General features: G+C 42.9%; 1 protein-coding gene and 1 pseudogene across 7 annotated transcripts; both read right to left on the bottom strand.

The window, feature by feature from the left end:
* Positions 1-62,698: 62,698 nt before the first annotated feature.
* On the bottom strand, positions 62,699-1,021,521 carry NTM (neurotrimin). Of its 7 annotated transcripts, none has more exons than XM_054439510.2 (10): positions 1,021,213-1,021,521; positions 495,461-495,545; positions 253,520-253,752; positions 187,856-187,981; positions 89,636-89,770; positions 87,234-87,354; positions 82,801-82,952; positions 79,873-79,908; positions 68,225-68,257; positions 62,699-63,333 (listed from the first exon to the last, which is right to left on the bottom strand). In XM_054439510.2, exons 1-10 carry the CDS (start codon positions 1,021,292-1,021,294, stop codon positions 63,233-63,235), a joined length of 1,104 nt encoding a protein of 367 aa, XP_054295485.1. In that variant the 5' UTR covers positions 1,021,295-1,021,521; the 3' UTR covers positions 62,699-63,232. The 7 variants fall into 7 exon arrangements, with proteins under 7 accessions (XP_054295485.1, XP_054295486.1, XP_063527703.1 ...); XM_054439511.2 differs by lacking the exon at positions 1,021,213-1,021,521 and adding an exon at positions 739,211-739,323; XM_063671633.1 differs by lacking the exon at positions 1,021,213-1,021,521 and adding an exon at positions 497,106-497,195.
* LOC129009169 (U6atac minor spliceosomal RNA) lies at positions 1,006,735-1,006,849 on the bottom strand (annotated as a pseudogene).
* Positions 1,021,522-1,032,522: the final 11,001 nt, after the last annotated feature.

Raw genomic sequence — 1,032,522 nt, 5'->3', positions numbered from 1 at the left:
ACAGGTGGCTTAAATAAATAAACCTATAAATGAATGTCTGCATTATTGGTAAAGAACAATTAAGTCATTTCATTTAGTCATTATTCATTCAACAAATACTTATTGATGCCAACCACGAGCCAGGTACTCTTTTAAGTGTGCTGGAGGAATGAGATGATAAAGAAAACATTATCCTAATCCTCATGGACCTCATTGTCTAGTGGAGGAGACAGAAAGTATGCAAGTGAACATGTAATATGTTGTCAGTTGGTGATAGTGCTATAAAATAGCGTAGAGTAGGAGAAAGGCTGCAGAGAGATACGAATGTTGTTAAAGAAGCAAGCCCTAAAGACCTTAAAAAAACAGAATTCCCAAGAGCCAAAATAGCAAGTGCAAAGTTCCTGAGGTAGGCACACACTTGGGAGTTGGAGAAATTGCAAGGAGGTCATGCTCGAGCTATGACATTTTGGTGGCTTCTCTTAGGTGCTATCAGTGGAGACCATGAGAAACATTTGGATCTAGGATTTGTTTTTTAAAATGCTGATGGGGTTTACTGATATGGCAGTAGCAGAGTGTGACAAAGGAAGAGTAATCAAAATGTCTCCTAAGTTTCATTTGAGAGCTACTGGAAGAAGGGTAGTGCACTGTACTGAAGGTGAGCAGAGGAGTGTGTGCCTCTGTGTGTGTGGGTGTTTGGGTATGTGTGTGTGTACATGTGCATGTATGTTTCACTTAAAGTTACTCTTGAATATTCAGAAGGATGTCGAGTAGATGATTACTATGTAAGTACAGAGCTTAGGGTATAGATTGGGACTGGAAACAAAAATTTGTCATTCATCAGAATACAGATGGATTTAAAGCTAAAGTTGGAAAAAAATTACCTAAGAAATTATAGATAGAGAAGAGAAAGGGTCTGAAATCCAACATTTAAATTTGAGAAACAAGGGATTAACTGAGCAAGAAGCAATGAGAATGAGTTTCCATTAAGGTAAGAAGGAAAAAGAGAGGTGGCATCCTAGAACCCAAATGAAGAATGTGTTTCAAAAGAAGCCATGATCGACTGCATCAAATGCTGCCAAAATGCGCAGAGATTTTAGCACTGAGACTTGACTGATACCTTTGGGAGGGAAATGATTTTTTGAGGGAGAGGACATTGATGTGCAATTTTTTTTTTTTTTCCGAGATGGAGTTTTGCTCGTATTGCCCAGGCTGGAATACAATGGCGTGATCTCAGCTCACTGCAACCTCCACCCCCCAGGTTCAGGCGATTCTCCTGTCTCAGCCTCCCAAGTAGCTGGGATTACAGGTGTACACCACCACACCTGGCTAATTTTTGCATTTTTAGTAGAGACGGGGTTTCACCATGTTGGTCAGGCTGGTCTCAAACTCCTGACCTCAGGTGATCCACCAGCCCTGGCCTCCCAAAGTGCTGAGATTATAGGCGTGAGCCATCATGCCCAGCAGACATGTGCAATTTTAATAAGTGAAGTTGTGAGGACAAATCTTGGCATGTGAGAGGGAAATAATAGATGAAGAGAAAGTGGAGACTTACTTAAATGTTGCTATAAAGGATCCCTGAGAAGTGAGTAGTAGCTGGAGGAGGTGAGGACAAGAGATAGATTTCTAAAGATGGGAAATATTGCGGCACCTTTGTGCTCTGATGGGAATAGTCCAGTAGAAAGGGAAAATTACAATACAGGAGAAGGTGGAAACAATTGCACGGCAAAGACTTGCGCCAAAGTGGGAAAAAGTGGGGATGGATTTTAACAGGCAAGGGAGGTTTCCTTCAAGTAGAAATCTACTTATTGAGAGCGGCAGGAAGTTAGAATGAAAGCACGTGTTCCGATGAAGGCTCACCTCTTAGCCAGGATTTCTTAGAAAACATAACCCGCCGATGCTTCATTTGGGTGGTGCAGGCCCACAGTAGCAAGAATGAAGAAAAAGTAAAGTGCAACAATAAGATTTTAAAAACAAAACAACATGATGCTTTACCATATTTGCTACTGCTTCCTGGTGAGTCCAGGAAGAAACAGACAAAGCAGGTCTCTCAGCATCTGCTGCTGCTCAGCGCATGGATTTTCTTAGATGGCATGCACCCAAAAGCTGTGCCTTGGAATAGTCCGTGGGAAAGAGGAGTGGGGGGAATTTATTTTCTCAACTTCATACTGTCTCCTGTTTTTATTGGTTAAAGTTTGCCAAATAACATGAAGTCTCCTGGACTCCTGAGTTGCATCTTCTGACTCCTTTAATGGCCATGGGATATGAGATCCTAATGCGGTGTACGATTTCATCAAAGTTTGGATGAATGGGAAGGATCTATAAGCTCAAAGATAAAAGCCATGTGGCTGAGATCAAGGAACAGAGCTTGACAGCAGGGCAGAAAGAGAGGTAGGCATTGGTCTACCCATTACATTCAACTTCCTTCCTGGAATATAGGACTTTCATTGTGCATACATGTGTGTGTATGTGTTGTAAGAAAATGACACTTTTGCATCTTCCCCAAGGGGTAGGGAGTAGGGGCACAATTCCAAGCACTTAGAGTCTTCTTTAAAGTTTTAGCCAATTGTGAACTTCTGAAGCACTTAAGCAGCAAACAGCGTGAATGATATAAAGTGGACTAACCACTGCTGCACCTGGTCCGAAGCCCACAGTTGTTGTCCATCATCTCTCTTCTCTTCCAGCAATCTTAGATTTTCCTCACTCTTGGACAGCTGTCAGGCTGGCCAGAGGTGAATGTATGGTAGAGCATTCCAGACTCTGATCCCCCAGGGATCTAAGCCATTAGTTGCCCCACATTTTTTGCGTGTGTTTGTTGTTTGCTCATTTGCAGTTGTTACCAAGCATGGTCATTCTAAGAGGTACTTTTCCAACAAAGTAGCCATACTCATTTATCCTTATTATGTAGTGCCAATTCTAGCTCCTCATGTAAACAAGATCAGTTAACCCTACCCGTTATGTAACCTCCTGTTTTTCCTGTTTATCCACTCACATGAGAAGCCCAAATTAACAACGTGACAGTTGCACCAAATTAACAAGGTGACAGTTGCAGGGGAACATTTAATGTATACCCTGGCAAAACTCTTCAATTCGCCACATGCTGTGAGCAGGACCTCTACCCCAGCATGGCTCAAACTTGAAGAGACAGAAAGCAGAAATTCTACAACTCAGCAACAGGTATGATAGTGAGAGGAGGCATTCCTGTTTCCAACTCTTACTTCCTGTGTCCATGAATTATGGCAATTGGAGATACAGAACCATATATTGGTGATTGATTTAACATATAGCAAATCCTGGAGAACAGCAACCATACTGCTGGTACCTTAGTTGAATCTTCAGTAGGCTAACTATTGCAGTGTTATATCAGACTGGCAGCTTCTGGGTGATAGATAGATAAGACTAGGGAAACTCATGATAATGAAACTATTCTCAGATGTGCTTTTCTGTGTCGTTTGATATGTAGCATTGTTGTATAATACCATGTCTCTGGACAAGGTATTCTGTAAGCCTTGGCCAGTGGTGATGATAGAGACATACATAGATATTTATATGTATTCTAATAAAGGTGAATTTATGCTCCTTTAAGATGGAGACAGTACAATGGATTCATTCCCTGCTACATGGTAAGTCCCCCCAAAGAAGTGGTGTCACATATCCATTTCTTCTGTTGTCAGAGGTATTAGATAGATAGGCCTTAATAAAGGCAAACTTATATTGTTAGATCCATTCCCAGGCTCCTTTGCTGCCACTATGGTCCACTGGGTATGCATCACAATGGATGAAGAGAGGCTGGCTGACGTCCACTGCAGAAACTCTCCTCCCCTTCTGGTTGCTCAGTAGCTACTCTACAATGGATGCTTGCTACTGGGCATTGATTGGAAACAAAAAGATCGGTACACTTCACATCCACTCCCAGAGGTCCATTCACTTATTTATTTTGCAGATCTCCTTGTTTATTCTCTTCTAGTATTGTATCTTTCAAGTCTCTGACTAATCAGCCAAGCTGTTTGTCCAGGAGTCAGTCTATATCTTTTCTTCTGGCCACCCCTTCCTCTAGGCAAGATGGATGACTAATTCTACCCCAAGAGAATTTCACTTTACTACTGATCATCATGACTTTGAGACCTCAGGACAGGGGTCCATTTCCTCTTAGTGCCAACATTTCACATTGGCACATCTTGGAATCAAGTCAAAATTATTTTTTCTTCTGTGAATTGGTCATAGCAGTCTTCTCACACCACAAAGAGGTTACAAGTGTGGTTTGAGGGAACAGAGATAGGATATAAATGCAAACAACGTCTGCTTATGTAACACACTTGTGCTTCCTGGATCTGTTTGGGCTTGGTCCCAAATATACCAGCTCTCTTCCATGATGAATTTCTGCTCAGACTACCTAACTTTATAATTTGGTACTTGTGTTAGATTATATTATTCTTCAAAAATATTCACTCTTGCATTGTGAGTGCAATTACCTCTGTGGGAGTGGCATACATTCCAAGTCTGTTGATGTTTAACTTGATTATGTGACTTCCTTGGCCTCAGGGAGAGCAGAATGTATTTTCCTGCTCCTTGACTTCAGGTTAGGTGTTTAACTTCGTTTGCCTGATGGGATGTTAGCAAACATAACTTGAGAAGTGTATGAAATGTGTCTGTGTGTTTATCCTCGCACTCTCGTTCCTCTGCCATTGCAAGCCATGGTCATTTGTTTTTTTCTGTAATCAGGTGTTCAATCTTCACTTTGCCCTAATATCTCACCATAAGCTGTCTTTCAAGTGGAAAGTAGTTATCTATTTAAAAAGTCATGTTTTTTCTCCAGAGAGTGTGTGCTCTGTCACTTCTATTGGAGTCTGCCAAAAATTTCATACATTCTTAACCACCACCGGTTTTCTAGTACTTGGATTGTATGACCCAAGGGGCAGAACAACATACACTGCACTTTGAACCTACTAGGAAAAAAACAAAACAAAACAAACAAAAACACAAAACAAGGTAAAACCTCTCTGGCAGCTTATGGATGAGTCAATAAATATTCTGAAGCAATATTCCCAAATGAAGTATATTTTAACTCCAAAATCCAGGAGGATAACTCAGTGTTATTCTTCTTGTTTAGTAGAAGGAGGTACAAAACGCAATAAGTTGTCATTTACAATGCCACAGTGTCTTAGAGCATTCAGGCTGCTATCACAAATACCAAACCCTGGGTAGCTTATAGACAACAGAAATTTTTCACAGTTCTGAAGGCTAGGAAGTCCATAGTCAATGCACTAGCAGAATTGGTGTCTGGTGAGGGCTTTCTTCAAGATTCATAGATGGGAGTCCTCTTGCTGTGTCCTCATGTGGTGGAAGGGAAGAGGATCTCTCTGGAGTGTCTTTCATAAGGGCACTGATTCCATTTATGAAGGCCTCACTGTCATTATCTAATCCTCTCCCAAAGATCATACTTCCCGATCCATCACTTCTGGGTTATCATTTCAACACATGAATTTTGGGAAGACATGAACATCAGGCCATAGCACACAGCATACCCCAGACCATATATATGTCATACTCAGGCATTTAGATCAGTACTACTCAAAATGGGATCCTTAAACTCGTGCTGGTCTATGAACTGTTTGTTACTCTGAGTGAGGCATCAAACATGGTGTTGAAAATTTGGAAAGAAGAAGTGTGAAATAGTCTTCCATAAGAATGACAGAATAAATTAATTAGAGAGAGAGGGTGACATCAGCAAGATGGCAGACTAGGAAGCTCCAGGCCCTCATTCCTATGGAAACATTAAAAACACACTTAGAAACTGCCTAAAATTATTTTATAGAAGCTCTGGAAAACCACCAAATATCTACAGAAACCAAGTAAATATCCAGTTTGAAAAAATTACGCATTTAAAATGGAAGGAAATTTCATAGCATTTTTACTTCTCCTTTTCCCACACCCTCTCTGGCACCTTGAAGTAGGAAGTGGCCCAGCTCTTGATCCCTCCCTCAGGTGGAGGAAATAGAGTGGACTTTATTTACAATGTTTTAACCTGTCTGTGGACTGCCTAAGGACTTGATGTCTGTATTGCTTGAAAAAGAGCACAGACAGGGAAAAGTATCATAGCGCAGATTTCAGGTTGGAAAAAGCTACCGAAGGCAGTGGCACACCAGTAAAAGCCTCAAGGAGAGTACAAACCTGTGGATGCATTCGGCAAGGAATTACAGGGAGACAAATTCAATAGAACATATAAAACCTTGAGAAAAACCTGTGATGAGACTATGTTGGAAAAAAAGACACCTATGCACAGACAGGTAAACAGAGAAAAAAATTTTAAGCCCAGAGCCCCCACCACAAACATTCAGGGAAAATTTGTGCCCAGAAAAAGGCCTAAGAAGAATTTAAGCTTTAACGTTGGGGTGACCTCAATGTTTAAAATACGTCATGGTAATTACTAAAGGTCTTCCACTGCATGGAGCTGGTATATGAAGACTTTCAGAGGTGGCTGTTTTTTTTTTTTTTTCCCAAATGCCAAATTTCTAACAAATAATCACAAGGCATACAAAGAAACAGGAAAATATGGCACACTTAAAGGACCAAATAAAGATCTGGAAACCACCCTTGAAGAAATATGCATCTAACTCGATAAGGACTTTAAAACAACCACGGTAAATATGCTCTAAGAACTAAAGAAAAACACAGACAAAAAAATGTAGGAAAATAATATATAAACAAAATAAGAATATCAATGAAGAAATAGAAATTGTAAAAGAAATCAAACAAAAACTCTGGAGCTGAAAAATGCAATAACTGAATTTAAAATTTACTCGAAGAGTTAAACAGCAGACTCAACAAACAGAAGAAAAGAATTACCAAACTTGAAGACAGACCATTTGAGTCTGAGAAGAAGAAAAAAGAAAAAATGCACAAGAAAGAGTGAACAGAGTGTAAGAGACTTTTGGACACCATGAAGACGGCTGACATACACATTCTGGGAGCTTTCAGAAGGAGAAAACAAAGAAAAAAAGAGAGGGGGGCAGAAAACTTATTGGAAGAAATGATGGCTGAAAATTTCCCAAATTTGTGGAAAATTGTATATGTGGAAATCCAAAAATCTCTATGAATGCCAAGGATAATAATTTCAAAGAGACCTGCACTGAGACACATTATATTAAAACATCAAAAGTCAAAGACATGGCCAGGCACAGTGGCTCAAACCTGTAATCCCAGCAGTTTGGGAGGCTGAGGCAGGTGGATCACTTGAGGCCAGGAGTTCGAGACCACCCTGGTCAACATGGTGAAAACCCATTTCTACTAAAAATACAAAAAAACAAAAAAAATCACTGAGTGTGTTGGTGCATCCTGTAATCCCAGCTACTCTGGAGGCTGAGGCAGGAGAATAACTTGGACCCAGTGGGTGGAGGTTGCAATGAGCCGAGATTGCACCACTGTACTCCAACCTGGGCAACAGAGTGAGACTCCATCTGCAAAAAAATAAAACTTAAAAAAATTACTTTATTGTAGATGTATGGATTTGTTTCTGGGTTCTCTATTCTGTTTCATTGGTCTATGTGTCTAGTTTTGTGCCAGTACCATGCTGTTTTGGTTATTATAATGTTGTAGTATAATTTAAAGTCAGGTAATGTAATTCCTCCAATTTTGTTCTTTTGCTCAGGATATTTTGGGCTCTTCTTGGTCTTACGTGGTACTATATAAATTTTAGGATTTTTTTTCTCTATTTCTGTGAAAAATATCATTAACATTTTGATAGGGATTGCACTAAATCTGTAAATTGCCTTAGGTAGTATGGACATTTTAACAATATTTATTCTTCCAATTCATAAACAGGTAATATCTTTCCTTTTTTGTATCCTCTTCAATTTCTTTCATCAATATTTTGTAGTTATTATTGTAGAGACCTTTCACATCTTTGGTTATGTTAATTCCTAGTTGTTTTATTTATTTGTAGCTATTGTAAATGAGATTTACAATACAATCAAGTACTTGATTTCTTTCAATCAATTATAATGTATTTCTTGATTTCTTTTTGTGTGTTGTTGGCATATAAAGATACTACTGATTTTTGTATGTTGATTTTGTATTTTGCAACTTTACTGAATTTGTTTATCAGTTCTAGTAGTTGTTTGGTTTTTAGGTTTTCCCAGTATAAGATCATATCATTTACAAATGAAGATAATTTGACTTTTTCCTTTCCTACTTGGATGCCTTTCATTTCTTTCTCTTGTCTGATTGCTCTAGATAGGACTTCCAGTACTATGTTGAATAACATTGGTAAAAGTGGAAATCCTTGTTGTGGTCCAGATCTTAAAGGAAAGGCTTTAAAAGTTTTTCTTCATTCAGTACGATACTGTGGGTTGATCTGTCATATATGGCTTTTATTGTATTGGGCTATGTTCCTTTATACTCAGTTTTTTATTTTTTATTTTTTATCATGAACAGATGTTGAATTTTATCAGATGCTTTTTCAGCCTCAATTAAAATGGTCACATGTTTTTTGTCCTTTATCCTGTTGATATGATATGTCACACTGATGGATTTGCATATATTGAACCGTCCTTGAAATTCTGGGATGTATTGCACCTGGTCATGATGAGTGAACTTTATATTGTGTTGTTGAATTCAATTTGCAAATATTTTGTTGAAAAAATTTGCATCTCTGTTCGTCAAGGATATTGGTCTGTGGTTTTCTTCTTTTTGATGTGTCTTTGTCTGGTTTTGTTATCAGGGTAATACTGTGCTCATACAATGAGTTTGGAAACATTCCCTCCCCCTCTATTTTTCAGAGTAGTTTGAGTAGGATTGGTATTAGTCCTTCTTTAAATAGTTGGTAAAACTCAGCAGTGAAGTCATTGGGACATAGCATTTTTTTTTATTATACTTTAAGTTTTAGGGTACATGTGCACAACATGCAGGTTTGTTACATATGTATACATGTGCCATGTTGGTGTGCTGCACCCATTAACTCATCATTTAGCATAGGTATATCTCCTAATGCTATCTCTCTCCCCTCCCTCCACCCCACAACAGACCACAGTGTGTGATGTTCCCCTTCCTGTGTCCATGTGTCCTCATTGTTCAATTCCCACCTATGAGTGAGAACATGCCATATTTGGTTTTTTGTCCTTGCGATATTTTGCTGAAAATGATGGTTTCCACCTTCATCCATGTCCCTACAAAGGACACGAACTCATCCTTTTTAATGGCTGCATAGTATTCCATGGTGTATATGTGCCACATTTTCTTAATGCAGTCTATCATTGTTGGATATTTGGCTTGGTTCCAAGTCTTTGCTATTGTGAATAGTGCCACAATAAACACATGGGTGCATGTGTCTTTATAGCAGCATGATTTATAATCCTTTGGGTATATACCCAGTAATGGGATGGCTGGGTCAAATGGTATTTCTAGTTCTAGTTCCCTGAGGAATCGCCACACTGACTTCCACAATGGTTGAACTAGTTTGCAGTCCCACCAACAGTGTAAAACTGTTCATATTTCTCCACATCCTCTCCAGCACCTGTTTCCTGACTTTTTAATGATCGCCATTCTAACTGGTGTGAGATGGTATCTTATTGTGGTTTTGATTTGCATTTCTCTGATGGCCAGTGATGATGAGCATTTTTTCATGTGTCTTTTGGCTGCATAAATGTCTTCTTTTGAGAAGTGTCTGTTCATGTCCTTTGCCCACTTTTTGATGTGTTTGTTTTTTTCTTGTAAATTTGTTGGAGTTCCTTATAGATTCTGGATATTAGCCCTTTGTCAGATGAGTAGGTTGCAAAAATGTTCTCCCATTCTGTAGGTTGCCTGTTCACTCTGATGGTAGTTTCTTTTGCTGTGCAGAAGCTCTTTAGTTTAATGAGATCCCATTTGTCAATTTTGGCTTTTGTTGCCATTGCTTTTGGTGTTTTAGACATGAAGTCCTTGCCCATGCCTATGTCCTGAATGGTATTGCCTAGGTTTTCTTCTAGGGTTTCTGTGGTTTTAGGTCTAACATGTAAGTCTGTAATCCATCTTGAATTAATTTTTGTATAAGGTGTAAGGAAGGGATCCAGTTTCAGCTTTCTACATATGGCTAGCCAGTTTTCCCAGTACCATTTATTAAATAGGGAATCCTTTCCCCATTGCTTGTTTTTGTCAGGTTTGTCAAATATCAGATAGTTGCAGATATGCGGCATTATTTCTGAGGGCTCTGTTCTGTTCCATTGGTCTATATCTTTGTTTTGGTACCAGTACCACGCTGTTTTGGTTACTGTAGCCTTGTAGTATAGTTTGAAGTCAGGTCACGTGATGCCTCCAGCTTTGTTCTTTTGGCTTAGGATTGACTTGGTGATGTGGGCTCTTTTTTGGTTCCATATGAAATTTAAAGTAGTTTTCTTCCAATTCTATGAAGAAAGTCATTGGTAGCTTGATGGGGATGGCATTGAATCTATAAATTACCTTGGGCAGTATGGCCATTTTCATGATATTGATTCTTGCTACCCATGAGCATGGAATGTTCTTCCATTTGTTTGTATCCTCTTTTATTTCCTTGAGCAGTGGTTTGTAGTTCTCCTTGAAGAGGTCCTTCACATCCCTTGTAAGTTGGATTCCTAGGTATTTTATTCTCTTTGAAGCAATTGTGAATGGGAGTTCACTCATGATTTGGCTCTCTGTTTGTCTGTTATTGGTGTATAAGAATGCTTGTGATTTTTGTACATTGATTTTGTATCCTGAGACTTTGCTGAAGTTACTTATTAGCTTGAGGAGATTTTGGGCTGAGATGATGGGTTTTCTAGATATACAATCATGCCATCTGCAAACAGGGACAATTTGACTTCCTCTTTTCCTAATTGAATACCCTTTATTTCCTTCTCCTGTCTGATTGCCCTGGCCAGAACTTCCAACACTATGTTGAATAGGAGTAGTGAGAGAAGGCATCCCTGTCTTGTGCCAGTTTTCAAAGGGAATGCTTCCAGTTTTTGCCCATTCAGTATGATATTGGCTGTGGGTTTGTCATAGATAGCTCTTATTATTTCAAGATACATCCCATCAATACCTAATTTATTGAGAGTTTTTAGCATGAAGGGTTGTTGAATTTTGTCAAGGCCTTTTCTGCATCTATTGAGATAATCACGTGGTTTTTGTCTTTGGTTCTGTTTATATGCTAGATTATGTTTATTGATTTGTGTATGTTGAACCAGCCTTGCATCCCAGGGATAAAGCCCATCTGATCATGGTGGATAAGTTGTTGATGTGCTGCTGGATTCGGTTTGCCAGTATTTTATTGAGGATTTTTGCATTGATGTTCATCAGGGATATTGGTCTAAAATTCTCTTTTTTTGTTGTATCTCTGCCAGGCTTTGGTATCAGGATGATGCTGGCCTCATAAAATGAGTTAGGGAGGATTCCCTCTTTTTCTATTGATTGGAATAGTTTCAGAAGGAATGGTACCAGCTCCTCCTTGTACCTCTAGTAGAATTCGGCTGTGAATCCATCTGGTCCTGGACTTCTTTTTGTTGGTAAGCTATTAATTATTGCCTCAATTTCAGAGCCTGTTATTGGTCTATTCAGAGATTCAACTTCTTCCTGGTTTAGACTTGGGAGGGTGTCTATGTCGAGGAATTTATCTATTTCTTCTAGATTTTCTAGTTTATTTGCAAAGAGTTGTTTATAGTATTCTCTGATGGTAGTTTGTATTTCTGTGGGATCGGTGGTGATATCCCCTTTATCATTTTTTATTGCGTCTATTTGATTCTTCTCTCTTTTCTTCTTTATTAGTCTTGCTAGCGGTCTGTCAATTTTGTTGATCTTTTCAAAAAAACCAGCTCCTGGATTCATTGATTTTTTGAAGGGTTTTTTGTGTCTCTATCTCCTTCAGTTCTGCTCTGATCTTAGTTATTTCTTGCCTTCTGCTAGCTTTTGAATGTGTTTGCTCTGGCTTCTCTAGTTCTTTTAATTGTCATGTTAGGGTATCAGTTTTAGATCTTTCCTGCTTTCTCTTGTGGGCATTTAGTGCTATAAATATCCTTCTACACACTGCTTTGAATGTGTCCCAGAGATTCTGGTACATTGTGTCTTTCTTCTCGTTGGTTTCAAAGAACATCTTTATTTCTGCCTTCATTTCATTATTTACCCAGTAGTGATTCAGGAGCAGGTTGTTCTGTTTCCATGTAGTTGAGCAGTTTTGAGTGAGTTTCTTAATCCTGAGTTCTAGTTTGATTGCACTGTGGTCTGAGAGACACTTTGTTATAATTTCTGTTCTTTTACATTTGCTGAGGAGTGCTTTACTTCCAACTATGTGGTCAATTTTGGAGTAGGTGTGGTGTGGTGCTGAAAAGAATGTATATTCTGTTGATTTGGGGTGGAGAGTTCTGTAGATGTCTATTAGGTCTGCTTGGTGCAGAGCTGAGTTCAATTCCTGGGTATCCTTGTTAACTTTCTGTCTCGTCGATCTGTCTAATGTTGACAGTGCAGTGTTAAAGTCTCCCATTATTATTGTGTGGGAGTCTAAGTCTCTTTGTAGGTCACTAAGGACTTGCTTTATGAATCTGGGTGCTCCTGTATTGGGTGCATATATATTTAAGATAGTTAGCTCTTCTTGTTGAATTGATCCCTTTACCATTATGTAATGTCCTTCTTTGTCTCTTTTGATCTTTGTTGGTTTAAAGTCTGTTTTATCAGAGACTAGGATTGCAACCCCTGCCTTTTTTTGTTTTCCATTTGCTTGGTAGATCCTCCTCCATCCCTTTATTTTGAGCCTATGTGTGTCTCTGCATGTGAGATGGGTTTCCTGAATACAGCACACTGGTGGGTCTTGACTCTTTATCCAATTTGCCAGTCTGTGTCTTTTAATTGGAGCATTTAGCCCATTTACATTTAAAGTTAATATTGTTATGTGTGAATTTGATCCTGTCATTATGATGTTAGCTGGTTATTTTGCTCGTTAGTTGATGCAGTTTCTTCCTAGCCTCAATGGTCTTTACAATTTGGCATGTTTTTGCAGTGGCTGGTACCGGTTGTTCCTTTCCATGTTTAGTGCTTCCTTCAGGAGCTCTTTTAGGGCAGGCCTGCTGGTGACAAAATCTCTCAGCATTTGCTTGTCTGTAAAGTATTTCATTTCTCCTTCATTTATGAAGCTTAGTTTGGCTGGATGTGAAATTCTGGGTTGAAAATTCTTTTCTTTAAGAATGTTGAATATTGGCCCCCACTCTCTTCTGGCTTGTAGGGTATCTGCTGAAGAGATCAGCTGTTAGTCTGATGGGCTTCCCTTTGTGGGTAACCCGACCTTTCTCTCTGGCTGCCCTTAACATTTTTTCCTTCATTTCAACTTTGGTGAATCTGACAATTATGTGTCTTGGAGTTGCTCTTCTCGAGGAGTATCTTTGTGGCGTTCTCTGTATTTCCTGAATTTGAATTTTGGCCTGCCTTGCTAGATTGGGGAAGTTCTCCTGGATAATATCCTGCAGAGTGTTTTCCAACTTGGTTCCATTCTCCCTGTCACTTTCAGGTACACCAATCAGATGTAGATTTGGTCTTTTCATATAGTCCCATATTTCTTGGAGGCTTTGTTCATTTCTTTTTATTCTTTTTCCTCTAAACTTCTCTTCTTGCTTCATTTCATTCATTTGATCTTCCATCATTGATATGCTTTCTTCCAGTTGATCGAATCAGCTACTGAGGCTTCTGCATTCGTCACATAGTTCTTGTGCTGTGGTTTTTAGCTCCATCAGGTCCTTTAAGGACTTCTCTGCATTGGTTACTGTAGTTAGCCATTTGTCTAATTTTTTTCAAGGTTTTTAACTTCTTTGCCATAGGTTCTAACTTCCTCCTTTAGCTTGGAGTAGTTTGATCGTCTGAAGCCTTCTTCTCTCAACTTGTCAAAGTCATTCTCTGTCCATCTTTGTTCTGTTGCTGGTGAGGAGCTGTGTTCCTTTGGAGCAGGAGAGGCACTCTAATTTTTAGAGTTTCCAGTTTTTCTGCTCTTTTTTTTCCCCGTCTTTGTGGTTTTATCCACCTTTGGTCTTTGACGATGGTGACGTACTGACGGGGTTTTGGTGTGGATGTCCTATCTGTTTGTTAGTTTTTCTCCTAACAGTCAGGACCCTCAGCTACAGGTCTGTTGGAGTTTGCTGGAGGTCCACTCCAGACCCTGTTTGCCTGGATATCAGCAGCAGAGGCTGCAGAACAGCAGATATTGGTGAACAGCAAATGTTGCTGCCTGATTGTTCCTCTGGACATTTTGTCTCAGAGGAGCACCCAGCCGTGTGAAGTGTCAGTCTGCCTCTACTGGGGGGTGCCTCCCAGTTAAGCTACTTGAGGGTCAGGGACCCACTTGAGGAGGCAGTATGTCCATTCTCAGATCTCAAGCTGTGTGCTAGGAGAACCACTAGTCTCTTCAAAGTTGTCAGACAGGGACATTTAAGTCTGCAGAGGTGTCTGATGCCTTTTGTTTGGCTATGCCCTGCCCCCAGAGGTGGCATCTACAGAGGCAGGCAGGCCTCCTTGAGCTGCGGTGGGCTCCACCCAGTTCGAGCTTCCTGGCCACTTTGTTTACCTACTCAAGCCTCTGCAATGGTGGGCGCCCCTCCCCGAGTCTCGCTCTCACCTTGCAGTTTGATCTCAGACTGCTGTGCTAGCAATGAGCGAGGCTCTGTGGGCATAGGACCCTCCAAGCCAGGCACAGGTTATACTCTCCTAGTGTGCCATTTGCTAAGACAGTTGGAAAAGCGCAGTATGAGGTTGAGAGTGACCCGATTTTCCAGGTGCCATCTGTCACCCCTTTCTTTGAATAGGAAAGGGAATTCCCTGACCCCTTGCGCTTCCCAGGTGAGGCTATGCCTCGCCCTGCTTTGGCTCATGCTCAGTGCGCTGCACCCACTGTCCTGCACCCACTGTCCAACATTGCCCAGTGAGATGAACCCGGTACCTCAGTTGGAAATGCAGAAATCACCCATCTTCTGCATTGCTCACACTGGGAGCTATAGACTGGAGCTCTTCCTATTTGGCCATCTTGGCTCCACCTCCCCTTTTTTTTTTTTTTTTTTTTTTGCTAAGAGATCTTTATTATGGATTCAAGCTCTTTACTTTTCATTGGTCTGTTCAGGTTTTGGGCTTCTTCATGGTTCAGTCTTGATAGAGTTGTTTGTGTCTAGGAGTTCATCTATTTCTTCAAGATTTTCCAACTTATTGAAACATAGTTACTCACAGTAGCTTCTAATGATCCTTTGAATTTCTGTGGTATTGGTTGTGATGTCTCCTTATTCATCTCTGATTTATTTATTTGAGTGATCTCTCTTTATTTCTTAGTTATTCTAGCTAAATTTTTAAAATTTTATTTATGTTTTCAAAAAACAATGTTTTTGTTTCATTAATCTTTTGTATTGTTTTCTTCATTTCAATTGTATTTATTTCTGTCCCGATCTTCATTATTTATTTTCTTACACTAATTTGGGGTTTGTTTTGTGCTTGCTTTTCTATTTCTTTAAGATGTGTTATGAGGTTGTTTATTTAAACTTTTTCTACTTTTTTGATGTAGTCGCTTATAGATATAAACTTTCCTCTTAGTACTGCTTTCATTGTATCCCATAGGTTTTGGTATGTTATATTTCCATTATTATTGCTTTCAGAATTTGTTTATATTTCCTTCTAAATTTCTTCATTGACCCACTGATCATTCAGGAGCATAATGTTTAATTTTCCTGTGTTTGAACGTTTCCAAAATTCTTGTTATTGATTTTTTTTTTGATAGAGTCTCCCTCTGTTTTCCAGGCTGCAGTGCAGTGGCATGATCTCAGCTCACTGCCACCTCTGCTTCTCAGGTTCAAGTGATTCTCCTGCCTCAGTCTCCTAAGTAGGTGAGACTACCGGCACCTGGCACCACTCCCAGCTAATTTTTGTATTTTTAGTAGAGACAGGGTTTTGCCATGTTGGCCAGGCTGGTCTTGAACTCCTGACCTAAGGTGATCCTTGCACCTCGTCCTTCCACAGTGTTGGGGTTACAGGTGTGAACCACCATGCCCAGCCTTGTTATTGATTTCCAATTTGTATTCCATTATAGTCAGAGAAGATATTTGATATAATTTCAATTTTTGAATGTTTTAACACTCATTTTGTGGCCTAAAATATGGTCTACCCTTAAGAATGATCCATGTACTACAGAAAAAAAAAATGTGTATTCTACAGCCATTGGATGAAATGTTCCGCAAGTATTTATTAGATCCATTTGGTCTGTAGTGAATCTTAAGTCTAATGTTTCTTCATTGATTTTCTGTCTGGATGATCTGTCCAATGTTGCAAGTTGGGTACTGAAGACTACATCTAGTATTTTATTGGGGTCTCTCTCTCTCTTTAGCTCTAATAACATTTACTCTATATATCTGGGTGCAATAGTGTTGGGTACATGTATATTTAAATTGTTACATCCCCTTCCTTAGTTTACCCCTTTACAATTATTTGTTGTTTTCTCTTATTAGTTTTTGTCTTGAAATCTAATTTGTCTGATATAAGCATAGCTACTCCTCCCCTTTTTTGGTTTCCATTTGCATGGAATATCTTCTTCCATCCCTTTATTATCAGTCTATCTACGTCTTTATAGCCAAAGTGTGTTTCTTGTAGGCAGCATATCATTGGGTCTTGTTTTCTAAATCCATTCAGCCACTCTGTCATTTGATTAAATAGTTCAGTCCATTTACATTCAAGTTTATTATTGGTAAGTAAGGAATTACTCTTCCCATGTTGTTATTTGTTTTCTGATTGTGTTGTAGTCTTTTCTTTCTTCTTTCCTTCCTTCCTGTCTTCCTTTTAGTGAAGAAGATTTTCTCTGGTCATATGTTTTAATTTCTTGCTTTTTTATTTTTTGTGTATTTGTCTTGTGTTTTTTGATCTGCAGTTACCACTAGGCTTGCAAATAACACTTGTACTAGTTAGGGTTCTCTAGAGGGACAGAACTAAAGGAATAGATGTATATATGAAGGGGAGTTTATTAAGTATTAGCTTACATGATCACAAGGTCCCACAATAGGCCATCTGCAGGCCGAGGAACAAGGAGAGTCAGTCCAAGTCTCAAAATTGAAGAACTTGGAACCCAATGTTTGAAGGCAGGAAGCATCCAGCATGAGAGAAAGATGTAGGCTGGGAGGCTAAGCCAGTCTCTCTATTCACATTTTTCTGCATGCTTATGTTCTAGCCACACTGGCAGCTGATTAAATGGTGCCCACCCAGATTAAGGGTGGATCTGCTTTTCCCAGCCCACTGACTCAAATGTTAATCTCCTTTGGCAACACCCTCACAGACACACCCAGGAGCAATACTTTATATTATTCTATCCAATCAAATTGACACTCAGTATTAACCATCACAAGTCTATCCCTTGTCAACTTGAACACACATCTCCTGAGATCATACCTAATCTTCAAATAAAGACAATAATAAGGTCTGAACATAATAAAACTATCTTTTGTACAACCGGAAACACACCAATCCCCAATGCAAATACTATTACATAAAGTTAACAATACTTAAATGCTGACGTGAAGTCAATAAGTATTATGTCACATGATAAAGGAGAAAGGAAATTAAATGAAGATATTTTATTAGTACAAGTGTATACATGTACAACCACGTTTTTAACAAAAGAAGGAGGAAATACTCATGACAATTACAATCCTCATTTCTGTAGCTGGTCACATGGTCATAGCTGGTATTCATGACTACCTTCTTCTTCTTCCCATTCTGTATTCCCTTTGTCTTCAGCAAGCACCTCAGCAGGTCATGGTTTATTTCCTGGTGGAGTGACCCAAACCTTCATTCCTGAAGAGTCTGGGTCATTTGTAGTCCTGAGTGGATTGGGCTGTTGTAGTTTCCCATTGATCTTAATCACAGGGCATGGTAATACTAAGAGACGCCCTAATGGATCTCCTGTATTCCATGCATACTCTTCCTTACCTCCGTTGGGGAGCAATAGACTGATTTCATCCTGAAAGTCCAGGTCAGTCACCCCAGCCAACACTGTAACTCCCTTCTTAGCCTGTTGGCCCAATGGTAGGAGAAGCCCAAAGTGTCCAGGTGGCAATCTTAACTTCCAGTTTAATGGAATCGTTGTTGTGCCTCCTGGTGGCAGCATTCCTCCCTCTTGAACTGGCCAGCAGAACATAATGTCATGGGAACAGGAAGCAAAAATTTTGCTGGTGGATCACTAAGGGTAATGGTGAGTTGTGCCACTTCCATTTCCATCCCTTGATTCCTGGACCCATGAATCCTGGCTATGGGAGAAACAGTACCATATATTGGACACTGATTCAGAACATACATGGCCTTCTGGAGAACATTGCCACAGTACTGCGAAGTATTGTCATCTAGTTGGAGTTCAAAAGGCCATTCCACCATTCCATCAATCCAGCTGCTTCAGGATGATAGGGAGCCTGGTAAGAACAGTGAATTCCATGAGCATGAGCCCACTGCCACACTTTAGACATAAAGTGAGTGCCTTCATCAGAGACAGTGCTGTGTGGAATACCGTGATGGTGGATAAGGCATTCTGTGAGTCCACAAATAGTAGTCTTAGCAGAAGCATTGCATGCAGGATAGGCAAACCCATTTCCAGAGTGTCTATTCCGGTGAGAACAAACCTCTGCCCTTTCCATGATGGAAGAGGTCCGATATAAACAACCTGCCACCAGGTAGCTGGCTGATCACCCTGAGGAATGGTGCCATATCGAGGGCTTAGTGTTGGTTTCTCCTGCTGGCAAATTGGGCACTCAGCAGTGACCACAGCCAGGTCAGCCTTGGTGAGTGGAGGTCCATGTTGCTGAGCCCATGAGTAACCTCCATCTCTGCTACTATGGCCATTTTGTTCATGGGCCCACTGGGAGATGACAGGGTGCCTAGGAAAAGAGGCTGAGTGGGGTCCACAAAATGGGTCATCCTATCCTCTTGATTATTAAAAGCCTCCTCTACTGAGGCCACCCACTGATGAGCACTCACATGGGATACAAATATCTTCAGTTTTTGACCACTCAGAGAGGTCCTTCCACATACCTTTTCCCCAAATTTCTTTGTCATCAATTTTTCAATCATGCTTCCAAGTCCGCGACCATCCAGCCAAACCATTAGTTACAGCCCATGAATTAGTAAATAATCGCACATCTGGCCATTTCTCCTTCCATGCAAAGTGCACAACAAGGGGCACTGCTCAAAGTTCTGCCCACTGGGAAGATTTCCCTTCACCGCTGTCCTTCAGAGATGTCCTAGAAAGGAGCTGTAGTGCTACAGCTGTCTACTTTTGGGTGGTGCCTGGATATTGTGCAGAGCCATCTGTGAACCAGGCCCTAGTCTTTCCTTCTTCAGCTTTAATAGCTTCCCTTCCTCTGTCAATTGGTTATAGGGAACTCCTCATGAGGCCATCAGTGCAGGCTAGGGGAGAGAAGGCAGGGTGGCAGGAGTGGAGCCTATGGGCATTTGAGCCACTTCCTCCTGTAACTTACTTGTGCCTTCAGGACCCGATCGAGCCCAGTCACATATATACCACTTCCATTTGATGATGGAATGCTGCTGTGCACAACCCACTTTATGGCTAGGTGGGTCAGAAAGCACCTAGTTCATGATAGGTCGTTCAGGTCTCATGGTAACTTGATGACCTATAGTCAAACATTCAGATTCCACCAAAGCTCAGTAACAGGCCAAGAGCTGCCTCTCAAAAGGAGAGTAGTTATCTGCAGAAGGTGGAAGGACGTTGCTCCAAAACCCAAGAGGCCTTCACTGTGATTCACCTATGGGGGTGTGCCAAAGGTTCCAAACAGCATCCCTATCTGCCACTGACACCTTAAGCTCCATTGGATCTGCTGGGTCATATGGCCCAATTGGCAGAGCAGCTTGTGCAGCAGCCTGGACCTGTTGCAGAGCCTTCTCCTGTTCTGGACCCCATTAAAAACTAGCAGTTTTTCAGGTCACTTGATAAATGGGCCAGAGTAACACAACCAAATTAAGAATGTGTTGCCTCAAAAATCCAAATAGGCCCACTAGGCATTGTGCCTCTCTCTAGGTTGTAGGAGGGGCCAAATGCAGCAACTTATCCTCCACCTTTAGAAGGAATATCTCAACAGGCCCTACCCCACTGGAGCCATAGAAATTTTACTGAGGTAGAAGATCCCTGAATTTGATTAGGATTTATTTCTCATCCTCTGGCATGCAAACATCTCACCAATAAGTCCAGTGTAATTGTTACTTCTTGCTCACTGGATCCAATCAGCATAAAGTCGTCAATGTAGTGGACCAGAGTGATATCTTGCAAAGGCAAAAAGCGATCAGGTTCTCTTTGAATAAGATTATGACACAAAGCTGGAGAGTTGTTATATCCCTCAGGTAAGACAGTAAAGGTATATTGCTGGCCTTGCCTGCTGAAGGCAAATTGCTTCTAGTGGGCCTTATGAACAGGAATGGAGAAAAATAGCATTTGCCAAATCAATGGCTGCATACCAGCTACCAGGTGATGCGTTACTTAGCTCAAGCAATGAAACCGCATCTGGTACAACAGCTGCAATTGGAATCACCACTTGGTTAAGCTATGATAATCCACTGTCATTCTCCAAGATCCATGTGTCTTCTGCACAGGCCAAATGGGAGAGTTGAAAGGGGATGTGATGGGTAGATCCCCACTCCTGCGTCTTTCAAGTCCTTAATGGTGGCACTAATGTCTGCAGTCCCTCCAGGGATGCAATATTGTTTTTGATTTACTATTTTCTATGTAAAGGCCGCTTTAATATCTTCCATTTGGCCTTTCCCACCATAATATCCCTTACCCTACCAGTCAGGGAGCCAGTGTGGGGGTTCTGTCTGCTGCTAAGTATGTCTGTGCCAATTATGCATTCTGGCACTGGCACTGGGGAAATGACCACAGGATGAGTCTGGTGACCCACTGGATCCATTGAAAGTTGGATTTGAGCTAAACCTCTATTAATTACCTGACCTCCATAAGCTCCTACTTTAACTGGAGAACCATAGTAATATTTTGGGTCCCCTGGAATCAGTGTCAGCTCAGAGCCAGTGTCCAGTAGTCCCCAAAATGTCTGATCATTTCCCTTTCCCCAATGCACAGTTACCTGGTAAAAGGCTGGAGGTCTCCTTGGAAAAGGATGGGAGAAAGATTCACTGCATAAATTGTCAGTAATGTAGTGGGGTCCTTCCTCAAGGAGACACGGCCTCCCCTTCATTCAAGGGTTCTGGGTCTGTAAACTTGTTCAAGTCTGGAAATTGATTGAGTGGCCATAATTTTGTTTTTATAATTCAAGTTAGTCTTTTGTCCATTTGACCTAGAAGTTTTCTGCTTGTATGAATTAAGTAGGAATGCCATAGGCTTCTTATCAATTTCACTTCTAGGAACACCATGATTAATTAGCCAGTGCCAGAGCTCTATATGAGTCAGACTATTCTGATTGCCACTTGCCTCTGTTGTCCACTGCAGTAGCTACGCCCTCCTTGTCTTTGACTGTTTAGTGTGGCACTTGGCCCCAGCCACCTCGGAATCCAATTACTCCCATTGTATTTAAATTTTGTAGTTGAGAGACTGTGGTTCCTACTGTTAGATCTGATGTACAGAGAAGAGCAATTACAGGGCTCTTCAAAGATGCAGGTGCTACCCTCACAAATCTATTTTGCAAGGCATTGGTCAAGGATATATCTTCTGGACCCTTCTAGCTGGGATGAGTAGGTCTAAAGTGACTAATGCACTCCACCATCCCAGTCTCCCTAAGCCTTTGGATCCCTTCCTCTACATTAAACCAAGGGGGATCAGGCATTTCCAGCTCACTCACAGTGGGCCATCTTTTAATCCATATTTCAGCTAACCAAGCAAATAAACTATTAGAACCTTTTTTAACTCCCTGATCTGCAACATCAAATACAGAGTTTCTACTTAGTGGGCTCAAATCAATAAATTCAGTTTGATCCAAATATTAAGTTCCTCCCACCATTTTCCCATACCCTTAATATCCATTCCCATGGCTGTTCTCCAGATTTCTGCTTATATAAATTAGAGGACTCAAGCAGTTCCATTTGAGTGTAGCACACTTTCTCATGGGTCACACTGCCAACCTTACCCCTAGGGGCCTGCAGGACTTTAGTCTGATGATAGGTCTAGAAGCAAACAGGGGTGTTGCGGGTGGCTTCTGAGGAGAATCAACATTATCTTGTCTGGCAACTGCCTCAGGAGGGGCCATTACTGTTGTCTCAGGCAGCGTAGGGTTTATGTCCTCAGACAAAGGTGGAAAGGCTGATGGCAGTATGGGTCAGGGAGGGATTTTACCACTACTGGGGATGGGAAAGCTGTTGCTTCTGGCAAAAAGCTTCATCAGAATTTATAAACTCAGTGCCCCCAGCTTCATCAGGACCCTCCCACACATCCCCATTCCAAGTGGCAGGGTCCCATTCTTTTCCAATCAATGCCTTCACCTTAACAGTAGGCACCTGGCTAGGCTGTGCATGCACCTTTTGTTGCAGGTCAGCCACTTGCACGATAAAAGCTTGTGTCTGTTTTTCCACAAATTCAGCTCTTTCTCTACAGGAGATAAGACTCTTGCTCAAGGCAATCTTAGCAGATTTGAGGCTCAGTATCTGCTTCTGAAGCCGGGAGATAGAATCCCTGAGTTTATCATTTTTTTTTATCACTTTGTCCACTCAAATTAGGAGCAACCAACCAGCTTCATTATGTTCTGTGGTTCTCCACATATGGTCAAATGTATTATGTATAGAGTCACTAAACTCCTTGCCTCTCATGAGCGATGAATCTGGAGTATCAAATGCATTTATTTTGCATAACTCTGTAAACAATTCATGCCAAGGACTATCATTGTTCTCCATACTATTAGAAGTAGAGTTCTTAGATTTGGGGGTCTAGTCATATTAAGCAGCCAACTCCAGAAACCCCAAAATTAATGAAAGAACTCCATCCTTAATATTCTGTTCCTCTAGAACCACTCCTGGTACCAAAATCTGCATTAGTCAAGGTTCTTTAGAGGGATAGAACTAACGGAATACATATAGAAAAGAGAGTTTATTAAGTATTAACTGACATGATCCAAAGGTCCCACAACAGGCCATCAGCAGGCTTAGGAGCAAGAAGGGCCAGTGCGAGTTCCAAAACTGAAGAAATTGGAGTCTGATGTTCAAGGACAGGAAGCATCCAGCATGGGAGAAAGATGTAGGCTGGGAAGCTAGGCCAGTATCTTCTTTCACATTTTCCTGCCTGCTTATATTGCAGCCACACTGGCAACTAATTAGATGGTGCCCACCCAGATTAAGGTGTGGGCTGCCTTTCCCAGCCCACTGACTCAAATGTAAACCTGCTTTGGCAACACCCTCACAGACACGCCCAGGATCAATACTTTGTGTCCTTCAACCTAATCAAGTTGACACTCAGTATTAACCATCACAACACTTTATAACACATTATTTTAAACGGATAACAATGCTAATTGTACCAACTAACAAACTAACAAGGAAAGAGAAAACTAATAAAAACTCCATGCTCTAACTTCATTTCCCTGCTTTTCCACTTCCTATTGTTTCTATTTATAACTTATTGTACAGTCTGTTTTGAAAAGTTATTGTAGTTTTCATTTTTGATTGGTTCATCTTTTAGTCTTTCTACTCAAGACGGAGTAGTTTCCATACCACAATTGTCATGTTATAATATTCTGTGCTTTTCTATGTACTTGCTATTATCAGTGAGTTTTGCACCTTTGAATGATTTCTCATAGCTCATTAATGACCTTTGCTTTCAGATTGAAGAACTCCCTTTAGCATTTCTTGTAGGGAAGGTCTAGTGTTGATGAAATCCCTCAGCTTTTGTTTGGGAAAATATTTCTCTTTCATGTTGAAGGATATTTTCACTGGATATACTATCCTAGGATAAAAGTTTTTTTCCTTCAGCACTTTAAATATGTCACACCAGTCTCTCCTGGCCTGCGGAGTTTCCAATGAAAAGTCTGTTGCAGAACAGCCTACTTTGGTGTTTTTAGTGCTTTACCCTATGTGACTAAGCTAGTACCTAAGCTACAAGACAAAGTCCCCTTTACTCTTCCTTCTGCTTTTTACAAGCAGAAGAAACCCTCTTAACAGCCACCACAGTTGGGAATGTCCTGGGTCACACCTGAAGTCAGCATGTCTCTGAGTCTCACCCAAGGCCCACAATGAGTATTGCCTGGGTATTGCAGGTAATTATTCAGGTGCCAAAGGCTCTTTAGTCAGCAGGCAATTAATTCTGTCAGATCTAGATCCTTCTCTTCAAGGTACTGGGTTGTCTTCTGGCCCAGGATGTGTTTAGAAATGTCATCTGGGAGTTAGAGCCTGGAATGGGGGCCTCAGAACTCTTCCTGGTGCCCTAACTTACCCTGGCTGAACTGGTATCCAAGTTGCAAGATAAAGTTTATTTTTACTCTTCCATCTCCTCAAGTGGAGGGAAAGCATCTCTACCAGAGCTGTTAGCTGCACTGCCTGGGGTTAGGGTGTAGTGATGCAAGCACTTTCTTGATCTCCCCAGATGGTGTCTTGCTTGATCACATGTCCCCCAGGTCCACTGGTTCTGAGCCCAGCACAGCACCACAACTTGCCCATAAAGTGTAATCCTTGTGTCCTAGACTGCCTTTCAAGTTTATTTAGAACCCCAGAATACTTTAGCCTGTGGTGGCGAGGCTTGCCAGAACTCAGGCTGCAACTGCTAGGATGGCTAGTTCCCCCCTGGCCAGGGCTGGTCTCAATTCTCCTTCTATGGATGCCAGCTGAGTTCTTTCTGGTGTTGCTTGCTGCGGTGAAACACTGAATTCAATGTCCAGTACCACAGTCACTGTGCTTTCTCTCTTCCAAGAGCACAGATTATTTCTCCACACCACATGGCCACTGCCAGGAGACAGGGGAGGGGTGGAGTTGGCAATTCAAAACTGTTTTTATTCTACTCTCTTCAGTGTCTCTTTCTATGATATGAAGTTAAAATTAGGTACTCTGATCACTCACCTGATATTTGGTTCTTACGAAGTGCTTTCTTGTGTGGATATTTGTTTCATTTGGTGTCCCTGCAGAAACGGCAGTCAGTGAATGCTTCTATTCAGCCATCTTGCTACACCTCCCCTAAAGGTTCTTTAATAAGAGTAAAGATAAAATTAAATGTAAAAACAAGTATTATTGTAATTTGGTTTGTAACTTCTCTTATTCTACAAGCAGAATAAAGCAAAACCATAAGTACACAATATATAAATATTTAATTTGAAAGATAAATAACATAAAGTAGGGTAGGTTGGGCTCTAGGGAGCTGAGTTTTTGTATGGAATTTGAGTTATGTTGTTATCAGTTTGAAATAGATTATTAAAACTTTAATATTATATTTAATTTCCATGGTAATTACAAAGGAAATATCTATAGAATATACACTAAAAGAAGTTAGAAGAGAATCAAAATATGTTATGACAAGAAAATCAAATAAACACAAAAAAGGGAAGTAATAAGTTAAATGAGGGGAAAGAAGTTATAAAATACACAAAACAAATATAAAATTGCAATAATACATATTTTATCAGAAAATTACTTTGAATTAAATGGATTAAACTACCCATAGAGAGACATAGATTGTCAGAATGAAAAAATAATTTTAAAAACATCAAAAACAGGTTCCAAAGAAATACTGTTTATTAGAAACTTTAGATCTAAGTATCTGCATAGGTTAAAAGTGAAAAGATGAAAAAGATAATCCATGGAAATAGCATCTAAAAGACAGAAGGGATGACTATACTAATGTCAGACAAAATAGACTTTAGTCATATAACTTTTACAAGAGACAGAGAAGAAAATTTAAAGATGATGAAAGGGTCAGTTCACAAAGAACATGTAACAATTATAAACATGTATGCGCTAAACATTAGAGGTTCAATATGTATGAAGCAAACATTGAAGAAATTGAAGGAAGAGGTAGATAGCTGTAAAATACTAGCAGAAGCCTCAAATATTCCACTTTTAATAATGTGTAAAACAAGAGTTCAGTAAGGAAATAGAGTACTTGAACAGTATTATAGATCAATTGCACCTAAAAGACCTATACAAACAGTCCCATAACAACACATTTTTCTCAAGTACACATGTTACATTCCCTAGGATAGACCATATGTGAGACCACAAAACAAGTCTTAACAAATTAAAAAATACTGAAGTCATACAAATAATGTTTTCTTGTCACAATGGAATGAAACCAGAAAATCAACAGTAAAAGGAAAACACAAATTCACAAAATATGTAGAAATAAAACAACACACTTTTGAACAACCAAAGGTCCAAGTAAGAAATCACAAAGGATATTAAGAAATATTTTTAGACAAATGAAAATGAAAGCACAATATTCCAAAACTTAACAAATGCAGAAAAAGTAGTGCTAATATAAGAGGGAGATTTGTAATCATAATTGCTTACATGCAAAAGAAGATCTCAAATCAACAACTTCACTTTATATTATAAGGAATTAAAAAGAGCAAAACAACACAAAACTACCAGATGGGAGGAAATAATAAAGATTACAGCATTAACAAATAAAATAGAAAACAGAAAAACAATTAAGAAAATTAATGAAACCAATAATTTTTTTTGAAAAGATCAATAAAATTGACTAATCTTTAAGTAAAATGACTAAGAAAAAAGATGACTCAAGTAACTAAATTTAGAAATAAAAGTGGGGCATTAACGATTTAAGAGAAATAAAATTATAAGATCATATTATGAACAAGTGTACACCAACACATTGGATAATTCAAATTAAATGAAAAAAATCCAAAAACATAAACTACCAAAAATGAATCATGAAACAATAGAAAATCAGAAAAATACTTGTGACAAGTAAGAAGATAGAATCAATAATTAACAATTTTCTAGCAAAGAAAGACCCATACCTAATAGCTTCATTAAATTTTACCAGATATTTAAAGAATAATTAACACCAGTATTTATCAAACTCTTCCAAAAAATTAAAGAAGAGGAAACAATTCCGAATTCGCTGAGGCCAGCATTTTCCTGGTATCAAAGAGACAAAGACACTACTACAAAGAAACTACAGAGTAGTAGCTATTATGAATATTGATGTAAAATTTCTTAAGAAAACACCAGCAACCCAAATTCAATAGCATATATAAAGGATTATATAACATGACCAAGTGGAATTTTTCCAGAATTCCAGAATATATAAAAGAAATACATATTCTTATATTTTTGTATAAGAAATATGTTTATCACATAAAGAGAACATAGTTCTCATAGAAAATTTATATTACATACGAGAATGTATTTCTTGATTTAATATACAGAAGTCAGTCAAGTACATCACATTAAGAGAAAAAAGGAAAAAATTATATTATTTCAATTGATGCATAAAAAGCATTTCAATTTTTTTCTTTTCACTTTTTAAAAAGTTTTTATTATACTTTAAGTTCTGGGATACATATGCAGAACGTGCAGGTTTGTTACATAGGTATACATGTTCCATGGTGGTTTGCTGCACCCATCAACCCATCATCTACATTAGAAATTTCTCCTAATGCTGTCCCTTCCCTAGCCCTCCACCCCATGACAGGCCCTGGTGTGTGATGTTTTCCTGCCAGTGTCCATGTGTTCTCATTGTTCAACTCCCACTTATAAGTGAGAACATGTGGTGTTTGGTTTTCTGTTCCTGTGTTAGTTTGCTGAGAATGATGGTTTCCAGATTCATTTACATCCCTGCAAAAGACATGAACTCATCCTCTATGGCTGCATAGTATACCATGGTGCATATATGCCATATTTTCTTTATCCAGTCTGTCATTGATGGGCATTTGGGTTGGTTCCAAGTCTTTGCTATTGTGAATAGTGCTGAAATATACACACGTGTGCATGCGTCTTTATAGTAGAATGATTTATAATCCTTTGGGTATACACCTAGAAATGGGATTGTTGGGTCAAATGGTATTTCTGGTTCTAGATCTTTGAGGAATCACCACACTGTCTTCCACAATGGTTGAACTAATTTATACTCCCACCAACAGTGTAAAAGTGATCCTATTTCTCCACATCCTCTCTAGCATCTGTCATTTCCTGACTTTTTAATGATCGCCATTCTGACTGGTGTGAGATGGTATCTCATTGCGGTTTTGATTTGCATTTCTCTAACGAGCAGTGATGATGAGCTTTTTCTCATATGTTTGTTGGCCGCATAAATATCTCCTTTTGACAAGTGTTTGTTCATATCCTTTGCCCACTTTTTAATGGGGTTTTTTATTTTTTTCTTGGATATTAGCCTTTTGTCAGATTGATAGATTGTGAAAATTTTCTTCCATTCCGTAGGTTGCCTGTTCACTCTGATGATAGTTTCTTTTGCTGTGCAGAAGCTGTTTAGTTTAATTAGATCCCATTTGCCAATTTTGGCTTTTGTTTCCATTGCTTTTGGTGTTTTAGTCATGAAGTCCTTGCTCATGCCTATGTCCTGAATGGTATTGCCTAGGTTTTCTTCTAGGGTTTTTATGGTTTTAGGTCTTACGTTTATGTCTTTAATCTATCTTGAGTTAATTTTTGTATAAGGTGTAAGGAAGGGGTCCAGTTTCAGTTTTCTGCGTATGGCTAGTCAGTTTTCCCAATACCACTGATTAAATAGGGAATCTTTTCCCCATTCTTGTTTTTGTCAGGTTTGCCACAGATCAGATAGTTGTAGATGTGTGGTGTTATTTCTGAGGTCTCTGTTCTGTTCCATCGGTCTATATATCTGTTTTGGTACCAGTACCATGCTGTTTTGGTTGCTGTAGCCTTGTAGTATAGTTTGAAGTCAAGTAGTGTGATGCCTCCAGCTTTGTTCTTTTTGCTTAGGATTGCCTTGGCTATATTGGTTTTTTGGTTCCATATGAAATTTAAAGTTGTTTTTTCTAATTCTGTGAAGAAAGTCAATGGTAGCTTGGTGGAGATAGCAATGAATCTATAAATTACTTTGGTGGTATGGCCATTTTCATGATATTGACTCTTCCTATCCATGAGCATGGAATGGTTTTCCATTTGTTTGTGTCCTTTCTTATTTCCTTGAGCAGTGGTTTGTAGTTCTCCTTAAAGAGGTCCTTCACATCCCTTGTAAGTTGGATTCCTAGGTATTTTATTCTCTTTGAAGCAATTGTGAATGGGAGTTCACTCATGATTTGTCTTTCTATTTTTCTATTATTGGTGTATAGGAATTCTTGTGATTTTTGCACATTGATTTTGTATCCTGAGACTTTGCTGAAGTTGCTTATCAGCTTCAGGAGATTTTTGGGCTGAAACGATGGGGTTTTCTAGATATACAATCATGTCATCTGCAAATAGGGACAATTTGACTTCCTCTCTTCCTGTTTGAATACCCTTTATTTCTTTCTCTTGCCTGATTGCCCTGGCCAGAACTTCCAGTACTATGTTGAATAGGAGTGGTGAGAGAGGGCATCCTTGTCTTGAGCCCATTTTCAAATGGAATGCTACCAGCTTTTGCCCATTCAGTATGAGATTGGCTGTGGGTTTGTCATCAATAGCTTTTATTATTTTGAGATATGTTCCAGCAATACCTAGTTTATTGAGAGTTTTTAGCATGAAGCAGTGTTGAATTTTATCAAAGGCCTTTTCTGTATCTATTGAGATAATCATGTGATTTTTGCCATTGGTGATGGATTACATTTATTGATTTGTGTATGTTGAGCCAGCCTTGCATCCCAGGGATGAAGCCAACTCGATCATAGTGAATAAGCTTTTTGATGTGCTTCTGGATTAGGTTTGCCAGTATTTTATTGAGGATTTTCGTGTCGATGTTCGTCAGGGATATTGGCCTGAAATTTTCTTTTTTTATTGTGTCTTTGCCAGGTTTTGCTATCAGGATGATGCTGGCCTCATAAAATGAGTTAAGGAGGAGACCCTCTTTTTCTATTGTTCGGAATAGTTTCAGAAGGAATGGTACCAGCTCCTTTTTGTACTTCTGGTAGCATTCGGCTGTGAATCCATTCTGGCCCTGGGCTTTTTTTGGTTGGTAGGCTGTTAATTACTGCCACAATTTCAGAACTTGTTATTAGTCTATTCAGGGATTTGACTTCTTCCTGGTTTAGTCTTAGGAGGGTGTATGTGTCCAGGAATGTATCCATTTCTTCTAGATTTTCTGGTTTATTTGTGTAAAGTTGTTTATAGTATTCTCTGATGGTAGTTAGTATTTCTGTGGGATCTGTATCAGCTATCCCATTTATCATTTTTTACTGTGTTTATTTGATCTTTCTCTCTTTTCTTCTTTATTAGTCTGTCTAGTGGTCTATTTTGTTAATCTTTTCAAAATCCAGCTCCTTGATTTATTAAATTTTGAAGGGTTTTTTGTGTCTCTATCTCCTTCAGTTCTGCTCTGATCTTAGTTATTTCTTGTCTTCTGCTAGCTTTTGAATTTGTTTGCTCTTACTTCTGTAGTTCTTTTAATTGTGAATGTTAGGGTGTTGATTTTAGATTTTTCCTGCTTTCTGTTGTGGGCATTTAGTGCTGTAAGTTTCTCTCTAAATGCTGCTTTACCTGTGCCCCAGAGATCTGAAATAAGCCAGTCACAAAAGGACCAATGTTGGGGACCTCATATGGGGTACTTAGAATTGTCAAATTCATACAGACAGAAAGTAGAATGGTGATTGACAGGGGCTAGTAGGAAGGAAAATGGAGAGTTATTATTTAATGAGTACAGAACTTCTGTATGAAATAGTGAAAATATTTCAGAGATGAGTGATGATGATGGTTGCACTATGATGTCAATTTAATTAATGCTACCGAACTTTACACTTAAATGGTTTAAAACAGTACATTTCATGTTATGTATATTTTAGCACAATTTAAGAACAATTTGAGAAAGAGAAAGAGTTCTAGGTAGTGCTGAAGGTTCCCTGAGGTTTACAATCATCAATATAAAACAAGACCAGTCGGCAAATTGTGTCCATTTCTCTGGTAGCTTTCAACTGTTCAGGAGAAGGTACAGAAAATGCAGTTTTGGATTATACCAGGGTTGGGATTTTTTCAAGTATGTATGAAGGAGAAAAGGAAAGGAAAGCAATTGAGGAATGGGTATCAGAATGATTACATGAGGACATGGGTGAGTTCACGGAAAGTGAAAGAGGTTTGGATATATGTAGCGAGTGCCTATTGTTGGTGGGAGACACCAGAAGAAAGGAGCTGTAAACATGGGGCTTGTTTGGAGCCCCAGATCTCTGCTACACAATCCAAATCCAGCAATCTCAGTCCCAGTTTCATATTGGGGTCACCTAATAGCAGCTGTCAGTTCTGACTAAAATATCCATGGGGACGACTCTGGATCCTGTGCCTAATAGGGATGTCCAGGACAGAAACAGTAATTCCAAGGTGCTCCATGTGTGTTATCTCCCATTCTATGGGCCTGATCTGGAATGATTTGTCCAGGAAAATTCTGGGATCTGCAATCACCCTCCACACCCCTGTGTTCCCTGTGTTCCCTCAGTGAGCTTCACGTTGTCCTTCTGTTACCCCACACAACCCGAATACAAGACCCTTAGTAGAAAAAGACCTAGGCAGAGGACACACATGAATAGGTCATGTTTTAGAGACAGACTCATGTTACAGGAACCATTACCATGAAGGTTTATATGTATATTTTTACATTTATCACAAATTGTAAGGAAAAAAATATCAGGCAGACTGAGTTTCTTGACCACAATGCAATATTATCAATAAAAATACAATTCCAACACTCCTGATGTATTTGGGACCTTTAAAACATACTTCTAAGTCACTCATGAATTAAAGAAGTAATCATAATAGGTTTATAAAATATCTTGACAAGAATAACAAAGAAACTCAATATAACCAAATTGCAGGTTGCAGCTAAAGTAGTAGTTGGAGGAAATTTTATAGCTTTAAATGCAACTTTGTAGCTTTAAAAGCACACATTTAAAGGAAACTGTGCATTTTTTAAAATTAAATGCACATTTAAAAACAAAAAACTGAAACTTGAGTTACTCATTAATGAGATGTGCATTTAATCACAAATCTATCAAAACAATGAAAACACAAATGAATGAAGACAATAATAAAAATAAAAGCAAAAAAGTTATACAAAAGAAAATCTAAATTGATCTATAGGAATATTCAGGAAAACCAAAAGCTGATTCTGTAAATTATAACAACAGAATTGAAAACGTATGGCAAAACATCAAGAAAAAAAAAGGAGAGAAGGAAACACAAGCACAGTAGTCCCCCCTTATCCACAGAGAACATGTTCCATGACTCCCAGTGGGATGCCTGAAATCTCAGATAGTAGTCTGAAACTCTACATACACTACATTTTTTCCTCTGCATACATGCCTATGGTAAAGTTTAATTTATAAACTAGGAACAGTAAGAGATTAACAACAGTAGCTAATAATAAATTTAACATTATAATAATGCTAGCATCGCTACTCCTGTGCCTTGGGACCATTGTTAAGTAAAATAAGGGTTACTTAAACTGCAATACTGTGACAGTTGATCTGATAACTAAGATGGCTACTATGTGACTAATGAGCATGTTGAGTCTGCAGCATGGAGACCCCAGACTAAGGTATGAATCACATCCCAGGTGTGACAGAGCCAGGCAGCATGAGATTCCACCACACTACTCAGTGCATTTTATTAAAGTACCTGTGCACAATTTATAACTTATAACTCATAAATTATTTGTTTCATCAGAAAGCAAAACAGCAGATAAAAGGGAACTACTATTGACAATTATAAGCCCCAAATACTTTGAGTCAGTCTTGGTTCAAATTAGAACAAATTGAAGGCTACTAGTTTCAGTGTTCAGTAATATGAAATTTCAAGAAGTTTTGAAGATATCAGTGCTTTTTAGCCAGGTGGTATAAACTTTTTAAAAAAATTTATCTGTTTTTTAACTTCTATTTTGTCATAAAATTGCTTTCCTGGCAAGTTTATTAAGAAGAAATTATCCTAAGGGATTCTAAACCAAATGATGTATATTATGCTGTAAAATCAAACTCAGTTTCAAGGCTGTGATTACTGTAATATTTGTTTTTGTTGTTTGTTATGAGAAATTGTATTTACTCATTTGATATTTGTTAAAGAAGCTTATATTTACTGATAAACCTTGTAATATATGTCCACTGATTAAGTATTCAAATATATTATTAGATTTATACTCAAGCATATAGGTTATCCTGGAATTAGAATAGTCATCTGTGAGCTATTTCTTCTTGCCTTTGTCTATGTAAGTAAAACATAAATGTGGATAAAATTAATACATAAAACATTATATGCAAATATACATTTTCTAAGACAATGATGATGGAAATGGATGACATAATCTCAGGTGGAGTTAAGACAAGACTATCAACAACTTTCCTATCACAGTTTTAAAAATAATGTGATATTTATTATTTTTCATAAAACAATATATATTAAAAATAATATGGTATATTATTGTATCATATGCATATTGTGTTTGTGTATATATATATTTATATATATATGTAAAATAATACTGACTCCAAAAGAAGTTCAAAATCTAAACTTACTAATAATCATGAAGAGATTAAATCATTAGTCTAGAGACTTCTACCTAGGAAGGTATCAATCCTGAATGGTTTTACAGGTTTCACCAAATCCTCAATAAAGGGATAATTTCTGTTTTATACAAACCGTTTTAAAGTACAGATTTTTGTTGAAGGCAAAACTATTCAAATAATTTTAAGTAGTAATACAATATTCAACCAAAAACTAGACAATAATCATAAAAATATAAGCTGATCTAATTTATAAACATAGAAGCAATTCTCTTAAAATATTAAAAATAATAGTACATTAAAAATCCATCAAGACTAAGTAGTATTTATCCCATGTATGCAAAGATGTTCAACATGAGATAAACTAGTAATTTACCACATTAATAAAAAAGAAAAATATTGCGATAATCTAAATAGGTGTCAGAGAATAATACGATGTAATATAATGCTCAGTTATGATTAAAATAAACTCTTAGCAGAGTAGAATAGAAGGAAATTTCCATGACTTGATTAGAAATTCCTTATTAGCCATATCTAAACCCATCTCTCCAGCTGTGTGCTACATCTCATTCTCTCTCACTTACTTGAAGCCATTCCCTCTGCAATTCTCCTTTTTGTCTCCTGTATCACTATGTTTTTCTTTGTCTATTGGATATTTTTTCATCAGCATACAAACATGTATTTCTCCTCTCCCACTCTCTCTCTCCTCATTATAGCTACAGCCTTGAATATAAAGTGTTATTTATATTCACTGTGTAGATTTCTCTTTCAATTTTCTCTTCAAATCTTTCAAAGAGGGTTTTGGCCCCCTCATTTTATTTAAGGTGATCCCCTCAAGGTCACAGATGACATCAACATCGTTGCAGTCAATGGTTAATTCTTAGATAAATTGTCCTTGGCCTGTCCATAGCATTCGATACCATTAATCACCCTTTCCTCCTCTTTATATATTGTTCATTTGGTTTTTAGAATGTCATAATCTCTCCTTTCCTCTTAACTGGCTGTTCATTCTCACCTTTGCTTGTTCCTCATCTTCTCTACAATATCTCAGCCTTGGAGTGTCCCAGGGCTCAGTACTCAGTACTATTGAGTTCACCTAGTCTTATGACTATTACAGTCTATTTGCCAGTGACTCTCAAATTCATATCTCTAGGCAGACTTCTCTTATAAATGTTAAATTGAATATCAAAATGCCGTATCAACATCTTTATGTAGATGTCTAATTGACATCCCAAGCCTTCCTTCCATGTCCAGAGCTGGACTCTAGAACTTCTCCCCCTTAACCTGTTTATCTTTGGTCTTTTTCTGCCCAGTTGAGAGAAGATTTATCTGTCTAGTTGTTTAGGCCAAAAGTTTTAGAATTCTTTTTAATAGTTTGCTTTTGCTCAAAAAACACACCCAATCCAACAGAAAACTCAAAATCTGATCACTTCTTTCTCACTTTCTCCACTGCCTTGAATCTTGTCTGAGAATTTCCCTCTTCCTGGAATGTTCTTCCCCAGATATTCGCAAGGCAAACTCTGTCTTCCAAGTCTTTCCTCAAACCTCACCTGCCTATCCTGATAATTCCATTTAAAATCACAGCCCATGCTCTCTGTAGCCTAAGCCCACTAGTTCTTCTTCATACTTCTCTCATAGTATTTATGATTATGTAACATAATGATGGGGTTCAGGATGTGCTATCCAAAATCAGACGCTTTGGTATACTGAGTATTTTAAAGCTGAAGGGAATTGAGGAAACTGCAGAAGGAGGTCATAGAAATTAGGATCACCCTTGCCCCTTCTCCCCAGAAGCAGGCCTTAAACTGAGCTGACCTTCTGCTGACGTAGGCTGTTCCAGAAATGTCACCCAAGGACATAGAGATCAATTTGAACAAACATGCCTTGCTCAGTTCCCCCAGGTTTATTATCATCAGATCCTACCCTTTTGTCCTCCAATCATAATTCGGCGTGACTATCCACAAAAGTAGTTCTCCCTGTTCTCATGGGTCTTCATTTCTGAAGGCTCCTGTGTCACATAAAACTTAAATAAACTTGTATGCTTCTCTCTTGTTAATCAGTCTTTTGTCATAAGGGTCTCAGCCATGAACCCTATGATGGGTGAGAAAAGGAATCATTTGTTTCCCCTACAATGCCATATGTTATTTATTTATTTATTTTTGTTTACTTTGTCTCTTTTGGTAGAATGTGAGGTACATAAGAGAAGTAAAGCTTATCCATTTTTTATACTATGTATTTCAAGCATCTAAATGAAGAGGAGAGCCCTCTTTATCAAAAAGATATTAAATTTATAGTGATTTTAAAAGTATGGTATTGGTGCAAGAACAGACAAAACTAATCAACCGAATAGAAGACCTAGACACAGATCCAAACATTTTAAGCCTTATTATTTAAAAGAGACAGTTTTTTAAAGTCAGTGTGGAAAACATAAGTGGTTAAAAATGGCATAAAAATAATTTCCTTTCCAGGCCAGGCACAGTGGCTCAAGTCTGTAATTCCAGCACTTTGGGAGGCTGAGCCAGGAGGATTGCTTGAGCTCAGAAATTTGAGACCAACTTGGGAAACACAGTGAGACCTTGTTTCTACTAAAAGTCAAAAAATTAGCTAGGCATGGTGGTGCACACCTCTAGTCCCAGCTACTTGGAGGGCTGAGACAGAAGGATGGCTTGAGCCCAGGAAATCAAGGCTGCAGTGACCAGAGATCGTGCCACTGAACTCCAGTCTGGGCCACAGAGTGAAATCCTGTCTCAAAAAAAAAAAAAAAATTATCATATGTATTATATGTTCCCCACCTTATCCAAAACTCAACTCTATATGGATTTAATGAAAAACCATAAAGTTATTAAAAGAACAAGTAGGTATATATCTTACAAAGTTGGTATAGAAAATAATTTCTTAAATGATGGGTGAAGCCAAAAAGTTTACATATTAAATACTTTAGAAAATTGGCAATTTCTAGTAAAATTGAGAAAATGTATACTAAATGAGTTAATAACTATTTCTAGGTAATTCCCTCATATGTGCATAAGGAGTCATATACAAGAATCTTTATAGATACATAGATTTTAATATTGGAAGCAACTCCAAAAATCTACTGATGGGAAATGAAAAAATAAATTCAGGTTTACATACGTAAAGAAAATTTATGTGTAATTTAATATGTATTAGTTTTACTAAATAAATAAAAAATTTTCTATCTAATCATACATGCACAAAGATTTTTATCGTAATAAGAGTACATAACTTGGATGAGGGAAACACATACCAAATTTATGGTAGGAAAAGCTAAGGCAAAGTAAAATGGAAAGAGATTAAAAACAAATTCTGACATTTCTGAGTTTGTAGGCTGTATAAGTTATCTATACAGCTGTATAACAAAACATCCAAAAGCCGAGTAGCTTAAAACAACCATGTATTTTGTTCATAATTCTGGGTATCAGGAGGTGGTTGATCCAGGCTAACTTGGTTTCGGTTCACCTTGGTTGGACTCTCGTTAACAGGTCAGCGGGTGAGTTGGCTATGGTGTGGATGATATAGGCTGCACTCAGGTCCATGTCGGGCAGTTGGTGAGCTAGTTGAGTAAAGGGTGCCTTGAGTGGAATGGCTCTTCCTGCTTATCTCTGCATGAGGCCTGTCATTCTTCCCCAGGCTAGCCTGAGCTGCTTCCCATGATGCTCACAGGATTTAAAGATGAAACAAGCTCCAGGGCATAAACACTTCTAAAGCCTCTGCTTTGTCACATTTGCTGACATCCGATAAGTTAGAGCCAGTCCCAGCTGAGCACAGATTCAGAATGAGAGGGCTCTCAGAGTTACACAGCTGAAGGGAGCATGGATGCAAGAAAGGGGGATATTTATGATTTTGAAATAACCCAAACAACAGTGTATAATTACGTAAGATGAAACTCATGAAAGAAATACAAAAACACACACACAGACACATATGTTTTAAATAACAAGGAAGACAAAAATTTAAGATCATTTAAACCTGGGGAAGAGGGAAGAATAAAGCAATTGGTAAAGAACATAAAAAATAACTAATACCTTTTAGAAAAGTGTCGTGTAGTGTTTCTAACATGGTTAAGGGTTTGGTGAGTAACCAAGAAAGGAAACAGACAGATGGCTTAATTTCTTGTTTTCTGTTTTCATCTTGGTATCACCAGAAGGTGGTACCTTCCAGACAGCAGATTTTCTCCAAGAATGGAAACCTAGAAGGCATTTTACATTTTAAAAAAATAATGAGAGTTAAACAAATTAACTTGTAGTAAGCAAACAAACAATGCAGGTGGGAAGGGTAGACGAATGAAAAGAATGAGGACAGGGTAAGTCTCAAGGTTCCCAATGGCACAGCTCACCCTGGATGAGATGGAAGCAAAACAATTTTATACATCCTTCAGCATCCAGGCTTTTAACTTACTCTGAACAGAATTTCTCCTGTTCTTAAAATCTGTAATGATAGAGATTTCATATCCTGCTTTGAAAGCACATTCCCTGCATCTCAGAGTGCTCACAATCAGGAAGTTTTTTCTGCGGTCTAGCCTATATTTGCGTTGCTGCAACATGCTAATTTCCTGTGAGGCTATGACCTCGGTGGAGATGGTGAACATAATCCTCCCTATAATATTCTTTCATAGATCAGATATAATAAGCTGAGTCCCTTTCACACTTCTGTAGATTTCTCTTAAAAGACTAAGATTCAGACTAGACATAAAGGCCTGACCAATAGCACGAAGCAGTAAAAAAGTAAAAGTATAGCCAGTTTTTGTAAGCAATTCACACACTTATTAGCACAAGTGGCCTTTACCTTGGGCTTTCTTTATAGCCCTGGCATATAACAACCTCACTTGTTACCTACAGTCTCTTCAATGTCAAATGTTCTCACTGTAATCTAGAGGCAGTGTGCAGGAAGGTAGGGATCACTGTGCTCAGAACATGGATCCCAGTTTAAGTTCAGGTTCTACCACTTATTTTTTTGTATGACCTTGGCCAAGTGGCTTAAGTCTCTGTCTGACACTCTTCATTGTAAGGATAATAAGATCCATCTCTCTCCTCTCTCAAACTTGATGGAGAAGATTTAATAAAATAATGGACCAGAAAAGGACCTTGCAAACTGTAAACCAATAAAGCCATGTAAAGCATTAGCCCTGTTCACAAACTCCTAGGCAAAGGGCAGCTGCATCATGGTTCTTTACAGGAAATTTTTTAAAATGTTCAAAATCACACAATCTTTATCCCAGGGTTGTGAGTTGAGTGGGTTAAGTTTAAAAATAAACTACTATTTATAATGAAATTTTTTAATAGTTTTCTTTATAAATAATTCTATCAACAGTATGATTTTAAGGCATCTCACAAAAGTCTATTTCATTTAAGTGCCTACTGCATGCACACTGTGTTAGATATAGGAGATAATAAAGGTGCATAAGTCAGTCTCCACCCTCATGGATCCACAGATAAAGGGGAGAGCTTGAGAAGTAACTTATCGTATAATGTGCAAAGTACCATTATCAAGACATACACATGTGCTAAGCTATTCAACTGCCCTTTATTGCAAAAACAAGAAAAAGATGAATCTCATTAAATATGGCATAGAAAGCCTTCCGAAATTTGAATCTCTACTGTTTGCTCTCAACCCCTTGTACTTTTACTTCTGCTATGTCTTGGCCAATCAAAGTGACTTACAGTGTTTCAAATGGATGTGGCTGTGTCTAGTCCCTTTGAGTTTGTCCATCGTGTTCTTCTTCCCTGGCATGTCCTTTCCTGCTTTACCTATAGAATAACCATTCATCATTTAAGTCCAAGCTGAGTCCTCATTTTTTTTAAACTTTAATTCCCTTCTCTTCTGTACCCTGCACCCCCTCCCATCCCCACTAGCCTAAATTATAACCTGAGACTGCAGGATGTTGAATGAATTGTCCTCATGGCTATGGAACATGAAATAGAGAGAACGACAGTGAAGCAAGTACTGGAACCTTTAAAGAACAAGAGGAAATGATCAGTAGGTCAATGGGTGAGGAGAAGAGAGAGGGACAGGGGTGAACATGGTCTAATGGCCTGATTCCAGAGGCTTGGAGATTTTAAATAAAAATGAAGTGGTTTGCAAGCAGCAACGGAGAACCAAGAGTATAGTTTCAGACCCACAGGTGTTTGTAGGGGAAGTGAGAGAGAAAAACAACATCCATGTGAGAGAGGAACTGGAGAAGTAATATCTTCAAGGGCAGTTAGGAGAACAGCATAAAAACAGCACTTAGGGCAGAAGTTCAGGATGCAATGAAGATTGGACCAGAATCCAGAGGGGTGGAAGACTGGACCAGAGTCATGTCTGTGTGACTGGAATGTGGTATGGGATATGTTCACTCCACAGTGGCGTCTGGCTATCTGGTCTAGGTGACACAGGCTTATCTGGGAGGCATGGATTTCTGTTGCAGTGAGATGAGTAAGAATGTGACACAATTTGGTTGGCCACAGTTGGTTGGTCATTGTTTCGGTGGTGACTGCACAATCCAAGACACACCTCCTGAACATTAGAAATGTTCAAACTGAAACTTGGAACAGAGATTCAGGATGTTCTAGTGTCAAAATGTGTGAGGTATGAGGCTCATGAACTGTTTCCAGCTGTGTCCCCTGCCATGTGGAGGAGCCTGTCCTGCAGCAGCAAAGAATCCCACAGGCAGAGAAAAGTAGATTTGAAAGGGGAGTGGGCATGCCCTGCGGATGTCAGGGTCCTGGTTCTAGGTTCCCACCAAGCTGCCTCCCTGCTCTTGTAGTTACATAGCACTTGCAATACGTTCCTGTTCCTACCAAAACAATTTCAATTTGGCTAACTCTCAGTTACCACCAAAGAAGTCTTAATGCATGAATCTAATTTAAAAAGAAATAAATCATCAGCAAAATTTGCTACTGTATTATTACCAAGAAATTGCTTGTGACTCATCTCGAAACTGAATGTGACACTGCTAATTAGGACAGACAGTTGAAAGCAACTTGCCTCACAAAAGTGGGGACTCCAGCCACGACCCCAGAGAACCAAAAGGTTATGCCTTTTCTTTTTATCTTCTTCAAGCCATGCTGGGTTCCCAACAATCCTGTTGTCTGAGTCCCTTTTGCTTGGGCCTTCTACTTACCTATTTGTGATCAGTTCACTGTTTCAGTTTGGGCCTGGGTCTGATTCAGTCCTCTGATGACATGCCTTGGCCTGGACTCTCCTGCAGAGACTCTTAACTTCTGTGTTCATTTCATAGCCCCAAACACTCCCCTGAAACACTTCCAATCCCCTGTTTTGTGGCAAAACACACTTCTTGAGACTTTGCCTTAGTGGGATATTAAAAGTTGTCACCATGGTTTTGATATTGTTGAGTTCAGTGCACAGTGATCCAAGCTAACGACACACAAACTTCTTTGTAAGATTAATTAATGTGAACTTAGGAGCAAGAGTAGCAGGACACATATATCTCTGAGCCCCTGTAGTTATTGCAGGGAGAAGGGTGACATGCGTCTGCTGTAGTCAGCCTGCTGCCTGGACACACTCACAGGCAAGAGGAGGGCATCATGGAATCATGCCCCTGAAACCAGAACTGCCCTTCTTCAGTATTCTCTTTTCTGGAGAAGTCTATTCTTCCCACCTCCCCACTCTGCATACTCATAACCCATATTCTTTGAACCTCTTCTATTGAAAGAAAATTAAATAACTTCTCTTCCACACTTATGAAATGAAGAGTAGTGTTAATATTAATTTGGTATTATGCATTAGTGATGATGTCCATCTGAATATCTAAATGTCATCTTTAGGACTCATCCCATCAGTTTTGGTTGCAAATGCATTCATGTCTCTTTTATATTTTTAATTCGTTATCCAAAGATCCTCATGCCCACATTAATAGAAAGTAGTGTCTCACTTTCTTAAGGGCAATCCCTCCTCAATTATCCAAGCCCCAAGGAAATCACTCAGTCCACAAAAGGAAGGAGGGGAGGGAGCTGTCTTTCTCACAAATGCCAGACAGAGAACGAATGGAGTACCCTACTGGTCTTCTGCCACTCCTGGTGGCTGTATGTTGTCACTGCTGCTAAGAACGACAGTGCTTGCCTGTGCTGCTGAGAGGCTTTGCCTGTCAAAATTCCTGCTAGCTCTGCAATAGGACCACATGCTTGGTTGCCAAATTTATGGCTTCCTAGTTCACATGGATAATCAGTCACTTTCTTTCAAAGCATACTGCAAGCCAGGTAGCTGGTTCCAAGAAGCTTGGCGTCACTGCCACAACCACTTTTTCCAAGGATCCCTGGTTTAGAGCAAGTGTTTCATGTCTAGATTTGATTTTTCTTCAGGCTAATACCCTTCTTTGCCATGGAACCATGCCAGGTCCATATGTGCTCCTAACTTCAGATCTCACAGAGCCCACTCATGTGTCTCTAAGACACGTTGACTTCCATTTAAATAGCACCAAATGGTGTATTGCTTGGGGTACAAGGTATTTATTAGGGACTGAAATCTGTGAAGGCAAGGGAGAGGAAGGAGAAGGAGAGGTCGAAACATGATTCATGCCCAAGAAAGCCTTGGCTGACCTGGCGGGGAGCTCTGGAGAAAGTCTTCTGTTCAACCTGTATTTCTGTCCAAACTTGCTATGTGCTTAGACCCTGAGTCATTGAGTCACCACATGGGGGCTGTTCCAGAAAAGTAGTGGCCTTGAGCACAGTGGCTTTTTGCGGTGTGGCGGGCCTGGAAGGAGCTGCCAGCTGTAGGCTGCCTGCTGAGCACACTTGCTTGCCAGCCACCCTGGTTTCAAAGGGCTCCCGGGCAATGTGTCTCCTCATCTAGCACTGGCAGAATCACTGTAAATTGAGCTGAGTATAAAGCATAGATCTGACCTTCTCAAAGGGAACTACCTGAATAGACAAAGTTCTTCATCCCCCACACTGGCTTTTCTGGTGTGAATGCCACAATCATTGCCCCCTGTCCTTATCTGGGAGAAGTCCTTTCTAAGGCCTCTGTGGCTTGAGGCTGGCAGCTGTTTTGGAATCACAGAGAATGATCCTGGAAATGAGTTTTGACTGGACGGATGAGTACAGTTTCTAGACCCAGTCTCAAGCTCTTGTTCTCTTTATAAGAGCTCTGCATTTTATGCTACCACCTCTGTCTCTCATTGCCCCATAACCCACTCTTAGAATTTAGGAGTATTAATAAGAACAGCAGTGCAGTTTTCCACCAACTCTGTCCTAACACAATGTTGAGTTACCCCTGAATGCTGATGCCTGGCAGACAGCAACAGCACTTCTTCCTGCCCAGTGTGCCCAGATTGTTCATGACCTCACTAGGGTTGCTTTCGTTCAGGAAAATATACGTTTCAATAAACTGTTTTCTAAATTCCCTCACTTTACGGTGACAAACCGGCTTTGGACTTGGGGGCTTCGGGTTTACTGTCATCCTTCCAGGAGGACATTTGCTTCAAAATCGTGAAGTGTACATTCTCAGCCTCATGCTGTGCAGCCACATGCAGCCTCCTGTGGAGGCTGGAAAATGCTCCCATACACCCACAAAGATCTCCACATCCTAATCCCCAGAAATTGTGAATATGTTACCTTACTTGAAAAAAGAGACATTGCCGGTGTGATCAAAGTTCAAACTCTTGAGATAGGGAGGTCACCTCGGAGTATTTTGGTGGATACAATGCAGTCATAAAGGGTTCTTATGAGAGGCAGAGGCAAGAGGGTTAAAGTGAGAGAAGGAGATGTGACAGAGGAAGCAGAGTCAGAGTGAGAGAGGGGAGAAGATGCTGTGTTTTGAAGATGGGGAAGGCTCTACAAGCCAAGGCGGATAGGTGGCTTCCAGAACCGGAAAACATCAAGGAAATAGATTTCACCCTCAGAGCCTCCAGATGGAGCCAGCCCTGCCTACAGCTGGATTGAACCCAGTGAGACTGATTTTGGACTTCTGACCTCCGTAACGGTAGGATAATAAATGTGGATGGTTTTAAGCCACTGTGTGCTTTGGTGATTTCTCACGGCTGCAACAGAAAACGAGTACGTCTACTTTACTCAAAACAGACAGTGATCGCACTCATTGCCTTAAGGCTTTCTAGACATTTCCCTCTTTGAGAACTGAGTGCAGCCTCTTCTTGAACTGGTTGCCATGGAAGTAGCCATAAGGACATCCCCTACGAGGCTGAACCCTTGGCCCCTGGAATCACTGTGTCTCTTCTTCAGACTTGCCTCTGCAGAGACCATCATTGAGAAACAGTGAGCACTGGAGGATGGTTTTCTCAGTGGAGTTGCTTATGCTTGGATTCTAATGAGAAGAATAGTGGGTGTAAAAGAATTCTGATTCAATCTGGAGGACAAGATTGACTACTGCCTCCCTCAAGAAAGCCCTCAGCACCGTGGACTGATCTCAAGGTGCTGTGAAACCCACGTCAACTCCTGCCCCTGAGGCCGGAGCTGGGACTTCAGGTGGGCTTCAGAGCCCGGCTTCTGCTGACCTCTTGTTACTCAGGAACCTGTATTATTGGGCCTCTCTCTGCACTTTCCAGAATTAACCTTACTCACTACCAGTGGAACACTCAGGTCCAAATGTGGACTCTCAGCATGCCATTTCAGGCTAAGGAGTCTTTCAAGTCTGCAGGTCATGTGGAATCCTTTGCCTGCTTCCATCCCGTGCTCCCTCCTGCACAACCTCCTAGAGCTGCTCCTCTAAAGTCAACACCTGTGCAGAGCCTCCTTGGCCCCATGTTTCATGGTAGAAAAAATTGACATGCAAGTTCTTACAGCCTCCACATGACCAGCTACTGTTTAAGTGTTGTTAAGCCCTTGGTGACAGGGACTGAGGCGTTAGCAGTTTTGAGGTCACAGATGACCTTTTGTGCAGGGTCTTGTAGACTTTTTAAATTATCATCCTTTTTTCTTGCCTCAGGGACCCGCCAGCCTAGTAATGTCTAAATGGCTTGGTAGAGTCACAGTTTAAAATCTTTTCTGTCACTGCACTTAATAAAATCGCCTGCAGTGTAGATATTTTGGGGCATTTCTCTGGACTTCACAGCCTGCCACTCGCCCACACAGGTGTGTTCAGACAGTATAGACACAGCCTGACATCCTCTAGGTACATCTGGCACAGACCTCCCTTCTAGTTCAAGCAGTCTTCTATAGTTTTAGAAACTGGGTGTACGCAGATACTGACATACATATTATCTTACAGGGCCCTTTCTCCTCTGATGCTTTAGAGAGATTTTAAAATATTTTACCACTTTAGACAGTTCGTAAAAAAATTGCATGGGTCTTACTCCCTGTTTGATATAGCCAGTTTCTAATAGGATATCCCTCGGGGACACTAACTACATCAATGTAGTTCCAACAACCCGTCTTTCTTCTGTGATGTGCCAAGGCCCCGCAGATGCAGGCAAGTCTGTGCTCCCCCAGGCGGTAAGGCCGCCGTGCGGAAACGTGCTTCTGACTCTATTCTAAAACCAGCAGGACACACATGGGCGCTGTATCCGGATCTCCCAAATCTTGCATCAGATCACCCAAAATATAACCAAATGCCCCCAGATGTGTGCCAATGCCTGCCCCATGAATGTGAGCAAGAGTGCAGCTGGCCTCTGCTCCTATCTGAGTGACGGCAGAACCCACACCCTTCCCTGACCAATGTGGGAAGACTGCACTTTCCTATACATAGCTCCTATTCCAGTTGTGTGAGGCTGCTGGATCAATCCACTCCTGGTTGCTCTACCAGCACTAAATGTGGAAGTCTTTTATTTGTATACTCTTCTAAAACTAGTTTCCTTAACTAGAACATTGTCCTCAAAGCCTTTGAATCAGGATTTGCCATTAAGATGAAACTCATGTGCACATTTCTTTTCCTTTGTTGAAGTAGTGCCAGTTGCTTCATGGTATTGGCTCAGTCAGAAAAAATATCCTGAGAATCACTGAGTGGCCTCTCTTAGACACCCAAGAAGTGTGTGGGTGATCTCCTTTAGAGAGAAGGTCACTCTGGAAGTTCCGAGTGCAGCCTCCTTTAGAAAGGTAAAGATACGGTCGATAGTCCTGCCTGTCCTAGAGAAAGGATGGACAAGACCTTTTGTGTTTTGCGAGGACAAACACAGTGCTCCTGCTTGGGGCATGTGGCTGTCTGGGAGGAGCAGGGCAGGTGCCTGCCTGAGCCTGTGGGGGCTGGAGGCTGTGCTGCTGCCATGCTGCAGTGCTGGTTCCCTCTGGTGTCACCTGGACAGTAGAGCCCTAGCACATGAACACACTGGGCACAGGCCTGGGGGTGCAGGGCCCTGAGTGATGATGGCGGGGAGGGACCGCCTTTTCCTTGAAGACCCTTGTGAGTTACCTCTCATCTGGGAACCGAGGTAGCCAGGCAAGTGACAGCCACCACTGCTTAACTCCAGTCCTGGCTTTAAGAAGGCTTTGCTGTTGTGGGAAAGCTGCTGCATCCACCAAAACTGTGTCTGCTGCCCATTTTTGAGCCACTTCAAGGCTTTCCCCAGAATGGCCCCATTCATATCAGGCTGTGAGCTGCTTCTTGTTCCTCAGGCACAGTCCCAGTGCCAGGCACAGTGGTACTCCACAGCTCAGCCCACGTAACTCACATCTCTAAGGCCAAAGCCTGGCATCTTCACTCCAGTGCTTTCAGTGCCCCGCTTGACAGGAAGCTTAGCTTACCAGGCGAGTTTTTATAGGAATGGCCCTGGACAATTCCACGGGGGCATGTCCCAGTGAGGACAGCATTGCGGGTGAACTGACTGGCATGCAAAGATGCCACTTTACAGAGAGTGGCCCTGCCTTTGTCCCCATGACTGCGACTGGGGCCATACCTAGATTCTGTGCTCCAGACGAGACTTGACGCAGGCGGGTTCTACTCAGTGTCCAAGGCCCACACACCTGATAAGCACATCAAGAGAGTCCTAAGTCAACCTGGACTCCCCTTCCAAACAGCGGCCCTAAGCACTACAGGAGGCCACATGCCTAGCAGGAGGGTCTGGGATATTCCAGGGAAGTAGCTGGAACTTGTGCTGTCAGGACTGGACTCTAGTCCATCCTCTGTCCAGCCTGTGGGGCTCTGCACAACCCCCTCCCTGAGGACATCCAGTTTCCTCCGTCACCATGCCTTCCAGCCAACCCTTTGTACTTCAAGCTGTTTGCTGCCATGGTGTCTGCACGATGTGGATTCCTCTGCCTGCAAGTCTTTCCCAGCCTTCCCCAACCTTTGCATGATTAACCCCAATTCTGCATAAATGTCATTCCCTCCACGAGGTCCTTTCTGACCCCCAAGAACAGTTTGGGTCCCCAGTTTTTCCTCTGCATTCACAGCGTACCTTTCCTTCTACACTTATTTATCACTTATTCTAGGTCAGATGCTGTTCAAAGTGCTTTATATATAGTAACTCACTTACTCCTAACAAAACCCCTAGGCCATAGGTACTACAGTATTTGCATAATTATTAGGAAATGTTAGTGGTTAACACCAGCCCATTACTGGCGTGCAAACACCATGAAGAGAGTAGCAGAAGCTACCTTGTTTATATCCTGAGCTATTGCAGTGTAGTAGGTGCTCCCTGAATATGGGAAGAAATAATCCACAGGCAGTAGTAATGTTTTGCAATATTTATCCTTTTTCTTTGAGATGGAGTCTTGCTCTGTCACCCAGGCTGGAGTGCAGTGGCGTGATCTCCGATCTCAGCTCACTGCAACCTCTGCCTCCGGGGTTCAAGTGACTCTCCTGCCTCAGCCTCCTGAGTAGCTGGGAGTACAGGTGCCTGCCACCAGGCCTCGCTAATTTTTGTATTTTTAGTAGAGATGGGATTTCACCATGTTGGCCAGGATGGTCTAGATCTCCTGACTTCCTGATCCACTCATCTCGGCCTACCAAAGTGCTGGGATTACAGGTGTGAGCCACAGCACCTGGCCAATATTTATCCTTTTTTAAGTAGAACACTCCTGGTGGACAGGGCTGATACCATATTCATTTCTATGTCCTTAGTCCCTAATAGTGCCTGCAACATAGCCAACGCTTAACATCTGTCTCCTGAGTGAATAAATGACTATCCTGGAATCTATTAAATCAGACCCTCTTTTTGTTTTCAACAATGGAGGGTGAGCCTGCAGGCTTTGTGTTCTTGGCCATAATGCTCCACTTGATTTGCTTTCATTTTTAATCTGTTTTCTCCTGGCTTGCCTGTATTTGGTTTCTTTTGCCCCCTGTGTGCACAATGTGGCACTAGGCAGAGAATCCAGCAGGAGAGATTTGGATCAAGCAAGAGAAAGTGTCTTCGCACCGTCAGGGCTGCAGAGCCCAGGACCATCCAGGGGACCAGAGCACAGGTGTCCACGGGAGATGCTGCTGTGATCCTCACAGTTCAAACTCAGCGCTGGCTAGAGACAGGGATGAGTGACAGGCCTCTGATAGCCCTCTTGGTGCTGATCTGTGATTTCATATAGAAAGAAGAGGATCCCTTATTCTGTCTGTATGTGAAACAGCAAGTGATCACATTGAGCACAGAGCTTCCATGAATAAGTGGCTATTAATAGACATTCGCTAAATGCCAGAAAACATGTTGGACATTGTACCAAAACAAAGAATTAGATAAGGTCTTTGCTAGGATAACAGCTCTTCCTAGGGAGCACAGAAAATAAATTCATTGAGTAAGTGACCAAAAAAAAAAAAATCACAGGTAAAGAATATAAATGCAGTCAGGGTTCTGACCCTTTTGAAAAAATTTCTCACATATTTCTTTTATATGTCATGGTTTATATATAGAATGTGGCATTCACTTTCCTAAAAGGATTCATAAGCTGTTACCCAAAAACCTTTGCAGACAGGAAAATCATGATGGGCCATTTCATTTGACCTTCCTGAGTCTTGGTTTCTTTATTTGTAAAAATGAGTCAAGTGCGGTTAGCAATCAGGCCAAGAGTGATGGGACAGCACCCCTCTGTGTGATTCCAGCAGCTACTGACAGATTGAAATGCTTCCCTACTAGCTGTCCCACTGAAAGCCCCCACTGTCTGTGGACACTCTGGACATACCCCCCAGGACCCCCTGCACCTCTCCATAATCCAGCTGTGTAGGTATCATTCTGGAGTTTTGAAGGATGCAGGTGGCCTACTCAAAAGTGTGGTTGAACAGAGATTAATGGGAGCTCAGGTACAATGATGTGCTTGAGGTTAAAGAAAACAAGCAAGGGATGGTGAGATGCCCCAGGTCTAGCAACATTGGGAAGCTGTTAATACCCCTCTGGAGTTGTGGAGGGAATGACATTTAAGCAGAGTTGGGGTTAATCAGGCAAATGTTGGGGAGTGCTGGGAGAGACTTTGAGGCAGAGGAATCCACATCATGCAGACACCATGGCAGCAAAGGTCAACGTGATGGAGTGTTTATGAGAATCTGGTTAGATTTGTGGCCATGGAGAGAAACCACTGATGGGAACCGAGGATTTTATAGAGAAATATGGACTCTGCTGACTCCTGCCCAGTAGGAAGGGGCCCAAGGGAGGAGTAGCCCAACTTCTCTTTTCTCTCCCTTCCACTCTTCTGCAGGGGTCCCCCATTAGCGAGATCCAGCCTGGAGCTAGACAGTCAAGGGGTCTGTTTGAGGCTGGCAGTTAAGTTCAGCCTCCTGGGTGCAGAGTAGGATGGAGGAGGATGAAGAATTGATTTGGAGGGGCAAAAGAAGGTGCTCAGTTCTATTCAGTTAATGCTTAGCACAGCTGGTTCTGCAGGCCTGCTTCTGGGAGCTGGAGTCTGCCCTGATCCCTTGGCATACCAGCTGCAGAGGATTTGTTTACTGTTAAAAAGCTTGGTCTTAGAATGTAATGCCCTCTTTTCCTCTTTGCATTAGAGAGTCAAGTTTAGCCTGAAGAGAACAGGAAACAACCGCTTCTGCTCTTAAGGCAGTAAGTCTTTTCTTTTTTTTTTTTGGAGACAGGGTCTCACCCTGTTGTCTAGGCTGGAGTGCAGTGCCACGGTCACAACTCACTGCAGCCTCGAATTCCTGGGCTCAAGTGATTCTCCCACCTCAGCCTCCCAAATAACTAGGACTACAGGCATGTGCCACCTCGCCTAGCTAATTTTTGTATTTGTTTCATAGGCACAGGGTTTTTGCCACATTGCCCACGCTGGTTTCAAACTTCTGGACTCAAATGATCTACTCACCTCAGCCTCCCAGAGTAGTAAGTCCTTAAGTGAGAGATGGAAAAGGACTGTGGCTCACAGGAGATCCAGCCCAGCTCCTGGGCTAGAGGTTCTACCTGGGTGTTTGCAGTCAAAGCTTTACAGGAACAAGCTGAGTGTATTTACCTATGATATTTCCTTTATCTTCTCTTTGCTAATATGTGTTAGAGGCAGGCAAAAATTGAGCAATGCACGGGGTCTCAGCCATCTCTTGCTGCCACCTGTCAGTAAAGAAAAGTCTAATTGCTCTGCTCATTCCCACTGCAGAGCTTCCCTCATGTGGCTTTGCTTGCTGAGAGGCCTGACCGTTTTTCATCCACGTCTTACTGTCTCCTGGCCCCTTCCTCAAGTCCTGGCTTTCCCTGGCCCTCCCAGCTGTCCCCATGCCGCTCTGTTTTGACCTCCCTCCATCCAGAGGACATGTGCACACCATTTGCCATGTTCTCTGGCTCTGCTGTCTTTTTAAGAAACCTCTGTTTAATGTATCAGTATGTATCAGTGCTGTAGTGCAGAGGATGCCTTGCAGAGGAGACCCTGAGCAGGTCTCCTGCATCTCCCAACACACCGGGCACAGTACTGAGTCCACAGTGGAGCTCCTGAAGGAAGACAAGGCCACTGATGGACTGTTGTGAGCTCCTCTGTTTCGAAACCACCTAAACACCAGATGCCAGGAGCTCTGCACTCATATTAGCCAGAGTCTGAAGGCTCCCAAAGGAAGAAGTCGCTTCTCTTCACAATTCCCTTTCTCTAGATGAGGACAGTGGAGGACATGCAGGTGTGGGAGCTGCTTCCTCCACACGGCTCACCCCTCCCTGACAGGACACGTGGTGCATTGAGGGTGCTGGGCATTGAGGATAATCTGAGGACCTCATCCTTCAAGAGAGCTTTGCTCACCCTGCAGTTTGCCATATTCCTCACTATTCCCTACTGGATGCTTGTTGAAGGAACTGCAGTTGTCTATGCTTATTGCCTTTCCGATATTAGGCGAATGGAATGCTAACCCTGGCAAAGGCAGCCTAAAGCCGAGAGAAGCTGTCAAGTCAATTTCAGTTTAACCAGGTGTTGCTTTTGCTCTGTCAGTTGCCTCCCTGAGACTGCCTTTGCTTAGCAACAACCTCAGCTTTTCATAACAACTTCTCCCTGAGTCTCAGCAGTAACTCTGGAGCTGCCAGCGGAGGGGGGGAAGCCTCTCGGATTTAAATGGGATAGAAGGTAAAAATTCCCAGAGGCTGTGGGTTCCTGGAGGGTCTTAAAGCCTCTGGCATTACAGCTGTGTGTAATGGCTGGGCTGCTAATCTCTTTTAACATAAAGGGCTGGTACCCACATTTTATTGATGTGGTTCAGCTACCTGCTCTTACTCAATAGTGCTGGGTTAACCAGAGAGGATGTGTTCTGGGCACGCATCTAGTCCTAGTGCTATTTGGCTCACCAGGAAATCTCACTTAGGAAGTTCATCTTAGCAGAGCAGGGGGAGTTTGTGAAAGTGTTTTCAAGGCACTGGGAGATAAAGAAAAGGCAGAGTGTGGCATAGGCAGTATATTCTTACTCTGAGTTTTGTTTTCCCAGATATCATTATGTTATTCCTAGAAATTTCCCAAAGCCCTAAAGCTTTTCAAAAGCCCCCTGGATTAGCATGGAATCTCTGGGAAAAAGGCAACATCCAGGCTGGGATGGTGAGTGAGTCTTAACATCTATGTTGCAGTGAGATTCAGGGCCCCAGCACAAAGCCATGTGTGTTGTACACACCGCAGCTCCTGTGTCACGTTCCTCAAGTAAATCAGTGGCCATGGCACCGCCTAAATATGTGCAGTGACACATGTCAGGATTGACAGGGCCCAGACAGAAGGTTCAATCTATTCTGAAGTGAGCAGCATTGCTCAACCTTTCACACTTCTTAACACACATGGAGCATGCATATGTGCATAGCACAGTGGGGCGAATGGACAAAGCTGTTCACAGTTAGATGTCCCAGGCTAAGGGGTTCCAGCTGCCCAGGTTCTGCTCCCTAGGTTTCCTCTAACCCAATTTTTTCATGTTAGGTGCCACAAAAGACATTAGTGAACTCTGGTTTGCAGTTGCAGACTCATTACCACTCAGAAAAGCACTTCCAGAATTTGTTAAGACTCTTGACCCTGTGTCTCCTTGGCTAATTCATGACTTTGGGCCTATCTGAAGTAGTCATTTCAGAGACCTGAGAGTATTTAGAGAGAAATACAATTAAGAAAATGCGGAGTGTGAAAGGCCATGTCTATCCTTACACAGTTATGGAGTGTTTTAAATAAGACTAAGTAAGATGGAGTGTGTGAAAGCATTTTATAAACCACAATGTAAATTTTTATGTTTAATGCTACTACTAGTGCATGACTGATTAGACAGATATTCCTCACTTACTGATTGTAATGTTGCAAATCCCCAAATGTCCAATCCAAACCATCCACATAAAGTAAAATACATGCAAATAGAAGGGCAAGCATTCTATTTTTTCTCCTCTAACACAAGAAAACATTGAGCAGTTTTTAGAAGTGTATGATTCACAAAGAAGAATAATAATGGTCCCTAAAATTAGGAACATCTAGTTCAAACCACCTACAGTAATGAAAATAGGGTGAGTTTAATGCCTTAAAACATCTCACAATAGCAGTTTGGAAGAAATAACTCAGTGACTAAATTTTTAATAGTTACCAGGAAATGTTAAACAAAGGTGGGTTACTCTAATGTAACTTTATCTTTAGTTCTTTTTTTACATAAGTTAAAATAAGATTAATTGGAACCATAAATAATGATGGTAATAAGAATGGTTATAGAGGTCACTACCATCTTTTTCTGAAGTGTTCAATGTATCCTGTATGTGGTGCAACCTTGGAGACAAAGCCTAAAGCAGAGATGTTCAGGGTAGCTCCCCTGACCTACTCCCATTCATTCATTCACTCATTCCTTCACCAAATACTGTATTTCACCAACTCTAAGAGTTGTCAGTTGTAAGATATGCAATTATTGTATATACCACAAGGAAAAGTTGATGTCAATTAAAGTATGACATGCCATTGATTGCAACACACAGCTCCAACTTCAAAGACTTTTAAGTAAAAACACATGCATCTTAGAACCAAATAAAATAATAAAAATAATACTTTTAAAATGTAGTATACCTTAGGGAGTAGGCTTGCAGGTTCAGACAACTGGGTTAAAATCCTGGTTTGACCTCTAGTGACCTTGAGTGCTCCCTAAGTCTGACTTTCCTCACCTGTAAATTAGGGCCAGAGAAGTAGCTTCCTCAAGAGAGAGTTAATTAAATTAAAATAAGTCAAAATCTACAACGGGTCATTGCTTTTTTAAAAAGTCTCACTCCAGAATTACTGTGTGATGAAAGTTCAACAACAGGAAGACTAGCTATGGGGCTGTTCTGGACTAGATAGGGAACTAGTATAGAGCAGTTGGAGCAACAGTGGGGGCTTGAATGAGCAAACAGGACATAGACAAGACACAGATTGGAAATGACAGTTTTCTGATCGGCATGGGGATGGGGAGAGAGAAAGAGAAGTCAAGTGTAAGTTCTAGGTTTTTGGTTTGAGCCCAGTTTGATGGTGCCATTTATGGAGATAAAGCAACTGGGAAGAATTACATGTTCTGTTTTGGATTTACTCCTTTTGAAAGGTCACCAGGGAAGCTTGTTTAGAATACTCATTCCATGGCCCTTCCCATGGAGATCCTAATTCTATAGGGGTCTCCTCCAGTGAGTCAGATGTGCTGCATGAAGTTTTGAAAAGAGTCTAAGTCTTGGAAAACATGGATCCTTCATATTTTAAAAGTTCATTGGTGCATTGTTTTGTGTGAATGTGTGTGTAAAAAAACGCTTTTGTACTGGTTTGAATTCAGCTACATATGTAGTAAAGGCGCCCATACCTGAAAAAAGTAGTAATCCATAGAAATAATATATACGAGAATACATTTGAGGATGATGGATTTCTGTTATGTTATTCTTCCTCCTTTTTTAGGGCCTTTGTATCTGTGGTTACTAAGTTCTTCCTCCCTCTCTCTCTCCCAGTCTGCAGTTAACTCCTCCCCATCTTTGTAGCTTAATGCAAATCTCACCTCATCCAGACACCTTCCTGGTCTCTCAGACAGGCTCCTTGTGCTGAATGTGTTTATAACACCCCATGTATAGCACATTGTGTGTGTGGGATATAATTTTAATATTAACTTTATTCCCTGCTAGATTGAAAACATCTTGGGAGCAGGAAGCATTTTGATTTTGGTCAGCATTTTATCCACAGCACGGAAAAGAGTGCCTGGGTATATGAGGTGCTCAATAAATAGTGGGGAATAAATAAATACATGTGGGTGTTTTTTTAATCCAGTTCCATATGTAATTAATTTTCTCCTCAATGGTGGCAGTTTTTGCTTCACTAATTTTTAGGAGGGTCTTTGGGGACCCTAGGAACAAATGGACCAGAAAGAAGATAAAATGATTCAGAAATACAAGGAAATAGAATTGGACTGAAAAAAGTCCTTACATAGACTTAAATGTCAGCAACAACATAAATCTACTGAATTCCCCTCTTGACTCTCTGTAGATTCCTGATGTTCCAATAGAGTTTTACAGTCCTGATATGAGAGTAGTGCTAGAGGGAGAACTGTCTCCCGCCCGTGTTGGATATGTGCCAGAAACCTCCAGCCATGGGGAAGCTGGAGCTTAATATGACCCACTCCCGTTCCTCAAGGAACTATTGAAGTAATCATCCCTGGGGCTTCCATGGCAAATGTCCTTTTCTTGTGGCTAATCTGGGTTATTCATCAAATGGCTGAAGGTGAATTCATGGGCCTAAGTCCAACCGAGTTTCCAGACTAATTTTCCAAATGGTTCAAATCTACTGATGCAATTCCTAGCACAGAATTGCCTCAGATGTCCATTAAGCCCTTGCCAATGATATAGCTTGTCTATTTCAGGGCACTGTACGTTTAACCCAAGGTGCAGGTAATGCATATTCCCAAGTATAGCCCAACAATATCACATTTCTTTCCTCCAAGTCATAACGTCACTCTCTGAATGACTAATGTAAACTGAGGGGTATAGAATGGCCTTGTGCAACTGAATATTTTTTTCCCAGTTAGTTCTTAGATATCTTGCTTCTTAGGTTATTACTGCAAAGGTAGGCTGTACTGGGGGAAAATAAATGACAGAGAAGAGAAGAGATAATGGGAAATGTATAGAAAATGCTACTAAGGAAATGTAGTGAGCTAGGTTGGTGAGTTATTTAGTCAGAAAGACTTTCTCATTGATAGTTCAGGGGCATGCCTTAACACTGCTGTTTGTTAGGAAATAGGCTATACTGCTACTCACACATTCCAATTTGATCCTCAGTGTTCCGGGAGCTCAGCTTATCCTATGCTGCGGACTCCATTTGACTGATTATTCTTTCATGTTTTTGAAAACAAGGAATGATGAGACATTAATATAAAGCTCCTAGTGTGCCAATATTTAGAGTGATTCTATATGTGGCTGGGCAAAAAGACATGCATGAATGCATAAATGATCCATGGCCAGGGTATCTGAAGTTTTTGTGAAACAACAGTGTTGAGGTGCATGTGAGAAGTGGCAGCAACCTCCTCGCAATGAATTTACTGCCCTTGTGCTGCCATGAGGGAGGGCGATCACTTCTGAGTAGTGAATTACACTGTGGAATCCTGACTTCCTTGCTCAGGACTAGGCTGGGCAAATGGTTTGCCTGACCCTCTTGTGTGCATGCTGTGGTAATGTCGGCTCCATCAAATGCTTAGTAGATGAAAGAAAAAAATGTTTCAGACTTGAGGTGGGGAGCAGCAACTTGTACTCAGGACACAAAGAAGAAAGTGCTGGAGAGAAGGATAGAGCACCTTAACATTCTGGAGCCCTGACACAAGGGAGTGTTCCCTGAATTAGGTGTTATTAGATCAAATGTCCTGACTACCTTGAGCCTAATGGGCATGGGAAAACAGTGCTGATTTGATTTTCTTCACTCTTTGTAACTACGAGCTCTCTGGTGGACAGCAAGAGTTGGTATCACTAGTTACTATAAATAAAATACAAACTTGTTTGGTTTTATCTAAGCTGGTGTAATTGTCAGAGGTAGAAACATATGCCAAGAGGAGTCTGTCAGCAGAAAGAGTTTGGGGCAAAGATCTTGTGCAGTTAGATCATTACAGGTTTGATTCCCAAAGGATTAGATTCAGTCCGTATGGAACTCCCTGGGGGATTCAGAAGGATGCCCTAGTTGTTGTTTATTTAGTTAAAAATTAAAGCCTGTAGGACACAATTCTTACCAATTATATTTGAGAAATGTAAGCAGCCTATGAGACAAATCTAAGGTGAAATTTCACAGCAGGGGTTCTTAACACTGGGGCTCAATAGTGAGTTTTAAAAGGTCACAAACCAGCGGAACCTATGTAGAACATTTTGTGTATTTATACTTCAGTGTCTGTGTTTTTTATTCAGATTCTGAAGGAACAGCCTTACATCCAAGGTGTCAGGACCATAGCCTTTCAATCTGTATGTCATGTCAGAAACAAAGGGCTTTTCCAACCAAGTCCAGTGTGAATAGAGATATCGCCTATATAGCTCCACAAAGCCAACACCACATAAAGGTTTGGCCTTGGTTTGAATTGTATAATTTTATTAGTTACGGAAATAGATACAAACTATGGAAGCATGCAGGTGGAGACCCAGAAGATTTCAGATCTCGGGAGGCCTTCTGAGATCATCTTGTCCAACATTCATTTCATTGATGGGGAAACTGAGGCTGGGAGGTGCAGCAGCCTGCTGCAGGTCCCCTAGCAACCCAAGGCTGGGTTTGGATGGAAAAGCATCTCTTGGCTGCCTGCTTTATATTATCTGTACTCTATCTATCTCTGATCATCAGGAAAATAGGAAGACATCGGTATGCAATGAGAGCACATGCTACCTCTAGTATTCCAATCTGACTGTGTTTTGCTGAGAGCCTGTCTAGGAATGGTGCTCCCTGTGACCAGTGAGCCGGGAGCCAAGACCTCAGTTCTTCTCTCTGAGATCCTACTTGTAGCATCACAGAAGACATTTGATGCACGTCTATGCAGATGTCTCGCACTTAGATACTCACTGACAAGTTTTAACTGTCTGGGTGACTTTTATATTTTCTCATTTTATTTTCATTTTTCCTGCCTGTTAAATTGTAATATGAACACTTAGAGAAAAAGGAATTTTGTATTTGACAGACAGCGTCTGTTGCCACAGATCTTAGCTCCTTTTCGAGTAGCCAAACACAAATGAGAATTATGGACACTGGCGAAAGTGACATGGTGTGGGGTAGAATCATTTATTTTATTTTCATTTCTCTTTCTCCGGCATCCTTCCACAAGAAGATGAGGACCCCTCATCCACATGTACACTCTGCAGTCTGGGCTCCTCTTCCTGGCATCTGTCTCACTCTTACAGTTAGTCTAGTGCAGGAGGTACAGCTTGATGGCTCTGTCTGACCTTCCATCAACTCTGAAAGTGAACCTTCAGAAGAAATCAAAGCTGAAGAGGGTGGTTGGGCACAGGCACTTGGGGGAAGGGACCAGGGCTCACCGGTCTTCCAACCCCACACTCTTTCTGCTCCAACCGCACACTTTGCCCTCTTCCTCTTACATCCTCAAGCTCTTCACAGAGGGGTTGGAAATGAAGCCCAGAGTCTAGGGGCAAGAGAGGAGAGTGAGGAGGACTCAATGAACTTGGAATTCAGCCAAAAATACACAAATATGTCCAATGAATGCATGTACACTTCTGGATCCTTGATTGTAATGGTCAGGATGATGAGAAATCATTGTGAACTATATCTAGAGACCCCTCTTTTCATCACTACTTCTTGTTATTTTAAAGATGAATCTTAGGAATAACAAGTGTCATCTGTTTTGAAGAATTAAATAATTACAGTAAATACTACACACACACGTACATGCACACACACAAACACATACACACACACTCTTACTGAAAATTCTGAGAATTTTGCCTACTCCCAACATCTTTTACTTTCCTAGACTTTAGGATGTGTGACAGTTTATTCTCTCTTGTTTTACTTGTGTCATATAGAGGGCAGCTTGGGGCTAACATCATTTCCTGTTCCAGAAAAAGCTACTGTCTTTTATTAAGCAATGCTTCTTTCCAAGTGCTGCAGCATCCATCCCTCAAGTTTTCCTTAAGGAGCCACTTCAAATATCTGCAGAAATGGCAGTTAGGATCATGCATTTTATCTTCTTATGAACCATTCTGGAAACAGAGACAATGCATTGGCTGCGGATCTTGCCCACATTCACACTTTCAATTTTCATTTATCAAAAAATACTGCTTCCCCAATTTTTCCTTGCAGAAATCTTATAAAACCTAAAATCACTTAATTATTGAATTCTAAAGCTAGATGGAACATTAGCAATCTTCCATCATAACATCTTATATAAAAGATAAGGAAAGGGAAATTCAACTAACTAGTGATAAAATCTGGACTACAGCCTAATTCTACTGATTAGCAATTCAATTCTGTATCCAAAATATCAGAGTGCTATTCAGAAATGCCACAGTTCAAGATTCACTGGAAACAAGGTAAGTGCTATGGAAACTCCAGGAAGTTCTAATCAAACAAATGTACTGAGAGAGGAATGATTCATTTTCAAATAATGTTAACAATGCCTAAAATATTGAAATAAACTCATATACTCTCACATCATGCCAAGAGAAGGGATCCAAGTTATTCGGAGGCTTGCATGGGAGAAAAAAATCAACACTCAAAAAATGAAAGTCAGCCCAGGTCACCTCCATAAAGGATAACACACCAAAATGCCTCAGACATGAATTGTAAGAATGGATCTTAACTCGAGCTCAGGAATTAGGGAGCCTTTTCTATAAACAGTGTCTGTTTCTAACAACATAATAGGTACATGATGGCGAAGGTATGGTGTTATCGAAAACAGAAAAATCTGAATGAGAAGGCAGAGACTCAGAGAGCTCAGCTATTCACAAGTCATGGGGATATTAATTTGCATTTATAGCCTTGAAGGTGGATAAAGTTGGACACTCATGGAAATAGTGCCTGAATTGAGAAAAGAGAGAGGAAAGAATTGATACTTTAGAATGGCTTGTTTGAGCAGTTATGGGATGACAAAGGAGACATACTCTGCACTCAAGTCCCAATGAGCAAGTTCTGAAACAAATTATCTCTGGGATTTGGTTTAAAATTTTTTTAAAATGCTGGAAAGAGGTAATACTTCATTGCTGCATCAGATACCACTAATCTCAATTATTTTTGACTGCTTCTCTGATGAAGGGTAAGCGACTGGTGTGTGCATGTGCATTTGCCAAATAGTAGCACAAAGGCATGCAGTTTTCCACATCCATCCTTTAGCATATATTCTTCTCTTTAGTGAGAAGTACCTCAAATTTTTACCATTGTGGAAATAGAAAGTCCTTACAAATGTGAAGTGAACCCATATTGCATATTTTAATTAAACAACTCCATTCATTAGATTCCTATAATTGATTAGTGCTGCTGTCTTTGGTTCCAAACTCACAGTTCAGGAGGTGTAAGATAAAGATGGAGTCAGTGCAGTGAAATGTGCTGAACCTCAATTAAATTTTAGTGTTAATTCATTTGCTAACTTATTTCCAGCTTGAACAACAATAGCTGTCATTCGTCATCACTGTCATCATCACCATCCACAGCAACAAAAACAAACATTTGTGGATTGTCAGCCATGAATATGCTTGGTACATCCCACTGGTCAGACAGCAGTCCTTGGATGAGTATTCTCAATGCTTCAGGTTAGACATCTGGACCCACTGTGTACAAGCCTTGATGAGGGAATATTTAGCAACAGAAGCAGAAGAGCCACTGCACATTTGCATGGCTGGGAAGGAGTAGATATTCCACTGAAGGAAGAGAGATGTGATTCTACAGAAGTATTTGGCTAGAGTGGCTAGGGACTGTCCATCCCTCAAAATCCACCTTGCATTCATGAGATGCTCATGCCAGGGGACATCCTAATATTAGGGGTAGTGGAGGAATCCTAAAGTATGGCAGTGACTTATCTCTGAATCACAAGGGGTCCAGTATACTTGGAATCCAGGCCAACCTGTAGCAATTGTCCTCCATCATCAGTGCCTGTACCAAGACAAAAAAAAATCACTACAGGCTCTATTCAGGGTGGTTTTCTGTGCTCATTCTGATGAACATTCTCTTACCAAGCTCCCATTTCCAGAAAAGGTAGGTTTGTGACTTGTCCCTATAAGCTCCTTTCAAAGCCATGTCCTCCTAGATGGAATTCTATATCTGGTTGAAGACCTGGGAGGCAGAATACCCTTTCCTGTGGTGCCCACGTTTCCTCTGAAGACTGAAACTCAGCAGACTGAGGCTCACACAGCAAACTTAGCAGAAGGTGAGAGTAAGCTCCTCTTGAAGCAGGATAGGGAGGGCTCCTATCTGGTGAACTCATCAATCACAGTAAAACTGGTTCAACAAAGAATGTGCTCTTGCATAACCAGGGCTCTAAAGATCCACAAGGCAAGAAAACTATTGAGTTGGCAAGTAGGTAAAATTAAGTCCTCATCAGTGCCCCTTACAAAGTTGGTTCTGACTCAGCACTCTCTCCTGGGAGGGTAATGACAGTGATTTGAAGCACGATTAGCAGTAGCAGATATTACTAATGTCTACTGGTGGCCATCTAGTAGATATTGGTAGATATCTACTAGTACATAGTAGATGTGAAAGATAAGATAAAGCTCCCATTCAGACAAAGGTTGTGTGCACTGTGTTCTGTCTCAGCCAAACCTCAGAACTGCCTCTTTGCAGGTGCCTTGGCACATGGAATTCAGAGGTGTTTCTGGGCTCCAGTTTAGGAATATGGAGCTCACCTATCTTTTCCCCACTCTATTCCAGTAAGCCATGCTTTGCATCCAAACCCTCAGGCCAGTGTCTGCTGAGGTGCTGGGCATGGGAGGGTTAGTCAATCCCACCCACCCACTTTCATTCTAAGGAGACTCAAAGCCCCTCCTCTTTCACGGTTCCTGGACATAGGGAGGGATAAACACCAGTGCAGCCAAGATTCCTGAGGCTTGGCCAGGTAGTTCCAGACCTTGCTGCCAGGAAAAACTTGGGGCATCTGGGACGTGGGTGGGGCTAGGGGTGAAAGGGTAGAAGGACACAAAGAAAGGTGAAGTCAATAACTTTCTTCAGTCTTGCCGGAAGCAACTGGAAATGACACAGCTCCGTCCCAGTCCTTCCTGGTTCCTCTCAGGTGAAGGTGACCTGGAAACGCAAGTGCCGTCATTCCTGAGTGTTTTGGCTCGGACCCATTTCTGTCTCTCAGTTCCTCTTATGTGGCTAGAGGTGAGGTTTGGAGGTTGGGTTTGGAGGACTGGTTGATGGGAGAGTATTTAAAACTAAACACAATGTTTCAAGCTGGCTTTCTGTTTTGTTTTTTTGCAGGGAGATTTCTTTTGGCTCTCAGGGGTTTTCTTGTTTGTTTTCCATGACAGTGACTTTCTGCTGCCTGCCAGAAATAATTGGGCCTAAAGTCTTCTCCCTGACTAGACTTGACCTTTGCCCACTTGTGTGGTAAGATGTTTGAGCACAAGCAGGATGCTGGCAGCCCTGGCCAGGACCTCCTGAAGGCACTGAAAATGCAGTCCCTATCAATCAGTCAATCAGACCACACCCTCACTTACTTTGCCCCTGTGCGGGGATGGAGGAGGTCCCACGTCCTTCCTGTTTGTCATCTCAGCACTTGCCACCACTCCATCCCAGGAGTGTTTAAGAGCCCATCCTCCCCCATTCTTCAAACCTGAGCCAGGCAGGCTGTGCCCCCGCCCAGCTGTAGAATGACGTGACACACCAGGTGAAGAGGGACATGGAACACTTTTTAATGTCAAGTCAGAGACAACCCCACCCTCCCGGATCCCCCAATCCCCCTTTCCCTCATCACATCCAGGACCCCTCCCCAAGGACTCTCTGGTTCCCAGACTTTCAAGGGAGGGGAAAAAAAAGATTACCTAAAAATTGCATTTTCTTCTCTTTCATACACACTCACACAAAGGTGGGAAATTAAATAAAATAAACCAAGAGGATTAAACTCTCCAGTGGTCACAAAGGCATCAGAGATTCCCATAATGGGCTAAAGCAAGTGGGTACTGACGGTTCTGCTTGTTCAGCTGCTTGCTGTCTGTTAATGCCACAGGGCAGGATGGAGAAAGCGGGGCCACCTGGGGTGGCCTACGCGCAGAGCCACACCTGGAAAGATGCTGCGCCTGGTATTAGTCAGTTTTTTGTTTTTTTTTTTTTATCTTTTCACTTTTTATAAATGTCTCTGACATGTAAATAACCCAAGAAAATAAAAAGGCAGGAGCTGATTACACAATTACCAGTAAACTCTATCATCTTTTAGAAGATCAACACACAGCTAACGCCATATACAGCATGCAGTAATGTCTGAGAAAGGACCCTGCGGAGAAATAAAATGGCTAGAACTCTAACAAAAAAAATATATGTATATATATACTGTATAATATATGTCATCAAAAGAAGCATAGCCAACAAACCCAAGATACAGTGCAGATCACCTTTCCATTTCTAAACAGTGTGTAGAGAGCATAGTATTGTCTGCATGAGATGCCAGAATCGGGAGGAGTCTGTAGCGCTGGTGGAGATGTTGGTTAAATCGGATGTATTTTTTGGTGGATATGCCAAATCCTCACCAGGTGATTAGTGCCTGGTGTGTGGTCCACCAGTTGTAAACCTAGTTAAGAAGTATACTATTCATTTTTACTGTTTAACAAACATACTTCTCTTCACCCTTCTCAGTTGTATTTTTTTAGTTTTGTCTTGTTTTTGCAGTAAGTTCTAGACTCATATCAGAAAATATAATTAATGAAATTAATAATGAATCAGAATCCCTTGTTATCCATGATGTTCATGTAGTCAAATGATTAAAAAAAAAAAAAGTTTAACGGTATCTTTTGTGACTGTTGTTTGTGGGACTGTTGTTGCTGTCAGACAGTCTTATTTTGTTTCCTTTTTCTTTCTTGCTCTGTCTTTTTATTTCACGTTTCACAACACACACCGCGGTGGCACAGTCTACCAAAGTGCCCGCAGCGCCACGCTTGGGCCGGAAGGTCTCACTCTGTTCGTCTCTATGGACTGATTGAATTTGGGATGGCCAGCTCCAGAATGTTTTCCACGTGGCGGCACTCTGTGGGCAGAGCGGCTGAGCCCTTGCCCACACTGGCACCAGAGAGGTTGCACGATGCAGCTTGCAGTGGGTCCAAGCCGGGTGTGCTGTGTTCTTCCCGTTTGGGAAAAGAAAGAAAACTCCATTTTACCTAAATATCTGCAAGGCAATTTTCAATTTCTTTTTTGAAACTTTTTTCCCCCCAAAGTATTCTTTGTTCCCCTCCCTCAAATTTCTGTCCCATGAGGCTGTGTTTCTTCTAATTTCATTTGTATATATCTGATTGGTTGCTGTCGGTGTTGCCATTGCTGTTGTGTTGGTGGTGGTGGTGGCGGCAGCCTTTCCCGGGTGGGGAAGTGGCACTCACATCAAAATTTGAGGAGCAGGTGCAAGACCAGAAGAGGCAGCAGCCAGACGCAGCCTGCCCTCCTCAACGTGCCGTTGCTCACCTCGCTGACGGCGCCTGGACCTGTGGAGAGAACACACTCGCCGTGAGTGGTCTGGGAGAAAATGGAAGGAAAGCCCGGTGGTTGCCTGGTCTGCTATCATTCGGCCTTGCCCCTGGTGAGTCATCCCTCTAAGTGAAACACGTGGTGTTCCAGCCCCAGCATTAGAAGTGAACATTCTATGGTCCACATCCCCAGGTCACACACACTATATAACAGGAAGCCTTCCCCTGCAAGGAGAGAACATGAGGCTCAGGTTAAAGTATCCTGGGCCTTCTTCCTTACTGTTTCATAACATGCAAAGGCCATGGCTCAGGCTCAAATTCAAGAAGAAAGTGGCAGATTCATTAATATCCTACCCAGAGCTTTAATAAAGTCAGACTACTGTGCTGAGTGCCTCATCACCCATCCACTTCTGAGCACTGCCTGCCTGAAATACTCACCCGCCCTCCAGCTGCTTGGCCTGTGGCTCAGAAAAGAACCTGTTGGACAAAACAATCTGTCTGCCTGCTGCTTCTGCTGCCTTAGGCACAGAGGCCATCCTGCCAATCACTCTATCTCAGGGCAGGGCACCTGGGTTCCACCTGGAACACTTGACTTCTTCCCCATCTGGATGGGGTAAGAGCAGATGCAGCTCAAGGATCACATGCCTGCAAGGCCAAAGCCAGCCCACATGGATGGAGGTGAGTCAAACAAAGGAAGAGGAAGCCTTCCTGTTCATGTGGATAGAGCTGGAGATCAATGAGGACACTGGGATGCAGAACCTGCCCCAGTGTATGTCCTTTGGTGGGGCAGTGGGGGGGCACCTTTTCCTAGGAGGCACACACTGACATGGCCTGCAAACAGATACTCTTTGAGATGGAGACAAACACAGGAGGCAGGAGAACTGCAAGGCAGTACGGCTCCCCAGCAGCTTCCCTATTGTTCTGAAACATACGTTTTCTGGCTACCTCGGCCCTTGTGGCCAAGAAACCCCATGACCAGTGGAGCTTTGATTTCTGTAGAGTATATAAGTTTGGATGCCCAGATGAATTAGGTACTCAAGGAACCAGGCCACCTCCTCAGACTGGACCCGCTCTGGCATACTCTGTTGCATTGAATTTAATAGAGGTATTTAAAGCTGGTGGCCTCACTAAGTCCATGTCCTCCTGGATGAGGGAATAAGGAACAAAGCCAGAACCTGCCTGCCTGACTTGGATGCTCATCATTGGAGACCTTTCTAGCTAAAACAAATCAAAATCAAAACAGGCTTCTCAATTCCATGTGGGATTATTCCATCAAGTCTAGAACTCCTGGCTTGGAGGCAACGCCCATATGATTTTATGTCTTGGCCTTTTGGGATAAATCCCTAATTTGGGGGCAGTGGCTAAATAGGTAGCCACGAGATTGAAATGCAACAGGTCATCAACCTCATGTTTCCCTAGTGTCTGATTCGCAGTATCCCTAAGGCCGGAACTTCTCAGAGGTGCAGATCCCCATGCTGAGAAGCCCAGGGGATACTTACTTATTCTCTCTACCCTGCGTTAAGGAGAAAACACAAAAACAAAGGCATCCATGCTAGGATACAGGTGACCAAGGAGCACTCCTGTAAAGCTCCCACGGATTTACATTTCAACCCAGAAATGCTTGTCATTTAGGATCGGTCACTAACTGGTTGTGTCTTCTAGAATCTAACTACTATGTGTCCACAAAAACCATCACCAGACGTTCCCCCTTTGTAGATGCTCACTCTGTTATCTACACACCACATTCTTTGGAATCAAAGGAGAGAAGCCTCCGCCGGATGCCTTCAAGGGTGAGAGATTATGTTTCTCTGCTCTGCGTAAGTCCTTCCCCTCTGGGCAACTCCAAGATTCTTCCCACCAAGGCCCTTGTCTGTGCCTGAGGCTGAGGACTCTGAGACGACAAGGGTGGTTCTGAGTCCATGTGGTCCAGCAGGCCTTTATGGAAGCCAGGTCGAATGTTTTGCCTCAACAGAGTCAGGGGTCACATTCTATCTTCATATGCGTGGATCACACAGTACAATTCCATACGTGTCCTGCACACTGGAGTCCTGAACTCCCGGCAGGGGACACAGCTGTCAGCACACTGCTGTGCCTCTTTCATCCCTTGTGCTCTCCTGAACATCTACACACATCTTTGAAACCCACTTCCCGTTCAATTCCCGCACACTCCCACCTCCCGTCTTCCGCTCCCTCCCTGTGACTAAGAAGATGCCTTGGGTAAGAGCTGGAAAACAAGTGCCGCTTCCCTGCACTGAGGTGTTCTCTCCTCTCTTCTGCACTCCCTCCTTGCAGCCTGACCAGCCAATGGAAGCCTCCAGGGAGGAGAATGCCACAGCCAGGTGTTCAGCCCAGCAGGGGCCTGGTGCGGTTACCATGTAAGGGAATGTTGAAACCTTGTTTCCAGGCTGGGGACTCTGCAGCTCGGGAGACGACCGAGAGCGGGCCAACACCCCCTGTGGCAGATCTCAATGGCCCTGTGGCTATGCCAGGTGCTCTCCCTGGGTGCCTGTGTTTGGTCTCCTTGCTACGCCCCTCAGAGTTCTTTTGTGGATCTGCTCCATGCTGGGAAGCACCACAGAGAGCTTGTAAAGACGAGTCCTCACCTGTTGTGTTAGAAAATTCTTCCTATGGAAGACAGAAAAAGGCCACCAAGTGCCTGCCAGCCATTCTCTTGCTTGTAGTATATCTGGGAAAAGCCTGAGCGGCCCCTCTGAAGCTCTCTGTCTCCATCTCAGGCTGGTGAGTGGCTGGCACTATGTGACCATATCCAGTCTGCACAGCCCACCCCACAGGTACATGCACTCGCCACCCCCAGAACCTGTCTCTTCAGCACATCCAGGACACCAGACCTGGACCAAGCTGGACAGAAGGAGAAGGAAACAGGGGTAGCCCCGAGGCAGGGGCATTCTCTCAAAGGAGACAGCCTCTCAAAGGAGACAGTCTGCACCATCTCATCTTTCAATTCCCAAAAATGTTCACCAATTGGGCCTTGCCACCTGTGGCCTTGACCCCTGGAATTTATTCTTTATGCTAACTCCAGGTGATGTTTCTACCCCAAATCGATCATGATCCTCATTTATTTGAGGCCAACAGGTTAGCACCAAGCCCAGCTTCTCAGTAGACCGAGCACTACATTTCGTGATGCGCCTGCAGTCTGCATCCTTGGTGTCTCTTCTTGCCACACCTAGTTTGGTACCCTTGCCCCTTGCCACATAACCACATGTGTGCACACAGGGGCGGGTCTTTTTTCCCCACCCTCACACACTCTCCCCTCTGTCCGAAATATGCCTCACCCATATCACTCTTATTCTTCATTCCAGCTCCTCTTCCAGAATTCAGGCACCTCTTGCAGGCAGCCTTCTCTGCCTTGCTCAGTGCCATACACATCCCACTAGTAAAATACTTACCACCCTGTGTCATAATTCTCTTTGCCTAACTTATTTGTATTTCCTCCTCTGTCCTCTGTGCAGTAAGTTCCTTAAGAGCAGAGTCTGTATCTCATTGGCCCGTGGCAGGTATTCAACCAATGTTTGTTGAAAGAAGGAGGGGGCATTGCCACTCATGCTGACATATCCACATTTATTTGTCTTTGTATTTTACTTTTGCTTAAAATTATTCGTGAAGAAAAAACAAAAACTTTTTTTGTACCTTGCACTCTGCTTTACCTCAATTTCTTCTTCCAAATACCTTTCCTCCCCTTTTCTTACTATATCCAATACAAGTTACTGAGAATTCCTGTGGCTGAGTATCTACATAGAAGCAAAGCCATGTCAGTTAGGATTTCAGATAGAGCGCTTGCATTTGGAAAGCTATCACCACACCTTAATGACACTCATGTAGGAGATGAGAATTATTATCTCCCTTTCTAACATGTGGAAACTGAACTTCAGGAAGCTTAAGTGTCTTTCCCAAGTCTCTTGACTTCTGTCTTCAAATGCAACTATCTTCCCACTATCTCAGAGATGCATCTTCAGAGAATAAAGAGAAGAGAGTGTGGCTGCATGGCCTACTCCACCTCGGCACAGGTTAAGGTGAGAACCGCAGGCGTGCCGCTGGCCTGCTTCCCACAGGCCATTCCACACTGAATGAATGCTATGTGGAAGGATTCCACGAGATGAAGACCTTAGGTCCAGGCGGGCGTGGACCACAGCACCCTGGGATCAAGGCCCTCTCAAAGCCAGTGCTGGCCAGAGTGACAGCTCAGCCCATCTGCCTAGTGACATGGGCCATGCAGATGAGGCCTCCATTCTTCATTCAGCCACGCCTCCACTCCACAGTGAATGTCTTTATTGCCTCTATCTCATTAGAGAGCTGCGGAGGCCTAAAGAGACTAATTACCAGGACAGTTAGGGTCCCAGAGAACCGTGATGAGTGTCAATTATCCATCGGAAACATCTGGCAGGAATGAAAGCTTCAAATAAGATGCATTTTATTCGTAGCCAAGTGACTCACCCAAGAACCTCCCCCTTCCTCCCATCTTCCCCTCCCCTTGCCACTTCCCTTCCAGCTCCAAGTTAGAGAGATAGAAAGAATGGTGCAAGCAAGGGCAGCATGCAGGGCCAAGGTCTGAGAAGATCGCTGCATTAGAGCATCTGTGTGTGAGGAAAGAGGCAGGCCTGGTGCAGAGGAGCCCAGAGATGGAGCTATTCTGGGCACTGACAGGTGTTCATTAGTGCCACCAGCAAAGAGAAGTTAGGCTACTGCAAGTGGGATCTACCCAGGAAGGATTGGATGTCCTTGAGGATGGGGTTAATCTAAATTGACACGGAGATGGTTCAAGGTTGGGGGAGGGTTCCCTCTGCGCTGCTTCCTGGAGTTAGCTCAGGAAAGAAGGCATCTGGGAGGAAGGTGAAGAGTTTTACATACCCCACACCCACCAAGGCAGCAGCTGTCTGAAAAATATACAAACCTTTCCAAGGGGTCAGGGCTGTAGTTTTCACTTCTAAAAGAAATTAAAAACAAGCCACTGTTAAGGTCGAAAGCAGATGGAGATGCTCACTTTGCCCTCAGATGATTTCAGGAAGAAGCTGGCGCTCCTGGCGCAGCAGTGTCCCTGGGCCTCTTGCCTGTGTCTCTTGCTGTCCTGACCACTGCCCAGCCCTCCTATGTGACCCCCCTCTGGTTTTCCGGTTTACTTGGGCAGCCAGTTGCCTCAAGAGGTGAGCAGGTGGCTGGGGAAGGATGTGAACGACAGTCAGATTGGACCACAGACGGAAGCAGAGCCAAGATGTCCGCCTGATTTTAGCAGGTGACACAGCTGTGCTTTTGGAGCCTGAGACACCAAACTAAATCTCCTTTGTAGAACAACTTACTTTCTTTGGTCATCAGGCTATCCTCTAATTAGCTGAAGCCTGTAGGCCTTACATATAAAGTTGATTGCTACATATGGATTTATACTACAGCATTTGAATGTAGGTACTCATGCTGTATTTGAAATGCAAAAGTTTGACTGGCATTTAGCTATGCATTTAGAAACACTGGTGAGTTTGCTTCCACGTTCCAGAGGAGCCCAAACCATTGACATTTGACTTTTCTTGATGAGTTGGACAATACCAAGCTGGTCCCACAGGACTTCATCTCTCTGGGGCAGCCTGCGGCTATGACCCACTCCCGTGCTACTACAGTTGCACTTGCTGGGACCTCCCTGTAGAAATGCTGGGAGGCTGGCCCCTCTCTGCTGCCTAGACTGTGAAAGATCTCCATTTCACTAGCTTCAACTCTCAGAACAACCTACAGAGTCTCTCCACCTTTTCTGTGCATAGTAGATGCTTTGTTTGGCCTGAATTTGGAATGATCTCTAATCTTTTACTTCCCTCTTTGTTGTTCACCCTGGATACAGACAGGATGGGAAATGGCACTAAAGCTTTTTGCATCAAAGTGATACCTTTGGAGTCTGTGTTCTCTGTGCAAAGGTCCTCGCATACAGAAAGACAACCTAGATATAACTCATCCCAAATGCAACTAAAACATTTGCTCAAAGTCAGATGAATACACACCTGTGCATTCACGCCCTGAATCTACTCTTTAAAATCACCTGACACATGATATCCCTCTTGATTTAAGTGGGCATTAGCGACCCTGAGAAGCCACCCTGAAGGTACAAAGAGGGAAAGCGTTTATCTAAAATCAATCAAAAGTTTTGTGATTGAGAAAATATCTGATGTACAGCAGGATGGTAGGGAAAAGCCAGGGGTGATGATGCCATGTTGCCTGTGCATTTAACAAGGATGGTCCCTTGAAGGGCTTGCTGGAACCCAGAAACAAGTTCAGGAGCTAAGGAGGGGGAGGGGCTATTTTCATTAATTGTCTTATTTAGGTACGAGTGATTTTTGAGCCTCTCTGTGCCAAGAAAAAAAGATAACTGGAAGGAGGAAGGATGGACTGAAGACAGACTTGGGGAGATAAAGTAATCATAAAACTTTTACCCCCAAACCACAAGCAGTTTTGGGGGGCTCATCCAGAGAGTGATGGGCGTACTGGTTCAGACTGTGCTGGAGGAAGGACACAGGAAGAGCCTTCACCTGGCAGTTGAGACTATCAGAAAGAAGAATGCATTGAAAGCACAAGTTCCTGCTGAAAATACCAGAGGTTTTCTATAAACAAAGACCCCCCCAAAAAAAGTTCAGCTTAATTATTCCATCCAGATGGGGTTTTTTTCTCTTCCTCTACATCTCCAACACACACTACTTGAAAGATGGCCAACTCTTTTTAGTGTCCACATAGGTAAAGAAAATTTGATACTCATCCTTGACTGTAGCTAGAACTCATCCTTGGGCTTTTCAAGGTAGCAGTTGTTCAACCCTTCCAGTCAACTAGAGGGTCCTTTTGATCCCACTTCTAGCCCACCACAGTGAGGTGGAAATGCCAGGATATTTTCGTATATACTCTAAACCCATCATGCTCATTCCAGTCCACCCCTCTTGCTTTGGTACTAAGGAGAAGGTGCACATGCTGGCACTGTCCTCTGTGCCATGCTTGACATGCTTCTGTCCAGTGTGTGTTGTGTCCCACTTCCAGAAGCAGGAGCCTTGCTTGAGCCACCAAAGCTAGTCCTGGCCATAAGCTCAAGTCTTTGAGTAACATTTTGACTATCAGGAACATAAACTATCCCTGAAAATTCAAGCTTGTCAAGCATGCGTTTTCCACACCAAGACTTCAACTGAAATTTAATTGATCTCTTTGTTAACGGTATATTAACAACAGGTCAGGGAGGGTGGGAAAATATGTTGAAAAGAAAGAAAGAAAAAGGATGGAAGGAAGTAAGAAAGAAAGGGAGGGAGGAAGGAAGAGAAGGAGGGAGACAGGAAGGAAGAAAGGGAGAGAGGAAAGGGGAGGGGGGAAAGAAAAGACAAAAAGAAGAAAACAACAGTAAAAAGAACCCTCCCACCCCATCTCTAAGTCAATATTCAATGTCTGCTCAATCCAGAAAGTTATATTTTTGCCAGCAAAGCCAATTTGGCTGAATCTGAGTGTCCAGGTAAGCAAAGGGCTGTTGTCTGGCTCTAGTGGGCAGAGGAGGGCTGGTTTCATGTGAAGACAGATATACAAATCTTCTAGCAAGAGGGTGAGGGAATTTTCTTTCTTTTGTGCTTTCTGTTATCTAGACACACATATACCATAGAAATGCTTAACCACTGGATGGCTTGACCTAATTAACTGTCTTTAATCCTCTGCAGGGAAGAACTAATAATCTCTTCTGCTGCAATTGTTTCCTTCTCATACACAGAGTTTACTTTAGTCCCCCATTCTTTAATAAATTGCTTTGATGGTCACTGTGAGGTTTACAGACATTAATCAGCCAACCTTTCCCAGCCCACTGATACCATCAAATCTGACTTAATGCCTAGGAGATAAAAGACAAAGGGCCAGTGGGTGGAAAATGAACAGCTACGGAGCCGCTGAGTTTGCACTGTGGCCCGAGTGCACTTTACTGTGCAGAAGTTCAGTGAGGGATGGTGGAACATCCTTGAGTCCTTATTTATCACTGTGAGAGTCCTGCACCACCAAATATTAATAGGAGAGGTGACATGCAATCTGTTTTGTTTGCAGAAGGGAAGCAGAAAAATATTTCGATGGCAGCAGAAAATGCTGAGGAAGAACGAAATTCTCTTATCAAAATACTTCTAGTCCATCCAGATATTAGTTAGCAAAATAGCTTTGAACTTCTCTTAAAGCCAAGTGTACTCTGTCAGTGGAAATCCATGCATTCATATAAATCTTTCCTGGTATTTCTGAGGTAAGGTGAGTATAACTTGGAGCGTATTTCCTGAGAAAATACATAGCTCTCTATTGTATCGAAGACTAGCAAAGGAGGCAGGGGAATGAACACATGAGTGCAGTAAATGAGCCCAGGTGCAAGGGCTGTTTTCTCTAAATAATTTCTCATTGTACAAGAGTCCAGCAGCTCTACTGAAGACTGTACTAATCCAACTGTCATAACGTTTTAGATATCCACAGTCGTCTTCGCTGACCCATTCTCCTACACCCAAGAAGGTTGCTGAGATGAGGGGTTGAGCACATCCAAAGAATCAGAGTAGCAAGTTGGCACAGAAAGCCTTCCAACCAGAGTCATCAGTTCACAGGAGAGAAGTGAGCAGCCCAGCTTTGTCTCAGCAGATGGGGGCTCCTTGCCACCCTGCTCAGCGATCAGGTAAAGTAACCTGTTTGCTTTCGTTTGTGTTTTTCGTTGGTTTTCCTGCAGTTGACTTTGCTATGGGATGGTGTTCTCTCTGTGAGTTGAGTACACCTTCTGTTAAATACTCTCTAGTTAAAAACTGCTACCTGAGTTTCAAAAGCTCCAATTTCCTCTGAGAATGAAGATCTCAGTGGTCAGAACTAGCTCAGTCCTTCTGAAAGGATAGCCATAGCAATGCATGTCCATGCTCCAGGCTCTCTCACGTCCCTGGTACTGTATGTTAGCCACTTGTTTTTTTATTTTTTATTATTATTTTACTTTAAGTTTTAGGGTACATGTGCACAACGTGCAGGTTTGTTACATATGTATACATGTGCCATGTTGTGTGCTGCACCCATTAACTGTCATTTAGCATTAGGTATATCTCCTAATGCTATCCCTCCCCCCTCCTCCAACCCCACAACAGTCCCCAGTGTGTGATGTTCCCCCTCCTGTGTCCATGTGTTCTCATTGTTCAATTCCCATCTATGAGTGAGAACACGCGGTGTTTGGTTTTTTGTCCTTGCCATAGTTTGCTGAGAATGATGGTTTCCAGTTTCATCCATGTCCCTACAAAGGACATGAACTCATCATTTTTTATGGCTGCATAGTATTCCATGGTGTATATGTGCCACATTTTCTTAATCCAGTCTATCGTTGTTGGACATTTAGGTTGGTTCCAAGTCTTTGCTATTGTGAATAGTGCCACAATAAACATACATGTGCATGTGTCTTTGTAGCAGCACGATTTATAATCCTTTGGGTATATACCCAGTAATGGGATGGCTGAGTCAAATGCTATTTCTAGTTCTAGATCCCTGAGGAATCACCACACTGACTTCCACAATGGTTGAACTAGTTTACAGTCCCACCAACAGTGTAAAAGTGTTCCTATTTCTCCACTTCCTCTCCAGCACCTGTTGATTCCTGACTTTTTAATGATCGCCATTTTAACTGGTGTGAGATGGTATCTCATTGTGGTTTTGATTTGCATTTCTCTGATGGCCAGTGATGATGAGCATTTTTTCATGTGTCTTTTGGCTGCATAAATGTCTTCTTTTGAGAAGTGTCTGTTCATATCCTTTGCCCACTTTTTGATGTGGTTGTTTTTTTCTTGTAAATTTGTTGGAGTTCATTGTAGATTCTGGATATTAGCCCTTTGTCAGATGAGTAGGTTGCAAAAATTTTCTCCCATTCTGTAGGTTGCCTGTTCACTCTGATGGTAGTTTCTTTTGCTGTGCAGAAGCTCTTTAGTTTAATGAGATCCCATTTGTCAATTTTGGCTTTTGTTGCCATTGCTTTTGGTGTTTTAGACATGAGGTCCTTGCCCATGCCTATGTCCTGAATGGTATTGCCTAGGTTTTCTTCTAGGGTTTTTATGGTTTTAGGTCTAACATGTAAGTCTTTAATCCATCTTGAATTAATTTTTGTATAAGGTGTAAGGAAGGGATCCAGTTTCAGCTTTCTACATATGGCTAGCCAGTTTTCCCAGCACCATTTATTAAATAGGGAATCCTTTCCCCATTGCTTGTTTTTGTCAGGTTTGTCAAAGATCAGATAGTTGTAGATATGCGGCATTATTTCTGAGGGCTCTGTTCTGTTCCATTGGTCTATATCTCTGTTTTGGTACTTGTACCATGCTGTTTTGGTTACTGTAGCCTTGTAGTATAGTTTGAAGCCAGGTAGCGTGATGCCTCCAGCTTTGTTCTTTTGGCTTAGGATTGACTTGGTGATGTGGGCTCTTTTTTGGTTCCATATGAAATTTAAAGTAGTTTTTTCCAATTCTGTGAAGAAAGTCATTGGTAGCTTGATGGGGAATGGCATTGAATCTATAAATTACTTTGGGCAGTATGGCCATTTTCACGATATTGATTCTTCTTACCCATGAGCATGGAATGTTCTTCCATTTGTTTGTATCCTCTTTTATTTCATTGAGCAGTGGTTTGTATTTCTCCTTGAAGAGGTCCTTCACTTCCCTTGTAAGTTGGATTCCTAGGTATTTTATTCTCTTTGAAGCAATTGTGAATGGGAGTTCACTCATGATTTGGCTCTCTGTTTGTCTGTTATTGGTGTATAAGAATGCTTGTGATTTTTGTACATTGATTTTGTATCCTGAGACTTTGCTGAAGTTGCTTATCAGCTTGAGGAGATTTTGGGCTGAGACAATGGGGTTTTCTAGATATACAATCATGTCATCTTCAAATAGGGACAATTTGATTTCCTCTTTTCCTAATTGAATACCCTTTATTTCCTTTTCCTGCCTGATTGCCCTGGCTAGAACTTCCAACACTATGTTGAATAGGAGTGGTGAGAGAGGGCATCCCTGTCTTGTGCCAGTTTTCAAAGGGAATGTTTCCAGTTTTTGCTCATTTAGTATGATATTGGCTGTGGGTTTGTCATAGATAGCTCTTACTATTTTGAGATATGTCCCATCAATACCTAATTTATTGAGAGTTTTTAGCATGAAGGGTTGTTGAATTTTGTCAAAGGCCTTTTCTGCATCTATTGAGATAATCATGTGGTTTTTGTCTTTGGTTCTGTTTATATGTTGGATTACATTTATTGATTTGTGTATGTTGAACCAGCCTTGCATCCCAGGGATGAAGCCCACTTGATCATGGTGGATAAACTTTTTGATGTGCTGCTGGATTCGGTTTGCCAGTATTTTATCGAGGATTTTTGCATTGATGTTCATCAAGGATATTGGTCTAAAATTATCTTTTTTGGTTGTGTCTCTGCCAGGCTTTGGTATCAGGATGATGCTGGCCTCATAAAATGAGTTAGGGAGGATTCCCTCTTTTTCTGTTGATTGGAATAGTTTCAGAAGGAACGGTACCAGATCCTCTTTGTAGTTCTGGTAGCATTCAGCTGTGAATCCATTCTGGCCCTGGGCTTTTTTTGGTTGGTAGGCTATTGATTACTGCCACAATTTCAGAAATTGTTATTAGTCTATCAAGGGATTCAACTTCTTCCTGGTTTAGTCTTGGGAGGGTGTATGTGTCCAGGAATGTATCCATTTCTTCTAGATTTTCTGCTTTATTTGTGTAGAGTTGTTTAGAGTATTCTCTGATGGTAGTTTGTATTTCTGTGGGATCAGTGGTGATATCCCCTTTATCACTTTTTATTGCATCTATTTGAGTCTTCTCTCTTTCCTTCTTTATTAGTCTTACTAGCCGTCTATCAACTTTGTTGATCTTTTCAAAAAACCAGCTCCTGGATTCATTAATTTCTTGAAGGGTTCTTTGTGTCTCTATTTCCTTCAGTTCTGCTCTGATCTTAGTTAGTTCTTGCCTTCTGCTAGCTTTTGAATGTGTTTGCTCTTGCTTCTCTAGTTCTTTTAATTGTGACGTTAGGGTGTCAATTTTAGATCTTTCCTGCTTTCTCTTGTGGGCATTTAGTGCTATAAATTTCCCTCTACACACTGCTTTGAATGTGTCCCAGAGATTCTGGTATGTTGTGTCTTTGTTCTCATTGGTTTCAAAGACCATCTTTATTTCTGCCTTCATTTCATTATTTACCCAGTAGTGATTCAGGAGCAGGTTGTTCAGTTTCCATGCAGTTGAGCGGTTTTGATTGAGTTTCTCAATCCTGAGTTCTAGTTTGATTGCACTGTGGTCTGAGGAACAGTTTGTTATAATTTCTGTTCTTTTACATTTGCTGAGGAGTGCTTTACTTCCAACTATGTGGTCAATTTTGGAATAGGTGTGGTGTGGTGCTTTAAAGAATGTATATTCTGCTGATTTGGGGTGGAGAGTTCTGTAGATGTCTATTAGGTCTGCTTGGTGCAGAGCTGAGTTCAATTCCTGGGTATCCTTGTTAACTTTCTGTCTCATTGATCTGTCTAATGTTGACAGTGGGGTGTTAAAGTCTCCCATTATTATTGTGTGGGAGTCTAAGTCTCTTTGTAGGTCACTAAGGACTTGCTTTATGAATCTGGGTGCTCCTGTATTGGGTGCATATATATTTAAGATAGTTAGCTCTTCTTGTTGAATTGATCCCTTTACCATTATGTAATGGCCTTCTTTGTCTCTTTTGATCTTTGTTGGTTTAAAGTCTGTTTTATCAGAGACTAGGATTGCAACCCCTGCCTTTTTTTGTTTTCCATTTGCTTGGTAGATCCTCCTCCGTCCCTTTATTTTGAGCCTATGTGTGTCTCTGCATGTGAGATGGGTTTCCTGAATACAGCACACTGGTGGGTCTTGAGTCTTTATCCAATTTGCCAGTCTGTGTCTTTTAATTGGAGCATTTAGCCCATTTACATTTAAAGTTAATATTGTTATGTGTGAATTTGATCCTGTCATTATGATGTTAGCTGGTTATTTTGCTCGTTAGTTGATGCAGTTTCTTCCTAGCCTCAATGGTCTTTACAATCTGGCATGTTTTTGCAGTGGCTGGTACCGGTTGTTCCTTTCCATGTTTAGTGCTTCCTTCAGGAGCTCTTTTAGGGCAGGCCTGCTGGTGACAAAATCTCTCAGCATTTGCTTGTCTGTAAAGTATTTCATTTCTCCTTCACTTATGAAGCTTAGTTTGGCTGGATGTGAAATTCTGGGTTGAAAATTCTTTTCTTTAAGAATGTTGAATATTGGCCCCCACTCTCTTCTGGCTTGTAGGGTTTCTGCTGAAGAGATCAGCTGTTAGTCTGATGGGCTTCCCTTTGTGGGTAACCCGACCTTTCTCTCTGGATGCCCTTAACATTTTTTCCTTCATTTCAACTTTGGTGAATCTGACAATTATGTGTCTTGGAGTTGCTCTTCTCGAGGAGTATCTTTGTGGTGTTCTCTGTATTTCCTGAATTTGAATTTTGGCCTGCCTTGCTAGATTGGGGAAGTTCTCCTGGATAATATTCTGCAGAGTGTTTTCCAACTTGGTTCCATTCTCCCTGTCACTTTCAGGTACACCAATCAGACGTAGATTTGGTCTTTTCACATAGTCCCATATTTCTTGGAGGCTTTGTTCATTTCTTTTTATTCTTTTTTCTCTAAACCTCTCTTCTTGCTTCATTTCATTCATTTCGTCTTCCATCACTGATACCCTTTCTTCCAGTTGATCGCATCGGCTACTGAGGCTTCTGCATTTGTCACGTAGCTCTCATGCCTTGGTTTTCAGCTCCATCAGGTCCTTTAAGGACTTCTCTGCATTGGTTATTCTAGTTATCCATTCGTCTAATTTTTTTTTCAAAGCTTTTAACTTCTTTGCCATTGGTTCGAATTTCCTCCTGTAGCTCGGAGTAGTTTGATTGTCTGAAGCCTTCTTCTCTCAACTCGTCAAAGTCATTCTCCATCCAGCTTTGTTCCATTGCTGGTGAGGAGCTGCATTCCTTTGGAGGAGGAGAGGCGCTCTGATTTGTAGAGTTTCCAGTTTTTCTGCTCTGTTATTTCCCCATCTTTGTGGTTTTATCTACCTTTGGTCTTTGATGATGCTGACATACTGATGGGTTTTTGATGTTGATGTCCTTTCTGTTTGTTAGTTTTCCTTCTAACAGACAGGACCCTCAGCTGCAGGTCTGTTGGAGTTTGCTAGAGGTCCACTCCAGACCCTCTTTGCCCGGCTATCAGCAGCGGAGGTTGCAGAACAGCGATATTGGTGAACCGCTGATGCTGCTGACTGATTGTTCCTCTGGAAGTTTTGTCTCAGAGGAGTACCCGGCTGATGTGAGGTGTCAGTCCGCCCCTACTGGGGGGATGTCTCCCAGTTAGGCTACTCAGGGGTCAGGGACCCACTTCAGGAGGCAGTCTGCCTGTTCTCAGATCTCAAGCTGCGTGCTGGGAGAACCACTACTCCCTTCAAAGCTATCAAAGAGGCACATTTAAGTCTGCAGAGGTTACTGCTATCTTTTTGTTTGTCTATGCCCTGCCCCCAGAGGTGGAGCCTGCAGAGGCAGGCAGGCAGGCCTCCTTGAGCTGTGGTGGGCTCCACCCAGTTTGAGCTTCCCAGCTACTTTGTTTACCTAATCAAACAACTAACTAACTTGGCAATGGTGGGCGCCCCTCCCCCAGCCCCGCTGCCACCTTGCAGTTTGATTTCGGACTGCTGTGCTAGCAATGAGTGAGACTCCGTGGGCATAGGACCCTCCGAGCCAGGTGCAGGATATAATCTCCTGGTATGCCGTTTTTTAAGCCCGTTGGAAAAGCGCAGTATTAGGGTGGGAGTGACCCGATTTTCCAGGTGCCGTCTGTCACCGCTTTCTTTGGCTAGGAAAGGGAATTCCCTGACCCCTTGTGCTTCCCAGGTGAGGCGATGCCTCACCCTGCTTCGGCTCGCACACGGTGTGCTGCACTCACTGTCCTGCACCTACTGTCTGGCACTCCCCAGTGAGATGAACCTGGTGCCTCAGTTGGAAATGCAGAAATCACCCGTCTTCTGCGTCACTCACACTGGGAGCTGTAGATTGGAGCTGTTCCTATTTGGCCATCTTGGCTCCTCAGCTGTTAGCCACTTTTCTACTGCTCTCTATTTTATGTCTGTGAATACGCTCACATGGAGGTTCAATAAACACAAGTTGAATCATAGGTTGAATCTGAATAAGTCTGTTGACTTCACTTTTTCTTTCTATTTCTTTGTTTCATTTTCTTGCTCGTGGCTCATTGCTGTGGTGCTGTACATCACTAAGGTGAGTAATGCAGCCCTCACTCTTTCCATGATAAAGGTCCTTTTTTTCATCTGTCATGCACCTTCCCATGTAATGCATTTCTTTTCATCTCCCCCTCCACCTCCAAAGTCTACAGCCATCCTCTGATGACAGTTTGCAAGGCCAGAATGTGAGGGGATGAACAGGGTGGTGTGGGGTGAGGTGGGGAGAGGAGGTCAGGGGATTGGGATGGAAGGTGGGAGAAGCATTCCCCTCCCTGGTGTCACAGCTGCCTTCCTGAAAGGCTACTGCTGTGGTCAGCACTGTCCTTAGGGTGACAACAGTGCACGCGACACACATTTTATTCCACTGCTTGCTTGGATGCTTAGTCATAGTCTTAATGAGTCACTCACTCTAGGCTAGTGAGAAAATTGGAAGGGATGTGCAAAGACAGGCAAGAGATGCAGGAGATATTTGCAGGGGAGGACTGGAAGTGGAAGAGGATGTAAAGGGACTGTGGAGAAGGGGCTGAGAAATGAGTGAAGGACCCCCCCCAATGATGTTCCACTGAGGGGCATCCTTGTCTTTCAGTTTATGCCTGGAGATTCAACATGCACCTCACAGTTTTCAAAGCCTTTGTAATATGCATTCCCCATTGACTGTTGGAACAACTCTGTAAGGTGGATAAGGTAGATCAACTGTATTGTAAAGAAGAGGAAATTGAGTCTAAATGAGGCTTAGTGAGTTACCCAAAACCAAAGAACTACTAGATGTCAGGCCCTAAACTAGACCCCAGTGGCACCCCTAAAAATCATTATGTATTGGCAACCACTCATGCAGTGCCATGCCTATCTACCTTCCTCCTTTGGAGAACCTTATGAGCCAGTTGATGCATTTGACAGAATATCTGAATTATCGTGTGCTTGGTGTCTGATTCTGCTGCTGAGGGGTCATCAATAAGACCCTTGTTATGAAAACTGCTCAGTCAGTTGAAGTAGTCTTCCTATGGGTCCCAGACTCACTCTCTACCCTTTGCCTTTGTGCTGATCTCTTGGCATTGAGAATTTAACGATACTTTTATTTCTTTCCCCTTCCCAGCCCTTTTGGGGGAGTGAGAGCAAGGGATGAGCAAAGCAAAGGGAGCTTGAAGTCCCCCTGGCTCCCAGTCACCTCCTTCAGTAGCCTTCCACATCCTCTAAGACACTTTACAGACAAGAGCTTCAGGTAATGCACAGCAGGGGAAAGGGAGTGGGGAAGGGGGGGCTCTGGGATAGAGGGAAGGGGAGACAAAACATAAAGCAAGGAAGATACTGACCTTGCAACAAAGTTGAGCTCGTAGGCTCATTTAGTTCTAAATCGGTTGAGGGACACACAGGAGAGAAAAATGAGAACAAACACATATATTATATACAGTGCTATATATTTGTCATATATAGTTTGTATACTGCCTTTCACAGACATTTCTGGGGGAATATATAAAAAAAAAAGGAAGACAGAAACCAAAGGCGGTAGGACAAGGTGCAGCAAGAGAAACGCTGACATGCTTTATCTTTCCATATTGAATGCCGTGGCTGGGAAGGCAGGGAGCTGGTTACACCATCCATTTTCTGGTGCAGTTGGATTCACTCTTAGCTCATGCTGAGCCAGGCTACCAACTGGATAACAAAGGACTAAAGAGACTTGTTTCCCACTTCCATCGTTTCATCTTAGGACACCAAGTCCAGAAATTTTTGCCCCTGGCACCATGGTAGAACAAGCTCCCCAGAGCACTGTAATTCAGGAGTGTGGGAGCAGAACTCTCAGAGGCCCCTGCAAACCCTGTCGCCTTAGAGATCAGGTGCTTGTGATGGGAAGGACTAACCTGCTCCCGTTTGGCTTAAGTATTCCCAGACTGCCGGACTATGGGCTCTTGCACCAGAATTCCTCACTTCTCAATGTCTAGGCCACTTGGAGAGAGTGTGCAGCTTATGCACAAGTTGGTGGCAAAATGATGATAATTTTGCTGCCTTTCTATAATGCCACAGGAGAATAAACTTCATCAAGAAGTTTGTATATTCACAAAAAGTACATGCTGCTTTCTAATGGCTTTTAATGGAAACTGACATGGAAAATCCCCTAACAAATTCATATTTGTCAAAAGACCTCATTGATGGTGAGCCTCAATAATGAACCTAGGAGCCACAATAACATCCGGACTATTGGCTGCAAATACTCATCTCACACAGGAATGGGGTTCGCGAGCTCCACAGAACTATGTTACCCAGGCAGCACTGCTAGCGATGGACTCCTCAGGAATGATCTCTCAACTGAAGCTAACAAATTAAATTGGTTTCTGATTGATTGAAACATCCTGCAAACTTTTTCTCCCCTAGAGATTTAGCATGTTAAGACTCTGGAACTTCTGGCGTTAAAGAACATCCCCACATGTACCCCACTCATCTTGGTGTGACCCACTCTTTCTAAACATATTTGAATACATACTATTACTTTTTCATGTCCTTTTTTAGAAAACCCTGGACTCCAGAGAGCCGGCAGTGGTAGAAACGTCCCAAAGGAAGCACAGGGCAGATGCTGATAGACCCATAGGGTGAGGGGTATGGGAAGTAGACATTGTAATTGCTACATGTGTGCTTGCTGAAAAGAGCATATTTACGACCTGCGCTTCACTGCTTTCCTTGTCATAAATGTCATCTATTCAACTCTTACGAGAACTGTTTGCTGCTTCTCCCTATTCTCATCCTGAGATGGCTTAAGGGGAAGAAGCCGGGGAAGTAGACAATCGTGATAAAGCCAATGGCTGAACCATTTCACGCAACCAAGTCAGGAGAGAGTAGGTCAAAGTCGGGGGAAGACTACCCCTGTGAGGATGAGGACTGCTGTGGGTGGACAGCAGGACTTGGGAGGGGTTAATGGGAAACTGAGGGGGAGCCTTAGATTTGCAAAGCAAGGGAAGGAGGGGTCTGTTCATTCCTAATCCTGGTCTCCCTTCATGCAGACAGACACCTGCCAAAAAGGCAAAAAGGCCTGACAAATGCGAGGGGCTCTTATGATCATCCCTGTGTGAGAGATGCCAGACACATCAATCACTCAAATCACAGCTCTGCCCATTCCGAGCCACTGGCTCGGGGATCAAGGGCGGCTTTCTCCTTCCCAGCCCTCTCGGATAAAGCTGGGCTTATGCAGGAGGATGTAATGGGCAAGCAGAGATCGTGTGGTGAAGCAGTGCAGGCTCGCGATTCGGAGCAAGCCACATATGCTATCACCAAGGGCACGTGGCTGGGCTATGGGATTATCCCAAAGTTCTCAGAATATAAGGAATTTGTGTTCTTGCAAATTGTCTGTCAAATGCCTCCCCTTACTTCCCCATCACATTCAAGAGTGCTTGTTAACATGAGGGATTGGGGAAACAGATTTGAAAAATCTCAAGCTCAAAGAACTTGATGGGGTATGAAGGGATTTGCCCAAAAGCCAACCGGAATTTAATCCTATGGCCTTTAGGGAGAATCTGCGTTCATCAAGGGATGGAGGGATGGAGCCATCATGAGAGGCCCAGAGCCCTGCCTGGTGGCACCATCAAGAAGGCAGGCTCATGTCTGCACAGCTCTCTGCCAGCAGGTCAGGCATCAGGGTTTACAAGGGAGCTCGCTCACTTTCTTCTGATATCAATACGGTAGCCAGATATGTGACGAAGGCGGGGTTCTTCACGTCCCAGCGACTGGAGACAGTTTCAGAAAAGGGAAAATTTTGCACTAAGCCTGTGAGCAAAGACTGAAATAGCAAACGTTCCCCTCTGAGTTCTTGACTATTTTACCCAATTATGATTCCCACAGTCAGTTTAGGAGCCGTCACTGAGAAAAAAAAAAATCAAATGTCATTTTTGGCATTCCAAAGTATTTTTTTCCTGTCTCTGGATCTTTTCCATTATAGAATGAAACATGAACATTCTTTTTCGTTTTCCTTTTCCCACTTCTGAGATCTACTTTTATACATGTACTATACATATACTACTTTGTATACATGTACACTGTCTCTCTGTCCCTGTCTCTCTTGTTCTTTCTCTTTGCCTCCTCCCTCTCTCTGTCTCCCTCTCTCCGTTTCTTTGTCTCTCTCCCTTTTTTTCTCCCTCTCCATGTCCACTGATACCCTGCTAACCTCTGACCCTGGCCTTGAGGGGCCCTCCCACCCAGCTCTCCCATTCTGCACCCTCTCCCCTCTTCTTGCCCAGCTCAGAGCACAGTCTCACCAAATAGCATGATGCTGGCATTGGTGTGGCCCAGTTTGTTGGAGGCCACGCAAGTGTAGTTCCCATAGTCATGTTCAGAGACATTGAAGAAGATGAGTTTTGAGAGGAAAGGTCTGTTTTCCACTTTCACCCCTTTCTTTCCTTCAATCAGTCTGAGAGAAACAAGAGACAAAAAAAAAGAAAACAAGATGATTATGTGTCCTCATAGGAAGATAGGAAGAAGATAGGCCCAGGGATTCATGATCTTGTCCTTGCCCCCCTTCTGACATCACTATTTGATCCACTCAACCGCACCAACCATAATGTAGTAGTAGTTCACACACAGTGAGTGACACGTGTTTCTTCATTTTCACATATGTGCCCAGGGGCACTCCTACCAGAACATCTGATCTCCCTACCCTCTCATCCTTGCTTTGTCGTCTGACAGCAACACCACAACAAATACCCCCTGCCAGCTGTGTGGCATTCAGAGCAATATGATTCACAAGTAGGTGCTCAAATTTGTGGACCTAATGTTGATGATGGTGATGATGACAACTACGCAAATGAAAAACTCCAACTTCTGAGAGGAAAGAAAAATGTTTTACGAGCACCTGGTAATCTAATTTCTCCTGAAGTACCAGAAGCACTGTATAGATAATACTTAATTTTTTGGCTATGAAGAGGAGAAAAATCATCATTTTCTCATCAGGGGACTCTGAAGGGCTTGGGAGGAGTGATCTGCCCAGACTATTACAGAGGATTAGTCTGGAGGGATTAGAGGTTCCTAAGAATATGTCCCTTTAGAGCCAGGACAGTCTCCCTGAGCTCCACAATGGCAACCTAGTAAGCCACGAGGACTTGCATTGGTCTAGGCGCCACTAAAGAAATGCCACAGGGAGTTAGTTGGGGGAAGTGAGGTATGCTTATTAGAACCATGGATTCTATTACCGGGCAGATAAAAGGGTAAGGAGAAAGCTACTATTGGAGTCAGCAGGCACGTGTCCTCCTTCTCAGGAAGTTGTAACAGCAATTCCTATGGCAATCATGGACACCACCTGCCTTCCTTTGCAAGACTCTGAAATGTCCATTTCTTAGAATGAGCTTTAAGCAAACCTTTTACTTTCCCTGAAACAATTGGTAATCCTTGCCCTGAAGCTGATTCTATGCTATGGGAAAGATGAATACTCTTGAGGCAAAAATCCCCTCTTGATGAAGGATCTCAGGGAATACGGACACAAAGCTAAGTTTCCTGTTTAGGGCCTGGCTGGAGCACAACTTGTAGCAAGCAGATAATAACATGGTGGGAGCATACTGGAACAGATTCAGGGGATATGCTTTGGGGCAAATGGATGCTATTGAGACAAACAGTACTCAAGGCAGAAAGAGAAGCCCATTAGACAATGATGAGGAAATGCTTTGTGGACTGCACAACAGTATCAGTATAACATATTTCTATGGAGTTAGACATAGATGACTCTTGCCCATCCCTGGGTCACAGTGTTTTTGGCATAGAGGGCAGCTGCTTTGTCATTATCTGAAGACCTGTCTCTGTGAGACTACAGAATAATTTTCTCCAGTCCTGCAACTTACAGTAACCTTGATCAGAAAAGAGAGGCAGGTTCTGGCTGGAGTTCTCACCCAACATCTGCCTCCAGGGAAGTCAGAAGATAGGTTGGACAGACTTGCCTTGCTTTTCATTATGTAGATGTTCCTCTGGGAGCCTTCCTCTCCAAAAGCTAGGGGCAATGAACTGGCCTGAGTCCACGACTTCATTAAAATGCTAGCACTGTCCAAATGGAATGAGGCATCCGGCTGTGCAGCCAGAGGCCACTTTTACATTTCCAGCTTGTTATGTACATATTGATCCTCTAGGGGGTGCTGTCCATACCACTCACTAGGAGGATTCTGTGAGCAAGTCAGGCTGATTGATCCCACTGGCCATTTTGACACCATTCCTCCACCATGGGGCGGAAGCTTTCCCATCATAACCAGACTGTGAATGAGATTTCAGCTCTGCAGTGGGGAGAGACTTAACTGAAAGCAGGCTCCTGCTTGACAGCTCTGAAATGTCTTTAGCTAAAAACAGCACAGGGGGCCAGCAGCACTTTGCAGGCTTTGCAGCTCTTGGGAGGACACGCTTTCCCCTTCCCTGTGCGGGCACACATCTCCTCCATCCCGCACGGCTTCCAGGCCTCAGTTTCTTACCAAAGCTGTGGGCTTTTCATTGGTCAATGCCCCTGTTGGATGGGTGGCCTTCTGTAGGTATAGCATTCCATTCCTCTTCCTTTGTTGGATAACACACACAATAGCATGCAGTTGAGTCATTCTAGCATGTGGCCAAAAGACTTCTCACCTAACTCTTGAGAAAACTGCCTGTCCTCACCACACAGTTTCCTTTAATCTGCCTTGGAAGTCTGCTCATCTCACCGAAAATGGGAGATGGGCTAGAGCTGGACTTCCCCCAGAGCAGACACAATATGCCTTGGGAGACCTACCTGGCAGACCCAACTTGCTGTGACCAGGACCTCAGAGGCAGGGATGCTGCAGCTGAGCTGGGTGCCAGGAGGAAAGACAGCCCTGTCTCATGCCAGCACACTGGAAATAAATAAATACATGTGCAGCGAAGGGAAAACTGACTAAACTAAATGGAAAGGGGAGAAAAGGAGACGCCATCAGAAGAACTGAAAGACAGAAACAAAGCTGCCTGAGCCAGGGGCCTCTGAAGACCGTCCCTGGCCCTGCCAGCCTGCTCTCTCCTCCTGGGTGAATGGTGGCAGGGACAGCTGTCCCTATTGTGACCAGAGATGCTGCACAAAGGACAGCTCTTTCATCCTTTTACTTGCCATTGGCCACTTTTGCTTTATTTTCCTCCAAGATTTTGCTTTCCCCTATATATTTTTTTTCTCTTTTTCTCCAATAAAGAATTGGAATAATAGGACACAGCTGATGACTTTTCATTAAGAAAGACCTAGACAATTGAAGATTTGGGAACTGACCCCACAGCTCAATAAGTTTTTGGTTTGGTTTGGTTCAATAATTAATTTTTATGCCTCAGTTTACTTCTTAGTACAATAAGAAGGTCGAAGAGGGAATGCATAAGTGAAAGAGAATTTCTAAGTAAGGAAACCATATTTATCAGAAAAACACACTCCATTCTGCTTGATTCTTCTTTCTTGGAAGAAGGGGAAAGCCAGCTCTATTTCTTCTTTTTCTTCATGAGTTTGTTTTTCCTCTTTGTGTCTTAGTTCTTTCATCTGTAAAATGGGCTAGATGAATATAATATACCTCACTAGAAGCTGCCAGAATGTGTCCTTAAACATTTTTTTTTAAAAAAGCAAAACACTGCATTTCGCTTGGGAGGATCATGATAAAACCCAGTGAATCTTAAAACTGATTGACATGGTTCTAAACAAAATTCAATTTTCGATCTAGAGACTAGAAAGAGTTTTGGTGTCTGACCGACCTCATAAGGAAAGAAAGCCAAGGCTGGCTGAAGATGTGCACACAGCGTGGGCGGCCATTCACTTGCTCCTGGCCTGTGGTTTCTCATGCTGCTCTCCTTCTCAGAATGCCCTCTTCATTGTTTTTCCTTCTCAGCCTCCTGGCCTCCCTCACTCCTTGCTCTTACTCCACCCCACATACACCTAAGGACTCTCTTGCATCCCCTACACCACCACTTCTTTTTAAATGAAAATGTTCTGAACATAGGCAGCTCTTGCCCATTTTCCATTGTTCATCCCCCTTAAAATGGCTCTTTGATAACAGCAATTGCCATGGTGCCTGGCTGTACTGAGCTACTGATCCCTGCACTGATATGCCATTTGATAACGCCTGGAAATGATCATCTTCAGTGACTCACAACAAATATCCCGAGGACGCTGTGACAATGGGAAGGAAGGGAATAGTCCCTTCTATTTTCTCCTACAGTAAAAGAACAACTTGGGCACAAAGGGAGGGCTAAATTGGGTCATGGACTCTTACACACCGCTACTGATAGTGTCTGGAACAGGAGGGGAGACCTGCTAGCTGCAGCTAACTTATTAGCCACTCCCAGGGCCCCAAGAGCCTTCCTAACTCCTTCACGCAAGCCTGAGAATGTGGTAAAAATAGCTTCAGGCAGAACACATTATGTTCTTGGCCTATAAAAAATTCACAGGCCTTACAATGCTCCTGGTGGCCTTTCCTTTCCGATTTTGCTTTCCTAAAAAAAGTTAGTTAGTTACCTTTCAGGTCTGTTGGTTGGCCAGTGATAATTCTACATGGTGACATTAAAAACGTAGCTGAAATCCATTAATGTTAAGAAAAGACTTCTTTGCACATCTGCCCCCTATAGAGATAAGTTCAGAAGAGGATTTTATAGAATTCATCTGCAACCATGTGGAATCAGGACCCTGGAAAAGTTTCTTGTGGAGATGGGGGTGGGGGTGGGATAGGAAAGAAGGAAGCTTTACCTTTTGTCATCCTTGTACCACTGGAATTCTGCTGAGGGGACTGCTGAGGCTTCACACTGCAGTGTCCCCTTTTGTCCCACGGGGACACCTGTACCCTTGGCTTCTGAAATGTATGGTGGATCTGCAAAAAGAAGATGTCTCATAGCCCTTTTTTTTTTTTTTTTTTGAGATGGAGTCTCGCTCTTGTGGCCCAGGCTGGAATGCAGTGGCATGATCTCGGCTCACTGCAGCTTCTGCCTTCCGGGTTCAAGCAATTCTCCTGCATCAGCTTCCCAAGTAATTGGGATTACAGGTGCACGGCACCATGCCTGGCTAATTTTTGTATTTTTAGCAGAGACGGGGTTTCACCATGTTGGCCAGGCTGGTCTCCAACTCCTGACCTCAGGTGATCTGCTCGCCTCAGCCTCCAAAAGTGCTGGCATTACAGGGCACTGCCCCTGACCTATAGCGTTTTAAAATGAAGAAGGCTGCTTCATTTGTCGATTTTGTTTCTCATTCTCTGCCCTGGCTCTGCTTACTTAGGAGGTAAAACTGCTACATAAATTGTACCAGAGAATAAAAACCTTTTTGATGCCGCTCTAAGAAAAAGCTGGGTCTTCCTTTCATGTACTGCTTTTGTTCTCCTCTGTACAGAGTTGAAATGACCATGTACTCACGCATTTTTTCTGTTTAAACTTTTTAACTTTCATAGGATGATGCCAGCCCATCAACCCTACACTCCACGGGTTGACGGTCAGCACCTTTAATCAGCCTTCTAGAATTTCTGCACACCAGGTTCTTGCCAAAAGTATATAACCTCGAACTATTCAATTCCCATCAAAAGCTCAGTTGCAAGAAATAATATTCAAGGAGAATCGCCTGAAGGATATACAGAGCAGTCATTCTTGGTATTCTAAAACAGATCCCTGAATCAAGCCAGAGCAGGTGACCAAGCTAGGCCTACGCACTTGGTTTGCATTCATTTGAAGCCTTTACCAAACTACCCTTCACATTCTACCAGTTTATACTACAGGGCATTATGAAAAACAGCCACAATAAACTGGCTATTCTATTTAATGCAGAAATATTGTACATGATGTTGCTGACTCTCTCTCAAAGTGCTCTATTTGTGGAGACCCTGAAGAGAATTTTCTCTAGGGTCTCAGTACCACGAAAAGTAGTGTTTCTCCCAAGCAACTAATTTGCTTTTATCTTATGGACAACATAAATCTTAAAGCAGGCGAAGTTTCCCTCTTTGCTTTAGCAAGGCTAAGCCAAATTCTGCACCTGCACCTAGCAGTCGTCTTGTGGTAATAGTTCATGTGCTGAGGTTTTCCTAGCTTTCACTCATTTTCCTAAGTGTATTTTTTCTTTGCTTCTGTTTCATTATGTTTTAAGTTCATCTTTATAAACTGTAAATCCTCTTAAGTCCCTTCGTAAAAACTTGTGATATGATTTTTAAAATGACAGCATTTTTATACCTATTGCCTTGCTTCTTAAACTGCTTTATATTGACTGGGTTCACACTGTAACACAAACCTAAATCTTAAAGATTGGATATTCTCCTAGATACAGTATCCTTCTCCTAACTCCACCCCACCCAAGTTTTGAAGGGAAGTCATCTCATTTGCCGATTTAGTTATTGAGTTCTATTGCTTCGTAAGTCTTCCTGGAATGTGCACAGCAGAGAAAACCTCCAGAATGTTGTAGGGAGCTAAGTCAAGGTACATAATGAGGAACCCAGAGGGAAAAGAATGAAAGGAGGTAGCAAATTCAAGTAGGATTGATGTCAGAGAGAATCTGGAAGGCTGAGAAAGGAGAATGAGGGGTCCACACAGCGCCTTCCAAACTTTTTGGATTCTGTATCTCTATCAGTAACAAGCAAATTTATTGTTACATCCTCTAAGATCTATATCATAGCTATTTGTATGTATACCATGCACATCTATAATTGTAAAATAATGAGATATAATAGACATACCATAAATAGAAGTTCTAAACTTCCTTCATACACTCTAGCACATGGTTTCTTGTCCCATTATGGAGATGTCTGGTCTAGACAGTGAGAGGCTCCAGCACAACTGTATTGTGTGAGTAAATTATGGGAAAATTTTGGATTTGAAGACATGTTTAAAAAATTATGAGTTGAATGCCATTTAATGATCTGCCAGCCATGCAAGTCAAGTTTGGCATTATACTCAGTTACTTTCGCTACTTTTTCTTTCAACGTGACACTGTGACACCTTGAAGTGTCAAAAACTAGAGTTTGAAATGTTTGCTCCCGAAAGCAGAGTGTGGAAGGTGGTGCTGCATTCTTCCCACCCTGAGTCAGTAGCTGGCTGTGCCAATGGGCTCTGGGTGGTGGCTGTGACAACAGGCCAGCCTCATGCACATGCAGGGCGGGTGGTGGTGAGAACACTTACAGTTCACGGTGACCTTTACTCTCCGTACCACGGGCGCGGCCACGTCATTGGAGGCACTGCACTCGTAGTCCCCTGACTGCTCCCGGGTGATGCCCTGAATTTCCAAGTATTCGTCTTCACTCACAAAGCCAACCGCTGTGGGAAAACCAGTAACATGTGGTGAAATACAAGGAAAAAAAGACCAAACATGTTCACTTAGAAAACAAAGTATAAAATGGTTATGTCTGCAGATAATTTGCCACTTGTAAGTTCAGATTCTGAGGAACTGTATGGATTATCCCTCCTCCGTCTCTTCTACACCTCTGCACCACCAACTTTTCCTTGGCTCCCCAGTGGAACAAGTGAAATGTTTGTGTTCCTAACTGAACAAAGCACAGTGCCTAGAGAATTACTGGTCCCAATAAGTGATTAATAATTAATTTCGACATTTACACTGCCTGTATCTTACCAAGCAGTCGTGCTCTGGGATCTGAGTTAGGCACCTTAACTCTTTCTGATCTCAAGGTATCACTTAGACTGAGCCTTGAATATAAAATTTATGACTGCATCCTTGAGCATAAATGAATTAAAAATGCCACACCAGCAGCTACACACACACACACACACACACACACACACGTGCACCACAAAGGTAGCAGAAACACTAACATAATAAATTTAACTTTCTGTTTTTTGACTCAGACAATTAATTGGACAGGCAGAAATCAACGTGCTAGACTTTGATCTGCTAGAGCTCCTAGGTAGAAGATCCTAAAGACAGACCAGCAATGGGACTCCGCACTTGATGCCTAACTGTAAGCATGTCAGAAATTCATCAGGTGACATGGCTACAAATCCACTCAGTCCCCTAATCATTACGGGACTCATTGTCTTTAGTGAAAAATTATGAGTAATAATAACAACGTTTCACATACCAGACTCTGTGCCTGACGTCTGGCCATGAGCACTCAGTTACTGAAAGACCAAGATATTTAAGGCTAGAGGAGATTTCACAGTTCTCTCCCAGAGGCACCTGAGCCTTAGCTTCCTTGCCAAAATACAATGAAAAACAAAAGTTAGGTCTTACATCCCAAGTTATCCTCCCTTATCTCTTAAATGAGGGTAATTAGAAAGACAGCATCCTAAACCTGGATACCTTTAAAAGGAAATGAGGTGCTAGTAATTAATGATTATTAGCAGTCAACAGGCATAAGTTAAGATTATCCCTAGCAATTGAGAAGCATTTTCCCAAACATAATATACATACAATCCTAATACCTCACAGGGTCACAGGGCTATTTAGACTAACACACGAACATGCCTACATATATATGTACACACACACACACACACACACAAAAGCACTCCGAAACTCTCGTGTGCTGCCCACCTGTTGATTTAGTTATTAATCCTATAATCTGGCTGGAGGCACAGCTTCAGGGGGTGCAGAACTGTATTAACATGAGTGGCTCAAGAAAGGGAACAAAGGAACATTTCTCTCCAGGTCATAAAACCCTTCCATAATGCCACATGTTTCTGCTGGCCCAGAGCACGAAAACAGTAGCTGTAAAAAACCGATACAACAAGGGATGATGTGTGCGGTACATAAGGGATGACTGTATATGTTCCATAACAGTGTTGAAGTCACTGTTTTGTCAAGATAACCACAATAACAATAACAACAGCAACAACAACAAGATCATGGTCTTGTAAACAAGGGCCACTGCCTTGTTCCATTCGATCAGCACTCTTTGGCCATGATAAGTCTGTGCCACTGCCCAGCAGTAGGCCCAACTGGGGCCTCACCTCATACATCTTCATGCCATATGCAAGCTACACTATGTATGTACAGACGGTTTCTTGTCTCTGTTGCATACAGAAGAGGAAAAGAACAGCCTATGTCCATCACAACAAACAAGAAAGAGATATTAAATTCACAAGACAAAGAAGGAACCTGCTCATAAGTAGAAAACATGGCCAAAAAGACCAGGATATGAAGAGGACAAACAACATTAACCCAAATAGACTCACAGTTCCTACCAGTAAGACACTTCTAATGGTCTCAGTAGCCTTTATTAATATTGTTTGATAAGCATCTTTAGGGGAAAGGTACTAACCTTGATTTGAGGATGGGTGGAAGAATTGAGAAGAGCTTTAAATGAAGAATCTGTAATTCCTCTTGTGTTGTCCTTGTTTATTTGCTACCAACCACGGGCTTACATTTGTCAGATCTTCCTCTGCCAGAATGCTATAATTACCGTGCCAAGCATCTCGGAGACCAGTGTCACACTTAATATTCCCATTAATTTTAAATGGTAGTCCTTGGTACATATGTGTGGCAATTGGTGTCATATTTTAATTAGGCTTGCCCTACACCATCTGAAATTAATAATAGCTCGAATTACCAGTGTAATTTATAAATTAACAGTGCCGCAGCATTAGGAAATAAATTAGCTCTGGACAGCTGTTTCTGGATTGAGTTCCAGGGTCGGAGCAGGGACTGATAGGACCTCAGGTCTCCTGGGAAGCTGTGTATTACATCACCAAAGCAGGGAAACAAACAAAAACACAGAGGTTCTCTGGATCTCTTGTGCTCTCCAGCTAAAGTTCATGCATCTGTTTCAATTCCATAATTCAAATATGCTCTTTTGTGGCCACAGCGAGATTTGCAGGGGCCAAGTTGTCATGGACATCCAAATGGAAAGGCCTGTTGGGGGCATGACAGTCCTGGACCGAAAAGCAGTTACACAAACATTAAGGCAGTCAAAATCGAGAACTCATCAGTTTTCTGTGGGGACATGGGTGCCACATTAATTTATGTGTAGTTTTGTATATTTATGTCAGGTGATCTTCTGTAGGAAAGGATGTTGGATGGCTCAAGTTTTGGGGAAGGCATATGGTCTCTACTGATCCAAATTTCTAATTCCAGAGAAAGGAGATTTTTCCTCAAGTCATCCTGCAGGAACAGTGAGGTTTAATCCTACCTTCCTATGTTCCCTGGACCAAATGTGTAATCACAGAGAAACCACAATGACTTCATTGCTCACCAGTTATTACATGTACACTTTTTGATTAAGTTGGGTAAGGCATGTAAAAAGTGACTTGTACATAGTAATATGCTTAATAAATTTAAGCTTTCATTGTCATTATGCTCACTTTTCTCCTCACCCACCTTTTTCTCTACTAGAGGCATATATGGCAGAACCAGAGAGAAAGTTGGTCAGTTTATACATAACAAAATAAACTTTGAACCACCCAAAATCAGGTTCCTAAAGGAGATGCCTCAAACAAGCCAGCCCCGAAAAACACTAAACTGAAATCTGAGTTTCTAGAGTTAATAAATCAAGGAAAAGTTTCGTTTAAAAGCATTTGTGCTGTGGCTATGAAGTGATCAGTGCTTTATCACTGGTGTGAGGAACTTACAAAGCACATTGGGTAAAAAAAAATCAAGCAAGCATAGTTTTTAAAGTGCTGAAGGATATTCTTGGTTAAGAGACATCAGTGGGGAAGAGGCAAACCACTTGATAAAACCCTATGAAAAGAAACTCTTCATGGTCAACAGCTTCTCATTATAAGTCTGCTTTTTCTTTCTGTAAAGAAAATGCATCCTTGGGTGGAAATAACACACTCATCTTCCTGAAATATCCCCTTCATCATGGTCCACTTCTTCAGACACTAGAAATGGCTCCTTATTTTTCTGTCACATCAAACACAAACTCTACTCCCTTATTATCAAAGCCCTCCATAAAGTAGCCCTGATCTATTCACCCAAGTTTATTTTGCACGAGTGCTATGAAGAAGGCAACAGATCATCATCCTAAGAGGCAAAAGTTTGGGATCAGAAAAAGCCAATTCTCTACCCTCTAGTTTCATGATGGGGTAGGTTACCTAACTCCCCTGTACCAGCATATCTTCATCTGCACAATCAGAATAACGTTACCTACTTCCAGGGTTGCCGTGAAAGACAACACATGGAGTGCAGTGGGGACACTGAGGGGCCCAGGAGAAACCTTCTGTAGAACTTAGTCTAAACAACTGGTATAGCACGCCACCACTGCCACTGCCGCAGCTTTCCTGCCAGGCCATGCTAGTTCTCATCCTGGACCAACATCAACATGATTTGTCCTTCACAGTTTTTTTTTTTTTTTTTTTTTTTTGTCACCTAGAAAGCTATGCCCTCTTGGTCTATCTAAGCAAATACCACCTTTCTTTCAAATTTTAACTCTTCCTTGCAAACACCCTATTATGGGTTCAATTGTGTCCTCCCAAAAAAGGTATGTTGAGATCCTAACCATCAGTACCTCAGAGTGTGACTATATTTGGAAATAGGTCTTTACAAAGGTAATTAAGTTAAAACGAGGTATTATGGTAGACCCTATCTAATATGACTGGTGTCCTTATAAAAAGGGATTCAGGCAGACACGCACAGAGAAAGGGTAGTGTGAAGACACACAGGGTGAAGATGACCGTGTGATAAGAGTGATGCTTCTATGAGCCAAGGAACGCCAGGAATTGCCAGTGCATACCAGAAGCCAGGAGAGGCAAGGGAGGGTTCTCCCCTGTCACTGTCAGAGAGAGCATAGACCAACCAATCACTCGATTTTGACTTCTAGCCTCCAGCACTGTACAGTTTTCTTGTTCTAAAGCACCTAGTTTTTTTGTGCCTTGTCACAGTAGCCCTGGGACACTAATACATTCCCTTTTGTCTCCTAACTCTTGGTGCCTCTGGCTGTTCTGCTCTATTGTTGCACATTCAGTTCATCTAGTATTTAAAATCATAAGAGAATTAAAGAGCTTAAAGGGACATGAATGGTTATATAATTCCATAGTTGCTCTGCTATAATCTGCAGTAGAATTCACTAGAGTAGCTGCTTGAAATATAGAATTCTAGGTCCCACTCATACCCACTAAACCAGAATCTCCTGGGATGAGGTGCTTGCATAATCTTCCTAGGAAATTCTGATGAATAGGCAAGTTTGGGAACTAGCGATTTCGCTCAAGCCTCGTATTTTTCTTGTGGGAAACTGAAGCTTAGAAGAGTCTGTGGGCACACATCTGGTCAGTGATGGAGCACACCAGGTCTTCTGACGTCCAATCCACTGCTCCTGCAACTGTAATCGAGTTTTTGAGTAGCTGTCTTGTGCTGCACACAGGGGGCTTCTTTTTCTAATGCGATTGAAGGCCTTTGACAGCAGGAACCAGGTCTTGGACATCTCTGGCTCTCAAGGCAGCTAGGAAACTGGTTTACATAATTTTAAAATTTGTCAACTTCTTATTGACTAACTTCTGGCTGACAGACCCAGAACAACACGTTGAATTCAATGAAAGAAAGTCAGAGACCCCTTGTTGCTCACCAAACCCTCCCGTGGCTCCATTCCCAAAACAACACCATTTACAGTCATAGTTCTTAGCATGATAATTGTATTTCCTGACTTTAGGAAATATCATCACTATTAGTGTTCTAACAGAAAAGATTTTCTTTAAATATGTGATTTTAAAAGGTTTATTGAGTGTTTAGTATAATTTATATTTAGTTTTGGGGCCACTTATTTCCTTAGGAGAAGGCAGCCTTAATTTAAAAGTGTAGATCAATGAAGAAGTATGATTTATCTAACAGAAATTTGTTTTACAGCCAACTTGCTGGAAATACAGCTATTTCATTAAGTGGAATATGACAACCAAAGCAGGGAAATGAAGCAAGCTGGAAATGTGATCACACCTGCCCCCAAATCCCCACAGGGGTTTGGTGTTGTCCAAAGTGCTGAGCTCAGCATTTACAACTAATCGAATGACAGAGACTGTCTTGTGTGCATAACATCCCTTTGGAAAAGAAAATCCCAAATTTCTGACTTCATAGATTGGGCATTAAAAATCTTTATAACTGAAAATAATAATACCCACAGTGATCATTTTTATCATACCCAAGAATAAGCTTGTCAGGAGTACAGCTGTAGCTACTGGAGAGGAGAGGACACAGCTGCCTCCTTGCTTAATATTTTTATGGCATATATACCAGCTGAGATAAAATCTTTGGATGTCAGAAATTGAAAAGGATACAGAACATAGAATCCCAGAATTGGAGAGTTGGAAGGAATCATTTTTAAAATTTAGCCCATATCCCATGACTAGCAGTGACATTCCAGTCCTGTACCAGCTCTGCAGCCACTGCTCTCTCCACCATCTCAGGTTGCATCAGGTGTTCCTGTTAAACCCAGGCTGGCCTCAAGGACAGTTGTATTCCCCCAGGGCCATTATGATGGCTGATGAACATTCAAGGTTTTCTGTTTTGACTGGATGAAGGCATGGTTTTGTTCAGATGCTGGGAGATAAGACAGACAGAGGCAAGACTCCTCTTCCTCAATACCAACACGTGCAAGCCCCAGGAACTGATTTTGAGGTCTGATGAAGAAAGTGGGCTTGGCCAGAAAGGAAAGAAGCTGTTTTCACGAAAGACTTTAGAGGTTTGGCTGTGTCCCTACCCAAATCTCATCTTGCATTGTAGTTCCCATAATCCCCACATGTCATGGGAGGGACCAGGTGGAGATAATTGAATCTTGGGTGTGGTTTCCCCCATCCCATTCTCATGATAGTGAGTTAGTTCTCACAAGATCTGATGGTTTTATAAGGAGCTTCCCACTTTGCTGGGCACTCTTTCTTCTTCCTGCTGCCATGTGAAGAAGGATGTGTTTGTTTCCCCTTCTGCCCTGATTGTAAGTTTCCTGAGGCCTCCCCAGCCCCGAGGAACTGTGAGTCAATTAAACCTCTTTTGTTTATAAATTATCCAGTCTTGGGTATGTCCTTATAGCAGTGTGAGAACAGGCTAATACAGAGGTGAATGGTGCCACTGTGAGTTCTGGTGTCAAGGCCTGCTGATGAACTGGGGAATGCCTTCTTCACACCAGGTCCCCTGAGGACTCAGTGCAGTCCTGGTTGCTGGAAAGCACAGACCAATAAGGCTCAAAAACAGCCCCACTCCAACTGGCAGAACAGGCCATGTGAGAGACTGTCAAAGGGGGTGGCACAAGAAGACGTGTATTTAAGCACGTAACAGGGACTCCAAGAAATACCAGAGCCAGTTCTCAGGTAAAGAGAGGGTCCCAGGCAGACAGATGGGTGCTGAGAGGCACAGTAATATGGAATTAACGCAATCCTGTGCTGCTAAGCTAGACAAGGCTGGGGACATGTGAGCTACCCACATAACCCACACAGCAATATCCGCTGCAACAGGGTGAAACCATCAGTGTTAAAAAGTGTTTCCACAATGTGACAATCATGTCGAATGATCTACATAGGATAGCTTCTGTGGGCCTGATACTAGGCTGGAGCAATGGTTGAAGAGCTGGTAGCAGCTGTAAGCACCACTTCCCCCGGATGCACTGTGGGGCAGTGATGAGCTCTAGTATTTCTGCACTCGAGCCCTATAGACAGTATTATCTGACAGTTCAGTTCTGTGCACTTCAGATTCCTCTTCTATAAAATGGAGAACATAAGATTACCTTATAGTATTATTGTGAGCATTAAATGACTAAATATGGGTAAAGTACTTAGCATATAGGAAGCTCTCAGGAAATCGTAGCTATCATGATCTTTATTTTTACTGCAACCCTAATTAGGCTTTAGCACATTTTAATACACATGATCCTTGATACAAGAACATCTCAACTCAGAAATGAAAAAATAATCAGACCTCTGCTTTGCCAGTAGGAACTTAATAATAATAAATCTTACAAAGGATTCACCACAGATCCTTTAACTAGAAAACTCTACTCTCTTGACTTAAAACAGGATGTGATTGATAAGAAATATAATTTCTCATGATCATTTCTTTTAAAAAAGCAGGTATAGCTGCATAGCCCAGGCAAGAACTGCTGAGAGGTTAAAAAATGTCTCTGGTTTCAGAACTAAAAATAAAAGGATATAAATATATTTTATATCTACATATATATGTAATATACATACATATATATTACACATAGTTCCTTGACATTTCCTTTGGATACAGGTAGCATGGCTGGCAGAAAAGAGAATCTGATGATCTTGCCAAAAATGGGCAAATTTAAAAGATGTTTCATAGGAAAAGTTCTGAAGGGCTCAAACCTATGTTTGCCTGTTGTAACACTGCAGTACGGGCCTCACACAGTTGATAACAAACATAGAGCCCAACTCTGGGAAATGGGACAGCTGAATTGTTCTAAATAGGTGGTTCCCATCATACAAGAGAAAGCATTCTTAAATAGGCCCACACTGGCCACTTGTGAGCTGTGCATAAGTCATAGAGTATGCATATGGCAACATCCCCATGACATTGCCTCTTTGTCAGCTCAGATCCCTAGTTACTTCACCTGAACTTCTTTTATACCTGGGAAACTTATCTCCTCCTTTCTCTCAGGATACCCTTTCTGTTGGATACACAGAAACTGCTTCTTCCTGAGCTCCTCCACCTTGCCATACCTTCTTTTGCACCATGTTCCATTCCTCAAACAACTTCCATGTTCACTATACCCTTTGCATAAGCTAGAAATGCAAATGAATATTATTTTTTGTTTTGTTTTGTTTTTTTGAGACAGAGTCTCGCTCTGTCACCCAGGCTGGAGTGCAGTGGCGCGATTTCAGCTCACTGCAAGCTCCGCCTCCTGGATTCACGATATTCTCCTGCCTCAGCCTCCTGAGTAGCTGGGACTACAGGCGCCTGCCACCACGCCTGGCTAATTTTTTTGTACTTTCAGTAGAGACGGGGTTTCATTGTGTTAGCCAGGATGGTCTCGATCTCCTGACTTCGTGATCCACCCTTCTTGGCCTCCCAAAGTTCTGGGATTACAGGCGTGAGCCACTGTGCCTGGCCATGAATAGTTTTTAAAATAATTCATTAACCAGATTCTTTCATAAAACAATAAACATAGATTCAATAAAAATATTATGCAAACTGGTGCCAACTATAAATTTCATGTGTGTGTGTACACACATATATGTGTCTATCGATATCAACAAAACATTTATCATAGATCCTGACACATATTAAGAACTCATTTGATAGTTGGAACTGAATATGTATATATGGTTGAATATGCATGGCTACGCATATATCAACTGTAACATTTTATAGATATGTAGAAAAAAATTCCCTTAATTTTTTTTGATAGGGAAATCTTCTGGGAATAATAACTAGCTTCATATTAAAGAGAAGCTTCAACTTAAAAGTGTAATTATAAGAAAGTGAACCCTTTGTACTCCACAGAGCCAGGCCCTGTGCAGTTCTGAGGCCGATCCCTTCCCATAACAACATGACGTGAGTTTTCTTTGCAGATGTGGCTTCAGAAGCTGGGCTGGCCCTGGAGTTGGGTGCTCTTCTGCTGTGAGCCTTCTCAGGAGGCCTGTCAGCTCAAATTTGCATGCAGACCCTCTATTACGCGTGATGATATCAAAGTCAGAAAGCACACAGCTGGGTGTTTAGAGTTTGCAGCTTGATGTCTGGGAACTGTGTATTTGCAGTAGTGCAGCTGATGGCTGCTAAAAAAATAAAAATAAAAAAATAAATCAGCTTTTGATTTGTAAACTCAGCCAATTTGATCTGAAAGACATTGATAGGGGATAAATATAGCACTCCGCAGTGTCATATTGCCTCAGTATCTTGGCTGTTTGCTTTCCCTTTTTCTAAATCACTGGAGATATAAGCCAGTACTGAGTGCTGATAACTTTGAAGGAGTTAATTGCTTTCAATTCCTCACCCAGATTAATTTAAGGGAATTCTATTGACTTAAGAGGCTCCTAAAGGGTTAAGGTTCTCCTGACACCATTGTGCTCAGGATCAGATAAGAAGTCACCTTCACTACCTGGATCCCAACAGCCTTGGGAAGTAGGGCAGCCTATGATTTAGCCATCAATATATTTTTTAGGGCAGGGGTTCTTAATCTGAGAATTGTGGAACTGTAACCCCAGGGGTTTTGAACACCAGGAAATAATATTATGCATACGTGCATTGGTGTGTGTTTTCCTTAAGAAGAGATTCTACTCTCTGAAAAGGATGTAAAAGGAGCCCAGGACACACACGGCTTGGTATCCCCCTTGCTATGATCCTCTGGATCATCCCCTAGTGATGGTGCAGAACTAAATCCATGTCAACTCACATGTCTGCCAAGAAAAAGCCCACAAAAATGTAGCTGATGGTAGGGAAAAGAACATCACTCCACGGGGAAGCAGAGCCTTACATATGTTTCATTAAATATTTTGTGGAGGATGGGAAGTGAAATAACTTACAAATAATCCTTTTGTAGAATAGATATATCGATCTGGGGAGTTTTTTTTTTTTCACTAAATGGGGGAAAGTCTTTTCCCACCAAGCGTAAGTTGAAATGCACAGAGGATGCAGGGCTCTGCCCATTCCTGCAGAGGCCCATGCCCACTGGCTGATGAACTAGAGGCTTCTTGCACATGGAAGGAGGAGGGAGGCCAGGCTTTCCCTTTGCAAGCAGCATCCTCAGATGCAGAGCAAAACGCAGGCTTTCCTGAAGAATCCCATTTATTAGTGATGGTATCAAGCAAAACCTCAATGACAAGGGGACCACTTAGGGGACAGAGGGAGTAGAAAACCTGTGGTGGGGTCAAATCTATAGTTAAGACAATCTAATGAATAAATTCAGATCAGATTCTGGGAGAAAACTACAAGGTGCCGGGAATACTAGAGATGGAAGTGCCATCTGTGTATTTTCAATTGGCATGGAGAGGGCAGACACCAGCCCGTGTGCAGAAGCGAATAACTTGGGAAACCACACAATTCTACAGAAGAGCAGGAAGCCTATTGGAGTAGGACTGTTTGGGCCTCAGGAGAAAGGTAGACATGACTGAAAGCCCTTGTATTTGTTACATTTAATTAAAGCCTTTGACTGGAAAAAAATGAATCTTTATAAACAGTTCTCAAAATCTACTGTGCACCATAGCTACTTCCTACCAAATCATCCTGCTGGAAACACGTGTGTGGGCTCTGCCCACTTACTTGTGAATGCCTCGCCCCTCTGTTCTTAGCATTCCACTGCCAGGTGGAATTTTCACCTACATGAAATCTATAAAAAGACAGTGTATGGAAAGGAAAAGAACAGCTGATTTACTCTTTCACTGGGCACGCTACTTCTGTGCCTTTCTACTTCACTTCACATAAAATCTAAACATAGGCACGCACACCTGGGTCTTGGATAGAATGCAATGCATTAAAACAAGCAGACAAACACAGAACTCCTGAATCCTCAGTATGGCAACGTCTCTTAGGAACTGGTAGCCTTGAGGAAATAACTGGGCCTCAGTTCCTTCCTTAGTAAAATGTGGTTGTTTATTTATTACTCAAATACTCATATATTTATTGGGTCTGAAAATTATATGAGAGAAGTTGTGCAAATATATGGAAGACTGATTAACACATGGGAAATAATTTTAAAAATGTTAGAAGGAACAAACTATAGGAAAAGTTTGGGACACTCAATCCTTAAATAACAGCATCACATAAGGCCCACTCCTCTACTACTTGTACCCTCACCAGGTAAATCTATTCTTTTAAATGCCATCTCAGCACTGTAGATGGCCAGCTGTGCTCATGATCTCCAAATCTGCATGGCCATCCTGGAGGACCTGCTGAGCTCCAGGCCCGTAACTGCTGTGGAATGCCTCCTCTGTATGCTTCCCAGACACCGCAGGCTGAATTCACCACCTTGCCCTTACATCTGCTCTCACTCCTGTGTCTGATCTCTCTTGGCAGCACTGTCAAATCCCCATTCTCACAAGATAAAAGTGAGTTACATTGCTTGCTCTCTTTCCCTTATTCCTCACCTTCAATCAACAAACCCTGCTGTTTCCACTCACTTTACAGCTTCCAAATCCATTCTCTTCTTTTCCTCATCATTGTTACTGTCTTAATTCAGGCCCTCATTATCTACTCTGGATTATTACAATATCCTCTTTATGAGTCTCTATGCCTCCCATTTATTCTTTTCTTTATTGCCAAAATAATTGCCAAAAATAAGAGTCAGTCCCACCTCTGCTTAAATCCTACCACTGCTTCACATTGCTCCGTGGCATGGAATGTGAAGGTTCCCATGAGCTGGCTCTTGCCTACTTCTCTGGGTTCTTTATTACCATCTCACTTCCCCCTACACCCACTGGACACACCAGTGAAGTTCCTGAAACACGAGGCATTGTATTGATCTGTGACTGTTTGTCTTCTCTTTTGTCCACCTTCAAATGTCTATGCAGTCTTCAAAACTATCCCAGCAATCACTGCTCTGGGAACCCTTTCATCACATTCAAACTTCCGGGCCTCCTCCCCACCCAGTTTATTATTTTTATTTGTTTCTCTAGCATTGCTAATCACACTGTATTGTTATTTATTTATATATGTTTACCCCACTGGACTCTAATTTCCAAGAGAGCAGTGACTCTTTTATGCACCTCTATATCTCCAATGTCTATAGCAGGTTTAGCACGTAGAAGGGGCCACATGATCATGTGGGCAAAGGTTGAATGAATAAACTAGCTGACTAGAGTTTTGATGGCTGTTCTAGCCTATCATAATTCATTATGATATCATTATATCATATCAATTGTTAATCATATCAACGATTCAGAACACTCTTTGATGACCTTTAAGAAAACAGTGGATGTCTTTTTTTAAGGTTTTTCTTTCTCGTGTGTGTCTGTGTGTGTGTGTGTTTGTGTGTGTGAGAGAGACAGAGTGAGAGAGAGAGAGGGCTGGATTCATGAAGAGATGTCTTAAAATCTCCTAAGGCTAAATAATTTTATTCCATATTTCCTAAGGGGGACTAAAAGAGCCTTCATCAAGCTAGGCCTGGAATTAATAAGAAAAGAGCCAGGTTTGGCCACCTTCACAAATATTCTTAGCTCTTATAGCCAATGTCCCTGCTTCCTTGGCATGCAGTGTGCCCTAATAAAAATTGTCTCAGAGAGCTTTCTTATGTCATCATCAATTAGGTTGAATTTTTTCCTAGCGGAATCAGCCTGGCCATTCAGCTCTGTCTATCTGTAATTAGTAGTGGAATGATTGCAAGGAGTGAGATTAAACTCTCTACCTTCCTGGGACAGGCAAGGAAAAAACTGCCGCCATCACTACAAAATGAGCCTCAACATGCTCCTGTGACTTTCCTGCACCTGCTTGGTCTCAGGACTAAGGGCTTTGCCTACCATTGACAGTGCTGTCCTTCCTGCCTCCTCCTGTCCTCAACTGCTCAATGTAAGTTGCATTAATTCCCATTCCTCTAGACTTCTTCAACCCCAGTAACTCTTCCTTCCCCATAATTCCAAGAGAAAATAAAGGATCATTTTACTGGATCTTGGCGTGAAAAAACTAGCAACCTTAACTGATGAGTTTTAAGTCATTTTTTATTTCGGTTCTAAATCTCAACTTCAGAAGACGAATTTCCACATCTAAGACTTGAATGGCACCTTCCATGTACAGTACAAGAGCAGACAGGAGCTCATGCATCAACCAATGGAGTTAGCAGCTGATAAAAAACTGGGTCGAAGGAATGAGGGGAGGGGAAGGAGAGGAGAGTGTGAGAGAGCCAGAAAGCACAAACAGATGATAAAATTGCACGTGAAACAGAGAAAGCAACCAGAACACACATGATTGCTGAAGGCAATTATTCAGTTGCTTAGGTAAATCAGAAGCTTGCTCCTATGACTACTGTGTTCTCATTAAAGCTCAAAGTCAAAGTCAAACCTTCAGGAGGTGTTAGCCTTAACCATGCTTTCCTATGATGCCTGTGGGGACAGCTAGCCTGCACACCACTGTAGCATCCTATGGTGCTTTGAAGACCCTCGTATCAGCTCCAGTTACCACTCTTCTCCAGGAGACTTCCATAACCAATTCTGTAAAATAGGGTCAGCAAACGTTTTCTGTAAAAGACCAACTAGTATAATACACGTTTTAGGCTTTGCAGGCTGAGCGGCCTCTAGAGCAACTATTAAACTTGCCACTGTAGCACAAAAGCAGTCATAGACAATACATAAATCTGTGAGTGTGGCTTCACTCCAAAAAAACTTTACTTGTGGACAATGAAATTGTGGTTTCATACAATCCTAATGTGTTACAAAATAGTATTCTCCTTTTGATTGATACTCAATTATTTAAAAATGTAAAAAGAAAAAAACCTTACATTTCAGGCCATACAGAAAAGAGGCTGCAGGCTGAATCTGGCCCATGGGCTGTAGTTTGCTGACCTCTCCTGTAGAAGCGTAAATCTCCAGTCATCTATGATTTCCTGTAGTCTCACACTCGCTGTTTCATATAACCCTTCATTGGACTGCACTCCACATCCTCCCCACCCTTTTGCAGTTCTTCCATTCTGCACTCAAGAACCTCTTCTGCATCATCAGCGCTCCCTGACAGCATCCAATTCTTGGAGAGATGCCTCCACCTCACTCTCATACTCAGGCAGGGACATGGGCTGTCCTGGAGACGTGTCCTGTCAAGTGGGGGCTACCCAATTTTTAAATACCACACATTTTTTTTGTTGGTTGGTGTCTTTGTTTTCCAATTAAACTTCTGAGTTTGCTCCATCTTTTTCAAACCTTACATCTTTAAGGCTCATATTATCTAAATAATTACACCCCTGCCTCTTCCTCTTCCATCACATTTCTGTTCTCTATTGACTTCCTGGTTATTATATTTTTCTATTCAATAAAAACCTTTGCTTCTTAGAGTCTCCATCTGCATCCTCACCCCTACCATTATTCTCTGTGACCTCCTTGTCCAGAAATACAATCCATCAAAAACCGGCCCCTCATATTCTTGATCTTATCTCCGTGACTTTTTGCTCTGCTGTCTTCAGTGACCTACTCCACATTCACACCTGAAACTTGTCAGAAACTGAACCACCTCTGAAGGCATTAATTTAAGCATCTCACTCTGTCCATAACTTCCTACCTTTTTAAAATCTTTGTTCAGTGGCTTGAGGGAACAATTATATTTCTTCACCAAGGCTTTAAATCCCCCAATCCAACATTTTTCAGGTTTTTTTTCACTTTTGCATCCCTTTCGATAAAATTTATATTTTATAAACCATCATTGTTATCTTTCCCTGGAAAATACTCTCAACTCCTTCGCCTCCCTCCCTTGTTCCACTAGCCTAGGAAAATCCCATCCTAGATGAATCCAAATGTCTGTCTCCTCTGTGTCTGCTGTAGGAATATCACAAAAACAAGCAAACTGGCTTCTCCGTACATTCACATGTGCCTGTATCAAGCAGGCACTCATGACTGCCATGGACACTTGAGCACTCTCAAGGTTCATTTTTCTCCTTCTTCATGGTCTTCCAACTTCTCAGTGCCTCATCACCCTCTCCCTCCATCCACGCTGTCCTCTGCTGAGGATCCTGTCTCCTGCTTCACTGAGGTGGAGGGGCCAGAGGAGGGAGAATAGAGAAGCTGTCAGACAGACTCGGTTTCTTATGATCGAATGTACAGACCTACATTTGTGCTTGCCATCTCATTATCTCCAACATTTTAGAAAACTTAGATTTCATGACCCATCACTGCAACTCTCATGGGGAAATATCCTCAACCCCTTCACTTCTATTCATATTTTACACTAACTGTCTAACAAACGTCTTTCCTTCTCGCTATCAAAAAACCAATTCCTCCTTTTGTTCTATGCATTTGTTTCTTTCTCACTTTTTCAAGGACTTCCCTCCATCAGCTACCTGGACTTTCCCCTCAATCTTCACCTGCTTTTGCTGTACTGGATTATTTTCATGGTTGTTTTCACACCTTCTAATGTCTGCCTCAACGCCACTGTTTTCCACTGACCCCATGCTCCACAGCCTCTTTTCACAGTCAAGCTTCTCAGAACAGTTGTCCAAATGTGCTGTCTAAGATTCTTCCCCTCATATTCACATTTCAACCAGTGCAATCCAGCTTCTGTTCACACCTCTCCACCGAACCTACCCATTCCAAAGTCACTGAATGACTGCCATGTGTCCAAATTCATGGCACACATCTTAGCATTTTCTTAAGAGACTTCTCAGCAGCAATATACATAGTTGACAACTCACTCCTTTAAATGAGCTTTTCTTGGCTTCTGTAATGTCATAATCTCCTAACTGCCCATCCACCTCTCTGGATAGTCCTTCAAAATCTCCTTTCCTGGCTTCTCCTCAGGGCTAGGTTCTAGGTATTCTTTTCTCACTGTACAATGATTTCCCAGGCAATATCATTTATTCTGTGGCTTTGAACGTTCAGGTTTACGGCAATAACTCACACATTTATATCTTCACCCTATTTCTCTTCCATGAGCCCTACACTTACATGGGCAATTCCACAGTCACATGGAAGTCTCATAGGCATCCCACATTTGACATGTCTGACACGAAATTCTTCAAGCTTTATCTTCCTTCAAATTTTCTTCTCCTTCAGTTTTTCTCTTATTCATAAATGGCACCTTTACCAGTCACATTTCTCAAAAAAAAAATGTAGAAGTCATACTCAATACTTAACGCTTCCTGAATCCAATATCAAATCCATCACCAAGTCTTATTAATTCTACCTCTAAAGTATGTCTTGAATCCATCCTCTTCTGTTCACTGATACTTCTATCACCTGATACTTTAGGGACAACTGGATGGGTCTGCTGGACTTTCACATTTATAAAACTTATTTACAAATATTATCTATTTTAATTTTTATTCAATAATAATATTAGGTAGGTGTCAACATCTGATCCATACTCACATACCAGGCCATACGATATCATCATCCCAAACACAGCATAAATTCCTATACGGCCCATCGTGATCTAATGCCTCTTTATTTCCTTATCATTTCTTCCTCACATTTTCCCATACATGGTTCAGATCTAATGGAAACAACTCACAATTCTAGAAGAATGTCATCTTATCTTTTGTCCCTGGTTTTAGTCATACTATCACCTGGAAACACTATTTTTCAGGTTGTCTCTTATTTTTCTTTCAGGTTACATCTTAAGTTCAGCTCGTATAAGAATCCTTCTGTAACCTCTGCACATCCCCTGGGACAGCACCCCCATCCCCAATTCACTGTACATCTTAGCTACTTGGTGCTTTTTAAAAATGGTAACACTTATTACATTATATTAAAATCGATGGGTTATTTATCTCTCTCTCCCTTCAGAGTAAAGGTCCATTAAAGAGAGATAATATTTCTGTATCTGTAGCATATAGTTATACACAATATATAGTTGTTGAATGAATAAATGTACAAAAGTAAAGCTGATATGTTCCTCACTCTCAATAAATTTATAATTTACTAGGTCAACATTAATTCTTCATCTATGCTTTTATGCACAGGGTCTATTAAAACAATACACTCAGTATCCAATGCATATTTAGAACTCCAGAATGAAGGACACCATCCTTATTAAGTTCTTTAATAACCCATGACAAATATAGCTGACTCTTTAGCTCTATTTCCTATTACTCCCAGCTCCCAATTTCCCCATACCAGTGATTTACCAAGGGCAGGGCAGTGGGAGATGTCTGCTCACTGACAGTGTTTAAAATTACATGTGTACGGTGATAATAAAAAAAAAAATCAGACTATCTTTTAGTCAGTCTTACTGTTATTATTTTTAATTCTCTATAAGACTTGCAGTCCAAGTTATTATGGGGTAACTACATCTTATCCTTTCTCTCCCATTCATTATAACTGACAAAAATACATAAATGAAATATATGAGAGCTCTGAAGGTTAAACAATAGCAGACAGCTTGTGGAGGGAAATGAAAACTTGAAGAAAGAACAATATAGCGGCAAGTGTCCTGTTGTTTGTTTTCCTCCTTCCTTTCCTGGCTTAAACTCAGAGCAGCCAGAATCCTAAAACTGTATAGCAAATACCCACAGAAACAACAACAACAAAAACAACAAAACAAAACAAAAAACTCTGGGATAAACTCTTTTTGGTCTGAGGATGTGGAAAGATAAGGCTTGTAAGATGGAGAGTCCGGGGAAATCCGTTTTCTTTCCTTCCCTTGGCCCTCCCCTGAGGTAAACCTCAGTCCTGAAGCTGCAGTCTTGCAGCAGTGGTGATAGTAGCAGCAGTGGCCACAAAGACATCTAAAACTTTTAAAAAATACTACATGACCAGCGGAACTGAGTACAGGAGCCTGTGTGGTCTGAAAAGTGTAGAGGAATACTTATGACATTTTTTTTCTCTTTCTTCTCACCACTTTTCCCTGGAGTTGGACTCAGTGACAAGAAATCAGTAACATTAAGGTTATGGTAGGGGGTGAGGGGATGGAGGATGGTGCTAATCCTCTTGCTTTCTGGGCAGATGGCAAAGAAAGGGGGCTCATGGGAGCTGGAGAGCAGGGGGAAATCACGGAGAGAAGGAGTTCAAGAAAGAAATCAGGTATAGCAACGTATAAAGTCCCAGGTTCACTCTCAACTTGTGTGGAACTGACCCAGGACAGTACAACAAAGGCTTTGAGAACTGAACGCTTGTGTAAACCACCACCCAGAGTCTTAGTTGGCGAACTCTGCCTGTATATTCTCAAAGGATGTTAACAGAACCTAGAGTCTAGTAAGATAAAAATGTGCACTATATAATCAAAAATTACTCATCCTACAAAGAACAAGGGGAAGCTAAATAATTCCCAAGGGAAAAGACAATTAACAAACACCATCCCTGAGAATTGTTGCAAATTGCCAGATCTTACAGCAGCTGGTAAAACTATGCCCTGCAAAGTAAAGGTGAACACTTTTAAAACAAATATGATGGTGGACATTCTCAAGAGCGAACTAGAAGCCATCCACAAGAAGCAAGTAAGAAAAACTAGGACTGAGTTTTAGGTACTAATTGGATCAGTTTAATAGCAAAATAGAGATTATAGAGTAAAAAGTCAGTAAACTCAAGGATAAATGGAAATTATTGGGCCAGGCATGGCGGCTCACTCCTATAATCCCAGCACTTTGGGAGGCTGAGGCGGGTGGATCACCTGAGGTCAGGAGTTCAAGACCAGCCTGGCCAACATGGTGAAACCCCGTCTCTACTAAAAATACAAAAAATCAGCTGGGCGTGGTGGTGGGCACCTGTAATCCCAGCTACTCAGGAGGCTGAGGTAGGAGACTCGCCTGAACCCGGGTGCTGGAGGTTGCAGTGGGCCAAGATCGTGCCATTGCACTCCAGCCTGGGCAACAAAAGTGAAACTCTGTCTCAAAAAGAAAAAAAAAAGAAAAAGAAAGAAAAAAATTATCCAATCTAAACAACAGAGGTTAAAAGATGGGAAGGCAACAAAAGAAGCATTTTGGGGTGAAACTATTGTGTATTCTGTTCAGTTCAAGTGGTATTCTATGCACGAATCAATGTATGCATTAAAACATACAGGCACAGAAATATGCATTAAAAAAGTAGCTAAGTTTAGTAGCTAAGAGTGTATGGTATACCATAGGTGCCAAAGAAATTGTATTTCATATGTCAGAATCTTGGATGTCCTCAAGTTTTACAGCTTCTTAAGGTCTACTTGCCCTTTAAGTTTAAGTAAATCTTCTGAATCTTCTGTGCACTGAGAAACTCCATATTCTCTCCAATGGCTTGGGGCATCTTGGTAAGCCTGCACGTGTCTTGGCTTCCATGGTGCTTGGCTTTCTATTCCACTAAGAATCATATTCTGCACGATGTGGCTTGCATCCTGCCCAGGCTATTCCCCCATCCATGCTGGTTGGCAGAACTGTCTGCGTCAATCCCCAGAGAAACACTGACACTAGGCTCTGTGCGCTGCACACAATACTAAAGAGTTTTGTAAAAAGAGATTATTTTTCACAAAGCATATAAAGAAACTGAAATTTTACTTTTAATAATTTTTGTCTCTAGGGACAATGTATATCATACCCTTGAACCACATAAATGTTTATTAAATGAGTAGCCTCAATTATTCTTCCATATTCTTCAAAATAGACACATATACACCAAACAAATCCTCAGCACACTATGTTTCTCCTGCTTTTCATGTGTACCCATATCCTGCATTTGGACATGCATACCGACCCAAAATTGTAAGTTCATGTAATGTAAGCTTCTTAGAGACACATTCACATGCGTGCTCACACATGTATGTTAGCACATTTTTTCTTTCTCTATTAATCAGAATACTTAGATCTGGTCACTTATGTCTAGTTTAAATCCATTTTTCAGATGTTCTATATTGGGAAACATGCAAAGAGTCAAAAGTCCCTGATTCATTTGTACTTGACTCCCTGAAATTGTATTTTTTAGGGGCTGTCCAGTCTCTCTGATCCTTTTCTTCGGGCTTTTAAGCATTTTTTAAATATAAACCAGATTTTTTCCCCCAAGAATTTACATAACTTAAACCTCAGATGGCATGACACATATGCAGCTCTAGGGTCCTCTGCTTAGTCACATGCACACCCAGCCTGACATGCATGCCATGAGCTGGATAAAAGAATGCTTCTCTCAAATTATTAGAAGGAAATGTACCCAGACAGAACATCTAGGTCCTGAGTTCAATGTGTCTTCCATTATTCATTCTATACATAATGAAAAATACGCGTTTGGAAAACACAGCATACTCCACTTACCAAAATCCTAATTCTGACTATGATCATCATTATTTCACCATGATGTGTGCCTGAGAAAATTACTCAGCTTTACACCCACCAGGACTGAAACTGGCCTTGCCTAAAGGGCTTAAGGACTGGTTAGACAGATCTGACAAGGGAGGATGATGGATGAGCATCAGACAGCACATTCTCTGCCATCGACAGCCTGAGGGGTCTCAAATGGTCTAGAAAATATCTTGAAGAATAAATACACACTAAGGAGGAATTTAAAGGAGGAAGTCCTTGTTCATGTACCAGGGAAAGGATTTTCTATAGTTGAGTCATTTCAAGAGTGAGAAGGACATAGGCACCAAAGAAGAAAAGCATCTTCAAAGAAGGATCAATAGGCAGAAGTGCAGGAAAGGTAGAAAAGCCAGGGTTCTCGGGGATCCTGCGAGCAGATGGCAGAGCTTCCTAAGTCTGATGCATCTCCCTAGTTTGTTTTCTCATTGAATACACCACTGTCATGGTGGTCAGGTGGATTCAACTCTGTGCCCTGCTCTAGCCACAGTGATGTTCAGCATTCCTGGCCCCTCCCCACAGGGGGCCAGAAGAGCCATGCGGTCATTCTGGTGGGCTCGCGCATATTCAAATATCCCCCAGAGATGGTGCCCAGTTGAAAACCACTGAGTATCAGAAGTATCAAAAGTTCTAGTAGCAACAACAGAGTGGTGAGGCAAAAATAAGTGGGCCAAATTTGCGCACTGAGGCTGTGTGTGTTTGGGGGTGGCGGACAGGCAAAGTATGTGTGATTTCGTGTTCTTCTCTAGATTTACCTAAATGGCGCTTCTGTGTTACTCCTAAATCTCCTTCCTTTGAATCTTTCAATCCTTCATTCAGGTCCTCTTCAAAGAAAGGGCCAGAAACACAATCCCATTTGAAAAGAACTACTATTTTTAAACTGTTCTCCTGAGATGAAGTGCAGAGTGGCAGCCTGCTGTAACAGACAGAAATAGCCTGCACTGCCATAGGCCAGACTCATTTACGTTTTAGCTTGTCACTGTGTTATCTTGGATGAGTCTCATATTTTATGTTCCTGATAAAATGAGGAGGATATAATATCGACTGTGAAGTTTATAGATCAGTTTAAATATTTTAAATATATGGATGCATTCTGTAAATTGTACTGTGTGGATATTAGAAGTTATTATTTCACAGAAACCAGAGACTCAAACTAAAGGTACTGATGATCAAATGTCAGGCAGCAGCCAAGCCAAGTGCTTGGGGTGATAGGTCTTCCTTGCAGATGGAAGCTTTTAGTTTGCAGGTGCCCACTGACTCTGCAAACCGAGGAAGCCAGTCCTGAGCTGAACTCCATTTTTCTCATGATGCAGCCAGGATAAGCTAGAGTGACTACGTTAACAAGATTACCATCTACAAGAGGCTGGACTGTGCCTTGAATTGTAAAGACCCTGGTGGAGTGAGACTCATCTGTCAAGGCTAGGAGAGGCAGACAGTCTGAGGGACAGGGACTGGCAGTAAATATGGCCAGAAGAGAGTCGGGGAAGATTCACGTCCTACCTGAGAAAAGGGGAGTGATGTAAAGAATAAATGATCTCCTATGTGTCCTTTGGTCCCAAGAGCTAAACTCATTTTGCCAGTTTGATGCCTGGGGAACCGCTGTGAATATAACTCATGGAGAAAAAGTGATAAGTGTAATGGGTGGTGCCCGAGACATAGCAAGTCCAGGTGCTCCTGAACAGCAGGGAATGTGCCTCAGGCTGTCGAGGGGTGGCTGTGACAGTGAGAGGAGCAGCGCCATCTCAGTCAGGTCCGCGAAGGAGGAGGACACTTAGAAAAACAGAGTTGGTCAGAGCCGGGAGCATTTCATTCCTCCTTCTTCAAGATGTGCGTGACAATTAACAACAACAAAAAGGTGAGAAGAGAGAGGTACAAAGAGAGCTCAGAGCAGAGGCTGCCCATAGTCCTGTGACCACAGGGTGGAGAGGAAGGCTGCTGGGCATGAGAACCAGGTAGGATGGCTCCCGGTCAATGTCAATGTGAAGCCACAGAGGGCAAGGCAGGGGTCCAGGCCTCTGAGGGGCAGATGGGCTGAGAGAGCACTACTGAGGATGCCCCTTGAGAGAGGGGGAGTCCAGGTGGGAAGATGTGGGTAGCAGGGAAGCCTACGCTGGGAGGGTCTGAGTGGAAAGCACCTGCAGGCAGCATCGCTTTGCTTCTCACACTGCTCTTTCTGCTGCATCTCAGGGTCCTGTGAGCACAGTCCCAGAGTGAACCTTCCTGCTCCTGCTCATGCTTCCCCAGGTGGATGAGCTCCCACCTCTCTTGGAGCTGTGCTTTCCTCATCCTGTTGCTGTGGCAAACACACCAGCACACATTCCTAAGTCACGCATGCATCTGCAGCGGCTCAGCCTCATGGCTGTGCAGCAGTTGCAGTGCTGGGCATCTGAGGCGGGTCTCCGTGAGGCAGGGGTAGAAACCCTGGCTGGCCCCGCCTTCTCCCCAAGGCCACTGTCGGGGAAGAGTCAGGTGGGGTTTACAATGTGAGAGCTGGAGGAGGCAGAGGAGAAGGACTGACCAGCTGTTATGGGCTGATTTATGCTCCCACCCCAAATCCATAAGTTGAAGTCCCAACCGCCAGTATCACAGTGTGAAGGCATTTGGAAACAGGGTCCTTAAGTAGGTCATGCAGTTAAACTGAGGTCACTGGGGTAGACCCAATCTAATAGGACTGGTGTCCTTATAAGAAGAGATCAGGACACAGAGATGCAGAGGGAAGACATGTGAAAACACAGGCAGAAGGCGGCCATCTACATGCCAAGGAGAGAGGCCCTCCCAGAAATCAACCAGGCCAACAGTTTTAGCTCAGACTTCTGGCCTCCAGATTTGTAAGACAATGCATTGCTGTTGTTGAAGCCCTCCAGGCTGTGGTACTTTGTTACCACAGTGCTAGCAACCAGTAGAGTGGGTGTCCAGGGGAAAGCCCAGAATAGGGAGGGGGCTCACCTTGGAGGGTTTGCTGTGTGCCAGCTCTTTCCCGTACCTCATTTCATTTTAATCCCCACAAAACCATCCTCTAGGGATCCTGGGGCTGAGACCCCAGGAGCTGGGACAGTCCTTTGGAAGTGGTGGCGCTTTCTACAAGCACTGGGCAGCTGCCTCGGAGGGAGGAAGGAAGGGAGAGGGAGAAGCCCAACAGGAGGAGGGCAGGCCAGGAAAAGGGCGGGATGGAGGGAATCACTGAGATACAGACCCTGGGGTGATGAAAGCACAGGCGCTCCCACGGGGCCTGGTCAAGAACCGAGTATCTCCTCTGCAGCCACGGTTACTGGTAGGACATTTCCACTTTCCCTCTAAAGCCCCCCATTGAACAGGAGGGCACATTTCAGACTTGCCCATCTTAGCCTCCCCTCCTATCCCTCTTCGCTAAAAGCATTCTCAGTCCCTGAGCCTAACTTAGAACAGGGTGCTATGAAGTACCACCTAGAGGTGGAAGCAACTGCAGAGAGAATTGGATGCTTCTTTTCTTTTATTCATCATTTGGGAATATAACCATGATGCAAATGTTTTTTTTAAGATGCCAATTTTTTCATCCAAATTGTTATTCAAGCATAAATAGGCATCATATTTTGCACATCATCCCGAGCTCCTTGATCTCTTATCGCTGTCCTAATTGTCTTACTTGACAAAGATGATGAGGCACCAAACCCTGCACTAGAACAATGAATCTGTGCTTCTCCAAGAGGTGGTGCTAATTATCTTGAGCCACTCACTTAGAACTATGGGGCTGGCTAAAGTAGGTTATGATTTTACCAACTTGGAAAAAATTAAGAATTTGCCAGATGTTTAGCTTTTACACTATATGACAGAAATTGCCCCTGTTGACCGGGAGCAGTGGCTCATGCCTGTAATCCCAGTATTTTAGGAGGCTTAGGCAGGTGGATCACAATATTAAGAGATTGAGACCATCCTGGCCAACATGGTGAAACCCCATCTCTACTAAAAATACAAAAATTAGCTGGGCACGGTGGCGCTTGCCTGTAGTCCCAGCTACTCAGGAGGCTGAGGCAGGAGAATCGCTTGAACCCAGGAGGTGAAGGTTGCAGTGAGCCAAAATCGTGCCACTGCACTTCAGCATGGAGACAGAGCGAGACTCTATCTCAAAAAACAAAAAAAAAAAAAAAAAAAAGGAATAAAGGAATTTCCCGTTTCATTTCTTCCAAGTACATTAAATTATATGAACACATGTTGATAAAGTTGTTTAACCTGTATCTATTACAAAGCTCAATTAAAATGGCACATATTATATAAACACTCACACATATCACTTGGAGTTAAGAAGTTAAGTTAATGCCTATTAATAGGCATTCATAGGTTGTAAGAAGATTTTGTGTAGATTATGTTTCTCTCTTAAACAGGCTAAATATTCAATTTATCACTTTACCTGTCCTAATTTTTTCTAAACCATCTTCTTCTTTCTACTCTTGACACAAAGGAAAAAGTTATTCCAACTGAGTTGAAACATCCCACATTTTTAATTAATTAATCTAGTTGGAATTAATGATGTTTCACTGTTTGGGCAATGAGATTTTTTTTTGGAAAACATGAGATTTTCAAGACACAAGCTGCTCAGGGAGCGTATTTCTGTTCAGGGTTGTTGTAGACAAAAATCTGCTATTTGAGGAGGGGGCTGGGACTGTCATCTGAAAGCTCCTAATGATCAGCATTATACATCACAATAAAAAATGTGTCTTTGTGTAAACTTGGAAACCAGAACAATTTATAGCTATTTCAAGTTACCCACTGGCTTCCAGACACAAGCTATTCCCTAAAGAGCTCTAGCTCAGCTGCTCTGATGACAAGAGAATTTCTGAAGAATATTTCATGAAGATTTTTAAAAATGTTTACAACAATGCAAATATTGATGTCTCAGCCCAGTCAATATGGCAATTTATTGTCCTTCAATATAAACATTGAGCCAGGCTCCCTATTGGTCAATATCTGCACTCAGGTAAATAAATCTTTATACTGACTTCAGCAGATGTCAATAGCTACTTATTCCAGATAAGTAAAAGTAAAAACAGGAAGCATTATTTATTTTTTGAGGTAAAATAGCAACTAGTTACATAAAGGCCTGGCAGCATTTCTGAAATATCAATACGTAGTTGCTTTTGGCAATGAAACATAACAATATGATAAGATGTGGGCTTAAAGCTCACAGGTTGAAAGTTTGGAAGCAGAAATTAATAAAAATAAATTTTATCTATGTTATTAATATCACAATACTTTTTTTGAGATGGAAAGAATTCCAAGATTTCTTATTCTTTTTATCGTGTGTGAAGTCAATTTTTGATAGTACTCATAAGTGTGAGAATTCACAAGGCTATATTCCTGAACACTTCCTAGATGATGCAATTAACCCTTATTCCAAATCTAAAAGAAAAATATGTCTGTGCTTGACCCATGTATGATGTGAAAGCTTACTGTCTGGTCATGCTTTGGGCTCCACATATTGTGCTTTGGAATCAAGCTTCAAGGACAATTTCTGGGCATCAGGCTTCTGTATTTTTAGATATCTATTCTTACAGACTGAGGTTCTGTAAATGAAAGAAGGTGCTCCCACAGTCATTGGGCAGTGGGTGGACAAGGAACCCAATCATCTATTAAAATGATTTGAAGATGAACAAATGTTCCTGTGTATTTGCATCTGAATTGTGAAAAACATATATGTATATGTATATACTTGTATATATTGAACTCTTTTGGAGGTACACTGAGCTTTTGTGTACACAGAATTTATTACCTAGACACTGTCGGATATTTACTTAAAAATAATAATACATTAAGAAAAGTATCAATGTTACTTCCCTGTAAGAAAACTCCTGAAACCTTCAGGCTTGTGATTATGCTCCACTAATTGGTGTGTGGACTTACTGGGCTAACAGAAAATTTAGCTAATCAAAACGCAGCCATGCTCTGAGGAACCACTGGTCACACTCAAGGTCATTCCTTTAAAGCTGTTAGCAGAATTCAGTTACTGAAGGAGTGATGCTCCACGTTGATGTGGCACTTTCAAAGCAGCATATGCCAAATAAAATTAAATGAACATTTATGCTCATTATAAAAATGTCTACAATGCAATGGGGGCTGGAAAAAGAAAATGAGGTTTTAAAAAAGATAAAAGCTGCTAATAGTGAGAGAATGTTATTTGCCTCAAGTGTGATTTTCCTCCAGAGGTTTCTTAGCCAATGACTGCCCTGTGGGCAATGACTGTTGAATCTGAGGAACAGCTATAGGTGGCTTTGAAATCTGGGGTGGGGTCTACAGAACCACAAACAAATGAAAGCTATCCCGACAATCCACAATAAGAAGACTATCAGAGGCTGGGGGTGGTGACTCAGGCCTGTAATCCCAGCGCTTTGGGAGGCTGAGGCAGGCAGATTACCTGAGGTCAGCAATTCCAGACCAGCCTGGCCAACACGGTGAAACCCTGTCTCTACTAAAAGTACAAAAATCAGCTGGGTGAGGTGGCATGCACCTGTAATCCCAGTTACTTGGGAGGCTGAGACAGGAGAATTGCTTGAACCTGGGAGGCGGAGGTTGCAGTGAGCCGGGAACATGTCACTGCACTCCAGCCTGGGTGACAGGGCGGAACTCCATCTCAAAAAAAAAAAAAAAAAGAAGAAGAGTATCAGCACAGTGTGAGGCCAGGAGATGTCTCCGGAAGACTCGGAGGGTGCTCAGACTAGGGTCACCAGAAAAACTAAAGAGCTGGTGCACCCTAGAGGCGAGCAAACAGCATGTTTCTGCTGGATTGTCCTGTACTTTCACCACGTTACATTACTATTTTGGGTGAGGGATACTGATGTCAACACAGCCTTCAAGATAAATCCAAGGAACTTTGCTAGCAAACCTCAAATTTACTTCCTGGCATTATGCAAACTAGTAAATCACAATCCCTGCCCTATATGTACAGAAGGATTTCTCTAATGACCTCAGTTGAGATCCATCAAGGGGAATTTTCTCTCATCAACTGTTTAACAACACTTACTGAGCACCAATGATAGTCCAGATGTGATTTAAAAATTCAACGCTGATGTTCTGAACATGTACCATGAGCTGGAGACAGACTATCAATGAAGTCCTGTTTACCATGGCAGTCTGTTTCAACAACCGTGACCAGCATACAGTAGGAGTTATTGGTCATTATTTGTTGAATGAATTAATAAATGGATGATTACTGAGGCAGTCCTCACCATTAAGAGATGGACAGCCCACAGAGAGTTCTGTGATACAATTATTATAACACAATGTGAAACTTTATATGGAAGGTATGGAAAGGAAATGCAGAGTGTTAAGTCCACAAATCTACAGAGTTCTTGTGTTTGTTAATTTTGGTGGGTATGTGCATGCGTGTGGGTGGAGAAGGTGAATTATTAGGGAAATATTAATAGAAGAGGTAGCACTTCAGCTGAGATTTTTAAAGGCTAAATATAAACAAAGGCCTGGAAGATCAATGGTGGAAAGGATTCCAGGCAGGTGGAATAGCCTGTGCAAAAAATCAGAGGCATGAAGACATATGGTTTTAAGAAGTATTTATACATAATTTTTTGAGCCTGGGGTTTAAAGTGCAGTAGTGGAAATTCTGGTGAGCATTAAGTGTGAACATGTGGGCTGGCATCTAAACATGACAAATAAAAGGACTATAGCATACCCCTGAGAATCTTGGGTGATCATCTGCAAGACTGGAGCCAGAGTCACATAAACAGATCTCTGTGATAAACAGTGCCCTCTAGCAGCAGAATGGAGGAGGAAGCAGAGGCCAAGTCTGAAGACAAATGGATTCATGAGAGAAATAGCACAATGATTCCAGTAAGAGATAATATGTGCCTCAGGTAGGCGGTGGCTGTGGAAATGGACAGAATGTAATATATTAAAAGGAAATTTAGAAGAATTAATTGATGGGACTTGGATATTGATTGAAAAGATAGCTGGAATAAAAAGAAGACATCTAAAATAGCTTACAAGTCTCTGTTTGGGGCCAGCAGATAGCTGTGCTATTCTCTGTGATAAGCAGAACAGGAAGACTATCAGGGGCAGACAGAAGAAACACCATGTTGCATTCCATTTGGATGATCTAAGTTTAACGTGACTGTAAGACATTCAAAAGGGGACGTCTTGTGGATATTTGGATTTGACTCTCAGGAGTGAAGACCGAGCTGTGCAGATCTGCTTGTTACAAGTTTATTGCAGCTATATATTGGTGTAAGTTATAGCTGTGGGGTTGAATGAAATACAAGGAGAGGAGCGTAGAGTGAACAAAGAAAGGATCTGTATCAGAGCCACCCTGGAGATTATTGACATTTAAGCAGTAAGGAGAGAGAGAGAGAGAAGCCCAAATGAAGGTTAAGAAAGACATTCCAAAGGAGAACTGTAAAGCAGCATTATGAAGCTAAGACAGAATATGTTTTCCAAAGATCTCTGGACAGTATCTCCATACCACACTGACTTTGTCAGTCCTCCCACTGAGAGGTGGAGAATATGACCTTGCACCCTTGCATTCCCCTTGTGTCTGGGTGGGACTGCAATGTAGTTTCTGCCTGTGTTCTAGAAACCCAGCCACCTTGCTAGGAGGAAGCCCAAGCAAAGCTATGCACAAAGACTACTTGGAGAGGCCACGTGTAGGTGTTCTGGCTGACGGATTAGCAGAGATGGGTGAAGATGCCTCTAGATGACTCCAGCCCCCCTGCTGCCAACTCATCCCTAGCCTTCAGGTCTTTCCAACTGAGGCCCACAGACATCATGGAACAGAGATAGGTTGATCCCTCTGTGTCCAACACAAATGCCTGACCCAAAGTATCTGAGAGCATAATACAATGGTTGGTTTACACAGCAAAGCTTGGGGGTGGTTTCTTACACAGCACTAGCTAAGTACAACAGAGGCCAAACAAAGGAACAGAAATCCTCAATAAGTAATGGGTAGGCTGTAAAGGATGCAGAGTGTTGAACTAAGGTAAGGAAGAAGTGTCTATTGGATTTGGCAACCAGAAGGCCGATGTTGATGTAAATACCATAGTGATTAAGCAGTGACTGTGGCCCAAAGCAGTCTTTCAATGACTGTTTGATGATTCGTTAATACCAATAATTTTTCGAGTTCTCAATAAACTGTTATATAAAAGTAATTGGCAAATATGCTTTCAATTTCTTGGAACTCAGAAAGTAAGAGTCCTCAAACCAGAATTTACCCATTTCTCATTAAACAGTAGCACAGAGGATGGATTTTTAAATATATATATATATATATATATATTTTTTTTTAGCATGATATAAATAGCACCAAGCTTTTACAATTACCAATATTATAACAATCTCATTTTGGTTATTATTGTTATTTGTTGGAATATTTGAAAATAAATCCCAAATAATATACTATTTTCCCTGGAAATATTTCAGAAATACCTCTAAAAGTAATGCTTTTGATATTACGTTATCAAATATAATTATGGCATCCAACAAAATTAAAAATAATCCCTTATACTGATTGGTTTCAATTCAAGTACACCCAAATTCTTGTTTTTTGAGAACCAACTCTGTGAGACATTGGGCTAGGAACTGAGAGATATATAAGGGAAAAGAAGAAAAGCAAATTAGAGGAAAATCTGCAAAGGTATCAAGTAGGTTTTTAGACATTGCAATGCCACCTTTCATCTCTTTTTATCCTCATCAATAGAACCTTCTCCTACAATCCTTGGTCACCTGGTACTAGCACAATATATGACTTGCTGTTATCTCCTGTTTTGAAGCAACCTTTTCTTAGAAAAACATCCAGTCAAGGCAAAGTCATTAACTTGTAAGTAAGTCGATAAAATCAATTATAAATTAATAATGAGAAGATGAATGTTTTCCACCTTATATAAGAAACAAGGCAAAAATGTACACTCTTGCCACTTTCATCCAACAGAAGTCTTACTAGGGCAATAATAAGACAGGAAACAGTAATAAAAGGGATTACAGAGTAGAAGGGAAGGAGTAAAATTATCTTTATTCACCAATCACATGATTGCCCATGTAGAAACATAAGGAATTTACAAAGCACTCCTAGAACTAGAAGTGAATGTTGTGAAGTCACAAAATGCAAAATCAACATTAAAAAAATCAGTTGTATTTTTATATACTAGCAACAACATAGTGGAATAGAATAAGCCAACTATCTGTCAGGAGTCCCTAAGACCACCCCTACACCTCGGACAGTCCTTAGAAGTCCTTATAGACTTCTATAAGTCCTTATAGACTTCGAAGGACTCATAGGACTCAGCATAAAGTTGTACTCTTGGCCAAGACTTTTAACAATGGTAAAGTAAGACCTACTGCTGAATCATAAGGGATAAAGGCACAGGTGGAGGCTGCAGGAACCCACATACAGGCTTCTCTATGCTTTTTCCCTCCCAAGAAGGGTCACACAGAGCACACTCTTCCCCCACAACAAAAATACAGCCCCATGTGGGTGATGTTGCTGTCTAAGGAATCCCATTTGTGACTTAGCAGACAATGTTTTAATTGGGAGTGGTCACATAGATACCTCCTCCCTAAGGTGCACCAAAATTCCAGATTTCTAGAAGGAAAGCAGGTGTCAGCACGAACCACAATTTTTGTGTGATCATTCTATGCACAGTAAGCCACTCTGATCAGTTAAGCAGTATTTTTTATAAGTTTAGGAAACTGTTTACCAGTTGAGTCCGAGACACCCCCCAAAAGCCAAGCTTGCAAGCAATCCTCTATAATGACAGTAGTCTCAGGTCTGCTATACTAACTTTTATGATCCAACAATCCCATTATTGACTATATCTAAAGGAAATGAAATCAGCATGTCAAAGAGATATCTGCACTCTCATATTTATTACAGCATTATTCACAATAGACAAGATATGAAACCAACCTAAGTGACTAACAATGGATGAATAAAGAAAATGTGGTATCTAAACACAATGGAATACTATTCAGCCGCACAAAAATAAAATCTGTCACTTCATTGCATTACATGAATGAACCTGGAGGGCAGCAGGTTAAGTGAAATAAGCCAGACATAGAATGACAAATACTGCATGATCTCACATATATGCAGAATCTAAAAAAAATTAAAAGTCGGTATCACAGAAAGAGTAGAGCAGTGGTTATCAGAGACTAGCAAGGAGAGGCAGGAGGCGAGGATGGGGAGAAGTTGATCAATAGGTATAAAGTCACAATTAGACAAGAAAAATACATTCTGGCGTTTTAGTGCATTGCTGGGTGACGATGGTTAACAGCAAAATATTAAATATTACAAAATAGCTAGAAGAGAGGCTTTTGAATGTTCTCACCACAAAGAAATGATAAATACATGAGGTCATGGCTATACTAACTACCCTGATGGGATCATTATATAACATACATATATATACATATATAAAACATCAAGTTGTACTTCATAAATATGCACAATTATAATGTATCAGTTAAATCAATAAAAAATTAAAAAAACAAACACCAATAAAAAACACAGTACTTTAAAAAGAATTGACTAACTTGCTCTGCAATATATGTGGAAAAGCGAAGTATGCAGAATGAGCAAAAAGTAAAAAAAATTCATTTCAAAAAATGAAAAAAAAGTGAGAAATCAAATTGGAGAATTCACACCATCTCATTAAATCCTTACTAGAAAGTTACAATAATCAACACATTGTGGCATTGGCATAAGGACTGATATATACATTGATGGAAGAGAATAGTTAGTTCCCAAATACCCATACATATAAAGTCGATTGATTTTTGAAAAGTCACCAATATAATTCAGTGTTAAAAAGATAGTCCCTTCAATACACGTTCTAGGATAACTGGATATCTGAATCATAAAAATGAAAAAATATCTCAATGCCTTCCTTACATCATATAAAAAATAACTGAAATGGATTGTACATCTAAACATAAAGGCTAAAACTATAAAACATCTTGAAGAGAACGTAGAACATCTTCATGACCTTAGGGTAGCCAAAGATCTTTAGACTTGCCATAAAAGCTATATATAAGTTTATCAAAAGATAACTTAAGAAAATGAAAATGTAACCCAAAAAATGAAATGAAATGTTTGCAATCCAAATATATCTGGCAAGGTGCTTGTATCCCAAATATATGATACTCCTATAACTCAAAAATAACATAATGCATTTTATTTGAAAATGGGCAAAGAACTATCCAAGTGGCCCATGTAAAAATGAAAAGATATTCAACATCATTACTAAGCAGAAAAACATGAATTAACCCTACAATGAAACAGCGCTGAACACTCACTGGACTGGCTAAAATGTAAAGAGACTGGCATATAGTATACTCCATTGAATAGCACAATAAACATCCTTCTCAAGTGCACTTGCAACACATTAAATGCTATGGTTTATCCTCCAAGATAAACCATATACTGGGCTATAAAGCAAGTTCCAATAAATTTTAAAAGATTGAAATCATAGAAAGTATGTTCTCTGACCACAGTGGATTGAAATTAGAAATCTGTAACAGAAAAATAATCGAGAAATTCAGAAATATATGAACATAAACAATACACCTCTAAATAACCAATGAGCCAAAGGAAACTTGGGATTTATTACATATAAGAGCAGGTCGTCTGGAATTTATTTCAAATTATACTTTGAGATAAATGAAAATGAAGACATAATATATCGAAACTTTAAAAAATAACAATAAAACAAAACTTTTGGGATGCAGCAAAGCAATACTTGGAGGAACATTTATATCTATAAATGTCTATAATATTAAAAAAAAAGAGAGTGACCTTAAATCAATAACCTAAACTTTCACTTTAATACACTGGACAAAAAGGCGTAAACTAAGCCTAAACCAGGCAGAAAGAAGAAAATTATTTTAAAAGAAGACATTAATGAAATAAAAAATAAATTTAAAAAATCAAGAAAATCAATTGTTGGTTATTTGACAAGGCTTTACTAAGGCTGAACAAAGAAAAAAACAAAAGAAATAGAAGTAAAATTACTAAAATAAAAAATTAAGGAGGAAACATTACTGCCAAACTTACAGAACAAAAAGGATCATAAAGCAATGTTATGAATAATTGTATACTAATAAGCTAGATCACTTACATGAAATGGACAAATTCATATAGATACAAACTACTGAAATAGGCTCAAGGAGTTGTGTTTTTTTTTTTTGCTTTTTTCTTTTTTGAGATGGAGTTTCACTCTTATTGTCCAGGCTGGAGTGCAATGGCATGATCTCAGCTTACTGCAACCTCTGTCTCCCAGGTTCAAGCAATTCTCCTACCTCAGCCTCCACAGTAGCTGGGATTACAGGCATGCACCACCACGCTGGCTAATTTTTTGTATTTTTAGTAGAGACGGGGTGTCACCATGTTGGCCAGGCTGGTTTTGAACTCCTGACCTCATGTGATCTGCCCACCTCGGCCTCCCAAAGTGCTAGAATTACAGGCATGAGCCACCACGCCTGGCCAAGGAGATATTTTAAAAATCAAAGCAGGACTTTAACAAACATATTAAATTAGTAATCAAAAGTTAACTCACAAAGAAAGCTTAGGCGTAGATGGATCACTGGTAAAGTCACAAAATATTTGAAGAACTGATACCTATTATCTAGAAATTATTTTTAAAAATAGTAGAGGATACTTCTCAACTCATTGTATGCAGCTAGTATTACCCTAATTCCAAACAGGCAGATATCACAAGGAAGTAAATTCCAAGACCAGGCAGATATCACAAGGAAGTAAAACTACAGACCAATATCTTTTATGAATACATATGTGGGATTCCTCAAAAAAAAAAAACACTAGTCAACAAAACCTGGCAACATATAAAAATGATTATGCACTATGAATCAATGGAATTTCTACCAGGAGTGCAAAATTGGTTCAACATCCAGAAATTGATTAATATAATACACCATTTCAACAGAATAAGGTACAAAACCACACAATAATCTCAAGAGATGCAGTAAAAGCATTTGATAAAATCCAACACTCCTTCATGATAAAAAAAAAAAAACACACAACAAACTAGGAATAGCAGGAAACTTCCTCAATCTGAACCAGAACATTTTTGTAGAAGTGGATCTACAAAAAACAAAAACAAAAACTAAACAAAAATCATAAAGCTAACATTATACTTAGTGGTAAAAATCAAAATGCTTTCCCTTAAGATCAGAAACAAGAGAAGGCTATCTCCTCTCAACCAGTTCTAGTCAACATTGTACTGTATGTTGTATCCAGGACTACTAGGCAAGAAAATGTAATAAAAAGCAAACTGGAGGAAGGAAGTAAATCTATTCACAAATGACAGGATCTTATATACAGTGAAAACTAAGAAATCCACTAAAAAAATTCAAACTAATAAATGAGCTCAGAAATATTGCAGGATACAAGAGCAATATGCAAAAATCAATTGTATTTCTATATATCTTCAATAAACAATCTAAAAATGAATTTACAAAAGCAACTCTTTTTACCATAGTATCAAAAAGAATAAAATGCTTAGCAATAAATTTAATAAAATAGTGACAAACTTTACTTTGCAAACTACAAAATATTATTGAATGCCATTAAAGAAGATCTAAATAATTGGGAAAACTTCCCATGTTCATGAATTGGAAGGCTTAATGTTAAAATGGCAATATTCCCTAAATTGTTTTACAGATTTAACATAATTGCTATCAAAATAACAGCTGGCTTCTTTGCTGAGATTGACAAGCTGATGATAAAATTTGTATGGCAATTCAAGGGTCCTAGAAGAACTAAAACAATATTGAAAACAAAGAATAAATTTAGAGAACCCACAATTCCAGATTCCAAATATCACTATAAAGCTACAGTAATCCAGACTGTGATACTGGCATAAGGATAAATGTATGGACCAATGGGATAAAATTGACAGTTTAGGAGCAACACTCCCACCCCAAAGTTATGATCAAATAATTTTTGGCAAGGGTATCAAAACAGTTCGTAGGGAAAGGAGTCGTCTTTTCAACAAATGATGCTGGGGAAAACTAGATATCCACATGCAAAAGAATAAAATTGTATCTTACTACATACTAAATACAAAAATTAACTCAAGATACATAATATAAGTTCTATAACTCTTAGAAGAAAACATAGGGATAAATCTTGATGACCTTGGAATGGTTTCCTATCGAAATGATTTGTTTCTTATATGACAATCAAAAGCACAAGCAACAAAAAATGTATAAGTTGAACATCAAAAGAACTTAAAAGTTTAGTGCTTCAAAGAATACCAAGAAAGTGAAATGACAAAGAATGAGAGACAATATCTGCCAATCATATATCTGATTAGGAATTCATATATAGAAAATATAAAGAACTCTTACAGCTCACTAAAAAAAAAAAAAAAAAAGACAACCCAATTAAAAATGGGCTAAATTTCTAAACAGACATGTCTGCAAAGATGTATGAATGGCCAATAAGAACATCAAAAACAGTTCCTATCATTAGCCCTCAGGAAAATGCAAATCATAACCACAATGAGATCACACTTCCACCCCACTAGGATGGCTATCATAAAAAAGATGGATAATAACAAGTGTTGGTGTAGATGCTGAAATACTGGAAGAGTCATATGCTGAAGTGAGAATGTACAATGGTACAGCAGCTTTGGAAAATAGTCTGGCAGTTCCTCAAAGGGTGAAATGTAGTTAACCTACCACCCAGCTATTCCACTCCTAGGTATAAAACCAAGAGAAAAGAAAACATATGTCCACACAAAAACTTGCACATGAATATACATGAATGTTCATAACAGTATTACTCACAATAGTCCCAAGGTGGAAACAACCCAAACGTCCACCCACTGATGAATCGATAAACAAAATGTGGATCCTACAGTGGAATATTTAGTCATAAAAAGAAATGAACTACTGATAGACTGTACAACACGGATGGACCTTAAGAACATTATGCTAAGTCAAAAAAGCAGTGGCAAAAGACAAAAGATATAAACCGGACAGGCAATTTTATAGGAAAAGAAAGTACACTAGTGGTTGCCTGGCCTTAGGGAAGGTAATGTGGTGGGGGGTGAGATGAAGGTCACTTACAAAAGGTATGGGTTTCTGTTGCGGATGATAACATTTTTCTAAATTGATTGTATTGTACAACAATAAACGGGTAGTTGTATAACTTTTAAATATACCAAAACCCACAAAAGTATACATTTGTAAATGAATAAGGTGTAAGCTATGTTAATCGTATCTCAACAATGCTAACAACTGCATTTATTCATTTTCATGTATTACCTTTTAATTAGTTAATTGTAATACACACACACACAAAGCACAATTCCAAAGAGCAAGGATGTGGAGCAAGTGGAAGGTTTACATGTTTTTGGTGTAAAGTGGCTCAACCATTTTTCAAAATTGTTTTTTTATATCTTAACATACACTTGTGACACAGCCATTCTAATCCTTGCTATTACCCCCCAAAAAAGTAAAAAAATAAATGAATAAAAATAAATTTATAAAGACATATACACAAATGTTCATAACAGTTTCAGTCATAATAACCTTAAACTAAAAATAACCTAAATTTCTTTTGACAAATAAATTGATTTTTAAAAATATGGTTCTCTGGCCAGGCACAGTGACTCATGCTTGTAATCTTAGCAATTTGGGAGGCCAAGATGGGCTGATCACTTGAGGTCAGGAGGTCAAGACCAGCCTGGCTAACATGGTGAAACCCCGTCTGTACTAAAAATACAAAAATTAGCTGGGCATTGGTGGCACCTGTAATCCCAGCTACTCCGGAAGCTGAGGTGTGAGAATCGCTTGAACCCAGGAGGCAAAGGTTGCAGTGAGCCGATATCGCGCTATTGCACTCCAGCCTGGGCAACCGAGAAAGATTCTGTCTTAAAAAAGAAAATAATAATAAAAAATAAAATATATGGTCTCTTAATAAAATGTAAACTATATGCAAAAATAAAGACAAATCTCACAGAGACTATGTCAAGTGAAGAAGCCTTACTCTAAAGAATATATACTGTATGGTCTCATATGAATAAAACACTATCTGTAGTTACAGACGCCACACGAGTGGTTGCCTGGAGTAGGATGCTGAGGAGAGAGGATGACTAAAGAAATGTAAAGAGACATGAAGGAATGTTCTCGCTCGATGCAGAGGTTTTATATTTTGATTAAGTTGGTTACCTGACTGTATACAATTTGTCAAAAGTCATCAACCTTAAAATGTTTGAAAGTCTTTGTATGTAAATTATAGCTCAGTAAAGTTGAGTTTTAAAACCACACACAAATCACTTGATGAGGTAAATGACGCATCTCTCAGGTCTATGTTCAGAGTTGACTCCTGAGTGATGGGATTTCTGGAACATTTTTAAACTGTTGGCTTGTCAGGAGCCCCCAGTCAACAATGACTGTGCTTTCTCACCCTCTAGCCCAGCCACAGTGCAGTGGTCACTCTCAGTCAGTATCATGTCATGAAGAGAACACTGAATTGAAGTCAGAAATCTTGATTCCAATCCTGGCTATAGCATTTATGGGTGATGCAATTTGTATATAAATCCTGGCCTGTAAAGTATCTATTCTTCAGGCTTGTTTACATAAATTGAACTATATTATAAGACCTATATAATAATCTGCCATATTAAATGGGATTGTTATTGATGAGTATTTTATTAACAGAAGGCAACATAGAGAAGTACCAAATCGTAGTGAAATATTTGCCCATTTTAGTGGGATAGAAGGTGCAGTCTAGCCCAGGAAGCATGACATCCTGCTGGTTGGAGCTTGAGTCATTCTGTTTCCACTGAAGCACGAAAGGAAGACTTAATTACCTTTGGTAACTTATTTAAAAACAAAATCATTAGTATTGCCCTCTCTGTCCTTCTCTCCAGATCTCTACACCTGCAATAGAATGGAAGACACGCTCCAGCATACGAAGCAGACAGTAGTTGAACAACTTCCATACTTTATTTTCTTGTTCAATTGTATGTCCTCGGCTTGCCTGCTTCAAAACAATATCATGCCCTTTCTCCTGAGTTTTTTCCTTTTGCCTCACACAGCAGCCATTCTTACATTTAATTAAAGTGGTCACATGGAGTCTGCCTTCAGATTCAATTTTGCTTTTCTCCCCTCTTGCTTTGGAACGCAGGGGATAAAGGCATTAGGAGAAGCAGAGATCCAGATGATCCTTCAATTATGCCCAAGTCTGAAGAATCATGACTGACCACGTCTGGGTCATCCCTGAGGCCACTCAGGAACAAGCTGGCATTCTCTGACCTTCCCCAGGCTGCCCACCGAGACTCACCATCCTTTCCTTTCTGCTAGAGAGAGCGTAGCCAATGTTACTATTCTCATAGCAAACTGGATTTTTTCCTTCTGTGGAACTAAAATATTAGCATTAGCTCAGACCTACCTTTAAAAATAATGCAAAATTATCCTAAATTTAACGCTCTATCTAAAACACCACACACACACACACACACACACACACACAGAGAGAGAGAGAGAGAGGACCCCACACCACAAACACACACATATACACACACACACACACACACACAGAGGAGACCACACTCCACACACACACACACACACAGAGAGAGAGAGAGAGAGGACCCCACACCACAAACACACACATATACACACACACACACACACACACACAGAGGAGACCACACTCCACACACCCACACCACACACAGACACACACACAGAGAGAGAGAGAGAGAGAGAGAGAGAGGACCCCACACCACAAACACACACATACACACACACACACACACACACAGAGGAGACCACACTCCACACACACACACCACACACAGACACACACACAGAGAGAGAGAGAGAGAGAGAGAGAGAGGACCCCACACCACAAACACACACATATACACACACACACACACACACACACACAGAGGAGACCACACTCCACACACCCACACCACACACAGACACACACACGTGAATTAGTAATCACAACCATCAGCCAAACCTAAACATATGGGCAGCCTCTTCCCTCACCAAACACGACTGTATGCCAAACTTCTAGAACAAAAATAAAACAAGATGCAGAAGGTGTTTGATGATTTTATGTGTGTTGTGAAATTTTGACTGAACTATTCATGGAGTCTGAATTCCTCATTTGAAAAAGGAGGGTGATGTCTACTTTGCATGGTTGTGATAGAGATTGAAATAAAATAATAGTGTATATGGAGCTAGCAGAGTGCAACACAGATGTGAGGCTGAGGCATCATGACTTAAAATTTGTAGTTATTAAGAAAAATATGGGATTCTAGAAGTCTACCTTATAATATAAGTCTTATTGGAACTAAGCTCTAACTACTATGTTGTAAGCAGAAAGTTTTATGTAACTCTTGCTCCATAGTGGCAAAATCTTTACACATTGAAGCATTCAGTAAAAATTTGTTAAAGTCATTACTTGGTAATATTATAGGTATGAACCCAGGGGCTTGGATTCTACAATCTAGTTCTTGACTTCTAAGAGCCTGTCCGTAACAGGAACATGAAAGGCAGTGTTCTTGTGGATGTGTTTGACTATCATTTCTTTCTATTAGTTTATTTCCTGAATGCAAAAGAAACACCCATATGCACTCCATTAAGAAAGTTTCATGGATATGGTATGATTTTTCAATGAGGTTTCTGGTTTTTTTTTTTTTTTTTTTGAGATGGAGTCTTGCTGTCACCCAGACTGGAGTGCAATGGCGCGATCTCAGCTCGCTGCAACCTCTGCCTCCCCAGTTCAAGTGATTCTCCTGCATCAACCTCTGCCTCCCCAGTTCAAGCGATTCTCCCACCTCAGCTGGGATTAGAGGCACGTGCCACCATGCCCAGATAATTTTTCTATTTTTAGTAGAGACAGGGTTTCGCCATTTCAGCCAGGCTGGTCTCAAACTCCTGACCTCAGGTGATCCGCCCACCTTGGCCTCCCAAAGTGTTGGGATTACAGGTGTGAGCCATCGCACCCGGCTCCCATGAGTTTTAAGAAAAAAAAAAAAAAAGGTATCTGACTGAAAATTTAAAAAAAAATTCATCCAAGAACCCAAGATAAGGGCTTGTGTGTGGATTCGAAACCCATCAACTATGGGTAAGGAAAGCGTGAGGGAGGGAGATATGTAAATTTCAGTAGATTTAAAGAGAGTCATGTAACTAAAGAGTGAGAAATGTATATATTTAAATGATAACATGTCTTCTGATGATCTTTACAATGTTTTAGTAGCAGCATCTCTAAGTAACCAGCTATAATATATTACACTGTGTTTTTTAAGTTAATTGATTTTATGCTCCTGGACTGCACTTCTAGTCTTTCATCTACTGAATCTTTGCTATGAGACTAAATGAGCTTTTCAGAGGAAAAATCCTTTGATCTAGCTACTCCAGGGAAAGGGAGTACAGCAGACATGTATAAGATACTGCTTGTCCTTATTACAAGGTGCTAGCACACGAAAATGTTGATAAATGGTGGGTGGCCCCTCCCGTCTTTCCTCTGCTATTTGAACTTCAGTGTTGGTTATTTCCGTCACGATTTGATACACCAACTTTCCCTGATGAGGACTAACAACCTCTAATGCTTGTAGTCTCTATATAAAGATCATTTGGTTTCAAATAAAACATTTACATTCAAAATCTATTAATGGCCTTCTCTGGTTCAAATGTCAACTAAATTATTCAACAATATGTGCTTGTTCTAAAACAATTAGCCAAATTCCATCTACACACACATTCACAGCTTTTTCTCTCTGAAACTCCTTCCACCAGACCCCAAACTGTTATGAGCATGTTAGATCTATGCTATCAACAAAAATCAAAACTTCAGAAAGATCTAGGGCACTTGGATTCTCTTTCTCACCACCATGTCTAAATAGCGATAAAACCTCATTCAAATCACATAATCCTTCTAGCTCTTGAGTTCTCTGTCTTTAAAACTTAGATCATGCTACTGTCTCAGAGGAAGAGATTAAAAGCCTCTCTTCATTACATGTGGCTTCTATTTGGCTCTACCTAGAGTTACATTCACATAAAATCATATTTAGATGGAGGTTGGGTCTCAGTTTCTGCTTCATCCCTCCCTGCAGCAATCTTAGCAGGGCTCACCCTGCTCTGAAGTTGGAATGAGGCGGCCTCAGATGCCACTACTAGGACAGACCCAGGGTTCCCCACTCCACACTGGCAACAAGAGAGATGGCTATGCCTGTGCCTTAGCTGGACTCACCTCAGGGAGGCTCTAGCTGCCTGGGAGACTGGGCGACACAGCTGGACTTGCGGAGAGTTAATGCCCCTTGCTGTGGGCTTCAACCAGGAGTGATCAATCCCTGTCCCTCCTCCCCATGAAAGACTGTCCTGAAGTGCAGTTGTTTCTTGTGACTGTCCTGAGCCATCCCATAGACCAGGCAGGCAGGTGTATTACTGTGAACCTGTAACCAGCTCCAGAAAGGTCGCCCCTGTACTTGCTCTGCCTCCTGCTCTGTCCTGCTTCATGCTTTTCCTCATTCTTCCTCCTAGAACAGCACCCTGTGTTAAGGAATTAGCAGACATGATTTTGGCTTAAGTGTCTGTCTTCTAGGAACCCCGAGCCAGGACAGGTGGGAAATCCCAACAGTGTATCCCATCTCTGCCACCTGCGGATGTGTTTCCCTGGGCTTTCTCCTTGACTCCTCTCTGCCTATGCCTCAGTTTTCTCATCTATAAAATGTGGAGAATAATAGCACATACTTCATTCAGATTGTTATTAGAAATGAATGAGTTAATACATAAAAAAAAATGCTTGAAATAGTGCCTGATGCACAACGACTGTATGCCACGGGCTGGTGTCATCATCATCACCACCACAATGATCATGCCAGTGCTCCCTACTTCCCATCCACCTTCACTGTCCTGTTTCCTGCATTTGACCCAGCTTTTCATAAATTCCACAAGCCCCTAGATTCCCGGCAATGTATTCCCCTTAGATTACATTAACCTCAGTGCTGGTTTTATGCAAGGGAAGAATCCAAACTGGTACAACATTGCTACCAGTTTGGGGTTCAGAAGGCAAGGGAGAGTTTGGGTTGTTTCTGGTGAACGAATTCAGAAAAGATTTGATATCTCCTCTGGACCAGAAAAGAACTTTAGCCTATTAGAAAATTTAAGTAATTTGCCCAAAATCTCATGGCCGGAAAATGGCAGAACAAGAAGTAAAGCCTATGTTTGCCTACAAAACCATCTCCTTTCAACCATGCCAGAAGTTGTTCCAGTTTTTATTTTTTAATAAAAATATATCTGGCTTTTTCAGCATTTATGTTTAAAATGCTTGAGATGAGTAATCCCATTTCATTCACAGAACCACCATACCAATTAAGAGTAGATTCTAATGCCACAGTATTTAAAAGACAATACTACGAGAAAAGTGAAAATTATTTGCCCCAAGTCTCCATAGCTGGTACACATGCAGCTCATCCTCTCGCCTGAGCTACTACTATGGTTTGAATGTGTTCTTCACATTCCATGTGGTGGAACCTTCATCCCCAAATTCATACGTTGATTGGAGGTGGAGTTTTTGGGAAGCAATTAGGATTAGATAAGGTCATTATGGTGGGGCCTGCTGGTGGGACAGGCACAGCTTTATAAGAAGAGAAGGGAGACTTGAGCTGTCATCCATGCTCTTGCCCTCTTTCCATGCGAGGGCAACAGAGGTAAATACATGAGCAGCTGCTTGAGGTTGCCTTTGGCAGTTATGTCTGTTGGAAACTTTGCAAGGCCTGAGTAATGAGACAATAAAGTTGAAAATACTTGGGAAGTAAAAGAGGTATGTAAATATAAGATACCACTGTCTTCACATGTGATATGCCTGGGAGGAACTCCTTATTTTAATTCATTCATCTCTTTATATCTTGCCTTTATTTTTAAGAGATTTAAGATGGCTTACGCAAATATACAATACAGTGTACGTATAAATGCAAGCCTGCCTAAGCAAAACACGAGATGATAAAGCCATAAAGGAATAGATTGACAGATTTTATTACATGCAAATCTAAAACTGTTGTATGACAAATGATACTATAAAATAAAGTAAAAGACAAGAAAATAACTGAGAGGGATATCTGCACCCTTTATAACCTCCATAAAAAAGGGTTAACATCCATAATGTATACAGTGCTTTCACAAATCAATTTTCAAAATGATAAACAACCCAATAGAAAAATGGATGAAGAATATGGACAAGCAATTCACAGAAGAAATACAAATATCCAATAAATATATGAAATATGAAAAAATATGCACAATAGTTTCCCTAGTAACTGGAATATGCAAATTGAAATAGGTGCAATTTCCTGCCTATCACACTGGCAGAAATGTAAACTATTGAAAGTATCTGTTATGGGCCAAAGGGTGGGAAAATAGACATTTCTATTTGTTGGTGAGATTGCTAATTGACATAGCCTTTATGGAGGGCAAGCTGGGTGGCAATATAAACATTTAAAATAAACATGCCCTATGACCAAGCCATTCCATTGTAGGAATCCTGTCTACTACTAAAGGCAATTCTGGTGAAGGTTCCAACAGAAAACAGGAAAACTGGAGAGAAAGCTTCCATCTTCTTAGAGAATGCCAAGATAATCCTGTATATAATATTGGTAGAAATATGAATGGGAAAAGCCATTCTGATGAGATTTCAGACAGAAATAAAGGACATGTTATTAGAAACTGGAGGAAAGGTAATCCTTGTTGTAAAATTGCAAAGAACTTTGCTGAATATTGTTCATGTTCTAGTGTTTTGTGTGGAAGGTAGAGCTTGTGAGGGATGAAATTGGATATTTAGCTTAGGAAATTTCTAAGCAATGTGTTGAGGGAGCAGTTTGATTCCTCTTGACTGCTAATAATAACATGTGAGAAAGGGAAATGAATTGAAGATGGAATTGTTCACACACAAAAAAAGGAACCAGAACATAAAGATCTGGAAAATTCTCAGCTGGTCCAAATTATACAAAATGTAAAAGCATGTTTGGAAAAGAAAGAACACTAAGGTTGTGGCAGACTCATTGCTTGATAAGGAAATCAGCCTGGATGTGAACCACAAGCTAATCAGCTGACCTAGCAGGAGAACTGCTGGTTTAAACTGAAGGAAACAGAAGGAAGGAAGGTTGTCTGATTTCTTGGATTTTACCTAGAACTACTCAGCTATGAATGTGTGCAATTCTTCAAGACAAGGGAAGAACGACCCAAAAAAGTGATTGAGAGATCATCAGGGCTGCCTCCTAAGTTTCACATGAGGTCAGGGGCACATCACCTCAGTTTCAACAGGCCAGATGGCCCCCTTGAAAAGCCTTGGGGTTGGAGCTGCCCAAGGCCATGGAGCTGCAATCCCTGCCCTGCAGAACTGTGGGCGCAGGACTGCCACCCCACTGGGTCTGGAAAGCAGAGCATCAAACAAAAGAAAATATATTCCTGTAGCAAAAGAGGACTATTCTTGAGCCTTAAGATCTCATGGAGTTTGCCTTGTAGTCTAGTCTTGCCTGGGAATCGTTGTCCCTTCTTTCTTTTCAATTTCTCCCCCTTGGAATGGGAATGCCTACCCCATTCCTGTCCCACTATTGTATTTTGGAAGTACATAACTTGTTTTCACATGTTCACAGCTGCAAATAAATTTTGTCTCACACCTGATTAAGATGATATTTAAATGAGACTTTGGACTTTAAGAGTTCATTCTGGAGCGAGTTAAGACTTTTGAGGCTGTTGGGATGGAATAAGTGTGTTGCACATGTAAGAAGGACATACGTTTGGGAGGAATAACAGGGTCAGAATGCTATGGAGTAGATGTTTGTGTTCCTCCAAAATTCCTATGTTGAAGACCTAATCTTCATTGTGATGGTATTAGGAGATGAGGCATTTGGGAGGTGATTAGCTTACGAGGGTGGAGTTCTCATGAATGGAATTAATGTCTTTGTAAGAAAAGATGAAAAAGAGATGATCCTTCTCTCTCTCCTCTTGCCATGTGAGGAAGCAGCAAGAAGGCAACAACTTACAAGTCAGGAAGACAGCCCCACCAGACACTGAATCTGCCAGTGCCTTGACTGGAACTTCCAACCTGCAAAACTGTGAGAAGCAAATGTCTGTTGTTTAAACCACTCCGTCTATGGTATTTTGCTGTAGCAGCCTTAGCCAACCATGGCAAGTGTCAAACAAAATGGCCAAAAGTCCTATCCTTGGGTGAAAGACACAGAAATCCTGGGAACCTGAGGCAGTGGGGAGAAGGAGCCAAAAGGCCTTGGTAGGTGGTTGGTTTGCTAATTTGGGGACAAATCAGGCAGCTGCTAACAAAGAATGCTCTGGGACTATGGTGGAAAGGGCTACTGCCCTGGAGAGACTCCTGGGGGAATTGCTTCAGAGTCCCCCTGGCTAATAAGGCACCAGCTACAGGCACAATGCCAGCAGGGTTCCATGGATTCTGTATAGGGTGGGGGTGGAGGATGCCAGTAAAACAGATAGCTGAATGCTCATTGCACTTGGCTGGGATGGGCTTAGAGTTGAGGAAAGACCACAGACTTGGAGTGCTCTTTATCCAGCTGGAGCCTCCTTAATGGATGCCCATGGGGCAAGCCCTGGATCTGCAGCTGTTGATGGATTCAACCCAGTCACCCACCTTGGCTTTATGGGTTTTCAATTTAAACTTCGTGCAAAGTTTCCCCACTGTGACTAGTCAAACATGATCTGTCTGCTTTCTCCCTTCCTCCACTCACAATATTTATACTCATTTCTTTTATTGAAATCTATCTGCTCCCATTCTATTAAAAATGTTTGACTGGCAGCTCCTATTCTACTGAAACCTGCAACCTATCTATTCTCCAGACAATGAGATACTAGCATTCTATGTTCCATTGTGCTGGCACGGCCTTCTGTGCTTCTGCCTTCAATCTTAAAAGGCATGTCAGAAATGCCTCCATCTAACTAGGTCTGGAACATGGGCAGTCTGAACTACCAGTTCTGCATTTAACCAATTCTGACTAAACAAAGAAGAGACCAGGATCTTTCCTCTTCCCAGTGCATGCCCTACTGGTATGCCCCGTTCTTCAAAGTATTATAACCACGGCAAAAGGGAGGAGGAAGCTGGTTTCCACACAGCTGCAGTGCTGTGAGCCGTGCATCTGTGCCCCCCAGGTGCACTCATACCTGGCATTCCAATACATGCCCCAGCGATTCCCATGCAGTCCTTTCCATCCACCGTGGGATGGGCTTCAAGACAACCTGATTTTAAGCATGAGGAAACGGAGGCTCAGAGAAATGAGGTGACATGTTAAGGCCCTTGAGAGCTTGTTTGGAAGTTCTGGCAGGGAGGTTGAGCCACCTCTACTCTCTTGGCCAAAGAACAGTTCTTATCTCCATGAAAAGCCCACCTTTTCTACAGATAAGGAAGAGGACACTGGGTTAGTGCTCCCGGCCACCCCTAAATGAAATAAGTGACCTGTGTCACCTTCACATCAGGCTAACAGACATGTGCATGACCATCCAGCTAAAATGAGAACCAGTGACAGTGCCTAAATCCTTCGACTCCTAAGCATACTCTCTTTCCATGACCCCATTTCACATCTGAGCTGCCAATGGCTCTGTCTCCCTTTCCTAAAGAAAGTAGGTCTACAAGTGGTGCTCAGGAGAAAACGAGGCAAGACGCCTAGAAGCCACTCTCTAAACCAGGCTGAGGCTCATGACTTAATGGGTTCAGGGCACATTTGAACAGAAGGTTCCGTGGTGTTCTACTGCCAACACCGGAAAATTCAGCTGTGTTTTAGGCCATGCCCCGGAGACGAAGGCTTTCCCATCTGGTGACCCTCTTTTGATGTAGCTCTTCAGCCAGAACAAGCCAGTTTGGCCAGATTGTGAATAAAATCATTTTTTGAAATATTTTACAGTCTAGTTGTGCAAACCACAGACAAGTCAAACCCGAGGACACAAGTTTGTACCAGAGTTTCAGCTTAACACTGAGTGCCATATTAATCATTTTTTTGTGGACTTTTTAATTCATTTTTTGGTTTCTCTTGCTTCTAATTACATCATCCACATTTTGAAGCACCTCTGTCCAAAGCAAAGCTTTAGGACTTTCTTAAAAACAAATAGAACAAGCAAAAGCAAAAATAAACATTCCCATGGTAATTCAGAGACAGCATGATGCTGTGGAAAGACTGTTACAAAAATAGTTACACTGTCTGGAAGCCTTACTTTTGCTACTAATTAGCTGTGTGACTTTGAGAAATTCACTTAATTTCTCTGAACTTATGTTCTCTTATCTTTAAAAAAAAAAAAAAAAAGACTGGGTGATTTTTTAGATTTAACATTGATTCATCCATGGGCTCCCGTGGTAACTAAAGAAAGACTGCCTGTTTCAGCCAGGTTTTAGCTTTGAGTTTGGTGCCAGGCTGAGTTCTTTGCTAATTAGAAAGTCACAAAATAACTTAAATGCTAGTCCTCCTCCTCCCTCATTTCCCATTCACAAAAGTTTCCATGTTTTCCTAAGGTACATCTCTCCTGCTCCTGCCACCCAGGCAAATGCCTTCATCAACTAATTCTACTCAAAACTGTCCTAGTTGCAGGTGGATCACCTGAGGTCAGGAGTTCGAGACCAGCCTGAACAACATGGTGAAACCCCGTCTCTACTAAAAATACAAAAATTAGCTGGGCATGGTGGTACACTCCTGTAATCCCAGCTACTTGGGAGGCTGAGGCAGGAGAATTGCTTGATCTGGGAGGCGGAGTTTGCAGTGAGCCAAGCTCACACCATTGCACTACAGCCTGGGTGACAGAGAGAGACTCTGTCTCAACAAACAAACTTCTCTAGAGGTTCCTCACCCTGCCTCAAGGTCTTTTTTTTTTTTCTTTTAAACTTATGCATTGGAATTTAAGGCTCTTTCCAATATTAATCATATCAAAACTTTCATTCATATTTAAAATGGCAACTATTTTGAAAGCATGATTTTACTAGAAAATCATATATTTGTGGGGAGACAGATTCTAGATACATCATTCTTACCTATCATCAGCCTGCTCACACAGCCGTATCTAGCAGTGACTCACAGAGAAACCGAGGCGGGGGTGGTGGTCAATGCTTCCTTTAAAATCACAAAGAGGTGAGTAATATTTCTAGCAGTTAAATCAGGGGCAGGACACAAATAGGAAACTTATGGAGTTAAGCACAGAAGATGCTTCCAAACAGAACTATTGGGTGTTTACTGAATTGGACTATTTTGACTGAATTGAACTGAACATTCAGTTTGACTGTCACACGCATGAAGCATGTCTGTCACTATCTTACAGATGAATACTCAATCACTACAATAATGTGCTTATGAATTTTTGACAAAGTCATAAGCATCATTTTCTTTTCCACATGGTGTCCCTGCTTACTTGTGTTGAACGGAAATAGTAGGCCACACAAAATGCTCATTTTAGATCAGTGGTCCCTTGACACTGTGGCCCTAGCTCTAGAGTTGTCCGCTTTCTCCTTTGTGGCCAACAATCTTCAAAAGATGGCTAAAGTTACATGGGTCCAAACTCTCAAGAAGTACACAGAGAGAACCCTAGGTGAGAAAATCACAATGGCAAAGCACAACACTATGGTAATTGACCTGGACTTCCCTAGTTTTGAGAGAGCGCATAAAGCAAAGACACTACTTAGGGTGGCACATCCTATTTAAAATATGTCAGCAGTCCAAGAACTGCCCAAGTATTTGGCAACATTGAGCAACCTCCTAGAAGACTATAGGAAAAATCATCCATTTAAGCCATCGTCCAATATATTTAACGCATGTTCACTCGAACTTGAGGTAAATGCACAATAACAGAGTCTAATAACCAATTGATGGATAGACAGAAGCAGAAGATGATTAACAACTGAGATGAGGACAGAGTTTAGAAAATGTGTCCCTCGGTCCTATGTCCTTTCTGCCAGACCAACTCATTTCCAGCTGAGCGTTTCCAACTCCCAGCTCATTAAGCTGAATGTTCCAGCCTGGGTTCTAATTAGAGATGCTGCATGGCTTGTCCCCTCCTGGAGGATGGAGTCATGCTATCCCCAGCCAAGATCTCTGCCTGAGAAGGGCTGTGTTAGAAATGCCCCAGCAGCTGTCCATGTGTTCTTGCTGTCACGAAGTACAAATGTGTCTGGTGGGGAAGGCTCTGCAGCTAAACCCACAGTAAATGCCAGCACCATTAGGATGGCAGGTGAGCAATCTATTAGGAAATTGAACGCCCCTCCCTCATTATAGGAAAACAAATGAGCTGTGTCTCATGGGGAGCAGGGACACAGAGGAGAAATTCTTTTATAAAGAGAGGCAATGGGCTTCGAAATGAGATGGATGTAGTTTTGAATCCTGGCCCTGCCACACATAAATTGGATGATCGCAAGCAATCGCTTTAAACTTTTTGAGGATTCTCATCTGTAAGATGGGCAAAAATAATTCCTATCTCATGAGAATCTGGGGATTGAAAGAGATCAAGTGTGAAGAAGAGTTATCCCGGCAAGTGGTGTGTAGTGAGGGTTTGGTGACATTGGTTTTGCTCCCTTGTCATGCTGGCTTCTTCAGGAGTTCCCAGGCCACACTGCAGGGCAGAGTGAGGATGAGGCCTGCATTTCCCTCTGTCCCTCCCCGCTCCAGCTTCCCGGGATGGACGGATGCTGCTAGCTCTCACCTGCACCTGCTCAAGTTCTCACCCTCTGGTGGCACCATGTAACTCAGGCTATTTCCAAGCCTCTCAAAGTCCTTTTGTCTCCAACTCGTCACTTCCTTTCTACACCCAGAAGTGCTTTAGGATAGTGTCAAAGCTTGGAGATACTTAGACCCACCACAAGTTCTCCTTTTATTATTTCCTTCTTGCAAGGTGAGAAAGGACAACATCTCAGAATGAAAGATTCTCCTCCATGCCCTCTCTCAGCAGAGGCCCTAATTCATTTTTCATGGCCCCTTGCAGTGACAAAAGCCGCTGCTTTCTCTCTTGTAAGCGTGCTTCATGCAATAAGTCAAAACTGATGTGCATTTTCCCCCTGGGTGCCAGAGCGCGCTTTGATTTAATTTGCCCTGTTGTTTGGCACAGAGCCTTTGCCAGCGAGTTTCTTTGCAGACCTGGGGAGGCAGGGCCCTGACAGCAATGGGGCACGGTGGCAGATGGGGTTCAGTGGGTAGTGTTTAAATAATTTGCTGCAATGATAAAGGAAATATTGGAGAGTGACAGATGCTCCTGCAGAAATGCAGCCAGACAAACACATACATCCTGTCTGTGGGAGCTAGGGGTCCCGACGATAACACGGGTCCGTGGGCAGCAGGCCCACTCTCCTGCAGCTGGAATCGCTGGGGCCATATGTGAGAGTGGGGCTGATTGGCCCACGTCTGCCTCTCCTGAAGTCACTGGGAACCATCAGTAGGGGCTTTCTACAGATGCACTCATGTGCTGTTTATGCCACTTTCACACCTTCCATCTGAGAACAGGCCCTGCCAGTCCACACAAGCCCAGGGGGGAAAAAAAATCAACCAACACAGCGAGAGCCAGCTTGCATCCAGCAAGCACCTCTCTTTAGGAATGTCATGGTGAAAAAAGGACCTGGAGAGCCAGGAATGAGAAGAAGAGCACAGAGAATGAGAAAAAGCCGGCAAAGTTATGGAACTCAAAGGTGGAAGGTGGCTGATTGGCTCAGTGAGAGAGGAAAGTGTATCTGTTGCAGAGGCCGAACAGTGCAAGTGATTAGGTTGGCCCTGGGCCTGGGCCATAATGGCATTCTAAATCCTGTTCAACATTCCTGGCATGCTGCCCCAGTGATGGATACTGGAGGGGTGAGGGAAGCACTGGGTGATGGGCGTTGCTCATTCCAGATGCTGTGGTCATGATTATGGTCTGGTCAGTAGTGCTGTCTTCCTCAATGAAGGGCTGCACATGGGAGGACCACACTGGGATTTGGAAAATAACATGAAAAGGATGTTGGAAAGCAAGACAACCATAGTGTTAGAACCATTGTGTGTGGTATGTGCAAGAGAGAAGTGAACGAGGAGATGCTTCCTGGGAGCCCACCCTCTGCATAGCCCAGACAGAATCTTCCACATTTGCCTTCTAGGAAGGAGTATGCACAGATGTGGTGCAGGGAGAGAGAAGAGAAGGTGGGAGGTGCTCAATGGAGGAGGACGTTCAGTGGGTATGTCTATTTTTTTAATTATTATTATTCTTTGGTTCTGATGTTTTGCAGCAGATTTGGGAGTGAGATGCATTTGTGAGAGGAACGAGGTGAAGATGTGCAACTGAGACCAGCTTCCTGGGTGTAGAGGTGAGCTTGGAAGGAAAGCAACAAGACGGCAGTGGAGCAGGGAAGGGGGAGGCCACCTGGAATGGAAGTGGGCACCCAAGTGGAAGGCAGAGCTGCATGGAAAGCAGAGCAAATAGGACTGAACCACATTCCAGCCAAGAGTCAGCAGCAGAAAGGTGATGGTGACTCAGGTGGTTCAGCAGATGAGGGCAGCCGCATTAGGACTGAGTCTATTTGCTGGCTTACCTGTTGCAAATTTAACAGCTGTGGATCTCACCACCCACTCCGCACCCCGTTCTCTGACTGGGCAGTTAGCTTCATTCTGAAAGGTAAATTGAGATTTGCCTCTTGGCATTTTCTGGATTTTGTTTTACAGCTAATCAAACAGGCATTAACCACCTGGGAGCCCAGAAGCAGAGTTCCCTCGAGCAGCCGAGTGACACCTTGACCTTTCTGAGGGTACAGATGGAACACCGTCAGAGCCACTTCCTCAGGAATCACTTAAAGGGCTTAATCAGAGCCGTTTTTAGCAGTCTGCGACTCAAGAGCCTCATGTTGTCAGGAGAGAAAGAAGTTTGAATTACAGTGAAAGAAGGCTAAAAGAAGAGCTAAAAGAGAGCTAAAAGAAGAGCCAAAAGAGAGCTAAAGAGCTAAAAGAAAGGAGTAGAAAGAGATCAGACACAAACCAAAGAGATAAAAAAAAATTTTCAGGTTCAAATTTATCTTGGCAAACACGCTTCTTGTGTGTCTCCACTGACAGCTTCCACCACTTCCACATCTTTTTCTGCTTATCCAACAGGCATCAGAAACCTCAACTCAGCATGTGGTTCTAGAAGCAAGGTTGCAGGCTGTGGGCTAGGGCTGTGCTTCTCAAATGGGGAAGATGTTGCCTCCCAGGGGAAATCTGGAAATGTCTGGGGACATTTTTGTTGATCACAATTGGGATGTGCTTGTTACTGGTATCTAGTGGGTAGAGACAAGGGGTGTTGCCCGATATCCCATCATACACAGAACAGCCCCCACAAGAAGAAATTAGCCAGCCTAAATATCAATGGCGCCAAGAATGAGAACCCCAGGCTGGAGAATCCCAGCAGGGGCAACAGGATTCCGACCTCACCGGAAACCATCCAAAGCCATCCAGAAGAGGAGACACTGATTTCCTTTAACCCAGCAGCCATCACCAACACCACGGAATGGTGGTGCTGTCTTCCAGTAACACAGAAACCGAGTCTCTTATAGAAATGGGAGAGAGAGAGGGGAGCACATCGGAGAAGAAAAAATATACAAAGAGGTCAAAGAAAATTAAAGGAAAGAGGGAAGAGGGGCCAAAGGAAGGACATCGGTAGAAGTGACTTGAGATCAATGCCACGGTGGAGCACAGAGAGACACTGTTAGGAGGATTGAGCAGCTGAGGAGAGGGTGAAAACAAAGTGCATTTGCAGTGGATGTGTCACAGAGATGTGGGGAAAAGGAAACTGGCCTTCTATGAAACATGGGAAAAGGTGAGGGGGAAACAAAGCAACAGTTCTAGATAAAGACAAAAGGAAGAGAGGAATCACAGAAATAATAGGAGAAGCAACCAGGAGACAAGTGGGTGAGAAGGAGATTGAAGAATGCTGGGGATGAAAACGGGTTGCCGGGAGACACTCCCCAGCGAGGGGCAGGCAGGAGATAAGGTCTGTCTCTAGCCGGGTGCTCAGTAGAACACACAGGCCCTGTCAGTGCATCTAAGGGCTAAGTGCCTGGCTGCCGGCTTTACTTGGCAGCTCAAATCTAGAAGAGTTGGTGGACAGGAGTCTGGATAGCAAACAACACCAGGTGAGAGGAGGCTTTGGCAGAGTCCAGAGAGCTGCCTTCCAGCCCCTGCTTGGCTTGAGTTCCCAGCTAAACCTGCAGAGACTGCATCATGTCTCCAGATTCCATATCCAGGGAGAACTCAGGACAGTGCAGCACGATGGCAAGCTGAGCGCCTATCTCCTCTGCATGAGGTCCTCAGTATATGCAGATGGAAAGGACAGCCTTTGTTCCTGATGCCTCCTCATAGAGGGGCCGAGCTGAGGGCAGGCCTGAGGAGGTCTTTATCATCTTCATACTGCAAATTGAGCATTTTGGCAAGTCTTAGCCTGAAAAACAGTCTCTGAGAGGAGGGGGAAAAAGTCGCTATGGGTATAAATAACTCCGGACTGGAAGTCAGGGTAATTGGTAGTGATCATGTTGACTCTGAAACCAGCTGGCCACGTGAGCCTGAGCGAGTCATTTCACTTTCTACAGATCTCAGTTTCTTTATTTACAAGGGGAAAAATAAATAATAGGACTAGATAATTTTTAGATTTTTTTTTTCCTAGAGCTAGCATTCTATCGATAAGTGGTCCTTGTATGTAACTAGACAGGCTGCTAAATTTATTTGCTTTTTAAATCATTCTGCTCTGTTTTTTGAAATCTGCCCCATTTTCATAATGGGTATAGTGTGATGGAAACAAACATTATGTTAGAGTTGGCCAGACCTTGGATGAAATCCTGGCTTAGCTGCTTACCTTGGGCACATTAGTTAATAAGGCCGACTCTCAATTTTCTCATAGATGAAATGGGGTAATGCTACCTCTCCTGTGGGATCATAGTGAGGATTAGAAGTCATGCATAGAAAAAGCACCTAGGAGATTAACAGGCCCTCAATAAATGGGGGGTCATTATCATCATCAGATAGTAAGATAGAAGATTACCAGATCCTAAGCTCCAGGACATGGGATGTGTTCCAGAAAGGACATTTTGCTCACAGTTACCATTCTAGAAACATTGTTGTGGGACAGAGAATCCCTTAATAGCAGCAGAGGTAAAACAGAGCCTACTATGGCTTTAGACTCAACATTTTCTTCTAAGTATCCTGCAAGAGGGTACTGTAATTAGTATTCTGCAAAGAGGACATCTTTGTCACACAAGTCTGGGGAAACTGGGTTTGTTAGATTAAGTGCAGGATTTTTAGAATCTTTAAGTTCTTATATCCTATGGATCTCCAAATGGGAAATGGAGCACACACAGTTGCTTAAACTTATTTAACCAAGGTACATTTTTCCTCCCTATGTTAATACCCATTAACCTTTCAGAGACAATCAATGTCACTTTGAACAATGGTTTCAGAAATCATGGTGCACATGGACGGCTGCTCTGATTACCCAGCCATATATCAGGACAAAAAGATCCAGGTATTCATGTATCTGAGCCTGTGTTTCCCATCTATAATTACCAAGAAGTATCTCAAAGCTGCAAGTTGTCTTCCTCTCTCTTTTATTAACCAACTTCTTATTCATCTACCCATTTACATCTCTGGCCTCAGGTGCCTCTGTCCAACACTGTCTTCCAGGCATCCCCGTGGAAAACTGTTGTTCCAGGCTTTCTTTCCCTGCTGCCAGATGCCCCACAGAATCACTCCTCTCCCATTTCCACCCTTTTTTGGGGACTCTCTGCTCTCAAGAAAATGGGTGGCTGAAGAGTATGGGATATTCCTGCAGCCAGCTCTGGCTTCAGCTCACTGTTTAGCCAGTGGGCTATATCAAGCTCATCACATTAAGAATTTGTTACATGACGCCTGTCAGAAACAAATGAGAAGTGAGGATGGTGGAGCTGATGAGGGAGGTGAGCTGAAAGGTTGATTGTAGGTAGATAAGCATTTTTTCATAAGATGGGAAACAAATGTTAAGACAAAGATGAGGAAAAGAAGGCCTTAACAAATGTTAAGACAAAGATGAGGAAAAGAAAATGTTAAGACAAAGATGAGGAAAAGAAGGAAAAGAAGGAAAGTGTCAGTAGAACTGACACTGAGTGGCCAGCCCTGGCTAAGAGGGGAGGGAAAAGGAGAGGTAGGAAGGAAAAGGAGAGGCTGAGGGGCTTGTGGCAGGGAGTGCTCCAAGGACAAACCTGCTTTCAAGACATTCCAAACAGAAGGCCACAGCATTGCCTCCCAGTCATCACTCTCTGCCTGGGCGGAAAGGCAGGGTGAGGCAAGCCTCAGGTTTGGAGCACCTGTGCTTTACTGCTGCTGTGCTTTGTCACTTTTAGCCTGAAGATTTTCTTCTCATGGGTGGAAGCCTGCACCTCTTCCTGGCCCTACATTTGCCCTTTGGCCCTCCCCTCTTTGACAAGCAAGAAAATTCCAAGCCCCACACATAAGTAGTAGGCTTGAAATTCCAAACGGCACATTCATACATACCACTGAGTCCAGCAAAATACACATCGAGGATCATTTTGAGCTTCGGAATAACCCTGTGGGGTAGGCATAGGCACTTCAGGCTATTGGTCCCGCCATTTCGCATCCAAGGATATTGAGACACAGAAAGATATAAACTTTGATTTTTGTACAAAGTGAAACAGCTGGTGAGCAGTGGAGTGGCTTCCACATGCCTTGCCCTTTCCTCATAGGTATGCTCATCATCACATAAGGAAGTTTCAGGCTGCGGATGGAGAGCAGATGTGTGATGTGGTTTAAACAGGTACTGCAGATTAGGTTATTCAGGCTACCCTCCTTTTGAAAACTACTAAAGGAACTGGATGAGACAGTTTACATCTTTCTTAAAAGCATCAAAAGCTTCCTTCCTGGTACAGAATTACAAGACCCTAAATTAAAGATAAAACATGAACCAAGAGACAGCTGGTTCCTGACCTGAGGGCATTTGCTGAGTCAGGCAAATTGAAGCCTTTGTTTGACAATCTGAAAGGACAGGGGAACAGGAATCAAAGCCCAACACCCTTTTGAAGTGATGGAGTCTAACAGGAAAACCTCTGTACAATAAGTGGAGACTGCAAAAAGCTGCATCCCCAAGGTGGGAGTGAACCAAAAGACAAACATTCTCTCCAAGAAATTGTGTTACGGTTTGAATTACCTGGGCTAGCTCGGAAATTAGACACACTTAATTGAGTTTATGTAGACCTCGGTCATCTTGCAGAAGTAAATACAAATCATTCTTTAGGGAAGGTGCTTTCGTTTTAGGGCTCAAAATTTTTCAGCTTTTTGTAAAAAAATACAATGAGCCTCACAGAGCCAAAAATAACCAGGCACACAAGAAAACATGATACTAAGAGTGAGAACAGCATAAAATAGAAAACAGAAACAGACACAAACATATCAGATAATGGAATCACGAAACATTGACTGTAAAACAAATATCTTTATATAAAGAAACGCATGACAAACTTGACTAATAATATTGGAAAATGAACCTATTAAAGGTAACTAGCATATTCGAGGAAAAATAGGACTTCTAGAAAAGAAAAATTAAAAATACTGGTGTAAAGGTCTAAAAGAATGAGAGACACAGCTAAAGAGAGAATCAATTAACTGTAAGTTAAGTAAGGAAAAAAAAGTGAATAGTGTGAAGAGACAAAGAGATGAAGAATGCCAAAGAACGCATAAGGGCATTGACAGAGGGAGGGGTCTTGTCTACATTTAGTGAGGAGTCCCAAAAGGAGAGAAGAAAGGGAAAAGGGGACAAGAGGCAATATTTGAAGAAACAATGGCTGAGAATTTTCCAGAAGTAATAAAAAAATTAATCCATAGATTCCAGAATACTAACAAATCTGAAGAAAAGTTAAAGAAAGAAATCTATAGCTAACACAGCATTGTGAACTTGCAAAAAGCCAAATCCAAAGAAAAAAATCTTAAAAGCAACAGGGGTTTTTGGAGGTTGGGGAGAAAGGCAGATAACATTCATGGAAATAAAAATAAGATTGACAGCTGACTTCTCAACAGCAGAACTGAGAGCCAAATGTTCCTCAGGAAACTGAAAGAAAATGACTTCCAACTTAACATTCTGTATCAGAATAAGTACCATTCAGGAATCAGGACAAAATAAGACATTTTCACTAAACAAAAACTGAGAAAATATGCCACTAGCAGCAGAGTTATTCCAGAGGAAATTCTAAAGAGGATTAAGGCAGATGGAAAATAATCCCAGATGTAAGGTCTAAGATGCAGGACGAAATAAAGAGAAAGAAGGTGATAAATTGGTGATAAGTGAAAATCATTTAAAACAATATCTTAAAATAGATTGTTAATTAAGCTATATACCAGCAATGGCAATGAAGTTGGGCCAAGATAGAGAAAATTAAAATTCTTTGGACATCCTTGGATTATCAGGGGGGAAGGTAAAAACATTGATTAAAATGGTCCTTTAATGAGCTGAAGAGAAAACCAAGAGAAAGTGCCTGGCTGGAGGCCATGACCTTCACCACATCAGGGTGAGAGACCACATTCAGGAGAAAATCCTGGATCCTGATTTCTCAGCCTTTCTCACCTTAATAGTTGTACATGGTTTTAAGAATCATTTCCAATGTTTAAAGGAAAGGAGGACTCCAAGGAGAAGTAGGGACTGAAGCAATGACACCTAGGATTTGAAATCCAACAACCTGACACAAGAGACCAGTTCTCCAGGAATTTCCTCCTGCCGCCAGTCCTTCTGGGCATCACACAAGGAAACAACCCACGTAGCCAGGATTAAAATGTTGTCCGTTTCCTGCAGGTGGCTGGCCTCCTCAGCAGATCAGCCGGGGATAGGCGGTCCCTGCCTTCTCCAGGGATTTCCTTCTCCAGCTGGCAGGAGGGCTACTTAATCCAAGAAGGAAGTGATCACCACATTCATGAGGGCTGGAACACACCTTGCCCTCACACACACATACACACACACCCTCTCATCACACACACGATTTATTTTCTAGCCTTCAGCCTTATCCTGTCCCTGGTGTTTTACTGCAATGGCATATTCTTCATGAAGCTCATTTAGAATATGATTGCTTTGCTGATGCCAGTTCAGAGGGGGCTCTGGAGAGAGCTTGGAGAGAAAAGACAAGGCCAAAATCACTTTCAGAGGTCCAGGTGCATTCATGGAAGTGAACCGTCACAGGGACAGGAAGTGTGTGGAGCATGTTCCAGCCAGTGCCCCAAAGCAGTAGCTGAACAAGCATCCATGGCAGCGAATGCTGCAGAGTTGGTATGGGAAACACCGTGTCCGACGCCTTCCTTTCTGATCCCCAAAATAGATGACATTTCCCCTGGGAAAGAAGTCCCTGACCACCACCCTTTCCTATGCAATGCCCATCCAGCTGAGGAGAGATGCATCTGAATGGTGATTGGCAGCGCAGCTGAGCAAACGCCTGCATAGCAACAGCTGAGTCTCCGTGCTGAGTGGCTGATACACGTTCCCCTCCTGGCATCAATGGGCACACTGAATTTACTGCCTTCAGCTGAAATTGCTTTATTTGGACCTGATGCGTGGTGGACCACTGACAGCCACTAGCTTGATATGATGTCCATTTCTGAGGTAGGGGCACTTCCAGACCTTGGCTTCCGATGTCTTCTTTCAGAAAGAACAAACAACACTTCTGATTTGCATGGCAGTACTGAAGAGAACTAGGTGCTAGGCGAGACCAGGGACCACACTGGCCCTACCCTCCCTCTCTAAAAGCAGGAGGCAGCTTGCTCAGGCAGCCTCCTGGTGCTCAGATGAAAGGCCATTTTAAATAACAGTCATGTATTAAAGCAAGGGGGGAAGAAAGAGAAAAAAAAAAACCTCAAGGGCTATAGCACTGCCACAGTTTTAAAATTATAGTGTAGGAGGATAAAAATAAAAGAGAGAGAGGAAGACAGAGCAAGGGAAAAAAATTGCCATTGTTTTATGAAGCAGATGGGAAAGTTCAGGGGATCAGAAAAAGACTATTATTATCTCAACTCTACAGTGACAAGCCAAGAGAAGGATGAGCAGTTTTTTCCCCTGTCTCTCCCTCCCTGAGAATGGGACACTGGCGGAATGCATTCTGAATGCAGTTTAAGGGCAGGAGTTCCGAGCCACAACGGGTAGGATTAAAGATTCATCAGACAAGAACATTTTGGGAGCACTTTCTCCTAATTTCTCCATTTTCTCCCATGTTTGGATGCTGTGGGCTGTGACCATTTAATGGCATTTCAGGTGCTCTCTCTAGGGCCTGTGGAGAGAAGGTGAGGCTCTTGGAAAACCAAGGATTTAAGAGCTGGGAATGACCTTTCTCAGGGGTTAACTAGTTCAGATTCAAGGTTAGAGATACACAGGGGGTAAAACGAGGTAGCAAGTGTCTACTAAATGTTCAGGTCCAATAAACAAAAGAAATCAGAGAGTAGAAAAGAGACAGGGGTAGAGAAAGAGAGAGAAAAAAGAAGTGAAATCCAGAAGGAAAGGAAAGGAGGAAGGTATGAGAATGTGCAGAGGGTGGTCTCCTAGATCCAACTTTAAAGGGTTCTTATCCCCGAATCCAGGATCCCTCCAAGGCCCACCTCCTGCTTGAAGACCCTGGCCATACTTCCTTTTGATGATATTTTCCTTCTGAATCCCCAGTATAATTTGAGTCTGAATCAAACAATTTTGCACTTCATTATATGTTTTCTTCTTATTCATTTATTCACCCAGTAAACATTTATTGGAGAGAAAAGACATCTATTAAAGAGAAGGGAAGCAAAAGTATCTGAGTTTTCTATAGCATATATATATTTCCTCACTGACTGATTGCTTACAACCTGCCCCTGAGGAAGTTATGATCCCCATTTTTGCGATGTAAAAACAGAGGCCTAAGCCAGTTATGCGATTCATCAGGAGCCACATAGCAACTAAGTGGCAACACTGGGCTTAAAACCCAAATTCGTATAATTCCAATGCCCAGGCCCTGAGTATGTGTTCAAGGATGGATGTTCTAGGGCCTGTGACAACCTCCCCGTCTCTTCTGTGAGCTGGACACACACGCAGATGGCAAACCACAGGGCGATCAATGATGAGCCTGAGAACTTGCATGTCAAGTTCATGGGGAGCCCAGGAGGAGAGGCCGCACTTGAGGGTGAAAACTGGTGCCCAGGAAGGTTTCCCAAAGAGGCAGCCTGTCTGCTGCCTCTGGAAGGCTGTGAGGATGGGCGCCAGGTTTGGGGAGGGGAGGAGGATGGAGTGGTTTTCTCAGCAGAGGGAACAGTATTTGCAAAGCTTAAATGTCTGGAGTCCACCCTGGGAAGATGCAGGACAGTGGGGAGCAAGGGCAGGGAATGAGCCTGGGGCTAGAGAGGGTGGCCGGGCTCTTGCCTGCTGTAGGCATCATGCTGGTTGCTGAGCTTTGTTCTCAAGGCATCTGCTCTCAATGAAGGTGAGTCAGTATGTGACTGGCGTGTGAAAGGATGGCCGACATAGGAAACAGACGATGCCTTCCCGGGCTATAACTACATGTGTTTAGGATGTCATTTGGTAAGTTATTCTTCTTCTACCACTTTAATATCTCAGCCCAGCTCATTTTTCAGCTTCTTCCTCTCAACTCACTCCTCACCGCAGGTGTGCGTTTCAGAAACACAAAATTATTTGAATATTATCCAAAGCAAAACAATTGGAAACCAGAGAGGGAGTCAGCTATCAATAATTGGAGGAGGGAGAGAGTGCACATGGCTCCAGATCGGAATAAAGAGGTTTTGTTCTGCCTCCACTGGGAGTTCAGCTCTGTGACCTCGGCAGAATCGCTTAATCTGTGGCCGTGCGGTGCTCCTTACCTATAAAGGAGGAAAATCACCATTGCTGTTTCACTGGGCTGTTGGGAGCTTTAACTGTAAAAAGCCAAGAGATGTAGAACGAACTGTTTGGCTTTCACTGTGCGATTGTGTCGACCGAGACACACACGTACGCGTACAGGCATTCACACCCTCCCTGGGCCACCGGGCAGGCTCCGAGGAGTCCCCGCCTGTGTGGGAGGTGCGGCAAAGGCCCCTTTGCCTGAATCAGCACTTTAGTTCTGGGAAAACAAAGTGGGTGTCTTCCTGGGATTCTCCTGCAGGGCACAGCCAGTTCCACTCACTGCTGCTAAGAAGGCTGGGGGCCCAAGGCAAGGAGACTCCACCTTCTCTGCTCAGTCTTCCTATTTGCCTCTCAGTCTCCTCTAGCCCAGGGCAGCTCTCTCATCAAACCCCTACGGGACAGGGACACGTGGCTGCCTGGGGAGAAAAGATCCTGACGCAGCAGCTGGGATGAGTAGAGAAGATCAGAATCCTGCAAGCTTTCTACACCTACTGGCGTTGGCTCCCCAAGTCTCTCTGCACACTGTGGGAACAACTGAGGAGTTTCAACCCTGAAACTGGCACAATGCTGCAACTCCTAAGAAAGAGGAGAGGAAGGGTTTGGAGGGAAGAGCCAGCTGGCATGGCTGAGCACAGTAGTGGCATGAGGGGAAGGGATACTAAGTCAGTGCTGGGAGGCAAATAACATCCACTGCAGGCCAGCTGGCAGTGGGAAACATTTGTTCTTAGGACAGCGTCCCCATGACGCTCTGCCCCGCACCAGGACTGCAGGCCATCGGACAGAAAGGCTCTCCTAATTGCTGTCACTCCCAGCCTTTCCCTGCACCTCCTCCATCGTGCTCTCTCCTCAGTGCTTAATTGATGTGTCTAAAAAGGCACCGTGCATAAAATGCTCCGCTTGCTCTTTCTAATATTATGCCTGACAACCAGCCTCCCCAGTGCACGCTCCCCTCAGGCCTGCTCTCTCCTCTGCAATACCCTCCCTCCTTACCTCTGTCCTGGCATTACCTGGCCCTCCACTTCTCTACTCTGCACTTGAACTTCCTGTGCCTTTTCACCTCCTGTCTGAATGCTTTTTATTGGCCCTGAGGTGCACAGTCTCCATTATTTCTGACCTCTTCCCTGCCTGAACAGTAGGTTCCTTCTCTTCCACCAAAGCTCCAGGAGGCGGCCACAAGAAAACAGACTTCACGCTGTGCAGCTTCCCTGTTAAAGTTCCACCCACACCCCAGCAAACCTCTGTCCTCTGCCAGGACTGGGAGGGGCCAGGGAACCTCCCTGCCTAATCCAGCAGCCATTGCTTCAGTGCACTTAATATTCATGACAGATAGAACATTTCACAGCGAATTGGATGCACATTCAACTGGAAATGAAAATTTTATGACTGTTCTCACTCAGAGCCGCAGATTACACCAGCTGAGAAAACACGGGCGCAAACGTACAACCTGTGAACTGTAAAGTATATTAATAATGAAACCACAGCCTGGGAAATGAAGGCTTTATTCTGTTTATATTCTGCTCCATTAATAGAAGGCACTTCAGCTAGCTCCGCCCCATTAGCCAGCAATCTGTGCAGTGAGCCGGTGGGCTGGGGGAACAGGGGGCTCCCTCTCGGCCCACCACACTGGCTGCAGAACACCCAGAGGTCACAGGCTTTCTCTCAGTGACAGGCATAGGGGCCTGTGCACCTGCGTTGTGAATAGCTCCTATGTACAGAGAAGCTACTGTGGTTTTGATCAGAAGACATTTGTGTCCCTATTAGAATAGCAAGGTTGAAAAGAGAAGGTTCTCACCCAATCCAGAAACAAGAGGGTCAATGATAGCCTAGAGCCAGAGAGAGATAAGGTGTAAGTTAGTGTACAGTAGTTCTTAAAGTGGGGTACTGAATCGCCACCCAAGAATCACCTGGGGTACACATTTAAAATGAAGATTGGTAGACCCAATCCCAGAACTGATGAATCAGTCTGTTGGATCATTAAACTAAGTTTGAGAGGTGCTGTCTCCACTTTATCAAACTCCAGATGAAATAAGCTCACCTTTCCTCGCAGCTGTCTTTAATATTCAAACAGCAGTAAAAACCTATAGGCAGAGACAGTAGCTACATTCTTCCAGGGGTTGCATTACCTGAGACCTAGTTCCAGGATGAGCACGCATATGTGGCCACAGCCAGGGCTAGAGCCTGCGGATGGGTGACTGAGGGACTGGCCACCCCTCCCTTCTACATTGAGCACTGATCAGCGGCTGCCTTAGGGCCACTGGCTGCAGGTGTGGCAGGAAGCCCCGAGCTCAGCATGGCAGAGGGCCCGTCTCTCCCTGTCAGCCCCAGCCTGGAATGATTTACGGATCTGCAGTGTAATTAGTGACAACTGGAAAGAATTCAAGAACCTGATGAGCCCATCATGAGAGCCCAGGAGACGGGATGGCAGATGGCGGAGACAAAAATGAACCTGGGGACCCTTGAGTGAAGGAGGGTCTAAACCCTGGCAGCGTCCACTCCTGCCTCTGCTCTGGGCCTGTGAGGGCTCAGAGCCATGCTGCAGGGCTGGGGGTTCTGTGGGCCAATATGCCAGCTGCATAGCCCTCTTGTGGACTACTGGGCAAGAGACTCCCCTTCCATGACCCTCCGGGCTTCCTGCTCCACCAGCGGCCCAGGATTGGTCCAGAAGTTGGGCAGATGGTCAGTCATGGGAAGTGGTAAAAACACACTGTCCTAAGGCGCTTGGGTACATCGGAAGGTCACCTCATTCCATTTTCAGCAAAGGAAACAAATACCACCTCTCATTTCCTGGCCCCCTGCTCCAGTCATGGGCTAAGGATGAGGGAAACCCTCTACTTCTCGGTTCCCCTTCAATGTCCACTGTGTCCTGGGGCTCTGAGCATGCAGAAGGGCACATCTGCTGCAGAGGGATTCTGCACTCCCAGGCCAGCCCCACAGAGAATTATTCAGAGCAAGAGTAGGAACGGCTCTACTGGCATACATGGCACTGTCAATGCCTCTACATACCTCTAATAATGCCAAATAGCCTATATATGTTTGATAAATATTTTTTGAATGACAAATTCAAAAATTTATTGAGTCACATGGAGTTTGCACCCTTGCTATTTATGAACCTAAATTCTCTGAGACAAATCAAAGTTTACTGACTTCTTACCAAGCTCTTCCAGAAAGCCTCCTCTCCCAGACTTTGCTTCAAAACATGACCAAAGATTTGAGCAGTAATTTGTTAGTAAGAGCTCTTCATTTGCATATGAAGAGCCAAAAACGTTGAGAAGGGAAGTGATATGTCCTCCCTAAATTAGAAGCTGTTAGACCTGGATGTTGAGTACTCACCTTTATATCTTAAGCTAAGAACTCTGCAGCATCTTCTTAAAATTGAGGGGCAAAAATGGGTTTTTCTTGAAACTCAGTCCCTGTGTCTGAAGTCATATGGCTGGGAAACATCCCTATGTGTTTTCAAATACAGCTGTGCTGCTCTCCTCCCTGCCACACCAGTGCAAAATGCCACAGTTTATGCAAAGCACATCATGGAAGCTAAAATGAGCTGGAGCTCGATTTCTGTAGCTGAAACAACCTGATGTTGACAGAATGGGGACGCATTTCCAAGCTCAAAATTTTATAATAATACCTCGAGGGAGTCATTGGCAAAGTTTGGCCAAAGTCTAATTAGTTTGCACAGCTCTTAGAGGCTGATAAAAGGTTTTAATTTGTGGAGTGATCTCATGAATCTCAGACACTTTGTGGCTGCTCTTGCTTTACTTTCAAACCGGGTGGCTACCTGGGCCATGTGAAAGCCATGCAAACCCAGCTCAGGCTGCGCAGGCCTGAGGGCACCTGAGGGAGGGGAAAGGGAAGTAGAATTTCTTTGCTCTTTTCATAACCAGGATAGAAGAAAAACTAGCAAGACGCCCAAATGACACCTCTTCTTTCTTTGCTATTCTTTCTTTCTCCCACTTGCACCTTGTCCCCAACCACTGCTTTTTTTAACTAAGCAGGACCCCCCCTTTTTTCCCCTAAATGTAACATCTTTTCTTCACAAATTGAGAAGCTTGGAGAATTTACTCAGGTTGATCCTCCATTTCCAAGGAAGCCAAAAGGAAATCCTCAGTCATTTTCTTGTGTGTACTTTAATTGTTAAGATGGGGACTCTCTGGAGAGCAGAGAAAGAAGATGATAATGCAAATCAAGACAGCTTGACTTCCAGAGGGTTACCCAGGATGGGGAAGGCTCCCCTAGTTGATCTGAGGCTAAGGACTGAGGCCTACTGAAGGCTCTTGAATTCTTCTGATTAGCTGAGAGACAAACAAACATGAGAAAAATAACTGAATGAGATGGTATCAAACAACCACAATCTATTGTGCCATTGCAAAGTACAATTGAGCAAAGGCTGGGATTGCATCTGATAGCATAATATGGGTTTTACTCACAGTAATTTGCCTCAGAGGGAGAGAAAACATAGCACACACATACTGCGACCATCACAACAAAGGCTAGTTTACATTTTCCCTCCCAAATGCTGCTTCTTAACAGAGAATTCTACTGTGTATGGGCAATTGGGCTTGATGAATGTACTAGAAATCAGGGAGCGGGACTGGAGGGTGCATCCAAGTGCACTTGTGGATACGAGGCTTGTATACAAACATGCAAAATAATTGTGCACTTTCATGATAGCTTTTAAGTAAGACCCCAGAAGTTTTACATCTATATCACAGATATTTTTAGTATTAGGAGTACAGAACAATTCATTATCAGCTTCATTTTACAGAGATACATGCAAGAGGTCATGGCAAGAGGTGAGCATGCCTGGACAGAGCCAGTTACCAAAAGGGTGCTGTTTGTGTTCACGACTTTGAATTACTCTGATTGTATGTCCCTGCTCAACAGTGAAAATATCCCATTAGTTGATTTGGCTCATGTAACTAGACGTCACTGAATTGTATTGCTAGGGGGGACGAGGACTAAATAGTACTACATTTAATTGCATAGCATTGTGTCTGACACATGGTAACTATTCAGTAAAAATGGTTAAATTGGCCTCAGAGCACCAATCACATGATTATCAACCAAATAAAATAGGCTTTATGTGCCAAAAGGAAAAAACATTATATATAAATTTCTTATATATGAAATACATATATTAAAGTTTACATAAGGCAAATTTCTTTTTTTTTAAATCTATTTTATTATTATTATACTTTAAGTTTTAGGGTACATGTGCACAATATGCAGGTTTGTTACATATGTATACATGTGCCATGTTGGTGTGCTACACCCATTAACTCCTCATTTAGCATTAGGAATATCTCCTAATGCTATCCCTCCCCCCTCCCCCCACCCAACAACAGTCCCCGGAGTGTGATGTTCCCCTTCCTGTGTCCATGTGTTCTCATTGTTGAGAACACTCATGTTCCCACCTATGAGTGAGAACATGCGGTGTTTAGTTTTTTGTCCTTGCGATAGTTTGCTGAGAATGATGGTTTCCAGTTTCATCCATGTCCCTACAATGGACATGAATTCTTCATTTTTTATGGCTGCATAGTATTCCATGGTGTATATGTGCCACATTTTCTTAATCCCCTCTATCGTTGTTGGACATTTGGGTTGGTTCCAAGTCTTTGCTCTAAGGCTAAGGCCTCTCAGTCCTTAGCCTCAGATCAACTAGGGGAGCCTTCCCCATCCTGGGTAACCCTCTGGAAGTCAAGCTGTCTTGATTTGCATTATCATCTTTCTTTCTCTGCTCTCCAGAGAGTCCCCATCTTAACAATTAAAGTACACACAAGAAAATGACTGAGGATTTCCTTTTGGCTTCCTTGGAAATGGAGGATTTCCAAGGGGTTGGTTCCAAGTCTTTGTTATTGTGAATAGTGCCACAATAAACATACGTGTGCATGTGTCTTTATAGCAGTATGATTTATAATCCTTTGGATATATACCCAGTAATGGGATGGCTGGGTCAAATGGTATTTCTAGTTCTAGATCCCTGAGGAATCGCCACACTGACTTCCACAATGGTTGAACTAGTTTACAGTCCCACCAACAGTGTAAAAGTGTTCCTATTTCTCCACATCCTCTCCAGCACCTGTTGTTTCCTGACTTTTTAATGATCGCCATTCTAACTGGTGTGAGATGGTATCTCATTGTGGTTTTGATTTGCATTTCTCTGATGGCCAGTGATGATGAGCATTTTTTCATGCGTTTTTTGGCTGCATAAATGTCTTCTTTTGAGAAGTATCTGTTCATATCCTTCACCCACTTTTTGATGGGGTTGTTTTCTTGTAAATTTGTTTGAGTTCACTGTAGATTCTGGATATTGGCCCTTTGTCAGATGAGTAGGTTGCGAAAATTTTCTTCCATTTTGTAGGTTGCCTGTTCACTCTGATGGTAGTTTCTTTCACTGTGCAGAAGCTCTTTAGTTTAATTAGATCCCATTTGTCAATTTTGGCTTTTGTTGCCATTGCTTTTGGTGTTTTAGACATGAGGTCCTTGCCCATGCCTGTGTCCTGAATGGTATTGCCTAGGTTTTCTTCTAGGGTTTTTATGGTTTTAGGTCTAACACATAAGTCTTTAATCCATCTTGAATTAATTTTTGTATAAGGTGTAAGGAAGGGATCCAGTCAAAAAATACTCAATAAAATACTGGCAAACCAAATCCAGCAGCACATCAAAAAGCTTATCCACCATGATCAAGTAGGCTTCATCCCTGGGATGCAAGGCTGGTTCAACAAACGCAAATCAATAAATGTAATCCAACGTATAAACAGAACCAAAGACAAAAACCACATGATTATCTCAATAGATGCAGAAAAGGCCTTTGACAAAATTCAACAACCCTTCATGCTAAAAGCTCCCAATAAATTAGGTATTGATGGGACGTATCTTGAAATAATAAGAGCTATCTATGACAAACCCACAGCCAATATAATACTGAATGGGCAAAAACTGGAAGCATTCCCTTTGAAAACTGGCACAAGACAGGGATGCCCTCTCTCACCACTCCTATTCAACATAGTGTTGGAAGTTCTGGCCAGGGCAATCAGGCAGGAGAAGGAAATAAAGGGTATTCAATTAGGAAAAGAGGAAGTCAAATTGTCCCTGTTTGCAGATGATATGATTGTATATCTAGAAAACCCCATTGTCTCAGCCCAAAATCTCCTTAAGCTGATAAGCAACTTCAGCAAAGTCTCAGGATACAAAATCAATGTACAAAAATCACAAGCATTCTTATACACCAATAACAGACAAATAGCCAAATCATGAGTGAACTCCCATTCACAATTGCTTCAAAGAGAATAAAATATCTAGGAATCCAACTTACAAGGGATGTGAAGGACCTCTTCAAGGAGAACTACAAACCACTGCTCAATGAAATAAAAGAGGATACAAACAAATGGAAGAACATTCCATGCTCACGGGTAGGAAGAATCAATATTGTGAAAATGGCCATACTGCCCAAGGTAATTTATATATTCAATGCCATCCCCATCAAGCTACCAATCAATGACTTTCTTCACAGAATTGGAAAAAACTACTTTAAAGTTCATATGGAACCAAAAAAGAGCCCGCATCACCAAGTGACTCCTAAGCCAAAAGAACAAAGCCGGAGGCATCACCTTACCTGACTTCAAACTATATTACAAGGCTACAGTAACCAAAACAGCATGGTACTGGTACCAAAACAGAGATATAGATCAATGGAACAGAACAGAGCCCTCAGAAATAATGCCGCATATCTACAACCATCTGATCTTTGACAAACCTGAGAAAAACAAGCAATGGGGAAAGGATTCCCTATTTAATAAATGGTGCTGGGAAAACTGGCTAGCCATATGTAGAAAGTTGAAACTGGATCCCTTCCTTACACCTTATACATAAGGCAAATTTCTTAATTTATCTAATACAGGTTGAGTATCCCTTATGTGAAATGCTTTGGACCAGAAGTGTTTCAGATTTTGGATTTTTTGAAATATTGGAATATCTGTGTATACATAATGGGATATCTTGGGGACGGGTCCCAAGTCTAAACATAAAATTCACTTACGTTTCATATATACTTTATACACATAGCCTAAAGGTAATTTTAGACAGTATTTTAAATAATTTTTTGTGTGAAACAAAGTTTTGGCTGTGTTTTGACTGTGACCTGTTACATGAAGTCAGGTGTGGAATTTTCCATTTGTGATATCATGTCAGTGCTTAAAAAGTTTTGGATTTTGGAACATTTCTGATTTTGGATTTTCTAATCAGGGATGTTCAACTGTAGAAACACTTGGGATTTCCCCAGCCACAATATTTCTGTAACTGTTTCAATTCACAACTTTGTTATGCCAAAGCGCATTTTACTGATGACATATCTCACCGTGTTTAGAATTTTTTTCTCTATCTAATTTCACCCCTTACTCTCTCAAGTTCTTTTGAACAAATTTCCTTCAGTGCAGTCTTCCATTTTGGGGTGCTTGAAAAAGCCAGTGGCAAAGTGTCTTCAACAGGATGGCATTCTTCTGGCAAATGTATAGTCTCCAGCAAACAGCTGCTCTCTAGAGCTAAGCTGAGGGTTCCACCCATGTTTGGAACAGGACACTCTCTCATTGGAATATGTAAAAACATTCTTGAGATGGAAGAGTCAAGTTAGTAATGCCCAGTTTTAAAATTGGAGAACCTACGAGAAAGAACTGGAGTTGTAGTTGTACTGGAGACTCACCCAAGAAGACTGTTAGAATCACCATTTCAAAATTAGACCCAGTTTACACTCTTAGCTTTCTGCTAGATTCCACTCCTTCTTTTATCTATGGTTCAATAAAAAGAATTAGAGATTATCTCTACAAAGAAAACTGCTTATAGAGTTGAGGAAAGAAGAGAAGGACTAAAATGCACCACCAAATGATATCACAAAAAGTTATTTATATTTGTCTCTCCTGATAAATTATGAAATCCCCAAAGACAGAAACCATGTCTCATTTGTATTTACGTTTCTAATTTTTACTTGTTTTTCCAGCTTTACCAGAACCTAGTAGATGCTAAGCAAATGTTTGTGGATAGATGGATGGATGGATGGATGGATGAATGGACGGATGGATGGATGGATGAATGGATGGATGGATGATGGATGGATGGATGGATGGGTGGTTGGATGGATGAATGGATGGATGGATGATGGATGGATGGATGGATGGGTGGTTGGATGGATGAATGGATGGATGGATGATGGATGGAGGAATGGATGGATAAATGAACTAGGAGAGGCATAATGCTCCCAAACCAGATAAATGCAATCCAAACACTAGTGGAACAGTTTGGTAGACAATATGAAAATAAATTAGTGATGTCCTTTTTCTTTAATTATGATAAAATTTGAAAAGAAGAATTATTATCGTTATGCTACTCTTATAGAGGATGAAACACACCACACATACAGGCACGCTCACACACCCCTTACACTTCATATGTATGGCCAGAGATCAAAACTATTCATTATAAGTTTTCAAGATGGGTACAATAAAAAGTTTTGGGAGGGAAGATGTGCAGTAAAAGACATTCCCAATTTATACCGTCGGCCACGTTCTGCTATTCTTGAGATTACATATTAAATCACAAAGACTTTTTTTCTGTCTCTCTCAGTAAAATGCAATGATGGTGGTGCTTGGGCAGATGAACATGGTAAACTGAGAGAGGCTTTGAGAAACATAACAGCCCCACCGTAGTTTTTAAAGGAGAAACTCTGGAATTTTCTAATAAACAATTTTTAAAATTTCAACCACTATTACCTGGGCTAGGTTTATGGGATGATTGCTTAAGTTTTAAATTCATTTAGGCTGTGTAGAGAAAAGGTTTTCAACATCAGGAAAATAGACAATTTTGGGAAACTCACCAGTGGCATAGCAGAAAATATATTTATTTCTCTTTATAGAAAAACATTAGATTGGATTCCAAGAGTCCGAAGTTCAAGCCCTTTCGATTCTTTCTCAATTGGTAATATAAAAGTAATTTCTTAGGACATTTTAGGACTACAATGTTCTCTGCCCTAAAAATCTGAAGGCACCGACTTACAGCAGTGTCTCTGGTGTCTATTGTATCTGGGATGTTCTTTCAGAGAAGTTTTTGTGCTTCATTCACCCCAGGACCTGTATAGAAGTTGTCAGCATTTGATGGAGCAAAAGGAATTCATTTCTGTTTGCCCACCTCAAAAATGGTAACTATGCTGCTGTTTTATTAGACTGCATGGAGCATGATCTTGAACAAGGCAGTGCAGACATTTCTTAGAGAAACAAGGCTCCTTTTGCTGTGGACCTGCAACATCAGCATCCCCTGGGAGCCACTTAGAGATGAAGACTTTTCAGCCCTACCCCAGACCTGCTGAATTAGAATCTGCACTTTAACAAAGTCCTCAGGTGACTTTATGCACTTACAGCAAGAATGTAAGTGACAAGGGAGGCTTTATGCAGAAACTTCTTTCACCTGCTCCTCTGTTTCTCGGTGTGTCTCCAGCTGGGTTTCACCTAAGGCAATGAGCTCCGCGAGTCCACACGGCAGGCTCCTGTGAGCTCAGCAAATGGCCAGAGCTCTGGGAGGCTGCCCTGCCTCTCATACCGAAAGACAACCTCATGCCAAAAGACAATCTCATTGTCTAGTTCTGTCTTCTGTCTATTGTGGGTTGCTGTGGTCATTGTGAAGATGCCAAATAGAAGAGAAAAGCCAAATGTGGTCAGAAAATGGATTCTGTGGATTCATAACTCCTGAGCTTAGAGAGGGGAGGCATGTGGATTATTTTCAGCCATCATATCACCTTTGCATCTTCCCAGGTGTTTGGGACCAGCAGAACAGAGGATGCGTGCCCTCTGCCTGCTTCCTTCTGTTGCCTCCCTTGGCCCCGCACTCCACAATCCTCCCCCCTCTTATGCACACATCTCTAGGCAGGGCTCGCTCACCTTTAGCCTTTCCTCTCCTCTCCCCTCAGCTCCAGCCTCTTCTCAAAGGATGTCTCCCATCCTCGCCGATTAAGGGCACATCAAAAAGAGTGGCAGATTTCCAGGTTAAGTGTGATTTAGTGGAGTGCACTGCAGCCAAATTAATGCTGGCTGTAATGTAGTTTACCTCATTAAACAATGCACACCAAGATCCTGTCTGCTGTAAAACAATTGGTCTCTGAAGCCCAGTATTCATCTTCCAGGGTTGCTGGGAGATAATAAATGGGTAATATTCCGGTGATAATGGTAATGGAGTCACGGCTCAGAGCTAATATTATGGCAAAGTAGTAATTATTTCAACAGTAAACAAGGGGATGGTTGGGCTGCCGACAGAATTCAAGCCTGTTGAAAGGGTTCAGCGAATTTCCTCAGAGCCGAGGCCTGGGACTGGCTGAGAGGGGAGGATGAAACTCCAAATCTTTCTGCGCGCCCAGATTTCCTCTGGCTATGGAGAGACGAAGACGTCCAAGCTTTTACTTGCCCTGCTTCTGATTTATAGGGAAGGAGAGTTGGCTTGAGGCCTCTGCCTGTGGGTTCCAGAGAGAGGGCCTAGCATTGGGAGCCACCCCACCTCCGTCTCCACGGTGTAGCCCTCAGCCTGAGATGCTGAGACTGAGTGCGGCTTTGTCAGGCAGTGAGAATGTCCACAAACGGGCGGAAAAAGTAGACCTCTTCACAGGGCGGGCTTCTTTCACTTTCCGCCATTTTGATGGTGTCAGTGGCCCAAAGGCAGAGAGAGTAAAGAGCTAATTATCAAGACAAAATTTCAGGACTCTGTGATTCTGGAGCTACCTGAATCTGACAGAAACTCTGGGATCACTGTGACGTACCGAGATCCGAAAGAAAAACCTTGAGGTCAGATCGCAAACTGAGGGCACTGGAAAGGCCCTCGTGTAGCCGAGACCGTAAGTCCACCTTGTCTTGACCAAAGGAAGCAAGTGCAGAGGGACAGAGAAGCTGACGTGAGGAGCAAAGGACAACAGGACGTCTAAGTTAGCATCTGGCATTTCTTCAGGATGATGGACCCCTGCTCCGGACGTTTACTGCTGAGGAGCAAATGGCTCCAAAACAGGGGCTTACACCAGCAACGGCCATCTTAGTTTTCTGCTCATGAATCTGGGGTGGGATGAGCTCAACCAGCAGATCCCATCAGGGTCTTCCATGAGGTTTCTGGCCAGATCGTGGGGGACTGGGGTCCTCTCTAGGGCTGCTGCACTTCCAGACTCTGACAGCTGGGCCTGGGGATCTGGGCCCCTGGTCTCCCCTCTCTTGAAGGTCTCGCCATGTGATGTCCCCAGGAAAAACCAGCAGAAGCTGTGTGGCCTTCTGTAACCTGGCCTTGGACATCACACAGCCTTGCTTCCACCTCACTGCATTCTTTCGGAGGGAGTCAGTAAGGCCAGCCATTCTCCAGGCCAGGGGATTAGACTGCCACGGAAGAGAGTGGCGCAAAGAATTCTCGGACACTTCTGAGCACTAGCACAGCCCACTGCTTCAGTCTGGCTTACTCTGCCTTTCTATAGCAGTGCTACGGTTTCCCTGCCTCTGATTTTGATTCAAAACCTTTTCATTGCTCTGTCCATCCCTGTTGATTCAAGTATAGGTAGGTCTCTCCCCATCTTCTCATCCTAATAACACTAGTAATCATGGCTGCTGTTGATTAGTGCTCCATTATGCCTACCGTGGATGTGGAATAGTTATGCGGTCCCACTTTTAGAGGTATATATTCCTTCCAATTTACAACTGGAGAAGTGGCTGACAAATGTGAAGCAGATGGAAACACAGGTCTGTTTGATTCCGAGTCTATTATCTTTCCCCAGTGCTGTTTTCCTTCTAAGTAAAATTAGTTTCTATAGATACGATACGAGCTAATAAAAAATTGCCACAAAAATTATTACTATATAACTTTGGAAAAATCACCGAATCTCTCTGAGCTTCAATGTTCTTATCTGTAAAATGAAGATTACAATGGTACTTACCTCATTATGAAGATTAAATGTGATCACAGATGTAGAGCACTTCACTGAGGCTTGGTAAAGAATAAATGCTCCAGAAAAGTTGACTAATGATACTTTTTCATGCCTTCAATGACAACGAAATCATTTTCAAGCATAGGCTTTATTTTGCAAACAGCCATTTGGCTCAAACTATCATGAATTAAGCGAGTTATACAATTTTGTTGTGTGTGTGTGTGTATGTGTGTGCCTGTCAAAAAATTGAGGGCTAACTTTTTAAACCAAATCGAAGACATTTTGATGACACGTATTCCAAAAAGGGTCACAGCAATGGCAGATCACTGACTATTTCCCCGGGGTATACTAAGTAGTTCTGATAATTGTCAAAAACACCACATTGTTCAAATAGACTGCATATGCAGAGGTGAATATTAATCAGTTGAAAATTTTCCCAGGGGGTTCACTTTTAAAAACACTAATAATGGGATAATAAACAGGCCCATATAGAATTGTGTGGAATTATCTTGGAAAATCCACCCTGTCAGATGTCTATGTTTATGGTAGGGTGGTCTCTGAGCCCCATGTGGCTAAGCCTGGATTACCTCAGCTAATTGATTAAAAAGCCCAAGAGACTTTTGCAGGGCAAATGAGTTAGTGCTACATAGGGAGAGGAAGAAAAAGAAAAGTAGGAAAGAAATAGAACTTCCTTTTTATAGTTTTGTTTCTCCTATTTCAGTGCTACCAAAAGTACTAAATTCTAGGCATCTGCTAATTCTGAAATGTGACCACCTTTCAATCCAGTTTACAACACAGGAGGAAGAATGTTCTGGAGGCTGGAGATGTGTGATGACTGGACACACACATGCATACACACTCACACACATGCACACACACCCACACCCCCACACAGTGAACACTTAAAGCCTGACGGGGGTTTGATAACCCATCTTGCTTCCTATTGATGCATCATTGGAGGCTCCAACATTTCTCATCTCCTTGAGGGTTTGGAAGATGATTCTAATGGTATTTAATGAAGATGGAAGCAGAGATGACTCCCCCTACATTAGAAAACCCATGTGGGTTGACTTTAGAATCTGGGCTTCATTCCAGAATTCATCCCATTGACAACTAGGGAATGTCATGAGTCAGACCGCTGCTACAACAGAGTCTTCAGATCATATGGAGCGCTCTGCATCACAGCAAAGGCGAGAACCACATTAATACAGGCAGGCATGTTGCCTGCTGGTTCACCAAAGGCCCATCCTGATTTAATTCAATATCTGTTTCAGCTAAACATATCTTACTGGAATCTAACGTTGAAAATCTATTTCTAAAGGCTCAGTTTATGACTATAAGATTGTCACAAACACATATTACACATTTTTAAAAGTAACAAAGTTATGCAGAAGAATATAAATGACACATACTTCAAACAGTTAACAATAACTAGTCATTAATTTTTTGATGTAAAAATTCAGATTCACTTTTGAAAGTGACAAGATTTCAAAGTCCATCTCAATAGAAAAGAAATCTCTATGACAAAGTGGTCTCTTTCTCTTCTTGTTGAAATCATTATTATTATAAGGTGTAAAGTATTTTTGAAATTACGAAATTGTAATTACGGGATTCTGAGAGGTCCTGAGGAGATACCTAAGGAATTCAAAAGAAATGTAGTAAATTGGGTAGGGCTCATGTGACCATGATCTTCTGGTCAACCTAAGGCATGCCACCTCTGCTTCACAAATAAACTTTTGCTACAGAGAGATTCCAGACAGAAAACAGGGAGAGAGGGTGAAGAGGCAGGGAGAAGAGTTGGTGATGGTAAAATATGGGTTTGAAACCAGCAGAGGCAAGGAGTATGCAATGATATGTTTTGATTGAAGGTGCTGATTGATGCAAATGTGCTCCTCCTGGGAAGATGATGGCCCCCTCTAAGGCAGTACTAGCGAAGACCGACTGGATGCTGCCACAGAATGCTGTGTGCTACAGAAACAAACCAACCAGTGCCACTATCCAAAAACAAACTTCCCCATAAATAGAACCAGAACCAACTGCAGACCAGTGAGCATAACCAAAGATCCAGGGCAAGAATCAGATCTTTGTTAACCCAAGTTAAGAGTGACTCCAAAAAAGCCAAAGTGGGCAGAATATGGAATTGTTTGCATAATGAAGATGGAGGCAGAGATGACTAGTCAGGGACGAGGCAAGAAAGTGTCTTGTTGTAGCTGAGGTTGAAAATAAGGTGAGCCATAGCTGTCGAGTGGAGCACAACATCTATAAGCCAGGGAGGACCCCTGGAGGGTGGCAGGGGCCACTCTTGGAAGACAGAGAAGTGGGCATCATTTGGAATGGATATGAGAACTATCCTCATTGCCACTTCACAGAGTGCTGAGAAAAGGCACCAAAAAAGGGAGTATGGAGAAAAATAAGAATTTTAATAACAGTGTTCAGAACCTTCAGGAGTCCATCTTCATGCAGTGCAGGGATTGGCAGACTTCTCTAAAGGACCAGATGATAAATATTTCAGGCTTTGCCAACCTATACCTACAATCTAGTTGCAACTACTCAACTCTGACATCGTAAGACAAAAGCAGGCATAAACAAATGGGCATGGCTGTGTTCTGATAAAACTTTATTTAGAGACAATGACATTTTAATTTCAAATAATTTGCACAAGCCACGAAATATGATTCTTCTTTAATTTTTTCAACCACTTAAAAATATGAAATTCATTGTGAGCTCACAAGCTATTCGTAAACCTACCTGCCTTAATCGGCAGATCCCTAGTGACATGAAATGAGACAATAAGAGTCAACACTGGCTTTGAGATATTTTTCATCCTGGCTGTAGTGCAGTGGCGTGGTCTCAGCTCACCACAACCTCTGCCTCCCAAGTTCAAGTGATTCTCCTCCCTCAGCCTCCCAAGTAGCTGGAATTACAGGTGTGTACCACCACACCTGGCTAATTTTATTTTGCATTTTTAGTGGAGACAGGGTTTCACCATGTTGGCCAGGCTGGTCTTGAACTCCTGACCTCAAGTGATCTGCCCGCCTTGGCCTCCCAAAGTGCTGGGATTACAGGCGTGACCCCCCTGTGCCTGTCTGGCCGCATTCTAAAACTGGCATCAATCCCGTTGTTCCTTTTGCCTGGTAATTTACCTTTTGATTCCTGCACTGCCCAGCTGTGTCCTAACATTCAACTCTCTTCATTTCCTTAGACTCCATTCCACCGTAGCATTTGTGAAATGGTTAGGTGAACTTTCAGATTAATTGTGCTGTGTAAATAAATGCAGGACTTAGCAAGTGATAATGAGAACAAATGATAATTGCTGTTGTTATAACAACGGTCATAAACACCGCTTACGTATTTTGCTTTTTGAGTTTGTGTTGCAAAAAAGTAAAAACACCTCTATCTTAGAAGATTGCTCTGTGGTGGGTTCACACCTCTCCTCTCTGCCTTTTTTATTTTCTTGGCACTGCCCAAAAGAATATGCATAATTAATACAAAACTTTTAATAAAGGATAATGTGCATAATGTGTTCATGTTTACAAAGCACCTCCAATGTACTGTTGCTAATCTTCATATTCTGATCCTATTTTACAGATGAGGTAACAAAGGTTCAGAGAGGTTAATTGGTTTGTTAAGAGTCACCCACTTAGTAATTGGCAGAGCAAAGAGGCAAACCAAGTGTTCTGACCGAAGTGCTCTTCACTTTCCCGTGTTCCCTGCCCTCTCCTTTAGTTATGTGTGAGCTGGGACATCAGGTTAAAAGCTTTCCTCTCCCAAGTGTAGACCATAGACAAGCCAGCTGCAGCAGCGACAGGTGGGCGACTCGTCCTGTCCCACCAATGTGCTCGGGTCCCAGTTCCTTTCATGAATGCCAGATGATCAGTTGTCAGCTTCCCCACAAACTCTTTGCTTTCTTTCCTCCCTCTCTTTTCCCCTAATGTTTGCCAACGGGGTATATATCATCAGATGGTGAAATAATTTACACTCGCCCCTCTGAGCGCTTGGCAAGCACCTCCCTTCCTTTCCTCGCACAGTGGGAAGTTTATAGTCAATATGAATTGTAATTGCTCTGAAGGGCTGACTTCTCAGCACTCTCCAGCTGCAGAGCTCTCCCAGGCGAGACGCAGGAAGAGTGACAACAACACAACGTGAAGTTTTTAATTCCCTTTTGTGTCTCCCTTGGATCTGGAAAGAGACACTGCTGTGAACCTCCTGGCTCTCTTGCTTTGCCTTCCACCCTCTTGGCAGCTACATCGCCTAGGGAGGACGGCAGACGGGTCTCCTCCCGCTGCACTACCCTATCCATTAGCTAGGCAGAGGGGAGAGCTTTCATTTGAAAAGTGCACGAAAACAGCGTCAGAGCTGATGTTTAAATATCAAATGAGGACAGCAGCATCTTGATATTATCAAGGCCTGTGGACAGCACTGACTGTATTCCCGTTACTTTCTTATGGAAGTAGGAATGAAGGAGGCTCTTCACTGGGCAGATTGGTATCCAGCTCATAGCTCATAGCTAAATTCACTTTGTGTAATGTGGCCAGGAAGTTGCTTACACAGCAATGACAAAAAACATATCTCAATTCAAGACTGGACCATCACATTTTGAATAAAGTGCCCTTTTAGAATAGAAATAAGAATGTATCCATTTGTTTTGGTTTATTAAAACCTAGATCATAGTATTACTTTCAGTTAAATTTCAATCACTTTTTGCTCCCTTAATTAAACTTCTGTGTCTATGCAAATTGGAGGCTGCTAATTGTAAATTTATCCTTTTACCTGTAAAAGAGAGGATGTTAAGTAGCAACAAGCAGTCATTCGCTATCGTTATTAAATGGACGTTAATTATGAGGCTTTGAAATCCACTGGAAACTTACAAGACATTATGGATTTCACTTGAGGGGACACGGAGACTTGGAAACACTGCCAAAAGAAAATGGTAGCCCTCGTACCAACAGGTGATCTGAGAATAGTATAGGCCAAACTCTGCATTAGAGAAGATGGAGTATTGTGGAAAGGTCTTGAAGATGGACATTTGCATCTCAGCTTGCCACATCCAGCACTTTACTCTGTGCTATAAACAGTATGTTCATCTTTAAGATTAAGATGACACATTGCTGAGGACAGGAATAACTACCAACTCTAATGCTCACTCTGTGTACCACCTGTGATGTCACCACCATGATGATACTTATTGAGCATTATTATTACTATTATTATTAGAGACAAGGTGTAACTCTATCACACAGGCTGGAGTGCAACGGTGTGTTCATAGCTCACTGCAGCCTCGACCTCCTGGCCTCAAGTGATCCTTCCGCCTCAGCTGCAATTGCAGGTGCACATCACCACACCCAGCTGATTAAATTTTTTTTAGAGATTAAAATTTTGTAGAGATGTCTCACTATGTTGCCTAGGCTGGTCTCGAACTCCTGGGCTCGTGAGCCTCCTCCCTCAGTCTCCCATTGCGCTGGGATTACAGGTGTGCGCCAGCACACCAATGCTGAGCATTTGTTTTATATCAGGCCCCGGCAGGCATTTACATGAGTTACCTCATGTAATCCTTACAACAAGCTAGGAATATACATCCTATCACGGTCTTAACTTGACAGAGGAGATGGCGAAGGCTCAGAGAGGGTGGGCAAAGTGCGCAAGGAGCTGCTGCTTGGAGAGTGATGAGCAGAAAGGGAGCCTTGAGGTTCATCTTTACGCCCCTGATTAAGCTCCAGGCCCAGGTCCTGGAACCCAGTTCAAATGCAGAAAAGACAGCTGCCAATGCCTCCAGACACATCCAGGAGGCCGGGTGCAGGTCCCAGTTCCACCTCTGACTTGACCTCCAGCAAGTTAACTAACATTTCTGCACCTCACTTTCCCTATTTTTTGAATATAGATAATAATATACCATTATTACCTACTTCACAGTGCTGCTCTAAAGATAAACATGCTGATATAGGTAAAGTGCTGGCAGATAATTTAAAAAATGAGAAGCCTTTGCTGCTACTGTTTATAATCGTCTTTATTAGCTTTGCTGTTCCCCACTCAGCATGTCACCCTCCAATCAATCCCTTTGTACTCAAATGAGAAGATACATCGACTCTCAGGGCTCAGCTTCCTCTCTCTTAAAAGCTGTACTTTCTCACAGGCCAGCTACTAAGTAACTTATTTGTGTTTAATTGTCATTTATATTAGACACAGAGCCAATTAACCTTCTGTTGGGATTCTCCTGTACAGGTTAAATGACTTGCTCAAGGCAGCCCAGATTCTATGACGGCAGCTGCCATGGAAGGAAGGTTGCTGCTCTCTTGCCTGTATGGCAATAGATAAAGTAGCTACTGTACAGTGGAATTTTTAGGCATAGAATAATGAGGGCAAAAGAGGGTGAATGGTTCCTTGAGTGAACATGCCAAGACTTGCCATGTGGTCCTTCTATCCAAAGAGGTGACTGCTGCTACTCAATTATCTTAGATGGTTGAACCACTTTCCTCCCCAGAGCCAGGCTCTGGGCCATATAACATGACATGATATGTAGTAGAACAAGACAAAACACTAGCTTCTGAATCTACAGATTGTCATGAATTCAGACCTAGTCCAACACAGTTTAGAAGTCAACTTTCCTTGGGGAATTATGAGCTCTCAAAACTTTGATCTTCTTTTCTGTAAAACACAGTTAATAGTCACACTAACTGCAGATAGTTGTTGGAATCAAATGAACATATGAAAATATTTTAAAACTTAAAAGTAGTAAAATATATAAACTATATGGATTCTAGCCAAAAAGAAGGTGATATAATTTAGCAACGCCTTCAGTAACTAGACTGATTCATCTTGAATTTTCTTGTTAGTATTGAAACAGAATAGGTAATGAGTTCAGAGTGAAACCTCTGGAACCAGGTTGCCTGGTTAAGTCTCGGCCATATTGCATGTTAGGGTGCACCTGTGAGCAAGCGGTCTAAGTGAGTGCTCTGCATCTCAGTTCCCTCATCTGCAAAAGAACAGCAAGAACACCTACATCATAAGGCTGTCAAGAAAATTGAGGAGTTCACAAATGGAAACCACTTAGAAGAGTGCCTGGAACATAGCCAAGCTACCGTAAAAATATCAGACACTATGCAGAGGATGAGGAGGAGGTGGGAAGGAGGTGATCACGGTGATGAGGATGATGATCCCTCTTTCAGTTATTCGTTTCTCAAATGGTTAGAATCTCACCATTTTAGGCAGCTGCTATTTCCCTAATCATAACCACCTTCATTTTCAGGCACAGATGACTCATGCCTAGCCTAAGAATCCAGGCTTACCGGAAGGGCCTAGGGTTCCTTCCTGCTCTCCACATGACAACAGTGAAGTGGGGCTCCCATCAAGAGGTCCTGATAACCATGACAACATGAGCAGTGCTACTCTACTGAGGATGTCATTGCCATGACAACACCTGAGTGACCCAAACCAAGAGGTCTAGGAAGCTGTGGTGATGCAGAGAGAAGACATGTCAGCACACGGAGGAACGTGACCGCTCAGAAGCAGCACAGGGGCTGGTCAGTGTGGGCAGCTGGAAGCAAAACTAAAGACAGCAGAATGATGCGGAGGAAAACACTGTGGTCACTCTCACTAATTTGCTCCAAATTCTCAAGAGCCATGAGTTCTGGGGAGAAGGTGGGTGCAGAGAGGGATGGAAGCTATTCTCTCCTATTCCCCATCTTATACAATGTTCTATCAATCAACTGGCTTTCCCTCTCCAAGAAAGGAGTGCCTCTAGGGCAATGGTGGCAATGAGAATGGGTTTGTTAGGACTCTGAAGAGAAGCATTTTGTATGAATACCCAGGAAGTCACCTGCAAGCCAGGATTAGGTGGGCAGGGTATGGCGGCAGGTACGTTTTCCAGGTTGGTGAGCTCTCCCTCATCCCTAACGTTATTCAAGCCTAAACACTGAGGCTGCCTGCTTCCTCTGCCCCCTTGATGTAGAATTCACAGCACTGAGGCAGCAGAGATGTTCACAGAATTCCCAGGGCATGGACCTACGTAGAGCGGAGGTATTTTCCCCAGAGCCCTACTCCCCTGAGAATACGACTTGGGCAGTGTTTGTCCACATTTCTGTGGTGTTGGGTTGCCCCTGCACTTCCACTCCCTTCAGAGCTTCTCCTGGACAAGGAGGGGACTTCTCGTGTGTGGGCCAGAGGGGTGGCTTCAAAAGGCTAACTTGATTCCTGCCGTGGCATCTTTTTTGAAAAAAGATACATTCATACACCCCTGCTTCAGGTGAGCATCTGGTCATGCAGGGTTAAATATTGAGGACTTTGAGAACTTCTGCCCTGGTCCTTGGGGAGGGACTGGGGATGAGCAGAAATCATTCTGTGTCCCCTGCCCCTTCGTATAAGCTGGTTCCCACTCCAAGCAATGTTTCCCGTAAGTGCCACAACTATCAATCCTCAGTGGAATCCTCATTAGGGCTGGCAGCAGATAGTCTCACTTCCAGACAAAGCACCTAGTGTCAGCCACAGTCAATTGCTTTAGCAACATAGTGACTTTTGTTCCAAATTCCCAGAGCACCCAAAAGCCACACATAAAAATTTTGAGGTCATTTGGCTGAAGATCAAAATGTATAGATTGCTCAAAAAGCAGAGGCCAATCTTGGCTAACTCTTTCCCCTATTTTATCTGAGGAGGAGGAACAACTGAGAACACTGAGACAAGTAATTACACCGCAATAATAGCCAGTAAAGGACCAAGGGATATTAGGCTGCAGACTGGACTTTAGAGAAAAAAATCCTGAACTCATACTCTCCTCTAACCACTGACCCTCCATATTCTGCTTCCCTTTGTAGTGAAACTTCTCAGCAAAATTAATTACTATCTCAACATCTTTAACCCATTCTCCCTCTTTCTAATTAATCTTTTATCTACTGTCTTCATCAGAACCCTTCTTTCCAATGTCTCATGTGTATAAGTGCATTTTGCCAAATCTTAATCCTCATCTCCCTGGACTTCTAAGCAAACCTTGTGCTGTAATCACACCCACTCTTTATGAAACATTCTCCTTGAACTGGTTTTGAGATTTCCTTCTCATCTCCCAATTGTCTTTGCTGGATCATCCATTTCCTGACACTAGACTATTGGAGTGCCACTGTTCCTGGCCTACAGAGCTGTTGTCTGCCTTCATGCTGCATGTGGGATAGCCAGCCTCTGGCTCTAAACACCATCTGTATGGTTAGGATTCCCATATGCATTTTTCTAGCTCCCTGGAGTAGTCAACTATCTACTCAACATTTCCATTTGTATATCTAAAGGACCAAAGTCTTTCCTACCACAAGCCTGCTTTTCTTGGAGTTTTTGATGTCCAAGAATAGTATATTACCAGCATGGTATATACTAGCAGCCCAGGCCACAAATCTTATAGTCAGTCTTAATACTGAGCTCTTTCTCACAAACTTCATCTAATCAATCAATGAACTTTCTAGCTTAGTTTCAGAATATATTCCAGATTAACATACTCTTACATTGTAAATCTTACCACTGCAGTCCATGACGTCATCAATTCTTGATGGATGAAATCAACAGTATTCTAACTGGTATACCTTTACGCCTTTACTAGCTATCTTTACGCCCCCTCCTCTCCATCTTTCTCTTCATGGTTAAAGTAATTCTTTAAGGACTAATATCCAGAATCTACAAAGAACTTAAACAAATTTACAAGAAAAAAACAACCCCATCAAAAAGTGGGCGAAGGATATGAACAGACACTTCTCAAAAGAAGACATTTATACAGCCAACAAACATATGAAAAAAACCTCATCATCACTGGTCATTACAGCAATGCAAATCAAAACCACAATGAGATACCATCTCACACCAGTCAGAATGGCGATCATTAAAAAGTCAGGAAACAACAGATGCTAGAGAGGATGTGGAGAAATAGGAACAATTTTACATTGTTGGTGGGAGTGTAAATTAGTTCAACCATTGTGCAAGACAGTGTGGCGATTCCTCAAGGATCTAGAACCAGAAATACCATTTGTCCCAGCAATCCCATTACTGGGTATATACTCAAAGGATTATAAATCATTCTACTATAAAGACACATGCACATGCACTGATCACAATAGCAAAGACTTGGAACCAACCCAAATGTCCATCAATGATAGACTGGATAAAAAAAATGTGGCACATATACACCATGGAATATTATGCAGCCATAAAAAGGATGAGTTCATGTCCTTTGCAGGGTCATGGATGAAGCTGGAAACCATCATTCTCAGCAAACAAACACAAGAACAGAAAACCAAATGCCACATGTTCTCACTCATAAGTGGGAGCTGAACAATGAGAACACATGGATATATGGAGGGGAACATCACACACCAGGGCCTGTCAGGGGGTTGGGGGGCTAGGGGAGGGATACCATTAGGAGAAATACCTAATGTACACGACGGGTTGATAGGTGCAGCAAACCACCATGGCACATTTATACCTATGTAACAAACCTGCACGTTCTGCACATGTATCTCAGAACTTAAAGTACAATAAAAAATAAATTTAAATAAAAAAGATAAAAAAGAAAACATTTATTAAATTATTTCGCTCTCCTGCTTAAAATGTGCTGGTGTATTTTTATTAGAACAAGTCCCACAGTTTTGCACATGGTTTTCAGGTTCATGCATGAACTGACTATAGGGGCTCTCGTCACAGCATCCTACATCACTTCCCTGAGCATCAGAATTCTTGCTGTTCTTCATACACACCAAATGCATTCCCCACTCATGGCCTCAGATTTGCAGTTACCTCTGCCTGGAACACCCTCTCTTCATACGAAGCCTTGCTGTCTCATCTCGCTTGGGTCTCTAGGCTCTGTGCTGAGCTGGCTTTCTTGCAGCACTAAAGTCACTCTCTAACGAAAGCAGCTCCTCCTGGCTTTCTTCACCCATGTCGTTTTTTTTTTTTTTTTTTTTTTTTTTTAATTTTTCTCCATGGCACTACCTCTGCCTGGCATTGGGCTGCATGTTTATTTGTTGAATATTGCCTACTCTCCCATACTGCAGTCCAATGAGGCAAAGGCTGAATTCACCATGCAATCTGCAGCACCTAAGTACATACTGTTGTGCTTTAGCTACTCAATAAATATCTACTGAATAAAAGATTATTCATTCTGCCTATTTATCATATATCCGCTGTATTCTATCCTTTCTGTTCAATCTTATAAATCCCTCCTCTTAAAAAATGAGTCTGGAGTTGTTATGATCATTTTTGTAGAAAAGAGAGCTAACCCACATGGATCAGCAGGCAGAAATAAATCAGACATCAGCTAGTCCATAATACCCTACCTATTGCCACACAGGAGAAAAGCTGGACAGAGAACCCCTAGTTCTCTTGAATAGGCAATAAGGAGGCCAAACCAGAAACCTGGTAGTCTTTCCCAGCCTGTCCTCCACCCTCACTCCCATCCCACATTGGACCAAGCATCAGGTTCTGACAGTTTGGCCCCCAACATATGTCTAAGCCCTACCCTCTCTTCTCCACTCCCAGTGTCTCATGACCTCTGCCCTTGACCTTTTACTGCCTTCCTGAAGATTGGTCTTCTTACTCTGGACCACAGGAAGACTTGGCCTACGGAGAGCTACCCACTTACTGCCACTGCTGTACCTTCAGGGGCAGGAAGAAAAGGGGTTTCTGCCCCGCCACAGATACAGGTTGCAACTGAAATCTGTGAGGTGAGGTTTCACCACCTTCCACTGGGAACATGTGGGATTAACACCAACACACCTCATCTCTTATTGCCAGGGTGCGTACAGGCATGTGCATCCCTTCCTGCTCCCCTAACATCATCAGGCTCTCCAGCCCATTCATTCCCCTAGAGAAAAGAATTTCCCCCTTCTGGCCAATCTTTCACTCTCCCCCACCTTCCACACCCATCCTCTGGGCTCTCTGGAACACCCACAGCATAAGCAAGATGTTCCCTGAGACCATCAGCCTTCAGGCAGAGTGCTCCCTGGACTGCCTTCATTTATTGAAACCCAGCTGTTTCCTGAGGGGAGTGCGTCCTCGGGTAGCTTTCTAAAGAAAATGCTGAGTTGCCTGTTTTGGCATGCGGAGGTTGGAGCTATGATCCTCCTCGTAGTGGAGGATCCTCCTCAAATGGAGACCTTTTCTCCTTCACACTTTTATTGAATAGCCCTGCTCCTGCTGGTCTGAAGCTCCTGCCACCTGGCAATGTTGCTCCGCCGTCTCTTCTTTTCTGCCAATGACTGATATCCTGAGTCCCTCAAGATTCATCGAGGGCTTTGACACTTGGCTCACAGCCCGACTTGTCACTAGCCTCAGCCATTACCTGGGGTGACTGCAACGCTCCTTGTGATGAGTCCTCAGACACCTGTGCTGTCACCTACCTGGCCTCATCTTCTCATGGGCCTTCCCCTCTGTCTTAGCCATAAGCTACCCCCACCATTGGCCTGAACTTGTCACTCTTTGAAATCGTTAATTAAGGGACCGCCATTTCTGACTTGAAACTCATGTCTTTCCAGCATGCTTGCTCAAGTACTCAAACTATAAACTCATGTTTATTTTATTCACTTATTTTTTAAACAAATATGTATTGAATATGTATGATTTGAGAGGCAAATTGGTGCTAAACATTGGTGTACACAGCAATGAGCAAGGATAGGCATGCTTCCTGCCCTCATGAAGCTTAGAGTCTAGTGCAGACAGGGAAGGTTTTAAATAGGTCCCGTCACCATGTGGCTATGTTGATGTTCCGTGAGCATGCTGGCTGGGTCCTGATGTCATGCCTTTGTAGTCACTGTGAACCCTGCCAGGAGTACTCCTGCCAAGCTATGCAAATGTGGGTCCCCCTTTTATGAGGTATCTCCTTAATGAATGCATTCTACCACCCTATTTAGCTCTACAATCTCTCAGACACACACCTGATCATCTCTTTGCCTGTTACCCTAAAGCAATCACCATATAACATATTACAAGCCTTCCTCATTCACGTGCTCATTTTCTCTCCCTCCCACTAGCATACAAGCTCTGGGAGGCCAGGGCTTTGGTCTGCTTTGTTCACTCATAGGTCTCTAGTACCTCAGAGAGTTGCCCAGCACACAGTAGGTGCTCAATAAACAATTACTGAACAAATAAGTTAATCAAAATTGCTTTACCAAAAGGTTTTCCTGGGGACAAAATCCATACCATTTTCTCTGCTTAAATCCTTTTCTGGACTGGTATGTGTCAAAATAAATAAATCAATGAGGGAGAAAGCCATTTGTCTTTTTCTATCATGCAGATAACTGGCCAGGTATCTTCAACCACAGTCACCTCAGCAAAGCACTCCATAAAGGGCGAGGCAGTGATGCAAGGAATTAGGGGAGGAACAGCCTCCCGGGCTGCAGACCAGTTAAAGAGGGGGAGTCCTGAATCTTTTACAGAAGAACTGTGAAGTCCAAAGTCATTCTGTTTAGCTCTGGATTAGAAGGAGGAAAAGAGGTTTGTTTTTCAGGGTGGGGTGTGTGGGGGTGAGGGCAGTAAGCAGAGAAGAACCCACCACTGTTGGGTAGAATAAGGGGCAAGATGAGCCTCCCAGGGAAGGGGCCACATCTTCAGGACTCTGGGTTCTAGCGCAAAAGGCAGGCTGCTGCTGTGCCATGGTATTTGGAGAGCCAGGTGGCAGACTGGGGCCTTGAGGAACTGAAATGATGCTCTGCTCAATCGCTTTCAACTGTCCTGGTTCTGGAGAGAAAAGCATTTTACACAGCTAGGAAGATGAAGAATGCCAACTCTCACAAAGACAGGTGGGGAAACTGAACAGACTCAGATAAGAAAGGACACACATACCCTGGAATCTGGCAATTTCATGTCTAAAGCTGTTAAGGTATAAAAGAATCTTCTAATAACAATCAATGCACAAGACACAGCATTATTTGAGTGAGTGATAGCATTTAACATGAGGAAACATAAGTCAGGTCAGAGGGAGGCTGTGTCCGTCCTGTGCGCCACGGCCATCCAGGTGGAAGAGAGGAAAGAGAAAGGTTGACTCAGTTGGAAGAGCTCAGCTGCCAGTGAGGAAGAGGTTCAACCTCCACGCAAGGGCTCTGTCTTTTGCCACTGGGGTGCTCATCTCCAGACCTACTGGAAGAAGCCTGAGGTTGCTGGGGAGGGTGGAATGCAGAGACCTGGCACATAGCAGAGCCTGGAGTCCAGCGCGAGGACATAGGTGTGGGTAAATTTGTAAGAATGCTGTGAGAATGTGCACAACGCAAGGACCGGGTGCTCCAAGCTGGTAGGTGGGATGAAACCAGAGAATAGACATGTCCCAGAGAGCAAGATGAAGCAGTGGGCTAGAAATCAAGCAGGAAATCAATATGCATTAACAATGTGGATTTTGGAGTCAAAAAGACTTGGATTTGAATTTCACCTTTGTCGTTTAGTATTTGTGGGCAAATTCCTTCTCCTGTCCCCTGATTTTCATGTCTTCATCTCTAAAATAAAAATAATGCCTACTTATTAGGGCCTCCATGAGAATTAAGTAACATAACGCTGATGAAGAAGATTGCTGGGCACAGAGCACATTTACACAGCAGTAGTTCTCAAACTTGAGCGTGCATCACAATCACCTGGAGGAATTGTCAAAATCAGGCTTCTGGACCCCACCCTTACAGCTGTCATTCAGTAAGGCTGGGGCATGAACTAGGTGATGCTGGTTGATGCAATGGTCCAGAGACTGCCCTTTGAGAACTACACTACCCAGCACAGCAATGAAGCCCCTGCACTCTGGGGACAGACCGACTGCCTGGCTTGGAACCCACGTCTGCAATGTGGCACTGTGTAACCTGGGCCCATTAGCCTGATCTCCCTAAGCCTCATTCAAATGGAAAAACATATTAAGTTTTCTCATTGATAAGGTGGGCTAATAAGAAGACCTGTCTCGCCTAGTTGTGAAGAATAGATATTACTATGCATAAACGTTTTTAGAAGAGAGCCCCCGACATTCTTGCGCATCCACCAACTGTTAGCTATTGTTATGGTTGAATGATACTGCCTCTGGTGTTATTTAGACTCCAGGAGAAAGGCAGTCATCATGGGTCAAAACAAAACTCAGGATCCAACAGTAGGCACAAAGTCAGAACAATACACCTGAGGACCTAGTGATATGGACGTTTTCATCCGAAAGTTTCTCCTAGTTTGGTTGGCAGTGCTTGGAGGGTCCTACACAAGAAACTCCCCAAGCCTTTAGCTGGTCTACAGCGGTGTGACTCGAGGAGGTACCCTGGTTGTGATGGGCAGTGAGACGTCCCACTAAGGACCTTCCCATAATCCCAGGCGGTGCTGACTCTTATGGGCACTGGTTGAGAGATGGGGTCTCCTGCCCTGTAGGGGCTACCATTTTACTGAGACTTTGCATCTTACTGAGCTATGGCTGGTTGGCTTCTGTGGGGAGGATGATACAATCTTCTTGCTATCATGTTTCCTTTATTTGTTCCATCAAAACAGTTCTGCATGGTAACGGTCACCAAGTACAGGCATAAATAGCTTAAGACTCTGGAGAGTGTGGGGGAGGATGCTGTTAGTAATGTCTGAATTCAGCAGACATCTGATTCTACAATATTTTTCAAGGGTTTTAAAATAATTGGGTAAAACCGCAAACAGTGTCTGTGGTATGCACTCCTGCCCTTGGTTTCTAGAATGAGGCTTGATTTCATATGTTCTCAATTCAGCACATTGAACTCATTAATTTCCCCACTAGTCTTTTTATTATTTCTCTCTTCTTTGAAGTAGGAAGTTACACAGCTATAATAATGCTTTAAACCAGATCATAAATATTAAATTTACAAAAACCTTTATTGACACTGGCAAATTTTATCCTAACTGCATCTATCTAGCAGTAATTTTACAGTTAAAGAGAATGACAGAGTTAAAGAGTGATCTATAAATGTCTTCCTCTGTTTTTTTCTCTCCCACCTTGGTCTGCCTGTCTGTGTTTAAACCACTTGCGTAAGGAGTTTCTGGACACTTTTCCCCAACTTGAGGTTGTACCACTGGTTTATCTTTGTCATAATTAATCCCTTTTTTTTTCTGTATAGATTGAACCTAATGCTGTATGTTTCACAGCTACTCTGGACAGGAAGCTGGCCACTTTCCATTATGATGCAATTATTTTTTGTTCTTCCACCATCAATGACTACTGTAATATCTTTTGCAATGGCAATTACTTGGCCCTCCTGGGATAGCTCCTTGGGGTACTGGGAATTTTAATCAAGCACCTATGTTAATTAGGAAATGGTGGAGATGAGAGTGGTGCTGATTAAGCACCTTTGAATATCTATCCATTCTGGCAATGGACTGAGTTGAGCTTTTATAAAGATTCAATCTTTTCAGAAAAAAAAATAACGAGTTTCCTTCCCTTCTGTTCTTTTCTCATGGGTGGGAGTGAAGAGGAGGGGGCTGGCTGAAGGTCTGCAAGCTAACATTATTGGACACATACTATGTGTTGTGATGGGGCCAGGCGCTTTCCATTGGTGCACATGTTTAATCCTTGTCATATCCATGTGGGAAGGTATTATCATCTCTGTTTCACAGAGTCTAAAGCTCAGACTTGAGTACACATGAGGAAGACAGTGCGGGGGAGGGCCTTTTCTTATGAATTCCTTTGATTGGTTTGGGAAATATGAGATGATCCACAGTCAAAACTGATGCAAAGAGAAACATTATATTATACTATATTACATTTAATAATATAATATTGTACATATTAAATTAAGACAGACTTAATTTTAGAAAAAGACTGAAAACTACATCTGCAGTATCTGATACTTCCTCATTCAGCAATCATTTACAAGACCCCAAAACATCTGGTGCTTTATCAGACACTAAAGGCAAAACAGCGTTAGGGCGGTCCCTGGCTGCCATGATCCCTGGCATGACAGGAGTAGTCAGAGGCCCTTGAGTACCTGTAAGAGGTGCCATAATTGGAAATGCACGCAAAGTGCTGTGGGATCTCAAAGAAAAGGGTGAATCACTCTGCCTGAAGAAAGTCACCAGAGGCTTTCAAACTGGTAGCATTTGAGTATGGTCTTGCAACAAGGGTAGAACTCAAACCAAAAGTAGGGGGGATGGAAGGAGAACAAATGGGGTGTGCAAAGGCAAAGACATCTAGTGTGTGGAGAATGTCAAGTTGTTAGTGTGACTGTGGTGTGTGGAGCAAATGGGGTCTAGAACCAAATCATGAAAATGCTAGGTAGGGTTCATGCCAAGAAGCAAGAATGAAATTAATAAAGAAGCACATCTTCAGAGAGGTTTATCACTACTCCAGCACAACCCAGCCAGTGAGTAGTGCAAAGTAATACAAATCCCCTTGGACCTGCCTTCAAAGCCTATCTCTTTCAGACACATTGCTGCCTTTGCTCATGAAAATGCAGTCATTGTTAGTAGCAGAAGCCTCAGAGAAGAGCCAGGCATTGCTTAATGCTCAGACCTGAAGGCCCAGTTCTGGTTCTGAAGCAGAAGAATGAACAAGATGGATAATTCATACTTGGCCTCAGGAAGCAGATACAGAGTGGACACACTGACTAGTCCCCCTACCTCCCTCTGGGAAGGAATAACAGAGGGAAAACTCCTTCTATTAATTGCCTATCCTGGATTCTGATACTCTAGCAGAAGATAGGCAGGCAGGTGGCAGTGCAGGAGATACCCTAGGTAGAGAGCCTGCCCTGACAAATAGCAAAAAGACTAAGATCTCAAGTATTGCTTTACGCCCTAGGTCCCTCTTTCCTAGAGACTTGGGTGACTTCCAGGTTTCATAGCACAGCCAAGACTAAAGAGTTAATTTAATCACTGAGGCCCCTTCTTGGATTATTGCAAGGATTTACAGCCCATATTGATTACTGACAGGGCAATCCAACCAAAAGGAGACTCCAAGAGTTGTCTAGAATTGGCATAGATGGATTTAGAAAACCTGTTGCTTTCTCTCTTTCTCCCTTTTTCTTCTCAGTCCTTTGGTGTTGGGTGGCTGCCCTCTGTGGGTAAGGTGATATCTTTAGTTCCATTTTGTCCTCTCCTCCCCTCCCCAGCTCCTCTTTGCTGAGGAAGTCTTTCTCCTCTGCCATTCTAATGATCTCAGTGCCACATGGGGCCCCGGATGCTGGTGCTGACAGGCTGCTCATTAGTGCCAGGGTGCTGCAGTCAGCCGATGGCATGCCAGAGCTCTGCTCCTGACACTTTTTCACAGAGCTGTCACTGGAGTCATGGAACCTGCCAGCTCTGGTTGAACTCAAGCTGTGATACCTCTAGTGCCAATTAGTGCTTTAGTGTCCTGCTTGGCTAGGGAGAAGGCCTTGTCAATGCTTACAAATAGGAAAATAGGTGCATGTATGGTGGGGTGAGGATATTGGGGAAAGGGAGGGGGAGCATGGGGCTCAGGACATTGGCCAGGAGAAGAACTCTTATCCAGGTGTCACTTTGCCCCCATCAATTTGGTGCCTTTTAAAACTCCAGAAAAAAGAAACAGGGCAGCCAAATGTCCACTAGACCTCTTCAAGTAGAACGGGAGAACTGAGGTGGGAAGAAAGAGATCTGGCAGCTGAGGAAGGTTACTGAGCCCTGCCAGTATGGAGAGTAGGCCACACAGATGTACCCACTTCACGTTGGGTAAAGAGAAAGGCTTGCAGAACAAGGGCTTGGCTTGGAATACAACAGACATAAGGCTCTGCTCTAAATCTGCTCCCAGGGTCTTTATGTGACCCTAGGGAAGATCTCTTCTGATCTCTAACCCACCTCAATTCATATACCAGGAGGTAGAGAGAAAGAAGGAAAAAGAGAGAAAGAGAACCTGAGAAACACACACATACATATGCACATGCGCGCACACACACACACACACACACACACAGAGAGAGAGAGAGAGAAAGAGGCACAAGAGTGGAACTGAATTTAAAGTACTTTTCTTTTTTCTACCGATTGATTCCTTTCTTTTCATTTTTTTTTGATTAACCTATAAGGAATGGCAAATTTTCATATACAGTTGAAATAATCCCCCAGGTGATATCGGGATTGCCTTAGGAAATCGTGGTTGGGAGCCAACCGGGGTTTAGACATAGGAGTACTTGGAACAGCAAGGCACTACAAGGGCCAGATGCCCACTAGAATGGCCAGATGAAGAGCAATTGCAATGAGGCAGCCATGACAGCAGAAGGCAGCTCATGGATGACCCACCATCCAAGTCACCTGTGAGCCTCCTCTCTTCTTGCAAAAGGAAACTTGAAAAGGAGTTTCTTCTTCAAGGACAAGTTGAGTCCTGCCACAGCAGGGTCCCCTCAAGGGGACTTCAGGAAAGGCTTGGAGATCCTGTGAAGACCAGAGAAAATGTCCTGGAGACTCACCAGCAGGAAACACTCCAGGTCTCCATGCCAACATCAAAGTGAAGGAGAACTTCTCAAGGATCGAGATAGTCTTTGAACTGGGAGAACAGGCATGCCTCTGGGGCATTGGCAAATATCAGTGCTTGTTCACTGAACTGACCAATATTTATTAAATACTTCCTAGGTGCTAGGCATTGTGCTAGAAGGAGAGAATCAAAGAGACGTGAGATGCAAACTCTGATCTCAAAGAACTCATGGGGCAGGGACATTGAAAATAAACTGGAAATGAGGACATTTCTCTGAACAGCTCACAGGGCTTTGCTGAATCCCCCTACCAATATCTCAGTACAACGTGTTATCTAGGTAACCTAGATGAGGTTTTTATTGTCAGTGTCTTGTTTGATGAGAGAAAGGTGAAGGTAAGTGCACCCAAGATGGGAGCTCCGTTAGGATACTCAGTGATCCCTGGCTGCAAATGGATAGTGACACCCACAGATAAGTGATGAGACTCACTCCTTCACCTGAGTTTCATTTTGGGCTCTCAGGAATGTGGCAATGTAGGAATCCTAGCCTTGTCTTTAAAGCTCTTACAATCCAACTGAAACTGGTAACATAACAATAAGGCTTTCAGAATGCTTTTCTATGAAGAGTGAGGTCCAACACAGCATCTTTTGGAGTATATTGAAAGAGATCATGTTTCCATTTACATAGTGAAGACTCAGGAGAACCAGATAGCATGAACGTTGTTCTATTGGAGACAGAAAGCTGAGAGTTTAAGGGCTGTGCTAAAAAACACATTCTTGAAGGTCTAGATGTGGACAAAGGGCAAAGCCCAGAGTCATGACACCAGGCACAGTGGGCAGTTGGCTGCCTTGTTCCTTTTTTCTACCTACAGAAGGTTGGGGTTCCACCGACGGTGCCTGTGCACCTAGTACCCTATGCTAGCACTTAGAAGGACTCCGGCTTGGGGTCAATAAGCCTTCATGCAGATGGAGATGGCTCCTGCTAGTGAGAGGAGTGAGATGGGGGCTCTTCCTCCTGAAAAGACCAAGGTCTGTGCAGATGCAAACAACATCTGCCCATCTCAAACCAGTTGTGCAGAGTCAGGGCAGGAATCTTTAAAAAGCTAGTTCACTTTCTCTTTGAATTCTGATAAATTCCTGAAGGGAACTACAAAGGCATAATGTCCATAATAATACATGGAAATTATTTCAAACAATCAATGGAAGTGCCAAGAGGTGGCCTTGGAGGCCCTACCTCCCTCTCTGTACTGGACATGGACAACTGACATTTTCTCTATCTGACATAAAGTGCTACACAGGGCCCTCCATCTCCTTTTCCACCTGATGGACACTCCTAAGGTGACCTATACCAAAGTGTATGAGCCACATCTGAAATAGTCCTTAACATTTCTGTATTCCTTTCCACACAAGGTAGTCAAGACTAGCAATGCACAATCTAAAAAGAAGTTTATATAAGTTTATCGCAAGCAGTACCACATAAGTGATAATGAAGGAAACAAGGACTTTTAAGAAATGTACAGAACAAACAGATCAGTCTGGAGAGAAAAAATGCAATGAAGTCATCAGGGTTGCCAAAAGAGCTTAGCCCTGATCAGCTATTCATCCAGGGATTTGGCGGGTTCGCATGTAAGAAAGATCTTGATGGAACTGTGATCTACCCTCGAAGAATGACACAAAAGATGACAACAGCACTCTTTCTTTGGAGCCTCTGCTAAGGTGCACATCTTCTTCTCCAAGGAACCCCAAGCCCGTCCTGGTTTATTTAGAATAAGCCTCCGCTAGGAAATACTACTGGGGAAAGATGAAGGCCTGACTGCTGAGGGTCTCCAGCTTCAGTGCATATTGGGCAGCAGCCCAGTGACATCTCTGATCTCCAAATAATCAGTCACTGGGAAATGGCACCCTGGTGAGTTCTGAGGTGATTAGTTATTGCTTGGCATGTCTCATCAGTTTGAATCCAGGATAACTAAACTGGACCTGAGATCTAGAAATCACTGTTCATGTAAATTAATCCACAGGTACATTCTGATTGTCCTGCTCCTCTTTCCTTGCTCCATCTTCTGTTTCCATAGCAGCTAAAACCTCAGTAAAATGGGACACCTGGCCCAGGCTCAGGCAAAAGTTCCCTTGGGAAATGAATCTGTTCGATGGCCACAAAAGGGGAAACAAAAGACTCTAACACACAGCCTTGTGAACATCAGCCAGGCAAACCCAAGAGGCTCAAACGTCAGAGGGGAAGACAACAAACAATTGCAAGGAGGGGGAGAGAGAATGTGGAAAACAATGAAATTAAAGCAGAAACATTTCAGAGGCTGCAAGAGAAAGCCAAAGCATAGAACAACAACAAAAATAACTTATAGGGAAGTTATAGGCATAAAATGGCAGGACAAAAAGGAGATGCATGCAGAAGAAGCAGGGGAAGAAACATCCAGAAAAGGACAAAGAACTGGCCAGATGAGGGAATAAGAAGCGACATCAAACAGAAGACAGAGACTCTTGACATCAGGGACAGGAAGCCTATCCTGATGATAAATGTTCTGCAGACTCCAAAGGCACAGACTGGGCTGGCATCCACCAGCACTGGGGACTCACATCAGGCTGTGATGAATGGTGCACACCGTGGACTTAGCATGCACCTGTCTGAATGGTCCCTCCTTCAGAAGGGCCCAGGTCCATTTTCCATCACTAATGATCTCATGCACAGCTGAAGCTTCCTCCCCGATTTTGGGCCAGTCCACATGTGAGGTCATTTCAAATGGAGAGACTGGCAGACACATGAATAGCTTTCAAAGACCCCTTGTTCACAGTTACAGTGTCAAGAATGGTGGCCCAGGACAGCTCCCAGGAATTCAGGCCACACACAACTGAAAATGTCACGCCTTCTCTGAGAACATCCATCAGGGCCAACTCTCACTGTCTAGAATTTGGTATCTGGGGCCCTTTCATAGTCTTACTCTGATCTATTAAAATGTTGAAGTATAGTGGACACTGTCATGCACAGCCACCTTCAGGAGCAGAGGACTTATGCCTCACAGAAGGACCGGCTGCTGGTGGACAGCCTTTGGTGGTCAGCCCCCTGTGTCTCATGTGAAGAGAGATACCTGGCCCACAGTCACACCTGTTTGGGGATCAGCCTACATTTGGACTGCTGTGCCTTCAGGAGCAGAGGACTTATGCCTCACGGAAGGACCGGCTGCTGGTGGACAGCCTTCGGTGGTCAGCCCCCTGTGTCTCATGTGAAGAGAGATGCCTGGCCCACAGTCACACCTGTTTGGGGATCAGCCTACATTTGGACTGCTGTGCCGATGTAGAGGACCAGCTCCATCACCTTAATAAGGGAACCTTCTGAAGGGCAATCCTATCTTCAGAGCTTCCCGTAGGCTCAGCCAAGATGTCCCACCGCACAAGCCGGCTTCTAACCTGCCCGATTCTGTTTCCCATTTTTCCCCTCCATGGGAGTTGAGACCAAAAGCACCCCCTAATATGCGTCTTTCATGCCAATCACACACCCTCATCCATCTGTGCACACCTGCACATATATACATACATAATCACATACACACATTTCACATTAATCAGCAATAAGCAACACAATCAAGGACCACTATTCATGTCTCTGCACAAATATCTTCTTTTCAGAGCCCTTCTCTGAAGAAAGCTCTTGTCATTCTGTCAACACATCCTGTTCTATTTTCTCACCCTTAATACCACCTGTTATATTGCATACTCTTATTTTTTTGTCATCTGTCTCATGAGAATGTGAGTTCATGAGTGTGAAAACTTCACCGCTTTGGCTTATTGCTGTAACCCCAAGTGCCTAGAAGAGAGGCTGGACTATTACAAGCACTCAATAAATATTTAAGACTGAAATATTTTTATCTTTCTTGTTCCCAAATAAAAGCTAGCTTAATAATAAATGACATCTTGTCTCAAATTCTAAAGGTTTTAATGTACAATCCATGAAAGCACAAAACAACACTTTGGTCTACATAACATCTGAGTATTCAGATAAAGTAAATTTTTGCAATTTAGTCACATATTAAGTTATATTTGTTCTCTAGGATCAATCGGAGTAAAACAACAACAAAACCACAAAAACAGCTCGTGACCAGATTTTTGGCAAGGCTGCAGAGGCACAGACTTGGAGAGTCTCCTTTTAGGAATATGGCCATTTAAAGCTCTCACCCATCATTATGTGTTTTCTCTATTTTAAAACAACCAGCTGAACAATTGCCACTAAAGCTTTGTTCCATCATCAAACAACATGTAAAGTTCACCTAGAACACCTTACCACCATTTCACCCAGAGACAACAGGGATTAATTTCCAAGGGACTGGAGAGATACTGAGGTATGAATTCTGAAATCTTAGAGGGCATGCCTGTTTTGCAGAGAACATCAACGTTCTCTGCAGAGCCATGAGTATATTACCATCAAGCCATCAAAAACGTAGACTCCTTTGGAGTAGGTATCAGCACCCATAATCTCCTACAAAGGGCCCAAAATTCCCCCATTTATCCTTGTGATGCAATGCAACAAACTGTTCTCTTACCTTTGGGGGAGATGTGTCTCCAAGTAACCGTAGGCTCTGGTCTACCAGTTGCTATGCAGGTGAGGCTGATATTGTTCCCTTCATTAATGGAGATATCTGAAGAAATCTCTACAATTTTGGGAGATACTGTGGAAACAAGACAGAATGAAAATAAAAATCCTCCTGAAACATTTCTTAGCTGTCTTAACATGGTAGTTGGCAGAACAGTCCAGAGAGTAAAATATATGGACTACAGTAAGTTAACGATGAGAAATTAGAGGAATTACCTTAAACATAAAAAAGTCTTACCTTGAATTTAGCTTTGATTTCCTCCTATTTAAACACAAAGTCAGGGAGTCCGAATGGGAATAAATTCTACTGCAACACTGGAATAGCTATTCTCTTAGCCTCCACCCTCTTCCTGTATCCACTCACCCCCACCCACCACCAACACATATCCATGAGCCATCCTCCACACTGCATTCAGCAATGTCTTGAAAGAATGCAATTCTGATCATATCACATCTCTGTCTAAACAGCTCCAATGGCTCCCCATGGCCACCTGGTCGTAGCCTGACTCCTTCTAGGCATGAGGCCATGCGGAATCAAGCATCAGCCTACCTTTCCATGGCCATCCCCACTGATCCCACCTCTGCTGATTCCCTTGTTCTCCCCAGAACATCATTCCCACCTCTGCTGATTCCCTTGTTCTCCCCAGAACATCATTCCCACCTCTGCTGATTCCCTTGCTCTCCCCAGAACATCATTCCCTGTCTGGGCATCAAGTATTTGGGTTCACATTGTTCCTTTTATCCTTCCTGGGCAACTCCCAGCCATCCTCGTTTTCATTTTTATTTTGAGACAGGGTTTCACTCTATCACCCAGGCTGGAGTGCAGTGGTGCAAATATGGCTCACTGAGGCCTTGACCTCCCGTGCTCAAACAATCCCACCTCAATCCAAGTAGCTGGGACTGCAGGCATGTGCCGCCACTCCTGGTTAATTTTTATTTTTATTCTTGCGGAGACGAGGTTTTGCCATGTGCCCAGACTGGTCTCAAACTCCCGAGCTCAAGCAATTCACCAGCCTTGGCCTATCAAAGTGCACTCGCAGCCATCCTTAAGGCCCAAAGCAAATGCCACTTTCTTTGTTGAAACTTACCCTACCCTCTACACTTCTCTGCCCTTTTGGACATCTCAAATTGACTGCTGCTTCTTCATCTATGTGTCCAGAGCACATTCTACACACCTGGTGGGGAATCGAATTAAACCTCAGTTAGCCATAACATCTCTCTCTCTCTCTCCCACCTTCTTTCTCCACTAAAGGACTCACCCTAGGGAGAGAAGGGGTTCATTCTAACAGGTAAAGTTGGAGATAGGATGTCTACTTCCTTCGGTCTTCTATTTTGGAACCTTCTGAAGCTTATATTATGTTGTGCTCCTCCATGGGCTTATTTTCAGAAGCAGCACCCACGAGGACTGGATAGGGCCTGCGGAACATCCAGCCATTGCATGTGTGTGTGTTTCTTTCCAGGGTCCAGTCGTAGAACCTCATTGTTGCTGCACATCTGAGTGTAATTCTCCAGTCTCGGCTTTACCACTAGTAAACATGCGATATTTGGTTCCATGTGTCTACTTATCTGTCTTATGTGTTTTAACATTCAAATGGATGGAGTAAAGATGTCATTTATTGAGCTCCCAAACTCCAATTCTAGACACTTATTTCACTATGCTATGGTTATGTGCTTAGCATCACCCACTAGGCCATGAGCTTTCTGGTGACCTGAATGATGTGTTACTTATATTTGTATCCACGCTAAGAGCTCAACAAATATTTACAGAATTGAGTGATAATGGTTATTCAAGGGAACCACCTTCCCAACCTGTGTGCAACATGTCCATAACAACCTCAGAGTTGGGTCATTGGCAGATATTCTTTCAATCCTACTGATGCTGGTTTTGACTTCTTAGTTGTTGGCAGTTAAGTGTCCCCTCCATCCAGCACTCTTCTGTTTCTTCACGTTATATTCTTTCCTTGAATAAGTATTCCTCAGAGCCACCATGCTGTGCAATTCTAAAGCACACCATCCACCTGGCTTACAATGTGATCGGGCCTGCCGGAGAGCCCAGGGAAGCTGCACGATGACTTTATTGCTTGTTGCGAGGTGAGAGTGGGGCCCTCACACTAAAATCAGATGGGTTTGCAAATTTTAATGCTGGTCTTTCCTCTACTTGAACCATTACTCACTCATTCCTGGTTGTGTTGGATCTTTTCCTTCATGAAAAGGGGGTTTATAAAGATATCTTAGCCTTCTTCCCCTTCTCTCCTTCTCCAGTGTTACCTTCCATGTATGTCCTGCATCCACCCAAATGAAATGCTCATCATTAATAAGCATGTGCTGTACTTATCTGTGCTGCACTGAGCTGTCTTCTTATCCCCATGCCCTTGTTGCTGACTTCAGTGCTTACACTCTTCTCTGTGCCTATCCACATCTATTAAAATTGTTCAAGGCCTGAGAGAATTACCACCCCTTTGATAAGGCTGCCCAGGTGATCCTCAAGAGGATGTGACCTCTCCTTCCTGGAGATTCCACAGCACTGTAGTATCTCCTATATGGCATTTAAAGTAAACTTTTATGTAACATGTGTCCCACCTTTCCTTTTATACTATAAATTACATTAATATAAGATATTTAAAAAGATCCTCACTTAACGTTTTAGTTTTTTGATGTCCTAAATAGGGTATGTTACACAGAGTAATCACCAGTTAATCATTTTTAGATTTCCATCCTCATTGAGCTTCAGATAGAGAGGCAGTGTGTGTGTCTCCGCACATGCATGCACACACACACACACACTTAATTGCACTCCCATAAGCATTTGGTGGGACAGAAATAATGGAGAGTGGACATGGACAACGGTTGGAGGAGAGAGAATGCTAGCTCTACAATCTGGGACTTTTAAGATATAACATTGCAATTTATGATTGTATCATTTTAAAAGCTACATTGAGCCTTCCAGGACAGAAAGGTAATTGATGAGTTAATGACTGGGCATTTGATTTGCTGACTGCCTGAAGGGTACAAACTTCTAAATTCTCTTAGTTCTGGAATCATTTAAATTGATCATTGCAAACATAGACACTTTGATGTGTTTTCTTCACAGAGTTTTAACTAGAGCATTCCCATCTCATGCACCAGCCACCTCCTTCCCCCACCCCCCAACACCAACCCATACATCTGCTGGTCCCTGCCCCTGCTCACTCTTGGCACCCACGCAGCCTTGCTTGCTTCCTGGAGGACAGGCTGCCTGCAGAATGTCTGTGCTGGCCTTGCAGACATTGCTTCAACTGTGCAGGTAAGTAATTTATCGATCTGTAAAGCACTCCTAGATGCTCTGCAAGGGATTATGTCACACCAACACCATGCAATAAAATAAAAAAATGATGGACTTTGTGAACACAGGGTGATTTACGGTTTGTAGTTGGAAGTGTGCTTAAAGTACATTTTAAGTGGAAATCAGGCTGGGTAATGAATTACTCTTGCTTTGGAAGGGCTTACTGTGAGTTCATTTTCCTGGCTTCCTACATGATAGCTAATCTGCTAATCATACACTAGAGAACAATAGACAGTCCCCAAGTAGGACAGAAGGTGGTTTGGGCCAGAGCTGTCAGTGCAGTAAGTATATTAAATGAGACAATCGCACCTCATGCATGGAAGAATCATTTAGAATTGTCTCCCCCCACTAATAATTGGAAAATATCCAACTCATGAGGTAGAAGTTGGAGAAGTGCTTGCTGTCCTTTAAATTCTCCCTAAGAATACAGTTTGAAGGAGGCAAACTGCCCTTGGGTGAGTGAGAAAGACAGATCATTCATGGCATAGAGATGAGGTGGTTTGACCAGGGGAGCAATCCCAATTATCAGAAACAAGTTGGCATATGCCTAAGACGCTAAGGGAGTCAAAATATGATTTTCTAGGTGGCAACTTCTAGTACATTGTCAGTATTCAAGACTACTTGAATTGATTAGGGTGCACTGTAGTTTTAGCTAAGCCATCCTCATAAGGAAGCTTCTGACCAAGTGTGAGATAGGGCTACTTATATTTTTATATTGTTTCCATGGATACATTCTATATCTGACTTCTCATCACTCAGACTGTTAGAAACATACTAGGATTGTTTTGCTTATTTTCATTCATTTACTCCTTCTTCAATATTCATTGATCACTTTCCATACACCAGCATTGTGCCAAGCATTACAGACATAAACTAAATAAGATACCATCCTTTTCCTCAAGGAGTTCACAGCCTCAAGATATAAAAACAGATGCAGAAGCCTAATATTCTAATGTATGGTGACACAGAATGGTGAATCAGGTGTTATGGAGACACAGAGGATAGACATCTAAGCCAACCTTGACATGGCTGTCACAAGAGGCTTCTTAGATATGTGATACCTAAGTTAAGCCCTAGGAGTAAGTAAAAATTAATCATATCTGGAGAGAAAAGGAGGAAAGATATCCTAGGCAAAGGAGACAACATAAGGCAAGCACTATTAGTAAGACATTTTGTGGCCAGGCACAACTGTTAATGGAAGAAGTCTACTTTAGAGGAGTAGTCCCCAACCTTGGTGGCACCAGCGACAGGTTTCATGGAAGATAATTTTTTCCATGAACTGGGGATGCGGGAAGGAATGGTTTCAGGATGATTCGAGCACATTACATTTATTATGCATTGTATTTATATTATTATTACATTGTAATGTTGTAACATATAATGAAATAATTATACAACTAACCATAATGTAGGATCAGTGGAAACCCTGAACTTGTTTTCCTGCAACTAGAGGGTCCCATCTGGGGGTGATGGGAGATAGTGACAGATCATCAGGCATTAGATTTTCACAAGGAGTGCACAACCTAGATCCCTTACATGGGCAGTTCACAGTAAGGGTTCGTGCTCCTACCTAATGCTGCCACTGATCTGACAGGAGGCAGAGCTCTGGCGGTCTTGCCAGCAATGGGGAGTGGCTGTAAATACAAAAGAAGCTTCACTCACTCACCCACCAGCTGCTCACCTCCTGCTGTGTGGCCTGGTTCCTAACAGGCCACAGAGCAGTATCAGTATGTGGCCTGAGGTTTGGAGACCCTTGCTTTAGAGGCTGGGCCAAAAGTCATTCAATGAACATTTTGTGAACACCTACTGTTACACAATGGTGTGCTAGGTATACGAAGGACACGCAGACATATACCAATTTGCCTGGCCCTCTATGAATTTACAATCTATTTGGGGAAACAGGGCATATAAACATTCCAGAGAGTTGAATAACAAGGCAAAATATGTTGGAAAATTGTGTGTGATTGAATGTGAATGAACAGTACAAACTTTAAGTGCTATGAGTTACTAGGAGGGAGGATAACAGCTAGCGAGAGTGCCAGAGATGGCTTCACCTCAAATTGGAGTTTACTTTAGGTATCAACAAATGAGAAACAGGTATCTAGGCAGAAAAAGCAAAGCTGTTTCAAATGGGACAGAATTGCATGGGCACAGATGGGAAGGCAGAAATCCACAAACTGAAGAAATACAATGTCTATTGACTACAAGAGGCAATGCAGAGCAGGGGCTGAGATCCAGCTCTACTATGTTCTAACTGGGAAACCTTGGCCAAGTTACTTCACCTGCCTGTGTCTTGCTCTCCACATTTATAAAATGGAGCTAATAATTGTCTGAACCTCATAAAGACTGTTTCAAAGACATAGGAGTAAGTTATGAAATGCATTGAGAACAGTTTCTGGCAATGTGAAGTGCTCAATGAGTGAGTTTTAATATTGTATGTGCTTGGCAAACACACATATGCAGCGTCAACACAGAATGGACAGTCCATAAATTTTGACAGAATCAATGAAAAATGGGATACAAGATCATGAAGTGAACGAGAGCCAGATGATGGTAGGGCCTGAATGCCTAGTGCCTAGATTTTAGCTCTATCCTACAGGCAGTGGCAAGCATTTGAATTTTTTTAAAAGAAATGTCGTAATTTAAAAAAAATTTATTTTAAGAAAAAGAATCTGTTAACATTTTGTCAGATGGAGTAAAATAGACAGAAACTGGAGTCACAGAAATCAATCGACAGTGATGTTCAAAGCCTGGATTAAACTGTTGGCTCTGAAAAGATGAAAAGCAAGGGATGGATTGGAGAGCAATGCCCAGGAAAAATGCACACATGGTTGCTAGGAGGACGACCAGGGAGATGGGGTCAAGCAGGAATGCCGTTCTGTTCAGTAGCATCTGGACGGCTGCACAGGGAGACCCCTAGACCTTCTAGGGGGAACTACTTTTGGGGAGAACATTAGTGTGATTAATTCTATCTTAGACTTGCTAATGGTGAGATGATAAGTGGCATCCAGGAAGAATATTACTATTATGTTAGCAGTTGGAATCAGAGGATCGGGGGTCTGGGCAAGATCCCAGTTTGAGAATCCACATGAAAGGTAAAGAGCAGAGGGGTAAGAACTGATGTGCCAATAGTAAATTAGACCTGCTATGAGTGGATGAGACCTTTGAAAAGGTCATTGGCTTTTCCCCACAGGCATGTATGTGGTGCCTCCTGGCTTCTGAGAGCTGAATCTAGAAAATATACCAATTATAGAAACAGAAAGACCAAGGAGTGGTTAGGATATGTTTAGGAAGAAAGACAGAAGCCAAGGGAGCCATGCTGTTTGGATACAGTTCCATGTTTAATACATTATGTTAATGTTTAATCCGGCTCTTATTGAATTTTAATTCAAATGTGTAAATAATTAAATAAGATAATTATTAAAACAGTATTCTGAGGAACTTCTCTACTCTTGGTTTAGCTTCCAGTGCCCAGGTGTTGAGTTTTAATAATTATGTCATTAATAAATAGCAATTTGCTGTTTTTAGCATACAGTGGATATCCTATTAAATCCAAATTAGGATGCTTTATTAAGCACTGTGCAGTCCTGTGGGGCTGAGAATGCACATAAGCCACTTGGACCAGGTAACTGCACAGCGCATGCAGATCTACAGATCCCAGATGGCTTCCTTGGCTGGCAGTGGGGCTTCCCCTCCTGCCTCTCCTCTGTCCTGAAGATTGGAGATGCCCACATCTCTTCAGGGCAATTCTCACAGCAAGGGCTGCTTCACTGCTAAGGCCTCTTTAGGGACCTTTGTCTTTACAGAATGAATGGGACAAATCTGGAGTGCTCTTAACCTCTCTGGCTTCCAGACCATGTGCAGAGACACTAAGGCCTATGAGAACAGCCTGGTGCATGAATGTCCAACCCAGAACGGAAAGCTTGGAAAGATGCAACCAAGCGGGTGTTGGTTTTGAGAAAAATCCATCTTTTCCCAAGGGCCACTGTGTACCCAAGCAAAGCCTAGGCACAGCTGAGTGGTTGAGGTGGGATTCAGGCTGTGGCAAATGTGCTTGGTTAGGACTTCCCTTCTCTCATCCAGACTGAACGGAGAGATGAATCTGTCACGGAGCATGAAGGCAAACTCCTTCTTTGGTCTCAAAGGCCCTGCACACTCTGGACGCCACCTCCCTCTCCATGCTCTTCCCACAGCATTCTCCCTTCCTCACCCTGCTGGCCACCTGTCCTCTTCAAATGCCTCAAGCCCACCTCTGACTCCATCCTTCACACTTGCCTTTCTCCTGCTACTCACACTGGTTCTGTCTAATTATTTCAATCTCAGCTCCTCAAAGAAGCCTTCCTCAAACCCCCTTTCTACAAGAGAACCCCCAGCCTGCCTGGCTTGCTACACAACTGTCTGCCTCTACTGAGTACAATGTAAGCTCCACTGGTGTCCCGTTCATTGAAATGGTCATCATATATCATGATGCCTGGCATCGTTTGTGTTCAACAATTTTTCTGAGTGAATGCATTACTGTGTTCTCTCAAGGCTGTATGCAAATGCAAATAAATTGAAATGACTGAATTTCCTCAAGATCTTTAAATTGCCCCCAAGGACTATAAGTGAACATAATGATGTTGATAATTACCATTTATTAAATACCTGCTGTATAACAGGTGTTTGGCTATATTACCTTTATTTTATTTTTCACTGTATGAACCCCACAAATAGATATTCTCTCTAAGGCAACCAACTGCCCAGGTCTACCTGGAATTGGAGGGTTTCTTGAGACATAAAACTTTCACTGCTGAAACCCAAAGCATTTCAGGCAAATGGGGATTCACTGGTCATCCTAATTATTTCTCACACTTTATAGATGAGGATACTGATACTCAGAGGAGTCAAGGAACTTGTTCAAGGACATACAGCTGAAAATTGCAGTGTTTTATTTTGTTGTTGTTGTTTGTTTGTTTTTTGAGATGCAGTCTCATTCTATTGCTCAGGCTGGAGTGCAGTGGTGCGATCTAGGCTCACTGCAAGCTCCACCTCCCAGGTTCATGCCATTCTCCTGCCTCAGCCTCTCGAGTAGCTGGGACTACAGGTGCCTGCCACCATGCCCAGCTAATTTTTTTGTGTGTGTTATTTTTAGTAGAGACGGGGTTTCACTGTGTTAGCCAGGATGGTCTCAATCTCCTGACCTCGTGATCCACCCACTTCAGCCTCCCATAGTGCTGGGATTACAGGCATGTGCCACCGTGCAGTGTTTTTTCAAATAGAAACAATATGGGTTAGAAAAATAACAAATGCACATGGAATCATGGGAATATACATGAAGATCCCTAAGGTCTCTTTTGATAAAAAAAGAACCCTAAGCTTCATATCAGAAGCCGAGGTTTTAAGCCCACACCCCACAGTTACTAGCGGTGTAAGTGCATGGCAATCATTAGAGTCTCTGATTGTATTCATTATATATCAATACCTATCTTTTCTCCTCAAAATAGATGTTCTGTGGATCAGATTAAAATGTTAAGAAATCACTTTTTATACATAAAGCATTAATCAAATGTCCTTTCTTAGTGTTACTAAAAATGTGTACCTCTAGAGACCAATATGAAGAGAAATAGAGATTTTTAGTGCAGTAGGGGACTGTTTTGGTTTGGACATTGGGATGGACCACACCCCCTGCTGATGTGCTCAAGGTTTGAGGATAAACAGCATCTTTAAATGAGGACTCAGGCCCCAGGCCAGGATGTGTTGTGCAACAGGACCCCATTCTTTTGTCAGCAATGCGCTTGCTGCCATCGTTTTCAAGAAGGGAAGGGTCAGATTACAGACATTCAGAATTCCAAATGAGAGCTTGAAAATGTAGAAAGCTCCTTAATGGCATAACCTCGGTGGATTACTATTCTCTTCACCAGAACCCTTTTGTCATTTGTTACATCTCATTCCTTCTCTCGCCCTCCATAGTAAAACCATTCATGTTTGCTAGAAAATCCTGAAGCTCTGGGAAAAAGAACCTAGCGATTTTTTCAGGATTAGTCATAAACCAGTGGTTCTGAAGATTGGAACTTGTTCCTTTCAGGATCAACTGAAATGTGGAAGGAAGTCTTTATGAGCTCTGCCTCTTGGCCCAGTTTTAGTCACTCCTGATGGAGACATAAGAGAGTGAAGTCCACCATTCTTTCCTTATTCCATGCCTCTTGGCTTCGGGGCATAATGGTAAAAATTGAATTTCACAGCAACTACCTGTAATCATAAGTGCCCTATTATGTGGGTCACATCTAAGAAATTACTAAGAAGTGTTTCTTCATCAATTTTTTAACATGGAAACATAAGGGATGTATCAGTGATCATGATGTGGACCTGCCATCCAGATAGGGCCGCCTGTTTCCCAGCTGTGCGTGTTTTCCATGTATGGCAGTGCATGCTTTGGGTTGGGCGTATATGACTGGCTTTATTGCCCTTCACCACCAGGCCTCTCTCTTTAGGGACCAGTTCACGAAGGGAGGATAGACGGGGTGGGAAGAAAAGAAACACTGAACACCTTCTATTCTGAGCACTTTGCCAGGTGTTCCACATTTGCTGCTCCCTTGTAAATCCTCACCGTAACTCCTAAGGCATGATTCCCCATTGTGCAGTCGAGAAACTGAAGCTTGGAGAGGTTACACAACTAACCCAAAACCATCATGGAGAATGTCAGACACACTGCAGATTCTCTAATAAGGTGTCCCTGAAAACTGACAGCCAAAATGTACACAAGCCAAAGATCCTCAAAACTTGAAATAACGTCACAACGAGAAATGAATCAATTAATCTAATTCATTACATAATTTCATGAGGAAGAGAACAGAAGTAAAAATAGAGGAAATATGACTTTTTAATATTATTCCTCATGGGAGAAAACCAATATTTGTTGAAGACCTAATAAGGGCTTCCCATATACTCTCCCTTTTCATCTAGGAAACTGAGGTTTTACCCCGCTAATGATGTGCTCAAAGCCACTGAGCTAGAAAGTGGCTGTTCTCAGACCCAAGCTCTTCCTACAGGGATTTGGGATCAAATAAAATATGTAGGTATAATTGAAAGCACTTAGTGAATTACTAATCACTCTGCAAATGAATGCTATTGTGATTGAGCTAATTCAGAGTTCAATCAATTAGTGGTAAACAGCATAATTGTTTGCTGTAAAAACCAACCCTGATGTGCTGACCAGGATTTATTTATAGCGCTTAGCAACATCTCCTGACATGCATGGTTTCTTCACATCCATCCTCTCCTCAGAGCCAGGGGCTGGCAAGAGATTTCTGACATCACTGTTTCTAATTTCTTCTCACCAGGAATTGTCTATTCCTGTAGTTCCCAACCGCCATAGCCTTGCCATATCCTTTGAGGCTCAACTGCAAGGCCTTGTTAAGCTGTGTCTTTTGCTCTTTTGGCATCTGGCACCTTACTGTGACTTTCCTTCCCCAAAGCAAGAATGCAGCTGATGTTCATGAAACTCAAGTGACCAGATACTGTAAGCTGTGCAATGGTGACTGCCACTTCTATCATATACCAGACTCCATTAGTTGCTTCTCTCCCCTAGACGGACTTTTTGCACTATCTCCAAAAGATCTTCATAAAAATGGAACAAGACCCCATTCCATTAGGCTTAGAAAACTCATGGGTAGGGGGTGCCGCTGGCAGCTCCAGCCTCAATTAGAGGGACACTCTAGGTACACACACTTCTGTTCTAGTTCTAAGGACTTCAATCTCTGTAATCCCACTGCATTTTCAATAGGGGTCATTTGTCTGCAAAATCAGGAAGATGTTAGCTAACTCTGCCCCTTGGATGCTCTTGCTTCTGTTCAGAAACCCACTTCATAGAGAGAAAAAACATTTTGCTATAATAGTCTGTGCCGTTACTCTACCCCGGGATTAAGTTGGTATTTCTACATCTTGATATCATACAGGTAAACAAATACGTAAATATGTATGTATAGGTCATGGTAACCTCTTAGACTCTGAGCCATGATTCTGCTAATGTTCTCCTCTTGCCCTTAAGAGATACTCTGGTAATAATCATTCCTCTCTCCTAGGCTGCCTCACTCAGGTCAAATGGAGGTCAACCAGATAGAGACTAAGCCCCTGTGCCCAGGTGGTTGCCGCTTTCGGCTCTCAGCTCTGCAGAAACCTGCATTTCTGAGCTGTCAATCTGCTGGCTGCCAACAGCGCCAAGCTCACTTACATTCTCAGCTGCCTTCATGGCATCATCGGCACTTTAATTCTTAATTGCCTAAAAGCACTGGTAGTTATGCACTCAAACACAAGCTATAAAACTGTATGCAGCAGGGAATTATGCTGACTGCAGTAAGAAGGCTGTGGTGAAGTCCCCACCACACCTCACCCCCGACTGCAGTAAAGTGCAAATAATTCCGGAGATTTTTCTCTTGTTCTCCAAATAACTGCACAGTTGAGTTCAGCAAAGGAGGGTCATTAGCCCTGAGAAGAGTTTCTGCCTCTCTCTAGTGCTAGAGTCCCAATATTGCTCATGCCAGAATTAAAACTTGAGTTGTTCCTACACTCCTTGTGACCACCGTCTTAGGGAATAACTAGGCAGCTGTGAGGAAGACACATCTCATTATCTGACCTTGAATCTTGAATCCTGGGAGGTAGTCCCACTGCTGTCAAAGGAAACTTATCCGTTGATTTTGTGTTCCAAGACCTTATTGCCACTAAATCCCTCATAAAGGTTATGGCTGGTGAACAGATCAAGGCGAAGCTCCTTCCCCTTTAGCATGAGGGGTAGAGACACAGGTCTGTCTGTTTTAAACTACAAGTTCTCAGCGAGAGCGGCAGCTCTGTTAATCCCCCTGTGAAATGTCACAGTGCTGGAGCGAGTGAGGCAGTGCAGTTGGGGAAAGAGAAAAGTTTCAACATGACTTCTTGTTAATACAAAGCTTGTCAAACACATCACCTAGAAATACCGAATGTCTTTATTAGATTCGTTTATCTCCCCCCGAGATTGGAGGGACGCAACCAGTTGCTTCTCAGTAGAGATGTCATCATCCAGAAACTAATTAAAGGCTACAGAGGAAGCCAGGTCTCTCACACTTGGGAGAACAAAATGCATTAGCAACACAAGTAAAAAAAAAAAAATTACAAGTGAACTTTATATCAAAAAGGGCAAGTTGGGAATTTGACAGTAACTCTTCTTTCTCCCTCACCAGTTCCCAGCAGGAGAAAGCAGCCCCATCAGGATGTCAATGAATCTTGACACAAGGCCATCTGCTCCCCAGTATCACTCAGGAAGGAATTTCTCCCCTATCTATGGATACAGAGGGGAAGAGGGCACCTGACCACTTACTATGAGAAATGCAATTGTGTGGGTTTTATGCCAGCATCTTCTCTTGCTATTGAGAACTGTAAAAGATGTATGCCACTGAACAGCATTCATTTACCTCTGCACATCAAAGAGCCTGGCCACGCAATCCAAAATATGTCCAATTACAGAAAAGCATATAGAAGCAAATGTTGTGCTCAAAACTAACAAAAATTCAGAACCTAAGACCCTTTGTATCTTTAACCATGTAATTAACCTCCTCCATATGAATTAGGTAAACAATTACACTCTATGTACCATGCTTTGCAGTCACCAAACATCCCTACCCGTGGTGTCACGCCTTTCTTAGATTTCTCCTGCTGATGTTTCATGATCTTTTATGTTTCATTAATCATAGCTGTTCACATAATATAATTTAAAAACCCATGCTTTGTCATTCAAGGCCCTCTCCCATTTAGCACTCTAGCCACCCTAGACTGTGACTGTTCTATCAAAGAATTCACTGCCACTTTCGGTACTTCCTGCCTTGGTTGATGACGTTTATCTTGTCTTACAATATGCTTGCTTTTCAGGTCTACGTGTCTGAAACGTTGCTTATCATTTAGTCCTAGCTAAACACACCTTGCCTTCTACTAGGGCCTTATTAGATATTGGCTGGATGGCTGATACTAAATGAGTGAATGAATTCAAAAGTTCAAAAGTTTGCCAACTCTGTCCACCCGCAGAATAAATTTTAAAGTACATGTCTTGAGACATGTACTCCTCCTTCCCCACTTACCTTCTAGTCTTCTCTCTATTTATGCTTGATAAATATCACACATTGGTCTCTATCTGAATGGCTTAATATTCAGTAAGGGCTCTATGCAAATCTGCAGAATATGACCATAGCCAAGAACTCAGACTCGGGAGCCAAGTAGACTTAGGCTCCAATCCTGAATCTACTATCTACTAGCCATAGCTTTTCAAAGTTTTTACTGTGGTAAAATGTATCTATCATTTATCATTTCGGCCAATTTTAAGTATACAGTTCAATCGTATTCAATACGTTTATAAGTGCAGGTGCAGTGTCTCACACCTGTAATCTCAGCACACTGGGAGGCTGAGGTGGGAGGATGGCTTGAGCTTAGGAATTTGAGATCACCCTGGGTAACATAGCAACACCACCATCTTTCCAAAAAGATTTTTAAAACTTAGCTGTTTATGCTGGCATGATCCTGTAGATCCAGCTACTCAGGAGGCTGGATCACTTTAGCCCACGAAGTTGAGGCTGCAGTGAGCCAAGACTGCACCATTGCACCCCAGCAAATGCATCGTGGCAAGACCTTGTCTCTCAAATAAATAAGTAATAAATGTATAAACAGAGATATATTTCAGAAAGTTATTTAACTTCTCAGTGTCCTTTTTTCAAAATGCAAATAATAGCAATACTTTTACACTGTTGGTGGGACTGTAAACTAGTTCAACCATTGTGGAAGACAGGGTGGCGATTCCTCAGGGATCTAAAACTAGAAATGCCATTTGACCCGGCAATCCCATTACTGGGTATATACCCAAAGGAATAGAAATCTTGCTGCTATAAAGACACATGCACACGTATGTTTATTGCGGCACTACTCACAATAGCAAAGACTTGGAAACAACCCAAATGTCCAACAATGATAGACTGGATTAAGAAAATGTGGCACATATACACCATGGAATACTATGCAGCCATAAAAAATGATGAGTTCATGTCCTTTGTAGGGACATGGATGAAGCTGGAAATCACCATTCTCAGCAAACTATCACAAGGACAAAAAACCAAACACCGCATGTTCTCACTCATAGGTGGGAATTGAACAATGAGAACACTTGGACACAGCAAGAGGAACATCACACACCAGGGCCTGTTGTGGGGTGGGGGGAGGGGGGAGGGATAGCATTAGGAGATATACCTAATGTAAATGACGAGTTAATGGGTGCAGCACACCAACATGGCACATGTATACATATGTAACAAACCTGCACGTTGTGCACATGTACCCTAGAACTTAAAGTATAATAAAAAAATTAAAAATAAATAAATAAAAATCTCTCTTTCAAAATTAAAAAAAAAATACCTAATAGGGTGGTTATGATAAATGGTAATTTAGATGATTTACATAGTACTCAGGACATGTTAAAAGATCAAAAATAGAATTACACACACAAATATGCATTCACCAATCCGACTATTAATAGAATCATTTTCCCCAATCTCTGTGTAACCAAATCCCAGGAGGTACATCTTACCAAATCTAATGCCCAATTCCCTGTCCTCAATATAATTTAATCTTTCAGCAGTATTTGAGCCAGATCTACCCTTCCGTCTTTGGCTTGATGCTATCACACTGTCCTTATTCTCTACTTACCTTACTGGCTACTCCTCCTTAATGTCAAACTCTAAATGTTGACATGATCTATTTCATGACCATCAGCCCTGTTCTTTAACTAAAGCTCCCTTCCATCCCATCTGTGGCTTAACTGCTATCAGATACCCATGGTTTCCAAATTCATGCCATCAGCCTTGACCTCCCTTTAAGCTTCACTCTCATAGGCCAAAAACTGGATTCAGTGCTTTTTATTTTCTTTTTTCTCTTGGTTTTTATGTCAGCTTCAGGGAGTACATGTGCAGGTTTGTTACTTGGGTAAATTGTGAGTTTACATGGGTAAATTTGGTGTATTAATGATCCAGTCACCCAGGTAGTGACCATAGCAACCAATCGGTAGTTTTTCACCCCATATCTTTCTCCCATCCTCCTGCACTCCAGTAGTCACTACAGTCTATTGTTTCCTTCTTTGTGTCTATGTGTATTCAATGTAGCTCCCACTTATAAGTGGGAACATGCCGTATTTGGTGTTCACTTAGGATAATGGCCTGCAGCTCCACCCAGGCTACTGGAAAGAACATGATTTGATTTGTTTTATGGATGTGTTGTATTCCATGGTGTATATGTACCACATTTTCTCTATCCAGTCCACCACTGATGGGCGTATAGGCTGATTCCATGTCTTTGCTATTGTGAATAGTGCCGCAATAAACATATGAGTGTATTTTTTTTTTTGGTGGGACAATTTCTTTTCCTTGTGGTATATACCCAGTAATAAGAGTGCTGCATTAAAAGGTAGTTCTAAGTCCTTTGAAAAATCTCCACACTGCTTTCCACAGTGGCTGAACTAATTTATATTCCAACAAACAGAGTAAACTTGTTCCCTTTTCTCTACAATTTTGCCAACATCTGTTGTTTTTCGACTTTTTTATAATAGCTTTCTGACTGGTGTGAGATAGTATCTCATTGTGGTTTGATTTGCATTTCTCTAACAATTAGCAATCATGGCTTTTTTTTTCCACATATTTCTTAGCCACATGTATGTCTTGTTTTGAGAAATATCTGTTCATGTCCTTCACCTATTTTTTAATGGGGTTATTTGTTTTTTGCTTGTTGCATTAAGTTCGTTATAGATTCTGGGCATTAGACCTTTGATGGATGCATAGTTGATGAATATTTTCTTCCATTCCATAGGTTGTCGGTTTACTCTGTTGACAGTTTATTTTGCTGTGCAGAAGTTTAATTAGGTCTCACTTGTCAATTTGGGGCTCTGTTGCTATTGCTTTTGGGGACTCAGTCCTAAATTATTCGCCAAGGCCGATGTCCAGGAGGACATTTTTTAGGTTTGTTTTCAAGGGTTTTTATAGTTTTAGGTCTTACATTTAAGCATATAATCCATCTTGAGTTAAATTTTGTATATGGTAAAAGAAAGGGGCCCAGTTTCAATCTTCTGCATAAGGCTAGCCAGTTATCTTGAACCATCTATTGAATAGGGAGTCCTTTTCCCATTGCTTGTTATTGTCAACTTTGTTAAAAGTTAGATGATTGCAGGTATGAAACTTTATTTCTGAGGCCTCTATCCTGTTCCATTTGTCTACGTGTCTGTTTTTGTAACAGCACCATGCTGTTTTGGTTACTGTAGCCTTGTAGTATAGTTTGAAGTCAAGTAATATAATGCCTCTGGCTTTGTTCTTTTTACTTAGGGTTGCTTTGGCTATATGGGGTCTTTTTTTTTTTTTGGTTCTATATAGATTTTAGTACAGGTTTTTTTTTCTAATTTTGTGAAAAATGATGTTAGTAGTTTGATAGGAATTACATTGAATCTGTAAATTGCTTTGGGAAGTATGGCCATTTTAACAATATTGATTCTTCTTATCCATGAGCATGAAATGTTTTTCCATTTGTTTTTGACTTTTCTGATTTCTTTCAGCAGTGTTTTGTAATTCTCATTGTATAGATTTTTTACCTTCTTGGTTAGACGTATTCCTAGGTATCTTACCCTTTTTGTGGCTATCGTAATTGAGATTGTGTTCTTGATTTGGCTCTCAGCTTGGAAGTTATTGGTGTAGAGAAATGCTATTGATTTCAGCCAGGTGCAGTGGCTCACACTTGTAATCCCAGTATTTTAGGAGGCCAAGGTGGACAGATCACTTGAGGTTAGGAGTTCGAGACCAACCTGGCCAACGTGGTAAAACCCCATCTCTACTAAAAGTACAAAAATTAGCCAGGCGTGTTGGCACAGGCCTGTAATCCCAGCTACTCAAGAGGCTGAGGTACAAGAATCACTTGAACCTGGGAGGTGGAGGCTGCAGTGAGCTGAGATTACACCACTGCACTGCAGTCTGGGTGACAGAGTGAGACCCTGTCTCAGAAAAAAAAAAAAAAAAAGGAAGAAATGCTACTGATTTATGTACATTGATTTTGTATCCTGAAACTCTACTGTGGTCGTTTATCAGTTCTAGGAGGCTTTTGGCAGAGTCTACGGGGTTTTCTAGGTATAGAATAACATCACCTGTGAAGAGAGATAGTTTGACTTCCTATCTTCCTATTTGGATGCCTTTTCTTTCTTTCTCTTGCCCGACTCCTCTGGCAAGGACTTTCAGTATTATGTTACATAGGTCTGGTGAGAGTGGTAATAACTGTCTTGTTGAATTTCTCAAGGGGAATGGTTCCAGCTTTTGTCTGTTCAGTATTATGTTGACTGTGGGTTTGTCACATATGTCTCTTATCATTTTGAGGCATGTTCCTTTGATGCCTAATTTGTTGAGGGGTTTTTAACATGAACGGATGTTGAATTTTATTGAGAGCCTTTTCAGCATTTATTGAGATGATCATGTTATTTTGGTTTTTAAATTCTATTTATTTAGTGAAACACATTTGTTGATTTGTACATGTTGAACCACCCTTGCATCCCAGGAATAAAGCCTACTTCATCATGGTAAATTAACTTTTTGATGTGTTGCTGGATTAGGTTTGCTAGTATTTTGCTGAGGATTTTTGTACCTATGTTCGTCATGGATAATAACCTGAAGATTTGTTGTTGTTTGTTTGTTTCATTGTGTCTTTGCCAGGGTTTGGTATCAGAATGAAGCCAGCACGTAGAATGAGTTAGAGAGGAGTCCCTCCTCCTTTATTTTTTGGAATAATTTCAGTATGACTGGTATTAGCTCTTTGTATATCTGGTAAAATTTGACTGTGAATCCATCTGGTCCTGGTCTTTGTTTGGTCAGTAGGCTTTTTATTATGGATTCAATTTTGGAACTCATTATTGGTCTGTTCAGGATTTTAATTTCTTCCTGGTTCAATCTTGGGAGGCTGTAGGTTTCCAGAAATGTATCCATTTCTTCTAGGTTTTTCAGTTTGTGTGCATAGAAGTGTTTCTAGTAGTCTCTGAGTAGTTTTTGTATTTCTATGGGGTTGGTTGTAATGTCACTTTTGTCATTTCTAATGGTGTTTGTATCTTCTCTCTTTTCTTATTTAATAATCTTAACTTTTAGTTTTGTTGATCTTTTGTATGGATTTTCGCATCTCAATTTTGTTCAGTTAAGTTTTGATTTTGGTTATTTCTTTTCTTCTGTTATCTTTGGGGGCTGGTTTGCTCTTGTTTTACTAGTTCTTCTAGGTATGACATTTGGTTGTTAATTTGAGATCTTTCTAATCTCTTGATGTAAGTTTTTAGCACTATAAACTTTCCTTTTAACACTGCTTTAACTGTGTCCCAAATATTCTGATCTTTTTTTTTTCCATTTTTGTTAGTTTCAAAAATTTTTTTTTATTTTTTTATTTTTACTGTAATGTCATTCTTTACCCCAAAGTCATCCAGGAGCAGGTTGTTTAACTTCCATGCAATTTTATGGTTTTCAGAGATCTTCTTGTTAATAATTTCTTTTTTTATTGCACTGTGGTCTGAGAGTGTGGTTGGTGGACTTTGACTTTTTTGAATTTATTGCGACTTGCTTTATGGTTGAGCATGTGGTCGATCTTAGAATATGTGCCATATGCAGATAAGAAGAAAGTATATTCTGTTGTCGTTCTGTTGTAGTGGAGTGTTCTGTAGATGTCAATTAAATTCAACTGGTCAAGTGTCATGTTTAAGTCAGTGTATCTTTGTTAGATATCTGCCTCAATTATCTGTCTAATGCTGTCAGTGGGGTGTTGCAGTCTCCCACTATTATTGCATGTTTATCTAAATATCTTTGTAGATCTCTAAGAAGTTGTTTTATGAATCTGGATGTTCTGATTTTGGGTTTGTACATATTTAAGATAGTTAAGTTTTCTTGTTGAATTGAGCCCTTTATAATTATGCAATGATTCTCTTTGTCCTTTTTGACCAATCTTGGTTTAAAATATGTTTTATCTGATATAAGAATAGCAACCCCTACTCTTTTTCATTTTCTGTTTGACTGATACATCTTTCTCTATCCCTTTATTTTGAGCCTATGGGTGTTGTTACTCATGAGATGTATCTCTTAAAGGCAGCAGACTGTTGGGTCTTGCTTCTTAATCCAACTTGCACACTATGCCTTTTAAGTGGGGCGATTATCTCATTTATATTCAATGTCAATATTGATATGTGAGGATTTTATCCTGTCATTATGTTGTTAGCTGATTGTTACATGTACTCGATTGCATAGTTGCTTTATAGTGTCAGTGGGCTACATACTTAAGCATGGCAGGTATTATTCTTTCTTTTCCATGTTTGCCACTCCCTTTAGGAACTCTTGTGAAGTAGGTCTGGTGGTAACAAATTCCGTTAGTGTTTGCTTGTCTGAAAAAGATTATATTTCTCCTTTGCTTATGAAGCTTAGTTTCACAAGATACGAAATTCTTGGTTGGAATTTTTTTCTTTTAGGATGCTTAGAATAGGCTCTCAATTTCTTTTGGCTTGTTTGTTTTCTGCTGAAAGTTTCACGGTTTGCCTGATGGGGTTCTATTTGTAAGTGATCTGCCCCTTCTCTCTAGCTTCCTTTAATATTTTTTCTTTCACTTTGACCTTGGAGAGTCTGATGACTATGTGTCTTGCAGATGGTCATCTTGTATAGTATCTCACAGGGGTTCTCTCGATTTCTTGAATTTGCATGTTGACCTCTCCAGCCAGATTGGGAAAATTTTTTGGACTATATCCTCAAATACATTTTCCAAGTTGCTTGTTTTCTCTCCTCTTTCAGGAATGCCAATGAGTTGTAGGTTTGGTTTCTTTACATAATCCCACATTATTGAAGGTTTTGTTCATTTTCAAAAATTCTTTTTTAAATTTTTTTTTGCCTGCATTGATTCAAAGGAGTGATCTTCAAGCTCTGATATTCTTTCCTCAGCTTGATCTATTCTGTTGTTAATGCTTCCAATTGTATTATAAAATTCTTATAGTAAATTTTTAATTTCCAGAAGTTCAATTTGGTTCTTTCTAAAATGGCCATGTCATCTTTCAACTCTTGGATCATTTTACTGTTTTCCTCGGATCGGGTTTCAACATTCTCTTGTATCTTGTTGATCTTCCAGGCCACTCAGATCCTAAATTTTATTTCTGACTTTCAGCAATTTCCATCTGCTTAAGAACCATTGCTGGGTAGCTAGTGTGATCATTTGGAGGTAAGAAGACACTTTGGGTTTCAGAGTTGCCAGAATTCTTGTGCTTATTCTTTCCCATGTGAAGGCTGATGTTCCTCTATCCTTTGAAGTTACTGTCTTTGGATAGGGCTTTTTGTTTTTGTGTTCTTTACAGCCCTTGAGGGCTTGACTGTGGTGCAAGGTGGGTATAGTCAAATGGCTACATTTCCAGAGGTGTTCAGAGGGCCAAGGCTCAGCTGATCACTCCTGGGCAGTGTGCTCTAACCCTGTTGGGCTGGAACTTGGTCTGTGGCTTTGTCCTCTGTCCCCTTGAGGTTGAGCACTGGCTGCACTGGAAGGTGGGAGCAAGGTGCTCCCAGATCACTGGCACCAGCACTTTGTAGAGGGAGCTGAGGTTTGAAAGCACTCTAGCATGGTGGTAGGGTTGGGTGGCTAAGCTGCTCCCAGACTACCAGCAACAGCACTTCGTTGGGTGGTAGCTGCAAGCATAAGCACTCCAGAAGGGCAGTGTGCAGGGGTGGGGGGCTGCAACAATATTTTTTAGTTTTGTGGACACTGACCTGTTTTTTCCCCTCTGGTAGATACTACCCAAGTCTATTCTACTCTTACTACATCTGTGGTCTTCCTGTTTTTACTGTTTGCATGGACATTCCATTCTGTACATCACGTCTAGAGTAATTAAAACAAAGCAAAATGACAAAAAAAAATCAAATAATATCATCCCCTGCTTATAAACCTCCAATGGCATTTGACTGAACTTTGAATTAAATTCACAATCCATACCTGTGTCTCTAAGATGCTACATAGCTAACCCCTGAAGGAAGTCTCTGACTTTACCTTGGACTATTTTGCCCAGAATTCACTCAGTTCCCTGATCTGCTTTCTATCTGTCTCTCTCTTTTTTTTTTTTTTTTAAGATGGATTCTCACTCTGTTGCCCAGGCTGGAGTACAGTGGCACGATCTTGGCTCACTGAAACCTGGGCCATCCGGGTTCAAGCGATTCTTCTACCTCAGCCTCCTGAGTAGCTGGGATTATAAGAGCCTGCCACTGCGGCTGGCTAATTTTTGTAGGTTTTAGTAGAGACGGGGTTTCATCATCTTGGCCAGGCTGGTCTTGAACTCCTGACCTCACAATCCATCTGCCTCGGCCTCACAAAGTGCTGGGATTACAGGCGTGAGCCATCACACCCGGCCCTTTCTATCTCTTAAAGATGCGAAGGTTAAGGGCCTTCAGGCCTTTATAGTTTCTTTCCTCTCCTGAAATGCTCTTTATCCAGAGTGTCACATATTTAGTTGTTTATTATTTAGTTCTCATTTCAAATTTCCCCTTCTCAGTGCCCTTCCTTGCTATGCTACCTCATATAGCTTCCTGGCCTATCTCATTACCATGCTTTGGTTATTAGTATGCCTCATGACACTCTCTGAAATTCTCATTCATTTGTTTAGTGTCTGATGTCTCTCTCTTCTTATTGGAATGTAACAGCTATGAGAACCAAACCTCATATTGTCCACACTCTGTCCCTTCCACCAACAATTCCCAGCACACAACAAGGGCTCAAATCATTTTGTTGAATAGATGAACTCCCCTGGCCAGAATTAATTTATGCCTTCTTTGCCCTTTGTTCAAACCACTCTGATCGAGTATATCACAGTTTGTCTTAGCAACTATTCGTATATGTACCTATCATTTCCACAAGAATATGAGATTCTAGAAGGCAGGACCTATAATGTTTTAATCTCTTTTGTGTGCTTCACCTTTATGGCCCCCAGAATGGAATAGTGTTTCTTGGGAATAGTAGGAGCACCACAAATGATTGTTCATTTGTATGCACAAACTGAATCACACACATTTTCTTTTTTGTGGCTCTACAGTACTAAAAGACATATTTCTGGCAAAGGTTTCCGTGACATAACTATTGACACAGGAGTGATTAAACTGTTCCTGTCACACACACTCCAAAAGGCACTCAAGTATTGTGTGTGTGTGTGTGTGTGTGTGTGTGTGTGTGTGTGTGTATATCTGCTGTGAATCAGTGGGCAAGGCAACTGTATTTCCTGGTGCACAATTTGCTGCTTGCCATGAAGCTAGAGAAAGTGTCAACATGCTTTTGAGAAGTCCAAGTTTGGTTCCTTCTTCTAAGGCTCTGGAACATGAAATAAAACACTGTCCTGCAGGCAGCTCTTCTTTACTGAGAAGGTTATGTTGAGTAACACAGAAAAGCTAAACAAAAAACCTGTCACTGGGCAATAAATTAAAAATAGGTCTGTGCTCCTGAAGATAAATCAGCAACTTTAATACTCCTCCCCTGAGCTGAGCATCTTCAAGGAACATAGGACAGGTGTCTCCAAGCTGAAGTATTGGTTAAAAAGCTGTCCTTTAAATTACATTTGGGCTATTTCTTTCCCAGCTGGCTGTGTTTTTCATGATCTATCTAGAGGCTTAAAAAGACACACAGAGAAATAAATCTCAGTTCCATTAAGCACACACTATGGACTTGCATATTTGTTCTTATCTTTGGCCTCTCTTCCTTTCTATCATCCCCCACCTGCCCCCCTTCGCAACACTATCAAAGATCAGCACCAGAAAATGTTTACAATTACTCCAGATGCTGATACTAATCTAATTCCCTGTAATTGCTATTCATCATCATGTAGGCCTCCTTTCTTAAGCTCTTATGCTCACATCCCACATATCCTATAACTCCAGATATAAACTCATGTGTGTGCATTTCTAGAGTCAAAATGGTTGGCAGAGGAAATGGCTCCCATGCACACTGTCAATCAGAGAACGAGGGTCAGTGGAGACGGCCCAGGGTGCAGTGCTACAGGTCTAGATTAGATTAGCATCAGTTAATGCACTTGCCTTTATTTTAAATCAGACACAGGCCCCTGCTGAGATGAATCAATATTTAATAATTGTGAGATACAGTTATGTGTATATGCAGGGGTCTCCATACCATCCTCATGGGGAACTGTTTGCAACAACATTGCACGTACAGCATATCATGATGCCTGGTGCTGGTTCCTCTGGGAATTCCTATTTTTATCTGTAGTAACATCCACCTCTAAAATGCATAATAAAGATAATAAGCTAACCCCCAGAAGAGATATTCCTAGACTAAAGTGTTTAGAGACCGGCGTGAGTTCATTAAGGCAGGCAGTGGAATTTTCCTTTCTGAAGATGTGAGTTGGGAAGGGTGCCCTGGAGTCTGGGAGGAGAAGGAACCTCTTCATTTCTGAAAGTACTTTTCAGGACAGCATTCAAAAGCAATGCTGGCATGGCCTGGAGGGAGATAAGACACAGATTTCTGGCCCCTCAGCCAGGCATTTTTCTCAAGTCTTCAGCTTTGTCTCCTATAAAAGGAGGCATTTGGGTTAGTCGGGGTTCCTCAACCTCAGCACTACTGACATTTGGGGCTGGATGATTCTTTGTTGTGTGGGGCTGTCCTGTGCATTGCAGGATGTTTTGCAGAATCTCTGGTCTATACCCACTAGATGCCAGCAGCATCTTCATGCTAATTTCTTCCCTGACACACACACACACACACACACTCGCACGCACAGAGGTGTGACAAACTAGGATGTCTTGAGTCATTGCCAAATGTTCCCTGGAGGGTAAAGTCATACTCTGTTGAGCTGCTGGGCTAGCTCATCTTTAGGAGGCTTTCTTGCTTTCTGTTATGCTATGTCTCATTTTCCATTTTGGAAATCTCCACGTAGACATGTTAGTCAGAGGGACAGATTGCAATTCTTTGGAAGTTTCTCCTACGTATCACTCTCTTTTTAGTTACCCAATCCATGTTCACTTTCAAAGCAGAGATTTACATTGTCTTGCTCTGAACCTCACTTCTTAGGCTCAGAAGGTACAGAGGTGCCACATACCCTATCACGCTCCTGTCATAGCTCCAGAGGCAGATATGGTCTCAGAAGCACCTTCTTGCTCTTACAACTGCTCCCCAAAGCCCAGAGATGCCTCAAATCTCTCCCCTCTTTTGTACTCCACCTGTGTCTCCTCAGCTCCATCTCACTGCCCCTTCTGGAGGTCACCAGCAGCACAGGGTAGCTAGCTGCTGAATGGCTCATTACCCAGGGCAAATTTGTCAGAGGAGCCTCAGCCTGAGCACTGTAATGAATCCTTCAGTTGGCTAGGAATGAATGCATTAATCTGGGGCTATTAGAGCCTTTTATCAGGCTGCCTAAAATATACTGCCTTTCCCAAGCACACTGAGCAGGCGTTTCACCCTAAAGGGATACGTGGGTGGGGAGCACTATATTGGTGCTAACTAAAACAGAACAGCTAAGAAAAATATGAAGGGGAGTACAGAGAAGCCAGATATGGTGTTGCTGAACATACTTCGAGAGTCTCATCTTGTTTTTCCAGGGCATTCAATCCTTAAAACACACACACGCACACACACACACACACATACACACACACACACACACCATCTGAGCAACTTCCTTTCCAGTGAAAATGAAGAAAAGAGAAGCAAGGCTCTGAAGACATCCTCAAAGTAGCATATTTCCCCAAGGAATTGAACAGTGAGATTAGAAAGGGCACGGGTAGCCAGTCCGGCCCTGCTTCTCTGATGTATTCAGTGGAGTCTATTCAATTGAACAGATGTGGATCCTGGCACTCAGATGTAGACAATGTTCTCCTAGACACGGAGTCAAGGGAATGGACATATTCATAGACCTATGGCTGCCACAAACCCCCCTCTGAAAGTGTGAGCATGGGGGCACTCCACAGGGTGCCATCTAGCGTTTGAGGAAATCATAGGGATCCCCACAGTGGGCTCTGAAGCAGTAATGGGATGAGAACTGGACGAAGGGCAAATTTGCAAGAGTCCTGTCCCTGGTGCATTTTAGGGCCAGTGGTTTGATGTCTTAGGGTTTATTTGCTCCATTTATAAAACTGAAATTATTATAACTGCCTTGTCTTATAGTATCCTTCTGAGAACCAAATAAGACAACCTCCATGAAAGTATTTACATATCGTTAAAGAAAAAAAAATATGAGGAATGGCTGCAATGCCATGACCTGAAAGCCTGAACACTTCAAAACAAAACAAAACATTAAAAAATAAAATTTAAAAAAGCAGGCTGTCTAAAGCAGTGGCCACGTGGGTGATAAGATGGAGTCTCTATCTGCTGCTGTCATCATGAATTTCAAGTGGCCTGCAGGTTCCTCGGGAAGCTGGGATACTAGTCAAACTAAAAAGAGAAGGCTGCATTAGAGATCCAAGACTGGCTGGGATTTCCTCCAAGGAGATTTGGGCTGCTGGAAAGAGACAAGCTAGTGTATTCATAGGGGCTGGCCATCCACTGCCTGCTTCCCTTGGTGGCTGTGTCTCCCAACCATTTTGTTGTCCTCTCTTTGTGACTTACACTCCTCATGGGGAGTGTATCATAATGAGGTGGAATCAAGTAAAACTTAGGCTCCTGCTGGGAAGTCCCAGTGATGAGAGAGCCACTGCAGTGGCTCAGTGGTGGAGTTCTGGTCACCAGAGGCTCCTGTTGGAGTTCTTTCTTTCCGTCTTTAGTAAATCTGGAATCAAGTGGGCTTCCCGAAAGCCTGGGATTTATTGATTTCAACCATCCTCTTAACTATCTAAGGCAGAACTCTTTAGATTTGACTTCATTCTTCCCCTAATCCCCCATTTCTAGGGTGGGAAAGCAATGAATAGGCAAGGGTGGCAGTTATTTTTGATTAGGATGAATCAAGTCCAGAGCAGCTGTCTGCTTTGAAGTGCCTTGACCCATTATTTGCCTGAGCACAAAGCAGGGTCAACATTAGAGAATTGGAGCCCAAAAATAAAGTGAAAGTAATGGATGCCACCCAGCCCTGTAGCCCCCTTCCTACTCCATCCTGGGCTCTCTCCCAGTTTTCATGAAAGCTATGCTCTTGAGAACTAACTTCCAACCCTCCTCCATGCCAAAGATCTGCAGGCTATTTTTGTGACTCTGACCAACATATTTTTAAAAAATAATTATATTAAAATTATTATTAAATGACCAGACACTCTTTTTCTTTATTAATGGAGAGATTTGAGTTATATGTAGCAATGTTAGCAATACTGAGCCATTTGTTTTGGAGTGGATTACCACGACCCATTTATGTAGCTGTTGGGGAAGGAAGAAAATAACTATTTGTGGTATAACAAAATCATGTGCAATAGGATAATTGGAAGGCATCAAGCTCTAATTTTGGGCATCGCTTCTCATTAGACAAGTACTGGAAAAAGTCTTTGTGTGCATTATAAATGCAGGGCTTATCTCAGAGTGATATTCTGATGGAAGAAAATTTCCTCCCTTAAGAAAGAAAAGTGAGAGAAGAGGCACACATTATGGGGAACAAAAAAGCCTTGATATCTCAAGAAAATGTGTGCATAAATGTCTGGATATTCGCCTGTGTGTACACACACAGACATACGCATTCACACGTATGTACATGTGCACACGTATGGGGGGAGTGAGAGTGACAGTGATAGAAAGCAAGACACAGAAAGAGATGTTTCAGTGTGAAATGTCTTCCAGCAGTGAGTTTTTTTGTTTTGCTTTTCACTTTTAAAGTTCTATTTCTACAGCACTGAGCCTAGATATGACAATTAAGAGAAAGTGGGATAATAACAAATCAAATACCCTCATAAGGATGCCACTCCATATAAACAATCTCAGCAAAATAATCCAGTGTGCTGTGGCAGAGTACAGTATTAATCTAAGTCAAGATAAATTAGAACAACAAAAAAAGGTAAGCTGAAAGCAGAAGGCCCAGCCACACAGTTTCTGAACTGGCACCTCTGACGCCATGAAGCCGTAGCATAGGTTCACAATGACATGGTACATTCATGACGCTGTATGAATCTGACTGAAGGTCAACTGCCTAGAAATGAATATTATTTTTCCCAAAAAATTTGTGTAGCTCATTCTTCATCAAATTCATCTTGTGTAATTACAAATAATCTAAATTTACATTTAAAAGAAACAATGCAGCTTTGAAGCTTTATGGCCCAAATCCTAATCTTTCTCTGGTCTTTCCTTCCAGGTCTGAACCATTGAGGGAAGAGCCAGGCTTCAGGCGAATGAGAGGGTTTCACCACCTTTAACTACCAGGACCAGACGACTGGAGTGGGGGTCTGCAGGAAAGGATTTCCTGTGTCCTGCCTCAAGAAAAAAGCAGCAGCTCTCCACCTTAAGCCAATCTGATCCATTTATACAGTAGTCAGTAGAAAAGTCTTAAACGGCAGCACCCACGTGGGTGTGAGATGTAGGAACTGGGGCAGTGCACTGCCCCTCACAGCTGTGCCAAGGAAGCACAAAGAGGATGAGCTGAGAGAGGAATCTGCTTGGGAGGCAGCCAGTGACTGTCTGGATCAACTGGATCCCCAGCCTCAGCCCGGGAGAACAGAGCAAAGGAGCAGAGGAAAAAGAGGACCTCTTTTCTCTGCCATGGTGAGGAGGCAGAAGTGTCAGGGAAAGTTCCCTCTTCTGTGGGTAAACACAGCATATGGAACTGGAAGATCTACGGACACCCCCGTAAACTCACTCCTTTCAAAAGAGGCTCTCAAAAATGGTAGTAAAATGTTTGAAATACAAAATCTTCAGCTCCACTTTCATCATTTCCAGTTTGTGCTTGGCACCAGGTACCATAGAGAAGCTTTAACACAATACTGGGAAGACACGGTCGGTCCTTTTTTCTGAAGGATTTTTTCATGCCACCAGAAACTCTAGATTAGCAGGCATCATAGTTATGAGACTCTGGAGCCAAATTTGCAATCACCATTAAGGCAAAGAGCCAAAGGACTGTGTATGTCCCAGCAAGGTATTCTAAAACAGAAATCGCTACTGCCTTTAACAACGCAGGTGTCATTTGAAAAATCTAGCGATGGCCTAAATTTTTATTGAATATTAAGTTCCAGAAACAGGAATGGAAGCACTTTACACCAAGTTCCACACTTCATTTTTTGGAGGTGGTGAGTCTAAAGTTTCTATGACCATGTAGATCTAGAGAAGATACACTTGTCTGGTGCTTTCAAAGAACATGGAGATTTTTCAGACGACACTTGTGTTGTTAAAGGCAGTAGCGATTTCTGTTTTAGAATACCTTGCTGGGACATGCACAATCCTTTGGCTCTTTGTCTTAATGGTGATTGCAAATTTGGCTCCAGAGTCTCATAACTATGATGCCTGCTAATTTAGAGTTTCTGGTGGCATGAAAATTCCTTCAGAAAAAAATGACCGACTGTGTCTTCCCGGTATCATGCTAAAGTTTCTCCATGGTGCCTGGTGCCAAGCACAAAGTGGAAATGATGAAAGCAGAGATCAAGAGTCCAGGCCCTCAAATGCTGAGCCTGTTAGGTCACTGCCAAATGTGGCCAGTGGGGCATGGTTAACTAATCTGGGACAAGTTGGTTGGCATGCCTCTCCAGGTTTCTGGGTCCTTGAAGAGTCATTACAAATGTGTTGATTATTGCAGTCATAGAATAGAATAACCATTCCCTGAGCAACTACTATGTGCTAGTCTTATGTAACAGAGATGGTAGTGGGTAAAATAGGAGCATTAAGTTCAAGGGTGTGCCAGCAGGTGTAGAAGTTGACAATATATGCAACGAGGACTGTACAGCACCTTGTGAGATGCAAATATAGAGTGTGACAGGAACACAGGGAGGGTATCAGGGAGGAAAATGCAAAGAAAGGCACCATGTGTTTGGGCCTTACAGAAAATGTGAGTTCCAAGGCAGCAAAGGAGGGTGTTCTAGGAAGCAGAAAGCGTATGTGAAACCTGTAAGTAAAATCTTTAGAATGTTGGAAAATGAGGTGGTCTGTGTTCCTGTACTATAAGGTCGGTGGTAGAATTTGATGGTAAAAGGATAATTTGGGGCCCCATTTTAGAGAAGTTTATATGCTTTGTTAAAGACTTTGGATTTTATTCCATAGGAAATGAGGACCCATCCAAGGATTCTAAGCAGATTTGCTTGGAAAGATGATGCTGGCAGCAATGCAGACTGCATACTCAAGAGAGTACTTATTAGAGATAGCTACCAGATTACTACTGCCATCATTACTGTTTTCACCACCTCTCCCCCCACTATTACTTTCCACTTTTAGTGTCACCTTACCATCATTGTGTGCGCATTGCTTGTGGGCATACACAATGCTTTACACCTACAGCCTCAATTTGTTCTTGCAGAGACCCTGTGTGACAGGTATTATTATTATTCCCCTGATTTTATACATGACACATAGAGAGATAAAATAACATGCCCAGGGTTGCACAATGAGTGAGCATGATCTGCAGTTTGATATAAATGCAGGTGATCAGACACTGGAGCATGCATCCTTAGCTAGTACATCACTGTTTAAAAATATAAAAGTCCTCTCCAGTCATGACCTAGGGCTTCTGTAAGAGTGGAAAGAGCAGAACAGAAAACAAGGGAAAGGAATATTTGGTAGATAGAATTGCAAGATTAGGAACTTAAATAAATACCACTAACCAAACAGGTGTGTTAAAAAGAAGTGAAAGAAAAACTAGCAAATGATGGAGGTTTCTAGCTTGACTGACATATGTTGGTGGCATTAGTTAACATGGGAAATAATGGTTGAAGATAAGGTTTCCTCATGAAATATGGAGTGGGTATTTGCCATTCCTTTAAGCTACTACTCAGAATCTGAACACCCTTCCTAGATTTAAAAAAAAAAAAAAAAAAAAAAAAAAAAAACTAGATAGTGTGACTCCATTTTGAAATCTGATAAGATTTCAGACTTGCCTTATAGTACTCTAATAGGTGCAGCATAGGAATGTCACCTGGTCTCTGTCTACTGGATGCTCTTGTCAAGGAATTTGCATACATAGTTAAAGATACAGAGACAGTTAGAATTCACTCCTGTTGGGATGTCCAGCATTCAGAGGTATCAGAAGGAACAGAAGAGGCATCAAATGCCAGTGTTTCAATAGTGCCAACATCAGTGCCACTATTAAGCTGTAGTGAATGCAATGCCCTGGCAGGACTTCCTGCATTGTAATTTTTCTATGTATTAACCCCCTTCCCATTTTTGAATCAAACCTCTGTCAATTCCATGAGTTATACAATATATTTTCAGTCAACTCCTTGTTTCTGTTAAGTCAACCTGAATCAATCCCCATTGATTGAAACCAAAAACCTAGTTAGGTACCAAGGAAAATAAAAACAGTTTGGAATACACTGAGCTCAAGTTGTCTGCAGGACATAAAAGCTAAGAATCTCAATAGACAGCTTGTAATCCTTTGGGAATTTAGAAAAGAAATGAGGCAGAACACAGCAGGATGACTGCCTAAATCATAATCTTCATGCTGATGCCATGATGGAGTAGCATCACCTAGGAAAAACATAAAAGGAAGATTCAAACGTGGAACCCAGGGGAAAGCCAACATGTGTGACTCATGAGAAGGATTAAGGTGGATAAAGAAAAGAAACTGAGATGGAGTGGTGAGAGTTGGGTGAAAGTCAAGAGGGAGTAGTTTCATGAAAAGTTGGTAAAGAAAGAGTATCATCAGTAAGGAGAGTGGTAGCAACTGCATCAATTATGACAGAAAGAGTACTGAAAAAGTGCCATGAGATTTGGCAATAGGCAATTGCTTGTGTCCTGAGCACAATCACTTGTCTTACTTGTATAACTTATTCTGAGATCCTTAAGTTAAATACATAGCCTAAATTTATTGACTTTACGTACATGATGATGAACTAAATTGATCACTTCTTTCCTCTTTTATCTTCTCCCCATTTTTTTTTTTCCTGAAGCTTCTTCCAGGAAGGGGCCCATGTTGTCCTGGGGCTGATAGTAGCGAATACAATGGAAAGAAAACCTGATGGCAGAGCCTCACCCGGGTTTTAGTTTTTCATTCTCTAATGCTGGGTGGAGTGGAGGTGGTGAGCTGAACTACCAACTCTGGTGGTAATCATATTAGACTTATATTTGGAAACTCCGGTCCTTAGATTGATGGAATTTAAACCCAGCTGCCCAGGACACAAGTTATAGAAAAGTCTGAGAGCTTGAGAGGGTTTGTGGGTTTTTTGTTTTTTTGTTTGGTTGGTTGGTTTTGTTTTTTGTTTTCACTTTTCTAGACTTGAAAACCTGTGAGTCTGCAGTTCTAGACTTGAGAGAAGACCAGAGCTACTTGCTTATGGGAAGCCATTCAGTTGTATAAAAATTTCTATCATTTGTCCTTTTCTTTTAAGGATTGAAGTGCCTTTTTCTCCCATTTTTCTTGTTCCTTTGAAGTTGCCTGCTTTACTTCTTGGCTAATCTCTGCCTTTAATAATAATCCATCACTGTTTAGTAGCTTCTTTGAAAGTCATGTTAGACTTAACATGACTGTCAGTTTCTCTCTGCCTTCTGAATGTCTTCACTAATCATCTCCAACATCTCTCTATTGGATTATTTCATCCTCCCTGAGGATGTTCTTTTTCTCTTTCATCTTTTTCACAAATTATGTAATAATTTATTAGACTGTGAATACACAATACAAAGTGAATGTGAAGTCCCATATTGAATGAATCACTTTCTCTCCATAGACAATCAATCCCTTTTGTATATTTCAAAAGCTTTCAAACGGGGTTCCCATAGGCCTTTAAAGAGATTTAAGAAAGGGTGATGATTTTCCAATAATTTTCTGAAAATGTATAAAAAATAACATTACTATTGTTAGTGCTACACTATTTTCTAATAAAGAAATGGAGGCACCAAGATGTTAAGAAGCATGCCAGGATCAAACAGCGAGGTTTTAGAAGGGGCAGTCTGCTCCCAGTGTCCACATGCTAAACTGCTATGCTATGCTACCCCTCAGTCAAGGAAATTCCTCATTCTTCTTCAAGTTTTCTTCTTCCCATACCAGTCTCCAAGCCCCACGGGTCCCTGCTGGTAAAGATGCATTCCACTCGGTATCTCCTGCATAACCAACGTTAATTATCTACATTTAGGCCATCCACACTGTTCCCCTGAATTACTATAATAGAGTAGGTCAGCTTCATCCCTCTTCAAAACATCTTCCAAAATGACGTGGAAGGATCTTTGTGGAAATGCAAATCTCATCTGCTTACAACATTTTGAAGTATTCTCCTTCATTTCACAGGATGTAAACTCCTTAACTGGAGGTGTAAAGCAAGGCCCTTCCGGACTGCCCCATTTTATAGCTCTCCCATCTTATCTTTTACCACAATGCATGCAAACTTTCTCTCTGTCTCTGTCTCTCTCTCTCTCTCCACACACACGTACACCAGAGCCTTTGCCTACCCACTTCCATCTTTCAACCATTATTCACTGTAAACTAATTAGGATCTGTGTCCTGCCCCTCTCTCCCTAGGATTTTCTCTAGTGCATCCATTCTTGTACTTCGGATTGGCAGACTCTCAATCTTTACATAACAAATTTTTCTTAGCCCTTTAAATCTAGACTCATTCCTAGGAGCCTTCCTCAAAGCTCCATTCCACCTTGATCCGGTTTGGTTTTGATCCTCTTTTTTGTTTCCCCAGCATCTTGCAGCAGTTCATTGTGTTACATTTTAGCAGAGGGTGGAGTTTCCTGAAAACCCTTTGAGGAGAGCAATTCTCTTTTATCTCTGAATACCCAGACAGTATAGAGTACCTGAAACCATAGCAGGTACTCAGTAAATGAATGGAAAAATAAATAAGACCAGGCATAAAAAAGTAAATCCCGCTTACTTAATTAATGTAATTGTTTGAACTGGATAACTGAAACGCCCAAGTTTTTCTTTGCTTTGAATTCATTAATCCAATTGACAAGTTAAATGCTAAATTCTATTAACCTACATTTTCATTTAGTATTTTACAAATATTTTTGTTCTGAATAAAAATACTTCCTCTCTTACATAACCTATATCTACACTAATAAAATTCTTATTCTTTTTCAGTTCACTTTTAATTACCTTCATCATGCATTCTTGGGATACAAATGATGAATATTCTTCCCCCCATCCCCAATTTTTAAGATGAGCAAATGATTCACAGCCAAGTTGATCCACAAAAAATACACAAGGCGCCAATTGTCCAGGTCATATTTTATTTATGATTACATTACATTTGAAAAGGCTGTCTATCAAACTATTCATAATTATTTATATTTCACCATTTCCCCAATAAATTTGAGGAATCTTATAATGAAAATACAAAACAAAAGGGTAAACACATAAAATAAAATCCAAGGAAAAAGAGAATACCTCTTATGGAAACCATAAATGTCAACATAAATTTTTAGGTTAGGCTGGAAATTTCTTTTTAAGCCTCCTGACAGAAAGGCAAAGTGGGAATTATGTTTACTTATATGGCATTTTGTTGAGTAAAAAGGAAGCCTTGTAGCTTTTCTGAATAAAAATGGAGACAAAATAACTTACATATTATTAAAGTTCATCTTTCCTTCTCTTCTTTGTTGTTTAATCAAGCAATAAGCCCCTCCCAACCATGTGTTTATCTCTGTGACCTAAGGCAAGAGATGAGATTTTTCAGAGCCAGCCTCCCTATCTGTAAGGAGACAGGTTGGACTTCATGTTATCTAAGACGTCTATCAGCTTGTGTTCTATAAATATTTTTAATTTGGGCATCAATGTGGCTATATATTTTATAATCCAATTTCATGTGAGCGCTTCAGCAAAACTCCTGAATTACTCCATCAAAATTTTCCATTTCTTTTGTCATGTGAGTGAGGAGAAATAAAATTGCGTTGGAACATTTATAATCAACAGTGAATAAGGAAGCAAACAGTACTCTGGATTAAGACTGTGTCTCTGTATTTTAAAAGTTTTGATCCATTGCCTGAAGCAATTGGGAATTAACTAGAGGTTTACCCAGTCAGGATGAGTGCATTAGTCATAGTCATACAACAGATGAAGATCCTGATCCTTCAGTATTTTACCCCGTGCCCCATTGGGGCTTCATTGCCTTCAACAACAAGATTTTTTATTAGCTTTAGGCATTTCATTAGTCTCTTTGGTTCAGTGATCAGGTGTGGAATCACTGAACTCAATTATGGCTTCTTATTTAGTGTTTTGAAGTCTAACATTACCAAGAAGTTGCTTGTTAGGAAAAAATCAGTCATCTTCTAAAATGTTATGTATTTCATCTGATTTGTTATGGATCAGTATCTTCATTTTTAGCAAAGTGAAAGTAATAATAATGCATTATAAAGTCGCCCACTTGTGTCCCCTATTCCACTTTGTGGCAAAATAAGTGGAAAACAATGTATTAACATTCCAGTACCCATCAGTTGGAATGTTAAAGCTATTAAATTGGATCATACTGTGGCCAGTGGATTGGAGTGCCACTGCTGAGCTATAATATTTACTTGTGTAAGGCCAACTGAATCTGAATGAAAAAGTGTTTCTGTCCGTGGTGCTGAAAGCAAATAGTCTCCCACAGGATTTGGTACTGAACAAGTTCAAAGGAACTTCTTATGTTGAATCATGCATGTATTGTAATGTCTTTAATAAATCAATTACTTTTTGGCAGCAAAATGTCACAGCATTTAAAATTCTGATAATCACTTTCACTTTGCTGAGCTTTAGACTGTTATAATCCATGCAATCTAGCATTCTCCTGTAATGTGTCAAGGAGAAGTTTGAGTAACAAAGTAACAATAAAAACTTTAGGCATGTCAGGCAGCATGGCTCACACCTGTAACCCCAGCACTTTGGCACTTTGGGAGGCCAACGCGGGTGGATCACCTGAGGTCAGGAGTTCGAGACCAGCCTGGCCAACATGGTGAAACCCCATCTCTATTAAAAATACAAAAATTAGCCAGATGTGGTGGTGGGCCCCTGTAATCCCAGCTACTTGGGAGGCTGAGGCAAGATAATCACTTGAACTGAGGAGGCAGAGGTTGCAGTGAGCCGAGATCATGCCACTGCACTCCAGACTGGGCGACAAGAGTGAGACTCTGTCTAAAAAAAAAAAAAAAACTTTAGGCATGTATACTCAACTAGAGGCTAAAATCCTTCCTCACCCCCAGAATACTAAGAAATATATGAACATAATAACACATGTCAAGCATAATCTGAGAGGATATCTATACTTGGTGTCCTATTGAGAAATGTACAGAAAATAATCCCTCAAATATTTATTTTTTGTTAAACACCAGCATATATTTTTGTTACATGCATAACTTAATTTAGAATTTTCAAATGACAAGATGTGACAATATCTTCTACTTGCTATGTTGCAAAAAGAAAAGAAACTGCCTTCAACTTATAAGTACTTCATCTGCTATTGAGATGAAAAATCTTTCTAAAACAGGTTTTTTTTTTCTTTTTTTTCCTGGAAAGTTGCTTCTATATCCATAATTGACCAAACTTGACCAAACCCATCTTTTAGAAATGCCTCCTTTTTACCACCTGGTTTTGTGTAAGTAGCCCCACCCGACGAACTGTATCTGACCACCTGTCCCTCTGGAATGAGGAGCTGTGTGTATTTCCAAAGGACAAATGAATCAGCGTGTCCCTCACACACAACACTGCTTCTCTTCCACATAGAGTTACACTTAACTAACAGGAAAATCGAAATGTGACTTGATCCAACAGAATTCTTTCATGGATTAATTCAATGAACCTTTCTTTAGTGTCAAGCATATGTTGGAACCACACTAGATGGTGGTGATTCAGAAATAAAACAAACAAAAAATCTAGCTCCTGTCTTCAAGAGATACAGTGAGAGTAAAGAGAACAGACATAAGATGGAGAATTACAAAAAAATGTAAAGAATGTTGCAGCCATGATACAAATAAAGAGCTCTGGAAGTTGAATGGGGAACCCGAGAATTTCCCTGAGATAAAATGAGGTGGGGGTGGGGAACTTCTAAGGGTGGCTGCTCAAGAAGTTGGATAATTTCGGTCTTAAAGAATGAGGTGACATTTAATAGCCGGGCATGGTGGCGGGCACCTGTAGTCCCAGCTACTTGGGAGTCTGAGGCAGGAGAATGACGTGAACCCAGGAGGCAGAGCTTGCAGTGAGCTGAGACTGCACCACTGCACTCCAGCCTGGGCGACAGAGCGAGACTCTGTCTAAAAAAAAAGGCGGGGGGTAGGACTTTTTAGTCTGAGAATAAAAACGCACAGAATGGCAGAATCTGAATTAAAAGTTCTCAGTTATAGCCTCCCCAACAACTCTGAATCTCCATTTCTGGAAACCTAGAGGAGTTATTCTTCATTTGTCATATAGACTAGGTTCTAGTATATTCCAAATTTACACAAACTTGTTTGGGTTTACCAAATTTGGGGTGCTAATGCTTATAGAGCTGGTGCAGTGTGGAGAGCAGGAGCCAGGGTGTGGACATACATGAGTGATAATGGTGTGGGTGGACCATGAGGTGACAGAGAGACAAGGGCTGGGAAGGATGGGACGACCACTGCAGAACTGAGAGAAGATCATAGCTCAAGTGGAGAGAGCATGCTTCCTCCACCCACACCATCGCTGAGAACCAAGTGCACCCCAAATCTTTAATTAAAAATCCTACATGTACACATTCTGCACTAAATCATTCTCTAGTACCAGCGCTGGGCACTTTTATTACCCACTTTATTTGCAAAGCAGCAGCCTCCCACATTCCAAGACCGAATGCTGCTAAACTCCCTCCAGCAGGCTGCAGGGGGAAAGTGAAGGTCCTGGGTCCCCTGGTTCAGAACAGCCATGCCAGATAAATATGAAGTCTTGTTACCCAGAAATATTCATTCAAGAAGAGAAGAGAATGTGATTATCGTGAATTCTGCTCCACACTCCTCTTCCTGCCTGACAATAACCTCCTTCTCCAGAGCAACAATAATCTGAACACAAACAGACGTGAAGCATTTCAAAAAGTAATGAACTCTGAGGCGTTGAAGCCAAGGCGATCGTGGTTTAAATGCACGACTCCAGCAACCCCGAGAGGCCATCAATTATACAGCCCAGCCGTCGAGGAAGCAAAAATAATATTTCAAAGAGCCATTGCCAGAAAGAGAAAGGAAAGGAAGAAAATGCTACAAAAATGACACCATTCAGAGAAAGCAGTTCCAAGAGAATGGCTGCACGAAGAGCAGCAGCTCCACCCTGCTGAAAGCAGCCCCCTCCAGAAGAGGAATAAGGAGGCAACACAGCAATGCCCGTCACAGTCCACTCCTCATCCAGCATAGCTGAGTCCATGGAGTCACTGCACTAGCATCGATTCTGCTACCCTGGGGGCATGTAGCAAGGTACATTCTTAACTTGCTGATACATTTACAATTTTTTTTAGAGCCTAAAATAATGCATCGCGTAAGTACAGGGGTTCATTAGTTTATAGAAGCAGTTCACTTCCATGATTTAATTTTATTCTTACAATAACTCTTTGCAGTAGGGAAAAAGGCATTCATAAGTCTATTTTGCAGATGACAGCATTGAGGCCTGGAAAAGTTAAGTGTCCTGTATAAGTCTGCCCAGCTACTCAGTGCCCAGTGAGGGCCTAGAATGCAGGATGCCATCACTAAACATTTTTTGCTAATAAACAGTGTTGAGACTAAATCATTAAGTATCATTAAGAAATAAATTTTGTCTTCTAGCAGTCAGTTAATCTCTTTTTCCACTGCTTCCCTCTGTTGAAGGCAGCCTATCAGGGACCAGACAGGACCAAACAGGTGTATAAGACATGGTCCAAGCCTAAAGAGAGTAGGACACACTCTTTGGCTAAAGTGTTCTGAACTGGTTTTTGTTTGTTTTTCACATTTTTAAGACAGTGGGAGGCTGGAGACAGTCCAACGTTTAAGAAGAAAGTTAATTCCATTTAGGCTGTGATATCTTCAAAAACAACTGCTATTTGTTACAGAAGAACAAGACAGTGGAAAGAACAGTAGCTCTGCAGCTGGGAGGCCTGACTTCTTGTCCTAGCTCCACTCTCCGTTCTTCGGCACAAGTCACAATGTGTGAGCCTCACTCTCTTCACTTAGAACACGGAATGAATGATACTTGTCCTACTTCCTCCACAAGCTGGTTTTCATAATAGACAGGGAAACTGCTTGATCAAGTTGGATGCATACAAATATTACAGATGTAATCACATGAATAACTGCCCCCCTAGAACCCTAGCGTCCCTTTGTGGAGAAGAGGAAATACTTAGTTTACTACACATCTGGCAGTATTAGTAAACTAACAAGAATAGTGGCAGCAATGATAATGCTTATTCCTAATGGTATATTGTGGTTTAAAAACACAAAGACAATAGAGAGAGTTAAAAGCATGACATTCAGAGCCAGTCAGAACAGAATTCTGGAGACCCCACTTCGCTGCACACTCATGGACAATCACAGATTATTTAACCCTTCTGGGTTTGATTTATTAGTCATAAAATAGAAATGATAAAGAGATTTAACTTCTCTTGAAGTTAAAATTAGAAATGTGTATGGAAGACATAGCCAGCCCCTGGAAAATATATGGAGTGACTATAATAATTATTTGTATTATTATGTGTTGTCTCACGTTTTGCAGATTCTCTGCATAAAGACAGTTGGATTGACATGGTGTTATTTCCCGCTCTTCTAGATGTCTAGCATCAAACATTACCTGACCTCACTGCATATTGTGAGGTTTAACTAATGAATTGTGGCCAAGAATCCGTGTGATGTTTAGACATTGAGAGCTATAGGATGACATGTGAGTTGCATGACTTTTTATACATGTCCTTTGGTATTACAATTGATCCTGCCTGGTTTCCTCCTACATTGATCTGTTCAGAATGCTCCTGACACAAATGCAATTTTCTGTGGCCAGCAATCAAATTCACCAATCACACATGGCAAAAGCGATCGAAACAAAGGGCAGAAGTTGTGCTTTTTCCAGCACAAATGATCATGTCCAGAGTTTCTGACAACATCAAAAGGGAAAATCAAAATAACTTGAGACACAAATAGCCTGAAGACCCTGGGTCCTCCACCCATTTTCAATATTCCCATGTGACCTGGAACCCTGTACTATACACAAATGGGAAATTATATATCTTGTGAGGCTACATGCTGGGGAGAATTGGGAGTTGGCATGAATCATGGCGAGCCTTTCCAATAACTTTTTTGGCTTTTAATTATTGACATTTCAGTAGATTGTAATAGTCTCCTTCTTTCATAGGCCAAAGCATTTCAAGTGAGGGTGATTTCCAGCCACTGAATGCATTTCCCCCATGTCTTGTCCTTTAAAGAGAAGGCTTGTAGGCCCTGAATACATTTTCAGACCATTTCTTGGGCAGGGACATCTCCTTGGCAATGGATATGTCTAGAAAATGAGTGAGGTAGATGAGAAGAACTAGACAGGAGGCAGAGAAGGTTCAAGCAGACCTTCATTGGTTTTGACTACGTGGACATTATCAAACATCTCTGTATGAGATCTGTCAATTGGTAATAATGTATTTTTACCAAATTTCTGAATTAGCAGAACCCTGAATAGACATAAATTGCATCACGTATCATATGATCTCTATGTTCACCTCGACAATAGCTGTCCGGACCAAGAGTGGTCCAAACTTAACTCACGTAACTCATTTTGGTCACTTAACTCAAATGAAGACAGTCTGACTTGCTGTTCTGCTATGTGGAATGTAAGGCACCAATGTGGAGTCAGTTGACTGTGATCTATCCATGTGGCCAGGGCCACATGGGAAAGGAAGTCAGTGAGGATTAGAGAAACCCCAGGTAAGAGATTGAAGAGACCACCATAGGAGATTTGCAGAAAGAAGCATGAATAAGGAGACTACACAGTCCCAACAACAGAGGGGCAGAGAGTAGCAGTTAGAGGTATCCCTTGCAGACAGGGCTCATCTGTTTTTCCTGCATTTGTTTCCATAAATTCTGATCTATCTATCCAACAAATCTTCTTGAACTATTCCAACGAATTCCTGCAATTCAGATGAGTTTTTAATCTAACAAAAATTGAATATGCAGAAATAGTGAAGAATCAAAGAGAAAATAGAGGCATTCCAAGTGTGTGAAAGGACAAAGCAATGGAATGAATGTTAATGTCTCTCCAAAAGTCATATATCAACATCCTAACCTCTAAGATGATGGTTTTTGAGGGTGGAGCCTTGCGAGGTGATTAAGTTATAAGGGCAAAGCTTTGATGAATCGGATTAGTGTCATTATAAAAAAGGCTAGAAAGAGACCCCTCACCACTCTCACCATGTGAGAACACAACAAAAAGGTGTCGTCATCAATGAGCCAGGAAGTGAGCCCACGCCAGACACCAAATCTGCCAGAACCTTGATCTTGGACTTGTTAGCTTCCCGAATTGTAAGAAATAAATTTCTGTTCTTAATAAGCAACCCAGTCTATGGTACTTTGTCATAGCAGCTTGGGCAGATTAAGACAGGAGATAAAGGATCAGCGGCAGGACGTGCAGAGGTGACTGAATGGAAGTCAGCATGCTCATGCTTGTTTTACCTCTGTGAGCTTTTGCTGCCCTGGGGAAAAGTCAGCTAACATCTGAAGAGATAAGTGAAGACACCAGAATCTTTCAGACAAGGAAAGATGAAGAACTACAAACATGTCCAACAACCAGAATTTATGGAGAAAAACATGTGACATTTAGTGAACGATTCTTGCACCCCAAAATGTATATCTTTTGGGTGAAGAGATAACTACAATTTAATGCACTGAGTACAAAGACAAATGTAGGTGATACTTGCTCTATTTAGTTAGCAGAAGAAGGGAAGACTTAAGGACTAAAATAGGCATCCTCAAAAACCGCAATCCCCATCTTGAGGTCAAGGACCATTTATCACTCATTTTCCTATTCCCAACACTTGCCACAGTGCCTGACACAGAATAAGAGTTTAGTAAATAGTTGTTAAATTTATATATATTTTTTAAAATTGAATGCTTTCCAATGCTAGGTATTCCGTCTAAATTCAATTCCCCCTCACAATAAACTGATGAGTGGTTATATTCAAGTTCTTTATAAATGAGAAAGCTGGAGCTCTGAGAAATTAAATATTAGATTGAAACATATGCAACTGCCAATATTCAGCCATTTTGACCTATAACTTGTAGACATTTACATAGACAGTAAGATTCAAAATTCATAGCTCTTAATTAAATGCCAAGGACTTTTTATCATTACAAAAGATTCAGCTTATCCTATGTGGTTATAAAGAAGTAACCAAGAGGTAGATATTAGAGCGAGAGAGGTGTATATGTGCATCTAATAGAGCTTTTCTAAAGGAAGTAAGACCTAGATGAATAGGTAGTTAGTTGCTCATCACTGACAGTGTTCAAATAAATGGTAGATACTCCCTAGCTATATACCTATTGTGGAGGGAATTCAGGCTTTGGAAATGGAATTGGAGGAAGATCTATGATCTGGAATCCCCATGACCTTAAAGAGAACATGTCTTATTCTTTAGAGGCCTATGGTTACTGGTGACATGAAGAGTATTGGTGAAAATGAAGGACACAGTTTCTTCCACCTTGATCTTAACACTGTTTCTATCAAATATTCCCCAAGAATCATTTTCAGCAGTGCCTGATGTGGCTATCCAGGCTCAGTCAGCACTTGGCCCACAGCATCTGAAGGTTTGTAGTTGCTGGTTTCTGTGGCCCCATGAGCTACCTGTGTTCCCTCCCCCATCCCAGAGTGAAGAGCAAATCAAATTCACTCTTTTCCTAAACAGAGGCTCTGCTAGGTCCTGGAATAACTTCCTAACACTAGATTTCTGGAGATGCAGGACCTAACAGACAAAGATGGAATAACTGAGAAGAAAGATGGGATGAACTGAATAGAAAGATGGGATGAACAGAAGTCAGACAGGGAGATAGGCACAGCTCTCTGCAAACATCCATGTAGACAGCAACATACCCCAGTCCTGCCAGAGAAACTCCATACATTTTGACTTGCATTTCTTTTCTCATGCTTGTCTGTCAGTATTCTGCTTCTTATCTTTAAAATCACCAACCCTAGCCTCTGTCAACGATAGTGCCAGTCTAAGAAGTATTCAAAAAGTAAAAAATTGGCCTGTGCTGGGCCTGTAATCCCAGCACTTTGGGAGGCCAAGGAGGGCAGATCATGAGCTCAGGGATCAAGACCATCCTGGCTAACACAGTGAAACGCCATCTCTACTAAAAACACAAAAACTTGGCCAGGCGTGGAGGTGGGCACCTGTAGTCCCAGCTACACAGGAGGCTGAGGCAGGAGAATTGATTGAACCCAGGAGGCAGAAGTTGCAGTGAGCTGAGAACCCCTCACTGCACTCCGGCCTGGGTGACAGAGTGAGACTCCATCTCAAAAAAAAAAAAAAAAAAAAAAAAGTAAAAAATTAAACCTAGATATCACTCTGGCTAATATGACTGGTTGAGAATGCCTGGCTCTCTCACAAAGACTTTCATAAAGTGTGTGATGACTCCACCCTACAATGGATGGCTACAGCTGATTACTCAACCATTGGCCCTTAGAGAGAAGAGAGAGTAAGAGAAAACAAGAATGAACCAGAGGCCCAAAGTAAGTGGAAATCCAAATGCCTGTATGATTATAACCTTTGACTCAAATCCTAGGAATATTAGAAACCAAAAGAAGGAGGGGGTGGATGGATAATGAGTTTGATATTATCTGGAGAGCTCTGTGATGTCTGACTCTAAAATCAGTTCTGCATACCATTTGCCTACTCAATAGTTTTGGTGGTGGGAATCTAAAAGTCCTTCCTTGCACTATAACCTGAATCCCAGGGAGCATAAGCCTCTGTCTCTAAGACACGTGTAAAGTGAAGATCTGCTTGACAGAGGCACAGCCTTATTTATAGTGCACTGGCAAGGCAAGCTCCTTCTCAACTCCAGGCTCCTCCCTTTCCTACAGGCAGGTTTGTCTCTGGCCCTAAGTTGACTTAAAGATTCCCCAGGAGAGCTGGCCTGAAAATCAGTTCTAAAAGCCAAAAAAATGAGAAGAGCCAGATTAAAGTATCAGCCCAGAATTTATGCTCTGGACTTAAGGTTTAATAATGCAACAGAAAATCAATATTTAATAAAGCAAATGATGGAGAAAAACACTGCCCGGGAGATGAGGCTGCTGCACTGTTTTCAAACGTCTCAGTCCCAGAGGAGGATGAGTTGGCAGGATGGATTGGAGGCCAGGCTGACAGGAGAATCTGGCATGCAGACAATTGCAGGTCTCATTGATTCCTATTCTGTTATCTTGTGGGCTTGCTGGCCATTTTTATTAAAGGGCTACCACAGAATTACAATGAAAGTGATATGAGACACCTAATAGAGTAGAGGCAAATGGACCAAGTCAACCTTTAACCAGCAACCCAGGATTGTCCTGATCCAGGCAAGAAGGCCACCTAGGCTCACAAGCTATTTGGAGAAACGAGAGGAAAAGAATGGGCCTAGGATTTGCCCTCTTTAGATGTATTTCTGAGAGGTAGCATCTGATGAGTTGTTTGGGCCTCACCCATCATCAAATGAAGTGTAGTGCAATAGACATATTTAGCACAAGCAGTATCTTGAACAGTGGCTTGCACTTAGTAGGAATGCCAATTGCCACCAACTGATTAATGTATCTTGTGAATACTGGGTCCAGGAATGCAAAATTACTTGGGTCCTCTGATTACTATGTGGATCACAAAGCATTTTTGAGCTGCAGGAAAACGGAATTTCATTAGATGGTTCTCTACACTGCACTCTCTACAGCAATTTGAAGTATTTCCAGTTAGTCATTTTTCATTGGAAGTTATTCTTCCCGTTGTGGGTAAAACAGGCTTCATCCTATCTGTTTCTTTCTGCTCTGGATATCTGGGTCATAGTTTGTTTCAGATTCGTATTTGGCTAGGGGAAAGAATAGTTGTTAGACATCTAACAACCTCTACCTGGCCCGGAGAGAGGGTTACACATATCCAACTTGAACAAGCTCATTGTGTTTCCTGTCATTGGAACTATGCATGACTACTATGTATAATACAATAAATTATTTTGAGTTATTGTGCCTTCCCTTCATCTAAGGATCTCAGTACAGCTAGGAAAAAGTACAGTCAACTGAAGCCAATGTGTTGCTCATAACATAAGAAGCCTCAGGCAAGATACATGACAGCCATTGCTTGAATGAGAATGAACTCATTTATAATGGACAGATTGGCTACTCCCATTTCTTTGCTAAAAAACACAAAATGGAGACAGCACAGTGTCTTGTTTCTGGTTAATGAGGAAACTTCTTTAGAAATCCTTAATACAACTACAGATTACAAAGAGTAGAATTTTGAGAGGGAGGCAAGTCAAGATGAGAGGAAGAGAAGACTTGGCATGGTGGCTCACACCTGTAATCCCAGCACCTCAGGAAGCTGAGACAGGAGAATCACTTGAGGAGTTGAAGACCAGCCTGGGCAACCTAACAAGATCCCATCTCTACAAAACAAATAAAAAATGTTTAAAAACAAAAGGAAGAGAAGAACTCAAACTCCAAAAAATAAAGAACAATGTCAATTTTGCTCATCATTGTACACGCCAGTCATATAACTGGCATACAGCAAATGCTAAGCTCATTTTTATTGAATGAATGAATAAGATAGAATAGAGTAAAATAGGACAGAATAAAGTGTATTTTTTTTTAAGTAGAGTAAAAAAATACGCCATGATGGAAGTCAGAGAAGGAAAGTCAGGTCTAACTGCATGAGTGGGAGATGTCCAGGGAGAAATCTTAGCTTGGCCATTGGTTTATCCTCTGAATTATTCAACATGCCTCTAAAACACTAAATAGATGACAACAGTACTCTCACATCTCTTGCTAGTGAAGTGCTATGAGATTGTGAGGCAGGCAGGATCCAGAAAGTAGCTGTAATGCTAGGAACGATGGTCAGTGCCACATTTAGGTGTATTCCTGAGAGGTGGAATCTTATGACATGTACCAGACTCACTCATCATGAAAGGAGGAACTGTGGAGGAATGGGCCAATTTAGCATAAGCAGCATATTGAACAGTGGCTTGCACTTAGTAGGAATGCAAATTGCCACTGACTGATTAATGTATCTTGAGAATACTGGGTCCAGGAATGCAAAATTACTTCAGTTCTCTCTAATTACTATGTGGATTGCATAGCATTCCGAGCTGCAGGAAAACTGAATTTCATTAGAGAGTTCTCTATACTGCACTCTCTAATCCACTCACCCTACTCCATGTGTTGAGGCTTCACTTCCTTTCAAGATTTTGACAAACATTTTGTCTGCATAAGCCTTGTAGTTTAGAATCCTGGGTGCCAAATAGTGTTGTGATTAATTCATACCCGTCTCTAGATTATCGTGGGTGAGGTTTCTGCAACAGACTAACAGATAATGAGGTCTCACTAACAGAGACCGTGAGGTGGGCAACGGGGGTTGACTCATTGCAAAACTGACATTATAGGTCTAGTAAATGACACCTGGAACTAAGTGATTCAAAAAGGTTAAGAAAACTAGCTCATGTTCTCCAGAATACATTATATGGCACTTTTGCTGAGCTGCTGTCTGTTCACTTCTGATGGGGATAGTAAAGAAAAGTGCTACAAGATTGTGTCAAAACTACAACAAGCAGGATACAGCATTAAAAGCCAAGGAAAACTTGGGCCATAAAGGGCTTTAGGTGAAAATTTTCAACACTGAGAGTAATTGATATATCTACTAAATAGCTCAGGGGCTGCCATCAGAGCAAGCTGTAATAATTATTTTATTTATAAAACTCTCACTTCCTCTGAGGTGCTCAAGGCACTGTACAGTAGCATCAAATAAATTAAATTAAAGCATGAAATATTAGGAAAATGCAATGAAATCAACATTTCCAAGGAAACAGGAGAGCCCAAAAAGAAATAAAAGAAGAAGACCTCTGCAAGAAGCAGCAATTAGCAGAGGGATGCTTTTGAGAAAGCAGAGAGAGCTCAGCCTCTTAGGGATGGAACAGCCCCACGGTCAGGCTTCTTTCAATAGTAGATAAGAGTTCAAGCCCCATCTTTTATTTGGATGATCTTCAGCAAGACTAAACCCCCCCGAGCCTCAGTTTCCTCATCTAAAAGTGTTCATATCACAATCATATCTACTACCTATGATTGTTGGGAGATTGAAATGAGATTCTGTAAGTTAAGCCTAGTACCTGTCACATGGAAAGGACCCAATAAATGTTTGCTCTTATTTTACTGTGACCATGTGTCACAGGATGCACAGTGGAGGACACAGACTGTAGGAAGGCAATGAGTCAGGTAAATGGGATAAATGGCTGAAGCAAGGCCATGACAGCAAAGATGGGGAATCGTGAGTGACGGGCATCTATAGGAACAGATGACTGAATGAGGAGTGCTACGGAAAGGAACAAATCAAGGACGATCTCTAGTCCTCTATCTATCTTGAGAATTGGGTTTTACCACTCCAAGATTGCTGATACAGAAGCAAGAGGAATTTGGGGTGGTAAGGGAGGTGGGGCAAGATGGTCTGTTTAATTCTGAATACATTGTACCACTTTTGAGAGGAGATTCCATTAGGTTCCTACAAACGTAGCTTTGCTGGTGTTGGATATAAAGATATCACTATCATGGGTGAAAGCACTGTAGGTAAAGCCCCAGGCCTGGGTGGGTCACTGGACAGCATGTAGCCTAAGTGAGAAGAACAGAAGACTATGTGTAGGCCAGCAGGGGAGGGGGAGCTGAGAATAAAACAGCCGTCTAGACAGAGTCCAAGGAGGCGAGGGGAGACTTAGGAAGAGTAGCGTTTGCATGAGCTGAGAGACAATGTACTTAGGGAGTAAGCTCCAATCTCTATGGCATCTTTGTTGGATGGTATTGAAACCAGTGATGGAGACAATCGTGTCTCCTGATGTAAATCATCCCATGGAAAACAGGCCTCGGGAGTTCACAGGGTCAGAGATGTGCCCGTGATCAGCATTATGAATGTCTTCAAAATGTCTTAGTGATGAGATTGAGTCTTAGTGATAAGATCTGTCTTAGTGATGAGATTGAGAAGAACTTGCAGAAGAATATCAAGTGTCCCCATTTGTGACAACAAGTTAGAAGGACAATATGGCAACAGTAGATTTAGATGCTGGTTCTACCTCAGCCAAACCAATGGCCAGACATTCCATCAGCAATCGTCACCAAGGCTCCACAGGTGACGTCAACTTGTGTAGAGTGCATTTACATAGCACACATCATCCTTAATGAGTTCATAGTCAAATAAAGAAATGTATTCTTTAATTGTGTGCTACTTTTGAAAACCCAAAGTTGATATTACTGACTATTGCCATCTGAGCTCATGAGAATGCCCAGTGAGGCTGATGTTTAATGGATGGTCCTTTCCACACAGCAAAAACAATTACCATATGCTGGGCTACATTATGGCACTTTTTAATGGTAGCATCTCATGTTATCACCTTACAAGAATCCCGCCAGACAGGTTTTATTATATCCTCATTTTACAGATGGAAAACAACAACAACAACATAAAAGAACAAAGCCAGAGAACACGTAAAACCCAAGATGACACAGCGATTTTTCCAACCCAGTTGGTGTCTCAGTCCAAATTCTTACCCACCATATTGTATTTTGTTCCCTCACGCACATAAGGAAAGATTTGTCTTTCATCAAGGGGCAAGAGAAAGAGCCCTGGAGGAGAGATGGGAGATCTGGGTTAGTCCTTGCTACTGCACTTAACCAGCGGCATGACCTTGGATAAGCCAGTTAACCTCTTCAGTTTCATGTTTTCCCATCTGTAAAATTAGGACAGTGGTTCTCAACATGGGTAAACAACAGAAACATCCAGGAGTAAAAATTAAAAAAAAAAAAAAGACACCATGGCCTTACCCCCAGTAAACTGAGTCAGAATTTCTGAGGAGGACCTCAACGTTGGTATTGCCTAACAATACCCCAAGTATCTCAATGCGCAGCAGAGCTGAGAATCACCGGCTAGGTGGCCTCCAAGGAGGCTTCTGTCTCTAAAACAACTTGAGCCCATGCCCGTGCTGGCAATTGGGATACAGTCCTTTGAGTCAGGTTAACCTGATCCTTTGCTCATAAGGGGAAGTTTAGTGTTTGAGGTGGGCTGTGAAGAGTCAGACTTTCTGAATTCAAACTCTGGCTCTGCCACTTACCAATGTGCAACCTTCCTTGGGTTAGTTGGTCTCCTCATTTCTAAAGGAAGGGAAATGACAGCATCTATTGCACAGGGCTGTTTGAACATTAAATGACATAGTGTGCATAATGAGCTTCATGTAGTTCTTGGCTGCCACATAATCAGGTTTCAATAAGCTATACATATAAATAGCATTATCATTGCATGATGAAATCTGCCTGCTACTGTTTTCCTACAGTTGCCTCTAAAAGTTCGACGACATGAGAAGCTGCATTTACAATCTTCCATGACTAGACTAGCTAGGGGCACCCGAGTCATTGTGCCCTAGGAAAGGACCCCAGCTGGAGCACAAGAGGCCTCTGGGCCTAGAGGAGCCAGAGCAGATCCTCGGGACTCAACCCACAATTCAGTCCTGTGGCTGCTGCACTGTTCCAGGAAATCCCTTTTTCCTGAGGTGCTTGCCCCTGGCTGGGCCAGAACAAATGACAGGCAGGGCCTCTCCGCAGATGCTCCTTCCACTGGGCTCCAGGTGGCTGGTGGAGTGGCCATCACACTTCTGGTAATTGGTACTTTCACAACTGATCCTTCTCTTGGGGTGGACCAGGGGCAAGTTAGGTAAATCATCAGCCCCGTCGAGTAGCTGCTCTTCCCTTTTCCTTCTGTGGTCTTCGCATTCATTCGGGCTAAGTGGTACACGCCCATCACACCTATCACTCATAGACAGATAGAAACCTCCTCCCCCCCACACACTCACACATGCTCCACAAGCACACACACACAAGATCACATACACATTCCCTACACAAACACACACACGCTCACACAAGCCCCACAAACACACACATGCCCCACACACATACACACACTCACACATGTCCCCCACACATGCCCCACAAACACACACACACACGATCACATCCACACTCCTCACAAACACACAGAAGCACTCACATACATACTCTCCACACAAACACACACACTCACACATCCACACTCCCCCCACCCACACTTCCCACACAAACATACACAAGCACTCACACACACGCTCTGCACAAAAACATACATTAACACACGTCACACAAATACACACATACCCCACACAAACACATACACACACTCACACAGTCCCCCCCACATGCCCCACAAACACACAGATAATCACATCAACACTCCACACAAACACATACACACTCTTCACACATACACAAGCACTTACATACTCCCTACACAAACATAAACACACTCACATACACACTCTCCATAAACACACAAACACATACACATCTTCCCCCACATACACACTCACATAAACACTCCCCCCCAAAACACAAATACACTCCTATACCCTATACCTGTATATCCTATACTGTATATCCTGTATATCCTATACCGGTAATGTGTAATACCACATTACAGAAGGGACAAAGTATGCACGCTTACACACTCCCCTCACAAACACACAGTCCCAGACCCATGCGCTTTACAATAGAACGTAACATGTTTAGATCTCAAGAAAGACACCTGAAACCTAGCATCTTCCTTCCCTGCACTGTGCACGGAGAGAATTTCAACCGGGGTTGGATGTGGGTTCCCTAAGGGAAATGATCTATTACGAGTGAAACAGCAGCTCAATTTCAAGATGTGCTTATTAAGTGAAATGAAAAATAAATAAATAAAAAGGTGCATGTGATTATCTTATCCTCTCTACAACAGCCATGTGGGCTCTGAGTGTTGGAGGCGAAATCCACGGGGACCTTCCGTGGAGAAGCAGCCCAGCAAGAAGGGTCCGGGGATGGCGCAGCTGCGGGAGGAGGGAATCGCAGTCTGGGTGCACGGGGCTGCGCACGGGGAAGAAAGAGGACACTGGGTAAAACAGAGGGATGGCAACCGGCAAGGGGGCGCCAGGGGAAGAGGAAAGGAAGCAAAGGAAGTTGGGGGGAAGAAGACTGTGGGAAATGTGAAACTGGAGGGTGCATGAGCACGGGTGCACAGTGCCCAGAACCGAAGGTCCACATGATAAACGGGGCTGGTGATGCGTGAGAGAAGGGGAGGATCAGATAGGAGCGCGCCTAAGAGAGTGAAATAGGACACCATGAAAGAACAGAAAAAAAAAGGATGAAAAACGGTGACAGGCAGAAGATGACAAAAAGAACATTTTGTGGAGAAAAAAAAAAAAAGCTGCTGGAAAGACCAAATGAGAAACAGCCTCCAAGAGCTAGGTGAAAATAGCAAAGAAGAGAACTGTCTATGGAAAGGAAGAAGGGTGTCCATCTGCTGATTCTGCTGATCGTCTAAACAGGGTGCTGCACTCACTCCAGTGGGGGAGAATCCGTCGACAACTGAAGTCTCACTGGAGGAGCACGAATAGTATGAAACCAGGAGCTCAGCTCCTCCTCACCTCCACTGGGGAGCCCTGGGCAGGCAGGAAGGAAGGGAGGATCCCACAAAGCTGTGAACCATGGAGGTCCTTTGGTCTCTGCATTGCTCCAAGATACCCTCTTGTCAAAACTGAAACCAAATGAGGAATTCTCCTGAATTGGGTCTGCTCTCCCCTAACTTGGCTCCTTCTGCCTTTAAGAAATATCCTGAAGTCACCGGCCAGGCTTTCCAGGCCCTGGGCCATCTGCCATGGCTCCCATCTCGGATCTCTCCTCTCACCCTTCTCCTTCTCTCACTGCCTGCGGGGGATGCTTTTTCCTTCTCTACTGGGACCCTGCCCTCAGTGGTGCCCCATCCCGCACTTGTCATTTTTTGTCCGGAAGGTTTCACCTTCCCGATGCCACCCAGCTAATCCTTCTCAGCTCTCAGCTGGGCAAAACTTCATGTCCAAAGTCCCTGGGCTTCTTTAGGGGCCTCCCCTGGGTGCTGGCAGAGCCCCTGGTACTCAGCCCAGCTCTCTCCCTACGTTATAAGGAGCTACTGACTTCTCCAGTCACCCGCCCACATATTATTTCTTTGGGGGTAAGTAAGGCATTCGTGTTCTACCTTGAGTGTAGCATGATGCCTGGCTCATAGTAGATGTTCACGGAATATTTGATGGGTGAAGGAAGGAAGAAAAGATGATTGCTATATATGCGTCTTTCTTTAACCAGGTCCTGGGCTGAAAGGTGAGGCAGGTGTTTCATGTGTTGGTGGGAGAGGGGTGAAGGGCCTGCTTCAGCTCCCCTTCCCCACCAGACCGTGAGCTTCATGCACTGCTGTGGCCAAGGCTGGCCCTTGAGGACACTTCCTGGTGCATTAGCTGTCAGCTGTGCGACCAGACTGACTCAATCACAGGAAGCTTTTTTGCACGAAAAATTCATTTGCCATATGAATGCCAAAAAAAGGTAAAAAGAATTTCTTGACTATTCTACTGCCAGTCCCAAATGGGCCATATGCTGCCCTGTCCAAAGAGGGCAAAGGAATGGCTGCCACGTTTCAGTGAGTATCAGTGAGGGAAGAAAGCCAGGTAACTCTTTAGAAAAACACGGAGGGAGAAGGTGGAATAAGCCTGAGCTGACCCACTTAGGGGAGCAGCTCTTCTTCACGTCTGTTTCCCATGTTTCATTTGAACAACAGTGCAGCAACATGCTCAGGGAGATGAAAGCCACACTGTAATTAGAAACCCGGAACACGCCCGCTCACCTATTTGACACAGTTCCTACTAATCAGCATGAACCTCATTTAGGATTTGATGTAAGAAATGTTCCCAATTTGACCTTCAGCTGCCTCTGGCCTTAGCTCTCTGGGCTCCAGGCTGTGATTCCCAGTTCTGCCCCCACACCCATGCCTGCACCTGGGCTCTTCAGGTTCAGTGGGTCTGTGGAGTGGTCTCCATTCTTCTTCTTTTTCTAGAAAGTTCCACCAGAGATTCCAAGGCAGGTAGCAAGAATGAGTGGTCAGACAAACATTCTGTGATATCTCCAGTTTTGGTATCCTCTGAACCTGTTCTCCTTTCTGCTTTCAAATAGCTTCTCCTATTTAAAAGGCTCTCCTGGTTCTTTATCCTGTCTTATCCTATCTTATTTCAAGCTTTACCCTTTGTTCACACAAACCGAATCTCCTGTTGGTGACATGATTTCATGTCCATAATCCAAAGGCCATATTCCCAGAATTCCAAACAGAAACAAAGTCTGGCACATTTTTTCCCTTATTTGTAAATATATAAACTTGAAACTTTTACAAAGGTGTAAACTTTAAATTCCATTGACTTACTCCCTTAGCAACCACACATGGAGAATAAACACGTCTCTTAGGAATAGGATCATCCAGGAAAACTGGAACCATGTGGCCACGGGACCCCTTCCACTCTTCCTATATATGTGCCCTCTGGCCACGGATTGGCTGCTATAAAGCCCTGTTTGTCCAGCCCCGCAAGGAGAGAGGGGGGTCTCCTGGTCAGGAACACAGGATAATACAATCTCAGCCTTGTTTGCATTCTCTCTCAGTCTGCCTGCCGCAAAACTCCCCTCCAATCCATCCTTCATTCTGATGTGAGAGATCTTTCTGAAATACAACTCATTTAATTTCCCTGTTCAACCCTTCCTATAATTCCCCATCCCCTCCACAGTGAAACCCACACCCTGGGGGTGGCAGAGATCTGGCCCTCTCCTGCTATCCAGGCTGTGGTGCGCCCCTATCATTCCTGTTTTCTGTCCAGGCAGTGGCCTGGAGTGACCCATCTTTGGTCTCTCAGAGTCCTTCTTGCTGTGTGAGTTGTTCCTTCAATCTGGTTCAATTCTTTACCTTGCTAAGAAAATGCATCCTGCAAAACTTGGCTGAACGTCACCTGGTCTGAGAGTAGAGGGACCAAAACATTTTGATAGAAGTAACAGAGAAGTTCATGCTCTCACACCTGAGGAAAGAGAGAGCAAACGCTGAGAAAAAATGCTCAAGTCCACTTAACGGCAGGCCTTTGTTTTCATTCGTTCATTTATTTATTTGACAAATGCTTACAGAGTGCCTACGATGCACCAGACCCTGTTCTAGGCACTTGGAACACAGCAACGAACATGCCAGGTCAAGCCCCACCGTCATGGCACACATGTTCTAGAGGGGGTGAAACAGGCTACCACTCTCCAACACGGAAATATCCATTATGCCAATAGGTGAGTCACTTTATAAAGAACAAACAAAGCAAGAAAGGTGCTAGGGTGTGATGATGTGGAGTTGGAAGCTCTATTTTATGCAGGTGGTGAAGAAGGCCTCTGCCTTAAGGTGACCTTGAACAGAGATCTAAGAAGAAGAGAGCCCAAGGACACCTGGCATGGGCACCAGCAGAGGGAGCTTTAAGTCCCGGAAGCCAAGAGGCCGCCTTGGTGTATTACAGGCATATCAGGAAATAGTGGAGACAGGGTAAGAAAAAGGGAGTGTGTGCGGAGGGGAAGCCAGGGAGACACTGGACCAGGGAAGACTTTTTAGGCCACAGTAGGGATGTTAAAGACCTTAGGTGAGCCAGGAAGCGACTAAATCAGGAACAACGAAGCCTGCACAGAAATGCTTTCACTGAGCATGGAGAACAGACAATAGGGAATAAGAATGAAAAAAGCAGGCCAGTTAGGTAGAAAGCTGTGGAACACTCCAGACAAAGGTAACAGCAGCTTGGGAGAGGGCAGAAGAGGTAGGACTGGATAAACCTCCGAATTCAGAAAATCTAGCAGGACATGCTCAGGATTGAGGAAGAGGACGGGAAAAGCAAAACAGTGAAGACGGACTGCAGCTTTCACACGAGCCACTAGAAGAATGCAATTGCCATTTACCAGATGGCAGGACTCCAGGAGGAGCAGGTTTAGGGTTGGAGTCAGAGGACGGTCAGGAAAGAAGAGATCTATGTTTTACGCTTTCAGTTTGAGATGCCTATGAGACACACAGTGGAGATAAAACACAAATACGAGGCCGCTCTCCCAGTTAACATGAGAATGTTTAGCGATTTTAATCTTCAACTCTGGTCCCACATTCACAAACCAAATCTCACAGCTTAATGCTAGGCAACATCAATGGTTTCCTCTCATTAAAGCCATATTTGGCAGAGGTGTCTTTCCCTCCCTGCTTCCATACCCTAGGGCCCCGGGACAGAAATTTTCAACATCAAAAAGTATCATCTTAGTTTTGAAATGTGGATGATTCCATCTGCTCCTGTAGATACCCCAAGGACAAAAAGCTGATGCCTCATTGCATTTACACGACAAGGGTGCATCTCCAAAGAGATTCTTTTTTAAAAAGAAATAATTAAAAAGATGAGTGTTACTTCATCTCTCACAGTGACAAAGACTAAATTTGGGGCAGATTTCAAATATCAATTTTTGTTTTTCCTATTTCCAGCCATTAAGGATTCAAAACATTGAAGGTCAGTGTATTTGTTTCCTTTTGCTATAACACATTTCCATAGATTTAGTGGCTTAACAAACAAGAGAAATTGATTCTTTGATAATTCTGGAGGCGAGACGTCCAAAAATGACTCTCATCAGGCTGAAATCAGGGTATCAGGAAGGCTGTGATTCCTCCAGAGGCTCTTGAAAGATATCTGCTCTTTGGTGCTCCCGGCTTCCGCCGGCTGCGGGCATTCTCTGGCTTGTGGCCACATCACTGTTAACCCTGAGCTTCAGCATCTTCACATCCCTCTGCTCCCGTCTTTACACTGCCTTCTCCTCTGTGTGTGTTCCTATCAAATCTTCCTCTGCCTCCCTTTCGTAAAGATTTATGTGACTGCATTTAGGGCCCAGGACAATTTCCCTGTCTCAAATCTTTAAACTAATCTCATCCGTAAAGACTCTACCATGCAAAGTATATTTTTGGGTTCCAGGGATTAGAATCTGATCTTTGTTTTGCCATTATTCAGACTACTACAACTAGTAATGAAAAAAAATGAATCATTTTGTTTAATAATTATAATATAATAGAAAAGAATCTTTACAGATAAATTATCCAACAAATAGTCCCTGAGCTCTATTAAATTCCAGGCACTGGGGATAGAATGCACAAGCATACAGGCCCGCTGACCTCAGAAAAAATGACATAATCAACCAGTCACACAGACAAATGCCACATTTTAAATGTGGCAAAAAGCAGGAAGAAGGGCAAGGCTCTAGCTCCTGGTGGAGGTGGGAGTGGCAGTGGTTAGCAGGTCTGGGAAAGTTCTCTATGGAAATGGCATTTGAGTCAAAGTCTGAAGGATAAATAGGACCGACTGGGTGAAAAGCAAACGAGAATTCCAGGAAGAGGGAAGGGAATGTTCAAAGGGCCTGTGACCAGAAATAACAAGAAAATATACACTAGAACAAAAATAGTGAGTCAGGACATGGCATGAACCAGGAGCAGAGGTCCCCTGGAGCCTGGCGTCCAGGACTATCAATTCCTTCATAAGGAATTGGCTCTCTTGGGCTAAAGAGAAGTCCTTGAGGAACCACCAGATTTGGTTTGAAAAGATCACTCAGGCTACAAGCGCAGAAATGAGGGGTGAGGGGCAGGCGCACAGTGGGTGTGGCAGAATCGCTATTTTCATTCTAACAGTCGGGAGCTGAAATGCCACATTACTCAATTTCAAAAGACTTTATTATTTTCCTGGCCTTCTGGGACAGCAAAGCCTGGCTCCCAAGCTTGCAGCCATCACTCTCAGCCCAGTGACTCTCCAGTGGCTGTAAGAGCTGCTGCCCTTACACACCCTACCTGCACCCCACCCCTTTGCACATCCCCATTGTAGGGACCCATCTCATCCATCCTTGTATCCATTCCAACCTCAATTTCAGGACTTGACACATGATGGTTTATGTGTGAAAGGGGAAATAATCAAAATTTCTCATCTTTCTTTCTCAGAGTAGGAAGAAATGGCTTGGCCAGTCTAGCCCTCAGAATGAGGAACAGTGTTAGCACACAGGTCCCCTCTGTGAAATCCAGGTTTTAGGACGATAAGAACACCATAAAACATGCCCAAACAAAATTGTGAGAACACAGGAGATGGTGGCAAGAGAGCTGAGGAAGAGCACCATGTCAGAAGGCCAGAAAGCCAGGAGCAATAGAGCTCCACGGAGGCGGCTGACGCTGGAGAAACGGGATGCGATCCAGACAGGTTTCTGGGAACAGGGACCCACATCAGCGGCAGGAAATGTGTGCATTCCCCGTCTAGAGGATTGCATCCATAGAAAGAAGACAGAAAAAGACAAATGGATGTAAGCACCTGGAAGTCTTTAGGGCTGGTAGATGATCACAACAATGAGGGGTGCTCTTCCGCTTCCTTGCACCTACTTGGCACCTTTCTCCAAATCGAATTATGGGACACAAAAACACTTCTATAAAAGGTATCTAATTGGGAATATCTAATCTGGAATAACTAAAATAAGGAGATCATTTTTCCAGGTAATTATCAAAATTCAGACTGTAACCCAAAACTCTTAAATCCTGAAATTTACTTCTTTCTACTAAGCTATCAAATCCCCAATGGAGCCAACACCGGGTTCATTGTGCAGACTCCCAATTAATCACAGTAGAAAGCACTACTTGCCAAGTGAAAATCCTCTATTTTGAATTCTTAATCCCCCCACCAGCTGAGTTTACCACAAAGACATGAATATATAATTGAGACATAAAGAAAACATGCCACCAAATTAAACTGCCCTGATTTTGCATCAATAAATTCTTTCTCAAATAACATGAAATGAAGATCTCTCAAAAGCAAAGTGTGGTGCTCCAAAAACTCCAGGAGTGAATTCCTCTGCTGAGCCAAGCTCTAGTGGAAGCCAATTAGATTTCATACCAATGTTAGACAATTATTTACCGCAGGCGACATTCAACAGGAATATGTCTTAACATATACTCCAAGTGGTGACACCTCAAAGCCTAAATTAGCCTGGAGATATCAGAAACAGGAAGTCTTCTCATTTGTATGAGGACTCTCAGGTAGGAGGCTGCTGAGGACCTGAGGGCTGGGGACTGCTTCTTGCAGCTGTCATTCATCCTCGGCAACATCCTCACCCTCTCTGCCATGATCATCACCATGACAGCACAAAACCCAGTACCACACCCTCTATTTGCTAGCACACAAAGAGATGCACCTTACTATACTATGGAAGAAGAATCATTATTACAAATTCAAATGTAAGACATACATTGGAGAGATTTTGAAAAGTGACGTGTTGGTAGAAAAGTCTTTGGCAATCTTTCCCCTTTGTGTCTTAACCATGCAAGAGGCATAGAACCAGTTGGGATTGGATATATTCTTTCTTTCCAATATATCTCCTTTCTACCCAAGATTTATTGACTTAGGTGTTTGTCATGCTCTTTTCCACTGATAATCTTTTGAGTATTTGTCCATTGTCAAAACAATCTAATGTGCACTTCCTTGTGAAAGAAAGTAGCATTCTAGCAGGACAACCAGAAAAAAACAAGCCTATTGGAAGCCTATCTGGTTCCACCTGAAACTGAGATGCAGCCTACCTTTCTAGCCATATATTGAGTGATTTCACCCCAGGAACTCTGCCCTGTGACCACATTAGCGTCCTCACTCTTCCTCCAACACACCATACACGTTCAGCCTTCCAAGCTTTGCACACACGATTGCTCCTGTTTGGGATGCCATTTCCTCTCAGATCCCCTAAAAAAACTCTACTGCCCATTGAAGACCCTCATGAAATATAACTTTGTAGTTTTGTCTAATCTTGAAGGTAAATTCAATTACTCTATTTCAATGTATTCATAGCATTTATACCCTCAAACATCCTAATCCCTGTTACCTTATAAGACAGATATTTGTTAGTATAGTGGTCTCCTCTGCTGGACAGGGCAGGAGCTCTGTCTGAACCTTTGTGTCCCCAGGACCTGGCTTCAAAATACTGTTAAATGGAATTCAACAGAGTCAGTAGAGTGTCTTCGATCTGACAACAGATGGATGGAAACCTTTCTCATCAACTACACCCTATGCCCTAAGAAGCTACGCATTTTAATTTTATTAAGAAGAGAGGAACAACCAGAATCTTTGGGTCTTTTGAGTGTCTAAGAATCTTCTCCTAAACAGTGATGGCATCCAAATCAGCTGCTCTTGATATTGCTGTAGACACACTCTGTATGGGTGACCTTCTGAAACCATTAGGAATACGGTAATGAGGAAAATTTTGGATATATTATAGGATTAGACAGATCTGCAGTGTTGGGTCATGAGACCATAAAGAGACCTCATCCAACCCTTAATTAAGAAGATTTTCTTCAAGTGCAGCTTGAATAAATCAGCACTCTCATATGGGAATGGGAGTCTAAAGGCATACATCTTGAAAAAGCTGATTATTCAGGATCTGGTGTTTGTCCTTTCCCCAAAATAAATGACATTTCTCACTTGGAAGCTGCAGAAAGAATGAAGATCCAGAAGGAATCAGAGCCATGTTTCTCAATCCTATGGTGTTAGAATCTGAGGCCGCTCAGAGGCAGCCAAGACTCCCTGTGGAAAAGCACCTAAGGGGTAAGAACTCAGTGGCTGCTTCCAGACTTTCCCATGGGAGCCCTAACTGCTTACCTGGAGAGATGTTGCCTGACGTCTGTTAAGTGCTTGCTGTAAAGCAATAAGGGTCATCTAAACTTTCTGCTCCATTCTCTATGAGTGGGTGTGAAAGGCTAGAACAGGGGACCCTATTTTTATCCACTCTTCTGCAAAAGACGCCAAGTTTTCCAAACTCTGTAGAGAACATTAGTACCCCTTCCCAGCCATACCAAAAGGAAAAGAAAATGCCATTATTCAACGAATATGACTTTTACTCTGGCATTTTGCTAAGATTACTTTAGTCTTTACATTTTGCCCTACTTGGCTTAGCAGACAGATGATGCTTCAGGTGAGTTTATTGAAATGTGCTCTAGCCTTTCTGTCAATTTTTGTCCCTCTGTTGTCAGTAACTGCTTCAAGAAATTTTAAAACTCACCAGGTAGAACAGAGTTGCCTCATTTGCATGCTGTCTAGATAGTGTACATCAATTTCAGGTAAAATGCCCTACTTCCTTGTCATTCTCCGGGGTGCTTTGAGGAGAGCTCCAATTTTATAGTGGAATTTAATTTCCTGACTTTTTCAAAGTTCTATCAAATTTAGATGCACAGTCTTATGACCAGACCAAATATACATTTTCATCTATTTCTTGAATGGGACAGGAAAAAGAAAGGTCATATGAAAGCAGTTTGGGATGATAAGTATGCCCCCACTATCTGTCACACAGGGCTACTGACATCTGGAGAACACAGATGTTCTCAGAAGGTGACTTCAGTCTATTTAGAATTGGATCACGATGTTTTCCTCTACCATAGACTCGCTTGAATGGGAAGTGTTGGTGCAAAGATCTGCAGAGCTCTCCGGGAGCCTTGTCCTGCCAGAAGGGCATGGTGCTTTCTGGGTGACATGTCTGGAGACGCAGAAAGCTTTGCTTTCAAAGTAAGGATTAGGTCACATTATTTCCTTTGATATTTTGTGTTTCAAATTTCCTTCAGTTCAGATTCAGAGTTGGGAGGGGTCTCTGGAGTGTAGCTACCTAGAAATTAAAAGTTATTCTTCCTGTTCTCTGAATCATAATAATGAGCTTTTGCTTGACAAGGTCAACTAATTATTCAGGTTTGGAAAGAAACACAGTTGTATATATCAAGTGGGTAAGAGAGAGAGTCAGAAACAGGGAGACAATCAAAGGTAAATGAGGGGCTGATGTGGCCATACTTCCATTATTTACAAGTCACTGCCTGGGCTGGGTGTCTCCCTAGTCTAGTCCCTTTCTCTCTGGAATTACTTTAACACACGAAGTGAACAGAATGTCCTGGCTTCTTTCCCTCATTCCTGCCCTATTCCATAGACATTTGTGTTTCCCTTCTTTACCTGAGCTTCGGAGCTGTTTGACTCCAAAGGCAGGTAATTAACTATCAAACAATAGCAGGGATTTTCAGATTAATTCTGCCCAGCAAGAAATAGGAAAACTCATTTTACCAAACAAAAGGGAGGGGCTGATTAGATACTCCAGTGACAAAAGAGAAACCTAGATAGGACCTGGAAAACTGATAAAGAGGCTAAAAGCTTTAACATTTTTTATGACACTAATATCCCTGTTTTTATAAGCACTGTATTCTACTGTTCTGTCATGCAAATGTGTCTCTAAGTGAGAGTGAAGTCCTGCAGGTACACCAGTCAAAACGGAGAAGTCAGTTTTCCATACTTGGATAAGGAGGACCTTTCTTAACACTCTGCACACAACCATGGCAGACTTTTGCTCTACCACCATTCATGGGTTCTTAGAAACACAGACGGGGCCTTTTAGACGTCTTCTCAAGCTGTCCTTAATTTGGCAAACAATTCATTCCCACTGAGTGTTTTATCCACTCTGTTTTCCAAGATGTAACCTTGTCCAAAGGAAAAATGGAGACAGTAGTATGGCTTTTTCAGATGTACAATATGCTTAGTTTGGTAGCAGGATTAAGAGGGTGAAAGGAATAAAATATTCGGCTAGACTCCAGAGAGAACCACTTATTAATTACGTTTATTAAGCAAAAAACCCTAAGGTCAAAGAGATGGAAATCATTAGACCTAAATGTTAATAAATTTTAGATGAATCTCCCCCAGTCTGGACAAAAAGATTATGTTCAGGACATGCAAATCCACGGGTGGTATTTCTTACATTTCACATTTGAAGGGAGTATTCAAGGTATCTCAAAGTCAAGAAGTCCAGGTATCTGAACTCATTCCCCTCTGTTGATGAATCAGTTTTGCCATGTGATCTTTAGACATGTTAGTATTCATCTCCCCTGAGCTCACAGGTAGAAATCTCAGTGTCCTGGTGGAGTCATCACCCCCAAGCTCACACTTAACCAACCCTTGAACTCCGCCTATTCTCCTACAGGTACATCCTTGGACTCCAGACTCTTCTCTGTCTAAGCTAACCTAGGAATTCCATTACTCCATCTTTTTAAACAATTGAAGCTAACCTAGGAAATCCATTACTCCATCTTTTTCAACAATTCTCTCTTGTTTTTAAAACAGCACCATCTTTTTAAAATTTCTATCCTCTATCCAAAATTTCACTCTCCTTTCCACAATATACCTAGCCCTTCGAGCTATGGAAAGCCATTCTAGCTTTAACATCTGCTGATCCATAATGGTAACCCCTTATAGCACTACCCAATAAAGCTTTTTACAATGGAAGTTCACACAAATGTTCTCTCTCTGCACTGTTCAACACAGGAGTGCGGTAGTTTAGGTATTTGTTCCCGTAGATCTTATGTGGAAAGTTGATTCCAAAATTGGAGGTGGGGGCCTAATGGGAGATGTCTGGCCATGGGGATGGAGCATAAATAGATAAATGCAGGGGGTGGGGCAAGTGAGTTCTTGCTCTATTAGCTTCCTCGAAAGCTGGTGGTGAAGAAAGAGCCTGGCACCGTCCCTGCTCTCTCTGGCTTTTTCTCTCACCATGCAATTCTGCATATACTGGGTCCCCTTCATGCCATGCCACGAATAGAAGCATTCTGAGGCCCTCTGCAGATGCAAATGCTGGTGCCATGCTTCTTGTACAGGCTGCAGAACCATGAGCCAAATAAACCTCTTTTTTGTGTGTGTGAATTACCAGCCTCAGGCATTCCTTTATAGTAATGCAAAATGAACTAACACAAGGGAACAATAGTCTTGCATGGCTATGGAAGCACTTCAGTGTGGCTAGTGTGACTGAAGAAGTAAATTTTAAATGTTATTTGGTTGTAGCTAATTTAAATTTAATTTAAAATAGCCACCCTGGCAAGTAGCTACTTGGCTCAGTTCTCTTGTCTCCTCCTTTCTGCTGCCTTCCCCTCCATCTCCCTCCCATGCTGGCTCCGGGGTCACCCTCCTCCCCAGGGATGCCCTTTGCTCCTAGCTTGCCCCAGACTTGCCCCATGTGGTCGCCTTGGCCTCATGGCTGCCTGCAACAACCAACCATATTGGATCAGAACCACAGGGGAAGAAAATCCAGTACAGAGAACTAAAGGGTAGATGGGATATTTGACAATAAGGGGAAAGACATACCCCTGACCTGAAGCAGCTTGTGCAATGCTGTGAGATGCCATTACCTTCCTTCTGTGTGGATTTATTTAGATATGAAGCTGACTACATATACATAAATACACATACTCACGGGCAGAATATCAATTTAGTTCCTTTTTGTTGTTGCTGTTTTTATTTCTTTTTTTAAATGGTCATAATACCATTTTGAAAACCTAATATTCCCAACTTTTATTCCAGAAGCTCAGGGCTGAATAGCAACTTCAAATCCAGAGAGTCAGCTTCTGCTAGGGGAATTAGGGTTTATGTTCGGTATAATAAACGATCCCAAGATAAATATATTTCTTTCCTTTTTTTTTTTTTTTTTTGGTAATCCAGGATAGTGGTGCATCCTCTTTCCAATACAGAAACACAAGAGTCTGGCTCTATTTAGTTTGTCTGATTGCTTTGAAGAGGGGGTCAGTTTGGCTCTGAAAAAACTATGGTCCTCTATTCATTAAAGTGTCGATAATACTCAGTCCAGGCATATCGACAGCGGATTAGCTTGGGCTGAGTCTGTGTACAAGACCAATGCCTTTTTTAACCCAGCTTGTTTCCAGATCAATACACCCATCAGCATTCGAAAATTAGCCCAAGATGAGATTCCAATACTTGAGGTAGTGTGTCATGAGAAGAGGGCACCTAGCCAAGTCACAGATGTAAACACCTAGCCGGGGATTAGACATTTTCCATTAGCTTGGACGTGAGTGAAGATTGATGTAGACTCCATCCTCTCACCCCCTCCCATCATCTCACCCCCACAAACACCCAGCCCTCTCTCTTGGAGCCCATATAAGATTGCCTGGCTCTAATTCTAGCCATTTGCTTCAATAAGCATTTATTAAATGTTCACTTTGTATCAGGCATTCTGCCAGGTGTTCAGGGCAGGGGTGTGGGGGTGTGTGTGAGTGGGGGTGGCTGAACAAAGAAAATGACAAAAATATGATCCAGTTTTCAAGAAGACATTAGCACTTTTCACAATTCCTTCCATTTTCCAGTTCCATAAGGCCCTGCTTTCTAAAGCAAATGTCTCTAATAGTTCCTAGTTCCCAGTGTCTCATTGTCAATGCTAGGCATTCTTTTCTCAACACTAAGTGTGCAGGGATTGGGGCAGGACAGGAGGGGGGCTGAGCAATAACTTCCAAAACACCACCTGGTAGAGTATGCAGATGGTGGCACTGGGGCATTCACCAGCCCTCCCCACAGAGTGGAGATTCTCAAGCATTTTTGGCCTCTCTATCCACAATAAAAAACGTATTTTACATTAAAAAATGTACACAAACTGAAATAAAGATCTCACATGGCAATACCTACTCCACTCTTTGTAATACACTCTGATACCTTCTATGCAATTCTATTTTCTTTAAAATTGCTGTTTGCATGCATCAATCCAAAAAGTACTCATTTATAGAATCATTTTTAAAAGAGCCATTGTAATTTCCTTTGGGGAAGAAAGAGTAAGCAAAATATAATAAAAACTTGGCATGACCAAACTTGGGCCACAACATGAGGGATTCCCATGTCCCCTGGCATACACTCTGCCCAGAGCCAGGTCCAGCATCACCTTGTTCTCATGTGTCCTCCTCTCAGTCCTGCTCACCCTGCCTCACTCAACAGTGCTGATCACAACCCAAGTTCCACCTTCCCCTACTGTCAAACAGCGGACCTCCCTTTCCTTCTTCCAGCTTACTTCAGTTCTTCTTTTTCAAGCTGCCTTCCTTCCTATTCTGTCTCTAACCAATCATCCCATAGTTCTTTACCCTTTTCTTGAACACACCAACAAGGGGACTGGTGGAAGGAGCCCCTAGGAGAGGAGTTTGTCACCCTGGAGCTACATGTCCTTGGTTGAAAGGGCCTCGGGATCAGCCTGGGAAAGGGCTCCAGCACTGGATATGGCATGCTGCTGCTCAGGGACTATACTGCTGACATCACAAAATAAGATATTTGGCCCACTGTAAAAGATGCTCAAAAAATTTAAAAATTACAAAAGTCCTAAAAAAGAAGAAAAGAAAAGAAAGCTCCATAGCTAATACTGAAATAGCACTTGTATGTGCCAGGCCCTCTTCTACGTGTTTTCCATGTCAGTACGTGTACAATTCAATCCTCACGTCGACCCCCTTTACAGAAAGAGAACCCTGAGACACGGTAATAACTTGATTAAGGTCTCACAGCCAGAAAGTGGCCAAGTGTGATGCCAGCTCTTGCTCACTAACTAGGAATCCTTCAACCGGGTTAAGTGTTGTCTGAATGCCCCAGGACTGGTTCTGCCTTGTGGGAAGAGGTGAGCTCCATTCCCACGGTCTGAGAGAGCAGAACCAACACACGTATTCTCTCTCTCTCACACACACACATACACACACACACACACAAACACACACACACACAAACACACATGGCCTCATGAGGTAGGAGCCAGGGGAGGAGAAGAAGGCCAGGAGAGTTGGGATGGAATCAAAACAGGGAGAATCAGACACTAGTATTACATGGGAGAAATGGCATCCAAAACCCCTGGCTGGGAGAGGAGAGGAGGTGCAAGTGAGCTGGAAACAAGCAGGTGCTTGTGAAGGATGCAGCTGAGGGCAGTGCCCAGTGCATGCTGGTTGGCTCTGCTTTCGTTCAAGGCTGGAGGGGGGCATGGCATACATGTACTTCCAAAAGTGCATTAAAAGTCTGGTTTTAAACATAACACAGTCTTCGAATTGGATGAAATCTAAAAACAAAACAAAACAAAACAAAACAAACAAAAAAAACCTAACTAAAACTTAAGGGAGAAAAAAGCCAAGAAGAGCAATAATTAAAAGATAATTTCCTGAGAAAATATATTATTGGAACAAAAATGAAAAAAAACAATTCCTAGTTCCACTCAATGAAAATGACTGGAAAATTTAGCTTCTAACTGCAAAATGACAACCAGAAATGTGCCCTGGACCCCAGATGCACAGAACAAGGATAACTCATCTCTGTTGATGAGAGAAAAAACCTCTACCCGAAGGCTTCCCAGGCTGGCCAGCCAGATCTCCCCACCAAGCCCCGCCCACCTACCTTGCACAATGAGGTGGACCCTAGAGGTCTTTGGGTGGTTGTCTGTCTGCACCGAGCAGGTGTAAGGGCCCTCGTCATACACATCCACGTTCTGGATCTCGATGCTGTACTGCGTTTGGGTGTTGCTCAGGAGGACCACGCGAGGATCCAGGCACCACTTGTCATTCCCAGCATAGAGGATGGTGCTGCGGTTTAGCCAGGCCACCCGGGTGACCCGGTTGTCAATAGTGCACCTGAAGGGAAGACCAGACAGGTACGTCAAGGGACTGAGAGATGACAGCAGCCATCAGAGGGAGGGAGGTCCTCATGGCAAGGCTAGAAGATCTTGTCTTTCTCCCTTCCCCCAACATTTCCTTTGATTTGTCAGGGGTGGACTTTTCTGGAACACAGCAAAGGCCTTATGGGATTACAGCCTCAGAATGTTGCTCAGAGCTTCTCAAACCACTTGAGCACAGAACCACTTCAAATACGATCTCAGTTATAACCTAGAGGTGCCTTGCATGCCCAGGATGGCTGGATACTTCGAATACTACCAGTCCTCCCTTTGCTCAAGGATTTGGGTAATGATAATCCTTCACATTTATGTCTAGGTGTTTAGGGTGCACTAAGTCATTCAATACTTATAATAACCCTATGAAGAATCTTTTATTGGAAAAAGCCTAGAAGAGCAGAGAAACCAAACTAAACTAGTTCTTCAAGTCACACAATAATTATGTGTTAGATCAGAGACCCAGCTTTTAACTATGAAACATCATTCCTCTCATCTCAGAATAGCAAATTCCCACAGAAGGCTTCTGCAGTCAAAACTAAATACAGACCACCACTATTGCTATTCATCTTCATTATACCCAGGGGCAGAAATGTTCGGTTACTGCTAGACTAAAGCCACTTTCCAAAATCTCAAAACTGTCTGCACATATAAAAATAGATTTTCTTTCTTTTATTTTTGCATCTGGAGTCCTTGAATTGTGGAAGCTCCCTTCTCTTTTCTACACTTTTAAATTTCCCAGCAACTCTCGCCAAGTCCTCATCATGTCTGTCTGTCTGTATTCATTTCCCTCTCTTACTACAGCAAGTCTGTTCCATGGCCTTAGGCTAAATTTACACAGTGTCCTGATCCTGACTATAATGCTGGAAATAACAATGTAGCATAGGATGTATAATGATGCCTCAAATGTATACATTATTTTGCAGTGTACAAAGCACTTTTACAGCTCAATGTCTCCTTTGATTTTTTGCAACAAATTTATGAGGTTGACACTCTTACCCATTCTCTGCTTTAAAGATCACCACACTAGGGTTCTGAATAGCCTGATGACTTGTCCAAGGAATGAGAGCTAAAAGTATAGAAGTCAGACGTCTCAGTCAAGTCTTCTCATTCCTGGTCCTATGTGAGACTCATAATGTGCAAAGGTGAATTTTTCATTGAGGATGGGTGATGGCTTCTATTGGATTCTCAAAATGGTTTGTGACCATAAAAATTCTAACAAGTGCTATTGCACACACCTGCTTCTTCAGGAGACCCCCTGTCCCCATGAGACATCCTGTACTGTGCATCCTTTCTGCTTTGCTTATGTAAATGTCTCAACATTATTGAAGGATCACTTAGGTGCAGATGGATAGTTTACTGAGAGCTCTTGTGGGAAATACTGCCCAAAAAGAAACACCTTGGCACAGGTGTCCCACAAGTTTTTTGCAGCTTATTGCATTTTCTGGCAATGCAGATGAGATGCGAGCTCTCTCTGGCACCATTCTGATACAGTATGGAAATGGTGAAGGCCTAGCTTGGAGAAGGTCTGGGGACTATCTTTCAAAGTGCGCATGGTCTACTTATATTAGAATCACAGGAGAGGTTTATTACAGATTCTTAGTCCCACCCCCATTCTACTGATTCAGAATATTTGGGAATTTATAACAACATCTCAATTGGGTCATACACACACTAATGTTTCAAAACCACTAATATGGAGCAGTGTGTCTAGGACAACTTATATCATTTGTGGGGCCAGTGCAAAATAAGAACACTGAGTATTTTGCTCAGGCATGAATAAGGATTTCAAGGTGGTGAAAACACAGCCTTAAACCAAGCACAGATTTCTATGGAAATAAACAAAGTTGTGAAGTCAGCTCCACATGTCTCTCAAGCTTTACTGTGCACATGAGCCCCCTGGGGATTTTGCTGAAGTGCAGATGCTGATTCAGCAGGTCTGAGGTAGGGCCTGGGATTCTGCAATTTTAGCAAGCTCCCAGGTGGTGCCAATGCTGATGGCCCCTGGTCATTCCTTGAGTCATATCTAGAAGTTCATATCTAGACATGAGTTTTGTGCACATTAGGGTTTAAGAAGCACTGAGCTAGCACCACACTACACAAAAGTGTGGCTGGCAAACCACCAACATCAGCATCACTTGGGTAGGAGCTCGTCAGAAATGCAATGCAGAAACTCAGGCCTCGTCTCAGAGATAACAAATTTGAATCTGCATTTTAATAAGATGTCCAGGTAACTTGAATGCACATGAAGTTTGAACTGGTCAAAAGTATGCTCCAAGCCTTTCTTGTGGCTTTGATGACAATATCCAGAATGGACTCTGAGGGTGAGCAAGAAGGAGAAAACTGCAGTCGATAGAGGGTGCACCTGACATTGTGCCTTCCCTTATGCTCCTTGCAGACCCCATGACTGCCATCTGGTACTGCCTTGTCTGAAACACGAATTTGGAACAACATAGGTTTGAAATCTCTCAAGAACAAAAACACACTTTGCAGCTTGCTTTGCTAGTAATGTATCTAGGATAGCTTATATTAATAACCTGAAGGGTGGCCACTGCTCTGACCTTCACTTGGGTCCAAGCAGGGAACTGGATGAATTCACATTCATGGTCAATGTTAATTGACTACATAATTGACTACATGCACTATTTTATAATCTCACAAACTTGGTTGGGTTCACTTATTGCCAATTTACAGACAAAATTAGCTGAGGCTAAAAAACATTAGCCATATTGACTGAAACCATGCTGATATTAAACTGTAGAAGCAGGATTCATGCCAGTTTTTGTTTTGTTTTGTTTTCCAAATTTAGTGTTCTTATAGGGCCTCCCCAAAAGAACATCTAAATCAGTTCTTCTCAAATTCACTGTGCATCAGAATCTCCTGAAAGACCTGATAAAAAAGAGATTCCTGGGACCTTACTCCATGGGTTTCTGATTCAGTAGGCCCAGGCAGGGCTTGGGAGGCTGCATTTCTGACAAAATTCCAAGTGCTGCTGATGCTGGTCTGGAGAGCTCACTGAGAACCTCTAACCTAGATGTGTGTTTCCTGGCAAAAATGAGAGTTGCAGAGTGAATAGGCACTAGGAAAGGACCCTGATATGAAAGAGTTTTCTGATACGTTACAGGAGAGAACTTTCCTGTAACCCATATGTTCTGGGAAACCAGAAGCAGAGTCCTTTATTTTCTTCCCCAGCAGCTGAAATCTGACAAGTACCAGGTGAGTGGCCACGGTGCAGGAAACGCTGACTGACAAACACTAAACTGCTTGAATAATTATTTTTGATGCCCACAACGAGGGCATCTCACAACCTCCCGATGAATACGAGAGGACTGTCCTGGGCTTCCCTGTGAGCATCTAATTATTGAAAATTGACAGAATTGGAAGCCATCCCCCAACACTGCAACACACTACAGGGCCAGAGAGGTTCGTCTGCAGATGCACTACCACTCAGAACGCAGCCAGTTTCCAGCATGGTTCTGCGGTTCCTGTGATATACTACTCTGAGAAGCTGGCACAGTTCCAGCTGTGGTTCTGAACACTTCCAAGGTCATGTTTAGATGTCCAAACTGTCACTGCTGGGTATCAGTCTTGCTGAATCCCCACGGAACGAACGCCGGCTTCTGCAGAGATGGATCACAAAGGTACCTTGGCGGCCAACTCTGTCACCCCCTCACACCTGCCCCCATCTATCTGTCTCATTTATCCAGTCTCCTCAACAATGCAGAGGACACATTGCTCCTAGGTTAAAAAAAGAAAAGTGAAAATGAGCATAATTGCTCTCCCAGCCACAGAGAAGGCTCTGGGGGTGGGACATTCAGACAACAAGTTCTCTCTTTTCAGAGACAGCCCTCGACATAGTCCTTCTACAAAACTGCTCCTGAAACACGGTACAGTATCTCACCTCTCTCAGGATGGTGGTTAACTTTGGTGATTAAGTCAGAGTGAGTAAGGTTTCAAACTCCACTGTCCCTGACTCATCCAGGTGTGGTGATTAAGTCAGAGTGAGTAAGGTTTCAAACTCCACTGTCCCTGACTCATCCAGGTGAGCTGAACTGGAGATGGCCGCTCATCAGATATTGAGGAATAGTTACAAGTCAATGCAACATAGGCCAAAAAGAGGTGGGAGATGGATGATCAAAAGGGCGGGATGTTCCCAGACCAGACCTGCAAAGCCTCTCCCCTTTTGTCCACAACCTCTAGATATACCGCCCTCCCACCGGTGGCATCCTCTCTGACCATCCTGCCACATATATGAAGAATAGAGGAACAAGCTTTGTACCCTTGAGGATTCTGGACTGGGCCCTGCAACTCCAGCTCCCTTCTGTCCTCCAGCTTCAATGTTGCCCTCCAGTTGCCCCGCACTGCAGCCCTCTGGCAGTGGCCATTAGCCTTCTGTGTCTCCGTGAATGGTTTTCCCATCAGCATCCCTCCCGCGGCCCTCCCCTCCTGTGTGTGGCCCCCGTGGACAGCCCATGGCCTAGCATACTCAGCGTCCTGGAAGAATCCAGACAAAAAGAAATAAAGCCTGGAAAAGGCATTTGCTTTCCATTTCAGTACTGAGCCACAGTCCCCTTCTTAGTCTGTGTGTGTCTGTCTGTACCATGTTCCTTTTTTGGATAAGTGTCTTCTTTTAGAGAATAGGCCTGTACTATTTGAGCAGGGATTATTGAGGGTGCCCCACCTGTGTCAATATTCACGGTGTATTTGGCCAAAAGAGGATCCAGCCACATGTGCACATGCTCACTCATGCATGGGAGCTCAGAGTATGGTGGAGAAAGAACACTGCCATACCTGTAATTTTCTGCAGCTGCACCTATTGTTCCAATGCTCTAAAAATGCAACCCTCTGTGTCCTGAATATCTTTCTGATGAATAGTTGTTTTATTACATATGCTGCATTTATACATAGAGGAAAAGCAAAAACAAATGATTAAGCAAGCCCAAGATGTGCACTGCAGAAATAGAACCATAAAAGTATGGACTCAGGTCCTGAAGCTACTTTTGGACTTAGGATGAAACAAGAGAAAAAGAGAGAGAGGGGATGGGGGGAGAGAGAGAGAGAGAAAGAGAGAGAGAACCTGGGAATTGGAAGAAAAAAAGAAGCAAAAGTGTCTGCTTGGAACCTTCTAAAGATGGGCAAAGAGAGTGTTGAAATAAGGAGACAGATTATTGAAAAAAGAGAAAAATCCAGGCTTGGCCTTTCTTAAATACACCTGCCTGAAATCTGAGGGCAATAATGGATCCAGACAGTGTGCAGTCCAACTGTTCCTTCTATCAAATGGCCCTTTAACTGCATCTGAAAGGCAGCACATCTCAAGCAATGCTTGAAGCCACAGCAAAATAAGTGCTTCCGCCCTTCGCAGCACCTGGTCACAATTGCCTCTTACCACACAGAAATGTTCCAGCTGCCCCTAAGTTTGGTTCCTCTGAGCATTCGGTTTGTGCCCCGCCCCTCCCCTCAAGCATAATAGGGGAACATCACGATGCAAATGGCTCAGAAATACCACACACGCTGCCATGGGGTTGGCGTGTACATCTTCCACATCTGGTCTCATGAGAAAGTGTTCTCTGGGGGAAGCTAATAAATTAACAAAACAGGATACTTCACCACAAAGACACTGGACATTCAGATACCAGCTAGCACCTTACTCCTTTATCGTAAGAGAAAGCGTCACTACTGAGGCTGCTAATTTTGACCCCACTGGATTTCTTTTAGACTCTAAACTTGTGTGGAAGTTTACAAAATTGATTTGGGTCATAGAAAGACAAAAATACTAGACTTAGACTCACATTGCACACTGTTCTTAACATCTCCCAACTATTACCATTTTTGCATTACATAAGAAAACGGAGGTATGCCATGGAATCTTTCCTAGCTATGAAAGTAAGAGGGCTAATCACGCCTAGGTAGAAGCAGACAGCACACTTATGATACAGGTGAAAGGATTAGGGGGAGGAAAAAGGAAACAAACAAAACCAAAAGCAGCAGCACACACACTGTACTGTGAGTCCCATACTGCTAGGAGGTAGTTGTAGTCAGAGAGAGGCTCTGGGAGAGCGAAGAGAATAGGGTCCGAAGTCTTACTGCTACAAGGAATGTCTCAGCTCTGTTCCTGATGCCCCTCAGGCCTCAGAGAGGTTATCTCACTCCACTGGGTTTCACTTAAATCACCTGCAGTAGAAATAACCTCTCTTCTTGCATGGGGTTAATGAGAAGATTAAATGGAAACATGCATGTAAATACATTCTTTTGTTTATTGTAAAAATTCAACAAATAAACCTATTGTACAGTCTGTTACATGTACTGCCTTCTCATCTTAGGGATGTAACATTGCTGACTTGATTGATTTTAAGTTCTTGAAAAGCAAGGATCATGTCTTGTTTTCACTTGTGTCTCTGCAGAACATTGTGTAGGGTACAAAGTAAGCACACAATAAATATCTGTCCACTGATTAATTATTTGATTAAAATCTCCCATCTTTCACAAACTCCCGAGAGATAAAAGACCATGAGGCCTGCATCCAATAAAGGCCCAGTTTGTGAGTATAATTATTCTGCATATCCCCACCAACCTGCACTCACAAATACAAATGCACACATCTCCCCCAACTCCTGGTCACTATGTGTGAGAATCCTGCAAGGAGGCAGTCCCCCTCCACTTCTGTAATGTCTTAGGGATAAATCAAGAAGCCTTTGCTCTGTGGACCTCCAGAAAATTCTCCATAAGCACACCTACCATCTGTCCTTCCTGTCCCTGTCAAATACAGTAGCATCCTCTCAAAACAAATTCTGTTGAGTTTGGTGGGCCATGACTTTTCTGAAATGAATGGCACAACACTTTGATTTGTACCCACAACAAAAGCCCAACACTAATTTAAATGCTGAAGCAAGAATGGGCTTGCTCAATAGGTAATATCTTATTCGTAAGTCACAGCTCCCACAAGCCATTTTTTTGATTCAATAACTCTGTTACACACATGTAGCCAAGAACTCTAAATTCCAAACTCTAGCAAAAGGTAACCTGGGCAATGTGGGGCATCTTCATCATCTCATAGAGCCACAAATAGTGGAGCCTTTTTCTCCTAGGTTACCAAAGCTAGGTAACCTGGATGTTTTTCTTTCCTTTTCTTTCCCTAGCATGTTCAAAATAGTCCAAACACAGAAGAGTGGTCTCTGGAATCCTGTCATGGGGACCAACCTTTCATAAAGGAAAGAGCCCAGAAGTGCCGAAAGTTCAGTGGGAATTCACGCTGGACTCCATCTGCCATTGGAGCTTGGACTTCAGTGAGTGATCCCTACAAAGTTCCACCTCACTTTCTGTGATGATTAATTCTCTGTGTCAATTTGACTGAACTATGGGATGCCAGACAGCTGGTAGCACATTATTTCTGGGTGTATCTGTGAGGTGTTTCTAGAAGAGATGATCAGCAGACTTCGTAAATAAGACGAATTTTACGTCTCCTCCCCAATGTGGGAGGGCACCATCTAATACACTGAGGGTCTGGATAGAATGAAAGAGTGGAGGAAGGGCACTTCACTCTTCCAGCTTGAGCTGGGACATTCCTCTCCTGTCCTTGGGCATCAGCTCCCTTGTCTCAGGCCTTTGGACTGAGACTGAAACTTACACTACAGACATGAGCCAATTCTTATAAGTCTCTCGATAGATTAGAATAGATGATAGATAGATAGATAGATAGATAGATAGATAGATAGATAGATAGATAGATAGATAGATTCTGTTGAAAAGGAAAACCCAGACTAATACACGCTCCCACCCCACGCTGCCTCGAACATGACATTCATTAGGTGCACTGGACCACTTTTCACTGTTTCCTGTACATTCTGTTCACATTGGGAATTCGGTGACTTCCTGCTTTATTTGGAATGCGCTTCCTTATTGTTTGTTAGACAAATTCCTATGCCACACCAAGGTCAAGCTTAAATATTAATTCAGTACCAGCAAGCTTTTCTCTGCAAAATTTTGCTGTTCCCCCATGAGTGTTTTCCAGACATACTTTACCTTGGTGTGTACTGGAAGCAGGATGTCCATGCTTTATCTTTTTGTCATATGTGGAACTCTGGGAAGGCAGAAAGTAGATACAATTTTTTTCTCTACCCCAAGAACCCTCACACATGACTTGTGGTTGCTTTCGGGGCAATTTGGATCTTGGTAAGTGTTGAGGTGGCTGCCAAGGTTGGAAAGAGCTTGGTAAACAGCAAGGAGGAGTAAGGTACAGCATGTCCAGCAGTAGGAGGAGCATGAGCAAAGCACAAAGGAGCTGGGGAAAATACTGGCGAGTTTGTGGAAGGATGGAAATGGGGAGCTTATGGAATAGAAGGCACGGGTAGAAGAGAAAATTTAGCAGGGACAAAGCCAGCAAGCTAGCACGTTGCTCTCTCTGTGTCCGCATATCCACCACCCAGTGCAGGCTGACCAGCACGGATCACGTGGACAGGCTCCCTGCCCTCTGGACTCCTGTTGTTCTGCCACTGGGAAGCAGTGGCAGGAGTCGGGGTTGGGGAGGAAGCAGGGTCCATCCACCAGCTGTCTATATCCCTCCATCAAAGTCACCGCCCCTGGCTAGTGACCCTCTCCACACAGCCCTCTCTGGTGGCAGCCATGACCTCTTCCCCTTATCCCTTCAGGCCTAAAAGCGTTAACAGTGCCTTCCTGTTCATGGCCCCAGGGTCCTGACTGTCCCTTACAGTTTTCCTACACCTTGGCTGCACCTTCATAAATATCCACTTTATTAAACTCTGCTCAAATTACCCAGTTTGAGAATGCCATCTTTTCCCTGTAGGATCCCTGACTATTACAGGTAGGTTGTGCAATACGCCCTCGTGGAAGAGTCTGCATTTTATCCTGAAGACAAAGAGCAGGCAGGGAACCAAAATGAAGAACTCTGCAAAGGCCAGCTCAAAGAATCACTGATGGTTATAAATGGTAGCACACTTGAGCTTGTCTCTTTCTTCTCCAGGGGACAGCCCTCCTTGGCAGGGAAGGAGCTGGGAAGAAGAAACAGGAGTTCCTGAAACAAATCCATCTGCAGGCCCTCCTCCATCTTTGTTTTGTCTCCAGTCCTGCCCTCACTGTCCAGTGTGTGTCACCCCATACTATGGGACACACTGGATGAAGAAATGGGGCTTCATTCAGTCCCTGAACAAGTTAAGCCATCTGGCAGTTGTCCAAATCAGACACTTTTTTTTGCAATTACACTGATTAAACTGATTGTTACACTGATTGTTGTCCAAATCAGACACTTTTTGCAATTACACTGATTAAACCAAGATGTATTCGGGCAAACTGGGAAGAACAGTATAGATCAGCCACATGGAGTCACACTAGAAAAGGGGCTGGAATTACCTTGCTCTTCCCATGCCCAAGGCCTGGTGCGACTATGAAGGATGCACTGGCCTCTGGGGAAGCCAGCATGCGCGTCACTCCTGGCTTCACATCTGGGGCTAGTTCCACCTCCAATTCTTTGTCAAGACACACTTTAACCATCAAACCCCAGAATCTGACCTAGATCCTGCCTCTAGCACACTCCTATCACCCTAAAACACCATCCATACTTAGAACTTGAACATGACTTGAAGGGGGAAAAAAAAATATCACAGCTTAGGAGACCAAAATCATACCCCAGACCACATGCAGCTGCCATTTCCTTTCCAGTTAGTGTGTGTGAAGCCTGGCACCCATGTGTGCAAACTGGGCAGCAGGCAGACTGCCTGTCCACCTGATCTTTGCCCCAGGGACCATGTACACATGTGATGTACATGTGTGGCCATGTGTGGTGGGAGGGAGTGGCTGGAAAGAAGGCATCTGGTTCACAACCAAAGAGACAGTCTCTGCTGTATCCAAACCCCACAGTTCACAGGAAGAAAGGTCAAATACAGCTAGAACTCCAGAGGGACAAAGGGGACACCTGGGTTCGAGGTGGGCCTTGTCTGTTCTCTCACTAAGTGACCTTGGCAACACATCTTCTCACCTTTGGTGGTAACACAGTGCCCACACGACTGCCTGGGACCTAGGTGAGAGCGAGGCACAGTAGGTGAGTGGATTGGCATCCTCCAAGGAGAGAGGCTGCTGGCTTCTGAGCTCCGTTTCTACCATCTACAGAGGTGAGACACAGTTGGGACAGGAGAGCAGGACCAGAAAAGGTAACTGGATCTCTCCAGATAGTTAACCTAGGTGACATGGCACCTTGGGGAACAGGATGCATCCCCCAGAAAGAGGAAAGCTCCCAGTGGGAGGACACTACCTTTGCTGGGGCCTGTTGTCATTCCAGAGCCCTCCCTCACCTCGATGGGGACCTCATCATTTGCATAGCCACTGTCTCTCTCCCTGTGCAGGACAAAGCAGGAAGTCAGCCTTCAGCCCAGGCCCCTCGGCCCCTTCCATCACTTCTGTGTGCTCCCTGGGTTCTGGGTGCTTCTGCTTCTGACAGCCCAGCCTGAGACTCTGTTTGTACCCCCACCTCCACAGACAGCCACAGGTGCCTGGGGTTTGCGTCCCCCAGGGTGGCCCCTAGCAGTAGCCTGTGTGGCCTGTGTGGGAGTTACAAGAGGGCCTGGTCACCCTGGTGGGTCTCTGCCTAAAATCGAGCCTCCACTTTGCTTCTTGCCCTGTCCTGCCTGGCTTCCCCCACACCTTCTGCCTTTTCTCCTAGGCCCACTTCCCTAATAAGTCATGACCACACAAATCCGTATCCCAGAATCTGCCTCTAGAGAACTGGAACAAAGGCAATCTTATGTGTAAATCTCACAAATGCTTTGTGATCAGAAGGAACTCTTCTGGAGAGGGAGTGTGAGATATTTGGGAGGCTGCAAGGAAAGGAAGGTGCTAGAAAGATGGAGGGTGGTCTGTAGTCAGGCACTGGGAGCAGGCAACTACAGGTGAGCTCTGCCCCTGGGAGAGAGGACACGGGGCAAGGTAGAGCCTGCAGCCAGAAGCCAGGAGTGGGGGCCCTTCTGGCCCTGGCCTAAGAGACCTTGGAGGGCCAAGAACATTTCTGTCTCCTGGGACACTGACACAGGGGTGAGGGGACACAATCCAGCCAGGCTTAGGTACTAACGAGGGACATTTTGGGTGAGGGGAGGATTTGGGGAGTTCAGTGGGTGGTGGGAGCATGTGGACAGGAAACTAATAAAGGATATAATAAAATAATAAAAATACAACCACTATGGAAAACAGTGTAGAGATTCCTTAAATAACTAAAAGTAGATGTACCCACTGCTAGGTATCTACCCGGAGGAAAAGAAGTCATTATATAATACGAAAAAGATACTTGCACACACGTTTATAGCAGCACAATTTGTAATTGCAAAAATACGGAACCAGCCCAAATGTGTGTCAATAAATGAATAGATAAAGAAAATGTGATATATGTATATATATACACCATGGAATACTACTCGGCCATAAAAAGGAACAAAATAATGGCATTTGCAGCAACCTGGATGGAACTGGAGACTATTATTCTAAGTGAAGTAACTCGGGAATGAAAAAACAAACGTCCTATGTTCTCAAACTCATATATGGGAGCTAAGCTATGAGAACTCAAAGGCATAAGAATGATACATTGGATTTGGGGGCCTCAGGGAAAAAGGTCAGGGGTGGCAAGGGATAAAAGACAACACCTTGGGTACACTGTACACTGCTCGAGTGAAGGGTGCACCAAAATCTCAGAAATTACCACTGAAGAACTTATTCACGTAACCAAATGCTACCTGTTCCCCACTAACCTACTGAAATTAAAAAAAAAAATTAAAAGCCAACCAACCAAACAAAAGATCAGCTGAATAAATAGAAAAGAGGTGAGAAGGTCTTCTCCCTAGGAAGAAAAAGGTATCTAAAGATATGGGTATGGGGCAGGCACAGTGGCTCACACCTGTAATCTCAGCATTTTGAGAGGCTAGGGTGGGAGGATGGCTTGAACCTAGGAGTTCAAGACCAGCCAAGGCAACTTGTCGAGACCCTGTTTACAAAAAAAGAAAAAAAAATAGCTGGGCATGGTGGCATGTGCCTATAGTCCCATCTACAGAGTGAGACTGTTTAAAATTAATTAATTAATTAAACAAACAAAGAATAAAGATTTGGGTGTGGCTCTGGGACAGATGTTTAAAGGTTTGGTCTGACGAGAGCAGAGAGAGAACACCGAGGAAGAAAGACTAGAGTCGGCTGTAGCTGCCCTCAAATGCCAGGCTGGGAAGTATGCTCCCATCAGCAGCAAAGCGGATGAGCAGAGCTGAATGGCAGGAAAAAATCATATTTGGAAGCAATAAAGAAGCAAGCCAGGGTGAAGAGATAATGGGGGCAGGGAAGTCCATCACTGCCAGAAACAGAAGCATGGAAATGTCCTCTTCCTGGGAGTTGCCTTTCCCAAATACGTTAGGCCTCGTTCTCACCATCAGACATCTAAACAGACATGCTCTTAAGGTGCTGGAATCCACCTAAACAGGGCTGGCAGGGAGGGCTGTGTTTCAGGGGTCTTTGTGGCCCATTCTTTATGCCCCCTGGGTAACCTTTCAACTCACAGCCATCCCCCGATCTGTGCTTCTAACTTACCACTTAAACTGCACTTCAGGTAGTTATCTCCAAAGATGTAGATGAACTGAAGTGCATTAGGATAGGATTATATGCCCATTTATTTGCCAAATGTTCATTGAGCACCTACTATGTGCCATGCATTGTGTTAAGCTCTTAAGGAATTCAATGCAGAGGCAAACAAGACAGACTCATGCAGAGAGGCACAGAAAGACAGGATTATAATGCAGAAGTGTGCTGTTTCTTACGATAGGAAATTATGGGTGTTGTGCAGAAAGTAGACGTGTGTGGAGGAACCCAGCCTAGTCTAATGGGTCAGGGAAGGGCTTGTAGAAGTGATGTTTCTGCTGAGAACTTTACAAATGAGTATAAATATGGTGCTGGGAGAGACATGGGAGATAATTTATCAATAAGGAGCCTACAGAGGTTAAGTCTGTGCAGCTCTTTCTTTCATAAGCCTAAGGCTACTTAGCTACGTACTTCAAGAAAGATTTTGGATGACAGCGGGCATCTCCTGATTCTTTGACCCAAAATTAGTAATAATCTTTTCTGGGGTGAGTGGATTGTAAGATTTTGCAATGAACATTTTGAAAGCTTGACAATGCACTGGGTGTTACTCAGATTTTAACAAGATTTCTGTCATCTGGAAGCTGCCATGCATTCGTATATTTTATCTGCGATCACCTCAGCTTGCTTGTTCATATTTGAGAGAGGCAGCAACCATGCCTAGTAGCCTGATTTCCATGGAGTCCAGTGGGGTGCTTCTCTCTTTATCCATTGTGTTGCGACAAGCCTGAGTCCCTAGTCTTTCTGTGACTCAGTTTTCATATATGTCAATGGGGAAAAATGGTCTCTACCCCACCCTGTTCTCATTGTAATGAGAGTCAATGTAAGTATTGAGGGGACGAGTATCAAGGACTCTGCAGGAGCATGGAGGTGTTAATGTTTACAAACCTTCTGAGTGCGGATGCCACTGTCCCCTCCCTTCCCTATTATTTTCCAAGTAACCAAATACATGGCTACATCACTATGTTCAACATTACACATTTATTTACTGAGCTTATATGCCTGTGAAGATGCAGTGTTCACTCTTCAGAACAAAACATATTCCTTACTCTATATTTTAGGAGCTTATGATACAAAGAAGATAACAGCTACTTAAATGAAATAAAGCAGGGAACCTGCACAGGCAATTGAATGACAAACACCGGGTGGATACAGAAAGAAATAGAACCCATTTTAACTCTCGAAGTACAATGACCAAGTCTGAACCAAACAAAGGAAGCCTTTAGGAGAGGGTTGTTTTCCTTCACTCTGCTGGAGTTCCCACCCTGGTGGAAGGAGCAGGCAGGATCCTGAGGGGGGTTGGGGGCGCAAATGGGGGCGGGGCAGTGGTCACACAGGTATGAAACGTCAGGCAGAGGAATGTATCCTCAGGCACTTGAGCTGCATTAGCTGTTCACTCCAAAGTAATTTCCTTCAACCAACACTGGGCAAATAATTATCTAAGTCCTTTACAGAAACTCTTGGTGCCTTTGATGATGTTCTCTATTAACTGGTCTCTGTAGGAAGGGACTCTAGCCAGGCTGTAGAAGAGATAGTTATTTCCCTGCATGCATTCTCTCTAATTTTGAACCTCCAACCACAAGCTCAAATCACTTCCTAAACTTAAATGGACCATCTTCTGAACACCAGGCAGTGGGGGCGGGGCGCCTCTTCCACCTGGTCTTTTGGTTCCACACGCAACCCTCTTCACTCCAGTCACTCTTTTTGCCTCAGGGACCTTTCTAACAAATCTGTTTGAGAATCAATTGTTCAAGAGCCTTCAGTGGTTCCCACTGCCTTCAGGATGAAGCTCAAAGAGTTCAGAAGAACATGCCAGGACCTTGAGGTCTGGGATCCTATAGCTTCCTTAGTGTGGCATGCTCTCTCATGTCCCAAACCATTTCCCACACTGCCCCTCTGTCTACAGCACCCTTCCCTACTTGCTCGCCCACACACCCCTTCCTTCACAAGGCTCCCTCTGACCCAACAAGGCTGCACTTTCATAGTGTTCCATCATAACCTTTGCCAGCCCATATGGCAATTCTGAAGGCAGGGCCTGTGTATTTTCTTTATCTTTCTTTCCTTAATCCTCTTGCAACCTATTGTGCCTTCCATGGTACCTAGTTCATTATCACAGGCAGTCAGTAAATATCAGTTGCTTGACGTGAAGGCACACTGTAGCAGGCATCTGTCCTAAACCAGGTGTCTCTGAGACAATAGCTGGCCTCACACTCAGCCCCAACACTGGCACCTCTCCAACTGTTCTCCATGGTTACTCACACCGGGCTGCCAGAAGCCTAACATGCCTGCATCTATAGCACATGTGAGCTATGCCATTAGAAGTCACAAAGCAACATTTTGTGCTCCACAAAAGCTTGCAAAATGAGAACAGAGAATGCAGCAGACATTTCATGACAATGTTTTTGTTAATTAACCAGAAAAATAATAGCTCAAACTTTCCTCGCACATGACAGCATGCAAAGCCCTTTCTCATATAACTCATATCTCACAGCATCATCATAACAAAGTTGGAGGCAGAGACACATCTCAAATCCCAGATCTGAGGCTATGAAATATGTGATCATGGGCAAGTCACCTCATCACCCTGGGCTTCAGTTTCCTTTTCTGTACAGGACAATGGTAATGTCTATACGGCCTCAGCCATGTAGTTCTCACCATGAGAAAGCTCCCATCTTGCTCTGTGGGGATCCATGAAGAGCCTGCTGGCGGCTTAGGTCTGCTGCCGGCAACTCCATCAAACTTCCCTATTTTCTGAGGGGCAGGGCTGTTTGAAACCCTTAGCTGTTCCACACTTGCCAAGGTGAATGGAGAGAGGAAAGGTCCAGGAGATTAGACTAGAAAGTGGTATAGCACTGTGAAGGCAGCGATGCCAATTACTAAAATATGATACATGCAAACATGCCTTCACTTCCTATGCAAATTCTTGAGAGAAAGGAAGGTGTAAGTGCAAAGGAGCATGCTGTATTTCACCTCAGCAGAACGCAGAAGAACCAGATAGTATTAATTAGAACTTAAACGCATGAAGTAAAATTAGCAACATGATTGCTCCTCTCATTGTAATTATCACGGGAATTAAAAAAACAAGGAAGAGAATGGAAAATGTGGTCCCTTCCTTTCTTTTCCACTTGAGAGTCACATTCCATACCTCTTGATCTTGTGACTTTCTCTGACTGGTGTGGTATCTCCTTGCATCTCCCTAACAAAGCTGAACCAACTCCCACTTCCGAGGCTTCACTTTCTTTCCCTCATCCCGCTACTCAACTGATTTCTAGATGTGAGTGGTTTCATCTGTCAAGATGATTTCCTATCACTGGTCACCTCTGGGAATATCAGACTAGGTTCCCTTCTCCTTCTGAGAATATTTACTGTGAAAACAAATCTCCTACTCCCAAAGTCCTAACAGACTCTGGAATTGAATTCTTCTAATTAAGAATCGGATACATTTACATTTCAGCTTCATCCAAACCTGTTAAGAATGTTCAATGATCAGCAGAACATCCAGAGAGAAAGAGGAAGGCTGTATAGTCATTGGCAGGAGTTGAGGTTGTTCTCAATAAAAAGCCTGACCAAAACTGCACAAGAAAACTCAAGAAAACGGAGGTAGGTGAAGATGAAAAAGGGGAACAGAACTGAGGAAATAGTGGGAGAAGACAGACAGACATTTCTGGCAAAGCTTAGAATGTTGAGGCTGTACCTATTTGGCACTTCCTGTACTGTATGCTCTTCTTGGTCTTTCTAATACAGTCCTAGGAGCCGCATTTTGAAATGACTGGTGTTGGAGGACAGATATTCTGTGTGTGCACTGAAGAAAAATAATGACAAAAATCAGTTTTTATTTCCTAAGAAGTCTTCCCTTCCATGACTTTGAGGTAGAGCCCACAGGAAGCTGTAGATTAACCGAAGCTGACCTTACTTCTAGGTAGGCATGAAAAACCCACCTGAGGTCTGTCTTTAGGAATTCTGTCTTAAAATACACTTCTCCCGTCTTCAAAGCCAGAACGGGAACGCAGGGCCTAAGCTACTGGGTCAAGTTACCCAGAGTTCTGATACATCAGCTGATTAGGAACAGCAACACCTCAACTCAGGGCTCCTGGGATCTGTTTGCTTCCCTTTGTTACCTTACCGAGGATAGTGCCAGAGATTCTGAATCAATATATGTGTGAGACACAGGAAAACTATCCCCTAAGTTGGTTCTAAACCATCACTTAGAGAGTCAATAGTAACAATACGTATACAGCTGTATGCACTATACAACATTGCTCTTCCAGAAATGCAAACAGTTTTGGATACCAAGTCCCTATACAGCCACCTCCAAATTCCTCTTCTAGAATATATGACCAATAGACCCCACCCCATCCACCCTACCAACACACACACACACAAACACACATCTTTTGCAAACCACCCTTTTCCAGGGGCACTTTCTAAAGAGAATTATTCACTCAATAACCTGCTGGGACTAGTGACACCAAACCATCCCAAAGAAAAATTTCCACACTGTCGATAGTGATTTCTGACCTTATCAGGCTCTTTTTTTTTTTTTTTTTTTTTTTTTGAGATGGTGTCTCACTGTATCGCCCAGGCTGGAGTGCAGTGGCGCAATCTTGGCTCACTGCAAACTCTGCCTCCCGGGTTCATGCCATTCTCCTGCCTCAGCCTCCTGAGTAGCTGGGACTACAGGTGCCCGCCACCACGCTCGGCTAATTTTTTTTTTTTTTTTTTTTTTTTTTTTTTTTTTTTTTTTTTTTTTTTAGTAGAGACGGGGTTTCACCGTGTTAGCCAGGATGGTCTTGATCTCCTGACCTCGTGATCCGCCTGCCTCAGCCCCACAAAGTGCTGGGATTACAGGCGTGAGCCACCACGCCCGGCCCCTTATCAGCCTTTTGTACCTGTGTGATCACCTGGCAAGTTAAGTTGGTTGGGTGAACTCCTACACCCACAACTATAACCCACTGGAAGATTCTTTGAGGCTCCTGTTTCTGCATGAAGGAGATATACATCTGGACAGCCTGGGGCCAGTCCACAAAGATCTGAGGATGGTCCCTGGAGAGGCAACATCTGATGTCATGCTCTCTACAGTCCCCAGGGAGCTTCTAAATTCTACAGCTGAGAGAGTAAACAGGACTAGCAACAGTTGAGATGTAACATTTTGTATGCATATTCAAAAGACATTCATTATCTGTAGGACATTGTTTAGAAATTGCTCTACAATTTAATTTGTGATAAATGATTAGCAAACATGTTTATCAATGTAAAAAAGCACACTCACAGAACAACTTTAATTGGATTCATATACTTTACTGTCTGGGAAAGCTGAGAAGCAAACCATCCTATACCACAGCCATGTGCTTCTCCTCTCCAGTGTCCTGTCCCCAGCCATCTGCCCTCAGACTTCATCTACAACCCCAGATAGTCTTCTGCCAAATGTAAACTGATGGTCACAGGGAAAAGGAGAAGACATATGGATGAGAGTGCCCAAATATGAGAATAACCTTTGTTGACAAAAGCCAGAAAAGTGTAAATCTTTCAGAGAGCCAATGCCCAGGCCAGCATCCCACCTGGTTCAGTCCCTTGGATGGGAAAGGGTGGATCTAAGTCAAGAGCTTGGCTCTGGGACTTGCAGGCTATAAAGTTAGACACCACTAAGTCTGCCGGCATGACATTCTTTCTCCTATTAATAGCAACTTCTTCCATTTGCTCGCCCCAGAAAACAAAATGAATGAGGCTTGGCTGTGAATGTAGGAGAGAATAAAGCCCAGGATGGCAATAAATCGGAGTGCAGAGTGGCAGACACTGTAATCCGCCGGAATGCCGCACTGGCTCAAGGAAAAGAACCTCTTTGGGGGAAGCAGTGGAGGGAATCAATGCCCATAAAAGCATCCAAGGCAGCAAGCCACAGCAGAAAATATAGATACTGTTGACCAGCACATGCAGCAGATTGCTGGTTGTAAAACAAAATAGAAAGTCATTAAAAAGGTGGGCAAAGGGCATGATTGTGTGATGTGGATGTCACACGGGACCTGTGTTATAGAGGGCTCAGGACTCCCCATCCGTCAGAAGGTCAGCATCGCCAAGACTGCCTGGAATCCCACACTACAGATCCCTCTCTATGCGCTCACTGCAGCAAGGTAAGAGATGGGTTAGTATTTATTGCCACTTATGTAATAGGTCTATTTGGAAACACATTCTGACTCGCTTATCAGGATATTAATACATCACAGCATATTGAGCTGTATTCATTTTGGGTTCGGGTTGCTTTAACCAAAGACTTTCCTGGGAAGCCTGCCAGGGTATGTTTTTCTGGAACGAGCTCCCTTTTCTGCCTCATTCACCACCTTTTGATCCACCAGAGGGCAGAGTCAACCCATAAGACTCAGGCTCAGGGACTTTGGGGGGCAGTTTGAAATAGGAGGAGTTTTGGGAGAAAGCACCAGAAAAGCAAAGGCCTGAATAAGTTATTCATCCTGAAAGCTGAAGATGGAAATAGTTTCTGGAACTCTCAGGAAAAAAGACTGACAATAAGGCCCGAAAGAAGCATGTTAAGGAGTTCTTAATGTGCTGTGCCTCAGTTTCCCAACATTTGAAAGGAGCAGATGCTTGAATCATTTCCAACTCACCCTGTAAATTAAACCACGCTTTGCAGGTCACAGAAAACACTTCTCACAGCAAAGGAGGGGCAGCTGGCAGAGAAACAGGCTGCAAGGTCGCAGCCAGCACAAATCGGAAAAAGGCGTGTTCTGGAGGCTTCTTCCCTCCTCGATTCCCTCTCCCTTTGCCTCCTGGTAGGGCTCTTTCTCCTTCCGCATTTCCATTCTTGCCCTCTTTCTCCTTTTCTTTCTTGTGCTAGTTTGGCTGCCCTCTCCAGCTCCTCTCCTCTTGGGAGAAATAAAAGTAAAACCAAAAACAACTCCTAGGGGAGAAATGACAGCAGCTGCTTCCTCCCCCTCCTCCTGCCCCCGCCATGGGAGGTGGCTGCGAAGTCCCGGCACACTGCCAGCCATGGTGAGAGCTTTGATTTCCAATCTGATCGCCTCATTTTGTCAGCCTCTGCATAACACAAACAGCTCAGCCCCCATTTATCACAGAAAAGAAGGGGGTGATGGAAGGAAACAAAGTAGAAGGAACACCTTCCTCTCCCATAATAAATAACTGGCACAGGCATCTCCTGTCACCCTCAGCATTGTCCGTGGTGTGTGTCTCCCTACCTTGCCATTAAGAAGTAACTCACCACAGCTGGGCTGGAAACAGTATCTCCCTGCTATTGTTCACAGCGTTCTTGTGCTGACAATTTCAATCCATCAGACTTTTCTTCTGTAAAGAATTGATGGACTCAGGATCCTCTGGCTCGGAGCTGTTTGTATTTCTGCACTCGTTCACACACCCAGGTGGCGAGACCCTTGCACCCACTCAGTCTCTCCCACTCCCACATCTTGCAGGGGCGCCTGGGGACCCAAGCTGCTTATGGAAAACGAGGCTCCACCTTTGCCGGGCTGCGCTTCTTCCTCTGCCAACAGCCCACTCATTCCCCTTGCCTGGGACCCCTGTTGATCTCTCTCACACACACACAATACACACACACACACACACACACAAACACATGCACGCACACACACACCATATACCACAGCACACACCACATATCACAGCACACACCCAGCCACACACACACCACACACCACACATACCACACAGCACACACAGATACACAACACACACGCAACACACACGCACCATATACCACAACACACAAAATACATGCACCACATACACACCACACATGCACACACACCATACACACATCACATACCATAGCACGCTCAACATATGCATGACATACCACAACACAGACCACATACCACACGCTACGCATGCACACACCACACACACCACATACTATACCACACACCATACACCCCACCACACACACACACCACTCATACCATACACAACACGCACACCACATACCACACCACAGAGACACACCCCCCACATACCATAACACACATCACATACCCCACCACACATCACGCACTACACACCACACACAGAGACACACACCACGCATACCATAACGCACACCACATACCCCACCACACACCACATAAACCCACATCACAGATAATATACCACACACAAAACACACACACCATACACACCACACACCACACATCGTACCACACATACCAAACAATACACACCACATACCACACACTCCACCACACAAGCACCACATACCACAACACACAACACACACCCCACCACACACATCACACACACAACACACTCACCACATACCACACAACACACACTCCACCACACACACCACACACAACACACATACTACAGACACCACACACACCACACACACAACACACACAACACACACCACATGCCCCACCACATATACCACACCACACACACTATACAACATACATCACACATCCCACCACACACACACCATACTACATGTACACCACATACCACACCACACAATACACATACACCACACCACACAACAAACACACCACATACCACACCACACAACACACACACATACACCTCATACCACACCACAGACACACATAACACACACACACCACACACATATCACTAGATACCACATACCCCACAACACAACACATAACACACACTACACAGCACACACACAGCACATACCGCACCATACAACACATACATCACATACCCCACCACACACCACAAACGCATCACACATCACACACCACACACTACACATCACACTCACACCACACACCACACACATCACACACCACACTCACACCACATACCACACCACACAACACATACACCACATACCCCACCATCACCACACGCACAGCCACACACCACACACTACACACCACACTCACACCACATACCCCACTACACACTACATACGACACACACACCACATACCACACGACACACATACCACATACCCCACTAAACACCATGCACATCACACACCACACACTACACACCACATACACATTCATACCCCACCACACACCACGTACATCACATAGCATACACTACACACCACACACACCACATACACCACCACACACCACACGCACACATCACACAGCACACACTACACACCACACACACACTCATACCCCACCACACACCACATACATCACATAACACACACTACACACCACACACACCACATACACCACCACACACCACACACACATCACACACCACACACTACACACTACACACACATCACATACCACACCACACACCACATATACCACATACCCCACCACATACACACACACACACAAACACATACCAGTATATTATTTTATTTATCTTCGACTTTACACTCTAAGGGAGGGTTTGACTTAGTCTAATTCACTCAATATAATGAAAACATCCTTTCCTGATTCACTCAGTCAGTCGCCCCATCTTTGTTTGCATCCCCACTGTGAGCCCATCCGTTTGCTAGGGACTGAGTGTAGACAGATACGCGGGCAGTGTGAGGAAGGCAGGGTGTGTCTGGGAAGGTGGTGCTCTAGGACTCAGGATGCAAATCAGGCCCACTTGTAGAACTTGCTTTACTTATTCATTTGGAGATGGATGTCATGCTGCCACCCAGGCTGAAGTGCAGCAGCACAATCATCGCCCCTGCAGCCTCCAACCAGCCTCCAGAGTAGCTTAGACAACAGGTGCTAGCTACAGTACCTAGGAGTACAGAAGCTAGGACCACCAGGACCAGCTATGTTTCTTTTTGTTGTTGTTTTTTTGTTTTTGTAGAGACAGGGTCTTGCTATGTTGCTGAGGCTGACAATTTCAATCTCCTGGCCTCAAGCAATCCTCCTCAGTTGGCCTCCCCAAATGCTGGAATTACATGCATGAGACACCACACTCAGCCACCGTGGAGCTTTATATAAATGCCTGTACTTTATAAATTACCCACGCACCCCCCCCCCCGCCCCGCCCCGCCCCGCGCATGCGCGCGTGCGCACACACACAAAATATTCAGAACAATTTCCACAACTTTTTCTGATGTGCAAAGCTGAGAATCATTATTGTGAGCAGCTGCTGAGTAGGATTTGGGTAGAAATGGGGAGCCAGATGGGCAACAAACCTGGACAGGTGAAGAGAAGTACTTTCATGAAGGGCATTTTAAGTTATGTAAAGGAATCTAAGGCGCAGGCACCAAGAGCTTCCAACAGGGCGGCACTGTGCTGGGACCTGTGTTTTGGAGCCTGTCTCTCCCTGCAGACTGAGAGCACTCACAAAACCACCAAAGGCCAGCCCAGCCAGGGCTGCTGAGATCTCAGGGAGGGCAGGGCCCCAGGGGCTGGGGAGGAAGGGATGGAGACAGGAGATACCGGGAAGTAGAACCCATGGCCCGATCGAAGTTCCGGGGATGGGAGGGGCAATAGCGGAAAGGAAGGGGCATAGCACAGTTATGACCCTGACTAACGTTTATTGATCGCTAGTGTGTGCCAGGCACTATGCAAAGCACTTTACTCAGATCATGTTATGTGAGCCACACAGCCACTCTGTGTGGTAGTAAACAAAAATATCTCCACTTTACCTGCAAGGGAACTGAAGCTTAATAAATTGCCTCGGGTCACGAAGCTACTAGATTACAGAGCAGGCACTAGATTCTAGTGACGGTCTCCAGGAGACGGACACTCTAAGGCAAGGTACAACTCTGCCTCCTGGTTTCTGTCCTGAGAAAATGGGATGGGATGGGTGCAGAGTCCTAAGGAATGGAATCTGAGGGAAGGCTGTGCACACGTAGGAACCTAACTCTTGGTCAGTAACCGGCACACACGTGGTTCTCTAATGGACTCTCCTGGGCTGGTCTTGTTTGCCCACCCAGGCTGTTGATGCCTTTAGCACACGGTCCATTCTGCTGTGCCTCAGAGGAACTATTGCCAGCTGGTCTCAAGGCAGGTACTCAGGCACCTGTTGACTGGCTCATCAAATGTGCATATAGCATTGTGTATGGGAAGGACCAGTGGCAGGAGATTTCCCTAGCTCTCGCTGAAAACAGAATGGCCATAGGCCCATCCACATCACTACCCTTGGCTTCCTGGTACTCAAAGCTTGGATCAGCTTCCTCTGTCGTTCTATGCAATGGACCACACAGACATCCCATAACTGACACTGTTATTAATTGTTGGTCTCCTAGTGAGGCTTCCAGAGACATGGTTGTGTTTAGAAAAGATGGCAGATTTGTCTCCATGAATACCTTTCTGTAGAAAGCACGTAGGTTTACCTCCCCCTTCACCTACGAGAGAGCCTCTCTTCTAACTACCCCTTCTCCTCACACTGCCCCCTGTGCCTTTCCAGTCCCTTCTCTGTCCTTGCCATGGACAGTGCATTTTACATGAAGCTGTAAAATTTGATGACAGCTTTCCTTGTCAATGTGGCCCTCATGCTGATCCCTCAGTGATATACAGTTCTGACCCTCCGGCAGCTGAGCAGCCTCATTGCAGATGAGAGAAAAGAGAGAGAAGCAAAGTGGGAGTGAGATGCAGAGAAGCAAGGCTGACAGGGTGATGCACAGAAGAGAAGACAGGAAAAGTGTGCCAGGAGGAGGCCAGCCAGGGGGAGCATGAGGAAATGCATTCAATGTGGCAAGGAAGGAGAACACTAGAGTCCATGTTTTCCATCTCCCTTGTTCTTTTTGTTTCCAATTAGATGAATGAGTGAGTCTGTGTGTGTGTGTGTGTGAGTGTGTGAGTGTGTGTGTGTGTGTGTGTGTGTGAGACAAGGCAACAGGAATCTAATTCTGGGCACCACTGTGACAAGCTACAAACCCAGAAAAATTCTGAACAGGGCAAAATTAAGTATCTTTAAAGAAACGCCAACTAAGGAGCTCATGAGATTTGGGAGAAAGGGGTGAGTCCCTGGCTGAGAGGTTTCCCAGATGCAGCTGGTGTGGAAAGTGCTCCCTTTGCTCAGGACACCCCTGGGGCTCTGAGGTACCCTTTCCCTTTATGAGGTGGCACTGCTGCTTATTTGTCCTCAGATGATCAGACCAAAGGCACCACTTTTATCAGACAAGTGTCAGCTCATTTACAGAGGGGACTTCTTTTCCTCCCCGCCAGGTAGTTGAGGCACATCTTCAGGCATCCTTAAAAAACTCACAAAGTCTGACAGTAGGCACAGCCCCAGTTTAGGTTACAAGTATTCATTCCCATGAAAACCTCCTGGATTTGACTTTAACAGCCCCAGGGGAGGCTGATTTGCTGACTACAGAGTTGTTGAAATAAAACTAATTGGAAAAGAATCTTACAGAACACCATAGTGGGGAAAATCCACATCTACCCCTCCAAGTGTCCTATCCAGGGGGCACACCCCTCTTTGGCCTCCCTTGTTGTTTATTTATCTCATTTCTCTTCCAGTCTCAGGCAGAGATCACTTTGGCAGGGTCCCAGCGCCCCAGCCCTACATCTTCCCAAAGAGAAGGCCTGTCTATTCTGAGCAAAGGCCCACACCGAGTGCATGGCTCCAGCACAATGGCTTGCTACAGCTTTCCTAAACATGCAATTCAGTGCCTATAGCACTTTGCCTACATTTCAAATTAATAGGCAGTTTAGGTGCTCCCCTTTCAGTTTCATGCATAGAGGTGGAGGCTGCAATGAATGCCAGCCCATGGTGTCTAGGTGATTAGATCTGTCTGCAGAATACAGGTAATTTGTGTTTCTGCTTTGTGCAATTGGCACTAATGCACATGCATAAAATGGAGCCATCTTCCAAAACACTCGTCAAAGAAATATATTTACCAGGCACAAAGGCTAGGAGCAGAAGAATTGAACTCTAATGATAACATGTTTGTAGAAAAGTGATGCACTTAAGTTATTATGCATGAAAACTATTGGCAAAATTGTCAGTCTAGGCTCGTTCGAGAGAGGGGGATGAACAGAGGGGTGGGTCTGCCCATTGGAATTGAGGGACGCAGAGCTGTGTGAGGACACAAATTACTCATGGGAAAGGAAAATAAAATGAGAATTAAAGGTTCTGAGGTAGAATTTAAGACAGAAACAGGAGAGGATTTCTTAGGTCAAAGGGAGATTGGCAAGAATAGAGCTGGGAACAGGATCCTATAATGAACCAGCTTCTCACTCATATTTTCTGTACTCCATAGTCTTTTTACTTAAATAAATGGAGCTGGGGCATTTTCCATTTGTCCCTCATCTCCTGCATTTCATCATGCCTCTGTTGACCCCAGGAGTCTTATACGAGATTCATATTTTTTTTTAGTATTTTCTGTTATACTGTGGTATCTACGGTCGGTACAACTTTATGCATTTTGTTTTATATTTTACTTTTTATACTTAGACCTTGATGTTAGCTTGCATTTTAAGAGTATGACATTAACACCCTGACCCTGATTTCATATTCAAAGCAAATGAGGTCCAGGGAAGAAGGGCTTATAGAGGTCATTGCCTGAGACAACTTTAGTGATTAAGATGAATTGCATATCCTCAGGCTCCTGCGGTGAAACCCTCCCTATCTCTAAAATGGGAATAAAATCGCTGGCCCCTTCTACTTTTCTCCTGTGAACACTGCAAACTTTGAGGAGAGTTAAACCAGATGAGCACATCAAGGTGACCACTGGACATATTTTGATAGCAGAAAAAGGCATTACAATGATTAATTCAAGGCATTAGATCATTGAAAAATTATGAGTGTACATGCTGTCTCTCTCAAACATACACACACATGCACACCCCACAAAATACATTCCATCCCACCTCTTCCAGCAGAGCTCAGCTTGTAGCAGCCTATGCATACTATACCAAGAGGCGCCTTGGGGTTTAGACTACAAATAAACTGTACCGTAGATTCCACATCCATGGAGAATCTAGAAAAGGATGCTAAGCTCTCTTTTCTTGCTATTGGCATGTCTCTCTCTGGGGACTCCTGTGGATATTAATGCCTACTAATCCTTGCAGAACCCTAAGCAGGGAGGCAAATACTATTCTATGCCTACTACCAGATGAAGAAAGAAAGGAGCCAGCAACACAGATGATTTATCCAATGTGGTTTACAGATTTGGTCTTCAAAAGTAGCCAGAGGTCCTATTCTTTATATTGAGTGATTCAAAATTTAATCATTGGTCGTAGTCTGGTCCCTCTTTTGCCCACAGCAAAGACACTATCTCTTGCGACCTTAGAGGAGGAAATAAAACCATTAGCTGGGTCTTCAGTGTCTCAGGCCACTGTTTTTAGGGAGACCTAAACTCAGTCGGGTAAACTGAGTTTTGTCACCCCTCACTCTCATTCTTTTCCCTTTCCTCTTCTTCAAATTTCTAAGTCTACCAACTCCTGGGAAGAGCAGAAACATTCTGGCATTCTCTCAAAAATCTTGGTCCCATATATTGAGAGACTCTAGAAATACAACATCTACATTTGAAGGAGCCATTAGCTCTGATCAGTTTTAAAGCCAGAGCTGCTCAACATGTGCAGAAAGAAAATAGCAACATAAACAGGAGGAAACAAAGACAAGAATTAAAAAAAAAAATCATCAGCCGAGCTGTAGAACCAAGCTGTGACTGGGAGGGAAGGCAAGCGGGGGGCTCAGACTGGGGGCCTGATTCGCGTGCAATAGAGAATGCCCAGAATCGCATTCTTCTCAGATTTGTTAATTTCCCTGCTCTCTAGCTCTGATGGGGGCTTTTTATACCAGAACATATATTCTTTATACAGCGTATTATAAATCTACATCTCCCCAGGAGCTGATGCACAGGCAGCATGCCATTCTCATGCTAGCCCTTGATGGGGACTCGGTCTAGACCAGTGGCACTGCTCTGCTGTATGAACCCTAACCCAGCACTGCCTGTGCATTGCCAGGTGATTGCATTTCATTTAACAGCTCTGCCCTTCTGTAGCCTTGGTGCAGAAGGTCCCCCAAGCCCATCAGATATGGCTCTTTGGCAGAGAGGCGTGATGCCACGGGACCAGAAGACTGCCAGCTTATTTCCATTGTGACTGAAAATCCCATTTCAGCCTAGGATGGCAAAGGCAAACAATTTAATGCATTAACCTGCACTGACTCCTCACCCAGCTGCTTCCCGTCCTGATTGAAGGGTAAGAAGGTTAATTATTCCCAGGCTCATCTTCAGACTTCACAGACCATATCATCACTGCTGGCAGGGGCGCCTGGTCTGGCTGAACCCAGGCTGTGGAGGCCGGTGGTGGTAATGGAATTGGCTGTTCCTGCTGCTGCTACCCCAGCTCCACTCTTTGATATCAGAAGGGTCAGTCATGATGTCAAGAGCACATGTCCCCATTTTCAGATACCAGGAGTACAAGGAGTGATGGTTTTTCTTACTGCACAGTGTGCTTTGGAAAATTTCCCCAACAGTAGCAGTGCACCCTTCAGCCATTGATGATCTCAGTAGACACCACTTGCAGGATGAGCACCTTCTCCTTACAAATCCAGTGTGCAGGAAGACCACAGAGCTACAGCCCTGGGGAGCTACAGCCTCTGGGAATAAGCACCAGACACAGTAAGAAGTAGAGGAGACCGGCTGATGCCAATGTAGGGCACTGTCTGCCCAGGTCCCAGGGCCCAGAGCATGGGGGACACCTACGGATGAGAGAACATCTTTTCATCCGCTGGAAACTGGAGAATGAGACACAGAAAGAATGTGGCAGGCTGGGGGCAGAGACGCTTCTACTATACACTATCTATCTCTACTCCTCCCCCTCCCAGCCCCTTCACCCCCTTGAGGACATCATCCTTAAAATATATTTCATTTCACAGCTGCATTATGGTACCACAAAATCCTGGGAATCCAATTTAAGAACAGATTACCTCCTCACTTACTTCATTTGAAGCAATTACATGTTAATTTTCATTGAAACCAGCCTAATGCATACCAATCTGATGCTGCAATCTCATTTGAATACTTAAGGGAACATCCACAGAGTTTGGGGGCTCCAGAGATTTATATTTAAAGGGCCACTTCATCATTCCTTTTGTTGGTGGGCTCTCATCTATTTCTGGTACCCTTTCCACGGCTATTGAGGACAGAAGTTCTCTCATGGTGAAATAAGAGCAGATCAGCTTTCTCCAAAACAGCAGTAGCTGTCCTTGGAGAGGAAGCCCATGTTCCGAGGTTTCTTTCTTTTCTCTGCCATTTATGTGCTGTGCGATTGCGATGAAAACACCTCCACCTTGCTTTATCTTCCTTGCAAAGTCAAGATTTATTCTCTGCCGTCTGCACAGGAGAGATGCAATGCCAAGACCCAGCTTTTTCTCAGCCTCAATCCATGCTCAGCCCTCTCAAATTGTTGATTACCATATATTGTATTCCCAACCATTCACCTAAGGAGGAAATAGCTTTCTAGACAAGCCTTGTGCACTGATTGCAGTCACTGGTAATTAATAATACTCAGGGACTTTGGAATCAGCTGGTCTTTCAGTTTTAGAATAGAGAAGTTAAAAAAAAAGCTTATCTGCTCAACTTATGCTTTTAAAATACTAAAGAAATTCATGTTTGAAGCTACTGCTTAATTAGATTGTAAGACTGTAAAGGACCCTGAAACTATTGTAAGATGCGATATAAATGTGTTTTATATTATGTTGCAGTTAATCTACGATGACATGGAGGCAGGCAGATGGGAGTGACAAGATTGATTTAATTCAAGTTAGCGCGGAGTCATTGGTCCCAAGGCAGCCCAAGTTCTTCTTCAGTTTTGAATTAGGTACTTGAGGGTACGAGCACAGACAAGGAACTGGACAGATACCTATAACTAACAGCTCAGTGTTGCCCTGAAGTAGGACAGGTGTCTGGGGTACTTTTTATTCTGTACAATGCTCATTTATTCAGCGCCCACTGTGTGCTTGTTCTTAGATTCAGAAACAGGGCAGTAAAGTATTTTTTAAGTGCTAAGCCCCTGTTCTCATGGAACTTACACAAACAAAACCCCAAATAAACAAATACATCAGACAGTAAATCCAATGCAGACCAATAAATTCCTGTGTGGACAACAGGAAGTATGGAGAGGGGTACTATTTTATTTTTGGTATATCACATCGGCCCAGCAGATTTTAGCCTGGGAAGAATCAAAGGGCCTGGTTGGTCTGCTTCTTTAGCATTGATTACATTAATGAAATTAATGCTTTATATATCAGAGTATTTCAAAGCCCTTTGTCAAATCACAGCCCTTCACTTCCGAGAGCAAAGACTTGTCACTCCTTCCATCAGTAGAAGCTTAGCTTGGTATTGTCCATCACATGGCCAGGAAGCTAAGCAAGGTGGGATACAGACTAGGGAGAGGGGCCCATGCTGAGAGTTTCCAGTCTGAAGACTGACACAATTTTCTAACCTTTTCAAACTCAATCAACTAGAGAAGGAACAAAAAGCAATGCTCCCTTCCCTTATGGAGACATTGGCAAATATTCTCTTTGTCTTCATGTAGCAAGACTGAATAACATTTGCATTGCTAGAGGGTTAACTACACTGGTAGAATGCAGTTGCAATACAAAAAGACAATCATTTTAAATGAACACTCACGATTTCTAATAGAAATTTTCCAATGCAGAATTAGAAATGAATGTGAGTCATTCTGGAAGTTTGGACTTCGATGACTTTGGGGGCTCATGAGAGTCTGCCTTGATCAAATGATGCCAGGAAATAGTCTCACCTCTTGAGAAAATATTAGCATAAGAAGCTCTGTGTTGTCCTCGATGGATACTTTCCCTCTTACTCTTCTTCGACCTGGGCTCCTTGCAGAATTGTTCTTTCTTCCCTACACCTATATTTCATTCATTCATATTATTTTAATTAATTACACTAGTTTTCAAGTCTGCAAATGAGGATAGCATCATGGAAAGGGGCTGAGCCATCTGTTAGATGTGGTGAAGAAAGGTCTATAACTGTCACCCTCAGCAGAGCTCACGCTTTTGGCTGGATCTTAATAATCATGACTTGCATTTCAATGGCATATCACAATTTCCCAAACCTATGCATGCCTTCCTTCCATATCTCCCAGTGCTGGGCACTATGCTAGGTCCTTGAGGTAGAAGGAACACTCCTGCTCTGAATGACAGCACTCATGTATCTGTCCCCTTTTTCATTTCCCAACATTCTCTGCCTTGCGCTGTATCCAGAAACTGCATTCCCTGTAATTCCCAGGCTTCCTCTCCCTCTGGCTTCAGCACTGTCCTGGTCAATGGAAGAGTAGGAGAAAGTATCACCCCCCACTTCTGTTTGGTGCTATCTATGGGCAGTGTCTCCCAGTGGCTCCAGCCCCTACCTCCATGTTCCTAGCACTTACTGGATTGGCCTGGCCCCTACTTCAAAGCAGTGTCTCACCCTGTGTCCCTCCAGCCCTATGGATGTGTGTGGAAGTGGGAATAGGGTAGTCAAATCAACCATTGTTTACTCCCTTGGTTGCCTCGCCCTCTCCTGGTAGGCTTCTCAGCCCTTGCATCACATGTGCAACCAAGTCCAACTACTGTTGTACCTAGAGTGGTTTCTGACTAATATGGTGCCTAATCCAGGGAACTGGGAGAAAGGAGAAATGCTCAGAGAGGCACAGAGAAGACCACACCTGAGCTGAGTTTAGAAGAAGATATAGCAGTCAACCAATGGATGAATGGGGCAGAGAGCATTACAAGGAGGAGGATGAGCATGTGTAAAGACATTTTTAGGTTGTTTTGCTTATTTGCCCCAATAGAGAAAGGATCTTCCCAGGTTGAGAGCTGATGAAAGAGCAGGGCTTACCAGCCCTTGCCACATAGTGTGTGAATGATTTGCATGTAAAGGCTCCTACAAGGTTTGAGTGATAATCAATGAAGGGAGAGGAACGCAACATCATCATTTTGTAAATTAAGCAAACATTAGAAAGACAAGGGCAAGTGGTCACCGAAACACTGAGTCATGGCTTATTCAATAGCTCCTGGGTCCCTGGCTGAATACCGTGGCTACTGTGCGTAGAACAGAGCATCATCATCCAGACGATGGCTGAGCCTCCTCCTACAGTCATCCCCTCTTTCCCAAATTCCTCTGGAAGTTTGTGTGTTCCTGACAGGAAAATTTTACCTATGTCTACCTTTCCTTTGTTTTGGCCCTAATGTTATTATATTTCTTTTCTTCAGCTTTCTTGAGGAATAATTGACAAATAAAACTTGTATATCTTTAAGTTGTGCAATCTCATGTTTTCCTATTCATATACATTGTGAAATGATCACTGCAACCAGGCTAATTAACATGTCTATCACCTCGCCTCCTCCCCATTTTCTTTTTCTTTTCTTTCCTTTGTGGTGAGGATACTTAAGATCCACTCTCAGCATACTTCAAGTATACCATCCAGTACTGTTAACTACAGTCACCAAGCTGTTCATTAGATCTCCAGAATTACCCTACGTAACTGAAACTTTGTGCCCCTTCACCAGCATCTCCCCATTCTCTCCCACTCCACCCACCCTAGACAACCACTAGTCTACTCTGCTTTTATGAGCTGAATTTTTTTAGATCAACATATAAGTGAGATCACGTAGTGTTTGTCTTTCTATGTCTGACTTATTTCACTTAGCCTAAAGCCCTCCACATTCATCCATGTTGCCGAAAATGTTACCATAGGATCTAGCAATCCCACTTGTGGGTATATATCCAAAGAAAATAAAATCACTATCCCAAAGGATTGTCCTCACTCCCATGTTCACTGCAGCATTAGTCACAGTAGCTAAGATACGGAAGCAACCTAGCTGTCCAACAACAGATGACTAGATAAAGAAAATGTAGCCATTTGTAGAATGTCTATGCCCCTGGAGGCTACCCGTGATACTGTGTGACCTTGAACAAGTCAGGCCACCTTTCCCAATTTAGGTTTCCTCATCTTAAAGAGGCTAAACTTGATGATCTCCAAGATCCTTCCCCCTAGAAACAACCTATTATTCTAGTTCAGAGTTTAAAATGCAAACACTAATTTCACATACTCTTCTCTGCTCTATAGGATCATGAGTGAGTTATCTGCAAATGCAAAGCCAATGGCCAGGGGTATGGGAAAGGAAGGAAGGCAGGCCGCAAACAAAAAGGGGCAGCAGCAAGTTGGGAAGAGCAGGCTTTTTATGAGACTGATATAATTACTGCCATATTCTGAGTAGCTTCCCTCATTGAAAGTAACTTACCAACTGCAATCCAACCAAGTGCCCTGCATTGCCCTCTCATGGCTGATCAGAAAGGGACATTTACAGAGGAGGACACTGGGTTGCAGGGGCCTAACCTGTGAGAGGCTTTCACAGGGGCAGAGAAGTGTTCAAAATACTACCCAGCTCTCACTGCAGGAAGCCAACTACCTTGACACATGCCTTGAACAACACTTGCTCTTTATTTTAAACACATTCTTAGATTTCATGTCAAAAGCAAGATAAGATCTTTTCAATAACATTCCATATTTACACCTCTTTTATTTTTTTAAACAAAAGCTTGCATCTGAATAGAAATACATCTTCAAAAGACACCTTTTAAAGAATCCATGGGAAGGAGAAAAATTTGTTGATGATGAAATAAGTTCAACTGTACAATATGAAAAAAAATCCTTCCACAAGATGATGAAGAATGACATGAAAAGAAACAAAAAGCCTGGAGTCAGGTGGAAAGAGCCGCAGCATGGGTAAACCGAGGAATCAGCATGGAGCAGCCATCAGTGGGGCTGAAAGCTAGGGCCTGATGTTGACTTCTGTGCCCTTTCCTGTCTCTGAGCCCAGCCAGCCCTTTGTCTCTCTAGTCCTCCCTGGGCTTGGACAGTGAGCCTTAGGATTGCATGGAGTCCTTTGAAGCACAACCGTACTCTGGAAAGAGACTGCTAAGGTGACTTTGGGGTCTATATTTACTGCCTCTCAATCATTTCCAGATCCAATTGGCTTCATTGAAAACCCAAGAAATGATTGTGTTAACTGCCTGGCACTGAGCGCACCATCTGGGAGTGCCTCTCGCATCCCAGCCAGTGGTGGAGGCATTTCAATCAGAGCTCATGGGGATCCAGGTTGATGAAGTGGGTGCGGCGAGAGAATCCAGTGCATGCCAGAGCTGCCAGGGTCTTCCATCCTAATGCAAGCAAATGCTTGTTTTGATCAGAAGGGTACACAGATCTGAACGAGACCTAGAGGGACAATGTGTATGTGGTGCACACAGACTGGCTTTCAGATACACAGAATTCGAGTCAGGATGTTAAGATAGCTTTCCTCTTTGTGATCTCTGGATGAAAATACTATCTAAATGCAAATCACAGAGACGTTTATTACAACCGTGGATATGATTCCAATATTATTTAAGAAGCAAGTCTCTAGTTGAATATCTTACCAACCACCCAGGTGAAGTGCCTCGCTGAGACTGGGCACAGGCTGCGTGGAAGCACCACAAGACTTGCAAGTAGAGCCTGCTCCTGTCCTTAACCTGATCAAGGCAATCAGGTAGTGTGCATAATGTATGCATGTGTGGAAAAATAAACACTTTGAGGGATGGGCCCAGCTATAAACAATACCTAGGAGAGGATGACTGGGAGGAGTTGCTTTCAGAATCTCACTGGGGTAGATTCCTTCTGTCTAAAAACATAAAAGATGGTCCAATAGGCCCAGCAGGAATTCATATATCTTCCAGGGCTTTTCTGGAGGTAACAAGACCCCCTCTGGCTGTTTCCCCAACTGTGACCAAGGGAGATTATCTCTGTGATCTTTAAAATAAGAAAACAGAGTTGGTGTTGTTTTCATTCAAAGCTATTCTGAATAGAAGCCCAGGGGTACATTTGATCAGCAGCCCCTCCTGCTAATCCAGAAGACTTTTGCCATGTAACGTGTGTGTGTGTGTGTGTGTAAGTGAGCAGTCCCAGAAAATGCGTGTTAGACCAAAACAGCATTCAGTCCAAGTTTTGCCCTCTGAGAGCCCGGGGACGTCATGATTAGAGAGCAGGACGCCTTCTCTAGTGGAAGGCCGCCTCTTGGCTGCATTCAGTGTTGCCTACATAGTACTTGGCAGTACACACCCTCCCACTGGGAGTCTCATTTTCTTGCTGTTGACTCCACCAGTCATTCCCATACCAAAGCTGAAACATCATTCTCTATCAAATCAGAGAAACACAAGGGATTCTCTAAGACGTCTCATTATTTACTAAGTGAATGGTTTCTGAAAATGTCTTTCTTCATTTTTTTTTTCTTCCTTAGTAATTTTTCCCCTAAGAGTTGAGCTGTACCCTTCTATGAAACATGTGTGCAAGAAGTGAACTAGGCTGAATAAAAGACACTAGTTTCTTTCATTTACCATTCAATGCCTTATAGTGGACAGGACAAATGGTGGTGAGACTGATTCAATTGTGGTCTGTTTAAGATGCTCCAATCTGCATAACACTGTCTTAGCCTGGGTCACACACCAACCAGAACTAGAATGCACCACATAAAGAAGGCCATGCATTTTGAGATGAGAAAAGAGAGAAGGGGAAATATAGCTTGGCCTTCACGCAGGACAAATGGGAAAGGAAAAATGAGAGGGAGGGATGACCTTTTGTTGTATGGCAGAGTAGCTATTTGTAGTCTGAGTCATTTCTAGCCTCTGTTGAGAAAAGCAAAGTTTCTCTCTTCCTTTGCCAAATGCCTATGCGAGAATCAAACTGGTTTCCTTCTGCCTCAAGCACGAATCGCTGACAACCTTGCCAGAAAATTCAAACTAGTGGTGAAGCATCTTTATTACTAACCAGGATTATGAAGACAGACCCAGCTTCCAGGTGGTGTTGATCAGTTAGAGGAAACGTATTCTATTTTACCTATCGTAGAATTTAGATAGGAAGTCATTTGGTGGAATGAATCTGAAGCCTAGTGCTTATTTTTCTTTAGCTGACTTTGATGTCTGAGGAACCTACAACTCTTTTCAGGAGGTCAGATCTTAAACTTTCACTGATCTTCCTAAAACAATCCCTATTTTACACAGGGCATACTGTGACACTGAGCAGCCATACTGGCTTGCTTAGGACTGCAGAGGACTGCAGCATTACGAAGTGGAATTTGAGCTCCTCGATGCCTGATGCTTACCCTTGTGTCCAAACCTCTGTGTTGCATTAAAGCTGTATGAAGGCTTATGAAAAACAGTTCAGGATGATAGATCCCTTCTGTTCACTTATCTTATGCTGAAAATTTTTTGACTGGAAGGCTTGTTTTGTTTCTGTTTTCTAAAACTTTTAAACATAGAGAGAAAGGAGATTAAAAAGTCAAGGAATCAAGAAAAAATATATATGTATATATCAAAAATACACATATTTATATATGTGCACATATACAAATATACACACAACACAAACGTACATACACACAGGCATGCAGACAAATTTCTGGGGACTTCCTGCCACATGCATTGCTACCAAGGAGACTAGCTCATTTTGTTTTAAACAGGGATTAAACTTTGGACCACAGTTTTCTTTCTCTCTGTCTCTTTTTTCTTTTTTTTTTTTTTGAGACAGGGCCTTGCTGTGTCACCCAGGCTTGTGTGCAGTGGTACAATCATGGCTCATTGTAGCTTTAACCTCCTGGTTTCAATCCTCTTGCCTCAGACTCTAAAGTAGCTGGGACTACAGGTGCACACATCACCATGCCTTTTATTTTTATTATAAAAATATTTAAAAAATTTTTTTTTAAGTAGCTTTTTTTTTGTCTTTCTTTTTTTTTTCTTTTATTATTATTATTATTATTATACTTTAGGTTTTATGGTACATGTGCGCAACGTGCAGGTAACTTACATATGTATACATGTGCCATGCTGGTGCGCTGCACCCACCAACTCGTCATTTAGCATTAGGTATATCTCCCAATGCTATCCCTCCCCCCTCCCCCCACCCCACAACAGTCCCCGAAGTGTGATGTTCCCCTTCCTGTGTCCATGTGTTCTCATTGTTCAATTCCCACCTATGAGTGAGAATATGCGGTGTTTGGTTTTTTGTTCTTGCGATAGTTTACTGAGAATGATGATTTCCAATTTCATCCATGTCCCTACAAAGGACTTGAACTCATCCTTCTTTATGGCTGCATAGTATTCCATGGTGTATATGTGCCACATTTTCTGAATCCACTCTATCATTGTTGGACATTTGGGTTGGTTCCAAGTCTTTGCTATTGTGAATAATGCAGCACTAAACATACGTGTGCATGTGTCTTTATAGCAGCATGATTTATAGTCCTCTGGGTATATACCCAGTAATGGGATGGCTGGGTCGAATGGAATTTCTAGTTCTAGATCCCTGAGGAATCGCCACACTGACTTCCACAAGGGTTGAACTAGTTTACAGTCCCACCAACAGTGTAAAAGTGTTCCTATTTCTCCACATCCTCTCCAGCACCTGTTGTTTCCTGACTTTTTAATGACTGCCATTCTAACTGGTGTGAGATGGTATCTCATTGTGGTTTTGATTTGCATTTCTCTGATGGCCAGTGATGGTGAGCATTTTTTCATGTGTTTTTTGGCTGCATAAATGTCTTCTTTTGAGAAGTGTCTGTTCATGTCCTTCGCCCACTTTTTGATGGGGTTGTTTGTTTTTTTCTTGTAAATTTGTTGGAGTTCATTGTAGATTCTGGATATTAGCCCTTTGTCAGATGAGTAGGTTGCGAAAATTTTCTCCCATTTTGTAGGTTGCCTGTTCACTCTGATGGTAGTTTCCTTTGCTGTGCAGAAGCTCTTTAGTTTAATTAGATCCCATTTGTCAATTTTGGCTTTTGTTGCCATTGCTTTTGGTGTTTTAGACATGAAGTCCTTGCCCATGCCTATGTCCTGAATGGTAATGCCTAGGTTTTCTTCTAGGGTTTTTATGGTTTTAGGTCTAACATTTAAGTCTTTAATCCATCTTGAACTGATTTTTGTATAAGGTGTAAGGAAGGGATCCAGTTTCAGCTTTCTACATATGGCTAGCCAGTTTTCCCAGCACCATTTATTAAATAGGGAATCCTTTCCCCATTTCTTGTTTTTGTCAGGTTTGTCAAAGATCAGATACTTGTAGATATGTGGCATTATTTCTGACGGCTCTGTTCTGTTCCATTGATCTATATCTCTGTTTTGGTACCAGTAGCATGCTGTTTTGGTTACTGTAGCCTTGTAGTATAGTTTGAAGTCAGGTAGTGTGATGCCTCCAGCTTTGTTCTTTTGGCTTAGGATTGACTTGGCGATGCGGGCTCTTTTTTGGTTCCATATGAACTTTAAAGTAGTTTTTTCCAATTCTGTGAAGAAAGTCATTGGTAGCTTGATGGGGATGGCATTGAATCTGTAAATTACCTTGGGAAGGATGGCCATTTTCATGATATTGATTCTTCCTACCCACGGGCATGGAATGTTCTTCCATTTGTTTGTATCCTCTTTTATTTCCTTGAGCAGTAGTTTGTAGTTCTCCTTGAAGAGGTCTTTCACATCCCTTGTAAGTTGGAATCCTAGGTATTTTATTCTCTTTGAAGCAATTGTGAATGGGAGTTCACTCATGATTTGGCTCTCTGTTTGTCTGTTATTGATGTATAAGAATGTTTGTGATTTTTGCACATTGATTTTGTATCCTGAGACTTTGCTGAAGTTGCTTATCAGCTTAAGGAGATTTTGGGCTGAGACAATGGGGTTTTCTAGATATACTATCATGTCATCTGCAAACAGGGACAATTTGACTTCCTCTTTTCCTAATTGAATACCCTTGATTTCCTTCTCCTGCCTAATTGCCCTGGCCAGAACTTCCAACACTATGTTGAATAGAAGTGGTGAGAGAGGGCATCCCTGTCTTGTGCCAGTTTTCAAAGGGAATGCTTCCAGTTTTTGCCCATTCAGTATGATATTGGCTGTGGGTTTGTCATAAATAGCTCTTATTATTTTGAGATACGTCCCATCAATTCCTAATTTATTGAGAGTTTTTAGCATGAAGGGTTGTTGAATTTTGTCAAAGGCCTTTTCTGCATCTACTGAGATAATCATGTGGTTTTTGTCTTTGGTTCTGTTTATATGCTGGATTACATTTATTGATTTGCGTATATTGAACCAGCCTTGCAACCCAGGGATGAAGCCCACTTGATCATGGTGGATAAGCTTTTTGATGCGCTGCTGGATTCTGTTTGCCAGTATTTTATTGAGGATTTTTGCATCAATGTTCATCAAGGATATTGGTCTAAAATTTTCTTTTTTTGTTGTGTCTCTGCCAGGCTTTGGTATCAGGATGATGCTGGCCTCATAAAATGAGTTAGGGAGGATTCCCTCTTTTTCTATTGATTGGAATAGTTTCAGAAGGAATGGTACCAGCTCCTCCTTGTACCTCTGGTAGAATTCGCCTGTGAACCCATCTGGTCCTGGACTTTTTTTGGTTGGTAAGCTATTGATTATTGCCACAATTTCAGCTCCTGTTATTGGTCTATTCAGAGATTCAGCTTCTTCCTGGTTTAGTCTTGGGAGGGTGTATGTGTTGAGGAATTTATCCATTTCTTCTAGATTTTCTAGTTTATTTGCATAGAGGTGTTTGTAATATTCTCTGATGGTAGTTTGTATTTCTGTGGGATCGGTGGTGATATCCCCTTTATCATTTTTTATTGCATCTATTTGATTCTTCTCTCTTTTTTTCTTTATTAATCTTGCTAGCGGTCTATCAATTTTGTTGATCCTTTCAAAAAACCAGCTCCTGGATTCATTGATTTTTTGAAGGGTTTTTTGTGTCTCTATTTCCTTCAGTTCTGCTCTGATTTTAGTTATTTCTTGCCTTCTGCTAGCTTTTGAATGTGTTTGCTCTTGCTTTTCTAGTTCTTTTAATTGTGATGTTAGGGTGTCAATTTTGGATCTTTCCTGCTTTCTCTTGTGGGCATTTAGTGCTATAAATTTCCCTCTACACACTGCTTTGAATGCATCCCAGAGATTCTGGTATGTTGTGTCTTGGTTCTCGTTGGTTTCAAAGAACACCTTTATTTCTGCCTTCATTTCGTTATGTACCCAGTAGTCATTCAGGAGCAGGTTGTTCAGTTTCCACGTAGTTGAGCGGTTTTGAGTGAGATTCTTAATCCTGAGTTCTAGCTTGATTGTACTGTGATCTGAGAGACAGTTTGTTACAATTTCTGTTCTTTTACATTTATTGAGGAGAGCTTTAGTATATGGTCAATTTTGGAATAGGTGTGGTGTGGTGCTGAAAAAAATGTATATTCTGTTGATTTGGGGTGGAGAGTTCTGTAGATGTCTATTAGGTCTGCTTGGTTCAGAGCTGAGCTCAATTCCTGGGTATCCTTGTTGACTTTCTGTCTCGTTGATCTGTCTAATGTTGACAGTGGGGTGTTAAAGTCTCCCATTATTAATGTGTGGGAGTCTAAGTCTCTTTGTAGGTCACTCAGGACTTGCTTTATGAATCTGGGTGCTCCTGTATTGGGTGCATATATATTTAGGATAGTTAGCTCTTCTTGTTGAATTAATCCCTTTACCATTATGTAATGGCCTTCTTTGTCTCTTTTGATCTTTGTTGGTTTAAAGTCTGTTTTATCAGAGACTAGGATTGCAACCCCTGCCTTTTTTTGTTTTCCATTTGCTTGGTAGATCTTCCTCCATCCTTTTATTTTGAGCCTATGTGTGTCTCTGCACGTGAGATGGGTTTCCTGAATACAGCACACTGATGGGTCTTGACTCTTTATCCAATTTGCCAGTCTGTGTCTTTTAATTGGAGCATTTAGTCCATTTACATTTAAAGTTAATATTGTTATGTGTGAATTTGATCCTGTCATTATGATGTTAGCTGGATATTTTGCTCGTTAGTTGATGCAGTCTCTTCCTAGTCTCGATGGTCTTTACATTTCAGTATGATTTGGCAGTGGCTGGTACCGGTTGTGCCTTTCCATGTTTAGCGCTTCCTTCAGGAGCTCTTTTAGGGCAGGCCTGGTGGTGACAAAATCTCTCAGCATTTGCTTGTCTGTAAAGTATTTTATTTCTCCTTCACTTATGAAGCTTAGTTTGGCAGGATATGAAATTCTGGGTTGAAAATTCTTTTCTTTAAGAATGTTAAATATTGGCCCCCACTCTCTTCTGGCTTGTAGGGTTTCTGCCAAGAGATCCGCTGTTAGTCTGATGGGCTTCCCTTTGATGGTAACCCGACCTTTCTCTCTGGCTGCTCTTAACATTTTTTCCTTCATTTCAACTTTGGTGAATCTGACAATTATGTGTCTTGGAGTTGCTCTTCTCGAGGAGTATCTTTGTGGCGTTCTCTGTATTTCCCGAATCTGAATGTTGGCCTGCCTTGCTAGATTGGGGAAGTTCTTCTGGATAATATCCTGCCGAGTGTTTTCCAACTTGTTTCCATTCTCCCCGTCACTTTCAGGTACACCAATCAGACGTAGATTTGGTCTTTTCACATAGTCCCACATTTCTTGGAGGCTTTGCTCGTTTCTTTTTATTCTTTTTTCTCTATACTTCCCTTCTCACTTCATTTCATTCATTTCATCTTCCAGGGCTGATACCCTTTCTTCCATTTGATCGCATCGGCTCCTGAGGCTTCTGCATTCTTCACGTAGTTCTCGAGCCTTGGTTTTCAGCTCCATCAGCTCCTTTAAGCACTTCTCTGTATTGGTTATTCTAGTTATACATTCTTCTAAATTTTTTTCAAAGTTGTCAACTTCTTTGCCTTTGGTTTGAATATCCTCCCATAGCTCGGAGTAATTTGATCGTCTGAAGCCTTCTTCTCTCAGCTCGTCAAAGTCATTCTCCGTCCAGCTTTGTTCCGTTGCTGGTGAGGAACTGAGTTCCTGTGGAGGAGGAGAGGTACTCTGCTTTTTAGAGTTTCCAGTTTTTCTGCTCTGTTTTTTCCCCATCTTTGTGGTTTTATCTACTTTTGGTCTTTGATGATGGTGATGTACAGATGGGTTTTTGGTGTGGATGTCCTTTCTGTTAGGTTTCCTTCTAACAGACAGGACTCTCAGCTGCAGGTCTGTTGGAGTACCTGGCTGGCCGTGTGAGGTGTCAGTCTGCCCCTGCTGGGGGGTGCCTCCCAGTTAGGCTGCTCGGGGGTCAGGGGTCAGGGACCCACTTGAGGAGGCAGTCAGCACGTTCTCAGATCTCTAGTTGCGTGCTGGGAGAACCACTGCTCTCCTCACAGCTCAGATGGAAATGCAGAAATCACCCGTCTTCTGCGTCGCTCGCACTGGGAGCTGTAGACCGGAGCTGTTCCTATTCGGCCATCGTGGCTCCTCCCCTAAAATTTTTTTTAATTTTATTTTTAGTAGAGATGAGGTCTCTCTATGTTGCCCAGGCTGGTCTCGAACACCTGAGCTCAAGTGTTCCTCCCACCTCAGCCTCACAAAGTGTTGGAATTACAGGTATCACCAACCATGCTTGGCCTAAGTTTTACTTCTCTTGTGACAGAAAGTGAGAATTCATATACTATGTGAATAGAGAAGTTCAATAAACAACTCTGTGTTGATTCATTGAAATCTTGAACATATATCTAGAAATAACAGTATATTTTAATTTTCAAATAAAAATCCCTATGTCTAAGTTATCTTTTGCCAGAAAATTTCAACCAAACGTGGATATGATTGAAAGTATTTGCAGTGAAGCCCTTCAGCCAAAAGTGGAAAGGCATTAAGCCCCATGCCACAGGGCAACGTGATATTAGGAATATACTCAGTGCATACCTCCAGTCCACTGGATCACGCTTCAGCCATATGTCGACAATTCAGCTCTCCGGAGAGGCAACTGTCCTTGGCAGAGATAAGACATGCAGAAACTTTGAAGACCATATTATTTCCTAAGTGTTTTGGTGCCAGGAAAACCAAAATTATGGAAAGAAGAGTGCATTATTCACTTATGTAATCATTCATTCATTTGTTCAGCAAATACTTTTTGGCATCAAATCTGCACCAAGCAAAGTTCTAGGCACTGGGATATAGCACAGAAAAGACAGGGCGTAGGCCTTCCCCTCCTGGAGCCTATGCACTACTCAGAAGAGAAACAGGAAGAAAAAAGATGCAAGTTTATTGCAGAGAGTAGTAAGCCGTCTCTGAAGACAACACACAGGGCATTGGGCTAGAGTTGAGTCCAAGTGAAAAGTTGTTATGTCTTTAGATTTTTGGAAGTCCATTTTGAGGAGGTAACATTTGTCCTGAAATCCAAATGTTAAGCAGGAGCCTGTCAGGTGGAGGACTGGGGGACAGCAGAGGGGTGAACCAAGCAAACTGTAACTCAGGAATGGAAACCCAAACATCTTATGTTCTCACTCATAAGTGGGAACTGAGCTATGAGGATGCCAAAGGCACAAGAATGATACAATGGACTTTGGGATTTGGAAGAAAGGGTGGGAGGGAGGTGAGGGATAAAAGACTAGACACTGGCTACAGTACACAATGCTGTGCACACTCAGTGTGCTAAGAGAGGAGAAAATGTGGTGTCCTGGAGCTGAGAGGAGAGCAGCATGGCTGGCCAAGTGGCCCAGTGGGAACAGTGGACATGGAGGTGAGGGGAAGGTAGGGGCTAAATCTTGTAGGTCTTGACACCTTGATAAGTAGAGTGGATTTTAAGTATGAAGGGTTTGGCTGAAAGGTTCTAAGCAGGGAAGCAATATAATAGAAGATTCATGTTTTAAAAATATTTAATTTTTTTCCTTATAAACAACAGAAATTTATTTATCATTGTCCTTGAGGCTAGGACATCCAAGATTAAGGTGCTGACCGATTCAGTGTCTGGTTAGGCCCCATTGCCTGGTTTATGGATGGCACATTCTTGCTGTGTCCTCACATGGTGGAAGGGGTGAGGGAGAGGATGTGGAGAAATAGGAATGCTTTTACACTGTTGGTGGGAGTGTAAATTAGTTCAATGATTGTGGAAGACAGTGTGGCAATTCCTCAAGGATCTAGAACCAGAAATACCATTTGACCCAGCAATCCCATTACTGGGTATATACCCAAAGGATTATAAATCATTCTACTATAAAGACACATGCACACGTATGTTTATTGAAGCACTGTTCACAATAGCAAAGACTTGGAACTAACCCAAATACCCATCAATGATAGACTGGATAAAGAAAATGTGGCACATATTCACCATGGAATACTATGCAGCCATAAAAAAGGATGAGTTCATGTCCTTTGGAGAAATATGGATGAAGCTGGAAACCATCATTCTCAGCAAACTAATACAAGAACAGAAAACCAAACACTGCATGTTCTCACTCATAAGTAGGAGTTGAACAATGAGAACACATGGACACAAGGAGGGGAACATCACACACTGGGGCCTGTCGGGAGCTGGTGAGTGGGGATAAGGATGGCATTAGGAGAAACATCTAATGTAGATGATGGGTTGATGGGTGCAGCAAACCACAATGGCACGTGTATACCTATGTAAAAAACCTGCACATTCTGCATATGTACCCCAGAACTTAAAGTATAATAATAATAAAAATATTTAAAATTATTTTTTAATTTTTTATTTCAATAGGTTTTTCGAGGACAGGTGACATTCGGTTTCATGGATACGTTCTTTAGTGGTGATTTCTGAGATTTTGGTGCACCCATCAGCCAAACAGTGTACACTGCATGCAATGTGTAGTCTTTTGTTCCTCACCCCGCCACCCTTCCTCCCAAGTCCCCAGAGTCCATTGTATCATTCTTATGCCTTTGCATCCTCAGAGTTTAGCTCCCACTTATGAGTGAGAACATATGATGTCTGGTTTTCCACTCCTGAGTTACTTCACTTAGAATAATGGCCTCCAATTCTATCCAGGTTGCTACAAATGGCACTATTTCATTCCTTAAAATATGTTTTTGCCTTTCTTTTGGAGAACTGTGTATCAAGGGAAAGTCAAGATAACAAAGAGGTCAGTTAGGGGGCTCATGCAGCTATTGTCATTTTGACGACAGCGGATTAAACTAAAGGCTGTTGAAACAGAGGTAAAGGTATGAAGTGGGGATATATTTTGGAAGTTCACTCAACAAAATGTGTGAATGGATTAGAAACAATGGATATTACGAGATGCAGAGGAAAAATAAAGGCGGGATAAAGTTTGTATGTGGCATTTTGGTGTGAACCATAGCGTGGAAGGTGGTGTCCTTTATTGAGAAGGAGTAGGCATCATTAACAGGGTTTGAGTAAAACAAAATGATCATTATATGTTTGTGTGGGACTTTCTATCAGATCACTATCCCTGTAAGTCAGGAACTCAGTGGAGATGTTGGCGCAAAGATACCAGTTTATGAAAGAGATTCCAGGTGTGTACGTGCAGACAGGGTACAGAAGACATAGGATCAAGTCTTTAGCATGACAACATTCAAGATGGTGCAGTGCACCATGCAGAGCTCAGAAAAGCTGGACAAAGAAAACTAGGGAGTAATGTGTCATGGAAGTCAAGAACATTAGGAACAATGAGAACATATCATAGATTGTTCCCATTATACATTGCTGCACAGTAAGCTACCATTAACTCATTCAAAAAAAGTAAAAGTCAGGCACAGTGGCTCATGCCAGTAATCTGAGCACTTTTGGAGGCCAAGGCAGGAGGATCACTTGACCCTAGGAGTTTGAGACTAGCCTGGGTAACAAAGTGAAACACTGTCTTTACAAAAAACAATTTTTTAAATAAAGAAAAAATAAAAAAAGATTAGCCAGGCATAGTGGTGCACTTGTACTTCTAGCTACTCAGGAGGCTGAGGAGGGAGGATCTCTTGAGCTTGGGGAGTTGAGGCTGCAGCGGGTTCTGACCATACCACTGTACTCCAGCCTAGGCAACAGAGTCAAACCCTGTCTCAAAAAAAAAAAAAGGATAAATCTTTTACTTGAACTACCGTTCTACATTAGCCCATTGCAGGTCACACGAAAACTTCAAGACGTTACAAATCCTTGAGAAAAGTTAGTTTTGTCTTGTGTGAAACCGACTTGACTGGAAATCAGAAGAGGACTCTGTAGGGAGTAGCTGACAGTCCCAACGCCTGTGCGTCTTTCTTTTGGCCAGGGGTAACATCCATGAGAATGGGTCTCTATTCTAACCACAAGGGCTAATATAGTGCCTGGCTAATAAATGTACACTGAATGAAAAAAGGCATATGTTTGGGAGTTTTACATGCCTTTTATGGATTTTTTTTAAACAAAAAGATTCTTAGAGTGAAAGTAGAACTCAGCTTATTCTCAAGCTTTCACAAAGACCGCACTAAAATAATCACTAAAATAATCTAGGCACATGCTTCCTAACCTAGTTGTGACTATCTATGGCTAAATGATCACGCTCAGGGAATGAAACATCGCAGCTCAATGGCAGTACACCTTTGGGCTTTTCACAGGCAGTGAAGAGTCATCAAAGACATCCGAGGCATTGCCAGAACACCTGGGAAGGGATGCTGTGTGTGTCTAAGATGTATCATCATGATCGACTGAGCCCTGGACCTTTAACATTTTAAATAAACTCAGATCTGCCTGAGTTTGTTTAAACTCTGCAGATAGCTTATAGGTGGGCTGTGGGTACAGACAGATGGGATGCCAAAGACAGAGGAAGCTGTGCAAATGCCAAGTGGCCAGAGCAGTGACCAACCTGGACACCTCCTGCTGGGTACTTTGTTTACTAATCTCCTGTTCTTGGCAGCTCCTTTGGCGTGGTCACGTGGCTTCTCCACACGGAGCTGCTTAATTGCTGCCTGCGGAGAGTTTGACCCTTTTAATCCAGATGGCTCAAATCTCCTTGGCACCGACCAAGCTGCCCCTTTCCCGGATAAAGCCCAGTTGTCTCATTACCTCTGAATGGTCCCCCTTTAGACAAACTCTCCAATGACTTCCATCTTGGAAAAGCTAAGTTGAAATATCATACAAAAGGCAAAGGAAAGAGCGGGTGGGAAGAGAGAGAGCTGTGTTGGTATCACTCCCCTTTCCCTTTTCATTTCTGGAATATGAATGTGTTCATTTATAACTCAACATTCAAACTAATTGTTAGCTGAAGGCTTTCAAGTAAAAATGTAGGTCAAGCAATATTATGTGGGATAATGGCAATTGTTTCAGCTTCAGGGAACATGTAAGTAATTGAACCTCACTATTTCACTGACTTATTACAGACCAATATCCACCCTGGTTGCCACGGAGCACATGATCCCAGGCCACACTCAAATTGACTCAGGTTTAAGATTCCCTTGCTGAGCTGGGCCTGGGATTACAGCAGGGACTTGGCAGGCTGATGGAGGGAGTTACAAGGTTCTCTATCTCTGCCTCCCTCCCCCACATGCACAGGTGCCATCTAGAACATCCCCTCTTTCTCAATATGGAAACAACCTTTAGGTTAAAACGGAGAAGATGGTTAGAGTGAAGGTGGACCCCGAGCCAATGTCTGCCAGCATGAAGCAGACAGCAAGACTGCATGATGACAGAAGCCTGCAGTGTCAGCCAACCAATCTGAGAAAAGTGCCTGGGACCCCCAGCCTGGAGAGTCAACTCATGACAATTAAGGACAATTAGTCGTGTGGTCTGGCTGCTGCAGTGCCTGAGTCTCATACTGACCCTGGAAACAGGATCAACATTTCTCTGCCGCCTGCTGGGGTTTTGTCTCTTCCCACTGTTTTCTCCACTCCTCCTGCTTACCATGGTCTTCTTCTGTTTCCTTTCTCCCACCTCTTCTTTCTTTCTCCACTTCCTAATGGGCCTCTTTACTATGCTCCTCTTCCCTTTCTTTTGATTTCTCTTCTCATGTTTCTCTCCCAATCATTGAATTTTAATAGCTCTCTTTTCTACAGTTTTCTGAGCTAACAGTACTACTATATTAATAAGCAGACACATTTATTTATTCTGAACTTACCAGTGTTCCAAACCCTTGGGAATTTTCTATGTTCCAAGTTTATTCATCTGGAAATATGGGGCATGGTTTCAGGAAACGGCGTTCCATCTTAAGCCATGTTCAGACTTCAGGTCTCAACTCGTGCTCCTTCAGCCGTGCCTGTTGGAGCTTTGGGTGAATCCTTCCACCCACTGGGAGGAAGGTGATGGGGATGTGGGTCAGATGGGGTGAGCTGACACAGTGAACCTGAGATCTCCTCATGGTGAAAGAAGGAGGACATTGTGAAAGCTCATCAGAGATGGGCTTCCTTGTTTGACTTAAATGTTGCCCTCCTCATTTGGCTTCCCATGAAATATATATATATATATATATATATATATGGAGAGAGAGAGAGAGAGAGAGAGAGAGAGAGAGAGAGAGGATCTCCCTGTGTTACCTAGGCTGGAGTAATTACAGTAATTACAGTGCCACAATCACATCTCACTGCAGCCTTGACCTCTCAGGCTCAAGTGATCTTCCTGCCTCGGCCTCCTGAGTAGCTGGAACTACAGGCATGTACCACCATGCTCAGATAATTTCTTTTGTTTTTCTTTTCTTTTTGTAGAAATGGGTTCCCACTATGTTGCCCAGGCTGGTCTCATACAATCCTCCCTCTTTGTCCTCCTGAGTAGCTGGGACTAAAAGCATGCACTACCACACCCATTATTATTATAATTACTACTATTAATTATTATTATTTTTGGTGGGGGGATCCCACTATGTTGCCCAGGCTGGTCTCGGAATCCTGGGCTCAAGTAATCCTCCTGCCTTGGCCTCCCAAAGTGCTGGAATTATAGATGTGAGTCACTGCACCTGGCTGAAATCAATTTTTAAAGAGCTAGAGTATTTTTGTATCTTTTACTACTTTATAAGATATAAACTTTACAGAAAACAATACATGAACAGGAAGGATGCAAGGAAAGAAGATGGGACAGGGGAAAATGGAGGGATGGAGGGAGGAAGGGAAGAAAGGAATGAAGGAAGGAAGGAAGGGAGGGAGGGAAATTATCCTATAATCTCATCACTCAAAAATTTCTACTGTAAATATTTTGGTACATGGCCTTATGTGGCACACCCTGTTGCATGCACCATAACAGATCCGCTTTGACATAATAGATGCCCCAGCTCTTGAGGCACACAGATTCTCTTCTTAGGATTACTTCTTTCCAGTGCAACAAACACATCCTAGGTGCCAGGAGTTGTGCCTTGCATAACTGGGAATAGAACAACAACAACGAAAAACATAGTCCCTGTCTCCATCAGATATACTCTCTAGAATGACCTTCCTAAACTACACACATACAAGTTGGTGGATAACATATGCATAACTTGAAATGTTGTTCTGCACTAATAGACTATTTGAAGTTCAGAGGTGCTGTGACTCTAGGTCTGCTGATGAAGGCCACTTGAAGCGACAGCAAGGGAGAGGACAGGCATTTGCCCACCCTCTGTTGTGTGTCAGGCTCCTTGCTCTGCATTTTCATCTGCATCACGTCATTTAACCCTCCAGCCTGGAAGACCTTTAGAGGTGAGGAAATGAAGTCTCGGAAGAATTAAGTGTCTTAACTAAATTCACAGCCACTCAGTGGTACAGTTGAGACATGAATCCAGGAGGCAAAATATGCATACTACCTTCCCTTTTAGGGTTAAGTATCTACATGCAGAAGCTGCAGAAATCTCAGGAAAGGAAAGAGTAGGTGCCATAGTATCTTCCCTCCTTGTTGTCACCTGCCCCAGCCATACATAACTGAATTAGCAACAACATAACAATATAACCTGAAGCTCACTTAATAGTTTTGCACTAAATAATACATTAAAATAAATAAATTATCCAGACAAACTGTAGGAATACGAAAAGGCATTTTCACATGATTGCAAATATCAACGTTCCTAAGCTGGAGACTGTAATCGTAGTGATGTGCTCCACAGCAACAAAATGCCTGAGATTAGAAATGCCAGCGCAATAGCAAAGGGAAAATTGGCTGTAGCTAAGAATCACATTCCTTCTGTACATTTTACTTGGAGCCACCGCGGACCCCAAAGACGGTAGAAGGGCCTGATTCCAATCTGGCAGGGACGATGTGCCAATTGGTATCAGTCTGTCAAATCTGTCTTACATAAGCCTGGAGAGAGGCCGGTGAGGAGGAGGTGCTGCTGCGCCTGTGTGCATCTAGGGGGTCACCTCCAGAAACATCTGCCGCTGCGGTTCCACAATAGGCATGGTAGGGATGAAATGAAGGCCGGCCCTGGCATCAGTTGCTTTTCTATGGGGCCAATATGCAATGTAGATGCCACAGGCTCCCTGAGGCCCTGAGGAACCCGTGGCCTTTCCAGTCCAATTTGGCTCTGTTGTGCTCAGTTCGGAAAAGTTGCACTTGGTTTAATGCCTCAACAAGAGGCACTTGATGTGTGCGAGCCCCTGTAACTGTTGGGGCAGGCTGCTGTGCCAGGAACAGGGAAGACAGGCTCCACACAGCATGCAGATTGGGAGCAAGGGGGCTGTCTAAGGTCAGTGTGGGCTCAAGGGGCACTCCCAGAAATGCATGGCATCTGCTCCCCTCAGGAAACATCCTTTCGAAAAGTTATGCAAATGGGTGATCTGTACTACAAAGTGGGGGCAGAGGGAAATTCCATTAGGAAGACCAGTGAGAAAACTACTCCAGTGTGTAGATAGCAAAACTCTTCCATACTGTGGAAAATAACCAGTCAACAACACCTGAATTCTTTAAGGTCAGAAAGATACCTTGCTACCTGCTTATAAGAAGAAGGGATATTTTCCCGTCTCTTCTCACCACCCTGAGAATAAGTGAGATCCACCTCGCTCTTGTTCGTGGTGCAGTTCTATGGCACAGCACGTTGTGTGCCCCATGACAGATCCACTTTGACATAATGGATGCCCCAGCTCTTCAGGCACACTGACTTTCTTCTTAGGAATACTTCCAGTGCAAGAAACACATCCTAGGAGCCAGGAGTTGTGTCTTGCATTGGAGATAGAACGAAAAACCATGTAGCCCCTGTACCCTTCAGGTTTATTCTCTAGTAAAGGATAGAGATGCATAAAAAAGTATATGTATATATTCTATTAAAATCTCAGAAGAGAGAAGTCATAGTTAGGGAACTTTGGGAGCTAAAATAATGTTTTCTGAAAGGGATGCCATCTGAAGGAATTCCTGAAGAATGAGAAAGAGTGGTCAAGGAGAACAAGAATGTGAAGGCTATTACAGGCAAAATACAGAACATAAGCCAAGACTTAGAGGCGTGAAGCAGGCAATGACTGAAGGGATCCATTGCAATTCTACCTTCCAGGAGTGTGACCTGTAGGAATGGTGGGAAATGGGGCTGAGAAGTAGAGAGGAGAGATCAGCTTACAGAAAGCTTTTTGTGCCATGACAAGGAGCTTAGACGTGAAACAGTCAAGGACTATAATAGTTTATATTTTACAAAAACCTCCCAGTCCTCTGTGTGGAAGATTTGAAGGTGCAAGTTTGGCGTTAGGTGAGGCAGGACAGGAGGCAGAGAAATGAGATAGTGAATTATGGCAATAGTTAAGGCAAGAGATAGTGAGGTGTATACCTACACACTGTATACGCCTAGTGATAGAGAGACAGACTGAGAAGAGGACAATATCAAATTGGAAGGGCTCGGTGAGAAATAAGAAGGTCTTAGGTTTCTGGCTTGCATTATATGGAACAGGTTACATCACAGATATTCACATACATTCAAACACACACGCACAAACACACACACGGTTGTGTTCATTGGTCTATCCAAACTCCCTTATTTAGCTTGACGGCATTACAGAAGGGGTATTCATGAATTCAACAGATACTTCCTGACCACAGCTTCTGTAGCTTGTCTTTGTGTAACTTCCACCCGGTGGGGAAGACGGTGTGCCTGGTTATCATATTGAGGAGCTGAAGGTCACTGGTACCAAGAGGTCAAGTTACAAGGTCAACGTAGATGAGGTAGAGTGACGTCACAGGTGGATGCTATCTAGAAATGGCTGCTGCTCAGCCATCTCTCTTCATCCTGAGTTTTCTTTTGTCTAAGTGAGCAGCCTCTCTGCAGTGGAACACAACTGGCACAATCAATATTAAAATACAGGGTGGGGAGGGCAGGAGAGGAAGAAAACAGCCACTCAAGTCCATAGAGGTAGGAAAGATTGATCAATGGCCTCAGGAACAATCCATACTAATTATGGTGATAAAAAGCTGTCAGTCAATACCCTGGATATTAAATTTAGTGGATTGGAGACAACAGGTCTGCTTTCATTTCCCTGACCATTTTATTTATTGAAACACTCAGATACAAATGAGCATTCAGTGCTAAGATTACATTATTGTTTCACCTGCTTTGAACTGCAAATGCTTTGATAACTGAATTGAAAAAGCTGTCAAATTTCCCTCTGTAGTTTCTATGCAGAAGTCTTCCTTCACCATCTGATGAAATTCCATTTTGTAAAGTCTGACAGTGATACTCGTCATTAAATCACAGCTGATAGCCCACCTCACATATCAAAACACAGCTCAGTGTCTGTATATGTATGAGCGGGGGTGGGGGGCTGGTAGTGAACACTGGAAGGAAAGGAGGGATTCCCTTAGCTAGGAGAAAATAAAGCCTTTCCGAAGACAGCAACAGCTGATAATACCCTGCTGTAGAAAGTTGTGCTTCTGTGAATATGACCATTTGAGTAAGTTTGTGCCCACATGCCCAGGGCCAAAGGAAATGAAGAAATGGATTCAAAACAAGCTAATGGAGATGGCCTGCTTCCTGCCACCCCAGTTCTATAGCTAGCAATTCAACTGTCACAGAAGCATGTGCTAGTGGGCAAAACTCAAAGGGGGTTTGCATAATGCAAACTCAATCTGCTGGATACTATTTGGGCCTATGTGTCCCCCCAATGTGATGATCTGCCTGCCCATGGTCAGATCATAGTGGTGCTGGCTAACCATCTTCCAAATCAATCCCTGATCTGAGAAAACAACATCCAGTGCATACTTTATCAATGATGCTGATCAATATCACAGAAAGATACTAAACAAACTCTGTTTTGGTCCCAAGATTACTCCCAAGAGTGATTGCCATGGGACACATGGGTGTGGTTATCAATCAGACAGCTTTCATTTGGAAAACTTCTTTCAATATGTTAAAAACATGCAAATATAGGTAGAGAAATGTAAAAATGTCTCTCATAGTGTAATAAGTTATTGTTTTTGTTTTTGTTTTAATTTGGGATTACTGTTTCTGTGAGAATGCCTATTTTGTTCATGATTTTAGCCCAGTGTCTCAAAGGAGAAGTTCAGGGGATGGTGAGTAGAAAGAGATCTCAATGGTGCAAAGTGGGGGAAGGAAATGAAAGAGGAAGAAAAGGATGGAGTGGAGCACAGGGTGTTAAGGTTTTAAGGAGGCGCACCAAGACTAGGAGGCATGGCGCCCCTACTGTTTCAGCATGGGAATGCAGTGAGGCGTTCAAAGCACCAGTTGTTACAATGCTTTTTATGTGAGAAAGCACCTGATCTTCTCCTCAAAGGGTACATTGTGTATTATGCAGGTACTCAGGCTTGTTATCCGGAAAGTAGCAGGGTCCCAAGAAGACCTGTTTCTTAAGCTAAGACTTGCTTTTCTTCTCGGAGCTGTCCTGCAGTGGCAGAATTTAGTAGATTTCAGGGAACAGAACCGCTGGGAAGGAGTCTATAGACCTGGGTTTAAGAACAATACCCACTGATAACCTACCCAGGGCAAGTCACTTCACCTCTTTGTCCCTCAGTCCTTTAGATTTTAGAAGTTAGACTACATCACTGTTTTCCAGTTTTTTATGTTGTGAATCTGTAGTGGGTCATGAAATCAATGGAATGATTTTTATCCGTGAGTTTTTAAAATGAAATAAATAAGATAAAATAGAAAATATCAGCATATATTGAACATCAGAAGAATAAGTTGTGTGTCATGAGATAAAAAAATATTTGACCACCACTGGATTAGAAGACCTCCAAGACACTTTCCAAATGGAATAATGTATGAGTCTCTGATTCTAATTCTCAGCAGGCTGCCACCAATCAACCTGGAGCCAACTACCTACAGCTCAAGAGAGAGTTTCCATGCTCCCTTTCCTGGTCAGCAGAGTTCTTTCCCCTTTATCTCTCATTTACGATTTGATGTTACAGTGTTGCTACAATTTCAGTTTCGATAACACTGAGTTAATTAAGACATGATCTCTAAGAGGCAGGTGGTTACAAGGAGATAAGCAGCGGCTTCTGCAGGCAGTAAACAGCTGGTGCTCCTGACCAGCTTCTGGGGATTTGCTCCTTTTATAAAGAAGACAAAACTATCGCTCCCAATTAAACATGAACATAATGTTTGCACAAATATTTGGCAGATTATTCAGACATTGCTCTGGTTGTGATCAAAACAGTACAAGCTGCAGGGCTGCTGTACACAGGTTGTGCAGGTTATTCACTGCACAAGGGTGCCTGGCCAAGGAAGCAGGTGAAGCTGAAGTCCAGGTACTATTTGCTTGTTAAGCTATCAACCCCAGGTTGGGGCTACATCCCCTGATGGAATTCACATAGAGATGCTACAAGTTCACCACACCTTGTACTTGTGGGGCTATATTTGCCTACAGGGGGCAAGTTTCCCACTTCTTAAAAGGCACCTTATGGGCTGGTAGCCAGACTTGCCTGGAGTTGAAATAGAAGACTGAAAAGGCAAAGCTAAAACATTGGCATTAGATCGGCACAGGGACACCATCTACAGGCAACTGAGGTGCGTGGTCTGGAGCATGAGTTTCATCATTCAAGCACGTGGGTAGGAGACAGCTGCCACCCATGAAGCATGCACAGAGGTGGCCTTCTTTCCAGGAAAAGCACAGACCCCGGAAGTTTCAGAATAGATGAATTAATGGAGATGGCTGCAATGCCAAAGGCTCTTCAAACAAAAGATTCTCTATGGGATTCTTTAAAATATTGGACTAACTTTTTGGCATTTAAGATATTATTAGATTTATCATGAGTCACAATTTTGGGGGGGAAGATACTAATTACATCAAGCACAGCATGTTCTTTCATGCACAAAGTTACACTGCTTTGGCTCTGATTTGTATGAAGCAGGCATTATCACTTTTAATTTTTGGTAAACTAATGATATAACTACTGACATTTTAACAGTTACTAAATTTAAATCAGTCAACACCTCATAATTAAATAATATCCTAGCTGTTTTAACTTTCCACATCATGACACATTTATTTCTAGCAGGATCAATGGATATTCATAACAATATCTATTACAGCAAAATACTTGCCACGAATCTTTTTTTGCCTTAATTGGGCAAAAGCAGAACTGGTAGAATATTTTAGTTTATCCCCAAGGGTAAAGTTTGCCTCAATTGCAAAACGGGCATCACAGATAAGTCCACTTAAGTGTGATGAGCAGCCTACCATCTGCCCAAGTGGGAGGAACTCAACCAATGCCAGAACCAATGCCAGAACCCTTTTCCCTCTGGCTCCTTTATGGAAAGGTCCTCGTCACAATGACCTGCATGAAGCTATCAGATCGAAGTATTTGAGGAGAAGTCCTTTCATCAGGTGTTCACGAGTGTTCACGAAGTCTCTACTATCTTCCAGGCTCTATGTTCAAGACATTCTCAAATAGAAAGCTTTTTCCCAGGCCAGCCTGACCTAGGAGGTCATATCACTGTTATTTATTCATTATGATATCTCAGTTGTTATGCCAACACAATAGAAGTTCTTTGGTGAGGTATCACCAAAGAAACTCATAGACTTTGTTTTACTTGAAATACTAGAAGAGATGGAAGTCGTCTTTCTGAGGCCTGACACAGGATGGACAAGTGACATTCCCTGATGAGATTTAGAACAGTGAGCCATCAGCACCAGGAGCATCCTGGCCTCCAGTGCAACACAGACTGAGTGTCCCCAGCATCCTGTCCAACGTGGCGCCAACAGCCAAGTGAAGCTAACTCAGGATCAGTGACCTGCTGTGGTTCCAGTGCCACTCGACCAGGTCAATCACATTTCCAAATGTGTGTTCCCTTTAGGAAGGACCATTAGCAATGACACAACCACCACCCATACAACACTTGCATGCTCTCTCTAGAGAGCTGAGCTGTTTCTAAATCTGCAGAAGGGGTACACATGTCTTAAGCAGCCTCTCTTTAACCTAAATTCTCAGGAATTCCATTTACAGGAACATTGGCCTTACAGATCTACCTAGAGATTAAGTCCAAAATAACTGCCGGAGCTTCACACCACCTGAAACAAATCTACTCAGCTGGGTTAGTGACCCTTGGTCATAGTCATATCATGGGAAGCTGCAATTCATTTAGTGCCTACTATACGCCAGACACTTCGTGTCTGCAGCACCAGAGAACATCCTCTGAAACCTGTAGACTGTACACTCCCAGGGCCAGCATAGCCCCCTTCTGATGCCCTCTCTTCTCAGACTCTCCACAGGTACCCTTGGTCACCCTGTTCCTCTCATGGTGAGCTGGGCTTTCCAAAAACTGCATGATGATTTATGGCTTGTAAATGTCGACTCCCCTCCCCGCAGGCCCTAGACCAAGGCAGGCAGGAAGATGAAGAGTGAGGAGACACTGGGGGAAGAAATCAGTGTTTCTGCTGGCCGAGCAGAGCCCGATTGCTCCTTGATGGGTCAGTAATTAATTGCTCCAGAGTGGTGGGTCTGAGACTGCAGAATTGTGCCTTGTGAATAGGCCCTAGAGGGCGGGGGGAGTTACATTGCTTGTAAGATCGTTAAGAGAATATTATAAGTAATACTCCATGGCTCTCTCATTAAATACTAAGTGAGTCATTCAATCTTGGGGTTCTATTTCTATTCCCTATTCTAAATGCAACTTTAATGATTTAAAATCCCTTCAACCCAATTACAGCCCTGTATTCTGATTAGGAACTCTCGCCCATTGTGAGCGGGAAGCATTATCCTGCAGCCTATAGCAAAATTAGCACCTAGAGAGGTTGCACTAGGAAATAAATCTTTCCCTGACATTTCAAGACCAATTCCCGGCCAATTACAACACACTCTGTTACTCTAGTAATGTGAAACTGAGTTGCTCCTTGCAATCAAAGGTCGCTGGTCAGAAAGATAGAGAAAAAAATCATTCAAGGGGGGAAAAAAGACTAAAAAGTATGGGGAGAGAAAGTCAATGGAATGGTGTTGAAGGAAAAGAAGAGTGGCCTAGGAGACAGAATCTGTCACTGAGGCTTGACTGCACTCTGTCACAGAGGAGCTGTGGCAGATCATGGGGCCTGGGGGCAGTGGGTTTGGGATAGAAATGACATCCTGCTTCCTCCCACAGCGGGATGCTGCAGCAGTTAGGGCAGTAGTCAGTACTGGAACTAATAAACTCCAAAGTGTCCGCAGCTGACACACAAGAGGAGTCTTTTTGGCCCAGGTAGAGTCCAGTGTGGGTGTTCCTGGTCATTAGGCAGGGCTAGGGCCAGAGCAAAATCTGCTCTGGGCAGTTTTGAAGCAGCCCAGGCTAATGGACTTTCCTCCCTTTCTAATACGTGTCTTCTAGGATCACGCTGCATGATGATACACAGCTGGTGGAATGTCTGGAAGTAGCACACATAACCATGTGGGTGACAACCACATCTAGACACAAGGATGGCTAGGGGATGGAGTCCTGAGCTTTTGGGACATGCAGGCCCACTACTGAAGAGAAAACTCAGCCTGAAATGGACAGCAGCTGCCTTTGTCCCAATGTCTTCTTTAGTTGTGGTCTTCTGTGTTCTCTGCTCAATCAGAATGAATTCCCTCTCAGTTCAGGGCTTTCAAGTCTGTTTCTTTCTATGCCTTCTGTGGTTAAGACACCACTTACAGCCTTGTGCTTCCTGAACATCCTGGCCACAAATGATGCGGAAGAGGTAGCCGCCAGTCCCTGCAGAGCCTTGGCGGAGACAGTGGATGAAAGGGTTCCTGTGGAGGGGCTCCTGCGACTCTCTCAGTGCTCAAGATGTTAACGCTCTGGCTGACCATTCTGAGAAGAGCCCTGGGCTGGCTTTTCTTCCCACTCTCAAATTAGGCAAAGAATCAGAAAGGCGGGGAGAAGCAAAAGTGGGAGCAGCAGATGAAGAGCTCAAGGATCCTCAGATCTGCAGACAGCTGCCTTCAATGTGCCCATGGCAGCCACAAAGTAGGTGCCCAGAGTGAGCCCTCTCAGACAAAAAGAGGGGAGCGCCGAGCAGGCCGGCAACTCCAGTTTTGAGTTGTCTTCTTCTTTGACACTCCTCTGGCTCACATGAGGAATGTCTCCAACTCTGTTTGTCCTCTCCCTGCTATGATGGAGCTGTCACTACAGAGACTCCCTAATCGCTAAAAGCTGAGAGTTGTCTCCTTGCTGAGACCAACTGTAACAAATGCCATGAATAAGCATCACAACTTCTGACCCAGCAGTGTGCTAGAGCAGAAAGTGCAGGCAGTGCACACACACAGACACACACATACACACTGATGCACACAGGGACTCACATAGTCTTCTTAAGCATATGGGGGCCGTCTCATCATTCTAACCTCCCTGACATTTTTGTTCTCTCGCTCTGGTTGTTTCCATGGGAACCACAAAAATAATAATCATCACCATAATGAAAGAGGAGGAAAAGCCTGCTGCTCCTCTGCTTAAGGGGCTTCTATTTACCAACACCTGGGGACCAGTGTCCTCAATGCACTACTCAATCTAAACAAATCAGGCAGCTCTTCCTTTCAGTCAGCTCATCCTTCAAATCCATGCCACTCTCATTCATTTTTGGTCTTCCTAAAGAGAAGGACTAAAATATTTTAAGGGTTGAAAGTCTTGCAGGGAAAAATGAGAGAGAGACACCCGAGTGGCCGCAGATAGGAAGTGCTGCACCCACGGAGGACAGCAAGTGCTCCCTGAGGGGTATGTGAAGGTCTGTCATAGGAAAACATAGTTTCTGAGCCCACAAGAGCAAGTTGCCTTAGGAAGAGCACAAGATGTGGAACCAGAAATCCAGCTTGCCAACTTATCTTTCCACCTTTCTATCCATCCAGCCAGCTGGCCAGCCAGCAAATCAATACATTGTTAAATAATCAAGTTTAGCCTAAAGCTGCCTCCTTATATATTTTAAGTTCAGCCTAAAGATTTCTCTGTGCATTGTGAACTATAACCTAGATAAAATTGTAAAGAGACTGTAGCCTACTTTTTTGCCAATCACTGAGTTTTTGGCCAATCAAAGGTGGCCAACTGTTTAAACCATGTTTAAATAAGGCAAAAGCTAAGCTGTAACCAATCCGGCTGTTTCTGTATCTCACTTCCATTTTCTGTTCATCACTTTCCTTTTTCTGCCCATAAGTCTTCACCACGTAGCTGCGCTGGAGTCTTGGAGCCTACTCTGGCTCAGGAAACTACCCGATTTAATTGGCTCTTTGCTCAATTAAACTCTGAAATTTAATTCGGCTAAAGTTTTTCTTTTAACAACATAAATACATATATTTTTAGAATCTACAATATTTTTGAGAATCTACCCTAACTCAAGAGTAGTACTAGTTGCTGGCACATGCGATTGTGAAATAGTCACTGTCACAGCCCTCAGGAAGCATGCCACCCTGTTGGTGACATAGACAAGTAAACAGTGCCCAACACAATGCCTTCTACAAAGAAAGGCATCCAACACATACTTGCTGACTGAAAGAAATTGCTCTGATAGAGAATTTCAGGGTACAATGCAATATCAAAAAAGAGAGATTTATAAGTGTGTATGTGTGTGTGTTAAAGAAAGGTATTCTGGGTAGTTGATGTCTAACGTGCAGCATGAAGATGGGCAGGAGACACCAGGCAAAGTGTGTTTTGGAGGAAGGGAGGAAAAGAAGACTGCTCAGTCCAATACCTGTTGGATGGAACAATGAATGACAGACACATGAAAAATAAGCCGCTAAGCTGAGTCTCTGGTTCCGAATCTTGCGCTCTTTCTAGTGTTTCATGCCCTTGTGGGCTCGGAAAGCATGCATGTCTAATACAGACCAGGCAGAGGAAACAGCATGTGCAAAGGTCTAGATGCAAGAGAGAACATGGAGAGAAACAGGAATGAGTCTGTATTGCCAGAGTTGAATGTGGGTTATCAGGAGTATGTGGAGAGGTACAGAGTGAATAGGTGAAGATTCAAGGTAGAAATGAAACATGTAAGACATCAGATGATGGAAGGCTTAGGGCACCCAAAGCCAGGCTACAAAGGTGAGATTTTATCCCAAATATAATGAGAATGCCAATGGAAACTTCTAAAAAGTGTAAGGATAGAATCATATTTCCATTTCAAAGGCTCTTTCTAACTGCAGCATGGAGAATGAATTGGATCAGGGCCAGCCTGAGGTGGGAAGGCCAGTTAGAGGTTGCCATAATAATCCCAACGAGAGATCAAGCAGCTTGAGTTATCCAAGGAGTGATGGGGATGGAAAGAAATGTTTAGTTTTCAGACAGACTTGGGAAGTCAAAATGGAGGACTTGGGGTGACACCAAGGTCTCTGGTTTTATCCTCTTGGCAAGGGACCACCACTATATGGAAACTGAGCTTGACAAAAGATCATACTGTCAGTTTAGGCCCACTGAATTTGAGATGTCTGTAGATCTTTACATGGAAACACCAAGAAAACAATGATTGAGGGTTGGGAGAGACTAAGGTGGAGCTATCGATTAGGGAGCCATCAGCATATAGCTGGCACTGGAACCTTGGAGCATGATGGACTCAACAAGCAACTCCTGGGGGACACCAATACTGCTGTTACTGTCAGAGGAAGTAGAATCCCAAAGAACACCATGAAAGACAGGCAGATGGGCCCAGAGAATCCGGGAACTAAGGTTTGCAGAAGCAAGGAGATAGGTGCTGAGTGACTTGAGGAGGTCAGGTGGGTCAAGTGCGAAGTTCCCCCTTGGAAATAACAAGAGCAGAGCCAGTGGTCATCTTGGTGAGATCTCCCATTTTCAGTGGAGTGGCAGGGCAGAGGCCAGGCACACCGTGGAAGGACTAAATGCAGACTGAAAAAGAAGAGACAACAAGTAGAAATAATGCCTAGGAATTCTTTGTGGCTATCACAGGGAAGAGACAGAACAGAATTTGGACAAGAAATCAATGATTTTAAATATGAAATAGATTCGATCATGTTCAATTGCTGAAGGGAAATAGAAAGTGAGAGACTGAAGGCATAGGAAAGAGAAGAAAAATTATCAAATGGCGTTACTGAGAAGATAGGTGTGAACAAGGTCCATAGCATTGCTCGAAGATCTAGCTTTGGGTGGAATAGCTTTTCTTTAAGAGGATTGAAGGTGGAAGGGAAGCAGGACTCGCAGCTTTGGTGGCAAAAAGTTACGAGAGCTCTTGTATGATGGTATACTTATGTTTTCTTCATTCATTAATTTATTCATTCATCCGTTTTTTCAACAAATATTTATTGGGCATCTACTAAAATGTGTAGTTGCTGGAGGTACAATACATGTTGTGTGACCTCAGGAAACTTACTGATAATGGTAAACTTAAACAGGTAATAAAAATACGTGGGACTGGGCATGGTGGCTCACGGCTGTAATCCCAGAACTTTGAGAGGCTGAGGCAGGAGGATTGCTTGAGCCCAGGAGTTCAAGATCAGCCTGGGTAATGTAAGCAGACCACCAAGTATACAAGCAAATTTAAAAAATAGTCAGGTGTGTAGTGTAGGCCTGTTGTCCCAACTACTCAGGAGGCTGAGATGGGAGGATTGCTTGAGGCAGGGAGGTCAAGGCTGCAGTGAGCCATGATCACCACACTGCACTCCAGCCTGGGTGACAGAGTGAGACCTAGTCTCAATAAAATAAATATGTGGTATGTGTTAAAATTGAGAAATATAGTCAACTATGAAAAGATTATTTATTATTTTATTAATTAATTTATTTTTTTGAGACAGAGTCCCACTGTCACCCAGTCTGGAGTGTGGTGGCACGATCTCGGCTCACTGCAACCTCCACCTCCCTGGTTCAAATGATTCTCCTGCCTCAGCCTCCCAAGTAGCTGGGATTACAGGCATGTGCCACTATGCCCGGCTAATTTGTTTGTGTGTGTGTGTGTGTATGTATTTTTAGTAGGGACAGGATTTTGCCATGTTGACCAGGCTGGTTTCAAACTCCTAGGCTCAAGCAATCTTCCTACTTCAACCTCCCAAAGTGCTAGGATTATAAGCTAGGGTTTCTCACCATGTCCAGAAGAGAAAATAATTTTTAAGCTGAAACCTAGAAAGAGTTTGCCAAAGGAAAAATGCCAATAATCCTCTTGAGTAAGAAAGACACAGTAAAGGATTGTGTGTAATGGTGAAAATTGGAAATAGCCACTATAGAGAATGGGAGAAAGAGAAAAACAGGGACAGAGGACTGTCATTTTTTTTGGTAGGTCTGGGTGAGGTGAGAGATCATGAATTTGTGAAGGCACCACTGTATAGAAATATATGATTTTCCCCAACAGCAGCAAGTGTAAACTCTTAAGATGTGAATTTTTCCTGAAGTGGAGTTTTTCCAGGAGAATGTGATAGGACGACAGTGGGGTAAGGAGGTTGAAGAGTGTGACAGTGATAGATGAAGCCATGCACTGCCACATCTAGGCTGGATGGGAAAGAAAGTGAAGAAAGGGTGTAGCTAAGGGATTGAGGAAAAGTAGAGCGTTCAAGGAGCTTTAGGTTCCATTGAGGTCAAAGAAGAGAAATAACTCAAGCTGGGAAGGATTTAGTGACTGAATTTCACTCAATTTTCTGATTCAGTGACTGAAGAGCTAGAGACAGTGGGCACGATCACAAAGTTCAGACAGTAACCATAGATGGCACCCTAAAACGGAGTGGAGATGAAGTTACTGGGCATGGGAAGGTAACAGAGAGGGTGGGACACTGGAAGACTTATGGCATGGGAGGGTAACACTGAGAGGGTGGGGCACTGGAAGACTCATACCCTGGGTACGGGAGGTCTGAGCAGAAAGGGAGACTATAAAACTTAAGAGAAACTTTCTCTCTGTCTCAGCTTTTTCATGGGCCTAACACACTCTCTGCCATAGGGAAGGTATGAAGGGCCAAGGAGACAAGGCAAAAGAAGGTGACTTGCAAATGCTTAATTGCCAGGCAGATTTAGATTATTTTCCTACATATAGCCCATGGTTTAAGTGCTCACCTTCTGCTAGAGTCAGAATACCTGGTTTATAATCTCATTCCATCACTTTTTAACTGTCTTTCCTTAGGCAAATTACTCAATCTCTCTATAAGTCATTTTCTTGTCTGTGAATGGGGATAATAATACCTACCCTCCAAGGATATTGTGAGGATGACATGAGACAATATATACAAAGCATCTGGAAGAGTGATTAGCATACACTAAGGGCTCCATGAAGTGTAAATACAAGAAGTATTTAAAATGATCATAGAAAATACTTATTATAAAAAAAAACCTTGAATTTTAATTTTTTTGCATCAAAATAAACTCACACTAACTGGTTATAAAACATCTGAACAGGATTTACTTTGAGGCACTAAGAACAATAAGACATTTTGAAAAAAGCCTTTATCAGAGCAACACAAATTCTGGTAAAATAGAAGCAAGAACAAACACCAAATTTATGTTGAAGCTTGGGTGGAAAATGGCGAAATCATTGACTCTTTACAAAAAGTTTATGAGAACAATGCCCTAAAGAAATCAGTAGTTTACAAATGAATAACTGAATTTAAGAAGGGAGGAGACAATGTTGAAGATGAAGCCCAGGGCAGGATATTCACATCAATTTGTTATGAAAAAATTCATCTTTTTTGTGTCCCAATTGAAGAGACTGATGATTAACAGCAGAAACAATAGCAAATTCCATAGTCTTCTCAATTAGTTCAGCTTACCAAATTCTGACTTAAAACATTAATATTGAGCAAGCTTTCCACTCAGTGGGTGCCAAACCTCTAGCACCCAGGTAAGCTACAGACAAAAGCAGAGCTTTCAATGGAAATTTTGAACAAGTGGGAGCAAGATCCTGAAGAATTGAAACAAGGCTTTGCCAGTATGATTCCAAAAACAAGGCACAATCAAAGCAATGGCTACCAAGACAAAGTGGAGGTGCTCCAGTGAAAGCCAAAGTGCAAGAGCAAGTCAAGAGCAAGGCTCATGGCAACAGTTTCTTGGGATCCTCAAAGCATTTTGCTTGTTGAATTTCTAGAGGACAAAACAATGATATCATCTGCTTATTATGAGAGTGTTTTGAGAAAGCCAAAGCTTTAGCAGAAAAACACCTGGGAAAGCTTCACCAGAAAGCCTTTCTCTACTGCTACAACACTCCTGCTCATTCCTCTCATCAAACAAGGGCAATTTTGTAGAGTTTCAATGGGAAATCATTAGGCATTCCACTTACAGTCTTGATTTGGCTGTTTCTGGCTTCTTTTTGTTTCCAAATCTTAAAAATAAAAATCTTTAAAGGGGACCCATTTTTCCTCAGTTAATAATGCAAAAAAGACTGCATTGACAGAGTTAAATTCCCGATAGAGGCAGGAGACAGCCAAATGCCTAGGTAAATAGGGAAGTGTCCTCGGAGAACCTCTGACCCATACAAGTCATTGTGCACAAAGGGCTTGCCTAAACATGCCCATGGTGAAAAATTCTATCCCTTAACACATGTCCTGTAAAGGAAATAAATCAATGTGGAGTGGCTCAGACCAAGGGCCCACATGCGCACTGGAGGAATTGGGTAGAGCCACCATGAATGTGTGCCTTATGCTGGGGAAGAGCCCGGCTTCTTCCACTCGTGTGTGGTGGCCTGGTATTCAGTGTGTGAGGGGGAAACCTGCATGCAGGACCCCTCTTTTTGTTGAGAGCTTTCTTTTCACTTAATAAAAATTCTGCCCTCCTCACCTTTCAGTGTGTCCATGTACCTAATTTTTCCTGGTTGTGAGATAAGAACCTGGATTCAGCTGAACTAAGAAGAAAAAATCCTGCATCATTTTGGTGGCCAGTATGGAGATATGAGGAAGGGTGAGTAAAATGTGAACCCAAAAATATCTTTCCCTTTCATTTCTGAGCTTTCTCATCCTCACACTTTTTCTGAGAGCAGGGGAAACTGCCCCACCTCCCCCACCCCACTCGCTCTCAGGGGTCGGGAATGTCGGCCTCAATCCAACCCTGTATTTTCTATGGTATTTTCCTTCCTTTTATTGGTACTGTAATGGCATTTATCTTTTCTTTTACAATATTGGGGGTGTTCCACCACCATCCCAATGGCCACAGGTGTGCATGTGGGATGTACGGGTGAGTGGTGGCTCCCTGTCCCACTTCCCTCTTGGCTGGGGTGCATGACTGTGTCCACTGCATGTCTATGTGGCATCCAATGGCCACACAGGATGGGAATGAGCCACAGCCACTGCCTGGGGCCCAAGGGGGCCTCAGGGGCCCAGGCCCTATGCAGCCTGCTGGCCAGCATTTCCCACTATGCATCCACGTCCACAGAGTCTTCTCTTCCCCTGGCCAATTAATCCAACTCGATCTGACAGCAATCAAAAGTTTCTCTCCCTGTTGGAGAAACCCATTTGCAAAGGAACAAGAGGTTCTTCCCCCAGGTCTTCCTGGCCCAGCACTTAAGCTTTTTTTTTTCCTTTGCTCCATGCTGTCAGGAGTTAACTTTTATGTGAGAGGTTCTTCTCTCTTGAAAGGCGTCTTATTAGACCAGGACCCCGATTCACAGGACACCCTTTTCCCCTTCCTTGTTTGAGAAGGACCCTATTCCACAGCTATACCTTAGCACTGGGCTTATGATAAGGAGGTAGCAGCCAGTCTGCTAAGGGTCACTGGGGGATTGATGAGACCAGGCACCTCCTTGAGGCAGTTCCTTTATCCCAAACTCAAAGCCTTGGGTTCAACCCCTAGGAAAGAAAACTGGATATGAGGGATCCAGAGGGAGATGGCAACAGAAGTTAAAAGGCACAATGTAGGTGAGCACGACTAATTCTTGCTGATTAAGCCAAGCCTCCTGTTTCATGGATAAAGGTCATGCTAGTATCCATGGCATAAATGAGGTCTAGGAAACTCAAAGGCTACTGACAGCAGAGGGAAAGGCAGTGCATGGGTAAAAGCGGATAATCCTACCCCCTAGGCCTCCCCTTAGCATGGGTGAAAGCCACACTGACAACCATGGGTGGCACCCTATCAAGGTCACTGGGACTTGGGGATATAAGGACAGAAGAAGGAAAAAGGACGCTTTTTTCTTCTCTCCCTCACATATCCTGGGTATTCGCTAGGAAGAGAAAGGAACCAGGGATGCAGCGCTCCCCTCTTTCTAGATGAGCAGCCATTCATCTTCAGTCCTCTGTCCTCTCTTTACAGATGGGTAATTGTGTCCCTGTACCATAGGACACTCCCCTCAGATGCATCCTCCAGACTGAGAAAAGTTAATTTCCAAAACCTGACACTGATTGGCTTAGAATTGAGCTCAGGGGAAGAGAACCCAGAAGCCTGATACACTGGCAAAAGGGTAAAATATTTTTTACTTGTTGGACTTTTGGCCCCTCTCTCCCTGTGCAAACCAGTAAAAGGAATGATAAGGATCACTGTTTACATTTTCTGTAAAGTTTTGATTAATGAAAAAGAATATATGAGACTGGGCTTAAGCTGTAGCTAATCTGGTGTGCTTTTAGCATCTTAATTGAGGCTTGCTGGTTTCACCTGTGAGGTCACATTTGGTAAAGTTCAAAAGCCAGAAATATTGGGCACATGGTGTGGCTAACATCGGGTAATAAGGGACTTAAAAGGACTTTCTTAAATAGCACTCAGCTTAATTAAAAGGGGATATCCAAGTTATAAGTATATTTAACAGGCCTTTATGTTTTTCTCTTCCTGGATCTTGTTTTGATGGAGAAAAGTTTTTTTTTTCCTCAATCAACTGAATTACCTTTCTCCACCTTGTCTTGCCACTATTTTTTTTTTTTTTTTTTTTTTTTTGACATGGAGTCTTGCTCTGTCACCCAGGCTGGAGTGCAGTGGTGCGATTTCAGCTCACTGCAAGCTCCACCTCCTGGGTTCACGACATTTTCCTGCCTCAGCCTCCCGAGTAGCTGGGACTACAGGCACCCACCACCATGCCCGGCTAATTTTTTGTATTTTTAGTAGAGACGGGGTTTCACCATGTTAGCCAGGATGGTCTCAATCTCCTGACCTCGTGATCCGCCCACCTCGGCCTCCCAAAGTGCTGGGATTACAGGCATGAGCCACCACGCCCGGCCTTGTCTTGCCACTCTTAAGGCATGTATGAGGGGCCCTAAGATAACTTCTGATGCCCTGAGACTCCTTGGGAAAAACAGAAAAGGCACCATGGATTCCATTTTGAAAGAGACCTCTGCTTTCCGCTTGGAACCCCTGGAAAATAGAGGCAGATAAATCCCTCTCAAAATATGTTTTGTCTTCCACCTGTGCCTGTTTATCAGGACCTACAAACAGCATGCTTTCCTAACCCTGCTCTTAAAGGGCATCACCCAGAGACCAATAATCCAATTAGGAGATTGGCAAATGAAATATCTTACAACAACTGAATCTTCTTCTGTCTGTGTAGTTACATATGTGTTGTGTGTGATATCTATAAAAAAGAGCTCTAATTAATTGATCTAAAGAAAAATAAGTGCTTAACTCAAATATTTTTGAAGGAAAAATAAAAGCTTTAACGTCTTTTAGTACATGTGACTTTAATCTTTGAGAAATAAAAACAATCTTAAAGATTACTGGTAAAATGCAAATGTTAAAATGTAAATAGCTGGTCTAAATTATACGGGTCAGATACTAGGTTTGCAGTATGTTTTAAGGTTATAAACTGCTTCTTTAGCTGTTGAGAACTGCTCCACTTGCCTGCTTCACAATTGTTAAGGCCTGGGGACATAGGGAATTAACCACACCCTTCACTATGCAAGAAGGAGTAAAACTTTATCGGCACCTACTGCATAATTAAAACAATCTACCAGATTTTATGTTAAAGTTAAAAATTGCTAAGAAGTACCATTATAACATGTAATTGAGACCACTGAAAATAGATTTACATGCAAGGTGTATAAGAACAGTAAAATGTGTCTTTAGTAAAAGATTATAAGAAGGCATGAAAATGTACATTTTTGCCTTGGGATAAAATATTGCTTTAAATTAGATAAGATAAAGACAAAGGTTTAAACAAGTTATAGAAGGTTTCTAAAAATTAATCTTGCAAACAAAATTCTGTGTGTGAACATTGACTAAACTCTGTAAATTGAGCATTGAAATAAAGCACAAAGGTTTTCTTAAGGCACTAATCCACTCATTAGCAAAATTTGTAAAGGGTTATAAAAGATTTACAAGAATCTCAGCTCATGGTCAAGCGGTTAAGATTGCATAGAATTTTCTATAAGGTTTCATTTAATAAATTGGGGTTGACATCAATAGTAAACTAATGCAAGGGTAAAATTTGGCTTTCTCTCCCTGGTACAAGATTTTTATGTAATAGTAAAAGATAATGAAATATTTTTGTTTGCCTCATGGATAGACTACCAAGGAAAAGAAAGACAGACAGGAGACATTTTTTGGAAAGCTAAGTATTTCCTCTTAATGAGTAAAGGTTTTTGCCTTTCTAAAAAAATTTTCAAGTCATCATTTTGGCAAAATAAATAACTTATGGTAATCTGAAATTCTATTTCATAACATAAAGTGTTTTAAACCTCTACCACATTTAACAGGCTTCCCAAAATCAAATTTCAGCTTCAAGGTTGTCTTTCCTGAACTCTCTCTTTTGGATGCCATGAAGGGTCCCTGAGGCATCCAGATGAGCGATGAACAGGATTATCTGACATGTTTAGGTACATGGAATTACCAAAATGATGTTTAATCTTCTTCAGGTTATATTTTGGTAAATAATATTAGTATCTGTTGCAAAATTGTGTGGGATTTCTAAAATCCTAATGTCTGAGTATATGCTATCAATCATAATTAAGGGTGTTAAGTATTATAAACCACAAAGATAACCAAATTTCTTTGTCAATCATGTTTTTGATTGTAGCGACCCTGGACATATTCTTATTCATAGACAATTGTTGTCTTGTTTTTATCCCCTTCAAAAGATGGTTTATAATCAGCTATATGAATTTGACAGGTGCTGTCAAATGCAGTTTTCTGATAATTTTGAAAATTGTGACATTGGAATAAAGGAAAAACATACAGGACTTATGAAGAGCTGAAATTTTAATGAATATCAAGCAGAACAAGAGTTATCTGAATGGACTGAACTAATAGAAAACTGAAGTAATCTTTTTTTTAACTTTTGCTTAAAACATTGCTAATGTTGTTTTTTTTTTTTTTTTCTGAGTCAAGGACACTTTTATTTTGAACTATTTAAAGTCTTTAATAATTGAGTAAGGTAGACTCCTGTGAAAAAATTTGGAGCACATTTGTTTCTCTCTGCCTGGATCCTCTAGAGTTTGAAAACTATCTGTGAGTATTCTTATCTTATGGCAATATGGTTATTTGCATCAGTGCAATAAGAATCCATTTTCTTTTGCAAGAGGATGCAATTGGAGAAACTGGCTCTTTTGCTAAGGGTTTGACTGTAAGGGTATGCTTCCATTTAAGGAATCAAGCTCAACTTGCAGAGCCAATAAAAGCCCCTTGGGGATATTGGACTCATACCTTGTCTACACAGTCCCCTTACAGGGTTCCTCACCTGTGGTGAGTAAAGAATGTCACTTTCTCACAGGCCCAGGAACTCCATATTCTTGTGACTTCAAGAAGAGAGGAATTCACCCAACTCTTAGGTATATTTGAGGGTAGAAACCCATAGCTAGGCTCAGCTTTAAAAAGTCCTATCTGAGATTCCTTGTGGAACAAAGTTCCCTCAAAGCCAATTTTAAAAGCCTATGTAAAAATAATTATTCTTGCTGCACTTTATGCAAATAATCAGGCCAAGTATAAGACTAAAGTTTATTTTGCAAACAACTCAGTCCTATCACTATTTGTTTTTAACAAAAATAAGTACTGGAGAGAGAAATTCTGTTTCAAAGCTAATCATACATTTGTCATTAAATTCTAGACTCATTCATTGTTTTTAAGTTTTTCATCTACACTTTAAACTAATCCTGCTCATTCCTCTGAAGTAAACAGTGATGTCTGGCTGCAACTCAGAAGAAACAAAAAGGGATGGGTAATATAAAAATCTGAATCAATATTCCAGTTCCGGGCAATTATCCTGCAAATCCTGCCAGGTGATGGGAGTAATAGAGTGCTCATAACCTGGAGGTTTCTTTTTTGGGAAAATCAAGACCAAGGGAGCTAACCACAAACCAAGGCCCATGCACCCAAATCTTAGCAGAAATAACTATAGCCACCAGTTATCTGAGCCTGCCGGCAGCCTCAGAATTTTTGAGCCGTCCTTACCCTTGCTTTTGTTTCATTTTGGTACATGTCTTCTAATAACCCGGTTTGTCCTTTCTTGGCTTCAAGGCTATCAAACTCCAAACGGTCATGCAACCAGAGCCTTGAACAATGGCCCCATTTTACCAGGGACCCTTAGGCCTCCGACTGCCATTTTCCCCAAACAGTGCCCCCTGTCAGCAGGATCAGTTAAGATCAGTCTTCATCCTTGTCCTTATTCTAACAGCAGTTATATGTACTTCTTTACATGGGGGAATGATAGAGGGAGGAGACAGCCAAATGCCTACGCAAATAGGGAGGAGTCTCCAGAGAACCTCTGACCTGCCCAAGTCATTGTGTAGAAGGGGCTTCCCTAATCATGCCCATAATGGAAAATTATGTCCCTTAACACATGCCCAGTAAGGAAAATAAATCAATGTGGAGTACGCATTGATTTTTTAGAAGACTAAGGACCTGCATACATACTGGGGGAATGGGGTGAAGCCACCAGGAATTCATGCCTTATGCTGGGAGGAGCCTTGCCTCTTCAACTCATGAATGGTGGCCTGGTATTCAATTTGTGAGGGGGAAACCTGAATGCAGGACCTCTCTTTTTGTTGAGAGCTTTCCTTTCACTTAATAAATTCCACCCTCCTCACCTTTCAATGTGTCCATGTGCCTAATTTTTCCTGGTCATGAAACAAGAACTGGATTTAGTTGAACCAAGGGGGGAAAATTCTGCATCATTCCCATGATCATCAATTCTTTAGGGATGGATTAAATGGCTAGGATCATCACCTACAAAAGTGTTTTAACCTTGATGAAGCTTTGTTTGAGAAATGAAGGGGTTTTTTTGTTTGTTTTTTATCTTTTAATTCCCTTTTTCCATGAATTTTTGAAGTCCTCTCATAATATAGTTGCTTTTCATATTCTCTGTGCCAGCAATTGCATTATTTTAATCACTATATATAAATATATATATATGAATATGTGTGTGTGTGGTGTGAGTATATATATATATATAGTCTTGCTATATTGCCCAGTCTAGATTTGAACTCCTAGGCTCAAGTGATCCTCCTGCCCCACCCCTCCAAGTAGCTGGTTCACACACTATTTTGAAAGCTATTACTTCATACAAGTGTTAGTAGATTTAAAGAGCCAGTCTGGCTTTTTTCTTTTTTTTTTTCAGATGGAGTCTCACTCTGTCGCCCAGGCTGGAGTGCAGTGGCACAGTCTCGGCTCACTGCAAGCTCCACCTCCTGGGTTCACGCCATTCTCCTGCCTCAGCCTCTCGAGTAGCTGGGACTACAGGTGCCTGCCACCGCGCCCGGCTAATTTTTTGTATTTTTAGTAGCGATGGGGTTTCACCATGTTAGCCAGGATGGTCTCGATTTCTGGACCTTGTGATCCACCCACCTCAGCCTCCCAAAGTGCTGGGATTACAGGCATGAGCCACTGCACCTGGCCAACCACTCTGGCTTTTGAAGATGTATTGTCCATCCTCTTGGGATTGGAAAAAAGGTCTTACTACAAGATGCCAATGTACATCACTACTGGAAACCACAATCAGGTACGGTTTAGTTATTAGGGAATTAAAGGAAAATGAAGTAGTCTTGGGTTATTGTTTCTGTAATATGTATACATAGGTATGCATGTGTGTTTGATTTCCACATGACAAGTCTCACCATTTCCTGCACCAATCTAATTCCTACGCAGCTCCAAGGCCCAGATAAAGTCTTACCTTCTGGGATATTCTCAGTGACAGTGAACTCTTCCTCATCTGAGGGACTACAGCTTTTACAGCCTGTGCCAAATCCCTTAGCATCTATGTGCTTATTCTTTTATATTCTTATCTTACTTCCTTTACATGAAACTTCTCCCTTCAACTATGTTATGTAGTCCTCAAAACTGGGTAGAGGATGGGACCTTGCCCTAAACTTTTACATTTTTCCTGTATCTAGCACTGGACTGGGTACATATCAGGAACACAGGTGCTGCTGCTTAATCAATTACCTTCATTCCCACTTGCCATCAGCTACCCAACTATTAGATCTCCATGCAACCTCTCAGAAAAGCATCATATGAAACAAGCACATTTCACAGTTTTTTTAGATTAAAATCCAAACTAACAACTATTAACAAGGGAAGATATTCCATGGAGATGCATTTAACAAGCTCTCAGGTTAAGTAAGAACCTGCAGGGACTGTCCAGCACTCATACAGAATAGGTCATTGAAGCTTAAAGGGCTTCCCAGAGCCCAAGGGAATAGAGAGATGAAATGTAGGTAAGAGGTAAATGGACAAATGGCTAAAATCACCAGTAGGGCTGACAGTCTCTGTGGCCAGCCATTTTATCATGGTGCCCAGTAGTAGCCAAAGTTGCCTGTTAGTCTGGAGAATGAAGCTGCCTTTGTCAAGCAAAGCTGTCTACCCTTGGCTGCTGGGGATTTTGTGCAAATGCTCAAACCCAGTGAGGATCTTTTTGGCATGGAGTTTTGGTACTAAGATAAGCCCTGTCTGCTCTTTGAAAAGCAGCCCAGCTGAGTGGGCCATGTGGGCACAGCTGGTGGATGCCTGCTGCAGTGACTGCACATTTAGTCACTTGGCAAATTAAAAGATGTCCTACACAGGCTGTAAGCTCACTGTCAGTTGCTTACTCAATGGGAGGGCCAAGGGGCATTGATTTTTTTTTCAGCATTCTTTCATGATAAAACTTACCTGAGTTTCACAATGATTCTTCAGGATGAGGCTCTGAAAGCTTAAAATTTGGGGGCTATGAATTTAATATAGGAACTGGAATGCAGAAAATCTTCACATTTATCATGCCCACACTTAACATCAAAACCCTGTACCATGTATATTTTTCTCCATTAAATCCATATTTATTTTTTATTAAATTAGAGCCCATGAGAAAATGTCATATTTCCAAATTTAAAAACTCAACTACAGAATTACAAGAGATGGAACACTGCCCTATGAACAGTTCACGAAAAGGAAAACTTATATTAGTTGATATTAACTCTAGATGAACAAAAAGGTGTGATGTGGCTTCCCAAAAGTTAATGGATTATGCAATCATATTAATAGTATAAAATACAAAACAAAAGAGAGCAAGGTCCTACAGTACTTCATACTGGACAGACCCCATCCAAAACATTGTGCACAGTTTTAGTGTCAGGAACATGCAACCAGGTTGCGCTCACAATTGTCATCAAGAATGTGAAGATCTGCCATGCAAAAGAGGAGTTAGCCTAACTCTATTTTAGAAAAAAATGGGCATCATTTGTAAAACAGGAGATTTTGACACATAAAGAGAAAATATGGAAAACTCTAAGTTACCAATAAAAATGGCTGCACCAGGAGATAGGGACTTTTTCCATCACTGGAACAAGGATAGCATCAACATTATCCTTAACAACGATGGTAACAGGAGCAACTGCAAATGAAAACACCCTTTGGCAAGCATTAAATAACTTTCTTCGGGCGCTAGAGTTTATAGGTGTTGATGCTAGGATTCAAATCCAGGTTTCCTGATTCTAAATCTTAAACTTGTGTCCACTAAGTTTTCCTAACTCCACATCTACCTCACAGCAATCTGATAAGGATTATGAGAGATGGATGTTGCATACAAAGAGTGTAGGCAAGCAGCTGGAAATATAGGTGGCCTCCATGAGTGTCGGCTACTGATTAGTATCATTATTTTCATTATTATGTGTCACAAATCCCATCGGGTGAGAGGATGGGCTAGACAATGTCTAAGTCTAAGGTTTGCTTGTTCTGTAACAGAAGCACAGGCCCTGAACCACACTGCTTGTCTTCCATGGGCTCGCGCTCACCAAGCATTGCTCCAGCCACTGGGTCGACCCCATGATGTTGTCCGTCCTCCTAGGATGCAAGGGTCAAGTGTGCATCTCTGCAAAGTCAGGTCAGATACTCTTGAGGTTCTGCATTTAATCCTAAAGTTGGACTTCTCCTTATTCAAATCCCATTCAGAATTGGCAAAATTCCATTTGCTGATTCAAAAAGGGGAAAGAGGTTTTGAAAAGGCTTATAACAAAGGCTCATAAGCCTTACAGATCAAACAGCTCTTAAAGAACAACATTTTGATGAGTTAAGTGTAAAAGAACCAGAAACATATGGATTAAATTCCCCTTGAAATTTGAATGCATTTAAAAATTAAAGGGAAAAGCGCTTGGCAGAATGCATTGGGGTCCTCTGCTGAATCTAAAACATTTAGAAAAATGGCTCGAGACATCTTGCCCAAATGAAGCAGCTCCCAGTTTCTATCTGGCTTACTTTAAGTGCTGCTTTTTTTCATGTCTCTTAGGAGACTATTTCAGACTCCCAGTTCCCCTCCGTTTCTTCTCCCTTAACGGCTAATTGCTAATTAGCAAGATATTTGTGTGCTGGAAGAAGCAGCTCATTTTCTGAAATGGCCAGAGCCTACTGCTAGTGTCATCGGTGGCACTCACCCAGGTACCCCAGCGCTAAGTGTGCTGCAGCAGCCTGAGCCACACCGAGGGAAACTAAGCCCTACTCTAGGCAACATGCTAACCCTGTGCTATCGATTTGCTGAGGTTCGAAGCCACATATCCGTGAGTGTCAGTTCCAGCAGCTTGCACTAGCCTCACCAGGCCAAGCAGTCCTCATTTGGAATCCTTGAGAAACTAAGCCTATGTAGGCAAGGCTAAACAGAGATTAAACTGACTTTACCGGGGAGAACAAATATTGTTAGACCTGATGTGTCTATTTGGTTTAATGTCATAGTGTTCAAAGTAGACACTGAGAAGCAAGTGATGATCCCCTCGTGTGGGGCAAGAAAATATGAGTTTTTCCATGTATATTTATTTTTAGTGCATCCTTTTATACATTTCTATTTTTCAAGTGTGTGTTTGATAATTTGTTCAATATACATTAGTATAATGGTATAAGGATTTAACTTGCCAATAAATATATGTATATTATGAGTGATACTCAAAAGTTTTTTGTTGGATAGGTGTGGGAGTTCACAACTGTAATCCCAGCCCTTCCAGAGGCTGAGGCAAGAGGATTGCTTGAGGCGAGGAGTTTGAGACCAGCATGGGCAACAAAGGGAGATCCTTTCTCTACCAAAAAATAAAGTTTGTTCCTGTTGCTTGTTTGTTTTATTTTTCATGCTTTGTTTTTCTATTGTTGGCTGTAAGCAATCAAAAACATTTTGAGACCACTGTTTGGTAAACACACCATTGGCTATGGATCAGGCAGGTCTGGTCTTGAATTTTGCCTCTGCCCCTTATCAGTCAGATAGCTTTGAGAAGACACTTAGTCACTCTGAATCTCCACTTCCTCCTGTGGAAAAGGAGAATTTTACTCCTTTGAAGGTTGTGATGGGGGTTAGACAGTGGAGGTTGAGGAAAAGTTGAATCCAACACACTTCCCAGTTCCTGGCTTCTAAGGGCTCAGCAAAAGACAGCTGCTGGTATTTTCCCTCTTGCCCTTTCCATTCTGTAGGCATGAATTTCTTACAATGCCCGAACTTTTATTGAGATCTTCCTCCAGTAAGTGGAAACACAGTAGTAGACATTTCAGTCTGTCATTTTGAATCAAGGAAAGAATTGAAGATAAGAAGGTTTAATTATCTAAGTTTATCACTCATTACTGTTATCAATAGATGTCTTTATAAGGCTTCCAATATGCAAGACCAAATTGTAAGTATTTTCACACTCTTCATCTGAAGGTGTGGACCAGCTCACTCTGTGTCTTCTCATGTGTCACCAACAAGTCCATAGGGCTGGCTGGCAGCAATGACTGATATTCTAGTAGGGTAAAGCAAAATGTGAATATTAAACACTGATTTCTCAAGTCAGCTTAATGTGAAGAAAGCAGTTTCAACTTGTCAATGACTTAGAGAAATCCTCTTCTAGGGAATATGAAGGGAAAGAATTGCAGTTCACACAATCCTGTTTAAAGATTCTGTTATGTTTTGGAAAAAAAGACTTCAAAGAAAACATGAGACACAATAAAGAGATGGGTAATAAAAATGATGACAAGAGCAATATTGACACGATATAATAAATTTGTAATTGGCTTTGCTGTTTTACAGAAGACCCCTCATAAAGCTTATCTGATCTTCAATGTAGCCCTATGCAATAAGTATTGATATTAATCATTTTATAAATAAAAAAATGAGGTTGAGAGATTCCTTAGAAAAATGTTGGTGTGGAACTCAAAAACATGGATTCATGTTCAAACTCGCTTATTATCCCCTACAAATTATGTCCTCTTAAGTCTTAAGTCGTTCTTTACCAAATCATCTTTTCTTCCCATAGAACTTATTGTCAACTGAAATTATTTTGCTGACTTACTTATTAGATTTGATTTTTTAATTTCCCCACTCTCCGTGAGAATGTTAGCTCCAGAAAAGGAGGAAACTTGCACAGCTTGTCCACCACACTGTTAAATCATGCCTTCTCCATAGTTGGCCTCAACAAATCATGATGTTGATTTTGCTTTCTTTCTCCAACCTTGGAACACAATGGGGATCAGCTAATGCAGCCCATGGTCCAAGTCCCACCCACCTACAGATCTGGTAAGTGAATTTTTATTGCGATGCCATGCTTATTCTATTGCATGGCGGAGTTGAGTTGTTGCAGCAGTAATAGCGTAGTCCACAGAGTCTACAATATTTACTAATTGTCCCTTGACAGAAAAAGTTTGCTGACCCCTGGTTCACAAGAATCAAGTAGAAGCTATAGATTAAAAAAAGAAGTATTTGGCAAGCAGGATTCTTGCTAAAAACAGGTTCCAGTTGGAGGACAGCTGTTTCAACAACACATACTCATTAAGTCAGATTAATACAGCTATTTAGCATGAAATGTATGAAGTAATCAATACTATTGTGTCTGTTGTTTAAAAAAATAAATGATGAAAGTATGCTATTGATTACATACCCACCAATGCTGTCGACATTTACCTTAGTTCAGGTAAATGCCACCAACAAAAAGGTTACCTATTGCATAAGAAGAATTAGATTTTCAGCCAGTTTTCAATAATTCCGAGAGACAGATTAAGACCTTTACTGTACTTTCTTTTCTGCCTTTAGGCTGTTTCACATATTCTTCAGGAATTTAGAGGGGAATGGTGGGGAGAGAAAATGATTATCCTTTAATCTAAGCACTTGTAAACCTTTCTGGGAAGAGGCTATGTGCTAAAAGAATTCTTTAGAAAAATGAATAAAGTTTATTTTTAGATTTCTGTGTAGACTGCAATTATCTATACTCTTCAGGCTAATAATAGCTCGAAAAATCCAGAGCTGTTTGGAAATGACAAGAGCTGTGTATGAACCTGAGATCATCAGAAATTTTCTTGTTACTTAGGTATACATATGTATAAAACAACCAATAAAAGACAAAATGCTTTGCTAACCTTAGAAATGCAAAATCAACTTGGAATCCCATCTTGAAATAGGATTCTAGAGCAAATGTATGTAGGACTTTTAATGGTGAGTCACCAAAAATATTGTTGCACCTTAGTTTTATAAAATATGTTTTCACATTTTAATATTTCTTTATTAAAATTTTATTTTATGGTAGTAAGAACACTTACCATGAGCTCTACCCTCTTAACCAAAATTTTCATTGTATAATACAGTAACCATAGGTACAATGTTGTACAGGAGACTTCCAGAACTTATACATCTTGCATAACTGAAACTATGCTCATTCCCCTCTCATTCCAGCCCCTGGTGACCATCATTCCACTCTTCGATTCTATGAATTTGCTTATTTTAGATATCTCACATCAGTGGAATCATGTAGTACTTGTCCTTTCTGACGGTTTATTTCATTCAGCATAATGTCCTCAAGGTCCATCCATGATGTCACATATTGCAGCATTCCCTGTATGCATCTTTATATACTCTTAAAAAACTGACACTTAATAATTGCACATGTTTATAGGGTACATAGTGATGTTTCAATACATACAACTTATGGTGATCAGATTAGGGTAATTCATATATCCATCATCTCAAGCATAGCATTTACCATTTATTTGCATTAGGAACATTCAATATCCTCCTTCTAGCTATCTGAAACTACATACTGTATTATTGTTACAGTCATCCTACAGTGGTATACAACACCAGAACTTATCCATACCGTGTAGCTGTAAGTTTGTATTCTTTAACAAATTTCTCCATTGTATGTAATTTCCACATTTTCTTTATCCATTTATCCAGCAGTGGATATTTAGTGTTTCTATATCTTGGCTGTTGCGAATAGTGTTGCAATGTTTCTGAAATAGAAATTTATCTTATAATCTGTATGTATGTTGAACATGGTGTCCATTTTTCTATTTCTCTTAATCCTAAAAAAAAACTGTTATTAAATCAATGAACAGCTAACAGTCAATGGTATCTTCAAATCAAGCAAATATATTTTTCCTGGGAAACTGAGAGTAGGGAAGAATCCATTTTTTTTATGAAATATCTTCTCTAAAATTAATCCTTGCTGCTGATATAAAAGGATCCAGATATCAATCCCCATATTTCTTTATAAGCCAAACTTCTGAGGCAGGTTTCCCCACTCACCTGTGTGCTGAGTCCCCACAAGAATGGTGATGGACCCTGAGAAACTGACTCAGCCAAATCCCTCACAAGCAAGGCCTGGTGTTCCCAGTGTCCAATGGCCTGTAAGCCAGTCAAGAGTTTCCTTGCCATCAGCCGTTTTGCTTCAAATAGTCTACCAAGTTCGTTCCAACACAGAAAGGCATCTGAGAACTGTGTATTGTTTTCCAAACAACCCATTATCTGGTGGCCTACTGCAAAATTAGTTGAGGGAGAATCTGTGCTCAGAGATAAATCTTTCTGTGACATTTCAAGACTCATCCTCAGCCAATTAGAACTGCCACTGTGAGACCAGCCTGTTAGCACACATTCCAACCATGTTGACCCCAGAAGTTCTGAAAGAAGCCCCTTAGCAGACCCACAGTGTCCTCTGCATTCTGGGAATTGATGGGAAAGCAGGTGCATGTGTTGACTTATGTTGGAGCAAACCCATAAGGTTTGTGGCCAGAAATGAGATAGAAGTGAAGAATCAAAGAATTGAATTGAGAAATTGCTGACATTAAAAAAAGCTATTTCTAGAAGGAGTGGCTCTTTAGCAACAGGATTTACTCTGACCTCTGAATGCAACCTTGGGCCACACAGGAACCTGGACTCCTGGACAGATGAATTAGGGTGCTTTATTTCAAAATGAAATTGACCATAATGGTTAGTTTGGTGAGTTTCCTAGTGGAGTTTTGGCCTGAGGTTTTAAAAACTGCTCCAGGTCAAGGCACTCTGAACCTCTTTCTATGCTATTTAACTGGCCCTATATTCCTCAGTTATCTTTTTGGAAAGAAAGTGGAGCCATATGTCCTTTTAACAATACTCATAGCTTGCCATTTACAAAGGTTACCTTTACCAGATGAGCTAGGTACTTTGCAAACATACAACTAACATCATGCACTGCTGGGAACATTTATACCACCAAATCATTACATAAATGTTGCTTCATTAAGTCACAGAACATTCCTAAAGATAACTAGGCACCTCTGCTCCCATTTTTCTAGTTGGCTAAACTGAGGTCCAGAGGAGACAATTCCTATACTCAAAGTCACCAAAATAAAACAGTTTATTTTCATTGGATCCCCTTCACAAATAGAAAAGTCCCCATTTTGGCTCCTCGTTGTTAATACAGAGGACACTTCGTTTGGAAACCCTTAGCCTAGAGAACTGCCAAATTCTGTTTTCTGATACCAGTGACACAAAGCCCCAGCAGCCCACAGGACAGAAGGAGCTAGCACATCTCCAAGCTGAGGGACTCCGTGGCTGCAGGCTGTGTGCAAATGGACCCAGCTCATAAGCCAGCCTCATTTTTCACAAATGACACCATCTTCGGATCTGCACGCATCTGGCCATAGAGTAACTTTCAAAGAGTGTTTGTCAAAAGCTTGTTCTCTCAGAAGAGTTCCTAGGAGAAAATCCCTATTCCTCTTAGCAGTCAAATCAAAAGGCCCCTCTCCCTGAAACCCCACACACAGGCACCACAGTGAGAAGGAATCACAACCGTAAAATAAGGAGCCAGAGCCCCGCAGAGGCCCCTGCGCCTCTCTCCTGGGGAGGTGGCAGGGATATCTGTGTACCTGGCACTCTCCAACTGAACTGGGCCTTCTGTCTTGCGTAAAACTAAAAATAAGGGTGATAACAAGAAAGATGTATCTGAGACTGAAAGGAAGTTCTGACATTACCATAATGGCATCTCTCCAGAAAGTCTGTTCTTTCCTTTCCATTCACATCTCCACTTAGTATTTTCTGAAAATATAGCTAAAGGCAACTATTCTTTTCCCATGGTTCACAACTATCAGATTGCCCAAGCTTGCACAGACTGCCCCCAAAACATGGTTAGTTAATTACTCACCAACAGAAATACCAAAAGCAACAAATCAGTTGCACACATATGTGTTTGAGAACCCTTATTGTTCTAAGAGACTCCTAATTACACATTTCCTCTGGTATCTACCCCTACCCCTCCCTACTTCCCTACGGGAGTCTGAGTAACACAATCAAAGAAGATTCTAAAGAGCCTTGTCATATCCTGGGGTTTACAAGACATGGTATTCAAAAGGCAACGATGTTAATATTGTTTTACAGTATGCTAGCTGCTTGGGGGGTTTGCAGCCATCTGTGTGCATTAACCCCTTTCTAAGTCAGGGGAAGGGCTGGTGTTGGCTCATTCACAGAGTTATGCTGTCTGCCTCAGCACTCACTTCCTCTATCGAGTCATTGACTTGGGGGCATCAGGCATGATTTATTAGTAGGAAACATACCAGCAGGCTTTGGTACAACAAGCATCTCCTAATTTTGCCCTAGCCGATCCCTATAAGAACCAATATCTGCATTACCTCTGAGTTCTCCAAGAGCTGATTCTAGAATATCCAGGTAGGTGTGAGTTACGAGCACAGAAGATTTTATTAGTTCCACAGTCAAGGACTCCTAATACAGGCCTGTTGCTACTGATGGATGACCTGGTTACCACATATATATGAGGTAGTTAAATTTATTATACAACACACTTTTTTGTGTGAATCTGATAAAAGCTATGAACTCTAATTCCAGAAAAAAAAAATGTTCTTTCTCTCTTTCACACAAAAACACACACCCCATATAATTCTGGGAGGTTCATGACCCACTGAAGCTCATCTGGGTCCACCAGCCCCAGCTGAGGAGATCTCATTTCATTAGAAGTTTAGCTTATTCTAAATATTTAGCATGCCCTTCCCCACATTCCCATTATAATTATGGCTAATGTATTTTCATGATCTTTAATTTTTCCCACATTTGAATCAAATGATCTCCTCACTGATATGAAGGGAACATTCTACTATCATAGTATTTCATTTTAGCCGATACACAGGCATCAAGGACTTAATACAGGCAAGCAAGGTGGTGGTCAGTTTGACTTGTTAACTTGGCTGTGTGATGTGTTAACTAACCTGTGATGGTCAGTTTGACGTGTTAACTTGGCTAGGCTGCAATGCCCAGTTAGTCAATCAAATACTAATATAGTCATCGCTGTGAAGCCATTTTTGTAGATGAGATTAACATTCAAAAATAAAATTGGTTTTAAATAAAAGAGATTATCCTAGATAATCGGGGTGGGTCTCACCCAATCAGTTGAAAGGCCCTAAAGGCAGAACTGAGGTTTCTGGAAAGAAATCCCACTTGTGGACAGCAGCTTCAGCCTGTGCCAGAAAGCTCCAGCTGCCATTCCTGATGGCCTGCTCTACAGATTTCAGACTTGCCTAGCCAGCACCCATCATCATGTGAGCCAACTCCCTGCAATGCACCCCTTATGATGTCTCCTACTAGTTCTATGTCTCTGGTTTAACCCTGACTGACGCAGATTTTGCTACAAGGAAGTGAGTTATTGCTAGAAGAAATACACTTTAAAACCGTGCAGCTGGCTTTGGAATTGGACAGTGGGTACAGGCTCAAAGAACTCGCAAGTGTGTGATAGAAAAAGCCCAGATTGTCTTTACCAGCTAATCCATAGAAGCCCTTCTGGTAAGGTCTCAGAAAAAAATTAGAAGCATGTTGTTGGAAACTAGAAGAAAGGCAATTTTTGTTATATAGAAGCAGAAACTTAGCTGAATTGTTTTACAGTTAGTGTAAAGCAAAACTTATAAGCCATGAATGTGGATATTTAGCTGATGAGACTTCCAAGCAAAGTACTCAAGGTGCAGCCTGGTTTCTTCTTTCTGCTTATAGTAAAATGTAAGCAAAAATAAATTAATTGAGGAAAGAAGTGTTACGCAAAAAAAGACCCTTGATTTAGAAATTAACAGCTTCTTTAAATTGCAAAATATGCTAAAATTAGAAGATCCACTGTTAACGAAATATCCTCTGGAGAGAACGCCAAGTATATGACTGAACACCCTGTTGCTAGAATCATAGGGAATGGGTATGTGACCCTTGGATATGCATGGATATCAGCATAAGTCAGAAGGAAAGATGAGATTATCTAAGAAATTCTGTGGAGGACCCTTTTGTCTAATAATATGAATCCCTATGACACACACAGGAGAATCACCAGGTTTTTGAGAATATTACATCAGTAGAAACATGTACAGCTTAGACTGAAAGGATCGAGGACATGACTAAATGAAAGAAGGTTGTTAGACTCCCAAAATTCCATAGAAAGAAAATAAGCTCATAAAACTACAAAGTTGCAAACATGTGCTACCCTTCATGAAAAAAGGAAAGATGACTGTGAGGGCTGAGCTTTGGAACCAGAGCCCAGAACTGCAAGGCCAGAAGGCAGAGCTAGGGGCCCAGAGGGCAGTGATATTAGCCTCAGGGGATTATTCCCAGGCCTTGCATTTAATGGAATTTGCCCTACTTGATTTGGAAGGTGCCTGGGTCTGGGTAACCTTTTCTTCCTTCCATTTTCTCTCCTTTGGAATAGGAGTGTCTACAACTGTTATTCTATGCTTATTCTGCCATTAAATTTTAGAAGGAGATAACCCATCTTCTAGTTTCACAGGTCAACAAGTGAACAGAAATTTTACCTTGGGGTGGATCATATCCATAGTACCACCCACACCTGATCTAGATGCTGAGTTTGGGACTTTTGGGGCTGATGACACTTAGGTAAGATTTTGGTTGTGAGTTGATGCTGTAACTGGCTGAAATTTGGCGGTATGTTGGTATGGGGAAAATGTATTTTGCATGTGGGACAGACAAGAATCTTTGGAAGCCAAAGGTTGGGCACACTGTGAGAGGCTAAAAAATATTCCACAAAAGCTGGCTGGGTACCGTGGCTCATGCCTGGTCATCCCAGCACTTTGGGAGCAGGCAGACTGCTTGAGCTCAAGAGTTTAAGACCAGCATGGGCAACATGGTGAAACCCTATAAAATACAAAAATTAGCCAAATTAGCAGAGTGTGGTGGCACATGCCTATGGTTCTAGCTACTTAAGAGGCTGAGGTAGGAGGATCTCTTGAGCCTAGGAGGTCAAGGCTGCAGTGAGCTGTTATTGTACCACTGCACTCCTGCCTGGGAGACAGAGCAAGACCCTGTCTCAAAAGAAGAAAAAATGCCATGTACAAAAGCCATGTACATCCTAATCCCTGGAATCTGCGGACATGAGCTTATATGGTGTGTATATGGTGGGGGAGGTTGGGGTGGGGATAATTTACAGATGCAATTAAGTTAAGGATCCAAAGATGGGAAGATTACTCTGGAGTATCTGAGTGGGTCCTAAATGCAATGCAATTAATTCGTATCAGAGCAAGAAAGAAGCAAATTTGAACATATACAGAAGAGAAAGCAATGTGAATATGCATCAGAGAGAAATTTGAAAATGTTGGCCTTGAAGAATGAGATAATGTATCAATCCAAAGAATACCAGAAGCCACCGGAAGAAAGAAGAGATGAGAAATAGATTCTCCCCTACGCTCCTGGAGGGACTGTGGCTCTGCCAATGTCTTGATATGGGGCCAGTGAAGTTGAGTTTGGACTTCTAGGCTCCAGAACTGTGAGAGAATAAACTTCTGGTGGTTTTAAGTCACCCAGTTTGTGGTAATTTGTTACAGCAAGCATGGGAAACTAACACAGATCCTACAGAAAACTAAAATGAGAAAGTCATCAGTCTCCATCATAAAAATTTATGAATCAACCTATGGAAGGGTCCAGATGAATATCCATCTAGCTCTAATACAGGGCTGGCTGACAACAATAAAGATGTAAGCAAAATGCAAAAGCCTTGGAACAGTTCCTCAGGCGGAGGAGACTGAGAAAGATTCACAGAGAGCAGAGCATGTAGAAGAAGTAGAGGCACAGAAATGACCAGCATGTTCTGAGAAGAAGACACTGTTCAAATGGAGGAATGATGAGATGCACGGTGCTGAATAGGGGTGGAAGGGGGATGATAATGACAAAGAGGTAAAATTAGAATGTTAGAGTAGGCATCATTTTAGAGGTATTCTAGTGATTTTCAAATTGTGCTTCATTGGAGACATGGAGAACTAAAAATATTGAATACAACTGGTCTAGTCTACGCTCCCCACAACCCCAATTTACATTGGAAAAAAAAATAAAGACTTACCAAGGATGCACAGGCATACACAAAGAAAGGCTGTATAGTATGGCTATTGGCATCAGATGGATGTGAATTCAAATGAAGCAAGTCCACGTGCTCACAGATAAGTTTCTGTACCTTTCTGAGTTTAATGTAAGCAATAAAGATAAGAGCACCTGCTTCACCCAATCGTTACGATGAACTAATGTATGTCACATGCCTACACAGTTCTTTAAACTTAACCAAGTACCCAATAACAGAAAGTAAGCAAGTAGCAAAAGTCAGGATTAGAACCCATGATTTATCATCTTTCATTTTTCCACTACCAGGCTAGAAAAGTTAGGTTCCAATCAGAATTTAAATTATTGAATGGCATGCCAATGGTTTCTAACTTTATGATTTGAGTTTTAATTCATAGAATAATTATAAAATATGAGATACTGTAACCTAGATCTGTCTTCTAAACAAGATCATTATCTAGTGGTAGAAAGATATGAACAATCATATGAACAAGATATGAAGTGAGAAGAGAGCCAGTGTGGAATCTGGTGCAGGAGATTGTAGTAATGAGATGAGGAAGCTCTGGTTAACCCTGCTATAAGAAGCATATTCTACACGCTGTGCCTTTTTGCCCCGAGACGATGTTTGAGGAGGCAGAAAACTAGCCAAGCACAAATGATTGCTCAATAGCAGGAAAATGCTGCGTGTATGTGGAGAGGGGTTGGGGGCAGCCTAATTATGCAGGGATGTTCCAGAAAGGACATCTACACTTGGCATCTCTTCTGAGAGAGCTGGTCATGAAATGTCACAATGTTCAATGTCTGGGAATGCATGCAATGTTTACAAAGTCTGCTTTCATGATTCCTGGTGATCCAGACAGCCAGCTGTAGGAGTTTCCCCAAGAGTCACATGCCCTGCACTCCTGTGCACAGACAAACCAGTGGAATGTGCCATTCCCCTAACCTCTTCCTGTGAGAGCAGAGGCAAATGTGATCTTTGAATTTTAGCATACACACACATCCTTGTCAGTGTGACAATAAATCCATAATATTGCGCTGGATTTCACAACTAAACAGAAATGAGGAAACACGGGTTCTGGAAAACCAATGAAATGCACTGGTTGTTTGAAATGTTTATTCATTTAAAATAGTGAGGTATGATGTTCTGACCCATAACCCCAGGCCATGGTCACTTCCACTGCCTTCCCTATGGAAAGTGAAGTTGTTAGCCTGAAGAACAATTAAATGGACTGGAACCATGGGGTTCAAAGAGTAGAGATCAGTTAGTCTTCTCTGCCTGCTACTCTGGCTATTTTCAGGTTTGTTTCCTGCACTGTGTGATCCAGGGCTTTAGTGAGGCTCATTTTAAATCATCCGAAATCCCATGGCTTCAAATCCTTTCCCTTAAAGAAGTCACTACATTGTAGGAGGCCTCATTATTAACTCTTCATTGCTGACAGTCACCTTGAATATGTCTTTGCTCAATTCTTTCCCATTATTCACTCTCGTACCTTTTTGGATAATGGGGGATTGTGTTTGACATATATGCCATATTTCAATGCATGTAACATGTACCTAACTTAATGGCAGTTTAACAATTATATACACACTGACACACAAATACACATATATGTATGTAACTTTGCTAAATTGCAGTTGTTAGGATAGATAGATAGGTAGATAGATAGATTAGATCTCCTTACCCAAGTCTATATATGGGCTTCTGAACCCCAAATTATTTGCAATATGTGATCCTATGCATTTTGTTTTCCAGAGAAAGAAAGAATTTTTATCAGATTCTTAAAGAGAGTGTGCAACCCACAAAAGACTCACTCTTACCTTTCTTCCTTTCTCTCCTCCTTTCTTTCTCTCTCATCTCCCCTTCTTGTGCTTTTCTGCCTCCTCCTCTCTTCCTCACACTGCTTTTCCAACATGATCTCCCTCCTCACTTTCCCTTGTTGAGTTAGCTTTTAGAGGGAATGGCGTGGTGCCCATGTGCTAAAGGACACAGCACCCTGCTCCTTAACTTTGTGTTGTTTTGCGGGTCATGTTAAGTGTGTTTTAACAGATTCCGACTCTCTGGAGAGTTGACTAAAAGCTTAGAGAGGGTGAAGATGGTGACAGGAGCTGGCTTATCACAAGTGCTATGTCTGCCTGTTTTTGTTGAGGAGATGAAGTGGAGACAGACTCACATACCAAGATTCCTAATTGTGTTCCCTCTCCAGGCAGGGGAAAGAAGGACACGTCTGTCCATTCCTTACTGCTCTTGAGCCAAAGAACAAAGAGAATCTGGACAAAGAGCAATTCCACCTCAGTCCTTCCACCTCAGTATTAAACTTGTAAAATGATTGAAGTCTAAGTCTGAAATAACAGCACAATTAGGGCACCAGAGGGTGGGGAGACACATGATTCCAGTAGCTATTCAGGCTCTGCTGGCTCAGTGCATCTCTTAACAGGGTACTGTAAAATTGGAATCCACCACTATTTTGATTATTCCTTATCTATATTTCCCTCTGGCCTTCCACCCTCTCATTAATAGATGGAGAAGTCACACCAGCTGATTTTTCAGGGCCTTCCCATTTCCAGCCTTGTGGGATTATCACACTTCTAGATGAACCCAGCTTCCAAAGTGACCTTCTCCATGGCTGTCCCTTAATCTGACTTTGCTATTTCTACTGCCATAGGCTAAATGTTTGTGTCCCCAAATTCATGCATTGAAATTTAATCTCCAATGCGAGGGTATTTGGAGGTGGAGCATTTCGGAGGTAATTAGGTAAGGAGAGTAGAGACTTCCTGGAGCCTCCCAAAAGGGAGAGGAGAGTCCCCTTGCCCCTTCTACCACATGAGGACACAGGGAGAAGACAGCCATCTGCAAACCAAGAGGAGGGCCCTCACCAGACACAGAACCTGATGGGACCTCGATCTTGAACTTCATAGCTTCCAGAGCTGTGAAAAAGAGATGTCTGTTGTTTTAACCTACCCAGTCTATGGTATTTTGCCCTAGGAGCCCAAAAAGTCTAAAACACTACCCTTTCTCCCAAGCCCCTGAGCTTTCCTTTCGAAAGCCCAACCCATCCTGCCTGGCATCCACTCCCACAAATACACAAGAGACTGAGATCCCTGGCCTTCCATTTCTTTGTATAATTCACTCCGTGGAGTTTTTCCTATTCAATAAAGGACTTCATTTCTATTGACTTGCAAAGACCACACATTTCAAGTGCAGCCAAAACAAATCAATGTCATACGAGCCGAACACATTCTTCCAGCTATTCCAAAGAGCTAATGATTCTGAAGTCTTCTCACTGTGTATATTTTGGTTAGGGCTGGCTACAGTCTGTCTGATTACAAGAATATCTACAGTCCTAAATAGCTATGCATAATGTTTATGGCCCAACATATTTTTATTTTTTTTTAGAGTGAAGTCTTGTTGAAAGATTCCCTTCCTTGCAAATATTCCCAGTTTCACTCCTTACTACTCAAAAAAAAAAAAAAAAGCCTGTCTCTTCCACCATATTCTTGAGCAACTTGATGCTTAGTCAAAGTTCCTTTTATAAAATCTCAATTAGTTAGACATTCTGAACTGGACCATTAAAGCAGTGCTGTAGAATGAGCTTCAGGAATTTTCACTTTGCTGTCTGGAACTAGCTGGGTCAGCACCTGCCAAATCTATTCTTGGCTCTGGTTTGCATGATTAGCCCCCTCACTTTCCCAAGCTTGAAAATATAAAAACAAACAGAAATTACTATGTCACACCACTCCTCTTCCATACTCAACTGGAACATCTTTGAGGCAGGTTTACTGTTACTGACCTCAGGGTAAATTTTTTGCGCCTGGGGTGGTAAATTACTTCCAGGTGAGGCGAAACCAGATGGCCTCAACTTTCCTGGAGTTGATTAGAGTGACTGTACCTGCTTCAGAAGTCTACCAATCACACAGCAGAGTTTGATTTACCATGGTAACGTCTCAGCCAGTGGCTTCTGCATGGTTAGCGGAAGACGTTGAATCTACCAATTAAAACTAGCAAATGATACCCCCTATCTGATCCACACACACACACACACACACACTCACATCACTTGTTCCTAAGTACCCGCACACAGCCAGCTGCTGCTGAACAAAAGAAAATTTTTTTAAAAATCTTTAAAAAAATGGAGCTCCTGCTTGGTGACATACAGAATAATAAAGCAGGTTTGTGACCCTTCTGGCACAATTTCCTGCCACACAAATACAGAAGATGCTTGAACTGTATAACTGCCTGACGTCTCCTGTGACATTCATCTCCACTTGGCAAGGATGCCCAGGAACATAGGAGAAGGGCAATTTTCCCACTCATGAGTTATCAAATATCTCCTAAGTTAGGCGTGTAAATTCAGTGTTCTGTTATTATCAGATGCTATTAGATCACCATGCATTATCCCTCTCCGGTTTATCATTCAATACAATTCAATTTATTTCTGTTCAATTCAATTTGATTCAATCTAACTCAATTTAATTCAACACATTCATTAGCCACACACTCTATTAGGTATAAGCTGGTATGAAAATTAATAGTTAAATACAACCCTTCTTCACAAGAAACCTAAAATAATTTATCAGCCAGGGTTTGAGGGACCTTTATAATTGCAATATAAAAGATGCTAAACATCAGTGAGTGTAATACCTGAGGTGTTAATAAAGACATTTAGATGACTTTGATTTATTGGCCATTCTATTAGAACGTGCACAAAAATATGCCAATGCTAAGCAAAATATTATTTATGTATGACACAAAACAGCTGATAACTGCTATGAGATGCTTTACTTTTACATTTATTTACTTCTTGGATAGTGAACTTATCTTAATGTGTGACTATCTTGATTTTTGAACAAAAATTGCAACTAGAATGGGTATTTTTTGAAGGACAAAGGAAAAGAAGAAATAGAAAAAAAATTGTGCTGCAGCACTACTATATCTTCAATGCAGCATTAACAGCAAAACAAATAAAAATCTAGCAGCATTTTAGCATGCATTCACAAAATGCCATCTTAAAATCACTTAGATCTTCATTATTTTTTCAACATAGCAAAAGTGTTTGCTTTTGCAGATGCTCTAACACAAACATTCACATTCTAGACCAATAAAAATCGCAATAGTTTGCAGTTATGACCACTAACACCATTGGTAGACATGTAAAATCAAAAAAGATTAATCACACTATATGAAGCAGGAAATACACTGATTTCTAAATCATTCTGCAAACTCAGGTCTAGACTCTTATGAAAAGATAACACAAGCAGAGCCTGCAACTGCACAGAGATTGCAAATCCTGAAGCAACTCCAGGTAGTATACTATTTCTGTGACTGCAAGTCAAAGTCTGTGTTTGATTTTCTATGAGTGGTTTCCACCAACAACATGTGACAGAGTCGAATGTCTTTTGCATGGCTCCATATTTCTGTATTTATTTTGCCTGTTTACCAGCAGCAAAATGTTATTTACAACCTCCTTTCATCAGCGGAGGACAGCAGTTCCAATATTCCAGTTTCTCTCACTGCTATGTTCCATTAAATATGGATACAACCTCTGTTCATAGCACAGTAACAATCAAAATTTAGGAAGACTTTACTCTAGGGCAGACTTGCTTTAAAAAAATAGGATTTTGGAGGATAATGTCTCCTTGTCTTCGGCCTTGAATGCACCAGGTAAACGGAGCACCCCTTGCCTATACAATTTCATTGCCCATTCCCTAAACAGGAAAGAGACTTGTAATAAGACACTTAAGTGTTGAAAGAATCTAGAAAAAACAGCCCAGGGGGTGGATGTATTGTAACTTTGGGAACATGTTTAATGCCAAAGTGTGGTCTTCGTGTTGAGGCAGCACGCCTGGGTTTTGGCCTGAAGAGGCAGTTCTGCCGCTCAACCTGGGGCCTATGTCTCATGTGGAGGGAAGAACCCCCTCCTGGATGCACATTGCTTGAGCTGTGAGCCTGTCTAGAGGAAGCTGGGGGATCCTGGAGAGCTACAGGTATGTAGAGGACAGGAGCATCTCTAATCTGGAAGGAATAGGCACCTCCCTCAAAATGCTGCAGGAGAGGCTCCAGAGAACCCATTACAGGAGGAGAGTCCATGAGGCACTGTGTAGCTTGGTGTGTGGCTGAGGAATGGAGCTGGGAATCAGTGGGGAAAGAATTGAATAACAAATTTGGGAATCCTTGACATAAATACCCTGAAGAAATAAACCAGGCAGAGCTCACAGCATGGGGTGGTGGGGGGTGGTGTGGGGGTGGGGCGGGGGAGGATTCAAAGGGCTCTGAAGTGGAGTCCATGGTAACTGGTCACAAAGTACCTACCCCAGTGCATACTTGGATGTTTGGTTTGGGGTAGACATCAGCTTGGCTTGAGTAGTGAGGTTCTGTTTCTCAATTTACAGGACTGCTAATCTAGGATCTGAACTTGAGTTCAGCCGGTACCATCAACTTACTGGGAAAGTTACTTGACAGGTTTAGGGTCAGTGTCTTCATTTCAAAATACAATGAATGTGTCAATCGGTCAACAGACAGTCCCTAAGGCCTCGCCCTGCTCTCCAGTTCTATGACTTGAGGAAAGGTAAACACCTGAAGCACTGTTACTTGGAGGCAGAAAATGCGTCTCTACATTTCATCTTCCTTTGTGGAGGCCAGACTCTCAGAGGCGGCCCTGAGCTGGGCTGGCCATGAGGAGAGGAGGGTCAGGAGGATCCAGGTTGTCAGGCTGCTGAACCACCTGGCCTGTGAATCCCACGTGTCCGACAAGCTCCTCTCTACAAAGAGGCAAGTGTTGGACTAGGGTCAGGGGACAATCAAAAGGGAAGGTGGAGGCCCGGAGGCTGCTTCTAGGCTATGAGGAGGAAGGGATGGTCAAGGCAGGAATGGAAGAAGGGAGAAAGCACCAGAGTGGGGGTTCTTTTCTGTCTATATTGCTTTTTTAAGCTAGAAAGGACAATCTTAAAACTTTTGTGAAAGGAGTTCTTAAACAGAGTTTGCAGGCTTGATACCACCAGCACACTGAATTCCCTCTCACTCCTCTTCTACTTCACATTTTCACAATATCTATCACACACATTGTGGGAAACATTGGCTTAATTTCATTCAATATAGAGCAAGTACCCACTGTGCACCCCTGCTTCCTACATGTGAAATGCACAGGTTGTGCATCTACAACAAGGTTCAAACAAGAGGATTCAGGCCCTTGGTTTCCTGATGTTCTGGAAGTCAGTATGTCTCAGACTCAGAGAAGAAGGCAACTTCCTGTTTTAGGTGGTTTGCTACAATCTTCTCTTCCTTTCTGAACTCCCTGCCCCAGCCAAACCCACACAAAATAAGGGAAGAGAAACATACTAAGAATAGGAACTTGAATAATCCCTGAAAGCAAGCAGAGAGAAGCAACCATGGCAAGTGCCCATGTCAAGAGGGGTATGAAAGTCTAGAGATAGTTGGAAGCAACACAGCATTAGTCACCTCATTGCAGTGGGAGAAGTCAGAAAGGCTAAATCTCTACACCAAACAGAAGGACATGGAGTGCATGGCTTAAGGCTAGGAAGGAGATTGAATCCACTTTGCAGGGCAGAGTTCTCAAGGCAGGTGACATTGGGAGGATCAAGGACTCAACACAGCCAGGACCAGCACACTGCCCCATAGCACATCCCATGCCTTCCCCATTTTTACCGAAACCAACACACATTCCAGCAGTAGCACCTCCCGCCCACTTCCTCCATCAGATTGCAAGGACAGGCAACAAGCAGACAAATGGCCATTCAGTGTTACAGAGATGGGTTCAATCCAGAATCACCAAACATTTCAGAAAGAAGGCCACCATGAACATCAAATAAAGAAACAAAGTAAAAGAGGCTCAACAGACAGAACAACTCAAATCAGAGGGATCAGAGCTAACAGAGCAATGAGAATAGGACTGTATATGTAGGTTTCATGTCCACAGAGAGAGAAAAAAATATTTCAGTCATGAGCAAGACTAGGAGTTATGAGACAAGCACAGACTTATGAAAAAAGACCCAAGTAGAGATCTTGGAAATGAGAAGCCACTGGGCAATGGTCTTAGGTCAAAATGATCATGAAATGAGGTAGAGGAAGCTGATGAGGCACAAACAAACCAAAAAACAACCAACAGCGCCAGTGAGAGAAGCCCCTGGCTGCAGGATATTTTGAGTAAGGGAAAAAAAGATGTTGAGAAAAAACATGCGGAGTCTAGGCCCACTTCAAAATCCAACTAAAATGTTTCTTTAGGGTCTACTATGTTTGTGGGATTCCTCTTACAAATTAAGCATCCGCAGTGTCCCCTCCAGAGACCATGAAGGAGAAGACAGGATTCAAGACGAAATGCAAAGGATGCAGAAGTAGAGAGGAAAGGAAGGGGCAGCACAGAGCAGAGGAACATGAAGTGTTTGGCGAAAGGGGACTCATGGTGGACACTCATGTTGGGAGGAGTAGGAAAAATTGCAAGTATTTATTTTCAAAGATGTTTTCTTAAAAACTAGGCAACTGAAAGGACATTACTACAATCTTGAAAATATAAACACACAGTTGAGTCTGTTTGACAAAGTAGGACAAGAAAATCAGGGAAGAGGTTTTTGAACTACCACATCACTTTGCTAAAACATGCCTGAGAGTGAAAACGAACTAGATTTATATCTGCATTTCTAGAAACCTAAAAAAAAACAATTCCAAAATACACCATATATTTTAGATTTAATCTCTGACAATATTTACTGCATTGTGTCTGTTCTCTTTCTTTTCTTTTTTTCTTTTCCTTTACAGCTGAGCACACAGTCAGATAGCTCAAGTATGATAAGCACCTGATTGAGGCTAAACATTTGCTCTTTTCTGCACGCCAAATGATTTCCATCTTTGCCTCAATTGTGTTAAGTTTATGAAACCTATGTTTCTTATCACTGGCATCAGCACTTTCATTTTTCTGTGGGGGAAGAATGCACTGAAGTATTCAAACAATCGTACTAACACTGCTATAGGACAAAGCAGGTGGCGCCCCTGGAACCAAGAAGCTGTCTGGTGGGCAGCACGGCTGGTGATGACTCATTCATCAAGGCGGCACACAAGGCCAGGCTTGGCATTTGCAAAGTGGTTTCCGTGGAGTGCACTGGGGGATTTGTGGACTGTGCAAGAGTTGAACATACAAAGGTGGAGGATCATCTGTGTGGGTGTAAGAATTTGGCTAACAGTGAAATAGGGGCAGGCTAAATGAAGAAATGACAGAGTTTGACAATGTAACAAACTGTCAGGCAAGGTGGGTTGAGAAGAGCAAGAAAAGACAGAAACATAATTTTAGTGTTCAAAGATATAAGATTCCCAGAGTCCAAGAGAGTCTGATTCTCCTTGTCTCTCCATTCATTGATTAATTCATTCATTGATATATTCATTCATGTATTCATTGCCTCATCCTAAATATCAAAGATTACCTCTTATATGCATTATTAATCTCTGCCTTCAGGGAGCTTACATTTTAGTGGGGAAGATGAAATATCAGGTGATATGGCAGATGATCTATGCTAGGAGCTATCAACCTATTTTTAGGTATTGGACATCTCTCTGCCAATGAACTGCTACATTGAAAATTTATCAATGTATACAAGTGGAGCTGCTATTTTGGGGATGGGGGATGAGGTGTAGGAACTCAGGATGTAGTCTTGTGCCCTTTCTCATAGCCATTCTCTCTCTCTCCTCCCTTCACCCTCCTTCTTCTCTCTTCCCTTTTTAAATCATCAAAGTTTGGAATACAAGTATACTACAGTCATGGTTTGGTATTTACTAAATAAAAATAAACACTTTTAATTCCTAATTTTACAATGGGAGGAGTTTGTCATTTCCAATTCATCTGCCTACTGCAAAAATGAATTATTTCGCAATTGAAACCTGCTCATGAGGATTTCCCACTGACCCACACCTCATACTTTTCTGTCTGAACACACAGCTGCCTTTCTCCTCAGGAACCATGGAAAACTTGGAATACTCTAATACAGAACTACAGTGAGGAGTGGCATTTATCCAGCAGCTTCTGAGTGCCAAGTTCTGTGCTAGATGCTTAAAATAGGTCATCTCATATGATCTTCACTTACAAGCCTGCCAAGGACAGGTTATAAGAGAATTGTGTGGAGACAGAAGCTCAGAGAGGTAAAGGGCCCAAGGCTACCCAATTCCTGAAAGAGACAGGATTCAAACCCACATCCTCCTAGGTCTTATGTGCACACTACCACTGCCTACTGGCCTTTGTACTGCTTTGATGGTTCTCTCTCTCTCTGTCTCTCTCTCTAACTCTTGCTCTCTCTCACACACACACATGCACACGTACACACACATGCACACATGCACACACACCTCTTTGCTTGGAAATACCCTCTCCTGATATTAAGCACTTTGAAAATGCACGTTTACTGTCTCCTCCTCCCTGCCTGTTGTCCCAGGCTGCAGCTGCCACTCCTGATGCCACAGTGTTAATGTGCCAAAAAGCTGTTTTTCCTCTACTCTAATAAACATGTTTCTATTCATTTGCAAGTTGGTGTGTTTGTTTATTTGATGGGCTCATACTATTTGAGTATACCCAGATAATGTGTTAACCCCTCTGATGCTAGGGCTCTCCAAGTGCCAGCCTCAGCCCTGGGCATGCCAGCCTCACCATGCTCAGAGCTAGTCCCAAGGGAGAGGCAGTGTCTTTGAGAGGTGAAACATGGAGGTGAGTGGGGTGAGCACCATAATTGGAACAGCTGCGTTCATTATCCTAAAACAAATTTAGTGCCAATAAAAGGTGTTCAAGTGAGAAGATTTAAGAATGAAGATTGACAGTCAAAGAAACAGCCACATATGATCCAACCTCAAGGCCAGCCCCATCCTTTGCAATCTGCCTCACTCCATTCCAAAGCTTAGCCGGAAACTCAGACCCTCTTGGATTTAATCCACTGGTCCTCCCAGCTTTTGTTTGTCCAACCCTTACATAGTGCTGACTACATTGTTTTAAGAGGTTTACAAATATTAGCTCATTTACTCCTCATACCGACCCTATGGGGTACATACTAACATCATCCCCACCCCTTTCACAGATGAGGAAACTGAGGCACAGAGAGCTTAAATGACTAGATCAAGGTTTCACAGCTAGTCAGTGATGGATCCCAGGTATGAAGTCAGGGAGTTCACCACAATGCCATCCTGGCTATTGGCCCAAGTGTACTTCTTTACATATGTCTTCAGGCCTATAAACTAGTTAATAAAAATTTTAAATTCCTTTCTAATATGTTAATGAGGAAAGGCCTAACCTAGCAGCTGAGTACCCACACTCTGCAGTCAGTCACTTTTTCCTGTGTGACTTTGCATTAGTTACTGAATCTCTAAGAGTCTTGCCTTCCTTATCTACAAAATGGGGGTGATGATAGCACACTGTGATGGTAAAATGAGGTCATTCGGTTAAGGCCATTGACACCATGACAAGTGCCCTGCAATGTGCAGTAAGTGTCACCTGTGTTATTATTGTTATTGTTAATGGCCATCACTGAGTGTGCAATACCCTTGACAAGACCTTTCAGAGGATTGAGGAAAACCCAACTAAACAAAACAAAAATTAACACACACAACATACTCATTCAGTGTGGATTCCAGCTATTGAAAACCGCTGTTACATCTGCATTGCCAGCAGAAAGCTGAATGCCTACATGTCCACAGCAGTGACGTCCCTGGAAGGTGCACCACCTGACCATGGGCAGAGCACCATAAATATCCTGCTGCTACCTTCCAGCCCTGTGGGGTCTCTGTGGGCCCTGCTTCTTACACACTCACATCCCGTCACTTCTTACTGCATCCTCACACCAAGCCCTTGGAACGCCTCACCAGGACCACCGTTTCCTGCCTTGACCCCTCCCTTAACCAGACAATTCATTGTGAGCTACATTCCAGGCAGGAAGGGGTTATCTGATCAGTTTCACGTCCTCCGTCTCAATTCCATCATCTAAGGGAATTATGTGCCTAGATTTGCTATACACTAGATGGATACTTGGGTTAGCTTTTGGAATGCCACCAGTACTCCCTCAAGAGATTCACTTTTTCAATTCAAGATTGATAACGCTTATAAATCTCAAGTTCATAAGTTAGTATATCCCCTGCGGCCCCTCCTTTCTCTTTCTCTTGGGTCTGGATTGACTGTATTCTATATTTAGACTATGGAATACACTCTATTCTACCAGCTACCAGTATAGTCAAGGAGATGCTGACATTCCTCTAATTCATTGCAGGCTAACTCTGCCTCCATCCATCTGCCTCTCCCTAACATGGGAATTTGCTCTGGACTCTTCAGAAAAAAGATTTCACAACAAAGTATATTCACGATGATTTGGCTATTTTCACTGAATAGGACTACAAATCAGAATCCACTGTGTCCATCCAGTAGTAAGTGCAGACAAATGGCATTGTAGCTAAATCTACAGCTTCGTTTAAAGAAGAAAACCCAGTCAAGACTCTAAAGTGCTAATCCTGAGTCTCCTATGGAGTCCACACAGCTTGGCTATATAGCAAATCTCAGGCTCTTTTGACACAGCAGGCTAAAACTGCACTGTGGAAACAATATTTTGATTTATTTTGTTTGTTTTTCTTTAAGACAGTCTCACTCTTTTGCCCAGGCTGGAGTACAGTGGCATAATCTTGACTCACTGCAACCTCTACCTCTCAGGCTCAAGTGATTCTCCTGCCTCAGCCTCTGGAGTAGCTGGAACTACAGACGCATGTCACCACATCTGGCAAATTTTGTATTTTTAGTATAGATGAGATTTTACCACATTGATCAGGCTGGTCTTGAACTCCTGGGCTCAAGAGATCCGCCCACCCTGGCCTCCCAAAGTGCCGGGATTACAGTTGTCAGCCACCGCGCCCAGCAACTTTTTTATTGGGTGACCACTACATCTGCTATTGTAAATAGACCCTAAGGTCCAGTGATGCTACTCTAGTGGAGAATTGGCTGCTGATCCTGGAAGGAAATCCACCAATTAGGGTAATCAGCACAAAAAAATAAAGAACATACATTAAGTGCCTTCTGCTTTAGAAAACACCTGGATTCATCAAACAAGATGGAACAAACAAGATACATCCTCTATTTGAGTATTTGAAGCAAGAATTCACTTAATTTTGCAAGAAATTTATTTGAGAGTTTGGGTAGTAGATGAAGAAAGAGTAGTTCATCCTCATTTTTTCATGTTATTTCACCCTGATAAGGTCTGCCTCCTGTCCTCATTAATCCCTCTACATTCCCCAATCCAAGGAAAACACCTGTCAGTTTGGTCTAGAATTCCAGAATCCTTTTCCTTTGCATTATGAAAGAGACTAGAGAGTCTCTGTAGCACGAGTTTGTTTGGTGACTAGACGCTCTTTTTTCCTAGCCTTGGCAAGGTAAGAAGAGCAGCTGTGAGCATTAACAAGACCAGAGTTCTGTTCCTGGACCCGTTCTTCATCTATGGGTGACCTCACAAGTCCTCTGCCTCAATTCTGTCACCGAAAGAATGACCATTTTACCTGGTCAGGCCCTGGCATCAGGTAAGCCTCGGATCAAATCTCATCTCCATCACTTGTCAGGTGGGTGACCTTGGACACATTACTCAATCTCTCTAAGCCTGTGTCTTTATTGGTAAAGGAGGACAATGAAAGCTACCCCCTGATAAGGCCATTGCAAGCATTACGCTGAATCATGCATGCCCAGGGCTGAGATGCTCATTATTTTTGTTGTGATCGGTATACCACAGCAACTAGTGATGTTGGTGAAATGCAAGGAAAATGCAGTGGAAAGCCATCAAACACCGTACAAATAAGATGGGTAGCACTACAAAAGCAGTATTTTGTTGTTGTTGTTTCATTATTGTTATTTTACCTCTTAGTTTAGGTTCATTTTAGAGGTGACAAGAGACACCATGAGAAAAAAAATCCAGAGATTCCTTCTTTTACTTATGGGGAGCTTTGACACAACTGAGAAATACACATTTGTTAAACATTAGTAAAAGTTTAAATGAGGATTTACACACACACACACACACACACACACACACACACACACACACACACTGTGAGTCTGGAAAACATGATTGTGAAGAGAGAATTAATTCTACTATTCCACTTGCCCCCTAGAAAAAAGAAAGGGAGAATGAGGGAGTCCCCAAATCAAATAACATTCCCTTCAAATACAAAACGTGGACTGAATAAGCAATTGACTTTCCCGTTTGGTGCCTTAATTCCTGTCTGTTAGATTTCCTGCTGTTTCTTGCCGGAAAATGTTATTATCTATCACTCTTCTGGAATGAACAGGGTGGAGTACATCTCTCCGAATCTCACTCTCCCTCTTCCTTGCCCTGATAAGCATGGCAGAGCTGGGGGCTGTTGACAGGATTCACATTTTCAACTGATAAAGTGCCATTTACACTATGAATGCCAAAGAGAGTGGTGGGTAGTGGTATTCAAACATCACTGTCTAAGGGGGGAAATAGACCAGGACTCCCAAACTTAGAGAGAATGCCAGAATGCCGGTGTCCCAGAACATAAAAAGGAGGAAGGGAAAAAGGGAGAGTTCCAATTAGCATTCATGTCAGTTATTCCTGGTGAAATTGTGGGATCACAGCTTTGTGGATTAAGGATTAAGAGCAAATTTGGCTTTGTAAATCTCCCTCCTTGGGATAAATATCTGTTGAGGATTTTCTAAACCAGTCACATATTTCTTTAACACCCCAATATTTTTACTTTCCTTTAATAATTAGCTTCTATATAAAAGGCCTGTTTGCTATTTTTTTTTGCCCTACATTTTAGAGGTAAAATGTCCACTGCCAATTTAATTAGTTCTCTTGCCTCCCACCTGTCTCTGACCTGGCAGATGAGCACTGGACCAACTAATGACATCCCTCAGTGAGCTCACTGGTCAGTCTGGGCCCATTATTCTGCCAGCTTCCACAGAACTGGATCCAATCTTCAGGGATCATGGTGCAATAAGCAACCAGCTTTGATGCATTCTCCACAGTCTTTTCTGAAATAGACTCAGCACTTGATAAAGCTCACATATGGCTTTGTTCCTCACATTCCGGATCAGAACTGTAGACGGAGTAGTTAGATGAGCAGTGAGGAGTGGCCAGGGCTTAGCCAGCATTCTACTGACACTGCTGTCTAAGGGGTCCTCCTGGGGAGGAGGGGGCTCTTGGCATCCTGCGCCAGTCATGCCAGCAGCTTGTCAGCCTGACCATCATCAGGGGCTGCTTGTCCAGGCAGTCGGAGCCTGGGGGACTGGAGACACAGGAAAATATTAAGTGATACGCCGAGAAGGATAAGGCTCCCTGTGGCCAAAAATCTTACTTCCTTCCCTCCCGGTCACTATAGACACTTGGTATGCCAGCAATTCCAGAACCCACATGGAGTGAAAATATAAGAAAAATATAAGCAGTTGAGATTGCAGATTCAAGATCCAGATTCCATCATTCTGAACCCTGGCTTTAACACATAGTAGCCGCGTCACAATCTCTCAGGGCCTCAGTTTTCTCATTTATAAAATCAGGATAATAATGGTACCTGCTTCACAGGGTTACTGAAAGGATTAAATGAGCTAATATCTGTGAAGCAGTTAGAACAGTGCCTGGCATAAAAAAAAATCATCGTCATATGTTACAAATAAATAAAGGTAGGCACTATCTGTATTTTTCCACCAGTGTGACTGAGACTTTGAGAGATTAAGTTACTCGACCAAAGTCACAGGGTTACAATTCAAACTGACATGTATCTGACTCCACAGGGAAAATCCCTAACCAAGGAGCAAGGCATCTGTCTTGACCTAAGTCAGCCAACCCACTGGCACCAAGACATCCTTTCCACCACCCCCGACATGCTGCAGGGCTCAGATTTCATCAAGTCCTCTTTATCAAGTTCCTGTTACAAGGCAGACATAGTTATGCAGAAGAAGAACCAGACAAGGCTGGAGGCAATACATATAAGTATGAAAAGAAAACTGCCAGAAGTAGGCAAATAAGGCCCAAGGAGAAGAGACACCGGCCAGCCCTGTGAGCTCCGCCTCTGCCTCTGCTCTCAACACACTGGCCCTGCAGTGTGTGTGTCCCACATCCGTTGGCCTGGGCACCTTTTGCTCACAGGCAGTTCTCTATCCTGCCCTTCCCTAGCTGCCTCCTTTTCATCCTCATGGAGCTTCCAGATGCCCTAATCTAGGCTTTGCCCCCATAAACCCTCTCAGAGCACACACCTCTCCTTGGAAGCACAGATCTCAATTGGAAGCAATTATTTGTGTAATTGCATGTTTTCGCCTGTCTCCCCACTTCATGGTAAGATCTGTGAAGGCAGGGGCAGTTTCTCTCTTTCCCCACGGTGAACACAGTGCCTGCTATACAAAAAAATCATTTGCCCAGCCCCTTTCCCCCCATCTTTGTTAGGAATCAATTTCAGGAATTTCCAGAGCAAGAAAATCCTCGCAGGGGTGGGCTGGTTCACAGGGCTCTGAGGACCAGCCATGGAAGGTTCTGCTGCTGCAGGACAGAGCTGTGCTCACAGGCTACTCTCAGGGCCCTGGCTGTGAATTTCTCTAACTTCCCTCTCCAGCTGCTTGACCCTGGCTGGGTAACTATTAGCCAGCCAGCTTGCCTCTGAGCAATGCATAGCAATACGAGAAAGAGAAGCTCATCCCTCCCCCAACCCCACCCTTCTCCCTTCCCCAGTCCCCTGCCAGCATTTTCTCTCTAAACCCTAAAGTCACCCAACTGTGTCATGCTGCCAGTGGCCTCAGTTAGGTAAATGCCACTGAGCAAATTTCTGACTGCCTTTTGGGATAGCCCAATTCTGAAATTCAGTAAAGGTCAGTGCGAAAGCTGGGAGAGAGACACTGCATCTTTCAGAGTCACCTGCTCAGGAGGCTGCAGATCTTTGTGTATCAAAAACTGTTGGAAGGGCCCCCCACCCAGCAAAGGAGACTCTCAAAAATGAGGCATCAGTTTTCCCTAGAAAGTGGCTCCTCCTCCATCAAATCAGAGACATGTCTGACAGGCAAAAACCTTGGTGGCCACCCTTGTGACTGAGCTAGACTGAAATGTCCCTCCTTGCTTTGTCTTTCCCCCGTCAGGTTTTCCCACCCTGCATCCCTGGCTGAACACAGCATTGGTCCTCTTCCCCAGAGGTGTCACATCCCACCAGTCACGCTGCCATTGAGAAAGGCAAAACCTGATCCCAGGTGAGGGTGATGGAGCAATGTACATCTCATCTCCAGCCATGCTGATAACTCCCAGGTCACAGCCAAGGGCACATACCTCTCACTGACAACCCCTGCAAGAGACCCCAGAGCCAGTGTGTGTTGGAGGAGCTGATCCTCTGCTCACTAGAAGGGTTGCCTCCTGGCTGCTCTTCAGCCTCACAACCGCACCCCTGCCCCAGCCTAGCCTCGCTTCCAGGGAGGAGACTGGCATGGATGAAAGGGTGTGGCTCCCTCCTCAGGTGCGGCCAGCCCCATAGCATGAAGGGGGAATGTGCCCTTGCCTTTCTCCTAGGAAGTGTGCCCTGTAGATATGAGTCTCACAGTCTCCATGCCTGGGCCACCTGGGGGTGTCTTCCTCCGGGGGTCACTTGGAGGAAGTGTCGTTGTTGCTGTTTTCAGACATACTTTATGCTCTATCTGTCTCACTTTTGTCAGATGTGTCTGATTTGCTCTTTTGTTTCTTGTCCTTAGGTATGTGAGGTGTGTGGTCTTAAAGTCAGGAGGCTACATCTCCCTCCAATTATATTTCCCTTCAATTGCATTTCCTATGACCTGGTCATATCTGAAAAATCGAAATTCCCTTTTTCTGGGCTCATAATTAACAGAAAAATAAAAACAAAAATCCTGAGCAGCAATGCAGAAGTCCTTCTCTCTCGGGTCAGTCAGCCTTGAATCTCCTACAGGGTAAGGGCTGACTCTTCAGAAGCCCCCATTCCAGCACTCCGCACAAATAGGTGCAGAAGGAAAGAGTCCACGGTTTTCATGTAATAGCTGCTATTAAAAAAAAAAAAAAGAAAAAAGAAAAAAAAACAGCTCTGTAGTTCTGGTGTTTTTGTTAGTTTTGTGTTCTTGTTGTCGATATTGCTGGGTTTTGGTTGGGGGTGTCTGTCTGTTTTGAGGATGTCAGAATGACAATGCTGAGACAAGGCCGACCTGTGCTGGGATTCTCAAATTCTGGGTCCCTGAGCCACTGTGGTTGTATCTTGACACAAACATCAACCGTGTTCACACTACTTTCTCACACAAGGCTTCAGATAGACTCCGGAAGTATGACAAGAAATGCAGAACCCTTTGCACTCTGAAGGGTGAGGAGAATCTGTTCTTTTCCTGTTTCCAGAGGTGAACACACGAAAAGCTTCAGTGTCATGGTCATCCTGTTAGTCCCCAGGAAGTACTGGCCCCTCTATTCTTAGTGCTAAAGAATGACTTAACAATTCCCCACACAGGGACCAGAAATGTATTGATCGTGTGGACCCAGAGATCTTTACAAACTACAAAATATAATCTGTCTTCTCTCTTTGCAGGAGGCTCTTGGGCTTTGCAGCTGAAGGGAGGGAGGAGGTGGCGGCATGGCGGGTATTGTTGTCTAACAATGCGTTCCTTCACATTTGGTAGCAGAGAGGAACCCCAGGGATTGGTCAGGCAGCAGTGTGACCTGAAGTTCTTCTGTACACCCCTAGATTTTGAGCTCATCCAAAAGACACATAAAGAAGGAATGGTCTCTTCTTTCTAACAGTTTAAACATAGCTAAGCAGAGGAGGCATGCAAGCATGAGCCCGTGTACACATGCAGACATACTCAGCTATAAAAAAAAAAAAAAAAGTTAATAGGAACTAATTACAAGTGAAATGCTAAGTTGGGTAGAAAGTGAGGGCATTAGGGATTGAAGGGCAATCCAGCTCCACACTGAGATGTCAAGCGGGTCATCCACTCAACTTTGACCTCAACAGGAGGTCTCTCACACAGGTCAAGGATGTAATATGATACGTAAGACAGAAAATTCTGGCTTTCCTAAATGAGGCCCCTACTCTTGATTTAGAGAAAGCCAGTTTTCTTCTCTCAGACTCAGAAAAGTTATGTGGAAAAACAGTGAGGCCGAAGAGGAAGGAGGCCTGTGGAGGGCATGTGTCTGTAGCTGAGCTTGTAAACTGCCCTGCCTAGTCACCGGGTCAAGAAAAGAGCTGTGGCTAGGAGGCTGCTATCTGCTCAGAATGCCAGTGATGACCAGGCTCTAGCTGACTCCTCTGCCTCGCAGACCAGGAATCCTAGTTTTGAAAATGTGGAGCTTTTGCTTCAAAATAAATAAGAGGTGCTGAGATCAAGCCTTTGAAGAAAACTGGCATTTGAATTGGAAGCACAGCTGACCAAAGGCTTAGAGACAATGTATTCATGAGAGATACTCAGGAGTCAGCATCAGGCTGGCCTGGAGCCTTTGCTTGAAATTTGACCTCAACACTGAAAGACTATTTAGTTAATAGGACAAAATATTCATAAGGGATATTCAGAATTCAGCATCAGGCTGGCCTGGAGACTTTGTGTGAAATTTGACCTCAACATTGAAAGAGTATTTAGTTAAAAGGATAAACTTCCCTTCTGGAGCATCCAGTGTCAGAATCCTGCTCACTCTTCTTAGAATGAATGATACCTATGTCAGATCCCAGCCCGTGGGGGCACAGAAGACTGGATGGAGGCAAAGAAGGCTAAAGCAAACACTTGGGAAATAGACAGACCTACATTCCAATTCCGAATCTGTGTTTTAGTCACCATATGACCATGAACAGGAAATGGGTCTCTGAGCCCAGGGTTTCATGGGTAAAACAGAGATTAACCTTGAAATTCCTAGGGCTGCTGTAAGGACTGAATAAGACAGATCTTAATGTAATTCCCGACACAGAGTAAATACTCAATATGAGAGGATAACTTGGTGATAGATAACAGATAGATTGATGATTTATAAACAGATGATAGATATGTGGTAGATGATAGATAAACAGTAGATAGATAGATAGGTAGATAGACAGTTAGATAGACAGATAGATAGAGTAAGCCAGTGTTCAGCTGTGCTCTCTGTTCCCCACCACAAAGACCCCTTGCCTTTCTCTAAGGAGTGCCTTGTATCCATCCTACATTCTGCCCAGGAAGACATGAGGCACACAGGGGAGTGTCGCCTGGGAATGATCTATTATCTGTACTCAGCATGTTCCCGGAAACCTGTTGTCCCCAGGAGAACAGGTGAAAGCCTGACACTGTCAAAAAAGTGGGGGAAGCTTGCTGCTTACTTTTTTATTAATGGCATTAAAATTTCTTTGCATAAGCCATTAATCATTAGGTCATATGAAAGGCTTATGTTTATTCAGAGAGTATAATAACTCACAGCAGCAAAGACATATGATTTCTCCATTGGCCAGTAGAAGTGCTGTGTTGTTATGTAAAGGGGCGGGGTTTTTTTTCTTTTCCTTTTTCTTATTTATTTTTACTTAAAAGAGTTCAAATTAACAAACATCTATTGAATGCCTTCAACAAAAAAATAAATACAATATGGTTTGTCTTGTGGAAGAGCTCAGGATGATAGCAATAATGACAAAATAGCATGAACTGTCAGCATTAGCTGTGCACACGCTAGTCCAGTCTGTGCTGAGCAATTCACGTGTATTATTTTACTTATCTTATTTAATCCTCATTACCATCCTAGGAAGTAAGCACTATTATTATCCCCATTTTGCAGAAATTGAGGCTTGAATATGTTGAGTAACTCACCCGAGGTCATACAGTTTGGATGGTTATAGTCTAAAAGGGGAAGGGATGACAGAGAAATGCACAGATAAAATTACATTTTGGAGTCTTTATATAAGCAACTCTATTTCTATATACAACCTATGCAGAATGAGAATAGCAGTATTCACTCATTGTTTACTTTCCCATCCAAAACAACACTGCTCCAGATCCTCGGACAGATTTCCAGAGATGGAAGAAGCTCAGAAAGAGCTCAGAGAAAAGGGTCACCAGTTCCAGGATCTCTAAGAAAGTTAGCCAGCAACACTGACATATATGGCTGCCATGTCCCACGTGCTGTGCCGTGGGAAAAAGGAAGAGTCCGGAAAGGAAAACCTCAACCTCGCTGCTATTGACTGATGCTGAGAAACGTGCTTTGAGGAAACCCTGTCTCTGATCTAGCTGCACTCATATTTGGGAGCTAAGTATATCCCGTACCTTTCTGGTTGGATTAAACCTAAGAAAATGGTGGATGAATCATGAAATAGAGTATTAAATTGCCATTCATATCGTGTCTGAAAAATAAATACTTGCATAGAAGACCATACTAGTATGTTTGTAAAAGAAGCCAAATATAAGGGAATACACAAAAATAATAACTTCAGATATCTCTACATGTAGAATAATCAATGGGGAAAATGTTATTAATTTTTAAAGAGCACAGTCTAATTACCAATACATTTGTAAGGGCAGGCTCCTTTACTCCCAGCTCCTCCCCTTCACTTCCTTCTCAACATCGTCTTTTATTCTACTTCCTTTAAATGGCAATTGCCTCCCAGAACTGCCAGCACTTAACCCTTTAATAAGTACAAAGAGATGTGTAACTGCTTATCACAAGAGCACTGTATCCCAATGATAAACAGAACGCAACAGACAGCCTGATATGAAACACTAACACTGTTACTAAGGATTTTTGCATTGATGTTCATCAAGGATATTGGCCTGACATTTTCTTTTTTTGTGGTATCTCTGCCAGATTTTGGTATCAGGCTAATGCTGGCCTCATACAATGAGTTAGGGAGAAGTCCCCTCCTTTTCAATTTTTTGGAATATTTTCAGTAGGAGTGGTACTATCTCTTCTTTGTACCTCTGGAAATCAGCTGTGAATCCGTCTGGTGCTAGGCTTTTTTTGGTTGGTAGGCTATTTATTTCTGTCTCAATTTCAGAACTCGTTGTTGGTCTATTCAAGGATTCAATTTCTTCCTGGTCCAGTCTCGGCAGGGTGCCTGTGTCCAGGAATTTATCAATTTCGTCTAGATTTTCTAGTTCTTCCTTCATCCCGCTGTGGTCTCTTCAACTAGGCAGTGTCCCATGGAGTTGTGCTCTGGAAAAGCACTGGGAGCTCAGGGATAAAACGTCACTAGAGGACATGCACTGGTGAGGGTCCCAATGTGGAGGCTGGTTCCTATCACCCCCATGATAGCAACGGGGCAGCTTCTTGCTTCCCTCAGTTATCGGCCACCTCAGGAACATGGAAATAAGAAAATATATGGATTCATGAGAAGATCCACAAACAGGTGCTACTGGATGAGGAAATTCAGAAGAGGGGTCCTCCTCTTGAACAGACTCATCTACTGAATTCTACAATTTATTTTTCTTTTTGGCCTCAGATTTCCCAACTCTGAAACACAAAGTGTCTCACTGACTCTGATTTCCAGGTATTGCAGGGAAAAGGTAAGCCGTAACATACAAATACCTTATATTTGCATGAAAGAAAGAGTTACACAGGCAAACTTATTATCACTTGAGCCCTGTTATTGGCAGGGGTTATTGAGACTGAAGTGCCACAAGTTATAGAATGACCTTGTGGTAGGTAGTGCATAAGGCCCATTTAAATGATCACACACACACATGCACATAAACACACACACACACATGCACATACACACACATACATACATACACACACATACACATACACACATATACATACACAGATACACATATACACACATATACACACATACACATACATGCACATATACACATACACACAAACACATACACACATACGCACATACACATACACATATACACACATACACACACATATATACACACACATACATACACACACATACACATACCCATACACACAGATATAAACACACACACACACACACAGTTGGTGTCTGTCTTCTTAAAATACTGAGATGGCAGTAATGCCGTTTATCCCAAGATTGGGCCTTCTTTAACCAGGAGAATGGTTCTCAGGACAAAGTGACATTTTCCAGATGATCTATTTCATACCACCAAAACTCTGTATTCTTTGAATGAATTTTCAATCTTACCTCTCTCCTCTCCCCTCCAGACACCACCTGATACTACTCGACAATGGTAAGTCCCCAGACTTCCCATGAAGTCTGATGCTGTGGCTTGTTTGCATCTGCCAGCTCATTCTGAAGAGAATTCTTGAATCATGTGCTTGAGATGACCCAGAAGCAGTGGCCAAGAGCCATAATGGGTGACCACTTTCCAATCTTGCAGAAACTATAACTGAACCCAAATCAACAATCTGTAAAAATTGGCTGAGTCAGAATCTGTGGCTCCATGTAGGGCCAACGTGCACCCAGGTCTCTTGCTTTGCTACACCCTGGACTTCAATAATTGTACAGTGACAGAGGATGCAGGAAGGGGCTTGATGAGCTCTTGACAGTTAGCTGAAAGCACCCTCCCTCATCTTAGCTGAAATGCACATGGCTCTCATTTGTTAAAGTGTCCTTTGTTAAGGGACAGGTGGTTAGAATTGTTCCTTTTGCTTCTGACAAACTCATTAACCAGAACACATATTGCTCGAAGGATGAAGAATTAGGTCAAATCTTAAAACCAAGCTCAGGTCCTTAGTGACCACGTAGGAGCTTGCAGAAAGACTAACCAAAGCTAAGCAGTAGCAAGAATGTGAGACTAAACCTAGGATTCCTCAGCTACGACCAAAAAGCAACGTCTTCTACCCATCCCTTGGCCATTAGAATGATGGAATAGGATTCCTCAATTGCAATTTTATGTTACAGCATCATAAGAACTGCCCCTGCCTCTACAATGTATTCATTTTAATCAAGGCCTCTTCATACTTCCACTTATGTAACAGAGGCATAAATCAACAGTAATAAGCTCAGAAAATGAAATATGGCTCTAAAATATTTATTTTGTGCACCAACTATATACCAGATAGAGTCCTACAAACCAGGGATATAAGATGAACAAGAGATACTGTCTTTATGGAGATTTGATGTAATGAGGATGGCAGACATTATATACAATGTCATAGCAGATGTTACATAAATAATTGTTTAATTAAAAAAGTAATCTAGCTTTGTGTATCCTATCTATTCTACTCTGTCTTATATGGTCTGTACAATACTTGACTGTGACAGAACTCTGTGAACGGGTATTTCTGACCATGATGTCTGTGAGCTTCTGAGGGCAGGACCCATCTCATACCCAATTTTGTGTTCCCAGCTCTAAGCTCAAAGGGTCTTTGTCTTCTTGGAGGCAGACAATGGCAGTGCCCAATAGCGAGAGCCTTTTCACTGGAGGTGTCCAGGGAAATTTCAGCATACCATTAAAAGCACTCATTGAAAAGAGTGATGCTGTGGAAAATCCCAGCATCTGGGACATTGAAAAGGTTGGGCTCACATCAGTTTTTTGTTTTGTTTTTGTTTGGTCAAATTGTTCCTCTTCAGCAACACATCTGGAGCCCATACAAAGATCTGATTGACCAGCAGGAAGTATAAACATCCCTTGGGCATTTCCAGTCCCAGTAGCCATAGCTGCTCTAGAAATGGGGCCATTCTTCTACTGATACATGGAGCACGGCTCTCCCAGAACAAGAACGAGGGGCTGCTATTCAGCATCTATGATCAAAGCAAAACACCTCCTCTAGATTCTGACCCAAACGCATTCCTCATTTTGGGTCTAGAGGAAAATGTGTGGACACATACCTGCAACTTGAAGTATAAAAGGGAGATTACATTGTGGCAACCTGCTGCTTACTCGTTTAAAACAATACACAGTCATAAACGTAACAAGTTCAATAGAACGCCAGGCCTTCATGATAATTAGCTTACAATCCTGGTACTCAATCCTCAGGTTGGAAATCTAAGTGATAACTCAAGACCACTAACAACATATAACAATAGTTATTGTTTTACAGCTCATTAATATACTAATACATGACACTTATTTGATCTTCTCAACATGACAGGTATTCTCCCCATTTTACCTACGAGGAAACTTAGCCTCAGTGTGGGTCAGTGACTTGCTGAAAGTCACACTGCTGGTAAACGTGAGAGCCAGAAGCAAGCCTCATGTCTTATGCTTCCAAAGGCCACTGTCATTCCACTACCATTCAGGACTGTCCAGCAACTCAAACAGCAACTCTGGGCTGTTTGACCCAGATGCTGTCATCAGCCATGATCCTTCCTCTGCTCCCATTTACCATGGAGAGAGAAGCAAGACTCCTAAATCTTGGATTTGCTAATGATTGCACGTTCATACCCACTGAGAGACAGAAATATATCGTGGGGAATTACAGTTTAATAATCCCACAAGTCAGCACATTAATGCCCAGAGACAAAAATAAAATGTATGACTGACTAAATATGCTTAAGGTTATTCTGAATACGTTTGAGGGAATCTGATGAACAAAAGTCCTTTGCTATCAGCACATTAGAGTGAGTCTCATAAACATTCTTCACTTCCACATTCTTGTCTTCAGATACACTTGGCTTCTCCTCTGGTTTTTTCCCATCACCTTGCTTACAAATTTAAACAACAACAACAAAAAGGAGCAAAAATGATATCCCCAAAACAAACCACTTCTCACTTTCTCTCTCTCTCTCTCTCTCTCACACACACACACACACACAAAACAAAAACAAAAAGGCAGAACAAAAATAACAAAAAAAGGTACAGGTGATACGTGTGTTTCATACAAAGAAAGCTTCCAATCCAGAAAAATGTAACTGCAACACTTCTTTTTAAATGTCGAGTATTGAAGACTCCAGCGTGCTTCTTTTAGGAACAAAGGGCAAAACTAAAATTTACTGGACATCTACTAGATGCCAGGAATTGTCTTAGGTACTTCCACAAATATTAACTAACTAAATCTTCGTAACACCGTGGAGCTAGCTATGACCCCCTTTTTTAAACCAATAAGGACACTGAGTGTCAGGCAACTTGTTCATGGTCACATAGCGAGCTAGTGGTGAACTGATGTTCAGAATCCTGATCTGAAACCAGAGAACATGCACAGATAAAAATCCTCAAGACTTGAACAGGTTAGTTAGGTCACCTATTGACAGAAGTTATGCTTCAGCAAAGAGGTTAAAAAACAGGAGAGCAGAGCAGGCTTTGTTCTCATATTTTAATGGCTACAAGTGTTATAACTTGTAGCCTGTCCACAACTCCCTAGGCCTGGGGATGAGAGTGGGAACAAGGCCCCTTAGCATAAGGAGAAGGATCACAGGGGTCCCGGGAGAAAGCAGATAGCACCTGGGATTAATTATTTGTTCACATCAATATCGCCAACATTTTTTTTGTCATGGGGCTGTTCCTAATCTTAGGTTAATGAAATAAGAAATGCCTTCAGGTGTGCTGAGGAAAGTGAGAGCTCTTCTCCTGAAATGTGTCACCCAAGCTGCCCCATTTCTTGGTGCATGCAGCTTTCACTGGTGTCTTAGAATCCCTCAGAAATACCCATCCTACTTCCCAGTTGACTAATGGCCATTCTCGCTAGGGCCCGTTTCCCAGACTAGTAAACTGAGACACAAACAGAAATAATAATATTTAAAGTGGCTCACGTCTGTAATCCTACTACTTTGGGAGGCAGAGGCGTGCGGATTGCCTGAGCTCAGAGTTCGAGACCAGCCTGGGCAACACGGTGAAAACCCCGTCTCATCTCTAATAAAAATACAAAAAATTAGCTGGGCGTGGTAGCATACATCTGTAGTCCCGGCTACTCCAGAGGGAGGCTGAGGCAGGATAATTGCTTGAACCTCGGAGGCGGAGGCTGCAGTGAGCCAAGATCGCACCACTGCACTCCAGCCTGGGTGACAGAGCAAGACTCGGTCTCAAAAAAAAAAAAAAAAAAAGTAATATCTGCTTCGGGAATGATTTTCAGGTGGTCATCTTAGTTGACCCTCACACATTCTCGATTAGGTGAATATGGTAGATTTCATGGTGATTTACTGGTGAGGAAACTGAGTCACAGAGCGAGAAAGTAAATCACTTCGTCACATCTGCAACGTGAGCATGGAGTTGACTTGCACATTCCTGCTGCTGTCTTATTCCCACACCCCTGCCTTGGTGCCTGCCTCTGTTTCCTTCATTTCAGGCCCCCTTTGGGCCTCTCTGCCCATTAAGCTCCCAGCCTCATCTGGTCCCTGAATTGCTTGTCCTCTGACCACCTCTGCGAAGGTTTTTCCGCTCCTCTTCCTGGCCCTCAGGTCCTTCCCATTGAAGTCTGTTAGCTTCTGAGAGTGAAAGCAAAAGAATCCAGACAGGAAACAGATTCACAATTACAGCAATCACTTGAGCCTAAGAGTTCAAGGCCAGCCTGAGCATCATTGTAAGACGCTGTCTTTCTAAAGAAAAAAAAAAAATTATGAGGGGCCTTCCTAGCATAGACTCAGGCTGAGATTTTTGACAAACTTTAATGAACAAAAGGCCCTGCTTTCAAGGAACTTACAAGCAGGCAGGGAGTAACAGGCAGCAAGCAATACATAAATCAAGTGCACAAAATATTAGAAGGTGAGGGTGGCTATGAAACAAAGGAAAAATAGGACGGGGTAAGAAGAATGGAGAGTGGAAGTGGGGCCAACTGCGGTCCAGTTGGGTGGGAGGCAGTGCTGCTGGAGAAGGCAAGGTTGGAGCACAGACCTCAAAGCCCAAAGGGCCGGGCCTCACACATCTCCCTGGGCAGAGTGTTCTGGGCAGAGGGGTTACCTGGCACAAACACCCCATGGACACCAGTGTGGCTGCTGTACCCGACTGGTGCCCTCACTCAAATAACCGTCCAGACACAGAGCAAGACTTGAGAGAATAAGCCTGGGGAGAGTAAGGTTTACAACACAAGAAGCATGTCGGGAAATGGAAGAGCAGAGGTCTAAGTAGAGCATTGTGGAGGTGGAGTCCACAGGCTCCATGCTGAAGGAGAGGGAGACGCTGAGTGCAGGAGGGACACGGGGACGTGAGGAAGGCAGACAGGCGAGACGTCCTTTGGGGCCCACCTTGCCTGATTAAAATGGGCGTTCTTCTTTGAGGCTGACCTCCTCACCCGGAATATCCATGCAAGCAGTCAGCACACTGTTGCCAGGGCCCACAGAGAAGTGTGCTGGTCCGCCAGGGGTGACAACACCAGTAAGTGCAGCAACAGCAGCAAGGGTTGACTGACCACTGATCTAATGTGCTAAATGCTACACACACACGCTTGCTCACTTAATCCTCTAAACAGCCCCAAGAGGAAACTCCAATCTCACCCCCTCTTTACAGTTAGGGAAACTGAGGCTTAGAAAGGATATGTGACTTGCCCAAGGTAGAACCAGATTTCAAATAGCCCTGCTAGACTCAAAGGATCATGCGCTCCTCGGGGCACTAACAATTGTAAGTCGAGGAACAAAACTGTCCTCAATCACACCCGTGAGCTTCTCTGCATTAAGAACACCATCACTCCACATACAACACACAGCCGGGGCCAGCTGTCTTGGAAATCTCTTTGCTCAAAGAATGCATGAGGGCAGCGAGCACCATCAAGAAAGGTGGATTGATCAAGATAACCCTTTACCCCTAGTGAAAACAAATTCAGGTTGCCTTCAGTCACCTGTGTTGGAACAGAATAACTCAGACTTACTAATGCAGGACAGGAGCTCAGTGGGACCAACAGGCCCACAAGGCAACACATGCCACAGGCAAGCCCCAGTCCTGTGACATCTTTCAAGCAGGTGAAAAACCACTTCCTCTCTGCCCCATGTGTGTGCACACATGCACAGTCTAATATTTTGTTTGCAGATCTGCCTATTTACATAGTTAATTGGGAATCTGTTTGCAAACACAAATTAGTTTGGTGCAATCACTTTGTGTGCACGGACATGGAGTTATCTGCTTCAGCAGTTTAACAGCAATGAGACTGGCTGCATAGCAGCATATGGCTGTCTATATATAATCACAATATTACCTGCACATATTAGTTACATAGCAGCTACATTATAATTAGTGCCATTTTCAAAGACATTCAAAAGAAGAAAAAAAATGTATTTTAATTAAATCAGCAAGGTGTTTTCATTGGAGGGAAGTAGGAGAGTGTGTTAATGAGTCACAGCATTCCATCAACTGAAATGCAGAGTGCATGCAAGCACCTTTCTGGCTACCAGTGGGAAGAAGCTTCTCTGATAACAACACTGAATATCCTCATCCCATGACCTCTGTTTTTCAGCCTTAATGATACCATAGTGCTTTCTGACTCTCCTCTGCAGGTCAACTTAAATTATGGAGTCACAGACGATGGTCAGCTGGAGAGGACCTCAGCAATTGTCTGGACTATTTGACTACCGTCCAGTGTCTCAGTCCATTTAGTGTTGCTATAAAAGAATACCCAAGATGGATTATAATGAAAAAAGGTTTATTTGGCTCACGGTACTGCAGGCAGCACAAGAAGCACGGCAGTGAGGGCCTCAGGCTGCTTCCCCTCACGGCTGAGGTGAAGGGAGCCGGCACGTGCACAGATCACAGGGGAGAGAGGAAGCAAAAGAGAGAAGGGCTCCCGCTGTCTCTTACCAGGCTCTTTTCCACGAGCAGATCTCATAGTAACTAACAGAGCAAGAGCTCTCTCACCCCCCAAAGGGGAGCATTAATCTATTCATGAGGGATCCATCCCTGTGGTCCAAACACCTTCTATTAGGCCCCACCTCCAACATCAGGGATCAAACTTCAGCAGAGGTTTGCAGAGATCAAACATCCAAACTATAGCATCTAGAGAGGGAAACTGACTCCCAAGCAGGCAGAGTAGCAGACTCTGAATCACACAACTCAGTGGAAAAACTGAGACAGGACTCAGGTCTCCTGACTTGCATCCAGTGCTGACCGCAGGACACCACCCACACCACCATATGGATGTCACACTTTCTAATAGCAAGACACATGGCCCTTCAGTCCATTTTCCCAAGGATTAGGAATCCACCTATATTAGATATCTTCAGAATGTGTCACGGTATCACACACATCAATTCTTAATCAATAAAAACAAGGAGTTAAGAAAGGAGCTTATCCCAGGTCATTCAAGCAAATATGAGGGAATATTCAGATTTCTCCACATGGTTTCCAGTACTTGTGCTATTAAGAGTGTGTTGCCTCCTAATGACAAGAATTCACTGAAATGAGCTAGAGTGGAAGGGGCCAAGCTCTGTCATTTGTGTTCCAGATACACCATTCGCTTGGTGACATTGGGCAGGTTACTGAACCTTCTCATCATTTCTCCCTGATACTGAATTACACACTTAAATGGTTTCCTCTCCTTTTTCATTATAAAAAGGAATTTTTCTTCCAACAGCCACTGCATTAACATGAGCTTCAAATTACAAGATGCAGTGACATAATCTTGGGGTTGATATTGTCATCTCCTCGCTGAGTGGAATGGTTCAGAATATTCCTTACACCCAATTTCCCCCATGCTGCCAAGTACAATATTGTCTCCAGCCTCTCTTATGAAGAAAATGTGAACTTGGAGCCTAGGGGAGGAAAGCCACAGCACGCTGTTATTATCACCAGGCCAATTGAGGAGAACAAATAGCATCGCAGCATAATCAACATCTTATCTCAAATCGTTTCTGTCCTTCCTCCCTAGTACACCATTTAACACTCCATGCAGAAGAAACTAAATATCCTTAGCATAAGACAAGAAACAGACCACGGTAGAACAGGATAAGAGATCGCTGGTGTCCATCAGGAACAAATGACCATGTAATAACTCTGTAATTACATGGTAACTAGAACTGATTGAGCCTGTAAATTATATCCTTGTCACCCCCGGGTAATGATGCAGCTCTACCTCCCATCTACAGAGAGCAGCAGCACGTGGTCCACACTCACAGAGAGATAAGGGAATTCTTAGCTGTTAAAGCAGATTTGCTGCTGATGAGAGGTGGCAGAGAGACAGGCTGAAATCTGGGATTTAATGATTTTCCAGTTGAAGCATTACTGCCTTGCCAGCTAGAGCAAGACATCCATTACCCAGCCAGCATCCTCCTTCCTCAATCAGAGGGACTGACAAAGGGCTGCAAAATTCAAGATGAAAGCAATGGGGCTCACGCACACAGGAACATTACACATGTACATGGGCACACACACATACACACACCCCTCCCACCACCACACACACACGCCAATAGCCCAACAGCCAATTTACATTCCCTGAAACATTTAATCTGCAGACCTTTGAAACATCACTATTGTGGCATTTTGCCAAATATTTTAATACTGAGAAGAATATTGTCTCTTTTTATGCAACATTCTCTCTGGGACCATTATGCAGAGGCATTAAGAAATTCTGTGTGGTGGATCATTCAGCAAATATTGTTTGACAGCCGACTATGCATATAGCATTCTACTGGGTGTTAGAGAGGAAACAAAGAAGCATGACACTCAATTCTCTCCCTCAAGGATCCGAGTCCACTTACATCAATGATATAAAGACACACAAAGTGAAATTATCATGCCACAAGGCAGTATATAATTAACTGCCAATGACTGGTACAGACAACAAGAGCTATGGAAGTAGAGAAAAGAGGGGACTCACTCTGGTATGACAGAACCATAAACACAGCTTCTTATAGATTAAAATGAACATCTAGGAGAGCCTGAATATCAAGTTCATGTAAGGTTTCTTAGAAAGGGACATTTTAAATTTCTCTCAGTCCACAGTCCTCTCAGTTACTCAAAGCAGACAACAGCAAAACAGATTTTTTTTTGTTAATGAAAACCATGGGAAGAAAAACATCAGAAATATGAGCATAAACAAGTTTAAAACTGTATAATCAAGATGATAGGAGACCAGAAATATGCTCCCATTGGCACTATCCCTCTGGAGTTTATGCGCTTATATCATGAATGTATATCATCTGCCCACAGTAGTGGGAACATTTTTGATCAGCACAGGGATTTAGCAACTAGGTCAAAATCTGGAGAAGTGTGGTCATCAACTGAAGAAACAAGGAAAGCCTTTGGCAAAGCATCCAGTCTCAGCACAGTTAAAGTGGGGCACAGTCCATTGGAGGAGCAGGGCGGTCATTTCTCTGAGACTCTGAGGAGAGAAAAAGAAAGTCTACTCTCTCCAGGTTCCTTTGTCCCTAAACTCACAACCTTCTGATGGCAAAACTAGGTGTCAAAGGCAGAGAAACACGACAGAGTTACCATCCAGCCATTGCTGAGGTTTAACACAAATGCCCTCTGGGATTTCATCTGGATTGAATGTAAACCCATTTGCCATTATCCAGTTGCCCACTTGAGCTAGCTTCTGACCTGCTAACCTTCCAGCCACAGATCTCCAACATCCTGCAAATGTCCTTTACTAAGAGGTGCACAGATGCACTTAACATACATCCTGAAGTTTGTCACACTGAAGTTCAGGACACCCCTGAGACGGGTGAAGCAAATCATGGTGAGGCAATCCAGGACAGGTAGTGCCTACTAGCAGGTGATCTCTGGGCAGGCAGGAAAGAGATAAGCGCACTAGTAGTCTACATTTATCCACAGAAGGAATATAAACTATGTGCACTAGCCTGTGAAACAAGAGAGAGTTAGAATTCCCAGACCTTGAAGCATTTGCAAGGTCTCTGGGAAGATTTTTCTCATTCTTAAATAAGTGCCATCCCACAGAAAACAGCTTTGCATTAATGCACAATCCTAGTAAGGTTTAAGAAAGTCATGTGTTTTGATAATGCCTCAAAAAAGTGTCCAAGTTAACTATGAGACTGTCTTAAGGTCACTGTCTCCTTCATGAAAAATAAAAGAATTAGATGAGATGATCTTTAAGGTCTTTCTAAAACTGAATATTCTATGGAGTAGACAGGTTGTAATGACCAGTTTGTCAAAACCTAATGAAGACTAATCACATCATCAATCTCAAATTGTATATAAAGAATATGAGATTCCTGTTTCAATCAACCATTAAGTCTATAAAACAAATCCAGTAATCCAGGCTCCGGATTTATCTCTGACTCATAAAAACATTTTTCTTAAAGAACCAAGCGAGATCCCAGGGACCATACCATAGCCAATTATGGCTGATCTGCAGAGGTCTTTGATTTTGCGTTTAAGAATTGTGTTGGTAATATGCTTCTCATGCTGCATCTGGTTCACATGGTACATTCCTACAGGAAAGTGACAGCATTAGGGGGAGCAACAAGCAATTCCTAAACAGGTGAGCTTTCATTTGCCTTCAGGAGGCAGTTCCTTCTGCTAGTCAGATCTCAATGGTTGTGACAAGACTGGACTTCTGTCTACACCTGCAACTCTCATTCTATTTACAGTGGCCACAGGATCAATATCTCCTCCCCTGGAAATGAAGCTTTCTACTTTGCATTGGAATTTATCTTCAATAGCTGCTGGAAATCATTATCACACAATAACGTTCTATTCACCACTCATGTTATCTCTTCAGCTAGGCAGATTGCCAGACATTTGACAGCCTGACACCAAGTCCATTTGGTGTATGACAAAAATAAAACCTTACATTGCCTGAAAATAACATGAGACACACTCATCATCTAGCTGGGGATGATTGGGCTACTTTCTCTTTCGGAGGAGTTGTCAGAACTCATGTCAATCATGCAGTGCTACTTGCCCGCAGCCATGAGCGCGCTCCCATTATCTGTGTATAGTGGGCACAAAGAAAAAGCTTTTGCATGGATCAACATTATTATGAATCCTAGAGGTAAAGCCATGAGGTTTAGAAGACCAGGCATATATGGCTGTATCTGAGCCTTTACTTACCTTTGGTTGGGTTCATTAATCCAAATTAATCCTTTCTGTTAAGCTCAAAAATGTTTACTAAAATCCTACTAAATGTTAGACACTGATCTAGGTGCTTGAGATGATAAATATAGCATTCTGCCCTGGAGAAGTTTAACTTAGGATGTTAGGAAAAAATATATACACATAACATCAACATAATATGATGAGATGTGAATAAAATGTTGGCAGAATATCAAGGAAGAATGCTGTATCCTAGTTACAAACCCAGAGGAGCCTTCTTAGAGGAGATACCGATTGAATCAGATGTCTTAAAGTATGAGTAAATGAAAACTTGAAGGGGTGACTTGGATGACATTCCACTCTAGAGCATTATAAGACAATTCAGAGCTGAACAGATGTTGGAGTAGGGATTGGTGAGTATGACACCTACAAGAAGGTCCTAGTCACTAAGACATAGAGGAAGAGTGATGGCTCTTACCTCCCCAATCACCACAGGATGTTTCATTTTGGATATGTTGAAATTGAGGTATCATTGAACATTGACTTGGATATATCCTACATGTAGTTGGAAATACTTTCACTACATTCAAGGGAGGGGCCAGGGTCAGAGACAATGAAGTGTGCAGCTCCTATACCCAAACAGCAGTGAAAATCCAAGGAATGGATGAGACTTCCCACAGAGTGGGCTAAGAGCTTCGAGTCAAGGACAGAACCAACATGTAAGGGGTTAGCACAGGAGAGAAAGCACACACAAGGAGACAAAGCCAGAGCATCACAGAACAGCAGGAAGAAAACAAGACCAGGAGAGCAGAGTTGCAGAAGCCAAAGTGGGAGAGGGCTTCAGAAGAGACAGGCGGTGGAATGGCTTGAACACAGTGGTGGACACATGGTCAGTGGTGGAGGGATGGAGTGGTAGAGTCAGCAGCATAGAGTCCACTTGGGATGTGTGTGGAGTGTGAGAACTTTGGTCAGAACTGTTTTAATAACCTCAGCAGTCATAATACAGACTTCAGTTGATCAATAAATTAATAAAAATAAAGAAAGACTAGTCTTCAAAAATGCCAACTAAAAATGAAACAGAGATAGAGAAGGAGAAAGATTAATGAGTGGGAGGGCCTTTGAGCATGTTATTTTGGAGGGAAAAACCAGATGAGAACAAGAAGATTTAAAGACTTTCACACATAATAGATTATATAAATCATGCTCTCTCACTGAGTAAAATATTATTTTCAACATCCAAGACATGTCTAAGTCTATTATCAATTTTCATTCAACCCTGTCTCCAGCTTGCACCTCTCTCCCGAGCACTAGATTCATATATACAACTGACTACTTGGTATCTGTACACAAAGCCTAAGAGGTATCTCAAGCCTTAATGATGAAAGTAGAACTCCAGATTCCCTGCCCTCAATCTTCAAACTTGAACTTCATCCAGTCTTCCCTACTCATCATTCCATCCAAAAACCTTGAAGACCTCCTTGACCCATCTCTTTATCTCATACCAACATCCAATCTACCAACCAATTCTCGAAACTCTACCTGCAAAACAAATCCAGAAGATGACTATTTCATACCATCCCCACTCCTACACCATGGTCAAAGCCACTATCCCCTCTCATCTGGAATACGGCAACAGTCTCCTTACTGGTCTTCTTGCCTCCAACTTGACCCTTGGAGTCTATTCTCCTCATGGTCCCAGAGTTACTCTTTGAAAGTAAAAGAACAAGTCACTTGTCAGATCAATATGACTTAATAACTTCCCTTTACAAAAAGAGTAAAAGTTAAATATGTTCACACTAAGAGTAAAAGTCAAAAACCACACTCTTTCTGGTTTGTGTGGTAGATTGAATAGAACTGGTCACATATCTTTTCCCCTCCTACTGTTGGCAGGATATACTTTCCCACCACTGTGTTTGGAGCTTGGCTCTGTGCCTTGCTTTGGCCTGCACGATGTTTGTAGACAGGATTGAGGCTTGCAATGTGCATGAGTGGCTAGCTTGTCATTTTGCGCCCTGGTGTTCCATCAGCCAGGTCTGGGTGAGTACCTGCTGGCTCCTCAGTCTGGGCCCCAGAATGAACACATGTGGAAGAAGCCTGAGCCCAATTTTCAGTCTATAGTCCTCACAGCCGACCTACAAGTCTAAAGTGAGAAAAAATGCTATTTTGTACGCCCATGAGTTTTACATAGCACTATTGTGGTACTAGCTGACTAATTCAGTGATCTAGCTTACCACTATCTCTCTGCTCTCATCTCCTGCTTCTTCTCCCTTTCTCACTCTCACTCCTGCTTTTGTTCCCTTTCTCAGAATCATATCTGCTTCTCAGGTTTCCTGATCCAAAGCATACTCCTGCCACAGGGCTTTGGCATATGTGGTTCCCTCTTCCAACTCCACAATATCCAAATGGCTTCTCTCTTCACTTCCTTCAGATCTCTACTTAAATATTATCTTAACAAAGAGGTCTTCCAAGACCACCTCTATCTCTAGTCCCATTTAAGCCCCTGGCCATGGTTTATTTTTCTCCATAGTACACCACAGTACAAATGACATATTATGCATGTATTTACTTTTTAGCCTATAGGCCAGAAAACGATTTTCGTGCATAAAGTCTGGTGAGTAATTAAATAATAGGCTCCATTCTCCCTATCCTACAGCACAGTGTTTTGGTTTGAGCTTCCTAAATGTTGTATGTATATCACAAAGTGATATACGAGATAATTTTAGGAGATAATTGGACTCACTTAGACACAAATAAAATAGTAATTAATACATTTAATTTTATTTTAGGTGGAGTAGGTGGGGTAGGGGTTTTAGGAGTGTTTGGGGAGGGGGTAGCTAAGCTAAGCATTAGGAAGCCAGACAGGGAGTGTGTTTAGGTGTAGATGGCCTCAGTTACCTACTCCACATTACAACAAAGTCACTCTGTGACTGATGTTTTCAATAATGACCTGAGTAACAAAATAAGACAAATGATATTCTCCATGTTTTGCTCAATAAGACAGAACAATAATATATTTTAGAAAAAGAACTCTATCAAAAAGGATTGTAATGTTTTAAGTTCCATTTAAAGGATGATAGCTTAGTTATATGACAAATTCATTCATGTGGAACACTGCTGATGCCTCGTAAATAAGCCTGCCCTATGTAAACATGAGGACTGGTAATGAAGGTCCTGATAATTCTTTCCTCATGAATAACAGGCAGAAATGACTTTATACCCACTCCTCTTCCCTGACCACCTCCTCCACTCCCTCCCTTATATGCTTTTCTTATTTTTCCTTCAAAAAAGTCCATTAATAAGAACAAATAGTAGTAACTATAAGCCGATGTTTACTCTATTTTCCACTTTTTCACAACTAAAGGCCCATATGATTATTTTTTGACTGATGGACTATGTGGACTGAATTTGTTAAGTGATAATTATTGGAGCAAACACCTTCTAGCTTCCAGTCCAGCATCTAAACAGGCTGGAGTCATCATCGTCATGCTTTTCACATGAAAAGGAAAAAGCTGACCAAACTGAAAGTCAACAACTCTTGGATGAAGCTGGAAACCATCATTCTTAGCAAACTATCGCAAGGACAAAAAACCAAACACCGCGTGTTCTCACTCATAGGTGGGAATTGAACAATGAGAACACATGGACACAGGAAGGGGAACATCACATACCAGGGCCTGTTGTGGGGTGGGGGGAGGGGGGAGGGATAGCTTTAGGAGATATACCTAATGTTAAATGATGAGTTAATGGGTGCAGCACACCAACATGGCACATGTATACATATGTAACTAACCTGCACGTTGCGCACATGTACCCTAAAACTTAAAGTATAAAAAGAAAAAAAAAAGATCCTCAGAGATGTCACAGAGCAAAACACTGCCCCTAAATTGGAAAAGACAGGTGGATACAGAGAATCACAACTTATAAGAGCAGAAGCCCAGTAGCAAAAAAACAACAACCAAAAAAACCCACAACAACCAACCATAAAACCCTCTACAGGAACCAGTATCAGGATAGAAAAACTAAAACAGAACTGATGAGTTGCTGGAGGTTCAGTGTGCACAAGTCTCCGGGGTCAAAACATGAGAGCTCCAGACTTTGGGAGACTCCACACTTCAACAGGAGCCCTAGGAGGTTCAAGAGCCCTAGGAGGTCCTCACAGTAAGGATCAAAGAAAAATCCCCTCATGCATCCAGCAGGGGGAGAGCAAAGGCAGCCATTTTGAAATATGACACATGCATCCTGTTCTTATGAAGGCCTGCCCTCAATAGAAATTATATTACCAGAGCCTAATGATGCAGGGAAGGGAAAATACCCAACTGCAGCCCCTTCTACACTTCCTGTCTCACCTGAGCGGGGGAAGAAAAGCAACCCTGAGACACACTTGTGAAGCTCACAGCGCAGGGGCACAGGCTTAGTAAAATACTGAGGCCTACTCATGGCTCTATAGAACATTTCCCTCCCCCCACACCCATGGTCACATCCATAGGAGTAGCTCATCATAACAAGAGGGGAATGGAAATGAAAGAATTCTGTATCTCAGATGGTATTTGAAAATAAATTTCTAGGGACAACAGGGAAATCAAAAACAAGAACACCAGAGGAAACTTTAACCTCTGACACTTACAGTTACAACAAGCAATAAGTATAGTTTGATCCCTAGCCAGAAACATTAAACTAAAAATCTATTTACTCCAGTTTCTTTTACCCCAGTATATCATGCCTGGCTTTAAAGAAAAAAGTACCACCACCATACTAGAAGACGAAAAAAAAAAAAAAAAAAAAAAACCAGCTGGAAGAAACAGAGTAAGCATCAGAACAGGCTCAGATATGGTAGAGATGTTGGAATTATCAGATTGAGGATTTAAAGTAATTATGATTAATATGCTAAGGGTTCTAATGGAAAAAGCAGACAACTTGCAAGGACAAATGGGGAATGTAAGCAGAAGATGAAAACTGTAAAAAAGAATTCAAAAGAAGATGGTAGAAATAAAAAAAAAAATCAACAGAAATGAGAATGCCATGGATCAATAGACTGGATATGGCCAAGGAAAAACCAGTGAACCTGAAGAATATCAAAAGAAACTTCCAGAACTGAAATTTGAAGAGAAAAACTGAAAAAAATGGAACAGAATATCCAACTACAAAAGGAAGTATAATATACATGCAATGGGATTACTAGACATAGATGGGAGAAAGAAGCAGAAAAAATGTTTGAAGCAATAATGACTGAGAATTTCCAAAAATTTATGACAGAAACCAAACAACAGTTTCAGGATGCTCAGAGAACACTAATCAAAATACCAAAAAACTACACCTAGGCATATCTTATTCAAACTGCAGAAAATCAAAGACAGGCAAACTTGAGAAACTGAGGGTCGGGGAAGAGGGCTTACCAATAGAGAAGCGAGGATAAGAATTACACTGGACTTCTCTTCAGAAACCATGCATACAGGAAGAGGAGCGTCGAGTGAAATATTTAAAGTATTAAAACTAAAGAACCACTAATCTAGAATTCTGCATCCAGCAAAATTATTCGTCAAAGGTGAAAGAGAAATAAAGACTTTCTCAGACAATCAAAAATTGAGGGAATTTGTTGCCAGGATACTTGCCTTGCAATAAATGTTAAAATATGTTCTTCAGAGAAAATGAAAATGATATAGTTAAGAAATTCTGATCTACATAAATTGATCGTTATTTTGTTTTCCCATTTTTATTTATCAGGGATTCCTCTATCAATCAGAGATTCAGATCGGCATAAGACAATCAGCACAAATTCATCAGTTGTTGTAGTTCCAGCCCAAGGCAAAGAAACTTGAAATTTCATATATCATGTGGGGCCACAAAAGGGGAAAAGGAAAAGGATCATCAGGGCTTTTGAAATGGAGACAAGAGTTGGACCATCGGGGATCTATGGTATGGACAGTCAGTAAACTCTGTTTTTTGTTTGTTTTTCAAGCCTTGTACTAAATTGGGATAATTCTCAGGATGAGTTTCTTTTGTAAGTTTCATGCCCAATTTGCTATGAATAATTCAGGAAGCAGTAGCGTAGACAAGGTCTACAAAATACAGAGGTCCACATCTAATAACCAGGAAATGGGTGTCAGAAGGACAGAAGGAACATGAGGATAGAAACAATGGTCTTGTAACTGCTGACTGCATCCTAAAGTCATCTATTTGCTCTATTTCTAGCCTGCTTTGTTCAAACCAGTCCCACAATCTTCAATACCATTCCCTTCTTGCAAAGTGAAAAGAGAGAAACAATTGCCTTTCCCCAACACTTCTCCTCCAATCAAAACCCAAGCTAAAACTGAACAAACAAAACCACAGCAAAAATAATTGTCTTGTTCTCAACACCAATTGCTGCAGATAATATCTGTGAATTGTCAGCACTGGAACCTAGTAACACTCACCAACACACACTAGAATTTTCTTCAGCACATTTAGCACTATATGAAAGCAGATGACAAAGCTATTGTAGATAAAAAACCAGTAGAAGGAAAAAAAATACCTCTGATGAAAATACAAGAAAAAACAGATGACTCTACATTCTGGGCACTTCTGGAACCTAAAGAAGAGCTCCTTTAAAATGATCTGGCAGTGACCTAACAGCCAGGGATGTCTCATATAAGTGGACCCCAGGATGGTTTACATACGTGACTATTTGTACTCCTGATGAATGACACTTTTCTGAAAGGTGGAGAGCAAGGGGCATTTAACAGCTGCTTAGCAAGACTTCCTGATCATGTGGGGCAAGATGTTAACCCAAAGAATACACTAAGCTCTTACTGCAAGGGAAATACATTAGCAGTAGGAAGATTATCGGTATTAGCAATAATTATAATAATTATGAGCATATACACAGCACTTTTATATCTGCAAAATGCACTGCATTCATCATAATGATTAGCATTTGTACAGTACTTTGTATTTCCCAAACACTCTGTGCTCATTAATTAGATAATGCTGGCAACATCTGTGGGCAAGTGTTACTACTCCTGTTTCACAGACACACGAAACAGAGAAATTAATTGGCTTTCTCAGGGCCACGTGATGAGTCAGTGACAGAATCAGGAGTCCATGTCCAAGTTCCCAAATATCTATTTTGTCTGTACTTTATGCAAAGCTGGGAGGTTGCTTCCAATTGAAAGGGAAGGGAAGGGCTTAGGACATGAAAATCAATTGCTCCCATGGCCTTTGAGTGATTAGTAAGTGCCACTGGAGCCATATGAAATCTATTTTCACAGAGAACTTCGGGATAAAAGCTATTCCTCAATAATCATTCTAGGGCAATGCTTCTCATCTTCAGCTCAGGCCACACCCCCAGGCCAATTCGGTCTGAATCTGTGGCTATGGACCCAGCTATCAGAACATTCTAAAGCTCCCCAGGCAATCCCAGTGGGTAGTCACAGTGGAGTGAGAACTGCTGGTCTAGGACAGTGGCTCTCAAACTTTAGGGAACATCAGAGGACTGATTGAAGTGGATTCCTTGACTCAACCCCAAGAATTTCTCGTACAATGGGTCAGAAATGGGGCCCGAGTATGTGCGTTTCTCACTAGTTCCCAAGTGATGCTCACTGCCAAGTCCCAGGACCACATTTTGAGAAGCACTGGTCTAAGGTGTTTTAGGTGCAGATAGAAGAATTATAAAATTGCTTCCAAAGATCCCTTCAAGCCCAGGCACTAAGACTTCAATAATTGGGTAGACTGTTAAAATGTAGAAGAGACTGACCACCTGCCCACCAAATTCTGGGCACGCAGGATGACAGACCTCTTTCTCCAATTTCCCTTACAGTGAGGCCAACAGCATGTGAATGACTACATGACAATGGAAGATGAAGAGAAAGGTCAGTCATAGGCCTGGCCATGAAACCTCTTGCTCAATCTTTCCTGCTACCCCACTGCTCAGCCTTCTAGCCTCTCTCTCTCCCCTCTGTAGCTGAACCCCGTGACTCCAAGGTGCTGGTGCCACACGAGGTAAGGAATTCAGACGCAGGAGTCTCCAGTCAGCGGAGAGACATTCTGTGGGTCTGTGCAACCTACTCCAGGCAATAAGGAGACTAATAATTCACTTTATCGCATGAAGCCACTAGGATCTCAGGGTGTATTTGTTTCCACAGCATAGTCTAGTCCATCCTGACAATCCTGACGCTCAGTGCCTGTGGCCAGTGTGTGTTCCTTACCTCCACAGAGAACAACTAAATCTGACAGACAAATGAGTAAGAGGACTAACGCTAATATGCAAGTAAAAGTGATAGCTACATGCTCAGAGGTCAAGAATGTGACTGAGCCAGAAGTTGACAACTTCAGGGAAAGTCCGGAATATACCTATCCCAGCGTAAGTGCAGCCAGACTGTATCTGCGCATCTGAGGTGTACTTTATCCCTCTCTTTAGAGAGGAAGCAGACCCACATTTGCCCTATATGACTGACCCTCCTTATCCACGGGTTCCAAATGCATAGATTCAACCAACTAGGGATCGAAACTATTCAAAAACAAAACCAACAAAAAAATCCAAAACAATAAAGATTTATAGCATTTGCATTGTATTAGCCATTATAAGTAATCTATAGTTGACTAAAAGTATACAGGAGGATATGCATAGATTTTCTACAAATACTTTCTGATTTTAGGTAAGGGGTTTGAACATCTGCAGATTTTAATATTGGAGGGAAATCCTGGAACCAATGCCCCTCAGACACTGAAGGCCAGGACAACTGCACAAGCCTTTCAAGTCTGTAGGTCAGGAACACAGTGGCAGATACTGACCAAAGAAACAGGCTGACAGTAAAGGCACAGCCTGGATGTCTTTGGGGAAATGCAGAGAGCAAACAATTTTAAAACACAAAACAAACATACCCTATCCTCCTTCCCTCCCTGTGGGAAGTTTATTACATTTAAAAAAAAAAAAAAAAAAGGCTGGGTGCAGTAGGTCACACCTGTAATCCCAGCACTTGGGGAGCCTGAGGCGGGCGGATCATGAGGTCAGGAGATTGAGATCTCCTGGCTAACGTGGTGAAACCCCATCTCTACTAAAAATACAAAAAAATTAGCTGGGCGTGGTGGCACACACCTGTAGTCCCAGCTACTCGGGAGGCTGAGGCAGGAGAATTGCTTGAACCCAGGAGGTGGAGGTTGCAGTGAGCCGAGATCGCACCACTGCACTCCAGCCTGGGCGACAGAGTGAGACTCCATCTCAACAACAACAACAATGACAAAACCAACAACAACAACAAAGCATATCTTCCCTCTATCCCCTCAATTCTAGTGCTTGCAGTAATGCTGTTCACTTCGAGAAGAACCCTGAATAATCCCATCAGACAGAGGGGTGCTCTTGGTGAGGAGTCTGGAAATGCAAAGAGAGCTAGACACTGAAGCGGGGGCAAACTCCAAAACAACCAGGAGAGCAAGCCACTCTAGCTGCCCACCCTAGCCCCGCCAGCCCTGCAGCCAGGGTCAACACCTTTGCCAGGGTTTCTGGCCTTCTCACAGTCCCAGCTGTGACCAGAAGGCTCAATTTCACAGCTGTTCAGCTTCATATTGTACTCGTGCTTCCCAGCTGTAGTGCATTATTACTTGTGTTTGTTTGCCATCAGCTTTAATTAAGAGAGGTTTAATTTTCCAACATTATTTTGGCTCCTCTCTGACCCAACACCCACATGGAGAGCTGCTGTTGTTTTCTCCCCAGGCTCCATGATGGCATGTGCCCAGTAACAATGGAGATAATGTCCCACAGTCCGCCATGAGATATGACATGCCCAGGCGGCAGCACGTGACTAGGGTCTATGGTAAATGTGTCTTCCCCATGCTGTAGAGCCTCCTAATCAAAGTAAAATTTTCCCCTCTGCAAACCCAGGTCCTCCTTGTATTCTCTATACAAGGAGATGTATTTTTTTTAACATCTTCCCACGAGCTTCACATGGAGCCAGCCTGAGGAACTCAAACTTGATTCCAATCTGATTATCCAACATGGCCCTATCAGCTGAGACAGCAACATTTATCACATTAATAGGAAGGATAGAAGAAAACTGGGATCCCATCCAACAGGAGCATTTTTATCACATGTTGCACTGTCTTACAAATCCAATTATCACCAGCTGAAGGTCTTAACAGCCTTTGAATTGCACCTTTCAGATCTTAAAGGACCACAGTGCACATTTTCTTAGATTCCTCCTGCTGTACTTGATGCCATGCAGTTACAGGTATCTAGTCCACATGACAACTTCAGGGATAAAGCTGTCTGTGGAATGTTTCCCCTGAGTTTAACCAGGGATTTCAAGAGAAGCGTGGATTCGAGACTGTCTTTTGACATTATTATACTCAACAAACATGAACTTGTAATTTACTTCACAGTCAGAGGTAGGATCTAGGAACCTAAGTGTTAGAGGGCTCTTAGTTAAGCTCAAGGCAACTCGCAAAGAGTGAGCAGTGTCCTTTGCAGGGCCACGTGGGACTAAGAGAGTACTTACAAATTTAGAGAGCTGTGATAACGAATATCATGCGGACTCTGAAGAAACATCACCCAAAGCTACAAATATAAATGTCTGAGAACAGTGCTAAATAAAGACCAGTGACTTCTGTTACAGCAAAGAAAGAAGACTGTCAAATATTCTGTCCAAGAAAACAGAGCATAAAGTGGAGTAAAATTGACAAAATCAACCATTCCAGTGGAGTGGTAATTGAATGAAATCTTAACAATCTGAGAAGCATATGTTCTTGTGAAACTTCTGAACTTCGGTTAAGAACTGTGGGGCTCTGTGGTATTCTGACTCCAGCCCCAGCTCAGTCATGGAGGTTCCTCCAGGGTAGGGTAATACCTGAGGACCAGTGGCATCTCTGCCCTGGTTCAGAGGCTCACTTACTTTGAATGGTGAGTGACACCACAGCCAGTGGCACTGTTGGTAGAAGTCATTCTCTCAAAGGCTAGAGGGGAGGGCCAATGACTACCCCAGGTTCTGCTCAGGGCTAGGCAAGTATAAATCTGCATGCACACACACCATAGCCTGGAGAGGGCTCAAGTCAGGCCTATATTCTTAGTTGACACTGAAGCTGGAAACATGAGCAGAAAGGACATGACAGGACTCAGTAGGAAGCAAATATCAGGAGACATTGGAAATGGTCTGCACTTTGAAGGTGCTTCCCTACCCATACACAAATCTATCAAAAGGGGACTAACTGGCTCAAGATGGTTGAGCACAACTTCTGTTTAAGACTTGGATGTCAACTCAATCCTGGGGCAACCTATGGGAAGAGAGACTTGAAAATTAAAACAGGATATAAAATTAAAGAAAATTAAAAAACAACAAAAAATCCCTAAGACATTAGTGACTGTGCCATGCATAGCAAAGAAGACAGAGTCCACAGATTGGCCTAGCCAGTTTGCTAAACAAGGAAAGACATAAACAGAAAAAAACAGCAAAATACAACCTTTGTGGGAAAAGTGAGGCTAGGAATATTTGCTAAAATATATTTTCTAAAACGTGCACTTAAAAAAACTATGAGATATGCAAGGAAACAGGAAACTGTGACCCATACAAAACAAAGTAGGCAATAGAAACTCTCTGATTGTTCCCAGATGTTGAATTTACCAGTTGAAATTTCAAAGCCATTCTTATAAATATATTTAAAGAACTAAAGAAAACCATGTTTTTGAAATTAAAGGAATATATGACAACAAAAAAATCCATATGTAGAGAGTCTAACAAAGAAAACAAAAGTATAAAGAGAACAAATGCAAATTATGGAAACAAAAAGTACAATGAGAAAATTAAAATCTCACTGGAGGACCCAACAGCAGATTCGAGATGACAGAAGAAAGAATCCATGAACGTAGAAACAGATCAATATAAATTACCCAGCTGGAAAAAGAGGGGAAAAAAGATAGAAGAAAAATAAACAAAGCCTCAGAGTGCCAGCATATATAATAATGGGAATCCCATAAGGAGAGCAAAGAGGAAGCAGAAAATACACTCAATGAATAATAGTGAAAACTTCCCAAATTTGATTAAAAACACTAATCTAGATATCTAAAAAACTCTACAAATCCAAAGCAGGGTAACTACAAAAAGAGCCACACCTTGACACATAATCATCCAACTTTTAGAACCAAAGAAAAAAATAAAACAACCATATAAGAAAAATTAATTGATAGCCATCCAAAAAAATTATAGGGGAACACTGAGAAGTTTAAGATGGCTGTGACCTCACATCTGAAATAATGCAGGCCAAGACAATGGGATAACATATATTCAAGTACCAAAAGGAAAATAAAATACTATTAACCGAAAATTTAGTTTTCAGAAAAACCTTTTTTTTTAAATATGAGGGATAAATTCCGACATTTTCTACATTTTACCAGAATTTAGTTAGTATCAATCTAAAGTAGATTGTGATAAGCTAAAATGTGTAGCATACTCATTAGAGTTACCACTAAAAATTAACTCAAATAGACAAAATGTTAATACAATAATTAAATGGTACACCATATTTATTTAATACAAAATAAGACAACATAGAAGAAATGAAAGAGCTAAAAAAGAGAAATCACACAGAAATCAAATAGCAAAATATCAAATGTAAATCCAATCATAAAAATAAGTACGAGTAAATATGAATAATATCACAATGAAAAGGCAGATACTAGTGTTATTCACAATGGTAAAGACATACAATCAACCCAGGTGCCCATCAATGGTGGATTAGATAAAGAAAATGTGGTACATATAAAACACGGAATACTACGCAGCCATAAAAAAGGAAGGCAATCATATCCTTTGCAGCAACATAGATGCAGTTGGAAGCCATTGTCCTAAGTGAACTAACAGAAAAACAGAAAATCAAATATTGCCTATTCTCACTTATAATCAGGAGTTAAACACTCGGTAAATATGGACATAAAGATGGGAATAATAGACATGGGGGAATATAAGGTGGGGAGGGGTACAGGATTGAAGAATTACCTATCAGGTACTATACACACTATGTGGGTGAAAGATTCAATCATATTCAAAACCTCAGCGTCATGCTAGATCCCTTTGTAACAAACCTGCACATATACCCACTAAAAAAAAAAAAACAAATAAATAGAAACAAAAATAAAATAAAATAAACAAAAGGCAAAGATTGTCAGATTGGATTAAAAAAGTAACATCCAGTTTATTATAAGCTACCTAAAAATCTAAAATATTTAATAATCTCAGGTTTCTACACCTTAGATTAAAAGCTAAAAAGAGGTTAAAAGTAACAAGATGAAAATATATACCATGCAAACAGTAACCATAAGAAAGAAGGTATGTAAATTGGAAAGGAAATTTTTTTTAATACCAGAAAAAAGTAAACTTTAAGGCTAGAACTATTTCAAAGACAAGCTGGGATATTTCAGTATGATAAAAGAGTTCATATATCAGGAGGATGTAATACTTATACAGGTATGCATACCTAAAAGCACAATCTCAAAATACAGCAAGCAAACCTGACAAAATTGAAAGAAGAAATAGACTAGTCACCATTTAAAGTTGGAGATTTCAAGACCCCACTGTCAAGAAACAACAGAACTACAAGTCTTGAGCAACACTATCAACCAACTTGACATATTCAAAATTTATGGAATGCAGTTAAATCGGTGCTTAAGGGACATTATACCTGTAAACATCTATGTTAAAAAGGCAAAAGATCTCAACCAATAACCTAAGCTTACATCTAAACAACTGGAATAGAAAACTAAATTCAAATCAAACAGAACAAGTGATATAATAATGATAAGAGAAACAATGAAAAAAAATTAGAGAAAGTCAATAAAACAAGAAGTAAGCTCTTTGATAAAACTGACAAATTTTTAGCTGGATTAACCAGGAAAAAGAGAGAAGAAAAATATTATCCATGTTGAATAAAACATGGAAACATGCCCTTAAAGACTGTATGTTTTCAGACCATGAACAGATTAGAAGACCATACCATTAACAACCTTATGCCAACAAATTAGATAATTTATATGAAATGTGAAAATTCCTAGAAAGACACACATTTCCAAAAATGACTCCAGAAGAAGTAGACAATCTGAATAAAACTAAGTCAAGCATTTAAATTAGCAATGAAAAATCTTCGGCAAAGAAAAGCCACACTTCTGTGACTTCAGAAGTGAATTCTATCAAATATTTAAAAACAAAACATGTCAATACTTCACAAACTCTTCCAAAATATAGAAAAAGTTGAAAAATTTCTCAACTTATTTCATGAGCCTAGGGACATCCAATATTAAAGCGCAAAAACATAAGGAATAAAAATACAGATTACTATATCTCATAAACATAGATGCAAAACACTTTAATAAAACATTAGTAAGCCGAATCCAACAATATTTAAAGAAGATCACACACCCACGCTAAGTGGGACTTACTGCAAAAATGGTAGCTTGATTTAGTATCTGAAAATCAATTAATGAAATATACCATATAATAAATTTTTTAAAGCCACATGGTCATCTCAAAGATAAAGAAAAACATTTTCAAAAATTTAGCAGACATTCATGATTTAAAATGAACAACAAAAATTTCTCAACCAAGAGGATTAGACTCAATCCTACAAAAGGTACCTTAGAAAAACCCACAATTAACATCATACAACAATATGAAAGACTAAATGTTTTCCCCCATGATCACGAAAGAGGCATGAATGTCTAATTTTGACACTTCTTTTCAACACTGTATTAGAGGTTCTACCCATGCAATATGGGAGAAAAGGAAGAAAGAGAGAAGGAGGCAGTGAAGGAGGGAGGGAGAAAGGACAGGAAGGAAGGGAGGGAGAGAGGAAACAAGAGAGGGAGGAAAAGAGAGAGAGAGAGAAAGAGGGAGAGAGGGAGAAAGAAGGAAAAGGAATGAATAAAGAAATAAAATTGTCCTTATTCTCAGGTGATACAACCTGGATATGGAAAATTCTAAAGGGTGCACAAAAAACTATTAGAACTAGTAAACAATTTTAGCAAGGTTTCAGGAAAGAGCATTGGCATACAAAAGTCTATTGTATTTCTTTATACTGACAATAAACAAGCCTAACATGAAATGAAGATAATTCCATTCACAATGGCATTGAGAAAAATTAAACAGTAATAAATGCCTACACTGAAAACTACATAATACTGTGTAGTGAAATTAAAACAGATCTAAATAAAAGAAAAGGCATTCCATGTTCATGGATTTAAAGACTCAATATATCATGATGGCAATTCTCTCCAAATTGATCTATAAAATAAATGCAATCCCTATTAAAATCTCAACAGGCTGATACAAATTGAAAGTCTGTTTCTAAACTATATACAGATATGCAAAAGATATAGAAAAAACTAAAACAGAAGAAACCAAAGTTGTAGGACTTACACTATCCAATTTCAAACTTACTATAAAATTACAGTAATCAAGAATGTGTGGTATTGATGCAAAGTTGGAAATTTAGATCAATAACATAAAATCGAGATTCCAAAATTAAATCCCATTCACAGGAGCAAATCAAGAGTCATGAATCCCATTTATGGTCAACTGAATTTTGTCAAAAGCGTTAAGACAACTCAGTGAGGAAAACAACTGTTTTTAACATTTGAATCTAGAAACACTGACCATCCATGTGAATAAAATGAGCATAGACCCTTTCCTCATGTCAAACACAAAATCCAAAACACATAGCAGATCTACATGTATGAACTCACATTGTGATATTTCTAGGAGAAAATATAGAAGAAAAATCTTCATAACTTTGGATTGTAAAATTCTTAGATATCAAAGTAAAAAATATCTGTAAAAGAAAAAAGTGATAAACTGGACTTCATCAAAATTAAAATTTTGTGATTCAAAAAAAAATACACCATTTAAAAAATGAAAACAAAAGCCAGAGACTGGGAAAATATATTTGCAAATCATACAGCTAATAAAGGATTTGTGTCCAGAATATATAAAAATTCTTACAACATAAGAAGATAAACAACTCAATTAAGAAATAATCAAAATATTTGAATAGACACCTCACACAAGAAGATACATGAGTAGTAATAAGCATGTGAAAAGATTCTCAAAGTCATTCATCATTAACAGAATGCAAATTAAAACCACTAGAAGATAACATTGTACATCCACTAGAATGGTTATAATAAAAAATAAAGACAGTAACAAGTGTTGGTAAGGATTTAGAGAAAACAGAAAACTTATAAATTGTTGGTGGAAATGTAAAATGTTACAACCACTTTGGAAAAAAGGTTGGCAGTTTCTATCAAAGTTAAAATACACTTAACATACGACCCAGCAATTCCACTCCTAGGGATCTCCACAATGTAAATGAAAACATATGTTCACATAAAGACATGTAGGTGAATGTTCATAGCAGCATTATTCATAACAACTCAGATCTGGAAGCTATTTAAATGTCTAGCAACTAGTGAATTAATAAACAAAATGTGTTATACTTTTATAATAGAATATTATTACACAATAAGAAGGAGCATGAAAAACATGAAAGAAGCCAGATGCAAAAAACTACGTATTGCATGATTCCATTTATATAAGTGTCCAGAAAAGGATTATAGATACAGAAATTATATCAGTGGTTGCCTAAGGCTGGGGTTAGAAATGGAGGTTAACTGTGGGTAGCCACAAGGGAACTTTCTGGAGTGATGGAAATGTTCCCAAGCTGAGTTGTGGTGATGCTTACACAACTCTATACATTTACTTTAAAAAATCGTTGATGGTTCAACATACGATATCAACAAATGCAATACATCACATCAACAAAACGAAGAACAAAAACCATATGATCATTTCAATAAATGCAGAAAAAGCATTTGATAAAATTCAACACCCCTGTGTGGAAAAAAAAAAAAAAAACTCTCAACAACAGGCAGAGAAGAAACATAACGAAGACCAGATATGACAAACCTACATCTAACATCATACTGAATGAGAAAAGCTGACAGTCTTTCCTCTCAGAACTGGAACAAAACTAAGATACCCACTTTCACTACTCATATTCAAAGTGCCTATTCACAGTGCTAGAAGTCCTAGCCACAGCCATCAATCAAGAGAAAGAAATAAAAGGCACCTAAATTGGAAAGGAGGAAGTCAAATTGTCCCTCTTTGCAAACGATATGATCTTGTATTTAGAAAAACCTAAAGACACCACCAAAAAACCTATTAGATCTGATTTAAAAATTCAGTAAAGTTGTAAAATACAAAATCAACATACAAAAATCAGTAGCATTTCTATACACCAGGAATGCACCAGCTGAAAATGAAATCAAGAAAACAATCCCATTTATGATAGTTGCATAAAATAAAATAAAATATCTAAGAATAAATTTTACTTCAGAGGTAAAAGACGTCCACAAGGAAAACTACAAAACACTGACAAAAAAAATTTAAAGATGTCAGAAACAAATGGAAAGGTATCCCATGCCTATGAATTGGATGAATTAAAACTGTTAAAACAACCAGACTACCCAAAGCAATCTACAGATTCAATGTAATTGAATATTCGCAATATTTCGCAATGCAATTGTGAAAACACCAATGGCATTTTTCACAGAAATAGAAAAAAAATCCTAAAATCTGTATGGAACTTTAAAAAAGATATTAAATAGCCAAGGCAATCCTGAGCAAAAAGAACAAAGCAGAGGCATTATGCTACTGGATTCAAAATATATTAAAAGGCTATAGTAACCAAAACAGCATGGTATTGGCATAAAATCAGACACATAATTCAATGGAGCATTATACAGAACCCAGAAATAAATCCACCCATTTATGGCCAACTGATTTTTGACAAAGATGCCACGAACATACATTGGAGAAAGACCACCCTGTTCAATAAATGGTGCTGAAAAAAATTGGATATTCCTATGCAGAAGAATGAAACTAGACCCCATCACTCATCATATCAAAAAACCATCTCAAAATGGATTAAAGACTTAAATGTAAGAACTAAAACTATAAAACTACTAGAAGAAAACATGGGGGAAACACTCCAGGACAGTGGTCTAGACAAGGATTATATGACTAAGATCTCAAAAGCACAGACAACAAAAACAAAAATAGACAAATGGGACCATATTAAGCCAAAAAGCTTCTGCACGACCAAAGAAACAATCAACAGAGTGAAGAGACAAACCTGTGGAATGGGAGAAAGTATTTGCAAACTATTTATCCAATAAGGAAATAATCTAGAATACACAAGGAACTTAAATAACTCAACAGAAAAAAAAAAAAGTAATTATCTTAAAAAGTGGGTAAATGATCAAAAGAACACATCCAAATGATTAACAGGTATATGAAAAAAATGGTCAACATCACTAATCATCTGAGAAATGCAAATCAAAACCACAAGATATTATCTTACCCAGGTTAGAATGGTTATTATCAAAAAGAAAAAAAAATAATGCAGAAAGCAGAGAAAAGGGAACTCTTACATACTGCTGGTGGGAATGTAAATTAGTACAACCACTATGGAAACAATATAAAGATTTATCAAAAAATAAAAATAGAACTATCATATGATCCAGCAGTCCCACTACTGGGTATTTATTCAAAGGAAAAAAAGCCAGTTTATCAAAGGGATAGCTGTGCACCCGCATTTACCGCAGCACTGTTCACAACAGCAAAGATGTGGAACCAACCTAACTGTCCATCAACTGATGAACAGATAAAGAAAATGTGGCATCTACACAAAATAGAATGTATAGAATATTATTCAGCTATAAAAACAAATGAAATCATGTCTTTCATTTGACATGGAGGTCATTATGTTCAGTGAAATAAGTCAGGCACAGAAAGACAAATATCACAAGTTCTCCCACATATGTGGGAGCCAAAAATCTCACGGAGGTAGAGAGTAGAATGATTATTACCGAAGGATGTGAGGGCTGTGAAGGGGTGGAGAGGAAGGGTATGAAGAAAGGTTGGCTAATGGATATAGGAATAAAGATTAAGGACATATGATATAGGAATAAGTTCTAATATTCAATAGCAGAGTATAGTAAATATAGTTAACAACAATGTACTGTATACATTTCAAAACGGCTAGAAGATACCACTTGAAATGTTCTCAACACACAGAAATGATAAATACACAAGTGATGGCTATCCTAAACCCCCCAACTTGATCACTACACATTCTATGCACGTAACAAAATATCATATGTACCGCATAAACACGAACAAATATTATGTATCAACAAAAAAACACAAAAATTATTGAATTGTACACTTACAGTGGATAAATTTTATGGTCCATAAAATATGCCTAAACAAAGCTAATACAAATGAAAGAGTGAGCTGAACTCTTCATCAGATCTATCTTGAAGTCATAAACATTCAGGACTATGCCACTCTTCTCTCAGCAGGGGAGTTGGTGCTGTCCCTGTTCAAGACTAATGTTACTACCACTTTTCTAGATCCTGTTTACTCCCAAATCTCCTTGTTTCTCCCAAGTCCTCCACTAGCTACCTCTTTTAACTGCTATGTTTCTTTAAAGAATGGTCTATGACAGACATCGCTACTTTCTCACTTCCTACTTCACAACCAGCTCCAGTCAGGTTTCCTTTCCACTAGGACGATAAGCTGCCAGCATCAGTGACCCTCTAAGCGCAACATTTAATGGCTTCTTTTCAGTTCTTATTTAATAGATTGCCTCTTAAAAATCTTTTCTTTTAGATTTCTTGACACCAATTTCTTCAAGTGGTTCTCTGACTTCTTTGGATATCACTTCTTAAAACAATTTCTTAAACTTCTTCTGAACCTTACCTTCAATCTTCATGGTACCCTTCCTTGTTCTATTCTCTGTTGACTTCACACAGCTGCCCCCTGTGAAAATCTTCCTTTACTATATGTCAGTGATTCGAAAATTGGTTATCTTCAAGTAACCCTCACTTCTGAGCATTAGATCTGTATGTGAACTGCTCCATGAACAATTCCAATTAGATATCTCATAAGCATCCCAAACACAATAAGTCCAAAATTAACTCCATATTCTTCCTCACAAATCTCTCTGTCCCTGTACATTCCCTAATCTCCAAAAAGTCACCTAAGAAAGAAACCTGAGGCTACTCAGCAGTGCTTCCTCTTCCTGATGCATATTCTGAATGGCTCCCACATCCTCTCCTACCACTTCTAGATCCTTCTTCTAGCCCCTTCTTCCCACCCACTCTGTGATGGGCTGCCGCAGCTTCACTACTGTGTATGGATTTAGCTTGTTCTAAATAACCTTTTTAGATCCTCTTTTTAAAAAAATGAATTAATGAGCCATTAAATTAATCAAGAGAAGAGGAATTAAGAAATAACTCAAAATTCTAAGCAAATGTGCTACAATTTTTGGCAAATAAGGTCCTGTATGTGCTTTAACAATTAAGGACTCCCTTATTAGTACCACTAAAGAGAAAAAACATGTTCAGAAATTTCTTATATATCTTCTTTATCACCATATGCTTTCATCTTTAGACGTCTGTTTAACCAAGGGGTGGCAATAACCTCATTATTTCAGACTGTGCTAATTTAAAATTCTCAATAATCTGGAGATGGGCTAGGCTTAAGTCCACTTTTTCATTCCAAAAGCATTGATTAATTACAGTGCGAATGACAAGACAGCTACTTGATAACATTTTGTTAGCCATTAATTAACTTAACTTTATGTTCTTGAAAGTAATAAAATTGTATTTCTTTTAAAGGAATTTATAATTAGTCTGAACCACACAATTTAACACTTAATTATATACTGTCTTCTATCGTTCTTTGATTTCTTCCCCTCTTCCTTTTCCCTCTTTCTCCTTTCTTCCCCGACCCTATCCACCACATAGGTTTACAAGGTGACTACACTGTTCTAGTCCATCTTGAAGAATACAAAATGAATCAAAGAGCATCGCTTCTGCCCTCAAGGAGCTTCCTATGTGGGAAGGAGGATGTGGTACATAAAGGTACACATGACTATATTATATGGATGAAAACAATTAATTACATTAAAGAGTTTGAGATAAAAATCTAAGTGCTGTGAGAATTTGCAATAAAAGAACAATTACTTCCAAACAGAGAGAGAACAGGGATTGGGAATAAAGAAGGACACTTTTTGAGATACGGAATAGGGAAAAGGTATTACAAGCTTAGGAATGAGCATGCACAGATTCCAAGAAGCAGGAAAATGTAGAGCACATGTAGAAACCACTTGAGGTACTAGAGAGAACCTAAATTTTGGAATCAGATGGGCTTGGGTTGGAATAATTGCTCTACAGCTCACTTAGCTGTGTGACCTAGACCAACTTACTTACACCCTTAGTTTTCTCAACTTTAAAATGTGCATTACAACTCTAAGTCATAGAATTGTTATAAGAATTAATTTGGATAATGCTTGTAAAGGTCAGGTACACAGTAAGTAATAAAATTGTAAATCAAAAATGCAAATATCCTTTTCTTTTAAGAAAAAAAGAACACATTAGACATAAACAGTCTGCTGAAGAAACTACGTAACAAATGTTTAGGGACCGCTCACCCAGTTCAAGATGACGCACTGACTTTATTGACTCCGCTGCCATTATCTGTTTTGCATTTCTTAACAGAGATGCATGAACCCTTTCATTCCAGAACACAGTTAGCATTCAGTTAACTTCAAAGAGAGGTTGATTTGCTAAAATCCATTTATTTATACTTCAAGTTAAATGTTAGAAACAGTGCAGTAAACTGTTGTCAAGGAGTTCCCCTCTCAGTTTATTATTTTTCAAATCATAGTATCACTATCAAGTAGAATTTTCACTAGAGGTGACTTTATTCAGTTCTTCAATCACATATTTAATGGAACAAATTTTACAAATTATAGACCTAATTGTTATAAAGGATATTAATCATATAAGAAATGGTTCCATGCTTGCCGGTGCTTATAATTAACATGTATGAAAACAACTCAATGCCACAGAGCATACATTGTGATAATGCCCATATGAGATCAACATGTAAATATCAGGTCACTTTCATTTTATGGGATTAAGATGAAGGGTGCTTAGTGATTATACATAGACAAGTAACTGAGACTAAGGGGAGTCTAAGAGCCCTGTCCAAGAGCTGCGAATATAACCTCAGTCACTTGGCACCAATAAATGATACTTCCATCAGGGAATTCTGAAGAGAAATAGCACACAGCTATGCCTCGAGGAAACTGTACAATTGTGATAGGCAAAAATGCAGGGTGGAAACGCTTTACAGGGAGACAGAAAGACACCTGACCAAGTCCCCAGACTGGAGAAAGTACAAGAGGTCCTTCTGTGATAGCATCAGTTGACATAAAGAGTTCATATTAGAGCCTAGCAGAAGAGAATGGAGAAAAAAAAAAGACAGTAGAAACGGTCACTTAATAAAGAGCTTCAAATGCCAAGATAAGACAGGACTGGCCATTGGAGGGAAAATTCATTAAGGTTTCCTCAAGGAGAGGAGAGATATGACCAAATCACTCTTCTAGCACAAAAAAGTATAGCAGAGGTCCGAGCAGACTGGAGACTAGAGGCTGGGAAGGTATGAGGCAGAGGGTCTCTGGGAAGAGCAGCCAGGGACTGACCTTTAGACTGTATCTGTCATCCTATAACTTCATCAGTCTAGCTTCAGAGAAAAGGAATCCTTATCCTTGTCTTCTCCATCATCTGAGTTACCAAGGTGAGCTAAAAGCTGGGGCTATAGCTTTGTCACACATAAGTTGAGTTTCAAGAACTCAGTTCTGTGTTCAGTATGTTTTATAGGAGGGAGAAATGATTTCTGAAACATTTAGGTCCAAATAGAGAGTAAGATCAAAGCTAATATGAAGCAAGAAGCTGCTGAGGTATTACATGAACAGCCGTGGTAAGGATAAGTGTTTGGATTTTCTAAACATTCCAAAATTATCTGTATTGATCTCTATAATCTAGTCACTTAAGAAACTGTCTGTCCATTTTCTTCACTCATGCTGTGCAGAATTGATATAACGTGTATTCAGTCAGCTCAGTGACCTTCCACGGCCATTTGAGCCACACATTCAGCAGTGAACTCAGGAAAAAGGGGCAACCTTCTCTGAGGGGCAAGTTCCTTAAACCACAAAATATGGTCTCTCTTCTCCATCCTTCTGTTCCTCTGAGAACCAGCATCATGATCACCTTCCTACAAAACTGAAAAGGCAAAACACACCGATGACGGATTTTTTTAAATCACAAATGTAATAACCCATCACGTCTCATGACAAAGAAAGAGGTCAACAGGGAGGCAATTTGGTCTAGGAGTTTAATAAAAGCACGCTTTCCTTGGAAGCAGTCTTATAATGCCATCTTCCAACTGTGGCATGCAAAACAGAGTGCACGAAAGCAGTGCACCGGAATTAGGGCTCCAAAGACGTCTCTGGGGGCTTGTGCTCCATTCGCAGGACTGTCAGAAAGCCCCAGAGCTGCCGGGATAGCACAGCCAGGGCACTGGACCAGGCACAGTGTCAGTGCCAGAAACGACATCCCTTTCCACATCACTGTCTGCAGTAGGATTTTATTCCCTTTCTTCTGCTCACACTCTTTCTCTTAGCCTCAATCTGGCTTTACATCGGCACATACATACCCATCTGACAGGCTCTTCCATGAAATTTGCTGTTCCAATCTCAAACTGTCCCCCAGCTTAAAGACAACCAGGTACACAATGAGGAGTAGGTCAGTAAAAGTCAGGGAAAATTAGGACACTTCCCTGGGTGGCAAGAATTAACTTACAGGACTCTTGCAGGCACAGGCGTATTTCAGGGGAGCACACTGTGTGTTTAAAAATGCTTTAGAAAAGCAGGTTTCCAATTGTAGCTTTTCCTAACAAAAGACAGGGAGACTTCTGCCAGAGGTAAAGCTTCCAGGCTGATGGCAGAGGGAGGGCTGGGCCATCAGTCAGCGGGAAGCAGAGCGTGTGCAGGACACATTCCCCACAGCGCTGATCTGGTGTCTGCCTGCCTTTCTTTCAGGATGTGGATTTCTGCCTTGGTGTCCTGCTGGTGAATTCTCTCCAGTTATAAAACATTTTGTTACCTTCATTCGCTCTTAATTAAAAAGGGAAAAGAAACTCCTAGGGCTCTGACAACAGGAAAAAAAAAAAGAAAACAAGGAAAGAAAGAAAAGGAAAGGAAAAAAGGAAAGAAAGGGAAAAAATGAAGAGCTCTTTGAGTTGCTGAAATCAAATGGTCAGATAACCTGATGTGGCAAGACAGAAAGGACAAAAAAAACAAAAACCGTGGAGTCATTGAAAATGATTTTAATCTTTGTGAGCAGTGTGGATTCTGTGAAACAGACATGTTTTCAGGGGAAATGGGGAGCATTTGTAATGCCAGGGAGGAAAGGTGTAAGATTCACAGATAGAGGCTCCAAACCCCTCAGCACTCACATCTGGTGTTCATTCCCCACACTTCTTAGGCTACTAGATGGTTCATTCTTTCCACAAATATCTATAAAAACCTGTCATAGACTCCACATTATACTAACACTTTAACATTTAGAATCTTAGAAAAAAATAAATACATAGTCAGCAATATTGACAGTTTTAATTTCCTGAGTCCTATTTGAGGTCAGCTATATTAGGTACTTGACATTCATGGTCTCTTGGTCCTCACACAAGTCCTGCCAGGAGCGACAAAGACCTTAAGCGTATGGATGGAAAATCAAGACTCAGAAAGATTAAAGTCAGGACAATAGAATTTTACAAATGCAAACCTTATCCAAAGAGATGCATCGCATAAGTGGAGAAGGGTAAAGTGAGCGTTTTGATCTCCCATCTGTCTTAGACAACATGGGATGATCCCCACATCATGATCCCCACACAGTGGAGTCAAGAGCTAAGCCCAGTTCCCTGTTTAGTCACACTCGGTACATGAGGATGTGCCCTCTCTTGCCTTGCTTCATTTGGGGCCTGAACAGAAGACTAGGTGTATTTCCCCAAATTCCTTGTTACAGTATAAGGCCTATTCTAAAATTGAAGCGACGCCCACCTAACATTTTCCTTTCTACTCCTCCTAGCTCTTCCCTTCTTTGACCTCCCTTATATCAACTCTAACTCCATCCAGGGTTATTCTCACCATCTACCTTTTACCTCCATTCTCAAGTTGCAGAGATTTCTAGGCAAAAAATTCATACTCAGTCGGCCCCTCACTCTGTCCCCCATGACAAAGGCAAGCTTTGTGTTTTAGCTGACCTGAGATGAAAATTCAGCTCTGTTGGACTATATGTTTGATGCTCTGAATTACGATGTGCCCCAAATTCATAAAACCTGATACACAAAACTTACAAAGCAAATGCAAATCAGGTGGATGATTATTCCTTCACAAAAGGATTCACCATAGATTTCTTTAAATAGTAAGCTTCTCTGATGCACTTATGATATGACTTGATTTTTCCCCCAGGGATATACTCTTTGCATAAATAAAGCAAAGCAGGCTGCAACAAAAGAGAGCATCAGAAAGATCTGCCTGGAGACCTCACATTTCAGGGCTGTTTACTGAGTCCATAGCTGTTGGCAGGCCCCAAATCACACGTTGCTGTGCTTCGTAACGCTCAGCAGGAGTTATGCCCTCTTGACTCTCCTAGTGACCTAGTGTCCTGCTGTGCAGCCTGGCATCAGTTGGCGGTCTTATTTGTGCTCCTAAGTGATCCTGGGATGAATGAGCACCATTCCCTTATTGCAACTTACCCAAACTACCCTGTAGAATGTTCACCTTCAAAAATAAAAGGCCACTGAATAAAAGCCTTCAATTCCTGGCTAGGTTTCGCATTAGGATCAGACTCTGTAACAGTCAGGATAAGTAGGTTATGCTGAAACAGCCAACAACATGAAAGTCTCAGTGACTATTTCTCATTCACAATAAACAATCGTCACAGGTGTGACAGGGAGGAGCTTTTTTCATCCATTCACTCAGGAACCCCCAGTGGGGCAGTCACAGTCTTGAAAGTCACTGGTTGTGAGGAAAGAGAGTGCCCAGGAGGGTCTCGCACTGGAAGTAAAATGTTTGGCCCACCCACAGGGTGACACACGTCATTTGTAGCTGCCTCTCATTGGCCAGCACTAGTCAATGTTCTTCTCCACAAAGGAGGAAGTACAATCCTACCACAGGAAGTGCACAGGAAGTGGCACCCATGATCACCATAGGCCCACAGTGGTGCCCCAGGCTATTCTATAACCACAGAGGACAAGGGGCTTGAGATCCTGGGACTGTGGAGGACAAATGCATCACAATAGTTCTGTTTGACCTGGTCTACACTCATTCTTTGGAGGAGATTCCTAGTTATATCCCTGATTACACCAGCCTCATAAGCCTCACCCCCAAAGGAAATGACTGCAGAGCGCTCCTGAATTTAGAATAGGTGCCTAGGCACACACTGCTTTGTGGAGTGCCTCTTCCAGGGCTGTCTTTAAGTCTGAGAATGAGGTTTTATGTGCTTTGCTGAAGTTCCCAGTCCTGCAGAGACACCTTTGTCCTTTGATGTTCTTGCAATAAAGCCTTTAATCTATTTCAAAAAGAGCCTGCCTTCTCATATTCTCTTGGCTCTTCTCGTTGTTGGGTTATTATTTTCCTTTTTTTAGGTAGATTGAAACATTTTCTGCTTCCCAAATTTTCCCTCCCTCTGCTAGCTTTTTCACACAGAAGAGAGGGGAAAAAAACACAAACAAATAAAACTGTTTCTGTTAAATCAATGGCCATCCCTCTCCCCTCAAGCTTTCTCGCCATTTTTGAGTTGAGAGATGCAGGTGCTAGGTCTGCCTGGGTTTTATTTTCAAGCCATGGAAAGATTACAAGGTAGATTTCTGTCAACTCCTACACATCCTTGAAGCGAACACCAAGCACTCTTATTAAAGGAATTGTCAAGATGCATTAGCCAAATGGGATGAGGCTTCCAAAGAGAAGAATGCCTAATCAGATGAGGGGAAGGGAAAGGGGCTGTATTTCTGACAAGATAATAATGCAGAGATGTCTCTTATCCACATGAATGGGCCACAGGGAAAACACTAATAATTGAAACACGCAAATGTGGTTAAAATCTTTACTTTTTATTTCTTCAAAACCTAGGTTATTGTTGTTTTAAAATTTTCTAACAAAAAAGAAGCATTTTCTTTAGGGAAACAGGAAGGATCTGAGTTACAAAGGTAGTTTGTTAAGTCCAGGTGAGCTAATAATGTATGCTAAGGAAACTGCTATAGGTAGAAGCAGGTGAAACAGAAAATAGGAGGAATAAGGACTGAGCACCTCTTTCCTCTTTCAAAAAGAGAAAAGGAAGAGATAGAAATATGAAAACAACACCATACAATGAGCATGTTGGATGGTAGGATATGAAAATGGAAAAGGGAGATGGAAACTTCTTAGAATCCCCACTATCTGTCAGGAGTAATACATAAAATTACCTCATTTAATACACGCAACAAATTGATGAGATATCATTCATATATCCCTTCCTTCCAACATTCATTCATTCATCTTTCACTCATTCAATCATTTATTCCAAACCATTTAACTAGGGTCCCACTATCTATCTGTCTGCCACAATGCAAGTAGCTGATGACAAAGAGAAAACAGAACTCCTGCCTTCAAGTTGTGTACCATCCAGTGAAGACAATGTCCACAGAATAAGAAAACTGAAACTCAGAAAATGTGTCTTACCTAAGGTTTTGTAGATATTCATTACCCAAGAGAAGATTTATTCTCCAATCTTTCTGATACCATCTAAACCCAAACTACTCAATTCTGGCCAGCTATCACACTCAGCTGATGGGATTCCATTCCCAGAGGTGCAGAATGAGAATCTCCACACATGGGACCTGGAGAGTGATATTTTTTTAAACTCCCTTACTAGACTTAATCTAATGACCAGCTGTGTCAATATTATGATTTCATAGTGCCATCCTCTGCCCCTTTACCATCCCTGCACTGATCCTGAGCCATCAACTATAACGTTTTCACATCAGTTGCAGAAGAATACTGAAGTTGGCTTAGTCCTAGCATCCCGTTGTCATTCTGCGTGGTAAGGTAAAGAAGTAGCGATTTTTGCAAATATCACCCACTCTAAATGCAACTATTAAAACTGTCAGCATTTCATATTTCAAACATCTCTCCATGCTGCTCAAAGGACTACCAATAATGTCATTACTTGAAAGTCCCCAAGGAGAGCAGTCCTTTTAATCTCACCATCCACAGCTACTTGAAAGCTGAATCAATCCCCTAGGTACCATGAACATCAGAAGCTCTGAATGATTGTGATCCCACCACACATATGCCGATGTTCCAGCTGATACAATGCACCTGTGTAAGTGTTTATGTGTGTGTGTGTGTTGTGTGTATGTGTGTGTGTGTGTGAAAGAGAGAGAGAAACTTCTTTGGAACCATATAAGATTTCTGCTAACCTATTACAGAGGACAGTAATAAAGGGAAATCAGGTTTCCAAGTGGACAACAAAGTATCACAAAGATATCAATGGTCATTGAGGAAGTTAACCAGACAAGAGAAGAGAGATCTTTCAAAGATGAACCACAGGAAAATGCATTTGCACAGGGATCAGGCTATCATAAAGAAAGAGGTGCTGGAAACCAGCTTCTACTTTTTACTTAGTAAATGAGGCATATTTTGACAGATGTAATGAGATTAAAGGCAGGAGTGGATTTAAAGCAATTCAAAATGGTATCTGTATTTTGAATATATATAATTCACATTTTCTTATTGGGAATAGCCTAGAAAAGTGTTGTGGTAAAAAGTGGCAATCTAAGTTGCCTTTGCCACCATCTTTACTCTCCCAATAACCCCCTCATTCCCCTGACACACACACATATTCTCTTTCCTTTCTTCCCTTCCCTCCCCTATAATTCCCTTTGGTATAAACATTCTAAATTATTTATATCTAGGTTGAAGGCAGCCTTTAGTCTGCCTGGGACCACAGCAATCAAAATATAATTGTGCTATAGATATGCTAATACATTATGCTAATGGTTGATCAAGGAGACGATGAAACCTGAACAATGAGGATGGGGCTCTGGGCCATCCAGTGGCTAAAGAATGTTCAAAAAGAAGTTTACATGAGAATCTTGACCTTTTAGATAATCTCTGTGGCTAGGTGAGAAATCAATTTTAAACAACATCTCAATGAAGCTGGTTCTGTAAGTGGTAGATCCAGAAAAAGTAAAGCTCGGGGATTTCTCTGTGTAGATTCCAAGGAGGCAATTAAGGAGGGTTTTGTACCATGGGAAAGAGTGGGCTCCATGTGGGACATGTGATTGAGCTAGAGACAGACCTACCAGGAAAAGCATTTTCTTCTTGAGTGAACAACAGAGCTGAGCTGAAAGCACATTCTCAAAGTGTGGTCCCCAGACCACAAGGATCAGTTTTACCCAGGAACTTCTTAAAAATGCAAATCATGGGCCAGGCGCAGTGGCTAATGCTTATAATCCCAGCGCTTTGGAGGTCTGAGCCAGAAGGATCGCTTGAGCCCAGGAACTCAAGAGCAGCCTGGACAACATAAGGAGAGTCTCTCTCTACATAAAATTTAAAAATTAGCCAGACATAGTGGTGCACACCTGTGGTCCCAGCTACTAGGGAGGCTGAGGTGAGAGGATCATTTGAGCCCAGGAGGTCGAGGCTGCAGTAAGCTGTGATTGCGTCACTGCACTCCAACCTGGGCAACAAATAACCTGTCAAAAAAAAAAAAAAAAAAACAACTGTAAGGGTATGGGTGGAGGAATCTGGATTCAACAAGCCTCCAGTTGTTTCTGATGTGCACCACTGGCAGAGCGAAATAACTCTGGCTCAGAACAGGGTTAGCATTAGGGTGAAGTCGGAAATAGAAGCAGAATTGACTATAAAAGTCAATTAGATACACAACTGTGGCAGGGCATTTTACTGTTTAGTGCTTTCACTAGTTACTTTCCTAACCCTATCTTCTAAGCCAGAAACCACCTGCTGCTCAGGAACTTTGACAGGTGGACAGTAAAAGCTTCTTGAAGACAAAAGTTTTTCCTGTTTCCTCTTTTTTAATAGTAATTTCTGTTATTAACAGTAAACAGTAATAATGGCTGCTAACATTGGCTAAGAGCTTGCTATGTGCAGGCTTTGTTCTAGGACTTTATATGTATAAAACTCAATCTTCAACTTTAAGAAATCGTTACTATGATTTTCTCCACTTTTCCCAATGAGTTTATTGATAAAGAGACAGAGCAAGGAAGTGGCAGAACTTGAATTCAAACCCAGGCATTGTATTGCCACAAAATTTAGTAGATTGACATTCCTGAGGAGAGGAATGATTCAGGAGAAGCATGGATACTAAGAGAAAAAGAAAAAACAAAACATAAGTTTGTGGATACTAGAGGCAGAAAGTTATTCAAGCAATGGCCAGAAGCCTCCAATTTGTGGGACAGACACCAACACATCATTTCATTCTTCTACATAGTATTTGCAGAGTATTAATTGTATTTGCTTATGATGAATTGAGATGTAGGGTTAATTGTTGATCACTGACACTCAAAATTCTCATTCCTATCCTCTTCTACCAAAATTTCCCCTTCTGTTATCTTCCCAACTCAGTTGCTTATTAGAAAACTCCCATTCCTGAATTCCTATTAAAATATATGATATACCAGCATATTAATGTTCCAAATAACTAAATAATTATTAAATTTTATCGCTTTTGTACAGTAAAGCTGCCACAAATAGCTCACAAGTCCAGCCAATACCAAGTCACTTCCTTATTCAAAACCTTCAGTGACTCTCTGTTGCCAACGGAGAAAAGTTCAGTACCTTTAATCGGACATTTGAAGAGCCTCCACCCTCTTTAGGCAGCATAACCTCCAGCCCCGGTTACCACAGACACCATCAACTCTCCACCCCTGTGAGCCTAATTCATTAACTGATTCTGATTACCCTTTGGCTGTCCCTGCCATTGCTCTTTTATTCAAGTCTTTCTACACATGAGGCTTCACCTCTCCATATCTTACCCATTCTCCTTATCCACTCATTCACCTCCTCTCTGCAGCTTTCCTTGGCCATCCATACCTATGTAATCACACTCTCCTCTACATCCATCATTGTTTGTCCTTAATATCATTTGGCAATTGCTCATGTATGGTTTTGTCATCTCATTTTACACTGTTGACTGATTGTGTGTATGTGTGTGTGTGTGTGTGCCTGCCTGTGTGTATATGCATGATATAGTTTGAATATATGTCCCTGCCAAATCTTATGCTGAATTACAATCCCCAGTGTTTGGCATAGGGCCTGGTGGGAGATGTTTGGGTCGTCAGGGGAGATCCCTCAGAGCTTCGGGCTGTCCTCATGAGATCTGTTGTTGGGGTATGGTACCTCCTCCCCACTCTCTCTCTCCTGCTTCCTCTCTCACCACGTGGAGATACTTGCTCCCCCTTTACCTTCTGCCATGGTTGAAAGCTTCCTGAGGCCTCCCCAGAAGCCAAACAGATGCCGATGCCATGCTTTGTTTCCTGTACAGCCTGAAGAAACAGGAGCCAATTAAACCTCTTTTCTTTATACATTATCCAGTCTCAGGTATATCTTTATAGTAATGCCAGAATGGCCTCACACAACAGCTTACTATAAATCAGCCTTTACATATGTTTATGCCCTATCTGTACAAGAAAATTTCTGATCCTTAAAAAGTGGTACTAAGATACATCTTTGCATCATCTTTGTATTTCTTCTACACCCAGTATACTCTTGTACACAGCAGGCATTCAGCATTTGCTAAACTTAAAGGGACCACAATGCCCTACTTTGATATCGAATCATACAATGCCGCTTTTTCTTTGGCATCCTCAAACCCACGTTTTGCATCCTGCAATACAAATGCTCCTCACAATATGCTTCCTGGATTCCTCTTCAGCCTCTTTTCTGCTCAAGACCTTTCCCACCTATTCTTCTTTGGCAGATGACTATGAGTGCTACACACATACCATGCTGTTCTATGTTTCTGGGAATTTCCTACTTCGCTTTATCTACCTGGAATGCCCTTTCCTTATTCTTTCCTCCTGAGAAAAATCCAGGTAAGAAAGTCATTTCTTACCCTAACTTCCTCCTGATATATCATTGCATATTCCACAATGTTTAGTAAGTAATTGATTACATTTTTTCCTATTCTACTTGTTTGTGAATTCCAAGATGACAGAGACTACTTCTTATTTATCTCCATGTCCCCTGGTACCAGCGTAGTACTCAGCACATAGTCTATGCTTTGTGTGTTGAGGGAGTGAATAAATAAATACAAGATGAAATATAGAGGAAAAATCAAAGCAGACTTTTATAAATGTCTGAAGGAGTCTGTCATTAAAATCATGCCACACAATGGGATAGAGGGACACACAATATGAAAAATGTACTTGTACACATTCACCCCAAATGCTTTCCACATTGAAGTCATATTCTCTGTAATTCATTTGCATGGCTGAAATCCCCTTGGGAACACGCTTATGGTAAATAAACTGAATCAACTTCCTCAGGAAGAACAGCATGAGGATAATGAAAGAAAGAGTAGCAAAAACCACATTGAAAGATGAGCATTTGCAAAGAGACAAGGAGTTGATGATATGGAAATCTTTTGCTGGCCACAGAACTCCCCCAAGGATTGACAAAGGAGTGTCAGACATGTGCCTATCTTTGGGAGGAGGCTATTGGAACAGGGCAGTAAGCTCAGCCTAGAAATCAGAGCCCTTGAGAAAGACAATGGGGAAGGCAGGGACTGTCTGGGAGTGTGTGCAGTGGAGGCCTTGTCTGGCTTCCAGGTGGGCTGAGGGCTGCTCTGAGGCAGGAAGTCAGCCTATGCTCACCTGAATGTACCGATATAACTCCCAGAGTTGCTTTGGTTCATGGTTCCCTTGATGTCTTAAGAGAGATTTGATTAGGCTAGGTGGAAGGGGAAAAAAGAAAAAGAAAAAGAAAAGAAAAAAAGTCATGTTAGAAATCACTAGTACGCAGGAAGGGGAGGAGGAGAGGAAGAAGAGCGAAATCAACCGTGAAAAAGAAAAAGGGAAATATAGCCAGAGATGTATAAAGCCTGTCAAATCTCTCCAAACTGTAACAAAAGCATGGGAGAGATAGTTTCTCTTTAATGAATGCTTTGATCAGCCACAGTTGATATAATAATTATATAAAACTAGAGCAAGACAGAAATAAGATGTGTTTTTCTCTCATATAGCCTGTAACCTTTGTGATTGGTTCATTCATTTAAGAAAAGAACAAGGCTCTTCAAAACAGAGGCATATGTCAGAAGAGAACCTGTTTTCTCCACTAACTTATGCAGGAAATTTGCAGCAAAGCCTGCATCCCTTTTCCTCCCTGCTCTGGAAGGAAGGGAGCATCTACCAGCCATGACTCTGAAAGTGAACTAATGGTGGTGGAGTTTTCCTCACATGTATCTTGGTCTTATTTCTCAGGCTAATGCCTTCCCCTAACCCACAACTTGACAGTACCTGCTTTTCTTCCTTTCTACCCCAAACTGTTCTCCCTACTCAGTTGGCTCTCCTACCAGTTGACATCAGTCAGGCATTGCTTAAGTAATAAGATACCTCGTGCTGCTTGAAGTATTGACTTGGCTGAGATCCAGAAAGGGAGGAGTAAGCATCATTTTTTTGAGAATGGTACTCCCACAAGCACACGTGCTTTTTAGAAATAGCAAGGGAGAGAGGTGGTTGCCATGGGAACAGAGGCGGACACACAAACAGGAGTAGCACACTGCAGGGACCCCTCCTTACTTCTGCACCCTCAGAGCCTCTCCTGAAAGCTTTCTCCACCTGCAAAGGAAGAGCACACACAATGGTAATGGTTAAACTTCCACATCACAAATGAAGAGTATGCTTGATCCTCAGGTTGTCAGCATGGCAGTTCAGCTGGGGCTGAGTGATTCTGGATCTGGAAAGAAGGGAAGAGAAAACAATGTCTGCTTCTCCAATCAGTGTCTTGGGAATCTGCTAGACTGGTGATATATTTGAGCCACAAGCTCCTAAAAAGTTGAAATGGCACAAAACACAGCAGTCTCTCATAATACCCATGCTGGTATGGTTCTCTGCCAGGCATAACCAGTGGGAAATTAGGATGGGTCCTGAGAATGGTATCCCCACTGATCATTCTTGCCCTGCACTGGCCCATTGTAGGGGTATGACAGATACACCAAGGCAACAGTAGAAAGAAGGTGAAGACAAGAAGGCCATGTATAGGGAGATGGGATGTGGGGACCAACCGGGAGAAAGCAGGCTGTACTCTGTAGTACCTGTGGCCAGGGTGACCTACAGAGTATGAGATTGTGTCTCTCTAACAACTGAATTGAAAAATAAGTCAATCTGGTTTTAAAGATCAGGTTTTTGGAAATTTAAAAAAAAGTCAACCAGCTACGTGGTAAAATGCATAAAAACAGCTGGTTAAGTACTATCCCCTTTGCAAAGAATGGCTTCAGGGAATGGTGGAGGGCTGGCCAGGGTGGCCCCAAGCAGAGCCTTGCCTGTGTGGTAGGACAAGGGGGGCCCCAGGATGCAGCAGAGCTAGAAGCCTCCCCTCTGTCACATGCCGGATGCTGATTTATTGGGACTGGAACAATTTGTCTAAAGCTGTAATTTTAACTACCTCCGTGCTGAGCAGCCAATCAGCGGGCTCACTCTACGCAGCTTTTACGAGTCCCCATAAAAGCAGCAAAATGAAAACTCAGGGGCCCTTAAAATATACTCCAAGGGTTTCTGCAGTGCAATTGGAGGCTTTTATGACTCCTGTCAGGACTTTTATGACCCCGTAAAACCAGGCAGCAGCCTGGCCTGAGATGAAAAGTGACCCCACTGTCTTAAAGTCTAAATGGTCTGTATATTTACAAGGCCTCCAGGAAAGAGGAAGGGAACACCATGGGGTGGGAGGGGTTGCCTTGAGCAAAGGTGGGTCCTGGGGTGGAAGAACCAGGGAGTGAGGGGAGGGGTGGAAAGGAAGCAAGGGGAGGTGGGAGAGAGGGAGGAGAGGTGCATATGAGCCTGGCGTTAGGGTTCTTCAGCAGTTCAAAGCACTGAAATGCCAAAACTCCAGTACTATTCACCACACACAATGGGAGTTGAAGGTTCTACAGGCAGCCTCATAGCTAACAGGATCTGGGCAAACGCCACCTTCATTGGAAAGATGAAAAATGAAGCTGCCAGGGAATCACAGGCTCAAGAGCACTTTTCCAAGGGCATCTTCCAATTATTGTGACACCTGCATTCCAGGAAGAAAAAAGAAAGAGAGCGAAAAGATAAAAAGGAAAACAAAATGGAGAGAAACACAGTTCAGATCATTGTAAGTGTTCCACACGGTTCAGAAAGAAATTTGTCAATGATGGTGTGAACACCTTTTTATCCAGCCACAGCCTGTGCTGTGCCTGCAAACCCACTGCCCGCATGCTCACCACCACCATGCCAGCTCTTAGCTGAGGCCCATCGAGGCTCCTTTCAAGTCACCATTACTGAGACAATCTGATCCTGTGCCTTGATCTGGAGTCTTAAATCTTCTTCTAAACTTATTAGCCTGGCCCAGTGTTCCGCACGTACCCAGAAAAAGCCAGAGTCATCCTGCAGAAGTCATAGACAGAGGAACAGGAATGATGCAGTGTGGCCATTCCTAGCAGAAGCACACTGAGGGGTGATCTGCCCTCCAGGCAGGGCGAGAGGCTGGGTGGGCCAGGGGCATGAATTTCTGCAAAGCCACTCTGGCTGTCAAGCCCCTACAGAGAACCCAAACAAGCAGGAGAAGTGATGTATGCTGACTTTAGACCTCAGAGAATATCAAAGAAACAGAGGTGACAGTGTTTTAAAATGCCCAGGGTAGAGTCCAGCTGCAGCTGTTAGGCCACCCTAGCAGCCAGCCCAGGAGAGGCCACGGTGAAGCTGACCGTGTTCATAAAGTGATTGATTGTGGAGGCTATGCGTTGTCCAGGCTGGGAAGGAGAGAAGGATAGGAAGCCAGTGACATGTTTGGATGAATTATTGTGTGAATTCCCATTTACAGGAGTGTTTCCCTCCATCTAGAGGGGCGGGGGTGTGGCAGAGCAAGGAAGGAGATGTTTCAGAATGCAGGCTGGGGAGAGTCCTGGCAGAGCATAAACACACTCCCAGGGAGCCAGGTGTGCCTCAGAGGGGGCTGGCAGCAATGACACCGAACTGGCAATGATTCCTCCTTAATCACTCATGCTTCCAGGAACCTTGAAGAGTGGCAGGTAAAGCAAGTATGAAGACGACAAGACCCAGCTGTAAATCCCAAGACACCACTTCGTGTCACTGGACAAGTCCTTAATCTTTCTGAGCCACTTTCTCAACTGTAAAATGGAGATAAAACATTTGCCTCATACGGCTGCTCTAAGGATTAGAGAAGATAAGGTGTGTAGGTGGGATTTGAGTAGCATCTTAATGAATGGACAGGAGTTTTCCAACACCTAGAGAGAAGAGCTGAAATTTCAGGTAGAGGGAACTGCACAGTGGCAGGTGATATAAAAGAACAATCCACATTTCAGATACAGACATCTGTTATGCCTAACGCATCCGTCTCTTGTAGTGGATATGCACGTATTAATTTACTCTGTATGTGTGTCAGGCACTGTGCTGGGTATGGCAGGTACAGGGGAGGGGGTCAGGGGAACAGCAGGGTGACTGCTTTTCTTTCCTTAACTTTTGGACTCATCCAATCCATTCCTCTCACAACCCTTAGCATCCTGTACTTAAAACACAAATTGATCATGTCCCTACTGAAAACTCTTCAGATGTGTGATGCAACCCATAAGAGAAAGTCCAAATTCCTTAGGGCAGTCCCCCTGAAACTGGCCCAATTTCCCTATAGAATTTATGTTTATGTATTTTTTAATTAACATGGAAATTAATGATCCCAGTCTTAAAGCTTGAAACTGACATTTGTTTTATCTGAGTTCCTTTCTCAGGAAACTGACCCTCAGGCCTCCCAGATAATGTCAAGGAACTGAAACTCACCAGATCACTACATGCAGACACTGAGATGCCAGACCCCTCATTCGCAGACTGCTCTCTTACCTGTCCTTAATTCCTATTTTCCTGCATGTAGCTACATTCATTTCCCACTGTAGAAACCCCCAATTTTAGTTGATTAGGGAAAGATGAATTTAAGACTGATCTGTCTCCTTGGCTGATGACACCTGAATAAAGCCTTCTTTGTTGGCTTCGTTCATTGTCTTGGTGGTTGGCTTTCTGTGTAGCAAACAACAGGACCTAGACCAAACCCCTGGCATTTCAGTAACATGCCCAAGCCCACATGATCTGGCCCCTGCTGAGCACCAGGTTCCTCTCTCAGCCTCAGCCCCTCTTCCCCATCTCACGCTCTCTTCCACTAGGGATCTTGACACATGCCCTGCTCCCCTACAACTTTGCCTGGCTGACTCTTCCTCATTCTCGATGCCTCAGCCTCAGCACAGCTTCCTTTGAGAAGCCTCAATGCTACCATCACAGCACCCAGACCAAACCAGATGCACAGTTACACAGTCCCATCCCTCCAGGTCCTTCTTTCAGACACTCACTAGATCCTCAACCTTCCATTCTGTTGTTGTAGTCTGCAGTAGAATGGCAGTCCCATCAGAGCAAGGGTGCTTTCATCCTAGCACCTGGACGACTGTGTGGAACATAGAATGAAAAATTTAGATTCTGTTAAATATTGCTGAATAGGCCTAGACTGAAAACAGGTAAAGAAGGTGTTTCATGACCTGCTAAGTGCTTAGATGGTAACTCATCCTTACCACGGAGCATCCATGACTGAAGCAGGACTTGGGCTTAAAGGAGATAGAAAGGTGAGATTGGGCATGCTGTGGAGGGTGCACTAGAGGGCAGGGGGATCTTAGGGAGGCAGTCTGGCTCATGTCAATAATGCAAGTAGGAGAGAACAACAGTCTGAACTACCACAGTGGCAGCATAAATGCACATGGCAGATAAAAGACATTACAAATAAACTGCAAACAATAAGGAATAAGAGAGGGGGAGGAATCTAGGACAGCTTTTAGGTATCTAGTGAATAGGTGCATAATGAGTTTAGGAGTAGAAATTCAGAATATGAAGTTGGATACAGAGTCCAGTTTGGGCCTTGTTAATATGAGGTATGTGTGAGATATATGGGGGAAATATCCAAACAGCAGCTGGAGAAATAGATCTGGTGTCCAGGAAAGGCCAGAAACATAAATTGGGGAGTTAGTGGCCCAAAAGCTAAAATTACTGAAGTGGGATGAAATAGTCCTAGGTGTCTGTGTAGAGCCACAGGAGGCTAGTGTGCTTATGATGAAGCCCTGAAAAGTATGAGCATATACAAAAACAGACAAGAAGTTGCTTCCCTCAACAAAATCTCGCCAACACACCCACTCACATTAGATGCTCCTGTTTCTGTGCACCTTCTAATGATACCACTTGTTTTTGCCCCAGCATGTATTTTGTGCTAATAAACTTTTTTATTGAGTGCTTACTTGGTTGAGAGGTTAGATATCCCTCCTGAGGGCTCCCCTAATATTGTTTAGACTTCCATCAGCAACTCTCACTTTCTCCTATCATCTTTTTACTTGTCTTTCCATTAAATTGTGAGCTCTTTGAGTCAGAAATTACATATTTCAGAACTCCCTTCCCACCCCTCAGAATGTTTACTCATTGACTGCAAAAGAAGTTTACCATTAGGTAGGGAAGACAGATATGTATGTAAATAACAACAAAGAATACAACTGTTCTTCTCAAGGTAATCACTGACTTGTCACTAGCCAAATCCAGTGAGCATGTTTGCAACAAGTGTTTCATACCATTGGCTAATACTGTATTCTTTAATGTCTTTCTCCACCTTTAGAGACATGAGCTCCCTTGATTTCTATTATGCTGCTGTTTATGTCTTTTTTTCTTTTTTTTGAGATGGAGTTTCGATCTTGTGGCCCAGATTGGAGTGCAATGGCATGATCTCAGCTCACTGCAACCTCTGCCTTCCAGGTTCAAGCAATTCTCCTCAGCCTCCTGAGTAGCTGGGATTACAGGCACACACCACTGCACCCGGCTAATTTTTTGTATTTTTAGTAGAGACGGGGTTTCTACCATGTTGGCCAGGCAGGTCTCAAACTCCTGACCTCAGGTGATCCACCCTCCACGGCCTCCCAAAGTGCTGAGATTACAGGCATGAGCCACCTCTCAGCCTGTCTCTTCTTTATGGTTGCTCTATTCCATTCTTCTCAATCCCCTTTAATGTTTGTATGTCTCTGAAATTCATAGACTTATTTTCTTTGTTCTTAATTATATCCACCCTAGGAAATCTGCACACACTGTCTTCATCTATCATTTGCAAACAATGATTACAAAAGCATTATCTTTAGCTCAGAATCCCTATATATACAACTGCTTCCTGGACTTGCACAATTGGAGGCCCTGTAGGCATTTCAAACACAAGATGTCAAAACCCAGCTTGTTATCCTCTACTACAAGTCCCATTTCTCCTCCTCCATCACTTAATTACCTCATTACCCAAGCCAAAAATATGGGACTTGTTCTAGATGCATTCCTTGTCCTTCAGATACAACTGATGACAACGAACTGCCTACTCCACCTTCCCAATAGCCCTCCTCTCTATTTGCATGGCTCCTGCCTTAGGTAAGACCTTTCTCCCCTCCTGGATGACTGTAATGCACTCCCAAGAAGTTGCTTCACCTGCAGCCTCTCTTTCCCAAACTATTTGCCAGTGGGTGTACTATGATGCAAATCGATCCTACGAGGATTTTGTTTTCCTGTTAAGGTTTCCTCCCTTCTAAATTTCTTACAATGTTTCCCAATCTATCTAGGCATTAGAATAACTTACTGAACTTTTATAATCAGGTTCTCAGACCCCGCCCTAGATCTACCAAATCAGAATACTTAGTGAGTAAACCCCCAGAAGTACTGAGTATGTTTCCCAAACTCCCGGAAGTTAGTATGAGGCACCCTCTCTGTGGATTGGCATTTGGGACCATTTAAATAATGGGTATCTTTTGTAAAATTTCCAGTGTCTTTCTCTGGGTATTTCCAATGCAACCATTCCTCTCCAGTCTCATGGTCACAGGAAAAAATGGCTCCTATGACACAACTCACACCCTGGCCATAGTCACACCAATGCAAGTGTAGGCACAAGACCCAAGCTAACCAAACAGACTTCCCTTCAAAGTGAATTTGTAAGAGGAACATAGAAAAGTATTCAATCTTTTCAGGCAATTGTGTAAGTAAGATTTAATCTTAGATGCTCTTACTTCTGTGTTCCATCATGTAGATTAGAGAAGTAGAGTAAGCAGTTCTGCATAAAGAGAATAAAAAAGCCATGAGACAAACAGCAGAATTGAGGTCCCTGATGCGATTCCTGCCCTTGGTGCCTATTTTTGAAGCAAAGTTGTAGTCTTATGTTTATACACCAAGAGCTCATTCTACAGCTGAACTTTGAACCATGTGGGGGTGAGGAGTGTGGACCCCCATGCAGTTGAAAATCCAGGTATGACTTTGACTCCCCCAAAACTAAATTATTATAGTGGTCTGTTGACCAGAAGCCTTACCAGTAACATAGTCAATCAGTACATATTTTGCACGTTATATGTATTGTATTACTTATCATATTTGTATAATAAAGTAATAAATGAGAAAATGTTAAGAAAATCATAGAAGAAAAAGTAGATTTACTATCAATTCAGTAAGTGAAAGTTAATCATCATAAAAGTCTTCATCCTCATAGTCGTCACATTGAGTAGGTTGAGGAGGTGGAGGAAGAGGAGGAACTGGTCTTGCTGTCTCAGGGTGACAGAGGTGGAAGAAAATCTGTGTATAAGTGGATCCATGCAGTTAAAACCCATGCTGTTCAAGAATCAACTGTGTATTTTTTATCAAGTTTTCCTTTCTTTCCCAAGTTAGATTGAGTAGGTTTCCATATATACATCCAAAATGATGCAGATTAATAAACACAGACTATAAGCACTTCATGAAAATATGACTTCTGTCTTTACCTGTCCACTATCATCTTCAACCTTTCTCCTCCTCCCAAATTTCCCATATTTCCACAGTTTAACTACTTGTCCTGCATGCCTGGACCTGCTGTTTCTTGCCTGCCTTTGTGAATGCAATGGCAGGTACATGTCCAGAATGCATTCCCCCTTTCTTTATCTGGGTAATTAGCCTTATCATCCATGAAGACTTATTTCAAGAACCACTTCATTTAGAAATCCTTACCAGGCCCTTTAAGTGCAGAAAAGTCATTCTTTCCCTGTGTCCTAAAACAGCTATATTTTACCTAAAATGTTTATACTTGACATGGCTTTGGTTATGTGGCATCAACATTGACATTTGTCTTGTCTGTTTCCCTCATTTGACTTAAAATGAAGGATACGGGCTACGCTTATATCCTTGGATCTCTATTATTTGGCAGTGTTGGACACGTAGAATGTCTTCAATAATGTTTATTAAATGAAAGATTAATCATTTAATCAATCACCTATTAATTACTAATTAATCAGAAGAAGATGTCAAAGGGAGGAAAGGACAGAAAAGTGGACTACAGTAACTCAATCTCTGACTCCCAAACAAGACTCTCTTATTGTGGAACTGCTGTTCTCAACTATGCAATGCAAGAGATGTATGGTTATTTCTTTTATTTTCCCATTGCAGGGACAAGAAAGAAGGTAAAAAACAAACAAAACAATACAAACAAACAAAAAGCAACAAAAAAACACCTCTTTTAAGTCCTGTTTCAAGGGTATCTGTCAAAGATTAGATAACTCATCGCTTCATAAAAGCTCCTCAGTAGTTGGAATGGCATTGCGTCTGCTCTATGGTACATACTACAGTGCTTAATGTATAGTAAACATTAATCGAACTGAATGAGTTGTTGAGCCCATTTATTGTGCAGTACTGGTTTTCCTTGTACCTGAAGTCAATGTTCTTGTTCAGGTTAGACAGTATGTATATCACACATATAGAAAGTAATTTATCAGGTAACTGGGTTCAGAGCCCACTCACTATAAAAACAGACTAAGAGTCAAAATGAGATACTATTTTTAATAGAACATATACGTGGAAAACAGTTTATAGAGCTCAGTCCCTGCCTCACAGGAGATGAAACTGTGATCCTTTGCTAGCTCAGACAAAATCCTCCACGCTACATTAGGCTTGATAGTAAATTTTACACTTGCAAGCTTTTATAAAAACTGTATATCTGAATTCTTAATAATGCAGGAAGGTGGATTATGTTTTTCTTCTCTGTTCAGGTTTACATCAACAGAATCAGAACTAATTCCTGATTTGAAAGTCAGCAGTTCTAGCAGGATCTATAGGAACATTTTGTTAAGGTTTTGTATAAGACTGAAGGAACCTGAATTTATAGACACACACACATTATACACACACATACACATGCAAACACACACAGACCCACACAAACGCTAAAATGAGAATCTTAATGCTGAAAATCATGATTATACCCATGTACAGTGAGAACTACCTTGAACGTTCAATATTGGTCACCTAAAAAATATGAAATATTTAAGTGAAGATTTAAAAACAAATTCTCTAGCATCCTCTATCTGAACATTTTCATTTTTCATTTTAGTTCCCGGCATCATCCACACACGGACATATGCAGCATGGCCACATTATGAAGAGTATCGGATTTCGACTGAGCTTAGGAAGAAAGTCAGATTTAGATTTCCGTTCAAATCTAGAATTTTCCATTTATCGGCTATGAGAGTTGAAAACGTTTAAAAATAATTCCAGCCTTAGGTTTTCTTCTCCATAAAATGTAGTGAATAAAATTATTCTGCCAAATTTACAGGTTGCTTTTGGGGATCAAAATCAGTAAGACTGATTCCTCTACCCCAGTCTCAAAATTCCAGCTACATATAATAACAGTAATAGATGGATGTCTTTATTGTTCCAAATATTTACAACTTCTTGCATGAAAGAATTATATTACTATCCCCACTGACCTCAGTTTTGGGCATTTGATTTGCTTGAGCCAATGAAAAAGGAATAGAAATCTCATGTATTACTACAAAACAAAAGCTTTAAGAGCATTCACATGGTTGTGCCATTCTTTTCCCTCTGAAGCAAGACTGCATGACCTAAATAGAACCTATTCCTATATGCTTTGGTCCAGTAAGTAAGTGTATGTGTTTGTCTGTGTGTGTGTGTGTGTGTGTGTGTGTGTGCATGTATCTAAATATGCATGTGTATATAACTCACCTTTGTTGTAAGCTACTGAAATATTGGGAGCATTTGTTATTGCGGTATAATTTAGCCAATCTGACTGATACACATTAGAACCTCTTAACTACTCTTCACTTCGATATCCTGCCTGATTAACTGATGTCATTTCCTCTAAACAACATACCAAAAGCCCATAGTTATTAGGCTAACATTTAGTACATTGGTATTTTTCTGATCCCACGAGTTAAGTGAATAATTACGAAGAGTTCATTTCTTTTACGCCACGTATAACTATTACTGCAATATCATATTGTAATTTAATTCTGCGATGAGTAAGTCAAATATGATGAAACACACCAATAAGAACAAACCACTAAATAAATTACTGTTGATTTTTTTAAATGATGAAATGTATATGAAAATGTTTTGTAAATTAAAAATTGCTGTTTTGAAATATCAGTTGACACTAATTCGTTAATTAGTACGTTTTTAAGCAGCTACTTTTTGGAAGACATCATGCAGGGGATAACATGAGACATAATAACATAGAACTATCCTCAAAGGACTCTCAGGCCAGTGTATTTTAAAAGGGAATCAGCAGTAGCATATTTAATGATGTATCTCAGTGATCAAACATAGTACCAATAAATTCTATTGTATCAATTAAAAACAAATTAAAAAAAAACAAACAAAAACTGGTGCAGAAGATTATGGACCCACTATAGCTGGATTCAAAGAATCAGGAAGATGATATACCTATTTTATTCAGTTTTCCTATATTTTACTTTCTCTATTTATCCATTCCAAAATAATATGAGCTCACTACTATAGGCTTAAAATAAAGAAATATAACAGTGTTTTTGGTACTACATTTTCATCATATAAAGCCTATTTAACGGAGGCTCTTGTTAGAAGCCTTCTAGACAGAGGTCTTTTTGTGTAAGCTCAGCTGCCTACCTAACTGCCTCTGCTGGCCATCAATTCATCAGACCCAGAAAATTGTCAAAATGAAGGCACTGCCTATGGAACCACACATATCAATTTCTCTAGCGAATCTCTGATTTAAATGGATGTGGCAATGCTCATTTTCCCGGCTTGGAGAAAAAACCTGATCTCAGGTAAAAAAAGTGATGACAAAACCCATCAACCTACCTCACCACGTCTACAACCATATTCACATGGAACATCCACCACTGCCAGTCACTATGTCACCAGGCCACAAAGGATAGCTCCATTGTAACTTACAAATCCTATATCATGATGGAAGAAAGGAGAGAGAGCAATGCAGTGTCCCCAGGATGCCAGGTCAGATAACCAATTCCTCTGACAGTGGAGTGGAGTTGGACACCCGTTGTGCAAAGGTTCCTTAACAAATCAACTCAGGGAAAGGTCAATATCTTATCAGACAATAACCTTCAATGCTATAGTCTGAATGGTTTTTGTCTCCCCAAAAGTTCTATGTTGAAACTTAATCACCAAGGTACTGGTATCTGGAAGCAGGGCTTTTGGGGAATGATTAGGTAATGAGTGTGAAACCCCCATAAGTGGGATTAGTGTCCTTATAAAAGAGCTCCCAGCAAGCTTGCTTGCTCCTTCCACCATGTGAGGACACAGCAAGAAGGCACCATCTGAGGAAATGGGCTCTCACCAGACACCAAATCGGATGGTGCCTTGATTTTGGACTTCCCAGCCTCCAGACTGTGAGGAATAAATGTTTGTTGTTTATCAGCCACCCAGTCTGGTATTTTGTTACAGCAACCAGATTGGACTAAGGCAACAAACATATGTTCCTTACAGGTAGACAGTACGCATGAGTCATCTCTGTGTTTCCAGCATTTAGCCCGCTGCCTGGCATATATAGCACATGCTCAATATTTACTTCCTAAGCAAATGATTGCTAATCTTTGACTGAGTGGCTGACTGTTCAAATGAAGAAAGCCACACATTTGAGTATTTTGACTTTTTTTCAGCTTCATCATAAAATACAGAGCATTTGGATTATTTGATAGAAGCCTAAGTGAAGTAATATTGCTTGAAATGATGAAAGTTTTATTAAGATTTTCTTTATACTCAATCCTTTATGCAAGGCCTACCTCAAATATTGCCTCCACAATAAAGTATTCTCTAGTCCTCATTTTGTGGTCTAAATCTTCAGTTCTTTTCCTCACCAGGTAATGTGCCTAAAAGCAAAGATCTTCAAAGTCTGTATTGCAATACATTTGTTTTATTGCAGAAACAGCTTAATGGGTCAAATTTTAAAAGATAAAAGTGATGGGATGGGCTGAAATGAGAATAGAATAGAATAGAATAGAATAGAATAGAATAGAATAGAATAGAATAGAATAGAATAGAATAGAATAGAATAGAATAGAATAGAATAGAATAGAATAGAATGAATAGAATAGAATAGAATAGAAGAATAGGACAGAATAACATGTTTTGCAAATGGCAAAATCTTAAATAATTTCAATCTGTGTGGGGGTGTGTATGTGTGTACTCGTCTGGAGTGTGTTCCAGCTAAAATATGTTATTTCTAAGGGTTAGTATTAACAACTTTGCAAATAATTGGCACAGATACTAAAACCAGACAGACCTGATGAATACTGTGTCCACCACTTGCTAGTTATACAACTTTAGAAAAATGACTGCCTTTTAGAGCATCAGTTCCCTCATCAGTAATATGGGATATTTACCACCTGTTTTTAGAACTACTACATTGGTTAAAATAAATGAAATAATGTAAGCAAAATTTGCTTAGAATAAAAGATCCTCAAACACAACCATTTCTCTCTTCTTTCCCCTTTTATCTCTTGGTTAACACTGACACATCATAAAATAACCAATATAATCTTCTTTGCCTAATAATTATGTTGGAGTTGTGTTGGAACTATAATTATGTTGGAATGTGTCAGATTTCCCCCATAAGAATTAAGTTATTTAAGACCAAGGAATAAGGATCATTTTTTTCATTCAATGAATACTTATTGAACCCCCTTTATAGTCAGGCACTCTTCTAGGCAGTGGCAATAGAGCCATAAACAAAAACCGTAAAAATCCCTGGCCCTCATGGAGGTTATATTCCTAATAAGGCAGGCAAACACAAACCAAATAAATAAGTCACATGCCAGCAGCTAAAGTGTTAAGGAAAACGTTAAAATAGGAGTATGAGATAGAAAGTTCTAGACAGAAGGAGCTGCAATTTTAGATAGCATGGTTACAGCAAGTTTCACTCTGGTGAGTTGTGTATAATTGTGACCCACATATTTCATGACATGATACATGTTTAATTAATTAACTGAAACAATAAAATGAATGTCAGGTAGAAGAAGCAAACGTGATAGTCAAGAATGGAAAAGGAATGGAACAAAAACAGGCCTTTTGTAATTTTTTTCTGTAGTCTGCAAAGTGATTTAAAACCTAGGGAAGGCAAAATTAAGCTTTTGTGCAAAGGATGTTTAAAGGCAGATATGTTTAAAGAGGATGCAAAATCCAGAACAGCAGATGACTCTCATCCAATCTCTGCTATGCTATTTCATGTGAATAGCCAGCAGAGACATATCCCTAGGGGCTGCATCTTTAGCGGCCAAAGGACCGTCAGGGTTGATGTTTCAACTTTGAAACTGTTTCCAATAGGCCAGATGGGGTTCTTTGAAAGACAGTCTAGGTTTCCTAAGAGATGTTTCTAATTCAAAGAAAAATCAGATCCAAAGAGATCCAGCATAGTTCAATCCCAAACAGGGTCAGATTTCAAAGCTCTCCAATTCGGAGGGGAAATAACTATGAATACTGATTCATTTATTCTGTGTTTATTAAGTGCTTATTGGGTACTTTGGGGCTGCCTAGAGGGCGGAGGGAGGTGAACAGAGCAAACACTTGTGGAACACTCACTATGTGTTGTGTCCTGATGACATACGCTTTACAGGCCTATTTCAGTCCTTACAACAGTTATATGTGGGGGATATTGTAAGAGAGATTGGTTGCTGCTCACCAAAACTTGTTTTCTCTTCTTCTTGGGCACCCTACTCGATGCCTTTTTCCCACCTCTTACAATTACGTGACACTGTGACTGAATTCTACCCAGTGGAATGAGCGTAGGAGTAACATGCACAACTGCCTAATCCTGGGCCCTTCATAACTTTTTCCTATGACACCGCGTGCTCTCCCCTTCCCCCAGGAAGATATCAAGACCCGTGGTGATCTTGGAAGTCACAAACTGAGGGGAGGCAACCCCTCCTGATGCACCATTCCCAGATGCTGCCTGAGGCCAAGCCTGACACCCGTGGTTGCCAGTAGCATGGTGTTGCACTGTTGCATGGGCAAAGGATGGAGAGCTATTGTTACTCCACAGAGACTTGCAGGTTTATTTGTTATAACAACTAATGTGCCCCTAGTTAATTTTGAAAGTGGTACCGAGAGTAGGATTCTGGCATGATTAAATAAAAAATGTGTTCAGAGATTGCACTTGGGCAGTGAGTGTCAAGAAAACAGAATGGAATGGAAGTCTGTAGACCCTTGTTGTGAAATAGCAAAATGTTTGGTAAAACTGTCCCTTGTGATAACTTCTATAGCAAACCAAGTGCCTACTGAACCTGCGGCTCTAGAAGAAATGGATAGAAAGAGCCAAAGCGTTTCTGGGATTGATTACTCCTCTTTGTTTACACCGATGATCACAAGAGATGAGCTCAGAAGAAATGCTCCTATTTTCAAGCAAATGAAGGGGGAGGGAATGAGAGACTGATTTCAGAAATGTTTGAAAACACCAACTCAGTCTGGATCTCAAATGTCAGGAAGAAGATTAAAAAAATGGTTCTAAGCAGCAAAGGTTCAATAATACTTACCGATTGGACGAAAGGCCTCCTCTTCGTGGCAATTATCAAATCAAGGCTTTTACCTTCCTTACCACGCCCTTTCTTTCAGAGGATCCCAATGTATCCACATTAAGAGAAGAAAAAGGGCACAGTAACACAAAAAGAAGGCAATAATGTAAGTCTATATCTATTTATATTTTTCATTTTTTTCATGTGGCAAATGGATCTGCCTGAAAATAAATAGGGAAGAACCTTATGATACTTTTGACAGTTTTTGTGTGGCCGAAAAACTATGATTTTCCTTTAAAAGAGCCTGGGACTGTAAACCAACTGCCAAACACCCCAACATGCACTCACAGAAAATGGGCTAGATAATTCATTCAGCCCCCAAGGAGGGTGTACTCCACAATGACCACTTCAGATGTGGCCATGGAGGATACTGAACAAAGAAGAACTATCCAGTGTGTGATGCCAGGGAGCCACCACTAACAACAGATAAGAAATCTCCTCCTGGAGAACAGAATCAGAGTATAGATAAGAAGCTTCTCCACTGCCAGGACAAAAATATCACCCATGAACCAGTAACTGCTGTGTATCTTCAATGCTTCCATTTTCCAAATAAGGTGTTTTACTGTGATAATCCCATCCTGCTACCCCATTTAAAAGGACTTTGGAATAAGGGGTGGCAATCTTTTCAGTTATAGGTCAGTGATCCATAAACAGCCATGGCTGATCATGAAGAAAAAGGAGTAAATACCACCAGGTGAACTCGGACTTTGAGCTGAACGCAATAATTGAATTGGATTTTGAGCAGTCTACCTTGGGGCTGTGTATTCTGAGTATGTGAAGAAGGGTACAAATGGATATTTATTTAAATGCCTACTGTAGCTATGATTGCTACCTGTACATCAAAATCTGTGTCTATTTTTTTCTTGGCATTAATTAGGTTAGATTCTTTTTCTTTGGCTCTGCAGGCAGGTAGATCAAGTGATTTCATTCTAGCCAAAAGAATGTGAGAAAAAGTGATATATACCGTATGACACTTAACAATCTCCCTTATGTATTCTTCTATATTCTGTCCTCTTCCTTTGGCTGGAAGCTAATGCTCAGGGAACTTTGGATGTCATGTGTTCAAGATGGCAGAGCCTTGGTTAGCCTGAATCCCTGAGTGACTACATGGAGCAGAGCCTCTCTCCTCAACAACAATCAGAAACATTCATTGTAGATTGTTGAGTGAGCAAGTCATAAATTTATATTGAGTCAACTCAGAGAATTTTATTTATATAATAGAAGATAAAATATTATAGCCAGTCGTGGTGGCTCATGCCTGTAATCCCAGCACTTTGGGAGGCTGAGGCGGGCAGATCACCTGAGGTCAGGAGTTCGAGACTAGCCCAGCCAACTTGGTGAAACCCCATCTCTACTAAAAATACAAAAATTAGCTGGGTGTGGTAGCACCCTGGAATTCCAGGGTGCTTGGAATTCCAGCTACTTGGGAGGCTGATGTAGGAGAATCGCTTGAACCCGGGAGGCAGAGGTTGCAGTGAGCCGAGATCACACAACTGCACTCTAGCCTGGGAGACAGAGCGAGACTCCATCTCAAAAAGAAAAAAAAAAGATACAATTTTATACTCTCCATTTTAGAGAGGTGAAAAATGAGGCTTGTTATGTTTTTAAATTTATTATGTTTAATAATTTACATAATTTAGAGAGGTTGGACTCAACCCTGTGTCTCCCCAACTCCAGCATCTCTTTTTGTTATGCCACAAATGCCACATTATCATTTGAGGATTGAAGGTACAATACAGGTTATTGAAAATGGGATCTATTGAGGTCAAGATAAACCAACCAGCCTTTTCCTCCTTTCCGATATTAGGCAGATTTGCTTTTGCCCCTACTTTAGGTAATGGGTGTTCTTCCATGTACTATGACTAAAAAAAAAATCATTTTCCTTTGAGTAGCTAAGGAAGCAGCCAGTACTGTGTGAAGAAACTGAATCTGGGCATGCCTTGCAAGCTAATGAAACGACCCCTCCCCTCCCCAACTGCTGATTCCACTGGGATTCTTTAGGTAAATGAAAATCATAAGCCATTTGATCCTGAAAGTTTTTCTGCAGAAAGGCAAGATCAGGTCCTTTCTTTGTGTTAAGTCTTGCCTTGATTAATTTGGCTTTTTTTCTTATCGAGTTTCCAAAGCTCTGAGTTACTAACAAGAAAAGGTTTTAATAGGGTCCTAGATTTTAAAGCCAATGGGCACCACAGCCTGGGTCCTTTATGATGTGTAATGAATAAAAGAACCTAAATCACTGCTTTTTAAAGTTATCTGTTTAAGAATTACAATAATTTTTCCCTTTATTCCACCTTGACCCCCCTTTCATTTTATGCGTCTCCAGTGCCACTTGCTTTAAAGAGCACATACACGGGACAGACCCAGAAACTCTGCTTTCCATAGGGGAGCACCCTGGCTGGAAGAAGCCAGAAGCCCCTCTCCCAGCTGCTCCTGCACTTTCAGGAGCAGCTGTGTCTGTTCCATGAGCCTCCCTGTTTCCTCATCCCACCTCTCCTGTCTCTCCATTCCTGCCATCGCTGTCCCTTTCCCTTCTCCAGCTCCTTTCATCCTTGTTCTTGCCCCTTCTTTCTCTTTACATTCTTGCACTCCCTATGCCTTCTCTTGATCTTCATAACAAAGAAACCCCACACTGGGGAGGGTTGCAAACTCTACTCCAATCAGGGCAAGTTCCTGTGCACAAAACAAACAAAAAGGAGCCTCCCTTTCCATGAGAACAGTGTGTTGCTGCCTCCAAGTCCCCCCTCCCTCCACCCCAGTATGTTTCTCATAGAATTTTCCCCCTGGGCAGATGGGCAACCTAGGACATAATTTCAAACTGCAGGGTTTCTTTTTTTTTCCTTTTAGTGTTTTTTGTTTTGTTGTTTTCTGTGGGTTTTTTTGTTTGCTTGTTTTCTCTCCTTTTCTTTTTTATTTTTGAGATGGAGTCTCGCTCTGTCGCCCAGGCTGGAGTGCAGTGGTGCAATCTTGGCTCACTGCAACCTCCGCCTCCCAGGTTCAAGCAATTATCCTGCCTCAGCATCCCAAGTAGCTGGGATTACAGGCACCCGCCACCACGCCCAGCTAATGTTTCTATTTTTTAGCAGAGATGGAGTTTCACCATGTTGGCCAGGCTGGTCTTGAACTCCTGACCTCAGGTGATCCACCTGCCTCAGCCTCCCAATGTACTGGGATTACAGGCATAAGCCACCGCACCAGGCCTGTTTTCTCTCCTTTCAAGGGCCCTAGAGCTCATGCAAGGTTATCTGAATTGAACTACAATTTTCAAATTCTGCCCTAGCACAGAAATATTGGATATCGTAACAAGAGAGAAAATGATAAGACGATGTGTGTCCCCTGCAGTCCTCTCTTGCCACAGACACACTACAGAGGTGTCTGGGAACACAGAGTAAGCAGAACATTTCCATAAAAGTGTTTTATTTTAATCGCTTAACAGCTTCATGCCAATGAATCATCCCTCAGTTGAGGACGAAGTGCCTGCAGAGATTCATCAACACTGCTCCAGCTCGTGATTGGAAAGGGAGAGAGAGAAAGAAGTGCTGGGACATCCAGCTGTCACATAGCTAACTGGAAAGCCACGTGGTCAAACAGAGGCACATTGGAGCTCTTAGGTGGAAAAATGGGTGCCCACTTAAAACCTACACAACCTGGAACACGGTGCCAGGACACTTTAATTCTTTCTCCTCCTGTCCTCATCTGGTAGCCTCATGCAATTCAGAGGAAACACAACGTGGAGCATTCCTAAAGGGCTCACATTGTTTGGGATTTGTCCACGTTGACTCTTCAGGCTGCAGTTGCATTTGCTGAATACCTGCTATGTGCCAAATCTCATCTCCCTCCTTTCCATCAAAACAAACAAATCCCAATAGGGATTAGTGAGGTTGTAAAAGGATTACCTTATTTAAACTTATTATAAACACACATACATACACCCCACAGGTCCAAACTGCAGAACTAAGAAATCGACTTGAAGTAATGACAGGTAGATAGGCAGGCGGAACAAAGTATTTCCCATAAACATAGAGTCGGATTTGAACCCCTATCACACAGCCAGGCAGGGGCTACTCACAAAGTTAACTCTCATTCCTCTTTGCCCTCATTACTCCCCATAACTTACTCATCTTTCTGTTGTAGAATTAGTCACTCTGGATTGTACTTATTTGTTTAACTTCCTCTCTATCACCACACTGAGTATCTTAAGGGCCACATCAAAGCTTTTTCTATCAGTACATCCAGAGCTCAGCACAGCATTGGCACACTGTATGTGCTCAATAAATGCTCATGAATGAAAGAATATATGAATTAGTGGGGTAGACTCTCACTTGTTGTTGAAAGTGTGGTGAAAACTCACTCTATTTCTATGTACAACACTGCAAAATTCAGATAATTGTTCATTTATTTTAGAATTCCTTAAGAAAATTCAATAAGTAAGCCCTAATGAAACAATTTGGGGAATTTAAGAGATCAATAGAGATCATTAAATTCAGTTTCCTGTCTTTAATTAAATTTTCCATTTTCAAGTGGGTGTTTGGCAAATACACATGGGTTTTATCTAGCAGGACCAATGGGATAACAACCAGGTTGAATTCTATTGGGCAATAAAAATTCAGCATCAATGGGGCTCTGTGGGAAGAAAACAAATCGGCCTTATTCTGAATATACCAGACATCATTTTGCTGAAAGCCGACTTAATCTTTCATATCTGGCTACCAATCCGGGAAAAATGACCAATTCCTGTTCCAGAAACATGGGTAGAAATAAATCAAGAATTCAAATAGTTAGTGATACCTTGAATTTTCCTTTGACATCCATTCCTTTCACTTCCCTACAGTTCTCGTTCCTCTTTAATCACTTTTAAAATTGTAATCCATTTAGTTTCAAAACAGCAAGGAATTGTTGTGCATCTATAAGGTACAGTTGGAACCTGACTCAGTTTACTCAGCAGCAATAATGTTATAAAGCCACCTTTCTATCACCTACCTGCCTATCTATATTAATTAATATGTGCAAAGAGCAAGGAGCTCCCTATAGAGAATGGCCCTACATATTCACAAAGGGCTATTATGATTAGTTGCCAGTTAGTAATTAGATGTCACCAGTTCCATTATCATATCCATAGACTTGTGAATGCTTAAGCCATAATGTTGCCATTTCAAGTGTTGCCAAATGTGGATATCAAATGTCTTTCAATGTCATGTCCTCTTTGGGGCAGGGAGAATGACATCGTAGTACTTGCCTTTTGGGCAATTTTGAGTTAATAATGAGGCAAGTGGCTCTCAAACAGCTTCAAACAATAACCCCTTATTGGATTACCAGACAATGAATTAATGGCCACTAAGAGACTGGCAGATCATATCTTAATTAAGCCCAGGCAGTTGAGAAGGCTCTGTGACTCCTTTCAATTGCATTTCCATAGCTCATATGGGCTGTACTTCACTTTGGCCAGAGGTTTGCCCAATTTTTGAATGCCAGCATAGCAAAACATCTTAAATCATCACTAAATGTTGCGAATGTAAACTAGTTTCTCTAAACCCAAGGAATTACTATGCCAATTGTTAATAATGCTATCACACACTTCTTTTAGTTTAAATATCAGTCTAAGATCTAAAAATTGGACAGCTTTATCCTCTTCCATTCAGCAGGGAGATGGATTGATTTTTTTTCTTTCAGCACCAAGCAAGCCGACCAGGGCACTAAAGGAAGGATTATACTAGAGTTTGACTGGGTAACCTTGACTTTCTGTGTTTCAGTGTATAGCATCAAAAGAATAGAATATGACTGCTCCCTGCCCACAGACATGTGGAAATATTAAAGAAAACATGTTTGAAAATCCCCTTAGCTTCATGGATTCAAGAATCCTATGTCTGGTTCCTAACTTTGCTTCCAAGTATGTACCCCAGAGTGAGCAATTTACATGCTCTCGGAGGCTCTGTACCCTCATTTAAAAAAACAAGGGAGTTAGACTGGAACCCAGACAAGAGTTTTGTTTTCTAAACTGCATTCTAGGGGACTTATTTGCCACAGAATGTTAATACATGTTTCTGAAAAAAGGGTTTCCTGGTACATTCAAGTATGCAGGTGAAAAACCAGGTTAAACATATGTTAATGCATTTCAAAACTGAAGTATTACTCTCACAGCCTTCAATGTGCTAATGTAATTCTCCAAACTCTGGCTTATGCAAGCAATATTTAACAAACTTATTAAACTAAGGAAACATATTTTGGTAGAGTATGCATGGTTGTAGTGTGGGAACTAATATTAGGAATCACTGAGTTCTGATAGTGTTCCATAGAGCCGTAGGTTACTGCTGTGGGAGCCTCAGGAACAGTCATAGGCAATAGGGAAGAGACTCCAACCTCATCAGCCCCTTAGCCAGAGCAGGTCTACTGTTTTTTTTTCTTCTGACTTTGTTTGCTTTAATTTCTTAATAATAAGTAAGATTTGTTCAAAAGAATAGGTGCTCTGACCCAAATAATTTGAAACCCACCAGACTAGGTGTTCTAAAATCCCCTCCATTGCAAACATCCCTGAGTCTATTACTGTTTTAAAGAAAAATATGTAATAAAATAAAACATGCAAAAAATTAGCTTTCATAAGTTCTCCAAATTCAATTTGTGATGGTTTTATTCCAGGCTTTCTAGCCGATGCTATTGTTCCATCCATTGTCAATTTGCACTTCATATTCGAGGGTATGAAATATACCTTTAGTTTTGAAGCAGCCTTTTTATCTCACTGAATAGATGATACGCGCTCTCATTCTCAGCATTCCAGAAAGTACAGCTCAGCTCATCTGACTTCACGTGGCTCCCTTCTCTCCCGACCACAGAGCCTTCTTCTGACCATGAAGAGTTTTTGCAGAAGGGCTTCCCCCTTGGACATAACTCCAGGTGCTCGCACTGCCATCCTTCCTGACTTGGTAATTAATCTGGGCAACTTTCTTTTTCTCTTCGGCTCATAATTGATTTTCTCCATCAATTATTTTTGGCTGTTTTTGCATATCAAAGGCCACATAAAGAGTCATTGTACTGAGCTGTTAATGGATCCTGAGAATGGAGACTTGTTTCCCCTTTTTTTTTTGTTCTTCGAGAAACTCACATTGCATTGGGTTACAAAGGTTTCTCCTTCAGATCTTAATTGGACATCAGAATTTACAGTATCTAGTCAAAAAGAACAAAATCACCTCTTTCTGACTTTAATCTACAATCCTAGCCCTTACCAGGTATATTTACGTAAGCCTTTAACCATGTCACACAAACGAAATGTTCAAGTGGCTTTATACGTTCAGGATTAGGAGTAAATTAGTCAATGAGCTGGCAAGACCTTAAGACCAAAATCCTTTTTTTCCTTTATGTGAGGAAAGCAATTGCTCATGAATGCTGTAACTTCTGTTGCCTAGGGCTGAGGAAGACATATGAGCCTGAGAGATTGGTAGAGCCCAGTGTGAGGACAGTTAAAACATACAGAGCTATTTGGCACGGGCAGAATAGCCTTGCATGACATACACCAGCTCATTGTTTTCACAATAGGAAGAGCAGCCGCTCTTGGGAAATTTGGCAGTACAACACGTGGGGTGACAGCATACAGCACTGAAGGCATATAATGTAAAAACTGTTACATGTAGTCGCTTTTTGTTTTCCTCCCATTAAAAATGCAGCGAACTATCCTACCATTCCCCAACTTTACCAAATGGCACTGGTGAGTGGGGTAGCAGAGATCAATCCATGCATTTCTGAAGGGATGGGTTCCTCAGTGTGTGATAAGTCAAATATATTTGATTTCCAATATGCATGTATGCATAGAAAGCTTCCAATGGATGATGCTGACATTTATCTTCAGCATCTAGGACTGGTGGGGCTGGTCACCCCTGTGCTCATGAGTGAAAGTAAATGTCAGGAAAGATTAGTGGTCCTGTACTACCCACACACACCGTATTTTTCATTCTCTGTGTATTCCTCATGCTGCTCTTCATTTAGGGAACAGTTGCGAGAAATTAAATGTACCTGTGCTCCGGAGGGAGCAGAATTATGGAAATGAGGGCTGTATTATCACATAGCACTTTCGCTGAGATGCTTTTCAAAGCAAAATACTACTCACCAGCTTGTTTTCTTCTGCAAATTAGAAACAGGCCTGAAGAAGACTTTGTATTCTTGAGTCTGCCCGTGACCTATGGATCTCAGAACTCCAGAGAGCATCCTGGACATTTTATTTTTACTAGTAATTGGATCCATTCATTTGTGATTTGTTATGACTGAACTGGGTGAAAAAGGGTGGGTGGAGAGCAAGAACTGACACTGAAACATTCTTCTAAATTATCTGTGTGTTGAACAGTGTGCCCATCTCCTATAGTTAAAAAAGACAAAAGGAAGGAAGAATGAAAGAAAACATGAATCTATTCAACAACTCCTTATGATTGAAAGTGGGAGGAGAACATTGAAAATTCATCCAAGGTAAAAGGCAACTGAGAAGGAAGAGTCAAGTGACAGCAGTCCATAAACCATACTGTCCCCGACCTGGCCAACTGGTGGCCAAGGCAAAACAGGAGCAAGAATAATCAGAACAACCCATCTCCTGTACTCACCCATGCTCGGGTCTAAGCTTCCCTTGGTTCTCTTACCACCTCTCTTTTCATCGCTTCGACTTCATCCCATTAAGCTTATTGAAAGCTGAGTTAAACTGAAGAAGGAAGGAAGGAAGGAAGGAAGGAGGGAAGGAAGGAGGGAGGGAAGGAGGGAAGGAGGAAGGGAAGGAGGGAAGGAGGGAGGGAAGGAGGGAAGGAAGGACCATCAAACTGCACCAGTCACAGATTTAAAATGCATTCAAAGGCCACTGAGTTCTTTTTGAGCAAGTAACAAGACCCCAGGGAGGGCAGGTTAGGCCTAAGGACATCTCTCTTCTGATGCCAGAGCTGCTTGGTTCTGCCAACAGACTCCAGAGTTGAGTTAATCATATCTCGGATCCTGCACAGAGCACAACACAAAACTCTCCAGAATAAATGACAGGAAATCCTGGGCAGAATGTTTTCCCTTTCCTGATGACCACAGAGATTGAAATTCCACTCCAGAAATCCTCTCCTCTCACGACCCTCTTCCTTTCAAGTGGAAGAGCGGTAAGCTGAGGACTCTCAAATCCAACCCATCTATGTCATCACAGGAAGGAAACCGTGGAGAAAAGACATTCACACCGACTCAGGCAGAAAAGGCACAAAACAAACACACCGTTAAATAGGGTGGCAAGCAACCCAAATACATTTGATGACAAATTCATTCACGTAGGCCCTTATTTAAGCTTTTATTGGGGTTTTGTTTGGAGGTTTTCTTTTCCCCACTCCCCTAACATTTTAAGGCTTATAAAGCTAGAAGACTAGGCTTTCCACTGAAGGCAAGATTCGGCCAGGCCCAGTGACTCACGCCTGTAATCCCAGCACTTTGGGAGGCCAAGGTGGGCGGATCATGAGGTCAAGAGATAGAGACCAGCCTGGCCAACCTGGTGAAACCCTGTCTGTACTAAAAATACAAAAATTAGCTGGGGATGGTGGTGCGCACCTCTAGTCCCAGCTACTTGGGAGGCTGAGGCAGAAGAATTGCTTGAACCCGGGAGGCGGAGGTTGCAGTGAGCTGAGATTGCTCAACTGCACTCCAGACTGGTGACAGAGCAAGACTCTGTCTCAAAAAAAAAAGAAGGCAAGATTCTTATTTTGGTCCCACTTGTTACCTGAAAAGACAAAAAATAAGAAGAAAGAAAAACAAGGAAACTAGGCAGTTATATTACTGTACCTCAATATTTTTTAAGGCACAAGATAGGTCAGATTGCATTGTCTGAAGAACTCCACTAAGAAAAGAAAACTCACCTGTCAATGCAGGGAGATCTCGTGAAGGTTTTTGCAAACTATTAATAAATGGAGTGGAGGCTCAGAGAAGGACACAATATAGGCATACATAATTTAGGACATTTGTGATATGTTTTAGCCTTTTCAAAAGTTTAGACTATTCCAGTCTCTGTCTTATTTCCCCCTCTAAATTTGAAAGTTTTGTAGGTCAGACTGTAAAAACACTAGGACCTAATAATTATGCAGTGCTAAGTATGTGCCAAGCCTTGCACATATGTTATCTCACTGAATTTTCACAATAACTCTACGAGAAAAAAAATATTTTTCAAATGAAAAGACTAAGTTAAAGAGCATTTTAGTGACTTACCCAAGGCCATGTTTTTTATAAATGCCAGGGTCAAAATTTGAACCCAGGCACTCAGACCCAAGAGCCCATGCTTACATCTTCTAATCTCTTTTCACATTACACGTATCTTTTGTGCACCTCTCAGATCTTATGCTATGCTCACAGAAGATGCTAACTCACTATGTGTTGAACTCATTAACATGAGAGCAAAGAGGTATAAGTTCACATGTAGATTATAAATATGCAAATGCTCATCACTGTTCAAATTGTCTATAGGACAAATATTCTGAGGTGCTAAGGAAAATGCAAAAGGACTCCTATCTTAAAAAAAAGCTAGCCTAATGCATTTTGGGTAAGGAATAAGTTATCACAGACATAATTTTAACACAATTCATTCATTCGTTCATTTGAACACAGATGTTCCTTGAACAACTCAGGAGTTAGGGTTCCAAGCCCCCATATAGTTGAAAATCTGGATGTAACTTTTGACACCCCACAAAATTAATGACTAATAGCCTGCTGTTGAACAGATGCCTTACTGATAACACAGTCAATTAACACATATTTTGTATGTTATATGTATTACATGCTGTATTATTAAAATAAAGTAAGCTAGAGAAAAGAAAATGTTATTAAGAAAATAACAAGAAAGAAAAAATACATTTACTACTCATGAAGTGGAAATGAATCATCTTAAAGGTCTTCGTCCTCACCATCTCCAGTTGGAATAGGCTGAGGAGTTGGTCTTCCAGCCTCAGGGGTGGCAGAGGCAGAAGAAAATCTGCATATGAGTGAACCACACAGTCCAAGCCCATGTCATGCATATTAAATGCCTATGCTGTGCCAGTTACTCTTCTTTCTTGTTGTTGTTTTTCTCAGACTGAGTCTCACTTTGTTGCCCAGGGTAGAGTGCAGTGGTGCAATCTCAGCTCACTGCAACCTCTGCCTCCCGGGTTCAAGCGATTCTCCTGCCTGGGCCTCCCAAGCAGCTGGGATTATGGGCGCTCACCACCACGTCTGGCTAATTTTTGTATGTTTTAGTAGAGACGGGGTTTCACCATGTTGGCCAAGCTGGTCTCGAACTCCTGACCTCAGGTGATCTGCCCACCTTGGCCCCCCAAGGTGCTGGGATTACCGGCATGAGCCACAGTGCCTGGCCTGTGCCAGTCAGTCTTCTAAAAACAAGATGAGAAGAACAAAGTACTCACCTCCAGCCCTTAGAGATTCGCTGTGGAGTGGAGGAACAAGTATGGATGCTTCACATGAGAAGCACTAATAAAGGTTCACCAGTCTTGCCTTGGATGGTGAGGAGCTGAACTATTCCACATGCTGTAAAGTAAAAGCTAAGTGAGAGGCCTCACATTTAGAATTCTAGGCTTTGAAATTCCCAAAAGTCCTGAGTTACCACTGCAGAATCTTGTGCTCAGCTTCCCCCTCTGTATCCTATTGGAAGAACTGGATGCACAAAAAGGATTAGAGGTGATATGACATCTGACAGTGTTTTTTCCACTTCTCTTTTGCTCAATCATCCCTGGTGACATGACTATAGATGGGAACAGAGGAAAAAGGCAGCCCTGATTGGGAGAACACTCTTTGGGGAAAGTGGAGTCATTCTAATACACTTAAGAGTCCTTCACAGATCCTAAAGAATGAATCTTTTCTTTACTTAAGTAAACTGTTAAGTATATGTTGTTTATTTTGTTTTTGTTGGTCTGCTTGATTATTTGTTTATCTGTCTGGTTATTGTTGAATTGTTTCTACTTAGTAAGATGGCACAAAGTGATTTAGACATCGCTGAATGAGACACGTTCAAAATGAGAATGCTGACACACAATTCACTCAACAGTGCCCCAAAATCACAGGCTTTCTTTCATTTAAAATTATACATGAGATTGTAAGTGGCACTCTTTTTTATCTTTAAAAACATGTTTATGTTAATGCCCTGACACTGCCTCTGTTCCAGGGTGGTTATTGAGAGCCTTATGGAAACCAAGAGAGCCACATTACACGGGGGTTCCATCAGCACAGATGAACAGAAAAGTAATGTGGAGACCCAAGCAGAAACACAGAAAAGGAAGTATGTATATACAGGAACCCAACATATGAAAACAGTAGTCCCTCAAAGCAATGGGAATGACAGACAGTTTAGTAGATGATACTGGAAAACTGGCTCACAAAGTGGGAGGAAACAAAGCTATACCCTACCTTTTGTTACATTAAGATTATTTTTTATTATGTAAGATAGACTTCATCTTAATTACCTAAATGGAAAAGGCAAAATTATAAAGCTAAAAAAGAAATTATTATTTGTTTTCTTTGAAAATACATATATAATTTATACATATACATGTATGTGTACGTATGTGTTTGGCCAGACACCATCGTAAGTTATTTACTAGATATACAATCATGTCATCTGCAAACAGGGACAATTTGACTTCCTCTTTTCCTAATTGAATACCACAATTTAACTCATTCAGTTTTAGTAAATCCCTATGAAGAAGGTAACTTTATTTTTATGTATGTATGTATGTATGTATGTATTTATTTGAGTCAGAGTCTCACTCTGTTGCCCAGGCTGAAGTGCAGTGGTGCGATCACAGCTCATTCAACCTCAAACTCCTAGGCTCAAGGGATCCTCTTGCCTCAGCCTCCCAAGTAGCTAGGACTACAGTTGCGTGCCACCACACCTGGCTAATTTTTTTTTTTTTTTTTTTTTTTTTTTTTTTTTTGAGACGGAGTCTCACTCTGTCGCCCAGTCTAGAGTGCAGTGGCGCAATCTCAGCTCACTGCAAGCTCTGCCTCCTGGGTTCAGGCCATTTCCCTGCCTCAGCCTCCCCAGCTGGGACTACAGGCACCCACCACCACACCCAGCTAATTTTTTTGTATTTTTAGTAGAGACGGGGTTTCACCATGTTAGCGAGGATGGTCTTGATCTCCTGACCTTGTGATCCACCTGCCTCGGCCTCCCAAAGCGCTGGGATTACAAGCGTGAGCCACCACACCCAGCTAATTTTTTTTTTTTTTTTTTTTTTGTAGAGATGGGGTCTCAGAATGTTGCTCAAGCTGAGATGGTAATTTTAATCTATCAATTTTACATATAGATAGAAGATTAAGGACCATCACTGAGGTCACATAGCTTAGAGCAGGAGTTAAGATTTGGACCCAGGCAGCTTGGTTCCAGCATATATGCTCTTAATCACTATATTGTGCTTTTAAATGAAGAGCCCCACTGACAAATGGTAACAGATGACAAAGCGAAATGATACATATCTTCAATATCTACTGATACGTATCTTCAATATCTACAACTGAGAAGTAATTAACATCTTGAATATACCAAGCATTTTTTCCTGAAAATCTACAAGAAAGAGATAGGTGGTTCAATCAAAAAATAGGCCAAAGAATCAGTAATACACATAAGAAAAAGCCGAGAAAGCATACAAATTAAAGAGCTCACACCAGTAACCAGAGAAATGCAAATGAAAACAACAGTGAGCTGTCATTTTACACCAATGAACGTGGTTTTAAACATGGGAATCAGAGATTAGAAAAAACTAAGTTTTGTTGGAGATGCATGCAGATGGGTACTCTTGCACTCTACTGGCGAGTGTACACCTGTAAATCCATATTGAAAAGCAATATGGCAGCTATTTAGACAATTAAGCCTGTGGAGTCCCATGACCCAGCAAAATCACCACTGACTATGAAACTAGGGAAATTTCTCATTGGTTTGTAAAGGGTTGTTTGTCATAGGCTTGTTTGGGTTAGAGAGGAATTGGAAAGACAGCCCTGATAAATCAAATAAATGGATAAATCAGTGACATATGCATACAATGCACCATCACATTTTATAAAGACACATGCACACTTAATGAAATTTATGAAATGCTTTGGTGTGGGAAGCTGTAGCAGAAAGGGACAAGGCATAGAATCAGAGATGAGGGGAAAAAGAAGATAACACTTTTGGGGATCAATGATCCCCTTGTCAGGGATGATGATGTGCTATGAACTGAGGAATGTGATTAACTCAACCCTCAACCACCCTGCATCTGTGGTAAAAATAATGAAGAATAATGAGTGGGATCAGGAATAAAGAATGAGAGGAGAGCCCAGGTATAAGATTGGAATGTATATCATAACTGGTATAAGCCTGGGAATAAAAATGGTCAGATAAGCAGCGAGGCAGAAGTGTTGCTGAATCCCAGGGGCTAGGACCACAGTTTAACTGTACCTGCTGCCTCTGTCTGCAGGTCCTAGGAATGAATGGGGAGCAGATGTGAACATTCAGCTAGGAATCAGGTGGCCCAATCGGGAAGGATAAAGTTTCCAGAAGAGGATTAGCAACATTAGGCCTGACAAATGAATGACAGCTCAGGCTACCAAATCGGAAGGTCCATGTGGAGTTCCAGTTTACCTGGTGCAGAGTGGCAAGAGGTCCCCAAGCCCACAGGCACGTAGAACATGGAAGCCAAACAGAAAACATATAATCAAATCCCAAGACAACACAAGCTGAGTTCAGGTCAACATAGAGAAATTGGAGCCATGGTAAGTGGCTTTTAACACCATTATTCTTGACCTGGATGCATGAGGACAATTATGATTTGGTTGTGACGGGGTGCAGGTGAAGTTTCTAATTGCATTGCTTTCATTGCCTTTATATAAGAATGACTGGCTGGGAGCAGTGGCTCAAATCTGTAATCTCAGCACATTGCGAGGTCAACGTAGGAGAATTACTTAGCCCAGGAGTTCAAGACCAGCATGGCCACATAGTGAGACGTCATGTCCACAAAAAAAAATTAGCCAGGCATGGTGCTGCACACTTGTGGTCCCTGCTACTCTGGAGCCTGAGGTGGGAGGATCTCTTGAGTCAGGAGGCCAAGGCTGTAGTGAGCCATGATAGTGCCACTGCACTCCAGCCTGGGTGACAAGCAAGACCCTGTATCAAAAAATAAAAATAAAAAAATTTATCATCGCCCTTTCTTTATACTAAAATGAAAACATTGAAAAGGGAAGAGGAGCAGGTTGCCTGGGGTTAGAGAGCAGGTTATCATTGTCAAAATTTATAGCTATTCTGTGCAGTACTCAAAATTAGACATAATAAGAGAACTTCAAAGAGATAGATCTGCCCAGAGTCTAAAGTGCTTCTATTCACGTCATATGCCACAAAACCCCAAACCATGAAACCCTGACATCTATTACGTGGCTAATCCATAGTGAGAGGCATGGAGGACTCACCCTGCCTCCCCTTGCTCAGTCTCCAAAGCCAACAGATTAAAGGAGCCTGCTCTCTGGAGCTGATGGACAAAGAGCATATGTCAAGAAGACATAGTTTTGAGTAATTGCAGAAAAACATCAACAAGTACATATGATTCATACAGAGTACACCTAAAAGAATGGAGTAGATTCTAGCATAGGAAGAGAAAACACCATCAGAGGTTTTAGGAGAATGTGACCTGTCTTCGATCACCTCCAGCTCTCATGAAGCCCCCACCTGTCATTCACAGAGGTTAGTATTTCTTGGTGCTCACTCAAGGGGAACTGCAGGACACATGAACCCAGGAAAGTATGCTACTGAGCCTTGAGGAGGAAAGGGTCTCAGAAAGACACCTGGGTAAACTTTCTATACTTCTGATTATTCCTTCAATGACTTCAGCCTTTGTACTGTTATTCCTTAAGCAGCCTACCATCCAAATGAAAAACAGAATTAGCCCTCTTCTGTTTTTAATCTTGAATTGCACACTAATTGATTTTTAAAAGCCCTGCTGCTGTCTTGTATTTGCCCTGTAATTAACTGTGTTGGATTATAGAAGTTTCAGGTATAGAGGTAGCATCCCCTTGCCTACTGACAAATGAATCCATAAGGTAGTTCTTAAATACCACTGGCCTTCAGTCGGCCCAAAGTGCAGTAAGAGAAAAAGCCAGTGGGGAAATAGCTGAAATAAGGATCAGGAGAATTAAGGGGGTGGAAGGCTCTTTGTGTTCGTTTGCCTAAAAGCTCTATATGAAACGCATTTCGGGGGAGGATATGTGTGAATTATAAAAGTGAAAAAGGAATTATCACCCCCATGCCTGTTAGATATAAAATATCCCAGCAATAACCCCACAGCTTGAAACCCTACTACACTTTTACTACAGCACAAGAGGGCAGTCCAGAAAGACTCAGAAGGAAAGCACATGGAGTCAGGAAGACAGAAACGCTGATCAGGCAAGATGGGTGATTTCAAGACCAGTCAAGAGACACAGAAATGGGCAGCCCTTTGTATCTCCAGATGTGAGCCCTTGAGCCTAGTTTTGCTGGGTATGATTTGAAGAAGGGCTGCCACCTGCCACTCTTTAACCTTAATATGTTTAAGAAACAGTTGCTGGGGAGGACGCCAAGTTTAGAGGATCATGAACTGTTCAATGGCAAATTATGGGCCTGAGGATGCACTAGACACCATGGTCCAGTGTATTCAGTGGCATGGTCCCTCTGTCTCCAGAGAGTAAACACAGAGGAGAAGCAGACCTCCGCTCACAAATTGGTTTGATTCTTGGTTCTGTTTCTCTCTGACATGAGCAAGTCACTTAGCCTGCTTACGTCTTAGTTTTTTTATTTTTATTTCCCAGTAAAATATGTAGGGGAGGAGATCCTTATTCACTTTACAAGATCATTGTGAGAGTGCATTGTGATAATTGTATAAAGGTGATTTAAAATTGTACCCATTCTTGCTAGCAGGTGTAGGCACATGGTTTGGTATTTTATATACGTTATTTCTAGCCGATTCCTATATACGGTTGGTATAATGGCAATTATTTAAAAGGTCAAGGGACTTTGGGAAGGAGAAACATCTCCATCTTTCTATCTGAAGGCATTCAGATCTGTTTGTCTCAAAAATTCCCTCCCAGACTCTGAATATGCTGACCAGTTAATGAGAAAAGCAGGCTCCTCACCCTACACAGTTCAGATAGAAACCAGATTTCTAAAATACTGAAAACGTTGTCTCTATTTCCTTCCCCACTGTTGTCAGCTATGCCCCCAGGAAGCAAAGCATTATCAACCATTGCCATGCCTCAAGCAGCAAAAAAGAGAAGAAAACACAAAAACCTTTGTTTCAGGCTGAAATTATGTTTTCTTCTCTATTGATCTGGTGATCACTGTTTTGAACTGAGTGAAAGGGAAGTTGGTTGTCTTTTCCCTTCTTCCCTTTATCTCTGCCTGCTCTTTGCTCCTCCCTGGCCCATTAAAATGGTCCTGGCTTGGTCCTCATCCCACCTTCATGTGGCTTGGTGCACCAGCCTCCTGTTTGGCCTTCCCAGGGCCAACCTACACATGACCTCAGCGTGGTCGCTGCACAAAACAGGCAAACAAAAGAAAGCATCAATGAAACAAGCCCAGTTGAGACCGTGATATGCCTATCCTCAAAAAGTATCTATCAGTTGCCCCCCACTGATCATAAATTAAAGTTTCAAACTGTGGGTATGGCATTTGAGACCACTCACGATGCCTGGAGCTCTTCTATTCTCCATCTGATCATCTCTTCTATCTCACAGTCTTAAATACCATGTGTGTGCTGATGACCCCACTCCAGTGTAAATCTCCTACCAGGCATCACTCTTCGTGCCAGCCTCTTTTATATTCACCTGTCCACTTGGCATGTCCGCTTTTATGTCTAACACTCACTTCATCTTAATGTGGACAACATAACTCCTGATCTTTTCCAGCAAACTTGCTTTGCCCACACCATAGCCCATCTTAGATAGTGGCAACTTGGGCCAGAAGCCCTGGAATTGCTCTTGACTCCTCTATTTCCCTCACATCCCACATGTAACCCATCAGCAAGTCCTACTGGCTCTTCCTTCTAAAGATATTCACAATCTGACCCCCGGGCACCTTCCTCGCCACCATCTGTGGGTGACAACAGCAGCAGCTTCCTATCTGACCACTTGCCACCATGTCTGTCCCCACACAGAGGCCAGCGTCCCATTTTAGAACACATCCCATTCCACCCCTACCCTGCTCAAAGCCATCCACTGGCTCCTGTTTGTCTCATGGTGAGAGGGTCCCTGAGACCTGACCTGATCGAGACTGCTGTCACCTCTCCAACTACTTACCTGACACCACACTCTGCATCCCAGCCAACCCTGTCCATGGACGCTCCAGGTCCACTTCTGTCTTCAGGTTTTTACATAGCCTGTCCCTTCTGCCTGGAATTTATTTCCTGGGAAAATGCGTTAATCATTCCTTCACCTCTTTCAAGATACTGCTAAACATCGCCTCCCTAATGGTTTACCCTAAATATACTATTTGGACTTGCCCCTGTATCTCTTGTTCAACTATTCTGCTTTTTTCCCCTACCCAATAGCATGTGTCACCTTTTGCATACTGTAGACCTTATTCATGTATTATGTTTATTGTCTGTCTCTCTTCACTAGCATGTAAGCTCTGTGAGGGAAAGTGCATTTGTTGGTTTTGTTCACTGATGTATCCTAGGCTCTTTTAGCAGTGCCTATTCATAGCTGTGCCTTTACTGCAACTCTTATTATATTCTGCCTCAGTAAATATTTGTTGAATGAATGAACGGATCAGGATCCATTCTGTTTCCGCAAACTCATCTCCCACTATTTTCTTCCATCTAGACTCTGGCTAGAGTGAATTTTTGTCATTTTTTATCACACAAATGCAAACTCTATATTGATTATGCTATTAACTCACCCTCAAGTGTTCTTTATCCTACCATCACCCTCAGAAAAATGCAATTCATTTTTCTGGATTCAGCACAAATACCATTCCTCCCTTCCCTCTCATGTTTCCTTTCTCCCTTCCTCCCTCCCTCCTTCCCTCCTTTACTTCCCCCTTCTCTCCCTCCCTTCTTTGCTCTCTACCTACCTACCCAAGCTCCAACTCTTCCTTTTTCCACGTACTATTTAGTATTCTTACGCAGTATTTACTATGCTAGCCATGGCAGATTTGAAAACTCAGACACAGTCCTCACCTTCGATTAGCTGATAGTCGACTGAAGTTTTCTCCAGTGCCTTTGTAGGAATAAATCACTCCAATGTTTGCCTTTCTGGGTGGCAGCCTGAGACAGTGACAAGAGTTGGAAGATGCTTCAGAGTCACAAGCATCGTCCAGCTCCCCCACTGATCGGCGCGCTTACTCAAAGCACTCAACCTCGTTAAGCTTCTATTCTTCATCTTTAGCATGAGGATAATAATTCCTACCTGAGACTATCATTTGACAATTAGTCTAAATATTATGGAATAATTATAATATTTAATAATACAATAATAAATGATTAAAATAAATAATGTGCCGATGCCCTTTTAGCATGTAGCTGGCATTCAAGCATTAAAGTCCCTTTTATGTGCCTCCAACGCCCAGCAGCGATGGCATTCCTTTCTTACAACCCTTATTTTATTCTGCCTCACTCTATAAGTTATTTCGTTGTCTGCTTCCCAGGAGACATTGAGTCCGTGGTGACCTCCCTCTACTGTACAGCTTTGCAACCGCAGACTAGAGGAGGGTACAGATCAGAGCTCCTTTCCCGGCCTGTGCGTCCCTCATTCATCCTCTTGGCTTCTGTATATGATCCTTCTGATACTCTTTCTCCTCTGTTCAACCCTTGTTTTCCATTGCTTTGTCATGCACTTCATCGTTTTCGGAGCCCCTGTCTCCCTCATTCTGCGATGCTCCCCTATTCTATTTCCACCCCTTTCCCCATTCTACCCCACACATCCTCCCTCTTCTTCCCCAGGTTCCAGCGTAATCCTCCCATCCTCTCCTCTTGATCATCACTCTCTGTCAGGCTCCTGTCCTCACAGACCAGCCAGGGGAAGTTTTATTGATCTCTTGGTAATGCCCGAGTGCCTCTGAAGGTTAAGGTCAACAAGAGTAAAGCATCCTGCTGAACCACAAAACCTAAACTCTCCTTTAGTATGAGGGACATCAATTATTCAAAGCTGTCAGATCACATGGCACTCTCAAGCTGGTGATACTGCATAAAAATGTGGAATGAGCACGTGGAAGGTTAGCATGGGAAAGACCAGGATACCCAGTCTTCACTCACAACCCAGGGAGCCTCACCCAGGCTACTGGGAGGCTGACGATGATGGCCAGATCTAGCCATTGATCACAGGGACAATGATGCCTAACAGGATTCCATAATGAAGAGAGACCATCAAAGAAGCTATTCATATCCAAAAAGTCTTTGAAGCTTTGAATATTTATTTTTTTTCTTGTGGCCCATAATCCCATGTGTATCTTGCCTTAATTTCTCTACTTGCTTAATATTAATAATTAGACACCCGAATTCTACAAAAATCAAAAGAAATTCAAATAATGCTGGGTTTCACTTGTCACTTTGGCTATGCCCTGGCTTATTTTGCTGACATTTTAGAGGCTCCTGTGATATCTCAACAGTAGAAGTGTGGCATATTTTAGTTAAAAATACACGGAAAACAAAGAGCTGTGAATTAGAAGTCTGGGGGAAATTTCACCAGCTGACTCATTCCAAATAAATGTGTGCCTTACAACAAATGACCCATCTAAGTAGATGTTACTGTCATCTCAGGAGGCCCCCAACCGACCCCTGGGCCTCTGCACACACGGTTTCCCTGCTGAGAACTCTCTTCTCCAGCTCCCTTGGTTAATGTCCACTCACCCTTCTGGACTGTTCTTAGATATCTCTTCTTCTGGGCAGCCCTTTGGTCTGGCTTAGAAACTCCTCCTAGATGTCTCCAGTTCATCTTTTATTATAAAATCACTGAATTTATAATCCTGTGTGGTAATTCCACTAGAAGCCATGTAAGACAGAGTTATACTAAGTATAACTAGTGTACTTAGTTATACTAAGACAGATTAGAAGCATAAATTCAGAAACTACCTGGGCTTGGATTCTGACTCTATCACTCTCTCTCTGTTTTCTGATCTATAAATATGAGAATGATAGCCATAGTATCTACCTCAAAGTGTCATTCTGATGATTAAATAAGTAGGTACATATAAATTACTCAGAAAAGACCTAGTGCATAGTGAGCACTATATAAGTGTAGCTGTCATCATTATTATTTTGTCTGTATAAGCTCTGTCAGGGCAGAAACCATTACTGTGTTATTTATTCACTACCCTGTGTCTATTCCAGAGCCTGGCATGTTATCCTACATAATGGCTGAATCAAGGGATGCTCTCAACATAGGAGTAGAGCTCCAACAATAACCTGCTCAGTGCCTCTGGCTAGATAGAATCCTTTTAGCAAGGTCACAGGAGATATTCTCCATGGGTGTCTTGCATTTCTGCACATATTGCAAGAAGAGGACCTATCTTTTCATGGATATTCGTAGACTGAAACCTGAAAGACAGAGATAATATCTCCCTCCTGAGCAGAGCACATGTTTTCTTTAACACCCAGTATAACAAAAATAATATTTCCCTCCCAGGCAAGAGTTGAGCAGGTTTACTTGCAGTCCATTATAAAAGATCCAGGTTCCCCAAACTCGGAGTTATCCAGCTGTCTTGCAAACCCAACTCAAGTGTCTAGCCTCCATTTGGGCTGCTCTGGGTCACACCTGTGGATTTGGGGTGCTTGGGGAGCAGGCGAGCTGGTGTGAACTTGAAGCTCGTGCCACTGGCTGTGCCACAGTAATAAAGTCTTTTGCCGAGGACCCAGGAGTCTCGTGTCTTTTGTGGGGTAAAATCTCAGATCCACCACAGTTCCTGACAGGTTTCAGTGATGAGAATGGGATGCTGACAAAGATGTAGCTTTCTGGAAAAGTAAGGAAGTGAGCATCCCAGGTTGTGTCAGCGATATGAAATGACTCTTTGACACCCTGTAGCAAATGCTATTTCACACTGGTGGGTGGGGGATGCAGTGAGTAAGGATCTTCACTATCCAACCTATTAATGAATGTTTGGAGGTTGCAGTGAGAAGTAGGAATAAAACGAGCTGCTGAAGGACAGTGTGGTCATTGCTCACACTACTTGGGGTGGGAGGAGGGAGGGATGTTTTCATGAAAATGGGGTGGCAACCTGAGCCCCAGCTGACAAGAAGGCTGCAGCTGCTGAGCCCAAGCGTCCACAGTCAGGGTAAATGGCATGAGCAATGAGGATACGGAACTTTGCGTGGATTGAAAACATTAGTGTCTTGGCCAGTTAGATCATCTGCGACAAATTACCATAGACAGAGTGGTTCAAACATTTGTTTCTCAGGGTTTTAGCGGCTGGGAAGTCCAAGATCCAGATGCCAGCAGATCTGGAGGGCAAGAGCCCGCCTCCTGGTTTCCTGACGGCTGCCTTCTTGTTGTGTTCTCACAGGGAGGATGGCAGGGAGGGAGCTCTCTTGTGTCTCTTCTTATAAAGGCACTAATCCCATTATGAGGGCTCCAACCTCATGATCCAATCACCTTCAAAGTCCCCATCTCCTAAAACTATCCCATTGAGGGTTAGGGTTTCAACAGGTGAATTTTGGAAGGACACAAATGTGCCATCCATAACAATTAGAAATGTGTTTGGTTGACTGTGCCTTGCTTATTGGCATGAAACTGCTCTCGACCTTCACACCCCTTGATCCTTCCTACTCCCTCTCCTCTGACCTCAACTGCTTTAAAGAGAAAGATGATTATGAGAGGGGCTGGTATTTCTTGGTTCTCCCTCAAGAGGTACTGCAGGACATACGCACCCAGGAAAGTATGCTAAGGCGCCATGAGGAGGGAAGGGGCTCACAATGAAGGGAATCTGATGGGTGTAGGCATCCACAAACCCCCTGGGCCACTCACAGAGATGACACCACAAAGGCCTGTTCCCTCATGAGACCAGGTGAAATCAAGTTGCTGATGGAGCCTTGGTGAAACACTGACACCACTGGTGCATGGATCCATCATCATCCTAGATGTGGCAACATGTCCGCCCTCCTAGACTAGGCACACAGTAAAAGACTTTATGTTTTGAATGCAGGGACTAGCACTACATTTCAGACTTGGTGACTCCAGACAAAAGGTGATCTCTGTCTCAGTGGGAAAGGATGCATGGCATGGGGAATTACCCCTGCCCACTTCTGGAAGACTCACTCACTCAGTGTGACTTTTGACCCCCTCTCAGGGCTATTGATGCTGCCTCACTGCCGGCCACTCTTGCAGGATACAATGCTGCTGCTGCAGTGTAATCTGATTCTGCTACCCATGCTAGTGTGGCCTTTGAGACCAACTTGTGTCATGTGCTAGGCCTTCCAGAGTATCTTCAGTCTAGCAATGCTGCACCTTTCATCACAAAACTGATTAAATAATGGATTTGATAGTCAAGGTTATTTGATGGGCTTTAATTCTCCCCATCATCCACAGGCATCTGGTATCACCAAGCTTTGGAATAGCCTCTGAAAAATTGAATCAGAAAGATTTCTGTCTCTTTTTCCCTCATGTCCTCCCACTCCACACACCTTAATAGGGTGCTTTGGCCCCCAAAAGTGGCTGATCCAAGAAAGGGATCATCTCTTTCCTGCCATTTCCTGCATAATCAACAGGACAAAATAAATGGAGGGAACAATGAAGCTTTTTTTCAAATTCAGGATTTCTGCTTGACCATTCCTGGGAACATGAGTTATTTTCTTCCCTTAACAGCAACCCCAGGCCAGCATAGTTGGCCCACCCTTTGGGTAGCAACCTGGCTACAAAAGGATCTAGGGGACTCATGCTTAAATCTGGTTAAGCTGCCTGAATTCTGTTGTTGGACTGACATGCTCCTGGATGAAAAAGGTGATGGCCACTAGGTTGAAGACACTGTTGTCCAAATCCCCTCATAGTGCTCAGACAGGCCAAAGTAGGAGGCATGATGCATCTCTGTGAATTTCAAAAAGCAATCCTGACCCTCCTGCACCTGAATCTTCAGGATGAAAGTTCCAGGTATCAGCAGAAAATAATTGGAAAAGGAGAAGTTAGAGCTACCAGATGTAACAGACCAATTTTGCAGAGCAGGGACCAAAACCTCAGGCACTTGGAGAGGAACACTGTAGACCCTGGAAGGGAATAGGATGGATCTTTTGTCATAGAACCACTCCAGAAATCCTCCTCATGAGGAAAATGACCTGATACAGTTCTCCCAATCTGTTGCAAATACCTTCATTTAACTGACTCCTGGGTCCAGCATCTCCTCCTGACAGCTCTCAACACAATTCGATCACAAGTCCCCTTAACCTAACTGAGCAGTTTATCTGGAACATTAGGGGATGGGGCCAGCTCCTGGAACATCATCACAAAACATATGTCAACATCTGCCATTGTCTCCCCGATTCCCTTCCTAGGGTCACTGCTCCATGGTTCCATAGGCCAGATGAATGGCATCCAGCCGGTGACATGGATATACAGGGCAGGAAGTCCCTCAAAAACAGGGGTTAGACTCAATTATTCTAACAGAACTGAAGCCCCTAAGTCCTAACGACCATGTAGGAGATGACACTGGAGGCAATGTCAAGTTGTGATTCTGGATGGATGGAGGTCTTACCTGGGAGGGTCCCAACAACTGTAAACAAGACTTTCCATCCAGGGGCACCATGAACACCCTCGAGCTTGTACTTCTTGTGTAGAAGCAGGCCTTAACTTGCCCCTTCTGAACACACTGTGACTTTTACACTACAGAGGTGCTCACAGAGAACCTCAAGTGTTTAAGGAGATAACACCCTTGCCCTGGAAGGAATTCAAATCAGCTTCAATGCACTGGCCAGGATTGTTATGGACAGCAGAACTACCCTCTACTGCCTCTTTGCAAGCCTACTCAGGTCTGGGCAATCTCTAGTACATGCTGTTGTACCTGCACTCATGCCTCAGACAAGTGAGAAAGTTAATATAGAAATGTAAGGAAAACTTTCCCTTTCCTTTCTCACCTGGACCATGATTGTCTATGGCATTTCTTCATCTGGTTAGGTCTGGGATCTTAGGGAACAAGGTTGAGGTCAATACTGTAGAACAGCTTCATCCTGCTGCACAAAACCCTGTTGATAGTAGCTTTAATTAAATGCTGTATTAGACAAATTGAATGGATTTGGTACCAACCTTGATCAGTCAGAGTGGCTGATGAGGTGGTCTACTCATGAGAATATTCACCCGCAGGAAAACAAGGTAAAGTATTGTTTTAGACACTCTGTCACCCAGGCTGGAGTGCAGTGGTGTGACCACAACTCACTGCAGCCAGAACTCCTGGGATCAAGTGATCCTCACACCACAACCTCCCTAGTAGCTGGGACCACAGGCATGCACCACTACACCTGGCTAATTTTTTTTAATTATTTTATTTTGTAAAGATGAGGTTTCCCTATGTTGCCCAGGCTGGTCTCAAGCCCCCAGGCTCAAGTGATCCTCCCACCTTGGCCTCCCAAAATGCTGGAATTACAGGTGTGAGCAACTATGCCTGGCCATGACTATCTTTTCAAGGATGTTAATATAGCGAAGAACTTTAAGACAGAAATAGTATCTACCTCCATGGCACAAGGCAGATTATTATGTCCAGTAAAATAAAGAGAACACCTCTCTTCTGAGCAAAGATTGGGCAAATTTGCAGGCAGCCCATTACAAAAGATTTGAGTTTGCTAAATGAGGGGCTACTCGGTTGTGGTGCAAACCACCTCAGCACAGAACATCCACCTGGGCCATACACATCACCCTCTTGAGACTTGGGGGACAAAAAGCACTGACATGAACATGGAGCTCATGCTGCCTGCTGTGCATGAGTAACAAAGTCTTTTATCTCTGACCCTGGAGTCTCATTTCTTCTGCCAGTACCCCTGAAACAGTGGCATGTGGACTTGTTTGCCTGAAAGTAGGGTAAAATCCCAAACCCTTGACCATTCTTGAAGAGGCCACAGTGATTTCTTAGTAGGTGAAGGCTCCTATTTCTCTCCCAAAGAACTTCTCTTCCCTCATTTCATCACCATAAATCTAATGGAATTCACACATTGCAGGTCAAGAACTCACGAGAGTAGTACAGAATCAGCATAAACAGGTTAAGTGATGGGAACTGCTAAATGCCCACTAGTGTGCTGAGGCTCATCAAGTTGCTTGGTTTGTGGGAGGCCAAACTTCACATTACAAAACGTAGCTTCACTCATCAACATACACAAAAATTTAATTTATCTTCTTCAAGGCTCTTTTGTTTCAAATACAGAAAACAAATTGGAGTGGAGGAAGGAGGGTGTTCATGTCTCTTTCTTAGATTAAAGCCAGTGATTCCAGGTTGACAGCACAGAAACTGTTAATACAAATAATTTTTTGTTTTCCCTAAACATGATTTTCTCATCAAAGACTACAGTTATATAGGGGAAGTTCCTGAAGTCGGTGCTAAGTTATGAATTAAGATTTACAATCTGAAGTTTTGGCTTACCTGTGTGGTCTTCTCTGTGGGTGGGGTACCTCTTCACTCTATTCTCCCACAACCCCTGAGAGTCTACCAAAGCACTGAGAGGGAGGAAATACCCTACCCCTGCCCCATCACTCCCCTAGTACTGAGGCACCCAGGATACTTTCTGAGTGCCTTTTATGTTCTATGTCTCTAAAGATTGCTAAATTGGGTCGGATGTGTGGGATTAAGCTCACCTCATAAAATTTGCTTGAGAAAATCTCAGATCCATTAATGCTTCATAAAAATTTTACAAGGTTTCTGCTAAAGGAAGGAAAACAAACAGAGGTGGTGTCGGCATCTAGGCGCTCTTTAAATCAAACATTCTCTCTCTAATGCATTTTTTTTTATGGCACCAATCAGAAAAGCAATCAACCATGAAGCCTGCGGCTTCTTCTGCTTCCATTCCTAGAGCAACATTTCTAGGATCTTTAAGCATTCTGCATGAAGCCGCAAAGGAAGCCTCTCTATTAATATTAATATATATAAGACACACACACACACAACCACCTATTCATCCATCTAGCTCGACTTCCCTTCGAAAAATTCCCTGACTCTAAACAACTCTCTATGAAGATAAAAACTGTCCGTCTTCCAATTTGAGATCAGGAAACGAGGATAAGATGATAAATTAATCTTCTCTATTCTGAAATTTTCTAGGGTAGGAGGGGCATATATAAAAACAGTGGACATTTAAGACGAGTGGGATGGCAATTAAAATGCTCTTACACTTATTACCTTTATTTTTATGTGTGTTGTCTGTGGGAATAAATGACAGTAAAATAAATCACAGGTAACAGTTGGGTTGCAGGGTTTAAGAATGCACTAGTCTTGCAATGGTGCAGGGAGAGGTTTCAGAATGATCTTAGCACTAGCGAACATTAAGAAAAATTTTCCCAAGAAGTGGGATGCAAAGTGGGCTGTGTCTGAGGGCCCAGCTGAAAACTGCACCTGCAGGAGGGGGTTGGAGCGGAACTGGCTTTCTGGGATAAACCCAGAGACTGGACCAAGTTGCATTACTTCCCTTCAAAGCCGGGGCCTTTGGAAACTTGCTTTTTCATCAGAGAAAAATTAACTAGAATATAAAAGCAATAATCACACTACCAAACATTGGTTAGACTTTTTCTTTTACCTCTCATATACACTACAATTATCTGGTCCTCAGGACAATTTTGTGAAGTAAGACAGCTGTAACATCTTGGAAAGAAAACAAGACTTTCACAAAAATAAAAACTGCTGTTTAAATTCTAGTATGGCCACCTCGTAGTTTACATGACCTTGGAGGTCTATAAACCTCAGTTACTAAATATGCATATTAGAAATGATATTCCCCACCCAAACCATGATTAACAGGATTAAATGAGGTAACACAGAGGACACAATGTAGACAGCACAAAATAGGTGCTTGAGGAATACAGCTTGTTTGCTCATCTTTCCAGGCAGTTACAGTATCTGATTAATAGCACCAAGCTGGTTGGTGGAGAGTTTTGCTTCCAGTCCTGAGCCCTGCACACTTTTTACTACATGACTTGGGCCTTTTGCCTGGCTTCAGGCTGATGCTGTCCCACAAAAATGGAGGCTGACCATACAGTGAACAGGAAGGCCATTGACTCACACCCAGTTTCCCCCTGGCAAGCTACCTAGCTAGAAGAGAAAGGCAAATTTTAAGTGAGTGGAATTGTGGGCAAACACCAGAGCTGGAAGAAAGGGAAGGGTCCATGCAGACAGTTCTTCTCCACTGCGGCTCAACTCCCCCACCCCCAACCCCCCGAGACACCGATGGAGGGAACCCGGGCTCAGCAGTACCCTAGGAACGCAGGAGATGACCCGAGGTTCCTGCATTCTTAAGAGCCTCACTGTTTAACACCCCTGAAAACTCTGGCCAGATACCCAGAGTAATGCTAAAGTATCCTAACTTGCCTGGGAAAGCCTGCTGAAATCACCTCTGCTGAGAATAAATCAATCCAAACATCCAGCTCATCATCTTTCTCCATATCCCTGCACTCCCAAATGCCTTTTTAATGTGGACAACTCTGATCATATCTTTAATAACTAGGACTTTCAAATGCTAGAGGTCACATTCTGACTCACATATGGGGGCACCCGGCTTCTCCCTGCCATTCAGACCTGGAAGTGAAAAGAAGCAACTGCCCAGAGCAGAAAAGAAATCAGCACATGGCATTCCCCAGTCTCTGCGCCTGGCCCTGACCGGGTCTCTATAGTGCGGCTAATGTAAATCTGTGGCATTTGCAGAGAGGTTTGTTCTAAAGAAAATCAATGGCAGACTCCCTGACACCGGGTAGCAGACATCCTCGAGACACTGGCTTCCCTGCCTGGCCCAGGGAGTGCCTGAGCATGTTCAGAAAGGAAGTGCCTCCACTCAGCCTCTGCCCTCACAGGTTCTGTAAATAATTCAGCAAGACAAGGACGGAGCTATCTTAAGAACAGGCTCCAGGGGCTGCTTTGCCCCAGGAATCTTGGACGTCACAGAGTGCCCCTCTGGTCATTTTCTGCTGCTATTTTTAAAAGTCAAAGCACAGACATTATATTTAGGAGAAGGCTATTTTGAAGTCATTGGGCTAGAGTGGTGATGAGTCCCTGGTGGGGGCACTGGCACAAAATCTCCCTGTGGAGTCACAGCACAGCACCAGAGGTGGGAGGTCGGGGCACTGGGAGGAGGGGAGAGAGATGGGTCCTTCCAGGTCTTGATGCCACATACTCAGCACACGATTCTTACCTTAGGAAAGTAGGCTTCCTAAGATATTTAGTTATTTTATCATTTATGTATCTTTTGATGTTTTACCTTTCCTAAAAACTATGATAATTATCCTCCATTTATAATTTATCTCTCTGGCCATCTACATTTTCCCCTTTACGTTTTAAACTCTTTTAAAAACACACTTGAAGAGGCATTATTTTCTCGCTAATTCCTCTCCAAGGAGAGGGAAGGCCTAGCAGTTGCCATAGTGCCACTTCCCAGAGCCCAGCCAGGATCCATGTGTCTAGATAATAGGGACAAAAGACCAAGTAGCCCTTCAACATCTGGGGAAAATTTTAAACTCATTACCATTCCAGGCAACGCAGTTTAAAACAAAGGCATGGCATTTCTACCTATCAAGCAGCAAACCTAAACAAAATGATACTAGGTAGCATTGGTGAGGGGTGACAGCACCAAGAACCAAGCGGGCTGAGGCTGAGGCTGAGGCTGGAGGTGCTCAGGGTATCTGCCTGAAGGGCAATTTGACAGCAGGTGTCAAAAAGCCTACTGTTTGCATATTCTCTGCCACAATACCACTGGAAGAATACATCCTAAGGAGGTAATCATGCTTGTGAATAAAGACAATGAGGATGTTCATGTGAACAGTATTTACAACAGCAAAACCACTGGAAACAATCTAACTCTCTCACCACGGAGGATTACTACTTAAATGATGGTCCATTTAGAAAATAGAATATTGCGTAGCAATAAAATATAACATAAAATATTTAATGAAACAGAAAGATGTGTATATACATAAGTTATATGAGTAGGTAACAAAAGATTGAATTCATTTTTTTAAATGAAAAATATAATTACATAACTGTAGAAAATAATGACTGAAGCATATACACTACTGTGTTAACAATGATGAATGTGGATGGGGAATTACAGATGGTTTTAATTGTTCTGTTTTGCTTTTGCTTATCACTGCTCCCTAAAACTTTGCACAACAAACATAATGTTTCCATTTTTAAAAAAAACTTAACGTATTCTATAAAATTTGATTGAGTACACACTTTGTGCACTATGGGTGAAATTACTTCAATCGGACATGCAGGTTCCCTGGGAGGCGCTGATGGACAGGGATGAACGTACATCTTCCTGCTGCAGCATCGGGAGCCCTGAGGAACCTGACTTGTTGGCCTAATGTGGACCCAATGAAGTGCATTAGAAAACAGACCGTCTCCCTTCAGAGAGCCAGAGTCCCTGATCGTGTCCAGGTGAAGGTTTGGCCTGCAGCCTCGCTGCTCTGATGTGAAGGACACCAAGCAGCGACAGTCATCCTGCTGCCTCACTAGGTCTGGTCAGAGCAGCAGGCTAGCCCTGCCTCTCCCCGACTTCTGCACATCTTCTGAGGCCTCCTGCCCTGTCTGCTGAGTGAAGCATGCTGTGCTATTTACAATGCCTGTGTCTCGCTCCCAAAACCACTGGCCTCTGGTTTTCAGAGGACATCGTGTGCCAGGAGACATCCTCTCAGGTGGTTGTTTTAGGAAAAAGGAGGGCTTACCCTAAATCACACCTCTGTTAGCATCTAGCCACGGGGAGTAGAGTTTGGGGATCCTTCCGATTTGACTTATTTAATTGGAAGCTATTAAATACAATAAATTCACCTTGCCTGCCTTACAGATGGACTCGATATTACCAGACATAGTGGCTGCTAAGCAGGGAAAGAAAGGCTGGCTTTCTCCATCTCCACGGAGTGGCTTGGTTCATCAGATTCACATTAAAGGTCGACATTCTCTTCATGGTACACCATTTATCTCTCTTCTCCTCATTTTTCTCACCTCTGATCACTTTACCTTTTCTCCTCTTCATTTCTTAAACTCTTTTTAGCTTGCCAACAATTTCTTTTTTCCCTCACTCTCTTTACTCCTTCTTTTTCATTAGAAAGTGAATTGATGCTCTACAGAAGCGTGAGTGCCTGTGATCATTTTGTATTTGTCCAGTGCTGAGCCTCAGCCAGATTTAATGTCGCCCAGGCCAGTAATAGCAAAGAAAACTGACACAGAAAGCCATCAATTCAGTGAAATTACTCGCCTAGAAAAAGCTCCCTCCTTTGGATTAGGTGGTAAAATTGTCCATTTTTTCCCAAATATTTTAATATAATTTTAATGCTACATTTCACTTTATGTCATGCTCCATAGGTAGGTATAGTGGTCTTCAAGGGTCTGTTCTCAATATTAACTGTGTGTATACACATAGACACACACACATACTCAAGTCACACAAATTTGGAGTCTGCCATTCAAAAAGCTATGGATACTACACTCGCCCCTTGTAACCAGGAAGATAGATCTCAATTTTAGTCCTAACATATATCATGAAACTATCTTATAAAAATATGGAAAAAAATAGAGCCTGCCTCTATTTTTAGAAGGCTTAGCACCTCTTTGTCCATGTTTATTGTAAAACCAATGAATGTTGCCATGGCAACAAATGCTCCAGTCTTTCCCTGATGCCTGAAAGCCAACCAGGGTCTGCCTTACCTACCCCATGCTTGTCCTTGCTAGCAGCTGGAGGAACTTGAACATGGTGCTTTCTACACAAGAGTCATGATGAGTGGCTACCTTCTGAATTTCCAAAATTCTTAAAACTGGCCCCAAACAAACACGTTAGTGTGTATTTCTAACATCAGAGACTTTAAGTCTATATGACACCACAAGATCAGAATAACAACAGCAAAATGTCTCTAAAGTGCCTTTTCTTTCTGTTCTCTGGGGCATCAAGGCCTATCATGATAGATAGCAAGGGCAAGAAGAGAGAAATAGAGATAATGCATTGGTCACCAGTCAGAGCTATCCCAACCTGACACCCATGTTTGCTTATTTATAAAGCATAACCATTGTAATAGGTATCTCTGTGTTGGAGTAATAAATTTCCTCTTTTTTAGAGAAAATTAATTGAGTTGGATGCTTTAGATTTCTGCCAATCATTAAGTTGAAAAAAATGCAGTCACACTGTCTAGATCTCTCAAACTAACACCTTAACAATCAGGTTATGGGTATCCACAGTTGATAGAAACATTTTCACAAGCACAGAGACCTATTTGACTACATGCAGAAAAAATCTGAGGCCACTAAGGGATAGCTGAGAGAGAGAGTGTATAAATAAAAAGTTAAAATGCCCATAAGTATCCATGCATTGATGCAAAAAATGTTTACTGAGTATATATGTATATGTATATAAATATATACATACATGCATGGACATATATGTGTACACACACAAACACAATACAAATAAGGTTAAACTTGTAGGAAGTATTCAGATGACTATAGAGTTCCTGCTCTGAAGGAACATAGATCCTGGTAGTAAGGGTCATATGCATACATCTATAATACAAGTTTGAAAATAATAATACAATTAGAAATTATGTTCAGATTAAGGGTAAAGGGTGCGCAGAGGAGGATGAGGTACTTGAGTCAGAGAATGAGATTGAGAATCGGAGATGTGTTTTATGAGGATAGGGACATTTAGGCTGTCCTTGAGGGGTATCCAGGATTTTGGAATAGAAGGAAGTATTTCAGGAGGAGGAATCTATAAGCAAGGACACAGAGGCAAAAAAAAGTGTGATAAAAGAGAATGTATTATCAGACTTGTTAGGGTAAGACCAGGGTATTACTTTCTTGTTGTGAACTTTTATAGGTCATATACTATCTACTAACAAATAGCAGCTTTGACCAATCAAAGCAGAAATCGCATTATCATGACTTTGGGTCAAAGCTCTCATCTTCTTAGTATGTGGCCTATGAGGTGGGACTAGTGGATGGACGCTGGGCTTGTTTTTGTTTTGTTTTTTGTTTTTTTTTTTTTTTGAGACGGAGTCTTGCTCTGTCACCCAGGCTGGAGTACAGTGGCACGATCTCAGCTCATTGCAACCTGTGCCTCCCAGGTTCAAGCATTTCTCCTGCCTCAGCCTCCCAAGTAGCTGGGAATACAGACACACACCACCACACCTGGCTAATTTTTGTATTTTTAGTAGAGATGGGGTTTCACCATATTGGTCAGGCTGGTCTTCAACTCCTGACCTCGTGATCCTCCCACCTCGGCCTTCCAAAGAAGCTGGACTTTCATCGTCAGGATTTTCCCCCTATCTCCAGAATCCAGACCACTCTCCTGCAGGCCTCTATCTTTGCTTCTGTGTGGACAGCTCCTTATTCAGAGGAGCAGGTTAACAGGGTGGAGAGGGAGCATCTGCTTCAGTGAAGGCTGTCAAGTGAAAGGCAGCAACATTGCCTCCGAACCAGCTTTTCATAGGCTTTTACTTATTATTTAATTTGGCTGCAGAGGATGGAATTGGGCTAATGGCTGTTAAGTGGCTAAGGCACAAACATGGTCCATCTGCCGAGAAGGCTCAAGGCCATTGTCTATTTCAAAGGCTAAGGAAAAAAAAAGATGAGTGAGACATACTGTTACACTAAGAGCCTCATCAAATGCCTTTTTATTCCCCCTCTGATCTTATTCCTTTCAACACTAGTGATTTTCACGGTACCATACTAAGAACTCAAAATCAAGGCCTAGATGCTGGCCCATTACCAAAGGGAAAATAGCCCATCCTTGCTTAAGCTACAGGCTACTGTAGTGGAAAGCAGCCTGGGCAGCAGCAAAATGATTCAGTCCATTAAAAAAAAACAATTACCGAACAACAGCAATGTCCAGGGTACTGTGCAGAACACAAGAATAATTCCTGACTTCAACTTGCCTCCCACCTCAGATAGATGGGAAGACAGAACACATTCCTGATGAGTTCTAAGATGTGGCAATGTGGTCAGCAACTCCAAGAGAACCAGAAGGAAATAGAGGAAGAGAGGCCACCTGTGGCAAGATTAGAGAAGGGTTCATAGAGAAGAATTTTATTTTTTGAGTTGGGCTTTGAAGATAAATAATAATTTATACTTATGGAGCACGTATGCCAGGCAGTCTATATACAGTATCTAATGTAACTCTCACAGTATCCTGATAAGGTAGGTGCCATTATCTCCTCCCCCTTAACATTTTAGTAAACAGAGGCTAAGAGAAGTGCCATCCATTGGCCAAGTAGAGTCAATATTTGACCACACTTTGTTCTTTTTCAGCTTAGGTAGGACTTAAACATGCAAAGGAAGGATGAGGGTGAAAGGGGAGTGAGTGGGCTTCCGAGACAGAGAGTACTGAGTGAACAAAGTGTACGAGAGAAAAGCCAGGGTATAGATGATGCAGGTGAACTGCCTGGCTTGGCAGAAGCAAGAGGACAGAGATAGTAGAGATAAGATGGAAAGAAAAGTTGAAGCCAGTGTGCTGGATGCCCAGAAAACCAGGCAAGGGAATCCAGGTGCTATTAGTATGTAAAGACCTGTGTGCAGTGGAAAAGCGGGAAGGTGTTATGGGCCAAACTTCAGGAGCATCCTTCTGGGACCCTTCTGGGTCACCTGCCATACATTGTAGGGAAAAGGAAAAATGAAAAATAGGAGGCCTCTAGGGCAACCCAGGCAAGTGGCACTGAAGACAGATTTAAAGTCTGGGATTCCCATTGTACCACTACTGGGATGTGGTGTGGAAGGGGAGAGGAAACAAAGTCAATCCACCAATAATGTTCAAGAAATATTCACTAAATATGGTCAAGCACTAAGGTAGTCAGGATAGGGAAGGAAACAAAACAGGGAAGCATCCTTCATTTTGGTAAGGAAAACAATAACAGAATAATTACAAATAGTAAATACTAGTAAGTGTACAAAGTGTCAGAAGAGAAAAGTGTGAGTAGCTAGGAGAGTCTCAATAGGATGAATGGATAGGAGTTTGGGGCATTAGAAGGAAGAGGAAATGTCTATCCAACATCAGTACAGAGCTTTCTACCCTCCCAGGACTTCTGAAAAGGACCTGAAAAGCTGACAGCACCAGCTCGAGTGGGCCAGGACATTCAAATAAAAACAGGCTTACAAGTGACTTTGGCCATGCAGGACATTTTTTGTGACTCAGGAGGATGGACCTTGGAGACCCTGGGAATGTGGGTCACTGTTCTAGGTATAGGGCCAGTACTCAAGGTGGACCCAACACAAGACCCCAAATCCCCAAGGGTGCCAGAGCCAATGATGTCTCCAATCATGCTGGAAGTTTCTCTTTGTGCAACACCTAAAACTCAACTGAGATTGCTTTTTATTCTAGTAAATAAGAACAAAGAAACAGGTGCTGGGATTTGAGTTTAGGTCAGTGTGCTGTTCTAGATTCTGAAGACACAGGATCAGTGAACAAAACAAAGCTTCTACCTTTATGAGCTTAGGTTCTAGTGAGGAACAATTGGAAATCAATAGGTAAACAATAAATGTACATAACATATTAGCACGCCCATGCTCATTGCACCACTAGTCACAATAGCCAAGAAGTGTAAACAACCTAAATGTCAATCAATAGATGAATGATTAAAGAAAACGCAGTAATATACACTAATGCATGTAACAGTATGCAATATACACACAATTCAGTCTTAACTAAGAAAGAAATCCTGCCATATGTGACGACATGGATGAACCTGGAGAACATCACACTAGGTGAAATAAGTCAGTCACAGAAGGGAAAACACTGCACGATTCCACTTACACGCCGTATCCCAAATACCCAAACACATGGAGTCACAGTAGAATGGTGGCTCCCAGAGGCTGGAGGGAGGGAGAAACGTGGAGTTGCTGTAAAATGGGCATAAAGTCTCAATTATGCAAGATACACTCTACAGAGCAGCCATACAGCAATGTTCCTATAATTAACGGTACTGTATTGCACACTTTAAAATGTTTTAAGAAGGTAGATCTCATGTTAGGTATTCTGACTACAATAAAATAAAGTTTTACAAACATAAAAATATATGGACATTTCTCAGGGCATTGAGTGCTAAAGATTGCCTAGCACTGGGTTGGTGGGGCCATTTTATATCAGTTGCCACCATGGGCGCCTCTGATATGTTGCCATCTTGAAAGAAGTAAGAAAAGAAGCCCTTGAGATACCATGAGGACGGCCTTTCCAGGCAGAGAGAACAGCAAGTACAAAAGCCCTGTGGCTAAAGGGCTGAACAGGAGACACTGATTTTAGGTCAAGCAATCATTCCTCCTAGAAGCAAAGCAAGTCAGCTTTGAGGAACACTCTCTCCTCTGTGAACAAGACTCTATCACCAGAGGAGCAGCACCGATTTGGTAAATGAGAAGGGCTGAGTGTTGGCTGTTCCCCCAAAATAAACCTTTGGATATGATAATGATTATTGGGCTTAACTTCTTTTTTTTTTTTTTTTTTTTAAAACGGAGTCTCGCTACGTCACCCAGGCTGGAGTGCAGTGGCGCGATCTTGGCTCACTGCAAGCTCCACCTCCCGGGTTCACACCATTCTCCTGCCTCAGCCTCCCAAGTAGCTGGCACTACAAGCACAGGCCACCACACCTGGCTAATTTTTTTTTTTGTATTTTTAGTAGAGATGGGGTTTCACCGTGTTAGCCAGGATGGTCTTGATCTCCTGACGTCGTGATCAGCCCACCTCGGCCTCCCAAAGTGCTGAGATTACAGGCGTGAGCCACTGCACCCGGCCCATTGAGCTTAACTTCTGTTACAATAACTTGCTCATCACAGCACCAATGGCCTTATGGCCAAAGATAGCATTGCATGGACCATCTTACCATTTGATAATAAAAATAATCATACTACTACTAATAATAATAAATATTATTCATAGGAACCAGTGTTTATTGTGTGCTTACTTTGCATTAGGCTTTGCATCAAGTGCTTTCAATGCATTGTATCATCTAAACCTCATACTAATCTCAGGAGGAAAAAATCAGACTTAAGTAAATTAAACTAATCACAAAACCCTAGGAGAGAACACCATCACTCACATTCAGATCTGACTGGAGCCAACGTCACTGTTATTAACTGGGATGTTAGCCACCCCCATATACGTAACTGACTGGCTTCCATGTGAGAAAACAAGGCCCCTGAGGGCTAAGGCACTAAAAAAACTGAAAAAATGAGTCCCATGGACAGACCCCACGGCCCCGTGTCTCACAGACGTTCTATTCACTGTGAATGTTTCATACCAGCGTGTATCATCCCTGCACCCACCTCCCTGCCTTCCTTTCTTCCTTCTTACACCAACCACTTTCTGAGTGTTTCTATGTGCCTGGTTCTCTGTAGGTGCTGGGATTTCATAAAGACAGGCAGACAGTCCTGGGGAGGGGAGGAGCTGGCAGGGGTGCAGAACTCCCAGACAATTAGAGTAGATGACTCCACAGGCAGGGAGGGTTCCTGAAGCGGTCCAGAAGTTATCTCACACATAATGCAGAGGACAAGTAGCATCAGGTGGGAAGATAACCCCAGTCCCTCAATACCAGGTAGGGAGAACACAATGTAAGAAGGCATCGTGGTAAACAGGTCAAGATCACCATCATACAAAGGAAGGGGCCTTTTCCTGGCCAGCTGCATGAAGCCTAGAGGCAGAACACAGCACTGCTCTTGGAGCCCTACAGTGTTCCCAACAGGAAGGCTGGATTAGCAAGAGTGTGAAAGAAAGCTCTCTGGGGCTTGGACTCAGCGGGTGAATGCCCACATTCTTTTTTTTTTCTTTTATTATTATTATTATTATACTTTAGGTTTTATGGTACATGTGCGCAATGTGCAGGTAAGTTACATATGTATACATGTGCCATGCTGGTGCGCTGCACCCACCAACTCGTCATCTAGCATTAGGTATATCTCCCAATGCTATCCCTCCCCCCTCCCCCCACCCCACAATAGTCCCCAGAGTGTGATGTTCCCCTTCCTGTGTCCATGTGTTCTCATTGTTCAATTCCCACCTATGAGTGAGAATATGCGGTGTTTGGTTTTTTGTTCTTGTGATAGTTTACTGAGAATGATGATTTCCAATTTCATCCATGTCCCTACAAAGGACATGAACTCATCATTTTTTATGGCTGCATAGTATTCCATGGTGTATATGTGCCACATTTTCTTAATCCAGTCTATCATTGTTGGACATTTGGGTTGGTTCCAAGTCTTTGCTATTGTGAATAATGCGGCAATAAACATACATGTGCATGTGTCTTTATAGCAGCATGATTTATAGTCCTTTGGGTATATACCCAGTAATGGGATGGCTGGGTCGAATGGAATTTCTAGTTCTAGATCCCACATTCTTCAACACAAAGCAGCAAGTGTCCAAGAAGCCAGGAGTCCACCTGGGTTGTCAGGACCACACAGCCACTGGTGGGCGGGGGGTGGGACCTCTTCTCCTTTCTTCTTGCCCTGTCCCCCACCATTGGTTGCACCTCGGGTGACAATTAGGAAAAATCTGAAAAGGATAGTTAATGTGGGAAAGTATCCCTGACAAGCATTACAACAATTCACGAAACTACGAAACTTGAAAACAGCATAGAACCGGCCCAGCAATAGTCTGGCCTATCAATGGAATAAAAGAGAGTCCAGAATTTGATCCAGACACACAGAGCCAGTTACATACCATCAGTGGGAGGAGGTAGGCTAGTTAATGATACAGAAGGAAAAAGCCGGATTCCCCTTTCTGGTGTAAAATACATTTCAGATGCATCAACAATTTACACATAAAAATTAAATTATAAAAGCCCCTGGGAAAATAATTCATATTGTTCAAATCTTGGAATGGAGAAGATCTTTCTCAACATTAGCTCAGACACCAGAAAAGCAAAGTAATTTGACTACATAAAATTAAACATTTTATACAGAAAAATACATAGGCTAAACAAAGTAAGATTGCAAACCATAAACCGGGAAGTAATTTATAACATGTGTAACAATGCTCAAATTATTTTAACATATTATGTGCTCCTGAAAAATCAATAAAAAGATGGGTAAAAAACAGGTAAATAATATAAGCAAGCTATATAAAGAAAATAAATTGCAAATGCAGAGTAAATAAATATGAGAAGATGCTAAACTTCGTAATTAAAGATATATAAATTAGACACTTTTTAACTACCAGTGTGGCAAATGTCACATTTTAGAAACACCAGCTTTTCTGGAAATGTCTGTACAAATCCATGTACATTCCATTCCATTGTACCTTCCAATAACCTTTATATTAGGTAATTTTCAATATTTTATTAGCTTTTAATTTGTATACCATTAGTCCTAGTAACTCCATAGCCAAGAATTTGCTTTCAGAGGCCCTTTCCTGTATACATGAAGATACTCATGGTAGCCTGTTTGACAGAGCAGAAGAATTGGAAATAATATGCACATAAATTTATAAGGAACTAGTGAAATACGTTATGGAACCTTACAAAATAGAGTATTATTCTTCCAGGTAAAAGAAACAAGGTTAATTTATACATACAGACATGGGAGCACACTGTTGATATACTATTTGTAGAGAAAAGAAATCACAGATCAATATATGGAACATATTTCATTTGTGAAGATTCATATTGTGTGCATTGTGTACGGTTAGAGATGAATATAAAATCCACGACAACCCGTGGACTCCTCTGGAGAAGAAAGAGAAAGGTCTGATCAAGGAAACTTTTCCCTTCTATTTCTTAAAACACTGAACTCTAGCTTTTAGCAACAGGCATAGTTCTTCTCTTTCTCTCCTTTTTATTTTTTCTTAACAATTGCATATATGTTTTACATTTTCTTTTTTATTTTCAGAGCAACAAAGATCAGGGAATGGCCTTATGTGACTTAGGTGCATTCTCCTCTCTAAAATAAGGGTACCAGAAGGTGTCTGACATCTTTTTAGACTAATGCTTCCAGGTTTCAGAAAGATTCTTGTTTAAAAAGCACATATGTCTGTCCAGCCCAAGTGTGCTAAGGAGGGAAGGCATGAAGCAGTCATCAGCAGTCCATTTCCCCACGTCTCCCCATCTCCCAGTCTCCGCGAGTCTCCCACTGCCTGCATTACCCAGCTTCCCAGGCCTGTTTATAACGTCTACCCACCTGATTTATCTCCCCCTTTACCCCGATGTCCTGGATCGCTTTCTCATTCTCCTTCTGGACTGAATCTGGCTATAACTTCTGGGTTCTATCCATCTTCCTCTTACGTAACTAACCCCAGTTCATTAGCTGTATACAATGTATAGATACATTCAATCCATCAGCCTGCACCCTGCTACGGACCAGGCATGGAATATACTATCCGCCTGCACTGGGAGACATTTAATAGACAAGATTGCTTATCGCTGGCAGGAAGAGATTTGCCAGACGCCATCTATTCATTTTAATACTTGTGTCTCCTGGAGATTCCCGAATGGACCCATCAGAGTGAGCAATTATATTCACTCTTCTAAGTGAGACTTTGGGAGCATATCAGTAGAGGTGCAGGAATGTCAGCGAGAGGTCACTGCACAGTTCTGAGACTACCCCACAAGGGAAATTAACAAGTATGCAATTTGTCCTTTCTTCTTAACAAATACCGGCTGGCTGATGAGTTATTTGAGTTATTTTCTTAAATGATTTTTGAAATGTTGGCAATTTTAGGTAAATCTTGAACACCTGGTTAACCTGTTAGTTTGGATATTTCACTTTTTACTATTTTCAGAGAAGGGTATAGGCTTACATGTGTTAGGGGCTCATTCTAGATTCACCACCCCCCTCAACCTTTAACCTCAAATGGACCAGAAAAAAAGTCAAGGAGGTGCCCACCAGCAAGTTAAGAAGGTGCCGCTAACCACACCTAGTGGGGTAAAGGGTTCCAGGTTGACGCAAGGCTGTATATGCCCAGATATGAGAGCGCTGTGGAGTTCAGGCATCTCACTTCCTGCACTGCTTCAAATTAAACACCTGAATGCACCGTTAAGTGCTACAGCAGACCTCTTGCTATGTGTGTGTACATGAGACAGGAGATGCTAAGGAAATAGGCAAAGACAGCCTCTGTTTGTTTTACACAAATAGCTAAAAATTGGACTTGACTCACAACAGTCCCCGAAGTGTGATGTTCCCCTTCCTGTGTCCATGTGTTCTCATTGTTCAATTCCCACCTATGAGTGAGAATATGCGGTGTTTGGTTTTTTGTTCTTGCGATAGTTTACTGAGAATGATGATTTCCAGTTTCATCCATGTCCCTACAAAGGACATGAACTCATCATTTTTTATGGCTGCATAGTATTCCATGGTGTATATGTGCCACATTTTCTTAATCCAGTCTATCATTGTTGGACATTTGGGTTGGTTCCAAGTCTTTGCTATTGTGAATAATGCGGCAATAAACATACGTGTGCATGTGTCTTTATAGCAGCATGATTTATAGTCCTTTGGGTATATACCCAGTAATGTGATGGCTGGGTCGAATGGAATTTCTCGTTCTAGATCCCTGAGGAATCGCCACACTGACTTCCACAAGGGTTGAACTAGTTTACAGTCCCACCAACAGTGTAAAAGTGTAAAAGTCTCAGTTCACTCAGAATATGCCCTGCTTATGCCTGCAGTCTGGCATCCCCATCCAATTAGCACCCCATTTTTCTTTCCAAAAAGAATTCCCATTTGAATAACAAATTGTGCAACCATCTGAATTTAATCAATAGAACTTCTTTACACCCATTTAGTTCCAAATTAAGTACTCCAACCCATCTGTTGTATGATAAAGAATTTATTTTGCCTTTGTTCCCCATTTCTGGCATGGAGCTTCTAAAATCCTTGGAATATCCAGAGTGATAAGAGGGTCATTGTTGCTCATGAACCCCTTGGATCATATCTGACTTTATGCTAGTGAGACTAAATAACTCAGGATAGAGAGTTGTCACCAAAAAAATTAATTATATGATTATAGGGTTGGAGCTTTGAGCCAGTTCACCCTCCAGGGAGTCCTGGGGGCTGGAGATAAAGTTCAATCACATGGTCAATGTTCAATCAATCATGCTTATATAAGGAAACTCTAATAAACGCTCTGGACACAGAAGTGGAGCTTTCTGACTGGCGAACACATTGATGTGCTATGAGGAGGACAGGCCCTGATTCCATGGGGAAAGAGCATGGAAGTGCTACATTTGAGACACTCCCAGGCCTCACCCTATGTGTCTCTTATTTGGCTAGTCCTGAATTTTATCCTTCATAATAAAACTATAATTATAAGTATAAAAAAAAAATTGGACTTGACTTATGCAATTTTGTGAATCGCCCTATAAGGAAAATACCGCAAACCTTTAATGCACATACTGCTTTTTTTCCAGATTTGTGCTTGGTGAAAGGGGAAAACAAAACAAAACCAAAAACAATGAAATCTGACTACACACCAATGGGACTGTGTTTAGTTCAAAACTCCAGGCATGAAGCCCAAATAGATCCAGGCTGGGTTTTATCCTTACACAACAGGGAAGATGATAAAACGCATTTACTTAGTCTTGCATCATGAGAGCCAAATGATTCCAAACTGAACTAATCCTGTTCTATCCCAGGAGCAGTGTTTTGGTTCTCCGCACTACACATGTCAAAATGGTGATGCCGTGGCATGATACATTTCCACGACACCCCTTCGAGTGTGATCAGGCATATACTCCAACACATAAATGTGCTGTACACATTTGCTTAAATAAATAATTCATGAAACTACAAATACCTATCCCTGAAGCAGCTTCCAACTCTTAAACACTCTAAGCATGCTCATCCTCATTTTAAACAGGAGGAGATGAAGTGCATGTTGCAATTCAGATGGAGGGTATGCCAATCCACTGGGACCTATTTTGAATTAGTGAGGAGTGAGCTACTGGATATCAATGGCAGGCAGAATTTTATTTCAAGGGCAAAATGCTGAGATTACATGCTGATATCATTGTTCGTCGTGTGGAAGCAAGGCTGAGATGAGCTGTGGACATCCAAACTGCTGCTTGTGTTCCCTATGTTTTGTGCATGAAGCAGTGACCTGCCTGAGCTCCCTCCTGCAAAACTGGGGCCTCCCAAATGTAGTTCATCAAGAGCTCACCACTAATCGGCACCCCTGTCTCCTATGCCTAAAGCAATATGAGCAGAAGGATTAATAAAGCCCAGCACATAACTCGCTACTGCAAGTCAGTGTCTGATTTTAACAAATGGAGAATTTTACTCTGTACCTAGTATTTCTAGATATAAAGCACTTCAAATTTTCCAAGCAAATTGTCTTTGCACCAGCCAGTGGCATTTATCTGCTACCAAAAGCATATCAGTGTCACATAGGTTGTTTTCAAATTACTAGCCGTTTTCTAAGCTCTCACAAAAAAGAAAAAAAAATGTTTCAGAAAAGTTTACGAGCAGAAAGAACACAATTTTCACATATAAATAACGCCCAAATATGGCTTTTATAAAGTTCCTCTAAGAAAGACTCTTCTTTAAGGAATATCAGCCTAACAGGTATTTTTTTTTTTCCCTTTTAGAAAAATGCGAGTTGGAATTAGAATGTCTGCCAGGCTCTAAGAGAGCAACTCGGGCTGTCACCATGGATGTGTGGGGGATGATCAGATTCCAATGCTGTGCTTTTGATTATCTGCATTTTGAAGAATATTCTTGGCTTATTTGTGTTCTAATTTGGCAAGACATTTCTAATGACAGAACTGGCACCTATAGAGAGAGAGAGAAAAAAAGGAGAGTTGCATTTCTAAAATTCTTTATCCATGCTTGGGCCAACTAGCTGGGAAAAGTGATAGGTGGAACTGAGTGTAGGTGCTCAGAGTGAAGGGAAAAAAGGAGCCCAAGAAGTAGAAGTGACAGCCTGCACACCTGCCCCACTGGTCTCTTTCACTCTGGCAGGGCGCTGACCCAGACTGATGGAATCAGACACCTGGAGGGTGGACTCAGAAAAGAGAAGCAGGGAAAAGTGGTGACTCTTAAACTGTAGCTGCATTAGAACCATCCAAAGGTTTGTTGCAGCACAGATTACTGGGCCCTCCCAACTGGGTGCTGCAGGGCAGCAGAGCCGGCTCTGGGACTGATCTCTAGCCACCCATTTTTTGTTGTGTCACCAGCCCAGAGTTGATGACTTGGGTGCAGTTTCCATGTGAGTGAGCCTGGAAATTGAGTCCACACCAGCCAGGGGAAGGGGCACGGTAGCAAGAGAGCTTCCTTAGTGGAGATGCGGCCTCTGCTAGCACAGGAGTCTGGAGACTGAGAAACCAAACTGATAAGCAACTCAACACCAAGTGGGTGGTGGAAAGGGGAGATGAGAAGAGGCCAGAAGGCCACAGTGACCACTCAAGGCTGCTGCAGATGCCTCTTCCACTTGATGACTCCAACACCTTGATTGGATTCCAAAAACCCAGAGTTGCATGCCTAGCTTTTAGTCTCTCTGCCAGGATTGTCCTGCAGTAGCCCCACATGGCTAAACTCTATGCATTCGCTTTTTTTTTTTTTTTTTTTTTTTTGAGACAGGGTTTCACTCTCTTGCCCCGACTGGAGTGCGGTGGCCCGATCTCGGCCCACCACAACCTCCACCTTCCAGGATCAAGTAATTCTCCTGCCTCAGCCTTCTGAGTAGCTGGGATTACAGACACGTGTCACCATGCCCAACTAATTTTTGTGTTTTTAGTAGAGACGGGGTTTCACCATGTTGGCCAGGCTGGTCTCAAACTCTTGACCTCAAACGATCCACCCACCTCGGCCTCCCAAAGTTTTGGGATTACAAGCATAAGCCACCACACCCAGCCTAAACTCTATGCATTCTTGAAGAGCTGAGACAAATGGCCCCCCTTCTGCATCATCTTCCTGGATCCACAGACTTTCGTATAGGAATAGCTGTTCCCTGTGCAGAGACAATGTTATGTGTCCACCAAACCATCATCATTCCCCTTCCAGGCCCAGAGAAAGGGGTGCCTTTCCCAGCCCCCTTGCTTCCAGATAGGAACTCACGGCAGCTGTAGGTGCTTCTTCCAGGACAGGCCCCAAAAGATACTACATCACTCTCTACTCTCCTCTGCCCACTTGCGTCAAAGTAAGGACTGCAATATGGATCATAGGAAGAAGAGAGTCCAAATCCCCAAATCATGCCCTGGAAGAAGTCATGCAGGAGAACCACTCTATGTATGGACATTGCATGAGTAAGAATTAATATGTGTTGTGTTCGTTTGCAGGGATTTAGGGGTTGTTATTACAGCAGCCGGCCCTACTAATCCACTCTCTCTCTGCTTTTGCATAGCAGTTTTACCTGCTTCTGCTACATCATATTCCATTTACTTTACAGCTAGCTGTTTAAATGTCCATCTTCCTGTGATATGAGAACTTATTTCATTTTATTCATTTTTTAAATCCCCAGCACCTAAAAAAACTCTGGCATTAAATGGATCATCAATAAATGTCTCCAGAAGGGAGGAGAAGAAAAGAGGAAAAGGAAGCAAGCAAAGAAAGAAAAATGAGTGAGATAATATGAGATGATGCTCCATAACTGTAAGTGTGTTCTTTAATATGGATGATTATGCAGAAAACACCTGCCCATTAGAATGGATCTACACCTCACCTAGATTAAAGGGCAATGAAGTAGAGTGGAAACAGAAGAATTGGGTTGAGAGCCAAGCCCATTATTTAGTGTTTTGGTTTTGTTTTGATCTCTCCAAGTGAATAATATCTGTTACCCAATAATAACAAGAGTCCATTTTTATTGAGCTGTGTTAGGTGCTTTACAAGCTTATCCCAATCTTCCTGACACCTCACAGGCTTGTGGTAGGAGTCAAACAAAGTTCTACCATTCATTTACCCTGTTTTTTTTCCACAGTGTTCTGCACTAGAGATACAGAGATCAAAGACATACACCCTGCCTTCCAGGTGCTTAAAGTTCCAGGGGAGAGAGAGACAAGCACAGAGAATATGAGGAAATGCTTTGTCACTTGTAAGACACTACGCAGAAGGAAGGAGCTAAGTAATTAAGTAACTCACCCAAGGTCACATGGCCACACCTGCTATGGAGAGTAAGAGACAGGATTTGAATCCATATCCCCATGGCTCTTTTGCTGATGGTATTCTAGCTCTCCACAAAAGGGTGGTGGCTGGGGCAGGGATGGCAGCGAAGGGAACAGAAGCCCAGGATGCAACTCCAGGCTTTTAATTCCCACTCAGAGAAATGATATAGGATAACAGGTTTCTACTCCGCTGCTCTTAGAAAACAGAGCCACACAAACACAATATTGAAAAATGTCAGCTAATAAGTGGCATTGAATCAGACTTATAAGTTACTGCCCATTTTTAAAATTATGTAGACATAAATCAGATGTGTGAGAAATTGTACAATGTGCCTGTCATCTTGTTACCCTTGAGAACATCTTCCCTCTCCCCTTTAACCCCTCCATGTGCCCTATTCGCACTGCCATGGGCACCTGCTCTTCCAGTCAGCAGAATCATCGAAGAGGAAGCCTTTCGTGCAGGGGTTTACTTTGATAAATTTTAGTCACTTGCACCCGTATTAAGAAATGATATTTAAAGACACTGTATCAGCTCATAAACTATGTTGTCAAAGCAAGGTTAATCCATTTACTTAAATAATTGTGATAATTATCAAAATTCAGGCTTGTAGTAATGTTAGGGCAACATGCCAGATTCAGTGACAAATCCCCTTCTGCACTGAATATTGGCTGGGCACAAAGAGAGGTGGATCTCCATGTCTGGTATCAGATACTCAAATATTCCATAAACCAAGAATCAGATAAAAGACAGTCTCATCCCAAAAGTCACTTAGTATTGCTTAAAGAGATAAAATAAGAAAATGTTACTGAATGCTTTGGGACAATCATTTGTAAGGTAAGAGTCTCTAGCTCAGGTTAACTGGACTATGTCTATAAGGTATTGTCTGCTAAGACAGGCAGTCATATGTACATTGTGAATGTATGTATACTTTGCACCATCTGTAAAACACTGGGGAAAACCAAGTAAATACAGATACCCTCCAGTAAACTTTAAAATACATATGTATTTATCTCACAATGTATACCCACTAACGTCTTGTTTTATCTCCAACAAGCACCACCCACTTTTCTTCCTCAACAACCAGAGGCCTGGGAGGAGCTGATAATATTTTGTGGTGATTCCATTGTATTATTTAGTTGTAGAACTGTATATAAGTTGCATGTTGTGCTTTGCATTAGATCAGGAGTAAATATAAGAAAACACAATCCTGGGGAAGCATCCAGCAAGGCTCTCCAGGCTGGAGATGTGACGTAAAGACAAGCCAGATCTCTGCAGAATCGTCATCCCATACTGGGATCATCTTCAGTGAGACTAAAAACAGTGAGAAAAGCTCTCTGAAGGGAGGTGTTTTACACAGTTTCAAATAGGTTTCTTTTCCTTCTGGGTTCAGCTTGAACCTCTAGAGCAGAACTACTTAGACAAGAGAGAACACACAACTAAAAGTCTTAAGGATAATGAAGTAGCCCACAGTGAGGTTTCCTCAAATCAAACTTTCTATTATCCTCACACATCCACTGTCACTGCCTCACATCCCTCCTACTCCAATTTGGCATCCCTCCCTGCTACTCTCCTAATTTGCCCCTCTGTGCACAGAGCACAGCATCATTCAAGGGGGTAAAAGAAGAATCTTGAAAATCCACTTCTTCATTTGGTAAATTCCTCATGCTCTCAACTGTACTGTTGGAAAATTCATAAAAATATGTAATCAGATTGTTCCAGATGAGCAGCTTGCAAGAAACAGGAGTATTAAGAGAAGAAAGATTTACAAAACAAGCAACAGAAATCCCTTCACACCAAAGGTGTGCCGGCCCTCTGCTTGTGCTATACTTCTCACCTCTGCTCTCCAGTGCCATACTCCCTCCGTCTGCACAGATGAGATGGAACTTTCTCATCTGTATGCAATCATGCACTAGTTAATGTGTGTCTGAACATATGCACACACACCAATTATTTTGACTTGATTTACCTCTCCAATTACTACCATCTTTTTTTCTTCCCTTCTCTACTATTCTCCTGAAACCTCTCTTGCCAAAACCCTCAAGCTATCATCTTATCCAGTCCCACGGATACTTTTCACTTCTCCTTTTCCAGAACTCCTGGTTGTGGCAGCATTCCACAAAATTGGTCACTCTCTCCATAAAATATTTCCTTCTCTTGTATTTTTTGGTCTCAAACTCTCCCTGGGTTGCTTCCTACCTCATTGGTTGCCGATTCTCTGCTCCTCTTCCCTCCAACCTTTAAGTATTGCAGAAGCTCAGGACTCTGATCCGCCATTCTCCTCTCTAGCTACAGTTTCTCCTTATCTTGGTGATTTTACCCAATTTCAAGATTTTAAGAACAAATATAAGCTGATCTCTCCCATACTTAAATCCCCAAGTCTCATCTCTTTCCTGAGCTTTGTGATCATAAATCCATCTGCAAACTCTTCTTGATGCTAAACAAACATCATAAACTTCGTGTATCTAAGGGTCCTCTTGCTCCCTCATTTCTCTCCTTCCCACCTACTCCACCAGTCTCTCCACATTGGTTAAAAGAATCGTAACCCAACAGGTGCTTGAGTCAGCTCTTGGAAGTCATCCTGAATTTTTTCCACTCTCTCATCACAAATTCCAGCATCATGTCCCCAGTGCTCCTTAAAATATATGTACACACTGTTTCTACATCTCTGTTTATTCACTGCCACACCTCCTTCCACACCACCACCATCACCTCTTATAGCACAGCCACAGGAAGCTCCGGAACAGTCTTTTCTTCTTGTCACCCTGCCCCACCCACACTTTGCATCATACATAGACTAGCCAGGGTGTTTCAAAGACATACACGTGACCAAGCCATTCTTTTGCTTAAAACCTCTTATCCTTCCCATTGTATGCAGAGAAAATGCAAACTCTTCACCCTGCCAGCAAGGCCTGGCACAAGCCAGTCGCTGCCAACCTCCATGACCTCATCTTGTAGTGCTCTCATGCTTAGCACTGTGACCAGCCCCAGTGACTTCCTTTTGCTTTCCCCAACTTGCCCAGACGGTTGCAGCCACACAGCTTCACACTTGTTTTCTCTTTCATTAGAATTCTGTACTTCTCCCAGGCTCTGTGCATGGCTGCCTCCTGCCCATCCCTCGGGGCTCAGGTCCACTGTTCCCATCTCCACAGTCCATTCCTGACCAACACACTCCAGTTACTTTCCATCACATCACCTGTCCTTTTCTTCACACCCTTGTCATCAAAAGCTTCCTTGTTTAATTATATGTTTATCATCTGCTTTTCCCACTAAAAGGTGACTTCCATGAGGGCAAGGACCTTTTCTGGGTGGCCTGTGTACCCTGACCACTTGCAATCCTGTCCAGTGCATAGTAAGCACTCAATACATGTTAGAGAAATAACTGAAGGAATGAACAAATGATAGGTAATAGTTAAATTAATTAAGAACATGCCTATTAGGATCCAGACATAGCAAACAACATTATTTTCAGGCTTGGCTCAGTAATCTCACCAAAAAGGCACTCAAGTTCAGAGGACTTGCTACATGCAACCTAAAGAAAGAATCTCATGTTTTATCCGCCCTTTGAGACATTTTGCTGAACATGCCCTACAAAATAACATTAATCCATACCTCCTGCCCTTTATTATAATTCTAACATGGGGCCGGCTTTCTAAATGGAAAACTATGTAAATTTCTACTAGAAGTAAAAAATTATAATTTATCGCTAGAGTTAGACCCAGAACCAGATCACTGAGGCATTAAGTGTAGAGTACACCTATGCTTAGATCAGTCTGTAACTAGAGAAATGGGAAGAGGCTTAATGATTCCAGAAGTCACTTTCAGATGAAAATTTTTATGTGGTATATGAAAGACTTTGCTATTTCATTCACCTCTGACCAAGAAATTGTCCATACGACTTCAGTCACTTTTGCAGTAATGAGAAGGCATCACTGCATCTCAAGGCCTCTCTCTACAACATGTACCCCCACCCACCAATACCTGTCAGTGGTCCATGCACTGCCCAGAGAGTTCCACCCACACAGCTCCTGTGTAAGCTCACATTCTGTCTCCCTGTCATGTCTAATAGAACAAGAAATAATACACAGAATATTAAAAACATTAATAGCTGGAATACATTATTAATTCAATTAAAGTACGAGTCCAATAACAATTCCTTTTCATTGCATTTATTAAAAGGAATAATTAACTGCTAAGACGGTATTAGAAAAACACACATAAACTGCTGACTCTACTCCTGAGTGAAAATGCAGAACTTCTGTTTCTGCAGAAATAAAAGAGTAGACGTTTTCGATACACAATATAAACAGGGAATAATTTCCCTCCTGCTTCCTTTCTTCACATTTTCATAGCTGAAACCTAAAGAGTTAAAATAGTAGGTGGGTGGGACATTTTTCTTTGGACCTAAGATAAAGCTTACCTTTGGGACTGAATAGAAAACTGTGCTTGACTCTTTGCTAAGCAGTTTGCTTGAATATGTTATTTAACTGTTCTCAGTTACATCACCTGTAACAGGATAATAACAGAATCTACCTCCTAGAGTTGTTATGAGATGCACATAAGCACTTGGAGCAGTGTCTGACACATAGTAAGTGATTGATAACCCTGCTATTAATACAGAGTAAGTTCTGTGTCTGCCTCAGTTCCATCCATTGATGTATCATAATTGGAATTTTTTCCCCAGAACAGTGGCTGATCTTGGAAACCAGTTCCCTTTGTTTGTGTGTGTTTGTGTGTGTATGCATGTGTGTAGTTTTTTTAAAAATTGTTTTTATTTCAATAGCTTTGGAGGTACAAGTTGTTTTTGGTTACACAGATGAATTTTATAGTGGTGAAGTCTAGGATTTTCATGCACCCATCACTCAAGTAGTATACATTGTATCCAATAGGTAGTTTTCCAACCCTCACCCCCTACCCACCCTCCTTCTGAGTCTCCAATGTCCATTATACCACTCAGCAACAAGTTCCTTTTGGCCAGTGATTTGGTAACCCAGAATTTAGTGATGCCCAAGGCTTGATAAAAAGGCATGGGAGAAAACAGCACTTCCATAGAAGGCTCTCAAAATTTAGGATGGATAAAAGACATGTGTCTTACAGTAATACCTCCATTTTCTGGTATTATATAGAGGAATGCAATATAGGATAGAAATGAATTCCAAGATAAACTGAAGTTTAATCCTGTATGTTCAAACTTATTATTTTAATTTTAACCAACTTTAATGGTAAGTTGCTTAAAACATGGCTCACTTGAATGCCTTGAGAGACTGAGAATGCTGAATGTGATTTTGCATGTTTTAAAATGTTGCTGTCTCTCGACCATCATTCTCAACACCAATTTTTATACTGATATTCTTAGGAGTTAATGAGATATTTAAGAATCCATTTTTATGCATATATATATATATAAAATTTCCATGATTCCCCTCTTTTTATCACTCTTAGTTATTGCAATAACTGAGCAAAATTACAACGCTGGTACTTTAATGCTGATTTAACCTAAGAACAAAGTATCAGTATTAATGATAGTGAATGCCACTATTTTATTAAAAAGTGAGATTTGCCACTGTCTTTCTCTGCCTGTTCCTTGTTCTTTGTTCTACATGAGACAGGGTGTGAATCTAGGACAGATTCTTCTGTAATTTTGATCTAAAATTCTACAGGTAAGGAGACTAGTGAAAGAGGTCCTAATTAAAAATATATCATTCCATGGATGAGGAAATCAGGCAACATAAATTGTACCTGGACCTTGCAGTAAGTAGGAGAGCTGCAGAGGAAATCTGATGAAACAGGCCAGGGAACCCTCCCCTTCCCTCCCCACACCTATCCTCATGACACCCTTCTCTTAACCCTAATTATCTTTGGTCAGCACACATGCATGCACACACATGCATGTAACCCTCCAATTCCAACATAACTCCACCAGAAAACTTTGGACATGGAAGTGGCCAAAAACTGGTTTTTAGGACAAATATTTATGACTAATAAACACAAGAAATCAATCCCGATCTCATAAGTGAAGTAGGAAAAGGAAGCAAAAACAAAAAGCAGACATTCTGAATCAGTGTTAAGTAGGGCAGGTGGCTAGTGATGCTTTCCCAAATAGGTTGTCCATGTTTAATTCAAAGTAGTAATGTGGCAAAGAAACCTCTGAGTACCTCTCAAGCTGTAAATAGTTCATTATGTAAATACCACAATAACACTAATACAACAAAACCACCATTACTCTGTTACTTTAAGGTAGCCGAGAATATAAGCATTGCAGTAACACCCTCCATATTAACTTATCAACCCCATCAGCTTAGTCTGCTTCACCAGCAATCCTATCTGTGACTATTTCTCAATTGTTACTGCCTCCATCATTGCCAGATCTTCCACTTTCCCTCTCCTGAATACTGCAGTGTCCACTTCTGAGGCTTACAAGCCAGTCTCCAAGGGGTCAGGCAGCAGCGTCCTGTTGTCACCCAGTGGCTCAGAGCATGTCACTGCTCCATTTGAAACACTCTGATGACCTCCTCTTGCACAATGAAAAGAGATCCCTACCTGTGGCCTGGCTTACAGACCCTGCAGGTCTGTCTGCTCCATCTCTCCCCATTGTCTATGCTGCTGCACACACAGGGGTCTCTCTTCTCTCCCTCCAGCACAGGACGCTTGCTCCCTGCGGTGTCCTACTCTCAGATCGTTGCCGGGCCAGCTCCTTCTCTCCATTGACATCTCAGCTCAGATGTCACTTCTCTCAGAGAGACATCCACTAGCCCACCAGCCACCCAGGCAGCCTCCGTCACAGGACTTTCCCCTACCTGAGATGTTTGTATATGTCACCTTGTTTGTTACTATCTCCTCTCACAAGACCATAAGCTCCAAGAATACATTATGTCTCTCTCATTCACTGCAGAATCCATGATACATCACATGCACATAATAAAAATTTCAATGAATGAATGAATGAATATTTACCCTGTGTCAGGTGCTGTAAAGACTTTATACAGATTATTATAATTAATCCTCAAAACATCCCAACAAGGTAGTTCCTATTAATTGCTACTACTATTCTGCCTCTGAAGCTAAGTAAACTTCTCAGTTGACTGCAGAGCCCATTCACTTAATCATTTACTTGTATTCTCCATATATTACTCTGTGATACACTCTAGGGAATAATGTTCTCAATGGGTTGCCACAATACAATAAAGAGCCTTCTCATTCACCAGAAAAAAAAGGTCAAAGATGCTTCCTTCATTTATGTATGGAGTTTATTTTATTGTGTTCTTGCTTCTTAAAAATTGGTAATTTTATACCCCATGCACATGGTAACTATAAATAAAAAAGACCAGTGCTGTTGTTAAGAACACAGGACCTTGGGATCAAAGGGCCTAAACTGTCTGGGATCAAATCCCCATTCAGCCATATGCTGGTCATAACAACTCCTCAACGTCTCTGTATTTCAGACCCTCATTTTTAAAACTGGGATGGTCATGGGGCTCTGAGTGTTAAAGGAGGTAATATGTAAGGCACTTTGTAAAACAACATCCCCCACCCCCAAGAAAGAGTTCAGTAAATGCCCACTAGAATTTATATTATTATTAAATATATTTCTGACTATTTAATTACCTAGTTCACGCTTTTCCTCACCAAGCTAGATTTCATATATTTCAATAACCCAAATTCATTGCCCACGGGACTTTGATATTAAGACAGATTCTTCCTCTCCTTATTCTGCTTGGGTATAGGTTAAGAAGCTTTGAGATAGAGTCTTTCCAGGAAGAGGACACTAAAGCACTAACTTAATAAAACCTCGTGATTAAACCTGGGAGACCTAAGGCACAGTCCAGAGCCATTAGTTTCAAGTTCAGGAGCAAACCACAGCACAAGGAGACTCTGGCTGCATAACCTTAAATAATCACCCAGCAGCTAGAGTGGAAAACAGTGCGTTTCGTATCTTTAACTTAGATAAATGAACGTCTTATTTAGAAAGAGCAAATCCTTTGTGGGGAAACTAAATGGTCAGGGACATGGAACTCCCAGCTAAAACACAAGGTGTTTGGAAAACAATAGTCTCGTTTTTGATGGAAGCACCTTACAAACCGGCCAAGTGCACCAGAAAGAGCTGAGCCCAGGCGATGCCTGCAGGTGTAGGGGAGTGAGGTCTCTGGGGCAGGCACCCGCCTCCCTGCCCCAGGGCCCCACGCACTCCCTGACAGTCCCAGGACCAGGAGCCAATTGGCAGTGCCGGCTGCACTTGCAGGAGAAACAGAGCGTCACTGCCAGCTTTTAGTGACAAAAGGAGTGTTCATAGCAGGCGCGTTGACAGCTGTCCGAGTGCCACATTTATTTACAAAATGTTAGTTAAATTACTGACAGTTGGTGCTGCAGAGGAAAAGCTGAGAGAAAAGCTGACATTTCTTGATCTAGTGACGCTCAGCTCACAGCCCTGGCTCTGCTCCCCTGTCTATTTATTAATCCCATTATTTGCTTGTTACTTTATCTATTTATGACTTCTGGCTTATTCACCGGCCATTGCTTTTAAGAGGCTTCATGTGTCCTGGGCAGTTAAATTGCTCCACTCAATTCCGTTCCAAAGGCCCTTGGCCTAAAAGTTGCCCCAAGGATCGGCTGTTCCAACCAGCCTCTGTACCTCCTGCAGCTCAGGCCCAGCTCAGCAGCATCTGGAAAGTCCCCTGTGGGCAGGGAGCGAATCCCTCTGCAGCACATACTGATGACCAATGCATGCTCATTAAGGAATAAATAATCACTACCAACAGCATCGTCTCCTATTCTTCGTCTGCTGATCAGAGACAGGCTTTCTGTGCAGAAGCTGGACGAAATGCTTCCATTTGTTATTCTTTCTGACATGGGCAATTAAGATCCAGGAAGAACTGGGGTGATAAATGAAGATCAACATTCTGGCTCTGCACCGTTTTAGACATTAAAACATATTTCCAATACAGCGTGTGCAATCTCTTTTCCTCAAATGTTGAAAAAAGCATATATTGCAATAAACTGTGGTCTTTACCTTTTTCCTGATGTTTCTTCTTATGTCAAAATAATGCATGTTTTTGTTGACAATTTAAACTATACCGATAAGCAAGGGATTATTCTTGTTCTAGACATCCTATTTGGAATTGTAGGCTTCATCTTCCTTTCCTATCCACCCACCCCACTCCACAGCATGTGTCACCAGTTAATTTATTCTATGTTCTGTATGTATTTTGTTCACTGTCTCATTCCACCAGGAGGGAAGTGCTGTGAGGACAGGGATTTTATTATGTTTGACAACTACTGGATTCCACAAAGCCTAGAACAGTGCCTGGCACACAGTTGACACGGAATGGATACTTGCTGAATAAAATTGAACCTGACATAGCCATCCAGAGACACGCTTATCAGTCTTCCTGGTTCTGACAGCCCCGGCTGCTCTGGGCTCAGTTGGAAATGGATCGAGGCATGGCTGCAAAGGGAAAGACTCGCGAAGGCCACCCACAACTCTGAGGTCCTCTCTCCCGCCAGAAATGGGTCAGCTGTAGCTGGTGGCCTCTTGCTGCTCCAGTTCCCTATTGTATTTTGGCTTCCATGGCACAGCCGCCCTCAGCCCTCATAGATGCAGGCCCCTTCCTGCCACCACTTCTCCCCCAAACCGCCAGTGTCCCTTCTGTGCTCCTGCACCACCCCCCACCACATCCCAGATTACAAGGTGGCCTTCTAGACCAGCAGTGGCTCCTTCTCAGTCACCTCCTGAGGTCTTGCTTCTGAAGCTCCCCATTCCTAACCAGGTCATGGGCATGTGGAAGACAGGCACTGTGTCTTATTTATTTCTTTAGCCCAAACATCACCTAGCACAATGCCCTACACATGGGGACGTGTGTGCAAAAAGCCCCATGGCCTACACAAATTAGTGTGTGGTCAAAAGGAACACACACACACATATATATATTATTATTTTTTTTTTTTTGAGACACTGTCTTGTTCTGTAGCCCAGGCTGGACTGCAGTGGCGCCATCTCGGTTCACTGTAGCTCGACCTCCTGGGCTCAAGTGATCTTCCTGCCTCAGCCTCTCCAGTAGCTGGGATCACAAGCGCATACCACCATGCCCAGCTAATTTTTGTATTTTGTGTAGAGACAGGGTTTTGCCCAGGCTGGTCTTGAACTCTAGGCTCAAGTGATCCACCCACCTCAGCCTCCCAAAGTGCTGGGATTACAGATGTAAGCTACCGCACCTGGCCCAGGAAACTATTTTTATGACACTAATCCTATCTGGTTATGAAAAACCAAAATTTAATTTTTTAATTTAATAATTAGAGAAAACACATAAAAGATCTATGTCACTCGCAATTCCACTACGCAGAAACGTTATGAGCACTACTATGTTGATGTAAAAGCCTTTCTGCTTTTATTTAATATTTTTAGCAGGTGTTTTGTGTACGCACACACACACAGTTAAAGAGCATCAAACACTTCTGACTGATGGGTTGTAGACCAGTTAATTATCTGAAATGACTGAGTTAGAGCTCTGCCTTTGTTCACATTCAGGACTCCATTAATTTTAAATTATTAGAAAATGCATAACATTAAATGAAAAACATTTGCAGGAGAATACATAAAATTTCTTTCTATTTGGAGGGAAAAACAAGAAAAACTAGACAATATGTTGTTTGAGAATAATTATATATTTGGTAAAAGTCTAAAGGAAAGAAGGAAATAAACAAAAATTCAGGCCAGTGGTGATCTCCTCATGCAAGAAAGGGTAGAAAACAGGTGGGAATGCAGAAAGTTTCACAGGTAATAGAAGGTTATATTTCTTAGATTGTGCCGAGAGAACACAGGTGATCAATGTATTATGTTTTTATACATAGATATGTTACGTACATGCTGGTAAATATTTCATAACAAAAGGAAAATAATATGCATTTGGCTCCCTGTACACATAAAATATTGTGCTCCTCGAGGAAGCATTTCATTAAACATTTACTGAGTGCAGGGCACGAGCTGGGCCCAGTGTGAGGGGCCAGCAGGTTGAAAATAAGCATGGAGGAAGGAGGACCAACCAGAGGGCAACAAGCACCCTGCATTCTTCCTCTGCCCACCTGCTCTGACCATATATGGCCACCTGTCCCACTCACTTCCACTGTCTAGAAGGGAAGGCTTTGCTGACAAAAATAAAGAGTTAATAGAAAAGTTTCAAATGCATTTCTAATGGGAATTATATATTAATATTGCCTTTTAAAATAGAGGTATGTTTAATTAATATTTTCTCTGCAAATCAGTGTAATTGTTGGGAAATACAGACCAAAAAGTCACCGGTGTACACTGAACGGTTAAACAACCCCCAACACCGACCAAGGCAATAACTTCAACATTAAATGAACGGTAATTATCTACTTTTTTAAAGCAATGAAAAAGTATTTAAAATTAGATAAGAAAATAAGAATAGAAGCTTATAGCCTCTTTGCTGATGCATTCATGACAAATCATTCTTTCCGGACATTTCACGGATTTCAGCCATCGCAGGACCACGAGCACGAGGTAGCTGAGCCTTTGATCACAAACGACAAGGAAAGTCCAGGGAGCGGCCTGGTGTTCATTCACCCAGGAAAGCAAGCGGACTTGTAATACCGTGGGATTTCACGATCCTTCGAGGAAATCTTCACGATATGACCACTGGAAGTGGCTTCTTACTTTGTGAATCAGTGTGAACAAAACAAAAGAGAAAGTCTGCAGAAATGAGCTTTGTCCTGTGTCACAGTTAAGTGCTTAAAACAATGGAGGTGGCACAGGGAATTGTGGGAGCGCAGAGGAGGTTCTACACGAGGGCTGTGTCGTGTCTCTAACACAAAAACGCAAAGAAAATACAGCCTTTGCCATATATAAAAAAACGGAAAGTTTTTATAAGGGCAATAAGTTACAGAAAAATAAAAAATTTAAAAAAAAAAAACTGCTAACATGCAGCAGCTCAAACTGTCAAACTGCTCCAGGGGCTTCCCATAAGACGAAGAATAAAATCCAAAGCCATCACCAAGGCCTGTGGCTTGGACCAGGCCCCGCCCACATCTGCCCCTGTAGGTTCAGTAGGTTCAGGCCAAGGATGATCCCTCCTCAGCACCTTTGTATCTGCCTCGGAATCCCCTCTCCTAAATGTGGGTAGGCTCACGCCCTCATTCATCAGCTCTCACTCAAGGCCTGCGTAGGAGAGCCTTCCCCTAACCAGGGAGTCTAAACTCGCACACTTCCTCCTTTCCCCTCCCTGGCTGCCGCACTCCTCTTCAGAGCATTCATCACTACCGGACATCACATTGTGCGGCCACTTACTTCTTCATTGTCTTCTCAAGTCTCAAGGTCTAGAACGGTGTTAGGCACTTAGCAGATGTGGAACACTTTCTTTCCTGAATAAATAATTGAACAATTCTAAACAACAAACTATGGAAACATGAGAAAACAAGAGGTTTGTACTGATTGAAAAAATAAAGGAAAGGGTAAGAACGATGCTGTTTGCAGGATTTTCACTGGACTTGCTGGGGGTGGGTGGGTGGTTGAGAAACAGTAGGGGAGAAGGAGGTGGAAAATGCAACTAGGCTAAGCAAGCCATAGGGAATGGTGAGTTCAGAGTTTGTAGTGGGACAAAACACAGATGGGAGACCACAGAAAAGGTTTGTGTCTGGAGATTCTGGCAAGAGCCAGAATGTCTTCCATCATCCTCTATACATGCCTAAGTATTTTAGCTTGTTTTGCTAATGGAATGTATTAACAATATGAAATAACTTGTTTAGTGCCTCATATATGCCAGGTACAATCCTTAAGATTTTATATCTTGTCTTAATGCAATTATTAAAAATGCTTATGATAAGTATTATAAGTATCTAGCCGTGCTGTAAAGAAAATTCACAGGGTAGACCCTCGGGTAACCCTTGTAAAGCATTTATCATGTAAGCATAGGTTCTCATTAAGTGCTTCTACCGATGTTGGTTTCTGTTGTTATCATTAATATTATGGTGATGATTCTTTTAACAACTCTGTCAGGTAGGTATTAAGATATAATTTAGCCCCATTTCACAGATTAAAAAAAAATAAAGGCTCAGAGAGATTAAGTTAATAATTTTACAGCTCAAGTTAAGTCCCAGCTTAAGTTTTTCCCAACACCAGAATCCATTGTTCCCACTATAAAACATATTCTCAATTCACATGTTTCATGCAGACTTATAAGTTGAGTATATATGTTTAGGATAAATATGTATATACTGTATCTAGCCATGCTGTAAAGAAAATTCATAGGGTAGACTCCTGGCTATTGGGAGCTGACTATGTGTGACCCCATCTCTGATGCTGCCACAGGGCTCTGTGATTTTATGTCTCTGTAACAGTGTCAATAAAATCCTTCTCTGGGTATCAAGTGTCCTTCTACACTATCAAGTATCCCACATTTGCTTTCCTTCTTCCTGTTAGTAACTACGGAACCCCATGTTGTGAATAGTATTTTGAAGTCTGTTGAAACTGTGTGCTTAAAGGAATTAGCAGAAGCCAAAGTGGCAACAGTCAAGTGCACGTGGCTTCCAGAGGAAGGTGACCATAGGCCTTAGGTGAAAAGACAAAGCTGCATCCATTTACTGTGGATAAAAATTCAAACAAAATATATACACTTCCCATCTAGGCTTAACTCTCCAAGTCTTCCTAGAGACTTGGGCAAGATTTTGTTTTTGACAATGGCTCCAAGGCCAGGCCAGGATCCTGGTGTGGTGCTTGGAGCCCAGCACCAACTACTAATTATATATTAATGGTAACTAGGAAAGCAACTACTTTTTAAATAACAAAGGTAACCCCAGGTGCAGGGAAATGTCAGACTGAATGCTTAATAAAGTTGGTGCAAAATGCTCTAGGGTGCAATGTTAAATTTTCAGCCACAAATGGAGATAATCCAAGAAATTTTTTAAAAAGGCAAAAATCTCACTTCCTTAGCATACACACTGTGTACATTTGATTACTGAATAGAGAGATGAAATATGTGCTAAATAATTCTTCTGAACAGCTCATTAGGCCTAATCCATCTCTGATTTCTATGAGTCCATTAATTCCAAATACGTGCCTACTTATACTCACACACACATCCACATATGATCGTAAAATGCCAGCTTAATTTCACAATGTAATATCTTGGAAATGGCAACAGGTAAAACGTCAAATTGGATATCATGCACATTTTAAACGTTTATAACTTTCAGAGGTGATAAGTGAAAATGACAAGAGTGCACCCAAGAAGGATGACATTTCAGTTAGAAAACCCTGGATCCTCACGGCTGGATGTGTGTGCTGCAGGGGTGACACGTCAAATATGGGTTGCCACAAATCCACAAAGTCCACAGGGAAACTACCAGGCCTCTGTGCGCAGCAAGTGAATCCACACAGGTGTTGCGGCTACTCACTTACGTGGGATTTTTATTTAATTCCCATCTCCTGAGAGCTGTGCTCCCATCATCATTCACACCTTAATTTTGACATGATGAGAGCACTTACAGACACCGAGGACCCCCGGATCCCTTTGTTGACTGCCTGCCCCTTATTCAGCTTCGACCCTTCCTCCTCCTTGCCTTGCTCGTCTTTGACTAGGTCATTCCACTTGCCGATCCATCTGCCCAGCACGCTGTTCCCTGCATGGCTCTCCCCGTGGTTCACCAACTTGACCATCATGCAAGCCCCTACCCCTCCCTGCACACCCGGTTACTCTGTCCCCTAACCTACAGCTTACTTTCTGCCCCAATACTTTCCACCATATGATGTGTTGTTTGTTTACTTGTTTTCCGACAGCTGGTTCCTGCTAAGTACAGTTGTGCAGGTTGTGCACTGCTCAAGGGCTGAAGAAGGTAACAAAATAATTCAGCTGGCACTCTGTTTACTCAGCCAGGGACTCCACTGAACAACATCATCAGCGAGGAATGCCTACTGCTACTTGCTCTGTGCAAGTTGCATGCTAGGAGAAGATGCCTTTTTCTCTAATCCATGCAAGTTGCAACCCTCATCTCCTTCACTAAGCATCACTCTGTAAGAGAGGAACTTAGCACCTAGAACAGTTCCTGGCTCATAGGAGATGTACAGTAGGCACTACTGAATCAACACAGCAAAACACATCCACCTATTCTCCAAGGATACATTAAGCTCCTATTATGTGCCAGGCACTGTGCAGCATACCAAAGCAACAACAAAAATAAGAAAAGATCCCTGACCCCTGAATTACAAAAGGTGGAATCGAGCCACCTGAATCTTGCCCCCTGTCTCTGCATTGCCTCCATTCCTTGTACGTCTCCTACCCACAACTCTGGCTCAGCCTCTTCCCCTTTCCACAGCTTCCTTTCTCCTTTACCCAAATCCATACACGATTTCTCCACCACCTGGTTTCTCTTCAAAGCTTGGAACTCTGGCGGGGTGTGGTGGCTCACATCTATCTGTAATCCCAGCACTTTGGCAGGCCAAGGCAGGCAGATCGCTTGATCCCAGGAGTTTGACACCTCCTCGGCAACATGGTGAAACCCTGTCTCTCAAAAAAATACAAAAATTAGCTGGGCAATTGTGTCATGTACCTGTGGTCCCAGCTATTTGGGAGGCTGAGGTGGGAAGGTAACCTGAGCCCAGGGAGGTTGAGGCTGCAGTGAGCTGAGACTGTATCACTGCACTCCAGCCTGGGTGACAGAGCGAGACCCTGTTAAAAAAAAAAAAAGAAAAGAAAAGAAAAAAAGAAAAAAAAGGAACTCTAATAGTGGTTTTCTCTTCTTTCTCTTTAACATTTTTGAGAACAAGCCTACAAATCATCCTATCTATCTCTTTAGTGTGTGTCAATTAAAACACTAGATGTTAGAATATCTCTGGCACAAAAGGTTATACTAAATAAGTGACCTCCAGCCATTAATGAGTAATTTGTCATCTAAGAGATATTTTCACCAATTATAACATGTCTTGAGTTATGTCCATTATGGATAGGTGCTCATTTGCCTCAAGGTAAAACTTTTCCTTATCACTGGTTTTCACATTCCTGTAGAATAAAGCAGACATGTTACTTGGACCACACATGTAAACAGTCAAGCAATTGAAAATCAAACATTTGAGACTTCTCTTTCAAAACACCATGGTTCTCACTTTCAGACACATGCAAAAATCACCAAAAGTCTTGCCAAGAAATTGTAATAAGTGCTTAGGTCGGGATTCAGAAACTACATCTGTATATTTCTATGCAGCTGAAATCAGAAAATATAAATTATAATGGTTGAGTATTGAATTAGATAGGCTAATGCTAGCTATCGTAACAAATCGTCTCTGAACTCTCAGAAGCCTGAATACAAGTTTGTTTTTCCTTTAGGTAATAATTTAACAAGGTTTCTGGCCAGCTGGTGGGTGGGGGTGCGAGCCCTGCTCTGTGCTATCATTCAAGAATTTGGCCGATGGAGCTCTGCCAAACAGGACCCAGGTTTCCAAGGTAATTTTGGACATCAACATCCAGATGGTCTAAGGAGAAAGAACATAAAGAATTCCACCAGGGATGTTTTTCTGGGCCAACCTACACAGAGCTTCGGCTCACATTCCTTTGGGTAGAGCTGTCACATGGTCACCTCTAAATTCAAAAGAGGCTGGGAAAGGCAGCTGAGTTTGTGCTCAGGGGAAAAATAAAAAAACTTATATATGATTTGAGCAGCTAGTAATCTCTTCCTCAAAACTAAAGAACAAAACAGAGCAGTATTCTCACTTCACAGATTGAACCTGAGGCCTGGGAATGCTCATTTTCTTAGCAGCCCCACATGATGCATTGGGACAGAGCCAGGACTAAAAGCCAGGTCACCTTGGCCCCGAGACCACAAGTCACATGCCAAAAACAATGAACTGCGCTCATACTTTTCAAAAACCACCCCACCACCAGATGTCTGTGTAACTGTAGTGTGCACCAGTGTCAGCCACGGCCCCCAGCTCTGCGCCCTGCACTGTGCATTTCCACACATAGCTCCAGGGTCACGAGAGGCACACCCTGCCCTCTGCCCACCATGGGCCCACTGCAGGCCAGGTCCTTCCTCAGCTATGTAAGGCGAACACCAAGTATAAGCAGAGTGCCAGGCACTGTTCTGAGTAATTCACGCTTCACACTGGCCCAGAACCCCTATTATTAGTCCCTTCAAATGATGATAAACTGAGGCACAGCAAGGCTAATCCATGTGCCAAAGGTCATATACCCAGTGGCTGAGCCAGAATTTGAAACTGGGGATGGGAGGAGGGTCTGGCTCCAGACCCTGCAGTTAATCATTATCCTCTAGAGCTCTAAGGTACAATTCTCTTAATAAAGAAAGGTTAACATGAAAGATTGGACATTGAATGATGTGTGAAACTTTAGGCTCACAGCCTGATTTCTAGCTGCCACTTCACTTCCTTCCCTTGCCCCAAAGTTTGTAGGCCTTGAGCAGAATAATCCTTATTCTCCAGTGTTTATTAGATTTTCCATAAAACCCCTTGTGAAAGTGGATATTTAAAAGCCCTTTAGATTCCACATGTGTAGATTTTATGAAGTGTGTCACATGGCCTGACAATTTCCTCCTCAATGTCTCATTCCACTCTCTGACCTAGAAAACAAACACGCCAGCTCACGTACACCCTATCTGAACTGTTTAATAACACCCAATCCCATGCCAATACGGAGAAAGACCTGAGTTTCCTCTTTCTAGTAAAAGATAAATAATTTCACTATTAATAGCTTACTATTATTCCTAACAAACGTTTCATTCACTCAACAAATATCCTGTAATAGATCCCATGTCCCAGGCAGTAATGTAATCACTATAAATGAGAGCAATAAACTCAGCAGCTTGGTGGACCCTGCATTTTAGGGGGGAGTAGCAACAAATAAGAAATAAATAAATAACAGACTTCTCTAGGTGTTACAGGCTATGAAGAAAGTTAAAGCTAGGTAGAGGGATAGAAAGATGGGGGCTGAGGACATGGCTATTTCAAGCAGGATGATCTGCAAAGCCTTTTTTTAAAATAGGGTATTGGAGTAGATGCATGAATTCAATGAAGGTCTAGGCACATAAGTTTATAGCAGATCCTGAGAGAGGGAAGAACATTTCTTAAGTCAAGAACAGTCTTAGTAAGTTCCAGGAACATCAGAGAAGTTCAGCGTTCTGCATTCACACCAGTGAGGCAGCAGTGACGTGGGGAGTGGTATGAGGTTTAGACAGGCACCAGGTGATTAAAAAGCCTCTACCGCATCGAGGTGTTTGCATTTCATTCTAAGTTTAGCCAGAAGCCACTGCAGGTTTTGAACAGAGTCAGGTAATTCTTGTGAAATGGTAGCTGGGGCTGCTAGGCAGATAATAAACTCCAGGGGAACAGGAGTAGAAACAGGGAGACCAGACAAGATGCCACCAGAATAGCCGAGGAGAGACGGTGGTGGCTTTGCCCAGGGAGGCAGTGCTTGAGATGGTAAAAAAGTGGTCTGATTCAGGAGAACTCTTAAAAGAAAAGACAAACAGAATTTAGCGATGAATTAGATGAAGCACAGGAGAGAATGAGAAAAATAAAAGAGGTACTAGGTTTGCAGTTCCTAAGATCAGAAGGACTGAGGGAAGGGCAGGATGGAGTAGCTGGCCATGGTCCAATGGGCCTTGCGTCAAGGGTACTGGCTGGGAGGACCCAGTTTGAATGTCATCATTAAAAGGCTCTGTAGATGAGCAGCAGGATGTGCGGTCTGGAGGTCCAGAGTGAAGAAGCGTGGTCAGAACTGATGGCAGATGACGGGGCAGAGGGCAACAGAGCCAAGTGGCATTTGCTGCACCCTAACTGGACATGTCGAGAAAGATGAAAAAGAAATGTCCAGCAGCCATAATGAGTAGCAAGGAGGACGTTTATCCAACTTTCAGGCCTCAGGGTAAGCAAGGTATGGGAGAAAAACAGCCACTTTTGAGGACTCCAGGAGTGGAAATAATCCAGGGAACAGCCGAGTTTCAACTAAAGCAAAAAAGAAAAAAAAAAAATAAGGGGGGAACATTCAAAGTACAGACTGGAGATGTAAAAATGTTGCTGGTGACAGTTCATTAAGTCCAGAGAGTAAAAAGATTTGGAGGATGAGGAAGAGGTTTGTAACTGGGTTAGGCTGTTGGATGTTGGGATATGAATCTAGAAAATGATGCATGGCCCTGGGGTTGAGGGTCTGTGACTTCTGAGGTGGTCGAGATAACTGAGACGATACAATAGGGTTTGTGCTGATGGCCTCTGAGGAATAAAAGGGCAAGCATTTCCACCCTGATTGGCTTCTTTAGGATTTGTAATGGAGAGCCTGGGCTCACGACTGAGACCCAGAAGCATTCTGGACTCTGGCACTTCCTCTGTGGACTGCAGTGGCTCGTGTCATAGTTGGGAACTGGGTGATCTAACCAGGCCTATCTACGGTCCTTTGCATGATTGTTCCTATTATTTAACAAAATTATTTTTTTAATATGCAAATGTTCCAGTGTCCTACTGCTGTCATAATATACTATTAAAACTGGGGGGCTGAAAACAGTGGAAATGTGTTGTCTCACAGTTCTGGAGCCCAGAAGTCTGAAATCATGGAGATCACCGTGTTGGCAGGGCCATACTCCCTTTGAAACTTGTAGGGAAGTTTCCCTCATTGCCTCTTCCTAATTCCTGGCTGCTTGCTGGCAATCTGTGGCATTTCTTGGCTTGCAGGTGCATCACTACAGCCTCTGCTTTTGTTGTCACTCTCTGCGTGTCTTCTGCGTCTCCAAGTAGGCATCTTTTTAACAGAACACCAGTTGTATTGGTTTAGAGGCACACTCTACTCTAGTATGACCTCACCTTAGCTAATTATATCTGCAGCAACCATATTTACAAATAAAGTCACATTGTAAGCTACTGGAGGTTAGAACATCAATATAATTTTTTAATGGTGGGGAGATGGGACAAAATTCAACCCATAACACCACAGCATTGCTATTTCCAGCTTTTCTGTATAAAAACTGCACTAAATTAAACATAATTCGCATGCGTTCTTTTTCTTACTTATAGCTTCTGATGGGTTAGAATTTTGGATTGAGCCCTCCTGACAGGTAAATTTGTCCAAAGATGATTATTCTGAATGTCAGATCATTTTTTCACTCATCCGGCACACTAGAGGCCGTTTGAAAGCCAGAGAAGATTAAGAAACTATTTTCACACAGATACATCTTCCTTTGACTCCATGAACCCAACAAAGCTTGTTTGAAGGTCGATTTTAGTTTTTTCAATTTTCCATCAGTCTGTTGGTTGATGCTGTTTTCATTAAAAATTCTATTATTTTAAGAAATCCATCAGCAAGATTGTAAGATTCGTTCATATGTTCATTTTATAAGACAAATCTAACCCCCCAAAAGCTTTCTAAGCCAAAACATTTCACACCGATAAGACAGCAAGTTGCCCAAATACACCCAAATAAAACCAAATAATTCAACAATGTGAATAAATGAGATTTAAGAAAAACAGATCATGAAAGATCAAGACGGCTATTCATAGTTCACTACGTTTAAACTAATTTAAGCCCTTTGACATTGGGTTAAAATGGACAGGACTCTTCCCGTGATCCCATCAGTGAACGCTGAGATCAGTTTCTAATGCCAGATGCACTGGTGTTGCCCCAGACCTGACCAAAAGTAAAATTCCCAAATGCAAAGAGGCCTCCTTCTCTATTTTCACCATCACCACTCGAGCCCTGAGCCTGCCTCCCAATCATCAGGAGATATGAATGAAGAGAAGATTTACAATTAGAGAACATTAAAGCTGCTAGAGTCTTAAACCACCCCTTCCCCAACACATGTTATCCCAGACCCTGTTTTTTACCATTTGACTCCAGTGGAATTAACATGGAAAAATCATTTCTCCAAGGAAAAAGGGTCTGGCAATCCGAAATCTATGCATGAATTCACAGATAACCTGCTCCACAGAACCTTCTGGATGAATTTTTCTGGTGGGAAATGCATCTTCAGAGCCATGAATTGTCACAACTTGCTATGCAACCATCTTTTTATGAAAAACAAAGAAATATCTTTCTTCTTACTCCCTCTCAGAAATCAAACATCTCAAGAAATGATTTGAAACTGAAGAATCTCTAAACAGATGTGTAGGAGAGGCACCACAAAAAAACTCACAATTATAGGTGGACAAAGGGGGATTTGTCCACCTATAACTGGATCTTTCAGAAGCAAGACATGGTATATCTGCCAAAGTGTTTAAGCTACAATAGCTTATAATGAAAATTGGTATATGTGTGTATATTATATACACATATATACACACATGCATATGTACATACATATATATTCATATATAGAGAAAGAAAGTTATAACTATATACTATGTTTTGTGTGTGTTATCCCATTTTAACCTAAAACAACACTTTGAGATGGGTAATAACGGTCCTCTTTAAATGCAGAGTGGGGAGATTACAAATTTTGCCTGCAATCAAACAAACTGCCTGAGCCAGAGTTTGTAGACTCCTGTCTCCCACTCTATCTTCTTTCTAGCCTATCACTCCTGGTACCTATGAGTCAGTAAGGTCTTGTGTGTTGGAGATGTTTGTCTCCAATGATTGTACTCCTAGTAAACTTCCCCGTTGCTTCCTTCTCTCTTCAGCTCACACATGCAATTTGAAATTGCATCCTAACCCAATAAGTCCTTGGTTTCCTAAAAATATTTGACCATCTATAATGATGTTGGTAGTATTGCTTATTATTTATTTAGTATTAGTTATCTATCACACAGTAGGAACCCATCAACTTACTCCTGAGGAAGCAAAGTGACCTTAAATAACACAAGGATAATGTTCTATTTTACTCATCCGTGGAGACTTTCAACCTAAGAGAACAAATATGCCATTACCATTAATTATCTTTTTTTACAAGATTCCCCAGGAGAGAGGCCTATTACTAGTTTAAAAAAAAAAAAAAAAAAAAAAAAAAAGGAAGCGTTTTGGAGCTGGTCCCTCCTGTTCCCCTGGTGCTATGGTATCCAGATCCACTGACTGGCCTGTAGAATCCTCCTAGAATTGGTGTCTGCCTTGATTGGTTCAATACCACATTCCAGAGAAGTACGTGGAAATGTTCATGGTATTATTAACTCCAGGTGAGAAAGTCCAAGATTGCTGATACCTAAAGCCAAAGATCCATGGAAGAACCTGGAATAAGTGTCTTCCTCTGAACAAACTATGGAAATTGTAGGATTCTGTGAGTAGAAGGGACCTCTAGAGGTCAGTTGGGTCCCTGTGTCTCCACGCCATGGACGACATGAAACCTTAAACACTCCCAGGCCCTGTTCCTCATGCTTCAGGAGGGGGGATTCCTGTGCACCACGACAAGGAGCGACAACCAAACTCACTGGGTCTCTAGTGGGAGAGGAACTTGGCAATGAAGAATAGAAGGGACAGAACGAGACCAGCACTGTGGAACAGAGGGGGATTGCCTAGGAGTCAGACACCACCCATCCTGAGTCCCAGGCTCAGCACCCACCTGAGTATGTGAGCTGGGAAAATACCTTCACTGTGCCTCTCAGCGCTTTGGTTTCCTGCTCTGTAAAATCAGAGTAATCATTGTGTCCACCTGATGGAGCATCTGTGAGGATTAAATGAGGTTCTTCTGGTAAACTGCTCAGCACAGGACCTGACCCACAGCAAACAGCTGTCCCACACGGAATGAGAGTCAAAGCATAAGAATGCAAGGTGTGGTATGGACTAAACCAGCAGTCAGGAGAGAATACGGTGATAAATGTCAGCTAAATGCATTGAAAGCATTCATGGTCAGGAGGATGCTTTTGCACTTAGGAAAACATGGCCTTTCCTTCAGCATGCATAACCCCAAGTGAGGGCTCACAGCCTGGGGATGGAGAGTGTACTGGCTGCCGGCCCTCTCACCCTTCTGGAAGGCATCCTTGTGCAAGACTGATTATCACTACTTCCACTATCTGTAAAACCAGGTGGTTGATCTCCCAGCTCTCTGCAATCCTTTCAAATTCAAGAATGCTATGCTTTTAAAAGAGGGAGAAAGGAGACATTTTTCTGCAAAGCACTTATGGTTTAGATGAGGGGTGTTACAGAACTGAGCTGGCCCCCTGTAGCCTCCTCTGGCTTTCAGTGACAACTGGCATACTCCTACTCCTTCTGCCCTATGTTTGGTTGAGTTTTTAGTTTTCCCATTTTAGTTTTTGGCTCCTCAACAGCTGAATGTGCTTCCAGGAGCCTCCCTCCTTGGTCCCATCTGTCCCTGCTCCTCAGAGCCACAGGACACCAGCCGGATGCCTGGCAAGCCCAGAGGTGAGTGCCCAGTGGCCAGTCCTGAGAGGCGGCAGGGCAGTAGGAGCAGCACAGGCCTCCTGACTAGCATTGCTATTCTGAACAGGTGAACTCATAAACAACGGATCAATAGTTATACCACCACAACCACTGCCAGTAGACTCCACAAACAGAGAGAAAGGATGGGCAGAGTGCTTTTCTGTGTCCCTCCTTATCTTGAAAATGCTTATTTCCCTGGGGTTGACTATCATTGTTCCTTCAAAGACTTAAGGACTGGGTGGGGAAGTGACCCAGCAGAAGGAAGGCAAGTGTCATGGGTGCAAATATGAAATAATGGACAACCAACAAACCCCATCTGTGGCCTGGACAGACAGACACAAGTTCAATGACTTCTATGTATTTGCAACCCGTCTCCAGCACCTCCACAGGAGCAGCCTCACACAGCTGCCCAGTCAGAAATGACACTGAGGAAGTAACATGCCCAAGGCAAGGACAACACAAGACAATCCAGGAAAAAGGACACAGACTCCAAGGAGAAGAAGACATGATCTCAGGCCTTCATTCCTGCAGTCATTCATGCAACAAATTTATTGAACACCTTCTATATGCCAGACACTGCTAACAAGACAGAGCATATCTCTTCTCAAGGAATTTTCAGTCCCTTTGGGGAAGACAACCCATACACAGATAACCAAATGAATGGGATAACTTCAGATGGAGATGATTGTTCTGAACAAAAACTCCAGGATGATATGCCAGGGTAAGACTGGTGGTAGTGGTAGAGGATTATTTTGATTTGGTATCAGGAAAGGCATCAGGGAGGGAATTCTCTGTGAGCTTAGGCCAAAATGATAAGAAACAGCTGTCCATGGGAAGATCAGAGTAGGGGTGTTCCCAGCAGGGCGGACCACGAGAGGAAACGCTTTGCAGCTGGAATAAGCTGTGTTTATGGGTGTCCACAACAGAGTGAGTGAAAGGAAAGGCAGGATGAGAGTCCTTCGGATTTTATTGGCAAATTCCACAGGCCAAGCCATGTGCTGCGGATTAGGAGGCAAGCCTGGAGGAGGCCTAGTTCTGCCCTTAAGAGGCTGTGGAGTAGCTGGAGGAACTACCAGAGAATCCATCTGCTTATCAAATGAAATTCCAAGCACCTTACATGACATGAGCAAAGTGCCACAGCTTCCTTCATCTAGAGGGTGACTCCCTGGGTCCTCTCAAGTATCAAAACCACATTTAGTCTGTGTGATTCCATGGAGTTCCATATCAAAACTCAACCAAAATTGCATACATTTCTCAGACCTTCAATTCCTAACTCACCCTGGAAAAACAACATCATCCAATTGCTAAGCCTATGGTCTAGAGGCACGACAGAATGCAGAGTTCAGCCTCTGATGCCCACCAACCAAGTGATCCCCAGGAAAGAATGCACTTTACTAGCTGCTGCGTTAATTGGGGAATCTCTGAAATGTGGAAAGCATTCATTGAAACTGCCAAGTGGCAGGTGTGCTGATGCATAGTGAAGGTGTCTAAGTGAACGACACCCATGCATTGGGGGCATCTGGGGCTCCTGATTCCTCACTGATGTCTGCTCACTTCCACCCAGGAGCTAGGAGCTAGTGCAGTCCTGCCAACCCACAGAAAGCCTTCACTCCAACAGAGGGGCTCTGCTCCAGCCACGGAGAGCATGATCGCCCACGTTTTCATGGTGCACTCTGCCTCACAAGGTCCATGACCTCTTTGTCCACAGCCAGTTTTTCCAGTTGGACCCAAGCCCCCAAAAGCCAAGTCCAGGCCATGTGCCTTTCCACACCCAAACACCCAGCTCAGTGCCTGATATGGTGTGGCTGTGTCCCCACCCAAATCTCATCTTGAATTGTAGCTCCCATAATTCCTATGTGTTGTGGGAGGGACCCAGTGGGAGATAACTGAATCATCGGGGCAGTTTTCCCCATACTGTTCTCGTGGTAGTGAATAAGTCTCACAGGCTCTGATGATTTTATAAGGGATTTCCCCTTTCTCTTGGCTTTCATTGTCTCATCTGCCGCCATGTAAAATGTGCCTTTTGCCTTCTGCCATGATTGTGAGGCCTCCCCAGCCACGTGGAACTGTGAGTCCATTAAACCTCTTTTTCTCTATAAATTACTCAGTCTTGGGTACGTCTTTATCGGCACTGTGAAAACGGACTAATACAGTCCCCTTCTTGAAAGAACCACTCAATATATTTCTGATTGACCATAGTTGAAATTTAAAATAAAATGATAGAGAAATGTGGTAAGGAGATAAACTGAATATAGCTGGGGGATATCGTTGTTTGGCTTTCATTCACTTTGTTTGAGTAAGCATCTGCCAGCACACAGTGCTCATGCCATGACAAGGCGTGAGTCTCGCTTTCCAAGAGGTGCTCTGCAGCCCAAGGGAAGAAAGAAGACAGAGTGATAACATTGGAAAACAGGGTCTAAGCCAAAATGAATAGGGCAGACATTAAGTGCCACAGAGGAACGAGAGGAACACGAATCCAAAGGGTCCTGAATAGTCCTGGGAAGCTTGGTGTACAAAGTGAAGGAGTGGAGTCCTGAGCCAGCATACCGGTCTGCCACTGGCTGCTTATGTGATTTCAGGTAAGTTCCCCCTCTCTAGGCCTTAACGGGGAAGAATTAAGTCTATTTCAGAGAGTTGTGAGGATTAAATGTTACTGTTTACATAAAATATTCACACAGTAACAGACCAATGATAGTACTATGTATCTTATTAACATGATTATTACCAGTGCTTCACAGCCTGGCTTCAAAGCTTCCTAGCTGTGCCACCTTCATCAAAGGATGTAAACTCTGCACACCTCAGTTTCCTCGTCTGTAAAATAGGGATAATAATAACTCCTACGCCATAGGGCTGTTATTAAAGTGTTAATCTTATGAGGCTGAATGATAGGTTAGATATTATTAAAACACTTAGATACTCCCTAACACATAGTGAGCACTCAATAAACATTGGCTAATAGTATTATTACTGCAGATTCTGTTTTACCTCACCCTTTCAAGAAATATGCCTACAGAATGTCAGCGAGAGGGCAGAAAGAGTGGGAGATTGCAAATTGTAATTCTTTTCAGGCTGTCAATGCTATGCTAATTGAAACATTTCCCAATACCTCCACAAGGATTGTTAGAGCTACTTGGATAAGATAAAACATTTTTTAAAAGTTTCCTCACATTAGAATCTTCTGCTGAGCATTTATTCTTTAGGGACTGCAAAAGATCCTCAAAATATGATGTTGGTGAGAACAAAGCAGAATAAAATGAAATTAGAGCAAAAAGTCCTCTGCTGGTTATGAAGAAAACTACATGTATCACCATCATCACCCAATCACCCATAGGAAGATGGATATGGCGGCCCTCCAGGCCAGACCACAGGTGCTCTGGTCTCCCCTAGTTGTGGTTCCTTATAGCTCGGTCATATGATTAGCCAAAAGAGAAAAAAAAACAAATGGAAGAAGACAGACAGATGGAAGGAAGGGTCCTCTGTTCCCCTACACACACACAATACAAAGCAAAAAGAAAATAACTCAGAGCTCTGAACTACTAGATTGTTGCAACCTACATTCAGGTTACATGAAAATGCAGCAATTTTTATGCAAACAAAATACATTCTGAAATTCCTACTTGCCTCTCTGTACACAGAACAAGAAAATGCAGGACCTATGTTTCAGAGTTCAGGGGCTTCCACCCCACCAAAGTCCATCCCAGCAGGGCAGCCCTTCCTTGTTCTAGTGCATCAGAGTTTGAGAAGGAGGGCAATCCTGAGAGGCCTGAGCATCCTCCATACTGGTTGCTTGTTACACCTGGTGCCTGATTCATATCCTAAGTCAGGTCTACGGTCAAGGGCTGGTGTCACTCAGACCCTAGCTCATCTAATCCCTGCCCTGTAATGCTCCATCCACTGTGAAAGCCTTTCTCTTGCATGTCAGGAGGACATTCAGCCCCTGAGGCTGGCACACAATGGCAGGAGATGTTCCAGAAGGAACTTGGCTGGGTTGGGGCCAATTCAAGGGTCTAGAAAGGAAGCTCCACCATGTTCCCATCTCTATCCATACCCAAACAATACCACTGGGTTGAGAACACATGTGAAAATGCAAACAAACATTAGTGCTGAAAGAGAGAGGGGGACCCGCAGAATGAGAAAAAAGAACCATGAAAGGGAAGACAAGGAAAGATAAGTCAGCCAATACATGATAATGCGATTTCAAAAAGAAGCTCCTCCTAACCCAGGCCTGTCCTGTGATTCAGCCTCTGCTGAATGCAGCCACCCTCTGGACAGTCCTGACTTTGATAAGCCTTGAAGACTACCTTCTGGAGACCAGATCCTGGCCTCCAGACAGAGGGTCTCTGTCTGCCAGGACCCACTTCCTGTTTATTTATCTTCAAATCTCTACAGAGCTACCTTACACCTTTTCCTTGAAAAAAAAAAAAAATTCCATTTCTATCTAAAATGTTCCCCATATGAGAATGTCTCTGTCCCTGGGAGGCCCTCCTTGCAGCCAAGGACTAGGGACAAAGGGGGCATCCAGAGAACATTAAATTTCCTTGATTATTACTGCTTTAGACATTCATTTTTGGTTTTTTATTTAAGTAGTCTGAAATCACTGCATATTTGCAACTCCCCTGAAATCCATTTTTAAAGCAGATACACAATCATTTCTGAGTGGGGGAAGGAAGTTGCTTTATTTTCGCTCAGAAGAGTGGAAGTGGTGGGTCTCATGAGCCAACAAATAACTAGGAGTTCACCAGAGCCATGAGGATAAGCTCTCCCTAGACAAAGGATCACTGGATGCTTGTAGCCCTGCACGGGTCCCTAAATTACACACTTCCTTTGGCAATGTCCTGATAACTCAGCTCTGTATTGACATTGCCTCCTCTTCACCATTTTCTATCCTATAGATATGGCCTGAAGTATACAGTCCAAAACAACCCAATCCTAGAAGAAGTCATCAGAGGGGCAAAACAGTAGACACTGGCACCAGGGTTATCTTTCCAGAAATCTTCACGTGCAAAGGACAAGAATACTGCCATGTTGCCTTGTGGTTAGTTCTGTTGCTTAGTTTGGAAAACTTTATTTAAGAGGGCAGACTAAATCAAGGAGAGGCAGGGAAATCGTTCCCATGAACCTTCTTAACTTCCACCTCATGCTTATTCTCTTATAAAATTCCAGAGAATAAAATTTCCCATCGCAATCATTAAGCGTTTCGCCCTCATATGAGAGGTGTGGTTTATCAACACTGGAAATTGAGTTAGCGTTTCTGCAGGCAAGGTAATCAGGGAGATAGAATCACTCTACCTTACACAAAGCATAACCAAGATTCTTCTTCTTCTCCTCCCCCAGTGCCTGTAAGCCTTAACCACAGAAGCCAATCAGGACCCAACCCAACACTGAAACCTAGTTTCTCTTCAGTAGACGAGTTTTGCATGTACTGTTTTGGTGGAGAGCAGGAACAGAACACAGTTCACTACAGTAAATGCCATTTTCCACGGACAAATCAGACTCCATGACTTGGGCCTCAGAAAGCCACGTTCAGACAGGAGAAAGCATCTCTGTCTGCCCACCAGCTCACGGCATGAAGGCACCCCAGGAAAGCCCGGGCACAGTCAGGGCCAGGACAAAACAGCGGCTCTCCCAAAGTGCAGGAGCCAGGGCTGGCAAAGCCCCATGGCATGGGCAAGTGGGGGCATTCACTACAAGCCAGACCCCTCCTTTGGGACTCGTTAACTTCAGAGAAGACTGCTCGCGGGGAGCCCCTCCAAGCCCCCTGGCACCACGGCCACGAGGCTCAGGCACAGACAGTGCCAGGGACAAGTCCCTCAATCTCAGCGACCACCTGGTCCAGCCACCCCTCACCCTTAACAAGTGCCTGAGCTGCAGAGGCCAGTTTTTGGGAAAAAGCTCACCTCCAGAACCTCTGAGCCTTTCCCTATGACTGCCACATTCCCGGGCAGAGCCCCCAGCGCAGCCATAAATTGTGCAGCCCAGGGAACCAGCGACCTCTCCGCCAACCCAGGCACGCCTCAGTGCACACACCTGCACCCCTGCCCCTTGCCCCCACCCCATACAAATCATCAATTCGTAGAATAATGTCAGCTCCCTACCTGAGGGTGGCGCTCTCCCCCTGCCGGACCGTCACGTTGTCCATAGCTTTGGGGAAGGTGGCATCTCCGCTGCGCACGGGCACTCCTGTGGGTACAAGGAACAGCAGCCTGAGAGACACGACCACGAGGCACTTCCAGGGCAGGAACAGGTACCCACAGACCCCCATTCTCGACAGCCACAACTTCCCAGAACTCCGGCAGCCGCACGGCACACGCCCCCCGGGCGAGCACAGGAAGTGGGTGGAGTGCGGCGCGAGCGCGGGGACTGAGCGGTGAACTAGCGGCGACCGGGAGGCGCGGGGAGGAGAAAAGCGCGCAGACTCCTCCAAGTCTAATATTCCTCCCCCAAATCCAGCCTCGGAAAACCAGTTCCACGGAGGACGGCCAAAGGGGGCTCCCTCCTTGCTGCTTCTGCCGGGAAGGTGGCCGAGGAGGGGGAAGCGCGAGGCAGGTGAAAGGTGTGGGCGCGTCTCAGGAGCCGCTTCTTCCCAGTGGCAGTTCAGACATGGCACTTTGGAGAGGAGTAAGCACTTTGGTACCAGAAGGGGACGGGGTGGGCTTCATCCAGCTACCCAGAGGCGGTCTGCAGTCCCTCAGTTCGAACAGGGGAAATCCAACACTTTGTAAGTTTCGGAGCCGGGCTCGCCACCGGAAAACAATCGGAAACAATAGCAGATGGGAAGTGGAGCTCGCGGGAGGCGCCGGGGTGGCGCGCGGAGGAGACGGCCGCGCGGGCTTCGTGCAATCCGCACCCGGGATCCTGCGGCAGCCGCCTCGGTCAACTTCCTCGGAGCCCAAATGCGCGCTGCAGCCGCCGCTATCCGGCGGGGCTCGGCGGGGCAGGGGCTGCGGCGGTGGCCGAGGAAGGAGAGGTCGGGCGGCGGGAGCGGACCGCGGCGGCCCCTAGCTCGCTAGCTCGCTGGAGAGGGCGCGGCGCAGCCGGCACCGGAGCCGCGCGGACGCCAAGCTCAGCGGCCGCCCCCGGCCTCCGCGCCGCCTTCCTCCCGGGAGCAGCCCCGACGCGCGCGGGCCCCGACCGCCGGGGTTGTCATGGCAGCAGCTCCATCCTGACCGCCACTTTCTCCCGGTGCCGCCTCGGAGCGAGCGGGCGGGCTGGCGGCGCGGACTGCGCTCTCATCCCGGCGGGCGGGCGCGGGGCGCCGGGCGCGGGCGCCCACCTTAACCCCCGCCGCGCCGGGCCCAGGCTGTGCACCAGCCCAGCCCAGGCCAGGAGTTTAACCATTTACGCGCTTCCAAATTAGGAAAAAAGACAAAGTTACCATGCAGCCTTAATCAGCCCCAGACTTGAGACATCTTAATAAGGGTCACAAACTAATTAACTGGGAAAGGAACACCCTGCACCATGCATACATGCACCTTTAAAATCATCAGATTAATCCCATTAGCATTCAGAGTAAACTCAGAGTGTTGGGAGGATGTTTTAGAAGAACCTCATAGTTATTCAGTAGTACAGCACCCGCCCAGCAGCCCTCTACAAAGCTGCTCAAAACCCCAGAGACTCAACACTACCATTCTAGAGATCTGCCATATATAAAACAAATCCAAAATCACAGAAGCCTCTTAGTGTGCGAAACTGGAAAAATCGCATCATCAAAATGTTGGTCAAGTTCAGACACCCACTTACATTCTTTATTCTTGTTTTGTCGCCATTAAAAGATGCTGGGCCTGCAAAAGTGCTCACTTGAGTGGATGAGTGTGAGCCACTTGCTGTATTTATACAGCAGACTCCCAGGTTTCCTGGGCCTCACACTCTCGCACAGCTGATTTCATCTTTAAGAGGTGTGTTTCTCAAATTCTTGAAACCCGGGAAGAGACTGGAATTGCCTCGGTCTCTGTCACTTCTCCTCTCTGGCTGCTGCTGGTCCTCCTGTGCCTGTATTATTATTTCTCCCTTAACTTCGGCTCTGAGGGAATGGCCTGCATTTCCTTTCCCTGGCTGGGCCTGGTCCTTGTGCAAGGGGGAAGCACAGAGCAGCTCAGCAGGCACAGTGGTGGTGACATTAATAATGCTCCCTTCTCAGGGATTCCCAGAGCCGGGCTCCAGCCCTGACCCACATTCTCCTTGGGGATAGCGAGGAGGCAACAGTGGCTTTGTTTTTCCCCGAGACTTTCTATCAAACACAACCAGGAAGCTTTTTGTTGTTGTTGTTAACAACTGTTAAATAACAGAAAAATGGTCTTCCGAAAAGCCATCCGGCATCAAAGAGACTGAACCATTATAACTGAGTCATATAACCATAAGGGCTTTGGTACAATACTCATTCTGGCAACCTTCGAGCAGTACCAGTCACTTACATGTAGATACCACGTTGGAGAGGACACAAACATTTCACCAATCAAATCTCCCTCATGCTAACTACTCTATAGAGATAGGACAGAAGTAGGCTTTGGAGAAATGGAAACCACACTCCTGGGTAACAAAGAAAGACTAAGACGGCTCGCCTTTCCATTGTCATAGTTGACTAGGACGTGCTCAGCCAGAAAGAGTGAAGTGACTTTACAGTGAATATCTCAAAATACTTTGCATTAACTCATCATTGGGCCAATTGTTCCCTGCTCTCCTCTGGTGACTTTTCTGATATTAAATTCTCAGGGAAACTCATCTGCTACTTTTGCCCACTGGGGATCATTTGATATATAACACCAAAACTATCAATTGTCAACTTATGGCTGCAACAAATGACTTTACTATCAGGAATAAACAATTACATCTGTGGGGAGCAGAAGAGCTTTGTATTTTTGAAAGGAAAGGAGGAAAATTAACCTATTTTAGCACCAGTCCATTCTTGGAAGTTCCTATTGTGTCTCCCTTTTCCAATGGGCAATTGTGGAAACAGGAAATTGAATAACTTCACCGCGTTAAGATAGATATTATGATGATATACTAAAGCTGTGAGATATGTTTGCTGACTTTCAGTCTGCTGAATTTGGGCTTCTTCTCCACAAGCCAAGGGGTCACCTCTAATAATTCGTCCATTCATTTCAACCATCCCTCATAATCCTACCTCTCAACCCCTCTTCTTAAACACATCCTCACTACAACAAGTGGAAACAAATGCTAGTCATGGGGAAAGGAGACGGGCTCATTCTGAGCTTTGGAGTCATTTCCCTAGAGGCCTGAGAATGGCAGGGATGATTCCTTTCATGATAAATGCTAATCCTGGCTCTTGCATCTAATTTTCAGGTAGGTACAAAGGAGCATTAGTTTTTGCATCTAGGGATATGGATAATGACAACAACAGGCTTTCCCGAGGGGCCTACATATATGATTAACTCTACAGGAAAATACTTAGAAATCCATTTAAGATGGAAGATGCTTTATTAATACATTTGCCTGCCATTGCTTCATTAGTATGTCTGGGCAGGAAAATAATTCTTCTTACAGGCTCTTTGAGATGTTTGGTTTCTACCAGTCTGCATGCAGTAGATCTAAGACAATCAAACCACCTTTGTCTCTGCCCATGAAGGGAGAGCGCTAAGCTTAGCAATCCAGCAGTTGCAGCAGAAAACCCAGCCAAGCTCAGGTAACTCACAGGGAGGACAAAGAAAAGGCACTTGCAACCTCATACCTGCTTCGTGGGCGCAGGGATCCAAACTTTACTCAAACATAGAAGTGTAGAAAGTGGTGAAAGGTCAGAGATGCCCACATAATTAACAAGACAAAATCCATTTTATTCAAACCGGCTATTGAAGTGGTTTGAAAAGATGAAGATCAAAATCATATGTCAACTCACTTCCCAGCCCTTAATCCCTAAATATAACCAACACTTAGTGGCTTATCTTATATCCTGTCTCCTGCTTCATAAAAACTGTTGGATTTATTTTATTTTTCCCAGCATATCCGAGTTAATGAAAAGGGATGACATTCAAAGCAATTTCATTATTTGTGTTCTTTATAGAAACAACTTCCTTTCTGCCTCCTTGAAAGCCGATTCCTAACGAGCGCCCACCTCCACCCTCTTTCCCACCATCTCCGTCTCCTTCTTCCCTTCCTTCTTGCATACACATATACTGTACACATAAATCAACTTGTCACAGCTTGTCTCTGTGCTGACAGCTGTAATTGCTTCAGGTTATAAAAATATCTATAGGACAATGCCTTTCAAGCTCACAAACATGTACACACATACACATTCCCTGAGCAAAAGGAAACAATCATATTCCCTTTAATAATCCTGGGACTGTAAAAGAGGGAGGAGAGAAGAGCCTGCCATGTGGACTTTGGACGGTTGGCAGGCAGGTGAGGAAGCAGTAGATGGAGACTTCAGGCCACCCTAGCATCTGTACACTGAAGCAGGGCTGGAACAGAGAAGAACTCCCAGTGAAAGAGAAATTAGCTGTTGTTTTTGTTTTACTCCATGTTACCCAGAGCAAGCTGGGGCCAGCTAAAGAGCTGTCACTATTCCACACACACAAGAGACGAAAAGAGGAGCACTAGCTTAACAAATGCCAGCTCTGCTTCTCCTTGTCTAAAAAGGCTAAAGGCTCCCCTCTCCTGGTGGAGATCTCACATAGGAGTGCAGGCGAGAAGATGGGAAATGCAGGGCAGTTAGAGAGTGGTGTGACATCAAATAGATATTGGAAGATTTAATCAGAAAAGGAGGCATAAATCTGGATAAAGAGATGCCTCTAGGGCAGTAGGGAAGGGCTGGGAACTGGAAAAATACATGCTATTTTTTGCTCCTCTGTGAATACAGGATCAAAATAAAATCGTGGTTCATCTGGGCTGTAGTCCAACATGTTAGGATTTCAGCAGAAAGAGCAAAGGGGCAACTTGAAAAGGGGAAGAGGGCTCCAGGGAGAGAAAAGAGGTCACAAATAGAGAGAATTGAGAAGGAGGATATGAAGGAATGGCAAAGGTGAGGCTATCTATGGACTTTAAACCCATAAAACTTTATAAGAGATGCATAAAGCAGAGAGATGGTGGATAGAACAATCGGAGGTAGACAGAAAATTCAGGGGGAGCAGGATGAACAAGCCAAAATCAAAGTGCCGATGCAGCGAAAGGCAGGTGCCCAAAGGGGACAGCCTGAGAGCCAGGGGTCTTTGGGGCAGAGTATTTCCTTTTTATCTAAGTTTTGGGTCATAATAAGACGGTGGACTCATAACATCACAGAATGATACATTCAGAAGGGACCTTGGAAGATCTTTAGTATAATCCATTCATTTCTTAAGTGAAGGATTGAGCCGCTGGAAGGAGGAGGAGTTGATCATAGGAGCATAAAGTTTATAAACTGGCCAATCCAGACTAGAACTCAGAACTCCTGACTCCTACAACAGGGTTCTTTCTACTCTACCTGTCAGATAAGAACAATATTTAAGAGCTGACCACTACAGTAACTCCTGCTGCTGCATCATCTGTGGCCAAGAGAGAGACCCACAGAGGACAGGTTACCATGATTGCCCAGAATCACTTTGGGTATCAAATTATTTGGTTGAACTCAAATTAGTTAATAAACCAGCAAGCAGATTTTGAGTTCCTTGTGTGTACCAGGAACTGTGTTGAGAGGTACAAAAATAAAGACATGCCCCCTGCCCTTGAGTTGTGTGTGGTCTAGTGCTATTGGGTATGTGAGTGGTTTTATTTCTATTAACATTCATGAAAATTAAATGAACTCCACCCTGCACTCCCCTATAAGCCCTTGAGAACTTTCTCATTGCTGAGACAAAAAAGCTGAGGTCTGCCTAGCCTGTGGGAAGTGATTTGTCTCATTACACTTATCCAGATTCCCAGGCACAATCTTGGTTCTCTAGCTTCATTGGAAGGGGTATTAGGAGGGGTCGGGTGCTCTGAAGGACTTCTAAATATTGGGAAGCCCTTCATCAACTCAACAGGGCCAGTGAAAGCAATGAATGGGAGAGACATAGGCAAAAGTAACATGGGCCTCCCCTGCATGAAGTGCACTTCCAGCAGGGGAGACAGACATTCAACAAAGAATTTTATGAAATAGTGGATACAATTGTGATGAATGCTGTGAGAAAAAAAAAAATGGAAATGACAGGATAGGAGATTCTCATCGTGTCTGGAAGATCAGGAAACTTTTCCCTAAGGAAATGACATTAAACTGGACTTAACAGTGAGTGGGAGATGAAGGGATGGGCAAGCATGGGCAGGAATCTCGTGGATGGCAGAAGACGGCACAGACGCTACATGACCCAAGACGGAAAGGAGCATGAGCAGAAACTTCCTTGACAGCCTCAGACGGTGCTCACACAAACTAAAGATGGGCACCTCGGGAGTGCTCTGTGTCTCACTGAAAACCTCTAATGCCATCAACATTGTGTGTTCATGCAGTCATGGATTCATTCAGTACATATTTATCCAATAAGAAGGACCGGGACCTTGGGTTTTAGACTCAGATCAGAAGTCAAATATTCACCCTCTCCATTACTAGCTGTGGGACCTTCGGGACATGCCCTAATCTAATCTGTAAAATAGTGGTCCTCATGGTACCTACTGCTCAGTACTGCTGTGAGGATGAGATGAGGGAGTAGCTGCAAAGAGTTTAGCACAGGCCTGGCTGCTCCCAGGCTTCTCACGCTGGGACTGGAAGGAGCTGCCATTGGCTGTGCTCCCTTCATTCTGAGTCAGCCTACAGGTGACATTCATGCAGAGAACCCAGGAGCAGACTGCTGAGTGCAGGCCCTGGGAATGCTCTTAGAGTTTACAGCATAAGGGGGACAGAGCAGGAACGTCATGCTGAGATGTAGTCGGAGAGGAAGTAGCACAGCCTCTAGACCACCCACAGCAGGAAGAGCTGTGGCCCCCAGCTCCCACCCCACTGTCAGGCCTCTGTTCTCTAGGCCTGTGGGAAACAGCCTGTGCTTGCAAAAGAGGAGGCAGCTTTCTCTTTCAGTAGCAGCCGCCTGGGAAACTTTGAAAGTACAACAGAAAAGTAGCCAATCCACCTGACAAAAAGACAGGACACCTCCATCCCATTGTAAAGTGAGCCACAATGTCTGACCTCCTTCCATGAGCCTTTAAGCCCTTCATTGCTCCAATGTGCCTGATGGCTGAATCCAAAGCTTCTTCTGCCATGCAAGGCCCAACACGCTCAGGTCTCCATCTTAAACAAATCACTGGATAAGAACATCTTGGGCCTGCCTCATCTCTCCAAATTTCTACATTCAGGGATTGGCCTTGTAACCTCTGTGAAAGAGTTACCTGCAGACATTCATCTGCATGCACACACAGACACCAGTTCTAATGTTTCTGAGCCCAGCCAGAGTAGGGAAGTGGCTTCTCAAACAGAAAGAGCCCTAGGAATGGCAATTTTATCAAGTACAAACTTGGGGTTTTAAACTGTCAGAGGAACTTGGCTTACTTCTACCCCTGTGCTCCATTCTCCCTAAACGATCACCTAGAACTTTTGTCTCTGTTTGACCTTTTCCCCTCATTTTCTTTAGAGGTTTTATTCCTTGTTCCCCATCCAAAAACAACATCAGACAAAGTAAATTTTAATGACATAAGAATTTGCATAATAACATATGGGTCCAACTGTACTTTGTGTTGGAGGTGACATTTGTGCAAATATATTTTGTAAAACAGAAGACCTGAGTTGTAGTTTCAACTCGGCCCATCATTTTGTCACCTTAGATAAATCACTGCTTGTGTTTGAATTTTTAGCTCCTTTGTTTGTCAAAAAACATAAAACAATCTTCATGATCTGTGTGTCACTGAGAAGGTCTAATGACTAATTCACTCAAATGGGTTAATGCACTTTTGCAGAATTAAAGGAAAAATTTCAGAGTACAGTGACAGCTCAGTAAGAGGCTGGGATCCAGGGTCTGGAATTCCAGCCCCAAGTCTGCCCCTTACCAGCTCAGTGGAATAGCTCTGCTCTCTTCCTCTTGCCTTCTAAATGAGGAGTTTGGATGAGATGGCTTCCCAGGACATTTCCAACTCTAATAGTCCAGGATTATAATGCTTCTCAACACTCTTATCAAATTCACTCATCAATCCATCCTGCACAGAAATAGCCCTTCTTATATGGCCTTCCATTCTTCCCATTCATCTAGGTAACCACTTCAGAATGTTGAAAACTGTTGTACAGAGTAATTAATGAGCTGCCCTGGATCTGAGGCAAGCGATGGAAGAGTCAAGATGATTAAAAGTCTTCCGATAAAGGGTTTCTTTAAGGAAAAGAAAATCCCACAATGCAACCAGCAATGTTAATCTTCAATAAATATGCTGTTAATATTTAACTGGCATTTATTTAAACTTACAGTAACTGTCCTATTAAATCTAAATTAATTGCCCATTTGGGAGTCTTCCCCTAAAGCCTAGCTGGGACATGGCTGTCTAGATACAGTCTATGCTAGGCATCCAGCCATAAAGAGAATACTTAAACCCTCCTTCCAGGACTAGACTCTTGGAATATCCGGGTTAGAAGAGCCTTAGAGATCTATTGGACTGTCTGTCCTTTAACTTTCCGTGGCCCTATTTTTTTTTTCTTCTCTTCAGTAAGGGATTTTTTCTGTGTTTCCTGTATCTACCTCTTTCCGCCTTTTCTTTTTATTTGGATTCTCTCTCCTTTCTGTTAGTGTTTATTTCTTCCGTACTTCATGGTTTAGATTCATTCTGCTGGGTTTTATCTCAATCTCTCCTGAGTTTCTTAAATAAGCCATACAGGCATATGTTCATAGCATATTCTGTACACACATGGATACATATACATACATATAATTTTATGTGTCACAAAGAACATTTTCTAATAGCAGTTGTATATAAAAGGCTAAGTGCCATGAAATAATTCCTGAGTCATGCTGCTTTAGAAGGGGCAGCAAGAGTGTAATTGGGTAGAACTGATCTTTGCTATCCCTGAAATCAATCAATATTCTTTATTAGAAATGTGGACCTGGCTGAACTGCTGTGATGTTATTTTGCTGGGATTGTAACCCATTTACATTTCCACACCAAACATATACGGACACACCATACCGGTTTCATCAGATCAGTTGACTACTGAGACGTGGATTTCAAACAAACACCTAATTAGATGGGTTAGTGTTCAAACTGAGTTAACTTTAAACCAATGCATCAAGGCTGCACAGAATCTGAACTTTCCTTGGGGAAGTGGGAACTGGATGAGACTAAAATCATTCACTCTAAGGTTCTAAATGTTTAGTTCACCAAGTTTGATTTATAAATGTTCACTGTTTGCTTTGCAGGCCCTGGGACAGGAATGGTAGTATGGAGGGGACAAAGCACCAGTGAGGAGCAGGTGAAGTGGTGGGAAGGCACCCACACATTTTAAGAAGATAAACGTACTCTCAACTGCTTGTTCATGGAAGGCTTGAATTTGTACTGCCCTAGAAGTCAAGTTTCTTTGTATTTCTAGCTAAACTAATACCCAAACTATCCACTTCCTTTTTTTCTTCTTTACTTCAATTTAAAGCATCTATTGACTCTGACAAACCTATTGACTCTTACAAAGAAATAATAAAATGCATTTCTGTATGCTTGTGAATCTCTGTGACTTTCACCTTGTTGGTCCACCTGTACGCATTACCATCATGAGTTCAGGGCCATTCTAAATAAAGTAACTGAGGTTGCCCTTGGGGCATCACAGCCTTGTGCTTCTTTCCCAACCACCTCTCAGAAAGAAATGATTTCCCTAAAGCTGTGGTATGCTTTCCTTCACTAGCTTAGCACAAAACTACCAGTGGTACTGCAGGTCGTGAGAAAGAAGGAGCAACTTGTGAGTGTCTTAGGAAAATGAACTTATGTGCTGTTCAGGTGGCTTTGAACCTAGAGGAGGCAGAATTTGGAAAATGTTGTCAGCGTGCATGTGAATAAACCACAACACATGAAATAATCTACCCTTGCTTTCACAACAGTTTTGACAAGGTGTCAGGATCACAGATACCTTTTAGAAAAGTGGGTAATGAGAAGACTATATATTTTTTTCAAAGGCAGAGAGTTGCTTAAAGCTAAGATATAAATCAAGGGTAGATTGACATGTTTCTATATGGCAAAGTATTAATACTAGATTCCCCAAGGGACAGTTGCTAGGACAAATCAAATTTAATATTTTTACCAATGATCTGTCAAAGGGAATTCATAGAGAACTCTTCCAAGTTTGCAGAAGACATTAGGTTCCCTTAAGTAATTAAACCTTTAGCTCACATGGATGAGCTGCAAATAATCCAGAAAGTTATTTGGATATGTGGAAAAGTGGCCAAATATAATGGAAGATACTCTAGAAAAAATAAAGTATGCATGTAAGTTGCTGGCATCTAGGCAGTCGATGAAGAGACAGTGATGTGGAAGGGATTGGGCATGAATGCTGGAGTTAATGGCTTTGACTTTATGTCCAAGTTCCACAAATTACCAGCTTGACCTTGGAAAATGTTCTCACCTCTCAGAGTCTCATTTTTCTCCTCTATTAAAAAGGAATAATACCTACTTCTTATATTTGCTGTGAGGGTTAAATGAAATAATTTATGTAAAGTACCAGTGAAGTACCTGGCCTGTAGTACCAACTCCACAAATGGTTGCTACTGATTATTCTTTTACAACCCAGGAAAGTAATCTTGGAATCGGTGATGGCTAGCAGTTCCCAAGCTATGATCCTTACAACACATATTGGAGCATGGTACTATAGATTGCTTTCTGCAGGTATCAGGAATTTTTGCTGAAAAACAAGTGTTGGCCCAAACATTTTTATGAAAAACACTAAAAGGGTATTAGAAAAAATAGGAACAAGAAAGAAATGTTATTTTTACTCAAAATTGTTCCGTAAAAATTCTCCTAGTATTGCTTATAGTAGTTATCATTGTAGCTCACAAATAATAAACTTCATGCAACCAACTGCTGAAATCAGAAATCGAGTCACTTTTAATCTCTTCCCTCTTATCACTGCTCCTCATTACCCAATCTGTCTCTCTCTCTCTCTCTCTCACTCTTTCTCTCTCTCAGTCTTTTTCCTGTGTTCTTCCTCCAAAACATATTTTACATCCATCCACCTTTCTCAACCTCCACTGCCTTGCCTGGCCCAAGCCAAGATCTCCTTATTTTCTTATCTGGATTCCTGAAACTCATCTTACGTGGATGTCCTCCTTCTGCTCTTGCCAGCTCTGTTTCAATCTCCACATTGAAAGGAAGATTTCCTGAAATCTGACCTTGTCACTGTCCCGATTAAATCTTTGGTGGCTCCACACTGCAATTTGAATAAAGCTCCAAATCCTTTCTGCGGTTTCTGAGCCCTCAGGACATGGCATCTGTGTATTTTCAGCTTTAGCAACTACTTCTTCTTCCCTTTTGGAGCCATGTCAGGTTTTGTTTTATTGTATTACACTTCTAATTCCTCAGAGGTTCTTCTTTCTCAATTGAGGGACTTTTTATGTTCCACTTCCTGCCTAGGATGCAGTCCCCATGTTCTCAGGCTGAGTTGTCTTCACCCTTCTCGGTTCTGACTGGCTCATGAAGGCCTCACTGTGCTAGTCTACTGGACTTGGCATATGCCTACTGCATCAGTGCCTCACATAACACTCAGAATACATGTAATGGTCTAATTTCTGTCTTTTTCTCTGTTGCATTCCTGAAACCTAACACAATGCCTGGAACATAATTGGTTTTGATAAATATTTGTATTTAAGTGACCAGCACAGCTGAGGAAAATTCAAAGATTGAGATAATTTGTTTTGTAGGGACTTCCAAATCTCTACAAACGAGGAACATGAAATTGATGATGACATTTGATATTCACGATGTATAAGGATAGAGTGAACACATACTTAATGACCAAACTCTAGCTAAAATAAAATAAAAAAACTCTAAGAAATCAAGACAGTAGTTAAAGGAGAAAAACAAGTATGTCTGAATAAAACTTATACAGACAAAAATAATCTCTAAGTAAGATATGAGAAGGCTTGAATAAATTAATGTGTGATATACCCATACAGTTTGTTAGGTTAGAGGCGTCTGCTGTATATCCCTAACCTTTGAAGTATGACTCATGTAAAATTGCCACTGTCCAAAGCAGGTAACTAGGACATCTGAATTTATGTGACCCAGTGTGACCTTTCTAATGTCATGGTCCCATCTACCCAGTAATTCCATTTTCTGCCTGGCTGGGGATACTTGAATTATGCTTATCTCGCCCTTCTCCCACCCCTGTAATACACACACCTACCTTATGTTACAACTCCTTGTAGAAGGTTTATGTACACTTGGTAAAGGCATTTTTTAAAATACTATGAAGTGTGTGCATGATTTATGTGGAAATGCCTCCTGAAGAGGAAAACAGTTCCCTTTAGGCAGGGTTAGTTGGCCTGCCTTGCTTTCCAATCCTTCACATGCTTGGCTGTTTCCTCCATGTATGACCTCTGACTTTCACTCTTCACTGGGCTGGGGACCCCTGCTCCTCTGTGCACTCACTTGTTTTTTGTACATTGCCTCTGAATTTACCTTGGACACATCCTTCACTTCGCTTGGCCCCTTCGTTCCAAAAGTTTGACTTCTAGCAACTAGAAGAGCTGGATTAAGACATAGGTCTCTAAATTCTCAGTCTTAGCTCTTACTTGCCACCTCAATGCATCCCTGTGTCAGCCTACATTTTAGGGCATGATGGGAAGCAATTTGTTTTCCATAGAATTTTTCATTTTTCACTCTAGTGGAAGAGAATTGTGACAGCAGTCATCACAAACAATAGATAATGCATGAGCCTGAGTTCTCGACTTTGTGCTCCACAGGACTGGCCTCAACAGAAGGTGGGGGAAACTAGCTTATTTTTCAATTTCATTTCCTGAAGACACAGATGCATAAATGCACAGAGCCCCAGAGACTGAAAAACATGGTAGGCCAAGACTGGACTGGCTTTAGAAAATGTTCTCCCAAATCAAGATCAGAGTAAGTTAGTTGAAAAGATTATTTTTGATTGCCCAGTTGGGATGAGAACACCCTTCTCACATTTATTCAACAAGCATGTCCTAGGATAGGTGACGTGTTACATCAGGGACTGTCATATCCTTGATTTCCAACCTCCATGGCTACGAAGAGATGAATGTTAGAAATAATTGCACAGATAATCAATGAATCACAATTGGAGTCAATACTACAAAGGGAATATACACAATTTCAAGAGAACAGAAAAGGGGAGAGTGTCTTATTTATAATCACTCGATCTCAGCAAAGAACAGGTAAAATACATTCAATGATAAATGAGAGAAGAATTAATGAACGAATGAATAATCATGTAAAAAACATCTAGGCCTGTGCATCTCAAATGTTTTTCCACAAAGCCAGTCGGTCATACTTCCCCACAGGCAGACATCAGCACTGGACCCCTTTCCTTCTTCTAAGAGGCAGTCATATTCCAGGGAACTGGGGTGCTTTCCCACATTCTTATTATTTATCAAACAAAAATAGAAGAGGTTTGTAAATCAGGTTATATAAACATTTCGAGCACAGTCATTCTGCTCTTAGGAGAGATAGCTAACCACACTCTCATAACAAATCCACTTTGATCCCAACATCCCACTTACGACCTTCTAGCACTCTCCACCCAAGAATAGCATTAATAATAATCAGTCTATTAGCCAGGGTGCTTGGTTTGAATCTGAAAAATTTGAGAAATGATCTTATAAATTATTTTCCAAGGATATCATCTTTAAGCATTAACAGGCACAACTGACACTGAATTCTGGGAATTGAGCATAATTACATGGAAATTGACACGACACAAATGCCAAGAATTCTGTTAACCTTTAATATCTTTTAAAAACTCTCCCCTCATAATTATCTCTTTCCTTTGTCTCAAATGTTACTGATGAATATTTAGAGGTATGAGCAAACAAAAAAAGTGGATGGATTGTGGAATATTGGTCTTTGTTTGGAATCCTAGAGTTTCCCAGGTGTTCCATCAAGAGGTGATAAATAGAATACTTGGAATTTGACTATTTTCAGAGGTTATTTCTACCTTTATATTTGCTCTACTCGAGTTTTCTGCTTATAATTCCCCATGCTGAGTAGAAGCTCCTTTGCATTAGTAATTACAGTAAAAGTGTAGGTCTAAGGCACTGGGTGTCTAACGCAATTCCTAACCTGTGCTGTGTCTTTGCAAAAGTCATTGCACCTTTTCAGTGCTTCAGATACCATTTCTGTACAGTGAGTGTGATGACATTTAACTCCAACTGCAACAATATTTGCACAGTGATGTAAACTTTACCAAGGGCATTGCCAACCCTTTGCTTGCTGGTAGATCAGTGCCTCTTAATTTTTTTCCTTCTTGCCAGTCCCCAGTGCTACCACCAAGGCTCCCTTGCTTTTTTTCTTTTCTCTCTCTCTACTATTTTAATTAAATCCTAACTCATCTCTCTGCCTCCAACCCTGCCTCTGCCTGAATCAGTGCTTCTTAACAGGGGCAGGGCACATTCCTTGGAGTGTGGGAGTGGAAAATTGAGTGGATATTGGTCCCCACTATAATTGGAGAGGTACTGCTGCCATTTAGCGTACAGAGGCCGCAGAGGTTAGAGACGCAGCAATGCATGGCTATTCAGCCACGGACGTCAAATGCCTGCCAGACATTTAGGTGAGTGAAACCTTTTTCTTTTAAAAATCTAAGCCTAGGCCGGGCGCCGTGGCTTACGCCTGTAATCCCAGCACTTTGGGAGACCGAGCTGGGTGGATCACGAGGTCAGGAGATCGAGACCACCTTGGCTAATATGGTGAAACCCCGTCTCCACTGAAAATACAAAAAAATTAGCCGGGCGTGGTGGCAGCAGGCGCCTGTAGTCTCAGCTACTCGGGAGGCTGAGGCAGGAGAACGGCGTGAACCCTGGGGGCGGAGCTTGCAGTGAGCGGAGATCGCGCCACTGCACTCCAGCCTGGGAGACAGAGCGAGACTCTGTCTCAAAAAAAAAAAAAAGCCTAAAATGTACTCCATTTGACATGTAAACACAGATATTCTTGCCAAGTTTTAATATTCACTAATTCTCCAGGAGTGCAACTATCATGCAAGTCAAAGAAAGACTGTTTGATTTGTTCACGCCTTTACCAAGAAGTGTTCACTAGTTTGAAAAATCACATACTCAATGGGAATGTTTCTCATCATATTGAGTCATCAATTAATTCTACATCCTTGTAGCAGTCTCTACTGTCGCTTAGCTGTCACATTCATGGTGATTCTGCATATAGACGCTTCCATACTTCATTATATCCTACGGTGTAGTTGTATCCAAATATTTATTTTACATTTATATTATTATCAATCATTTTCTATTTATTTCTCCTTCAGTTTCAGTCAGGCTTTATATAGGTCATTTTTTGAAGTATGTGTATAGGTGTTATATGTTATCTGTGAACTCATTTTCTGCACAGTAATGAGGGTATTATAAAATATTTTAAATGATTTTTATGTTAGAAAAAGTTAAGAATAGCAGATCTACAGCATTTCACATGCAGAAGCCAGCTTTATCTTTCTCAGGCAGGGATCAGATAATGTCCTTTACCTATGTAGGAAGTTTCAGTGGCTCCCCCTGCCTATGACATAAAGACCCAACTCTTAAGACTGACAATCAAGAAGTATCCCAAGTTAATTAAGTAATGTTAGTCTTTGTTGTGGCCTCATTTTTGCACTCATGTAACATCCTAGGACACAATCAACCTAGACTAGACGTTCTTCTTGGAAAGTTGCCCTGAATATCACAAACTATGTAGATGCTCAGACTTTTGCTCTGCCAAGATGCCCTCCTACCATCCACAGCTTTCTAAATTCTATTCAGGTTTCAAGAACCAGTTCAGATTCCATTTCCTCCATGAAACATTAGTTTAACCAATGCTTCCCATGCCTCTCTTTTCTATTGGTTGAAATCAATTATTTTAAAGGAAATGTATATATATACACACATATATATGTATATTTCACATATGTACTGTGAAATAATATATATATATATATATTTCACAATCTAGAACTCTGTAAATGTGTGTATGTGTATCTACATTGTAATGGACTGTAGATTTGTCCGATCCTACCAACTAGGTTGTAAGATCTCTGAAGGCAGTTGCCATTTCTGGTTTATTTTTGTACCTGACCAACACTGAGCAAAGTATATGACCCTGAGCGTGAGTTCAATAAATATTCATTGAAATGAAAGGACCTCTCAGTGATTGAGAAAGGTAGTCCAGGTACTATTACCTTTATTTCATGCATGAGAAAACGAAGCTGTAAATGAGTCCTGACAGGTTGTGGTATGCAGAGTGTCAGATGAGGCACACTGTATGGGTGAAATGTATGGTTACTTCCAGCCCATGCAAGGTCCAGGCCTGCACCTGGAAAAGATCTAGCGAGGTTGACCTACATTTCTGCTGCCAGAAAATAAAAATCTTCATTTCCAGATCCGCTTTCCAATAAACGGGTTTGGATTTATGGGACTCTATATATCAGTGATGACGGCAAATCTTCCACCTCTTAAAACCTAATCACCGAATAGAGCTGCAGGTTTTCTCTTTTTAGGATATGTTCTCAGCAGAATCCCTCCAGAAATAAGACTTGAGCTTCCCAGAAGCTTCTTCAGGCTTGCCCGGTGTGCAAGGGTCGAGCTCCAGCCACACCCTTTGGCACAGCGCCAGCCTTGGAGGACCCATCCATCACAGCAAAGCCTGCTCTTCTCGCACACTGCTGGAGTTGGAAATGGAAGTGGCCTTTTAACAGAACATTGTCTTAGGATTGTGTGAAGCAAGGCTGACAGAGAAAGGAAGATTCATTCCTGACACCAAACATACTAATATCTGTCACCAAAATGACATTTTCCCTTTAATGATGAAAAATGCATCAGGAAAGAGGGAGGAGGATGAACAACCTTCCTGGGCTGCTCTGGCTTGATAGGGAGGAGCCTGGACTGCTGCCGGTGGTTTGCAATCTGGAGGAGGTGAGGCGATGGACGGCCAGTTGGTCGCTGAACAAACACAACTGGTGCTCTGTTTGGAAGCGAAGGGTGTAAGCAGATGGAAGCCTGTGGGTTAGGCAGTGTCACAGCACATCTGACTGATTTCTCATTAGACCCTCTGCCTGGTGTTTCAATAGAACTGCCTCCATGTCTGTCAGGCCCCAAGCAGAGGCTCAGTACTGCCTTTCAGAGCTGCCATACACATAGTTTACCACATCCAGTTTTGCAGAGCTTGTAAATCTTCCCAAGTCTTCACTCCCTTACTCTCTTATATGGAAGGGCCACAGTGCGGACCCCATATGCACATCCAGGGTGAATCTGTTGGTGGGGATGACCCACGTATGGGTGAAAGTGCCTTTAAGCCAACACTTTATAGACCAAGCCTGAACACACGGAGAGGTGGGGACAGCAGAGCAACTGGCTTGTGTCTCCTAATTAGGCAAGCATGTGGCTGGCAGTTGAAGAGAAGCTGCACAATTGCCCCCCAGTGCTCACAGAGTATTTCCCAACAAACACCAGATTGTTATCCAGAAGTCCATTGTTCACAGAGTTGTTCGGTGCTGACTTCTATATAAAATGGCTTTCTCTCTCCTTCCTTCTTTCCTACTGGCAAAGCCTGCCTCCCATAAAAGAAGCTAAAAATGCCAGATATTCACCTTTCTCTCTCTTTTGCAGCTATGCAGGTCACTTTACACAGTAGAAGGACTAGATATTCCTCCCTCATCAAAAGAAACATGTGCCCTCTTCCAGGCCCACTTGATTATTATCTTTTATCATGGTTAGGTGATGGTGTGAGAGATGGAGAAAGGTGGCCACCTTTCACTCATGACATGCAGATCTCACATGCCAAGCATGATGGAGACCAACTCTGAGGTCCTGGGTCCTGGAGGCCATTGCTGAGCGTTGACACACCCCACCTCCAGGCTTCCTTGATGCCCTTACTTTTTAAGCATCTGCTGTAAGGGGCTTGATTACTTGCAACCAAAAACATCCGAAGTATTCCATTTCCATTTCCTCGGGAGAAAGATATTTTAAAGCTCTGAAGATGGTACTTTGAGATTCCTTCACTCAGCCCCGAGCTGGTGCTGCTGTGTCCACATGTCTTCTGCCTTCTGCTCCAGCTTTCGTTTATTCCCTCACTCTCATAGACATTGGCAGACCCAGTCTGTTAATGCACCAAGAATAATACTCCTAGAAGCACTAGGGTACTTCTAAAGTTTAATGCTTTCACAATTCTTTGCAACATTAATTAACACAACACCCCCTCATTAGCTAACCTGCCAACAAAGCAACTCCGAATCATTTTCTTCTTTACGAAGGAGGAAACTGAGTCATTTATATCCCTGTATTTGCATGAGTGGGCTTCTGGCTCCCCCTCTGCTCCTCCTACATTCTCACTTTCAAATATATTTTAGTCCAGCAATGTTGCAATTTCAAAGGGACTTCACCTGAACAATTGAGCACCCAAAATAATTGACACACTAGTGCACATTTTTAAAATTCTATCCCTAATACCCATCCCTACAAATAATCCAGACCACAATGTCCACATCCTACATTCGGGCTGAATATGCTGTTCTCCTATAAAGTTCTTGGTTTTTCTGCCTCCTTCTGCCCTTCCAGACAAGGTAGAATCCCCCAACAAGAGCTCAAAGGTCCAAAGTGACTTCTTAGCTCCATAAGTGACACTCAGAGCTCTGCCGTAAGGGAGAGAAAGGGTATGCCAAGGCTGTTCCCAGGGAAGAACAGCAGGCTGCAGGAGAAGAGTTTTCTGTCTGGAAGCTGAAATGTTGAGGTGGCCCTGCTGTGGGGCCTTCTGCAATGAGATGCCCCGCTTCACAGTGGATTCTTGTCAGGAGGAGCTCTGGCTCTTTGGGGGTGCTGGGCTGGCCTGGGCAAGGTCAAAGCTATGGCTACCCCTCTTGCCCAGTCCACAGTGTCACCTGCTCCTTGACAGGAGAACCTGATGAGCTTGGAGGCAGCAGCATTTTTAAATTTCCTCCACCCTCAAGTCTATTAACAAGAGGGCAGCACGTGGCCATCCCGCACCACGCCGACAACGCAGTCAAATGCTCATTAGAGGCACTGGGGGCATCCCACATCTAGTAGAAAATACTTAGAGAAAAATAGGGGGCAAAGCACTGCATGCCTTACTTTTAAATTAGAAATCAGCCAGGGCTTCCTGACAACAAAGGAAATTACACACAGCTGACAGGAGTTATGCAATATATGCACACAATTATAATTCACATGCATTACTTTGTTTATGAAATGGTTGATAAACTTTTGAGAATGAGAAAGATTATCTCTCTTTGCACGGTTACAATAACCATAATTGATATCAAAATGTTAGATTTGCGGAATAAATTATACTTTATCATGTAATGTAATTCTCACCCAGCTACCCTGTCTAGCAGAACCATGTCCCATTTGACAGATGAGTGAACCAAGCCTTAAATGGGAAGAAGAAGAAGGCGGAGGAGAAGGAGGAGGAAAGAAGAAGAAGAAAGAGGAGGAGGAAGAGGAGAAGGGGAGGAGGAAGGAGAGGAGGAGCTGACAAAGTTCCCATAGTGGAATGTGGAAGAGCTTGGTTTCAAATTTAGTCATCTAACTCCAAATCAGTGTATTTTACTGGGCTGTAGCTTAATAAATACAAGAAGCTACCCTCTCTCCTTGAGAAACACTCCATGGCTGTGGCTCATCTGAGAGAGTGAGGAGTATTTAGACAGGATAACAGAGATAATTTACAAAGGGCAAAAGGAAGACTACGATTCAGGAGCAGATGAATGAGAACCAGAACCATTGTCAAGAAGTAGGCCCAGTGAAAAAATGGGACACGTAGAAGAGAGAGAAAGAAAGTCCAAAATGTCTGAGCAATGTAACAGGCCTGCCATTTATCTCACTTCTGAATATCGGAAAAGGCAGCATTTGTTGTCCACAGAACAATACATGGGATTTATAGACACTGCCAGGCTCAAGGAGCAGTGACACAACTCACACTGCAGAGAGCCCTGAGGGGTGCTTTCCAGTTGGCCACTGGTGGAGTGGGCAGAGTCCTCGGGGAACCCGAGGCCTGCTATGCATCTGGAGAGCTGCTTGCTCAGGATGCCATGGCTAAAATCCTTGATCTCTTGGCAGCATGTGGCCCCGTGAAATGTTCTTCTTCTTTTTGAAAAAGCCTCTTTTTTTTGGAAGTCAAGTCACCACACCATTTAGATTCCCCATACTTCTGGACAGCATCTTCCCAAGTGCTTTCCCCAACTTGTGGTCCACCCTGTCTTATACCTCATCTCGATCTCTGTCAATCAACACTATTCACCCCTCAAGAGACGCTTCGACTGACCGCCCCTGCAACCCTTCCATGGAGTCCTGTCTTTTGGTCATCCCAGTGAGAAGGGATCTCTCTCTTCTGAATGCCTGTAATGTTTTGTGTCTCCTATAGCACATTGAACACACTGCCTTCTGTTATAGTTGGGTGTCAACATATGGCATCCTCCCTACAAGGGATTAGCTTGTTTCTAAGACCTTTGTCTTTTTATTAGACCAATTTACTTGATAGATGAAAAGATTCATAGAAGTCATCTAAATCAATGTGCCCATGTTGTAGATGAGGAAATGAGCCCTAGAGAGCTGACATAGTTTAAACAAATTCGCACATTCTCCTCTCGCTAGGCTAGAGGAGAGCTGGAATTCATTTGCACCCTGAAATCAGGGACATGCTTGCCCAGAATGAGAACAGAAAAGGTTGAAGGAATGAATGATTCTGACAAATCCCCTAGACCTGCCATCCCACTGTCAAAAGTGGTTCGGCTAGAGACACAGACAATTAGTAGGGGATCCTCAAGTCAACCTCATCCCAGAGATAACCATCTCACTTAGCATGCGTCCCGGTAGCACCATCAGCAGCACACAGTATCTGTTCCCATCCAAAGAGATTTCACAAGGAGCTCATTCTGAGCTTCTTGATAAGCAACTGGATAGTGGTGTTATTTTTAATCAACTGACCAGGGATGAAAGTTCTTCAGAGAATTCTGCTTTTATACATTAGTAAAAAACCCCAGAAAATCAATCTAGCACTAATAAAAGATGATTGAAAATTGCTAATACCAACCAATTGTGAAACTTTGCCTTACAAAAAAGGAGAATGCTCATGAGTTTCCTCGTCTCCTCTACTGTAAACAACGCACAGGGCTCAGCTCCCACCACTGTCTCCCCCTGCACTCAGCAGGCTGCTGGTGGTTATTACAGGAGGCTGCCTTACCATTAGCACAGCAATGCCAATTAATTGCAGTCATGAGCAGACTTCACATTTAAGGAAACTCACAGCCTGAGCCCTAGCAGCATTTGTAGATTCAGAATGTGTTTAGAAAGCTCTGTTTCCAGGGGGTATGGTGTGTGTCTCTACAAAGAGGGGAAGTCTCTGAGGGTCAGGGGTGTGGTGGATGTGTGTGTGTGTGTGTGTGTGTGTGTGTGAGAGAGAGAGAGAGAGAGATAGAGAGAGAGAGAGAGAGAGAGAGAGGGCCTGTGTGTGCTGTGCATATTTCTGCTATCTTAAAGTAGCCAGGTGCCTTCCTTCGGAGTAGAGAATTGGGTCAGGGAGGAGGGCACTGCTGGAGAGATGAGCTTTGGGTGTGCTGAGAAGGAGGAGTCTCTGTGAACATGAGAAATGAGACTTTGAATACAAGGGATTTGGGAAAGGAGCTATATGCATGCCTAAGTAGGAAGTTTCTGAAGGTGGAGGGAGAGGGTTCCTGCAGAGACATCCATCTTTGGTTTTGGAAACAATTTATCATGCAAAAGAGGGGCGCTACAGTGCTCCATGCCTCTTGGTTTCCTTTACTTTCCTTCCCCCACTTTCTTCATGAAAACCTCAGATGTGCCTCTCTTTGTACTTCCCACTCTGTTGTTCTTATTCTCTCCTTTCTCTCTATTTGTAAGTGACAGGTGGTGAGGACAAAGTCGCTGCTCCTTACTAGGCAAACAGGCTCCACTGAGTCTGTTGTTTAGAACCTTGTGGAAGTCCTGAAACAAACCCCAAAAGGAGCAATGTTTTCCCTTGAGGACCTTCTAATGTATTTTTTTAAAAGGCCCACACACTGGGCCATCAAAGTCACATGGAATATGACAAAGTGGGTAATTACATTTTGCTTAGCACCACGTCAAAGGAACAAATGGCTGGAGAGTGGTGTGCTGTGCACTCGGGCATGATGTGTGAGGCCAGCCTAGCTGGGGGTGTGGGCTGGGGTGTGGCCATCAGAGCCCAGGCTGGCCCTCTGGTCCCCTACCTTAAAAGGAAGGACGCTGTGAGACTTCAATCTGGGAGCTGAAGTGGAATCTGCCTGGCCTGTATCTTATGCTCCTTTGTTTGGTTTGCATGGAAACCTGTGCTTATGGGGAAACTCCAAGCCTGTTTGCTACAGACAGATGTTTCTGATCTCTGTCCCTCATCACGTTAAGAATGTTCCTTTTGGGAGATGAAGCATCATTTTGTTTTCTCTTCCACTGGTGCAGGAGATGGAAATAAATTACCAACACTTCCTAAAATCCAGACGCTCCCTTTGGAAGTGGGTGACTCCAAGCAGCCTTTGACAAGGCACTCATTTAGCACTCGGTGCTGCTGCAGCTCAATGAAAAGAGAGGCTGCACTGAAGGTACAAATTCTGTCCACAGTCCTTGTCACTGGTAAAATAAAAAAAAATAAAGAGGAATAAAGCTAGATTCTACGTCGCCAATGCCAAGACCAGGCTTCTATTTAAACGCAGGAGGTCTTCATCCCATCTCCCCTTCCCTCTACCTACCCCACAGGCGGGAAAAACTTGTCACTTTACAATTTAATTATATAAAATCCTGCTCCCTTTACCCCCTGTGGATGAGCAATTGTTCTGCTATTTCTATAAAACGCCACAGGAAATATGAAAATAGGAGGCAGGATTTGGAGCAAGACTGTTCCCGAATGCCTGTGGTTAGCAGCGTCAGAGATGGCTCCGAGGATTTTACATCTGTGACAAGGAAGTGGAAGGAGGAGGGAGAAAGAGTGGGAAGGCAGGTACCACAAGAGACCTGTCTCGGGATGCTGCAATGTGACCTTTGACCTGAAGGAACCAAACCTGGGGCTGAACTGAAAGGAGAACAGCCCTCACCTGTGCCAAGCTTACTTCCTAAGGCAGGAGATCCAGGCTGGCAGATGGGTCAAAATGAGTCATGAGCTGGAGGGGAATGAACGACGCATTTCTCCGCAGTGTGAAATGCCCTCTTCAAAATAGGCTGGGTGGTATCCATGGTCTCATTCATTCTTTTTTTGTTTTTTTTGAGATTGAGTCTTGCTCTGTCACTGAGGCTGGAGTGTAGTGGTACAATCTCAGCTCACTCCTGGGTTCAAGCGATTCTCCTGCCTCAGCCTCCCAAGTAGCTGAAACCATAGGTGCATGCCACCATGCTTGGCTAATTTTTGCATTTTTAGTAGAGACAGGGTTTCACCATATTAATCAGGCTGGTCTCGAAGTCCTGATCTCAGGTGATCTACCCAGCTTGGCCTCGTAAAATATTCTTTAACCAAATATTTTACTGGAAAGCAGTTTTGAGTAGCAACTGAAAGTACAGGCACTGGAGCCAGAAGCTGAGATTTCAATCATGGCTCCTTCACTTACTAAAGGGATAAATGTGGCAAGTTACTCTCTTCTTGCCTTGGTTTTCTCATCTGTAAACTGAAGATGACAATAATAGTACCTCCTTCATATAAAGTGCCTAGAACAGTGCTATCATAATCATCTAATAAGCCACCACAAGGTAGCAAATACTGAACTAGATACAAGGGCAACAGTGCAGTAGGAGGTCCTGTGCTTGCATTCTGGTGGCTCATAACTTAACGGGGAAGACAGATGTGTATACACATTACCTACAGTGCGATGGGAGCAAAGAGAGTGGCATCTAACAAGTCTGAAATTTTGAAGATGAGTCCATCTAAGGATCAAAGGATTTGGGAACACTTAGCAGAAGAGATGGGTCTGTAGTTTTTTTAGAATTGGTAGGAAGTTACCAATTGGAGAGCGGAATCGGGTAATTTCTAGCACACAACAGAAAGAACAAAGAAGCTGAGGTTTAAGGGATCATGGCCTGTTTGGTAAGACACAGTGAGAAGTGACTTGTGCCTGAAGAATGGCAGGAGAGGAAGCCAGAAAGAAGCCCACAAGTCTTGCTAGACAGTTTGGGTTTCATTGTGTTGGAAATAAGGACTCACTGGATTTACTGTTTTGTTTTTGTTTTTGTTCCCAGGCACTCAGTCTTTTCATTTTCTTCAGCTTTATTGAGATATAATTGACAAATAAAATTGTATATATTCAAGGTGTACAACATGATGTTTTGATGTAAGTATGCATTGTGAAGTGATTGCCACAATTAAGCTAATTAACATATCCATCATATCACATAGTTACCTCTTTTTGGTGTGTGTGACAAAAATACTATCTACTCTGTTAGAACATTTCAAGTGTACAATACATTGTTATCAACTGCAGTCATCATGCTGTATGTTACTTCTCCAGAACTTATTCATCAGGGGCTGTAGAGTTATACTGATGGGGGTTTTACTGACTGCCTATTTGACCTTTGACAAGGTGTAAAATGAGAATGGTAGTGCTCACTTATGGAGTTATTATGAGGATTACATGAGACAATGCACAGAACAGAGCCTAACGCACAGTAGGCACTCTATAAATGAGAGGTCTTAGTATCATCCCAGCAGGACAGATAAAGACCAGCAAGCCCTTCCTCAGGGATACATGGAGACACCGCGTCCCTTCCTCCCTGCTAAAAAGCACAGAAACATCTGTTAGCAAAGCTTGGCTCTGTCGTCTTACCAGGGTAATGGTCAGAGCTTTGTAGGAAAGCTCCCTCAAGCTCCCTGGCCTCTGCAGGGATCTCACCTGAATCTCTAGTGTAGCCCTGCACCTGGGAAACAGAAGGACACACAAGCAAACAGCAATCCCTGCTGAGTTAGCAAGAGAGCAGCCACCAAATGGACAGTTTACTGTATAAACACAAGGGGCATGCCTCGGACCTAGTTAGAAAGGATCTTTTTAGAGGTAGAGTGCGAATATGAGCAAAAGTGACTCAACCCAGGACTGGAGAGTGATCTGCTGCCCCAGCAAAACCATCACACCCCAGGTGGGGAACAGGGAAGAGGCTCCTGATCCAAGGCAGTCTCCTCCACAGCCTGCCTGGGCAGAGAATTTCATCACGGAGGATGAAGCCACAGGAATTAGGGACAGCCAGGAGGTCCAAGGCCCATCCATTGCCAGTAGGAGTGTGGGGGCTTGGTTTTATTAAATAGAAGCTGGTAGTTTTCATGGTGGGAACAATTACAAACAGATACATGGCAGGGAAGGATGGCTAGAAAGCATTTAACCAGGACAGAGTGAACTGGACAGGATTAAATCAAACTCAGGCACTGGCTTCACTGAGCCTTGCTTGTGCCTGGCTTGCCCTCAGGGAACAGCAAGGTTGAAACTGTACTGGTTGGCAGGGCTGGCGGGGAAGAGAGGGGTCTCTTGGGAAAACTAGGAGATTGAAGGAAAGGCAGGGAGTCAGGTGCTTAATCTTCAAGGGAGTAATCCACTTTCTCGCTGGGTGGAAAAGAATGAACCCAAGATTCTTCCAGTGAAGAAGTCAGAGTGATGTACCCCACTTTCTCGTACCTTGCTTTCTTATCAACTCCACCTCTCTGGTCTTCAGTGGCCACCATGTGCAGTCTTCCTAAGCAGAAAGTCAGCTCACACTTGCACTGGAGATAAGGAACCTGGGCCCCAGGGAGCCCTGTCCCATCAGGGAGCCTCTTGTATCAAGTGTATCTAGTTATTCCATAATTTAACCGCAGCCTGAGTACAAAAAGCTCTTTTGTTGTGGTGGCTGATAATGCAGTGAGACTCCTTCCCCTCTGTGAGCTAATGACGTTTGTGGGGAGATGACAGGTGGGTATGAAAATGGAATTGGATGGGGTGGGGGCAGGCTCTGGCTCTGCTCCTTGCTCTTGCAGTTTCTGCTGCTCAGCCCCTAAGGAAGAGCGTGGGATGCTATCTATTAGTCTGTGCATCGGGATTTTCATCTAATTTCATAATGAAGATGTTGCTCCATCAGATACAGACGACATGTCAGCAGAAATGCAAAAGGCCATTTTTATGTGTCAGCTGGCTCTCCACGGGGCCCCCACCTGCCCGCAATTGTGCAGCCAGTGCAGGCTTGAGGGAAGGGCTCCACCATGCTAGATTTGTTCTCACAGATATGCCAGATCTCTCTTCCCTTTATCACCTTTTCCTCTCCAGCTGGAAACCCTGTGAGGGCAGGAGTCTTTGCCTGTTTGCTGTTGTATGTCCAGTGCCTGGAACGCAGTAGGTGCTCAGCTTGGATGAATGAATAAACCCTATCCTCTCTGCTTCCCAGGTGAGGTGTGGTGTCCAGTCTTCACAGACTTGCAGACCTACTCACTCCTCAGAGCTGTGGCCTCTGTCAACCCTGCTCTACTCTGAGGCTCTTCTTTACATTAGGATGAGGGATTACACTGCTTGACCCAAACCGTGGGTCTCAGCATCAGCTGTTACCCAGTTGTAAGGCTAGGCTCTTGCTCTGCAAAGTTCTGTGCCTCAGCTAATAGAGCCACTAACAGCCCCTGCCTCATGGTATGCTGTGAAGGTTGAATGCACCTAAAGGGCTAAGAGTAGCCCTGACACACAGGAAGCACTCAAGAATTATTAACCATTATATTCTACAAAAGAGCCTTTGTCCTCTTTCCCTGTATAGAAGTGTTTTGTACCAGGAACCCACAGGTGACATAGTTCCTGTGGGATTTGTCAATCACCAGCTCAAGACAGGATGGCAAGCCTCTTCCCGAATGGCCCCCTTTCCATTATTTCCCATCACTGCGTGCTCTTCTTGGTGTTTCCCTTGGGCCCCGTGTTTCCCTGTGCTAGACCCAAGGATTGTTTATTTGTGGAATGTCATAATTGTTACAGGCGGTATTTCCTCTAGATGCCCAAAGCTACATGGCCACTGTGGTGTGGGAGTTCAGAACACTGTTTCCGGAGCCACAAACCTCAGCTCTGCTCTATTCTAGCTATGAGACCTGGGAATATTAAAACCTTCTTTTTAGTGTTGCTGTTTCTTTTTTCTTTCTTTTTGAGGTGGAGTTTTGCTCTTGTTGCTCAGGCTGGAGTGCGATGGTGCGATCTCCGCTCACTGCAACCTCTGCCTCCCGGGTTCAAATGATTCTCCTGCCTCAGCCCCCCGAGTAGCTGGGATTACAGGCATGCACCACCATGCCCGGCTAATTTTGTATTTTTAGTAGAGATAGGGTTTCTCCATTTTGGTCAGGCTGGTCTCAAACTCCCAACCTCAGGTGATCTGCCCACCTCAGCCTCCCAAAGTGCTGGGATTACAGGCGTGAGTCACCATGCCCTGCCAACTTTTTAGTGTTTTTATCCATAACATGGAGACTCTACTAGTATCTAGTCTGTAGCGTTGCTGTACAGATTAAATGAGTTTATCCCTGTGAAGGGCTTAGAATAGCTCCTGTCACCTATTAAGGATTCAGTAAGTATTAAATATTATTATTTGTAGCTATCATATGGCCACTTCCTCCCCCAGTGCACACAAACATGCATCCCTTTAATAAAAGAAAAGTCAAGACCCACTCCCATTCAACGCCATCTGGCCATGAATAGCAGGGCTTGTCCACGTACAGAGATATGATGCTGCCCCTTCTACTTTTAGGGGGTGGTAGGGGAGTGAAGTTTACCTTGAAAATCAGCTACAGCCTACCACCTTTGAAGGAGTAGGGAAACCAAGCCTGGTTTTGGTACTGGCTTGTCATCTTCCCTCTACCACCTTTTGCTTTAATATTTCAGACACCGAGTTCTTAAACTAAGCCAAAGAGAATGTGCATGGTACGGGGGTCAAACCAACTGAGTCTGAGCCTTGATTCTGCCACAAATCAGCTGTGTCCCAAAGAGAAAATCACTCCTCTCTAGACTTCAGTTTCTTCATTTGAACAGTGACGGTGCTATATACCTGGTGCTGTTTTTTCTCTCTCCCTCTCTGTTAATTTAGAGGCTCTGTGACTATGGCCGTAACTCAAAGGTGTCTGAGAATCTCTCTGTGATCTGGACGGGCTCTGGCTCTGGATGCCTTGAGAGAGAAGATGTGACCTACTTGTACCAAAGTGGCCGTGATTTCCATTTGGATTTTATGGCATCATGATGGAGATGCCCACCAGTTCCCTGTCTCCAGCTTTGGGAAGGAGACTGGAGATATCATGACCTTTGAATATGAAATATCCGTGTTTTGACTTTTCCTTTTTAATTATTTGAGATGCACTATAATTGGCATGAAAAGGTTATGTCCTGATGTGTAAGACTTGACAAGTAGCAAACAGCCTAAGAAAAAAATCTTTGATTTTCTCACTCATGGGGACAGTTTGAGTCATATTCTGGGTGTGAGGCTAGGGAGCACAGAAGCCCTTTTGGCAGGTGCTGCTATCTTTTCCTTCCTCAGTAGAAATGTGCACTCAGGATATGCCATCAACTTTATGTCATGGGGAGTGTGACTGCTTGTGCTTTTTGTATAGCCTGATCTTTCTCCTCAACCCAGTCATTCGTTATTTTCCTGAACTTTCTTGACCTATTCCCTATTTTCTCAGGAAAAGAAAAAAAAAAAACAGTGAAGTAGAAACTCCTACCTTTTATCAGTTGCTCATTGCAGCAAGCCTAAATGTTTAAATATGGTAAATAAGATTTCTTGAATTAAGCTAAGAGTTGCCTGCCTCAGAACCCATCACAAATAAGCAGAGAATATTTGTTCCCTTTATTTTTCTATCCAGAAGATACACCATTCCTCACCGGAATTGTGAATTGAATTTTCCCTCAACTTCTCCCATCATGGAAGGCTCATTCCAAACCCCACTCTCTTCACGAGATACTCCGAATGTAAAGAGAGCAGTATTTAGCACCCATGTGATGAAGTAACTTCTCTTATCATGTTGTGATGGTTAATTTTATGTGTCCCCTTGTCTGGGCCACAGCATCCAGATATTGGATTAAATATTATTCTAGATGTCATGTGCAGGTGTTTTTAAATGAGATTAACATTTAAATCCATGAACTGTCAGTAAAGCAGATTACTCCCCATAATATGGGTGAGCCTCATCCAATCAGCTGAAGGTTCTAATAGAAAATGACTAACCTCCCTTGAAAATGAGAGAATTCTGCCAGCCAGAGAATTCTGGACCTGAGCTGGGACATCAGCTCTTCCCTGTTGGCCCATCTTGTAGATTTTGAATTTGCCAGTCTCTGTAATTCCATTAACTAGTTATTCAAATCTCGCTCTTTCTCACAGATAGACAGAAAGACACACACACATACGTACACACACACACACACCCTATTGATTACGAACTCTGATCCTCTAGATAATTCTGACTAATATACATATGTATTCTGCTGTTATCCTTTCCCTATAGGCAAGACACTCACTTGGGCCCTTTGTTGGAATATATCCTTCCTCTGTGAAGCTCTTCCTGGATTTCACCCTATTTTCTAAATCACAATTAATTGATGTTAGGCAAAGAGGAGAAAGTTGTGTGACATTGTTCTCTACTTGAGATGGAGATGGGCACAGCACACCCTTTGGTCAGCCCCACAACCTTCTGTCCTGCAAGTGCTGTGCCTGTACTTGGAATACCAATTTGCATCCACAGCCCTGTCTCTTCAAGCATGCAGGTCGCTTCTCACCTTCACCTGTCCTGTTCCCCCATTACTCCCCAGTAGTGAAGAGTAGGTAGACAAGGTACTCAGTAATTGGAGAGAAACAAGTTGTAGGCTGAAAATGTGACAACCCTATAGCCTTTTTGGTACTTCCTAAATGGGGATATCTTTCTCTCTTCTAAATGCCCTTACTGCATTTTTCAGCTTTTCTTAGTGGAGGAGTAAAATGCTACCTCACACTCTTTCTGTCTGTGCACTTTATCCACTGTGTTTTGCATGCTGGTGTCCACAAAGTATTGGCTGCTCCTCTGCGTCAAAGCTTTGGGGTGGGTGTGTGTGTGTGTGTGTGTGTGTGTGTAATTGAGAGCTCACAATTACCTTTTAGGTAGATTTTATTATCCCCAAACTGAAATTCTGTAGAGTCAAGTAAATGACCCCGATCATTAGAAAGCGACCAATCCGGGACTGGAACTCTGTGTTTCTGACTTCAAATCCATGTACCTTTCACTACTGCAGTGCTCCCTCAAACTGCTGAGAGGAGGGTTGTAAGAAAAAGTTCTATTTGCCTATGTCCTTATTGTCTTAATTTCTCGTATTAAGCGCTCAATGCACGTGAATGAGGGCAATGGAATGGAAGACAAATCACAAACAATGGAGCCCAGACTTGGTTGGACACAGCTGAGCGAAGGCCTCCTTAGGAAGTGAGCCACGAAACCAGGGTGGAAACTATGGACATTTGTGTAGGAAAGCAGACCACAGGGGAATACACTGATTCCGCTCCATAGGAAGGTTCTGGTAAGTTCCATGAAGACACACATTCAGAAAGCAGACAATAATTTAAGCAGTAATGGTTACCACTGGAATGTTGTTTCAGTGGTTCCTAATATCTTTTAAGCATCTGACAGTTCCCTACCTGCCAAATGTAGTTCAGGAGCCCTACATCTTTGCATATGGGATTAGCACCTATCAGAGTTTAGAATTAGTTATCATGACTTCAGCTAACCCCAGCTTTGGGGGCAAAAGAAAAAAAAAAGTGAGATTTGGAATTTATCCTTCCAGGTACCACAAGGAACTGAACCGGAGGAATTTATTTCCTCAACAGCCGGGCTATAAATTAAATGCCGGAGGCAAATGAGAGTGTGTATATGTCATCCTAAGAATATAGATAACAACCAGAAAGCTGTGGGTTAGCCCTGTGACCCTTGAATCGAGCAGGAATTCTTTCCAATGCCTTTATCATGCTTCTGTCCCTGGTACCTGGCACTGGATTCCCAAGTCCAGAGCCCTGGGCAGGAAACTCTCTGTATGAGGAGCTTCTCTGCTAATCCCCAGCTTAAACTTTCTCTTCCTTAGCTCCAAGCTAGTGCTCCTTGTCCTAGCACCTTCTGAGCAAATGAATAATTCCCTTCCCTCATTTGCATTGTTACCTTGAAGGTATTTATAGTCTGTGATTATCTGCCCCTTGAGTCCTCTCCTTCTCTAGCCTATAATTCAGCATTAGATCCAGGTCTGTTTGCTGTGGAACTGAGCATGCCTAGGAGTTCTGCTGCCAGAGCCAGCACCAGCAAGGGCTGTAGCCTCCTTAAGGCTTCAGCACTGGTTCAAAAAAGGAGAAAAAAGTCAATATCAAAATTGGTCTTCTTGGTTCTATTTATTGAGAGTTTTATGACTTACCTGTTGGGTCGGAAGAGATTTAGCCATTTGCCCAGATGGCTGCGTGCACATGTGTGTTTATGTATGTGGGAGAGGGTAGGGAGGCGGAATAGAAAGAAGAAAGTTGATGTTTCGATGTTTCCAGCCTCTTATCTCCTGTCCACTATGGCTCTATGCACTAATCTATTGTAATCCTTGAAGGTGGCAAAAGCAAAAAGCAAACCAACAATTGCAAACACTACACAGACAAACACAAAAATTCTAACACCCCACTTCTTATAACAGATAATTATTTCAACTCTTCAAGATTCTAAGGCCACAGACCATTGAAACATAAAGAAGACTATATATGGAATCCTGGAAGAGGAAAGGAATTTGGGACAACTATTTAAGACTGCAAGAGAAGAGCCACAGCTTGAGCCAAGGATCTTTTTGGAAGTGTATCCACAAGACCTCAGGAGCTAGGTTCCAATCTTTCTGATTCAAAGGTGACAAAAAATCAATATTTTTCAAATAAGTATTTTTTTCAAAAAATTAATATATTTTGATTTTGAAGCCAGTTGTGTTCTTCCCAAGACATTATAGTGCTACAAAGCTGACGAGTAAGACTATTTTCCATTCCACCTTTCTGAAACCCTTGATTTTGCTTTCTATTCTTGAATTCACCTAATAAGTTTACTTCAGTTTAAAAGTAAGAGTGTTGAAGATTGGTGTTTGGGAGTGGGGCTGTAGTCATTAAGTGACCCAAAATTTCAATGTTTTTATGTTGTTTCCAGAAAAAGTTGTCCATACAGTGGAAAAATCTGGCAGTCACTAACTTGACCCAGCAATCAGGTTTAACATCTCCAGGTGCGGGACGGGTGGATGCTGTGCTTCCTGATGTGAAGGCCCCCAAGAAAGCACAACATCACTTCTGTGATGTTTCCACCCAGATGCACCCCTGGGATGGGCCATAGTAAAAGGTGGAAAGATCCAGGTTCGAGGTCATTTTACAGATTGAGAAGCCTGAATACACATGAAGTTTGCTGAGAGGTAGGAGGAGACCAAGGAACTGCTCTGGATTGAAGGAGACTGTAGGTTATGACAACTGAATTCAGTGTGTGTTCCTGGGAAGGATTCTGGGCCGGAAAGGAAAAAGAGCCATTGTCAGGATGGATGACAAAAGATGAGTGAGTTCTGTGGATTGGAGGTGGTATTGACATCAGTGTCAATTTCCTGATTGGCAGGGTACATAGTGGCAAGGAAGTGAGAGCCGTTACTCCGAGCAGGTGAACACTGGAGTATTTAGGGGTGGTGGGAACTCCTCTTAGGCAAAGATCTCCCCCTCTCACTTTATTTTAAGACAAAGTCATCGTTAAAGAGATATTACTCATAAGTGCAGCATCAGCCAGCACTGAGAAACACCAGCTTATATGAGTGAGATATCCCTATTTTTCCTGCCTAAAGAATAAAAATGGCAATGGCTATGACAGAGAGGTAGTGCAAGATGTAATGAAATAACATGTTCATACAGCACTTTACAGAGTACACATAAGACATATATATATACATATATATGTGTATATATATATATATATTTTTTTTTTGAGATGGAGTCTCCCTCTGTCACCTAGGCTGGAGTGCAGTGGTGCCATCTCAGGTCACTGCAACCTCTGCCTCCTGGTTTCAAGCAATTCTCCTGCCTCAGCCTCCTGAATAGCTGGGAGGCATGCGCCACTATGCCTGGCAAATTTTTATAGTTTTAGTAAATACAGACGGTGTTTCACCATGTTGGCCAGGCTGGTCTCGAACTCCTGACCTCAGGTGATCCATCTGCCTCAGCATCCCAAAGTGCTGGGATTACAGGCGCCAGCCACCATGCCAGACCAAGACATAATTTTTATTAAAGAAAAGATCAGGAGCTTAGCAGGGTAAGTCCATCCTTCCAAGCAAAATGATCGAGCATGCTGGCTTCGCTTTGAATCCCACTTCTGTTTCTTCCCTCCCGAGCCTTCTTCCTGTCCCCAACTCTAGCCACAACCCCCTTCTCACAGGATGTCTCTTTATTGCAGAATCCCCAAACTCACTGAGGACACGTTTTCCTCCTGAGAACGGCAGAATGGTAACAAAGAACACATGAAAAGAAAATGCTTTCAAGGACCAAAGGAATTCATCTACAAATATGGAATTTCCAGCATGGAAGTCAGTGACAAAGCCCTGGCATGCCCCCATCGCAGACGTCCTGAGAACACCGTCCAGTGGGATGAGGCCAGCCCTGCCCTGAGAAGCTGAGATTCCCACCCCACCGGGAGGGAGCTGAGCACCCTCACAGCAACTCTGAGCCCCTGACTCCAAAGGAGACTCTTCTGTGGTATCAGACATAGAGGGCGGGGTCCCTTAAAGTAAAATTCCACAACAGGGCAGTAGAAAGATGCAATGAAATATACACGAGTTATTAAATATTGTCATCAAGATGAGTAATAAATCAGACATTTTATGGTTTCTGATTATAAATTCCCTTTATTCTGTAAGTGTTTAAAGAAAGAAAAATAGAGACCTAACAGAGATTTAAGCCTGCCCGAGATGAGTATATTTCATTATTGCTTTGTGACTGCTGCATCCTGGGTGGAATAGGGGTGGGGGGGAGATATAAAAGGGCCCTCTCAGGGCCAGGAAGAATGAATTGCTGGGTTTCTGGGGCTCTATGAGTGCAGTCATTGTCACGTGAGAATCTTCCTAAGAATTCTGTTGAAGTCAGGAATTCTGGCCAGGTTCCTGGTGGACACACTCTTGAAGATAGCCTACTCCTTCAAATCCCAAAACCAACTTAAACAAGAGGCCAGGTGAGAAAAGCCAACGTGATGAGACTCCATAGGTCCTGGCAGGCAGCACTGAACAATGCAGATCCTTAACAGGAGGGAGGATATGAACTGTCCCAGAGTGGCTGCTGCAGATCAGGGAGCTGGGCACAATCCCAGCACAGCAAGCATTTATTCAGTAAAAAGTATGCCTTGGGGCCTGTCGCAGTGCCTCACGCCTGCAATCCCAGCACTTTGGGAGGCCGAGGCGGGTGGATCACTTGAGGCAGGGAGTTCAAGACCAGCCTGGACAACATGGAGAAACCCCATCTCTACTAAAAACACAAAAATTACTTGGATATGGTGGCACATGCCTGTAATCCCAGTTACTTGGGAGGCTGTGGCACAAGAATTGCTTGAACCCAGGAGGCAGAGGTTGCAGTGAGCCGAGATGGCACCACTGCTCTCCAGCCTGGGCAATAGAGCGAGACTCTGTCTCAAAAAAAAAATGTTATGCCTTGTGTTCATAAAATTATGCCTTCTACTCATATAGTACTTTACAGTTTACAGGTGTTATTCCATTAAATTTTGCACTACCGTTCCAGCATAGCCATTGTTATTTTTATTCACAGACAGAAAAAAATGAGGTTGTCTCACTCATATAACCTGGCCTGTCTCAGCTCCAGTTGCTGTTGAGAGTAGCATAAGTGGTATCTCTTTAAAGGTGGTTCTAGCGTACAAAGAGAAAACATAACGTTGTCTTCCGGCCTTCCAATGGCAGAATTTGACCTGCTTTTGGCTTTGAAACGCCTCATATGATATTCTTCTAGCAGATTTGTCTAATTATATTTTGCTTGGGCTAAGATTAAAATTAATTGGTCTTTTCATGATCACACATCAGGAGAGTAATAGGGCCAGGCACCTGAGACCAAGCCAGGGATTAAAGATTGGTTGTGGATAATCCACTAGCCAGAGAGTCTGAATGTGGTGGGAGATGAGTGGAGGAGACCCAGTGGGCCTCCGGCAGCTTGTTTATCACTGGCATCTTCACCACAAGCTTTATGTGACAGGATTTCTCCTGATGTGCCCACAGCTGCTGCCTCACTGCACGCACACACGTGCGTGTACACAGGCACCCACACAGCTGGAGAAGCACACATATGCCTCCTTCTGCAACATGCACACTGTTGATTAGACTCTGAGGAGTGCTGACTCTTGGAGAAAGACCAGATAAATCACTTTGGAGAGGGAGAAAAGGAAAAAAATATGATAAAGAAAAAAAAATTTACTTTTTCCCCCTTCAAATGCCACAAGAAAATGTCATGGAAATCGCTCTGCTGGAAATAACAGAGAAGTTCAAAACAAAATTGTTGAGTGTCACTTCTGGGCCCGACTCTCCCTTGCACTGGGCTCCTCCTCAGCCTGGGAGCCTCCTCGCTGCCTCTGCCACCGCTCACCCTTCAGGATGCCACTGCTGCAGCCTCCAGGAACTGAAAAATAGTTCTTGGAAAGCCTTCCACTAAAGGGAATAATCGAGAATAAACAAAGGACAAAGACATGAGTGGGAAAGAGCTCTTTCCCTGCCAGCTGGCCACTTCCAGCTCCAGGACAGTGTCCATGAAGCCCACAGAAGGGAGGCTCATCATCATTTTCAATGTTGTCATTACCAAAAGCCTTTATTACACGATTAATTGTGCAAGGCTGTGTACAGAAACTATTAAAGGATCCTTTTGCTTTCTTGTGACTTAAAATCCGTAACATTTCACAATGCTACAAAAGGTTTCTCTGATTTCCTTGGGTATAGCTTTATTTATTTATTTTTTTTAACTTTCTATTCCTCGTCTAATATAACAGCACCATAGTGCACAACAGTGCTTGGCTGAAGGACATGAAAAAATAAATTTTCTGCATTATTATAGATTCATCCAGTCATTCACTGATTCATTCAACATTCCAAAAATTCAGAGCCTACCATATTAAATACCAGGTCCTCAACCAGGCTGTCAAGACAGAGGTGTAAACAATTCACAGATCCTGCCTTCAAGGAACTCACCAACTATTATAAGAAGTGATGTTCAATCTCTTTTTTTCTTTTAAAGTGTAGGTAAACTTTCTCTACATAAAATGTTTCCAGGAAGCCCAATGTATAAAACCGATAAACCAGAATTTTTTGATTAAGTGAGGAAGGATAGATGGTGAGGGGAAACATTTTAAGGAGAAAGTATTAAACCCATTCTATATGTGATGAAATAAGGCTCATGGGGTTTAGTAGCTTTTCCAAGGCACAGTGAACAAGTGGAGAATCCAGGACAAGGCCCCAGTTCTGTCTCAGCTTAAGTCCCTATTCTTACCTTTGGCCGGCTGCTGCCCCATCAGGCCCCATCATACAAATAGGCACCAAGAAAGGGACCTCAGCCCTCGCCTTCCTGAGTTTGTTCTTTACATAGTTAGTGAATAGAAAAACTCTCTTCAATTACAAATCACAACTAAGTTTCTCATTACTGTAGACCTATCCCTGGTACAGAAAATCCAACTGATAAGGGTTGAGAGTTGGTATTATGATGCTTTTCCTGGGCTGGAATAAGACCTTTGGCAATAACGCAGCCGTGGTTAATCTTTGGATTAACCAAACCAAAATGATCCTAATTATTCCTTACATTTAGATGAACTAGTTTAGAGAACAATTTAGGCAGTTTTAGAAGGAATAGAGATAGATCTATGCAAAAGACACATTTTTTATTAAACTAATTGCGAGTCCTCGGCTGCGAATGCACAAGAAATAGTAAAATAGTAAAGGTTTCACTACCACCCTCAAAATCGGGGCCTGTAAGATTTGAATGTTACAATTAAGAAACTTAATCAATTGAAATAGAAACTCTGGGTTTAAAATGTGTTTCATATGATGTGCAACAATATGTCTTTAGTGGAGAATGTCTTACTGTTATTTTGTTGTTGCTGCTGCTTGGTTTTTTTGTTTTTAAAAACAATTGAAAAAAATTAGCCATCATGAGAAACACAATTCCTCTTCAAAGAAATCTCTTAAAACCAGGATGACAAGCATGATGACACGCAGCATGCCACATGCCCTAGATTTATAGCTCTTGTTCCACATCTTGCTGCACTGTCAGTCAAAACGACTCATCCCATTTGTGTGCAGGAGAGGTGGTGGGCCACATTTTCCCCAACCTACCTCTTTCCAGACCTTGAGCTGTGGGAGCCCAGGTGAGACCAAGAAGGCCTTTATTTCTATTTTCTTTTCACCTTGAAGCAACCATCAAGGCTTGGGACTAACACCCTGTTGCTGATATATATATATACAATAAGTTATAATTATATATAATATATAATATGATATATAATATTATCATATTATAATATATTATATATTATATATATTAAATATATAATATATATTATATATATTAAATATATAATATATATTGTATATATTAAATATATAATATATATTATATATTGTATATATTAAATATATAATATATATTATATACATTATATATATTATAACATACAATACATAATATAGTCTATGTTATAACATACAATACATAATATAGTCTATGTTATAACATACAATACATAATATAGTCTATGTTATAACATACAATACATAATATAGTCTATGTTATAACATACAATACATAATAAAGTCTATGTTATAACATACAATACATAATATAGTCTATGTTATAACATACAATACATAATATAGTCTATGTTATAACATACAATACATAATATAGTCTGTTATAACATACAATACATAATATAGTCTATGTTATAACATACAATACATAATATAGTCTATGTTATAACATACAATACATAATATAGTCTATGTTATAACATACAATACATAATATAATCTATGTTATAACATACAATACATAATATAGTCTATGTTATAACATACAATACATAATATAGTCTATGTTATAACATACAATACATAATATAGTCTATGTTATAACATACAATACATAATATAGTCTATGTTATAACATATAATATAGTCTATGTTATAACATATAATATATAATATATAATATATATCATCTGGAAACCATCATTCTCAGCAAACTAACACAGGAGCAGAAAACCAAACACTGCATGTTCTCACTCATGAGTGGGAGTTGAACAATGAGGACACATGGACACAGGATGGGGAACATCACACACCGGGGCCTGTCGGGGGATAGGGGCAAGGGGAGAGATAGCATCTGTTGTTTCCTGACTTTTTAGTGATCGCCATTCTAACTGAGATATATATATATCAGCTACATATATATATATATATCAGCTATATATATATATATCAGCTATATATATATATCAGCTATATATATCAGCTATATATATATCAGCTATATATATCAGCTATATATATATATCAGCTATGTATATATACATTTAAAGTGTGTGTGTATATACATATATATATACACACACACACTTTAAGTTCTGGGATACATGTGCAGAATGTGCAGGTTTGTTACATAGGTATACATGCGCCATGGTGATTTGCTGCACCCATCAACCCATCATCTAGTTTTTAAGCCCCACATGCATTAGGTATTTCTCCTAATGCTGTATCTCCGCTTGTCCCCCATCCCCCAACAGGCCCCGGTGTGTGATGTTCTCCTCCCTGTGTCCACTTGTTCTCATTGTTCAACTCCCACTTATGAGTGAGAACATGAGGTGTTTGGTTTTCTGTTTCTGTGTTAGTTTGCTGAGAATGATGGTTTTCAGCTTCATCCATGTTCCTGAAAAGGACATAAACTCATTATTTTTATGGCTGCATAGTATTCCACGGTGCATATGTGCCATATTTTCTTTATCCAGTCTATCATTGATGGGCATTTGGGTTGGTTCCAAGTCTTTGCTATTGTAAATGGTGCTTCAATAAACATACGTGTGCATGTGTCTCACACCAGTTAGAATGGCAATCATTAAAAAGTCAGGAAACAACAGGTACTAGAGAGGATGTGGAGAAATAGGAACACTTTTACATTGTTTGTGGGAGTGTAAACTAGTTCAACCATTGTGGAAGACAGTGTGGTGATTCCTCAAGGATCTAGAAGCAGAAATACCATTTGACCCAGCAATCTCATTACTGGGTATATACATAAAGGATTATAAATCATTCTGTTGCTGGTTTTAAGTGTCAACATTGTCCCCTGTAAATCTGGTCTAATTACCCCACAGTATGATACTATAATTCTTTAATAAAATCTTAATGGTACCAGCTTTCAATCTAGCCACTATCAATTGATAGAAAAATATAAATCACCAAATTAGACAGGTTCTTAAAATACTACAATTCCATTTTATACTCATAAATACACCATTCATATTCTTTCAACTATACATGCACACATGCAGAGAGATATACCAACTCCTTTGGGCTTCTGCAAAATTTACCAAAATTTGACAGAGAGCCAGAAAGTGATAGGTAACTGTTTGGTAATGTGAATAGGATGGCTTTTGTGAAGTGGAAAACATGATCATAGATCTTGGCTGAATAAGCCAATATGTGAGGCAGCCACTGGCCCTTTTGGGGAATCAAGACAAATGAAACAACAAGGACGAAGGACACTGAGCAATCGAGGAATCTAAGAATTCCTAAGTATGTCAATATCTATTTCTCCTTGTGCATAACCATTCTGCCACTTCCCACCCAAAAGCCAGCTGCTGCTGAGCCACAGCAAAATTCCAGGAAGGACTTCTTCAAGGTTAATTAAGGGCTGGCCCAAGCTCCTGAGTTCTGTTTCCTCACTTGTTTGTGAATAGTTTGTGCCAGATCTGCGTGACCCTACTTTACTCTTGATGGAAGATGGCTGGGATTTGGTGGAATTGTACCCAGTGAAGAATGATTTGGTAATAAGAGGTCTTAGAGGCACTGACACACAATCCAGTAGCATGAAAGAATAAATGAAACTCCTGAATGTGCCAAGGGAGTGTACATGAAGACATGTGTACATAGCATGTCTTCAGGAAGAGCTTGGAAATCCCTTTAAGATACTGACACATTCCTCCAAATTTTAGGACTGAAACTGGCTGAAGCTCTTTATTCTTCATAGGGAGAAACTGCAGGAGCTGCAGGGAAACAAGGAGAAGAAGACACGGTACATGATGACAAAGGAAAGACCTAGGGGACCAATAGTGGCAAATGCAGAAAGAAAAGGAAGAAAGACTTCCCCAGGGAACCCAGGGCAGGGTGGCCTATAGGAGCCACAAAGCATGATGAGTCTCTGGAGGGGAGGGAGAGACGAACAGCTAACAGGTGCAATATTGTCTCCATGCATCTCCTTGGATTAACAGAGAGAGAACAAGCCCATAAATGCAAAGTATTCATATTGATAAACTATTTATGTAAGCTTATACAAATCAATTAATAAACATAGAAAAGGCAACAACGTATAAACAATGTTTGATAGCTAATAGCTATAGTTTTATCATCATAGTATAAACCACACTATAATAACATTCAGTCATGCTGTGTCTGCCTGCCTGTGATACCTCCACTTCCTCAGAAGTCACTCATTGCCTCAGTAGCTTTATTTATTTACTCATGATTTATATTCCACCTACTTGGAAAAAGGGTCTGAGACAGCTTGTGATGTTAAAATATATATGAAGCAGAATAGCTACAAATGAAAATAGGAACACAAAGTTAAAATGAACAAGGAAAGAAATGTATCAGGCACCACCTGGGCTGGGCAACTGAGCACCACTGAGCACTAAATTTAACTCTGAGCTGCCAAGACTCAGAGGGACAACGTATGTTGGTTTTCATGTTCTCACTGGTTAAAACACAAGCATATCCACTCACATGATCACACAAACTCTTTCTTGGTAGTGTTTTGCATGTGCAGCAACAGATAATCAACTCACAATAGATTCAGCTACAGTCTCATAAAAATGTAATGATGCTTTCAGATGGGCTTTCTCACATTTGTTCCTTCTGTATGGCAGCTTGTAGATTCTGTATTTAGGTTAGGTCAGGTCCTTAAATAGACCCAGTCTTACCACCTTCTTTCTGCTACACCTACTATAGCAGTTCTGAAATAGGAATATTTTTTAAAAGACGTATTTGAGTCATCTCAAATATTTTGCATTTTAGGGGAGGTGGGGAGACCGAAGATAATTTTTTTTTTGAAAATTAAGTATTGGGTAGTACATGTGGGTTATTTCTTAGGCTCATTTCTGATTGAGAAATGCTGTGTCCTGTGATAAAAGGGTTTTATTTCAATCATTTTCTCTCTGAGAATTGGCTTCTAAATTTTGCAAGTTGGTGTCTTTTTATCAGCACTTTCTCCCCCTTAAGATTCAAGGGAATAGAATTCCTTGAACCTCAGAAAAGGTAGGGAGGGGTGAGAGAAGCTGCTCCGAGCTACAAAGGGGCACTGCTTAAAGAGGAGGGCCCTCGCTGGCTCACAGCCTGGAATCCGACCTTAGGCTAGGCTAAGCTCCAGACAAATGACCAGGCTGGGGCATCCATCAGGCAGGACAAGGGCTGCCAGGCTTTCTACTCAGAGGAAAGAGACCATCATTCAGAGAGCACCCAATATTCAACCAGGAGCCATTGCTAGGCATTGCACATGTAGAACTTCAGTTAGTGTGCTATTTCATTTGCAATAGTATTATTATCCCATTTTGCTAATAAAGAAACTACTTCTCTGAAAATTAAAGTAGCTTTCCCAAGATCATGTAAGTAAACGATAAAACCAGGATTCATTTCCGCTGTCTCTGAATCCAAAGCCCATCCACTTTCTTTCTACTATGATTTCAGCATGGAACTATTTTTCCTTCCCCTAAGCTTTTGCCTTCACAAGAGTGAATGAAAATGGACTCGATAAAAGCAAAGACTCGAGTCAGAATTCCCAGGCTTCTATCCCAGCTTCACCTCCTGAAGGTGAGGGCCATTCATCAAGTTACTTAAACTTCCTGTGTCTGTTTTCCATCTTGTAAAATTAGTGTCTGCTCTGTACAGCTGGGGTGTGAATGAAATAAGATGACTTTTGCACAGCACATAGTCTGTGATCAGTAAATACCGGCTGACCTCAAGCTGTAGCAACAGTGAAGTCCTTAAGGCACAGGGAAGGTGAGTGAGAGCCGTGCTCACAGAGCAGTAACTGTTCAGAGCTGATGGGACAGGCTCTAACCTTAAGATTTGCTTCCATTTCAATGGGAATTCCAGGAGTTACCTTAGATGAGGAAGGACAAGGGACAAGGAAGAAAGCATGGGACAGTGGCACCTGGACCTGAGATCTACAATTAAATTAAATTTTCTGAATTATCACTGAAGTTTCCTTCTGTTTCTAAAAGTCTATCATCCTCCTAAGAATAAAATAAAATGAGAGCATAAATTTTTAGAAATAGCAGTTGGAAGGCTACAAGCTGGCATCGACTAAGCCAACTGAAATAATTTTAAATTTTATTTGGGACAAAAGATGAGCAAGGAAAGGATGAGCCAATTTCTCGGGAAGCCAGTGAAATTTTAACAGATGCCGGAGACAGCAGAACTTCTTCACTCTTATATTGCTTCCACATCTATCCCGAAGGAGAGTGGGGAAGTCTTCAAGCTGTGAAAGGTAGATGGAGTCGTTGTAAATCACACAATGACTGGCAGGGCTGGAAAGGACTCCTCCTCTGAAACAATGGTTTTCCAACAAGTCATAGCACGTAGGCGGGGAGAAGCAGCTGTGAGTTTGTGCCTGTCCCCTCTTCCAGTCATCAAGGAAGGGAGAGGGCCCGGGAGGGAAACTTGCCTGCCACTAGGGGATAGCACACACATTTAAAAAAAGTGAAATCTACTAATTTTTACTCATGTTCTCAATTAAGAGTTGAGGATACTGAAGGCACATTGCGGGGGGCTGGGAGGTGATTGCGCATGGTCATGCTGTCTGTCAGTGGCAAAGACTGAGCTGAGGAAACCACCATAAACTGTGTCAAATGGAGGCTGAGCTGGGAAAAATGTATGTAAGGTCAAATACTTGTATTCATTTGCCCATAAAACTTTATTGAGTTCCTATGTGCAACCGTAGTGGGAAAACAAAGAGGTGAGTCCCTTCAAGGTAGAGGGATGGGAAGTGAATACAGATAATCACAGTGAAAGGTCCAGGTTACAGCAGAGGGGTCAACAGGAAGTGCCTGGAGAGACCAGAGCAGGAAATAGATCTTTCTTGCTGATGTCATCAGGACAGCCTTATAGGGAAGGTAGCATGTATAGGGGAGATTTGAGGAGTCATTTGGAAATAAAATACGATGAGGACAAATTGAAAAACAATAACAAAGGTAGAGCGACACAGAGCTCAGGGTGTGCACGGACGTAGCAAGAAACTCAGTTTGGCTCTCGAAGAGGGAGAGCAAAAGAGGTGACCCAGTGTGGGGCTGGAAAGGTGTGTCATTTCCAGACTGGAGCCAGGCTACAGCCAGGTTTGATTCTGCAGCTGCTGGCAGTGGCGGCCCACTGAAGGGTCTGCACAGAGCCCGACACAATCAGAGCTGTGTTGGAAGGTTAACCTTGTGGCAATGTGGAGAGGGCTGGAGTGCGGAAAGCCCACAAGCAGGGAGGACAGTTAGGAGACCATTGAATGAGCTCAGGTGGGAGGTGATGAAAGACTGTACTGGACAGGAAGGAAAAAGAGGTAGGAGGGAGGTTTTGATACGAAAGACTGGGACAAAAAAGGGTGGGTGGCTGGGGGGGGGGGTTGGACAGAGTGAGGGCGAGGAAACAAAAACACCAGAGAATTAAGCTCCTTTTTTTCTCATCTGTAAAGCAAAAGGATGCCTTGAATTCTTTAAGGTTTATCCAGACTTTAAAATTCTAATTCTAAACTGGCTACAGGGGGACCCTTATCTCCCAATCACACACTGAAATGAAGCAAGGTATGTACTTAGTTTCCACCTGCAATTCAATCAGCAAGTCAAAACAACACTGGCTTTGCAGTGAAGAAGCAGGACTCCAGGGTGTGTTTGGGGTTTCCTCTCTCTCCATGCAGATAGCTCTTCCACTCAACATGGTCATTCTTTCTGAGGTCTCCAGCAAACCGAAAGAGCTGGCAGTTCAGCCTGGCCTCCCGCAAACTGTACCTTCAGCTCCATCTGCTGGTGGTGGGGTTCCGTGGCCTGTGCTTGTGTATAAACCAAGTCCTCATTTTGTGCCCCAACACCCTCTCTGCAAATCTCATGCCCGCATCATACACACAGGCATATACATACACACAGACACATTTACACACACAGACACCCAAACCTAGACTCCTACATACACACGGACACACATACACATGAAGAAATGCACACATGGTTATACATACAGATACACAGACATAAACACAGACACACACATGCATACAACATACACACATAGGTATGTACACACACACATACACAGGCAGACACACACAGACACCCAAACATGCACACACACAGATGCACTTACACAATACACACATGCGTACACACGCTCACAGATAAACAGGTAGACACGCACACTCAGACACACACACACATACACATATGGTTATTCACACTGATACACACAGACATAAACACACATACAGACACACATGGTCACACACACACCCCCAGACACACAGACAAACATATAGGCAGACCTCCCCATCCACACACACACAGCGTTTTCCTCCTTGCTGCACCTGCGGCAGATGTGAAACCTCTCCACTCCAGCCTTTGTGGATCCTTCCAACTTCCCCACTGCGTTTAGGCATCCCTGAGGCCTGCTCTCTGGCAGGCTGGATGTGTAAGCGGAACCACGTTCTTTCCCGAGCCCTGCACAAAGTGTAAATAGCAGATGGGTAGGACTGCAGTCTTTGAGAAGACACACAGTTGGACACCTGAAAAGCTAATTTCCTGGCTAATTTACTTTTGGGCTGCTAATTGATCCTGCGGTTGCACCCTGTCCTCCCCTCCCCTAGTCCAAGAGGCCCAGAAGGAAAGGGAGAGCCCCTTTCCCCCACCTCCTCCCCGTTCTCCATTTTGGCTGCTGCGCACTGTCCTTGCTCTCATTCCACAGGAACTGGGAAGACACATGGTTCCTCCAAAAACATTTCCTATTAACCTGCTTTCCCTGAAGATATCAGTTTGTCTAAAGAATCCTAGGTTCAAACAGATTTTATTTTTAAGCCAAAAAAAAATCACGACATTGTAGTGAAAATCGCCACTTTTTTTTTTTTTAACCTTTTAAGAAAAATGCCATTCCCAGTCACATCTCTTAATAGCTGCCTCCTGGTGGCAGCCTAAATGATGAATCCACCAACCTGTTTAAAATGTAAGGGAGGTGATTTCAAAAGTAATCCGAGGGTGTTTCTGACTGCAAATGCAAATTCCTTTGTCAGCAGTCTCGGGCGCCATGAAGGGCGCAGGTATTTTTAGTCCATTATAGATTTGCAGGCTGGGAGGAGACACACAGGCACCCACTAAATTAATGTGAGGTGGGTCTTAGTTTTGCATACTCATTCCTTTGGGATTTGGAGCTCTGAAGGCATGGCCAACCTGGCCCTACAGAGGAGTCAGGGCAGGTCCCTGTGCCTAAGGCCTGCCCTTGGGTTTGTTCCAGGCTTCTGGCCCCAAGGAGCTGGGACTGAGAAATAGGCCTCAGGCTGCAAAGCACAGCCAGCAACCTGCAGATGCCATTGAGGGGGCCAGCCCCACCCCCATAGGCAATCTGGGCTTTGTTTTTTGTTTTATTTATTCCCATGTAAATTTGGGACAAGACTGAATGGAAAAAGAAGGCTGAAAAGGAAGCACCTGCCAATGCATGCGTGTGTGTGCAGCATGAGGGTGTGGGCAGCATGTGGTGTGTGTGCTATGTGTGTGCGCCGTGTGTGTGCAGCATGCGTGTGTATGTGAGGCATGTGTGTGTAGCGTGTGTGTGTGTGCATGTAGCATGTATGAGAATGTGTGGGGTGTGTGTGTAGTATGTGTGTAGTCTGTGTGTGTAGCGTGTGTGTAGCATGTCTGTATGTAGCATGTGTGAGTGTGGGAGGTATATGTGTAGCATGTGTGTGTAGCCTGTGTGTGTGCAACATGTGTGAGAGCAGGTGGGGTGTGTGAGTGTGTGGGGTGTCTTACTGTGTTTTTGGTGTGCATGTGAGTGTGTGTGTAGTGTGTACCTGCATGTGTGCACCTGTGAGCATAAGAGGGTTGAGGAGGGTGTGAGGGCAGGGAGCCTGCACCACTAGGCCAGGCTAAGCGTGTGTATGTGACTATACTAAGAATCTGCTAGCATTGTTCTGTTTGTTTGTTTTGGGTTTTGATTTTTATACTAGCTATCAAGTGCAGCGCACGAGGGAATTGTTAGGCTGGGTGAGCAAAATACAGTGATTACCTTTAGAATAGCTCCGGTGCTAACCAATCACATAGTTCATACAAAAATATAACATATTCAAGGGTTTTCTGGACACTCCCAACTTCACACATTGATTTATATTAGGCTCAGGAGCACATTGTTATCTGGCAAACTGTATACTCTGAATTTTATCTTGCTGTGACATAGTAAAACAGGCTTTGGGATCCAACAGAAGGGGCTTGAGTGTTGGCTTTTGCCATTTGTCAGCCATGTGTTCAAGGGTGGGCTACTCAATCTAAGCCTCAGCATTCTTATCTGTAAATGGGGATACTAATACCTGCCTTTGGAGACTTGTACATTGTCTCAGGGTAGAGCACATGATACAGCCCAGTAAATGAAGCATGTGCTCATCTAACAAAGACTGGGCAACTTGAGGCAGGTCCCAGAACCTGGAACACCCACACGGAACGGTGCTGGAGGAGGGAGATACACCGGGCCAGTGCGGAAGAGGTTGGCAAGCTTTCCTCTTTCCCAAGCTCAGGCCCTGCTGGCTCAGTCGACTGTCAGTTGTCTAAGCCCAGAAACATTACAGGGCAGAACTGGGAAAGAATCATGGACATTAAAAAGGGCAGATATCAGCTCAACATTAGGAGAGACATTCTGAATATGAGAACTGTCCAAAATGGACCAGGAGGTAACAAGCTCCCTGTCACCAGTTGTGTTCAAACAATGCCAGGAAATCCTGGTCAGAGGTGGCACATAGGGAAACCCTTTCATGCAGTAGAAGGTCTGACTATATCAAAACCAAAATCGAACATTCCCTCAATGCTAACAGTCTTTGTTTCTGTGAAAAAGAAAGAGGGTATTGCTACTCTTACTCTCCCTTGAAACCTAACACTCCAGAAGTCCCTGGTCCCTGCTGGAGGCAAAGAAATAATAGGAAACCTCCAGGGTTTCAGAGCCTTGCACTGGGACCATTAAACAATCCATTTACAGCAAGAGGGAGAGTGAGCCTGAGAGTCAAGTTTAAAATGATAATTAGCTTTTGTGATAGTCTTAATTGAAACCAGTTAGTCCAACGGGAGGAGTTCCTGGACCAATCCTGCCTATTAGGCTCTCCAACAGCAGGACAATCCTGCTGTCACATGACAAGCTCCAGGGACTGACCAAAAGCCCGCATTAAGCAAAGGAGTTGCTCCACACTCTTTCCTTCCTGATGGATTCTGCCCTGCTGGATTCATTTCATCTTTGGTTGGATTGCTTTTCTCCCCTGCCCCTTTTCTTTTCTAAATCTTTACATTTCAAGAGGATATATAACATCCTAAACTAGATACTCCTTCTATTTCTTGTCTTCAGGGTAATTGTGTGATTGACTGATCTAACTCCCTGTATCTCACTTCTCTTCCTTCCTTCCCTCCTCTCCTCCCTGATCCCCCTGACTTCTTATGCTGGGCACTCCGTGCATTCCATTTCTTATTCTGCCAACACCCCATTTCTACAAGGAAATTCATCAGGTGCACTTTTCGGGCCTGCTCTGGTTTATCTGAAATTTGATTATGTTCAGTTACATAGCATGTCATCAAAACTAGCTCTGATATTTAAATGTGAGTGAATCAAAATGCATCCTCAATTTTGCCAGGTCCACAAGCACTGGCTGGTCCTCCCCAGCCATGTGTCATGGGAGCTCATGTTTGATTGGCAGCAGGACATCCTGAACCTGTGCAAGATTTTTAGGGAAGAGAAGGTAGATGGGAGGAGGGAGGGACCTGAGTCTGTGCTCATGTTTCTCCATATCCCGGTCTTGTGGACGTCAGACAGGCGATATTCAGCTTTTGATGTTATGGTTTGCAGGTTCAGTTTAGAAAAAAGGAAAGGGAAATCCCCTCCCTCGTTCAATCATGAATCTCTAGCCCATGGCCTTTGCATTCGATTATATTTCTGCAGTTCCAAGGTTAGAATGCTGAGTGTCAGTGATGCTGAGGAGTGGCTGAGTGACTTGGAGCATCGCTTCCTGGACCCAGGTTACAGTACTTCTCAATGACAGTCTGACTGCACTCAGCCTGCTGCACAGTGGAGTCAGGAGGACCCCAAGAACATCTGCTGACACCAGGTTTGCAATAAAGAACAAGGACAAGGAGACACCAGGAAATGGAATTGGGAATATCAACAACACCTGGATGAAGTCTTTCAGAAGCAGGCTTTGAGGAGCACCATCAGGGTGCCAGAGACAGCAGCCCTGAGGTCAAACGCCCAGGGCTTCACCAGGGACCCCTTTCTTCACCGCCTGATTGGCCACTCTCAACGCACATCATGATGGTTTGCAATCTCACTCTTCCTAGAAATTTTGGTTCCACCTTCCAAAACACCATACATGTGAGTAGCACAATCTTGCAAATGGAGGAAGTCAATATGGTACCATGAAAGAACACTGCTCTTGAGTCTAGAGACCCTGGCTGAAGAATGTCTTGTTCTTGTACTACCCGAGGGAAGCCTCCTCAGCTTCGTCGTTTTAGACAGGATACGCTTCAGTGAGATGACCTCAATGTCACTTCTAGTCTGGAATCCTAAAATCCTATATGAACATCTGTGAGGCATGGAGGATAGCAACCAGACTTCCTCTCTCCGCTCTGAAAGGCTTGAGAGATTGTCTCTATGTATTTTAGTCAATTCAGCTAGGTTTATACTTAAACCTGAAGACAGACATCCAATAACTCATATTTCGAGGTTTGGAGCCATCTTGTCCTAAAATAAATACCAGTTTGCAGTTTCATGAAAGCAGAAAAGTCACAGCCTTTGCTATAAGAGGAACATGAAAGTCCTTTACAACTCCAATGTGAGCAAAAATCTGAATTTTAGGACAGTTTCTGAAACTAGGGACTTAGATATGGTATCTTCTTTTAAAACATAACCTTACCATCAAACAGAAATAAAAAAAACAACCCTCGATTCGTACATAACAACTAGGCAATTGTGTTCATTCTCAAGATTAGTACTGTCTAGGACACAGCAATAAATATGCAGAATGAAGAAATGAGTGAATGAAGTAAGGAGACTTCTACCTGAAACATGGACTCCTGGGACAGGGTTGCTCAGCTCTGTTGAAGCCTTCCTCAGGGACAAGGAAGTTGCTATCTTGTCTGATGGCTTTCTTTTGGCAGGAGTTGGGGAGAAAGAAAGTCAGTTAAAATTACTTCTTTAAGTTGGGCTCAAACTTGACCTTGTGTTCTCTGTACTCTTGGCCCTAGTTGTGCCCTCAGAGTAACCCAGAAATGCATGTTCCCTCCTCCACAGGGCTGTTCTCTCCTCAGACAGTTACAATGCTATCACAGTCTGAGAATGCCCAGATCAACTGAGACCTGGCTTTGCAACACATGTGCTCTACCCACAAAGCTCCTTGTAGATTTACCTTCAGAATCACATTTTGCTCAGGCTGATATTAAACTGAACTGTGGTCCTTGAGACCACAGCAGCCAATGAAGAGTCAGGTGAGCTGGATGCCTCCCCTGGGGTTTAACAGTGGGCTCTGGATGTGCAGAGGAGGGGTGAAGAGCTGACCAGACCCACGTGCATTTGGGACCTGTGAACACCTCTGAATGTGGAGTGCAGACAGGCCTACCTAGTGTTCACTAGTCTCAGACCACTGCCTATGACGATGTTCTGCACCAGCTAGTAGCACTGCAAGGTGCTGTGTGGCCTACAACACCTTTTTTTCTTTTCTCTCTCTCTCTTTTTTTTCTTTTTGCATTTTAAGACATATTCATTAGTGAAATATCAGAAACCTCGGGGCAGCATGTGCTTCTAATTCATTTTCCAATTGTATAATGAGCCAGGAGTGAAGTTTTTAGGGTGAATTTAATTGACCTTTACAGCAACATCAGGCAGATTGGCTTAAATGCTATTAAAGCAAAATGTAACCCGGTGAGACTTTCTAGAAGGTTATCGGAAAATCTATCAAGTTGTTTTTCCTTAATTTTTATCAAGAAAGGAAGAGCTAGATAGAGGAAAGAGAAGGATGAACAGAAAGAGAGACAGAAGGAAAGAGATTTAGGGCAGGAAAGAGATGGGCCTGGAAGAGAGAAATGAATCCCAGGGAGGGGGAGGGGCCGCCCAAGCCCCTCACTGCTGGGGGATTACATTTTAATTTAGAAAGGCTGCTTGAAATTGTGCAATTATACCACAGGTCACATTGGTCTAAAGTCTTTTTAGCATTTGGGGATAGGACCGTACAGCCTTCTTTTTATTAATATTTTGGTGTTGATGTGTAGGCCCTTCCTAGCTCTTCATAAGAGAGCTCACATGCAACGGAAAATGATGTCTTCTTTTGGCAGCTGACAGGAATCTTTTTTCTGACTCCACCTTCCCCTTCATGCTCAGCTGTCAGTAACAGGATACCCATGGGAAAGCCAGAAGGCCAGGGGTAGGGCTAAAGAAATCCTAGGGGACTAAGATTACACCCTAAGGGAAGTGGAGGCCAACTGATAGGGTGCAAAAGCCCCTGGCAAATCAGGCTCGATTCTAAGTGGTGCCAGCTCACAAGGAGGTGCCCAGTGGTGGACATCAGTATCTCTGGCATTATCATGCCTCTGGCAGCCAGGCCTTTTTCATAAGTATGTAGCCAGCAAGAGACAGGGAGATAAACGTGTGTCCATGAAGGTCGTGCAAATCAGAAAGAAGATGTAGCCCCACCGTCACCTCTACCAAGGAAATGTAGCTAAGCATTCTGGGGGTGGTGGAAGTGTACATCCTGGGGCCTGCTGCCCTTAGAAAGGCCTGCTTGCATGGTTGGTCCTTGGCTGGTACCAGAAAACTTGGATTTCAGGAAGGTTTCCACTGTTCCCTAACTAGTAAGGATGGCTCCTTGTGCCTAGATTATCTGTGTAGGCAATGTGGTTTATGCTGAATACGTATTTTCCTTCTGGGAATCTGGTATATTAGTACGTGCTAGGGAGAGGGTGCTGCTATGACCAGCATCCAGTTAAGACCTTGGACTCTGAGTCTCTACTGGGCTTCCCTGAGCAGAAACGTCACACATGTTTTGCTGCATTTTTGTGGAGGGACAGTGGGCTCTGTGGGACCCTCGTGGGAGGGAAAGAGCATAAGGAAGCCTCGCATGGGTTCCTCCAGACTCTGCCTGTGCCTTGACCCCTTATGATCTAGCCCTGTGTCCTCACCATGGCACAGGAATAAAGCCCAGCCATGAGCACAGCTGTGTGCTGAGTCCCAGGAGCCTTCCAGAGACCCTCCAAACACAAGGTGGTCATGGGGGCCCCGTCACTCCCTCTCTCAGTGAAGGCTGTCTCACTAGCTCTTGTTCTTCCCTCAATCCTAAACCTCACACCTGCTCTGAGATCTTTTTGACATTGACGGAGGCTGTAGATAGGAGCTGAGGCCCGATATAGATGCATCATCCCCCAGGAGTGACTAAGCTCTCTGCACTCAGAAGACTCTAATAGATATCAGAGTTACTCATGTATAAGAAACACATGTTCCTTTCTGCCAAGGAACCTCCAGACAAAGGGGGAGTGGGGAGGAAGTGAGAAAAGAGGAAAAGCTGCCCTTACTGATAAAAACAACCTTTAATAGTCTCAGAAAGAGAAAAGGAGAAAAAAAAGGTGGGGGGGCACTTCTAAAATGGAAATACAAAGTGTCTCAGAATCTATTTTTACTATCATAATCGACATCATCCTCTTCAATACTGTTTGCAGAGCACTTCAGTTAAACCAGGCGTTTGCAAAGCCTTTTACATATGTTGATTTCAGCTAGCATCCGCCGTGGGATGCACTAGGGGATGAGTGTTATTATTATTCCTATTTTCCGGATGAGGAAACCAAGGGAAAGAGCAGTTATAGAAAGTAGCCAAGTCACAGAACTGGAAAGTAATGGAACCAGAATCCCACTCGAGTATGTGTCTTAAGAACACAAGTGAAGTCTCAGAGCATCACCCTCTCAAGTCTTGTTAGACTTGTAAAATATGGTTAAAATAGGAGAAAGATAAAACAACCCTCAAAGGACTACTTGAAAGGGACAAGAGGCAGTCATACTCCTAATTGTCCCTCAAGACACGCACATACGGGAAAGTCAACCATACCAAGGTCTTTATTAGCTCCAGATTTTCAGTCCTCTATACAGTTTTAAGAAATAAGAGCGTTCTTGAAACCTTAATTTTCAAAAGTTTTATCTTTTTTACTGGTCAGGATTATAGATTTTTAGAGCACTCTTAGATGACACAAAATATTTACTAAATTGTGAACTCTATAAACATAACTTCATATTCTCTGAAACATACCTGGCACCAGGAAGACACCTGATGTGTCTCTCAGATGAATGGATGGACAGACGGACAGATGGATGCACACATGGATGGACGGACGGATGGATGGATGGGTGTTGAAGGGGAAAATAGACTTTGAGGAATTGAAATGATTTCCTAGGAGCTGAAGTGCGGCAAAACTCTGACTGGCTGAGGTTGTGATCTTTACATTCCGTTTTCCAGGCAGAGAATGAATTAGGTTACAGGAGTGAAGTTGCTCTCTACTAGCAACTTCTGCATTTAAAACACCTGAGCTGCCCTCTGTAGAAGCAGGGTGGGGACTATTTGGTGAGCAGAAGGTTGGAGTTGCCTGGATTATTGCCAATTTCACACTATTTGGGGATTTGCAAAGAAAGATTAAGCCCCACAGAGTATGTGCTAGTCTTTCACTCCCTCATTCCCTGTTCCAGAAGGGAGGATTCAAACCAGAGCTATTCCAGCTGCTGCAGCTCAATGTGCTGCAGAGCTGCTTCAGCAAAGCCAGTGAGCTCGGTGTCCGCTTAGGTGAGAACAAAGCACCTGCGGCTGCTATTGCCTCATTTGCAGGGCTCTTCTCACTTAACTTGCCATCCAATTTTATATTCACTTAGCCCACCAGCGTGTGGAAAACCTCCTGGGTTCTACGAATGGTGACCATTTATAAATGTGTTGATTTACTCAACAAATACTGAGCTCTTCACATTGGCCAGATTCTTTTGTAGAAGATGGAGATACAAGGATTGTCCAAACAGCATCCCCCTCTGCTCTTAGCCCAACTGGGGAAACAGATAAATAATTCAGTAATTGCAAAGCAATGTGTCTAATAATATGTGCATGGGTGGGGGTGGGTAAGGAGAAATGGAAAGAGAGAGGGAGAGAGGGAGAGAATCAACTTGCTCATCCTGGCCTATTCATAGAAGCTTCTGCAAAGTAACTAAAAGAAGCAGGGCCAATGAAAAGAAATGAAAAAGTATAGCAGGGAGAAAAGAGAGTGTGTAGGAAGGCAAGGGTTAGCATTTCAAGCAAACACAATAGCATGTACAGAAATCACAAAACAACTTATGTATTCCAGAACCTCATAAGGGCTCAGTATGATAAAACGTAGACTGGGAAGGAAGGGTGAGGCATGGGCGGGGCAGGGACTGGAAGAGATGGAGTAGGCAGAGAGAGGGGTATGAGGGAAATGGGGGGAGACAGAGAAAGGGGAGAGCTGTCAGGAACCAGACGATAAAGGGTCTTTTATGCTACATGAAGGAGACGAAGCTCAATCCTGCAAATGATGAGATGTCATTGGAATAACTTGATCAGATTTCTAGTTTACAAAGGTCATCTAGCAGGAGGGTGCAGGGAGGATGATTGGAGGTGGGTGAGCCGAGAGATAAGGAGACAAGTTAGGAGACAATAACATAGACTAAACGAGAAATAACAGGCCAGGATTAAGGCTTTAGCAATGGGGATAGGAAAGATGTACAAATTTGCAGTGTCGTTTAGTGAGGGTGAGGGAGAAGGAGAAATCCTGACTAGCTTTCAAATTTCTCTGTTTTTCCTGACTGCTTGTCCTGTGGGAGTTACAAAGAACAAGACAAGGGTTCCTATCCCCAGGAAAAGACGTGTGAACACGCAAAGATAACTAGCAGCAAGGAGTAATGCATTTTCACTGCCAGATGAAAGGTACAGCCAGTGAGTACTATGAGAGGGAGAGGAGAGATGATGATTTCCAGCTGGACTCATTGAGGGCCACTGAATGGGAAGCTGGAGAGATGTCTGGAATTGAGATGGGCTGATAGGAAGGGGACGCTGCAGCAGGCCAAGACATGATGTGAGAAAGGACACAGCCATGGAAGGCAAGGCATATTCAGGGAAGGGAATAAAATAACTCAGGGCTATAGTATAATTTTAGAAGAGGATGCATAGAGTCATGGAAGACAGAGATGGCAACATTGGGGTTAAGAGACTTCAATGACAAGTAAAGGAGTTAGAACTTCACTATCTGGGTCAGTGTTGACCTGTGTCTGTTCTGTGGAAGGCCTGTGTCCCAGGAGATGGTGACAACTGCCCAGTGACATTAGAGGATAGTGGGTAAGTTACATTTGGAAAATGCTGGATTAAACTAAGTTAAACAGGTTCTAGTGCTAACAAACTTCTTATATACTTTAAGATTATATAAAAAGGTAAAAAAGGATCAAGGGCTTTTTTATCAAAGGAGAAAAAAGGGAAAAGCACAGAATTGGAAATGCGTATCTGGGTGCTAGCCCCAGTTTTATCATTGCTTAGATGTGTGATCCTTAGCAAGCTATGATAAAGCTTTCTGGATGGGCCTTAACATCCTCGCCTGTAAAATGGGCTATTAGACCAGGTGAATGGCTTCACATCTGGACATTCCCACAGTATAGTAGAGCCTCCAAAGTAGTCAGGCATATTTTAAAATTTTCAAACACATGCATAAAAGAATACATACATCTTCAAAGGACAGTTGAATCTAAATAAGACATTTCTTTTGGCTGGTATTACATAAACTAGTATGGGAAGCTTGGATTTTTCCTATTAACTAGATCATAAGATCAAGAAAGGAATCTGCTTTGTTCATCATTTAATTTTTGGCATCTAGCACAGCACTGGGGTCATAATAACTCAATAAATATTCAGTTGTGGATGAATGCTGGTCAGTGGCTTTGAGGACAGATATGTATATGCCTTTATTTGAAGGAGAAAATAAATTGTTGCTGAATATAATTTTGGTGAGACATTCTTAAAAATGGTGTTACGGGGATTAAGAAATGAGTATTATTTGTTGAAAAATTTGGAGACTGTTAGACCAGATGATCTCGAATAAGTCTTTTAATTATAAAATTATGCAATATATAATTTTCCTGGGGGTCTAAGAAAAAGTCATTATATATGATGTTTTTAAGGACAATGCCACACTCTTAGAGATGGAGTTTCTGCGGTAGCAGTGAGATGTGGAAAAAATTAGCATAGTAAGCTGCTCAAGAGTGAAAGGATGATGAGGAAACTAAGACCATGGCTGTAAGATTCTCACTTTATTCACCCCAACAAGTATCATGCTCCTAACACAGTATTGTGCCCTAGAAGGGATCAATAAATATGCAGTGACTGTCTAATCAGTCCAGGAGTTTCTTCTTTCATGTATTCAACAAACATTTATTGGACACTCACCATCTTCAGGTGTGGGGATCTGGCAGAGAACAGGGTAGGCCATTTTAAACCTAATCCAAGTCCACAATATTTCATAAATATCTGATGTGTGTCAGACACTAAGCTAGCTATTGAGGATGGAGGATTGATCTGGCACAGTCCTTACCCCAAGGAGGTCAAAATCCATGCAGGGAGGTGAGGGTCTCTGACGTGTAGGGAGCTTAAAGACCTCCTAGGGCTGCAAACAAGACAGAAGGATCCGAAGAGCAATGTCACTGCATTTGATATTAAGGAATTTTCACTGTTCTGAAGAATTTTGACTGTTCTTTAAACACATTGTTAGGATGAAAGTTAAAAGGCATTGATTTAAGGAGCAACAGAAGGCAAGAAAATGAAGGCTATCAAGTGTACATACACAGCTACTTCAAGAAATTTGGCAATAACAGGAAAAAGGAAAATGATGTGGTAGTTGAAGGAAAGGCAGAAACAAAAGAAAGCTTTGTTTTTTGTGTGTCATCTGTTTTGTTTTCTTTGCTGGAATGAGTAAGATCTGAGCTTGTTGGTAGAGTGGGGAATTTAAGATGTGAAAATCGTCAGAGTTATCTGCAAAGGTTTTCAGTCCTCTATTGCTTCTGAGTTTGGTATGGAGAGGCTGTGGTAAACTTTCATTTAAATTAATATCAAAACATTATGAACATACCCCAAATAACCAAGTTTCCCCGAGCAACGCATTCCATTCACTTTCTTTTAACCTTGATAGATTGTGAGTCTGAATCACGTCTTGGAGTAGCAAGTTTCTTGTACGTACTACTGGGTAAAAAGTCCTCCGCTTAAGTTGTTCTAAATTTACCGTTTCTAAGCTGCAAGTGGTGCTTCTTCATTCTGATGATCTAGAATTGCCAGATCACCTGTGTTCCCTGTCCAGGACTGGGACTCTTCTGCATTTCAGCACCGCACAGACACAGGGCCCAGATGTCCCCGTCAGCACGGGTCCCACATATCCGCATCTTCAGGTCTCCCTTCCCAAATCTGTGCATTGCATTGGTCTATACTGTCTGCATTTCCTCCCTCACTCTCCTGTGTATTATTTGCTAAGCAGTTTGAACAATCTTTTAGAAACAGAAGTTGTGTCTCCATACTACTAGAAACTAGGGAAAACCTACATCCCAAGTTACCTGCAGCACCCAGTTTTTATGCCCCGTGTCTAGGTCTAGTGATTAAGAGTACCCCTTTTAATTTCAAAAGCGTCTGCATTGTACAATAAATTAAATATTCACTCTCCTTCAAAACATGCAAAGTCTTCCCATTGCTCTTAAAACAAAATCGAAACTCCTTTTCGTGGCCTAATTTTTCCCCTATCTCCCGAACTTACCTCTACCCTCTCCCTCACACACTGGGCTCCAAGCACATTTGCCTCCCTTTGATTTTCTAATATACTTAGCTCATGCTGATGTCAAGACTCAGCACTTGATGCTTCCTTGGTGTAGAGCACATTTCCTTCTGTTTTTTGCAGTGCTGGTTTTATCTCTTCCTTCAGATTTCAACTGAAATGTCACATCCTTGGAAAGACTTTACCTGACCACACCATGCGAATTCCCCAGCTATCCTATACATCTCTTTATTGTCTATACAGTGCTCGTGAGCAGAAGAAGTTTTCCTTTTTTAAAAACAATTTGGTGTCGTTTAATGATGTACCTTCTCATTCAGCTGGTAGCTCCCTAAAGGAAGAAACTCGTATGTCTTTTTAAATCACTATGTACCTTATCTGACCATGATTACCATGAAGACAGCTCAGAGAGGCTCTTCATATCTAGGATTAAAACCCTCTTGGCCTTTACCCATGGAACACTCTAGAAAACACCTTATTCTAAGATGACTTCAGTTATGAGATGTAAAAAATGTATCAGTGCTTTCTTTGTGAGGGTAATAAGTGGAATTGTTGCAATGTGTCTAGGCTTGCTTTCCTAACCTACTACAGATGGACCATGCATCTACTCCAGGCCCTTCTAATGTATAATCTGTATTACTAGCTTTCTAGAAAATTATGCCAAAAATAAATATGTCGTTATTCAAAATAGGAGTGTATAACTCATTCAGAAAAAACAGCAGATGCTGGCAAGGTTGTGGAGAAGAAGGAATGCTTTGACACTGTTGGTGGGAGTGAAAAGTAGTACAGCCATTGTGGAAGACAGTCTGGTGATTCCTCAAAGACCTAGAGGCAGAAATATCACTTGATCCAGCAATCCCGTTACTGGCTATATACCTAAAGGAATATAAATCATTCCCTTATAAAGACACATGTAACTGTATGTTCATTGCAGCACTATTCACAATAGCAAAGACATGGAATCAACCTAATATCCATCAATGATAGACTGAATAAAGAAAACATGGTACATTTATACCATGGAATACTATGCAGCCACAAAAAGGAATGAGATCATGTCTTTTGCAGGGACGTGGATGGAGGTGGAGGCCATTGCCCTTAGCAAACTAATGCAGGAGCATAAAACCAAATACCGCATGTTCTCACTTATAAGTGGGAGCTAGATTATGACAACATAAGGCACACGGGGGGAAACAACACACACTGGGCCTGTCCAAGCCTGGGGTGGAGGAAGAGGGAGAGGATCAGGAAGAATGGCGAATGGATTCTTGGGTTAATACCTGGGTGATGGGATGATCTGCACAGCAAACCACCATGGCACATGTTTGCCTGTGTAACAAACCTGCACATCCTGCATATGTACCCATGAACTTAAAAGAAAAGTTGGAAATTTAAAAAAAGAAATGGTCTGCTTATGGTGCTCTGACTGTGTAGAACATATTCTCATTAAAGGAAGAGCCACAAATTATTCTTCTCTTATTGCCAGCATCTAGCATAGTTCTGGGCATACTACAGTAGGTACTCTAAAGATGTTTGTAGATTGACTGTCTTCCTGAATGTACAAATAGTGAGTGAATGAATGCATGGATGGATGGGTGGGTGGGTGGGACAATAAATGGATGGGTGGTAGGTGGATGGATGCATGGGTGAATAAATGGGTGGATGGATGAGTGGATGAATGGGTGGATGGGTGGATGGATGGATGGATGGATGGGTGGGTGGATGGGTGGATGGGTGGGTGGATGGATGGATGGATGGGTGGGTGGATGGATGGATGGATAGGTGGATGGATGGATAGATGGATGGGTGGATGGATGGGGGGGTGAACAGATGGGTGAATTGATGAGTGGATGAATGGGTGGTTAGATGGGTGGATGGATGAGTAGATGAATAGTTGGATGGATGAGTGAATGGATAAATTCATGGGTGGGTGGATATGTGGGTATAGACAAATTATATCTCCTTCCTAGGTATACTTCAAAGTGAGCTGATCTATTCCAGCAATCAAAATAAATCAAAAGGTAGGAGGCAGAAAACATGACCCTGACCCAGCAGGCACTGTTACTCCACATGATTCCATGAGCATCCGCCAGGTGACTGTGGAGCTGCCAGAGCAGTGGCAGGGCATTCCACCGGCTAGCCTACCTCTTTTCTCAAAGTTCGTTTACTCTACTCCATAAGGAAAACTTCTAAAACCTAGAGAAAGGAACAGTTCAAAATGCAGTGAAGAAATAAAATAATTAAAATGGATTGTATTGAAATGTAAGATTTTCTGTTTTAGAAAAGTTAAGTGTGTGGGAGCCTCTGTTGTATTAAATGTTCACTATGTTCAGAAAGTAAATACTGTCAGTGAACAGGCAGGAGATTAAGGTGACAGGAAGAACAGATTTTAGACCTTTTAGATATTAATTTCCCATAGATCATCTGTCTGTCCTCTCCTTGTTTGAAGTTCCCAAGGCTGGAGGCTTCAAAGCACACACTGACTGCCATTTGCACGCAGCTTATGGCTCCATGGGGAGCCGCCTCAGCAGGTTAGAACACTGTCCCTGCAGGAGCCTTCCCCACACTCCCGCTCTGTCAGTCTCTGCCTTTCTCTCTATTCGGAACATCAAGGACAATTCTATCTGCGAGTCCAGTAGCTGGTAATGAAGCCAGCTCATCCTCAACATGGCGAGCACCCCAGACCTGGGTTCCAGGCAAGCAAATTGATTTAGGAGATGAAATGCAAAGTGACCAAAAGCTTCTTCAGAACTCTTTATGAAAATGACAACTTTTTCCTTTATGAAAATGACAACTTTTTCCTCCTCCTTGCTTTTTTCTCCTTCTTCTCTATCTCGTGTCATTTTCTCTGCCTCCTATTTTACTAAAGTGTTAGATAATCTATGGGCCATGCTTTGGTCCATCATTTGGCAGTTATTTTTAATTGCTAATTTATGCTTCCTGCCCTCAAGCAGTTCACTACCTGGTAGGACAGAATGACAGAATGTCCTAAAAGGTGCTGCACTGGCATTTGTATAAAAATCAGTGGCACAGAAGAAAGATGCCAAGCCCTCTGCAAAGGGCTAGGAGAAGCTTTGCAGACAAGGCAAGGCTTCCCCTGAGGCCACCTTCACTTGGCCACACACACACACACACACACACACACACACACACACAGAGGCCATTCTCACCAGGGCATGTGATGTTATAGACCAGCCAGAATGTGAAATGTCATGCCTTAGATTTATTAAGGGATAAAAATCCATGGTGAATGAAAATGTTAGCCATACAACAAAAATAATAAAATTTTTTTTTCTATTAGCAGGAGGGCTGACTTATGAGCAGGGAATCATTTAATGACTTGGAGTTTCAGCTTTATACCTGAAATGCTGGTGCTGGACTGTACATCCTCCCAAGCCTGCTTCCTTGCCCAGAATTCAACAGCTCTATGATTCTAAGGATGCTACTGCTCTATGATACCAAAGATTTTGGGTACTGGAACCCCCACTATACTTTATACTTTTAGTTAATAACTTATTTAGATCCACTTGACACCAATAATTATATATAACCTGAACTCATAATACTCTCCTTTAGACATGAAGAGCTAGCTGACCATGACAAATTTTGGTTCCCCATGGACTAAAGCAAGTCTCAACTCAGCTTTGATGTGGACACTCAGGAGGGCCCATGCTCAGCCACTAGCAGCATCAACATGGCAGTGATAGGAATGACGATCTGCAAAGACGAGACAAGACAGGTGGGAAAAGGGGACGTCTCTGTACCCACAGCTCAGCTCCATAGATTTGTCTGTTGAAAGAAATCTGAGAAATAACCTGCTGCCTCTTCTTCTCCTCAAGAAGTCCTATGGGTCAGTGCCCTCGCCTCAGCCCACACCTGAATTAAAAAGATGCTGCAGTTTGTTTATAGTAATTTCCTGCCAGGACATTTATCGATGAGATAATCGCAGCCAAATCCGATGGCACTGCCTGACCTGGTGACCTTGTCGCCACCTCCCTTTGAACATTGATTGCTGCTGCTCACCTCATTAGACCCTTCTGATCAGCAGCCACTACCTACCCAAAGGAAATTCAGCTAATCCCTTTTTTGTTTGTTTTTCAGTTTTCTTTAAGCAAATGGAAGACAAAGGCCTTATTTTTGGAAGGACAAGTCAAACTTTCATTTTAAGGAAAGGAAATCTACCCCCAGTCTCCCGAAAGCCTCCCAACTCTGTTTCTGTCTAGTAGCCATGCATATTCTGCAGGGGCCAAGAGTCATTTATAAGGAGAAAAGTGTGACTTCTTAGCACTGTATCATCAGAGTGTCTAAGCTTGGAGCCAAGTGAAGTGGAGAAGGCAAAGAGATAGTGCTAGCTTTATTTTTCTCCTGGTTACAATGGGCTAATGTCTTCTAATAGCTTCGAGTATGCAAATTTAACCTATTGAATGCAGTAAGTGAATATCCTTGTTTGTTATTAATTGTGTGGCAATTCTTTACATCAGTTTGCTAACCCAAACACCCAAAGCTGCAACTGTGGAAGTTAAGGTGCATTTTACCTGTCAATGGAATGATTTGTATTTACACTAATTAAATGGTTACATCTAAACTAATATTAACAAGCAATTAAAGCTAATTCTGGGCATTAGGTTACTGTTGATGGTCACTGCAACCTACACTTAGCAACCTGAGTGCAAATTACGTGCCTCTAGATCTGAGGTCTTATTATTATTATTATTATTATTATACTTTAAGTTTTAGGGTACATGTGCACAAAGTGTAGGTTTGTTACATATATATACATGTGCCATGTTGGTGTGCTGCACCCCTTAACTCATCATTTAGCATTAGGTATATCTCCTAATGCTATCCCACCACCCTCCCCCTCCCCCACAACAGTCCCCGGTGTGTGATGTTCCCCTTCCTGTGTCCATGTGTTCTCAGGTCTTAACCGGCAACCAGAGACGAACATTAGCTAACCCATAAAGGCCTCTGAAATGTTGTGCAATAATTTTTGTCAGTGGGGACTTTTCCAGGAAGGGTCATTGTCCTCAAAAGATTCCAAAGTTCTTGATATAGTTGGGATATTTGGCCCTGCTCAAATCTCACATTGAGTTGTAATCCCCAGTGCTAGAGATGGGGCCTGGTTGGGTGTGTTTGGATCATGGGGGCAGATCCCTCATGGCTTGGTGCTGTCCTTGTGATAGTGAGTTTTCCAAAGACCTGGTCCTTTAAAAGTGTGTGGCACTTTCCCCTCTGTCTCTCTCGCTCTTGCCTTCACCACTGAAGTGTCTGCTCCCACTTCACCTTCTGTCATGAGTAAAAGCTCTTTGAGGCTAACCCAGAAGCCAAGCAGATGCGGGTGCCATGCTTAGACAGCCTGCAGAATCATGAGCCAATCAAACCTCTTTTCTTTATAAATTACCCAGTCTCAGGTATTTCTTTACAGCAATGCAAAAATGGCCTAATATAGTTCTACTTGACCCAAAACACATTAGGAACAGCTGCTTAAATTACAGTCTTTCCTGGGAGCAGGGTCTACATCACTATCTTCCTCTAAATTCTTAATTCTTATAGTACTGAGCTTTGCTTGAAACATGTCATTGATAAGCCAAAATAGGGAAGCTTAAAAATCCTAACAGTAATGAGTTCATTTAGCCTCATGTCATTATTAGGAGAAATGATTATACACCTATTTTATAGTTCAGAAAACAAATTTTCTAAGCAGCAAAATTGTTTTTGTAAGAAAAGTCATCCACTTGGCAAGGAATTATTTAAGATACCCTTTTCTGGAAACATTGACAAGTAATATAATATGCTACTGGCTCAAATAACACTCCCTGGTTTGTTAGAAATACAGTGTTGAAACTCCACTGTGCACTATGATGTAATTAAAAGATCAGGGACTTGGAGGAGAAGGTTTGGGTTTTAGTTCTGGCTCTGATATTTCCTAGGTGTGTGATTTGGGGCCAATCTGACATCTGCAGCCTAGAGTTGGAATGAGAACCAAGGGCGATGACAGATGTGAAAGCTCTTTGTAAAACATAAAGACTATCTAAATGTTAGTTATTAATAGTATTTTCTAAACGAGCATGCACGTTAGTGCCATTATCAAAGGTCAAAGGGAAGTGGACCTCTTCAAGAAGCAGTGAAGTGGAGGCTGCTATAAAGCATGAATGTTTCATGGGAGGGATGAGTTCTCTGTAATAATATCCATTGTGACCTTCCCCATAGCCTGGCAGGCAGCTGAATGCTATATTACCATTGATATTACCACATCATCAGGAAGGCGACTTTCATGTAGATGAAAAGCATTCCAAATGGCTGCAGTTTAACCTTATCAGATGAGAAGAAAACGGGATCAACTATTTAATAAGAAAAATAAAGGAAACTCCAACTGGAGAGTTATGGCTACTGCAGGTATCATGTCTTCATCTACAGCTGTTAGATTGTTTAGCTGTAACCAAGGGGAAATACACAAGTTAGACCTGCATGGAGGAGAGGGAATTTTTATTAGAGGAAGAAAAAAGTATATATTCAGTATATCTTTTCTTTCACACCAACTTTATATCTGAACTTTAGAACCCCTTAATGAAATTCCATTTAATGATACAACACATCTACATGATACTCAGCAAACTTCATTATAAAAGAATAAAATAAAGAATAAAGAGAACAACTGTTTCTCTTACTGGTTAAAATGTTACAAATACATAATAGACATTTCCCATGTGTGGTAGCCAGCCGCCAGGATGGTCTCAATGAGACATACAAACAGAAGACATTGTTCAAAATAATTTTAAATCTCATCAACTGGACGGAAATACAGTTAGAATACTTGAAGTATTGACAGTTGAGGATTATATTGACGGATGGTACTGAAGTAGCAGGACTTCCTTATATGGATGTCTTCCTCCCCAATCACAGAGCATGAACAGCACTCCCCATCCATCCGCAATTTGTTGTTGTTTTTATTTTATTTTTATTTTTTTAGGTATTTCCCTACTGCTGAGCTCTGAGGCATGACTAGGGAATCAAAACTAGAGGTAAGAAATGGTTCATCAAACCTGGACTGATTTTTTACCTGATTGTAATTCCAGAACAAGTGGGGAGAAGAGGGAAGAATATTGCTGGGTTTCTATTCCTGAAGGAACTGTGGGATTCCTACACATTTGCTCTGCCTGAAATGAGCCACAGTTTCCTGACTCCTCCTGCAGGTTGGCCACAGTCTACAGGTCCTGAAAGCAGGACCTATCCTTGCACAGATGTACAATGGTCTATTTCTGTACCTCCTCTCATCTCATTCCCCACTTTACCATCTTTTCCCCTCCTCCTTCCCTTCTACTTCTTCTCAATTACAGGTATTCTTATTAGAATTTAATAAGAATTAAATTTAATTTATTTAATAAGAATTGAAACTTATGTAATTAAAATAATTTAAATATATAATAAGAGTGGAATTCATTGAGTTTGCTATTGAGTAATCACTTAATACTCACCACTTTACTAGTTAATTTCCACAATATCCTCAATATTTAATTTCTACATATTCCTCAATATGGGGGATATAATTATTATTCCTACTTTATAGAAAAGACAACCATAGTCCCTACAACTAAATGAAAGATACAGATTTGAAATTAAATCTGCAGTCACAGAAGCAGGAACCTTAGCCACCACGTCATGATCAAGTTCCCACTTTATAGCTTTTAAGCCAGAGGCTTAACAAGACCCTAGACCTTTCTCAGTGCAGGTTTTGCTAAACAGTCCAGTTCCTGATTGCTCCAGCTCTGTTCCCATGCCTTGTCCTTCCTTTCCTGATTTTCTACCTCACTCTTTTCATTTTTTTCCTCAAATCACTGCATTTCTGCTGTTGAGCCTAGGGCTCAGCTCCCAACCTGAGAGACACTGCTAATCCTGCCTCCTCAGCCCAGCCCCAGATCCTTATTTCTGAAATATTTGCCCTCAGGCTCCTCAGAGACACTTCCTGGTGCTTATAGAAACTACAGATTTCTATAAATAATACATACCTTTCCAAGTACACATGGAATATGTACTATTTAGACTACAGAGCAAGTAATAACATACACAATAGGTATATTTAAAATTCAAATTTCATTCATACTCAAATTTAACATATCTAAAATACAAACAATAATTTTAAAATATGTGGAAAGAGATGTTAATAAAATAGTAAATGTTAAACTGTTCATGATAGAGTTAAAACAGTATAGTATTTAAGGGAAGATTTTTTAAAATATAAAGATTAAAAATTAATGAGCTAATCATCTACTAAAGTCATTGGAAAAGAACAACAGAGTAAACCCAAAGAGTATATAAAACAGAGGAATAATTTAAAATACGAGAAGAAACTACTGACTTAGAAAACCAATAAAAATCCAAGAGAATTCACAAAGTTGAGAAGTAGCTCTCTGAAAAGAACAACAAAACTCTTATGCCTCTCTTAACATAGGTTAAGGAAAAAAGACAGAAAAGGTATAAACAAGCAATAATGGGAATACAATAAATTGGTATATGGTAATAAATTCAGCAGAGTCTTTTCATTAACAGGAATGACACTTGCTAGTAAATTTGAAAACAAGAAAATATATAAAGAAATAATTAAAGCATGGAAAATCAAATTATACATGTGATGTTTAAAACAAAATGTTATCAGAAGTTTAAAAACTTAACAACCATAATTAGACACAGAAGAATTTACAGGTGAGTCCTAACAATAATACAAGATACAGATAACTCAAAAGCTAAATGGAATGTTTCAGAGAGGATAAAAACAGGAAACGCTCCACAGATCACTTATTGGTCTAGAACTGCCTTGATTCAAAACCAGAAGAGGATAATACCAGAGAGGCAAATTAGAGGTCATTCTCACATATAGGGAAGGAAAAATCTTGGGTAAACGTTAGCAAATTAAGTTCAAAGGTATATTTTTGTCTTTTTCTCTTTTATTATTTTTTTTTAATATTACAGTGGTTTTAGAGAGCAAGAAAACGTACTTAAAAAAAATCCAGGAATGTATTTTTTTTAACGACAGGAATTTTATCTGAGGAGTGCGAAGTTGGTTTAAGTTCCAGAGATGAATTAGATATACTAGATAACGTGAATGGATTCGCCTCTGGTATTTGAAGGACAATGTAAACCAGCGTTTCAAACTTGGATATGCATAATGTTCCCCTGGCTGGCTGGTTAAAATGTAGATTCCGGTTTAGTAGGGCTGGGGAAGGGCCTGAGACTCTGCATTTCTGGGCACCCTGTGGAGGCTGCTGCTGCTGCTCTGCTACACACTGAGAAGCAATGATGTAGAGTGCTGGTATTGAAGGAACAGATTTCCATTTCAGTCAGGAGCTCTTCTCCAACCCCATTCCAGAATACAAATACAAACTCACCCAACCTCATTTTTGTCTGAGGTATTCTCCTTGAGCCAGGTTCTGGATGTAATTAGTAGATTTATTCACTGAATTCCTTAAATGTGTAATCAACTTTGAGGAAAAAAATCACTGTTTTTTATTTCAAAGAATACAGAACAACTATTTAATAAAATATGATAAATTCATGATGGAAATTCAAAGAAAACCATGAATCTAAAGGGGATTCCTTAACTTCAAAAAGGGCATTCACCAAAAGTATATGGCAAATTTTCTATTTAATAGTCAAAATATTAGAGGCAATCACTTTAAAGTCAGAAACAAAGCAAGGATGCTTATTTGCACTGCTTCATTCAGCAGTGAGTTAGAGGTCAGAGTCAGCACAGTGAGACAGGACAAAGAAATGAAGATAGTAAGGATTAGAAAAGAAAACAACAAACTGCCTAATGATATGATTATCTATGTAGGAAATCCAAGTGAATCTAATGATTAATTAGAATTACTATGCGAGTTTAGAAAAGTTGCTGAATATAAGATGAATATAGAAATATCAATTAAATTTTAAAATGTGAACTGTACAAAAACAAAAAGATTAATTAAAAGAGACACTATAATAACAACAAAAATAGAGTTTGTGAGAATAACCGACTGTATAAAACATGTATAAGAGATTTCCAGCAAAAATTACAAAACTCTATTGAAAACCAAAATAACGAAACCTAGATAAATGAAAGCATATAACATGTTCATGGGCAGAGAAACACAGCATCATAAATATGTCAATTCATACAAAAGTATTCTATAAGTTTTATTTAATACAACTTCAGTGACAATATCAAGAGAATGTTGCGTGGTACTAGAAGTTAATTTTAGAGCGATGAACAAAGAATCGCGAATAATTAAGATGAACTTGAAGAGTAGGATGGAGGGACTCATCCTACCAGACAGCAAAATGCATTTCAGAGCTACAGGAATTAAGGCAGTGTGGAATGGGCCCCAGAAAGACAAATGAACTAACAGAAGCCAATAAAAGTCCCAATACAGAACCACACCAAATGGAAACTGGATTAAGGAAAGAAACAACATTGCAGATTCCTGTAATCAACAAATGCTCCCAAGGCCCCTGTCTCACATCACACACCAACATCAATTGCAGATAGATTAAAAAGCTAAATACCAACAGCAACGCTTTGCCATTATTAGAATACAAATATAAGCAGGTATTTTTATGTTTTTCAGGTAGGAAATTATTTTTTATGCCAACACATATGCACACACACATTCACAAACTCATCAAAGAAAATAAAATTTTAGTTTATTAAAAGAAAAATAGTTCTCTACAAAAAAAAGAAGACATCATAAAGTGTAAACACGAGACACAGGCTGGGAGAAAAAATTTGCAACTGCAATGCATGTAAAAAAGAATTCATATCGAAAATGTGAAAAAAAAGAGAATAAAATCCCAACCAACCAATAAGAGAAACAAGAAAAAAGGACTTGGTAGGAAAACTAGGCAATTCACTAAGAGAAAAATGAAATGGCTAATAAATATATAAAAAGATGTTCAACCACACTAGCAATCAGGAATATACAAATTAAAACAACAATAAGATATCATTATATAGCCAGAAAATTGCCTATTTGCATGCAGTCTAGTGAGATTTTAAACTGGTAAAACCATTTTATCAAGCAGTTTGGCAATATTTAGAAATGTTGAAGGTGCTTTTATCCTACCCTGAGTAATTCCCGCTCACATGTGCACAAGCCGCATACATGCATGTTTATTGCAGCATTGTTTGTACAGGTGGAAACAGCCCAAAGATCTTGCAATGATGGAGAGCTAACAGTGGTAATAGTCATAAATTGGATTAAAATGAATGGGTGGTCTATTTGTCTATTTAAGAGGAATAAATCAAATCTCAGAAACATGAAGTTACATAAACAAGGCAAGTAACTGAAGAATCTAACCAGACTGAGACCATTTACAGTAGTTCAAAATCATGGAGAACAATATTGTAGTTTATTTAAACACATATGAATGTACTAGAGAAGAAAAATCTGATAACTTCATAATTTTGGGGACCTCTGGAGAGGGGAGACAGAAGCAGGGAAAATGGATTTAGGGAAGAATAAACAAGTGGATTCAGTTTACATTAATGTTGTGTTTCTCTAATAATAATGTGTGAAATAAATTTGGCAAAAATATTATGACATGAGGAAAATTGGTAGCTAGCAACTTTTTTATTATTCATCATATTTTCCTATATGTTTGGAATATTCATATGAGAAATTTTGTTTTTTGTTTTATATTCATTTATTTATTTATTTTTTTTTTGAGACAAAGTCTTGCTCTATTACCCAGGCCGGAGTGCAGTGGTACCTCTTGGCTCACTGTAACCCCTGCTTCCTGGGTTCAAGTGATTCTCCTGCTTCAGTCTCCTGAGTAGCTGGGATTACAGGCATGCGGCACCACGCCCGACTAAATTTTGTATTTTTAGTAGAAATGTGGTTTCACCATGTTGGCCAGGCTGGTCTTGAACTCCTGACCTCAAGTGATCTGCCAGCCACAGCCTCCCAAAATGCTGGGATTATAGGCATAAGCCACTTTGCTTGCCCTCATGTTAGAAATTTTGATAGTAAATTTAATGGTGTTTGCCTAAAACATTTTGGATTTTCATACTCAGTGGTTGATATACTCAATTAATGTACTTCTGTTGCAGTGTTTCTTTCAAAAAGGTCAGTTCAAGATTTTTTTGTCCTGGATGCGTTGAACATGCTTAGTAGATAGCGTTAGTTTTTAGGTCACCTTCAGGAGTCAGCAGATTCGTGGACACCATATTTTATGGGAGACTACCACCTCTCGGTGCTCTATTTACCACACCACATTTTCTTAATACAGTAAGAAATGAAACGGAAACCACGACTTGCAAAACTGTGCTGCAATTCACAGCAGATAAACTCTGTGGAACCAGGGCACACAACACAAACACTGTAAGCTCAAAATGTTTTCATAGGAGCTCATTCAGATTCTTATAATCCAAATAAGAGAAAAACTAACTTAACAATACCTTCTCATGGACTCATATGTTCCAAAGAAAAGACCACCCTCTGTTCCGGCGATTAAAATGGTTTGCAAGATCTGACCAGTTCCTGCTCAGAAACTTCTGCCCTAAAACCACCTTGTGGCTCACCCCAGCCTTTAGAGATCTGTAAAGGAGCTCCACTAACCTCTGACTCCACTGAGGCTCTCTCAAGGTGCTGCTCGCTCATGCGCTGCAAGTTGGGTTAACTGGTTTTGTATGATCCATAGGTTTCTCTGGTCGTATTTGAATAGGAATTTGACAGTAGTGGGGAAACAAATTTGAATTTGCCCATTCTAGTGTGGCTCCTGCCTAATGGCTGTTGGGCATCTCTTGCCACTTTCTTCCTGCTTTGTGGCCCTGGCATGACTCTACTGAATCACAGATTTCTGAGTGGGACATGCTCTTTCAGTCCCCAGGCCTCTGCCGCTCCTGCTCCTTCAGCTGTAATCCCCATCCCTCCTCCGCTTCCCATGCTGACCCCAGTCACTCTTCACTCAGCTCAGGGGGCTCTTCCTCGTGGAAGTCATCAAGGTCCCTCTACCTGCAGGACTGACCCCTCAATAGGGCTCCCTTAGTAGCTTGTGCCTCCCTATCTGATAGCAGTTATCACACCTATATTTCCATTTTCTGTTTTCTTATCTGTCTCTCACCCTAGATCAGCAGTTCTCTTCCTTGACTGTACATTGGAAATACCGGGGAATGTTAAAAAAAATTGTGACTTATTAGTTTGGGGTATGGCCTGGGTATCAGGATTTTTAAAAATGCCCAAGTGATTCTTGTGTGCTGCCAAGGTTGGAAATCACTGTATTCGATGGTGAGCTCTTTGAGTGCAAAAATGATCTTACTTGCCGTTGTAGCTCTAACACCTAGCACACAGTGCTGAACATTTAATAAATGTTTATTGAGGAAATGGGAGGTCACTATGGAGAACCACATTCTGATTCTGATGTGAAATACACCATCATCTTGCTGTGTCACTATATTTGGCAACAATACTTGGCAGTACTTCCCCAAACAATAAGTATAACTCAATTATAGAATTATTACAATTTATTATAGCTATTGGTTTCATATTTCAGTCTCTCTCCCTGCAGGACTTTGAGGAGAGGAACAACATCCTAGTCATTTTTATGTCTCCAGAGCCAAGAACAGTGCATGACCTATAAAATGTCTCAAAAATGTGTACTAAATCTATTTAACTGACCATAAATTGAATTATCTCAGTTTAAACTAATCACTGAAAACCTCAAGTGGGTCTTGTACTGCTGGAAGACCATACTTTCCCACTAGTTCATTCACCATCTCACTCCTCAAGATGAACATTTTCATTTCACACCTTCTGTCATCCTCCACCTCTGACATTCCCTCCATCATTCTCAGATTTGCCCGATGGCCTCACTTCCTCCTTCACTGAGAAAAATAAAACTGTTCAGAAGAGCACTTCCGGGTCCCGCTGTCCTGCATCTGTACCTCCAGGTCCTCCAGTGAGCCAGCACCAGATCCCACACCCTCTAATGTAGGATGGAAGACACGGCTTTGTTCAGTTTCACATCCTCTCCTGGGGGTCATTCCCATAAACACACAAACACGTTCTTCATTTTTAGGTGATTTCACTTCTTTAAAATACACCTCTTTTTTTTGGACAGGTGTCAGTTTTTGCTCCCCTCTGTAGAAAGAAAAAACTCATAAAAGTTGTCAATGTTAATGTCCTATCCAACTCTTCAGATTCTTCCTTAAATTTTCTTTTGCTGTCACATCTGAAAATGGACTCAAGGTTGCCACTGAGCTCCCTGTTTTCAAATCTCATGGTCGATCCTCAGACCTCCTCTTACTTGGTCCATCGGCAGCGTGTGACACAGTTGATTACTCCACCTTCCATGATGCGCCTTCCTCACATGGCTTCCAGGAGAACATGCTCTTGGTTTGTCTCCTGAGGGATTATCCTGTACAGTGTCCTGTTCTGTGTCCTCATTTGCTCACCTACTCCTTAATATTGGAATTCTTAAGGATTCAATCCTTAGCCGTTTTTCCTTTTCCCATTCACTTCCTTCAGGGAAACCTGATTTGGCTTCGTGGCTTTAAATAACATCCGTATCACAACTTCCCAATGCATGTGTCTGGTACATGCCTGAGTCACAGGAGTGTATATGCAATCGCCTACTCTCAACTCTACCTGTGTCTAACAGACACACCAAGTGCGATGTCCTTAAAGCTGAAGGCCTGACCTGAACTCCCCAACACAGCCTTCATTGTCTGTCTCAGCTGATGGCAAGTCCATCCTCCAGTTGTCCAGGTGTGAAGGCTTGTAGTCAGATCTGCTGTCTAATACTCAAACTGCAGTCCTTTTGGAAGTCATGTGTCTCTCTACCTTGGAAATACATCTAGAAACTGACTGTCTCCCAGTGGTTCACTGCTACCATCCTGGCCTGGGCCACAGATCTGGGTCAGATCTCCCATCATTTTCATACAACTGTTTCCATACCGTTCTCCCATCATTTTCATACAACTGTTTCCATACCGTTCTCCCATCATTTTCATACAACTGTTTCCATACCGTTCTCCCATCATTTTCATACAACTGTTTCCATACCGTTCTCCCATCATTTTCATACAATTGTTTCCATACCGTTCTCCCATCATTTTCATACAACTGTTTCCATACCGTTCTCCCATCATTTTCATACAACTGTTTCCATACCGTTCTCCCATCATTTTCATACAACTGTTTCCATACCGTTCTCCCAACAGCTGCATTTGCTCACACCCATTCAAATCTAGTTTCAACATAGCAGCCAACTAATCCATGATTCTTTTCAAGTGCACATTAAATTCTTTCACTCTTCTGGGCAAAACCCTCCAGTGACTGTCAGAGTAAAAGTCTATGTTCTTATGGTGGCCTATAAGTCTCCTTTTCTGGTGTCCTGTTATCTTGCTTCCTTAACTCCCACTAATCTCCCCTGACTCACTTAGCTGAAGCCACGCTGCTGACCTTGCTGCACATTGAGCAGGATAGCATGGCCTGAGGGCTTCTGCCCTGGCTGCTTCCTCAGGTGGACTTTCTTTCCCCAGATGTCCCCCGACTCATTTCCTCATCTCCTCACATATTTGCTCTAACATCAGCTTATAAATGACACCAACCTCAAATACCCTGTTAATATTGCAACCTGCCCTGGTCCTGAAACTCCCAATTCTCTAATCCATTTCTGTTATATTTTTCTACCTAACCACTTACCTTAAAATATACAGGCCAGGCATGGTGGCTCATGCCTGTAATCCCGGCACTTTGGGAGGCCGAGGCGGGCGGATCACCTGAGGTCAGGAGTTCGAGACCAGTCTGGCCAACGTAGTGAAACCCTGTCTTTACTAAAAATACAAAAAATTAGCTAGGTGTGGTGGTGTACACCTGTAATCCCAGCTACTCAGGAGGCTGAGGCAGGAGAATCGCATGAACCCGGGAGGGAGAGGTTGCAGTGAGCCGAGATTGCGCCATTGCACTTCAGCCCGGGCGACAGTGCGAGGCTCCATCTAAAAAAAAAAAAAAAAAAAAAAAAAAAGATTATTTACTTATTACATTTACCATTGGTTGTCCACTCTTCCCTTGAGAATCTAAACCCAAAGAGGGCAGGAATATTTGCTTCATTCATAGATGCACACAACGCACCTCCAGGAATACCTGGTACACAGTAGATGCTCAGTGGATATTTTTTGGATGAATGAATGATGGAATGTATTTTTGTATTCTTATTCTATAGTTTGTATTCTATTCTTTTCAAAACCTAATAAAGTCCCTCTTTGTTTTATCTATCCAGTTCCACTATCTTCTATCAGATCAGTTTGAGTGCACATATGACATTGTACGCACACACAACTGTGAATTTAACTTTCTCCCTCTGTTCCATATTTTCCAATGATCACTTCCATATCGACCCTGGATACTGGCACTTTACCTACAGTATCTCCAATCTCACAACAACATCGAAAGATAGACATTATTATTTCCCTGTGGAAAATGCAGAAAATGAAGCTTAGTGGGATTTAGCAATCTGCAACACAACTAATACATGACATCAGGAATTGAATCCACTATTTTCCAGCCAAAGCCATTGCTCTGACCTTTTAACGTCTGCTACTCCCATAGATATGTAAATCACTAAGGAGGTGGACACTCGGCTGTACTATTTTTGTGTTTCCCACCAGTACTTGATATAACATAGGCTGGTCCTTCAGGATCATTGACTGGAGTCCTGACACACATGACAAAGCCCGACTTCCGGGATGAGTGATCACTGAGCATGCGCAGGACCTGTGCCGTCTACACCCCGCCCCCTGCAGCCGTGATGCTGGAACCGAGTCGTCCTTCCAGTTTTTACCTGATGTAAAAATAAATAACTGTGAAAAAAATCCAATCTCTGTTTGGAGGCACTAAATCCCCTCTCCTTTCCAGATGGCTGGGAGATTTTTCCCAGGTGGTAAATATATTATTAAGAACTCATTTCACCGTGAAATTGACTATTCAAAACACAGACGGAAGTTAATATATTAGGACAACCTGTCTGAAAACTCGCGTTAGAGAAAATTTATTTTGGTTTAGTATAAAACCTGGTATTATACACAACCTTTTTCGACTTCAGGCAGTTAAAGTCATCTCCAGTTAGAACATGTGTTCCCACGTCAGGGCACGCCGCCACTGAGAGCCACATCTCCCGGTGAGGACCCGGGTGGCTCCCCCAGCGTGGGGCCTTGCATCACGGCAGGCAGCAATGACAGGTCTCCCGCAACAGCACGCATAGCCCTCGGGTGCACAGGAACCTTTTCCACCCAGGAGTTGGGGCCCGTTGGAAAACCTTTGGCTGGGCTTGTCTAGGACACCTTCAAACAGAGGATTCGGGACCACCCAGGCCAAATGTAGCAGAAGCAGTATTATTACTTAAGGGTGATCTGTTTCATCTTAGAAAAACTGTGTTAATCGCAAAGTAGAAAAGAGGTTCTCAATGAGGACCCAATTAGATGTGAATCTCCTAAATATTAACTCATTCTGGACTCACTGTACAATAACTAGGCTACTTTCTTAGATTACAAAGACAATCACTCCAGCAGGCCACAGTCTATCAGTGAATACCCAAATTATAATGAGAAGAGTGGTTTAGGATTTTCACAATATATTAGAAAACACTGCATTAGGAATCACTAAATACTTAATTGAGGGGATGAGGGTAAGAGAAGGCAGAGAAGAGGAGGTACCTTTTGAATTGATCCCTGACAAAGGCACAAATTTGGTAGATGCCTGTGTGGAAATGCATATCATGAAGTGGCTCCCACCTACTTTGGTCTTGACACCAAAATGGCTTGAAATATATCTATTCCCTCTCCACCAGAGTTTTTTATGTTAATATGTATGTACTTATTTTCCTGTACCTTGACTCTTGTTTTAAGTTTTGTCTGTAATCTAAAGTTTAAGGACAAAGTGCAAAATAATTCATAGCTTTTGTGTACTTGAGTTCTTTTCCAGCCTCAAAAGAGACTTTCTTTTTGTTTTAAAAAGGATCCCTTCAGGAGTGACAGCTTTATTACTAATCACACAATGGATTTGTTACACATCACCAGGAGCAAAATCAAATTGACACCTAAATAATGTCTATTAAAGAATTTCTTAATTTAGTGAATTATTTTGATCCAACTAATTACTCACTTAAATAAGGATTCATTCAAACAACTGCCTAGATTTTTTTCTGTAAAATCAGTTCCAGAGTAATTAGTAAACCAGTAATTAATAATCCCCTGAGGAATGAAACCATTTTTCACATATTTAAAGTAAACAAAGCATCCCTTATTGGGTAACTGACTTCTGCAGCAACTCAATAAAGGTCCAACCACTCATGACATGGAGAGAAGCATACAGAGGGGAATGTGCTCATTGGAAAAGCAGAGTTTGAATTCCTAGACTCAAATAAATTGCATACTAGTGTAGATAATAAGCAAATTGATTAATATGATTTAGAAAACATTAGTTCATCCCTTCATTCATATGTCAACATTCACTGTCTATATACAGTGTTCCAGGCACTGTGCTACACAATTACATATACAAATGAGAATTTCCATAGCAAATCTTTTAATTCATTCCCTATTTAGATCCAAGAAGATTTAAAGGGGGCTTACAAGATGAAACAGCAAGAATTCTGGCTTGGAGAAGCTCTCGAACTAGTTCAACAGAATTAGAATTTCATGAGAAACCTTGGAGAACAGAAGGATAAGCAGGAAATATAAGGTGGTAAATAATTGTAAGAAAAGTTTTGTTGAAACATTACATACATATAGAAAAAATGAGCACATCATAAGCATACAGCTTGATAAGTATGCACATGGTAAACACAACCGCATTACTACCAGTAGCTAAAGAAATTGCAAATGACCTGTACTCAGAAGCCTCCTATTCTTGCCGCCTGTCTTCATTCTCTAAAAGTAGCACTAGCCTGACTTTCATGACTAGTTCAGTTTTGCCCATTTTTACTCTCCATATAAACAGAATCATTTAGTATAAATTCTTCAGTGTCTGACTTCTTTTGCTCAACATAGTATTTGTGACACTCTTCTATGACATGTGTATGTCATCAGTCTTAGTGTTTTAGAATATTCCATTGGGTGGATATGTCCCCATCCATATATCCATTTGACTGTTTATGTTTGTGTTGCTTCCAGTTTGGAGTTAAAACAAATAGTGCATCTATCAACACTTTTGTAAAATGTCTTTTGGTGCATGTATATATCTATGCTTAGGAAATCTGTGCTGAGAGGAACAATGAGAGATTCTGTAATTAATAGCTCTAAATAATTTTCCAGAGTGTTTGTACCAATTAGGTTTCAGCAGCAAGGTATGAGAGATCTAGTTAATCCACATCTTCAACAGCACTTAGTATTGCCAGTTTATTTTAATGTTACCCATTCTAATGGATATATAGCAATATATCATCGTGGTTTAAACTTACATTTCCCTAATGATTAGTGAAGTTGAGTCCTTTTACAAATTTTTGATCACTTTTTGAAGTGCTTGTTTAAATCTCTCTTCTATTTCTATTGAATGTCTGTCTTTATATTTTTTATTTGTAGGTGGTGTTTATACATCCTAGAGATAAGTCTTTTGTCATATACATATCGTGAATGTCCTAACTATTCAGACTAGAAAGCTTACAAGTGATCCCAGCAACATTCTCGATGGCACTCATTTACTGTCATAGACTATGGGGTACACATACAACACACATGTATTTTTAAACAGAATTTTCAGTTTTCAAACAGAAATATCTTCATATCTAGCCCAAATACATATGTTAAATCTTAGTAGAAAACAAATAATTGGTATCTACCATCTCCTAAAATTTCCTGTTCTGCTTATAATACATCCAGTCTCCAGAGTGTAAGCCCCATGAGGACAGGGATGTTAGCCAAACTTCTTTGCTGCTGTATTTTTCAGTATTGGGAACAATACTGAACACGTAGTAAGAATGCTAAAGCTGTTTGTTGAATGAATTAATGGCCAGGGTTGCAATGGCGGTGACCTCTCTCAGAGGATTTTAGCTACCTGACCCCTGACCATAATGAACATCAACTCCACTGTACTTGTTTGACATTAAAGAAGCAAATGTTTTAGGTCACATATCCAATGGGGGGCAGTATAGCAGGGTGATCTAAATTATGGGCTACAGAGCAAAAATGCCTAGACTGGATCATGGCTCTAATAGTAAAGTAGCTGTGTGAACTGTGTTTAGCGACATAATCCCTCTGTGCCTCAGATTCCTCACGTGTAAAGTACAGATAATAATCTTACTATCTCACTGTGTTGCTGTGCAGATTATACATACATATACACACACACACACACACACACACACTATTACGAGGATTCTTGGCTTGTAGTGATGATGATTATTATTATGATGGCATTGGGGGTGATGATGAAGGTGAAAGGGATGATTAGGATGATAGGGACTAGAACAGAAGCTCCACGTCGTCAGACCCTATTCTAATTACTCACAGCTGCGAACCCAAGCACAGTGCCTACCACATGAAAACAATTCAGTAAACACTTATTGACTGAGTAAAGGATAAATCAGTAATTAGTTAGATGCAGAAACCATGGAATTAAATCAAAGAAATGGCCGATGGGGCATCGTTAAGGCCACAGGTGTGGAAGGGAGTGGGTATTGGGAAAATATAGAGTGAGAAGGAAGGATGCCCTAAGCCTGATTACTACTCAGTTTCAACCTTTAAAGCCAGCTCAAGGCACTGAGTGTGGTGGGCCCTGAGCCTCCCTCTTCTGAGTGGCACCATGGCAGAGTATTAAACAGACACTAACCAGAGGCCAAGGGAGAAAATGAACAGAAACCAATGAACAAACGAAAGAGAAGATATCAGGATAAAGAAGAGACTGTAATTATGCCAGATGTTCTCCCTACCTCCACCTCATCCTCATGCCATGAGGCTATGTAAGTTTCCAGAACTTAGATGAGTCCTGAGTGGAAATGGAGAATACCATAGGGTGGGGAGAAGAGCAAGTAGAATTTATAAAACTTCTAAGAAAAAAGTCTTCGAAATGAAGATTTCTGTCATTGGGCAAAATAAAGTCTTGAAACAGAAATTGAGTTGTTACAGGAAGAAAAAGGAAGTTACCTTTCTTGCATAATATAATTTATGCCCTTGAATATTGCATTCCCCCCATCTTTAACCACTAGGCTATCCTGCCTCCTCAGAAGAAAAGAGGCAGAGCTCCTTCCTTTAGGGTACAGGGCCTAATGGAAAACACGGCAGGGTTAAGGAGAGAACCAACCAAGGACCACTGTGTGTTCATGTCACTGAATGCTATTTGAAAAGACTTCAATTCATGATGATTGTGTCATTCAGCCTTGACAGTCACATCCTGACTCATGCGTGAGCTACAGATGCACTCAGTCTCCTGAGCTGGCTTCCCCCATGAGTGTCTTCCATCCCTTTGTCACTTACTGGCTGTGTGACCTTAGGGAAGGCATATAAACCTCTCTGTGCTTTAGTTTTCTTGCCTGTATAATAGGGATACAATTAGTATCTACTTCATGGTGTACGCTGGGGGTTACATGAGGTAGTGTATGTGAAGCACGTAGCACATTTCCTGGAGCATATTAAGTGTCTGCCAATTGTTAGATATTGATAGCAATAGAAAGTGAATTAGTCACAATGACAAAGCTAGGAAATGTCAGAGTGCACTGTAAAACTCAGGCCTATGTGACTGCAAAGCTCACCTTTCCACTGCACCACAATTCTTCAATACAAAAATCACACAATATAGCTAAGGAAAACGTGAACAGGTGAAATCTAAAATACGTGGTAAGAACTATATATAAATTTCTGTTCAAAATACATCCAATAGGATACATTTTGTGAGCTTAATGTTTTCTGGGCTAGTTACTATTGTAGAGAAAAACTTTATTTTATGGGTATTAATGACAACTCTAATTCTACCATGTCATAAATACTTTATTCACCCTATGAGCAAATTAGCTGATAATTAGTGAAAGAGAAATCTCATTATAACAAATACCTTACAACAGAGCAGCCTAAATTATATTTTAAAATTAGCTTATCATTTGGATAGAACTTAACAGTTTTTAAAGTGCCCTTGTCTATATATATATTTAATCGTGTGTGTGTTAATGTGCATACGTATGTACATACATACATATACACATACAACTACCCTCAATTTATCTCCAATGTGACTCTGGAAGGAGTTACTATTATTTTCCTCACTTTACAGCCAAGGAAACTGAGGCTTAGAAAGCCTTCATCAATCATCTAAGGCCACAGAATTAGAAGGGAGGGACCAAGAACCCCAAAGCCAGACCCTGTTTTGAGTTAACCTACACTAAGCTGCCTCATATCCAAGCTGAGGGTGAAGTCAAGATTATTTTCATAGGCTACTGGGATTTATCACAACAAAATGTGTCCTGTATTGGGATTAAAACTAAGGCTTATAGTAAATTCTTTACTGCTAGTGAGTCTTTAGAATCATGATTCCTTTTTACCATCAAAGAACAAATATACAGGTCAAAGCATCCTCAGGGTATCCATGGTTTTTTTTCCTAGAAGTGAGGTTTCTTTGTAATGATTGCTTTGCCAAACATCACATGCTCAGTCCCCTGGCTGTTGAGACTGAATTTGGTCTCTCAGACTCTGACATTGAGTTAGCAAGTGAAAAAATTACTCTGAACCCGTGAGTGAGAAGAGGAAGCATCATGCATATATATGATCTCTGGTTTTTTTTTTTTTCTCTTCTAACACCCAGAATTTGACCTGAGTGTTTATTGCTTGCTTTTGTGTGTGTGTGTGGTGTGTTTTGATAGGCGATTTGGGAGTTTGAGTAGGTTTTGGAATGAAGTGCTTTATTTTTGTTCATCTATCTGTATGCAGAAAAAGCTTCCTCTGTAGGAGAATGGACTAATATTGATTTTATTATTTCACATATATATGTACTGGGCTTTTCATATATATATTATATTATATATAATAGTATATATAATTACATATGAATAAATTAATGTTTGGAGAATTAAGTAATTTGGGATTAATTTTGGGATCTTTTATGCTTTTATGAATATTTAAAAGACTCATAAACCCTGAGATAATCTGAACACTGGCCTAGTCAAAGAGTGGTCAAGTAAAATTCAATCTCTTTAATTTAGATCCAAAGTCAAAGTAGCTGCTACCTAATTTTTACAGAAAAGTCATAGCATGAACACAAATCCAGAAGACTTTCCTCTAGAATTTATGGAGTGGCTTTACAAGAGAAAGCTATTTGCTACATAAGCTTTAAGATCTAAAAAGTTTACACATTTAGTAATTTGGGACTGGGAAGGTTTAACTAGTGGCATGAACACTGTGCAAATTGCTTGGAGCCCTGACCTTCTGGAGGCTTGGGGAAGTCACCAGACTCAGGCTGGGACTCTCACTAGAATGCACATGTGGCCCAGCCTGGTTCTGGTGTGTGGATGGCACAGGCTAAGATTCAGGGCTGTGCTCTGCCATTTTCCAGCCATGAGGACATGGGCATATCATCTATTTCATGGATGGGTTTGCTTATCAGCAAAAGCAGATACTAGTCCTTTCTCATAGCTGTGCTAGGACTTCAACATGCATCAATTTGTTAATATGCCTTGTAAGCAAGGGCAAACTACAACAATTTAGTTGTTTACTAAATTTTATAGATGTAGACCTGAAAAGGAGCCTTCCAATGTTTAGGAAGCTACTATTACTAAGTTTAAAAGTGAGTCCCAGGAAGTCCTAGCCACAGCAATCAGGCAAGAAAAAGAAATAAAAGGCATCCAAATAGGAAAAAAAGAAGTCAAACTATCTTTCTTTGCTGATGATGTGATTCTATGTGTAGAAAACCCTAAAGACTCTACCAAATGATTTCTTGAACTGATAAAGGACTTCAGTAAAGTTTCAGAATCCATGTACAAAAATCAGTAGCATTTCTATACACCAATAGCATTCAAGCTGAGAGCCAAGTCAAGAATGCAATCCCATTTACAACAGCTGCAATAAAATAAAATAAAATATGTAGGAATACAGCTCACCAAGGAGGTGAAAGATATCTACAAGGAGAACTACAAAACACTGCGGACAGAAATCAAAGATAACACAAATGAAAAAACAGTCCATGCTCATAGATAGGAAGAATCAATATTGTTAAAATGGCCATATTGTCCAAAACAATCTACAGATTCAACATTATTCCTATCCAGCTATCAATGTCATTTTTCACGGAATGAGAAAAAACTATTCTAAAATTCACATGGAACCAAAAAAGAGCCCAAATAGCCAAAGCAATCCTAAGCAATAATAGAACAAAGCTGGAGGCATCACACTACCTGACTTCAAACTATACTACAGGGCTACAGTAACCCAAACAGTATGGCACTGGTACAAAAACAGACACATAGACCAATGGAACAGCATAGAGAATGCAAAAATCAAGCTGCACACCTACAGCCATCTGATCTTTGACAAAGTCGACAAAAACAAGCAATGGGGAAAGAACTCATTATTAATAAACCATGCTGGAATAGCTGGCTAGCCATATATGGAAGGATGAAATTTGACCTCTGCCTTTTATGATATACAAAAATTAACTCAAGGAGGATTAAAGATTAAATGTAAGACGTCAAACTATAAGAATGCTAGAAGAAAACCCAGGAAGCACTATTCTGGATATCAGCCTTGGGAAAGAAATACATCCTCAAAAACAATTGCAACAAAAACAAAAATCGACAAGTGGTACTTAATCAAATGAAAGAGTTTCTGCATAGCAAAAGAAACTATCAACAGAGTAAACATCTATAGACTGGGAGAAAATATTTGCAAACTATGCATTTGACAAAGGTCTAATATGGAGAATGCATAACAAACTTGAACAATTCGAAAAGCAAAAAATAACCCCGTTTAAAAATGGGCAAAAGCTGTGAACACACACTTCTCAAAAGAGTACATACAAGAGACCAAGAAGCGTATGAAAAAAAACCTGTTCCACATCACTAATCATCAGAGAAATGCAAATAAAACCACAGTGAGATACCGTCTCACACTGGTCAGAGTGGCTATTATTAAAATGTCAAAAAATAACTGATGCTGGCAAGGCTGCAGAAAAAATGGAATGCTTATACACTATGATGAGAATGTAAATTAGTTCAGCCACTGTAGGAAGCAGTTTGGAGATTTCTCAAAGAACTGAGAACTACCATTCAACCCAGCAATCTCTTTATTGGTTATAAATCCAAAAGAAAATAAAACATTCTACCAAAAAGATGCATTCATACTTATATTTGTTGCAGCACTATTCACAATAGCAAAGACATAGGATCAACATAGGTGCCTATCAATGGTAGATCAGATAAAGAAAATATGGTACATATATACCATGGAATACTGTGCCATAGGAAAGAATGAAATTATGTCCTTTGCAGCAATATGTATGCAGCCGGAAACCATTATCCTAAGTGAATTAATGCAGGAACAGAAAACCAAATGCTGCATGTTCTCACTCATATGTGGTACCTAAACATTGGGTACTCATGGACATAAAGATGGGAACAATAGTCACTGGAGAATTCCAGAGGGAGGGGAGAGGGAGGTGGACAAAGGTTGATAAACTATTGGATACTATTCTCAATACCTGGGTAATGGGATCAGTTGTACCCCAAACCTCACCATCACATGATATACCCAAGTAACAAAGCTAGACATATACCCCATGAATCTAAACTAAAATTTGTAATCATTTTTTTAAGTGAGTCTTAAACAGAAAAAATGTTTTCTCTGAAATGATAGGGAGAATTGATGCTCTAGAAGTTCTTATTACTGGATCTAAGCTTAGGCAAAGGGGTGATTAAGGAGGTTGTATGATCTTGAACTTTCAATATAAGTATGTGTGAGTGCTTGTGTGTATGTGAGAGAGAGGGAGGCAGAGAGAGTGAGAGGGATAGTGACGGAGAGAGAGGAAGAGAGAGAGAGAGAAATAAAAGGTGGTCATGACAGGGTAAGTAGTCATAAGGCTAAAAGGAACATTTTTACTAGCTTTAATTTTCTTATGATAAATTGCACTGAATAAAGAATTTCAATTTTTAAAGTGGGCTTTAGATACTCTTAACACTTGGAAGGTAGAATAGAGACTAGGTTAGTGAGAAGAAAAGAGGGAACAAAGAAGCTGGATGAGTAAAAGTTGTATGCATTGTCCTGGTTTGGAGACATGCTGTGAAACCTGGAAAGAAAAGACAGTGGGTGATCACAATCAGAGAGTAGTAACAGTGGTGGTGGTAGTGATAGTAGTGATGTTGGCAATGATAGTTAAGGTGGCAGTGATGATGTTGGTGATGATCGTGAAGGTGGTGGTGATGATGGTGGCAATATCAGAATTAATGTTGAAGGTGTTGGTGGTAGTGATGATGATGGTGGTGATATTGGTGATAATGGTGAAGATGATGGTGATGGTGGTAATGTTGCTAATGTTGATGAAAGTTGTGGTGGTGGTAATGGTGTGATGGTGAAGGTGGTGGTGATGCTGATGATGAGTGACGGTGGTGATGTTGCAGTGATGGCAAAGATGGTGATGATTGTGGTAGTGACAATTTTGGCAATAATGGTGAAGATGGTGGTGATACTGGTGTTAATAGTGAAAGTGGTCACGTGGTGGTAATGGTAATGGTGATGAGAGTACAAATAATAACAGCTGACATTTACTATGTACTTGCTACGCACAAGGTTGTGATAAGTGCTTTGCCTGATTCGTCTCCCTTAGACCTAAAAACATTATTGAGAGGTAGTTGTTTTTATTTTCTTCATCTTACAAATAAGGAAAATTTGGCAGGCAGAATTTAATAGCTTTTCAAGGTCACATACCTATATGTTGAGTGAGATATTTGAACCCAGGCAGTTTGACTCCAGAATCATAAGCCTATCTTACAGCTCTGCCTACAAAATGTAGAAAAGTAAGGATCCAACACTGAGAAAAATTTAATCCAGTAGAGAACTGGTTTGTGTGCCAATGTCTGGGAATAGGAGACCTGGAGTGTATTAGTACCTGATGATGGTAGAGGGCAGCTTCGAAAATGGACTTAGAAATTAACAAGGTAGCTGTCCATAAAATTTGATCATTTTGTTAGAATGTGACAAGTTAATTTGGGGAAGAACACCAGATATCTGTAATTTACCAGCATTTACGTAACTTGAACTTCAAGATAACTACTCGGAGTGAAAATAGATACTTTTGTTTTCTCTCTTAGTTGACTTCCTGATCTTGGATTATCTGCATGATCACTGTAGAGGACAGTGATAAAGGGGCAGTAGTGTGGTTTCATGGCTTCAGGTTTTGGAGAAAACATGAGACATTGAATATGTGTCCACAAAGGACAAATGATAGGCAGATTGTTTTAAACAGAAATGGGATACCCAGCAACTGAAACATATGGATTCTGAATCCACTAACCCCTCTTACATACCTTTGTCCCCTTCTACAATCCTTTCTCCATAAGAGTCAGCCACTCCTTGTCACCCACTGTGTGTGAACCCACAGTTGTCCCCACTGGCCTTTCCCACTTCTGCCAGGATGCGTTGGTCTCCGACTACTCACATTGCCAGATCCATCTGATTCTTAAAAATCTAACACTGTGCAGGCTCAAAGTATCTGTATATGTATGGCTCTCCTTTTATTTCCTATCGTGGCATCTTGCCTTTACCTCTGTAGCAGTTTTCTAACATGTAATTACATTTTATGTTTGTTGATTTTGTATACTATTTATTTTCTTCTTTCCAAATAGACTTTAGGGTAATGAAGGTGGGAATAATAGCTTTGATTCATCAATGTGTACTCAGAGTCTGGTACGAAGTAGCTACTCAAAAAGGTTTGTTGAATGAATAAAGGAAATAATGGATACACGCATGAATAAATGAATTAATGCACTCCCTGGGGGCACTACCACCTCCAGCCATGAACTAGAGGGACAGAGACTCTCAGACCTTTCTTCTGCACTCCAGCTACATAAAATGCCACTACTCCATGCCATGTGAGTACACAAACTCCACACCTGGATTTGCAAGCACACTACTCCTACAGGAAGAAACTGCAGATCCTGGAGCTCATATCACCAAAGCTCCAGAGGGCCAACACTCTGGCAGTTTGGGACCAGTATACATCTTCTTACAGCCTCCTGAAAGGGACTTTTGAGACTGAACCACTAACCACCCTGGTTCTTGTCCATTCTCATCTCTGTCACTACCAAATGAAAAGATTCCTCCCCACCCAGCCCTCCCACTCCCGGCCTTTGCTCTTCTTTCTTCCATTCTTTTTTCACCTTCCACTGTGCCATTTAGAATACTTTTTCTGACTTTTTTTTAAAGAATATTATGACCAATCCCTCAACGTAGCTGACTGTCCAAGCCTGTCTATCTACTGAGGACACTGTTGTCTGCAACCTTGGCTCTGTGTTCTCTCACTCTGACATCTGCTTCAGAGTCTAGAGGCGTCCTTTCTGATGATCATCCACCCTTCCATATCATCTACCTTCTTGCTAAAATTGCTTTTTTTGGACTCATGGCATTTGTCAATTTTACCTCTAGCTCTCCTTATTGTCATCTTACTGACTTCCTTCTTCTTCCCTCTTCTGCCAACATGCTAAGGCTTCATTCATCTTCATGTCATGGAATCCAGCGGGCACCTCCCTCCTCTGCCCCATCTCATTTGCCTCAACCATCAGCAGTCTAAATTGTGATCATGCCCCTTTTTGAACTATTTTCTTCTTTTGACTTGTATGGCTACTTTCACCTGTTCACTCTTCTTCTGATTCTCCTGTAGGCATCTTCCTTCATTATCATCATATAAAGTTGGAGTTTATCAAAGCAAATTCCTAGGCTTTCTCCACTTTATACTACCCTCTCCCCAAGACATTTTATTCCTGTGCATGGTTTAATTTATGCATTAACATATGAAACAATAATCTCCAAATTTATATTTCTAGCCCAGACCTCTTTTCTAACCTCAAAAATCCTCCAAAAACATATTCGCTATTTCCTCTAGGATATTTAAATGGTACTATAAACTCTTCATAGTCAAGACTGAATTCATATTTTTCTCTGTTAAATCTGGCCCTGTGTCAGTAAATGACGCCACTTTCCATCCAGTTGTCATCCTGTACCCTACCCTCTTCTTATCACCCAAACCCATTAACTGGTCCTATTAATTGTTTGCCTTTTAAACATCTTCCCAATCTATCAATTTTTCTCCAGTCCATCTTTTCCATCCTGGTATACCATAGTCTATCATTTCTCACCCGAATGGCTGCAACTGTCTTCAACAGGTCTGTCCACATCCAACCTTCTCATACAGTGCAGAGGTTGGGACACTTTTGTGAAATGAAAATTTGACCATGGCATCTTCTGCTCAAAATCTGAGGATAAAGAACCAAGCCCGTAACACGACTTACCAGTCCTCGAAGAAGCCAAAGACATCAAGTGCTAGCCTCATATCTAGCCTCATCTCAGATTGTCAGCAGTTAAATTGTCCCCACCCCCCACCACCATACAAAAATTCATATGCTGAAGTCCTAACCCCTAATATCTCAGAATGTCACCTTATTTGAAAACAGAATAATTGCAGGTGTAATTAGTTAAATTAAGATTAGGTCATGTTGGAATTGGCTGGGGCCCTCATCCAACATGACTGGTGTCCTTATGAAAAGGGGAAATTTGGACACAGATGCATACAAGAAGAACACCTTGTGAAGATGAAGGCAGAGATTGGGATGAAGCATCTATAACCAGGGAACACTAATGATTGTCCAAAACCCACCAGAAGCTGGGCAAGAGGCTTGGAACAGATTCTCCCTCATAGCCCTCAGAAGGAACCACCCTGCCAACACTGTGATTCCAGACTTCTAGCTTCCAGGATTGTGAAACAATAAATTTCTGTAGTTGTGGTCCATCCAGTTTGCGATACTTTACTACAGCAGCACTAGCAAACGAACATGCATGCCATGTTCCTTCTGCTCTGTCAGCTACAGCTGTATTGGCCTTCCTTGTCCTCCAGCATCTAGAGTTCTGCCTCTTACAGCAGAGCTTTGCACAAGCCCTTTCTTCTGTCCAGAATATTTTCCCTCTCTCATTTACTTTTTAAACTCCTACTCTTTCCCCAGTTCCATAGCCAAATAAAGAAAGGCATCCCTGAGGAAGACCACAGCCTAAGTAAGGTTCATTCACTATTCAACATGTTTCAGCTCATAATTGTGTATCACTCAAGTCATTCTTTGACCAGTGTAATGTCTGTCACAGTACAGGCAAGAAAAACACATTTGCTCTTTGAATGAATGAGTGAATAAATAAATGAATGAATGCTTACATCAATACACATTCTAGGTTGCTCTAAATGTAGTCCAAGCAGAATTAATTGCTCACTCTTCTACACAGCTAAGGATTTATGCTTTCTACTATTACAGAACTTGCCACATTACCTTCTATTATCTTATGTGTCCATCTTGTACACTGTGACTCCCTTGAGAGTGGGGGCTATTACTTCTTTGAGCCTAATGTTCCCAAACCCAGCTCTACATCTGGAGCTTAGCGAACACTCAACAAATATTTGTGGAGCCGAATTATGTAGAAGTTGTAGGGGACAATGAACTCCGATATGCTGAACAAATGTAATGGATAATTACTACCAAATGGCTTGAATTATTCTCCCCTACACCAACGAGTTGTTAAAACTTGCTGTTCCTTGTAAGTAAAGTTATGCCCACTAAGTTTTCCTCTTCAGCCTCAAGCTTATGTGGAAGGAAATTAAATGTCTCTCTGTTAGATTCATTTATAACTCACTCCTCAGCTGATGTGCTTCACAATGCCGTTTGAGAATTCTTTTCAATTCTCTTTATCCTCTTATCCTCCCGCCTCCCTTAGATGTTTGTAACCCAGGGGAAAACAAAGCACTTAAATGCAACCAACACTGTAATCATACACAGCCTTGAACTGCATAAAGAACAAACAGAAACTGGGAACTATTCCATGCGCTTTCACGTCTTTCTGACTTAAGCCCTTGTATTTGGGCACTTTAAATGAAAACATAGGCCAAAGTAACAACTTTTTACATTTGAGGTTAGCCATTGAAATCCACTTAGCTCTAGCTGAAATAATATAAACACAATTACTGCTCTAACCCAAAGGTGTCTTGTTTTGTTTAAATTTTAAGCAATGCACATTGAGGTAATTAGAAGACATATAACTATCAGGAAAATACTCTTTCAATTAAGCAAGAACATTAATAATCATTTCTATTTCTATATTTCCTTTTTTTCCCCAAGGCACTTTTAAAGACTGTATTCTATTATATTAAAGTCAGGGAAGAAGAATTATTTGTAGTTAACGGAGAACAAAAGCCAGATATAGTACTTATTAATTAGAATGTTTGCCACAGGTCAGCTAGAGGGTGCATAGCAAATTCCTTAATTCATTCAGGGTCTGAGCCGTGTCTCTGGTGGACCAGGTGAGCTAAATCTGTGTATAATACAGTTAACCCACTCTAATTTCGTGCTTACCTACTGCATTGGTCACTTAGTCATCATGTGGAGAACAAAACCAAGAGATTTAGATGAATTCAACAAAGCTGTGAGAGGCTGAAGGATGAGGACATGTGTGGCTTCTGCTCTGCCTAAGTGGCAGTTACTTTTGACCAATGTTAGGGAAGAAAATAACCCTCTAAGAGTGAATGAAGGATTTCCATGGTCTCTGGGATACCCTGTGACAATCACCAGCAGTGTGTCTCCCCTCCCAAGTAATATAACTGTCCTTTCCTTTCCTAACACTAACGTAGATGTGCTTCTATGGAGAAACAATCTCACTGGATTAAAGAACAAGTGCATTTGTCTCCTGCCTGTCATCATTAAAGATAAAACCAAATAAACTACAGAAGGCAGAAAGGAAGGGAAGGAGGGAGGGAGGGAGACAGAAGGAAGGAAGGAAGAAAGAAAGGAAGGAAAAAAGCTACTGTTCTTTGTCCAAATAAATGCTACCTTTTAGCATATTCACAAAACAAGGTATTTCCCTGTGTGTTTGGCTTTCAAACCCGCCTTTTTTGAGAAGCAAATGAGTCCTTGAACATTGAAAACCCACCTCCACTCTCACTTTTGTTTTCTTAAGTTCCCCTTTCTCATTTGCCCTATCCTATGGAATATCATTAAGCAATGGGAAGTTAATGAACCCTTCACTCAAATATGAGAACGCATCTGAATTACACATGAAAGTAACACATTACATTGACACTATGAAAAACGACTTGTTGGAGAGTTTTCTACCTCCCTTCCCCTTATCAGTTGCTGATTCAAGACACTGAAACCAGCTGTTATGAGGGGCTGGTATTTGTTTTACAAAGGAAGAAAAGCTCCCTCTGTACATGCGTTCTTATTCTTCACACTGATTCGAGCGTTAATAGTATTTGACAGGTGGGTAATTTGTTTTTTTAAAAAAACCATAATTCATTTAGTGCCATTCCATTTTATTGTTATACATTTTACACACTTGTGTATAGAAAACATTGTTGTTTTTAACAATTCTATTCCTTCCAGTAATCAGTCATTCAGGAAAGCTGCATGAGAGTCTTTGGGGACAAGCAGGTAAATTGCGGAGGTGCCAGGAGGCCATGAGAACGGAGAAGAAAGCATGAGGATGCAGTGAGAAGGAAGAAGGGAGGAGAGGGGAGTGGATAAAGATGGAAACAAAGACAGAGGGGTAATTAAATGGGGTGACAACTGCATGAGAAAACAAGAACTGCTAAGAAGACAACATAGCAGTACTGTCACTTTATGTGCCCAGGAGCATACAATGGGTTCTGAACCCGGTCCTTTCTTGTACCCCTAAAGGGAGCTCTAAAAGTGTTTTGACTTTCCCGAGCTTTTGTTGATAAAGGAAGGAAATTCTACCTTCTCAAAGTAAAATTTCACTTAGGAGAGGTACAGAATCAAGGCAGAAGTGTCATATATACATCTGAGTCTTTTGTCCACAAAGAAACTAGTTTTACTAGCCTCTTTGGGGTAAGAACTAGTAGACCTAAGAAAGTTCTGTGAAATCAGCTTCCTTTCTAAACTATCATGGATCAGTCAATGGTGTAAAACTCGTCAGTGTCTTCCAACCCTAGTATTTGGAATCCAAACAAAGAGAGTCAGTGGGGGCATGGTTCTCCCCAACCCCAGAACACTTCCTCTACCTCACGCCACATACGCAGAGCAAAGCACGCATTTTAAAGTCATTTATGCTTTTTACAGGATGACCACAGAGTATTAAACATTGTGCTTGTTGCTTTGCTTTGTTTATGTGATTCTCACAACTTTTCTGAAAGGTGTGTACAATCATTCCCATTTTAAAGATGAGGAGACAGCATCTGAGAAGTTAAGTATTTGATTGTGGTCCACAAAATTAGTGAGCATGAGAATGCAAATTCAGGATAGGCTCAAGTGTTTGCTGGCGTGACCACCAACTTGCTGAAGCAACCAAGGAAACGGAGTGCCTATCAGCTCAGAGCTCTGGGTAACTGATCACACAGTGCTGATCACACAGCACTTTTCACACAGCAGGAATTGCCCTGCCTGGGCCACAAGAAAGAGCGGGTCATGACTAAGGATCTTACCTGCCAATGGCTCAAGGATGGAAAACAAAGTTACCAAGGAAGTAGGAACAGGAATGAGTTCCCAATTCCATTAGGACGATGGTGATGCTTCTTGTCAGCTTAGGTACCCGGGATAGTGGGAGACCAAGAATAGAAACTAGGGGGAAGTAATTTTCCTTTCCCCATTGATGTCGCCTTCCCGGCCAAACACAGGGAGAAATCATCTTTGTACTTGCGTGTGAAATGGGATCACCAATCCCTACATTTCATCTTATTACATAATTAGGAAAAAAAACCCCTTTGGAGGCATCTTGGTGTTACCTGCTAGAGTTGAAGATGAACAATCCTTACAACCTTTCTAGGCTTGTATGTCAGGAAAGGCTTGTGTGTGTGCTCAAGGAGGTGTGAATCCAAATACTCATAGTGGCCACGTTTGTAATAGCAAAATGAATGGAGACACCTTAAACCCTAAACATCCTCTGACAAATGGATTGCTAAGTACAACATTGTGATTGATCACAGAACACTTCAGCTCACTTACCAAGTGAAAAAATGTCACAAAACTTTCAGATCGTGAAATACACCTGGTATTTAATATCTTTATAAGTTAAAAAAAGTGCCAATCCTTTGTATTGCTTAGTGGTGCACACATATATGGTAGAAATGTAAATGGATGCCTGGGAGTGACAGATATCAAATTAAGGATAGTGAACTCTGTGGGAGAGAGGGAGAGCAGATCAGGAAAAGGCTCTCAGGTGGCCTTGGTCTCATTTTAAAAAATTAATCTAGGTAGCAGATACACTAATGTTCATTTTTTCTCACTCTTTTTTATATGTCTAAATTCTTTCATAATACAAATTTAAAAATGAAAAGCAAGCACGGAAACAAACACCAACTAGTGGCAATATGGGAATGCATGATTCCAATCCACAGGGAGTTAAGACATGGAGCAGGCCTACCCAGAATCTTGGAGGACTCCTCCTCTCCACAGACCACTTGGTGCTTTAGAGAACCAGAGGGTTTCCAGAAGCAGACATAGAGGCGATGAACGAAAGGCAGAGGGAGATAGACAGGGAAGATGGAGAGTGGGGATCCAGTGGCTGCAGGAGAGGAGGGGCCCTTGTTAATCTCACCAGGCTGTTGTGGTTGAAAGGACCCACTTTGCGCCCAAGCAGCCGCTTATGTTATTATTTCTCTCAGCGGGCTTCAAGCTGCCTGCAATTCTCTGTTAGTTAATAAGAAAAGTGAGAGATGCAACAATTGCTTTTGCTTGGCTGGCATGTAAAGGCTTTGTCACTCAAAAATGGAACAAAGGCCCTGATAACACCCTGTGGCACGAAGGAGAGCGTCAGGGAACAGACCGAAATCAATTATCTGGGTGAAATTCAGAGACGGAGGAGCGGTACACATGTCCACAGCAGCATCCAGACCACATAATCCCATTAACAGGGTGCTGCTGCTCTCATGGGAGGGCAGAGACACACAGGAAAATTATAATTAAAGGTAAATAAAGAGCAACGAGCCCCTGGTGCTCTTCTGTCACAGCCCTGAACACGGACATGGTTCCATCCCATGGTGGCAGGGCTCCAGAGTGACTCCTGGGCAAGGTGAGCTTGGAAATGGGGACGAGTGGCAGGCTTTTGTGGGCTGCTTATTAGTGATATTTAAAAGCTGGGTGAGGAACTTGGAAAGTGCCTCTGGTGTGCCAACAGCCTGTCAGGATTTTCCTGACACAGGATGTGGATGACTTTGGAGATTTTTAATGTATGTCTCTCTTGCTAAGTAATGTTTGAGTAAAATTGTGAAATGAATGAATGAATGAATGAATGAGTGAGTGAGTGGGTATGTGAGTGAGCAGGGCAGTAGGACGTATGGTTTATTTGAGTTTTCCCTAAAATCAATAATCATCTAGGGCATCTTTTAAAAATGTAGATGTCCAGACCTGACCCCAAACCAAGTAAACTTACATTTCTGGGGGTACAGCTCAGACTTCTGTAGTGTGGCATGCTCCTTTGGGTCCCTAGATATGTGCAGCCAAAGTTGAGAAGCTTTGAACTACAAGGTCTCCCCTGCAGAGAAGTTTGAACTAGAGGATCTCTTACAGTCTTCTTCACCTGGACTCATGGGGCTTTGTCATGAACTTCAGAGTAGACAGAGCAGCCAGCAGGCCATGAAGGCAGGTGAGGTGTGGTCTCACCCCTGCCAGAATTTATCTTTGCAACATTGGGCAGGTAAACTAAACTTCAAATTTCAGTGTCCTCAACAGTTTAAACAGTTAGAAGGGGATGATAGCTAGGTATCTTCGTGGTTTCTTTAGATTTGACAGCTGTGTGACCTTGAAGCCCCAAATCCCAGAACTCATGCAGAACAACCAGCATAAATGGTACTGAGTTCCTTTTCTGTGTACTGCATCTCTGTGGGGAGATCAAAGATGTGTATCTAGTAAAAGGCAGAGAGAAGACCTCGTAATTCCCATTATACTCTACATAGATTCTGGATAGAAGGACAGACACTCAGATGATCGGTAAGTGTATAAGCACGATAGCAACTGCCTTTCACACTCATTATCTCCAGCTACCGACAAGGCCTGACACAAATGACGTTCAATAGCTATCCAGTGAATGGTTAAATGAATGAATGAATGGTACCTCTGTTGGATGAATCAGTGTGGCCTGTTTTTGGCAATTGAGTATTTCTGCTTGACTAGATGTTAAATAGCCTGCCCCCAACCCCCAACAACTTTCCAAGAGGCTGACTGCTGTGCTGAACTATGATTAATGGTTTCTAATATCCCAATCCAGCTATACAAATCCATGGATTCTATCAATATGCAAATCTGTGTCTTTAGAGCCAAGAGGGATATAGTCCCTCCTCCAGGAAGGATAAGTTCGCACCTGTTGAGATTTTAGTCTATGTCACTAGGTAAAAATCTTTATAACTCCTTTAAAAATTGTCCTCTGTTTTGTTTGAGTATGTTTTACCTATTTCCCAAAGTCAATAGGAGTGAGTCTGGGTTGAAATCAGGCACGCCTGGGGTGGCAGGAGCCCTCTGAGGAGATACCGACAGGATTGAAAGAGCAATTTTAAATTAATTCCCTGGAAATCACTGTAAAGGATGCACTGCAGCGTGAAGGTGGGTTCTGAAGCAAGGAGGGAGATTTCAGGCTATTGTCCCTCCCAGACTCCTTTAGTTGATGACTGGTGGGTGCCAAAAGCCGCTGATGTGCGTCAAGTGTGTACTGTCAACACTCCTGCTCCCCCGCCTATCATCTTCAGTGTTGTTGCTGGTGAAAAATCTGTTTGGAATAAAGCACAGTCAATGGGATTGACACTTATTTATAAAGACTAAGTGGTACAGTTCAAACCCAGCAATAGGAGCTGGCACCAGCCCCAAGGTCCTCTCAGCTCCTGTGAGAAGTCTTTCAATGTAAACCATGGTACACAGGGGCTGTGATGAGTCTAGTCAGTGCCCGCAAGGGCTGACAATTATTGTCAATTGGGATGTGTTGCCAACTTCGTGGTGCTGGACAATGTGTCAGCTCAGAAAGGTAGGACCAGAGGGGTGGAAGGAGGTGGAGCAGAGGGAACCATCCACATGGAAGCTCAGAGGCCCCTCCCAGGAAAACCTTTGTATATACCCAGCTGCATGCTGCACTAAAACTCTGAGTATTCCTTGAATATTCAGGTGGACTCTCCCTGCCACCAATAAACATGAACATTGGCTAAGAGATGACAGCAGCAGTGAATCTGCTGGGAGAGGAGCCCCTGAGGTGCCCAGTTGTAAGTCAAAGCTACTTCTAGTTCACGCTGAAGCAAAAGATGGAAAGAAGCAGTTTTAGGGTCAAGTGTTTGCTTTAAAAAAAAAGTCAGTACTATCCATTAAATTCTCACTCCCCCTAAATCTCTAAAGATGATTTTATTTTTTGAGCAGATATGCTGTATGTGAAATCATTGTTAGTCTTAAATGTCATGTATATGCCCTGAGGTTGTATTGCTTGAGGTACAGTGGTAATGAATCAAATACATAATTAATATACAAGTACAATGATACGCTTGAGCCTTTCCGGGATACAGGTACTCAGAACAGCTTGGATGTGAATGCAAAGAAAGACTGAGTAATCACGGAGAGACCAAAACAAACTAAAATTAAAACCTAAAATAATAGACCCAGCCAAACCAAAATTAGGAGATGCAGCCCCATGTGGCCCCTGAGTTTTAAAATGCCCACACAACATGTGGCCAGAATCACAAATATTTGTAAATAGATGCTGTGCCACAGGAAGGAGAGGAAATAGTTAAAAATCTCAGGGAAGATTAAGTAAAATATTTGGAAGTTCCAGACACTCAGAAACCCACTCAGAATACATGTAAACTAAATCACATGAATTTAACATTTATTTAATTAACGTGCTTTGAGTGCCAGGTATGTTTTAGGCTATGCTAAGTATGGACCCTTGACCTAAAACCTCAACTCTAAGCCCTCAAGCTGAAAGGAGGCTCAAATGGTGAACAGCCCAATTTAGCTCTGAATAGGGCTCCTAGGAAAGACACAGACGTACAGAATACTTCACCTCCAAAACCTCAAATTCGGTATGACTGAAAGAAAGTGGGATCTAATTCTAATCCAGCAGGGTTGTTATAGAGGTGTATGGTTTGGGGACAGGTCTCCAAGACTCAGGTTCTTTATTTGCCGGTGATAAATTGGACTAAATAATCTTTAAATTCCTTTCTTTTTTTTGCTTTAATATTCAATGAACTTGTTTCCCCACCCAGAAGTCAAATACTGTCATTTCGTCTGTAATCTCTATTAACAAAGCCTCTAAGATACAGGGTATCCAGGAAGATACGTACCCCAGATTTAGTAAAAATATCATTTCCCCTCTTCCAGGGCTTTTAAAAAACTACCATGGTAGGTAATCTAAGGGGTTGACTGTTATTTGGGGAGTATAAGGGATTAAGGGATGGACATTATACTCCCAGGCTATGCTATATGACCCTTGTGAAAATAGCATACTGAGTCAGGATTGTTGCATCTGAGATGCTTTCATGATAAGTGACTGAGCCTCAGAGATTTCCCTCCATGGATTCACTTGGTGTGATCCAGAACAAATCCTCTTCCGCTTATGCATCTCTGGATTTAGCCTTGGTCGTTACATAATCAAAAAAGGCAGAATTTTCCAGCAACTAATGAGAGTACCTCACATTTGGAAATGTGAAAGCTTCCTGAATTGAAAATAAAGGAGGAGAAAAGAGACGGCAATTCAGTTAGGTTTTAAAAGGTTGAAATGGAAACCATGGTCACTTTCACTGCCATCTCTCTCCCCATCTCCAACTCCCAGTTTCCCCAGCTCACAAGCCCCGCCTCCTGCAGAGACCAGCTGGGGCCCAGGACCCTCAGCCCAGCCCTGCCAACACGCGGGAATCCGCTCCCACCGCCGCCACCCGGAAGGAAGCAAGATTAAAGGCAGCCGCTTAATCCCCCTGCAAAGCTTCTTAAGTATTTCTATCAGGGTCAGCTCAGTCAGTGCTTACTCAACCTGCCTCTGGAAAATATCCCAATTTAGGCCGTTCTGCTGACTGTCAAGTTGAGAGAAGGGAGAGGCTGGATCCTGATCCGAGGGGCTGGGGGAGAGGCGCGGGCGGCAGGAGGGCGGAAAAGGGGGTTGGGTAAGCCACCCCCTTTCCTCTGCAGAGCACAGGACAAATTTGGTTTCATTCCTCACTGGCTTCATTTTACTTCTCAAAAGGATTCTTCAAGAGAATTCCTTAAGAGCCCTACCAGTCCATACTGAGTGTCTACTGTGCTCCAGAACCCTGCTGGAAGCTTGCTGCGAGGAAGAGGGGCGGTGCCTGCTCTTTGCGCACAGCCCAGCTAGGGAGACAGCAGCTGAGCAGCAGCTCTGGCCCAGCACAGGGTGGGCGAGGGCTGGGATGGAGGGTGGGGAAGCTGGCCCAGCATACAAGAGGGCAGAGAGCTGAGGCGGGCGCGGTGGCACAGCTCCCAGAAGGCAGTCCTATTTAAGTTCTTATCAGACACAAAAACTGTAGTTAGCCAGTGCACCCAGAAAGGCGGGGCGGGAGAAGGCGGGGGCAGAAGAATAGCCATAGGCCGCAAGGGGATGAGAGGGCCGGGAAAGTCCAGAAGGTCCCTCTAAGCCAAGCGGAGGAGTTCAAACTTCATCCTGAGAGTGACAGAAGCCACACGAGTATTTCCACCTGCAGAGCAAGGTGACCACGCTTGCATTTTTAAAGATCTCGGATTGCTCAATAGGAAACGGACTGGCAGAGGGCAAAATGAAGAAGATCAAAATCCATTGCCCGCAGTGTGTTGGTATGGGAAGCTGGCAGCAGAGCTGGGAGAGGTAGTGGGTTTGGAGAGATATACAGGAAGCTGGGTTGTCAGAGTTTACTTGGTGATTGCTTGCATGCGATGGCTGAGGAATAGAAAGAAATCAAGATGAAAGCCCAGGTTTCTAGACGGGACGCTGGAGTGAATGTAGCAACAGGAATGAAAAGCAGCTGCAGAGGTGGTGGATGAGGCTGCCAACGTAGCCCGGCAGGGCAGTGGAGGCAAAACGCAAGAGGCGCAGCAAGGAGTGGGCGTGGTTTTAAATGGTGTTGCCGCTCACCTCCCCATTCCAGTTGTCTGTTTACTTTTATTTTCTTTGCATTGATTATCAATGGACAAGATTAGATGCCCTTTTAGGATCCTTTAGGATCCACACCATTGGTACATTTTCTTTTTTTTTTTTTCCTTTTTAAGTAGGGAGTACAGTTGAGGAGTGGAATGTACTGCCATCTGAAACCGTATGGAAAGGTTCCAGAATCTGTGCTTTCAGGATGACAACACCCGTGTGTGATCAGAACCATTTGTGTGGACACACAATCTGGTTCGGCAAAGGACCAGCTGGGAAGGCACCTAGTTGGGAGCTGGTGGAGTGGCGCCAGGTGTGGGCTTTCAGAGCCGCTTTGTTAATGATCTGGAAGGGGAGGTAAACTAGGCATTCAGGAAGTTTTCAGCTGAGTAGCCAAAAAGGGAAACACCAGGGAACATAGCACAATAATTGGAGTAAAACCCAAAGTGGCCAGCAGAGAATAGGGACCATGTGTACCCACTTTTGTGTTGGTGATTTATTGCAATGGGAGCACATTCTTTCTGAAGAGAGAAGAGTGGAGCGCTCTATTAAGGTCTCTGGGAAGTACATTAGCTCTATAAAGTCACTAGGTTGTGGTTCATTCAACGCTTCATTAGGTGTTAAATGACAGATAATAATAATAATATTATTAATCATACATGGCTAACATTTGTTTAACTCTTACTGTGGGCTCAACACCGAGTCCAGTACATTACCTCTTTTAATACTCCATGAAGTCTGTGAAGTAGGCACTATTGCAGATGAGGAGAATGAGGGCTGGGGGTTGAAGGGACTCCCCCAAGGCCTCACAACTATTAGATGGTAAAGATGAAGTTAGAACTCAGGTCTTTGTCATTTTAGAGGTTCTGGTCCTAACCACTAAGTTATACTGCCAATAGCATCACAGAAGTAGTGTTGCAGTCAAGTTTCTGGAAGAAAGAAAATATGATTTGTAGAGCTGAATGTATCTAATAATTATAATACAACTTTGATTTTATTGGGGGAACTCAATGAAACTCCATGTGGCTGAGCTGTCTGCATCCAAACTCTTTAAGCCTCCTCATCTGTAACATCTACCTATGGAAAAGTCTTAACCATTCTTTAAGATAAAGCTTACATATCTCTTTTGTTGAGCATCCCAGACTCCCCCAGAGAAAGGCCATAAGTTCCTGTACTCCCTACAGCCTTCATCCATCCTTTACAGGAGCTCCATCTATGATGAGTTGGCCATGATTCTGCATATGTGTCTTCCTCATTAGCTTATGAGAAGGAATCTCATATTATTCATCTTTGCATCCCCAGCACGTAGCAGTGTGCCTTGAACTTAGTAGGTTCTTACTAGATGTTTTGAAGGTGCGAAAGAATGACTGAATCATAAAGCACAGATGCTATTAGTTTGTGTGTAAAAATCATTCGGTGTCATGATAGCAATGATCTGGTTACTGAAAAAATACATGAGATACCTCAAACTAAATTGACGTTTGGTAAGTCCTCAGCACTTAGTACTACATGCTGAATGACAGTGAGCACCCCCGAAGGCATAATTTTGATAACTTTTGTGATTGTCAATATAACTTCCTTACCACAATTGATAATCATGTCCAGAAATAAGACCCAGCTTATTAAAGGCAGAGCCATAGATAGGGCAAATCTAAAACGTTGTTGTAAAAACCAAGGGTTGCCTTATGGTACAATAGTTTCCACCTTTGAGCCAGCTGGAGACTGGCAGGGGTACTGACACTTCTCCAGCCTCATCTCCTGGCTGTCCCTCCTCGCATGCTCCTTTGCTCCTGCTTCAAGCTCCTCACAGGCCCTTGAATTTGCTAAATGCTTTCTTGCTGTGGAGACATGGGCACCATTCTTTCCTTGCAGTCATCTCCCCTCTCCACTTTGGCCTCCCTTGCTTTGCTAACTTCAAGTCCCCTTCAGTCTTGGTTCAGATATGAATTCCCCTGAGACGTCACCCCTGTTTATCAGACAGCTCCCCTCCACCTTTGTCCCATGCACTCCCCTAGCTCCTCTCAGGCATTTGTAGAAGCCATCCGGAGTTCTGGTGTGAGGAGCTTTCCTTCTCAGCATCCCTAGCGTCTCATTTAGTGCTGTGCCCCAGTCCCTAGCACAATGCCTGGTGTACGTTGCATGGAGGAGGAAAGGAAAAAGGAGGGATGGAGAGAAGGGAAGGCAGGCTCTAATGCCATACTGTCATTTTTCTAATGTTAGGGGGCAAATATGAAGTGCTCTTCAGTTAGCCAATTCAGGTCCTAGAGTCTATCCTCATGCCTGAATGCTTAACTGGAGGTGATCCAAACATCACTATTTACTGAAAGGATACATCAGTTCCCCATACTGTCATATATTACAGACATTAGCCCACATATAATAATGGCAGCCTCATTAGAAGAGAAAATGAGGGGGAGAATGAGAGAGAGGAAGAGGAAGAGAGAGAGAGAGGGTGACTAATTATCTTTCTGTCAAAGGGTAGAGAAAAAACACAAGAGGGTATGAGATTGGAAGAGGCCGAATTGAGTTTTAAAGTCAGTTCTCTGGTCTTTCATATTGTTACTCCACACGCACTGGGTGGTTGTTGGGCTGGGTGGAGATAAAAGCCGTGGAATGTCTTGGTTTGCTAACAGCCTCCATACAACTGAATTTCATACCAGCATCATCTACTGTAAATACTTGATCCAGGAATGGTATGGTGACTTTTTAGAAAACCTTATAAAAGATGTAGGTTATCTCAGGCCTGAAAGGTGAAAAATAATTTTATCTTTAGAGGCCATTGCAAATTCCAGATGCTGCCACAGCTGTATTTTAATATTCCAACACTAGGACAAGAGTGAATCTTGCTATATGCCTCTTATCTTCCACTCACATACCAATGCTGTCAATGCCATTGGCAATTTTACATGTAAATGAGCCCATCCATCACGCCTCACTCTGCAGCAACTCATTTCTAAGCCTGCCATAGAGTTACACCATTAAATCTCCCTGCTTTACAATATACATCATGACATATTTGACATCAATCAGCTGTGTCAGCCTGCTCACTGTAAACCATAAACTTGCTCTGCAGCCCTCCCTGCATGGGGTGATTAAACCTGCTTGGGGTAGCTTCCTGATTACAGTGATAAATGATGATTCATTTCCCACTCACTCTTCCTCCACCTGTGCCTTTCCTCTGCCCCAAGCTCCTCAAGCCTGCCTGTTGGAGGAGGTAGTGGTCAGTGGGATGTGCACACTGAAATGCTGATTTGTACACTTGGGTTCAAGCCCTGACATTAGCAATCACTGCTTGGGTCTGGGTTATGCCTTTGCTATTTCTAAATGATGATGAGAGGCTGCATCCTTTATTCTGCTATGAGGACACAAAGGATGAGGACTTAGAATTCTTCTAAGGACAGTCCTCCTGCCTAATAGGGAGAGACAGAGCAGAACAGCAATTCTCAACTCCCAGTGGTGGATACTGGCCATATAGCCACCAGATCTCTATATACAATGGGTAATTTCTGGCAGGTTAGCCATAACAGCATCCCATTCCTACTCAGGAAAGCACATTGGAATTCACATGAGTGAAAATCACATTATTATAAATGTAACTTTGAATCTGTTCTGATTTTTTAAAGTATTTCATTTGCAAACTTTAGTATTTTATTATTAGAAGTAATAAATTACTTGTGACACACTGGAATATTACATCACACCACAAGCTGACTGCAACACACCAGTGTATCATGACACTCCATTGGAAATCCACTAGACTAGATGATGCCTGCGCTTTATTTTTCGGCAGGGAAATCCAAGAAAATTCCAGCACTGAGTCAATACTCCACTGAGCTGACTAGGCAATCCATCTGATCCCTCGAAAAGTCCTTTTGCCCTTCCTTCTGTTGAGTCTGAGATAGCAGCAACTTCTGCTTCCTGGCACAGTGACCAAACCATCTGCTGACCAGGGGAAGCAGCCTGGATCATGTGCGCACGCCAGAATATCTCCTAAGCAATGAGGGCTCTCTGGACCCAGCAAAACGCAGAGTAGTAAGAATTCTTTAACCACATTTACCCATTCAGACATAGGCCTGGTACCTGCCCACCTGCCGCTTGTGCTCATTCCTATCAGTCTGGCTGCTCCAGTCTCCCTTTTCTAATGATCTCATTCATCTACCAGAGTCCACAGTGGTTTGTCCAGATTGGGGAGTGCAGACCCATCTGGAAGGAGCAGAGCAGAGGGCTACGCTATTGCCATACTGCCACAAATCAGATTCAATGTCACAGCACTCTCCGGGTGCCCACAAAATGGTAGGGCATCTTTAAGGTGGGTGACAGGGGAGTGAGAAGGAATATAAGGGAATGTGAGCAAGATGGGGACAGGCAGTCTATGTGTTTGGGAGATTCAGCTGGTCTCATGATGTGGGAGGAGGAGGTGGCGGAGAAAAGTAGGAGGAGAGAAGCCTTAAGCAGAGGAGGGACAGGAGTGGAACAAAGGAGAAAGTTAGCTTCTTGCTTTCATTCCTGGGACATCCAGAGTAATGAACCCTCTTTCTCGAGAAGATGAATGGGCAGCTGTAGAGATTATGAGTGAGGTTTTATTGCAGATCGATAAATCTGTGTCACAGATCCCCATCTGGAGGGAGTTTTAATTTAAAGGAAAGAGTGATGAGTTCACAATGACAATAAATCAAAAAGTTGTGTATTCACGTATGCATGAACCTTCTATCAAAACATACATCCATGTCAAGGCAGGAATTTGGAAACAAATCTCGTAGGTGATTTCGAAGGACAGCTGGCAGAGCCCAATAGCTCACCTACATTTGGGACACAGAGGGGCTGCTGTCTCACTCAGCACCCTGGCCCACGTCTTTGAAAAGAACTGAGGGGGAAGCCGAGAATTTATATTGGTGTGGTTAGCAGAAATTGCTGGTTGTCACCAGACGACAGCTGCCTCAGATCAAAATCAGGAAGAGTTCTCCAAAAAGGAGAAAGGAGATTTCACAGCAACAAAACTGAGATAGCAGCTGACAAAAAAGTGGGGAGAGGAGGAACATATCTAGGGAATCCAGAAACCTGTGTTCAAACACAGTTTGAAGTGCTGGGCATAACTGTGAAACCCACCTGTCATTCTCTCCCACGCTCCTTGGTACCCTGGTCTTACACGGGTGGCCTCACCGGGGCCGTAGCAGTCATCAGCTGCTCCATGAGGCGTGGACAGGGACTGATGCCAGCAAATTCCTTGGGACAGGGAAGTCTAGATGCAGAGCAGCAGCTCTATGACTTGAAAAGGTGAATCAGACACAGGCAGTGTTAATCAGCTGCCCAAGCTCTCCCAAGAAATCTGGCAGTGTGGGGAGGATGGCTACTTATCGGCTGACCCATCAGCACCACTGTTGCATGGTATACATATAATTTTACTATTCTTTCAAAGACTTTTGTAGAAATCCTGGAAGGGACTAAAGAAATTAAGTGTTTAGCATCTATCACCAAACCAATCAATCAGTCCATCCATTAATATCTCTCTCTGCACACATCTTGTAGATACAGAATGGTCTATGTATATATGCTAATGCTAATGCTAATATATCCACATATTTTGTATGCATCCACTAATTCCTTTATTTTCCAGTTCGTAAAAAGTCTGCTACATTTCTATTCACATTAGCATTGCTAGGTAGGTGTGATGTATCTTCTATCAATGATGAGAAAATTGAGACATGAAATGATCAAGAAGTTGGGATTGTAGCCTAGGTCTCTCTGGCCCCAATAAGCTTTTTCTTTTGTCCCGCCAGCCTCTGGGTGTGTTTGTGTGTGTGTGCACGGGCATGCTTCTACGTACTTGACTCCTTTCTCTCTTTCCAGCCTAATTTTGAATATTCCCCCTCCTATTTGTGCTGCTTCTCAGTGATGACTTGTCAAAGCTTTGCACGTGCCGTCTCCCACAGCTAGGAGCACTCCTCTCCCCACAACCCATGTGATGTGACTCACCCTGAGACACCCGGTTCATGACCACTCCGCTGTGATACTTCCCTGGACCAACACCCACTCCACTGAGCACAGCTAATTTTCCTTTGTTTGCACCTTGTATATATCTCTATGAGAGCATTTTAAATTTTGATTGGACTTATATTTTACAGATATGCCTTTCTTAAGTTCACAGAGACTATGTCTTGGTTACACTTATTTACATCATGCTAGGCAGTGTGTGTGGCCCATCTTAGATGCTTTGCTGAAGGTGGCTGGAAGGATATTTTTCACTAATGATGTTTTAATGAAGGAAAATGAATTCTGATCGAACAAATGATCGAACAAATTTGAAGAGAATCCCAGTCCCTGGAGATATAACTGGACTGTCAATTCCTGATTATCTTCAGAAACTGTGCAAACTTTGTAAACCAGAGGGTTTTATCAGCTGCCTACTGCCTTCCTCCCCTTAAGCCATCAATGTGTAGCAATTCATGAACATAGCATTTCTAGGGGTCAGATAACAAATCCCATTTCAAAGACAAGTAAAGTGAGTCCTAGAGAAAGCATGGAGCTCTGGTGACCTAGTGAGTCACCTGTCCGGCCAAGACAGAGCCCCAGGCTTGTGAATCATTATTGCTGAACCTTAGCTCACTGATCTTGTAAATCAAATTCAAGGAAGGATGTCTCCAAAATGTTCACCTTCACTTGAACATTTTGTTTCCCAACACATTGAAAGTGGTAGTCACTCTTAGAGAAAATCATGATATCATTAATAATCTTTCCCATATCAATGCAAACTATCTGAAGACTCCAGTCAGTCATTATGCAAATAACTTCATATATGATCATGTCTGAAAGGTATAAAGGGAGAAAATACAAAGAAGATACAATAAAAGCAATGAAAAATATTTAATGCCTAACAGGTGCCAAAGACTTTTCTAGGCACTGAAGACAGTGGTGGGTGCCAGCTCTGGAGAGACTGGCCTTCTGTGTTAACATCTTTGTTTCAACAACCACCATGAACACTTATTGAGATCTTTCTATGAGACAGGCATCCCTTTTAGCACTTTACACCTCCAATACTGTGAGTGGGCGCTCTAGCCCCATTGCGCTGATGATGAAACCAAGCACAAATAATATAATTAACTTGCATAAAGACACAAAGGGACAGCCAGTCTGAATCCAGAGCCCACGCTGCTAATTCTTCTCCATAATGTTTCTCCTATTTGCTGTATCCTTTCTGTTCTTAGCACTACTTTCCTATTTGGAGAAAGCTTTCTAGATTTTGAAGTGGCCTTGTAGCTTTTCTTGTCTCCAGTCCCTCCACTTTCACGCTACTGCAGCCAGAATGGTTTTCCAAAAAAGATAGTGCCTGACTTCAAATAGCCTTTAAAAGCTCCCATTCCCTATCAAATAAAGTCTGAATTCCAAAGCTTGGTATTCCTGGCCCTTGATGACCTGGGCAAATTCATATTCTCAGTCTTTATTCCATAGTTACTACTATAACTCCTTTCAGTCACAGCCGTGGGGGAGGCAGGGCCTTTGTGCTCTGTACTTTTCCTTGGACTGGACTGTTCCTTCTCTTCTTAGCTTGACTGCCCTGTGTTTCTTCCAAAGAATAGCCTAAAACACTTTTCACATGAAAAGCCTTTAACTTTGCCCCTCCTGTAATCCAGCATCATGACTCCATTCACTGTGAGCTCCCAGCAGTTTCTTTATATCCCCATGGCAATATTTATACCCAAATAACTATTTGGTACTGGTTTATGTGTTTTCTCCTCCATGTAAATTTGTGAACTTAAAAGCAGAGACTGTATAACTCATCTTGTAATCCTGCAGTGTTTAGCACCATGCCTGGAGCCTAATAATAAATCCATAAATATCAGTTGAATTGGACTGGTTTTTCTAATATCAGAGAGTGTACGTCATCTGTGACATGATGGATACGGTGTGATGTGTGTGAAGAGCATTAGACCTGGAAGCATAAAATCTGGGAACCACTCGTTGCTCTGCCACTAGCTTCCTGTGTGTCACTGGGCAAATTCCTTCTCCTTTCTGGGCCTCATTACCCCATCTAAAATGAGAGGGTAATACAGATAATATAAATTGTATTATATTACAGTTTAACATCCTCAACAATCTTTCTCATAATCTTCATATATTTAATAAATAGTTGTTGAGCTCTTTTTCTCTTCCAGACACTCTACTAGGCTTCAGGGATGTGGAAACAAAGACAAACTCTGGAACTGAGAGGCTCACGTGAGCTTTTCATATCAACATTGCAATCTAAGTGGGGCAGTTATTAACCACACATATTTTTTCAAAAGAAAAACTGAAGTCCAAAGAGCTTCAAATTTTATGATTATTAGATATTTTTAAGATTCTGGGTCATAGCAGTTGAGTGCATATAAACAATTATTTACAATTTGCCCCATAGTGGAAAACAAATTTCTTCAAAGATGTTGCACTTAGACTTATAGAAAAACTCAATTACTGCATGGAATTTAGCAGGTAATCTAATCTACCTCATTGGCCACCTTTTAAAAAAGTGTTGTCAAGTCAATGCTGTTTCATGTTTTCATGCTTATATAAAGATACAACAGAGAAAAGGAACAAAATTTCTGCTAACAACACTAAATTGAAACAATGGATGTCAAATCTGATTTTCCCATGGAAAATATGTTATCATGTGGTTATATTCCTTACCAAAAGTGTGAAGTCCAACATTTTATAGGCATGACCATAAACATCATGTTTAATTTTGTGCAAATAAGAAAACTATATTCTTTTTTAAAGCATAAAGCTTTCTAAATCCGTTTGCTCCGTTAAATTTAATAAATATCCCAAGCAATACAAGTATATAAGAATCTCTGATATTCACTGCTGGCAAGAGAAATGTGAATAAGATATTGTTCCTCCACTGGGAGTTTTGTTCTATTATTGACAATAAAGAAGTGTATGAATATGCTGAAGTCATAAAATGTTAAGTCTCTTAAAGAAGAAAGAACATGAATTAACATTATTGATCATTTGCTGTATTCCAGGTGCTATCATAAGATCTTTCTATTAATAGAAATTAGTATTATTGCCCCTGCAAGGTGAGTTTTATTATTAGAGTAGAACAAACTTTTTTTAAATTAAGGAATAAAGCTTTAATTATCTGCATCCAAATTCTAATATAATCTGATAACAGTAAATCATACGATTTTCATGTTTGAGAGTTCACACACTTACACACACACACATCACACACACATGTAGGATGAATGAAAAGAGATCAAAGAAGGCTTTTTGTGGGAAAAGATATGTGTGCTGAGCTTTGTTTAGGATGGGTAGAATTCTGATGAATGCATAATAGAGAGGAAATTTCTGTGGGAAGGAAGTACCAGAGCAAAAGCAAAGACAGAAGGAAGCATAGTACATGCTCATGTAAAGACAAGAATTTCTGTTGGGTTGGAAGGTGAGGCTGGTCCTGATTTCATGCTTATTCCATGCTAGGTGCTGGGGCTACAGTGATGAAGATGGTGAGGATGGCCTCTACTTTATAGAAGCATATATTATAACATGAATGTTTCATCTATTTGTACTTCTTTAACAAAATACCTGAGAGTGATTAATTTATAAAAATCAGACATTTATTTCTCACAGTTCTGGAGGCTGGGGTGCAACATCCAGATGCCAGCAGGTTTAATGCCTGATGTCATCCCTTCCAAGAGAGCACCTGTGGCTGTATCATCCAGAAGGAAGGAATGCTGTGTCTTTCCATTGCAGGAGGGTCAGAAGGGGTGAAAAAGAGTCATGACTACTTCCCTCCAGCCCTTTGACAAGGCACTAATCTACTCATGAGGGTAGAGCTTTCATGACTTAATCACTTCCCAAAAGGTCCCCTTTCCTGACACCAGCACAGTGGGAATTAAGCTTCGACACATGAATTTTGGAGGAGACATATGCAAACCACAGCAATAGAGACATAGTAGGTGGCCTGGGGGTAGAAGGCAGGGAATGGCTGATGCTGTCAGGTTGGCTGAGAGAAGACGTTGCAGAGGATATAACCCTTGCTGTGAGTTTCGAAAGATGATAAAGGCTGTGTCAGGTGAGCAAGGAGGTGGTGAGGTGGATGGGATGGGAAAAGGAATGCTGACCCAGGCAGAGGGGATGGCAGGATCAAATCCAGAGGTCTCACTGAGTGTGGATGCTCAGGAAACTACTCTTGCCCTTTATGGCATGAAAGCTGGGTGCATGCGAAGAGTAAGAACGTGAGGGCTTGAGACAGACCAGAGTAGGCACAGGAAACAGCAGACGTCACACTTATGAGTGTGGCCCGACCCCCTCACCCCTGCCTCAATAAATAAGCTGGACTTAACTTTCCTGGCAAAAATAAGGGTATCATTAATGGCTTTTTATTAGAAAGTGTGAGGGTCAGAGTTGTACTTTGGGAAGATTAATCTAGCAGAGGTGTGCAGGGCAAGAGATGGAAGGGAGAGTGATTAACTAATTGTTTGTTCTGCTAGTTTGAGTGAGAAGCAATAAAATACCAAACTAGAATGCAGGTGGTGGAGATGAAAAGGAGTGGTATGAAATAGCAAAGTTAAAATCAACAGATCAGCAGGCCTGAGAGACAGATTTTATGTCAGGGCAAGGAAGACAGAGCTGGTAATACTGTGAAGGCAATTACAGATGCAAGATGAGATTTTTGGATAAATAGTCAAGGCTGGAAACAGATTTAGGCATCATTCCCACAGAGGTGATAATTGGACAGTGGGAGGTGAAGAGAACACCAAGGAAAAGAATGTATAAAAAGAAAAGAAAGGACAAGAGAAAGGTTGGGGACAGAACTCTAGAGAATGCTTTCACTCAGGAGGTAGACAAGGCAGAGGAGCCCGCAAAAGGCAGAGGCCAGGCAGCCAGGGTCGGAGGAGGCAGGAAGGTCAAAATCTGGAGGGCCAGGAAGGCAGATTTCACAGAGAGGAGTAGCTGGTGGCTAGGAGCAAGTGCTGCAGAAACAAGTAGGTTGGCTTGAGATTCAGCCCGTTTATTTGATAATTAATAAGTCAGTGATGGCCGGGTGCAGTGGCTCACACCTGTAATCCCAGCACTTTGGGAGGCCGACACGGGTGAATTGCTTGAGGTCAGGAGTTCGAGACTAGCCTCGCCAACATAGGGAAACCCTGTCTCTACTTAAAAATACAAAGATTAGCTGGGTGTGGTGGTGCACACCTGTAGTCCCAGCTACTCGGGAGGCTGAGGCAGGAGAATTGCTTGAATCCAGGAGGCACAGCTTGCAGTGAGCCGAGATCACACCACTGCACTCCAGCACTCCAGCCTGGTGACAGAGCGAGACTCCGAAAAAAAAAAAGGAAAAAGAAAACCACTCTCAAAATATGTTAGTGATAAACTTCAAGAGAGGAGTTTTCTGGGAAGGAAACAGGTGGCAAAAGATGAAGAAGCATGGAGATGCCAGCAAACTCTGTGTATAATGTCCCCTCTCAATTATGTTAGTCAGTGAAAGGAATAAAACACCCCACAAATTGAATGAGGATGACCTCCTGCCATAGGGGGAAAATCTCATTCAAATGTCCTGTATTTGCTACCTCACAACTCCGTGAAGTGTCTGGAAATGGAGGGTGCCAGGTAAACGATGTGCTAGAATTATTGGCTGATGCCTATAGTCCTTTCAGTACTCAACAATCTGGAGCTGGGCTGCATCTGTCTGCTCACAAGCACATCTACAACCCATCAGGCTCTCTCCTGAGTAACAGGCGCCCTTTCACAATTCTCAGCAGCAGCAAAGGCTGTTGCACAGCATAATGGATAAAGCTCAATCAATAATCTGAGGCAATTGTATAAAGTGGGGGAAAAGAACACTGAGTTTTTGTTTCTCGCTTTCTTTTCACAGTTTCTCAGGCTCTGACTATTTGTTAGCCATACGGAGTGCAGTGAGGAAGGTTAGCACAGCACTCTGTTTGCACGAGAAAAGAGCCACAGCTTTCTGCACTCCACACACATACCGACCATTGATAACAGATAAGGGCAGAGCTGCTGATGGCACAGGGAGAGAGCTTGGCAACTCACCCTCACGGCCCTAACCCCCCACCCATCACTTCCCCAGCAATCCTTCTGTCCCAGCAAGGCTACTCTGGGGACAGCCAGGCCTCCAGGCTCCCGCAGAGGGTGCTGCTTGTGGGGATGGGTGGTGTGTGCCCTCCTACCTGAAGGTATCCCAAGTGTGGTGGGTGCAGAGTTGGAGGCGATAGCAGGGAATTATGAATTCTGAGGGAGAGTAAATGGCAGCAGATAAAACCCCAAGTAGCTGAAATGCTGTTTTCATGCAAATGGCCCTAAGTAAAATGAAAAGAGGCAGGACAACGCAGGAGGAAAGGAAACAAGAAAGGAATCCAAGAGAAAAGCTGAATTAATTCTAAATGGGAGAATTTTCTGAGAGGCATTAGCCACTCTTGAAGAAAATGAATAGGTTCTCTCCCCACATGTATTAAATGTCTATGATTCTCTAATTTAGGAGTCTTTTATTGTCAGTTGAAAGATGGAAAACTTCAGGTGTATTTCAGGGAAAGAGACTCTCTCTTACCTACGCATTGTAATGCTCAGAATTAGTTTTTTTAGGATTTTATTTTTTTTTATTATACTGCACCTAAAAAAATTACACAAGTCATGTCTCCCTGAAATACCCTCTATCAGAATGAACTCTTGAGGGGAGGGTAAGATGAGGAGAAAATTCCTTGAGAGGTCAGAGGTAACCAGGCCTGTGTGCGTGGCACAGGGCTGGGGTCATGGATGCTGCCTCAGGAAAGATGCGCCCAGCTCACATTCTGATCAAGGAGATTGAGAGAAAGGTTCAGGACGTCAGAACGTGTTACGGGAAGAGCACAGGTTTGTGCAAGGCGGCCTGGTTCCCGTGCCACCATTAATTGAAAAGGTCATCTAGCTGTGCTTTCCTCATTTACAATACTGCATTAGGAATGGTTTACCTCCCTTCTGTAGCACGAGGATGACATGGGATACAAACACAAAAATGTGCAAGAAAAAAAGGGGTCTACATAGCAAGATATAAACAAAAGGTGCTAAGGTGCTTGAAAGAGGAAGTGAATGTCCTTTGGTAAGGCCATTTTAAAAGGTGAAATGACCCTGTGCTACGGCGAAACTGCCACAAGCTCTGTCTCCAAGCTGAGCGGAACACAACCTCTAAGAGGATACTGAGGCTTCCGCGGGGGAAATACAATGTCTCAAGGTAACAATAGGAGTGAATGGGTGGGCCCCAGGACTGGCTACCGGCTTTCTCCCTGGCTGAGGGATGACCTAGACATCTCAGCTGGGCTGCTGGCCACCCAGTATGGCAACTCCAAACACACAATTGATTCAAGTGAGCTGCCCTACACTTCAGAAGGACAAATAACATTCTACCCATATCTGCTGTGTTCTCATTTAAAATTTGAACTTCAGAAAAAAAAAAACATTCCTCTGCTCTTTCTCCTTGACTTGGTAAAAGTAGTTCACGGGTCACAGTAGGTTTGATTTGATGCAGAGGTGACTCATTGGGTGTTGTGTAAAAGTGCTAATCTTCCCCGAACCATTTCTGAATTCTTAAATTCCTCTGACACATTAATTCTAACCCCAGCCCCAAATGCCCCAACATCTCTGAGAGTCCCAGAACAGAAATTATAGCAATTTCCTATAACTGGAATCAAATTCCAAGGTTGGAGAGCACGGGCCACGTCCTACTATTAATTCAAACATCCATGTGAAAGATTATGGTGGGCAGCTGTGATTCCATTAAAGGGGGCAATTTCAACTCCATTTCCTTGATAAACAGACACAAGCTCACCCCTAAATTGGGCTTGATAGATTTGATTAGGGTAGAGTTTTTGGAGGTTGTGATGTCTGCAGGAAAATTGCTGTTTGATGTGCAAGGCCAAATTGCACTTGAAATCTCCTTGCAAACATAGAGCGGGGGAGAAGGAAAAGGATGGAACACCTAGCCAATTGCTATCATCCAAGCAGCAGGGGAGTCAAGCTGTTGTATTCAAAATATCTGTTAGGTATGCAGCCAGTGTGTGCTGCAGAAAGCATGCCAGGCTCAGGGGAACCAATGATTAAAAGCAGCAAAACCAAGTGTTATTTAAACAAAGCGAAATGTATTCATGCAATTTCTTTAGCCTATATGAATCTTTTGCAGGGAGAAGAAAAGATATGTTGCTTCCTTTGGAGACACCTGTGGTTCTGTGTTTCACAATTCCCATGGAGAGCCTTGGGGCCAGGAAGGGATGGAAGGTGAAGCTCACAGCTCTAAAGCACAGTCTCCTGTCACAAACACAGAATGATGGGCAAAATGGAAGTAAAATGGTTTAGCCTGCTTGGTTTGTTTTCAGTAAAATGGGAAACTCCACTTGTTTAGGTAAATTCTACCAGATGAGACAATGGGGATTGTAATTACTTCTTTAAACCCTGTTCTTGGATTCCTAAAGTCATAAACCCTTCATGTTTGAAAATCTGTTTGCTTTGTAAGTACCTGTACTTTAGAGAGAGCTTCAATTCCTTCAGCATCACCCATTCCGCTGGCTTGGCACTATGTGTGGGGATCTGAGATTGACTGAGGATCTAGAGTGTGCTGAGAACCACACCAAGTGCTTTATGTCCATCATCTCATCAGATCCTCCAATAATTTTAGGGATGGCTACTGTTTCCCCATTTTCAAATAAAGGCAAGGAGTTTCATCAAAGTTAGAAAAATTAGGTAAGTTCTTGTACATGGGGAGAGGTGGACTAGGATACAAACTAAAATCATCCTGACACCCAACCCCAGATGCCTTCCATCATACTGGGCTGCTGCCATAGTTGACTGCAGGCCACTAGGACTCTAGCTGAGGGCACACCAAGTCAGACATACTGATCTTCTATTTCTCGTGTTGCTCCCTTCTTATAGGTCCTATCCTGTGCCCACCGCTCCTGGGGAAGACAGTCTATTTGACATTACTGCTTGGATCAGCTATCACTGGATTTAAAGCTCCAGAACCTGCCTCCTCAATTCTGGTTGACAGATGGAAACCAACTCTCCACTGAGCCAGGATGTATTTGGCTGGCTCCAAACCCAAAGCCCTTCTAGTTTCCCTGTGATCTTCAGGGGCCTTGAATTGCCTCCCCTCTTCTCCAACCTAGACCTCTTCATGAATCCTACCCTACATATGGTCCCACATTCCCTGAGGATATAGAATAAATAAATAAAATCCTTTTTGATTTGTTTGTACACCTGCAACATGCCTTCTTGATTCAATGAGTGAAGATGCCCATTAGCTCAAAAAAGTATTTCCTGATGTGTCCCAGGAGCTAGACATCCAACAATTCTGTGCAGAGGATTACACTCCGGGTTGACTCTGTGCATTACTATGGGATAGTTTGAAGCACACACTCTAAGGATGGATCATATAGGATGAGCCTAATTAGAGTGGGGTAGGGTGGGACATAGTATGTATGGCCATATTTATCTTTCAAGATGTATACTCTTGATTATAAAGAGAGATATTAGTTATAAACAATGAAGTCCTTTACTAAACAAAAAAGTTAACAATTAAACCAGAAAGTGCTTTACTAAAAGAGTTGCTGGCAAATTTGCTGTCTGCCCTTTTTTCTGTTTTGGAATTTTAATCAACAATTAATTGAACAAATATTTACACTGAGCTAATTGCTGGAAATGCATTGTTAATTAATACGGACATGGACTCTCCTGTCATGGACCATAGCAATCGAATAGGGGAGATATCACTGAACAAGCAGTTAGAAGTTCACTGGGCGTTACCATCTGCTTCCTGAAAGCACCTAAATAACCCAAGGCAGGTGCCAATACAGATGGTTATTATCCATCTACAGGGAAGGAGGTTGCAGACATCTTAAATGACCCAGAACGATATCTCTGAATCAATAGAGTTGCAGATGTTCTGTCTATATAATAGCTGATATTCACACCTTAGTAGAAATGGACAATGGCCACATACTGTTTTATGGATACAAATCAATAGGTCTTAAATTGTTTGAGGTGAAGGAATAAAGAAAGTTTATTGCGTCTCCTTTTAAAAGTCAGGAAACCTTAAAATCAGCACCAACCATAGTACATGGCACATAGTAAATGCCCAATAAATATTTGTTAGATAGATCGGTGGAACAACTGGATCTGCTTTGTAGTCAGGCTTTAGACTCCTCATCCTTGCCACCTCTGCTACCATGTCCTTCTTCTGGGGGAAGCAAGGCCACGGGAGGACAGACGCATAAGGCATTTGGAGGAGTCTCCATCTTCCCTCTTTCCTAGATGTTGTTCCCTTGCAGGAGAAGAAAAAAGAACTGCAGCACTGTGCCAGTTCTTGGCTACCTCCATGACAACAATGGTGACTGGGAAAAGGAGCAGATAGGTGCCCAGGGGAGCCTGCAGACGGCAGCCCATGCACCCACACACATCATCAAGATGGAGATCACAAGGACCACGCTACAGCAAACCTTCAGTTAATTTATTTTACCCTGACACCCATTATTACTACCCTTTTTTTGTTTAGGTCTTGTATCAATATGCTTGGCTAATTTTTTTCTGCCCAGCTGCCAACCTTGGGCAGTCGAACATCTGGTATATCCCCAAAGGGCATTAGATGATTATGAAAAGCAAACTGATTTTTTTAATTTCATAAATCAGCCATCAAATGAAAAATGTCATTTTAAATTACAAACAAAATCGAGTTGAATGCGTGGCTGCTACTTGTGCACAATTGGAATTATTTATGACTGCTTAAAATCTGTGGAGGGGGCCATTGTAGTTTTAATTATATGATACAAGGTGAGATTATTATTTACTGGTGCTGACATGGAATTGCCAATAATTACTTAATATCTGTTGAAAATTATTCAACAGTTTTTAATTAGTGATACATACTAAAGTAATTGTTATTTTCCAGCAAATATAAAAATCCATCTGTGAGAAAAGACACCTGGGAGTTACATTAGTAATTGTTCTAAAATGCATTATTGATTTATACACATTACCATTACCATACTTTGTGTTATTACTTTTCAATATTTGAGGGATTCTTGCCTTCATCAGCAAAAGAACATAAAAGTAAGTAACAACTCCCAGAGTGGGTCATCAACTAGAGAAAAAGGCATATCTTTGCACAGGTCCCATTTGTCTCATATTTCCTTCGATTCTATCCGGAATAAACAAATGTGTTACCATAGTCATACTCAAATGCTCTTTGTCCACCTAGTGTCTTCATTTCCATTATCAATTCCTAGAGGGCAGGAGTCAGGTCTTTTTTTAGGGCTTGCTGCATCATGCCCTCCCTTACAGAGTCCCACCTAGAGCAAATGTTCTATAACAATGTGTGGATGGAGATGTGGAGCAGAGATAGTTGTCAATCTGCCTTTCACTGTTTTTTTTTGATGTCCTTTTACTCACCCTTGAAAACCACAAGGAAAAAACAACGAAAAACATACCTCACTAGTTTCTAATAAGTGATCTCAAGTCATTTACTTGCTGTAAAGATTACTCAGGAAAACCATTACTTACTAAACACTTTAGTCAAAATCTTTTTTGTGCTAAAAAGCATTTAATTAGAATTATGTTATTAGAGCCTCCTAAGTATTAATATTTCCTTTAGTCTTTAAACAATTAAGTACTTTACTAAGAGAAAACAAAAGGAAGAAAGATATTTCTATTTAGTCATTAGCTAAATATTTTCAATGAATTGCTCAGGATCACTTTTGACTATTCATAAGTGTAAGAAATGCAACTCCTACACTGACTTGTTAATGCCACTCTCTCTAGGAGGAAGGAAGACAGGGAGGTATCCTCCTGATAGATCAGGCATTGCCATCATTGGTGCTTGACGGAGAACTGCTATTACTATGCTATCCTCCTCCCCAAGGCCCTACCCTGTGCCAGCTCCAGCCTCTCACCTTACACATGCACTGATGCTGAGGCCATCCCACATTCTTGATAAGCTCCTGTGTCTCTTGGCTCCAGATGCACCCTCTCTATGCTGCCTTGTGATGTTGAGGCTGGGACTCTACACATTTCATTTCTTCCTTGTCAACTGGTTTCCTGTTGGCTCCTCAGAAGGGGTCACTAAGAAGGGTGGAAGGCAGAAAAGGGGACAGGCACTTGCCGCTTGGTCTTGGCCTGTGGTTCCTGTGGCATTTTCCCTGCAATGGACCTTCGTACTGGCAGCAGCCACTAGTCCCAGGGGAATTGAGTTCTGCTTTCAGCTTCCTTCAACACCTACTATTCACCATCATAGGAACCAGCAGCAGCAGAAATGCCCCTCTGCAGAGGCCCATCTCCCAGCTCCGCATGACCCTCCTGCCTCCTGTGTGCTCCTGAGACACCAGCACAGCCAGGCAGGCAGCAGCCTCTACTCCTGAGAGGGCTGGGCCCCACCTGTGCATGGCCTCGTCCAACAGGTACAAGTTCTAGTTTCTGACTACCTTAACCTCTTCCTTTGTTTCCCCAGCTGCAGGAGGGCTTCAATATTTCATTTTTCCCTTCCAGTCCTTCAACCTCCTGTGTCCAGTTCCCTAGATTTTCCCTGGGAAAATAACTACTGTGAGTTATGCTTTCCTGTTTGGCATTGCTCATTACACCTGTGTGCACATGCTGGCTGGCAGCTGATTGTCCCTGCACATGACTTCTTCAATCTGAAATGCCTTTTTCCCTTCCTCCCATCTGGAATATCCTATCCACTTCCATGCTGCAGCTCAGGCATTGCTTACTCCAAGAAAGTGATCCCTCCACACTAGACAAGGCAGGCGGTCTCTATGGTTCAGGAGCACCCTGTGCATTCTTGCCATGGTGCAGGCATTCCATCACTCTGAGAGTTATGTGCTCCCATCCCCCCACCCCAGTCAACTGCTCCTGCAAGGCAGTATCATGACCTGAACCACTACACTGCCACCACCTCAGGCAATGCCCAGCACAGACAGAAAATGCCATAAATATCTGCTGTTCACCCGGAACTTATGGGCACTGGCACTGTACTGGCCTAGATGGGAATCAAGCTCCTACAAGGGTCTCCCATGCCTCTGTGGGATCAGGGTTCTCGTGGGGACACCCGTTAGGCAAACGTCATGGTGTATCCTGACAGAGCAGTGTCTGGCTATGAGACAGACAAATAAACAAGAGCAATAAAGGGCAGCTTGGAGGCAACCAGGTATCATTTTCACAAGCTGCATATCAAGCATTTGACTTTATACCAATAGTGTATTTAAGGACAGTCCTAAAATATCACTATTCCCTTTTTAAGTGATGCTAAGTAAATAGCTCATAACAATAATATCTCCCACTTATTAAGCATATATTAGGAGCGCCTGGGCACTGCATTCTCTCATTAAATCCTAGCAACAACCTTATAAGGAAGAAATCATTATCCTATTTTTCAAATGAAGAAGAAGAGATACGAGAGAGCTGGGATTAGGCTGCTGTGAGTAAGCCTTCACCGCTGGAGTGAAATTTAAGGGGGCGACAAAAAACTCAGCGATTGAGATGCATACTTTAATACAATACTTTAAATGAAAAAGTCGAGAATAAACAAGGTGTGAACAGTTTAAATAAAGACCACATCACTAATGCTGTTTTTTTTCCCCCTTTGGCTACAGGGTCTAGGAAGGAGCACGGCTGAGCACTTCTGTAACTTGCCCAAGGTTGCCCCTCCAGTGAGGAGAGACACTGACATGCAGATTCAGGTTCCCCTAACTCCAAAGCCTTGGTTATTCAACACTCCCCGCAGTGACAAGGGTGGCCATCATATATTCTCTGTAGAGGCCATTACCTATGGCAGCTTTCTGCACTGGGCTTTTTCTTTAATGTAGCATAATCTAGGTACGGGCTTCCAAAGTACATGAATGCTTTTCACATGGTATGTGGAGCTCACCATTGTTCTAAATCCTACACAAGCTATCTGTGCTTTTAGATGTCATGCATTCTAGGACACCGTGTCTTAAAAATGATTTCTAAAAGGTACAGTTTTGCCCGTATATGCACTTCTCATTCATTCATTCATTCAACACTCATCCAGCACTTATTTTGTGTCAGTCTATTGCCATTTTTTATTCAAGCACTTGTAGAACTCAGTGAATGAATAGGTAAAAAGTAGCAAGGAGTAAAATTCTTTCTTTCTTAGGCTGACTCCCAAGGAACAAAGTAGTAAACGACGGGTGGGGAGTAAAGGCAAACTCCTCATGTTATAGCATTCACTTACACAGAAACTACGGAGCATGAAGATGGAAGGTGAGTTTTAGGCTAATGGCTATTGCAAATCAATTACTATGAGGATCACTGAGTTGAAGGATTTGTCCCTTTCTTCCATTGCCTTAAGTTGGGCCATTACAAAATGTTTATCCTGGTGATTGGCTTGTACTGAAAACACCAGTGTGACTGCTCACAGGGGAGGTGCAGAGATGATCTACCCTCCCAAGCCAGAGGTGCGAGACAGGCCCTGCACACAGAGGCGGTGTCAGGGAGGATCAGCATGCGCTGTGGCACTCTACACCTTCCCAGCCCCCTTCATTCCCTTCTGACAAGCAGCATGTCCCTGCCTGGAGAGCCGTCCACGAGTTCAGTAGTCTGAAGTGATTACACCCAGCAAATATTTGTCGATAGTTATCCCATCTGTCCCACAGTCTCGGCTTAGAAAAATGTTAAATATTGAGGTCTTTTAATCTTATCTCACCAGTCAATCCCTCCAGCACTCTAGTCATTCTTGTGGTTCCATGGTGAGAACCTTCCAATCTACCTTTCTCTGGTATAGAAATGACCTGAAGCAGAGCCCAGCACAGCAGCTGGAAGGTAGAGCTGGCCCTCAGCCCATATGCTGATGCTCAGACCCATGCACAGGCCTCAACACCTTCCACCTCGGCTTCCAGAAACTTCTGACAGGACCTCTTCCTAGCATGCCGATCCTCATTTTTGAAAATAATAGGGTGGGAGGTGGGAAGTGTGACAGGGTAATATAGGGGTTTCCAGTGGTCCAAAAGAGGCTTCCACCTTGTAAACCTGAACTATTACAGAGCAGTGGTAAGTGCTGTTTAGACTTTCTTGAAATCAGACTGACCGGGATGGAAACACATTGGTGCTATGGCTTTGAGAAATTGTTTAACATCTCTGCTACTCAGTTTTAAAAATCTGTAAGATGGAGATAATGCTTGCTATTTGCTAGAGCTGCTTCAAGTTAAAGAAGATAACACAGTAAAGTGTTGGGCAAACTGTATCTGTCTTTCATTTATTCAGTCATTGAGTCGCATGAGACCCTAGCTTGTGCTAAATATTAAGTGCTGAGGATAGGGTACAAAAAGACAGAGATGGTCTTTCACCTCACAAAGTTCAACAGACACTGAACAAATTAATGTTCTTATTATCATTAATAATAACAATGAAAGAAACCATAGTAACCAAATAATAGTAGCATTACCATTATTACTAATAGGAAAATTACTCTTCCAACATAGCAGACTCCCTACAAACCTCTCAGTCCACATTCATGGGTAGTCCTTCATGATTTGCAGTTTTATTTTTTATGTAGATTGATCATGGAAATACTAAAAAGCCCTTCTAAGTATGTTGGCGATTCTCACTAAGGAGCGGTTCCAGGGCCTTCACTTTAATGGGACTCTGTCCACTCAACTTCCATATGTGCATTTCCCTAACTGCTCTCTGGAGAACCCAATCCAGACTGTGTCCATTTTACAGTAGAGATAACCGGTTAGTAAGAGAAATTAAGCAACTTAACTAATGTGAATATGACTTCTTCCATAAGTATTTATATTCTAAACAGATATTTGACTAGATCTACAGAAAACAAACCATTTTAAAGCCCAATCTTTCTTCTTACGTATGAAACGAATTGCCACTCTTCTTAACTGGAAAGCTAGATGAAAGCAATACCAATTCAAAGATCAAGGGGCTGCACGTGGCATTTCAGAAAGAGCAGTGTGAAGGCACCGTGCCCATTTGCTATGGAAGTCTCAGCATCACTGTCTAAGCCACAGAGGGAGGAAGCAATGAGGTTGGGGGTGGTGGCCAGAAAGCTGGAGTTTTATGAAGAGGTGGTGATGGCATTAAATAGAGGTGAAGAATACGGGCTGCAGTGGTGGAGATCACATGAGGTTTGATTATTGCGGGACTCGAACACCCAAGGTGTAGAGTGGGAATTTGATGGATCTATCCCAGCTTAAATCCAACCAGGCTTGGCTGGTGAGCCACCACCAGGAATAATTCAAACCTGGAGTGTCAGAAATCTGAGAACATACTATCACCAGCAGGCACTGCAGGCAAAGGAACAGAAAACCAGATCTCCACCTAAACTTACTCCAGGACACCAACCAGTCACATTACCCACCAAATATTTTCTGTTTGTTTCTTTTGCATTTGTTGTTTATCTGTGTGTGTGTTTTTTTTAATTTATATTTTTTATGGGTAGATAGTAGGTATATATTTATGAGGTACATGACTGTTTTTATTTTTGCTAGGATATGCTGGGTATGGTTACACATTTTCCACTGTATTAAAACTGTATCGTTTCTGAAAGGATTTGAAAGTTATTTAAAACAGAAAAGATCAGGGTAAGGAGGTTATTCGTGCCCCAAATGCAGATAGCTGGATCCCTCTCTTGTAATAACAATTATTACGTATCAGTAATAGCCTACAGGTGCCAAGCACTGGTTCTATATACATTAACCTTAGGCTTATGACAAACAGTCCCATGGGATAGACACTGCTGTTTCTACTTATAGATAAGTAACCTGAGTCTCACTGAGGTTAAATAACTTGCCTCAAATTAAACAACCAGCTAAGCTCAGAACCCCACTTCAAACTCTGCCTCCAAAGCCATATTTGGTAACACTTCGTCTCCTAAGGGTCTCTTCATTTAATCACTGACTCACTCAGTTATTCACTGATGCATTCATTCATTCACACGTCCGACAGATATTTATCAAACACAGCAGTTATTCTGTGTTACATGATGTGTGTAGAATGGCAAGTAAGATTGTCCTTGCAAAAGTCTTCTAAACTGTTGGAAGTCAGGGTCATAGTTGTCTTTGTCAGGGGAGGCAAAGATTGTGAAGGAGCCTGAGGGGCCTTCTCAGATGTGAGTGATGTTATGTTGCTTGACCTGGTGGTAGTTACATAGTTGTATTCAGTTAGGAAAATTTATAAGTTGTACATCCGTGATGTGTGGATTTCTCTGTATGCACATATTGATGTATGTATTACTCACACTCACTCATTACATTTAATAAAAGGGATAAACACAGACAAAAACAAGCAAGCAAGAATGATACTGTCCTTGGCTTTAGAAAGATAACACTGTATTGGATTAAAGAAAATAACTCCTCTTTAGCCAGAATATCTGCAAGTACCTTATTCATCTTGATGTTGGGAGCTGTTTGCTTTATCATACACCTTACTACTTTATTATACACTTAGATTAAAGTCAGTAGGCTGAAACTAGCTTTGACCTCCTCTTGCTTGTTAAAATGATTATGCAAAAATCATTGGATTTGGAGAGACAAAGCCTTAGTTTTGTTGTTTTTTGCCAACTTGTACACGTAGGCACTGCACTAAACCACTTTGAACTTGTTTTCTCACAATAACACCCATAACACAGGGTGACTTCAAGGATCAAATGTGTTTTGTAAACCTTAAAGCATTAATATTAATTAGTAGTAGTTATTGCTGCTATTTGTATTCTGAGTGTGATAGAGATTGCTCCAAAGATATTTCCAAATGATTAAAACAAACTTCGCAGTGCAGATCTGAATGTTTCTCTTTTCTCCTTATTTGTAACTTTAACCTGTGCCTCTTGACTCACACATCTGGGATTAAAGGGCAATTCTGATGCTAGTAACTACTGCAATTGCTATGGAGAGAACTCCCACAGGACTTACTGTCTTGTGAGCTGTAAGAGGACTAGATATTAGCCACAGGGTTTTTTTGTCCAGGACCAGAAAGTGGGGAATCTTAAGGCAAGCCTATTCCACAACAGTCTGTGAGGACCCCAGGTGAAGGTCAACATTGCAACATTTGCCTACTTTGAATAGCCTGACTCTCTCAAATGACCAGGAAGCCTAGAAGGGGCTGAATACATGGGATGCATCCTTCTTGCCTCTGAGGCCAAGAGAGTAAAAGGAAATTTGTGTCTGTAGGGGAGACTTTACTATTTTTATACCACCCAGAGTAAGAGACCACTTTATCTCCCCTCACCTATGTAGTAATTTCACAACATTACCTGAATCCCAATGTATTGAAGAAGAAAAATAATAGATTATCAAGATTCAGAAATGTCATTGCAATATGATGGTGCAATAAAACACGTGCAAAATGGCATGTGTTTTTCTCATCAGTTTATCCTGGAATAGAGCAAACCCACTCAGGCACAGGTCTCTCTTCAGCCTGCCCAAATAATTTTCTATGATTTGCTCGGATTTTACCTTGATCTTATCAATCTTTTTCTCCATATGAAATAATTTTTATTTGCATATTAAACTTTTATGTCCATATTCATAATTGTCATCTTCTTATCCTTTTAATCTGTACTTCGAAATATAATTTACACTTTTTATTGTAGGCCACTAATTTGAGTCTCAACAGTGACACTTTCTGTTTTCATTTAACTACAAAATGTGTTGTTTTCTTCATTGAGAAGCATGCTTTTTTTTTTTTATTTGAGACGGAGTCTCGCTCTGTCGCCCAGGCTGGAGTGCAGTGGCGTGATCTCGGCTCACTGCAAGCTCCGCCTCCCGGGTTCACGCCATTCTCCTGCCTCAGCCTCCAGAGTAGCTGGGACTACAGGCGCCCGCTGCCACCATGCCCGGATAATTTTTTTGTATTTTTTAGTAGAGACGGGGTTTCACTGTGTTAGCCAGGATGGTCTTGATCTCCTGACCTCGCGATCCGCCCGCCTCGGCCTCCCAAAGTGCTGGGATTACAGGCGTGAGCCACCGCGCCCAGCCCATGCGTTCTTCTTCTTCTTATTATTATTTTTTTAACTGCAGCAATACTTCTGAGCTCCACTTAAATCTTCTTCTTTATTATTATTATTATTTTTAAATTCACTTTGTCATCTTCAGCAGCTCTATTTCACTGGGCATGTGTCTTTTTAAAATACTCTAACTGCAATGAAATTTCCGAATTCTATATAACGATATAACTTTAGGAACTCTTGTGTAGAGGGAACCAGTCACTTACAAAGGAAAAAGAAATAGAATCCTCGGCAACACAGGAAAGTAGAAGAAACATACCATCCAGCGATGACTGAGAGAAAAGGACTGCAATACTAGACTCCTGTGTTCAGTCAAGATGTCATTCACTTGTCAGAGCAGAAGAAAGATTTCGAGAGTGGGCACTAATTCAGAGAGCGCTCCATGCAGAGACCCCGGCCCCCTGGAAGGAAACACTCAAGAACAGCTCAGCAAACGGGTAATGAGCCAGAACAGAGACTACAGGGAGGGAGGGGTGAGGAAGAAGAAATGAGGGTGAGAAATAAGCGCCTCTCTCTCTTCCTTCCCAGGTGGCTAGGGAGAGATTGCACGAGAATGTGTTCAAACCCACCCTCGAAAAGGAGAGCATGGACCCCAAAAAAGTCTAAATGCTGCCTAGAACACTGCATTATAACTAGAACTTTAAGTTGGAAGAAAATAAAGTGGGAGAAGCACCCTAAAAAATACCAAAGATTTGCAGTGAGGTAAGTGGGGAGGAGGAAGAAACATTTCCCAAATATTACATCTAATGAGGGAGGATAGGAAAGGAAATCGGGCATTTTGATGGGTGAAAGTCAATCTTGGTAAGGAAATTACATTTTATATTGTTTTCAAACAATAGAGAGAAAACACGTGATTGTGTCATCGGAGAAGACTAACTGTTAATAACGTAGAAGGGAAGGTCTAAAAATACAAAAGAATATCTACCAATGACTCAGTCAACAAATTAAAATAAATTTTAAAAATTACAAATAAAAATACAAAAGAGAGGCATCGACTGGATAAACATTAAGATGTATTAGGTATAAATCTCCATATACTATATAATATATAGGCAATTATATAAAATGAAATGATCCATAAGGCAGGAAGGATCTGACAAAAATAATTATAATGGGAAAGAGTAATAAATTTTTTTAAGTTGGCATAGTTCATAAAAAAGTAACAGTAAAAAGATAGATGAATTAAGAATATAGTAACTCATCTTAAGAAATTACAGAAAGAACAACAAAATAATTAAACAGACCTAAAATGAAGGACTTAACATGGATATGATCAAGAATAAAAACAAACAAAGGAACAAATTAAAAACAGTAGGGGAGAAAATTCAAATGCCAGTTCATTGAAAAGTCCTTTGTGAGCCTGATGAAGAAGAAAACAGAGAAAACAATTATAGACACAATTAGGACTGAGAAAAGAGAAAGAAGAAAAAATCACAACAAAACACTGAGTCCAGACAGATTGAAGTGTTTTATAAGAATACTATGTGAAACTCAATAACAACATAGACAAAATGGATGCCATCCTAGCAAAATGCTAACTACCAAAATTCATCTAGAAAGCAGAAATGCTGAACAGATCAACTTAAGCACCTGTCATTTTTAGTAGGCACAGGACCAGAAGGGTTCACAGCTGAGGTTCAACTAACCTTTAAATTCCTAAAATATTTAAACTATCCCACGGCATAGAAAACAATAAAGCTTCCAAATTTGGTTTAAAAATCCAGTATTGGCCAAGCGCTGTGGCTCACGCCCAATCCCAGCACTTTGGGAGGCCAAGGTGGGCGGATCACGAGGTCAAGAGATCCTGGCCAACATGGTGAAACCCCGTCTGTACTAAAAATACAAAAATTAGCTGGGCATGGTGCTGCGCGCCTGTAGCCCCAGCTACTCTGGAGGCTGAGGCAGGAGAATCCCTTGAACCCAGGAGGAGGAGGAGGTTGCAGAGAGCCGAGCTCATGCCACTGCACTCCAGCCTGGCACCAGAGAGAGACTCTGTCTCAAAAAAAATAATAATAATCTTGTATTATGTTAATATTAAAATCTAATAAAAATACTATGAAGTATTTTCATTTTTGTGTATAGACACAAATATATCATTTAAATATTAGTAATAGAATTGAACAATTAACTATAAAATATTATATCATAATAAACTGTTGTTTTATCCCAAGGATAGAGGGACTCTAAGTAAAACTGTAACAGAATCAAAAGGTTACTGGAAGTTAGAATGGGTTGAGAACTATTTTAACTTGGGAACTTTAAAAAGTAATCTGTTTATGAGTTTAGTTTTTGTAGTTAATATTCAAAGATTTGGTCTTAGTTATCAAACACAATAGCAAGTGAAGATTTAGTAATACTAATGTTCACAAAATAGCATATGCATGGATGTTTATAGGAAGCCAGAGTTTACATAATTCCATTTATAAAATTTCCTCACATGAAAGAAAACACATGATAATTAAAGTTAAGCCTATTTTCAGTACTCATTAAACTAGTGTTTAGCTCAATGGACAGGAATAGCCTGTAGCCAACAGAACCTAGTCTAAGAATGCCTCTTCAGACATGCATCTAAACCCTTCTGCTAACCAGTGTTGATGATGGGAATAGCCTCCTGCAGGTACAATCTCTAATTTAAATGCTATCAATTGGAGCTTGACTTTAACATGTTTTCTAGTTCTCTTTTCATATTTAAATAGCTTGATAAATCTAAAAGATCAATCACACAATCATGGCTGTATATTTCAAGCTCTCTGACACTGGGTTTTACTATTTTTAAAAAAATTCCCTACAGCATCTGTATTTTACTCTCTATCTTGGAGGGTGCTCAGTAATCATCTGGGTCATTAAATAAGGCTGAATTAAGCAATTGCTTTCCTCCAGCCTCTGTTGACTTTAGCAATTGTTCTCAAGAAGAATCTGAACTTGAGCATCTCCGCATTACTCTTACCCAAACTGCAAACACAGAATTTGTAAGGCATTGATGAGCGTAAACATGGTAAAACAGATATAACCCCAATGCACAGGTGACGTTTTTAGCTCCTCTTGTAGCTTAGTCATCTTGGCAAAACACATCAAAGTGTAGTCTGTCTAAAGATAGATATTCCACAGAGTGAACGCTGAAGTTCCTTTGATGGATAAGGTGGTCAGCTACAAGACCTGTCTTAAAAATTTTCAAGCTAATGCCATTTTTTTCTGAGGTTGTTTAGAACTTTGAGGTCTTAACCAAACACATGCTTAAGTACTTTAGAAGATAGAAAGCTCTTCCCCGAAGAAAATGCTGGCTCTCCCTGAAAGAAACCCTGCCGTCTCCACCTGCTCTGAAGTGAGATAGCCTTCTGTCTGTCTCCTCAACTTTCCAGCAGAATGACACCTTCCTTTCCATCTGGTATCTAAAGCATATGGCCATCACAGCAACATAGAACGCCTGCACTACAGGTACCTGTTAGAGAATTCAATCATAAACCGCCTGAGCCCTGGCACTCGCCAAAGGCTATCCTACTATTTCTGATATTTGACAAAGACTGTTTAATAGGCATATCAGCCTTTATAAAACACATTCTGTTCCCTCCTAGTCCTACTTGCATTGTATTGTTAGGTTATCAGATAAAAAAAAATACGTAACCTTGTGTCCCAAATTAACCATCTTCATCAGGTCTCTATCTTAGTCTCACCTCCTCTGCAGTCTTGGGCACAAGAACAGTGTCTTTGAGCAAGATTTCTGCCTTGTTAAAAATTATCTTGAAGAGACCATTTACCTCATTACCAAAGGTTCATTGTCCTCATAGTAAATTCTGTCTTGAGTTCTGCTCCAGGAACATATTTTCTTTCAGAAAACCAGCATGCTCTTTCTTTCAGTGGAAAAGGATAATTAAGTAATGCTACATAATTTCTTTGTTAGCCTTAGCTGCCAAGGGCCCAGTTGTAGAATTAGCTTTCTCGGACATCTGGAAGAATTGAATCTCACTTTTGAGACTCTATCTGATCTATTTTTATCTCTGTCTCATTTTGCACTATATTTAACTCGTTAAAATTCATATCATCTTCATTTCTGCTTCTGATCTGACGTTGGCCTCCCCATGGCTCAGGTGCTTTCAGGTGTTTTCACTCTGCCTGTGGTTGGCTTGCCAGGCTCCCACCTGCCACTGCCCACACCCGGATATGTTACAAGGCCAGAAGCTGTACCGGTCAGCTCCAGCAAGACTGATGGGGAAAATTATACATGCAAAGGCTAGTTGTGTCTTGCAGGTTTTCTTTTCGTTTCTTTTTAAAATGATGAGTCCAGTATGTTATCAGTAAAAGAAAACCTACAAATATGTGTACCCGCACAGACACACACAGTAAGGAAGATTTTAAAGACTGTAGTTTTTATACATTACTATTATATCAGGTAGAGTTGATTAAGTTGTTTGCAAAGAGTGCTTACATAGGGTCTTTGACATGAGCAATAAAAATATATAAAAATATTTGATTAGGTTATCACTGATGAAAATATTAATACAGGTATTTGGAGAAAGAATTTGTAAAATATGGAAAAAGCTAAAAAGATAAATTTAGACCGATTGTGAACTCTCTAGTAAACTTTATTAAGGTGTATTTTGCACATGATAAAATGCGACCACTTAAAGTGTGCAGTTTGAAAGTGTACAGTACAATTGCACATGTGTGTATATGTGTGTGTGTGTCATCACCACTGTAATCACCACTGTTGAACATTCCCAACACTTGTCCCTCTCCAGTGTATTTCAGCAACCCCTAACCCCCAAGCCCGGACCCCAGGCAATGTGGCTTTGCTCTCTCTTGCTACAGTTTGGTTTCACCTATTCTAGAACTTTACATGATTGGAGTCATAGATGTTCTTTTTCAGATCTAGTTTTTTTGGCTCAGCATAAAGTTTTTTGAATTTATTCCTTCTGCTTTGTGTATCAAAGTTTCTGTTCATTACTCAATAGAATTTCACTATATGAATCTAATATAAATTTTAATCTATTCACTTTCTGATGAGCATTTGAATTAGTATTAGTTTTGGCTATCATAAATGAAACTGCTATGAACATTTTCTTATATAAATACATAGAGATTGCTAGGTCATATGTTAGTGTATGGTTAATTTTTAGAAGAAACCACCAAATTATTTTCCAAAATGGTTGTACAATTTTGACATTCCTACCAGCAATATATGAGAATTTTACTTGTTCCCACATCCTTCTTAACACTTTCTTTTTCAGTCTTTTAAGTTTTTATTTAATCTAGAATGTGGGAAGAGGCGTTCATTGTGGTTTCAATTTGCATTTTCTTTATGACTTGCTTGATGTTGAGCCTCTTTTCATGTGATTATTGATCTTTCTCATTGGCCTTTGGTGAAGTATTTGTTTAAACATTTTATTTATTTTAAAAAAAATGATAATTTGTCTTCTCAGGATTGAGTTGTTACGACTGTTTTATAGATTATGGATACAAGTCTTTTGCCAAATAAATGCATTGATAATATTGTCTTCCGTTTTGTGTCTTATCTTGTCATTTTCTTTACACATCCACAGAGTAAAAGATTTCAGTTTGGATGAGGTTTAACTGCTTAAGTTTTCTTCTTCAGTTTGTCCTTTTTGTCCTGGGTCTAAGAAATATTTACCTACTCAAGGCCCACATATATTTTCTCCTATTTTTTTTCTAGAAGTTGTGTAATTATTGCTCTTATACGAACTGTGGTTCATTTTGAGTTGAGTTTTTGTGTATGACATGAGGTAAGAATGGATGTTTATTCTCTTCCATATAAATATTCAGTTTTTTGAGTACCACACATTGAAAAGAGAATCTTTTTCCCACTTAATCATCATGGCCTCTTTGCTGAAAATCAGTGGAACATATGTGTATGGCTATTTTGAATCAGACTGTCAATTTCTCTCCAAAAATATGCTGAGATTTTGATTAGAATTTTGTTGAGCATATGCATAATTTGGGAAGCACTGACACCTTAAGGCAATCATCTTCCAACCCATGGATATGGCGCACTGTCTCTTCTTTTTTATTGAGATTTCCTTTACATTTCCTCAGCAATGTTTTGTAGTTTCAAGTGAACAGTCTTATACATATCTTTAAAAATTCATTTCTAAATGTTTTATGCTTTTGGATGACCCTGTAAATAGGATTTTTAATTAAATTTTCCAATTGGTTGCTAATATACAGAAATAAACTTGATTTCTATATATTGGTTTTATAATCATACAACCTTGTTAAATTCACCTATTAATATTTGTGTTTCTGTAGATTTCTTTGAATTTTCTATGTACACAATCATGCCACTCATAAATTCAGGCAATTTAACATTTTTCTTTCCAATATGTATACATATTATTCATTTTCTTACATTATTGCAATGGCTAGGACCTCCAGCTTAATAACAGATAGCAGTGGTGAGAACAGATATTCTTTTCTCATTCTTATTCTTAGAGGGAAAGTATTCACTCTGTCCCCTACAAAGTATGACAATAGCTATAGGTTTTCTGTAGATTACAATTATCAGGTTGAGAAAGTTACTTTCTTTACTTAGTTTGCTGAGAGTTTGTATCATAAAGGAATGTTGAATTTATCAAATGCTTTTACCACTTCTATTGATTTTTGTCCTCTTCATTTTATTAATATACAGTTATAGCAATTGCTTTTTAAATGTTAAACCAACCTTGAATTCCTAGGATAAAATATACTTGTCATAAACTATCCTATTTATATATTTCTGGATTTAATTGTCTAATACATTGTCAAGGACTGTTGTGTCCATGTTTATGTGTAATTTTGATTAATAGAGCTTTTTTCCTTGTAATGTCTTTGATTTTGATGTAAGTGTAATAGTGACCTCATAAAATGAACTAAGAAGTGTTTCTTTTTTCTCTATTTCCTGAAATTATTTCTATAGATTTGTTATTATTTTCTCCTTAAATATTTTATATAATTAACCAGTGAAGCCATGCAGACCTAGAGTTGTTTTTTTTGTGTGTGTGTGGAAACATTATATATGTATTCTATTTATTCTTGTGACTATTTTGGTAATTTTTGGTTTTGGGGGAATTTTTTCATTACATCTAATTTGACATTTATTGACCTACGGTTTTTATTATACAACTTTATTATCCTTTTAATGTCTGTAGAAGTGGTAGTGATAGCTTTTCTTTCATCTCTCTTTCACTAATTATCATCTCTTCTGTATTTTATTAAGCAGCCTTCTTGGGATTTATTAATCTTGCTGATCTTTTCAAATAATGAATGTTTTCCTGTATTATAATCCTTCTATTGTCTTCACTGAATGTCCCACTTGCTCAATAAAATCTCTCCACTCTAGCTGGTCAGAACTCAAATGAACCATTAATGAATTCTAGGAGTCATCCACCATGCTGTGTGCAGGTTCACCCTATGCTAATGCCTCTTTGTGTTCACCAATAAAGTCTAGAAGACCTCTGTGTCAATTTTTGTAGTCCTTTATACCTCCTTCTGCAGTGTCCTCAGCCTCACTGAATGCTGATTTCTATTTGACTCAGCAAGATGATGAGCTTCCAGAGAGTGCTTCTAGGCAGAGTGCAGAGTGGACCATGGGCTTCACTTCGTCTGTTTTATTTTCTCAAGGATCACTGTCTTCATTGACTGTCATCCAATATCTGAAAAGCAATGATTCATATATTTTGTGCCATTTTCTAGTTGCTTACAGCCGAAGGGAATTTGGTACTAATCTCTCATTGCCAGAAGCAAAATTCTGGAAACCTCACTATTGGCCTTTTGATGTTTATTTTATGCTAGATTTCATTAATTAATTCAACAGTATATTACTCAGTATTTGCTATGGTGGCACACATTTAATAATAATAAATTAATATATAGCATATTTAAATTGAGTTCATATATTATCATGTTCTTTTTTTCATTTATTTCACCTGTTTCCTGAATGTTTTCTATATGTAAATTAAAATGTTTATTCAACTGAGGAAACAATTATTTATTCTTAGAATATTACTCCTATTCAGTATGATTTGTTTTTATGGACTTAAATTGTCCTGAGGTAAAAACTTTAATGCTTTCTACATTAATTTTTTTTACTTCTTTTTTCTTTATCTTTTAATTTTGAAAAAAATTCTCAAATGTGTTCGCTGCATAGCTGATTAAATTTTAGATTGCTATTTCTGTCTTATACTCCTTCTCTTGAGTTTATGGTTTCCTGAAATATTTCTTGATATAATAGAGCTCTCTTTTTAAATCAGTCTGCAGTTACATCATTTTCTATTTTATCTCTTTTTCATAGTTAGTGATTTTTTTGCCTTTATGGAAATTATGTACAAGATACTTTCTAAAGTTGTCTTCTGATTTCTGTAGTATAATTTTTTAAAAATTGTGTTTCTTCCCTTACATTTTAGGTGTAATGGTATTCATCTTGTAAGTACGACACAGATTCCAGCAAATCTTTTCACAAGTTCCTTATGGTTATTAGTTCTTTCTTTGTATTTAACCATCAAGGAGAAGGTATATGAAACTTAATGGGTGGGTGTATTTTCCTCCATCACAGCCTCGCCTTCCACCTGGGAACCATAAGGACCCTCTCACATTAGATTCTAAAGGCTGCTTCGTGTACTTAGTCCACTTCAAACTTTTTAACATTGGACATATTTTTGTGTTTTCATAAATATTCTTTTAATAAGGTGGAAGAGGGAAAATCAAGTGCCGTGGAAATCTTGAGTATAGGAGTGTCAAGCATATTAGAAAACAACATTGAATAGAAATTAACAGCTTGGAAGCACTCATTCACTCTCACGTCTTCTAATAAACCCTGAAAGTCCCTGGTATTTGAATTAATGACCCAGATTCTCCTAGTGATCTCAGACCCATGCACCCACTTCTTCCTAAATATCTTACCTCAGTCCTACAGGCATCTCAAACTCCACATGTCCAAAATAAAACTCCTACATTTGAGAATGACCCATAGTCTCAAGCAGAGAGCTAAGATGCTTCTTAAATAAGCCATTGTCCCTCGGTGAGGTCATCTCATCTATCATTCACACCCTGGATGATCTGCCTGATGACGATCTGACTTCCTTATGCACTCCTCTCTGCACCTGCTGTCCCTGCGTGGCTCTCTTGTCTGGACGTTAGAATCAGGATCTAACTGGTTTCTCTGTTTCCTATTCCACGCCTCACGAATCCACCTCCCCTCCTTATTCCTGCTATTTCTAAAAGATGGATTTGGCTATGTTGTTATCCAACTTAAACCATTTCAATATCTTCCTTTTCTCTGAAAGACAGCATCCAGGTTCACTAGCCTCAAGACTCTGAAACCTATGAAAGTGCCTGTGAATGCCCCAGGGATGTGGTGAAGGCAGAGATTCTGATATAGAGGAGTGGGTGGGACTGAGCTTCTGTACATCCGACACTTTCCCTGGTGACACCCGTGCTGTTCCCCCTTGGACCACACTTGGAGTAGTGATTCTCTAAGGTATGTCTTCCTAATCCCATGCACCTGTAGACTGTACTCTCATCCTTTTCATCCACTTACAGTTCCTAGAAAAACATCTCTGTGTGATTACTCCCATAGCTTCTCTTTTCAGATTGCTCTTCTATTCCTTCTCCACCTAAAGAACATCTGCTCCTCTTTCAACACTTGCCCTGAGTTGCAGCTGATAGTAGAATCTTTTCTTGTGTCTCCCCTGCTCCACTGGTTGACTGACTGACTTCCTCCTTGTGCCCTGGCTATCTCAGGTAGAAGCTACTCTTAGAGCACATGTGATACTTTCTTAATCTATTTTGTTTATATAATTATTTTCCTTACTAGTCTGCAAAAAATAAAGGGCAGAGACTATGTTATATCATTGGTGGCAAGGACACCATCTATCATATTGCTGGTGCTTAAAAAATATTTTTTGCAAGAAGGAATAAAGATACAATGAAATACAAGAATGAGTTGAATATTGATTGGAAATTTTGTATATAGTTGTATTAGTTTTCTACAGCTACATAATGAATTATCACCGACTAGGCAGTTTAAAACAGCACACATTTATTATCTCATAGTTGTTATGGGTCATAATTTCATGAGTTCTCTGCTCTAAATCTGCCCAAGCTGAACTCAAGGTGTCAGCCAGGGCTGGGATTCTCACCTGAGGTTTCGAATCCTCTTCCAGGCTCATTTGTGTGGGCAGAATTCACTTTCTGTGATGTTGGGACTGAGGTCCTTGTGATCTTATGAGCTGTCAGCTGGGGCCACTCTCAGTTCCTAGATGCTTACTGTGATGTGGTTGTTGGCCACATAGCCCCCATCGGCAGTCCACAACGGTGCCGTTTGCTTCCTTCCAGGACAGTAGGATTTTGTCTCACTGACTTCCTATTGCTCCCCAGTTTACTATGATGAGAACTTATATAATGTGATGTAATCACAGGGGTGACTATCCCACCAGCATTTGCCATGTAGCATAACCTAGGCAGGGAGCTATGCTAGACTATCCCATCCTATTCACAGTTTCAGCCTTCACTCAAAGATAAAGTAGTACACTGGTGTGTACATTGGAGGGTGAAGATCTTGGATGCCATCTTAGAGTTGTCCCTACTACAATAGTTAACTGGAAAATTGAGCTAGTCATCAGAAGTTTGAGAAAATGGGAAAGACAGTCAATATTGAAGAGGAAGATATAATGAGACTAAAGTTCCTGTACTCCATATGAATTTTACCATCACTATATGCTAGAGCTAGTTTTTATGTTTAAATTCTTCATTTTATAAATGAAAATAGAATCTGAGGAACTTGTAATTTGTGGTAGAAGCAGAATTCCTGACGACAACTAAAGTGATTGATCTTTCTTCTCTCTTGTAATTGACTTCTATTCAATTCATAATAGCAAACAAAAAATCCTCAGGCTTTGCATGGTTAAGTATGTGAAAAAGGACTTTTCTTTGAAATTAAATCTGATAAATCACTTTTAAGTTTCTCATTCAACTTTATCAACACCAAATAGAATCTTAAATAACGTTCAAAGAATGTAGTTGATGGCTTTTGAATTAAGACTGGAAGCTTATCTTTTGGCAAATCATTCAAATGTGGAAGCCTGTGGCACTAGCTTCAGTTTAACCTTTTGGAAAACCAGTCACCAACTATCACTACAGGTTTCAGCTACATGTAGAGGTTGCATGTTTCTTCTCAACACACCCATCTGGATATTGGGATTTGAATGACAGGTGCTTAACATTATTGAACAGCCCGGGTTTACCTTTTCATCCCATGTATTGAATGGGGTTAAACTTCTGAGCTGTGACAGTTGATGTAATGACAGTATTATCAGTTTTCGAGTTGTAAACACTTGCTCACTTCTGGCTTATTCCCTTGGGATAGTTCCTTTCCTTCCCTGAAATCCACCAATGATCTATGCATCATAATTCAATATATTTGTCCCTCACCATGCAAGCATAATTGGGTCAAACATGTTTGCTCATAGCTAAAAACTCCCGTAGGCAATTATCAATTCCCTTTATGATTAATGTAAAATCTACAGTGTTTCTATTAATGGAAATGTATGCTGAAGCATTCACAGCCATAAGCTGTAGATAAACCCTGTCATTACACTAATGTAATGTAAAAGTTTTTAAAGCCACCAGAAACTTGGTAGCAACTGTAATATCTTAGTATGTCAATTTGCAAGGAAACTAGAGGGAACTTGCTGTATTACTAACAATACTTTTGGAAGTCATTTTTGAAAAAATGAGGGTAAAATTTTGGGGTTTGGGGCTTTGTTATGCCATTTTTCTGAAGCAAAAACACAGAATTAGAAAGCATGTCATGAAGAGCAGTTATCAAACTCATGCTAAGAATGGTAGCATTAGAGAAGAGCCTGGCACTGCATGCTTCCGGGTAGACTCACACTAGGATTGCATGGGTTGGGGGGTGGGGAGGATGTACTCATAAAAATTGGGAGAGAAACACATGGTTTATATATCTCACAACTTTAAAAATATCCCTTATATAATAAAAATGAATATAATTGGAATCATATTGTCCACAATAAAGATCTTCATTTAAGATGTATGTGTATGGGTATCTGCATGCGTGTGAATGTATGTGCTTTCTTTATTGAGCCTAGTATTTCTCCTTAACATTAGCCCTTCCCAAACCAAGTTGTCTAGCTCAGGCTTGCAAAGAGAGGGCACTCTACCAAGGCAGTAGTGGGCATTGGTGGAGATGTTATATGCAATATATATAAATACACTGAGTACTTCCTTCAATAATAGAAATCAATAATTTCTTCCAACACCTTTTCTATGTATGGCAGAAGCAACTTTCTGCCACCCAAAATTCATGATTTAACCTTTTGTAGTACATGCACTGTTGTTGATGAGAGGTGGCTGCCCAGAGACAACTTCACCTGTCTCTTATACATTGGTATAGCCTTTACTAAGTTCTAGCAAAATGGGATTGAGCAGAAGTAATACGTACCACCTTCAAGGCTGGTACACAAAAGCCTCCTACTCTTCCTTCTTTGGCTGGCTGGATGCTGAGGATTCAAAGGCTCTAGTGCATAGTGGAGTCACAGGACAGAAGGAACGTGGATCCCTGTGACACCACGTGGAGGAAATCTATCTTTTCTTGCTCCAGGAACACCTGCACTGGAATTTATGTATAGGGAAAAATAAACATTTGTTTTATTGTGCCATTCAATGTTAGAATTTGTTTGTTGCAGCAGCTAACGTTACCCTAACCAATACAGAAGTCAAAGCCTTGAAGTAGATGCTGCCAAAAAGAAAAAAAGTCTAAAATATCTGACACCAGCTTAGCAGTTTTGTGGTAGACACTGAGGAAACAGGCCTAGCAAGCTGGAAATTGCTGCTCTGCTGTAGTGAAACATTTGGTAAAACTGTCATCCTTGTTAACGTGGAAGGCAGACCAAGTGCCTACTGAGCCCGTGCATCTCAGGGAAGTAGCAGGAAAGAGCCAGAATGCTAGCATATGTTGCTCTTCCCTCACTGTGTTTGGCAAGGCATTGCAAGAAAGATGAGTTCAAGATAGAATTAGCTGGTTTGCACACAAAAAGAAACAGAATTAAAGTATCAGAAATTTGGAGTCGCACAGGTTGGAAACAGCTTCTGGAGGACAGTGTGAAATAAGACTTTAAAAGGCTTTGAGCCATAAATGTCTACTAAAATTTCCCAATTAAGAAAAGTGGCAGAGCTTTGTAGTTCGAACCTAATTAAGAGTGGAGCTTCCACTCAGGATTATTACTCCAGATAGCCTCAAGGTACTCAGCATCACCTTGACAGAGAGAGACAAAGGGGCCAGAGATATATGCATAGAAATAAAGCAGGCCCCACAATTGTTCCAGGAAAGAACTTCTGGTGAGTTTCCTGGCCTGTGGATGCTGGAAACACAATGAGCAGTATGGGTTATCTTTGTCAAAGCACTTAGTCTGCCCTAATAAATGCACTATCCCAAATAGTCACTTATTATGCATAGCTACTCTCCCAACTTGCACCGGCTCCACATTAATCTCACATTACCATTGTGTTTTGGCACAGAAGCCTTCATTTAGCCATGGACATCTTGTTGACTGAGTTTCTTACATTACTGTACATCTTGAATTAAAAGCTCCTAGAATAAATATACCAAGTATATACAATTATTTTCATGCTGTTCGTAAGTCAGACAGAGCTACAGGATATACCATATACCAAGAATTGCTTAAGGACTCCTCTTTCTGGATGGAAGAAATTATCAAAACTAGTATCCGGAAGAGATGTTCCCTAAATGACTACCTATAAGTGGTGTCAACAGAGGGAAGAGGGAAATGCAGGGACTAATGTTTTTTCTTTGGGGATTTATTAAATAAGAGCAACTAAAATGACCAAATGTTTAGTCATGTTGATTTCTGCTGTCTAAAAATCACCCAAAATGTCATCTCATCTTTGCCTGGCAGAGAAGTCCACTTTCAGGAAGGAGACACATAATCTTTTTCCTTGTTAAGCAAGTGATATGCACAGCAAAAACGAGAACCAAGTGAATGAATAAGTAGTTATTATTAGTTATTAAACTAAAACAAATGAACTAATAATTAAACTAAACCAAGTAAACTAAATAAAGGCACCAAGCACAGATGAGTTGTAATGCTCCAAATCTAACATTTTTGGGAGACAGGCATTGTTTTTCTGAATATTTTCAAATATATCTTTTTAAAACTCAGGTGACTGTTTTGCAAATTGCAGATTTGCTGGAAGCACAGCATTCGCCTGGAGGAGCCCTGTGCTGAATTATTATTATCTAGGGATATTTTAATAGAAGCAATGGTCATACTGACTGTAAACTGGGCAAGCATTCACTTTTGGAGTGCTTATTTTCAAGTCCCACGGAAACAAAACTCCCAGAGAGATGTGCATTTGCTGAACCTAGGGAAACCACTGCAGGGAACAGAGAGGAAGAGAAAGGGGAAAGGAGCCTGTGCACTCTGTTTCTCATGAGACATTATAGAATTTCTCCAGCAGCCTGAGGTTCTCTCAGCAGTTCTGAAATCCCAGTCTGTTCTGAAAGGCACATGCATCTAGGAAGAGCCCACAGCGGCACTCAGAGTGTTAATGATACTCTTATATTGAATGCTGAGGCAGATTATCTTTACCTTAAGCTTAATGCATTCCTGGAAACCACAAAGAGAACTGCTCTGAGAGCATCCCTTAATGGCAAGTTGTAGAATAAACTCTTGCTACAATTTTTTGTGACTTCACAATTGCCTAAAACAAGGAGAAAAATTATATGTGGAGCCAAAAAATCCTACACTCCTCATGTATTCCACATGCCATGAATAAATCTCTGACAAATAGATGCTCAATTGACCTAGGTGGAATGATACACAGTGCAGAAGACCATTTCAGAAAGAAAACAATACAAAAGTGTGTACTATTTTACCAAAAAGAATTATGGCAAAGGGACTTTTGACAGTGATTTTTCCAGCTCCCTAAGAAAGTATGTTAATTGTGTGAAAAGTCAAGGATTACTGTGAATGATAAGAATGGGCTTCCCCAAGGGGAAGACAGACATGAAGAGCAAAGAAGAAATGGAGAAGCCCATCCCTGTTCTGCCTGAGATGCTACTAAGAAGAAGAAATTGAGGTTGTAAGGGGCAAAAATCAGTGCCTGAGGGGTAAGAAGCCTAATAAAGGCTATGGAGATAAATAAAATCTCTTAGAACCGATGGGTTTCCCACTGACCTTTATGAAGAATTCGCTGATGATTAAGTACTGTAAACTTGGTGGAAGGTTTCAGAGCAATTTTGGAACAACAGAGGAAGGCAAAGTCAATGACACCAAGGCTATTGACTATTTTGTTTAAAAATGAGACAACGACGGAAGATGTCAGGAATTGGAGGTACTTAACACTATTGGATTTGGGCTTTAACACACTTGTGGGAATTGCACAGAGTCCAGCAGTCGTAGCTGACAAAATGATGCACGAGGACCCAGACCATGCAATAAAACGATGGAAGATCACGTGCTGCTTAGTCACCCTAAGTGAAAGCGCAGGGCAAAATGAAGTTGGAACGCAGTCAGGTTACTAACAACTCTTGGATAAAGACATTGTATTTCAAAAGACAGTATGTGACTTTAGATGGCTAGGTTATGAGTTTGAAGAACGTATTAGCCATACCAGAATGTGAGCAGTCAGGAAGAAAAGAAAATGTTATAAGATATGGCAAAGAAATCCATTCAACTTTTTGCTGTGTGCATTCATAATTTATTTCTGATTTAAAAATGCATCAATATGAGACTAATGCTAAAAAGGGGCTACAGAAAATGCTGGACAACAACATATATGGGGGCCACTAATGATATGGGAAACTAAGAAAGGCTCACTTCACTTCTTTACCCATGGAAAAGTTCATAAATAAAATTTTAAAACTGCCGTCTTAAGGAAAAAGAAACGTAAGAATAGGCACCCTAGTGCTATGGTTTGAACATATGTGTCACTCTCTACTCTATGTATTGAAACATATTCACCAAAATGATGGTATTAAGCAGTGGGGCTTTGGGGATGTGACTAGTTCACAAGGGCTCCAAAAGAGCCTTCAGAAAGCTACTTGGCCCTTTTTTGCCCCTCCATCCCTTACGCCATGTGAGGACACAGCCTTGGTCCCTCTGGAGGACACAGCAACAAGGCGCCATCTTGGAAGCAGAGACCAGGTCCTCACTCCGACACTGACCTGCTGGCACCCTTGACCTTGGACTTCCCAGCTTCCAGAACTGTGAGAAATGAATTTCTATTATTTATAAGATACTCAGTCTATGATATTTGGTTCTAACATCAGGGACAGATTAAAATGCCTACCCTTTAGTTATGTCAGTACATCAGTTCTACAAACATATTGTGGATGGTGTCGCAGCCATAAATATCTCTTCTCTTTGTCTGTCTAAAAACTGTCTACTCTTCAGTTAAGTCTCACCTCAGATAATGCCTTCCTCTCTATGATATTTTCCACCAATTCTTAGATAGAATGACCTGTTTCCTCCTTTCTCATCCTCTTGCATTTGGTCTAAACTCCACGTGTGAACTTTATATTGTTGCAAAACAAATTATCACCAATTTAACATCTTAAAGAAACACAAATTTATTATCTCACAGTTTCCATGGATTAGGAGGCTGTATGTTTGGGCTGGGTGGTCTCCTCAGAATCTCACAAGGCTATAATGTCAAGGTGTGAGTTGGCCACATCCTCATCTAGAGATTTGGAAGTAAGGAAGGATCCGTTTTCAAGCTCCCTCTGGCTGCTGGCAGAACTATTTCCTTGCACCTGCAAGGCTGAGGTCCTGTTTTCTTGCTGGTTGCCCTTCAGTTCTAGATATGTGGTCCTTTCCCATAGGCTGCTTCCAGACCAGCAGAAGAAGGTATCTGTGATACCTCCCCTTTAACAGGGTTGACCTGATTAGGTCAGGCCCACCCAGGATAATCTCCTTTTTGATTAAAGGCAGTTGATTAGGAATCTAGTCACAGGGGTGATATCCCATGATGCTTGCTGGTGCCTCCCACATTCAACTTGGGGAGATTATACAGGGTGTATACAGGGGTGGGAGGATGAACTAGAGAGTCATCTTAGAATTCTGTCTACTATACTCCATAACAATGAACGTGTCTTATATCCCCATGTCTATTGTGGCTAGAAAATATGCATGCATACACAGTCTCTTCAGATCAGAAGCTTCCTGAGGGCAGAGACTGTGTCTATTCAAATCAGGAGCTTGATAATCAGCAACTAGCATGAGCTCAAAATATAGTAGAAATCCAATAACTTTTAAGTTAAATGGCAGTAGAAAAGCAACATAAACAAACAACAGTGAAACTTGGGATTAGGCTGGGAGGAAATAATGAAAAATAGATGTGAAAATGGCATCAGAAGATAGAAGAAGGAAGGGGAAAAAATCCTGGGAGTTATGGATGACGTCTTCTCACGATGGGGCCAATTCAGCTTGTCATGTTTCATCCAGACTTCTTCATAAAGCATATACTATTTCACACTACTACCAACAAACTGTTAAATTTCTTCTGATATCATTTTAAGTCAAAGAGAAAAAACCTGACTGTCTCAGAAATGCAGGGATAAGGCCCTATACTGTACTCTCTCCTGGTCACAGAGCTTTGAGTGTGCTCCACAGAAGAGAGGAGGAGCTAAGGAACACCTCTGAGGAGGAGACCACTGAGCTCCAGTGTGTACACAGCTGGTGCTTAGCATGGCTGGATCTGAGATAATCGCCTTCAGTGATTCAATCATGGCTTCACCGTTTTTGAAAATACTGAAATTTCCGACTCTAAAATATAGATTTGGGCCCAAAGGAGGCCTTGTAACCTTAAGCTGCTTCTGGTTTAATCAGATGATGAAGAAGATTAAGGCCCAGAACGTGCTCCCTTAAATCCTGAATGGTGTACCTGAATAGATTGCGGTATCAGCCTAGTCATATTCTGTGACAATTACGACTAAAACCCTGGCATCTTCATTTCCAAACCTATCATCTATGTAATGGACACAGAACAAAGCACAAAGCCTGAGACCTTCCCATCCAGCAGTACACTTACAGAATTGCATAAAAACCAAACTGCATTTGACTGCAGTCATGAACAAGAGTAACATAATTGATAAAATCTTTATGGTGAGATGGAGGCAGGAGTTCGAGAATTTCCAAGATGCCATGGATCAGGAGACTATATTTTTTTTTATTGCCGAACTTTTTTTTATAAGTTTTACGGTTGTGGTGTTTGCATTTTACAGCTCATTCTGAGAGGTGGGTCTCAAGTTTTTCTAGGCATATGCTTAGAGGACTTTTCTTGTGAGTCACCAGTGCTACAGTAAATGTGAAAGGGGACATCATCCTGAATCTGAAGATCTGCAAAAACCCACTGTTTGGGACACAGAAGAGCAGCAGAAAGAACAACTGCACCACACCAAAAGCTGTAGACTTTGAAAACAGGGACAGACGCATAGGGTGTCTGTTCAATGATTGATGTTTCTGATCCAATTGACTCAAGAAACAGTGGCAAATGAGAGTGAGGAAGCTGGTGGTGATGCTAACGAGGCTGACATTGAAACTGTAAAGCAAAGTTGGGAAGTGCCAGTGTTCCCAACTGGGAGAGAAAAAAAACAATGGAAGACTTCAGACAGATCTAGTTCAGTTTTGTGAAGCTCAGAATTTAGGGATTTCTGCACGTGGGAGCTGTCATCTTCACCAACAGATTATTGATTTAATTTACCAGACATTTCCTATTAAAAAAATCTTATAACTCAGTGAAGGCAGGGCTCAGAAGTGGTCATAACCCTGGGGCCTGGAAAGGAAACACCTAATTTCTCTCAGACTTGCCTAAGAACTCAGGCAGGATAGCTGAACTGACTGCTCTTGGAAGCCTGAGACTTGTGTTTTGTCATTTGAAATGTGAATACCTTTGTGGCTGATAGAAGGAAGAGACAAAGTCAACTGTGCTGATGACTCCAGCTCTGTAAGCCTACACTAGGTCTAGAGCTACACCTCCGCATCTTCCCTTTGACATTAACGCCCTGAGTTTTCCACCTTTTGTGTAAAAGGAGAAGAAAGCAAAGGCCTGGGATGCTCAGGCCTGGTCTCCTCTGTCAGGGGACAGGGAAATCGGGTGACTAGAATCCTGCTACCTGGTTAGCTGGATGAAGGATTTAATAAAACAAATGAGCACACAAAACAGTAACATGGATGGTTTGGAGGAACCTGTTGATCAGCCCTTCTATGTCAGTGAAAGAATTTGAGTTGGAAACATACACTGGCCCTCTTCTCCCTGTCACTGGCTCTTCTTCAGAGGGAAGGAGAGATCTGCCTGACTGGTCAGCCTGGGGGACTTCCTGAGCATGTGAGCTCCTGGGTTCAGGCAAAAGGTGGCGAGCAGCCTGCCAATGAAAGAAGGGCCTGGAATAGATACTATTCATTACCAGCGGCAAAGCTGATGTTGTCATCCTTCATGTGGCTTCCTGGTGTGTTTCTCCATTGGTTTGGAATATGCAGGCAGAGATGTGTGCTAAGTGCTTCTTTCTCCTCAAGCCTTCCCTCAAGGACAGGTGGAAAAAGCATAGCATTTGACACCAAAGGCCTTGATCCAAGTTACTGGCTGTGCCACCTTGTGTGCTTCTCACCAATGCTCTGAATCTCCCTGTTGCCTCATCTGTAAAAGCGAGCTCATGCTATCTGCTCTGCAGGCAGGATTGTGTGGAGCTCATGCAGGACAGCATTATCCAAATGTCTGTGATTAATGAGATACACATATTTTGATCTTCCAGAAAAAAAAGGAAACGAAACAATAACTTCTTTATAAATACCAGAATAATTAGTTCCTCATGAACACTTATTTTTCTTCTTTGTTCTTTAGTTTCTTTTTCTTTCCTCCCTGTTTGCATCCACTCTCATCTTTTTGCACTGGAGTTTCCCTGCTAGCAGTTTCAGAGGCAGAAGCTTGAAGAGGCTTTGAGTGCTTTTCTCCCTAATTGAAAGAGTGGCTTCAGTAGGAGATATTTTAGCCTTAAAAAAATGAGAAAACCAAATCATTGGAGAATAAAATAAGAACTGAAAGAATGGGGGAAAACAAAATAATGGATTTTGAGATGGGAATAAAATGTTAAACCTAGGAAAACCTTAGGAGAGAATCTCTGTGAGGTAAGTGCAGGGGCATCAGAAAAGAAGCCAATGGATGCTTAATAGCCTGTTGCCCTGGGAGGGAACTGCCTGGAGCACATGCTCTATGCCTGGTCTTTGTACTTGATGGTAATTCAGGTCAATGTTTACCTGCTTTTACAGACATGAAGACCCTACACCTCCCCTATTAAGGTTTACTATTATCTGATAATATCAATAGCACTTAAATCATTTCATAGTATTAAACATAATGGCAACTGCACATTTTCAAAAGTAATACAAAAATGTCTAGGGCATATTACTTGTCCAGTCTACACTGGCCTGGACTCTGGACCCACGGATTAGAAGTCATAGCTTACTCTCTACTGGTGCTATTGGTGGCATAAATGCTTCCACTTTTGCTACAGCAACGAATAATAATAACAATAGAGTTCCCATGTATTAAGACTTTGTGAAGCATTTTACGTGACACCTAGTTCATGTTGCTATAACAAGATACCATAGGCTTAAAACCAGTGGCCAGATAGCCATTAATGATGAGGTAGCCAGTAGCTGAAGTTTCTGTAGGCGGTTATTGACTTTAGCTGTTTGTTTACCCATTGTTAGCTGTCCTGCTTACTCAGCTGCACTGCCTCACCTCAGTTTCCACAATGATCCTATAGATAGCATTTCACCCTGATGTATGGATCACAGGAGGCTGGCTAAGTTGTTTTTCCATAACTCAAGACTCAGCTCCGAATTCAGCTCAAACCAGTCCTGAATTATGTTTTCGCAGCCAGGCGCAGTGGCTCACGCCTGTAATCCCAGCACTTTGAGAGTCCGAGGCAGGCGGATCACCTGAGGTTGGGAGTTCGAGACCAGCTTGACCAACATGGAGAAACCCCGTCTGTACTAAAAATACAAAATTAGCTGGGCATGGTGGCGCATGCCTGTAATCCCAGCTACTCGGGGGGCTGAGGCAGGAGAATTGCTTGAACCCAGGAGGCAGAGGTTGTAGTGAGTCGAGATCACATCATTGCACTCCAGCCTGGGCGACAAGAGCAAGACTCCATCTCAAAAAAAAAAAAAAAAAAGTGTTTGCAAGTGTTCAGTGGGTGAACATTTGTTGTCAGAAGGCTGAAAAATCTAACCATAGACCAAAAAATAAAAAATTAAAAACTTAAAAAATAAGGAACTCCTCAAATAGCCTGATCCATGGACACCAGAATTTCCTCCATCCCAGCTAATCAACACATGACCCCTCAACACCCACTCCCCATCCCCTTGGTCCTATCCTAAAACTACCCTACGAATGACCCATCGGGCGGTGGATTTGAGACTTGCTCTCCTGTCTCCTCGCTTGGATGTCTCATGAATAAAGCCTTTCTCTGCTGCAAATCTCGAAGGCTCAGGGATTGGCTTGCCATGTGTTGGGCAAATGGGCCTGGTTCAGTGAAAAGGCTGAGGGGCTTAAAAGATGAAAATTTGTTTCCCAAATTTGTTTCTCACAGTTCTGGATGCTGGAAAGTTGAGGTCACAGTGCTGGTGGATTCTATGTCTGGCGAGGACTCATTTCCTGGTTTGCAGAGGCTTTTCTTTCCTTTGTGTCCTCGCATTGCTGTAACCTCTGTCTTTTCTTATGACTCACAAATCCTGCCATGGGCGCTTCTCCCTCTTGACCTCATCAAAACTTAATCTCCTCCCAGAGAGTCACCCTCCTAAGACTATCCCACTGGGGGTTGGGTTAGGGTTTCAATATAAATTTGGGGGAGACACAAACACGTAGTCCACAGCATGTAGATTTTCTTTTTTTTTCTCTTTTTTTGTAGGGACAGGATCTTGCTATGTTGCCTAAACTGGTTTCAAACTCCTGGCCTCATGCAATCCTCCTGTCTCAGCCTCTCAAGCTGCTGGGGTTCCAGGCATGAGCCACTGTGCCTGGCCAATGCATGGGTATTCTTGTTTAATTCTTACAACAATCCTATGAGGTAAGATTGTTGAACTCTTTTTGGATTTGAAGAAACCATATTTGATTAAGTAATTTGTCTTTGAGAATTTAGTAAATCGGGAATCTGGAGCCTGAACTGTTGATCCTTACATGAGACTTACTTACTGCCTTGTCCCGAAGTTCTAGGTACAAAAGCAGACACACAGAGAGAGATGACTGAAATAGTTAACTGACATTTACTTGCTTATATTAGTGAACAATGTAAACATTAAAAAATAGGAGCTAAGACAAAGCAAAAATGATACGATTGTGGTAACAAAGCCACTGGGAAAAAAGGACAGGAAATATCCTAGTGAAGGTGAAGTGAGAAGAAAAATGGAATTAAGAAAGGGATCAAGAGGCTGGGGCTGAATATTTATGGGCCCCGTTACTCACATGGCAGTGACTCAAATGGGATGTGTAAGAATGAAGAGAATCTGATTGAAAAGGAAAATCGTCAGTGGAAAGGAGAGAGAACGCCTTGCTATAAATAATGTCATTTATATTTTTAAAATCACACATATATATAACCCAAGGAAGGAAAATGCTTCAATAAAATAATAATAACTCAAGGACAGGTGGAATAATGGAGGCTGCTCTGTCTGAGTTCTGCAGTTGATAATTGTACAAATGAAAGATTCTCAGCAGAAGTGGGGGGCCTGCTGTGTGACCCCTGGAAATGTCAGTGTGATGAATGAGCCCCAGAGTTCCTGCTCAAATACCAGTTTATAATGACAGCCTTGACGTACCTCCCGTGTGTGGCAAGGTGACAAGCTGGCTCTCCCTCGCTCCTCGGTGCATCTGATTTTGCTGCCATTCTGTCGCATTGCCTTCTGCACCTGGGCTGACCACAGCCTAGTCCTGCTGCACTCTCGGCTCCTGGCTCCTGATCCCCGAACACCCAGCATCAGACCTGAGCTTCTGGAGATGGATGCTATGTCACTTGGATGCTGGTCATCAACTCATCAAGAGAAAATGCAACCTGCTTTCCTTCCCATTACACAGGAACTATTTAAACTCAAAGGGCACATATGGACACATGAGAGCAAGTGGTCACTCTTTCCTTAAGTGAGGAAAGAGAAACAGCTGGCTGCCGTCTGAGCTGTGTGAGGTATGCAGGTCTAAAAAGACAAGAGTATGGGACCTCAGTCAGCCCCCTCCATGCCCAGGGCAATTGTTGAGTCATTTTGTTCCTAACCAGCTGCCTCACCCATTATATTCAGGTCCCTGGAATTTGTGGTACAAAGAACAATGTACAGCTAATCAATAGCTTATGTTATTTTAATGTAAATTATTGGTAATCAACTCAGAAACTGCCTCTTCTTTTCCTTTAAGAATCCACTTGTAACTGCAGCTAATGGGAGTGTATATTCAGGGCTCCTTGAATCTATTGTCTGGGGTTGCAGTCCTCGATCTTGGCCAAGTAAACGCTCTACTTAGATTAATTCTTTTTTAGATTGACATGAGCAAATGTTTCCTGAGTGTCTGCTTTGCTGCAGGTGCTGAGCTGTGGATGGGATATGACTGTGAAGCCGGGCCCAGTGCCTGGCCTCGTGAAGATTATATTTTGGTGAAGGACACATGACATAAAGCCAAATGATCAGAAGAAGAAGGAAGATGGCTGTATGCATGGTCCATGTTACACATGAGATAAATAGGACGTGTACTAATGAATACAGGACGTGGGGCTGGGTTGATTTACATGAAGCTTTGAGGGGAATTTTCCTAGAAGAGATTATACATAAGCTGAGGCCTACAGGATAAGACAGAAAGATTTCCAGGAAGAGGAAACTGAGTGCAAAGGCCCTAGAGAGATGGGGGTTGAACCTGGCGTAGCCTTGGAAGGTGTGGCGCCCTGGTCTGTAATGAAGAGTGAGAGGAGGGGAGTTTGATAAGCGGAAGTCAAATCATAAAGGTATTTAAATTTAGGAGGTTTGTTTTACTTTCAGAGCAACGGAAAGCCATTGGAGGGTTGAAGAAGGGCAATAATGGCATCAGCTTTGCATTTTAAGGTGATCAGGCTGGCTGCTCTGTGGAGAATGGATTGGTATGGGTACCAGGAGAAGCACGGAGTGGATTTGTCCCAGGAGGATGGCTCTCGTACAGAGTGTTCTTTAAGCGGCTTTCAGGATGTGCGCCTGCAGGGACTACACAGTGTAACTGGAGAAGCGCTGGCTGGGCTCCACTACCAGTGAGCGGCAAGAACTTTGGCATGTCTTCTAATCTTCCTGGTTCTCAAGCCTCACCTGGATGAAATAATCACAGCTCCCTTATAGGATAGCTGTGATGATTTAATCAGATGATGTGTGTGAGGTGTCCAGCACATAGTGATCACTCATTGTGTTAGAGGTTAGCTCTCTTTAACTGTTATGATGTCTCTGGGGCATCTGTGAGGAGGGAGCTCCTGGGAAGGAGAGGACAAGGTGATTTGTAGGAAGGAGCAACTTCAAGTCACGTTCTCCTGTTAATCTCATCAACTGGTAGCTCCAAAACATAGCTGTCAACAGGCATCAATTATACCCCATGTAATTGCACACAATTGTATTTAATTCTCACAATAGTCTTGCAATGCAGACATTACTGTATTATATAATTATCCCCTTTTTTGATATCAGAAAATTGTAGTCCACAGAGGTTAGGTAATTTGCTCAAGGTCACCCAGTTAGTGGCAGAGCCAAAATCCAGTCCAGATCTGTTGGAATCCAAACCCCATGCTCTCTCCACCATAACGGCTCATCCAACAGTTCAACGGCTGCTTTCCAAACACATCTCGGGTTCTTGGGATTCTACAACATCTGTGTCTCTCAACAAAGGGTAGCCTATCTATGGAAGTCCCCAGGTGATATGAGGAAGAAGGAAATCTGCCCTCTCCAAGCCTGATACAAAAGGACAAAAGAGACCGGTTCCATCTGCTGTTCTATAAAGCACAGCTTTGCCAGGTAAAGTCTGGGAAATGAAGTTGCACCCACTGCTGAGTACCAAATGTTATATAGCTAATTAACCACAGAGATTTGGGAAGAAACCCATTAAAGAGACCAAATACAGTGTGAACAAAAAGCAAGTGGTAATGTTGCCGCTTATTACTGTTATGGCCATTACTATTAATATTAACGCTATTATTTAGTTTTATTATTACTCTGATACATCATTATTATTGCTGTCTCCTAGCATCTTCACATAAATCTATCACCAAATGTTTTAGAGGTTTAATATTGTTATAGTTATGTAATTAAACAAATAGAAATAATAGTTGCAGAATTGCAGAGTTACATAATTATTGCTCCTCAATGGAAACGATAAATAAAACTTACATGTCTTGATAGCAGTTATATTAACAACAATGAAAACATTGAAGGCTAAAGCTGAAGAATTATGTAATGGTTACATAATTAAATAATAAATTATCCTGGAACTACAGGGACATGCACTATATAAAGCAGCATACAGAATGGAGGGGAAAAGGAAATCATTAAGCAATGTCAAAAAAAAAAAAAAAAAAAGAGAGAGAGAGATGGGCCTATGGATAAGAAGCAGAGCAGCGTGGGCCTGGGAATGAGGATCCCTGGGGTTTGTAGTACCCAGAGCTCTTCAACTTCCCATTCTAGATTCAGACACGTATAGGGATTTTATCATCCCCGAAACACGAAGTAATTTGTCTAAGGCTATAAATCACTTGGATAATATAATCCCCTTAACTGAACAGCTTATCATATGTGGCATACATTTAATCTCTGTGTTTTAAATTATCTCAAAATTTAGCTTTAGTCTTGGCTAAGTGTTATATAACTACTCTTCAACTACCTGCATTGATTCAATGACTAGTGGGTGCACGTGGGGTGGAATGCTTGCCAGGGGTAGAGAATACTACTGTTTTGAAAATTATTCAAACACTCAATCACTGCATCACCACATTTCTTTGGTTGTGTTATCACAATATTAACATACCCAAATATTTGGAAAGACTAAAATATTTGATGTTAAATCAAATATCCAGTTGACTGACTCACTTGCTAATTTTTTATACCAAAGCTTGGCAGTCAGACTGCCTGGGTTTTATATAAAGGTGTGTTTATGGAGATCTGGCGTGGGGGCACCATCCCCTACCTGAGGACCATAAAACCAGCCCCTGCTCTAAAGACTGAGTTTAGATTGGCAACACACTTCACACCCTGAATCCGCCTGTCTCCCTGGGTGTCAGCAGAACCGAGCCCGTTGTTTGAATGGATGGGACGATGCGACATTCCCGGGCTGCCAGCAGCGGGCAGCATGAATAAGCACATGGCATCGCTCAGCGGTGACAATGGGGAGGCAGAAGGCTCCTGTCCAGAGCCAGCAGGGGACAGAGCCATGGTCTGCCAGCCTCTCTGTGATTCACATTTCAAGAAAGCTCTCACTTCTCCATCAGGCCTGTTCTAAGAGCCGTCAGGCTGGACATTATCATAATGGGGTCACCTGTGAGTCTGGGAATAGACAGAGGAGCAGTCTATTGGGGAGAACAAATTGACTCCTGTCTCGTTACTTGGCTCAACTTGACAGGCAAACCTGGTGATTGGAAAAGGACGGCCTCAGGAGATGCCCACGCCAGGGAAGGGGAAGGGCGACAGGGCCATCACACCTGCTGGACTTGGGGAGCTGGAGCAGACTGCCCGGCGTCAGGCCCTCCAGTTCGGGTCGTCATTTTCCAGTATTCAGCGCCAACCTGCCCTTGGCCTGCATGCAGCCCACACTGCCCATCTGTCCATGTCCCTATGCTACGGGGATGAAGAACACGTAGAACTCAAACCCTCTGTCGTCATTTTGTCTCCACCCCTGGGTATCTCACTTTTAATCCTGTGATCCTTTTTAACTTGCCCCAGAAGAGGGTGAAAATAGGGTCCTTCTCCAAATAAGCAGAGACAATTTCCACAATCCTGGGGCCATAGGAACTTTTCTAAGGGCTGTTTGTATCATTGTTCTGTTGAACCACATGGGAACCTAGGCAAAGAGTGTCCATTTCCTTCAGATACCAAAGAGGGCGCTCCTGAGGCGCCAGGGTGCTGCCGAAAGTGCTGGGGCTTTGATAACAAATGAATCTGGCGTATTAGTCTGCCTGGGCTGCCATAACAAAACACCATAGGCTGGTTGGCTTCAACAACAAAAAGTCATTTTCTTATAGTTCTGAAGGCTGGAAGTCCAAGATCAGGGTGCCATGCCAGCATGGCTGGGCTCTGATCAGGGATCTCTCCCTGGCTTGCAGACAGCTGCCTTCCCATTGTATCCTCACATAGTGAAGAGAGAGAGAGGAGAGAGAGAGAGCGTGCACGCTCTTCCTCCTATTTATTTATTTATTTATTTATTTATTTATTGAGACAGAGTTTCGCTCTTATTGCCCAGGCTGGAGTGCAATGGCACGATCTCGGCTCACCGCAACCTCCGCCTCCCAGGTTCAAGCGATTCCCCTGCCTCAGCCACCTGAGTAGCTGGGATTACAGGGATGCGCCACCACGCCTGGCTAATTTTTTTGTGTTTTTAGTACAGATGGGGTTTCTCCATGTTGGTCAGGAGGATGGTCTCCAACTCCCGACCTCAGGTGATCTGCCCACCTCAGCTGCCCAAAGTGCAGAGATAACAGGCGTGAGCCACCGTGCCCGGCTTTCTCATCTTATGAGGTCACTAATTCCTATCACGCAGGCCTCACCCTCATCACTATATTTAGCCCTAATTACCTCTCAAAGACCCCATCTCCAAATACCCTCATTCAGATGCTAAAAGTTAGGCCTTCAACATAGGAATTTGGGGAGGGGGGTATAAAACATTCCATCTGTAACACTTGGGTTTTAATTTCAGCTTCTTGTTAGGTGTGGATCCTAAATGACTTCAGCCCTCCGAATTTCAGTTACCGCACCTGTAAAATGTGACTCACAAGCCTACTACACTGAACTGCTGTGAGGAATAGGATGTGTTCACGTAGAAAAAGCCTCAACGCATACCAGGTCCTGCAATGTCGATTCTCCTCCCTCCCTCTTGCCACTTTCACGGCGTCTCTGATTTAGTCTGGCACTAGTTTTCATCAAGAGTTCTGTCCTCCCCCCTTCCCCTGCCTTCCCACCCAACATGAAACACATCTTATTTAAGATTCCCTCCATCCATGCAGTTTTGGCTGGGTTGCAGCTATTTTCTCAAAAACAACAGCAGCCCTGATAATTCTCTCCCAGGAGCTAGGAAGGTTCCTCCTTTCCCTAGAGCCCCAGAAAGGAAGACGTCACTGTCATAGGGGCTTAGGAGGGACGTGGAGATCATTCTCCAGCATCGTGGGCACAGTCCTCTTCCTACGCTCTGACGTCCCCTGGAACAGGTTTCCTTAGCTCCCTCCGCAGGTTTCCTTAGTCACCCCGGCGACCCTTCCTGGGGCTCCTCCTTGTCTCACTTCAAAGGCCCTTGTGTTGCAGGGCCCAGATCCCACGAGATTCTTCCCAAAGATGGAACCCCGGCCCCTCCCCGGCCCCCAGATAGCACTGACTGTCTCAGCAGGGTTATCTCTATTAGCCGCTGCCAACGTCAGTGCATGGAAACAGTGCAGTGTGAGATGCTTCCCCTGACTAACGTCTTTGTACTGAGCGGGGGAATCAGAACGGAACAGATGTTTTAAGGACTCCATAAATCCGTGAAGATAAAAAACCACCCACCCAGCACTTTTTAACAATGCGCCATGCTGATGAACCAGCATATCGGAAATACCAAAATAAATATAAAATCCCACTGAAGCCTTGGCATAAATCTTAGGGATTTTTCTTTTCTTTTTTCCCTTACAACATACACCAGACATCATTTTTAATACTCAGTGAAGACCCACAACTGGGAACAGAAAGTCTATAAAAACGCTGCTGCTTCCATCCGAAGTGACCCAATGATCAACCACAATATGCATGAATCACCCTGCAGTTGCTTCCTGAAAAACTCATTTCTCTCCCATAGAACCTTCTCTCTCTCTCAACACTTCCAGTGTTGTCATGTTTCTTCTCATAACTCCTTGCTGAATTCCAATGAGGTTTTCTAATTAGCCTAATTAATTTTCTGCCCAACTTAATAAGACTGTCTCTGGTTCAGAAATAATTAGACTTCCCAAACACCATTTTCCCTCCCTCGATTTCTCAGTGGTGAGTTGTGATCCAGCCTCCTTTCATAATTCAAAATTAGCTTCTGTTTTTCAGATAATGGGTTCATGTTCGGAAAGTTATTTAGTTTTTTCATTAACACTCTCACATCATTCTCTCCCTCCTGTGAAGAATACCTTAAAAAGCACTAAAAATAAAATGAAACTTGGATCCCTTCCTGAAGAGATAAATCCATTTGGGATCAAGGTTTCAATGGATTCTTACTTCCTAGATTATCAATTTCAGCAAGGTAAATTAATGACCTGGATAAAGCATATTCTTACAAAGTTCGGTAGCAGCTATGAAAATAAGCCCTAACAAGCCGAGTAATAAAATCATAAAAAAAAAAAATCTTGAGCATTTTCAGGCAACTAGCTTCCCATGGAAGAGCAGGCTTCTCTCCAACCTCTTACAAATGTGTTTCATGTGGTTGTGAATTTCTTACTCCAGGAAAATAGCATTGTTACAAATATTAGTGTGTTCTCCAAATGAGTTGAAAAAAAAGGAGGAAGAGAGAAGAGGTAAGGAAAGATAGAGGAAAGAAAAGTTGGTAAGCTTAATGAAAATGTCCATGTCCCAATGCATGTTTGAATAAGCTCTGCAAAGCTGTGTAAATGGCATATTGTCTTTTGTTTGCTCTCAGGTTCCAGAACACCAGGCAATCATATCCTCTGTGGTATTGGTTTTGCAGCCCCAGAAATACTTCTCTCGGAACGATGAAGATGGAATTATTTTCTCATTCCCTAAAAGAGCCTGAAGCAGTTCTTTAGAGGTCTTATAAATATGCCTGTGAACAGTGCCAGAGTATGGAGAGCACAGTAAGATGTGTGACTCCGATCCTGCCTATGCTCAGGGGTGTGCAGTTGTCAACCTTCTCATGATGGCAGCATGTTCTAAGTGGAATCATAAAGGTGTGAAGGTTTTCAAAGAAGTTAATCCAAACAATAGCCATAGAGGTGTATGCTTTATTTTCTTTGGATGAATCTAGACCAAACTTCTCAAAGATGAAATGGAGTTATTGAGGGTGGTTCCTTCTCTTAATAAAAATGGGTGACCCACTCACGTTCCAAGAGTCATGGCTTCTTTGATGAGTCATCTAGGCAGGTACAGGTTTTAAGAAAATATGCAGAGGGCTGGACATGGTGGGTCATGCCTGTAATCCCCACACTTTGGGAGGCCAAAGCAGGTGGATTACTTGAGGTCAAGAGTTTGAGACCAGCCTGGCCAACAAGATGAAACCCCGTCTCTACCAAAAATACAAAAATTAGCTGGGACGGTGGTGTGTGCCTGTAATCCCAGCTACTCGGGAGGCAGAGACAGGAGAATCATTTGAACCTGGGAGGCTGAGTTTGCAGTGAGCCAAGACTGCACCACTGCACTCTAACCTGGGCAACACAGTGAAAGTTTGTCTCAAAAGAAAGAAAAGAAAGGAAGGAAGGAAGGAAGGAAGGAAGGAAGGGAAGAAAGAAAGAAAGAAAGAAAGAAAGAAAGAAAGAAAGAAAGAGAGAGAGAGAGAGAGAGAAAGAAAGAAAGAAAGAAAGAAAGAAAAAAAAGAAAATAGGCAGAAAACTGTAAGTATACCAAACTGGTAAGTTTGGGGACAGTTATTTCCTGCTGAAGAAACAGTCTCTCACTCCCTCTCCTCTCTCATTAAAAGAGCTTTGGGGATGCTGCTTTGAAGACAGTGTTTCATAATGAAAGTGAAGTATGGTTCACTTTTTCAAATGTAAATAACATCCATTTGCCAGAAATGAAATATGCCTATATCACTATCCCACATCATCAAAGTTTGCTACAATTAGCTAGCGGGGGAAAAAAAAGACAGAAGTTGTATTAAAGGATCAAAAAAGAAAATGAAAAGAATGGTACGATTTGTAGCTATATATTTAAATGAAGCTTACTACTGTCCACCGACGAGGATAGAGTGAAACTGACTAAAATAGTCTCTACTGAACTTAAATCTTGGGCTTCCCTAGTTGTTGCTTAAGTAAGGCTACTTGCTCTCAGCAGAGCCCTGTAGTGTCCGGTGACCATCTGGAGATTCTTCGAAATATGCTCCATTTAGAAACATAGACTATTCAATGGAGTTCTGTTGAAAATTTGAATTTAGTAGAGTAATAGCTAAACATTAAATCTTTTATCTACTTATCCATTTTATCCCTAGAATATACTTTCCATAATGGCATTTTTAAAACGTTCTTTGCATTTTAATGTTGGGGTGGGTTTCTTTCCTCAATTCTGGCACATTTTACTAATCTTTGTCCCACTACCCTTACTCTGGGTGTTTCTATGTATAATAATTAGATGACTTTGAATCCTGATTTTATATGTACACCTCAGGAATGGCACCCTGTTAAGAAAACAAAACAACAAACATAATAATAATAACCATCTGAGGATTTAACTTCAAGTCACATCAGTGTCTCCATTAGACAATGTCAGGGCTTGATGCTTTCAACTTCCCCTGAGCTAATGGAAACATCTCTTTACTCAGCCCCGTCTCACCTGGCATTGAATATGGGCCTAACACACCTGGAAATGGGTTCTAGAAGGGCAGGAAGAGAGTCAGTGCCCAAATCTTCTTTCACTCATGTTTGCCTGGACTGTGCAGCTACATATCAGTCCTATTTAGGGTGATAGGTTAAAACCCCTGGGGAAAACGGTGTGACCTGGTACATCGTTGAGGAGCTAGTCAGGTGGAGTCCATGCATGACTCCAGTAGAAGGAATTTGGTAAGGGAATTGGTTATAAAGCCTCCAGAGAAGTGAAAGAGAAGATGATGAGACTACACAGAGATTAGCAATGACAGGACGTCTCCATCAGGCCTAAGACTGAAGAACCAAAGGAAGAAGTGATCTTTCTGGTGGCCAGAGCTGGAGCTACCTGGAAGGAGCTGGAGTCACTGCACTGGGCCTGTTGGGTGGAAACTGGAATCACAAAGGAGATGTAGCTGTTTCAGAGATGACGCCCCTTTCCTTGAAGGAGATAATGCATGCAATTAGGAGCAGCAGCCCAAAGACAGGCTGCCCCTGCTGAAGGCACAGGATGTGGCTCAGGGTTCTGAGGTGGCATTTGAGGCCCTTGCTCTAAGCCACATCATCAGCCAAGTTTTTATGAATCATAAAATTGCTGGATCCCCTTTCTAAACATAGTCCCTGATTCTGCTTCACTGACCTTCCTCGGAGGTCAAATGCATAGCAGATAAAGAAGTGTTTCCTTTTAATGACTGGGAATTTACTGGCCATAAATTTCACCCAGTACCCTAGGACTACGTGTTATGGTCAGGTAAAGTAAGTCAGATGACTAGCCCATTTTCTCTCTTCATCTTGAACAGAATTTCCTCATTTTCCTGAGATAAGATAATCCCAGCTTATAGCAATTTTTTGTGAGACAGGGGTCTTGCTCTGTCACCACCCAGGTTGGAGTGAGGTGCTGTGATCACAGCTCACCGCAGCCTCAATCTCCAGGACTCAAGCCACCCTCCCACCTCAGCCTCCCCAGTGGCTGGGACCACAAGTGCATACCACGAGACTCAGCTAATTTTTTTTTTTTTTTGAGATGGAGTCTCACTCTGTTGCCCAGGATGGAGTGCAGTGGCATGATCTCGGCTCACTGCAACCTCCGCCTCCTGAGTTCAAGCAATTCTCCTGTCTCAGCCTCCCAGACAAGGTCTTTCTATGTTGCCCAGGCTGGTCTTGAACTCCCAGGCTCAAGTGGTCCTCTTGCTTTGGCCTCCCAAAATGCTGGAATTACAGGTGTGTCACCACGCCCCGCCAGCAATTCTTTAACAAGAGGAGATCCCTTCTAATTTGTCTAGAGTACCTCCACCCCTATTCTTTCTCACTTCTGTGCCTCCTTTCTTTTCCTCAAGAAGCATTAGCAGGCAGTAAAAATGACATGACTTCCCCCTTCCTACCACTGACACAACACCTGCCCTTCACTAACACCAATGAGAGTGTGCGGTATTGATGGTGACAGCTCAGATGCAACCCAGGAGCCCTTTCAGAATTAGAGCCAATGCTGGCAAGGAGCTTCTCTTGTCTCCTGTCCAGGCCTCACAATTTTAAATTGTTTCTAGAAGTTAAGACAGTGATCTCTCCTGGCCAATGCAGAGAAGCAGTGGGAAAGGAGACAGACAGTGCTCCTGATTCAAGGAAGCTAATGCTTCTATTGTCTCTCCTCGAATAAAATTTTGAGTTAGAGGTTATTATGCTTACTTTGCAGACATGTTAAGCAATTTGGCCAAAGCTTCAGAATGAATTAGGAGACAAAGTTGGCATTAGAATCAAGGTCTGATTTACTCTAAAATCCACATTACTTTCACTATATAGTGTTGCTCCCTATTTTCTATGTGAATAGCTTTATAAAATGCAAAACATGCTCAAAAGAAAATCCTTCCACATATGAATTTGAACATCCTGGTGATAATACGCCATGCTGGAAAAGTTGCCAAGTTTTGCAAATAAAAATACAGGATGCCCAGTTAAATTTGAATTTCAGATGGCTAAATATTTTAATAAAAATATATGTGCCAAATATTGCATGGGTCATACTTATACTAAAACTACTTGTTGTTTATTCAGAAATTAGAATTTAGCTGGTCATCCAATATTTTTTGGCCCTACATGCGGTCCATCTGTATCTTAATATCCTGAGCCCAAGCTTCACTTTGCTTTGGTAAACTGAGAATACTGTCAAGGGGAAGGTCATTGTTCTGTCTTCCACTGCCTTGCCAGTCTTCACCCCCAGGGTCATTGGGATTCCTCCTAGGCCAAGAGTGAAACATTGTACCTTTCATATATAAATATCCAGTATATATACACACTCAAAACTTACGAGCCCTGCTGTGTTCAACTGAGGTTTTTAAACCAATTTTTATTGTATAACTTATATACAATAAAATGTATCCATTTAGTGATGTGGCTCAATAAGTTTTGATGAATATTACATCTGTGTAACCACCACCCTCATCAAAATCACACTCTCACTGTTCCAGAAAGTTACCTCATGCTTCCTGCAGTCAATCCTCAAGGCTCTTTAGCCCCAGTCCTTCACATTTCTGCTTTCTGTCACTTTAGATTAGTTTTGTCTTTCCTAGAATTTCATATAAATGGAATCATAGAGTTTTGCCATCTGTACTCTCCTAGATCTGGCCTTTTCCTCTCACCGTGATGGTGTGAGTTCACCTACATTGTTGCTTGTATCAATAGTGCATTCCTTTTTACTGCTGAGTCATATTTCATTCTTTGGATTTACTGTTAATTGTTTATCCACTCATCTGTTGATGAACATGGATTGTTTTCAAATTTGGCTAATATAAATAAAGCTGCTATGAACATTTGTGTACAAGTCTCTGTGTAGACATATGATTTTATCTGTCTTAGACAAATACCAAGATGTAAAATGGTTGGGTTATATGGTAGTCGTGTGTTTAGCTTTTTTTTTATTTTTGGAGTTGGAGTCTCACTCTGTTGCCCAGGCTGGAGTGCAGTGGTGCAATCTCGGCTCACTGCAACCTGTTTTCCTGGTTCAAGCGATTCTCCTGCCTCAGCCTCCTGAGTAGCTGGGATTACAGGCATGCACCACTATGCCCAGGTAATTTTTGTATGTTTAGTAGAGATGGGGTTTCACCATGTTGGCCAGGGTGGTCTCAAAGTCCTGACCTCAAGTGATCTGCCTGCCTCGGCCTCCCAGAGTGCTGGGACTACAGGCACACACCACCACACCCAGCCCTATGTGTTTAACTTTATGAGGAAAAAACATACAACTTTTCAAAGTGGTTCTAGCATTTTCCATTCTTACCATCAGTGTGTGACAGTTACAGTGGCTCTATATCCTCCCCAACACTTGGTTACCATCAATCTTTCAACTTCTAGCCATTATCATAGGTATGCAATGGTATCTTAGCGATTTTGGTTTGCATTTCCCTGAGGTCAATTGAGTTCTAAAATATTCTGAAAAATTGTGTCAATGTTGGCTTCTGCATTTATGAAGCAATTTTTTGAGCATCAGTGTCGTGTCAGGTATCACACTACAGCCACTGAGTCTAAAACGGCAAGTCACAGATATAAGTCACAGATATGATCTCGGCCTGTTATGGAGCTTATAATCAAATGTGTGAGGCAGATGTTAAACAAACAGATGAGTATAATTATATAGCTGCAAATGGTAATAAGTATATATATATTTTTTGGGGGGGTCGGGGGGGACAGAATCTTGCTCTGTCACCAGGCTGGAGTGCAGCAGTGCCATCTCAGCTCACTACAACCTCTGCCTCCTGAGTTCAAGCGATTAACCTGCCTCAGCCTCTTGAGTAGCTAGGACTACTGGCACATGCCACCATGTCCAGCTAATTTTTTTTTTTTTTTTTTGAGACGGAGTCTCGCTGTCACCCAGGCTGGAGTGCAATGGCGCAATCTCGGCTCACTGCAAGCTCTGCCTCCCAGGTTCACACCATTCTCCTGCCTCAGCCTCCCGAGTAGCTGAGACTACAGGCGCCCACCACCACGCCCGGCTAATTTTTTGTATTTTTGGTGGAGACGGGGTTTCACTGTGTTAGCCAGGATGGTCTCAATCCCCTGACCTTGTGATCCGCCCGCCTCAGCCTCCCAAAGTTCTGGGATTTCAGGCGTGAGCCACTGCGCCTGGCCTTTTTTTTTTTCTTTTTTTTTGGTATTTTAGTAGAAACGGGGTTTTACCATGTTGGCCAGGATGGTCTCAATCTCCTGACCTTGCAATCTGCCTGCCTTGGCCTGCAAAAGTGCTGGGATTACAAGTGTGAGCCACTGTGCCCGGCCGATAAGTATAATTTAAAAAATAAATAGATCACACTGAGAGAGGGTATCAGGGGATATGCCGTAAGAAGGGCATCTCAAATGGCCTGAAGAGTGATTAGGAGGGAGGGAGGAAGTGGCCGTGGGGTGGGTGGAGGCTTCTTCCGGATGGAGAAAAAGCCCCATGTGGGAGTCTCAGGGTGGAGGTGGGCTAATGCTGTCCTCTCAGCCTGGACGCGGGCCCCTGGAATTGGAAACACCGAGGCAGGGGAGGAGGACTGTGGTGAGGAGAGAGAGCAGGCAGCCCCGGACACCACAGAGCTCCCCAAGGCCTGGGAAGCACTTAGGATTGGAGCCAAAGTGGAATAGAAAGTCACTGCTAGGTAAACAGCAGGAGCACAGGCTCATTCAGGCTTTCAAAATCTCACCTAGGCTCCAGCAATGACAGTGACTTAAATGATGGGGAGAGTGAGATGCCAGTCAGAGTCTATTGTTGTGGTTACACAGAAATGACCAAGTGGTGGGCCGTGGTGGAAAGCAGAAATGAAAAAATTCAAGATGCATTTTGGAGAAGAAATCAACAGGATTTAAGAACGACTTAGATGCCAGGATTGTAGCAAAGGGGGTGGCCAGGAAGCCACTCGGTCTCTGGCTTGAGCAGTTGGTTTGATGGAGGCACCAAGTAGAGAGAAAAAAGACCTGGGTGGTGGTCGGAACCAGGCACCCTGCAGTGGCTCCAGTAACTGTTATGTCAGGCCAGTGTGGCAGGCTCTGGGGAAGGTGAGGAGCTTGTAGCCAGAATGACACTTTGCCTGGCAGTGAAAACACATAGGTATATGACAACATACATGTGACTGAAGGCCATAACTTAGAGTCTCTAAGGAGACACCGAGGATCCAGGGCCACCACACACAGATGTGTAGATCCTGGACAAAGGTGGTGACACCCAGTCTTGGGAATAAAATAATAAGAGTTCTCTCTCAAAAATAAATGCAAGGTAACTATTTGGAAAGACAGACTTAGAGAGAAATGATAACATTAGGGTATCAGTGCTTTCTCTCCGTTGAGTGTAAGCAGGTGCCTAATGGCTTTCCACCTAAGGTCAGGGGGACTGTAAGGAAACAAACCAAGGCTCACAGGGTTCCCAGACAGCATGCCCAGCTTGCTTTCATCCGGCATTCTCGGAGCAACTGCTGCATCCAGGAACACTGCCCAATGTGAGAAACACAGGAACGTTTAAGATTCGGTGTCTGCCCTGCACAGCTGACAGGGAAATGTCCTGGTATCCTCTATATAAAACGATGATGCCTGTAATCCCAGCACTTTAGGAGGCTGAGGAGGGCAAATCACCTGAGGTTAGGAGTTCAAGACTAGCCTGGCCAACATAGTGAAACCCTGTCTCTACTAAAAATACAAAAAATTATCTGAGCATGGTGGTGGGCACCTGTCATCCCAGCTACTTGGGAGGCTGAAGCAGGAGAATCCCTTGTACCTGGAAGGCAGAGGTTGCAGTGAGCCGAGACCACGCCATTGCGCTTCAGCCTGGGTGACAAGAGCAAAATTCCATCTCAAACAAAACAAAACAAACAAAAAAACAGTGACAATGCAGGGACGTAAGTCAACAACAGAGGTGTGTCCCAGGGGCTGAGGGATCAAGGTAGGGACCACCTAACAAGTCAAATTCCTTCAATTATTAAAAGAAAAATAATGATTTTCCTGTAGCATGTAGCCTGTAAATGTCATAATGACATGCGTTCTTCTTGCCATTTTTAGATGCTTACTCTGTGCCAGACACAGCTCTGAGCACTTTGTAAGCTCTGTGTCATTTCCTCTTCATAGCAGCCCTGGGAGTGGATATCTGTACCATTCCCTTATTACATGCCAGGAAAGTGTGGCTTATACATCTTCATCGGTCCAAGGTCACATTCTTAGGAAGTGGCTAAGCTGGGGTTGAAACCCAGGTCCCTGGGATCTGTACCACCACGCTCCTGATCACTTTATGATTTCCAATACTGAGTTGATTCAGAACAACTTCATCCGGAAGTAAAGTTGGCTGCATCTGTCGTAGCTTCTCCAGTGCCCACTCCTGTTTCAACTGTTGATTTATCATGGTGCCCAAAGAGTGTTGATTATTTATGTGCAATGGTCATGATCTAAGTGCTGAGGACATATGCTACTGTATGTCCTTTCTTTTCTGTCTGAACAAAATGAGGAGGCAGGCCACAGAGGTACACCCAAGAGAAAGGCCGAGCCGGGGCCCCTCCAATGTCAAAAGCCCCCGTGCTGTGAGAAAAGCAGGGCCACCTGGCACTGGGCACTGTCCAGTCCCATACACTCCTGCAAGCTTTCTGTCCAGAGGCCAGGCCTCCAGGGGAGTGGAGAGAAAGAGAAGTAGTGCCGGGCAGTCCCCTCCCATCTGTTTTGCAGAGGAGAGCCATTCTGAAAAAGCACATCGGATTAAATAAATTAAAAGAATTGCACCCCCCTGGGAACATTCTCAAAACAGAAAGTCATTTGAACCGATGTGTGATTCACTCAGAGGCTCTCTCCTTATAGGAAATGAATACAATCAAAATAAAATCACTTCATGGAGTAAGAGGCAGTGGATGGGCACAGGCAGGAGGGGGCAGGTCATGGAAGGCACAGTGTTTACAAAGCCATTAAAGGAGAATGAATAGATCTAGCCTGGTCCCAAAAGGCAAAGAAATGTGAATTTTCACATATAAATAGAAAACGTTTAGAATGGTATTAATTCAAGACAGAGCTCCTAATGTCTTTCCAAGTTAGCCGGGTGTGCGGCGTCTGCTTAGCTGCACTGACCCCTGCTGGTGAGAATCCAGAATTATCTGCTGCTCTGCCACTATTTTCAGACAATGTCGAGAGTCCTGGTGACCGCGTGGCAAGCGTGTGTCCACCGTCATGTACTACATGATACATGACCTGGACGCCTAACCAAGAACCACTTTGCCACTACAGTACCCAGAACCTAGTAGAATATAAGGCACATATTAAACCCTTAACAGACTTGGTTGAGTGACTATATGACCAAGCGTGTACAACTCTAACACCTAATTGAACACATTTAGCTTATGGCACCTTTATCTAGTATGAACAGTAGCATAAACACTTCTTGAACACAATCAATGGATTCTGCTAAGAAAGATGTATCAGGTAATACTGAAGTCACAATGCACAATGGCAGGTGCCATGTGGTGCCCGGCGAGTACAGTGGAGGGCCTGTTGTCAATCATGGTGACACAGTGGTGATGTGTTGGTTGTGTCCTGGTGGAGGCATTCCTGGGATCACAGGATAACGAGGAGCTTGTCAGGCTAAGGAACACAGGGAGGGGATTCTATGCAAAGACAATACAATGTCAATGGCAGAGACATGAAAAAATTGCATGGAGCTTTCAGGAAATTCCCTTGCTGTTGCTGGCAGTTCCAGTGAGAGGCAGGACTGGCAGTGGCAGACGTTTAAGAAGTCATGTGATACAAGGCTCTCTGGATCCCCAGATCCAGAAAAGCTTGAGATCACCCTGTCGTCCATGTGGCCCCACAGAAGTGTTTGACATTTAGAAGCAACATGGTTTATTTTGCATTGTATTTACACCACTCATCTCAGATGTGGAAGATGATTTCAGGGGTATGGAAGGAGAATAACGAAGGCCAAGAGTCCAGCTACAAAGCTATTGCATTTAGCAGGGACACAAGAGGAGCTTCATTAAGATGCTGGTAGCTTGAATGGCAAGCAGAAGGCTGACGGGAGAAAGATTTAGGAGACACAACCGAAAGGCACAGTTATGTGTGCTAGCAACTGGAAGAGAGAACAGCTTCTGCAGAAAGACTCAGGTGGAGGAGGAGGATTGTGGGGGAAATTCAGAAGAGATGCTAAGCTTGGGTGCTCGTGGGTTATTCAGCTGGCAACTCAATGAGTGAGTTGTAAGTTCATAGGACAGTTTGACTGCACATAGAGTTTGGGGAGTTGTTGGTTTATAGATTGTAGTAGTGAGAAGCGCATTTTCCATCTGTGCCTTAGTTTCCCTCCAGCATATTAGTATAAAAAATAAATTGCTCCTAAGGTATGCAGTGGCTTCTAAGAAAGGCTTATAATAATCTTAACATATATGTATAATAGAATGCTTTATTAAAAAATATGTATGTCATTTTTCTTCTTCACCACAAAGCTATATGTTAGACATTTTTACACCAATTTTACAGGTATCAAAATTGAGTTTCTAAGATTAAGTAACATGGCTACGACTACTACAGCAAATTGGTAAGTGATGTGTGAGGATCTCAGCTCCAGTCCTCTGATTCTTTTCTGTACCATTGACTCATTGTTATAATAATTTGTTGACATCACTGCCTTTTTTGGAGGGTACACTAGACTCATGAAGGATGATACTGAAATTCAAAGTTTTATAAAAATGCCAAGCGTACGAAGCAGGAAAAAAAAATAGCAATGTCCCATCATTTATAAAACTGAGCTCCTTGGAAGATAAAGGTTATTTAAATGCATAGGCTTATTAATGTCTCTGCATACTCACAGTTCTATCAATCTGAGCATACCCTGAAACTGCAAATTGTACAGGAGGAGACAGACAACATGCTTAATGCTTATCTTGATCTGGAAAATTATACCGTAAGGATCAAGAAAGGCAAACTTAGTGCCTGGGAACATAATGAAAAAATGTATTCATGAGCATCTGTCTTCCTTCTCTTTGCCACTTCCTGCTTTCCTCTCTGTAAAACTTCCGCCACACCAATTTGGCTACATCATTTTCCTACGTACAAGTCAATGGAGAGCTCCCCATTGGGCAATGTTTTACTTTTCCGGGGTTGAAAAAGAGCGGCACAGCATGCGTCCAAATCCCGCCAGCATGTAAGAAATGTACCCAACCAGCCTGTGAAAGATGTCCGTCCCTGATGGTTGCCACAGGGAAATAAATTAAATCTCACCAGCCCTGAAAGTCACCTTCTGCGGGAGGATTTTTGTTGTTGTTTTCCCCACCACATCTACCTTCACTGTCCTTCTGATTACATCCATGGCAGTAGGAGAGGATGACGACTCCCAGAAAGAGGGCAAAGGAAACATTCCTGGACAGACGGACGATGGCCAGGCTGAGGGTTGGGGACGTCCCTGCCTCCCCTCACAGGGCCCTGTTCTTTTGTTGGCAGCCTCCCACCAGCCCACGTGATAAAGGGGGCAGCAGAAAGAGGGACACAGACTGGAGAATGAGCATATTTCCTTGAAATGCTTCTTTCGGTGAATTAAACAGGGGTTTTTTGCAGACTGAAAAGGATATATTTTAGTGCTACAACTTCTCTTATTCTCTGTAAAGGAGTTAGCTTCCCTAAGAGCTAGAAATATTTCCCAAGAAATATTTATAATCATCCTAACATATCTGTATAATGCTTTATAATAAAATAGATGTCTCATTTGTCTCATTTTTTTTTTCTCACCACCTACTATAGGTTAGATATTTTGCCCCAATTTTACAAGTAACAAAATGGAATTTCTAAGATGAAGTGACTTGGCTAAGACCACGAGAGCAAATCAGGAAGTGATGAGTCAGGACTTCAACTCCAGTCCTCTGATCCTTTCCATATGTGTCACTGATCCCTTGTTCTAGTAATTCAGAAACCAAGGACGATGAGGGCAGAATGATGATGCTGAAAGCTCTACTAAGCCAGGGAAAAGGCTCTGATCAAGCAAAAATAGCGATTCTGATACTACAATGTTTGCACAGGGCTTTTACACTTTTCAACGCCTGCCAAGTTCTTCCATCACTTTGACCTCATCTTGCAAGGCAGGTTTTGATAACCCTCCCCACTTAAAAGATGAGGAGACTGAGACCAGTGCCCTTCACCTGTCCTGGCTCAGCCTCCCTGAATGGCACCTCCTCATTCCCTGTGTAGGGGACAGGCACTCTGTTCTCTTTAGGAATCCCTCTAAGTCCTACAGGGAAAGCTCGAGGAAATACAGCCCAAGTATTACAAGCCATAATCATTGTCACCCAAGGCTATAACTCCATAAAGTGGTTTCTGGTAGCACCATCAAGCAGAGAGCAAGTCAGCACAACCCCAGCGGAAGTCCAGGCCTCTGTGTGTCAGGGTGTGTTTTAGGACTGACATCCCTTTATAAACACCAGAAATGGCTCCAGCTGAATCACCATTTGTAGCCCTGTCTAACCCTTCTGCGTCAGTACTCAAAGTGCTTGCCTTTGCCCAGGAGGTAAACGCAGATGCAGCTAGCAGCCCACAACTGTCTAATATTTAGTCAGTATCCAGCGATTCAGATGTGATAGCAATGCTGCACTGACACACCGGTGTGGTGGGGTTATGTCAGAGGAATACAGAACAACTGGGATTTGAGCATCTTTGGGGCTAAGGAGAGTCCAATTAGTTCCATATTCTATTCCTGTGCCCTGAATAAACTGGGTTTGAGGGTAAGTATGTAGTCTGTCCTGAAATAACTGCAGAGGACACTTGTGCTTGTTTACTAAAATTGTTTCAGAGTCCAGGAACAACACAATTAGGAAATTCATCTTTTTTTTTAAAAAAAAAAACACACTAATTTTCTAATCCATATCCAATTCCTTAATAGACTTCTTCTTTCTTCCTTTTACCTCTCCTGACAGCTTTTCTGCAGACTGCTTGAAAAGGGAATTGCCAGCAATTTTTAAAATTGGGAGATACTTTCCCCCAGGATACTTTGCTTCTAATGACAGTCGTTCCTTTTATGTTTTTATTAACTTGAGTAGGAAGGAGGGGTTGATTTGCATGTTCTATATTATAAACAATAATAATCTCTGTACAAATGTTAGATGGGAAAAACATGTATTTGCAGATTTGCTAAAATATTATAAGAATATAGTCTACAAGAATAAAGTCAATTATTCAGTCCCTTTAGATGTTAAATTGCAAATTATTTGTATGGAATTTAGTAATACTTAGCACTTCACATATCTAAAGTACTTTACAAACACTAACAAATTAATCCTCTCAATGGCTCCTTAAAATTAGGAATAATTACCTCTAATTCACAGATGGGGAAATCAGGAAAGGTTAAGAGACATGCTTCAAGTTACAGAGAAAGTTGCTGTCTCCAAAGACAGGAAGCAAAATAGGACCTGCTTCTCAAGTATGGGCTAATTTTGGAATATCAAGAGTTTCTAGCATAAATGGTCATTTGGGTCTCATCTTAAGAACTAATTTGATGATAGCAGATTATTGGTATCACAATATGCCATAAGAAAAATGGAAATAACCACAAAGTATACATTTGGCCCAGGTTCCAGAATGAATAGACTAAATGGTAAAATATGCATTGGGGAATTGTAGTGGATACAATAGCTCTTCTCCCAAGTACTGGATACATCAAAACTCTAGTTTATCTGTATTATGCTGAAGGATGTACACAACTTCAAAAGAATAAGAATGGCTGCTTTCACTGTTTCACATGACCTCCTATTCTTATTGCTTTTTGCCTATTTTCCTTGAGCTATGGAAGGAAAGCCACAGGTGCAGTGGCTTGCAGATGTATTTGCAGAGTTGGTAAGTCATCACTCCGCCTGATATGCCTTCATTCTGGCCAACCACTTAGTAGGAACTCCACATATGGCAATTAAATTTAATTGAATCTATGATCCTGAACACTGTTAAAATCTGCATGGCGAATTATTCCTTTTAGGAAGAGTACTACGAAGGTTCTAGTGGTATAATTTATTTGGTTTTATTTTGTTTCATAATTTTTGCAGAAACACACCACATCTGGTTTCTGTAAAATAACTTAAGTTTTTTAAGGAAAACTTTCTAAAGATAAACCTCACAATATGGCTTCTACAGTTTATTTCTACTTCTATATTATCTCTATCAGAATTATTTCTTAAATAACTACCAAACACTGGAAATGGACATATCTTAATCAAGAATTATTATCTCTAAAATTTGAAAAAAATAACCATTAACAATAACCAGTGAAATGCACAATTAGGAAAGGGTTAATAATAAAGAAACAACTGGTTAAGTCTTTGTGTTCAGGTCTGTTAAATATATGTCTAAAGTCTCAACTTTTGTTGAGACAATGGCATACATTATGAGAGAGAAAAATAAATAAAGATTATTTTCTGAACTCCTTTATTGCTATAATTGAACTGAACAATCAAACAAAGCTAAAGACCTCAGGTGGTTGACAAAAATGCATGAACAACTGATAAAAGTGAAGTTGAATCTACTGGGCTCTCATGTCAACCTTAAGAGGCCCCCCTTCACTTATCTCCTCAGTAGACAAGCGCCTCCACATTCAGTTCATGCAGATTTAATGTGTGCACTTGCTGCATTGTTGTTCTGAAAAATAAAATATTATTTTATTTCTATATTCTTGCCCTTCACCTAGATTCTTTTCTTCTTGAATGCATTATTCTTTCTTTCTGTTTCTCCCATAGCAATTGATTCTATTTACATTGGTTATTTAATAAGTAATTTTTTTTATTTTTAGTTGAGCAGCTTGTTTACCAGACTTTCCCTGTTTTAAATAAAAAGACATTAAATGAAAACAAATAACTCACAACATCTTACAATTGACATAAGTGCTCTTTATCTAATACTGGAAACAGCTTGCCTAAAATCATAGATTCTATGTAATTTACAAAGGTTATTTTTCCAGTCCAATAGAAAAACTGTATCATAATTCAGATTACAAATACCAAATGATATTTGTATGCTTTTTATCTGTATTGGTGATTTCTTTTAAAAAGGAAAAAAAAAGTCATTTTTATAGTCTTTATCACAATATAAACAGAACCAAAGGATCATAAAATGAATAAATTCCAACACGAGCAATGAAGTAAACATGTGACTTGTAAAATAAAGTAACAAGTTATTGTTTGGAAATGTTTTCCAAAGGCCACAACAAAATTTGCCCAGAATTTACACATTTTGAGTTTATGTATTCTTTTATTTTTTATCTTTTGACTTTTAAGTTCAGGGGGTACACGCACAGCTTTGTTAAATAAGTAAACTTGTGTCACAGGGGTTGGTTGTACAGATTACTTCAACACCCAGGTATTAAGCCTGATACCCATTAGTTATTTTTCCTGGTCCTTACCCACCTCTCAGCCTCCACCCTCCAATAGGCCCCAGTGTGTGTTGTTCTCTGTGTCCCTGTGTTCTCATCATTTAGCTCCTACTCATATGCAAAAACATGCGGTACTTGGTTTTCTGTTCCTGTGTTAGCTTGCTAAGGATAATGGCCTCCAGCTCCATTGATGGCCCTACAAAGGACACGATCTCAGTCCTTGTTATGGCTACATAGTATTCTATGGAGTGTATGTACCACATTTTCTTTATCCAATCTATCATTGATGGACATTTAGGTTGATTCTGTGTCTTCGACAGTCCTCTGCTCTACCAGCTGAGCTATCGAAGGGAGCACGAGTTTATATAGTCTATGACAATACATTTTTATTTTTAATTCACAAATTATGTAAAAATATAGGCCATCCTTTATTTATATATTCATGTTCTCCTATTTCTCTTTGAATTTCCTCCTTAGTCTCTGCTTTCAACTATCTTTTTATTAATAATTCCACTTACAAACAAATTGCTTCCAATACGGAAGTATTAAAGTAGTTTAAAGATGCACTTTTTATTTATAATTACTTGTCTACCAGAAAATCCATGATCACCAGAGTGAATAAGAAGGCATATCACTGCAGTGCTTAGGAGAAAAGTCCAGCTTCCAAAGGTAATCTGAGAAAACAGAGTGCATGTCTGTGCTTGGGACACATTTGAAATGGGGATCAGCATCCCTCGTGCTCAGACACTCAGACCCCCGGTGATGAAGGCTCCACTCCCACAAGTGGTACAGGACTCAGGCCCTCATCCTGCCCTCCTCCACTTATCTCCTTCCAACCAAGCCCAGCCCCTCTGGGTAGGCCATCTTCCCTGGACTCGGGCTATTTGGAGGTGCTCCCAGGCTCCAAAAAAAAAAAACGTTTCTCTCTCTCTCTCTCTCTCTCAACGGGGTCTCGCTCTGTTGCCCAGGCTGGAGTGCAGTGGTGCAATCTCGGCTCACTGCAACCTCTGCCTCTCAGGTTCAAGCAATTCTCCTGCCTCAGCCTCCCAAGTAGCTGGGATTATGGGCACTTGCCACCATGCCCGGTTAATTTTTGTAGTTTTAGCAGAGACGGGGTTTTACCACGTTGGTCAGGCTGGTCTCAAACTCCTGACCTTGTGATCTGTATGCCTCGGCCTCCCAAAGTGCTGGGATTACATGGGTGAGCCACCATGCCCGGCAACACCTTGCCTCTTAAAAGGTCAAGGAAATGATCAAAGATGATCAAACTTCTCTTGTGACCATTACATTGTGCCTGAGTCCAGCCGGCCCTCAGTTCCAGCTGCCACATTCAGGGTCAATAAACTATTATTCTAACTGCTTTTCACAGCCCACTGACTCGAAATTGACTGCCTGCAGCTCTGTTTTACTGCACGGAGAGGAAAGAAGGAGACAGACAGAGACAGAGAGAGACTCATGGATTAGAAGGACAGAAACCCCAGAGTCAAGAAAAAAAATGGAAGAAAATAAACATTTTTCTATGGATTTTAGTGTGAGCCGTTAAAAATGACACACGTCGTTTAATTAGTGTCCTACCCTTGTCCAATTAGTAGGTAAGAACTATTTTGTGGATAATAAGCTAAAACTAATAAAATAATAATATTACTAACAGACATTTATTAATTTAAAAATGGAACTATTTGTTGAGCGTTCATTGTGAGTGTTCATTTTGTGCACCTTAGACTCCTTATGTGCTCCATACGTAACCCTCACAACACCCCTTGAGACAGGCAATAGTTATTACCCTTATTTTACAATGTGGAAATCGAGGCACATGGATGCCGGCAGCTCTCCTAAAGACCCAGAAGTGTAACCGGTGAGGCTGGGAATTGAATACACTCTTACAACGTAGCCCATGCTTTCCACCACACCACTGTGATCTCATTCATCAGCCCTGCGAGTGAGGTATTATCCCAGTATTGTAAATAAGAAAACTGAGAGTCGGTGACCAAAGTAACTTGCTCAGCAATCTGTGCAGTAAAGTATCAAAGCGAAGCTTCAAACCCATGCTTGGCTCCAAAACTATTGGTTTTTTCATTAAACCAAAATGTCAGATAATCACACTCATGGGTGTAAGAGACTGTGCGTTTAGCTCCCTCCTCATTATTGGTGTTTCCCTGTCATTTTGAGGCCCCCTTGCTCATGGTTTTCCAGGGTCTTCATCTTCAAGCTGCTGCTATAGACGTGTCTGCATCTGAAGAGCAAAGAGAAAGCAGCACTTCAGGCTGCCTTTGGCAACTGCCGTTTCCCATCTGGGACTTTGTGTGACACTGGAATGTCCCTCTTTTCATGCTGCTAACACTGCCCTCCCTAGGAGAGTCCTTATGTGATAACAACAGTACCTTCCCATTCATCCACTGGAAGTAAATAGGTAGGTTGCTCTATGGCTGACAAGTTCCAAAATGTGGCACTGAGCTTCCCTGACTTCTAGAGTTCTCCACAGGAACCACAGAGGACAGAGCACGCACATAGGTATGCCAAGGGCGGCCAGTGTGAGGTGAGGAGAGGCTTGCCATCCGGTCAGAAAGCAGCTAAGAGACACAAACCTTTCTCACCATGCTGGAATTGCACTGATGCAATAATGGCAGCTCATTATCCCTGCAGCCTTTCAAGGGAGCCATTATTATCCTCACTTTTCAGATGAGGAAAATAAAGTTCCAAGAGTGTGAGTAACTGACTTATAATACTCATACGTGATAAAGTTGAAATTTGAACCTTAAAATGCTCTGTTCCAAAACCCATCTTCTTTTGTTTATTTCATTCCAGCGAAAGCTGTTTTGATATCTTGAAAGCAGTCAAAACAGTATTAACACTGGATTCTTAAAAAAAAAAAAAAAAAAAAAAAAAACTTGTGGGTGTGGGAGTATAGGAAAGGATTTAGAGGGCAACACTTTTCCTCCTGAAGTCCACTGAGGCATGGAATCTCAATCATCTTTATAATGTGACTGTAAGCTGGCAGTGGGAGGGATTGTTGCTTCACTTGGCAGATGGAAAAATTAGATGAATGGCCACTCAGAGCCAGTGACAAAGCGGCAGGGATCAAAGCCCACATCCCTTGGCCCCCAGTTCAATCCAAGAGACCATAGAATCTCATTCTGGGGCTTTGACTCATTTGATGGGAGTTGTTCACACCACCCAGGTTGACTTTCTAACATATGAAATCTGACCAAGCACTCCTCTCTCCATGCACAAATCATTTACATTCAACATATTATAGGGAAATTGAAGGAATGCTCATCACATTGTGAATAAATAGTTTGCATTCACCTTGTAGATGTCAAAATCAAATAAGCTTCTCTGGGGAGTAATTCATGGCTTATTGGCAAAGCATAGATGTCCACCTGAGGGCCATAGAACATGGTGTCTGATTATACCCAACAAACAATAGTGGAGCTATGTATGTGCAATCGAGAATTGGCTATGAAAGTTAAGAAGGGAGCCACAGTTTCCCTGAAAATTCCTCTAGAACTCACAATGTTGAATGCAGTGTAAAAGCCACTTGACTGTCATGACTCTGGAAAATTTTGCATTGGTTCTGCCCTATTTCACAAGTTCTTAGCTTGATACTAATTCACAGTGACCATTTTTAGCAGGTGAACACAGATTTCTGCTGGGCAGAAACGTAATGGGAAATGTGTAGAGACCACGGGAAATGTGTGGGGCCCTTCTTGTGTCTGACACTTAAAAGAGAAGCCTGGTAGTGCCTGTTCCACAGGGTGAAACCCACAGGATGAGGGGTACCCCAGAGCTGCCGCCATTCACCCCCACACTGGGGCAAGCGACTCAGGACCCTGAGTCCTGCAGTTCTCTGCATTGGCCTGGATTGCACATGTCCATCCAAAAGAAGAATTTGAGGAGAGAAACCCAGGAGTGATGGCTTGCCCCGGCCATCCATCCCCATCCCCTGGCTTTGCTGCTAATGAAAACTGCTGCTGTTGGTGAGCCTGGCAGCTTCAGGGACATCAGAGAGGGAAAAAAGCCACTGAAAACGAAGGCGTCAGTTTGATCTACAGTGTAATTACAGCCGTGCTGGGAGACAACACAAATTTGGCCCCTGTGCAGGCATATTTCTTTTTGTCCAGAAATTAATTTTCATATCAAAAAAGAGACCATTTAACTTCAGAAACCAAATCGGACAAAGGAAAGAAAATATAGAGAATGGCAACCTGGGGCCCACGGTGTCAACCTTGTACTGGGCATTTATATTTTTGACAGAGTTTGAGGAGAGTGGGAATATTTTCTACGCACCCCCAACCTGCCGCCTGCTCACTCCAGGGCAGAAATCAAGAATCGGATTCCAAGCGGAAGATATTTGCAGAGGCAAGGGTAGGAGAGAAGGCAGAGGCACATAAAGAAGGAGAAAGAGAGAAGGGAGAGGGAGCACAGAGCACGGACATTGCAAAACCCAGATCTATTCATCTTCCCCCAGAATCGGGGAGGAGGAAGTAAAATGATGTTTGGTGCCCTTTTCTGAGTTCTGGAGGGCAAATGAAATAACAAATAAGAAAATGCTGAAAAATCAACACAGCTTATACTAGATAAAAATAGACATACAGTAAAACAAATAGCATGAATGGTTTCTCTTCTACTGAGAAGTGAAGCGGAACAAATGTGCTAACTGAACTTCAGAACAAAGGTTCTTCTTGATCTCTGCTGCTTGTGGTCCAGGCTGAAGGTGGTTCTTTTAAGACAGAGAGGTGAGATCCGCCATCCCCGTATCTGTGGCTCTGCCTCGACCCTTCCAATTCACTTGGAATCATTCCAGCCGCTTTATTTCCTTCCTCAGCCTTTATTGCACAGAGTGGTTGGAGCTCACCTCACAAGACCAATTCTCTTCCATTAAATGAGCTCTTCTATGTGGGATGCCTTACAAGATGCCAGATCCATCAGAACCCAGTAACTGTCCGTTCCCTCCCTGCCCTTGACACCATTAGCCTGACAGCTTGACATCCAGAAATAGCAGCGTGCTAAATAAATGTACAGCACCACCATGCCTATGAAGGAGCAGGCATGATTCTAAGCCCCCTGAGGATAGTCACTGTATGAGACTCTTGCAATGACATTGCTCCCCGTATAGTCATCTTCCATTAAGGATGGCATGTTTTAAAGTAAACGTATGTGACAATAACGTGTGCAAATGTGATGGATCAACACTGAATTCTCAATGCAGATAAATGAAACTCCTTCCAGGCTGGAAGCAGGGATGACACCTCTCTCCTCATTCATCCTTCCCTTTCTGTCTCCCTCCTCTCCCCTTATGCCACCCTAAGAGAAGCTGCGGAAATGTCTGCACTATTTTTACCAAAGTTGAGTTACGCTCATCATCTACCTCTTTTTCTCTCCCTTATTGTGTCCTCGGCTGCCTTGCCAAAGAGTGAGAGGTTTTTGGCAGATATGGAGCTAACAGAAAACCATCTCAGAGCCATCTCCAGCTGATGAAGTGTCAAATAAGATGGAACAGAAAGTGAAATCCATTTGAGAAGCAGCTGAATTTGGGCTGATTGGCAGAAAGGGCGTGGGGTGGGCTGGCTACACCTTCCGCTGGGCACCACAGAGCTTTGTAAGTGGAGAAGAGTTTGGACCTCAGACAGATAATGTGGTTTTTAGAGGCACCTAATATACTGTGTTTGCTAAGGACTTTTGAATATGTGAACATTTTCCCCAGCAGTAGAAGAAGCCTGAAGGGTTACTGGAAGGCAGGGAGAGGTGCCCATGACTGTGTGAAGGAGAGCTGTGACTACTTTCATGACATTTTGGATACCAAGTAGCTTGGTGGCGTAGAACTAACACTGGATTCTAGTACTAGCTGTAGAGGGTTCTGGGAGTGCAGGGCCACTGAGGCAGGTGACTTTGGACAAGTCACCTTCTTAGGCCTTCGTTTCTTAATATTTATCTCATGAGGCTGGGTGTGGTGGCTCACACCTGTAATCTCAGCACTTTGGGAAACCGAGGTGGGAGGATCACTTGAGGCCAGGAGTTTGAGACCAGCCTGGCCAACATGGCAAAACCCCGTCTCTACTAAAAATACAAAAAGTAGCCAGGCGTGGTGGTGTGCACCTGTAATCCTGGCTACTCGGGAGGCTGAGGCAAGTGAATCTCTTTAACCGGGAGGTGGAGGTTGCAGTGAGACAAAGCAAGACTCCATGTATATATATACATATACACACACATCTTATGAATGGAAATCTAAGGAATGGCACAGGCTTCTGACTCCCACTCCTGTGTTCTTTCCACCACAGCGTGGGCCTGGACATATCGATCTTTGCTGAAGGAACCATGGAAAAAGCAACTGAGCTAAGGGGCATGAAAGCACCCAACAAAACCACAGAGCACCATGGAAACACAGGTGGCAGTTTAGCATCTATCAAAGGTAGAACTCAGTGATGTATTCTTGTTCAAACTCAAAAACACTTTGTTGGGGCATATGTGGAACAAGACTAGCCTATTCTAGCTCTTTCTTATTTTTTCCACCTGATTTTGTTTCAGACAATACAACCCCACACATCCCTCTGGTTTTTCATACCTGTGTATTTCATCACAATGACTTTAACTGCATCACAATGACTGTCACTTCTCTAGTGCATATTTTGGACATGAAAACTCATTTTACTTGGCTTTTCTTGTGAACTATATACTGAACATTACATCTATGTTTCCGATGGAGACACTGAGGGTCAAAACCTATAAGTGAGCATAGAAGATGGGGGAAATGAAGTGGGAACCCCGTTTAAATATCACAAAGCTTTCTCCAGGACCTGGGAAGCTGTGAAGAGTGCCTTGGAGCTTTGCCAACATCTAGCCAGAGGAGAAATAGTCTTCAGTTTGGCTTTCATAATGAAAAAGTTTGCTTTTCCTCATCTTCCCCCCCCCCCCCCCGCGCCTTGCAACACGTTTTTGGCAGGATCAGCTAAATAAGTGTTATACAATCTAGCACCTCTGGAGACCTCAGTGGCAAAAAGGCCATTGAGTCAGATGGAAAGAATTTTCAAGTTCTCAGGAAGGATTTTGTCACATATCCCTCGTTGATCTTGTTAGCACCTGTCACTGTGAAGTTAGCCCCTTGGTTACGTTTCCTCAGATTTTTCAGTATTTGTCATCACATTTCTATTGTTCCTGGTGTTATTTTAATTATTCTTTGTTCTTATTACTGGATTTTAATTGTCTGAACAGCTCCTGGGTGGAGAAATAATAAAAGGAGGTATAATAATGACTGTGAGAAGTGGCAGAGGGGGATATTGCACTGTTGGTAATACTGATATAGTTATTTAGTTTATTAATAATGATGTTCATAGTGGCGACAATAACTTAGATACTCACTCATCTTGGAGTAAAGCAAAGGGGAAGAGCTGGGATATTGATAGTGTAGCTACCCCAAAGGAAGAGGACATAGGGTGATACGAGCACAGGGGTAGCTGGGAGTCAGGGGTGGAAGCAGGCATTCTTGACTGCATCCTGCCAGTGATGAGGCTCACCCCTCTCAGCAGGGGCTGTGTCTCATTTATATCTGGGTTCCCCTACCTAGCACACTGCTAAGCACTTATTAGGTCCATGTTTGTTAAAAGGATGAGGGTAGGGAGACAAGGAGGCAGAAAAGGAGGAAAGGAAGAAGGGAAGGAAGAAAAGACTCACTAAGTAGAAAAATGTAAATCAGAGTCAGAAAGGGTCAAGGGCAATGTACTGGATCTTAAAGTGGGCCCCATCAAATCTTTCAATATGGTACCATGGCAGTGGCCATTCAACCACTCCAAAACCAGGTTCGTTTCTAGAGTGACCACTAAAAGGACAGCCTCGGTTCACCTAGGAACTCAGCTTCAGGGATGGGGGACGAGGGGGTAGAATTATGGGTGGGAAGCTATTGACATAGACTTGTCCCCTGTCTTCCCTTGTTTCTCCTCCTGCATGGCCCCACTGGAGGGTCCCTTTGTTGTCAGATACATCTGTGCCCCACAGCAGTCTGCCATCAGTTGCTACTGTAAGAATTCTTTCAGTTTGTCAATAAGTTATTCCAAAAATAATTATTAACGTAGACAAAAAATTATGAACAACACTACTCTTTACAACATTATCATAATATCAGGTAATCTGAAATTATCTTAATGATCAACAATATGGTAATGTTAAAAAAATTATGACATATCCACATGATAAATTATTATGCAGCTATGAAAAATAACATTTCAGGTCGGGCACAGTGGCTCATGCCTGTAATCTCTGCACTTTGGAAGGCCGAGGCAGGTGGATCACTTGAGGTCAGGGGTTCGAGATCAGCCTGGCCAACATGGCAAACCCCCCCATCTCTACTAAAAATACAAAAATTAGCCAGGCATAGTGGTGTGTGCCTGTAATCCCAGCCACTCGGGAGGCTTAGGCAGGAGAATCACTTGAACCTGGTAGGTGGAGGTTGCAGTGAGCCAGTGAGCTGAGATTGCACCACTGCACTCTAGCCTGGGTGACAGAGTGAGACTCTCCATCAAAAAAAGAAAGAAAGGAAGGAAGGAAGGAAGGAAGGAAGGAAGGAAGGAAAGAAGGAAGAAAGGAAGGAAGGAAAAGACATTTTACAATAAATTTTATGGCATAGGAAAATGTCATGATGTTAAATGGGGGAAAATCCAGGAAATGAACAGGAAAGAAAAGTCATCGTTAGTGAAATGATGAAAGAGAGGACTGGATTATCCATCATAACACACCTTGGATGCCATGTTAAGGGGCCCTGGATTTAGTTCTTGGAGATGAAATGGATATCAACATTCTACCTAGGAGAGTAACATGACTGTTAGCTGACATGAAATAATTTTTTCATTAAACCAAGGTTTAAATATTTGGTTAATATTTGTCAATAAGTTATTCTAAAAATAATCATTAACGTAGACAAAAAATTATGAACAACACTACTCTTTACAACATTATCATATCAGGTAATCTGAAATTATCTTAATGATCAACAATATGGTAATGTTAAAAAAATTATGGCACATCTATATGATAGATTATTATGCATCATACTAATTATATATGTACATCATACTAATTATATAAATTAATAAATAATTATCACTGACATAATATTAATGTAAAACATTCTATTATACCAACAAAATCAATAAAAATACTGAAAGATATCATTGGGAACAAATGATGAAAGCACATGAGAAAGTATATATGCATCCAGAAAATATATGTCTCATCTGTAGATTCTGTATCCTGGCAAAAGACAAGTGTCAACACAAATAGACTTTGCTAAGAATTACTCCAGTACCCTCTAGGAATACATAAAACCCATTATCTCAAGCCCAGTGCATTGTTGTTGGATAACATAATACATAAATGTAACATGCATCCAACAGTAGTGCACTAGGCTTGAGATAATGAGACTTGCTGTGAATGAAACACCCGTGAAAATCAAAAGTTTGGGGGCATTTCATCAAAATTACAATTGGTAAATTGCCTTCCAATTTCCCCTTCTGAAATCTCACAGTGAGAAAGTTTGTTGTCCAATTTGGCATGACCAATTCTGTGTTTTAGAAAACAACTCCAATGAGGCTGAGAAAGACAGGACAGAGAAGGGGTAGAGGGTGGAAGGCAGGACCCACAGACATGGTGAGGCCTGATTCCCACCCAGCGGAAAAAAGGTGGTGGATTACAGAGATTTTCTATGATAAAGATGAACAGAAAATAGGGACAATTAGACATAAAGAGCAGGAATGAAGAGAGAAGCGAATATTTACAGAGGTTCAGAAGTTAGCTCGGACAATTGGGTGAATAAATAACAAATTGGGTTAGTAAGTAACAAAATGCAAGCTGGATTTTGTATTTTCTATTGTACCAAGAACTTGCTGTAGCTTATCTCATTAATTCTCATGACAGCCCTATAAAACAGGTTCTTTAATTATCTTCAGTTTATAGATGAATACGTGGGGGTCCAGAGAGTTTGAGTTAAATGCGCCCAAGATCAATCACCTAGTTAAAAATTGGCAGGGATAGTTGAATTTGAAAGCTCCTGCCTCTTCATAACCACTCTGCTCTACCAAGACTGGTAGGGCTTCAGATGCACAATAACGTGTACAGATAGAGGCTTGGGGGAGAGGTCCGCCCGGCAGCACCAATACATGGAACAGATGCCAACAATAACCAGCATACCCAGTGCAGGAAGTCTTTTCTCCATAAGGGAGATTCTCCATCTCTGAGACTGTGCTGAGGAGGCCCTCTCTCCTGTAAACGGATTTTGGTGAACTGAGCCATGGAGTCCAGGCAGACACTTGCCTACTATAGTTGAATTTCTTTGAGGAAGCTTTGCAGCCAATGTTCAGGGCCAGTTTTGCTCTGACTGCTTCCACTAAATCAAGAAGAAAATTGAAAAGATTGACATATGCAGGCCCAGGTCCGTGTGGAAGACGGGAAAGGTGATGATTGGTGCCCCAGCCATGACCTTTATTTTCCACTAATGGACCTGGATGAGTGTCAGTTGTGTTTGAAGCTGCATAAATGAACTGAAATAAGAGGAATAAACAGGAGAAGTTAAGGCCTTTTCTAGAGGAATTTGGAGCTGATTAAATAACATCATATACAGGAAATGCTTTGATCTCACTCACAAGTGGAAGATCAGCATCAAGACTAAGTGTTGACCTGCCCAAGGAGACTAAACGAGTTATTTTAAGTAACACAAAAATGGGAGCTGATCTACATATGTTAGATCTAAAGAAACTGGGTGAACGTAATGAAGAGAAAGGTACACAATGCTTGTGATTTTCCTTTTGAGTCCTCTAAGTAGAGCAAAATTAGGGTCAAGAGATTGGATGTGGAGGGATAAGGGAAGACCCCACACAGGAGGAGGAGGAGGTAGGCCACACAAAATGTTAGAACCAACAGTCAGATGAGTTCCATCAAATTGTGGGGTTTTTATACCATGAGAAATCATAAGGGAAAACAATTCGATATTCTTAAACTTAAAAGTCTTTCATCGGAGTAAGAAAAAAAGCAGCCTTGTAGTTCTATATACTGAAGCATTGGGCAACAGCCCTCTAACTAGAATTCTTTTTTTATGGTGGAACTTGGTGATATCTTACTGTCTGGCTCCTGGAGCTGGCAATGACCTTTCTATGGACTGTTTTATATCAGAGAGAAAATACCGACCCTGGGCAGGTTGTTGATTCTAATAGAACTCCTTGAAATCCGCATTTTGCTCTCAAAGAGGCACCCTAGATCCATTCCTGACTTTTGTAGATTCCCTGCTCTTCTCTTCGTCTTTTTTTTTTTTTTTTTTTTTGACAGATACGGTCTACTGTGGCACCCAGGTTGGAGTGCAGTGGTGTGATCACAGCTCATTACAGCCTTAAGCTCCTAGGCTCGAGCAATCCCCCAGCCTCAGCCTCTTGAGTAGCTGGGACTACAGGCAAGCATCGCTGTGCCCAGCTGATTTAAATTTTTTTTTTTCCTAAAGACCAGGTCTCACTCACTATATTACTCAGGCTGGTCCCAAACTCCTGGGTTCAACCTATCCTCTCGTCTTTTTCTCCCAAAGTGCTGGGGCTATAGATGTGAGCCACCGAACCTGGCCTTCTCTTCCTACTAGACATTTCTCTTCTTTATGACTTCAGTGCCCATCTGCATGTTCACTACTACAAAATCTCTAACCCCAGCCTTATCTGCTCCACATATGTGTCCATGTCTTTATATGGCATATATTACTTCTTAGTCAATTTTACTTAAGTCTGCTATCTCAATCTCAAATACATCATATTAAAATTAATTGCTAAAGACATGCAAATGGCTGGTAAGCATATGAAAAGATGCACAACATCATTAGTCATTAGGGAAATGGAAGTCAAACTCACAGTGAGATACCACTTTACACCCACTAGGATGGTGATCATCAAGATGACAGACACTAACAAGTGCTGGCAAGGATGTGGAGACCCTCCTACATTGCTGGTGGGAAGGCAAAATGGTGAAGCCACTTTGAAAAACAGATTGGCAGTTCTTTGAAATGTTAAATATAGAATTACCATCTGACCTAGCAATTTTACTCCTACATATATGCCCGAGATAAAACATTATCCAAAAAAAACTCTGTATATAAATGTTCATAGACGCTTTCTTAATGATAGCTAAAAAGTAGAAATATTCCAAATTTCTATCAACTGTTAACAATTTCAATTGATAGATGATAAATGGATAAAGAAAATATGGCATATCCACACAAGGAAATATTATTCAGCCATAAAAGGAAAAAAAGTGCTTTTTATGCTACAACATGAACAAAATGCTAAATGGAGAAGCCAGACACAAAAGGCCACATATTGATTGATTTCATATGTGTGAAATATACAGAATAGACAAATCCATAGAGACAGAAAGTAGACTGGCAGTTTCCACGGACTGGGAGGAGTGGGAATGGGAAGTGATTGCTAATGGGTACAGGGTTTCTTTTGGGGGTGATAAAAATCATTCTGGAATTAGATAGTGGTAGTGGTTGCTCGACTTTGCAACTACTAAAAAGCATCATATTGTACACTTTAAAAGGGTGTTTTTTGCAGCATGAATTATATCTCAATTACAAACAAACTTATATACTGTGAAAATTAACTTGTTTTCACAGAACAACTCTTGATTTCGACATCCCGTCTTCATCAGCAGTCCACAATAACCCAGGTACACAGGTGTGAACTCAGAGTGCACTGTACCAATATTTCTCAAACGCCCGTTGTGTCTAATGGCCCTGATGGCTAACCCTTATCAAACACACAAGTCATTCCAGAAGCTCTTTGGCATCCTTTACATGTATTAACTTGTTTAATCTTCATCAGCAATCCCTTTGAGCAGATAAAAAACTCAGGACAGAGAAGTTATATAAGTTGCCCAAGGTCACATTTTTAGTACATGCCCGGACATTTTAGATTTCAAATCCATACAGCCTGACTCCTAAATCAATAGTTCTTTCTTATCATTACACACTGTATCTCAACCCTATGGTGCATTATCTTATACCATATATCATTTGTGATATTGTAAAAAAGATATTTGGTCTTCAACCCCGTTTCCTGACATACAACTCCTAAAGTCTTTAGAATCTCCAAAATGGTGTCTTTTTGTACACTAATGAGTTGACTGGTGGTTGGAAGTCCCTAAGCAGCTTCTGTATAGGGACTTGTCACTCGTAAGACCAAGGCAGGATGAAAGAGTTGGGACATTCAGCCCTACCCCTCTTCCTCTGGGAAGGACAGAGGGGCTCAAGGTTAAGTTGATCACCAGTGGCCAATGGCTTAACCCATTTATGCCTGAGGTTGCAATTTTTTGAATTTGAAAAATCAGGCCTTGGCGATGACCTTGAGCAGTAGGACATAAATAACCCCCACATGCTTAGTGTTCCAATAATGGAACACTGGCATAAATGGGTTTTAATCAGCCACGCCTGTGTAATGAAGCCTCCACAAAAGTCCAAAAAGATAGGTTCAAAGAGCTTCTGCATAGGTTCCTGGAGGGTGGATCACCCAGGGAGGGAATGGTATCTCCATGCCCCTTCCCTCGTACCTCGTCCTATGCATTGCTTCATTTGTATCCTTTGCAATACCCTTTATAATAAACTGGTAAATGCAAGTAAATGTTTCACTGAGTTCTGTGAGCCGCAGTAGCAAAACAATCAAACCCAAGGACAAGGTCATGGAATTCCTGATTTGTAGCAGGTTGGTCAGATGCATAGGATTGCCATGGGCATTGGAAGTGGGGAAATAGTCTTGTGGGACTGAGAGCCCTCAACAGGTAGGATCTGACTCTGTTTCCAGGTAGATGGTGGTCAGAATGAAATTGGATTGGATGCCACCCAGCTGGTGTCTGCTGTGCAACTGATTGCTTGCTTGTTGGTGGGAAAGAATCCCACATATTTAGTCAACGAGTCTTTTGTATTGATCATTGTTGAATGATAGAAGAGAGAAAATACCCTGAATATGTTTTTTCCACTCACGTCTTTACATTCCACTGTACTAATGTACACCTAAAGAGGGATCCTGGCTGAGCAGCTAAGTTCTTAGTAAGTGTTTGCTGCTATTATTATTGTTGTTATTACTCTGACCTCGACTCTACATTAGGCAACATGGTATACAAGCTGGCCCTGCTCTCATGCAGCTTATTTGCTAATAAACACGTACAAAAATTCTACAATAAGGATTTAACACATGCTATATATCATGTTCTAAAACATGCAGAAGACAGAGGGATTTCTTGCATTTTGGGTAGTTGGAAAGACAATGGAGGTGGTTGCGTGGAAACTGGGCTTTGCATAATGAGCTGTATGTCAACAGATTAGCCTGAAAAATGGGTGGAGAGCAATGCAGACCTCTCCTGGGTTCTCTCATCAGTGTCAGCCTGGGACTGACTTTCCTGGTTCCATATTCTTCATTCCACAGTCTGTCTTGAAGACTTTTGCCAGAGTGATTGGCCTTAGATGTTGTCAAAGACTGTCTGCCTTTGAACAAAAACCTTAAATGGGTTTTTTCTTACTTAGTCTAAACTCCTCTCCTGGCATATTGGTAGGCTGGCCCCTCTAACTCACCTAATCAGCATTACTCCTCCTGCTGCAGGAAGCAGCTCTCACAAGTTCACAAGCAGGCTCCCTTTTAATTGAAAACCCAGGGAAAGCCAAATTTGTAGCTGTCCCAGCAGCTGTTGGGATGAAAAGGTATGTGCTTTGTGTACTGGCTTCACCTTATTTTTCTGCTTTCATTTCCTTTTGTCCCCCACTTTTGAGATATATTTAAAATACTTTTGATTATGCTACATCATATGTGTAATTAGAAGGATGAAGAAAAGCATTTCTATATAAACTTGTTGCTTTTGAAGCCAGATGCTCCAAAAGGACCACATAATTTGTCTTCCTAACAGAACTCTGCTTTTCCTTACACAAAGGTTGTTAGCTGTTTGGGGTTGGAAAATGCAAATCCCATAAAGGCATAGACTGGAGGAAGTGTTAGGAGGCAACAGAGAGGAGCTGCTCCACTTGGCTGTGTAAGAGGGGTTAGGGGCTGCAGCCTGACTGGTTGACATGGGAATCAGCTTCAAGAGCGATGGGGTGGGCCAGGTGCTGTGGCTTGTGCCTGTAATCCCGGTGCTTTGGGAGGCCAAGGAGGGAGAATTGCTTGAGCCCGGAAGTTGACGACCAACCTTAGCAATATAGTGAGACCCCCGTCTCTATGGAAAAAATTAGCCATGCATTGTGGTGCACACCTGTATTCCCAGCTACTAACGAGGCTGAGGCAGAAGGATCACTTGAGCCCATTAGGTTTAGGCTGCAATGAGCTGTGATTGCACCACTGCACTCCAGCCTTGATGATCAAGCAAGACTCTGTCTCAAAAACAAAACAAACAAAAAAGAGCAATGGGGTGACTGGGTTCTTGGAAACGTAATGAGCCTATTTACAAGGCAGGAAACTGAGGCTTGGGAAGAGGAGCCAACAAGGAAATTCCCAGAGTCATGGATGGCTGAGGAGGTTTTAGGGCTGTGATGGTTGGTAGACAATTTTAAGCCATTTTTTGTTCTGCTCTGTGCTATCACTCTCCAGAACCAACAAGCCTTCAGTAAAAGCCTGTCACTCCCAGTAGCCATGGGTTAGGGCTTATTTTGCCAGTAGAGTAAAGGGCTGGTGTCTCTAGATGCCATTAGAGGATGTCAGCAATCCAAGTGTGAGAGGGTCCAGGAGACAGAGGAAGCAAGTGGACCACAGGGAGAACCAAGGACAGACACTGACTTGTACAACCACCATTTTTTTAAGCATAATAGGAAGAGGTGAACTTTGAAAAGGTGCACCAGGGAGGCTAGAACTTGCCACATGAAAGATATGGTCACTAGAGAGAGCTCTAGGCAGATAATTGTGTAAATAGTTGTTATATAGACCTCTTTATATTCTTTCCAGCAGCAAGTAGAGTGGGAGAGAAGAAACACAACCAGTCTGCTTTTCTCATGTAATTCTTTTCCTGTTCAAAATCCTGTCTTTTCTTTGGGGCCTCAAATCAATCTACCTCCTCTGGGAGGGAGTCCAAGATGCTTTAACCCTCTTTGCTTCCTATTGTTTCTCTTAGAGCAAATCTTAAAGTGTGGTCCTCAAGACCGGTAGCAGAGACTGGTTAGTAACACACATTCCCAGGCCTTACCCCAGACCCACTGAATCTAGCGAGAGGCCTCAGCACTCAGTGGTCTGTCGCTCCACAAACTCTCCAGGTGGTTCTGATTCATGCTGAAGTTTGAGAGCCATCACGCAAATCAGAGGCATCTTGCTAGAGTGAGAGTCAGATTCTATCCGTCTTCAGCTCAACGTCATCCAGTGCGTTCCCATCTCACTCCTAATGAAGAGCTAAATATTTGTAACAGCCTTCAAGGCCCTGCAGGTGCATTGCTTCCCCTTTTTCCTCTCTGACCCAGTGGCCCCCACCATCCCTTCCACTTACTCCACTCCAGCTACTGTGATGTCCTTGATGTTTCTGGAACCTGCAAGTTTTCCTTCTAACTCAACACCTTTTTGGGGCTGCCTCCTCTGCCTGGGATGCTTCCTCTATCTGAGACGTCGACGTGGCTCATTCCCTCGCCTCCTACAAGTCATTTCTTCTCTGGAGCCTGCTCTGGTCATATTACTTCTAATCAGGCTCACCCTCATCAAAGCTACCCTTCCTGTTTTCTGATTTATTTTCTCCATAGAATTTATTTGCCTATATCATGCCTATCTTACTTCCTCAAATTGTATATTGCCTGTCTCACTGTGCTAGAATATAAGCCCAAAAAGAGCAAAGATTTTATTTTATATTTTCCTATTTTGTTCATTAATATAGTACTTAACGCATGCCATGATGAGTATCCAATAAATATTTGTTGAATGTGTAAGTTTAGCACTAAGGTTTCTGTCCTGCCTTGTTTGTGAAGTACTCCATCCATCGTGGCCTTCGTTGCCAACTAGATTGTAAACCCCATGAACAGGCATCCCCCATCTTTGACGTCTTTTTTCCCCACAGTGCCTTGCATCATGATGAGAATTTAGAAAGAACAAGATACTCCTTGATTATAGGCCTGAACTTGTTGTCCCTGGACCTGAGTTCCCAGACAGTAAACCTACCCCATGGCTCCTGAACATCCGGAACCCCTCCCTCCCCTGACTCCAACACACAGTCCAAGCTCTAAGCCTGCGGCCCCTTCCTTGCCCAGCCGTAATTTCCAGTCATTTCCCCTGACATGCAAAGAATCTACCTCTCACTGGCTGCTCTTCCCACCCCAGGCCGTGCCTGCTCAGGCAGCCTCCATCTGTCCTTCACCCGAGATCCAGCGCCCCAGCATGACAGCTGAGGTCTATAATTTATGAGTGCCTTTCTGCCGGGCCTTGTCTTTCCTTTCTTTTCTCAGGCATCACTGGGGCACAGGCCTTAGTCAGCACCATCAGAGGGGCTGCGGGTTTTGAAATGGAGGTAATCCAAGACCTGCACTGGGCTACGATAAACTACTTGAGATTCTGGGGTGTGATGTGCAGCAGGAAAAGTCTTTATTAACTTTCAACAGGGTTCTGGGCTCTCCTCACTTCCTTTCTTATTTGCGTTTGTCTGCGGGTGTAATAAAACCGCACTGTGTTCTTTAAAGAAATATGTACATAACTTGAGGCTGAGAGCCCCTGAGAGTAGGGCCAGACAGAACGCTTGAGTTGTCTTCTCAAACCTCAGTAGGCAATATGTGTTTTTAATAATCATCTGGTAATTAACAGCTGTGATTCAAAGCCTTTCATTTGGAAAAAATAATAATAATTTTACTTCCTGGTGCCAGGAGCCAGATGGGCAGACAAAGAGAGAAGCCTCCAGCTACGTATCAGACAAGCAGAGGAGGTGAGGGGCGCAGGCACCCTGGCCACCCTGCAGCTGGCTCAGCATCTGGACAGGAGAACAAAGCCGTAGCCCAGGTACCTGAGCACTCCCTTCTAGCACGTGTGTCTGCTTAGCACTAATTACAGCCCTGATTTTTGAAAAGTGTTGTCCCTCCCTCCCTCTGACTTGTTCTGAATAACCTCTTTTTAAAAAGATGCACTGCCTGAAAAGGAATGGTAAACTGGGAAATTATTTTGAAACTTCACATGACCATGAATTCTTTATTTGGTTCAAAGAAATTACATTGGCCTTTAGGCCTTCTTAGCAGATAGACTCGGTATCTTTACAAATCTCTCTTTCCCTTTCTTTGTCTCTCTCCTCTTATCTGTCTCTCTCTTTCTCATGAACACACATACACAGGCACATGCACACACACACAGATACACACAGAAATACACACTCACATGCACACTTCTTTGTTGAATATATTAGGGGAGGGCAAACAAGATTAAAAAGGAGAGACACAAGAAGCAAATTATCTAGTTATATTTCCCATCAAGTTTAGTGTCTGTTTTCTTAGATGCTTGGGAGATAGTGGCCCAAGTTTATCTGCTTCACTGAAATATACTTAACATGGAATTTAGGACTCTGCTAACCTTTGCATAGAAATAAATGAAGGAAAGATGGATGGAAGGAAAGAAAAAGGAAGGAAGAAAATAAAGAAGGAAGGGAGGGAGGGAAGGAGAAAGGAGTGACCTTTTACCATCTTTATTTCTGTTTTTATTTGCTACGTGTTTAATATAAACCCATCATGCCGCACATACCATATAGGAAACCTCCATGGAGAAGACTGAATTCTGGTCCAGCTGCTGCGTAATCTACATCGCTTGAGTGGAAGAGGATCCGTAGTAACTGATCCTTGGCTCTGCACTCTCCCATCCATCATCAGGAACAATAGCGGAGCTGCAGTTGCCTTTCCAACCCTGCTTTGAAGGGCTTAATATGTTGATGGTTGCCATGGCAAACAAGCTTAAAACACCACTGGATGATGTGAACGGCAGAGATAATGCTTCATAACTTTCAACGGCTAGACTCCAGAAGGAGGATTTTTGTATTGCCATTGTGTAGTGGAAAGAGCAGCAAAATGAGGATCAGAAGAACTGGATCTGTCTCAGATCAGCCATCAAATGGCTATGTGGCCCTGGATGGCACACCATTTAACCCATCTGTGCAGAGTACTAACTCATCTGAAAAAGTAAGAAATAATAACAAATGCAGTAACTGTGGAAATCATAAGAAAGTAATAATATAAATTGCGGCCCAGAAGTTGGAATCTGGTCCCTCCTATCCATGAACCAACTACGAGACTTTAGATATTTCACATAATGTTTCTGGGTCACTCTGTTCTCATTGGGAAAGTTAGAGATTAAAGATACATATTATATATTTTGTACTTGTGCCATACCAACAATAAATAAGGAAGAGCTGGTGTTCCAGGCCAGCTAATCATCATGGGAGACAGTGTCCTTGTTTGTAATTTATCCACTGTGGGTGTGGCTGTCACTTCTTTAGTGGCCCTGCAGCTCACACCAAGTGTGTTAAAGCTACTCCGGATGAGCCAAGTGTTCCACTGTGATTGTCACTGTGGTCCTCTTCATCAATAGGATCTACCAGAAAGCAGAAAATGAAGCCCTAACAGTGTACTTACACTCATCAGTAGATTAACCTTTATCTTCCTCCTTCACCCTCTGTAGAGATTAGCAAAGATCTTGAGTTCTGCATGTTTCTGAATTAAAGTAAGTGTTCAATTATTTATGTGCTTGAAGAATTCCCTGACAAACTGGTTCTATGGTTACGAGTTCATATGAAAGCAGTCTCACCAAAGATTTCCTTTTGGCAGTCAGGCTACAGGAAGCCTGCCATTTTGCAAGACAAATAGTTCACTCTTACTGATTATGGTCTGGGGGAAAATGACTGTACTGACTGGAGATGCAGAATAGTCCCCTATTTAAGTGTAGTGAGATGGTTTGCAGGTCTGCAACCTTTGAGAACATTATTTAATCACATAGTGGTTTTGATAGAGACCAGATGAATAAAAGAATAATAATGATAGTAATTATAATGATATTTGCATGTGTTATTATTTGTTGGATACTGACTGTAGGCCAAGCATTGTGTTTTTTGTTTTACAAGCATTATTTTCTTTATGCCAAGCATTGTGTTTTTTGCTTTACAAGCATTATTTTCTTTATGCCAAGCATTGTGTTTTTTGCTTTATAAGCATTATTTTCTTTCTTTCTCTCTCTTTTTTTTTTTTTTTTTTTTGAGACAAAGTTTCACTCTTGTTGCCCCAGCCGGAGTGCAATGGCATGATCTTGGCTCACCGCAATCTCCGCCTCCTGGGTTCAAGCAATTCTCCTGCCTCAGTCTCCCAAGTAGCTGAAATTACAGGTGCCCACCACCACGCCCAGCTAATTTTTTGCATTTGTAGTAGAGATGGGGTTTCTCCATGTTGGTCAGGCTGGTCTCGAACTCCCGACCTCAGATGATCCTCCCACCTTGACCTCTGAAAGTGCTGGGATTACAGGTGTGAGCCACTGCTCCTGGCCCGCATTATTTTCTTTAATCCTCACAAAAACCCTGAGATATTGGCAATACAATCCTTAATGTACAGATCATGAGATGAAGGTGAGGATTAGGGAATTTAAGTAACTTGACCAAATTCACACAAGTCTGGTAGATGGAGGTGGAGCTCAAATCTACTCATATTTGACTTCAAAGCCAGTGCTGTCAGTCACCATGCATATTTAATATTTATAAAGTTCTTATGATGTCAGCCAATGTGCTTAGTCCAGTATAAGTGTTATCTCATTTTATGATCACAAAAACCTAATGAAGGAGGCACTGTTATCCCCATGCTACAGATGAAAAAACTGAGACTCTGAATGGTTTGGTAACTTGCACAGGCCCTCCAGCCAGAAGCTAGAGGAACCAGGAATTTATCCCATATCTTCTTGACACCAAAGCAATTGTGCTAAGATAAAACCAGAGCAGAATAAGAGTAGCATTGTAACATAAAAGAAAGAGAAATCTTGCAGTCTCCTGGGTTCCAGTAGTAACACTGCTACCAATTAGCTGAGTTACTCTGGTTTCCCGGGGTCACTCATCCTAATTTGGCAGGAGGTTTTTTGTTTTTTGTTTTTTGTTTTTTTTTGTAGAGACAATATTAAGTATTTAAAAATATTTTTTTCTATTGCTCTTTCTAGTTCTAAAATCATTGATTTAATGTGCAATAATTTTCATAGGAAAGTAAAACAATCCCCATTAACTCCAGATAAGAAGGTATTTCTAGGTATAAGCAAGGAAGGCAAGGATGATAATAATAATAATTTGGTATTTATTATGGATCAAACATTCATCCAAGTTCTCTAGTCATTTAGCCCTCAGAAAACCCCTACCTGGTAAGTCCTTATCATTACCTTTATTTGATCAATGAAACTATTGAGGCAGAGAGAGGCTAGGTAATTTACCCAAGATCTTACAGATAGTAAGCGGTGGAGACAGAATGAGAACTTATGCAGCCTGTTTCACAGTTGGAAGTTTTAACCACTATAATACGTTGCCTCTGGAGCCAAAATAGTCCATTAGCCTAATGGAAGTCAGTATAATGCTAAATTTTATCAGGAAGGCAGAATGATGTCATAGAAAGACTTCAAGTCTAGGTGCTGGGCAAAGTTGGTTTTGAATCTCAACATTGCCACCATTACTAGGCTGTAGTTTTATTGGAGTAAGAATCGCATCTGATCTATTCTCCCACCTCTTTCATCACCTACAATATGTATCTGGTGAATGGATAAATGGACGACTTTTCCAGGTTGAACCAGTCTTCTAAACTATGTGTGTTGCATTCCAAAGCCCAAGAGCTTTCTGTTTTCCAGGGCAACCTCACAGAATAAACTAATTATAGCCCTGTCCAAAGGTAAAGATTCTCTAGGCAGCATAATCACAAATCCCGGGATTCGAAGGTAAACACACTGTATCTATCAAGGCATATGGCTTTTCTGAGTCTTCATTTGCTTCTCATAAATTTGAGACCATTTTGTCATATATGCTTGTTATGAGAGTTAAACGCAGTACCTTATGTCAAGCACCTAGCACACTACCTGGCACAATGTACGTGTACAATTATTGTTAACTTTTCAATCGCTTTCTAAAAGAGATATCAAGCAAAACAGTAGTATCTGTAGCCTGCGTTGACCATCTCCTTTTTTGGATCATGGTTTCTTTGCTCTGAGGAGGCACCCCCGGAACCTCCAGGGTGGTGGGCCTATATTTCCTCCCACAAAGGATCTTAAGGCAGCTTGCAGCAAAAATACACACAGAGTGAGCATAAACATCAGTGTGAGAATGACACCTTGCAACAAAGGAAGTCCACCATCTGGGCACAGTCAGACCAAAGTAATTTCCAATTATCTCAAACTTGCACCCTTGTGAGTTTCGCCTAAAGTTGAAACTGTTGTTACTTTTCCACTTAGATCCTGGAGAGTGAATTTCCCAGCGGAGGTAATGCATGATGATTTGGCTGCTCAACCCCCATTACCACTGATGGAGCACAACAGGACGCTTAAAATAAGTGGGGTCCCCTTGGCCTTCATAAATGCCTCCACACTTAACAAATATGTAGCGCGTTTAGCCTGGAATCACAGGCATGAAACAGCTTGTTGTCAAGTTCCTACAACACCCAGAGGACCATCCAGAAAGTCAATATTTCTCTGACTTGGCCCTCCTGAGGCATTGCTCCCTCTACCACATGAAGCCTGCAAGACTATGGGGTCTCCTGCTTCTGTTACAAACACCTCCTCATGACCCTTGCATATTTTATTCCAGCTCTCACAGCTATGCATTTTTTAGAAGCGCTATCTTCACCCCTCTCTTTGAATGTTCTCTCTGACATTATGGAGGTGACAAAGAGAAGCAGTTGTCTCTCACGGAGGATTTATGCACAATTTCTCATATATGCAAGAGCAAAGTGTGGACTTCTGTTTCTGACCAAGAGGGAGTAAAAGGGACCTGATTACCTTCCCACTGGAAACAACAACAAGATTAGGAACAACAAGAGAGACAAAACACTGGAAGCACTGGGCACTGTGGCTTACGTCTGTAATCCCAGCACTTCAGGAGGGTGGGACACGCAGACAGCTGGAGTCCAGGAGTTTGAAACCAGCCCGAATGACATGGCAAAACCTCATCTCTACTAAAAATACAAAAATTAGCCGGGTGTGGTGGCACGTGCCTGTAGTTCCAGCTACTCAGGAGGCTGAGCTGGGAAGATCACCTGAACCTGGGAGGTTGAGGCTGCTGTAAGCAGTGGACAAAGGGATACCCAATCTAAAAACAAAAACACTAGAAGCAGTGGTTTTCAAGACACTGATACCAGGCAATGAAATATAATTACTCCTGAGAGATGGAAAACGAGATGAGCACAGCATTCGTCCCAGCTGACCTCCTAGAGAGCATTTCCTGGCGTGGTGCAGGGAGAGGTAATCAGGTGGAGGCTAGAGGACTCCCAGAGTTGAGCAACTGAAAGCCCTGGAAGATCAAGAACATTAGAGTGCTCAGAATAGAATACCAGGGGAGGAGAAACCTGCACAGAGAACTCCTGAGATCTGCAGAGGGTTCCCTTGAGCACCCAGCAGAGGACCGATCAGGGCATGTCTGCAATAAAACTTCCCAAAGGCTGGGCAAAGAACCTTCCCAGAGGATTGGAAGGAACAGTGCCCAGAACTTACATGGGGCCAGTGATACTGCCTGTTCCTACCAGACAGAATGGAAAACTTGGTTAACCCAATAATTCATGAGGCATTGAATTGGGTACGCATGAGTGTCTTGTGTCAGTGATGGGGCCAGATAGCAAACATTGTTCTGATCTCACCAAATAGATATTAAGAGCAAGATCCAAAACAAATTGAATTTGTAGATAAAAGTCCTTCCACAAAGGCACTTGTAAGCTCAGCTGGCTTCATTGGTAAATGCTACCAAACAGTGAAGGAAAAAATCATATCAACTATACATAAACTCTTTCAAGAAAATTGAAGAGGAAAGAATATTCCCAATTCATTCTATAAGGTCAGCACTACCTTAAAAACAAAACTGGAAAAAGACGTTACAAAAAACTAAAACTACAGACCATTATTTCCCATAAATAGAGATGCGAAAATTCTAAAAAATATACTGTTAGTAAATTGAATCCAAAAATCTATAAAAAGTATACATCAGGACCATGTAATCTATCCCAGGAATACAAGGCTAGTTTAACATTAAAAATAATCAATCAATGTACTTCATCATATTAACAAACTAAAATAAGAAAAGCATATGATTATCTTAATAAAGACAAAAGCATTTGACAAACTGTAACATCTCTTCCTAATTTTTATAAATCTCTCAGCAAATTAAGAGAACTTTCTCAAACTGATAAAGAGCATGTATAGAAAACCTACAGCTATCAGCATATCTAAAGATAAAAGACTGAAAGCTTTCCCTGTGAAATCAGGAACAAGACAAGAATGTCCATTCACATGACTTCTATTCAACATTGTACTGGAGAATCTAGCTAATACAATAACACAAGAAGAAGAAATAAAAGGCATTCATGCTGGAAAGGAAGAAGTAAAACTGTCATTTGTAGATTACTTGATTGCCATATAGAATATCTGATGAAATCTATAAAAACTACTAGAACAAACAAGTGTAGCATTGTTACAAGACAAGAAATTCTATGCAAAAATCAGTTGTATTTCTATACACTAGCAATGAACAATGTGAAATTGAAATGTTTAAAATGTCATTCAAAAAGGTCATTAAAAATTTAAATACTTAGAGGTAAATTTGACAAGGGATATCCAAGATCTGTATGTTGAAGACTACAAAATTGCAGTGAAAGAAATTAAAGAAGACCTACATAAATAGAGACATATACTGAGCTAATCAGTCACGAGACTCAATATTGTTAAAATGTCATTTTCTCCATATTAATCTATAAATTCAATACAATTTCAATCCAAAGCCAGGATTTTTTTTAGTAGAAATTGGCAAGCTAATTTAAAAATCTATATGGAAGTGCAAAAGATACAGAATAGTCAAAATAATTTTGAAAAAGAAAACGTTGGAGGCCTACCACTATCTGATTTGAAGACTTGGTTTAAAGCTACAGTAATCAAGCTGATTGAGGTGGCTCACGCTTGTAGTCCCAGCACTTTGGGAGGGTGAGACAGGAGGATTTCTTGAACCCAGGAGTTCAAGACCAGACTGGGAAACATAAGAAAACCTCATCTCTAGAAAACAATTTTAAATTAGCTGGGTGTTGTGGTATGTGCCTGTAGTCCCAACTACTTAGGAGGCTGAGGCAGGAAGATTGCTTAAGCCCAAGAGGTAAAGGCTGCAGAGAGCTATGATTGTGCCACTGCACTGCAGACTAGGTGACATAATGAGACTCCATTTCAAACAACAACAACAGCAACAAAGCTTTAGTAATCAACAGTATTGTATTAGCATAAATACTGAAAAATCGGTCAGTGAAACAAAACAGAGTCCAGAAATGGATCCATGCTGACAAAGACAACTAATTTTTGATAAAGATGATATAGCAAGTCAATGGAGAAAAGAAAAGCAATGAAAATATTTGAACAGGCACTTCACCAAAAAAGACACATGGTTGGAAAGTAAGCACACAAAGAGGTGCTGAACATCATTAGTCATCAGGCAAATGCAAATTAAAAGCACAGTGCGATAACACTATCAGAATTAGAATTGCTGTGATGAAAATTCCAAAGTTGGAAATGATATGGAAGAAATTAAACTCTCATATACTGCTGGTGGGAATGAAAAATGGTACAACCATTTTGGAAAACAGGGAATTTCTTAAAAGCTAAATATACACCTACGATATGATTCAGCTATTCCACTCCTAGGTAGTAACTCAAAAGTAGTAAAACCATATGACCATAGGCTATGGTCTGAATATTTGTGCCCCCCCATAATTCATGTTGAAAGGAATTCTAACTCTCAAGGTGATGGTATTAGAAGGTAGAGGGTCTTTTGGGAGGCAATTAGGTAGGTCATGAGGGCAGAGGTCTCATGAATGGGATTAGCGCTCTTATAAAAAAGGCCCAAAGGAACTTGTTTGTCCCTTTCCACCATGTAAAGACATGGCTAGAAAGTGCCATCCATAAACCAGAAAGTGGGTCCTCACCATAACTGAATTTGCTGGTGTCTTGATCTTGGACTTCTCGAACTTTGGAACTGTGAGAACAACTTCTGTTGTTTACAAGCTGCTCTGTTAATAATGTTTTGTTATTGCAGCTTGAAAGGACTAAGACACCATGCAAAGACTGGTTTATGAATGCTCATAGGAGCTTTATTTTTACTAATCAAAAACTGGAAACAACCTAAATGTACATCAATCAGTGAATGCATAAACACATGATATATGCATACTGTGGAATACTTTTCAGTGATAAAAATTAACTACTAATACATGCAACAACATAGATAAATCTCTAAATAATTACACTGAGTGAAGGAAGCCAGACAAAAGTTAGTACATATTGTGTGATTCCAAATATATGAAACTCTAGAAAATGCAAATGAATTTATGGTGACAGAAAGGAGATCAGTAATTGCCTGAAGTTGGGGGAGGGGATAGAAGGAGGAGGAAAGGAGGCAGACAGGAGGAACGGATTACAAAAAGAAATGAGGAAACTTTTGGATTGATGGATATGTTCACTATGATCATTGTGATGATTGCACAAATGTGTACGATATGTCAAAACTTATCAAATTGCACACTTTAAATATTTGTGCTTTATTATATATCAGTTATACCTCAATAAAACTGTTAAACATATACATAAAAATGGCAAACAGTGATTGGCAGATGAAATAGTCTAAAATGCTAAAAAAATTTTTTCCTCTTATTTGTCCCATATTCACCTCTGATCCGGGTTTCACCAACCTCTGCAAATTGACTTGCCTTTGGGAAGTATTGCTGGACTCATTACACAAGCAACTTATGATTTATCTGGTTCAATCTTGCTGTAAATAGGAATAGTAATTCTGTAGCTGCTTCCATTTTTGCACTGCCTCTTTCTCTTGTATAATCTGAACTGTCAGGTGAGAGGGGAACAGAATTCTATCTTGTTTAAGCCACTGTATCTGAGGTGGCCTGGCCCCCATCTAATAACCACATACCTAATACTCACCCTTTTCTGTTTTTGTATCACAAGGTCCTCGTGTTTGTTATTGTGACTATTCCTGAAGCACCAAGCACAATTTCAGGCACAAACAGATCTTGCTTCTTTATTAGGAAGCATTAATTAAGCAAGTGTGACTGACTGTATGACCACTTCAGCTTGTAAAATTAAGGCATCAATTTCAATAAATGTCAATGAGCATTTGCCAGGTAAAATAGCACCCCTCAAACCATAATGCCTTGTTTCTTAGCCATGGGAAACTGCAAAGGCTGTGGACACTGGGCATACCTGTGTAGAACAGGAGGAAGGTGGTGTCAAATGCAGCATAGATGACACTGGGTAATGGCTGGCGAGAGTGGAATAGAGGACAACTGTACATGAAGAGGTGGGACACATGCCTTACACTATGCTACTCCAAATAGTGGCATGTGTTTAGCCTATGACACTGTTACAGTAAGTAGTTAGTCAGACATGAGCAAGGTAGAAAAGGAAACCCTACGGCAGGAATGTCAGGTGACCATCAGGAGATGGCCAGCTAGTTGTTACACTGTTTCTCTAAAATGATGATTGGTTGCAGCCAGTGCCAGGGAATGGGAGTCTCCCAATAGACAGAAAAAAGTCTTGGCTGGGTGTGGCAAGACCTAATCCTGTCTTGTCACCTCTACTGCTTCCACTGTCATTTATTTCTTGCATTATTGCAAAATAGCCTCCCAACAAGTCTTCCTGCTTCCATTCTTGCCCCCTGGAGCCTACAAACACCAGTGCAACCACAGGGATCTGTTTAAAACGTGCGTCATTTCGTGTCATTCCTCTGCTCAGAAGCTGCCAATAGATTTCCATTTACCTAGAGTAAAAGCAGAAGTTTCTAGAATGGCCTCCACAACCCCACATTTAGGTAGTTACCGCTCTTCCCCTCCTCCCCACCTTACTTTTATTATCCTGTGCTTCCCTGCTGCTCATTCTGTACCAGCCACATTGACCTCTTTCCTGTTCTTGATCACATCAGCAATGCTCATATCTGCAAAGAGAACTTTGCACCTTTTTTTCCCTGTATAGAATGTTTTCTTCTCTCCCCACAAAACTTGCTCCATTGTTGCTTTCACACATTTGTTCAAAGGACACCTTGCAAGTGAGGACCGTTACAATTCACTTTAAAATTGCAACCCCACCTCCTCATTCTCTGCTCTGCCCCATCACCTACCCAGACATAGTTTTTTTCTTAGCATTTATCATCTTTCAACATTTGCCAAAATTTGGAGTTTATCTTATGCTTCTTACCCATTTTCTCTCAGCAAAAATGCAAGTTTCTGAAGAGCAAAGACTTTTGTTGTTTGGTTCATTGGTATTTCAGGATTTATGCCCATGAAAACACATAGAAGGCCCTCAATATATTTTTCATGAATAAATGATGTGTAAATTTCAGTTATTTCATGATTTGTATTATATTGACTGTGTGTAATCATTCTCTTGGGTATTTAGGTTGCTTCCACTATTTTTCTATTTCCTAAAACACTACAATAAAAAGTATTTTACAAAAATATTTTTCTCAGTTATTTTTTAATCACCCTAGGAAATAATACTATTAATGGAAACATAGGTATATTTTAATATATTTGTTTCATGCAGCCAAATTGCTTTTTGTCTTACATCTCTAATGTTAATGTTTAGGAATACTTACTGCCAAAATGAAGTCAATATTTTTCTAACCTTTACCAATTCATGAGACAAACACAGGCCCATCTAAATTTTATATTAATTTAAATTATTTGATAAAAAAGTGATTAGAAGTTTGTTATGTTTCTTGAACATTCATATATTTTTAACTAGCTCTTCATATTTTCAGTTTATTTTACTATTGAAGAATTCATGTTTTTTCTTATTTATTTAGGAAGTTCTTTATATATTAAGGGTATTAATGGTTTGTTATATTGCTTAAAATATTTACCCACATTGATTGTTTTCTTAATTAATTTATTTTTCAGATAGCTTATTGTTAGTTCTCACTAATTTTTGTATGTTGATTTTGTGGCTTGTAACTTCAGTGGATTCAAATATTAGTCTTACCAGCTTTTTTGGTAGAGTCAGTCTTTAGAGTTTCCTCTGTATAAGATCCCTTTAATACAAAGAGAGGCAATTTTACTTCTTTTTCCATTTGGATGCTTTTTATTTATTTTTCTTGCTTAATTGCTGTGTCTAAAACTTTCAATACTACATTGAGTAGAAGTGGTGGCAGTGGGCATCCTGTGTTCTTCACAATCTTAGAGGAAAAGTTTTCAGCTTTTCACCATTGAGTGTGATGTTAGCTGTGGACTTGTCACCTATAACCTTTATTATGTTGAAGTACATTCTTTCTGTACCTAATTTATTGAGAGGTTTTTATAATGAAGAGATATTGAATTTTGTCAAAAGCAAAATGCTCAGACCTGTTAGAATGACTTATTAAAAAACTAAAAGATAAACAGTGCTGGAAAGAATGTGTAGAAAATAGAACACTTGAATACTGTCAGTGGGAATGTTAATTAGTATAACCACTATAAAAAACAATAGTGAGGTCCCTTTCAAAACTAAAAATAAAATTACAATATGATCCAACAATTCCACTTCTGGGACTATACCCACAGGAATTGACATTAGTATATTGAAGAGATACCTGCAATCTCATGTTCTTTGCAGAATTATTCATAGTAATCAAGATACGGAAGCAACTAAGTGTCCACCAATGGATGAATGAATAAAGAAAATGTGACATATGCACACAATGAAATACTATTCAGCCTTTAAAAAGGGGAAATTCTTCATTCGTAACAATATGAATGAACCTGAAGGACATTATGCTAAGTTAAATAAGCCAGGCACAGAAAGACAAATACTGCATGATCTCACTGCATGTGGAATCTTAAAAAGTTGAACTTGTAAAGAGTAGAATAGTAGTTTTGAGGGACTTGGGGTGGGGTGATGGGGTAAGGGGAGATGTTGGCCAAAGTATTCAAAGTTTTAGTTCAACAGGAAGAATATTTCATTTACACGGAAGAATTATGTTTTAGGATCTATTACATAGCATGGTGACTATAGTTAATAATAATGTATATTTTGAAGTCATTAAAAAGTAAAATTTAAAAGTTATCATCACAAAGAAATGATAAGTAGTGAGGTTAAAATATGTTAATTAGCTTGATTCAATCATCTCACAATGTGTACATATATCACAACATCACACTGTATCTCATAAATGTATACAAGTACTATGTCAGTTAAAAATAAAGTAATATAAAAAAGATTACTCTTGCTGCATGCTATGTGTTTTGGCATGTTGTGTTTTCTTGTTTGTTTGTTTTAAGATTATAAAAAATTTCCCCTTTTATTTCTTCCTTGACACATTAATTGTTCAGAAATGGGTTCTTTAATTTCTACATATTTGTAAATTTTCCAATTTTCCTCCTGTTGATTTCTAGTTTCATACCATTATGGTTATAAAAGATACTTGATAAAATTTAAATCTTAAGTTAAGACTTGATTGAAGGCCTAGTATATGATCGATCCTGGAGAATGTTATATGTGCGCTTGAAAATAGTATGTGTTTTGCTGCTGTTGGATGGAATGTTCTTTATGTTTTTTAGGTTAGGATCCCTTCCATCTATTATGTTGCTCAAATCCATTGTTTTCTTATTGATTTTTCTGTCTGAGTGATCTATACATTATGGTAAATGAGGTATTTGAGTCCCTTACTATTATGGCATTGCTGTCTATTTCTCCTTTTTGTTTTGTTAATGTTTATGTATCTAGGTGCTCCAATACTGGGCACATCCATATTTAAAACTGTTATATCCTCTTCATGAATTGATCCCTTTATCATTATATAATGGCCTTTTTTTGTCTCTTCTGACAATTTTTGACTTAAAGTCCATTTTTTCCAGTATAACTATAGCCACTCCTATTCTCGTTTGGCTACCATCTGCATGGATTATCTTCTTCTATTCCTTCACTCTCTGCCTACATCTGTCCTTAAAGCTAATATGAGTCTCTTAAAGGTAGCATGCAGTTGGATCTTCTTTTATAGTTTATTCAGTCATTATATGTCTTTTGATTAGAGATTTTAATCCATTTACATTTAAAGTAATTATCGATAGATAAGGACTTGTTCTGGTTATTTTGTTAATTGTTTTCTGACTGCATTCTTCTCCTTTCTTCCTCTTTCTGTCTTCCTCTGTGATTTGATTTTTTTTGTGGTAATAGTATGCTTTAATTACTTTCTCTTTTGTGTATCTCACACAGGTTTTTTCTTTGTGATTATCATGAGGCTTCTATAAAATATCTTATAGTTATAAATCTATTTTAATCTGAAAACAACCTAACTTAAACTGCATACATAAATTCTACACTTTAACTTCTCTTCTTCCCACATTATATGTTATTGATGTGACAATTTATGTCTTTTTTATATTGTGTATTTATTAACAAATTATTGTAGCTATGGTTATTTTTAATGATTTTATCTTTTAACTTCTATAGCAGAGTTAGAGGTAATTTATACACCATCATTACAGTATTGCAGTATTCTGAATCTTACCTTTGTAATGAGTTGTATTCATTCATATTGTCAGTGTCCTTTCATTTCAACTTGAAAAACTCATTTGAGCATTTCTTGAAAGGCATATCTAGTGGTGTTGAGTGCCCTCAGCTTTCATTTGTTTGGGTAAGTCTTTAGTCTTTTACATTTGTATAGGATAGCTTTGCTGAGTGAAGTATTCTTGCTTGACAGTGTTTTTCCTTTCAGCACTTTGAATATATCATCCCCTCTCTCCTTACCTGCAAGATTTCTGCTGAGAAATCTGCTGATAGTCTTAAGGGGAAGTTTCCCTTGAATACAAGTCACTTTTCTCTTACTGCATCCAAAATTTTCTAGGTTTTTGACTTTTTCAAATTTAACTATCATGTGCCTCATTACAATCTCTTTCTGTTTAATCTATTTGGGGTTGTTTTGGAGTCATGGATTTGGATGTTCATTTCCCTCTCCAGATGTTGGAAGTTTTTTGTCATTATGTCTTTAAATGACCTTGCTGCCCCATTCTTTTTCTCTGACCCTTCTTAAACTCTTATAATGTGTATATTGGTTCCTTGATTGTGTCCTGTAAGTCCTAGAGGCTTTTGTCACTGTTTTTCAATTTTTTTTTCTCTTTATTCTTCTGACTGGGTAATTTCAAATGATCTGTCTTTGAGCTCACTGATTCTCCTTTCTGCTTTATCAAATCTGTTGTTGAAGTTCTCTGTGGAACTTTTCAGTTCAGTCATTATGTTCTTCATCTCCAGATTTCCGTTTTTTAAAATGGTTTCTTTTTGTTGAACTTATTATTTTGTTCATGTGTTATTTTCCTGATTTTTAGTTATCTTTTTGTGTTCTTTGTAGCTCACTGCATTTCTTTAAGATTATTATTTTAAATGCTTTGTCAGGAAGTTTGTAGATCTCCATTTCTCTGGGGTCAGTTACTAGTGTTTCATTTTGTTCCTTTGGTCGTGTCATGTTCTCCTGATTATTTGTGATCCTTGTGGCTTTGCACTGGTGTCTGCATTTTAAAAATTAGGCATCTTTTCCAGTTTTTACTCATTGCCTTGTTATGTAAAGTCCTTCACCAGTCAGCTTCTACAGAGATTTTGGGTGGGGCCATCTAATGAGGTCCACAGTGAGGCTTTCTATTGAAGTCCTCATGCTGGAGGGGGCTGTGTCTGGGTCAGTGGATGAATGAGCCTGGAACTTGGGTCCACAGGAGCCAGCCCAGTGCCTGGACCTGTGAGGGCAAGACTAGAGCCTTGGTCCCCATGGATGAGCCTGGGGCTTGCGTCCACAGCTGTGGGACTTCATTCTGAATCCATAAGAGCTGGCCTGTCACTGAGGTCCCCTGGTATGGGCCTGGAGACTGTGTCTATGGAGATGAACCTAGAACCAGGTTCTGTGGGAACTAGCCTGGTGCTTGAGTTATCTTAGGCTTTGAGTCCTCAGGGGTCCTAAGTCAATATAGACCAGCTTGGAACCAGGGGTTGTAAGGGCTGGCCTAGAGCCTGGAACCACATGAGCCAACCTGGAGTCTGGAGTCACTAGTGCTGGTCGGGTGCTGAAGTGGGTCTAAAGCCTGGTTCTGTGGCTGCAACCCTAGAGGCTGGAGCTGTGAGGGCTGGCTTGGTATGGAAGTGGGTCTGGATCCCGGGACCATCGAGGCAGGCCTGGAGACTGGGGCTATAGGCCTGGAATTGGGGTTCACTGGAGCTGTCCTGGTGTTGGGTCTGCAGCAACGTAGGCTACTCACTTCGCTCTCTTCCCCTCATGCAAGGCTATCTTTCTTCACACTAGGCTGAGTGGCCTTTGGGGGGTGGTGACATCAGTAATGTGAAACTCCTTCTTACTCTCTTCAATGCAGCTTTTCTTATTTCTGTGCTCCACTAAGGTGCTGTGGCCTCTCATCTGGATCCTTTGGCTCCTGTGAAAGTATTTTTGTGCGTGCATTGTTCCAAGCAGTGTTTCTGTGAGGAGACAAGAGCTGGGATTTCCTGTTCTGCCATCTGGTTGACATAACTGTTTTTAAATTTTATGATGTTTGACATTCAGAGAGATTTGATCTTCATGCAGCCAAATTCATCAGTCTTTCATCCATTATTTATGTCATTGCTTTGGGCATACACAGACTTTCTCCTTCCAAAATCCTGATGTATATTTATTTGTATTTACTTCTACATTTTTAAAAATGCTTAATTGAAAAACAATCATTGTATGTATTTATGGGATACAAAGTGGTGGTATTATGATACATGTATATATTCTGGAGTGATCAAATCAAAGTCATTAACATATCAATCGCCTAAAATGTTTATCATCTCTTTGTGAAAAGAGTATTTTACATACTGTCTTTTGACTATTTTGAAATATGCAACACATAATTATGAAGTATACTCAGCTTTGTTGTGAAATAGAACACCAGAACTTATTCCTCCTATCTAACTCAATACTTCTAATGTTAATGGCTTTGCTTTTTTTACTTTCTTCTCTATAATCCAAAAGTTGGGATCTATATAGATTTTTCACTAATAGTTCATCAGTGATTGCTATAACAATTAATGACTGTCCCCTTCTCCCCTAACTGATTTCTCAAATTGTCATATTCATACAAAAAAATCTTATATTGTATAAGAGTGTTTCAGGGCAATCTATTCTGTTATATACATCAATCTATCAACTCTTATGCCTAAAACTCACCGTTTATATCATTGCAGCTTTGTGGAATGTTTCAAAATAGCCAGGGCTATTCGTCCTATCCTGTATTATTCTTCTATTTTATGGTTTTCTTGTCTGTAGCTAAAAATCAATATTATTCTCTCAGAAAGCCATTCCAACAAAACCAAACAAAATTATTACTATTTTGTTTAAAATTGCCTTAAAACAATAGTCACTTGGGAAAACATGGTATCTCGATAGTATTTAATCTTTCTATTAGAGAGATGGTTCATTTCTTCCTGTTTGTCTGTTGCTGCTGCTCTCTATTTCATCCCATGATGCACCTCTCCATGCCCTGGGCACTCTTCCCTCGCTCAGGAGTCGAGAGTGGAGAGTGAGTTCTAAACATAATGCCACCACCTGCTCGTTGTGTGACCTTGGACAAGATGCTGGATCTCTCCAAATCTGTATGTTATCTGTAAGATGGAGTTATTACAGTAGCTACTCTTGTGATGATGAGATCATTTTAAAGATGAAATAGGAATTTATGCTAAAAGCAATTTATGTGGAATTAAACTAGCACTCACTATATATGTTGACTTTTAAGAATCGGCACTTCATCACTACCATATTTTTTTCTTTTTAGAGAGAAGGAATAAAGCTCGTTGGAAAAGCAGACCCTGATAGATCAGGAGTTCCAAGTGTGGGCTGATCCCTGGTGAAGGTGAGACGGAAGATGTGGGTCAGGAACTCTGCTTTGTAAGGTAATCTCCCAATGTCCAAGTTGAGTAGAGACGAAAGAAGACAAAGCCATGTCTGAGGGCAGTTTGAGCTATTTGTGAGCATCTGAGAGAAGGCAGCAGGACACTGTGGGAAAGGGAGCCATGTCTTTCCCACCAAGGACAGGAGCCATGATTGTGTGACACACACAGTTGCACAGGGCCTCAAGCTCAGAAGGGCCCATGTTTGGTTTAATGCTCTGCTATTGCCATCATGAAATACCTGATACTTTTAAAACCAGGGTGGTACATTTTCATTTTGTACTGGGGTCCATCCATGACACATCTACCCCTCCACCCCCTATTTCCACCCCTCCCTTGGCTTTCCTGGCCTTCCATCTGATGGAGTAGAGACAGCCTTCCATTTGTCTAGGCACTCATGCCCTAGGACCCCATGGACACACCATTAAATGAAGAAATAACAAGGCCCTCAGCATTGAGGAGCCCACTACTTGCTGTAATGAGGATGGTAAGGTTGAGGAATATACTTTTCCAGGAATATGAGTATTGGAACTTGGTGAAGAATAAACACATAAGCCATGATTTATAAAGCTAGAGAGCTAGGGATGACAGAGGCAGAATCCTTGCCCATGCCTCTGGATCCTGTAGTTCCTGGCAAAACTGACAAATGCGTTGAGTGGCTCCCTTCTTTTGGCCCATCTACCATGACCAGTTGCTTCTAGGGCAGCTAATTATTTCCTTCTTAGTAGTAGATGAGGGAATTCAAGAGCAGTGATTGGAGGAGAAAAGGAATAACATATACTGTCCTCATATGCCAGGCATGGTTCTAGGCAATTTACATACAGTTTCTCATTTATTCCTGGCAATGGTCCAGTGGGTAGGTGGTATTATCTTTATTTTACAGATAAAGAGACCAGACTCAGTGGATTCACCAACTTGCCCAAGTCATGCATACAGTAGGTGGTAAAAAGTTGACATAATCCCAGGTCTCTATGTCACCAATTGCTTTGTTCTTTAGCAAAACCCTTGTTGCTTTTTGTTCTTTTAGTATATTATACTGTCCACCAACTGGAAACTGAGAAAGACAAAGAAATATTTTATTACTTTGTCCCGAGCACTGTCCTAAACATATTACATGTTTTAACTCGTTTAATTATCACAAGAAAACTAGGGTTCAGAAACTTTAAGAAACTTCTGTAAGGACTCACAGCTATTAAATGGCAGAACCAGGATTCACATCTAAGCCGTCTGACTCCAGAGACAAAACCTGCAGCCACTACATGATGCTACTTCTCCTAAGAAAAGTTTAAGGGAAAACTTTTTGCGGTAAATTATTGGTTGCGTATGGAAAAGGTCAAGAACAATTTCTAGGTTTCATGTTTGAGCACCTGGTTAAAAGATGGTGTCAATAAAACGTGAAGTACAGAAGGTTGAATTGCAGGTTTCAGGGGAATAAGGGTTACATCAGTTCTGCACACACTGAGTATGAGGTGCCTGGAAGGCATCCAGCAGGATGCTATACAATACTAGCACCTTCCTGAAAGGGTTGCTCTAAGGATTAAATGAATTAATATGTGCCTGGCACACAGTAAGCACAGTGTAAGTCTTTGCCATTATCGTAACCCAATAAACAAGTAGGTCATCATGAAGCTAGAAGATCATAATGACCCAGTAAGCAACTGGGCCAAGTGGAGCTAAGAAGACAGATCTTGGCGAGAGATATAGAATGAACAGTTGTGAACTTATAGGTAGCTAAAACTATGGAAGAAAGGGGGATCTCTTAAAGAGAAAGTGTGGAATGAGGAGAAGAGAGTGTTAGGGTGCAAACATTATGACAGGCATACAATTGATTTTGAGGTATTGAATAAAGGCAGGTAATTAGAAAGTTTCTGAAGTTTCAACAAAAGGAAGGATTTTCCTTACGTTTAGAATAAGGCATTGAGTCTCTGGCCAAGAAAGACAGTTTTTTGGCTGGTAACCAATATAATCAGAAATAACAAATGAAGTAAAATTTGACAACTCCTAAAGAAAAGAGACCAAAATGCTCTGCTTATTACCGGAACATAACATGAGTTTGTGCCCAACATCACTATAAATGCATAATTTCCCAGCTTCACAATTAGCTTCCAGCTAAATGTGTTATTCTGGCTTCTACATGGTCAAGAGATCTTGAAGAGCAGTGGTCTAGTTCAAGATACTGAATACATACATACACACACACACACACACACGCACCTGCTGCTTAGGCTAGTGATATGGTTTGGCTGTGTCCCCACCCAAATCTATCTTGAATTGTAGTTCCCATAATCTCCAGGTGTAGTGGGAGGGACCTGGTGGGAGGTAATTTAATCATGGGGCCGGTTACCCTCATGCTGTTCTCATGAGATCTGATGGTTTTATAAGGGACTTTTCCCCCTTTTGCTTGGCACTTCTCTTTCCTGCCTTCATGTGAAGAAGGACGTGTTTGCTTCCCCTTCCTCCATGATTGTAAGCTGCCTGAGGACTCCCCAGCCCTGCTGAACTGTGAGTCAACTAAACCTCTTTCCTTTATAAGTTACCCAGTCTCGGGTTTGTCTTTATTAGCAGCATGAGAATGAACTAATACAGCTAGTGATCCTGGAGGAGTTCTCCTGATTTCTCAGGCTCTATATGAATGTCCTACAGAAAGCTTTTGTGCCATTCATCTGTATTTGATGCTTCTCCTTTGCAACCCACTCCTGCCTCTATCATAGCACTTACTCACTGAATTTAAGCTTTCTACTTTTTGTCTTCTCTGTTAGATTATAAGCTTATATCAGAGATACTTTTCTTTATAGTCCTAGGACCTGGCACAGTGCCTGATTATTGTAGGTGGACAAAAACTCAATTTTTAATTTATTCCTGGAAAGTACATTTCTAATTTCAACATCTTCTGTATAGTTCAGCCCCACTTCTCTTCCTAGACTGAGCTCAGAGAATCTGTGCAGATTCAGTGCTCTAGATTCCCTCCTTGTCCAATGTGGGAGTTTAATTACTTTTTTAGCTAACATTGTTAAGGTATAATTTACAAGCATTACGATGAACACATACTGAGTGAACAAGTCAATGAATTTTGACAATCATATATTCCTGCATAGTCGCCACCATAATCAAGATACAATGAATTAATTCCATCTCCCCTTATGTTTCCCTAGTTCCCTAATTCTCCATTCATGGTTCCAAAGACCACACTTCCCAATATCAAGGTAAGTTAGAAAGATCAGTAGCAAGAAAGAGATTTAAAAAAAGCAGTCGAGGTACGCTTTATGGAAAGGACACATAGGCTTTCTCTCAGATATCCCTCAGCAAATCATATCTAGGCTACAATGTAAGAAATCAGTAGAATTTCCTAAGAAGAATACTCCTAACAGGGAAGCCTGGCACTGGGCTGAGAGCAAGGACAGAGGGCGCTGGTTCTGACTTTGATGTGAACTCACCATGTACGCCTTGGAAAATCCTTTTCCTTTGTGAACTCCTTATCCTTCTCCTCCTTGGCTTTCTCCTCTTCCTCTTATAAAATTATTAGCTAAATCTTTAGGACTTTTTTTTCTAATGGGAAATGTCTGGTTTTTAAAGGAAATCACAATTCCCTCATCTGTAAAATGGGAATAATTACAGCATCTGCCTCATCGTGTTGTTATGTGGGTGAAATGAGGCATTCATGGAAAGTGGTTAGAGCAGAGCACGCATGTAGCACAAGGGCTCAATCAGTGTCAACCATGATGATGATGTGGCTAGTGACGATTATGATTGCAAGAGAACAAGGGAATTCTCCAAGGACCCAGGACACAAAGGAGTCACGAAATAGAGGGGTGAGTATGTGAGTACTGGGGTAGGGTGGGGGGTACACCTTCTGTTCCTGTGCCCCAGGTGGCCAGGGTGTAGCAGGAACCTAAGGCAAGGAACTGAATGACACTTTCGCTCTGGAAGGTTGTGGAATGTTCCATAAGGTTGGAACCTTAGAGAGCCTCTAAAAGTTGAATTAGAAAAAAGATTCCAATATTAACATGGGGACAATAAGAAATTTGTCTGTCTTGACCTGAGCTCTGGATGAAGCAGCTGTGTCTCTCCAGGGAATGTGTAATTGCAAGTCTGTGCTGCAGGTGAATTTGGGATTCAGATATATACTTCCTATGTGGATTCACTCCTGGAGCCCCTGACAGAGGCAAATATAGAACTATTTTGGGAGGAACATGCTCTTTCCCACGCCATACATGAGTTCTAGTTCCCACATTTTCCTCCTGAAGTTGTTCTCATAGTCCAAATTACCAAGCACAGGAGAAAACAACTGATCATGAGCAAGAATCACAAACCACACCTTCTTAGGCTCCTGTGGATGGCAAGTAATTAAATAACGCAAGAGGGACTATGCAAGAAATCAAGTGGAAATACCTAAGAATCAAATACATAAATTAAAAGACATTGAAAAGTACATTCCTAGTATATAGAGTTTTGAAAATAAAAAATCAAGTCAGGAAAATTTCAAAATCTCAAGGAATGGTTAAACATTGTCAGAAAAAATAAAATTACTGAATTGAAAGATAAATCCTGGAAAGTCACCCAGAAATAAAGAAATGGGGACTATGGAATAGCAGTTAAGAGTAAGAAGACCCAACACATGCCTAACAGGAGCTTCAGAAAGAGGGTTGAGAAATGATACTTGAGGAGATAATGGAGGGCCAACAATTTTCCAAGGTTACCAAAGGTCCTGGGCATGGAAAATAATCAGCCAATATGTAAAACAATCAGATAGTACTCTGGATGAAGCTGCAGTGGTAGATCAAGTAAGGCTTTCAAAATTGCCCCACACTTGTGGCACAGGGCGCAGCCCTCAGTGGTCTCCAAGAGGCTCTGAGAAGCCCATCCGACTGGCTGCAGACTGATGTGTCCACATTTTCCAGTTCATCCTAAGATTTTAATGACTGTAATCTCCGTACTTGTTATATTCACATCCATCTTACCTTGTGTCCTTATCTTGAAAGGAAATCTGAGAAATTAATTAGCAAAGAGCCTGACAATTACATGGCAATTCCATCGTGCCCCCAGCCGGCTTCGTCTAAAAACTGCCACTCTCTCCTTGCTGTGAACAGATCATCTCTGTCGCTTTTCTCCATATACTCAGGGCTATTCCACTAACGAAACGGGTTCTGGTCTTCAGTGCCGGGGCAAGGTGACATTCCTTAAGATTTATTATTATTGTTTTCCATAACCCGAGGAATGTCAGTCCTTAAAAGCCTCTGCACCATGTTGATTTTCTAAGTTAACTCTGACTTAGCATAGATTTATTGGCAAGGGTTGTGGTTTGCCTTGTGTGTGTGTGTGTGTGTGTGTGTGTGTGCATGTGTGAGTGTGCCTGTTTGAGACACAGAGGTGAAACAAGATAAAACCAACATTTATTTGGCTTTAACATGGGCCATCGCCTGAGCTAATTGCTATTATTTATGCCAATTCTTTCCCTTCTCATAGCAGTCAGATTAGGAGAGCAGTATCATCCACATTTATCACATGAGAATCAGTCTCAGAGAGGTTAGGTACAGTGGAGGGTCACTTAGCTACAGGATGTACGAGAGAAAAGGACTAATAGAGAAAGAATGACTCTCTGGAAAGAGTCCAGAATCCATATGGAAAATGGAAACACAATGTTGTGTGGTCTGATCCAGGCTTGTGAGCAGAAGGGAAGGTCCCTACAACTTGACATGTCTTCCTCTTTGGAGCCTAGTAAGTAATGGTGCTGGGTGCTGGTGTATGTAACTCATGTCTCCCAGACAACCTTAACTCAGGCAACTTGAGACTCCCATGCAAAACCATATCATCAAGCCCTGCTTTCCTGGGCTTGCATTCAACTCTCCTTCCTGCTGGCCTCCCCGGGTGCGTCCTGTGCTGTGTCATCCTTCTACAGTCGTCACGCAACAATGAACACCCAACATCACCCCACACGCCATACTACCAAGGACATTTGTTCTCTCTGAGGCTGATAGCTCTTTTTGTCCTGAGTACAATTTGCCCTCCTTCCCCTAGGGGCCGGCTCCCTTTGGCTGTGGGTTCTTTCATGTCTATCACATCAACAACACTTTCTGTTGAGAAGCTAGTTTATTGCAATTATAATTAGACATGCACCTTTCTGCACCACACGTCCAGTTTTTCTCATGCACTCCAGCCCTGTCCTTTGAGTGGCACACACACTGCAGCTGCTGTCACTCTTGGAGTAGGATCAGAGTCCAGAACCCAGGTGTGAAGGGACATAGACCTCTGATAGATACTAGCTGTGTTTCCTTGGGAAAGTTTGCCTCTCTGAGCCTCTTTCCTCAATGGAATATTGGGATGATAATCCTACCCATGGGGTTGCCGTAAGAATTACGTGGGAAACGTCCATGTAAGACCTCTGTTACAATAAATGCTCAGTCTTTCTGGTTCTCCATCCGACCCGCTGCTCCATTCCCTAGTTCTTAAGGTGGGCATGCTGGTGAAGTTGCTCCTAAACATGCTCTATTCACAGATTTGACTCTTGTGGAAGAGAAAAACACCCCACTTCAAAGGACAAAGGAGATTGAGAAGATTTGTTGAGTACAGAGAAAAGAGTCTGAGCTATTGGATCAAAACCCGACTACCTCATTTCCCAGAAAATCATGTAACTTCTCTGAATTGCATTTATAAAACCTGAATATGTGCCTCATTGGATCACTAAAAATTCAATGAGACAATGTGTACGAAAACATGTGTTGGCATGAAGGTATGTGTAAAGTCATTCGTTCAGGAAACCTTTCTGAGCTAGCCCAATCCAGTCTTTGACATCATCTCAGGGGGAGCTGCTAGGTTTAGGACAAGCACAATAAAACCAACACCAAGCCAGAGGTGTGCAGGTTGCATCTGGGTGCCTGGCCAAGACACTAAGGCCACACTCTGAATTCTTATACAAACCCAGTGCATATCTCGTCACAGAGATTTTTCTTTCCAGGGCGGGGGGTGGGTACTAAAATCCTCAGCCTGTCCGTGGCCCAGAACATTTTAAGGTGAGAATGTCCTGCACAACGCATCGTGTATTTCCTCTGGCAGACAGCTCTCTCCTGCACCCTCCCGGCGGCGGCGCGCCTCCCAGCCCGTCCAACACTGCTCTCTGGTGGCAGCAGGTCGCAATTTCATGGCTCTCCGACTGCCCCTCTGCTTGGGGCTCCTCCCTTCCCAGGCCCCATTCAGATTGCGAGGGCGCTGAGCGAGTCCCAAAGGCAGGCAGTTTCTCTGCGAGTTCTAGATTCCTACATTGTCAGCTGATCTTTCCTCTGCATTCACGCTCCACCCAATCCTGAGTGATCATCAGGCTCACCTGATCCTGTTTAAAAGCCTTTATGCCCTTCAGCAAAGCTCATGGTCTTGGCATAAAACCAAGTCTGCTCCTTCAGCGAGAGCTCCTCTGTCCACACGTCCAGTCTCGGCTCTGGTGCCGTCCTTCGGAGGTACTGCCAGCCTGTGGTTCCCAGGCCCAGCTCCCTGTCCTGCCTGAGCTCATTCACTGCATTTCCCGCTTCAGCCTTGCACGCCCTTTCCGCCACCAAGCAAGTGGCTAAGCTCTTCAGAACCCAGAGGGATGTCACTTTCTCCATCAGGCCTTCTCCAGCAACTCCCCCTACGCCGAGCTGGGTGCAGACCTAAGCCCTGCTCCCCGCTCTGTCAAGGCCTTTCCCACCAGACTCAGCTTCTATGGCATTTTGTTTGCATTTTTAAAAATCACCATAGCCCTAAAACAGAATACAGTGCTGCCCGTGGAGACTGAATAAATGTTGAATGAAAATCGTCTGTAGCTTGGGAACTAGAGGAAGAGTAGATGCTGCAAGGGTAACAAGTCATCACTATTACTTACATTCTCACCAATAATAACGGTCCTTATTGAAAATTCTCCTATGCAAGTCACCATTAAGTGCTTTAAATGCATATTCTCATTGAATAGGCCTCTATATGATGTAGTGAGCAGCTGCAAATACTATCTCATTTAGCCTTCACAACAACTTGGCAGGGAGGAGAACAAGCGTTAGATCCATGTGACAGAGGAGAAAACGAAAGTTGGGGAGAGGTGGGTGACCAAGCGTCCAAGAATAGTGTGAGAGCCCAGATTTTGCAATCTCTCTTCTAGTGATACAAGTCTGCTATACCTCAGGAATACTCTTCCACCTCTTCCTGAAAGAGACAGGTCTCCAGAGACGAAGTCAAACACAGGAATGTGCCTCCACCTGCAGACCCGGGCTGTAAAAGCAGCTTCTCCTCTCTCGCTTCCAGTTTCTAATCAATTATGGAGGAAATGACAGTGGAGAGGGGAGGAGAGAGACACTCCATAGTGACTGCAGCTCATTGAAAAGATACCCGAGGCTTTGTCTCTGCAGCCACAATGCCCGGCTGGGAACACCAGGGCATATATATGTAGGGTTTGGGTGGATGACACTGAGACAAAGGAAAAATGAAAAACCAAGTGAATTAAGTGAAGGTGAAATAAACGGTGCTCAGCAACAGATGGGGCTGGTGCTAGGTAATTTTCTCCTGTCACCTCCCCTCAGGTAATAGATAATCCTGCAGCTGCTGGATTTCCTGGGAAGGCAGGCATGGGGCCTGAGTCTCCTTCGTGTTTGGAAACCATGCCCCCCATTCCTTAATCTATCTTGATGATAAAAATCTTAAGAGCCAAAACTTTTTGCAAGACTTATGGTGGCGATTTAACTCCGTCCTGGTTAAGGTTGCTATCTGTCAGGCTGTCATGGTGACAGGCAGATTTGTAAATGCTCTGGCTCCAGTGTCAGGTTGAAGGTGACATTTTTCAGCTGGAGATTTTTTTCCTCATCCCTCACAGAGACAGAACAACTAAGAAAGAGGAAAGCAATCCCCTGAATCAGCCTCTGCCCCACTCGCAGTCAGCCTGCCCAGGGTGTTGACTCCTGAGCTCTGGGATTGTTTGTGAGCTCCCCAGCCCACCTCTGCCCTGACCCCCACGCCCAGAACACAGTGATTCCCTGCAAGGCCAAACTCCCAGTCCCACCCCTCCCCACCCCATCTGCAGGCCAGCCCAACTTGGCCTTCTAATTATTTGTCTTGGCTGATGGTCCCTGCTCTGCCATTATCATTATAAATACTTACATAGATTAATTAACCACAATGTAAAACCCAGAATCCCAGCTAAATTCACTTAATGACCTGCCATGCGATTTCTTGGCTGAAGCATCTGAAACTAACCCTGAATGCTTAGTGACATTCACCCTTTTGATTCCTTCCTGGAATCACTAGTCAGTCGAGTCTCCTTTTTAACCCCTTTTTTGCCTCTGACTTTACTTTCAGGGTCTATAGCCCTGAAGGAGTCACACAGAGGTTTGGGTGATTTGGTTTCTTGGGTTCTTGCCTGATTCTCTGCATTTGTGTGACATCTTTTATGAAGCTAGGGAAGGCACTTTCATCCTTGATGCCACATCAAAGCTTAGGTAAGAAGAGTTTTATATGGCTGCATTTCTTGGCCCAGATGCCAAAATGGAAACGCTCTCTCTTTCCTCTGTCTACTCTCATTCTGTCTCCTCTCTATCCCCTCTCTTTCTCTCTCAGTTTCTTCAAAAAGGACCTAGCATTATTCAGAGATCTGCCTGGGAGATGGTCTAGCCCTGTGTCAGCATCACCCAGAGATCTGCATGGGAGACAGGCTAGCCCTGTGTCAGCATCACCCAGAGGTCTGCATGGGAGACAGGCTAGCCCTGTGTCAGCATCACCCAGAGGTCTGCATGGGAGACAGGCTAGCCCTGTGTCAGCATCACCCAGAGATCTGCATGGGAGACAGGCTAGCCCTGTGTCAGCATCACCCAGAGGTCTGCATGGGAGACAGGCTAGCCCTGTGTCAGCATCACCCAGAGGTCTGCATGGGAGACAGGCTAGCCCTGTGTCAGCATCACCCAGAGATCTGCATGGGAGACAGGCTAGCCCTGTGTCAGCATCACCCAGAGGTCTGCATGGGAGACAGGCTAGCCCTGTGTCAGCATCACCCAGAGGTCTGCATGGGAGACAGGCTAGCCCTGTGTCAGCATCACCCAGAGATCGGCATGGGAGACAAACTAGCCCTGTGTCAGCATCACCCAGAGGTCTGCATGGGAGGCGGCACCTCTTGTAGTCAGTGTCTAGGGGCATTAGAGTCAATCCTGGAGGGAAGGTTTCAAGCCCTAGAGTGGAAGAACAAGAGAAAGACTGAGGTTGTAAATAACGGCGAAGTGTCAGCCTGTGACTCCCTGCCCGTTTCCTGTTTTTCCTCCCTTCCCTTTGAGACTTTTCACTCGTGCTTACCTAGGGGCCATGTGGGGTGCCCTGATGATAGTTCCCATCCAGGAGGGGGTCCAGCTCCCTGTTTTTTCTCGATCAGATGCCATAATGTTCAACTTCTTCATTTAGAAAAGCTAACGATATTTACCTCGCCCAGCAGTCTTGTTTTGTTTGTGTTATGAGTAATGAGTAACTTGACACATGAAAGACTCCTGGCACCTGGCGGAGCTCTGTGGATGCGCCGCCTCCCTCCTAGCCCCGGGGCCGCGGCGCCCAGCCCAGCCCCGCGCCGCGGAAAGAACGCGCCAGCGCCACCTGGCGGGGCCGAGCGGGAGCGCGGGGTGGCGAGCGCCGGGCCGCGTGGGGGCTGCGCCCTGGGGTTGCGATCTTTGCGCCCTGGGGTTGCGATCTTTGCGCCCTGGGGTTGCGATCTTTACCCCCTGTGGGGTTTATACTCAGGAGAAGACAACATGGAAGGGAAGGCGGAGAGAAAACAGTGAAGGACATGGAAGGGAAGTCGGGAGGGGCTTTCAGGGAAGACGAGGGGATGGGGTCCAGGCGACGACATCGCCTTGGACGGGGGTCAGGAGGGAGCGAGGTGGGGTGGGGTCCACGTCTGCCCACGTCCCGCGGGTCTCGGCTCGGCCAGCCTGGACCCGGAGCTCCTCGTGACGTGGACTCCCTGGGTGCACGGGGCGGAAGAGGAGCGGCCGTCGAAGAAGCTGCCTTACACCCGGGGAGCGCCTTGGGCCCAGGCCCACAGGGGCGAACTCCCCGCGGCCCCCGGCCGCCGACAGAGGGGCGCTTGCTGGGCCTGAGGATCTGAACTACGTTCTGCGAAGGTTAAGGACTGAAGGAACCGCCCTGGCACTGCGGGAGGAGGGGCCGTAGGCTGTGGGTGCAGGGCCGGGGGTGGCCTGGGCCTCTGGTGCACCCTCCGGGGGCTGCAGGCTTTGCTAAGAGCACAGCCCAGGGCTCCCCGGCTCCACAGTGGGGCAGGCTCGGGATCCTCTGCCGTCTAAGACTCGCCCACCCAGACCGCACATCCTTCCAGAAAGGGCAAGGCCCCGCTGAGTGATCAAAGCCCCTTGCTCCCCACCCGCTCCTAGGGCCCTCGCTGAGGATTTCCCCTTCTCCTGCCTGGGTTCGATCCAAGGCAGCTTCCACTTCCCCCCGCCCCTTGACATTTCTCTCCGCGCTGATGGAGAAGTGACAGGGTGGACAAGACAAACAGCTTCCTTCTGAGCCTCGTCTTCAGCCACCGTGTGCCTCAGGCTGGCTCTGCTCCATGATCCCAAACTATAAGGAGGAATCCTCCCATTTTGTTCCCCAAGGATGTGGGCCACGGCCTGTGCTTAACACCCACGTCCTGCCTTCCTGGGACCCCAGGCTGCTTCTCACTGCTTCCAGCCATTCTCCCGCACTCAGGCCCCGCGCCCCGCTCTCTGACATCTTGCAGACGGGAAGTTTGTTCTGTACTTCGGTACAAGGCAGCGTCCACGGTGTATGTTTCTGAGGGCAGAGAATGCTTTCCCTTCTGGGTAAGCGTGGAGTCCCCTCGGTGCTTCGGTTCTGCTGTGTCGGTGGGCGCTGAGCCCGTGCAGCATCTCCACAGTCCCCGGGGACTGACTAGGTGCGCTGGGCTGGCTTGGGCCGGGTTTCTGTCCATCTGATCTCTGGGTGTTTGTGTGTCATGCCCACCTCTTCTGGCACTGGGGTTCACATCTCTATCTGCTACATGCATCCCCCTGGGAGAATGCCTGCCCCCTGGATTTCTGGAATTCTGGCAGTTTTGTTCATATTCCTAATGAAATATCTGTGAATGTGTGAGTTGTACCAAGGCGTTCAGGGAAGCCTCACTGCGTGTCATACTTTTCTCTCCTCTTATCTGGATTCCAGGCCTTTTCTCTGCCAACTTGGTGTGTTCCTCTACCCAGTTCCACAAATAGATGAGATCAGGGACAGACGTGTGAGGGGAGAGACGTGCTGATCTCATCATGAGTGATCATGAGATCTCATCATGAATTCAGCAACATGGGTCTCTGCCTGCGAGACCACCAGGTTCATGTCCTCTCTGCTGTCATTGCCAACAAAACAGCATAGGGTTATCCCATAGAACTTCATCATGTGTGGACTAGGGAGCCAACTGTGTAAATGAGAATCCCTCTACCCAGGTAATAGGTATACGACCAGTAATAACTGGTATTGCTGAGTCTCTCTGGAAGGCTGGCAGGTGGCAAGAGTGGGAGGAGGTGGCCTGGGGTGCCAGCTGCCAGCAGGAAGGGTGAGAACAGCCTTGATCCCACCTTCTGAAGAGTGCAGTCCAAGCCTGCAGTATGGGAGGGGAGATGGGACAGAGAGGACTCAGGATTCATGGCACCCTTGCTGGCCTTCCGTTTTCCATCCTCCCAGAAGGCTGCTTAGGCCCAGCCAGCCCCTCCTAAAGGACTTCACCTCCACCTGTCCTCAGAACATCGGTGAAGGAATGAGTGCTTCCAGGGCATTGGGGCCAAAAGCAACATTTGTGGGGAAATTCAATTCCAAGGGATGAATCTCATGAGTCTGGCCTAGGGACTGAGACAGCCTTAAATTAAGCCCCTGAAAGTTGTTTTCCTAAAGAGCTTTTGTCCTGTGCTGGGATCAGGAGAGACACAGATTCACTCTGCCTGGCTCTGACCCTTCTCCTTTCTCCGTCCTTCCAGCCCCTCCTGAGCCAAGCCTTTTTACCATGGCTAACTTCTGAGGGGCCAGGCAATATTGGGTGGGGAGGCAAGGCAGGGCCAGAGCAGCGTTCCTTGCGGGGTCACCTTTGTTCCTGCCTGGCTCTGGTCCTGGGCCCTCCCCGCCGCCTCATGCTGAGCCACAGGCAGTGCACTGGCTCCCAGGAGAAGGGGCTCGGTCCTCGGTCCTCGCAAGTAAAAAGCCCAGCTCCGGGTATGGAGACATCCCTGGAGAGTGTTCCTTCCTTCCTCGGGGGCTGCGGGGATTTTCCTTAACAAACATCCAATTTATTGGTAGCTCTCGTTTTCACTGAAGGGTATGCACGTGTAAAATTAAAACCAATTAAATGCATTTTTAGAAACCAACTAGCTAACTAAGAGTGTCCTGCAGAACGCACCACGGCTCTAACAATCCTAAGGAAACACCTCTACAATGTGTGGGGCTTCACAGGCCTCTGAGCAGGGGTGACACCATCTCAGACAGGGATGGGACACCTGCCCATTGGTCTGCAAGATGGTCATATTTTCTGAGGGTCCTAGTTTCTGTTTCAAAATGGTGCTCCAGACAGCAGGACTGACGGTTTGGGTGTCTGATCTCTGGGAGCAGCTGGTGTCTTCCACACACGCATCACCCCCAGCCCTGAAGAAGCAGCATCAAGCTCAACTCACAGCACGAACTGGGCCCTGCTGCCTGGTAGATGCTGGACAGTCACTGGGGGTGTGACGCCGACAGGCCAGGCGCTGCCGCAGGGCAAGAGCAACCGAGGACACAGAGGAGGCAGCCAGAGAAGAGCCTGCCCAGCGTGTGCCTGGGAGCAGCAGGCGGAGGGAGGAGCCGGGCCTCTTAACGCCTTTGGGGTTTTGGAGCTAAACTCACTGACTTCTCCAAAAGAGAAATGACATGTGCCATCCCATTCTGATGTGTTTGGAAGGCATTTTTCATGGACTTTCAAAGCAACCATTAACAAGGTTTTTCTGAGTTAGTGGCGTGTGCTACCCAACCTCCTTCCGACCCTGCTTTGAAGCCCGCTTTCAGAAACCCAGGAGGGGCACGGAAGGAGGACGGGCAGGCTGCTTTCCCCCCTGTCTGGAGTCCGCTGAGAGGGGACCCTCCCCTGCGCTGGGAGCCTGTTCTCCAGCTCGGTGGAGGCAGCCTCGCGGCTCGGGGAGCGCGGGTGCCCTCCGGTGGCCGTCCTGGGGAGCTGCAGGCGCGCCCCCGCGGCATCTGCGGCTCCTCATCCAGATGTGAGAACTGCCTGGCAGCGCGCGTCGCACCCCTCCGGGGTTTATTAGCCTGCTGTAATGTCAGTGCAATAATAACCCCTGGGAGGCTATTCCATTCAGACGATTTTCATTTCCATTCAGCCACTATTTCCATTCAGACGATGGCTATTCCATCAACGACTCCAGAGGCCTGCGTGGTAAATGAGTTTTCTTTTAAAAATACGTTCACTGATTGCTTTGCTAGGACACATTCGGCACCAAGGGGATGTGAGTGTGGGGCTGGAGGATACGTGTGGTGGGAGTGGGGTGGAAACCATCCAAAGATCTACAGCAGAGGCCAGGAAGGAGCAGCCGGATTTCACAGCCCTTCCGCCACCAGACCCAGGGGCCCCCTCGCCTGTGGCCTCCTGTCCCTCTCCCAGTGGCACTCCTGTGGAGTGGTTTTGTTCTTTGAGGAGCACGAGCCTTGGACATTCATATTTCGGTGAGTCCCTTGCAGCATCCCCCACTCCCACCCGAGGCACTTGGGCGGCACTAATTCAAGTAACTTGTGGCTGCCCCACTCTGCAGCCACACCCGGGGGGTGAAGGTGAGGTGGACAGGGAAGACACGCAAGGCAGGATGCTGACCCCAGGCTGACGCCCATGAAGGCCCCTAGCCTGTGGCCAGGCTGGTGATGGTCTGAGGAGCAGAGGGCTCTGCCGGGACCCTGGAAGGCGCAGGCCACAGCGGGTCGCAAACCTTGCTCTCCTTATAGCCCTCATTAGAGTCACCGAGTGCAATGATGTCCTGTGTCCCTGCCCGAAGCCCCAGTTGGAAGGGGCAGACATCCCTCTGGGTAGCGAGATCACATTCAAGCAACTGGGTTGGGAGGGGCGCTGGGAGGGTACAGACCGCAATCCGTGGCTACCAACCAGCTGACCCCATGCATGATGGTGTCGTCACGTTTCATGCAGGTACAATTTTCCTTCTCCCCTGGAACGTGGGGTTAGTGAAATCATTAGCTACTTTCTAATAGCAGTGGGAAGCATTGCATGAGGTGGAGGGGCCCCGGGATTGAGCCCTGACCTGCCCCCAAGTTCTGACCTGCAACTGAGGTGAGTGTTTCCCAGCTCAGTCCCTGCTGGGACTCAGTCCCAGCAGTTCAGGTTGTCCCAAACTGGGGCAGAACGTGGCCCTGCGGCCTGGGCTCCGCTGCTCCCACACCCTCCCACCAGTGTGTCGCTTCACTCCAGTGCGCCCTGGCAGGTCAAGTCTGGGTTATGATTGCCTCTAATTAGCATTTCCAGCAGATGGAACATTCTCCAACCTCCAGCCCACAGCTAAGTGCTTCTTAGAAAAGGCCAGAAATTATTTTCTACCTTTGAAAACATCAAAGGAAATTGAAGGAAATGACCCCATTCTGATCTGTGCCTCTCGGCCAGCCTCGCTATTGCCGTATTTGGGTGGGGCTGAGCCATGAGGAGCGCATAGAGGAGTTTCAGAACCAGATGTGGTTGACCCTTGAACAACATGATTTGAACTGCACGGATCCGCTTATACACGGATCCGCTTAAAGTAAAAGTTACACCAAGAGTGCCTGCCCTTCCTGCCTCCTCCCCTTCTGCCTCCTCTACCTCTTCCGCCTCTGCCACCCTTGAGACAGCAGGACCGATTCTTCTTCCTCCTCCTCCTCTTCCTCCTCAGCCTACTCATGGTGAACATGGTGAGGATGAAGACCTTTATGATGATCCACTTCCATTTAATTAATAGTAAATATATTTTCTCTTCTTATGATTTTCTTAATACCATTTTCTTTCCTCTAGCTTACTGTATTGTGAGATTATGGTATATAACACATATAACATGCAAAATCCATGTTAATGGACAGTTCATGTTCTCAGCAAGGCTTCTGGTCAACAGTAAGTTATGAGGAGTTAAATTTTTGAGGAGTCAAAAGTTATACATGAATTTTCAACTAAGCAAGGGGTTGAAACCACCGCATTATTTGAGGGTCAATTGTAGTTCCTGACAGGATGGTGAGCAAGTTCCCAGGCCCAGCCTGCTCTGAGAGAGGCCTCCTGGGACACCATGGTCTGTGGGCTGTGGCCTGTGGCCTGTAGCTCCCCTGGTGGAGACTGGGGAGGGGACCCTCATCAGCCCCTGGCTGCTTAGCCCCTTATGTGTTCCTCCTGCCACTCCTTTGACGTGGGAAGATCCTGGAAGGCAGGGCCAACTCCAGACTTCTTTGTAAGCATCCTGAGCCAAGGATAGCACTTCTTATGTAGAATAAGGTTGTAGGATGTCAGAGCTGGAAATACCCTCTAGTTACCATGACTAGATTCTAAGAACTTATGTATTGAGTGTCTTCTTTATGCTAATATTCTAGACACTATGGGTGAAAAAGTGAACAAAACAATGTCCCTGCTCGTGTGGAACTTCTATTTTTGTGGAGGTAGATTGACACTAAACAAATAAACAAGTGAATGCTACTATGTCACATTGAAATCCTTTAGCAAAATGATCTTCTTTAAAAAAAGGTAAGGAGAGAGTGTGCTGTGGCTCTGTGTCTACTGAAATAGGGCGATTGGCGGGCATTTCTGATCAGAAGTAAAGGAGCAATTCACTTGCTATGAGGGGGCGGAGCACTGCAAGCAGAAAAGTAGAAAGCACAAAGGCCCTGAGGCAGGAATGTGCTTGGTGTACAGGGGACCAGCTGGAGATGGAGGCCAACATGTTTGCAGCAGAGTAAATAGAGGGTCAGAGACAGACAAGATCAGAGACAAACTGCTGCGACCCCACATTGCCATTCAGCTCTGGGGAAGTCTGAGTGCTGTCAGCCTGCCTGCCCAACTCTCCATGAGCCCCCAGCTGCTTCCCATGGATGCTGGCTGGGGAGCCTCATCTGGCTTGAGCAGTGCATCAGGAAGGACTGACGGGGGTTGGGCAGTGCCAGCTGCCCCCCACGCTGATTGATCTTGTGAAGGGCCCAACTGCTGGGCTTCTGCGAGGATCTCAAAGGGCCATCATCAATCCCTCCTCACAGGGACTTTGTAACAATTACACATGACACCTATGGAAGCTATTGTTTTAAAAACTCATTCCAACTTAGAATTTCTAAAAAGCTCACTCTTGGGTTGAGCCTTCCACCTAGATGCTCCCATCCCAGCCCTGAGCAGCTCAGAGTGGGTCTTCCTTCTGGGCTCTGGGCCAGTGTCCACAGAACGGCTTCACGTTCACCCTAGTGGGGGCTCACTCACCCCGAGGCTCACTCATGCCCCTGGTCTCCCTGCCCACCTCCAACTCAGGCTCTTCACCACGTTGGGGCTGGGAGTGTCGTTGTCCTACACAGCTGGAGACATGGAGTCCCAGGGAGTTGGCCCAGCCTGTATCTCGCCCAGGTCATCGCCAGGGCCAGGGTATGCACTGCTGCCTCCAGAGGCCCCCTGCTCTCTAGGAATGCAGGATTGTTGGGGAAAGGAGGCTTCTCACACAGAGGCAGGGGGGTGGCATGATGAGCAGGCCTGGGAAAGCCGCAGGGCCTCCAGCCTGGGACTGGGCCAAGTGTCCACCTGCAGGTCCCAAAGCTGAGCAAATGAAGGGCCAGTGTCCTACATAAAGGAAGCTGCTGCGTCAGCCAGAGGACAGAGACAGCCCGAGGGCATGCTCCTCCCAGCTCCCTGGAAGCTGCAGGCTGGGGAGGGCACCAGGGGATACTGCCAGCAGCTCAGAGGCTGTTGAGAAAAGGTTTCCAGGCAGAGTGGAGCAGGCTACCCACTAGGGAGTGTGGGGGAACTGCCTTTCTGTAGTTTCCAGGTGGGGAGGGGGTGTGTGACTACCGCTTTATAATCTCAGAGACGTCACTTGCCACCCAGCCGGAAGGATCCTCCCTGGATCGCTCTGGTCAGGTTGGCAGAGCCAGAGAGAGTCACTGTCGTCAGGACGTCCTCGTGGTGAAGGCCGCCCACCCCGCGTTGCTCTCCCCGGACCCCGTGCTCTCAGTGCCCCACACACAGGAGCTCATTTCCCTCCCACAGCAAAATCCAGAGGGGCTTCTTCCAATTCCACAGGCAGAATGAAGCGACGAAGTTAGGCGAGGTTGCGTGATCTCGAATTCTCTGCACACGGCCAGCCAGTAAGTAGTAGAGTTAGAATTCGAACCCAACTCTGCTGAACTCCAAAGCAAGTGGGGTTCGATTCAGTCCCAATAACCTCTTGCCACCGCCTGCCCTTCAGAACGCCCTTTCTAAGTGCAAGTACATCCCACCCTCCAGCAGATCAGCGCCTCACAAAGCAACACGCACCAGGGATGGAAAGACCCCGGGGAGAAGTCAGCCTGGGAGGCCATCAGCTCCGATGACAAAGGACAACCCAGAGTGCCCCCCAGGGGACCTTCCTCTAAAACTTCCAGCCACCTGCTCTTTGGCATCGCCTTGCAGCCTCCCAAAATATGAGCATGAATGCTGGCATGGGGGTCGCCTCACTCGTGCTATGGAGACCCCTCCATGGCAATCATGATAGGATTTTGTATTCTTTTCCAGCCCTCTGCAGGGCAGGTGTAGTGTGAACACATTGACAGAGTGAACCTCGGACACATCTGGGGTCTATTTCTGCAACTACAAACCCACCCTCACATGCAAAATTAGGGTCCATCAGCCCCCTTGATGTGCCTCCTCCCCTTCACCTCCACTCTTGGCTCCTAAGGCATCAACCTGGTCAGACTTCTTCTGGAGCCTATTGTGTTATCCCTTCATTTCCCAAGAGGGGACTTAGGTACCAGAGCTGGAGGGCAGGAGTTGTTTCCCCTCCTCCCGTGCACCCTGAACAGTGCCCGGCTGCAGACAGCCCTGCCGAAGGGGATCCTGTGATGTGTGCATCCCCAGTCCCTTTCTTGCCTCACTTCAGAGGAGCAAAAACCAGAGAAACAAAGGCGGGGGCTGCTGAAGCGCAGCGAGTGATGCTCTGCCAGGGAGGTGTTAGCATTCTTCTTTTGATTAGGAATAAAGCATGCAGACCTTCTGGTTGGGTTTTGCAGTAAGAAAGGGAAGCTTTGCTTTTAGAGGGAAAGCTCAGTTATAATGAAGAATAATTGCTGTGCAGATGACTGTGGTTGTGATTTTCACCATAGAATTCCTAGAAAGCGGTATGGGCCTGCGTCCTTGCATGTGCTTGTGTGATAGACAGAGAACGGTGGGGAGCTGGTGTTGGGGTGTGTACGACATCCACCTGCCTTTTCCAGCTCATCCCATTTCACACCTCAGTCCCGGCTGGTATGTAAAATGTGTAGAGGGAGTGTGGGCACAACATGCTTCCCAGGAAACAGCAGCTACCACCATGATCCAGTAGGTACTGGATCGGCCCCTCTCTTGGGCCTCCAGGAGCCAAAGGGGATCCAGCACCGAGAGGGAGCTGATTTCGGATATGGCTGTCAGAACCGAATGGATGCTGGCAACTTTCAGTGTAGATGCTGAGAGCAAATTGCAGCAGAGATGCACTCAGAGTGGAATAATCAGGAAGGACCCGATCTCAGTGTCAGTGGCCTCCAGGGGGAGTAAGAATTGGGCTCATGATGGGCTCCTCTACTTTGCAGTATTTAAGGCTGGCAGGCTCCCTGGTCCCCACCCAGGGTCACAGTCCTGAGCAGGCTGGCAGAGGAGAGGGCACCGCTCTCCAGCTCTGCAGCTGCATGTGTGCCACAAGGAGGGAGGGCCCTCAGCCTCCCACGACTCCCTGCGGCTGATGGGGTTAGGATAGCAGGAGCACGCGGAGGCTCTTCTGAATTGGTCCTTCAGGGTCCTTGCAGAATACCCCCTGTGGCCTGCAACCACAGTTGCTGTTTTTGTACAGAGATTCTTAGATTACTCCCCACAACAACCTTCCAGACAGGTATTGCCCCATTTTCCAGGAAGGAACACAGAGACTCCTCAGCTATACAGCATGCCAACAGTGCTGCCTCGATCAGTAGCTGACAGAGGAAGGCGTTCAGATCAGGAACGGGTGAGACATTGCAGGAGTCAGCCCAGGCATCCCTCGTGCCAGGGAGATGACCCAGTGATGACCCAGCCACTGCCCGTGGAGGGCGGGTGAAAGGTGTCAGTAGGTGCGTCGGTTCTCCCTGCAGCCCTAGGGGCTGGGTCCTCGGTGTGCTTTTTCCAGAGACAGCACTTGAGATTGGAAGGACTGGTCAGCTCAGCCTACAAATTGCTTTTCACTTAGCTGGATTCTCTAGCCACAGGGTGAGGGTGAGAACACACACACACACACAGACACACACAGACACACACACACACAGACACAGGCAAGGAGACACACACACAGACACAGATGCACACACGCTCACATGGACAGGGAGATATACACACAGAAACAGAAACACAGACGCTCACACACACAGGGAGACACACACACAAAGATGCACACGCTCACACACACAGGGAGACATACACACAGACACAGAAACACACATGCTCACACACACAGGGAGACACACACACAGACACAGATGCACACATGCTCCCACCACACACACACAAGGAGACATACACACACAGACACACACATGCTCCCACCACACACACAAGCACTCACAAACACACAGACACAGATGCACACATGCTCATACACACACACAAGGAGACATACACCCAGACATAGACACATACACAAGAGGAGACATACACAGAGACACACACATGCTCACAAGCATGCAGGCACACACAAACACACAGACACAGGCACACACACAGAGAGACACAGAGATACACACACACATAGAGACAGATACACAGTCAGACACACACATGCTCACACACACAAGGAGACACAAACACACAGAGGCACATGTTCACACACACAGGCACACACAGATACATACAGACAGACACAGAAACACACACACACACAGACAGGAGCACACATGCTCACACACACACAGGTACTCACAGACACAGAAGAAGACAAACACACAGACACAGAGGCACACATGCTCACTCACAGGCACATACACAGACACAAGCACACACACAGAGACACATGCATGCTCACACACACAGGCACTCACAGACACAGACATGATCTCACACACATAGAGGCACACATGCCTACACAGACACACACACAGGCACTCACAGACACAGACACAGACATGATCTCACACATAGACACAGAGGCACACATGCCTACGCAGACACACACACACACACACAGAGGCACAGACACAGACGCAGACATGATCTCACACACAGACACAGAGGCACGCATGCCTACACAGACACGCGCACACACACACAGGCACTCACAGACACAGACACAGACATGATCTCACACACAGACACAGAGGCACACATGCCTATACACACACACACACAGACACAGACACAGACATGATCTCACACACAGACAGAGGCACACATGCCTACACAGACGCACACACACACACAGGCACACACAGACACAGAAACACACATACACAGACAAGTACATAGACACACACACATAGACGTGCTCAAATCCACAGAAAAGTTCATGTTATTAGGTATCCCCATTGTTCTCTAACAGCCCATATCTGGTATCTTTACTGATTCATTTCATTAAAATCCAAAATGTCAATTTCATGAGCAGGCCAACCCTTGGTGAGGGAGGGCTAGGTGCTGTGATGGCCAACACAGAGATGTAAATACCAGAGAAGGATGGGGGGTCAGGGCTCCTGGACTGTCTTTGTCTGGGTTCACATCATGCAGTCACCCAGAGAGCCTCATCTCCCCTTGTCCAGGAGGGATTTACTGAAGCTCGATAAAAATCTGCCGCTGAATATTGCTATAAAATATAGTTCTTTCTCAAGGCGCTTCACTCAGAGAATCCTAAACTAGTATATTCACCTTTGCACGACTTTGTTAAAAACAAAAAAAGAGTTAGTCAAACATCAGCACTAGCCTTCTCCATCGCAAAGCCCATGCCTCGCAATTCTCCTAACAGTGGTTCTCAATGTCAGCCTGCATCAGGGTGACTGGGAGGGCCGTCAGAACTCAGCTTTCTGGAGCTCACCCCAGAGTTTCCAAGTCAGTATTATCTGTGGTGAGACCCAAGATATTACATTTCAAATAAGTTTCAAGTGATACAGATGCTGTAACATTTTTACAATATTTCTTACTACCTTACTAGGGGGCACTAGTTATCTAGAAGCCATCAGAGGGAAATGGGAGAAACTGGACACAAATGGCAGAGGGAGAAGCATAATCAGAGGCACAGTGATCAGCTCCTAGGAGAGGCACTGCTGAAAGCTGGGCAGGCAGCATGCCCGCACTTGTGTGTCCGTGCCCACGCAGGCATTAGCAATCAATCACGGCTGTGTATCTTGTGGATCCCAGACTTGGCTTTGGAATCCTTCTCAACCCAGTACCTTCTAAAGGCACTAAAAATGATTGGGATTGGCAGGCACGATGGCAACCCTTTCCTCCATCTGATCTAGAGTTTGGACTTGACTCCACAGGCACCCCCTCCCTACTTCTTTCCGTCGCACTTTCTTCTTTTCATGCATGGAACGCCCTCTTGTGTCTTTGCACATGGGGGCCATCTGGACTCAAGCACAGGGGAGGAGATGGGTGAAGAGCTGGAGGGAGCAGGTTCTGATGTGGGAGGCAGCAGATTCCCAAATGTCAGGGGGGGCTGACTTCCATTTGTGAGCAGATCATGGAGCAAACGACGGTGGCCTAGAGGGATTCCGGCCCTGAGTGTGCGCAGAGCATGAATGGAGAAGAGAGTGGACAGGGACAGCAGCTGCTCTCTGTGAGCACTTTCTCCAAAAATGAGATATTTTTTATTTTAAAACCAATTGTGTAACATGATAGCTGCAATAACTATGATAAAATCATGTCAGAGGAAGCTGTGTGCAAAAAGATGGACATGTTAGCCGAAGGTAGCTGCTGGCGGGGCTCCTGAACCGCTCTCTCTCCATGCACCGACGTGCAGGCCCCGCCCCGGGCAGCCTTGTTCTATCCTCACTTCTGGCCATGCCTCTGCTTCACACGGAGCGTCAGAAGTCCAGACATCAGAGGTTCAGTCATAGAAGGTGGACAGATCCAGTGACAACCTCTTCCCCAAGGTGGAAAAGAAACAGGAGCTCCAAGGGCTCTTGCCAAAGAAAGAGATGGGAGGAGAAGAAGAGAGAAAGAGAGAAGGAAGAAAAGAGTGATGCCTTTGAGGAACTGTGACATATAGTAGCATTGGGCAGTAGAATGTCTAAAACTCCCAGCCCCAGTAGTCAGGCCTTTCCTGCGTCTCACAGCTCCAGGCTGGGAGAGGGAGTAAGGGAGTAAGGGAGGAAGGGCATCTGTTTCAAATGCTTCCTCTCTCCGCCATGATCAAGCAGGGCTCAGAAGACCTTGCCCTTGGGGCCTCAGCTGTGCTCCTGGCTTCTGTGTTGAATAGAGCAGAAATACCAGACAGCAGAAAGCTGAGTGGTCAGCGCTGGGCCAGACCTGGGCACTGCACAGAGCCAGGGGGCTGAGCCACCTATCCCTGTGATGGTCAGGCCGTCCAGCCACCGGACCCCGCTGAAACCCACATGGAGAAAACTCAAGAGTGCCCAGGGTGTGCCCTTAGAAGGCTGTCCAGGGCCTCGTCAGCACATGGTCAGGACACCTGTGTTCTCTCCTCCCTCAAACCCCGGTCCAGTCTGGGCCCCAGGCAGGAAAAGGGAGACGGGGAGTTTGTTACCAGGGGCCCCAGAAGCTGCAATGCTCATGAATTCCTTAGTTCTCCAGCCTCTTCATTTCATCAAGTCAGTAAATAAATAAAGCTGAGAAGGTTGTGGAGGGAAGGGTGACTCTGGAGCCTATTAGCATACATCTGCATATCAGTGAAGAGACAAGTTCCTGCTTCAGGAGAGCTGATCACTTGCAGATTCAAATCAACCCTGTGACTTTATAGTAGGGCTTGCTGACCAGCTGTGTGTCACAAGGCTCTGTGTTATAGGGCCACCAAGGATGGCATAGGAGGAGTGGAGGGGACAGGGATGCCAGGCCTCTGCAGGGCACTGGTATTGTGCTGTTCAGTCCTGACATTTCCTGACTGCATGCAGTTGAGCAAATGACATAACCTCTCTGAAACTCTATCTCTGCATCTTAATATATTGCTCATAGGAACTTTCTGGGTTCTTATGAGAATTTGGGCTTCTCTTGGCAAAGCACTTGACCCTCAGTAAATGCTCAATAACCCATGGACATTGCTGGTACCAGAGGCTTTAGAAGTGGGCACAGGGGGATCACCACTTGACAACTGGAGAAGAGCTCGGGGCCATGTGTGGCTGCGTATGCAGCCGTCCTGCCTGGCCAGCCTGGCTTTCATCTTTCCCCATAGATTTCCTCACAAATTTTTCAATCTCACTATGCAGTTCTAGCTTCAGGCACCTCGCTGATATATTAAAAATAAATAGTAAACGATTGCATTGGTCTAGCACTTTGCTAGAGTTTATTAAGGACTTCTACCTATAATATGCCATGTAATTCCCAACACTGCCACGAAAGGTCCTCACTGCAGAGAGGAGGAAGTGGACCTCCACGGGAGGCGGGTGATCTGCTCAAACTCAAATGACCTGAGGTGGCAGGACAGACTTCAGGCCTTGAGCATCCATCCCTAGCACTCACTGCCTCCCACATAAGTTGTGCTTGCAAGCAGGGCAGGGCTCGGGGGCCTGCAGCCACCAGGGCACAGAGTTCCTCCCATCCCACCGTACGGTTTCCATATATATTAGACGCCATAGGCAGATCTAGCTGCTGGCGATTTGGGCAACATCTGAAGAGTGCCCAACACTACCAATGAGTCTGTCATCATCAAAAATGTCAGTGTCAGGAAAGACGAAGGCAACAGCACTGCTCCAGATACGAAGAGTCTAAAGAAATATGGCGACAGAACGCAGCTAAGTGGACGGGTCCGTCGTGGGGCCACTGTAATAACGGACATTATTCAGACTACTCCAGAGGCTGAAGTGGGTCTGGGCTAAGTTTCTGGAATTCAGGCATTGTGTTGTGGCTGTGGAAGAGGACACCTTGTTCTTAGAAGATGCATAGTAAATATGGAGGGAAGCTGTTCAATATACTACTTTTATTACATTTTTGAAGGTTTAAAATTTTCAAGGAAGAAAAAGTGCACCAGGCAGACTTCTTGAGCAAATCTTTCTCTCCAATGGCTAATTGTGGTGCCTGAAGGCCCATGTTAAAAAATTTAATTATAGACTTCCTGAAAATATGGGATTGTGAAGGTCATCTGATAAAACCTTCTGTCTCTTACGTGCTCCCTCCACTATGTGCTTATGCGGGTTCACAGTCACGCATGCATGCGCACACACAGGCATACCCCCGCACATGCATGTACACAGGCCCAGACACACACACACACACACACACACACACACACACGTCCTCAGTGCTAGAAAAACTCCAATGCAGCCCTTCACTTCTTTGGATAGCTTAGACCCTTAAAATTTCCTTTATATTGAACACATCACTCCCAAATAGCTTCTGTCTATCAGTCTTGGTTTTGTTTTATGTAATTATATAGAAAACATCTCCTTCCTTTTCTACCAAACAGCACTTAAATATTTGAAAACAGTTATGTGCTCCCAAAGCCTCCTTTTTCAGTTTCTCTTCCCTACGTTCACCTGTTTTGAGACAAAATGGACCTTCGTGTTTTCCAACAGCCTCTTGCTAAAAATCAAATTCTCTGCAAGAGAAAAGCAAGGGTTCGGGTTCAAGGCTCTCATTTCGAAATCTGGCTACATGTCAATCCAGTCCCATGGTGACATGGACCTACCCTGCTAAGTTTCCAAGGGTGAAACCATGGGTCCAAGTGGTTTGCTTGCCAGTCCTCTCAACACCAAAGGTGAAAGCCATGAAAGACTCTCCCAGATTATGGATCTGGTCCCCAGTCCTTGCCCCTGGAAGCAAAGTCAAGCAGAGGTCTGAGCGTTTCTCTCTTCTAGAAACAGGGCCATTTCATTCTGGGGGATTTAAATGGAAAACATCCTCTGCCTGAAGTCTTGAGTCACCTTCATCTGAGACGACACACAAAACCACAGACAAAATGCTGGCAGAGGGTCTTCTGAGTCAAGGCCCTCTGTGGAATTTTGTACTCAGACACTCTGTGGGTGGAGGGTCACATGATGAGAAATGTACAAGCTTTGGAGTCCAAGCTGGGTGTGAATTTGGTCTCCTCTAGGATATAGCAGCTGGGAGAACTAGAGTAAGCTGCTCAGCCTCCCTTGGCCTCAGAGTCTCCTTTGGTTAAAATGAGATAATCCTACCTCCCTTATTGGGCTGTCATGAGAAATGAAAGAACGAAAATGCAAATTCTCTTGCTCATAGTAGGCACTCAACAAGCAATGATTAATTAATGTGGCCACCATTCCAAAAAGGTTATAACAATGCATTTGGCAAAGGTTCAGTCTGTATTACTGGTTATGTAAGATACTAATGAATTATTATAATAACATTTGTGAAATCATATCCTAGTCAGTAATAAGAATTTAAAAATGTGTTGGGAAAACCACCCGTGATATATTGGGATTGAGCCAAGAAAGCCAGTCGACAACAGATGAGCTACTCTGCTGTTTAATACACTTAATAAAACAGTGTAGCTGCCCGAAATTGCTGTCTTGCTAAACAGAAATATCCCAAGGGTTTAAACAGAAAAGATAAATGCTCTCTTCGTCTTATACAAGAGCCAAAGTTAAGATGGAACTGGAGATCTGGAAGCTCAGGCAGGATCAGGAAGATGGGTGCTAGGCGAAGGTTGAGGTCTGCTCACACGGGCTAAGCATTTGAAAAGAAGAGAGTCTTCAAATATGGTGGGATGAATGTAGGAAATGGGACTTTGGAATCCATCTGGCATACTGGGAGCTTTCTTTTCTAGCAGCAAGTGAGTAGCTGTATGAAGATCCAGATGAAAGGGAGAATATAAGACCAAATACTGTAAACTATGAGCCCCACATCTTGGGCTGTAATCCATGCATATTTTGCAGCTGCAGTGAGTTTAGGTGCCTGATAACCTATATCCCGCAGGGAGGGTTTTTCTCTCTTTCAGAGAGTTTCAGAGAAGCAGCGTTACAGGTAACCAGACAGGGAAATCAAGCTTGCAAATAACAATGGCAATATTCTTGTAACTGCAAATGGGAACAATAAGTCTGGTTCTGTTACACTGAGCCAACATCAGATTCATGGGAACTAGAGAAAGACTACAATCATAGCACTGAATGACTTCAAATGAAATGAAGCAATCCCACACAAAGAGTTCGCTTGCCCGACTGATACCAGCGAGTGGCCAGCTCTCTGGTATTTCAGCATCCTCAAGGCCAGAGGATCCCAGCTGCAGGGAAGCAGAAGCACCGTCCAGGTCATGCTGATCACTTTACAGGCGACAAAGCCGAGACCCACTAAGGATGTGCGGCCGCTACGCCACAAACACCAAACTGAACTTTAGGATTGAGCTTTCTTCCTACTATACCAGCCTCTCCTTTTTAAGAATGACAGCCCTAGGAGTGACAAGAATGTCTTGGGTAGAGAAGGAAGACTTTTTATGAACTACATTCCTTTTCAGTGAGCTCTTTCCAGTTTCGAGGTAGGTGGTGGCCAAGCACTTGCGCAGCACGTCTGCTTCTCTGGGAAAGAGAACGTGTGCATGTGGCACTACTTCTCACGGCCACGCGAGGGCACCCGCACCCCGTGCTAGGACCCTTCCTCCTGCCTATCAGCCCACCCCTATGTTGTGTGTATATGTTTTTTCCATGAGGTCAGGAGTATCAAGGTTGTAAAATAACATATTTTCACTTGTTTTCTTCCTACATCCAAGACATAGCATTTCTGAAGTCAATTATCTCCCCGAGTTGCCATCATCTCCCCACCCTCTTTCTCTTTGTGCTGCCTTTCAACCCATCAGAGTCTGACACCAACAGACAGGGGAGTGGGGGGGTTGGGGGGGGGCAAAAATGAATTTTTTTTTCCTCACTGGTGATGTCAAATCCTTGTTCTGGCAGTTTGTTTTAAAAGGACTTCTGCAAACGTGAGATCTCTGTTTTCCAGCCTCAGGAAGGAGAGCTGAGAGAGTAGAGGGCTGCCATGCTGTCTACAGAGGGTCTCAGGTGTCACCTGGGCCCCCCAAGGCACAGGTCTCTTTAGTACCATTTGTCCAGCACTGCTCCTAGTGAGGGATGGAAGAGCATTTTTGCAGAGTTCCCAAAAGCAGACAAAATTAGAGCAGCAAGCATCATCCCCTAACTGTATCACGTCACTGTCTGGCACCATATTTAAATGCAAGCTTTGTCCAGAGGTGGGCAGGTGACCCAGATGACAAAGAGATAAGAAGAAAGACACACACATTGATACTCATACACACAGACAATGAGGATACAATTTGCAGTTCTTACAAAGTACAGGCCTGGGGCCTGGCAGAAGCACTAGTGTTGATCTGGCAGAAAGGGCCCTGTGATCCTTTTGGGGCCACCATAATTCCCTGCTCAGGGAAGGCCACCAGCTTCCCTTGTCCTCTAAGGCAGGCATCCTACCAAGTTAGTGGAGATGGACTGGTCAAACGCAAGTCTCTCCACTCAGGAGCCCACAGGCAGCCCTGAGCATCCCCATGGTCACCAGCTTACCTCAGTGGGCACCCAGCAAGCGTTCTGGGGTCACCTTCTTGACCCATTGTTGTACTCACAATTTACCACCAGAAACCTCAGGAGTTTTCTGACCCTCCTGCCCTCCCCAGCCCTCTCATCCATCCCCATCTATTTTTAGGCTAAAGCCTAAAATAGACAAGGAACATGGTCACTCCGCACCCCCACCCCGGCACCATGGTCTTCTCTGTTTTAAGGGAAACACACAAGGAACACGGTCACTCTCCACCCCCACCCTAGCACCGAGGTCTTCTCTGTTTTAAGGGAGAAGTTATCACAAAGCTTTTCTTTTGAAGGCCGGAAAGAAGAGGCCAAGGCCGGTCCATAGATATTTGAATTCCATAAGCCTCCACAGAGGCCCTACTATGTATCAGGAGTACTAAATACCTAAGTAGAATTATGGTCCCTTTCCTATTGGCACCAGAGTCTAGTGGGAAAATATATATATGAATAAACATTCTGTTGTACAATTAATGCCAGCCTAGAGCACCATGAACAAGACAAGGTGGGTTTGAGCCTGGTCTGATTGGTGAATAGGAAGAGACCAGGCAGAAGACAACGGCCTGGAATCAGGGAGACTGAAAGGGTGAGGCACTCCAGCTGTCAGGGTGTCTGATGCGGTTTCCTCGGAGCTGCAGAGCCACACAGCGCTCATCCAAACACACCCACGTGTGCTTCATGAAGCAGGCCCAGCGTCCTCGGTGGGCGTGCGGTGCCTTCAAAAGAGGCTCATTTGCTCAAGCGCCGCCTCTGCCTTCACCTGGCCCCAGAAGCCTGGCTCGCTGGCATCCCTGCCTGAACCCTCAGTGCATTTGGGCCTGTGCTAGGCTTTGAGGCCTCCCCAGAGGGGGAATGTTCAAAGGTCCCCTTGCTGCTCTGCTCCTGGTGGGGAGGGAGGGACAGCACCACGCAGGCTTGTTCCTCCCATGTCTGCCAAGAAAGCCAGTCCTCCTGGACCCATGGTGTGGAAAGCCGAGTCCACTCCAGAAACAGGCAATTTGTGTAGAAAGACAAAGAGAAAGGAATGTGCACACGGAGAGGAACACAGTGAGGGCACGCTGTGGGCCCCTGGCTATCTGCTGCTGAGTGGCAGTCCAGCCAGGGAGCAGCCAACAGCCAGCCCAGTGCTCTCAGGTGGAGCCAGGACAGAGGCCTCTTTGTCCCCGAGCCAAGCACCTGCTGCTGTCCAAGGTTTGGAGCCCCCAAACCTTGACTTGACCTTCAGAGGGGCCTTAACTCTCAAACCAACAAATACCATTTCCTCCACCAGGCGTCCAGGTCATTATTCTGAGGCGAGCTCAGGGGACACACTTCTCTTTGCCACTTTTGATGCCACTTCTTTGATCGACCACTGTCAACGGGCACTTTGTCACTCTCCAGTGGCCTGTGAATTTGCCCAAGGCCTCTGCTTCTTATACCGCAGACTCTTGGCAGCTCTCACAGGGCTCTGAGCCATTTGCCACCTCTGCCAAGTCGCAGATATGCCCAGCCCAGCGCGGACTCCAGAGGAGTCCAGGTCATGCTGATCACTTTACAGGTGACAAAGCCGAGACCCACTAAAGATGTGCAGCCGCTATGCCACAAACACCAAACTGAGCTTTAGGATTGAGCTTTCTTCCTACTATACCGCATTCTCTGCAAGCCCAGAGCTGATAAGGCCCAGGCAAGCAGGAGCTGTGGTTGATCCTGTAAATATGCAGGTAATGTAGAAGGATGGAGACAGGTGTCCCTGGCCTTCCATAAATAAATTGCGCAGTGATGGGGTCGGGCAGGGAGGATGAGTATAGACGCGAGATAGCGCCCCAGGGAGCCTAGGGGTGGAACTGGCCTTCTAGGCTGATTATGCCTCTGCCTCAGGGAGATAGAAATGGCTCCTTCCTGGCATCCATAAAGTTGCTGAGTGCAGACCTTACCTAGAAAGGCAAGAGCCAAAAGCCTCCTAGCAAGTTCTTGAGCAGAGCCTATTGGGGAGGAATTCCTGGCGCTTTTGCTTGGAGAAAAACAGGGCTGGGAGGAAGGGTCAGAAGAAAGATGATGGAGGCAGGAAAAAGCAAAGGGAGGATGGAGTGAGAAAGGACACAGCAGGAGGAAGAGGGGAGCACCTGCCGACGGTGAAGCAGAGGGAAGGACATCTGTTTTCAGAAGGGCTGGGGGCCATATTCCCTGGAAGCCTCCTGGGCCCCAGGCCTTTAGCACCTACTGAGTGAATACCTAGGATTGCTCACAGAGGGAGCAGAGGGGAAGGGGCTGGCTCTGATCACACAGCCACCTCGCAGGGCAGCATCAGAGGTGGTTTTAGCCTAGATCTGAGGCCTCCAAGAAGGGCTATGCCTCTTAGACAGCATCCAAGTCTGATAAATGAACCTCCCTGACCCAGTGGGGTAGAGGAGCAAGTGAGTAGGACACAGTAGTCCTAGCCCTCGACTCTCAGGCCTCCTCGCCTTGTCTCCCGCCCCAGTACTGCATGTCCATTTCCCTTGGCCTCACCCCAGCCCCGCTACAGCCTCAATTCGAGGTAGAGACTGAGCAGCTGGCAGAGCAGGCCCAGCCCCAGCGGAGCCCTGCTTTCCAAGCCACGTTGCCACAGCACTCAGAAATGGGAATGAAACAGACAGCCACAGAGTAATAAATGAATGCAGACATGCATTCCTTAGCAAAAATAAATAAATGTACAAGAAAGAAGAAAGAAAGAGAAAGGAAGGAAGGGAGGAAGGAAGAAAGAAAGAAAAGAAAGAAAGAAAGAGGGAGAGAAAGAAAGAAAGAAAGGAAAGATTTGAGAGCAATTTTTTTCTATTTTTCCTTATTTGGTTCATTTTGCTTAAAACCTAAGAGCCCACTTTTTGCCCAAAGGGATGAGGGTGGAGTGGGTACTGGACGTGGTGGGAGAAGAGCTTTTGGGATGCCTTCTCTTATCTTGGAGTGAGGCAGCTGATATGATATTTTAATAGGGAACTCATTTTAATAGCCTACAAATGAGGAGTCAGAGACAATTAAAATTCATTTCCAATTAATTGTTTTTTCTTCTCTCATTACCAAGAGTTGCCAGTCAGACACTGACAAAGCCTTCAAAACAAAAGCAGCTCCCAGCCTCCGCTTCAATCGGACACCACCTGGAAGGAGGCTCCAGAGAGTGCCAGCATCTTTGCTTCAAACTTCTCTCCCTTCAGCAAATGACTTATCCGGCCCCTTTGCGGGCAAGAGACAGCTCAAATCTTTAGAAGCTGGGACCCTCTAGGCCGTGAAGTCACGGACAAGTTTATTACCACAGCGCTGCAGGATGCTTTTTTATAGTTTTTAATACTGGCTTATTTGCTCTCCTGAGGAATGGTCTCAGCAACCGCATTTCTTGAGACTGATTTAGCTTCCTGTCTTTCCCCCGCTGCCTCCCTTCTATGCTGTGACCAAAAATCCAGGCTAGGAGAAACAGCCTGAGATGACAGAGCCTCACCTGAGCCTGTAGCCGGAAGCCTCGGTGCCCCACCGCTGAATTGCTGAGTGACGTTGCTCTCCCCCCTCACCTGTGCAACAAGGGAGCCTCCTTCAATGCCCCTAACATGCCTTCCAGCTCTACAGCCTTCACTCTGCATTAAAAACACATTATCAATGGCATCTATGAAACACTTAATGGATGCTAAGTATCTTACATGCACACCTCACTTAATGCTCATAAAAAACCTCCTTAACCAGATGCCTCTGGTATCCACCAATTCTCAGAGGAGGAAACCAGGCTACGGGACTTTTCCAGTCATGGCGAGCCAGGGTTTCAGCTTGACTGATTCCAGAGCTTGACCTCTTAACCTCTATTTCCTCCATGGTTTTGATCTCTGACCCCCTTTTAAGATGCCAGAGTTCCTGGAAAATCCTCAGCCTTGTTCTCTCTCTCTCTCTCTTTGGATGGGAGAACCTTCTAGTTAAACTCCTCACCTCATCGGGATCTGGATGACTAGAGTGGACAGCCCTGAATGACCAACCCTACAGGGCGCAGAGAAACCGGGACAGGGACTCTACCTCATCTTTCCTGGTACAAAACCCAGAGAGGTGTGGTCGCTTCCCCAAGCTCCAGCCCCTTTCGAAAGCAGAAAGCTGTGCTCCCCCTACCGGCCACCACCAGTGGAACAAGTCTCCCCAGGGACTAAAGTTCTCACTGAGCCTTACTTTATTATTATTATTATTGTTGTTTGAAATGCCTCATAATAACTGGGATAGATTTCTTAGGAAGCCAAATAATGGGATGCGTTTCCACCCTGGCTTTATAATTAATGTTTGTATCATTTATCTTTCGTGGAAAGATTATTCTGACTAACGAGGTTCTGGGCCACTAATTCATTACACTGCCTTGTCACTTCCTGCTCCTTCTTATTACCCAGAAATAGACTCATTAGTCAGAGTTCAATGACAGGGAGAAATTGTGTTCCTTAATTTAATTCCCTCACTCACTTCTGGGCCCCGTGTTTGTCTGAAATTGGGGATTAGAAGGGGGAAGAAAGGAGTCATCTTAAGTCTCTGCTTCAGACTCATTATATCTTCCCCCTTGTTCCTATCCAACAGGGAAACGGCCAGGAGAGCTTGTTGTGGTGGCCACGCGGGTGCTGTCCTTTCTCCACTCAAAGCTACAAGCAGGTGAGGAGCCACAGCTCAACCACTTAGGGACTTGTAACATATAATCAAGGTTTGTTTTTTTTTTTTTTAAATATCCACTCACAATTAGTAGTACTACCTGGGAATCCTTAGGAATATCCAGGCATTGCTGATAGTAAATGCTGTAGAACATATTTATTTATAGATAGATAGATAGATAGATAGATAGATAGATAGATAGACAGACAGATAGAGGTAGATACACACGCACACATATATGCATGACACAAAGTGCTTCCAAAGTCCTCTGCCACAAGAATGTAAGGTGATATAATATAGACACTAACAGCCCAGGCTCCTGTTCCATTGGCATGAGTTCAAATTCTGCCTCTTCTCATGCGAGTTGCAAGGCCTCATTCAAGATAGTTAACCTCCCCGGCTGCAGCTTCTCACTCAAGGTAGTTAACCTCCCCGGCTGCAGCTTCTCACTCAAGGTAGTTAACCTCCCCTGGCTGCAGCTTCTCACTCAAGGTAGTTAACCTCCCCGGCTGCAGCTTCTCACTCAAGGTAGTTAACCTCCCCGGCTGCAGCTTCTCACTCAAGGTAGTTAACCTCCCCGGCTGCAGCTTCTCAACCACAAAATAGGAATGACAAAAGCTATCTCTCATCATTATGAGGCTCAAGCCGCACAAGGCACCAGAAGTGGATTGCACAGTGTGCGGCAACTATGACTATTAAGAACTTGGAAGACAGGTGCCCTTGGAGTTCAACTAATCAAAACCCAGCAGTGGGAAGAGAGGGTGTCTCCTGGCAGTGGGTCCCAATCCTGGCAGCACAGAGGAGACACCTGCGGATGCCCAGGCCCACCCAGGCTGTTTGAGTTGGAATCTCAAGCATGCAGAGACGGCATCCGTGGGTTTAAATGTTCCCGGGTGGTTCTAATGTGAGATCAGGGTGAGAAGCCCTCAAAGTCTCAAGGTCTGCTCAGGGACGTTTCACTCCTGGGCTATTCCTGTTGGGAGAAGCCATGAGGCTGAACACTTGCTCACTGCTGTAAGGCAGGAAACTTTCTCTGGGTCCCTCCATGAGCAGGATTAGTATTCACGTGGTTCCAGGTCCTGGGAAGCTCACTGGGGGCAAAAGCAGGTGTATCACCTGCTGTCATGGGGCTGCTCCCCTACTGGGGAGCTGAAATCAGAGCACCAATGAATGCTTACATACAAAGCAAAACAAATGCATGGAAGAAAAAGGGTGGATTCAAGGGTGAGCACCCAGCCTGGGGATCAGGAAGGCTTTCCCAAGGAAGGGTCTTTGGTTGAATTATTAAGGGTACTGAGGGTCACCCAGGAACAGAGGGCTCAGAAGTGCTTTCTAGGCAGAAGGAGTAAAGACTACAGAAAAGCCCAGGTGGCTGGAACAAGAACAACCCACAGAAGAGCAGAGCTGGAGAGCAAGCAGAGGCCAGGATCCACAGGCTTTGTAGATTATGCCGAGAATTGGGGTCCTCCCCTTTAAGGGAAAAGGGAGCTTTTAAATGAAGGAATCCCAGGTAGGGCACAGAGGTGGGATGGCAAGATCCAATAAGCCAGCCCTGAAACCCACTTACTTCCTTGCAGTGTAACCGTGAGGATCAAGGCCATGGCATGGAGCAAAGGGCCAGCCAAAGCACTCCCCCTCTGCTAGGGTCCCCTAGGCCTCTAAGTCAGTTCCTTAGAGAACATTGCATGGCCCCAGGCCCCAATGCATGGGACTGAATCTCTCAGACGTGAGACCTGGATCTTTACTCACCCAGCCACAGATCAATACCTTAGCTTCCAGAAATGCTGATCCCAGCCACAGCTGGAAAAGAATGCCCTCCTCCCTGGTAAGTCATCCCACTGGAATGGTAGTGTGTCACCAGCCTTTAGTGAGTGCAGCTTTGTGAGTCCTTCACCAGGACCCTGGCCATCTCTGTTGCACTGATGTTATCCATTTGTGGACCAGAGAGGCTGAGGACCCTGTTGGGGGTCGGGGACTCTGGGAATGTCATCCGGGGATACTTGGCTTTCACTCAACCTCTGCCCAGAGATCATAGGCATCTCCCATCTCAGGATGTCAGAATTGGATGTGTTTGTCAAGTATGTCTCTTCATTCTGGGATCCTCTGTTCTGTGAGGGGCAGTTGTAGGCATGGCTCCAATGGGGTAGGCCAGGCTGGGGGCAGACAGGTGGTCTCCTGCCCTCACAACGCCTTGTGCATTTGTGGTATATTGTGGTCAATGATCTCCTCCTCAGTGAAGCTAGTCATTAGAAGTGAATCCATGAGTCTGGCCGTAGCTGTTTGTAACTGTAAGTTTCATTGAAATAAAGGAACCCTCTGGCAATTATAAGACAGGAGACAGGGCCAGGGGCAGGGTGTGGACGTCTCATGAGCCATATTCTATGGCACTGCTTCCCCCACAGCAGTAAGGCTGAGAGCTAAGGAGTGATAGGCAGGGTGAAGGGTGGAGGGCTGGCCTCACTCAGCCACTTGACCATAGGTTGAGGAATTCAATAGCCCTAATCCTCAGAATAGATGTGTTGTCTCCAATTACCAGAAGAAAAAAATACAACAGGCTGATGCAGTGACCTTAGTGAATATGTAGCCTAATATATACCACACATTACAACATCACATTTACTGTGTATTTTTATTCCTATGACCATTAAGAGAAATTGAGTTAGCAAAAGTGGATATTGAGCAATGTGTGTCTTAAAATATTTATTATTCCTTATCTCAATTAATTTTCAGAACAGCAATGAGATATATATCATACCCATTGTACAGATAAGGAAACTGGGGATCAACATGGGAACTTGACAAAAGTCAGGCAAAATACGGTGGGGTGGGAATTTGTCTCACAAGCCTGCCTCTTTTCCGTGGCCCACGGCCAGTTCTGCTTGTTCCCAGACATTGGGACTGAGTCCAGATGAATGCATTTTGTGACTTTCTTAGTGTGCTAGAGCTGCCATAACAAAATACCATAGACTGGGTAACTTAGATAACAGAAATTTGTTTCCTCACACTCTGCAGGTTAGAAGTTCAAGATCAGTGTGTCAGCAGTGTCAGTTTCCTCTTAGGCATCTCTCCTTGGCTTGCAGTTGGCTGCCTTCTTTCTGTGTCTTCACATGAACGCTCCTCCCTGTGTGCTGTGTCCCAATCGCTCTCTATAAGGACATCAGTCATATTGGATTCGGGCCTAGCCATATGACCTCTTTTTGCCCTAATCACCTCTTTAAGTATCTCCCAATACAGTCACCTTCTGAATTACTGGAGGTCAGGACTTCAACATGTGAATTTTGGAAAGACCCTGTTCAGCCCGTAACAGTGACCAAACAGTATGGACAAAGCTCGTTATCCTTCACTTGCCAGGGATTTCTACTTGGCTTTCCACATCAATGCAATCACTGTTTACCCAAAATATTTGTTACCCTGTAGTACAAAAAGGTTTACATTCTGAATGGCTGGGCAAATGTCAGGATTAAGATAACTCACTCCAGAGATGAGGCGCGGGAAGGATGGGTAAGAGGAAGCTGTTGTCTCCAGGTGTCAGCCTTGAGAGGAGATCCCTTCTTAATTTCCCTGCGGCACAGGAGGGAACGCGTGAATGCCACTGGCAAACACAGATGGCATTTAGAGCACGGTTCTCCCTAAGGCTTGGTGGGTACCCATCCGTGGCTGCAGGAAGCAGTTCCGTGGGTTCTGTCTCTGGTGCCCAACAGAAGCATGGAGGATATGGGCTCCAGGAGTTCAAAGTCAGCCACACACGAGGATGTGCCAAGTGATCCTAGTCCCTTTGTTTAGCTTCTCTGAGTAACAATCGTCCCTTTATTCTGTCTGTCATTAAAGGATGGCAACAGATGTAAAAGAGTGGCTTTTAAATGTTGCCGGAAAAAGGAAATATTAAAATCTAAAAAAAACAAACAAACAATGGAAGAGAGCAGTGGCCCCCTTCTGACTCATGGCATTCTATAATCTCTTGACTTTGGGGATAATGAACTACATCTCAAATCTACTTGGTTTATTTTACTAAAATTATCAAATTAACATATAGGAAGAAGAAGACAAGGGAACTGCAACGTATGGCGCGTGTTCATTTGGTACCTGGCACTGGGGATAGACAGCTGGAGAGAGAGGGAATTTAATTTCCTGGGGCCCATACGCCTCTGAGTGATTGGCAGGCTAATTTTGCTCTCCACTAGGCCTGGTATTGAAAGGAAGTGAAGATGCAGAAAGCTGCCAAGAACTGCTCCTTGTATTGGCAAAAATTCTAGACCTCATTAGAAAAATCAAGAACTAGATTCAGAAATTTGGAAGGCCACGGTGAGAGGGGATTTTTCAAATAATGATAATTATTAAATATTGTCAGAGCATCCTTTTATAGGTACTTGGTCTCTGGTTAAGCTTATGCAGTATTACACTACCATGCTTCTGTCCCATGTTGAGGGGTTCAGAGAACTAATAAATTGCCCAAGGGCACACAGCAAATTGGTAACAGATGCAGGCCTCAAACTGGGTTCTTCTAAATCTGGGCCCAGGTCTTTGTCACCTTCCTGTGCTGACTCCACTGGAGCTCTGTCCAGAGAGTCTTAGCAGTCAAGATTTTGGTTGCTCTGCACAGCTAGAAGGGAGCGAGCCCAGGGTGGTCCAAAGACTTTCCTTTCCTGTCACCTTCTGCTCTTTTGGGATAGAACTTTCATCCCAAAGCAGTTAAGTGCACAAATACTGTAGTCAGATAGACACAAGCTCTAATTCAAGCTTCAAGGTCATGTGACCTTGGGCAAATTATCTCATCTCTTTAAGCCTGGATTTCCTTGTTTGTAAGAAGAGAATGATAAAACCAGTATCACAGAATTGCTTTGAAAATAAGATAAATCGGTGTGTGTGTGTGTGTGTGTGTGTGTTTGTGTGTGTGTATTGTTTAGTAAGGTGTCTGACACTTAGTAAGGCTTAGCTAAAAAAGAAAAAAAAAGGTAACAAAAACATCCTTGTCCAAAGAGGGAGTGGGAACCCCAGCAATCCTCAAAGCCGGCTTTGCCAGGGCTGCCAAGGGCGTGACTTGCTGTTGAAGATCACGCAGTTCTTTGTTTCCATCTCTGCTAGAAGCGGTGCACACAGTCCACCTCACACTCATTGCTGCTCCCTCCAAGCTAGAGAACCAGAGCTGAGAAGCAGAAACCCTCTCAAGTGGCCTGACCCGTGCTGCAGACAGACAGAGCGGTCAAGGAAGGCCTCAGGACCGGAGGCAGAGAGAGGAATGGAGTGAGAGAGATCAATGCTGGACCCAAGATGATTAACTGTGCCAACCTGGGGCACTGGCGCTAGGGAGATGGTCAGACCGATGGATTCCAAGCAAATGAAGAGCCCGGCGCATTCAGCAGCCAAGTTCTGAAGTTAAACACAGCGACGGGGCCAGGCGTTTGGTGAGCGATGAGGGTGATGAAACAGGACACGTATATCTTGGGAAACAACACTGAGAGGCCAGATCTGGTTCTGAAAAATGTCTTTGCTCCTTGTCACCTTTCAAAGGCAAAATCACAGCTCTGTGAATATGCATGTAGGAATATGAATGTGTGTGTGAGCACGTGCTAGTGTTTGTGTGTTGGGGGTGTGTGTGTGTAAACACTGCCCCTTTGTCCTCTTATTCCACCAGGGCCCAGTAGTGCTGGGGAATGTGTTGTTTATTAGGTAGGTGCAAATAGAATTTCATTCCCATGGTTCTGAGAATCATAGCACATTAAAACTATTCAAATATATCCCATGTACTTATATACTCTGTGGAAAATGTTCTTGTAAAATTAACATATACTCTATTACCTCTTTATTAATGGGAAATTCTGAGGGACTGCCTTCATCCATCACAATAAGCTGGGCCCCTCAGCGTTCCCCGTCCCAAGCTGACAAGGCAAGCTCTGAGGTCCACAGGGAGCCAGGAGGGAAGGCCGTCCCTTTTCATCCATGCAATGCCTACACTATGCAAAAAGGGAGGACCTCAAGACCAGGAAGCAATTATGTTGCAGCACTTATTCTGTGAACACACTCAAAAACACACGAATGTTCCCGCTAAATCAGTGACTCCATCAACCTTGATCCACAGGCCTTGGCTGTGGCAGAGGGACTGCAGGAAGCCACGTGGCTGAGAACCCACCTTCTTATTGCCATGTTGGGCAGCTTCTAGGAGTGCTTCCTGATTTCAGATTTTCTTCTCTTTCAAAGCAGGGTGGGGGTGGTGTACAGCCCTTGCTCGGGCTAGGAGCCAGATACGTGGCAGCTTAATTTTCCCCATTATGCAGGGCAAATACCAAGAAGCATTCCCAGGTGTGTCTGCAGCCGTGAAAATGTGACATGAGTCACAGTGTCTTCGGAGGAAATGAAAGACCACAGGACGGGGACATGGCATCATGAAAAAAGACGCTTTGTGATTTTCAACATATGGTGACACTTTTCCTAATTTAGAGGGGGAAGCTGGGTTTTGAGTTTTCTTTTATCCCCCCTCTTTGTTAAAAGTAAGGGAAAGAGATTTAAAGAACATCTGTGTATTCAAGTGACAGAAATAGAATTATACACTTTCAATAACAAGTTCCAGTATTTTTGTCTCTTTCGAAGATTTCCGAAGCCTATAGATTTCTCTCGTGTTTGTGAGAGTGTTTCCTCTGAGACCTTAGACATAGTGTTGAAGTTGAAATTGTTTTTGTCTTTTCCCCTTTCTGTTAACCCAGCCCCCACTTCATTCTGTTAATCTCCTTTAACTGGACATAAGATAAGACTGAGTATGTTCAATATTTTTATTGAATTGAGTTTTATGTTTCCAGTCTGGATTTATAGACTGTTAAATAGAATGTTTTACGTTTCTCTCTCTCTCAAAGAAAATAACAAATACATGTGGGACAGAGCCATCAGTCAATTATATCAGTGGATTGTTGGCAACTCACGGGGGAAAAAAAAGAGCATTTTCACTCTACTCTTACGGGAAAGCAATTATATTTAAGAGCAGTAGAAAGCCAAAACTAGCCTGGAACTTCAAAACGCCTTTCTTGACTGACCAAGAAAAGGTACAGTGACTACAATGACAAACCAGCCCCCAGCTCTTTTAGAAAGCTACTCTGCCTCATGCTAAAGAGAAAGTAAGTGATGTTTCAGCCTCGGCGACCAGGCAGGAATAGAAAAATACATTGACAGTAGTTGGATAGACCTTAAAATTAAGTAAAAAATTCTTAATATACAAGATCTCAGTTTTCCCACAAACCTCCTTTCTGTCCAGAAATTTCCATGCCATTTACTGCCTGATCATGTCCAGAATGACGTTCTTCCTTGTTCTTGATTTTCCTTCCTGGAATGTTTTAATCCTGCCTCTCCAGAACACTTCCCTACTTCCTCTAGGCCCTACTCACAGCAATGTAGCTGACACATAGCATTAGCGTGCAAAACCTCAAATCCTTTCTGACTTGGAACTTCACCCAGGAAAGACCTCTAGCAAAAGTGCTGGCCATTGTGTTACAGGACAAACCCCTTTCAAAGAGCAAAGCCATCATCATCTCAAAAGCCACAGTCACCACCTGGACCTTCCGTCCTGAGGAAAGGATTCTCCACCGAATATGGGGGGAAGGCCCCCCCACCAGTCTGTGCAAAAGACGAAGAATTGAGTATGCACCTACCTGTGCCCTTCCATTTCCACCTCTTCCCACCTTCCCCGTTTCTTTTTCCGTTCATTTTTTTTTCCACTTTAAAAACATCCAACTTTGCCTTGGGGATGAGCAGAATGAAATGTCACTTACCTATAAAAAGAGACAGAAGAGAAAGCCATGCATCACATTACACACCAGTTCTTTGAAATCAAGGCCAGCTTCCGACTTTGAAACTGTAACAATGAGTGAATATTATTTGTTCATCCTACCTTTCTATATTTAATGAAACTCAGGATTTTGCAAGCAGCCCATCCCCAGGGCCCAGTCTCCCTTCGTGATTTTCCTTTTGTTTCTTTGCCTCCCCCGTCCCTCTTCACCACCCTAGCCCCACAGCGTCTGTCCCCGCTTCATGGATGAAAGGGAGGAAGGAACAAGGGTGGGTGCACAGACCCAGAGATCAAGGCCAGCCCTCAGATGTGGGCAGCAAGGTTTCGAGGCACGAGGAGCTGCTTTTCGCCTCTTTTCTCACAGGCCACAGAGATGGGACCCAGGGTCAGGGCTGGCTGGTGCCTCTCGGGAGGAGGGAGGAAGGTCAGCTCCCCGCAGGGTGACTTTCCACCTGGTGGCTTCGGGGCTCTTTCAAATGACTCTGCTCTGAGTCTTCCTCCTCTCTCCCTCCCTCACCCTTACCCCCTCAGCCCTCCTGGTTTGGGTGTGAATGAATTTACCCAAGGTCTCCATCCCCCCTTCATCCTGCAGCATCTGTGTTTCAGGCCTGCTTCTACAGAAAACCTCATTCTTGCAGCACCCTGAGGCCAACAACCACCTGAATGGGTCATTGTGTTCAGTCCCCTGCCTCAATACTGGATGCAAACTGGTCTACCCGAGTCCTACGGAACACTTTGAGAACCCTGAGATACTGAGTCCGCGCCTTGCCTGGCTCCTGGCCGCAGAGGCTCCCTATGTTCATGCAGCAAGCTCCTTGTGGCCGACTGATACGGTTCTGTCGGCTGCAGGGAAGCCAGGCTCTGAGCATTCTACTTGCAAGAACAGCCCCTCACCCACCATGCTATGTAGCGGATCCTTCACATGCTCACATATTGGAAAATTGACTTCAGTGTCCTGCCAGTGTCTTCTTCTTCTTATGCCTGAATAACTCAGTTCCTTTTAGCCTCTTCTTAAAGATTTCAGTTTCCCATCTTTCCTCCTCCAAGCTCCTCTGAGACCCTCCGTGGAGGACAGCTCAGAGCTGAGCCCTGGAGAGAAAAGCAGCCATGTGTCCCCCGATTCTGTTGCTGCATCCCCCAAAGAGATTTCCAATCAAGATGCTCTGCCAGAGACGGAATTACAGTCAAATATTGCATCCCGATCACATTAGTATGTTAAAGACTTGGAGAGGGTTCGAGGTAAAGATCTATGCTTAAACTTTTCCTAACAGTATTTGACTCAGAAATGTTTCTTGCTATATATAAATTAAAACACCGTACTTCAGAAGGATGATTACTTTTTTTCTCGTTATGAATGTAAAACTAAATACAATTGATCTGGTATTATCACAAGCAGTGGCCAGAGGACCCTGAAGTCGATGGCCCGCCCACCATGCCCTATAGAAAGCCTGGGCTGAGGGCTCAGCATACAGGGTCTGGCTCAACTCCATCACCCAGTGTGATGAAGGGCTATCCCCTTCCTCCCTGCAGCTCTCTCACCTGTGAGATATGAGGACCCTGAAGCACCCCGCACACCAGGATGTGGTGAGGCTGCGATGATACTTTAAATGTGCTTTGCAAACTGTAAAGAGCAAAACGCTTTAAGGGTCTGTGGTGTCAGTGCCTCTGTTCTTGAGGCCACACTCACAGGAGAAGAGATCATGTGGCCTCAGCTGCCCTGGGAGCTGGTGAAAAATGTGTGGTTGACTGTGGTCAGCCAGTGAGACATCAGAGGCAGCAGTTCCTTGAATAATTCCCCTGCTCTGGACCCTGAGGGAGGGAACTGATACCAGAGGTCTTTTCCATCTTTAGTGTCTACACCTACATGTCTTCCTCTGTTGCACAGGGATGCTCTCTCTGCCTTCTCAGTGCTTACATCTATTTTTTTTTTTTTTCTTTTTGGAGTCTCGCTCTGTCACCCAGGCTAGAGAGCAGTGGCATGATATCAGCTCACTGCCAACCTCTGATGCTCTGGTTCAAGCGATTCTCCTGCCTCAGCCTCCCGAGGAGCTGGGATCACAGATGCCTGCCACCATGCCCAGCTAATTTTTTGTATTTTTATTAGAGACAGGGTTTTGCCATGCTCTCCAGGCTGTTCTCTAACTCCTGACCTCTGGTGATCTGCCCACCTCGACCTCCCAAAGTGCTGGAATGACAGGTGTGAGCCACCACATCCAGCCACTTACACCTTTTAAAGCTTCTGATCCTGCTGTCTCTGCTCTGTGGCTTTGCAAGTTTCTCTGCAGACCAGGAACCTCTAAGTCGAGGGAAGAAAGAGAGGCCGCTGAATCAGAGCAAGGCATGCCGTCCTCGTCTGCCTCCTCTAGTACTCTTGAATAAGAGAGAATGCGAGGACAAACGGGCATCAGCATAATGACGTGTCCATGTAGGTTCATGAATGTAAGAGCTACACCACGTGGGTGTGGAATGTTAACAGTTGGGGAGGCTGGGGCAGTGGGAAAAGGGGTCTATGGGAATGCTCTGTATTTCCCCCTTATTTTACTGGAACCTAAAACTGCTCCGAAAATAAAGTTTATGAATGAAAACAAATTATAGGCCCTTAAGTTCTTATTCATTCAATAAAATCTTCTCAAGCACATTCTATGTGTAAGTCCCAGAATAATTTCTTATTGAATAGGAGAATTCTGAGAGATGACTGCATTTTCTGTGTACAGTGGACAGAATGGAAGAAATGGGACTAAGATCCTAGCCCTGGGAGAGACTGAAAACTTAACGGAAAGAGAGCAATATGTCTATAAAAAGTTAGGGAAATAGAAAACCATGTTGTCCCGCGATTATCTCCCCACCCCACCCCTACATCTTTGCAAACCTTATCTACAATTGAAACCCCAGCTTAAGTGCCACCTGGCCCCTCAGGTCTCTTCAGAGCTCATCTCAGAAGGTGTCACTCACATCTCACTCTTCCCCTCATACTCAACAGCTTGCTGCCTGCCTTGCCCTGTGGTTCTCCTCTGTTTTGCCACGTATTTGAGTCTGCTGTTTCCACTCTGCTCCCACATTTTGACTTTGCAACCCTGACAACATCTAGCCCAGGGTTTTCTGCAGAATGAGTTGTAAGAAAGCTCGAGGTTTCCAGACCTTTGTGAATGTGGAATTTGCAGATAAGAGAGATTGTGGGTCTGTCTATACACACTACTGTGATATGCTGAGATAGCGCTGGGATTCCAGCGATAAGAGATATGATGCCTGCCTCCTTATATACTGGCAAGGCACACAGATAAGTAGGTGCTGAGCTGTAATATAGCATCCTATTGACAAGACAGAGGTAGGCATGGGGTGCTCTGAGGGGACAGAGGAGAAGTGTCTTCTATTTTGGTGCTAACAACAATACAAAGGAAAAACAAACTGGAATTGGTGGAGACCATCAACAAAAACTTCGAAGAAGAGGCTGGCCCTTTGCGAGCAGCTACCTGCTGACATGAGGCATTAAAAACACTGGTCCACCCTCTGCCCTTTATTCTTCCATGCCAGGGAAAGCTTCCCTTATTTTTCTCCCTTCTTGCTCTGCATAGTTCTTCTGCGATGGAATTCCCCACTGACCTTTCCCAAATCTAAGGCTGGCCTCAGATGCTTGCCTTTCCAAAGGGCTCAGAACCCTAGACAACAGCTAACTCTCAGACTGGGCCAGTGCTTGATGCTGGGCCTCCACTCAAGAGTCCCCTCACCTGACCCATTTCGATGATTTTTTTTTTTTTGGCTGGTCTTTATAGGGCCATTGTAAAACCACAAGTGGAAACAGCTCAACTGCTCAAAGAGGGTTTCATCTGAAGAGCTTGTCCTTCTCCAGGCCTGCCTTCCTCCCGCTAACAGTGCAGAGAAACACTTGGTTAACCCCCTCAGTTCCAGAGCCAGGGACACTCCTCAGCCTCCGAGAGCTGAGCAACAGTGGCAGACCACCACGGTGGCTCACGGAGCACAGATGACTCAGTCAAACTTAAAAAGAGCAGATTCCACGTGTAGTTCAAGTGCTTTCTGTAGAAGTGGGTCATCTTCTTGTGAAGTGTTTATAGTGACAGTTGCATACCTACTCCAAACTTGGACCTAGACTAGCTCTGTCTCAAACAACCTCTCTGAAGACTTTTGGGCCTCCAAGAAAAGAAAAACAGGGTGAAAAAGCCAAGGTTCAGCACGCAGGGGCAGAAGAAGGTAGTGCCCCTTCCTCCTCCTCCCCAGCTCTCATGCCCCACCCTCCTCCTTTGTCCAAACCAGAACCTGAAAACCCATCAGCAGGAGCTCTGCCTCCTGTGACCCGCAGCAGTATATCTGTGACACAGGCTACAGGTAGCCAAGCTTCCAACTCCTCCTCCTTAGCATCTATCAAGGACCTATGTCAAGTCCCGAGTCTATCCATGCGGTTGGGAGGATGGTTCCTCAATGCCTGCAGTTATTCCCTGGATTCAGAAATGCCTCCTCACAGCCCATGCTGCATCACAGGAAGGAAAAGAAAGCCAGAGTTGCTTCTGTGTCTTTTTAGGTGGAGAAATGAAGTGGGGTCATCTAGAGGTGCAGTATTTTTAGGCAAGTCTTTTTAAAAGACTGTGTGGGTGGATTTAAAATCTTTTCTCCAGCCACCCCCGTAACTGGGATGGTGGTGGTATGGAGACGAATCTCTTACACTTTTTTTCCTGAGGTCTTTTCTTTCCTTGCATAAAACACTACTGGAATGCAAAGCCTTCTCCCTTTACCTACCCACGTCTCCTCTGTGCCCTAGAGTGTGAGGTCTGGCACTAACACTTTGCTGGTGGGAATGCTGAGGCCCAGGAAAATGGCAGACAAGGATCTGGTGGATTTGAGGGAAATGAAGGAAAAGCAGGGAGAACTGACCACTGGTCTAGGCTGTCCCTCATCTGCCCTCCCATTCCTTCCCAGGCTGAGGGAGGAGGTCCTTCCGGGACCTAGGGCACAGGTTCAATGGTGGGATGGGGCAGGTGCCCAGACAGCCAATCGATTTGGTCCCAGCACTTCAGAAAGGCACTGCTTCTGTGCTGCTCTGAGTCTTCCAGTGGAGACTAGAATTTCTCTGAGCAGCACTTTTCCTTTCCCTTTATTGCCTCACACAGAGCTTGGCTGGGTAGGAGATTTTTCTTTTCATTCCAGTGAGCATATTTATTAATTTCCACAGTCAGGTAGAACAATGTGCTAAACATCTAGGGAATCTCAACTGTCCTCCCTGCCAGCCCACCTTCCTTTCTCCACCACTCCTGAGTGGGGAATGGACCCGGCAGGGGCTGTGGTCCCAGCCCACCAGCAGGCCAATCCCACAGCCTCCCATCTGTGTCTTTTACAGCAAAGCAGCTGAGAGCAGCCCCCTGCACAGAAACAACTGAGCCAGAGACTTCTCTGTGTTTCTGGAAGCCCCGGAGGTTGTTGCTGACCTTGCCTTTTTTCAGGTTTCCTGTTTTTCTCTGAGGTGTCACCAAAAAGGAAGGAGGAAGGTACCAGATTAAATGCTACTAATTAGCATCTTCTCCTGGATGATGGAGCAAGTGTCTGGAAATTGCTAAGAATTCCAGAAAACACAAAGGATAGCTCTGGTGTAGGGTAAGGATGGGAGCCCCCCTTTTCTTAACAGCTGAGCTATCAGATACTAAGCCAGTAGTTCTCAACTTTGTCTGCACACAAGAATGACTTCAGAAGACTTGAAAAACCCACATACTCAAGTCGTATCCCAACCCCATCACCTCAGAATCCTTGAGAGTGGGACCCTGCACTCCTGTTTCTAAAAACTCTCTGAGTGATTCCAACATACAGCCAAATGTGGGAAGCAGTGTGCTACAGCCTGCCTGAGACTGGCGGGATCGGCGGAGGGGGATTGGTAAAAAACAGGTGTGAGCCCCAGGCCCAGCATTTCCGATTGAGTACATTTGCATGTGGCCTGAGACTTTTCATTTCTGAGTAGCTGGGTGGATTAATCCATTTTGCATTGCTATAAAAGAATACTTGAGACTGGGTAATTTATAAAGAAAAGAGGTGTGTTTGGCTCACAGTTCTGCAGGCTGTATAAGTAGCATGGCTCCAATGCCAGCTTCTAGTGAGGCCTCAGGGAGCTTCCACTCATGGCGAAAGGCAAGGGGAGTGGGTGTGTCACATGGTGAGGGAGGGAACAAGAGCAAGTGTGGGAGGTGCCAGGCTCTTTTTAACAACCAGATCTCATGTGAACTAACAGAGCCAGAATTCACTCATTACTTCCAGGACCCCATCAAGCCACTCATGAAGAATCCGCTCCCATGACCGAAACACCTCCCACCAGGCCTCACCTCCATTGGGGGTCACATTTCAGCATGAGATTTGGAGGGGACAAACACCCAACTATATGACCGGGTGATGCCACTGCTATTGGCAGAGACCGGACTCTGAGAAGCTCTGCATTAGATGGACCCTGAGACTCCCGGAAAAAAAAACCTGTCGGGACTGGAGGAGTTGCTTCTTAATACAACTGCAGTTCTTGTGGCTGTGAGGTCGCCTCACCTCCTCCCAGGCTTACCTGGGACACACAGAAGGACACCAGCCCTGCCTTTGGCAGTGGGGGTGGATGAGTCACCTGGCTTTTCCTTGACATTCTAGGGCTGCACCTGGAAAGGAAGCCTTAGGTGAAAGGGGCTTCAACCACCGAAAGAAAAGGCAGACGACCTCCTTTATTCCTGCCTCTCCTGCTGCCAGAGGATTCTGACTTTATGCCTTTAAAAATGAACCCCACGATCCCACCAAACCTCCTTCTGAGGACAGGAACGAGGTTGTCTTCTCCCACCATCACTGGTTACAGTCCTGTGCACATGAGAGCTGTCTGTTGAATTCATCAATGAATGAACTCTCCATCTGACAGGCAGGGAAGCCAAGAGACAGTCACATTGTTGCTGATGGAGAAGAAGGTATTGTTGAGCTTAATCGACAAATATTGAACAAACACCTTCAATGAGCACCTGCCCACCTTCCTGATAAGGCTGGAGGCTGTAACAACCTGAGACAGGAATTTTACTTGCATGAAATTATATAATTTCCAGCCGTATTATCACCAATATATCCTGGTCATTCCGAAAGCCGCTCCTCCAAAGGACAGCCTAGAAAAGAGGCCATGGGTGGAGCCCTCTGAGGGGGTGCTTTGGTGTGGTCCCCACCTGTGTTCTCATACTGGAAGCTCCGCCAGGACCCCACACACAGGGGTGCCCCACACTCTCAGCTCCAGGCACTCGGGTAGGAGCAGCAAGCGGGCTCCAGCTTTGCATCCTGCTAAACATCTCACAGTTTGCACAGATGAGGATTGCCCTCCACTCAGCCACTGTGGCAGGGGAGAGGCAGAGCCAGTGGGCTGCATTTTCTCCCTCCCTCTGAGCTTGTTCATATAGTAAAACACAGAGGCCCCACTGTGGCTGTTGATCACATCCAAAGCAAAGGCAGGTTTTGAAATTCATCAGAGATTTCTTCCGCAGCTGCAGGCAGGGAGGCCTGAGTCTTCCCCTCCCCCAGGGCCCTCCGGCTGATGTCAGTCCTCCCGTGGAAGCAAGGAAGACTGTGAGGTTGTCTTTCCAGTGGGCCACATCTGTTTCTGAAGGCTAAGAGAGACAGCAGGTGGAGGGAGACATGTGAGACTGAAAGAACAAAGGAAGAAAAAAAAGATAACTTCAAAAAAAGATCCCTAAGAAAGGAAGATTACAAAGCAGGGACCGAGGTCTCTTCTTTCCTGCCTTCTCCTTTCTGGAGCTGGCTCTGTGGTCCACACAGGGCACACCCATGGGAACCTGGTGAAGGAGGCCTGCTTCATCCAGTCCCTGGGAGAAATTGCAGCAGCTCGTCGAATAGGGTGGTGGCTATAATCATGCTACAGTCTGTGATCTGTGGGTTTTATGGAGCTGTTTTGGAGATTGGTAATAAGGTTGCTCCAGTAAACAGTCTGGCAGGGCGGTAAAGGATGAAGGCAATGGCGCAGGTTGCATTCCAAGTGGCTTTCTGAAGGCGGAGTGACTGCCACTCACGGCCACCTGTGCCAGGGCGCACTTCCTGATCGGAGGGTCTGGAGTGCCCTGACTGGCTCGGTTTCCTGCCCTGCTGTAGCGCGGAGCAATCCTATTGTGTCTGTTCTCATTGGTTTGCTTGTTTTTCATTGAGAAAGCAGGTCTAAGTCCCGCTGCCCAACAGGCAGGGGAGGGCATGCTGGACCAGTCATGATCCAGATGCTGACAAATCCCCCTGCCCACTCCAGAACCCGCTCTGCCTCTGTCCACAGGTAGGGTGAGCCAGCTGCTGTCTTGCTCCAAGTTGGGCTGCTAAGTATTTGACAACAGTGCTGAGCAGCAAACTTCCAAAAACATCAACTGTGAGAGTGAATTGAGCATGTCAGGAGATGAGCCTGGGCCCCTGCAGCCTCTTGTTCTTCTGTCAGCTGTGCATGACCTTGGGTCTGGGCCCCAGGCCAAGGGAACCAGGCCTGGGGCACCACCTTGCTTTGTTCTGGTTTGTGGCCACTGGAAATCTGAGTACACCGATTTTCCCAGTAAATATATCTGGTTGCCAAGGAAGCCTCATCAGGAACTGTGAGTGTTATCTCAAGCGTTTTCTCATAGAAAAAAACCACAATGATCATGTCTCTATTCAAGTGCTGCTCCATGTGCAAAGCCATTTACATCCATTCTTAGGATCTCTGATCCTCACAGAAGCCTTATGGGCCCAATCTTCTTTTACATTCCCATTTTACACAAGAGAACATGGATATTGGGAAGGTTGTCATTTTCTTAAGGTCACAAGTTGTGAACTCATAAGTCTAGAACTCGAGTGACATGCTCCCAATCCTGTGTCTGTATTCTAAGCATTCTGATGGGAGAGTGTCTTCTTCCAGGACAAAGAGCAGCTCTGCTGGGGGCCACCTCAGGCTGTTTGGGCCTGTATCTATCTGTTCCCTGACTTCATAACAGCACAGCGGATGAGCTGACCTAAGCTTCCCCTGGAGTGGAATCCATTTTGCTTTTTATGATCTTTTTTTTTCTTTTTTTGGGTAGTGGGGGCGAGGACGGAGTCTCACGTTGTTTCCAGACCGTAGTGTAGTGGCACTATCTCAGCTCACTGCAACCTCCGCCTCCCACGTTCAAGCGATTCTCCTGCCTCAGCCTCCCAAGTAGCTGGGAGTACAGGCGTGGGCCACCATGCCCAGCTAATTTTTGTATTTTTAGTAAAAGACAGGGTTTCACCATGTTGGCCAGGATGGTCTCGATCTCTTGACCTCATGATCTGCCTGCCTCAGTCTCTCAAAATGCTGGGATTACAGGTGTAAGCCACCGCGCCCGGCCTTTATGATCTTTTTATCCCCAGCTTAGGAGACAAAGATTTAAATGCACTAGTCCTGAGCTGAATGTATGTCCAAGAATCCTACCAATGCTGGTGAATGAGCTTTATTCCACAGCATCTGCCAGGGAATCTTGCTTAAAGTTTACTATGGAAGATGTGCAATTGATTTGAATGCAGATAACAATGAGTAGCTAATTCTCCATAAATGTTTTTAATAACTGGTTGGTATTTATTCAACTTGTTTTTCGACTAGCTATACACAACTAGAATTTATGTGGTGGTTACTGTGTGTTAAATGAAAATCAAATGATTATTAAAAACATTTACTGAGGATTAATTCTGCAATAACCACCCACACAGTATCTGTCAAAGTAAATCCTCAACAAATGCATATTTAAGGAGCTTAATTTAAATTGTTTTTATGAAGCAAACTTAAAAAAATACGTTTGAGAACAGTCGGTAGTTGCAAAAGTCAGGATCTAGGGTTTGTTGTTCACTCAACTAAAAATGACAGCATTCTTGGTCTTTCGTAACTACATATTTGTAAACCACATGTACCAAGAACAAAGAACTGAGCAAAAAACTAGAAATCTTGGTCAATAGATTAAATGTATATGTAACTTATTGAAGATTAATAGTATCTAAATGCCTAGAAAACATGTGGAGCTGGCACTGGAGTCACCCGGTCTCCAAACTATGACTCATTTACCAACCCCTGAAGAAGAAGGAGGCCGAGAGGTTTCTCGATATTTTCTTGAAATTATATAACAGAATTTCCCAGTAATTTTTTTAAATTCGGTATTTTTTTCTGATATAGTTTAAGCTCATTTCCTCTGGTGAGGGCATAGCAATAATGGGAAATAGTAAATTACTGTTCTTATATCCCTCAACAGAGCCCTTCTTACATAGATGATGATGATGATGATGATGATGATGATGATGGCTGTTTATTGAGAACTTTCTGTGAGCCAGGCACATAATCTCGTTTTATCTTCACAAACATCTTCTCAGCAGTCTTGTTATTTTTACTGTTTTTCATAGTAAAATAGTCTTTACTGAGAAACCAGGGAAGTCTAAATCTGAAGGCTGGACTGGACTTTCAAAAGCTCTGGCAAAGAGTGAGGAGCCATGTTGGAGCAGAGCTCTGGCAGAGAAGAGAAGACGAATGCAGACTAACATCATCCAATGAGGTCAGCAATGTAGGAGAAGCAATGGTCCCTCACCACAGTGAACCAATGTGACTCTAAGTCCACACCTCTCGACTAGCACACCTGTGAGGATTTGCCCCCAGATTTAGGAGGGCATTGTTTTCAGAATCACTGGGGAATCTAGAGATTTCATCTTCAAGGAAGAACATTTGCTTCCAGCATTGCCTATCAGAGAACATGGTGTCTTAGTGAAATGGTACCTGGGACTGCCTCACGGTCCTGCTATACCATGAATAGTCTGTGTGGTGTGAGACAGCATTACACCTCCCTGGGCCTTGTTCCCTCCTCCAGAAACCCGAGGCAGTGAGAAGGGTGATGCCTAAGCTTCCTGCTTCCTTCCTGTGTAACTGTCTGTGGTGTGCTTCATCAGACAAACGGGAAAGAAGGGTATCTGCTCAAAGTCTAGAGCCACAGCCCTGGCACCGCTGTTGACTTATGGGCAGGTCATTAGAATTGAATAGATCGTAAGGTGGGAAGGGGGTCAGTCTGGGAAATGCTAACTTTGCAAAACAAGCCTATTTAACAATTACTAGCATACAAGAAGTGTTCACCCCAAAAGTTAAGAAAAAAAACCACAAAATTATTGGTTATTCATGGACGATCATCCACTTCCCTTTCACCTATCTGGTCACCATGTGTATTGGCTTAGAACCTAGAAAGGCTTAAACTACATGCACCCCCCCACACACGCGCACACACACACACGTATAGAGTTTATTATCTATGGTGTTTCTACTGAATGAGGTGATTAAATCCTTGACCTTATGGAACTCTAGTGTGACCTCGGAGAATAGACAGAATCTTGTTATCTTGTAATGAGTTTTATGGCTTATTTCAGTACCTCTCAGCCATGTTTCTCTGGTGATTAAGGCAATTATCAGCCCATGCATTTTAGGATTATGAATAATGGAGCTCTCTCCAGGTGATGGAAAGGCCTTGGGAACGTTCAGACCACTTTTTATTCCGTTCAATACTCATTCCCATACTCCCTCCCCGATATGCATAAACAGACACTGCATTCTGTTTCCGGACGCACCATGGTGCCTTTTCTACCTTTTACTTGGATATGATTATCAAAGCAATGACTTTTAGATTTAATCGATGTAAGTAAATCCCCCGTTTACCATTCATTGGTGCCATGCACAGTGTTTTAATTACTATCATTATTGCTTAGGATTTGGGGAAAGGTATCACTTGATCTGAGCTTGCTATCTTCCACTACAATGTTATGGCTTGAGCGGCAGTGATTATCTGAACAAACGTGGTTGTTTGAGTGACCAACCTTCCCCCGTGCACCTGTCATATTGCTCGATGAGAGGAAAAACACGGGCACAACATCAGCGGACCTCAGGGGGCCGCTTTGCTCATGCTCAGGCTCATGCTTTGCTCTTTGTCAAGTCCTTACTTTACCTTTGAATTCATGTAACCCTGGGTGGTTTTTATTCTTCTATGTCTTCTTTCTGGATGTGCCACCAAAAGTAGTTCCTGAATATTCCTTAAAAAGGCCTCCCAGAGAAATATACAATATATGTTAGATTCTATATCTTCCCACCATTTAATAAGTATAGTGAGGAAACAAGAGCGTAATGATAGTTTACATCCCACAATCCACTCACTGTTACTGCCTCTCTTTTCATGATATGAATAATTAAGGCATGTTGGTATTACAAAGAAGTGGGGTTTGTAAGAATATATGTTATCAAAAGAAACTAGGTCTGAAGGTGTACTTGTCGCAGGACACAATATATGCCTAAACGAAATTACCTAAAGTAAGAATTAAAATAATCATTTCCAAAGCACAATGAGATACCATCTCATGCCAGTCAGAATGGCTATTATTAAAATTCAAAAAATAAATGCTGGTGAGGTTGGGGAGAAAATGGAACACTTATACACTATTGGTGGGAGTGTAAATTAGTTCAAACATTGCGAAAAGCAGTGTGGTGATTCCTCAAAGAGCTGAAAACAAAACTACCATTTGACCCAGCAAACCCACTACTGGGTATATATATATACCCAGAGGAATATAAATCATTCTATCATAAAGACACATTCACATGCATGTTCATTCCAGCACCACTCACAATAGCAAAGACATGGAATCAATGGTAGACTGGATAAAGAAAATGTGGTACATACACACAATGGAATACTATGCAGCCATAAAAAAGAACAAAATCCCATCCTTTGAGGCAACATGGATGGAGCTGGAGACCATCATCCTTAGCAAACTAATGCAGGAACAGACAACCAAATACCACACATTCTCACTTATAAGTGGGAGCTAAGTGATGAGAACACATGGACACAAAGAAGGGAACCACAGACACTGGGGCCTATCAGGAGGTGGAGGGTGAGAGAAGAAAGAGGAGCAGAAGAAAATAACTATTGGGTACTAGGCTTTGTCACCTAGGTGACAAAATAATCTGTCCAACAAACCCCCATGACACGAGTTTACCTGTATAACAAACCTGCACATGTACCCCTTAACCCAAAACAAAAGTTAACAAAAAGATTATCCTTTCTAGATAGTTAAATAAGACGTATCTATAAAGTACACATACATTAACTTTTTCTTCTGTTTTGGGTCCCTGAAAAATCCTGGAGCAATAATATTTTGACCTGGCATGGTATAATATAAAATCAAATATGAATTTATACCCCAGTTCCATCATTTACAAATCATATAATTTTGGAAAAATTGTTCAACTCTGCTAAGGTTTAATTCTCTCGTTTATTAAATGGACATGATTTATAGAATTCACAACTTTGGCAAGAATCAAATGAGATAAAATATAAAAATTACCTGGCAGGCTGTGCAGCTCATTGTATGTCAGATCACACACCCCCAGGTTTTTCTCATCACTTGCCCTTCTTCAGGGTACCCTTCTTTGCTAAGGGACTCCCCAGATGACCTCCTTCCACAATATTTTACAGAGTAGCCCAAAGACAGTGTGGGGCTGCCCATTGTGAAGCCATCCCCGAAGGTTAGAGATGCACTGTTCCATGCCTGGCACTCTTTAATCACCTATTGATGTCCATCCGTGCAGTTACAAAAATCCTTGACGGTGTGACTTTCAAGTCTGAAGTAAGCCCTGAATTTCTTTCTTTGCTCAGGGCTCATATTTTCCCTGCATCAAATGTTTCCGAGTCTCCAGGACTTGCCTTGCTATTTCTGGACCCCATTCCACGATCCACTTGACCTTTAGTTAAGGAAAGTTGGTGAGGGATATAATCCCACTGATAAAACGTGTGGGATTTAAGATGAGTTCACCCCGAGTTATCAGGTGGTACAGCTAGGGTATGAAGAGTAAACTTTTCACACACAGCCAAAGGCCGGGGAGCCCTGCAAGGCAGTGCATTATTTTAATCTCCCCTTTTGCGTGTTCTGTCCACATTTAATTCTGGACCTAGAGCTTTACATGCTCTTTAGCAAGCACTTTATAGTGTGAATGTGGCCCAGAAATAGTGAGCACGTCCTTGTATGTCTTCTGTAATATAAAAATCAATACTGAAAACCAGGAAATATGTCTCACTGGGAATAGTAGGTTAAAATTGGAACAAAACTCCAAATGTTGATAAGGCTGAGATTGAAACCCCCTTTAGAGTTCATGTTTTTCTCAGTTCCCCACTATACATTTCTGTTGGAGGTATCTGATGGTTATTACATCTCCCTAGAAGTTCCTGGCTAAATTGCAAGATTTGAAAAAAATGATTCTAAGTGTGAGACAATACACAAAAAATTTTAGTACCACTTATGCTAAAATGTCCTCTAAAAAGGTAGAGCACAATAAAAAATCTGGAACTTCATCTAAAATCTGCATATAAATAGACCATGGCACTGAATATTCTAAAGAAATAATTGACTTGCAGAAACAGAAGTTCAGGGGATCTCCTTTTCAAATTGATACTAGTAGAAGAGAAAAGAAATGGGTTAAGGCCTGGGAAAGAAAGTTGGACTTGTAGAATTTTTTTTTCTTTGTGAGTTTAGCAGAAAGGTTCCACTTTTTTCTTTATACGCATCAAAAATAGAAATAGAGAAAAGGGCCAGGTAGTAGACCTTTAGGCTAGCAGGCCCTCTATTCTCTGATTCAACTATTCAGCTCTGCTGTTGTCTCATGATAGCAACCACAGACCATATGAGAAAGAATGAGTGTGGCTGTGTTTTTATGACACTTTATTTATGAAAAGAAGCAATGGGTCAGATCGGGCCCATAGGAACAGTTTTCTGACCCAGTCTTAGATGATCAATTGTGTATTTGCCCTTGAAGCCTGCCCAGGAAGTGGTCTTATCCTCTTATCAATATCTCTGTGCTAACTATGCGCATACATGCAGTTTCTAAATCTTTCACACGTGCTCAGTACTGACATGTCTATAGCTAAGGTTGATATTAGGTTTCATACTTCAGTTTCATGGTTAGAATCTAAGCCTTGGTATCTCACTTTGAAAAGCCAAACATCATGAACGTTTCTGATGGTATGGAGTGATGTTAAGATCTTGATTCAACCCCAACATTAGCTGTGCATCCATTCCATATGCTCCATATAACCCCATGTCCACAGACCTATCCAAGATCCCATTGAAAGAAGTATGAAAGACAGAATATTTGACACTCCCAAGGAGAATTTCCAATCAAATGGAGAAAACAAAAAACATATATACACACATATTTTAAAAGATACAATGTACTAATGAGTAAAAAAATGGACATAAATGCATAAGAACTAGAAGAATGCCAAAGTACATATTTAGATGAAGGCTTTATAGAAGAGGTGAATTTTTAAAACTAGTGTCTGTAAAAGAGTAAGATTTCACTTGAGGGGAAAGAATAGATTTCCTGTGGTTTGGTTTAATACCCAGAACTCCTTTCCCTATTTAGCATGTAGGTCTGAAGGTGTCTGACATGACTGAAGGGCAATGTCCTTTCACTCCTTTCCCCAGCACATGTGCTGCCTCTGCTGGCTCTGCAGCCACTGGTGTCTGACTCAGGAGGACTGGGCGCATTGCAGAAAGGCTGGGAAGAGCAAACGCACGGTGAGGAGAAAGGATACCCATCTTACTGGGAAGGCCTCACAAAATAGCAGCCTCATACGATTTTCAAGTGCAGGGCCTTGTCATTAAAACTAAACCCTGCTGCTTTCTTATCACCGTGGGGTGGTTACTTTACTTCTCTATGCCTCAGTTTCCCAGCTAGAAAATGGTGAATAATATAATTGACCTCATGTGATTATTGTGAGGTATACTTACTATAAATAATGCACTTAAAATAGGGCCTAGAGTCTGGTCAGGGCTCAATCTGTGGTACATTTGTATGTGGACACAGGGTACAAGGATCCCCAAACCTGGACCCAGGGAAGCTTGACAGAGTACACGCTTGGCGATGCTGTGAGCCTGCCTGTTGTCGAAGAAGCACTTGATGGAGTTTGGTAGCAAGTGTAACAGAATGAGATAAATGAAGAGGTTCTAGTTCCCATTATAAAACACCTGAACATACATAGGCTCACTGCCAGCATCCTAAATTCTTTTTTTAGGAAAAAAAAAAAACTAATTTCCCTTCTTACCCAAATTGGCCAAAGGAAAAAAAATACGTATCTTTCAATCTTCTTAAGAAAAATCCATCATGTTGATAAAATATTTAGGGAACGAAATTGAGCAATTCTATAACCTAAGCCCCTTATCATAAGTATGTTTCTAAGACTTATATACCATGATGAAGAAAATCCAAATATGAAAGGATTTCTCAATTCCTGCTGGTATACCGCATTGTTATCTTATATGGTGTTTAGAAAATAAACTTCTGTGGCGAGTAATGAATTTGGGCAGTCCCTCAGCAAGAGCAGGCTAAGTAGTAGAAATCCCCCTTCGTTGGTACGGTTTGCTGGCCATGAGACTGGACTGATGGGACTATCTGGCTAATAATCAAAAGAACAGAATGAGAAACTCCCCAGGGCAGCCCCAGTTGCAGGTCCTAGAATGCAGCTTGTCAACATCCCAGCGCAGCCATGGAACGAGAAGTTCAGGTATAATCACATATTTAGGTATAATCACATATATTCACGTATTCCACACAAGTAGGTAAATAGATACTCAGACTAATGGGTCCCTCTGAGCATCCTCAACCTCCCTTGGCTCTTTGCTCCTCCCCTAATGACAGTATCAGTCTCAGCTAGGAGGCAGAGAGGAGGGGAAGCTGAAGATGAAGGGAAGGACTCTCTCGGGGAGGTGGCATGCAACCTCCTGCACATTCAGCCAAAGCCATACCACCAGAGTTCCAGCTCCATGGCCTCTGAATCCATTCCCCTGACACCACTCTGTGTTCTCCTGGGAGATTCTGCAGAAGTCGTCTTATAATGAATGATGATCAAAGAAGTTCAGAATGTCTGTGCATACATGATTATGCCCATTCTGCCAAAATCCAAACCAGAACCCATGTTGTGGCCGTGCGTACCCTCAGGACACACCTCTGGTCTCAGGACTGGAGACCTCTCAGCCTTCTTTTACACCTCTCTCGCAGTACTGAGTTTGTCCAAGTGAACCCTCAGCCTGGTCCTGTATTCCGTGACCCACAGATCTGCAGGCTCGGTGATGGCAGCACATGTTTCTGCACTGTGTTATTGTAGCTCCAGCAACCAGACAGCACATAGTAGGAAGTCAATGCGTATTTTTTAAACAGTTGAATGGATGATAGACAGGGTGGTTCAGTAGCACCAGGGGTCCTGCACTTCCCTCTAGAGATTAGGCTCACTGCAATCTCAGGATAAATGTATCCATAAGCTTCTGTGCAACACGAGAGAGAGCGAGAGTTGAGTAGAGCCCTAGGGACTACTGATCCAGGTCAAAGGACAAGAGTTGGCCAGCTCTTGAGGAAGGGGCCTTAATGTCACTAACAGCCTTCATGCCCTGGGTCTTCTACTGACGTGACAAGTACACAGTGCTCATACTGGGCCGTGCCATGCACACACAGGTACACCATGTGCTGGAACCGTCAGCAGGCTTCCCACAGCCCCCTGGGCCATGACTGGCATGGCCAGAACAAAGCAGGCACATGGAAAATGTCATATCAGCAGGAGTCTCCTGTTGATAGAATCATCCCTTAATTCACTCTGAGCTGTGCCATTTAATTACCTTGATCCATGCTTTGTTTTGCTAAAGTGAATGTCACAAATTGAGTGTTACTTGCTGAAAATAACGACAGGGGCTTGGATGCTTCTGTAATACGAATTGAAACATGATCTCTCTTTTCCCCTCAACCATTTTCTCATTCCCCTCTTCTGAGTTTTTTTTTTAATCATTCTTTTTTGTTTCTTTTAAGTGTAGAATGTAAAATATTAATTCTGAGCAGAAGTAAAATTAAGCCCTCTGGAAAAGATTCTGGGAAACGGAGCCATAGCCTGACTTAATTAAGAAGCGATTATGCTGAAGAGCCTATATTAAGGCTTCACATTTTGGGTACAGAGAGAATTGCTTTTAGAGGAGTCAAGTCAGGTAGCAGAGGGGGACTGAGGAGAAGACAGGACGATAATTGGATAGATGAGAAAAAGCAATGTTTGTTGTAGTAATGAAAAGAAAATAGTGGGTGAAATTTAAATTGGTTTGGAGATTCCTCAACACCGTCTTTCAGAAAGGTCAAGATGAGGACATGGGTGATGTCACTATGTCCTCCAAACATTTTGGATGACCCCAGATTGGGTCAACTCCATTTCTGTTACTTCCCCTGTAGCTCAGGTGTCTGGACAGGCATCAGGGAATGGGCCATGTCTGTAGCAAAACTCCAGGGAACGTGGTTAGCCCCCTGCTGCTCTAAGGATGGCAACAACTAATTAGCCCCACAAATTTATGGGCTCCGGGGATGTGAGCAGATGGGTGTTTAACTTAACAGCAGATCCAATTTGTCCTCCATTAATTCCAGAGTGGTACCTGAGTTTATTGGAGTTTTATACTGTTTCATCTGTTTCAAAGTTGCTTCTCCGACTTCCCCAAATTGTTATTCTTTTGACGAGCAACTATCTGGATCTCTCTCCAGTTTCCAGAATGAAATACTGACTCAACTTCATACTGCCTTGGCTCTCTAATGTGTGGAGGACGCCTGGGAGTCAGGTTCCTGGTGGTCTTCACAAGCTAGAGCTTGCTTCCCACAGCTTCATGTCTGTGAGGCTCCATGTTGCCTGCTTAGCACTGTTTATCCAGCCTGACCAACTGCTTCAAGTGGCTGCCGTGTGTCAGGAAATGGCCCTTCTAAACATTACCAGAATTTTAGTGGGTATCTCCTTTTGTTCTCCTCTACACTAAAGAGTCATTTTAAAGACTGGATGTCTTAAAATCTAGAATACTGGGGCCGGGCACAGTGGCTCATGCCTGTAATCTCAGCACTTAGGGAGGCCAAGGCAGGCGGTCAAGAGATCGAGACCATCCTCGCCAACATGGTGAAACCCCATCTCTACTAAAAATACAAAAATTAACTGAGTGTGGTGGCACGTGCCTGTAGTCCCAGCTACTCGGGAGGCTGAGGCAGGAGAATCACTTGAACCCGGGAGGTGGAGATTGCAGTGAGCCGAGATCGTGCTACTGCACTCCAGCCTGGGAACAGAGGGAGACTTCATTAAAAAAAAAAAAAAAAAATCTAGAATATTAGAGCTTTAAAGAAACTCAGTTATCCACTGAATTAATTTGCAAGTAGTGCACCTTTTGTGGCCACTGCCAATTATCTAGTCTTTTCCTCTCAAAGAAAAGAGGTTGGCAACACATAGCTTCCCCCCTTGGAAATGGCAGGCAGGCTGACAGTTCAAAACCCCAGACAGGTATCAGTGAATGACCTTCAGACTTTCTCTTCATTTGACCTCACCAGACCAGGGATGCGTGGAGGTCTCAGAGAGGCTTCGTTGAGGCAGGTCGCAGCTCTACCACCTAAGATCTGCTGCAACTAGAGATGCTCCCCTTCAGTCTGGTTTATTTTAAAGTGTTCCACTGTGAAACAGATTTTGAAAACCACCAATGTAGTCTAACTCCCCTCTTTTTATCAATGAAAAAAAAAAAAACCAATGAAAACTAAGGCTGAGCAACATTAGTGGCTTTCTAAGATCACAGCAGGAGAATACCAAGTAAAACTCCGACTTCCCATTCAAGGTCATACTGCCATTTTACAGAACTCCTCGGTCTAGTGAATAAGGAAATAATCGTTATCATTATCATATTGACCTGGGTAGAGAATGCAAGTCTGACCAGAGGGATTAGGAAGCAGTGTCAGTGTAGACAGCCATTAATTGTCCTCAAGTAGCAAATGACCACAGAGAGACTGCTCCTAAGAAGATGCAGTTGCTTGTGTAGACCAATTTCGGGTCTCTTGAGCAATGCCATCCCTCTGATTCCCTTTGTATTGGTACTGACAGCAAATATAGAGTGCTGATATTCATGTCTGGAAAATGCGAATAACTTGCTTAATTCTATAGCCTGGTGAGCAAAGAAAAGACAGAGATCAGTTGCCTTTAGTTATTGATGAGGAGACATCATGTGCCAGATACAGTCATTCTTATCCCAAATTACCTAGGAAGAGTTTAAACGATTCTAATGTTTAGGTCCCTCCTTGAGATTCTGCTTTAGTAGTTTTAGAGTGGGTGGGACAAGGACATCTACAGGTTTTTTAAACCCTTCATGGGTAATTTCCATATTAAGAAGAGTGAGGTGACTGGCTTAGCAGGCACAGCACTTAATTGAAATCACCTGTGGAGTGAGACGTCCTGCAAGCGTGGCCTCTGGACTCGAAGTCTCACATTTCGCTGGAAAGTAACACAAGATCTTTCTCTAAGCAGTAGGGTAGAGCCAGCCTCATTAGCAAGACAAAAGATGGCAAATGAGGTCAACCTCATGGTTCAGGCAACACCAAAATATGGCTGATGAGAGCCTGCAGGAAGCCTCTAATGGGAGGAATGAGTCCTCCCTGGGCTTTACTTTCCACGGATAAGAATGAACAAAGCCTGCATCTTCCTTTGTGAATAATCTTTTTAAGGATATATGCATCTAAACCTTTATTGAACTCATTTTTGCTTTTAGTCTTTGTCTTATTGTCAAAATAACAGGTTGCACATATTTATGCTTCCAGCATCAGGAAGTACTGTTTCCTTTGGTTTGGTGTCATCCTTTGCTCAGGCTTAAGGAAACCCTTTGAAGATTGTATTCTTCCCGGCAGCAAGGAGGTTACAGAACCAGCACGAGATCACAGAAGAAAGAAAACAAAAAGACATTCTCAGAATTGGAGCTTCTCTGCCACCATCCTCATCCAGGATGGACACCCCCATGTCTCCCTAGCTCAATAGAACCAGAAGAGAAATTGGGCCACTCACTTTTTTTTTTTTTTTTTTTTTTTTTTTTTTTGACAAGGAGTCTCGCTCTGTCACTCAGGCTGGAGTGCAGTGGTGCGATCTTGGCTCACTGCAACCTCCACCTCCGGGGTGCAAGCGATTCTCCTGCCTCAGCCCCCCAAGTAGCTGGGACTACAGGCGCCCGCCACCACACCTAGCTAATTTTTGTATTTTTAGTAAAGACGGGGTTACACCATGTTGGCCAGGCTGGTCTCGAACTCCTGACCTTGTGATCTGCCTGCCTCGGCCTCCCAAAGTGCTGGGATTACAGGCATGAGCCACTGCGCCCGGCCAGGGCCACTCACTTTTTGAAAGGTTACCAGCCTCTCCCAAGACAGGGCCTGAGAGTTCTTTGCATGGTGGGGCAGAGGCAACGGTTGTGCTGCAGAAAGAGATTCTTCTACCCCTTAGTTAAACAGAAAATAGTTAGGTCTTGCAGTTCCCAACTATGCAGAACTATATCTGACCTATGAGGTAGGATGTCTGTGGTGTAATATCAAACAGAGCACATGTAATTTTTTTTAGTTTTCTACGATTTCTTTATTGAAAGTGGCATTTCCATTTCAACTATCAAATTCTTATCTGAGAAATTGCCATTTTCTCTGGAAAATAAATGCTATCAGCAAAGAGAAGAAGGCACAGTCAGCAACTTCTTAGTAAGTCCCCAAACCAAAAGAAAAGCAAACAAACAAACAAAAGATCCAAAGTAGTAGTATCACTCTCCACTCCAAATGGTATGTCTACAGTTATTTCTATGCTAAAAGACATCTTAACATTCTAGAATACACACTGCTGTGATTACCACTGCCTCATTTGTTACAAAGGCAACATGAGATAATTGTACCAGTGTGAGCTCACGTGGCCAGGTTTGAACTCTCAGCTTTGACACTCAACAGCTGTGTGACTTCAGGCAAGTTACTTGACCTCTCTGTGTCTCAGTATTCTCATATCAAATGAGTATAATAGTAGTAGCTGGCCGATGAAGGTGCTGTGAAGATTGAATTAGTTTATTTATACAAAGTTTTTCAGAAGAATACCTGTAAGCACTTAATGAGTCTAAGCTATTATTGTTGTTGTTATTATTCTAAATTTAAACTTTTTTTTTCATATGGTGTACAGGGAGAAGTATACTGTTTCTATTTTAGAAATTAAAAAGTAAAGTCTGGGACTAAAATCTAGGTTTTCAGAATGCTATCGTTATCCTTAGAAGGGGGTAGAAATGGGATGTCATAACAGGTATGACTTGAAGCCAGCCCATTTCATTTTATCAGAGCAATTCCAGAAAAAAGTTTTCTTTATCTGATTTACTTATTAGGCATCTTTTTTTTTTTTTTTTTTTTTTTTGTTTTTTGACGGAGTCTCGCTCTGTCACCCAGGCTGGAATGCAATAGTGCGATCTCAGCTCACCGCAACCTCCGTCTCCCGGGTTCAAGTGATTCTGCTGCCTCAACCTCCCCAGTAGCTGGGATTACAGGCACCCGCCATCATGCCCGGCTAATTTTTGTATTTTTGTAGAGACAGGGTTTCAGCATGTTGGCCAGGCTGGTCTTGAACTTCTGACCTCAGGTGATCTGCCCATCTCGGCCTCCCAAAGTGCTGGGATTACAGACGTGAGCCACCACACCCTGCCTCTTTGTTAGCATGTTTTCAAATTAAGTTTTTAAAAGTTTTTTAAACTTAAATTTAAAAAACTGTCTATAGACTGCCCTCTCTTATATGAAAATAATGCTCCTAACCTTATCAATAAGGTACATTTTTCCTGTAGTGGGTAACTACTGTGAATTGATATATCTATGCTCTTCATCCCAGAAAAGGTTATGCTGCATAAGTACTGGGATTTGTCAAACTAAAGGAGCTCCTAAAATAACTGTGGTCACACCATTAAGGCTTGTGTTATGCTTGGTGTAGCCATGTGACCTGGTTAAATACGGCTACTGAGGACATGGGGCTATTGAGGATATTTTGCTTTGTTAGTCATCAGTCCACAGAGAAACTCATTTATAGGAAGAGACTAGAATCAGAGTCTGCGAAGCAAATAGAAAATTCTACCATCGTTAAGAGCACATTTATCCCAAGAACTTTAATTAATGTCTAATCCTTGTAACATCTCTGCGAGATACCTTCTCTTGTGCACCACCAGGTTGTTGAGCCAGCTTGGCTTTCAGTAGATCAAATTTCATGCAAAATATCTACTTAAGATTGGTGTGGTTTTGTTCTTTTGGCCTGGGCACAGGAACTGGAAAGAAGGTTGGTGTTGAGGAAGGGGAGCAGAGATGAGAAGATAATTACTACCCTCAATAATAGTATGAGGAGGTCAGATATATAGTTGTCACTTAGCCTTGGGGGTAGGCCAGGCTTCACTTACAAGCAGAAGAGACAGGATTATTACAAGTAGAGAGCACCTGGCCTGTTAAAAGTAGCGTGCACCTAGGCAGTATGATCTAGACAGTGGGCCATCTGGAAAAGACCTACGAATACAGGTGGGTGAGCCTTGAACCCAGTTTGAGAACAAGGGAGGGAGATGTGATGTGGTTGTGTGCAGAGCACACCCAAATCACCCTCAATATGCACAAACATTCCTTAAAGAGTACTGCCCTGGCACCTGGAGTGTCTCTTTTCTTGTGATTTAGTTGCTTCCTCTATGGAGAGTGACTCTGGTCTTCCAAGGAGAAGACGAGCTCAGGGGCCACATTCACCATAGCCAGCCGAGGATGGATGTCCTGGCTATGCATTGTAGACTTCACTGGACTTATTTTTAGAAGGGAAGTGAGCACAGCATTGTTGGAGCTGACCAGGAAATGGAGTAGACAGCTTGTGTACCCAGGTTGGCGTCTGCTGACTTGGACTAAGAAGCAGATGTTTCATTTAGAAGATGAGAGGGAAACAGGGGACTTCTCTGGACACAGAAAGAACTAGCATTAAGGGCAATCTGGGTTCTTCCTCATCTCAAAGATGGCAATCTATCTAGCCATTCCTGAGCAGAAGCCACAATGAAAAAATCAACACTAAAGTCCACTACTGCTCAAAACTAGGCTGACAACAAGCGGAGAGGGGTTAAAGAGACAGCTAACATGGTTAGTGCCTACGGTGTTCGCCATCTCAATAAAGCTTCTTCCTTCCACTGAAAGGTGTTACAATCTCTATTTTACGTGAGAATGTGGCCTCACAGACATACAGTCACTTGCTCAAGGTTTCCTAGCCTGTTAGAGGAAGAGTCGGGAGGAGTCCAGATCTGTTTCATCCTGAAGCCCATTATCCTTCCATGTGCTCTGGAGCAGTGCACAAACAGTGCGGCTGCAGGGGCAACTACAAGCACACGTTTAAAAAGAACTTCACAGATGCCAGGCAGTCTGCACTGTTTTACGTTACGACGCAGTGCACTGGAATTCAGTTGGCCCTGTGTGTCCACAGGTTCCGAACTCAGGACTCGACCAACCGTGGATGGAAAGCAAGTTATTTTCAGGATGCCAAGCCTGTGGAAAGGGAGAGTTTATTTTGTTTCCGAGGGTTCCACAGGGAGGAATGCTGGGCCTGAGTAGCCTTGAATTTTGGTATTTGTAGGGGTCCTGGAACCAATCTGCTGTGGATACCAAGGGACAGCTATATATAAAGCTGTTACTTCAGTTGTACAGATGGAAAAAATGTAGCCTTAGAGAGGTTAACCTTGAGCCAGAGTCAAAATTCTAGTTTTTCTGCATCCGGGACTGGAGTGTTCAGTCCTCCGTGGTGGGGCTCTGTGTCTCCTTCTGATTCTCCTACTCAATTGTTGCCCATAGGTGTGCAGAAATGGAGGAGGTTAGGGGCTTAAATACAGCCACTTGTCACTTAACCACAGAATACATTCTAAGAAATGCATCCTATGGCAATCTCCCCATTGTATGAACATCATAGAGCACTTACACGAACCTCGATGGTAGACTGTGGAGCCTAGTGGTCCTAAGCCACAGACCTCTGCAGCATGTGATGGTACTAAATACTATAGATAATTGTAACATAATAGCAAATATTCATGTATCTAAATATAACAAAACAGAGGAAAGGTACAGTAAAAATATAGTATAAAAGAAAAACTAGTGCCCCTATATAGGGCACTTAATATGAATGGAGTTTGCAGGATTGGAAGTTCCTCTGGGTGAGTCAGTGAGAAGAGGTGAGGGAATATGAAGGCCTAGGACATTACTGTACACATTATAAACACTGTACACTTAGGATACACTAAATTAACAAATACACTAAATAAAAATTAAATATACTAACTTAATAAAAAAGTCTTTGTTCAATAATAAATTAACTTTAGCTCAACTTGTATTACAACTTTTTTACTTGACAAGCTTTTTTATTTTTTAAACTTTTAAACTCTTTTATAGTAATATTAGTACTTAGTACACACGTCATACAGTTGTACAAAAACATTATCTTTCTTTATATCCATATTCTATAAGTTTTTTTCTATTTTTAAATTTTCTTTGTGTTTTACTTTTAAAACTGTTTTGTTAAAAACTAAGACACAAACACACACATTAGCTGAGACCTATATGGGGTCAGGATCATCAATATCACTGTCTGCCTCCTCCACATCTCATCCCACTGGAAGGTTTTCAGGGGCAACACGCAGGAGATGTCATCTCCTGTGATAGCAATGCCTTATTCTGGAATCCCTCTTGAAGGACCTGCCTAAAGCTCTTCTTGAGAAGGTGTCACTTTTTTAAAAAGTCTCATTTTCACCTAGAGGTAGCAGTCAGTCTCTAGGCAGAAATGTTTACACCAGCATCAGGACAAATACGTAAGTAATGCATTGCACTATGACGTTACAATGGCTACAACAGCACTAGGCAATAGCAAGTTTCAGCTCTTTTATAATCCTAGGAAATCACCATGGAATATGCGGCTTGTTGTTGACCAAAAGGTCATTATTTGTTGCATCACTAAATCTAAGCAAGAATATGCATATGTGAATGATATTGAAATGAATATGCAGCTTCTGTATATATACATGTATCATATCCAAATCTAACTCCTACAATGTATTGAATACCAATTATATACAAAGTACTATTCATGTAAATATATTATTTGTAATATTTACAAGTATGCAAAACAGAGAAAATTAGATTATATTATTAAACCCATTTTACAAAGATAGAAACTGAAGCTCAGAAACAAAACAACAACAACAAAAATATTGCTAAAGTCACAAAGTTCACAAAGACTGGAGCAAGAATTCAAACTAAAGGCTGTTTGATTAAAGAAGCTCACTCTTTTTTTTTTTCTAGTGGGTTGTCCTTGTATAAAATGATCCTAAAGTGACTTCAAAGAGAAATGATAAGGCCTCTCCAGCATAAAGGCTTGGGAGGCACATTACAAAATAAGTCTGCAAGTGTTCAACATCGACATATTTTGGTCAGTGCATTCGCATCATGGAGAAGCTAGTTTAGGCTTAGAAGAGAGCTGTATTTTCATTACTGTATTATGCAGAGAGAGAGTTTCTTTGAGAAAGCACTTTTTTTTCTTTTTTTCAGGGGGCTTGAAATTTCCTCTGAGCAGCTCTTTCAAGAAGAGTTATTAGAATTTATTTTCAATTATACACCAGAATAAGCCGTCTGCAGTATAGTTAACTTTCAATTTCAGCCAATTTTCGACGCATTCAATCATAGATGCCTCCGTGATTAAGAATCTATGTTGCAAAACAATTCCCACTTTGCAACAATGCAATCAAACAGATCTACAACTCATAACATATTATCCAATGCTTTTTCAGCTCACTGGTGAAGTGAAATAGAATTTACCAACCACTCCTGTTTACCCAGTATGCTCCAAGCTCATTTGCAAACAGATCTGCAACTCAAAACAGCTCACAAGGGGGTTTTGGTTCAACATAGCCTTGAAGAGATAAAGTTGGGCTGCTTTGGATATTCATGATTTTGGGCTGTCTCATTTTCTCTCTCTGCCCTAATATGCGTTGTCTGAGCATAATATACCATGAGAAACAGAACCCCTCCCTATAAAATTTGATTCAGAAATTGCTTTCTGTGGCAGGAGTTCTGATTCATTAAGAAGACCAAAATAGGTTTTATGTCTAGCTGTTTGCTCTTCTAAATTGTATGGCTGTGTGTGTGTGTGTGTGTGTGTGTGTGAGAGAGAGGGAGAGAGAGAGAGAGGGAGAGAAGGAGAGAGAGAGAGAGGGAGGGAGAGAGAGAGAGAGGGAGGGAGAGAGAGAGGGAGGGAGAGAGAGAGGGAGGGAGAGAGAGAGAGAGGGAGGGGGAGAGAGAGAGAGGGAGGGGGAGAGAGAGAGAGGGAGGGAGAGAGAGAGGGAGGGAGAGAGAGAGAGGGAGGGAGGGGGGGAGAGAGAGAGAGAGAGGGAGAGAGAGAGGGAAAAAGGGAGAGAGAGAGGGAGAGAGAGAGAGGGAGACAGAACCCTGATACAAACAGTGAAAAGGATATGCAGCAAACTTAAACTCCTTTGAAGACTAGAAGACAGGACAACCTTCAAAACTTTATAGAAAACTCTAAGTTTCAGAGATTGGAGATTGAATCAAGTCATGATAATTAATTTTGTAGAGTCTCAGTTTCAATTCAATACACAAGACATTAAGTTCCATTTAGAGCCAATGGGACATAAAGGATTGGTAAAATACGTGAAAAAGAAAGGGAAAATCATCGAAAGAGGTTTGGTTTCCTGCTGACTGATGTGGTCTTCAGTGTTCCAAAATGAAATGAGGAAATACTCCCTGGTTCATGCTAGATTTTAGGGAGTCAGCATTTAACAACAACAACAAAAATGATAAATCAGAACCCAATCATTAAGATGTGCTTCAAACAGGCTCAGCTGATGTGTCCCCCACTTTGGAGCCTCAGGCTTTGGCAAAGTGGATTAGAATGGCAAACACCTGCATCTCTGAGTAGCTTTTGGATGCAGCAGGAAGAGACCATCTGAACAAATAGATGGTCTGAACAAAGCTGCCCAAGCATGACCAAGATGAAAAGTAGTGCTATGGCAGCCCTACAAACATATTCCAGAAAAGGGGGGAAAAGAACAAATAAGAAATAAAAAAGAAACTCTGCTTTCAAATGTCAAAGGAAGAACCCTGTCTGGAAGAAAAGCTAAGGTGAAAGTGGTCTAAGACCATTGTCCATGAGAGCTTTGTCCTGTACAATTATGTAACAAAAAACATGGACGTAAATATAAAACAAGACTTAAAGAAAAGTTATAAACCTTCAGACTGAGATGAAGAAGTGAGACTATGGATCCAAGACCAAAGTGAGGACCATTTTAGGACTAATAAGTTGGAAGCCAGTAATAAAAGAGGGGGCACAAGGGACAATTCAAACACTGGCATAAAGGGGAGATTTGAGATATTGTTAGTCAGTGCCGAGAAAAACAACACAACGTGACTCAAGCAATTAGGGAGGAGATCATTAATATGGAGCAAATCCAACTTAAAAAAATGCTATCCCTGACACAGAGCTTCAGCACCAAATAAATACAGTGAAAAATATTCGAGTACATAATACAGAAGAATGGCCTTGAAATTAAGAAATAACCACATCTGCAGATCTAAGAAGTACTCCATATTCCTTGAAAAATTGTTTCAGAATAATGGGTGCTGAAACATATGCATACTAAGTAATCTAGCATTGAGGATAAAGTAAAAAATATCTAGCATCTAGGGAAAAATACACAGAAGTCCCCAGAAATAAATAAAATAATATAAATAAAAGATAATCTCAGACTTCTTCAAGGTAACATTCAATGCTAGATGATATTAGAGCAGTGTTTACCAGAATTTGAAAGAAATAAAATGTCATCCCAAAACATTATGGCAGCTGAGTTGCCTGAAAGTCACAGGGCAGACATTCTGAAACATACAAGAATGCATGGGCCAATCACAGTGGAGGAAAAGGAGGCAACGGACTCCTTTGATTGTAAAATTTTAATGCATTAACATTTAAAATTAGGACCAAACAATTATGGAAATTGTAGAAATGAAAGTGAATGCCAATGGAAAAATAATGACATAATTAATGGGAACCTGGGATGAAGTATTACAGTGCTTAATTCCACATCTTTTTTGTTGTGAGTCAATTGCTACTGTCTGTATTGAAAACGTAGTTTTAAAAATATTTCAGTCTCTTAGTGGCTTTCATTTTTTTTTATTAACATAAGACAGGACTTTTAGAGAGCAGAATACCTTATTATTTAAAAATCTACCTTGGTTTGATAATTTCTAGCAATATTATGGACAGGAAACAGAATCTGAAATTGACGAGTTAGGTTGATTGAAATTTTTTTTTAGTTCAGGTGCTTTCTGTGATTTGTGTGATTTTCTCTGCCTGAGATACATACACACACACTGCAGTTACTGAACACTTAGTAAGCTGCGTGCTTTTCAAACATTGTCCCATAAACTCTTCACAACACCTCACAATAGGTATTATTGTCATTTAACGGGTGCAAATCTGAAAGCCAGGGAGAGTAACCAAATTGTTAGTAGGTGCCAGAGCCCCACTGAATTCCACGTATTTCTGAATCCATGCCTGAGTGCCTAACTGCTATGACATATTTCCTCAATTATTTGATTTCACTCTGATCAACACAGCAGAGTTCACTGCATGGTAATGAAAAGCTGGCTGGCCATTGTGGGACATATGAGACAATAATAATGGAGAAAAGCTTTGCTTTTTGAAAGCACAGTTTTAATGTTATTTTATCCAAGAATAATATCACAAAGACACCATTCAAAATTAAGTTTTCATAGGGAAAAAATTCTAAATCCCTAAAAACCCTAGTTAAAATTTCATGCAGTATGCCAAAGATAAGGAGAGAAAACTATTCAATAAAAGACTCGAGCTGCAATACAGATAACTAATTAACCTTCAAGAGATCCCAGTGCAGGCGGTGATAATCATGATCTGACCCGGGAGGGATACAGCAAAGAGGAAATCCAAGTTTCTAAAAGAGCCTATCGGATCTTGATTTGATCTTCTAAAAGAGTCTTCAACTTTTGACTTGTCCTCTGACTGTAGATCACATTTCCATTACTGGGCTGTACAGACTATGCAAAGTGAATGAATGCAAAGGAATGAGGAAATAATTTGTGGGACCGATCACCAGTATTGGTAAACTCTTATCACGCAAAGATTCTTCTTTAATTCAAGTAGAATGCAAAAAAGGAAACACTGAGAACACAGAAAAGTCAAAGCAAACTTGAACATTTCCAAGGTTTTCCCTAGATTCAATCTAAAGAGCTTGTCCAAATCTTTGAAGCTAGGATTAGTCACAAGAGATTAAGTTAGGGCTTGGCAGAGAGAAAAATATATATGTTTGAGAAGCATCTACTCCTGAGAATATCAGATTTTTAGATATTAAATGTAATGGATCTCTCCTGATCCGAGGCAGAGATTGCTAACTTTCTGTCCCAATATCCATTCTCACCTTCATAGAATCATTGATTTTTAATAGAGACTGTGGCCCGACCTCCTTTGCCGGTAGATGGAGCCGTGTGATTAAGCTTCAGCTAGCAGGAGGGTTGTGTGGGAGCTTCCAATAATTTTCCTAAAACAGTTGGTTTATGCTCTTTGACCTTTCCTCCTCCCTTTGTACTGCTTGGAAGGAGAAATCTGGGATGGCTGTGACTCTGGCTGAGACCATGAGGTCAAGCATCACACCAGGGATGGTGCAGAGGAGCACAGATCCTGGGAGATTACAGAGGCAGCACACCAGCCCTGACTCCCTATCTTCAGAATTTTGCATGTGAAAAATGGATGTCTGTATTATTTAAGTGTTTACTTTCCAGGTTTCCATTACTTGCAAGGAAACCTAGTCCTAACAGATACACTCCTTTAGCAAAATATCAGTTTGAGTCCTTTACTCTTACACACCAAATGTGAGTGTAATGGAAAGCAAATGAGGTTCTGTCCTCTGTTCAGCTGCACCAACCGAATGTAAATACTCTCGTTTAGAAATTGTGTGCATGTAGCCGTGCATCCTCCAGGGTGATTCTTGTAAGCAAGCTGCCTTCTTCCTGGGGCTTCCATCAGTAGAAGCAATTTTAAGCAGATAAGTGAGTAAGAGGCAACAGAGTGTTCCATTCTCCCCAGCCAGCCAATTATTCAATATATGGATATTTGTGTCTGTACATTTCCTCACCATATAGCTGCCTGTTCTGTCCTTCATGTAAGGATATAAAGCTTTTCTAAGTATGAGACCCTTCCAGGGCCTGGGCAGCCATGCAAGCTGGGAACAGTGGTGGGTGGGGTACAGGACAGTTTCTTTGGGCTCAGGTCAAAGCCTGACTCCATTCTATCACAACTAGACATAATCAGATTAAGAGAGCCTGGTTTGAAATGACATAGACATTCTGTACTTGTTCTACAGAATGAAGAAAAATCTTTAATGTATTTGCAGCCACATGGCCTTACTCTTAATTGAATCTATTATTAAGTCCCTGGGAAGACCTCTGTCATCTTCATTTAAAGGGATGATAGAAAAATTCCTCAAACCCTCAGCCACAAGCTGCACAAGGGCATTGTCCCAAATCTCCCTATTCCTAATCCACACTCTAACATAGAGCAGAAATCAGACTGGACAGACACAGCTTATTGCCGATTCCTTCAACTTGGTCCCCACCCACACCACACCATGCACAGATGCCCCAAAATGAGCAAAGCACCTACCTCTGGGCAGGACCGCACCCATCTCCTGCCACACTCTCCGCCTGTGCTCCACAGCCCTGGCTCTTGGGCTCATGGCCCATCACCCCAACTGGACATCTGCCTCTGCCCCAGAGCTGCAGCAGTTCCTCAGCGCTCCCTTTCGGTCTTTAAAAACATGACAAGCACTTTAGCACTTCAGCCCACCGTTTAGTGTCTTACAGTGAGGAAGGTCCTTTCCAGTTTTCAACTCAGGTGTCCCTTGGTCTGGAGGCACCACCAATACTCCTGACAGGTAAGAAGGCTCAGGGGCAGGCAGCCATTTTCTTAGAGAGCAAGATAATTAGTACTGGGAGTGAGGATGAGAGAGACATGAGTACCATTTGGTGTCTGACTCTTGGCTGCCAGACAGGCCCAAAATAAAGTTGAAGGGCAGTTAGTTCCAATACGCCGGCGTACACACACACACACACACAGACACACACTCCTGATTCTACCTAAAATCTTGTAAAATGTCTGTGTGCTTGGGCAAAGGGCTTGAGAATGTTTAAAATATTCTTGGTGATATTGGGCCAGACCTGTTATCACATGAAGATAATCTTCATAAACTATTAATAACTTTTCCACATTTTGCAAATTAGAAAAACAGATTCAGAGAAGTTAATTAATTACTGGCAGGAAGGGGTCACCCGTGGAAGATCTGTGAGTAAGTCTGATGCTTTGCAGAGTGTGTGGAGTGTGGGAGATTGTCTCCTCACATCCTCCCTCTGTGTTCTTCCAGAGGTGGACTCTGTCAATTCCCTTAGTGGCTTCATGTGTCCTCCCAACTTTCTAAGCAATCTTGAAGAATTCAAGTTTCACAGCCTGGAATAGTCCAAATTGTCTTTGCAAACATGACAGTTACTATAGATATTTAAGTTGCAGGGGACTTAGGGCATACACTGTCAGAGATGGGAGTGAGAAATCCTTCTTCTCCTCTATGGAAGTTCTATTTCCTTTGTCCAAGCACTAAAACATGGAAACCTGTATTCGCTTTCTAGAGTGGAATCCCTATTATGAACAGGACTCCTAATGGCGCCTAGAAAGATGAGGCTTTATATATATATTTGTTAAGACAGAGTCTTACTCTGTCGTCCAAGCTGGAATGCAGTGGTACAATCATAGCTCACTGCAGTCTTGACCTCCTGGGGTCCAGTAATCCTCCTACCTCAGCATCCAGGGTAGGTGGGACCACAGGCAGGCACCACCATGCCAGGGTTAATTTTTTATTTTTGTAGAGATGGGGTGTAAGTATGTTGCCTAGCTGGTCTCAGACTCCTAGACTCAAGTGATCCACCTTCCTCAGTCTCCCAAAATGCTGGGATTATAGTCATGAGCCACCTTGCTCGCCCAGATGAGGTTTAATTTTGTCTTTGACCCTTTTCCTCCAATAGTCTTAGAGATGGTATAATCTAGTCATGGAGGTCTTTGCCTGGCCATCAATAGTCCAGATATAAGAATTCTAGTTTAGTCTAATATCTTTATTACATTTTCCTTTATCTTGTCTTAGTAACATTTGCTATAAAGTAATGTGAACTTTACTTTCCTCGAATGCTATACTTTCCTCAGAGACATTCTACCTCAGACATTCCTCTGCTCTCAAACATGGCAGTGTATATTCTTTTTCCACTCCTATTTACGTCCTTCCCCATACCCCCAACCCCCACAAAAACCGCCTGCTTTATTTCATGCACAAATAGCAATTTCCAACCAAGAAGAAACACCTGGGAGAGCCAGGGCACTCGAGGTACAAGATAATTAGAGATCATTATAATCGAAATTTCATTGCCACATCAAACTGTGTCTTTTAGCATTAATTAATCTCCCATTCCAGCCCCTGAGCCCGCTGGAGCAACCAGCTTGTCAAACACACCAGAGCCTCGCATCTCATTACCCTACAGTGGGTGAAAGGGAAGTGAGATAGCCTACAGGTTCCTCAGAGCTTTGCCCAGGCAGCTGTAATTCATAAGGTGGCTTCCCTATTAGGAGCAGGTGGAGGAAGCAATTCGGGGAACAAGGGCTGGGCTCTTTAGTCATTCATTTGTTCATTCATTTAGTTAGTTTTTGCTTTGTTGGCATATTAAGAAGCCGAGGATGGCAATCGTTTTGTTGGGGAGAACTGGGCCATGGAAGAACTCTAGCTGCAGGTCGCAGATGGAGAATAAGTAGAGCTCGTCTAGGAGCCTTCACCTTCTTGCAGATTCTTGGGTTCTAGTTCAATCATTTGAGTAAGTGTAAATGTCTTCTAATTAATGCCTATTTTCCCCTTTTGCCCATCACCTCCTGGTTTGCAATGTTTGTTGTTGCTTTACACATGAGGAGTTGCAAGACGAGTATTTTAAAGCTGATCATCTCCTATTGAGGAATCCTTTGCCTGCAACTGAGGTAAGCTGCCACCCTTTGGAAGAAGAGCCAACTTCCCTATAAGTGTGAATCAGCAACTACTATGTATTTCACACATGTCCTCACTCATCTTAGGGACAAAATAGAACTCTTTACCCAAACAACCAAGCATTAGCATTTACAATAATGAATAGTTCATATACGTTTGTAGTATTAGTAATTATTAACACTACAGCAGTTACTAATCACTACAAAGAGATATTTGAAGAAGTGCCTCAGTACACTTAAATATCTTCCTCAGTACTGTTTAATAGGTATATTCTCCATGTGTGTTTGAACATTGAAGACTTCTCTTCTATGACTCTTTATGTAATAATTTCAACATCTATAAAGTTACTTGGATTCTTGAAATTAAATATATTTTAATAAATAAATTGAATTTATCTCATCCCTTATAAAAATAAGGGCATATATTCACAAAAAAAGCCTTGTACAAAAATGTGCACTGTAACCACCTGCCACAGATGAAAGCTGCAAACTACCCAGATGCCCTTCAAAAGTACAGTAGATAAAATAATGTGTAGCATATTCACACAGTGGAACACTACACAGCAATGAGAGTGACAACCACAAATATAGGCCACAACATGCTTGAATCTCACAAACACACATGGAACAGAGGAAGCCAGCCACAGAGGAGAAGAATCTCTGTGATCTGACTCATGTGAGTTGAAAAGCAGGCACACTTATCTAGGGAGCCTGGCATCAAGTTGGAGATTAACTTGTGGGAGAGGGCAGCTGTGAGCACAACAGGCCTGGTGATTCCTGCGTGCTTCGTTCTGTGTCTTTATTGGCATGCTGGTTATTTGAGTGTGTTTAGTTTGTGACAATTCATTGAGCTGACATTCTGTGCACCAGGCTATATGTATGTTATTGGGGAACGTTATCTGAAAAAAAAAAATGAAGCCTTTCTTCTATCCTCCCTCCTTCATCTTTTCAGTCTGTCTCTGTGCCTGTCTGTCTCTCTGTCTCTGTCTCTCTCTCTCTCCTTTTCTTTCTCTAAGAAGTCTCCAATGGACTAATTTCTATTAATCCCAAGAAGCGACTGGATTGCCTTTTGTGGATTTGATTAACTCTGAATTCCGAAGGCACCTGTTCCTTCCACTGCCACTTTTCAGAAATGGAACGAGAGAGTCTCCCCTTGCTCAGAGGGGTCCATAAAGACCGTCATGGGGGGACCTTATCAGGGTGGCCCACCACATCTGCATTTCGGCCTCTGATGTAGTCAGGTGCTTTTGAAGGGACACATTCATCTCCAGAAAATGTGATCACTTTACATCCTTAAAATAGAGCTTGAGTATTTTTTAAAATGATGTGGTTTCCTCTACAAGGTTGATTTCTGTATAAAAGACAAAACAAACTCAATAGGCAATGTAGCACATCCTACTTTGTAACTGTTTCCAGCTCAATGACAGATAAACAGAATAAGGTGAGCTTATTACTTACAACCCAGCAAGCTTTTCAGGTTATGGTGATCTTTAAGTACTTGGAATCACTGATAATTTCTTTTTTGAGGGAGCAAAAATGCTTTAGGTATATGAATGCAGCCAACTAAACTGTATGCTCTGTGGAGACAGAAATCCTGGCTGCCTGATCATCACCACCTCCTGGATTCCTGGGCATGCAGTAGGCATGTGAGACATACTCCAGGAAAGAATGAATGAATGGCTCCAGCAAACTGAAGCATGAACCAAAGATAGAGGGACTTGCCCTGTGCACAGGCTGTGGATTCCTCCATGATTAGCGTGGATGGGCGCATCTGACTTCACAAAGCACAAAACAATCATTTGTTACATGCTCATCCTATGCTCAGTAAAATGTTAAGTGCTATGAGTAAAATGTTAAATGCTATGAGTAATAACAACACTATGAGTGGCCGTGAGTCCTACTGTCAAGGCAGGCCCTAATGAATCAGCAAATAATAGAAGGAGCTCTCCAATGGCTCAGAACTTGTAGCAGGATGAGCTTTGGGTGGGAGACACTGGGAAGACCTCCTGTGATGTCCCTGGCTTATGAGGCCACAGACACTGGCTTAGCTCTGTACTTGCAGGACCACATTTAATATTTAGGACTGCTGTGTGCAGTAAATAGTGCTGTGCCCATTCTACAGATGAGGACGCTAATGAGACCACTGTGCTGCCATGATCTGAGATCAGCTGCCTGAGATCACAGTGCTGATCAGTGGCCCTCTAAATGCAGAGACACGATGCCATGTTGCCACTGAACGATGTGCTGGAAAAGCTGGTCCTTGAATAAGGGCAGGACGCAGATGGACAGGATACCCAGGCTGGACCGCACTAAGGGACCTGCCAGAGAATCGCCCTCATGAGCTAAGGAAATGGAATCTGAACCCTGTTGTCTGCCTGTGCCTTCAATCACAAATGTGAGGACACAGCCTCTGCACAGAGTACAAGGTGCCCCAGGAAATGACTGGGGCAAAAACACCCTGACATGGCTCCATCACTGTCTTTCACAGAAAGAATTAAGAGCCTTTAGTGACCTCGGTCAGAGCAACTGCCTTTGTGGGTGAGAGTGGACGAGGAGACTCAAGGTCGGAGCAGCCAGGGTAGGCCCTTCATTTCCTCCTGCCCAGCTACGGCAGCCCCGAGGTTTTTCCTTGGCTAACAATGGAAGAAAAGCAGGATACAAAAATGGATAAGTTAACAAAGCAAATGCACACCATTATCTCCTTTCCATTCCCAGCCTACACATTGGGTGCTTAAATTGGGCTGTGTGCTTCCTCCCAAGGGAGGGAGAGTGGGCCTGGCCCAGAGGGGGACACACTGGAGCCCAAAACTGTCTGCTGGGGTCACTCCAGGCAGGCGCACTGCAAGTGTCCTCCATCCGTGTCCCTATAGAGAGGCCTAACCCATCACTGGTTAGTTGTTTATTTAGTTACTGCTGTCTTGCTCCTAGCATGCTGCTATCCAAATGAATTTTCATTTAAACATGCAAGCAGCCGAAGATGGGATTTTAAAATGGAAATACTTTGGACTCTCTAACATGATTTGGTATAAAACGGAATTCGGTGGACAGCATGGCATCTGTCTTAGACTTGAGCCCAGGGCTTTAGTTATGGAATAATCAAAAGGAACTCATTCTAATGATACCTCATATTTGTATACGATTTTTACTGGGTGCAAATCTTTCTCACATATATTTCCATTGAATTCTCAAAACAGTCCTGGGAGGTAGGATGGCCATCCACACTCCCAGGAGGGGGCTCAGGCCCAGAGAAGGAAAGTGACTTTCTCAAGGTCACCAAGCGATCACACAAGAGAATCAAAAGTCAGCCTTGATAGTCTGACTGCAAACTTCACACCCACACTGCCACTTAAGGCAGTCTCTCCACTGCATGGTGGGCTTACAAAGTAAAATTCCAGTGTAGAGAAGCTCCTGTATCTATGGGCACCCCATGATTGCTGTGGGTCTTCTAAGCAGGTGAGTTTCTAAGATCATTTGAGATAAGTTGTTTCTTCAGAGCTATTTTCCCTCCTCTTCCTCTTTCTCTTTTTCTGTTTTATTCAGGAGAACTCCAATTTGAAGTCCAGTGTACCAGTGAGAGCACCTGGATGGAAGGCAACCAGTGTGTTAGTGACAAATGCAAAATCATGATATTAGCAGATGAATGCCACCCAAGGAGCACTCCTGGAGGTTTGGTGCGATAGCTCAGCTTGTTAGCTCAAGGGCCAACAGGAGAGTTGCTGGGGTGCTCTTGTCAGGGAGGGGAACATCACGACACATCTCTACTGTCTTATCCTGCCTGCAACAGAACATTACTGAAAACAGTGGCCTAGAGGCATAACTGAAGCAGATTTACGCTGTTTTTCTTCCTTTGACTTCAGTGCTTTAACTGTGTGGTCAGGGAGTAGGTATCATCAATTTATATTCTGTGTGTACAGCAAAATTTTGGCTACCAAATAGTGGTTAATTTAATAATCTGGTCAATTTAGAGGTAATAAATGAAATATTAATAGAAATGAATTAACTTTTCAAGTAGGAAATAAATTATTTGTTCATTCTTTCCCCAAATGCTGTTGAATCTCGGCGACACTGAGCATACAAATAAGCGGCTGTCCCTGAGCAGTGGGGCCGAGGATGGACATGGCCCGGGGCCCAAGGCATCACTTTCATGCTTGTTTACTTATGATTATGCAAACTAAGAAGTAAATGAAACACATATTCACCTATTTTATTTTTATGTATCTTTCCTCTGTTCTCACCAGCTCATGGGTACCCGTCAGGTCACATTATTTTTAATAGAAGAAACTTGCTGGCTTTTTAGCACTTTTACCTAATTACAGGAACTTTATCTTCTGTTCCATTTTCCTCATGGAATAGCTTGGCTTCCTGTGGATGGTCCCCCCCATCCTCCCACTCAGGCCCTTTGCTAATGTCTTCTGCCCGCACATTTCTCCAGCGTGGGCCTGCCAGGACCACAGCCACGGGACCCTTCTGGGGAATGTGGCTTTCCTGGCTCATGTACTTTTCCAAAAGAGAGACTTCCAAAGAGAGACTGAAAGGACATTTTGCCCCTGATTCTATATGGTTCTTTGTTATCTAGGCCCCCAAATATTGGCCCTGTTTCTCAAAAGCTTCCACATAGAAACGATTCTTTCCCCTCTTGTCTGTAGCTTCCCTTTTTTTTTTTTTTCTTTGAGTTGAGGTCTTGCTCTGTTGCCCAGGCTGGAATGCAGTGGTGTAATCACAGCTTACTGCAGCCTCAACCTCCCAGACTCAAGCCATCCTTCCATCTACGCCTCCTGAGTAGCTGGGACTACAGGCACAGGATACCATGCTCAGCTAATTAAAAAAAAAAAAAACTTTTTTTTTGTAAGGACAGGGTGTCACTATGTTGCCCAGCCTGGTCTTGAACTCCTGGACTTAAGCAATCCTCCTGTCTCAGCCTCCCAAGGTGCTGGGATTATAGGCACACACCACTAATCCAGGCCTGTAGCTTCCTCTTTGACAGGGTGGCACTTGATGTGTGGTCTGCATTTAGAGACAGACAGCACACTTGCCCTTGTATTTGGCCATGACCTTCACTTAGAAACATACAGACAAACCTTTCTCCAGACATGTCTCCAGGAATATCTCTCCTCTCCCCTCTTCATCTCCTGACCACTTGACAAAAAAAGTGATGCTTTACACCTGTTCTTAAATTATTGTCAAATTAATACATTTGGCTTTTTCTATTAGAATCCTAGTTTTTAGGGGATAAATACCTAGCTGGGTAGTGTAAACAAGCAAGACTCTGGCCAGTGAATACACAGATGTAAATTAATGCCTGGGCCACCATTTACTAGTTACATGAACATTAATAAATTATTAGACATTTTGAGTTTCATTACCTTAACAGGGAGTGAGCTCAATTAACCCTGAATTCTCTTCCTGCTCTCACATGCTACATCATTCAGGTTTCTGTTTTCTTTCAACATACAATTACAAGCTTTGTGTCTGGCAGCATCACATTAGTTAGTGGCTAGTGCTGCACCGGTTAGCATAATTTATAGTTATGATTCATTCATTCATTCATTTAAGAAGTAGCTATTGAACATCTACTATGTGCCAAGTACTCTTCTAGGAATGGAGAATATATTAGTGGACCAACAGACAAAATTCCTGCTATCACAGAAAGTACATATTAGTCTAAGAGACAGATAATAGACAACAACAAGCAGATATATGATCTATAATCCCAGAGCACTATGTGTTATGAAGAAGGACAGTGCAGGACTGCAGGTGGTGGACCCACTCCATTAGGAAATAGCATGGGAGTATAGACTTGAGTGAAGTCAGTGAGCAGCCCATATGTATTTCAGGGGCAAGAGCATTTCAGGCAGAGGGAACAGCAGGTGCCAAGGCCCTGAGGCAGGATTATGCCTGGTGTGTTTGAGGGACAGCCAGAAGCCCATGTAGCTGGGGCTGAGTGAGCAAGCGGAGGTAGTAGAAATGGGATCATGGGCAAGCCAGGATGTGGGATGATTTGTGAGCCAGATGGGGCATTTGAATTGTTTTCTACATGGAATGAGAAGTCACTGGGAGATATAAGTAGGGAGGGATGTGGTCTGATTATGTTTGAAATGGATCATTCTGCCTCATGAGTAGTGAATAGGAACAGAGATGGGAAGAGGTAGGAAGACCAGCAAAGGAATTTTAAAGATGATGACTTGAAAATGGTTTAAGCTGCAGATATGAGGAGATGCTTGGTGCAGCAGAAGAGGCTTAGAAATCAGGGAAAATATCTGTAAAGAAAACTTTATTTGAAACTTAAAGTCATAGAACTTGCCTTCTTGGATATAGTCTCATAGTATCTTTACTGGCTATTTTTATTCTGTGCTTTAGCATATAAGATGTTCAGTGGGGCCAAGTGCAGTGGCTCATGCCTATAATCCCAACACTTTGGGAGGCTGAGGTGGGCAGATCACAAGGTCAGGAGATCAAGACCATCCTGGCCAACATGGTGAAACCCCATCTCTACTAAAAATACAAAAATTAGCTGGGCTTGGTAGTGTGTGCCTGTAATCCCAGCTACTCAGGAGGCTGAGGCAGGAGAATCACTTGAACCCAGGAGGCAGAGGTTGCAGTGAGCCGAGATCATGCCACTGCCCTCCAGCCTGGGTAACAGACGAAGGAAAAAAAAAAAAAATATGTTCAGTGGTAGGTGTTGCTCCCATATCCTTATTTGCTATTTTACTTTATGACTTATCTGTTACATTTTTTCTACACCACATCTGCTGTTCTTCATAAAATCTAATATTAATTCCATTTGGCTATATCTCTCCTTTTCATGGAAAATTTGTGTCTTGCCTCTTTCACTTTGTGGCCAATTGTGTTCTTTCTTCCCTCTTTCTTGGGTGTATTCCGTCTGTTGCCAATGGCCCACCATTTTAGTCTGATAAACTACGGTTTTAAAGACAAAATGCTGCAACGTAGTACTAAATCCATATCTACTTTCAATTTCTTTCTTTCTGCTTTTCCTTCCTGATCCTCAGCTACTGCAAAAGAGTTGCTCATCCTCTGTACTCCCACAGCCTTTGGTGTGTGTCCCAGCCTCAGTGTTACTAGAGATATGTGTGTTCCAGGTTTGTCTGACTGTGTCAAGTGTTTTACATAAAGTTAGAGTCGGAGCAGTTGGGAGACTGGTAAGTCTTGGCTGCCTCCCCCTATTATTTTATGGTGCAAGAAGAAAGGAAACTTCCTTGATAACCATGGCAGGTTTCCATTTGACTGCCTCCACTTTCCTTATTCGGGCTTTGCCACTCAATTCCCAGCATGCCTTCCCTTGTCGTCAGACTGTATGTCTGTGCATTCTCTCATGGGCTTATTCACTATGGAGAGCTACTGCATCTCAGAAACTCCAGCTATGCCCTCCAAAGGCAAAGCTCTTAACATCTTTTTGTTGCTATTGCTGTTGTTTGTTTTCGCATACCTCTGGAGCCTAGCACTAGTTCTTCCATTCTCATCATATTTTTATTCACAGGATTTTTGTCCTACCTAATCACTCTACATATGCTCTAAAAACATGCCAGACAATTATGATTTTCTATGTCTTCACTCTCATTTCTTTAGGAATTCCATCTTGCATTGGTAGCATAAATAGTTGGTGATGGATACACATGGGCAGTCTTATACTGCACATGACTTCTAGCTCGTCGGAACATGTTCCTGTCTATCCATGCATAGAACATGTTCTAAGCCTTCTACTTCCAGAACATGTTGGCTTTTCAATATTCATTTATCCCTGAATTTGCTAAAATGCAAGATAATTATAGAATGTGTGTAACTAGCATTTAAGCTCAATTTCCGTCTTATCTGAGCATAGGGGAGGTTAAAGTGGGCTCACATCCTGATGTTACTGGGAGCAAAGTCTTCTGCCCACTTCTCTTCCTCGAACTTAAAACGTTGCTCCCACCAGAATGAATCAGAGTCAAATAGGAGCCCCAAGCAGTATTGAACTAATTTAATTCAGAAAGCATGTCACCAGAGGGCACAGAGAAGAGGTATATTGGCACATTTGCGGACTAACTGGCTGCTTTTGCAACATCTGTATCCATCTTGGATTGCACTTGGCCATAGTCCAGAGAAAATTTAGTTCTTTTTCTACTAGGCTTTGTTTTGGTACCAGTGCATCAGGGAGTTTATGAAATACCCTTCCTGAGAAATATTTAAAATGAAACACTATTGTTCTGGAATGGCTGTAGGCACAGACCTGCTTGGGGGAAGGGGCTGCACTAAGCAACCTCCAGAGGCCTTTTGAGGTCTTGGATCTGTTGAATTTCTGCTGTAACCAGAGTTATACCTAACTGCTTCTTCTATAAAAATCACTCCCCAAAGGTCTCCCTTACTGGAAGAGAAATGCACAGCATGCAAAGGAGCAGCCTCAAGCCTTTCTGGGATTGCTTTTTTAGCACCAACTCCCTACCTATTTCTCTGCCTAGCTCTCATCCCAAAGGCTCTGGTCCAGGCCACATCAGAGCAGCCCGGCGCTGGCCTGGAGGCTCTGGTTCTTCTAAGACAGCCCCCTCCCTGTCCATCTCAAGGTCAGACAGCACACTGGGTGGCTTTCCCTCCCGACCCCCTGCCTATCTGCCTTCTGGTCTAGATTCACCCCTATCATCTACAAAAGGCATCTGGTTGTCTTTGCAGTGATCTGTTTCATTGCTTCAGCCTCAAAAACAAAAACCCCAGGGGAAAGAACTGAATTTCAACAATCCTTTGTGTTGTGGAAGCTGAAAATGGGTGGACATTTTAGTTCTGTTCACACAAGCCCCTATATTGCCAGTTCAATTCATCTTTCAGTTCAGAACAACATAACACTTGGACACATTAAAGCCACCAGAATCTCCTTTAAATTAAATCCATCACCTGTACTGCTCAGCACTCAGACACCAGCCTTGAGCACACACTTGCCTCATGCTGAGCACATGCAGTCACGAGGGGACTCAGCTCAGCTCATACTTTCACTTTAAAGATAGTTGCTCCACTGCCAGGCACACAGTAGATGCTCAATAAATACTTGCTGTCTTTGGGTCTGTTACAACAAAATCCCTAAATCACAATCTCAGTAGAATTGGGAACTCAGCAAAACTAAGATGAAGATAATCTTCTTAAACGTACGAATGATATAAATTCTGGCTTCCGTGTATATACATATGCACGTACGAAGCACACACTTTCTTTCCACAAAATGTACTCAGTTTCCCTGTGACATGATGGGTTTGTGATCAGAGCTTTGTAGCCATGTCACCCTAGATTCTTGCAGCCGTCCACTCTCAGCACTCTCCGCAAAATTCCCAAGTGGCCTCAGTTACACAGGAATACACACACGCCATCAGAGAGAAGGACCGAGGGAACCCTGACATCGGCAACACACCTAGGGTTTGCCTGCCCCAGCCTTGCAGCATCCAGCCCCACGATTCTGACTTTGCCTATTAGTTTGACAAAATGCAGTGTCCCCCTCCAGATGCAGGAGCTGGAGCTGGGAGCTGCTGATTGAGCAGTCTGCATTCCAAACCCAGCATCTGGGGTGTAAGAACTCAAATCCTGGAACTTATTTCAAGGTCAATTTGCTTCAGAATCAAAACCCATTTGCCATAAAGCAGAGATATGCTACAGAGGAGGAGGGCTGCATGAAGGGAAGGTGCATTCATTAAAACAGCTGTAGGAAAACCAAACCAAACAACACACACACACACACACACACAAACACCCCCTCATGACAGTGTGCTTGTAAAACCCTGTCTCAATCTGAGTTTCCTCCTGACCACATGTTCTCTCTGTCCCTGTGGCTTTTTGAGCTGATTGGCTCAGTCACCAGAGGAGTGGGGTGGGAAAGAGAACTGTCTCCATATCTCATCATCTTGGGTTAAAAACAGGAGGTATGTGCCCTGGTGCCGCCACAACCTCCATCTCATTCTAAGTCACCAGGCCATTGCTAAACTATTACCAGTTCCTTGCAGACATTTCCCTGAGCCAGTGACAGATTTCCTTGAGCCCATGAGTAAAGCTCAGAGTGTCAGGAGAATCAGCAGTGGCCAATTTTCACCTCATTGTCAAATTGCTTCCTCTGCTTTGTGGAGGCCTGGCTCTCTCCCTTGCCTCCATCCATGGTCATTTCCCATTCTCCAGTTTGATAAATATTTCTTTTTCCTTGGTCCTCCAACTCCCAAGCCCCATTTCTGGGTGATAGGGATGTTGAGCACGTTGTCTTGGGTGAGGAAGGAGAAAGGGACCTGCCCTGGGAGGTGGCATGGGACAGGTGCAGTCTCCCCAGCGCTGCACAGATGCAATTTGTCCTTCATCTCTGTCCCCTGTACAGAGCCTGTAACCCTTATTTGTAGATGATTTGCTACCTCTTGATGAAATAGGCCACGCAATTGCAGAAAAAAAGGCATCAGCTGAGAACAGCACAGAGCCCTGGATAGCGTGTCCTGAGGATTCTCTTGAGGGTCATGCCAGGATGTGAAGAAGCAGCTAACATGCTGAATATACTCACCCAGCCACGCTTAGCTTTGCTTCTTACTTTCGGCTCTGGGAAGGACTCTAGGCTACGCCCCAGCCGCTGCCCAAGGGAAGCAGAGGTCCTGCCATGTTCACTGGCCTCAACCATGGGCTGTCCATTCAGCAGCAGATTCCACGATGACTCAGTAAGCTCCCTGGGATGTACATGCTCAGCACAGCCTTAGGGGCCAGAGGGTTCACAAAATAATCATGGTACAAAAATCCCTGCTGTCTGGGAGCTGTGAGCTAACAGGAGCCATATCCTGAACATCCCATAACACAACAGAGGCCCCTGTTTATTAAGAACTTGCTACGGCCAGGTGTGGTGGCTCACGCCTGCAATCCCAACACTTCAGGAGGCTGAGGAGGGTGGATCACTTGAGGTCAGGAGTTTGAGACCAGCCTGGCCAACAAGATCAAATTCCATCTCTCCACTAAAATTATAAAAAAATTAGCCAGGCATTGTGGTGGGTGGGGGCTAAGGCAGGAGAATTGTTTGAACCCGGGAGGCGGAGGTTTCAGTGAACCGAGATGATTGCACCACTGCACTCCAGCCTGGATGACAAGAGAGAGACTCAGTCTAAAAAAAAAAAGAAAGAAAGAAAGAGAGAGAGAGAGAACTTGCTATGAACCACGCATGGTGCTAAACTTTGAAGGCCCCTTCACTTCGCCTGCCAACCCCATGGTGCAGATACTGTGACATCTCTATACTGCCACAGAGGAATCTGAGGCTGTGAGAGATCCGGTAACTGGACTGTAGTCCCAGACTGTGTTATGTTCAAAAGAGACAGAATTAGCACCCAGGTCTCTCAGAGCCCAATTTCTCAGTCCAAGTGTTTTGCCATTGTGTGTGCTGCCTTGGTTAAGATAGAATATTGCTTTGTCTAGAAATGTGTCTGCTCACCAGCTTTTTGGGATGGAGAAGCAACTTCAAGGGGAAAAACCTCTGTCTGGCTGCAAGACCATCTGCTTCCACCACACCACAAAGGTCAAGGGTGGGCGGAGGCAAGGGCAGAATGGAGGGGGCAGGAGCTTGGCGAGCCAGCCAGAGAGTGTGAGAGAAACAGCTGGAATCAAAGCCGGGCGGGCAGGGCCGGTGCTGCTGGTCACGTGAGGGAGGCATCTCCAGTGTCTCACTTTCAACTGAGCACATTCTAAATCCAAGCATGTTTTCCAATTTCATAGTCTTGATGGACAATATGCAGCTGCAACAGTTTTATGTTCTCTGAGACCTGAGAGTGTAAGAACTGTCTGAGACAGACAATGGCAGTTTTACAACTCAGGGGACCTTTGAACAAGAACTGACAAAGCAGTGACGATTGCAGAGAAAAAGTCACCCAGAGCTGGCCCCAGAAAACTGGGCCAAATGGCACAGAAGAGCTGCAGACTAGCTCTGGCCTTGAGGAATAATCCTGCATCCCTGCCCCACGGGCTTTCTGTGGGTCACTGCCCTCCTGTCTAGTCCCCTCACAGCTTTGCAGATCATCAACACTTTTGTCCCCTTTGGGAAGAATAAGAGCTTAAAACAAAAAGAACAGACCCATTTTGGGGAAAGTGTTTATTTTCCATTGTAGAGCTGTAATTGCTAATAACAGAGCTGCAGCCAGGGGTGGGTCTCCATGGAGCATGGGGCAGGATTCCTTCTGAACTCCGCATGGCCCTTCTGGGCATCGGGTGTTTACGGGAACCACTTCCCTCCTCAGGTCATACAGGGATGATCCTAGAAGTAGAGCCCTGTCCACTGCGCTCACAGTCCCTCTTCTGAGGCTTGTTTTCTGCATCATGAGAAGGGAGCTCCCGCTGAGGGAGGCAGCTCCTTAAAGTCTGTGCTTCCGGTTCAAGGCTGTAGGTAGCCCATTGCCCCAGATCTCAGTGAACCTTGCCAAGTACTGGGCATCTCTGCCCCATGGTGCACCCAGGTATTGAGAGGCTACTCATAAGTCCTTCCATGACACCACTATTTGAGGCTTTCTGCAGAGCAGGGAGGGAAAAACATGGTGCATGTCTGTGGGTAGAAAGAGAATTTCACAGACAAAGGGAGGCAGCCGGGAGTAGGAGAAAGCCAAGAACGAGGAGCCAGAGACCAGGGTTCCTCTGTTTCCTCAGCCACCAAAGCAAGGCAGGTACGTGGTGTTCCCAGGCTCCTGCCAGCTTTAGGAGAGTGGGGCATAAAAAGGTCTCAGATCTTACGGGCTGTGTGGCTTTGGGCTAGTGACTTAACTTCTCGGAGTCTCCGTGTCTGCTGTGAACCAGGAGAGCTGGCTCCACCTCTCAGTGGTGGGTGAGGATTAAACGTGACCATACACGCCATGTTCTCAGCATCGCGCCTGGCTCTTCAGCAAGGCACACTAGCAGAAGCTGGAATTAGTCACATTTTAAAATGAGACGGTTGAACTTGAGTCGTAGTAGGTTTATAATATTTACTAGATTTGAAAGAAGCACCCATCTTATCATAGATTCCCTCCTCTGTCTGGCATTTGGGAATCAATATCAGAAAGGAGGGGACAGCTTGTCCCAAGGAGCCACCTGAGGATGGGGGCTGAAACTTCCTCGTTGCACCGGCTGGGGAAAAATTGTGCTCCTCACCGAGGACCATGGGGGCTTTGGAATAATTGTAAAATACGATTTCAGAGACCTTGGGTGGGGGCCTAGGCTTGGGCAAACTAAGAAATCAGGCGGGTGTCCCTGGTCAGTGGGATGGGTGGGGAGGGCATCAGGGTTTGCTTGTAGGAGTGGCCTATGAGCTTCAAGGGCAAGGAGAGTGCCCAGACCTGAGGGTTGATGGCCAGCCACCAGGGAAAAGCTCCCTATCCACCCTTTCCTGCAAGAAGTGGGCTAGATGGAAAAGGAAAAAGTTCTGTAAGGGAAGTGGGAATGCAGGAAGAGAAGCTTGAATGAGGAGGACAGACCAGGGAGGCACAAGGAAGTGCAGCACACCTGAGTGTTCTCAAATGTGCCCAGCCCCAGGGAACTAAGCTTCTGCCTCAAGTGGTAGCAGCTATGGATAATTCCACGTGCTTTACATGAGGGGAGGCTGCACTGTGACTATTACAAAACTGCCAGCTCCTGCAGCAGAGGCAAAGGGAGTGATGACAACCAGGCCACAGAGGGACCCAGGTAGGGATTTCGGGACAGGCTTCCTGCTGTTCTGTGCCCAGAGACTGAGCCAGAGAGGCTGCTCTTAGTGGGGCCCTGCAGCACATCTGCCAACTGGTGTGGCTGGGCAAACTGGTGTTCCACTGTGCTAAGTTTAACCACAGAAGCCTTCCACTAGCACGCGGTCGTCAGTAGTTCAGCATTCGATAAACATGTGAGGTGACAATGTAAAGTGCTTCATCTGTAACTGTCTGCAATTTCAATTCAATTTAACTCAATAAGCACATGTTTGACATCTAATATGCATCCATTTCTTTTTCTGAGCTTTGCTTCCCTCCATGAGGCTTTGCACCCTTTTGGATAGACTTTGGCTGAAAACATTTTATTCATCCATTTCAATAGATTGGTGATGCATCACAGCAGCCCAAATATTCTTCACATTAAAAATTGAGAGGAGCACTCTCCACAGTTCTAGTACATTTCGTGGAGCTAGTGTATCAGTTATCTGTTGCTGCATAACAAATCAGGCCATAGCCTAAGCTGCCATAACACTTTGCTACTGCTCACAGTTTCTGTGGGGCAGGCATTCAGCAGCAGCCTGGCTGAGCAGTTCTGCTTCAGGGTCACTTATGAGGTTAAAGTCAGAGGTAGACTGGGGTTGTAGGCAGGAGTTTGACTGCTGTGTGTGGATCCACTTCCAAGGTGACTCATGTACATGGCTGGCAAATCGGTGCTGGTGATGACTGGAGGCTTCTCTAAGGAGCTGCTCAAATGTCCTTAGGATGTGGTGGCTGGCTTTCCCCCATACAAGTGACACAGAGATGAAGGCAAATGTGATAATACTGTCTATGACCTGGTCTCTGAAGTCACATGCCATCACCTCTGCCATTTTCTATTATTCACAGACTGTGGAAAGGAACTATCCAAGGATGTGTGTACCAGGAGGTGAGGGTCCCTGAAGTCATCCTTGAAGGATGGCTGCCACAGTTAGCAATTAATCTTCAGAATCTACTTCTGACCATCTTCAGAAACATGTGTTCACGAACACAGATATGTAAGTAAATCACCATAGCTCTGTATGGGGAAAGTCTAGTCTTTCCCACCTTGGTTGACATATTTCACACATTACATTAGCCCTGGCAATTTCTGTTCCACCACCGAATTGCAGCCCAGTTCCAGCAGAAGGTCTTCCTTCCTAATGCCTCTATTTTCTCATTAGTTCTGTTCTGCTTCTAGCTCCAGTTCCTTGCTGTTAGCAATAGGAATAATGTGTGTTTAGGGCTTCAGCTCCTTTTGAATTAAAAATCTTTTGTCTTTCTTCCTTGTGCTTTTCCTCCTTCTTTATGTAAGTGGATTCCCCTTTGATCTATTGTTCTCTCAGTCCCAGAGCAATCTGATTCCACACAGAGGAGCTGGAGAGGCAGAGAGCCAGAGGATTTATCCTGTAATTACCAAATTCATGTTCATACGCAGCGTGTAGTGTGTGATTATAAAACGCTATCATACATGCAGCAGCCAGGAATTAGCTCTGCACAGATCCAAGGTGTTATTTGAAGCTCAAGTTCTAATTGAGTTTCTCTACCTTCCTATCCTAGGATATCCTGCTATTACCTCATACTTAACAAGTTTAAGAAAAGCCACATTCATCATCCTCCTAAAGCCAGCTCCTCTTCCTGAGTCACATTTTTTTGACCACATTTCCACCTTTTCCCTCCTCAGGTGCAAAGGCTAAAAACCCGAAGCGTCACTTCAGTTTCCTTGGTCCCCGATGCCCCTTCCTACACTCAGAGATGGATGTTGAACTGCTTCCCACCTCCACGCCTCTTTCCCATTCTTATAAACACCTCAGTCCAGGTTCCCCTCAGCTCCCATCCCATTATTTACATCAGCATCTCTTTGTCTGGCCATCTCTAATGCCTCCAATCCAATCGATTCTGCACGCTTTCACCAGATCAATTTTTCTTAAATGCCACTTTCATTTCACTCTTCTGCTCTAAAATCCTTTCAGCATTTCTCCACTGATGTCAGGATCAAGTCTAAACTCCTTGGTCCGGCATTTAGGATCCTCAGCATTCATTTCATAGCATATCCCCACATACGTTTCACTCCCACCAACTCAAGCATCCTCATCTCATGCTACTACTCACCCCCTCCTCCATTCCCTGTGCAGTCTTACCCCTGCCTGCCCATATGCTATCTATCTGCTGGTGCTCTGCAGCCTCCTAGAACACTTCTCAGGGGCTCAAGCTTCTCTTGAATGCTTCCTCTCTTAAACCCTAAGTCAGATTATCATCTACTCTGCTCCTTGGCCCCAGTGTGTAACCTTGTGTTAAAACCAAGCTCTCCTTGCTCCTGGTGCAGAGCTTTCTGAACAACAGTTTTCTTCTAAATGAAACTGTGGATCTCGCCTGCCCAGCTGGGTTGAGCCCACTGTTCTGCATAGGAGAAGAATTCTGCACTTATTTACTAATGAATTCCGTGGGCCAAAAGCCCCAATAAAAGCCCCAGGAACAAAGTTTTTAATGGGTTTCTTTCTTCCTCTTCTGGTTCAGCAGTTGTTTTGGGTGGAAAGAGCTGGGTTTCCTGCCATGGTTTAATCCAAAGCCTTTGATTCTGGACCCATGAGGGGCTTGCAGCATCCTGCCCTGTGGAGGAGGCGCTCCATTTACTCCACCCTTGCTGGAGTCCCTAGTTTTGTTTGTTTGCTTGAACTAGGTTTATTTTCTCTCAGTTTACCCGGCTGCTTGTTGGACAGTTTAACGATTGTTTTGGTGCCATTGGCAAGTGTCCTATTTAGGGCTACCCACTGTGGGAAGCTGGAGTCATCTGTGCCTTTGCATTTTTGTTTTCCACAAGATGCTGCTAGGGTGATTATGCCAGAACTGTGCAAATGACTCAAACAAAGAAATGTGTTTCTCCTGTCACAAAGAGCAGGGATACCCACCTTCTTTACTAGATGAAGGGGTAGAAGCAAAAGAAAAACAGGCATCCTGAGCTCTGCCATCCTCTGCGGACAGAAAGCCTATCTTTGGTCCCTTCTCCCTAAGAGGGAATAGTGACCTTAAACCCACATCCTAATTAGCATTTATATTAAGTGAACTAGGGACTGGGTAGAAGGGTTGAAGACAGAAGCATGTTTGGCTCTTCAAGAGGAGTGAATAAAGGAGAGTAGTTATTTACACATTCTGCAAATAAGGATCTATTAAGTGTCAGACCCAGGGCTTGGCACTGTTACTCATACAAAAAGCACCAGAGATAAATCCAGCTCAAATGCAAACCACAGTCTGCTTTTCCAGCGTCTTGCCCCATCAAGACGTCTTCGATCTTCTCGGGATTAAGTCCAAGCCTGCCGATGGAAACCCAGACTGAGTCTCAGTCAGGAAACCACACAGCATGAAAGCAGATGTGGGGGAAATTTAAACAAGAGATGGAGAAGGCTTGGGTCATAGCTTCCATTGCCGAGTGTGGGCAAGGTGCTTCCCTGCAGCGCATTCTCTCAGACTCAGTCCTGTCTGGGTTTAAATGACTTTCATAATAGGACTTTGACCACCCTTCTAAGCTTTATCATTAAGCCAGGCATAACAATGCAAACAGCACACCATCTCAAGCAACCCAGGCCTAAGCTGTCAGTGTGGCTGAGAAAAACCTGTCAGGAAGGTAGTGCCTGCGTGCCTCAGGGAAAGGAACCCTGGCAGTCATATCTCTCACATACAGAGCACAGAAGCAGAGAGCCCTGCGGGACCCAAGGCTTTGCTGAGCTCAGCCTCTCGAGGTTCAGAGAAAACTGTGGTGGATGTTTCCTGTCCACACCCTGACCATGCACCCCCAGTTTTGTTACTTTTAACTATTGGGCATGCGAATGGGCTTATTTCCATAAAAGAGCTCCTCTGGCTTTTAAGAAAACATTTTACAGTATCATTTTAACTAGTATTTGCATCTACTGTCAGTAGCATAAACACAGGAAAGCCATTAGGTTCGAGATTCCAAGTTTGATATTTCATCATGAGTTCATCGTCAACTCATTGTAGGACACTATTGAATCCAGTGTCTCTGAAGATATTTTATCTTTAATAAATGAACCAACTGGGCCAGAAAATACCAGAGAAAGCTCTACAAGCAGGGTACGTTTAAAGAGAGAGAGAGAAATAGGGACAGGGAAAATGCAAAAGAGAGAAAGGGGATGTAAAAAAGGGAAAGAAAGACAAAAAGAGCAAGGAATAATTGATAGGCTGAAAAGAAAGGCAGGAATGGACATGTTCCATGGACATGTTCCCAGGAGCAAGGCCTAGAATCGAGGGCCATGGCTTCACACACATCTGATTAAGGCACAGCCTCTGGGGTCAGGAGGCATGAGGCTGTCAGGGCCTGTCACCATAAGAAATGATGGGACATCCTCACATGGACAAAGCTCCAAAAAAACGAACTTTCTTTCTTAATTGAGGTTTTTCTAAACTGTCAGTTGATATAAAGTATCTGAGAAACATTCAAACTAGTAAAAGGAAGGATGATTTCCTAAACACCTATTCTATGTCACTCTGAGCACTGAGTTCTTTCCTATCAAGTCATCTCATGCACTAATTCAAAAATGTAACCCAAATGTCCAACAATGATAGACTGGATTAAGAAAATGTGGCATATATACACCATGGAATACTATGCAGCCATAAAAAATGATGAGTCCCTATCCTTTGCAGGGACATGGATGAAGCTGGAAACCATCATTCTCAGCAAACTATCGTAAGGACAAAAAACCAAACACCGCATGTTCTCACTCATAGGTGGGAATTGAACAATGAAAACACAGAGACACAGGAAGGGGAACATCACACACTGGGGACTGTTGTGGGGTGGGGGGAGGGGGAGGGATAGCATTAGGAGATATACCTAATGTAAATGACTAGTTAATGGGTGCAGCACACCAACATGGCACGTGTACACATATGTAACAAACATGCACGTTGTGCACATGTACCCTAAAACTTAAAGTATAATAATAATAATTAAAAAACAAGAAAACAAAAATGTCTACTGATCAAACCGTGTGTATAAGGTTTGGCAATACAAAAAACAAAATAGAATCATCACCTGCCTTCCTGGAGTCTACAGTCCAGTTTACAATCTAGCATGGAGAGTGATGGTAAATATGTACAACAATCATCAATTTCATTCTCTTTTAATAAATGCTACATGAAAATTAGAGACCTTATTTTATAGACAAAAGCCTGAGTGTTGGAGGGTTCACACAGCTCGTCTAGCATTTTGTAACTAGTGTTCATTACAGGCAGGCTCTGCTAACCCTGATCCCAAGTTCTTTCATACATACTCCCCTACACCAGGAGAGAACGGCCATCACTGAGGGAAGAAAGAAATGGAAAAATGACAAAGTTGCAATTATGGGTCACGTCATGATTGGAATTAATTGGCCCAGGTGAAGTTATTACTTGTTCATGCAAAATTTTAATTTCTACTTTGGCCACTGATGTGACCCAAGGATAACCTACTGAAGCAAGATTTATTATAAAAACAAACAAACAAAACACAGTACAGGGAAGACTGTAACCACAAAACAGCAGAGAAGCATGGGGGTCCCATTCCTCTTCTCTCTGAGGGAGTGAACAAAGAACGGCAAGAAGGCCAGCAGCTTCAGGCCTCCTGAGCCACCCTCAAAGGCAATTTCACTCACAATTTCATAAAACCTCCAGCCATAAATGTGTCTTTTTTGCCAGCTCCTGGCTGGTCGCAAGTGATGCAGACATTTGTGTGAGATACACAAAGCCATTTTAGCTGCTCAAAAGCTATCAGCACTTGCATGCTAGGTTTGAGCAACACAGATCCTGTGGTACTCAGGGCATCAAAGGGGATTACCCAGAAACCGATAAGAGATTTTAATTTAGATGATCATGATGGGGGCTTAGGAGGAAGAGGCTGAGAAATGGACAGATTTAACTCCAGGGTGGTAAAAGAAATGAGATGAAACTGATGATAAAGATACATTTAGAGGTCTATTTAGCCAGCCACATGTGGTCTCTTAAACCACGGCCTCTTTTTTTGTGCTGGGGTAGGAAAACTCACTAAAGCACGCTGGCCCATTGCCTAGGATTTTAGACTGCCAGGGAGAGTTTAATAGCTATTATTGCTCTTTGTTGCCCTACAAAGAAAAAAAACGTACTCGTTAACAACTCAGACTATTGAACACAACATATCCTGATGTTAGCTGGGGTATGAGTGTGCCCACCCCCTTGACAGAACACTTTTTGCAGTCAGTTCCCACGTGTTATTTTGTTTTGTCTTGGCCACTGAAATCCTCCATTGTAAAAGTTTTTCTACTATTTTCCAAACCCATTACTGTCATCATTGTCCAGTCACTGGCCATCAGTCTGTTCTGCATCTATTTAATGAGGAATCACTCAGCATCTATCTACCTAGGACATCAATAATACATTTATTTATTCAGTTATTTAACAAATATTCATTGACTGATCAACTGTTATATTCCAGGAACTGTGGTAGATGCAGAAAATACAGCAGTCAGTCAGGTGTGGTGGCTCACACCTGTAATCCCAGCACTTTGGGAGGCCTAGACAGGAGGATCGCTTGAGGTCAAGAGTTCAGGACCAGTTTGCACAACACGCTGAGAGCCTATCTCTACAAAACAATTTTTTTTTAATAGCTCAGCATGGTGGTGTGTGCCTGAAGGTGGGTGAATCACTTGAGCCAGGGTGGCTGAGGTAGGCAAATCACTTTAGCCAGGGAGGTTGACGCTACAGTGAGCTGTGATGGCACCACTGCACTCCAGCCTGAATGGCACAGCCAGACCCTATCTCAAAAACAAACAAACAAACAAAAAACGACAGCAGTGAACTGGAGGAACTTGGTCCCTCGCTGTCCTTGGGAACAGTGAGGCAGAGAAAGAAAAAAGAAAAGAATATTGAAAGAATGTTTACAATTTTAAATAAGTAACATAAAAGAGAAAGCACAGAATTGAAACAATGATTAATAGAGTGGGGTGGTGAAGCTGCCTCAGGTGAGATAGTCCAAGAAGAGGCTTCCAGGCAGTTAGGAATAGGGCTGTCTACTAAGGAACCATTGAAGCTGACTTCAAATTGAAGAGGGCACCTTTATTTATTTTTTTCAAACTTTAAATGATACAAACACTCAACAAGCTAGGAATAGAAAGAAACATCCTCACCCTGATAAAGGGCATGTACAAACCACCCAGGGTTAACATCATACTTACTGGGGACAGAGTAAAAGCATTCCCCCTAAGATTAGGAACTGTATGAGGATGTTCCCTCTTGCCGCTTGTATTCAGCATAGCACTGGCAGTTAGGCAAAAAAGATAAATAAAATGCATCCAGATTGGAGAGGAAGAATTAAAGCTATCACTGTCTGCAGATGACATAATCCCATACAGAGAACATGCCAAGGAAACCACTAAGAAAGTATTAGAACTGAGAAATACATTCAGCAAATGTGCAGGGTACACAATAAATATACAAAAATAAATCATACTTTTCTACACTAGCAATTAACAATCCAAAAGTGAAATCAAGAAAATCATTTCATTTACAACAACATCAAAAAGAGTAAAGTACTCAGGGATAATTTTAACAAAATAATTGCAAAACTTCCACTCTGAAAACTATAAAAAACATTACTGAAAGAAAATTTGAAAGACCCAAGTAAATGAAAAGTCATTCTGTGAGCATAGATTGGAAGACTTGACACTTTTAAGATGTTAAACTTCTAAATGTATTGATTGATTCACCATGATCCTTATCTAAATCTCAATTTGCCTTTTTTTGCAGAAATTGACAAGATGATCCTAAAATTAATAGGGAAATCAAGAAACTCACAATAGACACAATAGTTTTGAAAAATAAGAACAAAGTTGGAGGCCTCACATTTCCTGATTTCAAAACGTACTAGTAGCCTACAGTAATCAAAACAGTGTGGGTTTTGACATAAGGGAAGACATATAGACAAATGAAATAGAATAGAGTCCAGAAAAAAACACCCTCACATATATAGTATATGATCAATTGATTTTTGACAAATGTGCCAAGAAAATTCAATGGGGGAAAGAATAGTTTGCTAAAAACTGATGCTAGGACAACTGGATATCCACATACAAAGAAAGGAAGTGGGATTCTTACTCCCCCACCCCCTCCCGCCTAAAAAAAGAAAGAAAAAAAGACCTTAAATTTGACCATGGACCTTGACATAATAGCTAAAATGAAAAAAAAAAAAAACCTCTTAGAAGAATACATATGGGTAAATCTTTGCAACCTTGGGCTATGAAATAGCTTCTTAGATATGACAACAAAAGCACTAGTGACAAAAGAAAACCTAGATTAATTGAGTTTCATCAAAATTAAAACTTTTATGATTCAAAAGATGCTATGAGAAAGTGAAAGAAGCCACAGAGTGGAAGAAAATATTTGCAAACAATATAGTTAATAAAGGACTAGTATCCCACATATATGAAGAACTCTTACAACTCAATAATAAGGCAAATACTCAATTTAAAAAATGGTCACAGGATCTGAATAGTCCTACCTCCAAAGATATACAGATATATACAAATGGCCAATAACCACACGAAAATATGCATCATTACTCATTAGGGAAATGCAAATCAAAACCACAATGAGATACCACTTCACACCCACGAGGAAGGTTATAGCAAAAAAAAGATCATAACAAGGATTGAGGAAGACTCAAAGAATTGGAATCCTCAAACACTGCTGATGTGGCTGTCAAATGGTGTGGCCACATTTTGAAAAACAGTTTGGTGGTTCCTATAAATTTTAAACACAGAGTTATCATATGACCCACTCCTAGTCAAATACTGAAGAGATAGTAAAATATATATCTAGACTAATACTTGTACAAGCATGTTCATAGCAGCATTATTTATAATAGGTAAAAAGTAAAAACAATCCACATGTCTATTAAATGATGTATGGATAAACAAAATGTAGCACATCTACACAATGGGATATTATTTGACCATAAAAAGAAATGGGGTATGAAACCTGCAAGCTACAACACAGATGAACTTTGAAAAACGATGCTAAGTGGAAGAAGTAAGTCATATAAGACCACATAGTATATGAGTCCATTGATATTCAATGTCCAAAACAGGCAAATCTGTGGGAACGTTAGTAGATTAACAGTTGCCCAGTGCTGAGTGTACAGGACAATGTCAAGAGTGATTGTTAATGGGTACAGAATTTCTTCATGGGGTCTTGAAAATGTTTTAGAATTAACTGTGGTTACAGGTGCACAACCCTGTCAATATACTAAACACCACTACATTTCACAATTTAAGCTTGTGAATTGTAAGTTGTGTGAATTATATCTCAATCAAGCTATTTTTTTTTTTTAAATGAGGAGGAAGTAGCCAAGCAATAAAGCTGGGATAGCAGTAACTCAAGCCGCACTACTCAAACTATGGTCCATGGACCAACAGGGTTAGCATCACTTGAGAGCTTATTAGGAATGCAAATTTTGGCCCTCACCCTAAATCTGTGGAATGGTATTCTTCATATTAATAAGATTCCCAGTTATTCATATGCACATTATAATTGAGAAGCACTGGCCTAAGCAGAGAGAGGATAAAGTCAAGACTCTGAAGTGGGTATGTTGGAGGGATGGAGAGAACCCATGTGGTTTAGCATGAAGAAAATGATGAATGGCACCAAGTAAGTGGGGAGAGGCAAGCATGGGACACAGGCACAGGGTTTAGTCTAGGGAATGAAGTTTTGATTTCACTGCAATGGAGGAAGATTAAAAGGATCGAGCAAAGGAGCGACATTATCACAATTGCTGCTGTATGGAATATTAATTGAGCCAGATCAAGAGTAGAAGTTGAGAGACTGGTTAGTTGTTGGGTAGAAATACATTTGTGCCTTGAACTAAGATGGCAATAGTGGAGATGAAGAGGAAAGTTTGATTACAAGACATATTTTGCAGGTAGAATTGACAGGACTTGCTGACAATTAAATATAGGTGGTAAGTGAAAGAAAAGCTTCAAGGATGACTCTTGGGCATTTAGCATGAGCTCTTGAGTCAATGGTGGTTCCGTTTACTGACATAGGCACAATTGATGAGGACAGATATATAGCATCACACAAAAAGCGAGCTCAATTTGGAGAATGTTAAGTTTGAGCTTTCTGAAAGGTGTCCAAGTGGAGATGTCAAGTAGACAGATGGATGTGTGAGTCTAGAACTCAGAGATGTTTGGGCTGAAGATATAAATTTGAGAGTCATTAACATAAAGATGCCATTTAAATGAGATCACCTAGGGAGAGTGTAGAGAATCCGAAGCAATTTTAAAATGCCAAAGAGGGATGTTAGTTTCACTATCTGATTGTCAAGCCAAGAAAACACTGGGAACTCTATGGGGAGTGAATATTAAGTAGAACCAGTCTTCTGAGAACTTGGAATCGAAAGGAAGCTTTGATAGAGACTGACTTTTTGAGAAGGATATTTTCGACTTATTTAAAAAGTGGTAAGATACTGGTATTAACCACCCAGACCAGGCTCTGAACACCGCACCACATGGCGATGGAAACCCTTGTCCTTACTATCACAGTTTAGGAGAATAGGTGAATCAAGAAAATGTTGGAGATAGGTGGGTTTAAGGTAACAGAACAGCAAAGGCCATTCAGGGAATTTTGGCAGGATCTATTCACCAACCCAAATGAACTATTTCAGTATTTCAGCAGCTGAGGCACCATCCTGGTACAGCCTGCCTGAGTAGCAATCTGCCATCCATACAGGGATGAAGTAAGCACTTTTAATTAATAAAGTGGCCTAAAAAATAAACTAGAGAGATATTTAATTTCTTTTTAAACCTAATTCATAATTTTTACTGGTAAAAAACCTGTTTGTGCCCCCAATATAACTCTTATTTCCTGTGTTTTGAACCATACGGCACCCTGTTAGGGGCCTGTTGCTTCATTAGAGAGAACAGGGAGTATGTTTTGCCCATGATCCATATTCAGACAGTGCTCACTCCAGTATTCTAGAATAAATGCAACACATGTGCAGCTCTCAGTAAATGTTTGTTGAATAAATGGATAAATATATGATGACTAAATAAATAGGAGTAAAAATGAGGCCAGAAAAGCCATTCTCTCTCATCCCAATGAGTCAGACACAGGCCACAATTCAATTTGAGAAACTTGTAGCCAGAAGGGACCTTCTATATCATTAAACTCATTGGTTTTCATACTGTGCTCCAGGAATCCCTGTGGAATCAGAACTATAGGCTTCCTGGGGCTGCCTTAAAAAAAAAAAGGAGAGGGAAGGGGGTTTGAGGTGGGAGCATTTTAGTCCCCTAATCCCTCTTCAACTAGAGAAACAATTTTATCTGCTTCCAAATGAGATTTCATTAAAACAAATGATTTAATTATTAAAAAGTGTCTTAAACAAAATGTTTAAAACTATGATGTGATGTAAATTGCTCTATTTTTGTAATTAAAACCCAAAGAGGTTTTGTTCATTATTAAAATGCAGAGAGACCCAGAGAGGTCAGGTGACTCTGCCAAACTTATGCAGTTACTAGGGAAGAGACTGGGACTGTGATGGTGCTGTGGTCCATCGAGCTCCTTCTTCTCAATTCCTACACCAACTGCTGGGGTGACCTCGCTGCCACCACTGTCCATCTGTATGCTCCCCGAAAGACCATTGGACCACAGAGCTGTCCAAGCCAAATCAGAGGTTGAGGTTGAAAGGGCGTGGCCCACCCCTCTCAGATCCCATCCTGCCTCCTGGCCCTTACCCAACTTATAGCAGAATTTGAATACTGAGCAAGGCACGGAGAGGTGCCCCATCCCAAACTCCAAACCTGAATCTATTCAGAATCCAGCTCCGAGCAGTACTGGGCATATGATCTTCAAGCTGAGGAGATGCATTTTGCCAAGAAGCAGATGGGCAAATCAGATGATCCCTGATCCTGACTCAATTCATTATTCAGAAATAGGAACCGTTTCTCATTAGACCTCAAAAGTAACTCCTGGTTTCATATGGGAATAAAAAAGTGAATGTTTATACAGAAGAGTAGTGACACTTAAGCCTTGGCAGGGGCTATGGGCCTCTTACACTGAGGCTTTGTTTCTTGTTGTGTCTGGACAGGCAAACCTATCTCCCATCCTGCCTTCTTGCAGCCCATAAGTACCTCCTGGCCAGTGGTCAGGTTCCTTTTTTGGCAGTGGACCTACTAAACTTAGGCAGGATATTTACATTCCCCATTATATGTTTTAAAATTTCTTTGGCAGAAGAACTGTAAATGCAAAGCAATAGCATGGCTGGGAGGCAGGGGGCCATAATTAAAATCCCCTTTTTGTTTTTTAAAAGGCTTATTAAAATGCTTGTGAAACCTGCTGCACAAAGCAGCAGCCAAAAGCCCGTTGCTGCTAAATGGAATGAAATGGATTTTTCAAATGTCATGCTAGTATCCACTTAATAATACATTTTCCTATAGACAGGACAATAATATATATTTTAATCACTTTTCTACAGGCAAATAGACTGCACAGGAGCTGCCCTTCACTGGCACTTGGAAATTATGAATTTTTCAATAACCTTTTCTATTATTCATCCTGTGTTATTCCGTAACATTTCTGCATGAGGAATGTGCTTCCCAGACACTTTATGAATCTCTTCTATTATTTATTAAACAGCAAGGTGTCTCCCTACAACCCTCACCCCAGTTCCCCAGAGAGGGCTGCTGGGAGGAGGGTCCAAACATGCACAGCTACATCCCGGTTATTAATAATTTCATATCTATAACAGAAGCCGATTGAGCAAGTTCCTCCACACGGCTCAACTTTGGCCCCGGAGGTGAGCTGCCTCGGAGAGGTGATGTGTACTCTTTCGGAGAAGGCAAGGAAAACAATCAGCCTAAGGCAGTCTCTGTTTATAACAATTGGGGCGTATTGTCTACTCCTTAACTGTCCTTACTCCAGAAGGGAGTCACCCGCAGGGTCTAACTCTGCCCAGGGAGGCAGGATTCCTGACTTGCATTTTCTGCTACAAATCTAGGGTCTGACTGGGAGAAATCCCCAACCATTCTTCATGGGTCAGCTACAGCCTTGACTTCTCTGGGAAGCCTTTGCTGACATACTCCAGGCACATAAACTTTTTCTGTGTTTCTGGGGTGCCCTGTCCCTTGCCTATCACTGCATTTGTCACATGACAATATTTCATTGTTGTGAGCCATACGAGAGAGGGGCAGGTTCTCTCCTGCTCACCATTATGACCTCGATGACTGGAAATATATTTAGCACAGAGGTATTCAATAATTATTTAGAATGAATGAATGGATACATAAATAATATGGCCAATAAAATGTTTCTCTCTAAAGTAGCTGTTAACAGGGTCTAAAAGATGCTGAGATCTATGTGGCAGAGCCATTTACTGCTCATCAAATATCCATGCACTCCGACAGATTCTCCCTTCCGTCCCCTTGAAGTTATACAGGGTGATACAGGGCCATGTGACTAGTTCTGCTCGAGACTGGGTAGACAGGGCATGGCACACTCAGGGGCTGATGCATCAAAATGAGAAAACAGGCCAGGTGTGGTGGCTCATGCCTGTAATCCCAGCACTTTGGGAGGCTGAGGTGGGTGCATCACCTGAGGTCAGGAGTCCGAGACCAGCCTGGCCAACAAGGTGAAACCCCATCTCTACTAAAAATACAAAAACTAGCCAGGCGTGGTGGCACACGCCTGTAATCCCAGCTACTAGGGGAGGCTGAGGCAGGAGAATTGCTTGAACCTGGGAGGCAGAGGTTGAAGTGAACTGAGATTGTGCCATTGCACTCTACCTGGGTGACAAGAGCGAGACTCTGTCTGGAGGGAAGGAAGGAAGGAAGGAAGGAAGGAAGGAAGGAAGGAAGAAAGAAAGAAAGAAGAAAGAAAATAAATGAGAAGAGAGCAGCAGTTCTCTCTGCTGCTGTAGTGCTGGCGGAAGCCAGTGTTCGGATGGTGCAGCTTTTAGGGTGGTGGAGTTCCCATCAGCCTGGGACCCCAGTGACTAATGGAGTGGGGAGCTCTCCGCCCCGAGTGCACGCATGTGACACACACAGTGACCTGTGCTCCCTCTGTGCAGTGTGGGAGCAATAGACCTTTGTTTTGTTAAAGCCACACGGAATCCTGACTAACAGAATCTACATAACCAGGACAGTGTAGAAAGACAAGCATGTAGTGCAAGGGATTTGTTGTTGTTAGCTTGTTTTGTTTGTCATTTCCAAACCCTTCCACTTGGGAACATGGAAATTTACCAGTACGTTACCAGCTGGCACCACAACTAGAAGATAAAACAGTTCTGGAAAAGTTTCTGAAATTCTGAAAATACGACCTAGCCTTAATATTCCCTTGAGGCATCTCTTGCAAGAGTGATTGTCAGGGGAATTCTCTCATCTCTGATAAACTGTGAGTTGTGGCCCCATACACTAGTGTCTGCCCCCTTGTATCCTCCCCTTCCAGCCTGGAGAGGGCAGGGTCTGAGCTCAGTCCCCAGGGGACCCCTTGCCCTGCTCCTCCATGGAGCCTGAAGGAGCAGAGCCAACTGAATCCCAGCCTAAGGGCTGGAGGCCTGTGGCTCCTGTCCCTGGGGCCTGGGCCACTCAGACTGGCCACGTTTCCAGTTTTGTGGCTGGTTTCTCTTTGGGATTTTCTAATGGGCTATGGACTCCTGATGGGCTTCTCTTCACCCTGGGCAAAAAGGACTCTGTTGAATTCTTCTGGGTGAACTTTTCCTAAAGCTAATAAGGCTTAACAAAGATAATAAAGATAACAAGGGGCTGCTTGGTGCTGGGAGATGTGCACTCCCTTGATCCACAGACCAACGGTAGGAAATTGAAGATTTTGATTGAATGTTCTCTCCATTTGCTTTTGCCTCGCCCTCACTCTGGGGCACCTGACAAGGGGTGATTTCTGTGGAGACACTGAGCACAAAGCTCAGGGACAGGACCATTGCCCTCAAAGGTCCCTCCTTCCCAGGGGTAAGGGTAGAGGGCAGTGCAGTGCAGCAGAAACAGGAAGAGGAACTTGTGCGCCTTAGGCCTTGATATGTCCAGGTAGGATAAAAGAGGACCTTGGCCCAGAATCCGGAAGCTGAAATGGACAGGGGAGCTGGGAAGCTGGAATTGTGTTTCCCAGCTGGAATTTGTTGAGAGCAGCCTCTGCAGGTGCTTCCCCGCCAAGCTGGTAGGGAAAGCAGCGCAAGTGGAGGCAGGGTGAGGGGGAAAGGGGAGGAGAGACCCAGAGAGACAGAGACAGAAGCAGACACAAAGGGATAGAAAGAGGAAGACAGAGCAAGTGCCACAGACAGCTTCAACCTCCCACGTGGCATTAAAGGGGCCCCCAAGTTTCCTAAGGGCCCAACCTGAGTGTGATGGTTAATGTTGAGTGTGAACTTGATTGGATTAAAGGATACAAAGTATCGATCCTTGGTGTGTGTGGGAGGGCGTTGCCAAAGGAGATTAACATTTGAGTCAGTGGGCTGGGAAAGGCAGACCCTCCCTTAATCTGGATGGACACAATCTAATCAGCTACCAGCAAAGCTAGAATACAAGCAGGCAGAAAAATGTGACAAGAGAGCCTGATAACCTCCCAGCCTCCATCTTTCTCCTGTGCTGGATGCTTCCTGCCCTTGAACATCGTACCCAAGTTCTTCAGTTTTGGAGCTTGGCCTGGCTCTCATCGCTCCTCAGCCTGCAGACGGCCTATTGTGGGACCTTGTGATCGTGTGAGTTAATACTTAATAAACTCATATATATATATGTGTATATATATATATATATATATTCCATTAGTTCTGTCCCTCTAGAGAACCCTGACTAATACACTGAGTATCACATTAACTGGAAGAATCAGTCCAAGTTCCAGCCCCAGGGATGTCTGATGGAGTACGGGGCTGCACACAGGGAGACAGGTAGAAGACCTTCGAGGGTTTGGGGAAAGGCCTGGGGCCTCCATGGTGTCCTTAGACATGCTTCCTGTTCCCACAGATTTACCCGAACCCTAAATGAATGCTGTCCCCACTGCCTGCCTAGCTCAGCAGAAAGGAAGGCTAGACAGGGGATGGCATGAGGTGGTCGGCAGAGGAGGAAAACCCAGATGGAGTATGTCAGGGGTCTGCAGACTATGGGCCTTGAGCCAGATTCCGCCGGCCACCTGCTTTTGTAAATGATGTTTGACTGGAGCACAGCCACCGCCATTTGTTTACCTACGATGCCGTGATGCCAGAGTCTGGTATTTGCAGTGGAGACCTTATAGTCCCCAAAGCCTAAAATATTCACTGTCTCACTCTTTACTAAATATGTTTGCTGATCCCTAGACTCTCACTTACATAATAATCTTGAATTTGGCAACAAAAGGAAGACAGACATTAGATCGAACTGAAGTTACTAGAAGGCATCCAGATCAAGGTTTCCTATCATCAAGGGGGAATGAAAAGTCAGGTCAACAGCACCTCGGAGTTTAATAGAAAGTCTTCCGGCTACATATGGTGAGGTAGGTTCAGCCACAAGGGAGGTATTAGCTTCATGTTACAAACAAGGAAAACACTGTCCCAGTCACACTGTTAGCAAATGTTGATGAGGACTCAGGACATTCTTCCACTTTGCCATGCAGATTGTGACTGCAAAAGGACCTAGCCCCTAAACAAAACATGTCAATCAATCCAGGCATGGGCTCCCGTATTTCATGTCCTGTTGACAAGAACCCCTGGCTTCTTTCTACTGCTTTTTGTTCAACACAAGTAAACTATTCTCTGTCTAGCTCTGTCCCTGAATCTGCTCTGAAGTATTTAGGGTTTGCTTTTGAGGTCTTTCTGGGCTACTCTTACCTTCCTGCAAATCCCTCTAATTTTCCAAAGTCCTCAGTAGTTCCCAATAGGAGGCACAGAAGCTTGATATGCCTTCGCTGTCAACCCAAAACCTTCATCTGTACACAGCCCATCCCAGGGGTTTGTGAAGAGTCCGTTCCGGCAAATACAAGCTTCCTTTCTTTCATCTGAGGCAAGCCTTCTCCACAGTCAGCAGCTCTCTAAATATCATTTATTTATGTGTGTTTTAGAATAAGGGGGAAACACAATTGCTTGAGATGGAGATGTCATTTGCAAAATAACAGTGTCTCAGCTGATGAGAGGCAAACCCCCCCAGGAGTCAGTCCTACTAAATGACACATCTTTCTTCACTATTTAGCTTGTGAGGATACATAAGCTGAGCACTTGCACTAATTTCAGGGTCTTTTTTCCCCTCCGTGTGAACTGCTCAGCCCTCTTGAATGTACAGACTTTATTCCTAATTGGATCTCATCAAAGCTTTCTGTTGCCTTCAGCTGGTGGAAGCGCATGGTGATGTGGAGGGAGGGTAGAGACACCAGCAGGTGATTCGCTGGTGGACCACGCCTGGGTTTTTGCTGTGACTGAATGAGCCCTAGACAGAGCAGCAAGCCCCATGCTGAGACTCAGCTACAGCCATCCCACCTTCTTCGTCACTGCCTTTACTCCCCAAATGGCAAAACAGCTATGATGTGGAATTGCCCCTTAATTAAAGACTCAGGTGCATTAGACACTGGGCTAAGCATTCTGCATACATTATATGACTTAAGCCAACAACGTATTATGAAGCAGATGGATCTTTAGACCAGTTTTATAAGTAAGAGAACAGAGCCCAGAGAGATTGAGCAAGCGGCTTAAAGACACACGGCTACTAAGTGGCTGAGTAGGGATGTGAGGGCTGGTAGAGGAAGAGAGGAGAAATTACTGCAATATTTAGAGTACAGAGCGACCTACTCTCCTGTCTTCCCCGTCAACTTCTCTAGGTCTCAATGCAGGTGAACAAGCCAGAGCTCATTTCCTTCCTTCTACCTCCCTACAAGACATTGCAATATTTTCATCAGAAGGAGAATTGTTACCAATATTAAATTAGTAAACTTTTAGGCATGGTGGCTCATGCCTATAATCCCAGCACTCTGGGAGGCTGAGGTAAGAGGACGGCTTGAGCCCAGTAGTTGGAGAACAGCCTGGGCATTATAGTAAGATCCCATCTCAAAAAAATTTTTTTAAAAAACATTAGCTGAGCACGGTGGTATGCACTGTAGTCATAGCTACTTGGGAGGCTGAGGTGGGAGAATCACTTGAGCTTGGGAGGCGGAGGTTGCAGTGAGCTGAAATCTCACCACTGCATTCCAGCCTGGGTGACAGAGCAAGACCCTGTCTTGAAAAAAATTGGTAAACTTTCCTTTTGTTATAAATGTAATATGATAATGTTACATAAGATTTTGGGGGAAAGGAGCTAAAGAGAACCAACTCCTAATATACTCAACTAATGCAAGCACTCAGTTCTTGGTACAGGACAGTTGCATTGGATTTCAAAAAATCTACAGGACTTAGCATAAATTCTTTCCCAGATCCTCCCCAGTGCCAAATTATTATAAATGACAAATAAATTGGACCTATTAGTGTGTATTATTTTCTTTGAATCCAGTTGTCATGAGATATATAGTCTGAGTTTTCCTAGCTTCTAACTTTGTCTAGAACAATCATCCTTATGCATTTAGAGGCAAACAATCATCCATGTTCCTCAGAAACAAGACTATATAGGGCTGGTGCATAGAATTTAGCAATCTCTGGACAGAAACCTAACCAAATATTGACTCTCTGAATGCATTCATCTTAATAAATCTATGTAAAAGATCCACTAGGCACCATGCAGGCACCACAGGTGGGAAATAAAATGAAACACAGGCCTTGCCTTCAGAGTGCTTACAGTCTAGTAGCAGACAGAAGACAGACAAACAGATAATCATAAAGCAATCTGCCAAGTGCGGAAACTGATATGCCCAGAAACGCAGACAAACATGATCCTCATGAGGCCACAGAATGTGGTGCAAAACAAAAGAAAATACAACAAAATACAAGAGGTTTTAGAACCAGATTGAGTGAATTTTAAATCTCAGCTTTGCCCACGTACTATCAGCTGAATGACCTTTGACTAGGCACTTGGGTTCAGTTTTCTCATCTATGAAGCAGAGGTAATAATGGCTTTTACAAAGCTCTAATGGGGAATAAATGGGGTAACGTGTCATCCACTTAGAACAGTGCATGCTATGGCAGGGGGGCGGGGCAGGGGAGCTTTTCCACTTGGCTTGTTTGAGATCCACAGGCAGAGTTGCCTTGAGCCCACAGACCCTGGTGAGGCTCAGTCCCCCGCCTGACACGATGGGTTGGGAACTCCCAGCCAGCAGCCTGTCTCCAGAAGATGCTCGCACTCCACCTGCTGAGAGCTAAGCAAGGCAATTGCTCCCTCACTTGTTGAAAGACAACTGTAGCAGGGGAGGCAATTCTCCCCGTAATCTCCATACTTCCTGAAGCAAAATCCAAACTGAAAGAGGAGACCTAGCAATTACAGGAACTAATGGCACTGGGGAAGGAGAGGTGTAGGGATGGGTGGGAGCTGCAGGAGGGACAGGACTGCTCTTTGCCTATTTCATCTATTGAGTGGAGAGGGAGAGAATGAGAAATAAATAATAGTTTGCTTTTTGCTGCATGTTGGAGCACATTTCCTGCCAATAGTACCACTCACAAGGGCAACTGCTTGACACTTAGGCAAGGGAGTGTGCAGGGAGAACAGGACAAGATAAAATTACAAGTGACAGCACAGCCTGTGTCTGCAATTACAATGCATCGTAAACAAGGAGAATTGCAATTCCAGCTGCCAGACGTGGCCGGAGATTGGCAGGGATGGGCAGCATCGAGATGATGGCAGGCTGCTGCACATCTGCTCTGAGCCCAGCATAGTGGGGAGGCAGGGGCCAGGGAGAGGGGACCTGGGGGCTGCAGCTTGGGGAGTGTGGCAGGCCAGGTTTGGCAAGGAGACCAAGTAGAGCGAGGGAGCAAGAAGTGGTGGGGAAGGAGGAGGAAACAGCCCCGAAAGGTCAACTTTGAACTATTGTGTGTGTGTGTGTTTTTGTGCACGTGTGTGTGTGTGTTTGGGGGGTGTGTGTGTATTTGTGTTGGGGAGGTGAATAGGAGAGAGCAAATTTCTGGTCCTTGTTGCTTGGCTTTCATCGCTACTGCAGGACAAAAGAAACTAGCTTTTTTTTTTTTTTTTTGAAAGACCTATTATATGCCAAGCTTTGTAAGGCATTTTAAATATGTTATTTGAATGATCTGTACCAGAATCATTCAAGCACTGCCCTGTTTACTAAACAAGTCATTACTGAGCATGTCTGATTTCCAGGCCCTGGGCTAGACTTCGTGGATCTTAGGTTAAAAGGATATAGCTGCTGCTCAAAGCCATTTTGCAGATGAGGACATTGAGTCTCAGAGAGGTGAAGTTACATGCTCAAAGCTTCTCAGTTAGTAGCAGTGTGAGGACTCCAGTCTAGGCCTGAAGGCCCAGCATGCTCTACCACATTTTTTAGCAGAGCCCCAGTAATTCTTCCTCCCATAGTCAGAGCTGTTCCTCTGATCCTTTGACAAATACTAAGTTAAATAGGATTAAGTGGGGTGAGTGCGTAGTGGATGCCCAATAAAAATAGTTTCCTGCCCCTCATCACTGACTTAACCATTGACTTAACCTGTTACGAGGAGTATCATTATCCAGCCAGGGGCAAAAGTGCTCTATTTGTATAAGGGGAGGAAAAGAAGAGGTGACTGACTTCCAGCAGGTGAGGCTGTGGGATGGGCTTCCAACAACTGAGTAGTTCTTACCCAGAGCATAACACGAGAACTGTTTCTCTAATAAAATCAGAAACGAAGGGAGGTTTACCTTGCAGCAGGAGGAATTCAGGTTAGACACAGGGAAGTGCATTTCAGCTGTGAATGAAATGCCCCCTTCCCATTCATGCTGCTGCCTGCTACTGGGCACATTAGCGCTCTGGGTATTTTCCCAGTGGCTGTGATGAGCAGGGCTGAGCCATCCACACTCTCAAGCTTCCTCCATGTGACTGACAGAACCTATCTACCTGGTGAAAGACACACTGAAGGCAACAGAGTTGGGGTTTTCTTTATCAGTGACCCTTTCGGGGAGCAAATCTCAAGCCTTGGCTCATTTGAGCTGGGAACTACCCGGCTCAGCTCACCAGTAGATAGTCTTGTTAGGCAGGGAATCCATGCATCTCTGTGCAGGGAATCCATGCATCTCCTTGCTGAGATTGTCAGATGGGACGAATCTCAGCAGGCTGGGTCCTAAACCCAGTGGGGAGGCAGGGTGTGCCCCCCTTCCATCTCCCCCAGCTCAGCTCCATGGACTGTCAGCAGCAGATAGACCAAGCAGGCCCACGGGAGGCTTCGTCCCTCCCCAGCAGGGCCTCTGAGCACAGCACAGCTTGTCTCTGCGGGAAGTCATTTGTTACAGATCTGGGCCCCCCAGGAGGGCCCCCCTTTCCCCAGGGACCTTTCAGTGCTGGCTGAGCCTTCTGGTTCTGCGATGAGTGAGTGACATGGGGAAGATGAGAGCAGCGAGCAGAGAACCCTGCAGTGGGGGCTGGGAGGAGACGAGGAATTTGAGTCTTAACAGCTGAGCTGGCAAGAAATTTCCCTAAGAAGTTGAAGCTCTGGCTGAATCAGTGCTGCTGACTCTCCCGGAATGGATGCACTGAAACTACGCCCAAGGATTTCATTTGGTTCATCCAGCCTGGTTGCTGCTCCTGTCACCTCAGGTTACCTGGAGCCCTTCTCCTGGGAGTACAGTCCTGCCTCCAGCCCACCTCACTACAGGGCAACTGAGCACTGCCCAAATGATGACTGGGTATCCACTCCCATGCTATCCCTTTGGAGTTGTGTGCGGACAGCAAAGTTCAGTAATTAAGAGCATTGGATTTGGGGCCAGACCTGGGTTAAACCTTACATCTGCCATTTATACAGTACAGCTTGGACAAGTCTCATAAGTTCTCTTAGGAAGCCCGTTACCTCACCTACAAGATGGGGAAAAAAGCCTTCACATCAATTGCCATGCAGATGAGTTTTGATAGTGTTCTAAAGCCCTTACACAGTGTCTGGCCATGAGTAAGCATTCAAAGAAGGAATGTTATTGTTATAATAACTTGTAAATGCTGCCAGTGACCTGATATTGGGACATTAAGAAGCCATCCAATTGTCCTCTTGACGTGCAGGGGACACCTGGCTCGGCACGTTGCTTGGACACCAGAGACCAGTCCAGTGCACTTCCTCTGGCCCTATCTCTGGGAACCGCTTTGCACTGTTTTCTGCCCCTATTCTTAAACTCTGAAGCTGTTACTTTGGCCGTCCAGCCTGTTGCTTGGTTATTCTACTCTGGTATCAACCTGTTTGCTGTTTTCAGTCTAATGAACACTCAGCTCTTGGGCAAACCCACTTCTGGGTGCTTCAGGTATCTCTGCTCCCACCTACTCCCCCACCGTGAGAGTTGAATTATGACACAAGCCCCTGGGGTCATCACTGCTGTCAGACAGTCCTGGTTCTAAAAACAGAAAGGACACAGATGACTTTTGACTGGGGAGGGGACAGAGGTTCTCCCCCTCTCCATGAGAATGAGCCTCCCAGTAGCAGCAAGGTCAAGGGCTGGGTGCAGGGAAGAGATTGATCAAAATAGACTGAAAGACAAATTACATTCACAGATTATCCTGGGAGTCATTTTTCCAGCATTGGAGTGAGAACATTCCAGTTCCTTGGTGAATATCTGCATTTAGGAGGATCCTGGCATGTGGCTGGGGAAGAGCATATCCCTTGCTTCTTTGTTGGGTTTCAGCGTAGAAGAAATATTCTTTGCTACTTTCTGAAATGTACTACTTATATGGGGTTCGAGCCTGCCACTCTGTATTACCTGATATAAGCCTCACACCTCCAGCTAAGGGACACCAGGTGAGGCACAATAAGTGCCCTGGAAACTTTGCTTTCGTCTCCTCAGCAGTGAGGCCAGGCAGTGATCTGGCATCACGTGTGTGTGTGCACATGTGTATGTATGGATGCATGAACATTTTTCAACAAAAGTGATGAGGAAGGGGTGGAATGGTGCCTCTCTGCCATGTACACATCACCTTCAAACCTAGGACATGAAAGGCATAAGATACAAAAGAACAAATAATGATTTGGGGTTAAATAAGCCAGAGGGGAGAAAAACACTTTGGTTTCATCATCATGTGTAAGGAAGAAGAGGATGGGGTTGTTTTGCCTCTGCAGAAGCTCCTGTGAGAAGCCCTGGACTACACTTTCTGGATGGAGAATGGATGTGTAGTCAGCTTTTAATTATAGCACTAATTGAGGGGGATGGCAGTGTGAAAAATCCAGAATGCTAGTGCTGGGAGGACTTTAGGAGAGTCTCTAATCCCATGACTTTATAATGAAGAATGTGTGTCCCAGGGAAAAGAAAGCCCTGCTTAAATTCATGTGTATTATTAATGGTAAGATATTTACAAGAAACTGGGTCTTCTGACTTCTAGCCTCGTGCCTTCCCACTACAACCAGAGCCTACACACACACACACACACACACACACACACACACATTTTTCCAGGTTAAAAATGGCATGGTTTCCTGTATAACTGCTGTGTTAATCTCACTTAACTACTAATTTATCATGCCACCTGTCTTCTCACAAACCTTAGTATCCACCCACAACCTACAGGACGAAGACCAACCTCTCCCCTAGCATGCTCAGGCATGAGTCCTCTGCAGCGTGAGGCCCCACTACTCTCCCATATAAACCCTCCACTTTCACATTGCATGAGCCACACCTATTAATGCCATTTCTCTTTCTTTCTCTCTCTTGTTCAGAACCCAAATCACAGCACACGAGCACACAGTGAGTTCTCTCAGAATCATCCAGCAGTTAATGTCTTTACCCCATTTAACAATAAGTACACATTGCCCAGAGTTAATATTTACATGTAATGTCTTCATAAGCAGATGGAGACCTTGTCTGACGTAGTTTTCTATACCCAACTAGCCTGATGCCATTCCCCATAGTAGGTTGATTACAAGTGTTAAAAATTTGATGTTCAGTAAAATTATAGCAGGACTAAATAATTCTTCCAGACCTTTTCTTTTGATTGTCTATTTTGGTTCTAGGTAGACTGAAGTTACCAAGATGGCAAATCCCTCTGGCTATCACTGATTTTTGTGTCCTTGCCCTACCCAGATCCAGCATCTATAAAATATAGCAAAAGGTAAATATTCCCATTCCTTAATTCAAATTTGCTTCATAACCATGGCACACTAGTACTGACTTAAACTATATTGCCAAGAAAATTTATGGTAGTGGTCAAGAGAAAGGATTTTTGTTTCAGGCCACCTTGGAAATAATGTGATGTCACTTTAAAAATTAAGTTATACAAAGCCTGTGGCTTTGCTCTGGGGCAAACTCTCACTGTCTCTTGGGTTGCTCACTGGGGGTGGCCAGCTGCCATGTTGTGAGGAAGCCCTGTGCAGACGCCTGCTTGTCAAGGGACCAAAACCTGCCAACAGTCATTTGAGTGAGCTTGCAGCAGATCTCTCATTGTGTCTTAACCCTTTTATTTGCTAATCGTGGCTGGGAGTTAACGATAATCTCTCTGTGCCTTGGTTTCTTCATTTGTGAAATGAGGATGCTTTTAGTAACCACCTCATATGGTGATGTAAAATTAAAGGAGACAATACACGACAATCATTTAGAACAGTGCCTGGCACATAGCAAGCATTCCACACACGCTTTATTACTAGTTGTCTTTCTGTGACCTTGGCTTACTTGATGTTCAGCTATGGGTCATTCTTCCTCATCAGCCTCATCCTAAAGATGATGATTTGGTTTTTCTCTCCCTCACTTTGTATTCCACCAGCGTTGAACTTGTTTTGATCTCTGACCACCTCTTCTTTCATGCTGTCAACTACTGTAATTCTCTCTGTGCTGGCCCCTGTCTTACTTACTTCCTCCAATTGTTTCTAATGCACAATCATGAAAGAATAGAGTCCTGGGCTGGGTGCAGTGGAGCATTTAAGATACAATTCCACTCACGCAGGTGTGTGTTATGACTGGTGAAATAAGCTTCACCTATATAGGATAAAATTAAAAAATATATAATATAGTATCAATTTCATTCTACATCTATATTATTCATCAATTTTTCAGTTAACCAATATTTGTGAGTTCTAAGATGGGATTGTATTTAATAATTTGAATTTGTCTGAAATGGCAAAGGCAGAATGATTTGTGGTCAAGAGTATGGACTTCGAAGTAAGGCCTTTTTTTTTTTTTTTGACGGTCTCCCTCTGTTGCCCAGGCTGGAGTGCAGTGGCACGATCTCCGCTCACTGCAAGCTCCACCTCCTGGGTTCATGCCATTCTCCTGCCTCAGCCTCCCGAGTAGCTAGGACTATAGGCACCCGCCCCCACGCCCGGCTAATTTTTTATATTTTCAGTAGAGATGGGATTTCACCGTGTTAGCCAGGATGGTCTCGATCTCCTGACCTCGTGATCTGCTCACCTCAGCCTATCAAAGCTATACGACACTGGGAAATGTAATTAAACTTTCTGTGCCTTAGCTACCTTATCTGTAAAATGGAGATAATAACAGAACTTACTCCAGAGCATGAATGGGTAAATAAAATGAGATAATACAATGCAAGTCACGTGGAGTAATGACTGGGTGTAGTTAGCACTGGTTAGTGTCCTTCTCTTTTCTGAGTACTTCTGCTTGCTCCATAGCCTCCCAATTGAGCATCACTTATTTTTTAAGTTAACTAAAATTAATTTGATGTAGTAGATTGCCTGATACCTCTTTCAATAGCTGAAGTTGCTCTAGGTTCAGAAACGGTTAGTGTGAGATAAGTGATATAGATTGTTCTTTCCAAAGAGTTGAAAACACTTAAAAAGCAGTCTCTTCATGCTGAAGCTTGTTGTCTATTTTCTTTTTGAAAACCTACCGTCTTTTTCTTTAAAGCACCTTAAGAGGAGAAAAGAGTCTTATAGAAAACCCATTGTATTAATTATCTGTTACTGTGTAACAAACAAAGCAGCCTAAAACAACAAACTGTTATTATCTCACAGTTTCTGGGGTCAAAAATCTGGAAAGAGCTTCACTGGGTACCTCTGGCTCAGGGTTCCTCCTAAGGTTGCAGTCAATCTGTGGGCCAAAGCTGTGGTCTCATCTAAAGTCTTGCCTAGGAGGAGGAGCAGATCTGCCTCAAGCTCACTCATATGACCATTAGCAGGTTAGGGATCTCTGCACAGGGCTTCCTCACAACATGGCAGCTGGCTCCCTGAGGTGAGTAATCCAAGAGGGAGTGAGAGAGCTTGCCCAAGAGGAAATCCATGGGCTTTTTGTAACTTAATTGTGGAAGTGGCATCCCATCACTACAGCTGTATTGTATTTGTAAGAATAATAGAACAAGCACAGCCCATACTCAAGGAGGAGAGGATTACATGAGGCTACATAGTAAGACTTTGTTTCTACATGCCTGTGGTCCCAACTACTTGGGAGGCTGAGATGGGAGGATTGCTTGAGCCTGGGAGGTTGAGGCTTCAATGAGCTGTGATTGCACCACTGCACTCTACTCTAGCCTGGGTGACAGAGAGAGACCCTGTCTCAAAAAAAAAAAAAAAAGGAAAACTAAAATATTGTTTTAAAAGGCTAACACACTCATATACACACACGAGATTACCTATGAGAGTGTGTAATTTCACTGGCCTTTTAGAGACCAGTTACGACAGGTAAGTTTCTGTGCTCAAAAGTTGTAAACACAATCCCATTTAGTTAGCAGAGAGAACTTGCGGGCATGGAAGCCTTGAGTTAGGTTCTGGCAAACTGGTGAGAATCTGCGTGGGCAGGGAGAAGAAAGGAAAGACGGTAAGGAAAAACACTAGCAAATCAACATGGCCTGGAACCGCAGTGGGAAAAAGGAAGGGACACAAAGAGAAAATGAGCTGAAACAGAGAAGCAAAAAATAGGACAAACCACACACTACAACCATTTGGGGCAGGGAAGATTTTTACACTTACTTCTATCTCGGTGTTTTGATGAAGTGCCCTACATAGAGGCATGAAATGAGATAGGGAAGGAGGATGTAAATTCCATGGCCTTTCAAAATCTACTCGACTCTGGGCATCAGTGATTCTGCATCAGATGGTGCCCCGGCGAGAGTAGCCACCGTCTGCACTCACAACTGTGCTTGCTATGTGGTCGCACAACATGGTGGTGTTGGCTTGGGCGCCCTCTGCGGGCAGAGAGGAGTTCAGTCCTGCTGGGGGGTCTCCTCTACCCTCCTTTCCTGCAGGAACTAAGCCCCAAAGGAGGGCCTGAGGCGTGTCTCCCATGGCGAACTTCCTCCCACCAAGCCCGGACTTGTCAATCGCAATCAGCCGCCAGCGTGGGTTCCCCCAGCCAGGCCAGCTGGCAGGAAGGCTGCCAAGGCAGCAGATCTGACGAAAGAATTCTCAATCACATTTACATGTGCATGGTGCAAAAAGGGAAAGGAAGGGGGGAAAAACCCCTCCGGAATCCAAAAAGAAAGTCACTAACTAATTCACACAAAAAAAGAATCAGCCACAGATTTGTCTCAGATGTTCTCAAATTGCTGTCCTTAAAAGCTCTGCTTCCCCGTCTTCCTCCTCCTCCCATCCGTCCAATAGCCCAAAGAAAGTCTCTAATTTTGCCTTAATTTGTGCCTTGGTTGCAAGAACAAAACAGAACGTCACTGCAGTTTCCCCCCCACTGCACCCCCCTTGGCCTCTCAGCAGCTGCACTTCTTCAATGGCCTGATAGAGTCCTTTCTCCACCAGCGTTCCCTATTCTTTGCCAAGCGGATCCTGGCAGCACCAGGCCCAATGCAGCACTGAGAGGGGGAGGCCTGGAGAGGACCAGCCTCCGTCCCATCAGACATCAAAGGGTAACATGGATCCCAGCTCGCCCTCGGCCTCTCAGGGAACCAGAGACTACAGGCTGTGGGCACTGAAGGGCAAGGAGTGAAATGGCTCCGTCCAGGGTGACACAAGCTGTAATCTCACAAAATTGCAGATATCTTGGGCATCTTGCTGAAACCCCAGGGGTAGTAACAAATTTGGGTATTTACATCATTTTTCAAATAAAAAATAAACAAATACAGGCTCGTTACTTCCTCCCAATTGAATCCTTTTGGAATATCAGATGACAGATTGTTTCTCTGTTGACTACTAATGGGACCCAGTGTTTTATTCTCAGATATAGTCCTGGCTTGAACCAGAGGAGCCCTCACTTAAAATTCTCACTTCCCACACTCCAGGGAGGCTCATTTAACTCCCTCTCATGACCGCCGCCCCTGCCTCCACCAAGAAGGAGAGTTCTGAGGCGCTTCTAATTAATCTTCGTAAATTGCTCTGCGATCCTGGGATACAAAGGCAAAGTATTATTAGAAAATGCTGGCTGGGTTAGTAGCCGGCCATAAAAGTCGGATGCTGATCAGCTCACTTTTCACACTGCAATTATTGGGAATGGTTGCAAGTGGTTTTATGCAATGGGAACATCGTAAGTCCTTAGGAAAAGCACAGGGCAGGGACTGAGAGACACTCACTCATGGTGGGTGTCAGCAAAGAGGGTTGTCAGCCAGTTAACCTCTGAGCTTTTTGCCTGTAGTAGTCCTAGTGTATTAGGATCCCATGAAGATGCCAGCATGTCTCTTCTTTCTACTGTTCAGCATTCATAAAACATCACTTGTAGCTAAAATGGACTCAAAAGCAAGTAGTTCCCATCTTGTTAGGTAGGAGGAGAGAGCTTCATTCTAACAGTGCCTAGCTGCAGACCCTTGGGACAGGGACTCTCTGATTTAAGGGGTCCATTGATAGTGGACTCATATCCATGAAGGCACTTCTCAGGGGTTCATCTATGGGTTTCATACAAATCCAAGAATAGAAGAAATCCATAAGAAATTTAGAATAAATACTCCTTGGTTCCTTAGCCCCAGTTTGTGATTTATTGCTAGTCCACTCACAAGGATTAAACTAAAAAGTCCTGCCTCCAAATTGTTGTGTGATGTGAGGCAGGATTCAGCCTCCCTCTCCCTTTGAGTCACCATTTGTGTTTAGCAGATATCAATCCACACCTCCTAGGATATTTGGTGGAATAACTAATTAATGTTTAAAGAATGCTCTTTGAACACAAAAAACCACAGTGTCTGAAGGTAAGGCGCAATTACTCTTCTGAATTGCACACTTGCCAGGGTGATTTTTATGGAGGCATATGACCTTCAGAAGAAAAATACCCAATTACAGCAGTTTGTTTATTATTTCATGTTAAAACGTTGTTAACACAGACATTTTCTCTCAATATTTTATGAAGAAGTTATCTTAGACAGATTTAATATTTTAATATCTATTTGCCACAAGAGCTAAAGAACTAGATAATGAAATGTGTGCAGTATATTGGGGAGGTGGATGGGGAAGGTACTGCTATGAGGCTACGAATTTCTCTGAAATGAATGAAAAATTCAAGGTGCAGAGAGGCTGTCTTCTCTACTCTCTAGGGCCAGCAGGCTGTTATTCAGCTTAGGGACCTGAATCCAATTGGAAGAGCATGGAACATAATCTGCTCTGTTGGTGCTGAGGAATCAGAGGCAGCTTCCCGGTACAATGTCCCCAGCACTGTGGAAATAGGTTAGTGATGCATTTGGATCATCAAAGAGAGCCAGGGAGACACTACCTGTGTGTGAAAAGAGGAACATCTAGAAGATCCAAGCAGCATTCAGAGCCATCGTCCTACAGAAATCCCTTCTATTTGATTTCCTGAAAACCTCAGTTAAAAGAAAGTGCAGGCCATGAAGCCACAGCCTGAATAGAGAGGGATGGCAGATAGAGTGGGATGCCATGGGACTCACAGTGCCCAGCTCTGCTGAGATGGCATCACCCCAAAGGCCAGTAAATCTCAGAAGGGGCTGGGTTTTTTTTGTGGGGGAAGGGGGCGAGGGGGTTGTTGTTTGTCTAACAGAAAAGTAATGGACATGGGGAATGTGACATTGACAATTATTGAGTATTAACTTTGTTAAGTATTGAGTGTTAACTATGTACCACAAATTGTTCTAAGTGTTTTGAAGGCATCCATTGATTTCTCCTCTTACCGATGCAGGAGTAAATAATATTTTTTTTTTCAGATGAGAACATGGAGATTCATCTAGATTTAAAAAAAAATTAACAAAGCAAAACAAAAATAAAAACTAATAAGTGGTAAGTCCTGGATTTAAAATGCAGGCAGTTTAACTCCAAAGCATAGTTTAACTACTAAGTTAACTTTAGCATATATTACTTAAATTTAGAAGCACAGCAACTGCTATGGGTCTAAAAAAAGATGAAGGGATTCATTTACATACAGTTAGCTTTCCGGAAGGGGGAGGGCCCAGCTGACGAGCAGGAAGAGCTGGACTTTTTTTTCCCCACGTTTCTCACATGCCGCTTGGTGCCAGTCGGCGTAGATTCGAGTCCATATTTTCCCTTTCAAGGCTATTCTTGATGTTCATTTAAAACAGATTTCGCTAGTATAGGAAACTCCACAGAAGTGTAGCTTTGAAAGCAGCAGCCCGTTCTGCATTCTAGAGGCTGGGAGCAGAACTCATCTGGGTAAAGCTTGCTCCCAGGGGCAGGGAAGGTGGGAGTCGGGTGGGTGAGGACTGGTGGGCTTCTTGATCTGCAGAGTGAAGGCTCAGAGCCCCTCTAGAAGAGGATTTTGAGATCATCAGGATGAAAAAGCTCTGCATAGTCATGGCAAAGCCTGTTTCCTTTATGGGCAGGGCACCCTCTCTGGGAAATTAGAATGATTAGGAAAGCTAGTTTGTTTCCCTCGAGAAGAGGGGGGAGAGTGAGGGGCAGTCTGGGGCCCTGGAATTGGAAGAATCAGGGCACCAGCGGAGTGTGGATGTCAGGGAAAGGCTGCAAGTGCTGGGCTTCAGAAGTGAAGTTGGAAATCTCTTATTAAACAAAGTGCATGGGAGGCCATTTTAGGGGATCAGTCTCCTGCCCTGGGCCCAGGCAGAACAGACCAAAACCAGAATGGAGTCACTTGTGTTAAGTGTTCAGTAATCAAACCAAACTTTGAAATGGACCAGTTTTCCAAAAAGCAGGCAATTCTGGTCAGCCCGAGTCAGAATAACGGGGAAGTCCCCTTGTCTGAACTCCATAAAGTACCCCTTAAAAAGGGCCAATTTGCTTTTTGTTCCCTGTTTCTGCTTTCCTCAGCCCTTTTTTGCCTATAAAGCCAACACCCTCAGCTCATAGGAACACTCATTTTAGTTTACAGATCCTAAAATCAAAAGTATAATCCAAGTGGAGCTTTCAACTAAATTTGTTGTAATTTTGTCATCTGACTCTATTAGACTTCCTCCCTCTCCTTGAAGCAACTCTCCTCTGTTACCGCTCAATCTTCAGTAATATCTTGTGGTCCATGCCTCCCTGGGGACCGAGGAAAAGGACAGTATCTGCACATTTGGAGAGCAAGAGGAAAATAGAGGTGGAAGGACAGTCAGGGGCCAGGAAGACTGCCAGCAACCTGCAACAGCAGTGGACTCCGCCCACCAAGGGGAAAAGAGCTCTTCTGTCTCTCTGAGTTGTAAGGAGAAGCCATGGCCAAGAAGACTTGAAAAAGTTGTTTTATTCCAGAATAAAAAAAATACTCTCTCTGAAGATGAGTGTGGCAAACCCCATACCCCACACCCTTTTAGCAATAACCCAGGGCCTCATAATTCCCTAAAATTTTATTGCTTCCTGCCTCCAAGCTCTTTTGTTGTCTACTGACCAAGCATAGCTCTTACTTTTGACCTTTTGGTGGCCACTGTGACTTCCATGAGAGAGAACTTTTGCGACTTCCCCTGAGACTGTGGTTCCTGGGCTCCGTGCATGACAGCTACAAGAACCCATACACAGTAGGACAAAAAAAAGATTCTTTTTTCATCTCTACAAGGAGAGCAGTCTTATGAATGGGACAAGCATGATGTAAGGGAGTATGAAGAAATGTTAACTTACATTCCTGATTTCAGACATCAGAAAAGAAAGTCTACCGCCCACTGTCGGCTTTGAGATCAGGGGCAACCAGAAAGGTCAGTTCAATTATAGACTACTCCTTCTCAACTCCCATCCCCTCCCATTAACTCTCTCCACCTGTCAGGTCACTTTGCCAATAGGAGACAGTTCTGTGGGTTCTCAGCCCTACGGAATAGCCCTGGCCTACCTAAATCCTGGAGAGTGTGTGCCTTAACCTTTGTTCTCTCTCTCTCTCCCTCACAGATCCCATTTTCCTGCATCTCTAGCGTGATCTATAGCTGCCCTCAGAGGGCAGGTGTGGCAGGTGGGTGGGAGAGGGCCAAATCGCTGTCTGTGGCCTCACAGTACTGATGTGTAATCACAACTCAGCCATATACCGTAATGTGGCTATAAAGATCTCGGAACCACAGTATATGAGAGTTATGCCTGAAATGAAGTCCAATCTGTGATAAAGCAGCCAGCATTAATGCCACAAATATGTGACAGCGGGCAGAGAAATGACTGATTGGGGATGTTTATAAATATAGGAAGTGAGCTCCTTGTGGCATCCAATAGAGGGGGTTAGCAAAATGAAGACAGATGGCGGCCAATGAGCTCTCAGATTCCTTTACGGCTGCCAATCCACACAGAGAGCCCACTGCTCAACCTCATCACGCAGCCCTCCCTGCAGGCTCTCTGGGCACATTATAGGCCATCTCCACCTCCTGGCTCGGCAGAGAACTACAGCTTGCTTCCCAGGAATGACTGCGAAGATGGCAGAGAAAAATGTTGCTCAGAGCAGCCATTCTAAAGATGGCATTGATGCATGCCAAAATCATGGGGCTCACTCAACTGTCTCATAGTAGTTTTTATAGAAATATAGAATGCCATGTTGGGGGAAAGGTTTTCAACACTTCCGTCTAGCCCATTCAAGCAATGCTGGAATACTCCTGAGCACATTTTCCCAGCCGTGGGAGGTATGCCCTTCCCCAGGTGAAGCCCTGCATCTCTGCCATTGCATTGACTTTGGATGTAAAAGTTCCCTTCCTGGAGCTTCCATTCTCTGGTCCTCGGCAGCATAATGAGCAAGGATCAACCACTCTTCCTTCAGAAGACAGCCTTGCAAATATTGTAAGAGGTCTTCTTCCCATGTATGGACATGGCCTTGGTTCCCCTACAGGGACATTACAAGCTCTATTTTGTTTGCTCACATATTATGGGCTCCTGTAATATTATCTTCCAGGCCAACGTGGGGCCTCTCAAACCTTTTAAAAATGGGATGCAATGATTAGACAGTACTCTAGGGGACTGCCTGACTGGTTTATAGTAATGCAGAACTCTTGAATATTTTGTTTTATATACTATAAAAGGGAGAGGGAACCTCACTCTTGTAACTTGTGGGAAACTTACAATCAGCAAAACAGATAGTTTACATTTCTGTTTTTGTTTTGCTTTGTTTTGTTTTCTGTCTTCTTCTGCTGCCCTGCTATGACTAAGCTCTGTTTCTCCAATCTGTGAGGCTCTTCCTAGTTTCCAGCCTCTGTCCCCCATTGCTCCTCAGAGCAGGGTCCGTGTGACCCTACAACAGTCTCCAGCCTGATTTTGCCTCTGTAATCAATCCTGATCTCAAACACAAGAGATTTAAAGAACAGCAGCCCAACACCTCAGGCTCCCCATCAATTGTTAGCTGGACTCAGACCTTGCATTTCTTTTGATTGCTTAAATTCTGTTTTAGTCCCCAAGTCCAGTTTCCTCCATGTTATGCAGTTCTGATTCCTGGCTTTCTGTCTTTTTCTTGTGACTATCTTGCTAAGCTTCCAGGCCTTGTGAACCTCCTGCATGGGATATTCTGCTTGAACCTTATCAGCCTTTCTTCACAAGAAGTAATGTATCTCATTCTTCCTCCTCAATCAGGCTGTGTACTTAGTGAAAAACTGTCAAAATAATAAATACTACATAAGCATAATGGAACTGGATCCTCACCATCACCCTATGAGGGAGACAGTTACAAATATAGTCCATAGATGCAGATATTGAGACACAGAGAAGTTAAGTAACTTGCATAAGGGTACACAGCTGGGAAGTAACAAAGCCAGTTTTGGATTTCATATAGTTTGAGTCTAGAGCCTATGCCCTTAAAAGCCGTACTCTCTGGCCTCATGATGAATATATCCAGAAAGAATGAATGAAAGAGTTATTTTATGTATGTAGCTCTCCTGTCTCTGTTCTCACTGGAATACTTACCCACTCTGACCCACCCCACTTCCCTGCAGCTCTCCCCTGCAGTATCCACCTTGTCCCTAAATGCACTGGCCTTTTTTCTCTATCCCATTATCTACTGCTCAAATCTACCTGAAAGACTCTTTCAAAGAGCCTCTACTTCCTGCCGTTGGATAGATTATACCTGAATCTGACATAAGATATGACATAAACCTATATTTGAATAATTTGCTTGGGGGACCTAGTTATAAAATATTGCATTTTTTTCCCTGTGAAATTCCATTATCTTAGATATGGCCCATTCTGTCAGCCTGACAAGATCTTTCTGGATTCGATCACCTGATAAATTTGCTTTTCCTCCCAATTTCATGTCATGCACAAATTTGATAAGTATCATCTCTATGTCTTCATCCAACTTGCTGATGGAGATGTTTAATGATACAGGACACAGCCAGTGTCCTATGTGTCCTGGCAGCCTGCCACTTGACATTGATCAGTTAGTTGTTCAGCACCTGTTAGCTATAGTTGTTCATCTACTTACTAATACACTTAATTTTACTGGTATTCAGTGTAAACTTCTTCGTCATTCCAATAAAGCTATTACAAAAGGCTTTGTAAAATGCCTTCCTGAAATACCAATTCACTACATTTCCCTGGAGAATACTGTCAAAGTAGGAAATGAGGTTTGTCTGACATGACTTAATCTTAATAAATCTAAGACAGTAGGAAATCACTATTAATCCATACTGCACATTGTAAGAGTCTGAAGAAAATTCCATGGCTTTAGAGCATTGGTTTTGAAGCTGCATCCTGCAGAGTCTTAGATTTCCTTAGAGGTACTGCAGACACCACTGCGGGATATGAAGAGAAACAGAGCAGGCACAACCCTAGCCACTTTCATTCCAAGAAATGTTACTATTTTATATATTATAATAATGCCCTGTTTTAGATCTTTCTTGAAAAAGCGAAATGCAAAATACAGTTTGAAAACTACTGCTTTAGAGGAAGGAAGCAATCTGCCTGTCTGGAGTTGTATTTGATTGTGCTATATTGACTGGTTCTTGGGACACTCACTTTGTTAATAAAATCGAGACACCATTATCCACATTTGCTCTGTGCGTCACAGAAGTGCTATAAGAGTTGATAGATAGCCTCACGACAGAGCGACTAAGCAAGTCCATTATTGAAATGCACACATCTAAATGCCCCAAAGAATCCTTGTCATTTTTTTCAAGCTATCTGCTCAGAGGATGTTTTCCCCATCCCCAAATATTTATTGATGCCTCCTAGCTACAAGGTATGTTCAAACACATGATTTCTTCAACCTTCACAACAGTGCTAATGAGGGAAATGCAATTATTCCTGTTTACCAATGAGGAAACTGATGCTAAAAGGAGGTTAAATAAATTGGTTGCGATCACACAGCCAGTAATCAGAAGAGCCAAAATTCAAACTCAAATTTTATTGACCCCAAAGTCCTTGAAATGTGCCTGTATACCACATGAACTTATCTTAGTATCCATATATTGAGAGGTAATATTTTTGAGTATTTACAATGGGCTAGGCACAGTGCTAAACACTGGCAAAGATTAACTTATTTAATCTTGCAATAATCATATCATTGGTGATATTATTGCACCACATTTTGTGGAAAAAAATTAAGAAGTTCCCCAGGGTCACACAGTAAGAAATTGACAGAGCTAAGATTCAATCCAGGTAGTCAGACTCCAGAGACTTTGCCATTAATAATTATGTTATTATTTATGTCAGGGATCATCTTATTATCAAATTTGATGCAGGTAGATGCCCTTTGGCCATTCTTGGAAGGGTCTTGGAAACTATTCTCATGAGCTATCCTATGTGAATCTATCGTTAGAGATTATATTTTTCTTTTGAGGTAGGCATTTCCTTATGTTTACATGGAGGCAGTCTTTGCCAGTTGTTGAAGGTTTGGTGTGAACTAGAGCCTCTCCAGTGTGTCTAGTTGAGAGAATATTGAAAGGAAGAAGCGGAAACACAGGTAAGCTCTGATAATCTTGGGGGTGGAGAATCGAGGAAAAGTGTAAGACAATGGGTGAAGGCAGGTCAGGGCTCTGACCCTAAGAAGTAAGGAATGGGGAACCATAATAGGAGGAAAGAGGGTGCTAGGAAGAGCTTTATCTTCTGTGCATTTAGCTGGACCAATCCTGGTTCTTTTGAAAGAAGAGCCCTCAAATATCCACATCCTGCTGTTTTCTCTTGTATTTGTTCAACTGTGCTGGAGAAGAGTTGAAAAGGATGCAAACCTATAGAATATGCAGCCAATGTGAACAGAGCCATATTACTTCAGGGGCGAGCTGTTATTTATGGTCTAGGGGCTGGGTCCCTCCCTTCTCTAATTGGTAGGAGCAGAGAGGAAGGAAGGGAGCACAAATCATACTGACTCCCTTTTTCCAGCCCACCTTCTCTAGATACCGTGTCTGAGCCTGGCTTTCTGCCGACATATATATTTCTATTGCCTATTGAGCACGAAGGAAGATAACAGTCCTGAATAGCATCAGACAAGGAATGAAATGAAATTTTAACCCTGGTATTAGAAGACGCATTGCACTTCTCCTCCTTTTAAGGTATATTTGCCACTTGAGATAATTCATTTGGATTCCACAGAGAACCCAGTGAGCCTGGAGAGAGCAGGAGCTTCCAGGAGCCAGGGAGAGTATGTTAGTTCGTTAGAGGTAAATGCCATCCAACGGCTGGTCTACGAAAAATCATCTGCACTTCGAAGTCTTTCTGAATTGGGGAAGGATAAGCCATTATTTTTATTATTTCCATTCCCTTACCTACCATTAAACTACTTTCTTGAAGATATTCAGCTAAACAGTAGAAGGAAATAGAGTGAAAGTAGAAAGATCAGGCTGGGAATTGCAGAAAGGTAGATTCCCATTCGGTCATCTCAAGTCTAAAAGTTATAGTGATCTAACAAGAAAACACCCTAATTTAATTAACTATGCTCCGCAGGTAGACTGTGCTACTTCCTATTATTTCAGTTTCCTTAGATGTCCTATTGGAAAGAGTAGTACTGAACATCTCTATATGTTGTGTACTGTCATATAAATAATAGGGTATATAGTTTTTGTACTCCAGGAACATTTCAACCAGAAGAGAAATTAAAATATGTAGGCCCAAAGACATATACCGTAAGTGTACTTTGGGAAGAAAGGTTTAATGTGATGGGGCGCTTCCTGTCACTGAAGACGTTTAAAGTGTGTCTACATAAAAGCCTATTAGTTTTACCATAATTTAACAATGTTAAACTGGTTTTCTTGTTGCAGGACTTCTCAGAGCCTTTGTAGGCTGAAGTTCACTGTGACTCTTTCAGATGACAGTAGGTATCCAGCAATTTCCTAAACTGGCGAATTATGGAATCTTTATCCCCATTGTATTAAAGAATCATCCAAAGGGACTGGTTTTCTGAGAAAAATTTTGAGAATTCCTGCTGAATAGGACATTATTACACTAAACATAGATTGAAGTGCTTGCTGTCTAAAGTCTCTTCCAAGCCTGAGAGAGCTCAGGCCACAGCCAAGTAGGGGACTTTTTGGAGAGGAGCTAATCAGGAGGATTGCCGCTATTCAAATAGCCCCAAAGGCCCCCTCAGCACCAGGCGTAGGTCCTCCCAGAGGCAACAGTGGGGAGTGGGGAGGGAGCAGCCCCCCTCGATGCCAAGGGACTTTGAGGCTGCTTTCCATTCGAAGCCTGGGAAGACAACCGACTTCCCAGGAGGAAGAATATTGCTTCCTTTACAAAGTGTAGGCCACACCTCTTCCTTCCACTGTTCTCCTAACTTCTCTTTCTTCTTCACCCAGGGAACTCTGGGACTGGCATTGACTGTAGATCACTGGACAGGATCCCAGCCATCCCTAAGTGAATGGAAAGGTACATGTGTAGACACATACACTCATGCACACACACACACACACTCACGCACATACACACACTCTAGTTTGCATTTCTTGGGTGTGTCAGTGTGGCCCAGTGGGGATACCTTAGGCCTGGGACTCTGAAAGCCCCTCACACACTGCATAACCTGGAACAAGTCACATCACCACCATCTGGGTCTCAATTTATGCCTCTGTAAAATAGAGTATGAACCATGCCTTTTTCCTAGATGTTGAAAGAATTAAAGGGAGTGGGGCACCTGAGGGGGCTTTGAGAATGGGGGCTTGTGGACACTCAGGGCAGCTTTTAGCTAATGGGTCACTAACTGGACTGGGGAGTGCAGTGATATCATTTCATAAATTGCAGCCATCCCTGAATGGTTCACTATAACTATGAAGCATAAAGTCGGCATTTAAAGATTATTTGGATTTCCAAAGGCCGAGCCAGCCTTGACTCTCTAAGCACGTTAGAGCTGCTGTGCATCAACCCTCCCCAGACACCACACTGGGCGTCTAGCTCCCACACCCGCACAGCCGAATTCCTTCCCAACAGCCACGTGCTGAAGCCGTGAGAGGGAATAGAGCAATTTGCTTTAAAAATAAGGAAAACAGCCTGCAGGCCTTTATCCTCTAAGCTAGCATGAGGCTGCTGTGGCTATGACGGGACTGTGTCTGGTGAGCAAAAGAAGAAACTCCTGGAGATTCCAGTGCCCACAGGTGGACAGTGCTCCAGCCCCCTAGAAGAAATCCATGTGGGGACAGGCACATTTTGGTCACCAGTACTCGAGAGATGTCTGAGTAGCCTGCCTTCATGTTTTCACTCTTTAAGAGAAAGCGCCCAACCTTTCTATGGAGAGACAGTACGGGGTATGACTCTAATACAGGAGAGATTTGGGAGCAGAAAAATGTCATCTGGATAGAAGGCACTTGTTAACGAAAATAATCTCTATTTTTCTTCCAGCTTCTCCCTGGCAATCATAGGAGAGGGAAGTGTTTCCGAAGACGGGGCCTCGGAGGAGCGGGACGTGCCTGGGAGAGGTGGTCACCTACCTGGTAAGACTTTGAGAGAGAGTAGAAATTCTGTTTCTACCCAACAATGGGAGAAAACTGAAGTTACTTTCAGTTGAACTGAATTGTCCCCTGCTGGTTGGGAGTCCCTGCCTTCGTTTTCTTGCCATTTGAAAATATCACATAGGCTAGTTTATGTTGGTTTTCTACTGTGAGGCACTTTATGCAAGACTTTTCATCTGTTCCTTTCTACAGTATTGAAAAACAGAAATCTTACAAATGAGCAAACTGTGGCTTAGGGACACAATGACAAATAAGCAGAGCCAAAATGTAAACCCCGGTCTTCCCTGTTCCAAAGCCAGGCTTCTGGGTCTAATTTTCCTTCTAGGAATGATAGAAGAGGACATGGGCTCCAGGCAGCAGGTCAAACTTTACCAGTAGCTCCCAAACCCTCTCCAGCACATGCTCCTGGGCTTCGGCTGCCACTGCTTCTTGTTTAGGGATTCTCCAGGGCCATGTCAAGAGGAGGGAGTGCAGAGTCAGTGGTGTTCTCCTGCTCAGCTCCACTGAGATCTTTACATGGTCCTGAGCCTCCTCTCTAGCCCCTTATGCTGGCTCTGGAGGCTGCAGGGAAATGGAGAGCAAACAGACAAGAGGTGACAGTGACGGGGCCCGAACTCTCCTCACCAGGTTGCTGAGTGTGTGCCAGGAACCCATTCTCATTCCACCTGTACCCGGGAACATTCTCCTTCATCAGCAGACGAGTTGCATATCTTGAGAAACTGAAGTTTTCATCTGCTTTTGATTGGGCTCTACAGCAGCTTAAAAAGCTTCTGCCTGAAAGTGCGAATCGCGCCACACCTTAATAGCCTCTTTTCTAGGGCGACGTGGGCTTTTTAAGCTCCCAGAGCCTCTGTGGGGATGTCTGAGCTGCTCGCGTTGTTTGTCTGGCGTGCATTTCTATTCAGGGAGCCGTCTCTGCAAAGTCTTTCATTGCGCGCACAGTCATCCAAGGGAAAGAGAAACATGCTCTACATGAACATTAGTGGCAGCTGAAATTTGTCACACCAAAGATCAAAAGGCATAGCCAGGTAAAGGAAGACAAAGGAAAGGAAGCAGGGGTGGGGAAAATGGTAACATCTAGCCCGGATGGGAAGATTGGGACAGGAGTCATGGATGGTCAAGTTTTGGTTCTTTTAATTCTGGAGAAGAATAATGCCTAAGAGTGTCCTTAGGGGGCAAATATCTTCAATTGTTCTGTGTATCAGAAGGATCCTGGGTTCTGGGATGGGAATCTTGTCACAGATCACTGTACCTTTTAGCCAGGCTCCCCTTGTACATCAGGGCACCTCTGATGGTCTGACCCCGTGGCCTCCCTAGGAAGCTCTGGGGCCAGCGATATCCTTTCTGAAAGAGAAAGGCTGCCTTGTGTGTGCCTATGTCCTTCTCTGCATGCCAGAGGCCACCCGGCTGCACACTGACCCACCAGCCAAGCACCGTGGGTTTGACCTGATGTGCGTGTTTTTGTGCATTTCAATGGGAGTTTATGAAATGTCTGGGTATTGGTCAAATTTCTTTTAATTTGGCCCAACCAGGGTCTCAGATTGCTGTTGTTGTTCTTTTAAATTGTTCACCTAGCCCACTGTACCCGGCCCAAGGCAGAAAGCTGGTATCTTGGAAGACAGATTTCACTTTTTTTCACATCTGCTCTCTTCCTCCCAAAGCCCATATTACCGAAAAGGAGTCTCTGCGCTGAGGCACATTTGTGACCTAGTTCTGAAAGGACAAGTCCTGTATTGCCTTAATTAAATAGTACAGGATTCAGACTGCAGCCTTCTGTGCTGTGGGATCTGTTTCAGAGAAGGAAATCCGAAATCTCTTTTGTCTTTTTACACTGTGCTCTTTAACAAAGAACATAAACAGAAGGACAGAAGAATTTCTCCCTAAACACAGCGTTTTTCCAGCCCAGCCTTCTCTTTTGACTGTTGTGCCAAGAGGCAGCCTGTGAGAGGGCGCAGTTATTTTAAAATGTTTTGGTTTCCCCCAATAACTAATAATGGAGCTTTCCTCCCACAATTGCACTTTTGCTGGCCTGTCATGCTAAGAGCTTGCCTGGGAGCTGGCGCCATTTCCAGTTCTATGACCTTGGGCAAGATGCTCAAACTTTCTGGAAAGCTCAGTTTTCTCGTGGGTAAATTAATACAGGCATAATACCTGCTCTACAGGATTTTGGTGATTCATGTTAATATATGTAAATCATCAAGTACGGTTCTTGGAGCCACTGCAATGTCACTTTGTCAGAGTCGTTCAGACCAAGTGAGCAGCTCCTGCCAAGCTACTAACTGCACTTCCTCTCCCCAACTCCAGCATTTATAAAAAACATGGTTAATTACTTACCTAATAGTTAATACTTCCTGAGCACCTCATTGTCTGAAGCACTTCTCACAGCAACCCCATGAGGAACCACTATTATCCCCATTTCAAATCAATGATTTGAGGCACAGAGCAGCTAAGTGACTTGCCCGAGGCTGCACAGCAGAACTGGGATTCAGCACATCTGGTTGGAAAGCCATTGCTCTTAACTACCGCTCGGCACTGCTATGCTGCCTTAATCAGCTCTTCCATGGCTGTCTTCTCCGCCACTCTCTTCCCTCTGGAGAGCCAGGGGTGTATAATTCTTGTTCATTTCTGAGTCTGCAGTGCCTAGCATGTAATAGGCAATTCTGTTTACTGAATAATTTTTATTATTATTTATTTATTTATTTATTTTTGAGAGGGAGTCTCCCTCTGTTGCCAGGCTGGAGTGCAGCGGCGCCATCTTGGCTCACTGCAACTCCTGCCTCCTGGGTTCAAGCGATTCTCCTGCCTCAGGCTCCTGCGTAGCTGGGACTACTGGCATGCACCACCACACCTGGCTAATATTTGTATTTTTATTAGAGACGGGGTTTCACCATGTTGGCCAGGATGGTCTCAATCTCTTAACTTCATGATCCACCCATGTCAGACTCCCAAAGTGTTGGGATTACAGGCGTGAGCCACCGCGCCTGGCCTTGTTTTTAAATTATTATTATAGCCTGCACTGTTTCCTACGGGTAAACACTCTACAAATTTGTGACCTACTAAGTGACTCCTTTTAATTTGTTCTAAAGGCATCTCTTTCAAGGTTCATTTATCGCTTCTAGGTTTTAGAAAATTTTAGGATTTGTTAACCAATTCTAGACCAGAGCCAGAACCAAGGAATGGAGAATGTTCCTGGAACGTGGCCGAGGAGTATTACTAGAGGACAGTTAGAGCTTTACAAAGTGAAATCAAAGGACCACCCACTTCAGAATTTCCTGGGGGCCTTACAAATAACGCTGATTCCCATGAACTGAATGAAGGCCTCTGAAGCTAAGGTCCAAGAATCTGCCTTTTCAATAAGCTTCGAGTGATTCTGTGCAGTTTTCAGTTATGAGAGCACAGACTTAGAAGTCTTAAGAGCAAAGACCAGAGGAAAAGGAAGACTGATATAGACAGAATAAATGATATCTGGGAAGAATGCAGGAATTAAAAGAAAAAGACAAGCTCCTAGGAGCTTCCCTGAGTGGGGACCACAGGCCAGAGCAGAACCTCAGCCCATTCTAAAGTGACATTTCTGAGGCTGGAAAGTGTGAGCATGCAGCTGGAGTCAAAAAGGTCCAGGTCTTTCTTAGGCCTAGAAAAGTGAGATAGAGGCCAGACATGGTGGCTTATGCCTATTATCCCAGAGCTTTGGTGGCAGAATTACTTGAGGCCAAGAGTTTGAGACCAGATTGGGCAATGTAGCAAGACCCGTGTCTACAAAAAAACTTTTTAAAAGTTAGCCAGGCATAGTGGTGGGCACCTGTAGTCCCAGCTCTCAGGTGGCTGAGGAGGGAAGATTGCTTGAGCCCAGGAGTTTGAGAATGTAGTGAGCTGTGATCACCCTACTGTAGTCCAGCCTGGGCAACAGAGTAAAACCCTGTATCAAAGAAAAAAAAAAAAAAAAAGAGAGAAGAAAAAAAGAAAAGTAACATAGAGAAAAAACTGAGTGTATAAGTAGGAATAAAAAATGTCATTAAAAGACATATGAAATGTCCAGGATAGGTAAATTTATAAAGACAGAAAGCAGATTAGGGGCTGGGCATGGTGGCTTACGCCTGTAAACCCAGCACTTTGGGAGGCCAAGGCAAGTGGATCACCTGAGGTCAGGAGTTCAAGACCAGCGTGGCCAACATGGTTAAACCCTGTCTCTACTGAAACATACAAAAATTAGCCAGGCATAGTGGTGAGCACCTGTAATCTCAGCTACTCAGGAGGCTGAGGCAGAAGAATCACTTGAACCCGGGAGTCAGAGGTTGCAGTGAGCCAAGATTGTGCCATTGCACACCAGCCTGGGTGACAAGAGTGAAACTCTGTCTCAAAAAAAAAACAAAAAACGAAAATGAAAACAAAAACAGCAATAAAAAGAAAGCAGATTAGGCGTTGCCTAGGACTGGAGCAACGGTAGGATTCAGGAGTAGATGCCTAAGGAATTCAGGGTTTCTTTCTGGATAATGAAAATGTTCTAAATTTGATTGCAGTAATGAATGCAAAATTCTATGGATATACTAAAAGCCAAGTGTGTGGATACTTCAAACGGGTGAATGATATGTTACAGAATTGTATCTCTGTAAAGCTATTGAAAAAGAGAGAGAGAGAGCATCTGGGAGCTATTAAGTATACAGCTGGGCCAAGCTCAATAATGTGAACTGATGTATTTGTAATCCTCCCCCACATTACTAAGGCCCCCTCATATTCTAATTAGCAAGGCTGACTTTGAATGCGTGCTGGTGCTCCATACTCAACCGGCTGTGGTGGAATGAGGAAACATCAGAGAGGTGAGTGGACCTAGGCTGTGGATTCTAGGCCCAGTATGTGCAGAAGAAATCTCTTCCCGCCATGTTTGATTGTCTCAGTGGTGGTGTTGAAACACTCCCATGAGAAGTGTGGGTGCAGCCTGCGTTGGGGGAAGACTACCCTCTTTTCACATCTGACCAATCAAAGCTACGCAAAGGTCTCTAGATGGACAGTTGCTATGACGTCATATGAGACTAGGAGAATTTCTCACTCTTCTTTTCTGGGCTAGAATCTAACTCCTGGCATTTGCCATGTGACTTTGGGCAAAGAGCTTAGCTTCTCTAAGCCTTAGCTTCCCCACTTGTGAAATGACGACACCATATCAAGTGAAGGTTAACACGTCAGTGAGTTTCTTTTTCTGTAGAATGGACCTAATATTCACTGTTTTGCAAGAGGACTGTGAGGATTTACTGTCGTATAGTCCAGGACTGAGCCTGGTATGTGGTTGATGCTCTAGAGATGCCGGCCACTTTTGCCACATCTTTTTTGCTTACTGTTTATGATTGGAGGATAGTTCATTTATGAATAATTAATAATAATTTAGGCAAATTGAACTTACTTTCCTTACCACTGAAACAGAGGGAATTTTCCTCCTTCGGCTGTTGAGAGGATTCTGTGACTTACTATATGTAAAACACGTAGGACTGTGCTCTCAGCTGATGATGCGGATTCAGTAGTGTTTGCTATGCTTTAGTAGTAATAATAATGATGCCATCATTACTGTTTATGAATGTATTTATTCAGCAAGTAATTACCGGGCACATACCATGTGCTATGATTGCACCTCTGTCACTACAAATGTCTGTAAGAGTTTGGGTCCCTGGGAACCCAGGTGATGTTCCATCTCTCCCATCTGTTCTGCCTTCTCTGGTGCCATCTTCTCATTTTGATGGGCAAGTGGAATGGATTCAAGTAGCATCTTTGTGAAATAATTTGGGGAGGAAACACACATGACTTTAACATTTACACAACCGAGCTGATGCAGGCTCATACTTCCATTTAGAAATTATCACTATTTATTAAAACGGAAAGATGATTTTTTAATGTTTGTGGTAAGTTGTATTCCTCATGAACTGGAAGAGTTAACAGGACGGGCCCTGAGCAGCAATGCTTCCAATAGGAGACGTCTTTTAGGCTTTCCAGGTCAGAGCTTTCCCAGGTATCTCTGGCCAGACTCTAGATTTTTGGGGTTTTTTTTCAGACAGAGTCTCTCTCTGTTGCCCAGGCTGGAGTGCAGTGGTGCAATCTTGCCTCACAGCCAAACTCTGCCTCCCAGGTTCAAGCCATTGTCCTGCCTCAGCCTCCCAAGTAGCCGGGATCACAGGTGTGTGCCACCACGCCCGGCTAATTTTTGTATTTTTAGTAGAGAAGGGGTTTCGCCATGTTGTCCAGGCTGGTCTCAAACTTCTGACCTCAAGTGATCCACCTTGACCTCTCTAAGTGCTGGGATTACATGCGTGAGCCACTGTGCCCGGCCTCTAGGTTTTTTTTAGGTTTCCCACCAAGCATCTCCCAGCCCCTCTCTTCCCCAGTCCCCCACAGGATCTCTCTGGTGATGAGGAAAAGACACATTCCTTAGGTGAAATAGAACAGGAGCTTCCAAACCTGCCCATCTTCCTGGCTTACACCCATCCCCCCAAGCTCCACCCCCACATCCTAGCTCTGACCACCTTGAGGGTCAAATGTCAGCTGAGAGATTCTTCCAAGACTAAAATGTGTGGCTTCTCTGAGGAACTGCTTTCACTTCTAAAGCCTCTTCTGTTCAAGGTAGTACCTGGCAGGACTTCTAATCACAGGCAATTGATATTCTACTGAGCATCTTTGGAAAATAATCTGCAAACAAGAGGCTGCAGGCTATAAAAGTCGCTGTCTCTTTCTCACTCCCTCTTCCCCCTCTCTCTTTTTCAGAACAAGGTTTACAGCTTAATAAAAATACAACCCAAGCGAAAGCAGGAAACCTTAGTACTTTGCTCAACAATATTATCCTTTTAAGAGTTTTATTAATCGGTTTAAAGTTGTGTGGCATTTGGTTAAGAGGTGTAAGGTGCCTTCCCCTGCTGACAAGACTGTCCTTGCATTTCAGGAGTTGGCACGGCTGGCTCAATTAACAGAATGGCGGGGAAAAGAGGGTCAGCCTTGGAAGTCTCGAGACTCACACTGCGTGGATGATGAGTTGAGCAGCAGTTTGGCTCTCCTTCTGCATGCCCCTTGCATCTAGCACACGTGCACACACACACACACACACACACACGCACATCGAGACACGTAAACACATGCACCAGTGGCAGGCACGGGGAGACTCCCTCCTGGAGAAAGCAACATAAAGGAGTTCCTGATTTGTTTTTACCTCCTTGTAAAGGAATTTGTACATTCTGCAAGGGAGACTTACTGGCTAGCAAGAACAGACAAATGCATCTGTCAATTTAGCAGCATCATTTGAGCTCAATCAGTGTGGTGCTGGAGGAGCCCCCTAAATTTTAATTTCTTCTAGCACCATAAGCGCTGTGATAGGTCTTATCAGTATTATACTGACTGCACAAAATGAGACCTGGTGTGGGGCAGTTTTCTTGAAGGGAGAGATGTTAAGAGCACAAGCCAGGAGTCCATTTAACAGGTTTCTAATAATATCATCTCATATCGACATCACATTTTCATTCCTAACCACTTCAGGCTTGAGGTGCACACAGGTTACTCATCCTTTTCTAAAACCCAGTGTTTTCTAGTTTGGGGCTGATAGAACTTCAGGTAGGACAGAAATAGAACTTCCTGACTATGTAGATGGGTCCGCACAAGGACCACGATTCTCCCTTGAGAATGCTAGGCAAAAGATAGGCAACTGAATTACATGGTTGTGCTGAGGACATGGGGGCTCTAGATGACTTCAGTGAGGTGCACCGGGTCCAGGGTGTTCAGAAGTCACGAGGCAGAGTCCCCACAGGATCTCAGGGCCCTTTACAGATTTCTCAGACATCTTTCTAGCACAACTGCAAAATGACTCAAATGTATGATTAATTTTTGCTCTAAAAGTGGAGAACATAAAGACACTTACTTGCTCACTCAATTATGCATCTAATATTTATTGAGTATCATATAAAGTCCAGACACTGCTCTCACAATGCACTGCAGCTGGAAGGGGAAGGAGCCATGACAACAAAGATGTTCATCCCAGCATGGAGAATGCCAACAACCGAGCTGTGTACAAGGTGTGGTGACGGCGCGAGAACAGAACCAACCCCACTCTCACTGCCTGGGAGGCAGCAGGGAGGCAGGAGGAGACCTGGAAACCTCACGAGGAGACGCTCTACCTGGGCAACAATATTGGTTGGATTTTTCTGGACAGAAAGAAGGGTTCATGCCATGCCAGGCAGAGAGACAAGCATGGATAAGGGCACAGAGAATGAGAAACAAAGTGTTCAGGAAGCTACTGGTGTTTGGTTGAGGCTGGAGGTGGACAGAGAGGCAGGAGGTCCCTGGAGAGGGGGTGAGGGGTCAGCTGCAGGAAGGGGGCTGCTCCCTGTGTTCACGGGGGACAGTGTTGGGGTGAGCAGACCACCAACATGCACGCCAGGGTGTCTGCAGCTCCCTCAGAAGTGCTGTCCTTCTCATGTGGGTGGGTACCGTGAGCATCTGAGATGTGAGAAGGACCAAAGAAGGAGTATGTTGTCCTGGGCCATACTGCATGGCGGTGTAGGTGACAGGTACTAGAAACACAGCAAGGGAAAGGGCTTTGTGGCCTGGGCAGTGCACACATGGGCAGACGTAGAGGAAGCGAAGGGCTTCACTTACAGAAGAAAGGTGTGTGTGTCTGTGTGTGTGCATGTGATCATGTGTCTGAGCATGTGTGTTGTCAGAATATTCTTGAAGGGAGCAATGTCTGAAGAAGGCTCAAAGAGGAAAATGAATATTAAAGTCACAATTGTTAAGGGGCTAGATCTCATGGTACGTGCTCTTGCCATAAGAAATTAAAATTTAAAATAAAAGAAGTAAAATGAATGGACATGAAGAAATTCTTGGAGGTGATGGATATATTTGTTACCTTGATGGCAGTGATGATAACATGAGTATACACATATGTCCAAACTCACCATGTTGTATGCAATAATTATGTGCCATTTTTGTATATCAACAATACCTCAAAAAAGCTGGAAAAATTAAAAAAAAATTGAAAGAGAAGAGACACTAAAGAGCTTGCTCTCTCTCTCTCTCCCTCCCTCCCCCACCCACCCTATCCCTCTACTATGTGAGCACACAGTGGGAAGGTGGCTGTCTGCAAGCCAGGAAGATAGTCCTCACCAAAACCAGACCATGCTGGCACTCTGATCTCAGACTTCCAGCCTCCAGAATTATGGGAAATAATTTTCCTTTGTTTAAAAACAAACAAATAAATAAGGTGGCATAAATAAATAGGGTGGCATAGGGACTATCTGCACCAGCAGGAAAGAAAGAGGGAGTGAAAAGGACCTCATGGTTAGTCAGTTCCTCCCTTAGTAAAATGGAGTAGATACTAATTCCAAAAGAACATGCAGGAATCAAGGGGCATAAACCACTGGCGAGAAAGCCTTGCACAAAATGTCTGCTTCTGCAGCTGAAGCTGATAAGCAATTACAGTGTTCCTAGTGAAGCAAAGACTAATTTTACTTTCTTGGTGGCCTCAGGTTGCAGGACCAGGGCAAAGTCTGGGGAACAGAGTCAGGTCTCTCTTTGGCAATGCAGCCGCATAAGCACTTGCAGGCTGTTTTAAAACCAGTGAAGGAACAGTAGAGATGGTTTGCTCTAGGGACCATTGTGAACCTAGCATAGAGAGGCAGGCCATTCATTAAGCCTCACGGACAGAAAACCAAAAAGGAGAAAATGGCCACCAATGCCTTGCACTATTTTTATCACCATAAAAAGCACAGGCCATTGTCTTGGGGAAGGGGGTTCATTTGACACAGTAAATTAGTTTGAAACTTTTAACAGAGAGGGTGCCTAGTTATTTGTAATCAATCCAAGGGTATTGTATTAAGTCTTGTTTCTTAAAAATACGTGGTATTTGGTTTCTGTGCTGAGCCAAAAAAAAAAAAAAAAAAAAAGTGTCTAGACCTGTCACAGGAGAAATAGAAAGCAAGTTCAGCTGAGGTCTGGCCCTGGCCCGCTCAGGCTAACACTCACCACCCGGTGGGGAGAAAGTGAAGAAAGGGGAGCAGGGAGGAGCCTTGTAGAGTAGATGCCCAGGGATGATGGTAAAATAGGAAGATTTTTCTTGCAATCTTCCCCAGAGAGGGGCTGCTAGAACTTCCATTTAGAGAGTGCTATCCTTGACAAATGGTAATTTTTTTTCCCACTACCCGATAAATTACTTGGAGTTAAAATTAATATTTTCCTTCAGAAAAGAAATAATCATTAGCCTCAGAAGCAAAATTGGAGCTAAGGCTCCAGTGATATAATAATAATAATTTGCACTTGCATGGATTCTTTCAAGCAAAGGTCTAGGAAGCTTTGCCAAACGTTAATTAATTAAGCCTTGCAGGTTCCCCCAGGAGGCAGGTAGCTATTATCTCAGCTTTCCAGATGTGGAAACTGAGTCTCAAGGAGGTGAAAGTGATTTGCCCAAGGTCACTCCGGGAATGAGAAGCAGGACAGAGATGGAAATGACAGAGCCTGCCCCATGCCCAGAGTCAGAGAAGCTTTCTGCATCTTCTCCCCCTGGGGCCATGAAGGGCCCAGGTCTGCAGACCTCATGCATATGCAGGACTCAGAGAATTCCAGTCCACTAAGCACGGTTAAAGGGGCAGGAAATGGGTCCCCAAATTATTTTCATTTGCAAGGTTCAGGCTGTTTGTCACCAGGTAGAGCTCTGCTAAAATTTGGAAACAAACAGGAAGTGGTTAGGAAAGACATAATTACAAAATGTTCCAGAAAAAAGGCACCCCGTACCACTGTTAATGGGATTACTTATACATATCTAACCTCTATGTTAGCCTTCTGCAGAGTCTAAATTTGAGAAACACGAAGGAAAAGTAGCGAAAGTGAATTTTAGACAGGGGAAGAGTGGCTTCAAGGAGGTCTCCTGTGTGCGGGCTGCATCTCCTGGCTTCATCCATCATGACACGTCCTGGGCTCTGCCGGCCTCCTGGGGAATTTGGTGGGGAAGGCTGTTTGCAGGAGAGCAGTGGAACCCAGGAACTCTCCCCTCCACGCCTGGCTTAGCAACTGACAAATACCATCAGCGAATTCCCCACCCTCTCCCCACCTTCCTGTCTTAGGTGCTGCTGACATATTTTGATATTTCCTCATGAGATTATACTTCACATAATGAATTTGATTCTTCAATTCTTCCTCTCTCCCTCACAACTCTGTAGCTTCTAGAGTTTATCTGCTGCAAGATGAATCGCCCAGAGACTCTGGGAGCATCTTTCTTTACACTTCACCTCCCCCACTGCGGATGAGAAATAGACTTTTCCCTCATCCATCATAAGTCAGCATGACAGGGCTGTCGGTCCCCAGGCCTGACTCGCTGCATCCTCCTTCTCTCGGCCCTGCTGCAGCATGTGGCCTGCTTCCCAGCACCAGTTGGGACCTTACAAAACACTTTGAATTGCAGTAGAACCAGACCAAAAAAATCCTAAAAAATAAAAAATAGTAATAACAGAGAGAAAAATGACTTCAAAATAAAATAACAGAGAGTGGCTTCCAAATTTCTTTATTCAGTCGCCTCTTCTCTCTTTAAATAGGACATTGTGAAATTCAAATAAATCCAGTCTTTTTCTTGACGTGTTATCAATCTTCCAACATCCCTTGCGGGTAAAGGGTGAGTCCCGTTTGCCTGATTTCACAGATAAGGCAAAGGAAACAAAAGGAGGTGAAGAAGAAGGATGATGATGAAGGCCAAAGGAATGAGGCTTTCTCCGGCCAGGAAGGGAAAGTGTGGAGCAATGCAGTAGTTGTGTCTCTGTGTGGTGGAAATAACAGAGTATCTGGGATACTGACAAATTGTTCTCTCATTCCACCTCCTGCCTGTCCCCCAGCGGGGACTGAAGGAATGAAAATAGACCAGTTCCATTTAAAGGGCTGGGTTGTAGGGGATCCTCTGGGATCTGTAACTAAGTGAATGGCCACAGTTTTTCTGCCTTGGTTGGGTTTGGCCGCAGCGAGTGTCTCAAGAGTCCACCCACTATCCTTTCACTCTTTCTTCTTCACGGATAGAATGGATGGGGGAACTTTTGTTTCCAAATGTTATTGGAAGATTTAATTAAGCACCATTGGAAATTTTTGAATGGAAATTGCCACATTAGTCATGATTATTACCCATTTTCCTTAAACATAGGGCCAACTGCTAAGCTGTTAGGCACAAGCCTGGAAATTACAAAAATATTCAAATATCCATTATCTGGGATTCTGTTTGCCAAGCATCCTATCTAATCAGGGAAAGCCTGCTGGAACAGATGGGCCTTACACTGTGCCCTTCTAAGCCAGGAAACTTGGACATGTTGGGGCCCAGTGAATGGAAGCGCATAATGCTGCTGCCACCGAAATAACTCATTTCTCCTCGGTAAAAGCCTGACTGCGCTTGTTCCCTTCAGATTGCACCTGCAGCCACTTCTGACTTCTGCAACACAGAACTAGGAAGGTGGACACTGGCTTTTCTGAGAGATGAAGGTCCAGGGTGGCCTTGCACATCACCTGGAATCTTGCTGCCCTATGTCTAGGTAGCTGGGATGGTCAGCCTAGGGGCACGGGAAAGACAGAGCTGACTTGAAGAAGAGGGATGTTCAAAGTGGCTTGTGCAGGTGCTTACACACAGAGAAAAGGCCTTCCTTTCAACTTCATATTTATGAGTAGTTTACAGAAAGCTTTGGAGCCAAAGGAAACAAAATTGGTAAACACAGTAAGTAATAGATTCAACAAATACAGCTAAGGATAAAGAACTAATTTACATTTAATGAGACAGCGATTGTTTATTAAATAAGAAATGGTTGTGCTTATTGAGATGGCCTTAAAGGTTTTTCAGGAAGAATACATTAAGCTTTGAATATAGCTTTTTCATATTCAAAAGATGTGACTGGAAGAAACGAGGAAGGGAGGAGTCAGCAGAATGAATAAAGCATGTAGGAAGCCGATCACTTCTGGAATTTAGAGCATTGGACAAAAATCTAATGGAAAATAAATTCCACAAAAGATTCTCTTCCTTGTATGTTATACTGCAGCCAACCTCATGGTATTGATTTTTTTTTAAGTAGCATATGATTAGAGAATCAATGTCATGTTGGAACATATATTCTGGCTATGACCTTGTATAATGTATTTTTGAATCAAAATTTCTTTGACTGCGTTTATGACTATGGGGATCTGTGTTCATGTAGCTACCTCTGCAATCTCAAAGTGAGGACGAATGGGATCTTCCATGTAGAAAGCTGGAAAACCTCCTAGCCTTCCATGAAAGATAAAGCCAAGCAAAAAGTGTGACTGAATAGGGAGAGTCACTTCTGTCTGTGAGTTGCAAAGGCCAGTTACTTCACAGGATTGATTCAAAACTTTTACCTGCAGAATCTCCTGAAGACATGTGGGCCAGCAATTGCACTCCTTTGTCTTTGTGAACAAATCATTTTTTAACTTGCTGTTTTCTGTTTTAAATAGCACCACATGCAGAGTCAGAACAGTTGAATTTGAGTTCTGATCTGTCACTAGCTGGTTGAGGCAGACAATTCTAGCTTTCACCAATATCTCTTTTCCCTGTTTTCCATGCTAGCGACTGCATTTCCCAGCCACCTTTGCAGTTAGGTGGGCCATGGGATGACAGCAGAAGGGATGTATACACTTTAAGGCCAAGTCTTAAGAAGGAACGAAAGTGAGCCTCTCATGTTCCCTTACTCCTCCCTGTTGTTTGGGTCATAGGTGTGATGGTAAGTGCTGAAGCAGCCACTTTGGAGCTAGAGTTAAAGCTGTGGCTGTCAAGGTTGCTCCACTAGCCCTAGACCACTATTTGAAAGAGAAATACATTTCTACCTTGATTAAGCCACTGTTTTGGGAGAGGCCTGATTACAGCATCTTAACCTATATTTTGACTCTTATAGAATTCAGGTATAATGACCTTGAAACTGAGACATTATTTTATGTGTTTTGCCTCTATTTTAAAGACAAAATTCTTAAGGGTCAGGAATTTATCTAAGAAATTTGAGACTGTGTGGTGAATATACCTTGCTTTTCCTGATGTATATTAAGGATGTGAATAGGAAAAAAGGAGTGGAGAAGCAAAGCATATTCTTAAAAGTAAAAAGACAGCTGGTTAATCACTTTACCAGAGAACTGTCAAGAAACACTCGATAGAAATACCAGCAGTAGTTGATAAGTTTTTTTTGTGTGTAACACAATAAATACTGTTTGGAATAGCCATATGTTTTACTGAAGAAAATAAAAGAAGAGTTTTAGACCAGGCCTTGGGCACATGGCTGGAAATGTGTGATCCTGGAGTCTGGCTCACCAGGAGAAATCCAAGTCAGCCGCAAAAAATGCTGGCCATGGCAAGTAAACAAATGCAAACTTTCTGCTTGTTCTTTTAAAACCTCCTCGCAGGTATTCCATAATGAATCCTTCAATTCAATATTGAATTTGATTTTTTATTAAGAAAATATTCAAGCATCACAGAAACATGGTAAAATAAACCCATATGTCTGTTATTGAAACTCGCTAATTATTAAGTTTTGCTGAATTTGCTTAGCTTTGTTTTCTTTTTTTTTTTTTTTTTTCATTTTTTGAAATCAGCATGAGTCACACACTGTAGAATGGTACATAAGAAACCTGAAATCAATCTTCCATCTCCTACGGGCTCAAGTCCTGTTCAGTCTTCATGAAGCCACTCACAGAGATCCAGTGAGGGCAGGGGATGCCATCCCTTCTCCTCCAGCTGACACTATCCTCTCAAAGATGTGAACCTTATGTGTAGCTATTCTGATAACACTTGTTTGACTTTCCAACTTCCTACTATTTAGGCCAAGGCATACACTGCCTGGGTTACTAGGCCGTTGCCAACCCCATTAGCAAATAACAGTCTAAACTTCTCAGGGGATCACCTTGGGACTGTTTTAATAATAGAATGTGCGTATACCAAAAAGGTAGGAAACCCTAACTACTTGAGAACCAAACAGACTTGTAGCTCTAGGAAAAAGAAGAGAGGTGGTTGAACCCTTAGGAATCATAAAAGCAGGAGGATTATATAAAACCCTGAGGATTAGAAAACAGGCCTCCCTGTCTGTCCTCCAATTCCCTGACAGTCTGAATCATGATGGGCTGCTGAATGGGTATGGATATTTCCAGGTCTCTGTATCTTAAGCTAATCAGAATGAGTGTGTCAGGTATGAGGAGGGCTATGCAGAGTGTCCAGGCTGGAGGGGTTAGCACTAGGGAGGGCCGCGGGGGCTCTGTGCTGCTCCCAAGGAAGCACACAGAAGAACTTCCAAAGGAAAGAAGGCAACTTCAGTCCAGGCCCACATCAACCTCAAGCATCCGCCTTGCACAGAATGGTGTCTGTTTCTCAAGAGGCTGGGCTCAAATGGAGCAACGTCATAGTACAAAAGGCTCGGCAAGTTCATTAAGGTGCTTCCTGGTTTTGTATGTCAGTATTAAACAGAACATGTTAATGGAAGGCTGTAGGGGACAACATTTCATTGGTAGGTAACTGTTTTTCTTTTCAGTTACCTTGATGCAGAATTTCTAGACAGCAGCAGAGGTACCACCCCTCAAAAGCTGAGCTGCATGCTGCAAAGTGAGTTATATGATTGACTCTGGGGCTTAGTTCTTTTGATATTCCAATTGTAAGCTGACATTGCCCATTTTCTCAGAGATACAGCCATGATAGACCACTACTCACCCTGCACTCCCACCCCATACCCCCACACCCCCTGGTAGCCCCTCATTCAAATGCTCCAAGAAGCATCTAATTGAGTAAGGCACAATAGGATCAACAACAGTGCCTCCTGCAGCCAAACACAAAGACCCACACATCCCTGTGTGGCACATCACAGAGCTGATACAGCATAGTCATATTAATTTAAAGATGTGTCTTCCAGGTTAGAAGTAAGATAAGTTTATTACTGCTTTTAGGTCCAGGAACCTAGACTTCCAGAAAGGAGAGGGCTAGATAGGCACTTAATGTTGAAAGATCTTGGCAATATCACTCAGTCATGATGAGGAAAGGATTTAAATCTCCTTTGCATTTTAAAAATGGACTTTTGTCCACGTCTCTACTTTTACAGGAGGAGCTAGAAGCACAAAACGGTCAAGTGTCTTTCACAGAGTTGGGGCGTCAATGATCAGGTGGAGGTGAAGGCCATTGCTTTCTGAATCATGATCTGTTTTTTCATTCCTCTGACCAGGTTACCCAACTCACAAAACAACTCGTTGATTACAGAGCATGTCCTGGCCACCGAGACATATATAGCGACCTAGTTACCCTACTTTAGTTACTCAACTTTAAGCCCAGCTTCTTCCATTGGCTTAACTGGAGAGATAATATTCATCTATATGTTTGCTTTAAAATATTGGAATCACCTGCCTCTGGCTGTCATGACACACAGTTAAAAAAAATAAAAGTTACAAATCACCTGAAATTTCCCTTTGCAGACACACACACACAAACACACACACGCATGCACAGACACCAAGACACTGTGTACACCTATCATTAGGGTTCTGTCCCAGATAGTATGCAACAATAATAGCTAACATTCACAACATAATTTCCTCAGATACGATTTTTCTCTTAATTATAAAAATTCCCGAGGCTGGGTGCGGTGGCTCACACCTGTAATGGCAGCACTTTGGGAGGCCGAGGCAGGTGGATCACGATGTCAGGAGTTTGAGATCAGTCTGGCCAATAAGGTGAAAACCCGCCTCTACTAAAAATACAAAAATTAACTGGGTGTGGTGGCGCATGTCTGTAGTCCCAGCTACTTGGGAGGCTGAGGCAGAAGAATCACTTAGACCCGGGAGGCGGAGGTTGCAGTGAGCTGAGATCGCACCACTGCACTCTAGCCTGGCTGACAGAGTGAGACTCCGTCTAAAAAAAAAAAAAAAAAAAAAATTCCTATGTGTTAGGTGCTATTATGTGGTCTTTTTACAGAGCAGAATACTGAGGCACAGAAACTTTAAGTAATTTGTCTAAGAATTCACAACTTGAAAGTAGCAGAACCAGGCTTTAAACTTGGGTACTCTGACTTAATTATTAAATATCATTTCTAGTAAAAGTGTAACCTGAAGCATTAAGTTATAATACTCTGCTTTTCATGTAATCTGTGTGGAGGAGATTGTTCTTCTAAATGTATACCCATGACAATATTCTGTCCACCTGCTTCCCTCTGTTTGGGGGAAGGGAGAGGTGGTTGTGACTTCCAGTTTGAAGGGCCTAATTCTTGCCAGGGGAAGGTGACTTGGGGATTGGATAAGAATTTGACATTAGAGGCATCCTCCTTTCTAATCTTGTCACTTGTGTTCATTTTCACTGTTTTTTTCAAATCTTCTGTCTCTGTTTGTCTTCGGTTCCAAGGACATGTCTCCACCATGACAGCTCTCAGAACACAAACTTTCACCCACAAGATATGAAACTATCATTTTCTGGCAAACGCAAGAAACTTTCCATTGACTCTGTTCCCTTGGAGATGGGTTAACTTCCTCTCGGTCATAAACAAGGGCAGCACCTTTGGCATCTGGAACATTTCCTTGTTTGCCACCCGTGGGGCCCATGTCTGGGGGCTTCATGGTGCCATCACTCCTCGACATTTAGGATGTCTCGACTCAGTCAGTTCCCTAGGGAAGTAGCTGCCCTGGGGAAGAGATGCTATCAGAGAAGCGATTCTGTGCCCCACAGAGTTGTCATCCTTCTAGAGGACAATGCTGGCAAAGAAAGGGGAAGGCAGGAGCGGGGCCATTCCTGCCTGAGCAAGAGCTAGAAATGTTCTTCTCCCCAGACACCATCTAAAAATCAAAGCTGACAACTGAGCTGGGACCAACTGATGAAATCGAAGAAGGAGCTAACAAAATGCTCCCAGACTGCTCCATATTTTACTCACTCCAAATCTACCTGTAATTGGGTATGCCACAGGCTGCAGACTTTGGGAATGTGTAGGCAATTCAGGACCATTAGTTAATGCTCCTGCAGTGGAGGGCTCTGTTCTACAATCCACGCCAAGAAAAGACCCAGAAACTCCTTATGAGTTTCAAAGATTTTCACCTTTGAAAGACTGCCCTCAATATAGATTTAATCGCAAGGACCCAATGAGAACCCTTTCTAATGTAATTCTGCTCTGTTATCCTTTCTTCCTCCTAAGAACCAGACAAAAAGGAACCAAACCAAATAACACAAGGTATAAATTTATCTTGCCACAGATTGAGAACAATGTTTGCATTTATGCTATATTTAGGATGTGTATGGAATTTACTGTATTGAACACATACTAGTGATTTTTGTTTTTTGGTTTTTGTTTTCGAGACTGGGTCTTACTCCATTGCCTAGCCTTCAGTGCAGTGGCACGATCATAGCTCACTGCAGCTTCAAATTCCTGAGCTCAAGTAATTGTTCTACCTCATACTCCCAAAGCACTGGGATTACTGGCACAAGCCACCACATGTGGCCCACATTGGTGATTTAGAAAGTGTATAGCTTTTTTAAAAGACCTAAGATCTTTTGTTTTGCTTATCTGGCCACCCAGAGACAGCTTGAAAAGTTTAATTAAAATGGACAACTTGGACAGGTGTCCTGCCATCAGTAGCCTCCATCCCCCACTCAGGAGCAGACCTGGGAGATGATGTCTTCAGAAGGCAAAGCAAAGTGCATCCAAGCAGAGGCTGAGGTTCTCCAAAAAGGAAGGGATGGAAAAATCCAGGTGATTTCAAAAAACATTGTTGCAACCTAATTACTTTTGATATACCTCAAAGTTGTACTAATATACAATTTAAACCTCAGGGATTCCTTTGCGTCCCACCTGTGAATTATCTGAGATGGCAGTCAACAGCAATGAAGAACCCAGGAGGACTCGGTAGACCAGAGTACTAAGAAACAGCATTCTATCATTCCTTGTACCCATGAGTTTTTTTTTTTTTGTAGATGTGTGTGTGTGTGTGTGTGTGTGTGTGTGTGTGTGTGTGTGTGTTTGCAGGTGACCTTTATATATAAAGAAAGATTATTTGCAGCAATACTTATTTATAAATTGTTACATCCCTGAGGATCTTAATTTTTCCTGCCAAAAGTCTCATGTGACTAAATATTGTATTTTTGATCAGCTGATATGCCACTAAATATTGGAGGAGCTTGCTTTCTTCAGGGTATGCCTTAAGCCTCAAACCATCACAGGGTCATCACTGAAATCATTTAGTCTTCATTCAGCTTTCTCAATAAGTTTCGTCAAGAGCATACTTTGGGCCAAGCATTGTCCTAGGAACCATGGGCATCGTTATGACAAAGCCACGAAGGAGCCACATGATCTCGAAAGAGAGAGAGAAATGACAACGCATTATAGCAAAAGAGTGTGAAATATGTTAGTTCATAAGAACTAAACAAACATAAGGAGGGAAGAGTCAACTCTTAACAGGATTTAAAGGCTGGAAGAGAAGCATTCATAGAGGAAGATTCATTTGATCTGGTCCTGGAATAGTTGATAAATGAGTGGGATTGACCAGGCAAAGAGGAGGAACAAAGATATTGAGAACCAAGGGAATAACAGGTTCATGGGTTAAGAGGGCTTGAGGTATCAAGTGGTCAAGTTCACTGGAAATCAGAGTGAAAATATATGTGGGCAACGGGTTGTAGATGACCGTGTGTGCCACATGGGGAGGTAAGAACTTAACTTTACAGGTGATGGGGAAAGGATGATGATCTTAAAACTATGATAAAACTTACTTTGCATTTCAGGAAGGTCCCTCTGAGAACAGTGAAGCAAATAAAATTATATAGAGGGGAGAATAGAAACACCACCAGCAACAACCAAAAAACATGGGGAAATGTTGCCATAATATAGGTTAGAGATTACACAGTTCTAAGATTTTGGTAGTGGACGTGAAGGGTGAAGATAAGTTTCCAAAATGTGTAGGAGGTGGAAATAAACTGGGCTTAGAAACTAATGGAATACAGAACACCTGGGAGCAGGAAGCGACAAAATGCCTCCCTGGTTTCTAGAATGGGATGGTGCTATCATTCAATAAACTAGGAAACACAAGAGAAGGAACAGACATGCAGGCCAGGAATCTGTGGGTCCTCAGGGGAAGCTGCCTGGTAAGTCATGACCAGCACACATCTCGTGCTCTGGAGAGTGCAGTTGGTCTGTGTTCTCATCCAGGTTGCTTAGGTCTTTTTAAAAACCTGTAGAACATACACTACATCAAAAGTGCACACAATATAGATGTGCAGCTTGATGGATTACTGTAAACTGAAGATCCTTGTAACCACCACCCAGACAAGAAACAGAACATTGCCAGCACCCAGAAGCCCTCATGGCCTCTCCTGCCCCTTCCCCATCAAACATTCCCCTTACTCACAAAGCATAACTCCTGTCCTCAATTTTATTATAACCATGCCCTTGATTTTTCCTTTTTAAAGTTTTACCACCTAAGCATCCATTCCTGAACATCATAGTTTAATTTTGCCTGTTATGGAATGTCAAGCAATATGTGTTCTTTTTCTGGCCACTGTAGCTTGGTTTGGATTGTGTGAGTCTTTTTTGTGATATGTAGTTTGAATGTACTAATTTTCAATGCTGTTTGACGTTCCATTGAATGAATACACCACAACCTGTGTCTTCATTCTGTGATGGACATTGGCACTGTTTCTACCTTGAGGCTATTTTTTTTTTTTTTTTTTTGAGACGGAGTCTTGCTCTGTTGCCCAGGCTGGAGTGCAGTGGCGCAATCTCGGCTCACTGCAAGCTCCGCCTCCCGGGTTCACGCCATTCTCCTGCCTCAGCCTCCCACGTTGCTGGGACTACAGGCGCCTGCCACCATGCCCGGCTAATTTTTTGTATTTTTTTTAGTAGAGACGGTGTTTCACCATGTTAGCCAGGATGGTCTCAATCTCCCGACCTCATGATTTGCCTGCCTCAGTCTCCCAAAATGCTGGGATTACAGTTGTGAGCCACCGTGCTTGGCCTCTTGAGGGTTTTTTTTTTTTTTTTTTTTGAGATGGAGTCTCACTCTGTCGCCCAGGCTGGAGTGCAGTGGCCTCTTGAGACTACTTTAAACAAGGTTACCAGAAACATTCCTGCCCTGGTCCCCTTGTACCTATGTACACACATTTCTTTTAACCAGGAGTATAACTTCTGGGCCATATGGCATGCATATCTTAAGTTTTGGTAGATAAACTGTTTTCCAAACTGACAGCATCACTTTCACACTACTTCCAGCCATGCGTGATACTTACCATGACATGACGTTGTTGTCAACACTTGATGTTGGCAGGGTTCTTTTCTGTACTCTCTTCCTCTCTCTCTTTTTTCCTCCTTTTTCCTGACCCAGTCTCTCTCCCTTCCAGCTCTTTGCCTTCTTTCCTTCCTCGTTCTGGTGGGTGTGCCTTTCTACTCCACTGTGGTCTTAACTTGCCTCTGTGTTACCTAGTGATGGTGACTTGGCCTTTTGGGTCCTCTTTTATAAAATGCACATGTAGATCTTTTGCTTGCTGCAGTCTGCTGCATTGTCTAATGGTGTTTGTAGGGACCTTGCCAACTGTGGAACTGTGCTGGATGGCCAAAGAGGTCTGCCCCTCTCTTCTGCCATGCCCAGTGTGTGGTAGCCTTGACGTGGGATGTGACAGTTTCACCTGAAAAATGAATTTTTTGCTATAGTTCATCATGTGGCTGCCTTCTAAGTTACCTGAGGACTAGGGTTTGCTGTTGTGGCCGTTAACTTTGGGACTTTTGCTTCTCTGCAATCACCTGAAGTCTCCACAAAAACATGTGTCGATCCTCCCAAGGGCAGAAGAAAGCCCGTGTGGATAAGTGATTTATCAACAGAGCAGTCTCCTGGGTAAAAGATGCTTGAACATACACAAGGATGTTCACAGAGGTATAAAGAGAAAATGGTGGACCAGTGGGTTCATGATTTCAAGTGTCTGAAACACACTGGTTTTAACAATGCTAAATTGGGTTTTCAGCTGCAAGGCTTCCTGGAGTCTCTGTGTACACTGAGAATTGAATTCCAAGAGGGAGATCGTAGTAGATACCAGGTGCATTGCAATCGTGCGTTTTTTTTTTTTTTTTTTGGAGGAATCTCTCCCAGTGTTTCCACACTAGATGTGCTCCCTTCACCCTCAAAGTCCATTCTTCTTCTTTTGCATACTGCCAACTGATTACCATGTTCTCTTGGCTACCTGAGAAGTTTTCCTTTAGGAGCTATTATCTCCTTTCTAAAGTGATTGCTGATTGCTCTGCTCTCTAAAGGTCACCTTGGATCCTCCCATTTTCTCCTCTCCATGAAATGGTACAAAGTGGAGTGCAGGCTAAAAGCAAGGGCTGAGCTGGGACCAGTGTCACACCTGTGGTCCCTGCTACTGCAGAAGTGGAGGCAAAAGGAGTGCTTGAGCCTAGGAGCTCAAGTCCAGCCTGGGCAACATAGTGAGATCCTTTCTCTACAAAAAACAAATAAAATAACATAAAATACAACTTAAATTAAAAAAAATTAAATGCAAATGGAGAGTCAGCAGCTTGGGTCTGCATCTAGGCTCATCCACAGCCAGCAGGGCAATAGCCTTAATAAACTACTTAACATTTGGAAGTCTTGGTAACTTAATGTAGAAAAGAGAACAGTGTCTGTTAAGGGCTGTTTTTTAAGGGTATTTTTTAAAATAGACAGGGTATTGCCCTGTTGCCCAGGCTAAAACACAGTGGCATGATCTTAGCTTATTACAGCTTCAAGCTCCTGGGCTTAAAGGATCTTCTCATCTCAGCCTCTGGAATAGCTAGGTGTATTTATCTGTTCCCACAATGCTGTAAAGAAATATCTGAAACTGGGTAATTTATAAAGAAAAAAGGGTTAATTGGCTGATTATTCCACAGGCTGTACAGGAAGCATGGCCAGGGAGGATTCAGAAAATTAACAATCACGGCAGAAGGCGAAGGGGAAGAAGGCACGTCTTGCGTGGCCAGAGCAGGAGGAAGAGAGAGAAGGAGGTGCTGCACACGTTGAAACAAACAGATCTCATGATAACGCACCCACTATGCCAAGAACAGCACCAAGGGGGAAATTCATCTCTATGATCCAATTACCTGTCAGCAGGCCCCACTTCCAACACTGGGGATTCCAATTTGACATGAGATTTGGGCAGAGACACAGTCTCAAACCCTGTCACCAGGACTACAGGTGCATGCCACCACACTCAGCTAATTTTTAAATTTTTTGTAGAGTTGGGGTCTTGCTATGTTGGCCAGCTGGTCTCAAACTCCTGGGCTCAAGCAATCCTCCCAATTTTTGAGGCTTAATTGACACATTTCATGTAAGGTGTTCAGAACTGTGCTTGGCACATAGTAAATATTTAATGTCGTTATGTATTGTTCTTCTTGTCATCCTGTTATTATTCCAGCTTCTTTTGCCAGTACAGATCCTTGATTCTCATGCCATGATTCTCTTGCGATTCTCATCCCAGAGCCTCATGCCTCCCCTGAGCAATGTAAACACTGAGTGTTTGTGCCTGAGTCCGCCCTGCAGGACGTGAAATGCAAGTCACCACGCACTTAGCTGTACTAACATAATACAGATATGCACACGTGGGCACGGGAAAGAGACATCACCTCGAATCGTGGTTTGTCACTTGAAAGATGGAACTAAGTGTTAGGATGTTAATCATCTTTGGGGCAGAATTTAATTTCCTCATGTGAATATTTTATTTTTTCCCCAGCCTCTCCACTAATGAAGATCTTTTAAAGGCTGTATGTAATAGCTTTGAATAACCTCCAATAGAATGAATCTATCTCTGACTGAAAACCCTTTCTGAGGATCGAAGACACCTGAACATATGGAGCAAAGAGCTGTGGGTCCTAGAAAGCACAGCCGCTTGTGGCTTGGGCAGGCTAGTTCCCTTCCTTGGAGCACAGGGCGTTTTGTTTTGTTGTTGATGTTTTCCAGAGAAATTAAAGATATAATCATTACTCCATGGTGTCATTGTGGGATAATATGTATGAAAGATTTAGCTTAGTGCCCGACATCTTGTAGGCAGTTGACAACCCTTTGACTCTTTCTCTCCTTCTGTCTAAAAAATTTTTAATTTTAATTAAAAATTTTTAAAAAATTTAATTCAAAAATTAAAAAAATCTTGTGCCTGGGGTTTCTTCTATATAGGGTGTGACCCTAGACATAATTTTTGCTGACTCAATTTATTGCAATATGCTGAGTCAAGTTCTCGCAGGTACCATCTCAGATAAACACAAGGTCCCTTCCCAATAGTGGCCTCAGCTTCTATGCCTCCATGCTTCTGCTGTCAAACTCCAGAATGGGATCTGAGGATATTCCAGAAAAAGATACAGCTTTCTTCCCCAGCCGGCCTCTAAACTGTTTCTATGTTTTCTTGATATCGCTTTTGGGGAACTAAAAAGTGTAGTAAATGGTGGAGATGAGGAGCTTTTCTGTCTGTAGTTCGTTCATTCATTCATTCATTCCTACTTTTAATGATGGCATATGCACAAGCACCCTACATAAAATAAGGATGTATAAGCTGTGAATTCTGCCTCCCAGGACCCCCAGGTTTGAGTGTAATCTTGTCACTGGCTATAAAGTTCTTTATTATTGTAGTTTCCTCATTGCTATCCTTTCTGTCTCAGTGTCCCCAATTCCCAGGTATTTGGTAACTGACCTTAAATATTTGGTTCATAGCGGAAGTTCGCTGTGGGCTTGTTTCTTTTCATTCCATGTACATGCTAACTGCTGGATTTAGATATACTAAGAGACCTGGAGGCAATGGGTGCATTTGATAGATATCACATAAATAAATAAAGCAACACTTGTCAGTCTCACACCTTCTCCCTCACCCTCCCCACACGCAGTCTTTCTGGATCGGAATAGATAGAAGTCAGGATGGGGAAGGCAGACTCTGCTCTACCCATTCCAGTGGGAATCAGCAAACTTTTGTATCTCATGAAGCCTTGTCAGCATCACATTTAATCTAAATGTTATCATAATTATTATAACTTTACATTTATATAGCTCTGAGTCTCTGGGGAGAAGAAAGAACTCTGAATATAAAAAAGATGATCAGGCTTCACCCCTCCTTTCTAGGGAGATAGGCTTTTTTAAAAAATAATAATTTTTGTGCCTTTATTGACTCGTTCCTTGAGGCATCACCTGGATGTACTGCCTGGGGGATGTTTTTTTCCTGGATAAGATCAACTTGGAAAAATGCACAAGGGGAGAGTGGTGGTGGAGGCAAAACATGCTTGTGGCCAAAGGGAAAAATTCTTGCCAAGATTAAAGAAGGAAAGAAACTAAGATTTATTAACTACCAAGTAAAATCTAAGCCCTGAGTTACTTGCTTTGCATATCTAATTTAACAGCCACTAAAATTCCCAGAGAAGTATTATTATCCCTATTTCACAGTTCTGGAAAGAGAAGCTCATTGAAATTCAGGAACTTGCCCAAGGTCACCTAATTAGTATGTGGTAGATGATGAGTTTGAGCCCCTCTCTCTCCTTGCAAGTTCCTGCTCTTCTTGGTGTGATTGAAAACAAGCTTGCAATCTTATTCGGACGCCTCCTAGGCATTGGCTAATCAGCCACCTACTGCCTAGCACTGTGCTATGAGGTTTGAGAGATGCCAAAGATTTATCAATCCTGGCTCCCCTTCAAGGATTTTCAAAAAGGGAGATAGGATTGATGTGCAGGATCCAAGTCTGTTGGAGTTGAGGGGACTAGGAGGGGACTAGGAGAGAACTAAAAGCGAACTCTTTGAGAGGGTGTATAGTACAGTCACTCTTGACGTAAGTGACTCCATCTTAGAAAAGAACTCCATCTTACATCTCAAATGGCTTCATGCCAACAGGACCAGACATTCACCTAATCAACAGAAACTACCTGAACCTGACAAGGGCATAACCGGACACACTCTTTACATCACCTCTTACCAGAGGACAAGGACTCTAAGAAGAGCAGGACTTCACCGTCCACAAAACCATTTCACTGAACGCCATCCCACTGTCACCCATGGTTAGCGCCTGGCATCTGCCACCGAAGGCTCTGCCCACCTCAAAGGATCTTCCCTTGCAAGACATTGAAGATTGTCTGGATCAGGCCAGCATTCTTTGTCCAAGCCACTCTCCTGGGATTGGTTCATTAACCCCTTTTTCCTACCCCCTTTTGTCTTTTTGTTAAATGTTACTTTGTTTGATGTGGAAATGTTAATCTATAACATTTATATAATGATTAAGTATCCTACTATATATAGTTTGCAATATTGAGTGACTTGTGGGTCAGCTAGGGCCTGTGTGCTCGTGCCTCTGACTACCGAGTGAATGAGATGTAATAAGAATAATTGCCACCTTGGAAACTCCATGTAGGTCATGGCTGAAATAAAATTCTGACCTGTGGAAAGACACATATGTGCATGGATCTGGTTCTGTCTCTGACCTTGCTCTGGTCACCACAGAGGGCTTCCTGGAAGAGGAGGTTGGAGGAGGGCATCGTAGAACAGTAACTCAGAGACATGATGGAAAGGGAGGGAAGGAACTCAGGGGGTTTAGGGACAAGGAAAAGACAACCTAGCCTAGGGGAACACCTGGGGGCTCCTGAGTCCTGGTAGATGGATTTAGAAGGACACAAAAGATACAGTTTGAGAAGCAATGGAAAGAAAGAGGAAGCGTTTTTCTGGGCCTTCTGCTTTCCTCACAAACCCCAAGGCTAATTTATTTCTCATTCCCTCCTAGGGTCACTGGGAAGATTTGCAGAGAGCTCAGCGTGGTGCTTGTCACTCCTCGTGTATGTGGTTGCTCCATTTCCATTCCCCCAGTGGTCCAGGCAGCTGCAGAAGCTGCTGCGTCTCTCTCACTGCTCGGGAACAAGGTGAAGCCAAATGGAAAAGCTCTGAAGGAGAGGAGCAGGACAGCTTGGTGCACCAGTGGAGTGCAGGAAGGTAAGCACAGGCTGTCCTCCTGAGTCCCAGAACATGACATAGTTGACTTTGGCCAGGGATTGATAGGCAATTTTTCAGCTTTTGCAGAAATCCCTGCTCTGCAGAATGTGAAAGTAAAAGCAGGTCTCTTGCAATGGGATGACAGGGAAACAGGACAATGGCCAGGGATAGAGTGGAATGGCTAAACGGGCAGTGGGAACCCTGTTTGTATCAAGGATCATGGACCAAGAGAAAGATAAAATCTATCCAGGGTTATTTTGAGGCAAAGAAGAACTGGGTTTAGTTTGTTACAGACGCATACAGAAAGCTTATACTCAACCTGTTTTAAAGCAAAGGGATGGGAAACAAAGCTTCAGTCACAAAACTTGAAGCATGCAATTGCCCCGCTTCAAACCTTTCCTATCGCCCTGCTTGCAAAAAGGAAAAGACCTAACACTGTAACACGGTGCATGAGGCTATAAGTTATTAGTGTTTCTTTTGATAAAAGTAAATGATGCTCACTGTATAAAAATTCAAATTCCACAGCAGTGTATTAGGTCACATGTAAGGGTCCCCCTCCCACTTTCTAAGCTGACTACCCATACACAGCCAGGTTCTGATGGACAAAGTCAGCAGTCATTCCCTGAGTCAAGCCTCACTGTAACCCTTCCAGCCAGGTTAGATAATGCTCGGATATTCAAATGTTCTTTGCATGAAGGCATTGCAGCTCCCTCTGCCTAAAAATCTATCTTCTCTCCAGGCCCCTGCCTCTCCTCTACTTGATGACACCTTCAACTCAGTTTCATATTCGGCCCAAACGTCACTTGCTTTAGGAAGTTTCCCTAATATGTCCCCATAGACCTGCTCATCACCTTCTTAAAACTCCCATTGTGTCCTTCATGGATTTAATAGTTTCTTTGATTTCATGTCTCTCTCCCTTTGTTGATTCAGTATGGCTTGAGAGCAGGGATCAGCTGTTCAGCTCTCTATTCTGAGAACCTAGCAAAAAGACTGATGTCAAGAAGACTGATGCTCAGTGAATGCTAGTGGAATAAATGGGTGGATGGATAGATGTATGGATGAATAAATGGATGGATGAATGCATTTAATGAACCAAACCAAACTTGAAAATGCCCTTCAATTCTTTATTGTGACTAAAAGGAAAGGAAAGAGAATGAGAAAGCTGAGAGAAAAAGAGTCGTCTAGGTGAAAAAAATGGAGGAAAAGCTAATACACACAGAAAAGCAGACAGACGCAAGAAAAAAAAAGAAAAAGACAAAGAAACAGAGGGAAAAGGTCTCATGCATTTAAAAAGGTGGTAAGATAAGCCATTCTGGTTATACCTGACTATCTGCTTGGATCACTTTATAAACATCGTTAGAAATGATACCCATTTTCACTGTTTATTTACATTCTTTTCATTCTTAAACTCTCAGAGAATGGGTTCCAGTGGGATACAGTTAACAGTCCAATGAGAAAGAAAATATTACCTGAATTGCAGTGACAGTGATAGAAGACATATTACCCTTGTAGCCCAGTGGGCTAAATTTTTGTAAAAAGAAGTATGGGATTAACAAGAACAACAAAAAATAATGACAGATTGAGAGGGGTCTGGGGTCCTTCAGAAAATGATCAAGCTATTGGTAAGATTCTGAAACCGCCATGGCCTGTCCTATTCCTCAAACCACCTCCACCCACTGCCATCAAGTTATCTCATTAGATGACCAGAGATTCGCCTGGAGAGCTCAAAACACAGAGCAAGCGGCACCCCCAGGAGGCTCTGTCAGACTCACAGGTCCACTCTTCAAAGGTCCTTGTATGCCCAGGGCTGTGGAGCGGGAAATAAAACATTCTCCAACTTTAGATTCATACCTGAATGAGAGGAAGTAGATGTAATTATGTTTAATTGCCACAACCCCTGGAACTCAGAGAAGAAAACATTCCGAGATGAGATATCCTAGTGCCACCATGGAGTCGAACTGTCATTTTGCCTTCAGGGTCACAGAAAATATTACCATAGGCAGAATCCTTCAGTCAGAAAAAAAAAAAATATCTAGGGATAGAGGATGAGTAAAGGCTTAGCCAAATGGGGAATAAAGATTCACACCAGGGATAATTTGGTAGTAGAATGGGAAGCTTTGTGTACCAGGAATAGAAATATGAGCTGGAGAAAGATGAGGAGGTAGGGGAGATGAGAACTGTAGACAAACCAACCAGGCACTGAATCTCACTTCCCCAGAGGACGAAGGGAGACTCACCCTTTCTTCTTATATGCTTCTGTAGTATTTTAATTTTTTGAAGCAAATTGTATTACTTTGAAATTGGAAAAAATATTTTTTAAATAAGAAAAATTTGTTTTATTCCAAGTGCCAGAAAGAGATATCTGGAAACCCTAAAAGATCAAAGGTCCTGCTTCTTTAGTCCTCTAATCTTGAAGTCAGCCCATGATCCGTTCCATGGGACTGACCTGCATGCATCTTGGTCTTTTCCAGGCTAAGAAGTAACCCAAGATTTGCTAAACATGGTGGTAGGGGCCTTGAGGAGGCAAGACATCTCTGCAAGAAGAGGACCCAGCCTCTTTCCTGGGAAGAGACGAGAGGCCACCTGCCTGGTGTGTTTGCTAACACGCAGGAGCTGCGGCCTGTAATCATCATTAGCTCTCTTTGGTGTTTACTGACTGTTATTAATTAGAACGAGCAAACTTGGCATTAATGTGCCTGCCATAAGGATGAAGGTTCTTACTGCACAACCATCCTGCATAAGCGGCTAGACTGGGACTCATTTACCAACTGTCACCAGCATGATGCAGGGCTACGGGCACCAGCTGATGAAGGACTGGGCAAGGGAGGGTGCTCGGACCTGTGCTTCTCTGGAAGTTCAGAATTAGGGGAAGCTGTGCTGGAATAGAGGGAAGCAGAGCCTCTCCCCAGCTCATGTGGGAGCTGCTAGCAGGCTTTGGGCAGCCTCCAAAAGTAGCCCAGGCAAACCCCCAAGGTCCTTGATCACCAGACAGCTTTCCTCTGGTGCTGGCTGTAGCAACTTTCTCCCTAATCAGAAAATCACTGAACACAACTTCCTTTATAAGACAGTGGATCAGTGTCCTGTTGCCCTTCAGGACAGACCCTGCTCTTCTGTGGGTCTTGGGAAAGAGGTTAGGGATATGTACCGTTGCCAAGAAAGGGAAGGCATTATCTGGTGTTCGGATCTATCAGTCTGTTCTCTTGTTTCTCTGGAAGTGATGCTATCCCTGCGTATTTCCTGTCTAAAAGAGCAGCCTTCAGAGAGGAGACTGCCACTATATGGGAAGTTTTGAAAACAGGGGAGGTAAAGGAACATGTTAGCTAGAAAAGAAGGTTAATTTCTTACTGCATGGTTACATGGCCTCGATGAAGAGGGGAGTCTCTGGAGAAAATTTCAACGTTTCAACTGGCTTAGAAGTAGGATGCACAAGAGACTTAAGGTAGGAGACTTAAGAGAAGTCACGTGTTCATCCTCAGCTTCCCTGGGAGGCAGCGTAACTGGCAACCATGTGGGCAAGCAAGGCGTCCAGAGGAAGGGGCACCAGGGACATGTTCTCCGAGCTATGGGCCTCGTATTTTGGATTGTTTTGAGAATCATTGTGCTTACATCCTTAGAGGATCTGGGTGTAGGTCAGACACACTACAGGGCTCAAGCCTAAGCAACCAGGGAAATTAGCACCGAATCTCACGTGGGACAAAGACTTGACAAAGAGCCAGGCTGCACACCTCCTCACCCAGAGGCTCTTTCTTCCTTCCCTCCCTCCCTGGTTTTCAGGAAATCCTGCATTGGTATAGACAATGGTGTGCTCTGAATGAATGTCTCTGCTACCTGGAGACACTTAGGCTCTTTGAAGTAACTCACTAGTGGAAGTAGGGGGGATTGTGAGAAGTAGAGGGAGCTGATAAATGTGGGTGCTAGAATAGGGGGTACATTTGGGTCAGCTGGGAATTTGGGGAAAGGATAGATTAGGGTTCTGTGTCACCAAAGGCAGCATAAGGTTTCACAGAAGTTCATAGAGGAAAACCTCAAGATGTTGCCACATTTCTGAGATGTCAGCAGCTAAGAGAAGAAAAGATCGCTTAGTTACAGAAGTTTTACCCATGGGAGCGTCTGGAAAATGGCACTTAACGTTGTCACTGTCTTCATGTATCAAGCACCTAGAAGTTCACAGTGCAGCTCTGAAGGCATGCTCATTTCTCTCTTCTTGTCTCTTCAGGTGCTACATGGTGTGTAGGAAGGCTAGTGACCTGTTAGGCATTTGGAAAAATTTATGCAGCTTCAAGGCTCATCTCAAAAGCGAACTCTGAGGCCTTCTTGACCTTTCGAGCTGTGTCGGGTCTCTCTATCCCCTGTGGGCTCATTAGAACTTGGATATTCCTTTAATGCAAACAACACATGGAAATAGAATGGACAGTCATTCCCGTTTAGTTCTCAGCTGTTCAAGGTCAATACTTATGCTCTGTTGATCTCTCTAACCCTCTAGATCTGGTGCCTGGCATGCTGTAGCTACCAGTAAATGAGGCAACAGTCTTCTGGAAGCTGCACTTCTATTACATATATACTGATGTTCACCAAGAAGAACACACCAAAATGATAAATTTAGTTAATATTGAGCCTGTGTATAAAGAGACACACTGGATAAAGGATATAAATTTAGATGTTATAGCATGGAGGAAGTAGGGGAGAGAGGAATTGAATTAATTGAGCAACTAGTTTTTACCTGGTGCACCACAAAGTCTTAAATATGTTATCTAATTCAGCCATCATCACAACCCTTGCAGGTAGGTATTTAACTCCTTAGATGGTTATTATGTTCTTTTCTCTACAGGCACTATTTTAGATGATAGACTCTGATGGCGAACAAGAGAAGCAGAGATCTCATTGCTTGTTTATGCACAATCTAGCAACTATTCTACAGCTCAGACAGGACACGTGAATTGACTGGCTTTACATAGCTCCCAAAAATTCATATGCAAATTGACTGGCTTTACATAGCTCCCAAAAATTCACACACGAATTGACTGGCTTTACATAGCTCACAAAATTGACTGACTTTACATAGCTCACAAAATCGACTAGGTTTACATAGCTCATTTAAGTCTGGCCTGTGTGGTTCTAAGGTCTATTCTCTTTACGTATTGTAGGTAACATATATTCCAGAAGAAGTAACCCAGGAAACTCTGAAATTTTCATTTTGCAACCAAGAAGGGCATTCAGGAAAAGCTAGCAATTCTGGAGCATTCTGAGACCTCCAAATAGTCTTTGGTGATGTTTAACAGCTTCCATAATTTCATCAGTTAGTGCTGGGTTCGGGATTAGGCATTACATGGTGGAAGGCGAGGGATGGTTCTCTGTCACTTTAAGTCCTAAATTATTTTCAGGTGTTTGTTTAGAGGCAGCACTGGGAGGCAGCCTGCCATTTAGTGGAAAGGGTGGACATGGCCTCCTTTAGACCTCTCATCAGAGTTACTGTTTGGAGTAATGAATAAGCACGGGGATTGATTTGATGCCTAATGAATAATCAGCTGCCATCAATAATTGTAATCACTAATCTGGTGCAATTAGAGGCAATTATAATAAATGCAATTCCCTCTCGTGCCACTAACGAACTACAGAAATATGAATTGACTTCAGGGGGCTGGCAGTGATTTATGTGATTGTGAGATCATGAATCCCATTATCTTGGGAAAGATTCTTAAAGGGGCAAGGTCCTATTCTGATGTCACCGCTCCCTAATGAGAAGCTAGAAAATGCAGTTCTAGAGGTAATGGGCACAGAGGCTACTGTATTTCTCTCACAACTGGCTTTAGATAAGGGCCTTGTGCAGATTCAGCTGGGACTGCCATGCAAAGACCTGTTCCTTTAAGTTCTGCTTACTGTAGTGATACACCTTTAAGTCTTGTACAATGAAGATGAAATATTCCAAACTATGCTGCACAAGAGGAGGTGAACAGAAACATCTGGATGGAGAAGATCTTTTTTATATTCAGCCATGCCAATTGACCTTCTACCCTCTCCATAGCCAAAGGAATCCCCAAATTTCCACAGAAAGGCATTTTTATGTAAGTTGAATGGCCTTGGAGGTTGTCAGTATCTTTAAAAAATGCTTAAATAGCTGGCTGGCCATGGTGGCTCATGCCTGTAATCCCAATACTTTGGGAGGCTGAGGCAGGCAAATCATGAGGTCAGGAGTTCGAGACCAGCCTGGCTAATATGGTAAAACCCCATCTCTACTAAAAACACAAAAAAACTAGCTGGGCATGGTGGCTCGTGCCTGTAGCCCCAGCTACTGGGGAGGTTGAGGCAGGAGAATCAGTTGAATTGAGGAGGCAGAGGTTGCAGTGAGCCGAGATTATGCCACTGCACTCCATCCTGGGCAACAGAGGGAGACTGCGTCTCAAAAAAAAAAAAAAAAAAAAAAAAAAAAAAAAAAAGCTTAAATAGCTATAATTATGTTAGTCCTGTTTTCAAAAATGTTGAGTTGCCATGCATTTTCTAATGAATCAGCCAGAGCTTTTTAATGTGGGAACAGCATGTTCCCACATTGTTGTGACAGGACCGTAGTGAGCAAGGATGAGGTGGGAGCTAAGGTGACCAACTGCCCGCCTGCCTGGAACGTGGTGTGTTTCTTGGATTTGAGACTTTCAGTGCTAAAACTGGAAGAGTCTTGGGCAAACAGAGGTGAGTTTTTCCCATGGAGATGAGGTCCAGGATAGAGGCAGAGGCCAGATAACATAGGGCCTCTCATTCTTCTAGTAGCTCAGATAGAATTCAACCTCCTGCAGTGCACTGCAGGCTCTGCCTGGTCTCACCTCCGCTCCCATGCCCCAGCTCCTCTCCTGCTGGTAAGTCCACCTCTATTCATTCCACAGGGTCTCTAGTTCTTGCCTCAAAGCCCTTTGCTTTCCTTTTCTTTTCCTGGAGAGCTCTCTGGCCCTGATTTTTCTCAGAGCCCGCTTCTTCTTGTCATTCAGGTCTTACCTCAAATGGCCCCATGGAATTAGGCTCTCAGGCCCTGTCCGTCACAGCATTATCTGTGTGTGAGTAGGTGCTTGCCATCCTTGTCTGCTAAGTCACAGGCCTACAAGAGTGCCCCAAACATGATGGGCCCTGATTAATATCATCCCGTAAAGTTACCAAACCCCTTTCCAGCCTTACTTTCCTCTATTGGTGCACAAGTGTTCATCCCCATTCACATTTGCCTACATGCTCTTCCCTGAACACATCCTGCTTCTTCCTCTCCATTCTGCCTGAAATACCTTCCCTCTAATTCCTTCAGTTTTGGCTATTGGCTGAAATTCTTCCAGAAGGAACTTCTGCAAAGCCTTCCTGGCTCCTTGATGGATTGGCTTTTTGGCTTATGCCTATAATCCTACCACTTTGGGAAGCTGAGGCAGGAGGATTGCTTGAGCCCAGGAGTGCAAGACCAACTTGGGCAACATTGTGGAACTTCATCTCTACAAAAACAAACAAACAAACAAAAATTAGCTGGGTATGGTGGCATGCGCTTGAAGTCCCAGCTACTAAGGAGGCTGAGGTGGGAGGATTGCTTGATACTGGGAGGTAGAGACTGCAGTGAGCTATGGTTACATCGCTGCACTCCAGCCTGGGTAACAGAGCAAGACCTTTTCTCAAAAAAATTAAAAAAAAAAATCTAAGTTAACATGCCCAATCCCTTCACATACTTATTTTTATGGTGAGAACACTTGAAATTTACTCTTAGCAATTTTGAAATGTACAATACATTATTAACTACAGTCCCTATGCTGTACAATAGATCTCAAAAACTTATTCCCTCTAGCTGAAATTTTGTACCCATTGACCAACATCATTCCCACCTTGTCCTTTACCAAACAACTAGCATGTTCCTGCATGCCAGGCACTTTGCTCCTTACTGCTTCGTGTTTATCCTGTATGTCCACCTTTACAGGACAGGACAGTCCAGACAGCACCAACAGCCTTTGCCTGAGCTCTGCTCCAGAGCTTCTCCAGCCCCGTGATCAGGCACTAACTATAACAACTGAACCGATGGAAGTAAATCCTACCCCAGAGGGGTATTGGCAGGATTAAAGCAGGTAGTAGATAGCCTCTTGCACAGTACCATATACAGAGTAGGATCTCCTACACATAGTAGGATTCTTGACTTGAATCAAAACAGAACCCACCTAGCACAGCAATAAGAAAAATAAGATTCTGCAGACACCAATGCTAGTCTCAGGGCTGCCACTAACTAGGTATGTGACTTTGACCATGCCCCTTCACCTCCTGCCCATGATTTTCTTGTGTGTAAAATGAGGCACTATTGTTTAGATTTCTCAAGGGCTTCCAGCTGTAACATTCTACAGTCCTACGCATTGCTGGAATTGCAGGGGGACAGAGGAGGGAGGGTAAACCTCACATGTTCATGTTTTAAAATTTCAAATGAAGGAAGTTGTTGTTTTCTCCTCTTCCCTTCTCCCCAGTGGTAGCAAACAAGCAATAAATATGGAAATCCTAAAAGCCAGAGAAAATAGTGAGTGTTCTCCATTTTGCTGACAAAGTACACAGAGGCTGCGTCACAAAATGAATGTGCTTATCCCTCTGGTGTGCTGCATGAATTCCTCCAGGCCCGAGCATGGCTGGACCACTCACAGGACAGCTGTCCTTTGTTCTGTCAGTACAGGGTCCCCTGCTTGTGTGCTGACCAGCACAGCACTGGGTGACCACTGCAGAGTGAAGGTGTGCGTTCCTTCGCCAGGGAGACCCGAACAGATGGAATCCATGCTTAGTGCAGTGACTGGAAGGAGGTAGAAACAATGCAGGTGAATTGGGAGGGCGGTTCTGGGAGACAGTGGAAGAAAAGAGAAAAACAAAGGCAAGGTAGAGCATTCCAGCTGCAGGCAGCCAAAGCCTCTCCTGCCAAGGGACAGGTAGCTGGTTTTCAAAATTGTGCACACATACTCAGTAATTGCTCTGCACCATCTTGTCTGCCTTTTAAGCACAAGTGAGGATTGCATCTGACTCCTATTACCAGCAAATGTCCCAGGAAGGACCTTAAGTAATAAGAGCCTTTTAAAGCTGATCTTCGGAAGCCTCTTCCCAAGATGGCACCTGGGAGGAGGTGTGGTTGTTCTGCGGCTCTATCAGCCTGGGACGCACAAGTTTCTTCTACCCTGTGCAGCTGCCTGTTGTGGGTGCCCCACCGGAAGGTGGCAGCTCTTCCTCAGGCTCACGTGTTGCTTTCAGTCAGGTCTGTGTTACTGCCCCTGCTTGGGAGACAGGCAGACAAGCTCTCTGGTCTTTATCAGGTGTTGTCAAGATGGGGCCTCAAATTCACTTATTTCCTTTTTGTTTTTCAATTTCCCGTGTTTCACACATATCCAACTCAATTGTTTTTTTTTTTTTTTTTTAACTTCACTCTAGATGAAGAAGCTCATCCCTGTGTACCTTTCTCTTGAATGCCTACTATGAGTCACTCAGCAAGAGAGGCACCCAGCTCCCTCAGGGTCTGCGGGTCCTCAGAGGCATTCATACTGAGCTTACATCCCCCAGGTCAGTGATGTTTAGGATGATGAGGGTGGTCTGAGTCCACGGGCACCAGAACAGCCTCAGGCTGGCCGGAAGCCCGGCGTAACACTGGGCAGAGGGATGCCACTCACCTTTCCTCTGGACTGGGTCACCCCGGGCATTATTTATATGACTCCACACACCTAAAGACCACCCTTTCTCCCTTTTCCTACCCAAATCTTGTACATTTTTCCAGGCCCACTTTCCTCCATGAAACAGTCTCTGAACATATTATTCCTCACAGATGATCACCTTCTTAACTCCATCCAGATGTGTGCCTCTGTCTCACTATTTAGCGTTGTCCTAGAAAATACTGTGTTTCATGCGTATACATCATGTTTCCTCAAGTAGAGTCTACCTTTATATAATCAAAAGTCTCAGATTGATGGATGAGTAGCAGATAGGTAAATTTCTGATAAAGAGAATTAAATTAAGTGTTAATTGTAGAATCTAGTGATGGGTTTATGGGTATTAACTGTAAAAATCTTTCATCTTTTCTGTATGTTTGATAACTTTCATATAAAAATAATAAAACTTTAGTTTATCTTCTATGTAATTACATGTTTACTTAACAAACTCTAATAAAGCACTTATACCTGTGGGCTCCATACTCTATGTGCATGTCCCCCAGTAACCAGGGTGATGCTGAGTAAATGTAGTGGGTGCTCCACAAATAATCACTCATTGTTGGTGCTGTCTGCTCATGTGCCATTGATTTGCTCTCTCCTGGGCATCCACTTTTCTGATTTGCCATCAGGGCTGGACAGCATTCACATAGCAGGCTTGGGAAATTTTAGGGGTAGAAGTACATTGCACTTTACCACCTTGTACCCCTGCCCATCTCTTCTGCCCAACCTGAACAAGAACAAGAACCCTCCTCCTATGGCTATTGGGGTGCAAGTACCCATTTGCCTACTGGAACTGCCTTAGGGAAGATATGGTTAAACACAGACCCCACCCTGCAAGTTATTCTATTGAGGAAAAGTGGAAATAAGGTGAGTGCTACTACACAACCACCCAACCCACACCTCTGTTACAACACTGGCTTTTTGACAAGAAAGCATTCATTCTTTCTGGCAAAACATTGTCCACTCTTAGCAGTTCTTCCATGGATATCAGACCTATATGCCAGTGGCAATACATTAAGTCAGTAGCATTCTATGAGCACTCATTCAACCACATTTTGGGTGTGGTTTCTATGTGTCAGTCATTATCCCAAGCAGTGGCCAAGGAGAAGCTACAGAAGCAGATTCGACCAGGCCCTTTCTTTGAATAGTCTGTGGTCCACATGAGGGAGGCAGGTGAGAATCAAGGCTCTGTGATAACTGTTCCAAGGGAGATGCACACAGAGCATATGGCATGCTAAGCTCCTCTTGGGGTAATTGCAATGTTTGCCTTCTTTCCTTTGAAGACTTAAGTGTGAAGCCTGCGCACCTGGAATGGGAGGGGACAGGGATTCTCATAAGAACCTTTATGCCATTTGCATAGCAGTTAACAGACTGTCAAGAATTTCAAAATAGCATCAGATGAGGTGATGAGCATAGGGGTCCTTAGAAATATTTGCTTGTTTTATGGTCAGAGGCCTGCAGGAAGCAGCTAATAACTGATCTCTTCACATAGCCCCTAATGTCATTTCCATTTCAATCATGGACCAGAGTATTGTGTGACACTTCCCATATTATTGATTTGAGTTGTTATTTATTTCTTTTATTGCCAAATAACTTTACACCCTTGGCTAAAATTTAAGATACCAGAAGACAAGATTGTGCCTTGTTCCCTAGCCTCCACTGGCACTAGCACAGTGCCTGACTCACAGTAGGCACTCAATCAATGCATTGACTAATTAAGTCCTTCTTCTGCTGAGGGCCCATCGTGCTTTGGCTGTCCCAGAGAGTTAACACCTGTCCCTGGGACCACCCTAGACACAATGGCACGCAGACGAACGAGCCTCCTTCGTCTACCTTCCCTCCGCGAGCAGCATCAAGGACCTGAGAGGCAAACTCAATGTGAATTTTAAAACACCTTCAGTGGTGGTTGCAGAGCAAACCTGCCTGCAAGAAAAGGATTTTTCCCTCTTTCTTCAGCGCCACTGGAGCGGCTCCTTCCATTGAAAATACAGGGATTTGTGCCGCATGATTGTGCAGGGAGTGGGGGCCGAGTCCATGCCAGTCATCAAGGGCTCAGCATGCTCAGAAGGGCTTTGTGCTCCAGGCACTGCAGCAGCCTGGCTTGGCCTTAGCACACCCCTCTTCCTGCAGAGGCCACAGTACAACCATTTCAGCAAGTGACTTTTCAGTAATGGCTCTGTGTGCCCAAAAGGGAAATCAATGTGATGGTTAGAAAAGTTTCTTTTTTTCTTCCACTCCTGTGCTGTCCCCAAAATATCAGAATAAGGTTTGTTATCTGGGCAAAGGAACAAGCACAAGATTTTCTTTTGTGTTGGGTGAGGAGCTAAAGGACTAAACATTTTTGAACACCTATGATGTACCAGAGACTGTCTCACATGCTTCCCTATTTAATGTTACCAGGAGATTGTTGGTAAGGTGTTACCCCCATCTTAAAGAGGAGGGGACCAAGATTCAGGGATGCTTCACAAGCGAATAATTAAAACTTAATTCTAAAGTGTGTCGGGTGCGTGTGTGCGTGTGTGCATGTGTGTGCATGAGTGTGTGCATGTGTGTGCATGCGTGCGTGCATGTGTGTCTGGTCTTAGTGTTCATATCCATGAGCATCAGGAGAGCTTCCACTTCACCCATGTTTCAAACTCTAGAGAGGCTGCTCCCCCTGCTGAGTAGCCTGGTCGTGACCATGGCTGGGTGATGGCTGTTTGGATGCTCTCAGAAATGTCGTAAGCAGTTCACTTATTATTCAGGGAAACATCCAACAAAGTGATGGCTTCTTTCCTTGCTGTCGGTATCTACTGCCAGCTGTTCACTTGGATTGAAGGATATGAGGGACTGAATGCTGAATTCATGAATGCAGCTAACTGCCCCCCTCCAGACCCCAGAGGAGCCATTAGGATGAGTGTTTATAGAGCACCACTGCCTGGAAATGCCAAGGCCCCGTGGGGAATGAGAGGTGAACGGAGAAATACGCACGTCCCTGGATCCCTCCCTGGGTGGGGAAGACTGTGTCATGGGACAGGGGCATTCAAATCTATGGGAAAATACTGCAAATACACTTCTAGTTCTTAGATATCATTGGCTTTGGTGCTGGACTAAACCTGCGGTTTGTTTTCCAATGTCTGCGTGGCTGCTGTAGCCTTTTCTCTGCTTGTTCTGAGCTTTCTATCCTCCTGCAGCGTCTATCTCTCCAACTGTATTTCCTGGCAGATCCACTATGCGTGTAGAACCTGCCTTATTTCACAGGAAGCATAAAACAATCCTGTAGCCACGACTCCTGCCCCCATTTCACAGAAGGGACGCTCTGAGCCAACCTCAATAACATGGAAGGGTGAAGATTTGAAGCCAGAAATTCTGATCTTCCAATCCTGGGCTATAGTCATTGGGTCAAGCAGCTACTTTGCTTTTCCTGATTGAGTCAGGGCTGGGCAGAGAAGCCATTTAAGCAGAAGGCCCAGGCCCCCCATTTCGGTGATGGAGACATCTACCCCATTCTCTCCTGGGCTGGTGTAACAGACACAGAGAAAGGCATTTATCAAGGCCGCGCAGCATCACCCTTTCCCAGTTCCTTAAATGTCAGGGTATAAATCACACTCAACGCTTACTAGGAACATGTGGGTGTGAGCGAATCAGACAAGGATAATGTGTTTCTAATCCAATGGCTTTCACAAAGTATGATTTACATCCGCAGATGGTTTTGCAGTGGTTTTCCTGGGTTTTTATTTAGCTTGCCATTCCCACTTCTGCTATGAGTTTTATTACTTTTGGCCATGGGGGAGTCTAGAAGAGTCACTTATTCAGGAAAATGTATAAGAACAAGAACAACAACAACAACAATAAAAATTATTTAAATATTTTTTTCAGTCTCACATCTCAGCAAGGCAGAGCTGTGTTTTATTAAACTTAAACAAAAATAAGCCTGCACCTTTATTGGTGACATTTAGTTCCAATACTAGATCTCCTGATGGTCACAACTTATATATTCAACAACAAAACAACAATGAAAAACTCAACTTAAAAATGAGGAAAGGACTTGAATAGACGTTTCTCAAAAAAAAAAAAATACATACAAGGCCATAAACACATGAAAATAACATTCAGCATCACTGATCATTAGAGAAATGCAAATCAAAACCACAATGAGATACTGCTTCATGCCCATTAGAATGTGTTATGTAAAAAGAAAAATAGAAAACAGTCAGTGCTACTGAGGATGTCGAGAAACTAGAATCCTTGTACATTGTTGGTGAGAATGTACAATGGTGCAGTTGCTGTGGAAGACAGCTTAGCAGTTCCTCAAATAAATTAAACGTCAAGTTACCATTTGACCCTGCTCTTCCACTTCTGGGTATACACCTAAAGGAATAGAAAGCAGGGACTTCAACAGATACATGTAGACCAGTGCTCACAGCAGCATTATTCACAGTAGCCCCAAAGTGGAAACAACCCAGTGTCCATGACAGAGGAGTGGATGATCACAATGTGATATATGCATACACTGGAAGAGTATTCAGCCACAAAAAGGAGTAGAGTTCCGATACCTGCTACAACATAGATACACCTTGAAAACCTTATGCTAAATGAAACAAGCCGGCTAAAAATGACAAATGAATGATTTTAATTACATAAAATGCCTAGAATAGGCAAATTCAGAGAAACAGAAAGTTACCAGGAGCGGAGGAGTGGGGTGGAGAATGGGGAGTTCTTGTTTAATGGGGACATATTTTCTATTTGGGATGATTTAAAAAAAATTCTGGAGATGGTTGTAATAGTTGTGCAACACTTTGAATGTAGTTAATGCCAGTAAATTTTACGTTTAAAATGGTTAAATTGGTAAATTTGATGTTATGTATATTTTACTACAATAAATGAAAATCACCACAAACACCACTACTTCAAAAACCAAGCAGCAGACATACATGAAGGCAGCAGATCTTGCAGGCTGACTGTGACCTTTCGTTTCTCCCCAGCAAACAGCCTGGAGGAATCCCTGCACTTGAAATGCAGGAGCTGTCAGACTCCACACTTCTGTGCATGCAGTTCCTTCTGTCTGAAACGCCGTTCCCTATCTTGCCCTCCAAAATATCAGCTTATTGCAGAAGCTTCAGTTAATTCCCCTCCTATCAGAAGACTTAATGTTCCCATACTTGTTTTCTTAAAGCATTTCACCTGCATCTTATGAAAACCCTCTACGTCGGTGTTTTACTCACTTTGTATACCCAGCTTAGAGTAACACTCCTAAATCATAGTAGAAACTCAATAAATATTTAATTACTCAGGTTCGCTCATGTTTAGTTTTATTTTAGTTCTATGCCAAGAGAACAGACAGTCTTAACAGCTCAGAGAAAGCTGTCACAATTGCAATAGTGAAAGAGAAACATCAAGAAAGATAAAAGAAAGTGTTTCCTTCCCTCCTTAAGTTCCACTTCACTACACTTTGCAATGACATCTGACACACTTGGGGTTAAATCCTGATTCTGGGAAGAGCACAGCAGCTCACGTCTGTAATCCCAGCACTTCAAGAGGCTGAGGTGGGAGGATCACTTGAGCCCAGAAGTTTGAGATCTGCCTGGGCAACAAGGTGAAACCCTATCTCTACCCCCACCCCCGCAAAAAAAAAATTAGCAGAGCCTGGTGGCATGCACCTGTAGTCCCAGCTATTTCTCAAGAGGCTGAGGTAGGAGGATCAGTTGAGCTCAGGAGATCAAGGCTGCAGTGAGCCATAATCACACCATTGCATCTAGCCTTGGCAACAAACCGAGATCCTGTCTAAAAGAATTAAAAATTCTGGCTCTGGTCTAGCAGTGGAGCCTTGGTCTTGTCACTCAGCTTTGCCGAAGCCTCAGCTTTCTCATCTATGAAGTGGAAATAACAGGTTCCTGTTAAATGGTAGCCAGAGAAGCTGTTGCTCATGGCAGGCACTGAGTGTGTGCTGAGCAATCTATTGCAGAAGCCTCCATCATCTCTGTGCTCACTGGTCACCCTTACCTCCCACTACTGTTCTCCCTTCTCTACCACCCCTAGCAAGGTGTTGTTTAGATTTCTTCCTTAATTGCCTCCATATTTTTTTCTGATAAGTAATTCTATGGACAACACAGTCTTGATTTTTCTAATCTAATCATTAACTCTTTCATTTGCTCCCTTTAGCATTTAGGAGGGGAGGGAGTTAGGGTCAGGGTGAGGTTAAGGGGGTCATTGGCCCTCCAGCGCAGCTGTTCTAAGGTCACCATTTGCTGCTTAAATCCCTTTCTTGGCTGCATCAAAGGGCAAATGCCCCACATGAGCTGAGGCTGGCAGGACCTCTGGTGCCTTGGCATGTAGTTGGAGTCCTTTAAGCTTCTATTCTTGGGTGAATCATAGGGCTTTTGTTCACAGTTCCAGCCCTCCCTATAGTGGGGAAAGTGTTTTCCCTTCCCTCCTTTTTCCCACCCTCCTTTCTCTTTTGTAAGCTTTCAAGTCCCCCAGTAAAAGAACTGGTCAGTCTTTTTTTTTTTTTTTTTTTTTTTGAGAAAGGCACTCAACTTTACTAGATGACTTTCACAGTAAATTCATTCGTTTTTCTTTTTGCCCTTGAATTCTCATATGCTCAACCTTCTCATAGGGTTGAGCATATGAGCAGATTTAAAAAGGATATAAAGCATCCACCACACTAGTCTAGGTATATCTCAAACCCTCCTAGAATTTCTTTCATTCATTCACTCAGCAAGTATTTATTAAATACCTACTAGGCACCACGCCCTGTGCCAGGCACCAGAGGGTTTCAGATGAGGGGGACATTGTCCTTGCCTTAAAGTGCCTGGTAAACATATAATTGCAAAGCAACTTTCTATCTGATGTGTGGAAGGATTTTAAGATATAGAGGCAGCCCCAAGTAATTCACCTTCCTCAGATGTATCCAATGGGGAGGGATGGTAGCACTAGAGTAAAGAAATACCCAGTCTGCCTCTTTCTAGAAGGCACTTGTACACTCCTTAAACAAACTCTGTAACAGTGTGTGAGGTGGAGAGGTGGAGTCATTAGATTATAGGTTGGGGGAGAGGGAGGGTGGCTGAGGAGCCTGGCAGAATAGGATAAGAAATTTCATTCCCTCCAAGGATAGATTATTCATGAAATTGCAAAACAGTAATGATTATGCCTATTTGCAAAGAATATCAAGTCCATTAGGTACAGGAGAGGTATCTAAGGGTAGGTGGGCAGTCACTCCAGGCCCAGGCTTTTCAGTCTTTCTTTTGATTTTTCTCTTAATCACTTCCTAGAGGATTTATCTTTCTTGTATAAATATCCATGCCATGAAACCAACACATGCACTGAGCAGCCTTGATTTCAGTTCGTGTGTGTTAAAGTCTCTGGAGTCTCCCATGCTGTAGAAACCCACATTTTCCCTGGAGAGCCTTGACACTCTTGTGGCCCTTCTTGGTTTCCTTGGGCACTGATGAGCCTGTCTGCATTCCCCATCCTATTACCTCTGAGAATTGTTTTTGTTCCCCTTCATCAGAAAGGAGCAAGGTTGAGAGTCTAATTTTTCCCTCAAGTTTCAAAGTTGAGTCTTGTGTGTGCACGTGTAAGCATGTACACATGTTTACAACAACCTAAGGGTTCCACTCGCTCAGAGAAATTTTGTCAATTATCTAAGAGTCTATCTTTTACACGATTGTCCTCTGGATTTACTAAGAGCTTCATAAATACCCTTTCTATCTGGGGACCAGCCCTTATGGGCAGATGGGTGGGTAAACTGTGGCAGGATGTCAAATTGTGCCATTAGCCACAGCCTGGATTCTGCTCCCTGACCTGTCCAAAACATCTGTTTAGCAGAAACTGCAAGACAGCTTCTCTAAAGAGGAAAACAACAGCCCAGGAGGTGACTAATTTCAGTGTTTCTTCTGGCTTGAAGTGTGCTGAACCGATACTCAATTCCATTGCAATATATATTTACCGAGCACTCATGACATCTAGGCACTGGGCTAGGCACTGTGGGGAATATCAAGGAAATAGAATGCAATCTATTGGGAAATACAAAACACACACACTAAACAGTTAGAACCAACAAAAGATGAAATCAAATCAAATCAAATGTCTAAACGTCAAGTGCGCTATGAGAGGTCAGGGAAGAGGAGATCCATATAAGCTATAATCATAGGCTGTTAGATGTAGAAGAGACTTCTGGGATCAAGCACTCATTCATCCATTTATTTAGCATGCATTTATTAAATATTTACTGAATACTTACTCTGTACTGGGATCTGTGGAAGGCGGTAGATTAAAAGAATGAGCTCAATTATTTAGAGGAGATTACTCAAGTTAGCAGCAGAACTGGAAACAGAATCCTTACCTTAACACAACATTCATTCAACAAACACAGAATAAGAAGTCATCATGGGCACCGGGATAGATGCAGGAAGACTGTATTGCATATTGGTGAAGCATCTGTGTCAATGGGTAGCTGCATGAACCTGTGAAAGTTTCTTAATATCCCCTAGCTTCTATTTCCTTAATTATAAAATGCAGATAAGAAGAACACCTCTCTCATAGAACAGATGTGAGCATTAAGGGAACTAAACATGTAAAGGGCACAGCACAATTTCAGACACAAAGTAAGTGCTTAATAAATGCCAGTTATTTTTATTACGGAGCTATCTCAATGGATCAAACACGGTGCCAATCCTTAGGAAACTTACATGAATTCTATTGAAGAGGGAAGGCATATTCCCAGACCAAGGTGTCTCTCTGATAACAGAACTTTGGGAAAGATTTTAAGAAGTTAAATAAAAACAGACAAAATGAAAACAAGCATGATAGAGAGGTGAAAGTTACACCTTATCTGCAATCCTTGGGACCAGAAATGTTCCAGGTTTTAGATTTTTTAAAAAATTTTGGAACATTTGCATTATACCAGTTGAGCATTTCTCATCTGAAAACCTGAAGGGCCACAGTGAGCATTTCCTTTGAGCCTTCTGTTGATGCTCAAAACATTTCAGATTTTGGAACATTTCAGATTTCAGATTTTTAGATTAGGGATACTCAACTAGTACATGATCAATGGGCTGAACATCCTCAATAGTTATTTGATTTATCACTTTCCAAATCTACCAAAGGGTCAGACTGTTAAATCCTGGAAAGGAAAACATTCAGAGCCCGTCTAGTCCACACCCCTGCCTCTCATCTATTAATATATTAAGAACACTAGTTAAAAGTCCCGTGTATTTTAGTGCATGCTCCCATAACGTTGTAATCATCATGATCCATGGTTGCTTGGCTCTGAGAACTCTGGGATGTTAGAAATAGCAGGGAAGAAAGAAATTACATAAGATGGCTTTTTCCAAGGATGGGTCTTGGGAAGCAAATTCAATAATGAGGCTTTTTCCTCCTTCTCTATCCCCAGCTAAGGCAGAACAGAGTTCGATGGCCTATATCCAGGAAATAGAGCCAATCTTAGTGTAACCCATCCAGGTAAGAGTATGCCAGGGAACTAATTTGGGAAATGGAAGAGGCATGGTGATAAGAATATCCTGGTGGTGGTCATATGCAATGAATGCAGAAGAGAATTGTGATCACAGATGTCACTAAGCTGTTGGTAATAGAACTAGAGATGAAGTAAGGGGAGAAGGGTCCAGAATATAAAATCCAGCCCCCAGGGGTGAGGGAATAAAAACTGTTTTGTAGGGAATGAGGGAATCAGCCAAACAGGTTGGGTTCAGAATAAGGAAACCCAAGGGAATTAGGACAGGAGCCTTAACAATTTAGAACCAGCACATACAATAAGAATAGCTAGTCAGCTCTGGGAGACCAGGGGGGTTACACATAGGTACATCAGACACAGTGTGGGCATAGTTCCTCCAGATTTGATGCACTGGCTGGATGAGACTTGTAAGAGGTTGCCAGGCTGACTTGTCATTGCTCAGGACTAGATAGGACTGAAATCACCAACTAAACTGCTCCTGGTTGCAACATGGGGGACAGTATGAGGAGCAATTTGCACAAGGGAATACCTTGAGGTCTCCCTCATGATACTTCAAAAATCGAAGGGTCTTTCCATTTGTGTATGGAGAGAAGTATAAATTTTTTTTGTCACTTTGGCAGCAGTCTTTTGTGACCATACCCATGCATAAGACATAACTTTTACCTCTGCTCCAGCCCCTGATTCAAATCAAATGCTGACACTTGTTAATATGTCTCTAAATGCCACTGTGGTGGAGATGACCCTGCCTCACATTCCTTCCTGTTCCCAACCTGCCCCCAATATACTATTGTTTTTAAGCAGCTCACCTGTTAATTAAAAAGTAGGAATCAATTGGCCTCATCTCTCCATTCCAGGCTCCTGTGCACACAAGGATTAGAGCTGCCTCTACTTAAGTCAATTAGAGATAAGGAGAAGCTGACATTTCGACAACCTACCTTATCACACTGCTCGAAAACAGCTCAGATTAAAATGTGCAAAGATGATTTCTTTAGTCCTTTTCCTCCTCCTTTACCTTCTCTTAATTATTCCAAAGAAAGCTGACAATCCAAGTGGACATTGGAGATGCACACTCCCATCTATGGTGATTAGCCCACCTGAAACACACACCTGACCCGTCCTACTGTGAGTACCACTGTAGACCCGCACCTGCCCACTCAACCATCCCCAGCTGGGGTGCAGAGAAATACTTAACCTGTGTCTCAATTTAGGGTGACTGTCTTTTCTACTGTGATGCAGTAAAACGGGGGTCAGACTGGGAGTCCAAAGACATGGGCTTATATCCTGACTGTGCCACTTAATGTGCTAACTAACCCCTTGGGCTCTTGGCTTCTCTGAGTCTCAGTTGCCTTCACTGTGAAATGGGTCAATAGTTCTTGCCTAATGGCACTGTTGCGAGGATTGAGCGAGAGCACACCGGCACCTGTACAACAGGGAGCCTGGTACAATGGATGCTTGATAATGTTTACGTTGAATCTCAACACCCTGGGATGCAGCCTAGGTAATTTCTGAATGGAGCCATGAGACAGTTTGCAAGTAACTCCATGTATCATAGAAATGTTTACTTGTTGATCTCAGGCATTTTTTTTCCAGGCAAAATGTATGTATATATACATGCACACACACGCACATTACTGTTAAGTAACCGTACAAGTTTGTTACTGTGATCTCCATTTTAAAAGGAGGGGGCTGAAGATCAGAGAGATTAATTACCTTGCCAAAGTTCATACATCTGGGAAACAGCAGAGCTGGGATCTGAACCCAGAGCCCATTATCTTCCCATTACCTCATGCCCCAGTGATGCTGAATAATCACGGGAAAGCTAAGCAGTGTAGTCTGATGACCTTTTCATTCATTCACACAGTGAAGAGAGCGCCACCTTACTGACACCAGTCTGTGAACGTATTAGCAATTTTCCAAATTTGCCCAGTCCATTAGCTAGGCTCCTTCTGGCTACCTTTGACTCCTGGCCCACCCCGACTGTGCTAAATGCTGGTGTGGCCCCTGCACAGAAGCACTAGCTATCTTCTGGTCTTTCTCCACATCATCATTCAGCAAACCACTTCCCTTGTCTCGCCTGCAAACCCTTTATGGCAACCACTGGTCAACAGCAGCTGACATTCAAACAGAGCTTCCAATGTACAGGATGCGATTTCCAGCGCGTTACAAGCATTGCCAATGCCCTGTGATGGGCACCGGGGGCAGCACCCAGGTTCCACTTCAGGGAGAGATTGTTGCTCAGCTGCCCAGAGTGCCCTTGGGCAGACAGGTGGTTATGACTCTCAGCCCTTTTGGGGATCAATCCTGCTGGAGAGAGACCTCTCTGGGGCCATGTCCCTTCCCCAGGTGGCCACATTCAAGATTAAGCGTAGAGGTCTGGCAATCTCCGCCCCCTGAGAATTACTCTGATAAGTAATTACTGCCCCCTTGCTCCATTCAGAAATTACTTAGGATGCATCCCATCACCTTAAACATTTATCAGGCATCCCCTGTACCGGGCTTCCTGTGTGCAGGTGCATGTGTGCTCTCACTCAATCCTCACAACAGTGCCATTAGGCAAGAACTATTGACTCCTTTTCACAGCTAAGGCAACCAAGGCTCAGAGAAACCAAGGGCCCAAAGAGTTAGGTCATCCTCACTCCAGCCCTCCCTGTGGGGTTGGTCCTGGCCGCCACTGATCAGTGTCATAGTCTGAATTGTCCCTCTGTTCATTCCTGCTTCCTCTTCCACCTTTCCACAGGTGATTTCAAGGGCACTCCCCAGTCAGCAACTTATTTGCCAAATTACGTCTCAGATTCTGTCTCCTGGAAATCCCAGTCTCAGACTCAGGCAGGTCTTACTATTAACCACATCTTACAGATGAGAAAACAGTTCAAGATTAATTGGTTAATCAGCAGCTATGGTTAGTCACTTTTACTATTTTCTACTTCAAAACTGTTCTTCTGTGCTTATCTTTTCTTTCTAGAGCGTGACCCTGGTGGATTAAAGATGACTATGAGTTGTTTGATAGTCTTGTCGCTGAGAGGTGGATTACATTTCCCCTCTTTCTGAGTCTGGGCTGGGCTTGGTGCCTTGCTAGACTAACAGAGTGCAGCAGAAGAGATCACATGTCAGCACCAGGCCCAGCCTGGGAGAACCGAGAGCCCCCACTTTGGTCTCTTGGAGCTTGATGCTGCCACTGAAAGCCCAGCATTCCTACTGGAAAGATCGTGTAGAAACATCTTGAGACACCGCAGAAAAGAAGGAGCCTGTGTGGGCATGGCCTTCCACAGCAGCAAGGTGTGAGAGCAAAGCTGTCTTGGATTCCCTAGACCAGCCCAGTCACCAGATGAATGTCATTGCTAGGCCTAACTGAGACCACATGGAGTGGGAGGATCACCAAGCTGAGTTCTGCCCAAATTCCCCATCCACAAATCAGGATGGTTTGTTATACAACAGAGGCTAACTAGACCAAAGGCACACTACCCGAATTATTGCTGAATTATGGTGAGAAGTCCTCTGCAGTGTCCTCAACCTTGTCTCCTCTGAAGCCTTCCTCCCTCAGCTATGCTACCCTGTTCAGCATCTTACTCTCCCCACCCATCCCACTTCTCTATTTTCAAACTGCACAGAGAATTCTTTCACTTCCAGGTATACCTTAATGTCTCTTCTTCCTTTTCTTCTTCTTCTTCTTCTTTTTTTTTTTTTTTTTTTTTTGAGATAGAGTCTCGCTCTGTCAGCCAGGCTAGAGTGCAGTGGCTCGGCTCACTGCAACCTCTGCCTCCTGGGTTCAAGCTATTCTCCTGTCTCAGCCTCCTGAGTAGCTGGTATTACAGACATGTGCCACACACCTGGCTAATTTTTGTGTTTTTAGTAGAGATGGGGTTTTCACCATGTTGGCCAGGCTGGCTCTGAACTCCTGACCTTAAGCGATCTGCCCACTTCGGCCTCCCAAAGTGCTGGGATTACAGGTGTGAGCCACTGTGCCTGACCCTTCCTTTTCTTCTAAACTTCATAAAGGAGTAATCAACATCCACTACCAACACTTCTACACTACTGCCTTCCTTGTTCACTTTTGAATTCTGACTTCTATCTTTACCATATTTTGTTATGAAAGTCTTGAAGTTTAGCTGTTATTTTTGAATCATAAAATCTGGTGACACTTTCTTACTTTAACCATCATTTGCTTTTGGGAAGCCATTCTCGAAACCCACCTTTGACAACTAGTATTACAAACTGTCAGCTAATGTCCTAGGAGTTCTCTTGACATTCATTTATTTATTCACTCATTCATTCAACAAATATCTTTCTAGAACCTACACTGAGATATTCTCTGTGATCTCATGCTCCCTTGCCACTTAGCAGAAAGAATGGCCAATCCAGAAAAAGGGATACTAAGTCAGCTGGTACAACCACAACCAATCCATCTCAAAGATGATGCACTCAGATTTTAAAAACATGGTAGATGCTTTCATGTTTCTGAGGCATGTGTGGTCAGGAACTTTTTTCCTTTAGTTAACCCAGTAGCTCGTAGCTCTGGGTACATATTAAAATCACCAGCAGAGCTTTTAAGAAATACTAATGCTTAATCGTCACGTCTGGATATTCATTAGTCTAGGGTAGAACCCAGGCATTAGCATGTTTTAAATGGCTAAGTGATTTTAACGTGCAGCAGCTGGGGCTTGAAGGCCATTGACTGACCTAAATCCCCAATAATACAGCTTAAGATCATGCTTGCTGCTCTATACTCTATGGAGGCCGAGGAAAGCACTGAGTGGAGTCAGGGTTTTGGACACTTGAAGTTTTCCTGAAATCTCTTTGCAGCTTTTCTGTCCCAGGTTAAATAATCCCAGTTCTTCCAACCTTTCCACGTAGGTCGTATTTGCAGCACTTTAATCACACTTTAATCTTGTTTTGATTTAGCTCAAATAGGTCTGTTTCCCTGGAGAAAGCTTTTCCAAGGTAGATGTCTCTGTTTTACAGAAACACAAAACCCTGATAGCTCATCAATTCAACTTTGAATTGCTCAGTGGTTGTTATGAAATACATATCAGTAAAGATCTCAGCAGACCATTTTGTTTTATTTCTAGACTTACATTAGCTAAAAATGAAACACCACAAATATCAACAAGGAGGCTTTTTTTTTCTGTTGTTCTGCAAATATTGTTAGCAATGCATTTGGTCCCCTGACTTACAAGCCAACTGAGAGCGTACAGGGCTTGACTTAGTTCTCCAAAATCTTTTCTCATTCTCTCAGTAATTGCAGTAATCAATGGTCCCAAGGAAATCTGAACTCACTCAAAAGTCAGCCGGGGATGCTAAGTCTGGGAGGGGAAGAGATCCTGGATGACTCAAGCAGTAAATTAACATACATTGATGAAGCTGATTAGCAGTCATAAAATTACACATCTCTCTAATCCAGGAACCCAGAGTCACTTTCCACTGTAGTCTTTTCATATATCTGCCTGGTGATCCTTTCATATAAATCACGTCAATTTAAATTTTAATTTGCTTATAATTTCAAAGGATGTTTGACCTATTATTATATTAGAAATGAGAGAAACATGAATTTGTGAAAAATCCAGGCATAAAGGTCTTCAGCAATTACAAAGGGGGAAAGCAGGTAGTAGAGAGGAATGGAAACAGGGGGTCTTAATTACATTCTGAGGACAGGGCAGCATGTTTCAACTCACATATACACAGAGTCCTTTTGGAATGCTGCTCTAGTTTGGATAGCTGACCCTCCAAACTTCATGTTCAAATGTGATCCTCAGTGTGGGAGGGCAGCCTAATGTGAGGTGTGTGGGTCATGAAGGTGGATCCCTCTTGAATGTTTTGGTGCTGTCCTCACAGTAATGAGTGAGTTCTTGCTGTTAGTTCCCACAAGAGTCCCCCTACAGGCTGGTCATTTAAAAAAGCCTGGCACCTCGGGTGCTTGTAGTCCCAGCTACTCGGGAGGCTGAGGCAGGAGAATGGCGTGAACCCGGGAGGCGGAGCTTGCAGTGAGCCGAGATTGCGCCGCCACTGCACTCCAGCCTGGGCGACAGAGCGAGACTCCGTCTCAAAAAAAAAAAAAAAAAAAAAAAAAAGACTGGCACCTTGCTTCTTCTGCATTTATTTATTTATTTATTTATTTATTTATTTATTTTTGAGATGGAGTCTCACTCTGTCACCCAGGCTGGAGTACAGTGGCACGATCTTGGCTCACTGCAACCTCCACTTCCCGGGTCCAAGTGATTCTTCTGCCTCAGCCTCCCAAGTAGCTGGGACTACAGGCACATGCTAACATGCCCGGCTTATTTTTAGTAAAGATGGGGTTTCACCATATTGGCCAGGCTGGTCTCAAACTCCTGACCTCGTGATCCACCCACCTCAGCCTCCCAAAGTGCTAGGATTACAGGCATGAGCCACCAGGCCTGGCCAAGCACCTTGCTTCTTTCTCTTGCTTCCTTCTTCTTACCTGTGATCTCTGCACACACTGGTTTCCCTTCCCCTTCCATCATGATCGGAAGCTTTCTGAGGCCTCAAATGAAGCCAATGCTGATGCCATGCTTCTTGTACAGCCTACAGAATCATGAACCAAATAAACCTCTTCTATTTATAAATTACTCAACCTCAGTTATTCCTTTATAGAAACACCAAAATGGACTGAGACACATGTACTTGAAAGAAAGAATGCTGAGTAGGTAGGTTTTGGAGATTTTTTTTTTTCTTTTAAGGGTAGTATACATATAAAGCTTCTAAGTCGTAGAGATAAAGTAGGAATCCATTTCATGCCAACAATGACTGGCAGCTGTCATAAGACACAAAGGACAGAATCAAAGTTAACCATCATAGATCAACTGTATTTGGAAGGATTTTTAAAAAGCTCTTCCTGCTCCCGAAGTTTCTAAGAAAGGGTCAAGATCTAAGGATGTTCATAAATCAAATTGCGTGGCTATCCTGGACGCCACAGAAGTATGGTGGACAGACATCAAAGAGATGAGACATTTGTTGTTTCCCAGAGTCCTTTGAACTTCTTGGTGTAATGCTGCCCAATGGACTCCTGGTTCCAAGACCCAGCTCTACCACTCACAATCTTTTTGATCTTAGAAAAATCACCTAAACTTTTCAGCTTAGTTTGTTTATCTTAAAATTGATAATATCTTTATTGATAATATCTCAAAAGTTTTAATATCTGATTATCAGGGGGACTTAAAAGAATCTTTATAAAGCACCTAGAACTATGCCTCCATAGGCTAGATGTTTAATATATATTATTATTTTTGGAAGTCCCTTCTTTGCCAGCGCTAAAGGAATTCTAGGTCACTTAGAAATACGGTGTTTTATTATCTGGTGATTCTATAATGCAACTGTAGATGAGGCTAGAAGTTGAAGACTCTATTCACCACCTCTTAGGTACTAACCCAGAAATAAAACTAAAGATTCAGCCTCCTATGAAGACCTGAAAGTAAAGAAGAGTTGGGTTGGTCATAACTAACTCCACAGCTCCCTAACAAGCAGGTTCTAGGTCCCAGCGAAGCCTCAAATGGGAGAAGAGGGCAGTGGAATGGAATGAGAGAGAAGAGATATGTCCCCTGGCTCTCAGTTTGAAACTCAGGGCTTCTCCTCATGAAGTGGCCCTGAGGAGAGCGCATCTGATTCTTGTTCAGAAGAGCAGGTGAGGCATAATCTATTTATCTAGCACTACTTCAAGACATCACGAGGCAAAACTCCTCATTTCTATTCATTTAGTCTCTATTAAAGGCATTATAGTTTATTTATTGATACTACTACAGAGAAATAAAAAGAAAAATATACCTACAATACAGGACATTTGTGGGATGCTATATCTGAGATGCCCTGAAATAGGCTTTGGAAAATGTGTTGTTGTCCTAATTAGTTATTAAGGTCGGGTATCTATGGAAACAGCCATATATTTGTCCTTAAGCCAGACAAGCACTTACTGATTTAATAGCATGCAATCCATACAAACGAAGCCTGGTGCTTATACACATTAGCTTCTTGCAACACATACAAAAATAGAGAAAGCAGGAAAGATGAGGAAAGTATGCAAATGGAGGAAAGAGAGCCCCTTACACCAGCACAGTGTCATGCCTACAGTGAGTCACTGAGGAAATTCAAAGGCCAAAGAGTGATTTTATTCACACAGCATCAATCTGAATGAGTCCAATGAAATTCCTCCCCAATGGTGTAGCAGTGGAAGGAATTGTCCTATTAATAGCATGCTTCAGCTACATTATGGGTTCAATGGGTTAACTGGGCTTTTGTTGGATGGCCTTGTAGCATAGTAACCATTTATAACATAATTTCTATGGGAAAATGTGTACTGAATTCTAAGTACTCAACTTAAAAAAAGGACTTCTGAACTACAGCCCATGTGCAGAATGAGGACTTCCTGCATCCTCTGAGAAACAGCAAGGAGACTTAGAGGGAGCCCTGGGGTAAGCATCTGAAGATCCAGGTTCCAGTCCCCTTTCTTGCACTTACTGCACGGGTGACTCAAGTCTTTTAACTTCCCTGAGCCTCCGTTTCGCTGTCAAATCAAAATCCATTTTGTCTAGAATATAAGCTCCACTAGGACAGGAATCACGCCTGCCTGTCTTCATCACCTTGGCTTCCCCAGCCCCTCAATCAATATTTGGTGAGTGAAGGAACGAAAGAATATTTGCCTGCCTCTCAACACTGAGAATAATCAAATGGGGTTATGCATGTGAAAACAATTCAAGAAGCTGTAAAATGGAATACAAATGAGAGACACGATAATTATAACCTATTGTTACAGACAGAATGTCACCTTCTGTGCATTCCATGTAAATGAGGATGTTTGCGTTAGTGCTAATTTGAATGGCTAAGCCGATATCCAGAATATTGAGTGGTACAGATGGACCATGCAACATTGGGTATCTGAGCTAGAGGGAGGGGTGGGTAATGAGAAAGCAAGCAAGGGAAGTTCAAAAGAGTGGGGGCTGGCTGGAAAATGAACTAGTTAGATCCAACATCTGAAGGCAGGTCAATACAGGTACAGGAATCTTGTAAAGTCTCTTCAAGGACCACGCTGAGGACTAGAAGGCTATTCTGCCTGAGCCAGAGCAGACACAAAGATGAAACCAGACCAGAGTCTGGATTCCACACTTATCAGCTTAAAAAATAAGAAGGAAAAAAAAAAGAGTGATGCTTGAGTTATCAATTAGGAAGGCTGCGGAAAGGGCATATCTGAGACACAGGATTTGACAAGTAAGCAGAAAGAAGCAGGACTCATTCAGGCCTCTACTCCCCCATTTTCCAGCCTGCCTACTGTTTTGCCTCATAATAATTCCTCTTGTAATTATAACGTTGGGATGCACTCAGTGCTGATATTCAGGCTGTGCCATAAACAAGGATGGAAGTGACAGTAAAAAGGAAAGGGAGTTTCTGAGTCTGTGGTCCCCAGTACAGAGACCCTGGAGTCTTTGTTTCACATGTGATTCAGGCAGCCAGATTCTGAATTTTCCACACATTATTGAGAATCTTTTGCCAATGTCTTGGGTGTAGACACAATCAGGCATCCATTTGGAGGTCATGATTGGGATATCTGTAAAATGAGACCCAATCAGCAGCTCAGACCTTGCACACAGCACAGGCAATGAGAAGTCAGACACTGCGATCACACCAAAAAGATTCAAGTCTGCTGCAAAACTGGGAAAGACTTTGCAGTCAGGCTGTTTATTCTTCCTTGAAGCACGCCTAGAGCTACTCCCATTGGTGACCCTTCCCCCATGCCCGTCTTATTGTATCAGTAGAGATAGCTACTCTATACGCCATATTCACCTTTCCTGCTCCAGCAACCAACCTTGAAATGCAATCTAAAGTGGCCCTATATCTACTGTGGAAACCACTTAAAAGAGCCCAAGAGGATGCACAAAGATTCGTTACCACTAAGGATGAGAGTGAAATAGAGAGAGACAGAGACAAAGAAACCACATTCTCTCTGAGCAGTCACACAAGAAACGCTTTTATGCTTTTCCAGTCCTCCACCTCCGATGCCCAATTAATACAATACATATTTTCTCATAATGGGGGTGTAACTTTTTAAAAGGGTCAGGGGGCCAGGTGTGGTGGCTCATGCCTGTAATCCCAGCACTTTCGGAAGCCGAGGTGGGTGGATTACCTGAGGTCAGGAGTTTGAAACTGGCCTGGCCAACATGGTGAAACCCCATCTCTACTAGAAAAATTAGCTGGGTGTGGTGGCACGTGCCTGTATTCCCAGCTACTTGAGAGGCTGAGGCAAGAGAATCTCTTGAACCCGAGAGGCAGAGATTGCAGTGAGCCGAGATCGCGCCACTGCACTCCAGCCTGGGCAACAAAAAGTGAAACTCCATCTCATAAAAATAAACAAATAGAAAGAAAAGGGTCAGGGTCAACTTGCACAAAGGGCACAGGCTTGAGATTCAGAAGACTGAATTCAGAAGCCCTAGAAATGTACTACGCGCCCCTGAATTAATAACCTAAGCAACTGTTCTACGTATAGAATATAGGAATTACATAATACCTGCTTCTCTGCTACACAGGACCATTGTGTAAATCAAATGAGATAATATATATAAAAGCACTTTGAGAAATTAAAAGCATACTTCAGAAATAAAACATTGATTAGAGGACATCCGTTCACTCAAGCAATGCTTTCTCTATAGCTAGTATATTTACTTTTAAAACCCCAACAAATATACATCATTATTAAGGGGATGAATAAGTTCCATTTAGCTCATTGGAAAAGTGCTATATAAGTTTAGCAACTTGTTTATATTTTCTAAACCCTAATTCCATATAAGTCCACATGCAAAAGCCTTATCTTTGTGACTATTTTTCCACCTAGAAGCTAAGCAGAGAATGGACTCATTTTCCAGCCTTACCATGGTAGTACGTATGATAATTTAACAAAAATGACTGTAAATTAGGCTGGGCATCCACAGGAAGCTTTATATGTGCAATCTCCCTGAAACATTTCTCATTTCTACACTTAAACACCTGATGCAGCCAAAGTAGCCAAATGAGCAAGAGAAAATCTCTGATCCTAGGGTCATAACTCTGTAAGTTTATTACGTGTGAGTTATTGCTTTGAACCAGGGTTGGCTTCCAAGGCCAGAATCACACATTCCTAAAATAATGTCCCTAGCACCAGCAGAAAATGATCTTTACAATTCTCGCCTTGAACTCATGTGGAACTCCTACCTCATTGGTTACTTGTTTTCTGGGCAGGGGAGTCCATCCAGCTCTGTAGTTCACCTTCAATTATCCCCAACATGTAAGGGCTCATGTTCATGCTGGGGGAGGATAGAGCACCAAGTTGCTGCTGCAGGTGATTAACTGCTCACATGGAGGCAGGAAAGGCCATCTACCACAGGCAGAGGACTGGGCTCCCAAAACATTCTTTAATGCCACGATTTCCCCACGCTGAGTGCTGGGCACCACTCTAGGTAATTGACAAGCATCATCTACGTGCAGCCTTGCAAACACTGTGGGTGAGGCCAAGTGGTTCTGATTCTTGGTATAAATCCAGAATCAGAAGTAACACTCACCGTGTCAGTGGCTCATGCCTATAATCCCAACACTTTGGGAAGCCCAGGTGGGAGGACTGCTTGAACTCAGGAGTTTGAGGCCAGCCGGGGCAACATAGGGAGACTCCATCTCTACAAAAAAATTTATAAAACTTAGCCAGGCATAGTGGCACACCCTGGTAGTAATTCCAGCTACTCAGGAGGTTGAGGCAGGAGGATTGCTTGTGCTCAAGACATCAAGGCTACAGTGAACTGTGATCACACCATGCACTCCAGCCTGAGTGACAGAGGAAGACCTTGTCTCTCTCCCTCTCTTTATGTATATATATAAAATAAAAGGCCGGGCATGGTGGTTCATGCATGTAATCCCAGCATCTTGGGAAGCCAAGGCAGTAGGATCGTTTGAGTCTTAGGAGTTCAATACCAGCATAGGTAACATAGAGAAACCCCACCTCTACAAAAAGAATACAAAACTTAGTCAGGAGTGGTAGCCTGGACCTGTAGGGACCTGTAGTCTCAGCTACTTGGGAGGCTGAGGTGGGAGGATTGCTTGAGCCTGGGAGTTCAGGCTGCAGTAACCCGAAATTGCATCACTGCACTCCAGCCTGGGAGAAAGAGTGAGACCCTGTCTCAAATAAATAAATAAATAAATCACAAAACAAGTTTAATTTTTTTAAAAAAGTAACACATAATACAGTAAGGAAAATACAGATATCCGAATTCCACCTTCCTAAAGATTCGGATTCATTCATCTTGGGTGTGGGCTCCCGTATCTGCCTTTTAAAATTGTTGAGAGGTGACTCTGAGGCTTTTCAAAGACTGCCAATAAGGCCAATATTAATAATACCTAATGTCACTTGATGGCCATTACGTGCTGGGCAGTCAGCTGAATGTTCCTTCTCCTTGGAATTTTACAAGTATCAAGTAGATGTTTGTATTACCTACATTTGCAGATAAGGAGCTTGCGACTTAAAAAAGTCAAGGGCCTAGCCAGAGACTGGACATATCAGGGGGGATACTTGCACCCCATTTTCTCTGACTCTGAAATCTGTGCTCTTCCCACTTCAGCAGCTGTAGCAGAAAGCGTTTATGTGAGAGGCAATTTTCTTATGCTTTCTCCCCTGGAACATTAGCGATGCTGTCAGCTGACTTACCATTATTATTATTATCATTATTAATAATTTCTCCTGGTGAAGCCTTAGGCCAAGGCTTAGAAGCATAAATTCCAGAGGCAGAAGCCAAGGTAAAGATGACGCAGGGCATGCTTCTGTCGGGAGGGTGAGGGTCTGCTGGGAAGGGACATTTGCTTCTCTTCCCCTGGGGCTGTGACCCTGAAAAGCCACTTCCCAACACATAATTAAGATGAAACTTAACCTCAGGGCCTTGTACTACCTTTATAAATCTCCTTCTGAATCTCAGTCTGCCAGGGACCTTTACACAACAATACTTATAAATATTTTCAGCTCCCAAGGACTCTGTGGATGCAGCCAGAGACACTTCACCAGGCCCCTGTATAATCAATATTATCACACTGCTAAAAGATAATCATAATACTTTAGATCCTTAAAGTTCCTTTGAGCCTAAAAAAGTTCAAAGCACTTTCATATCAGTCTTTTCATTCTGTCTTCCCTGTATCTGACCGTGGAAGAAGGACTTGGGAAGGAAGCCGCTCTCAGTCCTTAATCCTGTCTCCAACAAACTTGAAATTGCTGCACCTTCCCCTCATGTCACAGGCTCAGGGAGGAGCTGACCTTGACTTGTTTTCCAAGGACTTTTTTTTTCTGTCTTTGGTCAGTATTTCTGGTTTAGCTGGCTTGGCCATCTCTGTGGTCTGTGGACCCCTTGGATGCATCCTATGGACACCCCAGAGGATGGGTGCAGAGCCTGTAACTCCTACTCTGAGGGCTTGACACAATGTCTCCTCCAACCTGTGGGTGAATGGAGGCTTCCTGGCAACAGCAATGAGTTTATATTGTTTTGTCTGGAAAGCAGGATCTACCGGTGGAAACCCACTTTGCACTTTGGGTTCAGGCCCTTAGCCACGGAAGGGCCACAGCTTACGCGTTCACACAGTGAAGGTTGTGATGCTCAGGGACGGGGAGCCATGGAGCCTTCCTGGAGAATGTGAGGAGGATGCAGTGTCACAGGCTGAAATGATCCGGTCATGGAGCAAAACAAGGTATTAAGTGCAGCTGGAGAAGAAGGGGCTGGGAAGAACAAGAGGGAATGTCTCGAGATCTCAGTGGTGCCAAGCGTAGGACTGAATAATCGGATGCTAAATTGAGCCATTGATCAAGACTAAGGGAGGAAGAACTTTGCAGAAGCAACTTTGAGTCAAGACAGGGAGAGGGTGGGGGGCATGGGCTGTCCCTTCAGGAACCACACAGGTATCTGGGGGTCTCCCTGCACCCTCGTCTTGGATCTTGGTCTGGAAAGTGGCTAAGGAGACGAGAGAGTGGAGGCGAGAAAGCCAGGCATCCCGTGGCCCAGCCAGCACATGCTGGGGCTGGGAGAGGATTCCACAGCCTGCTCTGTTTTCTCCATCCCTCCCTGTTGCCGTCAGCTCAGGAGCTCAGAACTGGGCTGAGCCTGCTGTGGGGGGAACAGGAGAAGCCCAGCTGAGAGAAACTGAGGGCAGTAGAGAGGGAGGAGCACAGCCCTGGTGTTTGACTCTGGCTGGGTGGGTGGGAATCCTCCAGGAGGCACCCAGCTGTAGGAGTTGGCCTCTGGGCTTTCCATCCAGGTGAGATCACATGGATCTGTCTCCAGGCTCTGGTTTGAGGACAGCCCCTGCCTGGGCTGGCGGAGCAAGGGCAGCACAGAGCAAGGGGAGCAGACGTGGTCTACCGAGGCCTTGCAGTAGGAGCTGGCAGCAAGGACATGGACAGAGATTTTAAATATATTCAGAAAGTGAGCAAATGAGAGACAAAGGAACCAACTCAAAAATGATTTTTCCATAATCAATTCAGTACATGCCACAGTGTGCATGCACCCACCGGCACACAACAAGAAGTCAAGCAGTTTCATCCACTCATGTCCCCAAGGCTCATGGTCCATGCAGGAGAGCTTTGGTGATTAGGCCTGCAATTAGCAAGTGGAATATACAATTTGGAACTTGTGAGTCTCAGTACTTGAGTAGGTGCTTACCTGTCTAGCCCCTGTGCTGTTTCTTTTCCCTTCCAGTATCAATGGCGATCTGTCTAGACAGCAGGTGGCTCTGGCTTCACTATGGCTGGAAATTCTGGACCACAGAATAGGGGCCGGGCCCTGTGCCTGCCATCCCAGGTGTGGGCAGGCTCTTCTGCTTCCATATTTTGAAAGGTCGCCCTCTGACACAGAGATTGGCTTTGCAAAGTGCTTTCAGTTATAATGGGATTGAGCAAATGGCTCCATTTGTGCTGTAAAAGCTGAGGATTCTGGGGACCAAATGGAACTAGATGTTGCCTATTTAGTAGTATGCATAGAAAGGAGGTGGAAGACGCAGCTGCCAGGTGCCACAGTGTGATTGCCCAAGACAATAATCCTATCATTCTGGCGTCCTACAACTGGGAATGGAGAAAAATCAATCCTAAGCAGAGATTGGACCCAGTCATGTAATATGTATAACCTCGGGGTTTCTGTTTTGTTTGTTAAGTGCAAGCCCAAAGTCTAGCTTACATGAGACCTTAGGCTTCAGATTGAAGTGTGGAGGCACTAGCATTGCTGATTTAAGCCATTCTTAAGCAGGGAGGGAAATGAGGGGGTGTGCTGGAGTTGACAGGGTAATGGCATGAATCCCACGAGAGCCCTGGCCAGCGGCAGGCGAAGACAGAGGGTCTCTAGCAGTCAGACTTTGATTCAATTAGGGCATGGCACTGCTGCACTCTTCCCTCTGGCTGGTGTCCCAGGCTTACCTGCTGGGCTCATGGCCTGGCTGGGGCCTGAGGGGATGGCTTGGCTCCTCCTGAATTTCTGCTCTGGTCCAAGGAACCCGTGTGTACCAACAACCTGCTTCCCTGCTCAGATGCCTCTGTATGTGGTATAGTTCTCAGAGGAGTGTACGATGAGCTCCTAGAAGCGCCACTCATCACGTGGCCTGGAGCACAGGGCACTGTCCCCCTCAGTTTGGCCAACAGCCCTGAAGAGGTGTTAGCCTCTTCAAAATCCATTTTTTTAACCTGAAGAACTGGAGTTCCCCAGAGGGTGACTTCCTCAAACTGCACTTTAAGTTGGAGGCAGAACCAAGGTTAGGACACAGTATGGCCCTGTCCTTCCACACAGATGGCTGCTGGCTCCTTCCAGAGAATCAAGAGGCACTGGCTGCTGCAGAGGGAGCACTTCCCATGGCCCAGTGGACCATGCGGACCCACCCCAGCCAGAAGAGGGCAGAAGGCCGAGCTCTGCACCAGCACCCCCACAGACCCAGTGGACTCCAACCGGGGCACAAACCTTGACTGCAGGGCTGGGGAAATGAGCAGACAAAAAGAGATGGGCACAGGATGAGCTGAGCACTTGTTCATCCAGTTACAAAGGCCCCCAGGACTTTTATAAATGTCTAGTGATCATAAAATAAAAGCAACAATCATCAAATGATCATAAAAGTGATATGATAGATAGAAACTGGTTTTCAGAATTTTTAAAAAATTAAGGCTGAAGTTATTGGACACTTAGAAGAAGTTAGTAGCTTGACCACAGTCTTGTAACGGGTAAGAGTTGGAGCCTGATTTGAATTGAAATCTGTCTGGCTCCAAGCACCCTCCTTTGGATGGCTAGGAAACAGGAAAGGGCAGTTGGTAAGCAGACCCATCCACTCTCCATCTATGGTGAGAAAACACAGACAGAGGTGCTTTACTGGGCTTGGAGCAGGTTTTGCTCTGACCTGACAGATGCCCTGCTGCTCTGGGCTGGAGCGGTGGGAAGTACAGGGCCATGGAGCCAGGGTGATGAGTAGTAAGCCTGCTGCAGATGTCCTGCAAAGCAGGCAGAGGAATGCAAGAGTGACAAGAACCACACAGTGTAGGGCTCATTCTCCGAAATGGAGCCACACAGCTTTCCCTCTAAGTGGGACAGTTTGTGTTGCTTCATCCCGCATGTAAATTTCAACCTGATAATGGCTATGCGGCCTCCAGGCCCATGACCTTTCCTCCGCAGGCACCGCTGGAAGCTCAGCTACTGAGACAAGGAGAAGAAACTCTAGAGACGTGGGAAACATGGTCTCTGGCCCACCCCCGAGATCACCTCCTTCAGAAAGCCTTTTCTAATCCTTCTGCTCAGTAATTTCCTTCTTGCTTTGATGCCCTGAGGTATGTGTCTTTATATCATGAAAACTGGCATCATCTTATTCTACCAGTCTTGTGCTACTTGAAGCAATGGACTGAGGAATATGGACCTTTAGTTAAACAGCTTTCTAGCTACATAGGTCTCCTCTTTGAGCTCTATTTTCTTATCTCTAAAGAAAGAATTAGAATCCCAACTACCTCTCATGATTAATGGAAGGATGGACTAAGACACTGCGGTGAAACTGTTGTGTGTGGTAAAGAACTAGAAAACAGTAAGAAATCACTTAGATTTTTAATGTATGGAGATAAACTGTCTCACTAAGAAATGTGTAAGTTCCTCAAAAACTAGAACTTGGTCTTGTATGTCTTCCTATGTCTCACAGGGTTTAGTTAGGCAAGCATTATTCACTCAGCAACTGCTCGCTTAAGATTTGCCTTCAAGAAGTTTACATTCTGGTAAGGATAAGAGGTGCTCATTGTATTAATGCATTGTAAGGCCAGGGAAGAATCTGTCTGTATCTGGGAGAAGAAGGCAGCTGAAGTTAGGAAAAGAAATGCAAAACCAGTGAGAATTTATAGACATTGGACACCGACAGAGTAAAGGGAGACCAAAGCGCAGTTATTGGGAGTGAGCCCATGCAGAGTGGCTCCAAAACCGGGTGGTCTTTGGGGAAACCTCCAGCCCATAAGCAACCCCAAAGCCTCAACTTCAGAACAGTCATTAGGGAAGCTTTCCATCTGAGGCAGTGTAACCTTGAGGAGGAAAGGAGCATCAGCTGGCATCCTCCTGGAAGATTCAACATGGTGTAGAGGCAAGGGGACAAATGGGGTTTAAAAATTACAAAATCTTGGGTTTGAGTATTAACTGAGCAAATTTCATTTGAAGTTTCCTGCAACAAGTTATTTAAGGCCTGCCATGTTATTTTTCATCCCTGAAGTGGAAAGAAAATAATCTGGCCCTTCAATCTTTCTGATTTATTCTAGTGATCAAAATGAGAGGTTGTCTGTAAACAGTGTACCGATATAAGGGACCTAGCTTCACAGAGAACCCAGGCTTAGAGTCATTCATCTGCACATGATATATCTATGTAAATATCTGTCTTTGGGAACAATTATTTTACCCTGGGGCATCGAGTTTAACTCCAACATCAAGATGGGCTCTATTGCATTTTCCTTTTCCTTAATATCTACCGTGAGTTTTTCTCTGGGCCCTGTTCCCCTGGAATTAAAAGGACAGAGGTACCTGCTTTTGGTAAATATCCTTAGGTCTTGTGTCCATGAGCCCTCAGAGACAGAGGCCTTGGAAAACCAAACTGCAAAAGGAGAGGAAGTGAAGAGCACTTTTCCCAGGGGCCTACTGCCTACTTCCCATCAAACTCCTGTGGCTCCTCTGAGGCCCTGGGGCTGTGTGCCGCCCCATTCCCATGATTTAGCATCTCTCCCTGGCAAAGATAGTAACCCATCCCGAGAACTAGAACCTGGACACCCCTCAGAGGGCCCCCCCAGGCCGCCAGCACCTCTCCCTGTGGCCGCCTCCTCCTCGGAGTGAGTTGACAGGATTTATAGGGCTGTCCCAGGGACACGCCATCTCAGTAACTGCAGAATGGCAGTTGTAAAAAATCCCATTTGCCAGGGTATTAGAATCCCATTAGCGCTCCCGATGGAGAAATAACCCCGACCCTTCAGAAGGAATTAAAGATATTCGGGCACCAGCATTTGGAGTGTTATAGGCCCTTCCCCAGTTTGGATGATCACACCAACAGACATAAAGCCTCAGGCACCAGATGTCCTTGGTCCATAAACCCCCTGAGAAAAGCCCTTGGAATGATGTACGGAAAGGGCCTGGAGTTCCACAAATAGGCTCGGGAATAATCACAAGGAGTAATTGACACAGGCCTCCCTGATTTGTCTATGCTTGAGAATGAGTCATTTTAAGGAAAGCCAGGTTTAATTCAACCATTCCCTTACAACCTCTTACATCCTCTTCTCTTTCCTCCTCATCCTAACTCCATTCCCAGAGTGATAACTGACATCAGACAGAAACACCGACAGGCTTCTTATGGGTATGATTGTCAAAACAGAATCACCAACGAGACAAAAGGGCAATAACAGAGGTACATTGTTACATCTGGGCAAATCATCTCACTTTGTAAATCTAAGAAATAGAGGCCCAGAGAGGTGAAGTAACTTGTGCGGGATCACACAGCTAGTTAAATAGAAGCCTGCATTCTGATGTTCCTGCTGCTGCACTTCTTTCCGGGGAAGGAGAAGATAGTTCTCAACTGGGTTCGGTCTTCTGCACCCTGGGCATTTCGGATCATGGGCTCTGAACCTGCTGAGTGGCCACCGTGTCCTTTCCGTGGGTGTGAGCATGTGCGTGAGTGTGAACACTGATTAACACACTCTGCCATGGTGGTGAAGGACTGATATCTGGGAAGCCAGTTTTAGAACCTAGATTTGCCAGCTGCCTGCTGTGTGATCCAGGACAAATTAGGCACCCAGTTTAGATCTCAGTTTCCTCACCTGTGAAAAGGAGGTAAATAATGGCAGGATGTCACTTTCAACATCTTGGGAATCTTGTTAAAATGCCAATTCTGATGGAAAAGCCTTGGGGACCGAGACTGAGATTCAGCATTTGTAACTATTCCCAGGTAATGCTGATGCTGCTGTTTGGGGAAACATACTTTGATGATGAAAGTTATTAAGTCTTGTAAAAATTAAACACAATGAAATATATAAAGTCCTTAACACACTGAGAATAATTATTCAATAAATGATAGTTGTTAGCATTACATGTCTGATAGTGACCATAGACCATAGATTAAAGAGCATTTTTAAATCCCTACTTTGTGCTGTGAGCTGAGCTTCACAGAGACATCTTATCATCAAAACCTCAAACCATTCCTGTGGGACAGGTAATATTACCCCTATTTCTTAGATGTGGAGAATGACTCAGAAAGATTCGTGACTTCCCGATGGTCAAGTAGAAGGTAGGTTTCATGACTCTGAGACCATACATACCTCTTTCCCCTGCAGTATACCCCACTGCGGTATAGAGCAGCACCCTGAGCTCATGTCAACAGCTTCTGCCTGTTGTCCAGCCAGGTCAGATAGTGCGGAGGAGAGGGTGTGTTGATTCCAAAAAGAATCAACAGATTGTGGATTCTGAGACATGACCGCCAATTGCCAAAAGAGGAGAGAAAGCTTCCGCCAGGCTGGAGCGGGGTGCCGGCAGGCATATGTGCATACAGGAGGAGTGGAGGGGGTGGACGGCTGATGGATGCACAGTGCAGGAAATTTACAGATCAATCAATAGACAGAGATCCAGGGAGTCTGGCAGCTGACAGACACGTGGGGGCACGCCGACACCCAGATGGCTGTGGAGCACGCAGACCAGGAAGTTTGAAAAGCCCAGCAGTGCAGGTCGAGGTAGACAAGCCTAGAGACAAACAGAGCAGCAGCACACACAATTTTGGTAACACCATCTGTGGGTGAGAGAACCCCAGCGCTGTGTGAGATGGACTCCAAATTCTATTTGGAGCTGGAAACGGGTGGTATGGTGTGCTCAGTTATTTTAAATCCCTTCCAATTCTCTGCCAAGAAATTCGATCCGGGAAAGCCATTCCTGCCAAGCCCCAAGGGGTTTACCAGGGCTGAGCTGGGTAGCTGCGGTCCTATCTGATTTATGGCAGGTGGGGGCAGCCGAGAGCCACCAAATCTGAGGGTATCCCCATGCCAGGAGAGGAGAGGTGTTTATGTTTTCCCCGGAACGTGAGCCCAAGGGGTCCGCATTCGCAAGTCAGAGTGGGAACAGGCAACCCAAACAGGCTGAATTCAGGCATGCGCTGTGCAAGACAGAGATAGGAAGGGTGAGGACAGAGGCGGCTGGTGGGGCTCGAAGGGGGCCGGCAGGGGGATGTGGAGGGACAAGCCACAGTGTCCAGAAGCAGGGGCCTGGAGGAAGCTGGTGGGGCCAGGTAGCCCTGGATAAGCAGTCCTCAGGAGTGTGGGTCAAAGACAGCTGGACCAGCACCTTTTCTGGATCCAATTCTTATAAGGCCATGTCTTTGGACTCCATGCTCTGACCTGCCTAGCCTTAAAGCACTAACGACCCTAACAAAGGTAGTCACGATAGGGGTTGGTGATGGTATCTGAGTTAATTCCTACCCCAGTTAACTTCACCTCTAATAGAGCAGCCAAATGGATTAGAGAAACACGCACAACCATGCCACTTAGCTTAAGTTTAAATGTATAACCTCAGTGGGGCGTGGTGGCTTGCACCTGTAGTCCTAACACTTCAGGAGGCCAAGGAAGGAGGATCACTTGAGCCCAGCCTGAGCAACACCGTGAGACTCTCTCTACAAAAAAAGAGAAACAATTAGCCAGGGATAGTGGCGTGTGCCTGTGGTCCCAGCTATTCGGGAGGCTGAGGTGGGAAAATTGCTTGACCTTGTCTCAAAAAAAAAAAAAAAAAAAAAATTGTAACCTTAAATATCAAGTGGACTTGACACAACCCAATGATCCCAGTCCGTTTTCCTGGTGCATCTGCTCTCCTTTCCTCCAGAGGAAGCCCTCCTCTATCCTCTGCTGTCTCTGACCCTCCCTCAGTGAGGACCTCACTTCTTACATTACTGTGGAGCCAGGAACAATCAGATGGAAACTGCAACACTCAACCTTATCCTCCCCAGATCTACCCTGCATGTTCCTGATCTAACCTCTCGTCTTATTTCTGCTGAGTGGAGCTGGTCTACCTGCATACAGCCCCTTACCTGTGCACAGGATTGCATAGTCCTCCACACCTTCCCCCAGGCACAGGACATCGGCTCTCATTCCTTTGTACCCTCATCATCAACGGCTCCCCTTACTGGAGAGTTCCTGTGGGCATGCACACTCTGCACACAAATGTCTTTATTTCCTCTCATCTGGAAACAAAGAGGCAACAACCAAGCCCTCCCTGACCCTGACTGCAGTCCCTCTCCTCTCTGATCCATAAACCTCCCTGAGAAAGTTATCTGTTTCCTCTATCTTACTTCCTCATCTCCCTTTGTCTCCTGAACAGAATCCAGTGAGGATTTGATCTCCATCAGCAAAGCCGAGGTTGATCTCAGGTCTCTCATCCTCCACCCTGCACTCAGGCAACAAAAGCATTCTATCAGATGCTGTATTGCACAGCTCTGATGTGCCGGGCTGGTCCTGGGTGCCAAGGATACATTTGTCAATAAACAAGGGAGGCAAAAGTCCTTGCCTTTTGGAGGCTACGTTGTAGTTACAGACGATAACTTAAACAACAAGCAAATGCCTGGCATGTGTGAGCAGGCGATGAGCGATGTGGAACCACGTCAGCCTGGAGGGTGGGTTAGGATGCCAGAGACTCTGGGGGAATGCAGCAGCACAGGCCCCGACTCCTCACTCTCTTGCACCCCTCGTCAACTTGCCTCTGTGACAGCACTTTCCCCAGCTCCCAGCTCTTGCCTCCCCTCAGCCTCATTTTTCTGGTCTCTTCTCCCTTTTCTCCCAGATCTCCAGGTCTTTGGTCAGTTTTGGCCGCTCTAACCAAATGCCATAACCTGGGTGGCTTAAACAACAGAAACTGATTTCTCCTAGTTCTGAAGGCTGGAGGTCCATGATTAAGACGCCAACAGATTCCACATTCAGTGAGGTCCCACGTCCTGGTTCGAGCAGCAAGAGCTCTCTCTCTCAGGGCTCTTTTATAAGGGCAGCAATCATGATGCCCTCATGAGGCCTCTCTCCCATGACCTAATCACCTCCCAAAGGCCACACTTCCAAACTCGATCCTCTTGGGGGTGAGGATTTCAACACGGGAATGTTGAGGGGACACAGACATTCGGACCGCAGCAGCGCGCCGTCTCCACACTCTGTCTGTGAGCGCTCATCTAGTTGGGCACTTTAATACGATCTACAGGCTGATGTCTCCAGCCTCCACCACTCCCTTGAACTCCAAACTCATAGACCCAGTCACCTCTGTGACTTCTGTATTGGAAGTCTAACAGGTGTCTCAAACTTAACAAATTCATACCAGAACTGTTGATTCCAGGCTCATCCATTGCTCGCATGTGCGCACACACACACACACTCACACACACATACACACCTTTTCTTCCTCTGGTCTTCTCCATCTTAATAAATGGTGTCACCATCCAACCAGTTGCTCAGGCCAAAACCCTTGCAATCACCATTGATTTTGCTTTCTCTAACCCCCTCCATAACCAACTCTGCAACAAATGCTGTTGTAACTGGACCTTTACAGCACACTCAAGATCTACCCCATTTTGCATTGCTTTCACCGCAACAGCCCTCTTTGCCATTGTTTCTTACTTGGACTAGCAGAAATCTTGTCATTTTTCTCTCTAAAAAGCAGCCAGCATGACCTTTTGAACATATAAATCAGATCATAGCATCCTTCTCCTGAAGACCCTCCAGTAGCTCCCAGTTCACTCAGAATAGAGCCTGAGGTCTCTAAACATCATCTCCTGCATGTTCCTCCTCACACCCAGGCTCCAGCCCAGGAGCAGTTCTCAAACATGTCCTCAACCCCTTCTCCTGACTGGAACATTCTCCCCTGGCTCTTTACATAGCCAGCTCCTTTTCATCTGCCCCAAACTTACCTCCTCAGAGGGGCCTTCATTGACCACCCTACCAACAGTTATCACCTCCTCTGCCAAAGCCCCCAGGCTGCCCCTCCTGCCTTTACATTCTTCACAACACTCACTACTCTTTGACAGACAGGATTTGCTTCCTGCTTTTATTCACCCTTAAGCTGTCTGTTACCCTCCCCAGAATGCAAACCCCTTGAAGGCAGAGATTTTGCTGCCTTCTGGTTGGATTGTGGTTATGTAACTAGGCAGGTCTGGAAGTCAGACCATCTGAATCTGGCTTCTAGCTCCACCACTTAATAAATGTAGGGTCACATTTTCTTAATCCAGGATTAAGAAAATGTGGCACATATACACCACGGAATACTATGCAGCCATAAAAAATGATGAGTTCATGTCCTTTGTAGAGACATGGATGAAGCTGGAAACCATCATTCTCAGCAAACTATCACAAGGACAAAAAACCAAACACTGCATGTTCTCACTCACTCATAGGTGGGAATTGAACAATGAGAACACTTGGTCACAGGAAGGGGAACATCACACACTGGGGCCTGTTGTGGGGCGGAGGGAGGGGGGAGGGATAGCATTAGGAGATATACCTAATGTAAATGATGAGTTAATGGGTGCAGCACACCAACATGTCGCATGTATCCATATGTAACAAATCTGCACGTTGTGCACATGTATCCTAGAACTTAAAGTATAATATAAAAAAAATATATGTACATATATAAAATAAATAACTATACGGTCTGAGGCAAATGACTTCACATTTCTATGCCTCAGTTATCTCATCTGTAAAATGAAGGTAATAGTCAGAAGACTTACTTACCTAGCAGGACTGTTGTGCGACTTAAAAGAGATAATAAGCAGATAAAAATAAAGCACAGGGAACAGGGTTCATTGAGAAGAATTACTTCATAAATATTTATAGAATAAATACATCTTAGATCCTAATGATTCTGGGAATAAAGTTCTAATCTGTGCCAGTAAAATGTACAACCTGTTCAAAGAGAGAAACGAAGGAGTGGGAGCTGCTCTGAGCTTGTGTCCGTGTACTTCTCAGCTGGATGGTGCTTATCCTCTCTCCCGCCTCCTCTGAAGGAACGAGGGAGAACTTCTGCTTCAGGGACTGTGGGGTTTGGAGCCCATGGCCACTGATGTCATGTAGGAGTGAGAAGGCCCACAGGGCCAGGTCCATACAGCCTGAGACCTAGGGCGACACACTTGCAGGACGGACATGGGGGGCAACCCACTACACCCAGCATTTGCAGTGACACACAGCCCTCCTGTCCCTTGGTTTGTGCCAGAACACACATCACCCGGAGGTTTCCTTGGCAGTGATGTGGCTTCTCAAAGAGAAGAAATGATTCCTAAAATAATAAAAGATAAACAAAATAATAGACGTGTAGATACAACTGACACAGAAGTACACACTAAACCCACAGGGTAAATGCAGAGTGCATTGATGCGAGTGAAGGGGAACCTAATCTGGCTGGGGAGCTCAGGGGATTTTTTTTGCCCTGATGCAGAAGAAACTTAGCATATTAATAACACTAGAGAAGGCGTGTGTGGTGGAGAATTGTTAGCAGGGGAGGAGTGAGTGAGATGAGACTGGAGGAGTCACAGGGGACGAGTTAGGGATATTTGAACTTTTTTCCTCAAGAAGAAGGGAAAGCCAGGTTAGTGTTTAAAGCAGGAACAAATGATATGATCTGATTTGTGTTTTTACAAGCACCTTCGACATGGTGTGGAAAATGGATTGGAAAGAAGCAGAAGTGAAGTGTGGGGAGACCTTCTGCAGGCAGTTGAAGTGTTCCAGATAGGAAAGTGGCTCAGACCGGGATGGGGACAGCGGAGATGACAGGGAGTGGGGGGCGGGTGTGTGAGCAGGCACTGTTCCTGTTGCAACACCCTCTCACTCTAGGAAGGAGTCATCATTACGCTTACATCAAAGATTAGGAAGCCGAGGCTCTGAGCCAATGAGTACTTAGGCTATCTAGCTATTAAGTGACAAGATAGTATTTGAACCCTACTGCCTGGATCTCGAGAATGCTTTCTTTGTCTGCCACCTCACTCACTCCAAAATGAATGTGTAGAACCATCGAATCTATGTTTTCTGACATTTTCCTATCGAATTATGGACACCCGCTTAGTGGTCATAATGTCTTCCAGGCTCCGAGAGCTGTCATAATCACTGTGCTTTATTGTTTAACGCGACTGGACTCCAGAGTGTGCCTCCAAGTGCTGGAAAAGAATGTCCCGGGGGATGCTGGCCAAGTGATGCTGCCTCCCCAGAAGGCAGTGCCAGCACCAGCCTCCTGCCACTGCAGAGTGCACAGGTCACATCTCCTGCCTGGAACTGACACTGGCAAGACAATGCCAGGCAGAAGTCCCCGTGGCATGAACTGGCATCCTCCTGCTTACCAGCAGGTGCCTCCAGGAGAGGGCAAGCAAGAATAAAGGAGATCAAATGAGGAGCCCAGCAAGTGGCCACCCCCTCCCGGCAGCTTTGGGCCTGGCTTCCCCCCAGCCCTTCCCAACAGAGCTCCCTTTCAGGCCCCAGATCAGCCCAGAGGCCACCATTCCAGAATAGGAATGAGCTGCTCATGTATATGCAAATGCCAAGATGGAAGGCAGGCTTGGGGAATTAACATTTTTAATGAAACAAGATCAGAGGAAAACAGCAGATGTAATGGGCAATAACTTGCTCTGTGTATGTGTGTGTGTGTGCGTGTGTGTGTGTGTGTGTGTGTGTTTGGAAGAAAAGGAAGGAAAGGTCATAGGCAAGGGTAGAGGTCAGAGCCATTTGCAGGATTCAGAAGAAACTTCTAATCATCATAATAAAAAAATAAAGTAACAATACAAAAAAAGTATGATTTCAGTAACTGTTAATAAGCATTCAATAAATGTTAGCTACATGCCAAGCCAAGTGTGTATTCTTCTTCCCAGCCACTCTGGAACGTGGGTAATATCCTTACCTCTCTTTTACAGAATGCAGGAACTAAAGCTCAGTTCTGTCTGAAGTCCCATTACCAGTATGTGGTAGAGCCAGAGTTCGAACTTGGGTCTGTCTGACTGCACAGCCCTTACTTCCAACCTCTTGTTGGAAGTAAATGTTTGGTGCTGTCAAGTGAAAATAGCAGTCAGGCAAAAGTTTTATCAGCAAGCCAATTTACTTCTGTAGAAGGATGCATCTCGCAGATGGAGTGATGGAGCAATGGAGAGAACACTCCTGACAAGGGAGCGGAAGGGGGTCTTATTCTTAACGCAGCTAGTCCCTACTGCTGTGTCTTTCCTCTACTGGCTAGGGTTGGACCACACAGTCTAAGCTAATTCTGACTGGCTATTTTAAAGAGAGCAAGGGTATGAGCTGGAGTGGCGGGGTGAGTAGTTCTGGCAGGAGGGATGGTTACAGAACAGGTGACTAAGGATGACTAAGGACAGAGCAGGTGATACAGGCTGGGAGGGGGTTGTTTACTGAAATTAGGGGCAGGAAGACGTAAAGAATGAGGAAGTCAAGCTTTAAAATGAAAAACAAAGAACAGGGAAGCTGAACCTACTGACACATTGGTTCTTCGGAGAGAAGACTCAGAACTCACGGTACTTAACAATTTTCTCCCTCTTGAATTTTAAAGGAAATTAACAGGCTAAACTTTGAAGAAGAATTTACTGTATCTTACACTCTGGTCAAAGCTGCTCCTGCCCACGGGCACTTTTCAATGTGGTTGTACTCCCAACATGGGCACCACACATCATCTAGACTCTCAGAAAGGGCCTCTTAGAAATAGTAACCTGCCGGTGGCTCACGTCTGTAGTCCCAGCACTTTGGGAGGCCAAGGCGGGCAGATCACGAGGTCAGGAGTTCAAGACCAGCCTGGGCCACATGGTGAAACCCCGTCTCTATTAAAAATACAAAAGTTAGCCAGGCATGGTGGCAGGGGCCTGTAATCCCAGCTACTAGGGAGGCTGAGGTAGGAGAATTGCTTGAACCTGGGAGGCGGAGGTTGCAGTGGGCCGAGATCACACCTCTGCACTCCAGCCTGGGTGACAGAGCAAGACTTGGTCTTGAAAAAATAAATAAATAAAAGAAATAGTAACCTATGGTGCAAACTTGAGGGCTGGGGGCACGGATAGACAGGCAGGACACGGAGGCCCCATTTCATAGGGGTTCCTCTCTGGACAGAAGATCACACAGAGCCGAGTTTCTCTTCCAAAACCTGAACAGCCTCACTGTGAAGCGAAGCCCAATCCCTGAATTATCGACCTCCTACTAGAGAGAATGCAGTAACAGCACCTCCCATCTAGGTTCAGTAGGAAGCCAGAGGGAGAGGCCTGAGGTTCCAGTGTTGGCTTGAGTTCTGTGGTTGGTTGTGCTGTCTTCTGAGGCCTCAAAAAAACTCTCCGTGCCTGTTCCCGAGTTGCTGTCATTTTTCGTATTATCCATGCTAATCATGTTACTATCACCTGGCTTTCATTTGAAGGAGATGGGGGGAGGAGGTGCTGTCTGGGCCAGTATGCCTGGCAGCCACACACCCATTTGAGATTCATGTCAGGCACTAACGGTTTTATTGAATGCATTATTGAACTGGAACAAGCTAAATGCTCCCAAATAAGCTGATGAAGATGCTGGGTCAGAATGACTTTCCCAATGAAGGGGGCTTTGCTCTTCTTCACTCACTCAGCCTATGGCTCCCAGAGCTGCTGGTGGACCCTTCAGGGGAGCAATGAAGGGGATGAGATATGTCTGTAGCCTCTGTGGCCTTTACATTTGGCTGTGGTTGTGCCGGCCCTGGCCTGCCCGGGGATTCTTCCCACTGCTTTGTCTGCAGCAAGACGCTGAGTGCTATCACAAAGGGTGGACCTTCTTTCAGGTGAGCACAATTACCCAGAGAGCAAGGTAGGGTTTGCAGAAATGCTGCCAAGGGACAGGTGCACAGATGCAGTGTCACCAGACATGGGGCTGAACTCCAGCTGACTGTCCGCAGGACCTTGAAAGCGTCATCCTTTGAGGTGAAGGGGGTGTTGTCTAGGTTATTCTCAGCCATGACTTCTAGATTCCAGAACTGGAAAGAACCCTAAAATGCTTCTTACTCTCTAGCCACACTGTAGGAATTGCACCCAGAAAATCCCAGTGGCAGGGGAGATGTGGGAAGAGAGAGATCTGTTTCCTTCTGAGCTCTTCGTCAAGGGACATTCACTTGCTTCCACAGAAGTCATCTTTCCTTCAATCCTAATGAGTTCAGCTTTGAATTTAGCCAAACATCTCAAGTTTGGCAGAGTTGGAAAAGAATTCAGATTTCTTGCAATCGTTTTTCAAACTCTCAACATCCTTTTGATAAATTGACACCTCTCTCACCCTCCAGCAGTCTCTTTTGCTAGCAAATCCATCCCACCAGTGAAGTCAAATGTATCATCGTGCACATTCCCTGCGGAAGCAATCAGTTAGGGTTGGCTGGGAGCAAAAGCAAGAAGCTGACTTTAACCTGGGGCCTTCTGCTGAATCTCAAGGAGGGCCCAATCCCCCTCCCCAGCCTGAAGCAGTTTGGGGCTTGAATGTTTGTCCTGGGCCTTGGAGGCCCTGAGCACCCCACACCCTGCTCAGCCCTGTTTCCAGGCCTGCTTCTTCTGGCCGCACTCCCAGGCTGCAGCACATGATCTCAGCACCTGAGCCAAGAGAAGGAGGGCAGCCTACTCCCAAGTATCGACCACACTGGCCCAGCACCGCATAGGCGGCCGGAGAGAAGCTCCAGGAAACCATCATAGGAGAGGAAAGTTAGTGGGGCAGAGAGGCAGAAGCAAGCCCCACCACAGCACAGGCAGTGCAGAGCCTTCCTGGCCCCTGGGCCACAGCTCCCAATCAGCATGATTGCAATCAGCCAAGGACGTGTGCATTCAACAGAGCAAGCAAAAACATGCAATCTGCAAAGCGCATGTCAAAAATCACAAACAAGGACAACAGAAACAACAGGCGGGGGAGTGTGGGAGAGAGGACTACCGACAGCAGGACTCTTTGAATGGCAAGTGGCAGGCTGTGCTGGCTGTCCCCTGGGACCATGCTGGGAACTAGCGGCTATGTATAGGCCCAAAGACCCAAAAACAGTGAAAGTGGAGAGGGGGCAGGACCCAAAAGCTCAGAGTCGGCCCATGTCAGCCCTTCAATCAGTCTCTTCTACTACTAATTTTCCCTCATGTTTTTAAATTGAATTCTCAGCTTCCTTCAAATACCAGTCAATGAACCATCCAAATTTCCTCCAAATACCCTTGAAAATGTTGAATTATGCAATTAAGGACGGTGTGATACAATAATATGAGGAGAAATGTTGTCATACATATTTTAATGAAGCACACAGACTTGGGAGGAAAAGAGGGAGAGAGAAAGTGATTTCCCAGAGCTGCCTCCACCCATCTTCTGGTGATAGCTGCATCTTCATTGTTAAAATCTTGCTATGACATAAACCCCAGAATGAATGTACACAGTGGACAGGACCTTGCAGGACAGAGCTACATAGACTCAGGTCAAGTTGGCTAGCAAATATTTGGAAGGAGCTCAGTTGGTAGGAGATTATTTTTTTCATGGATAGATGAAACATTCATCCATTCATGTACGCATTCATTCAAGATATTTTGCCAGACTCTGGTTATCATCTTTGCACATGCAATGGAGTGACCAATCATCTGAGTTTGCCCCAGACTGTCCCAGTTATAGCCCTGAAAGTTCCATATCTCACAAAAACTACCAGCCCCAGCAAATGGGTGCAATTGGTTACCATAACATAGAAGTTGTATTTGCCTGGCTAACTTCACCATATTCATTAGGCATGAGCTAGTACCTCCTCTGGAAAGCCTTCTACGAGAACGCCAAAATGGATTTTATATTCCATGGCACCTTTAGCTGTTCCTACCGTACTCTATTGTGTGTTATCACCTGCTCATGCCAAATAGCCCTCTCCTCCCACAACCTGATCATAGCTCCTGGGGGTCAATACCATGGCTTATTGGCAATTTTATCTCTGCTACCTCACAGAGCTTAGACATTGTAGGAGCTCAAAGTTTTATTGGAAAACTGATGATGAAAACAATAATAATAACAATAGTAACAATTTGTTTACATTTTCTATGTGTCTGACCTGTAAGAGCATAACCTTAAAGGATATATAAGATCTTGATGGGTAGAGACAGGGGAAAGTGCATTCTAGAGAGGCAGAATCGTGTACATGTTGAGTACAGTACTTGATAAAATCTAGGTAAATAGAACTTGCTGAATGACAGACATTTAGCAGTATAAGAATAAAAGGTATTTGAGGAGAAATGATAATAAATTTGGCATGAAAGCAGAGTTGAAATAAGAGGCTACAGAGAAAAAAATAGGCTGGCTATGTAGGTGGAGCTCAGTTGTGGATGCTGTGAATATGATAATGAGTTCTCAGCCTTGATGGAATAGAAAATGAAATTCTAGTACTGGTTTCTAGATAAAGGAATAGGGAGGTACAGTGTAGCAAAAAGTTTCTGGGGCTTACATTCTTCTATACCTGTGTTTAACTGTGATTTATCACTTGGAAAAGTCACTTAATGTCTCTGGGCTTCACTGCCCCATCTGTGAAATGGGGGTACCAATATCTAACTTGCAGAGTGGCTTCAGATCAGATGTAATACACGTGAGCTACCCAATACAGTAAGCCATGAACCAACGGCAGCTATCAGCACTGTTGTTGTGGTTGTTATATATTTAGGAGCTGAAGAAAAATTAATCCAAAGAGCTGTGGGTTAAAAGAGAATTTTCCCCTTTATGAATGGCCACCAGAGAAGCTACAACCTGGATCACCTGCTCAGTCACCTTAAAACAAAACACACAGAGAAAGCAGGGCTCTTTTTTTCCATGGGTGTTGGGGCCATTTTAAGTATTATGGTTATGATTATTCCTTTTAATGTATGGTTCCATGATCTTAAAACACAGTGGACATTATAATAATTATCTTTTAAGTCATTTATCTGTTCTTTCATACATACTTCTAAGTTGCTTTATTTATTTGAGACAGTATCTCACTCTGCCACCCAGGCTGGAGTGCAGTGGCGTGATCACGGCTCACTGCAGCATCAACCTCCCTGGACTCAGGTGATCCTCCCACTTGAGCACCCCCACCCCAGCCCCAACCTAGGGACTACAGACATATGCCACCAAGCCCAGCTAATTTTTGTATTTTTTTCTTTTTTTGGTAGTGACGAGGTTCACCATGTTGCCCAGGCTGGTCTTGAGCTTCTGAGCTCAAGCGATCTGCCTGCCTCAGTTTCTCAAAGTGCTAGGACTACAGGCATGAGCCACCGCACCTGGCCCTAAGTTACTTTTTTTCCTGCTTCTCTCATACAGGTTTGTTACTCCTAGACAAGAGGCCAAACAGTTTTCACCTTAAGACTACACTTTTATGTATTCAGTTTGTTCGCAGAATCTAGTACGGATCTGTGTATACTCAGTGCTCACTCCCTGCAAATTAACGTTTACATCATGCTACTCAAAGCCCCCACCATCTGGTCCCATTTTTTTCAACTTGATATTCATGCTCCAGACACATGGATCTATTTAATGTCCCGTGAACCCACCGTGCACTTTGAAGTCCTGAGGTATTGAATCCATCTTCTGTTCCCCTAGCATCGGAAGGGCCAAGTCGTGTTTGGGATTTAGCAGGTAGACTGGAGCCGTGGCTGCGTGTGCAGGAGAGAGTGTGGCTTGTGAATTTGGAGCCATACCACCAGGACTTGTTTCTCAAAACTACATATTTTTCTTTGGTAACATTGGGATAATAACAATGCCTTTTTATGAAGTTGTGGAAGGTGCTGTTTTAGCATTATACATAAAGATGTCTTAAAAACTGAAGATAACTATAGCTGAAATTTATTAATACACAATGTGAGAAAATGAAACGCACTCAAGAGTTGGCTTTCAGCTCCAATACCACCACTGATAGCTGGGTGATCATGAATAAGTCACTTTGCAATTTTAGATTTCAATTAATCACCCATAAAATGAGAGTAACAGCAACTGCCCTGCCAACTTTTCAGGGCTATTAGGACTGTAAGTGAGACGCTGTATGTAAAATTACTTGATAAACTGCACAGTGCTATACAAATGCAAAGGTGTGGGTTGTTAAGCCAGCAGCCTCTGGAGCAGATGGACTCAAGGAACCCCAGTTCCAGCAGGTGCCAGCAGAGTGACCTAGGGCAAATTCTCGCATGTCTCCATGCCTTCTTTCCGTTTCCAAAATGGATATGGCAATCAAAACTGTCTCGCAGAGTTGTTAGGCAGATCATATGTGTTAATACATATAAAGTGCTCAAGCCAGTGCTGAATACAAAATAATTAGGTAAATGAGTTGTGTTATTATTGTCGGATTATTATAAGTAGCATGGCTCTCCCTGTGTCCCCAGATCTTCGCCAGATCTGAGCGTGTCCTGTGGCCTAAAGTTACCATTCCCGTGTCTGTCTCTGAAGCCACTGAATAAGGTGACATTCATCTTAGCTGTTCTCATTCCTCATCTTGTCTTATCTCGCTCTGGTATCCTCTGATTCCCTATCGTCCCCAGAAATGCAACACAGATGAGTCATTTTACACTGAACATGATTTCTTCATGCTGGGAGATAGTACCAACTCCAGTACTTTATTAGTTAATATGTTCACATTGCCTTTCAGAGTGAAGCCTCCGGTCTAGGTATGAACATGGGCCCAAATCAGTAGGGCTTGAATATTATACCATTTTGAGGTGCTCTTTAAGAAAAGAATATGCAATTACAAATATAAAATGAGGTATGGATGTGAGTATTTAATTAAAATGAGAAATCACAAGTAATAATTTTTTAAAAGCTAAAATACACCCACAAACATCAGAAACTCCAGAAAAATAATATTGTTTTTAAATATCTCCCCATGCACTTCTGTAATATTTTCCTATATTCTTAGCTATATACTTTTTATCACATCTTCAAATGCAAAGAATTTTATGTTACCATTTCCTATAGAAAGAACAGAAAGATAATTCAGTATAAACTCTAGCATAGTTGACTGATTTTTTTAAATTGATAGCTCAAGACAGTTTCTTTCAGCTTCCCAAATCACGATTGGTAATGTTATAGAAATTCTTAGGATGTTGGTCTTGAAAAACTTTGAGTTTCTTTCATGGTCTATGACACTTGGTAGAACTTTCCACAGACTAATTTCAAATTTCCTCCACTCTTCACATATCCCCAATACTGGGCCACATGAGACATGTTCATATTGCACCATGTGACTTCTGGGGGACACTTGTGTCTGCATTGTAGGCAGTAGACACGTTTCTGAAAGCCATCCCTACAGCAGAACAGCTAGCAAGAATGTAATATGCATAGATGTGATGTGTGGTACATGAAGTACTTTTGATTAAATGCAAACTCAAGGCATCCCAACTCAAATTTCTCTCAGATGAATCCCAAAAATGCTTTTTGCCATTGCAATGCCACCTGCAATATGAATGTTATGTCAGGTTAAAAGCAATGGAAGTCCTGATTGATTGCAGTTAAAATGTCTCACTTTAGTAGTTTACAAAACATGACCAGGTGACTATCTTCTTAGTGCCTCTTCCACAATCTTGTAAGCAGACAGTTCAAGTGACAGGCCCTGTTTCTTTTAGCTCTTTTTGCACTAGACCATCCCGAAACATAAGCAGATAAGGCCTTTCTGGATGTTTCAACTTCAGAGGAGCACCCAGCTGAACTCAGCCATGGAAATGACTCCAACTGTCACCATGTGGAGCAGCATTGGGTCATCCCTGCTGAACCTTGCACAAATTGCAAAATCATGAGCAAGGAAATACTTGTTGTTGTTTTAAGCCGCTAAGTTTTTGGAAGATTTTCTGCCCAGAAATAGATAATGAAAACAATAGACAATGAAATTTTATTAGATGTGTGATGCTGTCATGACAAAAGTCTAAGACTTGTGGTATTGGCTTTGAGATCATGTAGCAGGTTAGGGGGAGCTATGGTCTGGATATGGTTTGTTTGGCCCCACCATGCCTCATGTTGACATTTGATTTCCAGGGTTAGAGGTGGGGCCTGGTAGGAGGTGTTTGGTTCATAGGGGTGGTTCCCTCATGAATGACTTGGTGTCAGTTTCCTGGTAGTGAGTGAATCCTCACTATTAGTTTCTGTGAGAACTAGTTGTTAGAAAGAGACTGGCACCTCCCCCTACCCTTGCTTCCTCTCTCGCTGTGCAATCTCTGCACACCAGCTCCCTTTCATCTTCTACCATGAGTGGAAGCAGCCTGATGCTCTCAGCAGAAGCAGATGCTGGGGCCATGCTTCTTGTATATCTTGCAGAACCATAAGCCAAATAAGCCTTTTTTCTTTGTAAATTACCCAGCCTCAGATATTCCTTTATAGCAACAGAAAAAGACCAAGGCAGAGAGTAAAGAGGACAGGCTTGGAGAATGGAGAGGTAAGTGAATACATCGTGAACTTGGCTAAGGTCAGGTAAAATTGAAAATGCCAAGTGGCTTCTTTTAGTAGTGTATGTTGAGGCATTGCAAAGGAGAGAGGAGCCAAAGAATTGACCAGTTCTCAAGAAAAATTAAAGAAAACATAAGGGCCCCCAGCATAGTTTTCCAGGTGGCAAAGATTCACAAAATATGGGCCTTTGGGTAAGATCAAATCAAAGCTGTGGCTGAAGGACATCTTCTTAAGAATTCTAGAAGATTCAAGGCAATGTTTCCTAGACCTTCCAAGCCAGACAAAAGAAGTCCTGGAAACCATAGCGATGTTGCTTTACACACACAAAGTAGCGAGAGGTTAGTTGCTGAAAGAATTATGCTAGGGCATGGAGCACAGAGTGAACCTCAGCGAGGTCAATGAATGGCACACAATATTTTAAAGAGAATTGTCATGATGAGAGAACTACCAGGTTGAATAAAGGGATAAGGAAGTTCAAAGTGAAAAGAGGCATTTGAGTCACAAGCTTTCTACGGGGAAAAAAGCAAGCTGAGAAAGTTATTCAGCTGCAAACATGGGCCATTTCTTATGAAAAAGGAAGAATGAATCTGAGGGCGTAGCAAAGAGGCCAGAAGGTGGAATAAACCAAAAGTTGAAAATAACAGTTAAAGAAAAAGGGAGAAGAGATAATGTTTGGAACCAAGGGGAGAGCTGGAGCCACGGAGGAAGGTCCATCTGCTGGATCTCTGGCTTGAATCAAGAACCCTCACAGAGGCAGGGCTTGATGCTAATCACAGAAAATTCTTTGATCCCAGGAAAGCTTAATGCACAGTGAATGAATGCCTTCCTGGATTTTAGAATTGTTATGGGCCAGTAACTGTGATGTGCTTCCTGTTCTTTGCCTTTTTAAATGCCAGTGTTTATTGCAAATATCCTGTGCTTGTATTAGCATTATATCACCATTATATCATCCAGCATATGCTGGATATAGTGGGATTTACCTTGTATTTTCAGCTCACAGTTCTTTAGCCCAAGAAGTGCCACAGTCACATCTCAGCCCAATACAGATTACTGGATTTTGGTTTGATGTAATAATGGGATGAAAATTCTGGATGCGTGAGGGGGAATATATCTTCCACAAAAGAAGGGCATGAATTGCTATAGTGAGAAGGCAGACTGTGGTGGACTGGCCGAAAAGAGGCCTCCAAGAATTCCTCCCACCCTCAATGAACATGCTGCACTTGCCGTCATGAAGTGGAATCTATATCCCTTCTTCTTGAATCTGGGCTGGGCTGCAAGTTTCTCTGGCCAATAAAATGAGGCAGAGGCAATGCTGTGTCAGGTCGTGACATAGGTCTTTTGAGGCCAGACGGCTTTTGCCCTTCTGGAAGCCAGCCACCATAAAAAAAAATTCAGGCTAGGAAATAAAATGACACAAGATCATGTGCAGAGATCAGGATTCTGTGCCAGAGAACTGAAAAGCCTAGACTTGTGAGTGGGGCTGGCTTGTATGTTTTAGACCCAGCTGAGCTCCAAGCTGAATGCAGCTGTGTAAGTGACTCCAGCTGACACCATGAAAAAGCAGAAAGACCACCCGGCCAACCTACAGAAATGTAAGAAATCATAAGTCATTCTTGTTTGAACCCCCCAGGTGGAGTATTATGAAGCAATATATAATGGGAAAAGCCCCCGGAGCTTGAGTTTTCTTGGCTTCATGGTGATTCCCCCTGTAGGTATAGAGTCTGGGTAGGAAGGCAGTGGCTCTTTTACCTGCAGCCCTGTGAAGAAGGACCAGGCACTGGTGCTGTGTGTCGACTGCTGTCCAGACTCTTCCCCACTACCGGTTCGGCTCTGTGCCAGGAAATGTAGACCCCACCAACTCTATCACCTTCTCCCTTGCTGGCTATTTCTAGTTGAACTTGGCAAATGCCTGAACAAATAAAGTGGTCCTCTTCCCCATTCCGTCCCTTTTCCAGAGCTGCACCTGTCAGTGTTTAAGCCTTCCAAGCTAGAGATCCGGCAGGCGGACCTTCCTCCATGGCTCCAGCCTTCCCCTCAGCTCCAAAACATTATCCCTTCCCCCTTTTTCTTTAAGCCTAGAGGTGGCAAGAGCTTTCTTGTTTACAAACCACTGAGTGTCTCCACATTCCTTTTAGGTGTTCTTTACCCTACCTGTAACCTCTGTAAACTGTCTCCTCAATGCCATATCTTCACTTGAATAAAATAAAATTCTGTTTTCTATTGTTACCCTGGCTAATATACTCACCTATCCTTGTCTCTAAATTCTAAATCCCAACCCATAGAAAGAAAGAACGATAATAGAACAGGAAGTCACGGCTACTCGATTTCAATTTGGGGTTTATAATTTACTAGCTTGGTAACCTTGAACCAATCAATTAGCTTATCTGAGTCATAATTTCCTTCATTGAAACTGGAAATAATCATAATCTACAGGGTTATGTTTGGGGCATCCAGTATTCATTAAGCCCTGGGTCCTGAATATGGAACTTATTCGGTACTATATTTACATACATCAGGGGGCTGAGTTAGAAGCCTTTATCTTCTCCAGAGTTCAGCAAGAATCAAAACACGAGGCTATAACAAGAGTTTAAAATAAAGAAACATATGCTTTGAACTGAGAAAAGACTGACCACCTTTCTGGCAGGCTTCCAGGGGCCCAGGGATGGCAGCATAGGCATCAGAAGAGGATGTCTGACAGGCCCTCCTGGTGGTGGAGCCAGGATCAGACAGCAGCAGGAACACTGGTTTTTTTTTGCTGGGGTTTCAAATTGGTGAGCAAGTGGGTGCGCAGTGCTGCTGAATGAAGAACTGGTGGCATTACAAAGAGTAAATAGGATAATGTGTTATCAAAAGATCTTCTCTTTGTAATCAGAGGGCCGCTCCGGCTCTTTCTGGGAATTATGCATTATTTATGGCCCATCCAGGGCTGGCATCCCGCTATTCGTCTGCTTCCTAAGAGGGATGGCAGGAAAAAGAATCTTTGAGAGCAATTTTGAGCAAGACTAAATGAGAGAGAAATGAGCAGATAAAGGAGAAAGAGAAGCTGGAGAAGAACGTGGTTAGAAAGGAAAAGAAGGAAAGGAAGAAAGTGACAGGCTGCCAGGGTGATGGGAGTTGTTCAACTTCACCATGAGATAATCCAGTGTCTTAGGAATCTTGCTCCAAATTCCAGTGGATCCAAAACGTGGAATTGTATGGAGTTCAGTTATTTCACATCCCTGCTTATTCCTGACCAGAAAAACTCAATCTGGGAATCAATTTCTGCCAGGCTCCAAAGGGTTCATAAGAGGCGATGCTGGGTGGCTGCAGGTCAGGGAGCTGAGAGACATCCCCATCGGAGAGCATCCTCACTGCTGGGAAAGGAGATGAATTGGCAGTTGGCCCTGGGAACCTGAGATGCAGAAGACTGAGCTGAGTGACCAAGCAGCACAATGAATCTACATCCTTGTACAAGGTGGTGTCCTGTATGCCATAGATGACTCTGCTGCCTGGAACTGGGACTTCAGTGCCTTTCTGGTAGCATGAATCAGCAAAGCTACAACCACCCCCATTTCCACTTCTAGCACTCAACTCCCTGCCAAATTCTGGAGGCAATAGAGTCCCGTGTTTGTCTTCTTTTCTGAACACCCACAGTAATGCTGCTATTATCATTATCATCATCATCAAACACTAAACCCTTGCCAAGTGTCCTTCATTCTGTATTCTGTGTCAGAGAACTAATATCAACTGAGTGTCCAGTAAATAGCGGTTCCTCTGCTTGGTATTTAAATTGTGTTATCTAAATTGAACCTCACAACAACTCTGTCAGATGTCACAATCCCCATTTTATAGAGGCTATAGCATGCTCAAAGAAATAATTTGCCAAAGGTCACATAGCTCATCATAGGTGAAGTGTGGACTGCAATCCCTGCCTAGGATCTCTGAGAAATGAAGACCAGTATCCTCGTTCTCTTCCTCACAGTCATGTCCTTGAGGCTGCATTCAACACTGGAGGTAACCAGTCAAGAAAATCACAATACCCATTTCAGCACTGGCATGTGACACATACAGACAAGTATAAATTAAGTCCCAGTTTCCCATTTGGGATGGCTGGAGAATAATCTGCTCTTTCCTGGTATCAATACCCTGTCTGCAGGGGATATTGGATGAAAAGTTGACTTACTGCTAATTTACCACTTATTCTCGGATGCAACATAAATCTTCATTTCTTTTTGGAATGAATGGTCCTGCCACACATCCTCAGAAATAGACATGCCTTGGTGGCCAAAGACCAAGGCTGAGCTCTCTTCAGGGGCTCTGGGACATTGCACTTTTGTATTTGTCTTTTGACCTCACCACGAACATTCACCTGGAGTTGTTGAGATTAAATTGGATGGGGAGTCCCACCCCTCACACACACCTGCAAAATAATCTATACAAAATGCCTGATGTGGTAGCTGGCACAGAAGGGCCTCTCTTGCATCCCTGTTGCCTTCACTTGGAGCTGATCCCAAATTCCCCCTGCTCCACCAGGTGGTCATGTCACAGCCTTCATCCTTGATCCTTCCTCCCAGCCTCCTGTCAAGAGGACCACAGATTTGCATTTTACTTGGGGAAGGTATGTGCCTCTTGGCCTGGAGGGCCTGATGCCCTGGTGGTTGTGGGTCAGATGCATCTCTGGGATAGGGGAAGGCTCTGGTACCAATTGAGAATTTCAAATAAGGGCAGAATCAACACGTGGTTATTGAGCATTGAATACTACAGACTCTATGCTTATTGCTTTAAAGATATTATTTAATCCTTTCCACAACTCTCTGAGGCAGGAATCAGCAGTCCCCTTCTCCCACTCCATTTTTCAAGTATAAGATCTTGGTATTTATTCAAGGCATGGAGGGGTTTGGTGGAATTTTCCATTCAGATCTCTCTGATTTCAATGCTTATGTTCCATTTCTGTTTGACTATCATAATTTCCACTTCCTTTTTATAATTATATTTTGAATTCTCAGGGTGTGGCCCACTGTCTGCAACACAGAAGATGCTTAGGAAGTATTCATAGCACAAATGAGGAGTGAATGAAGGAAGAGCATGCAAAAAAATGTCTTTAGGACTTCAGACCCAGACTGGAAGAGGAAGAGGGGGTCAGTGACATGGCTGGGCTGACTCTCATTGCTCCTGGGAAAGGGGCACTGTCCACACAGGAGGAAGAAGGTGTCAGGTGTCCATCTCACTCTCCTGTGGATGGCCATCTGATGACTCAGGAAGGGCCAAATGCATCAGCCTCTCTTCACCTCTGCCCCTTGCCTCAGCCCCCTCAGCTGTCTTAGCAAAGAACCCAGTGTGCTGCCCGAGACAGAGCTGTGTCCTCCTCCAGCTAAAGTTGGGAGCCTCCACCACTTAACTGGCAAATTCAAAGGAAGGACCATTTTGCCTTCTCCAATACTTGCATTTGAAAAGGAAAATCAACTCTTGGGGATGTGCCAGTCTTGTATCTTTTACTGGCATCCTCATAGTCTCACCTTTAAATCGAAAAAAACTTTTCTTTAGTCTGTCTCTCTTTTTTTTAATACAAAATTTACCAATAAGAGGAATTCAGTAAAAGATTTCTGGCATAAAGCAACTGCCATTTGTGTAGAGACAGGACACTTAACATAATGCAGGCAGAAAATTAGCCTGTAATCACTGCTTTCTTTTGGATCTACTTTAGATGTACTTAAGCCCAGGAGACTCCTCCAGAGAATGTGCCCCCTGGGACTCAGTCCCTCCTCCTGCTTATTACCTTTGGTTTTGTTGTCTCCGACAAAGAAAATTAGGGCACCATGGCTATTGAGATGTTTGTGTTCAGCCAGTGAGATGTTCACACACAAAAAAATGATAGTCACTGTATCTGATTATGGATGATTCAATGGCATGAATTATCTTGCAGGTTCGTGGAGGAAATGCCAGGGCCGGCAGTGCCAGGTAGAAGTCTTCTTTGTCCTGCCTTTACCTGGGCCTTAATTGCCAAGGGCAGAAGACAGACTCTGCTTCCCCCACTGCCTTTTTGTTGGGTCCAAAGAAAGAGCCTAGGCAGGGGCAGAGGCCACCAGCCAGCTAAGGCTTTCACGCAGGGTGTAACACAGCAGAGGGACAGCGGCTTTTCTTCGCTGCTGGTATTCTCACTCTCCCAACAAAGACTCAAAGTCACTGAGTGTTAGAGAATCCTCCAGATGAGCCTGGCAAGGGAAGCTGGAGAAGAGCCCTGTAGCTTTCATTGAATTCCCGCCTCTCCTTAAGAACTTAATTTCTACTTTCAGTGTCTCTCCTTTCTTCACCATTCTTTTTATTATAAAAATTCAGACTCCTCCTCTGAGTGGTGCTGCTTCCTATTAGCTTATGACCACAAGTGGGTAAGTTGCTGTATGGCACTAGGCCTCAGTTTGCACATTTACAAATGGGTTTGTAACGCCCACTCTTGAGACTTGATGTGAGGATTGAAACGAATGTGTAACCCTGAGAGCCTTCTCACCGCAGAGAGTAGGGGACTTCCTGGTCTCTAGCAATATTCACCACACTCTGGTTTTTAAAACTCATTAGGAAAGTTGGAACCACAGAGTGTATTTCCAATACTAAGGTGAAGGAGGAGGCAAAGCCACCCTCCCTGTTTGAGCTTCTCTCGAAGCTTTGACTTCAGCCTTCCAGTTAAACGTGGAAACTCATGTCATCCCAGAACCCCATATGACCCAGTGTAGAGGGTTTCCATGCAAAGGAAAACGCTTCAACAACCTGATGCAATTAAAACTAATACCAATGTTTCCCTGTAGCCCTCTAAGAAGATTAAAGGAGATCTGCTTGATAACCATCAGCTAGACCCCTTAAAATTAACTTTCCTCTGTGTGTGCTTTCTCTCACATACAACACAGCTGCCTGAAGCTTCCTTTTTCCCAGGACCCATGCTCGACTCCCCCACACAAATCACACCCATAGTGAATTTTACTTTCTCATTCTCTTTTGCTCTGTTTCTGCCTTTTCTTCTCTCTCATGAGTCTGTACCCTTATCTCCTTTACTCTAGTCCTGTCTCTGTCTATCTATCCACTGTCCCAAATTTGCATCATAAAAGCTTATCACAGAAGATTAGCTTATGAGGTAGAAATCTCTTTTGGAGGTGAATTCTCTTTTGGAGGTATAGGGAAAGGAGAAACAGAGTGGACAAAAATAGCAGTTTCTTTGTCAATCAAGGTGGCGTGCAAGCCTGTGAAGATTCACGTTATGATTCTTGTGGCCATCAAATATGATGGAGGGAAGACACATCCCAGAGCAGTTAAAGATTCTATTCCAGCTCACCCAGGGAGTGTATAGAGAAAGGAACACCAGGGCCAAACAGGTAAAACAAGAGGATGTCATGCTTTTGTCGATCTGTTGAATAAAAACCTGAAACAATTTTTGCCCATGAATATGCATGATGTATATGTCTCAACTCTCATCAGCAGGGCTCAGCAGATGGCTGGAGTGTGTTGAGATCTGCTATACACTATACCTGAAGATTGTGATAGGTGGGGGAATCAAGAGCTGGACAGAAGCTGTCAGAATGCAGAACACATTGTCTGGGGGAGTGGCAACTCTCCATTACCCTTGGTCCTGAAGCCAAAGGCCATGATCTTACAGAATATAAAAGGTAGCTCTAATGAGTAAGACGTGAAAAGGGGCTTGACCATTAGTGGTCATTAATGCTCCCATTCCCAGGGCCATTAACCTTGGGTCCCTTGGCCCAATTCCAACTAGGTTAATTATATACCGCCTTCTCAAATTCCCTCCTGCCCTGACAGCTGTATGTAGCATGGTTTAAGAAATGTTAGTGGCATCTATCTTAATTATCAGCTTGAGGATTATGCCCTCATCATTGGTTCCCATATATGAGCATTTTCATTATGAGTAGGAGGACTAGTGGGAGCTTAAGGTGCTACAAAGGCAATGTCTTCTATACCGGGCCTGTTCCTAAATGTGTCCCAGAGAAGTAAATAAGGCTTTTTTTCATGTTTATTTTTTGTAACCTAAGGTGGGGCTGTGTGGCTACATTTCAAAAGCAGAGATTGTACTGTTAACAATGCAGAGCTCATAGTGATGGCAAGGGGATGCCAAAAGGACCAAAGAGGCCCTAGTTGCTAGAAAGCACTGGCTGTGTGGCTGCCTATGCTGACCTAGGGTGCTTCCCTGCAACAGGGCCCTGCAACCACACAGCTCCCTCAGCTCTTTCTAGTGTTATGAAAAGGTTGCATAATACTTGGAAGCTTGAGGCTTAGCAGCACGGCTCATGTCTGCCATTGCTGGCCACATCAGACACTGCGCCCAACATTAACCACATCTGAAGTTCTCCCCCTTCTTCTCCACCATCCAGTACCCTCCACTCTTCACAGGCCTTGCATCTTCCCAAACTGGGGTCAGTCCTATGACTCTCCTTCTCCAAGCCTTTGCTCAGAAATCTGAGCACAGATAGAGACACAAATCATGTGATTGTGGAGATGGGAGCCACACACTTTCACTGTCTCCACGTTCAGGGGATCTTCTAGGACTTTTCCAAGTGCGTTCGATATCTTTGGCTAATTCAATCTCTACTTCTCTTGACCTTCAGTATTCTGCTAAATATTTACCTCAAGCCCATATTCTTACAAGACAACCTTCTCTCCCACTCTTCTAAGGAAATTGAAGCTCAAATTTCCATTCATAATCCATCAGTATCAAATTCTCTATATCAATGTCCATTTCTACCTAGTCTATTGTTTTCTTCACTCAAGCATTGCTTTATATGCAGTCATCAGTCTAGAAATACACTTCTAGCACCCTCCCTACTTCTACCCCACTGTGCCCAGTGTATTCATCTGCACATTGCCATTAATTTGGAAAACCCCCATCCAATTCCCTCCTCAATTTTCAAAGACCACAATATTTTTCACCAAAATTTTGCACTGACAGAATATATTACATCTGCATCAAGCCAGGATATAAAGTGAAAAGAAGCTTCAGGGGATGGAAAGAAATGAGTTTCCCCCACCCCCACCACAGACTGAAGTTAATGGAGACAGAGCTGGCCACTCTTCCTGGAAGACCACAGTTACCTCCCACGCCCGCTTACTCACGAATGGCTAGATGCCCTTTCTGACTCTTTCCCAGGTTTTCTGTTTTGGAGGCTCACTGCTATTTCCCACAATCTGTTCTATAGGAATCCCTTTTATCATACTGCTTTATTTTAAACCACTCCTATTTTAGAAACTGCTGGAGCTTAGAAACCAATTTCCACACTTATTCTGAAACATTTGTGGCATTTAGACAAGTTGTACACAAGCTGCATGTGAGTTTCATCATGGGAGACCCAAACTCAGTTTGCTCAGAGGGAGGAAGTCGAGGTGGAGGTGGGGGTCTGTATGATGTCTTCATTTGGTGAAAATGCCTAGTATCAAGCGACAGCTTTTGGTGGGTAGAGGAAAGGTAGTATCCCGCTATCCAAGCAAAGTCACTTTTAGGAACAGACAGAGTTGTCCTTCAGTGGCATAAGGCATCATGCTGGTACATCAATGCATCCTGCTTGACATTACCCTTGCAATCATTCCTGATAAATCCCCCTCTCTCTTGCTACTACTCTGTTCCAAGGCCAGGAGTAGGTTGAAGCACTTGACTCAGTACAAAATTTAAGAAAGTGCAAAAAAAAAAAAAAAAAAAAAAAAAAAAAGCATAATCAAGATAAACAATAATTGAATGCAGTATTTTTTTCAAAATGAAATCAATGCAAAAAACCTATGATGAATGACAGATCAAAAGTTTAAATAAAGCTAGGATCAGTAGCGTACCAGGTTAAGCCATAGCAGAGCCACAGGCCAAAGGAAAAATCAGTAATACTGATCCTGCCTCTATTTGAAATTTTGATATTTTGTTAATACTTTTTTAACATCGATTTTGATTTTTTAAAAAAAAAACTCATCAAAATGTTGTTAATATTTATTCCCAAGCTTTCACACCTGCTTTAATTCAGCGTGCAGCTAAGTGCCTCACTTGCTTTCTGTGCTAACTGACGTTCTCATACACAATTGCATATCACCTGCACCTTTACCTCCCAATGACCTTGGAATCATTCCCTTCCCGCCATCCTGCTGCCACAGCCCCAGATCATTTCCTCATCATCCCTTTCTTATATTAATTCAGCAGTTCTCTATTTGGTCCACAGATTTCCAGAACCATTCTTTTCCTGGAAAATTGCAGATCCCACTTTTCTGGCTGTTCCAGAGCCATATGGTGCTCCCTAGGGCCTAAGGTGAGGCGTTCCAAACTTTAGTCTGGCTGCAGCCTCCTTTTTCTCTTTCTTCCACCTTAGGCGACCCTTAGTTTGCCTCTGCAATCTCCTTTCTCACCATTCCTTCTTCCAGGCTCCCCAAATAACCCATCTGCTCTCATGTTGTGATGAATCCCAGCTGCTCTCTAACAGTTCTTCGAACCTCTCATGCTCTCTCCCACCCTTCTCACATTTTATACATGTGGTTCTGTCTGTCTGGAATATTCTCTTCTCTTCTTTCAGTCCGGAAAACTTGCCCTTTGTGGAGACTTCTATTAGCACATTTTCCATTGTATTATAATTTCCCGTTGGTACATTTTTCTCTGTCACCAAGCCCTAAAATGCTTCCCAAGGGCAGAGAGAATGTCTCTAATTCATCTCTATATAAAAGGCATATAGCAGGTGCTCAAAACAAGTTTAGTGGTTATTTAAATGAATTATGAATAATTGGATAATTGAGTCATTATGGCCAGAATGCTCATAAACAAGGCTTTATTAAGCCCCTGGCTTTGCAAGGTGGTGTGCGGGGCACTAGGAATCAGTGCTGCCCTGGGCGAGTGAGTGTTCACCAAGCTCCTCAAGTCCTGGAGCTGCGTGGAACCCACATTTTATTCCCAACACCCAACACAGGCATAGGGCAGGACCAAGGAAAGAACCCGACCGGACTGAAACGTAGGTGCTGGGTTATGCGAAAAAGCGCTTTGCGGCTTTCACAGAGCTGAGATGCCTAGTTTCAATTTTAAAACAACTTCGTTGGATAAAACTAGACATCTTCAAAATGTAACCATTTCTGGGTAGGAGCATCAGAGTTTTGAGTCTCTTCCTATAGAGCTGTGTGGTGAAGAAATTCAATGGGAACATCACTTTTAACAATTACAACCACTGTGGTGGTCGGAGTCTCTGATTATGAATGTGCTTGGATAACCACATAGTCTACTAGTCCATATGAAGCTTGCCTTCATTCATTTAGCAACTGTGTTGCTAAACACTCCTACCCTCAGGCATTTCTCTAGATACTAGACATACAAGATGTAGAAAACAAGAGTCTCCTAGTTATGTGGATGAGGCAGATAAAGCTGGCTGAATGTAGAATACACTACAATGTAATAACCACTATGACAGAAATATGCACATGGTACCCTGGTATGCTACCTACCTCTTAGGTAAGGTGTCCATAAATGCTCCCTAGAAGAGTTAATTCCTGATGTGTGCCCTGTAGGGGGTAATTCCCAAATTTGAAGTAGCCACGTAACAAAGAGAAAGGCAAATTAATCGAGGCAATGAAAGCACGATATGCAACATTTTGAGTGCAAAAACAAGATAAAGGAAGTTTCCATGCAGGAAACTGTAAGGCTGAGAAGTTAGGTGCCACAAGAAATGAAATGTGAATGGCGGATACTGGCTAGGCCATGAAAAGTCAAAATACGTGCCCTGAAAGATTATTTTACAAAGAGGAGTGATCTGATTGAATTTGTTTCTTTAAGAATTATTATGAAAGCAGTGAGAGAAGAAATAAGTGGAGGCAGAAAGGTCAGCTTTGGGTATCTAGTGCAGTGTGGGCCAGAAAGTCACTGTGTGTGACTTTCCATTCCAAGGGAATGGAAGGAAGGTAGAGAGCAGTTTCCACTGTCCTAAGGAACGGCAATTGTCAGAACCTGGTGGCCTGCTAAACGTTGTAGGTAAGGATAGGGAAGAAATCTAGTATGACCCACAGGCTATAAAGTTGGACTTCTGATGGACAAGGAACAGGATGGAGAACAGGGAGTAGACTGATACATGCAGTTTTATCCTATGCATTTTAGGGAGTTTTGCTACACCTGGGAATAGATATCTAGAAAACATATCTATCCGGGAAACAGTATTTTGAGACTCATCAGTAAATGGTTTTATGAAGTCAAAGAGGTTGTAAGAGATTATTCAGGGAGGTAGAAGAGAGTAAGGAGAACAGGGCGGATATGATTTACTGGACACAAACATTCAAGCTGATGTAGGAAGCAGAGGGCGCATCCTCTGTGTCCTGGAATCACAATGAACCCTCCCCTCTGTACTCTCTCCTCCTCTCCCTCCCACTCAGTGGTCAGCCACATTCACTAGAAAAGGACCTGGTTCAGATTAAATACTCTGGCCACCGAGAATGGCAACATCAACCCAAAGGCAGAAGTGGGGTAGAAGAGAATGGACAAGACTTGGAGTTGGGACACCTGGGTTAGGGTCCCTGCTCTGTTCCTTGATAGCTGTGGAATCTGGATGGATTTCTTCACGCTTCCGCTGTATTCTGACTTCATAAATCTGTTTTTTTCATCTCTGAGATGGAGATTTCTTATGACTAGGATTCTTTAAAATTGCTGCTTGTGATCACACTGATACAAATAGATATGATTCTTACATGGATCATCTGGGGTTCTGCATTCGCCTTTCTCCTCCAAGCATTACCCTTTCTCCTCCAAGCTGTGCTACCCTTCCAGAGTCTGGGTCAAACCATCACTGAGGCCTAAGACATGCCTATCGAGCTGAATCTATTATCACTCTGTTAAAACATGGGGTGCGGGGTATGCATAGCAAGTGCCCCCTAAGTTCCTCACTTTCATCCACAAGAATAGCCCAAAGAGGAAAGACATTCCTAATTAAAGGGAAACCTATCTGGGGTATGGTGGTGAAGGCTGGATGTCATCATAAGGCAAGAATAAACTTTAATGCTTATAGTATTTAGCCCCTGAGATAAAGATTAGAGAGCTTTTCCGCCTACGCGGGCTGAGTAGGAGAAGGGGTGGGTGGGGTGGGCAGGGGAAGTGTGGCTTCTTTTCAAAGTGTTCCCTCAGGCTGTTTTCACTAGAGGGTCTTTAGGCTCTTTCCTTTTTCTTTTATTGTCTTGATAAATCCTTTATAGGGGCAGCTGTCTTACAAAACTGGCCCAGAACACACATAAACCCCTCTCATCACAGGTTATAAGCCTGCCCCTCCACCCATTACTTTGGAGCCTGTAAATAATAGACTGATTAGGAAACCAAGACTGGACCTGCCACAGCCCTGAGCACCACGCCACCTCTCTTCCCCCTTCCAGACAGATGACTGGCCTGGCTAGCGATCTAGACGAGCAGGGAGACCTCCTCCAATCCTAAGCATGGCCACAGGGCCCAGGTACGTGATTAGCTGGGGTCCTGCTGGTACCTGGTTTTAGACCCCAACCCTGCCACTCACTTGTCTATTAAATAGCTCATCACATTTAACAAGTTGAGTTGATATGCAGTCCATAGATAGCATGGAAGAGTGCTCTCTTAGTGGAGAACGGATTTGTTATGAATTTTCTAGAAGAACATACCATAGGCAAGAACATACAATGGGTGAAAAGCTAAACAGTAAGTATAGATTTAGTTAACTTCACCCACCTTGGACAGACTAAGAAGAATACACAGGCTTTCCTTCCTTTCCTCACTTCTTCCCTCCCTGCCTCCCTCCTTTCTTCCTTTTTTCCTTCCTTCACTCCTTCCTTCCTTCCACAAATATTTATCCTGAGTATCTGCCAAGTTCCAGGTAAATACCCAAGGGAGGGATTATGCCCATATCTCAGTGTCTGGATAATAGATGGTCAACACATTTTTTGAATGTGTCTTTATCTTCCTGCCTCGTTTTTTCTCTTCCCAATCTTTTCACAGTAACATCATTTTTTCCTCACTGTGTCTCCCATGACCTGTAAGGTATTGAGTTCATTATCTTTGTCTTTCATTTTTAAAGCCCAGTTATACTTTGGCTCATCTCATAAAATCCCATTAAACAAATAATCTATCTTTTGCAGTTTTTTCCTTTAAGAAAATGAATGTAGGGCGTCGTGGGTGATAATTCCGTATTATTCAGGAAAAATATTTATACTTCCTCATTTTAAGTGATCTAAGTATTAACTTGAATCCTAACTTACTAGATCATCTGCATGATTTACCCAAGCAAGATGTGCGATGTTGACTGTGATATGTAGCAGTTTACCAGCTCCCTGCATTTCAATCCTCCTCCTCTTCCTCAGGGCAATTTTTTATTTCATGTCCCATTTTGCCAAGAAGCTCACTCTCTGTACCTGTCATGGCTCCCTTCTCATGTGTGGGAGCTCACAAAGGTTTAGGGGATTAAACTCTTCTCAGAAAAATATATAGAAACCTCTCCAAGAGCAAAAATGCAAAGAAAATCAGAGGAATAACCCTATAATGAAATAATTTTAAATAATAAAAGATAATTAGTTATCAGCTTCCTCAAGCCCCACCATTCAAACCATGTGGGCAGATATCTACTCTGTCTGCTTAAAAGGTTGAGCTTGGTTTGCAAAAGTTACTTCCTCATGTATACAACTAACTGGGCCCAGCCAACTGGGAGAACAGACTGCAGAGATGATGTAGTCAATGAGATGGTGGAGGAGAGAGGAAGAGAGATGTTTCAGGCAGAAGGAGCACTCTGAGCAGACAGCTAGAAAACATTTGGCCTTGATTGTTTGGGATAATTACAAGTGGCACGACATTGTTATTCCATAAAGAGCAAGGGCAAGCAATGAGGCTAGAAAGAAAGCCCAGCATCACATACATTAAGCCTTTCTTTGTGACATAAAGAAGCTTGGACTTTGGCCAAATATGGGTACTAATATGGCCTGCTCCACATTTTGGAAACATTGCTTTGGGAGCAGTATGGAGGATAGGTTTGGGTGGCGTAAGGAGAATAGGGGCTATTGCGATAGTCCAAGAAGGATATAATGATACCCTATAACTAAGAGAGTGATATCAGGAATGATAAGATGGGCCTATATTTGAAATAAAAATTTCAAGACTGGCGAATGGAGCAGGGAAAGAGATGAATGTTGAAAAGTCCAGGTTCCTGGCTAGGCAGCTGAGCAGATGGAGATACTACAAATCAAGAAAGAGAATTCAGAAGAAAGCAGAGCAGGAGCTATAGATGATGAATGAGATGTTGGATATAAAGAGCCTGAGGCATATGGTACCTGGGAACCATCCAGGTGACTCTGTTTGGCAGACAGGTGGGCATGTAGGGGTGGAACTCATGGACTGGAGATCAAGATTGGGGAATTACTAGTATGTAAGTGAGACTTTAAGACATGAGTGTAAATGAAATTGCCAAAGAGAAGATGTAGAGCAAGAGGTGAGCTACAGTTAGAGCCCAAAGAAACCAACCCTGTAAGAGGAAAATTGGGAAAGAGGAATGGGCCACAGGAGCTGAGGAAGAAGAGTTTCCGGATGGAGGGGGTGGGTTAATTGTGTCAACTATTACAAAGATGAGAGACGTGGATATGTTCAGAGAAAGATCAGAGCATGCTGAAAGCGCTTTGTAGTTTTTGCTGGACAGGAGGTCATTATTTCTGACTTGAATAAGAGTAATTTCAATGAAAAAGTAAGACTAGGGGCCAGATTGCAGTTGACTGAGGAGTGAAAATGAGAGAATGAGGTGAAGACAGTGGGGGTGTGAACTACTTTTTAAAGAAAGCTGGATGAGAACGGAAGGAGAAAGATAAGACCATTGTCAGAAGAAGACATGTTCAGGGTTTATTTTTATTCTTAATTTTAAGGGAAAACTCAATAGTTTGAAAAAGAAAAGTAGATCAAGAAAAGGTAGTCAAAGGGAAGGAGAGATTGAAGACGCCAGAGACTGAGGGAAGGAATAGATGGGGCAGAATCAGCTCTTAGCAGGGAGAGGGCCACCTCATCCTCTGAGAGAAGGAAGGCTGGAGCTGTCCATGTGATTTGGCTGGGAGAGCGGTTCTGTTTGAAATAAGCAGAGGGAACAGGAGAGAGAGTGAGCCCCCTCCCTCTCCACCACGGAGCTGTTATACCTGGGATGGCCATGCCTCATTGGCTTCCATTTTCCCTCTCCTAGCTCAGTTACACTTCCAAGCTTCTCAAAAACCTTGGAGCTAGGAAATTCTAAGTAATGTCCACTCTCTAGTTCTTCTAATATGATTGAAACCCTGCTTATCCCTGCCTCTTTGCTGAGATGAGAAATGCTATCTTTACGTGTGATATCGCCAGGAGCAGAGGAAAATTGAGCCCCTATGAGTGAGCTTAAAAAAATGCATGAGTTTGTGTCTGATGAATACGCCTTCACGTATTGATTCACAGGCTCTCCCTCCCCATCAGGATCCATACATTCTGCTCAGGGACTCCCTTAGGAAACCTTCTTGGAGCAGTTGTCAAAGCATGGGAGATTTGTGTTTGGACATGGGGCTGCCATGCCACAGCCCAAGGTACCCCCGCCTGCCTTGGGCTCCATAGTGGATTACAGCCTCCTCTCTGCTCCTGCCTTCTACCAAGCCCCAAATAATGAGGGGTGAGAGGCTCACTGTTCAAGGGCATGGTGGGATGTGTTTGAAGTCCAGTTATCTAAGTGCAAGTATCTTATTAAATGAATCACTATTTATAAAATATTCTGAACAAAGCCTAGAAAATAGTAACCACCCTGGAAATATTGGCTATTATTTTCGTTGTTATTAGTAGTATTATTGATCCTCATATTCTTACGAGACCAAAACCTATTCTATGTACACAGTGGAAAATCAATTAATATTTCGCGGAGTAATTAGTCAATGTGGTGTACAAGCAGCTTGAAGAAAGATCAAGGGATGACTCAGTCTCTGGGGGGTAGTGGAATTAATATGGGCTTCGGAGTCAGACAGGCATGAGGCTGGATTGAATGTCTACCACTTATTAGCTGTGTCTTTCATCCTCAGTTTCTTTACCTCTCAAGTGGGTATGTTAAATACTACCTCAGAGGGCTATTATAAGGTATAAGATTACATTTATTCATTGTCAAACACCCATCAGCTTTTTTAAAGTTACCCCCTTCTCCTCATTGCCTTTACCCAGGAAGAAAGTAGTGCTGAAATTGTTTGGAAAAATAACTGTGTCTTTCTTACGGCACCTAACATTTGCTAACTTGTATTTTGTGATTATGTACACTTTCTAACGCTCTTTCCCCTCCTTTAACAGCCACATCCAACACACTCACATACACACTCACACACGATCTCACACACACACATTCACACACATACTCACACAGACACTCAATGTTAGTTAGGTTCAGAACAAGTTAAATCTTTAAACCAGACTGTTCATGGGATCAGTCTTCTTTTCTATCCACATTCCCTTCCTTTTTCAAACATCTAGCCATTTCTCTCTGTCCCTGGTCTTCCCTAACACCTTTGCAATCATTTCCTGGACAAGAGTGGTGCCTGAGAGCCCTTCCAGAGAGTGGGTGCTGACACCACGCAGGGGGGATACCCGGTGTAATTAAACAAAGCAGGGCTGACTTCCTCATGTGTCACCCAATTAAATAGCCACACAGTAAATCACTCAAGGGAATCCTGCTGATGCCAGCAGAAAGAAGAGACTCAATTACAGCCTCTGACGGGACCAGCTTATTGTTATTTATACAACAGCATTCTGACTGGAAAGCCAGGAAAGAGAGATGTTCAGGTTTGAAGTGCCTCCTGTTAATTGAAACGTCTTGGTTTCAGGAGGCTGGTTGGAATTCACAGCCATTATGCACCAGATAGCATATCCATGCTCCCACTGGAATATCTCCATAAGCAAATTTTTATTTTTCCTACTTTGAGTCATTGGCAAGAAGAGCTCATTTCCAGACTGACTCCACAGAACACTCAGGGTGGAAAGACAAGCAGCTGGTGATCGGAGTAAATCCCTGCAACCCCAGTCCCCAGATAGAACCTCCAGGAGCAGCTCTTCCACCCTCTCATTCATGAACAAGGCAGGTTATGCTGGAGACCCTGGAGTAAGCATTTGCCTTTCAGACAGAGTGAATTTACCGGCATGTTTCTGTGTAGATATTCTCATAATCAGAAATGAGAACTCATCTTAACCTTGTTACCTCAACCTCCAATGCCCCTGGAATTCTCATACTCATTCCCTAAGTTTTAACATAAATATAAGACTAATTCCCTCACGGCCACCCTGCCTCTCAGGCAGCTGTAAGTGGGCTTTCCATTACGCACTCTTAAAACACTCACCATCCCTCAGTAGCACATGTAACTATTACAACAAAATAACTCATGTGACGATGGTATCCTATCTGTCTTTTCCCCATATGTGATAGATCCCAAGTGGGCAGAGATGAAGGCTGCCTTCATCACCCTTGAATTTCCTAGCACAGTGCCTGACAGACAGCACTCCGTAAAAACTGGTTGAATGAGCGATTGGATTAACCAACGAAAAACTTCCTTGGGAAGGCAAATAGGTAAATAGAACTGTGCATTGTGTTTAGAGAAATCACAGATAGAATTATCTTGGGGATTAGCCATTCTTGTGGAGTCATCTGGGTTGAGGCTGCCCTCCCCAGCCAGTTGGTAAGAGCTGACAATACTCATGTATGAATAACATGTCTGTGAGCTTCAGTTTGGTCAATCGCATTTGATTGTTCAGGAATTCACTGAGCATCTAATATGTTCCCAGCTTGATGTTAGGCTGCAGAGGCTGTAAGAATGTATGGCAGGAAGGCTTCCTGTCAAGTTTGAGCTTATGTTCTCCCGAGAAAGATGAAATTTCTACTCGGCGAGCACAGTGTAGCTCAGAAATGGATTACATGGTCTAGATAATAAAGGCTTGGAGCTTGGAAATGCAAGTGTTCATAGGCATCACTTCTCTGCCCCTGGCTTGACAAAAGCTCCCAGAAGCTGGCTGCTTTCCCTTTTAAGTTCAGGGGTCTCTCGCCTCTCCCTTCCCCTCAGGACCTTTGATAGCCCCACTGCATGCAAATGCAGATCAGGGCTGCTTTCACGGTCTGACCTGCTCATGTGCCTGTGAGCCAAGAGAGCGTGTCCAGGTGCAGAGCTGGCTCCCAGAGGAGAGCCTCGAAATAACTGGGGGAGCCTTTTGGGGCAACTTGTGCTGGTCCCCATTGGCCAGGATTTGAACTTTCAAGCCTTCCTGCTGCTCTGGACTATCTCACTTTCCTCTCCCAGAGAACCATCTGCCTTCAAGACAGTAGCAACGTGTGCCAGTGTGAGGGTCTAGAGGAGACAAGATTAATTACTCTCTCATCAGAAAAAGGAAAGCTGGTAAATGTTGGTGTTTAGAGAAAAATGAGCTGGTGAAATACAGCCAGGATGCTTTGCCCAGTCTTTTATTTTGGAGTGAAAAATGGCTAATACAGTTAGACAAAAGCTTCTTTTCTAGGGCACCTCCTTGCTGGGAGTTGAACTCAGAAGGCTCAAATCCCTTTGCCTTTCAGACAACTGAGAACTCTCTTGGAAGCGGTATATATGGATTAGAGTCCTACTTTCCCACTAACTTTCTAACCCCGGGCTAATAGCAGAACAGGTCTTTAAAATAGAGAAAGTAACTATGTCCTGCCCATGGCAGATAATGTGAGGGTCATACTATCATATGAAATGAGTCCCAGAAGAGGACAGGCAGTGTCCATATACATGAGATACACAGGTGCAAGCTATTCCATGGCTCAGTTGCTCCAGCTTTCACCTCTAATTTTGTTCTCATTGGAATAATACCATAAAGAGCTACAGAGCTCTAAGGAAATGTAAATGCAAACCAGATTCATACAATTTCCAAACCAAATTAGGCTTTAGAATATCATTGCATTGAATCCCCTCATGCTATAAAGATGGACACACAGACAAAATCTATACAGTGATAATGAACATGGACTGCTTACTATGCTCCAAGCTTGGCTCTCATTATTCTACATGTAGGAACTTATTTAATCATCAAAATCATTCCAGTGAGGGAGGTACTATGATCATCTTTCTACTTTATAGATGAGAAAACTAAGCTCAATAACCTACCTAAGGTAGCTCAGTGGTAGTACCTGGGTTTAGCCCCAGGCAATCTTGTCCTAAACCCGCCCTATCATTGTGACACTGAGCCTATCAGCTGCCTAGCAACTGAGTGCCAGAGAGGTGTAGGCAGCTTGCCCAAGGCAACTCAGCTGTCAGAGATGGCCTCCAGGTCTCCTGATCTGCAGTCAGTTATCTTTCTATCTGAGATGGCAGTATAATGTAGTGGACAAGACTTTGGGCTCAAACCCTGGGAATGACCTTGGGCAAGTCATCAGCCTTCCTGGAATGTGGTTTTCTCATTTATACCAAAGTGTCATAAAAACAGCTTAGCTTCCTCATAGTTGAGGAAGATATCATAAGAATAAAATGAGATAATATATGTATCCTGAGAAATAAATGAGATAATATATGTAAAACCCTTAGAAGATGCCCTAATGCAAAGATAGTAGCCATTGTAGTTACACTGTGCTGCTTCTTACAGAAGCATTCACAGAGCCCACACGTGTCAGCAGAGTTGGCTTCACAGTGGCAGCGGGTGGGGAGTAGGGATGCAGAGGGGCTGGTTGCGGGTGGGGAAACCCAGGGAAAGGATGAAACGGAGCTTGTATTTGCAACAGAGAGCAGCAGCCAGCCCTGCCAGGATAAGATAAAAAAATAAAGCAGAATAAAAAAGCTAGAGCCACAGGCCATGGGCAAGAACAACCAATGCTTTCCATCTGCTTACTTGCCTTGGTATTTCATCCAATTGTTCTGCCTTAAATGGACAAGAATCTGAATGGAGACAAGCACTCTCTTACCTGCCAGGTCCAGGCTCAGCTAGGATGCCCAAGCCACCTGCCCCTTTTCACCCTGTGAAGGTGGAACAGCCAATTTTGCTGGCCAATCAGCTGCCAAAACAGAAAGTTCCTAGCTGGGGAAAAAGCTGCTTGCACCTCCCTAGGGAGTTTTGAAGATATGCAAACTTTTGCAATTGCTCCTGCCTACTCAAATCTCTCTTCCTCTGTTAACAACTCGACAGACATCTTGTCTGTGTTTGATAAATAAGCTTCTCTATTTATTCAGGGGAGTGAATTTGTAGCTATTATGATTCAAATGACATTGACATGATATTTTCTCTTTTTTCACTGTAGCATCAGAAAAATAAAATCTATAGAAAAAACAACTCACAAAAAAACCAAAGCAATTACTCTGCATATCGGCCCATGAAATAAATAAATGCATAAGCTGACTTTCTTTTGGGGTGGAGGTAAGGGAATTGATAAATAATTTAGAAATTGTTGCTGCTTCCTGGTTCTCAGAGATGCAGCTGGCAAGTGCTAACATGAGGCTCATGCTGCATTCATTAAGCACCGAGCAACATTTTAATTCCTCAACCATTCACATTATCTGCAAGTGGGGCTGCATGCGGAATCACATCCTGAGGATGTCAATCAACCCATTACACAGCATGGGCTTTGTCATATGGGGTGTTGCCTCTCATTAGGTGGCCTGAGCCAGCCAGTCAATCAGATGGGCTGGAGCAGACAGACAGGAAGGGGGGCAGGCAAAGTGCGAGTGGGCAGGCTGTGCACCTGCCAGCCAAGGGGTCTCTGCAGTGTGGAAGCCACCGTACTAAATGCCCTTCCTGTGAGATCAGTTCACACTGACCCTACGTCATCCCTTTCCCCCACTGCGCTCCTCGGGAGCTGTCCAAAGAGGTGACTCAAGAAGTTTTGGAAGGTTTCGGATGCCCACGATGTGTTAGAATCTTCTTAAATATAGAATCCCATAGACAGAGGAAACATGGGGGAGCTTGTTATCAGAAGACATCCTGGCCCATATTTTCAAGATTTAAGTGGCTGGGGGAACAGCTCACTCAGAGGTCACAGACTCTCTGGAAACCTCCCAGGTCATTCAGTCCTGTGGCTTTTAGCCTGTCTAGACTGTGACCCACATAGCACACACTCCACCAAAATAAAATGTTCATAAAATATCCTTTCTATATGTTAAGCATTTCCATAATTCTATTTTTTTAAAAAAATTATAAGTGGAGGCCACTAAATTATTTAATAACCTCTCATGGGTTGCAGCCTGCAGTTTGAGTAACACTGGTTTAGTCCAACACTCAGATATCTCAGGGCTGTGAACATGAGCAGATACGTAGCCAGAGCAGGTTTCTACCTTGAAGAATCACTACCAGAACGCCTGGGGAAGCTTTCATAATGGCCAGCTCTCCACTCAGCCGGATAATAGAGTTCTGAAGTGCAGCTGAATTTTTTAGTTTGTGTAAAACCAATGTCTGGAGGCAGGGTAACTGGGCTGATGAAGTCCAGAGCCCTCCTGGTGGGAGGTGGGCTCCCTCCTGACCACTACTGATGAGTTATGGGAATGAGAGGAATTTACACATCTCCTGTGGAAATGGAGACAGTCAAGGGCATGATTGTCAGGAGCAAGGGCTTCTCTGAGTTACAATTCACTTCCTCCTGGGATCCCTCTCCTTCTTATCCCTCTTGGCCCATCTGTCCCCACCTTTTTGTCTTTAGTTCCTCTCATATTCTCTTCTTTCCTACTCTACTCTCTCCCTTCCTTAGCTTTCCTTTACCCATAGTAAATATATATTTTGAAAACATTGTCATTCATCATTCTCAAACTACTGAAGCAATTCTTCAGAGTCCCTCTAGGCCAGAAAACTAAGGATTGGGTTGGGAGCCTGTATGGTGTGTTTGCATGTGCATGTGTGTACGTGAATGCACATGTGTGCACATGTTTGTGTGTGTCAGTGAGTGTGAAGTAAGCTGGAAAGCAGACCAGTGATTTCATTCCCCTTGTCCTTGCAGTTGTGAAAGTGTGACATTGAGTGAAGAATAAGTCTGCAAATTTCCAACACAACAAAAATAAATTAAAAGAAGAGAAAAAAATTGTGATTTTGATTTCAAAAAAGCTGTCTCCTTTCCAAGTATAGTAGTTATACACTTGATTCTATTTGCTCTATCAGCAACTGTAGTGATTTGGAACCATGATATACCCAACTACCTAATTCAATGGAAAGGAGGGAATTCATGGAGATAATTACCAGGAGGTTAGTGATGCCACAAATTAATACACATAACTTGTGTGGCATAACATGCTAGGGAGAGAGATTAGCAGAATGATTCTCATTTCAAAGAGAAACTGAGGAAGGGCTAGCACACAGCCTGCACAACCCCAGGGAGGGGTTAGTTTCAAGAGCTGACCTTAGTTGTCACTTTTCCCAAACCTCCACAACTGCTTAAGCCTTATGCAAGTTTATGCATCTTAAATCAGGTTACTTAAATGCTTACAGTCCAAGTTTCCTTAGGTCTAAGATGGAGATAATAATAGCACCTGTTGTAATAAGATTGTGGTAAGGATTAAATAAAATGCACTTTGCACGAGGCCTGAACCTTAGGAAGAAGTCAATAAATCTTTGTAGCTTGAATTCCTCCGCACATCTCTCAGTTAACATTTCCTTCTCCGTCTTCCCACTCCGCTTTGCTGTTTTCTTCTCTCTGCCCCTTGATTTCTCTTGTGAGCTCCTTTGATGGGCACAGTCCTTGGCTGTCAGGGATGGGCAGGCTCTGAGAAGATCTGGAATAGATCATGCACCTGCTCACATGTTGCTCTTCTCCCTGCTGAAGGCTGATGGCTTTGAGCAAAAGCTTATAGGTTCCTGATAGACACACATCCTGCTTTGCCTGACACTCCTGCAGAGTGATAGCTTCTACCCTGAACGGGCGCTCACAGGGCCATGCCCCCTTGTGGTCATCAGCCATCTGGTGGTCGTTAGCAAGTATCAGGTTACCCTGCTGTGGCTTTGGAGGGCAGCGAGGGGTTTCATGGCTCCAGGGGACTGCCAAGGGACAACCACAGACCTTTTCTATGAAGCTAGGTATAATTCCTGCCACATGGCTCTGCAGAACTGAGCTTTGAGAATGGCTCTGGTGAGTTCAGGGGAGTATCTAGTCCTGTCTGTCTGTGCTAACAATGGCCCAATTTGGAATTCTGACAAAAGAAAAGACTGTTCGCTGTGGAATTCAATACTTTATTGACTCTCAATCCAAGTTTGTGCTCTGCTCCATAAAATCACAGGTCCCAGGATACCTCAGAGGAGTACACAGATCCCAAGGGCTTAGGCCTCAGGGCCTGGAGCGAAAGACCCCAGGTATGACAAGAACCTTAATAGTGGGAAGACAAGACATAGTAAGCTGGCAACCTGGGCAAAGTCATAGGAATGACCTTCTCTTGGTGGGCCATGGAGCCTCCTGCCTTCACCGGTCTAGTACTCCTAGTTTTAAAAAAAAGCTGGATTTTTCTCAGATCGTAGTGTGATTCAGAGTTTACAGCTCCCTTTTCCAGTCTGGGCTGCAGAGAAGCAATGGGCTATGGTACATGTGTGGGGCCAACCATCCTAGAGGACTGAGACACCTGCAGGTCACCCATGGGGAGGCTCATCTGTGCAAACCTTATCCCTAAGCAGCTCCCCCTCACCACCCAGCTGGTTAGTATTCAAGAAATGCAAACTCATTTGTCACCAGCAAAGCCCAAATGGGAGGGTCATGCCACTGTGCATTAATTGCCTAGCATACAGCAAAGCCAAATATAAATCATTCTGGGGTCATCCATTCTTGGAATTTATCCACCATTGGGGAGAATTGGGAAACAGCTAAACTCAGTGCAGTGTACATGTGTATACGTGTATAACGTGTGTGTTTACATGTGTGATTTTTCCAAAGGCTTTAATGGCCTCCACTCTTAAATCACAGTTCTAGAAACACGGAGTCAAAATGAAAACAGGGGGTCTTGTCCAGGAGAGCTATCAACCCAGGCCGGCACATTGAGAGGTTTGGTGGTTTTAGGAAAAATACCTGGAGGATTAAACCAACTTTCTAAGCATTGCTTGTGGCTCTCCTAGATCCCTCGCAGCCCCGCTTGGACACTGACAGATGGAAATTAGCCAGAATTCCACAGAATGTGGTTCTCAACCGGCAGAAGGGCGCCCTGGCCCCTCGGGGCACTGCTGGTTCCCAGGACTGGGGCGGAAGACATCTCTGATTTGTGAGCTTGTTCGAGGTGTCAGACTGCCTGAGTCTGTAGAATATTTGCCAGATCGGGAGTTGTGGAGGGGGCAGTAAGGAAAAGGAGAGTGAAAAGGAAGAGGAGGGAGCCAGAAAAAGAGAAGGAAACAGAGAGGCTGGGAATCCTGTAAGGGAGGCAAATCTGCTGTGGAGCCTCTGTTAATTTATAACCTGTGAAATGTACCACCCAGGTTAGAGATGGCTGCCAGAGAGCGGTTCAGTCATGAATTTATGACGGGGCCCCCTTTCCCTTGTTGCTGCCCCCCCCCCCCAGCTTTCCCTGCGTTGCTGCGGGTGTAGTGAGGGTGGGGCCAGGTGTCCTGACAGATCATTCTCTGGTCTTCTAAAGTTCCAGGGCTCCATGGTGTGTTTGCAACTCCCTGCCGCATTCCCAGAAAGTTTCCATATGGTGCTTGGTCTCCAAGGACTTGCTTTGCCTGACACTTTCATGAAGAACCAAGGGGCCAGCTTCCTGGAGCCGCGTCCACCGCTCTTCCTGCTGGCCCCTCTGCACCCTCCTCCCTCAACAGCCCCTCATCCACAATCTCCATAGGGAGGAAACTCGCGGTCCTCAAGTGGGAGACGGAGAAACTGCCTAGAAAGCCAAGCACCACATAAACAGGGTTTAAAAAACAAGAGCTGTTACTTTAATTATGGCTCGTGCTGCTTTATCGCCAGTCCTGTTTCTCACACATTCATCAGAAACCTGGTGATAAATCAATCTCTGGGAGCCAGAAGCTGCCAGGGCAGGCTGCCGCCTCCAGGCCCCATCCTCTCTCCTTCCTGGGCCGGTTCTCCTGGAGCCACCGCCTGATTGGCATGCAGCCTGGCACTGCAGCTTCGGGCTGAGTCTGAGAGGCGCCGATGCCCCAGCATGGATTCCACATGGACTATTTCAGCAATGAAGAAGCGTCAGGAAGCAGAGTATTTGCAGGGGCCAGGTTTATAAAGGTAGGACAATGTAAAGCTAGTTCACGATAACAGTAATAATAATGCATAATAAATTCAATAGATTTATTTTTGATAAATGTATTAATAAGTATGTAATAGGATATTTAATACAAATACATTAAATAATAATACTAGCAGCTGTCATTGACTAAATATTCACCATGTGCCTGGCTGATATGCTAATCCCCAAGCCTGGGGCCCCAGCGGCCACCCAGCAAGGTACAGATGACAAGCTGCACCTCTCAGCTGTGAAAATGGCAGTCAAGCGTTTGGCTCAGCTGTGCCCAGGTCACACACTGAGGGGTAGAGCTGGGTGCTACCCTCACCCATGCCTCTCTGCTGTGGTCTACGACCTCCTGGTGATGCACGTGCCCCTGCTTCCAGGATCCTGCCATGTGCACCTGCTGCTGTCATTTAAGGCAGCGCCAGGAGCTGTGGATGGAGAGCAAGGCTTGTGCTCAGATCCTACAACCTCTGGCTGCTTTCCACCATGGGACAGGAGGGCAATAGGATGGAATGTTGCTCCTGTAACCTTTTTATAATCTTTTTCCAGGAGAGAAAGCTGAAGGTCTGAGAGGTAAGGTCACTGACCTCAGGGCAGACCTGGCCAGAGGTCAACTCTCTAAAGGGCTGGCAATTGCTGCACCACATGCAAAGAAGATGTGGAGAAGTTGAATTTGAATCTTCCAAATAAGCTATTCTTACCTATATCTTTTTTTTTTTTTCATGAGTAGATAAGTGACCCTTCCTAGTTCCAGGTTAGCCTTTTGTCACCTTTCAGCTAGGAGGCACAAGCCATGGTGGACCACCCTAGGTGGGCCTGCTCTAGGGAGAAGGTGGTGGACCACCCTAGGTGGGCCTGCTCTAGGGAGAAGGTGGTGGACCACCCTAGGTGCGCCTGCTCTAGGGAGAAGGTGGTGGACCACCCTAGGTGGGCCTGCTCTAGGGAGAAGGTGGTGGACCACCCTAGGTGGGCCTGCTCTAGGGAGAAGGTGGTGGACCACCCTAGGTGGGCCTGCTCTAGGGAGAAGGTGGTGGACCACCCTAGGTGGGCCTGCTCTAGGGAGAAGGTGGTGGACCACCCTAGGTGCGCCTGCTCTAGGGAGAAGGTGGTGGACCACCCTAGGTGGGCCTGCTCTAGGGAGAAGGTGGTGGACCACCCTAGGTGGGCCTGCTCTAGGGAGAAGGTGGTGGACCACCCTAGGTGGGCCTGCTCTAGGGAGAAGGCAGTTTTGCTGCCAGGCCCTTCCTGGAAGTTGCTGTCCAATGCTAGGAAGAGGGCAGGACATGCTTGGAGTTTGCCAGGATCCATGCAGGACGAAAGGAAACCACTGAAACAGAATCAGATCCCCTCAACTGAAACAGTGGCCACTCTCAACCAAGGAAGAGGGAACTTGGGACAAAGAAAAGCAGCGTTTAGCTGACAATCTTCAACCTTTCTTCTCAGCTGAACCGAATTCACTAACTTCAACGTGCCATTTGCATCCTTCCTTTTTATAAGGCTGACCCCAGCCCTCACTAGCCTCTTTATTTTGTCATTATTGTGTTTTTAAATGTTGGGTCACTGTTTGTTTTTTAAAATGGACGTATGATTGACATCCAGTAAAATTCACCATTTTGAGTGCATAGTTTTATGTGTTTGAACAAACATATAGTTATGTAGCCACCTCCATAATCAAGATACAAGACATTTCCGTCATCCAAAAAATTATCTTGTGCCCATTTGTAGTCAATTCATCCCACAACCTCAGACCTGATCTGTTTTCTGCCACTATAGTTTTGCCTTTTCCAGAATGTTCTGTGAATCGAATCATACAGTATTCAGCCTCTTGGATCTGCATCTGAGGCTCAGCCACCAAACATGTAACAATATCAGCAGCTCTTTCTTCTTTGTTGCTGAGTAGTATTTTGCTGTGTGGTGTTCTTCAGTTTTTTTACCCGCTCACTAGTTGAGAGACATTTGGGTTGTTTCCAGTTTTTGAAAAGTATGAATAAAGCTGTTGCAAACATTTGCATGCAGTTTTGTGTGTGCATAAACCTATGTTTTTGTTTCTCTTGGTCTTGCTGGGATGTAAGATAAAGGCATGTTTAATTTGAATGTCTCTGCTTTTTATCTCCCACATTTCTCTTTTTGCAGCTGTATTGAGGTATAATTGACAAAGAAAAACTATATATATTCAAAGTGTACAATGTGACATTTTGGTATACATACACATTGTGAAATTATTATCATAGTCAAGGTAGATAATATACCCATTGCCTCAGAGTTATCTCTTTTTTTTGTGGTAAAAATACTTAAGATCTGCTCTCTTCAAAAATGTCAAATACACAATGCATTATTATTAACCATAGTTACTGTTCTCTGCATTTGTCTTCATAACTTATTCCTCTTATAGCTACAAGTTTGTATCCTTTGCCCATCATCTCCCCATTTCCTCCACCACCGCCCCCCGACCCCAGTATGCGCCCTTCTAATCTCTTTTCTCTGAGTTCAACTTTTTTAGCTTCTGCATGTTCATAGGTCTCTCCCATCTCTTAATGTCATTTCCACAGACACTTTTCTTTAGCTGTTTTTTAATTTTCTTTTCACCAACTTGAAATTGTTAAATATGGGTAGGTATCAGTCACTATACAGACATGGAAGATACAAGAATTCATGAGATGCTTTTCTGAGATTTCTATATCTCTATGGCACCCAATCTGCTGATTGAGTAGTAGACATTCTACTTTGCAACAATAAGGGAGTTGGGATTATAATGCACTGGCCAACCCAAGTCTTATTGGCAGAAGATTGGCTGTAAAGTAACAGTGATTGCCCACAGGCACACCCATAGATTCTGGTTCACAGGCAATCCCTCTCTCAGATGTAGGGAAAGGTAGCTTTTGCAACCAATACCCTCATCTTCACAATTTCCCTTATACTTGAAAACATCCAGAGAAAGTGATCTAAACTATTTGAAGAATGGAAATATTTCGTACTGATAGTTCTGACTGTGCACAAACTTAAGAAAGCTCAGAATCACAGTATTTTCATAACATAAGGTCATCTTGTTCAACTTTCTATCAATACTTGAATATCCTCTGCAACACTGTTGCTCAGCCAAGGGCTGAATTTCCCCAGTGACATCGAAAGCACTCTCTTGGCAGGGCACGGTGGTTCACGCCTGTAATTCTAGCACTTTGGGAGGCCCGAGCGGGCGGATCATTTGAGGTCAGGAGTTTGAGACCAGCTTGGCCAACATGGTGAAACCCCGTCTCTATTAAAAATACAAAAAATTAGCTGGGCGTGGTGGTGGGTGCCTGTAATCCCAGCTACTCAGGAGGCTGAGGCAGGAGAATCGCTTGAACCCAGGAGGCAGAGGTTGCAGTGAGCTGAGATCGTGCCACTGCACTCCAGTCTGGGTACCAGAGCGAGACTCCATCTCCGAAGGAAAAAAAAGAAAAAAGAAAGAAAGCACTCTCCTGGTGTGATGGTGTGATGAATCCAGCACGGTATTTGGATTAAGAAGTGCTTTATGAAACTGTGTGAGTTGCTACAGGTTTTGCTATCTTCATTATCATCATTATTGTTGTCATTGTATCATCCATAGATAATTCTGAATACTAAAAATTTTACTTGTATACTAAACCAAAATCTGTAATCCTATTACTTCATTTATTGATCTTACTTTTGGCCTTTGGAGCCATTCAAAATAAGTGAGAACCAAGTGAGAGATTTCAAAATATTTGAAATCTTCATTCTTCTCTCCAGACTGAAAGCTAGGCTCCCTCTGTTCCTTCTATTCCTCATCAGAAGACATTACCTAGTCTATTCATCATCTGGGCCACGCAGGACATTACTCTGTCTATGAATCCCTGACTGCTTATAATGCTGGGAATAAAGTTTGTTCTGGACACTGTTGGTCTGTTAATACAGCCCCATATCTCAGCTTTTGGGGAAATAACACACACTAACGACACATCATACTTTCTGGCAACTAAAATTCCTAAGCATTTTTTTTTTAAGTTCTGCCACTGAGCCTTATTTTCTTTTACTGCTTTGAGACAATTGTTTTATTTTTTTAAAAAAATACAAAACCTGGCCCACTTCCTAAGCTTGTCAAGATCCTTTGAAATCCAATTCTGTCATGCTAATAACTAATCCACCCCAGCCTTGAATCAGGTGAAATTGTGATCTGCATGTCTTCAGTAGCTGTATCTTATGCTGATAAAAAGGTTAAACAGGACAGAGTTGAAGACTAAGACCTTCCTCCAGGTTGACACAGACCCACTACTCAACACTATCAGGATTGTCATTCAACTAGGTACAAATTCACCCACCGCCCAGGACCATGCTTAGATTTAAAAGATGAAATTTACTAAATTTCTTCACAAGTAACTAGGTAGAAAAAGGAAATGAGTTAGGTTAATAGGACTTACTCATAGTGAATCAATGCTTGTTTCCAGTGAATGCGGTTTTCCTTTCTAAGCACTCATAATCATCCTATTAATTCTTTTTTTCTATAGTCTTTCTTTCTAAAAGCTGGCAATGTGTAACAGTTGAAATTCTGAACATTCATAATAAATACTGATAATACTGTACTATTGTAGTACTTCTTATTCTCATCAATCCTATAGATGAACATAGAATTTAGACTTTCAGTGATGTGCAATGAACACATCTATAAGACAGTTTAAAAATATTTTTGGAAGACACCAAGCCCTTTCAGAACCTGGGTGATACAACTGTAGAGAAGCAGGTGAGGGCAATGTGCACCTGTTTATTCAGCATCTTGCTGGTGAGAGCAAGAGGCCTGTGGCCCCTGGACGCAGTAGGTCCTGAATGGCAGCAGTCTGATCTTCTTTCTGAGAGCGGCGTAGATGTCTGCACCCCCCCTGTGGGAGGCTCATGCACGATCTATGAAGGCATTTTAACTGCCTGGGGAGGTGGTATACACCTTCTCCTGTGCAATCTGGCCAGATGCCTTTATGCACAAAGAAACAAGAGCCAGCTTCTCCAGGGAAGCCAAGTAATGGACATGCTTGAATGAAATCATGTTTTTGCCCTAGGGCAGTGGGTATCCAAGTGCAACTCCTGAACTAGAAGTCTCAGTATCAATTAGGACCTTGTTAGAAATGTAAATGCTTGGACTACAAACCTACGGAAACAGAAGCTCTTGGGTGGAACCCAGAAAACTGTGTTTGAATAAGCCCTCCAGGTGACTTGATGTAAAATAAGTTTGCAAATCATTGCTCCAGCATTTGACAACCCAGTTTAGACAGCCCTGGAAATGGGTGGCCTGAGATTGGTAACTACTCTCAAAATTTAATTCAGCAAATGTTTTCTGTAGTGTTTATTCTGCCAAAGGCCTTGTGCTAGGTGCTAGAGATAAGACACAAATATGAGTAACACATCACCCAGAGCCCCTATCCTAAGTGACAGACAGTAACACATGTCATGAAAATCCTGCTGGGTGTTAGAAGGAGAAAGAAAATCAGTCCAGTTGGGTAGGGAGAGAGCCTGAGGGAAGGTAAATGAGAACAGATGAATTTTGTGATAGTGGGATTTTGGTAGGCAGAAGCTGGGGAAGGAGCTCTGCAGGTGTTCTTGACCACTCTCCTCTGTGCCCTATAAATGCTTCTACTATGGGGTTTCCCCTCCAAATGTGCACATCTGTGTGTCTCCACCACTGCATCAGGAAGGCTTTTGTCAGGTCACAGGTGATCTCGGCACAGCCAAACCCAGCAGTCTCTTCTTGGTTCTCAGCTCACTCCACCTGCCAGCAGCACTTGTACTGTTGATTGCTCTCCTGCATAAGGCACCTGTAAACCAAGAACCCACTCTCTCCTTTTCATCTTCCTGCCTCCAGGCTCTTCCTTCTCTGCTGAGTATTGGAGTAACTCCAGGCTCAGTAATCAAACTTCTTCCCTCTCTACTCACACTCATCCCCTAGTGATCCAGTCTCAAATGCATGCATTGCATACCCTCAGTCCATTTGGGCTTCTGTAACAGAATACTGTGGAGTGAGTGGCTTATAAACAACAGAATTACAGTTCTGGATGCTGGAAGTCAGAGCTGATGGTGTCAGCATGGCTGGGTTCTGTGAGGGCTCTCTTCTGGGTTGCAGATCACTGCCTTCTCATTGGCCAAAAAGAGAGCTCTCTGGGGCCACCTTTATAAAGACAGTGGTCCCATCCATGAGGTCTCCATCTTCATAACCTAATCACTGCTCACAGACACTACCTCGTAATACCATCAAATTATGAGTTAAAATTTTAACACATAAATTTGGGGGGGAGGACAAAAACATTTAGTGCATTGCACATATGATTCCAAAATTTTTGGTCCAAATCTCTTCCTGAACTCCAGATTTCACACATAAACACCTACTTAACGTACCCGTTTTGCTACCTCATGGGCACTGTAAACTTACCATGCCCCAGTATCATTTCTGGCATACTTCCTCTTCCCTTAATCATCTTCCTTTCAGCAAACAGAATAACCCCCAGTGGCTTCCCATCTTCCTCAGAGGAAGATGCCAATGCTTCTTCGTGGCTGGCCAAAGTCTCTCTCTGCCAGCCTCTCTCTGACCTGCTGCTCTCCTCCCTTCCCCCACCCCTCTTTTGGGTTCCTGTGACCTCTCAGCTTGTGCTCACCTCTCTGCTGCCCGCAGTGGTCCTCCTTTCTGGCCATCTGTGTGCTCTCACTTCATGTCTCTGCTTAAATGGCACTGCATCTGAGAAGCTACTCCCATCCACCCTATCTCAAGAGAGAGGACACACTCTCTTGGACTTAGTCTTCTTTGTTTTTCTTCATGTTACATGTTTGCTAGTTTGTTTTGCCTTCTGTTGTCACTTGGATCCTGGAGGAGAGCAATTCTCTCATTGTTCACCACCATATCCCTAGCACCAAGTACAGCTCCTGGCACAGAAAGGATGCTCGATAGATATTCATTGAATTATTGATTTATAATATGTTACAAATCCATTTCCCTGAAATAAACATTGCACCCCTTGAGCATACTGAAGCATCTTATATGATGCTGGACCTCCGTCATCCAGCATAGGACCTCACACATAGTGTTGTGTGAACTGAGGAGACATTTCAAGAGTCAGAAAGGCATGAAAATCATAGAGATAGGAAAGCACAGGAAGCTTAGGTCCAGCAAATAATCCAATTTAGCTGAAGCAGAGATCCGTCCATATAAGAGAAAAAATAGAATTGTAAACCTCAAAGGAACATGCTAGTGTCATCAACTCTAGCCCCAACTCAAAATGTAGGCATTCACAAGCCCTTACGAGTAGACAGGATTTTCTCTATCTGCAAGGAGGTTCTTTGACTCCAAATTAACATTATTCATGATATCAAGGTTTCCTTTTGGGCTCCCCTTTCCCTTCTCAGTCCCATTTCTCTTAGAGCTGAGCTGAACCCCCAACTTTTCAAGCTGTTTACCCTGCAGCACCCCTCCCTGAGGCAAAGAGCCACACTGGCTTTCTGGGCCTGTCTGTTTTGGGAGCCATGCTGGGCACTCGGCTTTAGCAGGCTTGATGAGAACGAAGGAGGGAGGGCAGTCCCAGCTCGGTTCTGAAGCAGAGAAGGTGTGAACGTTGATTATACAAATTGGGTCATTCCTGTCATACTCAACCAAAACAGAATCAAGAGGCCAAGGGAAAAAGCACTCAGGACACATAACATTGCTTCAGAAATATAATTCTCTGCTAGCCTGGCTTCTGGAACTGCCTAGTGTAATTGAAAACCAGTTTTATCTAATAGTGACTGAAACAATCTGCTGCTACTGAAACAAACTCTGAGACCAGTTTTACCTACCATCGTCACTCACCAGTCAGAGCTTGCCAGCTCCTTAATCAACTTATGCCTAGTGTTCCACTATTGGAACGCTAAGCTTGTAGTAGTTATTTATATCCTACCGTAGTAGTTATTTATACCCTACCAAGGTCACCGCCAAGGTCTTATTTTTCACACACAGACACAAAATTTGCAACTTAGGCACAAATGGGTTAAGACTTTGCTAGTGCCAATGAACTTCCTTTCAGAACAATGAATAACATTTCTCCTTTTTATAAAGCCTCCAACTTTCTCTCTGTTCATCAGACATACCAAAGACCATCCAAACTATATGTCGGCCTCAAAACGCAATTCTTGTTTCCCAGATAAAATGTTTCAAATTAAGACATTAATCTCTATATTTATTCGACTTCAACAAGGTGACGTGCCAAGTTGAGGTATGCCCACTGCCTTGCTGACAGTCCTCCTTGTCAAGGCCTCCACCATTCCCAGCACATCCACCAGCCTTGAGCTGCTTGCTTCAGAACTTAGGCCTGTTGGAACACATCCAGACCCCTCCTATAATACAATCCCTCTGTCCAGCCCTGGGCTCAGACCTCTATTTGAACCTGGACTTTAGCAAAGCTCTATTTGACTTTGAACACCATTGCTAAACCTTTCTCCCTAAGCTTTTTGAGACCCTCCTTCCATTCTTCTCAGCCTCTCCTCCTACCTCAGCAGACCCATTTTCTTCTATGGAACAGTTCCTTTGAGAAAATGATAAAACTTACCGATTCATGGTTCTACTCCTTTGTGGTCAGGCCTTCAGGAAGGTTTTAGCACTTGAAGGCGGAACTTGAGCTCAGTGGTCTGACAGTGGGAATGCCGGTAGCAGCTTGATCATGCGGAGGTGGGGCTGCAGCCTTCAGAGAGCTGCACAGCCTCTGGGATGAGCCTCCGCTTGGGCTGTCTACTCGTAGCACCTCCTGCATCTAAACCTGTGGCCAAGCCTTACGAACCCACGGGGCTGGCTGCAGCTGTTGCATTACAGTTGCAGATTTCAGGTAGATTACTGAGTCAGCCATTGACAGCACCTGATGCTTCTACTGGCCCAGCTGCTGCCAAGCAGATTTTAAGTCTTGCTGAGCCTCTGAAATGGAACTATCATGCTTGCATTGAACAGCATGCACACAAAATCAGAAAATGTACAGTCTACAGGGGTATCTGCAACAATGTGTCCTGTTTGGAGAGGACAGACTGATTAAAAATATTAAAGATTGTGATGTCTTCCCCCCTCCCTGTAGAACCCCCTTCTCTTCTCTGTGTTTATCTTTTGCCGGAGGCACATTTCAGGACTTAAGCCTGACAGTTTCATGTAAAATTATTTAAACTATGCCAAATACAGGCTTTATATATTCAGGTGATTTTTCTTCTCTCTGTGGCCCCAGCATAATATCAAATCAGGGTGTGGAGGATGTCCACAAATCAGGATGCAATGCAGCTGTCATTAATTTCTAAGTCAAGCCTTTTCTCTGCTGCTCCCCGCCCCTCTCCCCATCACTCCATGCAAACACACTGCCTGTGAAGACAACTTCCTTAAATTTATAGCACCGGCAAACGTGTGCTTTGTGAGATGGATATAAGCTCTCTGCCTCTCTGCTTCTCTGCCTCCCTTACCTTGACTGACAAAATCCCTGAGTATGGCCCTAGCTCTCCTAGCTCTGGAAAGCGCAGGAAGCAGCAGTGTGTAGGGACTCTGCTCTCCACTCAAAGTGGGTAAAGGTGTGTTAGGGGATGCCTGCCATTGCCACACGTGGCCTTTCAGAGATAAGGATAGACAGGAAAGGAAATATTTTGTTTTTAAGAGAGAAAAGGGAATAGAGTAGTCCCCCCATATTCAAGGGGGATGTGTTCCACAACTTCCACTGGGTGCGTGAAACAGTGGATAGTACAGAACCCCATATAGGTTAATATGTTTTTTCCTATACATACATACCTATGATAAAGCTTAATTTATAAATTAGGCATAGTAAGGGATTAACAACAATAACTCATAATAAAATAGAATGATTATAACAATATTCTGTAATAAAGGTGAATTTGATCTCCCTCTCAAAAGATCTTATTATACTGTACTGCAGGTAACTGAAACTATAGAAAATAAAACTGCAGATAAGGGTAGATGCTGTAATCGTTTTACAGGTGAGCTGAGCTCTATCTGATTATAAAACATTGAGGAAATAAACGTGCTTAGAGACTGGGAGCGATGTTTGATGAGAAGGTCCCAGATGGAATTGATGAGAGATGCTGGAAGGTTGCACAAGAGACAGGTTCAGCCCAGCTTGCACCTCGCAGCCCACAACTGCAGGCTCGTCCCTGTGGGAACCCCACACCTAAAGGCTCTTCAGCCCTCCTTCCCTGAGCCTGCTGGTGTGGGAGGGACATGTGGATGTTAGAGTTATCACACCGTCTTCCCCAGGCAGACACTTGCAGCCAATGCTGAGCAAACATTAGAGATGGCAAATGGCTCCTGCTTTCCACATGGACGTGGAAGCTGAGGTTTTGGAACTTTAGACACTTCCCTTTCGTTTAGATTGCATATTTTATACCAACATACAATATACCAATATGCCAGGAAGGTGGGTATTCCAGAAGGCTCCTTGTGGGCTTGCTAATTCCTGGATAAACTCTTCTTTTGTTTGCTTGTTTTTGTTTTTTGTTTTTTTTTAAATAAAACTCTTTCCCTTGTACTTGTCTCTTTGTAGTCTCTTTCTTTTCCCACCTCTAGAGAAAAGTAGTCTCTATTCTTCATGCAGGAAATAACACTTGTGGCCTAATTCATAGTAGGGTTGTTGGTACAAAGTAGTTACTATTCCCCAAGCCTCCTAAAAATGAAAAAATTCAGACTACTCACTGTTACTCATTATCATCACAAGAGTTCTCCTCTCTTTGAAGGCACATATGGGGAAGTTGCAGAGGTTGAGTTTTCTACAGAAGACATTTCTTTCTTCTTCTCCTATGTCCCAACCTCCCATCTCTGAGAGGAGCTCCTGCTGTCATAAATTTGGGGGATTCTCCTCTGCCTATGATAGTTGAGGGCTGATAATCTGGATCCCTGTCCTCAACCATTGGTCCTGAGATGATATTGTGGGCAAGAAGGGAGGACTCAGAGATTCAGGAAGCATCCATGGCCCTGAAATATTTCTGCTTTTTGGACAGACAGCTCTGCTGAGCTGGAGCCATTGGAAATATGGTTTTGGAAGAACTGGCCCCAGAGAAAAAGAAACCAGAGTCGTGCATGCTTTTATCACCCAGGACATTGACAATTCCACAGTCCCAAAGGGCTGCCAAGACATGAAGATGGCTATTCCCTTGCCCCCAGCCCTGCACACCTGCTGAAAATTTATTAAATAAAGTAGCAGCCTCAGTCATCTGCGCGATAAAAATCCCACCCAAAGGCAGTACCAGCACCTGTGGCCTAATTCTAAGTATTGTCTGCGCTGCAGGAGAAGGGTGCGGGAGCTCTCAGGAATCTCAGAGAAGCTGGGCTCATGCCAAGAACCATAACTAGTTGTGGGGTCTTGGGAAAGCCAAGAAGCCCTTCAGCCTCAGTGTTTTCATAGGGACTAAAATACATGTCTATGTCGACAGTGGCTGTCCAAACAAAGCACCTGTCATGCAGAGGACATTTTCCCGTATCATCACATAGCTTTACAAGATGGCAGAAAAGTTATAGTTAACTTCTTCCTACAAATGAGCACACACATGTCAGTTGGTTCAGAAAGCTTCCTCCTGGCCTGTTTTAATTCAGAACACACTAGAAAGAAGTAGCCGTCTGTGGAGGTGCTGAGCTCGGGAAATGGGAAATGTCTTTTCCCAAGCTTTAAAAAGAGGATGCCTTCAAAGGCGAACTCCCTGGCTGAGACCACCAATAGACTGTGGGTGAGCAAAGAGTGTGTCTGTGCCACAGCAAAGCTCAGAGAGAAAGTGGGGCCTGCAGCGGGAAGGCCACGGGGCGCTCGGCAGCACAGCAGGTTGGGAGTCCAGGCACTGCCAACAAATGCCTTTCCATTTCTCAGCCCATTAAACTCAGAAAACTCCACACATTCAGAAGTCCTTGATGGTGATAAAATAGCATCAATCCCTCCCCCCACTTCTTTTCTAGGAAGCTTTGCCCCAGGTGCAAATCCAGGGTCCAAATGGCCTCTGACCAGGTGAGGAGAGGACGCTCAGTGTACAGGGAAGGGGGCGGCAGCCCAGAGAAGCCAGGGTCATCGGAGAGGGGGAGTGTGTCTCAGGCTTTGCCGGCTGTTCTACTGGAGGTGGCCAGGCTCTCACAGCCTCATGCCCCTCCCTCCACTGCCACCATGGGCCAGAGCCTGATGCCTTCATGCCCTGGTAGCCCAAACGGTCTCCTTGCAGGCCACTGTGTGTGCTCCTCCTCACATCCGTCCTTCACACATGCCCTTGTCAGAGTCAGCTCTCCAAGCCCTGGGGGACCCCAGGTTCCCCAGATCACACACCAGCACTAGTTCTCATGGCTCCAGCAAGGATCTCACCTCTGCCACTAGAGCCTCCCTGTCATTTGGTCTATCATCCACAAACACCTGGACTTCACGTTCCTTCCTCTAAACACCTGTTCCAGCCATACCCATCTCTTACAAAATGTCCAGATGACCATACCCATTTCTGAATCTGCACATGAGAGTCCTCTGGCCTGGGAAGGCTTCTCTCTGCCCACAGCAGTTCCTGCATGGGACCCCCTTCCAGCTGCACCCACAGTCTCACTCTTCCACAAAGCCTTCTCTAAGACATCAGCCCAGAGGAATTTCTCCCTCCTCTCACTCCTTTTGCAGTATTTTCTGCACTGCAAAATTAGCACCTGATGGTATGCTGTCTTCTTTTCTAATTATCTGTACTAAGTAATGTGTCTTTAAAATATCCAGAGAAAATACTCATCTATACAGTTCTCTCTTGTGCATATGCTTGGTTTCCTGGCTAAGCTCGAAAATCTAAGCCTCTACACGTCATATGTTGCTCACAGTCCCACTTGGATATAGGCATAGAGTTGGTGGTCCATAAGTGCTTATAATAAAATATTTGTTAGTTATTTTTCTTTCTTGGCATGTATACATTTTTTTTCTAATTCTGAAATTAGAAGGAGGAAATTTTGTTCTGTTTCATTTAAAGTACCCAGAACAAATTTGAAAGATTCTTTTAAATGGCTAATATCAATTTTTATGTCTATAGACCGTGTGAAATGGGCACAACTTGTCCAAGGGAGTTTGAGGACTCCAGCAAGAGTCCCAATGCCCTACCCTGTCTCCTTTGCTCTCCTAAATTCTGGAGAAATAAAGGTTTATTTATTCAACAAACATTTCTGAGGCATCTACTACAATGGTTCATAACCCTGAATGAATATTTGAGCTATAAAAAATCTAGACCCTATATTCACAGATTTCAGTTTAATTATTTGGAGGTAGAGCCCAGCACAGATATTTTAGAAGGCCTACTAGTGATTGTAAGTTATAATCTCTATTAAGAACCACTGATCTATTATATGAAGTGCTGTGTTAAAAACTAAAATTAAAAAAAAAAAGATATAACTGAGACCTTGACCTTGAGAAGCCAGTGGTCTAATCAGAAAAATGGATGAGGAGCGTGCACAAGAGTGTGAAGGTGCCAAGGGCAGTCCAAGGTTTACGTGCACATGGTTGGCCAAGCAGCCCAGGACAAGGACTCCGGGGAGGCTTCCCTGGGGTCAAACCAAGACCTGACTTGGAAGCTGTCAGAGTGGTGATTCATCAAATAAAAAAAGGAGAGGGTCCCAGGTGGAATGGGCCCAGGGAGAAGTGACAGCAGCAAGGGACTGTCAAGGGTAATAGTAGCTCTTCTTTGACTGAGTTCTGGCCAACAGATTGTGGGTGGTAGCCATGAGCCACTTTGGGTTATGACTCCTCCACTTCCTCGCCCCATGCATAAACGTTGTCTTTCTTCCTCATCTACTGGATGAATAGCAATGAAGCCGAGGACCAAGACAGGAGTTAGCAAATACAAGGAGGGAAGGTGGGACCTGGGAAGACTGGCCCGCATGGGAGTGTAGTCTTTGGGAAGTTATTTTGCAGGACAAAGTAAGTGGCAGTGACTTAAGAGACAAAAGAAAGCAGCCTATGGGCAGGGACCTGCAGGAAAGGAGAGAAATCGTTATAACTCCAGCTGCGGCCCTTACAGCAGCAGTTTCATGGAGGTAACCGTGACCTTAGCTAAAGCTTACTGGGACATCTCAGATTCCAGGTCTCCTAATCCAATGTGTGCGTGAGTAAACATGGGGACATTGCCTGGAACGAACAAGTGGAGTGAGTAGGTAGAAGCCGCCTTTTCTTGACTCACCCGGTTTTCATCTGGCAAGCAGAGTGGGTTGACAGTGGAGCCTGTTTGTGGGGACAGGTTTCTTGTACAGGCAGTGCACAGGTGGGACATGAGCTGGGCTTCCAAGGCCTCTCCAGTCCTGCATGGCGAGGACAGGATCAGCTAGTACACCTGCGGCCTCCATGCTTCTGGACACACACGCGCTTCTCTGAAGGGCCAGCTGGTGGAAATTACCACAAGAACAGAGCACGGAGGAATTAGAAGAGAGGGTTTGATGAGAGAGATGAAGGCGGCACAGATCTGGCCGGTGCTGGAATCACCATCTGGCTGTGCAGCCATCACAGGCACTCTCCTCCCTACACCGTAATCCCTCTGCAGACAAGATGACAGGACTCAGACCTAGTCCACACTCTGCCACCAGCCTGCTGTGCACCCCCGGGCAAGTCCCTTCCTCAAACTGGACCTCTGCTCCTTATCTGCACAACAAGGAAGCTGGACTGTAATGATCTCCAGGGTCCCTTCCTTGCCTAGAAATTCAGAATGTAAGCCTCCACCTCCATGCCCCTGTGGGAGTCCACCTGAGTGAGCAGCCACACCTGGTCACCCTCCAGTTCCTCTCACCCATGCCTGCCTACAGCCAGCAGTCCCCGGCTGTCCTTCTGTGTTGCTAATCTCATGCATGAGTTACTGCATGGCAGCTCCATTACCAGCCACGGTGTCCGTGCTGATGAGAAAAAAAATAAATGTAAGCACCTAATCTGACTGAGCCAATTTATAGCTCAGAAGCACCAGAGACCCTCCCTTCTTCCCCTTCCCTGGGAACACACAGGACTTTGTTTTCCAAATTCTTCTTCTTCACCACCACATTTTGCCCCTGCTCTTTGAATGTGCCTATTGTAGGCCATTGCTGCTGTCTCCTAGAGGGTTCTCAGTGGATGGACAAAAGCTTCCTCCTAAGCAGAAGCAGGGGTTTTAGAGATGCCCCCTGCAAAACTCCCTAAAATGACTTAGGCCACCATTCCTGCCACTCTATTACAGTCCAGCTGAAGCTGAAAGCCACTGGAATGCAGCAGGCTTGTCGTGACTTCCGGGTCACCAACATCACTGGCCTGTTGGTTGGGGCCGCCACAGGCAGCATCAGCCCTGGACAGAGAGGCTGGACTTCGAGGCCTTCTCCAGCCTGCAGCCTTCTTTCCTGCAACCTGGAGGAGTGCCTCAAGGACAGGGTCGGTGTCTCTGGCCTGAGGTAGCCTCTTCCTTCCATGTGCTCTGCACTGACAGACTGAGAACTGTTCAGAGAAGAAGGAATGGGAAGTGCAGCAGCCTCTGCTGGTTTTCTCGTGAATGAGAGTTCCCTGAGCACCCATAAGGTCTTCCTGGTCCGCAGGTCTACCACCTCATCCTAGCAAAGACTCCACCTGGCCTCCCTGGAAGGGCCAGGCTGCATGCTCAGGTGTGTATTCAAGAGCCAGGGCTGCTCCTGCCAGCCTGCATCATGTTGGACAGGAGGCTGGCATGTGTGGGGCAGGGACAGTGAACCCCCTGGGGATGAGTCCATGGGGACAGAAAAATTATTGGTGGGGATGACAGATTATTGAACAGAGAGGCTGGATGCCACGCAGAGAAGAAGATGGTGCAGCTGTGACGGCTGCTCCAACCCCTCACTCAGGGCAAGGTGGGGGGACAAAGGCAGCAGCTTCAGCGCAGCACAGTCTGCTGAGCTCCTTCCTCGGGTAGCCCAGCCTCCTCATCTCTGAGAGTGGGCACTCACCCGGGGCTACCACGCCCGCACGTGGAAGCACACGTGCTGAGAGGTGGCACAGGACAGATGTGGTCTGGCAGCGGGGCAGGGTGGGGGTGCAACCCTCCAAGCCACCAGGTCCAGCTTTCTAGGTTTCATCTTACTTGCTTTCCAGCATTCACCAGAAATGGATGTGAAACCCGACTGCCCAAGACGCAGAAGTACAAGGCGAGGAAGTGGAGCAGAGATGCAGAACTAGGCCAGACCTGCCCCAAACGGGAGGCCTCATCCGCGGTGCATGATGGCGGCTGCGGTTCAGGCCTCTGCGCTGGAGGCCCAAATGGAGATGCAAAATCTCATAATGGAACATCTGTCTCCCCTCTCCTCTCCCTTCCCCCAACTCATCCAATTACCACATCTAACATTATCCATCATCTCGTCTTTGTGGCAGCAAGAATCGAAGAACAGACGGGGAAATTAATAATAATTGTGGTGTCAAGGCACGGGATGCAATCAGAATGCAGCGTGGAAACAAATACAAATACAAACAAACCATATTTATTCTTCTGAAAGATTGCTCAATTCTCACTCCCTCCCTCTCCCGAGAGCTGCCGGTGCTAGAGCTCAGGAAAGAGAGGTATCAGTGCTAATGTGGGGATTAGGAATTGATTCTGCAGCCCCAGCCTGCACGGCCACAGGGAGCGCTCTAATTGAAATTAGAGCAGGGATTTCGGAGCCTCCGAAGAGGCAACCAAAATTCATCAGGGCCCAAGTGGGAAGCAAAGGGAAGGGGCGTCTCTTTATTTCATGGTTAGCACGTGAACTCTGAAAAGATAAAATGATAAACAGAAGCAGCGGCCTAGGAAAAGGTCAGAGAGGAGGCAACTCCCCTAACCTTGGGGGTCCAAAATCACATCGGGGCACTCCAACCAGCCCTCTTGGCCATCGCAAAACCATGCGGTACTATCCCCATATACAATTCCTGAAAGCCTGGAAGTCGCTCTAAAGGAGAATATTCATCTCCCTGCAAATATAGACAGCTCAATGACCCATGCTAATAAGCAGCAGCCTTAGCCTGGTCGTATAAATTAGGAGACTATCAAAGCAAAAATAATTATTTCCAGCTTTGGTGTGTCTTACACAGTCATATGCATATTCCATTTCTATCTTTCCTTTCTGACATTCTTTTCAGTTAGGCTAACAGTTAAAAGTATTTGCTTTCCATCAGCCTCTCCGCTGGTCACTGTGAAGGACCACAGCCAGCTTTTAGCTGGGACCTATTCAAATGATGACACATGTCCTAGAAATACTCTAGATAACAGTAAGGATGGAGGCCTCTAAGTATGCTGAGAATTATAAGTCATCTGGGTCTTAAAACTGCATTAACCCTCATGAATCACAGGTAGTCAGCAATGGCCATACACATGTGTACTTAGAATTGACTTGATCCCAAACCTTGAGTCAGAGAAGCACTTATGACTTCTACATGGGATCCAAGTGCTGTGGGTGAGGCCATGAGCTCTTGCTTCAATTGGCTCCAGGAAGCTTTGGATTTCAAAGGGGAGGCAGAGGAAGGCGAATGTGTGCCTAGGTGGGATGGATGGAATAAACCCTTTTATATGAAGAATTCACCTTTTCAAATGTTCTAACTAGTACTGTTTATCATCTCTACTGAGCATCACAGAAGAGAGAGAGAACAGAGTTTGTCTAAAACTCTGAGTGTGCTCATTTGGAAATTCTAAAAGGAAAGAAAAGGGAAATTTGGGAGGAGAACAGCCGGGAAGGGTGAATGGAGACAATGCACAGGCGGTTTCTATCTGCAGGCTGGTGAATTTGGGAAACCACCCTGAGGCTGAGCCGGGCCTGGGAAGTTCTCTCCTAGGGACGGTAATAGAAACAGTTGTCCAGAACGCAAATTTCATTTCAGCACAGAACATTTCCATAGCCTCACAACACCAAACTTAAGTGGGGCTCAGACAAAGGCTGGGAAATCTCTGATCTATAAGATAGCCCTTCCTCCAACAGGCTTGGGGAATTGGGTTGGACTTAAGATGTGTGACGTCTTAAGTTGGATACTTGAAAACTCTGCAGAAATTATCTGGAAGTTTTAGTTGCTGAGATAGGTCAAACTAGAACGGGGTGGGCAATTGATTTCTATAAATAGCTGGATAGTAACTATGTTAGCCTTTGCAGGCCATCAAGTCTTTGTCACAATTACTCAGATCTATCCTTGTAGGGAAGAAGGAGCCATAGACAGTATGTCAGTTAATGAGCACGGTTATGTTCCAGTAGAAACTAATAAGTGGCAGGCTGCATTTGACCAGTGGGTTTTGCTGAGTTTGCTAACCCTTGACCTCAAAGAAAAAAATAATTGGGCTCATAATAATTTATAGAGTGCACCCCAAAAGCAAAGGTGGTTGGATGGTACTTGGATAAATCTCGTCTTGCAGGAATTGTGAATGCTTGCCAAGCTTGTCATTTGGAAAAACAAGCAAGTCACTTGTGTCCTGGTCACTTACACTCGTACACCTCTAAATACTTCCATGTTTCTCTCTCCTGCTCCCACACTCTGGGACTGATTACCACAAGCCATCTCTGACCTCAAAGTTGGTTAGCTCATCTGTCACACCCCACAAGGTCACAGCCCTATCTCTGGTATGCTGAACAGGTCTACTCAGTTTAGACAGTGATCCCCAGGTCTTGTCTTCTTTGCCTATCTGCTTTCTCACCTCATCTCTTCAACTAAAAGTGAATTTTCTTTTTCTCATTCATGCATTCAGATGATGCACTGTGCTTCCTAAGGTGACCAATGAGAACTAAATGAATCTCAAATCTGAATGTGCAAATGTGTCAGTGGGTGCTAATAGTGTGAAGCTGGGTCTCTGCATGGCTGTATACATACCCTTAGGGGTACAGGGCAATGTACGGAGATACACATGCCACAGGAGAAATACAATACAGCTCTCAGAAGCATGCAGTGTGCTCTAATCATTTGGGAGGAAAGTTAAATATTATCACTAATTCAAAATATTTTATATTAAAAATGGCTATAATAAGGATCATCATACAAATAGATAGATTAATAATTGATGTGAAATTCCAATATTGCTGCTGACTTCTTGGTATTATACTATGACTTCAGGTTGCTATGGATATGCACTTACTTTTCTCTCTCATTAAGATATTTACTTATGGAAAAGTTTGAGAAGCCCTGATTTGATAAGTACCCCTTTCCTGATTTTATGAGAAAATCAAGGTCTAATATAATCTCACTATTTCTCATCATCCTTCCAGGAAACACATTTGTACCCACATATAACCTTCTCTTACATCTTCTCTGCAGTCTTAGCCAACAGAAAGCTCTATTAGATCAACTGATTCCACTTGTATCCTTGACCCCAGCTTCTCCACTCTTTCTGTGTCATGGCTTTCTTCTGTTGGTCACCTTTAACCTAACCTAAATGTTCTGTGCCACACCCCCCACAACCCCGCTTCTTAAGGCTCTAATATAGTCATAAACACATTCAAGAACCTTCCATGCAAAGCCCTTAATTTATGCCGTGACCTTCTTTACCATCCAATCTTTCTCCTTCCTCAATTCATTCTTCTCAAAACATAGTCCATGATCTCTTTCCCTTTCTATTTCTCAAGCCCCAACTCTCTAGTTTCTATCCTCCCCATTCTATTGAAACTGCTTTTGGTCAGATCACCCAAGACCTCCCAACTGTAAAACTTGTAAGTCATTTCAAACCTTGTATTACTCGAGCCATCTGCAGCATTTGATATGAGCAATCTGATCCCCTTTCTCTCTCTTTCCATAAGACGCACTCCTTGGACTTTTATAATGTCAAGTTGCCCCTGCTTTTTCTCATTTCATTCTTATTGTTTCTTCCATTTCTTCTTTCTGTCCCCCATATTGGCTTCTATTTTTTTTTTTTTTGGTTCTAAACTTTAGCCACTGTTGAGCATCAGGGTTTGACTTCACTTTCTCTACCACCTTTTCTTAAATGAGCTCAGCTCTCGACTATTCCCATTCTTTTAACTAACTATACAAGTTTTCTATTACTTTGTAATGGATCACCCTAAAACTTGCAATTTAATGATGCAAACATTTTGTATCTCACAGATTCTGTAGGTCAGGAAGCAGAATGCAGCTTAGCTGAGTGTCTCTGGTCAAGATCTCTTATGAAGTTGCAGCAAAGGTGTCATCTGGAACTATGGTTTAATCTGAAGACTCAAATGTAGGTATGGAGGCATCTTCCTCCAAGCTCATTCACATGCTTCTTACAGGCCTTGGCTCCTTGGCAGGTGGGTGGGTCTCTGCACAGTGACACCTCATGCCATGGAAGTTGGCTTTCACCAAGGCAAGTGATTCAAGAAGGACAGATAAAGGCATCTTAAGATGGAAGTCACTCTCCTTTTATAACATAACCTTGGAAGTGAGTTCCCATAGCTGCTTCTGTAGTCTACTCATTAAAATTGAATAAATAAGTCCAGCCCACAGTTGGGGAAGGGAATAACACAGGGCGTGGATATCAGTCAATAGGGATCACTGGGGACTATCTTAAAGGTGACCTACTACACCACCTGTGCACTGATGGCTCGATGCATATATTTCCAGCCTTGGGCATCTCCCTTGAGTTTGACTCATGTACTCACTACTTGCAGGACAGGCTTCTCTGGATGATTCACAGGCACCTCAATCTCAGTTTATTCCAAGGAAATATATTTTCTTCTGCAATATGACAGACTTTTCTCTTATTCTCCAAATATGATACAACCATACACCCAGGCATTCTAGCTTGAAATGGAAAAGACAAGCTTCTTCTTTCCCTCTTCTTTATTCTGCTACAATATGGCCAGTCTTCATTGTTGAATTTTGTTACTAAATATTTTCAACCCATTTCCCTTCTTTCCAGTGCTCTACCACTTATAAAGTTGAGTTACTCATTGTATCTCTCTTTAAACACTGCAGCAAATCTAGCTTACCCTGTTCAGCTCACCACACGTACTGTGTATTAGATGCCCTCAAGTTCTGAAGACAGAGATGGAAACAGGTAAGAATATCTCCTTCTATGGAAAATAGTATGGATATTTCTCAAAGAACTAAAAATAGAACTACCATTCAACTCAGCATTCCCAGTACTGGGCATCTACCAAAGGAAAAGAAATCATTATATATAGAAAAGATACCTGCACGTGTGTGTTTATCACAACACTACTCACAATAGTAAAGGCACAGAATCAACCTATATGTCCACCAATGATTTATTGCATAAAGAAAATGTGGTGTGTGTGTGTGTGTGTGTGTGTGTATAATATATATACGTATATATATAACGGAATACTATAAAGCCATAAAATGATGAAATTATGTCCTTTGTAGTGACCTGGATGACCTGGAGGCCATTATCCTAAGTGAAATTACTCGGAAACAGAAAGTCAAATGCTGCATGTTCTCTCTTATAAGTGGGAGCTAAGCAATGGGTACACGTGGACATAAAGACAGAAAAAATAGAGACTTGGGACTCCAAAAGAGGGGAAGATGGGAAAGGGATGAGGGTTGAAAACTTACCTATTGGCTACAATGTTCACTATTTGGTTGATGGGTACACTAGAAGCCCAATCCCTGTCATTATGTAATATACCCATGACACAAACCTGCATGAGTATACCCCCAATCTAAAATAATAAAAAGAATTTGACCACGCACTGAAAGCTGTTATGTCCCCTCTGTTGTAGTGCTGCTGCTGCTGCTGCTATTGCTCTCATCGATGAGGATGATGATGAAGACAGTGATGTTAACATAGATGGATCACACAATTGGTATAATAAAATGTGAGTCTCAGTCCCAACCACGGATGCAAACAAGTTTTATCTGTCTACTGCGACTTTCAGCCCTTGTCAGAAATGCCACAATCATGGGTTCCCATGCCACATGTCATCATCTCCGCTTCTGCACCTGGATGCTCAGTTAAGGCTCAGTCCTGAAAATAAACTCTGTTTGTGAATGAGGAAATCATCACCACATAATTGGGGCTGCTGAAGAGCGTGAGATATCATTCCAATTGAACACTCCTCTGAATTTTTACCCTGTGATCTGAGGAGTGGTGCATCTAATCAATCACCTAAATAATGATTCAATTTCTTGTAGATGTACCCATCTATGGGTCTTCTATAGACATTTCCCCCAGGCCTCCAATGTTTTCCCTATCTCCTGGAAGAACATCAGCACTTCCTCAGGAGTGAATCAAGTAAGTCATCAGCACCAGCTCTAGCACAACAGAGACAGCCATGCTGGAAAAGCTACGGAGAGATACCATCCTCTGGCAGCAGCAGACAACCCTATTCCCGTCTGTGAATTCAATGGACTTCCAAATGCAAAAAGACAGTTGGTGCCTTAGGACAAATTTAGCTGTGGCTGGGCTAGATCATGGATGGTTACTAGCATGAAAATTCATTCATATGGGTTTGGAATATAATACCTGACACGAGATATATCAGAGCTGCCATGCTCCAATCCTAGATAAGGACACAGCAGTAACAGATGGAGGAACAAGGCACTTATCTTGTTAGTTGATGGATTTATCTTCTTTTCCCTTTCCCTACATATTCCATAGTGTTGTGAGTGGTGGCTTTGCCGTGCAGCATATGGAGAGTGAATTGATTTCTTTTCTCCTTCCTTAATTCAATAAGAATCAGAGTAAAGGATAAACAGCTTGTTGTGCTAGAAAAATTTCCAAACAGTCAAGAAATTCTCAAACTGCCTTTTCTTCTTTCCGTAGTTAGGAATTTAGTTCTGGGAAGCATTCCTCCCTCAGCAAGAATAGAAATGAGAGTGCTTTGCATGATTAGGATAATGGCACATTCATGCTCTCTGGGCTTTGGTTGGAGACGCATCAGCTCATTCTAACTGCATGACCTAAAAGAGCTGCGCTTAATATAGGAAAGAAAGACAATGCCTTGCAATCAAGATAATTCCTGACATGACTAATTACAGTGGCCTGAAGAACTGGATTAACTTCTACTTCCTCCCAATACCCCTTTAAAACAACGGTTTAAACAACCTATATAGACAAATAAAATGAGAGACAACATCGGCAGATGAAACACGTTGGCAAAATTGTATAGGATGGAAAGCAGATGAATGAATGCTAACTGATTCAGCAAAGCAGGGAAAGCAAAACCTGAAATGCCTGGGGAGGAGAAGCAAGCTGATTCAGGCTGCAAACCCCCAGACATGGGCATGAATTTTTTTTTTATGGAGGATTTGGTGAGGGGTGGCACAAAAAACAAGACGACTGTTGAAAGTCTCTATGAGGAAGAGTTACATTCCATCACTCATCTGTGGAAACTGAGAGCTAAACTGCTTTCCTGGGAAGAGATGGAGAGCTTATTCTCTAGAGTAGTGGTTTTCAAAAATGTAGTTCCCAAACCAGCAGCATCATCATCACCCAAGAACTTGTTAGAGATGCACTTTCAGGGGTCATCCAAGACCTACAGAATCAGAAACTGTGAAGGGGCAGGGCCCCAGCAGACTGTGTTGTCCCAGGCTCCCCAGGGATTCTGATGCATGCATAAGTTTGAGAACCACTTGGTAACAAAGCATGGTAGAGTCAGAGATGGAGGAACTTAAGCAGATTGGAAGAGTTTTCTCTGAAAAAGCCACCCACAAGAATACAGAAAAAATTACTGACACTTGAGGGATCTTCACCAAAATGTGTAGCTCCCAATTAACCTAAAGAGAAGCCTTTGAGTCAACAAACTCATGTATACAGCTTCCAAAGGGCATTTTAGCACCCAACCCTATCGTCTCAGCCCGAAATCTCCTTAAGCTGATAAGCAACTTCAGCAAAATCTCAGGATACAAAATCAATGTGCAAAAATCACAAGCATTCCTATGCACCAATAACAGACAGAGAGCCAAATCTTGAGTGAACTCCTATTCAGAATTGCTACAAAGAGAATCAAATAACTAGGAATCCAACTTACAAGAAATGTGAGGGACCTCTTCAAGGAGAACTACAAACCACTGCTCAATGAAATAAAAGAGGGCACAAACAAATGGAAGAACATCCCATGCTCATGGATAGGAAGAATCAACATCGTGAAAATGGCCATACTGCCTAAGGTAATTTATAGATTAAATTCCATCCCCATCAAGCTCCCAATGACTTTCTTCACAGAATTGGAAAAAACCACTTTAAGGTTCATATGGAACCAAAAAAGAGCCTGCATTGCCAAGACAATCCTAAGCAAAAAGAACAAAGCTGGAGGCATCACACTACCTGACTTCAAACTATAATACAAGGCTACAGTATCCAAAACAGCATGGTACCGGTACCAAAACAGATATATAGAACAATGGAACAGAACAGAGGCCTCAGAAATAACACCACACATCTACAACCGTCTGATCTTTAACAAACCTGACAAAAACAAGAAAGGGGAAAAGGACTCCCTATTTAATAAATGGTGCTGGGAAAACTGGCTAGCCATATGTAGAAAGCTGAAACTGGATCCCTTCCTTACACCTTATACAAAAATAAATTCAAGATGGATTAAAGACTTAAATGTTAGACCTAAAACCATAAAAACCCTAGAAGAAATCCTAGACAATACCATTCAGGACATAGACATGGGCAAGGACTTCATGACTAAAACACCAAAAGCAATGGCAACAAAAGCCAAAATTGACAAATAGGATCTAATTAAACTAAAGAGCTTCTTCACAGTGAAATAAACTACCATCAGAGTGAACAGGCAACCTACAAAATGGGAGAAAATTTTTGCAATCTAACCATCTGACAAAGGGCTAATATCCAGAATCTACAAAGAACTTAAACAAATTTACAAGAAAAAAACAAACAACCTCATCAAAAAGTGGGCAAAGGATATGAACAGACACTTCTCAAAAGAAGACATTTATGCAGTCAACAGACACATGAAAAAACACTCATCATCACTGGTCATCAGAGAAATGCAAATCAAAACCACAATGAGATACTATCTCACACCAGTTAGAATGGCAATCATTAAAAAGTCAGGAAACAACAGATGCTGGAAAGGATGTGGAGAAATAGGAATGCTTTTACACTGTTGGTGGGAGTGTAAATTAGTTCAGCCATTGGGGAAGACAGTGTGGCAATTCCTCAAGGATCTAGAGCTAGAAATACCATTTGACTCAGCAATCCCGTTACTGGGTATGTACCCAAAGGATTATAAATCGTGCTAGTATAAAGACACATGCACACGTATGTTTATTGCAGCACTATTCATGATAGCAAAGACTTGGAACCAACACAAATGTCCATCAATGATAGACTGGATAAAGAATATGTGGCACATATACACCATGGAATATTATGCAGCCATAAAAAGGATGAGTTCATGTCCTTTGTAGGGACATGGATGCAGCTGGAAACCATCATTCTGAGCAAACTATCACAAGGACAGAAAACCAAACACCGCATGTTCTCACTCATAGATGGAAACTGAACAATGAAGACATTTGGACACAGGGCGGGGAACATACCACCCCAGGGCCTGTTTTGGGGTTGGGGGTAGGGAGAGGGATAGCATTAGGAGAAATACCTAATGTAAATGACGAGTTAATGGGTGCAGCAAACCAACATAGCACATGTATACCTATGTAACAAACCTGCACGTTGTGCGCATGTACCCTAGAACTTAAAGTATAATTTTTAAAAAAGTCTGTATCAACACCTTGTATACCTAAGGAAACTCCAAAATAGCAGGGGTAAAAAGAGTGGCCTAAAATCTTCCTAAGGAAAAAAAATATCTAGAACTCATACAAAGATGTAGGAATCAGAGAGGCACATGTCTAAACGGCTACCATGGAAGCTAGAGAATAGAGGACATTCTGAAGGAAAACTACTCTGAGGTGAAAATTCTAAACCCAACCAAACTAACAGTCATGTGTGAAGCAAGTTGCTTACCCTTTCCTCAGGAAGTAACTGAAAAGTGCACTCTTCCAAAACACACGAGGAATTTAAAAATAATAATAATAATAAATAAATAAAAAGTCATGAGGCCCTGGAGGCAGGGATTCCAAAATAGGAGAGAGACCTGGATAATGGTGATGGGAGCTCCAGATGGCAGCAGGAAAATGGGAAAACTGGGGGAATAAATAGACATACTCACACAGAAAATACGTAACTCCAGGAAAAACAGAATGTTGTATAGGAAAGTCAATGTAATCATAATTCACTTGGTTTTATTTGCATTAATATTTATAATTTGAATACTGACAATTGATTCAAAGAATAATTGTCATGTAAAACTATGTATTAGGAAAATGGAAGAATTAAATGTGATGGGAGAGGTTTGAGAATGCTAGGCTAGGCGCGGTGGCTCACGCCTGTAATCCCAGCACTTTGGGAGGCCGAGACGGGTGGATCACGAGGTCAGGAGATCGAGACCATCTGCCTAACATGGTGAAACCCCGTCTCTACTAAAAAATACAAAAAATTAGCTGGGTGTGGTGGCGGGTGCCTGCAGTCCCAGCTACTTGGGAGGCTGAGGCAGGAGAATGGCGTGAAACTGGGAGGTGGAGCTTGCAGTGAGCCAAGATCACGCCACTGTACTCCAACCTCGGCGACAGAGTGAGACTCTGTCTCAAAAAAAAAAAAAAAAAAGAATGCTAAATCTTCATCTTTTGTATTAGATGAATGTCTAGAATTTATGAAGTAACTCCATAAACATGTTACTGAGAAATCTGGAGGTAAATATCCAAATAAACAGGTGAGAGCTGAAAATGGTTGCCTTTGGAGAATGGAATTCTTGGATGAGGAGAGTAAAGTCAATTTTCTTTTGAAAATTACACTTGTAGTACTATTGACATTTAATTATTTTCACAAAAAATACATGATTTTTTAAGTTTCAGACTTGAGGTCCTCTGACCCCTAGTCCCCGCAGCCCCACTGCACTGTGTCTCAGTTGTCCTAACCACGTGGTCTTGAACAATTCATTAATCAGACTTAACCAGGCAGGGTTGATCTTTGTCATCTCAGGTTAACTGTCACTTCCTCAAAGGTGTCTTCCCCAACATCCTCCAATGTAAAGAAGATCCTCTGTCAGTTTCTCACACAGAAACTTGTTCTACTGAGCACTCATCACAATTTGTAATGAGATAATTATTTACTTAATATCCTTTTCCCTCACTAAACTATGGAGTCCATGAAGGGATAGGTGTTGTTGTCTAACATTATTTCCTCAGGGACTGGCAGGGAATAAAGAACGAATGAGCTTGCCTACCTCCAATCCCTTCTCAAGAACCATCTTCCCATGTCAACAATGGCATTCTCTTCTTAGGGAGGAATGTAGCACTCTCCCTGTCTGGGATTTTGCTATTAATGGTAAGAATTCACACAGGACAAAGATGAGGTCTTGGAAATGCAGAGGGTTAAATCTTCCCTCCATTTTAGGTAGGTTCAAAACCTCCTGCACTCATTAAATATTGTTTTGATTCATCAAATAGGAATCATCAAACATAAGAATGTTTCATTCTTTTATACCTTTTATCATCCCTCCCTCTACCACTCTAAACAGGGAAGTTTGGGTGGTGGTTGGGTGTGGGGGAGTGTCTGATGGGGAGGGGTAGGGAGTGGGATTCTTTGCTGTACTGTGTGGAAACTCCCTGGGAGCTGGGTTGGGGTAACAAGGAGACCCTCACCCAGTGGCTGCCACATTAGGAGATGCACGCTTGGCTCCAGGCTCTGTGTAACCTTGAGAGGGTCACCTTTCCATCTGTGAAATAGGCATAGAAGCCAAAATGACTTTATCCAAATCCAGGGTGGTTGTGAGCAACAGATGAGACGGTAAATATTTACTGCAATCATGAGTGATGTTGGGCCAGCCACACGGGGGGCTGGGGATTGCTCATGAGCACGAGAGTCTCTGCTGCCCAGAGCTTCTTCCTTGTGGAGGGAAGCAGGTAAGCAGATCACTGGCCTGGGCTACTCTCTTATCCTGAGTTGCAGAGGTGGGTGCTGGGTGAGAGGACAACTTGGCGTTCTGCCTAGTGATTCTGGCATTTTGGGAATGTGCTTAATGGTATCTTTTTATCTCATCATCTGCCTGTCATCTTGTCCACTCACCAACTCAACTAAGTCTAAGTATGTGAGGGGTCTAGGGAGGGAGATGTTTTGGCCAGGAAGAGAATACCAAGGACCAGTGCCCTCACCAGAAAAGCAGCCCTCACAATGTCAAATTCATTCCCCTCGGGCATCCTTTCTGCTTTCCTCTCCTCTCCCACTGCCCACAAGACACCCAAATGAGAGATGTACACAACCAGGGAATGATTCCCGCTGTGAAAGCTGCAATCCTGAATTTGGCTGAAGGGTGGCTATAAAAATAGACAGGTACCACTGATAAACAGCAAAAGGCAAACCTAATCAAGACTGTGGGGATTTTGCAGGTCTCTGCGACACTGTGTGGAACAGCTGCAAATCAAGCTAATATGAATCACCATAGCATATCTCCCTACAGCTTGCAGGAGACTGCAGTCCCTCGGGGGACAGCCTGGTGGGTTGGGAAGATACTAACTATGATCCAGCAACACGTTTGGGGCCTGTGGGGAGACAGGCTATTAGGGCGGCAGCCCGCAGAATGCTGCCAGGAGAGAGCATTCAGGAAAAGCAGGTCATTCAGACTGTGTGGCCCAGAAAGGTCCTGGCTGCTGTAGCCTGCAGGGAGACCCTCCAACGAGGAAAACAGGCGTGGCCCGTGGTAGGGGGCAGAGGACCTGTCAGCCCTGCTGGAGCGCTGTGATAAGGTACAGGACAGGCGCTGGGGCTCAGGAAGAAGCATGGAGTGCCCCTGAACATGACGCACCTCTCAGGGTGAACTTGCCTCTTCCCTTTGTGTAATCAATCTGGATCTTTGCCCACTGTCACTCTCTCATCGCTCAAGGCTTCCTCTTGTTTTCCTAACCACAGCTGTATGTTTGATAGTATGGCCCGGGAGAAAAAGCTGTGGATTCCAGTCATTATTCTGCTATTAATGGACTTGGAACCTGGAGAAAGTAAGTCCTCATACCTCCCTGAATTTCAGGTGTGTGGCCATCACAGCGGTCCATACACCTTCCCATCCTAGACTTTCTGCTCTTCAGTCATTCTGGATTCTTCCTTTCACCCACCTAGCACCACCCCCATCCCTGGAACTGTTTGTATGGCTAACTCTTCCTCATAGTTTAAAAATATACCTTTCTCAAAGAACTACCTATGCTTTTACACATGGTTGGGACCCTTGTACATTCCTTAAGCATGTTGTATTTTTGTTTTATTGCAATTATTACAGTGTTCATTAAATAATTCTGTATGGCCAATCCCTTCCTGGCTATAGTCTCTGTGAGTGAACATGGTTGATGCTGCCACATCCCAGCACCCAGCACAGTGACAGGCACTCCGCAAATAGGTATTTAATGAATGAGTAAAGGCCAGCAAATAGCTTTGGAGCACAGCTTAAGTGCTTCATTCTACACTAGGTAACAGGAGTATACTGAACAAGATATAGTTCCTGCCCTAAAGCTCCAATAATATTTGGGACCAGACTGAGAAGTAAACCAACAATTACAATGTCAGTGCCATAATAAGGGTAAGATCAGAGTGCCTTGGGACACATCTGAAGGAAATGCAAGCTATTTCAGGAGACCAGGAAAGGTTTATGGTATGAATTCATAATAGCATTATAAATCCTACTGAATATGCACATTGGCGCAATACTGTGTGAGCAGAAAACCCTGGTGATACGGAGACAAGACAAAAATGCATTCTTTATCATTTATTTGCATGAGAGACCCCCCAGCTGGATGTGTTCAAATAGCATATATGGAAACACCAGAGTTGTCAATTTAAGTGGCTCTGGTGTTCTCCAATATTTTCATTTGTTTCCACACTCCTATGTGAGATATACAGCTATTTATTTGTGTGTCACTTTTTGTCTTTATTATTCGTATTTTTTCACAAGCATCATTATCATTAGCATCACAGATGATTACTCTAAAAAGTAATGACACTCAAATCTGGGTTCCTAAATGACTGTGAAAACACTTAGGGCACTCACTGAGTTCTCGCAACAACCTTGTAGAGTGGGTATCTTGACCCTATTTACAAATAGAACCCTGAGGCTGGGCAGGGGGTCCTTGCTCACACTGTGAAGGAAGGGAGAACCCAGGTGTTCTCCCTATTTCTCCTATGCTCTTTGAACTCTTTTACAAGGCAGCTACCCCCTCCCTTGGCATCTTTCTCCCGAGAGGCTTAGGGAATCACAACATTCATTTTCAGTTGTTCTTGTCACCATCCCTCAATCCCTTAAAAATCAGACGCAAAGCATCACCACCTTCCAGTTCTCAGGTGAGGGCTCTGTGGTAGAACCATATATACCTTTATGACTCACCTAGTCTGGAGCAGAATTTCTGTATTTATTTTGGGTCAGAGTCTCACTCTGTCACCCAGGCTGGAGTGCAGCAGTGCGATCTCAGCTTACTGCAACCTCCACCTCCTGGGTTCGAACAATTCTCCGGCTTCAGGCTCCCAAGTAGCTAGGATTACAGGTGCCCACCACCACATTTGTCTAATTTTTTTTTTTTTTGTATTTTTAGTAGAGATGGGGTTCCACCATGTGGGCCTTGCTGGTCTCGAATTCCTGACCTCAAGTGTTCCACCCGCCTCAGCCTCCCAAGTGCTGGGATTACAGGCATAAGCCATCACCACCAGGATTTATTTCTAATCCAAGCATTTATTCAATTATCAGGCCAGGATCTTTTGAGGCTCTACTATGTGTCAGAAATTGTGCTAAGAGGTTGAAATGATACAAATATTAAAGTATTAATTTCTTCCTGTTCTTTCCTCAAGTCTAGGGGATGAAGACAGATGTGTCACACACAGTGTGACACATAGGGGGGAAGCATGTCATGTGGGAGTGACCACAAGGAGGTGGCCAGGTACATCGAGGAGAATAGAGAGGACATGTAAGAGGGCCGCCATCCAAAGCAGGTCTCATAGGATAAGGCACTGAGGGCATGGAAGAGGAAAGAGGCCACGCATAGTAGATATGTGCAGATAAATCAAGAAGTAGGGAGGAAATACGCAAGTGTAGAAAACTGGCCCAGGTTGGATGCAGGTGCAGCCTGGAAAGGCAGTTTTGGCCAACTTACAGTGACCTTCATGTGCTCAGCTAAGAAGTGTGAACTTACACTGAATAAGGAGGTGGGCAGAGAGAAGAGTGACAGGTGTACCAACAGTTTCAGCTTGGGCCGCCAGGTGGTTGAGATGCTATCGATCCCAATAATAACATCAAGGGGAGGAGAAGTTTTGAGAATAAGGTTTTCTGCATACTGAGTTTGAGAGCCTCTTGCATATCCAAGTCCACATGTTTAATGGGTAGGTGGAAATATGAACCTCGATCCCAGGGGAGAGATCTGGTGAAAGATGTAAATTTCAGAGTCATCTTTGTGAAATTGAGAGTAGAAGTCATCTAATAAAGAGATCTCCCAGATGGTATGTAGACATGTAAAAGAGAGACAAGGATGAAACCTCAACAAATATCGACATTAGCTCAGAGAAAAGAAGAAAAGCAAACATGAGGTTTCACAGAGGCAGAAGGAAGAGTGGAGGAATGCAGCAACCTGGGGGTCAAGATTGCAAAGCACTTCAAGGATGGAAACCCATCATGCCAACCCTTCAATGCAACTGCGTTGAAGAAATGAAAAGATGAGTCAATGGTAAGGTCACGGTTGACCTTGACACATGTCCTGATGGAAGTTGATTTGCAATGAACTGTGTAATACATGATAACTGAAGACTTAGAGACCCACTTTCAAGAAGTTTAGCTGACACACCAGGCGAAGTGGGAAGTACAGGTAGAACACCGAGGGACAGGAGGCATTAAGGGAGGCCCAATCACATTGACTATGAAATGGGAATTTTAAACTTTTATTTAGAATGTTTTCAGATTTGTCCACCCTGTGAGGTAAATCCTGTTGTGGTTTTCCAGAGAGTATAGAGTTCAAGGGGTCTTATTAAGAAGAGGTATTGATCATTTTCTTCTTTCTTGTCCCTGGATCAGAGAAGGTAAACTGAGAAGCTATACTTATTTTTTTTCTCAGCACAAATACACTGATAAGAGAAGCTGTCATTTTAAAGACATTCTGACTAGATGTTTTCACAGTTAATGCCTAAAGATTCAGATTTTTTACCCCAGAACTTATTTGGGTTTACTTCAGGGACTATGCTATGGTCTTTCTTGCAATTCTGCACACCCACGGAAAAAGCATCCCCAAATTGGACACCTTGATATCTCAGGTGCTGGTCTTCTGCTTCTGGACTGGACAGCCACAGCGAGACTGCTGCTACCTCTCACTGCATCGCAGATGCAACCTAACTCAGGAAAGCTACATATGTAGTTTATTCAAGGTCAGCATCTTTCTCCTTCCTGGCAAGCCCCTGACCACCAGAACCATTGCCCTCCTGCCTTCTCTACCTCTGAAGGTCAAAAGGGTAAAGACCAACTTGGGGGAGGATAATAGAGTGACAGCATCTCATAAAAGGGAGATCTAAGGCTGGAGAGAAAGTCTGCTGATTGGGTGAGGTGCTTCTGTGGATAGGGAGGAGGAATGTTGACCTGGTGAACTCAATTTACTCCACTGCTTTACACTTAAGAAAATATGCCAGCTCTTCCTCCGCTTTTGTGCCCCAAGAAAGCCCAATGGCCGCAGCTCTCTGCAACCTGCCACTTGCCTACTAATTTAGCCGTTGAGCAGAAGTTCGGGCTCTGACAGGTGGGCCTTCCGACAAGAGCAGAATGGATATCAGGGTCTCTGGCCTTTGGGTCCTGATTTCATTTCAGATTAAGAGCCGCTGAAATGCAGCAATCGATAACTCAGCTCTTTTGTTTGCTTGTTTTTTCCAAGTCCCCAAAGAGATTAGATCTGATTTCGCAGACCTTTAGCAAATTTAATTGTTTTTTATTCACAGTTGCTCAGTACGACTTCTTAGAGGCTGGTAGCAGAGGAATTCTCCGCAGCATACAGGGCTCCTTTGAGCTAAAAGCAGGGTTCCTCGGGTATGTGGAGGAGCCCAGGGTCGTGCCCCTGTGGGGATGCAGTGGCTTCCCATGGCTCTTAACCCCGGTGCAGCCACCCTTCCCACCACTGTCCTGGAGCAGGATTTCTGTCCTCCTCACTCAAGGGGTCCACAAAGAAATGTGTGTATGGAATCAGGGATGTGCCTTCTCAGTTCCCAGACTTCATCCTGACACTCAGATTATGGCCACTAGGAGTCTTCAGCAAGGTTGAGAAGAATCTGAAGGGAAAGATGGCCTCTTGGCCTAATGAGGACAAGGAGCTCGAAGCCTATGCCTCAAAGACCCCTCAGCCCTCAGTGATGCCTCCCAAAGTGGGACACTGGCAACCTCCCAGCAGGCGTGGCCATTGGTCACCACCTCCAGAAAGCATCTCCACCACTATCAGCCTCATGTCTCGCCTGGTGAGAGTCCAAGCTTTCTGCACACATTACCAGCTACATTAACAAGTCTTGACTATTTTACTGTCTTCCTCAACAGAACTCTACTACTGCCCAGGGAGATAACAGCTGCAAATAACTTTATTGTTCCTCCCAAGAACTAACTGAAAGACCCATTAAGCTACCAAAAAGAAAAAAAATTAAAGGACAGTTTCTACCCCCAAACTCTTTGTATTCAGTGATCCTGCATGATTATATCGTGATTCCTATAGATACTGATCAGCCCCCTCCCTAACTCCTGCATTGAGAGACTTGCCTTAAACCAGGCTTCAAAATCTCCCAAGTGGTCCTGCTTTGCCCTTCTCCTTCAAAGGCACTACTGACACTATGCAGGTGTGGGGCTTTCCTTAGTGCCAGAAACCATGAACTTGGCTGTGTCTTATCAACATGTGTTTTAGTGATTGTGGAGGATAGCCAATATTCGATCCTGGCTTCAGGGAAGCCTTTGGACTCTTTCCTCTCTAAGAGTTCTAAGTTCCCCTTATCATGTTGTTGGGCTTTTAACGTGTATATTATTTGCTTTAGTGTCTTTGAGACTTAACATCAAAGAGCTGCTATTGATTGAGGCACCTGAAGCCAAACTGTTTAGGTATGAGGGTATGTAACTCACAGCAGGAACTACAGGGCGTTTTTGGGAAACTATGGCCTGAGATTGCACAGAACCTTGCACATAATTTATTCCATTTAAATTATTTCTCAGCCCGCCTAAACCAAAAACAAACAAACACTCCAAGAGGTATCAAATATCACATTAAAAGGAGACAACTAGCCAGACGCAGTGGCTAACACCTGTAATCTCGGCCCTTTGGGAGGCCGAGGCAGGTGGATCACTTGAGGTCAGATGTTCAAAACTAGCCTGGCCAACATGATGAAACCCTGTCTCCACTAAAAATACAAAAGCATTAGCCAGGCATGGTGGCAGGTGCCTGTAATCCCAGCTACTTGGGAGGCTGATGCAGGAGAATTGCTTGAACCCAGGAGGCGGAGATTTCAGTGAGCCAAGATCGAGCCACTGCATTCCAACCTAGGTGACAGAGAGAGACTCTGTCTCAAAAAAAAGAAAAAAATTAAAAAAAAACCCGGGCGTGGTGGCTCACGCCTGTAATCCCAGCACTTTTGGAGGCCAAGGCAGGCGGATCACGAGGTCAGGAGATCAAGACCTTCCTGGCTAACATGGTGAAACCCCATCTCTACTAAAAATACAAAAAAAAAATTAGCCAGGCATGGTGGTAGGTGCCTGCAGTCCCAGCTACTTGGGAGGCTGAGGCAGGAGAATGGCGTGAACCCAGGAGGCGGAGCTTGCAGTGAGCCAAGACTGTGCCACTGCACTCCAGCCTGGGCGACAGAGCGAGACTTCGTCTCAAAAAAAAAAAAAAAAAAAAAAGAAAAGAAATAAAAAACAACTAAGCAATCGCAAACTAGACAGTAACTTATCAGCATATCCTGCTGAGATAAACATGCTGCTTCACAGGTCAATCAGATCCTCCAGGCATTTATCTGAAATAACTTGAGGAAGGTGCATAACTCAGTTTGCCTGCCTGTCAAATGGGTCTAAGTGGTTTGTACATCCCTGAGAAACTGAAATTCAGCTGGCATAGCCTTTGCAGTACAGAAGAGGCAAGGAAGAGACACAGACCCTGTCTCCAGTGCAGTGTGAGTGGCACTGAGCTCCTGGCAGCCTCTACTCGAGCCTGTATGCAAATACCTTAGCAGGACATAGGGATCCAATTGATTTCCCATCTGCTATTTTCTTTCTTTTTTTTCCTTTCTTTCCCTAAAAAAAGTGAGAGCAGAAATTCTTCCTATTCTGCATTAGTGCTTGATGTAATGGTGCAAGGCATTTTTCATTTATCATCATAACATCAGTCAAAGAAATGCCTAATAATGTAAATGCAAGAAGAAAGCCATTAGAGTTTATTTGCATGGCAGCTTTAAGCTCATTCTCCACTCAGGAGGGTGTGTGAAGTGGAAGTTAAATGCACAGGGTTACCTCCCTAACCAGCTGGTCAGGTAGGCACCACTTGTAGCCTCCTCCTAAAGAAGCCTCAGGGAAATGGAAACACCCTGCTTATGAGAAATGTGTGCTGGAATGCAGAGTCTGGCTGCTGACGTCACTGGAGGAACTGGAATTGCTGTCTACAATTCCCTTCCTAGATAAGAGATGGAAGGTGCTGCACCCTGACCAACAATGCAGACAGAACCAGATACTTTATTACCTGCAAGTCAGTTTGGATTTGTTGACCTCCAGGCAGCCTGCCTCTTTTGCGGATTCTGAATTGACATCAGAAAGCGCTCATGGTCTCGGGGCTGCTAGCCTTTTCACGACTGTCAGCAACAAACATCTTTCCAGGCAAGCACCAAGCCCTTTAGTCGACTTTGTGCCCCTGGAAGCACCTATCATGCCACCACTTGCCAATAGAAAGAAGCTCAGCAACAATAACATGTTTTGCGTGAATGAATAAATGAACTACACACACTAGTAGAGGTCCTACAGGTCCACACCTTTAAACATTTTAATGACAACAGCCTTATTCTAGAAATCTTCAAAACTTAGAGAACCCAGATGTTTGGGGGTGCTGAATCTTGACTATGAATGGATTCTCCTCTAACTCATCATAGCAGAACTAGAAAGGCATGGAATATGGAGAAAGAGAAAACTGAATTTAAATCCCCTATCAGACACTTAGTTGGTGAGATCTTAGGCAACTTGTTTAATTTTCTAGAGCCTTAGTTTTCTCATCTATAAAGTGGTGCAATAGGTCCTATATCCTAGAGTTACTCTAAGTAATAAGTGAAAGGATGCAAAGCAGCACCTTTGAAGCTATAATATGCATATGTATAATCTAAGGATCTTGTTCAAATGTTGAATCTTGTTCAACTTTGAGATGGGGCCTGAGAGTCTGCCTTTCTAAAAAGCTCCCATGTGATGAAGACGCTGATAGTCCTGGCAATACACTTTGTGTAGCAAAGATGTAGGGCATCTAATACAATTCCTGGCACATAATAAATGCTCAGCAAAAGTAGATCTTGTTATTGATTATTTTCTGTTTGCAGACTACTTCATTCATGGTTATAAAGTAGAAACAAGAGCAGGAAGATATATAGTCCCTGATCTTAAGCTGATGATTCCTTCAATATTCAACAACTATTTAAAATTTAGAAGGAAAAATAAGTCTCACATGTAAAATGCATCAAATAAGCAAGTGGATTTGAAGTGTAGGAGGAAGGAGTAAAATTAGCCATCTGCAATGACTTCCTGCATGCTGACGTCTTGATTTATACTGGTATACATTCCTTGGAAGGGCGGGAGAGGGAAAAGTGTTCTCATACAATTTCCTGCCCATATAGTTGTCTAGAAGTGCTCAGGTTCTGTATGATTTGGAGCAGAGAGGATGGCCCAATTTACTTGGAAAGATGCTTGTTAATTTGGGGGATTCTGAGATTTGCCCAAGAAATTTGTCACAGAGCAGATTCCAGAAGGACTTTACCGCTTCTGATTTTCTACCTAATTTGCGCCTGATCAAAAACTAATGGCTCCCTTAAAGACTCAGGTATGTGACATACATTTCTCAATCTAACACTGACTTCCAAGCACCTGGTTCCAGTGGTAATATTCTGTAATCAGACTGAAGGTGGGAAACCTTGTGGGGAGGAGATACACATTCAGACCCCGGCGAGGGTGTGATGGAGAATCTGGCAGAGGAGGAAGAAGGCAGGCAGCAGATTGAAGTTGGCCAGGCATCAAGTTCTGAAATATTCTGAAACATTCAAATGTGACTGTTCTCAGATGTCCCAGCTATCCCTGCAACAGCCTATCAGAATCCTGAGCTCTCCTGTGCTCAGACAAAATAAACCACACCCCTTCCCTTCCTCCATCAGGCAAAGTAGACGGGATGCCTACATCAAGTTAACTCGTTGAAGACAAAATGCAGGGCTCAGATTTGAACTTGCAAACTCTCAGTGTTATTCCATCCACGGATTCTTCACGGGCTTGTACTCCTGACCACTGCCTACTCACAGGACATTGGAACAGTTAATATCTCCAGAGAGCATGCAAATCCCCCAGTAATTATGGAAGTAAAATGCATTTACAGGCACAACCCTTATTAGCAAGGCAGCCACCATAACAAAGTTACGAGGAAAAGGGAAATCCTCATGTGTATTCCTAAGGAGAAGAAAATAGCTAACCCCAAATAATCACAATGCTAAATATGCATCTCCCTAGGCTAAGGTGGGTAGTTCTTAATAAAGATATGTAGGTTAGTCAGCAGTTGCTTTGTTTAAAATTTGAGGTGGAGCATGGGAAGCATGAACCAGGTAGGACATAGGAGACAGTTCTGAGAAAGGGAGAGTCTAAATCTTGACCCACGTCACCTCCCCGTCATCTCCTCCGTGGGCCCTTAGGGAAACCGGCTGTAACTGCATATGAAGTAGCTTCCTATAAATGAGTCCTAATTAAGCCCCTGTTCCCAGATGCCTTTCTGGAGGGTTACCAGATCATTAGTCTTGGTATCAAAAAAAGAGTCTATGTGGGAAAAGGTCAAAGGATCCAAAGGAACCTTCAGCATCCCTCCGATGCCTCCTCTCCCCTGAGGCAGGGCTGCACACTGGCCTCCAGGCAGGAGAAGGGCCATGTGCAGGAGGGACTGGAAATCTTCTTAGATGCCTCTGTCCTCTCTTGCACAGGTGAACCCTGTCGCTTCCCAGAAAAAATATTAGCCAAGGGCCTTTGGTCATCCAGGGCAGGAAGCACGAGAGCCATTCCCTAGGCTCCAGGGGAGGAGGCAGGTTGCAGCCAGATACAGGACTTACTGATCTCAGGGTGAATGCATGATTTCTTGAAGTAAAGTTGCAGTTAATAAGATGGCATGCTTCTCCCTCTGGGTCGAATTCTCTTCAAGCTTCCAGCCCATCTCACACCTGCAGGGGCCTGCGTGCTGGACTCCAGCTCTAAGGGTACACACTCCATCTGCTCGGGATGAAGAGAGACTGGAGAAAGAGATGAGAGGGCAAGGGAGAAAGGCCAAGGCTAGACAATGGGTGGGAAGCTCCAGAGCGTGGTCGGCGTGAAGCAGAGGAGGCATTACATCATGGAGGAGAACCAGACCAGGCATTTGCCAACAAATGCTGGTTCTAAAGACATGACATTCTCTCCATTGTTCCCTAGACTGACTAAAATGGACTTTTATAAAAAATGAAAAAGAAATAAAACAAATGCATTTTTTGTTTGCTTTTCTTGGTTATGTCTCCTGAGCCCACCCAATTCCAGATGCCCAAGGCTTGAATTCCCTCAGTGGCTGCTCTGCAGAAGGGAAAGAGCCAGGGATGCATAAGAATGGGAGCCAGTCTCCAGCTCCCAGTGGGTCTAGAACACGGAGTTTTGGAGGTGAAGAGAAAGATCTTGCCAGTGAAGTGAGCCTTAAGCCTCCACAAGGTACTCAGCATTGCTGTCTATGTTAGTTTCCTATTGCTGCTGTAACAGATCACCACAGATGTAGTGGCCTTAAACAACATAAATCTATGACCTTACAGTTCTGAAATGCCGAGGACCAAAGCAGTCTTCCTAGGCTAAGGTCAAGGTGCTGTGGGGCTGGTTCTTCCTGCAGGTTCTAGAGGAGTCTGTTTCCTCCCTTTTCTCAGACTCTAGAGGCTACCTGCATGCTTTGTCTCGTGGCCCCTCATAGCAGCTGTCCAACCTCTTTCTCCCATCATCGGGTCTCCTGTTCCTGCCTTTGACTTATAAGGACATTTGCCATTGCATCAGGCTTATCTGGATAATCCAGGATAACTCCCCATCTGAGGATTCTTAACCACATCAGCAAAGTTCCTTTCTCCATAGGCAGCATCTTGTTTGCAGGTCCCAGAGACTAGGGCCTAGACACCGTTAGGGACGAATGGTCCCTCATTATGCAGCCTACTATACCATCACTTATGAAATGCCATTGAGCAATTGCTATGTGAGAGCAGGACACGGTACCTGGTGCTGATCACCTGACTCCCAACAACCAAAGGAAGGCGCAGGTTGATGATGGCTGCCTAGCAGAATCCTCCAACAGCATTCTTGGGCACAGATGGCTCCGGTTGAGTGCTCCAAAAATGGTGGGCAGCCACCTCTGCCCCACATTCATTCCAGTCTAAACCACCAGCATTTCTCACTTTATTTGACTGTAATGGCCTCCCGACATCTGCTACTGCCCTCCTCCAATTTCCTCTGGGCACAGCAGCTCAAAGAATCCTTTCTACCTCCATCCCTCCCTCCAATGTCTTGCCATTGCACTTAAAATAAAATCCCACTTTTTATTATGGCCTTCAACCACCTACATGATGTGGCATCTGTCCCCTTCCCTTTCATTCCATTTCACTCTTTCCCTAACCTACCCAGCCCAGCCACGATGGCTTCTTTCAGTCCCTTGAAACATGCTGAGCTATTTCCCCACCTCACCGCCTCCCCTCATTCTGCTCCCTCTGCCTGAAATGCTCTTCTGTCTGCTCTTTTCATCCCTGGTCCCTTCTCATCCTTCAGGCCTCAGCCTAGGTGTCCTCTCTCCAGAAGCCCTTCTCTGGATCATTCTACCTATGGAAACCTCCCTCTACCCCTGTCTTATTCTCCGTTATTTCATCGTGTGAACTGTGGTAGTACTCACCAATTTACTTGCACCTAATAACAGATTTTCATACACATATAAGGTAAGAAAAGCAGACAAATAATTTACCAGCAGTTTAGCTGTTCTCTCTAAGACTGAGGACTAGACTCCATTACTAGACTATAAAATAATGGCAAGGACGAAGCCCAGGTCTGTTTTTTGTTTGTTTGTTTGTTTGTTTGTTTGTTTGTTTTTAACCAAGGTATACTTAGCTTCAGCTCAGTTCTCAGTTCATGGTAGGCTGAGCCATTTGTTTGAGGGATGGAAAAATGAATGAACAGATGGGTGGGTAAACAGGAAGATGGGTGGATCTATGAAAGCTTACCTAAGGGAGTTGCTTGACTCACCCTGACTTGTGAGGTCTCTAAACTGGTCTTGTAAGTGCATACCTTGGTGATTATCTCTCCCCATTTGGCAATGAAAGAACAAAAGGTGAAGTGTTCATGAGGCGCCACCCTGATTTTAATGCATAGGAAATTTGGTGTGGTGTACAGGCCCTCCTGGCTCTGAGACTTTGCACACATATGATACACAAACATCAGCTGACAGACAAAACCTTGGTGATCTGTTTTGCTTTCTTGCAATTTAATAGAGAATCAATGGACTGACCAGGGATATCTAGATTTTGGTTTTAGCTCCCCTAACCTCTCCAGTGACTCCTACCAGGGTACAAGTAGTTGGCTTTGCACAGAGACAAACAGGAATATAATCATGTCTAGTCTGTGAGTGGATGTGTGGGCTTTTGAGGCCAATTTAATCATGGTGCCCCTAATCCCTGTGCCGGCCTCCACCACTTGCTCTGCATTCGCATGCTGTTCGTTCCCTCTCTACCTGCTATCAATTCCTTAAAGCTCAGTCTTTGAAAGAACTGTTACCAATCCCTGTGAGTGGAAGATGGGAAACAAAGGAGACTTGAATATCTCTAGGTGGTGTCTGACCTTCACAGATGTGGTGACAGAGATCTGCACCATAGATTGTAGCATGCACCACTGCAAATGCAGACGTGCTGATAAAGCTTGGCAGCCTGAAGCCCATGCAAAACGCTGCCTTTGGGATGCAGCAAGGCGTTTGGTTTCTATGAGTCCTCTAACATCACAGCTTTGATACCAGCTTCCTAGTGAGCTCTGAATCCCATTCAAAATTGCTTTGTTGACATTTAAAGGTCTCTATCAGTCTAGTCATGTGGCAAAAAGGATTGGATACAATCATCCCGGCCTCGCTACCTCCTAGCTGAACCTAAGACAAAATGATTGTTGTCTGAATGGCAAGCCCAGGAGTTCCTTCCAGCTCTACAATTCTATGATCCTATGATGCCTCCTGTTCAGCCAGTTGTCTGAACCTCTCTGACTGCCAATAGCTCAGAGAAAAATCCCATTAAAAGAGCAAATGAAACCGGTAACGAAACTTGTCAGGAGACTGCCAAAAGCCCAGGACACTTTCCACCATGGACTGTTTTCCAAAATGCTTACACTGCCAAAGGGACTTCTAGGTGAGACATAAAATACAACTTTCTAGCAGTGCATGTTATGGATCAAGGGAAAGAAAATCATTGACTGACTTCCTTCTTGGGGATTAGGCCCCAAAGGAAGAGAGCTGGTCCAGATGGATTTTGGAGAGTTATGATAGTTTAGGTTCTTTGATACTTATTTCTTGATCATTTTCACAACCCTTACTTAAATTGCCAAACTGAACACCTCAATTAAAATAATGAACATGTCATTTTCCATCTAAATCAATAATTTCATCCAGCAACAGTAGCCCTAATTTTCCTTAATATAAATTCCCTGGAGAGTTTACAATATTCAGAATAACCCAAACTCCAGGTCAGAACTAAGGGCTAGACCCTTCCCTACACCTATAGGCCTACACACTGCCTTCAAGTTTGCTCTAGACCAATTAACTTATCTCTCCAGTTCCCACTAATACTAAATAACAAGTCTCTTAATATCTAACAAAATACAGGTTATACTAATTGGATCAGAGGGGTCTGAGTCCAACATGTTATTTTATTAGAGGTAGCCCTGAGCCCACAGTTTGGGTAGGCTTTCACTGTAGAAGGTAAGGGGGAAATTATTTTTTGTGTTTAATGAACAGTCCTATAGATGAAACAAATGGTATTTGATCAGCTGATATTTTGCTTGTCATGAGGTTGTCAGGATAACTATGAGTTTAAGCTGTCATTCAGATTAATGGAAAGATCTGAGAGTTTAGTAGATCCTGAGAAAAATGATACAATTCATTAGCCATTAAACTAGAAGTTGTCTAATTCTACAAATATCCTCTTTGTACAAATGAAAAGATTGAAAATAAGAAAGGCTTTGTGACTCCCCCAAGGTTACATGCTAATATTGAAATCGAATTGAGACTGGAAAACAAGTCTACTGATCATTTCACCACCGAAGGCAATCAGAAAAGGATATAATGAGAACAACATTTATTGTTATCTTTTTTTCCACTTACACTTCTCTGCTAACATTCCTCCCAATCTTCCAACCCACTCTTTAATTCAAATTCTATTTAAAAGGACATTATATCAAAAACAAGACTTTAAATCTGTTCCTTTGATTTTTAAATCAAGTTATTTTAAAAGTTCAAGTTTGTTTGGAAGATCTTATGGTAAGACTGGTGGTCCTTTCTTTGCCTCGCCCAAGATGTTCCCCATCCCTGTTCCCACATACAATGGAAGTTTAGACTGAGTCTGTTTATTGAGTCTAACTGTGCCTTATACACATGCACCTGATTTTGCTGGTAAGTCTAGTTGTCTTCCCAAGCATAGTGAGTAGAAAATAAGAAGTCATCAGCCAATGTTAAAGGTGGCAGACAGGCTATGGTGTTTGATGGGTAGAAGGGAGTTCAGGGAGAGGCAACCATGTGATTGACAAAGATTTTCGTGACTTCTTACTCAGCAGCTCCTGTAATGCAGCAAATGTGTAAGTGAAATACTAATGGTAAAAAATGATGAGTTTGAAGGTTAAGTTCATTCACCATTCATACCCTCTAGTTCCTCTCTCCCTCTGGTTTTCTCACCAACATAGAAAGGGGTTTGGAAATAAGAACACAATATTGAGACATGTCCCTGGCTTTGGGTGTAGAAAAGGGAAGAAAAAAAAAACATGAAAAGAAGAAACTTCCTAATTCATGATCTGTACCAAATATAGTTGCCAGATAAAATATAGGATACCCAGTTAAATTTGAACCTTAGACAAAAAAGCAAATTATTTTTGAGTATAATTATGTCCCAAATATTTTCTGGAGCATACTTGTACTAAAATAGTTTTCATTGTTTATCCAAACAACAAATATAACTGGACATTCTCTATTTTCATTTTCCAAGTCTGACAACCTTAGTCCCAAAGTAAATAATGAAGGACATTGTGTATATGTTTAAGTCTTCCCTACTACCTCCTGTGCCCACTACCCAAATAAACACATAAAGACAATGAGGGCAAAAACCTCCAAGATATTAACCCACATACCACTAAGAAAATTCTAAATTAATGTGGAAATTCAAGAGTCATCGTGGTTTAGGCCACGACAGTTGTTCTTCAGCATACATCAGAATCACCTGGAGACCTTCTTAAAATACAGATTTCTGGGCCTCACCTCCACATTTTCAGATCCAGTAGGCCTGGAGTTGAGCCTGGGAATCTACTTTCTGACAGATTCCTGGTGATAGGTGGTTACTCTCTGGGCTACTGGTTTAGGAGAAGGAGTCCTGGCCTAAAAGTCAGGGGCCCACAGTCCTGGTTTCTGTTCTACTCTTTACTAGATGTGCAATTTTGAATAACTGATTTAGGGTTATTTTGTTTATGCTTAATAATGTGGTATATGATTATATTCTCAAGCAATATGGATATAAATTAGCTAAGCATTTCCCATAATGACCTTGCCTGGAGAAGAGTTTGTCGGCTTAGACGAATAGCATTCAGTGTGTGCTCACCACAGCCAGGGCTCAGAGGGGGTTCCAAAAGCTTCTGGGAAGAGCTGGGGCACACCAGGCATCAGGCCGACCCAGTTTCTTCCAGACCAAACTTGCTTCATCTGCTTTATATATTGGGCACTGCGAGGAGATTCTCTTTGTAGAAAGGTGCCACTAATTTTTGAAGTTCAAAACCCATTGACTTAGAAAATCACACCTAGGATCCTTTTTAAGAGTCTGCAATTACAGCTCAACCCCATTCCAATTCCATCCTTTATTATCTCTCCAGATGGTCTGCTATTGGATTCACTAATAATAAATGGTCCTATCAGTCTCAAGGGAAGAATCTGACCTGGCTTATGCCTGATGCACACAGTCATCACAACTGTTCACACTAGGAGTCAGAAGCAAGTGGGGAGACTGGAATCTGTTGGGTTTGGGGCTTAGGGCTTAGCGATGCACAATTTGCTTTCCAAAGGCCTGGGTAGCAGCATTGCATAGACAACCCTGTTTGGCAATGGAAGGACTAACATGCAAGCTTCTGAAGGGTTGGAAAGAACGTGCAAGAACTTAGAAAAATGCAAGTACATTGACAGGAAGGCAGGACACTGTAAATGAAGAAATAGGCAGGCTGATTTGGACAAAGTTAAAGAAGGAATGAGGAACCAATTAAGGATCTCTGTCCATCACTGGCAGCAGTCTATCACTTGCCAGTACTTGCAAAAACCAGGTATGCTGGGCAAACAGCCAGGGCAGAGCATGGGAGACCATGCTGTATGCAACCAAAGAACCTCACAGAGTGTTGCCCTTGATCCTTTATCTTCCAAAGGACTCCATTCACTCCCAAATGCTCCTGAACTCCAGAAAGAACATGTCTGAGGGAAGTGGCAGTCCCGGACCTGCTGCCCTGATCTGCACACAGCAGCACTCATCATGGGAGAAACTTGGGTCCAGCCTCTAGCACTGGCCCCTTTACAGGGATCGGAGACTGGGGTCCCAGCAGAGTGCAAGCTCAGCAATGGACAGGCCAGAGGCAAAGGCAGCAGGCAAACTGTCCACTCAGTCCTGGAGAGGGAAGGAAGAGACCTCAGCTCTCCAGCCTCCGCTCAAAGAAAATCCATGCCCCCAGGACATGGGTTTGCTTCATCTCCCAGAGTTGGTGGACAGAGTCACAGTGTAACATGTGTCTCTAGAGTTTACCTGTTTCATGCTGCCCCACCTTTCACCAGAATACCCTGCTCCTCCTTTTCTCTGCGTATGGATTCTTTCTCAAGAGTTCAGGAACGACACTGGTGGAAGAAACCTTAAAGATCTATTGTTCACAGGTAAGGCTGATGAATTGAGGTTCAGTTGCAGCCTTGCCCAAAATTACATAGCTAGTTAGGGTCAAGCTGGGTCTCAGAACCAGGATTCCGTTACTCTACCAGAGATTGTCCCTGCACCTTCCCTCTGCCTTTGGCCACAGGAGGCCTTGTCCTCATGGTCTACCCTGCCCTCTTCACAGCCAGATCAACATAGTAACCATGTAGACTCATTTTTCTTTCCTTTTCATCCCCATAACTTGTCCTGCTTGTCCCCACGGGTTTGGACTGCCAGGAACCTGCTGCCCACACGGCAGGAACATGTGTCTCACTTGCACCTTCAAAGACAACGCAGCCATAAACACTATTATTTTTAATAACATCCCTAGGTTTGGCAACCCAACTGTCTGTGTGCCTGCCTTAATTTAATCAGACTACTGGTTCTTTCAGACTGTGATATAAAGGAAATAGCACTGAGCTGACAAAGATTCCCACTTGGGGAGAAAACTCCACGGTAACTGCAGAATGGTAGCTCTTCCCAAAGCTTCTGACAAAATGGCTCTGGCCTGAGGACAAGAGCAGCGAAGGGGCTCTTTCAGGGATGGAAGGTTGGGCCCTGCCATTGATCAGCACTGTTCTCAACTTGTACTCAACTCACACCACTCTGGCGGCTTCACCACAGTGGGTGGGCTGGCGCTCCAGAAAGCAAAAGGAAGCATGCTTCTGTTTATTACTGAAACAGAATAAAATGCTGTTTAAAGGCAATCAGTTGGAATTGCTTTCAATACATAAATATTTTGGAAAATGATTAGTTCATTTTAATTACTTCACTAACACGGATAACAATATTTTTGCAAGCTGTGACTTCTCCAAGGAGGTTACAAAGTGGCACCAACTCTATTCTGGCGCCTGACTCTAACTTTTGAGAGAACAGCCATTATCTGTTCTATGGGCACAAGAGAGGAGTTGAGGCAGAAAGGTGACCAAAGAGTTGTGTGAACCTCACAAAACCAGGTACAGAAGGTCTGCCTCGTCTTCACCCCAAGGCAGTGTAAGGTCTTGCTGGGTCTTAAAGGTTTAATGTTATCCTTTGCCCTAAGACCTCAGTAATTGGGCCAGGCTCCACCCAGAATCTAAAACCATTGATGACAAAAGGTTCTCCTACTGTAGGTTTCTCCACTTAAACAATTCAGCAGAAAGCAGACATTTTCCCTTTCTTGTAATTAGTGATGATTAAGAAATGTGCACACACACACCCCATAAGAAGGGAGTTGCTTTTGCTGAGAATTGCATTAGAGTACATATTATTTTTTAAAAACTACTTTGTAGATTTTATTAACTCAACAAGCTAAGCACCAATACTGTACTTATAAGCACAGACAGCAGATGAGATACGAGTGCCATCAATAAACCACATCACTCAGCAACAAATTCATTACTGTCAATTACTTGGGTGAATCAACAAACTCTTTTACTTTTGCTATGTTATCTAAATGTCTAATTTGATATGGTGGGGAGGAGAGAGGAGGACAGTTTTGTCTTAATATTCTAGATTATGTAGAAATTGAAGTGATAGAGATTATGCAGGTGAATATAAGAGTCACAAATCTATGCTTTGGGTTGAAAACACACCGATAAACAACTGTTTGCTTTTATTTTCCATCCCATTCCTTAGCTTGCTCCTTCCTTTCTTCTGCACAGCATCATTTCCATGGAAGTGAAATGCCCCAAAACATGATACATGCTGAGCCTGGGGCTTGGTCTATCCTGGTAAATTTCATAGGTCCTAACCTGCTGAGTCTGTCATTGTTTCATGATGAGAACTTACAGGCCCATGAGCCCCAAACAAATGCTGTTCTTGCCTTCTCAGCTCTCACATCCCTTCTGGCAGGAGTTTCCAGGCTAACGCAGAACAGGAAAGGGTGAGGAAAATGTATAGCTCTTAGGGTTCAGTATAATGAAAGGAAATTTGCTCTTAGAATTGCATTGACATTGAAGAACACTTTGCCAGGCTGGCATCCGGGCCTCAGTCCCCAAGACAAGGGTCCATGTAAGTCTGGGTCCAGGAGTCTCAGGCTTGAGAACAGAGGGGCCCAGCTATGTTTTCTCATCTAACAATGCAAGGGATTTTGCAACAGCTCTTTTCACACAAGTAAGACAAATGCTGCTTATAGTTTTGTTCCCTTTGCTGCATAAAACTGTCCTCAGGGCTCTGTTCCAAACACATAATTGGGAAAGAAGTATAAAGAAGTGACAGCCATGTGCTCTGATATGCCCGGAATGCTCTTTGTGCTCTGCAAATCTGGCACGGTGGGCGGAAAGGCATCCCCATCTACAATTGAGATGTGGGGACACCGGGGGTTTCCTCCTCCAAGTTTGGGAGAAGAATATCACCTTCCCCTGATTTCAGGACCCCTAAGAGTTGTAGACTGCAGTCATCTCAATGTTACTTGGCTTCACCAACTCTCAAGTACACATACACACACACACACACACACACACACACACACACACACACACACACGGCTCCACCTCAATACCTTTTCTCTCCATCCCCTTAGTCTTTTCTCTCCATCCCCTTAGTCTTGTCTGGTGAAATAAAATAACTGCACCCGGAAGTCTTTTTTTCCTCTTTCTCATCTTACCTTTGAGTGTTGAGGGTAGATTATTGTCTTATACTGTTACATCCTTAGCAATCTTTAGCTTAGACGTGTGCTCAGTGCCAACTAGGAACCAGGCATTGTGTGAGAAAGAAGGGTAAGCCATTCTCCATGCTTTTGAAAATCTGGAGGTTAAAATTATCCATATAAACAAATCATTGCATTACAATTTCATAAGCACGTTATAAGTGATGCACATGGACTTCCACTCAAGCAGCTGGGAGAAAATGATTAAAACCCCCAGGAGGAGTCTATGAAACCCTCACAAGGAAAGTGATATTTTAGCAGAGTTTTAACCATCGAGAAGGGATTTGCCAGGTGGGAACCCCCAGGGACAAAACTGCATCAGAACATGGCCCAGTCATGGATATGAGGATGGAAGTATGTGGTATAAGGGTCTGGCAGCAAATGAGGGTGAAATATTTACAGCACTCAGGACTCAAGAGCCTTAGCCAACGCGGTAGTGTTTGGAGTTTCAGCCTAGGAAAAATGGGGCGTCCTGGGAGGTTTTTTAACCCATTTATACCTGTGGCTACAATTTTTTCGGTGTGAAAATGTAGACTTTGCTGATGCCCTTGAGCAGTAGGATATAAATAACTCCCACATGTTTAGCGTTCCAATAATGGAACACCAGGCATAAATGGGTTTTAAGCAGGGTAATAGTATATTTTGTTTTAGAAATACAATCCTAAAGCAAAGGCCCTAATCAGAAATAAAGAAAATATCAGTTTGTTTACAACAGAGTTGAAGGATATATTCTTCCATTAAGGCCACATAATTACAAAAAAAGATTGACGTGAGAAATCAGAGAAGTGTCTCAGGAAGAAGAGATCCAAAGGACATGGCCCACTGAAATGCCTTCCTCCAACCTTCTCGGTTTTTTTTTTTTTTTTTGGTTTTTGTTTGTTTGTTTGTTTGTTTCTGAGACAGGGTCTCACTCTGTCACCTAGGCTGGAGTGCAGTGGTACAATCACAGCTCACAGCCCACTACAACCTCAAACTCCTGGGTTCAAGTGAGCCTCCCACCTCAGCCTCCTAAATAGCTGGGACCACGGGTATGCACCACCAGGCCTGGCTAATTTATTCATTTATTTATTTTAGTTTTGATAGAGATGGTGTCTTGCTGTGTTGCCCAGGCTGGTCTTGAACTCCTTGCCTCAAGCAATCTGCTTACCTCGGAGAATACAGGTGTGAGCTACCACACCAGGCTTCTGCACCCTCCTTGATGGAACTAGTTTGGATTTTCTGGCCACATTTATAGATTTGCATCCAAACCCTGAACCCAATAAGACGTTTTCTCTGAGACCCATGCCTGGCCCGCCTTGCAGCTGCCACCTGTTGCTCCCTGCTCCAGGGAAAACTGGCCAGCTCCCCCTCTCCCATCCTTCACCCTTCCGTCCTGACTCCCAGGCCCTCTTCCTGTTCAGCTAGAGGCCCCCTCCTCTACCTGCATCTTCCTTGCTTGTTTGTATTAATTGCTGAGATGCTGTGCCACGGGAGGCTGCTGCTAACAAAAGATTAGCCCTTTTTACAGGAGGAGGCGATTAAAAAAGGAGAGATTTTTGTTTTTAAGACAGATGAAAGAAAGCCCAAGGAGACGTATGTTTGACCCTCCAACATGTTTCTTCAGGCTTCCTGCAGCAGTTCTTAAGGGCGCTTCCAAAGGCAGGCTTTATGAATGCAAAATGAAGTCAGTGCCTTGTGCCTGCTCCAGAAGAAAGGGAAAACGGGGCTTTTATAGACAATATTTCCTTTATGGCTCATGCCGCTCCCCTGCCCCCGTGCCGCTGCACCACTTCAGAGGCCTGCTCGACCTTCTCAAGGTCACTCCACTCAGCAGGCCCCTTGTGCCTCTCCCAGGGACCAGCAGAGAAGCTGAAAGGGCCAGGTTTTGTTTTCTGTTTCTCCTCAGTCACAGTAGAGTCCTTGCCCGGGGGCAGAGACACCTGAAGTTCCCAGCAGGGCGGTCCCAGTTAACTGCCATGGGACTCCTGCACCTCTCTGTGGAAGGCAGCAAGAAGGCTGTGCCTAAGCTTCTCCAGGTTTCCTCCCTCCAACACCTCTTTGTAGCCCAGATGGGGACTCTCAGGGGCAGCTTGAATGAGGACTCAAAGTGCAAAGGGGTAAATGTCCATTCTCAACCTCCATTATACACCCTCCTGCTTCTCAAACAAGTGTTTGATGCTAATACTTTGCAGTCTTAACTAGATTTCACTTCACAGTTAGTATTTGGCTGTACACCTGCCTGTTAGTTGTTTGCTGACATCAATGATTTCTGTCATGGCTTGCATATCTCCAGTTAGTGGGGACAGTGTTCCTCTGTAGGCCCTGACAGCTTTGGAGGGTGCAGATAATGTCTTAGCAACCTCTTGCCTCCTGCAGTCCCTGCCTGGCACAGTGCTTGGCACAACATTGATACTTGCCACATGCTACCTGATTTCTGTTTCTCCAAAGGTAGTTTCTGATGCATGATGGGTGAACCTGCTTTGGGATGATATGATGCCTCTGGAGTAAATTAAAGGAATTGCCTCACCCTCCACTGAACAATAAAGTCAGGTTTGTGGTATGACAGAATGGAATCCCTGACAAAAGTTTTGCAGATGATCTGAGTGCTGATGTGATGTCTGCAGGGCAGGAGTGATTTAGCTGAGAATACGAGAAAACGATGTCACTGATGAACTTGGGCTTGAGTTAGAATCTTTGTGTGCCAAAAATCGTGGAGCTTTGGACAAGGTATCTGCCATCTGGGAGCCCCAGTTTTCTCATCTGCAAGGTGAAAACAAACTGGTTGATACCTCATAAGGTTCCGCAATGAACTCATACCAGCCTCAAAGTAAATACTCAAAAGTGGCAATTCTTTTTGCCCATAGGCTGATCGTTATCTGGTAGAGAAGCACAAGATTAAAATTTTACCTAGAATGCTCTTCACATTTTCAATCACATAAATGTTATACAGTTTTCAAATGTTAGCACCTTCTAGATGCTTCACCCCTACTCTGCCTCTCCTCTCCACAGAATTCATTTTTCTTCCTCTTCAAAAGTCCAAGAATTTCATAGCTGCCTCTGTCATAGCACTTTCACTTTCTAACTTACGTAAGCTTCTTACAGGCAGGATAGGGGTTTGCACATCTCAGCAAATATTTTGCATACATGAGCAAGAGAAGACAGGCGTTTTGTCTCCCTCTTTTGGCCGGGGAGGGTGTTGGCCATTCCTGGACCAGAGCAATCGCTTCTCTCAATGGACAGAACAACTGAGTGACCCAGTGATTAATAACTGGCTTTTAGTTTAGGGGAGGCCTGGAAATGCCCATTAAGGGGGGCATTGGGGCATTGCACATTAATCCTAAACATTTCCCCTTAAACCTAAATGAAATAACTAACTGTTGCATAATTCAATAAGAAGTCCTGGCTGGGGGCCGCGCTACTTTCGGAGTAACCAGTGAATAAGTACCATCCACGAAACTATTAAGTTAATTTAAAATCCTGACAATTTAGCACCACTCTGGTGAGATAAGAACCATTTATTAAAAGGCACAGTTCATTAACCCAAATGCTACTGGCATATTTGCTCAGAGAAAGGGGTGGGTCCAAACTTCATCAGGAAGCATCTTCTCTCCCTGCCCAGGAGCCAGCCCTGGTTCCAGCTGCAAAGCCAGGAAACCTCGAGGGCAAGAATGTCCTAGGAACTGTTTCTGACCCATGACTCCTTCCCCTTTATACCGAGTTCATCAGGGATGACCCCGTAGTATTTGAGTTAAGGCGGAAAGTATGACAAAGCCCAAATAGAGTGCAGGGGAGGTGCTAGAAGCCTTGTGTCCCCACTTTCAACCTTTCTGTGGCCCTTCTCTTTCTTCAGCCTCCTCCTCCCCTGGCTGCCCTGTCCCACCCCTGGGTCCGAGGAATGTTTCCCACATATGTTCTGCATGTCCCACCTTTGTTCTTAGTCACTGGAATTTTGAGTCTGCAGACTGGATGCTGCTATAAAATATTACACAATTCCACGAAGTGCTGCTTTCCAGGGCATTGTATGCAGCTCTTGTATACAAACTGACAAGCAAAGGACAGTGCCAGTGCAGAGGGCTATCTTTTGTGACACTGTTTTTTCTGGCCACATAATAGATCTGCTTAGGTGAAAACTTACTGAATCTCACGACAGGCACATTGTGTCACTACGGTCCTCTCCTGAGAGTCTTGGGTTTTTTCCTTCCTTTCAAAAATCCAGTCCTGTAACTATATTCTCTAGAGACCCTCAAGCCACTGATAGAAATGGTAAGTGGAGTTAGTTGGTCTGGCTCTGGGACCAAGAAAATAGTAAGCCAGTGCCTGCGGCTAGAGACAGACATGGGTCTTCAATATTTAAAACACAACTGTTACTCTGTGGTCTTAACTGCAAAAAGGGAACATCTTAACTTTCTGAGTTGTTTTAATCACCTTGAAAAGAGACTTAATGTGAACCAATGTTTGTATGAGGAAAGTGCCTTTACCTGTGGTCTTTGGAGCTGCTCAATGAATAGTTATGCGTGTACATTTATCCATTTCCCTAGAGCACATTTGTGCACTTTGGGAGGAGGGAAAGAGCTTTTATCCACTTCTCAGAGTGATATACAGTCATTCTCCCTTATCCACATTTCAGTTAGCTGCGGTCAATTGAAGTCCAAAAATAGTTAAATACAGTACAGTACGATATTTTGTGAGAGAAATCAAGATCACATGTATATAACTTTTATTACAGTATGTTGCTATAATTGTATTATTTTATTATTAGTTTTTGTGGTTAATCTCTTAGTGTGCCTAATTTATAAATTAAACATTATCATATGTTATATATAGGATGTATAGGAGGAAAAATAGCATATATAGGTTTTGGTGTTATCCAACAATTTCAGACATCCACTGGGGATCTTACAACTTATCCCGTGAGGATAAGGCAGGGCTGCTGTAGTAAGGTTGACTTGATTGTGTGGCAAGATATTTGTTTGTGTAAATTATTTCAATATATTCTTAAAATCCCTCAGAGAGATAAGGATTTTAATATGGCCACTAAACTAATAAATGACCAGAAAGTAAATGAAGTTAAACAACTTGTCCCAGTTTCTAGATAGAAAGGAGGTATATTTCATGTTTTGGAGGGATGATGCTCTTATATTCATATGTCACTTCCAAGTAATAATAAAGAAATGTTCTTTCCCTTTTTAACTCTGACATTATTGAGCAATTATCTACTATTTACCAAATACTACCTTAAGTCTTAAAGATCAGTGATGAACAAGGCAATACCCTGTCATTTTGAATTAACACCTTAGTTGGAGGAAATAAACAATACACAAGTAAACAAATTAACAAGACAGTTTCAGAAAGTTGCAGGAAGTTACACAGAATACCTGATAGAGAAGGACAGAGTGCAAGTAAATAGGGTGAAAGAGAAAGGGCTCTCTGGGAGTTGAATTGTGGAATGCAGCCAGCAGCAGCAGATCTGGAAGGAAAACCTTCCAGGAAGAAGACATGGCAAATGTGCAGTCCCTGAAGTAAGACCAAACTTGGCAAGTTTAAGAACCAGAAGGAGGGACAGGGTTAGTGGAGCATACTCACTAAGGAAGATGGGGATGTATGAAGGTCTCTAAGAGGCAGGTGGAGGCCAACAGACCGCAAAGGAGGGGTGTGGATTTCATTCCAAGTATAAAGCTGAGTGACAAAATTGGATGTATGCTTGGAAAGTATGTAGGTTACTGTTTGAAGAACGGATTGTAGGAGGCACGAGATAAAGGATGGGTTGAAAATGTGCAGGCAGCAAAACCCACCTGGAGGCGACTGCAAGAGTTCAGGCAAGGTGCCTTTCATGAAGGTATTGGCGCAAACACGAATAAGTATGGATTGGAGATATATTTGTAGGTAGAACTAACAAGAAATGCTAATGGATTTGATGTTAAGGGTGAAGGAAAGGGAGGGACAAGGAAAAATCTTAGGTTTTGGTTTGGGCAATAAGTTTAGAGGTGTGCCCTTACCTAAGTTAGGGGAGACTCGGGGAAAAACAGCCTCTCACTGGGGCAGAAGATAGTTGGATTACAATTTCCATTTGAAACACATATTGCATCAAATGGATGCAATGAAGTTCATGGGGAAGGTCTGGGCAGTGATATAAAATTGGCAGTCAACAGATGTAATCTATTCTAAGGTGCATAATTAACTTAAATGCTACCAAGAAAGAGTGGGGGACACTTTCAATTGGTCATACCAGCCTCCCTTGATCAGAAGTCTTCTGCTATTCCAAGGGATTTGCCCATTTCTCCCTGCCTTAGGTTGAAGCGTAACAGACAACCTTTCATGTGTCTTAATGAGAAAATTGTCATCTGTGGGTATTCTTTCTATCTTTGGTCCCATAAAGCCCTTAATTGTTGTTTTGCAGGGGAATATGGAATTGTGGTCATTCTTCCATAGACAGATATGCACTTCCCTATTATCAAATTTACACCCTGCTGTTCTCTTTCTACGCATTTCTGTGTATGCGATAATTTTTATTTCAATGGAGAATCACTGTGTGATTCAAAGAATCATTTTTGAAGGAATTTTAAATGGCAATTAACCCTAACACATGTAGTACTAGCAATGCCTATCACTCAATGAAGGGAAGGGAATGTTACTAAAACGGTGCTTGTTCAGGCAATGGCAACTAAACCTCTCCATTGGGCAGGTGCAGATTATAAGATGCTGTCGATTAAAGGATGTGTCCCAATTTCAGAGACATGAAAATATGGGTGAACCAATGAACAAAATCACATATTAAGTGTGGGATGTCTTTATTAATCTAGAGTTCATGGGGAAGGTCTGGGCAGTGATATAAAATTGGCAGTCACCAGTATATAGAGGTCACTGGAAACCACAGGACTGGATGAGATCTCCCAGAAAAGTGGATCAATAGAGGAAGTGCTTGAAGACCAAGCCCTTGCAGACCCAGCACACAGAGAAGAAGATGGAAACAAAAGAAACCGAGGAGGGTTTAATGAGGTAAGAAGAAAGCCAGGAGGGTGCGATGCCAGGGAAGCCAAGAGGAACAATTTCACAAAGACAGAAAGGGTCAACTATGTCAAGCGCTGCTGAGAGGTAGATTAAAGATTGGAAATTGAGCACTGCACTTGGCAATACACATGTTGCTGATGACCTTGATGAGAGTAGCTTGAGTGGGGTGGTGTGGACCAACGCCAGGCTGGAGAGCGGAAGTGCGAGTGCTGAAAAAGTGAAGACTGTACATAAGGATCTTTATTGTAAGAAGCTTTACGGAGAAGAAGAGCAGAAACGTGTGTTTGTAGCTAAAGGAAGAAGGGAGGTCAACAGAGATTGTTGATGTTGTAGTTGCCATTTTAAATATGGGAGATACTAAGTGAGATTTATGTGCTGATGAAAGTGACCGAGTGGAGAGAAAATATGCAATGGTGTAGAAGAAAGAGGAAGATAATTGCAGAATTGAAATCCTCGAGGGGAGAGAGGAGAGGCCCCAGAGCATAAATTGAGATGTTGAACTCTAAAATGAGGAGAAATATTTGTTTCCATTATAACGGGAGTGAAGCGTGGGCCCTACAAATGAAAGGCAGGTACACTGAGATTTGGTGTCTGGAAGATAAGTTAGTTCCTGAATCTTTCTGTTTTCTCAATGAAATATGAGTCATTCACTCCAACTGGGAATAAGGAGATTTTTGGAAGATTATAAAACTTTTGAGGAGGGGGAGAAGATACAAATTAGATGTCTCTGAAGAAAGAAAAGCAAACCTCTTAAGAGTGCATAGTGGGATTCCTGGGCAGTAGTAAACACACATTTGCAATTTTTTACTCTGAGATTTTAAAATGACACAGACCACATTGGGTGTTTTTGTTGTTGATGCTGTTGTTGTTTGTTTGTTTGTTTGTTTCTGCCAGCAATGTCTAGTTCTGAAGGTTCAGGATCAGAGAAAGTGGATAGTTGGTGTCAAGCAGACTTGAGATTTTGCCAGAAAAATACAATAGAAGGAAAGAGAACCAGAGAGTTGAGAGTGTCTGCAAGAGTGATCATAGGACCAAAGCATCTATAGAAAGTAAGGAGTGAAGTGAAAATAGGAATGGAGTGAAAACTGGGGGTCTGTGTGTAGGTGATGTGCTGTAACATTTGGGACACAGAGGTGGACTTGAGCCATTGCTCACTCAGTTGAATGTCTCATATTTTACGTGGTCACCACTAGGAATACCTCCAGCAAAGAAGTGAGTCTGTCTGTGACTGGATTGTAAGTAAACGGTGTCTCCTCTCAGAGAACAGTGACAATTCAGGAGGCCTAAAAATCTCAGAATCTGGAAGAAGTTGTAAAGCAGATTGGTTATCTGTTCCTTTTATGCAGTCTAAGCTTTTTCTACTGCAATTAAATTGGATTTCGACTTCTTCAGTCCCCAAAGCCTAATGAAGAGCAGTTGCTTGTCATCCACATGGAGTATCCTTTATTTTAATTGTGAAATTTATTAAGTCACCCCTTAAATTTCTTTCTCCTTCTGGACAATGCCATTTCCTTATGACAGTCCTCAAAGGCCCTATGATACGGCCCTTTGATCATTCCTACGGAGCTCCTCCAGGGTACTATAGCAGATGCTGTAAAAGTCTAATAAGAGTTCCGATAAAGATTCAATAGTACTTATATGGCCAGAGGATATGTCATTCTGCCTGGACTTTTCATTCTGGATTATATGGTTTGAGAATTACTTTTTAGACAGTAGCATTCTCTTGCAGGCTTATGTTGGTTCTTGGTAGTCTCTGTGTATCTTTCCATTCTGAGTGGGCACGCACGAGGGAGCTGATGGCTGGACTGGCTCTCCCCATTGCTTGGCTTGTGCTGTTTTCCTATAGGCCCCATTAATGTGGTCCATCTTCTGTGTGACTCCTCTTTTTCTCTTAGTTTCTTGTTTCTTTGACTCTTCCCATGGAAACTAATCTGCTAACCCCCATTTGGCCATTGGGCAAGCAGGATTCTCCAATATTTGTGTTTTTTTATGACTTAGTTTTCTTTTTCTTGGGGAGATAAGCAATTTTCTCCAATTGACCATGCTCCTCTGAACACCTCAGTGTAAACTGCTGAGTCCTAGACAAGTTCTTGTGTAAGGAACTGAGTATTATAGCAGAGACCACAATAATCGCTAAATATGGATCCAACATTTCATCATGGTGGTTATGACATGACATGTGATTTTCATGGTGTTGCATCCATAACATTATTTTTGGAATATAATCTATGCTTAGGGCTCTGTGAAGCCAAATGCTCCCACCCATATAAGTCAATGAAGACCCTTTGCCCAATTCCTGCCAGCTGTCTTTCCAGAATTGGCACTACATCTAGAAACTCTCTTAGAATAACTCCCTGCTCACAGGGCATGCTATTCCACCAGAGCAAGGTGTCTTCTGCCAAGACTTTGTTGGCTGAGCAAGACATGGCTGACAGTCTCTCCTACATCTGTAACTAAGAGGCCAAGCGTGGCCATTAGTCATAGTTTAGTCTCTCTCTTGGTGAAGGTCCTAGTTTAAATTAAAATATATATATATTTCCAGTGGCCTGACTCCCATAATGATGAGGATAATTATGGGGTAATGAAGAAGTTTTCAATGATAAAATTTATCTGGAGGAAATTCTTTATGATTTCTAATAGTTTACCATGCTAATAGTCTCAAGTAGAACATCTTTTTCAAATGCCTAGTATCTTCAGAGAGTAGAGGGGCACAGGTGTGTATAAGGGATATCCAATGGAAGACAGAGAAAGAAGTAATCACTACTAGGACATCTGAATTCCAGAAATTAAAATCATGTCTTTATTGAGTATCTACTATGTATCAAGTATGGCTACATATTACTGCACTTATGCTTATAACAACATTAAGAGAAGGTATTACAGTTCCATTTAATCAGGTTAAATAACTTGCTCAGATCATATATCCAGCAGAGGGCCCATCAGGGATTCGAACCCTTGTGTACCTGTTTTCAAAATCCATGTTTTCACCCAAGGAAACAACTAAGAAGAGACTTCCCAATAGTCTACCGTGAAAAGACACTTTCTCAAATGCTACAGCTCTCTTGATGGGATGTGGCCCTCTGGTGGGATGAGCTAGATGACCTGAGAGGGTATTCTTTGTGTGGTGTGGGTATGCTTTTTAAGGCCTCTAGGTGGTTTTTTTTTTTTTTTTTTTTTTTTATTAAAAGCTAAACATTTTTAGCTTTTGTGATTGTGTTTTGATCTATCTCTTGCTCTCTCCTTTCCACTTCTCCTGTCTCTCTCTGTTTGTCTCAAATTTTCTGTCTGTCTATGCATGCCTCACTCTCCTTTTCTTTTCTATTTCTGTGCGTGTGTGTATGTGTGTGGCAGGTGGCAGGGGCAGCGGGGAAGGTATTGTTGAAGAAGTTCAGTATCAGACTCCAGAAACAGAGAAGGCCCAATGTTAGACCCAAAGAGAGTAGGAAGAAAAGTGGTTTTATTCAAAGCTTAAGGAAGGGAGAGTGATTAAATAATAACACATATCCTAGATTTTCTAAAACATTCCTCATTTCAAATGCTTTGGTACATTGTCCACATAAGCATATCAATACTTACTGGAACTTAGGTATCAGCTTACAGTTCAGTACATAGGGTTTCTCTGTGAAAACAGAAACTTCAGCTTTTCTTTTCTGGTATCTATTCTAGTCACCAGATTCAGAAAAAAAAGGAGGTAACCATGTGTTCCATGTCGACAATGCCCATCAACACATTGACATCCATTCTGGACTTTAATTATCAAAATCATCTAATAGTTGACAAAACCAAAGCTGGGAGAGACAGTAAATAAATTGCTCAAGGTCACACAGTAAGTGGTAGAACCAGGATTCAAGCCAAGCTCCCTCTAGTTCTCAATCCCATGCTTTTGACCAACACTCCAGGAATTTAAACTAGAGACACGGTCCAGGAATAAAGATTGTGCATTTGGATGGAGCTCCTCTGGTGCTTTGTGTTTGAGAAAATGAGCATGGTCTTCAGCACAAGGGATAAAAGCCCCAGCAGAGCCCTCACAAAAGCTAGTGGGAACAGACACTGAGCTGCAATTGCTTCAGGACAGCTGGTAAACTGAGGGGACATAAAGAGAGATTGGAGAGAAAGGACAGGTGATGTCCTGTCCATTCATTTACAGCCTTGTCATCCTCCAATGCTCTCAGCTTTACTGGGGCCCTTCTTGGCTTCCTTACGCTGATGGGGGGTGGGTCGGGTGGCTAGATATCTATCTCTCTTTCATTATTACAACATGCTACCAATCAATGATGAGATGTTAGGGCAATCCGGTCCCATACATAGCATAAATTAGGATGAATCTCATGAAAATGATATTTTCATACATCAAAATAGGTGCATATTAGCAATTTCATGTGTACCCAATCTAATACCATAATCATGATCTGTGCATAGTTACTTTTCCCGTCATGACAGAGCACCAAGCCCATGGACAAAAGAGGTTGCTGTCTGGATAACCATCCATCAATTTCTATGCTGGAGGAAGAGCCACCTCAGTGATCTTGGAAAGCCAGCCAGTCAGGTGCAGAGTCCCAAGAGTCCTACATTGTGCTTTCCCGATAACTGGCTTCCAAATGGGTGCTAAGGATTAGAGCAAGAGCTGACCATATGAGCACCATGGCCGGCCTCATCACACCTCTTCTCAAATGTCTGGGACACTGGGTGAGGGGCTCTGTGTGCTGAGGGTAAGAGTATAGGATTAGCAGCCACACTTCCAGGGCTCAAAGCCCCACCCTATCACTCAGTTTCTGTGTCAGTTCAACTACCCTCTTCAGTCTCCTCATCTGTGAAACTGTGACAAATATAGCAATCTTGTAAAAATGAACAGATACAATCCATACATAGCAACTGGGGTTGTACCTAGCACCTAGTAGGCAGTCAGCAAATTTAAACTACTGTTGTTACTGGAGACTCTTCTTTTGGGTTGTAGAGCCCTGATGTCTGTACATCAATCTCACTGCAGGACTATTCCAACTCTCAATATTCAGAATAGTGAGTCCATCTCTCTTCTACTACGCTTGCTATCCCTGTAAATTCAGGGCAGGAGAGGTTCAAAGGGAGATAAGTATGGTTCCCACAGATTCCAGCTTGGAATGAACATCCTGGCACCAAACGAAGGATGCTTTCTTTTTAAAGAACAATGGACCTGAGTTTGGGGTGTGAGGCAAAGAGAGGAGTTTTAAAAGGGATTTAGGGTCCATATGCACATGAAGTGTTGTCGGCAGCTTCAATGCATTTCTCTCCACGTGCACTGTTTGCACTGCTTCCAAATACATATGAATGCTGCCGTGTTTAATTGCATACACATTGTATACAGGTGCTACAAGACTTATTGCAGTTTTTATTGTAATTTTTTCTCAACCACTGGGTACTAAAAATAAAATTACTTTCATGTAATGTTCAAGCCTTTTGTTTAGAAATTCTGAGAACCATTATATATATAATAGAAGTAATGTGAAAACAAGAGACAAAAGACCTCACTTGAGGTCTGTGTTGTTTTTCCACCTGAATGTGGGGTCTGGGATCACTTTGTTTTTCCATGCCTCAGTTTCCCCTGAGTAAAGTAAGAGTATTTGTGGTAATAGAATTTATAGTGATCGTGTGTAAGGAAATAATCATAAAAGTGGAATAAGGTCATAATCATGGAGATGTTCACTGAAACATTATTTACAACAGCAAAAAATTAGAACAACATAAATGTCCAAACATAGTGCAGTGGTATTGTACATCTACTTGATGTAATATAATGAAACCAATTAAAATGATGTTCACTAATACTATGTAACGACATGGAAAATTGTTTCTAATCTATTCTTAAAAGAAAAAAAAGAGATATAAATGATATGATTATAACTATATAATAAAAACCATGGCAGAGAATAAGAAAAAATTATAAAAAAAATACATTAAATGTCATTGTGCATGAGTGACTTTAAATCTTTTTAAAGCTTCTTTTGTATGGTTTCCAAATTATATTTAATAAAGATACATTACTTAAGCTAAACAAAATACATCAAAAATAATCAGCTGAGAATGTTGGGTTAAATATTTTCTAAAGCTCTTTCAGTTCTAAAATCCAACTGCAGTCATGAAGATTTGATGATATAATAGATTTGTGAAAGCCCTTTCAAACATATGCGATGCTACATTATTATAAGGTCTTATTGTTATTAACTTAGTACCAAGCAGAACTAACATAAATCCACTAATAGGGGAAAGTAGCTATGTGAAAAAGAGGCAGATGACACAGTGATCACTTGCTATTAGAGCTCTTTTTGGCCAGAATATTCTTGATACAACCTTTGAAAGAATAAATTTTACACAGCTTTTTGACATGCAGTCCTCTCTGCCCTTTGTACTGACATAATTGTCAAGCAGATTTTATTGCATTCTCAAGTGAAGGGCAGACAGATGGCCGAAGCCCAGCTTGGGGACTCGTGTCTACTTAGACTATCAGCGGTGCTCTGCAGGGAAGGGAGAGATGAGTATGACTGTCCCTGTAAGAACTGGGGACAGGTACAAAGACTGGAAAAGAGAAGGCATGGCTGGTGGGCTTTCTTATAGAAAACCCCCAGGAAGCCCATTTATACATCCTGATGCCGAAGGGAACTTGAACACAATGAAGGATAAACTCAGGAAAGGAAGTTGCTAGTCCAAATCAGAGGTCACTAGTTATAACTCATGACAGAACAGGAGAACTGATAGGACATGTCTTTATTTCATTCAAGGTGTATTGCCTCATGCCCACCCAAAGAAAGCTATGGGAGTGGGCAAAGCAAGATGAAATAATACAAAATTAGAAGCTGAGCTTCAATTCAGGAGAGCTAGACTTGACCCATGACCTTGAAAACTACAAAATACATCAGCCTCAGACTAGCCACATTACCTCTTAAAGCCTCAGTTTACCCTTGTATAAAATGAGGTTAAGCTATTTTGAAGGAGTACTTAAAAAGATAAAATGATAAAATTGATGAGGCATCTGGTATCTAGTTGGCCCTGAGGGGTCCTCTCAGCTGAACATGTAGATTTCAGGCAGCCTTGAAAGTAAATTCAAGTGTATGGTTCCAAAGGCCTAACATGAAGATGGATTATGCCTAGAAAAATGAGACAGTGAGTCAAAAATGAATTAAAAATATCTTGTCTATTTTCCTCATATATTTGTGTTTGCTTTTGTTACAGCACTCAACTCTGGGGCATGTCACTTGACAAGACAAGAAAAATTAAGAGCTCAGATGGTCAAAACAGGACCACTTTTTCCCAGTTATTCCTGAGTCACTGTCATAGCCCCTTGGGAAGACTCACAGGAAAGCAATAAAATCACAGCATTTACTAGATCATGGTGTCTTAAAAATATTGAGTCCAGAAGTAAGGGAAATGAGGCCCAGATTGGTGACGTGAGCTTCCCAGAGTTGCACAGCTAATCAATAACAGAATTGATGTTCACATTTATGTTCCCCCCCACCTTTTTTTTTTTTTTTTGAGACAGAATTTCACTCTGTCACCCAGGCTGGAGTGCAGTGGCGCGATCTCAGCTCACTGCAACTTCCGTCCCCCGGGTTCAAGCAATTCTCCTGCCTCAGCCTCCCGAGTAGCTGGGATTACAGTTGCCAACCACAGTGCCTGACTAATTTTTGTGTTTTTAGTGGAGACAGGGTTTCACCATCTTAGCCCGGTTGGTCTCGAACTCCTGACCTCAAGTAATCCACCTGCCACGGCCTCCCAAAGTGCTGGGATTACAGGTGTGAGCCACGGTGCCCAGCCGTATGTTCCCCATTCTTAATTTAACTTCTTTCAACACATTTGTTTTAATGATTCAAAATATACTTTTATGGCTGGTGAAATATGATCTAAAAGCAACAGACCGAGAGGTGTGAAGGTGTACACATCCACAAGGATGAAGGCTGCAGAGCTGGAGGTCGAGCTGTGCATAGGAAGGTGGCAGAGAAGGGCAAGAATGACACTAATACTACGCCTGGCACTGAGATCAGTTTTAAAAGTCCAGGATGATTTCAATGCCAGTTAATATTTTATAGATTTAACCTTTATCATTGGAAATGACAGATATGGACCCCATTTTGTAGGTGAGGAAGGAGGTTGAATGTTTTGCCCAGTCTCATTGCCCATCAGTAGCAAAAATGAAGCAAGTGGTCAGCTCTCCTGATAGAAAGAAAGATAATTCTTTACCTGACTGCTTTTTACCTGCTTTTCTGGAGCCTGCCCTTGAGTGTTGGGAAATCGCATGAACAGATCTAGACCCTGCTCACCTCCGGAACCCTTTCTGCCCCCTCACCTCTAGGAGCTGCACTGCCACGTCAGGACCCTGGGTCTTAGTGGGTAAGCCAAGAACTTCTCACAGGTTGTTGCTTGAGGCTTGGGAGTCCAAAGGTATTCAAATATGTTTATTTGCCCAGAACTTTAAGCCACTGGGTGTTTTTTAAAAGATAAATCTAGGCAACCAAAGAATAAACTGAGTCGACATCTGGGAGCAGGGACAGGGCTCAGAGGAGAAAAAGAACAGAGGAAATCAGCCAGACTTTATCAACCCCACCACGCCATTCCCAGGCGTGCAGCATGGAGACACCAGCCACTTCTCCCTTTACAGTTTTAACTAAAAGGAGCATTACAGAGGTGAATTAACATTTAAAAAGAATGTAAAAACTCAGAGCTGTTCTAATGATGATTAATGGAGAGCTATAAGGGGGCCATGACCTGCTAGTGTCATTAAATGGATTGGCAGGTTTCTGAGCATTAATTATAAATAGCCACAGGAGTGCTCCTGCTTAAAGGAATGATGATAAATCCAAGTCTCAGAGACAGAAGAAGAAAGGAAAGAAAAAGGAGAGAAAAAAGTTTGCACGTGAGTGTCTGCCTGGGTGTTGTGGGGAGCAAGACAGAGAGTGTGAGAGCAGAGGGAATGAGATAAATGATAAATTAGACCCTGCCAGTCAATCACATTTTCTAAATGTTTTATGTCCCAAAAGCTATAAAAGCAATATTCCTCTCTGCCCTTATTGGAACCATTTCTGTTCAGCAATCATATCAGTTTCCTTGGGGACTTCAACTGAAATGTGCTTTGCCTTTTCTTTTTATATTTACTCTCCAGCCTGTGACCAAGGAAGGGTCAAAGTCCACCACAAATGGGCAGGACAGAGACCCAGTGACCAGCAGAGGCTGAGAGCAGGACTGAGAGGTGCTGGCAGGGGCCATGTGAAGGCAGCCTGGCTCCCACTGCCCCCTTGGCCAAGTAAACAACAGCAGAGGGGCTTTTAGTTCCCATTCCTAAGTAGTCTCAGAGAAAAGTCCTGTGCCTAACACCCCAGCTGTTAGGCTCACCAAAAGTGTTGCTGACTCGATAGACTGCAAGCACCATGAGGGCAAGGATTGATTTCTGTTTCGCCTGCTTTATTTACTGCTTCATTCCCAGAACCTAGAACAGTACCTTAGTGCACCACTGGCACCCTGCAAATATTTGTTGAAGGAAGAAGTGAATTGACCAACTTATCCATGATTAAGCATGCACACAGGCCTGATTTCCAAAGCTGAGCTCAATGCTGAGATGCCTGAGTTCTGCAGGGCCTCTCAGTAGATGGACGTTCAGATAATGAGGACACCCCTTTAGAAAAGGCCTCTTCTTCTTAGATAGCCTTCGTTGGTCCTGAAGTGAAAGGATGCCAGCTTTTCTCCTAGCCTGATCTTTGAAAATGCACTCAGAGCTGCTGCATTTTGGGGCTGGAAGGTTCGTTCAGATGAGAATCCAGAGAGGTGAAGGCATGGCTCCAAAGTCACTCAACAACTAGCATTAGTAGAAGGGCTGACACTGAGTCCCTACTCAGTCTTCTCTCCATAGAGCACCCAGCCTCTCTCCTTCCCGCTCTGACTTCTCAAAAGGTGGACCAAGCAATCTCATCCAGTGAGGGGCCTAGACAGGCAAAAGGCTGGGGGGCAGGGGCGGGGAATCTCCCTGGAAGACCCTCCACAGATGACCAGACTCTTCTGGGTCTTGGCATTACCTATGGGGAAGAAGAGATGAAGAACGAGAGTGGAGTAGAGAGAGAAATGAGGGAAGTCAGGGGATAAAGAAAGAAAGAAGCTTCAAGCTGGGACTGGGAATCATGGACACTTCTGGATGATGTTGTATTTTTGTGTGTGTCATTCCTTTTCAAGGCTTTCCCCTGCAAGTCATTATTTCAGCTGATTGGAAAATCGTGTTGAAAGACCTGCTTCTCCGGTACAATTTTCTTCATATCCTATTAGTTGCAATACAATTACAGAGAATACATCAATTCCTGGCCTGCCTGCTGTTGCTGCCAGAGCCGCCTATTAAAAAGCGGCCTTATTAATGGAATTGTACATCTAGGATTAATCGGCTTGCATTGGCCATTTACATTTCTCATTCCACAAGCACTTTTGTTTGCTTAATAGGCTGAAGGAGGTAGGAAATGACACAACAAAAGCCTCTCCCAATTGCGCGTATCACTGGTGGATTTAATATCCCCTTCCTTCTTTCATCCTCGAGTGCTTCACGGGGATAAGATCTGGCACATGCCACTAGAGAAAAGTGAAGCTGCAGCTAGGCAGCGATTGGTGGGGAAAGAGGGGAGGAAGGAGGGGTGGAGAGAGAGAGGCATGGGCCAAAGGTAGGTCTTTGCGCTGTTGGGAAGAAGTACAGGCCCTCCCTCTCTGTTCACCCTGGGAGGTGGGGGTGGGGGCAGCAAGGGGAGGGCACGGGGCCAGGAAAGAAGCACCCAGGGATGGGCACAGGGAGGGGTGGGAGGTTGCTGCCCTGCACTCATGGAATGGGCGTGATCTCCCTTTTGCTTTGCGTGGCTTCTGCAAGTCATCTTTATCCAGGCCTAGGTGGCAGTCCTGGTGGGACCCTCCTCCCCTCACCTGCCGTCTGTCCATTCCTCCATCACTTCCCATTTATGGTTTAGGGTTAGTCAATTCCAGGTCTCTCTACTACTATGTCAAGAAGAGCACAATTCGACAAGAAGGAGCCCGTGTGTGGGGAGGTGGGTGAGATCTCACAGGCCCACGGGGCTTTCTTTTGGCAAGGACTGGCATCCCAGTCTGGAGATCCACTTCAGAGTTTTGGGAAGGACAATTGAGAGCAGGGTCCTTGAGCTCCCTGGACTCATGGAGATGGGCTAACAGGTGGCTGCAGCAGCAGCCTGCTTACGAGAGGGCGTTCCAGACAGAGAGAGCCCATCTGAATAAGCCCAGCATGTGATTATTAATCCCTGATGGCAGGAGAGTGGTGTGGAAAGTAGGGTAGCAAGGAGATGAGGATGCCCCAGGTCTTCCCTCATCCACAGGGACTCTCTGGAGTGTGTGGGTACAATACACTTAACCCTCCACTTACCTCTACATTAAAGCAGGTGAAGCCCAATCCACCCCATATTGCCCTGCAGGGAGTTACCTGAGATATCAGAGATGCACAGGCACTCCAGGGAAAAGCCAATCAAAAATAATAGACCTTGGTGCTGTTAATCAAATTCTGATCTCAAAAGAAAGCAACCTTCCAGACTTTCAGAGCAGGCTGAGGCTTGGGAGGAGGAGTGCATGTAGAATCTGCCACTGGGTGGAGCTTCTTCATTAAAGGAACAGACAACAGGCGTCCAGACTGGGGAGAGCAGGGAAAGTGCTTCCTCTCCTCAGGCAGGAGCCCATCAACTCCTCCTGCTCCAGGAGGCAATGCTTATAAAACACATCCTTCCCAAGGCGAGGCTTTATTGAATTTGCTCTTCTCTCTCCCCTACCCTCACCCATGAGCCAGGGAGGTCTGCGCAGGTCTGAAATGATAGACAGCTAAGGCCTATGAAGCCCCAACCCCTTCCCTGTCAGGGGCTCTGTGGTTGCACAGAGGACTCCCATCCCTGGGATGATATCACCGCAGCAGCAGAGTCAATGTATATTGAAACACTGTAATATAGTATGACTTTTTGCTTTAATGGAATTTTCCTAGACCACTAGGAAAAAAGACTCCATTAACCAAACTACAAAGGCCTCTACTTATTAGTATTTTAGAACAGTGGCAAAACATTTCTTGAATCTAATTATTGCTGACAAATATGAAAATTGAAATCAAAGTTAAATTTTCAGCTACAGTGCCTCATATGCCAGCCTTCTCTGACTTCAACTATTGCATCAACACATTTATTCTTCCAATAGTTTCAGCAGAAAATTGGTTATTTTCCCTCTCCTTTAATCCAGCCTTCTTTCCTCCTCCACTCCCCCCCACTCCCTCCCTGGCTTGGACCCTATATATTTTGAAGCATTAAATCTGACATATTCATCTTGGTGGCTGGCACTAGGTAACTAACTTTATGTTTACCTGTCACGGGTGCAGAAATGAGCCGCACAGGGTGGTGGGAGCCTGTTTCCATCTCCCGAACCTCTCCTCCCGCACCCAATCCTAGCCTTCTTCTTCTTTTTTTTTTTTTTTTCAGATAAAAGTCATTTGACTGATTTCAAATTCCTGGTGATATCAGGACAGAAAAAAAAAAAAGACTTGTCAACACCTTTCTTTCTTTTCCCCTATTAAGCATACTGTAAAAATCAATCCCTTTTGTCACTTCACTCTGCTTGCGAGAATGTTTAATGGATGTCAAGGGAGCTAATGATCGCTGGTAGAAAATTCATTTTAGATTTGCTATTTATAAAGTACTCAGTACTCAGGTGGGAAATTAACATGAGGCAAGGAGTGGGGCGGGGAGGGCCAAGCTTGGCAGCGGAGAGCTGGGGCCCTGCCAGGCTGGTAGTTGCTTTGTGTAGGTGGCACCGAAAGCATGTGGGGACAGAGAGGTATGTGGCAGAGAAGCCATGTGAGAACGAATAAGGGTACAAGCTCAGGAAACATAGAGACCTGGGCAAGTTGTCCTTTCTGAACTCAAATATTCTCAGCACTAAAATGCTATCTACAACCCCTACCTCACAAGGATGAGGGAAAGATTAAATCAAATATCACGCATGAAACATTTAGCAGTGCCTGGCGCATGGTAGTAGTACACGTGTAGTAAAGGTGCCTTTCCCCACAGCCCCGTGTGGTTAGGAAGATCAAGACAGATGGATCAGCACAGAATTCTCCAGGACCTCACCCGGGACTGGCTGTAGTAGTTCACACACAAGCCCACATAGGAACCCTGAGTGAGCACCTCCTGGTACCTCTAGCCAGTTAACCAGGTCTGCTGGTGGTTCTCAAACTGAGGTACGCATCAAAAGCATCCAGAGGGCTTCTTGATCCACAGATTGCTGGGCATCCTCTCAGAGGTCCAGAGTCAGAGGGCTCTCTGGGGGTGGGGCTTGAGAATTCATATTGCTAACAAGCACCAGGGGACCCTGATGCTGCCAGCCAGGGACCACATTTTGAGAACCACAGAGATACACATGCAAACTAAAGTGTCTCCCTGAAATGCTGATGGGTACCACTGTCTCCCAGGCCTGCACCACTTTCTTCTTTCTAGCCCATCGAGATGGAGCAAGTCCTTCTCCACCCCGACCTCAATCCACTGTAGGACTCAGGATTTTGAAGTAAATCAATGAATGCTAATTAATTCCTCCCAAATTTTACATCACTGGTCAAGTGTAAGGGCCAAGTGCTCAGGTTATTTTTCTGGCTTGCTTCAATGTGTAGCCAAGCCTCAGTTTCCCCTTCCTCTGTGCAGCTTGTTCCTCCATTGCTGATAGTCCGCTCCCTCCAAATCTCATGTTGAAATGTGATTTCCAGTGTTGAGGTGAGGCCTGGTGGGAGGTGTTTGGGTATGGGGGCAGATCCCTCATAAATGGCTTGGTCCCCTCCTCAAAGTAATGGATTCTCGTTCACTGGAAAGCTGGTTGTTTAAAAGACCATGGCACCTCCCTCTCCTCTCTTTCTCACTCCCTCTTTCACCATGTGACATGAAAGCGCCCCTTCTCTTTGGCCATGACTAAAAGCTTCCTGAGGCCTCACCCAAAACTGAGCAGGTGCTTGTGCCACACTAATACAGCCTGCAGAATCATGAGCCAAATAAACCTCTGTTCTTTGTACATTGCCCAGTCTCAGGTATTCCTTCATAGCAACGCAAATGGACCAACACAAGCACTCAGAGAGATCAACCTGCTGCCCCTCTCCCAATTCTCTCTGTTGCATCTGGAACTCCAAACCAGGAAGCTCTGGCCTCATCCACCCCTCACCCTTCTAGTCTCCTTTTCCTGGGCTTCCCTTGGATGCTTCTCTGTTATATTTGGATTAACTGCAAATCTCCTTTGATTACTCACTCTCTGTTGAAACAGACAACCTGTTGCCACGTGTTTGATTACTGAATCCCAGGGGAGTTCCTATTTGTAACGCAGCCAGTTACAGCACACCCAGCCTTACACACACAGTCTCTGGGTTGCTATTTCATTGTCTAAGAAGTTGCTTTCAGTTTCTAATTTTTCAATAATAAGCTTCTCACGAAGCCCTTAAGCTGTGAAAATAAGCCGAAAACTGCTTTTCCAGTCATTTACGTAAACACAAGCTGATCAGGAGGAGGAAAAAACAGGAAATAGTTTTACACGTTCTTCCCGAGGCTCTAGAAGCCTGGGTGGATTGCCCATCCAGTCTGCAGGTCTAGAAAAGCACAGCGGGAAGCAGGGCGGCTCACAGCACACCTGCCACCAAGGCGAATGATAAATCCTGAAATTTCTCCTGACGCCCGCCAGGGTACCGCTTTGCAGAGGCTGGGCGGATATTCTGGGCACCGGCAAATTGTTCTGTCAGCAAGCCGCTCCCCCAGCTGCATCTCATTAGGAAGCTTGTCATTCACTGCCCAGCCACAGCATCAAGGTCCCACCCTCTGAGGTGGCATCCTGTCACCTGGGGCAGGTAAGGGGTGGCTGCAGGAAACCTGCCCAGGAGCCAGGCCCGAGGCAGGGAGCTCAACCTCCTAGAGCGTTGCTGCTTATCTCGCTCAGGGTCATGTGAATCAGGGCCTGGCCCATGATAGGTGCTCGGTTATTTGACTAGAGGGAGGACTTGCTGGCATGTGGGCTACTTTCAACCACCATCTTTCTTTTTCCTTTTTTTGTGATGAAGTCTTGCTCTTGTCACCCAGGCTGGAGTGCAATGGCATGATCTTGTCTCACTGCAACCTCTGCCTGCCATGTTCCAGCAATTCTCCTGCCTCAGCCTCCCAATTAGCTGGGATTACAGGCACGTGCCACCACACCCGGCTAATTTTTGTATTTTTAGTAGAGATGAGGTTTCACCATGTTGGCCAGGCTGGTCTCAAACTCCTCACCTCAAGTGATTCGCCGGCCTCGACCTCCCAAAGTGCTGGGATTACAGGCGGGAGCCACCACTCCAGGCCAACCACCATCCTTCTCCCTATATTCTCTCCCTTGCTTTCTGTTTCCCCAAATACAGATCTTAAAATAATACAATGAGCCAGAAAGAGCAGCATTCTTTTTCTTCCCTGCCAACTCATGCACATTCCTATTAAAATGTAAATAAATAGGCCATTAAAACCCACTTCTACCTTTTAGACACTGATTCTGATCAGGCTATTTCCACTATGTACCTAATACTTACGGGCAAAAGGTAGGATGCCTGCTAAAAACAAGAAAAAGATGCCCAATTAAATTTGAATTGCAAAAAAAAAAAAAAAAAAAACCCAAATGTCTTTTAGTATTAGTATGTGCTCTGCATAATAAAAATCATTTGTTGATCAGGAATTTAAATATATCTGGTGTCCTGGATTTTTATTTGCTAAATCTGGCAGCCCTAGCCAAAGGGAATCTATATGTACTTACATAGATAAGTGAATGTACATATTTATACGGCTTACACACCACCAAGCCTCCTCTGTCCCGGTGGCTTAAAGGATTTTTTTTCTAAGGTGAGCGTATTCGAGAGACACTGAGGCCCCTCCCAGGAGGCAGGGTCCATGCTGCTGCTTCCTCTTCCACATGTCCAGCCCTGGGAGTGGCCCTTCCAGAAAGAGCTCTGGACGTTCAGTCTTCACACTCCTTTAAATCAATCGTTCTCAAATTTTAGGATGAATATCCTGAAGGGCTTCTTGACACACAGATTGCTGGGGTCCGGCCCCATACTTTCTGATTTGGAGACCACACTTGGAGAGTCCTAGTCTAATGATGCTAGGTGTCACAGACTCCTTTCTCTTTTCCCAGGGCAGATTAGAAACCGGGGTCCCCAGGAAGGCTAAGTATAAAAATGATAGGTTGGAGTCAGTCTTAACAAACTTTTGTTCTCCTTTTTTTTTAAGGGGGGAGTGGGTTTCAGATGTATTTTCTTTTTACAAATGTTTTTATTGATACATAATATTTGTACATATTTATAGGGTATCTGTGATATTTTGCTACATGCATAGAATGTGTAATGGTCAAATCAAGGTGCCAGGGATATCCATCACCTCAAACAACGGTCCTATGTGGGAGAAACATTTCAAGCCTTCTAGCTATTTTGAAATATATAATACTTTGTTGTTAACTAAAGGCACCCTCTTCTGCTATTGTTGTTCTCCTTTCTCAGCCTCTTAAATTCTTTTCCTGGTCTTATTTACTCCATCATCACTCATAACTAAGATGGGAATGTACAGTGTTCCACTGTCCTGATCCTGCAGGAAGAACATTCCCATTAGAGAGCAGCTCCTGCAAAGGTATGGAGCTGTGGAAGGGCACCAGTGTTCAGTGTTTGCTGGGGCGATGGAGCAGAGTGAAGAGGGGAGTGCTGGGGACAGAGCAAGAGAGAGAGGGAGAGAGAGAGAGAGAGAGAGAGCCAAGAGAGGGAAGCAGATGACTTTGATAGGGAGGTCCAGTCACGAGTACCTGTGCTGTCAGCGAGCTTCAAAAACATTGGCTTTTAATTTTGCAGTATGAATTGAGTGCCAAAAGTTTTCACACAGTTAATTCAGTTAAATGTGAAAACTACCTTCCAAGGAAATCCATATATCCTATTTGAAAGATGAGGAAAATAAGGGCTTGGGGAAAAAACTCAGCTCCTAAAGTTAATGATAGACTGGGATGAGAAAGGATATTCTGATTGATGTGGAGATTAAGAAAGGTATTTGATATGAATAAGCTTTGTAATTTGTAAAGATAAAAACATATCTTTTTAATTCCTTAAAAAGGCAATGCAAGAAAGGAGTAAGTGATGAGCTCTGGGTATGTTTGGGAGATGGCACTAAATGGTAGGACCAGAATCAAAAAAAGGGATAAAGAAAGAAGATGGGGGTAGATTATATTTTTATTTAAAGTCCAGAGAAAAGACAGTGGCATGAGGGAAAAGTGATTAATACTGCACAGGATTCTCTGGTTCACTCATCAGCTGTCTCTCTCATTACACAAGCAACTAGCTTAGTCCTTTTTGCTTTCTTGGAAAAACCAGGCTGCAGGTGTATGGACACAAGCATGTGGACCTGGACATAGGTGTGTGCAAACACCTATGCATTATACTCAGGGCAAATAAAAGCCAGCAAATGCAAACTCCTTTAACTTCCTGCCACCAAGCTTACACATTTACCTACCTCCTTCCTATGCCACAGACAGCTGATTATCTCTTTTGTTGATTTTCATTTGTCTATTCTAGTAAAATATGCATGAAATAAAATTCACCCTTTTAACCATAATTAAGTGGCATTGAATATGTTTACAATATTATATAACTATCACCGCCATTCATTCCAGAACTTTCTCATCATCCCAAACAGAAACTCTGTGACCATTAAATCACTCCCTGTTTCCCTCCTCCTGCAAGCCCCTGATAGCCTCTCCATGAATTTGCCTACCCTAGGTACTTCGTGTAAGTGGAATCATACCTCATCGGTGCTTTGGTGTCTGGCTCATTTCACTTAGCATAATGGTTTCAAAGTTCATCCATGCTGCAGCATGTGTCAGAATTGCCTTCCCTTTTAAGACTGAATAATACCCATTTATGCATAGACCTTATTGTGTTTATCTATTTGTTGATGATGGACACTTGGGTTGTTTCTGCCTTCACTACTGTGAATAATGCTGCTATGAACATTGATGTATAAATACCTGTTTGAGGCCCTGCTTTCCATTCTGTTGAATATATACCCAGGAATAGAATTGCTGAGTCATATGGTAATTCCATGTTTAGCTGATTTTTTTCCAATTCACTGACTGATTTAGTATGTTTAATGTTGTTCTGTTTTATTTTGCTTTGTTTAGACACTGAGTCTTGCTCTGCTGTGCAGGCTGGAGTGTGGTGGTGCAATCATAGCTCACTGTAGCCTTGAATTTTTGGGTTCAAGGCAGTCTTCTCACTTCAGCTCCCTGAGTAGATGGGACTACAGGTGTGCACCTCTGAGCCTGGATAATTTAAAAAAATTTTTTTTGTAGAGATGGAATTTTTCTCTATTGCCCAGCCTGGGCTGGTCATGAACTCTTGGGCTTAAGCAATCCTCCAGCTTCAGCCTCCCAAAGTGCTAGGACTACAGGCATGAACCACTGAGCCCAGCCTGTTTAGCTTTTTGAGAAACCCCCAAACTCTTTCCACTGTGGTTGCATCACTTTACATTCCCACCAGCAATGCACAAGTGTTTCAATTTCTCCACATCCTCACCAATATTTATTTTCCTTTTTTATTTCATCAGCAATATCCTAATGGGTGTGAAGTTGTACCTCATTGTGGCTTTCATTTGTGGTTCCCTAATGACTAGTGATATTGAAACATCATGGTTTTATGGTGGCAATGCCTTAACCATATGTGTACCCTATGGACTTGAGGGCCTCTTCCATCCTTATCAAGGGAATACTACTTTTTCCTCCTTTCATGTGACACACCAATAGTTTCTTAATGTCCATTCCTCTTTCCATGGTGATAGGCCCCTGACTTTGTCTGGGCATGTGATCATCCAGAGGGGATTGTGAGTTTCCCACAGGCTCTTCTACTTAGGTGTGGCAATGTGGCTGAGTCCTGGCCAAGAGGAGGTGAGCAAGGATGCCATGTGATGGCCTCCAGGAGCATCTGCAGGGGGCAATGCCCCAGTACCTCCTGCCTCTTCTTCATCTCTCCCTCATTCCACTCTGGCACACAGATGCTGCCACCTTAGACCATGGAGGCAAGGCCATGTGCAACAGGTCAGATGGCAGAAAGGCCTGGGTGCCTGAGTTTGGGGAACACCTCCTAGCCATGAACAGACAAAGTAGAGTATTTCCATAACCAGAGGGATACAGATTATGTTATTTAAGCCACTCTAATTGCATCATTTTTGTCATTTGCAGCTGAATCTAATCATAATGCATATTCTCAAACACTTCTCTCCTTCCTCACTCTAAAGAGTAATGGAAGCAGTCTTTCTTCTTCAAGACTCCTTTCTGTACCCATTCTCAGGATTCACCACTCCTCCCACCTGTTTGTATTCCCTGAGGGCCTCACCTGGCCAGCCATCCCCACATCCTCCTTCTTGCCTCTCCTTCCCTGGCCCCTGCCCCTCTCACTCTCTCTCTCTCTCTCTTTAAATAGAAAACCTTTTGAAATAATTACACTCATTTTCTGACTCCACTTCTTCTATTTGTATCCCCCCCCATTGCTCCGCCCCACAAAACTGTTATCCCCAAGAACATGGAAGAGATTATTGCAACTAAGTATAATCTCCCTTGATCCCTTAGAAACATTCGACACTGCTGACATTCCTGCCTTCCTCAAATTTTCATCATTTGGCCTTGATGGCCTCATGCTTTCCAGATTTTTCTCCTATGTATTTGTCCACTTTTTGTCAATCTGCTTTCCCAGATTCCTTCTCCTCCCAGCCTTTAAAGACTAGTGCTTGCCCTCAATTCTTTTTTATGTGTTCCTTACTCTCTCCCTGGGTAATTAGTTGTGTCTGTGTTGAAGACTGTCTTTGTTCATACCCAGAGTTTCAGATCCATCTAGCTAACCTCATATTGGAAAGCTACTGTTAAACCCATCATGACCCAAATTGCATTAATTACTATCTCTCTAAAACCCACCTCTAAGCCATTCACTTAGAAAACAGAAGTCCTCTTACACTTTCTTTATTACTTATCCTCTTCTTCCCCGTCCATCTCCAAGTCTTAACCCTTCTACCTCCACAACTTTTGAATACCCCCATGTCTCTCCTTCTCTGCAACTGTCACTCTGGTGACCTCATGCCTAACTGGTTGCAACGTCCCTTAGGAGGCTCCCTTTCCTCTAGTCTTGCCCAACTTCAATTCATTTCCCATATTGTAACTAGAGTGGTGGTCTAGTTACCATTTTCAACTAACCCAAATCATGTTGTTTGGCCACTACAACTGCAAGTGTGGTCATGTTACTCTCAGGCATACAAGGCTTCCATGCACCCTTTTCCCTCAGTATAAAATCTTCAATGAAAACAGTTCTAGCCCTGACCTCTACCTACCTCTCTACATATACCTCTTGTCTTTCCACCTACATTCCTCCTCCCATCACCCCATACAAACACACTCAATCTAGCCATATTTGATTTCAGAATCCTGAACTCCTACCATGCTCTCTTGCCTGTAGACATTAGCATATGCAGTTTCTTCCACTTGTAACACTCATGTCTCCTCTCACCTGGTTAAATCTATTCACCTTTATCTCTCAGTTTTAACATATCTTCCTTCCAGAGAACTTTCCTGTCCTGAAAAGTCTCCCAAATGCTGCCATAGCAAACTGACCTGCTTTTATCCTAGCACTTACCACGTGGTGGTCACTTGTCTATTTAACCAAGTGCAGGAACTATGCCTGCCTTGTTGTTGTGTATGCCTAATACCTAGTATGGTCTGAACAAATAATTCTGAAGTGGATGAAATATAAATGTAAGTAAGCACCTGGCCATGCTTTCAGATCAATTATGTTGCTCTTTTATCATTAGATTCAATGATGTGGAGATGCCATGTCTGTATCATTTGGAGATAACAAAAAGCTGATGAAGACATCTCATCGGGATCCAAAAATAATCTCAATGGATTTAAACAATGGACACAGGGGCAATAAAGTTTTAAGTGTTTAAAAAGATCATTTAGGGAAGATCACCTGTGAGCAAGGATAGGCAAGGTCTTATGGAATCAGTTATTTTGTGAGAGGAACAAATACAGCCTCAAAATGAGCCAAGGATGTGGCATGTCTGAAAAAAAGAATGAAACTAACACAATAATCGAATGAACCTATGTAACTATAAAGTCCAAAATCTGCTAAGTAACAGTTCACTTTCTACTTTGCCAGTCAGACTATAGCTGGCAGAGTCTGCTCAGGCAACACCTTTTCAGTTGATCATTATCAAACTGGTCATGTTTCAAAGATAATGATCAGGATGATTAGTGCTCCAGAAACTGTGCCATGCGATGATCACAAGAAAGAATGAAGGATGCCAAGATAAGATAAGTAGGGTCTATGATAGTCATCTCTTAGAAAGTGGATCATACACTATTACTTCTATCCTGATAGCTCGAAAGGCAAAACTTAGGGAGGGGAAAAGTTTTGCTCCACATATGTTCATTAGAATTGTATTCAGCTGCAAGGAAAAGCAAACTAATTAAATGGAGATTTTTTTTTTCACAAGTGATGATAACTTTATAACTATGCATTCTAGAGCTGGTACAACTGCTATGTCATTTTGAACCTGAGTTCCCCCTATCAGTTTGAGATATATGAAATTACCTATACTCAATTATTTTTTTATTTACCCAAACAGCAAGTCCATGTGGTTTGACCTACAAGTGTCCTTCTCTGTCATTCTTGATATATGTTCTTTGTCCTCCTGCTTGTAAGTGGGATGGATCCTGCACCTCCAGGAAGGATCCCAGTCTCCCAGTCAAGAAGGGAAAATAATAAAGTCCAAAAAGCACAGGCCATCCAAGTACAACCCTCCACACCCCGTACCCAGTCATCTTATGCTTGTATCCCATTGGCCTGAACCGCAGTATATGACCATATGTTATAACAGAAACTGGAAGTTGAGTATTTTAAATGGGCATATTCCTACTATGAAAAAATTTAGAGTACTATTTCAAAAGAGAAAGGATAGAATTGATATTGAGGAGGCATCAAAAATGCCTGCCAGAATTGCAAAGTGCTTTCTCACATAGTTTATCAGCTATGAAAAAGAGTGTTAACATCAGTTATGCTTAGCTGTACCTCCCAATAGAATCATCTGCTGTTCTTTTGAAATAGAGATGAACTTGCCCTATTCTGACCTGTGCCAGGAGAATTTTTGAGAGTCAGACCTGGGCATCTGCTTTATAACAATCTCCAGAGGTGATTCTGATAGGCAGCTGGAACTGAGAGCCACAACTCAGGTAGTGAGTGTCTGGTCACTAGAAATCTCTGGAATTCTTGAGCAGGAATTAATCAACACAGTTCAGATGGTATTGTTGCCTTGGGGAGGAGACAGGGCAAGTGAAATACCACGGTATCTCACAACTCTAGGAGTCCATGAAAAAGCTTCTGGATTTAATTATTAAATTATTTGACCTTGGACAAGGAGTTAGCAGTATGAGAAAATAATGGAAAAAAATGACAATATGGCATTTAGATTCTTTTATTAGGAAGTTTTCAAGGAAAAGGAAGAGGAAATGTAGAATGGTTAGTTAATTCTTATTTGTCTTCAGAATTAGCAAAATGGTTTATCCAACTATAAATATTCATGTATCACCAATTGCATTGAGAAAAAAAGCTGTTGATTAATCTATTCCTTATCTGGGCTGAGTTTCCTCTTGACTGTTCAGGAAGAAAGTTAAGTACTCTAGTGGACAGCTTTGTGGAAGAGAGACTAGATTTGGAGAAACAGCCAAAAAACACTGGACCACTTCACCTTCTCCAACTAGATAAATTCATCCAGTCGTTTTCCTCTTTTCTTAGGTTCAACCTTCCCTGTCCCCATTCTTCCCTCTGATGCCAGCACCTCACCTAGATGTAGAGCGTAGGTTCTTCCCCCATCCCCTACTGATCTGAGCAGTTCACCATTAGAATGACTTTTCCACTCTTGGGTCAGTTTAGCCTGAAATACTGAGCTCCACAAGTACTACTACATAGGTACCCATAACATCCGGTTTATTATTGATTACAGCCAGGAGGGATTCCTAATATATGGGAAAAAAGATTTAGGATCTAAAAAAAGGATTTGTCAGAAGGAAGAGATGAGTTGAATCTAAGAAAATGGCTTTATAATAGAAAGGGTAAGTTTTGAGGTCAGGCTCTTGCATACCTATTGAAACAACTCAGGCAAATGATAAGGAAGAGTTGAATGAACAATAGCTCACCTTGAGTCGACAGAGTTATAGGGCAGCTGAAATACCTAGTGGGATCTCAGGTCTTCCTCCCTTCCTTTCATCCATAAACACTGAGTATCACATTTGTCCCAGGGGCTGTGCTACTTGTACTAGGTGTATAAAGATAAACAAGACAGTCCTGGCCCTGCTGGAGCCCACAGCCTGGTAAGGGGAGATAGACATGTAAATAGGTCACCTACACTAACATGTTGTGGATATGAACAGTAAAGGTAAGAAAAAGTGCAAGGCAAGCATAAGAGAAGGAGTAAGAAGACTCAGCTGGGCGCGGTGGCTCACACCTGTAATCCCAGCACTTTGAGAGGCGGAGGCGGGCGGATCACCTGAGGTCAAGAGTTCAAGACCAGCCTGACCAACATGGAGAAATCCCATCTCTAGTAAAAATAGAAAAAAATAAGCTGGGTGTGGTGGCACATGCCTGTAATCCCAGCTACTCTGGAGGCTGAGGCAGGAGAATCACTTGAACCCAAGAGGCGGAGGTTGAGGTGAGCTGAGATGGCACCATTGCATCTGAAGCCTGGGGAGGAGACTCCATCTCAAAAAAAAAAAAAAAAAAAAAAAGACTCAAAGGAAAGGGTACCAAACTTTGAATTTAGTCTGAAAATATCAAAAGCATTTTCTAGGTAGACAGGGGCAGGGTAGGGCCTGAGCATAAGCCAAAGGAACAGCATGCTCGTGTGCTTTACAGATGGAGCAACAGGAAACCCCACAGAGGCCATGGAGCAGGGAGTGCCTCAGTTTAGGAGAGAGGCAAACTGAGGACAGACCCTTAGGATTTCACATGCCTTGCCAGAGAGCTGAGGCTTCATTCTACTTGGATTTGGAATCAGGAGAAGCTATAATATGCTGGGCTCTAATATGCTGAGCTACCAGGACACACTGGGAGAAGACTGGAAGAAGGATGCAGAGGAGGCGGAACAACTCTAGAGAAGAACCACCAGCACTCTGTTAATGGATGATTTTATAGAAAATAGGAGGCAAACCTTGGAATATTTAACCTAGTAAAGAGGAGATTCAGGGGAGGAAGGGAGTAAATCAGTTTCAAGTATTTGAAAACAGTCATGTTGTAGAAAAAGTCGACCAGTCCCGTGGGTAGTAGAATTAGGTACTATTTATTGAGAGCTTACTATGTACAAGGCAGTATTCAAACACTTTATTTGCATTAACTTATTTAATCCTTATAATAACCTTACAAGGTAAGTCGTATAATTATCTCTGTCTTATTGAAGAGGAGCTGAGTTGTACAGAGGTTGATTCAATTGCCGCAGATCTCAAACCAGAAGGAGGCAGAGCCAGGTTTGGCTCAAGGCAATCTGGTCCCGGAGCCACTGTGTTATCATCACTCTCCAGATACAGGACATGTGGCTGGATTCTATAAGAAGGCAGAATCTCCTTCTCCTTCCTCTTCCCCTGCCTCTTCTTCACATCCTCCTGTCTTCCTGAAATCTGACAGTCAGATGCAATGGACTTCTGAGGAGATGCAAGTTCCTATCACTGGAGACAGAGGCTGGAGGACCACTGCAGCTGCGTTGTTGAGGGGTCAGAGCCCCAAAAGAGGAACTGAAATAAACTATCTTGAAAGTCCCTCTGAGCCTGAGCTGGTTGTGAATCAGGGGTTGTCTGGCACAGAAGTATGAACACTCCGGGGAGCCAGGTGGGTGTGTGGGTTACCCAGAGACTAAACTTGGCACAAATCTGCCAGTAGCCCTGTTCTAATGTGCCTCTTAGATCTGCTGACTCCATCAGAAAACAAACAAGTTTTCACTCCGGCACACACCACAGGAGCTGTCTCGGCCATGTGAGTGGGGCCAGTATCACTTCCACCTAACATATGAAGCTGCAAAATTGTCATTGAGGTTCTGAGCATGACTCTTTATTGACCATGAGAAGGAGGGAGCAGTGGAAGCAATGCAGCTGGATAACTGATTCCTGGGGAGGGGCAGGGAGGCTAGCTAGAAGAGAAATGTGTAATTCTCACACCTAAGGATGGAGCTTCTTCTAAGGCTCATCATTGCTGAGCACTCTCCAATCCAGCTCAAACACATTCCTTTTTGACCCTCAATCAAATGCCTCCTGAATTTCTCTTGTAGGAAGGCTTAGGAACTGATCAATTGAGAGTCATTATCAGTTCTATTCCCCCTATCTATGACGAGTTAATCCTTTCCTTCCATTCTAAGGATGCTTTATAGGTAAATAAATGCATGCATATATGAATACGCAACATCATATATATGAGATAGCATGTAGAGTTTGCACGCACACACACCACTTACATATTCTGACTCTGTTCATTCGTCTGTGATGCTGTTTATATTCTTACCTTCCTGCAGGCAGAGGCTGGTGCTGAGTATTTTCTTTTAGCACGACTACCTATCAATAACTATACTCAAAAAGACTTTTTGCAGCATTGCCAAATGTTGAACTTGGAACGAGACTTGAAAATCTCTTAGTCCAAGTGTTTTATTTTAGAGTGAGAAAACTGAAGCCCATATAGGGGATGTGTCTTACCCAAGGTCTTTGAACATGTTCAGATGGCTTTAGAGGTACACTTTTCAACCTGACTGCAGATTAGGCCTTCTTGGAGAGCTCTTAAAAATATCAGTGTAGGGCCCCATTCAAAGGGATTCTAATTTAATTGGTCTGTGATAGGGTCCAGACATTGATATTTTTATAAAGTTCCCCAGGTGATTCTATGGTATGGCAAGTTTGCAAACCACTGGCTTAGAGACAGAGTATTGCAGATAAATGCAGATTGCACCTACCCGCTGAGGATCATTCTGACTTCTGAGATCAAGTTGGGAGATGTATAATTGGTCTAGACCACTGGACTTGGAAGAATCATGGGTTTATGAGAAAGGTGATTACCTGTTCTTGTTCATGAGAAAACCTAAGCATGATCACCGCCACCATGATGGAAATGCAGATAGCAGCAGCCCTCCTAAAGCATTCAGGGTGCAGCTAGAGTACACAGTGTGAGCACCAGAGCAGCTTTGTTACCTCTGTACACATAGTGCTGCAAACACAATCCATGGATTGAAAGAAGATGGGTGTGTAGGAGAACAACTATACAATGTGACGTCCAAAACATTGTATCCCACCAGAAGAAAACAAAGAAATTCCTTTTGTTAATAATGCATTTGTATTATTCCAGGAACTCTAAATTAAGATGTGATGATTGGGTAGCAAATTAAAAGGGTTCTCATAGAGGAGGTTATCTTAGCTCTACCCTGAATTCTGAATCCCTCCCAGAGGTCAGATGAATAGTATTTGCCTCATTCAGAAAAGCTGTCTGAGGCAAATTCTTCCATGGTATTCTCTGGTATAAATTATCTGGTATTTTCCCTTTATCTTCTTGGCCCTCCAGTTCTGTGCAGAAGTCAGGGCATAAAGGAGGTGGAGGGGCCAGAGAGGTGACAGTGATGTTCAGCATCAACCAGTAATTCAAACACACAAGACAATGACCACAAAGACAGTGAACTCACAGCAGTGTTCCCCATCCTATATACACCAAAGACATCCATGAGCTCCTTTTCTACAAGAGGTTGTGTGGAGTAGCAAAGACAGCATCTCTGTGTTATGAGAACCCAGAGCCAGGGTGTGCACCTCCTCTCCCCAAACCCCTGTCTCAAAACAAGGATTGAGGGCTAGTTACTTTCCTGCCATCCATCATCATTTGCACAGGAGGCCAGAGGCTGTGTCATGGAGTATCCACCCTTGCTTCTGGTACTGCTGCTGTTGCTTTCCGTTTATGACAAAGGATGCCAAGCCAAGCCAAATCTGAGAGATGCAACTAGGTCTTTGGTCTTATCCGTTAGTTGCTTTTTTTTTATCACTCCTTTATCTCCAGCACCTAAAACAATGCACCAAACGTAGTAGGCACTCAATAAACACTTGGATGTGATTGAACCAGTGGACAAATAAACAACCAGATGGATTTTGTGTTAGGGTGAGAGTTTGGTGACACTTCCAAGATGAGCAAAGGAAACACCGCTAGAGAGTGAATTTGAATGAGTAAGTAAAGCCAAAACCAGCAGTCTTTTGATCAGTCTTTTATTATCGCAAAGGGCAATACTCTCACAGAAGCTAAAAAAAAAAAATCAAATTTAGTAACCTAAGATGTCCTTAGTAACAGAGCTGAAGAATGTGTTTTCTAATATTTGATTTCTTAGCTTGACAGTCTGTCTTGAAATACTCTCTTCTCTGCAATGAAAATGTGAATCTTTGTTGGTTTGTTTTGCAGTTTGCAAATGACTTACAGAGCTCTTCTGGCAGGGTTTCTGTTTCTCCACTTGCAAATAAACAAAAGGCCATTTCTCTAATATGACTTAAGTAGGGGAGATTCTGTGGTCTCCTGTCATGATTTGAGAAGCAGTAGAAAAGGAGAAGAGAAAGGAGGGGCAAGCAGAAGGAAGAAAAAGAAAAACCGAAACAGGCAGCTTATAGAAGCTGAGAAAAAAAGCAGGAAATAGGCAAAGATAAATTTGATACGGAAAATTAGAGTGTGAGAGATACCAAATAATGGAAGACTCTGTAATTAATAGGATCCCAGAGAACGTTTTGGGGAGGGCTGGACTCGCCCATGGTCCATTGGCCTCCCTCCCCACTTCCATCACATCAGATGGGCTCCTTGTGAACTGTGAAGACAGGCTCTCCCCTCCTTCTCCTAGGCAAGTCTGCATGAAGCAGAGCAACCCCTGCCAGCTTGACCTAGATCTGTCAACTGATCAATTATTTTTCCCATAGAGGAGAAGGAAAAACAAAAGGAAGACAGAAAAAGGGAAAGAGAAAAAGAGAACGTGAAGAACAGAGAAGTAGGGGGAGTGGGCAGAAGGAGAGAAGGAGGGAAGGAGGGAGAGAGAATGGGAAGGAAAACGGATCACTCCTATATCTTTTCAGTTTAAGCAGTGGTAGCAAGAGCAGGCTTAATCCAGAGGGTTGCATAAATAAAGACATACATACATACATGAAAGAAAAAATAAAGTTCTCAGAGGTTACTGACCAAAATCATAGTCAAAGCAGAAGCTAGAGATCTTTTTTTCCCACCCTTTGCCAATCCAGATTAGAGCTATTTTTTCTGAAACTCCTACCTTCAGCTCCAACCTCCCTAGTGCTCCCCCTCTCCACCATTCACACTGCAGTCCCACACTGAAGACTCCTTTTGCAAAGGGGATTGGAGGCATGCTCCCTGCAAGTGCCTTCTAAAGTCCTTCTGCCCTTCCCCAGTGCACTCTCTGATAACATGAAGCACCCTCCCCCAATGGGGAGGAGATGCTTCTAGGAACACTAGGATGGTACCCTTTGACCCTTCCAAACTGTATGCCATCGACTTCTTTATTACTGCATGCCTTCATTTTTTTATGTTTAATTGGTTTTATTGAATTTCAAATGACTATAGACATAAAGTAAACATGTAACAAGACAATAGAGCAGAAAGGAAGTAAACTGCATAAATATAATCTCAGCATGGAGTTCCACTTAGCACCACATGTTTGGAGTGTTACAAGCATTAATGAGTCCTTACAACACCCAGGGGAGTCGCTCCCCGGCCTGGCGGGCAGGTGGGGAGATAGGCCCGCAGAGGGAAAGATTTTTCCCTACAGAAAACAGAGAAATTTGAGCTTAGATGTACATGTCCCCCATGGAGCTATGTTCAGACCACTAGAAATGTCTTGAAACCTGGAGACCATGCATATTGGGTGTTTGAAGCATTTGTAGGATCTCTGCTACAGCAAAATAGAGAGCAATGTGGGTTTTTTGTTTGTTTGTTTGTTAATCTTTAGCATTCCAGTTTGTGGGCAGAAGCAGATCATGAGCTTGAATTCAAAATACTAGGAAAAAAGCCAAATCACAGACCTGTTCATCCTACCCAAAGTGTGCCTCTACTATGATTGAATGGCAAGAGCATTGCAAATCTCTCCAGAATGTGTTTCTTGCACACGTCAGAATCAGGTGCCCCATATTGATTCAGAAATTCTGCCATTTCTTGGGATATTGGGAGCGCTCACTTCATCCCAAGGGACAAGTTTTGGCTAAAATCAACACCAGGTTGTTTGGCCCATCAAGAAAAGGAGCCAGTACGAGCATGGCAGACGGCATGCAGGCAGAGAGCAGCAGCCAGGGAACTGCCAGGAGGCAATCTAGACTCTGTCACCTCAGGCAGGGAACCAAGAGACACACCTGAAGACACTATTCAGGACACCTGAATTAAAACCGGCGCTATAGAAGGAGGTTACTGAGAAAGAACAGAAGTCAGGGACTGTACATTGCAGCTGATAAGATGAGATCTGGGGGCTTATATTTGGCTTTAAGGAAACCAAAAAAGGGAAGAATCAGGACCAGGACCAGGCTCTGTGCCTGGTAACTAAAGCTGCAATTTCAAGAATGGTCTTCATGCAGCGAGACCTGCCGGCCACGGCAGACACTCTCCAGGCACGCTTGAGTGAATGCTCAGAGGGCCATCCCCATTGGTGGGGTGGCCTCCTAATACAAAGGGTGGAGGTGAGCTACATTTGTGCCACTGTGCACGCCTTGCCAAGAACTTGCCCCAAGTTGGCAGCCCCAAGCCTGGCAGGCAGGTTCCATTCGATGAGGCTCCCTGACCTCCTCCCCTTACTGCCATGTTTCCAAGAGCCTGCGATGCCCATGTCAGGCCCAGGGTCCCATCATCCCAGGCTGATGTTTCCACTTTGCCAGTAAATATTGTTATGGTCTCATCTGCCACCCATGAATCTCAGAAGCATTGCCCAGCTCAAGCTGCTGCTGGCACCACATGTGTACTGTGCATGGCAGGAACCTGGACGGCCTGCCCAGCCGAACGGCGCCCACTGCCCACCTCCTGGGTGCTGCGCGAAGGGGAGTGTGAACTTTGCCGTGGCACCTTTTCCTTCTCCTCTGCCCTGTCTGTGTCTCAAGCTAGCTGCTAAGTGGATGCGGGATATGAGGAGAGGTGAGGAAATGAGAAAGGTAAGAGAGGAACCTAGCCAAGCAAATCGGAAGGTGTTAAAAGAAACAATAATCCTTCGAAGGAGAAATGGTCGGTTTTCTAGAAAGAGGAAGCTGCAGCACAAGCAGCCATTCCTTTCAGAGGCTCCCAGTGGCAGAAGGTGGGCGGTGGGTGTGATGCAAAGGACAGCGCCTGATCCAGTTCTGCAGTATCTGCTCCCAGGAAAGAGATGCCTCTACTTAATCAACCCTGGTGTATCTTAGGGCCAGAGCCCCAGGGAGCTAATCGCCCCTCCTGTCAGCGTCACTAATCAGTGCTGATTCCCTCAGAAACCCCCCTCTCTACCTAAGCTGGATCATGGTTGCTGGTTGGGTTGGGGGGAGGAGCAGGTCAGGGAGGGATTCCTAACCTGCCACTAGCACCAGACACCTTTTCAAGAGGCAGGAGGCACAGGAAGTAGCAGCTCTAGGAAGAACCAGCTTAAAACAAAAACAGAGGAGAAGAAAAAATCGCCTTGGAATGTGTACTGCATTCTAACTAGTCCCGCTGGGTCAATGCAATAGGGGTGGATTATTGCAGGCAAGACCTGGGCTGCCTCAGTAATTCTGCAAGTTTGATAAGAGATAGCTGGCAGACTTCAGCTTCCTTCCCCTGAAAGAGAAAACAGACATCACCTTTGCTACATCTGACTGGCATGCAATATGCAGGTCTTTGGGGGTCGTTCTGCCTGAAAATTGGGCAACCTTGTTCTATTACGACACACTGAAGCCTATTCAGGGCTGACTGGGTGAAGGTAGCACAAATAAGGCCATCATTCTTTTTGAGAAATTCAGGATTTGGTAGAATGTGATGAGGTCTGAGATAGTGCTGTCGCCACCACCCCTACCCCAAGTTAGGAACAAGACCACAAAATCAGATGGCACCTTAGATAAATTGGCACCACCACTTTGCTACTCATCTATTCAGAGACGATTCAAAGTATGAGCAAATATTATGCTCCCCTGCATTTATTCTGATGAAAAAAAAAATCACGTATGCTAATTTATATGTAAATTCAGTATGGCCCTGGGGCTCCTGGCATGCAGCCAGCAGGGCTGTTGATGGTGAAAGTTTGGTCATTGTCTCCAATTTGATGTTACAGACAGAAGAGACATGGATCTCAGGACAGATAGAAATTACGGAGGGCTTGGGACCTTCCCTCTCCCTACCTCTGACCCCTCACCCTACCCCTTGCCTGCTTAGTTTTCATTTTTGCTGTCAGCCCCCATAGAAACTGCTTTTCCGAAACTGCCGGATCCTGAACTCAGCTTCCCCACTTCATTCTTGTGCACCAAGAACAAGCAGGGATGCATACACACGCACGCACACACACACACTGATACTGCTCCATATTATATAAGAGGAGTCAATCAAGGATGCCTCCAAGTTGATTCCCTTCACTCAAACACCCACCAAAGCCCCTAGGGGAGAACAGGGGGATCCTGAGGCCCATGCCTCCTGGGGTTGGGTGCAGCAGACGACATCATGGCCATCCCTGCAAGATTCACCACCTTGGACTTCCTTCTCATCCGACACAGATCCCTCCTGTCCCCACCCCTTGCCTTCTTCATCAAGCCCCAGTCAAGGGTGTACGCATTTGATCTTTCCAGCCTGGTCTCTCTGCCCACCTTCCGTGGATCCACACTGCAGCCACTGCAACCTATGTCAAGAGGACAGCAGCAATCCCTAAATCCTAACCTCGGAGAAGAGTCAGCAGGACTACAGTTCAGGACTCAGTCCAGATCAGGAGAACTCCATATTGCAGGGGGAGAAGAGGGCGAGGGGGTGAGACTCCCCATTGTTTTTCACTGGGTCAGAGGGAACTTTCCTCTGGGAATACAACTGCATGGGACTGAGCCTCACCTCCCAAGAGAGGGTTCCTCCTCCCAGAGCCCTGCTGGGCCACCCTGGGAAAGTTTCTCAGCTTGTCTCGATCCTTACGAGTTTTAGCTGTGTTTAATATGAAAGAGGCAAACTAGTTTCCCCAAAGGACAGGGCAGGTGGGAGCAAGAAGATTAGTGGATAATTCTGTTGATGGAACGAACAGACCTGAGAGCCGGGATGGGGTGTGGGGGGGGCACGGTGCAGCAAATGGACTCAAGGTGGAGGCCGATTCCAAATGCACAGAACACAGCACTGGGAACATCAAAGCTTGCACTCAGCTGCAGCCCCCAGGGCTCCCGGCTCAGCCGATAAATAAACAGAAAATTAGCATCCGACTCTTATTTCCTCTCTCTCTTCAACTTCGAAAAGCTTTTTAGAATTTCAGAGCCCCCGCTCCCCTCCCTTTTATCTGATTGTTATCCACACCTCCGACCCCAGCCACAAACACACCCCCGAACACATTTAGAACTAATACAGTTGTCCCCCACTGCTGCAAATTGACTCATCCCTTGAAGCTGGATCGCTGACCAGAACCTCACAGGAAGCACCTGATTCTTTCTAGCCTGCATTTTCCCCTTTGCTCCTTTTAAAAGCTTTGCAAGTTTGCTGGCCGATATTTAAAGTTTCCACTTGTAATTTCTTCCCAAACGCATAAGCGACACGTTAGCAACCCTGTTGCCCTCCGAATCTGTCATTTCCCCCTGCTTACATGTGTGCTCCGTTGTGTATGTGTGCAAGAATGTGCATGAAGCCAGGGAGCCTAGCACACAACCACAGTCCTAACAGGAGCACCAAACACATTTTACTTATGCACATACATATTCCCCCATTCCGGTAGCAGCCAGAATCAAATCAATATTCTCACAGCCTAGTCGGGAGAATGAAGTCCCAGCCATGCTGTCTGAACGCTCTCTCCTCCACCTGCAAACAGCGCAGCACAGCCGACTCGGGGAGTCTGCAAATCTTATAAAGCACACTGTACAATTCCTGGGTCTACCGAAGGCAAATCAATAGCAAGCTCTTACCTTGGAAGAGACACAGAGCAGCCAGCCCCGTGAAGATTGCCCAAGACATAGAATTGTGCATTTTTGGCTGGATGGTTTTCATGATTTTTTTTCTTCTTTTTTGTCAGGTTCGGTTTTTTTCTTTCCTTCTTTCCTGATAGATTGTGTTGCTCTCAAGCTTGTGCAAGGAGATTTAAATCCACTGTTTTGCTGAAGGACACAACAAGAAAGCCGAGGGTGTGAGAGAGTATGACTTCTCCGTAATTATCTCCACTCATACTCTGGCACTGAGACACATTGTACAATCTGGCCCTGGACAGCCCTCCTACAAGCTGCAATCATTGGTTCTAATCCAAGGATTGACAGAGCTACAACACACGCGCGCGGGCACACACACACACACACACACACACTCAGGAATCATTTACTGGGCAAATCAGGCTAGCTGATTAAAGAGACAGGAGCCTGGAGAGATAGAATGATAAATGCCACTTTGCCCCTTCTATATTACTTTCATTTTTTAAACTGACAGTCTCTGAGTCTTCTGAGTATCAGAAAATCCCTTTCCCCCTGGCATTCCCTAGCCTCCTGAACTCAGATTCCCTTTGCACTGGAAAAATCCCATAGCCAGCCATGGCTTATGGGAAATTTTAAAGGGACATTTTCATGCTCAGTGAAACTTGTAAAGATGAGTCAAATTTCATTTGTTGGTACCTATTTTCCCCTCCAATGGAAATATCATTCAGTGACAGCTTTTTTTTTTTTCTCTATTTCATCAACCTTTCTACTTAGTTGCTTTGAAAATAGTAAATAACTTTCTATTTTCTCCTCCTGTCACTTCTGTTTCAGAACATCTATGTTACTCCTCTTTTTCATTCACTTTTTAAAAATCAATTTCCTAAAGTCACCCATGTGTATATGATACAACGAAAAGGTACAAAGTACCTGGTATTTGAGCAGAAGCTCTATAGTCTGAAGATGGAGAACCTTCTTCAAAAGAAAACAAAGCAGGAGTTTATTCCCCATGACTTGGTCAATCCACATCCACTAAAGCAATAATAGAAGCATCTGTGATTTAAACTGCAGTGAGAAAGATTCAGGTTAGACATGCGGAGGGGCTTTCTGAGTGTAAACTTTGTGTAGTTCCTCAGAGAGTTGAAGACATTAATCCCTTTGGTGATAGGAAAGAATAAAAACCGAACAGAAATAATCTAATGGATATAAATGATTTCTTAAGAGATCTAATTCTAGGGCCTGGAAGTTTATTCTAATTTTTGGCTTCCCCTTATGAGAAGCAAGTTAGAGGATGTGAACAAAAAATCTAGAAAATGTAGCTCCTGGCTGGGCACTGTGGCTCACGCCTGTAATCCCACAACTTTGGGAGGCCAAGGAAGGCCAGTAGCCTGAGCTCAGGAATTCGAGACCAGCCTGGGCAACAGGGTGAAACCCTATCTCTACTAAAAAAATCCCTAAAATTATCTGGGTATGGTGATGTGCACCCGTGGTTCCAGCCACTTGGGTGGCTGAGGCAGGAGAATTGCTTGAGCCCGGGAGGCAGAGATTACAGTGAGCCAAGATTGCGCCACTACAATCCAGTCTGGGTGACAGAGCCAGCCCCTGTCTCAAGGAAAAAAGAAAAGAAAAAGAAAATGTAGCTTCTCACAGAAACTTCCTTAGCGAATTCTGACACATTCATACCCCTACTATGCCTTGACACACATTTTAAAAATATTCTTCTAGAACTCCACCGCTAATTATTATACTTCCTGGTAACCCCATAAAAATGTTAATGCATTTTCAAACTGCATAGAAGAAAAGTACTCATTGTCTTTTTGTATTTTAGTGTACAGAGGTGAAATGAAAACACCACTGCCATTTTGCACATGTCCAAGACGTACAATTTACCTTGGTTTTTTTCTTTTTTCTTTCTTTGTTTTTGTTTTTGACAGACTCTTGCTCTGTCACCCAGGTTGGAGTGCAGTGGTGCAATCACAGCTCACCGCAACTTTGAACTCCTGGGCTCAAGTAACACTCTTGCCTTACCCACCATGCGCAGCTAATATTTTTTTTAATCTTCTGTAGAGATGAAGTCTCACTGTGTTGCTCAGGCTGGTTTCAAACTCCTTGCCTCAAGCAGTCCTTCCAGCCTTGGCCTCCCAGAAGTTTACCTTGTGTTGTGTATGAATAGGAACAACACTGCCTGGAATGTGGGATCTTGTGACCCTGAGAGAAAGGGGCCCTGGGACCTCAAGATCTGGGGACCTCAAGATCCTACTCATAGTTCTGCACAGCCAAGGGACCTCAGGCAGGTCCTTTCACCTCTATGAACCTTGGCTTCTTGTCTATAAAATTATAGAACTAGAATAATTTATTATACTCCTTCTCATTTTAAAGATGTTTTATGTTAACTGGTATTTTTTTTCTTCTTGCCATTAAGTTCTAATTCACATGTCTATCAAAATGTCCTTGATATTGTGAGCTCCCAACGGACAAGAATTTTATCTGTAGATGAGTCTTTTTGTGCGGTGCTCAGCATAGTGACATGTGTAATTAAATGCTTTGGAACAACTGTGACGGCAGGTGATAACAGTGCAGTGCAGAAGGAAGGTGGCTTCCTTTCACCACCGTTTCATTTCTCTCCTGAACGATGATAGAGATCATGGGCCACTGGTAAGTCTTTAGTCCCAATCAGGAGAGGTGGACAATAACATTTGTAAATGTCCTCACCCTGAACTATAATAAGTCTATACAGTTACCAATGTTTATTAAGCTCCCATGTGTGTACAAATAATAAGAAATTAATCATCAGAGTTGATATTTATTGATATTTATTTGCAATGTGCTAGAATGATACTCAGTGTTGTGCATGCATTTTTCTCATTAAATCCTCACAACCTATGAAGTGGTGATAGTATCATCCCCATTTAATAGATGAGGGCATTGAGGCTCAGAAAACGCTTGTCCACAGCCACACAACAGTTAAGGAATGGAATCAGGATTTAAACCTAAGCATTTTCATCTTAGATCAACTTCAAAAATAATATCCTGTGCTAAATACTGTGAGGGACTCAAATAGATATCAAGCATCCTAGCGTATAATCTTTTTGTTGTTTTCAATAGCATATGAGATTATTAATAAACATTACAAAACAATACATATGTTGATACAAAACTACAGGAAGACTCATATACTGCTTTCAATCTTAACTGAGTTTCCAATGGTTGGTACATATAATTAATTTCATCAGACAGCACATGATAGGTGGTCATTTTCTGTGATAGTTTTGTAAAGTTCTTTGGAGATGTTGGGAGTCATGAATACCTTGCGAGTGACTCTGATCCGAGATCTGAGGCAGAGGGAAGGATATTGCTGGACGAGAATACCATGAATTAAAAACTAGAGTTAGAAATACACCAAGTATATTTGAGGTCCTAGTGACTTGTCTGAGATTCCCCATCCTACCCTTCTGTATAGCAATAAAAGCTTGAAAATATTTTTTAAATGAACCTTAGCATAATATGATCCTTGGCAGTTACTTTCTGCACACAGGTGAGGTAACCATGTCCGGTACCTGGCAGGCACAGACACTGGGCATCACTGACATGAGTTGTTGAATGAGAGCACAGACTTAGGGCTGCTTTGCTTGGGGTCCAAATCCCAGTTTTGTCCCCTAGGGGCTGCGAGATTAGGTTGAGTCATTTCAACTCCACATCTGAAACAGGATAGCAATTACACCCCATCCCAACCATAGCCAGACATCCTAACCATCAACTAATTTTCATTAATTTTACTGTTTTTAACCAAGTTGAGATGGATGTGGTCTACCATGTGTCATTGGTAGAAGCTATCTGTGCTTGGGAACTAAGACTGCTGGACAGAGCAGTTTCAGCATTATGCTCTGTGCATTCATTGAGGCAAAATATATCCTCAGGGATTGCCGAACCAGAAGTCTAATTTGGGTTCTGAACACTGCTAAATGCTAAACTATCTTGAGAGCTATAGCTCTTTCAATGCTTGAATTTGCCACATGAAGTAAAATTTCCCAATGGCCTTCAGGTTTCACAAAAGCACACCATTAACCCCCTTCTAGAGAAGGCATCTTTTTCCCTCCTTTGTTATTGGGTTTAACATGGCATCACCAATACAGGCATGTTGGATCAGTCAGCTGCTCATTGCTGTAATTACAAATCGAAAAGCTGATCCTAGGCTACACACAGAAGGGTTTCATTCAACCAAGCACATCTCTTGTCTAATGGATCAGGTCTCATCAATGCAGTCAGCAAATTTCCTTTCCATTTTCCATTCTAGTCTCAGGATCTATCCGGCTTAGGACTGAGAATCTCCATTGTTGCAACTACCCCAAAGAATGCACAGCTTGGTCTTTCTGCTTTGGGGTGGCTCGTGACTATGGTTAGAGATTTCTGCCAGTAGAAGTGAGGCAATGACTAAAGAACCCCTGACTGGGGGAAGCTATGACTCGGGGGAGCTATGATTGGAAGGGGACACTTTGAAATCGCAGTTCCCTCCTCAACATTCAGAGCTCCTTCCTCTGAGTTAGAAGGCTCAAGTACTTCTCATCAGGTGTCTGGAGGACTCACTTTGCCTTTTGCATTAGCCAGATTTGTGTTATGCACCATTTACTTCCCAGTTCATGAGTCCACTTTTTTTGCAGAGGAGGATGAATGGCATAAGACAAAATTAATGTCTGGAAAGGGACCTTAAATTCTAGACAGAATGATAATTTTTCACCACCCACACTCCTTGAAGTTAGAAGAACTTTACTACAGACATGATTTTTCTGTTTGCAGATAAGAAACAAGGAAGGGGCATAAAAATTTTAAAAAAAATAAGGAAGGGGAAACAGATGAGGTCTTTAACTCCTTTGGAGAGGGCAGCTAGGATTGCATTTCATAAACCTTTTATCATTGGGCAGCTTAGGAATCTGCACTGTGTGCAATGAGCTAGTACAAATGGGGATTGATTCTCTGTAAACTGCCCCCATGCACACCTGTCACCTTACCCAATGATAGACAATAAGTGCAGTAAGCTCACTGTGGGACCTGGCTGCCCTGCTGTCCAAATCCCAGCTGAACCCTGACAGCAGACATAGGAGAGGGGATGCATAATCACTCACTCATGGTGGGCCAGGCTTGAAGGGGTGGCAGACAGAATGCCACCACGAGGAGGAGGAGGAGGTGGGTGTGTGTGTGCCTGTGAGTGAGGGAGGAAGGGGTGTGGAGGCAGTGTTTTTTATTTCTCTCAGCTATTATGGAAAGAACTGCGGGAGCTTAAATCTAAAGAGCAGTGCTGAAATAATGTTCAGGACTTAACAAAAGCCGCTGCTCTGCTGCCATCCGCCTGCTGTGGCCTGCCTCTGCTGAGGCTCCATGCAGTGGGTGATCTTACGTGCCCAGAAGTTTGGAGGATCCTGCCCTAGGGGAAGAGGAAGCCAGCCTGCCCTCACACATCTGGGGTTGGGCAGGGTTCAGCTTTGACTTGCAATGCCACTTCAGGGAGGGTGAAAACCATGGCAGGAAGAAGGCAGCCTCCTACCTTAAAGGGACTCTCCCCAGAAAGGGAGAGCTGCAGCCATCTTGGATGGGGCTCTGAGCATGGTCACTTTGGTTGGGAATGGAATGGGTCCAGGCACAGGTAATGTCTGAATTATGTGAGTCTATTTTGAGAATTTGACTTAGAGCAGCAGGTTTTCTGATTTATTGATAAGTTGCCTAACCTGATATTAAAATGAAAGTGTAACTGTTAACAGCCCAGAAATTAAGGACACAGGGATGTAAGCCCAAAGTCCTACAAAAGGAGTTTTCAGTGTTTTCTAATTGAATTACAGGCATAGTCATCTGGCCTTGATTTATATTTATCACCTTCATCTCAAAAAGAAGAACTACCATAGAGCAGTATAATGGAAGTAATTTAAGATTTAAAATCAGAAGACCTGGATTCGAGTCTAATTCCATTGATCAAGTTCAATCCAGTAATGCTCAATGTTCTCATGTCATCTCATCCCGCCTCATCCTTAAGTTGGAAATAATAATATCTACTGCACAGAGTTGTTGTAGATTCATTAAAATGAAGGTTATAAATGTCCCAGTACAGTGATCAGCATGCAGACACATTGGCTCCTGGTCTTTAGGATCAGCTTGCTTTGAAAAACCAATCAGTGTGCTGGATAATATTCACCATGAACTTCACAGTGTGAGTCAGTACCTTCAGGATGCTTACTGTCAGAGATATTTTTCCTGGGTCTGTAGTAGACAGGGTGGCTATTGCATCTGGATCCCCAAAACACTGGGAATCAGTTGGATGTGGTTGGAGTGAGCACTGCTCTACTCCTGGCATAAGAGTGGGCACAGGCCCCTGGCCTGGTCAATCAGTTTCTTTCCGGAGAAGTTTCCAGGTGCTTTGGGGAAAGAGGGGCTGCAGCTAGAGGACATCTTTCCTAACACATGGAGAACTCTGCAAGGAAATGGAGTCAACAAAAAGGAAAGAAGGAGCAAGAGGAGAGGCCATCACTGAAAGGAGGACATGTCTTGCATGGAACCAGACACCCACCCTTCAGAATTCCTGATCCTTTATTTGCTTAAGTTAGTTTGAGTTGAGCTTCTGTCCCTCACACTGAGGGCATCCATCTGGAGGGCCATGAGTAGAAATGTCCTTGCTTTCCTGTCCTTCCCACATGACTTTCCCTGATACAATGAAAATGTCTAGATAGTATGTGATCTTGTGGGAGAGAATGCCTTAGGCAGAGATGTAGGCATCTGAAGCTGTTTACTTAAAAAAAAAACCAAGTAGTCAGTGTTGATACAAAATTGGAATTAAAATAAGGTCATAGATGAAATCACAATGGACCAAATCCCTCTTCTTCCAAAGGTTGGGGCTCTGGAAGTGGGGAGCAAAACACCACTTAATGAACGTCTTCTGTGTGAAAATTCCGCATGTCATTTTATTTAATCTTTACAGTGTTTCTAGAAGATAAATACTATTATCCTTAATTTTCAAGTAAAGAGGTTAACTAACTTATCCACAGTTGTACAGATAGTAACTGGCCAGGTCTCTGAACACCCAAGAGCCTGCTCTTTCTCTTATAGTATATTTGGCTATACTTTAAGTGAAACTGGGACTCAAAAGGAAAAGATCATGGTAGCCTGGCATGGTCAGTGAGAACTCTCAGAACAACATCGGTCTTGGTCAGTTTGGAATAAAAGAAAGTAGGAACTTATTTAAACTGAAGAGAATAGCATGGTAAAGCCTGGATGTGAACATAAAGCTCTGTGGAAATCAGCATGATCCAACGTGGATGAATTTGAGGCTGTGGTTCAAGAGTACTGAGAGTTCATAGAATTTGGGCCTAAACTAGAGAGTCTTGAATATCTATACAGTTTGAACTGAATTTGAGAAGATCACTGCTGTTGATTCTGAGTAAGAGAGTGAAAGCAATAAAATTTGATATTTCTGAAGGTTTATACAGTGGTATGGATGGTGAATTAGGTCATTCCCCTAGAGAAGCCTCTCTTGGCCCTCTGGATGTGGACAACTTCCCATCTTGTGTTAATCTCTAGTCTAGTTTGGCAGACGTGGGACAGTGGTTTAGCACCATCCGCCACCCCCATACATCACATGTATGAGTAGCTCTGGTGCACGTGGGCCCTAGAAACCTCTTATTTGCAGTCTGCTGCCCACCAGCCAGTTGAATGGGACACAGTACAATGGTAGGAGTAGAGGTCAGGCTTCAAGAAACGTGAGGAGATTTTGGGGGGTACCTGGAGCAGACCCACTTTCCTACACTGGGGCTGATAACAGAGCTTATTTGACAAGTAAGTGTCACTTTACCACTTTTGGCCATTTCTATCCATGGACATATCTATTTTGAAGACTGTATAGGGAGGAACAATATGGTTTAGGGAAAGATTTATATTTTTTTAATGATTTGGCTTCATGCTATCTTAATACTATCTGAAAACAATTGAACTCCACCAGCTGAATTTGGAGGAAGACTCTGAAATACAGCTTAGGAACCCTTCTATGAGTATCTCATGCTGTCATTTTACACTCAGAAGTGGTGTCCAGAGAAGGGCAATCGCATGCTTAGGTTCATACAACAGAACTGGGAATAAAATCAACTTATTTGATCCTTGTCCAATGTTGTTTCTTTTATTCCAGAATGTGTCTGGATGCCTTCTATGTTTGATTGGATGGCCCCTTGTGAAGAATCCTCTGACCAAGGAATTCACTCTGGCTTGTTTACCCAAAACTGTACTCTTTATAACTGCAAATCCTAAGTCTTTAAAAATGCAACCATGCCTTTTATAAAGACGGACAATTTAAGCTGTGGCCTATCACTAAAAGCTCAGGGTAAAGGGGTTTCAGCTTCCTTAGCAAGCATAGGTTATAAAAGAAGGAGTGAGACCATACATAGTGAGACCAGAAGATCCCTGGAATCTTGGGGCAGGGTATGGGCATATGTAATATGGGGAAAGGGGAAGTGAGGATGAGAATAGAAACCTGAGAGACTGGATTTGACAACAACAACGACCGACGTGGTCCTCTTTGTGATTCTGATGGTTGCTTTTCCAGAGTGGAGATAGGAGAGCTGGCAGCAGGAGGGCGTGGGGTAATGGTCTTATACACCTGACTTGTCCATGTGCTGCCCCCACCAAAAGCTACGCTGATTACTTTTACAGGGGTGGGAGGAGATAAGATTCCTCGAGGAGGGGATCAGTGGAGTCTCTGTGGGAGGTGACTAGCCCAGGCAGCAAGGGCTGTTCATCATAGACATTTGACTGATTCTAACCCACAGTAGAATACAGACAAGACACATAAAGGCTTAAAATCAAATCATGTGTCATGCTGAAGAATAATGGTACTTTCTGCTAGGGATATGTATATATTTTTAATTTCTGAGTGAATTAAGTGCCTATAAAAGGAGTTGAATTGGCATCCTAGAAAGCTGAAGCCCTTGATTTGTGCCCAGAAGAGGAAAGAGGGAGACAGTTACCTGAATCATTCTGAAGTGCTCTGAGCCACCCACCCATACCCACACACTCTGCCCTTTGTCTCACTAAGAATTGTGATTTGTTGCCCACTGTGTAAGTCCTTCCTGCCATTCTGCATGGGCTTTAGATTAGGCTGAGATCAAAGCTAAATGGTAGGGAAAGCAAATTAATGAATGTTGGGGCCCTTGGCAAAGTATTCTGTGACCATGATATATGAATGGATCTAACCACAAACACATGTGTATCTCTAAGTTGCATTTATATTTTCAAAGTGCATTTACATATCCTGCTTCATAATCTACTTATTAAATACGTGTTCATCAGTGCTTGTTATTGTTGTTTGTGTTTTAGGGTGGGAGACTGAGGCATAGAAAATGATAGCATGCCCAGCACTTTGGGAGGCCAAGGCAGGCGGATCACGAGGTCAGGAGATCGAGACCATCCTGGCTAACATGGTGAAACCCCGTCTCTACTAAAAAATACAAAAAATTAGTTAGGCGTGGTGGCGGGTACCTGTAGTCCCAGCTACTCAGGAGGCTGAGGCAGGAGAATGGTGTGAACCTGGGAGGCGAAGCTTGCAGTGAGCTGAGATCGCGCCACTGTACTCTAGCCTGGGCGACAGAGCGAGACTCTATTAAAAAAAAAAAAAAAAAAAAAAAGGAAAGAAAGTAAGAAAATGACGGCATGCTACATCTGGAAGTGATCTTAGAAAAGTAACAGGATGAAAAATAGAACCTGGATTTCCTGACTTTCCCTGAAAAGCGAAATTCCCAGCCAAAAACAAACAATAAGGCAGCAGTGAAGGGGTGGTGGGAACCAAGGTGTCCTAACACCCTACCCTCTTCTCAATGTTCAGGAATCGGTCATCTTTATTTACTACAGAACATAAAAGAAACTGTGCACAGATAATATAATGACAATGATAAAAATATTGACAAAAACACCTCATGAAAGAAGAAAATCCCTGCAGTTAGTTTAGAGGCCTAGAGGCAGAATAGATGGCATGGCCATTGAGGGGAGGCAGACCTGCTTCTTCCCCCAGTATATGTGTCTCCGTGTATACACAGCTTTTACTCATAGGACACTTAAGCTGTCTGAGTCTGAGATTCCCCATGAGTGAACATGGGGAAGAAAAACAACCTCACAAGATTAAACACAGCACACATGTAAAGACATTGGCACTCAAGATGCTCAAAGCATATATTAGGTCTCCTACTGGAGGAACATTGTTTTTTTCGATTAAGTAGAGATATATGATTATTTTGGGGGAAAGATTTAAGGAAATGAAGACTGATTTTACTTTATAATTTTGATTTCTTTGGCTCTACCTTTGATTTCTTTTCTTTCTGTCTTTATTTTCTTTTGTTTGTAAATTAAGTGCAGGCTGTTGACTTAATAGATAAATTAAGCTTCAGTATATCGTCCTTGCATTTAGTCCAAAACAGCTTTCTGGGGGTGGTATATACTAACAAATATATTACAACTGGCTACTGAAATATGGGAGAGGAAGTAATTCCAGGTGAAACGTTGTTCCCCACATCCATCTCATTCAAAAGGGAGGTCTATTCTTGGGAGAAGATGAGATTAGGGGCCCTCAATTCACAACTTCCTATCAATGTCAAGAGAACTGTGCACACACAGACACAGTTTGTGCCTGCTACAATAGTCCAGACACATCCTTGTGCCATTGCAAAGGCTTTTGGGGGGAAACATGGCTTTAATGAGGATGTTTGTGTTTGACGTTATTAGAAATGAAATGTTTATAGAAATGTCACTGCAAAAGTGTGGCACCTACATGGGGCAAGGAAATGTAACTCCTAATAAAAGCTGAAGGCACAGTCATACACACACTCACACCACACTCTCCCTCTTTGATATGCTTTATAAGTTTGTCCCCTCTAAATCTCATGTGGAAATGTGTCCTCAGTGTTGGAGGGGGAGCCTGGTGGGAGGTTATTGGATCATGGGGGAGGACCCCTCACAAATGGTTTAGCAGCATCTCCTTGATAATAAGTGAGTCCTCTCTTAGTTCACGTGAGATTTGGTGTGTTTCAAAGAGTCTGGCCTCCCCCTTCTCCCTCTCTTGCTCCCACTCTCACCTTGTGATGGGCCTGCTCCCACTTCGCCTTCGGCCGTGAGTAAAAGCTCCCTGAGGCTTCACCAGAAGCAGAGCAGATGCTGGCACCACACTTCCGGTACAACCTGCAGAACTGTGGGCCAATTAAACCTCTTTTCTTTATAAGGATATTACAGCCTCAGCTACTTTTCTATAGCAACAACAACAACAACAACAACAAAAAAGATAGCCTAACACACTCTTTC

This window comes from Pongo pygmaeus, chromosome 9 (assembly GCF_028885625.2).
Source record: "Pongo pygmaeus isolate AG05252 chromosome 9, NHGRI_mPonPyg2-v2.0_pri, whole genome shotgun sequence".
NCBI classification, from domain to species: Eukaryota; Metazoa; Chordata; class Mammalia; order Primates; family Hominidae; genus Pongo; species Pongo pygmaeus.
This window is presented reverse-complemented; position numbering and strand designations above follow the sequence as displayed.

Excerpts from the sequence above, each read along its gene's own strand:
- NTM (XM_054439510.2), bottom strand. The coding sequence starts at position 1,021,294 with ATGAAAACCATCCAGCCAAAAATGCACAATTCTATGTCTTGGGCAATC. Across the intron at positions 187,982-253,519 it reads GGTCCACCTCATTGTGCAAG|TATCTCCCAAAATTGTAGAG; the intron begins GTAGGTGGGCGG and ends TTGTTTCCACAG. Across the intron at positions 63,334-68,224 it reads AGCCCTGACCCCTTGGAAAG|GTCCAGGCGCCGTCAGCGAG; the intron begins GTTTGTATATTT and ends TTCTCTCCACAG.